Source organism: Leptinotarsa decemlineata, unplaced genomic scaffold, assembly GCF_025532065.1.
Source record: "Leptinotarsa decemlineata unplaced genomic scaffold, Ldec_3_MD MMD2_tig00026294_RagTag_RagTag, whole genome shotgun sequence".
NCBI lineage: Eukaryota > Metazoa > Arthropoda > Insecta > Coleoptera > Chrysomelidae > Leptinotarsa > Leptinotarsa decemlineata.
This window is the reverse complement of record NW_027412674.1, coordinates 5,931,765-6,881,764: the sequence shown is the minus strand read 5'-3', so window position 1 is coordinate 6,881,764 and position 950,000 is coordinate 5,931,765. Positions and strand designations below refer to the sequence as shown.

Sequence of the window (950,000 nt, the reverse complement as noted above, 5' to 3'; positions counted from 1 at the left end):
CCACTGAGCCACAAATGGTTAAACAGTGGTGCGATTCAAACTCCTTATGTTTCAACACAAATATAACAAACACTGTCTGTTTCTAAACCCAATTTTGACGACTTACTTACAGAAAATCACGCTTTAGTTAACAAAACTGTCACAACATTTGTAGGGGTATTTATAGATGATAAATTAAAATTTGATGGGCATATAACAAAATTTTGCAAAAAAATAGCATCTGGCTTCTATGCAGTTCGAGTTGTTTCTAACGAACTCAATCAATCCTGAGCTAGAACTGTGTATTTTTCTTTAATAGAGTCGCACTTGAGATATGGAATTGCCTTTTGGGGCTTTCGTAGTCATCAACTACTAAATTCAGTATTCGTTCTACAAAAAAGGTCAGATACATATGTAGGGCAAAATCACAAGACCACTGCAAACCATTTTTCATCAGTCAGAAAATTCTCACTGTAACTTGTTTATTCCTTTTAGAAACTATTTGCCTAATTCACAAAAAATACTCCAACTCAGTAGCAAATAATGACAGACGTTATCACACGAGAGGAAGCCGGAATTTACCCTTGCCAATTTACAACCACCTTCCAATGTGCTATAGGGCAATAACAAATAAAAAAAAATCAGAAACTTACTTAAAGGAGTACTTTTGCAAGAAGCCTACTATGACTTAAAGAAATATTAAGATGATGTATTTCAACTTTTAGTATTTCAAATGCTTACATATCTGTAATGATTTATTTATTAATTATCTGTAATGTTTATACTTATATTGTTTTATTTATGTGTATTTGTATATGTACTACATGGATCAATAAGTCCCGAGACTAACCCAGAGATGGCGCTCTTAGTAAACCAGTAACCACGTCTTTCTAGAGTACGAACCTTTGCTTGAAACGTGTCGAAATTTTAAGTCGATCGGACCAGAAACAGCTGAGTTATCGAGGTTAGAGTAAAGTCGTTTTGTAGTTTGTTTAAAAAATGGAAAAAACCGAGTTTCGTGTTCTGATAAAACATTTTTTTTAATGGGTAAAAACACCGTGCAAGCGAAAGAATGGATTGAAAAATGTTACCCGGACTCTTGTCCATCAAAAGCAACGATTTGTCGGTGGTTTGCCGAGTTTAAACGTGGTCGTACCGACACAAATGACGCAGAACGCTCGGGTAGACCTGTGGAAGCTGTTACACCGGAAAATGTGAGTGAAGTGACAAAAATTGTAATGAAAGATCGTAAAGTGAAGCTCCGTGAGATTGCTGAGATGACACAGATATCATATGGAAATGTATTTACTATCCTTCATGAAAAATTGAGCATGAAAAAGGTTTTTTCTAAGTGGGTGCCGCGATTGCTTTCGATGGAACAAAAACAGCAACGAGTCGATGATTCAGAAAGCTGTTTATCGCTATTTACTCGCAACAAAAAAGATTTCTTGCGTCGTTACGTGACCATGGACGAAACATGGATACATCACTACACTCCAGAGTCAAAGCGGCAGTCATCTGAGTGGCGCACAGCTGGCGAAAGCCGTCCGAAACGTCCGAAAACGCAGCAGTCAGCTGGCAAAGTGATGGCGTCAGTTTTTTGGGATGCGCATGGCGTGATTTTCATTGACTACCTCGAAAAAGGTAAATCGATCAACAGTGATTATTATATTGACTTACTGGTACGTTTGAAGGAGGAAATCGCAAAAAAACGACCGCACATGCAGAGAAAAAAAATCCTTTTTCACCAAGACAATGCACCTTGCCACAGGTCGATGAAAACAATGGCAAAATTAAACGAATTGGGCTTTGATCTGCTTCCCCACCCCCCATACTCACCAGATTTAGCCCCCAGTGACTACTGGCTCTTTGCTTAAAAAAATACTCCAGGGAAAAAGATTTGGTTCAAATGAGGAGGTCATCGCTGAAACTGAAACTTATTTTGAAGCGAAAGATACATTTTTTTATAAACATGGTATTGAAAAATTGGAAAAGCGTTGGAACCATTGTATCACCCTAAAAGGAGATTATGTTGATGAATAAAAAAAAATTTTGTAAAAAAAATGTTGTTTTCATTGTTAGTCTCGGGACTTATTGATCCATGTTACATTTTTCAACCCTATAATGATAGTTCACTGTATGCATATAATTTTAATATATTTTAAAAACTTCAACATTGTTGACTTCTCAAAGTTTCACTAGCTTTGTCAATAAAAATTTCTTGGACAATAAAGCATGATTGATTAATTGATTGACTTGTGTCCGACTCTCAATACAGTTCATGTGAACAATATTGGAAATTATTAAAATACATTATTACTAGATATTTTTAGTAAATTGTTGTATTGTGCTAAGTAAATACAAACGGTTTCTGTTATCTTTTTCTGTCCTATTCTGTTACATATACATATATTCAGTATCTACTTGAAAATGTATATTATTTTATAGTTTTATATGATTAAGTACCGATAGCTAATATGTGTAATTTTGTTTGTTTGGTTTTATTTAATATCAATGATATAACAGACAAAAAAGTATATTTTGACTTGACTTGTGTTCAACTCAGGTAAAAAGATAAAAATGGGATTTCTCACAGATACTTTAGGCAATCGGTATCTGTTAAACATTTGCCTTGAGAGTGTTAAGTTGTTATTTTTGAAAGACCCAAGTTACCTGGAGAGATAACACTAATACCTTCTTAATCCAAGGAAAGTTCCCCTACAAAACTGAGCAACTTTTCAAGATGGTTCACAGTCAAAACTTCGAGTAATACATCAATGTTCGCCCTAACATCGAATTAACGATACTAGTGTTGTGGCGGCGCCTGTGGTTGGTTACCGCCTCCATGTAGAATTTGGGGTTAGAGGTTATGAGCAATATATCGCAAACTGATCAGTTTATTCATTATTCGTTTTCATTAACAATATTCTGAATGAAAGAGTGAGGTCATTACTGGTTGAACTGGTTTATTCTTTACGTACATTCATTATTGATACATTTCAGAGCCTGGGCACAAATTGTGTTTGGTTTCTTGCCACATTCACCCCCTTCGCCTGGAAGAAATAAAACATAAAGATTAGAATAAAGTTCTTGATAACTTGGATCAAAACTTATACGAAAGTATGGTTCTGTTTTTCAGTCGTATCTCTATCGAAATTGGTGTCATAATGGCCATTGGTATCATAGTCATAATCGGAACAAGTCTCACAAAATCAAATGAAAATTTGGAATTATATAGATTTTCGATAGAAATGACACAGTGTCATTTTTCCGTGTGTGACGAATTCGCTTGTTGTTGGTAAATGAACTATACTGAAGTGATTTTACTCTTCAAATGTCTCCCGGTGTGCCGGCAATATCTACCGTAGCAAAGTGAACTTTTCTTCAACATATTTTTCTTGAAAAAAATTATACACAACTTTAAATGTTCCAGAAAACTGCATGATTTCAAAAGTTTATTTAGAGAGGATAAAAAAGAGTTGCTTGAGATCATCAATCAGTTTATTTTCCTCCTGGGCCTCAGTTTACTAGATTCCTGTGACTCACGATTCCTTTCCGTTGGTACACCAGCAAAAAAAAAACATGAAGCAACACAAAGAGGACCTCTGCCATATTTTCATATTATTCGAAATAGAAGCGGAGACGGCTCCATTTAAAACAAATGTTGCTTTGTCAAATTTTTAAAAAAATAATGGATCATCTCGGCTTCTACTAGCCATGAAATCGGGATTGGAGATCAGGGTCATCTGCTTGAATTTTCATACCTGGTGGATTTCACATCAACCATATTTTTATTTTTATACTGGCGACTCACTCCGGTCCCGCACGAGTACAATGTTGATACGGAATATACATATATACGCGTGCGATCACTGATAGTACTTATAAAGTACTATAGGGCGAATCGTGGCCTTCGACGCGCTATTTATAGACACGCGCCGCCGGATCCCGGACAGTACCGCCGCAACCACCATGTCTGTACATTTTAAATCTGTAATATCTTTGGAAATATTCATTTGAATCACATGCTGTTAAGGGCCATTTTGATCTATATTAAATGCACAATGTATTTAAGGTACTTAATTGGATTAGAATTAATGCTGTGTTGTTGAAATCGCTCAGTAAATAGGCCTTTATTTCTCATAGGATAAAAATGGTGATTATGAGTTATCTCTAAGAGATAGACATATTCCATCGCGGACTTTTTTGTAGACCTTTTCAAGATGTTCAATACTGTAGTACATTTTTTTTATCTATCTCGTAGGGTTCAGCCAGTGTTGGCAATATAAGCGCAAAAAATGTTCTATGAATTACTATATCTATTAAAAAAACTCGCATCAAAATATGTTGGGTAGTTTTAAAGATCTAAGCATATATAGGAATAGACAGCGGGAAGCGACTTTCTTTAATACTATGCAGTGAAGCAGAAATTGCAAAACCAACGTTTTACTAACCTGGAGGCGGTATATTATAAGTTTTTTGGAATAATCTCGAATATCTAACAATACAGGATGTTCCTTAAACACATGCTAATATTTAAGGAGGTAATTTTTAGATCCATTTTAAGGAAAAACCGTCCTATGGACGTATGTCCTAAACGCCTTAACCTTTAAGATACCGGGTGGCAAAGTTTTCAAAAATAATCAGTTTTTTATTAATAACTGAGATAATTTTGTAGACATCTTTGGCATATTTGGTACATATGTTCCATGCCTCAAGGCGCATTTTCTGATGTACAATTTTCTTGATTTTATCTGCCGGTGGCGTACGTACGAGTTTTGAAATCTATATTTTTGGCGAAAAAAATACTACGCCACTGCTTTATCTTGAATTAAAAATCATTTTTAAAATCTCCATACATTTTTGAGCACATTTGATTTGCTTGGTTTTCCTTGTCCGACGCATGGTTTTCGCTCAAAAAATTAAAAATCGCTTTACTTAAGGATAAATTCCTTAAAAATCTGATGCGGTATCGTGCATCGACTGAAAGCAAACTAAGAGATCAGATTTGTTGCAAAATAATTGAGGATCTAAAAGGTATTGGTTTGTTGTCAGATGCACTGTTCTCAATTAAAATAACGTCATAACGCAGCACCGCTTAATAATTTATGAAAACATAAATTTAGTTATCCTGGAATAAATGACGTGTAGCAGAATTTATTTACTGCACCTCTTGGAAATATGGAGTTTGTCGATATGTGATTTCTTTTAAAGATTAAAAGCAGAAAAAACAGCGTATCCACCATAGCAATAAAAAACGAATTCTCTGTATGTACAAACGTCAGTAGCTAATATTGATGTTGGTTTAAAGTAAGGTGTTGGTGTTAAAAACTGTTACAGCGCATTTTGATTGATTTTGAAGTGTTATTGAATAAGTTATTTTGGTAGTCCGCTGTTTTTCTGAATATCAGTAAATATGGTAAATTATACGAATGCGGAAATGGCGCAAATGCATTACGTATATGACCTTGCAGATGGTGATGCAACAGAAGCCAGGCGCATTTTTCAGGAAAGATATCCTAATCGTGCCTTATCAGATAGCCGAACCTTTTCAAATATTCATCGTCGACTTGGGGAAACTGGTAGTTTCAAGAAAGGGACTCCGGAAGGTAGACCTCGTGTAGTAAGAACTCCTGAAATTGAGGAAGCGGTGCTGCAAGAAATTGAGGAACATCCTGAGACGAGTACGAGGAAGATCGCTAGAACTCTGGATATTTGTCATCAAATTGTTTGGCGTATTTTGGTTGATTTTTTGTTATACCCATACCATATTTCAAGAGTGCAGGCATTACTCCCCAGAGATTTTCCACAGCGTGTGAACTTCAGTCAGTGGTATCTACAAAGTATTGCACTGAATCCGCAGTTTGAGACATACATTTTATTCACATACGAAGCAAATTTTTCTCGGAATGCCATTCAAAATTTCCATAACAATCATGTGTGGGCTGAAGAAAATCCCCATGCAATAACCGAAACCCATTTCCAACACCAATTTTCGGTTAATGTATGGGCAGGAATTATAGGTGATTATCTAATAGGCCCATTTTTTCTACCAGGACGCCTGGGTTATTGGAAGATGTGCGTTAAGGAATCGAATATGGTACATGCACGATGGCACCCCTGCTCATTTCAGTGTAATTGTCCGAAACCATTTAAATACAGTTTATCCTAATCGTTGGATAGGTCGCGGAGGACCTCAGCAATGGCCAGCAAGATCCCCCGATCACAACAGTTTAGATTTTTTTTTATTCGGTCGCCTTAAAACTCTTGTGTATAAAACTCCCGTTAATACTTTAGAAGATTTAAGAGAGCGAATAGTTGCCTCATGTGAAACTATACGAAATACGCCGGGAATATTAGAACGCGTGCGTAATTCCATGCGTAGAAGGGCGGAAGTATCATACTAAGTGCAGGTGGTCACTTCCAACAATTTTTAGAATCAGTTTTGGTATTATTACTGATTAACAAATTTGTGCTATTCGTTTAGACTTACTGTCACAAAATAAAATAAAAATCCTTTTTGTGAAAAATTTATTTTTTTGCACATTATGTTTTCAAATATTATTAGGGAATTGGTAATGCGTTATGAAGCAATTTTCAAATTCTCATTCATTTTAGAATTGATCTAATTTCTTAATTTGCTTTCTGTCGATTTTTATTTTTTTGAGTGAAAATCATGCGTCGGACAAAGAAATACAAGGAGATCAAATTTTCTCAAAAATAAATGAGGATTTTAAAAATGATTTTATTTTGAAAAGAAAGCATTGGCGTAGTACTTTTTCCCCAAAAATATTCAATGCGAAAAACGTAGGGATGCCACTGTTTGAAAAAATACAAATTTGTGTACATCAGAAAATGCGCCTTGAGGCATGGAACATTTGTACCAAATATGCCAAAGATGTCTACAAAATTATCTCAGTTATTATTAAAAAACTGATTATTTTTGAAAACTTTGCCACCCTGTATCTCAAAAGTTAAGGCGTTTAGGACATATGTCCATGGGAAGTTTTTTTCTTAAAATGGGTCTAAGAATTACCTCCTTGAATATTAGCATGTGTTTAAGGAACACCCTGTATATCCATATTCTTTTTTTATGATGAAATCTGTTTCCTACCAGATTTGGGAATATCTGTGACATTTCCAATTCACCAAATTTGTTTTCGAGTGTACTAACCGTAAAATGGTCAGGATACTCAGTTTTGAAGATTTCTAATTTCTTCCGTGTTCCTTTCCGTTGGACTCATTGTTTAACTAATAGTCAAACTTGACAACCAGCGATAAATAACAGCGATTATAAATTCACATATATGAATTATTTTGATATGTCGAATGAAACCCTTATTTCGCAAGCCGCACCTTACGATTAGATTTAATAATTAGATAAAAATTGAGTGAACCCAGTTATGGAAAAAAGAAATCATTGACCTTCTGTCGTTCAAAATTATTGTCAATCCAACAACAAGATTTATTCCTTTTCAAAAAGTTTAATAATGGAAAATCCGTTGACCTCTTACTTACGGAAATGTTCATGAATAACCTAGAGAAGACGATTCTTAAGCATCTTTTGTTTAAGTATTTTTGGCATAGATATATGGATGACATTTTGGTATGTTTCACAGGTACCTTCTAAGAAACAATTAGATATTAACAAAATTTATGGAAACATTGAATTCATTATTGATGTAGAAGCAAGCAATTCAAACTCAATCAATTAGTAGAAAGAACGACAAATAGGATTTTTCAATTTATAAGAAACCTTTCCATACGGATATTACTATTCATTACGATTCTACCCATCCGTATTACCACAAAATAACATCTTATAATGGGGAATGTTCATCAATTTGGGTTATTACAGCAAATGCAAGTTTGAACATATGCTGTTATGGGTCATATTGATCTATATTAAATGCACAATGTATTTTAGGTCTTTAATTGGATAAGGATAAATGCTGCGTTGCTTAAAATCGCTTAGTAAATAAGCCTCTATTTCTCACAGGATAAAAATGGTGATTATGAGTCATCTCTAAGAGATAAACATATTCCATTTTTGTATCTATCTCGTAGAGTTTTGCCAGCGTTTGCAATGTAAGCGCAAAAAAAATGTAGAAAAGAGAATTGAAACTTTCTATGTTTTTACCACTTTTATTTGTAACTAACGTTAAGGTAGTTTCGTCCTATAAGGACATTTTCAAAGTTATACATTAAACTAACAATGGTTTATTACATTAGCCCTTATTTAGCACTCTTGTAGGTAATAATAGAGGCACTTGGCTTGATTGCGTGCCTGAATTTAAAATTTATAGGTAATGCGGATGTGCTAATTTGAAAATCGGTGAGTAAACTAAATCGACTTGATCATTTGAAAGGTTGCAACCGCAATATTTATGCTTGTTAATTTCCAAGGATTCTAAATAATTGAGTTTGTAACCCTTCCTTGCATAGTGCAAAATTTCCATATCGTTTAGATTCGGGAACTTGTGGTTGTTTGCCAAGGAACGGTTTGAAAACGTCGAATCATTTTTCCTAGTCTGAAGGACCTTTAATGTTCAGCATACCGTTTTTGGAAATTTCGACCACATTGTCCCAGATAAACACTATTACACTCCGGACACTAGAAAACTCCAGATTTATCCAACTGGTTTCATTCGATATTTCAAAAGAATTCATATATTTGAATTCATTATCGCTGTTATCTCTCGCTGGTTGTCAAATTGATCATTTTCTAATTGATTCTTAAACATCCGATTCTTAAATATCCTTTGTTTGAGTATTTTTTGGATTGACATAGATATGTTGATGACGTTTTGGTATGTTTCACAGGTATTAAGAAACAATTAGATATTTTCCGTAGACATATTAACAAAATTCATGAAGAAATCAAATTCACTATTGATGTAGAAGCAGACAATTCAAACTCAATCAATTTCTTGGACTTGATAATTAGTAGAATGACAACAAATATGATTTTTTAATTTATCAGAAACCTTTCCATACGGATATTACTATTCATTACGATTCTACCCATCCGTATCAACATAAAATAACATCTTATATGATAGCATGATTCATAGATTAGTTAATGTTTTTCTTTCAATAGATAATTTTAATGAAGAACCCAATATCATTAAGCAAATTGCAGTAAACAACGGATTTAAAGCTGAATCAATAGACAAAATACTTCCCAAAAAAGTCTATGCAAAAACCGATTCTGAACGGTTTTTCTGCTGATAAGTTAGATAATCAAAATTGAAATCATAGAGCTTTAACATATTCTGGATAAACAACAAAAAGGTTGCTTAATTTTTGAATAAACATGATATAAAAATTGCATATAGAACAGTTAATAAGTTGGGAAAGTTAGTTAAAAATAAAAAAGACAAAACATCCAAATTCGAGAAATCATGAGTAATTGAATTGTGGAACTTGTTCTAAGGTATATATTGGTCAAACCGGCAGAACATTTAGAAATCGCATCCAGGAACATCATATAAGATATGTAAATAAGAAAACAAGTTCAACATATTCAAATCATCTTCTACAAGAAAATCATATCTTTAACGGATATTTCGAAATTGTTCATGAAGAAAATAAAAGGTTTGAAGCTAAATCATTTGTGTGAAATTAGTATGTATACTGATCATGTTATGGCCCTCTCAATCAGGGAACTCTTCTTATTTCTTTCTCGTTGGAGTGCATTTGGAGTGCATTTTTAATCCAAAAAACGTATTTTGGTGGTTAGGGAATTGAAAACTTTTCAGAGCTATATCCCACACATTATAGTTTTTTCCCCTTAATTTCACAAAATAAGCTGCACTTTCAGGGGGTTTGAAGGTGGATATATGAAAGAAATTATGCTTAAAAAATGCCCTTATTTCCAACAATATTTCACTATCACAACTAATTTATATACAACACTTAGCAACTAACGCTTAATTTATCCACACAGTATTCGAATTCTTTCTTAAAACGCACGATTCACTTTATAGGTACAGACTGCCTGACTGACTAGAAGCGGCGCCTTTTTATATCGGCAACGATCGCTCCGGATCTCTCTAGGGATTTCGGGACTCATCTACACCTTTCGCGGTGTTTCGCGATGAGTCATACGTTTGAGTCATAATGAATCTGAAGCCGGCTCGGTCAGAGCCGGCTTCAGATTCATTACAATATTCTAGCGATATCTTGGATTTATTGGAGCATCTGGAGACATCCCACATTTTATTCTATGAAATAGAGGACACTGGCAGATCGAGATCTTCAGATGATGTGGTGATGTAAGTTTTTTTGGGATTTCTGCAGTTGAAAAAGCAAATGCGCCACTGGAATCAATCAAGCCGACCCGGGGCGCCAATAAATTTTTGTTGTTATTGTTTCATAATTTCATGATTTGTATTACTTTCTTTTTTACTACTTTCATTATAGATATGTTCATGTTTTGTGTATATGTTAATTATCTCATGTTTTCAATTTTTTGTTGTATGGTTGTATCTGCCAAATTTTATATAGAGTCAGAGATTTTCTTAAAAGCCTAATGCCTTAAGGAAATGAAAATGAAGGTGATGATGATTATTTATTTTTGAAATCAATGTTTAGTCTTCAAAAAGGCAGAGTAGTTCTGAAATGAGACTAAAATATCAAAAGAAAAAACCGAAACGTTACTAAATTGGTAGCGTACACTTGTCGTTTGCGTGGTTCATTTCGAAATTTGACGAAAAACAAAAAATATTAATTATTTGTCTACTCACTTATTTCTTTGAAACATCGAGGACAGCAGATGCACAATTCTGGTACAATTCTCTCCACTTCATCTTTTGTGCAGTTTATTGCAACACATTTTAACTTTTTATTGTCGCAGTACGTGGAAGAACAACATTCAGCGCTAGATGTTCCGATAGGCAGTGTTACAAATATAAAAAAGAAACAGCAAATTGCTATAGCAAAAATTTGTACTTTATGATTCATTGTCCTAAAGAAATATTTGTTTTGTCTGAGTGTTGACAGCGTACTGCCTGGGTTTTTACGAGAAACACTGAACTTGATTTAATATTAACTGTTTTTGCACACAGTGGCGTATCTGTTGAAACAGCTGACATGAGTATAGCGACATTACTCATCTGAATTCCAATTTTTATTATGAAGGCTGTAATGATAATTAATAACTATTTTATTCGATTCATCGGCACTCTTACGATATTGACAAATCATTGATTGCTTTGGAATAAATATGAGAAGTATTGAATGTAATTGTTAATCAATTGATTATTTATTGATTGGATACAAATACAGATATTCATTAACACAACGAAAGGAATAGAAAGCCAGTTAGATAACATCAATGAAAGAGTTTCAGAAGATATGAACTGATTGAAATATTAATTCAAGTGTACACACTGGCTAGCCAGTGTGTACACCAGATACCTCAGTGTTACAGATACCTCATCGTAGCTTTGAAGCATTGGAACAGCCATCGTGGATAATGTAATGTTGATAATTATATTAGGGGCAGCAGTTAACATCACTAATGAATAGCAAATAATATTATTGGAGTTTTTTCCCAACGCCAACCCGTTATTTTAACACCTCGACACGCCTTTTGATCACTAAGTGATCATCTTCAAGTGGATGAAAAGTTTTTGAATAACGGTTTAAAGTTGGAAAAAACTCCAGTAATATTCATTACTACACCAAAGATCCCAAACAGCGCATCACAATTAATAAATATCAGTTGGCAAAATTTCAAACCAGAATACCAATTTAGGAGCATACACCAACAATCAAAAGAAAATAGCTGAAGTGAGTCCATCATAGTAGTAGATTTGATCCGGTTTTGGACCTGTCTCCACCGCTATGACGTCAAAATGACTTTGGAATGACGTTCAGGGGCTCTTCTATTGCATATAATCCTTTGTGTATTGGACTTTGATATTCAGAAATATGACATCCCAATGACATTGAACTAACCTTCAAGACAATGAAGTCCAAACTAATAAAATGCATCACGCACTATTAATCGATACTATTTACCATAGGCTAGACGCACACCACAGACAGTCTTCGACTTTGTGGTTTTTTCAGTTCATTTGTTATCATTTGTTATCTAATTAGTGCTTCATATAATGTTACAATATGAATCATATAGTTCATACTAATAAGAACATACATGTGAAAACAAACAAATTATTATTATTAAAAAAAAAAAACATTGTCAACCACCATCAAATAAATGTTTATTTCTTAAAGTAATCTGAAAATTTTAAATAATAAAATTTATCGCCAGGTTGTCCCATACACAGTGCAGCACGACGATAATATCAAAAAAAATCAATAAATATTTGGAATACATGAATAAACTTAAACGAATAATCAAATAAATCACAGTGAATAAATCACACTGTTTTTGAGAAAAATGAATATTCATCTTATTTTTTGAACAGAGAGCGTAAGTAACGATGTCTTTTTTTACAAAAAATGTCTTGTCGAATGAATAATTCTCCACTTCATTCTACAGTTAGAATTTATCAAACAACATATTCACAATAAGTTCATTAAAAGCGATAGAAACATTGGAATTTATAGGTATTCTAAAAGTACTTCATCAGAAAACTTAATGACATATTCTTTTCACGCATATAGGTACCATCTTTATCGCAAACCAGACCATCGACACATTTTGCCATGAAAGGAGTTCCTATTGTTAGTGGACGACATCTATCATTTTCATCTGAAACAGTTAATGATTATGATATACTTACTCATTTGAAACGAATAAAGGTGAAATAGAATTCAATTTTTTTTTCATGCACTCAAGAACTGTTTCTGGAACTTATCAATTGAACACTTCAATAAAAAAAGACGTAAAAAAAATCCATGGTATCTTCGGACAACCTTATTGATAAATACTTGAAATCAAAATGGTTGAATGCAAGTTTTTTTGTAGAAATGATTTGTAAACAGAAGAACATAATGTATTATGTAGAGTCTGTATAGGAAGAGCAATTAAATAGTGGTACGAATTAAAATATGTTCTGCATAATATTAACACACAGTGAAATAAAAATAATGTCTAAAGTACTTCTAGAAATATTATGTGTTTATAAACCCAAGTAAAGTTACTACCTAAGTAAAAGATTACATGAATAAACTTATATAAAGCATGGATTACGTAGAATTTAGTTGGTATGGAAACGCTTGATAAAGTTATTATAACGAAAAAGGTTTTGCGGTTTTGTAAACTGTCTAGTGGAAATGACAACATGTTAAAAAGCGTTACCGATATATATTCATTTGAACCTCATGAAAGCATTCAGTTAATGAAACACGGACACATCACTAAAGAACATCCTCTAAAATTATTCTTAACTCAGTTTTCAACTCTCAGTGTGAAATATCATTCAACAAGTCTTTGAATACACTATTTCTCTACCTGTATTGGTTATTTTTTCTTTACACTTACAAAGTTTTGTGTAGCAAGCATCACAACATCCACAAGTACCCCCTTTTTCGACAAATATTTGTGTTTCATTGCAGTGTGCAGGTGCACATTTCACTGTGTGACAATAATCTTCTGGACACACGAATCCTTCTGAAAAGACAATAAAAGAAATGAAAATCCACAGAACTGAAAGTCCCTTCATTATTATGAATATAACCACAACTTATAACAAGGCCCACTGACTAATAAGAAAGTTATAACAAGGGGTTATGCTAGTATTACTCATTGTTCGAAATATATATTTCAAAATATTCAACTAGTTCCAGGATCGCATTCAGAGACTGTTTCGTGACGTTTTATAGTCACTGAATGAATGGAATGAGTGAAGTAAAGTACGATTCTTTCGAATAAGGTAAGAGAATAATTAGAAAAGGAAAAGGTACCAACAAAAGAGTAACGTATTTTGAAATAACTTGGGAAAGAGGTAACAAGATGGGGTACAGCACGAACGATAACGGTTGCCGTATTTCTCGATATTGGAGGAGCATTTGACAAATGTACTACCTAAATCTATAGATTTAGAATCCACTATAACTGGATGGACCTATGCCATGCTGGTAAATAGAACTGCAACTACGACTCTTTAAGATTCAAGACGAGGCCATTATGTTCAGGGTCACCAGGGGCTGCCCTCGAGGTGGGGTACTATCTCCCCTTCTGCGTGGTTCATTTCAAAATTTGAAGAAAAATAAAAAATATTTCCACCATATAATTATATGTCTACTCACTCATTTCTTTGAAACACCGAGGACAGCAGATGCATAATTCTGGCACAGTTCTCTCCACTTCATCTTTTGTGCAGTTTACTGCAACACACTTTAACTTGTTATTGTCGCAACATTCAGTGCTATATGTTCCAATAGGCAGTGTTACAAGTATAAAAAAGATGCAGCAAATCGCTATAACAAAAATTTGAACTTTGTGATTCATTGTCCGAAAGAAATAATTGTTTTGTCTGACTGTTGACAGCGTACTGCCTGGGTTTAACGGAATACTATGAGAAAGATTGAACTTGATTTAATATTTGCACACAGTGGCGTATTTACTGAAACATGAGTAGCGACATTGCACATCTGAATTCCATTTTGTCATCAGCACTCTAATAGTATTGACAAATCACTTGTTTTGGAATAAAGTATGTGAGAGGTACTGAATAAAATCGTTAATTGATTCATTGAATACAAATACAGTGATTCATTTAAAGAATGAAAGAAATGGAAGCGAGTTAGATAGCATTAATGGAAAGCTTCCAGAAGATATGAACTAATTGAAATGTTAACTCAAGTATACCCATTGGCTAGCTAACAAATAACTCATCGAAGCTTAGAAGTCTTCGAACAGTCATCGATTTGAGGCAGCGGTTAACATCACTAGTAAATAGCCACTGACAACATTTCAAACAGCGATATCAATTTATAAGCATATATCAACAATCAAAGGAAACTAGTCGAAGTGTAATGTAGGTAATGAACTAAAAGAGTTCGTGGAACAAACAACTAGTTTATTCCACATAAACGCAGTTCTCTAGAAAAAAGAGTGAAGTTTGAGGTGTACTGAGTTGAACCTCAAAACTCAAGTAGCCACAGTCCGGCGCGAATTTCTGATATGTATCGCTCTTGGTGGAATCAAATGTGCCAAGTCACTTGACCACCTCCTGTAGAAGTATCTATGAAAGAGAGGCGTAGGGGTCCGCCAGTCACCTCAACATGCCTTTCACTTCAATATTCATTCGAACTTGACTTTATTTTTCAAAAAACACCTCACTTTTTACCTCCACTCCGACCACGACATCCACGTGCCATCTTTGAGGACGGTCGTTATCGGTACAACCGTCCTCTGCCGCGATCGGAGAGGAAGCTCTTGAAGATAGCTAGTCAAGATAGGTTGGCTGTCCTTGTTCATCTTTTACTGCCTGAACCACTGTGCATGCTGTTTTTGGCGAGTGCATTGGTTTGGGATGTGTGGGTTGAGCGAACCGGACATCGAATGCCTGCTTCTACGTAGCCCCGCTGGATGCGGGAATGACAGAATTACTTGTGGTTCTGTTTTTCCCTAACTGAATGGCATCCCGTGGTTGGCGTATCCATGACGAGAGGATGAATGACACTAAGCCTATCAGCTGTCACTACGAAACCTTCGAGATACCGGGCGCCCTCTCGTCGTAGCATCGCCTTGTCACGGTAATGCGGGGCTCTGCCGTGATTGACCATCTTCCCCTAGCTACTTGTGTGACTTTTATGGACAGAGTAGATTTGAAAATTCTTTCTGACGCTGAGTCTACAGAGGAGATGGATGTCGAGTTTACGACTTCAACTGACCTCCCTGTAAATTTAGTTCAGGAGCGAGAGCTTCTCAACTCTCCAACTCCTGATCCAATAACTGAACTTGAAAAAAAAGGTTTGAAGGTGCAGCCAGGAAACGGCTGAGTTGTCACCTCGAGAGCGGGTACCTTCTGAAACCGCCTTGCACCAAATTCTTGAGCGGGGAATAAACCCCCCATGAGCAGGTTAGCAAACGTTTGCGCTCAAGTGATGATTCACCAAAACCAGAGGCAAAAAAGCCCTGCACGGGTGAATCTAAGGAATCGTCAGGTGTGGCTGACGTGCAAAAACCCTCATATGGGACGGTTGTCGCGGGTGTCAAAGTGGGAATCTTGCACCTTGACTATCCGACTTCCTCATTAACGAAGAAACAGCACAGCATATACTTTGTGCCTGCCCCTCTGGGGACAGAATCAGGTTTTTAGAGCCTAACCTAGCTATTCAACATTTCAGTTTTTCAGAACAAGTCGACGGCTAAGTAAAAGAGAAGACATTTACATATGAATATTAATGGAGTTTTATCCAAACACCAAATCCTTATGTTAACACCTCGACACGTGTTTGGATCACCAAGTGATCATCTTCAAGAGGAAGTTGAATCTTCCTCTTATATGTATTATTCATTTACATGATGAAATGAATTTCAACATTATTATTTAATGAATGTACCTACAAACATAATAATGATAATAAAAATAATAATGTTTTTTCAGACTCAAAGCACAAAAAGAAATAACTAAAGTGATACATACAGTTGAATAAACATCGTAGAAACCACAGAAGCATCATATATTGCTTATATGTGGCAATGAATCAATACTAGATACAAATAATAGATAATTAACTCTGAAAAATTTACTCGGTTAGTAAAAATTGACCAATACGAACCGCCAATTTTGCAGTCCACGTGGACTATTTCGCAGCCGGTTCATTTCTATGTTTTGATTTTTTTTGGCTTTGAGAGTGCCGCCAACTTTAAATGTGCACAATATCGTTTACTTCGACCATACATCAGTACACACACAAAAATTAATATTCACCTTATTTTTTGAACAGACAGCGTAATTAACGATGTCTACTACATACTTTTTTTACAAACAATGTCTGGTTGAATAAATAATACTCCACATTACTCATCAGTTCAGATTTATTAAACAACATATTCACAATTGAAAGCGATGGAAACATTGGAATTTATAGATGTTCTAAAAGTACTTCATCAGAAAACTTAATGACATCTTCTTTTCACACATACACCATCTTTTCCGCAAACCAGACCATCGACACATTTTGCCATGAAAGGAGTTCCTATAGTTAGTGGACGACATCTATCATTTTCATCTGGAACAAATAATATTGATGATATACTTATTCATTTGAAACGAATTTAGGTAAAATAGAATTCAATACATTTTTTATGGACACGAAAGCTGTGTCTGGAACTTTTATATCGCACACTTGAATGAAAAAAGAGGATTGCTCTTAGCGAAATACAAACTATCAACATTTTTCTTCTCTTTCAAATAATCATATCAACTTTATGTTTTCAATTGTGTTATCGGTGCTATCTTCGGATGACCTTACTAGAAATCGAAATGGTTGAATGAAAGTTTTTTTTGTAGGAATTTTTTTGTAAACAGAAGAACACATGATGTGTGGAGTCTGTATAGGGGGAGCAATTAAAATAGTGGTACGAATTAAAATATATTCTGTATAATATCAACACACACTGTCTGAGATACTTCTAGAAATAGTATGTGATAGAATAGACCGAATGAGGATCCATATAAGCACAGGTAAAATTACTACCTAAGTAAAAGATGACATGAATAAAATTATTAGTATTTAAAGCATGGATTGAATAGAAAGCTACCGTTCCCCCCAGCCAGACTCCTGGGTTAATGGAGGACCCTACGGAGCAGATCCAGAATATCCTTGAGGAATTTCCATTAGCCATCAGATAGCGGAAAATCACAGCCTGGAATGCCCTGAGTTCTCGAACTCAGGGCATTCCAGATCCATCACATGAAAACCGACCACAGCAAAGAACAAGGACATCCGAATTCACTTATACTTATATTATTATAACCCATAACTCATAATTATTAATTCATAATTCAAGTACATACTAACAATAATAGGAAAACCTATAGCAGGGTCCTAACAAATAGTCAAACAAATACTAACCCAAAAAAGTGAATAAACGTGAGAGTGAGTGAGTAGAATTCAGTTGGTATGGAAACGCTTGATAAAGCTATTATAGCGAAACAGGTTTTGCGGTTTTGAATATATATATATATATATATATATATATATATATATATATATATATATATATATATATATATATATATATATATTCATTCGAATCTCATGAAAGCATTCAGTTTATGAAACACGTACACATCACCGAAGAACATCCTCTAAAATAATTCTCAACTCAGTTTTCAACTCTCAGTGTGAAATATCATTCAACAAGTCTTTGAATACATTATTTCTCTACCTGTATTGGTTATTTTTTCTTTACACTTACAAAGTTTTGTGTAGCAAGCATCACAACATCCACAAGTACCTCCTTTTTCGACAAATATTTGTGTTTCATTGCAGTGTGCAGGTGCACATTTCACTGTGTGACAATAATCTTCTGGACACACGAATCCTTCTGAAAAGACAATAAAAGAAATGAAAATCCACAGAACTGAAAGTCCCTTCATTATTATGAATATAACCACTACTTATAACGAGAAGTTATGATAATATCACTTATTGTTCGCAATATATATTTCAGAATATTCAACTAGTTCCAGGATCGCATTCAGAGACTGGTTCGTAAAGTTTTATAGTAACTGAATGAAAGGAATTAGTGAAGCAAAGTACGATTCTTTCGAATAAGGTAAGAGAATAATCAGAAAGGAAAAAGGTGACAACAAAAGACTAACGTATTTTGAAATAACTTGGGGAAGGGGTAACAAGACGGGGTACTGTCGGTTGCGAACGATTGCGGTTGCTGTATTTCTCGATATTAAAGGAGCATTCGACAATGCATTCTAAATCTATACATTCAGAATCGACCATAAGTGGATGGATCTATGCCATGCTGGTAAATAGAACTGCAACTACGACTCTTCAAGACGAGGCCGTTAGGTTCAGGGTCTCCAGGGGCTGCCCTCAAGGTGGGGTACTATCTCCCTTGTATGGTCGCTCCTGATGGAAAGTCTGCTTGATGCCCTCATTAGAAGAGAAGTAGATTTGCAAGCTTATGCAGATGACCTTGTCATCTTGGCAAGGTTCATGTCGGGAAGGGTAGCGTGTAATATCCTCCAAAGTACGATGGGACGTAGTTCACAGTTGGTGCCAGAGGGAGCAGATGTCTGTCAACCCCAGCAAAACTATGATAATCCCCTTCACCGGGAGGAGAAAGTTGGACGATCTAACGCCACCTTCCCTCAATGGTGTGGTCATTCCATTTGGAACGGAGGCGAAATATCTTGGCATTGTCTTTGATGAAAAACTCAGCTGGAACGCTCATTTGGAAAAAGTTTTACACAAATCCAGACTGTCCCTATCGAAGGATTTGTAGTGAAACTTGGGGGTTTAGGTCCCAAATTCATTGGATATATGTGATGATTGCCAGACCACTGATCACAGGCTAAGCTCTCTGGCTTACAGAGACAGGCTTGTCTGGCTATCTGTGGTGCCATCGGTACCTCCACTGCACATTTTTCTGGAGAGAGAGACTAGATGGACTGCATATCGCCAATTGCATAAAGTAATCTAATGTAGAGTACACTAGACTGCTGGCTGACACTGGAAGTCACAGCATTCGGGGAATGACCTCTGACATTATGCCTCCAACTGTCAACTATGAACAGCCTTATACAGTGCTTTTTCCGAGTAGAGAGGATTGGATTCCGGGAGATAGCAATTTTAAGAGCATATAGTTGTTGGTTCACAGATGGATCAAAAACACCTTTCGGTTCTGGTACAGGTGTTTTTAGTCGCAGACCTAGGACAGAGTTATCTACCTGCCTAGGAACTTATGCGACTGTATTTCAAGCGAAAATATATGCTATTGAATTGTGTGCGCTGAGACTGGCAGAATCCAACCTCACACACCAGTCAATAAAAAAATTCTCGGACAGTCAAGCGGTGTTGGAAGCTCTTGGCTCCACTCCTACCGAACAACGTCTGAGTTGGTACCAAATTGCCAAAAACTACTCTCCTCGATAGAAAGACTTAACAAATTCTGGCCACACTGGTTCAAAGAGGAAATAACCTTTCCTAACCTGAGAAATAAACTGCGCAGCATATTTGTTTTGCAGAAGACGGCCCTGATAGCAAATAACACAATGTTTTCTCGCATTTCGACATATGTTATTCACATTCTTTATTATGTTTACTTGATTTACCTTTATATTAAATTGGGTATTTGTCGATTCTCCGAGAAAAACTTCACCTTAGGTATTTTTTATCGATAGGAAGAACTCAGTGCTCCTGTTCCTAATTGATCATACAAAATTAATTAAAATTGTTTTCTAACATCTATTATGTCATATAACGTTGTGATGCAACAGGATGAATGTTACAAGAAGAAGATAAAAACTGGTACCACAAGTTCTCAACATTTTATAAATAAACTTCCATTTGTAAACGAAAACAACGCTATCTGTTGGTTGATCCTTTCGACCTCTCTGAGTCTCATCAGTTTGAGTCCGTAGGACGAATGGTTTTATCGATTGCTGGTGGCTCGTTTGAAATTGCTCATATTTGAGTGAAAATGAACATATATTTGAGACCCAAAAGGATCGAGTCGTATTTGTAATAAAGATTTCCTGAAATATTATCTGCATATATACAAGAACAAAATATCAATGATTGGAATAAATAAATTTCATCACTTGAATAACGAAGAATTTCAGGAAAAACTTTCATTTGAAAATACAATGTTCAAATATATTGTTAAGTTTTCCTCGTGGGTTTGTAAATAGATTACTACACTGTACTATACTTTATTTCACTTCTACACTGACAATACAACACAAAGACTTCAACTGAAACTTCAGACTAATACTCAAATGTCTATCGACTTATTAGATCACTTCGTATCGAAATATCAACTAGACTTTCTCGATATGCGTTTTGGTAGTATTTATATATGGTAATGGAAGTCTCTCGACTTCCTCTCTTGAAGTCATTATCGATAATAAAAAACCCTGCGGCGGCCGCGGTTATTTTATTTTTCAGTGGATAATTTCCAACACCACCCCCTTTCCTGAGGTTGTTCCCCGAACAACATTCCGGAAAAGAACATTACGACTCATATACGGACTCAGTCGCTCGGTAGACATCCTTAGGCTTGCTATTAGGTGAAAATTGGATTCTGTACCACCAGATCGTACACCGCCCTCTTTGAAGCTCACCGGCAGTGAATTTTTGCCATATCTTATCTTCATATTGTCGCTGGAGAGCTGTAATTTGGATATGTTCAATTTGTGTACAATTTTCAGTATCTCCTTCAGATCATTCATATACTCTGAAAGGGGTACCTCTTGAGATTCATCGTATGGGCTGCCACACATTACGTCTATCGGAAGCTTCAGTTCTCTACCAATTAACAGCATGAATGATGTGTAACCTGTCACATTATATTGGAAGCATATGTTTGCCAATAGAAAGACAGGAACTAATGGTGCGATTATGACTATTCCATCGGACTGTGGGTGAAGAGCGGTTTTTCTTTCCTTCTTTATTCCCAATGAAGTCATAATTTCCTTCCATGGATCCGATTCGACTTTGCGGCCCTGATCCTAGTGAATTTCCTGGGATACTCCGTGTCTGGCAATTACGTTCTGCTACAGGACTTCTGCCACCGTTTTAGCCTCTTGGTTGGGTACGCCTACTACTTCAGGCCATTTGGAGAAATAATCCAACAACCAAAAGTTACTTGTTACCAGATGTGTTTATAGGGAGTGGTCCATGAATATCAACTGCGAAAGGGCATCCATTGAGGTACTGCTTCAACCCTCCTTATGGCTTTGTCTTAGGACCCTTTCTCGAACAGCACAGGTTACAGCGCTTACACCACTCCTCCACGTCTCGGCGACCATTGACCCAATAGTACCTCTCACGTAACCTCGTGTGAGAGGTACTATATGAGTATACACGCCTTTAGAAAGGTTATCTGGAGTTTGTGGGTTCTTCCATTCGGGCTTTCCCATTTCCGAGGGAATAAGTCATCTCGGATGCACATGGACCCCCATTGGAGCCAGTTAGCGTTCTCTTGCTGACCGTGCTTGTAAATGTCTTGCAATTTCGGCCTCACTTCTTTGTCTATCCACTCTCGTACAGTTTTCAGGCCCGGATCCTCCTTCAGCCTCGACATAAAGCCTCGGAGGCTGTTAACGATCGTACCACATCATAGTCAGATGGTTCCTTACATCTTCAACAATAGCCTACGGTTAGATACGTCGCGTATTTTCTTCGATTTCTTTCTTATTCGGAATAACAATTCCATTCGAATGAAAAATGTCTTATTTTACGAATAAGTTTCGATAATGATCCTGAGGGGTAAATACATTGTTGTTATTCGATCAAACATTCGGACCATAACTCAAAAAACGGCTTTATTTTGTCAGGGTCATCTTCATTTTATTCATGTGATATCTTCAGTTAAGAGGGGTCAAACTGTTAGTACCCGAGGTGCTTCTTGACGGTGTTAAGAGATAATTTTCACGAGCAACTGTTGTAGACTTCAGAGGGCTATTCATCACAGAAGCAACAATTTTTCTTTCTCATCCGAGATAGATTTTCCTTCCAGCTCCACCAGTTCTAGCTAAACTAACAGTTGTTTGAAATATCTCACCCAATATCTCTCACCATTACTGTCTCATGAATAAAACAGCCGGCGTTAATAAGGATTGCTTTTGTTTCTCAAACGAAATTAAATGAAACGAATTCTCACTATAAATAGTGACAGCTGTCAAGCTAACATAATATTCTCTGTTTGTAGAATAACACGTGGTAGATTCTTATTCACATTGTCGAAAAAAATACGAAAGTGTGAGTTGAAATAAGTGGTAACCTGATGGTGCATCGTTGTTGGAATTATTGTTGTAACATTGACTTTTATGTGTTGTTGACACACTTCGACCTTTAGCACAAATTGTGTTTGCTTTCTTGCCACATTCTTCCATTTCATCTACAACAAAAACAATCAGAATTGTTTAAATACACAGTTTCATCATAGTACTTCCAATCTGCTCCATGAATGTAAATTCAAAGAACATTGTTTGGAACCTATACCTCCAGTTGTATATACGAGGTCTGTTAAAAAACTGAGTTGAAGATTCATAATAGATACCTTTACCGAAACCTGGACCTGAACATCGACTACGTAGACGCATATATGAGAGAACACGCAGAAAACGTGTTCGAAAGAGTTCTACGTGGGTGAATAAACGAGACTTTCCGACCTTCAAGCACATTAGTGGAGGGAGAACGTTCCCGCTATGTTTGTTGTTGGGAAGGTTTGTCAGAAGTAGGGAAAGCACGTGGGTTCGCCCCCTCGACCCTCTCGGTGACGATGTCGGAGCAAGAGGTACATCTGAGGTTTCACCAAAACCAGAAGTGAAAAAGCCCTGCACGGTTGAATCTAAGGCATCGTCAGGTGTAGCTGATGTGCAAAAACCCTCATATGGGAAGGTTGTCGTGGGTATCAAGGTGGGAATCTTGCCACTTGACTACCCGACTACCTCATTAACAGCGCATATACTTTGTGCCTGCCCCGCTGGGGACCGAATCAGTTCCTTAGAGTTCGGCAGAGCCGTACTGTTACCATCTGACCGGAAATACCACTCACCATACAAACTAATCGGCTTCGTTAAGAAGCTGGGATTCTTTGGCCGAGTGAGAATAGGTCTGAGCCACAATTAACCCGTGCGGATTGCGGTGAAGAGTCGAATAGACCCACTCACTTTGGACCTAACCTAACTTAACCTAAGAAGTACATCCGTCAATTGCGCAATGTGTTGTTCAGGGAAGAGACACTGTCGTGAGCCAGAGTGTTTGCATGGCATAAACAGTTCGTGGAGGGTCGTGATCATGTTGAAAATGAGAGCCATGACCGCAGACCTCGCACCAACATTACAGCGAACTAACAACATCAGTAGTGTTCGACGGCTTATTGAAGATGACAGACGTCGTACCACTTCTGAAATTGTAAGTGAGGTCGGGATAAGTTATGGGAGCACTTACTCCATACTCACAGAGGAGCTAGGGTACCGTAAGGTGGGTTCCTTGCCTTCTCACAGCTGACCAGAAATATAATCGTCCCTAGGTGTGTGGACGTCTTCTTGCACGATTTCAGGAACAAGGAGAGCAATTTCTCACTCACATTTCCACCTAGAGAAACATCTGTGCACCACAACACCCCAGAGTCTAAACAAGTAGGTATGGAGTGGAGGAAACAAGGAGAACCTGGACCGGGGAAAGCCAAGTCACGTTTGTCAGCTGGCAAGGTTTTGGCTACCGTTTTTTTAACCAGCATGGATTGCTGTATCTCGATTTTTTGCACGAGCGCAGGACAATTAATGCAGCCTACTACTGCGACGTTTTGAGTGATGTCCGACTTGCATATCGCCGCAAAAGACGAGACCTATCGATCAGGAAAATGGTTCTTCTTCATGACAATGCTCGCCCCCATATAGCATCCCTGAGTACGGAAAAATTTGAGTAACTGGGGCAAAGACTTGAAAGTGATGCTGAGGTTGAAGCCTACGTGTGCAACTTGCTGCAGACACGACCTGCATCTTTCTACGTGGAAGGAATCGTAAAGCTTCCTATCAGCTGGAAAAAGTGTGTTTTCAAATCAGGAGAATATGTAGAAAAATGGACTATATTCTTTTTTGCGTTTAAAATGAAATAAATTACCAAAAAAAAACTTGTTTATATTTGATTCATCTAGTATCACACAACAGTCCAGCGCTGCGCGATCTACATGGAGCACTCAACAGACAAGAGGCCAACCAAGCAAAAGAGACAACCCCCGAGAGTCGCCATCAGGCGGTTCCGGTAAGTATAAAATTTCCTAACCAGACTTCAAACTCACTTCTTTTGCAGATACACTGAGATTGTTCGCGATTCAAAGACACTCGGCTCCGGTTAGTTTTTGGCGGCCCCATGCAAATAAAGTAACGATTCAATAAAATACTAGATTAGAAAGTGAAAGCACCTAAAGTCTGACTTTAGACCGCAGTACGTCAAATGTCAATCTTGCTGAAGTGCCCATCAGTAAGCTGAGGACCACTCCGGAGGAGCCCTGATGGATGGACGAGATGAGATGTTCTGCACACAGTAACCGTGTAGGGAATATTTCATCTCAGGGCACGCAAGCCGGGAGTGGGCATACGGGGAAGATACATTTTCCTAAAAAATATTTATTCATTCATAAATTTCGAGAACCGGAAAAATTCGCAGGACGGCAATCTGGTGGATACGGTGGCTGAAGCATGATAACGGTATTATTTTTAGTCAAAAAATCACGAACAAGCAATGACAAGTGAGCAGTTGCATTTTCGTTATACAAAGGCCGTCGTCATTCACATTTTCTCGACTTTCTGTGAAAAACTTGTAAACATATTTCTAACTCAAAGTACAATCACCGTATGCCACTGTCAACATTTTGAATGTTTTCCGACACGCAATTCCATTTTTTGCACAAACTCTGATGCAAATACCTTGACGCATTTTTTTTTCGATATCAGAAAATCGCCGAACATGCAAAACACCAACTTTAATGCCTCTCGCCAACAAACTAAACATGCTAAACGGCGGAAACTGTGAACACATGTTCGAGACGAGTATACCAACATGAAAAAAAAACGCTTATCGAATGTATGTAGCCCGCGAAATTTATTCGAACATTCAGCTTATTTTTTGAATAGACCTCGTTAATGTATCAAAATAATATTGTTGAAATATTATAAAAAAGCAAAATTGGTTGAGAATTAATAATTGCATCGAAATTGACAAATGAAAATAATATTTTTTCATATGAAATAATATTAATTGAATAGAACTGGCCGATGCTCTGCTATTCCTGATTTGCTTATTTCCCCTCGCTGTGTGTATTTCTTGTGCTCGGCAATGCCAACATGCAATGGCCTCTTAGTTTCACTGATAAAGGATTTCCCGCACTCACAGGGTATCCGGTAAATGCAATTCTTGGAATCGCAGTTCTCGTTTGGTGACCTGGTTTTCGTGAGGCTGCTACGGATAGTGTTTTCGGATCTGAAGCAGGTTCTGACGTTGTACTTGGATCCAATTCTTCGTATCTTTTCCCATAATCCTCTGATGTAGGGAAGTGCAAGCACTGGTTGTGACGGCTTCTCTTCCTTTCGGGGCTTCTGCTGTCTTTTAGTCTGTTCCACCATCGCTTTGGAGTAGCCATTTCGTTGAAGACCATTTTTGATGATGTCTAGTTCCTTCTCGAGACCTTCCTTCGTATTACAAAGTTCGAAAGCACAGTCATATAGAGTTTTGATGATTCCTTTTTTAGTCAATTGATGGTGGTTGGATTCGTGGTTCAGATACTGTCCCGTGTGAGTGAGTTTTCGGTATACAGATGTTTCCCTCTTAGTGTCGGTCCTCTTCACCAATACGTCTGAGAATGGCAATTCGTTGTGGGCTTCCTTCTCCATTGTAAAAGTGATGGAAGGTCTTACGCTGTTGATGTGTTTCAGGAAGACGTCTAGGTCAGTATTCCCATGGTTCCATATTATGAATGTGTCATCAACGTATCTCAACCAGACACGAGGTTTCTTGTGGGCTTCTTCAATGGCCAGCAAAGACAGTAGGATCCCCGAAAGGAAGAGAAGCCGTTACAACCAGTGCTTGCACTTCCCTACATCAGATCCGGAAATACTATCCATAGCAGCATCATGAAAACCAGGCCACCAAACGAGAACTGCGATTCCAAGAATTGCATATACCAGATACCCTGTGAGTGCGGGAAATCCTATATCGATGAAACTAAGAAGACATTGAATGTTCGCATTGCCGAGCACAAGAAACAGACATGACCTATAAATAGTCAGCTCTCAGAGGAATCGGTCCAGTCATCAACCGAAGACGATTGATATTTTTTTCAATTTGTTTCATTTTTACTTGTATTTTACTTCACTATACTTCATTTCAGTTTTTTGCTTAGTATAATTGTTTTTCAGCTATTCATTTTTATTCTTCTTCTTTAATTTTTCAATTCTTCTTTTTTTTAGTTTCAGGGATTTCAAATCACTTTATATAATATCAGACAATGGAAGTCCGAACTAATGAAATTCATCATGAAACATTGCCAATCACCTTCAAACAAACTTAAAATTTTCCGCACCTTACATGTTCATTATTAGTGATATTATTGTTTCAACATTATTATGTTTCGAGTGGCGTAGAAATCACATACACTGTATTTTTATCGATTATGGATTTTAAGAAAAAAGCATGTCTAGCTATAATTGTTGCATAATGTTGAATATGAACCGTTCTGTTAAACGTCGTTACTGGATGAATGCATCGTTTTAAAAAACGCGACTATTCACATTTAGTATTACTGAAGGAAATGAGTGATACGAAATAAGTGATGCTTCTGGTTTTAATTTTATATAAATGACCAACAACTCATTTAGAGCTGCTTTTCTTTTTGTTTTGTTAATATAAATATCAAGTGACGAATTCAATAGTTCAAGAAGACGTTCATAAGTTTCTATGAAATAACGAAGAATTTCTTCGCTTGTTGAATCATATGTCTCCTCTGTTTGTTGTTCAGCAGATACCCCGCTTAATTCGACCACGTCGTAATTAGATCAGAAAGTAAATGCACCTAGAGGTTGACTTTCGATCAAAGAATGTCAGATGTCGATCTTGCTGAAGTGCCCATCAGTAAGTTGATCATTGAAGTACTGAACTGAGTACTGATGAAATAATGATGCCCCCGCTTTACACCATCATTATTACTGACGATATCCCTTCCCCCTGCTAAGAATGATGTTCGAATATAAAAATATCCATATTCTAGTTTCTTACCTTAACACGTTTGTTATTAATTTCATTATTTTCAGGTACTGATACCATTTCTTAACGTGTAATCCTCTATATTCGGTTTCCGTTGAGCAAAATTTGTCAGCTGAAACAAATTTTATAAACAACTCAAGCTTTAACATCTCATAAATGAGTAAAATGAGAAGAGGCAGGAGAAAACATCTGAATATTTTTTTTAACTTACGTATACTTTCAAAACACACTGGGTATTTACAAAGTTCGGGCTGTGATTTAAGTACCTCATTGCTACGACAAGAAGGTATTTTTGGACAACTGAACTTCTTATCCACACAATAGTTCGGCCTATATTTTCCACTTTCGGCAATAACTGGTTGCAATGTTGAAGCTTGGAAAATGAAAGTAAGGAAATTATAAAATAGGAACAACATTTTAGACAGTATTTAGACAGTATCTAGATAACATTAATCAGTATTAGAAATATTCATGTATGTTGTAAATATCTGTATCTGTAGAGTAGGGAGGGTGAGTGTAAGCCCACGCACTTAGGCCACATGTGACCCATTGTACATCCTCCCGAGGAGTTGTCCTCCTAGGTCATCGTCCATCCTGTCCTTTCCAGGAAGGTGGACAGATCGCTGGGAGACATCTCCTTTATATCGGCAGGTGTAGGTCAAGACTCGCCGAACACACACTCTCTTATTGACGATAACTCCGGGCACTCGCACAGGACATGCCTGACAGTCTCATCTTCTTGTTTACACATCCTGCATAGAGGTGTGTCCACTAGCCCCATATTATGTAGGTGTTTCCTTAGCTGACAGTGGTCAGTCAGAAATCCTACTGATTTTTCCTGGTCATCGCCAGATATTTCTTCGGCGCCAGCTTCCCAGGGTCACCCAAGGTGATCCTGGCAAGATTACATCTTTTGATTTCATCCCATCTCTTTAAAGATTGAGCATGGGTGTAACATTTGACTAGTTCCGCAATTGTCGAAGTCATCAGGCCGTGGGTGCCACTGGGTCCTAAAATTCTTAGTCCAGCCGCTTCCTTGGCTAAAGAGTCGGTAATGCGATTACCTTTACTTCTGTCGTGCCCTTTAACCCACCTCAGGATAATGTTATTATCTACCGAGGCTTTGGCTAAATCTTGGTGGCACTCTAGTGCTAGCCCTTAAGTAACACGCTGTCTGTTCAAGGCTAATAGTGCTTGTCTGCTATCAGTGCAGATTGTTATGTTTTTGCCAGAAATTCTTTTCTTGGTTATTTCTTTTGTGGCGATTGAGATACCAGCCAGTTCTGTTTGGACCACGCTGGTATTTCTTCCCATTCCCCACTAATCCTTAGGCTTAGTGATCTGGAGTACACTCCACATCCTGAGCCTTCTTTGGCTCAGGATGTTGTAAATAATCAAGGACAATGACTTCAATTGTTGAATATAATATGTTGATAATTACAACGCTTATCTTCAGACAGGTATCCATCATAAATTAGCATTTATATCAACTGTTATGACAATTCTTATCTTTCGACCGCCAGTTATGAAAAAACAATTCCTGGTTGTTACAATTTTGGCATATCATGAATTCATCAACCTAGTGAATAAATACATATGAATAATTTTCGATGGTGTTCAAAATGAATCATATTTTCAATATACTGAAATGACTGTACAAAAGAAATGTTGGATGTATTCAACCGGATGAGTTTGGAAGAGTTTACTGACATTTCTCATATGAATTTCACCTACATGATGTTCCTAAATGTTCATCCCTAAATGATAGACATTTCAAGGCTAATGTGAAATGTCTATTCGTAAAAAATTGTTTTTGTAGTGTAGAAGAATTTTTGAATTATTATTTTTAATGTAATTGAAAAAAATGGTTTTGTGAATGACCTGATTGTTTTTACATTTTTACATATTGTCTTTCAAATTTTTTGTACTATGTGACGTGCTGTACACCACTGTGTGAAATAGCCAATAAAGTCTATCTATCTATCTATGTAAATCTGTTCAAAATCTGTTTTTCCGTTAACCAGCTGTCGCACCCCTACGAACGACAACCCTCAGAAGTCGAAACTTGTGCGAGCTAAGGATTAACGAGGTCTTACCTTTTAACGTGTGATTCCTAACACGGAAAGAATTCAAGGGGCTGATTGTATACAAGGTTTCTATTAAACATGCGTCAAAAATTAAGGCACTATTCTAAGGATATTTTGTACGTTAATGATTTCTGCTAGGGCGCTTTGTTTCGAAGATAAGGGGGGAAAATAATTTGGACAATAACAAGTTTGGGAATGTTAAAATCATTAACGTAGCTGAAATAAAAGTATAGCGTACTGCACTGGACCTACCAAATAATAAAAATCTAACAATTCTGTTGGTACCTATCAACAACATTCCGATTACTACAACCGGCTGCAGACATTCAATTTGAATAGTATGTCTCCTAAGTGATTATTGGTATGTTTCGAATAGGTTTAAACTCATCGACTTTGTCTATTTGACGTCAGTTCCTGGAGGATGTACCATTGGTTACAAGAAATGTAATGTGGTTTATGCACCAGACTCAAACCCCCTGGATTATTTCCTATGGGGCCGCCTAGAGTCATTAGTTTATACTACTCCAGTGGAAGATTTGAGAAATCGGATAATTACTGGGTGTAATGCAGTCAGAAACGATCCTGGTGTTTTTGAAAGAGTTCAGGAGTCGATGAGGAGAAGATTGGATTCTTGTATTCAAACAGAAGGTAATCATTTTCAACAGTTCTTGTATATTAAGAAACATTACATGAAATTTTTGGTAATAAATTGTTATTGTCGACATTCTTTTTGCCCTGTATCTTCTAAACAAAGCGCTCTATCAAATATCATTGGAAGACAGAATCTTCAGAATAGTCCAAGAAATAGCCCTTTAAAATTTTGCTGCATGTTTAATAGGCACCCTGTATACATTTCATGCATTTAAATCTTGAAATTCTTAGTTTTTCGTTTATAACATCTCATTTTTCCACTTTTCTTCATTTTATACTGCTTGCGAGGCAATTTGAATAAAAAAAATCCTTTTTGCCAATTTTAACTTGTAGATTGTAACATATCTCTGAGCAGTCTGCAGCAGAAATATTTCTCGAAGTACTTCTTGAATTTTCGAATTTTGCCTGATAGCTTTGTAGAAAAAATACATTTGAAAATTTGAATTTGTTTCGTTTGAACTAATGACTGCCTACTTTCACTCAATAATGAAGTTTGTTCGAAACAATGTTTCGAACAAAGTGCAAATGTTTTAAAGACTCTGATTGTTTTCTACTATTTTACTTTTCAGGTATCCACACAAAAAAAAACAAGGGATGACAAATATGATGTCCCACCGATATAGCCTCTTCTTCTCCAGTGCTGAATAAAATGTGCCAAATTATGAACCAAACATAATGTCGGAGGTCATTCGATACTAGTACTTCCATACAGTATGCCTTGATTGTAAGTCACTATCATTTAGACCAACATTTTCTACAGTACTGGATTGGAAGGAGAGGCAGTAATAAATGGCCTCCACAGTCAACAGATTTGTCGTTCCTTGAGTAAATAGATAGAAAGTTAAATCTATAAATGAATTCGGGAATGCAAACTAAGGTGAATTGTATTCATCACTGTGAGCCAAAATTGTGATAATTTTGTAAAACGTAAAAATGAATCTTTTCTCAGAACTTCAAGAGAATGTAACATAACAACCGATTTTTTAGTTTCCCACTTCTTCTACTGAACTGGACTAATAATAACATTGAAGGCGCTCTTTATTCATTATTTGATGGATCCAATCTGAAACACTAATTTGAAGAATAATAAACATGTGAATGAAGACTGAATACTATTGAGGAGAGATACACGAGTACTAGAAAAAAAAATGGATGAACAAGAAACATCTGCGAGACTAACCTCTGTTAGGTATTTTGGATAAATGTCTCGGATATAATTCACTACCCAGCGTGGTATTAGCCGAGAAAGTAGTTGTTTCCCGGATGGCATTTACCAGAACCTACGGTAGTTGGGAGACATGAAAATTTCGAGACATCACAGGTAATGATAGAGCTGATGAATGCGCTAGACGCGGATCATCAACTTCATATATAGGTCAGGAACAAGTTCTGGGGGTACCAAAATCATTGGTACGAAACCAGATTAGGGACATGGACCAATAAGAAGCACACAGAGTACTGGACAAAAGTACCTGGCAACAAACACAGCAGAACCTTCATTAGGGAACCGTACGAGAAAAGAACCGAAGAACTATTTCAATACAGCAGGGATTGGCTCAGAATAATTACAGGGTTACTAACCGGTCATTCTCTGCTTAGAGAACACCTGAATAAAATGGGGCTGTACAACGGAGACCTCAGCTGCAGATTATGCAACGAAGGGATAGAAACAGCTCTACACATCTTATGAGAATGTGAGGCACTGAATCACAGGAGGCAGGCAATATATGACGAACATCCAACACGGAACCTGTACAAACTAATACAGGGAACGAGACTGATGGAATGGGTGTCATGAGAAGATAGGAGAATAAACGCAATAAGCCCAAGAGACTGCAGTGTTTTCTGGAGACTTGGACTAAATTGACAAGTCAGGCAGCTTCCATATGAACCAAAAAAAATTGTATTAGATTCTGAGACATTTATCTTTTTGGAGAAATCCGATGCCTGGGTTTATGTGGCATTGAATTGAACCTGGTTACTATCACACCAATTCGAAATTACTTATAGATACTCATTGAGATATTCAACCTCCTACTGCTGGTGAAGATGTTCCTTTGTAGCCGATGTTCTGTAATCCAAATGTAATGACGAGACAAGTGCGCTGTCGTCAGCAAAGCAATATATTGGATTCTTGTTTTTTTCCAATAAGTCGTTAATATACAATAAAAAGAGGGTTGGAGACAATAGGGTGTCCTGGGGAACACCAGCGTTGACGGCCACTTGCAGGGAACGTTCTTTCAGGAAACTGAGGAGCCATATGCAAAAATGATCCGACAAGCCGTAGCATCAGAGTTTGGCCAGCAAAACCTCATGCGACACACGGTCAAAGGCCTTAGAAATATCAAGCGCAACAGCTCTTGACTCTTCATGTTTCTCGATTGCGTTATTCCAAATATGGGTGACATACCATAGAAGGTGGCCTGTCGATTTTTGTTTCCGAAAGACATATTGATGATCGCTCAAGATGTTGGAGCCTTTCAGATATTCGACACAAGCTGCCTAGAGTAATAGCCAAGAAAACAAAGATGAATCTGAATGTTCATATGGAATGGGCCAAATCTGTTTCACAAAAGACCTTTTCGATATATTCTCCAACTATCATGAACTTCAGAATCATTGTGAAGCTCCGGTGTGTATTAATAATAATAATGATAATAATAATAATATACTTTATTTCAAAAATGCAGACTAATACAGCTGAAGCAGTAATGAAGAAATAGAATGAAAAGGCGTCACAGAGAAAAACATTAAACATTTGTATATATAAAATCTAAAAAAAAAATTAAATAATAAAGTAGATATAAAATATGTTGCAAAAATATTCATAAACATATATTGAAGACGTATTGAGTTGCCTATCAGCTGGGAAAATTACAATTAAAATATTCACCAGTGTTATATGGTTCATTTTCTATAATGATTTTTTTAATTTCTTTCTTGAATTTGCTGATGCCATTGATTGATTTTATTCGAGCTGGCAATTTATTGAAAAATTTTATACACATGTAGTGAGGACTACTTTCTGTTATAGAGAGTCTGTGTAATGGATACATGATATTTCTCGTTCTTGTTTCATGCCCGTGTGAAATATTATATATATTATATATATATATTATATATATTATATATATATATATATATATATATATATATATATATATATATATATATATATATATATATATATGCCAAAAATTGTCATTATATTATTCTTCCGAAAACACCCTCTACATGATGCTATGTAGGCCATGTTTAACATAACCCGTAAGGTTCTTTTTTGTATTACAAAAATTTTTTGAACATCATGACTACATCCCCAAAACAAAATTCTGTACTTTGCCACCGATTCGAAGCTGGAATGATATATTATTTTCATTGAGTTTGGGTGGAGATATTTGTTGAGAGATCTTATAGCATTATCTTATAGATTCTTATAGATCTTATAGATTCTTCAAAAGTCGGATATTTCGCCATCATCTCAAATGGGACCCGAAAAAGCAACTTCACATATCCCACTGTTCGTGAAAACCTACAAGAAAGGTTATCTGTAACAATAGTTGACTTTTTAGGGATGGAAGATAATGGTATTCTCAGATCGATAAAATCACTAACCGTTTCTAAGATACTTGCAGAAAACTGCCACCGCCACCATATTCAATAATATCAAAAAATGACAAAGCAACTTTTGATTTTCATGTTCTTCATAATCTGGTTCAATCCATTCTCGATGCGACGTTTCGTTCATTGAAATCCATCATCAAAATATTTTTTTTAATACGAACCTGTATATTCATTGACATATTACAACATATGTATTTCTCGACATTTCTTCCAAAAAACACTTTCAATCATTCATCCTTTTTCTCAATGAGAAATCAAATTTCCAAATATCGTTGCAAGCACATGGTTTATAGAAACAGTTGCGAAAGAGAATGTAAAGAAATAATAAATCGTAGAAAATAAACATCATAACGGAATGCCTCACGTTATATTTTTCAAGTTGACGTCCCACGCGATATCGCATTAACTGTTCAAAATTTCTTCTATCATTTCTCAAACAAATACTTGCTCTACAAATAGTGTGCTTGTTGCAGTTTTCTAACATCTGTGGAGTGACAGCCACGCAGGCTCTTCTGATTGAATCTTTCAACTCCTCGATATTTTCAAAATTTGTTCGTGAAGCCCCACAACGAAAAATCTAGAAGAGAAAGGCCCGGTGAGCGAGGTGGCCATTCAATGGCCATTATTTCCCATCCATCTTCCTGGCAGTGTTACTTGTATTGGGGAAATCTCTTCACATTCTCCTGCGATGTTTTCCTTATGTAAAAAAATATTGATGATGGATTTCAATGAACGAAACATCACGTTGGAGAATGAGTTGAACCAAATTGTGAAAAACATGAAATGAAGCAAAAAGGTATTTTGTTATTTTTTGATATTATTGAAAATGGAGGCGGTTGAGCAAAAAAATAAAATGTATCATTTTCAGTTTTTTGCAAATATCGCAGAATCGGTTGGTGATTTTATCGAAATGAGAATACCTGAAAAGGCAACCCTGAATCCCTAAAAAGGCAACTTTTGTTCCATTTAACCGTCCTTTTAGGACCTTCCGTTTCCGTGATAGCGGTAGTGCTTAAAAAACGGCTTGTATATATTATATAATTTAGAAAATGTTAGATGAGTTACCATAATGAATTGTACATGATAGAAAATACACAACATATTACACTTCTGATGATGTGTTTAGATACATGAAAGACTCAATCTGTGAACTGAACATTGGTGGAGGAAATATCATTCTCTCACGTTAGGATTATCCAGACAAATTAAGTGAGAGTAAATTCCACTCAAGTCATTTGAGTCTGTTTTTTTTATTTGAGGAATTATTTGAATGTGCTATATGTACCATTGCTTAGAAAAGCCTCTTGGTATGGTGTTTTATGCAGATAAAACTTCAACGGAATCATAATCCATGCACTGTCCTTCCCTAGAGACATGTTCACTAAATGCACACCTCTCCCGGTGCAACCTACTGTCACTATTGTCTGCTGTAATTCGATTCGTCAATATACGGAACGTTTGTCCTATGTACCTATGTACTCCTAAATACAGTAAACTACATCCCACCAGTTGGTGCAGGTAGTAGTGCCTTTTGTACACCTAGAATGGTGTGCATTGAGTGAACACACCTCTAGGGAAAGACACTGTATGGATTATAATTCCGTTCAAATAACAACAATCTCGGAAATAATCTTCTACTCAAAAACAATTAAAATTCTCAGATATTTTTCTTCAGGATGTACCAATGAATGGGTTGCGATGGATATTAATACTAAGGCGTGTAAACTTCCGTATGCTACTGTTTCCTTAGAATAGCAGTCCGTAGTCAAATCAAGCATCTATTTTTCATGGTCTAAAGTCATAAGTCATAAATTTAACCAATTGATAATTAATTTTACAGTGGAAACATTCATGCATAACCATAGATATCATCTCATATATTTTGACTCATAATATATGTTGTATCGTAGCACATATATGAATGAGAATAAATAAATGAAAAACATGAATTTTCAAGACTAAAAACTTGTGACATACGACTTGAGGTTATATGAATCCACCACCAGAGTTCCTATCTTAGTTGGAAGAGACGTCAAGAATCTCTTTACTTTGGAGCTGATGACCGCTACTATTGGAACTCATACCATTATCATTGACAGTTTTAGTCTAGACCGATAGAGTTCAACAAATATGTGTGGTTTTCTTTTTCAATAAGGGTGAGAAAATCCTGAAATTCACTTCAAAGCTGTTGCTGGGCCAATGATCTCTGTTGACATGCCTTCGAGAGTTGTACGTTCAGAAAGATTGGTGTCTAAATAATGGCCGAATAGTATCTTACGATGATATCTTATCTTACGATGAAGATGAAATCGCTCAGAAGAAAATGATAACTACTGGATTAAATGTTTTGAAATTTATAGTTACAAATGAAAAGAAAAATATTTTCTGATACTTTATTGCTTCCGTTATCATGTGAAACCAAAACTACTCATTTATATGGAAAGGATTATCCATTTTTCAACCTTGACATTTGTGACGGATACATTTCAAACCTTCTACACAAAGAGTACTTTCGTTTCTCCCACATTCTTCTCCTTTCTCTGAAACAAAAAAATAGGTATGTTTTTTTAATGAAATCAATGTAGTACAGTTTTTTTTAAAACTATATTCTGAACCGGTGCCTAATGCAATCAATCCTATCTGACATGTAGAAAACAATTCGTGTCCTATAACGGTTATAAATCTAGAATATATATAGCTTCTTCTGGTGTGCCTCAGGTATCCAACCTAGGTCGTCTTTTGTTTTTATCGTTTAATAATGACTTATGAGAAAGTTTAGCTTGTGAGCGGTTATGCTTCGCGGATGCCTTGAAATTATTTTCTATAATTAAGGAAGTAGGTCATTGTGTAAATCTTCATTCTCAATTAGAATTTCTTGTTGCTTGGTGTAGCAATATAAATTGAAACTCAATGTGGAGAAATGTAAAGTAGTGAGTTATAGTCGAAAAAAAGAGGTTTATACATTCCCGTATGTAATACAGGATTCAGATCTTCTGAGATGTAATGAGATCAAAGACCTAGGGGTAATATTCGATCATTAATTACCATTTGGTAGACATATTCAATAAAAAGTTTCAGAATCTCTCAGAGCTTATGGTTTCATTGTTAGAAATTGCAGAAACTTTCATATTATTAAAGCAATGAAGCTGTTGTATTTCACCTACGTACGTTCGAAGATAGAATGGAGTCCATTCTATGAGATTCATAACATAGCCATTGAAAGAGTTCAAAGAAAGTTTTGTAAATTTCTAATTTTCAGAATAGATGGTTCTTACCCCGAGAGAGGTATCAGTAATGATGTCATATATGAACGTTTGGAACTTTTTAGTTCAGAGCATCGCAAAAAATGTGCGTCGCTCATATTTTTATTCAAGTTAGTGAATGAGAGAGTTGACTCCTTAGATTCTTGAACAAATTAACTTCATTGTACCACGGCCAGCTTCACGGTCTCAAGCCATTTTTAGACCTCTCAGAGCAAGACCTAACATTATGCTCAATTCCCCAATATATGTTATGTGCACAAATTTCAATAGCATTTGTGCCCATGGTGATTTATTCTTCACTAACCTTCATAACATTGTTAGAATTGTTAACGTGTACTTGAAGTATGTAATTAGAATTAGTTTTTCTTTTTTGTTCATTTTATTTTTCGTTTATGGTTAAGTATTGTGAATAAAATTTTATATTGTCCTGTCAATTGGTAACTGTTGGACAATAAATATATTATTATTATCATTATTATTATTATTAAGAGAATTTGAGCATGATTTCCTCAATAAAGTATGTGATTTATTATCGTATAGATGACGACACAGAAGCAAACAAAAAAACCTCAGAAAAATAAGTTTCGCAAATTTTAATTTTAGTAGGTGATCTCTATTATCGAACATAAGTTAGCTTGTATAGGGTTTTCCAACTTCCAACGGGGACTTTCGTACTTTGTCAATTGATGACGGCAATTTTGTTGAAGCTACATCTTCCAAATTAGTTGCCATTTATTCATTTTTTTTGACAAATCACCATGGGCGGATATAGCATTCAACAACATGTAAAAATAATAAAATTGTTTCATGAAAATGGGTGTTCTGTTCGAGCAACGTCCGCGCGCTTCGCCCATTTTTCGTTTCAATATATAGAATATTCAGAATGTGATATTAACAGATATTTTGAAAGGGTAATGTTGTGTGTTCAAACTTACTTAGTTCAATATAACAGCCAGGGCAACATGCACATGGATTATCGTATCTTAAAACCCAGTTTCCTCCTTCAATTCTATCACAAAATGGAATATCACACTGTATGCCTTCGCAATTTGGTTTACAGTCTTCGTCACATCCAATGGTACTAATATGACATAACGTCATAGCAAGGAATAAGATTTGAAACCTCATCTTGTTGAAAACCAATCTTTTACAAAAATAACCTCAAGTAGTAGGATGGAAACTGATTAAATATAAATGCCTTGTAAACAAGGCATTGAAAGATTTATCGCAGGTCAATAGTGGACGCCGCGCAGACTAAACAGTTAATTTATAATATAATAATAATAATAATAATGAATATCGCTGGATGTGAAGAGATACTACTCACTGATAGATGTGTAATGCAGGACTCAATACAGTGTGAGCGTAACCTCTCTATAGCCTGGATCAAATACCGCGAGGCATTTGATTCAACATAGCATGAGCTCATCTTGCATTTGTTCAGACGCCTAGCGGTGTCCGACCAAATAGTGAGGTGTCTCACTATTTACCACCTGATACCACCATAACATCTGACCAGGCTAGTTTCCAAACAGGGTAGGTCACTTTCAGAAGGGGTGTGTTTCAGTCCCTTTCTCTTCTGTATCCCACTATTGTCATTGTCCGTTGCGCTCAGAAATACTCGAGGATATAACTGTGGCAGCCCTGGAAACCGGAGGCACAAGGTCATTTGTTTTCATATGGGCGCTCTTAAACTTTATGCCTCTGGAGAAAAGGGTATCCATTAGTCCTTGAGGGTAGTGGAACAGTACACGGTATGAAATTCGCGATAGACGAATGTGCAAAGGTCCATCTCAAAAGTGGGCGATGCGAGGACTACAGAGAAGATGTGCAGCTCGTAGATGGAAACATCCTGCACCATCTGGACGCCAGAGAGACGTACGTATACATACCTCAAGGTTGAACAACGCCACTCACAAGAGGTAACAGCAGTGAGGAACTCGCTCCATCCATCAACACAAACTCCGCCAAATTTGGTCATCAAAACTGTCGGGGAAGAATGAAGTTGCTACAACAAATATGCTTGCCATTCCAATCTCACTCTACTCGTTTGGAGTAGTGAAGTGGAGTCAGGAGGAGCTGTATCAATTCGTCGTTAAGACTCGAAAAATGATGCACCTCCATAGGAGTTTGCATAACCAGATCGTCCGTTCTACTGTTGTATTTCCTCCTACAACAGGGAGGCTGTGGACTTTTGAGTTTGGAGTGTCTACGTGAAACAGTGGTACTGGCAAATAAGGGCGATAACATCTCCCTTTACGGATACGTCATTTATGGAATCGGCAGAGAACTCACTTCTCGAATATCAAACATAAATGAGGCCCCCAAAGGCGGTCAGTTGCAGAGCTAAGTTCACTGCAGCTTTCACTGCAAGGCATCAGGTTGAAAAACAGAACTCAAACAACATATTTATGATTCAAAACCAGATACCGCTGTTCTGACCCGCTATAGATCATCAGTGGTGCTTAAACCACGAATGCAATTATCGATTCAACTATCCTTAAAGTATGATCCTTTGTAGTAAACGGCATCTCCCCTTGGGAAGATGTTATCTATAGAATATCACAGGTGAACCAAGCTCCCAAAATTGCAAGCGAAGATTTGACTTCGATCTCCCAACGGAAATCGTTCTCTATCTTTTACCTACTGTCTTTTATTCTCATACAAATAACTTTCATCTTCGTTTGAAATAGAGGTAAAATGAAGATGATATTATTATTTGTGCAGCTCATAATAACATTTAATCATCAGTCTGATGATAAATAACGAACACAAACAGGATTAAGCAGAACGAAAGATCTAGTCAAGGCTCTGGTGTGTTTTCACGGTTACAAATAATAAATAAATATACAAGTTGAATGTGAAAAAATTGAAAGGAACCTCAAAATATCTAAATTTCAGTTTAATATAAATTTATTTCAGCCCGTAACGTTTTCTATAATAAATAAAAAATTGGCCTCAGGATGTTATGCACTTCGAATAGTTTCAAATGAACTGAGTTCATCCACAACAAAAATGGTATATCATTTCCTGATTGAGTCCCACCTGAGATATGGTGTTGCCTTCTGGGGATTCTGCAGTCAACAACTTTTTCATTCAGTGTTCGTTTTGCAAAAGCGAGCGGTTAGATACTTATGCAAGGTGGGAGTTATGCAGACCATTATTTTTGAGAGAAAAAATTCTCACTATTACTTGTATTTTCATACTTGAAACTGTTTACATGATTTACATAAAAACATAATATGGTTGGAACTCCGGAACATACAAATTACATAGCCCGGCAGGTAACTGAAAATAAAATACATCTTCCTGTTCCAAAAACGAGCCAAACAAAGTATTCTTCAATTTATGAAAGTAAAAAGCTGTTCAATCACATACCTTACGGAATTGGAAAGGAAAAAAGCTATACTATAATCTTGATGAATATTACAATAGAACTTTGCTGTGATATATATATATATATATATATATATATATATATATATATATATGCCCCTATTTTATGAGTGTTGTGTCCACGAATTATTTCTTTCTTGATTAGTATCATACACACTCGATAAAATCTCTATATGTATTTATATCCTGGACCCGGATGTCACGCAGGTAGCTATAGCTGCCTACGTGGTCATGTTAGATGTAGCCTAGGAATTCTAGGTCTTCTAACTGGAACTACAAATGTGCGGTTGGCTTCTGTTGTTGACTCCGTGTGTATGTGTTGTTTCCTGCTTTCGGCAAACAAGTGTTGCCCATCTTTACACTTGGCTGCACCGCGCTGATGAGGCCAATAGCCAGAAACACGTGTCCGCGGTTTGCCATATTTTATGAGTGTTGTGTCCACGAATTATTTCTTTCTTGATTTGTATCATACACATTCGATAAAATCTCTCTCTCTCTCTCTCTCTTTATATATATATATATATATATATATATATATATATATATATATATATATAAATATATATATATATATACAGAAACACGTGTCCGCAAACAGCGGACACGTGTTTCTGGCTATTGGCCTCATCAGCGCTGTGCAGCCAATTGCAAAGATGCACAACAACTGGTTACCAAAAATGAAAAACTTCACATATGCACGGTGTCACCAACAGGAGCTAACCGCACATTTGTGGTTTTAATTAGAAGACGTAACATTCCCAGGCATCATCTAACATCACCACGTAGGCAGCTATAGCTTCCTGCGTGATTTCCGGGTCCAGGATATAAATACAGAGATATAGATGTTATTGAGTGTGTATAATATAAATCAAAAGGGAAAATTTGTGGATATAACACTCAAAAAATGGAGGCAAACCGCGGACACGTGTTTCTGGCAATTGGCCTCATCAGCGCGGTGCAGCCAATTGCAAAGATTTATCCGGTCAATCAAGACATTGGGAGGTACATAAATTTACAACAAGCTGCAAACGCAGCAATAAGATTTTGAAATTCCGAATGATTGCGATGCCTGGAACAAAAATTATTCGAGGTCAAAGGTCAAAAATTTCGAAAAAAATTGGTTTTTTCGCGATTTTCAGGAAAACGGTAAGTTTTATTATGAAATAACTTCAGATAAAAATCGTAGATCATAAAATTCTCTACAAAAAATGTATCAATACTTTTTTCTTAGAGCCACCGTTTCTGAGATACGTCGAGTCAAAAAGTTGTAGAAGTTGTAATCGTCATTATATGCACACGTTTCCACGCTACCTATGAGGTAGTGTACTTAGCGCGTTTTTTTACGTGGTTTTCCCAGTAGGCCTATTCTACATGTCTGTTGTGATTCTGTCAAATTTATTCATCTGAGTCATAACCTGTAAATACTTCTTCTTGTCGTTGTTCTTCTTGGTCTTCTTCTTCTTCTTCTTGATCTTCTTTTTCTTATTGATGTTCATCCTAGGTGTAGGTAAACTGCGTCAAGAGTGATGTATCGCATGTTTCCTCGTTGGTATCAAATGAATCCTCCACTATTGGTGATTCAGCATTAGAACGTGACTGGCCTTGACAATGTGTACATGCCAGAGAACACAACAGTCCAACTTTTTTACAACCACATTTAGCGCTGCATCCCTTTTTACAGTTGCAAAGAATTGTGTTCAGCAGTTTTTCCGGCGCAGGTGGGAGTAAAGTCTGAATAGGTTCTAATGCATTGTCGACCAACTTCCAACCCCAGTCTTTTGGGTCTAGCTGATAACCAAGCCACACTTGAACTTAGTAATATGCCCGGAAAAGATGTTGATGAGCAGCAACTGAGGTTGGAGGAAGACAAGCTAATTGCATCTGTTTCTTATTTTTAGTGTTTTTTGACGAAACATGCATATCGATACTTACCTACATTGTACATAGAAAGAAGAAACTGAATTCCGTTGGTGATAATTTCTTGTTGAGTCGAATGACTTTTTTTGAAAACTTCAGCACATTTAACTAAATCTTGTTTTTCAAACATTTTAAAGAATGTTGCTTTACCCCTCCTGTAAAATGCAGACGTCGTATCACAGCTAGTTATTGCGTGTAAAAATAGTACATGATTTTGATTCTTTGCAAAAGTAGATACACTTTTTGACGAATATATTTCGGTTTGGCTTCGAGATTTTCCTGGCTTTAGAAAGAGTATAATTTTTTTAGGTGGAGTTCGAACAGTAAGAAGTACGAGTAAGTCTACATCTTCACCAACAACAATAGTTGTATTTGTCAAATTAAATTGCTCTATAGCTGTTTCAATAATCAGTACGTCGGCATCGTTATTAGCCTGTTTAACCAATATATTTTCGCAAATAAACTTATCCTTCAACATTGAAATGAACTGAGAATTGTTGTGAGTATTTATACTCATGTATACCAATAGAAAAATATTTTTACAGCTTCAGAGATGTATATGCGTGGCATACTTATGCATATAATGACGATTACAACTTTTCCAACTTTTTGACTCGTCGTATCTCAGAAACGGTGGCTCTAAGAAAAAACAGTATTGATACATTTTTTGTAGAGAATTTTATGATCTGCAATTTTTATCTGAAATCATTTTATGATGAAACTCACCGTTTTCCTGAAAATCGTGAAAAACCAATTTTTTTCGAGATTTTTGTCCTTTGACCTCGAATAAATTTTTTTCCAGGCATCGCAATCATTCGGAATTATAAAATCTTATTTTTAAATACCTATGTTTTGAACAATTACACGCATTTGCAGCTTGTTGTAAATTCATGTACCTTCACTCTTATTTTTTAGTCTAATTTTACCGGACTATTAAGATTTGTGCTAAGAGATGGTTTAGAAAACTACTGCCCTAAAAGGTATAGCCCTGGAAGATGAGAAATAAAACTTTCGGTATTTTTTACCACTTTATTTATGAGTAATGTTACTGCAATGTTCTCCCTATAAGGACATTCTCAAACAATTACCGTCTTGATTGTCCTGCACAAGGACTCCGGACAATCGCACAAGACGTAGAAACAACTTTTCACCAAGATCTCTGCATGTGCTGTTTGAGTTATGTGGTTGTTGAAAATGAGCACTCAAAAAAGTTCACCTTAGAATTATAGAAAACGAACGCGGTATTTTTTCTCATTACAGGCTGAAATAAATTTATACTAAATGGAAATTTTCAGATTTTGAGGCTCCCTTCAATTTATTGACATTCAACTTGTATATTTATTTATCATTTGTAACCGTGAAAACACACTAGAGCCATGAACTTGACTTGATCTTTCGTTCTGCTTAATCCTGTTTGTGTTCGTTATTTATCCTCAGACTGATGATTAAATGGTATCATGAGTTGTATGAATATTAATATTATCTCAATTTTACCTCTCATTTCAAACGAAGATGAAAGTTATTTGTATGTCAATATTGCTATTTTGTTTTATTGCAGTGCAAAGAAAGTTTCAATGTTTTGAGGTTGAAACTGAAGTTTTTCCAATTATTAAATATATACGTTTCAATGAATAAAAATGGAGTATGTATATACCTTTCACCATTCATGAAAAGTAACGTTGCAACTGATATCCTCGCAGGTAGGACCTCGTTAATCCTCAACTTGCACAAGTTTGAATTTTTGATGGCTGTCCATCGTCTAGCATTACATTAATTGCGGAAAAATCCTTTTCAAATCATTTCAATTGCAATTATGTGCGTTCTACTGGAAAATATATGAGAACAACAGATGATTACTGCACACATGATACATGATCCAACACAAAATAGACAAACTTCCGAGACAACACAAAATGTCATTTTGTGTCTGTTGCAATGTTTTTTAATTATTTCTAATAAGTATCTAATAGGTCAACACGAAGAAACTACTTTTCAAGCCCTGAAGAAGAATTTAATTAAATTGGAAACGTCGGCAAAAAAACAATTGTTTAAAAAAATTGGTCCTATTACCCAACCAACCTAGTACAATTTATGTTAAATATTTAAGAAAATGATAAACTCCTCCACCCCAAAGTTCACTCCAAAATGTAATTACGTATCCGGCGAGGCTGGACGATCACTTTTCATTTTCTATCATTTAACCCGTGCTAGGAATCACACGTTGAAAGGTAAGACCTCGTTAGTCCTTAGCTCGTATAAGTTTCGACTTTTGAGAGTTGTCGTTCGTAGGGGGGCGATAGCTTGTAAACGGAAAAACAGATTGACAGATCGTAAACTTCTAAAGGAAGTGTGGTTAGTTAGATCATCTGAAGGAACAATTCGTTCAAGCCAGTCTCAACTCCCTACACTGTCAGGTTGAAGGACTGACACCTATCAGAAAACAACTACTCCCCTGGCTAACACCACGAAGAGCGTTGGATTATATCCGACAGGTGTCAGTGCAGGATTCTTCACTGAAGTTATTCCTGAATATGATGTTTGGCGATTCAACTGCCTTAATAGATTTTCAACTTCTTTTACATGTCGTAGATGATGTATTTAGGGCTAAAGAACGAGGTTCACGTACAGCACTGGTATTGCTTTTGATATTATAAACCAGGACTTATTACTAGTTATTCTCTATCACTTAGGGCTTTCAGATGGAGCGATATCACTATTGCGTGAATATCTCAGTGAAAGGCAACAGAAAGTCAACATCAATAGCAACTGCTCTCAATACCTCACTTTGAAATCTGGAGTTCCCCAGGGATCCATACTGGGCCCTTTACTGTTTACAATGTATACTGCAAACATTCTGAAATGTCTTGAATTTTGTTCTGTACATTTGTTTGCGGACGATACCCAGCTTTATCATGATTTTCCATCGTCTAATGTAATTGATGCTTGTATGAAAATAAATACTGATCTGAAATCATTCGCAAAAGCCGTTACTGACCATTGTTTGTCCATAAATCCGAGTTAATCAAGTATGGAAACAGATATTTTCATCCCACCTCAATAAAAATTAGTTTATGTGAAACCTTGGTTCTTTCTTAATTCAATTATGCAGATATTTTATATCACCCGAATCTAACCACAAACTATAAATACAAAATTCAGAAAGTACAGTGTCTTCGGTTAATACATGGAATGAGGAGGCACCAAAGGATTTCACATAAATTAAAAGAAACAAGATGGTTGAGTATGGAAAACAGGAGACATCTCCATAGTGCATGTATGTATCATAAAATAAAATACCGCACAGATATCCACAACTTGAACATTAGGGAACATTAACTCCCCCTTTATTCAAAACCCAAATGCTCATGCGCTCATATAGCTACCAGATTGCAAAAGTGTATAATGACATCCCTTCTGAATTGAAAAAAATGAGCCAAGGTCGTTTCAAAGTAGCATTTAAGACATTACTGTTGGAATCAGCACAATGACAGGTAAAATGTGAAATATACTATTTACTACCAATGTATATGTGCATACATCCATAATTGAATTTAAATAAAATTAGGTACGGACTACAAACTCTGTTGGTGAAGACAGTTTAAGGTTAAGTGGTAGAACAATTCATCATTTCCAATATTTTATTTCTAGGTTAAAATTATGAGAAATATGTACTTGTTTTTTTCTTTTTGGAAATAATAAAGATCATTATTATTATTATTATTAACTATTGGAACACACTTGCAGACCGGTTTTGGGCTGTTTGGCTACTCGTCAGTGCAAGGTAGAGTCTATCATCATCAAAAAGTCGATGCTTTCCGATAATTGAAAACCAAATTCCTTCAGAGCATCATTCCTCGAAATAGGCTGAAGCGGACAACAAACAACAGGTATGTCCTCGTCCTTTCTGCCTGTGAACGAGGTAGCCAACCGCATATCCGAGATTTGCATAATTCCTAGTATATGTGGTTGGTTACATCGTTCACAGGCAGATAGGGCGATGACAATCATGTTGTTTGTTGTCCGCTTCAGCATAGTTTGAGGAATGATACGATTTTAAACTATCGGAAATCATCGACTTTATGTTGACACTACCTTGCACTGACGAGTGGCCAAACAGCCCAAAACCGGTTTGCAAGTGTGTTCCATTAATTGAAAATCTATTGCGGTTGTATCGTCAACAGCATATGCAGGAATAACTTCAGTGAATAATCTTGCACTGACACCTATATAATCCAACGCCGTTCGTGGTATTAGCCAGGGGAGTAGTTGTTTTTTGGTAGGTGTTAGTCCATTAACCTTACAGTGTAGGGAGTTGAGACTGGCATGAACGAATTGTTCCTTCAGAGGATTCTATTTATGACCACTGACTATATGTGTAGTTAGTTAGCAAGCTATCGTATTGGATTTAATTGTAACTTTTTGATTATTATGAGAATGATGCAAATACTTATTTTTGAAAACTTTATTGATAATTATGTTTCATTAGAACATATATATTTATGAGGATCATTTTAATTAACATTTGATTTGTATCGTAAGCTATTTGTTGACGCTGTAACTTGTTTTTGGAGGTTTCAAAAGTATTCGCATCTCTTGGAAACCTTTACTTCAATCTGAAACGAAAAAAAAAAAAAATAAGAAAATCTAAATGAAATGCAGATAATTCAAATGATAATTTTTTAGTAAAAAAAACTGTTGGCTATACATTTCTCTAGCATTAAACAAAAAATGTGGAAAATTTCCGAGGAAGGAAATGAGATAATTACGATAAACTCTGTTTATCAAAATATGTAAAGCAAACTGAAAGATTAAACCCTTTCGAAACAAATACGTTCACATGAACATTTAATTACAGGAAAGAAAAACTCCTTTCGAATCAACATCTTTCATACGAACATTGAATTGCACGAAAATCACTTTTTTCCATTCAGGTTTGTTTTAGATTGTACTGACTTAAAATTGAAACGAATTGAATAATTTTATTCTGCCCCAGCTATTTCAGTACATTGAAAATAAAAAATATCACAAAAATAACATTTTTGAAAAATGCTAAAAATACCTCAAATAATAATGAAATCGGTTTATACGCAGGAACATGAATGAAAATTAATGAATGCAAATATAAAATCAACAGAATGATAGTTGAAGAATATACATAAATACACACATACATATAGGTATAGTCGAAGTAAGCTGTATTGTGAATAGTTAAAGCTATCGGCATCTCTAAGCCCAAAAAAAACCAATACAGAGAAATAATGCCGCTGCAAACTAGTCCACGTGGACTATTGGACAATTTTTACCAACCGAGTTTTATGATTGGCTGAAGAGTCATGAAATTGAATCTGAAGTCATGTTACGATAACGAATAGAATGTGGGAATGTTCGTCAATGTTCAGTTCAGGAATTCATCGCAATTTGAGTGTTGAAATTTGATACTGGTGCAGTTATAATTACTTGAAATCGTTGTTATCTGTTTGAAATGTGACGTCCTTGGACAATTACTAATAGTAATAACGAGTGTGATAACAATGCAGACTTTTTTCAGTGTAGTGATTCCAATAGCGATGGTGAACAATGCAAAAAAAGAGATACCAATGAATGAGATTCGGATGCATTTGAATATTGAAACACAGAGAGTATGTTTCAATGTATATAAAAATCTACATCTCAAGTTTGGTTTCGAGAGAAACAAACTACAAGCAATATCAGATTTGACCGGAATTCCTTTCTCAACTGTACGTAAAATAGTCAAAAACAAACCTTATGAACGCAAGGCGCGATGTGATACGGGATTACCAGAACATAAAAAGATGTTCATCCAATAAAATCATTAAAAAAACAATATACGACTGTTACATAAGCAATGAAATCATAAGTAAGAAATTGAATACTTCGGGCCGTTACGTGAGCTTCTGAAACAAAACTCTTCAAATTGGATAAAGAAACTAGGATTTATATTTAAAATAATAAACAAACGTCAATCGGTAATGGAAAGCAGAAGAATAGTGGAATTGCGTAACAAATACTTAGAACAAATAACTAAATATAGACAAGAAAAACGGCAAATTATCTATTTGGACGAAACTTGGTATGACACTCACGACATAGTTACGAAAGGGTGGACCCATGGTTCGAGAATGTGTACGCCTAACATGGCTGCAAACAAAGGATCGTGACTAATCATTGTGCATTGCGAAGGAAGAAAGGATGGGTTCTGAATTCTTTGAAATAATGTGGAAAAAACTTGAGGATTGCAATAATGACTATGATAAGAACATGGAAGCTAATATTTTTGAGGAATGGTTCAAAAACACATTGATCCCAAATTTAGATGCGAATAGTGTAATAGTTCTTGACAACGCTTCCTATCATTCATCACAGCTCCCCAAAGTACCGAATAAAAATTCGAGGAAAGATGAAATACGAAGTTTTTTAATGGATATTAATTTGTATTTTCAAGATTACTATACCAAAAACCAACTACTTGAAGTTTTACAGACAAAAACATTTGGAAAAGTGTATGCCTTTAAGAGTATTGCTGAAAAGTATGGACACACCATACTGAGGCTTCCCCCCTATTTTTGTGTTTTCAATCCCATCGAGTTGATTTGGGGAAAATTGAAACAAAGCATCAGGCGTAAACATAATTTTCCAAAATTTGATACACTACCAGATGGCGCTGTTTGGATTAGCCACGGACCTTGTCAGTGGTAGATGACTGAATCTTCAATAATAATCCCCATGATTAGTTCTAGAAAACTATGTGATCAACAGGAAACTGAAACCAAATATTCATCGATCACCAAACGAGGAAATCACTTTTAGTATTCGAAGAAATCAATAGACGTGTGAAATACGTTTCGGAAGTTCCTCATATTTTTGTATAGATGTAGAAGTAGAAAACCAAAACCTGTCTTTCTAATAATTAAGCCCCAAAATTGCATCTCACCATTCATATGCACAAATGGGGCAACATCCACATGGACCTCCTCCTCTATTGAGAACAATTTGTCCAGAAACACAGTCAAGTGGTGGACATCTAATGTCAGCTAATTCACAAAAATCTTTTGGACATTCTTCAGTGCATTGATGTGTTTCTACTTCTGAAAATGAATGAATAGAATTAAAAAGAGGAACTGAAACGAAATCACTAATGTGCGGTGAGAAAAAAAACATGTAAAGGTTTCTTCTTACACGAGTCTGTTCAAAAAATAAGGTGACTGTTCAAATTTCGCGGGATACTTACACTCGATTAGAGTTTTTTTATTTTTTCATGTTGGTTAACTCGTCTCGAACATATGTTCACAGTTTTAGCTGTTTAGTTAGCATGTTCATTTTGTTGGTGAGAGGCATGAAAGTTAGAAGTGTTTTGCATGTTCGGCAATTTTCTGGTATCGCAAAAAAGGGCTAAGAAAGTTTTCACTTTTGTGTGAATAATGGAACTAAGTGCTCAAAAATACCTGAAATTTTGACAGTGGCATATGGTGGTACAAGCTTTTCATAGAATGTCAAGAAGATGTGAATGACGACGCACGCCCTGGACTCCCCAGCACATCAACAACTGATGAAAATGTTGAGAAAGTGAGAAAAATTGTTATGGATAATCGTAGAATTACTATTGGAGAAGTTGCTGAGGATGTCGGTATATCGTTCGGCTCATCCCATACAATTTTTTCGAAAATTTTGGTAATGAAGTGTGTGACAGCGAAGTTAGTTACAAAATTGCTGAATTTTGACCAAAAAACCGTCGCATGAGCAACGCTCAGGAATTGTTGAATGACGTCAACGGCGAACCAGTTTTGTTTTAAAGGGTCATAACTGCTGACGAATCATGAATATATGGTTATGACATCGAAACCAAAGTCCAACAGTCTCAATGAAAGAGCTAAGATCAAAAAAAGCAGGCCAAGTTCGATCAAATGTCAAGGTTTTGTTCACTGTTTACTTCGATTACCGTGGCGTGGTGAATCACGAGTTCATGTCACATGGTCTTACGGCCAATAAGGAGTATTATCTTGAAGTTATGCGCCGCTTGCGAGAAGCAATACGAATTCCGATGGATCTAAAGATGAACGTGGTAATGTTGGCATTGGAGTTTTTTCACACAACCTAAACTATTCTGGACGATTACCATCTTTCTTTTCAATATGCTCAGCTGAAATAACAGCCATCCAAGAAGCAGTTCAATATATTGTTGACAACGATATCAAACACGCAGTTATCTTTAGCGACTCAAAAAGCGCCCTGACAAAAATTTCCCGGTCAACTATATCTGCAAACAGTTATTACCTTTCATTACGTACCAAACAACTGATATACAGAGCCGTCGCAAAGGGAAACAGCATACATTTGGCATGGATCCCTAGTCATTCCAACATCAAGCGTAATGATATAGCCGATACTTTAGCCAATATTGGAAGAAATCATCCTCTCTCTAATCATCCTCAAGCAGACTATAAAGAGTTTCAAGCATTATTGAAACATACTATTTGGATAGACTGGACCAATCAATATAGCGGGGACGGACAATTCAAAGCCAAACTTTACTTCTTCTCCGTACCACAGCTTTACAAAACTCCATGGTTCAAGGATCTGGCTACTTCTTCTCGTAAAGAAATCGTCAATATGTACAGAATTGGGAGCACTCATTCCCTCAATAAAGCGCATCTCCACAAAATTAAGATAGTTGATGACGACCGCTGCGAATGTGGGGAAATACAGATTCTCCCACATATATTCTTTACCTGCCCTAATAATTCTCATAATATACAAATACTCCATGCCTCTCCCAGCATCCCTCCTTCAACAATTCAGCCTCTTACCTTCCACGATATCTTTTTCAAACATATATCACCATCTAACATTCAAACCATATCCAAAGTCCTGATTGCATCCAATATAAAGCTGTAGTGATCAAGACAGACTCAATACTTGTGCGCATGCAGTGCTTCGCCAATCATGACCTGATCGTAGTGTACATACACGTAACCGTAGTGCATCTCCTCACATTAGTGCTTACACTCTAGTGCAGTCGGACATTGCTTGTTAACTGGCTTCAAATTACAGTTGAAATTTGTTTCACCACAAACTCAGCTGTGGTTTGGGTCCAACTCAGATCTACTTCAGTGTGGGCTCCACCTGTAGTAGCAACATGATCCTGGAACTCCTGGCTGGATGGCCCTGACAGCTGAAGCCATTAATGGAAAAAGAAGAAGAAGAAGCAATACGAAGAAGACGTCCGGTGTTGTGGAAAAACAATTCATGACTTCTGCATCACGATAATGCATGCCTCAGTCATCGTAGTCATCAGATATGGGCGACTTTTTTCTGTTCCCGAGATCGAGGATACCCATGAAACAATAATTCTCTGAGGGAGCTCAAGGACATACCAAAATGTGCATATCAGAAGTGCTTCGGGAATTGGAAAAAACGTGTACGAGTGTACGAGTATTAAATTTGAGGGGGACAATGTATAAATTAATGAATAGATACAAATTTTTAAAGAAAAATGAAAATTCACCTTATTTTTGAACAAAATAGTATACAGGGTGGGGCACCCCAAACGACAAAGTCCCTGTGAACCAAACCACTATTTTTTCCGAAATTTATCCATTTTATTATATGTATATTAATTGAAGATGCAAAAGGAAATTTATTTGGAGTCTACAAGGTGGTTCAAAAAAGTGTGACATATCGAAGTTGTGTTTTTTAAATGGAACACACTACTTATTTCGTTACACTTATGAATAGGTCAGGAAAAAATAACATGATTTCATGACAGGTACTATGTACCTAACTATAACCGTTCTCGAGTTATTGACTTTTTTATGAAAATGCTAGGTACAAATGGAAACTAAGTAACATTGTACAAATGGAAACTATTGATTTCGATAAAACCCATTTCTTGATATCATACAGAATGTTCAAAAGTCATTGAAACTTTTTTATCAACTTCTATTCAACAGTGGCGGATTTACCAGCAGGCTGAGTAGGCTTGACCCTAAGGCGGCAGATTCCTGGGGCAGCAAATTTGGGGTCCGATTTTTTTCCTACATCATGGAAATCAAAGAGATTTTGGCATGACGGTTTTCTGATGTCTTACAGATAGAAGTCTGCAACAAATTATCTGAGATCGACCTTGATCTAAGAGAAACTGAAAGCCTTTGCTCTTTGTTGCATAGAGTCAGAATTAATGAACAAAATTACTTATGACGATATCATCAATGATTTTGCCAACAGGAGGTGTTGCAACGAACTTTTGTAACTTGACTGAGTTAATTTTTGCAACTGTTTGGAAGCGCAATAAAGAATACTTATTCACGTTTACCAAATTACTTTATTGCGTAAGTAGAAAACATATCCCCGCTCGTAAATGATTGAGATTCGATTAGCTCAAAGATATACCCAAAAATTATTTTACTACTATAAATTGTTGGATTGTTAAAAAATGTAGGGCATGACAATTGTAGAGGCAAGGGCGGTAGAAACTGTACAGCCTACGCCTTGAAAATTCGTAAATCCGCCACTGCTATTCATAAATGAATTTTGAAGAAATCAAATCAAAAGTTGCTATTCAGAAAATTAGGGTGGAATATTAAAAACGCTCCCAACACAATTTCCAATCATTTTGGGATGTGTGGTTAATGAAAAAAATACAATAGAACAAAAAGTTATTCTGGAGTTCGTCATAACCACGTATTTATAATTTTATGGAGAATCGGTTTCACTCTCCATAAAAATTTAAATTCATTTCGAAATTGTGAACTTACGTTTAAATTTCACACAAACAGGACAACACGTACAACGATAAGTGATCAGGGTTTGATTCTTTCTGCAAACTGGCGCTAAACACTGAATAGCCGCACACTTTGAATAACATGTTTCTTTGTCATCGCTAAACCCATTACTATTTTGTGCGATGAAACAGATTATTAGGATTGAAATGAATGAACAGTTCATGGGGAACTGCATGGTTATACTGTATTATATACTTCGTAATTTACAATTTATATATACTCGACCAGAAATACAATTTCTACAATTCTCATTTGCTTACTTTATCAACTATATTCATGGTAGAGTGGAGCAAAAATATTTTAAAGCACGTAATGGTAGTAAATGGAAATGGTAAAACTTTTGAAGATCGGTTGAATTAGACGAAAGTGTTCTGAAAAATAAAAAATTCTTTTTATGTTTTTACCACTTGTATTTGTAACTAACGTTACTGCAGTTTCGAGGATATTTTTGAATGAATAGAATGAATGATATGTTTGCCCTTATATACCTAAACACCACTGTAGGTAATAACAGAGGCCCTTAACTTAATTAAGTACCTGAATTTTGTTTACCTGTGACAATGTGGGTACGCTAATTTGAAAATAAAGTTACTCTCTTCAAAGTCTCTTTCTCTCTCCCTCTCTCTCTCTCTCTCTCTCTCTTGAAATCATCATTTACAGCAGTATCAAATGTTTTCATTTCATCACACAATAAAACATTTATTGTTATTTATTGTTACTGTTTTATCAAGAAAAACATGGTCAAAATATTAATGAATTTTAGTATTTAATGCTAATATATCCCACACTAATTAGCATATAATAGCAACATCTCGAGGCTTTGAAGTCGAACTAGTCAAGAGTTCATTCTTCAAAAGTGTATAATTAAAAAAAAAATTCAGCAACAACTGACAGTGAATAAGAGTCTGAATCAATAGCCGATGGAAATTATTTGGTCCCTAACGAATACAAGCTAGTAACAGTTTCCACTTTCATTAAAATGATCTTGTTTTATATTTGACGGAGTTATTTGTATGTATTAAAATTTGTTTTTGAGAAAGAAAGTTTTTGGCTTTCTACTACTCCATCTTGATACAAAAAACAAGGATGAGGGATTCTTCCAAGTAAAGGAAGGAAGTAATCAATTTAAAAATAAGTAACTCTATACATGGATGTGTAGATCATGCAAAGAAGTAACTTTCAGACACAAACTGAAAGAAAGTCCTCCTGAAACAGCTACTTTCATATAAACACTGAATTATACAGAAGATACTTTTCTCTACTCAGTTTGTATTTCAAACATTCGTTGTGGAATAAAAATCAGATATCATTCACATGAGTTCTACTTTAAATGAATGGTAATAAATTGCACTTACATGGAACACTGTCACCCTCACTGGTATACACCGATGTTTCGCCTTAAGACACTTGCCCCAAGACTCTTCAGGATGACTTTCTTTCAGTTTGTGTCTGAAAGTTACTTCTTTGCATGATCTACACATCCATGTATAGAGTTACTTATTTTGAAATTGATTACTTCCTTCCTTTCCTTGGAAGAATCCCTCATCCTTGTTTTTTGTATCAAGATGGAGTAGTAGAAAGCCAAAAACTTTCATTCCCAAAAATTAATCACTCCCAAAAATATATTGAATTGAGTGTAGTTTCTATAATGTTATCCAATTTGGTACTGAAGAGCCTTGGGGCAAGTGTCTTAAGGCGAAACATCGGTGTATACCAGTGAGGGTGACAGTGTTCCATGTAAGTGCAATTTATTACCATTCATTCAAAGTAGAACTCATGTGAATGATATCTGATTTTTATTCCACAACGAATGTTTGAAATACAAACTGAGTAGAGAAAAGTATCTTCTGTATAATTCAGTGTTCATATAGAAGTATTTGTTTCGAAAGATTTTTTTTCTTTCGTGTAATTCAATGTTCATATGAAAGTAGCTGTTTCAGGAGGACTTTCTTTCAGTTTGTGTCTGAAAGTTACTTCTTTGCATGATCTACACATCCATGTATAGAGTTACTTATTATGAAATTGATTACTTCCTTCCTTTCCTTGGAAGAATCCCTCATCCTTGTTTTTTGTATCAAGATGGAGTAGTAGAAAGCCAAAAACTTTCTTTCCCAAAAATTAATCACTTCTCAAAATATAACCCCTTCAATTCAAATAAAATTTGTTTTTTTGATTTTTTCTGAAGAGAACAAGTAGTGAATATTAGGTGGTTCCAAAAGTTTTATTCGTTTTAATATCTTGTGTTTTTGTTGCTCTATATCTCAATAAATATTGATTCTACAGTGTCCTAGTTTATACTGATAGATACATCACTGCGAATCTTCTATAGGTGTATTTATTGACCTATCAAATGCATTTAATACGGTAAGTCACAATATTTTCTTATCCACCTTAGAAAACAGTGCATAAGAGGGAATGCTCTAAAGTCAATCACAACGTACCTAAAGCAAATAACTCAAGTTGTTAAAATGAAAAAAACATTCAATTTTTCAGATGAATAACTTTAAAATTAACAGTTTCGCAGATGATACGATATTTCATGCAAGGAAAAGTTGGCAAGAAGCTGAAGAAAAAGCGGAAAAAGATCTGAAGGTAATGAAAGATTGGTTCAATTGCAGAAAATTAACTTTAGATATCGAAAAAACTGCTTTTTTACAATTCTGTAGCCACCAGTCTTCCCTCCCAGATTTCAATTCCTTGACAATCCACAACTAACTGCAAATCATGTCTATAACTCACTTAAAATATTTATCTAAGATGGAATCATCAGGTTGATTACATCGTAAGAAATTCAAGGTGTATTTCATGAAAGTTTGATTTCTTGCAGGACATACTAGACCTCAACCGTAAAAAAACTCTATATTATAGTCTAGTGTAAAGTCACAACATATTGCATGGGGTGTTGGGGAGGAGTCTCAAAAACGTATTTACGTCCACTTGAAGTCATTCAAAGAAGATTCCTAAAATTAATGTTTACCGAAAACATGAGATATGCAACCGAAGCACTACATAAACAATCGAATATTCTAGATGCTAGACAACTTACGTATAAATATCTGCTATTTAAACAATACAATGAAAAGAGTGAAGTCAATAAAATAATAGATGTGTATACGACGAGAAATAAGGAACGATATATAACACCTCTGGTTTACAAAATCTATAGGATACAAGTCGTTTGAGTTTCTGAGACCGACAGTATTCAAAAGTTTACCACTTCATATTCAAAGTTTCAACTCGTTTATTCTATTCGAAAAGTTAGTCTATAAACTTATATTTGAAACACCTCGTTTGTCAATTCTAATTGTCAATTTCAATGGATGATAAACGTATTTACTTAGTTACATCCCATGTACCCGTCCCGTCCCGTCTCGTCCCGTCCCGTCCCGTTCCGTCCCGTCCCGTCGCGTCCCGTCTCGTCCCGTCCTGCGGGATTTCAGCTTCGAAGTGGTCGCCCTACAGCTATCCAAGATGAGGGTTTGAGGACCCTGGTGGAGGCTGACCCATCACAAACGGTGTGAGAGATAGCAGAATAACTGGGCGTCAGCTTCTTCGCGATTTCTGCTCAAAAAGTGGGCGCCCCACGATTTGAACGATCACCAAAAATGGTCACATTTCGAAGTAGGTTCTTTTTTGCTAGTGCGTAACTAAAACGATCCTTTTTGGATTGGATCGACACGTGAGATGAATAGTGGATCCTCTTCGATAACAGGAGACGTTCAAGACAGTGGTTGGACACCGATTAGCCACCCAGGCATTTCCCAAAGGCAAAAATCCATAAAAAAAGACCATGGTTGCTCTAAGGTGGTCATCGGTTGGTGCGAATCACTATAATTTTCAAATCACCGTCCGAAAATCAATCGAATTGTGCGTTGAAGTTCTGCTGCACCCACCACACTTCCCAGACCTCTGCCAACTCACCATTTTCTCAAGCACTTCGATAACTTTCTTTTCGGTAGAACCTTCGCCAATCAGGACCAGGAAAAAACGGCCTTCGTCGACCTCATCGAATCCTGAGCACACAATTTTATGCTGACGGCCTTAAATTTGTGTTACGTTGGCAATAATGCACTAATTCATATGACGCTTATTTCGATTGAATTGAATAAGAATTCACTGATATATTACAGTTTGAAGTAGACACATAAAAACGAACACGTTTGAAACAACTCAATATTTGATTCGTTACCCTCTAGAAAAATATTTATAAGGGTGAAAAATTACTTTTCTCTCAGTGAAGTATTGTTTTTTTAAGATCTGTTGTGATATATTTACTTACGTTTTATCGTAGCAACCATAACAGCAGCCACATGGGGATTTTCTCAACTCCTGGTTTTCGGTACATAAAGGTATGTTACATTGAATCAAATGGCAATTTCTTGGAGTAGGGCATTTTGTGGTACTCGTTACATCTCCATTGATGTTGTCGATGAACACATAACATATCAACAATAAAGCCAAAAGTTTCATCTTGAAATTGACTAGTTAAGTGTATGGCCGATGGTAAATTGTTTTGAGTTCTCAACGTGCCATACCATTTTATAACGATACGTATGACCTTACTAATAACCCGTAATCGGGGATTTCCAGCATGACTGATTGTATTATTTACATGAATATATATTATTTACATGAATGTTAAACATAAAATTTCAGTTGGGACAGAAGGGACTTCCCAATTCATTTGTTTTAATGCAAATGAATTTGTTAAAACAAAAAAAGGTAATGAGATGGAAGAATGAAAAGGTAACTTGAGGAAACTCTTTGTGTTTATACAGGAGTTTTTAAATTATAAATTAATCTTTGTAGTACTTTCCTGATAATTCTCGTATTTATTCCATATTGCTAGCATTTGATGTGCTTCAGTGATATTAGCTTGTTTCAAAAGTTTTGCCCGTTTTTATGTGTCTACTTCATCCCAAGAAGACTGAGATGGTCTTTTTCACTAGAAAAAGAAGTTTATCGGGCTTTGAATCTTCCGAAATATTCAAAAGCAAATTAAACTTCTCTGAAGAGGTGAAATACCTTGGTAATATCCTCGACGGGAAGCTAACATGGAACTCTCACCTACAGAGTAGAGCAAAAAGAGCATGCATGGCTTATGAGCAATGTCGGAGGACAGTGGGACGCGCATGGGGTCTTTCACCGCGTGTGGTTACCTGGATCTACACTGCAATAATAAGACCTATGTTAACGTACGGAGCCATTGCATGGGGACCGAAAGTTCTATAAGCAACGGCCATTCAAAAATTATATCAAATACAGCGATTGGCTTGTTCAAGCATCACAGGAGCCATGAGAACAACACCAGCCGCGGCAATGGAATCAATTATTGTTCTGAACCCTCTGGACCTGTACGTTAAGGAAGTTGCGATAATGGCCATGGTACGATTGCGCACGGCTGGTGTAAACCTCGAAGTAGGAATGGGTCAATTGAGGCTGGGCCTATGGCAGGAAGCGCTTACTGCGCAACCTCTGCTGAAGGCAACAAGCAGGCAACAGAACACAGAGTCAGATGCTACAAATGCAATAAGCATATATGCAGATGGCTCTGGAGTGTACTCCAGATCACTAAGCCTAAGGATTAAGTGGGGAATGGAAAAAATACCAGCGTGATTCAAACAGAACTGGCTGGTATCTCAATCGCCACATAAGAAATAACCAGGAAAGAAATTTCTGGCAGAACATAACAATCTGCACTGATAGCAGACAAGCCCTATTCGCCTTGAATAGATAATGTGTTACCCCAGGGCTAGTACTAGAGTGCCACCAAGATTCAGCCAAAGCCTTGGTAGATAATAACATTATCCTGAGGTGGATTAAAGGGCATGACAGGAGTAGAGGTAATCGTATTGCCGACTCTTTAGCCAAGGAAGCAGCTGGACTAAGAATTTTAGGACCCAGTGGCACCTACGGCCTGATGACTTCGACAATTGCGGAATTAGCCAAATATTACACCCATGCTCAATCCCTAAAGAGATGGGATGGAATCAAAGGATGCAATCTTGCATCGCCCATCCTGGGCGACCCTGAGAAGCTAGCGATGGCCAGGAAAAATCTACGCTCAACAGTAGGTTTTCTGACTGGCCACTGTCAACTAAGGAAACACCTCCATAATATGTGGTTAGTGGACACACCTCTATGCAGGATGTGTGAATAACAGAGTGTGTGTTCGGCGAGTCTTGGCCTACACCTGCTGATATAAAGAAGATGTCTCCCAGTGACCTGTCCACCTTCCTGGAAAGCACAAGATGGTCGATAACCTAGGAGGACAACTCCTCGGGAGGATGTACAATGGTCACATGTGGCTTAAGTGCTCTGGGCTTACACTCACCCTCCATACTCTACAGATACAGATGTGTCTACTTTGAACTGTAATATCTCAGTAAATACTGCCTGGTTATAATTGGCGAAGGTTCTACCGGTGAGAAATTTATCGAAGTTAGAAAAGATGCTAGTCGATTGGCGGCAGGTCTGGGGAGTATGGTGGGTGAGGCAGAACTTCAAAGCTCAACTCATTTAATTTTTGGACGGTGATTTCTGAATCGTGCAGACGGGTGTTGTCGTTGAACAAGATGGAACCTCCTCTGTACCAACTGCTGCTGACGCAATTTCGGGTACTCTTCGTCGATTTCTTTACAATAGAACTTTACAATAGGACACCAGCTGCTGACCACCATACAGTGACCATAGTCTTTGTTAAGAGGGTTTCTGCCTTTGGGAAGTGTCTGGGTAGCTCATAGGTGTTTAACTACTGCCCTGAACGTCTCATGTCGTATAGAGAATCATCATTTTCGATTACGCGTGACGATTGGATGTAGAAAAGGATCGGTTTGGTTGCACAAAAGCAAAGAAGTACAGACATCGAAACATGATAATTTCTGTCGATCGTTCAAATCATGGGCCACCCACTTCGCGAGCTATCACGTTTTAAACCATCAAAAACCGCATGGGAGCTGACGCCCAGTCCTTCCGCCATCCCATTATGGTTTGTGATGGGTCAGTCTCCACCAGGGTCCTCAAATTCTCGTCTTGGATTACAGTAGGCCGACCACTTCGGGGCTCATCTTCGAGACTATAATCTCCGGAACGAAATTTCACAAATCAACATCAAAGAGTGAGTTAATTAACACTATCATTGCCAAATGTCTGGTTAAGTTTTCGGTCTGCTTCGACAGCGCTTTGGTTCAATTTGAATTCGTAGAAAAAATTTGGCGGAGAACCGCTTGACGACATCATATAGTAATACAGTACAAAATTCTCCATAGACCAGTTTCTTCCACGACACAGCAGAGCAAATATTTATTGGGATATGGATATAGACAGAAGCTGGTGTGATTCACTATAATTTTCTGTAACTGGGCCAAACCATCACATCACAGTCCTTCTGTCCCATCAGAGTCGGTACAAAAGAGGTGTCATTGTGTTCAACGACAACGCCCGTCCACACGATTCAGAAATCACCGTTCGAAAATTAAATGAGTTAAGCAACGATGTTCTAGCTCCAGACCTCTTGCCAACCGATTAGCATCTTTTCTAACTTCAGTCAGAACCAGGCTAAAACTGCCTTCACTTCACTGAATCCCAAACATCCAATTTTTATGCTGACGGAATTAACCAACTTGTGTTATGTTTGCCAACTGCACTGATTCAAATAGCACTTATTTCGATTACATTGAATTAGTATTTACTGAGATATTACAGTTAAAAGTAGATACATAAAAGCGGACATAACTTTTGAACTAACCAATAAAATGCTCTCGTAAATCATCAGCTACTTAACTCATTGAATATATGTTGACATCACGTACGATATGAAATGAAAATCAATTTTTGAATTACTATTCTCTTACAGATTAGTTTTTATGAGAAAAATATTCTTTCGGCTTTCTACTTATCTATCATCGTTTAGAAATAGGGACCTGGTCCGGGTACATTTTTTAATTAACACGCTTTTATTAGCTTCACCTGTATGTATGTTTGTTTGTAACTCCAGAATTATCGACATTATTGATATAATTCAAACTCACTTTACATGTATTTCTTCATTTGAAAAAAGTATATTTTTATTATTATTTTATTTTATCAGGCTTTTATTAGCTTTACCGGTATGTATGTATGTATATTTGTTTGTAACTCCTCTTCATTTCATATTTATTTCCTTTTTCAAGTAGATCTCAATCTCATCGACTGGAATCACATCTATACGTTAGGAAATCCTAATGATGCACTTACTGTTCTGTATAATAATCTTATAGCCCTTTATAATCAACACGCTCCGGTTCGAACAGTTAGAACTACTAGACGCCCAGCCCCGTGGTTGACACCCACTATTAAAGAAATGATGAAGACCAGAAATAGAGCCTTGATCAAATTCAAGCATGCCAGACTTGAAACTGACTTTACTTTTTATAAGGACATACGTAATTATACAACCGCAGCTATACGACGCAAAAAAGAGCTTATCTAAATTTTGTACTCCACAATAAAAACGCCAAAGCCAAATGGAATACCCTCAGATCTCTGGATATCCTGAGGAACGATAAAACATCTGAACTTCCATATAACCTAAATAATCCCACATTATTGAATTCTCACTTCTCGATTTCAATCACGTCACTAAAACTCCAGGTCAATTATCTTTACTTGACAAATATTCTTTTCAAAATAATCGCAACTTCAGTTTTCACGTGATAGACAAAGACACCGTAAGGAAACACCTGAATGCTATTACCAGTAATGCTACATGATCGGATCTAATATCTCTACGAATGTTGCGTTATGTAGAAACTAAACTTATTGACCATATTACTTATATTATTAATTTATCTATTTCTACTTGTACCTTCCTGCGGCTTGGAAGCGAGCTAACGTGATTCCCATACCAAAGCGTATTAATCCCACTGAATTCGGTCCTCAGGCCAATAAGCATACTCCCGATTCTATCTAAGGTGTTTGAGCTAATGTTGAAAGATCAAATATGTCATTTTGTTGAAACAAATAATATTATAACTTCGGTTCAATCTGGTTTCCGAAAATCTCATAGCACCACTACAACTTTACTAAATATCACCGATGACATTCTCACTTCAATTGATAAAGGCCAACTAGTTTACCTGATTCTACTAGACTATGGTAAGGCGTTCGATGTTTTGTGTGATAAACTTCTATACTACGGTTTTTCTCAGGAAGCTTGTGGGCTTATTCGTAACTATTTATCAGAACGATGTCAGTCTGTAGTAGTAGGTTCATTAAAGTCAGATGCCCAAATAGTGAATTACGGAGTGCCTCAAGGATCAATCTTGGGACCTATTCTTTTTTCCATGTATATCTCGGATTTTCATGAGTGTCTGAAGTTTTGTACTATCCACCACTATGCCGATGATACTCAATTATACCTAGACTTTACGAGCAATTCAATTCTTTCAGCAACTTCTCAAATTGAAGAAGACTCAACATCTTTATACAATATCTCAACCGCACATAATCTCACACTTAACCCTTCGAAATCAGTAGCTATGCTTCTCGGAACGAAATCAAAACGTGAACAGCTAACACGAAATTTTCAAATCAGGTTAGTAGGTATGCCGTTAACCTTTGTAAGTGAAATCAAAAACCTAGGTATTTTGTTTGATGTTGACCTAAGATTTACCAAGCACGTCAGCTATCTCTGCCAGAGCTCGTTCAATATTCTGAGACAGCTGTATCCTAGTCGTGATTTGCTACCTACTAAAATGAAACTTGAGTTGTGCGAATCGCTGGTGATATCTAAATTATCATATTGCGACAGTATTTACGGTCCAGCACTTCTACAGGCTGATGCAGCTAGACTACAAAACATTTAAAATTCCTGTTTACGTTTTTCTCATGTCATACGTAAATTTGCACATATTAGTATGAAATTTAAACAATCAGGATGGCTCAAATTAGATAACTGTCGAAAACTCCATTTACTTACCTTGACACACAAAGTCATAACGTCTGGCAAACCTACGTATCTCCTCAATAAACTTACTATGTTCAAAAACCTCAATAGGGTGAAAACAAGGAAAAATAATATGCTAGTTATTCCCAAACACTCAACTGCACTGTACCAACGTTCTTTTTCATATTCTGCACCAAAACTCCCTTCCCAAGGAGTTTTGGAACTAATCTTTATACAATTTCAAGAAGAAATTGAATATCTTACTTCAGTCACTATAGAGTTGCTTTTAAGACGGACCTGTATATGATTATTGTTTACGCTAGGGTTATAAATGAATGTTAATAAATGTTTACTAAGGTGAAAATATTTTACAAGAATTTAGGCACATATTTATATATTTATATTTTTATTTAGAATTAAATTATTACTTTTTTATATTTAAATTATTATTTGAAAATTTAATTTTTATTTGATTTGTACTTTTATATTTTATACTCACACGAGTATAAATTGTTCTGGAAATAAGTATTTTTGATTTTATATACGCTAATACTCAAATTTTACTTTTATATTTTTCTATGTTTCACTTATATTTTTATAGTCTTCTATGATTCACCTATATTTTTCTTTTTTTTTCGCTATGTTAAGTTGAAAAGCAGTCTAGGCTGATACTTCACCTTTTCATTGACCCTTAATTATTGTTCTAAATTTTTGTATTTCATTTTTATATTATGTCGATGAATAAAGACGATTATTATTATTATTATTATTATTATTATAATTTTGAACATTACAATAATCAGTAATGAAAAAACAGTTTTCCAGGAGAATAGTTCTGAATAGAATAGTTTTTGAAGGAGCTTTGTTTGTGCACTTTGAATGAATTAGGAAGATGATTGTAGAGATTGATATTCAATGAGTTTTTAATAAACCTTGTGAGTTTGTATCGAGGCTGTATGAACATATCTGCATTTCTTGTAGCGTGATGATGAATATCCTGATGTTGCGAATAGATTGATTTATTTTTATGGATTTCAAGTAATTGACTATATATGAATACCGATGGTAGTGGTCGTATACCCATTTTTTTGAAAAGCGGCTTACATTGATCTATATAATTGGCATTCATCAATATTCTGAGTGCTTTTTTCTGAAGTCTGAAGATTTTAATGGAGTGAGAGGAATTACCCACAAAACTATGCCATAATTAATATGTAAGTGGAACAAGCCAAATATGAACTTCTCAGGGCGTCAAGAGACAATACTCTATTTAGCTGTCGAAAAGCAAATATACTCTTAAACAGCTTCTTACTCAGATCCTCAGTGTGTACATACCATGATGAATTCCGGTCAAGAGTGAGTCCTACTAGTTTGGCAGTATCAACTGAGTTGTATAGTATTTTTAGATAAATGCCTGGGTGAAGAATGGTTTCTTTTGAAATGTTTTGACTTGACGGTTATTCATTTCAATCAGACAAAATTTATACCTTGGATAGAAACTAAAATACATTTCAGATACTATATTGTTTCAAATACAAAGAAACTTAAAACTGATAATAATGAAAAAAAATATCGATTTTTTATGCCTGACATTTGTGGTCGACACATTTCAAACCTTCCACGCAAATTGTGCTGTCGCCCTTTCCACATTCTTCACCTTCCTCTGAAATAAAAAAAAATGTATCAGCGAGCAGTCTGTCGATAAAAGTGATGATATATGAAAAGTAAAACATTTTCAAATGCCCAACGTCTGTGGCAATCTAGATATGGACGTGAAAAAATAAGTGGACACAGCAAACAATATAATAGGGAGCCCGAGCGGGGACTTCGGGATTTACTAAAGCGCGGCAGATTAATATACAGGGGAATACCTTGCAATTTGCCTGTGAGGGATAAAGGATCAGATTAGTAAAAAAAAATTATCATTAGAAATTCTCGAGCGCGTCAGATTGAGGTAGGGTGAGTTAATTACATGCTAAAAAGTGTATATTCTAGTAACCTGACAATTTGAGAGTGACGTAAAGAAAGGGTAGGGCAGCAAAGTTGTAAAAAAAATAACGTCATTTCAACATTCTCGAGCGTAGCTAATTTTTATCATTTTGAAGGAAATAATTCAAAGATAACGAAAAATATATAATCTGACGATTTCCGCAAGCCGAAATAACAAAAAAATTCGTCAATAAAGTTTAATGCGTGCAGGTGTGTGATACTTATGTTTTCCTCTCCGAGTTTCTATTCCTTTATTCTCTATTCACTTTTTCTCTATCTATTACTTTCTCACTCCGTCCCTACTCTGAATTCTGTTGCCATAACGCCATCACAGTTGATCACAGAGAGTCGTTCGTGATGAAGATGAAGATTAATTAATCAATTAATTGATGAATGTAGCCGTTACTACGTGGTAGGAAATCATAATGAAGAAAAGAGAAATTAAACTTTCTGTGTTTTCTACTACTTTTATTTGTAACTAACGTTACTGCAGTTTTGTCCTATAAGGACATTTTCAAAGTTATACAATATATAAGAACATTTTTAAACATATACAATATATAAGTTTGATATATAAGTTGAAAACTGCAGATTCGTCCTTATAGGACGAAACTGCAGTAACGTTAGTTACAAATAAAAGTCGTAAAAAACAGAGAAAGTTTCATTTCTCTTTTCTTCAATAATTAATCAATTTACCTAAAAAACATACATTTATTTATTTGCATGCTATTTCTTGAGCTTTTCAATTAATTAAGTTCAATTATTAAAAAAAAATATTGTTTTTATCAGATTAAGCGAATCCCTCCAGATAATCGTCAGATTATGAGACAGCACCTCTAAAACATAAAGATGAACCATATACATCTTAATCTGACGCGCTTGAGTATTTCAAAATGGCGAATTTTTTTTGCACATTATAATAATGGCCGCGAGTTTGCGTCAGATCGAAATCATTAGATTATTGAATGAGAGCCTTTTTTTGTTACACTTGACACCCCTTTAGAAAATCCGACGCGCTCGATTAATTTTTTTTCCTTTCACTTTTAACCCTTGCGTACAACCACTCACATCATGCAAATGATCAGATTAACATACCAACATTATTAAAAATACGTAGGACATTGATGCTATCAATATCTGACGCGCTCGAGTATGTCCATGCAACGTTATTTTTTTACATATTTAAAAATCTATAGCCGCTTCCCCCACCGATGAAAAGGTATATATTATATAACACTTTTTTCTTCTTATCATCTAAGCTTTGCAACCTAATATGTCTCAATGACGCTCGAGTAAATCCCCATTTTGCATCGTGGGCTCCCCTGCTAATATATACGATACAGATTTGTGTTGAAGTCGCTAGATTCATGGGCGCCAAGGTTACGGGGGAAGAGAACACCAGCCATAGACTGTGACTTCCCATCCACCGACAGTGGCGCACAGCAAAAAAAAGGGGTTTCACATCTTGACCTGGCAGAAATCAAATAAAAAGTGAGTGTATTAATTTCTTTGATATCATGATATCAATATGTCCTGGCACAACCAGTCATGGTGTTCTCTGATATGAGTCTGTTTCTATTTTGCCCTAACCATATTTCCGTTCAAGTTGGGCAGCCAAGTTACTGATAAATAGAACATTTTTGTTTTTGAGAAATACTTCGAATTTACACAGTAATTCATCGCGGCAAACTGAAATGTTTGCCCTTTCTACACGTGTATAAAGTTCTCCATGGTACAATCTTTATACTTTTCAGATTATGAACGGTGAAAATTATAACCTACCTTGGTATTTATGTAATTACCAAAAAGTAGCTCGGCCCGGGCTAGTCGATTATTGTCGGGGCTGGACGTGGGTAAGAAAAATATGTTTTTTTTACAGTCGAAATAGATAGAAAAAAGTAAGCTCTGGGGCGCCAGTTGAACGGATTCAACAGGGAAGGGGTGAAGAAATAGCCAAAAAGTCAACAACGAACCTCCAAGTTTGAAATTTATATTAAATTGATATATACAGTGCATTTTTTAATGTCCCCCCTTTTATTTTTTGAACGGGGATTTGGAATTGAAATTAGAGATAATTAATGCATGAATACTTCATTTTGAAGTGAAATTGACCCATATGGCGTCTGGGCGACACATCATTTTGAAGCTCCTTACGAATACTTCACAACCCTAGAATATGAAGTCAATATCTTCACCTACTACATAATGGAGGAACATTAATATCGATATTTCTAGAAATATTTCTTTTTATCTGCCATATGGTAATTCCAACAACCCGATAAGGTTTGTTTTAAGTTATTTTTTGTTTATAAAAATTACAAAATATGTCAGTACGACAATGAATATCATTGTTAAGTTAGAATATTCTCATTTAGTTTTCGGTTTTACGAGTAGAAAGGTACCACGTCAACAATCTCTAAAATGGTCAATTCTCGTCCATTGGAAGAAGAAGAAGCGATTTTTATTCACGGTGTGACACGTAATTTTCACGGTACCGAAAGGATTTTCAATGTACGTTTTCCAATCGTCTTATCTGTAGAAAATATTTAAGGGGAACTTGTATCCACAACTACTGGTAGTGTACATAACAAAAAGCCCCCAGGTCATCCGTCCATTCCGGAAAAACAGCAAGTGCTAATAATCGGTGGGATGGTAGTAAAACCTGAACAGTCTACTTATTCCGTCACGAATGTTTGTGAGGTGTCTCCTTCTACCTTGTGGAGACTTTTGAAGAGGAATAGGTATCATCCATACAAAATTAAAATGGTACACCAATTAACTGAAGATGATCCTTATCGAAGAACCGAATTCTGCGAAATCATGACGGAAACTATTGCAAGGCATCCTATCTATCTCCACAATATTTGTTTTAGTAATGAATATACATTTTTTTTTAAACGGCAATGTTCACAGACAAAATTGCCGTTATTGGAGTGACACCAACCCTCACGTTTTTCGGGAAACACATACCCAATATCCAGAAGAAATTAACGTTTCGGCAGGAATATTGGGAAACCATATTGTAGGACCTCTATTCATTGTTCAAAATTTAACAAGGGAACTGTATTTGAATATGCTGGAAAGTAGTGTTGAGCCTCTCATCACTAAAATCGTCGACGCGAATCCTAATGAGCTCGATATGGATATTGTATCCCAATAAGATGGAGTACCACCACTCCAGACAAGTAAGAAACTATTTGGATACTACTTTTCCCTTCAATATTCGGCATAGAATAATAAATATTGACATTATTGTGTTCGAAAATGTTCGGTGTGAAATATCGGATAGGCTGTTCATATGTCAAGAAGTTCAAGGCAACCATTTCGAGCATCTTCTCAACTGAGCTCAAGCTTATTACTTCATATTATCTAGTTAAATGTCAATGTATTCAGGTAATTATTAAAAGTTCCGCCATTTTGTAGTAGTTGAAGATATTGACATTATATTGTAGGGTTGTGAAGCATTTGTCAGGAGCTTCAAAAAGATGTCATGAGACCCTCCTTTTCATTTATTTTTTTTCCCAGACACCGCCCAGTAGCCATCTTGAAACTTTCATCTGTCAATTTCACTTCAAATTGAAGTATTCATGCATTAATTTCATTATCCCAAATTTCAATCTTTTGAGTTGACCCGTTCAAAAATAAAAGGTGGGGGACATAGAAATTCACTGTAGAAAGAAATATTTACAAACTCCACTACCAACTGATGTGTAATAACTCAAAAATGGATTTTCATATATTATTTGCAACGAACTAATGTAGAAAAAATCAGGCAAGTATATATGCATCAAGTTTAAAGAACCAATACTCAATACTAAAACAAACGTTTCGAGTAAATATATTAATACGCGGCTATAGGCCGTTTTGATCACGATATAACTACTGGGGAACTCTTATCACGGAACAATATTGAATCAAAATATTTGAGTATTTTAAACTGACACAGATAGATCATTACATAAATTGAAAGTGAGGGAACAAATGAGTAGTGAAAAGTAACTGTATGAATCTTAATCTATCCAGAACCTACTTTTCGATTAACTACAATTAAACTCGATTATTATTATTACCCCCGTCAGATGCACAGAGAAAAAGTAAATACTTAAGCCAGGGCCGTCGCCATTGGGGGATGGGGGAAGCCTCCCCCCCTGCTTTTTCGAAAAAGTTGGTAAATGTTGGGCCGTGAAGATTGAAAAAAATAATAGTAAAAAAATGAATGAAAATTGAAGAAATGAAAATGAAAGAAAAGAAAGGAAGAGGAAGTAAGAGAACAGTCCTGAACAGTTCACAAATTTTTAAGTGACAATTTCACGAAATTCACAACTTTTCGCTGTTTTTTCGACTTGGAAAAGTTGGGAAATTTCAGGTCGTGAAGATAGAAAAAATAATAGTAGAAAACAATAAGCACAATATTATTCAAGTGTTGTTTCCTTTCATTTGTATTGAATATTCCTATACATGGTGGATATGGTGGTCCAAAGTAGAATAATTCCCATTATTATTTTTATAATTACCAAAATTTATGTAGCCGTTACTACGTGGTAGGAGATCATAATGAAAAGAGAAATGAAAATTTCTATGTTTTTTACCACATAGTTTTTGTTTTGTTATTGTTTGTGCATACCCTAACGGGCATAAGTATTCAGCCAATCTTTGGATAGCTAAGTAAGAAAATTAATATATTATAGTAGTAACTAATTCCTGGGCTTTAATTTTTTCGAAAGTTGGGAAATTTTGCTGGTGGGGTTGGGAACATTTGGATTTCCTCCCTCCCTCTGGTTTTTCTTTTCGCTACGGCCCTGACTTAAACTATCCTCTACTTTTTAAGGAATGAACTGTAGACTTCAGCAATTAGACCGCTCCAAAATATATCATCAATATCAGGGCTTCTACTCACGGGGTATCATCATTTTAGATATTTTTTTATACTCGCTACGGTTCTCCGTTGGTACTTTCTAGAATGTCTCCTCATATCTCAAAGATCGACGTGTATGATGCGACTATAGCTTTTCCGAAGGATTTCTCCAATTACCAGATAAATATGCCTTGAAAGCTTTTTTTACCACCAAAAAATGAACAAAAGGTCGGACAGTGCTCGACGTGAATCTTTCACAGGTTGTCCAAAAAACCTCAGATGTTTTTAGGTTTCGGACGGTCTCTAGCTAGAGCCTTGCTTTCGTGTCGGCTTTACGATAGATACTAATCTGAATCCTTTCTAAATCCTGACCGTGAAAATCTCCTCGTTTTTATTTACCCCTGCTTGATAGATAACCCATCATCCCAGCAATATTTTGATAAAATAACGAACCTACAGGGCAGCTCGACTGATTCTTCTGAATTCAGAAATTTAAACCGTTACAAAATACCCAAAGAAGGCGGATAAAAAATTATTGTATATTGAACTTTTTTATCAAATTGAGTTTTTTCAACAATGTGACGACAAGAAATATTCACCACTTGTATTTTTTCCAAATTGGAACTAGTTTCATAGTCGACGTTGTAGATTATGGAAAAAATCAAGTTGATATGAAAGCATCAGATTTTATATAAAATGCCCACTATTATATATCGTATAACAACCGTTAACCTAAGATACCTTATTGATGAAAGTACATACATATTTGTCAATTTTATAAAATACTTCTGAAGAGCAGAAAACACTGGTTTTTCCAAACTGAATACTTACTTCTTTCGATATAACAACCAGGACAACATTCACAAGGATCCTGTCTCAAAACCCAAGGACCCCTTTCTTGAATTGATTCGCAAAGCGGAACTCCACATGCGATTTGAAAGCAGTTGGACGGCTTGCAGTTTTCTTGTTCCGCAGAGTGAACAACACCCAAACAAAGCAAAAATATTGGGATCAGAGCAATCGTCTTCATCTTGAATTGTTGTGAGAGTAAAGTACGAGTGATAACAATAAGAGTCAAGATATCACTGCTTATGTAGCATCGTCCAACAACAATGTCGCTTGTGTGGGGGAGAAAAAACAATACAAACAAGTTTGAGAAGAACGAAAGGTCAAGCTAAGTTGATCATGTTACAAGGTGTTCATGGTTAATAAGATATAATTGATAAAATATGATACCATAAAAACTGGTATTTATTTCAAAACTGCTGAAGTGCTTGGCGTTCGATTGTGTTTGCCCTAAAGTTTTGCTCTCAAAACTTCAATATTATAAATTATCTACAGGCAGTCTTAAACTGACGAAGTCCTATCTGGACGACAGACAGCAAGCTGTTTACTTGAATGGCAAATTTACTAGCTTACTTCCTATTGAGTATGGAGTTCCCCAGGGGTCGATATTGGGACCGATCCTTTTCTTGATTTACTTGAATGATATAAGATTTAGTGACACAAGTGCTAACTTCGTGTTGTTTGCTGATGATACAACTGTATCAATTTCTGGAAATAATATTGATACTTTGCGTACCACATTCGAGGATACTCTGACAAATGTCAGTGAGTGGTTTGCCGTAAATAATCTTAAACTTAATGAAAATAAGAGCCAAACAGTCATTTTTTCGTTGCGCGAAGTGCCAGATATCAGTAACCCTGAATATGTTAGGTTTCTAGGCGTATACATTGACCCCAAATTGACTTTGTAAATGGAATGTAAATATTGATAGACTTATAGTCAAAATATCCAAAAATACTTATCTCCTGAGGAACTTACAAAAAGCGGTATCAAAACCAGTTCTGAAAACAGCTTTCCATGGGATTATTCGTTCTCACATATCGTATTCAGTACTTGTCTGGGGCCATGTGCCCAATGCATCAGATTTATTTGGCATCCAGAGAAGAGCAATTAGGATTCTTGATAACCTTTCTTACAAGCAAGACTGTAGAAGTAGCTTCATAAATAATAAAATACTTACACTTCCATCATTATATATTGCAATGCCTGCTACATGTTAAAAAACATATAAGAGGTTATACTACATATGATGCAATCCACAGTTATAACACTCGAAATAATTCAAATCTGTATCTCCAGAACCATAGAGTCAACAGAATCAGAACTGGCGTAAATTATTATGCTCCAAAAATGTATAATTCGCTTCCCCAAAATATCAAAAATCTACCTTTGAAGGAGTTCAAATACAGAATCAATTTTTTTTTAATTAAAAAAGCTTTTTATTCCTTAGATGAATATTTTAGTGATGGTTTTCGAGGCATGTAATAACACTTAATCATATATATTTTAACTTGTTTTATATTTCTATTTCATAGTTAGTTTGTTTTATTTGCACAAATGTATGTATATCTATAGTAATTGTCCATTTAACCAATCAAGTTATCTGAATATTTTATATTATGTATTTATAGATAAGCAATATCTGTTATGACCTGTGTAAACTTTGTACCAAATATATACTACTACTACTACTACTACTACTACTACTACTACTACTACTACTACTACTACTACTACTACTACTACTACTACTACTACTACTACTACTACTACTACTACTACTACTACCACCACTACTACTACTACTACTACTACTACTACTACTACTACTACTACTACAACTTCCTTTGTGTGAGATCAAATATCAGGACCTGGCAAAAATGGCCTACATCAGCTTCATCGAATCACGAGTACTCATTTTTCATGCTGATGGAATTAACCGAGTTGTGTTGCGTTGGCAAAAACGAACAAACTAATATGTAATTGAGAAATCAGGTATTCCATTTTGTTGGCCTTAGATTTACGATGATAAAATATCAACATGTCAACTTCCAACTATGGTTAGAGGAAAGTGACCAAATATGGAATACAATTTTGTTTTTTATGCATAATTTGCACAAATATTATAAATGAAAGACGTGTCTACTATTTATTAACAATCATTTATTTGCCCTCAAGTTTGTAATCATTTTAGGTTACATTGATAAGTTCGACAAAATTTTTCAAAAATTAACTAACCATAAATGTGCCTATACAGTGCTTTTCTTTAATGTCCCCCCTTTTATTTTTTGAACAGGTCAACTCAATAAATTGAAATTTGGGATAATGAAATCGATGCATGAAAACTTTACTTTGAAGTGAAATTGACAGATGAAACTTTCAAGATGGCAACTGGGAACCATTTGGAAAAAAAATTAAATGGAATGGCTCCTGATAAATGCTTCACAACCCTAGAACATAACGTCAATATCTTCAACTACTACAAAATGGCGGAACTTTTAATAATTACCTCAATACATTGGCATTTAACTACATAATATGAGGTAATAAGCTTGAGGTCAGTTCAAAAAAAGGTCGAAATGGTTGCCCTGAACTTCTTGACATATGAACAGCCTATCCGATATTTCACACCGAACATTTTCAAACACAATAATGTCAATATCTCTACAGATATTTATCATTCTCTGCCGTATATTGAAGGGAAAAGTAGTAGATTTCAGTGACGAGAGGTCAACAGTAGTTTCCAGCATATCTCTACAAATATTTATTATTCTCCGCCGTATATCTAATATTGAAGCAGGTTCAGTTTCATACCGCATTTGATTCAAATAGCCCCATAAAAAAAGTCCAAAGGTGTCAAATCTGGCGAGCGCTGGCAATTCTGTAGGACCTCGACGGCCAATCCAACGACCGGGAAAAGTGGTGGTGCTCCATCTTGTTGGAATACAATATCCATATCGAATTCATTAGGATTCGCTTCGAAGATTTCAGTGATGAGAGGGTCAACATAGTTTTCCAGCATATTCAAATACAGTTCCCCTGTTGAATTTTGATCAATAAATAGAGGTCTTACAATATGGTTTCCCAATATTCCTGCCCAAACGTTAATTTCTTCTGGATATTGGGTATGTGTTTCCCGGAAAACGTAAGGGTTGGTGTCACTCCAATAACAGCAATTTTGTCTGTGAACATTGCCGTTTAAAAAAATGTACATTCGTTACTAAAACAAATATCGTGGAGATAGGTAGGATGCCTTGCAATGGTTTCCGTCATGATTTCGCAGAATTCTATTCTTCGATCAGGGTCATTGGTGTACCATTTTAATTTTGTATGGATGCAACCTATTCCTCTTCAAAAGTCTTCACACAGTGGAAGGAGGCACCTCACAAACATTCGCAACGGAATAAGTAGACTGTTCAGGATTTACTACCATCTCATCAATTATTTGCACTTGCTGTTCTTCCGGAATGGACGGATGACCTGGGGGCTTTTTGTTATGTACACTACCGGTAGTTGTGGACACAAGTTCCCTCAAATATTTTCTGCAGATAGGACGATTGGGAAAATGTTCGTTGAAAATCCTTTTGGTCCCGTGAAAGTTACGCGTCGCACCTTAAATAAAAAGCGCTTCAATTCATCTTCCAATGGACGAGAATTGACTATTTTAGAGATTTTTGACGTGGTACCTTTCTAGTAGTAAAACCGAAAACTCAATGAGAATATGATGATGCTCATTGTCGTACTGACATTTTTTGTAATTTTTATAAAAAAAAAAATAACTTTACAAACTTTATCGAGTTGTTGGAATTGCCATACGGCAGATAAAAATGAATAATTCTAGAAATATCGATATTAATGTGTTTGTCTTCATGAAATTATTGAATGTTCCGCCATTTTGTAGAAGGTGAAGTTATTGACTTCATATTCTAGGGTTCTGAAGTATTCGTCAGAAGCTTCAAAATGATGTGTCACAAGACCCCCCTTTCTGTTTAATTTCTTTTTCCAGATGGTGCCAATCGTCATCTTGAAAGTTTCACTTCAAAAAAAATCATTCAAGCATTCATTTCATCATCCCAAATTTCAATTTTGAGTTGACCCGTTCAAAGAAATGCACTGTATATGGAATAGGTGCACTAAATATGGAATACTACAATCACTATCAAAAATTAACCTCACCTTCTAAGATATTCTTCGAAAACTTTGGTGTGTCATAGATAGGAACACAAATTATTTACAAAAATCAAAAATCCAGGTATCAAACTTTGGCCCGGCGCCAACACATGAGGCACTTATTCCATGTTTCCCCATAAGGATGATTCGAAATTAGCATACCACAGAAAATACCAGAGCCTGGAGCTGTTTATCCTATTAATGCAACAGGTTCACTTTCTCCTCCCCACCTTCTCATCATCTGAATCTGACATAGGCTTAGTCTTCTCTTTTGGTTTCTTTCCTTTAGATTCCTTCTCATTCTGGTTATCATTCCTGTTTTTCGCTAATTTATTTTCTTTTTCTTTTTTTTTTCTTGCTTTTGTCTATGAGGTCAATCTTGTACGGTGACGACGTGATGAATGGTGCAACAGATGCCTCTTTTCCTCTATTAGAAAATCCGGAAGTTGCGAGTACAGGTTCATGCCTGGGCGTGACAACTTCAGTTAAAGGCGTAGAGTTATCAGTTGTTCTTAAATTGGCCATCGATGTCCTTCACGTTGATGACCTGATGTCATTGATGTAACATTGACTGTGCAACCATTTTAACTACATCTTGTTGCGTCGACCGTGGTGAAAATATTTTTATTCAATGGCCATAAGCCAGTTACATGAAATCCATTTGCTGAAATCTCGCCAGTTCACACTTTCAAGAAGCTCTGCCAAACAGCTCAACAACATCATGAGGGCTAAATGGTCGATTATTGTCTCTAATCCACATGAGTATTTCTTCACTGTAATAGGGTTTTTGTGGTCCTATAAACGTTTTATCTAATGGCTGGAGTTTGTAAGTAGTGTGAGGAGGTAAAGACACAATTTGGGCATGATTTTATCCAGCAAGCTCTATCACGTCGATGTTACGAGTGTGAGATAAATGACCATCTAAGATCAGTAATCCTTTCGATTCCGGAGTAGGGTTTGTATATTTCATGAAATATTTGAACCAGTCAGTGAATATGTTCATTTGTATCCATCCTGATAGATGTGCAACGCCAACAGCACCTGGGGGACTGCCTCTCATTAACTGATGACTCATATTCTTGCGTGGGAATATAATATAGGAAGGCACAAAATGACCAGTGGCGTTCATGGAAACGACAATCGTTATCAATGAACCCCTTTCCGCTGAAGTAAGTGAAGCTATCTGACGTTTTTCTTTATGCCCAATTACTTGGGGTATCTTGCTCTGTACTACGGTAAGCCCAGATTCATCTACATTGTATATGCGACTTGGGCCATAGTTTCCTTGAGCATAGACGTCTTCAAGGAGATTAAAAAATGAGTCTATTTTTTCTTTGCTGAAACCAAAGGCTCTAGAAAAAGACGTGCCAGTTGATTTTCTAACTGATAGCTTGTCCTTACGCCGTTTCAGAAATAATTTAAGCCATTTTTTCCAGCCATGTCAGCCTTACCAAATGGATTTTTCAACTGATTACGCTTTGCTAACATGTACGCTATTTTTCGAACATTATTTCTCGTCAAGCCATGAAATCTGCTTTCCATCGTCAAAATGTAGTCTACCAAGAGATTTTCAAGTGTTGTCCCTAAGACAGTTTTCTTTCCGAATGTAGTAGTTGCGGCTTCTACCGGAGAAAAATCGTTTTTCTGACATAAACGAAACAAGGTATATTTTGGTACATCAAAGTGCTTTGCAGCTCTCAAGTAGCTCTTTTTTTTCTCTCACTAATTTTATAGCTTTTGCCATACGCTCTAAATTCTTTTCTTTTCGCTTTGTTTTCGAGTTGACGCTCGCCATTCTGATAAAACACGAAAAAAATATAATTTACAAAATTATTAACTATTATGGAATAGTCCATATTTGGATAGTATTATCTGTCCGTACTTGGAAATTCCAAAGATTTCAAACTGTCATTCAAATTTTTATAAACATGAAAGTCATACCATAAAAAGCCGCTAAAACATACAAAAAATATCTAGACGGTGTCCTAAAGCTATAAAAACGATAACTGTGTGCAGTTTTTGTAAAAAAATACACATTTTTACATACCTTAGAAAGTTCTGCCGAAGCGTAAAACAAAACACTGTCACAACGACGAAACAGTTCGCTCGACTGACATGTAACATATAACCACTTGTATAGTTTAAGTAAACGATATAGTGCAACCTGCCTTCCAACAGCTCCCTTTTAATAATCATTTCTAATTATATATTTTCAACTAAAATGACTTTTTTAATTCTTTTCAGCCAGTCTTCTTTGGTAATATTAAATACTTCTTCTTTAATTACCTCTATAACCCTCTTATCAAAATTTGGAAAATTATTTTTACGCCCGATGCTTTGTTTTAATTTTCCCCAAATCAACTCGATGGGATTGAAAACACAAAAAAGGAGTGTATGGTGTGTCCATACTTTTCAGCAATACTCTTAAGAGCATACACTTCTTAAAATTATTTTGTCTGTAAAACTTCAAGTAGTAGGTTTTTGGTATAGTAATCTTGAAAATACAAATTGATATTAATTAAAAACCTTTGTATTTCATCTTTCCTCGAATTTTTATTCGGTACTTTGATGAGCTGTCGCGAATGATAGGAAGCGTTGTCAAGAACTATTACACTATTCGCATCCAAATTTGGGATCAATGTGTTTTCAAATCACCCCTCAAAATTATTAGCTTCCATGATCTTATCATAGTCATTATTGCAGTCCTCTAGTTCCACATTATTCCAAAGAATTCACAACCCATCCTTTACTTCCTTCGCAATGCACAATGATCAGTCATGATCCTTTGTTTGTAGCCATGTTAGGCGTACACATTCTCGAACCATGGGTCCACCCTTTCGTAACTATGTCGTGAGTGTCATATCAAGTTTCCTCCAAATAGGTAATTTACCGTTGTTCTTGTATATAGGTATTTAGTTATTTGTTCTAAGTATTTGTTACGTAATTCCACTATTCTTCTGCTTTTCATAACAGATTTACGCTTGTTTATTGTTTCAAATCTAAATCCTAGTTTCTTCATCCAATTCTGAAGAGTTTTGTCACAGAAGCTCACGTTAATGCCGGAAGTATTCAATTTCTTCCTTATGAATTCAGTTGTAGGAATCTCATTGCTTCTGTAACAGTCGTATATTGTTTTTTTAAATGATTTTATTATATGAACATCTAAAGGTATTGGTAATCCCGTATCACATCGCGTTTTGCGTTCAAAAGGTTTGTTCAAATAGTTTGTTTTTGACTATTTTACGTTCAGTTGAGAAAGGAATTTCAGTGAAATCTATTGTTGCTTGTAAAAAGTATTTTCCTCGAAACCAAACTTGAGATGTAGATTCTTATATACATTGAAACATACTCTCTGTGTTTCCATATTCAAATGCATCCGAATCTTATTTACTGGTATATCTTTTTCACATTGTTCACCATCGCTATTGGAATCACTACACAGGAAAAAGTTTGCGTTGTTATAACACTCGTTATAACTATTAGTACTTGTAGTTAGTACTTGGACGTCCCGTTTCAAACAGATAACAAAAATTTTAAGTAATTATAACTGCACCAATGTCGAATTTCAACACTCAAATCGCGATCAGTTCCTGAATTAAACCTTGAACCGACCAAGTCTACAGTCCACGTGGACTAGTTGGCAGCAGCTTTATTTGTGTCTATTGGTTTTTTGACTTTTGAGATCGCCGACAACTTCAACTATGCACTATATCGTTTACTTCGACTATACGCGTGAAATGGAGTAGAAAGGGACAGAATATCGCTGATTGAGGCGTGTGTAAGTTTGCATTTGAGAGGAATGGGGGTATTTCATATTAGGGATACTATTCCATATTTGATGACATTCCTCTTCAATTTCAGAAGATGATTACCTGTCGATCCAGAGGTATACTCAAAACCAGATTGAAAAAAATTATTTGCCACATAATTTGGGTACGAAAAGAAAGACATGGGGATATATTTCTTTTGACCAGTCTTACTTTTTCAAAAGAATATATGTTTTTCCCAAAAACTTCTCAATGAAAAATATCACCTAATTTCATCAACATCCCAAAAGAGAATATGAAATATCTGGAACATCTGGAATAAATTATGATTTCAACCAATATTTCTGTGAACATTTCAGTTTAAATTGAAAAATTTCGAATTTCTAGGAACTTCCATCAACAGGGGAAAATCACAAAATTTCACACCACTGCTTTCTCCTCTGAAGGTTTCCTTATTTTCTCAATATCATGAATAGCAAATTATATCATTTAATCGTTGAAGTTACATGCATATGAATAACAACAGATGAGTTCATGATGAAATTAATCATTCAAGGTTGTAGAATAAACTGATTAAAATCTGTTTACAAAATCTCAAGGTTATACAAGGTCAGTCGTGATATGGTCAGGGTAGCGGGCATAATTGTTGTTTGTGTAGAAATAACTTTTACAACTTTACGGCCTCTGTTAATTCATATAGTCCACACCAAAAAGTCTGCACCATGGATTTTTCAAATAATGATTTTTAGATGAATATATACTTCATGCCAGTTAACGTTTTCTTAAAACACTTTATTGTGTGATTTTCACTAAATAGTTTTACAAAAACACAACACGTGTTTCGCCATACAATGGCTTCCTCGGGCGTGTCTTAATAACTAATTCTACACATTAAATGCTATATATACCTCATTCTACAATTTGAGGTACCTGAATTTCAAGTACCTGGTTTTTTACCTAAGTTTGTAATGAATTTAATTACCTGAGCTTATGTTCCATTTTCCACATTTGAAAAAATATTCAGTAACGCAGAGTTATTTAATTCTAATTGATCATTCAGTAAATTCCCTGAATTCCTGAATCTATTGATTTCTAAACATTCTAGAAGATTGAGTTTCAAACTCTTCTCTTCTAAATGTAACACATCGTATTCCTGATTGAACTCATGTCCTTCTGCTAATAGGTCGTTTGCAAATGTGGAATTGGTCTTTCTATTTATAAAACTGCTTCTATGCTCTTTAGTTCTTTGGGAAAATGTTCTTCCAGTTTGGCCAATATACAGTTTTGGTCAAGAGTCACAAGTCAGCTTATATACTCCCGATCTATCCAACAACGAAGTTTTGTCTTTATTGTTTTTAATAAATTTATTTAGATTATTATCCGTTCTGTAAGCCACGTTCACGCCTTCTTTCTTAAAAAAACGGGCGATATTCCTGGTTGGTTCACCCAAATATGCCAATGTCCTATAACTGACGTTATCGCATCTTGAATATGGGTAGACCAAGTCCATGGCTTGCTTTTGAAGTTTTTTGGTAAGAATGGCGTTTATAATATCTATTTTGTAACCGTTATAAACCACGATTTGTTTGATCAAATTATGCTCTTTCTGGAACTCCCTATCAGACAATGGAATATTCAATAATCTGTGAAGCATACTATTGAATGCAGCAACTTTATGTTGATAAGGGTGTGTGGAGGAATTATGTATGATAATGTCTGTGTACGTTTGTACGTTTGTGAAAAATTACAAATTCATGTTTATTGTTATTTTTCGTAATGGTTAAGTTTGTAAAATTATCTAGTGAAAATCACACAATAAAGTGTTTTTAGAATACGTTAGTTATGGATTTTCATCAAGTATCGGCCAATTCCATCATATATCATGACAGTTGTCACACAGTACTTTTCTTTTGTAGGCCAGCTTCAATAGATTTCAACATGTTTGTCCCCTACCTACATAAATTTCTAAGTACGATTTGAAAAAATCTCCAGTGCACTTTATTGTAGATTATACTTTTATTTATTCATCAATTTCTATTTTGTCTCCTTCAAAGTAGTCAGCAAAGTAGGAAAAAGTCGCAAAGGGTCAAATCTGGTGAGTACGGTGGCTGGGAAATGATTACGATGATGTTTTTGGACAAAAATAACGAACAAGCAATTGTTGAGTAACGAGACTACTCTTGTGGATGTATTTATAAAATCAACTAATTTGAATAGGTACGCCAGAAACAAGTCGCCTTACCTTGAAACTTTCCTGAATAGTGCTTTTGCAGATCTTGGGCGGCCTCCACAGTCAGAAGTCGGATCTTAATTATTATCCTTGAGGATAGGGACACACACAACACTTGATTTCTGTAGATATAACGGGCGTTTTTGTTACAGCGAGCCGACAGCGATTTCTAGATTTGTTCTCTCCTGTCGATCATCTAGTTACTCCCACTTACCCAACAAGGACATTTTTTTTGCTCCCTCATAGATAACGACTGGTTTCTGCATTTACGAGAAAATAACTGGACCGTATTTAGAAAAATTCAGCAATTTTATTCATTTATTTATTTATTCTCATACAGGTGTAACCTAATTACATGAGAAAATCGTTATATATGTATCGTAAATTCATAGCCAGTATTCAATAAAAGAAAATAAAGCTATACATATGTAATAAGAAAAAAATTAAAAAGAAACTAATCAAAAAATATGACAGAGAAGCTATTGATTGACACTAAATATATAATTTTTCAAACCAGCAAAAAATTCTCTAGGGGGTTGGACAAAGCTGAGTTCGGACATTGATAGTGTATTATTTGTGACTTTCAGCATCGTTACGATTGGGATACCTTAAGTCGTGGTGACTAATGGTATTTCGAAAAAAGGGGTTTATCTTATAATTTTGATAGAGTTTCTTCGGTTCATCAAACTACGTAACTTGGGACATTTGAGATAATTATTATAAATTTTGTAACATATTGCGACTATTATGTATAACCTTCTATTCTCTAAAATCGAGATTTCAAATTCTTTCCTGAGATCATTAGTTCTCACAGTGTTATAATCTGGGTAGACTCCATATTTCTTAGAATATGAATGCGGCAGTAATCTATTTTGAATTTTTTCTAAATTATTTTCATATATAAAATGATACGGGTGTCAAACGGCTGCACAATAATCGAGTTTGGGTCTCTCTAGAGCGTTATATATCCTAATGACTGTTTGGTAATTTCTAAAATGTTTACTTTGCCTCAAAACAAAACCCAAACTCCGTAACTATTTTTCTATAAAATTCAAGGTCATCCGCAAAGAGTAAACAATTTGAATATTTAATTTCCGCTGATAGATCATTATTAAAAATGAGAAACAATAGAAGCCCCAGATTTGATCCTTGGGACACTCCTGATTTCGACTGGTACTCATCTGAATAGTTGGTATCAAATTTCACTCTGAACGTTCTCTCATTTAAATATGATGTTCCTTCAGTAGCTCCACATAGAGAAAGTTTATTTAACAATACATCATGATTTCCTTTGTCAAAACGCTTTTTGGAAATCTGTGTATATCACGTCAACCTGACTAGAATTTTCCAGACTCAGTATGTCATGACTAAAAGATAAAAGATTTGTGGAAGTTGACTTTTTTGGTTATTCATTTATTAAATTCTTTACTTTGTGCCACACTTCAGTATATATTATCTGTTCGAACAATTGACCAGGAGCAGGTAACACAGCAATTGGCCGGTAATTTTCTATAAGTGACATTTTACCAGATTTGTGTAAAAGTGTTACAATACCACGTTTTCATCGTGATGAAAACTTATTTTGTCTCAAAGAAAGATTATATATATATAAATCAACGGTTCTTGGAAAAACTCCGAACAACCTTTTATAATATAAGGTGGGCTATTATCTACACCAGTACATTTTTTGGGCTTGAGTTTTTTTAATCTATAAAATAATCAGTTACTGTTACTTCGTCTAATGAAAAATAGGATTTTTTTTCAGCAACGATGTTAAAGTTGTATTGGACCGTTTGCTTGCAATATACAGATTCATATTATTTTATTCAAAGACCGAAGACGGGGAAGAATTTTTTTGTTACTTTTTGTATACGTCCAAAATGTGCTGGTGTCAGTTTTAATAGCGTTTTCAATACCAATGATGTAGTTATCAAAACCCTATTTTATCATGCGTTTAAGGTGGCTTCTTTCGGTGTTATATACGATCATATATAATTGTTCGATAAATGAATAAAATAAAAGTTTTCTATATTTATTTTCATTCAATAAACATTCTTTTATGTCTTTAGTAAACTATATAGGGTATTTATTTCTTTTTTTAAAGTTTTTGTAATGACTGTGTCTAATGAAATAGATGTCCAGTCCAGTCAATATTTTGAATAGATTGAGTCAATCTGTGAAAATCATATAATTGAAAATTCTAATATTTTACTGATTCGGTATCACGAGTTTCTGTAATGATCTCATCTGTAGCGAATATTTCAATATACAAGGCAAGATGGTTAATATCCTCCTCTAAAAGCGGAAAGTCTGACTTCGATCGACAAGGTCTAATTTACGGTTATTGATATTATTAATTTCATTACAGTTCTCAAAACCAATAATTTCCAGGAAATTCAAAAAAAGTTGATGTTTCTCATTCATATTTTCGTGTTCTAGATTTGGAAAGTTAAAGTCGCCAAAGACATATACGTTTCTCTCGTCAGATATTGTTTTTTCGAAATATTCCAAGTAATTCTTGTAATCTTCAGAACTCAATTTAGGTGGTGGGTAAACATCAAATAAAGTTATTATATGTATTTTCTTCAATTCCATTTCGACCCAGAGCATCTCATACGTACCATCTTTTATTCCCCAGTTCAAGACCTTGAAGTCTCTATTCACCCCGATCATAACCCCCCACCCCCCTTCCTTTTCCTGATAATTGCGAGTTTCTGTCACATCAAAAAATTGTATACCTTTCCAAATTTAGTAATTCCGAATCAAAAAATGTATCATTCAGCCAAGTTTCTGTACCAATGATTATGTCATACATTTCCTCTTCAATACTCATTTTCAAGTCTCTCAACTTTGTTCTCAAACCCTGAAGTTTTAGTAGTAACATATTTTTTTGTTATCTGATTTCACCAATGAGTTAGAGATCCAATTTTTTCTTCTCCTTTCAGGTCCCCTGATGCGTTGATAGTACGTACATTTTTCGGTTTCTTCTTGAAAAATAGTGATTAACCTTTCTGTAATGAAACCCACGCTATTATCTGAATAAATTTCTTCCAAGCTTCGGTTCTTTATGCTTTCAATGAATTTTTTTTCATTGAAATATTGCTTTGTTTTTTTCTTCAATTGATTATCCGTCTTTTTCCCTGTTATTATTTGAAGAATTATAGTTGAGTGATCAGTAATATTTGTATGATTTATTATAGGAATTACATTTTCAAGATTCTACATTTGAGATTTTATAAAAATATGGTCAAAACAAGAATTTAGGCGTGTTGGTGAATTCATTCAACCTCCAATTTTAATATAATGGAGCCGTTGAAATTTATCAACTCGTGATTTTTATATAAATCAGTTTTCAAGTAAACAACTGTAGGGGAGACCGAGGAGGGTTGTGACACTTTTTGCTTTCACTCATATATTTTGGTTAAAAATTGACCTATATCTGTGAACTTTACATCAGTCAAAGCTTGTTCTATTCTCTATTAGAATCAAAAATAAAAATACACAAAACTAATAAGTTTCCCGAGATAATGGATTAAAACCAAAGCGACAACCCGTGTCACAACTCTCCTAATACCAAGGTAAGTTGTGACAGTGCTCGAGGTGAGTTGTGACACTTCAGTGTTTGGAATTTATCGGCACTTTTTGTAGATTAAAAATGAACAAGTAATTACGAAACAGTTTTAATCATAATCTTTGGCTAATTAAGTAACATAATTATTAAAACTTAACAAAATAAATCATCTTTCTAAATGGCACAGAGAGAATAAAAATACTTAATATTAGTTTAATCCGAAAAACAATTATGACACTCGTATTGCAGTTCTCCCCCAGTACAATCTTCATGTGACCATCCTTTGCAATTAATGCATTGCACCCATTTTTCGTTAGGCCTGCTATTGGCAAAGGGCTCGAGGCAACATAAGCAAAAACATTCATTTTCTGTGCCATCACTGCCCTCATTATCGTCCTCCTCTTCGTCACGAATATTCTTTGTCTTTGATTTATTTTTTGGTTTTTTCCCCTTTGGTTTCTTAGCATTTTTATCAGTAAAAATGCGCTTCTTCACGTTCTTCACTTTCATATTTTCCTCTATGGCAGCAATTTCATCTTTAACTGGTGTATCTGTTAGCACGGCAGACTTGATCTTACGTCTATTCTGTTGCGTGGCTTTTCTTGGCGGAGCTTTAGGCAACGGCCTTATTGTTTCTGGCGAGAATACATTAGATTGGGTGGCAAGTGGATTACGAACTGTAGATGTAGATGCAACAGGTTCAATATTTGCAGGCTCTTTAGAGTTGTCGCCGGTCATAACAAGAGGAGTCACATTACGTTCTTCACATCCAACGTGCTCGTTGTGATCTCTTTTTTCTAGACCTTCCCCAACAACAACGTCGTTCTCAACTATATCAACTGACAAATTTTGGGTGGGGGTTCCTTCTTCCGGATTTTCTATCAATTCTTCTTCTGCAGTAATGGAAGCTTGTTCTGGCACAGGATTGGTCAAAATGCGATCTGTAACTTGGCTTGGCAAAAAATCTGCTTCTCCAAAAATATCTGTATTAACAGGCCATGTTCCTGTTGCAGCAAAACCAGCGCTGATATTTTTTGCAGTGATCGCCACATCAAAGGCAGTTTTTGTTATGGAAGGGATATCATAGATAGACATAACTTTGCCAGCATTTGACCGCATCCAATTATCACAAGCTGTGTTAATGGCCTTTTTAAGAGGACCAAAAATTGCACGATCCATTGGTTGCAGCTTGTGTGTGCAGTGTGGAGGGAACGTGAGCAAAATTATGCCGTTTTCCCTGCAAAACTCTATATTTTTCAAAGCCATGTGGGATGAATGGTTATCCAGAAGTAACAAAGCTTTTTGCTCTTTTGTTGGCCTCACGTGGTTTGTAAAATGTTCAAGAAAAAAGTGAAAGTCGTCTTCCTGCATCCACCCGGATCCATTTGCTGTTCCTACTGAACCTGTTGGGCCATCCCGAATAAAATGTTCTTGAAATCGCTTCCGAGGGAATATAAACATAGGTGGTATATAATTACCCAAGGCGTTCCCAGCAAAAGCCAGCGTTACTAAGGTTCCTCTTTCCGCAGAAGTCATCGCACTGACTTGTTTTTCTCCACGTCGTGCGATTACTCTATCAGGTTTTTGGACTGTAGTAATCCCGGTCTCGTCGACGTTCCATACATCTTTACCGCTGAGAGTATGCTTGGCCAAGACTCCTGTATAGTTTTCAAAAAAGGCAGCGACATTTGTCCTATTAAAGCTCGTGGCGCGAGCGATGCTTGTAGCTTGAGGTAGCCTAAGAGATAAATTTGAATGTCTCTTCATGAATAGCTTTAACCACACTTCTCCAGCCATTTCGTTTTTTTCCCATGATTCAGGAACTTTTTTATTGTGTTTTTTTGCTAATAAATAGGCTAAACTCCTTGTCTCTTTTGTAGTCAGTCCATAATTAGACGCGGCACAAGTCAACAAATAATCGCTCAATATCTTTTCTTCGTCCTTCGTAAAAACTGTTGGGCTGATATAGCCTACAGATGGAGCCTCGTCTGATAATTGTTGTTGATGTGCCTTTTTCTTTTTAATGTATCTTTGTAAAGACATATAATTTAGATTATATGAAGATGCTGCACTTCGAAGGCTTTGGCCTCTAACCGTCACCTCTTCAAAGCCAGATCGTAAATTTCGATACTAGCCATTCCTCTCTCTGTTTTACGAACATATGTATTAGGCATTCTGAAACAATAAAAAAGCAATGCAGCAATCGAATGCATACAAAATAGCCATATCACTTGTTAGTAAATAAAATAGGAGAGTTGTGACAGCCTGTCACAACTCTCCTAGGTGCGCAAAATCGTGAGTGTGCCAGAATAATAATGTATAACCTCCAAACAGTAAGAGATCTCAATAAAATTATGAATGGCTTTGAATCTTGAAGGCCCGATGCAAATTAGAAAAAATATTACACTAATGCTCCCGTAATACATAGCAAAAGACAGAATAAGAAAGTTATGATCAAAAACTTACTTTTGGTCGTTTTTTAGATGACAGCGTCACAGTAACTCAGCCGCTCCTCGTGGGCCGTTGGCGCGTACTAAATCCAATAAGCAGTCTAGAAAACAATAAATGTGCGACGTTGACAGCTCGCTAACGGTCACAGATACAGCGAAATCGCGCGTGTCACAACTCTCCTCTGTCACAACCCTCCTCGGTCTCCCCTACCGTCACTTTGGTTCAAATTTTCTTCGTTATAAAGCATCTTGTATCCTGGTAAACTTAATACGCTGCAATCAGTAATTTTTCTTGTCTCTGTCCAGTTATCACCCGAAGACGATTGTGGATACTAACAATCGAAACGTCGTGAAGTTACTTGGCTTGGAATCTTTTAATTTTAAATTTTCATTTCTTGTTAATTTTTTTTTATTTTCATCTCGTGTTAATAGTTCAATATTTTTATTTATTGGTTTGTTGCTTGTATTTTATTTCATTGTATTTTCAATTCTTTTTCAACAAATTTTTCTAATATTTTACAGATTCTTTCAGGGATTTCAAATCAATTCATATCATATCAGACAATGGAAGTCCGAACTAATGAAACACAGTTCATTAATTTGTCGAATTTTGGAACAGTCGATGATAATGTACTTTGATACTCATATAGAAGAAATCTAAAGGGGTATGATCGGGTATTCTGATTGGCTACAGATTTGTGGAATATCTCCCAAACCACGAAAAGGACGTTTTTGCACTTCCTTTTTCTGGATAACATTTCAAGAGAACTACCTCTCTTCCCTTTCTCATGGAAATTGAACATAATTTTAGCAATGTCAGTTGAATACCTTCCGAAACATGCAGTGCACAATGAATGGTGAAAATTTTTCTCTCTAAGAAATAAAAATTTTCTCATTCTTAGAGGATTTCACAATAAATCATAATTGAATCAAAGAATGTTGATTGGTATGTTGTGTATCTTCAGGTTTGAACAAAAAAATCAATGTTTCAGTGCCCGACGGCTCAACTTCCAAACAATATTCGCAGAGTATAAAGAGAAATATTCTCAATGTATGAGAAAGACACATTCAGACTAAACAAGACAAAAGGATGCAAAGACGAAACAATTAGCTGGCAAGAATATGGTACCAGTATTATGGGATGCTCATGATATAATATTCATCGAATATCTTGAAAACTATGAAAGAATCATCAACATTTACTATTACATAGCGTTTGAAGGACGAAATCACGTAAAATGCTCCATCTTGAAGAAAAATAAAGTGCTGTTTCAACAAAAGAATCCACCATGTCACAAATCAATGATAACGATGACAAAATTGGTTGAATTGGGCCTCGAATCACTTCCGCATCCACCATATTTTCCAGATCTAGCCACAGCGACTTTTTTCTGTTCTCAGACCTTGCAAGTATTCTCACTATAAAAAAATTCAGCACTGAATCATCGAAACTGAAACCTATTTTGAGGCTATCGACCAATCATACTATAAACATAATATCGAAAAATTGTATGACCGCTATAATCGTCGTGTCGCCCTCGAATGCAACTATATTGAAAATTGAAATTGAATTCAATGAAAAATATTGTTTTCTGTGTTAGCCTAGGTTGGGTTGGGTCCAAAGAGAGTGGGTCTATTCGATCCTTCACCGCAACCCGCAAGGGTTTATTGTGGCTCACACCTATTCACACTCACCCAAATAAACCCAGCTTCTTAACGAAGCCGATGTTCCGTATCGTTCGAAGTTTGTAAATACTGGTACAAATTATATAGTTCGGCAACGGCGCATTTTTTTTTTTCGAAATAAGGAAAACGAACCATATTGGTAGGAAATGTAGTATGTTCTTTACGTTTATGAGAGACGGAACTAATGGTGTATTATGGTGTATTATTATTGGTTGATCAATCGGTTCGTGATACATTTTGAATTTTTTTTTTGTTTGCTGGGGAACAATTATCGGAAGATCTTCGGATTAGAATTCATATTTCCTTCATTTTCCTACTTCACCTTCCTATTTTCCCTAATTGCCAACGTTTTGGGTGGAAGGAAGAAATCAGTGACAATTTTTGGGGTAAGTTGTGAATTTTTTAACCTAATCAGGTAATATTTGCAACAGCCGATTAGTTTGTATGGTGAGTGGTCTTTCAGGTCAGATGGTAAGAGTACTGCTCTGCCGAACTCTATAAACCTGATTCGGTCCCCAGCGGGGAGATACGAAGTATGTGCTCTGCTGTTTCAATATGTTTCAAACAGAGGCGACACACACTGTCTTAGGACAGTCCGAGTCTCTGCCTATGATGATTCAAACGACAGTGACCTGTACGCAGGTCTGTTAGACATCGTAGTTCATCCGTACTAGAGTTCAACAACTGTTTGGTATCAAGCTTCCAAAGCTTCCAATCCTTGAAGATTCTGCAAGAACTCCATTAATCTCCTTGCTATCTAAGTTTGGCAAAGCCTAAAGCGATGCCAATGACAGGTTATGGTCCGATGAAGCTGCTTGCAGCATCCTCCTTTATGCAAGGGAGTCAGCAGACTGGCCTTCCAGGCCAGTATGGCCAGGAATCCAGACCAGAGACAATCTGTATAAAGTCTTCCTATCGAGGAGAGTCATTTTTGGCAATTTTCTCAGTAGGAGCCAAGAGCTTCCAACGCCGCTTGACTGTCCAAGAATTTATTTTTATTGGCTTGTGTATAAGGTTGGATTCTCCCAATCTCTCCGCACACAATTCAATAGCGTAAAATTCCTCTTGAAATACAGTCGCATAGGTTCCTAGACAGCTTGATATCTCTGTCCTGGGTGTTTTTGATCCATCTGTGAAGTAACAACTATCTGGTTTTTATATTTCCTTCTCTCGAAGGATCCAGTCCTTCGCCAATTGATTGCAATTGGCAATGTGCACAAGTCTATATGCAGTCCATCTAGCCTCTCTCTCTCGAGAAAAATGTGGAGAGTAGATAGATTTAGAAGAATATTCGTGGCCGCTGATGGTACGCTGTTGATGGCACCACTGATGGCCAGACAAGCCTGTCTCTGAAAGTCAGAGAGCTTCGCCTGAGTCGTTTTCTGTAAAGCCTTCAGCACCAGGCAATTGCTCCATAAGTGATCATTTGTCTGACAATCATCACATAAATCCAATGGATTTGTTTGGGACCTAAACCCCAAGTTTTACCACAAATCCTTCGACATATCCATAGAGACAGGCTGGCTCTGTGTAAAACTGATTCTGAGTGCGCGTTCCAGCTGAGTTTTTCATCAAAGACAATGCCAAAATATTTCACCTCCGTTCCAAATGGAACGACCTCACCATTGCAGGAAAGGGGCGTAAGATCGTCCAATTTTCTCCTCTTGGTGAAGGGGATTATCACAGTTTTGCTGAGGTTTTGGGTCGGATCGTAATGTGTGATGAAGGCTGGATCCTCTACGATAACAGGAGACGTTCAGAACAGTGGATGGATACCGATGGGCTACCCAGGCACTTCCCAAAGCCCAAAATTCACCTAAAAAAGACTATAACTGTTTGCAACTATCACAAAGTGTCCCATTGTGAAGAAATCGACGAAATGTACCGAAGAGGACTGATCCTGCTCCACGACAACACCCGTCGGCTCGTTTCACAAATCACCGTCCGAAAATTTAACGAATTGAGCGTCGAAGTTCTGCCTCATCCACCATACTCCTCAGATCTTTAGCCAATCAACTACCAGTTCCTCAAGCACTTCGATAGCTTTCTCACAAAGCAAAAACGGCCTTCGCTTATTTCCGATGAAAATTATATTTACTGAGAAATTACAAAGTAGACTCATAAAAACTTAGGTAACTTTTGAATTCACAGCCAATTTAGTTTTTGAAAAATAGTTAGGAATTATCTTCTATTTTTCAGAACACACTTTCATAATTTAAAATTGGCAATAGTTATCTAAATTTTTGTTATCGATATTTCTGTCTTCTTCTATAGTTTGATGATATTTTCTAACTGAAACTGGGTGTTTGTATTTTCCAATATTTATGAATTCGTCTCGATTATAGATTACTTGCCACAACAATATTCAAGTATGTATGGAAGTCGATAAAATTTATTTCACTTCACTATTTGGAGGCATCAGTTCATAGAAGAACTGAGTTTGAGTCAATCAACGTTTTGCAAAGATTTCGAAAAAAAGAGTATTTGTTTGTGAATATGAACCAAAACAAGTACTAAAACTTTCAAAATTCATTTCGTCTTCCTTCAGTGGAAAAATAGTGCTTTAGAAAACACTATATGACAAACAGAAGGAAAAGCGCAAAGAAATGTAGGAAAATAAGAAACTCATTCTGAATGAAATTTCATTTCAATGGATGAACATTTTTAATCTTTCTCTTGTGTTGAAACAATAGAACTGCAACATTATGAATTGTGAATTACAAACACTTCATTAGTTTGTGAACATTATTTTCTTCACATCTGAAAAATATAAGCAGTTTTCTTCCTGTACGTTGCATCCATCATCTTCCAAGAAACAACTGTTTTGGCGACCAGCCATAAACATAACCTTGATAGTAGGCAACACTTTCTGCGCGAGACTATCCGATTGATCTCATATCAAGGTTTTTGAGTTTGTCAGCTGTTATTTTTTATTTTTTAGTTGATAATAAATACAGCAGTTGCTTTGAGAGGACTTCTTCTTCCAGTTGGTACCAGGAAGTTACTTTTCTGTATGATCTACACGTCTTCGTAAAGATTTTGTTTTGGAACACGCTTTTTTTAATTTGGAAGATTTCCACATGTTTTATAAGTGTGACACACTTAAGATGAAGATATATCCCTGTATTTTAGTCATTTTTGGAAGCAGAGATTTTATTTTTGGTACTGGCGTAGACCTTTACGGGTCGCACTTTTCGCAATACTTAGCCCGAGTGACAGCCTTAAACCCAGCCTATTGCGATTCCGCAAAAAGGACAAATTCATGATATTTTGTTTCGTTGGACATACTGAAATGAGTTATTTGGAAAAGATGCTTGGGTATCGATTATAACCCTACATACCGAATTTCAACCCAAATTTCGAAAATTGATTTTTTTATAGTTTTCTTATTTAATAATAATAATAATAACCAACCAATGACCACTCCCCAATGATAATAACTAACCATTGACCCTCCCCACACCGTGGGGAGTGGTCATTGGTTGATAATGCTGGCGCGCCCTCCCGAATGTATCGGGGCTTCGGGGGATAGGGCCTGACCAGCGAACACTACGGTGAAAAAATAATAATAATAGTAATGATGATTGTCAGGGTTGTGTGCTCCTTCCCGGATGCGCCTGGGCTGCCAGTCCGGTTTTGCACCAGTTGCTCGGGTAAGTGGTGGCGCAATTGGGGACTTTTTGTTTTATACACTGCCGGTAGTTGTGGATACAAGTTCCCTCAAATATTTTCTATAGATAAGAGGATTCGGAAAACGTTCATTGAAAATCTTTTTGGTCTCTTGAAAGTTACGCCTCGCACCGTAAATAAAAACCGAAAGCTACATAAGAATATTCTAACTGAACAATGATGTTCATTATCGTACTGACATTTTTGGTCGTTTTTATAAACAAAATATAACTCAATAAACCTTGGAATTGCCATATGGCAGACAAAAAGAAATATTTGTAGGAATATCGATATTAATGTGTTTGTCTTCAAGAAATTATTAAATAATCCGCCATTTAGTAGTAGGTATTGACATTATATTCTAGGATTGTGAAGCATTTGAAAGGAGCTTCAAAAAGATGTGTCACAACCCCCCTTTTCATTAAATTTTTCCCCATATGGCGCCCAGTTGCCATATTGAAAGTTCAATTTGTCAATTTCAATTCAAAATTATCCCAAGTTTCAGTTTTTTTCAGTTGACCCGTTCAAAAAATGAAAAGAGAGGGGGACATTGAAGAAATGTACTGTATATTCACAGTTTCAGCTATTCAGCATGTTTAGTTTGTTGGTGAAAGACATAAAAATTCGAAGTGTTCGGCTATTTTCTGCTATCGAAAAAAATAGGTCAAAGAATATTCATCAAATATTGTGTAAAAATGGAATTGAGGGCTCAAAAACACTTGAAATGTTGACAGTGGCATACGATGATTGTACTCTGAATTTTAAAAAATGTTTACAAGTGGTACAAGCTTTTTATATGAGACTGAGAAAATGTGAATGACGACGCTTGCCCTGGACGCTCCAGCACATCAAAAACTGATGAAGTTGTGGGGAAAACGGAGCTTAGGAAAAGTGTGGCTGGTTTACTTCAAAACATCTATCAGAACACAACATTTCAGAGGGTAAAGAAGTTGATGAATCAAATATTTGTAGAAGTATTGTTGTAAGTTACTACGTTTGCGCAGTAAAAAAATATCTGTGGAGTTCTTCCTTCGATGACTCTGCATTCGAAAACATTCGTGAGGTCAATTACTGTCATGACCATATTCGTATGCGAAATGCCGTGAGAAATTAAGTAGCCAGACAGACATTCAAGAGGCATGCGGTCATCTCTTATAATACGTATGTACTGATAAGTTGAATAAAAAATATAGCGAATTTCATTAGTTCGGACTTCCATTGTTTAATATGATATATTTAATATGATTAGACACACCTGAAAGAACTAATGAAATTGAGTTGAAAAAAAAACAATATGTTAAGCAAAAACTCTGAAATGGAATTATATTAAAATAAAAATTAAGTTAAAAATTGAAAATTGGAACAATTTAAAATGAAATTAAAATCGAAGAATTTCAAGCCAAGTAACTTCACAACGTTTCGATTGTTGATATCCACAATCACCTTCGGGACATGACTGAACTATTCCTCCGAGTGATGACTAGAATTTAAACAGATGTATAATCTTAGCTTGGCAACACTTGATGTTATGTTGATGAGTCAAACATGATCTACTATTTTCAATTTGCTGGTTTCTCCTTGCTGTGTGCTTCTCTTGTGCTCGACAATGAGGACTTTCAATGGCCTCTTAGTTTCACTGATATAGGATTTGCCGCACTACAGGGTATCCGGATAATGCAATTTTTGGAATCCAATCCACGCTTGGTGGTCTAGTTTTCATGAGGCTGCTATAAATGTTGTTGCCGGAAGCAGGTTCTGATGTTGTACTTGGACCCAATTCTTCTTATCCTTCACGACAATCCTCTGGTTGTGACGACTTCTCTTTCTTGTGAGGCTCCCGCTGTTTTCTAGCCAAATTCTGTTTCACTTTGGAGTAACCATTCCGTTGAAGATCTTTTTTGACGATGTTTATTTCCATCTTGGGACATTCCTTCGTATCAAAGAGACCGAATGCACGGTCTAATAGAGTCTTGATGATTTCTTTTTTGGTAGATTGATGATGGCTGGATTCGTGATTCAGGTACTGTCTCGTGTGAGTGGTCGTCCCGTGTTAGTGTCGGTCCTCTTCACCAATTAGTCTAAGATCATCATAACATCAAGTGGTCCCTAAGGTCATTGACAGGTAGGAACACTTATTTAAGAGGAAGTTTAGAGAAGTTGCATATATGTTGTCCAACAACGCATTCAACTAAGCTAAGGTAGAGATACGCAACATATTAAAAACTCATAATCAAGTGGAAAACGGTCAACTCCCGCCAAACGGTCATCTCCCGCTAACACCAATAAAGCAGAGAGAGGGAAGAGGGGAAAGGTGAAAGCACTCGAATGACCTGTAACCATCTCTTGGATAAATAGTCCAGTCATCACCCGAAGACGATTGTAGATAGTGACAATCGATTTTTTTTCAGGGTTTTTTTGCACTATATAATTGTTATTTTCATTCAATTTCATTCAAGCTAAAGAGCATTGCAAGCCCGCTTTCCTGCATCCGCATCGCGAACCACAACCACTCTTGCAGTTGCAGAAAAAAGAGTGGTCCGAAAACGGTTCACCGTATGAAAAATTTTTTCAAACAAAATTTGTAGAGAATTTTGTATTCTACAATATTGATAATAATTACAAATAGCAAAAAATCCATAGGAAATGAGATATTTCCAAAAAAAAGCGCAAAAAACCGATTTTTGTGACCTTTGACCTTGAAATTTAATAGTTGCTTACATCCTACCATATGTAGGTTTTGAGACAACTTTTAGGGTGTCAATATACAAGTATTTACAGACTTACAGCTGGGTATCTCGAATTCCGGGGTGAACTTACTATAATGACTGGACTAGCAGTTCGAACTCATTTAAGAAGAACGTTTACTCAATTCATTTCAGTGCCACAAGGCGAAGGCTTGCTAGAGCCAATTTGCAATACAGGAGGCCATTAAGCGTACCCAGGCTACTTCCCAGATACATAGTCGCTCGTCTATAGTGGGCACGGGAACACAGAAACTTTTAGCTCAGTGGTGAAATGTCCTTTTTTTGGACGAAACCAGAATTGGTTCAGTTAGTGATAGTCGGCGACACAACGTTTGGAGAGGGCCAGGGCGAAAGAAAGACTATCCATACCAAAGAGAATGAGTAATGTTTTGGTGAGGCATAATGCATGGTCGTCGTACGCAGCTCATTTCCTTCCCTGATACTATGACAGAGGATAGATATGTTCGAAACTTTTATTGAACCCATTATTTATCCTTTCCGAAATGAAATTGGAGTCAATTTCATTTTCATAGATGACAATGCTAGGCCCCATCACACATGAAGAGTACAAAATGCACTAGAGATTGAGAATATTCATAGATTACCGTGGCCAGCAAATTCACTAGAAATCAATCCCTCCCGGAACTTACACTCGCGGCCCAAGAAGAATGGAACAACATCCCAATGAATACCATTAACGCCTTTATTGTTTCCATTCACAAGAGAGTTAACACCTTACTAGAGAACAAGGGAGGACACACCGAATATTAATGCATTTTTGATTTAGCTCTAAAATGGTTTTCTTCTACATGTCAGATTCTGGTAATCATTTTATTATGCACAATTTTTCGTTTTTATTTTCTTTCTTGTTCAATTGAAATTAAATTCAGCCCGCCAGCGTTGGTTACATTATCAAATTTAATGTACTTTGTAATACACTTCATGACTTATGATAATAAAAAAAAGAGAAATGAAACTTTCTATGTTTTTCATCACTTTTATTTTTAACTAACGTTAGTGCAGTTTCGTCCTATACGGACATTTTCAAACTTATACAATAAACTAACAATGTTTAATTACATTAGCCGTTATATATCACCCCTCTAGGTACTAATAGAGGTACTTGGCTTGATTGAGTACCTGTATTTACAGTTTACAATGCGAATGTGCCAATTTAAAAACCGGTGAGTAAACTAAATCGATTTGATCATTTAACAGGTTGCACCCGTAATGTTTATGCTTGTGAATTTCCAAGGATTCTGTATAATTGAGTTTGTAACCCTTCCTTGCAGAGTGCAAAATTCAGGTACTCAATCAAGCCAAGTACCTACAGGGGTGGTATATAAAGGCTGATGTAATGAACCATTGTTAGTATATATCATAGCAAAAATTCAATTAGGAATACCGCGACAAATAAGAGCCAAATAAAATTTAAATCGAGAATTAGATAGGGAAATAAAAGCACCTAAAGGCTGGTTTCCAACCAAAAGAGGTTAGATATCAATCTTGCTGAAGTGCCAGCAGCTGGATTGAGGACCGTTTCCTTAAGAAACGGGGGTGAAAGGAAAGGGTCGCCAGGTCCAAACCTGCGGAAGCATTTCCGTAAGGAGGGAGCTTGCGACCTGGGCACACAACCCGGGGGGACCATTGTTAGTTCATTGTATAAGTTTGAAAATTTCCGTATAGTACGAAACTGCAGTAACGTTAGTAACGAATAAAAGTGGTAAAAACATAGAAAGTTTCATTTATCTTTTCTTTATCATGATTTCCTATAATGTAGTAACGGCTACATACATTAATTTACTTATAATAATAGTGTCTCAGATAGACAAACATAAGGGGGTCCAGGAATTTTGGCGATGTGTTTAGCTAAGGGGGACTTTGAATAATTAATAATAATAATTAATAATTTTTTATTATTTCCTTGTTAAAAAGTACATTGTTATACGTACAGTGACAAGGAAAACGTCTAAGGGTAGGACACGTTACAGAGTATAATGTTTGTAGTAATCAATAATCTAAAAATATGATACATATAGGTATATACATATAATTATTTGTTTGGCTTAGATTATGTAAAAAAAATAACTATAAATAAATGAAAGTCAATTTTATCACATAGTTGAAGGGGACACAAAAGAAATTGATGAATAAATGAATATTTCTTGAGAAAAACTAAAATTCAACGTATTTTTTAAACAGAGTGGGTATAAGGCGTAGCTCAGGGCATGCTTACTTAGGGCGCACCGGAAAAATCCCGGCAAGCCGCAACCGATTATAGCAACTTTTTTCGTCGGACTCTAGACCCAACAGGATAGATATTGGTCTCTGGTTTTCAAAGTAACCGAAGATGAGCATTGGGAAATACGTCCGACGTGACGGCCGATTGAAAACCAAACCCATGCATATTTATATTCATCAATACTGGTTTACAAATGACGTTACTGAATTTTAATCTAAACAGAGTGGTGTATCAAATTTCCCACGTTCTGCGTACGACGAAGCGCGACCGTTCAGTTTGATAGTAACTGTCAATGAGCAGAGGTCGAATGTCCGAGTTTCAATCTCATTTAGTCTATCACAACATAGCTTGAATTTGTTATTTGGTAATCCCCAGAAATTTCATTCATTTCGAAACGGATAAGTGTATCTAATTCAGGATTGTGATAACTGTTAACTCAGTCAGGTGAGTGAGTCTTTCGAATGCATTACGAGACAAACCTTCTATTTGAATAACTAATTCACACTCAGAGAAATGGGTTATAGTAATTAAGATAAGGACATAAACATTTTTAAACACTTGCCTCAAATTGTTCGTCTTGGTTCTCTTTGAATCACAATTAAAATTGTAGGACTAACTGACTTACCAGTAGGATGTTTAATCGAAATTTTTCTAGCTTGTCTTCCAGAAATATTTGTAGTTTCGCATTTTTGTGTCCTCTCTCGGTATCATTTGAAACAAAAAACTCCTGACTTACTCCTTGTTACTTTCTGATTCATTCCATTTTTTACTGCAAAAGCTCGGAAAATATGAACTGATTGTCTTTTTGGTAAGTTGATTAATCCATCGTTAATTTTCCATCCCTTGTCTATTGTTCAATGTAGATGTTTAAAGTACAACAATTTTGCATTTTCATTCACCAGAAACAAAATGAAAATCGATTTTTTCCAATATTTCACGAACTGTTTAACATTTTGTAAAGAAAATGAATCCATGGCTTGCTTAACGTAGAAGCATCATCATCAGTGACAACATCTTTAAATACGGTCCTGTCGTTAGACCACCAAATAAATTTGACAGGTAGGTACCCTAACACAATGAAAATTCGTACTTTTCAGTTTTGGAAATTTTTGTATTGCCATAATATTTCTTTCAATGCTTATTTTTCCTAATTAATTATAACTGTTGAGAACTGTCAGACGTTTATGAACATATCAAAGATGTATTCAAATGATGAAAGGACTGATATATGCTATTTAGTTATGCAAAATCAAATAGAAATCCTCTCTTGGCAAGGAATATATATGTTGAGTTATACCCGAAATTGTCGTATTCCGAACATCCAAATGTTTAGAAGATTAGAAAGAAATTTGTGGGACTATTGTGCATTTGACAGAAAGAAACAAGAATATGTGTGGTCTACGAAATGGGGATTTCTGTAAAATCCACCAGAACTATTTTGAAAAAGAACAAATATAAATGCTACAGGATACGCAAAGTTCATCACCTCAATTAAAGGGATTACGGAAGGAGAGTACTATTGCGAAGTGGTTAAGACGTAGAAATTAGGGAAGTTGGAAATATTTATAAAAAAGTAATTTGAACAGACAAATCCAAATTCACCAACAATGGTTAGTTTAACAAAAATATCCCTTATAGGTGGAATTATACAAATGAACATTTACATAGGGAAACCAATTTCCAAGAAAGGTTCGGAATATTTTTTTTATTTTCTTTTATGATGATCATTTGAATAGTGAAATGTATTTGCATTTGATATTCAATAAATTCGATGGCTACTTAGATGAATTGCCACTGAATATCCACTATGAAATATAATATTTTCAACAGGACTGCGCTCCTCCGCATAATGCAGCAATAGTAAGGGATCATTTAGATGCAATATTCCCAAGACAGTGAATTGGAAACAATGGATCAATTAACTGGCCAGCTCGATTCCCAGATCTTACTCCTTTATATTTTTATGTCTGGGGATACATAAAGGATAAAGTTTTTTCAACACCAAGTACAGATATCGACCATCTCAAACAAAAAATTGGATATGCATGTATTGAGGTGCATGTATTATTATTACACCTATTATGCTAGAAAATTGCCACAACTTATGTGCATTCAACAAAGAGGTCATCAATTAGAACATTTAATGTAGATTGCCATGTAACTTTCATTTTTCGTAATGGTTTCATTTTTCCCAAAAGTTCATGATAAAATAAATTGCTTTTCTGATTGATTGTTGTCACTGGTGGTGGTTATTTCAAATAAAACGCCATAAAAAATATCAAATGTGATATACCCTTGGATTCTGAATTTATGCTTTATCAATATCTGTAATGAAAAAGGCAGGTCCGTATTTGAAAAAAAGTTGATAGTGGCCATGTTGACGCAACGTTTTATCGAATATTTATTATTACATCGTCATAGTGCACTTCTAATACAATAACATTTGCTGTTTCCATTTTTTATATTCTCCGAAATAACAATTCAATTCGAAAAAAACGAAAAACAGCATTTTTGGTTTTTCCCGTATAACTCGGGAAAAGCGAGAGTCCCCGTAAATTTTCTTCGACCATTTTTATTGTTCCCGATGACAGTTAACTTTTTTCCATTTAATCGTCTTCGTATCTATTACGGTTTAGAATATAGCAAAACTACCACCCAATGCCAAAATAGAATTAGGGATTATTTAATTTTCGGGTTCGACTGGCCTATTATAAAATTTCTGAAATAATTCAGATGTGTGAAGTCCATCCAGCAGTCTCCTTCATAGTCTCAGTAGTTACTCACGATCTGGTGCTTTACCTAGTGACATGCCGGACTCTGTGACCGGAAAAAATATCAGTATCTATTCCACTAAGCTGTAAAACTGTTTTAATCCACTTACCGATGTTTGAGACCTAGCGGAATGGTAAGGTATTTTGTGCGTCAATATGAGTGTATCTTCTGTACAATAAGGCCGAGATTTTTCAAAGTAATGAATTATCAAAAAAGCCACACACAATTCTGGTTTTTACCTAAAATAAGAAAATATCAATTGACTGTTCGGGAATCGTGAAGCGTCCGAAATTGTCACCATTAAATATAAATGAAAAAACAATTGTTATGAATGTATATAATTCTTTAAGAATACAGTATTCCCCCGAAATAAAAAGTAAGGATGAAGTAGTGCAAAAATGCGCGAGTATGACGGGTCGACAGTTTTTAGAATTCTCAAGGAACTGAAGGAAAACAACAACTTATGCGAGCCGAAAGTATCCACTGGTAAAAAGTGTTTGGTTATCGATGAAGAAGTGATGAATTCTATTAGGAGAACAGTACACTCTTTTTACATAAAAAACGAAATACCTACATTAAATAAAGTTCTGTCAGTTATTCGTGAAGACAGTTTCTTCCTGATATAAGAAGAATTCGATTATCACATGAGCTGAATTTCACTTTTGGAAAGCAAGATAGAAAGAGCATGTTAAAAGAAAAATCAGAGATTGTAGAATGGAGAAGAAACTATTTAAGAGAAATAAAGAAATCCGGAGCACTAGGTGAATCTGTTTTTTACTTGGATGAAACATGGGTCAATGAGGGTCATACCGTCTCGAAGGTTTGGCGAGATCAGAACAACAAAAGTGGAAGACAAGCCTTTATGGAAGGTTGTTTCACTGATTTGAAAATTCCAGTTGGAAAAGGTCATCATCTTATCATCACTCACAAGGATTCGTGAAAGATGGATTGATGGTGTTTGAATCGAAGGAAAATGGGGATTATCATCAAGAAATGGATGCCACAGTACTCGAAGAATGGTTCCGGATCCATTACTATTACGGATCCACAGGGATCCGTAATAGTAATGGATCACGCAAGTTACCACAGTAGACGAGTCGAGAAGCTGCCGAAGTCGTGTTGGAAGAAAGTTGATATTACTGAGTGGTTACAAATGAAAGCTATTCCTTTTTAATCGACCATGTTAAAAGCGGAGCTTCTCAACTTGGCTAAACGCCATAAGTCAAAATTCGTCAGGTGTGTCACCGACGAGATGGCGAAGACTAAAGGAATGTCGGTTCTTCGGTTGCCGCCTTATCACTGTGAATTGAATCCAATAGAGTTGGTTTGGACCCAAGTTAAAGGATTCATCGCAAGGAATAATAAGACCTTCAAGCTGTGTGAAATAAAGAAATACCTATACAGTGCTCTGGAAACAGTCGACCAAAAAGCTTGGAAAAAATCTATCCACAAAACAATCACAATGGAAGCAGAGATGTGGGATCTGGATGATCGCATAGACTCATTATTACAAAAAAATATTCCAGTTGTTATCAATCCTAATGAAACTGATTTATCTAGTGAAGAATCACTCAACGAATCCCTGTAGACTTTTTTCAGATTAAAATTATCGCAATGTCTTATTCGAAGTAAGTATTCCCATTAAATCTATAAAATTGTTTCTTAATCAACTATAAAATTCAATAAGAAATATGAATCTTCATTTCCAAACCAACAAGAATATATAAAGTGTATCTCTCAGTGCAGCCACACTTTTCTACTTCCTGAAAATGTCAAAGTCGAAGCTGAAACGTCGAACAACGCTAAATTTTGAACGCGGTTCAACTCGAAATCAGATGTTCAAATTTCTAACCGCGGAAATCTATTCTATTTGTATACTTATGTGGTAATGTTTCGAATACTTTATCCATCTTCATCATCATACCGACGATCAATTTGATATTATCAGTGTCAATGATAATAATAATATCAAATTTATTTACATCAAAAGACGAATCATAATTACAAATTATAATGTTTTGATTTAAATAGGTTGGATGAAGAAAATTGATAGACTCTTTAAACGTCACCAGATGATACATATTTCTTTTAATATGCAAATTTTTTTAAATTCAAGTTAATGACAAATTTGATTATTTTTCCAAAAAGGTAATTTATCAAATGCAGTGTAACTTTTTGCCCTTTCTACATTTTTATTTATTTGTAAATTTAAAATTCTGATTATTTTATAGATCTGTATAGAAGGTAACAATTCTAAATAATAAAAAACTATTTCAAATATAAATTGTCCTTCCCAAAATAAAATATTCAAACAAAATGAGTTTTCACCATATTTTAAGTATCTTCTCATCATACATAATATATCAATGGAAAATTTATATTAATACCCCCAGTCCGACGCCTATTAATATTATCTTAAACGTAATATCAGAAAAAACATCGAACGGTTCTTTTGGCGGTATTTTCGCATTCTTTGTCGGTGTTTTCGCGTTTTTTGTCGCATATCCCTATTTTAGTGGCTCGCTAGCGGCGTCCTCAAGGGATATAGAGGGTAGACATATCTCAATGATTTTGTGGGTGAATTTCAGTGCTATTTGCTTGAGACGACTATGTTGCTTTCTTTGATGTAGCGACATGTTTGCATTTTTGAAATTCATTTACTCTCAGACAATACTGAACGAACTATATATCATCATTAAGATACGCAACCTCCTGCTGCAGGTGAAGATATGCATCCGCAGCCGATGTCCTGGAATCCCAATGGAATAACGAAACAAGTGTGCTGTCATCAGCAAAGCTATAAATTGATCCTTCGTCTTTTCCAGTAAGTCTTTGATATACAATAAAAAAGGGTTGGAGCCAATATGACACCCTGGGGAACACCAGCGTTGATGGTAAACGTATTTGAGAGATATCCATCGACGGCCACTTGCAGGGAACGTTTTTTCAGGAAGCTGGAGAGCTATACACAAAAATGATCCGACGAACCATAGCATCGAAATTTGGCCAGCAAATTGCTCTTTACTCTCCCTGTTTTTCAATTACGTTATTCCAAATATGGGTGACCATATGATAGAAGGTCGCCTGTTGATCTTTATTTCAAGTTTGCTGCGGTTGCGAGCATTAAAACATCTAGTTCGGTTTTCGGCACTGGGAGTTTTGCGGCACTTTTGGAGGCGACAGCTTGCTCGCAATCTTTGTTGAACGAAGATTTGCCGTTAGAAGTTCGTTTCATTGAAACAGGAATATATGCATCCATGGATGATAGAATAACTTCAGAAGCACAAGTTGATGCATCATTAGGGCTGGAACAAACATCTAGCCAGGCTAAATTTCGAAAATGGTGTTGAAGATCCCCCCACTTAACAGATCTGTAATGCCAAACTTTGCGTTTAGATTGTTCCCCAACATTTATCGATAATTCACTCAATATTGAAATGAGTTTGTGGTCAGAAGATCCCAATGGAGACCTTACGGTGACTGTGTAAATTTTTTGATTTGTTGTTAGGTATAGATCCAGAAGATTAGCATATTCTCCATCACGGTCAGGAATCCTGGTTGGCTCATTTATATTCTGAGTAAGTCCTCTGCGAATTGCGAAAGCATCAACTTGGCGACTTTGTTCGTCGTTGATATTTGAAAGTTTGAGCCCTTTGATGTTGTAGACATTGAAATCACAGAATATGGAAATTTCGGCAATGAGATGATTGATTTGCAGAAAGTCAATGGTGTTTGCAAGTGAAGTGCAAGTATAGTGCCTTATATATTATGTATTGCTTGGTGGTCGACAAAAGCAGCATTTTCATTTAGTGATCTTCTGTGATATTATTTTAAACCATATGCCATCAAAGTTTTGGAGTTTCAGTATTTTTTCTCGTTGACAGGAGAGATTTCTTCGGATAAAACGAAATATTGCAAAGTTACGTCCGAATGGGGAGTGAAAATCATAGCCGGGATATAGAAAATTGACGGTTCAATGTGTTTTCTTTCACAAAATTACCAATATTTCTCAAAATGAGGAGTGTACTGTTTGAGAGTGGCCTGAGTTATCGACGAAATCATTGTCTTTAGTGCAGATAGCGAGATGCCTCGGTTTATAAATGCCTGCCGGCAGTGATGTAACTATACCGTTCGAGGCCCGTGGCAAATTCATCAGATGAGCCCCCTCCCCCCAATATAAAGGAGCTGAACCAACAATAATACTATTTTTTCATTTTATAATACTTATTATAACACTTTAACTTGTGAGAGTACAATAATAACTCACTATGTTAAATAGGTACATACAAACTTTATAATTATACTTAGGTACTTAATTTTCTAATAATTCACTTCAAATTAAAAGTACCTAATTTAAAGTGCAGTCACCATCTAATTGATATGGTCCATTAGAGTAGTCAAAATAATTTTAAAAACAAATAAGCAATTTGATATAGGCAGTCCGAATCATCATATTGTTGTGAGCACACAAGGTGTTCAAAATATAAAATGTTAATTAATAAAACTCCTTCCTTCGGACTCTTTGTTCAGCAGCAAAAGTGGGAATGACATCAACAAAGTTCAAATTTCGGGCCATAGAATTTTCGATGGATAGAATAGCCAAGTTGCTCAACCTGTCTTGTCCCATAGAATGTCTCAAATAAGTTTTTATCAATTTCGGTTTCGAAAATGCAGCAGCAAGTTCTCTTATAGAAGATGAAGTTTCTATTTCGTGTCTAAAAGAGGATCAAAAACTGAGAATTTCCTTGGAAAACGAGATGGTATATCTTCTTTATATAGATGGACAAATGCTAAAACCATTTACAATGAATCAGTATCGTTCAAATTTTGCAAAGTGGCAGGTTGCAAGACACTGAAATCAGAAACAATTTCATCCTTCCAAGGAAACACGATTTCAGTTGATTAATGATAATGTCTAATACACGATAGAATACGTTCACTTCAAACAAGCTTTCAGGTTCTAAGAGACGTTCATCTTCACAAATTCATCTAACGAGTTTTAGGAAATTCAATGTTTCCAATCATCGTAGCCTTTCATCCAAATATGTTGTATATTTTTAGATGCCTTATTTGTGAATAACCAACATGGTTCACAAAATGCTTTTTGAGGCAATAGGGAATAGTACGGCCACGTACGTTATAACTTCACGCCAGATTTAGTAATATTGTAATAATATCTATCCAAGAAAGGTATTTTGTTTCTATCCCTTAAAAAGAAGCCTTTTGGTTCACAGGGTTCGATTTCGATCACAAACCGTTTCACTTGATCATTGAGTTCTTTGAAGTTACCTTTATCAGTAAAGTACGGTAACGATTCCAATTTTACTATATCCAAAAATGATTCTTTTGAAGATTTGCTCGTACCGGGTTGTGGTTGCTCTGAATCGAAATATTCACTGTTATCGGGCTCTGCGATATTGCCACTTATGACGACATCATTTTCTGCCCTTCCCATGCGCTGTTCATTTGATTCTTCTTCTATACTATCTTGATTCTTAAAGTACTGATGTATTTTAGGTATCTTTTTATTTTGTTCTTCAGACTCCTTCTTTCGCTTTCATTTTTCGCTTCCACTCTGATACTTTCTAGAACAACACCGTGAACAGTTTGTAATAATACTATAGTTTTAATTAAATGTAAAATCTGATTGCTAAGAAATGCCAAAGAAGCGGCCGAAAAAATATAAGTAACGAAAGTCCACCTTTTTGTTCAATGCCTAATTCAAGCGTACAATTTTATAATTATTGAAAGAACGATGAACAGAGGTGAATAGTTTTGGTGGTTACATTTTGTCAAATTAGTGATTTGTGCTTTTCAAATAGGTACGACCGATACCTACCGACGATGTAAATGATTATTTTCATAGGTAGATTAAAATTTAAAATGATTGTTATCTTATAAATTATTTCAAATATCAGAATAAAATTCTAACCGAGTAGACATTGTCAACCTATTTTCACAATTGACTAATTAAATATATCCTCATTTGGAACAAACACCCAATCCTTACAACTATAAACTGCTAACTACTTGAGTGCTTGCGTGACATGTATAATAACTAATAAATGTTTGGAGTTCTCCTCTGACCGGGGGCCCCTTCCGGCTGGGGGCCCGTGGCATTTTGCCGACTTGCCACCCTGTAGTTACGCCACTGCCTGCCGGACAATTTTCGTACTACCACATGGTCTAACATTCACACCAAATGGTAAGGAATTTACCCACCTTAAATTTAAGGACATGGAATGATCATTTTGTTTTTTGCACACACATTGTCCCCCGTGGCTGGCGCCTCTGTTGGAATATTAAAGAATACTTTCTCATTGTAGTACATCTACAATATAAATCGAACCTACATACAAAATTTCAGCCTCCGAAAATATAGCGGTACGAAGAAACCGTGATGAGAAGGTAACTTAATTGTATGAAGGCTCCTTTTCCCCCGCGGCCGGATCCCCAGTTGGGATATTCAAATATTCTTTCTTATTGCACATCTACAACATGAAACGAACCTACATACAAAATTTCAGCCTCCGAAAATATATAGGTACGAAGAAACAGTGATGAAGAGGTAGTTTTCAAATGTAAACGTGTAGCAAGCAATACAGAGAAACAGTGATGAAAAGGTAACTTCATTTCATGACCCTTTTTTTTCCCCGCGATTGGCTTCCCAGTTAGAATATTTTAAAATCCTTCCTTCTTGCGCAACATAAAACGAACCTACATAAAAAATTCAGTCTCCGAAAATATAGCGATAGGAGGAAACAGTGACGAAAAGGTAATTTTCGTATGTAAACGCTCCCCTTTTGTCAACAGTGAGGACGTTCCAGTTAGAATATTCAAAAATCCTTATTGCACATCTACAACATGAAACGAAAACGAACCCACAAACAAAAATTTCAGCTTCCGAAAATATATCGATACGAAGAAACAGTGATGAGAAGGTAACTCAATTGTATGAAGGCTCCTTTTCCCCTGCGGCTGGCACCCCTGTCGAAATACTAGAAATTCATTTCTTATTCTTTTTCCGTTAACCAGCTGTCGCACCTTAACGAACAACAACCCTCAGAAGCCGAAACTTGTGCAAGCTAAGGATTAACGAGGTATTACCCTTTAACGTGTGATTCTTAACACGGGTTGGACGATATCAAGTGAAAATCGATCATTCAGACTAGGTCTTGAACCACCGACCAACACGGCAGTCAACTCGAGTGAGTGAACAAAGCACCCACGTCGAACTGCCTGACTACCGACCAGGCACATCTACAACATAAAACGAACCTACATACAAAATTCCATTCTCCAAAAATATAGCTGTACGGAGAAAGAGTGATGAAAAGGTAATTTTCATATATAAACGCGCCTCTTTTACTCATACGGGGAGCATCCAGTTGGAACATTTGAAAATCCATTCTTAGTGCGCGCACCTAAGATCTAGGAAGCACCTGAGTACCAAATTTCAGCTTCCTACGACTTAGAGAGCCCGTACACGAACCACATTTGGCGGTCGGATCGACCACACAATTGCAGTCGCGTTCCAGCGGACTTAAGCCGCCCATAAGAAATACTATCTATAACTACACGTACACGGACGTTCACAAAAGTCAAAACGGGCGTATGCAGTCAACTTGCTGCTGATCTCCGCCGAGATGTCATCGCGGTATCCGCCGTACACTAACTACAAACTTGCAGTCGTTCCCAACCGCATACACCGTCGTGTAATTTTTCTCATATTAGTCTCCCAGCGTTCAATTTCTGATTTCAAAATTCTAATTAATCCATCAAAAGAACTAATGGACATTCTGAAGTAATTAAAAAAAATTTTTCGTCTTGCCGGAGTAACACCACAAAATAGATTAATAGATAGATATTCATTTATTTCTACAGGGTATATGTAAATCTTGTAAAAAAGTTAGAAGAAATATTTTGTCCGAGAAATACGTCAGTGAACAAAATAACAAAATATTAATAAGACACAAAATTTGAATACAACACGTCACATACACATATAAGTATAGAGTCGATAAGATAAAATTTAACATACACTGTTAAAATATTCATCTATAGTATAGGGCTCTATATTGCATAAACATTCGTTCACTGACTTCAGAAAACCGCTGGCCAACCCAATGTCTCTTATATCCTGTGGCAGAGAATTAAAAAATTTAATCGCACTATATACAGTACTTGTATCGGATATAAAAAATCATTCCTAAATCTTATTCCATACTCATGTGTTTTATGGTGCTTTTCAAATAGCTTGGTTGATTTACTAAAAATTTTAATGACTCAAAAATGTATATCGCTGGTACTGTTAATAATTTGTTCGTTTTAAAGATTCCTCTATAGTCCGTTTATAATTTGTTGATAACTCACTGCAAGTTTGACCCTCATTAGAGAACTGAAATACAGAGAGGACAGCTAATATGATATAATAACAAAAACCAAACTAAAACTGGCAGTTTAAGATGTTTTCGACTAACCCACCTTGTATCTGAAGAAATACAATACAGCTATAAAACTTTTAATCCGATTATGTAGGTATTTTGAGTGGAAATGAGTGACAAAACTATTCAAATTCAAAATAAACAGGATCATCTTCGGAATCCGAGTCGTCTTGCAGGTTAATAATTAGCGGTTGTGTCTCTACAGTCGCATCAATTATATTGTCAAGATCCCACATTTTTTGTTCTTCTTCTATTGCATGTCTTACTGCATCTCGCCAATTTTGTTCTGTAATATGTTGTAAAGACTCATATAACAATTCACGTACAGCTTGTATTTTATATGACGTATTTTTTCTAGCCACATAGTTTTTCATTTGTGCCCAAATGAGTTCAATTGGATTTAATTCGCAGTGGTAGGGTGGAAGTCTAAGGACTGTGATGTTTCGTCTTTCCGCCATTTTGTCAACTACGTATTTCTTGAACTTAGATTTGTGTTGCCGGGCAATTTTTAAAAGTTCTGTTTTAACCATTCCATCTTCGTAATGCAGGGACTTATTCCGCAGCCAGTCAATGATATCCTGTTTCTTCCACGCAGTCGTTGGAAACAACTAGTCGTGAATGTGCATTATCTAATACTATAATTGAGTTTGGTGGTATATGTTCAATCATCTTCTCAAAATACTCTTCGAAAACATCAGCTGTCATCTCCTCGTGATAGTCTTTTGTGCTTTTGGATTCAAATACCAACAAACCATGCTTAGCAAATCCTTTTTCACTGCCAATGTGAGAAACTATTAATCTACTGCCTTTACCAGAGGGTGGGGAAATACCAGTAGACCAACCTTCCATAAAGGCTTACCTGGAGCTTGATATATTTTCATCTGTCCAAATTTTTGTGAGAGTATGACCTGCGTTTACCCACGTTTCGTCCTGATAGTAAATTGGCTTTCCTTCAGCCCGAAATTTTCGTATAGATCTTAGATACTTTCTTCTCCAACATATTATCTCTTCCCGGTCAATCAAAAGTGATTTTCGGTCTGATTTCTCCCACCGGAAATTTAATTCTTTTAAAACTTGCCACAATTTGGTTCGTCCGACATGAGGCAAATCCGGGTCGTCTCTAACTTCTTGTAAAATTTTGTTTAAGTTGGGTATTTCTTTTTTGTAAAAAAATTTGTGAATTTTCCTTCGAATACCATTTTTGGCAAATTCATCAATTTCAATAGGTTTTCTCCCCCTCTTTAAGTATTCGTTTGTATTTGGGTTAGCTATATCTTTTTTTTTCTTTCTGATAAGAACCTATATATTGTTGACTCCCCTACGCCCGTCATGTTGGCACAACTCTTGATTATGTTCTGAACAGTGTTTGTGGGATTCTGAGAAACCAGAGCATCGTGAACGTTCAAAACAATAGTCTTCTCTCTTGGTGAATAGACAGACTTACTGACTGTACGCAACAGTACCGGTGTAAAACTTGATGATGTTGATGATGATGATGACGAAGCCATCGCAAGCAATCAAACAAAACAAGCAGGAACGAAAGGTACGTATATATTTGTAGGAATATGAAAAAAAAATACTCACGCACTGCACAAAATTCGCAAAATAAATATTAGAGACGTTAATTACTGCCGTAGACGCCGAAACACCAACGAGCCGTAAATTAAATGCGATTAAAAAATGTACTGAACCAAAAATTATTTTCGTTCGTAACAACTTCACCCTTTCAAGGCAAGTTTCGAATATAAACTGAAGCTTTATATTTAATGAATAAACACCTCAGGAACCTCCGCCTATGATTTTACGAGTTTTACGACCGTTTTATGACTTGGGCCCTCATTTTGTGCTATCGACAAATTATGAACGGACTATACATGAGTCTTTGACCTTCATACCAAAAAGTATTCTGATTACCCTTTTTGGCAGAGAAATACTCTGTTCAGCTCATGAATGGAGCCCCAAATGATAATACCAAACTTTATTGCAGAGTAAAAATTAGCGTAGTAGACAGTCGTCAGAACATCACTGTCAACGTTTTTCTTTTTATATAGATGTCAGTTGCCTCAACTGCAAGTGCGGTTTATATGATCGCAAGTCAACCACAATAATGTGGTTGGGTCAACCGCGAAGTTGTGGTTGCCTCAACTGCAAATATGTGGTCCGTGTACGGCCGGACTTAGAGGCCGTTCATTAATCACGTGAGGCTTGAAAACGGGGGTGTCAGCAAAAATCACGAAATATCACAAGCGGGACACGGGTGTAGTAAGACATCACGTTTATTTATTTTTTCGTTAAGATCACGATTTCTAAACCGAAAAGGGACGTGTTATGTGATTTTGATTCGCCGTTGCCAGGCAACGAACGAAGTCCTCTCGCACCGCGCACCAGTTTTGGAGCCGAATACATGGGTACTTCGTTACCTCGTACGTTTCTCATTGAAACAATGTCTAAACTAGGTGATCTATATGAAAGACCTATTTGTAGAGTATAAAAAAATAAATGCTAAAGAAACATCACGTTTTTGATGTGGTGGAAATTAGACAAAAGTGTTTTTCATTCATTTCATTAAAGTTGCATAAATGTCTGTCGGATATATTTCAATATCCAGCGTGGTATTAGCCGAGGATGTAATTATTTTCCAATAGGTATTTAGTAGAATGTACTACGTAGGCAGTTGGAAGGAATGAATTATGAGGAATTATTTTCCTATACGTATGTACCTATATATCTATCCTCGATACAGTCTTGGGACACATTTGATCTCCGTTTGAGTTATTTCTATATTATTGTTATATTTTAATCTACAGCACATCGTTGATATGATACGACTGGAGAGTTCTAATGTAGAAACAAGATCAAAATCACACTTTTGTTCTTCCCCATCCTATCTTCTAAAATAATCTTGATATAGACACAGAACGCCGAGTCAAAGGTCGCTGGTATCTAATCTAGTTTGAAATAATTCAAATGAAATATGCCTGAGCGATAGCAATAATTTATATATTGAATCTGCTTTCAATGATTTCAATGATTGAATAATTGGTCTGTGACATCTTCGATGATATTGGAAATTACTCTGAAGAAGCTACCTCGGTCTCAAATACGTAAGTCGTAGCATTTCTTAAATAAGTGTTTATGGGCTTCAATTTGCTGGAGCTTCTTACACCAGTTGCTACAGACACTGAAAGTGTCACGAATATTTTAAGAACAACGTATATATATTTGGGTAATTTTCTTCTATATTGCTTTCATGTAGTATTCTGAGCATAGCAGCTGCGGTTGAACCTTCCAACTCTTCTTCTGTGGTTGGAGCGTGAAACTTTATATTTCAGTTGCAAGTTATTCTCCGTTCATATCATTTGTTTGTGTTGTAGGTCTATAGCCTGAATTATTAAATTACCCACGGCTAGTTTTTTAATTTGATCCCCGCACAAGAAACCAAATTTGTCAACAATCATTTTCAATATCTGCTGGTTAGGTCAGTAATGATTGTATCACAGATTTGAAAAAGTAAATTTTCAAAAAGGTCTTCTGCTGTGAGATTTGATGCATCATCTTCAGGTTACCTCTAACATTTTTTTTCCATTTTCTTGTTTCTTTGAACTCTGTCACCATGCCAATATTATTTGACAACAGTTTTGCCTTATCAATTGTTTTCAAAACTGTTTGCTTCCTAGTCGAAGATAACAAACCTAGGGGACCATAAATGTTCTTCGCAGTCTACAATTGTCTACAATTGCATATACCGAAGAAGTTAATAGCAGCAAGTGCATTCTAAAATTGAGTACTTACATAATCAACTTAAAAAGCATTTGTCGTTAGTCCCAAGAAAACAGTGAAATACACAAAAACTACGAGCAACAAAAACAAGCTGTGATTGAACCTGAAGTTTTTTCTGCATTCCTCAGAGACTGGTGTTTGTTGATAAATTATCACTATTAAGAGGATGGGGGTAAGCTTGAGAATCACATTGAGAGGATACGGAGGCGTTCTGGATTAAATAAAAATGGGAGAAAAATGTGGAAGTTGCAAAAATATGCAACTTTCACATGTGACTGATAAGGATAAATTAGTAAAATGTGATAGTTGCCATACTATTCCACATGCTGATGAAAGCTGTACTAATCTGGCAGCATCTGAAGTTAGAGCTGTTATATTGCAAAACATATCACTAATATACTTTTGCAATGAATGGCGTATGGCATTTAAAAAAGTTCCTTGTACTAAGACTTGAAAGAAGAAGTTAAAGCTTTAAAAAATGAAAATAAATTCCTAAAAGAAAACTTTATGAAAATTGAGAGTAGTGAAACCAACTTTGGTATGGAGGAGTTCATGAATGAAACAGAAGAAAGAAAAAAGAGATCACACAACATAATGATTTTAAATATTAATAAATCGAATGCTGTAAATAGGAACGATAGAAAAGAAGGTGGGAAAAAACGGCGAAAGACATTTTGGAGCATACAGACATTGCTCTTAACGAGTTTAAAGTAATTAGAATAGGAAAATATGATGGAAGAAAAACACGTCTCATAAAGGTTATCTTGGAATCTAATGATGCAGCAGTAAATATACTAAGAAACCGTAAAAACATCAATGATAATATTCCTTCTATCAGAATATTTGCAGATCAAACGACTGCTCAGCTAGAGTACTACTAAAAATTAAAATTAAAGCTGAATAAAATCATAGCTGAAGGTGATAATTCTAAAATTATAAAATATCTGAATGGAATGGAACACGATGCAAAAAACTAAATTATACAACATTAATTGACTTCAATGTAGATATTGTTTATTTAAACATAGAAAGTTTGTAAGCTCACAAAACTCAATTGATAGCTGACATTGTTTGTTACCATCCTGTCATTATTTTACTCAGTGAAGCACGAACCAGAAGCGAAATAATCATGAACTTGAAATATCAGGCTATACACCTATAAGACGCGACTCGAACTCAGGACACACAGTAGGTGTAATTATTTATATTAGAAAAGATATTAAATTCACAAACGGTAAAAACTATGTGAAAAATGGAAATAATTGGTGTAAATTAATATATGTAACCAGTGGCAGCACGAAATGGATAATAATAGGAAGTTTATATCATTCAGCTAGTGGAAGTCATGCAGCTTTTCTCCATCAAATGAAGATAATATGTGAAGAAATATTTTGCAGGAATTCTCGAGTGACTATGAGTCCAAGATCACTGATCACTCCATAATAACTGTTAAATGTTTTCAAAATGTGAGATCTACTACAGCAGGGAGGTGCACAAAAATGATGAATGATGAAAACCTGCATACCATATCAGCTATACAACTGATTGTCACTAAATGGAAGGAAAAAATGAGTAATCATCTGTACACTATAGCAGTATCACTGGATCTAAAACGGGCTTTCGAAACAGTAAATAGAGAGATATTATTGAAAAAACTGAATGAATATGGTATAGAGATATTCAATAAGATTAGAGGATACCTTACAAAAAGAAAACAGACAACAAACATTTGTGATGTTATGTCGTTAGCTATTACAGTAAATCATGGAGTTCCTCAGGGTAGTATTTTGGGCCCTCTATTATTTTAAATGTATATTAATGATATGGAAAATATGTTGAATGTGACTACATCCATATATTCACAGATGATACTTTGATATCAGTAAGTGATGGGAATATCGATAGAGCAGTGATCAAAATAAATGATGTGCTGAAAAATATGGATGAATATTTGAAAATGAATAAATTCAAGTTAAATGTAAGTAAAAGTGAGGCAATGATAATTACTACACCTTATAAATATAAACAAATAAATAGTAGTAACATTAACATACAAATAAACAATGAAAAAATTGAAATTGTAAAGGAATTTAAATATCTGGGATTTATGTTGGTTAATCATTTATTATTTAGTAGCCACTTTGAATATATCAAAAAAAGTCTTGAAAAAACTGTATTTCTTTTCTAGAGTGTTCCAAAACTTAAGTCTGAATTTCACAATAACTATGTATAAGACTTTCATTCAACCTCATTTTGAATATTGCCCTACATTATATACGGGTTTGTTCTGAATAAAATATCCCAATTATAAAAGCTACAAAATCGAGCAATGAGAATAGTATTGCGATATAGTAGGTCAACTCCTATATCACTGATGCTGGATACTTTACAGTTATTTACTGTGGAGCGAAGACTGACTTACATAAATATGATCTATATCTATAAAATGATACATGAACTCACTTCAACATACATGGGTAAGTTTATTGTAACAGTAAACCAAATACAGTACTAGAGGCCAGAATCATTTATATCTAAATAGGCAGAGTACCTCTAATAATGTAAAAAAGTTTATTTTTTAAAGGACTCATTCAGTACAATAGTTTACAACAATACGTTAAAGAGTCGAGAAGTATGGCAGAATTCAAACATAATTTGATTTTGTATTATAATTATATTAAGGTTTTTTCAATAAGGGCGGATAGATGTTGAAATGGAATAAAACAAGCTGTGTGTGAGGAATTAACAAAATGATTTTTTTATTTGAAAGGTGCATGTATGCCATTAAGTGTGTAATATGACATCATTCAAATGCACGCCTCGGCTTCTTACGGTGGCACGGATCCGAGTGGTCCAATTTTCAATGATTCTTCCACATAGATCCGGCTGAATTTGAGCAATGGCCTGTGTTATGTTCACCTTTAGGGCATCGGTCGATTGTAGTTTATTTGCATAGACCTGCGACTTCAAGAAACCGCACAGGAAAAAGTTTAGCGGGGTCAAATCGCATGACCTTGGTGGCCAATTCACATCACCCCTGCGAGAGATAACCTTACCCTCAAATCGTTCATGCAAAATGTCAATCGTGGCGTTTGCTGTGTGGCACGTAACGCCGTCCTGCTGGAACCACATGTCGTCCAGGTCCATATGGTTCAATTTGGGCTATAAGAAATTAGTTATCATCGTTCTATAGCGCTCGCTGTTGACGGTGACCGCCTCACTAACTTCGTTTTCAAAAAAGTACGGACCAATTACGCCGACGGCCCAAAATCCACACCAAACGGTAACTTTTTGAAGATGCATTATCACCTAGTGAACCTCGCGTGGGTTGGTGTCGGCCCATATATGGCAATTTTGCTTGTTAACACAGCCATTCATCCAAAAATGCGCTTCGTCACTAAATATGATTTTTCAGACAAAATGGCCAAACGATTCGAAGCCCAGTCAGCGAACAAACGGCGTTTTCCATGGTCATGAACTTTGAGTTCCTGGGTCAGTTGGGTCTTGTACGGGTGTAGGCCTAAGTCCCGACGCAAAATTCGCCAAGTTGAAGTGTGCGAAAGGCCGAGTTCTTGTGCACGGCGAGAAATAGACTGCCTCGGGTTCTCCTGTACACTTTCACGGACCGCGGCGATAATCTCGGCCGATCTTGCGTTCCTTGAACGTACGGGTATTGGCTGATTGTTTACTGGCCACCACGTCTACCGTAAAATGGGCGCAATGCGCGCAACGTTTGCGTTAACGAACACTCATTTTGATAATAAATTTTTATCATTTAAACGTGCTGTTCAATCGTGTAACTTGCCATGATGATTTGGCACAAACAACTGAATAATTTGACAGATGTCACCAAAACAAAATGGCCGCTACGGGGCGCCAAAATCTACCCGCGCCAATTGAAAAACCCTTTATATATATATATATATATATATATATATATATATATATATATATATATATATATATATATATATAGATTAGGTTAGGTTAGGTCCAAAGTGATTGGGTCTATTCGACCCTCAACTGCAACCCAGGGGTTTATTGTGGCACACACCTATTCTCACTCGGCCAAACTAACCCAGTTTCTAAATGAAGCCGATTAGTTTGTATAGTGAGTGGTCTTTCAGGTCAGATGGTAAGACTGCGGCTCTGCCGAACTCTAAAGACCTGATTCGCTCCCCAGCGGGGCAGGCACAAAGTATATGCTCTGTTAATGAGGTAGTCGGATAGTCAAGTTGTAAGATTCTCACCTTGATACCCACGACAACCTTCCCATATGAGGGTTTTTGCACATCAGCTACACCTGACGATGCCTTAGATTCAGCCGTGCAGGGCTTTTTCGCCTCTAGTTTTGGTGAGACTTCACTTGAGCGCAAACATTTGCTAACCTGCTCACGGGGGTTAGTTCCCCCACCTAAGACAGATTCTGCGTACGCCGCAGCTCCGCTCATGAACTAAATTTACAGGGAGGTCAATTGGAGTCATGAACTCGAAATCCATCTCCTCTGTAGACTCGCTCCTGAACTAAATTTACAGTGAGGTCCGTTGGAGTCGTAAACTCGACATCCATCTCCTCTGTAGACTCGCTCTTGAACTAAATTTACAGAGAGGTCCGTTGGAGTCGTAAACTCGACATCCATCTCCTCTGGGGACTCGCTCCTGAACTAAATTTACAGGGAGGTCAGTTGGAGTCGTTAACTCGACATCCATCTCCTCTGTAGACTCGCTCTTGAACTAAATTTACAGAGAGGTCCGTTGGAGTCGTAAACTCGACATCCATCTCCTCTGTAGACTCGCTCCTGAACTAAATTTACAGGGAGGTCAGTTGGAGTCGTTAACTCGACATCTACCTCCCTGAACTAAATTCACAGGGAGGCCCGTTGGAGTCGTAAACTCGACATCCATCAACTCTATAGACTCGCTTCTGAACTGAATTTACAGGGAAGTCAGTTGGAGTCGTTAACTCGACATCCATCTCCTCTGTAGACTCGCTCCTGAACTAAATTTACAGGGAGGTCAGTTGGAGTCGTTAACTCGACATCTACCTCTCTGAACTAAATTTACAGGGAGGCCTAGTGGAGTTGTAAACTCGACATCCATCTCCTCTATAGACTCGCTCTTGAACTAAATTTACAGAGAGGTCCGTTGGAGTCCTAAACTCGACATCCATCTCTCTGTAGACTCGCTCCAGAACTAAATTTACAGGGAGGTCAGTTGGAGTCGTTAACTCGACATCTACCTCCCTGAACTAAATTTACAGGGAGGCCCGTTGGAGTCATAAACTCGACATCCATCTCCTCTATAGACTCGCTCTTGAACTAAATTTACAGAGAGGTCCGTTGGAGTCCTAAACTCGACATCCATCTCTCTGTAGACTCGCTCCAGAACTAAATTTATACAGGGAGGTCAGTTGGAGTCGTTAACTCGACATCCATCTCCTCTATAGACTCGCTCCATTCCAGTCACTTATTCCAGTCCGTAAAAATGTTAAAAACAAGCCTTTAGTGAACTTTGATGACATACTTCTACCACCGTGCACTCGGTCTGATGAAAAAATCTGTAAAAGCTATGCGCAAAGATGTCAGTGGATTTTTATATCTGAAAGAGAAATTCCCCAAACTCAGCGACGCGAAAATTGAAGGGAGAATATGTGTAAGCTAACAAATACGACAACTTATGAAGGATAAGAGCTCTGAAGGAGAACTAAATGACCAGGAAAAAATCGCCTGGAAATGTTTTGTGAGTGTTGTCCAAAATTTCCTAGGAAATCATAAAGCGTAAAACACAAAGACTTAATACAGGAACTAATAATGTCAGATAAAGCTTTGGGGTGTAATGTGTCCTAAAAAATACGTATGTTTTGACTCTCATGTAGATTTGTGTGCTGTGAGTGACGAACAAGGGAAGAGATTCCATCAGGACATTAACTTAATAGAGAAGCGTTATCAATGAAAATGGAGACCAGGAATGCTAGCAGATTATTGTTGGAAACTCAGGAGGGACCTGAGTTTCCAACAATAATCTGCTAACATTCCTGTTCTGCCAATTTTTTTTTTTCATTGATACAATATTGGTCAGTGACACTAGTAGATTCAAAGTTTGATATAAGTTTTCATGTGACAAAAAACAGTTACAATTTTGTTGACCAGTGTTATCAATAGGAAAACGCCCCTAATCGCTTTTGCTTAGACCTTTTTGGAAAGGATTGTGTCTATTAATTCAGTTTTGAATCCGTTGTTTACTGCAATTTACCTAATGATATTGAGTTCTTTATTGAAATTATCTATTGAAAGAAGAACATTGACTAATCTATGAATCATGCTATGCATCATTATAAGATGCTATTTTGTGTTGATACGGATAGGTAGAATCGTAATGAATAGTAATATCATAATAGAAAGGTTTGTGATAAATTGAAAAATCAACCATGTTTGTTGTTTATTCTACTAATTATTGAGTTCACGAAATTGATCAATTTTGAATTGTCTTCTTCTACTTCAATAGTACATTTGATGTTTTCATGAATTTTATTAATATCCCTATGAAATATATCTAATTTTCTCGTAATATCTGTGAAACCAAAACGTCATTCGCATATCTTTGCCATTACAGGAAATGCTTAAACAGAAGATGCTCAAGAATCGACTTCCCTAGGTTATCTATGAGAATTTCCGCAACGCTAACGAATTTCCTCTAATAGAACCTTTTGAAGAGGTTGTTGAATTGTTAAATGTAGTTTGTGATATTACAAAAACACAGACAAAACACCGAAACCTTTATATCTTTTCGCCTGTCAACAAGACATTGCGTTGGCATAAACAGTCGCACGCGACACACGTTTTTGTTTTGTCGAAATCGACACAGTTGCTGTTTTGTTGTGGAAATCCGCCTTAATATTATGAAAAAACAGCGCGCACCAGTTTTCGTTTAGTAATGAATAGTCAATCAAGTAATTGAATAAGGTGATTTATAGACAATCACATGAACATCTCTACAGAATTTCTCCGCAATCACGTCATTTATAAGGTACAGATTTACTGTTTCATAATTGAATAATCTATTTTATCAACTATTGAGTTCTGGTTTCATTTGGATCATTAAAGATTAGCCCGTTTATTTATGCGTTTTGAATGTTTCATTTGGAGTATGTGAGAATATAAAAAAGAAATCACCATCTGAATTTTGAGAGATAAATTATCGACTGATCGCAATCAATTACAAAGTAGATTATTGAAGGTGAAAAAATTCTCTTAGCTTACATATCATTTTACTTTCAATTACAGGTGAGTGATGGAAGGAGATTACACCAGACGGAAAATGAATTCCTGGACTTTATTATTTGCGATATTTTTTTGTAAGTATGATATTTAATTTCAGAAAGACAGTTTCAACTTTCAGTTTTTAGATTTCCGCTGTGGCCAATGTGATATCATTTTAACCGATGACCATGAGCTAAATTTAAAGTTGAATGAAGTTAGTAAATTTTCCATAAACGCAAGGTGAGTTTTTGAACCATATTCCTTATTTTAATCATCGAACTAGATTGCAATAAGAATACTTGAGTCAAACTCATTTTTATTCGTGCAGCAGCAGAAGAATTTTCCATTATATTCACTCTAGAACACTTGTTTAAAAACTTTTTAAAGAAACTGTAAGTTGGACTATTCATATTATGGTCAAAATTTATAGAAAAATTGCGTTCAGAGTTTGCGAGAGAGTTTTCATAGATAAATCCAAATCATTTCGAACGAATTCAGCCGGTGTTAAAAACAAGTTCAATTTGCGAACATTTTTGTCACGGCCGGAGATACCTGTGAAAACTATTTTCCGGATTTTTTGGCAGTGATCTGCAGGTTATTATGCCTGACGTTTCGTCTACTACTGCGGTAAACATTATCAAAGGTGATGATTTCTCTTAATTGGATTACCTGACCTCATTTGTGTACCAGTAAGGACAGATAGCCAGATTTTATTGATGTCCGTTGCATCTTCTTTTCTATTGGAATTATCCCTGTGTTTTTGAATACCTATTGCCTGTCTATATGCAGTGCATTTCTTTAAAGCCCCCCCTGCATGAATACTTTATTTTGAAATGAAATTGACAGATGAAACTCTCAAGATGGCGACTGGGCGCCATCGGGAAAAAGACATTAAACGGAAAGGGGGGTCTTGTGACACATCTTTTTGAAGCTCCTGACAAATGCTTCACAACCCTAGAATATAATGTCAATATCTTCAACTACTACAAAATGGTGGAACTTTAAATAATTGCCTGAATACATTGACTTTTTAACTACATAATATGAGGTAATAAGCTTGAGGTCAGTTCAGAAGATGCTCAAAATGGCTGCCTTGAACTTCTTGACATGAACAGCCTAGCCGATATTTCACGCCAAACATTTTCGAACAAGTAACGTTAATATCTCTAAAAATATTTATTATTCTCTGTCGTATATCCAATTTTGAAGCAGGTTCAGTTTCGTATACCTTCTGCTTCAAATAGACTCATAAAAAAGTATAAAGGTGTCAAATCTGGCGAGCAGACTGGCCATTCTGTAGGACCTCGACGGCCAATCCAACGATCGGAAAAAGGTGTATCCAAATGGTTTCTTACTTGTCTGGAGTAATGTGGTGGTGCTCCATCTTGTTGGAATACAATATCCATATCGAATTCATTAGGATTCGCCTCGACAATTTCAATGATGAGAGGGTCAACAGTAGTTTCCAGCATATTCAAATACAGTTCCCTTGTTGAATTTTGATCAATGAATAAAGGTCCTACAATATGGTTTCCCAATATTCCTGCCCAAACGTTAATTTTTTCTGGATATTGGGTATGTGTTTCTCGGAAAACGTGAGGGTTTGTGTCACTACAATAACGGCAATTTGTCTGTGAACATTCGTTTGAAAAAAATGGACATTCGCCACTAAAACAAATATTGCGAAGATAGGAAGGATGCCTTGCAATGGTTTCCGTTATGATTTCGCAGAATTCTGCCCTTCGATCAGGGTCATCTTCAGTTAATTGGTGTACCATTTTAATTTTGTATGGATGCTACCTATTCCTCTTCAAAAGTCTCCACACAGTGGAGACACCTCACAAACATTCGCGACGGAATAAATAGACTGTTCAGGATTTACTACCATCTCACCAAATATTTGCACTTGCAGTTTTTCCGGAATGGACGGATGACCTGGGGGCTTTTTGTTATGTACACTATCGGTAGTTATGAATTTGGATACAAGTTCCTTCAAATATTCTCTACAGATAGGACGATTTGGAAAACGTTCATTGAAAATCATTTCGTGCGACGCGTGAAAGTTACGCGTCACACCGTAAATAAAAATCGCTTCAATTTTTTCTTCCAATGGACGAGAATTGACCATTTTGGAGATTGTTGATGTGGTACCTTTCTACTAGTAAAACCGAAAACTAAATGAGAATATTCTAACTGAACAATGATGTTTATTGTTGTACATTTTTATTGTTTTTATAAACAAAAAATAACTTAACAAACCTTATCGGGTTGTTGGAATTGCGATATGGCAGATAAAATGGAATGTTTCTCGAAATATCGATGTTAATGTGTTTGTCTTCAGGAAACTATTAAATGTTCTGCCATTTTGTAGTATATGAAGATATTGACTTCATATTCTCGGGTTGTGAAGTATTCGTCGGGAGCTTTAAAATGATGTGTCACAAGACACCCCTTTCTATTCAATATTTTTTTCCCAGATGACGCTCAGTCGCCATCTTGAAAGTTTTATCTGTCAATTTCACTTCAAAATGAAGTATTCATGCATTAATTTCATTATCCCAAATTTCAATTTTTTGAGTTAACCCGTTCAAAAAATAAAATGGGGGGGCATTAAAGAAGTGCACTGTCTTTATTATCCCAAGAAACATTAAATGTGTATGAATACGGATTAACTAAATTGAATTAAGATACAAATTTAACAAAATAATGAAATATTGGAGAGAAAACACGAGTAATTGATGTGAGCAGTAAATAATAAATTTGTCAATTGGTATCAAAAACCAAAATAATAAAAAATATAAATAATTGAATACAAAAATACGAGTGGAATAATCAATATCAGCGAACAGTAAAATGTGAAATTTTCATAAATAATATCAAATATTCAGATGATTCTGGCTATATGAAAATCATATAATCCTATATGTTTACTTCAATTCAATGAATGAATGAAACAACAAACTTTCTATTTGTATAGTGTGTTCAAAACTAATACATTTTTTTGGTTATACAAATTCGCTGTTGTTCCCGAGTACGATTATTATATTTATGCAATTAATAGTTTTATTATGTAAAGATTTCAAAGGTTTTATTGTGGATTCATTGGCTGATACCCAAATAGTAGTTAGATAATGCTGTTGTGAGTATATACGACTGAAATGAATATTTTTCAAAAATTTAAGAGATTTCAAATAGAATACCAATGAGGGGTGCTACTTTTTTTCGAATAATTTTAATATGTTTTGTCCACGATGAATTTTCATCAATAAATAATCCTAGGAATTTAATAGAATTGGTATAGCTAATTGAATTGTTATAAATTCGTGAAATTCGTCAACAAGTTGATGTATAGTAAAAAAAGGAATGGGCCAAGAATAGGGCCTTGCGGTACCCCAAAATTCATTTTTCTCATGAAACTTCTTCGATTTTCGATATAAACATTTTGTTGTCTATCACTCATACAATGTATAAACTTATTGAGGATATTCCCTCTAATGTTTAGTTCTGAGATCAATATATCATGATGTAGAGTATCAAATGCTCAGAGAGTAATTTTGAGTTTTATTGAGTATTACTGTATCTTTCAATGCGATAATGTGAGTTCCTTTTTAGTTGAGAGCATTTCGGCTACAGCTGATTTGTTGGTTGCACTTTTGCACTTTGAACATTCATCAATCTTCATATTGACCAATCAACTGAAATCTCTCCATTATGCCATTATGATTGCCTTCAACAAGATGGTTAAGATATACGATTTCAGAGCTGATCTATTTCCTTAGCTACACATTTGTGTTCTCTTTCTCTCTCTCTAGGTTTTTGGACGTTGCTTCCTTTCGGCACATTTGCCCATCCTCCTCCTATCAGAATTGATAGGAGCTTCGTCGAGGGATGCAGTAGTCTTGCTCGCAGCAATGCTGCCACCCCTTTTTTATTTAAACTTTTTATTGTATATAAAAAAACACTTAATCATTTTTGGAGATTTTGAGACTTTTACACATAATTGACACATTTATTTGGTAAAATCCTGTCCACCACGGCCTCCAACTGGCGTGAATGGGAGTGCTGTTTCTTTTCAACACTTATAGACTGTTCACAAAAATGTTCAATTTATATATCATAGAACGTGCTATGACGACAGACATTCACGACACAAACTGAGTTTCATCTCCAACAATTGCGTCCGCGTTCTTTCTTTGTGGACGGTCGCTGCCGGCACGTCCGTCCACCGCCACATCACAAAGGAAACTGTAAACTGTAACACATTTGTGTTGCTCACCTACCTAAGGCGCGGTTCCCACTGGAGCGATACGATAAGCGATGCAACAGGTGATTCGATTCTGATTTCACACCGATTTTTCATAATCGTGCATACATAATGAAAACAACTAATCTAGTGCACACTGAAGCGATCGCGATACCATACACCGATAATTATTGGAGTCGCGTCGATGAAGGGGGCACTGCTGCCGCGCAATATCGTTCAATACGTTCATTTCGGGTCAGCAAGAAGACGTGCAATCTTCCATTTACTTCGTGAAATCGGTGGAGCAGAACCCGTGCTTCCCCAGTTCCCTTGACACCAATCTCAATAAAATATGGTAACTATTTGAGCTCACTCTATGAAACTTTATTACCTCTTTCTGATATTTTTTTATGATGATCGAATGAAAGTCCACGGCTAATAGAGAATTTTAAAGAAAGGTAACAAGTTGCTAACGACAGTCAATATATTGGGAGAGCAGTGGTCGTGGGTTTTTTATTTTGTGAAACAACCTTTTTTTGGATGGGGCGCCACTTGATTTGATTTTGCTAAAATCAAGAAATAAAAATATGCATAGTCAGAAAATTATTTAATAGTTGCTGCAGACTAAAGCAAAATATGGTAAACAAAAAAGCGGTTATTGTTTTCATTACAAAAAGGATGTGATCCAGTAACACAACAAATGAAATAATACGACGCTGCTGCAGCAGGATCTTACAAGACAACGTTATAAAGTAAATTCATATGACTTTCATTACGTCTACACAAAAATATTATTGAAACGTTGGAAATAATTTTTGAAACGTTACATGCATGTAGGCACATATAATTCAAAAAGGAAACACCAGGTATATAGTTGGTTTCCAAAAATAGGTTGTCTGTGTAGTGGAAATCAACTCCGATATAAAAAATTGAAAATTTCTCACCAAATGAGTCCCTTCTTTTCTGGATGTTATCAGCAACAGGCTGTCTGAGAGGTCGAGTAGATTCTGGATGTAGTCTGGAGGGTTAGAAAACGAAACAGTTCAGTTGTCAGGCGATACTATAAATATCCTGGATTCGAAAGATATATGTCGAACTGGAGCAATTCGACTTTTCTTTTTTTTTTCAAAACTGGTCGACAGCAAAAGACGGTATTTGGGGATCCAAAAGGTTCCAAATCAGAACAAAAACGTTCGAGATGGTTGGACAACCCACGCTTCTTGGAAAATACCAAAGGCTGTACTTGTCCGTAGCTTAATGGAAACCGGCAGATCTACAGAAAGTGATTTCGGTTGTGATAGTGGTTCCAGAAATCAAAATGGTTAAAAAACTCACCTCCTCTAAGGGAAAGGCTTCCACCAAAATAATGCCCAACACAAAAATGGTAACTGACGTGACACACTCTACTTTCGTTTCTCAACCGTCACCCAAATTCCTTTCAGGTTGACCTCCGACCAGAAGTATTAACACAAACTCGTCCTTTGCACCGTGACGTACACGTTGACGAAATTTGGTGTACTCCAATGGCAATACTTCTCCTTTGTATGAAGTATTCATTGAGCATTCCTTCTTTTTGAGAATTTTATTTCATTAATAATAATTCGTTTCTTTTTCTCTTCCCCAGACTACATCAAGTATGCAATGAAATACAGAGTTATCAAGAAAGTAAAATAGCTGATGTTTACTAGATTGGAACTCTGAAATTGTATACATGTATTTTATGATTTCCACAATTAAATGATACATTTCGTAACAAATGCTTTGGATTGTTGATAAAAGTCAACTTTTCACGTTACAACTTTCTAATTTTCTGTTCTTGTTGAGAGACCTCACGGAAAACCACTGCCAAACTGTGTTTAATATCAAAAATTTCATATATGGATTCACCCAGAATTTTGTAGATTTCCGTTTCCTCTTATTTGCAAATACCGTTAAGTAAAAACAACGACTAATGAAAACAATTGCTCCGTTGTTTATTCTATAGGCCATCGTATCGCTCCAGTGTACACTGGAGTGTTACGAGGATAAAATTTGCATCGGGCGATGAAAGATTTCTCATGCTTATCGTATCGCTGCAGTGGGAACGAACCCTAACGGAGGTAGTCGCAGGTTGACGGCCGATCAGGATCAAGAAAATGGTTTTCCTTTTCAATAATGCTAGGTTTGTTGCCAACTACAGTAGCGATATTCATACTGAGACATTCATTGACTCATTATTTGCTTTTTCGCACCGATTTAGGGTCTAATTTGTACTTGTTACGTACTGCTCCGAGTCACTTGATATAATAATAATAAAATTAAAGTCACGGCCTCCCTGTTATCAGGAGGCCGTGAGTCTGAAGAGTCTATACATGGCAAAAAATATGGTCCGCGACCATGAAATGGCAGTACGGCTGCAGAGAAATGACGCTCAAATGGTTTGAATCCTACCTTTCAGGAAGGAATGGTAAGAACAACAGGCTTTCGAAAAAAAAAGGGGAAATTTTGTGTGGTCTTCCTCAAGGATCAGTTTTAGGGCCCATCTCATTCTTATTATATGTCAATGACATTGCAAATTTGAGCATTTCTGGAAATTTCACTCTTTTCGCTGATGACACGACGATATTGTGGAACACCGAAAACTCAAATGATTTACACAATGCAATATCTACTGATACGAAAAAATCAAGGAATGGTGTGATGCTAATTTGCTATGTTTCAATGTAACTGAAACAAACATTTCATCATTCAAATATGCTCTTGATGACCTGCCATCTGGTGATAACTTAGTGATCAAGAACGAGACCCAATCTAAATTTCTAGGTATTCACATTGATAATAAGCTCAAATTTATTGAACATATCAAACAACTTGAAAGTAAAACTTGTTCTGGATGTTATGCAGTGAGAGTAACTTCAATAAATTTGGGAATCAAACCTGACAGAACGGTGTATTACGCCTTCGTTGAATCTCACCTACGTTATGGAATACCGTTTTGAGGAGTATGCAATTCATCAGCACTTCTGTCTGTATTAGCACTACAGAAACGCGCTATCAGGTATATGTGTAAGATTAAACCTCGTGATTCGTACAGACACAAATTCGTTGAGCAAAAGATTTTAACGGTGATTGCTTTGTTTATTTTGGAATTGGTTTGCCTCATTTACAAAATGAATAAAAACATTTTTGGCTAATAGACCCTATTATGATTTGCAAGATTTCTATAATGATAAACTCACGTGACAAAATGTGCATATTTGAATTTAGGTTTTATAAGATTTTTGTTTATATTCTTGTTTGGATATAAATGTTTGATTGTCTGGTGCAATGAGTGTGTTTATTTATGTAATATTATAAATACGTATATACAGGCTGATTCACGGTGGATGGCACATTAGACGTTTCTGGTGAACCAGACAACGGATCACTTTGAAAATTTAATGGGAGGCATATTCGGACATTCTCTAGCCAACTAAAATATTTTCGACAATGCGGTGTTGCCGCTTCTATTAGGAAGCAGTAGCAACTTTGATTTTTCAAATGGAACACTCTGTATATAATATTATTTTTGGAATCTCCAACAATTGCCCGACAACTTTTCTTGATATTTCCCTATACCTATCTGTTACCGTTTTCGACATAAAAATTTATTTCAATTTTTTTCTTCGAAAATCATGACTTCTAAAAATGCCGATATCTTTTAGTTAAGGAGTACTATGATATCGAAATTTGGTTTGGAGTTAGGTGATACTTGGACACTTCCCACACGTCAGCCTAATCTCCGTTACTTCAATACAGGGTGGTAAAAAATACACATATTTCGTTTGCTTGAAAAAGTTGCTGAAATTTGATTATTTTAAATGGAACACCCTGTATATTATTGAAAATTCGGAAAGCTGCTGAAATTTGCTTTCTTTCTATGTATATCATACCTATACCTAACTAGTCAAGTTTCGGACTTATGAACATTTATTTGTGAAAATGTCCCTTCAGAATGATATTTCCATTCGGTATTTGGTAAGCAGGCCATGATTACTATTTGACAGTAACGTTGTGACATTCTCCTAATAATATCGACATTTTCGTCACTTCAGAAGTTGCAAATACCTTCAAAACGATGGAACAAAACTATTCAAACGAAGTTCTTATGCATTTGTTTATTATTTTTGGACAGTGTGACAAAATTATCAGCAGAACATGTAGAAAGTTCAATGAAATGTATCCGAATCTACCGCCAATGAACCTCAAGAAATTTATACGAATTCAGAACAATTTCAATGCATTTGGATCAACTTTGAAAGCACCAAGAAACTTGCCTCGACCCGTAACTTTCGAAGACAACCAGATTAATGTCTTAGCATATTTTCACGCATTTCCCGAGTCATCGATAAGAAGTGCTGAAGAAGATTTGGGTATAAAATATTCATCGGTTCAAAGAATCTTGCGAAGACATAAAATGCATGATTATAAATTCACCAAAATTCAAGCAATGAAGCCTTAAGATCCTCAACAGAGAGTAGAATTTTGTGAAATGTTGTTGACACGCATTCAAGAAGATCCACTTTTTTTAAATAAAATTATTTGGACTGATGAATCGAAATTTTCGAGAGAAGGGATTTTCAATAGAAAAAATCGTCATTATTGGTCCAGTGAAAATCCTCACGTCACAAAAGAAGCCGGATTTCAAGAAAAATTTAGTTTTAATGTCTTCTGCATGCTGATGGACAACAAATTGAGGTACGTGATATACGAGGAGTCATTAACATCCAGAAGCTACCTGAATATTTTGGAGAATACTATAGACAGTTTCGTGGATAATCTGCCACTCGAAGATTATCGAAACTGTTGGTACCAACTAGATGGAGCTCCTGCACATTGCACAAGAGAAGTGAGCGCAGAACTGGATAGACTATTTGACGATCGGTGGATGAGGCGCTTGGGACCATGGAATTGGCCAGCGAGATCACCCGATCTTAATCCATTAGATTTTTATTTGTGGGGAATGTTTAAAGAAAAAGTTTACAAAATACCCGTGCGTTCGAGAGGAATTGTTAGAAAGGATTGCCCAAACATTTGAAGATTTGGATCCCAATGAAATCAGATCTGCCACCACGAAAGCAGTCAACACCCGCATTTTAAAGTGCTTGGAAGTGAACGGCCAGCGATTCGAACATATTTTGAAATATTCCACATGATTGTTTTACTTTTTTATAATTATTCATATCAATATTTCCAATTTCAAGTTTCTTGGTGCTTTTTTAAAGTTTATCCAAACATATTGAAATTGTTCTGAATTCGTATAAATTTCTTGAGGTTCATTGGCGGTAGATTCGGATACATTTCATTGAACTTTCTACATGTTCTGCTGATAATTTTGTCACACTGTCCAAAAATAATAAACAAATTCATAAGAACTTCGTTTGAATAGTTTTGTTCCATCGTTTTGAAGGTATTTGCAACTTCTGAAGTGACGAAAATGTCGATATTATTAGGAGAATGTCACAACGCTACTGTCAAATAGTAATCATGGCCTGCTTACCATATACCGAATGGAAATACCATTCTAAAGGGACATTTTCACAAATAAATGTTCATAAGTCCGAAACTTGACTAGTTAGGTATAGGTATGATATACATAGAAAGAAAGCAAATTTCAGCAGCTTTCCGAATTTTCAATAATATACAGGGTGTTCCATTTAAAATAATCAAATTTCAGCAACTTTTTCAAGCAAACGAAAAAACTGTATTTTTTTACCACCCTGTATTGAAGTAACGGAGATTAGGCTGACGTGTGGGAAGTGTCCAAGTATCACCTAACTCCAAACCAAATTTCGATATCATAGTACTTCTCAACTAAAAGATATCGGCATTTTTAGAAGTCATGATTTTCGAAGAAAAAAATTGAAATTAATTTTTATTTCGAAAACGGTAACAGATAGGTATAGGAAAATATCGAGAAAAGTTGTCGGGCAATTGTTGGAGATTCCAAAAATAATATTATATACAGAGTGTTCCATTTGAAAAATCAAAGTTGCTACTGCTTTCTAATAGAAGCGGCAACACCGCATTGTCGAAAATATTTTAGTTGGCTAGAGAATGTCCGAATATGCCCTCCATTAAATTTTCAAAGTGATCCGTTGTCTGGTTCACCAGAAACGTCTAATGTACCATCCACCGTGAATCAGCCTGTATGTTTATATGTCTATTATATAACTGATGATAATATTTTCAAACAAATCTGTACACAACCAAGTTGATACAAAATTTCAGCGTTGAACTATAATGTATGTTCTAACTTCACTTTTTGTAGGTGTTTTTATATTAACATTTCATATTTCTATATTTCCATTTGTATTTATTTTTCACAAGCTTTGTCTACAAGATTTATTCCTAATGACAATAAAGTATATTATTATTTCTATTTCGGGCAGCTGGTTAACACGGTTCAGGTTTCGACACAGATCGAGGTGATCACAACTATGTCACCGACTTGGAACCCATTCTGCAAAGGGCTCATATAAAAGCCGCAGATATCACGGCTGCGATATCAATTCTGCGATAACACAAGGATAAGCCAATACATGGGGCTTTCTTCAACAACATTGAAGACCTTGGTTTATCAAAGCGCCTGACCTTCGCTTTCTTCACATCGAGTGTGCTGTAGTCTGTTCAATACCTTGGTCTACCGTAGTCGCGTGATGAATATAGAGATTTCTGATACAAGGTGCAGAGCATGCTGCCAGATGTATGAGACCCTAATGCACGTGCTGTCAGCATTTCCAGCATATGAGGTCTCGGCCTATATCTGTCGACATAACGCAGCCCTATTACCTCCCACCCACAGCAGTTTTACAGTATTAACGACACACCGGTGTGGGGAACGAGAAGTGCCGAATTTATTAGAACTATTCGTTCTCAACCCTCAGGCTCTTACTAATAAGCCTGATCCTTCTAGGCCACCAGAACAATACGATATTTGTCGTGGAGTTTTCAGCTCCTGGCGAGACGAATATCGTACGAAAAGAAGGAAAAACTGATAGAATATCGAGATTTTCTCTTCGAACTCCGCAGACTATCCAGACTACTCTGTCAAGGTGGTTGTTTTGATTATTGGAATGATGCCGGTTTGCCACACTAAGGCAGAAATCTTAGCAGGGAAAATGCAAAAGTCTGTCATTTTTGACTCACTGAGCTTTCTCAGGGCACAAGACTCTCGGAACCAATGATCACTTTCCCCACGGTGTAGGAAGTGGTCATTGTTTGATAATGCTGACGCGACCTGCTGAATGAATCGGGACTCCGAGGGATAGGGCCTGACCAGCGCAAATTTAGGCTAAAAATAATAATAATAATAATCACCTACCCCACTGTGTGGGAAGTGGTCGTTAGTTGATAATGCTGGTGCGCCCTCCTGAATGTATCGGAGCTTTGTGGGATAGGGCCCAACCAGTGCAAACTCAGGTTAAAAATAATAATGATGAATGATTTACACGAGATACTAACCTGAAAAATGACAGAATTCAATTTCTGCACAGGATAAATTAAGAGAGAAGTTGCTCTTCATGTTCTCTGTTGTTTTGTTCCCTATTTCCATTTGTTGAATGCTTTCTTTCTCTTTTATATTACAGCTAGCTTTTCCAAGCTAACTGCACATATTTTCATCTTCCGCAGTACTCGAAATAATTACATGTCAGCTGATTTGAGAGTAAAGTAACGAATTGTATTGTTTGATAACACAACAACAAAAAAATATTTTTTGAATGTTTCCTACACTAAATTAGTCAATTTCTACTAAGTTTGGGGTGATAAAAACGAAAATAACAATGAAAAATTTTTATCAGCTCTAGTTTTTGAGATACACAGTACTTAATCTTAAAGAGTAGTTATACTATACGTGAAACTTCATTAAGTCCATCCGATTCATTGTAAGATTGCTGTCGTTTAGCTTGTCTTTTATAAAACACTTCTGGAGCATCCCTACACACAGACCAGCAGTAGTCTGCAAGCATTGCTTCATTCCAACGGCCCTGATGTCTCTGTTCCATTAAGGCAATGTCTTGATGGAATCTTTCTCCATGTTCGTCACTCACAGCTCCACAGTTTTGTGGGAAGAAATTAAGATGAGAGTGAAGAAAATTAATTTTTAAGGGCATGTTGCATCCAAGTTGGTGGTAAGCTTGAAGAAGCTCTTTAACCAATGCTGTGAAGTTATCATCTCTTTTGTTACCTAAAAACCCATGTACAACCCCCTTAAAGGCTTCCCAGACTCTTTTTTCATTTCCTGTTAAAATCATGTCAAAAGCAGGATCATTTACGATTTCACGGATTTGAGGCCCAATAAAGATGCCTTCCTTGACTTTAGCATCACTCAACCTGGGAAACTTTGCTCTCAAGTACTTAAAAGCTTGTCCTTCCTGGTCCATGGCCTTCACAAAGTTTTTCATTAGTCCCAACTTAATATGTAATGGGGGAAGGAGAACATCCTTAGGATCTACAAGAGGCTCGTGAACTACATTTTTCTCATTAGGGTTTAGGTCTCGTGTAGGCCAGTTCATTTTTTTATAGTGAGGTTTTCTATCCCGACTGTCCCACAGACACAAAAAACAACAGTACTTGGTGAACCCTAATTGCATTCCTAGGAGTATAGCAATGACTTTCAGATCACCACAGATGTGCCACTTGTGTTGTTCATATTTGATTGATTGGAGAAGTGTTTTCATATTCATATACGTTTCCTCCATGTGAACTGCATGACCTATAGGAATAGAGGGTAGCTGATTTCAATTATGCAGAAGTACAGCTTTTAAGCTTAGTTTTGAAGAGTCTATAAACAGTCTCCATTCAGATGGAGTGTGATCCAAATCCAAGCAGTCCATCAAACCATTAACATCAGAACAAACTACGAGGTTTTCTTTCTTCTCAAAAAAAGGAAGCAAATCTTTTTGACGCTGTCTGTACTGAGATATTTTCACATCATGTTTTAGAAGATTCCACTGTTGTAGTCTTGACCCTAACAGCTCAGCCTTTTCCTTAGACAAGCGAAGATCTCTTATAAGGTCACTCAACTCTGCTTGACTAATTCTGTGCGGATCACTAGACCTATCGCTTACCTCAAAATCAGGGTCATATGATGTAGAAGGATGGGTTGCTCCTTCTAAACAGTCTTCATCACCTTCCTCTAAAATTTCATAGTTTTGGGGTGGAGAAGGGACTGGCAAATTGTCTGAGTGTGGTACAGGCCGAAGAGCAGATGGGAGATTAGGGTATTTAACCGTTCCTCTTTTCTTCATAGATAAACCTTGCCTAATGGAAGGAGTTAAGCAGAAATAACAGTCGTCTGTATGATTGGTAGGCTCACGCCAAACCATAGGTACTGCAAAAGCCATTGCCCGGTTTTTATTTTTCAGCCACTCTCGCAATATGACGGAACAAGAATTACAACATATATGAGGAGCCCATGATTTATCTTGGTCCCCAACTTTCACACCAAAATAATGTTCATAGGCTGTCTTAACGATAGGTGTCATTTTACGTTTCTGAGCCTTAAATGTTATTTCACCACATATATAGCAAAAGCTATCGACAGAATTCACACACTTTCGAGGCATTTCAGATCAGCACTTAAATTAATTTAAAAATCAACTTCACACGATAATTTCAATAGCAACCACGTGCGTACAATTGACAAACTCACATAGGTTATGTTTACTACTTAAGAACAGCTGATGAGAGGGGTGTTATGTAAACAAACATGTGTACCAACTGTTGGTGATGAAATATTTCATTTGTTGAAAACTCAATATACATATATATAATATAATGATACTATATCTTGAAAACAAGAGCTAATATATAATTTTTATGATCACTTTCGGTTTTAACACGTGGAAATACGTTAAAATCATCTAATTTCAACCCCGAAACAAAAACTTTGTTGTGTTGTGTAATCAGATGTAATGAGGTAATGATCATTATTATAGTTGTAGAATTGTGTATAATTGTTCTGAAAAGGTGAGCATGAATTTATAATGTTTCCCAAACAAAAAATCATAAAATAGTCAGGCAAACGCCCCTGAACGGAGCTTTGTGGACTACATATTTGAGAAATGAAAATAATGAAAATGAAGGAAATATAGTTTTCAAATGTTTAAATTTCGATATATACTCCTGTAAATATTTATCATTTATTGTCTTCGCTGTATAGTATACTGAAACACTTTCTTTAAGGAGTATCCGATATCACAAGGGCAATGCAAAAACATGTTACTTTAGCATTATCTTTGAAACCACTCTAGTTCATATTTGAATATTAATGTGTTATGACGATAACAGTCACATCAAAATGCACAATAACAAATAACTCATATTATTTACCTTTTACCATTTCAATACTGCAGTTAGTCATGTTTCGAACTTTTTCTCGAAACGTTTTCAATGTTATTATTTTCCAGAAACTATTTATCTTCTTCATAATTTCTTCAGTAATGGCAATAAATCTGATTTTGAAATATTAAGGTATTGATAATGTTCAAAAAAATAAGGTGAATGTTTCGCTAGCTACGTACATTCAATTGGCGATTTTTTTATTTTATTTTATTGGTACACTCGCCTCGAATATACAGTGCATTTCCTTAATGTCCCCCCTTTTTATTTTTTGAACGCGTCAAATCAAAAAATTGATATTTCGGATAATGAAATTAATGCATAAATACTTTATTTTGAAGTGAAATTGACAGATGAAACTTTCGAAATGGCAACTGACAAATGCTTAACAACCCTAGAATATGATGTCAATATCTTCAACTACTACAAAATGGCGGAACTTTTAATAATTGCCTGAATATATTGACATTTAACTACATACTATGAGGTAATAAGCTTCAGGTAAGTTCAGAAGATGCTCGAAATGGTTGCCTTGAACTTCTTGACATATGACAGCCTATCCGATATTTCAATCAGAACATTTTCGAACACAGCAACGTCAATATCTCTACAAATATTTATTATTCTCTGCCGTATATCCAATATTGAAGCAGGGTTCGGTTTCGTACACCTTTTGCTTCAAATAGCATGAATAAATAAAAAAGTCCAAAGGTGTCAAATCTGGCGAGCGGGCTGGCCATTCTGTAGGACCTCGACGGCCAATCCAACGACCGGAAAAAGTAGTATCCAAATAGTTTCTTACTTGTCTGGAGTGATGGGGTGGTGCTCCATCTTGATGGAATACAATATCTATATTGAATTCATTAGGATTCCCTTCGACGATTTCAGTGATGAGAGGGTCAACTGTATTCAAATATAGTTCCCCTGTTAAATCTTGATGGTTTCCCAATATTCCTGCCCAAACGTTAATTTTTTCTGGATATTGGGTGTTTCCCGGAAAACGTGAAGGTTGGTGTCACTCCAATAACGGTAATTTTGTATGAGAACATTGCCGTATAGAGAAAAAGTACATTCGTCACTAAAACAAATATTGTGGAGATAGGTAGGATACCTTGCAATGGTTTCCGTCATGATTTCGCGAAATTCTGTTCTTCGATCAGGGATATCTTCAGTTAATTGGTGTACCATTTTAATTTTGTATGGATGATACCTATTCCTCTTCAAAAGTCTCCACACAGTAGAAGGAGACACCTCACAAACATTCGTGACGGAATTTCAGGATTTACTACCATCTCACCAATTATTTGCACTTGCTGTTCTTTCGGAATGGACGGATGACCTGGAGGCTTTTTGTTATGTACACTCAAGGTAGTAGTGAATTTGGATACAAGTTTCCTCAAATATTTTCTACAGATTTTCTACAGAATCAATAGTGACTTAAAATTATTTGTGAAAAATGCTTCTGAACACTGCTTAAATATGAATTGTAGTGAATCCAATGTTATTGTTTCCGGACCAAAAGACCCTAGAAATGATATTTGTAAATCTGTGAAAGAAGTAGTAAATGATCGTTTACTTGGGGTTGTCCCAAAAGCCAAAAGCCTGGGCATCATTTTAAATAAGGACTTGAAATTCGAAAGTCAGGTAATCAGTTTATTAGGCGTGTATATTATTCGCTTAAAATTATATATGGACACCGAAATTTCCTACCCATGAAGGTGAAGGCGAATTTGTTTGAATCGTTAGTTTTATCTATATTCAATTATGCTGATGTTTTGTATGGTCCAAGTTTAATCAACTAATTCAAGAAAAAGATACAAAAAGTTCAAAATTCCTGCTTACGGTTATTTTTTGGTATTAGAAGAAGAGAAAGAATATCACATAAACTGAAGGGTACCGGCTGGTTAAATATGAACGATAGGAGAGTGTTACTTGCTGCAACTTTGTTTCACAAAATAATTACTTACACCAGAAAATTACTTTTAGAACTGATGTGCATAATACTAATGTAAGCCATCCTTTCGTATAGAGTTCTCTAGAAGAAATTTCAGCTACCAGATCTGTGCAATTTATAATGACACTCCCGAGCCCATGAAACAAGATGACTTCAATCATTTTAATACTAATTTCAAATGATTCTTATTATCTTCAAACTATTAACGACCCAATAGCTACCTACCTTTTACAAATCTATAAATAGTCATAAGATAAGTAAAAATCCTTTTTGTTTATTCCTTTGCGTAATTGGCGATATTTTTGAGATTAAGTGGAAGAGCAATTGAATGATAACTTGTCATCAGGTAAATTGAACTTCGCCTTTTATCTTCATATAATAAATGAACTGTTCCTGATTAATTTGCTTTAAATGTATTAAAAGATAATAAAGACGATATTAATATTATTATTATTATTATTTTTTCACCGTAGTGTGCGCTGGTCAGGCCCTATCCCCCGAAGCCCCGATATATTCGCGAGGGCGCGCCAGCATTATCAATCAATGACCACTCCCCACACCGTGGGGTAAGTGATCATTGGGTCCGAGAATCATGTGCCCTGAGCAAGCCCAGTGAGCCAAGAATGACAGCCTTCTGCATCTGTGCGGCTAAGAGTTCTGCCTTAGTGCGGCAAGCCGATATGATTTTAAGATTCGAGAGCAGAGAAGACATCATTCCACCAAGGACTCCAATAATCAGAACAACCATCTTGACAGAGTGATCTGGATAGAGTCTGCGGAGTTCGAAGAGAAAATCTCTATATTTTATCCGTTTTTCCTCCTCTTTTCTGACGATATTCATCTCGCCAGGAGCTGAAAACTATTATTATTATTATTATTTACGTGTATGATTTGGTATCTTACTTCCATCTAGTTTAGGTGATATATTCATCACTGTTCTCTAACATTATTTTTTGTTTCAGCAGCTTTCTGAGTAACATCTCTAATACTGAAATTCAATTAATTGTTCAACACTCTGACATTATTCGATTAGATCCGACTATTTTAAATATTACTGAGGGTATACATGATATTAATGTTACAGCTTTGGGAGCTGGACACTCCGAGGTTTATGCTAATGCATCAGATCCTGCCTTTCAGTAAGTACCTAACATTCATCGATATCAATAGCTTCAATTGTATCTGATATCTATCACTTTTCGTCAACTAAGCTGGCATAATTATAAATTGGGACGATCAAATTTTCCTAGTTAACAAGTGCTACCAATACACTAGTCTCGGTTCCCGAAATTCTATGTGAATTATTAGGTTATGTTATCCAACCCTCAAAATAAATATTCGATAGCATAAATGGAATAATATCATCTAAACACCTTGAAAAATAATCCACAAAGATACTTCAAAGAATTGCAAAAATTTCAAACCAATTTTTATTGCAGTGATATAAGTTGTAGTGAATAGTTCCTAGGCTAACACACAGATGGCGCTATTAGTATTGAATCCATGTGATTTTTAGTAAACCCTAACCTCCAAAAGACACATGTACAAATTACAAATTTCACAGCTGTCGGACTATTAGTTTGTGGGATAGAACATTTTGAGTGAAGCAACTTTTGTCAGTTTGAAGAAATTTGATGAAAAGAAATTTCGTGGGTTAATATAGCATTGCTTTTTGGCGAAAAAAATACTGTTGAAGCCAAGGCATGGCTTGATAAACATTATTCGGATTTTGCACCATGATCAACCTTTGAGAAGTGGTTTGCGAAGTTTAAACAACCTGAAATGAGCACCGAAGACAATGTAAGCAGTTTACGCCCCAAAGAGGCTGTTACCGACGAAAACATGAAAAAATTCCACAAAATAATTTTGTATGTTCGTAAAGTGAAGTTGGTCGAAATAGCTGAGGCTCTATAGATATCCAAGAAACGTATTGGACAAATCTTACATGAGTATTTTGGTATGCGAAAGTTCTGTTTAAAGTGGGTTTCGCGCGAACTCACAATCCACCAAAAACAACAACTAACTGATGATTCTGAACAGTGTTTGAAGCTGTTCCACCGTAAAAAACTCAAATATATGCGTCGATATATGACAATAGGTGAAACATGGCTCCATTATTTCACACCAGAATCGAAACCATCGTCATCTGGTTCACGTAGTGAACCGACTCCAGAGCGTTCAAAGACGCAACATTCAGTTGGGATGCGATAATATAATATTTATCCACCATCTTGAAAATGGAAAAACCATCAAAGCAAAAGGAAGTGCATCAAAACAATGCACCACAAATCAATGTAAACGATGGCATGATTGGGCTTCCAGATCTGGACCCCAACGACTTTTTCCTGTGTTCAGACCTCAGGAGAATGCTCACTGAAGAGAAAATTGCGCTGTTAAAGAGGTAATCGTCGAAACTGAGGCTTTAGACAAATGGTACCTTAAAAATGATATCGCTCTAATCCTTGTCCCGCCCTCGAAGGCAACTATAATGAATAATAGAATCGAATTTCATTTTAAAAAAAATTTAGGTCAGCCCAACTTGATAGATCAACGGTGAAAACCGCTTTTTTCATTAAATCAATCCCATCAATTTATAGTCTGGGTCACAAGATCCTTTTTTTGGAACTTCTGCCCAAGGACACCAAAAATTATGATTCAAGGCTCATTTCATTTGGAATGACCTCTAGCAACTTTTTGAAAAATTTCAAGGAGTGTCGAAAAAATTTCAAAATTTATAAACAATTCAGTAAAAAAAGGTGGATTTTGTTTTCTGCAAATATCTTGGTAAATATTAAAGATATCCGAAATTTGGAAAAAGATCCTAAAAAAAAAGAAATTAAAAAAAAAATACCTACCTCCTGGAACTCTATCACCAATATTTATAATTTTAATTCAGAGGCGAAAATAGCGCTAAATGCGCACGCGCTGAACGTTACTGACCTTTGAACAAGCAACCCATTAAATATAATTATTAAGAAAAAAATTCACGTTCCTTCTAGACAATCGAATAAACGAGAATCCATGGAAAAAAAATTCCTGTGATTATTTTATTGGATATACATTAGTTAACTAACAAATTTTTACAAGTTTAAAATTTACATGAAAGCCCTGATAATTTATAAACTACAAACCTCAAATTTTTCTCACTTCTAGGAGCTTTTTTGAAAGCCTTTTTAAAAAAGGTTCCTGTTGGAAAACTTAAAATAATACTGATTTTCCACTTTGTTATTAAAGACGTTCAAAAGTGAAAAATTCAATTGAAGCAATAAAAAAAATTTTATATTCAAATTTATTACTATTCTTTCTATTTGTAGTTACATAAAAATTATCTTCCATAATGATTAGCTTTATTTGTTTGAAAAATTGGGGGGATTTTTATCAATGATGATTTATATGATTTTTAAAAACAAATTCGTTCCTAAAAAAAGTTTTATCGCCTCTTAAAAACGCATTTGTTGATTAACAATTTTTTGCTATTAAATATGAATATTTGTTTTAAACAAATTAATTTTCACTATATATTTTTTCAAATACTATCACAAAAACGAAAACAACCATGTGTCACTTTTTGTGTAACAAAATTTTTCTTTATTTTTAACAATTTTTTTTTATATTTTTCCTTTTTTGCGTTTGGTGACTCATGGTTGCTTATTTTTTTTTGTAGTATTTAAAAAATATATATCGCAAAAATTAATTTGTTCTGAACAAATTGTTTATCAAATAAATAAAAAAAATAATTTTAAAAAAAGTTTTTTTTCAGAATATCAAAGAGAAATAGAAATTACGATTTAAAAAAATATTTCCTCAATATTTATATTTAGTAGCAAAAACAAATGTTAATGAACAAAGGCGTTTTCAAACAAAGAAAAAATATTAATCACTGATAAAAATTCCTCCAAAAAAATTTCAAATATGTTATGAACAATACATTTGCTTTTAACAATTTTAAAAAAAAAAAGATCAAATAATTATGAAGAATCATTTTCATGTAACTTCAAATAATAAGAATGCGAATAGATTTGAATATAAAAAAAAAATTCATTGCTTTCATTGAATTTTTAATTTTTTAACGTCTTTGATTATTAATAACGAAGTGGAAAATAATTTTTTTAAAGTTTTCTAACGGGAATCTTTTTTGAAGGCTTCCAAGAAAAGCTCCAAGAAGTGAAAAAAAATTGAGGTGATAGTTTGGCCCGGTTGCAAAAAGTGGGTTTTCACCTTTGGGAAGTGCTTGGGTGGCTTATCGATGTCCAACCACTGTCTTGAACGTCGCTACACATCAAATAACCAAAAGTACCTATTTACCAGGACGTAAAACCATTCGTCTTACCATGGAAAATATCACCTAAGAAACGGCGAACACAAACTATCTTATCTCGCTTACGTATTGGACACACATTTCTCACGCACAGTTATCTACTGTCAGGAGAACAAGTTCCATTGTGTATATGTGATACTGAATTGACTATTGTACATTTTTTAACTGAGTGCCCACTATATACAAACGAGAGACGCCGGCATAATCTAGGATCTAGAAAATGACTTGAAAACTAACTCGCTGTGATTATTTAATCTGGGGGACGGTTATTCTACTCTTTTTAAATTGCATAGTAAAATAGTTTCTCTCAATCTCGCTTGCAAAATCAAATTTTGAAAATGTAAAAATATTTTCTCCAACAGCGAAAAAACTCTGCATTTTCTTCAAAAACACGTCCATTACATTACAGAATAGCAATAGTCAACGAAAGTCATTTTTTTGTGGAGGAAAATCAGCTTTTTATCGACCTTTTTTGAGTATTTGTTATGTTCCACAATCTGAAAAATATAAAAATTATAATGGAGAACTTTATATAAGTGTAGAAGGGCAAACTTTTTACTTTACCCCGATAAGTTACTGAGTAAAAATCGAAGTATTTTTCACAAAGAAAAATCTTCTATTTATCAGTAACTGCGAATATATTAGAATTTTTTTGTCCATTTCTGAATACTAAGGCAGATTTTGGCCTCCGAAACGTAAAGGTAAGTATTATTTCTTAACAATTTTTTTGATAAGCAAAATTGTTAAATACGACAAGTTACTGATAAATAGAAGATGTTTCTTTGTGAAAAATACTTTGATTTTTACGCAGTAACTTATCGGGGTAAACTGAAAGGTTTGCCCTTCTACACTTGTATAAAGTTCGCCATTATAATTTTTATATTTTTCACATTGTGGAGGTAACAAATACCCAAAAAGGTCGATAAAAAACAATAGCAATGTTATAACTCAATTTAATTTTATTTCGAAACTAGGTTTTAAAAATTAGAATTGAGTATATTGGGTTGGATAATTTTCTTTTTCTGTGTTTTATGATGAAATAGACGTCCAGTGACCAACATGATTATTGTATTAGAAATATTACATGTTTTTCAATTTTTTCTTTTTTCAGAAAACACGTAAAAGACTTATTCTTGATAGTTACTGTATACAAACAGGATTGGCTTATACCGTTCTCCGTAGTGATAGGATGGATATATTTTGTTGCTTGGTCCATTTCTTTTTATCCCCAAATTTATATAAATTGGAAGAGAAAAAGGTTTGTAAAATACGATTAACATTGGATAATATTTTATTAACCTTTTTTTTTCAGTGTTGTTGGTTTGAATTTTGATTTCATAATATTGAATATAGTTGGCTTCACTCTGTATGGAATTTTCAACTTGGGATTATTTTTCATACCGGAAATACAGGTTAGTAGAATAAAAATATTGGAACCTTAACTTAACTCATAGTCCAGCCATCTTAGTAAGTTCATATTAGTAAGTCGGAATTTGAGATACACAGCTATAATATCGTATAAACTTGTATTTTGACATCCTAAATGTGCATCACAAATCCTAACAGTTGTTTCAAAACCTACATATGTTGGGGTGTACACGACTATTAAAATCTAACGTCAAATGTCGCTATTTGTATTGATCATCAATATTGTAGAGGATTGAATTTCCTATAACTTTTGTTCTGAAAAATGTTTTACAAGAGGGCGAAGAACGCTTGGTTAGAGCTTAATTTGAGGTCAACCGGTATTCCCGGTCAAAAACACGCCATATAAAGTTTAATAATTATTGATAAATATATAATTATTAATAATGTTCATGTCTTATCAACTATTACATTATATTTATTAATTATTTTACTAACGTATATATTTTTAATTAAGTATCAATTTATTTATAGCAAGCCCCAAACGATCGATCGCCAAAGTATAGACTCTCCCCACTAAATTTCTATTGGATTACCACAAGCCTCTTGCCGGCCAGTGTCGTACCTATATAGTTTTAATTAGGGTAGGGTAGTTTCTTTTCATATTTTATTTAGTATTATAGGTAGTGGTACAGTTCATTGAAATGTTATATAATAATACACTCTTGATGACTGATGACAACACAAATTATGCAGACAATGCCAAGTAATGATACGCCCCTGTACAGAGTATTTTTATGTCTTGCAAGAGCTGTAGTGGGGATTATATTGAAAATGAGTTTGTGCGCATGGGGGCAGGCTCGCCATCGCGTTTGGCGCTTGCCGTAATAACACGTACCTGCCCGTGTAATTTAAAAATTGTTAAGGAGAATACTCAAATTATATTTCAATTCTAATGTGATTTATAATCAATAACTTTTCGAATAAATAAAAAAAGATTGGAAGAAAATCTTAATTAACGTTTTCATTAAAAAATATTCCATACATTTATGATTGTGGAAATGAAAAAAAAAAGAATAAAAATTACAAGAACTACAACTTATAATTTTAATTATCTTCTTCTTCTTTATCGTCGACTTCCGACCGCTGTAGTACTTCGGAGTCCTCTTCTTTATCGTTTTCAACGACATTTGTCTCGAGGTCTTCCATGATTTCAGGGTCAAAGGTTCTGTCTTCGTTGATATCTGACCTGAAAGACCACTCACCATACAAACTAATCGACTTCGTTAAGAAGCTGGGTTTATTTGGTCGAGTGTGAATAGGTATGAGCCACAATAAACCCTTGCGGGTTGCGTTGGAGGGTCGAATAGACCCTCCAACGTCGAATAGACCCACTCACTTTGGACCTAACCTAACCTAACTTAGAGATAATCGCTAAAATAGAGGAAATACATAACAAATAAGAGATATTTAAAAAACAGGAAGTTTAGCATAGGATTCATAACAGGTAGTAGTTAGGTAATGCTAACTGGTGTAGTTAGGTAATACTAACAGGTAATAGTTAGGCCACTAGCATATAAAAACATCAACATAGTAGTGAAATTTAGTCATAATGATCTCCTGAGGACGCTTACTTGGTAAGCGAAACGCGCGAGACCGTAATTTTCGTTCTGGTTTTGGGAAAGTGTGCTCAAAATCTGTTTTTTTTACCAGCTGACGACCTCTTATGCACGATAATCCTCATAAGTCTCAATTTGCGTGCCAAGGATTAGCGAGGTATTTTTTTATAACGTGTGTCTGTATCTGTAGAGTTGGGAGGGTGGGTGTAGGCCCACAGCACTTAGGCCACATATGACCCATTGTACATCCTTCCGAGGAGTTGTCCTCCTAGGTCATCGTCCATCCTGTCCTTTCCAGGAAGGTGGACAGGTCACTGGGAGACGACTTCTTTATATCGGCAGATGTAGGCTAAGACTCGCCGAACACACTCTCTTATTGACGATAACTCCGGACACTCGCATAGAATGTGCCTAACAATTTCATCTTCTTGTTCACATATCCTACATAGAGGTGTGTCCACTAGCCCCATATTATGGAGGTGTTTCCTTTGTTGACAGTGGCCAGTCAGAAATCCTACTGTTAAGCGTAGATTTTCCTGATCATCGCTAGATATTTCTTCGGCGCCAGCTTCCCATGGTCGCCCAGGGTGATACTGGTAAGATTGCATCCTTTGATATCATCCCATCTCTTAAGGGATTGAGCATAGGTGTGACGTTTGGCGAGTTCCGCAATGCCCTTCGACCCACCTCAAGACAATGTTATTTTCCACCGACGCTTTGGCTAAATCTTGGTGGCACTCTAGTACTAGCCCTGAGGTAACACCTTGTCTGTTCAAGGATTATAGGGCTTGTCTACATCATTTATGTCATGTTTTTGACAGAAATTCCTTTCCTGGTTATTTCTTTTGTAGCGATTGAGATACCAGCCAGTTCTGTTTGAATCACGGTGGTATTTTTCCCATTCCCCATTCAATCCTTGATCTGGAGTACACTCCACATCCTGAGCCTTCTTTGGTTTTTGAGCCGTCTGTTAATATGCGTATTGCATTTGTAGAATCTGACTCTGTGTTCTGTTTTATTTGTATTTTGTAGAGTTTATTAAACACAAACCTGGGTTCAATTGCATCACTGGTTGCCTGAAACAGAGGTTGCGCAGTAAGCACTTCTCGCCCTAGGCTCAGCCCCAAAGCCCCTAGCATGGGTCGGATTATACGTATTGAAAATCGATTGTCTGGCCATCGGGCTCAAACCACCGTTCCGCATAACGGACAATTGAATCAGTAGTACGAACCACTCGCCACAAGTAAAGTCTTCACCTGTGGGGCTTTGAATCAGTGCGTCACTTCTTTTATCGTCGATATTATATTTACATGGTGAATTCAGGTTCAATATTTATGAAACAAAAGTTTCATAGTATCATAATTTAATAAGTTTCAATTGTAAGACCTCTTTGATATCAGGTTGTCGGAGAAACCTATTTAAAATCCCCTTTTAATATGTCTACATTATAAGGTCAAATGTTGTTTCTCTATTTCAGAATGAATATTCTGACAGACACCCAAGAGGAATGAACCCAGTGAAGGTGAACGATATAGTATTTGCGGTTCATGCTGCTATCGCCACCTTAATAACCATCGTGCAGTGCTTCATTTACGAACGAGAAGAGCAGAGGGTTTCAACAACTGCCCGTACAATTCTAGGAATATTTGGAGGATTTCTCACTATCAGTATCATATTGGCTGGCGTGAAAGTCATCCATTGGTTGGATTATCTTTACTACTGCTCCTATGTGAAGCTCACCATAACTTTGATAAAGTATATTCCACAGGTAGGCCTCATTCGATAAAGATTATTAGAATTTGTAAATTTTCCTCTATCTAATCGAAGTACTTATCAATAATGTTTTGTTTCAAATGTTGTGAGCAGTTGAGTTATGATAGTTTGAGTAAGGATTTCGCTGTCACAATCATTATTTTGTATAGGGTCTTTCAACAGGAACTTCCGGACTTTTCTGATTGATTCGGCTGTTACTTAATGAAGATCCTTAGTAACTTCATTAACTACACCTCACGATTTGATATCCACAAACTTCATTTGAAAAATTTATCACGACATGTTCCACTAACACAGTAGCTTCTTCAACAGTGATTTCAATACTTCAATTTGCTTCTTACGCTAATATTTATATACCACAGGAAACTACAATTGGGACTACTTCCATCAAATTACGTAAACCTATACGTATATACAGAGTGTTTCATAAGTACGTTAAAATATTCAAGTGACGTATTCCTGAGACTATTTAAAAAAAGTCTATATGAACTTGTGTCAAAAAATGCTTCGTTCAGGAGATAAGGGATGATGAAATTGAATTTTTTGTTCGCTTTTTGAAAGTAACTCTTGCAGAAAATAAGTTAGTTGCACAAAATTCGGTACCCGGGGTTTTTTGACGTGTGAAATGATAATTTCGTATTTATTTTCATGTAACATCTAGAGGTCGCTGCGTACGCTGTCATTATTTCAAAGTGCCCTAACTTTTTAATAGTGTTTAATAATAATAGTGTTTAATAATAATAACTATTCTCAGTACAAGACATACTAACCTATCCTAACAAATGGCAGAATTCAACATCTATACACACAAAGCATTTGTTTATAATAATTTTTCGAAGAATATCAGATAAAAATTTCAAAAAATCATTTTCATGTAGCTTCTAGCCATAAAAAACCGATCTCAAGTTTTTCATTGAATTCTCAAGTTTACTAACATAGGTCAGTTCAATATTTTTTTTTTAATGACTCACTGAATTAGACTCACGCTAGGCTATTATAGCCTGTTTTGTGATGTCTAAATCAGAATGTCATTCGTACAATTGTATGTCTTATGTAATTGTATTCAGATGGCATATGCAGTTCACTTACATTATTTATGATTATACATATATATACATATCATTTTAAAATTCCAAAATTAGCATTCGAAAGAGACTGGACAATTTGAACATTTCGATTGGGGTATAACCTAACCTCAAACTTGGTGTGGTATTATTGTAAGTTTCCGGTAGTGTATGTGAAGAGCCTAGATACACAATATATAGGAACAATTAAAGGTAAGTATTTATTACATTATAAAATTGCAAATTTTTCTGGATGATTATATACATACTTTTTTGCTTCTTTTTTGAATCGTTTGAAGGATGTAATATCTTTTATATTTTTTGGTAAGATGTTAAATATTTTTGGATCATGAAAGAAGAAAGAATTTTGGGTGACTGTTTTGTTGAAGAATTCAATTTTTTTTTCAATTTTTACGTCCTGGTTCATTTTTGAACGAGTTTCTCTTGAATGTGTCTGCGCAAAATCTGCTCGTTTATAGAACGTTGACAGTAAACTTTTGGTACTTTTCATGAAAAAAACCTAATTCCCACATCTTTTCTGAGTAAAAAAGATGCACCTCCTCAATAACGCTGGAGGTGATCGTTTTCGAGATATTTACAATTTTTTATATCGACGCATATTACTTTATAGACAAATTTGATTTCAATAATTTTTGTCACTTTCCGCTCGCAAATTAAGTTAATTAAATCGAGTAGGCTATAAAAGTTTGTTTATAAAAATAGAAATTCGCTGTCACAGTTTGAACTATTAATTGAGAAATTCACAGTTCGGAGTTTATAAAGTGATTTTTTGGTACCATGCCGGACTTTACGAATGCTGAAATGGCTGATATGGTTTTTGCGGGCTTGGCTGACGGAAATTCAAGCGAGGCCTGACGCATTTATCAGCAAAGGTATCCCCAACGCGTGACTCCTTGTGCAGCGACATTTGCGAATCTTTTCCGGCGACTTTCCGAATCTGGAAGCTTTGAAACAAATTCTGCTGTAGGACGGTCATGGACTACAAGAACTGTAGAATTGGAGAAGGCAATTCTCGAAGAAATAAGTGAACATCCAGAGAAAAGTACAAGAAAAATTTGTGAAACTTTAAATGTGAGTCAGATGACAGTTTACAGAATTTTAAAGGAACAGCAAGTATATCCTTATAATATTCAGCGTTTCCAGGCACTTACGTTACGTGATTTCCAACCACGTATCGAATTTGCTCAATGGCTTCAAAGAAAAGTCGAACAACATCCGCAAATTTTATCGAAAATCCTCTTCACAGATGAGGCTAATTGTTAAAGAAATGATATCATGAACTTCCATAACAACCACATTTGGGCGGAAGATAGCCCACATGGGTAGACATAATTGGAGATTATTTAATTGGGCCCTATTTTCTCCCCTTACGTTTGAATGGAGATGCTTACCTACATTTCTTGGAACACGAGCTTCCCCAACTTATGGAAGATGTTCCCATTGGTCACCGAAATCAGTCTTGGTTTATGCACGATGGAGCTCCTGCTCATTTTCGTATGATAGCAAGAAATTTTTCAGATGTAGCATTTCCCCAACAAGGGATAGGAAGAGGAGGTACTGAGCATTGGCCCCCGAGGTCACCGGACCTCAATCTCGTCGATTTTTTCTTTTGGGGACACCAAAAATCATTAGCCCCATTGAAAAGGAGAAAATGTTGAGGGATCGCATCATAGCTTGCTGGAAAACGATAAGAAACACTCCGGGCATTTTTCAACGGGTGCGGAATTCTTTGATGAGGAGAGCAGAAGCTTGTATTACTGTTGTGGGTCGTCACTTTGAACAGTTGTTATAATAGTTGTTTCGTTCATTTTCCTAATAAATAACATAGTACTTCTACGAATTGTTTTTTTTTACAAACTCCAAAATGTAGCACTTTCTAATTGAATAATTGAACCTGACAATGTTTTTTAATTTGAATTGAATAAGCAGTTCGATAATGCTCAGTTTAGAAGAAGTCTGTATGGGTATACTGCGAATAAAATTTGATGAAAATAACTAAAATTGCAAAAAACTTATGACAAAACCCTACCATGTTTTAAAAAATTTCAACACTCTGTATTTCGAAAACGAATCATTCTTCGTTAGACATTTCATAGAAAAAAGTTGTTTATTTTGACGAGATCCACCTACTTAGTTTTTGTAATGTTCTCAGCAACTTGACTTAGCGCCCTAGGAGCGCTATAGAAAATTGTAAATATCTCGAAAACGATTACCTCCAGCGTTGTTGAGGAGGTGTACCTGTTTTACTTGGAAAAAGTGTGGGAATTGGGTTGTTTCATGAAAAGTATCAAAAGTTTACCGTCAAAAAAGTTAGGCCAATTTGAAATAAATAATGACAGCGTACGCAGCGCCCTCTAGATGTTACATGCAAATTTATACGAAATTATGATTTCTCACGTCAAAAAAACCACGGGTACCGAATTTCGTGCATATAACTTACTTTGCAAGAGTTATTTCCAAAAAGCGAACAAAAAAATTTAATTTCAACACTCCGTATCTCCGAAACGAAGCATTTTCGGACACAAGTTCATATAGACTTTTTTTCTTAAAATGGTCTCAGAAATACGTCACTTGAATATTTTAACGTACTTATGTTACACCCTGTATACCTCTGGTACCTCTTCAATTATGATTACCTGAAGCATATTACCCCACTTCTACATCAATAATAATACTCCCTCGGTTTTTTAAGAAAACAAGTTCAATAATGGTGAACTATTCAAATCCAGTTGATCATTCATTAGAATGTTTGAATTTTCAAGTTTATTAATTTCCATTGCTTCCAAATAATTTACTTTCTATGTGTAAAATTTCGAACTCTTCATTAAAGACATGTTTTCCTCTAAAAAAGATGATTTGAATATGTTGAACTTGTTTTCTTATTTACATATCTTATATGATGTTCCTGGATTCGATTCCTAAATGTTCTGCCACTTTGACCAATATATACCTTAGGACACGTTCCACACTTTAATTTATATACTCCTGATTTCTCGAATTTGGATGTTTTGAAATTTAATATGCAATTTTAATATCCTGTTTCCTCAAAAATGAAGCCAGTTTTTCCGTTGTTTGTCCAAAATACGTTAAAGCTCTATAACTTTGATTATCTAATTTTGTTTTTGTAAGGTACATCTGTTTTATTCAGTCTGTTTACCAGATCACCATAGATGAATATAGCATTCAACAAGACGTGCAAATAATGACTTATTTTTTATGAAAATGGATTTTCTGTTCGAGCAACGTACCGCGCGCTTCGCCCATTTTACAGTCGCCATAATCGTTCTATCGAGAGGACTTTTTGCAATCTGGTGGATGAATTTGAGTCCATTGGTTCAGTAAACGATCGACCAATACCCATACGTCGACGAAACGCACTGTCACTGTCTGTGAGGGTGTGCAGGACAACTCTGCACACCCTGCTATGTTAAGTTTTATTCACAATAGCACTTTTCAATTGCTTTAATGAATATTTACTATCCAGACTTGAGTGATTTTGGTATACCTCATCATCGGTAGGAAGAACTACTTGTTTCAGTTCAGGTTTGAAATCCAACGGAAATTTGTCGAGAATATTGAACTCTAAAAGTAAAACTTTTTTATAGGCCGTACTGATTTTCACAAGAAATTCAACTTATGCAAATACATACATTCTAGAATGATGCATTTGTTTCTCAACGTGGAATTCTAGTTTTATCCATATACTCTAGGAAATTTCAATGTGTATAATGTGTATATAGTACCATAACATCACGTGGAATACCTTGTTTCAAGGTTGAGGATTGTTACCTTGCCGGTTTCGCGATAGTAAAGAAATTGCATGAATTTGTCGAAAAAAGTAAAGGCTTGGTTTTTATGTTGAACAGGGCGATCATATATAATTTTACTAAAACATTTCAGCAGACATGAATTAAAAGGAGGGTTTAGTGGGGTCTCTCACTTGTTGTGGATGTACTTTGTTAAGGCACATATAATTATATTACCTTTTTGTGGTTCAAAAATAAGTGTTACGTTATAGGTGGTACAACTGTTATGAATTATTACCTCAAATTGAAACAATCTTTCAAAATTTTTCAAGTGAACAACTCAAACACGACTAAATATTCTGGAAGAAATGCAAAACCACTCCAAACCAGAGCTATAAGTCATGATAAATTTTTTGTCGAGGCGTTTTTTGTTGTAACAAAAACTGAATGCTTTGATAAGTCAGCGTTTAAAGGAGTCTTATTGGAAAAACATAAGTTGCCTTTTCTAGTTGTTTCAGTAAAAAAAGACTAATAACAACCTACAGACATGAAATCGTTTATCAAAAATGTCAGAAATTGCTCAAAAATGGGTAGTTAACAGAATAAAGTATAAATCTGTTGTGTGTGTGAGTTATCAACGAAAAAAAGAGCTCTAAAATAACAACAAATTTCAACCTTTTTCTTTAAAAAATTATTTAAATACTTAAAAAAGAGGAATGAAATAATGCATTCAACATTTAAAGGGATTCGTTTCTATTTCACCATTTGGCAACATCGGTTATAGCTAATAAAGGACAATGAATCTGTTACCTGTATGAGACAAACAAAGATGACATATTTCAGAGGCGTGCTGTTCTGTTTACTTATGTTCCGAGACATTTTGTGACTTTTGACATTTTGTGCACCTAACCTATCTTCCTCTATATAAATAAATAACAAAACAACTGTTGTTTATGTGGCTTGTGGAGGTGGTATTGAACTATAATTTATATTTTGCCTTAATTGTTGATTTATAAAGATAATTTTCCTTTTTTAAAGTAGAATATCTAGGTACGTATAAATTATTTCAACTTGATATAGGCGCTGTTGCCAATATGTGACTTAGAAACAAATCCCTTTAAAAATTAAAACCCAACATTTGAAACATCAATTTGAATACTTTTCGAAATGAATTTGAAACACTCATAAATGAAACTCAACTTTATTTTGTTCAAACTACAGCATTTGCTGTAATAACCCAAATTGAGGAACATTCCCCATTATCCATGACTCTAGCGCATAAATCAGGCTGAATTCATTTATTTATATATTTGTATCCAAACAGACCGACTGATCTAATTACATGGATAAATATACATATTAATAATATTACAAATAATTTATATTAATTTACAAGAGATACACGTGAAAAATAAAAGTAAAAATAAAAGTGAACTTAACACTTTGATTTTTTACAATATTAGTTTCAATTTAACAAATGAGAAAATTTAATTTAGTAGTAATTATAATAAGTTAGCATCAAGGTGATAAATTCATAATGTGTTTGATTATAATGTTTCTAAAAATATTTTGAGTTATTGACCAATCCAGATCCATGAGTGTGTTATAATAAATTCCTAGTCGACACATGTTTGTAAGAGGAGCTCTAGTAGTTCTATGTAAAACAGGGATATTAAATGTAACAGAAGAGCGCATTCTCCTTGGAGGCGCATTTAATCGCAGTAAAGAAAGTAACCTTGGTAAATTAGTTTTATTATTAATAATCTTTAACAAAAACAGTCAAATGTTTGGCACTCTTCGGTCTTCCAAGGATAGAATTTTGAATTCATGTCTAAGATGGGTAGTTCTAGCTACATTATAATCTGGATATTGATGATGCTTTTTATGATATAGGTATCTTAGAAATTTGATTTGAATTTTTTCTAGCAAGAATAATGTAGTCTGGTATTCTCCATGCCAAAGTATTGCACCAAATTTTAGTTTCGGCCTTACTAAACTATAATACAAAATTTTAAGGGAATGTACATTGGTCAAATTAAATGATTGTCTAATTAAACAACCTAAAAATCGGTTTTCAGACTTAGCTATATTTTTAAAATATGTAGAAAAGGACAGAAAACGGTCATAAGTAATTCCCAAATCCTTTACCTCAGAACACCGATTTAGGGCCTCTTCATTAATTCTGTACTCGAACATAACAGGTATTTTCAATCACTTAATAGACAAAATACTACATTTTGCAACATCAATGAAGAGAACAAACAGAAAGGGCTCCAGATTAGAGCCCGGGGAACTTCGAAGTTGGCCTCAAATTTACCCGATGTATTGCCATTATATTTTACTATTTAGTATCTGTGTTGCAAATAACTTCTTATCAGTTTGAGAAGATTATATAACAGCCCAAACTTACTCAATTTACTTATTAGTCAGTGGGCTATGGTTGAAGACTGGCAGTAAACAAATCTAAAGCAAATGAACTTTAAACATTCAAACCAGTCTCGATATACCTACACAGTAGGTTCAATGGACTGACGCCTATCAGAAAACAACTACTCCCCTGGCTAATACCACGAAGGGCGTTGGATTATATCCGACAGGCGTCAGTGCAGAGAACAAAGCGTTCTCAAAGAAATACGGACCAATGATGCCGCCAGCCTAAAATCCACACCAAACAATGACATTTTCGGGATTCGTTGGACGCTCTTGAATCTCATATGGAATGGTATCGTCCCAAATTAGACATGTTTGTTTGTTCACGAACCCATAGAGAAATGGGCCTCATCGTTGATGATGATTTTTCGATAAAATTAGAGTCAGTTGCCAACTGATTCAGAGCTCATCCAGCGAACACACGTCGATGTCTATGGTCTTTTACCTTCAGTTCCTGAATCAGTTAAATTTTGTACGTGAGCAGACCCAAGTCACGACGCAAAATTCGCTAAGTTGTGGTCTGCGAAAAGCCAAATCCATGGAGATTTGGTAAAACATACTGAATGAATGGCAACAAGATGGCTGTTATCAATTGTCAAAGTTCGGAAGCTGTTGTAAACTGAAATATCAAAATCACCAATTGAATTTCACTAGTTTGGACTTCCATTGTCTACTATATAAAATGATTTGAAATCCCTGAAACAAGTAAAAAAGAATAATTGAAAATGAATAGCTGAAAATAACAATTATATCAAGCAAAAATAAACTGAAATGAAATAATAGTGAAATAACCTACAAGTAAAAATATAATAATTGAATAAATAAAAATAAAGGAATGAAAAAAGAAAATAATAAAAAGTGTAGAGATTCCAAGTCACGTTAGTTCACGACGTTTCGATTGTTGGTATCTACAATCGTCTTCGGGTGATGACTGGACTGATTCCTCCGAGAGATGACTATTTATAAGTCGTTGAAATACTTTCACTTATCCCTGCTTTCCATTTTCCGCTTCACTGATTCCGTGAGAGATGACCGTTTTGGCGGGAGTTGGCCATTTTTCGTTTGATGATGGGTTTCCATATCTTGCGTATTTCTACGCTGGCCTGGCTGAATACGTTGTTGGACAACATGTATGCGGCTTTCTTGAATTTTCTCCTAAACCAATGTTCCTCTCTGTGCAAGATTTCAGCTTGGGACCACTCGATGTTGTGTTGATGGGTCCAAACATGGTCTGCTATTCCTGATTTGCTGGTTTCCCCTCGCTGTGTGTGCTTCTTGTGCTCGGCAATGCGAACATTCAATGGCCTCTTAGTTTCACCAATATAGGATTTTCCGCACTCAGAGGGTATCCGGTAAATGCAATTCTTGGAATCGCAGTCCGCGTTTGGGGGCCTGGTTTTCGTGAGGCTGCTACGGATAGTGTTACCGGATCTGAAACAGGTTCTGATATTGTACTTGGAACCAATTCTTCTTATCCTCTCCGATAATCCTCTGATGTAGGGAAGTGCAAGCACTGGTTGTGACGGCTTCTCTTCCTTGCGAGGCTCCTGCTGTCTTTTAGCCAAAGTCTTTTCTACCATCGCTTTGGAGAATCCATTCCGCTGAAGATCATTTTTGATGATGTCTAGTTCCTTCTCGAGACCTTCCTTTGTATTACAGAGCCCAAAAGCACGGTCTAATAGAGTCTTGATGATTCCTCTTTTTGTCGATTGATGGTGGTTGGATTCGTGGTTCAGATACTGTCCCGTATGAGTGGGTATTCGATATACAGATGTTTCCCACTTAGTGTCGGTCCTCTTCACCACTTTTTTACTTGTTTCAGGGATTTCAAATCATTTTATATAGTAGACAATGGAAGTCATGAAACATTGTCAATCACCATCAAACAAAATCACCAATCATTTTTCAATTATTTTGAGATTCTGATATTATACAATACTAGCTGTTCCCCTCTTTTTTTACTCGCGTTACCGTGGGAACCTACCCGAGATGTTATTCCAGGTCATGTTCTATCTATATACCAACTCACATTTGGTATTCATTTGGCATTCTTTTTGCTGATGCTATTCAATATTGTATAAGTGGGTACCTATTGATTGACTGACTTTCTTAAATTAACGTACAGCTGAAGCTACTGAACCTTGAAATATACAGGTAGGTTATTTGTATAAAGTAAATAAGCGTCAAGAAAGGGAATCAGAAATTTCAACCCTCAATGTGGAAAAATAGGAGTTTCAAAATTGTATTGAATTTAGTACGGGTTAATAAAAAAAATATTGTAACTATTTGTTTATTCTACGTGGGCTAAGCCGTGAGCAACAACTAGTCTCACAATAAATTGTGTCAGTCATTCGCTCAAGGAGGGGTAATTCCACTATATCCTTTCACATTTTCTCCAGGATTACTACAGTTATTGGTAGATCATAACATTCGTAACCTTTGGGAATTACCTCACCAACTCCTGAATAATTCAATCATAGGAATATAATTCCGAGCGCATGGTGTCTCTGCTTCATTGTTCTTTTGTCCCGCTCAACTCAACAATCATGTTTCATCGTCGACGAATGCAACAAAATAACATGTAGTCTTGTCGGGAAAGAAAGGATTCCGCTTTCCACTTCTCCATCATTATACAAAAAAATTTGGAAACCTTCCAAAGAAACGAAGAAAGCAATCAAATATACCTACCCCTTTCAATTTAAACAAGATTTCTATGGCTGGGATTGAATCAAATGAGAGAATGAATGTCATTACGTACTGGCATCGATGATTAAACTCATTCGTGACATCAAATCATAATTTTATAAATGAATCGAGTAGTTCAAATTCTATATTTGTATCTGTAGAGTAGGGAGGGTATGTGTGAGCCCACATCACTTAGGCCACATGTGACCCATTGTACATCCTCCCGAGGAGTTGTTCTCCTAGGTCATCATCCATCCTGTCCTTTCCAGGAAGGTGGGCAGGTCACTAAGAGACATCTCACTAAGAGACATCTCCTTTATATTGGCAGGTGTAGGCCAAGACTCGCCGAACACACGCTCTCTTTGGCAACCTTGAGGTGTCTCACGGTGGGGTTCGCGAGGCCACTTGTGCACGGATGTACACAAGTGAGGGAGCTTTCATGCAGCCGGTTCCTTGTCTTTAATCTCAGACGGAGATCTTGGTGCCGCCGCAGGAAGTGCCGTTGCTTTTGGAGATGGAGTGGGGAAGGAGGAGGATGCACTTATAGTTGCTTCCACTCCTACCTCCTTCGCTCTCTTTCTCCTTTTGGCCTCGACGCCGCAAATGCGCTTTCGCCTTGGCCTATGTATTACATCACGAGGTGATCTGCTATTTCCATCCTCATTCCAGGCGGTAAATTGGGGTGGACATTTCTGTCCACCCCAAGGGAAGAGTTGGTCACCTCTGGCAGAGCCCCGCATTACCAGTGGGCCCAGTTCCCCAAGGGGATCGTTCGTAACTGCATATCACCCTGCGGCATTCAGCTGTCTGCACGATTTCTTACACCTCAGCTTGGGTAGGCTGCCCAACTAGCAATTTCGTATTTTGTAATAGTTGCGAAAACGTTTCGTAGGAACAAATTATAAAACTGTATTTCTTTCAGAAATGTTTTCTATGTGTTTATAAAACAGCTGTAAATGGGAACTTGGCACCTTTTTATAAGACATTATAGTCTTCATCAATATTTTGTAAGGCCTTTTACAAATACTACAAAACAGTTTTATGAACATTTCGGCAGTTATTATAAAATTTGTCTAATACTCCTAAAAAGTGGTTTTGTAAAGATGTTATAAAATATAATACAGCCGAAAACGATAACGATAAAATAAAAAAGTGTAAAAATGTTTTCATTAAGGCGCAAGAAGTAATTTTGTATTGTATAATAGATATTTCACCAACTGAAAACTAACAAATTGAAGCCATTTTAATATTTCGCTTTTGCACTTATAAGTACTGTTAAAAACATTGTTTGTGTTTCCAAGATTGATATTTTTACGGCAAATGAAATTTTATTGACAAATATATACCCTATTATCAGCAAAATTTGAACGCGCCACTCATTTATAAATGTTTCTGGAAAAATTATTAATTATATAAAAATTCACTCTATCGACGTGTTAATTTTCTAGTAGCAAACTCAATTCCGTTTGTTCTGAATGATATAAGGTTATAATATCTATGTACTTTTCAGTTGTAAATGTGCGGTATTTCATATTTGCAACTCATCTAATTTCAGTATTCCAGATTGCAAACATTTAAAATGACGTCGTTCTATAAAATAATTTGGTATCAGTAGCAAGCATTTCAACGTATTTTAGCTACTATGTTACCCCTATAAAACTGTTAAGAAACACTTAGTTCTAGTAGTGATGGTATTGCGGCAGAGTCTGACTACTTTTAAAGCTATAGGTTCATACAAAAGTGCTTGTATGAATAAAGGATTTTTCACATATAGTATGAATAAATATTATCTAATGGTCCTTCTAAATTGTGCGTTTTTCCACCTTCTGGCAACAAATGATCCTCTTCGTTGGACTCTAGTTCTAATAACCAATTATCCCTCACCTCATTATTCGTTGCCATTCCTTCGTCACTTGAATAATCGAGATCAACACTATGTTTTCAACACAAATGATTGTTTCTTTTTCATATTCTAATAAACTGGTACTTACCATAGTAGAAATACTTTCATCTATTGACATTGGGTTTAACTCAATATTGTTTTTTGATTCTTTTTGAATATTAACGACATAAATATTCCTATCACTGCACAGCATATTTTTCTAGCACATTTTCAGTCTACGTCTAAACGAATCACTTTTCTTAATTTTTTTCCAATGACCAATATTACACGACATTATTATAGACATAGTTATTGGGACGCTAGTCAAACTGACATATTATATTATTAATTACATGACATTTAAAATCAGCGTCAGCTGGTTGTTCTTAAATGCTGCATTTTATTCTTGGTGGCAGCAAATATACCGGGTGTCCCACATTTTATGTGACAGGCAATATCTGGTTTGTTGAAGGAGATACACAAAAATGTTTCATACAAAAGTTTTAGGAGTTCATGAGAGCTATATTTTGATATAATTTTTAAATATACAGGGTGTTTGGTGTAGGTGCTACAGACCAAAATTCCATTTTTTAAAATAGAACGCCTTGTATATCATTACATATTCAGATGCTACGTTAAATTCTGATATCATTTCATGTTTGGTTTTTGAAATTCGGTTACGGCGTTGTTGAGTTATTGCTTAAAATGTAAAGTCTTGAGAACGACTATTATTTTTAAAAATATCTCATACAATTATTCTCTCTGCATCAGATCACATGAAAATTAGTCAAAGTTTTGGGTGTTCGAAGTAATGGTTTTAATTTTGAGTTGTGGAATTCAGTCAGGAATCATTTTGAATATGAAACAATTGCGGTATATTCGCGAAAGCAATTTGATTTTAGAACAGTTATATTAGTGTTTTGGAATTGTAGTAAATACATCATACTATAAAATAGTTGGGAAATTATCATTAAAGTAACAATATGGCAATGAAAATAAAATGTTGTTTGAAAGCATTCTGATGAAATAATTTCATCAAAGATACAAAAAATAGTTATACAATAAGCTTGAAAATGTTTTATGACTATCATAAAAATCTTGCAGATAAGTGCTATAAAACTGCTACAAAACAATTTACTTACAGGAAAATAAGTTTTATAACTTAATTGTAAAAACATTTGTGAGATAATTTCGTGACTATTTTATAACGATTTTTCAATTTCATTTCATAAACGTTTCTATGACAAATTTATAAAACACTTTAATTGCCTACAACTGTATTGTGTTCAAGGCTCTTCTAATATAATCAATTAGCATTTCGGAAGTAATTATAAAATACCAATAAAATAAAACTGTTGAAGAACCATAAAATTATAAAACAACTTTGCTGGTTGGATGGTCCACGATGATATGTTTTGCAAAGGCTTTTGGGGAGTTTCAGTTCTCCTCACCCTACTTATTTCTGCCACTGACCAGGAGTCCGGCGACCCCGTCCGTAAGACCACATTGGCTTCCCGGACAGGGTCTCCAGTCCCCTGTCCGTTCCCCTATCCGCCACCTGGAGACGCGCCCGATAGATAGCCCAACCCACGGGGAGTAGTTCATCTTATAATGTTATCCAAATTTGGTACTGAAGAGGCGCTAAGGCAAGTGTCTTATTCCGAAACATCGGAGGTTTGCCATCGAGTATGACAGTGTTCTATATGAGTGAAATTTCACCTGTTTCATAATATACTATATTGTGTAGCAATCCTGTCTATGATATCTGATTCAATTCCATAACGAATGTTTGGAGAACAAACTGAATAACTGTACGTGTTTTTTGTATAATTCAGTGTTCATTCAAAAGTAGTTGTTATGGAAGAGCTTTTCCTCCAGTTTGTGTCTGAAAGTTACTTCATTGCATGATATACACATCTTTGTAGAGTTAATTTCAAAATTAATTGCTTTCTTCCTCTCTTTGGAAGATTCCCACTTTTTTTTTCTTTAAAGATGGAGAAGAAGAAAACCAAAACGTTCTTTTCTCTTTTTAAATTTTTTCTCTGACTCACCGATCCATTATAGTTTTTGGGATATCTGTGAACACTGAACACCTATTCCAGTCTCATTTTTAGGCATAATACCGAATAAAATAAGGCCTGGCTTATCTCATATTTTGCTTTATCTCGACTTTAAAAGTTTTTTCAATATGTTTACCGGTCGATTCTGAACAAGATTGAGGAGCCAACATTGATGGCAACTTGAACAACTTGAACTCGTCGTTTTATAGCCGTTAGCCGTTATATTAGCAGCGCTATTCGTCACGTAAATGTACCGTCCAGAAAATTAAATTATACTTAAAAACATTGGCGGAACTAGGGGGGTTTAGGGTAGGCTTAGCCTCCTCCTAGAGCAACGGTTAGCCCGCGCGAAAAAATGCTTACTAGCACATACTAATACTAACTCATAACACATATCTACAAAGCCTGTTACAGCAAAAACAAAAAATCAGTAAAAGCGACAAAACAAGTTCTGGGCAGCCGACATCAAGATTTCCGTAAGTACCGGTCTCTTCTATAGATAAATAAAATGACTGCATATCCTAATAATTTTAGTACCGAGAATTACTTTATATGGTTTGATTATTAGAGGTTGTTAGCACATATAACACCAGTCTACAGCAAAAAAAGATATCTGGGTATTTTCAACCGATTTCTATGTGCACCTAATGTTCTGAAAACTAAATAAATACTCATAAAAGTCCAGAATTTCAGGATATTTTGCAAAACACAAAACTGTATTGTGAAAAAAGGGTTTTTTTGGGCTAACTTGAAGTCATAAGTAAATAGCTTCAATTTTATTTTCAGAATTGTTTTTGAATGTATACAGGCCATGAAAAGAGATTGCCGTTGGCCTCCGAGGCAGCTTAACGTTGACGAAAAAAACTTTGGTACCTTCTCATAAAGTTCTTCTTCTACCACCCCTTCACATAAAGCTGGGGTTGAAGAAGCAATTTATGAAGTCAACTCCAAGATTTGTAAATTATTTCACATAGTCAACATCAAAGTTTCCAGACCTCTCGGAGGCAAAGTTGAAGAAAGGTGTTTTTGTTGGACCACATATTAGAGGTCTTATGGCTTATCCACAATTCATCACAACCATGACGGATTCTCAAAGAGAAGAGTGGATGGCCTTCAAAGAGGTCATAGGGAAATTGTTAGGCAATAAAAATGACCCTAACTACATACAAATCGTCAAAAGAATGTTGAAAGCATTTCAAACTTCGATTGAAAAATGAGTTTGAAAGTACATTTTCTTCCTATGTTTTTTACCACTTTTATTTGTAACTAACGTTACTGCAGTTTCGTACATATAGGACGAGTGCTTTTCAGTGCTGAAGTACGTAAATCTCCTGGAGATGATGGTATATTTCCAGCTCTTCTTCAAAACGGAATGGAAATAATTTTACCTATTCTCTTGAAATTGTATAGAGCTAGCCTGGCGTGGAACTATATACCACCCAGTTGGTTAGCAGCAAGGGTGGAACATATCTCTAGAGTGGATCGGAAAGGCCCACACCCTAAATCGATACAACCAATCAGCCTTACATCCTTCCTGTTGAAAGGACTTGAGAGGATACTGGACAGACACATCAGGAGGGTGTCATTATATGCATCACCCCAGTATGCTTATCAAACCGGCAAATCAACAGATTCAGCATTAAACAACCTTGTAGAGAAAATGTCCCAATCCCGTGTTAAGGAAATTGCTGATGCTGCATATCTGGCTAGGAAAGGCATAGAATCGACCATAACTGGCTGGATCTATGCCATGCTGGCAAATAGAACTGCAACTACGACTCTTCAAGGCGTGGCCATTAGGTTCAGAGTCACTAGAGGCTGCCCTCAAGGTGGGGTACTATCTTCTCTTCTGTGGTCGCTCCTGATGCCCTCGACAGAAGAAAAGTAGATCTGCAAGCTTATGCAGATGACCTTGTCATCTTGGCAAGGCCCCCGTCGGGAAGAGTAGCTTGTAATATCCTCCAAAACACGATGGACGTTGTTCACAGTAGGTGCCTGTCAACTCCAGCAAAACTGTGATAATCCCCTTCACTAGGAGGAGAAAATTTGACGATCTAATGCCAATGGTGGGGTCATTCCATTTGGAACGGAGGTGAAATAACTTAGTATTGTCCTTGATTAAAAACTCACCTGGAACGCTTACTTGGAAAAAGTTTTACACAAAGCCAGACTGTCTGTATGAATTAGTGGTGAAATTTGGGGTTTAGGTCCCAAACAAATCCATTAGATTCATGTGATGATTCTCAAACCAATGATCACTTGTAGTGCCATTGTCTGGTGGCCGAAAGCAGGTGTTTTCAGTCGCAGACCCAGGCCATACTGGCATGGAAGGCAAAGAGGCTGCTGAGCCCCTTGCAAAGGAGGGTGCTGCAAGCAGCTTCATCGGACCAGAACCTGTCATTGGCAACGCTTTAGGCATTGCCAAACAACGATTGAACACCTGGATGGCAAGAAGATTTATGGACTTCTGGCAAAATATCGAGGATTGGCTCACTCCAAGGCGTTTATTCACCCTTCAAATGAATGGGATGAACTACGATGTTTTTGGATAGCCCATGAATGATTATGTATTCAAGTCTGATGTGAAACTTCCACTTGAAAGTTTGTAGTGCATTTTTGAATTCGTTATAATGGATTTTTCATGTAGTATCTCGGTCAGTTCTATAATATCCTTGAATGTTTGTTTGGCAAAAATAATATCAAGGATGCGATTTGGGACCATCAAAAAATCAGAACATTTTCCCTTTCTCCCATAGTTCAAATAGGGGTAGTCTATTCTATCTTGACTTCTGAGGGATGTAACCCCCCTAGACTTTCATCCTAGTTACGCCAATGCTCAAAAAGATTCTGAGAACAGGTTTGGCAGTAAATTTCAGCTGTGATACCAACCAAAGTCTGTCAGATTCCGATTCAACATGAACGATCTGTACATATACATCACTTGTTTTAAGAATGGATTTCATCTTACCATACTTTGGTCACAATATGACGATATGTTTTGCGTCTAACCACTCTCCAACTAGTTCACTGATAATATTTTTTTACCAGTGTGAGGTTTTCATTCTTCTGAAATATAATTTGATGAATTTTGTGAAATTAAAATAATTCTCTACTTGGATTTTTGTGCGAGACCTTCTCGAAGGAGTTGACCATCACTTAATACGTGCATAGACAATTGAACGAATTTTACGCAGAGAGTAACTAATTCCTCCCTTACCATAAACAGCATATAATTCCCTTCAACTACAAGACTTAGTTAGAAAGAGTAATATTCTGTAGAGAAATGCTTAGAAAAATCATTCTTTTCAATTTGTTTTGAGGCGTACATAAATATTCAACATGCATTGTTGGTTAGTACAAAACCGATATCAATAAGAAATTTTATTTGATGCTGCATGCTGTGCATTAAAACTAATCTTAATTTTTTTTTGGAAATATTGTTCCTAACTTGCATTATATATTTTTCTGTGTTTTGGACGGTTTCCGAGTGTTACCATGGTCTTCTTTGGTTACAATCTCCAAACGTTTCAACTACAACTGCAGCAGTCGTCTTCAGTGGCGTGGCCGTCGATACGTCGAGAAGAGTAGGTACCGTTTGGTATCATTGGAATCAAGCTTCGAAGGGTGAATAAACGCTTTGGAGTGAGCCAGTCCTGGAATATTCTCCCAGAAGTCCATAAATCTTCTTGCCATCCAGATGTTGTTTGGCAAAGCCTAAAGCGATGCCAATGACAGGTTCTGGTCCGATGAATCTTCTTAGTTACAGCGGCTGTGAAATCCTAAGCTTAGTTTCACATAAGTCACCACTTTGGTGCTCAACCCATAACCTATTTTTTATAAAAACATTTATAGTAGTAATCTAGAGTTGTTTCATTCAATCAATTTTTGGTATATCTCCGCAGTGATGAGAGTTGGGATCATTATAAATTGTTTTTAAGAGTGTAGGTATTGTTATATCGATTTGGCACTATTCAGTGAATGTGAACCGTATTTTACATCATATGTAACTCAATTGAACTACTTTTTCCCAGATTGTGATGGTGATTAAATTGTGACTGAGAAGGTTAGCGACGTGTTTTGGTGTTCCTAGCACAAGTATAAACGCCCTGAGAGAAAGACTCTTGCCAACCGACTACCATCTTTTCAAGCACTTCGATAACTTTCTCACCGGTAGAACCTTCGCCAATCAGTACCAGGCAAAAACGGTATTCGTCAACTTCGTCGAACCCCAGTATAATTTTTATGCTGACGTAATCAATCGACTTGTGTTACGTTGACAGAAGTGCATTGACACAAAAGGTGCTCATATCGAATAAACTGAATAAATATTCAGTGCGATATTACAGTTTAAAGTAGACTCAAAAAAACGGATGAAACTTTTGAAACAACCCAATATTACCAATCTTCAAAGAACAGTAATTTGTAAAAATTAAACAAGCTCTGATATTTTCTGGAAACTGTAACATTTTCACAAGCATACTGCAACGCTCCTTGCATTTTTCACAAAAGATTTTTGTTACAAAAACAAGGTTTTTTTGTGAAAATCATAAAAATGAACTCTCATCAGAAATAAACTCCTTTATCACCTCCTTCAGTTTTATGGCATATGAGTCACCCTGTACACTCCACTTTCCTGAGGTTGGCTTCCAATTACCCATCGTTGTTATGGATGAAATGTTAGGAGTTAATCTCTCCATTGGACCACGGCTACCCAGTACGAATAACCAAAGTTCGCATTTGACCTTTTGCTTTTGCTATTGAAATGGTGTTTACCTTTGTGGATTTCGATGGCTTTTCTTCATAGGCTGGTATGATGTGCAGATTTTGATAAAACTAAGGTGTTCATCCGTCCATGAAGAGGAACTCGGCTATGGACGTTGCTATGGACGTTGCTATGGACGAAATGTTCGGAGTGAATCTCTCCATTGGACCTCGGCTACCCAGTCCGAATACGCAAAGTTCGCATTTGACCTTTTGCTTTTGCTATTGAAATGGTGTTTGCCTTTGTGGAATTAAATGGCTTTCCTTCATAGGCTGATATGATGTGCAGATTTTGATAAAACTAAGGTGTTCATCCGGTACCGCCATAGTTGAGAAACTGGGCTATGGACGTTGCTATGGACAAAATGTTCGGAGTTAATCTCTCCGTTGGACCACGGCTACCCAGTCCGAATAAGCAAAGTTCACATTTGACCTTTTTCGGTACCGCCATAGCCAAGAAACTCGGCTATGGACGTTGCTATGGACGAAATGTTCGTAGTTGATCTCTTCGTTGGACCACGGCTACCCAGTCCGAATAAGCAAAGTTCACATTTGACCTTTTTCGGTACCGCCATAGCCGAGAAACTCGGCTATGGACGTTGCTATGGACAAAATGTTCGGAGTTAATCTCTCCGTTGGACCACGGCTACCCAGTCCGAATAAGCAAAGTTCACATTTGACCTTTTTCGGTACCGCCATAGCCGAGAAACTCGGCTATGGACGTTGCTATGGACAAAATGTTCGGAGTTAATCTCTCCGTTGGACCACGGCTACCCAGTCCGAATAAGCAAAGTTCATATTTGACCTTTTTCGGTACCGCCATAGCCGAGAAACTCGGCTATGGACGTTGCTATGGACGAAATGTTCGTAGTTGATCTCTTCGTTGGACCACGGCTACCCAGTCCGAATAAGCAAAGTTCGCATTTCACCTTTTGCTTTTGCTATTGAAATGGTGTTTGCCTCTGTGGACTTCGATGGCTTTCTTTCATGGGCAGGTATGATGTGCATATTTTGATAAAACTGAGGTGTACATCCGGTACCGCCATTGCCAAGGAACTCGGCTATGGACGTTGCTATGGACGAAATGTTCGTAGTTGATCTCTTCGTTGGACCACGGCTACCCAGTCCGAATAAGCAAAGTTCATATTTGACCTTTTTCGGTACCGCCATAGCCGAGAAACTCGGCTATGGACGTTGCTATGGACGAAATGTTCGTAGTTGATCTCTTCGTTGGACCACGGCTACCCAGTCCGAATAAGCAAAGTTCGCATTTCACCTTTTGCTTTTGCTATTGAAATGGTGTTTGCCTCTGTGGACTTCGATGGCTTTCTTTCATGGGCAGGTATGATGTGCATATTTTGATAAAACTGAGGTGTACATCCGGTACCGCCATAGCCAAGAAACTCGGCTATGGACGTTGCTATGGACGAAATGTTCGTAGTTGATCTCTTCGTTGGACCACGGCTACCCAGTCCGAATAAGCAAAGTTCACATTTGACCTTTTTCGGTACCGCCATAGCCGAGAAACTCGGCTATGGACGTTGCTATGGACAAAATGTTCGGAGTTAATCTCTCCGTTGGACCACCGCTCCCAGTCCGAATAAGCAAAGTTCATATTTGACCTTTTTCGGTACCGCCATAGCCGAGAAACTCGGCTATGGACGTTGCTATGGACGAAATGTTCGTAGTTGATCTCTTCGTTGGACCACGGCTACCCAGTCCGAATAAGCAAAGTTCGCATTTCACCTTTTGCTTTTGCTATTGAAATGGTGTTTGCCTCTGTGGACTTCGATGGCTTTCTTTCATGGGCAGGTATGATGTGCATATTTTGATAAAACTGAGGTGTACATCCGGTACCGCCATTGCCAAGGAACTCGGCTATGGACGTTGCTATGGACGAAATGTTCGGAGTGAATCTCTCCATTGGACCACGGCTACCCAGTCCGAATACGCAAAGTTCGCATTTGACCTTTTGCTTTTGCTATTGAAATGGTGTTTGCCTTTGAGGATTTAGATGGCTTTCCTTCATAGGCTGATATGATGTGCAGATTTTGATAAAACTAAGGTGTTCATCCGGTAGCGCCATAGTTGAGAAACTCGGCTATGGACGTTGTTATGGACGAAATGTTCGGAGTTAATCTCTCCATTGGACCATGTCTACCCAGTCCCAATAAGGAAAGTTCGCATTTGACCTTTTGCTATTGAAATGGTGTTTGCCTTTGTGGATTTAGATGGCTTTCCTTCATAGGCTGGTATGATGTGCAGATTTTGATAAAACTGAAGTGTTCATCCGGTACCGCCATAGCCGAGAAACTCGGCTATGGACGTTGTTATGGACGAAATTTTCGGAGTTAATCTCTCCATTAGACCACAGCTACCCAGTCCCAATAGAAAAAATCCCGAAAACTCCAGAAAAACGATAAATACAATGAAATCTGGTCGTGACCGCTTTACTCAGCTTAAACATTTTGACAGTCAAGTCTGCAGACGATAACATATTTATGAAAAAATACACACCACTTGAACATATTTTTCTGTGTGAAAGTTTTATTTAAAACGTGAAACTCTTCTTCAAAAGAGAAAATTGAAATAGTATTTCATATAACTTAAGATATTTGAACTGCCACTAGCTTTATCATTGAAATCAAAACAACTTCCACTATTTCAGGCTTACATGAACTACAAGAGAAAGAGCACTGTCGGATGGAGCATAGGCAACATATTTTTAGATTTCACAGGAGGCGCTTTAAGCATGTTGCAAATGATTGTTGACGCTTACAATTACGGTAAACCCTGTTATATTTTTTGATATGTGTTCACTTCACTGCTATTTATTTTTTCAGATGACTGGGTATCGATTTTTGGAGATCCAACCAAATTTGGACTTGGTTTGTTTTCTGTTGTATTCGATATCTTTTTCATTGTTCAACATTATATACTGTACAGGCATTCGAATTACGCAGAAAACTAATTGTTTTAATTTTTTTCAGTATTTATTTTTATATTTTTAACTTGTTCACTATTAAATGAATTTTTTTCTTATATACAGTTTATTCTCAGTTTGATTTTTACAATATGTCCTCCCACTTTTATTTTTTGAACGGCTCAACTCAAAAAATGGAAATTTGGGATAATGAAATTGATGCATGAATACTTCATTTTGAAATGAAATTCACAGATGAAACTTATAAGATGGCGACTGGGCGCCATCTGGAATAAAAAATTAAATGGAAAAGAGGGTCTTGTGACACAGCATTTTGAAGCTTCTGACGAATACATCACAACCCTAGAATATGAAGTTAATATCTTCACCTACTACAAAATGGCGGAACATTCAATAATTTCCTGAAGACAAACACATCAATATCGATATTTCTACAAATATTTCTTTTTATCTAATTCGTGTGATTGATGACTTGTTTACTTTATGGTAATTCATGATCACTCAAATGAAATGAATAAAAAACACTTTTGTCTAAATACCATGTTGGATTTTATTTATACGACCGGTTTCGGGTTTGACCCCATTATCAAGTATAAAACTGAAATCCGAAGTTTGAAATGTCTTTTATATTAGACTTTCCAGGTATGCTGCAAGGACAGGTATTTGAGAAACAGATAGTTGGGCGAACCAAGATGCCAACTTTTAAAATTCCACGCTGAAAATTCTAGGGGATATTGAACTCATAAATTCAAGAAAGGAGACCTACATGAATCGAGTTGCTCGTTTAGGGGTATATGTTTCTGGTTTTTAATTGATTTGTTGATTTCCATGGCCTCCAACAAATTCATTTTTCTCCCTTTATTACATATGTGTAGGACTTTGAGGTTATCTTCATTTATCTTGTGGTTTGATTCTTGAAGATGTTCGTACATTGCAGATTTTTTGTCAAAATGTCAAAATTTTCACCGGTTTGGCCTGTATATACTGCAGAGCATTCGCCACACTCTATTCTATATAGTATACCTGATATTTTCATTCTATCCCGTTTGGGTTTTGCATTAAACAGGATTCTACCTAAATTATTATCACTTATGAAAGCTGTTGATATGTTGTATTTAGAGAAATGATTTTGAATATTTTGTGAACAGTAGCATCAATTACTCAGGTACACCAATACTCAAGATGACCCTAATCGAAGAAGAGAATTCTGCAAAATCATGACGGAAACCATTGCAAGGCATCTTACCTATCTTCACAATATTTGTTTTAGTGACGAAAGTACATTTTTGTTTAAACGGCAATGTTCACTGACAAAATTGCCTTTATTGGAGTGACACTAACCCTCACGATTTCCGGGAAACGCATACCCAATATCCAGAAAAAATTAGCGTTTGAGCAGGAATATTGCGGGAAGCCATATTGTAGGACCTCTGTTTATTGATCAAAATTTAACAGGGGAACTGTATTTGAATATGCTGGAAACTACCTACTGTTGACCCTCTCATCACTGAAATCGTCGAAGCGAATCCTAATGAATTCGATATGGATATGGTATTCCAACAAGATGGAGCACCACCACATTACTCCGACAAGTAAGAAACTATTTGGATACTACTTTTCCCAGTCGTTGGATTGGTCGTCGAGGTCCTACAGAATGGCCAGCCCGCTCGCCAGATTTGACACCTCTGGGCTTTTTTTATGGGACTATTTGGAGCAAAAGGTGTACGAAACTGAACCTGCTTCGATATTGAATATACGGCAGAGAATAATAAATATTTCACGATACTGTGTTCGAAAAATGTTCGGCGTGAAATATCGGATAGGCTGTTTAACCAACTGCGACCCACTGACGTTCAGTGTTTGCCAAATTCAACTTTTTTTTTTAAATTGAAAAAGTGCATTTCTAGATCGAATTTAACAAAAAGTTACTTGAAGAGTTGTGTCTACGGCAATTTTATATCCATATGCCAAGTTTTATGCAACTAGGTAAAAGTTAACGTTTTGCTTATTTTTGACAGACATCCCCTTTATTTTAAAAAACAAGTTCGGTTAATTGTCATCAATTCATGTACACATAACAAACTCATCATGGAGTTTAACTTTTCTGATACATTTTTAGTTATACGGATATTTTTAGAGAGAAATTAAAAATTTGCTATAAAAATTTTAACATGACTGGTGCAAAGTTTCAATTTGTAGTAGTTGAAGATATTGACATTATATTCTAGGATTGCTGATTAACGTCAAAACAGATTTTAAACAGAGATATATATATATATATATATATATATATATATATATATATATATATATATATATCAAAAATTAAACAATTTGTGGACACAACACTCAAAAAAGGGGGGCAAACCGCGGACACGTGTTTCTGGCTATTGGCCTCATCAGCGCGGTGCAGCCAAATGTAAAGATGAGAAACACTTGTTTGCCGAAATCAGGAAACAACACAAACGCACGGAGTCAACAACAGGAGCCAACCGCACATTTGTGGTTCCAGTTAGAAGACCTAGAATTCCCAGGCTACATCTAACGATAAAATCTCTCTATATATATATATATATATATATATATATATATATATATATATATATATATATATATATATATATATATATATATATATAGAGAGAGAGAGAGATTTTATCGAGTGTGCATGATATAAATAAAAAATTAAACAATTTGTGGACACAAATTATATCATGCACACTCGATAAAATATCTATTTGTATTTATCCTGGACCCGGATGTCTCGCAGGTAGCTATAGCTGCCTCCGTGGTCATGTTAGATGTAGCCTGGGAATTCTAGGTCTTCTAACTGGAACCACAAATGTGCGGTTGGCTCCTGTTGTTGACTCCGTGCGTTTGTGTATATATATATATATATATATATATATATATATATATATATATATATATATATATATATATTTGTGTGTGCTGTAACACACGTGTACTGTTTTAACAGAAGTGATTCCAATATTTCGATAAAATTACAATATAAAGTTATTATAAAAGGGCTCAACTTACTGTTAGTGAGAGGATGGCCGTGTCGAAAAGAATGTTACATTTGGTCAATTGAAACATATCAATACAATTAAACAAGTCACTACATTAAAAGAGGGTGACTCCTCACTGATATATAGAGTATTGAATTAATTTACCGTCATTTGTTTTAAAAAATTATGGATTACTGGTAAAAGCCATGTGGTTGAAGAACAAAGAGAGAGAGAGACAACAAACAATTGGCAATGACAGCTGTCATGTGATTCAGTTTGAAAAGGTGTGTTTGTTTGTCTAAGTTAAAACTGTGTATCAAAAGAGAACTGTTATGGTGCTAGTGTGATCAAAGACATCTGCTGTTATATAAGTAAATCAATTAGAAAACCCAATATCAAATATGCCCAATTTGAAATTAATGAATTGACAATACTTTTATCAGTTTTTAGGAGAACAAGTGAAGAATTGTTATTATTTGAAAATAAAACCCTGCCATAGGGAGGTTGGAACTTTGTTCAAAAATATTTAAAATATTATGAATTATGAATTATATTAATGAAAATCCAGAATTATTTCTAGTTTGAAAATCATCAAATTTTTACTCTACTACTCAACAAGAGTTTGAGCAGCATCGTCATAGAAAAATAAAAATTGTACAGTAATAAAAGGTGTTTTCTGGCGTTTAATCGTATTCGAGCGTGTATTCAAAAACAATTCATAATGACGTAATTATTAATAAGATTCGCCAGAATAGAGTGATTCAATGTGTGTCAGATGTCAAATCAATAATGAAAAAAACAAACTTTTCAATTTTCTCTAACCTCAATTAGAATCGGATTTGTGCTTCATTTTATACATCCTTACAACATATTTGATAAAAAAATTCAGCACTTTATAAACTATAACGATCAAAATAAAGCAGAAACTGACGTATCATAACGTCAAATTCTGTATATAATACCATCAGTAGCTAAAACAATCCTGGAATTTCATATTAAATCCAAGATTATTTTTAAAGTCAGAGGCCATATATTTAGGACTCAAATTGGCAGCAAAATTTAGTGGTGATGCATTTGATGATTTGGTAAAATCTGAATTCAGAAAAAGATGTCTGGAGTTTTATTTGGAATGGATTAGTCAAATCATGAAACGTTTTTCTTTTAATTCAGATTTTGCGCAAGCTATAAAGTTTATCGATTTTTTGCATCCTCCAAATATAGCTAATAATATTACACCAGGACCAATAATTACGTCAAATATTTTGATATAAATGCATTATATCATGAATGGAGATTATTCAGAAACAGTGATATTTTTGTTAAAATGTAAAAGAAGTCGATATGCTGAAATGTTGGCAGGATGTAAATAAATAAAGTGAGAAAAGAGTTATGGCACACAAGCGTATTCCAATTTAATGGAATTACTTGCTTTCTTATTTACCTTACCACACAGCAGTGCTTGTGTCGAAAGAATTTTCAGTTAGGTATTTCTTTTGAATAAATAAAACAAAAATCAGGAATCGACTGAATTCTGATACCCTCAGTGAAATTCTTTACTCTGAAAGAGTTATATCAAACAGCGAGAAATACTGTTACAACTTTGAAATTTCTGAATTGTTACCTATTCTGTGATAGTATGCTAAAGAAATGTGGTCATAATATGTACGAATCAAAATAGTAGGTAGTTGATGATGAAAATATACTTGACCATTGTTTTTTCTGTTCCAAACTTTGTATTTAGTTTTGGTCACAATTTCCTATTCATTTTTTGTTAAATAGGCAGAATTTCTGAAATCTGGTGATATTTTTTCAAATCTGGTGATTTTTGCTTCATAGATTTGGTGATTTTAAATTTTGCCCGCCGGCAACACCGCTGCTTTGTGGCTAGTTGCAGGCTGCGGGTTTGCAAGTATACATCAAAGAATACATAGGTGTACATTTTGGTATACATAGAGAAAACATATATATTTACTTTATTTAGTTAGTGATTATTAATGTAAAGAACGAGGTTTTCCTAACCTCTAATCAATAAGTTATAAAAAATGGAAGAAAACGATAAGATGAATGATTTGTCAGAAATAGAGAAATTGAATGAAATAAGAAGTGAGGCTTTGCAGGCCCAATTTTCTGTTGAAGATGAAAATAAAACAAAATTGGAAATTCCTAGTAGCAGTTCTCCAGATACAGACCAAATTGAAAACGATGTGAAAGACTTTGATGAACAAGAAAATGACTGTGATAAACAATCTCCATCCAGTCTAAGTGACTCACAAGATGATGACTATGTTGATGAAGAACATCTGAAAGATCTAGAAGTGACTCTAACTGATGATGTTAAAGAAAAAAGATACAGTGAAGCTTTAGAACTGAAAAAAAGAGGTAACGAGGAATTCAAAGACCAAAAGTACTTGAAATCTGTGTTCACTTACACAGAAGCTCTTCGGTTGTGTCCGTTGAAATACACAAGTGATAGATCTATATTTTACGCAAATCGGGCAGCTTCCAAAGGTGCCATGGGTAGGAAAGAAAGTGCTATAGAAGATTGCACAAAAGCTATTGAATTAAATGACAAATATGTTCGAGCATACTTGAGACGTGCTAGGTTATATGAAGAAACTGATAAACTTGATGAAAGTTTATCGGATTACAGGAAGATTCTTGAAATTGATAAAGGAAATAAAGATGCTTTGCAAGCACAATATCGATTACCACCACTTATTCAACAGAAAAATGAAAAACTAAAAGAAGAAGTGTTAGGTTTGTATCTTATATTTTTTCAAATGATCTGTTTTTAAGTCAGCATTATCATTTTTCAGGGAAACTAAAAGATTTGGGAAATATGATACTGAAGCCTTTTGGTTTGTCTACTGCAAATTTTCAAATGAATAAAGATCCCAACAGTGGAGGATATTCTATGAACTTCACTCAGAACAGGGAATAATTCATTTCTTGTTTCACTTATATAAAGCTATGTAAAATAATGAAGGAGTTATTACAGATCTTGGAAGCTTGATCAATAAAAAGTTTTCAGTTACCAAACAGATACTTTATTCAAAAATATTTAACCAACGAAATTACATTTCAGTTGTACTCTTACTTGTAACCATTAGAAGTATTTATGTGATTCCAGCATGATCAAGGATAAGGCACTGAAGTTCTTCCAAAGTATGGAAAATCTTACCACTTATGCTATCGCCTAACATCAGAGAAAACAAATTCCACTAAAAGTCAGGATTACTGGGATTCCAACTCTTAAATAGAGTATTTGGAAGCTACAGTTCAATGTTGAACTGGTAAAAATTAATGTGTACAATTCAGGAAAGTTATTCAATAATAGATTTATTGGTGTTGAATTTCAGTCGACTAGGGCTTCAGCCCTTCACTTTTCAAAATATCAAGAAAAAAAATCCTGAATCACTTCCAGCCACAGCTATTAGAGAATAGTCTAGTTCCGTTTACTTTTCAAATCATCATTGCCTGAAAGTAATGATTACTGAAAGTAATGATTAAGTTCTCAGTTCCCATCAAACTTCGTGAAAATTTTATTCAGAATATGAATTTTTGTTTCGACTCATTACAATTGATATTGTTGATTTTTTTTCAAACATCTACTACCCAAATCACTTAAGACGTTAATTAATTTAATCTCATCTCTAAAATCTGATGAGTCCTCATGCATACTAAATTTCATCTCATCTAGAAAACCTGCCTATTACATTTTTCATGAGACTAGGAAGTTTATCTTCACTGGAGGTTTCAGTTACACATATTATTTGAGAAGTAATTAGAGATACGTTTCTTGCAGTAAGATAAATATTATAATTGAAGGATTTTCTCAAGGTCCCAACATGATGGTGGCAAATTCCTTAATTTTCGTTAAAATTAACTTCCTAAAAAAGTGTAGGGTTTGGGGGGTAAGAGATCTTGAATAATAATTGATCTCTCAAAAACAAAACCCATCAAATAAGTGAATGAATGACATTATATACTGTCATCGATGACATGAGTAGATTCAACTCATGACATAATTTTATGAATGAAATGAGTGCTTTATCTTGTAATGCCATTTAGATGCCATCCAAAACATTGGATGTCTACCAGTGAGGATCACAGTGTTCAGTGTAAGTACAATTCTACCTCTTACATATATAATATTGTGTAACAATCCTGTGCATAGTATCCGATTCAATTACATAATGATGTTTGGAGTACAAACTTTATAGTTGAAACTATTTGTTGTATAATTCAAAGTTCATATTATAAAAGTAGTTTTTTCGAAAGTATTTTTTTTTCTTGTAATTCAATGTTTATATGAAAGTACTTGTTATTGAGAGGGCTTTTTTTCCAGATTCTGTCTGAAAGTTACTTCTTTGTATGATCTACACATCTTTGTAGGGTGTATTTTGAAATTAATTGCTTTCTTCCTTTTTGGAAGATTCCCACATTTTTTTGTATAAAGATTGAGAAGTAGACAGAAGTAGACCTTTCTTTCACAAAAATTAATCACTCCTGAAAATATACCCCTTTTAATTTAATAATAAAAATCTTTCTCAATATTACAAACATACCAATATTTTTTTGGAACTGTTATTCACATAAAATTGACAAAACCAATCAAATTTTCAACTAACGAACGTTTTCTTTTCATGATAGAAAGAATATTAATATAGAAAGTGACGATTACATAGTGAATGATGACTCAGCATTAACATTTTTCCCTACTTGAAGAACAGTGATTTTCACCCATCAGTTGTCACAACTTGGAATTCTTCCAAGACCAAATAGTAGAAAGTGATTGGGAATTTATTAATATTGACTGAAATATGTCAGAATTAGTTGTCCATTCCGCTTCTGACAAAATAATTAGGTTAGGATGGATACACTTCAATGTACAGCACGCGCCAAACTTGATGGCGAGCCGGCCCCCATGACAAACTCATTTTCAATGTAACCCCCACTACAGCTCTTGTAAGACACACAAATGCTCTTACAGAGGCGTATTATTACTTGTCTTCCAATGCTGTTTGCATTCTCTGAATAATTTATGTTGTTTCTGAAAAAATGTTATTTCCTAACAAAAAACCAGTCAGATAAATTTATTAAGGCTTTTCGCGGCCAATATTTTCAGTGTGTATCATTATATAACATTATAATGAACTGTACTAATACCTATAATCACATAGTAATAATTAATAATACATATTATAAATGCGAATGTGACTTTGTTTATTACGGTTTCACCCGAAAACTATTCAACTGATCATCTTGAAATTTTGTACACATGTTCTTGGAGGTATTAGAAGGAACATAGGATACTTTTTATTAAAAAAATATTTTTTATGCAAGATAAAAAAATTTTTTGTCAAAAAGAATCTCAAAATCTAGCTACTTTAACGCCATCTAGCATTCCAGTAATGAATTTCCAAACGTTAGTACGGTCGCACTGTATTACTCACAGCATTGCACCGGTGCGGATTGCTAGTAATAAATAAAATATGAAAAGAAATCACAAAGAAGTCATGTTCCATTTGCTACCCTAATGAAACTAATTATAGGTACGACACTGGCCGGCAAGGAGCTTATCGTAATCCAATAGGAATTTAGTTGAATCTATACCTGCGCGATCGCTCGCCATCACATTTGGCGCTTGCTATAATTTTGAGAGAAGTTGTTATAGAATGTACCTTTCTTTTCCAAATACCACCTATACTTGGATTCCCAAGTTATACCTCTAAAGCTCGTCTTTTGAATCTGCTTTCATTGATTTTGCCGGCGTTCTGCTCCAATAAAATACATTCCATCATCACTAATAAAATCTTCAGGTTATCCTCTTCTACTAACAAATCTCAACACCAGAATAGTCGGATTGCTGTCAAGAGATGGCATAGAATTCACTGTTAAATTTTGGGGGAACTTTCATGAGAAATTTTATCGCAAATTTCTACCCGACATCATTGACGTATTGGAAATTGAAACTGAACTTTGTTAGATATAGAGACCTAGTTTAAGAGTTAGGAATCAGTTTTCTTTCAAATTCTGAAGACGCCAACTTGGTTGGTGAAACGTGTATCGAGAAGAATATTGAAGTGATTGAGGGTGTTTGTTTTTTGATAAATATACAAAGCGACGATTACATAATGAATGATGACTGAGTGAAGGTTGAGGTTGAGCTATAAGTCTGTCACTTATACTGCTCCCTTCCACTACAGCGCAACTCACAGGTCAGGCTAGACCTGAGGTACTCTACCGTGATTGATGAAATGAGCTACCAGAGTATTTAAGAGCAAACTATGAATTTATTGTTACACTATTATGGATGTTATTATTCCATTGATGTTACTTTTCTATTTGACTCATTATATTACCTATTTTAGACTGAACATATTTTCGTTTTTTGTGTTTTGTACTTAGGTATATATTTCAACAAAACGAATAAAATATTATAACTACATTATAATTAATCAAATGATAGGCAAATGTCACCAAAAATTTTTAATAACGATATTAAATTCCATCAGAAATTGAATTGAAAACACTATATGAAATCAGCCTTAAAAATACTTGTACCATTTCTAAAAACATAAGTAATATGTTGTGGTTCTTGAAAACAACACCAGTCCTGTCAAAGGAATTTCCTAAACATTAACCAGAGATTCAAGTTATATAGAAAATATTTCAGTCCACTATTAAAAAATTTCATAGAAAACGAATTTTCAAGTGAAGCAGCAACATTACAAAGTAATTGTAACAAAAAATCTTTTCTAGAACCACAGTAGAAATAATACAAAATATGAAAATCTAATCTAAATTATCATCGTCAGATGGTTTAGGCTGGGGTGGAGCATTTCCGCCCATTCCGGCACCGGGAAAACCCCCTGGGAATCCTGAAAATCCCGGAAATCCTGCGCCAGGAGCAGCTCCGGCACCTCCGAAACTTGGAAAGTTCATCCCAGATCCAGAAAACTTTCCAGACAGTTTCGCAACCAAATCCATCACTTTTGGATTTGACTGATACTTGACAAAGTTGGCAGGATTCATTGAAATATCTTGAAAAGCTGCAGAGACTTCCGGATCCTTAAAATGTTTCAAATAATTGATTGAGATTTACCTTTGTTCATCATAATCAGTTATTAGTATTACTGTACTATTTATTATTATTGCCTATCATGTCTATTCATTTTAATAAAAAGTAGAAAAACTTTTTTTTCTATTATTGTACAATTATCATGGCCTATTGTGTCTATTAATTTTAATAAAAGGTAGGAAAAATTTTTTTGGAATGAACTGTTTTTCAATTCAATATTACATTGATAAACTTTGACATGCATCTGTTCTTCGATCATCTGGTGGCAATATGTTGTACATTTGTAAAGATCAAGTGGTTATATACAGTTATAAAAGCATAAAGTTTTATCTAAATGTGTAGTTTGCAAACAAAACAATAAAAAATCCTTTCAAACCGTTCTGCCCCGTTTTCAGTGTTTCAAAGAGTCGATATGGCATAAATTAAAATGAGCTGCTGGGCCAAAAAATGTGTTTGTGCTTTAGAAGGAATAACCATTCAGTAAATAAATAACACCAATCCTAATTCTATCGTTATTCCTAATGAAAGACAGTTGAATACTTTCAATCCGTTAAACTGTGGGATTCATGTTTGTTTACTGTAGGTTTATTCTGTAAACTTCACCATATCCATGCACTTGGTAACTAAACATTATTACTAACTCTATAGTACTCTTTCAATTTAATGATCTATAATATGCTTTTAGTATTGTAATGATTTATATTTACTATTGTTATATTTTTATCTTGTTTTACAAATTTTACTGAATCAATTTTATCTATGTTGAAAATTTGCAACCTACATTGTATTTCATAATTTTAATTTAAAATACTTAAGGAATAAAATAACTAGTAATAAACCACCCTCATCGCGGACAGCCAATGGCTTTGCGGTTTCTCTCCTTGTTTATTTGTTCTACATAGTTTATAAGATATAATGTTGAATTTTATCCAAATAAACCTTATTATTATTATTATAACATAATTGAACTTTCTTTTGTTTTTTTTCGTTAACCAGCTGTCGCACCCCTACGAACGACAACCCTCATATAGGGTTGTCGTTTCTATACGTGTAGAATATACACGTATAGAAATAAAATTTAGGCAAAATACACACAATTATGTAAAATATAAATAAAATTAAATAAAAATAAAATTTTTATATAAACAAGCAGTATATAAACATATACATTTATCAATTACACATTTTATTCAATAGAATAAGTGTCAATGAAAAAATAAAATATCAATAATAAAATGTTATTTGAACATTTTGTCAATTTTACGACTTATAATCTAACAGTCTAATCGAGTATGCTATACAGTACCCGCAATAAATTACAGATGACAGTTCACAATTTCACTGGAAATTGTCATTGTAAAATTCTTGCAAACTATAATAGGGTGTGCTCGCGAAAAGTTTTTTGTGTATTTTCTAAAGTTGTCAATACTATCGTGGCTATTTCTAAAATGAGACAGTGATTATACATTTTAACACCGTTATAGAAAATGGAGTCCTTTACTAGAGATGAAGAAGGCAATGGTAATTTAATTATTTTTAGATTTTAGTGCTATGACACGAAGAAATATTATCAAATTTTGACCTATATTTGTGTATAAGACACGCAGTTTCCATTACAAAGAGAGCCACAACTGTCAATATATTTTTTTCTGCAAATAACTGCCTACATGAATTGCGCGGTCGAAACTTGTGCGAGCTAAGGACTAACGAGGTCTTACCTTTTAACGTGTGATTCCTAACACTGTAGGGTAAAGGTAACATTTGAATATTGGAAGTGTTTATGTGTTAGGTTAGGTTAGGAATCACACGTTAAAAGGTAAGACCTCGTTAGTCCTTAGCTCGCACAAGTTTTTCAACTTCTGAGAATTGTCGTTCGTATGGGGATGAAAGCTGATTATCGGAAAAACATTTTTTTAAACAGATCGAGTATGAGATCTCTAACAATGAATATAGAAATCAATGTGGGGATCTGGGGATTTTCAAAACACTCCTTTGTTGTAAAGTGCCCTAATGGGTTTTTGTTCCAATGGTTTTTTCATTCAACGTTTATTGTGTGCATCCCAAAAAGCAATTCTTTAACCTATTTGATTAAAGTAATGCATGGTATGCAGATTTTGCAGCTTCAAAACTCTGGTTCTCTGACTCTAACGGCATAGCAACCACAATAGGATAATTTTTTGAATGGTGTACTGATTTGTTAGTTGAATTTTAAACTACTATCAATAAGTAGAACTAAAAATGTCGGCCAGTTCTTAATATTTGATAATAATAATAGTTATATTATTTACAAGTCCAATTTTAAAGTCTATGAAATATAAGATTATAAAGAAAATAATCGGTAAAGTTCAATTCAGTAGCAAAAAATGTCAGTCTGTTGCTGTTCCACTTAACCCTGAATCCAGCAATTCAGTCTCCAGTTATCTCAAATATGTATTGGCAAAAGGTCGGAGGATGTTGGAAATGGAAAATCATTGATTCATTATAGTTATGTTTAACCTCCCATCTTAGATTGTTTTTTGTTATGACATAGAGACTGTTTAAGATTCAGATGTCACATTGAAATGGAATTTTCTGTTATATTTCACTGACAATATCACTGACAAAAATATTGAATAACAAAAGTCCCAGTATCGAACAGTGAGGTACCCAAATTTTTTGTTTGCAGGAGATCAGATTTACCTGGATCAGACCACATTTTCCCAAAGATGAAGAATTTCAAATTGATTCTACCAGCTTCATAATTTAGCTAATACAATTCACAGATTTTGTTGAAAAACTTCAGTCTGAATTGAAAAATATTTTGTAATGGTTCAAAGTTGAGCTAGAAACTAGCTCTCACCTTCATTTAGTAGGGAACCAAGTCATTCATAATGTAAGAAAGGAATGTTCATTATTATATTATTCTACATTATCACTTTCATTAGCATATTGTTATTTTAATGTTCTTCGATTGTACAAATGTTTCTTTTTTTTTATGAACAGAGGGCACTTTTTTCAATATATGCTTATTTTATGCCTGTATTTTTCTACTCTTAATATATACTTATTTTGTATTCGTATTGCTGTAGCTTGTAGGTTCTGTACTTGTAAGTTCATTTCAAGTCAGAGTTCCAGAGGTACCTATAAAACATTCTGAATTATATCAATTCCTTTCTCATAATAAAATAATCTAAACATTTTCTACAAAAAGGTTTTTAAAATAGATTTTTACAAGTCAGGCAAGATTATTTCATCTTTAGGTCTCTCAGGTCTCATTATCCTCAAGGCCATTTCTTCAGGTCCTATGGACTTAAGATTTTTAATTATGAGCAAAGAGTTATAAATACTTTATTGAACAATTTTTTGTTTTCATTCATTATTTTGTTTAGGGACCAATACATTACCTGGAATGCTGCCAAGATTTCAGGATCTTCTAGTAATTTGTAGAAATCACCCATTCCTGGCATTCCACCTGATCCTCCTTCAGCTGAAGGCAAATCATCCACTTTCTCCTCAGTAGAAGCCTTGGAATGAGCCTCTCTTGCTTTTCTTATTCTTTCCATTTTTTCAAATTCTTCTTTCTCTTTCCTTCTTCTTTCTTTTTTCAACAAATGTTCTTCTATTTTTTTTGCATTTGGAGTTACTTCTTTCAACCATTCATCTGTCTGTTCGTCAAAATCAATGTTACAAGCTTGTCTAAGGTCTTTAGCAGCTAGTTCCCATTCTCCCAGTAGTCTGTAGGCCCTGCCTCGGAATTTATATGCAGTAGCTGAATCACAATTTATTTCCAGAGCTCTGGTACAGTCTCTGATACATGCGTTTGGCTTAGTAAGTTTCAAATAAGCTTGGCCTCTCTTTGCAAATAATAAAGCACTATTGGGATTCAATTCTATTGCCTCAGTGAATATTTCAATAGCTTTTTCGATGTTACCCTCAGACAATAGTGACATGGCTTCAACACGTTTCTCATCAGCCTTATCAGAGTCTTCTTCCGATACTTCTTCCTTAGAAGGGTCACCCATTTTTTGGTTTTCATCTAGCTTATCAGGTTCTACACAACCTGTCATGTCCAATTCCAGCTCAGATTCAGGATCTGATTCAATCATTTCTTCCACCGGTTCTTCAACTTTCTCCTTGGTTTCTGTCTTAGTACCAGAGGACATTTTCGAAGACTCCGGTACAGTACTTCCAAAAGATTCGATGTAGTCTTTGAAGAATTTCAATTCTGGTAGGTGTAAAATGTCAGGATTAGACTTACAAACTTCAATGAATTGTTTTAATTTTTCAAGGGCATCTTTGCTCAAGGGGCAACTCATTTTGAAATCGAAACCGTGCACTTCTAACAGATATGAGAGAAATCGAAGGATCTAGATTTTCGCTATCTTTACAAACACGTAAATGAAACACCACTAAAAGACAAAAGTTCGGCAAAAAAGCGTTGATACTTTCTTCTTCTTCTTTTTTTTCGGTCAAAATTTGAAACTATTGAGTCCACCAACCTCCAGTAGGGGCTAAATTAGAACTGGTATGGTATATATACAATCCATAAATCCATATATTTTCTATTTGATACATTTATAGTCCTACAGAAAAATGAAGTGTAGAAACTAAGTTGACATGCAACACATTCATTAAATATGTACTTTATTATACAAAACAACCTTTGAGTTGAGATTTATTAAAATGTTCAATATAGGAAGGAAAAGACAGCCAGTGTTGACTCTAGCAATCGCAGGGCCCTGGAAAATCCTTAAGTGCGGTGTCTATGGTATACAATTTGTCCGATACAAAAGTATTTGGCTATAAAAAATATACATATTTTTCCATTCATTGTCAAATGGATTTAAGAGAAGATGAATTATAATAATCAACAAAATAAACAATAATTCTAAAAATGAAGTTTTTATTCACATTACGAAATTTAGGTGAAATTTACTTTTTTTGCTCTCTTTGCAACAAACTCGCTAATAAGTCTATCAAAGTTGATATTTCACACAGTATTGTACTCTAAACTCGCTATGGATTGAAATCTTCCTTAAGATAGAGTCGTCCTTAAAAGAGTAGACGTCTTCAAAACGTCTTCAATACAACAAAGAGTTAGAAATAAAACAACAGTTTGTTGTTTTGAACAAAAAGCTCAATTTAAGATTTCTGTGAAAGATAAATGAATATGTCTAACAACAAATTAATATTTTAGTGTTTGTGTCACCGCTATTGGGTTACTTTTGAAAAACCTGTTATCTATGAAACATGGTTTTCTGAAAACTGTTGAATCAAACGTTAAACTACTAACCGATATGATTTTGTTGTTCTTGGCAATAACTGTCACTTTCATGTTTCTTTGAGAAAAACTCAAAAAACTTTCTGAATGTAATAGTTTTTGTAATTGGAGAGTGTTATATTTATTATATAAAACCTAGTGAACCTAGCGTGAATCAAGTGAAATCTAACAATATCAAAAGATATTCACTAGATTCAATGTTTTCATCGTCTTCTGCTGAAGCTTCATTTGTCATAGGCCAATGGACCCAGGTGAGGATATTTTTATAGTCAGCTGTTAGAGGCCCCTCTGAAATTTTCATCTTCCTCCGACGATTCATCATAACTCACAAAAGTAACCATTGAAAAGGAACGCCCAAATTTAATATTTAGTTTGAATATTATAAGATCAATGAATTGAAAAATATATGGTCGTAGTAGGTATATGGTTTCCAGTTTCCACATCGAAAATTATTCAGCAATTGTGTTATCAATAACAAAATTGACACAACCGTCCTCCGTCCTGTCACAGCCTATTGTTAGGTATGCTGTGGCCCTGTTTCAAAAGTAACCAACAATAATATATTATTTCAGGTAACTGCTGTCAAAAATTCTGGTTAGTAACGGTTAGGTATTGGTTATTTTAGGAACATATCTGTAGCTCCTTATGATTTCCGAATTTCTGTTGTTTTCTTTATTATGCCACAACAGCATTACCTATGCTTTCTGTTTGTTATGATTAACTAATTTCAATCACAGTTTTCCAGTAATTCACGGAAATAGTCTGCTTTAACTAAATACTCAAAAATAAGGAACTTTATTATCTGGTTGATTTTATGCGTATATAGTTAAGTAAATCTATTATCACACATCTGATACATATAATTGGAAGAAAGTGGAGGAACCACAAACATATACATCAATAGGTCTAGAATGTTGCCCAAAGATTTCACTTTATTATGCCGGTCTTGTCTTGATAAACAAGGTCTATTCAATTTATTTGATACCAAACATGAAGATTTAATTTTGAGTGAATTATATTCCATGATAATTTCCTTGAAAGTAAGTAATTAAGAAAATAGTGAATTGTTACTATATTTTTCTGTATTCATTTACAGTTCAATGATTCTGATGAATTGCCAAGGAAAGTATGTAACAGTTGTGTGGATTTTCTTAAACAGTTTTACGACTTCAGAAAGCGAGCTCTAGAGTCTGAAACCATTCTCAAAAATTCATTTGTCACAAGTGAAAAGTCTATATCACCTTCAGATGCATTTGTTGAATTTGAAAATGAGTTTGATTTACCAGAGGAAAATCAATTTGAAGAATCTGAAAGTACACAAAAAAAATCCACTGTGGATGTGCAAATATTACCAAAGGGTATCAGTACTGTGAAGTTTAAGAATAAGTTTAGTGGAGGCGAAGATGATGTCAGTGACGCATGTGATTTGACTCCAGAAAATACTTCTGAAGATTGTGTTGAACGTCGTCAAACTTCTAAAAAAAACTGCACTTCCAGAAAAATACCTGGAGATCTTACATGTTCTTTTTGCAGCATAAAATTTGAATCTTATTCTTCATATAAATTACATCGGAAAAAAGAAGCAGATCAGAGAAGAAAAAAAAAGCCTTGTTCAGTTTGTCATAAATTCATAAGCACATACAAACTGAAGGATCATATCAACTCGCACACAAAAGACAGACCTTATGAGTGTGAAATTTGCAATGAAAAGTTCAGATTCAGATCAAGCCTAACTAGACATAAGTTCAGACATAATGACAAAAAACCTCATGAATGCAATATTTGTGGGAAGGGATTTATACAAGCTCCAACTTTGACTGATCATATTCGAACACACTATGGAGAGAAATCCTTCATATGCAATATTTGTGGTAAATTCTTTGTAACTAAACATGCATTAGGAAATCACATCAATATGCACAAATTGAAAGATAATCAGACAAGTTTGGATTATGAGGATTTGACATGTAAAGAATGTAACAAGACTTTCACCTCTAAAACCATATTCAAACAGCACATGTTGATTCATAACAAAAAGGATTTTTTATGTAGTGAATGTGGTAAAAACTTCTCAACAAAAGTATTGCTCAATTCTCATGTTAAAGTGCATTCTGGTGTCAAACCATATCTTTGTCAAATTTGTAATAAAGGTTTTTCTCAGAAGAATAGCTTACAGAAACACAATCTCACTCACACTGGAGAGAAACCTGTGCTATGTATTATATGCGGAAAAACATTTTCCCAAAAAGGTCATCTCACATACCACATGAGAAGACATAGTGGAGAAAGGCCTTATAGTTGTAGTTATTGTGATAAGACATTCAATCATACGGGCTCACTCAAAGTTCATATTAGAATACATACTGGAGAAAAACCATTTGTTTGTGACATTTGTTCCAAAGGCTTCTATGATTCGAGTAGTATGAAAAAACATAGGAAAACTCATATGAACTGAATTGTCTTTCATTGAATACATGGGTTTAACTGTACAATAAACCTAAAGAATTAATATATTGGGTCAGATCAACTGGAAATTACTATTTTTTTGATAGGTAACATTGAAACCTCTGGCTTAAAATGAGTCCACTAAAACATTTTTCCGATACCAGAACAAAATGCTGACTCTTTATGCATGTTTCGCTAACCATCATCAGGCAATAACTAAATAGGTTGGTGAAACACAAATTGAGAGACGGAATTTTGTTATGGTGTGGAAAGAATGTTTTTAATAAACTCATTTCAAGCCAGGATTTTAATGTTGCCTATCAAAGGAATAGCTAGTGAAAAGGAAGATGATGGAAGAAATGAATATGTCAAATTTAAAAGAATAAGAATGCTTATTTATAAAGAATTGTTGATACCAAACGCTACTGATATAGAATGTGAGTTAGATAGTGATATCAATCAGGACATTCATGAAAAAATCAGCCATTGTCAATAAGCTCTAATACTTCATCTTGACCTAATTATACTTTTACAATCATCAAATTTGTAATGGATTAACACAATTAAATTAACACTAAATATTTTGTGAAATAGTTGAAAATAACGAAAACAAGTTTTAATATACATGTACTTTGGTGACATTTAAATTGTTTCATTTATTTTTTGAGAAAATCATTTGAAGAGGATACTGGTAGATTGAGAATATGCAAGACTGGTTATGGATCATCATTGATACAACATATTACATACAGTGTTTCAACACTATCACATTAAACACTAACACCAAAGAAACAATTTGATTTTACATGGAATAAATTACATAGCATGACATATCAGAGTCATTAAACTAGATTTGATAATTTCTTGAGATAACTACTGATTTCATCAAAGATTGGAAAGCATATGCAGTAACCATTTTTTTTACAAGATCCATTCTTATAAATTTAGTGTGGTGCACGTCTGGATGTTACTGTACGTTATTAAAGATTCTTTCTTATATGGATTTTGAGAAATGCAATTGGGTAGTCTTCTACTCTTCTCTATCGATACTGAAACCAACTGAAATGTTTCACAAACAGTATACATATTAAGGGCGAAAATATATAAAAAAATACAGATTATGAAAAATAGTATAATGGAAAACATTGGTGAGAAAAAAGTAAGACGATGTTTGCTGGTATAGTCGAAGTAAACGATATTGTGAACATTTAAAGTTAGCGGCACTCTCAAAGGTAAAAAAAACCAATACATAAAAATGAACCGGCTGCGAAATAGTCCACGTAGACTGCAGAATTGGCGGTTCGCATTGGTTTTTACTAATCGAGTTTTATGATTGGCTGAAGAGTCATAAAATTAAATTTGAAGTCATGTTACGGTGACGAATAGAAATTGGAGAATGCGGGGATGGTTATCGCCGTCCTGTTCAGTTTAGGAACTGATCGCGATTTGAGTCTTAAAATTCGATATTGGTGCACTTATAATTACTTAAAATGTTTGTTATCTGTTCAAAATGTGGCGTCCCTGGACAAGTTCTGTTAGTAATAACGAGTGTGATAACAACGCAGACTTTTTCCAGTGTAGTGATTCCAATAGCTATGGTGAACAATGCGAAAAAGAGATACCAGTGAATAAGATTCGGATGCATTTGAATATTGAAACACAGAGAATATGTTTCAATGCATATAAGAATCTACATCTCAAGTTTGGTTTTGAGGGAAACAAACTATTACAAGCAACATCAGAATTGACTGGAATTCCTTTCTCAACTGTACGTAAAATAGTCAAAAACAAACCTTATGAACGTAAGACGCGATGTGATACAGGATTACCAAAACCGTTAGATGTTCATCTAATAAAATCATTGATAAAAACAATATACGACTGTTACAAAAGCAATGACATAATCAATGACTGAAATCATAAGGAAGAAATTGAATACTTCCGGCCATAACGTGAGCCGCTGTGACAAAACTCTTCAGAATTGGATAAAGAAACTACTGACATTGTCGAAAATATATGAGTATTTAGAAATATAGCAGCTGGCAATTCTATACGAGTTAACGATTTTTAGACAGGTTGCAAAATTGTAATTATTTTATATAGCTTTCATCACATAATTTAATTTTCCTCTTGAAGATGATCACTTGGTGATCGAAACACGTGTCGAGGTGTTAAAATAACTGTTTGGTGTTGGGAAAAAACTTAAGTAATATACATAATTAATTGTATTATTGTATTTAGAGCCTTCTCTTTGTTATCTTTCCCATTTGTCATTAAGTTATTTTGAAGAGAAGATTATAATTATTTTGTAATCATTATCTCGGAAAAACTTTGGACCTCGTGGGGAATAAGGAGGAGAATTTTTGAAAAGGATAGTTCACGATTTCATTCCAGTTAATTACAAAAAATTCAGAACAGAAATCCGGTAGCAAGGAATACATGGAAATATTAGGTTATTAGTTTTGTTTTTTCATTTTATATTTTTCAAATTTTATTCTTCATTTTACTTTTATTATTAGTATTCAACTTCCAAGTCATAATTTCTTTTCCTCATAAATTGAGTTGCTATATTTTTGAAATACATACTAATTGTTCATTTTTTTTCAATTTTTTTGTAGCTATTAGGACAATGGGGAATGTTCCTCCTAAGGAAAATCAAGTAGTCTTCATGAAAGAGCTCTAAAACAACGCATTTTAAACAAATCATATCAACCTTTTTCTTTAAAAAATCATTTAAAGAAAGAAGGATGAAATAATGCATTCAACATTTAAAGGGATTGGTTTCTATTTCACCATTTGGCAACATCGGTTATAGCTAATAAAGGACAATGAATCCGTTACCTGTATGAGACAAACAAAGATGACATATTTCAGAGGCGTGCTGTTCTGTTTATTTATGTTCCGAGACATTCTGTGACATATGACATTTTGTGCAACTAACTTATCTTCCTCTATATAAATAAATAACAAAACAACTGTTGTTTATGAAATATATGAGATCACCGAAATTCAAAACGTGCGTGTAAGCGCTGAAACACAGAAGCCGAGAAACCGAGCAGGGCAATGTTACAGATGCTAAAAGTTCGGTCACACGCAACGCAACTGTAAAGCAGTTACAGCCTGCGTTAGATGTGCCGGACGGCACATGACCAAGATGCAAAAGACCTAAACTTGCCCTTGCGATGCTTTAACTGCAAGGGAGAACACCCACTGAGCTTCCATGGGTGCCCAGAATGTACTGAAAATAAAAGGGCCTCAGATAGGTCGAACTAAAACAGACAGACCACAAACCCAAGGCTTGTCGGAAGAAACTCAATCAGGAGCGACGTCTCGTATGCGAGGGCCGTCTCATCGTCAGAGAACGCCTGCAGCTCTCCCGAAGGTCTCCCAACGGCCTTAGGGCAGCTGCAGGAGCTTCTAGTGAAGTTTTCGGTACTGCAATCCATGCTTGTCGGAAAATAAAACAAGAAACAGTGCCTAAACGGCCGCAAAGCCAAAAAAGTACGCTGCGACTTCTACACACAGGGCAAAGAGCCAAAAGAAGTCGACAGAGGACCATGCAATCCCCTGCCGCCCCGCCACAGGAACCTAAGAAAAACTCAAACAGCCGAAAGGATAAGGGGCCCTAGGCCCATAAATCTGACTTAAACAAGATATAACGAAGATACTGTTTTTCATGTGGCTTGTGGTGGTGGTATTGAACTATAATTTATATTTTGCCTCAATTGTTGATTTATAAAGATAATTTTCCTTTTTTAAAGTAGAATATCTAGGTACCTTTAAATTATTTCAACTTGATATAGGCGCTGTTGCCAATATGTAAATTAGAAACAAATCCCTTTAAAAAATAAAACCCAACATGTGAAACATCAATTTGAATACTTTTCGAAGTGAATTTGAAAAACTCAATAAACTCAACTTTATTTCGTTCAAATTTGCATTTGCTGTAATAACCCAAATTGAGGAACATTCCCCATTATCAAGAAATACAAAAAATCAAGTAAACCAATGCCACAATTGACACAACCGTCCTGTTTTGACTTAGGATGGGTTCATCTATTTGTGTTTCTCATACTTGTGTTTGCGGTAGTATAGTTGATGAGAAAGGTACACATGGTTTGAGTTGCAGGAGAAGTGCAGGGCGTACATCTCGACATCACCAAGTGAACGACATATTGAAACGAGCTGTCAGCGGATGTTCCTGCAATTCTGGAACCTAAGGTACCAGTCGAGATGATGGTAAACGACCAGATGGTATGTCTCTCATACCATGGAAATACGGTAAACCTGTGGTATGGGACTTTACTTGCGTCGACACGGTCGCGGCTTCCCATCTAGCCGAAAGTTCCGAGTCTGCTGGAACTGCAGCATTGTCTGGCGAGAAATTGAAAAGAAAAAAATACCAAAATCTTGGAAACAACTATCTGTTTCATCCAGTAGCGGTTGAAACTTTTGGTGTTTATGGCCCGGAGTCTCTGTTATTCGTTCATGAACTCGGAAGGAGAATAGGCCAAGCAACGAAAGATCACACCGTTCTACTTCTTTTTTGATAGAAAGAATTAGTATTGCTATTCAACGTGGCAATGCTGCTTCAGTACTTGGAACTATTCCTCCTTCACATAATTTTGATGAGATCATGCATTGCCCTAATTTCAGTACGGAACTGAAACCTCTTCGAAACAAGCCGAGATATGTGAATATTCATCAGTCTCCTATCAAGGTTAATTCACAAGTGATTGATCCACCTTCTTCTTTTTCAGTGCGGTCAGTGGACTCAGGTCATTCTTGCCCCCAAAAAATGAGTTGCAGTCCTCGTGAAACTGGTACCCTTTCAGTGGAAGAGCTTCTTGAAGCAAGAGCCGAATCGATCCCTCTACGAAACCCTTCTTTACTTGGAAGGATCGATCGCAGCTTGAGAAATGGTTCTTATGGAGATTCTGTGAAAGATGTTCTTCCTCACGAATCAGTAGATAGTTGTCCTGAAAATCTAGAGAAGAAAATTGGATTGGATAATTTAGGAAACACTTACTACATGAATAGCATTTTACAAGTGTTGTTCATGACGATGAATTTCAAGAACGAAGTTTTAATGATGAATGAGAACGGAAATGTTTCCTACTTATTCATCAAACTCAAACAACTGTTCATGCAGCTGCAGTTTCGTAAGAAGGTATCATCTTTCCCTCCAACCGATTTCCTGGAGTCTTTGAAGTCCACTAGATACTCGATAGGACAACAAGAGGATTGTTCCGAATTCTTGGGGTTCCTGTTGAATACTCTTCGTGAGCAAAACAATAGCAAAATCAATACTCCTGACCGCTCTGGACTGAATGATTCCGTACAACCCATCTCGTCTTGTGTTAGTAAATCTTTTGCTGGAAAAATCCTCACTGGTTTACTTTGTGGTAAATGTTCAAGAAGTACCGAAAACTTATGTGAATTTCTGGAACTTCATCTAGCTTTTCCTAATACGACTAATAAGCAGTCCGTGCAAAGCTTATTGTTGAATCATCTGAAAATGGAATTTTTAACAGGTGATGCTCGACTGTATTGTCAAACATGCGACAAACTAACTGACTGTTATAAGGAAACAAGTATAGCTGAGGCTCCAGTCAATCTAATAATAACACTGATGATTTTCAAACAAGACTCAACCTCTAAGGAAAGCAAGAAACTCTTTGGAAGGTTCGAAATAGATGAACAATTCAACCTAGCAGACCACTATTATAATATTCATGCAGTCATTGTTCACTGTGGTTCTGGCGTTGAATTTGGTCATTATTACGCCTTGGTCAAAGAAGAAACGGACTGGTTTAAGTTTGACGATAGTCGTGTCACGAAGAGTTCTGGTGATGCATTGAATTTATTGGAGCCTCTGGAGACACCCTACATTTTGTTTTATAAGAGAGAGGACATTGTTAGATCGAGATCTTCAGATGATGTGGTGCTACAGGTTTTTCTTACAGCTGAAAAAGCAAATGCGCCACTGGAATCAATGAGTCGCCCCGGAGCGCCAATTAATTTTTTTTGTTGTTTTTATTTTATTTTTATCGTTGTTTTAATAAAATGTTTTTATCACAGAAAAAAAAACCAACAATAATATTTATTCAATTAATCGATGTCAAAAATTCTGATTAGTAGTAGTTATTAAGTGGTTGTTTTTGGACCATATCTTTGAATATACTTTCTTTATGATGGCATCATTGTGTACTGTTAACTGTCATTTAACTTATTTCTAATTTTTGTATTCTCTTCTCTATTTTTTCAAGTAGATAAAATCAAAGATTAGTCTTATTGATAAAATGGTGTGATAGAATCGGCTGACAAAATATGTTAATTTGAATTTCATTTTCTGTCAAGTGATCTAATTCATCCTACTAATCATTCAGACATCAAAAAACACTTGTTTTCATACTTTTCTGAATGTTCAATTCAGAAATAAAAACAATGTCTGGAAAAACGACGATTAAGGGAAACCCATCCCAGTATGTTAAATTGAATGTCGGGGGTTGTTTGCACTACACGACGATTGGAACTCTTACTAAACATGACACTATGTTGAGAGCTATGTTCAGTGGACGAATGGAAGTTTTGTCCGATTCTGATGGTAAGCAAAATCAATCATTTAAGTGTAAAGTTTTATTGACCCAAATTCCTTAGGTTGGATATTAATCGATAGATGTGGGAAACATTTTGGCACAATCTTGAATTTCTTACGAGATGGAAGTGTGTCTTTGCCAGAGTCTTCAAAAGAAATAGCTGAGCTGGTAGCGGAAGCCAAATATTACTGCATTGCTGAACTAGCTGAGTCTTGTAACAAAGCTTTGGCTAAGAAGGAGAGAGGAGAACAAGAACCTATTTGTGGAGTACCTTTAATAACTTCGCAAAAAGAGGAAGAAATGCTAATTAGTTCTACTACAAAGCCTGCCATAAAATTACTAATAAACAGGCATAATAATAAGTACTCTTATACAAACACCTCAGATGATAATCTATTGAAAAATATTGAATTGTTTGATAAACTTTCCTTATGGTATAATAAGAGGTTGCTATTTTTGAAAGATGTTATCAGCACTAGTGAAATATGTTGTTGGGTGTTTTATGGACACGGAAAAAAAGTATCTGAAGTATGTTGTACTTCAATTGTATATGCAACAGATAAAAAACATACTAAAGTGGAATGTCCTGAAGCTAGAATATATGAAGAAACTCTAAATATTTTATTGTATGAAAGTAGAAATGCTCCCGACCAGGAACTTATGCAAGCAACATCTACAAGAGGTGCTGTTTCTGGTATATCTTATACCAGTGATGAAGAGGAGGAGAGATCAGGTATTGAGAGACTTAGGTCTAATAAATCTAACAATCCTGCTTAATTTTGCAATGATTAACTGTAAATAATATCTTTTATTATGGGTGGAAAGGCTGATATATGTTGGTAGTCTATTCGTATCATCAACTATTGGCTCAATGAAGAGAAGAAGAGACTGTTTTTAACTTTTGCCAAATATTAATTGCTACAGTGACCTTCCATCATTGTGTACCACTTACATTACATAATTACAATATTTTCACTGCTTAGGACCATTGACTGATCTATAGATACCTTTGAATCTTTAAAGATTCTAATTTTTTTAGAAGTGGCTTCATCAATATATTCCAATTTAAAATGGGAAGATAAATGAGTTATATTTCAATGTCAATTTTCAAAAGAAGAAGAAAATAGTACCATTAACCCAAAGAAAACCCTAAAAGACTCCTAATGTTACTGACAGTAATATTCCAAAATTGATGTAATTAATAAATATGAAGATTATACTGATACCTTTTGAACCTCTGTGAAACAAAAAACTGTTTTATTTTTAATGTGGGAAATTACTATTTGATGGCATGTCATTAGTAGTTCTGTGAGGATGCTTTAAAATATATTTGTATATCATTTTTGAGTTTTTTAAGGTAATTAGCTGTTCAATTAGTACTTGCAGGTTTGCCCAAAATGATTATTTGAAATTCATTACAGAAAAAACAAAGTTTAAGAGTATTATACCCATCATACCTTATAGATTTGAATCTTTCATATTTTGTAATAAAGAAGTAAATACCAGTATTTTAAATTGTTTTTATTCTTTCAATGCTCTGAATGAGAATGATTAAAAACAACATTATACATTTTTTCCACGGGGCATCTTGGCAGCTATGAAATATTTTCAAGAAGAAATTTTATCAACACATCCTTGATAAAATGTGAAAAACCTTATAACCTGTTGATATTTTGAAAGGTTAGACCAGTTCTCAAATTCACCGATATGTTCACAAATTGATCTAATGGATTCATCTAGTGGTCCTTTCGAAACATTAGCATGTTATTGTTAATTGAATCAAACCTTTGGAAATCTTCTATTGAATTTAAGAACTCGCCAGACCTTATTCAGAAAAAAAAATCAATGGCGATCTCAAAATATTTCACGACAGGGTAGAGAAAATGAAACATTTTTTTAAAATCTATGATTCAAAAGATTATTTAAACGGCTTTCTAATTTTCGAAATAGGCACTTCTTGAAATAATCTTCAACCAGAGCAGTTTCGTTAATTACTACAAAATTCACTGAAAACATAACTGTTTCTATGATATAATTGTTGCCAAAATATTCAAAAATTATTCTCAAGTTTTTGAAATTTGTTTTAAATTTAAACTCACAATTCAATACGTTTACATACAATTTTAACTTTTAATGATGATTGTAAGAATGGTAGCCTTTGAAAAATATTTCATAAGCACGTGTAAACTCCACAAGCAAACATTTTGAATGTTCTTTGTTTGTTTCAGCTTCAGGTTGTGAATTTACTTTATCATTCACATTTTTGTCAAGGTTATGATTGGTTATAATTCGTACATAATTGCTCGATACAATAAGGGCTTGCTTGCTTTTCTTGATTGTTATTTATAGTCTACACCGCCGTAATACTGAGTTGGGATTACACAAACGTAATAATTTTAGATGTTATGTTTTCCGTCAGTGCCTGGCATAGTATCTGTCAATAAAAAGGAGGCAAGCTTGGGAAAATCGGAAACTGTGAGTGATATAAAGTTGATGAAATAAGTGCTTATTATTTGAATGACATTTCAAATTTAAAAAAATTCTGGTTAGATCCGGAGATATTGAAAAAAAACGGAAATTTAAAAATTTCGTTTCAATTTTTCTCTGACGTTATTTAAGCATATATTGAAAAACAAAAAAACATTTTCTCATTGCCAGTTTTCAAGCTGTACATCATTGTCTTTGGGAAACCATTGGCAATCACTCGATATAAGTTAGCGTTGATGAAAACGTCACTGATCTTTCACCTTAGTTGTTTTTTAGTAAATTTTATTGTCACTGAAATAATCAAAGGTGCGACTTCTTTCCTCCCGTTGGCCAAAGAGGATATATGCCTCTCCAGTCACAAGCGATTTGGGTGAAATTGGAGACACGTGCCAGTGTAGAAGTGTCTGCAGTATGCTGTGGTGTAATGCCCCGCTGTAAGTCGTCCTACTGTGATTCGAAAGTGCATATAGATTATAACGACAAGGAGCCACATTGCTGCATAATTATTCATAACTAACCTACAAGGAGAAAGTCGATGGCTACATTTAATTCGTCTCCAAATCTTTCAGTTTAAAGTTAACCTTTTTGAATGAATTACTAAAATGCGAGGAAACTGATGGATTGATAGGAACTTCGTGCATTTTCTCCTTTCCATGCACCTCGAAAACATTGGTTTTTCATCTCCGTCTGTCTCTTGTGAAAGAATCCAAGCATTGTGAGAAACTCATTTGGCCAGTTTCTTGTGGTATGGGGAGAGATAAATCCCAGAAACGATCAAACGTTAATGTGTGTCCACAGTTGCACTTTATCGTGAATTTTAATTGACCAACGAAATTGCCTACAATCTTGAGAGTTATACATCATTAAGTATCTTAGCCATGACTCTCATTCTTGCTTGCTGTCGCTCAATTTTTGTCAATCTCCGTCAAGATCGGTTTAGGTTTCTAAATTATTCTATTAATGTCCTCATGTGAACCTTCTTAAAGAAATCGAAGGAACTCCTGGGAGTTTTCATGGGCATAACCCATTAATCAAGGGGTAAAACTAAGAATCTAACTTTTCAAGTAGACTGTGCTTACTACTTTATCAGATGAATCTTCCAACTACAATTCCTTGATATCTTCTGCAAACGCTTTGATTAGAGCACCCTTTATACTAAAAATACTGGGATTGATATTTTTCATATATACAACCTTTTTGAAATATTCCAGCAAACATCTCGTGTTAGATAAACATTGGATTACACTTTTCATGAAACAGGTGTTGCGTAGGATTTAAACTAAAGAATGATTTAATGTTTTAACTGTTGATGCTATGTTCTCCACTGCTCTCTCCTTCTGGAAGAATCTCCCCATGATTGGACTGGTGGAATAAGGAATGAAACTAAACTGCTCGAAACTGAATTGAAATAGAAATAAGGCAGACGTTTTGAGATTGGGAGAAGGAACTTGTTTACATTTCCTAATTTGATCAACTTTGTATATCTTACAGTTTCCGATTTTCCTGTTCTAGCCCTCCTTATCCTGGACACACTGTATTCCTAGAAAGTTATTGATTTCGGTTGTTTCTAAAACAATTTAGGACGATAAGAAAATACTTTGTTCTAGTAGCCAATAGTAACATTTTTTGTTTAGTCCCAAATCGTATATGCTTTATGAAATCATATCAAACATATAATCCTTCAAGGTCTAAACCTTTTATAACATTACAGTTCGTCCCTAAATAACTATTGGTTGGAGCAGTGGAGTTATTTTCCTGCTTAATTTATGTGTCCTGCATCGTTTTCAAGAAAAAACTTGCTTGTTGAGAAACGCATTTTTATTCATTTGTTATTGTAATATTTTTTGTTATTATCGATTTTGTGTTATTGTTTTGTACCTCATATTTAATTGTGTCCGTTATGTTGAATTGATTGATCTATAATTTCTCAAAGATGTAATTGTCAATAAACATGTTGATACGTGAAGAGTCTGTTTATATTCATGCCAAATAGAACTGTACTGTATGATGAGGAAAAATGATTTGAAATACTTAGTGATACTCGGAACTTTTCAATTACCGATTCAATAGCAATAAACTGTTGGTATTTAATAGGTTTGCTAGCAATTGAAATGTATTATTGAAAAATATAGTACATATCCCACTTACTCACCAAATAAAGTATTGGGCTTCATTAAGAATTTTTCTTTATTTGATTGTGAATAGATGAGAGCCACAGTAAACCCTCGCAGATTTGCACCTACCTTTCTATCTATATTCAACTTCCTCTTTCTTCGAGATACAAGGAGAATCGTTTCTGGATATATGTATCATGCAGAGCGTGTGTAATGAGGATTTGAAACAATTTCTTTTAAGCTCATCATGCATTTTAACAAAACTTCAACAGGTTTGACAAAATAGTAAGATGGTTGCCCTCGCAAACCAGCTGTTGACGCTGCCTTACTTCTGCGGCCAAATTTATCGATGCTCCCTTCACTCATTTTCATGACATAATAATAATAATAATTTATTAAATCCTTCATGATCACAAGTTGATACACGATACTAATGATTGTCGATATTTTGAATCAATATATTACGCTACCAGGTTAGGTTAGGTACAAAGTGAGTGGGTCTATTCGACCTTCCACCGCAACCCGCAAGGGTCTATTGTGGCTCACACCTATTCACACTCGACGTAATAAACTCAGCTTCTTAACGAAGCCGATTAGTGGTCTTCCAGGTCAGATGGTAAGAGTACGGCTCTGCTGAACTCTAAAAACCTGATTCGGTCTCCAGCGGGGCAGGCACAAAGTAGGTGCTCTACTGTTCCATCATTTTCCAAACAAAGGCGACACACTGTCTTCCGACAGTCCGAGTACCTATCTGCATATAATGATTCAAATGACAGTGACCTGTAAGAAGGCTTGTTAGACATCGTAGTTCATCCCTACTGTAGTCCAACAACTGGTTGGTATCAAGTTTTGAAAGGTGAATAAACGCCTTGGAGTGAGCCAATCCTGGAAGATTCTGCCAGAAGTTCATAAATCTTCATGCCATACAGGTGTTTAATCTTTGTTTGGGAAAGCCTAAAGCTATGCCAATGACAGGTTCTGGTCCGATTAAACTGCTTGCAGCACCCTCCGTTGCAAGGGAGTCAGCAGCCTCATTGCGCTACTAGTGCTCGTCTCATAATATGCTTTCGAAGTACAACTCCGCTTTTTTCAATATTTATTCGGTTCAGGAATAATAATCGTATGGTTACGTTAATCGTATGGTATTCCAATTCGATTATATTTTCCCACCGTTGATATTGATCATATTACCATTATACATAGAGGGTTACTGTCGACGTACGACGACCGTCAGGCTTAATAGGCATATATTTTGTGGTTCCTTGGCGAGTTTGTATCCAGGGTCTACATCGATAACAAATTCATCGAATTCAGCAATGGTATTTTCATGTTTGAGATGATGTAGTAGTTCGACAGCATTTTGCCTTTCAGAGTGTTGTTGTTTGCATGTAGGATGAATACCTCATCGACATTCTCCTCATTTTCATTTGCCGGTTGCAGTTCCTTGGATTCAATTAATGTTTGAACACCTTATTGCTTTCATCAGTTTCATATGCCCCAGGTGGAATTTATAGCTGATAACATTATTCGTCGCATCGACATTAAAGTTGGAGTTGAAGGAGTAGGAACCTTGTAGGCCAGTCCATAACTATTGTCGGTATTCAACTCGATGGGTGGGTAGAAGCTTGCGCTTAACTCGCTAGATAACTCGACAACGAAAACGTATGTGACATTATTGTTGAATTTGTTCAGATACACGTTTTTATTGCTGACAGCAGCAATGGTGGAGTAATCATCGTTTCTTGGGTGGTATATCTAATTCATCCATCTCATTATGTGTGACTACATTCACATCATTCACTATAGATTAACAACAGAAAATTTTTCTCGTAGGCGGACCATCATTTACATCAGAATTATTATTGTCACCAGCATTGTAATGATTCTGGCAGTACTGATAATGCAAGACATTAGTATCATTTTGTATGCTTTGCCATATTACTCAATTACTCTCTTTGCTGATGACACCACTTTATTATGGCACAACAAGGACATTCCTACCCTTCAAGATGCCATCTCAGCTGACATCAACAAAATCAAAGAATGATGCGACTTCAATAAGTTATCATTTAATATCAATAAAACTAGCATACTTACTTTCCACTGCAACTTACCTGAGATCTTAGACAGGGTACATAATTATAAATTTCTAGGGTTGAACATTGATGATAAACTGAAATTTAAAAATCACACAATAAACTTAAGCAAGAAGCTTGCCTCAGGTTGCTATGCACTAAGAGTGATTTCTAGAGAACTAGGCTACTCCCATTCAAGAACAGCTTAATTCGCTCTAATAGATCCCCATATTGAATATGGAATTGCCTTCTGGGGAGTCTGTTCTAGAAATTTATTTCAAATGATTTTTGTGCTTCAAAAAAGGGCTGTCCGATATATGTGCAAAGCAGCTCCCAGGGATCCATGCAAGCCTATTTTCATAGCTCACGGTATTTTAACAGTAGCTGCCCTGTTTATCTTGGAATCAATTTGCTTGATATAAAAAATTATTCTTGTGCATCTCCCCCCTCCTCATATAATACTCGTAGCCACAATAGTAACATAGATCTGCCTATTCCTGCGAGCTCCCTTGTTAGGGATTCAATTATATTCAACGGGATCAAACTGTTTAACCACTTACCAGCCCGAATTGATAGGGCCTATTATTCAGTTCAGGAGTATCTTGACGATTCACTTGAACCTTAACTTTTATTTCTATGTCTTGTTATTTCCAGCTGAATATCTCAGTGTATTTCACATTTTTCGCTTATGTTTATTGTATTTTGTTAAATTGTGTATGTTTTTTTTATGTAGATTTTTGTATCTCACATATTATTTATGACTTTGTCTACAAGATGTAGTTCTTCAGACGATAAAGTATATTTGATTGATTGATTTGCGGTAGTTTATCCCATACTGATGCACACAAAATGAATACCTCTTTCGGCATATGGGCAAATTCTTTTTTACTAATTTTGAAGTGTGTAATCTTGAATAGTCCATCAACGAATAACTGATCCTCTTGACGATCTCTCGGTCTTGCATTGGTGTTATTCCCATATCTCATTCTGCAGAAACTTCAGACTCGAATGACGAAACGACCACACCATACTGTGTTGAATTGATGACACTCATAATAATATGTAATGTTACTGATTCAAACTTTTGGAAAAATAGCGAATCAATTTTTTTTCGATTGGGTAAATCACTACAACTATCAAAGGATCTACTTCAAGTAGATCCCGTTCTCACTAATTAAACTGATTTTGTTCAATGCAATATCAGCAGTCTTTTTCGAATTCATCGCTTCCTCCCGCCTTGTGTATAACATTAGGCACTCCTCTAATGATTCCAGAATCAAAAGCTTCTACCTTGGAAGTTTTCAATATTTTTTTAGTCTTACTTATAGCACGTCTTTTTTTCTGTATACGTGGCTTAGGTGATGACTTACACCCCATACCAAATTGCCGTTTTCCAATAGAATCGTCCTTTGCTTTGAATCGATTCTGTGAATATGTAATGTCTTGCTTTTTACACGTGGAATCCAGTAGATTGCCTTCTGGATAAACCCTTGCCAACTACCAGAACTGCAATACTGATAACAAGGTAAGTGTAATTCAAATGCAAGATTAGAGAATTGACCAATCAGTACCAATTTTATTTGACAGCAATTGAATACATCTGTATCGGCTTGTAAACCCTATTCAAATAAATGATTCAATGGAGAGCAATGCTTATATAGTGTCCTCCAATGTAAAGTTTTGAGCAGCAGTTGGAGAAGGGGGATGTATCGGGAAGTGATGTTTGAACAGCGCTTTGGCACTTCACTCCCACTAACCATTTGATACCTTATCATCGAATTCTCGAGCTGTGAAAAGACGAATGTAATGATTTCTCTGCTGACTCATCCTTTTGGATTACGATTTGCAAATGTTTATCTTAATTTTCAAAGTCTTTTTATCAGCTCAAATGTGACTACTTACGTGAAGTATTAGCTCTAATCAAGGGAGTGGGACTTCACAAATTTGCCAATCGTGCAGCTGAAATAGTAGAAACAAGGTATGTTGAAACCAATTCAAATTAATTTTTGATAGCGTCATTTGGGAGAAAAAATGTGGATTGCTTCTATCTGGACTAGATATGTTATATGTTGTTTATTGACCTTCCCCACTCATATACAAACTGACATGGATCAACGTCAATGTTGACTTGCTGAATCAACATCCGGCGATACGCAGTTCTCTAAACGATGACACAAAGACTCTTTAATTTTCTTTGTTCTATTTTCAGATTATGTAAACAACTATTTCCATATAAATATGTCCTGCGTGGCAAAATAAGTCAGTTATAGTTATACTCAGTTATAGTTACAATCAGACTCTGTTATTTTCAGGTTACAATTTTGTATTCTATAACTCAAGGGAACACGCACTGTTTCCCTTTTTAAAAATAAATACTTTTTAAAAACTTATATTTCCAAAGTGAGATATAACAGATATATTCTTAAGTCTTGAAACAATCCGAGATGATTCATTTTTTTGTGTTGTTCAATCAAGATGATATGAATCTCAAGAATATTTTTTCCCATCATGTGTTACATACAAGCAATTTCATATGTGCGAAATGTTGAAAGAATAAATGTGCACCATATGGGAAACTTATTTATTAAGGGTTGTGCATCCCCTAAAACTAAACATGCACGAACAAAATACAGTAAACCACACGTAATATACGAGGGGCCTTCAAATATTTGATTTTGAGACAAAAGTAAAGTACTCTTATTTTGATAAATCTCGGGAAATGTTATTGAAAAAAGTTGTTCAGCATTAAAAAATACATCTAGATTTGAAGTCATGGCCATCTAAGTGGAGTTTTATTTTTTTACTCATTTTTTTAAAATGAGGACTACGAAAAAATAAATTGCTAAAACGATAAATGGACAGCATCCTGTATACGACGGTTTATTTTGAAAGCCTGCAATATTACAAATTATACAACTACGGTGTTAACCACGGTAAATTTTTTTGAAGAGTAAAATAATTTTCAATGTTTTTGGTGTAGTAATTTTGATTTACTCAGAATCATGCAGTATCGTAACAAGAATTTTATATTCAATAACATCAAATCACAAAACATCAAAATAAAATAGGTATTTTGGAACAAACTCATTGATTTTCTGGAGATTTTCTTGTCAAAAATAATTCTCTTTCCGCTTCACCGGTTTGGTGGGTTTAGCGGGAGTTGACCATTTTTCGCCAACAAGTATGCGGGTATGATCTCAGCTTGGGACCACTATATGTTATGTTGAAGGGTCCAAACATGCTCTGCTATTCCTGATTTGCTGGTTTCCCCTCACTGTGTGTGTGTTTCTTGTGCTTGGCAATGCGAACTTTCAATGGCCTCTTAGTTTCACCGATAAAGGATTTTCCGCACTCACAGAGTATCCGGCAAATGCAATTCTTGGAATCGCAGTCCGCGCTTGGTGGCCTGGTTTTCGTGAGGCTGCTACGGTTGTGTTTCCGAATCTCAAGCAGGTTCTGAACCCAATTCTTCTCATCCTTTCTGATAATCATCTGATGTAGGGAAGTGCAAGCACTGGTTGTGACCGCTTCTCTTTCTAAAAGACAGCAAGAGCCTCGCAAAAAAGAAAAGCCGTCACAACTTCCATATTGATTTCAATTCAAGATCCACAGGTAGACAGCTGTTTCAGCCTGTTGGGCATCGTCAGTACCGGGCAGGCGGTCTTCGATTGAAGACGAAATGTGAAGAACCAAGAAAAGTACTTGATAAAAATATCTGCGTAAAACAAAGCGAGAAATTAGTGGAATAATACTCATCTATTTATCTTTACATTTTCACGGATTTATTTCATATATACTGGGTGAATCCAAGTAACGTATCAGTCCTTAGTGGCTAGACGAAACAAATTTCTGAAAATGTTTCATAACTAGACGATGCAGTTCACTTTAGGGCATGATTTTAATGGAACACCCCCATTCTCAATTCTTTTTTGAATTCTACTATGAATTCTTAGAGGACGTTCATTGAAGTTATTTATTCATTGGAATTGAACCTATATTGCCATGTATTTTTAATAGCATATGTCGTTATTTTTCAAAATGAAAATTTTTATTTTCAATTTCTATGTTGGTAATATGTTTTATATAATATATAATAACGAGTCAATTCTGATCGTGCTCAAACCTTATTGGCTTTGATTTTTTTTAATGCACGGAACACCCCGTAAAGCTGCCGGACTTAGTCATGGCCGGTGAGAAGCACATCCCAGATGTGCATTAGATGTGTAGAAATATGTTATTAGTCTGTTAAATTATTCGAGCCATATACATCCAAATTACAAACAAAAGTTTCTATTCCTTTTATCCTTTCTTTGTCATACACCGACCCAAACTTTACGCAGATATATTTCTTATACTTAAACTCGAAAGTTTTGGAGTAAATAACGATTTTAGTTCAGTTTTTAATTTTCGATACTTCGCAAAGTTAGGCCATTGCTTACTATGTATTGTCGAGTCGGTGGTCGTTTATCTGTTAATGTGTATTTTTTCGAAAGTTTTTTTATTTTTCTTCTGCGATTTTGGTAATCAACACTTGATTGCAAATTACACAATAATATATGAGGCAACAGAATTTGAAACTGAGAGTTGTTTAATTTATGTTGAAATTTTATATAATCAGTATATTATTTTGTACAACCTGTGATGATTCCTTCAGTTATTGTCATCGATTTTTATGTTTACTAAGTTGAAACTGTATATTATCGAACTGAATGTTGGGGAAAATCTAAGCCGCGCATAGTTTGGTATTACAGATCTGCTGAGTGGGAAGATCTTCAAGACCATTTCCGAAATTTCCCCTGGCTAGATGTTTGTTTCAGCTCTAATGATCCATCAACTTGTGCTTTTGAAGTCACGAAAGTTATTCTATCATCCACAGCTGATGAAACGATCTTCTAGCGGCAAACCTTGGTTCAGCAAAGATTGCGAGCAAGCTGTCGCTTCCAAGAATCTCGCCTACCGGCAGTGGCTCAAAAATTCCAGTACCGAAAGCCGAACTATAGTCCGTTTATAATTTGTTGATAGCTCACTGCAAGTTTGACCCTCATTAGAGAACTGAAATACAGAGAGGACAGCTAATATGATATAATAACAAAAACCAAACTAAAACTGGCAGTTTAAGATGTTTTCGACTAACCCACCTTGTATCTGAAGAAATACAATACAGCTATAAAACTTTTAGTCCGATTATGTAGGTATTTTGAGTGGAAATGAGTGACCAGTGTCGTAGAGTATATGATTAAAACATTAGTTACTTTAAATAAATAAATATATTAATATTCTTAAACTGTAGTTTACCTACTACAGTTACTTGCAATTTGTAAAAGATACATTTATTTAATTAATACCTATTTTTAAATGATATAAACTACGATTACTTACAAAACTTACAAAACAAAATCCGAGTCGTCTTGCAGGTTAATAATTAGCGGTTGTGTCTCTACAGTCGCATCAATTATATTGTCAAGATCCCACATTTTTTGTTCTTCTTCTATTGCATGTCTTACTGCATCTCGCCAATTTTGTTCTGTAATATGTTGTAAAGACTCATATAACAATTCACGTACAGCTTGTATTTTATATGACGTATTTTTTCTAGCCACATAGCTTTTCATTTGTGCCCAAATGAGTTCAATTGGATTTAATTCGCAGTGGTAGGGTGGAAGTCTAAGGACTGTGATGTTTCGTCTTTCCGCCATTTTGTCAACTACGTATTTCTTGAACTTAGATTTGTGTTGCCGGGCAATTTTTAAAAGTTCTGCTTTAACTATTCCATCTTCGTAAGGCAGGGACTTATTCCGCAGCCAGTCAATGATATCCTGTTTCTTCCACGCAGTCGTTGGAAGTCTTTCAACTAGTCGTGAATGATAAGGTGCATTATCTAATACTATAATTGAGTTTGGTGGTATATGTTCAATCATCTGCTCAAAATACTCTTCGAAAACATCAGCTGTCATCTCCTCGTGATAGTCTTTTGTGCTTTTGGATTCAAATTCCAACAAACCATGCTTAGCAAATCCTTTTTCACTGCCAATGTGAGAAACTATTAATCTACTGCCTTTACCAGAGGGTAGGGAAATACCAGTAGACCAACCTTCCATAAAGGCTTGCCAGGAGCTGGATATATTTTTATCTGTCCAAATTTTTGTGAGAGTATGACCTGCGTTTACCCACGTTTCGTCCTGATAGTAAATTGGCCTTCCTTCAGCCCGAAATTTTCGTATAGATCTTAGATACTTTCTTCTCCAACATATTATCTCTTCCCGGTCAATCAAAAGTGATTTTCGGTCTGATTTCTCCCACCGGAAATTTAATTCTTTTAAAACTTGGTTCGTCCGACATGAGGCAAATCCGGGTCGTCTCTAACTTCTTGTAAAATTTTGTTTGAGTTGGGTATTTCTTTTTTGTAAAAAAAATCGTGAATTTTCCTTCGAATACCATTTTTGGCAAATTCATCAATTTCAATAGGTTTTCTCCCCCTCTTTAAGTATTCGTTTGTATTTGGGTTAGCTATACCTTTTTTTTTTCTTTCTGATAGGAACCTATATATTGTTGACTCCCCTACGCCCGTCATGTTGGCACAACTCATGATTATGTTCTGAACAGTGTTTGTGGGATTCTGAGAAACCAGAGCATCGTGAACGTTCAAAACAATAGTCTTCTCTCTTGGTGAATAGACAGACTTACTGACTGTACGCAACAGTACCGGTGTAAAAGTTGATGATGTTGATGATGATGACGAAGCCATCGCAAGCAATCAAACAAAACAAGCAGGAACGAAAGGTACGTATATGTTTGTAGGAATATGAAAAAAAGTAACTAAAAAGTAAAAAAAGTAAAGTATAGGTTTGTTAATGCTCGCACCACCCACTATTTCCACACTAGAATCCACAATGCCGGAAATTACTTTTCGACAACGTCTAGTAAGGCAAATTTTGAAACAGCATAACATCAACAAGGCCTGTGGTCCTGACTTTTCAACCTGTCTTACAAGAAAGAGGGTTTTCCTTCTTGGTGGAAGATTGCTCGCGTTCTGCCTATTCCCAAAAAGGACAAGAAAACTCTTCCAAATAACTATAGACCAGTTGCTTTGCTATCAGTGATATCAAAAAATAAGGAGAAAGCTTTTTTAGGTATTTGTTACCTTCCACAATCTGAATAATATAAAAATTATAATGGAGAACTTTATACAAGTGTAGAATTGCAAACTTTTTAGTTTACCCCGATAAGTTACTGCTTAAAAATCAAAGTATTTTTCACAAAGAAAAATCTTCTATTTATCAGCAACTTGTCGTATTCAACAATTTTGCCTATCAAAAAAAATTGTTTAGAAATAATACTTATCTTTTACGTTTCGGAGGCTAAAATCTGCCTCCGTCTTCAGAAATTGATAAAAAATTCGAATATATTCGGAGTTATTCCTTTTTTGATAGTTTATTTCTTTACTTCTTCGACAGATGTCAAAGAAGTTGTGAAATATGAAATTATGTCAATGTTGTTGATTGACAATTGAAACATTCGATGTAATACAAGGTACTCTCCGATATCAGTCTGTTGCCATCTCGCCACTATCCAAATTTTTTTTCAAGATGGGTGGCCAAGCACGGTCTATTTCTAAGGACCTACCCGAGATACAATTATCTCCAGACATGAGAATATATGCTGATTCTTTTAGCTTACGTCTCTTAGAATGAGGCTTATTGGTAATCATTCTTGTCCTATTCCATTCCACCCGATGTTCACCGTCTGATTTTAAAATGTGTTCTGATAATTTTGATCCTCTCAATTGTCAGTTTTTTATGTAATCTCGATGTTCATTCTCACGCACTTTCAATGGTCTCGAGGTTTCACCAATGTAACTTTTACCACAAGAACAAGGTATTTTATAAATATAATGTTTTGTTTTTTGTTCAGTGTTGTTGGGTTTTGTATGTGTAAGTATAGATCTCAGTGTATTTTTTGTTTTGAAAGTAGTTCTAACATCATACCTATTTCCAATTCGTCTTATTTTTTCAGATAGTCTTGGAATGTAAGGTATAACGTTAGTTGTGAAAGGTGTCGGTGGATGTTGAGTCGGTAATTATTTAGTTAGTTGTTTTTGAATTTGTGAAGCTGTTTGTATGTTCGTTTGGTTTTTAATTTGAGTCTTTATTCTCTATTGCATTTATCGTTGAATTTATAAACGAATCTGGATAAGCGTTATCTTTCAAAACAGATTTAATTAATGATATTTCTTTATTGAGATTTTCAGTTGAATTGCATATTAGCTCTTTTGTAAAGGCAATTTATTATACCTTTATTAACACTCGAATGGTGATTTGATGTATAGTGAAGATATCTATTTGTATGTGTTTTCTTCCGATAAACATTTGTATCAAATTGATATGATGACATCAAGGAAAAGGAGTCGACCATCTTGTTCAATCTCTATTGTGAACTTTATTGTCGGCTCCCGCTCGTTGATATAATTCAAAAAAGCATTCAGGTCATCATGGTTTCTATTCCAAACAGCAAAGATATCGTCAACATATCTCCACCAATGAGCCTCATTCTAAGAGACGTAAGCTAAAAGAATTAGCGTATATTCTCATGTCTGGAGAGAATTGTATCTCGAATAGCTCCTTAGAAATAGACCGTACTTGGCTACCCATCTTGAAGAAAACTTTGGATAGTGGCGAAATGGCAACAGACTGATATCGGAGAGTACCTTGTATTACATCGAATGTTTCAGTTGTCAATCAACAACATTGACATAATTTCATATTTCAAAACTTCTTTGACATCTGTCGAAGAAGTAAAGAAATAAACTATCAAAAAAGGAATAACTGCGAATATATTCGAATTTTTTATTCATTTCTGAAGACGGAGGCAGATTTTGGCCTCCGAAACGCAAAAGATAAAATAGATAAATAGAAGATTTTTCTTTGTGAAAAATATTTTGATTTTTACGCAGTAACTTATCGGGGTAAACTAAAAAGTTTGCCCTTCTACACTTGTATAAAGTTCTCCATTATAATTTTTATATTTTTCAGGTTGTGGAAGGTAACAAATACCCAAAAAAGGTCGATAAAAAACTGATTTTTCCTCCACAAAAAATGACTTTCGCTGAATAAGGAGAAAGCCTTAAATCACCATATCCGTAAATATTTGGAAGGCTTCAACATCTCGAGCGTTCATCAATATATCTTACGGACCTTCTATCGTATCTCATCCAAATTTGGAATAACGCAATCGGGAAACATGCGGAGTCAAAAGCGGGTTTTGCATGAGTGTTTGCTGGCCAAACTTCGATGCTAGATATAGCTAGTCGTATCATTTCTGTGTTTGGCTCTCCAGCTTCTTAAAAAACTTTCCCTGCAAGTGGCCATCAATTTTTTTTGTATAACTTATATGTGGGTCTACAAAAAATTCGATTGATATCTTCTGAACATCGGCTTCGGATGCAGGAGGTTGCATATCTCAATGAGGATTTTGAGGTGATTTAGAATTGGGGTGAAAGTAACCAGATTCAATTCAATTCCTCGAAAACCCATTCAGAAGGTCATCCTCGTTTCCATCAGGTTTGGAGTCCAGCTCCCCTACCCTTTCGGCTGATTATTGGTCTCAAGAAGGACCAATGGGTTAATGACTGATTGTATGACGGCATGAAGTCCTTAGACATCAGTGCCGCCCTTCACGGGATACCCCTACCTGGCTGGGGTGGGATGGATGAGAAAGTTGTTCATCCGTTAACGGGGGACATGAGGGCCTCATTCGACAGAGTGTCGGGGCCTTCTATATCGGGAGGGGTCGTCTACAGCATAATCTGTGGCTTCCCTAACTAACGGGTATTGTTGGGAGTTAAAATCGACTCCAACATGTCTTGGCACGATAATGTAGCAGGAATTGCAAAGGCTGCTTCTCAAAAACTTGGAACACTGTCCCGAACCAGAAAACTGTACACACCTCAGCAACTTTTGATACTTTATAAAGTTCAGATTAGACCTTGTTTGGAGTATTGTTCACATTATGGAGCTCCGCCCTTGAGCATATCCTGAAGCTGCTGCATTCCATTCATAAAAGAGCCATTCGCCTGTTTGGAGACACGAACATCACTTGCAACCTAGGTAGTCTGGAACATCGAAGAAAGGTTGGAGATTTGTCTCTCTCTTATAGTTACTTTCACGGAAGTTTTGGCACATTTGATTCCACCAAGAGCGGTACATATCAGTAATACGCGACAGACGGTGGCTTCTTATCGTTTTGAGGTTCAACTCAGTACGCCTCGAACCTCACTGTTTAAGAACTCATTCATCTGGAGAACGGCGTTTATGTGGAATGAACTTCGTGAGAACGTTTTTCCAAATGAATATATTCCTGTATTGCATGTGTTTTGTCCTTAAAAAAATATCTTATCATGGTTTCCTTTCAGTCAGTGTGCTTCAATAGTATCACGTCAGAAACAGTAGCAATGAAATATGGGGTACTGTAGGGCTCTGTGCTGGGGCCCCTCCTATTTATCATTTAGTTGATTCAGCCTGTATCATGTTCGTCGATGACACCTCTATCTTTTATCAAAATATAAACCAGAAAATAATAAATGAAGCTACTGAAAAAAAAGTCGAATGTTGGTTTGCAGCAAACAGTTTGAAACTCAACGCTTGCAAAACAAATCATGTGACATTTTCTTCACAGGCAACAAGTACCAATTAACCTACAAAACTTTTAGGAATTTTTCTAGATCCCTCTCTGAATTATACGTTTCACATCCAAATATTCAAGCTCCATTTTTATTCTGAGACAACTGAAAGATATAATAAGTTCTGACACACTGATGAATATCTACTATGCTTTTTATCACTCTCATATTTCCTATGGGGTAATTTTATGGGGTAATGTATCCGACGATTTAGGCTTCAAAAAAAGCCATCCGGATTATTGCTAATGTTGCGTTCAGAGACCATTGTGAACCTTTATTCCAGAAATTCAAAGTCATGACACTACCTGCTCTTTATATTTTCTACCAAGAACTAGAAATCCATAGTAGAAAAAATAAACTAACTATAAATTCAAACTTTCATGAATATAACACCCGCGGTGCTGGGCATCTCAGATCACAGAGATTAAGATTAAATAACTCTGCTAAAAATTCTCTAGATATTGCTCTCTACAATAAATTACCATCCAGTTGGAATATTCTAGATATGATTTGCCTCAAAAAAAAAATTCAAAGAGATTTCTTTCAGAAAATGGGTTCTATTCAATTCGTGAGTATATGGACACACCTGTCAGCGATACGCGTAGTTGTAGTTATACCTGAAATAGAAGGAGTACTAGTTTATGTGTGTATGTACGTATATAAATGTGTGTATATGTATGTATATGATCAAACTGATACTGTCGGAGATCAGGATGACACAGACTCAAAGAGTGACACAGAATAGAGTTCGAACACCGTGTTGTTATAAACTCGTTCCTTCGAAGATTACAAGATTTTGTACCTGTACCTAGGCCTCAAGCTTGCCAAGTTTAGGCCTAAACTATATCCATCCAAAAAACAAAGTGACTCCAACAAAGATAGATGCGTGATCAAAGCATAATCACCACGCACATTTGCATCTGTTGGGTAAAATGAACAAGCCGCCTTACGCTGGCCAATCAGATTTGATTGCAATCGGCTGGCAGAATTCATTGTTATAGTGTCGGAGTGGTCAGTTACGTTTTAACACCTGTGGTGTGTACATATAAGGTATTTTAAAGTTTCAAATTTTTAAAATGTCAAGTACTGATACGGCTGAAGAAATTGGTGATTTGTGAAAAATGTTCCTTAGTGCGACTCTGTACAAGCAGCCTTGTCTGGAAGATTATGTGTAATATGCATGATAATGCATTTGGAGCTTAGATGAATAGAGTATATACAGTGTGTCCAAGATAAGGATCCTAAGCATGGGAATCTCAGTACCTGTTGGAGATACAGCTTAGGTTAAATTAGGAGAAAGTTGTGTTCTTTAAAGCTTATTTACATGCCGTTTAGAAACTTGAAGAATTTTCATGGCCTGCTGAGATATTTGGGAAAAACGAGAATTTGACAATATCAATTTTATTTTTTTCTGACTTTATTTGAAAAGATATAACACTTTTTCATTGGCACTTTCAAGGTACTACAAGATGGTATTTTTAGTTTTTATATCCGACGTTTCGTTTTCAAAAAACCATCATCAACTTTATTTTTTTAAATAGCCCGAAAAAAAAGTACACCCTGTATCTGATTCCATTTTTTATTACGAATTCAACGATGTAACACATGCCATTGTTTTCTTTTTAGTTTAAGGGAAATTGCATTTTTTCTATTTTTAAAATGTATTTTTAAGTAGGTTAATAATGATATTTTTAAAGTAATGAAAACAACAAAGAAATTAACGCATTTTTCATTTAATTCAAAGGAGGTGTTCAAACAGGTTTCCGTTATTTTCCAAACATAAGTATGATCTTCTAACTGTAGAACTTAAAACATCACGTAACATATCTGGTGTAATACTGTTAAATGCGACAGTAACTGCTGTTCAGTTTCAAAAGAATGTTGGTAAACCCGGTTTTTAACAAAACCCCATATGAAGAAGTCCAGAGGAGTTAAGTCAGGGGATCGCGCTGGCCAAGACACTTCACTAAAGGTTCCAATCCACCTTCCAGGAAATCGCTGCGAAAGATACTCTCGAACTTGTCTAGAATTATGTGCAGGAGCACCGTCTTGTTGAAACCAACAGTTATTGACCTGTGCCAGAGGTAAATTATCTAAACAGTATTCTACATAGTTTTGCAATAACTGATGGTATCGTTCGGCGGTCAAAGAATTATAGTAAAAAACGGACCTAGTATTTTAGTTCCTAAAATTGCACACCACATATTAAACCCAAAACGTTCTTGATGTCTTGATATTTTCTTAACACGCGGATTTGCCTAGTTGATATTTCAGGGTTCTCAACAACTGCTTGTAAAACATTATTTTGGGCTTCTTCTGAAGATTCCTTTTTTCGAGATAAAACAGGCTTTTTAAATGAACCATATTCTTTTAAATTTCGAGCCAGCTCTAAGAAAATGGACTTACATGGCTGCTTTCTTTCTGGATATGTATTAAGATACATTGCTGCTGTATTTACAGTATTTTTGTGGCACAAAATGTAGCACGTCAGCATGTCAAACTTTTCTTCATGGCTATAATGCTCACCCGGCATATTTGACGATAATAATATAATATTATCTATTTAACAATAAAAAATAATAACGACAACAGTAACAATAACTCTAAAAACAACAACTCGACAAACAGGCTAACAACAACGACAATTACTATTTTATCGTGTAATTAAATATTTGACAGGCTCGGTGACAGGTATTTACGTCAAAGCATTTGTTTGCAACGCCTACTTGAAGATTTTTTAAAAATAGAAAAAATGTAATTTTTCTTCAAACTAAAAAGAAAACAATGGCATGTGATACATAGTTGAATTCGTAATAAAAAATGGAATCAGATACAGGGTGTACTTTTGTTTCGGGTCATATAAAAACATAAAGTTGATGATGGTTTCTTGAAAACGAAACGTCGGATATAAAATCTAAAAATACCATCGTGTAGTACCTTAAAAGTGCCAATGAAAAAGTGTTATTCGTTTTTTGATATCTTTTCAAATAAAGTCAGAAAAAAATGAAATTGATATTGTCAAATTCTCGTTTTTCCCAAATATCTCAGCAGGCCATGAAAATTCTTCAAGTTTCTAAACGGCATGTAAATAAGCTTTAAAGAACACAACTTTTTCCTAATTTAACCTAAGCTGTATCTCCAACAGGTACTGAGATTCCCATGCTTAGGATCCTTATCTTGGACACACTGTATATACAACTATTATTGCTTTACAGATAGTTGTGTCGTAAGTTTATCAACAATATTTCGGTATATAGCTTCACTAATGAGTGGTATCGAATCTCCGCGATATATCAAATTTAAAACTAATCTCCAACTTTCCAAGAGAGTGCAAACGAGACCCGCACTTAGCCGGTCTGAGAAAATACTCGTACACTGGAAAAACTGTTAAAAATTATTATTTTGAACTGACTCAGTGTTCAGCTGCACAAAATGTGCCTAACTTGATTTCCTAGAGAATTAGAATTAGTTATAATGAGACGGTAGCATTTTTTTTTGTGTTTACTCCGAGACCTTTTGATCCATATGTAAGTACATTTTTCTTCAGTTATAATAAATCTTACAATAGCAAACATATTGTTATAATTTTTACTGAAATTGTTATATCAAGTACGCTATTTCTTGCTATCTTCTTCATAATCTGAGAGATGCAGCACTTCGATTTGAAATTTCAGTTTGTCTTCTTTGAACATTTTCCATTCTCTGGAATAATGCAGACTGAGTGTGCCTGGGAAGTTCTCCTGAAATTAAAAATAAAATAGGTAACATTCTCCCTAGACTTGTTTACCATACATGTATATTTAATAATAGTTGAATATGGCATATAGTTGTTATACAGGGTGTTCCTTAAACACATGCTCATATTTAAGGAGGGAATTCTTAGAACCATTTTAAGGAAAAAACGTCCTATGGACGTATGTCCTAAACGCCTAAACTTTTGAGATACAGGGTGACAAAGTTTTCAAAAATAATAAGTTTTTTAATAATTACTGAGATAATTTTGTAGACATCTTGAGCATATTTGGTACATATGTTCCATGCCGCAAGCTATCTAGCTATCTAGCTGATGTACAATTTTCTCAATTTTCTCTGCCAGTGGCGTAGGTACGAGTTTTGAAGTGTATATTTTTGGCGAAAAAAATACTACGCCACTTCTTTATCTTGAATTGAAAATTATTTTTGAAATCTCCATACATTTTTGACCACATTTGATTTGATGGGTTTTCTTTGTCCGACGCATGGTTTTCGCTCAAAAAATTAAAAATCGCTTTACTTAAGGATAAATTCCTTAAAAATCTGATGCGGTATCGTGCATCGACTGAAAGCAAACTAAGAGATCAGATTTGTTGCAAAATAATTGAGGATCTAAAAGGTATTTGTTTGTTGTCAGATGCACTGTTCTCAATTAAAATTACGTCATAACGCAGCACCGCTTAATAATTTTTGAAAACATAAATTTAGTTATCCTGGAATAAATGACGTATAGCAGAATTTATTTACTGCACCTCTTGGAAATATGGAGTTTGTCGATATGCGATTTCTTTTAAAGATTAAAAGCAGAAAAAACAGCGTACCCACCATAGCAATAAAAAACGAATTCTCTGTATGTACAAACGTCAGTAGCTAATATTGATGTTGGTTTAAAGTAAGGTGTTGGTGTTAAAAACTGTCACAGCGCGTTTTGATTGATTTTGAAGTGTTATTGAAGTAATTTTGGTAGTCCGCTGTTTTTCTGAATATCAGTAAATATGGTAAATTATACGAATGCGGAAATGGCGCAAATGCATTACGTATATGGCCTTGCCGATGGTAATGCAACAGAAGCCAGGCGCATTTATCAGGAAAGATATCCTAATCGTGCCTTACCAGATAGCCGATCCTTTTCAAATATTCATCGTCGACTTAGGGAAACTGGTAGTTTCAAGAAAGGGACTCCGGAAGGTAGACCTCGTGTAGTAAGAACTCCTGAAATTGAGGAAGCGGTGCTGCACAAAATTGAGGAACATCCTGAGACGAGTACGAGGAAGATCGCTAGAACTCTGGATATTTGTCATCAAATTGTTTGGCGTATTTTGGTTGATTTTTGTTATACCCATACCATATTTCAAGAGTGCAGGCATTACTCCCCAGAGATTTTCCACAGCGTGTGAACTTCAGTCAGTGGTATCTACAAAGTAGATCTAGCTACAAAGTAGATCTAAATCCGCAGTTTGAGACACAAATTTTGTTCACAGACGAAGCAAATTTTTCTCGGGATGCCATTCAAAATTTCCATAACAATCATGTGTGGGCTAAAGAAAATCCCCATGCAATAACCGAAACCCATTTCCAACACCAATTTCCGAATAATGTATGGGCAGGAATTATAGGTGATCATCTAATAGGCCCATTTTTTCTACCAGGACGCCTTGATGGTCGTTCTTATTTACACTTTCTCGAAGAAGACTTACCTGGGTTATTGGAAGATGTGCCACTTGCGTTAAGGAATCGAATATGGTACATGCACGATGGCGCCCCTGCTCATTTCAGTGTAATTGTCCGAAACCATTTAAATCCAGTTTATCCTAATCGTTGGATAGGTCGCGGAGGACCTCAGCAATGGCCAGCAAGATCCCCCGATCTCAACAGTTTAGATTTTTTTTATGGGGCCACCTTAAAACTCTTGTGCATAAAACTCCCGTTAATACTTTAGAAGATTTAAGAGAGCGAATAGTTGCCTCGTGTGAAACTATACGAAATACGCCGGGAATATTTGAACGGGTGCGTATTTCCATGCGTAGAAGGGCGGAAGCATGCATACCAAGTGCATGTGGCCACTTCCAACAATTTTTATAATCAGTTTTGGTATTATTACTAATTAACAAATTTTTGCTATTCGTTTAGACTTACTGTCACAAAACTCGTTTTTGTGAAAAATTTATTTTTTTGCAGATTATGTTTTCAAATATTATTAGGGAATTGGTAATGCGTTATGAAGCAATTTTCAGATTCTCATTCATTTTAGAATTGATCTAATTTCTTAATTTGCTTTCTGTCGATTTTTATTTTTTTGAGTGAAAATCATGCGTCGGACAAAGAAATACTAAGAGATCAAAATTTCTCAAAAATAAATGAGAATTTAAAAAATGATTTTATTTTGAGGAGAAAGCATTGGCGTAGTACTTTTTCCCCAAAAATATTCAATGCGAAACCCGTAGGGATGCCACTGTTTGAAAAAATACAAATTTGTGTATATCAGAAAATGCGCCTTGAGGCATGGAACATATGTACCAAATATGCCAAAGATGTCTAAAAAATTATCTCAGTTATTATTAAAAAACTGATTATTTTTGAAAACTTTGCCACCCTGTATCTCAAAAGTTAAGGCGTTTAGGACATACGTCCATGAGAAGTTTTTTTCTTAAAATGGGTCTAAGAATAACATCCTTGAATATTAGCATGTGTTTAAGGAACACCCTGTATAAAAGATTACACTATTGTAGCATAATACAGGGTGGGGCACCCCATATGACACGATAATAATAATAATAATAATCGTCCTAGCTGTGGTTACATACAAATATTCAGATAATTTAACAGAGCTAGTTGCTGATATAACAAAAGGCGAAGTTCAACTCAGCACAAGTGCTACTGAGTTGTTCTTCCACACAACCTCAAAAATATTCTACCTAAGCTAAGACAAAAAGAAAGTAATACATGAAAAAAAGACGTCCATTCTGGTCACATAATGATGAAAAATGTATAGGGTTGGGCAGTTTATACTTAAAGTTGGCTTTCGAACAGAAGGAGTTTGAATCTTTTCGTAAAACAGGATTTCTTATTTCTTTTGGTAACAGTTTGATCACTTGGAATATATTATAGCTAAAATATCGTTTGGAAAATTCAGTTTTGAAACTAGGTGAGGTTAGAGTACCCTTAAATCTGATGTTCAGATTGTGAACATCAGTACGAAAAGTGATTTTCCTGTACAGATAAGGCGGCTTTTTGGTTTGTATAATTTTGTTATATAAATTAGCAGCATTTAATATCCGTCTATTTTCCATTGTGATCCATCCCGTAACTCATGGGATATTTTTTGATATTTCCCAATTATGTGAATGAGCCGTAGACACGAGTTTTGTACTTTCTATATTTTCTGAGCATACTGTTTGGTTAAACATGAACCATATAAAGTATCCGAGTAATTGAAGCGCGATAAAATCAGTGCATCACAGAGAGGTGTTTTCGTTTGTTTCGTGAGTACGTCTCTGTGTCCATAAATGAGTTTCAACGAAGAATATGCAACTTGTCAATGTTTGTTTATATATTTCTCAAACCTCAAGTCAGAGTCGATTACAACTTCAAGATTTTTGCATTCATTTGTGGGTTGTAATGGAACATTATCAATCGTGATTGAAAGAGATTAAATTTTTTCTGGCGATTCTTTTTTGATCCGAAAAGGATGATATTCGATTTAGTGGCATTTACTAGTAGACAAAGGTGAAATTTACAGTGTTCTAGACTACGCAACATGTTTGATGAATAAATCGTAAACAATAGCGGACCCAATAGTGGACCCTGTGGCACACCTAACTTGAGTTTTAGATAGTTTGAATAGACTCCACCCTGGCATACTTTTTGTTTCCTGTTTTTTGATGTAACATTCAAGAAGTCTGATAGCAGTATCCGATAATCCCATATAGTTTAAAATGGCGAGAAGTAGATCATAGTTTAAAGTATCAAAAAGCTCGACTAAAACCAAGAAGCACAAGTACAGAACAAAAACCTTCATCTGTAGCCCTAATAATGTCGTCCACGATGTGCAGCAGAGCAGTGGCGCAGCTATGGCATTCGATTTCATGTTACATATAATTCTATTTATAGATAGTTCATTCATTTCCTGGAAAGCAAAATCCGGTTCTACTCGATGGTTTTTATTGTAAAAAAATATTAGATCTTGAGGTGGCTGCATCAAACGAGAATTTCTCTATTTTATTATAATATGTATGTACATTGATTAAGGCTGCAGAAGGAAATTGTTTTGTAGTCTACATGATGGCTCAAAAAATGTGACATATCAAAGATTTGTTTTTTTAAATGGAACACTCTGTATTGCGTTTCACTTTTGGAAAATGTTAGGTACAATTGAAAACTAAGTAACATCGAAATGTGTAGAAATCATCACTTCAAATTCTGATCAAGCGTGAATGTTCAAAAATCATTGTTACTTTTTCATGATTTCGTTATTAGGAATAACTTTGTAATATTTCCTAAATTTTTTTAGACTAATTTATTTCAGTCTAAACAATATAAAATTCAATTATCTTTCATTTCATTTTGGGGTTCCCCTAACCTAACCTAACCTAATAGTTTTTAATTTACTGCCTTTTTCAAATAGTAGTTCTTATTTCAAGGCATTCTTTGAATGAAGATAACTTTGAAATGACATTTATTCGACTTGTTGAAATAATTCTTATTGATAGTTATTGTGTTTTACGTTATTCAAAACATTCACTGAATTATTACGTTCAAAATGAAAACTTATCCCATTCAAGAGCGAATAGATATGATTTGAGCGATTGGTAAGTGTTTAGAAAATTGCCTTTTTGGCGTCGAGGGTGTATGCCCAAAAATCTCCAGACCGGAATCGGTGGTATAGTTCAAGTAAACGATATAGTGCAATCTACCTCCCAACAGCTCCCCTTCAATACAATAGTTAGAGAGCTAACTACTTTCGTTATTCAATAACCATTTCTAATTATATAAGAATCACAATATCTACATGGGAATGATCAGAATAAAACTCACATATATATACAATCGATCGCTTCAAAAACACTTCATTTCTTCGAAAGCTTCTGATAAAGCCTCTTCCATATTATTTGTTTCACTATCACTGTCTGCATTTAAATCAATAATGAATTCATTTCCACTATTAATGTGGAAGTGTCCAATTTCCATATAGTCTTTTTCAACTAAAATTACTTTTTCAATCCTTTTCTGCTAGTCTTCTTCTTTAATTAGCTCTATTACCTTCTTAGCAAATTTTGGAAAATTTTTTTTACGCCTGATGCTTTGTTTCAATTTTCCTCAAATCAACTCGATGGGATTAAAAAACATGAAAATAGGGGGGGGGAAGTCTCAGTATGGTGTTACTTTTCAGCAATACTCTCAAGGTCATACACATTTTCAAATGTTTTCGCCTGTAGTTGGTTTTTGGTAAAGTAATCTTCAAAATACAAATTGTTATCCATTAAAAACTTTGTATTTCATCTTTCCTTGAATTTTTATTCGGTACTTTGATGAGCTGTCGCGAATGATAGAGAGTGTTGTCAAGAACTATTTCACTAGTCGCATCCATATTTGGGATCAATGTGTTTTCAAACCATTCCTCGAAAATATTAGCTTCCATGTTCTTATGATAGTCAACATTGCAGTCCTCAAGTTTTTTCCACATCATTTCAAAGAATTCGGAACCCATCCTCTACTTCCTCCACAATGCACAATGATTAGTCGCGATCTTTTGCAGGCATGTTAGGCGTACACATTCTCGAACCATCAGTCCATCCTTTCGTAACTGTGTCGTGAGTGTCATACCAAGTTTTGTTCAAACAGAAAATTTGCCGTTGTTCTTGTCTATATTTAGTTATCTGTTCTAAGTATTTGTTACGCAATTCCACTATTCTTCTACTTTCCATAACTGATTGACGTTTGTTTATTATTTTAAATCTAAATCTTAGTTTCTTTATCCAATTCTGAAGAGTTTTGTCACATCAGCTCACGTTATGGCCGGAAGTTTTCAATTTCTTTCTTATTATTTCAGTTGTAGGAATTTCATTGCTTTTGTAACAGTAGTATATTGTTTTCTTCAATGATTTTATTAGATGAACATCTAAAGGTTTTGGTAACCCAGAATCACATCGCATCTTGCGTTCAGAAGGTTTGTTTTGGACTATTTCACGTACAGTTGAGATAGGAATTTCGGTCAAATCTGATGTTGCTTGTAACAGTTTGTTTCACTCGAAACCAAACTTAAGATGTAGATTCTTATTTACGTTGAAACATACTATCTGTGTTTCAATATTCGAATGCATCCGAATCTTATTCACTAATGTCCCTTTTTCGCATTGTTTACTATCGCTATTGGAAAAAGTCTGCGTTGTTATCACACTCATTATTACTATAAGTACTTGTCCAAGGACGCCACATTTTGAATAGATAACAAGAATTTTAAGTAATTATAACTGCACCAATATCGAATTTCAACACTCAAATCGCGATCAGTTCCTGAACTGAACACGACGGCGATAACCAAGGCTGCATTCTCCGATTTCTATTCGTCACCGTAACATGACTTCAAATTTAATTTTATGACTTCAGCCAACCATAAAACTCGATTAGTAAAAATGATTCAATACGAACCGCCAAGTCTACAGTCCACGTGGACTAGTTTGCTGCCGATTCATTTCTATATATTGGATTTTTGGCCTTTGAGAGTGCCGACAAATTTAAGAGTGCACAATATCGTTTATTTTGGGAAAGAAAGAAGTATTTGTTTCGAAAGAATTTTTTCTTTCGTATAATTCAATGTTTATATGAAAGTAGCTGTTTCAGGAGGACTTTCTTTCAGTTTGTGTCTGAAAGTTACTTCTTTGCATGATCTACACATCCATGTACATTACTTTCAAATTGATAATTCCTTCCTTTCTTTGGAAGATTCTCTCATCCATTTTTTTTGTATCAGATGGAGTAGTAGAAAGCCAAAAACTTTCTTTCCCAAAAAATTAATCACTCCTAAAAATATAACCCTTTCAAATCAAATAAGATTCCTCATGGCTGGGATTAAATCAAATAGGTGAATGAATGTCATTACGATGTCATCGATGACATAAACAAATCAAGCTTATTCCGTGACATTCAAAATCGTAATTCATGAATGAAGTGTGTGTATTTTCTATAATGTTATCCAATTTGGTACTGAAGAGCCTTAGGGCAAGTGTCTTAAGGCGAAACACGTGTATACCAGTTAGGGTGACAGTGTTCCATGTGAGTACAATTTATTACCATTCCTTCAAAGTAGAACTCATGTTAATGATATCTGATTCTTATTCCTCCACGAATGTTCGATATACAAACTGAATAGAGAAAAGTATCTTCTGTATAATTCAGTGTTCATATAGAAGTATTTGTTTCGAAAGAATTTTTTCTTTCGTGTAATTCAATGTTTATATGAAAGTAGCTGTTTCAGGAGGACTTTCTTTCAGTTTGTGTCTGAAAGTTACTTCTTTGCATGATCTACACATCCATGTACATTACTTTCAAATTGATTAATCCTTCCTTTTTTTGGAAGATTCTCTCATCCATTTTTTTTGTATCAGATGGAGTAGTAGAAAGCCAAAAACTTTCTTTCCCAAAAAATTAATCACTCCTAAAAATATAACCCTTTCAAATCAAATAAGATTCCTCATGGCTGGGATTAAATCAAATAGGTGAATGAATGTCATTACGATGTCATCGATGACATAAACAAATCAAGCTTATTCCGTGACATTCAAAATCGTAATTCATGAATGAAGTGTGTGTATTTTCTATAATGTTATCCAATTTGGTACTGAAGAGCCTTAGGGCAAGTGTCTTAAGGCGAAACACGTGTATACCAGTTAGGGTGACAGTGTTCCATGTGAGTACAATTTATTACCATTCCTTCAAAGTAGAACTCATGTTAATGATATCTGATTCTTATTCCTCCACGAATGTTCGATATACAAACTGAATAGAGAAAAGTATCTTCTGTATAATTCAGTGTTCATATAGAAGTATTTGTTTCGAAAGAATTTTTTCTTTCGTGTAATTCAATGTTTATATGAAAGTAGCTGTTTCAGGAGGACTTTCTTTCAGTTTGTGTCTGAAAGTTACTTCTTTGCATGATCTACACATCCATGTACATTACTTTCAAATTGATTAATCCTTCCTTTCTTTGGAAGATTCTCTCATCCATTTTTTTTTGTATCAGATGGAGTAGTAGAAAGCCAAAAACTTTCTTTCCCAAAAAATTAATCACTCCTAAAAATATAACCCTTTCAAATCAATATCGTTTACTTCGTTTGTACGTGAATTTCGTAGGACTAGAGGAGTAGCTTATGAAAAGGCAAATAGACCAAAACCTATCATTGGAAATGTGAAAAATGAATTTCTTATTATGGAATCAATCATAGAAAACCCTCATATGCGTCAACTTTAGATCGAGAAAGATACGGGAGAGTAAGCAGATGGAGCATTTCTAGGGCAATAAAAACATACAAGTTTCACCCGCACCGTAATCAGACTTCCATCGAATTCCATGAATTCTGGACAAGTTTACTGAGGATGAACATTTCTTGGATACCATTTTATTTTCTGATGACACAACTTCCATTATTCATATGAAGAAAACAAAAACGACTGAAAAGTTATATTTCAAGCGCCTTATTACTTCAAATAACTGTACCAAATTTCAACCAAATCGGTGTAAGGATATTCATGATATTTTATAAATACCGTTTTTTTTAAACGTCAACGCCCTGTATCTCAGAAACGAAGCAACTTCGGACATATGTTCATGAGAACTTTTTTTCTTGGAACGACCTAAAGAACCACTCTCTGAAGTTTCGTACTGTACTTAGAAAAAAAAATCATAACCCCCTTTCCTTTTATAGCGGTAATCAGTGCTTACCTTCAATTTCACCATTCCGTATTTTATCTAATCTTGACGAAAAAGCTTCCTCTAAATCTTCGATAGGTGCCTTGGGTTTCTCAGTTTTCTTAATTGCTGCATAATATGCTGTATTTCTCTTTCCTACCGGGCGATCCACTAGATCATTCTTATCGTCGTTTATTCCTTGAAGTCTGAATAATTTCTTGATTATTTTTATAGAATCCTGTTCCAAAATTTTCTCCACTGTGAGATTTTTCATATTGTCCTTAGCAAGAGGATTGAGAGTTATTTCAGTGTTAGCCATTATTTGGGAGTAGGTTCCAAAGCGGTGAATAAACATAGCAAAAAACTGGATGATCATTACAACACCGAAACAGAACAGGAAGGCAAAACCTATAGGTTGCAGCTGAAGGTAGGTTTTATTGATGATGATCTGGAACAATAGAACATCGTTATTACACTGCATTGACATTGAGTCCAATACAAGATTTGGATTATGAATACACTGCTCCATTGCTTGATAAAAATTAATGACACTATCAATAATTAAGCAATTTTGATGTGAAACATCTTAGCCGCACGTAAAACAGATTGCTGCCGTGGCGACGGGTCGCCATGTGCAAGTGACTGTGCGATTCTCTTACCAAGGGTTCGGCGTTAAGCTATCTTTCTCGCCGCACTGAGTTCGGATACCCATAGTGTAAACAGTTCTGTTTAATTCAGTATACATAATCTGTGTTCAACTGAATAAATAGTTTTTGAAAGTAATTGAAAATAAAATATGTCTGAGAGTGATAATTTAAAATGTGAAAGTGAGCAGCCTCCTGCAGCCTCACACTACGACACACTATCAAGTCATCAGTAAATTATTCATACTTTTATATTCAACAATTAAAGTGTACTGTAACAAATTAAATAATAACTTTCTTAAACAAAATTATTTTTTTAAATATTTCACTATCACAAACTAATTTATATTCAACATTTGGCAACTAACGCTTGATTTATTTCCACTATTTGAATTCCGTGTTTAACCGCTCGATTCACTTTCTGAATTGAACTGCCCTCTCTGGACGAGTAGCCGGCTTTTTATATCGCTAACGATCGTTCTAGAATTCTAAAGTCATTTCGATACCCAACTAGAGTTTAATCGGCTGTTCTCGATTGTATTCCTTCGCGGTAACGTCATGTGTTTTTTCGCTGGCTAGCATATCGGTCAGGGGCGGCTTCAGATATTGCCCATTTCTCAAAGACGTTTCGCCCCGAAATGTCATCTTTGGCGTGTGTCGATACCTGCAGGACTCCCCATATCTGCACTGTGAAGTTCGATGGAAGTAACACTCCACAGTCTTCATGCTCGATCGTGGAAGATGGTTACCGCACACCAAAATCTTGATGCCGCTGGATCTAAATATCGTTTCCAACATGCTTCTCACAATTCTCCAATCCAGCCTGTCGAGCCCAGAGGCTAATTTCGGGATTGCCAAGTCCACGAGATTCTGGTCGAGCATCGTGTCCCTCAGTATGGTAAGACTCCTCCAGACATCTACATAGGACGGTTTGTTTCGAGAATGCTTTTTGTTCACCAAGTAGAAACTGTTTCTCTGACCCTTCTTCAACTGTAGCACTCCTCCGACTTCAGGATTCCGTTCTCGTAATGTTTGGAGCTGACCGAATTTCTTGTTGAATGCTACAGCGATACACCTGGACATTAGGAGATCCTATACCACGCAGTGAGCTTGTGTGTAATCAACTGGAACTTTGAAAAGGTCTCGTGGCTCTTCTTGAGTTACCCCATGTACGACCTTCTGTCCGTTCGAGTATAAACACATGAAATTATGGAACGTCATTTCATCCTCTAGTGGTCTGAGGGCGTGAACTTGGTCGTGATTTCCAGCATGAGAAACCAGTCTATTAAAAAGGACGACCCTAGGCTTTCCTCGAGGTGGCTTATGAATTCGGTAGACGAGATCATTTATCTTCTTCATGATTTTGTACGGACCTTCCCACGAGTTCCGCAACTTCGGCTTCGCTTAGGGTTGTACAGCCAAACTAGGTCACTGGTTTCGAATCCTCCAGCATTCGTCTTGATATTATAGGCCTTCTTCATCCTATTGCTGGTACTTCAGATGGACTCGTTCAAGGATGTCGTTTATTCTCTGCCGAAGCTTGCTGACATAGGTCTCCCCGCAGTGTCATGATCTGGCGGCGTCCCAAATTTCAGATCGCAAGATAGCCGCAGCTCTCGGCCCATTATAATACTGGCAGGGGTTTGGCCGATTGACTCGTGCACTGCCGAACGATAGGCAGTGCACAGGAACAGGTGGAGGTACTGGTCCCAGTCTCTCTGATGGTCAGAGACTACCTTGGACAAGTGGCGGTTTATGATCTTATTCATTCGTTCCACCATTCCATCGGACTGTGGATGTAAGGCTGTGGTTCTGTTCTTTCGAATGCCCAAAAGATTACATATTTCTTGGAACAGGTTGGATTCGAAATTTCTGCCCTCATCCGAATGCAGCTCCAATGGAAGCTGCATTCAGGACGACAGCGACGGTAAAGGCTTCCAGGTTGGGCAGGGCATAGGCTTCTGCTCACTTGCTGAAGTAGTCCATGGTTACCAGGATGTTGTCACCAAGGTCGGACTCTGGAAACAGGCCGGCGATGTCGATGGCTATTCTCTCAAAGGGACTTCCCACGTTATACTGGCGCATTGGAGCTTTTGGTCGTATCCGAGGTCCGTTACTGGCGGCACAAACATCACACTTTCTGCACCAGTCCTTGACGTGGGCTCGACAATTAACCCAGGATTGTTTTACAGCATCAAACTCGAGAGCTCTTACCAGTGCATCCACTAGATGTTTGGGACGAGCTAGTGACAAGGCCTGCCTCGTTACTTGGTCGCGAAGTCCGTCCAAGAATGCCCGAACTGCTAACCGCTCCATTACATTTTTCGGTGTAGCAGGATATGCCAGACGAACCAATCGAGCAATGTCGGCTTCAAATTCCTGTAGAGACTCTCCTACTCCCAAGGAGTTTTTTCGTCGAACTGGGGCGGCTCCATGGAGAGCTTTCCTGGTTCAGAACTTCTTTCATTGTCTTTTGAAGTTCTTCCATGTTAAAACTTAGTTCCGGAATTGAGTTTTCGGTAACAGTTTCTGTGGTGTGGGCAGAATTAACGATTTGGTTTTGCAACTTGCTAATTGTTTCCTTCATCTTGCTGATTTCTGCCTCAAATCCGCCTTTGATTTTATCGCCTATTTTTTTCATTCTCTTCATTTCTGCCCCGATTTCATCTTTGATGTCCCCTTTGATTTCTTCTATTTCCGTGTTCATTTCCTTCCTGATTTTGTCTATCTCTGACTCGATGGTTCCTATCCTTTCTTCGAGTAGACACGCCATGCAACAAAGTTCTATCTTTGAGCCTTCCGCATTTTCTAGAAGTTTATCTTTCAAACTTTTCGAATTTTGTTCAAGTTCATCTTTCAGTGATTTGGTATTCTCATCGAGTTTGCTCATTATTGAACTCAAATCACCTCCAGAAACTTCGAATGAATATTTCGGGATCTTCTCTTGATTCAGTCAAGTTATCCCACAGTCTCTTCTGGAGTACTGGTTTCTTTCCAGAATAATCTACCTCTCTCTCCTCCAATTCTTGCTTCAATTCGGCAACTTTCAAGTCCACTAGGCGCACTTTCCTCGAACACATTTTGTCTGTTATTGTCTATTTTCCACAAAACTGTATATGCCAACTTATTTTCATCCAGTCCTAAATACTTATTTACTTTCACAAGTCTATTTTTCACGTTTAGTTTCACGTCAAGTTTATGTTTCCGTAGTCCGGTACTGTCCACTTCGCGAAACACAAGGAATCAACAGTCTCTCTGCGCGAACAAATAAGTCATAGTCAATTTCACCGCAGTACAAAAATTGTCCGCCAAGCGCTCACAGATTTATTTTATAAATCCACTTCTAATCACCAATTATAACAAATTAAAGAATTAATTTTTTTCGTCGAAATACCAAAAAAGTGAAATCTACAGAGCACAACCATCATTTTTGTTGCGTTTCCCTAAAATAAAATAAAACGGATGTTTCGTTTTTGTCTGGTTGCCCAATATTGATTCGTCTCAAAGCGTAATGGAACAAAGTGTATTTAAATTGAGAAATAAATAGACAGTATATGTTAATTCAAAAATACCTCATTTCGGTCGTTATTGTACGTGAAGTTGACTTTGGCGTTGATCGGCCAATCCAAATGAATGGTGTCTTGCTGCATATTGAGAAGAAATATCACAAGCACAAAAATGCAATTGAGCATGAAAAATGTCACCACCATTTTGTCCCTTAGATCCTTGAGATTTTTAGCTACCTCGTCCTGAAATAAAATATATAAAGTTTAATAATTATTTACAGACAGACGAAGCATATGTAGGCAGTGCCGAAGTTTTCAACCGTTACAATTCTTATACAAGGGCACAACAAAATCCTCATTCTATTGTGGAGCAGAGAAGTCAAGGAAGATTTGGATGTAGTGTGTGGGCAGGTGTTTTCAGGGGTAGAATTATCGGCCCGTTCATTCATCATGGCACTTTCACATCTCAGAGGTTTTTAGAAATTTCTAGACAAAGTATTGAACCCCTTGTTGATGAATTGCCACTAATGAAGCTCAGAAAAAATATTTTCAACAAAACCTCAACAACACTGCAATTGTCACCAATTTTTTGGCTGCAAAACCGATGGTCGTCCAGGTCACCGCACCTAACGCCTTTGGACTTTTATCTCTAGGGAAGGTTGAAAGATCTCATTTTCAAATTGCCGACCAATTCTAGATACGGATTGAAAGCGGCAGTTATGCGAAGTTTTGCTTCTTTCACTCCTATTGAACTGAATAATTCGGCAAAAAACGTTCAGAAAAGGTGTCGTATTTTGGTGACAATATTATGTGAGGCAACAGTCCTTTCAAATTTCAGTTATGCAGATGTGCTCTTTGGTCCATGTTTAACTAATCAATATGAATCAAGAGTTCAAAATTCTTGCTTGAGGTTGATCTATGGCATAAGTAGACGTCAAAGAATTTCACACAAACTTAAAACTGTTGGCTGGTTGAATATGAGTAATAGAAGAGTTCGTCATTCTGAAGTACTCTTCCATAAAGTCATACTGACCAAAACCTCAACATATCTGCATAGGAAAATTACTCATCGGACAGATGTTCACAACCTCAATGTTAGAAATAAAGGTTTATCAACACCTCCTAAATTTCAACTTGAACTTTTCAGACGCAATTTCAGTTATCAAGTTTGTGCAATCTATAATAATATTCCTGAAATAATCAAAAAGAGTGGGCTTCAGCGATTTCAAATTATATTTTAGAAATAATAATTGAACAATTTTATTATTATTCTTATCATGTCATGCCTTGATCACAGTAGACCGGATTATTTCATAATAATGCTCTTATAACACAGCAGCGACTTTTTGAGGTTAAGTGGAAGAGCAATTAATAACGATTTATCGTTATAAAAATTGAACTTCGCCTTTTGTTTCCAACTCATTTTATATTTTTGTCCATACTGTTCATTAACTGTTGAGCCTTATTAGTTGTAAACAATGAAGACATTTATTATTGTTATTATATTGTTAATCAACAGTGAGAGGACCATAATTCTGGAAATCAGCCTACGGACTTCAAACAAACTTCGTATATTTCACAGTGAAATACTCACTTTTTTATCTGAATCATCTATAGGTTCTAGATACTGCTTTATGAATTTTTCCCAAAAGGTCTCCTCTTTTCGATCCAAGAAGTGTACGGGGCTCTTTTCGAGTTCGCCCTCATAAAACCAAATATTTTGGGGAACAACATCCGAAGGAGCAGTGATAGAATCTTTATCTTTATCGTTTTCATTGTTTACCCTAAAATAAAAATACAAATTTTCATATGGAATCATGTGTTCACTAGTAATTCTCTTTGCTGATGAAAATCAATTCCTTACAAGAAATGTTCCAATGCCATTTCAACGATCAACTGGCCTACCCTTCAAAATTATTAAATCATGCAAGAGGTTTGTTTGGGGAATATTACAAATATTCTGAACTGAATTGTATTGATTTTCATTCCCTGATTATTTAAAAATAACATTAATTCCAAACGGAGACGAAAACTATACAAACAGTGTCAGGAATCACACGTTAAAAGGTAAGACCTCGTTAGTCCTTAGCTCGTACAAGTTTCGACTAATTAACAGAAAAACCCATTTTTGAAAACAGATGTAAAGGCACCCCCAAACTTGGAAAACAGGTGTTTTTTTCGTAGCATCCAAAAATAATAGAATGGTGTATGGTTCCCATTTGAAAAAATCGTGTTTCATCAGTTTTCTCGATGTTATGTTTTAGGTGGAAATTTCGACCACCCTGTAAATTATTTTCAAAAATTCAATGGACCTGTTCATGACTCGATGCTTAAGATGTGATTCTGTGAAAGTTCACATTTTCAACTGTTACTGTCTATGAATTATGATTTTTTCGGAGTGGTGCTGTAACTGTCAAATATTTCAGAAAAAAATTAATATCTCGAAAATTAACAAATTTGTGTATAGGCATTGTTATACAAAGTGAGCCTGAAATGTGCTAAGAAATTCAAAAATGTAATAAAATACAGGGTGTTCTATTTGAAATAAGAAAGTTGCCTCAACTTCCTAAAATATAATAACGGATAAAACAGAATACCTGTGCTATGTGAGAATATTCAATATTCAATTGAATATTCAAAAAGTTTGTCATTTTGATGTTGAAGACTTCTTTCGAAATTGAAATTTCCAAATTGAATATTCTCACATAGCACATATTCTGTTATATATATATATATATATATATATATATATATATTACAATGTAGGTTTTCACGGATGGTAGAATATGATGTGTTGTTTTTCCGGGTGTTCAGCCGTTGTGTACTGTAACTGATGTTAGGTTCTTCTTGTGATGTTTTTATATGGTTTCGCTTGCGTAAGTTGTATGGATTTGTTACCTGTTTTTCCACCTGAGGGTTGTTGATGGCTTTTGGCAGTTCTCCTACCTGTTTTTCTACCTGAGGGTTGTTAATGACTTCTGGCGGTTCTCCTACCTGCGATGGTTCATTATCAATTTGTGGTTGTCTTTGGGGGTTGTTTTTAATTATTGTTTTCCAAATCCTTGGGATGTTTAGTGAGTCATCCCTTTTGTTGATGAAGCCTTGCTTTTCGATTTCGATAGGTTCCCTGATTTGTCGAATTCTTGGGTTTTGCACCTGTGCTATCTGTTTTGTGGACTCAAAATTAATCTTGTGACCTGTTTGTAGATGGTGTTGAAAGAAGGCAGAGGAGGTTTGTTTTGTTCTTATCGAGTTTTTGTGCTCCTGGGTACTGGCAGATATACGTCTGTTGGTCTGACCGATATATTGTTGTCTATAGTCCTCGCATGTGATGCTATATACTCCTTGGTTTTCTAGGGAAATTCTCTCTTTCGGTCTGGGCAGCCAACTGGATATCGTTTTGTGCGGTTTGTAGGTTGTCCGGATGTTTTTACGTCTTAGTATTCTCCCGATTTTGTCGGTCACACCTTTGACATAAGGTAGTGTCACAGATTGTCTGTCGTGTGGAGAGTCTTCTGTCGATCTAGTGGATGTTTTTTGGTTCTTCTTTGTCTATCGATGGCCTTTTGAATGATCTTTGGTCCGTAGCTATTTTGTCGCAGAGCCTTTGTTGTCTCCCCCAATTCTGTTGCCCTGTTTGTTGGTTCTGTTAGTTGGAAACTGCGGGATATTAACGTGTTGGCTACGGATTGTAGCTGGGTAGGGTGGTGGTGTGATGCTGCTTGTAGGTAGCGGTTGGTGTGTGTGGGTTTTCGGTAAACTGTATAACCCAAGTTGCCAGTTGGTTTTCGTGTTATAGGTAGGTCTAGAAAAGGTAGCTGCCTGTTCTCCTCTCTTTCGGTAGTGAACTGGATGCGGGGATGGATGTTGTTCAGGTAGGTCACAAACCGGTCTAGTTCTTGTTTTCCGTGGGGCCAGATGATGAATATGTCGTCTACATATCTTTTCCACAGGGATGGTTTGAGGCGGGCGTTGTTAAGTGCTTCTTTCTCGAAGTGCATCATGAACAGGTTTGCGATCACGGGCGATAGGGAGGAAGCCATCGGAGCTCCCTCTACCTGTTTATAGATCTGGTTGTCAAATATGAAATAGACAACCACAAATTGATAATGAACCATTGCAGGTAGGAGAACCGCCAGAAGCCATTAACAACCCTCAGGTAGAAAAACAGGTAGGATAACTACCAAAAGCCATCAACAACCCTCAGGTGGAAAAACAGGTAACAAATCCATACAACTCACGCAAGCGAAACCATATAAAAACACCACAAGAAGAACCTAACAACAGTTACACCTCTCGAAGCGAAGCAGTAACTCGTCTTGATAATGCCATCTGAGATGATGGCGAAACGTCGACTATCGAATAGTACACAACGGATGAACACCCGGAAAAACAACACATCATATATATATATATATATATATATATATATATATATATATATATATATATATATTTATATATATATATATATATATATATATATATATATATATATATATATATATATATAAGATATTTAGTATTTTTCAAGAAAAATTACTTTTTTAATCCTTTTCTGCCAGTCTTCTTCAGTGATATCAGATACTTCTTCTTCACTCAGCTTCTATTACCTCCTCATCAAATTTTGGAAAACTATATTTACGCCTATTTTTTCCCCAAATCAACTCGATGGGATTGAAAACACAAAAATAGGGGGGTAAGTCTCAGTATGGTGCACATTTTAAATAGATAAAAAAAATTTTTCAGTAATTATAACTGCACCAATATCGAATTTCAACACTCAAATCGTGATCGATAAAACTCGAATTTTGTCCAGTTTGTTTGTTTGTGATCTAAATATGAACTGACGTACACACATATAGCATTAAACTATATTTCAATATTATTTGTAAGTGTTGTTGTTCTGATAGAAATAATTTATGTGGCAAAACAACGTTTGCCAAATCATCTAATCAAATAAAAAAATTCTTTGTTTGTTTATTTTGATTTTTCGTAGGTACATTACACTTTTAACAAATTTGAAGAGAAAAATTACGGTCAATATTCCGAAAAAATACAGATTTTCTAAATATTTACCTGGAAGCATTTGGACCTTTGAGTTGCACCTCACCATCAGATTTTCTAACATTAGTATGGTCAGGATTGAAACGCCTATTTTCTATCGCGTCCAGTTTCGCTTTGAGTTGTTCCAAAGAAGTCTGAATATTTTTGAGCATTTCCTCTTCTTTGGATTTTTTATTGAAAGTAAAACATAATAATTTGAATAGACCACCAAAAGAGAATTCGATAGACCCTGCATTATCAGCATTGTTACCAAAGAATGAGTAAACTTGATCCTTCTTTTTTTCAGCTTCTTTCTTCTTCTTCTCTTCCTCCTTCTTCTTCTCCTCGTCCGTCTTGTCGGTCTTGTCCTTGAGAAAAAGAGCAATGAGCGATGGAATAATAAATAGAATAATTTATCTATTTAAAAAACTGAAAGTTTTAACTTTGTGACAGACTATTTTCCTTTTGAGAGGCAGATTCAAAGTTCGTTGCATATTGCATACTCGTATAACCCAATATTAAGTGATGAATGGAACAAAGAGAATCGCATAGGATGTTTTTTGCGAAATATCGAAAGTCGATGAGGGTTTCTGCTGTAAAATCAGGAAAAACATCTTTACAATAAGAATATTCCACTCGAATGTTTTTTTACATCACGTAACGTTTTTATTGGAGAATAATTTAATTTTTTCTAGTACTTATTTGATGACAGAAAAATAATAATTAATAATTTCTTTATTTAGCATAAGCTGATATACAATATGTTTGATCCTTACTATCATTAGGCTAATGTCAAAATGCTCAAACAATGAATTACAAATATATACATATACAGAGTGATTCAAAAATACTTTGACAAACTTCAGGAGGTGATTCCTCACAATATTCTAATATGAACTGTCCAACTGAATAAATGTCCGGAAACGCTTCGTTTCCAAGATACAGGATGTTGAAGTTTTATTTTTATTTTCGTTTTTTTCAAATCACTTTTGAAATACTGAACTTAATTAAACGAAGCTTGGTAATAGGAGGTTTTTGAGGTGTCGAATTCGAACCTGATGTTCTTATTGCTCTTACTCGTAGGGGGCACCACCTACACGTCTTTTTCTGTTTTTAAAGATTCATAACTTTTTTGGGCGTACTTCTAGCACATTGCTCAGTAAAAAAATCGATTCCTCTGTCATATCTACGTAAATAAGCTACCCTTGTTACTAGTCGCTGTAAGCAACCGTTTTCTAAATATTTGGACTTGAAAACTTCAAGTCGATTATTTGATAATCGATGCATATTGAAGTTATTACGAATATTCTGCACTTTTCACAAGAATGCTTAGGAAATAAATTTGACGTTTGTGAGTAGTTTTGGTAATTACATATTTTGTGACAGTTAGACGTTTTGTTGAAGTTTCCGTAAGTAGAAGTAGAAAAAACTTATTTTGAAAAAATGAATTATTCAAACAATAATGCTCATTTAGCCGATATGCATTTCGTTTATAGCCTTGCGGATGGCAATGCGCGCGAAGCAAGACCTATTTACCAGGAGCGATTTCCTAATCGAGTACTGCCTTCAACTCCAACATTTGCTTGTCTCCACCGTCGTTTGGCAGAAACAGGTAGTTTACCTCCTATTACCAAGTTTCGTTTAATTAAGTTCAGTATTTCAAAAGTTATTTGAAAAAAACGAAAATAAAAATAAAACTTCAACATCCTGTATCTTGGAAACGAAGCGTTTCCGGACATTTATTAATTTGGACAATTCATATTAGAATATTGTGAGGAATCACCTCCAGAAGTTTGTCAAAGTACTTTTGAATCACCCTGTATATGACTGGTTACAGTCACAAATAATGAACTTCAACCACTCACATGAAATATCTATACATGGGTGGGCAACAAAGGTAAGACAAAAGTATTGATGAAGATACATTGTCACAAACACAACACTTTAAAACATTGGAATAGTAATGAAGTTATTGAACTCAAGAAATAACAATAAATCAAAATCACTCGCCCATTATGTGCAATTTCAATCTTGACTTATCGGATTACAATCTTTAATACCCTGATCTAAATTATTAAAAGCCAACATTTCTACATGATAGATTTTTCAGTACACCTCTCATTTTTGGTTCCTACATGGATATTTCGGTTGATTCTGGTATTATAATTATGATAATTTTCAATCGGAGATAGATGGTGATGCATTATATATATATATATATATATATATATATATATATATATATATATGAGTACCATTGTTTGATAGTACACATAGTATTTTAATGACATCCATTTCAATTCTCTCAATATGTTGACTATTGGCGTGTCTCTTGGTACACCCAGTATGATTCTCATGGTTCTATTTTGTTGCTTTTGAAGTCGATCCAACTCGTTTTTATTAGCCGTAAATAGTATTGAAGAACAGAAAGTAAATGTGGTAAAACTAATGTATTATAAATTGTAATTTTTGACCATTGGTCAAAAATTGGTCAATCAATACTCCGAAATACTTCACCACTTTTGATATCCTCATTAGCAATCTTTGTAATAATTCCTATATTTATGATTTCGGCATAACCTGTTTTATTACTCAGTAAGAAAAATTCCGCCTTTTCAATATTCAGTTGAAGAGTGTTGAGATTACACGATCGACTAACTCTGCAGAGCTCACTATTCTAGCAGCTCATAAACGTTATAAGAACAGTAGTATATTGAGGTGTCATCTGCAAACAAACTAATTTTGCACTCTAGGAAACAAGGTCATTCATATACAGAAGGAAGACTAAGGGCCCAAGTGTACTACCCTGTGGCACTCTATTATCATTAATAATTTCAGAAGAGGTAATATTATTGACCTTTGTTAATTGTTTTCTATCACTCAAATAGTCTCTGAACCATTTCAGTACTGTGCCGCTTATTCCATAGTATTGTAGTTTTAAAAGTAATCTCTTTCTATCGACTGTCTCGAAGGCGCGTCGCAAATCTGAGAATAAGGCTCCAATTGATTTGTTTTCATCTATCCACATTTTCCAGTCAAAAAAGATATCTGTGTTTGTTGACTTGTTTGTTTTGTGATAATCACTTTAATGCAATGAATAAAAACACTTTTGTCTAATTATCACTGGTTAATTTTATTCAATGACCGGTTTCGGGTTTAACCCCATTATGAAGTATAAAACTGAAATATGAAATTTAAAAACTCGGTTATATCGTGGGTTTTTAGGTAAGATGGAAGGACAGATAGTTGAACGAACCAGGGTGCCAACTTTGAAATATTATAGGGATTGTTAAACTCATAAATTCAAGAGTGGGGACCTATATAAATCGGGTTGCTCGTTTAGGCTCCCCCACTACCCAAAAAATCCTTCAGAACGCGGACGACACAATCCTATACACCTCTGCCCCCACTACCATTAGCTTGCAAAACAAAGCTCAAACCATGATCGACTACTTCGAGCAATGGTGCAAGAAGTGGCGCATCAAAATCAATCCAACCAAAACCCAAACAATTCTCTTCAGACATCCAAACACCTCACAACGTCCCAAAGTCAATCCCGACAACTTGCACCTTAGACTTTTAGGAGAAAACCTCATACTGCAGGACTCGGTGTCCTATCTGGGAATCACCTTCACGAGGACTCTCAGCTGGGAGACTGATCTTGTAGAAACTCTGGACAGAGTCCGGAAAAGAGCAAATCTCCTAAAAGCTCTGAGAGGCAAGCTCGGGGGATGCGATAGTAAGACACTTCTACACACATATAAAATGTTCATAAGGCCGATCTTGGACTACAAGGCCATGATCTACTGTACGCTTCACCCGAGAAAATCCCACCGCATCCTTACCACTGAGAGAAGAATCCTCCGTAACATATATAACCTCCCATGGCGTTCCCTTCACAAAACCTATATAACCAAATAGATATTTCCCCCAAAAACGTCAGATTTCAGGAACTCCAGGGACGATACGCCACTAGAAGGATGAGCAGCAACAACACCTCTGCAATCGACACACTAACAACATCATGGACTACCCGAGGAGGATTCAGAAGGATAGCAAGGAATAAGCTCCCGTTTCCCCCAGCCAGACTCCTGGGAGCGATGGAAGACAAGACGGAGCAAATCCAAGATATCCTGGAGGATTACCTGCTGGCCTTCAGATAGTGGACAAAAGCGACCCGTAGGAACCTGAAACCAGCGGAAACCACCACCTACCAACACCCCCGAGAGCTAAAAAACCAGACAACTGCAAAGGACAAGGACAACCCAATACATAACTTCACTCCGAAACAAGACCACAGCAACGACACGGACATCCGAATTAGAATTAGCATTTAGTTAAGATAGTTAAGATAATAAGTAATCAATAAAATGTAACCAAAACCATCAATTAACACTGCCCTGAAGAGGCATAAGCATATAGCAGGGCACCATAGATTGTAACATATAAACAAAATGTAAACCAAAACAAAAAGAAATGATAAACGCTAATTCATTCATTCATTTAGGGGTATATATTTCTGGTGTTTAATTGATTTGTTAATTTCCATGGCTTCCAACAAATTATTTTTTTTCCTTTTATTACATATGTGTAGGATTTTGAGGTTATCTTTATTTATCTTGTGTTTTGATTCTTGAAGATGTTCATACATTGTAGATTTTTCGTCCAAACAGACGTGTTCACGGAGCCTTACGTCAAAATTTTAACCGGTATGGGTAATAAAATTAGCTAGTGGTAATTAGACAAAAGTGTTTTTATTCATTGCATTAAAATGAACAATAATAACGAAATGTATGATAGATACACATAGGTCACCTCTATCATTCATCCCTAAGGTGACTTGCTCAAGATTGAGCTTAGTTGACATCCGGTGTCTACGTAGTTTTATGAGAATGCCGGGCGCTAGTTAGTGTCCATTTTATTAGGGGGCTGAAAAGTTCGGAGGCTAACACACAGATGGCGCTGCTACTAGTAAATCCATATGATTTTCAGTTAACCCTAACCTGCAAAAAACCCGTGTATAAATTTCACAGCTATCGGATTATTAGTTTGTGGGAAAGAACATCTTGACTGGAGCAACAAAGTGAAATTGATCGAGATAGTTAAGGCTCTAAAGATATCAAAAGAACGTGTTGGACATATCTTGCATGCATATTTGGGTACGTGAAAGCTTTGTTCGAAGTGGGTAACGCGCGAGCTCACAATCGACCAACTGAGGCTGTTCGATATGTGACAATGTATGAAACATGGCCTCATTATTTCACACCAGAATCGAAACGATTGTTATCTGGGTGTACTGAACATGGTGAACCGACTCCAAAGCACAGTAGAATAATTCAAAAAATAGGCTCTCTACCCACGTGATCTGTGTGGTATACTATAACAATTTTCAATTACACTCTACAGAAAATTTGTTTTTCTTCTAACGACATAAACTTCCGCTTTCTTTGCACATTACTTGGATCTGCTACGGCATCCATTTTGATACTATAAAAATGATAAAACTCAATCATATTATTCAGCTATTTGTCAGTTGTTTACTTACCTCAAAAACTGTTTAAAAGTTGATGTATTTCGAAAAACACTTTATTGTGAGATTTTCACTAGAACAGATTAACAAATTCGCAACACGTGTTTCGCTGCACAGTAGCTTTTTCAAGCGTGTTCACTAACAAACTGAATTCTACATACATCGTGATTTATACATACTTTTTGAAGTATTACTATCTTCCTAGAAACTAATAATATTCTGACGATTATCGTCAGTTGTCCAGACTTTTGGTGAAGGAAAAGATTCCTCACCACACTTATTCGCTCCATGAGGAACGGCAAATCCGTGCTGTCTTCAGGGGAGTGCCAGAACACCTGGCGACGGACGACGTTCGTGAGGAGCTCGAAGCTAGAGGCTTTGACCTCGCATCAGTAACGCGCATGAAGCGCTTCAACAAATACCTGCCAATGGTTCTTGTTCTATTAAGCAGGGACCAGAAGCACATCTTCGAGGTTAAAGACCTTCTGAGCATGAAGGTCCAGGTTGAACCTCAACACCCAAAAGCTTCGGTGGGTCAGTACCACCAATGCCAACGTTTCGGCCACTGCCAACGCAACTGCTTAGCAGTTCCCATCTGCGTGAAGTGCGTCGGCAGGCATTTAACAAGTGCCTGCACAAAGATTAGGACTGACCCCCCGAAATGTAACAATTGCAAGGGGGCCCACACTGCCACCTACCGTGGCTGCCCGGCGTACCCGAAGGAACAGCAAAAGGGAAAGTCTTCCGCCAGGAAGCCAACCCCTCCAACAAGACCTGCAGGGTCTGGACGCGTTCAGGAAAGGGGTTAGCTTTACTAAGGCTGCATCCAAGGGTGCCAGCAGTTCTGCAAAGCCCACCCTTCTCAACCTGGGCCCTCTCGTCAGACGCAGGGGGTTTCAGACATCTGTTCCGCATTGGATCAGATGAAAAAGTTGTTCGTGCAAGTCCCGGTGTTACAGAAAATGTTCACGGTGAATACTGAAGTGTTAACCGAAACTGCCAATATCTAGACAACCAACGTTGTCAACAATAGTTTTTTGGAATGCTAATGGCATTCGTTCTAAAAAGCTTGACTTTGAGAACTTCTTAACTGAATATAACATCGATGTGGCTCTAGTGCAGGAGACGCATCTGAGGAACGGATCTATTGTCATTCCAAACCACAGATTCTTTCACAGAGAACGTGTTGGACGTGCTGGAGGGTAAGTTGGCATTTTTGTCAAACGATTCCTTCAATGTGACCAATACGGCATTGGCAGTGCTCGTTCACACGGAACTGAGGCTGTAGGTGTCGAAATTCGACTGAGCAGGAGTTGTCACAGAATAATCTCTATTTACAATCCCCCGAGCAATTGATTACTCCCTGAATCACTGCATGAACTGCTGTTGGAAAGCAACACTCCGACAATTGTTGCTGGTGACTTTAACATCAAGCACAGATCATGGAGCAGAGCCACTATTTGAAACGACCAAGCGCTCTATGCGCACGTTGACAGACATGAATATCTAGTGCTGGGACCAGGTGAGCCTTCGTACTGTCGCGGGCAGAATAGGCCTGACGTACTAGACATTGCGCTTCTCAGAAATGTCTCTCTAACTAGCGAAATTTACGTTTTGTCGGAACTGGATTCTGATCATAACCCAGTAGTCCTGGTATTGGGCGATGATCTTCCTTCCCCTGATTATTGCACGAAATCTAAGATGGACTGGGATGTCTTCACAGCCCAACTCAGAGATATGCGTGCCCCTCCTGAGGTACTCCACTCTCCTGACGAACTCGACGCGGCAGTCGAGCGTTTCGAGCTTTCCGTGAATGATGCGTTTCGAGCGGCCACCTCCAGGAAGGAGTATCCGCTGAGGAGCTATAATGAGTTTCCCCCTCATATCAAAGCCTTGATACGAGAGAGAAATCTACTGAGAAGGCTATATCAGCGAACCCTTTTCCCAGGGGATAAAATCACGGCAAATAGGATGGCCAACCAAGTCAAGCAGGTCATTATTGATCATCGAAACGAAAGGTGGGAAGAGCTTTTGGAGTCCTTTGAACCTGGGAGTGACGAGCTTTGGCGAGTCACTCGCAGGCTCAAAGGGAAGAAGACTGCTCTCTCACCCATTCACGGAGAGCGCGGAGTATGGAATGTCAGTTTCAGCCTAACGTTGACGACGACATTGACCGCGATATGCTGTTGGAAGACCGGGGTCACCGACTCCTCAGGGAAGATGACGATGATGACATCCGTCCAGTTTCTGTGGAAGAGCTGAAGGGATATATTAGGGCCGCAAAGGCTAAGAAAGCACCAGAGGTCGACTCAATAACTAACAAGTTGTTGAAGAGGCTCCCGGACAACTGCGTTGAATGATTACTAAACATAATGAATAGTTCGTTGGCCCTCATACCCTTTCCCAGAAGGTGGAAGCATGCGGTTGTCGTCATGATACCAAAACAGGGTTCAGAACCCGCTGTTCCCACATAACTATCGCCCGATCAGTCTACTCTCTTCGTCGGCTAAGCTGGCTGAAAGAGTTGTTCTCCAAAGGCTCAACGAAGAAGTTGAGGATCGAAATATTCTGCCTGATGAACAATTTGGCTTCAGGAGAGACTACTCCACTGAGTTACAAGCTCTAAGGCTGGTCGAAAACACCATCTACGAGATGAACACCAACAAAAAAGTGCACATTGTTCTATTAGACATCTCGAAGGCCTTCGACCGTGTTTGGCACGAAGGCCTTCTGCACAAATTAAACGCGTTCGACCTGCCTCGGGGCCTCGTTCGGTGGATCGGGTCTTTACTGAAAGACAGGACATTTCAGGTTAGAGTAGAGGGATCTCTATCTGATAACAGAGAGATCCTTGCTGGAGTGCCACAGGGGGCCGTGCTCTGTCCGACGTTGTACTCACTTTACACCAATGACCTTCCGAGGCCCGAGCGTGTGAAGATATCTCTGTACGCCGATGACACGGCTCTCCTCTCATCTTCCATGGGTCGGGAGCTCGGCGTCGTCTACATGCAACGTGCAACGACCTCGAGCGCTGGTACCTTGATTAGAAGATCCGAGTGAAGATAGAGTGAAAAGAATTAGGCAATAACCATGGAAAAATAATATCTTCTCCGGACAGAAAAGTGAGGATCTCTGGAAGGGAGATTGACTGGCAAGCGCGGTTAAAGTACTTCGGCCTTCTAATAGACCGTAGGCTCACTTGGAACCCGCACATTACGAGCGTCAAATCAAAGATCGGGGGTCAGATAGCACGTCTGTACCCTCTGATCAACAGAAAATCTAAAATGAGTCTTAAAAACAAAATTACCATTAATAATACGATGTTCAAGCCTGTCATCATGTAAGCTTCAGGCGTTTGGGGACAAGCGGCGAAATCTAATATCACCATTCTGGAGGTATTGCAAAACAAGCTAATAAGGATGATTGTGAATGCTCCTTGGTTCGTGCGGAATGAAGCCATCCGCAGAGATTTGCAGCTGCCTTCCATTCGGCAGTCCATTCAGTCGAGAAATCAGAGATTTTTCGATGGTGCCGAAACTCATGAAAACCCATTAGTCAGGAAAGCTATGGATTATACTGTAGACGACCCCTCCCGATATAGAAGGCCCCGACACTCTGTTAAATGAAGCCCCCTATATCTTCCGTTGTAAGATGAACAACTTTTTCATCCAACTCACCCCAGCCAGGCAGGGGTACACCGTAAAGGGCGGTACTGATGTCTGAGGACACTCATGCCGCCATACCATCAATACCACATCAGTTAAGACGAAACGACGTGAATTAACTTGGTTTGGAATCTTTTGAATGTAATTTTCATTTCTTATTAACAATTTTTTTTATTTTTCATTTTCATTTCGTGTTTTGATTTTTTGGTTGTTACTTGTATTTTATTTCATTGTAATGTCAGTTTTTTTGCTTAATATAATTATTAATTTTTCAGCTAACCTTCGTGACCATTTGTTCACTGGTAACATGTGACAATATTCTTTTTCTCCATTATGAAATAAAATATTTTCTTCTCCATAATTTTGAATAATTAGCTGATGATGAACCTATATAGGTTTGAAATATTTACTGATTGATGGTTTTCTACCGTTCTAACATCTGAGGTTGATAATAAATTGTGGAGACGAATTTGAGTGTTTATTCTTTGCAAAACAAAATATATTTTAGATATAGATGATATCTCCTTGAGGAAGTTCTGAAATTTCGAGTATATTCGAAGATATCCTAAAAAAAACAGAAACTTCGAAAAATGGTTTTTATTTTTTCTGGATTTATTTTTCGAAGAATTCGAAAATAAATTGCACTTCCACAATGCTACCTTTTAGATTTGCTATCCAACGTTTCGTCTTCCGGCTACCATCATTAACTTTATTTTTTCTTTATTCGTGGAAGCCATTTTTCGCCAAAAATTCAATGATTTGTACAACAAAAAATATGTCATTGAGTGTAACAAATTGAAAGTCAAATTTAGAAACATCAAAGTCAAAGTCCATTATGATAAGAATAATTTTTTTCAATATCTCCAATTCTTCGAAAGAGAATGATAACTTACGACACATCATCGAAAAGGTAAAATCTGGTTCTATTCAAAACAGGAAGAATCCAATGTAGCGTCCATGAGAAAAAATAAAGTTGATGATGGTGGCCGGAAGACGAAACGTCGGATAGCAAATCTGAAAACATCATTATGTAGCAAGGAAAAAGTGGCAATGTGGAAGTGCAATTTATTTTCGAATCTTTCAAAAAATACAGCACGAAAAAAATAAAAACCATTTTCCGAAATTTAGGTTTTTCAATCCGGAATTACTTGTACTTTCAGAACTTCCTAAACGGCATATTGTCAGTCAGGTAAATGCGCAACTTTGCTCTAATTCAACCATCTTCGTATAGTTTCCGAGATCCAAATGGTGAGGATCGAATTCGAAACACCCTGTAGAAAGTTAATTTAAGATATGATATACCTATCGCCTACTTACAGTTTTTGGTTTTCTCACAATGGTCACATCTCTTGTTCCCCAAGACACGTTGTTCATGTTGAATACGGAGTAAATTACCAACAGCATGTACATACTTGGTACTGTAATATAATATATGATTCCATATTTCAAGCAATAAAACTCTTGAGGATGCAAGACGGCAGCCACTACAAATGACATGGCGGTGAGAAAAAGAAACAGCGAAGAGGGCGCTAGAAAACCATCGTATTCCACTTGAATCATAATTGCAACCATTACCATTACCATCACCAAGGCATAAACAACACTCATTATGGCTGCAAAAAATAACTGAAAAAAATATTTATGTCAGAAATATTATCCCCTCATCTAGATAATTTTTTAAAACTGAAGTGTACGCAAATAATTTTTGAAATAAGTCAATACACGGGGTGTTTCCTAACTACGGTTCGAAACTTCACAGGGCGATTCGTTATGTCGTTTTAAGGAAAAAAGTTCCTATGAATATATATCCGGAGTTGCTTCGTTTCTGAGATTCAGAGCGTTGAAGTTAAAAAAACGGTTTTTATAAAATATCATAAATATCCTTACACCGATTTGGTTGAAATTTGCTACAGTTATTTGGAGTAATAAGGCCCTTATTTAGCCTGAACTAGATTGAAATTATTAGGTCTAGTGGCGTCTCAGTGGCACTTCAGCCATCAGTACTGAGAAAAAAAAGAACGATACTGTCTTTTTTTGTAGTTTTTTATTTTTCCGGAGTGATGAACTGAAAATACAACTTTTTCGTCGCCTGTATTTTCTTCATACCAAGCTTCATTTTCGAGAAACAAAATCATTTCTGAAAATTATTCATGAACAAAATAAAATGAAAACCAGTAGTGGATAATAAACAATTTCTACCGTAAAGTAAATGAGCAAAATGCCCAATTGATGAAATAAACGACTGCAATCGATTTGTCATTGATTGTCTGATACGACTTTCAAAAATACCTGGAGTATTTTTAATGTCATTGAAATTGTCAATTATTCGATTCCTCAAGTCATCCACATCTAGTATAGGAGTTTTATAAACAAGAACCTTCAGCTGACCCGATAAATAGAAATATTGAGGCCCTGCACGTCCAATTCAGCGATTAGGGCAGGTGGTGTCAAAATGCTGACGAGCAATAACACTAAAATGAGCTGGAGTGCCGTCGTGCATAAACCAAATATTGCTTCTTACACGTACCGGACACGTACATGTACCAAAATGGGCAAATGATCTCGTAACAAGTCCGTATAGGATTCACCTCTTAATCTTCCTGTTAGAAAAAATGGGCCAATTGGGTAGTGTCCAATCATTCCTACCCAAACGTTTAGCGAAAATTGTTGTTGAAAATGAAATTCTCTCTAATGACGTGGGGATTTTCGTCGTTTCAAAAATGGTCATTGTGAATGTTCATAATAGCATCTCGTGAAAAATTTGTTTTGTCCGTAAATAAAATATTTGGTAAAGAATTATCATTATGTGCCATCGTATGAATCAACCACCTGCAAAATATTATTCTTGGGTGGAAATCTCGAGGCAATAGAGCTGTATGTGATATGGGTGTAGGAAGATTTTCTTTAGAACTGTCCATATGGTTTTTGGTCTGACTTCCAGCTGCAGTGCAAACTTCCTGGTACCATTTGAAGGATATTCTTCTATCGCATAAGTATAGCTTCTTCTAGTTTAGGCGTTGTTACATTTTCTGGTCTTCCACTACCTACATTTCCATTAAAATTCCAAGTTTCACATAATCTTGCATGTAGCGTTGAGATATTCAGTCTTGATAAATTCTCCGTGCTTCTTCAGCATTTCCATTTGCTGATCTATAAATAAAGTGCATGCCAGCCATTTCAGCGTCAGTAAAATTATTCATGATGGAATCACTGCTAATTGACAGCTTTGACTTTCACTGATATGCCAACACTATCACTTCAAAGTTATTCAAAGTGGTTTCAGTTTTTTCCCGAAAACGAAGCTGGATATGGAGAAAATACAAGCGACGGAAAAGTTGTATTCATCGTTGATTGATCTAAAAAAATGAAAAACTACAAGAACAAGTCAGTGGCGTACTTTTTTCTCCCAAAATTTTTGGCTCTGATGCCCACCGAGACTCCACTGGACCTGATAATTTCAATCCAGTAAGGGCTAAATGAGTGCCTTATTACTTCGAATAATTGTAGCAAATTCCAACCAAATCGGTGTAAATTTATGATATTTTATAAATACCGTTTTTCTCCAACGCCTTGTATCTCAGAAACAAAGCAACTCCAAACATATGTTCATGAGAAATTTCTTTCTTGAAACGATGCAATGAGTCACCCCGATATCAGTCATCGGTGAATCATCAAGATTAATTAACCTCTGAAGAAGCCACTCGTGCTGGCGAAACGTTAGAATGCAGTTCCAAACTACGAAGGCTTTCAAACCCGAATGAAAATAGTAACACTGAATGTTTGCCTTTTATATTTCGGGATTAGAGAACAAAAACAAATATCAATAATCGAAAATCACTGTATTGTTTTTCAAAATATTCCCCATGAAGATCTACAGGGTGTTCCTTAAACACATGCTAATATTCAAGGAGGTAATTCCTAGACCCATTTTAAGGAAAAAACGTCTCATGGACGTATGTCCTAAACGCCTTAACTTTTGAGATACAGGGTGGCAAAGTTTTCAAAAATAATCAGTTTTTTAATAATAACTGAGATAATTTCGTAGACATCTTTGGCATATTTGGTACATATGTTCCATGCCTCAAGGTGCATTTTCTGATGTACAATTTTCTTAATTTTCTCTGCCAGTGGCGTAAGTACGAGTTTTGAAATGTATATTTTTGGCGAAAAAAATACTAAGCCACTGCTTTATCTCGAATTAAAAATTATTTTTAAAATCTCCATACATTTCTGAGCACATTTGATTTGCTGGGTTTTCTTTGTCCGACGCATGGTTTTCGCTCAAAAAATTAAAAATCGCTTTACTTAAGGATAAATTCCTTAAAAATCTGATGCGGTATCGTGCATCGACTGAAAGCAAACTAAGAGATCAGATTTGTTGCAAAATAATTAAGGATCTAAAAGGTATTTGTTTGTTGTCAGATGCACTGTTCTCAATTAAAATTACCCGCTTAATAATTTTTGAAAACATAAATTTAGTTATTTTGGAATAAATGACGTGTAGCAGAATTTATTTACTGCACCTCTTGGAAATATGGAATTTGTCGATATGTCGTTTCTTTTAAAGATTAAAAGCAGAAAAAACAGCGTACCCACCTTAGCAATAAAAAAACGAATTCTCTGTACAAACGTCAGTAGTTAATATTGATGTTGGTTTAAAGTAAGGTGTTGGTGTTAAAAACTGTCACAGCGTGTTTTGATTGATTTTGAAGTGTTATTGAAGTTATTTTGGTAGTCGGCTGTTTTTCTGAATATCAGTAAATATGGTAAATTATACGAATGCGGAAATAGCGCAAATGCATTACGTATATGGCCTTGCCGATGGTAATGCAACAGAAGCCAGGCGCATTTATCAGGAAAGATATCCTAATCGTGCCTCACCAGATAGCCGAACCTTTTCAAATATTCATCGTCGACTTGGGGAAACTGGTAGTTTCAAGGAAGGGACTCCGGAAGGTAGACCTCGTGTAGTGAGAACTCCTGAAATTGAGGAAGCGGTGCTGCAAGAAATTGAGAAACATCCTGAGACGAGCGTGTGAACTTCAGTCAGTGGTATCTACAAAGTATTGCACTAAATCCGCAGTTTGAGACACAAATTTTGTTCACAGACGAAGCAAATTTTTCTCGGAATGCCATTCAAAATTTCCATAACAATAGTGTGTGGGCTGAAGAAAATCCCCATGCAATAACCGAAACCCATTTCCAACACCAATTTTCGGTTAATGTATGGGCAGGAATTATAGGTGATCATCTAATAGGCCCATTTTTTCTACCAGGACGCCTTGATGGTCGTTCTTATTTACACTTTCTCGAAGAAGACTTACCTGGGTTATTGGAAGATGTGCCACTTGCGTTAAGGAATCGAATATGGTACATGCACGATAGCGCCCCTGCTCATTTCAGTGTAATTGTCCGAAACCATTCAAATACAGTTTATCCTAATCGTTGGATAGGTCGCGGAGGACCTCAGCAATAGCCAGCAAGATCCCCCGATCTCAACAGTTTAGATTTTTTTTATGGGGTCACCTCAAACTCTTGTGTATGAAACTCCCGTTAATACTTTAGAAGATTTAAGAGAGCGAATAGTTGCCTCGTGTGAAACTATACGAAATACGCCGGGAATATTTGAACGGGTGCGTAATTCCATGCGTAAAAGGGCGGAAGCATGCATACTAAGTGCAGGTGGCCACTTTCAACAATTTTTATAATCAGTTTTGGTATTATTACTAACTAACAAATTTGTGCTATTCGTTTAGACTGTCACAAAATGAAATAAAACTCGTTTTTGTGAAAAATTTATTTTTGCAGATTATGTTTTCAAATATTATTAGGGAATTGGTAATGCGTTATGAAGCAATTTTCAGATTCTCATTCATTTTAGAATTGATCTAATTTCTTAATTTGCTTTCTGTCGATTTTTAATTTTTTGAGTGAAAATCATGCGTCGGACAAAGAAATACCTGGAGATCAAATTTTCTCAAAAATAAATGAGGATTTTAAAAATGATTTTATTTTGAAAAGAAAGCATTGGCGTAGTACTTTTTCCCCAAAAATATTCAATCGAAACCCGTAGTGATGCCACTGTTTGAAAAAATACAAATTCGTGTACATCAGAAAATGCGCCTTGAGTCATGGAACATATGTAACAAATATGCCAAAGATGTCTACAAAATTATCTCAGTTATTATTAAAAAACTGATTATTTTTGAAAACTTTGCCACCCTGTATCTCAAAAGTTAAGGCGTTTAGGACATACGTCCATAGGAAGTTTTTTTCTTAAAATGGGTCTAAGTATTACCTCCTTGATTATTAGCATGTGTTTAAGGAACACCCTGTATACATTTTTGCATGCGTTTGAACCAATTGTCGAAGCACTTTTGCCACTCTGATTGAGGTATCTCCAAAACATGCATTCTGAATGCAGCAACCGCTTCTTCTAGTATAGAAAAAATGTTGACCTCTCAGTTTGTTTTTTACGTGCGGGAATAAAAATAAGTCATTCGGTGCCAAGTCAAGACTATATGGCGGATGACTCATCAAATCGATGTTGTGGGTGCTCAAAAATGCAGTTGTTTGAGCCGATGTGTGAGAGCTCGCATTGTCATGGTGAACCGTCTTCGGCGGTTGGTTTTTCTGATTTCTTGGAAGACAACTGGCAAACAAATGGTTGTGTACCACTCAGAATTGACTGTTCTGCGTTGTTCTAGAGGTACGGTTGCGACATGTCCAGTTTTTCCGAAAAAACAGGCGACCATTTGATTGGAAGTGCTTCGTGCGCGAATAACTTTTGTTGGATTTGACTCATCTTGTTTCGAAGCACCGCGATCGTATTTTTTGAGCATTTCCTACGACCAATCGGCACGAGCCTTTTTTGAACGATTGAGAAATTGTGTGGGATCCAACGTGAACAAATTTTTTTGACATTCGAATTTTTATGCAACATTGAATGTATGGTGGTCCCACCAATGTCTAAGGTTGTCTCACTCTCACGATAGGTCACATGACGATCTTGCAATATCAGTTCGCGCACAGCATCAATAGTTTTCGGGACAACAAGTGATTTTGGACGATTTTCACGAAATTCGTCTTGGAGTGAACTACGACCACGATTGAATTCACCATACCATCGATAAATACTGGTCCTTGATGGAGCTTCATCGTCAAAAATTGAATTAAGTTCATCCATGCACTGTTGCTGAGTTAATCCACGTCGAAAGTTGTAAAAAATAATCGCACGAAAATGTTCACGATTTTGTTCCATTTTTGAGCCGAAATTAATCTTTTGAGTTACGCTAGTTGCACACACACCGATTTTGGACGGCCAGTATAAAATCGGCCGATATTTTATTGGTAGCGGGTGCTTGCACACTCACCGGATTTTTATCGGTCAAACAATCAGTTGCTTTGTTGTCGTAATTAGCACGCACTACCAAAACGAAGTTAATGCATAGTAACTACAATTTCACCGAGCATTCGAGACAGGAATGGTCGGTAAAAAACCGGTGAGTATGCAAAAGTGTATTTAGTCATGTACGCCACTACTTCCCGGTACTGCCGGCGATACAGTGACAGTGGACGGCTGCTCACCGGTATTTTATCAGCGACGATCACCGGTAGGCATGTGTGCAAGGTCCCGTTCCCACATGTGGTTTACTATTGGAATTTGGACGACCGGTACAAAGTCGGTCGTCCAAAATCGGTGTGTGTGCAACTAGCGTTACCGTAAACAACACAAATAGGGCGCGTATGTCAAAACATTCTGAGTACGTATAAGCTCAACAATGTCCAACTTTACGATAGAGCTGTCAGTTGCCAGATTGCAACACTAGGCTTGCCAAATCCCGAAACATAAAAGGCAATTCTCGTACAATTTTCAAACTGTAAATATCAGTCCAACTGATGAAACCACCGTGTTATGAATCGCGTATAATTATCATCATGGATAGTATTTACTTGGTTCTTCCACTTGCACAAAATTTCTCTGAATAGCACACTTATAGGAATGTAGTTACTATTGAATTTTTCCTCAAAATAGTCGACCAGTTGCTCATCTACTGTTACTTCAGATATTTTTTTCATACGATGGGCTGAAATTCTCCACAATTCTTTGTATTGCATTTTTGTTCAATTGAGACAATCAACGATAATTTACATAAAGCAGGAAATTTTCATTGAAAAAAAATTATCTCCAATAGTTTCAAATGATAATTTCAAAACAATATAGGTAACTCTTGGCAACTTGGCAAGCTAACTTGGGTGTCACACCAATAGGTGGTTCCACTCACGTTTCGCTTGCGTTTACGCAGCTATTTTTATCAAGTACTTTCTTGGTTTTTTCTCATTTTGTCTTCAATCGAGGACCGCCTGCCCGTACTGATGCTCGTACTGACGATGCCCAATAGGCTGAAACAGCTGTATACCGGCGGCTCTTAAATTGAAATCAATATGGAAATGATCAAGAAGTACTGTCCAACTTTTTTTCCTAAAAGTCTTCGTAACCAAGTTACGGGCCCTCGAAGTTACAAAATGAAAAATGTTTTTCTTTGATAACTTTTCAAGTGAATATTCAAAATCATCCAAATTTTGGTGATTGACTAAACAAATGAATTCCGTCGATGAGCTTTCATGCAGGAGTCAGTTGTTTTGCTACAAAGTCAGGAACGGACTACCCCCGATGGTCCACACCCCAAAACTTTGAAATGACAGATATTTTTCAATATTTTTCAACAAAATAAGGTTACTTGGACAATTTTATGAATAAAAGTACTCGTGTGGAAAGTCGATCGGAGCAACGAGTCTTGATAAAAATGTAGTTCTACTCGACGACATCAAACCCGCTCGTCCACCATTATTTGAAATGAATAATTATCAAAGCAGAAATAATAATGATAACGTTAATTCAACAACATTTATAACAGGAATAATACAAAGTATGCTAAAATGAAGTCGTTAACAAAAAGTACAGTACTTATATGGAAGTTTAAGTCACAATTGTGATAGCAGATATTTTTTCAAAAGAAATATCAAGTTCTGTAGATTCGTGGTGTTTTTAAACTAACAAGCTACTCTACTATGAAATATCGAATTCATTCCATATTTTGTATGTACATAATACGTGTGGAATAATCACGTTTCGTGTTGATCAGTTATCTGAATCTCATGAAACTCAACATTCGAATGTTTCAAATTCTTCTTCACAGCTAAACTGTTGAGGAGTTTCACTGATAATTATAATTTTATGAGAGAAATTCTTTAACACGAATCTAAATTTAGCTGAAAAAACGCACATCGGAAAAAATATTTACTATACTAATAAAAAGCAAACGAATGAACTACAAAAACGGCTGCACATGATCAGGTGAAAAATAACCAGGGAATAATTATGTTCCATTTCTTTCACAGATGTTGACAAAAAAACCTTTTAGGAAGTTTTGATAAAAAATGAGAAACTGGAATGCGATTTTGTTTTGTTGAGTGGTGCGTTGTCATATGACTATCATTGTATTGTCAATATTCTATAGGATATTTTGAATTTTTTTGATATGGCCGAACAGTTTACATTCAATCAATATGCAGATATGCATGTATTTTATGGACGAGCATTTTGTAATGCTGCAGAAGCTCGTCGTCTGTATTCCGAACATTTTCCCAATCGAACGGTACCGTCAAGAGAAACATTCGAGCGTGTCGATCGCAGCTTGAGGGAGACAGGTATGTAATAATTGATAATTAATTTGAGCACGTTGTTTTATTTCGATATTATTGTAGGTACAGTTTTGCCAAAACGAGGTGGTGAGGGCGCTCCTAGGACTGTACGTACCGTTGTATTGGAGGAAAATATTTTGGAAGCCGTCGCTGATGATCCTTCAATGAGCATCAGAAATCTATCAGAACAGTTCCATACATCCAAGTCCACTATTCATAGAATAATTAGGGAACAACTGCTCCACCCATTTCACATCCAGAAGGTACATGCCATGACACCTCAAGATTTTCCAGCACGACTGGAATATGCCAATTGGTTCATGGATAGGCAAAGAGAGGATATGACTTTTATTAATCGAGTTTTATTCATTGATGAAGCAGGTTTCAGTAGAGATGGAGTTATCAACTCTCATAATCTCCATATATGGGCCGAAGAAAATCCCCATGGGATATTGCAAACCAAACACCAACGGAAATTCAACGTGAATGTTTGGGCTGGTATCATAGGAAACCATCTTATAGGACCATTCGTTCTACAGGACCGATTGAATGGAGAACGTTATTTGGAGTTCATTCAGAACGATTTGAATGGACTTTTGGAACATGTTCCATTGCAAACCCGAAGAGATATGTGGTTTATGCATGATGACGCCCCTCCTCATTTTAGTTTGATTGTGCCTGACCATCTGAACCATATTTTCCACAATAGATGGATTGGTAGAGGTGGGCCATATTCATGGCCATCGCGGTCTCCTGATTTAAATCCATTGGATTTCTTTCTGTGGGGGCATCTAAAAAGCCTTGTTTACGCTACACCTATTCACACAAGAGATGCATTGTTGAATAGAATAACATTACATTGTGAAGCCATACGAAACGACCCTGGAATGCTATTTCAAGTACAGAGAGGGTGTCTTCGCAGACTAAGAAAATGTATAGAGGGAGAAGGTGGTCATATCGAGCAGTTTCTGTAGCGGATTTTTCATTTCTGTTTGCTCTTGAGGCTCTCGAGTTTCGTTAGTTAAACGTGTTTGCATTATAAAAATTCGTTATGAACATTTTACCTATCATTTCCATTTTCCTCAAAAACTAATATTTTCGAATAATGGTAGACATCTCAGGATAAATGTTGTTGAATTAACGTTATCATTATTATTTCTGCTTTGATAATTATTCATTTCAAATAATAATGGACGAGCGGGTTTGATGTCGTCGAGTGAAACTATATTTTTATCAAGACTCGTTGCTCCGATCAACTTTCCACACGAGTACTTTTATACATAAAATTGTCCAAGTAACCTTAATTTGTTGAAAAATATTGAAAAATATCTGTCATTTCAAAGTTTTGGGGTGTGGACCATCGGGGGTAGTCCGTTCCTGACTTTGTAGCACAACAACTGACTCCTGCATGAAAGCTCATCGAAGGAATTCATTTGTTTAGTCAATTACCAAAATTTGGATGATTTTGAATATTCACTTGAAAAGTTATGAAAGAAAAATATTTTTCATTTTGTAACTTCGAGGGCCCGTTACTTGGTAACGAAGGATTTTAGGAAAAAAAGTTATATGAAGTACTGGTGATATTTTGACCCCATCTATACATTCCCGAGAGGAAAAGAGGAAGTCCAGGGACACCCTGTATATATATATATATATATATATATATATATATATATATATATATATATATATATATATATATATATATATATATATATATATATATATATGTATATATATGTATATATATGTAACAGAATAATTAGTGACTGGATTAACTATAAATCGGTTTAATTCGTGAGGTTGCAGTCAATAGCTGGGCTGTTACGAAGAAAACTCTTTGTTATATGTCAAGCTTTCGGTATATTTCACACCTTCGTCAGGACAACTACAATAATAAGATTATTTGAATTTTTTTTTTGTATCGAGATGGAGTAGTAGAAAGCCAAAAACTTTCTTTCCCAAAATAAGATTATATATCTTGTAAAAAATATATAAATATGGAGAACTTACTAACGTGAGAATAAAATATAAAATGGTTCAAAAACAGATAGAAAAACATTAAATAGTGACAGTTGATAAAAATTTTAGCTGACAATGTCAAGTGGAAAATTCTGAATGATACTCGAATAACTAGATCTTTTATTTTCTTTATCATATTTCAGTAGGTGTAAATTTTACTAATACTATCAATATCAGTTCGTTTATTCATTGAATGTTCTTCGTTATTAATATGTATCATTTCCAAAAATATTCTTTCAGTTGTATTGGTTTCTCTATCTAAAATATTTGGATTTTCAAAATTCATTTTATGATCCTCCGAATTAACATGTTCTGTTAATGCACAAGAATTAACATTTCGTCTACAGTCGCTCTTATGGGAAGTGATGCGACTACTTAGAGGTCTAGATGTTTATCCTATATATGTTTTAGAACAGTCCATACAAGAAATTTTGTATACTAAATTGGATTTTTGTTTATTTGAAATTGGAGCTTTTACTTTACTGTATAATTTAGATATAGAAGTGACTTTTGTTTTAGATATTTTGAGGTTATTATTTCGGAATACATTAATTAATTTTGGTGTCAATTCTTGAATATATGGGAGTGATTTATATATGAATGAAGGTATAACGTTGTTATGTTCAACTTCTTCATTATTATTTTGAAAGTTTGTTCTTTCACAAAATAAAATTATGTTTACTAAAGATTTAGGATAAGAATTTTGGATCAGAATTTTACTGAAATTAGACAAACTTTGGTTTCGTAAATCGGGATGGGTAATATAACAAAGAGTTTTCTTTGTAACAGCCCAGCTATTGACTGCAACCTCACGAATTAAACCGGACAGCTGTTTCTGCCTATTGGGCATCGTCAGTACCGGGCAGGCGGTCCTTGATTGAAGACAAAATATGAATAACCAAGAAAAGTACTCAATAAAATTACTGCGTAAACGCAAGTGAGACATAAGTGGAACCACCTATTGGTGTGACATCCATCTATATTCATACATAAAGATGGAGCGAAAGAAGTTTTACAATCGTGTGGTCTAAAGCACTCTCGCTTTTTTTTCAATAGACAGATAATCGAATAAAATGCGCTATGTATCTGAATGATCTCTTTACTCACCTGCGTATCTGACTTACAACAACTGCAAATGATAACGAAAAGTAAAACTGGCACGGCATTTAAGATCAAACTGTCATATTGGGATATGTTGAAAGCTGAAATAAATGCTCCCACCAACATGAGGAATATAGTTCCAGGTCCAATAACTGTACCAACCATCAGGAAACCCTGGAAAGGTCAGACGATTTGTCCATTAGTATTTATATTTCAAATGAATTTGATGGAGTTCAGAACATTATTGCCGAAAACAGCAAAAAAATAACGAGGTAACTTTTAGAGTGGTCTAAAAGTAGCTAAGATGAATAATGGTTAGACAACCACCGAGTTGGTTATATCCCTATCCTCAAGGAACCAACTGATCATGTTCACAAATCGAATTTATTTGTTCTAATTTGATAAACGTAAGTGGTCTGAAAAGTGGCGTGGCGAAGGAGCATTAAATATACACTACCTAAATCTATAGGATTGTCTTTGGCTAGGAAAGGTATATAATCGACCATAACTGGCTGAATCTATGCCATGCTGGTAAACAGAACGGCAACTTCGACATTTCAAGGAGAGACCATTGGGTTCAGGGTCATCAGGGGCTGCCCTCAAGGTGGGGGTACTATCTCCCCTTCTGTAGCCGCTCCTGATGGATAGTCTGCTTGATGCCCTCGACAGAAGAAAAGTAGATCTGCAAGCTTACGCAGACGACCTTGTCATCTTGGCGAGGTCCACGTAAGAAAGGGTAGCTTGTAATATTCTCCAAAGCACTTTGGACGATGTTCACAGTTGGTGCCTGAGGGAGCAGATGTCTGTCAACCCCAGCAACCCCAGCATTCCATTTGGAACGGAGGTGAAATATCTTGGCATTGTCCTTGATAAAAGACTCATCTGGTACGCTCACTTGGAAAAAGTTTTACACAAAGCCAGACTGTCTCTATGGACATGTCGAAAGATTTGTGGTAAAACTTGGGGTTTAGGTCTCAAACAAATCCATTGGATTTATGTGATGATTGTCAGATCAATGATCACTTATGGTGCAATTACCTGGTGGCCGAAGGCTTTACAGAAAACGGCCCAGGCAAAGCTCTCTGGCTTACAAAGACAGGCTTGTCTGGCCATCAGTGGTGCCATTAGTAACACACCGTCAGTGGCCATGGATATCCTTCTAGATTTACCTCCTCTCCACATTCTTCTGGAGAGAGAGGCTAGATGGACTACATGCAGACTTTTGCACATTGACAATTGCACAAATCAATTCAGTGCAGAGTGCAACGGACTGTTGGTTGATACTGGAAGTGACAGCATTCTGGAAATGACCTCTGACTTTATGCCTCCAACTGGCAACTACAAACTGCCTCATAAAGTACTATTCCCGAGTAGAGAGGACTGGATCCTCCGGGAGAAATAAATATTAAGAGCAGATAGTTGTTGTGTGAACCAACATGGATCCAAAACCCCTCCGGTTCTGGTGCAGCAGATTGTCTCTGGTCTGGATTCCTGGCCATACTGGTCTGGAAGGCAATGAAGCTGCTGACTCACTTGCAAAGGAGGTTCCTGCAAGTAGCTTCATCGGACCAGAACCTGTCATTGGCATCGCTTTACGCTTTGCCAAACAAACATTGATCACCTGGATGGCAAGAAGATTCATGGACTTCTGGCAGAATCTTCAATACAATATATGTATTGTAATGAATCTGAAGCCGGCCCTGACCGATGTCCCAGTCAGCAAACGCATGTCTGATCGCGAAACAGCGGGAAAGGTGTGGATGGGTCCCGATATCCGCAGAGAAATCCGGAACGTTCGTTGACGATATATAAAAGGTCGCTCTCCGTTCCGAGGAGTAGTCTGTACTTAGAAAGTGAATCGTGCGTTTAAGGAAAGGAATCTAATTGTGAAGATAAATTAAGCGTTAGTTACTAAGTGTTGTACATAAATTAGTTGTGATAGTGAAATATTGTTAAAAATAAATTTGATTAAGACAGTTAATTCTTTAATTCGTTTCAGTATTTTGAAACGGGTATCGTACTATCCTTTTGTGTACAATTAATTAGCGAGGGGGAGGGTGGCGGGTCATGAGGGGTTATGGAGAGTTTGTTTACATTTGAAGTAAGTTGGACCATAAAACAGTGGCGGCTGGTTCAGTTGATAATCGGAGGGATATATATTGATAAAATAAATATTTAAGGTGAAAATGTTTTCTGTTTGAATAGTTCCTACAGGAAATCTGATTTATTATTAATGATTATGGAAATGAGGTCAGTTTTTCTACCACTTACTAGATTTTTATTCATGTATGGCTTTATAATAAAGCGCGTGGTTTACTGGGTTACAATTGAATTATTTCAAATGAACTAATTCATAACAATGATAAATTTTAATTTTAAAAGTAATGAATTTTCTGTTTGAAATCTGTTTTTCCGTTATTCAGCTGTCGCCCCCATACTAACGACAACTATCAGAAGTTGAGAAGCTTGTGCGAGCTGAGGACTAACGAGGTCTTACCTTTTAACGTGTGATTCCTAACACGGTAATGAACTTTGCTTCATATAATCAGATGAAGATGTTTGTGATTTATTCTCAGATTTGATGAACAAGCTGTACGTTTTATGAGGTCTCATATAAAGAATTTTCGATTAGAAATCATGAATATAATTACGATTGAGGTTTGATACTGTTATGTAATTTCATTCAAAATTGGTATCTAGGGGTTTTTATGGACCGACATTATGTTTTTTTTAATAATTCATGCTGACGAATTTTATAATTACGAAAAATCGTTAACGTAAATGAAAAAAACGGTATTCAAAAATGAATAATATATTTTTCATATGTGTGCCATAGGTCATATTCATTCAGGGATCAACAGATAGAAAGCTTTCTGCTCAATATTCAATTTGTATACTAAATAGTTATTCTTGTGCAACCGGTGTTGAATCTGTTATTGCTCACTTAACAACCAACTTACGTCACAAAAAAAATATTATTTCCGTTTTGATTTTCCTTTCTTTGCACAAGGTTCTTGCGTTGCATACAGACAATATTCAATAAGAAATGCGGTTGTCATTTTTTTAACTTTTTTTGGTTTTTTTGGTCAAATAATGAAATAATATAAACTAGTTTCAAAGACTTCATTTATAAGGATAGGACCAAAAAAATGTCATTAAACATAAAAAATATCCCCTTTCATAATGTCGGTCCACAAAGACCCCTAGATAGCAATTTTGAATTGAATCATGATTTCTAATCGTAAATTTTTTATATCGGACCTCACAAACCGTACCGCTTGTTTATCAAATCTGAGAATAAACCACAAATTTCTTCATTCGATTTTATGAAGCAAAGTTCATTGCTTTTGAAATTAACTTTATCATTGTTATGAATTAGTTTATATGAGATGATTTAATTTTAACCCAGTAAACCACGTGCTTTATTATAAAGCCATACATAAATAAAAATCTAGTAGGTGGTAAGTAGGAGATCTCCTACTGTGGTAGAAAAACTGGCCTCATTTCCATAATTATCAATAATAAATCAGATTTCCTGTAGGAACTATTTGAACAGAATTCATTTTTCACCTGAAATGATTATTTTATAAATATATACTATCCCTCCGATTATCAGCTAAACCAACCGCCACTGTTTTATGGTCCAACTTACTTCCCGTAAACAAACAAAGTCATGGTGCCTTCAATGTAAGGATGTAAAAGACTTCTCTATTGTCTTTTGATACTCTGAGGTCTGAAACTTTGGTAACTGGCAAACGAAATTCCCTAGCTTTCATTCACTATCAACAATAATCTTCCACAAATTTCACTTAGATGGGGTGAGATAACAATAATTCATTCCGAATAATCACTACTATATGTGAATGAGTATCAAAATCTTATCTTTCATGAAATGTTGACAACATGTTCATCTTACTTGATATAATATGTATAAAGTGGAAATATTGTCGTTTTGCTTGACAATATATTTATAATCTGTCAGAAGATCCATTATATTAGCTGTTGTTGAAGGCATCCATCTTCTTCTCTGAGTGAAAAATTCATTGAAACCTTCTGGACAGTGAGTATATGCATCAGATGCAGCCGAGTATTCCACTCGGTAACCTCTTTGTAGCAATAATGTACAGAGCCATCGGTCCTCGCCTGAAAGGAAGTACCTGTCAGTTCACATTTCAGAGGTGACACTTGTGTTATTTTGAAAAATTACGAATTTTTTCAGAAATCCTACTGAATTTGAATGGAATTTAGCTTCAGCTCCACAAACTACATCGAGAACGATTTGATCTGCACAAACTTTATTTCCAAAAATATCACGACATGTTTTGTTTTTCGTAGTGATTAACGTATTAAAAACTAATTTCTCAACTCTAATTTTTACATACCCCATGTAATCAACAGTGAGAACTACCTACTAAAGTATAGTCGAAGTATATTGTGCACATTTAAAATTGGCGGCATTCTCAAAGGCCAAAAAAACCAATACATAGAAATTAACCGGCTGCAAAATAGTCCACGGGGACTGTAGAATCGGCGGTTCGTATCGGATAATTTTCGCTAACCGAGTTTTATGATTGGCTGAAGAGTCATAAAATAAAATTTGAAGTTATATTAAGGTGACGAATAGAAATCGGGGAAGCGGAGATGGTTACCGCGGTCGTGTTCAGTTCCGCAACTGATCGATATTCGATCAGATCATAATAATATTCAAATCAGTACTGAAAATTCCTCTGCCTTTTTTTGCATCATTCGAAATGGAGACGGCAGATCCATAAAAAATTCGACAATTCTAGTTTTTTACGAATATTTCAAAAATAACAACCGATATTTTCTGTATGGAAAGAGATTATTCTAATATTCCAAAATAGAAAACTTCTGTCCGATTCAACCGACTTGTTTGTAGGTCTTACGGTTTCTGATAAAGCAATAGGGGAATTTGTTAAAAAACGGCCTGTGTATATGAATATATGGGTGTGTGTATATACAGTGTGTAAAAGCCAAATGGAATAAATTTATTATTTCGGTTACTGTACGTAGTTAAAAAAGATCCCGAAATACGTCAAATATATAGTTATTTATTATACAAGGGAAAAAGTATTAGATTTTGGCTCGAGGTTGGGTTGTCTCCCGACGCGACGCGGAGGGAGACAAAAAACCGAGCGCTAAAATCTAATATTTTTCCCGTGTATAATACAAAATTTTTTTCTGTGACGGGAAAAACGACGATTTGATATTGAAAAAAACATATTATTACAATATGTTAAAAGTCAGAAAATTATCGATGTGAAATTTGAATTTTTAAACAACGATAAATATAAAATAAAAATAACAATAAAAATTAATTGGCGCTCCGGGGCAACTTCATTGATTCCAGTGGCGCATTTGCTTTTTCAGCTGCAGGAAAACCCGGAAAAACCTGCAGCACCACATCATCTGAAGATCTTGATCTAATAATGTCCTCTCTCTTATAAAACAAAATGTAGGGTGTCTCCAGAGGCTTCAATAAATTCAATGCATCGCCAGAACACTTCGTAACACGACTATCGTCAAACTTAAACCAGTCCGTTTCTTCTTTGATCAAGGCGTAATAATGACCAAATTCAACGCCAGAACCACAGTGAACAATGACTGCATGAATATTATAATAGTGGTCTACTAGGTTGAAATGTATGTATTTCGAACCTTCCAAAGAGTTTTTTGCTTCCGTTAGAGGTTAAGTCTTGTTTGAAAATCATCAGTGTTATTATCAGATTGACTGGTGCCTCAGCTATACTTGTTTCCTTATAACAGTCAGTTAGTTTGGCGCATGTTTGACAATACAGTCGATCATCACCCGTTAAAAATTTCATTTTCAGATGATTTAACAATAAGCTTTGCACGGACTGGTTATTAGTCATATTAGGAAAAGCTAGATGAAGTTCCAGAAATTCACATAAGTTTTCGGTACTTCTTGAACATTTACCACAAAGTAAACAAGTGAGGATTTTTCCAGAAAAATATTTACAAACACAAGACGAGATGGGCTGTACGGAATCATTCAGTCCAGAGCGGTCAGGAGTATTGACTTTGCTATTGTTTTGCTCACGAAGAGTATTCAACAAGAAAGCCAAGAATTCGGAACAATCCTCTTGTTGTCCTAAGGAGTATCTAGTGGACTTCAAAGAATCCAGGAAACCGGTTGGAGGGAAAGATGATACCTTCTTACGAAACTGCAGCTGCATGAACAGGTGTTTGAGTTTGATGAATGAGTAGGAAACATTCCCGTTCTCGTTCATCATTAAAACTTCGTTCTTGAAATTCTTCACTATGAACAACACTTGTAAAATGCTATTCATGTAGCAAGTGTTTCCTAAATTATCCAATCCAATTTTCTTCTCTAGATTTTCAGGACAACTATCTACTAATTCGTAAGAAAGAACATGTTTCACAGAATCTCCATAAGACCCATTTCTCAAGCTGCGATCGATCCTTCCAAGTGAAGAAGGGTTTCGTAGAGGGATCGATTCGGCTCTTGCTTCATGAAGCTCTTCCACAGAAAGGGAACCAGTTCTACGAGGACTGCAACTCATATTTGGGGGGCAAGAATGACCTGGAGACTGATGAATATACACATATATCGGCTTGTTTCGAAGAGGTTTCAGTTCCATACTGAAGTTAAGGCAATGCATGATCTCATCAAAATTATGTGAAGGAGGAATAGTTCCTAGTACTGAAGCAGCATTGCCACGTTGAATACTAATTCTTTATATCAAAAAAGGGGTAGAACGGTGATCTTTCGTCGCTTGGCCTATTCTCCTTCCGAGTTCATGAACGAATAACAGAGACTCGGGGCCATAAACACCAAAAGTTTCAACCGCTACTGGATGAAACAGATAGTTGTTTCCAAGATTTTGGTATTTTTTTCTTTTCAATTTCTCGCCAGACAATGCTGCAGTACCAGCAGACTTGGAACTTTCGGCTAGATGGGAAGCCGCGACCGTGTCAACGCAAGTGAAGTCCCATACCACAGGTTTACCGTATTTCCATGGTATGAGAGACATACCATCTGGTCGTTTACCATCATTTCGACTGGTACTTAAGGGTTCCAGAATTGCAGGAACATCCGCTGACAACATAGCTCGTTGTTTTAATAAAATGTTCATTTTTAAACAGGTATGCTGTTGTACTTATAGCGTTGCAGGAAACCAATCAATAGAAAATCAAATCTCCGTCAATTTAAATTGAAGGGGTTATATTTCTTGGAGTGATTCATTTTTGGAAAAGAAAGTTTTTGGCTTTCTACTACTCCATCTTGATACAAAAAAAAGGATGAGGGAATCTTCCAAAGAAAAGAATAAAGTAATCAATTTGAAAATGAGTAACTCTATACATGGATGTGTAGATCATGCAAAGAAGTAGCTTTCAGACACAAACTGAAAGAAAGTCCTCCTGAAACAGCTACTTTCATATAAACATTGGATTACACGAAAGAAAAAAATTCTTTCGAAACAAATACTTTTATATGAACACTGAATTATACAGAAGATATTTTCCTCTACTCAGTTTGTATTTCGAACATTCGTTACGGAATAAAAATCAAATATCATTCACATGAGTTTTACTTTAAATGAATGGTAACAAATTGCACTCACATGGAACACTGTCATCCCCACTGGTATACATCGATGTTTCTCCTTAAGACATTTGCCGTAAGGCTCTTCAGTACCAAATTGGATAACATTATAGAAAATACACACAATTCATGCATGAATTACGATTTTTTAATGTCACGGAATAAGCTTGATCTGCTTATGTCAATTTAATTCTGTGATTTGATTTAAAAACTGCGAACTTCGTGGTCAGTAGTTATTTTGAAAAATGTTTAATACCGAGTTTTCTCTGACACCACCGGAGTTAGTAGAAGCAGCGAAAGTAGTGTCACAAAAATGACTGCCAGCTAAATCGCGTAAAATTTATGAAACCGCGTGTTCAAGATTCATGGAATGGAAGATAAAAAAGACATACAGTTCTTTCTCGGAGACGGTGTTATTGGCTTATTTTTCAGAACTGGCACAGCAACAAAAGCCATCAACAGTGTGGTCAACTTATTCAATGATTAAAAGTATGTTGCAATCCAATAATAATGTAGACATTTCAAAATATTTCAAACTAATTACATTTCTGAAACAAAATGGGAAAGGTTACACGCCCAAGTAAGCTGCGATATTTACGAGTACACATATTAGTGACTTTTTAAATAATGCTCTCGATGAAGTTTATTTAATGGCCAAGGTTGTTGTTGTATTTGGGATTGCAAGAGCTTATCGAATTTGTGAAACTCAAGCAAAGAAAGAATGATGTAAACAGGTGATTTGTAGTTATTGAAGAATATATTGAATTTTACCGAAGGTACTAATTTTCTTCAACTTGAAAATACCAATTTATATGTATACAGGTCATTCATTTCGAAGATCATCTGCTACACTTTCAGTTGAATCTGGGGAAGACTTGATGACACTACATGGCGGTTGGAAGTCATTAACGGTCGCTTAAGGGTATGCTGATGAATCGGTAGCACACAGGACAGAAATATTTAATAAAGTGTTTAGAACGTTTGGCAGTGCTGAAATAACACCCACACCCAATTTGCGACCAGGTACATCAACGTCAGTTGTGTCCATGGCAGAAAAAAATATAATTTCAACACAAAAAAATTCGACTGTCGTACCGAATAGTTCAAGGAACATATCATTCATGAATTGAAGGGGTTATATTTTTAGGAGTGATTAATTTTTGGAAAAGAAAGTTTTTTGGCTTTCTACTACTCCATCTTGAAACAAAAAAAGATGGTGGAATCTTCCATTCATGCAATGCACATTTAATAATTGTTTTTTTGGTATAAAGAAATGTATCTTTTGTATAAGAAAATATTCTTAAAAAATTTCTACCTTTACTTATATGTATTTATATCTGTGAAAGAAGAACTCACTTTTTTCTCGGGAATTACATCAACGTCCATCTCGGTTCCCATAGAAAGAATGCTGAGTCTACGAAAGCGTACACCGGGAGATAAGCCGACTTGCGAAGATTCCAGGGAACTGACCGGCATTCATAATCAAACTTTCCTAGTGTAAAGACGTACCTTTGTCTAATTATTTTTGTTGTACTGAATGAATTGGTTTTTAAAAAAGGACTTGTTCGATAAGTTATTTGGCGCAGTCGGTAGGATAACCGGGATTGATTCGTATCGAACGAACAATTTTCGTATTGACGATTAATCGGTTATCGAACAGTTGGTGCTCCTTTGTGAAGGTGTTTGAAACGAAGTGGCTCCTTGGATATCAGGACACCCAATCTATCGAAGATTCGTGGAAGGCCCCATTAGCAGTGAACTAACGAAATTTGGAACCAATATTGTCCAAATTTGCAAGGAATACTACCTGGTGGAGACAAAAATTGTGAATCCAGAAGTTGACCTTATAGGATAATGCTCAGAGCCTCAATTCATCTGATGTAAGTACAACTTGATGTCTATTGAAAATTTAACAACAATTCTTGAGAATTTATCACTAGATATTCTTTCAGCTGACTCCCCATACCAATTTTCAAATATTTCAATCGAACCAGTTTTGAAAAAGAAATGGCACAACAATTCAAAACAGAATACTTAAACTGTGTCCCTCAATTCGACGGAAACCCAAATGATCTAAACAGATACATTTCAGTTTGTGACAGTATAATTAGAACATTTTATGATGCTCAGAATCCCGACAATTTTCAGAACACTTATTTGTTAAATTCCCTAATTTCCAAATTGACCGGAAATGCCAAATAAATTATTAATACACAGAATGTTTCTACATGTGATGACCTCAAAGCCACCCTGTCTAGGAACTTTGCAGACCAAAGAGATGAAACTTGCCTTAATAGGGATCTAGTAATGATGCGGCAACAAAATAATGAAAAACCTCAACAGTTTCATGACCGTTGCCTCAATCTGCTCAATTTACTTTGCAGTTATATAGATTTGCATGAGGTAGATGATGCTTCAAAAATAAAAAAAAAAACTTTACAACAACCTAACTCTAAAAACATTTTTGTCAGGGTTGAAAGAACCATTAGGTACTACTATCCGTTGTATGAGACCTAAATCACTTAATGAAGCATTACAATTAGTCACCCAAGAAGACAATATCCATTATTTTCAAAATTATTCTAGCAGAACTTTAACCAGAGCAACTCCTGTAAACATAAGACCACCGTTACAACAACAAACTCAACCTGTTCAACAACAAAGATATTTTAATCCCATGCCAAGACAACCATTTAATAATCATACTCAAAATAACCACTTTCGGGTGCAAAACAACTTCCCATCGCAACCAATTCCAATTCACTCGAAGCCAAACATTCAGCCACAAAAGTTTTTCACCAAGACACAAGTTTTTGGTAATAATCAGCAACAAAAACAAAACGTTTTCAAACCAAATCAAAACCGAACATTTCCACGACCTACCCCAATGAGTGTTTCCACTCGACAAACTTCAAACAATTTTCAACAAAATTCGCAAGGCTTTTTTTCAAGACAACCCCAACAAAAAAACTTCATTTCCGAAGAGCTGTATAATACCGAATTAAATCAAGATGAAAACTTTTCAGTAGATGACCAAAGTCAGTTCTGCCCCACTTACTCATTCGATGACCAAGGTCAAGGTCACGAAGAAATAGCTTATATCGATTATTGCGAAGGTCCACGGATTCAGAATTTTGACGAAAACCCTCATTTTGATGAAAATTTTCAGAATCTGCCTCCAATGAACGACCAAACATAAATTCACAAATTATTTCCTTCAATACTTCCAATTTAGGATGATTACTATATATTTTATTGCCTGACTACAATCTTAAGCTTTTAATTGATTCTGGGTCTACTAAATTATTCATTGATCCAGATATAGCCTTCAAAATTTTTCCAAATGATATTAGAAATGACCCCTTCATAGTCTCTACTGTCTTTCAGAAATTAGCTCATAAACACAGCACAATGGTACCTGCTCCGGAAATATTCAGATTACCAGAACCCCATAACTTGAAATTCTATTTGTTTAAATTTCATAATATATTTGACGATTTGCTAGGACTTGACAATTTGAAACTGCTTCAAGCGAATTTAAACTTCAGTAAAAATCCTCTTTTAACTCCTTATACCCAAATCAAACTGAAATACCATAAAACTCAAAACAATATTAATTTAATCACAGTTGCACCTCGAACAGAACAAATTATACAATTAAAAACTTCAATTGCTAAAGGTGAAATAATAATACCCCATCAAAAATTTCACAATTATGAAATTCCGGAATGCTTAACGTTAGCAAAAAACGGCAAAGCATTGACAACCATCCTAAACAATACAAAATCTCCCGTAGTCGGATTTTTCAGAACCTATTTCAGTAGAAAAATTCAATCGAAAATTTATAGAGGAAGTGAATTTTAATAATTTTGACGATTCCGAAAAAACAAATTTTGACTTCACTAATTTTCGCACAGACCACCTGAACGAAGAAGAAAAACATTACATTTTCAACTTATGTAAGGGATTTTCTGATATCTTCTATCAGGAAAACATGCCCCTTACTTTTACAAGTAAAATTAAACATAACATAAAAACTTTCGATGAAACTCCTGTTTATTCCAAATCTTACAGACACCCATTCATACATAAATAAGAGGTTGAAAGTCATATTGAAAAGATGTTAGACCAGAATATTATAAGACCTAGTAACTCACCCTGGTCACCAAAACTTTAACGAAATGTCTGAAGAAGGGAGCGAAAATCGAACATGATAAGGAATTTCGTTCATGCTTCGAGACTTGCAAAAATCTTTTGATAAATGAGCCTATCTTGCAATATCCCGACTTCACAAAACCATTTAATTTGACCACCGATGCAAGTAATGTTGCATTAGGAGCCATCTTGTCCCAGGGACCAACAGGTAATGACTTACCTGTGGCGTGTGCGTCGAGAACACTGAATGATTCAGAACAGAATTATTCGGTTATTGAAAAAGAACTGTTGGCAATCGTTTGGGCTACTAAATATTTTCGCCCATACCTGTTTGGACGGAAATTTAACATTTTAACTGACGACAAGCCGTTACAATGGCTGTTTTCTTTGAAGGATCCAAATTTTAAGCTATTGCGATGGCGTATTAAACTCTACGAGTACGATTATAATGTAATCTACAAAAAGGGCAAACTTAACACAAATGCAGATGCTCTATCACGTATAGAAATTCACACCAAAGAAACAAGAACTTTCTGGGACGAATTAGACGAAATACTCGGAGACGCACGTTTAGCTCCTCAGCCTACAACTTTTGTCAATCAACCAAATCCTATCCATCCAGTCTTAGAAACCCCTGAATATCAGCCTTCTTTTGATATCCAAACCATCAGAGATCGTTTGCCAGACTTAGACGACATATCTGTTATGGTAAATGTTGGCGACGATGCCGTCGAGAATAATACTGACAGACATAACGAAGACAACGCCTCAATTCAAGTTTCGTCTGACGTAGAACCACCAATGAACACCCAACCAGAACCTCCTGATCAGCCAGGAACCCCTGCCCAACCAATACCTGATCTGAGCCTAGAAGTCGAATCCATTCCAAACCTGAATTCCAGCATCCAGTTAGAGGATATTAAACTGGACGAACTTCAAGAAATTAAAACTCAAATCATTAATAATCAACCAGACGTGTCATTTGGTAGAATTTCACACACCCCTAGTTTGTGGACAATAACCATTTACTTAGTATTGTTCACGGTATTGCTGTACATCTGTTATAAGAAGCTGATGTTGCCATGTTATATTCATCGACGACCCAGTCAAGGCCCAAAAGGAGACATAGAACTTTCCTATGTTCAACTCCCTCGCTTTCCCTCCGGAGTTGAATTTTGTGGGGGAGGAATTACATCAACGTCCAACACGGTTCCCATAGAAAGAATGCTAAGTCTACGAAATCGTACACCGGGAGATAAGCCGACTTGCGAAGATTCCAGGGAACTGGCCGGCATTCATAATCAAACTTTCCTACTGTAAAGACGTACCTTTGTCTAATTATTTTTGTTGTACTAAATAAATTGATTTTTAAAAAAGGACTTTGAGTGTTCGATAAGTTATTCCGGGGAATGAAGTAATTTCATAAAAAGTGACATTTTGTTACCTATCATCAGAGATAAAATGTCAAACTTTTTTCCGGTCACAGAAAAAAATATAATTTGACATACTTCAACGTAAAAATGCCAGCCTTACCTTCAACCTTCTTCGAATGACAGATACAACCCCCAATTTTTCAAATGGGAAGCATGGGTTTGTGATATATCATTTGAAAGGTCTCTTCATTCTCTATTGAAGAATTTTATTACCGAAATTCGATAAAATACATTGAAAAACTAAAATGTAACGCAAAACGTGATGAAACGTCTTGACAACATCCTAATCTCAAATGAAACTGTCTTCTGACATCATTTAACCAACCTAATCGCAAGGGTTATTCGTTCTTTCAAGTCATTCAAATCTGAAGGTTTTGTTCCGTACACATTGCTCTTCACATATCCCCATAAAAAGAAATTTTATGATGAAAGATCAGGTGATCGCGCTCCCTATCCACCGATTGGGAAATATTGTATCGAGGGATTGCTGAACATTAACTTGGTAATGTGGTGGTGCTCCATCCTGCTGAAACTATATCGTATTCACTGGAACTTGAGGGTTTCCTGATTCAGGATATAAATTTGCTAAACTATGACATCATTTTGAAGTAGTACCAAATAATGATCGCCATTCAAGTTGCCCTCAATGAAGAAGGGACCAATGATATGGTTTCCTACAATCCTTGTCCAAACATTAACCTTTTGAGGGCATTGCGTGTGCTCTTCTCTCATCCAGTGGGGATTTTCCGTTGACCAATAGCGGCAATTTTGCCTCTTAGCATGACCGTTAAGAGACAAAGTACACTCATCAGAAAACAACGTCTTCTAATTGGATGGTACTGTTATCCAACATGTCCATCTTTTGCTCAGGCATCACATCTAATTTGAGTTCATCACTCATTGCATCGACAGCTGTTTTTTTATCTGTCCCACATGACCAAGCTCGCGAAACTGCTTTTGTATTTTGCTTATTGTTCCTTGAGATATGGGCGCCTATTCCATGGAATAGGCGGGCTGCTTCCTGTGTGTTTTATTTCCGTAACCAATCATTTGTAACACTGTTATTTTATGCATTTCCGTTAATCTAACCATTTGTCGGACTTGAAGTTAACAAACTTCAACCTTTTGTATGCTACAACTAATGTTGTATGTTAAAACTAATGTTGTAACATACAAAACATGTTGACAAGGCGTTTCAAAGTGACGTTGCCACGGAAATTATTCACAGTTTTTTAAAGGATACCATCTAAAAAAATATTGCTGTAGTTTTTGCTTATTTTCTTATTATCAATATCTCAACATAAAATAAGTTTCGACTATATTGTAATAAGTTTTGAGTGTATTTTATCGCATTTCGGCAACCATATGATTTTAATGTATTTTATCTTAATTGTTGCAATAAACTTGGAAGAGATAACATTTTTTAATAAAGAATGAAGAGACCTTTCAAATGATATATCACGAGCCTACACTTTTCATTTAAAAAATTGAGGGTTGTACCTGTCATTCGACGGTGGTTGAAGGCAAGGGTAGCATTTTACCGTTGAAGTACATCAAATTATAATTTAAATTGGACGTGTTTCGGGATTTTGTAAAAATATGTACCGTAACCGTTATACACTGTATGTGCTGAACTGATGAATATTCGAATATTCAATTCAATTATTATTTGGAATTGTACCCCTGTTATAAATATTCTTGTTTCATGGGATCAATAATGATAATTATTATAATTCGCTAACGACAGAGTCGAATACATCTATGCGTGAATTTACAGAGAGATATGTTTCTTCTTCGGTGAAATAATAGATTTCTCCCATTCAATAATGGTTTATCGATAAGTTATAATATAGATCAGATATACCATTTGATCACCGCCCACCGGATTCAATTGTATTTTTCTGAAAAACTTGCCACATACTAGAACTGTAATTATTTTCTCAGCGCATGTTTCATCAACCAGCTTGATGTTACCAAAATATGATCTGAACTAGAAAGGCGCCTTCAGAAGAGGGTTACAGTTTCAGTTGTGTGGGAGAAGTATTTTTTTGATCGATATCTCATTGCTTTTTAGCTCAAAATGAATTACATTCTGAACAATTTATTCATAGATCTGTTTCAATTTGTGATATTTAGGAAACTATTATTCTAACGGTCATTACAATAACATCTGAAGTGGACTTTTATCCTGCTTGAACTTCTGCACTCAAGCATACTCAATATATCTTCTGAAGAGAAAATCAACTAATGGAGAAGTGAAAAACTTCAAGACAATACATTAATAAATTGATGGATGTAGCCGTTGTTACTACGTGGTAGGAAATCATAATGAAGGATAGAGAAATGAAACTTTCTGTTTTTTACCACTTGCATTTGTAACTAACGTTACTGCAGTTACGTTACTGAGTTAGTTTATTGTGTAAGTTTGAAAATTTCCTTATAGGACGAAACTGTAGTAACAACGATAGTTACAAATAAAAGTGATAAAAACATAGAAAGTTTCATTTCTCTTCTCTTTTCTTCACAATACATTAAGTTTCCGGTGATAATTTTCTTGAATTTAAATATCGAGGGTGAGTATCATTCAAATCAACACAATTTTCACATCCCTCGCAGTTTTCTTCTCAGAGTAATATCTTACCTTGATCATATTGAACATAATGCCTTGCTTCAGTAGAAACCGTTGTGTACTTGCCCATAACATTATCGTCCATGAGGGCTCCTGCTCTGAAGAGCGAGAAACATCCTGGGCTACACAGCACACACCCAATAACGTGTTCTGTTGCCTTCTGTAGCCAATGTCCTACTGCGTACTCAAACACCTGATACCAAGCCATCGCACCAGCTCCGATAGGATGGATTCTACCACATGCTGCTCCAAGACCATCATTTTTCTTCATATAGTCAACCAATAAATGAACTGCCTCTGGTTTGAAATCAATATCTCCGTCTAAAGCAAGAATATAAGTATTTTTTGACTGGTTTTTGATTCTCGTCGGAGTGAGTTCATCATTATCCATTATCCTGGAAATATATTACAATTTATGTTTTATGAAGCACTACAGGAATATTCTAAATATGCTCTGAGAACGATACCAGATGGAAAGTAGTTATCTACAATGCATCCAAATCGTTGTATATTTATTTCAAGGTCACTTGAAGATTTCCCAGCTCTTCCTCTACATCAGGGGTTCCCAACCGGTGGTATGCGTACCACCAGTGGTACGCGGGAACGATTCAGGTGGTACGCGTGAGTGATGCTCACGGGTCGCTAGAAAAACGAAATACCCATAACCCTGACATCTTTGTTTTTCTATAACATTGGAATTTATAATTACTTGGCAATAAAATAATAAAACACTTCGGGAATTTTCCATAGGAATTCCCAGATAGTACAATTGGTGAACAAAGGATGTTTCATTTTTTACCTGTGGGTCTTTGAAAGGATTGTCTTTTACTTTAACTTGGCATTACAGGTTCGTTGTGGGTGTGGTAATTATCAATTCTGATTTCGTATAAAAAACTGAACTATGAAACGATTTCTGACGTCCTCTTCCACTTCAAAGGATTGTGCTAAAAAACCTAAATTACCGGCCAATCGTAAATACGATGAAAGCTTCTTACAGTACGCTTTTCTAGTGAGGACAGGGACTGAAACCAGTGACATTCCTATTCCTCAATGTGTTGTTGTATGTCTTGAAACACTTTCGAACCAATCCGTGAAGCCTTCCTTACTGATGCGACACCAAAATACTAAGCACCCTGATTTGATTGATAAACCCATTTAATTTTTTAAAAGAAAATCTAATTTTTTAAAGAAATGAACTCAATGTTTGACGAAGTGGTTCAATACTGATACTAACTTGATAAAGGGGTCATACCTTGCTAGTTTAAGAATTGCAAAAGATGAAAAGCCTCACACAATAGGTGAGATGCTTTTACTGCCGGCCGCTGTGGATATGGTTCAAGCCGTGTTAGGAGAAAAGGCAGCCAAAGAAATTAAAAAAATATCATTGTCAAATAACACTGTAAAAAAACGAATTGACGATATGTCTAATAATATTGAAAAACAACTGGCTTCAAAATTCAAAGAATGCCCTTATTTTGCACTTCAAGTTGACGAAAGCACTGAAGTTGCAAACATGGCACAGCTACTTGTTTTCGTGCGATTTGATTATAATGAAGAGGTGATAGAATAGTTTTTTTTCTGCAAACTACTTGAATCAAATACTACAGCGGAACTCATTTTTAAGATAATTGAATATGTGGTCAAAGCAGGCATTCCCTTGTCCAAGTGTATTGGCTTGTGTATCGATGGGGCAAAAGCTATGTCAGGAAAATTGACAGGTCTAGAACACCCATCGAGAAGTATTAGCTGCTAAAAGTATGCAGGAAAATCTTAACTCCGTTCTATCAGATGCTTCACACATCTCCTTGATGTGTGAAGAAATGTTCAAAACTTTACTCCTGCATACAGAAGTGAGGTGGTTATCTCGCGGGAAAATTTTGAACCTTCTCTTTGAACTGAGATCAGGAGTTTTCATGTTTTCAAGTGAAAAAAATCATGACATGAAAAAATTGTTTGCTGATGAAGAATGGATGTCAAGACATTTTTGACAAACTTAACACACTGAACTTGGGACTTCAGGGACCAAACACAACAGCCTTCACAGCCAGTGACAAAATAAACTCTTTCAAGAGAAAGTTGGTTCTGATTTGTTCACAAATACAGGATGAGAATTTATCTGCATTCCCAACTCTATCATCATTTTTTGAAGAAAATGAAATATCCAATGCCAAATGTGGTTGCAGATATCATTGTTCACTTGGAAGGCCTTCAAGAAAAGCTTCAAGAAGTATTTCTCTGAAGATTATTCAAAAGTGGACTGGATCAGAAATCCTTTTTCTGGAATCTCACCAAATGAATTTGAACTGAAAGAAAGTTTTATCGACCTTACAGAAGATAATTCAATGGAAGATTATTTTAAAGAGAAATCTTTAACTAATTTCTGGATCGGATGTAAAACCGAAAACCATTTGCTCTTCCGGCAAGCTCTGCTACTTTTGATTCCATTTGTTTCGAGTTACTTGTGTGAGAGTAGATTTTCTGAACTCCTGTACATGGAAAATAAATATACAAGCAGAATAAGTGTTGAAGAGAACTTAACAGTGAAGATAAGTTCCATTACTCCTAATGTTGATATTTTAATCAAAGGCAATCAACAACAAGTTTCGAAATAAATACTATAAAATTATATTTTAATGGATCAATAAGTTCCCGAGACTAACAATGAAAACAACATTTTTTTTACAAAATTTCTTTTTATTCATCAACATAATCTCCTTTTAGGGTGATACAATGGTTCCAACGCTTTTCCAATTTTTCAATACCATGTTTATAAAAAAATGTATCTTTCGCTTCAAAATAAGTTTCAGTTTCAGCGATGACCTCATCATTTGAGCCAAATCGTTTTCCCTGGAGCATTTTTTTAAGATCAGCAAAGAGCCAGTAGTCACTGGGGGCTAAATCTGGTGAGTATGGGGGGTGGGGAAGCAGATCAAAGCCCAATTCGTTTAATTTTGCCATTGTTTTCATCGACCTGTGGCAAGGTGCATTATCTTGGTGAAAAAGGATTTTTTTTCTCTGCATGTGCGGTCGTTTTTTTGCGATTTCCTCCTTCAAACGTACCAGTAAGTCAATATAATAATCACTGTTGATCGATTTACCTTTTTCGAGGTAGTCAATGAAAATCACGCCATGCGCATCCCAAAAAACTGACGCCATCACTTTGCCAGCTGACTGCTGCGTTTTCGGACGTTTCGAACGGCTTTCGCCAGCTGTGCGCCACTCAGATGACTGCCGCTTTGACTCTGGAGTGTAGTGATGTATCCATGTTTCGTCCATGGTCACGTAACGACGCCAGAAATCTTTTTTGTTGCGAGTAAATAGCGATAAACAGCTTTCTGAATCATCGACTCGTTGCTGTTTTTGTTCCATCGAAAGCAATCGCAGCACCCACTTAGAAAAAACCTTTTTCATGCTCAATTTTTCATGAAGGATAGTAAATACACTTCCATATGATATCTGTGTCATCTCAGCAATCTCACGGAGCTTCACTTTACGATCTTTCATTACAATTTTTGTCACTTCACTCACATTTTCCGGTGTAACAGCTTCCACAGGTCTACCCGAGCGTTCTGCGTCATTTGTGTCGGTACGACCACGTTTAAACTCGGCAAACCACCGACAAATCGTTGCTTTTGATGGACAAGAGTCCGGGTAACATTTTTCAATCCATTCTTTCGCTTGCACGGTGTTTTTACCCATTAAAAAACAATGTTTTATCAGAACACGGAACTCGGTTTTTTCCATTTTTTAAACAAACTACAAAACGACTTTACTCTAACCTCGATAACTCAGCTGTTTCTGGTCCGATCGACTTAAAATTTCGACACGTTTCAAGCAAAGGTTAGTACTCTAGAAAGACGTGGTTACTGGTTTACTAAGAGCGCCATCTCTGGGTTAGTCTCGGGACTTATTGATCCATGTAGTATATGATTTTTGGAAACCCCTGCTCTAGATGGTCGGACGGTAGCCAGTAGGTTCGACGTGGGTGCCTTGCTCACTCAAATCGACCGCCGTGTTGGTTGGTCGCTGGTTCAAGCCCCAGGCTGAACGATCGATTTTCACTTGCTATCGTCCAACCCGTGTTAGGAATCACACGTTAAAAGGTAAGACCTCGTTAGTCCTAGCTCGCACTAGTTTTGACTTTTGAGTGTTGTCGTTCGTAGGGGTGCGACAGCTGGTTAATGAAAAAACATATTTTAAACAGATTTAAACAGATGCTCTGGTTCGCATATGCTTAGAGCCCATTCAGTTAGAGTAGAGATGACTCCTCTCTATCAGTTTTCGGTACACTTTGTTACTCTCTTCGGTTACTTTGTTACTCTCCACATCGTTAGATGAGAACATCTAGAAATTCTATCCGTTGGTCCTGTCTAGTCTTCATGGTAAACTCGATGCTGGGGTGTTGAGCGTTCAAGTGGTCTAGGAAAAGGTTCAGAGCGTCCCCTTCATCTCCAAAGCAGGGAGGTATTATCACACCAGACTACCTGCGTCAACATAAACATGCTTCACGCAATTTACCTAATCTAGGTACAGGTATTAGCATACCAAACAACCTGGGTCAAGCCATTGGAGATAAACTCAGGATGCATAGACCTCTGAAGAAGCTAGCCACTCCCGTCAGCGTAACGTCAGGAAGAAATTACAAAAATCGACGGCCCTCAAACCCGAAAAATAAAGAGATAGAGACATGTACCCTCTTCCGAGAGAACAAGTCCATCCATGTGCTGAATCAGAAGACAGTAGCCTGTAACTAGACCGATCCTTTCAGATATTTAGTATTCATTTGGCAACGCCTGAAATGATGCCAATGATATTGGAAGTGCTTTTTTGACAGTTCACTATCAACTTGGACGTTTCCCGGTGAGACCCAAATGCCTCCAGAATCGCTTGGCTGACTGGAAATATTTATATTGATCTATATATTCGGTTGATTTTCACCTCTCTTCCGTCATACAAACCAATGACGTAGATTTCCAACCCAAATAAGGTTGTATAAAACTCTAGACAGGCTGATACCACTTTCCTTGGTCGGCGACTGTATACATGTGAACTAGACTCTGAAGGTGTTTTTAAACACTTATGGTTTCTTCCATCTGAATGATTCAGTCCTCTCTGCTTGGGATCATGACTGTATGGGACTGATGTAGGTTGTTTCCAGATGCTGTGACTTTTAGTTAGTATCGACTAGTAATCGATACGCTTCACCTAAGCCTGTATGAACAATTATTAATATGCACATTATTGTATTCATACAGCTTTTCTCTCCCAGAAAATGTGAAGAGGAGGTAGGATACACTGACTCACTCAGGGAGGCCCGACTCTATACAATACAGGGATCCGCTGTTAACCTGTTGACCACCAGGCAGTTGCCAATAATCACGAACGAATATAAATCCAACAACGGATGTTTGGGCCTGAAGCTTCAAGTCTGTAAAACCTTTTCCGAATTAACGTTCCAGGATCAAGGATAATACCTACATATTTCACTTCTATTTCAATAAAACAAAAATATTGAAGAACAGTGGAGTTAAGTAATCCAGATTACCTTTTCTGACGAAAAGAACTATTACAGTTTGATGACCTGATGACCATTAAATTGATGGTCCCATCTTAAAGAGTTACTGTATCTATTTCGTTCATGAGCATAGCGTAGAACACGCCAGTTCAATTATTGAAGGTGAAATATCGCGATACTATACAGTTTTGCCAAACATCACGAATTTGCACAGAAACTTAATATGAAGAAACGAAAATGAAAATTTTTAAACATCCTGTTCGTCTGTCATCTGCAAAAAGTATGGTCGACGATAACAGAAAACAAGATATCTAGGATTTGGAGCTTCATCTTATCTCTCAAGCTCACCTCAATGATATTTTTAAATATAAAAACAAAGCATAGTGCACATTAAATCAAATATTTTGTTTAGGTAGAAACATTTTTGATATCATCACATGTATTGATAAAACTTTGGACCAAATAAATTAATCAAAAGTTTCAGTGAGTGATTATAAACCTTACCTAAATCCAAGAAGGTAATACATGTACATAACTTGGGACCATCGTTTCTTTGCTCTGATTTTTGCTTTGTCTTTCAGGTGCGCTATCATCAATGTTTTTCCTGGTAGAGTCCAAACTAATCTACCTCCATAAGGAGTGGGATAAATGACCGGAGGTTTGACGCGAACATTTGTTTCGTGTACTTGGCTCGCTGCGTAATTGACGGATTCTATAAGATTCTCTACATACTGGTTGATATGTGGCTCCGGATCTCCCTCATATCTGATGAAGGCGTCGTCAAAAAAGATGTGAGCTGAAAGATGAATGAATTTTCATAACTCAAAGTTAGCATCGGCGATACAGATGGAAATGTCTTCCAAATATCCCTGAAAAGGGTTTCATGGGTTTTATAAAATGAAATGTCACTTAAAAAAAACTGAAAACCTCAAAACTGAATTTTTTTCATACCCTTTTTTTACCGCTCTTCTCTCAGGATAATCCTCCTTTTCACTGTTGTGTTTTCTAGTTTCTTCTTAATAGATCATCATGGTGTTATAAATATGTATTTTGTAAAATACTGTAATTCCGTTCCATCAATTAGATCAATTCACTCATATATCTGCTTCAAAAAATTCGTTCCAAAAAGAAAACAAAACGTTTTTCGTAACAAGTCATGTTTGCAAAAAAATAATGAATTCCAAAAAAAGGTGTAAGTTTTTAGTATAAAATCCAGGATATCCTTCGAGGTGGAGCTATCACTGACAACCTCGTAATGTTGTCAAAAATGTTTTTTTACGAAGGCGTAGAAGAGCCACAAATGATTCTGGAATAAAAATTTTCAAATTGCGACACTGACGTTGGAATTTGATAAAACTATTGAATCCTTCATTCTTATTAGTGAACAACTTTTTCATGAACAAGTGGCTGTCATAGCCGCTGAAATTATGGAAAATTATTGAAACGAAATTCGCTAACTTATGATTCAAATTGCATCAAGATGCAGTTTAATATATTTTCTCTCTCGTCAGGTGACAATGATTTTTTATTCTGATACCAATCAACTAGAATGGTTTTCAACGATTACCGAAATTATCAGCGATTAAAAATCCATTATCTTCCGAGTCTGTTGAGGGCTTCATTGGTAGATGGGATTTAAATATTTATAATAGATAGCGCTCAGGTGAGACTTCAGCCTGGTTACATATACTTTGGCAGCATCTTCCCCACGATAAAGAACGAATTTGAAAGTTAAATCATCGAAAAAACAACCAATTCGGTGTGATAATGTATAACGCTCATGAATGAATGAGTAATAATATATTTGAATGAGTTTTATAACTTCCTTAAATTCTCTACAGGAATTGTTTTGTGCTTTTTTGTTACGATGTGTGAATTCTGAATGTGAGAATTAATGATGTGAGAATAGTTGCACAATTCCTGAAGTAAACTCGTTGGGGCAGAATCTACTCTGGGTCTTTTTGCGGTGGGTTCTGGATCGTCATGCGGCCTGTGGGACTGCAGTTGATGGCGACGCATATTATCATTTCCCGCAACTATCACAGTGAAACATTTTTGTAGGAATATTCACTACATGCGATATTAAACTGACTCCCTGTGAGTGAGTGACCCCTCTTTTATACGGTTTTCCAGAAGGTGAGAAGGAAAAGAGATTGTGTATGCGCCCTCTAACTCTCTTCAGCATAGGAATGTGATATTGCAGAAGTCAAACTCAAAGTCAAACAAAAAAGGCACTTCAAAAGCCTCTTGGTCGATGCAGTTGAAGGTCGTTCAATGTATAATCCCCAATTTTCAAAGTTCATTGGGGGTTTAAGTCACTTTGTGAAAAATATGACTCTAAAAGCGATCTTGTTCATACAGTTAAACTCCGTTCAAGGTCGAATCCTCAAAATTTTAAGATAGCTGCGTGACTGACTCAAGTTCATGCGAGATCAAATTCTTTCTCGAAAATAATGTGCGCAAATCAATCTCGTTCGAAGTCGAACACTACCTCAAAGTCAGCTTGTCTGCGTCGTGTCATGTAGGTCGAGGCCATCCAAGGTCAAAGTCAAATTACTCCTTTAAAGTCAGATTGACTACGTCGTGTGACGTAGGTAAAGGTCGTTTCAAGGTTAAATTGGGAGAGGGTGGGGGATCGGCTTAAACCAACTACTCTCAGTTCTAATCTGACTGGAATATTTAAACAGAAGCATTTTATCAGGAGTAAATAATACTGGAACCGGTATATTTTCAGGAGAGATGAGTTTTTGGGAAAGAACAACTGTTTGGACTACAAACTGAATATGAGGAAAAGTGATTTTCGTACAATTCAATGTTCATGTGAAAGTAGTTGTTTCGAAAGTATTTTATCTTTCATGTAATTCAATGTGCATATGAAAGTAGTTGTTTCGAATGGACATGTATCTGAAAGTTACTTCTATGCATCATTGGCACATCTTTGTAGAAAGTTCATTGTGAAATTGCTTTCATCCTTTCTCTGGAAGTTTCCCAAATTATTTATATTTATTTATTGATTTATTCCATACACTATTCTATAGGATGAACCCAATAACAGAATAGGGAGTAACAGTGGCCTTTACAAATATGTACTTACATAATATAATTTGTGTATCTATATAAAAAAAAATTAAAAACAGAACTGCCAGTTAGCTAAGAAATGTCTTTTGATTTGTATAATCTGGCAGTTGAATATATCTAGGACATGACTAAAAGAATTAAAGGTATCACACATTGTATAAATTGGAGATTTTTTAAATTAATTTGTACGCGGATTGTTGAGATAAAATGTGCCACTATTCCTAGATGACCGTCTAGGAACCCAAAAATTCAACACATGTAACACTTGAGAGCAGGTGATGATATTGTTTATGACCTTGAATAAAATAAGAAATGAATAATATTTACGCCTTACCTTGAGACAACAAAAATGGTGAGTCACAAGCAATTCATAATAGGGTATTCCTACAGTAGGCTATTCAATTTCAAAAGACATATATTTCAGTAAGCGCCTCTGTAGGGCTTCTAGTTGATTTATATGAACCTGATAGCAGGGACTCCACAAGACAGATGCATATTCCAGTCTAGATCGAACAAAAGTGAAATAACTAACTAAGAATCCATACATGCGATAAGCTGCTGCTAGAGTAGTGTCAATACGTTTATTAAAAGAGAGAGATGAATCAAAATTAACACCTAGATCAGTGAGTGTGTCAGGACGCTCCAGAACTTGACTGTTTATGACGTAGTTGTGTAAATTCAAGATCGTTTTCAGTGAGTAAGATATTACACTACATTTGGATATGTTGGGAGATAGATTTTTTTTTCTGACACCATGTAGCAATGCGACTTAAATTCAGGGCGAGACGTTCGCAATCATTACAACATGTTATATTGTGATAGAGTTTCAAGTCATATGCGTATAAAAGGAAATTGACACAATCTCAGCTCCGGTGTCATTAATGAACATATTGAACAGTGGGGGTCCTAGATTTGATCCTTGTGGTACACCAGAATTGGCTATTTATTCGATAGACTTGAGACCATTGAGTTGGACGTACTGCTTACGGTTGTTAAAATACGATTTGAAGAGGGTAATTAATTCATTGGATGACACAAAAGTCGAAAGCTTGTTGAGCAGGATACTATGGTCGTCTGTCGAACGCTTTAGAATAATCAGTGCAGAAGACATCAGTCTGAGACTAACAATCAATACCCTCTGCAATACATTGCGTGATTGTTACAAGATTGGTGGTGTCTAAACGTCCTTTCATGAAACCGTGTTGATTGGGGCTAATAATGTTGCTGACATGACAATAAATTGTCTTATCAAGAAGCATCTCAAACACTTTACAAAAGTTGCATATGATAGAGATTGGTCTGTGATTTTTTATCTCACTTTTATCTCCTTTTTTGAAAGTTGAGCAGACTTTCGTCATTTTCCATATTGATGGTACAGTTGATGTTTTCATGCATATATTAATTAGAGTTGTTAGTGGTTCAACCAGAGCTGAGACACAATCTTTTATGATGAATGCTAGAATATGATCAGGTCCCGCAGTAAATTTAGGCTTTTTTCAAGGGTATGATAAACATCTTCAATACTAAAGCTTGTGATTACTACGCTGGGAATATCACTACTGTTGTTCGCATGGTCACTAGATGTTGACACTATATAAGAACCGCTGAAGAAATCTGCAAAACCATCAAGAGTACCTATCTGATGGAGAAGTAGAAAGCTTTGCCAAAAATAATACTTACTCTCAATTTGATAATAGTTGGGTTTATTGAAATGTAAACGATTTTTCCCGATTTTATAGGCACATTGATCTTCATCCAGCCTGAAAATTGATTTCAGAAATATAATCATTTCTTCTTTAGTCTCATGCCACATCGTTCCACATGCGTAGATGCGAGTAGCCTTGTCTTCAAATTCGTATGCCGAGTCGTCTGAAAAAAAATTATCGAAAATAAGTTCATAAAATGATTGAATGGAATAGTAATATTATATATATATATATATATATATATATATATATATATATATATATATATATATATATAAAACAGAATAATTAGTGACTGGATTAACTATAAATCGGTTTAATTCGTGAGGTTGCAGTCAATAGCTGTGCTGTTACAAAGAAAACTCTTTGTTATATGTCAAGCTTTGGGTATATTTCACACCTTCGTCAGGACAACTACAATAATAAGATTATATATCTCATAAAAAATATATAAATATGGAGAACTTACTAACGTGAGAATAAAATATAAAATGGTTCAAAAACAGATAGAAAAACATTAATAAATGACAGTTGATAAAAATTTTGGTTGACAATGTCAAGTGGGAAAATTCTGAATGATACTCGAATTACTAGATCTTTTATTTTCTTTATCATATTTCAGTAGGTACGTGTAAATTTCGCTAAGACTATCAATATCAGTTCGTTTATTCATTGAATGTTCTTCGTTATTTATATGTATCATTTCCAAAAATATTCTTTTAGTTGTATTGGTTTCTCTATCTGAAATATTTGGATTTTCTAAATTCATTTCATGATCCTCCGAATTAACATGTTCTGTTAATGCACAGGAATTAACATTTCGTCTACAGTCGCTCTTATGGGAAGTGATACTACTACTTAGAGGTCTAGATGTTTGTCCTATATATGTTTTGGAGCAATCCATACAAGAAATTTGTATACTTAATTGGATTTTTGTTTATTTGAAATTGGAGCTTTTAGTTCACTGTATAATTTAGATATAGAAGTGACATTTGTTTCAGATATTTTGAGGTTATTATTTCGGAATACATTGATTAATTTTGGTGTCAATTCTTCAATATATGGGAGTGATTTATATATGAATGAAGGTATAACGTTGTTATGTTCAACTTCTTCATATTATTTTGAAAGTTTGTCCTTTCACAAAATTATGTTTACTAAAGATTTAGGATAAGAATTTTGAATCAGAATTTTACTATATATATATATATATATATATATATATATATATATATATATATATATATATATATATATATATATATATATATACAGTGTCGCCGATAAAGTCCGCATCAAATGGGAAACTTTTTTATTTATCGTTTTATGTGAAATTTGATTTTGGCAGTAGATTTTGCTTAAGAAATGATGTCAAATGGCGTCTACAAAATAGGTCACGTGATTTCCTTAACCTGTCAAAATTGACATTTAAATAGAAACATCGAAAAATGACATTATTCTTCAAAATATATAAAAATAACAAAGGATAAAAACATTTTCTTTTGTAATTTTATACCCACACACCAAGTTTCAAACCCATAATGAGTATTTTATATTTTCACTATTTTTCCGCATTCCTGCTTTTTTTACTTATCAAAATTTAAGCACACCTGTACTAAATCATTTATTTTGACTAAACTCGTCACCGAATTTTTTTTTGTAATATAATAATATTTGAAGAGCCTCTTTGATGTTGAAAACAAATTTTGAAAAATAAAAGTTGTCAAACTTGATGCAAAGTTCATCTAGTTTCAACGGGGCTTTCAAAACTATACAGTACTTGAGTTTTTTAATGAACAAATGGCCTCACAAAATGAATTAGAACAATTTCACATATAACGATAAATAAAAAAGTTTCCCATTTGATGCGGACTTTATCGGTGACACTGTATATATATATATATATATATATATATATATATATATATATATATATATATATATATATATATATATATATATATATATATATATATGAAACATTGCAACAACATTCCATCCCTCTACTGTGTGATAATCTGTTTTTAGGATGGTTCAACAAACGAGTAGTTGAAGTTTATTCAACAGTTTCATGTAATTTAAAAAAATTATTATACTTGATAACTCGAAATCAGGAGATTTGTTTTGGAGTATTCTAGTAGTAGCCTCAACATTTTTCATGTCCAAAAGTGGAGAAATGGAAAAACAATTGTAGACGTTACAGTAGTATTAGCGACATAACTGAAGAATAAATCCTCAGTGAATTTTACGTTTTGTTCTATGAAGAGGCAAAAGTTTCCTCAGAGAGTAACACTGGAACTAACTTAGAGAAAATATATAACAAGTATTTACCCGCTAAGTCATGACTGTCCTCTTGAACTATTTTAACTTCTGGTACTTGTCTTCGCCGGTTCAATGCAATTGATTGGTCTATGAGGAATGCATCATACATGGGTCTCAAAAATAATATTTCAGTAGAAGTCAACTTGTCGTTATAGTTGGTCCAGATGTGGACTGTTATCCAAGTTTGGGACAGTAACCACAACAGCCAAATCCAAGGATGCTCATTAGTAACGAAGTTAATCAGGTTTCTCAAAGCAGGAACGTTGAAGAACAAATATGGTGGAATAACATCGGCGTAGGCGCATTCGTCCTTATTGTAGTCGCCACAAACCACTACGAGAACTGTTAGGAGAACAGGTACTGCAAGGTTGATTGGAAGAGCAACACCAGAAGTCTGGATTAGAATTTTACATGCAAATTTTCCGAACGCATAACATAAGTAGGTAGTGAGACAGTTGATCATCCATACCACCAGAGGAACCCATATCGAGGTTTCTTTCACTATACCATAACCAGTGGCTACAGCATCCATGTAGTCGATACCAGAAGAGCCAACAATTGGTTCAATCTGAAATGGTAAGTAATGAGCATAAAGTCCTGCAATTATTAAAACTAGTTAACAATAATATGTAATTTCCTATGCAACATTGTAATAAGTGAAGACCTTCGGAGACGAGAGAAATGAGAACTTTTTTTTCTGTTAAAGCTTTCGAGATATCATTGGCTCTTCTGCAGGAACTGAGAGGTATGGTTATGAATATGGAGCCACCATGTCCGGCGAGTCTTAGCCTACACCTGCCGATATAAAGGAGATGTCTCCCAGTGACCTGTCCACCTTCCTGGAATGGACAGGACGGACGATGACCTAGGAGGACAATCATTCTTATGATTGTAAATAAGTACTTTTAAAATTATTTTCTTACACCCACTGTATAATAATTTTTGGGAGGGGTGGAAGATAGCCATTGGCTAACTCTTTTTCTTTCATGTATAAATGTATTTTTATGCATGATAAATTTTATAATAATTATTATTATATGTATTTTAATTCTTTATCCAACAATTTTTCATTGTTGGAAATCGAATTAGCTGTTCCCGAGTAATTAGCAATTTTATATCCCTTTTAAGAATCTGCAAACGTAGTTTGTGTGCACTTTTTTTTACTATGTTATAAAATATTCCTGGAGTAATATTGTTGCAAGCACCTCATTTTGTATCCATGATTTCTGGAATGGATTGCGGTTGTGTAATGTACACCTCAGATGTTACGTATTTCCTCAAAAATATCCAGAGGCGTCATATCGGGTGATCTAATGGGCTTTTCCAAAGAATTACGTTTGCCTGTTTTCAACTTATGATAGGTTTCAGCAATATAGTATATCTCTTCATTACGACGAGCTGGTTTTAAAATTATCCAAACCAGTGCTGAATTACCTGATATAACACCTTTAAATTTTGGAAGATATCACGAGTTTGTTCCATTTTTAAGTCTGGAGATCCATCTGATATTCGGAATTATCGTCCTATCTCAATCCTATTGAACTTTGCAGAACTTCTCGAAATTGTCATCTACAATCGCGTACATTCCTCAGTTCGTAATATCATATCTCCGCAACAACATGGATTTTAGTCCAAGAGCTAGTGAACCGACTAACAGTCTTCCTGTAAGGCTAGAAATTTGTACAGTGATGAGTCATAGTACGCCAAGGCCAATACCCATGACTTGGCAGGCATCTGCCCTGCACGTCATCAGCCCTTTCATTTTTTTAAATGTCAAATAAATAAGATAAGAAAACTTACTTCTGTAAGTTTCAAAATTTAATATCATTCGGTTTATTTCTTGATAATTGTCGAAAAAAATTGACAGGCGATTACAGTAAGTAAAAGTACCTACCAGGTGAATCCAAAGGTTTAGGAGGTAAAATAAACTTTCTTCTGTAAATTAAAAGTATGTGTTTAAGTGAGTCTTTTGAAATAAATGTGTACAATGACAGGCGGTTCTGAACAGCATAAGACAGGCGAGGGAAAAAGAATTGTTTGTCAGTTTTCACTGACAGTTTTCCTTACCTCTGAGTTAATTTTCAATTGATCAGTTTGTTGAATAAAATGATTTGAAATCCCTGAGAGACCTAATAAAAAAGAAGAATTAAAAAAGAGAATAGCTGAAAAATAACAATTATAATAAGCAAAAAAACCTGAAATTAAATAACAGTGAGATAAAATGCAAGTAAAAAAATAGAACAATTCAACAAAAAATAAAAATAAAAAATTGGGAGATTCCAAGCCAAGTTACTTCACAACGTTTCGATTGTTAGTATCTACAATCGTCTTCGGGTGATGACTGGACTAATTCCTCCGAGAGGTGACTATTTATGGGTCATTCAATGACCTTCACTTATCTCAGCTTTCCTTTTTCCGCTTCACCAGTTTAGTCAGAGAGATCTGACTATTTATAGGTCATTCGAGTGATTTCACCTACCTCCTATTCCTCCTGTTTTAGCGGAAAATATTCGTTTGGTGGGAGTTGGTTGTGTTCCGCTTGATTAGAGGTTTCCATATGTTATGTATCTCTACGCTAGCTTGGCTGAATACATTGTTGGACAACATGTATGCGACTTCTTTGAATTTTCTCCTAAAACAGTGTTCCTTCTTGTGGATGATTTCAGCTTGAGCCCACTTGATGTTATGTTGATGAGTCCAAACATGCTCTGCTATTCCTGATTTCTCCTTGTTGTGTGGGTTTCTTGTGCTCGGCAAAGCAAACTTTCAATGGCCTCTTAGTTTCACCTATACAGGGCTTTTCATGATGAGCGGTAATTAGCCGTTTCTGACAAACTATTTAACGGATTAACCTGAAAATTTCACAGTATGCATAAATCAATATGACCTACACGCCTAAAATATTTCAGATGAAGCGGCGTTGTCGCTTCCACTATAAACTAGCGGCTTCTTTGATTTTTCAAATGGAACACTTTGTCAACAAATTCATATACTATTTCCCTATACCTATCTATTACCGTTTAGAAGATATAAATTAATTTCGATATTTTTTTTACCAAACATGAACTTTTATAAATGCTGATAATCTTGAACTCTCTTGCACTAAAACGATCAAATTTGAAATGGAGTGGAGTGATACTATGAGGATCTTCACTCCGAGTCATATTTTCATTTGCCTCATACAGGGTCTTCAAAAAATGCAGATACTTTGATCTCATGAAAAAATGAGTGGAACTGATTTTTTTCAAATAGAACACCTTGTATATTTCAACATTTTTGAGCTCTACATCCAATTTTAGATTAACTTTGTTCAGATAATAATAAACCCATAAATTAATGAGTTAATTCAATCGTCAGTGTATTTCAGAATATGTTCAAACACATCTCCACCTCTACTTAAACAAAGATGTAATCTCTTCAAAAGATTGTCATGTGTAGCGCTTCTGATCAAGTCTGGAGTCAAACTATTGAAAGCAGTTGTTACTCTCTATTTCATATCTTCCATTGTTGTTATTGGAGTAGAGAAAACCATATTTTTAATGAAACCCCACACGAAATAATCTAATGGATTGCCATCTGGTGTTCTAAGAGGCCAACGAAAAGGTCCATTATCACCAATCCATCTGTCTTCGAAGATTTCGGTTAAAGCTTCGCCGACTGAATGAGAATTATAGGGTGGAGCACCATCCATATGATACCATACACGTTCTCTTCCTGATCTATTATTTAAAATCATTTGAATTCTATTCCTCAGTAAATCTTCATATTTTGATGCATTCAAATTATCATCATAAAACTCGATATAAAAAATTGACTCATTCTTTATGGCACAAAATACATTGAATTGCCATCTTTCTTGAAAACCCCTTTGGCGGACAACATGGGGATTTTCTGGCGCCCAATAATGACTGTTGTGTCTATTGAAAACTCCATTTTCTGTAAACTTGGCCTCATCTGTCCATATGATATTGTCAAGGAAATGTTCATCGTCTTGAGACTTGACAAGTGACCATTCAAAGAATTCCACTCTACGAGGTAAATCAGTCTCTTTCAAATGTTGGACACAGTAGAACTTATAAGAAATACCATTTATGCTTATTAAGAATTCGACAAATTGTCACGTAGGGTATACCTATCTCCCTTTCAGCCTCGTGCAGAGAAGCATTTGGAAATGCATGAAAGTATCCCAAAACTGTTATACCATTGTCATCATCATCCACTTCGGTTTTCTTACGAATGATTTTTGGACGGAAGGTTCCATTCAACCTACAGTTTTTTAGTAGTCGATTTATCACATTATTATTCGGCTTCGGAAGTTGTGGATATCTTTCATGAAATACTCGGCATGTTCTACTTGCAATTCTATTGCACTCACTCACCATAAATTATTAATAAATTCAAGAAATCTTCATTACCGAGACCTAATCTTGACATTATTCTATTATAATTGGTAGCTATCATAATCAATCAAAACCACCAACGAAAGTATGACGTTGAATAATTGGTTTATTTATTTTTCCAAAGCACACTATTGAAAAATATTAATGTGTACGTTAGAGACCTCAATGTATACAAATTGTAACTTTTTCTAAGGTAGGTACATACCAATTTCGAATTGACTGATCTGAGACAGTTACAAAACTGGATCAAAAAGAAATATTACTAAGTAAAAAAAAAAAGTTGAATATCCAAAATAAGTGATGAATTCAAAAAAACGAGCAAGAAAACCACGTCAGTTTCCGTTTGAAACAGTTCATCTCGAAAACGGTTCAAAATAGAAATAGTATTATCTGAACAAAGTTAATCTAAAATTGGATGTAGAGCTCAAAAATGTTGAAATATACAAGGTGTTCCATTTGAAAAAATTGAGTTCCACTCATTTTTTCATGAGATCAAAGTATCTGCATTTTTTGAAGACCCTGTATGAGGCAAATGAAAATATGACTCGGAGTGAAGATCCTCATAGTATCACTCCACTACATTTCAAATTTGATCGTTTTAGTGCAAGAGAGTTCAAGATTATCAGCATTTATAAAAGTTCATGTTTGGTAAAAAAAATATCGAAATTAATTTATATCTTCTAAACGGTAATAGATAGGTATAGGGAAATAGTATATGAATTTGTTGACAAAGTGTTCCATTTGAAAAATCAAAGAAGCCGCTAGTTTATAGTAGAAGCGACAACGCCGCTTCATCTGAAATATTTTAGGCGTGTAGGTCATATTGATTTATGCATACTGTGAAATTTTCAGGTTGATCCGTTGAATAGTTTGCCAGAAACGGCTAATTAACGCTCATCATGAAAAGCCCTGTATAGGATTTTCCACACTCACAGGGTATCTGGTAAATGCAATTCTTGGAATCGCAGGTCGCGTTTGGTGGCCTGATTTTCGTGAGGCTGCTACGGATAGTGTTTCCGGATCTGAAGCTGGTTCTGATGTTGTACTTGGACCCAATTCTTCTTATCCTTTCTGATAATCCTCTGATGTAGGGAAGTGCAAGCACTGGTTGTGACGGCTTCTCTTCCTTGCGAGGCTCCTGCTGTCTTTTAGCCAAAGTCTGTTCCACCATCGCTTTGGAGTAGCCATTCCGTTAAAGATCATTTTTGATGATGTCTAGTTCCTTCTCGAGATCTTCTTTATTATTACAGAGCCCGAAAACACGGTCTAATAGAGTCCTGATGATTCCTCTTTTAGTCGATTGATTCGTGATTCAGATACTGTCCCGTGTCAATGAATTTTTGGTATACAGATGTTTCTCACTTAGTATCGGTCCTCTTCACCAATACGTTTAAGAATGACAATTCGTTGTGGATTTCCTTCTCCATTGTGAAACTAATGGAAGGTATTACGCTGTTGATGTGTTTCAGGAAGGCGTCTAGTTCAGTATTCCCATGGTTCCATATTATGAAAGTGTCGTCAACGGATCTCAACCAGACACGAAGTTTCTTGTGGGCTTCTTCAATAGCCAGAGTTTCAAACCACTCCATACATATGTTGCCAATGACTGGTGATCCCATTGGCAGTCTCTCATCTTGTGTAAAGAATTCATTCTTCAGTTGGAAATAACAGTTTCGTACACATCATCCTAGTGATTCCATTATATATGTAAATTTGTTCTATCTTCCAGGTCCCCGTCTTCGTACCTATAGCTTCCTCTGTATGATTTGAAGTGCTTCTTCGACCGGAAAGTTGGTCTAAAGGCTTTCCACATCAAAACTAATTAGTTGATCTTGCTGTGTGACTTCGATTAGTTCGACAAAATGCCTTGAATTCTTCAGAAAAGATGATGTTTTTCCTTGTAATGGTTGTATTACGGGGAGTTTTTTCGCTTAATATAATTTCTATTTTCAGCTTTTCTCTTTTTCAATTCTTCTACTTTATTAGGTCTTCCAGAGATTTCAAGTCATTTTATATAATATCAGACAATGGAAGTTCGATCTAATGAAACTCATCACAATTGACCAGATTTCTTTAGATTCGTAATTAATAATAATAATACTGAGATTCCTCATCAATTCACTCTTGAATGGAGCTTTTGGAGTCTTACCTCAGATACATTCAAGTAGTGTGTGCTGAATATATCGTTGAAGTCATTGAACAGAAGATCAACACCTCCTTGTCTGGACCATAATATAAACAAAGCGGCGCAGAAAAAAATGAGGCATTTCATTGGCGCTATTATGCAATACGAGAAGTAGGTGGAATTTTGGAATTCCTTTTTGTTCTTTCCCAAATTGTTCAGAAAATCGATTTCAGAGTTGTCTGAAATGAAATTCTCCCACCATCCAATAGATATTAGAATGAGGGATACTGGTATGAGAATGTAAAGACTCGTTTTGTTTTCCACAGAAGGCCATACAACAAAGGCAGTTGCTTGGGATAGTATGGCTACAATATCTAAAATCCATTTGAAGGTAGTCTCCATTTTACGATTTTTTAAGCTGGAGTATCTGGATAACATTGCTGAAAAAAAAAAGAATCTTCAGACATAATTGAAGGTGATGCAAGTAATGCTTGAGCAATAGAGATATTCTCTATCTCTTCAAGTGGAAAAGAGAGATGTCAAAAAATAGTTTCATCACATTTACATATAATTCCCTACATTTGGCTGAATATAAAAATATTGTAAAAAAATCAGATGAAATCGATTCCCATTAAAAAAAAGTCTTTCCTGGCATAGAGAAAGCATAGAAAAATAACATGAACCATACTGCAAATGTATTTTTGTATTTTCTTCTCATGATATTTCCAAATGTATGTGTAGAGCAGCGTTTTCCAAACTTTTTTTGCCTGGGGACCCACCTTCATTGTTGAATTTTTTCGCGACCCACATATTGAATAATATAAAGTATAATAATAATAATTATTTTTTTAACCGTTGTTTGCGCTGGTCGGACCCTATTCCCCAAAGCCCCGATATATTCAGTATTATCAACCAACTACCCACATCGTGTGGTGAGTGATCATTGGGTCCGAGAATCATGTGCCATGAGCAAGCGCAGTGAGCCAAAAATGACAGCCTTCTCCATCTGTCCGGCTAAGATTTCTGCCTCGGTGCGGTAAGCCGGTATGATTTTAAGATTCGAGAGGGCATTTTTCCACCAAGGACTCCAATAATCAGAACAACCATCTTGATAGAGTGGTCTGGATATAATCTGCGGAGTTCCAAGTGAAAATCTCGAAATTTAACCTGTTTTTTTCTCCAGGAGCTGCAAACTCCACGACAAATATCATCTTGCTCTGGTGATCGAGAGGGACTATATCACCTTATTAACTTGTATGAGTTTGAGGGTGGGGAACGAATAATTCAAATAAATTCGGCACTTCTCGTTCCCCACAACGGAGCGTAGGGCAACACCGGTGTCTCGTCAATAACGTGAGGGTGCTGTAGATGGAAATATACCACTCTTAGGACCGCGTTATGTCGATGGATATAGGCCGAGACCGCATATGCTGGACATGCTGAAAGCAAGTGCATTAGGGTCTCGGGCGCCTCGCGGCAGGCCCTGAACCTTGTGTCAGGAACCTCTATACCCATCACGTGACTGCGGTAGACTAAGGTGTTGAAGACACCATCCTGGCAAGCCATGATGAATCCCTCAGTTTCCGACTTCAGCCCACTCGACCTAAGGAAAGCGAAAGTCAGCTACTTTGATAAGCCAAGTCTCCAATGTTATTGAAGAAGACCCAATGCATTGGTTTATCCTTTTGTTCCCGCAGAAGTGAGGTGATCTCTTCGGCTTTTTCATGAGCTTTTTGCTGAACGGCTTCCAACTCGGTGACAGAGTTGTGGTCACCTCGTTCAGTGTCGAAAACTAAACCGAGTTTATCAGCTGCTCGGGCAGCTGCCCTGAAGAGAAATATTCCAATTCCTACTCTCTCATGGTCACGGGCCATGCAGAGAAGGGGATCCGAACTCCTGACGACTTTACAGGCGATATTCCGTAACATTCTGTTAAATTATCTAAGAACAATTCGTTCAGACCAGTCTCATCTCCCTACACAGTAGGTTAATGGACTGACACCTATCAGAAAACAACTACTCTCCTGGCTAATACCACGAAGGGCGTTGGATTATATCCGACAGGTGTTACTGCAGGATTCTTCACAGAAGTTATTCTTGCATATGCTGTTGGCGATACAACATTCTGTTATGTAGACACTCCAAACTCAAAAGTCCACAGCCTCCCTGTTGTCGGAGGAAGTACAACCGTGGAACGGATGATTTGGGACCAATATTTTTATTATTATTATCGTGAAAATTCACTATTGAGGAATACACATCCAAAAGAAAATGATAAAGATGATATAATTGAAGAAAAAGTGCAGTACGAAAATAAACTTTTAATTCAGAGTTTCAAAACTGAACAAATACAAAAAATGAGAGCTATATGTAATTAATGTGACTTGTGGAGCTGGTGCTTACAATTTACAAGAGGTTCTATATCTGGGTTGAAAGTTGAAAGCTTTAAACGCAATTCACTTTCCTCACAAAGCGTATTTCTATATTTATTTTTCGAATATACCAGAGTGGAGAATGCCCTCTCACACAAATATGTGGATGTCAGTTGAACAGATGCCATTCAAGGTGAGTAGCTGCAGAGTTGTGGAATTGGCCGCGGTGGTAGTGCGTCCGACTCACGATCAGAAGGTCGTGTGATCCATTCCCGCCTCGACCACCAGATATTTTTCTCGAGAGAATTTATCTGGTTGAAGCTGGAATGATTCTGCAACCGTGTTAGTAATCACACGTTAAAAGTTAAGACCTCGTTAGTCCTTAGCTCGCACAAGTTTCTCAACTTCTGAGAGTTGTCGTTCGTATGGGGGCGGCAGCTGATTAACGGATAAACAGATTTTAAAACAGATTTTTTTTAAAACAGTTCGGGATCAAATGGTCTTGAAAAAAAAACCAAAGGGTTTCAAAGAGGAAGGATAACACAGGCCAACAAAGAAACTTTTGAAAACTTTGTTTACTTTAATAGCTGATTTTTATAGATTTTCGTGTGCTGAATCCAAATCTGGTCTTTCTGTGTAGCTTTTTCTGCGATGAGTCGCTTGTTGAGCTTCACGGTGAAGTGAGCAACAGTAGTCTTCCATCATGTTGATGTTCCAGCGGCCCTGGTAACGTTTTCCATCAATTCAGTATCTTGGTGAAAACGCTCACCCTGCTCCTCACTAACATCTCCCAAATTTTCCAGGAAGTAATCAAGATGACTGTTCAAGAAGTGGACTTTCAGGCTCATCAAACATCCTAGTATCTTAAAATTATTCAACATTTCAGCTACACTGGTACGATATTCTGGGTCTTTTGCATTTCTTAAGAATTTTGTAACAACTTGCTTGAATGATACCTATGCTTCTTTCTCATGTATGGTCATTATGGTTTCAAAGTTTACGTCGAACATCATTTTTCGAATGTCGGGTCCTACAAAGACGCCTTCTTTAAGTTCAGCCTCTGAAAGGTTTGGAAATTTCTGACAGAGATACTTGAAACAAGGTCCATCTTCAGGCAATACCTTAACAAGCTGTTTCATGAGGCCTAACTTTATATGTAGAGGTGGTAAGAGATTGTTTCTAGGATCTACAAGGTTTTTGCGGAGACTGTTCTTATCGTCGGGTTTTGAAGACTCCTTCACAGGCCAGTTCTTTCTACAAAAAAATTTGTATGATACATTTGTTGAAAGTGATTTTATATTGCTCGTAAGTTTGCTCCACTTACTGACGCTCGTTTTGCAATAATCCCCACTAACAAAATAAAATGCCACCTTCAACACTTGTAGGTAAAACGTGAATTACTATTTTCCACAAAAACGGTTTTATTAAGAAAACTTGACGATTAAGGTATAGGGACATGTATATCATCTTGAAGCATTTTTCACCATCTTTCAATTTATCGAGTAATATACAGGGAGTTTCATTTGCACAATGGAAATAATAGTAATTTTAGCACGCCCTGTATTATATGGAGTCGTTTCTTGGTGTTATTTGGATATTTCGAGTTTGTCCAAACTATCATCAAAATATCAACTTTTCATGAATTGAGAGTACTGATGTACTTAATTTCAATTAAGGCTATGTTTTGGACCATATTTAGCACAATTTATTTTTATCTCGAAAACAGATAGAGATAGGTATAGAACATTATTGATAAAAAAGTATTAAAATACCAGAGCGATTCCAAAAATGTATTAATATACAGGGTGTTCCATTTAAAAAAATTAAGTTGCTAGGACTTTTTGATGGAAGTGACAACGCCGCAATGCTGAAAATATTTTAGATCGATAGAACAGGTAAGGAAATGTGAGAGGTGAAATTTTGAGAAAAATCAAGTTTTGCGTTTTCCAGAAACGTCTAACCTACCATCGACCGTGAGTCACGCTGTATATATATATATATATATATATATATATATATATATATATATATATATATATATATATATATATATATATATATATGTGTATATATATATGATGACACGAAATCGCAGTTGGCTCCTGATGATGAATCCGCTTGCTTTGTTTGACCCCTTTCTTGCAACCAAGTGTTGTCTATCCTTTACACTTGGCTGTACCGTACTGACGAAGGCTAAATAGCCAGAAACACGTGTCTGCGGTTTGCCCACCTTCCTATGAGTGCTTTGTCCAATAACCCTACTGATTATTTTTTCTCTCTTTCTTTGGAACGTACCCACATTTTTTGTTCAACGATGAAGGAGTAGCAAGTCAGAAAGCTTCTCCATGAAAAATGATCTCTCCTGAAAATATTCCTTTTTAAATTCCCATGCTTGTGAATAACTAACTATTTTTGACATAAATATCATAGAAGGTTTTCTTATTCGAAGTTCATTGTAGAAAACGCTCAGAGCAATGGAAAAAATATGAATACGTACCTAAAAATGAAAAAAAACTCTTGAAAACCATATGAATGTGTATACAGGGTCCTGCAACAGTGGCGCGGTGTTCCATATCTCTATATAGGAAGCAGATAGGAATCTAATTTTCTATAATATTACCTTATTGCTCGAGCTCGACAAAATAAAAATATTGGCGGTCACACAGGGTGTTCGATTTTTTCTGGGCGGATCCCAACTGTGTCTTTTTAAATGGCAACCTATATTTTTTATCGCTTTTTCGGTTTCTTCATAGAAAATAAAATAAACTTTATGTATATCTGCACTTCGAAAATATTGATGGTTTTCGAGATATCTAACATGACAGGTTTTTTTTCCAATATTCGTCACTCAGAATATTTGAAATTATAAAGTGGTGCCAAGTCCAGTTGAAATTTTTTTTGGTCGAATATTCTACACTGGTAACTCTCTCAAACGATATATCTGAAATCGACCTGTGATATACAGGGTATGAAAAACCGCTTGCCAAATATTGTAAATGAAAATTTGCAAAATCTTCCTTATATTAAATGGAACACCCTGTATATTATTGATCCATAAGAAGCGCCAACGAAACCTCTACAAATTTCATTAAGTATTCCCTATGGCTAAGTTCAATAGTTTTTCTTAAATCAGCATTTCTTTCGAAAAATGGTCATTTTTTCAAAGCGAAATCCATTTGACGACTGATAAGAATATACAAAAAATACCCTTTCCTTAAAATATCGCCCATTCCTAAAATTACCTGTTGCTAGATAAACAAGTTGCGAATTACATCACAAAATGGACGTTCTTGAATAGTTACAATAATTTCAAAAATCTCGGAATTTGTGCCATATTCTTTCGGTCTAAAACAACCTTTCAGCGAATGAAATATTTATTGGAAATCAAGTAGTCTGGCAAATGACAGAACAAAATATTTGGCTGCAAATGAATATTGAAATTTTTAGTCAATCGTGAAGTTGAACTGTCGGTATAATTTCATCAGAATGTTGTTATCAAAAAGTGATTTGATTGATATGATTTTGATATTAGGTGAATCAGACAGGAATTGTTTATTGGCAAGTAGAATTTATTCTCAACGGTATCCAGATAGAAGGCATCCAGATGAAAGATCTTTCCAAAAGGTCTTGGGACGATTCGTTGAAACTGTATCTATTAATTATTCCAAACATGAGCGCATCAAGCCAGCTACTAATGAAGATAATGAATTGAAAGTTCTTCTTGCTGTTGAAGAAGATCCTAGTAGGAGTCAACGACAAATTGGGGAAATAGTGGATATAAGTGAGAGATCAGTGCAACGAGTATTGAAGAAACATCGCTTGCATCCATACCACGTTCAGTTACATCAAGAACTACTGTATGCTGATTTCGAGAAAAAGTGAGATTTTGCAATTGGGCCATGAACAAAATTCGTCGAAACGAATATTTTTTCAATAATATTTTATGGTCGGATGAATCGACATTCCATAAAAATGTATTTGTAAATCGACATAATTACCATTATTATGCGACAGAAAATCCTCACTTATTGAGACAGGTGGATTATCAACATAGGTGGTCGATAAATGTCTGGGGAGGCATCATTGGAGAATATGTAATTGGTCCATACTTTTTTGAGGGACATATGAATGGTGCAATGTATCTCAATTTCTTACGAAATGATTTACCAGGTTTGTTAGATGATATTCCTCTTGACCTCCGCAATAGAATGTGGTTACAACATGATGGTGCACCTGCTCACTATTCGGCAGAAGTGAGAGATCATCTAAATGAAGTATTTCCCAATAAATGGATAGGACGGAATGGGCCTGTACGGTGGCCCGCTAGATCACCAGATTTGACGAAACTAGATTTTTTCTTATGGGGATACATAAAAAATATGGTTTACGTTGAGCCACCAACTTCTCCCGAAAATATGCGACTTAGAATAACGAATGCTTTTCGCAGCATTACACCAGCTGTCTTGCGCAGGGTAGAACAGTCTTTCAAACATAGACTTCAGCTCTGCATTCAAGAAAATGGAAGACATGTTGAACATATTTTATAAAAGTTTCATTATCAACCTTAATTAAACTCTCCCTTTTGTAGTTTTGTAATTTGCCAGTTGACAAATTTGAATATCTAGAACTCAAGCTCTGAATGAATATAATAACATGAAAAAAATAGTTATTTATAATGTTTCTTTCTTTTAACTTGTTTGGTTTGATATTGCACGATTTATGAGTGAAATTCTGCATCCAATGAAAAAATAATTTTCCATTTAGCAAAAAGTGATAGGTACATACATTTATTTCGTTAAAAAATATTTGTTTGGACACCTTCTAATGTACAAAATTGAAACAAGATATCTTTCGTATATTTTTATCAGTCGTCAAATGGATTTCGCTTTGAAAAATGACCATTTTTCGAAAGAAATGCTCATTTAAGAAAAACTATTGAACTTAGCCATAGGGAATACTTAATGAAATTTGTAGAGGTTTCGTTGGCGCTTCTTATGGATCAATAATATACAGGGTGTTTCATTCAATCTAAGGAAGATTTTGCAAATTTTCATTTACAATATTTGGCAAGCGGTTTTTCATACCCTGTATATCACAGGTCGATTTCAGATATATCGTTTGAGAGAGTTACCAATGTAGAATATTCGACCAAAAAAAAATTTCAACTGGACTTGGCTCCACTTTATAATTTCAAATATTCTGAGTGACGAATATTGGAAAAAAAAACCTGTCATGCTAGATATCTCGAAAACCGTCAATATTTTCGAAGTGCAGATATACATAAAGTTTATTTTATTTTCTATGAAGAAACCGAAAAAGCGATAAAAAATATAGGTTGCCATTTAAAAAGACACAGTTGGGATCCGCCCAGAAAAAATCGAACACCCTGTGTGACCGCCAATATTTTTATTTTGTCGAGCTCGAGCAATAAGGTAATATTATAGAAAATTAGATTCCTATCTGCTCCCTATATAGAGATATGGAACACCGCGCCACTGTTGCAGGACCCTGTATACGTGCTGTCATCTTGACAAGAGCAGAATTGACCATGTCGGCAACATATAGTGATAATGTTATTCAAAACGATGCTGATGAGGTGCTACGACATGTGTCTTGTTCCGAAACTTTAAAGTTCACCATATCAACACTCACAATGAATAATATTGAACCCATATGAATAATATCTGTTTCAATTCCAAAACAAAATTCTTAAGAAATGTTACTGGATCCAGGATTATACTCTTCATTTTGTGTGAGATTTCCTCTAATTCTTCTCTGATTTTAATGGTATGAGAGATTAGCGTTGTCAATATGAGATTATTGCTATCAGTTCCAAAATGATTCAATTTTCATAATTTTTTATTCTAGAAAGTTTCAGTGCCTCATTAACTACCTACTTGAATTTTTATATATCATTAAGGACAAAACTTACCCAATATTGCTGGTAAAATACAAACAGCGTTTGTCAACATAGCTCCTTTTATAACATCTAACTCTGGAAAAACGCCAAAGACTAATACGGCACTTCCGATAGCTGACAGTATTTCTGTAACACAAATCGGGAGAAAATCTTTCCAAAATGTCGGATATACCCATGTTTTGAAGAGAATTATTCGAAATGACCTGATGAAAGTGCCCAACTCAGGAACTACATACGAAAATATGATCATCCATATCCAAATTGCTCTTTCATTTTCAGTAATAGTAACAACAAACTGCTGCCTCGTATCTGAAATAATAAGATGGTGATTCATTATCATCCAAGAGAATTAGGAAAAAAGTTAGTGAATGATTATTCCAACAAAATCATTTATTTTTGTTGCAAGTTCTTTCACATCTTTCAACAAATTCAGTCTTACACTATTTACGCTATCTGTTCAAAAAATAAGGTAAATTTTTTTCTCAAAAAATTTATTTTTACATCAATTTCTATTTTGTTCCTTCCAAAGTAGTTAGGTTAGGTTAAGTTGGGTCCAAAGTGAGTGGGTCTATCCACCCACCAGCGCAGCCCGTAAGGTTTTATTGTGGCTCACACCTATTCACACTCGACCAAATAAACCCAGCTTCTTAACGAAGCCGATTAATTTGTATGGTGAGTGGTCTTTCAGGTCAGATGGTAAGAGTACGGCTCTGCCAAACTCTAAAAATATGATTCGGTCTCCAGCGAGGCAGGCACAAAGTATGTGCTCTGTTGTTTCCAAATAAAATGTTTGTATATGATGATTCAAATGTGAATCATGTGAAATGTGTGCCTGTTAGACATCGTTTCTGTCCATGGGGATCCCGTACACGATAAGAGATGGAGTGTAGATTAAATTGTGGCAAAGTTGCGTATTTTAGAGACCTATTCAATTATGTAAAAAAATCGAATATAGCTCTTTTGGTTCTGGATATATACAGAAAAAACCAAAAAATCCCAAATTATCTTTTTGCCTATATCTTCTTTATTCGCAGACATGTTGAAAATCTGTCCCCATTTTGCTATTGGCACTTGATGTGAGCTATTCGAATATGTTCATGAATCTTTTATATAGGGTGTCATCTGACTTGGGCCACTCTCATCTTTGAATTTTTAAATACGGACCTGTATTTTTTGTTGTAGTTTTTGGATCATAGCGGTTACTTTATACTGAGAAATCAAATTTCATTTTATATTCCTGGATGTTTCGTTAATATTTGATTATAATTGGGTGAATTATTCCCTTTTGAATTACGGCCCTGGAAATTGGTTGACTGAGTTAAATAAAAACACAATAGCAACTTTTACGTCTCCCTATTTACCGTAGAGTTTTTAGAGAGTTTTGTTTTTCATTTTTAAGTACCTATTCATATTTTTTCATATTTCCATTGCTCTGAGCGTTTTCTACAATGAACTTCGAATAAAGAAACCTTTTATGATTATCTGAAACATATCTCCAACAAAAATATATTATATGTGTTTTTATGAGCACAAAAAGCAATGATAGCAATAATAACATCCATAACGAACACTATAATTGTAATAAAAATTGAAATGAAGTAATTTATTTCGGATGTTATTATTGCTATCATTTCTTTTTCTGCTTATTAAAACACATATAATATATTTTTGATATAAATATCATAAAAGGTTTTCTTATTCGAAGTTCATTGTAGAAAACGTTCAGAGCAATGGAAAAAATATGAATACGTACCTAAAAATGAAAAAAAAACTCTTGAAAACCTCTGCGGTACATTAGGGAGACGTGAAAGTTGCTATCGTGTTTTTATTCAACTCAGTCAACTAATTTCCAGGGCCGTAATTTAAATCACACAATTGTAATCAAATATTACCGAAACACCCCGAAATATGAAATTGAATTTAATTTCTCAGTATGGAGTGAACGTCGACGATACAAAAACTACAACAAAAAATACAGGTCCGTATTTAAAAACTCAAAGATGAGGGTGGTCCAAGTCAGATGACACCCTATATAAAAGATTCATAAGCATATTCGGATAGCTCACATCAAGTGCCAATAGCAAAATGTACACAGATTTTCAATATGTCTACGAATAAAGAAGATATAAGCAAAAAAATAATTTGAGATTTTTTGGTTTTTCATGTATATCTTCAAAACCAGAACAGCTATATTAGATTTTTTTACATCATTGAATAGGCCTCTGAAATATGAAACTTTGTCATAATTCAACCGACAATCTATCTCTTATCGTTTACGAGATCCCCATGTACAGAAACGAATTTGAATAGCCCTGTTTAAAAAAAAATCTGTTTTTCCGTTAACCAGCTGTCACACTCCTTCGAACGACAAACCTCAGAAGCCGAAACTTGTGCGAGCCAAGGATTAACGAGGTCTTACCTTTTAACGTGTGATTCCTAACACGGGTTGGACGATAGCAAGTGAAGATCGATCGTTCAGACTAGGGCTTGAACCACCGACCAACACGGCAGTCAATTCGAGTGAGTGAACAAATCACCCACGCCGAACCGCTTGGCTATCGACCAAGCGGTCGATAGCCAAGCTGTATATAGGTATAATTGATTGCTTCAAAAATACTTCACTAATTTTCTTCGAGAGCTTCTGTTGATTTTTCTTCCATATTATCTATTTCTCTATCAGTGTCGTCATTTGAATGAATAATGAATTCATTTTCACCACTAATATGGAAGTTTCCAATCTCTATGTAGTCTTTTCAACTGAAATTACTCTTTTAATCATTTTCTGCCAGTCTTCTTCGGTAATATTAGATACTTCTTCTTTAATTAGCTCTATTACCTTCTTATCAAATTTTGAAAAATCATTTATACGCCTGACGCTTTGTTTCAATTTTCCCCAAATCAACTCGATGAGATTGATAACACAAAAATAGGGCGGAAGTCTCAGTATGGTGTTCGTTTCAGCAATACTCTCGAAAGCATACACTTTTCCAAATGTTTTTGTCTGTAAAACTTCAAGTAGTTGATTTTTGGTATACATAACAATATAAATGATTTTCTTCAAGTCACCAACGAAACATAAAATGTGTGGTTGACTTGATTGTTGAGTTGCCATGGTAACCAAGTAATTTCTACTCATTGTAGTTGCATGGGAGTCCCATCTCAAGATAGAAAATTGTATATTCTTCAGTTTTGAGTAACTACAAGTGGTAGAAAGTTGTTTTTTGCGTTTTTATTAATGTGGGATATGCCCGCTTTAATGGTATGGAATTCATAACCAGCGTCAGCAAGCATCAATCATAGGAGGCTGTGATCATTGTATTTTGACAGTTCAAAACATAAAAAAAACTCGTGTTTCAATGCTATAAAAAATATTGCACAGCCAGTAAAACCAACAAAATTATCTGTTTAAAAAATTAATCGATTTGAAAATCCTACTATATGCATAATATGCGTGAAATTGTCTGATGTAATGATCAATTTATTTATTTACTCGCATTTATAGAAGATTGTGGCTACAACTTAAAAAAATTTGTTTCGAATTGTCCACGAATATTTGCATCTAAACTATGCAAAATTGAAAGTACTGAATTAGAAAAAGGTGAATAAATCAGTGTCTTAATATTATATATAATTTATTAGACATAGACACTCAATTGAAAACATTCAAAGTCCTGCATTTTTGCCATTGAGAAGAGGTGAGGTGCCCGAAGAATAAAGAAATCATCTTAGCTTTTTAATTAAAATGTATCAAAACTAAATATTATGTGAAAAAATAAAAACCAATGTGTGAAAATGGTCTGTTATTGTAAACGTCAAAAATTTTCCAGTATAAACCGCTGCTGCATAGCCTATGAGAAAAAAAAATCCACTAAAATACATCCATGGTGATTTGTCAAAAAAACGTATTTTGATTGGTTCAAAATTACAGGTGTGTAATTCTCGTTGAAATTTTACTCGAGTTATTTGGAAAGAATAAACTGATTTCGATTCAGTGATACTATTACTATACTGATGAAATTTTACTTACCAATATGTTTATTGCAGTATGGTCTCATCGTATTATTTTTAACTTGTGATGTCATGAATAATAGAGTACCCTTGGAAATAACTGCAGTACCAAGCACGACATTGAATGTAACAATTACAGTGACCAGTTTCAACAATTTCACCCCAAAATCTATCAATGAGGTGTCCATTGTTGAACCAGTCGGCGACGTTCGTGGTTCATTTTTGAATCTATCCCAGTTTTCTTTATGTTCAATTCTGAAAATTAGAATAAGTACAGTTTATTTGGCCAGCTGGAACTTGAATGAACGATTTCAGTAGATTATATCTTTTTGGGTGTTCATGGCATCGACTACTGTGGTCATTAGTCTTGTGTTCTGGGTAGGCACTGTTGATAACTCTCCGAACTACCTAGGAAGCATCTTGGCTCTGCCAGCTCTGCCAGCCATATGAATTATCCCACCTTCAACTAGTAAATGATATCCAGTCGAGGTGATTATGACACAAAGTATATGCTCTGCTGTTTCATCATTTTCCATCGTAGTCCATCCCTACTGTAGTCCAACAACTGTTTGGTATCAAGCCTCGAAGGGTGAATGAACGCCTTAGAGTGAGCCAATCCTGGAAGATTCTGCCAGAAGTCCATAAATCTTCTTACCATCCAGGTGTTCAGTCTTTATTTGGCAAAGCCTGAATCGATGCCAATGACAGATTCTGGTCCGATGAAGCTGCTTGCAGCACCCTCATTTACAAGGGAGTCAGCAGAGACCAAACCAGAGACAATTGAGGAGAGTAGTTTTTTACAATTTGCTACCAATTTAGACGTGAGCCTCAGAGTGAGTCAATCCTGGAAGATACTGCCAGAAGTCCATAAATCTTCTTACCATCTAGGTGTTCAGGCTTTGTTTGGCAAAGCCTAAAGCGATGCCAATGACAGATTCTGGTCCGATGAAGCTGCTTGCAGCACCCTTCTATGCAAGGGAGTCAGCAGAGACCAGACCAGAGACAATCGAGGAGAGTCGTTTTTGCCAATATGCTACCAATTCAGACGTGAGCCTCAGAGTGAGTCAATCCTGGAGAATACTGCCAGAAGTCCATAAATCTTCCTACCATCCAGGTGTTCAGTCTTTATTTGGCAAAGCCTGAATCGATGCCAATGACAGGTTGTTTCGATGAAGCTGCTTGCAGCACTCTCCTTTGCAAGGGAGTCAGCAGAGACCAGACCAGAGACAATTGAGTAGAGTCGTTTTTGTCAATTTGCTACCAATTTAGACGTGAGCCTCAGAGTGAGTCAACCCTGGAAGATACTGCCAGAAGTCCATACATCTTCTTACCATACAGGTGTTCAGTCTTTATTTGGCAAAGCCTAAATCGATGCTAATGACAGGTTCTGTTTCGATGAAACTGCTTGTAGCACTCTCCTTTGCGAGGGAGTCAGCAGAGACCAGACCAGAAACAATTGAGGAGAGTCGTTTTTGGCAATTTGCTACCAATTTAGACGTGAGCCTCAGAGTGAGTCAATCGTGGAAGATACTGCCAGAAGTCTATAAATTTTCTTACCATCCAGGTGTTCAGTCTTTGTTTGGCAAAGCCTAAAGCGATGCCAATGACAGATTCTGGTCCGATGAAGCTGCTTGCAGCACCCTCCTATGCAAGGGAGTCAGCAGAGACCAGACCAGAGACAATCGAGAAGAGTCGTTTTTGCCAATATGCTACCAATCAAAAAGTGACTATTTCAAAAATTTGATTGAAGAAAGTGACAACAAATCAAGAACCACCTGGATTGTGATAAATACCCTCAACAACAAGGCAAGGAATAGCAACACTGTTTTACCCAATACTCATGGGGACGGAGTGAATCTAGCGAATTATTTTAATGTCCATTTCGTATACTCTGCACCAGCTATCGAGAGTTTTCATAACAGGGAAAATCCTACCCCTGGCAAAACAAACCACAACTCGATATTTCTTTATCCAGTGAGTGAAGAGGAAATAATCCAATCCAGCTATAAACTCAAAAATAAAATGAGCAGTGGTATAGACAATGTGCCATCAAAAATTCTAAAAAAGTGTATTCCGTTCTTATTACCAGTTATCTGTCACATTTTTAATGATTGCCTAGTATCTGGTACCTATCCAGATCAAATGAAACTGCCCGTAGCTATCCCCATATATAAAAAAAGTGAATAAAACATGAATAATTACAGACCAATAAGTTTGTTAACAGTTTTCTTCAAACTATTTGAAGTTATATCAACATGGTTTTCTTAAAGGGAAAAGTACCGAAACAACCTTGTGCAAGTTTGTGGATGAAATTCAATTGAACAAAACTCTTGTGCTTGTGGTGTCTTCCTGGACCTCAGTAAGGCGTTCGACTGTGTTGACCATTCCATTTTACTTCGAAAGCTTTTCAATTACGGAATAAGAGGAAATGCTTTGGATCTCTTGAAATCGTATTTGAGTAACAAGAAGCAGAAAGTAAATATTAGGCAACGAAATAATAAATTATTCTCAGACTTCACTGAAATAGAAAAAGGCGTACCACAGGGAAGTGTACTTGGACCTTTACTATTTACTATGTACATAAATGATTTCTCTGAAATTTACAAAAAAATCAAGTACTAAAGTATTGAGTTAAGCAGTTGATTCCAATCTCATTGTACCAGTAAACAGGAACCTCAACTTGGAAAAATCCATTTCAAATAGCATTTCTATAGCATCCACATATTTCAATACCAACAAGTTATTGTTAAACACATCTAAAACAGACTGCATTTTGTTTAAAACTGTTCACATGAATATTTCTATTCCGGAATATTTTCAGCTCAGTAGTGAAAGACTAGATATTTCAACGAGTACAAAACTGTTAGGAATTTATATAGATGATAAACTGAATTATGAGGTACATATTGACTATCTTGCAAAAAAACTAGCAAATAAGTGTTATGCAATTAGAGTGTTGAGACATCACTTGAAAATCTATGCACTGAAAACGGCATATTATGGGACTGTTTATCTTCTGCTGAAATATGGAATATTAGTATGGGGAGGGAGTACACAACTGGAACGTATTTTCGTAATGCAGAAATGTATATTGAAAACAATGTTCAATATGAATTACACAGATACTTGTTCGAAGGATTCGAAAATAAATTGCACTTCCATTTTGCCACTTTTTCCCTGCTATATAATGGTATTTTCAGATTTGCGACGTTTCGTCTTTCGGCCACCATCATCAATGTTTCTAAATTAGACTTTCAATTCGTTACATTGAATGACATTTTGTTATTGTACAAGTCTTTGAATTTTTGGCGAAAAATGGCTTTCACGAATGAAGAAAAAAGAGATATGATACAAATTTATCACAAATACGATAGAAACAGTGTTAGGACATCGGAAATGTATTTAAACTTGTATCCGGAAAGACGACAATCACATCGTTATTGTTATTGGATCAAAATATCACCGAGTTTGGTTCATTTGAAAGGCCGAGGAAAAAATACGGAGACAATGGACCAGGAAACTAAAGAAAATTTGATAAATGAGGTATGAGGTAAGTTAGACATTGTGTCCTGTTCAATAAAAATTATTAATTTGCAGATGAACATGAAACCGAGGAAATCTACACGTCAAATGAATATTTGTCATAAAAGTTCTTGAAGACATCTCAAAAAATTGCCTTCATGTGATCCCGAAAGGCGATTAGAATTTCGTAATTGGCTAATAAGAAGCCCTGATTTTCCTGTTCTCCCTGAAAATGTAATTTGGACAGATGAAATCACTTTTACGAATTGTGGGATATTCAGTCGAAATAACGAACACATTTGGAGCATAAACAACCCCAAGCAGTTCCGAAAAATTCGACCTCAATTGCGATTTAGTATTAACGTGTGGGCAGGATATTACAAAGATATAATTTTGGATCCTCATTAATTCTGAATGGAGAAACCTATCACTAGTTTAAGTAACGATTTTTGAAGACTATTTGGATGGTCTACCTTTGGCTAACTATAACAACATCTGGTTTCAACATGATGGTGCTCCACCGCACACTACCAGACGAGTATCTATTTACCAGACTGAAAGGTTTGGTGGAAAATGAATAGGAAATAATGGGCCGGTGAAGTGGCCAGCAAGGTCTCCAGACTTAAGTGTTATGGATACATTCTTATGGGATTCACTGAAAAATAGAGTTTATGGTCAGAGGGAATAAAAATATTGAGGAATTTCAACACAGCATTGTTAGAGAGTTTGGAAGATTGAGTAGAAAGGAAATTAATCGGGCAGTGAATAATATTCGAAGAATGGCACAGTTGTGTTATCATGAACATGAACATTTATCAAATTTTGATTGTTGATTGTGTCTCCGTATTTTTTCATTGGCTTTTGAAACGAACCAAACTCGGTGAGATTTTGATCCAATAACTTGAACATAGTTCGATGTGGTTGTCGTCTTTCGGGATACAAGTTTGAATACATTTTCGATGTCCTAACACTGTTTCTATTGTATTTGTATTGAATTTGTATCATATCTCTTTTTTCTTCATTTGTGAAAGTCATTTTTCTCCAAAAATCACTTGTACAATAACAAAATGACATCGAGTGTGAAAAATTTAAAGTCAAATTCGAAAACATCGAAGCCTTTTATGATAAGAATTATTTTTTTTTCAATCTCTCCAATTTTTCGAAAAAAAATTATAACTTATGATGGAACTCTCATCTACAGAGTAGAGCAAAAAGAGCATACGTGGCTTATGAGCAATGTCGGAGGACAGTGGGACGCGCATGGGGTCTTTCACCCCATGTGGTCACCTGGATCTACACTGCAATAATAAGACCTATGTTAACGTATGGAGCCATTGCATGGGGACCGAAAGTTCTACAAGCAACGGCCATCTAAAAATTATATCAAATACAGCGACTGGCTTGTTCAAACATCACTGGAGCCATGAGAACAACACCAACCGCGGCAATGGAATTGATCACGGGTCTGACCCCTCTGGATCTGTACGTTAAGGAGGTTGCGTTAATGGCCATGGTACGATTGCGCACGGCTGGTGTAAACCTCGAAGTAGGAATGGGTCAATTGAGGCTGGGCCTATGGCGGGAAGTGCTCACTGCGCAACCTCTGCTGCAGGCAACCAGTGATGCAATTGAACCCAAGTTTGTGTTTAATAAACCCTACAAAATACAAATTAAGCAGAACACAGTCAGATGTTACAAATGCAATACGGATTCATGCAGACGGCTCGAAAACCAAAGAAGGCTCAGGATGTGGAGTGTACTCCAGGTCACTAAGCTTAAGGATTAAGTGGGGAATGGGAAGAAATACCAGCGTGGTCCAAACAGAACTGGCTGGTATCTCAATCGCCACAAAAGAAATAACCAAGAGAGGAATTACTGGCAAAAACATAACAATCTGCACTGATAGCAGACAAGCACTATTAGCCTTGAACAGGGCTAGTACTAGAGTGCCACCGAGATTTAGCCAAAGCCTCGGTAGATAATAACATTATCCTGAGGTGGGTGAAAGGGCACGACAAGAGTAAAGGTAATCGCATTGCCGACTCTTTAGCCAAGGAAGCGGCTGGACTAAGAATTTTAGGACCCAGTGGCACCCACGGCCTGATGACTTCGACAATTGCGGAACTAGTCAATTGTTACACCCATGCTCAATCCTTAAAGGGATGGGATGAAATCAAAGGATGTAATCTTGCCAGGATCTGACTGGCCACTGTCAATTAAGGAAACACCTCCATAATATGGGGCTAATAGAACACCTCTATGCAGGATGTGTGAACAGGAAGATGAGACTGTCGGGCATGTCCTGTGCGAGTGCCCGGAGTTATCGTCAATAAGAGAGTGTGTGTTCGGCGAGTCTTGGCCTACACCTGCCGATATAAAGGAGATGTCTCCCAGCGACCTGTCTTCCTTCCTGGAAAGGACAGGATGGACGATGACCTAGGAGGACAACTCTTCGGGAGGATGTACAATGGGTCACATGTGGCCTAAGTGCGTCGGCTTACACTCACTCTCCCTACTCTACAGATACATCATTGAAACGGTTAAATGTGGTTCTATTCAAAACAGGAAGAATCGAATGTAGCGCCCATAAGAAAAAATAAAGTTGATGATGTTGGCTGGGACACGAAACGTCGGATAGCAAATCTGAAAACACTAATATGTAGCAGGGAAAAAGTGGCAGATTGCTGATTTTTCTTAGATTCTTTATGATAGTAATAAACCTAAAACAAAAAATGGTAAACAGCTGTTCCTATTTTTCCTTCAGATAACTGGAAAGAGAAGAACATTTCATTATTCTTATCTCATTCTATTTTTTTCTGAAATCGTCCATTTCGAACTTCAATCTTTTAACGTCATGAACGGAATAGGAGAAATAAAAATATTTCTTACGTTTCCAAGAGCGGTTGCTCATCACTATCGCCTGAAAACTGATATCGCCTCTGCATATTTCAATTTTCTTGTGCTACATCGATATCCTGAAGATTTCGCTCGTTTTCCAAAAAATTTCCGAACTGAAAAATACAAAACAATTTTTTTATTCATTCACAGCGGGACAGCATGTCAAAAAGTAAGACCTAGTGGATCCTGGATCCTTAGCTCACATAAGTTTCTACTTTTGACGGAAACCACATGAAGAAAGAATAGAGAAATCATACATATGATAATTCAACCTCCTCTGTTATTGCACCGGTGTACGCAGTCTCACTGAGTGTGATCTTTCTCTTGCATATTTGCATAACCATTCCTTGATATTTGAGGTCGTTTTCAGCATGTTCTGATGCTTTGAGAAGCAGTTTTTATGTCATGTTTTCGGGAATGGGGAAGATTGCCTTTATAAATAAAGAAAGGCACGAAATCATTTCTTCATTTTAGAGTTAGTCTTTTATGATGAAACCCATCAAATATTTTGGTGAAGGCTTCTTCAGTTTTTGTTTTCAGTTCGCTGTACGTTTTGGCCATATGAATGAAAGCTGTATTATTACTGATACTTATCACATTTCCAGGGCAAAGAGGTCATTTATATACAGAGAGAACAGAATTGGTCCAAGTACAGTGCCTTGTCGCACTCTGTAACTCATTTTTTTAGGTTGATTCAAATGGTTGTCAATTCGTACTACTTGTTCTCTCCCATTCAGATTATATACGAGTAGCTAAAGTGTTGTACCGCACATTCATAAACACACATCGGAAAAGTCTATGGATATTTTCATAACATACTAAATATCATAAAAAATAAACGCATGAGGTCGTTTAATTTCGATTACATTAGTACACTCGACCACCCTGTAGATTTCTATGGGTTGAACAAAGCCTGCAAAAACGGTAACTGAATCTTTTATCAAGTTTTTTACAAACTGTAGGTTTTCGGCTAAAATGAATAATATGAAAGTGTCGATTTTGTACATTCTATGAAGTTCTTGCTCAGCAAATAAACTGGAAATATTGTGCTTTTACATGGAACGCCATCACTTACCATTGGCTGGTAAGAGCTGTAGGACTTCTTCAAGGTGGCATGCGACAAAATGATGTAGCTCTTCGTTTGGGGGTCTCCCAAAGTGTTATCAGTCGATTGTGGTGGCGTTTACGTGAAACTGGCAGTCCAGCCGAACAACATCCAGGGCGAGGACGCGCTACAACTGCAGTTCAAGACCGATTTTTGGTCTTGACCGCAAGAAGACAACCGACAATCACAGCACCTGAGTTGGTTGACGTGTTGCAGCAGACACACCAGGTAACCATTGGTCGTGATACTGTCAGAAATCGACTGCATGAAGCAGATCTCCACAACAGAAGGCCACTTTTGTCGAGAGGCAATCGCGGTAGGAAATTAGAGTGGTGTCAAGAATATCAAAACTGGGATGCAAATGATTGAGCCACAGTTTTGTTTACAGACGAATCCAGATTTGGATTTCATCCAGATTCTCGTCGAGTAAGACTGTGGAGACGACCTGGAAATAATGAACGTTTGAGACACGTCCAGGAAGTCCACACATACAGAGGTGGTACAGTAATGCTATGAGGCGGAATCATGATCAGCGGCAGAACCGATCTTGTTTTTGCAAATCGCTCCCTCACAGCTCGACAGTACCTCGACACCATTCTTCTACCTATCGTCCGTCCGTTTGCTGGTGTTGTTGGTGAAAACTTCCACCTAATGCACGATAATGCTCGTCCACATGTCGCGCGTCTAGTGACTGACTGGCTCACCAACGAAGGAGTTGATGTATTGCCATGGCCAGCAAAATCACCGGACCTGAATCCCATCGAGCATATGTGGGACATGCTTCAACGAAGAATTACTCCACATATGGGGAACATTCACACAACGTTTCAATTGAGAGAGCTTTTAATCGCTGAATGGGCAAATGTACCTCAACAAGACATTGACAATCTCATTTTGTCGATGCACGATAGATGTAGGGCCGTAATAAACCAGCGTGGAGGCCATACTTTGTACTGATTCCATTTTTTTTTGTATTATGATTTTTTTTCGGGGTGTCAAAGAAGAGCCATATTTTTTTTTAGTTTTGCTTGTATGCGCACTCAGTATTTTTGACCATTTAATAAATTTTGTTGTAAGTTACATTCGTTTAATAATCACCCATCAACTTTTTTTCCCTAAAGCAATCTAAAAAAAAATTATTGCCATTTTTACTAATATCCCTAGACTTTTCCAATGTGTGTATTAATGTGTACTGTTGTACGTTAGAGACCAATACCTCAATGTATACAAATTGTAACTTTTTCTGAGGTAGGTACATACCAATTTCGAATTGACTGATCTGAGACAGTTGAAAGACTGGATCAAAAAGAAATGATACTGAGTATAAAAAAATGTTGAATATCCAAAATAAGTGATGAATTCAAAAAAACGAACAAGAAAACCACGTCAGTTTCCGTTTGAAACAGTTTATTTCGAAAACGGTTCAAAATAGAAATAGTATTATCTGAACAAAGTTAAACTTGAATTGGATGTAGAGCTCAAAAATGTTGAAATATACAGGGTGTTCCATTTGAAAAAATTGAGTTCCACTCATTTTTTCATGAGATCAAAATATCTGCATTTTTTGAAGACCCTGTATGAGGCAAATGAAAATATGACTCGGAGTGAAGATCCTCATAGTATCACTCCACTCCATTTCGAATTTGATCGTTTGAGTACAAGAGAGTTCAATATTATCAGCATTTATGAAAGTTCATGTTTGGTAAAAAAAATATCGAAATTAATTTATATCTTCTAAACGGTAATAGATAGGTATAGAAAAATAGTATATTAATTTGTTGACAAAGTGATGATGAATCATAATATGATATTATATACGGGGTGTTCTATTTGAAAAATCAAAGAAGCCGCTACTTTTTAGTAGAAGCGACAACGCCGCTCCGTCTGAAATATTTTGGGCGTGTAGGTCATATTGACTTATGCATACTGCGAACTTTTCAGGTTGATCCGTTGAATAGTTTGTCAGAAACGGCTAATTAACGCTTATCATGAAAAGCCCTGTATAAAACTGAAGTTATCACATACTGACATATGCCGATTTGTCATAACAAATCGTTTGACGACCTCAATCTCTTTTGCTTGTCAAAAATATAATTTACAGGTTCAAATACTATCAAAGTTTCTTGTTCAAATTCTTTTACTACGGCTTATAAATATTACTTTATTACTGTAGAAAAAGGAAAAAAATATTGAGATGAGTTAGTCATGTTCCTTCTATTGATCTCGATATCTACGAAGTAATCAGAGAAAAATAAAAAAATGAATGGTACACGGATACATCTGATGCCAAATCCCGTTTTTCACTTACTCACTTAACCTGTTACTTGTTTATTGCATCAAGTTCAGATAAAGCTTTGATGAAATATTTGAAAATTTGGTATTCTCGGAATACTCAGTATGGGTTTTTATCAATGAGAAGTGAAAATATATTATATATTCATTTTCGCTTTGGTAACCATTCACAACACTTTGTCGCCAAAGAAACAGTTTCTATATGTAGGAATTATCATTCATAACAAAAGAAAGAAATAGTGAATCAGAGAATTACTTAATAGTTCTCATTCATCGAATATTCGTAAACAATTTCAGCTGATAGATTTTTGGAAAATTGCTTTGTGTGAAGCTGAATAAGCAACAAGAGCTATATACCTGAAACAAATTCAACAATAATAGAGAAATCAACTTGACTCACTTGTTTATAAAAATTATCACTGGATCCAATGATATCTGTTACACTTTTAAAACAAAAATGTTTAATACAAAGTGAATGTCCAATCCATGAATTTCACATCTTTATCTAGCAAAGATTAGATATTAAAATTTTCCATATCTGGATATCTATTGTTTGTTCTTGCTCGATTAAATTTCAGAATGGTTTGTGGAATTGGTGATTTCATCAATATTTCACAATATCAGTCTCTCCGGCAGGAAATAGGACGAAATCTCGTTTTCTCTAGAGAATAAAAAAACTGGATATCTGTTCTTGATCGATTCAAATTCAAACCTACTACATTTATGAAAATATTTTCTATGAATGATTTCTGTGTTAGGAATCACACATTAAAAGACCAGACCCCGTAGATTTTCAGCTCGCACTAGTTCGTGTTTTTGAGGATTGTCATTCATATAGGGACACTAGCGTTAACGAATGAATCCACTTCGCCACCAGTTTGCATTCACATTAAATTATGATTGAGGTGTCATTTCGCCCAGAGCAATCAACGATCTGAGCCAAGTTGCGCAAACAATAGTTTAGACTATTGCATTTACTTATTCGAAATTGAAAAGAGACGGGGCTGAAAGTCATTTGAAAAAATGTAAGACTGATATTTATAGTTTCATCTGAGCGCGAAAATACGGGCAGCAACAAAAAATATAATAATAATCTGGCCATCTGGTCAGAGTTTTCAACTGATGGCTGGACGGAGAGCAGCCGATTCCGGATTGGTTTGTCGAGGGGCGGACCGTTCTCATCCCCAAAAGCGGAGATTTGCCGATTCCTAAGAATTACAGACCGATAACATGTTTGAATTCGTATTATAAGTTGTTTACAAGCATCTTATACACACGAATACTCACCGCTCAGATGCCTTGCGGTACCCGTCAAAATAATGAGATGCTTGGCGAACTTGCTTCACCACAACATGGTCAAACAAGAGTCCAAACAGGGTGGGTCACTTTCAGAAGGGGTGTATTTCAGGGTGATTCCCTCTGTGCCCTTCTCTTCTGCATCTCATTATTGCCACGTTGCGCTCAGAAATACTCGAGGATATAACTGTGGCCCTCCCGGAAACCGGAGGCAGAAGGTCCCATTTGTTTTATATAGATGATCTTGAACTTTATGCCTCTGGAGAGAAGGATCTCCATCAGTCCTTGAGAATGGTGGAAGAGAACACGCATGCTATCGGTATGAAATTCGAGAAATACAAATGTGCAATGGTCCATCTAAAAAGAGGACGATGCGGGGACTACGGAGAGGATGTGCAGCTCGTAGATGAAAGCATCCTACACTGAAGAACTCTATACGCGGCAAGTATAAGCAAAAACTTCGACAGATCTGGTCATCGGAACTGTCGGGAAAGAACAAAGTAGCTGCAACAAATATGCTTGCCGTTCCAATCTTACTCTACTCGTTTGGAGTAGTGAAATGGACTTGGCGGGAGCTGTATCAACTGTATCAACCCGAAAAATGATGCATCCCAAATCGTCCGTTCCACGGTTGTACTTCCCCCGACAACAGGGTGGCCGTGGACTTTTGAGTTTGGGGTGTCTACATGACAGAATGGTGACAGCAGGAATTGGAGCATTTCTCTTCAAGGCAGCTGCCCGAGCAGCTGATGAACTCGGTATAGTTTTCGACACTGAACGAGGTGACTACAAATCTGTCACCGAGTTGGAACCCGTTCAGCAAAAATCCCATATAAAAGCCGCAAAGATCACCTCACGCCTGTGGAAACACAAGGATAAGCCAATGCATGGGGTCTTCTTCGATAACACTGGAGACCTTCGCTTATCAAAGCGCCTGACTTTCGCTTTCCTCAGGTCGAGTGGGCTGATGTCGGAAACTGAGGGGTTCATCATGGCTTGCCAGGATGGTGTCTTCAACACTTCAGTCTACCGCAGTCGTGTGATGGGTATAAAGGTTCCCGACACAAGGTGCAGGGCCTGCCGCGAGGCGCCCGAGATCCTAATGCACTTGCTTTCAGCATGTCCAGGATATGCGGTGTCGGCCTATATCCATCGACATAACGAGGCCCAAAGAGTACTATATTACCATCTAGCGCACTCTTACGGTATTGACGAGATACCGGTGTTGCTCTACAATCCGGGGGATATTGAATCCGTTGTGGGAACGAGAAGTGTTAAATTTACAAGCTAATAAGCCTGATGCAATCCTTTTCGACCAACAGAGCAAGGCGATATTTGTCGTGGAGTTTTCAGCTTCTGGCGAGACGAATATCGTCAGAAAAGAGAAGGAAAAACGGATAAAATATCGAGATTTTCTCTTCGAACTCCGCAGACTCTATACAGACCACTCTGTTAAGATGGTTGTTCTTATTATTGGAGTCCTTGGCGGAATGATGCCCTCTCTACTCACGAATCTTAAAATCATACCGGCCTGCCGTAATAAGGCAGTAACCTTAGCCGGACAGATGCAGAAGGCTGTTATTCTTGGCTCACTGCGCTTGCTCAGGGCACATGATCCTCGGACCCAATGATTACTTACCCCACGGTGTGAGGAGTGATCGTTGGTTGATAATGCTGGCGGGCCCTCCCGAATGTATCGGGGATTTGGGGATACGGCCTGACCAGCGTTTACTTCGGTTAAAAAAATATCTATTCACAGAAAAAAAAAACATTTTACATAAAAAATTACAAATGTGAATTAACAGCGGGTACACGGAAGCAATGTGAATATTGCTTGTATGTGTTATGGCCATCCTAACGCTGATAGTGATGAAGAAAAACCTACATGAAGGAATATTATTATATACATCAATTCACAAACATTAGCATGAGTATATGCTGACATTTTGATAATTACATTTCATTTATATTAGACATATATTCGCGTACACATATACATACATATTTACACATATATACACACGCATATATACACAAATATTATAAAACTGTATCACAATCGGGTTTACTTGGGTCGATGTCAAGTAGAATTCTTAATCGTATGCATCACTGTAAGTCTCTGCCGCTAAACAAATTCCAGTTATAGCACATAAATAACTAATCTATATACATACATATATTCACACGTATATACATACAAACATTATTATTTTAACCTAAGTGTTAAAAGGAAGGTTTTATTTTGTGAGTGAAAAAGTTTGCGAAACGAGCGTAGCGAGTTGAGCAATTTCACGAACAAAATTAAACTTACTTTTAACACAAATATCATACAAAGTTTTTTTGTACAACAGTCCTGTTTCCATAATAAAATTTAAGATAAATTTAATATTTCTATAACAACATATTTATACATCTCTTGTCAGTTAACTATTTTCATGTTATCGCATTTGCAATGAAGTGGCCGTGTCAGGTGACGCCGAATCACCTGGTTACCAACAAACAATATTTTTACAGCTCAAGCGTTTTATTCAAAGTCACATTTAAAGTTCTTGCTGATGTTTAATGTCTTGCATAATGAAGAACGATATTGAGGAATTGTGTGTTCCTGACAATATTGAAGAAGCTGTAAAAAGAGCTTCAATTGAATTGTTACGCTCTTCTGTTATGAATCATCAACGTTTTTTTCTGAAATACTCAAATTATAAATGCAGCGTCAACCCAGTTGGTATAAAAACGTTTGGGGAAATGCCTGCATTTGCATCATTTTTTGGGTTTTTACGTCGAGTTGATACAGCTCCTCTCGCATCCACTTCATCAGTCCAAACGAGTAGAGTAACATTGGAACGGCAAGCATATTTCTTATAGCAAATTGGTACCCGACAGTTCCGATGACTAGATCTGTCGGAGTTTGTGCTGATACTTGCCGCGGAGAGAGTTTTTCACTGCAGTGACCTTCTGCGAGTGACGTTGTTCCACCCTGAGGTAAATATACCTCTCTTCGGCATTCAGATGCTGTACAATTGTTATCATTATCATTATTATTAGCATCATATTCACTTGAACATTCAATTCCAGGGGTCAGTAAATGAGATGACGGATTCGATTCAAACAACTTTATTGAGTGAAATATTCTAAAACAATTTATTGTTGAGCAATTGTATTGAGATTCATGAACGAACTAGCACTGTTCAGGAAATTATGTATCCTGCTTTTATTATCAGTTCTTACACTTTTCTCAGAAGATGATTCTGACAAAACGGGCTTGATTTTCTTTCTAGTTATCCACACATTTGCCGCAAATTTCATTTCCAGCTTAAGAGCTTCAAAATATGACACCTAGAAAAGAAAAAAGTATTACTCTTGATGAAAGGGAAAATTATACACTTTAACCACTTTAGAATGGTGGTAGACTATATTGAAATATCTGATGGAATCTATCTATCAATTAACCAGTGAAATTGAAAAATATAAGTATCATTGAATATTTCAACTCATAACGAATATTGTATACAGGGTGTAACTGAATAAGTGTAAAACATTTGAGGAGGTGATTCCTCATAGAAAAAAAGATAGGATCTTTCCAGCAGTACTAGTAAGTAAGTAAGTAAGTAAGTAATTTTATTCAATTTTCATGTCAATCAATCATTCAGTTACATGATTTGTTTTCCGTGCGATTTACATTTCAATTCAATTACGATTCACAATTCAAATGTCTTATCATATAACCATATATTACACAATCTGTAGCCACCTAAGCTAGGCTTGTGTCGTGGCTACAGACTGATATAAGGTGTGTTATATAATGTATAATAAAATAAATACAAAAAAGAGAAAACTAAAATAGGTCGTTTGGTTACATAATACTATCCACCTCACTAGGTTAAAAACCGCAGTTGGAGAATGATGGGTATAGTGAGGAAATAAGAAGAGAGAAAGACAGAGCAGGTAATTTAGCTCAAACATTTTCAAAGATATCCTGCAATTGATCATAATAATATCTGATGAAAACTTTCAGTTCCTTCTTCAATTTATGATAATTATTAATATTCTTCAAATGGAGTGGTAGCTTATTGTATAATTTCGGGCCAAAATATGTCACAAATTTCTGGTTATGACTCAATCTACAGCGTGGTATGGTAATTGCTTGGTTGGAGGTCATTCGCGTATTATATTTATGTGAAATGCTGTTAATGAGGTTCCTACAAATCCATAATAAACATTGATGAGCGTATAATTTTCTGACTTTGAACAAACCACTTAGTTCATAAAGTAACTCTGTAGAATATCTCCTATCCTTTTTCAATGCGATTTTGATCAATGTATTTTGTATAACATCAAGATTATGTAGTGATGTTTTGAATAAGCCACCCCATACTAAGATGCAGTATCTAATCATCGACTCCACCAAGGCACCGTACACCGTCAGTATGACATCTCTACTTAGGATACTTCTTAGTTGGTAAAATTTCCAAATCAGTTTGCGGAGTTTTTTCACTATGTGATCTATGTGATCATTCCAGCGTAGAAATTGGTCGATCATGACACCTAAATATCTGATAGAATTTGTTTTATATATTCGGGAACATCCACAGTTTTGGTTTTCTGTACACGTAAATTTGTGAATCTTAATGAAGTTTTCGTCAGGTTGATCTTTTCTTGTTGAAGTGAAAGTTATAAATTTAGTTTTATCTATGTTAAGACTCAATAGATTATTACTTAGCCAATTATATATCGATGTCATTCCTTTGTTTGCGTTTTCATATGTTTCATTCCAAGTTCGTCCCACAAATACTACCGCAGTATCATCGGCGTAGGATAATATTTTTCCTTCAAAATTTCTGATATTAAAAATATTGTTTATATAAAGCAAAAATAAAATAGGGCCTAATACTGTTCCCTGAGGTACGCCCATGCTGACGGGTAGCGAATTACTATATGAATCATTAATTTTTACTATCTGAATTCTGTTAGATAAGTAATCTTTGAAAATTTCGAGAGGCATTCCTCTAACTCCAATGTCCTGTAACCGCTGAAATAGGATATCATGATTGACGGTGTCGAATGCCTTGGCTAAGTCTAAAAATACAGTGATGCATTTTGCCTGATCCTGAAAACTATTGAAAACAGTATTTGCCAATTCAAAAACTGCTCCTTCAGTCGATAAATTTTCTCTGAATCCATATTGAGATTTGGAGAGGATCCCATTTATGTTACAATAATCAACCAGTCTATTTTTTAAGATCTTTTCAAATATCTTAGCAAAGTTATCAATAACTGTTATTGGTCTGTAGTTATTTGCTTTATGTTTATCCCCAGATTTATAAATCGGAGTTGTGATAGAGTCTTTGAAAGCGGGAGGAATTTTACCAGTCAAAAAAATTGAGTTGAAGATATGACATAATGGCTTTAATAGATAGATTTTAAATGTTTTTACGAAGAATACTGAAATTTTATCTGGACCAGGTGAAGTATTGTATTTCAAACCGGAGATTATATTCATAGTTTCAGTTTCAGTTACAGCGTGCAAGAATAACGAGTTTTTAATGCTTCTTTGAATTTCCGATGTTGGCTGGGCCGGTTTTTCTATTTTTTTCGACATGTTTTCACCTACATTTATGAAGAATTAGTTGAATTCATCTGCTACTTCTTTATCTGAGCTACATAGTTGGTTACTGTCGTTAATTATGTCAAATTTCCGGGATTTACAGAGAGTATTTTCATTTGTAATATCTTTAATAGTCTCCCAAATTTTCTTAGTATTTTTTCCGGCGTTATTAATTTTATTTTTGTAATATTCGTTTTTTGTTGTCCTGATTAAGTTACATAAAAAGTTTCTGTAGCGTTTGTATTTATTTTTATGTTCTTCTGAAGGATTCTTTACTGATTTTTGTTCGAGGTAGTCCCTATGCTTTATTGAGTTGAGTACGCCGAGCGTCATCCAAGATTTAAATTTGGTATGTTTTCGTGTATTATTTGATTTAATTTGTGTACTACTATCGATATGTAGTAATATTTGGTTAATAAAGCATGTGAAAGCTAGTTCCGGTGCATCTGTTTGGAATACTGTTTCCCAAGTTTCATTGCACAAGAAGTGTTTCAATTTATTGTTGTTGACGTAGGAATTGGGTATCGCGGGAGTTTCGTCTTTGGATTTTTTTTTATTCATATTCAATTCAGTTTTAATGGAAAGTAGTAAAGTATCATGGTCACTTATATCAGTTTTGAAAATATAAGTCTTTATATCCATTTTCTTATATATATTTTTGTTCCTAATTTTAATATATATGTGATCGATCAAACTTAGACCTCTCGTTGGCTTGTTTAAAAAAGAAAGAAATCCTGCCTCTGCCAGCATGCATATGTATCTGTTAACCGTAGTTTCTGTTAAGTTCAAAATATTTACATTTATGTCGCCCATAAATATGTTCACATCGCTCATATTTTGGGTTGAAAAATAACTCTCTAGATCTGAGAGATACATATCCAGATTTGTTGAGGGGGGCCTATAGGAGCATGTTAGTGAGTATGTGATGTTATTGATTTCATATGAGATTTCTATTAGGTTCACTTCAGATAAGTGTTTTATGATTGTTGAGTACGTAAGATTACTATTTATATATACTATTACACCATCGTTTTGGTTAAACTGTGATTTATTATATAGAATATCAAAATTTGGGATTTTAAAGTTTTCGAAGTCTTGCAGTATCCACGTTTCAGATAAGATTATTATATCCATATTTTTTGTTTGTATATTTTCCAAATATATTAGAAGTTCATCAAAATTTTTGTTTAGACTCCTGATGTTGAAATGAAATATGTTGAAAATTTGCTTACCACTCCATTGATTTTTACTCTCTTCGAAATTGTGACAAACTGTTGTTTCCATCTCCTCATCATTCTCCATCAATTCCAAAAATTCCAACATATCAGTTTTGAAGTTTAAGCGAATAGTGATTTAGCAAGTAGATATCAGAAATTGTAAACTGGATGAACTTCTCTTAAAAATTGAACGTATGCCTCACCATTTAATCGAGGAGGTAGAAAATGAGGCCCAATCAAATCATCCCCAATAACTCCAAGTCACACGTTGAGAGAAAACTGTTCTTGATGGTTAGTTTCGACAAAAACGTGAGGGTTTTCATCAGCCCATATGTGGTAATTATGAAAATTAATAATCTTGTCCCGAGAAAAACTACATTCGTCTGTGAATTCTATCGTCTTCAGAAAGTCACAATTTCTTCTAATCATTTCCAGCATCTAATTGCAAAATTCAAGACGGTTCGGAAAGTCTCGCGGTAACAGAGCCTGTACTCGTTGCAGATGGTAAGGGTATGAGAGTTGTTCCTTAAAAATTCGAAATACCGTCATATGATCAAAATTTAGCTGGAAAGCAATCTTTCTAGTACTGGTAGTAGGTTGTTCTTCATTCAAATTAAGTACTGCTTCCTCAAGCTGTGCTGTTCGTACTTCTCAATGGCGACTACAACCCTGCGTTCTTTTGTCGAATGAACCATATTCTCGTAATCGTTGATGAAGTCGAGCAAATATTCTATGTGAAGGATGCTGTCGTTGAGCATATCTTCTAGAAGCTTCTAACCCATTCCCCTGCGACAGACCGTAAACGTAATGCATATCAGTCATTTCCTCATTTGTGTATGCCATTTTAATAACAAGGGAATTATTAAAGTAACAAATTAAGAACAGAACAACAACACACAATTGGTATTATTTCAACTTCGAAAATTACACAACATATCACAAAAAGTTACATTGGAAATAAATTTTAGGGGTTGCGTTTTCCACCCCTCACAATCATAGGGTAAACCAAATGAATTACTGGCTGAGTGTCTTTTTGGTTGTACAAAACTTCAGGTTAATTTCAATATTGTAACTTTTTTAGTGCTTGTGAAAAAAATTGTTATACAAATTTTACGTAATCCCTTTAAGGGGCTGTATCTTAACAAGGGATGCTCCAATGAAATTTCTTTATATGAAAGATCCTATCTTTTTTTCGATGAGGAATCACCTCCTTAAATATTTTACACTTATTCAGTTAGTATTATATGAATATTAATAGAGTTCTATCCCGACACCAAACCGTTATTCTAACAACTCGAAACGTGTTTCAATCACCAAGTGCTTATCTTCAAGAGAAATATTGAAATGAATCTACATACAGTATTGTACTTATTTATACCATAGATACCTCTGCTAGGTACCTGCATCTTAATTGACTTAAAAAAATTAATTTCACAATGTTGCCTTATCTACTAGTCAGGTAAATTTCATAACTAAAAGTATCATTTCAACAAGCTATATAGTAAACTTTCAGGTATTGGTCCATCGTCATTCATAATATTATTTCGTCAGTTACCTGACATCTGTTCTTCTTCAAAGAAAAAGGGGTTATATTTGGAGTCTCCCATCAATATGAACTGGAATTATTGTAGTCACTCTGAACCACGATGAGTCATTATATTTGTGTTTGTTTTTACTTGTTAGTAATTGAACCAATTTTTCAATACAGATCAATACAGAACACTTACATGTTCCTCAACTGAAACATTCCGAACATTCCATAAAAACTCGACCAGCCCAAAGGCCAGACCTATTGATACGCCAACTACCAGTACCAGGAATATACCACGAGTTTTGATCAGATCCAAATCACCTTCTTTCTCATCCTTTCCTTTATTTCGTAACTGAAAAATGAGGACATCTTTAGTTTGTTTCTCGAATTCATTTCATTTTTGGATATTTTTACGATGGGAAACTATTTATGTTTCGGGAACTGGCAACATTAATGTCAATAGTTAAAATATGGCAACACCATAATATAGTTTGACTTTTTTTAGCATAAACGTACAACATTTTGATGTACAAGTGCTATTTGTTTCGTTTATAGTGGGAAAAAATCGATTTGACCAAAAAAACGGATATTTCAAGAAAAGGTTTTCGTTGGATTATTTTTCACAACTTTCGACGTGGATTATCTCAACAAGAATGTGTCGATGAACTAACTCAGTTCATTATATGGCGATAAAGCACCATTAAAAACCACATTATTTCGCTGGTACAGATAAAGTAATTATGGTTGTAGTTCGATCGTCGACGAATTACGTATAGGTCGTCCAAAATCGGTTGTTGTCCCACAAATTATGGATGCAGTTCTAGAACTGGCGAAATTGCCATCTGACATATTGCGATATAGAGGTATCCTTGTACATTAGTTCCACTTCAAAACATTTGATTTTGCACACTTAATTGTAACAAAATATTGTTTTTGCTGGATACCCCTGGATAGCATTCAAAATCAATTACATAAGTAGGCAATCTAAGCACTTAAACCAATGGTCGCTTTTATTTTTGTATAATAGCTTGATTTTACCTCATTTTACTTATTGTGGAACCATCTTGTACTTACTAAACCAAAATGAAATTGGAAGACTTCAGAAACTTCAAAATAGAGGAATGAGAGTAATATTATCTTGTGATAGAAGAACACATATAACATTAATGTTGAATACATTAAAATGGTTATCAGTAAAAAATTACTTTCGTTATTTAGCATTAATATTTATTTTTAAAATTAGAACTGGTGATATTCCTGTATATCTACGTGACAAATTAAAGTATAACTTTGAATATCATGAATACAATACAAGAAATCGCAATAACTTTCATATACGTCAGACTAGTAATGCCAATTCAAATAATACAGTTTTCATTAAAGGAGTTCAAGCATTCAACGAACTACCGGAGGATATTAAGAATGCTACCTACCTCTCTAAATATATTTAAAAGAAAATTAAAAGTGCACCTTTTAGACCTACAAAGTGTTTAGTATAGGAACCTGCTAATACAGTTTTTTTTTCTTCTTTTTATTTTATTTACTGTGCTGTTTTTATTTATATGTTTCAATGTACATGATTTTGAATTTTAAATTTTAATTGTGACATTTAAATTTTTGAATTAGATTAAGACTAATATTGTAACTGCATTAGCTTGTGCTAAATAAACGATACATATACATATTAATCCAGTCATTTGAGGTTTGTTAAACCTCATCTGCAGGAAAATTCCTACTAAGCTGAGTTTTGCTATACACCTTCATTATGACGCTTCAAAATGAATATGTGAAAAATCAACATTGATATCGTGCCGGCTAAAAAAGTTATAAGGGTCAAAAGTTTTTCGCTAATATCTCGCGACCTATGGCTCGAAAGTCAATAAAGTTCACTATAAAAATTATTCCTCATAAAATTATCTACAAAAAATGTGTCCTGCATTTTTCTGTAAAGGACTAGAGCGCTGAGAAAGCGAGTAGAATGCACTCACATAGGATATTATATACCCTATACTTATAAGGCGTCAACTCTATTGATTTTTATCAATGTATTTGAGTTTTCTTGAAACTTCTAACTTCTACTCGGGCGTGCATCATGTTGTATGGCAAACAATGATACATTCAATATTATCATTAACAACTAATGGAATTGAAAAACCGACGTGTTCGAAATGCAAGGAAAGGAGAAAATGCATAAAGTCCCTATCAATCCACAAGTTTTCCTATATTTTAGTAATACATTTAAAAAGATTCTCTTCAACGGAAAGTAGAGGCAAATTGAATGATGTCATCGAATTTCCTCTAGAAGGATTGGATATGGACAATTTTGCAGGAGAAAATGTGGCTACTTGTTATAATCTATATGCACTTTTAAATCACAGTGGAACTACTAACAGAGGACATTATACAGCATACTGCAGACACCAGTATACTAGCGCGTGGCACAAATACAACGATTCACACGTGTCACCAATTTCACCAAAGTCGCTTGTGAGTGGAGAAGCATACGTCCTCTTATACGTAAAGGATAGAACAAAATCGCACCTTTTAATATAACCGAGGAAAAGTTTCTTTGTGCAATTATTATTAATTTTTTGTTAATTTCTTGCATAGTAGAACTTAATATTGTGATTTTATTAACAAATATATTAATTATTTACCAAACAATTTTGGTCAAAATACTGATATCATTTTTTATGGTTACTTCGATACCAGTAAAAATATCAAAGCGATGGAACAACTAAGACGAACCGCAGCCGTTTCTATATCTTGTGAAGTGCACTTCAATGAATTGATAAAGGTTCCGATCAGTCAAGAGAATTTTTAATCTTATCGATTCAACAAAAGAAAATTAATTGAAATGCTCATTGAGAATTTCGAAAAAGTTGGTATTTCTACAAGACAATAACGTGATGATGCTGACGTCTCAATAGTTGAAACAGCAATTGAAAAATCGATAAATAATACTACAATTATCTTTGGTGAAGCACGCACACAAATACTTGATCAACCCACATCCATTTTTTTTAAGAAACCAGGGAAAACAATGTTGAAACAAAAATATACTCGACTGAGAGCCTCAACAAGTATCCACATTACAAGAAAAATATTCTGTTTCTACATGCTATGACCAGATGTTACACAACTTCAACACTTTTTGAGAAAGGAAAAATTAAAGTCATGAAGATGTTTGAAAAAAGATCCGATTCACACAATTCTGCAGAAATATTCCAACAATAAAATTGCGCTATAGAGATGTCCTTGTCAATGCTGGAATACATTTCCTACTAGCAATGTACGGTGCTCCAAAATCAGCAAATTCAATTGACAATTACAGATACTGCAGCTTTGCTAAACTAACAAGACAGAGCACAGCTGTGAAATTTCAATTATTAGCACCCACTTCGTCAGTAGCTCAACATCATATTTATCGAGTCTGTCATCAAATACAAACCTGGCTAGGAAGAGAAATTGATCCAGAAGAGCGGGGTTGGGAGTTGAAAAATGATATATTACAACCATTAACAACTTCATTGCCACCAGCACCCGATGATCTACTAAACACAATCTTTTGTAATTGTACAAAAGGTTGTGGCGGCAAATGTGGATGTAAAAAAATTGGATCGAGATGTTATAAGGCTTGTGGACATCGTCGTATTCAGTCATGCTTAAACGCAGAGTCCACTAGTGAAGAAAATGATGAAGACGTTGATTTGCATACAGCAATAAGTCCACTCGATGTTTTGTCAGCAACTCTTGATGATGTTGAAATTAAGAATATCGACGACGAATGAATATAAAAGAAAATCATATACAAACATTTTTTTCCCCTATTTTTCAACGTACAAATAAAAAATTATTGAGCATAAAATAAAAAAAACCTTATATTACAGTTCATGGATTATGCCTACGGGTGAAATCATGTAAAGAAACGCGCCTTGCATTCTACCTCAAAGATGGTGCGGAAACAAGTGCGTCATCATAATGTAGTCGCTTTCTCAGCGCTCTAGTCCAAGAACAGTTGACTTTACAGAAAAATGCGATGAACATTTTTTGTAGATCATTGTATGAGGAATAATTTTTATAATGACTTTTATTGACCTCCGAGCCATAGGTCGCGAGATATTCCCGAAAAACTGATTTTCGTGACCTTTTGACCTTTATAACTTTTTTAGCCGGCACGATATCAATGTAGATTTTTCACATCTTCATTAAAACGTCATAGTAAAAGTGTATACCAAAATTCAGCTCAGTAGAAATTTTTCCGCAGATAAAACCTTAAATGACTGGACTATATGAGCCGGAAACAAATCAGCAATCGACCGTGTGAGTATTCTAGGGCGAGCTGAATCCAAGAAAAGTTCTTCGTGGAAGAGGCACATCAAAGCAAATGGTCGCCTGTTTCTTTAGCCAAATGGGTCATGTGACCACTATTCCCCTTGAGCAACGTAGAACAGTCAATTTTGAGTGGTACACGACCATTTGTTTTCCGGAAGTCTTCGAGGAAATTCGCAAAACTAACCGGCGAAGACGAATCATTCTCCATCATGGCAGTTGTCAAACAGGTGAATTTTTGAGCAATCAAAACATCCAATTGATCCTCCGTACAGTCCTGATTTGGCATCAAATGATTTTTTGTTCTCGAATATCGCCGAAGAAGCAGGGAATCAATCAATTAGAAAAATATTTTCTAATGATTTCACAGACAATATAAATTGTAATAGTTATTGAGAAATTGAAATGAAAAAAAAACCATTCCAATTTATGTTAATAATTCGAAAACTATTAAAATAAATGACAAAGAAAGAGGGGGAAATGAACAACGAAAAGTCCCAACTACGAGAGCTCTATCCCTATTACTTATAATTCTATTTTAACGCTGAAAAAAGTGCCCCGTGTACGCCCGTTACGGCATCGGCACATCGCCCCTAAAGATAGTATACAACATGATGTGTTTTATTGTATCAAACTAGCAGACCTGAGACCAACCTTTTATAGCCTTAGTATTGATAAATGTTATGTTGAGTAAGTTATCAGCTCTGTTATATCAATTTTTTCATAATGTCAGGTGTTGACACTTGGCATATTCATGCTCAGTAGTAGATTTTGTTTAAAAAATACAATTGGTGTATATAAATACAGTAGAAAATATATCTTCAAGGTGAACATCACCTACATGGGAATTTCCACAATGAAAATCATTTCATAATTATTATACAATGTGAATTGAGTCGAAAGGCAAACAGGAGGTCTGCTGCAAAAACAGTGGACCTGGCAACGCGGAACAAGGCGCTTCTCTCGTGCGATTTCTTCATCATCTGCAGTTAATTGCAATATGCTTCTACTGTGATATAACATTTATTCATGCGCTCACATTAACATATCACACACCTAACCTAACGAACCGAACGTTGTCGATTTGTCGATAATTCCAGACATTCGCATAGGACATGCCTGACAGTTTCATCTTTCTGTTCACACATCTTGCATAGAGGTGTGTCCACTAGCTCTATATTGTGGAGGTGTTTCCTTAGCTGACATTGGCCAGTCAGAAATCCTACTGTTAAGCCTAGATTTTTCCTAGTCAACGCCAGATATATCTTCGGTGCCAGCTTCCCAGGGACGGCCAGGGTGATCCTAGCAAGACTGTATCCTTTGCATTCATCCAATCTTTTTAGGGATTGAGCATGGATGTGACGTTTGGCTGGTTCCGCAATTGTCGAAGTCATCAGACCGTAGGTGCCACTGGGTCCTAAAATTTTTAGTCAAGCCGCTTCCTTGACTAAAGAGTCGGCAATGCGATTACCTTCACTCCTGTCGTGCCCTTCAACCCATCTCAGGATGATGTTATTATCTACCGAGGCTATGGCTGAATCTTGGTGGCACTCTAGTACCAGCCCTGAGGTAACACGTTGTCTGATCAAGGCTAATAGGGCTTGTCTGCTATTAGTGCAGATTGTTATGTTTTTACCAGTAATTCCTTTCCTGGTACCAGCCAATTCTGTTTGAACCACGCTGGTATTTTTCCATTCCCCACTTATTCCTTAGGCTCAGTGATCTGGAGCCTTCTTTGGTTTTTGAGCTGTTTGTATATATGCGTATTGCATTTGTAGCATCTGACTCAGTGTTCTGATCTATTTGTATTCTGTAGGGTTAATTAAACACAAACCTGGCTTCAATTGCATCACTGGTTGCCTGCAGCAGAGGTTGCGCAGTAAGCGCTTCTCGCTTCAGCCTCAATTGACCCATTACTACTTTGAGGTTTACACCAGCCGTGCGCAATCGTTACATGACCATTAATGCAACCTCCTTTACGTACAGGTTCAGAGGGGTCAGACCGGTAATTATTTCTATTGCCACGGTTGATGTTGTTCTCATGGCTCCTATGATGTTTAAACAAGCGAGTCGCTGTATTTGATATAATTTTTAGATGTTCGTAGCTTGTAGAACTTTCGGTCCCCATGCAATGGCTTTGTACGTTAACGTAGGTCTTATTATTGAACTGTAGATCCAGGTAACCACACGGGGTGAAAGACCCCATGCGCGTCCTACTGTTCTCCGACATTGCTCATAAGCCACATATGCTCTTTTTGCTCTACTCTGTAGGTGAGAGTTCCATGTTAGCTTCCTAGGTAGTACCAAGGTATTTCATCTCTTCAGAGAAGTTTAGTTTGCTTTTGAATATTTCGGGAGGTTTTAAGCCCGATAAACTGCGCTCTATCGCACAGTGTGTTCACAAATTTGCCGGTCTGCAAGATAACTATGTCATCTGCATATGCAATTGGGTAGAATCCATTATTGTTGAGGTGATTGATCAGGGTATCCACAGCTTTCATTGAACTCTACAACTTTATTTTCGAAACATTGTTTTGTATCTCTAATAGGAAATCCGCTATCATCCACCCACCTATCGTTTATACACCCTGTATGAACTTATTATTCATTAGTAATCAGATTTCTGGATGAGTAAACCGTAAGTTACCCTACTTTCACTTACTTCTTCACAAGAAGGTTCTTTCCTAACTTCCTTCCACCACTTCTGTTTTAGAGCTGTCAGATTTCCGACTTCTTGTAATTTCAGTACTGCCTTATTGATAGCTCCTCTATAAGGCGCATCTGGAATATTTTGGAATCAATATCTTTGAGAATGATTAAATTTTTGACATTTAAAAGGAATGAGAATAAATAAATGAATGAAGATGTTTATTTATATGACTTTCAACTAAGGTGAGTCGAACAAATCTTCGGATGTTAGAAAATCTACCTTAACCATTACTTTCAAATACTTCATCTCCCGGGGCAGAAATTTTGCGACGGCGATTGAAAATTGGTTTCTGGGCACTCTCTAACTTCAGTGGCGTTATGAAATTGGTATTGTATTTTCGAAAGAATATAAAACACGTATCCTTTTTACCCTGCAAGTTCTGATCCTAATAACTGAAAACCAATCGGCTTACTTCCATCATCATGTGGGTTGTAGACTCCTGAACATTCCAGAGGGTATGTTAAACCGATTGCATATGGAGCAGATGCTTTAAAAAATATCTTGGCCAGCTAAATATTGACGGAAAATAATTCCCACATTCATAAAACACTTCAGTTTTTATTGAGACCAATAATCTATCTACATATTGTTCATTGAAAAGTAAGTTATTAGTAGAATTTAGGTCTGACAAGAGTGTGCCGCATATTTTGCTTTGAACTATAGTTTTTTCAAGCACTACAGGAAAATCCTCAAGGAAAATCCTCGAGACGCTAAAAATAGTTCTTGAACAGTAAAGTTCGAGGTGTACTGAGTTGAACCTCAAAACGATGAGCAGCCACAGTTCGTCACGTATTTCTGATACATACCGCTCTAGGAGGAATCAAATGTGCCAAGTCACTCGAACACTTCACGTGAAAGTATATATAAAAGAGAGACAAATCTCCAACCTTTCTCCGATGTTCAAGGCTATCAAGGAGCACGTGATGTCCGCGTCTCCAATCAGTCGGATGGCTCTTCTCTGGATGGAATCCAGCAGCTTCAGGGTATGCTTATGGGCGGAGCTCAATACATGAAAACAATACTCCAAAGAAGGTATGGTCTGAGCTTCATGAGGCATCAAAAGTTGCTGAGGTGTGTACAGTTTTCTGTGTACAGTGGCCATTATTATATTGTGCAAAAAAATTCGCCATTTTGAAATACTCAAACGCGTCAGATTAAGATATACAGTGTCACCATTTAAGTGCGCACCATATGGGAAACTTTTTTTTGGAAAAGTTTCAATGAAGTTTAACTTCGGCACTTGTTTGTGTTTTAAATTTAACTCAAAATTATGCGGCCATCTGCGACCCACTGACGTTCAGTGTTTGTCAAATTCAACTTTTTTTTTGAAAAAAATTGAAAACGGGCATTTCTAGATCTAATTTAACAAAAAATCACTTGAAAAAGTTGTGTCTACGGCAATTTTATATCAATATGCCAAAATTTATGCAACTAGGATAAAGTTAACGTTTCGCTTATTTTCGACACATATCCCCTTTATTTAAAAAAAAAGTTCGGTTAATTGTCATCAATTCATGTATACATAACAAACTCATCATGGAGTTTAAATTTTCTGATAAATTTTCACTCATACGGACATTTTTAGAGATAAATAAAAATGTGCTATGAAAATTTTAACATGTCTCAATCACTTTGACCCACTGAACGTCAAGTGGGCCCAAATGTGATTCTTCTGGAACTTCCGATGTAACTGCGAAAAACCTTCTCGCTTATTCTGAGAGCCTCCACGTATTGTAGATGATCCGCCGACCGCTGATCAGGTGGGATCCTTCTAGAAGATATCTATGAACCCCCGCAGCCACTCAACATAGACACTGCAGCCCTAGCGCAGTTCGAAGCTTCACACAGAGAGCTTCTACAGCCTGAGCTCACTGAACTGCGCAACCCGATAACCACGGATGACTTTCGAAGAGCCACAAATAGGCTGAACACTTATTGGTGGAAAAAACTAACAAGCACCCACCCCCATCTGGCCAGAGTTTTCAACTCATGTTTTATATGGATGATCTTGAACTTTATGCCCCTGGAGAGAAGAATCTCCATGAGTCCTTGAGGGTGATGGAAGAGTACACGCATGATATCGGTATGAAATTCAGGAGAGACTAATGTGCAAAGGTCCTTTCAAAAGCGGATAATGCGGGGGACTACGAAGAGGATGTGCAGCTCGTAGATGAAAGCATCCTACGCCATTTGGATGCCGGAGAGACGTATACTTACCTCGGGGTGGAACAACGGCTCTCACAAGAGGTCACAACAATGAACTCTCTCCGCGACAAGTATCAGCACAAACTTCGACAGATCTGGTCATCGGAACTGTCGGGGAAGAGCAAAGTAGCTGCAACAAATATGCTTGCCGTTTCAGTTTTACTCTACTCGTTTGGAGTCGTGAAGTGGCTTCGGGAGGAGCTGAAAAATGATGCATCCTTATAAGAGTTTGCATCCCAAATCGTCCGTTCCACGGTTGTACTTCCCCCGACAACAGGGAGGCCATGGACTTTTGAGTTTGGAGTGTCTACATGACAGAATGGTAATGGATGTCGCCTGTAGAGTCGTCAGGAGTTCGGATCCCCTTCTCTGCATGGTCCGTGACCATGAGAGAGCAGGAATTGGAGCATTTCTCTTTAGGGCAGCTGCTCGAGCAGCTGATGAACTCGGTTTAGTTTTCGACACTGAACAAGGTGACCACAACCTGTCACCAAGTTGGAACCCGTTCAGCAAGAAGCTCATATAAAAGCCGCAGAAATCACCTCACTTCTGCGGAAACACAAGGATAAGCGCTTGACGTTCGCTTTCCTCAGGTCGGGTGGGCTGAAGTCGTAAACTGTCTTCAACAGCTTAGTCTACTGCAGTCGAGTGATGGGTATAGAGGTTCCCGACACAAGGTGCAGGGCCTGCCGCGAGGCGCCCGAGACCCTAATGCACTTGCTATCAGCATGTCCAGCATATGCGATCTCGGCCTATATCCATCGATATAACGCGGCCCTAAGAGTGCTATATTACCATATACGGCACTCTTACGATATCGACGAGACACCGGTGTCGCCCTAGGCTCCGGGGGATTTTGAATCCGTTGTGGGGAACGAGAAGTGCCAAATTTATTGGAACTATTCGTTCCCCACCCTCAGGCTCATACAAGCTGATAAGCCTGATGTAGTCCTTCTCGACCACCAGAGCAAAACGATATTTGTCGTGAAGTTGTCAGCTCTTGACGAGAGAAATATCGTCAGAAAAGAGGAGAAAAAACGGATAAAATATCAAGATTTTCTCTTCGAACTCCGCAGACTCTATCCAGATCACTCTGTCAAGATGGTTGTTCTGATTATTGGAGTCCTTGGTGGAATGATGCCCTGTTTACTCTCGAATCTTAAAATCATACCGGCTTGCCGCACTGAGGCAGAAATCTTAGCCGCACTGATGCAGAAGGCTGTCATTCTTTACTCACTGCGCCTGCTCAGACATATGATTCTCGGACCCAATGTTTACTTACACCACGGTGTGGGGAGTGGTCATTGGCGTCATGCTGGCGCGCCCTCTCGAATGTATCGGGGCTTTGGGGGATAGGGTCTGACCAGCGCACACTACGGTGAATATCAATAATAATAATAATAATAATGGTCTTCTTTGGGTGAAATAGAATATAACAATCAAGAGGCGGAGTTCAAAACGGCAGTGCAGAACACGACAGGTTTGTTCTACCACTCAACCTCCATGAGAATAGTTATCATTGATTGTAATAATTTGCGCCTGTTTGGTAAGATCGCTCTTTGGCCATTGCAATATAATCCCATCAACGCTGTATAAACAAAGTTTATGGATCGAGAGTTCATGATTAACTTGGCCGAAAGCTTTGAAAATAACAGTGTTCAAAGAACCATTTTATGAATCCTTTTCCAGAGCATCCAACAAAAAAAATCAACGTATGTAATCAGTCCCAGTTCCGCTGACTTTTTGAATGTAAACCCGAATTGTTGGGTTCCTATTATTGGGGAGCAGTCAGATAATCAGAAATGATGCTCTTAAAAACGCTAAGAACAGAAATGAGACAATAATTACTGATGTCATATTTTCGTCACGATTTATATATTGAGTTATCATGAGAGGTTTTTCAGTAGTCCGGAAAGTCGTTTAATGTTATAGAATCATTGAACATATAGAAAACAGATATACTAAAACATTTGTTATGTTCCATTTCATCTAATTACCAATTGAATATTTGATAGAAATATATGAAAATCCTACTTACTCATAGGCATTGCAATTCCATAGCTTTTACTATCTAGCCAGCCACCAACCTGCTTCAGCTTACATTCTTCTTCTATCTCATATTCTATCTGAGTAGATTCCATCAAAAATGCATATAATCCGTTCTTTGTTGTGAGAACTCTGAGAACCCCGTCTTTATTATCTTTCTCCAAGACACTAGGTCTCTGTGACTTCATATTTATATACATTCTCGACAGAATAGAATCATTAGATTCTCTCAAGAAATTTTCTGTTGAACCACCTTCTAACATTCCATACTTGATTTTATTCTGTTTTGCCAAATCTTCGGCATTTTTGATAGGTGGATCCATCTTATCTTTTGTCAAGAATGCGGTTAGATTAGCGATATACGAATTAGTAATGATTAGAGCAAAAAACCACCACATGGCTAAAGCCATTCTAGATGACCATCCTCTGGAAAAAATATGAATATTACTCATTGTAGCACATATTGTTCAAGGCAGGTATTGAGACATAAAACTTAAAAAGATGATAAAGTGTTTGTACAAGATAGAAACTATTTCAGTAATAATAATGATTTATTTTCGCAAGAAACATATCGGGGAAACAACAGTAACAACGGCTTTGGCAGCGTGAAGTTGCTTTTGGGCTGACATTTTGTTGCTGTGCCGCTGTTTCTAGTTTCAAGAATGGAAATTCGAGAAAAAATTGCAAGATAGCGCTCCTAGGGCGCTGGGGGATTGGAGGGTATCATCTCGCGGAAGTTATTCAAAAACCACTACTTGTGGCAGTCAGCGGGGTCTTCCTAACATCAGTCTACAGAGAAACTTCAGTTGCTAAGAGGCTCACTAGCAACTTCAAAATCGATTTTTGCAACATCAGAAGACCCAACGCAAATATAAACTCAGTGCACCAACATCTTAAAACAAATAGTCCTCTTACTCTTGCACTCAGAAAGCAAAGTCAGTGCTTCAACAAACTCCGTTAGATTTCTATATCCCGGCTATGATTTCCATTCCTGATTCAGACGTAACTTTGGAATTTTTCTTTTTCCCAGAAGCAATCTCTCCTGTCAACGAGAGGCAATGCTGGATCCCCTAAACTTTGATGTTTTGTGGTTCAAAATAATATCACAGAAGATCAAAAAATTTATATGCTGCGTTTATAGACCACCAAGTGATACACTATCACAAGAGCGTCCGCCTCCGGAAAGGATTTCAGCTCTCCGATCCTTCCCGGCAAATAACGGTCGGTACGTGCTGTAACGGACTGGCCAAGTGAGCGCGTCGTCGGCCAGCTCTTGCCAGCATCAATTTGTACAAACGTGCTCTAGAATATCCAGAAATTCTGAAAATTTGCCTGGAGTCATTCGGAAGCTGGGAAAATTTCTCCTCTTCTTCTTTCAGGTTTATCTAAAGAAATAAAATGAATACGTTCAAGCCAGTCTTGAATATACCTACACAGTAGGTTGAATAGACTGACGCCTATCAGAAAACAACTACTCCCCTGGCTAATATCACGAAGGGCGTTGGATTATATCCGACAGGAATCAGTGCAGGAATCTTCACAGAAAATTTCCTGCATATGCAATGGGCCATACAACTGAAAGAGTCGACCTTCAATTTTGGAACTGGCATACTTGCAGACCGGTTTTGGGCTCATTAGCCACTCATCAGTGCAAGATAGTGACCACTTTCTGTTTTGCTGTTCCATCAGTTGACAGCACAGTGTCAGACGGTACCTATGAAAATGGACGGGGAAAAATTGAGTGGTTTGTTAAGACAGGCTTTAGAATATCCAGAAGTTCTGAAAATTTGCCTGGAGTCATTCGGAAATACTGGAAAAATGTCTCTTCGTCTCCTTTTAGATCATTCAAAAGATGATGAAACTGTCCCAGATTTGCCCTCTTTTGATTAATGGGATGGACTCACAACATTCTTTTTTGTGACTATTTTTTTCTACATTCAATAATGCGGCCACTATAATGACGACCTTTTCGTCAGAAATGCTAGTGATAGACATGTTTGTCACCGCTCGATTTCGAGTGAAATTCTCTTGAAATCGAACAAACATCACCTTCAGTATGCTGGTTGTAGCTGGACAAGTGGCCGATGCTCCTACCCGTAGCCATTAGTCGACGGACAGCGCCGTATTGTGCTGTGCCGGACAAGTGTCCGGCACACCACAGCACAGCGCAGTGTTGACCAAAAACAAGAACGTCTTAATGATTCTGAGCAATGTTTGGTCATGTTTGAACATAACGAACCAAAATTTTTGCGTCCATATGAGACAGTGGATAAAACATGTATCCATCACTTCACTCCGAAATCAAAACGACTTTATCTGAGTGGAAAGCAACTGGTGGACCTCTTCCGAAGCGCCCGAAAGCACAACAATTGGTTGGAAAGTTTATGGATTTGGTATTTTGAGACGTGCTTGGTGAAATATCAATCGACTATCTTGAGAAAGGAAATACCATCGACAGTGAATATTATATAGCGTTATCGGAGCGTTTGAAGGCTGAAATTGCAAAAAGTGACCCCATTTGAAGAAAACAAAAGTGCTGCGTTATCAAAACAGTGTTCAGTGTTAGAAACAATGAAAACGATGGAAAATTCGCATGAAATGCAATAAAAGAAATTAAAATCATGTGGTTACCAATATTCGATAAAATACACTCAAAAACTAAAATGTAATGCAAAACGTGATGAAATGTAGAGAACGACAAAAAACTATGGATGTTAACGAAGTAGATTTTCAAAATGTTCACCGCGAGCGTCTTGGCAACTTCCCAATCACAAATAAAACTGTCTTCTAACATTATTTAACATATCAAGCGTTACCAACCTAATCTAAACCTAATAGGTCTTTTGAGTCATTAAAATCTGTAAGTTAAGTTCTGTACACATTGCTCTTTACATATCTCCATTAAAGGAAACTAATGATGAAAGATCAGGTAATCGCGCTGGCCATTCAATCGATCTTCGCCTTCCTATCCACCATAACTGGCTTGATCTATACCATGCTAGTAAACAGAACTGCAACTATGACTCTTCAAGGCGAGCTATCAGGTTCAGGGTCACCAGGGGCTGCCCTCAAGGTGAGGTACTATCTCCCCTCCTTCTCTGGTCGCTCCTGGTGGATAGTCTGCTTGATGGCCCTCGACAGAAGAAAAGTTGATCTGCAAGCTTATGTAGATGACCTTGTCATCCTGACAAGGTCCACGTTGGGAAAGGTAGCTTGTAATATCCTCCAAAGCGCGTTAGACGTTGTTCACAGTTGGTGCCTGAGGAAGCAGATGTTTGTCAACCCCAGTAAAACTGTGTCAATCCCCTTCACCAAGAGAAGAAAATTGGACGATGCAACTCCACTTTTCCTCAATGGTGTGGTCATTCCATTTGGAACGGAGGTGAAATATTTCGGCATTGCCCTTGATAAAAGACTCACCTGGAACGCTCACTTGGAAAAAGGTTCATACAAAGCCAGACTGTCTCTAAAGACATGTCGAAGGATTTGTGGTTAAACATGGGGTTTAGGTCCCAAACAAATCCATTGGATTTATGTGATGATTGTCAGACCAATGATCACGTATGGTGCAATTGCTTGGCGGCCGAAGGCTTTACAGAAAACGGCCCAAGCGAAGCTCTCTGGCTCACAGAGACAGCCTTGTCTGGCTGTCAGTGGTGCCATCAGTACCACACCGTCAGCGGCCATGGAGATCCTTCTAGATCTACCTCCTCTCCACATTTTTCTGGAAAGAGAGGCTAGATGGACTGCATACAGACTTGTGCACATTGCCAATCGCACAAATCAATTCAATGCAGAGTGCAACAGACTGTTGGTTGACATTGGAAGTAACATCATTCTGGAAATGACCCCTGACTTTATGCCTTCAACTGTCAACTACGAACTGCCTTTTATAAAGTACTATTCCCGAGTAGAGAGGACTGGATCCTGCGGAAGAAGAAAATATTAAGAGCAGATAGTTGTTGGTTCACAGATGGATCAAAAACACCTTCCGGTTCTGGTGCAGGTGTTTTCAGTCGCAGACCCAGGACAGAGTTATCTACCTGCTTAGGAACTTATGCGACTGTATTTCAAGCGGAAATCTACGCTATTGAGTTGTGTGTGGAGAGATTGGATAAATCCAACCTCACTCACAAGTCAATAAAAATATTCTCGAAGTCATGCGGCGTTTCAAGCTCTTGGCTCCCATCGAGCAACGTCTAAATTGGTAGCAAACTGTCAAAAAAGACTCTCCTCGACAGGAAGACTAAACAGATTGTCTCTGGTCTGGATTCCTGGCCATACTGGCCTGGAAGGCAATGAAGCTGCTGACTCTCTTACAAAGGAGGGTGCTGCAAGCGGCTTCGTTGGACCACAACCTGTCATTGGCATCGCTTTGGGCTTTGCCAAACAAATACTCAACACCTGGATGGCAAGAAGAGTTATGGACTTCTGGCAGAATCTTCCAGGATTGGTTCACTCCAATGCGTTTATTCACCCTTCGAAGCTTGATTCCAAACAGTTGTTGGACTACAGTAGGCATGAACTACGATGTCTAACAGGCCTTCTTACAGGTCACTGTCATTTGAATCATCACATGCAGAGACTTGGACTGTCGGAAGACAGTGTGTGTTGCCTCTGTCTGAAAAATGATGAAACTGCAGAGCATATACTTTGTGCCTGCCCCGCTGGGGACCGAATCAGGTTCTTAGATTTCGGCAGATCCGTACTCTCACCATCTGACCTGAAAGACCAATCACCATACAAACTAATCGGCTTCGTTGAGAAGCTGGGTTTATTTGGCCGAGTGTGAATAGGTGTGAGCCACAATAAACCCTTATGGGTAGACCTACCTACCTACCTACCCTATCCACCGATTGGGAAATATTGTATCGAGGTATTGCCGAACATTAACTTGGTAATGTGGTGGTGCTCCATCCTGCTGAAACCATATCGTATTGACTGGAACTTGAGGGTTTTTTGCATCAGGATATAAATTTGCCGAATTTGGAATGACATCATTTTGAAGTTGTGCCAAATAAGTACCAAGTTGCCCTCAATGGAAAAGACTAATGATACGGTTTCCAACAATTCCTGCCCAAACATTAACCTATTGAGTGTATTGTATTGTGTATTGCGTGTATTCTTCTCTCATCCAGTGAGGATTTTCCGTTGACCAGTAGTGGCAATTTTGCCGATTAGCATGACCGTTAAGAAACACGTAAACTCATCAGAAAACATAACGTCTTCTGATTGGATGATATTGTTATCCAACATGTACATCATTTGCCCACAAAAATAAGTTTTTCTATCAAAATCGTCCTCCACGAGCTCCTGAGTAGGTATTATTTCATAGGGATGCATTTTATTTTCTTTTGATATAGTTACTATCGATGTATGGCTAACATTGAATGTAGCGAATACCTATCTACTCGATGTATGTGGTTTTTCCTCAAACTCAAGCATCATATCTAATTTGAGTTTATCACTCATTTCATTGGCAGCTGCTTTTTCCATCTGCCCCACATGATCAAGCTCGCGAAACTGCTTATGTGTTTTGTTTATTGTTCCTTGAGATATGGGCGGCAAATTAGAAAATTTCTCATGAAATAGGCAAGCTACTTCCTGTTATATTCGTGTTTTATCTCCGTAACCAATTATTTGTAATACTTTTATTTTATGCATTTCCGTCAATCTATCCATTTGTCAGACTTGAAGTTAACAAACTTCAAACTTAAATTGAAATACTGACAATTAATGTTGTAACATACAAAACAAATTGACAAGGCGTTTCAAACTAACGTTGCCACTGAAATTATTTACAGTTTTTCAAAGGATACCATCTAAAAACAACATTGCAATGATTTTTCTCACTTTGTTATTATCAATACCTCAACATGAAAGTTTTGAGTATATGGCAATAAATTTTGAGTGTATTTTATCGAATTTCGTAACCACATGATTTTAATTTATTAAATCTCAATTGTTACAATAAACTTGGAAGCGATAACATTTTTGAATAGAGAATGAAGATACCTTTCAAACGATATATCACAAGCATATACTTCTCATTTGAAAAATTGAGGATTGTACCTGTCATTCGACTGGGGTTGGAGGTAGGGGTAGCATTTGTCCGTTGAAATATGTTAAATTATAATTTGAATCCGGCGTGTTTTTGTTAAAAATATGTTGAAATATGTACCGTAACCGAAATAATGAATTTATTCCATTGAGCTTTTACACACTGTATAATTGTTGCATAATCAGAAGATAATTCAACTGCTCCGCTCAGAGGTGAATTCGTTAACAAATTGTAGAATGGTTCGATGTACTAGTCAAACTGATGAAATTACTGTGTAATGAAACGCCTCTGCGTATAAAATTTTCAGTGTGAAATTTGAATTACTATCAACATGGATTATATTGGAGTCATATATTTTGATATTTTTCTATTCTTCATCCATAACATTAATCAACTTACTTTGGCAGAATATCACAACCTTGGTTCATTATAGCACCCAGAGTAGCCCAATGACAATTTTTGATATCCCAAATATTTTCAAGTTCAGAAGGATGTTCTTCACACGGATGCGGATTTTCCCAGTCACCAGGAGTCATTCTAAAAATATTTTAATTTACAATACACAGGACAGTAAGTAAGAAAAATCTCCCTTGTTCTATTTTACTATGGTTTCATATCTTTTTCTTCAGTGAGAGTTTTTCAATAAATATGATTAGACAAAAATGATGATAAATGTTTTCTACTAGTATGTCCTCCATGGAGCCGTTGATTAGTCTGGACAAATTTTATGAACTTCAATAAGACCATTTCGAAACAAATAATATCTAGCATCCGGAAAGGTTTCTTGACGTGGTTGAAACTTACTACGAATTGCTGCTTGTAACAATAACTTGATGCATTGCACCAAAAAAATAATTCGTAGCCAATGTAGGTACTGTTATGATGTATGAATATTTATATGTTTAGACTTCAGAAAAGTTTAGGTATTGATAAAAATATAAGGTGAATGCCAAATTTCGCGGGCTATGCACATTCAATTAGCGATAGATGAAATTAATTGAAGGATTTGCATCAAATTTTGTATAAAAAATTTGAATTAAGTGCCCAAAAACACTTAAAATGTTGACAGTGGCATACGGTGATTGTACTCTGAGTGAGAAAGATGTTTACAAGAGGTACACGCTTTTCACAGAAGGTCGACAAAATGTGAATATCGACGCCTCAGCTCATCAACAATAGAATAAAATATTGAGAAAGTGAAAAAAGTTTATATGGAGAAGTGTCGAATCACTATTAGAGAAGTTGCTGAGGATGTCGGCATATCGTTTGGCTGACGTCATGTCATTTTTTCTAAAATTTTTGAGCATGAGGCGTGTGGCAGCAAAGTTCGTTCCAAATTTGCTGAATTTTGTCCAAAATAACCGTCGCATGAGATAAGCATGGCTCAGGAACTGTTGAATGAAGTCAACGGTGATCCAGATTTACTTGAAACATTCACAACTGGTGACAAATCAAGGGTACATGTTCATGACATCGAAACCAAATTCCAATCGTTCTAATGGAAGAGTCCAGGAGAGCCAAGACCGAAAAAGACACGCCAAGTTCGATCAAATGTCAACATTTTCCTCAGTGTTTTCTTCGATTACCGTGGTGCAATGCGTCAGAAGTTCTTGCCACATGGTCGTACGGTCGATAAGGAGTATTGTCTGGAAGCTATGCGCCCCGCCTGCGAGGAGCACTACGGTGAAAACGTCCAGTATTGTGGAAAAACAATTCATGGTACCTTCTCACTCGTAATTGCTTGTTCGTATTTTCTTGGTCGAAAACAACAAGGTAATTATGCCTCAACCACCGTATTCAGCAGATATGGCCCTATGCGACTTTCTCCTGCTCCCAAGATTGAAGAGACCCATAAAAAACGGCGTTTTACGAAGATGAAATATGAAAATCGAATCACTAAGAGAGCTCAAGTTCATACCAAAAAGTGACACAAGTGTATTATATCTGAGAGGGACTACTTTGAAAGGGACAAAATGAAAATTAATAAATAAATAAACAATTTTGGGGAAAGCTGAAAATTTGAACAAACAACCGATTATATGAATTTCTGTTAAATCAATAACTGAATGTATGAATGAAAAACGTGAAATTAATACATATCTGTTTCACATTATTTTCTATAAGAAAATAGTTGATATATGATATGTCAAATTTTATGTCTTATGTCCTTTTTTTAAGGACAAAACACAAGAACTACAGGAAAATCCTTAAGGTGTTCTTAGGGCGGTGCCTGTGCGAAAGTAGCGATTTAAATTGGATTTGAATCGCTGGAGATTAAATCCATTTGGGAAAACGTTCTCAGGAAGTTTATTCCACATAAACGCAGTTCTTCAGATGAAATCATTCTCAAACAGTGGAGTTCGAGGTATACTGAGTTGAACCTCAAAAGGATGAGCAGCCACAGTCCGTCGCGAATTTCCGATATGTAAGCTCTTGGTGGAATCAAATGCGCCAATTCACTAGATGAGAGACAAATCTCCAACCTTTCTTCGATGTTCCAGGCTATCAAGATTTCACGTGATGCTCGCGTCTCCAATCATGAGGATGGCTCTTTTCTGGATGGAATCCAGCAACTTCAGGGTATGTTTCGGGGCGAAGCTCCATGCATGAGTACAATACTCCAAAGAACGTCTGATCTGAGTTTTATAAATCATCAAAAGTTTCTGAGGTGTGTACAGTTTTCTGGTTCGGAAGGAACAGTGTTCCAAGCTTTTGAGAAGCAGCCTTTGCAATTTCAGCGACATGATTGTGCCAAGACATATTGGTGTCCATTTCAAACCCCAATAAACTTATTGAAGCAGAAAGTGGAACTGTCTGACCTGACATTATTATATCCGGTTCGGAGACATTTATCTGCTTGCAGAAAACCGATGTCTGGTTTTGTGGCATTGAATTGAACCTGATTACTTTGACCCCAATTTGTAGCCGATGTCCTGGAATCCAAATGGAATGACGAGCTGAGTGTGCTGTCGACAGCAAAGCGAAATATTGGATTCTTGGTGTTTTTCAATAAGTCGTTGATATACAATAAAAAGAGGGTTGGACACGATATGGATCCCTGGGGAACACCAGCGTTAATGGTGGAAGTATTTGAGAGATATCCATCGACGGCCACAACGTTCTTTCAGGAAGCTGGAGAGCCATACACAAAACTGATCCGACAAGCCATAGTATCGAAATTTGGCCAGCAAATCCTCATGCCACACGCGGTCAAAGGCCTTAGGAATATCAAGCGCAACAGCTTTTGATTCTCCATGTTTCTCGATTGCGTTATTCCAAATATGGGTAACATACAATATAAGGTCGCCTGTTGATTTCATTAGGACCTCATCAGGACCAGGCGCCTTGATGATATTGAGCTGTTTCAAAATTCGACTCACTAGACATTGTCGAAAAGTAATTTCCGGCACTCTGGATTCTAGTAAAGGAATAGTGGGTGGTGCCTTTCCCAGAAAATCGACTGCGAAGGGGGCGAAAATTGTTCAGCTAGTAGATTTGCTTTTTCTATGGCTGTTGTTGCAATTGAATCATTTGCTTGTGTTAGTGGCGGAATTGTGGATTTTGTAAAGTTCTGATTAACAGCTTCAGCTACCGATTGATGATTACTTCAAATGTTATTGAAATTATTTCAGTAAGAGTTCACAATTTCGGTGTTCCAGAAGTTTCATTATTGAAATAATCTCACAATGAAGTGTTAAGAATAACATCATATATGATAAAAATTCAACAGAAGAAATCAAGTACGAATATTAAATCAAGATCAAACTGTGTAGAAAACCCCATATAAACTTCCAAATGGAACTAAGGAGATTTTTCTTTCATTGAATATAGAGTAATAAAACACAATGTCATTCAAATTCGAGTATGTGCATGATAATCTCGTAAATGATAGTAGAGACAAAGTCAGTTGAGTAATGCCAAAGTTGACAAAGGTGAATATTCTGGAAACTATAGAATGATACCAACTCTATACTCTGTTCATCTAAGCAAAAGAGTGCCCCAAAACATTATCATGCATAGTGCGCGTAATCTCCCAGACAAGGCTGCTTGTACAGAGTCGCACTAAGGAACGGCCGAAATTTTATTTTTTCTTGATAATATGCTACTGGGTACAGAAATATTTTTCAGGTGGAGTGTGGGGACACAAATTATCAGTTTCTTCAGCCGTATCAGTACTTGACATTTTCAAAATGTTCAACTTCAAAATACCGTATATGTACGTTCACAAAACAGGCGTTAAACCTCACCACTCCAATCCTGTAGTGATATACCTGAACGAATTCCGCCAGCCGATTGCAGTTAAATCTGATTGGCCAGTGTGAGGAGGCTCGTTTATTTTATCCAATGAATGCAAATATGCATGGTGATCATGCTTCGATCACGCATCTATCATTGTTTGGGTTTCTTTGTTTGTTGGATGGACAGAGTTTGTTTTTTTATTCTTTTTTTTGTCTGTAGGTATCTTTCTTATTTAGATCACCTTCAACTTTGAAGATATAGATACAGACCTGTATTTTTGTACAAATTTTTTATCAAAGTTTATTAAATATTCTAGAATTCTTAATATTATTGAGAGTTTTAGCAAGATGACGATTATCAGAAAACTATGTTTTTTATTATGGTCCAGATAATCGATCTCCTGAAAGCAATATTCAGTCTTTAGTCTAGAAATTATCGACACTTTATTATCACAATACAAGTACCTGAAATATATTTATATATAACAACTTGTTCACTTCCAGTGAATTCTGAGCACGTCGTACAACCTCCAAAAGTTTGAGAAAATTTGAACTCTTGCCCGACATCCATTTCGTTTCTAGTAATGTTAAATGAATACATGAATACTGTAGAATATTTTCTTCTGCAGGAGAAAACTTATAGTACATTAAAATAAATGAAAGAATGTGAGTGGTGAATAATGTTTTAATAATGCCCAAAAGAAAATAACGCCGGCCGCCACTGGTAGTCATAAACCAATGGTGACATAGCTACCAGCGCGCGAATATACGATGATTCCCCGCCACTCTAGAAGCAGCGTGAATAATCCTGGTGAAAACAAAGAGTCTCGATTACAACGAAATCGAAAAGCTTGAGAAAATGTTCGAGACTTTGCAAGCGAGCCCGACAGAGAATGAAAAACGCAGAAGAGAGGAAGATGAACGCAGAATTGAGGAAGAACGATTACGCCGAAATGAAGATCGTGAATTACTACTAGGTATTCTGGAAAAACGAGAAATAAACAGAGAGGAATATCGTAAATTATTGGTAAATATTCAGAAGAAACAAGAAAAAGACCTTCATTTATTTGAAGATTTGAAATCTTCCCAAGTGAGTAAAGGGAAGGTACAGGAATTAATTCAAGAAGAATTTGAAAAAGTATTTCAGGAAACAAAGGAGGGATTGGAACAAATAGTCGATGAGAAGTTTGAAGGAGTTGAAAGGAAATTTTAAAAGAAGCTTGAAGGAATCGAAAAAAAAATTGAAGACGTTTCCCGGAAAGAGTCACAGAAACGCAGATAGCCTCTCACAGCCTCTGACATCCGGATGCAAATTTTGCCAACGCTAGAAGGACCAGGATGCCCAGCTACCAGAAGAATTTCCCATCAGATGTGATAAGGTAGCAGGCAGATACTTCTTTATGGACAGCTCTTATAGGGAGATGAGCTCCCCTACCTCCCGCCGCTTCGGGTTCCCTCTGACCCGGAGGGTAGCAATCTGTAAGGGTCCCTTGTCCAGGGATACGGAGAGCTAATCTGAGGAATCACCTGACCATAGTGTGGTACGATCGTTTACAGCATCTAGGGGTAACACTACCTTCCTGACAAGGCAAGACATCATCGTAACGCAGAAGGACGATCCCGTTTTGAAAACTGTACGAGAATGGATTGCCAAAGGAGTGAGGCCGGAATGGTAAGAGATTTCGAAGCACGACCAACAGGAAAAGGTTTACTGGGTCCAATGGGACTCCATGAGCATTCGAGATGATCTATTTATTCGGAAATGGGAAAGCCTGGATGAAAGAACTCACAAATTCTAGATGATCCTTCCTAAGACGTATAATCCGTGTATCCTCTTACAGCTTCACGATGATTGCGCAATTGCCGTCGAGACGTGGAAGAGTGGTGAAAGCGCTGTGACCTATGCTCTTCGAGAAAGGGTCCGAAAACAAGGTAGAGAGGAAAGTTGAAGCAGTACTTCAGTGGGTGCCCTTTTGAGAGAATCGCAGTGGACAGTTTGGGACTACTCTCTATGACCACATCCGGTAACAAGTACCTTATGGTTGTGATGAACTACTTCTCCAAATGGCCTGAAATAGTAGTATTACCCAACCAAGAGGCTAAAAGGGTGGCAGAAGCCTACTGCAGAACGTAATTGCCAGACACGGAATACCCCAAGAACTACAATCGGACTAGGGCCGCAACTTCGAATTGGATTTATGGAAGGAAATGATGACTCTTTTGGAAATGAAGAAGACAAGAACAACTGCTCCTCACTCACAATACGATGGAATGGTCGAAAGGCATAATCGCACCTTTCGATGTTTTTCTCCGAAAACTGGGATAAATTGTTTTTGTGTTGGTATACAGGAACTCCCAACATGACGCCACAAGTTACATACCATCCATGTTATTAACTGGGAGCAAACTGAAGCTTCCAATAGATGTATTGTGTGGCAGTCCTTTTGATGAATCTCAAGAGGTATGTGAATGACCTGAAGGAGAGACTGGAAATTGTACACGAATTTGCCAGGACCAAATTATAGCTTTCCAGCGAGAGGATGAAGATAAGATTTAACAAAAAGTCGCTGCCAGTGAGCTTCAAGGAGGGCGATGCAGTGTGGCTCTACCAACACCAACGTCGGAAAGGTTTGTGTCGCAAGTTGCAGAGACCATGGCAAAAACCTTACTTGATAACCGAATTTTCACCCAGAAGCAAGCCTAAAGTTGTCCACATAGAGAGAATGAATCCTTACATGGGTCGTGATATCCTCTCTTGGAATGTTGTTCGGGGCGAACAACCTCAGGGAAGGGGGTAGTGTTGTAAATTATACCCGAAAGAAAATAACGTCGGCCGCCACTGGTAGCCATAAAACAATGGTGACGTAGCTAAGAGCGAACGAAAGTACGATGATTCCCCTCTACTCGTGAAGCAGTGAGAATAATGCTACCGACTTCGACAGAACTTTGTCGAAATTTCTACGGCATTCGATTACGATATTTAAACGCTAGCTGCGAGCATATCGACACAGTCAGGTAGAAGCTACAGTGTGGTACGCGAAGTGATCTAGTAAGGCGATAGATATTCAAATGATAGTAAATTTTTTAATTGAAGTGTTTGTTATATTTAAAGTGAAATATAGTTTAGTTTGATTATTCAGTGTAGTCAATTATTGGTGAACCCACGGGGAAAAACGTAACAACAGTATCCGGCCATGACTTCTAGGGAAACGATCAGTAATGCAAAATACGAATCAGAGTACAAGAAAAATGCGGTGATGTTGATTTATCTTCTCAAATGGAGTCTCATAAAAAGTTCCTGAGAGAAAAATTGCAAATTCCTCAATCCAGCAATGAAAAATGTTGTTTTCATTTCAAAAGGTACTACAAAAGATTTGCTAATGGTTTGTTTCATTTTTAATTTCTGAATCATATTTGATTTTATCTCTCTCATCGTTTTCAGTTTGAAAAATACTGGAGACATAAAAGTAGGTATTTAGCTAATGTATTGTATTTTGAAAAAATTTTCTAACGTTTCAATCCTATCCTTCTGATTTGAACTTTTCAAGACGTTTCTGAGAAAAGTAGTTGCAAATAACAAACGTTATGTCGTTCTTAGTTCCTAAGATACTGGAGAAATACAATTACATTTTCATTGTCACCGGTAGATATATTTCATTTAGGTTAATGTTCTTCATAACAGTATATCTTTTCATCTAAACAACTTCACATTTGACCTCCAAATGAGGAAAAGAAATACATTAACAAGATGTCCTCGACATCTGTTCATTTTTTGAATACCGATGGCATAGCCTACAATGTTAATCAAATAACATAAGAGGTTGAACTGGATCACAAAGAAACAAAATTTTCTTGAATTTCTAGAGGTTGACGAAGACAGCTCAATGAAAACAGAAGTTTGCCATGTAAAGACATTTTAGGTACTTGGAAGTTCAAGCCATACTCTCTCTCCCCTCTACTAGTTCTCATGCCTAGACTCGAATCAGAGCAGACCTGTATGAGACCTATGATTACCTTGCAATGAAAAAGAGTACTACGGACACCACCAAATACAATGTAGCCGAGTAAATCCAAACTGCCGTAGCAAAGGGATCTAAGAAGGCAAACGTGTTCGTCTCTTTTTTGTCTGGATATTTGTGTAAGATACTGACGCCTTCAAAATGAAATGTCGATTAAAATCTATAAAGCTTGCTGTATTTCTTAAAACGAGTTGATATGTTTTGATAATGGTTATAAACACACATTTATTATATTATGAATATACAAGTGTATTGTGGAAACGATAAAAGCAGGTATTTTTTCGTTTAAAGGTGGTTGACAATGTTTCAATGTGCATTTCATTAATTCGGACTTTCATTGTCTAATATGATATAAATTGATTTGAAATTCCCGAAAGAATCTGTAAAAAATTAAAAAGGTTAGCTGAAAAATAACAATCATGTCAAGCAAAAAAAATTAAAATAACATTGAAATAAAATACAAGCAACAACCGAAAAAAAGAAAAAAAATGAACTATCAACACGTGATGAAATTTAAAAATGTATTAACAAGAAATGAAAATTAAAAATTAAAGGATTCTAAACCAAGTTACTTCACGACTTTTTGATTGTCAGTATCCACCATGGTTTTCGGGTGATACCTGAACTCATTCCTCAGAGATATGACTATTCATAGATCATTCGAGTGCTTTCACTCACACAGGACAGTATCTGAACCATGAAGCCAACCACCATCAATCGACTAAGAGAGGAATCATCAAGACTCTACTGGACCGTGCTTTCGGGCTCTGTAATACAAAGGAAGGTCTCGAAAAGGAACTAGGCATCATCAAAAATGACCTTCAAAAGAATGGTTACTCCAAAGTGATGGTGAAACAGGCTTTAGCTAGGAGACAGCAGGAGCTCCACAAGGAAGAGAAGCCACCACAACCAGTACTTGTACTTCCCTGCATCAGAGAATTGTCGGAAAGGATGAGAAGGATTGGGTCCAAGTATAACATCAGAATCTGTTTCAGATCTGGGAACACTATTTGTAGCAGCCACATGAAAACCAAGCCACCAAACGCGGACTGCGATTCCAAGAATTGCTTTTTACCGAATACCCTGCGAGTGAGGAGAATCATATATCGGTGAAACTAAGACACCATTGAAATTTCGCATTATCGAGCATAAGAACCACACACAGCAAGAAGAAACCAGCAAATCAGGAATAGCAGAGCATGTTTGGACTTATCAACATAACATCAAGTTGGCTCAAGCTGAAATCATCCACAAGAAGGAACACTGTTTTAGGAGAAAATTCAAAGAAGCATTCAGCCAAGCTAGCGTAGAGATACGCAACATATGGAAACCTCTAATCAAGCGGAATACAACCAACTCCCACCAAACTGTAATTTTTCGCTAAAACAGAGGGAAGGGGAAATATGTGAAATCACTCGAATGACCTATAAATATTTAGATCTCTGAGGAATAAGTCCAATTATCACCCGAAGACGATTGTGGATACTCACAATCGAAACGTCGTGAAGTAACTTGGTTTGGAATCTTTTAATTTTAATTTCTTGTTGATAATTTTTTAATTTTTTTTTATTACTTGTATTTTATTTCATTGTAATTTCAGTTTTTTTGCTTAATATAATTGTTATTTTTCAGGGATTTCAAATCAATCTATATCATATCAGACAATGGAAGTCCCAACTAATGGAAAGGTATTTTTTCAATAGTCACCAATTAATATGAGTTTATTCATGACATTTTATCATATATACATCGGAAATAATAAACAATCTTCTAAATGAACTGATAATAACCTTGAGGAGTGAAACTTGTGCCAAGTGGTAAGTCATAAAAAAAGATACATCTTTATAAATACAATCTCACATATATTCATATACTAAGTATGTGAACATATGTGAAAAATAAGAAAATAACACATGAATACATGCATTTAAAATATGTGCTCAATAACAATATATGAATTAAATAAAATTATTCAGAAATATAGTTGATGAAATGTATATCATGATTCATTGAAATTCATTATATCATGGAAAAAAATCGTGAAGTCCCTATTAGCCATTCTTCAATTTTATTTTTATATGAAAATAATGAGGCAGCTTATCAAATATGTAAGGAATCATATACATGTAGTTTTTTTCTCACAATCAGTATGAACAATTAATGAATTTTCGAATTTACATTCATACATTTTCCACGCATTGGATTATTATTATCTGATTCTCACAGTCATACTTTTTATTCAATTATGCCGACTTTTTTTTAATGAAACACTATATTTCATCTTATTATTATATTTTAGTGGACAAAAACATAATTTCTGTTAAAATGAATTATTATTGGAATAACGTTATTGCTAAATACTCTCCAAACCATAGAGAATGCAAAAAATCGTTGAATTCAAACAATTTCATTTCACAAAGCATATATTTTGTCAAATGATTCATGACTGAATCTCGAAACACGCAAACTCACACCAATTACCTATTATCAACAATCAAGCCGTTTTTCTTTTTTCAGATCTGGGATGTCTCAACTACCATTTGAGATAATTGCAAGAAATTAAATCATTTTTTTCACTTAATTGTTCATAACAGCCGTATCTTCTCCAAATGATTCATAAAGTTTTTGCATCTTATTCTTCAATTCTAATGAATTGGACGAGTACTATCATTATTTCTATTGATCATTGCCTCTTTCTTCTGACACCCAATTTCGCCACCAGCCTACTTATTTTCAGTTATTTTTATTATAACTCGTTTATACAAATACATTAGACTTGTTAGTGTATTTTGTGTAGTCACTTAATATAGATGTTCTCTCTCTTTCCAAAGAATTAGGTTGCATCAATTGATCTACTTAGGAAACACCCGTCTCCACTGAGCTAACCAGTGTTCTATCCTACCTCAAATACCGGCTTTCGGTAGAGCACTATAAAATTTTGATACGGTTTTCTTCTTTAGAGTTACGACTAATAAACTCTTATAAAATATTGGAACACTCCTTCTGACCCAGAAAAAAACCCGCAGCACGCAGTTAATTGTTTTGACACCAAAATTTTCTATTGGAAGACAAGTAATAGGCAATCGCTTACCTAAAGTCATGAAGGGCATACTGAAATCTACAACTTGCTGGCGTTGATGCGTAATTGTCAGATCGCATATAGCCAGATGTGCTTTCTAAAACGGAAAAGTTTTTGAACTCAAGGTTATTTATGGAAATAGTTTCTCACCTTATCCAAGAGATCTCCAACTAATCCATTCCATCTCTTTTTTTCTTCATCATAACTGCCATATTTGTTATTGTGAGTTAAATTCAATTCATATTTGAAATCAATAAGTTCGGCTATTTGATCCATTAAATCTTTGGAGAACCCCTCGTATCTATCATTGCCAACTAATTCCTCGCCATTTTTCGCTTCAACTTTCATAAGATACGGTTCACCTAATCTGTGAAAAAAGAAAACAAGAAAAAAATTTCATAATAACAAAAAAGACCAAAAATTCATTCATAAGATAAGAATGACGATTATTGGAATTTTCAAAAGAGGAAGTTGACTTCAGTATTGTAACATACACTCAATTTTATTGTGAAACAAAAACAGTTAAAGAAATATTCGAGAAAATGTCCATATACCTGAATTCAGGAAATATTTGAGAAATCGGAGTTTCCAGTCAGATATTTAGAGCACATTTTTGTTGATATCAATAGGAGTTACTGGATTTTCCATCGGTCTTCATTCCGTATTGTTGAGGTTTTTAATAATTGAGAAAAATATAAAAATGTGGCCCAAATGCAAAGGCATACATTGACAGGATGCGAATTGGCAATTGTCTCTCCATACCTGTATTATTGTCAGTTTTTCCTATACGTACATTATACACAACGGTTGGTTGAAAACTGACAAGAAATAAAAATGTTTTTTGAAAATAGCATATTTTGCATTATCATTTGAACAGCTTGAAACGTTGAAAATTTAAAAGAGATTTACAGGGCTTTTCATAATGAGCGTTAATTAGCCGTTTCTGGCAAACTATTCATCGGATCAACCTGAAAATTCCACAGTACGCATAAGTCAATATGACCTACACGCCTAAAATATTTTAGACGAAGCGGCGTCGTCGCTTCTACTATAAAGTAGCGGCTTCTTTGATTTTTCAAATGGAACACCTCGTATATAATATATTATGATTCATTATCACTTTGTCAACAAATTCATATACTGTTTCCCTATACCTATCTATTACCGTTTAGAAGATATAAATTAATTTCGATATTTTTTTTACCAAACATGAACTTTTATAAATGCTGATAATCTTGAACTCTCTTGCACTAAAACGATCAAATTTGAAATGGAGTGGAGTGATACTATAAGGATCTTCACTCCGAGTCATATTTTCATTTGCCTCATACAGGGTCTTCAAAAAATGCAGATACTTTGATCTCATGAAAAAATGAGTGGAACTCAATTGTTTCAAATGGAACACCCTGTATATTTCAACATTTTTGAGCTCTACATCCAATTTCAGATTAACTTTGTTCAGATAATACTATTTCTATTTTGAACCGTTTTAGAGATAAACTGTTTCAAACGGAAATTGACATGGTTTCCTTGTTCATCACTCATTTTTGTAAAACAGATTTCGTTTGATATTTCTCACTTAGTCACAGATAATACAATGAAAAGATAATTATTAAAATACTCTTCAACCATCGAATGAAACTTTTATTCAAACAAAAGTTTTATTAACGCTGAAACACGAACTGAAAATGATAAACTCATAAATTAATGAGTTAATTTAATCGTCAGTGTATTTCAGAATATGTTCAAACACATATCCATCTCTACTTAAACAAACATGTAATCTCTTCAAAAGATTGTCATGTGTAGCGCTTCTGGTCAAGTCTGGAGTCAAACTATTGAAAGCAGTTGTAACTCTCGATTTCATATCTTTCATTGTTGTTATTGGAGTAGAGTAAACCATATTTTTAATGAAACCCCACACGAAATAATCTAATGGATTGCCATCTGGTGTTCTAGGAGGTCAACGAAAAGGTCCATTATTACCAATCCATCTGTCTTCGAAAATTTCGGTTGAAGCTTTGCTGACTGAATGAGAATTATGGGGTGGAGCACCATCCATTTGGTACCATATACGTTCTCTTCCTGGTCTATTATTTAAAATCATTTGAATTCCATTCCTCAGTAAATCTTCATATTTTGATGCATTCAAATTATCATCATAAAACTCGATATAAAAAATTGACTCATTCTTTACGGCACAAAATACATTGAATTGCCATCTTTCTTGAAAACCCCTTTGGCGGACAACATGGGGATTTTCTGGCGCCCAATAATGACTGTTGTGTCTATTGAAAACTCCATTTTTTGTGAACTTGGCCTCATCTGTCCATATGATATTGTCAAGGAAATGTTCATCCTCTTGAGCATTGACAAGTAACCATTCAAAGAATTCCACTCTACGAGGTAAATCAGTCTCTTTCAAATGTTGGACACAGTAGAACTTATAGGGATGCCATTTATGCTTATTAAAAATTCGACAAATTGTCACGTAGGGTATACCTATCTCCCTTTCAGCCTCGTGCAGAGAAGCATTCGGAAATGCATGAAAGTATCCCAAAACTGTTATACCATTGTCATCATCATCCACTTTAGTCTTCTTACGAATGATTTTTGGACGGAAGGTTCCATTCAACCTACAGTTTTTTAGTAGTCGATTTATCACATTATTATTCGGCTTCGGAAGTTGTGGATATCTTTCATGAAATACTCGGCATGTTCTACTTGCAATTCTATTGCACTCACCATAAATTATTAATAAATTCAAGAAATCTTCATTACTGTAACCTAATCTTGACATTATTCTATTATAATTGGTAGCTATCACAATCAGTCAAAACCACCAACGAAAGTCTGACGTTAAATAATTGGTTTATTTATTTTTCCAAAGCACACTATTCAAAAATATTAATGTGTACTGTTGTGCGTTAGAGACCTCAATGTATACGAATTGTAACTTTTTCTAAGGTAGGTACATACCAATTTCGAATTGATTGATCTGAGACAGTTAAAAAACTGGACCAAAAAGAAATATTACTAAGTATAAAAAAATGTTGAATATCCAAGAAGAAAACCACGTCAGTTTCCGTTTGAAACAGTTTACCTCGAAAACTGTTCAAAATAGTTTTAGATTAACAAAGTTAATCTAAAATTGGATGTAGAGCTTAAAAATGTTGAAATTTGCAGGGTGTTCCATTTGAAAAAATTGAGTTCCACTCATTTTTTCATGAGATCAAAGTATCTGCATTTTTTGAAGACCCTGTATGAGGCAAATGAAAATATGACTCGGAGTGAAGATCCTCATAGTATCACTCCACTCCATTTCAAATTTGATCGTTTTCGTGCAAGAGAGTTCAAGATTATCAGCATTTATAAAAGTTCATGTTTGGTAAAAAAAATATCGAAATTAATTTATATCTTCTAAACGGTAATAGATAGGTATAGGGAAATAGTATATGAATTTGTTGAGAAAGTGATAATGAATCATAATATATTATTATCTACGGGGTGTTCTATTTGAAAAATCAAAGAAGCCGCTACTTTATAGTAGAAGCGACAACGCCGCTTTGTCTGAAATATTTTAGGCGTGTAGGTCACATTGATTTATGCATACTGTGAAATTTTCAGGTTGATCCGTTAAATAGTTTGTCGGAAACGGATAATTAACGCTCATCATGAAAAGCCCTGTATGTCGGTATCAATTATGAGATCTGCTAAACTTTTTGAATAATTTTTCTCACTGAAATTGTCAAAAATCTGGAAAATTAAGATAAATTATTTTTTTGCAGAAGTCAGTGCAGGTTATAGTGAAGTTCTTACATATACTATTCTGTTAAAAAAATAAGGTGAATTTTAATTTTTTCCAGAAAAATATTCATTTATTCATCAATTTCTATTTCCCCTTCAAAGTAGTCCTCCCCAGATACAATACACCTGCGCCAGCACTTTTTGGTATGTCCTTGAGCTCTATCAGCGATTCGGTTTTCATGTTCTCAATCGTCACAAAACGCCGTTTTCTCATGGGTATCTTCAATATTGGGTCACGAAAAAGACGCAGTGGGCCAAATCTGGTGAATTAGGTGGCTGAAGCATGATGACGGTGTTGTTTTTGGCTAGAAAATCACGAACAAGCAATTACGAGTGAGCAGGTACATTATCATGGCAGAAGCCACGAATTGTTTCTCCACAACACAGGACGTCTTCTTGGAATTGTTTCTTGTTAGCAGCGCATAACTTTAAGATAATATTACTTATTGATCAAACGACCATGTGGCAAGAACTTCTGATGCACTACGCCACGATAATCGAAGAAAACAATGAGCAAATCTTTGACCTTTTATCGAACGTGGCGTGCATTTTTTGGTCTTGGCTCTCCTGGGCCTGGATTCAATTGGAACTATTGAACTTTGGTTTCGAAGTCATAAACATATACCCATGATTTGTCACCAATTATGAACCATTCAAGCAAATTTGGATCACCATTTACGTAATTCAACAAGTCCTGAGCAGTGCCTATACAACGGTTTCTTTGGTCAAACTTCAGCAATTTTGAAACGAACTTCGCTGTCACACGATTCATGTTCAGAATTACCAAAAACACTTCATGGCATAAGCCAACCGATATGCTGACGTTTTCAGCAACTCTAATAGTAATTTTATGATTCTCCATAACAACAACATTTTCAGGGGTTGTTGATGTGTTGGAGCGTACAGTACGAGCGTCGTCATTCACTTTCTCGACCTTCTGTGAGAAGCTTGTACCACTTGTAAACATTTTTCTGAGTCAAAGTACAATCACCTCATGTCAGTGTCATCATTTCGAATAATTTTGAGCACGCAATTACATTTTTCAAACAAAATACATTTTTTTATAGCCGAAATTTGTCAGACATGCGAAACACTACTAACTTTCATGCCTCTCACAAAACAGCTGAAACTGTAAACATATAGGGAGTAACATAAGTACGTTAAAATATTCAAGTGGCGTATTCCTGAGACAATTCTAAGAAAAAAAGTATATTTGAACTTGTATCCGAAAATGCTTCGTTCCGGAGATACTGGGTGTTGAAATTGAATTTTTTGGTTCGCTTTTTGGAAATAACTCTTGCAGAAAATGAGTTATTTGCACGAAATTCAGTACCCGGAGACTTTTTGACGTGGTAAAACATAATTTCGTATTAATTTTTATGTAACATCTAGAGGGCCCTGCGTCCGCTGTCATTATTTATTTCAAATTGCCATAACTTTTTTGACAGTAAACTTTTGGTACTTTTCATGAGAAAACATAATTCCCACACCTTTTCCGAATAAAAAAAGTTCACTTCCTCAATAACGCTGGAGGTGATCGTTTTCGAGATATTTACAATTTTCTATATCGATGCATATTACTTCATAGCCAAATTTGATTTCAATAATTTTTGTCACTCTCCGCTTGCAAATTAAGTTAATCGAGTAGGCTATGAAAGTTTGTTTATAAAAATAGAAGATTTTACAAATGCTGAAATGGCTGATATGGTTTTTGCATATGGCTTGGCTGATGGAAATTCAAGCGAGGCCAGAAGCATCTATCAGGAAAGGTATCCCCAACGCGTGACTCCTAGTGCAGCGACATTTGCGAATCTTTTCCGGCGACTTTCCGAATATGGAAGCTTTAAAACACTTCCAGAACTGTAGAATTGGAGGAGGCGGTTCTCGAAGAAATTAGTGAACATCCAGAGACAAGTACAAGAAAAATTAGTCAATAGCAGTGATCTGATCTTTTATATGTCATATAGGTTGAATTTTATGATGAACGGGACATCTTCTGATTTTCTTCAAATTCAATTGCTCAGATCTTTCACGCAAACTGATTTGGGGATTGGCACGAACTGAAGCTAAGACACTAACTATCATCATCATGGTACCTTCGATTTCGATGTGGATTGTCGATAGCTGGACGTTTCTTTAATATTGTTACGTTTTTCCCAGTGGGTTAGTCAATAATCGACGACACGGTAAAATCAAACTCAACTTCATTTCACTTTAAATGCTACAAAACTTCAACTGTTATTTGAATGTCTATCATCTTACTAGATCACTTCGTGTTCCGCTCTGTATCGTCCACTTAACTGTCTCGATATCCTCGTGGTTAGCCTTTGAATATCGTAATCGAATGCAGTAGAAATTTCGTCGAAGTTCCGTCGAAATCGGTAGCATAATTCTCGCTGCTTCTAGAGTGGCGGGGAATCATCGTATATTCGCGCGCTCTTAGCTACGTCACCATTGGTTTGTGGCTACCAGTGGCGGTCGGTGTTATTATCTTCGGTCATGAATTACAACAATACACTTCCGGTTTGAGTAGAAAGTTTTTTCACGGAGGCTGCCGTTTCATGTCGAATACGATTTCGTTACGGATGTTTTCTGTTGGAGTCTAGAGCAATTTGTCTGCTATTTCGAGCATCATCACTAAATATCCTCATTATTTCAATTTTTTCTCGTAAATCAAGACTTTCTATGGGTATTGTGTTACTGTTTTTGACGTATTCACTTTCAAACTGACATTTGAGGTATGAATAGTTCATTTGTTACAATGACACTTTACCTCAAATTGAACACTGTTGAAACCCATAATATGAGACTGTTTTAAAACATTGAGAATGACGATTCTCCATCCAAAATTAGGCAAGTTTGCAACCAATCATATTCAACAGGAAATTGAAAAATTTTTCAAAATTGGAGACAAGCTAGTTAATGCGATTAAGGGCCGGTTTATCAATATGTAGTTAAATGCTCCTGTTAGTTACCTCGAAGCTAAGCTTAGCTGATAGTCAATGTTGCAGTTAGTATTCAAATCGTTTATCATACCCTGACTGATGCTAATGTTTAATAACTGTTAGTTAACTAAGGTTGGCATAAGTGACTATTTCAGGGGCTTGTTTTTATTGGAGGATTGATTTTCAAAAATGACAAATGATAACAAAAAGTTCATGAGTTATACATAATAACCTATATGAGTTGAGAGGGCATATGAAAAACGAAAATGAGCAATAAAAGAACATCAAATTTTACTGAAACAGACAGATCACTCCTAATAAAAATTGCCAATTCCTATAAATTTATCATTGAGAACAAAAAATAAACTGATGCCATCACATGGAAGAAGAAAGAAGAGGCCTGGAAAATAGTTGAATTTGATTTTAATTCCTCTACATCAGGACCTGTAAGTCTCTACCTCATCTAATTCTTTGAAAGCATCATTACGTTCATTAACAATGTAAGGTCTTCCTTGAACTCCAATATATCCTCATCTTCGTCATTCAACAAATGGAAAACTTCTTTAATAAAACAATTGTAGTAATTAACCCTTTACTTGCAAAAAATATTTCTCAAATTATCACAAAAAACATAAATAACCTAATTTCGCATGCGCGACCACATAACCACAGAATATCGGAACTGATATTTTGTGACATAACTGTCAGCTTAAATAAAAAAACTATCACTTTCTAGCGACTGTTACGGTCACTGAGACTTCAGCTACCAGTTGATGCTAACATGATAACGAAAAACAGTTTGACTAGGAGCTAAGACAAAACCATTAGTCAAATGAGGTTAGCTGGCGATTGATAAACCGGCCCTTAATTTGATTGATGATGATTTTCAATTTCATTCATTCCAATCCATTTATTTCATTAACTTTGACTATTTTATCATTTCTGTAGTTTCTTATTCGAAACCATCAATGGCAAATCGGGCTTGAATATGAAAATCACAAAAAACTCTAATTTCGAATTTTCAGTCAAAACTTGGTATGTAGAGTCAAAATCGATTACAACTTTTTCAAATAGGCTGGGTTTAAGGCTGTATGTGTTGTGAAAAGTGCGGTGCATGTGAACCAAAAATCAAATTACTGCTTCAAAAATGACTAAAATACAGGGGGGTCTTTATCTTAAGTGTGCCACACTGTATGAAAACAGGTGTTTAGCTATTATGCAATACACATTATAATTTTTATTACCTTGTAGAAACTATAACCTTGATTTTTTTCAAATTAGAAACAGCAGCGTTGGCTGTTTCATCATAATTCCTGGCCAAAATGAGGGTTTCGTTTGATCCTATCCATGTAGCAATAAGCTCTTCGTCGACAATATTATAAAGAAATAGGTCGAAGTCAACTCTGTTTCCATATTCATCAAACTTAATAGGCCCTGTTAGGGTGTCGAGAGAATCCATCTGAAAAAGATTTATTGTTTGGGTTTTATATCTTATCTCACATGAAAACAACAACAAACACATCTGTAAGTCAGCATGGGATATACTACAGTGTGTCCAAGATAAGGAGCGCCAGCAACACAAAGTCCGTTAAATTAGGAAGAAGTTCTCTATTTCACAGCTTATTCAAGTGACGTTTAGAAATTCAGAAAATTTCGATTATGTGTGTCAGCAAAAAGGCGACTTATGAATATTTATTTTTACTGTGTCGTGGTATACCCGTATACTGATCGATAGAGAACTTTGTACTCTATACGTTGATGCTGTTTTTTTTCAAATTTAAATTTTTTGTCTTTTTTTCAGCTTACTTAAGATATCGTTGAGCTTTCTTCTGCCAATTTTCCTATACGATTTCGAATTGAACCAAACCGAACCGAAACAGCCAAAAGATCAACTTGGCATTTGGCAATGAACGCACCCACATTAGTTTGCGAAATTTCGTTCCGGTATACCTTTTTTTTGGGTATTCTCTGTGCCTACGGTTTCTGAGTTTTTTTTTGAGAGCAGATGGGTCATGAGTTAACAACAAAAAATTAGAGGTTGAAATCATTTCTAGTTAATGAAAGGGCGCCAATTAGTTTGAGTTCATACGTGAAAATTTAAACTATATATAGTTAATCAACTAATAAATCAATTATAATTAGAAATAGATGGAGCATCAAGAAAAGAAAGAATATTGTTGGGACTTATAATATCTTCAAATAACATTTTACTTATAAACAATCCAAAAAAAAATAATCTATCATGAATGATTCGCAAGATGTCCCCAATGGGGGCAATATTTTCATTGATCATTCCCATATTGATTTCAATTTAAGAGCCACCGGTAGAAAGCTGTTTCAGCCTATTGTGCATCGTCAGTACCGGGCAGGCGGTCCTCGATTGAAGACAAAATGAGAAAAACCAAGAAAGTACTTGATAAAAATAGCTGCGTAAAACGCAAGCAAAACATAAGTGGAACCACCTATTGGTGTGACACCCAAGTCAACTTGCCAAGTTTTTATGTCAGTGTTGGTGGTTTGACCAATAAACCGACAACTGCGGAAGCAGAAATTTGGGAAGCTAACCTGAAATCCCATCGGAAAACGAATCCACATGTTCCTAGAAATGATATGAAATCTTGAAAGGTTAATGCAGTCAAGCTGCTGGAAAATAATTCCATGAAAATCAAAAAATAAATAGATGAGTACTTTTTGATCATAGAATAAAGAAAATACTCTTGTTTAGTTTCTACTGTATTTATTTATTCGTTACGACCGGTTTCGGCTTATAAGGCCATTTTCAAGTAACTACCACGAATTGTCAAGTTGCGTCTTAAATAGTGTGGACAGGTATCTGCTCTAGGTACATGTCCTAACACGTTACCAATATTACAATATGTCACAATTACCAACTACTGGATGGATCCTAAAATTCCTAAATTCAAAAGGGGCGACCTGCATAGATCTATAGTTGGTAGTTGCGTTATGAACTTGGGGCCCTTGTACAACTTATTTATTTCCAACGCTTCCAATAAATTCGTCTCCCTTCCTTTATTACATGTATGAGGAATTTTCATGTTTCCTTTATATATTGTATGGTTTGTTTCTTTTAGATGTCCATATATGGCTGATTTTTTATCTGATAATACATGTTCTCGGTATCTTATTTCGAAGTTTCTGCCTGTCTGACCTGTATAAGCTGCTGGGCAGTCCCCACATTCTAGTCTGTATATGGCCGATATTTTCTATTTATCCCTTTTGGGTTTTGCGTTGAATAACATGTTTTCTAAATTCTTATTCTTATTAGAATATAATGTTGAGTTTTAAAAAATAGTTCTTTATATTTTCTTTATATAAAACCTTTACGGCGAGAATAAATTAATCGAGAATATATATATATATATATATATATATATATATATATATATATATATATATATTTCACTTAATAGTTTTCTTGTAAACACAAGATCTATTAAGTGAAACCACAAATGTGCGGCTGGCTCCTGGTGGTGGCTCCGTGCATTTGTATTTATTTCTTCTGGTAACCAAGTGTTGCCCATCCTTACACTTGGCTGCACCATACTGATGATGGGCCAAAAGCCCGAAACACGTGTCTATGGTTTGCCACTTCCTTGTGTGTCTTGATATAGATAAAGGAGTTTTTCAATCGGACATAGCACTCAAGGAAGTGGCAAACCATAGACACGTGTTTCTGGCTTTTGGCCCATCATCAGTATGGTGCAGCCAAGTGTAAGGATGGGCAACACTTGGTTACCAGAAGAAATAAATACAAATGCACGGAGCCACCAGCAGGAGCCAGCCGCACATTTGTGGTTTCACTTAATAGTGAAAACTATCAAAATCACCACCTCCGTGGTGATTTTGATAGTTTTCTTGTAAACACAAGATCTTTTAAGTGAAACCACAAATGTGCGGCTGGCTCCTGATGGTGGCTCCGTGCATTTGTATTTATTTCTTCTTGTAACCAAGTGTTGCCCATCCTTACACTTGGCTGCACCATACTGATGATGGGTCAAAAGCCCGAAACACGTGTCTATGGTTTGCCACTTCCTTGAGTGCTATGTCCGATTAAAAACTCCTTTATCTATCTATCTATCTATCTATATATATATATATATATATATATATATATATATATATATATATATATATATATATATATATATATATATATATATATATATATATATATATATATATATATATATTCTCAACAGTTTTTTGATAATTCCTTCTTCGAATCCTGGAAACAAAAGTCCTCTTATTAATTCTCATATTTCTCCAATAGAAACAATTTGCAAAATCACCATGGTTAAAAAAAAGGATGTACCAGTGAACTTCAATGGTTCGAATTGAATAATTTCAAGGTTGGGTTACGGTTGAATGACTTCTTTTATAATTTGTCTAATAATTCAAAGAGATAGAGACTTCTGTTATGTGTAAAGTGGAAATGTGTCGCATAGTGAATACATCTTTTGTTGATTTTGCTAAATGTGAAGTTTCATAGACATCAAAACATTTTAATAGTCTCCACATAATGGAGTTATTCTGAATTCCATGTACACTTGGTGTCATATAAGCTATCCTACTTATTTAACCTTCTTTTAATTATATCTACAAGCAACCAACTGTGACAAATTGAATTGTTACACCGGAAATTTTTGCCTCGAAGATGAGCCCCGAAGTGGTCGACCAACATTAATCCAGGACGAGGATTTAAGGACCCTGGTGGAGACTAGCCCATCACAAACAGTGCGTGGGATGATGGAAGAACTGAGCGACAGTTCCCATGCGGTTTTTGATGGTGGTCAAAAAGCTCGATAAGTGGGTGATACATAATTTGAACGATCGACAGAAATTGTCACGTATCGTCACTCACCATACCTCTCCAGACCTCTGGTCAACCGACTACCGTCTTTTCAAGCACTTTCAACTTTCTCATCGGTGGAATCAGGACCAGGCAAAAATGAACTTCGTCAATTTCATCAAATCCCGGGGATACAATTTTTATGCTAACGGAATTAATAGATATGTGTTACGTTGGCAAAAGTACACTGATCCAAATGGCGTTTGTTTCGATTGAAGTGAAAAAGTATTTACTGAGATATTACAGATTAAAGTAGACTCATATAAACGGACAAAACTTTCGAAACAACCTAATAATAATATTACATGGGACCAATTTATTGTTTTTATGGTATGAATGAAATAATATGAATTGAGTTGAGTGCAGAAAATGAAGTCTGAAGTGTTCATAGTAGACGTTCATCGGATTTTAATTATTGATGGGATGACATCATCATACTGGCGGTTGCATAGTGTTGTTAATGTTTATTGCAAAAAATCATGATGTCCCAGATATATTATGTTTCATTTCAGCAATTCTTACATTTTTGATGGCATCAATTAGTGCAGGTCCAGTCGGGAATTTTTTTGAGTCGAAACAGCTGATCCTATTATTAGAAACAGTCGTCATCTCATTTAGAGCTTCTGTCAAATACAACAGGGCGTCGTGAAATACAGCAGTTTCAGTCTGAAAGAAAAGTCGTGTAAGTCCAAATTTTCACTTTCCTCTAAAATTAGTACATTGAGAATCACCAAAAAGCGAAAGTATATAATCGACCTGTAAACAATTTTTTCAGAGACATATGTCACAACAAATTTACAACTATAATTAAAAAAATATATTTTTTATACTTTTTTACTGGAAACTATATTCATGATAACTTTGTATAGACCAAAAATTATTTACACATTAATTTTCTCTGATGAGATTTTTCAACAGTTGTTAACATTTTATATCTTTCATCGTTCTTTGTGAATTCATGCCATTTTATTTTTAAACCTTATTTTGGTGAGTTTTTTCCATATGTTTTTCAATTTATTGTTTGCTTCCATTTTTTATTTCTAGATATTCCTTAAAAAGGAAATAAAATATTCCGAAAGCTTTTTTTAAAATGGTTCAATGAAGCAAATGACAGTGATAGTGATGTCGCCGATGTGCCAGAAAATTATAAAATAGAATAGAATAGAATGGAATAGGATAGAATAGAATAGTTTATTGGCTACGTGATACATTTGAACAAATATTTGTAGCAAGTCAAAACACAAAAATTTATAAATATGACGTCATATATACAAATAAAACCATCACAATGCTTGTATAACAGAACAGTGTACATAATAATGAAAACAATCAATCAACCAATGTTAAAAATGAGAACAATTGTTACTCACTCAAAGTCACATGAATTATCTATGTTGTATAACATGTATTCATCTGTAGAATAAAAACAGTGATTAAAAAAAAAGATTTCAGTTTTTGCTTGAAACAGTAGAAACTGAGTTGTTTTATGTGACATGGTAACTTATTATAGAATTTCAAATTCAATGAATTATTTTATGAGGTGCTCAGTCTGAATCTCTCAGTTCTTATCAGATTTCCTGATCTTGTAGGATATTCATGTTGTTGCGATTGTAAAATATATTTTGATTTATTTCTATGAATTTAAATCAATGTTTCATATACAAAAGCTGTAGGAATCGGCATAATTTTGAGATGAATAAAAAGTAGGCGACAATGATCTTTAAAGTTGGCATTAGATATTCGACGTATAACTCTTTTTTGCAATATAAAAATTTTTGTTGGAATGACAAGAATCTCCCCACAACACTATGCCATATACCATGTAACTATGGAAGAGTCCGAAGTACGAAGATTTGACCGGCAAAATCCTTCAGTCTACGAATCATAAATATTGCACTTGATAATTTCTTGGCCAGTTTGTCAACATGATATGACCAGTTCAATCTGTCGTCTATATGAACTCCCAGTAATATTGAAGCAGAACCGATACCGATTCAGAATTGTCTGCTACTGAAGACGTTGAAGAAAATGATGTAACTGAAGTTAACGACAATGCCAAGACTTACATATGGGGAAAAAATCGGTACCGATGGTGTACGTCAGAAGTTCGCCCTTCATCGAGAACACGTAAATAAAATATTATAATAAAAGTACCTACTCTGAACGAAAAATCCAAAATGCTAGGCGAACCTGCGGATCCGTTATCCATTTGGGATTTGCTTTTCAGTGATAACATGTTGCAACATATTCTACAGTACACGAACCGAAAATTGAGTGTTATTCGTGGAAGGTATTCTGTCAATTCCAGACATCATGTGAAAAACATTGATATCATAGAGCTGAAGGCATTTTTGGGCCTTTTGGTGTATACAGCAATATTTAATTCCAGTCACGAAAATATAGACCGGTTATTTTCAACCGATGGAACTGGAAGAGAGATATCCAGATCGGTCATGAGCAAAAAGAGGTTTGCTGTTATATTAGTTACGATTCGACAATCCTGAAGATAGAGAGGAGCGCAAGAAAGGTGATCCAGTTGCAGCAATTTCATTTATTTTCAATAAATTCATACAAAATTGTCAAAGTGCTTATGAACTTGGTCAGTCTGCTACTGTAGATCAAATGCTTGTGAGTTTCCGAGGAAGGTGCCTGTTTAAAATGTATATGCCTAATAAACCGGCAAAATATGGCCTCAAAATACAATGCCTCACGGATGCGCGAAATATTTATCTATACAACGCATATATATATATATATATATATATATATATATATATATATATATATATATATATATATATATATATATATATATATACAGCAGCAAAGATTCAGATGGTTTTGGTCTCAGTGATGAAGAAGATAAAAATTTCCTGAAACCTACTCAAGCTATTTTACGCCTAGCAGAACCTATTTTTTACAGCAATCGTAATATTAGAGCTGACAATTAGTATTAATCAATACAATTAGTAGATATATTGCGGAAAAATATTCTAACATTTGTGGGCACAATGAAAAAAAAATAAAGCCGAAATATCAGCATCTTTCCTGCCTAATAGAAAAAGAGCTGAGAGATCAACACTTTATGGCTCTAATTTCCTATGTTGGGAAAGTTGGAAAAGCCACTGTATTAATATCTTTCATGCATGACAAAGTTTTCAATGATCCATCCACAGGGAAACCAGAAATCATTGCTTACTATAATGAAAATAAGGGCGGGGTGGATTCTCTCGATGAGAAATGTTCTAAGAGCACCTCGAGCCGCTGAACTCGAAGGTGGTCTTTAGCATTTTTTGTTTTCGTCTCTTGGACATTTTTCCGATAAATTCTTACATCCTGCATCTGCTATAAAAATAATAAAAGAAAAAAGTGTTTTTGGTTTACAGTTAGCCATGCAATTAGTGCAAGATCACATGAAAAGACGTTTGACAATTTCTGTTACTCCACGTGAAATTCGCACTACTATTAGAAGAATACTTGTATCAGATGAAAAACAGAAAGACAACAATACTATTCTGGTCTTGGAAAACGTAAAATTTATCACCTTTGTCCTTCTAGAATGCGTAGAATATCAAAATACTTATGTCTAAAATGCCATAAGCCTGTTTGTCTACAGTGCACGAAGCCAGTTTGTAATAACTGCATTTCAAAATAATCAACTTTGGCACATGGAGCTAAGTTTTTTATTTATATTTCAACTTTATCTTATTTTGTTTTAATTATTGCCTACCTTGAAAACAAATATAAATGTAAACCGAGATTTTTTTAGTTCTACCATTTTTTGTATCATTTTGTTTACAAGTAGATGTGTATATGTAAATTTTCTGTATGTCATATTATTTGAATTAATATGTATTATATGTTTTCTTTTAATAGTCTTCATTTTCACGCATCCTACTTTTTAATGTTTATTATAGCCATAGTGAATTAAATATTTAATCTATTTGAATGTTTATTCTTTGCTTGGCCTGTCAAAATGAGTAGTCTCTGAGACTACGCCTGACCATTAACATAACAATATAGCTCCGGACCAATATAGTAGCGGCTATGAATATTATTGATTTTGATCATGTGGATGTTCGACATACAGTTTATATACAGAAATTGTTTTATTAGTAGGTATCAACTCCTGCCGGCTCTTAAGTTCAACTCACTATACATTATTTGTATTCATTGTTTATTTCTGTTGATATTCACAAATTCTGATGTAGTTAATTGAGCTGGAGTTGAAAAACAGGATCTATTGACAGGCCACCCATTCATCACATTCCAGTATGTAGTTTGTCATTTGGTTTATCATATTGGTGATGAATAAAGACGTTTTTATTGATCGATTAGAACTGACCTTGATAGAATTTGAAGTTAGTTCATTTCTTCTATTATAGTATTGAAACTGTAAAAGAGACCACTTGAAGACAACATTTCTGAACTCATCACTTTTATAATCAAATATCCTTATTGTTGTAATATTTGCAGTTGTATTCAAGTTAGAGAAGTCCAGAGTATGAGCGTCCTGAAAAAAAAAATAGTTAAATTCAAAAGTAAATTTTTACATACAGGGTGACGGTTTGAAAACTTACAATAACTATATCTGAGCAACCGAATAAAATATAAGAAATCGCTGAAAACAACTTCCATAATGGGAAGGGGGAAACAGAATGATGTAATAGCTAAATGAAAAGAGAAATGAAAATTTCTGCTAACTTGTTTTTACTTACCCCCTCGCCCCCAACCTTCATGGACTCAAATGGCAACCCCCCACTCGTGAGAACTTATCTATAAGCTCTTGAGAAATGATTTTCCAAGTTACCATATAGAGTAAGTAACATTCAATGTGGATGTTTTTTGTTTATTAAATAAAACTATTTATTTAAATGAAAATTTTATTTTTTATTATTAATTTGAGAAATGTTCGAAATGACTTTCATTCTTTTCATGACAATGATAGAGTCTATTCTCAAACTCTTGCCGTACTTTGGCAAATGTTTATCTAGAAATAGCTCAGCATTCTTGGATCATTTCTTCCTTCAGTTGCTGTATTCAGTCAGGTTGCATCTCAAAAACAATAGATTTTAGGTAGCCCAAGAGGAAGAAATCAAGAGGAGATAGGTCCGGGATCTAGAAGGCCATTCAATAAGATATCTTCTTCCAATCCATTATCTAACCATTGTCTAACTAGAACTACATAATGAGGAGGTGCCCCATCCTCTTGAAAAAGTAATGAATTCCCTCTTAAGATAAATTGCCGTATATGTCTCTCTGATTCTCTAATTCTTTAATTCATAAACTATCCGTGGTTCGATATATCTTTCCAGCATGTGAGCATACATTTTGCCATTGAAATTTCCTTCTATGAATGATGGACCAATAATAATTGCATCTCCGAATATACCACCCCAAACATTTAATTTTTCGGGGTATTGCGAATGACCTTCTCTAAATAGTCGTGGGTTCTCGTCACTCCAGTAAAGTCAGTTTTGTTTATTTGCGAACCAATTTAAATGATAGTTCAGGCGTAAAATATTTAAGAATCTTAATATTGATGCTACGATGGTAATAAGAATGTTTTCAAACATTACTTCAATTAATAATAGAAAATAAAATTCCAATTCAAGTAAATAATGTTTGATTCAATAAACCAAAACTCTATACATCGAATGTAGCTTTGTAGCATTGAAGAGCATTTCTAAAGAGCTTTTAGATAAGGTATAATAAGTAGAGGGTTGGCATATGAGAATATAAAGTTGGGGTGGTTGGGGCGAGGGGGTAAGTGACAGTTGACTGCTAGCAGTTAAAGCTATAGAGAAACAGAAAGCGATTTCTCATTTGATATCCAAGTCGGGGCTTTGAAATGGACGACTGTTTTTGATATCGTTGTTTGAGTCTTCTACTGATTGTTGAAAACTAATGTGTCAAGTGTTTTCCGTTAACTAGCTGTGGCCCCATGAATGACCAGGATGTCGAAACTTGTGCGAGCTAAGGATGAACGAGGTCTTGCCATTTGAAATGCGATCCTAGCACAAGTTGGATGATACGCAGTGAGCATGGATCACATTAGAGTTGGCATCGAATCAACGTTCACATAGTAATTGAATGGATAAGTGAAACAATCCAACCGACAATCATCTGATCTACAAATGGCGTCTTGGTAAGGCGAGTTGTAATCACCACTTACTCAATATTGTTCTGTTTGAATTGGTTCTAGTGACTTTCCCATTCTCAAATATCCAGGACGGTTCAGAAGTGTTCATTGATTTTATTGTTGTTTTGTTCACATTGAATTAATAAATTTTGCATTATGCACATTCGACAACAAAATATAGCAATACTTACCAAAGATGTGATGAAATAGTTAAAGTTGATGGTCAACATTCCCATACTCTTCACTTGTTGTAATATTGGAATTATTTTCTTTGTATCACAATCTAATATGAAGTTGGTTTCGGTGGTGGCTTTGAATTTCTTGAAAAATGCCCTGAAATATTGAAATACTCTCAATTCCAAAGTCACCATATTATCTAATGTCAATAGTGTTGCTGAATAGCTGCAAAATGGCATGATTACTAGTTAGTCAATACTGAATAATGAGTGAAAAACGTTTCCAACCGATTTTACTTTTAAATATGATGGAATTGGCCGATACTTGATGAAAATCCATAACTAACGTATTCAAAAAAACACTTCATTGTGAGATTTTCAATAAACGATTTCAGAAAAACGCAACACGTGTTTCGCCATACAATGACTTCTTCGGGCGTGTCTTAACTAACTAATTCTACACATTCAATGCTACATATACTTTATTCTACAATTTGAAGTACCTACATTTCAAGTATCTGATTTTTACCTTAGTTTGTAATGAATTAAATTACCTGACCTTATGTCTCAGTTTCCATATTTGAAAACATCTTTAGTAACGGGGAGTTATTCAATTCTAATTGATCATTCAGTTAATTACCCGAACTCTTGAATCTATTGATTTCTAAACATTCTAGAAGATTGAGTTTCAAACTCTTCTCTTCTGAATGTAACACATCGTATTCATGATTGAACTCATGTCCTTCTGCTAAAAGGTGGTTTGCAAATGTGGAACTAGTCTTTCTATTTACAAAATTACTTCTATGATATTTGATTCTTTGGGAAAATGTTCTTCATGTTTGGCCAATATACAATTTTGGACAAGAGACAATGAGCTGATTTCGATCGGGACAACCAGTTGATTTCAAATAATATTTAATCTGCGCTCGCGCTGCCCTCTATCTCAAAAACGATTGAACGTATGAAAAAATGTTCGGGAAAAAACTTATAGACAATTCAATTCTCTACAATACTGATAATGAATAGAATTAGCATAAAACCAATTGGAAACGAGATATTGGCAAAAAACTTGCAAAAAGTCGTTTTTTTTTTACTTTTGACCCCCAATTTTTGAGGTTGCGGCCGTCGAATCATATGTGAATTTTGAGAATACTTTTATGATGCCAAAATACAAGGTTTATACAAATTTACTACAGGGTATGTCCACTTTTCTAGGCAAACCCCCTAAAATGACTGGACTAACATCCTATTTCGATTGGGGAAACGTATAATCGAAATGATAAGAAACAAGACAAGACATTGAATTATTATTTTTTTCAAGGACGAACACAAGCATTAGCGGAAAATTCTTGAGGCGTTCTAAGAGCGGTGCCTGTGTGAGAGTAGCGATTTACGTTGGATTTGAATCGCTGGAGATTAGATTCATTTGAAAGAACGTTCTCAGGAAGTTCTTCAAATGAAAGAGTTCTTAAACAGTGGAGTTCGAGGTGTACTGAGTTGAACCTCAAAAAAATGAGCAGCCACAGTCCGGCGCGTATTTCAAATGTGCCAAGTCACTTGAACACCACCCGTGAAAGTTTATATCGAAGAGAGACAAATCTCCAACCTTTCTTCGATGTTCCAGACTATCAAGGTTGCAAGTGTCTCCAATCAGGTGGATGGCTCTTTTCTGTATGGAATCCAGCAGCTTCAGGGTATGCTTAGGGGCGGAGCTCCATACATGAGAACAATGTTTCAAAGAAGGTCAGATCGAGCTTTTTAAAGCATCAAAAGTTGCTGAGGTGTTTACAGTTTTCTGGTTCGGAACAGTGTTCCGAGCTTTTGTGAAGCAGCGACATGATTGTTCCAAGGAATATTGGTGTTCATTTTAACCCCCTACAAGCTTTTCGGAGCAGAAAGCTGTCCTGACATCAATATATCCGGTTAATAGTATATAACCTATTTAAACCCCGATTCGAAATCATCTCTAGATCCTTCTGCTGCCTGTGAAGGTGGGCAGCCGATGTCCTGGAATCCAAATGGAATGACGAGACAATTGTGCTGTTGTCAGCAAAGCAATATATTTCAATATTGAATTTGTGGAATTATTTGAAGTATAATTAAATAAATTATGAAACAACAATGGAAATTAATTAGCGCTCCGGGCGACTTTATTGATTCCAGTGGCGCATTTGCTCTTTTAGCTGCAGGAAAACCCGGAAAAACCTGCAGCACCACATCATCTGAAGATCTTGATCTGCCAATGTCCTCTTTCTCATAAAACAAAATGTAGGGTGCCTCCAGAGGCTCCAATAAATTCAATACGTCGCCAGAACACTTCGTGACTCGACTGTCGTCAAACTTAAACCGGTCCGTTTCGTCTTTGACCAAGGCGTAATCATGACCAAATTCAACGCCAGAACCATAGTGAACAATGACTGCATGAAGATTATAATAGTGGTCTGCTATATTGAAGTGTTAATCTATTTCGTAAGAGTTGAGGTTGAGTCATATTTGAAGATCATCAGTGTTATTATTACATTGACTGGTGCCTCAGCTATACTTGTTTCCTTATAACAGTCAGTTACTTTGGCGCATGTTTGGCAATACAGTCGATCATCACCTGTTTAAAGTTCCATTTTCAGATTATTTTGCAATAATGAATGAATCGAAGAGGTTTTGTATTAAAGTGTATAATATTTTAAAATTCGGGAGACCGTATAATCTCCCGAAGATACACAAAGATGGTACTCCAATCAGACCAGTGGTGAGCTTTTACAATACTCCTGTCTCTATCTTGTCAACATTTGTCTTACAAGTGATAAAACATGTAACCAACTACAAACCTGCCAATTCAGTAAGTAACACTTTAGATTTAATTAATAAAATCAAAAACTTTCAACCTAATTCCAACACCCTCATGATATCCTTTGATGTTAGCAACTTGTTCACTTCTGTTCCAAAATCTGAAACCCTACCTTTAGTTTCTAACTTGCTTTCTCAACACTTAACTTCTGACTCCACCAAAACAGATATATTAACTTTACTTAAATTTTGCATTTCCCAAGATTTTTTTGTCTTAACAATAAATTTTACAGTCAACCTGAAGGCCTAGCAATGGGTAACCCTCTTTCACCTTTCCTGGCTGACATTTTCATGGAAAATTTAGAAAATTCATTCATAATTAATAAAATTAATAAGATTCTCAATTGGCACAGATATGTTGATGACTGCTTGGTTTTCATAGATGGCAACTCTAATGTAGCACATGATATCCTTGACTCCTTAAATAACTTACGTCCAAAAATCAAATTTACACTTGAAATAGAACAAGACAATAAGTTAAACTTTTTAGATCTTACTATAACAAAAACTAACAACAAACTAGATTTTTCCATTTACAGAAAACCAACCCAGACTGATCATGTCATTCCTTTCAATTCATTTCATCCCATGCAACATAAAATGGCTTCCTTCAATTGTTATGTCAACAGATTGTTGAACATTCCCTTATCTCCCTCCAATTTCAATTTAGAATTAAATACTTTAAAACAGATTGCTGTCAACAATGGTTATCAACCATCCATTATTCACAAATTGATTAGTAAATTTAAACTCAGATCAGATAGAAGATTGGCCTTTAACTCCACCACCTTAGTTAATTCACCTTCTGTGAGATATTTTTCCTTACCTTATTTTGATCAAGATATGTGTACTGTTATTTCCAAATTTATAGAAAATACCATACCTGGTACAAAAATTTCCTTTAAATCTCAAAACAACTCAACTAACTTTTTAGTAAATTCTAAAGACAAAATCCACAAATTAAACAGAAGTGGAGTCTACAAGCTTAACTGTTCTGATTGTTCGGCATCTTACATTGGTAGAACCTGTAGACCTCTTTTCACTCGTATTAATGAACATATAAAAAAACCTGATAAATCTGCTTTTGGCCACCACATAAAATTTCACAATCACAACTTTAGTCCCAATAGAAATTCCAAAATATTACTTAAAATAGATAATAAAAATTTCCTTAGACTTGACTTGTTTGAAGAGTTGGAGATTTCTAAAGAACTTTCCAACAATGATCATTGTTTGAATATTCAAGTAAACTTAAACAGAGATTTCCTTCCCCTTCATAAGAGGATTATGAATTATTAATTAATCACAGTTTATTAATATAATTTATTCAATATTTTTCCTCTACATATTCAATCAAACCCATAATGGATCACTCCTCAAGTTGGTACCATTATTTTAACATGACACTTGACACATTCTGTCTCAAGTTGTCCTTCTTCATAAGATACTTTGACTGAACCACATGTCCTCAATCCAAAAATGTATTTTCTTGGCTATAAGCCTATTTTGTTTTATATAATTCAAATATTACAATGTACAATTCACTTATCTTGATACTTCCTGTTGCCTGACAAGTAAGTAATCTCAAACAATTTTTCAAATTTCTTAACCTTAAAAAATTTTACAACTTCAATTTCAGTAATTCCCTTTTCAACTAGATCACTTACTTTCAGGTGAGCACTGATGATGACGAAAGTCGAAAGCGCTTTGCAAGAATTTTAAAATATTATACACTTTAATACAAAACCTCTTCGATTCATTAATTCAAATAAGTGTATTCAGCTTTTCCAAATCCATTAATTTTGCAATAAGCTTTGCACGGACTGGTTATTAATCATATAAGGAAACGCTAGTTGAAGTTTCAGAAATTCACATGCGTTGCTACCTCTTGAACATTTACTACAAAGTAAACAAGTGAGGATTTTTCCAGCAAAAGATTTACAAACACAAGACGAGATAGATTGTATGGAATTATTCAATCTAGAGCGGTCAGGAGTATTTATTTTGCTAATGTTCTGCTCACGAAGAGTATTCAACAAAAACCCCAAGAATTCGAAACAATCCTCTTGTTGTCCTAACAAGTATCTAGTGGACTTCAAAGACTCCAGGATATCGGTTGGAGGGAAAGATGATACATTCTTACGAAACTGCAGCTGTATGAACAGGTGTTTGAGTTTGGTGAATAAATAGGAAAGATTCCCGTTCTCGTTCAACATTAAAACCTCGTTCTTGATATTCTTCGTCATGAACAACACTTGTAAAATGCTATTCATGTAGCAAGTGCTTCCTAAATTATCTAATCCAATTTTCTTCTCAAGGTTTTCAGGACAACTTTCTACTGATTCGTAAGGAAGAACATGTTTCACATAATCTGCATAAGAACCATTTCTCAAGCTGCGATCGATCCCTCCAAGTGATGAAGGGTTTCGTAGAGGGATCGATTCGGCTCTTGCTTCATGAAGCTCTTTCACTGAAAGGGAACCAGAACCACGGGGACTGCAACTCATATTCGGGGGGCAAGAATGACCTAAGTCCATTGACCGCACTGAGAAAGAAGAAGGTGGATCAATCACTTGTGAATTGACCTTGATACGAGACTGATGAATATCCACATATTTCGTTTTGTTTCGAAGAGATTTTAGTTTCGTACTGAAATTAGGGCAATGCATGATCTGTATCTCTGTATCTGTAGAGCAGAGAGGGTAAGTGTAAGCCCACGCACTTAGGCCACATGTGACCCATTGTACATACTCCCGAGGAGTTGTCCTCCTAGGTCGTCGTCCATCCTGTCCTTTCCAGGAAGGTGGACAGGTCGCTGGGAGACATCTCCTTTATATCGGCAGGTGTAGGCCAAGACTCGCCGAACACACACTCTCTTATTGACGATAGCTCCGGGCACTCGCACAAGACATGCCTGACAGTATCATCTTCCTGTTCACACATCCTGCATAGGGGTGTGTCCACTAGCCCCATATTATGGAGGTGTTTCCTTATGACATGCATGATCTCATCAAAATTATTGAATGAGGAATTGTTCCAAGGACCGAAGCGGCATCACCACGTTGAATAGCGATACTAATTCTTTCTATCAAAATGTTTTTTCCTATAAGTCGTTGATAACATCCTATCGAGCCTCAAAAGTAGTTTCATATTGTAGCCTTGACATAATTTCAGATTTCGAACTTATGATGATGATTTTTCACTTATACTTCTTTCATTCTACCCACTAGTGGGAAAATAGTGTACGTCAAAATTAATGTTGGATTGATTCTCGGTCAACGCATTCATAAAAAAAAGAAATTGAATAGTAATGCATGAACATTTCCAAAGTATTTAAAAAAATCAAGATGAGGTGAAAGTTTTATCTATGAACTTTCAATCTAGACTGTACATATAAAATAGTCATAAGATCAAGTTGAATCGTGAGTCATTTCACAAAGCACTGAAATTATAAACATCAAATGCCAAACCAAATACCATACTTGTAATCTGGGCCGCCTTTCAGTTGTTCCACACGAATGAAGTCCTGACTGTTTTTCCTCTCCCAAGTTTGGAGCTTCAAAACTTCTTGTAATCTTATGAGTCCCTCTTCATTTTCGTAGATCAAAACAAACCCATTCCATTCTAAACTCTTCACAATCGCAGCTATTCCTCTGGAAAGTCGACCGGACTCGGGATAGAAATTGAGGAAAGTTTGAGAATGATCTTGAGTCGTTTCCCTCCATGACGATGAGATATACGGAACTTCGAATGTTTTGCATATTGACTCTATCACCGGGTTTATGACGGTTGTCGGAGGACCAAAAATCGTTATGAGTCCATCTCCGGAGTTTAATAGATCACAAACTGGAAAATAACAAAAAAATGTTTTGAAATGAGACGAAAAAGGTCACTCTTTTCGTTTTGCTTTAACAACAAGGAATGTCTGAATTCTAGCCCTGTAGTCGACGCATCAGCCCAAACAATCATAATTGCTTGTGTCATTTTTACATAAAGGCGCGTACGGTGCTACGAGCCTCAGTACATCTCGCAACGGTCTTGACGCGGCGGTGGTGGACTTCGAATTGTCTGTGAACAATGCTTTCCGCGCAGCCACAACCAGGACAGAGTATCCGCTGCGAAGCTACAATGAGTTCTTTCCCAGGATAAAGAACCTTAACTGGGAGAGAAATCGCCTCAGACGATTTTATCAGCGGACTCTCTATCCTGGAGACAAGGCTGCGACCAACCAAGTTAAACAGGCCATCACTGACTATAGAAACGAGAGATGGAGCGAGTGTTTGAAATTGCTTAAACCTGGGGATGATGAACTATGTCGAGTCCTCCGCAGGCTCGAGAACGGGGAAAACCACTCCCTCCCCTCTTCACGGAGAGGGCGGTATCTGCTACTCCCCTACCGAGAAGACGTTGGCTTTTGCAGACACAATGGAGAGTCAGTTTCAACTTAATGTTGATCCGGATGATGATATTGACCATGATATCCGGCTGGAACACCGGGTTCGGCGCATCCTTAGGGAAGATGATGACGACGAGGGGGTACATTAGGGCCTCCAAACCCAAGAAGGCTCCGAGAGTTGATTCAATCAACAATAGGTCCTAGAGAAATTCGTCAGATATCTGCTGGACATTATTAACAGTTCAACCGCCCTCAGATACTTCCCTCGACGATGGAAGCATGCCGTAATTGTCATGATTCCGAAACAGGGCCAGAACTCGCTGTTTCCGCAGAATCGTCGTCCGATTCGTCTGCTTTGCTCAGCGGCTAAGTTGGCTGAACGTGTTGTGCTGCAAAGGCTAACTGAAGAAGTTGAAGACTCAAATGTTTTGCCTGACAAACAATTTGGCTTCAGGAGGGAACACTGCAGCGAACCGCAGGCCCCGAAACTGGTAAAAAATTCCATCTCAGAGCTGAACAACAAGAACACAGTTCATCTTGTCCTCCTGGAAATTTCGAAGGCCTTCGACCGAGTCTGGCACGAAGGCCTGTTACACAAAATGCTCGATTTTGATTTGCCTCGGGCCCTGGTCCGGTGGAATAGGTTCTTCCTGAAAGGCAGAACATTTCAAGTCAGACTTGAAGGAACCCTGTCTCCTGTCAGGGAAATCCAAGCTGGAGTCCCTCAGGAAGCTCTGCGTCTCCACTATTGTACAGCCTTTACGTGAGCGACCTTCCGAGATTCGATCACGGGAAAGTTTCCCTTCACGCCGATGATACGGCTCTCCTTGCCTCTTCCATGGGTCGGGCGTTGGCGGTGGTTTACATGCAACGTGCATTGGACGACCTCGAATGCTGATACCTGGAGTGGAAGATCCGGGTTAATCCAGAAAAACTCAGGCGATAGATTTGGGGAGACGTAACGTTTCTCCAGACACAAAGGTCACGATCTCAGGCAGGGAGATCAAATGGCAAACGCGAGTCAAGTACCTAGGTCTTTGGGTAGACCACCGACTTACCTGAGCAAATCACATCGACTATATCAAGAGCATAGTCCAATGGAGGATATCCAAACTCTATCCTCTGATTAAAAACTCAAAGCTCAATCTTGAAAATAAGATTGTACTTCACAACACGATGTTCAGGTCTGTTATCATGTATGCTTCAGGTGCCTGAGGACAAACCGCTCCGTCAAATCTTTCCATTTTGGAAAGATTGCATAACAAACTTCTAAGGATGCTGGTGAATGCTCCATGGTTCGTGCAGAATGAAGCCATCCGCAGAGATTTGAAGCTGTTAACTATACGGCAGTCCATTTAGTCGAGGAATCAGAAAGTTTTCGAGTCATCGGAAACTCATGATAACCCATCAGTTAGGGAACCTGTAGATTATACTATAGACGACCCCTCCCGATACAAAAGGCCCCGTCGCTCGCTTGAGTGAAGGCCCCGTCGCTCGGTTGAGTGAAGGCCCTTCGATGTCTGTTAAAATGAACACTTTGTTCATCAAATACCCCAGTTAGGAAGGGGTACACAAGGCCAGAGCGGCATAGAGGTTATTGATCTTTATGTTGTCACCAAAAACACCTTCAGTTATGAACCACTCATCCTCCTGACGAAAAACAGTTGGAAATTTCCTAACTGATGAAAATGAAGATGACTACAGTAGTTTCAACGCAGTGTATTAGAGAACAACGATTTTAGAGCAGATTTCGGTCTTTGGGTAAGATTTTTTTATATATCTGAAAAAATTTCATCCGTATTTTTGTAATCAAGGCTTCAAGTTTATTTCCAAAAATCTATATGTCTTACAGAATAATGCACGAAAAAGAAGTTGAAAGATTGACTTGGTCGTTCGAAGAAGTTTCATCCGATCTGGAACATTTCTCAGATTCGGAAGACACAGTGCCGGACCCACAGCATGACCATTTTAGTGATTTTAAATCTGATAGCGAACAGGAGATAGAAGAACAATTACTCATTCAACCCAGTATTTGTGGGTGCAGTCATCTACAATATAGTTCAAAAGATGAAACGAAGTGGAATAAAATATGCCATTCCAGAAATATAACAATAAAAACAAGTCTGAGGCAAGACCAACAGATATTTTAGAAATGCGTGCAGTTATTGGGCTTCTTTATCTAGCCGGAGTTCATCATGGAGGGCAAACCTTAATTTTTGAATTTTGGTCTGAGAGTCTAAGGATGGTACAGGTGTAGAGATCTTTTCGGCAACAATGGCACTCAGAAAAATATTTGGCGCAGTAGTGAAGAACTGTCAAAAACACTACTCTGTTGGGGAATTTACTACAATCGATGAAATGCTGTGGTCTTTCAGGGGCCGTTGTCGTTTTAGGTTGTATATTCCAAATAAACCCGCTCTATATGGAATAAAGGTATTTTTATTAGTAGATTCAAGGTCATTCTATACTTAAAATATAGAAGTATATTGCGGTAAACAGCCTCCAGGTCCTTCTTGTGTTAGTAATAGTTCATCTGACGTAGTGAATAGTCTTTGTTTAGGTACCATTGTCAAAATCTAGGAGAAATGTTACAATAGATAATTGGTTCACTTCCGTTGAAGTGGCCAATATTTAACTGAAAAATAATCAGCTGACAATTGTGGAAATACTTCAAAAAAATAAGAGGCAAATTCCCAATGACTTTTTTACTTAACGACCAGAAAAGTCGAGCATGTTTGGTTTTACAGAAGATTTGACTATCGTTTCATATATACCGGAAAAAAAATCAGGTTATTTCATTATCAACCCTTAATCATGACGATTCTATTGATGAGGCATCTGGTGCAGAGGAAGTTTTTTTAAAACCTACCTACAATCTATTTCCGATCATAACCATAAGATTAGGTACTTACCAGCTTTGGATGTTTCGAATATGTCATAACTTGGCAGGTATTGAATATTGCTGGAGAATATTAGGGAATTCTTTGCTTGAATGTTATTACTGAGTATAGTACTATTCAGTGGAAGTTCTGATTGTGAGCGATCTTCGTTGAACAGTATTCCTGCAAAAAATCGGTTTCAGATAAAATATGTTGCTTAAATGACTATTAATGAAACTTCAAAATTTTTTTCAGTTTTAACATCATGTGTTTTCGTAGCTCAGTCAATATTTATTCTAATGTGTCGTGTTATATACTTATTGATAGAGAATTTTGTACTCTATACATTGATGCTGTTCATTTTTTTCACATTTTGATTTTTTGCCTCTTTTTAGCTGATGCCGTTAAGTGATTTTTGGCGAAACATCGCTAACGAAATGCAGGTATCGAAAAATCAACCACGCATTCGGCACTGACAGTGTTAATGAACGCACTATTCGACGTTGGTTCGCGAAATTTCTTTGCGGTGACTTCAGCTTCGAAACTGACCCTCTAATGGGCGACCTGCAGTACTCAAGGACGAGGAGTTGAGGACCTTGGTGGAGACCGACCCATTACAAACGGTGCGTGAGATAGTGGAAGAACTGGACGTAAGCACCATGTGGTTTTTGATGGTTTAAAACGTATTGGAAAGCTCAACAACTCAATAAATGGGTGTCCGATGATTTGAACGATCGACAGAAATTGTCAAGAAGGAGAACAATCCACTTTAAGGTTGACAGAAGTATTCCTCAATCTAGTAAGGCTCTGGTTGATGATCAGTCTGTGACTACCTTCGTCCGTGAGCAATTCAAATATATGACTTGAGAAATAGGTCTCCTGCCTCGAATTTCACGGAAACGGCCTCCCGTTACTGCAGGACACTTACTGCACAAAGCAGTCAGGAAAACCTCTCCCAATCCTCTCAGGTAGTTTGTAGCCATCCCGGTCGCAATGTGCAGCTCTGGACTTGTACCAGTGGAACATCTTTTGGAATATCCTCGAGGCAGCCATAATGGGATACTGAGAATATTTCAGTTGAGGCTAAGGTATATTCACGTTAACAGGTTCCCTTCTCAATAACCGCGCAATGACCTTCTCATATAAGGACATCTATGAGTGATATTGATGACTTATTCCATTATATATATGCCAGATTTCTTTATTCTGTCTCGTCTAGGTTTTGCATTAAATATGATTTTGCCTGAATTATTATTACTCATGAAAGATGTTATTATGTTGAATTTGGAAAAGTAATTTTGAATATTTACTGAAAGTTTACCTGAGTCTACCAAATTCAACATAATAACATCTTTCATGAGTAATAATAATTTAGGCTAAATAATATGTAATGCAAAACCTAGACGTGACAGAGTGAAGAAATCTAGCATATATAGAATAAAATGTAGTGAATGCTCTGCAGTATACAGGGTGTAACTGAATAAGTGTAAAACATTCAAGGAGGTGATTCCTCGTCGAAAAAAAGATAGGATCTTTCATATAAAGAAACTTCATTGGAGCCCCTTAAAGGGGATACATAAAATTTGTGCAACAATTTTTTTCACAAGATCTGAAAAAGTTACAATATTGAAATTAACCTGACGTTTTGTACTACTAAAAAGACTCTTAGCCGATAATTCATTTGGTTTACCCCATGGTTGTAAGAGGTGGAAAACGCAACCGCTAAAATGTATTCCCAATGTAACTTTTTGTCTTATTATTTGTTACCATCTGAAAATTCATTTCCGATAGCCTGTTTTATTCTAAACAAAAAATGTCTCTTGGGTTTTTTGCCCAAAATAAACCAGTTCGCAGCAAAAAATTATTTTACGAACAACTACAGAGATACATGAATGCGAACTGGATTTATTGTTATTTTGTAGTTAGTACCTGCATTAAACGCATAAAGGGTAATAAACAAAACTAATTTATAAATAACAAAACACACAAAATGTAGAAATCATAGTAAATGTTCAATATGTCTACTTTCAGACATTACGCATGCGTCTAGACGTCGGCGCATTGAGCCACGTATTCGCTCAAATATTCCTGGAGTCTTTGGTTACCCTGCACGCATCGATGATGCGGTTTCTTAAATTCTCTACATCGCGAACGATAAACCAGATGCTGTAAATGGCCCCAAATAGAGAAATCGAGAGAATTGAGATCCGGGGATCGAGCGGGCAAGTTCCATGGTCCTCCTCGACCTATCCACTGATTTGCATATGAACAAATAATAAGACGAAAAGTTACATTGGAAATAAATTTTAGGGGTTGCGTTTTCCACCCCTTACAACCATGGGATAAACCAATTAAATTACTGGCTAAGTGTCTTTTTGGTAGTAAAAAACATCAGGTTAATTTCAATATTGTAACTTCTTCAGTGCTTGTGAAAAAAATTGTTATACAAATTTTATGTACCCCCTTTAAGGGGCTGTATCTTAATAAGGGATGCTCCAATGAAGTTTCTTTATATAAAAGATCCTATCTCGAAAACAAAATTGAAAATTTCATCATTCGCAATGTGATCGTAAATCGAATTGATCTAACCAGAACAAATCCGCCTGAAACAGTATTTTAAGTTGAAAAAGGTTTTTATATGCCAATTCATTGTTAAAATGAAAAACATGTGATAGATATTCATATCATTTTTTCGTGCATAAGAATTCGACTTATTGTTTAAAATTGTACATTTAATTATTGTGAGAAATATAGATCACTTTACGTTGCGACATGACGTCTGAGTTTGTTTCAGTTGATGTCTATTTTAGTCAAAGAAGTATAAAAATAAATTATCGTGTACGTAGTATACACACAATCTAAATGAAATGTCATTGCGGTATGTTTTTCGATTCATGTCTAGAAAATTCAATTATAGATCGATTGTGAAACTGTTGGTTAATTAATATATTCACTTACCCAGAGTCACGTTTTCCTTTGCTTGGCACAAGTATTGAAAGGAAAGGAAAATAGCAAGAGAGTAGAAATTCACGAACATTTCTAACTACTTACGAACATAAAACTAAAGTTAGTTATATAATTCTTACGATCTCCACATCTCTTCCAAAGAAGCGAACTGTTTACAAGGGGTTTTTGAATGAAGTGGGCAAATTTGCTTCCTACTTGGTAGACTGCCAGTTTCAAATTTTATTTATAAGTCAGAAATCAATGCACCAACTGAAGACTCGTATAATATGGACGTAGAGCACGTAAATATCGCATCGTAAGTTTGATTCGGGAAGCGAAAGGGTGTTCTTTATATAATTTTGAGACGTGAAGAGTATTTTCTGTGTACCAGTGAAACTGAAAAGATTATATTTTGAAAACAAATTGATTTTATTATTCAATGAAGTTGCCTTCAAAGGCGATACAAAGATTATAGCGGACATATAATTTTACGATACCATTTTTACAGTACGATTTGTCTTCAGCCTTAAAATAGGCCTCAGTTTTGACGATTACCCCTTCATAGACGCTATATTTCTTACCAATGAGCCTTCTCTTGAGTTCAAAAAAAAGTCTCTAAGGGCCATATCTGGAGAATACGGCGAACGCGGAAGCAATTTGAAGCACACTTCATGCAATTTTGCCGTCGTTTTCATTAAATTGTGACACGGTGCATTGTCCTGATGAAACATCAAAAATATATTAAAAAGCGGACAAATTAATTTGCAGGTAGTGGTTCCACTGGGTAATTACCAAAAAATAAATAAGGATAATCATCATTTAACAAACACATAATCCACATAGGACCAGCTGAATATTGCAGTACTAAAAAAATTGACCTTTACAACCTGAACCATACGTATCCTACCGGAGGAAAAATAAATTTGTTCAACCGCTAACGAGTAAGTCAATGGACCAGTAAAGTCATTAATTTTTGAGACCAAAGGCTTTCAACACTCTTCCTGATGAAATAAAAATCTAACAACCGATATCAAAACTCAGAAGAGAATTGAAAACATGCGTATATCAAAGGAAACGGAGAGAGATTCACCAAATACTTATGATGCACTGTTTGGAACCTTTGGTGTAGTAATGAATATTACTGGAGTTTTTTTCCCAACACCAAATCGTTATTTTTAACACCTCAAGTGAGGTGTTGGGAAAAAACTCCAGTAATATTCATTCACCAGATAATTGAAAACTACCATTTTACAACAAAATTTATACACAAATGAATAGCATTTTATAAGTGTTGTTCATGACGAAGACTTTCAAGAACGAGGTTTCAATGATGAACGAGAACGGGAATGTTTTCTACTTATTCATCAAACTCAAACACCTGTTCATGCAGCTGCAGTTTCGTAAGAATGTATCATCTTTCCCTCCAACCGATTTCCTGGAGTCTTTGAAGTCCACTAGATACTCGTTAGGACATCAAGAGGATTGTTCCGAATTCTTGGGGTTCTTGTTGGATACTCTTCGTGAGCAAAACAATAGCAAAATCAATACTCCTGACCGCTCTGAATTGAATGATTCCGTACAGTCCATCTCGTCTTTGTTTATAAATCTTTTGCTGGAAAAATCCTCACTTGTTTACTTTGTAGTAAATGTTCAAGAGGTTCAAGAGGTAGCGAAAATTCATGTGAATTTCTTTAACTTCATCAAGCTTTTCCTAATATGACTAATAACCAGTCCGTGCAAAGCTTATCGTTAAATCATCTGAAAATGGAATTTTTAAGGTGGTGATCGACTGTATTGCCAAACATGCGCCAAACTTACTGACTGTTATAAGAAAATAAGTATAGCTGAGGCACCAGTCAATCGGATAATAACACTGATAATCTTCAAACAAGACTCAACCTCTGACGAAAGCAAGAAACTCTTTGGAAGATTCGAAATAGATGAACATTTCAATCTAGCAGACCACTACCATATTATTCATGCAGTCATTGTTCACTGTGGTCCTGGCGTTGAATCTGGTCATTATCACGCCTTAGTCAAAGACGAAACGGACTGGTTTAAGTTTGACGATAGTGGTGTCACGAAGTGTTCTGGCGATGTATGGAATCTATTGGAGCCTCTGGAGACACCCTACATTTTGTTTTATGAGAGCGGGGACATTGGTAGATCAAGATCTTCAGATAATGTATTGCTGCAGGTTTTTTCGGGTTTTCCTGCAGCTGAAACAGCAAATGCGCCACTGGAATCAACGAAGTCGCCCCGGAGCGCCAATTAATTTTTATTGTTGTTTTTATTTTTATCGTTGTTTTAAAATTTCACAAATAAATCTTTTTATACGCAAATATACATGACATTTTCTGTGTACATCTGTTTCATTCGTTCTGCTCGACTGTTAATTCATTTGTGAAAATTCTAGTTCTAATCTAATAACACGTTTTTCTCAAATTGAATTAACAAAAGTTGATTGATCGATATTTCAATGCTGTTTATTTTACAATCAGAATAATTCAATGTCTCAGTGCAAAAACGTAATATTTCATCAATTATTATTATTTCATATGATTATTGTTATTATCTGTCATAGTTATGTTATCACGCACAAGTCACTTCTGTAACTTTTCTGATATTGTCTGTTTATTCAACTATACTCTCTATCAAATGGAAAGCTTTGTATATATAATGATATTTCTGTGAATAAAATGAAATCAAGTTATAAGTTGAATGGAATTTGTGCTTATTTGAGTATGAAGGGAGGGAGGAAAGTGTTGTATATGAAGCTAATATCAATTCACCGTTCAAAAAAATAAATTCGGAATTCATCATCAGTGAATTTCTTTATTATGATTATTCATAGCTGGCTCTTACAATAAACAGGTATCTGGTAGAATTAAATTCAAACATAACATCTTAAAAACTCAAATCTAAATCACATTTCTCAAACATTACATGAAAAAAGGAAGAATTTGTTATAATTCATTCTTTAACCAAAATGTTTCAAGAATCGCGGTTTATGTTCATCAGAGATCCAGCACTCTGTAAGAAACTGTGAACTATACTCTTAGCATCGGTTTTTCCACTTCCGCCAGATGAAGACGACGACTCTGATAAAAGTGGTTTAGTTCTTTTCTTCGTAATCCAAACATTACAAGCAAATTTGAGTTCCGACTTCAAAGCCTCTCCATACGTTATCTGAAAGCGAAAAAGGTAATTAATATGATGTTACTGATGTCACATGATATTTTTGAGTACAAACTCACATGTGAGATGTTTAATAATATAAATATTGTGTTTAGATTGATTCGGACGTTACTTGATGAAGATCTATACCGGGTGTCCCACATTTTATGTGACAGGCAATATCTGGTTTGTTGAAGGAGATACACAAAAATGTTTCATACAAATGTTTTAGGAGTTCATGAGAGCTATATTTTGATATGATTTTTAAATATACAGAGTGTTTGGTGTAGGTGCTACAAACCAAAATTCCAATTTTTTTGAAATAGAACGCCCTGTATATCATTACATATTCAGATGCTACGTTAAATTCTGATATCATTTCATGTTTGGTTTTTGAAATTCGATTACGGCGTTGTTGAGTTATTGCTTAAAATGTAAAGTCTTGAGAACGACTATTATTTTTAAAAATATCTCATACAATTATTCTCTCTGCATCAGATCACATGAAAATTAGTCAAAATTTTGGGTGTTCGAAGAAATGGTTTCAATTTTGAGTTGTGGAATTCAGTCAGGAATCATTTTGAATATGAAACAATTGCGAAATTGAAAGAGGTGTATTCGAAAACAAATCTTTAATTAATAACAATGTAAATAATATAACTTGATAAATCATTTCATAAGAATGGTAGGTACCTAGAAATAAGTCATAAAAATTGTTCAAAGTGATGCCCATTAGATATTATACAGGCTTCGAAACGTCGAATCACTTCTCTCGTACAAGTCGCTCTTATAATATCATGCGTAATATCACTGCACGCTAGTCGAATTTTCATTTTCAGATCATCCACATTTAAAGGAGGAGTAGTGAAAACAATATCTTTTAAATAACCCCATAGGAAAAAATCAAGCGGTGATAAATCTGGGGAACGAGCCGGCCACCGAATTGGACCCTTATTACCAATCCATCTATTTGGGTACGTTCTATCCAGATATTCAGTAACGACCTGTGAATTGTGAGGAGGAGCACCATCTTGTTGCCACCAAATTCCTTGTCGTTCTGCTATGGGAATATCTTCCATCAACTGAATCAAATCATTTTCTAGAAAATGTAAATATCGCAATCCATTGAGATTTTCATTGAAAAAGTAAGGTCCTATGATGCGGCCATTGAACAATCCACACCATACATTAATACCCCAAGTAGTTTGAAAATTACTTTCGCGGACCCAGTGGGGATTTTCTTGAGACCAATAGTGACTGTTATGTCGATTCACAACTCCATTATTGTGGAATCGCGATTCATCGCTCCACAAAATTTGACTGAATATGTTAGGACTTTCATGTAATATTACCTGAATACAAGCAATGAATTCAAGTCGTCGTTCAAAGTCCGTGGGTTTCAAACCTTGTACCAACTGAATTTTGAATGGATGGTATTTATTTTCCTTCAGAATTCTCTGTACATTAGATTTACTCACACCGACTTCTTCTGCAAGAGTACGGATAGAAACATGTGGATGAATAATAATATAAGCCAACACATTGATCTCTAAATCTTCAGTTCTAACAGATCTCGTATGATGACGATGCTTTATAGTAGAAGGAAATGACCCAGTTCGCAATTTTTCTACAACTCTCGAAAAAGTCATTCGTGACGGAATGGGTCTGTCTGGAAAACGTTCTTGGTATAGACGTTGTGCTTGACGGCAGTTCTTCTGACATTCCCCAAAAATTAATAACATATCAATGCAATCACTTGGACTAAACGCGAAAGGCATACTGGAGTTTTCGCACAAAGAACACAGTTACTGTTTTGCAAAGAATCACTGAATCGAACTGACAAGTAGATACAATTCAACAACATTTGTTACTATGGCATCAACAAGCATAAGCTACTTGATGAAATTGTGCAATATAAAGCAATTCACCCTCAAGTTAGTCACATTCTCAAAAATTTCAATATTATATTCAACTGATATCGATATCGTATCGTAGAGGTGAGAATAATGGTTTGTATTCAGTAGTAGTCTAGTTCAATTTAATAAAAGATATAGACTGGATTCGTGTACGAGTAAATACGTTTTTTTGAAACTTTATATTTAAGGAAAAGTGCAATAACTCAACAACACCGTAACCGAATTTCAAAAACCAAACATGAAATGATATCAGAATTTAACGTAGCATCTGAATATGTAATGATATATAGGGCGTTCTATTTTAAAAAATGGAATTTTGGTCTGTAGCACCTACACCAAACACCCTGTATATTTAAAAATTATATCAAAATATAGCTCTCATGAATTCCTAAATCTTTTGTATGAAACATTTTTGTGTATCTCCTTCAACAAACCAGATATTGCCTGTCACATAAAATGTAGGACACCCGGTATAGTAATTTCAAAAACTACACCTCACGATTTGATCTCCACAAACTTTATTTGAAAAATTTATCACGACATGTTTCGCTAACACAGTAGCTTTTTCGTATAGTGAATCAAGTACTCTACTTAAACCTACTGTGTTAGCGAAACATGTCTTGAAAACACGCCATATAAAGTTTATAAATTATTAATAATTACAGACTTGTAAACAAATGTCGTTGAAGATGAAAAAGAACAGGATTTCAAAATACAACAGCGGTCGGAAGACGACGATGAGGAAGATAATTAAAATTATAAGTTGTGGTAATTTTTATTAATTTTTTTTTAAATAAATTGATAGTTCGCATCACAAGAATTCACAAGATTCTCTCTAGAGACCCGATTGAACATTCACGACTTCTAGTAAGCTCATACAGATGACCTTGTCTCTTTACAATGTCCACGTCGGGAAGGATAGCTTTTAATATCCTCCAAAGCACGACGGGCTTTGTTCACAGTTGGTTCACAGATGTCGGTCAACCAAAGCAAAACTGTGATAATCTCCTTCACCAGGAGGAAAAAATTGGACTATCTGATGTCACTTTCCATCGATGGTGAGGTCATTCCATATGGAACGGAGGTGAAATATCTTGGCATTGTCCATGAACTCACCTGGAACGCTCATTTGGAAAACATTTTACACAAAGTCAGACTGTCCCTATGGACATGCCGAAAAATTTGATGATGATTGTCAGACCAATGATCACTTATGGAGCAATTGTCTGGTGGCCAAAAGACTCACAGAAAACGGCTCGGGTGAAGCTCTCTGGCCTACAGAAACAGGCTTGTCTGGCCATCAGTGGTACCACACCGTCAGCGGCTATGGAGATCCTTCTAGATCTTCCTCCTCTCCACATTTTTCTGAAGAGACTAGATGTACTGCATATACAGGGTGTTCCTTAAACACATGCTAATATTTAAGGAGGTAATTCTTAGACCCATTTTAAGAAAAAACGTCCTATGGACGTATGTCCTAAACGCCATAACTTTTGAGATACAGGGTGGCAAAGTTTTCAAAAATAATCAGTTTTTTAATAATAACTGAGATAATTTTGTAGACATCTTTGGCATATTTGGTACATATGTTCCATGCCTCAAGGCGCATTTTCTGATGTACAATTTTCTTAATTTTCTCTGCCAGTGGCGTACGTACGATTTTTGAAATGTATATTTTTGTCGAAAAAAATACTACGCCACTGCTTTATTTTGAATTAAAAATTATTTTTAAAATCTCCATACATTTTTGAGCACATTTGATTTGCTGGGTTTTCTTTGTCCGACGCATGGTTTTCGCTCAAAAAATTAAAAATCGCTTTACAAGGATAAATTCCTTAAAAATCTGATGCGGTATCGTGCATCGACTGAAAGCAAACTAAGAGATCATATTTGTTGCAAAATAATTGAGGATCTAAAAGGTATTTGTTTGTTGTCAGATGCACTGTTCTCAATTAAAATTACGTCATAACGCAGCACCGCTTAATAATTTTTGAAAACATAAATTCAGTTATGGAATAAAATGGAATAAATGACGTGTAGCAGAATTTATTTACTGCACCTCTTGGAAATATGGAGTTTGTCAATATGTGATTTCTTTTAAAGATTAAAAGCAGAAAACACAGCGTACCCACCATAGCAATAAAAAACGAATTCTCTGTATGTACAAACGTCAGTAGCTAATATTGATGTTGGTTTAAAGTAAGGTGTTGGTGTTAAAAACTGTCACAGCGCGTTTTGATTGATTTTGAAGTGTTATTGAAGTTAATGCAAATGCATTACGTATATGGCCTTGCCGATGGTAATGCAACAGAAGCCAGGCGCATTTATCAGGAAAGATATCCTAATCGTGCCTTACCAGATAGCCGAACCTTTTCAAATATTCATCGTCGACTTGGGGAAACTGGTAGTTTCAAGAAAGGGACTCCGGAAGGTAGACCTCGTGTAGTAAGAACTCCTGAAATTGAGGAAGCGGTGCTGCAAGAAATTGAGGAACATCCTGAGACGAGTACGAGGAAGATCGCTAGAACTCTGGATATTTGTCATCAAATTGTTTGGCGTATTTTGATTGATTTTTTGTTATACCCATACCATATTTCAAGAGTGCAGGCATTACTTTCCAGAGATTTTCCACAGCGTGTGAACTTCAGTCAGTGGTATTCACAAAGTATTGCACTAAATCCGCAGTTTGAGACACAAATTTTGTTCACAGACGAAGCAAATTTTTCTCGGAATGCCATTCAAAATTTCCATAACAATCATGTGTGGGCTGAAGAAAATCCCCATGTAATAACCGAAACCCATTTCCAATACCAATTTTCGGTTAATGTATGGGCAGGAATTATAGGTGATCATCTAATAGGCCCATTTTTTCTACCAGGACGCCTTGATGGTCGTTCTTATTTACACTTTCTCGAAGAAGACTTACATGGGTTATTGGAAGATGTGCCACTTGCGTTAAGGAATCGAATATGGTACATGCACGATGGCGCCCCTGCTCATTTCAGTGTAATTGTCCGAAACCATTTAAATACAGTTTATCCTAATCGTTGGATGGATCGCGGAGGACCAGCAAGATCCCCCGATCTCAACAGTTAAATTTTTTTTATGGGGTCACCTTAAAACTCTTGGGTATAAAACTCCCGTTAATACTTTAGAAGATTTAAGAGAGCGAATAGTTGCCTCGTGTCAAACTATACGAAATACGCCGGGAATATTTGAACGGGTGCGTAATTCCATGCGTAGAAGGGCGGAAGCATGCATACTAAGTGCAGGTGGCCACTTCCAACAATGTTTATAATCAATTTTGGTATTATTACTAATTAACAAATTTGTGCTGTTCGTTTAGACTTACTGTCACAAAATAAAATAAAACTCGTTTTTGTGAAAAATTTATTTTTTTGCAGATTATGTTTTCAAATATTATTAGGGAATTAGTAATGCGTTATGAAGCAATTTTCAGATTCTCATTAATTTTAGAATTGATCTAATTTCTTAATTTGCTTTCTGTCGATTTTTATTTTTTTGAGTGAAAATCATGCGTCAGACAAAGAAATACCAGGAGATCAAATTTTCTCAAAAATAAATGAGGATTTTAAAAATGATTTTATTTTGAAAAGAAAGCATTGGCGTAGTACTTTTTCCCCAAAAATATTCAATGCGAAACCTGTAGGGATGCCACTGTTTGAAAAAATACAAATTTGTGTACATCAGAAAATGCGCCTTGAGGCATGGAATATATGTACCAAATATGCCAAAGATGTCTACAAAATTATCTCAGTTATTATTAAAAAACTGATTATTTTTGAAAAATTTGCCACCCTCTATCTCAAATGTTAAGGCGTTTAGGACATACGTCCATAGGAAGTTTTTTTCTAAAATGGGTCTAAGAATCACCTCCTTAAATATTAGCATGTGTTTAAGGAACACCCTGTATACTTGAGCACATTGCCAATTGTACAAATCGATTTAATGAAAAGTGCAACAGACTGTTGGTTGACACTGGAAGTCACAGCATTCTGGAAATGTTAAGAGCAGATAGTTGTTGATTCACAGATGAATCAAAAACACCTTTCGATTCTAGTACAAGTGTTTTCAGTCGCAGACCCAGGACAGAGATATCAACCTGCCTAGGAACCTATGCGACTGTACTTTGAACGGAAATTTACACTATTGAATTGTGTGCGGAGAGATTGAAAGAATCAAACCTCATACACAAGTCAATAAAAATGTTGGGAGCTCTTGGCTCCTACCGAGCAACGACAACGTCTAAATTGGTAGCAAATTTCCAAAAACGACTCTCCTCGAAAGGAAGACTTAGCAAATTGTCTCTTCATAATCATCATCATCATAATGTACTTTATTGTCTAAGAGGAAAGACTCTTGTTGACAAAGCATGGTTTACATGTAAAATACAATAGTTTATGCCTATTAATTTGTCAGTGATTTATATAAAATGGTTAAAATTTGCAGATATAAACAATAGATAATACATATATCTTTGGTCTAGTTGTAAAAAAAACATAAAAATACAAATATGTAAGTAAAAATATATAAAATTTCTTTTCATTTTTCAATGAAATCACACATAAATATAGAATACAGATAATTCAATCTTATAGATAAAATGCAAAAAGCTACTGTTAGCCCAAGATACTGTCACTATAATACTCCTGCAGGCTGTAGTATCCTTTAGTTAAAAATATGCTTTTGACGGTTTTCCGAAAGATTCTCGGGCATGATATCTTTTTTACTTGGCTTGGCAGATGATTGAAGAGTTTTTTATTCTCAAATATGAGAGAGTGTTTGGTTAATGTCGTTTTTGGTAGCGGTAGGGGTAAGTCGTCTTTTTTGACGAGTATTATATGGTCTTACAATTGTCATATTGGATTTTTTCTTATGCATCAAGCACACTGTCTCAAGGATAAAAATACTGTATGGGGTCAGAATTCCATGTTTTATAAAAAGTGGTTTACAGTGGTCCCTAGACTTAGCTTTTGATAAATATCTGAGAGCTCTTTTTTGTAAGACAAATACTGAGCTCATTAGCTGATAACAGCAAAAACCCCAGACCGAAATGCCATACATTAAGTGTGATTCAATGAGAGAAAAGTAAGCCATTCTGCCTGCCTTTATTCCGAGTACCGTAGTGATAACTCTGATTGCATAGCAGCCCGAGGCTAGGTTTTTGTTTATGGTCCTTACACGGTCATCAAATCGTAATTCATCATCAATGTATATACCTAAGAATTTTATGCTGGTATTGTTATTTATGATTTGATCATTCAAGGTCAGATTTTCATAATTGAACTTGAAGGTCAGGATTTTGGTTTCATTTCCATTGAAGTAAAGATAGTTTGAGTCACACCCGGTTTTAACTTTCTGTAAGTCTAGAAAGAAACGCTCTTTCAGAATTTCTATATCACTTCCATGCCATAGTATGGTGGTATCGTCTGCAAACATGGTAAAGGTTTCATGTATATCAATCTCACTAAGGTCATTAATGTAAATAAGGAAAAGAATTGGACCAAGAACGGATCCTTGGGGAACTCCCCAGTTTATTTTGGAGATATCAGAGGAACGATTCGGCAATTTGACAATCTGATTTCGGTTCGAAAGATAGCTTGCAGACCAGTCGAGTGTCACTCCTCTGAATCCATAGCAATATAATTTTTTGAGCAGTAGTCTGTGATTAACACAGTCGAATGCTTTTGAAAAATTGCAGAATACTGCTCCAATAGCTCTTCCATCGTTTAGGCCAACATACAGTTCATTTAAAAAGTTGTAAATTGCATCACTTGTGCGTTTAGAAGTTTGAAAACCGAATTGTACTGTAGATAATATGTTATGTTGGTTCAAGAATGCCAATAATCTCTTCTTTACAATTTTTTTATAACATTTGAAATGGTAGATAGTGAAGCTATTGGTCTGAAATTTGAAGAAGTCTCCAGCTCTCCTTCTTTATGGATTGGCAGTATAACGGCTGTTTTCAAACATGACGGAAAAACACCACTAGCAAAGGATTTATTTATTTCTTCTGCTAGAGTATGTAATGCTTCGTCTTGTAAATTTTCTAATATTCTTACAGATATTTCGTCGATACCAGAAGAATTTTTGTTTTTGATTTCCTTAAAACTGTTTTTGAGCTCATCAATATCCGTGTTGAATGAATAAAAGCTATCAGGAATGAACATGCCTTCTAAATAGTCTAGTGGATCCATTTGCGCTTGTATATTTGAGGTTAATTTTTCAGCTATAGTGCAGAAGAAGTTATTGAGTATGTTTGGGTATATTATTGGTTGTTAGGGAAGTTTTGCAGCTTTACCTCTTAAGTTATTTATAATGGACCAGTTTTCCCGAGTTTTATTTTTTGCCTTGTCAATTTTATTCCGATAGAACTTTTCTTTGGCAGCTTTAATGATAGATCTGTAAATACGCTTATATTTGGTTATATATGATGAGAACAGTTCATCGGACATGTATTTATTGATATATTGCAATGATCGCAGATTCATCGCTGAGACTCTGATACCAGAGGTTATTCAAGGCTTACTTTTATTTTTTGCTTTAATCTTCTGTACTCCAAAACAACATTGGAAAATACGTTTTAGTTTTTCATGGAACACATTTATAGGTTCGAGAGTGTTGTAGTCGTCTCTCCAATTTATTGACCTTGATTTTTCTCTGAATATGTCGAAGTTTTTTTTACTGTAGATTCTACCATACCTCTCTTCTGGATTCCTGGCCATACTGGCCAGGAATCCAGAAGAGAGGTACCGGTACCGTCAAGAGAAACATTCGAGCGTGTCGATCGCAGCTTGAGGGAGACAGGTATGTAATAATTGATAATTAATTTGAGCACGTTGTTTTATTTCGATATTATTGTAGGTACAGTTTTGCCAAAACGAGGTGGTGAGGGCGCTCCTAGGACTGTACGTACCGTTGTATTGGAGGAAAATATTTTGGAAGCCGTCGCTGATGATCCTTCAATGAGCATCAGAAATCTATCAGAACAGTTCCATACATCCAAGTCCACTATTCATAGAATAATTAGGGAACAACTGCTCCACCCATTTCACATCCAGAAGGTACATGCCATGACACCTCAAGATTTTCCAGCACGACTGGAATATGCCAATTGGTTCATAGATAGGCAAAGAGAGGATATGACTTTTATTAATCGAGTTTTATTCATTGATGAAGCAGGTTTCAGTAGAGATGGAGTTATCAACTCTCATAATCTCCATATATGGGCCGAAGAAAATCCCCATGGGATATTGCAAACCAAACACCAACGGAAATTCAACGTGAATGTTTGGGCTGGTATCATAGGAAACCATCTTATAGGACCATTCGTTCTACAGGACCGATTGAATGGAGAACGTTATTTGGAGTTCATTCAGAACGATTTTAATGGACTTTTGGAACATGTTCCATTGCAAACCCGAAGAGATATGTGGTTTATGCATGATGGCGCTCCTCCTCATTTTAGTTTGATTGTGCGTGACCATCTGAACCATATTTTCCACAATAGATGGATTGGTAGAGGTGGGCCATATTCATGGCCATCGCGGTCTCCGGATTTAAATCCATTGGATTTCTTTCTGTGGGGGGCATCTAAAAAGCCTTGTTTACGCTAAACCTATTCACACAAGAGATGCATTGTTGAATAGAATAACATTACATTGTGAAGCCATACGAAACGACCCTGGAATGCTATTTCAAGTACAGAGAGGGTGTCTTCGCAGACTAAGAAAATGTATAGAGAGAGAAGGTGGTCATATCGAGCAGTTTCTGTAGCGGATTTTTCATTTCTGTTTGCTCTTGAGGCTCTTGAGTTTCGTTAGTTAAACGTGTTTGCATTATAAAAATTCGTTATGAACATTTTACCTATCATTTCCATTTTCCTTAAAAACTAATATTTTCGAATAATGGTAGACATCTCAGGATAAATGTTGTTGAATTTACGTTATCATTATTATTTCTGCTTTGATAATTATTCATTTCAAATAATGGTGGACGAGCGGGTTTGATGTCGTCGAGTGAAACTACATTTTTATCAAGACTCGTTGCTCCGATCGACTTTCCACACGAGTACTTCTATTCATAAAATTGTCCAAGTAACCTTAATTTGTTGAAAAATATTGAAAAATATCTGTCATTCCAAAGTTTTGGGGTGTGGACCATCGGGGGTAGTCCGTTCCTGACTTTGTAGCAAAACAACTGACTCCTGCATGAAAGCTCATCGAAGGAATTCATTTGTTTAGTCAATTACCAAAATTTGGATGATTTTGAATATTCACTTGAAAAGTTATCAAAGAAAAACATTTTTCATTTTGTAACTTCGAGGGCCCGTTACTTGGTAACGAAGGATTTTAGGAAGAAAAGTTATATGAAGTACTGGTAATATTTTGACCCCATCTATACATTCCCGAGAGGGAAAGAGGAAGTCCAGGGACACCCTGTATATGGGGCTCATATTTGATGAAGTTACTTAACCGGGTATAAGGTATCCTCCTGTATATCAATCTACTACACTTTAGTAAATCCCGAAATCCCTGCTTGGGCTCCCCTATTATTAGAGTAACCCGAGAAATATTCGAAAATATTCATTATTGTTTTTGTATTCATCATAAGTCAACTCTTGTTGAGTTTGTTTCAAAATAAATATTGTAAAATATTGCAAAACTACATTTTAATTTCAAATCTGTAGTATTGGTAAGTACAAATGTACAAACATACCAAAATATCAACTAGATTCAAAAACTATTATATAATAATAGACCGCGAGTCCATGCTAAATTTTTCCCTAATGAAAGTATAATTTGTTGGAGTTGGAGAAGTAAAAGCCAAAAAGTTTTTTTCCCAAGAACTAATTTCTCTTGGAAAATAAACCTTTCAATCAAATATTTCTATTCAAATATTGTTGAATATAACTGGAGTTTTTTAAAATAGTTTTAATCTTCCTCTTTGAAGATGATCACTTGGTGATCGAAACACGTGTCGAGGTGTTGAAAATAACGATTTGGTGTTGGAAAAAACTCCAGTAATATGCATTACTACACCAAAGGTTCCAAACAGTGCATCATTTTTATTGTTGTTAATTCTTGCCCCGATGGATGTTACAACAAACCCCAAGCCCAGGGTGAGTTGTAATACGGGGAATTAAAAAAAAAGCAAATAGTGAAGGTATTACCTGAAATTTTGTCATTTTTTCGGTTTCAATTAATAGAGGAAGAATTGATGTTTCAATTACAGTTTAATTTTTAGTAATTTAAGCAAAATATTTCAAAATTTAGCGGTTATTGTGAAAATTGTTACAACAACCCCCTCGCTTCCCTACAGGAATTTATAATCTTTGCATATAGAGGTCACTTCACCAATTTTTTTTCCATTTTTCTGTTCCGCTTTTTTGTTAGGCATATGTTAAGGAAAGATCCAAGTCGTAATTAGTAGTTGAATATGGAAAAGAATTTTTGACAAATTCGCCTACCCCCGAATATTGTTTTCGCTATTCTAAGATTTTCACATGCCCCCTACAACTGAAGACATGAAGCTGAAACTCATTTTCAACTCCAATACTTTAGAAATTATTTTCCAGAGGTATCAAATGACCTCCTATAAGTTCAGCATGGGCTTGCGGTCTGCAATAAAAACGAATAATTCTTACGTGTTCCTCCACTGAGACGTTCCTCACATTCCATAAAAACTCTATTGACGATATAAAACATGCCAAAGCTAATCCAATATATAACACTAAGAAAACACCACCAACATTTGCCAAGGCCAACTTGCCTGAGTCTTCATCTTCACCGGCATCCATCTGAAATAGAAAATGCAATATTGACACTCAATAATGTTTTCACTAGTAATAAATACCACTAGAGGTCAAATTATTTCCGGAAATTTTTTCGAGCTCATGAATATTTCGAAAATATTTTCTAAAAATATTCAGGAGCGACAAAAAATTTCCGGATATTAATTTGTCCTCACGTGGTATTCGGTAAGAAGAATCCACACCGAATTGTGGTGGAAAATCATATATTTTTTTAAATTTATTTTTCCATTCTCAACAATGCGAATTATTTTCTTCATCAAGTCACCAGCGAAACATGAAATGTGTGGTCGACTTGATTGTTGAGTTGCCATGGTAATTTCTACTCATTGTAGTTGCATGGGAATACCATTACAATATTGAAAATAGTATATTCTTCAATTTACATAAATTTTGTGTAACAAGTGGTAGAATTTTTTTTTTAATTTTTACTAATGTGGGTTATGCGCACTTTAATAGTGGTATGGAATTCATAATCAGCGTCAGCAAGCTGGAGGCTGTGATCATTGTATTTTGACAGAGTAAAACCAACAGAATTCTTTGTTTGGAAAATAAATCGATTTGAAAATCATACACCCCACAGGGCACCGTACTTGGACCGATACTTTTTAATATTTATATAAATGAGCTCCTTAGCCTAAATACTGTTGGTTCTATAATATCGTTCGCTAATGATACTGTCATAATATATGAGGACGAAAACTGGTTGAATGTGAAAGATGCGACAGAAAAAACAGATAATAGAGTGGTTTAAAGAGAACTTGCTTACAGTAAATCTCAGTAAAACGAATGTAATTTGTTTTACACCATATGAGAAGTACTTACCACCATATGATTCAATAAAAATTAATAACCAAGATGTCAAACTAGTACTGTCAGTAAAGTATCTAGGTGTTTTTATATATTCTGTATTGAGATGGGATATACACATCGAAAAGTTGAAAAAAAACTCCGAAGACTACCTAATGTTCAAGTTTCATAAATTACGAAAACTACTTTCTGTTATACAGCTCAGGATCCTCTATTATGCACTAGTGCAATCTTTGCTGCAATATGGAATACTTGGTTGGGGTGGAGCAAACAAAACAATTGTCAAACCCTTGAAAATGTGCAAAAACGAATCTTGAAACTAGTATATTACAAATCATTTCGATTTTTTTCTGGTTCATTATATATATATAGAGTTACAAATTCTTGACATCAGACAGTTGTTTTCCAAAACGGCAATATTTTTTATCCTTCAGGGTAAACAGTAAACAGAAGTAAATCAAGCCATCCATTCAATACAAGGGCCGATGATATTAGCCGATCTTGCCATACCCAGGGCAAATAAAGCAGTAGGTCAGAAATGTTTTACATATTTAGGACCAAAATTGTACAACATAATGCCAAATTCTCTTAAAGCGATCCATAACAAATACAGTTTGAAGAGGGAACTCAAAAAATGGATACTTTCAGAAAATAGACATATTTTTCCTGAACTGATTGATACTCTTAAATGATTCGTCCCATTTTTTACTATGAAATTTTTTCCCCTTTGCTATAGTTAATGTATAATGTCTATGTTTTTCCAAGTAGATTGGAAATTGAGGAACAATTACAATAGTTATTTGTTTTTCTTTTCTGTGTGGGTGTTTGTTATTATTAGGAATATTTCTACTTCTTAAAGATTTCGAAAAATTATACTGGAATATGAGCAGTGTGTATCTTTTTAGGTAGTATTCATTATTCATTGTTTAAGTATACCCATGGACAGGGTCTTCAAGAGCCTATACGGAAAAATATATTTCTAAAATATTTGTTTACAATGTAATACTTTCCATATTCTATAATCATGTAAAAAATTTTTTTTATAAATAAATATTATTATTATTGTTATTTTTTTATCCACCGTAGTGTGCGCTGGTCAGGCCCTATCCCCCGAAGTCCCGATACATTCGGGAGGGCGCGCCAGCATTATCAACCAATGACCACTCCCCACACCGTGGGGTAAGTGATCATTGGATCCGAGAATCGTGTGCCCTGAGCAAGCGCAGTGAGCCCAGAATGACAGCCTTCTGCATCTGTGCAGCCAAGATTTCTGCCTTAGTGCAGCAAGCCGGTATGATTTTAAGATTCAAGAGTAGAGAGGACATCATTCCACCAAGGACTCCAATAATCAGAACAACCATCTTGACAGAGTGATCTGGATAGAGTCTGCAGAGTTCGAAGAGAAAATCTCGATATTTTATCCGTTTTTCCTCCTCTTTTCTGACGATATTCGTCTCGCCAGGAGCTGAAAACTCCACGACAAATATCGTTTTGCTCTGGTGGTCGAGAAGGACTACATCAGGCTTATTAGGTTGTATGAGCTTGAGGGTGGGGAACGGATAGTTCCAATAAATTCGGCACTTCTCGTTCCCCACTACGGATTCAATATCCCTCGGAGCGTAGGGCAACACCGGTGTCTCGTCAATACCATGAGAGTGCCGTAGATGGTAATATACCACTCTTAGGGCCGCGTTATGTCGATGGATATAGGCCGAGACCGCATATGCTGGACATGCTGATAGCAAATGCATTAGGGTCTCGGGCGCATCGTGGCAGGCCCTGCACCTTGTGTCAGGAACCTCTATACCCATCACGCGACTGCGGTAGACTAAGGTGTCGAAGACACCATCCTGGCAAGCCATGATGAACCCCTCAGTTTCCGACTTCAGCCCACTCGACCTAAGGAAAGCGAAGGTCAGGCGCTTTGATGAGCCAAGGTCTCCAATGTTATTGAAGAAGACCCCATGCATTGGCTTATCCCTGTGTTTCCGCAGAAATAAGGTGATCTCTGCGGCTTTTATCTGAGCTTTTTGCTGAACAGGTTCCAACTCGGTGACAGAGTTGTGGTCACCTCGTTCATTGTCGAAAACTATACCGAGTTCATCAGCTGCTCGGGCAGCTGCTCTAAAGAGAAATGCTCCGATTCCTGCTCTCTCATGGTCACGCACCATGCAGAGAAGGAGATCCGAATTCCTGACGACTTCACAGGCTGTATCCAGCACCATTCTGTCATGTAGACACTCCAAACTCAAAAGTCCACAGCCTTCCTATTGTCGGGGGAAGTACAACCGTGGAACGGACGATTTGGGATGCAAACTCCTATAGAGATGCATAATTTTTCGGGTCTTTACGTCGAGTTGATACAGCTCCTCCTGAGTCCACTTCACTACTCCAAATGAGTAGAGTAAGATTGGAACGGCAAGCATATTTGTTGCAATAACTTTGTTCTTCCCCGACAGTTCCGATGACCATATCTGTCGAAGTTTGTGCTGATACTTGCCGCGAAGAGAGTTTTTCACTGCTGTTACCTCTTGCGAATAGCATTTTACAAGTGTTGCCCATGACGAATAATTTCAAGAACGAGGTTTAAATGATGAACGAGAACGAGAATGTTTCCTACCTATTCACCAAACTCAAACACCTGTTCAGTTTCGTAAGAATGAATCATCTTTCCCTCCAACCGATTTTCTGGAGGCTTTGAAGTCTACTAGATACTCTTCAGGAAAACAAGAGGATTGTTCCGAATTGTTGGGGTTCGTGTGCAAAACAATAGCAGAATCGATACTCCTGACCGCTCTGGATTGAATAATTCCATACAGTCTATCTCGTCTTGTGTTTGTAAATAAATGCTGGAAAACTCCTTACTTGTTTACTTTGTAGTAAATGTTCAAGAGGTAGCAAAAACGTATGTGAATTTCTGGAACTTCAACTAGCGTTTCCTAATATGACTAATAACCAGTTCGTGCAAGGCTTATTGTTAAATAATCTGAAAATGGAACTTTCAACAGGTGATGATCGACTGCATTGCCAAACCAACTGTTATAAGAAAACAAGTATAGCTGAGGCACCAGTCAATCTAATAATAACCCCGATAATCTCCAAACATGACTCAACCTCTGACGGAAGCAGAACTCTTACGAAGGTTTGAAATAGATGAACACTTCAATCTAGCAGACCACTATTATAATCTTCATGCAGTCATTGTTCACTGTGGTTCTGGCATTAAATCTGGTCATTATTATAGCAGGGGAGTCCACGATGCAAAATGGGGATTTATTCGAGCGTGATAGAGTCCTATTAGGTTGCAAAGCTTAGATGATAAGAAGAAAAAAATGTTAGTTAGTGCGGCACCCCGGTATGATTTTAAGATTCGAGAGTAGAGAGGGTATCACACCACCAAGGACTCCAATAATCCGAACAACCATCTTGACAGAGTGGACTGGATAGAGTCTGCGGAGTTCGAAGAAAAAATCTGGGCCTGGAGCAGCAAAATTCTTAGAACCCACAAGGGCTCTTCGAACGTCATTCGGGGTTGTCGAGATGCGCAGTTCATTGAGCTCAGGTTGCGCTTCATTGAGCTCAAGCTCTCCGTTGAAAGCTTCGAACTGCGCTAGGGCTGGAGTGTCTAAGTTGAGTGGCTGCGGGTATTCATATTTATCCTTCCAGAAGGATTCCACCTGATCCGCGGCAGGCGAATTATCCACAAACCCAAGGTTTTTTGCGATACTTCCCGCTTGCCTCACTAGTGACTTCTTAGCAGCCATTAGCATTCGTATCCTATCAAGGCAGTGCTGTTTGATGGTCAGCAGCACGCCTTGACTCAAAGTCTGATGGTTTCATCGTAGTTTGGCGGCTATTCGCCGCACTGCGGGCGTGAAAGACCTGTTGGTCGCCCTGTAATCTATCACACATTGGATACGAGACGCGTGTTGTCTCGCCGACATGATCTTAGCCTCAATCTTGTGTACACGTCATTCGATCTTCCGAATCGCATGGCCGGGATTTCGTCCTTATGATTAGGAAAGCGATTGGACAACGCTATGCACGGCGGTGTTGATTTGTCAGATGTCAGCCTCTTCTGTTAGAACACTATGAACCTCCGCATCCAAACGAGCCAGCTTTAGGGGCATGTGGAGCGCCCTGCGTGTTCCGATTGATAACATTGGTGGCATGATGCGAGTCTCCTCTCTAGCCGTGCCAACGGGTGGTAAAACTATCACTTACCACTTCGTTAGCAGGATGGAAAGGAGCTATGTAGGATACGTAATCCCTAAGATTTTGGGCAAAAAAGGCGGCATGCTACAGATGTGTTTCAAACCACAGAGCATGCATTCTCGCCATGTACCCACTTTGCGCAGGCTCACTACTCTCGTAGCAATGCATAAGGCTATCTCTTAGCTCATGCGTCCACTCAAAGCGTTGCCATCGGTAGGCAAATCATCGTTTTGGGACCCACCACCTATCCTCTGTCACCTCCGAGCGGGCCCCTTTTTCGATTACCAGGAACCAAGATTTGAGTCTACTGAGTGGTTAGCCCTGTGGACTCACAGCCGGTACCGAAGGCCAAGGATGTTAGTGAGCATCCCTGCATATTTATTATCATTATTATTAACTACTCACTGAATCACAGGATGGTTCTTTTCTCATTTTTTTCCACCATTTTTGTTTGAGTTCTGCGAGTGCTCCCGATTCCTGCATGGTCAACACTGCCATATTGATAGCACCCCTGTAAGGAGAATCTTATATGAGAGATATAAATCATAATTCTTCTGAAAACAATTGCTTACTCATTGGCATTGCTATGCCGTAACTTTTAGAATCCAACCAATCCCCAATTTGTTTCAAGTGACAGTTAGTTTCAATCTCATACTCAATTTGTGTGGACTCCATCAAAAAAGCGTACAGGGAATTTTTTGTGGTGTTAACTCTAACAACGCCACGTTGGTTAGTGTCTTCAAAAACACTGGGCCTGAATTGTTGCATATTCAACCACATCCTTTGGTAAGTGGAGAAATTTGAGTTGCGGAAAAAAGACTCAGTGGATCCTCCTGTTAAAAGGCCATATTTTATTTTAGTTTGCTTAGAGAGAGCTTCAGCTCCATCGATTGGTGGTTCTGAATTGGCCTTGGTCAAAAAAGCTGCAAGATTAGCTGTGTAAGAACTAGTCATGATGAGCGAGAAAAACCACCACATCGCTACTGCTATTCTTGACGATATTCCTCTGAAACAGTAATTAATCATTAGCTATATGAAGTGAGTAAGTAGTAAGTAAGTCATACTTTATTTCCTTTATGACAAAATAATTTGTATAGGATTAGTCAGGGTCCTAAATATAAAGTAATACCTAGCTTCAATTTGATTCTACAACATTCATATCACAAAAGAGGAACATACCTACATCTAGAAAGTCTGAAATCGGTGTAAAAGATGTTCTACAGAACGAAAAACTTGATTCGATAAAAATTCTGTCAATGCTAATTTGTATAATTTCAGTTCAGGAATAGATTTCATAGTCAATGGTGATTTATTGAAAATCCTTTGGCCAATTATAATTGGCTATAATTATAGATGGAGGACATTTTTTTTGAAAAAGATACATGTTGATCATCATGTTGTTTTGTATTGACTGAATGCATCAGTTTAAAAATGTATCATATATACAGACATATATACAGACTTCAAAAATAAACAGAAATGGCAGAGTTGAGGTTTTGAATTTTAAAGTAATTCTTACAACTGGTTGTACTCGATACACTAGCAATATAAAGAATTATTTTTTTTTTGGAGATGAATACATCATTGAATATTGATGACATTGCTCATTGACAAGGGAGATTCTGCATGAGCAAAGTTCAGTATAGTCAACTGGTCATGAGCAAAAACTAATTTGAAATTACGAAGCATCTAAATCACAGAATCCATATTTAAAACGACTGCCTCACAATGTCACTCATCGCCATATAGACACATAAAGTTCACATATGATACCTTGTCAATTTAATAATTGCCAATTTTAATGTCTATATCTACCTGTTTTTGTTTATTATGAAAATGTACTGCATGTGTTTTTTCTTCGTTGAGATTTCCTGCAGAACCACAGATTGTTTTTCTAGAGCTGCATTTTCTTTGTTAGAGATCAGAATAGAAGTGTCATCTGCATACATTTTGAAGTGTACTGATGAACTTATAGATGTTATGTTCATATATATATATATATATATATATATATATATATATATATATATATATATATATATATATATTTTACAATGTAGGTTTTCACGGATGGTAGAATATGATGTGTTGTTTTTCCGGGTGTTCATCCGTTGTGTACTATTCGATAGTCGACGTTTCGCCATCATCTCAGATGGCATTATCAAGACGAGTCACTGCTTCGCTTCGAGAGGTGTAACTCGAATGATGGCGAAACGTCGACTATCGAATAGTACACAACGGATGAACACCCGGAAAAACAACACATCATATATATATATTTATATATATATATATATATATATATATATATATAGAAAAATGAAACAGACCTCAAAACAGATCCTTGTGGGACACCCATAGTGATAGAGATATAATCAGATTCAGTGATATTTACCGATTTTTTCATAATATTTGAAACATTTTGATAAATATTATTCAATCCACTTCAAGGACTGACTTGGACCAATTGCTGTTAGCTTACATAATAATGTGTGATTGACTCAGTCGAATACCCGGCTGAGATCGCAAAAGATCCCAAATTTTATTCTCGAGGGTGGGAGTACACTGTAACTGATGAAGAATATTTAACTTCGATATTAGATCTCAATTGGAAATCTAACCCCCGCGTGGAACACCCTGGTGGGGAAAAATAGAGGGAGCGGCTTATTGAAATAATCAAACAATTCCTACGAAAACAACCAGGGAAGGCTTCTTCAACATATGAAGAGTTGTATAGTATATTATGTCACTGTGAATCTGTAATAAATTCGCGATCTCTCACATATATGTCAGACAACAATCAACACCATCTAGGTTAGGTTAGGTTAGGTCTAAAGTAAGTGGGTATATTCGACCCTCCACTGCAACCCGCAAGGGTTTATTGTGGCTCACACCTATTCACACTCGACTAAATAAACTCAACTTATTAACGAAGCCGATTAGTTTGTATGGTGAATGGTCTTTCAGATCAAATGGCAAGAGTAAGGCTCTGCCGAACTCTAAAAACCTCGTAAAAACATCGTAGTTCATCGCTACTGTAGTCTAACAACTGTTTGGTATCAAGCTTCGAAGAGTAAATAAACACCTTGGAGTGAGCCACTCCTGGAAGATTCTGCCAGACGTCTTCTTGCCATCCAGGTGTTCAATCTTTGTTTGGCAAAGCCTAATGCGATGCCAATGGCTTCTGCTTCTATGAAGCTGCTTGCAGCAACCTCTTTTGCAAGGGAGTCAGCAGCCTCATTGCCTTCCAGGCCAGTATAGCCAGGAATCCAGATCAGAGACAATATGTTAAGTCTTCTTCTTGAGGAGAGTCGTTTTTGGCAATTTGCTTCCAATTTTGACGTTGCTCGGTAGGAGCCAAGAGCTTCCATACCGCTTGAGACCGAGACATGTGTCAATAAAAATATTCTCGCAATTCAGTAGCGTAAATTTCCGCTTGATATATAGTCGCATAGGTTCCTAGGTTGATATCTCTGTCCTGGATCTGCGACTGAAAACACCTGCACCGGAACCAGAAGGTGTTTTGATCCATCTGTGAACCAACTATCTGCTCTCAATATTTCCTTCTCCCGGAGGATCCATCTATGTTTCTGCACGATATTAAGGAATCTGAAACACCCTGTTTGGATGAAGTGGATAGTTCATCAATGAGACGTCATCTGAGGTATATTCAGAAGATGCTATTGAACCTACGAAAGAGATTTCGAAATGAATACCTGAGTCAATTGATTTTACGCATGCTGAAGCATTACTCTAGAGAAATCAGGAAAGGATAGATCGTCATTATCAAAAAAGAGAATTTGAGAAGACTTGATTGGGCTTTGGGTAGGGGGCAAGAATTTATTTCCGGTTAAAAGGGGAAAGTCAAGACTTCAACCGGTACTTTGATGAAACCCATTAAAAATTATACCCCCTTGAAATCGAAATATACGACCATTTCGTCTTTGAATCTGATATAATTGAGAACCTGAAGGAGAAATTAATATATCTATATATTCATAGAGGAAATCCAAAAAAGTCTTAAGTCTATGGAGCCAGAATACGAAAAACTGGAAGAAGGCGAGAATTTTCCTGTGGCTACTGGTAGTAGATCCCTGATTATGACACGATGTAAAAGAAAGGTGACACCTCCTGGAAGATTTGGATTTTAGCATTTTCCAGTTCAGTTAGTTGTGTCACTTTGTACCCAAGAACCCTTGATACCTATCAATACACCGGGTACGTGTACTTGTGTGTTACAAAATCATTCTGACACAGATATGATTTTTTTTCGTTTATTTTCCTCATTGGCAATTTACATTGTATAGGAATAGTCAGTCTCAGTGTAGATCACGAACAAACACAATATCTCAAAAGAAGTAAACTAACAGTAACAACACAACTAAAACTTAATAACAATAATAGCACACAACAATGTGTGAACCCTATATCTGTCTGTTTTAAAAAAAAATCTGTTTAAAATCTGTTTTTCCGTTAACCAGCTGTCGCACCCCTACGAACGACAACCCTCAGAAGTCGAAACTTGTGCGAGCCAAGGATTAACGAAGTCTGACCTTTTAACGTGTGATTTCCAACACGGGTTGGACGATAACAAGTGAAGATCGATCGTTCAGACTAGGGATTGAACCACCGACCAACACGGCAGTCAATTCGAGTGAGTGAACAAAGCACCCACGCCGAACCGCTTGGCTACCGACCGATATACAGGGTGTTTCGAATTCGATCGTCAACATTGAGATCTCGGAAACTATGAGAGATACGAAGATGGTTAAATTGGGGCAAAGTTGTGCGTTTACCTGACTAACAATATGCCGTTGTAAAATAAGTTCTAAAATTGCGAGTATATCCAGAGATATTCGGAAAAAACAGAAATTTCAGGAAATGACTTTTATATTTTTGTGGCTTTATTTTTTTCGAAGCATTCGAAAATGAATTGCACTTCCACATTGCCACTTTTTCCCTGCTATATAATGGTCATTTCAGATTGGCTATCCGACGTTTCGTCTTCCAACAACCATCATCAACTTTATTTTTTCTTATAGCCGCTACATTGGATTTTTTCTGTTTTGAATAGAACCAGATTATTCCTTTTCAATGATGTATCATAAGTTATAAATTGGAGATTTTGAAAAAAAATAATTCTTAACATTAAAGGTTTTGACTTTTATTTTTCTAAATATCATTTTCAATTTGTTACACTCAATGACATTTTGTTATTGTACAAGTCATTGAATGTTTTGCGAAAAATGGCTTTCACGAATGAAGAAAATAGAGATATGATACAAATTTATTACAAATACGATAGAAACAGTGTTAGGACATCGGAAATGTATTCAAACTTGTATCCCGAAAGACGACAACGGTTTTCGTCTTCCAGGAAACTAAAGAAAATTTGATAAATGAGGTATATATGAGGTAAGTTAGACATTGTGTCCTTTTCAATAAAAATTTATAATTTGCAGATCAAAATGAACCCGAGGAAATGTACACGTCAAATTTCCACCGAAATGAATATAATTTGTCATACAAGTGCTTGAAATCTCAAAAAAAGCGGATTGAAATGTTACAAAATACACATATCTCAAAAATTGCATCCAGGTTATCTTGAAAAGTGATTAGAATTTTGAATTTGGCTAATAAGAAGACCTGATTTTTCTGTTTTCCTGGAAAATGTAATTTGGACAGATGAAAGCACTTTTACGAATTGTGGGATATTCAACCGAAATAACGAACACATTTGGAGCATAAACAACCACAGGCAGTTCCGAGAAATCAGACCTCATCAGACCTCAAAGATACAATTTTTGAATATTTGAAAAAGGATGAATTCATGAAAGATATCAATATTAGTATTTCTAGTATGAAGGGTGCTTTAATCAAATCGTTTGCAGAAGTCATCAAGGAGTTGTGGTCAGAAGATTCATTTGATAAAGTATTAAATACAACCTCCTTAAAAAATCAGATTCAAAGTTTCGCTCCTCGATTCATGGGTAATTCCCATCAAGACGCCCAGGAGTTTCTCCGTTATCTTTTAGAAGGATTACATGAAGAGGTTAATATAATTAATGAGAAACCTAAACCAATCTTAACGGAGATTGACGAAAAATTGAGCGACAGCGGAAATGCACAAGAGTCATGGCTCACATATTTGAGGATGCATAACTCTAAGATTGTAGATAATTTCGTTGGCCAATTGAAATCCACGATGAAATGCACACACTGTGGATACTCTTCAGTAACATTTGATGCTTTCTGGTATTTGTCTCTCTCCATACCACAAAGAACCGACCAATTGAGTTTGTGGCAATGCTTAGATTCTTTTACAAGAGAAGAAACTTTGGATGGAATTGAAAAACCGAAGTGTTCGAAATGCAAGGAAAGGAGAAGATGCACAAAGTCTCTATCAATCCACAAGTTTTCCTATATTTTAGTAATATAGGAAAGTAGTGGCAAATTGAATGATATCATCGAATTTCCTCTAGAAGGATTGGATATGGACAATTTTGCAGCAGAAAATGAGGCTATTTGTTATAATCTATATGCACTTTTAAATCACAGTGGGACTACTAACAGAGGACATTATACAGCATACTGCAGACACCCGTATACTGGCGCGTGGCACAAATACAACGATTCACACATGTCACCAATTTCACCAAAGTCGCTTGTGAGTAGAGAAGCATACGTCCTATTTTATGTAAAGGATGGAACAAAATCGCACTTTTAAGATAACCGAGGGAAAGTTTCTTTGTGCAATTATTATTTATTTTTTGTTAATTTCTTACATAGTGAAATACTAGTTTTATAATTCAATTTTAAAATGTAGTATTATAATATATTAAATTGTAGATTTTGGGTCCTCATTTATTTGACGGAATTCTCACTGGAGAAACCTATCACCAGTTTTCAATGTCGATTTTCGAAGACTAGTTGGATGATCTACCTTTGGCTAACTATAACAACATCTCTTTGTAAAATGATGGTGCTCCACCGCACACTACCAGTAGAGTATTCAATTCCCTGACTAAAAGTTTTGGTAATAATTGGATAGGGAATAATGGGCCAGTGAGGTGGCCAACAAGATCTCCAGACTTAATTGTTATGGATACATTCTTATGGGGTACACTGAAAAATAGAGATTTTGGTCAGAGGAAATATTAAAATATTGAGGACCATCAACGCAGCATTGTTAGAGAGTTCGGAAGATTAAGGAGGAGAGAAATTAATCGTGAAGTGAATAATATTCGAAGAAGGGCACAGTTGTGTTATCATGAACAAGGCCAGCATTTTAGCATTTGCTGTGATTTACTTTTGTCTTTACATTTCAGTAAATTATTGTTATTTGTTCAGAGTTCTATTTTTATTGAAAAGGACACAATGCCTAATTTACCTCATACACAACCCATTTATCAAATTTTGATTGTTGATTCTGTCTCCGTATTTTTTCATTGGCTTTTCAAATGAACCAAATTCGGTAAGATTTTGATCCAATAACTTGAACATAGTTCAATGTGATTGTCATCTTCGGGATACAAGTTCAAATACATTTCCGATGTCCTAACACTGTTTCTATCGTATTTGCAATAAATTTGTATCATATCTCTATTCTCGTCATTCGTGAAAGCCATTATACGCCAAAAATTCAATAACTTGTACAGTAACAAAATATCATTGAATGTAACAAATTGAAAGTCAAATTTAGAAACAGCAATTTGTTGGTGTTATCGATTGGCATATCAGGAGTATAACGAACCCTAGAGATCACATCTCTTGGAGCATTTTCAAAAAATAAATTGAACACTTCTAATGAATTTTCGATCAATCATCCTTCATCCATTAATGTTATATTATTCGCCTCACCATTATTATTCGTGAAGTCTTCAACAAGTTTTCAGGGATTACCTATTTCTTTCAAGTAATTTTCCATAATATGTTCTCAACAGGGAGACCATGTTATGAGGAGAGTCTGATCAGCTGAATATTCATTTTCTTCCGAAACATGAACTTTTCCCAATTACCAGAAATGCGATACTCTTCTTGACGCGTGTTCCACCAATCAAGGAGATCAAAAAAACTTGACGTGCGTCCATGAGAGTATTGCATTGTATTGATTGGGAAAAGTGGGGGGGAGGGATTTTTAGCCATTTTTTCTCTGTAAACAAGTGAGGCAAGTTTTTTCTGATACAAATTTTGAAAAAATACAGTTTATAAGTTCAATGATTACCACAACTTTCATTACTTTGGTAGAATGTCACAGCCTTGTGTCATAATAGACCCTAGTGTGAGCCACAGACAATTTTTTATATCCCAGATATTTTCCAGCTCCTCAGGATCATCTTCGCATGGATGCGGATTCTCCCAATCACCTGGAGTCATCCTGAAAACATTGAGAAACGAATGAAGCAAAAAATTTCCACAACTGAGCAGAAATGTTACCTAGATATGAAATAGAGCACGATGGATATAACGAGAAATAATGTTGCGGTGTAGATCCAAACATCACCAGAAAACGGGTCCAAAAAGGCAAACATGTTAATATCTTTCTTATCTGGTTTTTTGTAAAGAATACTAATTCCTGAAAGATTCAAAATTCAAAATGACAGCTACACAAAATAAAAAATAATTCGGAACTTATCCAAAATTTTGTTCAACATCGATAATAACTCATATGACTTGATGTAACTAATGACTTTCAATAAGTCTGAAATCGGAATGAATGTAGTCACAAAGTCTGAAATCAGAATGAATATATTCACAAAAAAGTAGTAAAAAAAGCGTAGGATGCTTCAAAATGTATAACACTTCCAGCATACAAATCATGGAATTATAAAACAACAACAAAAATTAATTGGCGCTCCGGGGCGACTTCATTGATTCCAGTGGCGCAGTTATTTTTTCAGCTACAGGAAAACCCGGAAAAACCTGCAGCACCACATCATCTGAAAATCTTGATCTGCCAATGTCTCTCATAAAACAAAATGTAAAGTGTCTCCAGAGGCTCTAATAAATTCAATACATCGCCAAAACACTTAGCGACATGACTATCGTCAAACCTTAACCAGTCTGTTTCGTCTTTGACCAAGGCGAGATTATGACTAGATTCAACGCCATAGTGAACAATGACTGCATTAAGATTAAAATAGCGGTCTGCTTTATTGAAATGTTCATCTATTTCGTGCTTCCGTCAGAGGTTGAGTCATGTTTGAAGATCATCAGTGTTATTATTAGATTGGCTGATGCCTCAGCTATCACCTGTTAAAATTTCCATTTCCAGATGATTCAACAATAAGCTTTGCACGGACTGTTCATTAGTCATATTAGGAAACGCTAGTTGAAGTTCCAGAAATTCATATACGTTTCTGCCAGAAATTCACATGAATTTTCGCTACCTCTTGAACATTTACTACAAAGTAAACATATGAGGATTTTTCCAGCAAAAGCTTTACAAACACGAGACGAAATGAACTGTATGGAATCATTCAATACAGAGTGGTCAGGAGTATTGATTCTGCTATTGTTTTGCTTACGAAGAGTATTCAACAAGAACCCCATGAATTCGGAACAATCCTCTTGTTGTCCTAACGAGTATCTAGTAGATTTCAAAGACTCCAGGAAATCGGTTGGAGGGAAAGATAACACATTCTTACGAAACTGCCCATGAACAGGTGTTTGAGTTTAGTGAATAGATAGGAAACATTCTCGTTCTCGTTCATCATTAAAACCTTGTGCTTGAAATTCTTCATCATGAACAACACTTGTAAAATGCCATTCGCGTAGCTAAATGCTAAATTACCTAAAACAATCTTCTTCTCAAGATTTTCAGGACAACTCTCTACTGATTCGTAAGGAAGAACATGTTTCACAGAATCTGCATAAGAACCATTTCTCAAGCTGCAATCGATCCTTCCAAGTGATGAAAGGTTTCGTAGAGGGATCGATTCGGCTCTTGCTTCATGAAGCTCTTCCACTGAAAAGGAACCAGAACCACGAGAACTGTAACTCATATTTGGGGGCAAGAATGACCTAAGTTCATTGAACGCACTGAAAAAGAAGAAGGTGGCGAATTAACCTTGATAAGAGACTGATGAATATCCACATATCTTGGCTTGTTTCGAAGAAATTATGTGAAGGAGGAATGGTTCCAACGACCAAAGCAGTATTACCACGTTGAATAGTAATTATTTCTATCCAAAAGAGGTAGTACGGTGATCTTTCGTTGCTTGGCCTATTCTCCTCCCGAATTCATGAACGAATAACAGAGACTCCGGGCGATAAACACCAAAAGATAGTTGTTACCAAGATTTTGGTATTTTTTTCGTTTCAATTTTTTTCCAGATAATGCTGCGGTTCCAGCAGACTTCATTGGTTATATCAAGCCACAGGATTTATTGTCAATGTTGAACGGATTACTTTTTATTTTTCAGTTTGTGTTGCTATTAAAGCCTGTTTTTTTTTGGTTTTCCAAACTATTATTCATTTTATACTTTTTAGTTTGGCCTGTTATTTCAAGGCCATTGGTTTCAACATAAAATATATACGCATGCGCAGGCAGTGTGGTTATTATTATTATTATCATTATTACATATAAATGAAGGCTGAGGACAGAGTCCTATATAAGCATAAAAACTTAAGAGATCAACAAGTTAATACAATGCATGCAAAAAGAAAATAAAAATAATTACTATATTTTTGGTAAAGAAAGTTTTTGGCTTTCTACTACTCCATCTTGGTACAAAAAAAGGATGAGGAAATCTTCCAAAGGAAGGAAGGAAGTAATCAATTTAAAAATAAGTAACTCTATACATGGATGTGTAGATCATGCAAAGAAGTAACTTTCAGACACTTCTTTGTATGATCTACACATCCATGTATAGAGTAACTTATTTTCAAATAATTGATAACTTCCTTCCTTTCTTTGGAAAATTCCCTCATCCTTTTTTTGTATCAAGATGGAGTAGTAGAAAGCCAAAAACTTTCTTTCCCAAAAATTAATCACTCCTAAAAATATAACCCCTTCAATTCAATTATTATATGTATAGAAACATTTCTACTTTGTTTTTAAACTATTCACTGAGTCAGAATTCACAACATCATTGAATGAGCGAATTCCTCCTTTTTTAAGTTGAGTGTGTGACCACTTAACCGCGAATTATTGTTGAAAACAAAAAGATCTTTCTGATTAGCATAATTATACTCAGCTATACGGAAAGATACGATAAGGTCTCCACGGAGTCGACGTTAGTCAAAAGCTGTCAGTTGTGCCATCCTCAGTCTTTCGACATAGGTTGGAAGTACTTCACCAAAAATCATAAGTGTGGCTTGACGCTGAACATATCCAACAAGTTCTTATCGCGCACCAGAACAGGATATCACACCGAACCTGCATACTCCATAACTGGACTTTTGGAATTAATTACTTTCCTCAGTTAAAGAAAATGAAATGTTTCTTTTGACTTTTATTCACAAAATTTTATCATTTTTTTTTCAATACAATAGCAATTATATAAAACTAGATAGAATAAAATTATAAATCAACTAAACTGAATGATGTTCTCATATTCATTCCTCAACACCTCGCCTGAATAAGAAGTCCATCATTCAATCCTAATAGACTTCGGAGCTCTAAAACATATCTCTTGTAAACCCTTTCGTCAGTATATCTGCTTCTTGCCTGTTCGATTCCACATATTTCAGCTCTATTTCTCTGCTTATTACTTTTTCTTTGATGAATTGATATTTGATATCAATATGTTTGGACCGTTTTGTATCGGGGTTCTTGGAAAGCTGTATACATCCCTGATTGTCCTCAAATATTTGTATGGGACTACAAAAATCTATTATCATGTCAGTTATCACATTTTTCAACCCAATTCCTTCATAAGCAGCGGTGCAAACAGCAACGTACTCAGCTTCAGTACTTGAAAGTGAAACATACAGTTTTTTCTTTGTTGTCCAAGAAATCAGGTTTCCAAATGATTTGAATAAATAACCAGAAGTTGTTTTCCTATCGATGTCATTTTCCCAATCAGAATCAGCAGAATCAATAATTACTTGGGTCTTTTATCGTCGCTTGTAACAAAGTTTCAATTCAGAAGTTCCGCGCAGATATCTCAAAAATCTCTTGGGGTGTTTCCAGTGGTCTTCTCCTGCACAATCTTGAAAACGACTCAAATAATTTACTTCCAAACTTCATTTTTACTTTTAAGCACATATACAATTGTGAAATGAGTATAATCATCAATAAACGTAATGAAATAGTTGTCTCCATCCCAGGTTGGAGGAGTGATTGGACTGACTTACGTGACCCATTCGGCGATGCCACAAGTCTTCTTCATAGTTATACGTCATGTGAGCTATATAACTTTGTTTCAAACGGAAACTTATTTCATGAAGATGATCACTTCTACCACCTTTCACAATTAAACCAGCTTCGGTGTATACTTTCGCTTCTCCATGTTCAAAAACAATTTTGAATCCCATCATATCCAGTCGCCTTATAGATAACAAATTTACTCTCAAATCAGGAACAAAGACCACATTTTATTGTTATGTCTGAATTTCCTTGTTTCACTTCGACTTGACCAATTTTTGTTGCTGATGATCGACCTGATTTCGCGACTGCAATCGAAATTGGTTTCTCTAGTACCTTCGCAACGGACAAGAATCTGTCACTGTTAATCAGATGATTTGTTGCTCCTGAGTCAATGAAAAATGATAATAATTTCTTCTCGTCATTTTATTTATCTCTTCTGATGTAAGGAAATCAATATTTGCCACGGTTCCCTTTGTAGACTTCATTTTCTTCGCTCATTTGCTCCGCTTTACGAGAGTAAACACTTTTATAATTTTTATTATGATTTTTTAAGTGACCCTTATATTTGCATTTTGACTTTGTATGGCCTCTGACTCCGCATCGGTAGCAATCGAATTAAAATGGTCTGGATTCTAGGTTTTTCTTCGCTCCACTTTTGATAAAGAAGAATGCACTTTGTAGTTCATCACTACTATGTCTATTGTTTACCTTGTTTTTTTCGTTTACTAAATCCAATGTTAATTTATCTTCAGATAATGTCTCTAACGTAACATAATCAATTAATGCGTAATAACCTGAACTTCTTTCAATTTTTGACCTGCCGATTTCAAATGTCTTACAATCTCAATAAAATGTTCTTAAATGCCTTTCATACTTTCGTTTTCCTCTAATTTTAGCAATGAAAGCTACTTTTTTAAATAATTCTACTGGCAAGTCCTTTCTTTTGACATGAAGTTTCTTGTGCTTCCTACATTTCTTTCGCAGATTTCTTATCTTTAACGAATTCCAAATGCGAATTAGCTAAGCACTTCACAATAATATTCTGGCATTTGATGTCCTTTTTCTTCCACTTGGAGTCTTCCGGCAAGGGAACTACTTCATTAATCACTTCTTCAACTTCACGTTTACTAAACAGTAATTCCATTCGAAATTTCCAATGGTCGGAATCTGTACCATCGAACTCACGAATTCCCAACTTATCATCTGGACCCATAACCGTTTGAAATTAATTACTTTCCTCAGTTAAAGAAAATTAAATGTTTTTTTTGACAAAACTATTTTTCTTTTTTTTCAATACAATAGCAACTATACAGGGTGTCCCTGGACTTCCTCTTTTCCTCTCGGGAATGTATAGATGGGGTCAAAATATCACCAGTACTTCATATAACTTTTTTTCCTAAAATCCTTCGTTACCAAGTAACGGGCCCTCGAAGTTACAAAATGAAAAATGTTTTTCTTTGATAACTTTTCAAGTGAATATTCAAAATCATCCAAATTTTGGTAATTGACTAAACAAATGAATTCCTTCGATGAGCTTTCATGCAGGAGTCAGTTGTTTTGCTACAAAGTCAGGAACGGACTACCCCCAATGGTCCACACCCAAAAATTTTGAAATGACAGATTTTTTTAAAAATTTTTTCAAATTAAGGTTACTTGGACAATTTTATGAATAAAAGTACTCGTGTGGAAAGTCGATCGGAGCAACGAGTCTTGATAAAAATGTAGTTTCACTCGACGACATCAAACCCGCTCGTCCACCATTATTTGAAATGAATAATTATCAAAGCAGAAATAATAATGATAACGTTAATTCAACAACATTTATCCTGAGATGTCTACCATTATTCGAAAATATTAGTTTTTAAGGAAAATGGAAATGATAGGTAAAATGTTCATAACGAATTTTTCTAATGCAAACACGTTTAACTAACGAAACTCAAGAGCCTCAAGAGCAAACAGAAATGAAAAATCCGCTACAGAAACTGCTCGATATGACCACCTTCTCTCTCTATACATTTTCTTAGTCTGCGAAGACACCCTCTCTGTACTTGAAATAGCATTCCAGGGTCGTTTCGTATGGCTTCACAATGTAATGTTATTCTATTCAACAATGCATCTCTTGTGTGAATAGGTGTAGCGTAAACAAGGCTTTTTAGATGCCCCCACAGAAAGAAATCCAATGGAATTAAATCCGGAGACCGCGATGGCCATGAATATGGCCCACCTCTACCAATCCATCTATTGTGGAAAATATGGTTCAGATGGTCACGCACAATCAAACTAAAATGAGGAGGAGCGCCATCATGCATAAACCACATATCTCTTCGGGTTTGCAATGGAACATGTTCCAAAAGTCCATTCAAATCGTTCTGAATGAACTCCAAATAACGTTCTCCATTCAATCGGTCCTGTAGAACGAATGGTCCTATAAGATGGTTTCCTATGATACCAGCCCAAACATTCACGTTGAATTTCCGTTGGTGTTTGGTTTGCAATATCCCATGGGGATATTCGGCCCATATATAGAGATTATGAGAGTTGATAACTCCATCTCTACTGAAACCTGCCTCATCAGTGAATAAAACTCGATTAATAAAAGTCATATCCTCTCTTTGCCTATCCATGAACCAATTGGCATATTCCAGTCATGCTGGAAAATCTTGAGGTGTCATGGCATGTACCTTCTGGATGTGAAATGGGTGGAGCAGTTGTTCCCTAATTATTCTATGAATAGTGGACTTGGATGTATGGAACTGTTCTGATAGATTTCTGATGCTCATTGAAGGATCATCAGCGACGGCTTCCAAAATATTTTCCTCCAATACAACGGTACGTACAGTCCTAGGAGCGCCCTCACCACCTCGTTTTGGCAAAACTGTACCTACAATAATATCGAAATAAAACAACGTGTTCAAATTGATTATCAATTATTACATACCTGTCTCCCTCAAGCTGCGATCGACACGCTCGAATGTTTCTCTTGACGGTACCGTTCGATTGGGAAAATGCTCGGAATACAGACGACGAGCTTCTGCAGCATTACAAAATGCTCGTCCATAAAATACATGCATATCTGCATATTCATTGAATGTAAACTGTTCGGCCATATCAAAAAAATTCAAAATATCCTATAGAAAATTAACAATACAATGATAGTCATATGACAACGCACCACTCAACAAAACAAAATCGCATTCCAGTTTCTCATTTTTTATCAAAACTTTCTAAAAGGTTTTTTTGTCAACATCTGTGAAAGAAATGGAACATAATTATTCCCTGGATATTTTTCACCTGATCATGTGCAGCCGTTTTTGTAGTTCATTCGTTTGCTTTTTATTAGTATAGTAAATATTTTTTCCCCATGTGCGTTTTTTCAGCTAAATTTAGATTCGTGTTGAAGAATTTCTCCCATAAAATTATAATTATCAGTGAAACTCCTCAACAGTTTAGCTGTGAAGAAGAATTTGAAACATTCGAATGTTGAGTTTCATGAGATTCAGATAACTGATCAACACGAAACGTGATTATTCCACACGTATTATGTACATACAAAATATGGAATAAAATTCGATATTTCATAGTAGAGTATCTGCTATCACAGTTGTGACTTAAACTTCCATATAGGTACTGTACTTTTTGTTTACGACTTCATTTCAGCATACTTTGTATTATTCCTGTTATAAATGTTGTTGAATTAACGTTATCATTATTATTTCTGCTTTGATAATTATTCATTTCAAATAATGGTGGACGAGCGGGTTTGATGTCGTCGAGTGAAACTACTTTTTTATCAAGACTCGTTGCTCCGATCGACTTTCCACACGAGTACTTTTATTCATAAAATTGTCCAAGTAACCTTAATTTGTTAAAAAATATTGAAAAATATCTGTCATTTCAAAGTTTTGGGGTGTGGACCATCGGGGGTAGTCCGTTCCTGACTTTGTAGTAAAACAACTGACTCCTGCATGAAAGCTCATCGACGGAATTCATTTGTTTAGTCAATTACCAAAATTTGGATGATTTTGAATATTCACTTGAAAAGTTATCAAAGAAAAACATTTTTCATTTTGTAACTTCGAGGGCCCGTAACTTGGTTACAGAGACTTTTAGGAAAAAAAGTTATATGAAGTACTGGTGATATTTTGACCCCATCTATACATTCCCGAGAGGAAAAGAGGAAGTCCAGGGACACCCTGTATACAACTAAATAAAATAAAATTATATGTCAACTAAACTGAATGATGTTCTCATATTCATTTCTCAACATGGACGAACATAAGTTTTCTACAGTTTTATGGAACTTGAATATGATAGATGGGAGAACATTTCGCGGATGAGGTAGATCAGTGTGAATTTCATTAGTTCGGACTTCCATTGTCTGATATTAAATAAAATGATTTGAAATCCCTGAAAGAACTAAAAAGAATAATTAAAAATTAAAGCACAAGAATAAAACGAATAGCTGAAAAAACAATTAAATTAAGCAAAAAAACCTGAAATGAAATAATAGTAAAATAAAACTACAAGTGAAAATGGATCAAATTGAACAAAAAATTAAAATAAAATTAGAAATGTTAAGAGATTCCGAACCAAGTTACTTCACGACGTTTCGATTGTTAGTATCCACAATAGTCTTCAGGTGATTACTGGACTGATTCCTCCGTGAGCTATTTATAGGCCATTTGAGTACTTTCACCTATCTCTGCTTTCCTTTTTCCGCTTCACTGGTTTAGTGGGAGATGACCGTTTGGTGGGAGTTGGCCTTTTTTTGCTTGATTATGGGTTTCCATATGTTGTGTATCTCTACGCTAGCTTGGCTGAATTCTTAGTTGGATAACATGTATGTGGCTTCTTTGAATTTCCTCCTAAACCAATGTTCCTCTTTGTGTATGATCTCAGCTTGGGATCATTTGATGTTATGTTGATGGGTCCAAACATGCTCTGCTATTCCTGATTTGCTGGTTTGCTTGTTCTTTGTTCTTTGTTCTTTCTTCTTTTTAGTTCTTTCAGGGATTTCAAATCATTTTATATAATATCAGACAGTGGAAGTCCGAACTAATGAAATTCATCATGAAACATTGTCAATTACCTTCAAACAAACGTAGATCAGTGTGTTGGCGTGTTTGCATGTGGATATAATATGTTCGAACTAAGTCAGGTCAGTATTAATAGTCATTCCCAAGTCTACATGTGAGTACACGTAACGATTGACCGTTTATTGCGTACGTGTGGAGTGAATTGTTAATTTCTTGATGGAGTACGTCACATTTATCGACGTTAAGAGATAAAAGCCGTTCCTCACACCACTGACTAATCGAGTTGAAGTCTTCTTGAAAAAATTGATGTTCAACTAAGGCATTTCCATACAGTTCAGTATCATCGGCATGAAACGACTTGCAGGACGTTATATGAAGATCAAGATCACTTTCATAAGCAACGAAGAGAACAGACCCCTGGGAAACTACACTTGTGACTTGTCTCTCCGAAGGAAAAGAGTGGCCCACTTTGACCGTGAAAGTTCTATCTGTCATGTAATTTTCAATCCATAGGTTCATTCGACCCCGAATACCAAGTGTGTCAAGTTTGTGCGTTGGCCTCCTCACTGGGACCCTGTTAGAAGCAAAGTCAGCATAAACAATATCTGTCGATATTTTTGTGACGTAGACTGTCGTCCAATCGATCGTGCACTGTCGAAGATTGCTGGTGGTGGATTACCATTTAACGAAACCACGCTGTTCCAATCATTGATTCCACTTACGGCCTGATGACTTCGACAATTGCGGAACTAACCAAACATCACATCCATGCTCAATCCCTAAAGAGATGGAATGAAATCAAAGGATGCAATCTTGCCAGGATCACCCTTGGCGACCCTAGGAAGCTAGCGCCGGAAAAATATCTGGCGATGACCAGGAAAAATCTACGCTTAATAGTAGGATTTCTGACTAGCCACTGTCAACTAAGGAAACACCTCCATAATATGGGGCTAGTGGACTCACCTCTATGCAGGATGTGTGAACAGGAAGATGAGACTGTCAGGCGAGTCTTGGCCTACACCTGCCGATATAAAGGAGATGTCTTCAAGTAACCTGTCCACCTTCCTGGAAAGGGCAGGATGGACGATGACCCAGGAGGACAACTCTTCGGGAGGATGTACTATGGGTCACATGTGGCCTAAGTGCTGTGGGCTCACACTCACCCTCCCTACTTTACAGATACAGATATTGATTCCATTACTTTAGAAGTTACAGATAGAAGACCAATGGGCCTGTAGTTAATTGGATTGAGACTGTCTCTTTTGAAAAGAGCGGTGACAGACGCCTTCTCCCAAGCCCGTGGGATTTGAGATTGTGCGGAAGAGACTGACGTGATTGTTGACAACGGAGAGCAGAGAGTTTCGGCAAATTTCTTGAGAAAAATGAGGTCTATTTCATCCAAACCAGGAAATGTATTCAATTTGATGTTCAATAAATGCTCTTTAGTTTTTTCCGATGTAAACGTCACGTGGTCCAGATTATCACGCAGTCGTTCCGCTATGATTGCCGGTAATTGATCATCTCGCGGCTCATTTGTGAAGGAGCTTGTGGAAGAGTCGGCCAAAATTTCAACTGATTAGATGTTTGTAGAACACAAGGAACCATCAGGTTTTCGTAGGAGCGGAATGCTTACTCTGGTGTTCAGGTTAGATCGTATAAACTTTTACAGTTTTTAATTGTTTTCAGAGTTTGCAATAGATTCTTCAAGACGTGAAGATTGCAGTGTTGATATCAGGTGTTCTGAGAAATTTCGATGAGTTTGGTAATCATCTGGGGCTTTTGGTCTTTTGTAACTCTCCCAAAATCTTTTTTGTGATATATGAGTGACATTATTTCGGTTGCCTCACTAGCCGTGTTGTGAGGCTGTGTTGTGAGGAAATTGTTCAATCCTAGCGATCCTGATCAGGATAATGAGATAAACTCATGAAATTATTGTATTTTCAGAGTTTAAAATACATCTATCCGATGAAGTTCGTCAAAATCGAGTTCGAAGAAGTCGATTACAAACAAACATACAAGTGAAGCTGATAAAGGCGTGTTAAAAAGTGCAGGTTAGTGTTGTTTATGAGATTTTATACCTAGTGTCATGAAAGGCATACTGAAATCCACAACTTCTCTTCTTTCTGGAGTTATGGTCAAGTCACAAACGGCAAGATGCGCTCTCTGCAAACAAGAAAATGGAGTGTAAAGTAAAAAAAAAACATTGTTTCAGAATGGCTGAACACGGAGATAGTAAAGGAAAAATATTCATACTTGGCTGCACCATACTGATGACGGGCCAAAAGCCCGAAACACGTGTCTATGGTTTGCTACTTTCTTGAGTACTTTGTCCGATATTAACTTCTGTATCTATATCAAGACACTCAATAACTTTCATATATATATATATATATATATATATATATATATATATATATATATATATATATATATATATATATATATATACACAGTGTCACCATCAAAGTGCGCACCATATGGAAAACTTTTTTTTCGAAAAGTTTCGATGAAGTTTAACTTTGGCACTTGTTTGTGCTTTGAATTTAACTTAAAATGATGCGGCCAACTGCGACTCACTGACATTCAGTGTTTGTCAAATTCAACTTTTTTTTTGAAAAAAATTGAAAAAGTGCATTTCTAGATCGAATTTAACAAAAAGTTACTTGAAAAAGTTGTGTCTACGGCAATTTTATATCCATATGCCAAATTTTATGCAACTAGGATAAAGTTAACGTTTTGCTTATTTTTGACAGATATCCCCTTCATTTTAAAAAACAAGTTCGGTTAATTGTCATCAATTCATGTATACATAACAAACATCATGGAGTTTAACTTTTCTGATAAATTTTTACTCATACGGACATCTTTAGAGAGAAATTAAAAATGTGCTATAAAAATTTTAACATGACTGGTGCAAAGTTTCAATCGCTTAGTTATTTTCTTAAACAAACGTCAGTACCTTCAATTTTGAAAAAGCAGACACAACTCAAAAACTGCAATGAGTATTAATAAAATTACTAGAGTTGAAATTACATTAAAATTTCAATATTCAGTATTTACAGATTATTTATAAACACTAACTAGGGCGGTAAGGATGCTTAATCACGTTGAATACAATTTTTAAGTAGGTCTTGACAAACAAAATGCATGCTATATTAGTGTCAAGTTGTTGATTTACTTGTCAAATTTTCAACAGTAATTGTTGCAATAATGTTGTCTCTCCAGGAAAGAATAGAAATAGTTTTAATATGTAGTGAGAATACACCATACCGGCAAGTAGCTAACATTTTTGATGAACGGCATCCAGGAAAAAATGTTCACCGTACTACTCTGTCAAGGATAATGTCGAAATTCAGAGAAACAGGATCCGTAGCAAATCAATTTAAGAAAAAGCACCCTCCAAGTAAATATGATGAGGAGGCCCAACTTAACATTTATTTAAAAGTTATTGAACACGGGCAAACGAGCATAACCGATATTATGAAAAATACCGATTACAAGAGAGAAAGTGTTAGAAAAATGTTATTAGAGAATAAATTTTGGCCTTACAAGCCAAAATCATTAAAACATTGAAAGAACGAGATTTTGATGTCCGTTTGGGGTTTTCATTCTGGTTTCAAGAAGAGAGAGAAGAAAATGTAAAGTTTCCGTGTGAAATTTTATGGACAGATGAGGCAACGTTCTCTTCAAATGGAACGGTAAATTCTCAAAATTGCCAATTGTGGGCCCAAGAAAATCCCAAATTCACAGTTGAATGTGGTGATCAGTATTCCTTTAAAACTAATGTATGGTGTGGAATACTTAACTACCAAATAATTGGGCCATTTTTCTTTAGGGAAAATTTATCATCCGTCGGTTATCTCAACCTTTTAAATAATGAGGTTAGTGAAGTTTTGGATAATATGCCTTTAAATATAAAATACGACCTATGGTATCAGTTTGATGGCGCACCAATACATCACACGGTTGCTGTAAAACAGTCCCTGCAACAAATGTTCAGAGGCAAAGTTATTGGACGTATCTGGGAACATTTTTGGCCACCTAGATCACCCGACTTGACGCTTTTAGAGTTTTTCTTGTGGGGTTACCTGAAACAAAAAGTGTACCGGAGTGGACCATTTACTGACATACAACATCTGAAAAATGCCATTCGCGAGTGCTGTGCAAATATAAATCCCCGATTTATAAAAAATGCAGTTACAGGTGTCAGTAGAAGGACCATAATTTGTATTGAACGTGGAGGACGACATACTGAAATGTAGGCTATAAGTGTTTGACAACCTCATTTATATCAATAAGTAATTTTTTGAACCCATTTGTATTTTCTATAATATAATTGTTGTTTAAAATGTATAATAATAATTATAGTTCTTTCGAAATGATTTGCATTATTTTTTAGTTGCCTCTGCTTTTTCGAAATCAAAGGTTTGTTTAAGAAAATAGCCAAGTGATTGAAACTTTGCACCAGTCATGCTAAAATTTTTATAGCAAATTTTTAATTCTCTCTAAAAATGTCCGTATAAGTAAAAATGTATCAGAAAAGTTGAACTCCATGATGAGTTTGTTATGTATACATGAATTGATGACAATTAACCGAACTTGGCTAATGACCTCAGCAGTCGATGCTAGAATAATAATTAAAAAAAAATTGACCGAACTTGTTTTTTAAAATAAAGGGGATATCTGTAAAAAATAAGCAAAACGGTAACTTTATCCTAGTTTCATAAAATTTGGCATATGGATATGATAGTGTCGTAGACACAACTATTTCAAGTAACTTTTTGTTAAATTCGATCTAGAAAAGCACTTTTTCAATGTTTTTCAAAAAAAAAGTTGAATTTAACAAACACTGAACGTCAGTGGGTCGCAGTTGGCCGCATCAATTTAAGTTAAATTTAAAGCACAAACAAGTGCCGAAGTTGAACTTCATTGAAACTTTTCGAAAAAAAAGTATGTATATATATATATATATATATATATATATATATATATATATATATATATATATATATATATATATGCTAAACTGGTTTTTCCGGGTATTTGATCCGTGTATGTGATATTATCTCTAATTTCACCGACGTTTCGACAAAATCTCATTTGTCATTATCAAGGTGTGCTGTTACGTGTTCAGAAGTTTGTTGACCTTGCTCAACTCACTTCTTACTATACTGGTAAAATGGTATTCGTTACGTGTTCAGAGATAGAGTAGACCTTAAACCCTCTACTACCTACTACTTACATGTTGTTGAGTTTTACCTGAGTTCTTCTTCTTCTTAGTTGACCTCATCTCCCCGTTAAGGTATCGAATATGAATATATATATGAATATATATATATATATATATATATATACATATATATATATATATATATATATATATATATATATATATATATATATATATATATATCTATAGACATATACCATCGTGGATTTTTCAGACAGCGGAAAGCTACTTTCTTTTAAGCAATGTATAATAAATTGGGGGTATTGATTTCAAATACTCACTCTTTCTAATAGTTCTCCAACTAAACCATTCCATTTCTTGAGATCCTCGTCATAATTACCATATTTTTCAGTTATTGCAAATTCGTAATTGAATCCGATAATTTTAGCAATTCCATCTATAAGATCCATCGAGTATCCCATATATTTTCTATTTCCTACCAGTTCTTCTCCTTCATAACTTGGTTCTCTCTCCATGAGATAAGGTGGACCTATTCTATAGACAAAAACGCAAAATAACAAAACAGAATGACCGTCTGAAAGTCATAAAATATTGAGCTACTCAACCTTTTGTCAATACGAGAAGTAATTAGGCAAATAAGGCAATTACTATTATATATTTACAATGGACGAGAAATTACCATTTTAGAGTTTGTTGACGTGGTACCTTTCTACTAGTAAAACCGAAAATTAAATGAGAATATTCTAACTGAACAATGATGTTCATTGTCGTACTGACATTTTTTGTCGTTTTTGTAAACAAAAAATAACTTAACAAATCTTATCGGGTTGTTGGAATTGCCAAACGGCAGATAAAGATATCCCAAATTTCAATTTTTTGAGTTAACACATTCAAAAAATAAAAGGGGGTGTTCTGTGTATTTTATCCCCATGAGGATTATTTTCACAACGTTTCGGCAAAGTCTCATTTGCCATCTTCTGGTGATGTCTGGTTTTTTCAACCAAACTGATTAGTTCGAACTCTGTGTCTCAATTTATAGGGATGGATGTTTCCCTTTACACAATCAGTCAAAACCACCAACGAAAGTCTGACGTTAAATAATTGGTTTATTTATTTTTCCAAAGCACACTATTAAAAAACATTAATGTGTACTGTTGTACGTTAGAGACCAATACCTCAATGTATACAAATTGTAACTTTTTCTAAGGTAGGTACATACCAATTTCGAATTGACTGATCTGAGACAGTTGAAAAACTGGATCAAAAAGAAATATTACTATGTATAAAAAAAATGTTGAATATCCAAAATAAGTGATGAATTCAAAAAAACGAGCAAGAAAACCACGTCAGTTTCCGTTTGAAACAGATTATCTCGAAAACGGTTCAAAATAGAAATAGTATTATCTGAATAAAGCTAATTTAAAATTGGATGTAGAGCTCAAAAATGTTGAAATATACAGGGTATTCCATTTGAAAAAATTGAGTTCCACTCATTTTTTCATGAGATCAAAGTATCTGCATTTTTTGAAGACCCTGTATCAGGCAAATGAAAATATGACTCGGAGTGAAGATCCTCATAGTATCACTCCACTTCATTTCAAATTTGATCGTTTTAGTGCAAGAGAGTTCAAGATTATCAGCATTTATAAAAATTCATGTTTGGTAAAAAAAATATCGAAATTAATTTATATCTTCTAAACGGTAATAGATAGGTATAGAGAAATAGTTTATGAATTTGTTGACAAAGTGATAATGAATCATAATATGATATTATATACGGGGTGTTCTATTTGAAAAATCAAAGAAGCCGCTACTTTATAGTAGAAGCGACAACGCCGCTTCGTCTGAAATATTTTAGGCGTGTAGGTCATATTGATTTATGCATACTGTGAAATTTTCAGGTTGATCCGTTAAATAGTTTGTCAGAAACGGCTAATTAACGCTCATCATGAAAAGCCCTGTATAGACGGTGGACTGAAATTTGACGCTCATATCAGAAAAATGAAAAATAAAATTTATACCGGCTGTTATGCAGTGCAAAAACAGCATATCACGCTTTGGTAGAGTCTCACTTAAGGTACGGTATACCTTCTTGGGGTGTGTGTAGCCTCAATTTGCTGGAGCCTGTATTTGTATTACAGAAGAGAGCTATACGATACTTGTGCAAAGCTAAACCTCGTAACAAATGCAGGCAACTGTTTATAGATAAAAAAATGTTGACGGTTGTAACTCTTTTTATTCTGGAGACAGTGTGTTTGATTAAGAAACATCTTGTGAAACTTGAGTTTACCACCCATCACTATACAACTCATCAGAGCGTACAAAAAAATTTAAAATTACCTATTCCTTGCAACTCTCTGGTCAAGGACTCCTTATTTTACAATTGTGTGAAGATGTATAACTAACTATCTGCCGAGTTACACTAAAGAGATAAATATTGATACCAATCAGTACAGAAAAATGATTAAAGAAATTTTGAGTAGTAGACCCTATTACAGTTTGACTGAGTTCTATACCGACCATTTTTAACTTAGCATGTTTTATGTGTATGTATGTTTCAACCATTGTTTGTGGTTTTTTATTCAGTGTTTTCATACTTAGGTTTACATTATATTTTATCTATATTTTTATATTCATATAACATTTATGTATTCTTTTATATTTATTTACTAACTTTGTCAACAAGATTTTTTCTTTGGACAATAAAGTATATTATTATTATTATTATTAAATATAGTTTAAAAAACTAAAAAATTAAAAGAACATCGAACTAAAAAGTTGAAAATATTTTCTTTAAATAAGCTTAAAACAATAACGAACGAAAAATAGTAGTATTATTGTGAAAAAAGCGTGGGCGCTTTGTGCCATATTTTTGTATATCAAAATTCGTCGCTTTTTTCACAATAATAATAGTATATTTCGTTCGTTATTGCCTTAAGCTTATTTAAAAAAGTATTCTTCTTTGAGTCATTTTGAGTTCTTACATCATTTGATCGCCCCGATGTAACTCATTGAAAGTGATCATCTTTTTTCTTGAAAATATGTATGTACGAAAATATGACAAAAATAACTAATGAGTTTCAATCAGTCCTGAGAGGGAGTTGAGGTAAAATTAATTTGAATTGTGTTTTTCCCTAATAACAAATTCGCTGTGCAAAAAAGATATTTCAAGAAAAGTATCACTTTGACATAGTAATCATTTTGTTAATATTATTTCTTACCTTGATGATACTATCACTTTGATTTTCTGCAAATTCAAAATTGCCGCGTCAACTGTTGCGTTGTAACTCCTAGACACATGCAAAGTTTTATTCCCGGCAAACCAGGTAGCTAGAATTGTGTCGTCCACCATATCTACCAAATAAATATTGAATTTGATCCTGTCTCCGTTTTCATTGAAGCTAATTGGTCCCGACAGAGTAAATGATGGTTTTCTCTGAAAAATATATTATGTAAAGACACAGTATTTTCATACAGGCCGTTTCTTTTATCATGTGGTAACATCGCTATATTCTAAACCCGTGGTCGTCAAATTCCGGCCCGTGGCCAATATTTTTGCGGCCCGCGACAAAGTAAATTATTTCAATAGTCAACTACATGTCAACTACAAAATCAAAACAGATTTTGCGTTCGAATCCGGCGACGGTAACTGACGATAGTTCGTTTCTCAAACGTCGTTTCAAAATTTTTCAAATAGGAAAAATTAATGGGCTCTCATTAGCCGCATTTCTCGGGTATTAGGAGCGACTGACTTTTTTTGTAAAACTGTGATTGCACCTTATCTACATGTCTGTAGTTGATTATAACTATGATTAAAGTGTTCTCTTATAACAAAGGTAAGATTTTATAATAAAAATTAACCAGGATTTTGACTAACAATGTTTTTATTCAAACTTCCCCTTAATAGGCTCACATTGCCCTGTTCTCCCCTACGCTTTCTGAATCCACCTGTCGCCGCCATGTTGAAAATATTTGAAAAAATTTGCTTGAGGCATTTCTTGACGAACTGGAACTTCTTTGTCTCAGTGCTCATTATTTCTTCGGTACTGCCCAATGGACGGAATCATAGAAGAAGACTTCTTAGTAGTAATTACCATGAAGGGTCATAAGAAAGGTTGTGATTTTATGGAAGTTCTAAAAGAATTTGTGGGAAAACACAAAATACCTATAAAAAAGTTGATTTCAGTGTGTACTGATAGTTGTCTGTCAATGGTGGGTGCAATTAATGGTTTGATTGCTTTAATGAAGAAGGATTGACATATACCTAATTTGTTGCCTATTCATTACTTGCTGCGTCAAGACATTTTGGCATGTGAAATTTCAAAAAACAAATTGAAAGATGTAAGTATTATAAATGTTATTCGCGCCCGCTAATTTAATCATCGAAAATTCAAAGACCTTGAAGAATTGCAAGCTATAATTATAGCGATGTTATCTTACATACGGCCATCAGGTGGTTAAGCAAGTGGGCAAACGCTCTTAGAGTGCCTTCACATTAGGTCGCGCGGCTGCCGCGCGACTTCCATACTAAAAAGTGACGCGCGGTTGTTGTGCGACCTAATGTGAAGCGGCCCGGCTCTGACACCCACATTGTCCTGTGTGGCCCTTGACCAGAAAAGTGTGACGACCGCTGTTCTAAACCGTAGCACATACGAAGACGATTGAATGGAAAAGGAGGTAACTGTCATCGGGTACAATACAATGGTCGAAGTCTTGTCCTTATTGAAATTATACGGGAAAAACCAAAAATGCTGTTTTTCGTTTTTTTCAAATGGAATTGTTATTTCGGAGAATATCACAAAATGGAAAAAAGTTTTTGTTGTATTCGAAGTGTAGTATGACGATGCAATAATGAATACTCGATGAAACGTTTCGTGTCAACATGGCCACCATCAACTCTTTTTTTTTAATACGGACCTGTCTTTTTTATTAGAGATATTGAATAATCGATAAATTCACAATCCAAGGTATCAAATTTGATATTTTTTAGCGTTTCCAGCAACCACACATTTTCTTCTTTTCTTTCTGTCAAATGCACCATAGTCCCTCATTTTTTTTTTCTAATCGTCTAAACATTTGGATGTTCGGAATACGACGATTAGGAGATAGCTCAACATACATGTTCCTTGCCAAAAGACGATTTCTATTCGATTTTGCATAAATGAATATCATATCAGTCCTTTCATCATTTGAATACATCTTCGATGTATTCAACAAGTATAAAAAGTATAGCTGAGGTACCAGTCAATCTAATAATAACACTGATGATTTTCAAACAAGACTCAACCTCTAACGGAAGCAAGAAACTCTTTGGAAGGTTCGAAATAGATAAACATTTCAACCTAGCAGACCACTGTTATAATATTCATGCAGTCATTGTTCACTGTGGTTCTGGCGTTGAATGTGGTCATTATTACGCCTTGGTCAAAGAAGAAACGGACTGGTTTAAGTTTGACGATAGTCGTGTCACGAAGTGTTCTGGCGATGCATTGAATTTATTGGGGCCTCTGGAGACACCCTACATTTTGTTTTAATAATAATAATAATAATAATACCTTTATTTCCAACAGGTTAACACCCAATCACAGGAAATACAGAACAATGCAATTAAAACTATTTCTTAGAGATAATATAATGAAAAGTTACATAGGCATAAAAATTAGTACTAATATAAAATTAATTAATAACAAATGAAATTCAAGAGAAAGCAGAAACTTATAAATGGAATTTATACACATACATACGGCATATTGACTATGAACGACAAACCCGTAGCCCTTGCTGATCTCAGAGTAAGACCGTATTCCTCCGATAACATTCCAATATACTATTTAGTGAGTCATGGTGAATGTCGCACTGCAAGCTCATTCCATTCACTAAACCACACATATGGAATATTGGTGATCCAATAAGTAGATTGGTTCTTGGTGTAGGAGTGTAAAACGTAATTTCTTTACGTGACTGAAGACGAGGTACTCTAAAGAAAATTTGAGCTAGAATGTCTGGACAATCAATTTTGTTGTGCAAGACTTTAAAGAGGAATGTAATTGCCGACATATCTGTTCAGTTTGTCAGAAACGGACCTGTCTTTTTTATTAGAGATATTGAATAATCGATAAATTCACAATCCAAGGTATCACATTTGATATTTTTCAGCGTTTCCAGTAACCACACATTTTCTTCTTTTCTTTCTGTCAAATGCACCATAGTCCCTCAATTTTTTTCTAATCGTCTACACATTTGGATGTTCGGAATACGACGATTCGGAGATAGCTCAACATACATGTTCCTTGCCAAAAGACGATTTCTATTCGATTTTGCATAAATGAATATCATATCAGTCCTTTCATCATTTGAATACATCTTCGATGTATTCAACAAGTATAACAAGTATAGCTGAGGCACCCGTCAATCTAATAATAACACTGATGATTTTCAAACAAGACTCAACCTCTAACGGAAGCAAGAAACTCTTTGGAAGGTTCGAAATAGATGAACATTTCAACCTAGCAGACCACTGTTATAATATTCATGCAGTCATTGTTCACTGTGGTTCTGGCGTTGAATGTGGTCATTATTACGCCTTGGTCAAAGAAGAAACGGACTGGTTTAAGTTTGACGATAGTCGTGTCACGAAGTGTTCTGGCGATGCATTGAATTTATTGGGGCCTCTGGAGACACCCTACATTTTGTTTTATGAGAGAGAGGACATTGTTAGATCAAGATCTTCAGATGATGTGGTGCTGCAGGTTTTTCCGGGTTTTTCTGCAGCTGAAAAAGCAAATGCGCCACTGGAATCAATGAAGTCGCCCCGGAGCGCCAATTAATTTTTATTGTTGTATTTATTTTATTTTCATCGTTGTTTTAACACATTGTAATAATCCAGAATAAATCTTCGATATGTTCATTAACGTCTGACAATTCTCAACAGATATCAACAACGCATTCATTTCTCCTGCCATAGAAACCAAGCAAAACCTACGCGTTCAAGATGATAAATGAATTGAAATGCTATTTGATTATACCAAATAATACAACAATCGAATTTTGACCAAAAACTGATATTTCCGTTACTGCCGGGATTGAGAATTATGAAAATATTACGAATTATAATTGCTTAGGGAGAAATAAGCCTTGAAAGAAGGATTACGGCAATACAAAAATTCCCAAAACGAAAAAGTACGAATTTTCATTGCGTTAAGGTACCTATCTAATGAATTTATTGGGTTGTCCGAATTATATTTTCAAGAAATCGAAACAATTAACAAAAGTAGTAACGACAGGACCATAATTTAAAATTTTTGTCACTGATGATGGTAGTTATTTCAAATGAAACGCTATAAAAATATAGAATTTGATATACCCTTGGATTGTGAATCTATTGCTTTATCAATATTTGTAATAAAAAAGCCAGATCCGTATTTAATAAAAAAAGTTGATGGTGGCCATGTTGACACGAAACGTTTAATCGAATATTTATTATTACACCGTCAAAGTTCACTTCGAATACAATAACATTTTCCTTTTCCATTTTTCGATATTCTCCGAAATGACAGTTCCATTCTAAAAAAACGAAAAACAGCGTTTTTGGTTTTCCCCGTATAACCCAAGAAGGGCGAGAGTCCCCGATGGACAAATTGAGTATGTACTCACTATTCTCATATAATTCCTGAGTGCGAAACCATTTATTGACGTGTCATTTCCCTTGCAAGAAATAGGCTTTTCATCCAGTCCATATTTAACTGACAAATCACTAATGGAGTCGCTGAGTAAAAGAATCGCGTCATGGAACAAAACCGTTTCGGTCTGAAATACAATTGTACATCATTTGTTTCCAAGGAGCTCTACAAATTGAAACCTTTATAGACTTTGGATCCAGTTGCATGCGAATATTGCGGTTCTCGAACTCAGTTAGCTGCCATCGATGAATGGCATTTTTGAAATCATCGCTAGAAGGATCATGAATCCTTACAGTTGTAATATTAGCAGTAGTCTCCAGCACTGTGAAATCAATAGTGTGTGCATCCTGAAACCATATAATTATAATAATAATAATAATAATAATAATAATAATAATAATAATAATAATCGTCTTTATTCATCGACATAATATAAAAAATTAAATAAAAATTTAGAACAATAATTAAAGGACAATGAAAAGGTGAAGTATCAGCTTAGGCTGCTTTTCAACTTAACCTAGCGAAGAAAAAAAAAAGAAAAATATAGGTGAATCATAGAATACTATAAAAATATAAGTGAATCATAGAAAAATATAAAAGTAAAATTTGAGTATTAGCGTATATAAAATCAAAAATACTCATTTCCAGAACAATTTATACTCGTGTGAGTATAAAATATAAAAGTACAAATCAAATAAAAATTAAATTTTTAAATAATAATCTAAATATAAAAAAAGTAATAATTTAATTCTAAATATAGATATAAATATGTGCCTAAATTCTTGTAAAATATTTTTACACTTATTAACATTCATTTATAACCCTAACGTAAACAATAATCATATACAGGTCCGTCTTAAAAGCAACTCTATAGTGACTGAAGTAAGATTTTCAATTTCTTCTTGAAATTGTATAAAGAGAAGTTCCAAAACTCCTTGGGAAGAGTGTTATAGAATTTAGGTGCAGAATATGAAAAAGAACGTTGGTACAGTGCAGTTGAGTGTTTGGGAATAACTAGCATATTATTTTTCCTTGTGTTCACCTTATTGAGGTTTTCGAACATAGTAAGTTTATTGAGGAGATACGTAGGTTTGCCAGACGTTATAACTTTGTATGTCAAGGTAACTAAATGGAGTTTTCGACAGTTATCTAATTTGAGCCATCCTGTTTCTTTAAATTTCATACTAATATGTTCAAATTTACGTATTCCATGAGAAAAACGTAAACAGGAATTTTGAATTTTTTGTAGTCTAGCTGCATCAGCCTGTAGAAGTGCTTGACTATAAATACTGTCGCAATATGATAATTTAGATATCACCAGCGATTCGCACAACTCAAGTTTCATTTTAGTAGATAGCAAATCACGACTAGGATACAGCTGTCTCAGAATATTGAACGAGCTCTGACAGAGATAGCTGAGGTAATTGGTAAATCTTAGGTCAGCATCAAACCAAATACCTAGGTTTTTGATTTCACTTACAAAGGTTAAGGGCATACCTGCTAACCTGATTTGAAAATTTTGTGTTAGCTGTTCACGTTTTGATTTCGTTCCGAGAAGCATAGATACTGATTTCGAAGGGTTAAGTGTGAGATTATGTGCGGTTGAGATATTGTATAAAGATGTTAAGTTGAGATGTTAAGTTTGAGAAGTTGCTGAAAGGATTGAATTGCTCGTAAAGTCTAGGTATAATTGAGTATCATCGCCATAGTGGTGGATAGTACAAAATTTTAGACACTCATGAAAATCCGAGATATAGATGGAAACAAGAACATAGGTGAGTTCAAATATCAAAAAAAGTCAAATGTAATTGTAGAACTTAATACACCTAGTAATTTCTTTTCGCGTATTCAGTGCAGTGCAGTGATTTTCTTTAATGCCCCCCCCTTTATGTTTTGAACGGATCAATTCAAAAAATTGAAATTTGGGATAAAGAAATGCACGAATACTTTATTTTGAAGTGAAATTGACAGATCAAACTTTCAATATGACGACTGGGCGCCATCTGGTAAAAAATTAAATGAAAAGAGGGGTCTTGTGACACATCTTTTTGAAGCTCCTGACAAATGCTACACAACCCTAGAATATAATGTCAATATCCGAACTACTGCAAAATGGCGGAACTTTTATTAATTGCCTGAATTGCTTGAGGTCACCTCAGAAGATGCTGGAAATGGTTGCCTTGAAGTTCTTGACATATGAACTCCCTATCCGATATTTCACGCCGAACATTTTCGAACACAGTAACGTCAATAACTCTACAAATATTTATTATTCTCTGGCGTATATCCAATATTGAAGCAGACTCAGTTTCGTACAGCTTTTGTTTCAAATGTGGCGAGCGGGATGGACATTCTGTAGGACTTCGACAGCCAATCCAACGATCCGGAAAAGTAGTATCCAAATAGTTTCTTACTTGTCTAGAGTAATGTGTTGGTGCTCCATCTTGTTGGAGACAATATCCATATTGAATTCATTAGGATTCCACCATATTCAAATACAGTTTCCCTGTTAAAGTCTGATCAATAAATAGAGATCCAACAATATGGTTTCCCAATATTCCTGCCCATACATTATTTTTGTCTGGATATTGGTTATGTGTTTCCCAGTAGAAGGAGACACCTCACAAACATTCCCGACGGAATAAGTAGACTATTCAGGATTTACTACCATCTCACCAATTATTTGCACTTGCTGTTCTTCCGGAATGGACGGATGACCTGGGGGCTTTTTGTTATGTACACTCTGGTAGTTGTGATTTTGGATACAAGTTCCCTCAAATATTTTCTACAGATAGGACGATTCGGAAAACGTTCATTGAAAATCCTTTCGGTCTCGTGAAAGTTACGCGTCGCATCGTAAATAAAAATGGCTTCAATTTTCTCTTCCAATGGACGAAAATTGACCATTTTAGAGATTGTTGACGTGATACCTTTCTACTAGTAAAACCGAAAACTAAATGAGAATATTCTAACTGAACAATGATGTTCATTTTCGTACCGACATTATTTGACGTTTTTATGAACAAAAAATAACTTAACAAATCTTATCGGGTTGTTGGAATTGCCATATGGTAGATCAAAAGGAATATTTCTAGAAATATCGATAGTAATGTGTTTGTCTTCAGGAAATGATTTAAATGTTCCGCCATTTTGTAGTAGATGAAGATTTTGACTTCATATTCTAGGGTTGTGAAGTATTCGTCAGGAGTTTCAAAAATATGTGTCACAAGACTCCCCCTTACATTCAATTTTTTCCCAGATGGCGCCCAGTCGTCATCTTGAAAGTTTCATTTTTCTCATCATTATCTGTTTCATCATTATCCCAAATTTAAATTTTTTGAGTTGATCCGTTCAAAAAATAAAAGGAGGAGGGACATTGAAGAAATGCACTATATTTTTCAAATAAAGTTTTTGGATCAAATCGTCAGGTATAATTGGGTATAACTATTTTGCAGGTCTGCAGGTCAGCAAATTGTTCTCAGTAGACAGTGCTCTCGTAATCTCATAGGAGGACAGAAATTTTTGAAGGTCGGGTCTGCCAGACATGAATATCGATCAGGTTAATCATTTTCGAAAGAAAAAACTTCGAACGCCCACCCAAAAATTTCACAATTTTCAAAAAATTGGTAATAAATTTTGCAGGTCGGCGGAAATTCTTGCAGGTCGGGTATGCCAAACATGAATCTCGACCAGGTTAATCATTTTCGACAGAAAAATTTTCCAACCAAGACCTGCAAGAATTTCTGCCGACCTGCAAGGTTTATTCACAATTTGATGAGAAATGTGGAATTTTTCCATACTCAAAGGGGGGGTTGAAATTTTTTGTGTCGAAAATGATTAACCTGGTCGAGATTCATGTTTGGCATATCTGACCTGCAAGAATTTCTGCCGACCTGCAAGGTTTATTTTCAATTTAATGAGAAATGTGGAATTTTTCCATACTCAAAGGGTGGTGTTTGAAATTTTTTTGTCGAAAATGATTAACCTGGTCGAGATTCATGTTTGGCATATCTGACCTGCAAGAATTTCTGCCGACCTGCAAGGTTTATTTTCAATTAATGAGAAATGTGGAATTTTTCCATACTCAAAGACTGGGGGTTGGAATTTTTTCTGTCGAAAATGATTAACCTGGTCGATATTCATGTCTGGCAGACTAGACCTGCAAAAATTTCTGGCCTCCCACGAGATTACGAGAGCACTGTCTACTGAGAACAATTTGCTGAGCTGCAGACCTGCAAAATAGTTATACCCGGTATAATTTATGAAATTACTATGGATCTTCATCAAGTAACGGCTGAATCAGTCAGAAAAGTATCGATCAGTTCTATCAGATTTTTTTCCACAGTTCTAACCGAATATTTTTTAAATCCAAATAAAATATAATAATAATAATAATAATGTCTTTATTTCCAATGAAAAATAAAATGCATGATATTCATCTTGTTACACAAAAATCCCAAGGGGGAGTTTACCCGAGGGTGCTCTACCACTTAACCCTTGCTATTTTAAATAAGCATATTATAACTTGAAAACTAACCTAACTAATCCTAAAACCTAAATTTTTATTTCACAATTTTTTGGCATTTGACATTTGACATTTGTCATTTGTTGGGTCACCTGAATATTCACCACCAATAACCAAGTGGAAAAAAAGAAAGTTGTATGAGAGATAACGAAAAATGACTACTTGTGAAACACAGAATATAGAGAAAAAAAAAGGGTATACGAAACGGAGCTGCATCAGAATGTGTTAACTTGCAGGAAACTTTTAAGCTCTTTTTTGAATTTATATAAATTACTATGGTGTTTTAGCGAATCAGGAATATAATTATAAAGATGAAAAATCGAATACGAAAAACTTCTCTGGAAAATTGCGGTCTTGTGTTGTGGACATGTGATTACATTTTTGTTTCTCAAATTTATGTTGTGTACGTCTGTCCTGAATGTTATTTTACGATATAAATAAGGCGGATTTCTGTATAATATAATTTTATGAAATAAACATAATGAATGAAATTTGAACCTATCTTTCATGTTAAACCAGTTCAGTTCCGCAAGCTTGTGGGACACATGTTCATACTTCCTAATTCCATATATATATATATATATATATATATATATATATATATATATATATATATATATATATATATATATATATATATATATATATATATAACGAATACAAGAGTTTTGAACACGTCGTACTCTGGACCAGGTATCGTAGTCCGTAGACCGGAAAACAATAATTGAATTGTGCTAAAACTAGAGACTCGCATAACATTTTCTATATAGGTACATTGAGGTACATTTTGTGAGGATATAGTAATCGTAGTGCACCATAGGCTCTCTGAATATTTCGATTGATATGTTCTCTAAATCTTAAAGACTCATCTAAAATTGAACCAAGATTTTTTGCATTACTTTCAAATTTAATTACTTCATTATTCAGATACAGTTTCAAGTTATTTTTAACTGATGCTACATGAGCATTGCTTCCAAATACTAGAGCTACTGATTTTTTTGGATTGAGCACAAGGGAAAGCAGTTCGGCAACATTTGATATGGTTTCTAAGTCATTGTTCAACTTTCTAGCAGCGTTGTTCAAGTCATCAACTTCAAGAGGGAGGTATAGTTGTATGTCATCAGCATACATGTGTATTTTACAATGTTCAACATGTTTATGAAATTGGCTAGTATAAAGTGTGAAAAAAAAAAGAAACACACTTTATTGTTAGATTTTCACTTGGAAGTAAACCGCGATACGTGTTTCGCTGAACAATAGTATCTTCGAGCATTACAATACTGTTGGATAGATCGGTAGTATACAAGTTGATTCGTGGTTCTTGTCCAAGTTTCATATCTGGCAAACAGGAAGAACTTTTTCCAAAAGAATAAAAGAACAGTTTTTTGAATGTGAAGACCAATTCAGCATTTGACATAGGGGCATGACGTATTGCATTTGGGAGAGGAAGGTTCAAAACTCAACTTTTTGGAATATTTGGAACTCAATAGTTGTGAAAATTCGGGATTATTGCTCAACGATCAAACAGATTTGAATTGTTTCCTGTTGAATTTAGTTTTCAACGAGGAAATTAGTAGTAAAGACAGATTTCAAAAGTAGTCAAAATAATGGCGCAGGTAAATATTGTTATTTATTATTCCCCAGTTTCATGAGTTGTTCCTAGATTGTTATTGTTATATTGATATATTGAAGTACAGTTTATATATTTACATGTAACATATCGTGTTTTTCAAAAGTCTCAGATCCAGTAACTTGGCCTAGATATGTTTATCTGTTCTGCCATGTACTAGATCTATATACTTTCTTAAAAAGTGTACATTTTATTATTATAACTAAGCAGTGAGTAGAGAAAAAATTTAGTAGAAAAATTAACATGATAGATTCAATGAATTTTTTTCTTTTTTTTAAAAAATAACAAATAATTATATAATATAAGTTGCAAATGGTGAGGATTCCAAACCGTTTCAAGCAGGGTCAGTTACAGAGGAGAACTGATAGTTTTTAAAGGTAAGGTTCATCTTAAATTATTATTCATTATATTATAAAATTTGTTTGAAAATTGTAGAATATGTTTCTTTGTTTCTTTTTTGAATTGTTCTAGTTTTCGAATACATTTCAATTCAATCGGAATGCAGTTGAAGAATTTAGAGCCGAAAAAAAAGAAAGATCTTTGCGTTAAAGATTTTCTGAAAAGTTGTATACTGAGATTCAAATTACTAGTGGATCTGGTTATTCCAGTTTTTCTCTGGTTAGATGTTTCGTGTCTGATGTACATTCTTTTTAAACACTGGTGAGTAAATAACAGTTTTATATTCAAGACCTGTGATTCTTGATATAGCATGTCAGTGGAATAGCGTTTATTTTTTTTCAGAATAATTTTTAGAAGAATATTTTGTGTTTTTTGTAGAGAATCAAGTGTAGTATTGAAGGCCCTACCCCATGCTGTAATACAGTAGGTCATTACAGATTCAGCTAGGGAATTGTAAAGTAAAAGGAGATTTCTTCTGGTAAGTACGTCTCTCAGGATATAAAAACTATGCATCAAGACTCTTAAACGGGTATTAACATATGTGATGTGATCTGACCAGCGCGTGCATTGATCTAAGACTACTCCTAAATATTTGATTTTTTCCACTTTTTTTACTATGGAACATGTGCAATCGATCTTATGACAGTTTGTGATGTGTAATTGTATAAGAATATTTTTTGGTTGGGTAGTGACTGTTGGCGTAAATGTGAGAAATTTTGTTTTTTCAATATTCAGGGTGAGTTTTTTTAAGTTTAGCCAGTCGTGTATTTTTTGCAAGTCAGTCTCATTAGTTTCTTTTACTTCCTCCCAAGTTTCTCCTGTGAAGATCAGAGCTGTATCATCTGCATAACAAAAATAGTGTCCTTTAAATCCATTAATTCTTTTAAATTCATTCATACACAAGGAACAGTATCGGTCCTAATACTGTCCCCTGTGGTACACCGATTTTTACTTTTGAAACGTTACTTATTTCTTGTCCAATTTTTACCTGTTGTACTCTACTTGTTAGGTAATCAGTCATAAGGTCAGCCGACAGACCACGTATACCGTAATGGTGCAGCTTATTGAGTAAAATTTCGTGAGAAACTGTGTCGAAGGCCTTGGCAAGGTCGAGGAATACTGCAACGCATTTCATCGATTTGTACAAGGCCCCGACTGTCTCCTCCAAGAAATCCACTACAGCATTCTTAGTGTTTGAGTTCTGCACAAAACCATATTGCCTATCAGTGATGACATTATGTTTGTGAAAAAAATCCAACAGTCTTTTTTTTACCACCTGTTCAAATATTTTTGCTAAGTTGTTTATAACAGATATTGGTCTATAATTACTTGGTTCACGACGGTCACCTGATTTGAAAATTGGAGTGATGAGAGACTCTTTCCATTTCTGTGGAATTTTTCCACTTGATAAGCATAGATTAAATATGTGTACTAGTGTGGATAGGATAAATTCATGAATGTATTTTATGGATAGGTGAATAGTTGAGGTAATGAGTTTATAGTGTAGAAATTTGTCAGATATTAACAGTCATAATGATTCAAATTACTACAAAAGCACAACACAAAATTTTTACAAACGTATTGTGACGCCTAAAGATGCTATCGTAAAGCGATTTTTATCAAATCAGTTCTATCATATTTTCATAAGGATGAAATCTGATTCTGAATCTCTGTTCAACCACAATACATATTCTGCTTATTTCTCACACAAATGTTTTTCAAAACTAAGAAAACTTCATTCTATTGTCTGATTGACTCGGTCATTACTTGATGAAGGTCCATAGTAATTTCATAAACTACACCTCACGATATGATCTCCACAAACTTTATTGGAGAAATATATCACGTGTTTCGCTAACACAGTAGCTTCTTCAACAATGATTTAAATACTACAAGTTCATTCTTACACTAATATTTATACATACACCACAGGTAACTACAATGGGGAATGTTCCTCTTGACGAAAATCAAGTAGTTTTCATAAAAGAGCTCTAAACAACGCATTTTAAACTTATCATTTCAACCTTTTTCTTTAAAAATTATTTAAATACTCAAAAAGAGGAATGAAATAATGCATTCAACATTTGAAGGGATTCGTTCCTATTTCACCATTTGGCAGCATCGGTTATAGCTAATAAAGGACAATGAATCTGTTATCTGTATGAGACAAACGAAGATGACATATTTCAGAGAGTGCTGTTCTGTTTACTTATGTTCCGAGTTCCGATACATTATGTGGCATATGACATTTTGTGCACCTAACCTATCTTCCTCTATATAAATAAATAACAAAACAACTGTTGTTTATGTGGCTTGTGGAGGTGGTATTGAACTATAATTTATATTTTGCCTTAATTGTTGTTTTATAAAGATAATTTTCCTTTTTTAAAGTAGAATATCTAGGTACGAATAAATTATTTCAACTTGATATAGGCGCTGTTGCCAATATGTGAATTAGAAACAAATCCTTTTAAAAATTAAAACCCAACATTTGAAACATCAATTTGAATAATTTTCGAAGTGAATTTGAAAAACTCATGAATTGAACTCAACTTCATTTTGTTCAAACTTGCATTTGCTGTAATAACAATTGAGGAACATTCCCTATTGAGACTGCTTCCATCAAATTACCTAAACCTCTACAACTTCTATATGTCTGAGGTACCTCTTCAATTATGATTATCTGAAGCATATTACCTCACTTCTGGATCAATAATAATACTTCATCGTTTTTTTTAATTTTTTTTAAGAAAACAAGTTCAATAATGGTGATCTATTCAAATAAAGTTGGTCATTCACGATGTTCCTGAATTCGATTCCTAAATGTTCTGCCAGTTTGACCAATATATACCTTAGGGCACGTTCCACACTTTAATTTATATACTCCAGATTTCTCGAATTTGCATGTTTTGTCTTTATTATTTTTAAGTAACTTTCCCAACGTATTACTTGTTTTATATGCAATTTTAATATCTCGTTTCCTCAAAAATGACGCCACTTTTTCTGTTGTTTGTCCAAAATACGTTGAAGCTATATAATTTTGATTTTGATCATCTAACTTATCAATAGGAAAAACGTCTCGAATCGCTTTTGCATAGACTTTTTGGACAGTATTTTTTTAATTGATTCAGCTTTAAACCCATTGTTCACTGCAATGAAATAATCTATTGAATTAAATTATTAACTAATCTGTGAATCATGCTATTATAAGCTGCTATTTTGTGTTAATAAGGATGGCTAGAATCGTGATGTATAGTAATATCCGTATAGGACGGTTTGTGATAAATTGAAAAATCATGTTTGCTGTTCATTCTACTAATTATTGAGTCCAAGAAGTTGATTGAGTTTGAGTTGTCTGCTATTTCATAAGAACTTACCAATGATGTTATGAAATATCGGTTATGCAAATTGAGCATATTCAGACTTTTGGCCTGTGATAATATTGGCAATATATTTTCCGTCTTACAATCCAAAATTATATTATCTTCAGTTGTATTTCGAATCTCCTTGAAAAGTGGTCTGAAATAAAATTTATCATTCATTATTCATTATAACTTAAAAACATAATAAGAAGTAGTATTGCACGAATACTACTTCGTATTACTTCTGATTCTTGTTGGTCTACAAACACCTACTGTGGTATACGACAAAATATACGGTGTCTGTTCAAAAATAAGGTGAAGTTTCATTTTTCTCAAAAAAAAATTTTTTCATCAATTTTTATTTTCGCCCCCCTTCCCAAAGTAGTACCCCTCAGATATGATACAGTTAGGCCAGCGTTTCTACCAATCCCCGAAACAGTTCTGAAATGCATTAACCGATATGTAATAATAATAATAATAAACGTATTTATTACTACAACCACACAAAAAAATAACATTATTAAGTTCTAACTACATATATAAAGTTATAGTAAAAGGCGAAGTTCAATTTTTGCAGCTATACAAATAACACAGGAGACTTTTCATATTTTGTATAGAGTTTTGAGCATATAATTTTTTCTAGTACTATATTTATGTACTTCCGATCATAGGTCGAGAAGCCTTTTATTTGCATGGATATATGCCATGCGTTTTAAAATAAATATGATTGCCAGAGTTAATATTTTATTCTCTTGAAATATTTCTCTAGACCAGGGGTCTCCAAACTACGGCCCGCGGGCCAAATCCGGCCCGCCAGTGTCATCAATCCGGCCCGCGACAGCCAATGATTTACTGTCATCAATCTGGCCCGCGACAGCCAATGATTACCTAATTGTTGGTTACTATTGCTGTGATAAGTTGAAGAAGAAAACACAGAATGATAATTACTCGGTTTTATTCACTTGCAAGGTAAAACTTAACGACAGAAATGATGACAAAGAAAATTTAACTCAAGTATCTAAGTTTAAGCATATTAATAACTAACAAATAATTGAAATGAATCACAGTAAAACAAAAACACTAATGAGATTTATGTAATTGTGATTTTCCACCGACAATACTTTGTAGTTGTGGATCAATTTTACTGGTACCAATTATCAAAAGAGATTTAAAATGCTCATCGGTTAATTGAGATCTGTAAACATTCTTTGTGTACTTCATCTTCTTCATCCAGTCTTCCACTGGAACAATTTGATAATTTTCATAAATTTGCTCGTGGGTTGTTTTCTGTTTTTGGTACTACTTACTTGTGTGAGAAAACGTTTTCCAACATTCTCTGTGTACTTCATCTTGGAAAACGTTTTCTCACACAAGTAAGTAGTACCAAAAACAGAAAACAACCCACGAGCAAATTTATGCAAATTATCAAATTGTTCCAGTGGAAGACTCTTATAAAATTCCAACAAAGATAAATTTTGATATTTGTTCTTAAGCATATCACTGCACCGTAAATCAATAATTTCTATTTGGACTTTCGGAGCCAGGGTTTCAATGTCAGAATCAAAAGGATTTTGAAAAAGCTCAATTCCATTCGCAATGACATCAAAATCTGAAAAACGAGTATCAAAATTTATCTTTAAAGCACTCAAAGTTTCGATTATGAAATTGACGGGAAATTCAGTCTCTGTAGTGTGGCTGAATATTTCACATGTTTCAAAATGTGTGAAACATTGAAAGGATTTGATATTGGTGTATAAATCAGGGAGAAGCTGATTTTCTCCTTGCAATCTCAAATTCAGTTCGTTCATATGATTTGTCAAATCGACATAGAAGGCTAACTTCCACATCCATTCACTATTTTCTAAATCGGCAATAAAGGGCGCTGCTTCTCATTTAAAAAAATTTCGAACTCTGCTCGAAGTTCAAAAAAGCGCTTAAGGACTTTTCCGCAACTAAGCCAGCGTACGGCAGTATGATATGGTAAATCATTTTCTCCAATCTATTGAATAAACTCGCGGAATTGTCGGTGATTCAGCCCAGTGGATCTGATGAAGTTTACAACTGATATGACTGGTTTTAGAACTTCAGACATATCCAAACATTTTCCGCACAAGGACTGTTGATGAATGATACAATGTAAGACTAATGGTTTTGAACCACCATCATTTTCTACAGCCTTTGACACAAGTGCAACCACTCCTTTATTTTTACCATACATATTTTTGCCTCCATCAGTTGTTATAGATTTCAAATTTCTCCATCGAAGGTTCTTTTTATCAATGGCATTTTCAACTCCCTTAAAAATATCTGCCCCAGTTGTCCTGCCTTGATTACTATCAATATCAAGAAGTTCTTCATACACTTCATAGCTTTTATCTACTCCGCGAATAAAAATCAACACCTGAGCAGTATCTGACACATCCGTTGACTCATCGAATGCTAGAGAAAACCACTCATGATGTCCATTTTTGTCAGACAGTTGAGAGGATATATTTTCTGCGATGTCTTGCACCCTCCAAGCCACGGTGTTTGCTGACAAACTGACACTTTTGAATAAATTTACCTTTTCGGGGCATATTTCTTCGGCTACTGCAATCAAGCATTCTTTCATCATTTCTCCATCGGTGAATGGTTTGCCACGTTTTCCGATTTCAAGAGCCACACGAAAGCTGGCGCGAGTTGCAGACTCTTGTTCACTATTCGCTTTGGTAAACAAAGACTGCTGCGATTTGAGCCCGCGTTTCAAAGCTTCAAATTTTTCCTTCCGCAAACTTCCTGTACACTTGGAGTAACTTTGAAGATGTTTCGATTCATAGTGTCGTTTAATGTTATAGTCTTTGAGAACAGCTATGGTTTCATTACAAATTAAACATAGCGCCTTATTACTGGACGCAATCACAAAATACTGAGAGTTTCATTTTTCTTGGAACGTTCTGCATTCACTGTCGATTTTTCGCTTCTTTTCCATTCTAACAAATCACACATAAAAACAATAAGTCAAATCAAAATACTTTCATTGACGGGTGTTACTTTATTTCACAATAGACAGTTTCGCTTCCTTCGCCTTTCCTACGCAGACTAACTCGCAGTTGCGCCGCTAGCCTTTTCATATGCAATTATTACTGCCATCTCGAGGTGATCAGAATACACTAGCTAGAAACAGAACTTTCTCGAACCAACGCGGTAATTCCAAATATTCAATTACGCCTAATGCCACCTAGCGAGTAGCTGAAAAAGATAGTACATAGTACCACTACTCGCCACTAGAAGTCGTTAAGTGTCACAATACACAATAATAATTGAAATGCAAAAAAAGCGTAAGTTTGCTTAGGTCACGCACTTTGCGACTATCCTCTTCGAGAAATATAGTTAAGGGCAGAAATTGGCCCTTGGAACAAACTGAAAAAATCATTATGGCCGAAGGCTTCAAAGTTTGGAGACCCCTGCTTTAGACGACATTCTGTAATCAAGGTTAAAAATTAATCGTAGCACTGCCTTTTGTTTTACGAATTTTCTGTCAATTCACTGGCTAATCCCCAGACAGCAATGTTGCAACATACTATGGAGTGAAATTTTGCGTAATAAACCATTACTAGAGATTTGGTATCTAGTTTACTTTTCAGTGATTTTATTAGGTAATACGATTGGTTCAGTTTCTTAGATGTAAACTCTATGTGTTCTCTCCATGTGAAAAGGGAATCAATCATTGTTCCTAAAAACTTTGTACAGGTGGGTCTATTCGACCCACCACCGCAACCCACAAGGGTTCATCGTGGGTCACACCTATTTACACTCTGCCAAATGAACCCAGCTTCTTAACGAAGCCGATTAGTTTGTATGGTGAGTGGTCTTTCAGGTCAGATGGTTAGAGTACGGATCTGCCGAACTCTAAGAACCTGATTCGGTCCCCAACGGGGCAGGTAGTCCAAGTCTCTGCATATCATGATTCAAATAACAGTGACCTGTAAGGAGGCCATAGTTCATCCCTACTGTAGTCCAACAACTGTTTGGTATCAAGCTTCGAAGGATGAATAAACGTCTTGGAATCCTAGAAGATTCTGCCAGAAGTCTATAAATCTTCTTGCCATTCAGGTGTCAAGTGTTTGTTTGGCAAAGCCCAAAGCGATGCCAATGACAGGTTCTGGTCCAATGAAGCCGCTTCTCCTCCTTTGCAAGAGAGTCAGCAGCTTCATTGCCTTCCAGGCCAGTATGGCCAGGAATCCAGACCAGAGACAATCTGTTAGCAGACAAAGGTAACGAGAATGATCTGTGTAACATTGAATTGTAGGCTGCAAATTTATGACTGTCGGGATGGAAAGAATCACTTGGGATTGTAGGTATAGCTCGGTTTTCTGAATGCATTGAACTCAAATTTATTATGATTATGTGTGATGGTCAGGCCCAAGAAATCAATCTATTTCTCTATCTCTGTTTCGAGTAATGCCAAAGATAAAGTGAACAAGATGGAGAAATCTGGAGTTTATGAGCTTGAGTGTCCGGGAGCAATAGTGTTATTGTGGACAATGTGGCCGACATTTCTCAAAACGGTATGCTGAACATGAATGTACCATGCACTCTCATAGTGCATGGTATATTACTGTAAAGAACTAGCACTAGATGTTTTATCAACCTACCTATAATCTGGACCCGGTCCAAGTTGTTTAACAATGATCACATTTTTCTTTTTGCCTCTCTCTAATTCCTGTAATTTCAATATTTCTTGCAATCTCACAAGGCCTTCTTCAGTTTCATACACAATGACGAAACTAGACCATTCTAAACTCTTCACCAACTCAGCTAAACCTTTGGCATAGAGCTCAGCTTCGGGATGAAAATTAAGCAGAGCCCTTGCTTGATCAGGATTTCGAATAATCGTGGGTTTCCATGACGCGGTGATAAATGGAATTTCAAAATTCGTGCATATCGACTCGAGTATGGGGAACGTGTTGGGTGAGTCTACTCCAAATACTGCACTCACTCCTTGGTGAGCTTCCATCATATTACACACTGGAAAAAGTTAATTTTTATTTGAATTGAAGGGGTTATATATTTTTTTTTTCTTTCCCATTAATTTTTATGTTTTTGAAAATATATTTCATGGTAAAATAATTAGTTCAATCGAGTATATTACTATTAGGTTGTTTCGAAAGTTTTGTCCGTTTCAATGTATTCTTGTAGATCTATATCTCAATAAATATTCATTCATATATTTCAGAATGAATGTCAAGAATGTCATGTAATAATTGTGATTTGGTACATTGGAACAACATCCAGAACATTATCAAGCAGAATAACTTCACACAAAAGTGATATAAAAATAAACAAAAATTCATGTAGACTAGCTCAATATTCTATTGAATTAGGACACAAAATAAAATTTGATCGAGCAAAAGTGTTATGTTCAGAAAAAAATATGTCCAAAAGGATTTTTCACGAAATGGTCCTTATTAACAAAAATTCTAAGAATGAATGAAAAAAAACAGACATTGAAAATCTGAGTATAACTTACAATTATTTACTAGACGTAGATAAATCTCATTAATATTCTCAATTTGAAATAATTACACGTTTTATAAAATTCATTGAACGGGCATTTATGGAATAGAAATATTTTTAATGATAATGTCACTCTTCTCATCACAGTAAGCTTTGAAGATGACATTACTAATATCAGATATCTGAAGATTATGACATTATTATATCAATTTTCAATATTCAATTTTCAATTGTAAAACTCAGTATCTTCCTTTTTTTTAGTTCTTTTCTATTGTATTTCATTTTAGTGTCTCTATCCAGAGACGAAAGCTTGACGATATGTGAAATAGGGTAAGTTTGTTTTTTGAACGTGTTTGACTAAAAGTCCCGTTAGTCCATCATACCTTCCATATACTACCTTCAGTCGTTAATCAAAAATTTAATATAAAATATAATGTAATATAAAATAATAATATGATTTGAAAAAAGAGTTGTGCAGTAATATTGTAGTATTTTTCTACTTACATGTTTTACTTGCATCAAAACTGTCCGTATTGGATACCTGAGATACATTGCTAGTAAAGTAAACCATTTGATCAAACATGTTTTTCTTATATATAACACTGTTGAGCGGAAGGATCACTTGGGACGTCAATTCATTTAAGAGGACTCCTGAAACAATCCAACGCATCATTCTATATTGAGACATTTGAGAAACTGAAATGTTTACGCCAATGTCAAAATAGTCATGAAAATTTCAAATTATTTTATAATATAATGAGAAATGTTTAAATTTTTATTCTTCTAGAAGTATTTTTGAATTTTTGTCAATTGTAATATTAAACTTTGTGTTATCACCCAAAGACGATTGTGACTACTAACAATCGAAACGTCGTGACGTAACTTGGTTTGGAATCTTTTAATTTCTAGTTTTATTACTTGTTAATAATATTTTTTAATTTTTAATTTTCAGCTTGTATTAACTTTTTAATTTTTTTATTTTTTATTTTTTTGGTTGATGATTGTATGTTATTTATTTGTAATTTCAGTTTTTGTTTAATAAAATTGTTATTTTTCTGTTACTGTTCTTAATTTCTTTCAGGGATTTCAAATCAATTTATATCATATATGACAATGGAAGTCCGAACTGATGAAATTAAACTTTGTATCAGTAGAAATTTCAAATTTGTTTCAGTAAACGATCGACCAACAACCGTACGTCGACGAAATGCAAGATATGTCGAGAACATCGCCACTGTCTGTGAGAGTGTGCAGGAGAATCCGAGGCAATCGATTTCGCTTGGCTCACAAGAACTTGGTCTTTTGCAGATCACAACTTGACGACTTTTGCGCCGTGACTTGGGCCTGCATCCGTAAAAAATTCAACTGACCTAGGACAACGACGTTTGTTCGCTGAATGGGCTCTGAAGCAGCTGGAAACTGACCCCAATTTTTATTGAAAAATCATCTTCAGCAATGAGGTCAATTTCTGAATGAATGGGTACGTGAACAAACAAAATTGTCGAATTTGGGATGATAGCAATCCACATGAGATCTAAGAACGGCCAATGCACCCAAAAAAGTCACTGTTTGGTGTGGTTTTTGGACTGGCGGCGTTGTCGGTTCTTATTTCTTTGAGAACGATTTTAGCCAGGCCATCACTGTCAACGGGAAGCACTATTAGTCGATGACTACCAACTTCTTTTGGCCTGAACGACAGTTGGTTTAGCACTAGGAGGAGGTCTTTAGTTGCAGAGAGAAAAGATCTTAAAAAAATTCGCAGACACTTCCTTCCAAGAGGTTACTATAGTAGATTTTGAAATAAAAGCCTGCCTAAAACCTTCAGAATAAACTATATTCAATAATAAAAGAAATAAAGGAAAAATATATAACAAAATAGTCAAAGAACAAAAATATCAAAAAAAAAATAAAACAATAACCATAACCAAATCTCAATGGAAAAATCAAGTTACAAGAAAAAACTCATATTTGCGACTGGGAAATAATTCTTAAAACGACTGTGAAGTCATACGCCTGCCTCAAAGTCGTAGTTTTCTCATGTTACTTGATCAAGAATGAAGCGATTTGCACGCTCCATGGCATTCTAGATCAAAAAATAAAAATTGGTAAAAATGATTTTATCTGTCAAATATTGACAAATGAAGTATTGTTGGATTCTCTATTGAAATTAGTGAAGATATATAGGATGTCCCATTTGAAAATCGAAAGTTGAAGTCTCATTTTCGGTCAAACCGGAAGTACAGCAAAGCAAGTAAATATATTAAAAAATGTAAATTGAACTATAATACACAACCCCCAAATTTAGTTTTTCTATCTCCAATAATAAAAAAGTTATAGGGGTGAGCCACCATAGAGAATCACGCGGCATATAAAAGTATATAAATATGATGAATTACATTTGATGGAACGTCATTTCGAAAGCATATCGAGTGGTCCAACGAAAAGTATGCACCTTGCTTTTCTCCTTTTTTTGTAACTTAGCGCAAAAATGCTCGGACAGGTCAATTTTGCATTTGAGGGGGACACATTTTAGATGTATTTTTCTACCTGTGCCTTCAAATGAAGCAGTGGAAGTCGATGTTTAGGGACAAGTTGAATTGGATCATACTCAAAGTACCCGTCAGCTTGCTGCAGCCTCAGGTGTCTCCCGTTCGTCTATAATACGGATATTAAAAGCCTACAAATTTCATCCGTACAAAATTAAATCAGTACAGGAACTCAATGAAGATGATCCTGATAGAAGGCTGCAATTTTGTGAACAACTGAGCCAGCTACTAATTGTTGATCCGCACCTATCATTCAACACGTGCTTTTCCGATGAGAGTAAATTTTTTTAATGGAGCTGTGAATAGGCATAATTGCCGTTACGGGGATGACAGTAACCCACACTTATTCCGAGAGGTCCATACCCAGTACCCTCAAAAAATCAATATCCGGTGTGGCATATTAGGTAGTCATATCGTAGGGCCATTTTTTATTCCTGGGAATTTAACTGGTGAGGTCTACCTGAACATGCTTGAAGATACAATTGATCCTCTCATAACAGATATAATTGAAAATGACCAAAATCATAATGATGATCAGCTTCATTTCCAGCAAGGTGGAGCACCTCCTCACTATGTTGCTCCGGTAAGAGAGTTTTTAGATGACCGGTTTCCTGGACGGTGGATTGGAAGGAGAGGCCCCATCGAATGGCCTGCCAGGTCACCTTATCTATCGCCTTTAGACTTTTTCCTTTGGGGACACTTGAAAAATGCTACTCAGCCCGAGTCCATAGAAGATCTTCGCCAACGAATTTCAGCAGAGTGCAGAAGTATAACACCTGATATGCTACAGAATGTTAGGAATAGATTTGAACAAAATCTGTATTATTGTATGGAAGCAAATGGGTCACATTTTCAGCACTTGCTGAAGTAGGATTCTACTAAATCAATTACACATTTCAAAGTACTGGATTGTAGTTGTTTTTCTTCATAATACCTACATGTTTGAGTGAAATACAACAAATTAGGTATCATTGGAAAGTTAATTTTGTGCCCTTTCAAACGATATATCACTCGACCTCACTTCATTTTAAAATTTTAGAGTTGTTACTCACCCTCGTTAGGGGGTTGAAGGCACAGGTAGAAAAATATATCTAAAATGTGTCCCCCTCAAAAGCAAAATTGACCTGTCCGAGCATTTTTGCGTTAAGTTACAAAAAAAGGAGATAAGCAAGGTGCGTACTTTTCGTTGGACCACTCTGTATATTTCTTACCGATTGTAACTGCTGATTTAGCCATACACAGATATTGATAGCACACAAAACTAAGTAGCCACACCACATTCTGGAATACTATCTTCATTTTTCTAAATTATTTTTCACTGTTCACAAAATAAAACGGAACATTCTCATGATTTCTTTAGTTTAATGTTTGTCTGTGAAGAAATTTCGATCTAAGTGAACGTGATAATGTTTCCTGTTTGGTAGGATGCCAGGGCACTAGATTTAATTTGGTGTCTGAGCTAAAATAGGAACAGGCATATTGGAATGTAAAAACTGAATGCATTTCGAATGAGAAATAGACGAGTATGATTCGATTTAAATGAATGATTATCATATATATTATTATTTGAAAATTTCAAGATTCATCAAGTATGGTTTACTTTTTCTCTAACTTATGTATAAGAAACAATAAATATAGTTAAAAAAAACTAAAAATACGCTTTTAAAGAACATCGACCTAAAAAATTAAAAATAATTATTTTTTGAAATAAGCTTGAAAAAATAACGATCGAAAAATACCAGTATTATTGTGAAAAAGCGTGGGCGCTAGATATACAAAAAATATGGCACGAAGCGCCCACGCTTTTTTCATAATAATAGTAGGATTTTTCGATCGTTATTGTTTTGAGCTCATTTAAAAAAAATATTTTTAACTTTTTAGCTCGATGTTCTTTAAAAGCGTGTTTTTTATTTTTTTTTTAAACTATATTTATTTTTAACTTTTTAGATCGATATTCTTCAAAAGCGTGTTTTTTAGTTTTTTTAAACTATATTAATTCATTTTGATTCTCTTTTGAACAACCTATGGAAGAGGTTACGTACAGCGCCATCTGCCCGCGAATAGATCAAGCAATAATGTCGAGAGTTACGTACAGCGCCATCTCTCCGCGAATAGATCAAGAAATATCAAGGAGGTTACGTATAGCGCCATCTGCCCGCGAATAGATCGAGCTATAATGCCGATAATTCTGTCGATACAGATCCCGAGCTTGAAAGTACAAACAAACATACATACATACCTACATACAGGTGAAGCTATTATAAAGCGTGTAAAAAATGGCTGACATTTTCATCATTTCTCTCTGTATGAAACATGGTTATGAAAATTTAAGATTCAGAGTGTCTTCCAAGTTTGTCACAGTTTTTCATATGGTCAATCCATTCAATTGTCATAATTGTCACTAAAAAAGTGGAAAAAATTGTCTTTGTGAAAATGTTCAAGTGAGAAAGAAAGAGAGTTTGACCAATTATACAGGGTGGTTGAAATTGATACTCCCCATCGATAACCAATGGGACCAAATAAAGAAGCCAAACTAAAAAACTATTAAATTATTTCACGCATCTATCATATGAAACATCATCTTCATATCTTCATGATTTAATAAGAACCTGGGGGATTTTTTCATTTCGTTCGTAAATTCATCATACTGTGAATACAAGCAAACAATTATTAATATAATTTCCATTCATTAGAGAAAAATGTTTTTCGTCAAGTAACAGCTTTTCTTGAAGAAAATCGAATACTCCCGTACGAGCAGTCTGGGTTCCGCAAAAAACACGGAACACGGAAAGTAATCGACGATCTTGCGAGATTCAGAGATCAATCAGAAGTCACCATTTTAGTACTGCTTGATTAAAGTAAAGCTTTCGATTTAATTGATTTCGATTTACTCATCAGCAAGCTCAAGATCACAGGATTCGATGACATTTGTCTTAAATGGATGACCAGCTATGTCACAGAGGCCGATTACAGAGGGTCAAGTTGGATGATTACTCATGGTCATCCCTAAAAGAAACAATCTCAGGTGTACCGCAGGGAAGTATTTTAGGACCCTTGATGTTTTCCGTGTTTATTTTTGATTACCCCACTTTCTCATCACATTGTCAAGTACATCTATACGCAGATGATATACAGTATTCTCATAACAGTGATAGAGAGAGTTGCTTGGCCAATATAAACACAGATTTGCACTCGGAGAATCATAGACTGAAAATCAATCCAAATATAACTTTGGCCTTATGCATAGGGTCTCAAAGACAAATAAAAGAAAGTCAATGTAACTTTAGGCTCACTCCCGATAACGCTCTTTGTCTTTCCATGAACATGTGACAAACATTTTCAAAGTATTATTCTTCAAACTCAAATCGCTATATAAATTCAAGTATCAGTTATCAGATGAAATGAAACTCAGGTTAGTTAAAACTCTTATTTACCTACCCCCATTTCGAGTATTGTTCTTTGGTGTATTACAATTTTTTGCCGCAGTATAACAAGCAGAAGTTACAACGCATACAAAATGCTTGAATGTGATTCGTATGCTGTATACCATATGGTAAACATGTCACACCATTTTTGTTGAAAATAAAGAAGCTGAATGTGGTGTACAGAGTCCAATATTTGAGAAAAATTTTTTGTTTAAGTTGCTTCAAACTAAAACGCCTAATTATTTATATAGTTTATTAAGCATACATACATACATACATACATACATACATACATACATATGGTCAATTTGAGAATTAACTTATTCAACATACCTAGGCACCGTACTTCTAAATTTCAAGGATGTTTTTCTTATATGGCCCCTTCTTATCTGAATGAAATTTTACCCCTTTTAAATCATAATATTCATCAATTTAAGAAAGAAATGAAATCACAGACGCTTACTGCTCAGTGCTAATTTGAAATTCAACGTATGGTAGGGTAATGAAATTGTTAAATTGACCAAAATGATGTTAAAAATATTAAGATTGATTAGCAACTATATGATCTTTTATTTTTTTTTTCTTCTCTATCATTGTTATGATAGTAACTAAATATTTTTATAATTATTTTCTTACACTCATTATATAATTTTTGGGAGAGGTAGAAGATTGCCTTTGGCTAACCCTTTTCCTTGTATGTATAAATGTATATTTTATGCATTATTATTATCATGATTTTTTTTTCTTTTTCACCGTAGTGTGCGCTGGTCAGGCCCTATCCCTCGAAGCTCCGATACATTCGGGAGGGCGCGCCAGCATTATCAACCAATGACCACTCCCCACACCGTGGGGTAAGTGATCATTGGGTCCGAGAATCATGTGCCCTGAGCAAGCACATTGAGCCAAAAATGACAGCCTTCTGCATCTGTGCGGCTAAGATTTCTGCCTTAGTGCGGCAAGCCGGTATGATTTTAAGATTCGAGAGTAGAGAGGACATCATTCCACCAAGGACTCCAACAATCAGAACAACCATCTTGACAGAGTGATCTGGATAGAGTCTGCGGAGTTCGAAGAGAAAATCTCGATATTTTATCCGTTTTTTCTCCTCTTTTCTGACGATATTCGTTTCGCCAAAAGCTGAAAACTCCACGACAAATATCGTTTTGGTCTGGTGGTCAAGAAGGACTACATCAGGCTTATTAGCTTGTATGAGCCTGAGGGTGGGGAGCGAATAGTTCCAATAAATTCGGCACTTCTCGTTCCCCACAACGGATTCAATATCCCCCGGAGCGTAGGGCAACACCGGTATCTCGTCAATACCGTAAGAGTGCCGTAGATGATAATATAGCACTCTTAGGGCCGCGTTATGTCGATCGATATAGGTCGAGACCGCATATGCTAGACATGCTGATAGCAAGTGCATTAGGGTCTCGGGCGCCTCGCGGCAGGCCCTGCACCTTGTGTCAGGAACCTCTATACCCATCACGCGACTGCGGTAGACTAAGGTGTTGGAGACACCATCCTGGCAAGCCATGATGAACCCCTCAGTTTCCGACTTCAGCCCACTCGACCTGAGAAAAGCGAACGTCAGGCGCTTTGATAAGTCAAGGTCTCCAATGTTATTGAAGAAGACCCCATGCATTGGCTTATTCTTGTGTCTCCGCAGAAGTAAGGTGATCTCTGCGGCTTTTATCGGAGCTTATTGCTGAACGGTTTCCAACTCAGTGACAGAGTTGTAGTCACCTCGTTCAGAGTCGAAAACTCTACCGAGTTCATCAGCTAATCCATCACACATTGGATACGAGACGCGTGTTGTCTCGCCGACGTAATCTTAGCCTCCATCTTGTGTACACGCCGTTCAATCTTCCGAACCGCAAGGCCGGGATTTCGTCCTTCCGATTCGGAAAGCGATTGGACGACGTTATACACGGCGGTGTTGATTTGCCAGATGTCAGCCTCTTCTGTTAGAACCCTATGAACCTCCGCATCCAAACGAGCCAGTTCTTGTGGCTTCAGGGGCTTAATCCTGTGGAGCGCCCTGCGTGTTCTGGTTGTCGTCTCCATTGGTGGTATGATGCGAGTCTCCTCTCCAGCCGTGCCAACGGGTGGTAGAACTGTCACTTCTACCACTTCGTTAGTAGGCTGGGAAGGAGCTAAATAGCCCTGCCGCCGAAGATAAGATACATAATCCCTAAGGTTTTGGGCGGAAAAGGCGGCATGCTCCGGATGTGTTTCACACCACAGAGCATGCAATCTCGCCATGTACCCTCTTCGCGCGGGCTCACTACTCTCGTAGCAATGCATAAGGCTATCTCTCAGCTCATGCGTCCACTCAAAGCGTCCATTTTCATTGCCAAGGTTGTCATTAGTAGGCAAATCATCGTTATGGGCCCCACCACCTTGCCTCTGACCCCTCCGAGCGGGTCGATTGTGGGGACCCCTTTCTTAATCACTGGAAACCAAGTGTTGGGGTCCACCGGGTGGTTAGCCCTGTGGACCCACGGCCGGCACCGGAGGGAGAACAAAGTTCTCCTTCCCGGGTGCGCCTGGGCTGTCGGTCCGGTTTTGCACCAGTTGCTCGGGTAAGTGGTGCAAAACCATTATTATTATTATTATTATTATTAACCCCCTTCAGATTTTATTTTGAATGTATTGAATGTGATAATGTTATCACAAAATGATACAAATATCGTAAATTCTCATAGAATTCATATTTCTAAAATGTCAGTAGGTGTGGATTAAATTTGAAAACATCAAAAAGATTAGGACTTGTTATGTAGCCAATAAAAATATAATTGTTTATTCGCTCAAAGGAGTATGAAAACCCTCGAGAAAGCTATTGTATAGCAAAACACGTTTTCAAGTTTTGTAAGTTTTGTACATTATACCGCTGTACGTTTCTATCTGGTACTATATGATCAATTGCGATTTCTATCGTTTGACGTTATGATGGAGTAAATTTCTGTGTATTACCATTTCTATCTTGTACATTATGATGCATTAGGAGTCCCCGTTGTTTTTTTTTGTAAACTGTCCAGTAAAAATATCATAAGTGTTATATCGCTTGAATTTTTTATTTATTAAATGATAGATTCAACGGTTTCTTGAACGATATTGTTTTATTCAATGTTGCTGAAGGCAAATTTGAAAATTACCTTTTAGGCAACTTGAAATGAAAATACATGCTATATCGATGTTAGTAAATCTGATGAAGTCTGAACAAGTATTTTACTTGCTGAAAAAGGGCAAAAATTCTGTTCCACCGATAAAATTGATATAAAAAACTATCCAAAAATAGTTAAAAATTTCATGTGGCAAGGACATAGTGGAGCCATCTCCCATAGAAAAGATTAACTTATAAATACTCATTCAAATGAACATAAAACTGTAAATGTGTAGTGATGTAATAAGCTTCGTCTACGAGTTACGAGGTGGAGCGAGGAAGATGTTTTGTCATACGCTCATGAAAGGATACATACCCCTTTGTATATAGACTAACCCATACCCTGAAGAAAAGCAACCCCATAGGTATCTATGAACCTGTGTTGTGGTAACCAACTGTGATCAAAGAAATAGAGGAGTAATAGCAAAATAGAAACACACACACACACACGTGTTGGGGGTTCGAATCTCTGCGATTGATACGAGTATGTCTGCGAATGATCCTAGCATAAATTCAAGAATACCGACTTCAAAGGAATCATTGGTACGTATACGCAGAAGTGGTATATACTTCGAATTAAAGGATATTCGTGATTGATATTTTAAAAGTTCGATATACTTGAAAAACGTTTCAAAATGAGAACATGAAGGTCAGTTTCACCAGTACTGTACGTACGCTATAGCCGGGATATAATATTTGTACTTCATCTTCAGTTTACTCCTTTTCGAGTAATTCGCCTACTTGATTCTGACGAAATTATCATAGTGAATCATTACCATTACATGGAACCAGTCGTTCTACATAGATGAAGAGTGGTTTGCTCCTTGCCATTAGATGGATGCAATTCATCTTCTTGGTCACCAAGTAGGGGCTTCTTCATCTCATTAGCTTTAGCTTTACGACCTTCATTTACAGGTTCCAGCTAATCGTTTCATCGTGCAGTTCTATCATTCCATGTAACTGTGTGTAAAGTGGGGTCATACGTGTCTTCTAACTCTTAATGCTGGTATGATTGCTACAATCCTTTTTCAAAATGTGAGTGGATTTCTGAACGCACTTCATATCTGGCAAGCACTTCATTGAGGACTATAACTGTTATCGTACCAGCTTCATCATTCAGAATGGGGACAACACCAAAATTTTTGGAGAAATAATCAATTAATATCACCAGGTATTTGCTTTCGTCACTCACGGTAAAACATTTATGTATATCCATAAGGAATCCGAAAGGGGGTCCGAACAGATATATGATATTAATTAAGCAAACAATGTGTATTATTATAAGTTATCTCTTACTGGTTGGATGGAAGAGCAATTTCTGCCTTGATTCGTCATGCGCAGACATTGAATTCTGCCATTTGTTAGGTTAGATTAGTATCCCTTGTACTGAGTAACCTTTCAATAAAAGCATTTATTATTATTATTATTATTATATAATTTTTTGGACCCGTGTCATGATTCCTTCCATCAGAGCGCAGGGACTGTGTGCTTACCTTCCACAATCTGAAGAATAAACAAAGTTAAATCAATGGGGAAGATAATCTGCTGAAGTGTACTAAAGGTAAAAAGTTACTGCGTAATATAAACCACTGAAGAGTCCAATTAGTTAGTAAACCGTCGTATTCATGAATTTTTCTTACAGATTGAAAAAAATTTAAATTCTATCCTGAGCTTTTTTTCAAAGAATATTAATCCGGTATTATTTCTCAAAGATTCATGACAGTGTTATCCATGTTGAAGTGTCCTCCAGCCCGGCTACGTCTGTACTCTCAATGAGATCAATTTGAGCACAACCTCTTACCTAAACTTTCCCACTTCCGATGTAATAGATCATTGCATAGGTATATGGAATCCCAATAAGCTTAGTTAGCTTCAATGATTCCATTGGAAGTCTAGAAATTTGTTGGCAACCATTTCAATTTTTTTTTGATGGGTCAGCTTGGAACAAACTTGGTCATTGGTGAATGGATGTTTGTGACTCTTTCTTATCTCTTTCGTTGTTCATAGGTCGACACCTCACCTGAAGTGACATATATAAGCTGCTTGCAGTGTAACTTCTCTTGAATGATGAAATCCTTGTTATACGGTCGATAGAACACTAGTTGTTTGGAATATGGTGTCCTGAATAACTTTTCCGCATTATCATCCGTTTAATCACTGCGGTTTATTATTTCGTCCTCACCTTATCTGAATCTAATTCTTCGATTCTGACGTATATTAGCTACTTGCAGTGTGACTCCTCTGATAGAATCCTTGTTATTCGGCCGTTAGCTATAGTTGCATTACTGTTTGGAACATGGTCTTCTGAATAACTTTCATGCATTATCATGCGTTTAATTACTGTGGTGCATAGTCGTACTACTGAAGTTTTTCTGGCCACCTTGCAACATAACCCTCCGGATTCTATGACATTTAGTTTTACGATAAAACTGAATCTCAATAGGTACCTAGTTGTAAAAGCGTTCAAACTATTCCACAATGGCTTGAAACTCGTTTCTGGTAATGCAGTGATTCCATTCGACTTTACCCAATGTTTTACCAAAATAGCTATTACTTTCTTTTCATAATTGCGTATTGGGATGCATAAGAGACAAAAATGAACTCTTCTGTAAAGCCCAACATGGGAGCTGTTATCCTTTTTTTTCAGTTGACTGAAAGAATACTGACTGAATCGGATGTTCTCTCTATCAACCAGTGACGAGATTTGTTAATTTGTCCAAAGTCTTTCATGAAATTGATTGTATTTGCACACTCCAAAGAAGCTCCGTATCTCATGTTTATCTTTTTATCTTAATTTTTGCTGGGTGGGTTTTACCCCCTTCTCCACGATTGCACTGACAAAAAACTTACCTTCTTCTGAAATATTTTATACTTGTTAAGATTCATTTTCATCTTAATAATTCCCCTTCTAATATCTCTCCAAGATTTGAATTAGTCTTGTTTTTCCTAACACGATTAACTGTTCCAGATGAAGAAGGCAGGTTTTCCACGTGAGACAACTTGGAAACAAGTTCCATTAATCATTCAAAAGTGTCTGATTTCAAAAGTGCCTCAAATGTACATTAAAAAAATACAATAGGAAGAAGACATTCCGTGGTAAATTAATACTTACTACCAAATAAATCAAGACTTGGTCATAGTAAAACTAACCTGTAAATAAATATTCTGAAGTGATATGATATTATAAAATATTTTTATATAAGAACAGACAAAAAAAAGTAAAAGCGATGCGTATAATTAGCCCAATCGGGGATCTGGTCAAAGTAGACAAAATATCAAAAAGCGGACCTTGACTACAGTGAAAATTGTCTACGTAGATCCAAAATCTCGATATCATATCAGGTAAATTAAGGGGAATATAAAAATAAAATTTAAAGTATAAAATGTATGGACTATAAAAACTAGTCTTGTAAATATAAAATTTAACAGTAAAATGTATGAACTATAAAAATTAGTGTTGCAAATATAAAATTTAAAAATAATGTATATATAATATATAGTTTTGCTAAACGAATTTTGCTAAACGAATTTTGATGAAATCAATGTGGTAATTGAAGCTCATTTCCGAATCAAGAGTGTACTGAAAAATTATAGGAAAGTTATTTATGTCAAATGAAATACAACCGCATTTGTTTATATTTTACTGAGGCGGTTCAATGCATTTAATAAATTGTACACACACACACACACACAATCTTTACAAATTCATTCTTTGACATTAGTTGCAAAGTAAATACAAACTGTCCTGACAGCCATTTTTAATCAACATCATATACTTCACAGTTAGTAAGTACCTATCAAAAGGTTTTTTCCAGCATCCCCTTCAGAATAAACACATAATTCACTTCCAACTCTTTTGGATTTGGAACTTTCTGTATGGTTTGTAAAGCATCTAGTATATTTTTTTGTACATCCCCAATAACCAATTGCAGTAAAAAAATCAGCGAAGAATTTTCCTAGAATTTCTGGCATTATTATTATGGAAATAATTCATTTTTAGAAATGAAAACTGGATACTTTACAAGCGTCAGTAACACAAACACGTCGATAACACAAACAAATAGAATTTGAACACAACGATACTGAAAACGGACATAATAATAATTGTAAAAATTGTTCACCCAGCAAAAGTAATGAAAAGTATGAGCTAAAATTCAATAGAAATAAAATAAGATGAATATATAATCCCATCGTTCTCTGGTAGGGGTGACACTACTTCGCGGTTAGATTTTTTTTATTATGTTCCATGATTCCATGAAGACCTTTTTACCAAAGAGAACACATTCTCTGATTGACTATAAATATTCCATGATTTCAGCATATTTCAGTACTCGATGCGCCATCTATTGGTTGGTAGAGTGAACAAGCTCCTAATATATGATGGAATCGGCCGATACTTGATGAAAATCCATAACTAACGTATTCCAAAAACACTTTATTGTGAGATTTTCACTAAATTGTTTTACAAAAACGCAACACGTGTTTCGCCATACAATGGCTTCATCTGGCGTGTCTTTCAACTAATTCTACACATTCAATACTAAATATATATATAGTTTATGGAGTACCTGAAATCAAAGTACCTGTAAACGAAGTACCTGAATTTTAAGTAGCTGATATTTTACCTGAGTTTCTAACGAATTAAATTACCTGTTCCATTTTCACATTTGAAAAAATATATTCAGTAACGGAGAGTTATTGAGTTCTAATTGATCATTCAGTAAATTACCCGAATTCCTGAATCTATTGATTTCTAAACATTCTAGATGATTAAGTTTCAAACTCTTCTCTTCTAAATGTAACACCTCGTACTCATGATTGAACTCGTGTCCTTCTGCTAAAAGATGGTTTGCAAATGTGGAATTGGTCTTTCTATTTACAAAACTACTCCTATGTTCTTTAATTCGTTGAAAAAATGTTCTTCCTGTTTGCCCAATATACAGTTTTGGACAGGAGCCACAAGTCAGCTTATATACTCCTGATCTATCCGACACCAAAGTTTTGTCCTTATTGTTTTTAATAAATTTAATTAGGTTATTATTCGTTCTATAAGCTACGTTTACGCCTTCTTTCTTCAAAAAACGGGCAATATTCCTGTTTGTTTCCCCCACATATGTCAATGTCTTATAACTCACGTTATCGCATCTTGAATATGGGTAGACCAGATCCATGGCTTGCTTTTGTCGTTTTTTGGAAAGAATGGAGCATTCAATAGTATGATTCACAGATTATTGAATATTCCACTGTCTGATAGGGATTTCCAGAAAGAGCTGAATTTGATCAAACAAATCGCGATTAATAACGGTTATAAGGTAGATATTGTAAGCTCCATTCTTTCCAAAAAACGACAAAAGCAAGCCATGGATCTGGTCTACCCATATTCAAGATGCGATAACGTGAGTTATAAGACATTGACATATGTGGGGGAACCAAACAGGAATATTGCCCGTTTTTTGAAGAAAGAAGGCGTAAACGTAGCTTATAGAACGAATAATAACCTAATTAAATTTATTAAAAACAATAAGGACAAAACTTTGGTGTCGGATAGATCAGGAGTATATAAGCTGACTTGTGGCTCCTGTCCAAAACTGTATATTGGGCAAACAGGAAGAACATTTTTTCAACGAATTAAAGAACATAGGAGTAGTTTTGTAAATAGAAAGACCAATTCCACATTTGCAAACCATCTTTTAGCAGAAGGACACGAGTTCAATCATGAGTACGAGGTGTTACATTTAGAAGAGAAGAGTTTGAAACTTAATCATCTAGAATGTTTAGAAATCAATAGATTCAGGAATTCGGGTAATTTACTGAATGATCAATTAGAACTCAATAACTCTCCGTTACTGAATATATTTTTTCAAATGTGAAAATGGAACATAAGTGCAGGTAATTTAATTCGTTAGAAACTCAGGTAAAATATCAGCTACTTAAAATTCAGGTACTTCGTTTACAGGTACTTTGATTTCAGGTACTCCATAAACTATATATATATTTAGTATTGAATGTGTAGAATTAGTTGAAAGACACGCCAGATGAAGCCATTGTATGGCTAAACACGTGTTGCGTTTTTGTAAAACAATTTAGTGAAAATCTCACAATAAAGTGTTTTTGGAATACGTTAAGCTCCTAATAGAATGTCTGTTCAGAATACAATGTACATCTAACCGTGTTATGGGGTAAATAATAAGTGCAAGAAGACGTTAGTAGATGTCGCCAGCGATATCTGTCTGTTTGAAATCTGTTTTACGTTAACCAGCTAAACTAAATAATATATATTATAAGAAACATGAAGTTTCCGTTAATACAGAAGATAATGATTTTTTTCAACTTTTCTTTCAAACTTTCTATCTTGAAGTTCTATCTTGAGGTTGAACATTTACCTAGTATCGCAATAACCCTAGTAATCCCCCGTTCCAATCATCTGACATGATAATGCTCGAATTAACTTAAATTTGAATCTTCCAAAAATATTAAACAATTTTTGAAGCAACAATTATTGAATTTCATTTGAGATAAAATGAACCACACCCTCAAAATTAGAACCCTTATAATTTGAATAGGATCATAGAATTTAGGGTAACTTCCACACAAGTTGGCAATGCCATAGCGTCCCAAAACGAATCAACCAATGTGAACACTGTATTCGACTCGATCGGAGTCGGAGATACATTCGCCATTTTGATTTCTGATTGTGCGCGTTTTAGTTGTACAAAAGTTGGTCGGTTTAGTGCACGGCAGAGTGAAACTGAAATTTAGTGGACAAATTTTAGGGAATATCTGTTTGACAAGGTATGTTTTTATTGAATTTGTCAATTAAAGTTAGTCCCAAATGTTGTCAAGAATTAATTTACTAAACATAGGTTAAAACTACTGTATAGTATTCGAGATTTGAGTCATAAATTTGTGACAAAGCCAGCCGGTTTTTGTCGCATGTTTTTTTTTGCCGTTACAAATACGTTTTTCAAATTATTAAGAGATATGTAGTATGTGCTTAGTTTTGTTATTTTCTAAATTATGAAGCCATATTCATGATTATTGACACATTTGAAAAATGTAGATACTTTTTCATTATTAAATATTCTTTGTTCTCCTCATTTAGCACTGGATTTGATTGAATTTACACTTTCTGTTTACCAATGCGAGAATAAGTCTGCGAATTGTGTTTGGAATAAATACATATAAGTGAAGACAGCTGGTGTCTAAAGGGCGCAGTCGATTTTCTCCACATGTTTTATTGTAGTTTGCAGTCAAAAATATTTTGTGAAGGTTTTTGTTCTGCGTTCAAGAATTGCAACTTTGGATTATCGTGTCTCATGTTTTTCTGCAAGTCTCTATATCTTCAGAAAATGACCGAAGAATCGAATATATATATTCATGGGAATAAGTTAGATTCAAGGCCACATTTTGTTTGGAGCTGGGATGCGTATTAAATTCAAATACGTCTGGTTTGTGTCTGATTCAATACCGATTTAATGTGAAGTGTGAAGTAGGCTGAGATCGAAGGGAGATGAAAATATATGATTGAAGTCTAAATTCCTTGCTTTATATTCTCTACCCTTAACAAGTTTTTTCGGGCCCACTAAAAGACTGCTCATAATTCAAATATCACCTATAAATAGGTATCATAAGTAGATATAAACGTAATTTAACCTATTAATAGGACAGGACTGGCTCATTGGTCTTCTTCACGGGCCGGCTCAGCTTGCCATGAGAAGAATGTTTATGGTTCAAATTGTCATTCATCAGTATTTTAGTATATATAGAGAGTGAAAGAAAAATACTTGAGCCATATATGGAAATATTCTATAAAGAGTGCTTTCTGCAGAATATTCAAGATATCTTTTTTTGAAATCATAGGTAACATTTGTTGTCTTAACTCAGTTTCTCAAAAATGTCAGAAGGAGGTTTCCATAACGAGTGTGAAGGCAGCCACGGATTTCTAGCCATGAGTTTGTAGCGTGAGCCTTACTGCACACGGCGTCAGCGGCATCCAAAATGTGTTGTAAATTGGAGAACAGCTACGACTATTTCTAATAATTAATGAAAATTCACTGCAGAATGTTCTTCGAGAAATGAATATTGATTCATTATATTGATGAGAGGATTTAACCTGTATCTCATAATATTTTGCCAGGCAGAAAACTTATCTTCACACAACCGTACATGCTTTGAAAATAAACTTCAATAAATCCATTAAAATATTCGTGGATGGGGATTTTTTTGCATAACTACATACTACGAGAGGTACTGAATGAGACCTATATCTCAAAATATTTTGCCGGGCAGAAAAACTACCCCCACAAACCCTTATATGTTTTCTATATTAAATTCAATAACTCCATTAAAATATTCGTGGATAAGGATTTTTTTGCATAATTACATAGTATGAGAGGTGCTGAATGAGACCTATATCTCAAAATATTTTGCCGGGCAGAAAAACTACCCCCACAAACCCTTATATGTTTTCTATATTAAATTCAATAACTCCATTAAAATATTCGTGGATGGGGATTTTTTTGCATTATTACATACTATGAGAGGTACTTAATGAGACCTATATCTCAAAATATTTTGCCGGGCAGAAAAACTACCCCCACAAACCCTTATATGTTTTCTATATTAAATTCAATAACTCCATTGAAATATTCGTGGATGGGGTTTTTTTTCCATAATTACATACTATGAGAGGTGCTGAATGAGACCTATATCTCAGAATATTTTGCCGGACAGAAAAACTACCTCCACACACCCTTTTATGTTTTCTAAATTGAATTCAATAACTCCATTAAAATATTCGTGGATAGGGATTTTTTTGCATAATTACATAGTATGAGAGGTGCTGAATGGGACCTATATCTCAAAATATTTTGCCGGGCAGAAAAACTACCCCCACAAACCCTTATATGTTTTCTATATTAAATTCAATAACTCCATTAAAATATTCGTGGATGGGGATTTTTTTGCATTATTACATACTATGAGAGGTACTAAATGAGACCTATATCTCAAAATATTTTGCCGGGCAGAAAAACTACCCCCACAAACCCTTATATGTTTTCTATATTAAATTCAATAACTCCATTAAAATATTCGTGGATGGGAATTTTTTTCCATAATTACATACTATGAGAGGTGCTGAATGAGACCTATATCTCAGAATATTTTGCCGGACAGAAAAACTACCTCCACACACCCTTTTATGTTTTCTAAATTAAATTCAATAACTCCAATGAAATATTCGTGGATGGGGATTTTTTTGCATAATTACATACTATGAGAGGTGCTGAATGAGACCTATATCTCAAAATATTTTGCCGGGCAGAAAAACTACCCCCACAAACCCTTATATGTTTTCTATATTAAATTCAATAACTCCTTCAAAATATTCGTGGATGGGGATTTTTTTGCATAATTACATACTATGAGAGGTACTGAATGAGACCTATGTCTCAAAATATTTTGCCGGGCAGAAAAACTACCCCCACAAACCCTTATATGTTTTCTATATTAAATTCAATAACTCCATTAAAATATTCGTGGATGGGGATTTTTTTGCATTATTACATACTATGAGAGGTACTTAATGAGACCTATATCTCAAAATATTTTGCCGGGCAGAAAAACTACCCCCACAAACCCTTATATGTTTTCTATATTAAATTCAATAACTCCATTGAAATATTCGTGGATGGGGATTTTTTTCCATAATTACATACTATGAGAGGTGCTGAATGAGACCTATATCTCAGAATATTTTGCCGGACAGAAAAACTACCTCCACACACCCTTTTATGTTTTCTAAATTGAATTCAATAACTCCATTAAAATATTCGTGGATAGGGATTTTTTTGCATAATTACATAGTATGAGAGGTGCTGAATGGGACCTATATCTCAAAATATTTTGCCGGGCAGAAAAACTACCCCCACAAACCCTTATATGTTTTCTATATTAAATTCAATAACTCCATTAAAATATTCGTGGATGGGGATTTTTTTGCATTATTACATACTATGAGAGGTACTAAATGAGACCTATATCTCAAAATATTTTGCCGGGCAGAAAAACTACCCCCACAAACCCTTATATGTTTTCTATATTAAATTCAATAACTCCATTAAAATATTCGTGGATGGGGATTTTTTTCCATAATTACATACTATGAGAGGTGCTGAATGAGACCTATATCTCAGAATATTTTGCCGGACAGAAAAACTACCTCCACACACCCTTTTATGTTTTCTAAATTAAATTCAATAACTCCATTGAAATATTCGTGGATGGGGATTTTTTTGCATAATTACATACTATGAGAGGTGCTGAATGAGACCTATATCTCAAAATATTTTGCCGGGCAGAAAAACTACCCCCACAAACCCTTATATGTTTTCTATATTAAATTCAATAACTCCTTCAAAATATTCGTGGATGGGGATTTTTTTGCATAATTACATACTATGAGAGGTACTGAATGAGACCTATGTCTCAAAATATTTTGCCGGACAGAAAAACTACCTCCACACACCCTTTTATGTTTTCTAAATTAAATTCAATAACTCCATTGAAATATTCGTGAATGGGGATTTTTTTGCATAATTACATACTATGAGAGGTGCTGAATGAGACCTATATCTCAAAATATTTTGCCGGGCAGAAAAACTACCCCCACAAACCCTTATATGTTTTCTATATTAAATTCAATAACTCCATTAAAATATTCGTGGATGGGGATTTTTTTGCATAATTACATACTATGAGAGGTACTGAATGAGACCTATGTCTCAAAATATTTTGTCGGGCAGAAAAACTACCCCCACAAACCCTTATATGTTTTCTATATTAAATTCAATAACTCCATTAAAATATTCGTGGATGGGGATTTTTTTCCATAATTACATACTATGAGAGGTGCTGAATGAGACCTATATCTCAGAATATTTTGCCGGACAGAAAAACTACCTCCACACACCCTTTTATGTTTTCTAAATTAAATTCAATAACTCCATTGAAATATTCGTGGATGGGGATTTTTTTGCATAATTACATACTATGAGAGGTGCTGAATGAGACCTATATCTCAAAATATTTTGCCGGGCAGAAAAACTACCCCCACAAACCCTTATATGTTTTCTATATTAAATTCAATAACTCCATTAAAATATTCGTGGATGGGGATTTTTTTGCATAATTACATACTATGAGAGGTACTGAATGAGACCTATGTCTCAAAATATTTTGTCGGGCAGAAAAACTACCCCCACAAACCCTTATATGTTTTCTATATTAAATTCAATAACTCCATTAAAATATTCGTGGATGGGGATTTTTTTCCATAATTACATACTATGAGAGGTGCTGAATGAGACCTATATCTCAGAATATTTTGCCGGACAGAAAAACTACCCCCACAAACCCTTATATGTTTTCTATATTAAATTCAATAACTCCATTAAAATATTCGTGGATGGGGATTTTTTTGCATTATTACATACTATGAGAGGTACTAAATGAGACCTATATCTCAAAATATTTTGCCGGGCAGAAAAACTACCCCCACAAACCCTTATATGTTTTCTATATTAAATTCAATAACTCCATTAAAATATTCGTGGATGGGGATTTTTTTCCATAATTACATATTATGAGAGGTGCTGAATGAGACCTATATCTCAGAATATTTTGCCGGACAGAAAAACTACCTCCACACACCCTTTTATGTTTTCTAAATTAAATTCAATAACTCCATTGAAATATTCGTGGATGGGGATTTTTTTGCATAATTACATACTATGAGAGGTGCTGAATGAGACCTATATCTCAAAATATTTTGCCGGGCAGAAAAACTACCCCCACAAACCCTTATATGTTTTCTATATTAAATTCAATAACTCCTTCAAAATATTCGTGGATGGGGATTTTTTTGCATAATTACATACTATGAGAGGTACTGAATGAGACCTATGTCTCAAAATATTTTGCCGGACAGAAAAACTACCTCCACACACCCTTTTATGTTTTCTAAATTAAATTCAATAACTCCATTGAAATATTCGTGAATGGGGATTTTTTTGCATAATTACATACTATGAGAGGTGCTGAATGAGACCTATATCTCAAAATATTTTGCCGGGCAGAAAAACTACCCCCACAAACCCTTATATGTTTTCTATATTAAATTCAATAACTCCATTAAAATATTCGTGGATGGGGATTTTTTTTGCATAATTACATACTATGAGAGGTACTGAATGAGACCTATGTCTCAAAATATTTTGTCGGGCAGAAAAACTACCCCCACACACCCTTTTATGTTTTCAAAATTAAATTCAATAACTCCATCAAAATATTCGTGGATGGGGATTTTTTTGCATAATTACATACTATGAGAGGTACTGAATGAGACCTATATCTCAAAATATTTTGCCGGGCAGAAAAACTACCCCCACACACCCTTTTATGTTTTCTAAATTAAATTCAATAACTCCATCAAAATATTCGTGGATGGGGATTATTTGAGAAAGTAAACACAGTCTAAATCGCTTGACTACCAAGCGACCGGGCTGCGAGATCGTCGAGCTTTGTCCATTGGTCGCGCGACTAGGTTTTTTGATTCGGTCAATTCTTCATTAAAATACATACACTGCAGTTGGGTGGCGGTCTCGTCACTTTTTTCAATCTCTCAGAATATAAATCTTTCTTGGGAAAGAAAGTTTTTGGCTTTCTACTACTCCATCTTGTATGGAACAATAGAAGAACAATAGAATTTATAATTAAAAAAAAAACGGTTTCTTAATTTTAATATTTAGTTGCAAAAAACGATTGTTAATTAACAAACGCATTTTTTAGCAACAAAGAAATTTTTTTAAGAAACCATTTTTTTTTCTAAAACTCATGATTTTTTCCATTAACATAATGCAAAAAAAATTCAAATTGCTTATAAACAATGTGTTTGTTTATAATAAATTCATTTTCAATAGCTGTAACAAATTTAAAAAATATATTATGTAATTAGTTTTTAGCCATGGGACATTGAAACAATAAAAAATAAAAAATAAATTGTAATGTATTTTTTATAAAATTATAATTTTGAATTGTTAATAAAAATTATAAAATAACAGTTTTTTCATTTTGGCAACGGTAATCTATTTTTTGCCTATTAAGGATAACTTCACCAAAGGAAAAAAATGCAATGGTTTTTGTTTAATAATTATAGGGAATTTTATATTAACTTTCAATTCAGAAAAAGTTATTAATCAACAAATTTATAATTAACGTTAAAATTGGGATAAAAATTTTTTGACTGCGGATTATTGTTTATTGATGTATCCCAACATTACATGAATCTTTTCATTCCTCAATATTTACATTTAATATGTTCAAATAATGTTCTTTTTATGTCAGAGTGACGAAAGGCGCGCGGAAGCCAGACTACCCGCTTTTGGCTCTATTTTCAGGGCTCTGTAAAAATTATAAATAATCGAGATACAGTTTCGAGAGTCGGGACTTTTTTACGCAAATTTATTGATCTTTTCAAATCTTCTTTCAAATTTCCAAAATTTTGAAAATTTTCCGAGACATAAGAAAAAACTAAAGCCCCATTTTTTTCACTTAATTGTTTATAACTTTTGTTATTTTTATTGGCACGTTTTCGGACCTGTCCTTGAACTTTCCAGAAAAAAATACGAATTGACATGACATTGAACTAAAAAAAATTAACTTCACATGTACTTTTTCAAATATAATTTTGTGGTCATAAAAGTCACTACTATCTGTGAAAAATTTTGTTGAAATCTTTTTTATCGCTAAGTAGCCGTGGCTCTGCTACTAACGATAACTCTCAGAATTCTAAACTTGCGCGAGCCAATGAATATCGAGGTCTTGTCTATCAACGTGCATTTTTATTCATGTTCATTCATGAATTAAGGACAAATATATATGTTATTTGCAAAAAATATTTTAGGGATCTTGATCAGTAGATAAATTAATATACATTCAATTTTTTGAATACATAATTTTACAAAATAATGACTAGGACCATTCTAAATTGAATATAGAGTAATAAAATCAAATTTAATACCATATAGAAAAAACTCGGAAAAAATGTTGATTCTGTGATTCTAAACCTCTTAATTTTTGAAAATTCGGAAAATATAAATAGAAATAAGAAACTGTATAACATGAAATGGGTATCAATAAGGATCAACAGGATATTTTTCTGTCATAAAATATAATTTCATTACATATGTCACATTAATCTTACGAATGAATTGGTTGCACCTATATAGTTTTCTTAAACAAATTCAATAAATTTACGCGAAGATTATTTACACAAGGAAAGTGTAGGTTGTTTAAAAGTGCTGCATTTTCAAGACATACTAATTTTTTATCCTTTCTAGATCATTTGGTATGTGGCTGGGTAATTAGGTAATTTCAACAAAGGTGAGTCAGTTTGTTGTTCCATAGCTTCAATAGTAACAAGAAAATTTTTGATATCATATGTGCAGATATGAAGATATGTAATGAAAATAAAACCATTATGAAACGACGTGGAAGACCTTCCAAAATAAAAGTAAAACATTTGGCAGAATATTTCAAAAACAATTATTCGGGTAACATATATGATCAAATTAAAAACCTAACTGCGGGATCAGATGTAATTAAAAAAGCAGCTTTGAATCTTTACAACCGAAATGATGATAACACTTGTTATAACATAGTGAAAGCTATCAGAAGAAATTCAGGAGGTATTATTGAGTACCTCAAACCAAAAATAAATATAATTCAAAATGTAATAATTCGTGAAAGTGATGCAAATTATGGAAAAACTAACTTATTGCAAAATAAATCAAAATCTGATCAAACAATTGAAACAGTCACATCAGAAGTTTCAGATTGTATTTATTCAGATATTTCTCCTAAAGTTGTGAATTATAACCATAATAAATTCGGGCAACATAGCAATTACCTTTCTGATAAAAATTACAGCTGTGAAGAATCGTATAATGAGACAGAATTCTCAGATGTTTTCGCTTCTAACAATTTTGATAAAAATATTAAATCATCTACACCTCAGATAAGCAATCAATTAACTAATAATACGGATCCCTTAGGTAATGTATCCTCCATAAATGAAAATTTTACAATCATATACTCTAATCTAAACCGATCATCTGAGATCTCAACAAGTAATGAACACATACCATTAACATTTCTAGAACTTAAAGAGACGAGAGCTAATAATGAAACTTTACTTCCTCCAAATTCGATAAATTTGAAAACAAATAATTGGACCACACCAACCTATAGCGACTGTAAATTTTATGAGGGTTGCTTTGCGATTACCCACCACGAACTATTATTAATATCTAAGGGAAACAAATTGACAACAGGTTACACCTATTTAGTAGAAAAAAAAATTTCACAGTTCGTTAATAATATTTGCGTAATAAATTTCAAAGGAAATCGTTATAATGTCAGGAACGATGTATTCATATGTATTTTTATGCAAAAAAATCCCCATCCACGAATATTTCAATGGAGTTATTGAATTTAATTTAGAAAACATAAAAGGGTGTGTGGGGGTAGTTTTTCTGTCCGGCAAAATATTCTGAGATATAGGTCTCATTCAGCACCTTTCATAGTAATGTTTGTATGCAAAAAATCCCCATCGACGAATATTTTGATGGAGTTATTGAATTTAATTTTGAAAACATAAAAGGGTGTGTGGGGGTAGTTTTTCTGCCCGGCAAAATATTTTGAGATATAGGTCTCATTCAGCACCTCTCATAGTATGTAGTTATGCAAAAAAATCCTCATCCACGAATATTTTGATGGAGTTATTGAATTTAATTTTGAAAACATAAAAGGGTGTGTGGGGGTAGTTTTTCTGCCCGACAAAATATTTTGAGACATAGGTCTCATTCAGTACCTCTCATAGTATGTAATTATGCAAAAAAATCCCCATCCACGAATATTTCAATGGAGTTATTGAATTTAATTTAGAAAACATAAAAGGGTGTGTGGGGGTAGTTTTTCTGCCCGGCAAAATATTTTGAGATATAGGTCTCATTCAGTACCTCTCATAATATGTAATTATGCAAAACAATCCCCATCCACGAATATTTTAATGGAGTTATTGAATTTAATATAGAAAACATATAAGGGTTTGTGGGGGTAGTTTTTCTGCCCGGCAAAATATTTTGAGATATAGGTCTCATTCAGCACCTCTCATAGTATGTAGTTATGCAAAAAAATCCTCATCCACGAATATTTTGATGGAGTTATTGAATTTAATTTTGAAAACATAAAAGGGTGTGTGGGGGTAGTTTTTCTGCCCGACAAAATATTTTGAGACATAGGTCTCATTCAGTACCTCTCATAGTATGTAATTATGCAAAAAAATCCCCATCCACGAATATTTCAATGGAGTTATTGAATTTAATTTAGAAAACATAAAAGGGTGTGTGGGGGTAGTTTTTCTGCCCGGCAAAATATTTTGAGATATAGGTCTCATTCAGTACCTCTCATAATATGTAATTATGCAAAACAATCCCCATCCACGAATATTTTAATGGAGTTATTGAATTTAATATAGAAAACATATAAGGGTTTGTGGGGGTAGTTTTTCTGCCCGGCAAAATATTTTGAGATATAGGTCTCATTCAGCACCTCTCATAGTATGTAATTATGCAAAAACATCCCCATCCACGAATATTTTGATGGAGTTATTGAATTTAATTTTGAAAACATAAAAGGGTGTGTGGGGGTAGTTTTTCTACCCGACAAAATATTTTGAGACATAGGTCTCATTCAATACCTCTCATAGTATGTAATTATGCAAAAAAATCCCCATCCACGAATATTTCAATGGAGTTATTGAATTTAATTTAGAAAACATAAAAGGGTGTGTGGGGGTAGTTTTTCTGCCCGGCAAAATATTCTGAGATATAGGTCTCATTCAGCACCTCTCATAGTATGTAGTTATGCAAAAAAATCCCCATCCACGAATATTTTGATGGAGTTATTGAATTTAATTTTGAAAACATAAAAGGGTGTGTGGGGGTAGTTTTTCTGCCCAACAAAATATTTTGAGACATAAGTCCCATTCAGCACCTCTCATAGTATGTAATTATGCAAAAAAATCCCCATCCACGAATATTTTGATGAAGTTATTGAATTTAATTTTGAAAACATAAAAGGGTATGTGGGGGTAGTTTTTCTGCCCGACAAAGTATTTTGAGACATAGGTCGCATTCAGTACCTCTCATAGTATGTAATTATGCAAAAAAAATCTTCATTCACGATCATTTTCATGTGTGTGGGGGTTGCCTTTCTGCCCGACAAAATATTTCAACATACGGGACTCATTTTGTATGCCAAATTAAATACATTTCAAGTAAAGAATCCTCATCTATAAAATATTTGAAGAAATTGTGGATTTTTCTTTAAAAATTATTATATATATTATATTTCAACATAGGGGTTTTGTTCTGTATGCTTCAATGAATATTTTCGAAGAAAAAAATCCCCACTCACGTATGATGTGAAGGAATTATGGATTTTTCTTTGCGATCATTGAGTAAAGTCATTGCTGGCCACGAAATGGATACCCATTTTGGGAGCCGCTGATTATGGGGTCCCGTGCGACGCTTCGACAAATCCATGGCTAGAACTCGTGGCTGCTTTCACACTGATGTTTCCATATTAGTTTATTTAAATTTTAATATTTTCGACTGTTATGATTGAGAGACAAGTCAGACGATTTCCAAGTAATGGAAAAATTTGTAGAGAAAGGTCATTGAGAATTTCATATTTCGATTTGTTACAGGTGAGTACAATAAGATATTTTAAATATATTCCAATGTATATTTCGTTTTCGGCCGCATATACTTATTGTGTTCTTACTCCCATCTTTTCATTGCACCTATCCCAATAATCTTGTTTTTTTTTACTAGTTTATACCTTACAGGTCTTGTTGAATATTTGTTATATTATTCTCGTCTTAGTTTTGATTGTACATGAATTGTTTGCCTATAATCCAGTACATTACATTCTAAATTACAAATTGAGCTGTCTAAGTTGCTTTGTTGCGTTTTCTGCTGCTAAGGTACCTCTTATTTTTGTCTACTTCATTGGTTTAGAGCTAATATATAGGGTTGAGGATTCGTGTCTGACGACCTCATCAACTTTTTCGTTGCCGCGGTCTACTACTACTGTTGGCAGTGTGTTCACTTCTTCGTAGCATTCTTAGACCAGTCTACGTAGATCGCAACCCGCCTTTGAAGAAGATCTTGCTTCACATCAAGGGTAATATATAGGGTTCGTTTTCAGCCGGTTGTGAAGATCCTTGCCAAGCTTCTCGAGAACAAAGTTTGGACCCCATTGCGGCTATGCACGCGGCTATCTATCTACGAGCGGTCAAAACACGTAGCCGTTCCATATTTGGTTTTCGAACCGTCATATACTTTCTACGTGTTTCTGTCTAGCACGACACTTCGTCATCAACTTTGACTGTTTCAAAGTTTAAGTAAGTGGATTTCGGTGTCTAGTGATCTTTTTGACTACCCTAGTTGTTATAAGATATAAAAGTAGATTTGAGAGTAACTACAACGCTTCTGTTCGTGTAGTTCTCATCTCGGTTCTCATTGATTCCTCAATTCCCGCCATGTCGCTTGTTCAATCTTTTTCCAACAAAACAAAGATTCATATCATCTTAGGAGTTCAAACACCATTGTATAAAGTTAGTACACCATGTCTGGGATCAAGTATCACCCCTCTGACAAGTATATCTCTTCAAAACTTCTTTAGTTTCAAATATTCTATTCCCGCTATCTTGGTCCACTTTTTGAATGGGAGTATAGGACTGTAGTCGATTTGAAGCCCTCCTTCCTTGGTTAATTTTTTTATAATTCTTAGCTCGATCACGATCGGAAGACCGTGGGTTCGATTTCTGCCACGACCAGATATTTTTCTCGAGAGAATTTATCTGGTTGAAGCCGGGATGATTCTGCAACCGTGTTAGGAATCACACGTTATAAGTTAAGACCTCGTTAGTCCTTGGCGCGCACAAGTTTCTCAACTTCTGAGAGTTGTCGTATGGGGGCGACAGCTGATTAACGGAAAAACAGAATTTGAACAGATTTTTTTTAGGTCAGTGTTTTATGACCATTATGTCTCAAAAGACAATAGGTGTAAATGTGGAGAATGTGGTTGGAGGATATTAAGAAGTTTTTCACAGAAGTTGTGATACATTCAGCTACGAGCTCTTCTTTTGAATCAGTATAATGGTTTTGCTATATGATGTGTCCATGGTTATTCAGCTAGTATTAGTTGTGTTTCTTTTTGATATATTTTCTGATTTGGCTCTGTACTAATGATTTTAGTATTTTCATAACTGGTTCAGGGCCCGTATATGAAGTTAACGATTTGTTAACACCTTCATCAACTTTGTCATTGACTGGTATTCTGAAAGATTATATCGGTCTACTACGAGTTGGCAGATGATTCACTTTTTCGCAGCATTTCCAGGCCAGCTACGGTAATGCCACTCTTGACTTTATCCATGAAGCGAAGACATAAAGGCCACGTAGATCACAACCTGACATTGAAAAAGATTTTGCTTCACATTAAGGGTAACGTAGGGTACGTTTTCAAACGGTCAAACCGGCCCCCATCGCGGCTATGTATATTGACGGAGCTGAGCAATACATATAGCCGTTCCTTATTTAGTTTTCTACCGTCAAATAATTTCTGCTTGTTTCTGCCAAGCGTGACTTTTTTATCTCACTTCAACTGTAAGTGGATTTTGGTGTCAAATGATATTGTTGACAGTTATTCCAAGATGTCAGATGTGAATTTAGTTTATTCAACTGTAACTGCAATGTTTCAATTTGTGTATTTCTCAATGTTTTCTCAATTCTTCTTCCTATCTCTTGTTTCATCTTTTGCTACGAAACATTCATATTACCTTATGTCCCTCTATCTTTGTGATTTTTGTGAATACTACTGAAGGAACTTGGTCTATTTCAATGGGTCTATCTTAAGCCCTCCTTCCTTGGCCTATCTTATTATAATTTTTATGGCCGAACGCCTGCATCTTCCCGATATACTATTTTTTTTTCTTTGTACCATGATAACTGAGTCAACTTTATACGACGTATGTTGAAAAAATAAGGTAAATTTTTATTTATATCAAAAATTATATCAATTTTTATCTTGACCCCTTCAAAGTTCCCCTTAAATCTCAGCGATCCGTTATTGGGTTTCTTTAATCTTGGAAACGGGAAAAAGTCGCAGGTGGTGAATACGGTGGCTGAGGCATTACTAAGGTGTTGGTTTTTAGGCATTCGATCAAGTTTGACGTGCTTTTTTTGTCTTGGCTCTCCTGGGCTCTTCCATTGGGACGATTGACCTTTGGTTTCTATGACATTACCATATACCCATGAATCATCACCAGTTATGGCATTTTTGAGCGATGCTCATGTGGCGGTTTTTTGGTAAAAATTCAGCAATTTTTGAACGAATTTCGCTGCCATACGCTTCATGCCCAAAATTTCCGAAATCATTTCCTGACATGAGCCTATGCCGACATCCTCAGCAAATTCTCTAACAGTGATTCGACGATTCTCCTTAACAATTTTCTCGACTCTCTCAACATTTTCATCCGTTGTTGATGAGCTGGGGCATTCAGAGAAATCTGTGTCTTAGATTAGGAGTTGTCCAGAGGAGTTGTCCTCCTAGGTCATCGTCCATCCTGTCCTTTCCAGGAAGGTGGACAGGTCACTAGGAAATATCTCCTTTATATCGGCAGGTGTAGGCCAAGACTCGCCGAACACACACTCTCTTTGGCAACCTTGAGGTATCTCCGCGAAGGATTTGGAAGGTGCAGCAACATTACTGTCGTTGCGCGGTTTCTTCAACCTTCCTGGGGTTCCCCTAGTGGAGGTGCTCAAGTGAGGGCGCTTTTCTGCAGAGGCAACCGGCGGAGATTTTGGCGTCCGCCGCAGGAAGTGCCCTTGCTGTTGGAGGTGGAGTGGGGGAGGAGGAGGGTGAACTTGCCTTGCAGTTGCTGCCACTCCTGCTTCTTTCCCTCTCTTTCTCCTTTTGGCGTCGGCGCTGCAAATGCGCTTACGCCTTGACCTTTGTATTACATCACGAGGTGATCTGCTATGTCCAGCCTCATTCCAAGCGGTAGATTGGACATTTCTGTTCATCCTCAGCCACCGCCTTAGATTGAGGTGAGCACTTCTGTCCAGCCTCGAGATTGGTTTTTGTTTTTGTTTCTGTTTTTGGGTTTGTTTCATTCATGTGTGTAGCAAGGGAATAGTTGGTCACCTCTGACAGAGCCCCGCATTACCAGAGGAAGGCTGATTACAATGAGGTTTCGCCCGGTTCCCCAAGGGGATCATTCATAACCGCATATCACCCTGCGGCCATTCAGCTATCGGCACGATTCCTTACACCTTATCTGGGGTAGGCTGGTCCACGGTGGCATGTTCCGTAAAGGCTTTTGAGGAGTTTTAGTTCCCCTCACCCTACTTATTTCTGCCACTGACCAGGAGTCCGGCGATTCCGTCCGTAAGGACGGGCTTCCCGGACAGGGCCTCCAGTCCCTTGGTCGTTCCACTATCCGCCACCTGGGGATGCGCCCCATAGGTAGCCAAACCCACTGGGCCCTTCCTACATTTGACAAGCTGTAGTATGTTATTTCATCTATTGTACAGGGGGTTTAAAAACTTTGAAATTCTTATTGTTTGCCTTTTTTAGAGTACCTCGCCAGTTCTATGAATTATTAGGTGTTAAATACTTTTAATACATACATTCTCATTATTAAAAGTTTATCATTATATTTTTGTTGGTTGCACCTCCACTATAAAGGTAAGTCGACTGCCTTGATAGATCGTATCTCCTACATCTCAGAGAAGTAAATGCGCCTTTTTCAATCACTACTACAAAAAATATCAAGGCCCCCGATCGAATGCCTCTTACGTCTATCTATTCATTCGATATAAAATTGTTATAAACTATATGAAAGATTCGTTGAAATGTCTTTGGTTTCTGTTCTCAAGTAGATTTTTGGTAGTTCACTTTTCGGTTGGTGTATAAATATCGAAGTAGCCATATAACTGTTTTGTTTCTTTCGATTTGTGTATTGAAATTCCATCTCGGTCTGTCGTGCCAAGCTTGATTCGATAGGTAAATGTCAAGTCGAGCTATTGTCGTAATTGATTTCTTTATAGTGTCGGCACATATACGACCAGGTCGATTCAGTAGCGTGGACTCTGTTTCTTCGAAGTTGAATAAAGAAGAAAGTTTTTGTAGATCCTCCATCGAATTTATAAGTCAGTTGGTACCGATCTTTTTGCTTCGATTTTTAAATGGGAATAGTACAGTTATTCAGCAGTTTATAAAATTGGAAATTTTTCAATCGCTTGCATATTACCTTGCAAGAGTAAACTGAAGTGATAGTATCTATTCACATAATTTTTATCTTATACGTACCTAAATAAAATTTTCCTTATGTGTTAATTGTGAATGAACATTTCGAATGAATATGCAGAATATTAAAATAGCGTTTAATTCTGATAACTCTGATAATTCTCATAATTGAAAAATAATAACAGGCCCCAATACATTATTTTTTGTCGATTTTTATTAATTAAAAGGAATTCTTAAGGCTCCGTTTCGATAGTATAGTCTGAAACGTTGAAACCGTTATATTCTTTATTGTTCTCATATTGTTCTGGTTACAGCAAATTGAACTGAATTATTTGATTTGTCTATGCCAACTTTGTCAGAGATTTTTTTTAAATTTGCTCACTGCCTAATGTCAATACCTGCCACTCAATCAAATTATATTTTGAAATCTCTCATACACAAATCTTCCAATCCCATCGAACAGCTACAATTATTTGTAGCCAATGAGCTGGATGCTTACTTCTCCAGAACGAGTATACCAACTTCCAACTTAAATTTCAATTTAAGAGCCACCGGTAGAAAGCTGTTTCAGCCTGTTGGGCATCGTCAGTACCGGGCAGGCGGTCCTCGATTAAAGACAACATGTTAATAACCGGTTGATTGGTCAAACCACCAACACTGACATAAAAACTTGGCAAATTGACTCAGGTGTCACACCAATAGGTGGTTCCACTTATGTCTCGCTTTCTTTTACGCAGTTATTTTCATCAAGTACTTTTCTTGGTTATTCACATTTGACTCCAATCGAGGACCGCCTGCCCGGTACTGACGGTGTCCAGCTGAAACAGCTGTCTACCGGGGGTTCTTAAATTGGAATCAATATGGGAATGATCAGAATAATACTTATCTATTTATCTTTTGATTTTCGTGGAATTATTTTCCAGCAGCTTGTGCTATCATCTTCTTCGCTCTACTCAAACTGAACGTTTTATCTTCTTGTTTGTTCTTTTGTGCGGTTAGAACGCCTTAGTGTAGGTACTGCTGGTAAATTTGCCTGTATTCGGGTTATATCAGGTAATATCCTTTGTATTGGATTTTCTTTAGGTTCACTGTTTCTACGAATGTGTATTGTGTAGTATATTAAATGTTAGGTCTTGTTGTGTTTTGATTTGTATTTTTTCCTCGATAAGTGAATTTTGACTTTTAAATTTATGTATGTTTAAGTTTTCCCAGATGTCCATACGGTTTCCTTTATTGACTTGTTTTATGAGGTTTATGTTCTCTGGTGGGTGAAAATTATGTTTGTTTTGTATGGCGTGTGTTGCGAGGTTTGATTTATATGCTATTGGGTTTATGTATGCCTTTTTGTGCTCGTCGTACCTATTGGATTGTTTCGACGATTTAAAAAATATTCTTTGCGAATCTGTCCATTTTACAAATCTTCTGTTAAAGTAATATTCGATTCTAAGAAGTGGGGTAATGAAACTATTGAAGAAATATTCTCTAACAAATGTGGTAATGAGTAATATTTCAGTGAAAAAACGCTTAAAGAAGAGAACCAATTATGTTTGGAAATATGTTTTTTCCGTTAACCAGCTGTCGCGCACCTACGAACGAAAACCCTCAGAAATGGAAACTTATGCGAGCTCTTACCTTTTAACCTGTGATTCCTAACCAACATACTATTTTGATGATAACAAAAAAAGTATTTGTGTATGTTTGTTTCTTCTGATAAAGTGCTAAAATATTTGTCTTTTATAGTTTACTGAATGAATGGTAATAATCTGAACATGAATTAGAATCGCCCGGTATTATAGATCGAAACAATTTACAAAGGACAGTAAAAACATGAGTCACCATCCAGGAATCCCATCCATTACAAAACTAAGGATTTAACACATACCTCACTCGAGTTATCTACTGATAATGCACTTTTGATGCATTCCACCAATAATTCGAAATGTTGTATTTTATCTTTCAAAAGACTTTTACTCGTAGGCTTCGACTATTTCCTGAACACGAAACTAAGTACACTTCTACACCCATTACATAAATGTTTGTTTGACAAGAAAGTTTTTGAGGGATTTTCCTTTTCTTCATTTAGACTCTTGTTGTAATGAATATAAAATTTGAAGTTCGGTGATTGGAAAGATAGAAGGTATTTTGTTCGATACTTTATGAAAATCCAGTCAGTTTTGTGTTGAGATGGATAGATTAGTGTAAGGAATTTAAATTTTATAAATTATAACGTGTCAATAAAATCTACACCACATTTTACATTATGACAATCATCGTCGTAGTGTGTAGAATGATCTTCCACTAGATCTCGTGAACTTTTGAGTTTAATTTTTAACTCGTAACGAAACCAGGTGCGATTTTCATCACTATAAAAATGATATTCCTCATTATGTATGTTCAATTCCCAAATCTATTGTCGGGAAGTGAAGAAAGTGCAACAATTACTTCTCGAATACCTTCATTCGATTCTAACTTCGATTCTAACTGGATATAATCCAACGCCCTTCGTGGTATTAGCCAGGGGAGTTGTTGTTTTCTGATACGTGTCAGTCCATTAAACTACTCTGTAGGGTGTTGAGACTGGCCTGAACGAATTGTTCTTAGATAATTTGATTTATAGCCAGTCTTCAAGTATGCCCACTGACTATATGTGAAAGTTTTCTTTCCTTATACGAGGAATTGGGCAAATTTCGGATATGCAGTTGGTTACCTCGTTCGCAGGCAGATGGGGCGACGACAAACCTGTTGTGTGTTGTATGCTTCAGCTTAGTTCGAGGAATGATACCCTGACGGAATTCAATTTTCAATTATCTGAAATCATCGACTTTATGTTGATGATATACACTACCTTGCACTGACGAGTGGCCAAACAGCCCGAAACCGGTCTGCAAGTGTGTTCCAATAATTGAAAATATATTGCGGCAGTTGTATCGCCAATAGATTATGCAGGAATAACTTCTGTGAAGAATCCTGCACTGACACCTGTCGTATATAATCCAACGCCCTTCGTGATATTAGCCAGGGGAGTAGTTGTTTTCTGATAGGTGTCAGTCCATTAACCTACTGTGTAGGGAGTTGAGACTGGCCTGAACGAATTGTTCTTAGATAATTTGATTTATAGCCAGTCTTCAAGTATGCCCACTGACTATATGTGAAAAAAAAAACCCTGTAATCTTCAGTGTTGAATTTTATAGTTGGCACCGTGGTTCGTTTAACTACATGTCCTTCTATCTTACCTAAAAACTCATGATATAACCGAGTTAGTTTTCAAATTCCACATTTTAGTTTTATACTTAATAATGGGGTTAAACCCGAAACCAGTATAAACCGTATAATTAAAATTAACTAGTGGAAATAAGACAAAAGTGTTTTTATTCATTTCATTAAAGTGATCATGATTACCACAAAATAAACAAGTCATCAATCACACACATTCCGTTGTAATAAAAAAAATAATGATTAAAAAAAATTTCACTCGTTCGGACTTCCATTGTCTACTATATAAAATGATTTGAAATCCCTGAAACAACTGAAAAAGAATAATTAAAAATGAATAGCTGAAAATAACAATTATATTAAGCAAAATAAACCTGAAATGAAATAATAGTGAAATAAACTACAAGTAAAAATATAACAAATGAATAAATAAAAACAAAATGAAAATAAAGGAATGAAAAAAGAAAATAAAAATAAAAAGTGTAGAGATTCCAAGTCACGTTAGTTCACGACGTTTCGATTGTTAGTATCTACAATCGTCTTCGGGTGATGACTGGACTGATTCCTCCGAGAGATGACTATTTATAGGTCGTTCAAATACTTTCACTTATCCCTGCTTTCCATTTTCCGCTTCACTGGTTCCGTGGGAGATGACCGTTTTGGCGGGAGTTGGCCATTTTTCGCTTGATGATGGGTTTCCCTTATGTTGCGTATTTCTACGCTGGCCTGGCTGAATACTTTGTTGGACAACATGTATGCGGCTTCCTTGAATTTTCTCCTAAACCAATGTTCCTCTCTGTGCAAGATCTCAGCTTGGGACCACTCGATGTTGTGTTGATGGGTCCAAACATGGTCTGCTATTCCTGATTTGCTGGTTTTCCCTCGCTGTGTGTGCTTCTTGTGCTCGGCAATGCGAACATTCAATGCGAAACGTCGTGAACTAACGTGACTTGGAATCTCTACACTTTTTATTTTTATGTCTTTTTTCATTCCTTTATTTTTATTTTGTTTTCATTTATTCAATTGTTTTATTTTTACTTGTAGTTTATTTCACTATAATTTCATTTCAGGTTTATTTTGCTTAATATAATTGTTATTTTCAGCTATTCATTTTCAATTTTTCTTTTTTAGTTGTTTCAGGGATTTCAAATCATTTTATATAGTAGACAATGGAAGTCCGAACTAGTGAAATTCATCATGAAACATTGTCAATCACCTTCAAACAAACATTAAACATTAGTTGATCATTTTATTTATTTACATACTTTAAATTATTTTTCTTATAAAGATCATTATTAGCGTTAAATTGTTAAATTAAATTGCAAGATGACACGGTAAAAACTATTCAACGTTCCCTCAGTTTTCAATATGTATTATTTATTCTTGCGGTGGGTAGAATAATTTCGGTAATCAAATCGTCGTTTCTAACAAGTCACTGCTCTAAATAATAAATGAATCGCTCAGTTCACTGAGATTACTAGGAATTCAAACTATTCAAAGTGCTTATTTGATCAGACCATATAATATTGATAACGCTTTGAAATAATGCAACTTGAAAGATAGCAGAGCATTTTATCAATAAATAAACTTATTATTTACCCAACGCATCATTCAAGACACAACACTGGAGCTTTATCATAAACAATACCGCGTCAATAAACAAACTCGATAATGGTTACTGGTGATGAGCAAACAAACTATATTGTTCTTCCTTGCATGGTTATCAAGCAGTTGGGGTCGCAGAAAAAGTGTTTTCTCATTTTCGTTTTAATTATCGCTTCAAGCTTTTCTTAACTACGTCGTTACTTTGTATCTACCGTGACTGGGGATTATTAAAAAAAAAGGGATTCTATAATTTACCATGAACCGACTGGTTGGGAGTTGAAAGAATGTGAATAAGAAATTAACAGGTATTTGAAATGTTTTTTTGTTCACTGGTTTAATGTCGAACAACGGAACTTCGGGGAGAGATAGTTATTGTTTGGTTACACCGATTGAAGTTCAAGACAAAAAATGTTAGTTTACTGAATATATTTTAAGATTCAATCATTTATTCGTTGGAAAAATCAAACGAAATCAAAGCAGCCATCGGTATTTCATTAGATGTTTCATAACTAGACATGATAATATGAATATGAACCCGAGAGCATTAAAGTAAAAAATTCTAGAACGGAAATATTCAGGTAGATAGATACATAGAATTTATTTATCCTTTGTGCTATATTACATAGATGGTATATGTCAAATAATATTTTGATCTAATACTTATAAAAAAGTACAATACAATGGTAGGTAGGTAGGTAGGTTTGAAGTGAGTGGGTCTATTCGACCCTCCACCGCAACCCATAAGGGTTTATTGTGGCTCACACCTATTCACACTCGGCCAAATAAACCCAGCTTCTTAACGAAGCCGATTAGTTTGTATGGTGAGTGTTCTCTCAGGTCAGATGGTGAGAGTACGGATCTGCTGAACTCAAAGAACCTGATTCGGTCCCCAGCGGGGCAGGCACAAAGTATATGCTCTGCAGTTTCATCATTTTCCAGACAGAGGCGACACACACTGTCTTCCGACAGTCCAAGTATCTGCATGTGATGATTCAAATGACAGTGACCTGTAAGAAGACTTGTTAGACATCGTAGTTCATCCCTACTGTAGTCCAACAACTGTTTGGTATCAAGCTTCGAAGGGTGAAGGGTGAGCCAATCCTGGAAGATTCTGCCAGAAGTCCATAACTCTTCTTGCCATCCAGGTGTTAAGTGTTTGTTTGGCAAAGCCCAAAGCGATGCCAATGACAGGTTCTGGTCCAATGAAGCCGCTTGCAGCACCCTCCTTTGCAAGAGAGTCAGCAGCTTCATTGCCTTCCAGGCCAGTATGGCCAGGTACCCAGACCAGAGACAATCTGTTTAATCTTCCTATCGAGGAATGCATTTTGGCAGTTTGCTACCAATTAAGACGTTGCTTGACTGTCCGCTTGACTGTCCGAGAATATTTTTGTTGGCTTGTCAGTGAGGTTGGATTTATCCAATCTTTCCGCACACAATTCAATAGCGTAAATTTCCGCTTGAAATACAGTCGCATAAATTCCTAGGCAGGTATATAACTCTCTGCTGGGTCTGCGACTGAAATCACCTGCACCAGAACCGGGAGGTGTTTTTGATCCATCTGTGAACCAACAACTATCTGCTCTTAATATTTCCTTCTCCCGGAGGATCCAGTCCTCTCTATTTGGGAACACTAGATACTTTATAAGGCACTTCGTAGTTGACAGTTGGAAACATTAAGTCACAGTTCATTTCCAGAATGCTGCTACTTCCAATGTCAACAAAGAGTTTGTTGCACTCTGCATTGAATTGATTTGTGCAATTAGTCGTTTCTGGCAAACTATTCAACGGATCAACCTGAAAATTCCTCAGTATGCATAAGTCAATATGACCTACATGTCTAAAATATTTTAGACGAAGCGGCGTTGTCGCTTCTACTATAAAGTAGCGGCTTCTTTGTCAACAAATTCATATACTATTTTCCTATACCTATCTATTACCGTTTAGAAGATATAAATTAATTTCGATATTTTTTTTTACCAAACATGAACTTTTATAAATGCTGATAATCTTGAACTCTCTTGCACTAAAACGATCAAATTCGAAATGGAGTGGAATGATACTATGAGAATCTTCACTCCGAGTCATATTTTCATTTGCCTCATACAGGGTCTTCAAAAACTGCAGATACTTTGATCTCATGAAAAAATGAGTGGAACTCAATTTTTTCAAATGGAACACCCTGTATATTTCAACATTTTTGAGCTCTACATCCAATTTTAGATTAACTTTGTTCAGATAATACTATTTCTATTCTGAACCGTTTTCAAGATAAACTGTTTCAAACGGAAATTGACATGGTTTCCTTGTTCATCACTCATTTTTGTAAAACAGATTTCGTTTGATGTTTCTCAATTAGTCACAGATAATACAATGAAAAGATAATTATTAAAGTACTCCTCAACCATCGAATGAAACTTCTCTTCAAACAATTGTTTTATTAACGCTGAAACACGAACTGAAAATAATAAACCCTTAAATTAATGAGTTAATTTAATCATCAGTGTATTCTCTTCATGTAATCTCTTCAAAAGATTGTCATGTCATTGTCATCAAGTCTGGAGTCAAACTATTGAAAGCAGTTGTAACTCTCGATTTCATATCTTCCATTGTTGTTATTGGAGTAGAGTAAACCATATTTTTAATGAAACCCCACACGAAATAATCTAATGGATTGCCATCTGGTGTTCTAGGAGGCCAACGAAAAGGTCCATTATTACTAATCTATCTGTCTTCGAAGATTTCGGTTAAAGCTTCGCTGACTGAATGAGAATTATGGGGTGGAGCATCCATCCATTTGGTACCATACACGTTCTCTTCCTGGTCTATTATTTGAAATCATTTGAATTCCATTCCTCAGTAAATCTTCATATTTTGATGCTTTCAAATTATCATCATTAAACTCGATATAAAAAATTGACTCATTCTTTATGGCACAAAATACATTGAATTGTCATCTTTCTTGAAACCCCCTTTGGCGGACAACATGGGAATTTTCTGGCGCCCAATAATGAGTTGTGTCTATTGAAAACTCAATTTTTTGTGAATTTGGCCTCATCTGTCCATATGATATTATCGATGAAATGTTCATCCTCTTGAGTCTTGACAAGTAACCATTCAAAGAATTCCACTCTACGAGGTAAATCAGTCTCTTTCAAATGTTGGACACAGTAGAACTTATAGTGATGCCATTTATGCTTATTAAGAATTCGACAAATTGTCACGTAGGGTATACCTATCTCCCTTTCAGCCTCGTGCAGAGAAGCATTTGGAAATGCATGAAAGTATCCCAAAACTGTTATACCATTGTCATCATCATCCACTTTAGTCTTCTTACGAATGATTTTTGGACGGAAGGTTCCATTCAACCTACAGTTTTTCAGTAGTCGATTTATCACATTATTATTCGGCTTCGGAAGTTGTGGATATTTTTCATGAAATACTCGTCATGTTCTGCTTGCAATTCTATTGCACTCACCAGAAATTATTAATAAATTCAAGAAATCTTCATTACTGTAACCTAATCTTGTAACCTACTGTAACCTAATCTTGTATTATAATTGGTAGCTATCACAATCACTCAAAACCACCAACGAAAGTCTGACGTTAAATAATTGGTTTATTTATTTTTCCAAAGCACACTATTAAAAAATATTAATGTGTACTGTTGTACGTTACAGACCGATACCTCAATGTATACAAATTGTAACTTTTTCTAAGGTAGGTACATACCAATTTCGAATTGACTGATCTGAGACAGTTAAAAACTGGATATTACTAAGTATTAAAAAAATGTTGAATATCCAAAATAAGTGATGAATTCAAAAAAACGAGCAATAAAACCACGTCAGTTTCCGTTTGAAACAGTTCATCTCGAAAATGGTTCAAAATAGAAATAATATTAAAAAAATATTTATTAGAAAAATGTTTTCATGCTTTGCAGGAATTCTTTGAATAATGCATAGGTCATCTTCCTCTTTTCTATTCTTTTTTAATTTGTATTGTAGTGACACTTCCTACACAATCTTATTGTCCTACTGGAAATAAAGAATTATTATTATTATTATGACAGACACTTTTATAGTAATTTTATATTGTTATTATAATAATCTTAGTCTTCGTCAATATGGCAGAAATAGTGTACACAGTTTGTACAGATTTTAGTGAAATTTACAAATATAATTTTTGAGTGGTCCAAAGGCGAAACTAAAACGTCATTGCTTTAAAAAAAAAAGTGTTGCTAAGGTACCGTAATGTTCGAGATCTGAATTTTCCAAAATATTTTTTCATTTACTCAAAAGGAAAATTGTTCTATTAAAGTTCGAAGTCGTAATTAAAAGACATGTAATTAAACACGTTTTCGTGAATTCAAAATTGTTATTGAATTTTTGAAAATTGATATCTGTGACAGTATTATTTTATCTCATGTTACTTTTATATGTTAATTTCAGGACCCACTCATCCAGAAATTCTAGGAATAACCGAGTTGTGATAAGGTATGTTACATTATTGCATGTATCTAATTTATCCACTTCCCGATTTAATTCAACAAGGTCACTGATCCTACCCACAAAAACTCTGACTTTTTTTGCGACACGCGCTTTACCAACCAAGTTGACGTCATCGAGGAAGTTAGATCTAACAGGGTAATCTTCAACATTTGCTTTCAGTCATACATCACTGATTTCTTAATTGATACTCTCGATGATATTTCAATTTGAAAAAATGTGATTTCAAAAGGGGGTTGTTTTGAATGGGACATCGGCCGCTTCTTTTCGTAAAAGTCATAGCTCACTCTGCTATCATCAGACTATCGAAAGATACCCTTAAATTTTTTGTCAATTTGATGAACATCATATGGCTTGAGAATAATAACAGGGGCTTATTTCACTTAGGTTTATTATGATGGGGGAGTAAAGACTTTTATTATTTTTTTTACGACTCTGATAATCACAGGGAGGGGTCTTATCACCCCTTCTCTGGAACATAGTTCTGGATACCCTAATTGATCACCTTAACAAAAATGGATTCTACACAATTGCATACGCAGATGACATAGTTATCTTGCAGACCGGCAAATTTATAAACACACTGTGCGATAGAGCGCAGGATGGGCTCAAATTGATAGAAACATGGTGTAAGGAACACTCATTGTCGATCAATTCCAAGAAGACTGAGATGGTCCTTTTCACCAGGAAAAGAAGTTTAACGGGCTTAAAACCTCCCGAAATCTTCAAAAGCCAACTAAACTTCTCTGAAGAGGTGAAATACCTTGGTATTATCCTCGACAAGAAGCTAACGTGGAACTCTCATCTACAGAGTAGAGGTAGAGCAAAAAGAGCATACGTGGCTTATGAGCAATGTCGGAGGACAGTGGGACGCGCATGGGGTCTTTCACCCCGTGTAGTCGCCTGGATCTACACTGCAATAATAAGACCTATGTTAACGTATGGAGCCATTGCATGGGGACCTAAAGTTCTACAAGCAACGGCCATCCAAAAAATATATCAAATGCAGCGACAGGAGCCATGAGAACAACACCAACCGCGGCAATGAAATTAATCACGGGTCTGACCCCTCTGGACCTGTACGTTAAGGAGGTTGCGTTAATGGCCATGGTACGATTGTACACGGCTGGTGTAAACCTAGAAGTAGGAATGGGTCGATTGAGGTTGAGCCTATGGCGGGAAGCGCTTACTGCGCAACCTCTGCTGCAGGCAACAAGTGATGCAATTGAACTCAGGTTTGTGAACCCTACAAAATACAAATTAAGCAGAACACAGAGTCAGATGCTACAAATGCAATACGGATTTATACAGATAGCTCAAAAACCAAAGAAGGCTCAGGACGTGGAGTGTACTCCAGATCACTAAGCCTAAGGATTGAGTGGGGAATGGGAAGAAATACCAGCGTGGTCCAAACAGAACTGGCTGGTATCTCAATCGCCACAAAAGAAATAACCAAGAAAAGAATTTCTGGCAAAAACATAACAATCTGCACTGATAGCAGACAAGCACTATTAGCCTTGAACAGACACCGTGTTACTTCAAGGCTAGCACTAGAGTGTCACCAAGATTTAGCCAAAGCCTCGGTAGATAATAACATTATCCTGAGGTGGGTTAAAGGGCACGACAGGAGTAAAGGTAATCGCATTGCCGACTCTTTAGCCAAGAAAGCGGCTGGACTAAGAATTTTAGGACCAAGTGGCACCCACGGCCTGATGACTTCGACAATTGCGGAGCTAGTCAAAAGTTACACCCATGCTCAATCTTTAAAGAGATGGGATGAAATCAAACGATGTAATCTTGCCAGGATCACCTTGGGCGACCCTGGGAAGCTGGCGCCGAAGAAATATCTGGCGATGACCAGGAAAAATCTACGCTTTATAGTAGGATTTCTGACTGGCCACTGTCAGCTAAGGAAACACCTACATAATATGGGGCTAGTGGACACACCTCTATGCAGGATGTGTGAACAGGAAGATGAGACTGTCAGGCATGTCCTGTGCGAGTGCCCGGAGTTATCGTCAATAAGAGAGTGTGTTCGGCGAGTCTTGGCCTACACCTGCCGATATAAAGGAGATGTCTCCCAGCGACCTGTCCACCTTCCTGAAAAGGACAGGATGGACGACGACCTAGGAGGACAACTCCCCGGGAGGATGTACAATGGGTCACATGTGGCCTAAGTGCGTGGGCTTACACTCACCCTCCCTACTCTACAGATAGAGATCACTTACGTCTTTTCATGCATTCGAGGTGATACTCAAAAAATTTCTTGACGCGGTATTATTTGAATGCAGCACTGAGTATTTACCTAGAATATGTTGATTATTCCAATCCTCACGTCGCCGGCGTATAATCTTCAGAAGTTTGAGAAAAATATTGAACGAAAGTCATTTTCTGTGGAGGAAGTCAGATTTTGATTTTTTACAGATTGCTAAAGGGGAAAATACCTAAAAAGGGTTGATAAAACCTTTGAGAAAATCTTTTTTATTTCACCACCATTTCGGCTCTGGCGATGTTTAATAAACAAACAGGGTGTAACAAAAAGGTAGGTTATAAATTGAACCACATATTCTGGGATCAAAAATAACTGCATTGGATACAACTTACCTCATTGCAAATGTACACACAAATAAAAGTTACAACCCTTGTAAAGTACAAAACGAAAATCGATATTTTCTGATATTCCATAAACTGTTTAACATTTTGTAATAGAAATAGATCCATGGCTTTCTCATCGTAAGAGCATATTTTTCATATAAAACCACGCAATCTGTTCAGCCCATAACAATTCTAGGGGGTATTGAACTTCTAAAACCCCTCAAACTTTTCTATGCGATACAATTCAATTGGTATTATGACACATTTGGTTTATTATATCATTTCTGAATCTTTTGAAACACTTTTTAATCATTAACACGATTTTATTAGCTTCACCTGTATGTGTGTATGTATATATGTATGTTTGTTTGTTTGTTTGCTTGTAACTCTCAAGCTCGAGATCTGTATTTGACTGAATTATCGATATTATTGCTTGATCTATTCGCGGGCAGATGGCGCTGTACGTAACATCCTTGATATATCGACATTATTGCTTGATCTATTCGCTGGCAGATGGCGCTGTACGTAACTTCCTTGATATATCGATAATATTGTTTGATATTTCTGGATCTATTCGCGGGCAGATGGCGCTATGAATACCAATGGAATAATGATTTACCTGTAAGGCGTTATGCGGAAAAATATCCCAATCGAAAAACACCAAACAGACGATTATTGTTTCTATCCATTGATCGCCGTTTACGGGAGACGGGTACTTTGCGGCCGCAAGTCGCACACTGTATAGACTGGGATTTACTTAATAATAATGATAATAGGTCTTTATTTTCATAATGATACAATAAATAAATGTGAACATTTACTGAAACGGAAAAGGCTTCATTCTGTATATCGATTCATTCTGTTTAATTTGAAGCTTATAGGAAGTTTCTGAAAAATATAGTTCGGAAGTTCGATTTTTATAATTCATTTCATGGAATATGTTATTTCTCCTTCGTATGAGCTTCAAATTAGAATGGTTGTAAATCACGCCCGAAAGAAAATAACGCCGGCCGCCACTGGTAGTCATAAAACAATGATAACGTAGCTAAGAACGCGCGAATGTACGATGTTCCCTACCACGTAGAAACAGCTAGAATAATGCTACCGAATTGGATGGAATTTCGGCGACATTTTCCAGCGCATTCGATTACGATATATAAACGTTAGCTGCGAACATATCGACACAGTCAAGTGGAAGTTACAGTGCGGTACGCGAAGAGATCTAGTAAAGCGATAGACATTCGAATAATAGTTGAAGTTTCAGTTGAAGTGTTTGTTGTATTTAAAGTAAAATAAAGTTAGGATTGATTATTCAATTTAGTCAATTACTAGTCAACCCACGGGGAAAAATTTAACAGAATATAAATCTATTTACTAGATAGATCAACACCCGTCCTTTTTTCGTTAATACCGATTCGAATTTTTACTATGTTTTGACTCCCATTCATCGAATACCTGAGAGCTGGACAGTTCGGAAAACGCTAAAGGAAGATATTGTATAGCGAAAAACTTGTCGCTGTTATCTAAATTGTCTGGTGGAAATCTGACAAAGAGTTACTTGAATAGGTTATGGATTTTTATCAAGTATCGGTCAATTATACCAAACAAAAAAGACGGGAAACCAAACCTCAGTGAAAATATCGATAACGATATCAATACATACTACGTGTATTTCACCACACAAACTACTGTCTTGAAGATTTTTTCGAAAATCATCTGTGGTGCATGAAGAGACCTGAGAATTGTTTCTTTCGAACGATTACTAGGGTCTGCATTCAGAAACAATAATCCTTTTTGATCATCAAAAAGTTGCCGATACTCTGGAATAACGATGAGAATTTTCGCATGAAAATTTCGAAATTGAAGTTTATCCAAGCCTACCACTCAACAATATCTCTGCGAATAAATAAGATACAGCCAAAAATAGAACTCCAATTCGGTTTTTCTTTATCTCCTGAACCAAAAGATCTTGAGTCGTTTTTTGGTATTAATCAATGAGTACTCTGAAAGAGGCAACTTTGTTACAATTTAATCAACTCTCTATATAATGGACTCGAGCGGCGAAGATTCTACCGGTGAGAAAGTTATCAAAGTGTTTGAAGAAGATGATAGTCGGCTGACGTGAGATCTGGGAAGTGTAGTGGATGAAGCAGAACTTCGACGCTCAATTCGTTTAATTTTCAGACGGCGCGGCGATTAGTGAAACTTGCGGACGGGCCTTGTGGAGCAAGACTGGATCTCTTCTGTTGACCAGTGCCTGCCGTTGTTGATGCAATTTTCAGTACATTTCGTCGATTTCTAAACAATAGGACTCTGCAGTGATGGTTTTGCTCGTTTGCAGAAAGTTGTAGTGAATCACAACAGCCGCTGACCAACATGGTCTTTTTTTATGGGTTTTCGCCTGGACAGCTCATCGATGTCCAACTACTGTCTTGAAAGTCTCCTGTTGTCGTAGAGGATCCACGTGAGGATCCGATCCAAAAAGGATCGTTTTGGTTGTGCAAAAGCAAAGAAGAACACACCTTGAAAAGTGATAATTTCTGTCGATTATTCAAATCGTGTAGCACCCACTTTTTGAGTTTTTGACCTTTACAATACATTTTAAACCATCCAAAACCGTACAATTTTTCCGCCATTCCACGCACCATTTGTGATGGTTGAGTCTCCACCAGATACCTCAAATCCTCGTCCTGGAGAACAGTAGGTCGACCACTTCGTGGCTCATCTTCAAGACTGAAATCTCCAGAAGGAAATTTCACAAACCAACATCGAACAGTTTGTTCATTAACACTATCACTGCCAAATGCCTGGTTAATATTTCGGGCTATTTTGGCAGCGCTTTGGTTCACTTTGAATTCGTAAAGAAAAATTGGTTAAAAATTGTTCAATATCATATAGTAATGAGCTGAAAAGGGGCAAAAAAATTGAAATTCAGAAAAAATTAGCAGTGTCAATGTATAGAGTGGAAAATTCACTATCGATCAGTACATACCAACTGAATGCTGGTTAGAACATTAGTAAATTATATTATAATAGTATTAAGCGTAGTTTTACAACAGATAGCATTCATGGAGTTTAAATACGGCCCCTTCTAAACTCAATGCCCTAAGGAAGCTGTAATGAGGCCAGTTGTGATATACACCTCTCGCACGCATGTGTTTCTACTACGTATGTATACGAGTAGATCTCGAAAATTATGAAAATTTCGAAAGTTTTTCCTGAACTTCACTTTGAGTCAGGTAATATAAAAGCACAAGCATCTGGCATTTTAATTCAGCAGGATCGTCACGCAATATTATTTATATAATTATATGTTAAAAGTGGCGTTGAAAATGAATGTGTATATAATAAAAATAATTCTCAATAATTATGAGCCGTAGGAGATAGAAGCATCCCATGAATAAAACGTGTTAATTGCAATTAAAAAAATATCTTGACTTGTTAGAAAGTTGTGAATGATTTGAAGCTGAAAGGGCACATATTTCAAAGAGATTGATCAATCTATACAATAGGTTCTAAAAAGTTAGGTTTGTATTTTCTCGATTAATATAATCCACACAGCGGATTAAAAATGTATCCTTGGCAATGTTTCTGATTTTTCTGTGATGATCAGTCCAACTTTTTCGATCGATTAGATCAAGCAAAGAAACGACTCTTTCTCTCTAAATTGATAGATGTAGGCGTTAACTACGTGGTAGGAAATCATAATGAAGAAAAGAGAATTGAAACTTTCTTTGTTTTTTATCAAGCTTTCATTAGCTTCACCTGCATGTATGTATGTATGTTTGTTTGTTTGTAACACTCAAGCTCGGGATCTGTATTTGACAGAATTATCGACATTATTGCTTGATCTATTCGCAAGCAGATGGCGCTGCACGTAATCTCCTTGATATATCGACATTATTGCTTGATCTATTCGCGAGCAGATGGCGCTATACGTAACCTCCTTATACATGTAACTTAACATGTAATGTATGTAACTTTGAAAACGTCCTTAAAGGACAAAACTGCAGTAACGTTAGTTACAAATAAAAGTGGTTAAAAACATAGAAAGTTTCAATTCTCTTTTCTTCATGACTCTCTCTCTCTCTCTTTCTCTCTCTCTCACTGTGTGTGATGAAATTCAGGGGTTTTGGAAAATTTTGATATTAAGGATCAATGGAAGATCAAAGTTGAAAATATCGAAAAGGTGGACTCATGAATGCATAAGTATTTACAAAGGTATAGGAACTGTTTTAAAAATATAAAATAATGAATTTTGAAAAGCATGTCGCAAATTACATGAAATAATGAATCTAGAGTGTTGCACAGTTTTGGATATAAGGTATTGAACGCATTTTTCAAGCAGGTACAACTTAAAAAATTGTATTTCTTCGTACAATTCCGTAATAGTAACCACCAAATGCTCAGAAAATTATTGCATTGAAACGAAAATGCTGTTGTCAAGGTTGTAATTCTATAGACTTTATCATCATTTTTCCTCATCCATTCAGTATGATTTCCGTACGCCACTGCAAGAGACAACAACGTCAGTCATTTCTGAGAACTCAGTGCCTACTATTTCCTGTTTTAAATCCATTTTAAAATCTGTTTTACCGTTAATCAGTTGTCGCCCCCATACGAACGACAACTCTCACAAGTTGAGAAACTTGTGCGAGCTAAGGATTGACGAGGTCTTACCTTTTAACGTGTGATTCCTAACACGGAATTATAGTATAGTATTCTGAATCAAGAACGTTACACAGAATGGTAAATACTGTAGAATATGAAAAAAATCATTTGAAACAGAAAATAATGAATGAGGGGTTGAAAATTTCGAAATCTAATACTGGGTTCAACAAACAAAAGTGTGTTGAATCAGGCGCAATCATCTTAAGTGTCAGTAACACATGCACAACATATGTTATATTAACGATGTAACGTATATTTTAAATTGAAGAGACTCCGTTAACTATCGGAGTCAATTTACTGAAAGAGGAATATACCGCAAGCCGATGCTGAATTTTTCTGGGGTCATTCAATACATCATGAAACTTTATGATTATGAAGTTGGGTTTAGGTGGTTCATGTGAAAATCTCGGAAAGTGAAAAGGATATTTCAAGTGGGGGAGAGTAATTTGACCAAACTTCTTGTATGGCTTTCTTGAGTTGAAACACTAATTATGACTAGGATCTTTCTTGTAAGGATTTCATAAAATTAGAATTTTGATAAAAATGGCCATTCATTTGTTCATACCGTAAAAATTAGTTGGTTTATGGGACAATAAAAAACTTATATGATATGACGAAGTAACACCTTTTCATCTATAGGTCACCTTGCGGAAAATTTATATTGTTCGTATATTTTTCTCTCATTTTTTATCGTTATTATTATTTGAATTTATGAAAACTTTAGTCAAATTTCTTCCTTAGCGGAGTTATTATTTTCAGTTTTTCAGGATTTTTATGTGCTCACCACCTACCCATAAGGCTGAATCTCAGAATTGTAAAAATTATACATTTTTGAGAGGTATCATACGATCCCTCAAAAACTTAATATGAGCTTGAGAAACAATAAATGAAAAATTTTATATTATCCACTTCGGGATGACTTTATTAACTACTAGGGGAGACCGAGGAGGGTTGTGACACTTTTTGCTTTCACTCATATATTTTGGTTAAAAATTGACCTATATCTGTGAACTTTACATCAGTCAAAGCTTGTTCTATTCTCTATTAGAATCAAAAATAAAAATACACAAAACTAATAAGTTTCCCGAGATAATGGATTAAAACCAAAGCGACAACCCGTGTCACAACTCTCCTAATACCAAGGTAAGTTGTGACAGTGCTCGAGGTGAGTTGTGACACTTCAGTGTTTGGAATTTATCGGCACTTTTTGTAGATTAAAAATGAACGAGTAATTACGAAACAGTTTTAATCATAATCTTTGGCTAATTAAGTAACATAATTATTAAAACTTAACAAAATAAATCATCTTTCTAAATGGCACAGAGAGAATAAAAATACTTAATATTAGTTTAATCCGAAAAACAATTATGACACTCGTATTGCAGTTCTCCCCCAGTACAATCTTCATGTGACCATCCTTTGCAATTAATGCATTGCACCCATTTTTCGTTAGGCCTGCTATTGGCAAAGGGCTCGAGGCAACATAAGCAAAAACATTCATTTTCTGTGCCATCACTGCCCTCATTATCGTCCTCCTCTTCGTCACGAATATTCTTTGTCTTTGATTTATTTTTTGGTTTTTTCCCCTTTGGTTTCTTAGCATTTTTATCAGCTTGGCGGAGCTTTAGGCAACGGCCTTATTGTTTCTGGCGAGAATACATTAGATTGGGTGGCAAGTGGATTACGAACTGTAGATGTAGATGCAACAGGTTCAATATTTGCAGGCTCTTTAGAGTTGTCGCCGGTCATAACAAGAGGAGTCACATTACGTTCTTCACATCCAACGTGCTCGTTGTGATCTCTTTTTTCTAGACCTTCCCCAACAACAACGTCGTTCTCAACTATATCAACTGACAAATTTTGGGTGGGGGTTTCTTCCGGATTTTCTATCAATTCTTCTTCTGCAGTAATGGAAGCTTGTTCTGGCACAGGATTGGTCAAAATGCGATCTGTAACTTGGCTTGGCAAAAAATCTGCTTCTCCAAAAATATCTGTATTAACAGGCCATGTTCCTGTTGCAGCAAAACCAGCGCTGATATTTTTTGCAGTGATCGCCACATCAAAGGCAGTTTTTGTTATGGAAGGGATATCATAGATAGACATAACTTTGCCAGCATTTGACCGCATCCAATTATCACAAGCTGTGTTAATGGCCTTTTTAAGAGGACCAAAAATTGCACGATCCATTGGTTGCAGCTTGTGTGTGCAGTGTGGAGGGAACGTGAGCAAAATTATGCCGTTTTCCCTGCAAAACTCTATATTTTTCAAAGCCATGTGGGATGAATGGTTATCCAGAAGTAACAAAGCTTTTTGCTCTTTTGTTGGCCTCACGTGGTTTGTAAAATGTTCAAGAAAAAAGTGAAAGTCGTCTTCCTGCATCCACCCGGATCCATTTGCTGTTCCTACTGAACCTGTTGGGCCATCCCGAATAAAATGTTCTTGAAATCGCTTCCGAGGGAATATAAACATAGGTGGTATATAATTACCCAAGGCGTTCCCAGCAAAAGCCAGCGTTACTAAGGTTCCTCTTTCCGCAGAAGTCATCGCACTGACTTGTTTTTCTCCACGTCGTGCGATTACTCTATCAGGTTTTTGGACTGTAATAATCCCGGTCTCGTCGACGTTCCATACATCTTTACCGCTGAGAGTATGCTTGGCCAAGACTCCTGTATAGTTTTCAAAAAAGGCAGCGACATTTGTCCTATTAAAGCTCGTGGCGCGAGCGATGCTTGTAGCTTGAGGTAGCCTAAGAGATAAATTTGAATGTCTCTTCATGAATAGCTTTAACCACACTTCTCCAGCCATTTCGTTTTTTTCCCATGATTCAGGAACTTTTTTATTGTGTTTTTTTGCTAATAAATAGGCTAAACTCCTTGTCTCTTTTGTAGTCAGTCCATAATTAGACGCGGCACAAGTCAACAAATAATCGCTCAATATCTTTTCTTCGTCCTTCGTAAAAACTGTTGGGCTGATATAGCCTACAGATGGAGCCTCGTCTGATAATTGTTGTTGATGTGCCTTTTTCTTTTTAATGTATCTTTGTAAAGACATATAATTTAGATTATATGAAGATGCTGCACTTCGAAGGCTTTGGCCTCTAACCGTCACCTCTTCAAAGGCCAGATCGTAAATTTCGATACTAGCCATTCCTCTCTCTGTTTTACGAACATATGTATTAGGCATTCTGAAACAATAAAAAAGCAATGCAGCAATCGAATGCATACAAAATAGCCATATCACTTGTTAGTAAATAAAATAGGAGAGTTGTGACAGCCTGTCACAACTCTCCTAGGTGCGCAAAATCGTGAGTGTGCCAGAATAATAATGTATAACCTCCAAACAGTAAGAGATCTCAATAAAATTATGAATGGCTTTGAATTTTGAAGGCCCGATGCAAATTAGAAAAAATATTACACTAATGCTCCCGTAATACATAGCAAAAGACAGAATAAGAAAGTTATGATCAAAAACTTACTTTTGGTCGTTTTTTAGATGACAGCGTCACAGTAACTCAGCCGCTCCTCGTGGGCCGTTGGCGCGTACTAAATCCAATAAGCAGTCTAGAAAACAATAAATGTGCGACGTTGACAGCTCGCTAACGGCCACAGATACAGCGAAATCGCGCGTGTCACAACTCTCCTCTGTCACAACCCTCCTCGGTCTCCCCTATATTTATATTTCATCATGGAGAAAATGTAATGTTTGAGCAACTCCGAATGGAGCAGTCAAGCTGCTGGAAAATGATTCCATGAAAATCAAAATATAAAGATGAGTAATATTCTGATCATTGGTTTGATCATTCAAGTTACAACTGCATTAGCAAAAATTTTGGAAGCTTTCCTGGTATGCCATCGGAAACCGAATCCACATGTTTCTAGAAATGATATAACATCAATAAAGTTAATTCAGTCAAGCTGCTGGAAAATAATTCCATGAAAATCAGAAGATAAACTTAAGTACTATTCTGATCACTCCCAATTTGATTTCAATTGAAGAGTCTCCGGTAGACAGCTGTTTCAGTCTGTTGGGCTGAAACAGCAAGCGAGACATAAATGCAACCACCTATTGGTGTGACATAAAAACCTTGGGTATCACACCAATAAGTGGTTCCACTTATGTCTCGCTTGCATTTACGCAGTAATTTTTATCAAGTACTGTTGCCCGGTTCTGACGATCCCCACCGTTAGTTAGGGAAGCCACAGATTATGCTGTAGACGACCCCTCCCGATATAGAAGGCCCCGACACTCTGTCGAATGAGGCCCTCATGTCCCCCGTTAATGGATGAATAACTTTCTCATCCATCCCACCCCAGCCAGGTAGGGGTATCCCGTGAAGGGCGGCACTGATGTCTAAGGACTTCATGCCGTCATCAATCAGTCATGAACCCATTGGTCCCTCTCAAGACCAACAATCAGCCAAAAGGGTAGAGGAGCTGGTCTCCAAACCTGGAAGAATTGACGATGACATTCTGGTGACAATCCCCAACAGGCTGAACTATCTACCGGTGGCTGTTAAATTGAAATCAAGAAATCAAATTGGGAATGATCAGAATATTACTTATGTTTATTAATTTTTTAAAATCAATAAAGCAAGGAAGTCAAAAAATTACTTAATTTGTCCATAAGTATTACCGTGTCTGAATAAAATTCTGAAAGGATATATATATATATATATATATATATATATATATATATATATATATATATTTTATATATATATATATATATATATATATATATATATTTATATATATATATATATATATATATATATATATATATTTATATATATATATATATATATATATATATATATATATATATATATATATATAAAAATGAATAGATAAGTACTTTTTGATCATTCCCATATTGATTTCAATTCAAGAGCCACCGGGTGAAAAACTTGTGTGCGGCAAGCTAGGATGTTATACTCTATTCTCCGTTCAACATTATATAAATATTTTCTGTCAGTTGTCATTTCGTTAGGTTCCGTCTCATCTCTTGATAAAAAATCTATTCTGCCTCAGCATTTTGATCCTTCTTGCTCAGTTTATTACTCAACCCATTTTGTACTTCAACAAGAGAACCCAGATTTGGAGTAAAATTCAGTGCAGTGAAAGAGAAATTCGCATATTTCCTTCGTTGCGTTATAGGCAAAAATCAGTTCAACGAACCAAAAACTGTTGCTTGATTTAAAAAGTATGGTGTTTAATGAAAAAGCACGAATTCCTTATATATTCCTAATCGTAGCCCGTAAAAACAAATCTCAGACATCAAGATAAAGATATTTTCACTGCTAATTGTTGTTCCAGAAGTAAAGTGCGCAAATCATTGCATTATCCAAATACGAACTGGAATATGCAGCCGGAAACGTAATCATCGCTCAACATGTAGAATGCTGATATGAAAAAACCCTGAGTTATATTTATAAACAAAGAATGTAAATACATTAAGGAGGTCACAATTCGCCATCAATTTTGCAACACGCAAAATATTTATCTGTCCGCTTTCATTTTTGTGTCGTTCATCGATAGATGAAAAAAAAGTTTTTATTTTTTCTTGTTGGGAGTACCTACTGTTCAAAAAAGAAATCTATCAATGGAAATATTACTTGTTTATGGTGGAACAAATTCTTGCGAATATGTTCCTTGATGCATAAACGATAAAACAGTTGAAGGCTAGGCAGCGTTTACATAGTTTTACATGGTTGAATTCATCAGAGCTGTTAAAATGAACATCGTTGCTCTAATATCTTGAGATTTACGTACATACGCAAAAGAGTAGAACTTTTGACTGAGCCTTGAGGGGTTCCATTTTCAAAAATAATTTCGCTGGATAGTACTCCACTTGTTCCAAATTTGAATTTTTCCATTTGCCAGAAAACTCTGAAAAAATTATTTTGAATTCGTTTGACAATTCAATCGTTCAGTTTTGAAAGAATGTTTTCACGCGAGACTGTGTCGAATGCTCGTTTGATGTCACAAAAAATTGATAGGCAGTGTTGCTTTAGAATAACTGTCTAAAGCAAATTCAAATCCAAGATAGAGTGGATGTAAACATTGACATGCCCTGCGCACGTAATATTGAAAATCCCAAGACTTGGCCAGGGTCGTATTCAGAACCAACATCTTGTTGATCGCAAATGCTGTATCATACTTAGGAAAACTTTTTTATAATAACGAGTGACATGCACAAGTTTTGCAGTTTAACGGGAAAAATGCAGATAATATGTGTAATATAAAAAGATGTTCATTGGATTTTTCACAGTGCACTCAAGCATTATAGGAAAAGAGACGCAATTATTTCTTTATTGATGATTTTTATTTTATGTAAAATCAAAAGGAATATTAATCAAAATGATTAAATTGGATGAATTTGTCTCTTCATCAGTAGTGTCATCCTCACCAATCTGAATTATCAGTGGCTCGATTTGTGCCTCTATTATGTTATGAAGCTTCCACATCTTTGTCTCGACTTCCGATATCACATGCCGAACACACTTCTCCCATTTCTCCGCTGTGACACTTTTCAAAGCCTCATCAAAAAGTACTTTGAGATCTGCAAATTTGAACGTGGTGTTATGCTGAGCTACAAAATTTTCACATCCGCCCATATTAACTCGATGGGATTGAGCTCGCAGTGGTATGGAGGCAGGCGAAGGACAATTTTGTTTTGGCCTGCTGCCATCTCATCGACTATATATTTTGGTATTCAAGCTTGCGCTCCTTGACAATTTTTAGTAGCTGTACTCTTAGCATTGAGTCTTCAAAGCTAATATTCTTTGATCGCAGCCAATTTTGGATTTCAACCTTCTTTGAAGGTTGAAAGAGAAGATTCCGTTGTCGGAATCTTCTCTAACCGTCGCGAATGATAAGGTGCATTGTCCATTACAATCACAGAATTATCCTCTAGATGGGGTAGAACTTTGGAAAACCACTGTTCGAAAGATTCACCGTTCATTTCTTCGTGATAATCTCCAGTTTTCTTCGACTCGAAACACCACAGCCCTTCAGCAACAAACCCATTCTCATTGCCGATGTGACAAATAATAAGCCGTTTTCCTTTACCTGAAATTATGAAGAGGTTGAGATTGAGGCAGGTCTTAATATAAATATAAGTTTACCTGATGGATTTGTTGATCCGGTGGATAGTCCATCTAGAAAGGCCCTCCTAGATGTGATCACAGTTTCATCGACCCATACTTTAGGGGTAGTATAACCCAGGTTTCATCCATATAATAAATTGTTCTCTGTTGTTCCCTATAATATTTAATTTTGGTCAAATACTCTCTCCTCCATAACACAATTTCCTCTCTATCCAATAATAAACTATTGCGCCCTCGTTTTTTCCATACAAAATTCAAATGTTTCAATACTTTATGGAATGTTGACCGCTTCAAACTTGGCAATAAAACATCTTCATTTATTTCTGTGAGTACTTTGTCTATCGTGGGTATTTCATTTCTGAAAAAGTACTCATGCACTTTCCTCCTGATTGCATGTTTATCAGCATCATCTATTGATTTTATAATGGTTTGACGATTCTGATTTGTATTCGGTTTGGAAAATGTATGATTTTGTTTATATTCCCGTAAAAAATTGTAAATCGAAGCGCAACACACTCCAATTTTATCGGAAACTTTCGATACGACTTCGTCGACAGTCGATGTCTCAATTTCTTCCATCTCTTTCTTGAACACATTTAAAATCACTTCTTTCATCCCAACACTCAAATGTCTTTTTTTGGATCGTTTCCTGGCTGGACTCAGAGGATAGCGCACAGTGTCATCAGCAATGTCTGTACTGGACATCTTGGAAAACAATTTTATACAATATACTATAACGCACGCCACACAAACACGCAAACGACTGATTACAACCCTGTGCTGGTACCGAACTCGTACCAAGAAGGCGAATTCACCAATGAACGCTGGCCTTTCCATCTGACACTGGGCGATCACGTGAACATCACGCTTCGGTTTTGTTTTGGTTTACTCTATCTTGGATTTGGATAGACTTTAGTGTATGTCATTTTATGATTCCAAGATGTTTTCTTTGGTTAATATGTTCTGTCTGAACACAATTTGCTCTGGTAAAATCAGTTTGTGTTGTTCTATGATCCACCGTAGCCTTTTGTTGATGATTCTTTCCATAAATTTGAACTTTGCGCATATCAAAGAGATGAGTCTGTATGACTCGGGGTCGACTTTTGAGGTTTCAGTATTGGAATGATTATTCATTTTGAACATATTTCTGGGAAGTCATGATTTGGATATTTATGAAGATATTATCAGTTACTGGGTTTAAATCCTGCGAAGTAATTAGGGCCTTATAGTATTCGTGTTTTGCTAAGGGTGAATTCAGCTTTTTTTGACGTCGTTTATTTGTTTATGATCTTGTCTTACCTATAGTGCTATTGTTCAAAAAAATATTTCTTGTCGAAAAAGAAGATCATAACAAAGCAAAATTATTGTTCGTTCTCAATTATTAACCTACATGATAAACTGATGAATCAGAAGTTCTACACCATTAAAAATAAATACCAAATGATGCAAATGCCATTTTTCGAGTGTTTAAAAAGAAACTAGATTTATATCAGTTCTCGATACAAGAGAATTATCTTCAAATACTGCTTTTCACTGCTTTTTATTTTTTAACAGTCAATATTAAATGAAATTCAAATAATGACAGAAAATCAACTTTGCATCTTCTGAAATTGATGACAGATAGATAACTGCGTTTCTTATTCATACATGTAGAATAAGTACACCACGAAATTCTGAACGAAAACTAAATAGAATATTCTGACTGAACAATGATGTTCATTGCCGTACTGACATCCGCCATATGGCGGATAAAAAGGAATATTTCTAGAAATATCGATATCAATGTGTTTCTCTTCAGGAAATTATTAAATGTTCCGCCGTTTTGTAGTAGGTGAAGATATTGACTTCATATTCTATGGTTGTGAAGTATTCGCCAGGAGCTTCAAAATGATGTGTCACAAGACCCCCCTTTCCATTTAATTTTTTTCCCAAATGGCGCCCAGTCGCCATCTTGAAAGTTTCATCTGTCAATTTCACTTCAAAATAAAGTATTCATGCATTAATTTCATTATCCCCAATTTCAATATTTTTAGTTGACCCGTCCAAAAAATAAAGGGGGGAGACATTGAAGAAATGCACTGTATTTATATCTATTTTTACACATTAAAATAAATATTTTCGTTGACGCAATAAAGAGTCCATTTTTGTTATTTAATTTGCTAAATTTAAATTAATACAAAATTTCATCACATTCCTCACTTGCGTGAATAACTAACTTTTTTCTTACAACTACGCTTAAGGGGTTTTGGCTTTTCTTCAAGTGTCTTAACTAATATAATATTGCTTCTTTTGAGACTATCCTCAAAATCGGTCCATTGACTGCTGTCAGATCGCAGTGGAAGCTCAAAGCTCTGTGGATCTATTTCGATCTCATCAGTATTTATTTTGGTATTCTCCTTCACGTTGGTGATGGACTTTGATATCCTGTTAGCTCTTTCGTATCTTTTCGAACTGGAAAGGGGTGCCGATAAGCTTTTGGTCAATATAGTAGAAGCTTCAAATTTGTCTAAGTTTGTTCCAGATTTCGAAACCAGATTTGGATCCATTTGTTTTCCATCCTGCTTCATTTCACAACTAGACTTTGTAACGTTGCTATTTTCTTCAGGTACCGATTGTGGTTGTTGTGCGTTTGATTCCATGACACCTTCACCACTCCCGAAGTAACTCAGTGATCTAGGGGTGTCCCCCTGACTAGTTATTTTCTCACACGAATGGCTCTTTGACGATTTTCTCAATACCAAAGTACCTGAGTGAGATGGCTTCGATATGTGTTCGTCAACAGATGAAGAGAAACTTATACGATGACTTGTTGTATTAGATTTCGACCGATTTCGTTTCCTTGTCACGTCAATAACTTTTTCACTAGAATTGTAGTGCAACTCTGATTTGGAGTCGCCAATTCGTGTGGGTCCATCATCGCCACTGGAAGAACACGTCCCGTTGGTGGTTCTAACAGATTTCATTGTTGTGAGAGACAAAGAGTTTTCAAGAGACAGGCCAACGCACATATCGGTTGGGACATTCAGGGAGGCCAACACTACCAATTCATTGTCCCCATCAAGTTCCAGGTGTGAATATTTGGGAGTAATTCCCCCGACTTGTGTGGCTTTAGAGTACCTATTGCTTTTCTTCAGCGCATGCAAATAATGTTCGTAAAATTCGCCTCCAGATCTGAACTCGGCCTCACTGCTGCTTGCTTCTGAATCCTCTTCTCCTGGTCCTTGAAAAGGTTCAAGAGGAAACTCTGGCATGTTTTCTAAGAATCTGTTGATATCTCTCCTGGTGATTACCCAACGAACTATCAAACATAAGAATAAAGTGCAACAAAGACTAGATATCACAAGCATCGTGGAGATTATCAAGGTTTTAGAGGCTTTGGTGTAATTTATGAAGCAGTTTTTTTCGTCGAATCCACCCATGCAGTCGATGTTTCTATCACAAATGTGTTCACTGGTGATGCATTTTTGTTCTAGTGGACATTTGAATTGGGGACAAAGAGTGGTGCAGTTCATTTCATCTTCTCCTTTCGGGCAGTTCAGAGCATCATTGCATCTTTCGGAGATTGCGAAGCAGTAATCTGAGTAATTGTTGCAACGCGTGGATTCTTCGTTGCATCCTCCACAAGCCAAGTGATCAGAGTGGTCGTTGCAAACGAATGTATTTCCGCATATATCACTGGAGTTGAAACAGTTACTTCTATCTAAACACTGAAATTCACTATTCGGGCACTCCGTTTCATTTCTAGTCGAGAAATCCAACCGTAAATTTGTCGAACCGCCACACGTAGTGAGAATTACTGCTATTTCGCTTTGTCTCAACGAGAGCCAGGTCAACTTTTCCAGGTTTTGGTTGCATAGTTTTAGGTGAAGTTGTTGGAAGCTCGAGATCAATAAACAGCAGGAAAATGCTCTTCTGCACTTATCGCAACTGAAACTGATGATTTTCAACGAGGTTATCGTGTGTTTTGGTGGAATAATTCTCCAAATGCAAGTTATATTTTCTTCAAAGTATTCGTTATATTTGATTGTGCCTTTGGGCATCTGCAGCACTTGATTACCACAAGGAATCTTATCCGCTGATGTTAGGTATTGTAATAAAATAAATATGACTAATCTCTCTTGATGCATCTTAATGTCAGAAATGTCAGTTTGATGTATAGCGAATGAAATTTCTCCTAATATTTTGACATATCGATTGACAAGTAATTGTTAATATCGTTGCGCTACAAGTTGGGAAGTTTATATTCAATAGGATGCTTGTACAGGGTGGGCCAAACTGGACACTTTTAAGGGGAAACTCCTGTTTTCAAACTAGATATTTAAAAACTGACGGCCGAGTCTGAGGGTGGAATTTTATGACAAACTTAATGGTGAAAACCGCATATCGATATACATTGTCACCATTAAAGTGTGCACCATATGGGAAACTTTTTTTTTCGAAAAGTTTCAATGAAGTTCAACTTCGGCACTTGTTTGTGCTTCAAATTTAACTTGAAATGATGCGGCCAACTGCGACCCACTGACGTTCAGTGTTTGTCAAATTCAACTTTTTTTTTATTGAAAAAGTGCATTTCTAGATCGAATTTAACAAAAAGTTACTTGAAAAAGTTGTGTCTACGGCAATTTTATATCCATATGCCAAATTTTATGCAACTAGGATAAAGTTAACGTTTTGCTTATTTTTGACAGATATCCCCTTTATTTTAAAAAACAAGTTCGGTTAATTAATAATAATAATAATATAATAATATCCTTTATTGCCATATAAATCTAAAATGGACAGGGCAACGTCAGTAGGTTTTGATATTTACAATATTTGTTATATATAATGATAATAATAGTATAATAAGGTACAGTACAATAATAATAGTAATAATCTACATTGACGTCAATGGGTTAATATTTGCAATAGGTGATATTTATTACAACTATAGTTCCCATATCACATTGTTTATAATTGGTCAACATTACATGTTGGATAATTTAAGAAGGACTATTAAAAGAATTTTGCGCAGTACTCAGTTATGGTGCAATCGCATAGAGACCCATCACCAACTGTCGAAACTATAATAAACTTTGGTTTTTAGATAATCAATGAATGAGAGTCTGAATTTGTTGTGGTTTTCTGTATTTCTAATTTCTCTTGGGAGAGATTGATAAGCTTTTATGGCTTTGTAATGCGGTCCTTTTTCAAAAAATGATGAATTATGTCTCGGTATGCTTAGTTCATTCTTGTCTCTGGTATTTATAGTCATTTGGTTTGAGTAAAGATCACAGTTTCTCATGAAGATACTATAATGTTTTTTGACAAACATGACTAATTGCAGAAAATAGATTGAAGGAGCTGTTAATATGTCTAGCATCTTGAAGTGTGGTCTACATGTTGATCTATGAGGTAGTTTTAACACACAGCGAATTATCCTTTTTTGAGTTTTGAAGATTTTTTATGAATGTGTGGATGATCCCCAGAAAATAATTCCGTATTGAATAATAGATTGAATATGCGCATAATAGTATATCTTCAGACTATCTAATGATACTTGATCTCTTAGTGCACGGATTAGACCTACTGTAGTATCCAGTCTAGAGTTAAGTTTGTTTAGATGGATGTCCCATGTAAGATTATTTTCCACTGTGACCCCTAAGAATTTAATATCACTTATTTCAGGAATAGATTTGTTAAGCAATTTGGCATATATCGATTGTAGCCTATTTTGGGATTTGCTGAATGTTATAAGCCCTGTTTTTCCTGTATTTAATCATCAATTCTTGTATTTAGTCATCAATTCATGTATACATAACAAACTCATCATGAAGTTTAACTTTTCTGATAAATTTTTACTTATACGGATATTTTTAGAGAGAAATTAAAAATTTGCTATAAAAATTTTAACATGACTGGTGCAAAGTTTCAATCACTTGGCTATTTTCTGGTGTTGGGAAAAACACTCCAGTAATATTCATTACTACACTAAAGGTTCCAAACAGTGCATCATACATCTAAGGAAATGAACTTTAAATGTTCAAACCCGTCTCGGATTTACTTACCTACACAGTAGGTTGAATGGACTGACGCCTATCAGAAAACAACTACTCTCTTGGCTAATACCACGAACGGCGTTGGATTATATCCGACATGCGTCAGTACATGAAGGAAGAAACATATGCAATTTGCAATACAACTGACAGAGTCGACCTTCAATTTTGGAAAGGGCACACATGCAAACCGGTTTCGGGCTCATTAGCCACTCGTCAGTGCAAAATAGTGGCTGTTCCTGCGGAAGTTCAATTTAAAACCTATGTTATTGTTAATCTTGTTCATTTAATTTTATAGTATGTTTGTGTCAATTTTCCTGTTTAACCCTGTATAAAAGACAATTGAGAGGTAGATTTGTAAATAAAAAGTTGTTGTTGACGGTACGAAAAAATTATCTCCTCATTTCTTTATATCTAACAAAACCAAAGTCTTGCCCATCTAGCAACAGCTTGGATGTTGGGATTTGTCTATAAATCATCGAACAATGCAGAACTTCAACCTTCGGAGATAAATTCCGCAGAAACAATTTGGCTGAAATGTGTTCAAATCGAAGATTTTTCAGAAGAAATTAATTCACTACGAAACGGAAGAATAGTTGATTCATCTAACAGAATATACAAACTTTCGCCGATTTAAGATGCTGAAGAAGTTTTGAGGTTGAAAAGCAGAGTAGTATACTCTAACGATTTAGGTACAGACACCAAATTTCCAATTATTCTAGACCCCAAAAACTATTTCACCAAGTTGCTTATTTTTCATTACCACTGCAAAGCAGCGCATAATGGCCCAAGAGTATGTGGTGAACGAGCTTCGACAACGATATTGGTTTCTCAATATTAGGTCAACGGTAAGAAGTTCTTGGAGCCACTGTCAGTGGTGCAAAAATAAAAGAGCTCAGCCAGTAATTCCAGTAGGTATGGACTACTTTGGACCAATGCAGGTGTCAGTTGGTCGCCGACGAGAGAAGAGATACCTGCATGAGTACTCATGCAGTCCATCTGGAAATTGCTCTATCATTAAGTACCAACTCGGCTATAATGGCAATCAGAAGACTCATCGGACGAAGAGGGTGTCCTAAAAAATAATGTCTGACAATGGGACAAATTTAAGAGGTGTCGATAAAGAATTGAGATTTTTATCCGAATAAAATCACTTTTCAACTGACCACCGACAATATAGAGTTTTACTTTATTCCACCCTCTGCTCCACACATGGAAGGCAGTTGGAAAAGACTCATCAAGTCAATTAAAACAACTCTACGGGACATTTTGAAGGAGAAGGTACCACGAGAAGAAGTTCTTCACACAGCTCGTAGAAGCTGAACATATTGTGAACAGCCGCCCCCTCATCCATGTATCATTGGATCATTCAGATGATGAAGCTTTAACATCATTTTGTATTGGGTACTTCAAGTGTAGCACAGGCTCAATTGCTCGTTGATCATTTCTGGCGCCGTTGGATCAAAGAATATTTGTCGGTATTAACCGGAAGAAGAAAATGGTGCACATCACCCACAAGAAAAATCAAAGTTGAAGACATGGTGATTATAGTTGACAGCCAGTTCTTGAGAAATAATACACCAAAGGTGTAGTTACTGCAACATATCCAGGTGCAGATGGCAATGTACGAGTGGTCGATGTAAAAACAAATATTGGTACATACAGAAGACCTGTGACCAAACTTTGTCTTCTAGATGTTGATAAACATGAAGAATTGTAATGAATAAGATTTCATCACTGGAAGGCAGTGTTCCTGCGGAAGTTTAATTTAAAACCTTTGTTATTGTTAATCTTGTTCATTTAATTTTATAGTATGTTTGTGTCAATTTTCCTGTTTTACCCTGTATAAAAGACAATTGAGAGGTAGATTTGTAAATAAAAAGTTGTTGACGGTACGAACAAAATTATCTTCTCATTTCTTTATATCTAACAAAACCAGTCTTGCCCAAGTCAAAAAGTAAAACCAAGTCAGATACAGTGGCCATCATCGACCTAAAGTCAATGATATCCCGTAATTGAAAATCGAAATTCTTTCGGAGTATTTCATTCCTCGTCTTAAGTTGGAGCGAACAACAAAAATGTCACTCCATCTAGTGGACGAGGTTACTAACCAACTGCATATCCCGATTCCTTTGAATAAGGAAGAAAAACTTTCTTATTAGTCAGTGGGCTATGCTTGAAGACAGAAATTTTCTGTGAAGATTCCTACACTGACACCTGTCGGATATAATGCAATACGTGGTATTAGCCAGGGGAGTAGTTGTTTTCTCATAGGCGTCAGTCTGTTTGAATCTGTTTAAAATATGTTTTTTCGTTAACCAGCTGTCGCACCCTTACGAACGACAACCCTCAGAAGTCGAAACTTGTGCGAGCTAAGGATTAACAAGGTCTTACCTTTTAACGTGTGATTTCTAACACACGTTTAAAATTATAAAGAACAAACAATGAAATATATTTCTTCTTCTCTCACTCCTATTAACTAATTAGTTCGGCATAAAACGTTCAGAAAACGTGTCGGCTGTGTGTAAGAAAAGCTGGTAGACATTTTGAACACCTCTCTGAAGAAATATATGTTTGTTATCATTTTTATTATTGTTGAAGTTTCATTTATCAGTAGTAAATATAGTATAAGGTGTTATCAGTTTTATTGAAACTATGTGTTTTAATTACTGCTGTGAAAAGCTTTCTCAACATTTGATAGCTACTAACTACTGAACATTTTCTTTCTGTTTTATCGCCGCGTCGTCCAAAGCATACTTGATCAAAGTGTGCATTTCAAAGTTTATATGAAAAAACCTAAAAGCTCTGTATTTCGGTCGGTAGCCAGGCGGTTCGACGTGGGTGCTTTGTTCACTCACTTGAATTGACTGTCGTGTTGGTCGGGGTTCAAGCCCCAGTCTGAACGATCGATTTTCACTTGCTATCGTTGAACCCGTGTTAAGAATCACACGTTAAAACGTAAAACCTCGTTAATTCTTAGCTCGCACAAGTTTCGACTTCTGAGGGTTGTTCGTAGGGGTGTGACAGCTGGTTAACGGAAAAACAAATTTTGAACAGATTTCAAAGATGACTAGCAAAACATCAAGTTTTGCTACATTTTTGGAAAAGTTATTTTAGGCTCTATTGAAATATGCAGGAACATACAGGGTGTCTGTCTCATTTAAAAAAATAGTTTTCCATTAATAACTATTGATATCTCATTTGAAAAAATGAGTTTTTACACACTACGTATAATAGTGCTTTGGAAATGTTGTCATAGAAACAAGAAATTTTTTCACAAAAAAAAGTTACTTTTCGAAAATGCACATTTTTTGTACATAATAGAACTATTTTTTTTATAAACTCTGGTTATATTGGTTGTATTTTATTGTTTTTCAGATTAACTAATAAGTTGATGCAATACGTCAAATACATTGGCTTCTTTAAATAATTTTTCACTGTAATATGTGGCTCTTCTTCCAATGATAATTTTCAGAATCCATTTCTGAATAACATTGAGCATTTCCAAGTGATTGTCGTTAATATCTCCCCAGCCTTAAAATACACACATCGGAAAAGTCTATTTTATAACATACTAAATATCATAAAAATAAATGCATGACGTCGTTTAATTTCGATTAAATTGGTACACTCGACCACCCTGTAGATTTCTATGGGTTGAACAAAGCCTGCAAAAACGGTAACTAATCTTTTATCAAGTTTTTTGCAAACTGTAGGTTTTCGGCTAAAATGAATAATCTGAAAGTGTCGAGTTTGTTTATTCTATGCAGTTCTTGCTCAGCAATCAAACTGAAAATATTTTGCTTTAACATGGAACATCATCACTTACCATTGGCTGAGATGAATAGAGCTATAGGGCTTCTTCAAGGTGGCATGCGACAAAATGATGTAGCTCTTCGTTTGGGGGTCTCCCAAAGTGTTATCAGTCGATTGTGGCGGCGTTTCCGTGAAACTGGCAGTCCAGCCGAACAACATCCAGGGCGAGGACGCGCTACAACTGCAGTTCAAGACCGATTTTTGGTCTTAACCGCAAGAAGACAACCGACAATCACAGCACCTGAGTTGGTTAACGTGTTGCAGCAGACGCACCAGGTAACCATTGGTCGTGATACTGTCAGAAATCGACTGCATGAAGCAGATCTCCACAACAGAAGGCCACTTAGATGTCCACCTTTGTCGAGAGGCAATCGCGGTAGAAGATTAGAGTGGAACATCAAAACTGGGATGCAAATGATTGGGCCACAGTTTTGTTTACAGACGAATCCAGATTTGGATTTCATCCAGATTCTCGTCGAGTAAGACTGTGGAGACGACCTGGAAATAATGAACGTTTGAGACACATCCAGGAAGTCCACACATACAGAGGTGGTACAGTAATGCTATGGGGCGGAATCATGATCGGCGGCAGAACCGATTTCGTTTTTCCAAATCGCTCCCTCACAGCTCGACAGTACCTCGACACCATTCTTCTACCTATCGTCCGTCCGTTTGCTGGTGCTGTTGGGGAAAACTTCCACCTAATGCACGATAATGCTCGTCCACATGTCGCGCGTCTAGTGACTGACTGGCTCACCAACGAAGGAGTTGATGTATTGCCATGGCCAGCACAATCACCGGACCTGAATCCCATCGAGCATGTGTGGGACATGCTTCAACGAAGAATTACTCCGCATATGGGGAATATTCACACAACGTTTCAATTGAGAGAGCTTTTAATCGCTGAATGGGCAAATGTACCTCAAGACATCGACAATCTCATTTTGTCGATGCACGATAGATGTAGGGCCGTAATAAACCAGCGTGGAGGCCATACTTTGTACTGATTCCAATTTTTTTTGTATTATTTTTTTTCGGGGTGCCAAAGGAGAGCCATATTTTTTTTTAGTTTTGCTTATATGCGCACTCAGAATTTTTGACCATTTAATAAATTTTTTTGTAAGTTACATTCGTTTAATAATCATCCGTCAACTTTTTTTTCCCTAAAGCGATCTAAAAAAAAATTATTGCCATTTTTAAAAATATCCCTAGACTTTACCGATGTGTGTATATGTGACTTTACCAGAGCTTAGTATAATACTTTCAAATGATTTACATCTAAGCATTCTTTCAAGTATTTGAATTTAAATAAAGACCTCTCAGTTTTCCTACTATATTTTTGATTTGAAGATCCCATCCAAGATGTCTACCACAATGCCTAAGTATTTGATGGATTTTTCTTCTAGAATTTCTGAGTTATTTCCGAATCGTAAGGAACCTATCTTGGGTGATTGGAATAAGAAGTGAATGATAAGAACTTTGTTTCAACTGAACTCAGAGTATACCTAAATCACTTATCTATTTTACTGAAATCTGTTTCAGAATCTGTTTTTGAATTCACCCAAGTATCAGATTCATATAATATTACAGTGTCATCTGCATAACTTATTTTTCCCTTGGTATCAAGGTGTGAAACGCTTCATATGGATTATAAATAGAAGAGGGCCCAGTACTGTTCCTTGAGATACGCCATATGTAACAGTCATAGGATCACTGAGAGTACCACCTATGTCAACTTTTTGTTCGCAATCTGATAAATAGTTTTTTAAGATTCTATGAATATTTCCTCTTATCTTCATTCTTCATTCTTCATGAATTATTGTATCAAATGCTTTTGAAAGGTTGACAAAGATACACAAGGCAGGTTTTTTTGTTCAATGCATTATAAATATTACTTTTAGATGACAGATCGCATCTTCTGTTTCCTTCTCTGAATCCGAACTGAGAGGTAGAAATGACGTTTGTTCAATAAACAAATACTTCGTAGGCTGTTAAATTCACCTATAGTTTTAAGAAATCGTATTTGTGACTGCATACTAATATTCGTGAAGTATTTTTTCTACGATCAGAATTTTCGTTTGAAAATGAAGTCGAAACCAATCCACAAATCATAAGTGACTCGTTTCACAATTCGATACAATCGCCAATATCTTATTTTGGTGTGATCTAACATCTTCTAGTCGATTTGTATCCGCAAAATTGATGATATATCACTGTCACTTTACCAAACGAATCAACTGTTTTGTTTGTGATTCGAAATGGAATTCCAATGACAGTAATCAAAACATCAACGGTCACGTATGTATCAGCAAAGTATTAATCAGTGTAAAAGAATTCAGAGTGATGTGATAACATTACCATTACGTATATGGTTATCATAACAGAAGTTTGAATTCATTAATGACGTTGGAATACAAGTAAAGTTGAGCCATGAAATATATTATATTGGATTTGATACTTTTTTCATATCATTATAAGGTATCGTAAAACGTAACCTGTCCTATCCAACTATAATTTGGAAATGTTTTCTTTCAGTTGAAAATGAAAATTTATCAAAAAGTATCGATTTGAGTTTGTGTTTTCCAGAAATCGATTTAGTCCAGTCATTATAGTAAGTTCACCTCGGAATTCGAGATACCCAGCTGTAAGTCTGTAAATAATTGTATATTGACACCCTAAAAGTTGTCTCAAAACCTACATATGGTAGGGTGTAAGCAACTATTAAATTTCAAGGTCAAAGGTCACAAAAATCGGTTTTTTGCGCTTTTTTTTGGAAGTATCTCATTTCCTATGGGTTTTTTGCTATTTGTATTTATTATCAATATTGTAGAATACAAAATTCTCTACAAATTTTGTTTAAAAAAATTTTTTATACGGTGAACCGTTTTCGAGATAGAGGGCGGAGAGCACGCGGTCACAGCATCACTTCAGGTCAACCGGTGCCTCCGGTCGAAAACGCGCCATATATAGTTGATGAACTATCGATAAATCAATGATTATAAATATTTGTCAATTTTTATTAACTATTATATTATATTTTATCATTTTTTTCCTAACTTATCCACTTTTTATTCAGTATTAATTTATTTAAAAACACTTACCTGCCCATATAATTGTAGAATTGTTAATGAAAATATAGGAATTATATTTGAATTTTAACCTAACTAATATTTATAACTTCTCACATGATGAAAAAAAATAAATTATGAATTAATCTTTTTATTAAAAAATATCATTGAATACATTTATTTTTATTGAAAGTAAAGAAATGGAATAAAGGGTACAAAAACTACAATTTATAATTTTAATCATCTTCTTCCTCTTCATCGTCGTCTTCTGGCTGCTGGTAAATTTCAAACTGGTCTTCATTATCGTCTTCAACGACATTTGTCTCAAGTTCTTCCATGATTTCGGGGTCAATGGTTCCATCTTCGTTAATGTCGCTCTGATATGGTAGAGCATTGAGACAAGCTTGCCCATTACATTGGCCACAAGCTAAAGAGCATTGCAAGCCCGCTTTCCTGCATCCGCATCGCGAACCACAACCACTTTTGCAGTTGCAGAAAATTGTATTTAGCAAATCTTCTGGAGCAGGTGGTAAAATTGTCATGATAGGCACCAGAAAATCGTTTCGCATTGCCCAACCCCATACTTGGGGTTCCAAATCATGTCCTAACCAAGTTTGAACTTGATAATATACACGGTTGAAATGTTGATGAGCAGCTGCACTTATTGGTGGAATATTTGAAAGCTGCACAGGTTTATTAAGTTTTGTAGACTTGACGTAATGCATATAACGAAGATGATCGAGACTTTTCACAGATTTCGGAACATAATAGACTGCCAATAAGGTTTGAGTTCCACTCTCTAATAATCTCTGGACCGAACAATTTTCTTCCTCAAATGCTGCAGCTAGTTCATCCAAATTTGTCAGTTTCTCAAAAACTTTTAAAAATGATTTTTTTTCCCTTTTTAAAAAGCGCAGAAGTTGTGTCACAGCCACTTAATGCGTGCAGAAATAAAATATGTTTTTTAGAATGAGGATAATTATCAAAACTTTTAGTCGAGTATATCTCCGTTTTTACATTACCTTTCCCAACTTTTTAAAGAAAATTTCTTGTTCTTAAGACAGTGTACGCCCAATTAAAATGACAAGTAAATCAATATCTTGTCCTATTATAACTGCAGTTTTTTCAGACTTTGATTCTTCAATTGCAGTTTCAACAATAAGAACATCCGCATCATCTCTGGCTTGTTTAGTAGTAATATTTGCAGCTTGTAATTTTTCAATTAACATATTAATGAACTTATCTTTGTTATTTCGATTCGATAAGAATTTTTCTTGAGTAACTGGTACAACCATTGTTTCATCGAAACAAACTTCATGCGTTTTTGAAAGTGCAGTAGGTCTTCTCTGCTGCTCCATAGCTTTTACGTTCTTACTGTAGTCTGAATATCCGTCAAATACAACAATTATTTTAGAACTGTAATGCCTTTGTAAATAATTATTTTTTAATTTTAGTAAACGGTTGTCAGTATAATTGAATAGATATAGATTTAATGCATGAAGAAAATGATAAAATATAATATAATAGTTAATAAAAATTGACAAACATTCATAATCATTGATTTATCGATAGTTCATCAACTATATATGGCGCGTTATCGACCAGAGGCACCGGTTGACCTGAAGTGATGCTGTGACCGCGCGCTCTCCGCCCTCTATCTCGAAAACGGTTCACCGTATAAAAATTTTTTTTAAACAAAATTTGTAGAGAATTTTGTATTCTACAATATTGATAATAAATACAAATAGCAAAAAACCCATAGGAAATGAGATATTTCCAAAAAAAAGCGATATTTGTGACCTTTGACCTTCAAATTTAATAGTTGCTTCCACCCTACCATATGTAGGTTTTGAGACAACTTTTAGGGTGTCAATATACAAGTATTTACAGACTTACAGCTGGGTATCTCGAATTCCGAGATTCTTACCTAATTTAAGCTTAAATGACTGGATTAATTACCCTTCAGCATTTTCCAAAATTTATTTGTGAATTTGCGCATGAATATTGTAACGTAATTATGTTACACCCTGTATATGAAATAGTATCAAATTTTGCTTTTGAAATATATTTCAGTGGTGAAAAAAAACCAAATGACACATTCTTCATAGTTGGTAAAGCCTCAGGAGGGGGTTGATAAGTGGGAGGGGTAGTCATTCTGATTGATAGAATACCTCGTTTCAGTGAAATGGTATCGCATTCTTATTTCAATATTAGTTTTTATCACAATAAAGAACCCTGATGATATATTCCAGTTGTGAGTTAGTGGGGAGTAGTCTTCGAGAGACGATTACCTCGTGATCGGCGATAGATTCATTTCCAACGAGCATTCTCTTGAGGTCTGAGAACAGAAAAAAGTCGCTGGGGGTTAGATCTGGAGAATACGGTGGATGCGGAAGCAATTTGAAGCCCCCAATTCATGCAGTTTTGCCATCGTTTTCATTGATTTGTGAGACGGTGCCAATGGGGCCGGTTTTCCTCGGTTTGGTATTTATAACTCTTCAGTAACGTTATGTTATAGTCGCTGTTGATCCAAAATAATTTTGTGAAAGAAAGTTTTTGGCTTTTTACCACTCCATCTTGATACAAAAAAATGTGGGAATCTTCCAAAGGAAGAAAGTAATCATATTGAAAATAATTGACTCTATACATGGATGTGTAGATCATGCAAAGAAGCAACTTTCAGACACAGACTGGAAGAAAGCCCTCCTGAAACAGCTACTTTCATATAAACATTGAATAACACGAAAGAAAAAAAATATTTCGAAACGAATACTTTTACATGGACACTGAATTATACAGAAGATACTTTTCTGTACTCAGTTTGTATTCCAAACATTCGCTATGGAATCAAATTCAGATATTCACAGGAGTTCTACTTTAAATGAATGGTAATAAATTGTACTCACATGGAACACTGTCATCCTCACTGGTAGACATCGATGTTTCGCCATAAGACACTTGCCTTAACGGCTCTTCAGTACCAAATTGGATAACATTATAGAAAATACACACAATTCATTCTAGAATTACGATTTTTATTGTCACGGAATAAGTTTGATCTACTTATGGCATCGATGACATCGTATTGACATTCATTCACCTATTTGATTAAATCCCAGCCAAGAGGAATATTATTTGAATTGAAGGGGTTATATTTTTAGGAGTGAATAATTTTTGGGAAAGAAATTTTTTGCCTTCTTCTACTACTCCATCTTGATAAAAAAATGTGGGAATCTTCCAAAGAAAGTAGTAGAAAGCCAAAAACTTTCTTTCCCAAAAATTGGTCACTCCTAAAAATATAACCCCTTCAATTCAATTTTGTGGACTTTTTTGATGTTTTCGTCTGTAACAGCCTCTCTGGAGCGTACTACCTTCATCGTTCTTGGTGCTCAATTCACTTTGTTTAAACTTAGCAAACCACTTCTAACGGTTGATTTTCCTGGTGCAAAGTCCGAATAATGTTTATCAAGCCAAGCCTTCAACATTTATTTTTCGACCAAAAGCAATGCTTTATCAATACGCAAAATTCCTTGTCATCGATTTTTTTTCAAACAATCAAGTTGCTGTACTCAAAATGTATCCCACAAACTAATAGGTCGACACCTGTGAAATTTGTACACGTGTCTTTTGGTTGCGCAAAAGCAAAAAATAACAGACCTGGAACTGGCTGGTATCTCAATCGCCACAAAAGTAATAACCAGAAAAGGAATTTCTGGCAAAAACATTACAATCTGCACTTATAGTAGACAAGCCCTATTAGCCGCCAACCTCCAGGAGAGTGCTGAGATTCTTATGGAAACTCACTTTCCAGGTTCTGTCTTTCCTGGAACGGCGAACTGGATGGATGTACCAATAACACCCTCACAATATGACAGGCAATATGCTAGTACAGTAATTGATGAGGACAAAATGAGATGGGCTATATCGGGTTTTTCCCCCTTCAAGTCACCAGGACCTGACGGTATAAGACAGGCCCTACTTCAGTGGGGACTGGACACTCTTACGCCGCACCTGGTTGGAATATTCAGAGCCTCTCTAGCTCTGAGGTATATTCCCAGTAAGTGGAGAAAAGTAAGAGTAGTATTTATACCCAAACCAGGTAGGATGGACTACACCCTACCGAAAGCATTCCGACAAATTAGTCTCACATCCTTTTTCTTAAAAACCATGGAGAGGCTATGTGAGCGGTATATAAGAAATGAAGTATTTGTTAACAACCCACTTCATCCAAATCAGCATGCATATACCCCGGGAAGGTCTACTGATTCGGCCCTTCAGCATGTGGTTGGCAGAATCGAGAGATCATTGGACAACGAAGAATCCACCCTGGGTATATTCATAGATATCGAGGGAGCGTTTGATAAAACAACCTTTCCAACAATTACCCAGCAACTACACTCCAGGAATGTACCCCTGGTAGTAGGAGAATGGATACTCCAGATGCTCTCTAGCAGAGCAATAAGTATTAATGTAGAAGACATCACAGTGAAAGGACTGGTCATGAGGGGATGTCCACAGGGAGGGGTCTTATCACCCCTTCTCTGGAACATAGTTCTGGATACCCTAATTAATCACCTTAATAAAAATGGATTCTACACAATTGCATACGCAGATGACATAGTTATCTTGCAGACCGGCAAATTTGTGAACACACTGTGCGATAGAGCGCAGGATGGGCTCAAATTAATAGAATCATGGTGTAAGGAACACTCACTGTCGATCAATCCCAAGAAGACTGAGATGGTCGTTTTCACCTGGAAAAGAAGTTTAACGGGCTTAAAACCTCCCAAAATCTTCAAAAGCAAACCAAACTTCTCTGAAGAGGTAAAATACCTTGGTACTATCCTCGACAGGAAGCTAACATGGAACTCTCATCTACAGAGTAGTGCAAAAAGAGCTTACGTGGCTTTATGAGCAATGTCGGAGGACAGTGGGACGCGCATGGGGTTTTTCACCCCGTGTGGTCACCTGCATCTACACTGCAATAATAAGACCTATGTTAACGTATAGAGCCATTGCATGGGGACCGAAGTAGAAATGGGTCAATTGAGGCTGGGCCTATGGCGGGAAGCGCTTACTGCGCAACCTCTGCTGCAGGCAACCAGTGATGCAATTGAACCCAGGTTTGTGTTTGATAAACCCTACAAAATACAAATTAAGCAGAACACAGAGTCAGATGCTACAAATGCAATACGGATTTATACAGACGGCTCAAACACCAAAGAAGGCTCAAGATGTGGAGTGTACTACAGATCACTAAGCCTAAGGATTAAGTGGGGAATGGGAAGAAATACCAGCGTGGTCCAAACAGAACTGGCTGGTATCTCAATCGCCAAAAAAGAAATAACCAAGAAAAGAATTTCTGGCAAAAACATAACAATCTGCATTGATAGCAGACAAGCACTTTTAGCCTTGAACAGACAGCGTGTTACTTCAGGGCTAGTACTAGAGTGCCACCAAGATTTAGTCAAAGCCTCGGTAGATAATAACATTATCCTGAGGTGGGTTAAAGGGCACGACAGGAGCAAAGGTAATCGCATTGCCGACTCTTTAGCCAAGGAAGCGACTGGACTAAGAATTTTAGGACCCAGTGGCACCCACGGCCTGATGACTTCGACAATTGCAGAACTAGTCAAATGTTACACCCTTGCTCAATCCTTAAAGAAATGGGATGAAATCAAAGGATGTAATCTTGCCAGGATCACCTTGAGCGACCCTGGGAAGCTGGCGGCGAAGAAATATCTGGCGATGACCAGGAAAAATCCTTACAGTAGGATTTCTGACTGGTCACTGTCAGCTAAGGAAACACCTACATAATCCTAGTGACCTGTCTACTTTCCTAGAAAGAACAAGATGGACGATGACCTAGGGGGACAACTCCTCGGATGGATGTACAATGGGTCACATACGGCCTAAATGTTGTGTGTAGGTAATCTTGTCACTTCGTAGCAATCTAGTAAAACTTGAAGGGCTACTGTAATTCGACCATTATTTTATATTGTGAAATGGAAAATTAACAATTTCATTAAACTAATTTGTAAACGTAATACTTTTCATGTAGTACAACTCTCGGGCTACCCTATATATTCCCCCTGTACAGTATGCATTATGACTAAGTCGTCTAATCATATTGATAAGAATGTGACATCTTCATGAATCAGTAATTACAACGTATTCAGAATGTTTGTAAGAATAAACCAATATTTGCTTAACAACTGAATTTCCGAAAATTAGTTTTGATGCTAGTATAAACATTTCAGTTGAAGTCATCGATCAACTCATTAAAAGAGGGAGAGAGATAGAAGAACAGAATTTCTGGAAATATGATTCATTTTCGTAATCACAAACGCAAAATTAAAACATTTGCAATGCAAATTAGTCATCTTCGCTATTTTAAACTTATAACATTTTTCAAGATTTTACCTTGATTTCAACTCTGATTTGATTTCACACGGTTGATAGACCTGTCGAATATTTGTTTTTCGAAATTTGGGGCTGAGGACAGTTGATTCAGTGTGTAGAGCCGTCGAAACCGTGCTGCAAGGCATAACTGCCAGAGAAAGCATTTTTAACAAAAATAGAAAAGTTTGTTTTTGAGGACAAGTTCTGACCTAAAAACCATTGCAAAAAGATCAACCCTCTTAGTGGGGTGTCATCCCATTTTTTTTTCAAATGCAACAGGGGTTCGAGTTTATGTCAATGAAAATGGCTTCGCTTTTTAGAATTGGGTCCAATCGCTTTGAAATGCCAACTATGCGCTTTGTGATGAATATAAAGGTTGAAGTGATTAATACGAGATCTGAAAATATCTCGTAGTAATCTGCATTTCAAAGATAAATATATTCGAAACAATCCTCAGTTTTGTCGTTCTGCAAGTATCAGGTTTTTGCTAGCTAAATTATTCAAATAAGTAATAATCTGTCTTTGTGAATTCTTCAAGGATCATTTTATAACCTTTCAATTTTATCGGTTATGGAGTACACAATTCCGGAAAGGTTGGACTTATTTTAATGAATGTGCGAATCGGAAGCCAATCTCTTTCTAGAAAAATTGTTTGCAAATTGGCGGGAAAATTCTTTCAAAAAATTTGAGGAAGTAAATTTAGTTAGGCATTGGATTTCCCAATTTATTTCAACAAAACAATCTGTTGTTGAAAATTATAGATTTCATGTTGCAATTACAAGAAACTAACCATGATTTTAAATAATGTGTATGATTGTTTTCTTTGTTCACGTTTTCAAAACTAGCCCCTTTGAAAAACTCTAATCACAAAAACCTTTTCTTTTCAATCTCCCAGAAGGAAAGATCACTTGAGAATTTACTGATTTACCTTGAAATCAAAAATTTCCTTTCTGTAGTTTTTCCTGGAGACATTTAATATTGTAAATATTCTGAACTGTTGAGTATCTATTCAACCCCATATTTTTTTAAATAGTCAGATTATTAATCGATAATGAAAAAACTGCTTTCAAAAATATTTTCATTACAAAACAGATTCTCTGAATTGTTTTTCATGGAAACTGGAAATAGTTGAATTATTTCTGTACCGCTTGGTACGTACCCTAGTAATTCTATATTTTTCGAAATTATTTTTCTGACGATAAGTTCAACTACAAGAAATGTTATTGTTTGTTCATTGAATATGTTTCATAATGCGATTTTAATGTTTTGGTACTCATACTCAGAAGTGTAGGCTCAATTTGGTGCAGATATTATTGACAAAGAAATCATATTCGTTTTATGAAGACGTAAATAGGGGGGTTGAGTTTGCCATAATGAGAATTCGACTTAGCGGGAATTCGTCGTAGTGATACTTCTTACTCCTAGGCAAAATATTCCTCTCACGTCGAAGTATCATTACGACAAATTCCCCTTACGTCGAATTTTCCTTATCTCAATTTGTCGTTGCGGCGAAATTTTGCCATGTAGAATTGATTTCATTTTCGACAAATGTCATACTTTTGGGACTTCAACTGGACGGGATGGGTTTTGACGTAGTGAGAATTCGACGTAAGAGGAATTTGACGCAGTGAAACATTCGTTTTCCATTTGGTAATTCATACTTTGTGTACATTGAAAATACACCCCCGAAGAAGCCATTGTGTGGCGAAACACGTGTTGCGTTTTTGTTAAACTGTTTAGTGGAAATCTCACGAAGTTTTTTTTTGGATACGTTTGAAAAATTACATTTCCAGTTGATACCTCTTGATTTGGGACGTTTACAGAATTTGAGGAATGTTAAGTATCAGATAGAGATAAATATGAAGTCATATGTTGTCATATGGACACGGCAGCTGCTTAAAAAAATCCCATTTTAAACCTGTTTCAACCCATTCTCTGAATGAATTTTCTGTTTATCAAAGATACCACCTAACTATTTCTTGTGGAGTTACGACATGAATACAGGGAAACTGACAAAGAAAAGAAATAGGACATACTCGTAAGAACATATACTTTCACGGACGAAGTCACGTGGTCGAATGGAACCTGAGGTTCCAAACGTTTCGTCTGCAACTGTGCCTTACATCATTAGTAGTATGCACGTTTACTGCAAGGGCAAAAGTTATATCTCGAAGTATCAGCAACGAACAATTGATCGAAAGAAATAGAGATTGAGTAAGGCTAAACGTAAATTATTCATCTGAATAACTCACTTCGTTCGCCAGAAATTCATATTTCGATTTCAGCTGATTACTTTTCCTGGCTCTTTGATGTTCAATATATATCGAAAGTATCTGTTTTTCATTACTCCTTAGATGCTTCTCGTCTGGTATCGTTTCTCTGAGAATTATATCCACTAGTATAAACAGAGTAACAAAAAATATCCATGATGTTCGGGAATGTTTTCTTAGTAAATATTTGGGTTTGATATTGAATGATTGGCGTATCACTTTTAAATACGATCGGAAATTTTTTCATGTGAAAGTTTGATGAGAAAAACAAAAAATTGGTTTCGGAGAAAATGCAAACGTTTTATTTTTAGATACAGGTGAAATTCATCAAAAAATGCTGGGAATGCCAAAACTTTATCAAAAACACTACTATGGAGACTTTAATTAGGTTGAAGTGGAAAAACTTGTGGTCGATCAATATGTTTTATTAGTGTCTTTGTTCCACTTGTATTATTGCATAAACAATTCTATACTTTACATTTATTCAAGAGTTTTATGCTTCCTCCTTCGAACACATTTTGTATATAGTATAATCAATAAGTTCAAAAACGTGAAAAATAGAGATAAAGGTCCTAAAAATATGAGCGATAGCTCATTCGATTCGGAATCACTTCTAGAAAAATGTTTTTGAAGGATTTTGGTGCCAGTAAAAAGTTGCAATTATTATTAACAAAATAAGATTTAAAAAAAATGGTATTTAGTTCATCGTTAATAACTCAAAAAATATTAATATTTAAGCAATTTTGAAAAAAAGCTCGTTAAAGAGGAGGAAATTTCCGATAAAAAGTCCCGACTCCCAAAACTCTATCTCCATTATTTATCATTTTAATTTGACGTTGAAAATAGTGTTCCGCGCGGCTGTTACGACATGCGCTGCCGCTAAAGAGAGTTTATCAAAAAATATAATTTTTTTATAACATAAAATGTCATTTTAAAAATTTGAAAAAAATCTGGTATCTTCTTAACACTTGAATGAATCGAGTCCCGTAGGCAAAAAAGTTTTATCACCATTTTTCAAAAAGTTATTCAATTGTTAACTAACAATTTTTTTCTCAATCTCCGTTGGCATAAATTAAATAATGGAATGAAAGGTATAAATAATTGGCCCATAAATTTTAAACTTCGTGGAACCCTTTTGATATACATACTTCATACGATCCTGTGATAAAAGTTCATTAAAATGCATTAATTTGTTAATTATGATTTTTTATAACTATTGCAAAATGAAATATCTGAAAATTGTTGATAATTTTTTTTTCAGTCTATATTCGGCTATGTCTGTTTTCACATTAAACAATGGCAGTTATTAACATAGGATATGAATTTTTTACGTAATTTGTTTATTAAATTGTTTTGAACAAATAGAGAAATTCAATATTTTTGAAAACATTTTTTTTGCTATTTTGTTGTCTAGAGATAATTATGAATAAAAAAAATCTTAATTTTAATTTTTAATTGTTTAAAATCGTTTTTTCATTTTTCGATTGTTTAAATTATTGGTTAAGAAATAATTTTGCTTTTGAAAATCATAATTTACACTTTTAAATAGTTTGGCGAAAAAAATTTTTTTTATTTATCATTTAATTGTTTATTACCTTAACAATTTGTTATAAACAAATATTGACCAACGTTATATTTTTTTTCTGGAGCAGAAAAAAATTATAAAAACAGCTTTATATGAAAAAGTGCCATATTTTTTTTATTTATTATAATTTTGGCCCGAGGGGACCATTGTATGGCGAAACACGTGTTGTGTTTTTGTTAAACTGTTTAGTGAAAATCACACAATAAAGTATTTTTGGAATACGTTAGTTATGGATTTTCATCAATAATCGGCCGATTCCATCATATAATTTAATTCAATATATAATTTTTTTATGGCACTTTTTTATATATATATATATATATATATATATATATATATATATATATATATATATATATATATATATCTATATATATATATCTGTTTTTATAATTTTTTTCTGCTTCAGAAAAAAAATACTGTGGTCAATATTTGTTCATAACAAGTTGTTAAACTTATAAACAATTAAATAATAAATAATGTGTCTCGCCAAATTATTTAAAATTGTAAATTATGATTTTTAAAAGCAAAATTATTTCTCAACTAATTATTTAAACAATCGAAATATAAAAAAAAATCGATTTTAAACAATCAAAAATTAAAATTAAGAAAAAAAATTTTTAAATCATAATTATTATCTCTAGGCAACAAAATAGCAAAAAAAATTCCAAAAATATTGAATTTCTCAATTTGTTTAAAAACAATGTATTAAACAAATCACGTAAAAAAATTCATATCCTATATTAATAACTGCCATTGTCTAATGTGAAAACAGAGATAGCTAAATATCAATTGAAAAAAAAATTATCAACAATTTTTAGATATTTCATTTTGCAATAGTTATAAAAAATCATAATTAACAAATTAATACATTTTTATGAACTTTCATCGCAGGATCGTATGAAATATATTGTATATCAAAAGGGCTCCACGAAGTTTAAAATTTATAGGCCAATTTTGCAAACTAAGAACAATTACAGAAACGAAATATAATAACTTAAAGGCTGACGAAAATAGGTCACAAAAAAATTTAAAGAATTTTCATAATAGAAAAAAAATCGAAAATTAAATAAAGTAATACATTAGTCCTTTAAATTTATTTTTCTACATTCATGCAAAAGAATAATTCAAATATATTTAGTGGATAAAGTAATTCCTTTTTGCTCTAATGTAGTATTATAATATATTAAATTGTAGATTTGTCAATTTCATCATTTATGGAACAAAGTTTAAGTTAAATTATTCTATCTAAATTTCTCATTTTCTTAATAAAAAGTAAAACCGTATCATGTATTTTCTGTCAGATAAATAAAAAAAGTTGTTACAACTATAAACAATTTATTACTTATATATATTTTTGATTATTAAGCGTTTATTATAAAAGATGGAACAAAAAGTTATAAAAAAATGTTTAGATAATATTATCTAAAACTAAATTCACTTCAAAATGTTTGTGGGAGTTACAGTTCTCACGAAAATAATAAAAAACTGATGAATCGTCTTACTTTTAAAAAGAGCAAAATAGCTCGCCCTTTTATCCACAAAAGAAACATTTTTACTTAGTATTAATCCATTTATATTAAGTATTCAATCCTATATAAAAATAATATTATAATAAGGGATTTACCTGAAATTTGTTTATTTTAATTTAAAAGTGCAGTACCGAATCAATCCAGAGTCACCACTGTTACGTCACGAGACCACGTGACGTGTCTAACAAAATCGCAAAAGTAAGCAATCCTGTATGTCCATAATCGTCGGTCAAATTCAGCCTGATTTATGCGCCAGAGTAAGTGAAAACACAGATGATGTTTAGAATGATGAAGGAGATACTTGATTATGGAAATGCAAGTGATGTTAAAGAAATCGATTTTGAGGAAATATGCGATCACGATAGAGACAGTGGTAATTTGATGATCAAGACTGATTCCGATGATGTGAGTTAGGAGATAGAGAAGGAAAATATTGTAGAAAAGAAAAAAATGAGCTCCATCCACAAGACGAAACGGATCCACTAAAACATGATCATCAAGCCTATTATGGCAAGGACCGCACTAAATGGTTGAGGATCCTCCAACGAGAGGTTAGACTCTTACCAAAAATATTATTGTTGTTTTAGCCGGCCTCAAAGGACCAGCCAAGAAAAAACCCCCATCTTCAGTCTTAGATGCATGGAGCATAATATTTTCAGACATGTTAGATACAGTTATTGTACTTCATACCAACAATCGGATCGCAAGTGTACAAAATAATAACGATAAATTTAAAAAACATAAAAACGCAAGACAGGTTTTTTCGCCATCATTCATTGGAAGTACAACTAAAGCCGAACTGAAAGCTGTTATCTGTCTGTTATATTTATCAGGGCTATTTAGTCAGGTCATGAAGACCTCAAGAGTCTTTGGGCCACTGATGGTACTGGTAGAGATATTTTCCGTTGAACTATGTCCCTAGCTCGGTTCTCATTTTTATTAGTCTGTTTACGTTTAGATGAAGAACAAACGAGGGAGGAAAGAAGGAAAACTAATAAATTAGCACCGATTGTTGAACTTTTTGATAAATTCGTAGAACATTCTAAAGAAAATTTCATGCCTGGACTGAATCTCACCATAGATGAAATGTTGGTACCCTTTCGAGGTCGCTGTGGTTTTAGAATGTACCTTTCAAATGAACCCGCAAAATATGGGATAAAAATACAAATTATGGCTGACTCCAAGACACACTATATGGTTGACGCTGAAGTCTATACAAGTGCCACTGGAGTGAAAAATAAAAGGGGGAACACAAAAAATGAATTACCCCATGCTACACAAGTTGTTTTACGATTGGTGGAACCAGTCATTAAAACTAAAAGAAACATTACAGTTTATATCTAGTATACTTATATCGAATTAATGAATGAATTACTGAAACGAGATCTGACATGCGTGGGAACTATTAAAAAAAAAAGATGTATCCCTCCGGAATTCCTACCAGCGAGGAAAGACCCGCACAATCATCTATTTTTGGTTTTCAGTCACAGTTAACCTTGGTTTCACATGTAGCTAAACCAAATAAATCGGTCGTTTTGTTATCCAGCATGCACAATGGTAATACTATAGACGAGACAAGTAAAAAAACCCTAAATTATCTTTTTTTTTTTTCTTTTTTTTTTTCGGGAAAGAAAGTTTTTGGCTTTCTACCACTCCATCTGATACAAAAAAAGGGATGAGAGAATCTTCCAAAGAAAGGAAGGAAGTAATCAATTTGAAACTCTATACATGAATGTGTAGATCATGCAAAGAAGTAACTTTCAGTCACAAACTGAAAGAAAGTCCTCCTGAAACAGCTACTTTCATATAAACATTGAATTACACGAAAGAAAACAATTCTTTCGAAAGAAATACTTCTATATGAACACTGAATTATACAGAAGATACTTTTCTCTACTCAGTTTGTATTTCAAACATTTGTTGTGGAATAAGAATCAGATATCATTCACATGAGTTCTACTTTGAATGAATGGTAATAAATTGTACTCACATAGAACACTGTCACCCTCACTGGTATACATCGATGTTTCGCCTTAAGACACTTGCCCTAAGGCTCTTCAGTACCAAATTGGATAACATTATAGAAAATACACACACTTCATTCATGAATTACGATTTTGAATGTCACGGAATAAGCTTGATCTGCTTATGTCATCGATGACATCGTAATGACATTCATTCACCTATTTGATGAATGTCATTCAAAGTAGAACTCATGTGAATGATATCTGATTCTTATTCCACAACAAATGTTTGAAATACAAACTGAGTAGAGAAAAGTATCTTCTGTATAATTCAGTGTTCATATAGAAGTATTTGTTTCGAAAGAATTATTTTCTTTCGTGTAATTCAATGTTTATAGGAAAGTAGCTGTTTCAGGAGGACTTTCTTTCAGTTTGTGACTGAAAGTTACTTCTTTGCATGATCTACACATTCATGTATAGAGTTTCAAATTGATTACTTCCTTCCTTTCTTTGGAAGATTCTCTCATCCCTTTTTTTGTATCAGATGGAGTAGTAGAAAGCCAAAAACTTTCTTTCCTAAAAAATTAATCACTCCTAAAAATATAACCCCTTCAATTTCTAAATTATTTTATTTTATAATAGTACAAAAGGAGGTGTTGACGCATTAGACCAAAAGTGCGCCTATTATTCAATATCCCGGCGTACTAGATGACCAATGACAATTTTCTATATGATATTGAATGTATCTGCTATCAACAGTAGAGGTATTTCTCAATTTTCTCCATATGGAAACAAATCAGACGTACTGAATTTATCAAACCGCTTGGAATTTCTTTGTGCCAGGCTCAAATTAGACATCGAATTTCCAACCCAAAAGTTAACCGCAAATTATGAGAACGCCCTGTTGAGCTACCTGCTGAAGTTTCCAGGTCAAAAAGAAAAAGATGCTCTGTATGTCCATCGGAGAAAGACAGTAAAACTAACCATAGTTGCGACATGTGCAAAAAACCTATATGTTTGCAATGTGCAAAAACAATTTGTACAAATTATTTGTGATTTTTTTATGCTTGATATGGGTTAATATTATATTCTTGAATATTTGTTTTCATTTTGAAATAAATTTTTGCAGAATACCTAGTTACTTTTTCTGCTTATTTTTGTAACGGGTCCTAGGGACCCGTTAGTAACATATTTATGTGGGTAGTAGTTACGGGTTAAAGGAATAGAAAGTGACGATGATATCGCATACATAGATACTTTGTTTTATTCAAACATAAAGATATATAGCGTTTTTATTTCCAAACTATGTATCGTGAAACATTTTGTAGAACGAATTAATAGCCCAAACTTCTAAATCTCTGATACATCAACGCATTACTTCGAATATCCTCATTGTTTTCAATACATTTTAATAAGAAAAAATAATTGTATTTCTGAATATCTTAAAGAATTTCAAGGTTTTTCAAGCAATTACAAAGACGCGACAAACAAGACCAATAGTTCGGTTCGGCTCAAGTAACTTTAATTAATTCCTACTTTCCTCTGAAATATTTGAAATATTTTCTTGTCCTCGTCACCGCACATGCACACCAAACAATACATCCGTCATAGTTTCCCCTAAAAGATAATTGGACCTTGCCCGGTGCCAGTGCACTCGTCGTTGTGACACAATTCTTCCCCCATTTTGGTCGACGTGGCCCTCCCTAAGAGCCTGCTCTGAACTGTCTAACCGAACGGCAATCATTTGTTTGGAAACCACCGGATACGAATCGAGCGTGCCTTCGTACGTTATTCAGTTGTTTCCGTTGTTGAGGATTATTAGATTTTTATTTGCCAAGTTGGTGCAGTAGTTGACAGTTTTTGTGTTTTTTATAGTGTTGTTTTCTGTTTGAATATAGTTTATTGGATATTTAACGATAGAAGTGAGTATTTTTTACATGTATCGATTCGTTTTGTTATTAATAGAGCATAGTAAACAATATGAATAATACAACTGTGCTGAAGTTATGTGCAAAGAGAATATTGCAGGACTATAGAAATTTTGTTATTTTTTTTATTTTTTATTCAAGTAGGTGAATATTTAATCTGAATCTGAAGAAATGTATTGAGAATTTCTGGAAGTTTAACAATGAAAAATTATTTACTATTGAAATTAAAAAACTATTTACCTATTGAAAAAACTTCATTGAAATGTTAAAAAAATATCTATTTTTGTTGTAAAATACGGCAAATATCTTTCTCACGACTATCCTGACCTTTCTAAGAAAAAAACATTCCTAGGTACCTACGTTTTAATGTCAAAGAATCAATTGAACTCATCATTACATTCCAAGAATTTCTTAGATAGGTATAATGAGTCATAAGTCATAAATTCTTTGAAATCTGATTCATGAATCAGTCAATCTTCTATGAACTATGATATCTGGGTAGACCATACATTTAGTTGCCTTTTTTTGTTTATTTGTTGTGTTGTTCGATTTTTTGTGAGTCGTTCAGTAGTTTCTCAAATCGAATCATTGATCAGGGCTTATAGTTATGTTTTCCTTAATTATTGTGGTTAATTGAATACTGAAAAAAGCAGTTCGATATAAAGAAAACTCAAAATAACTGATTTGAATATTGATGTCATTTTAAAGTGGCGCCTGTAGTCTGTTTTACTAGGACGCTAGAAATGGAGGGAATAGAAAATCGTTACAGGACATGAATCGTAAATTGTTTCTGAGAAGTAGGTAAATTATGAATATGCAAATTCAGACAGGAAAGAGACTTTGGGAAAATTGAAACATAACAAACACATTAGGTCTTAGACAATTTTTTAATGACGATTCCACAATGAATGTCTCCGGTTTAATTAGAAATTAAAAGGGAACCTTTCCTGTTTCAATTTTTCAAACATATTTAAATTAATTTTACTAAATTGTTATTGATGTTGGTAGGTACTTACTTATTCAGTTCATAGGTTTTAGAAATTACACGTTAAAAGGTAAGACCTCGTTTGTCCTTAGCTCGTATAAGTTTCGACTTCTGAGGGCTATCGTTCGTAGGGGTGCGATAGCTGTTTAACGGTAAAAACATATTTTTTTTTAGAATTCCGTTTTATTAATTTTTAAATTAAATAATATATTCTTCGAAGAATCACCCAATTCACTTATTATTTTTTCGTTTGAATGTGATTGCTAGGTTTTATTGAGAATTTTTGCTATTTTATGAAAAAATTATTGTTTGATGATTTGTTTAGTTGAGTACTAGGTTGAGTATATCAGTCTAATAGAAAAGTGTGGATTGAAATAATTCAAAGTATTTTTTATAACAAAATGATAATGTGGAAAAATGTCGGATTTTACTTCAAAACTAAAAATGGAATGACCGAGAAAGTTTTTGAGAAACATGGAAAAAACTGTAATGAAAGTGAAATTACACGTATTAACAAGATTTTGTGATTAGCAAATTTACATGTAGGTACATTTATTATTTGCTTTCTTATATTGAATAATGTTTTCTTCGAAGAGTAATAAGTTGAAAATGTCCTTTTCCTTTGATCATCACAAATGCAGAACATGAAAATTCATATGAAAAATGTCAGGATTTCTGGTATCTTTTCGTTTGATATGAAAAGTTATTAGTTGAAGTAGTTCTGGGCAGTTTATCTCACTATTTATTGAATTTCACTAGTTCGGACTTCCAGTGTTTACTATATAAAATTATTTGAAATCCCTGAAACAACTAAAAAAAGAATAATTGAAAATGAATAGATGAAAATAACAATTATATTAAGCAAAATAAACCTGAAATGAAATAATAGTGAAATAAACTACAAGTAAAAATAGATCAATTGAATAAATAAAAACAAAATAAAAATAAAGGAATGAAAAAAGAAAATAAAAATAAAAAGTGTAGAAATTCCAAGTCACGTCATCTGATAACTGGGTCATCACCCGAAGACGATTGTAGATACTAACAATCGAAACGTCGTGAACTAACGTGACTTGGAATCTCTAATCTCTAATCTCTAATCTCTAAAATGATTTGAAATCAGGGATTTCAAATCATTTTATTTAGTAGACAATGGAAGTCCGAACTAGTGAAATTCATCATGAAACATTGTCAATCACCTTCAAACAAACGTCACTATTTATTAATTTGAAGAGGAACTTCAAGTTCATAGATATTCTCCTATCTTCCAATGATTTTATATTTAACCTGGTTAAGAGTTGACTGTACTCACATTCATTTCGTTGAATACCAAAGTGAAAAGCACAATTCCTTAAGAATTTCTTTTGAACATTCTCAATCAAATTGAGATTTACATTATAGTATGGGTCCCATATAACCGAACCATATTCAAGAATGGATCTTACGAAATCACAATATAATTTTTTTTTGTTTTAATTGAAAAGTCAGTAGAAATTCCCAACACAAAACCCAGCATTTTGAGACTTATTGTCATAATTTCTGATTGAAGATTAAAATTAATCTCACTATCAAATTTAACTCCCAGATCTTTTAAGAGCTATATTATTCAATGTATTTTCAAAGAATATTGGACTCAATTTTAACGAACGTAATGATTTGACACTTTTCGATGTTTACCTCTAACAAATTATTTCTACACCACATGGAAAACGCGTCGAGATCTTTCTGAAGTAATTCAGCTTCTTCCCGGCGAATAATTGCTCGATAAAGTTTGATCATCAGCAAACATAAGACATTCTGAATATTTGAAAACAAACTCTATGTCCGATACATACAAGTTGAACAGCAGTGGGTCCATATGGGATCACTGTGGTACCCCTGATGGTACCTGAATGGGCGTAGAAGTATATCCGTATTTTACAGAGTTCTACCTGTTAAAAAGCTATTGATTACTTGCAAAACATTTCCGTATATACCAAGCGGTTGAATTTTAGATATAAGTAGGCCTTGGTTGACTCTATCAAAGGCTTTGGCTTTTTTTGTAAAACCGGATTGCCGTTGACGTTATTTAACAATTCCTGAGCAATGCTTATGCGACGGTTTTTTTCGTCAGAATTCAGCAATTTTCAAACGAACTTTGCTGCCACACACTTCATGTCCAAAATTTACGAAAAAATTGCATGTGTTGAGCCAACCGATATGCCAACATCCTCAGAAACTTCTCTAATAGTAATTCGACGATTCTCTATAACAATTTTTGTCACATTATCAACATTCTCATCGGTTCTTAATGTGCTGAGGCGTCCAAGGCAATCTTCGTCATTCACAACTTCTCTGTCTTCTGTGAAAAGCTTGAGCCGCTTGAAAACATGTTTCTAACTCAAAGTACAATCACCGTATGCCACTGGTCAACATTTCAATTGTTTCTGAGCACCCACATTTACGATAGTCACTCTGTAAAGCTGAAGTCAGACGCATCATAGCAAGCATTCTCTGAGAGATGTTTTTTCAGTTTCCGTTTGAAATTAGCGAGGGTTGCATTTTTCATTGATTGTGGCAGTGAGTTGTACAATGATATGTATGAGTTACATCTCTTTGTTATTTCTAGTCTTTGGTTTGGTACTTTAATATTATCCTTGTTCCTAGTATTATACGAATAGTTGTTACCGTTTGTAGTAAACTTTTGTAAATTTTCTTGAATGTGTATCAAATTGCAGTATATTACACATGATGGCAGAGTTGATAAATTGAATTTAATAAACCAATTCTTACAGATCTCCATTTGATCTATTCCAGCTAAAACTCCGATTGCTCTTTTTTGAATTTTAAATATTCTCGAGATATGAACAGATGTGCCCCAGTTTATCAATCCATAAATTAAGGAACTATGAAATATTGCATGATGAGCGGTATGGGCAGCTTCATTACCGACTTTATTTTTTATCTGCCTGATTGCATAGACCTTGCATGATATATTTTTTGCTAGTTTGTCAATATGGGGTTTCCAACTTAACTTTGAATCAATGGTTATACCAAGACATTTCACATTATTTGAGAGATTATGGGACAGCGAGAACATAACTGTTTGTGTCTTGCGTTTATTCACACATAGGCTATTCGCATTAAACCAGTCCGTAGCTTCTTGAATAACTCGCTTTTCTAATTCCGATGACTCGTCAATATTTTTTTCCCGAATGGCGAAGGAATTGTCATCGGCGAATAGCATTGCAAACATTGTCATTGAATTTTGCAGGTCATTAATATAAATCAAGAAAAGTAGTGGCCCAAGCACACTACCTTCGGGAACACCATTCAATATCGTTTGTAAGCTACCGAGTTCTTCATTATATAATACACATTGCTTTCTCTCATTTAGATATGATGCTAGCAGATTGTGTGCTATGTCTACAAATCCATAGTATCCCAGTTTTTCTAATGAAATGTCAGTAGAGACGCAGTCGAACGCCTTGCTCAGATCGTGTCAGCGATTTGAACATTCATCTTATTTTTTGAACAGACCTCGTATATGAATTCATAGTCGTTATCTGGTATCTTTCAAAACGCCGTGGACACTCTTCTACACCGACAAATAACAGCATTCTTAGACATTAAGTATTTTTCTAAAAGACCCTGAATGCATCGTTTCAAAGGAATACATTCTGATTCGTTTTAGGTATATTTTACCTACCTACAGTGTATCTGTTGTGCCTTTCAAGTTCATTGATCATCCACAACCAGCTTTACTAGTTTGAGTTTGATGAAATGGGTGGCAATTTACCTGCCTTTCATACCTGAGGTTTCCAAATGCGGATTATTGAATATAGTAAACGTAAAACTTCATCTTGAAGCTGAAATAGTTGGGTGCTTACGGTCGAGTATTGTATTTACTTTACAGAATGGGAGGAAAGTTTTTTTGATTGGTTCAATTTTTTCGAGAAAATTTGATATATGGTAGTAGTTATTTGCACTTTTTGGAAAATTATTTGGATGATGTCTGGTTAGGAATTTAGATAATGAATGATGATGCAGTGCGACTACAGATCTCACACCGCTGGATTTTTCCTAATGGGATCATATCGAAAAAAAACATGCCACTATCGATATTTCACTAGAATTGACGATTTCAAATCTTTTATAAGTATTCGTTGCCGTTGCGTCTCCCATTCGATTCTACTGAAAAAATTAGATGACTATGGCATAAGCGGAACCCCCTGTCGCTTTTTTCTTCATATCTGACAAACAGATACCAATATGTGTAAATGTGTCCGACTTAGAACCAGTTACATGTGGAGTTCCCCAAGGCTCGGTTCTGAGGCTTCTTTTATTAATAATCTATGTAAATGATCTTTTTTCCTTCATGACATCTCATAATTGTTTTGCTTTCGCCGATGATACTTCTCTTACGACATCCGGAAAAATCAAGGGTTCAAGGGTAATTTGGTGCGCGAAATAAATCAAATTAAAAAAAAATGCTGACATATGGTTCAAATGAAATAATCTATGTTTCACGAAAATAAAATTCAACGCATCATTTATACATCAAACACCTCTTGAGTGTATTAAACTTTCAGGGATGCATCTAGATAATTTAAACTGGTTAGAGCACATTGAACAACTTGTGATTTCCACGATCATGAGACTAGAGGATGTGATTTGTTGAGGGCCAGTAGATTCAGACTGAAAAAGTCGAGCAGAAACTCTGTCGATATAAACAATATTCTACCTCCCCATGTCAAAAAGTTGAATCAATACTTGTTCAAAAAGTATCTGAAATATCCATTGATTTCAAATTGTGTTTATTCTACTGATGAGTATATAACTGTCTTATCCAAAGAAACACAAATAATATTTAATCTTCGGTAATAATGTATGTATGTATTATATATGACCTTATTTGTATCTTATTTGTATACATCTAAAAGATCAATAAATTAATCAACTTTTCTTATCGAAATATTTCTGACAGGACTCTGCAACCTTTAAGTGAATTTTATTAGTCAACAATTAGATGACTTTTTCATGCATCGAAAGAGAAGGCACGTAGAAATGCTTCGATATTTCTACTTATTAGTTATTTTAGTTTGTTTTGTATCTGTTCAGTTGCCTGATTATCTTTGTATGACAGTTTTGGTATGCCTCATCAAGATCTGTTTTAACATACTTAAAACATTCCAAAAGAAGTTGAAATACATATGATTTACTTTGATTCCCAGTCTTTTCGTGTGCTTATTATTAAGTATTATCTAGGTAATTGTCTGGTTAAAACTGCCAAATCAGGGTCGATTTAGTTATCAGAGTCCTTGTCTCTGCCCTTGTTTGTCTTAATTTTAGTCTCAATGAAGTATGTGTTTCCTTAAAAGCTTTTATACAACGTATAATGGCCTTGTCTTAAGACTTCATCTTCAAATTGTGACCTTGTAAGTTACAGTCCTTGTCTTTGTCTTACTGTTCGAAAATCCATATTTTTTTCCTGCTCATCAAACTATATATTATATTTCTTCGATCTTGATTGCATTCAAACTGTTACAAGGATTCTTATAGGTGAATCTTCTATTTCGCGAATAGTCGATATTGATATCTAACACCTTCATGAGAAATATTTCTGATTATTTCTCTCCAGCACTACAAAATTTCTAATCTTTGCTTGATATGACACAGACTGCAGATTATTTGAAAAAGATTCAATTACTTCTCAAACCAGAAATTATAATGAAATCGAAACGAACGACTTATTACTGAAGTAATTTTTTAATAGCACCTTCGAAAATAATAATTTCTTTCGGTTGTGTCTCTAGTAACTCTCGGAAGACCACGAGATGAATTTAGCTTTATTTTTATGTCAAAATAATTATTTTTACTTCCCCTATCAAAGAAAAGCGTCTGAACCACTATTTTTTAAAGGGGTCCCAGTGTATTTGTCATATGATTGAACATTCTATCTAGTTTCACTCTGAGTATGGGAGTAGGCACACATGTACTAAAATCGAATCTGTTATTATTGAGGAGAGAATAATAGGGGAAAAAGTGATAGTCATTTCTGTTTTAAGTGGTAATGGATTCACGATTCTACATTTACTTTTATGTACTTTGATGTCCTCGAAATCCCCCATGAAATACTGAAATTGATAGTATCAATATATAACAAAGAGGGTCATGCAGAGTCACGTTTCCCATGTTCAAGAAAATAATTTTTACCGACTTATTCGTGAATGATGGGTCGCTTAAGTGAATACATCAAAGCAAAGCAAAATATTACAAGCAACATCAGATTTGACCGAAATCTCTTTCTTAACTGTACGTAAAATAGTCAAAAACAAACATTATGAATGCAAGACTCGATGTGGTACAGGATTACCAAAACCTTTAGATGTTCATATGATAAAATCATTGAAAAAATATACGACTGTTACAAAAGCAATGAGATTCCTACAACTGAAATCATAAGGAAGAAATTGAATACTTCCGGCCATAACGTGAGCTGCTGTGACAAAACTCTTCAGAATTGGATAAAGAAACTAGGATTCAGATTTAAAATAACAAACAAATGTCAAGCAGTTATGGAAAGCAGAAGGATGGTGGAATTACGTCACGAATATTTAGAATAAATAACTGAATATAGACAAGAACAACGGCAAATTTTCTGTTTGGACGAAACTTTGTATGACACTCACGACACAGTTACAAAAGGGTGGACTGATGGTTCGAGAATGTGTACGCCTATCATGCATACAAATAAAGGATCGCGACTAATCATTTCGCATTACGAAGGAAGTAAAGGATAGGTTCCGAATTCTTTGAAATAATGTGGAAAACATTATATATACCATACCCATATATTTTTTTAGAGAGGAGCTGTTGGAAAGTAGGTTGCACTATATTGTTCACTTGAACTATACCATGTTTTTGACAGAAACGTCAAATATGAGGTGGCATTATTTTTATTCGGTACTGCCACGTTTTAATATCAGCGATTGCAATGTTGGGTATCCCTATGGGGATTTTCTGTGAAATGCATTGTGATGGATTGTTAATTAAAACGGGAGATACTATTTTTGTACCCATTAAAATAATTGAAATTTTCCCTAAAACGTTAGTAAATAATGTACTTAATTATTTTAAATGAGTACGCTCAGAAATGTATAGATTATTCTACTTTCAGCACCGGTAAATGTATATGGGTGTTACACAATGGCGCATTCTTTCACCTTATTATGTCGGCGTTCAAAAACTCTTGTAATTAGCTAACATACGGGTGTTCACATTTTTATTCTCACGATTCGTACCGTACCTAGCTAAATTGAGCCATTGTAACAGTGATTATTCTTAAGTAACCTAAATTGAAATACACCGTTTTTTCTTCTCAAGTCATTTTTAATTTGCGTTCATCAATTTCCTTTCGTTAAGTGAAAAACATTTCGAAAATATATTGATGAAATGAAGAATGATGTGGGTATATGGTTTTGCGAAAGATATATTTTGTGAAGATGATGACTGTTTTGTAGAACGTGTATGTGTGTATCATAATTCAGTTCAGTGAAAAATGATTCAGGTTTTCCACAGCTTTGAAAACTCGTATGCTCCATGTTCTGGCAACTAAAAACTTCAAAAGGTGAGGAATGAAAAGTATGGCATTTAGGAAATAACCTGTGAGAACTACGCAAAAAATATGTTGGTCAGACAGACTAAACGAACTTTTAAAACTCGTTTCAGGGACCACACAGCGCATATCCAATTTTATGAATATGTTGTTCAGCCAGACTAAACGAACTTTGAAAACTCGTTTCAAGAAGCGCACAGCGCATATCCAATTTTATGAATCAGGGAAGTCTTAAATAGCTCAACACATTGCAAAACACCATATAACAAAGAAACTTTGACATTATTATAGACATTGGATATATGTGTTATGTTGTAGATGACAGTAGACTTTCGGAATATTATCGAAAAAGTGTGACATGTTCACATGCGACATTGTTCAGTCTTTTAAAAGACTATCTTCAAATCAGCAGGAAATTTACCGCTTTAGATGTAAATCTGTACTAATAAATGCGAAAGTCACCCACTGGGCACTCACTCATTGATCTCGGTTTCTCCGTACTGGTAAGTCCTAGGAAGCTAAAATTTGGTATATGGGTGCTTCCTAGGTCATAGATGTGCAATAAAAAAAAATTTTCAAATATTCTAGATGGGGCTCCCCCTGTAGAGGTAAAAGAGGCGCGTTTACATGTTTGTATTGACTACTGACAGAAAAGCTATGAACGTTGTATATAAAGACATTCTGTAGTATATTTAGTATCAGTATTGCACCCGTGCGGAGTCGGAGCGAGGCGCTAGTTGACTATAAGCTAAAGTTTAGGAATCTGTTCAGATCGCCTCCCGATGACGCCTGAAATTCCATTCCACCATATCGGATAAGGATTTTCTTTGGAGCACTTTTTTTTTAAGTTTGCTACTTCATAGTTGGGACAATGAATACTATTTTATCATATCGCATCCTTTCATTCTACGAGTGAAAAACCAAGACAAGAAGTTAAGCTTCCGTTCAATCAGCTAGAATTTTTGTTTGTATTATAACCTGCACTCGGTACATTGAAAACAGATAGCTATACAAACAGGAGTCGTTGTCAGTTTTTTAGATATTGAAAAGCAATTATTATTGATTATTATTATTATTATTCGCGTTCGATATTTTAATGTTTTTATTGTGAAGTTTATACGGTTTGAAGTCTTTTATCCTACACAAATAGTTGTTTTCTCAACTGATCTACTACGGGCATTTCACATTTGATAGCAACTAAATCTTATATCGTTATTATGAATGTTATATCTTTTTCAACCATAAATTAGAAATATTATGTAGTTATAGAATACATTCTGAAGTGCTGAAGAATTTTATATGTAATTTTTAGTGACATGTCTTCATTTTTTGTTTTGACCCACGATTATTTTATCATGAGTATGAATGTTTAATGCACACAAGAATTACATAAACTCTTGTGAAAAGATAGGATTAGAAAAATAACTGACTGGACGTACTGTAGACAAGACAAAATTTATTCTAACTATTATTACAAGGTTTGAAACGTAATGAATGCTGTTACAAAATGCAATCTTTCACATCGGAAGTTAGAGAAGGTGCTCAGATTCGTCATTGTAGGAATAGACAGAGATATGAATTAACATAGCTAGGAAAGGTCATAATAGCGGGTAATTCCCAAGATAAGGGATACAAGGAACAATTGAGGAATTGAAAATCTAGCTATTTGTAGCTTACAATATTTACGTGAAATAAACTTCAATATACGGGTTGCCTGAGAAAAGATATTCGAGAATATTGAATTTTATGAGGATAAGTGGATTAGAAAAGACGCATACATTGGAAGACCAACTGGAAAACCCCAATTGGGAAACCCTTGATAGTAGTGAAAATTACATAACCTTAACAAGATCAAATTTAAAATATCTAACATAAAAATAATGCCATAAAACAATCTGCTTTCTTGTAGAAATTTTAGAACTGGCAACTCTAGGCTAAATACTAAAAATTTAATATTCACAATTCACTTGAAAAACATAATAATTTCGGTAGCAAAATTTTGACACCGAACATTATTTGTGTTAGATGCCAAGTTTACATAACCTTAAATCAATACCGAAAAAACTAAATAGGAAATATATAATATGAAAATGAAATACAAGCAGGAAAGAAAACTCAAAAAGAACAGAAAAAATGGAGTATGATAGCCGATCTAACAACAAACGCACAATACATTCGATTCTACTTTTCAGCATGTTCGATACGTACTTTTTTATTTCAATGTATTTTACAGGTCAAGGCTAAAAGTAATGGTCTCATATTCTTATGAAAAAATCTATTCTCGGTCCGTTTTATTAACTTTTGTGGTTATTCCACTAAAACAAGGAGATATGTGCGTTCCACTTCACTACGTTCCACAACAGTTATATTTTTTTGTATCTAATTTTTGTTAGGAAGAATCATGAATTGGGTTATTTTTCGACTGAAAAGTATTTGAATTTTCCCAAGGACTAACGACTATGACTCAAACTTTCAAATAACCATATTTATCTAATCGGTCTCGTTTGAAAGTCCAATGAATCATATAAGTATGAAAAAACACGGCGATAAAAAATTAGATATACTCAAATAATCTGGAGGAATCATTAATATTTACTTTTTTCATGTACAGGTTTCATGTAATGGTTTCTGAGTTACAGTTGTCACTAAATTAATATTTTCACAAACTATATGCACCTAACGATTTGATCTTAACAAACTTTATTTTTCAAAAATATTAAGACAATTTTCGTTATCACAGTAACTTTTTCGTACTGAATAACATACTAAAAGTTGATTCTTTGTTCCAATTTATTATATACACCACGTAATAATAAAGTTTGCGAAGATCAAATCGTTAGGTGTAGTTTGTTGAATTACTACGGATCTTCATCAAATAACGGCCGAGTCAATCAGAAAACCAAATTAATGATTGATTTAAAAGACGACCATCTTCATCTTAATCAAGAAAGATGAAAAGGTCCGGTATTCCAATCACCACCTTTTATGTTTAATTCCTCAAAAGGGAGGAAAATATCCCCCCTCCTATGTTACTGTCAACTGTTGAAGTTTATTGTAGTCCTTCTATATTGTTCATAGTTGAAAATGCTAAATTGATCAGCTTAGTTGTGGAATTGGCCGCGGTGGTAGTGCGCCCGACTCACGATCGGAAGGCCGTGGGTTCGATTCTCGCCACGACCCGATATTTTTCTCGAGAGAATTTATCTGGTTGAAGCTGGAATGATTCTGATTCACACGTTAAAATATAAGACCTCGTTAGTCATTAGCTCGAAGTTTCTCAACTTCGTTCGTATGGGGGCGACAGCTGATTATCGGAACACAGATTTCAAAGAGATTTTTTTTTAATAGACAGATTAGTATATCGAATATTTTTTTAGATGACTGATACAGTAACTTTTGAACGGTTTGCGATATACCCCTGCTCCTGATAGTGGGTATCTTTTGTCTTTAGCCGACCTAGGATTTTGTTGTATCTTCTTGGTGGGTTTGAAAAACGTTTTGATGTTGTGTTTTGTTTTTCCAAGAGTTTTTCAATTCTGCATGTAACGCTAGGGATTTATGGCCGCGAAATTAATCATTTTGTTGTTATGTTTTTATATATGAACTCAAATATCATCGGTGAATTGTGAACCCCAGATTTATATTTCTACAAAATCATGATTCACGCCTTCCTCTCAAAAAATTACCATATACTTTATACGTGGATTCGAGGCTACCAATAATTCATCCGTCAGCTATACAACTCCCTTTGTTATTTCTAGATTATTTGTGTTGTTAAAGCAAGCGGTTAGATCTTATATCCCATTAATGGAAGAAGGTGTGAATATTGATAGTTATACTGACATCGCTCGGTAATCATAATTTTCCATGTAATGACATTTAATGCGTTTTGCCTGTCATCGTTCTTTTGATAGGTAGTTTATTGAGTGACATACTAATAGTTTGATATATTTTGAATGCTGAATGAGAATAATACCAAGCTAAATTCCTGTTTTTATCCCTTTGTGAAGATAGAAATGAAATTAATACCTTGGAAGAGTTTACAGGTGAGAGATTAAAAATTCTCGATGCCTTGTTATCTTGGTGCTTTGATGTTACTTGTTAGTTGAATTTAGAAATGGTTTATGTGATTGGATGTTGTTCGAAACGTTTTTTACGGATAATAATAATAACAGTAATAATACTTTTATCATTTACCATTTTTACAAATCACAAATGTACAAATGAAACTTTGGATATAAGGTAATTATACATTAGTACTTGTGATGCACTAATTGGAACCTTTGGTGTAGTAATGAATACTAGTGGAATTTTATCCCAACACCTCAACACCTGTTTCAATAATCAAGGGTTCATCTTCAGGAAGTTTAATCGTGTCGAGGTGTTAACGGATTAGTGTTGGGATAAAACTCCAGTAATATTCAATTACATAAAATGTTCATTGTAAATAGAGGGCAATCCGGTTCAGATGAAAATTGAGCACCGTTTCTTTTCTTCCACCGGTTCCAAGAAAGTTGTGAAGGTATTTCATTAAGCGCTTTCTATCTTTAAATTTGAATAATACAAAGTGTAGGTATGTGAGTTATCATCAAATTTTTTTGTTTGTTTGAAACACTTATAGTAGAAGGTCTTAATGAGGATCTAGAATAATTTTGAATTGGGGTGAAAATAATCAGGTTCCATTCAATGCCACGAAACCCAGGTATCGGTTTTCTCCAAGAAAATGAATGTCTCCAAACGAGATATAATGTTTATGGACCTGACATTATATTATTATATTATACAGGGTGTCCCTGGACTTCCTCTTTTCCTCTCGGGAATGTATAGATGGGGTCAAAATATCACCAGTACTTCATATAACTTTTTTTCCTAAAATCCTTCGTTACCAAGTAACGGGCCCTCGAAGTTACAAAATGAAAAATGTTTTTCTTTGATAACTTTTCAAGTGAATATTCAAAATCATCCAAATTTTGGTAATTGACTAAACAAATGAATTCCTTCGATGAGCTTTCATGCAGGAGTCAGTTGTTTTGCTACAAAGTCAGGAACGGACTACCCCCGATTGTCCACACCCCAAAACTTTGAAATGACAGATATTTTTCAATATTTTTCAACAAATTAAGGTTACTTGGACAATTTTATGAATAAAAGTACTCGTGTGGAAAGTCGATCGGAGCAACGAGTCTTGATAAAAATGTAGTTTCACTCGACGACATCAAACCTGCTCGTCCACCATTATTTAAAATGAATAATTATCAAAGCAGAAATAATAATGATAACGTTAATTCAACAACATTTATCCTGAGATGTCTATCATTATTCGAAAATATTAGTTTTTAAGGAAAATGGAAATGATAGGTAAAATGTTCATAACGAATTTTTATAATACAAACACGTTTAACTAACGAAACTCAAGAGCCTCAAGAGCAAACAGAAATGAAAAATCCGCTACAGAAACTGCTCGATATGACCACCTTCTCTCTCTATACATTTTCTTAGTCTGCGAAGACACCCTCTCTGTACTTGAAATAGCATTCCAGGGTCGTTTCGTATGGCTTCACAATGTAATGTTATTCTATTCAACAATGCATCTCTTGTGTGAATAGGTGTAGCGTAAACAAGGCTTTTTAGATGCCCCCACAGAAAGAAATCCAATGGATTTAAATCCGGAGACCGCGATGGCCATGAATATGGCCCACCTCTACCAATCCATCTATTGTGGAAAATATGGTTCAGATGGTCACGCACAATCAAACTAAAATGAGGAGGAGCGCCATCATGCATAAACCACATATCTCTTCGGGTTTGCAATGGAACATGTTCCAACAGTCCATTCAAATCGTTCTGAATGAACTCCAAATAACGTTCTCCATTCATTCGGTCCTGTAGAACGAATGGTCCTATAAGATGGTTTCCTATGATACCAGCCCAAACATTCACGTTGAATTTCCGTTGGTGTTTGGTTTGCAATATCCCATGGGGATTTTCTTCGGCCCATATGTGGAGATTATGAGAGTTGATAACTCCATCTTTACTGAAACCTGCTTCATCAGTGAATAAAACTCGATTAATAAAAGTCATATCCTCCCTTTGCCTATCCATGAACCAATTGGCATATTCCAGTCGTGCTGGAAAATCTTGAGGTGTCATGGCATGTACCTTCTGGATGTGAAATGGGTGGAGCAGTTGTTCCCTAATTATTCTATGAATAGTGGACTTGGATGTATGGAACTGTTCTGATAGATTTATGATGCTCAAATTAATTATCAATTATTACATACCTGTCTCCCTCAAGCTGCGATCGACACGCTCGAATGTTTCTCTTGACGGTACCGTTCGATTGGGAAAATGCTCGGAATACAGACGACGAGCTTCTGCAGCATTACAAAATGCTCGTCCATAAAATACATGCATATCTGCATATTCATTGAATGTAAACTGTTCGGCCATATCAGAAAAATTCAAAATATCCTATAGAATATTGACAATACAATGATAGTCATATGACAACGCACCACTCAACAAAACAAAATCGCATTCCAGTTTCTCATTTTTTATCAAAACTTTCTAAAAGGTTTTTTTGTCAACATCTGTGAAAGAAATGGAACATAATTATTCCCTGGATATTTTTCACCTGATCATGTGCAGCCTTTTTTGTAGTTCATTCGTTTGCTTTTTATTAGTATAGTAAATATTTTTTCCGATGTGCGTTTTTTCAGCTAAATTTAGATTCGTGTTAAAGAATTTCTCCCATAAAATTATAATTATCAGTGAAACTCCTCAACAGGAGGAGTGAAACTCCTCAACACGAAACGTGATTATTCCACACGTATTATGTACATACAAAATATGGAATGAATTCGATATTTCATAGTAGAGTAGCTTGTTAAAAACACCACGAATCTACAGAACTTGATATTTCTTTTGAAAAAATATCTGCTATCATAATTGTGACCTAAACTTCCATATAGGTACTGTACTTTTTGTTTACGACTTCATTTTAGCATACTTTGTATTATTCCTGTTATAAATGTTGTTGAATTAACGTTATCATTATTATTTCTGCTTTGATAATATTCATTTCAAATAATGGTGGACGAGCGGGTTTAATGTCGTCGAGTAGAACTACATTTTTATCAAGACTCGTTGCTCCGATCGACTTTCCACACGAGTACTTTCATTCATAAAATTGTCCAAGTGACCTCATTTTGTTGAAAAATATTGAAAAATATCTGTCATTTCAAAGTTTTGGGGTGTGGACCATCGGGGGTAGTCCGTTCCTGACTTTGTAGCAAAACAACTGACTCCTGCATGAAAGCTCATCGACGGAATTCATTTGTTTAGTCAATTACCAAAATTTGGATGATTTTGAATATTCACTTGAAAAGTTATCAAAGAAAAACATTTTTCATTTTGTAACTTCGAGGGCCCGTAACTTGGTTACGAAGACTTTTAGGAAGTCCAGGGACACCCTGTATATTATATTATATATTATATTATATATTATATCATTATAAATCAAGTAGTATCTGTGTTCTACACTGTGTCCAAGATGAGGAGGGACAGTATGGGAAAATCAAAATCCGAAATAGCCATAAAGTCGATTGAATCAGAAAAAATTGCCTATTTTAGAGCATGTTCAATTATCGTTTCGAAGTCTAGGAAATTTCGAATATGCATAATACTCCAGAGAAATAGTCGTCAAATAAGTTCTGCTCTATATGAAAAAATTATGTTATTTATGGTTCTTCGGAGACAAAACATCGAATTGAAACTTTTTGAATCCTTCTTGTATCCAGAATCAAGGTCAAAAATCACTCATTCTCATATGGTTCATTTCATTACCACCCTATTAACTAACTAGTTTGTACGGCACGACCAAATGAATGATTGATTTTGATGTCAAAAACCAAATCCACGAAAGCCGATAAAAAAATCATCATGCTTGGTATATGGAAGTAACTTAACTTAATGGAAATATATTCAATATTCAGTGAAAATCTCACAGAATGAAGTTATTTGAGTACGTCATGGATAGTCATCAAGTTTTGTTCAATTTCATCACATGTGGATTCCCAATCCTAATTGATATCATAAATTCATGAAATCCGTACAAGAACTCTTTGCAAATCACTCTTTGACACGGTTTTCACTTTTCCAAAATTTGTATACACGCCACCTGCAGTTGACGACATGCGACTAAAATTTATGAAAATCATACATCATAGGCTTGCAGCCTATATACAACCTTCGAGAACACGACGAGGCGAAATGAAGATTTTATTATTGTTAGTCAATATTGATTTGTTTTGATTTATTATGCAATCTATTGGGAAATCAATAATCATCCTGCTTGATTATTGTCAATATTAAATAGAACTGTTCGATCATTTGAAGTTTGACACCAAAAATTTGATGAGTTCAAATAAAAATGAGTGAAAATCAACCAGAACCAGATGCAATAAATTATCTGAAATATTTTCAATATTGCCTGAATTCGAAGATGATCAAATATTTCTGAATACTTAAATGCTTGTGATTGTGCATGCCGCATGTCTACAGCTGACCCACGCGAACAACTAGTTATTCATATTTAAAACAAACTTAGAGTGAATACGTTCAAGGAATCCTGGAAGTTATCCTGGAATGAAACATTCATTAGATTTACCATCATCAATTCATGGTCTCCAGAGTATCAAACAACTTCCAAATAAAACACCTTCAATATTTTTCAATCGCCTTCAAGTCCGCGATGCCAAAATGCATGCTTGTGTACAAAATTCTTACTGCTGAACAGAAACACGCGCAATCCGCATTGATTGAAACAATGGCAGTAAATACGCTTTTACCGGACTAGAACCGCGAAAAGGTCAAGTAATATGTGCCTCCAACACGGCAGATCTACTTGAAACCCATATTAGAATCAGGAGAGAAGTACAACTATTCTATTTCGAACATCAAAAAAATGAAAAACTCAATCAGATACGTTCTTAACAAACAATCAAGCAAAACCTCAAATCAACACATCAAAGAACTTATCACACTGACGTTATATTCCGCGACATGATTGTGTCTTGACACAATCATGTGTCTTGACACAATCATGTCGCTGGAATTGCAGAAACTGCTTCTAAAAAGCTTGGAACACTATTCCGAATCAAAAAACTGTACACACCTCAGCAACTTTTGATGCTTCATAAAGCTCAAATCAGCATACCCTGAAGCTTCTGGATTTCATCCAGGAAAGAAGCATCCGCCTGTTTGGAGACGCGAATATCACTTGGAACCTGGGTAGTCTGGAACATCGAAGGAAGGTTGGAGTTTGTCTCTTTCCTATAGATACTTTCACGGGAAATGTTCAAGTGACTTGGCACATTTGATTCTACCAAGAGCGGTACATATCATAAATACGCGGACTGTGGCTGCTCATCGTTTTAAGGTTCAACTCAGTACACCTCGAACTTCATGGTTCAAGAACTCTTTCATTTGGAGAACTCTGTTTACAAGGAATAAACTTCCTGAGAACGTTCCAAATGGATTTAATCACTACTATCGCACAGACACCACTCTTAGAGCGCCGTAAGAATTTTCCTGGAGTGCTTGTGTTTTGTCCTTGAAAATAATTTTAATTATTACTGACAGTATCCCCTAACCCTGCTAGGAATGATGCTCGAAAATAAAAAAATCCGGATACGCTTCATTACCGCTTCAATATACAGTGCTTTTCAGATAAAAGTATCCACCTCTAATAACTTTTGTAATACTGGTATTTAGGAAAAATCCAAAAACACGTCAATTTATGTTGGAAGGGGCAAGCATTATGGCTTATTTAAACTTACTGGAAAAGCCACCCCCTCACCCCTAGCATCATCCCTTTTTTTTTAATTACTTCTCATATTTTTTATGTAAAATTTGGATACTCCTCTTTGAGTTGATTTCAAAAATGTATAATACTTGTAGGTTAAAGTGGTTAGTTTATGAGATAAACAATTTTTCTTTTAATAGCACAAATTTTACTTATTTTTTACTTTCACCTTATTTGCCTGTACTAAAATGGGTTGTACAACAGTTCAAACTCTTTAATCTTTTTAACTGTGCTATTTATTATGAAGTTACAATAAGTGTTCAAAATGAGTACCATTCACTTCCATACAATGGTATAATCTATTTTGAAATGCCTCTCTGACATTGCTTAATACGGCTGGATTTAATTGTCGACATTCATTTTCTATCCTCTCTCGTAAATCATCCAGAGATTCTGGTTGGGTAGCATAAACTTTTGTTTTTAAATACCCCCAGAAAAAAAAGTCTAGGGGTGTTAAATCCGGTGACCTAGGTGGCCACTCCATCATCTGCCCTCTTCTACCTATCCAACGAGCGGGGAATGTTTCGTTTAAAAATTGTCGGACAGGCATAGCATAGTGTGGGGGAGCTCCGTCCTGTTGAAATACCAGTAAATCTTCGGAAAGGTTATCATCATTTTCTATTATTGTTGTTATACGTGGGTCAACCCCTTCCCTGAGTAACTCAAGATATGATTCACCATTTAAATTTCCTTTGATGAAGAAAGGTCCGACAATGTGGTCACCTAGGATACCACACCAAACGTTTAACTTTTGGGGATGTTGTGTATGGAATTCACGCATAATATGTGGATCACTTTCAGCCCAATATCTACAATTATGCCTATTTACTAAGCCATTTAATGAAAATGAGCATTCATCAGAAAAGCAAATATTGTTTAACAATTGTGGATTGTTATTGATAAATTGCGTCATTGATTCGCAAAACTCTAGACGACGATCAAAATCATCTTCATTCAACTCGTGCACCAACTTAACTTTGTATGGGTGGTACTTGAATTTATGTAGAACTCGGAAAACTGTAGAAGATGAAACACCGATCGCTCTACTTATTGTTGACAACGATTGGGGTTGTTGAGCCTCTAAGCTGACTTGCCCTAAAATTGCCACTTGGATTGCTTCGTTATTTACGAGTCCCTCTCGCTTATGCACTTTATTGCAAACAGACCCTGTTGTGGTAAATTTCTCCATCAGTTGAATTACATACTTATGAGTTGCATGTCTTCCGTCATGTAATTCGTTAAATATTCTAGCAGCAGCTTTTGCACAATTATTATTTTGGTAGTATAAACCTACAATTTCAATTCTTTCTTGCAAAGAGTAAACCATTTCAGCGAAACAAAATAAATAATGTATCAAAGTACGCTATCAATAGTGACTACAAATTCTAGTTGATAATGTCAAACTTTAATAAAAAGTAGAGTTTTTTGTTGTTTGGATTTTTGAAGTAGAATAAATAGCACAGTTAAACAGATTAAAGAGTTTGAACTGTTGTACAACCCATTTTAGTACAGGCAAATAAGGTGATAGTAAAAAATAAGTAAAATTTGTGCTATTAAAAAAAAATTGTTTATCTCATAAACTAACCACTTTAACCTACAAGTATTATACATTTTTGAAATCAGCTCAAAGAGGAGTATCCAAATTTTACATAAAAAATGTGAAAAATAATTAAAAAAAAAGGGATGATGCTAGGGGTGAGGGGGTGGCTTTTCCAGTAAGTTTAAATAAGCCATAATGCTTGCCCCTTCAACATAAATTGACGTGTTTTTGGATTTTTCCTAAATACCAGTATTACAAAAGTTATTAAAGGTGGATACTTTTATCTGAAAAGCACTGTATACTTGCGATCATTCCAGTTTCTTACCTTTACACGTTCATTATTAGTGTCAACATTTTCAGGTAATGACATTATTACTGAGGAAGAAATACATATCAATCCCAACAGATTTTGGTCATTTATGAATAGCTCCAAAATATCACAAGTACTGAATTTTTAAGGTCAATTACTGGAGGGGTAAACGGTTTTGGCAATCTTTTGGAACAATCGTATACCGTTTCTTCCCCTTTACAACCAAACTTTGATATCGATAATTATCACTTTCTTTATATATCAAGCTTCAGTGAAAACGAAGTATACGAGGCACTAAGGTCGCTACAGCCTAAAAAGACCACTGGTCCAGATGACATTCCAGCTTCCATCCTAAAAGATTGTGCACCTGTGCTTGCTCGTCCTCTATCTATACCAATTAATATCTGCTTAAGATTGGCTACAATACCAAGGATCTGGAAATCATCAAAAGTCTGTCCCATTTTCAAGAAAGGAGATAGACGAGATATTTCAAATTATCGGCCTATCTCTATTATCTGCAACTTTGCAAAGGTTTTTGAGATTCTTCTGGAGCGAGTTATATATCTGCATGTAAGTATAAACCAACACGGTTTTATGAATCGTTCAATGGTCACCAACCTTCTGACTGTAACCCATCATATTGCTGAATCTATTGACAATAGGGCCCAAACTAAGGCTTTCGACAGGCTTGACCATGGCATTCTACTAAACAAACTAGTAGCCTTTGGATTATCTCCTTCCTTAATTGTATTCTCTCATTCCTTTCTATGGGATCGAAAACAATATGTTCAGCTCAATGGTTTCAAATCTACCGAATATAGTGCTTCTTCCGGTGTTCCACAAGGGTCAAATCTGGGACCGCTGCTCCTCAATATCTTCATTAACGATATTGCAGATGTTATAGATGTATATTTCCTTTTGTATGGTGATGATCTAAAACTCTACTGCCTCTTTGAGAACATAGATGATTGTGTGAACCTCTCAGCAAACTTAGGACGGGTTGTAGAATGGTTTCTTTGTGAGACCAGAAACATTTGACACCGCATTATCATTCAATAAGTATATCGATAATGTTGTAACCTCCTTCTGTCGTTTGTATAGATCAATTGCACGTTACAGTAGTGATATCAAAGAAACTTCGACCTTAAAAACTCTATTTTATGCTTTCATTAGATCAAAGTTAGAATACGCGTCAGTTATGTGGAGCCTCTTTTATCAATATCATATAGATAGAATAGAAGCAATTCAATGACGACTTTTAAAACTGCTAAGCCTTAAAACTGATGACATTTATCCTCCAATAGGAACAACCCACTCTGAATTGCTACTATTATGGATATAATGCAGTCTTTATAGTCACCTGTTTATGATGTATTTATTATAATATGTTATTTCCTGTTCTGTAATTGGGCTATGTCCTGTAGAGTATTGTATTATAAATAAATAAATAAATTACTAACCGTGTAATGGGCCCTATAGATAAGTCGAACACAACGATGATAGTAGTTTGTGGATACGACGTATTTCTGACCAATTCATGCGAGGGCTATACACTGCATCGAAGTGATTGAAATGTGATATTACTAAAATATATCCATCCAACAATAAAAACAACCCAAACAATGATAGATGCGTGATCAAGGCATAATTACCAAGCACGTATGCATCTATTCGGTAAAATAAACAAGACTCCTTACACTGGCCAATCAGATTTAACTGCAATCGGCTGGCGGAATTTATTTTGGAGTGTCGGAGTGGTCAGTTACATTTTAACGCCATTTGATGTGTACATATATGGTATCTTTGTTTAAAATTTTCAAAATGTCAAGTATTGATACTGCTGAGGAAACTGTGTCCCTACTCTCCACCTAAAAAAATTCGTATAACCAGCCGGTTGTTCCGGGAGATCACGCGGACTATGCATGATGATGTTTTGGGACACTGTTGCTTGGTTGGACAGAATATAGAGAATCACGTAGCATTTTTCAATATCAACTTGTAAATACTGCCATTGGGAGTAGATTACTTTCAAAGAAAAAAAACATTTTTCAGTTCATTTATTATTTTTTTTACTTGTGATGCATTGTTTGGAACCTTTGATGTAGTAATGACTATTACCGGAGTTTTATCCCAACACCAAACCGTTATTTTAACACCTCGACGCGTGTTTCGATCACCAAGTGATCATCTTCAAGAGGAAGATTGAACTAACTAACTAGTGTTGGTAAACAACTCCGGTAATATTCATTTATTCACGTGAAACATAGAGATGATTGGATTGTCAATCCAAATATATTTTGAAATTAGTGAGATAGTTTCATTAAGTTCTGTTCTTCACGTTTTCTAGTTTGTTTTCTAATATGAACAACATTCAAAAACTTAAAACTTGTCCAGTGGTTAGAGTATTCATCGTAAAACTCAGCTAGTGAGTAAAATCACTTTTCTAGTAGAATATTCTCCAGATGTTTTTTTAATTGAACTTTGTTGGCTGATTTGTGTTTTATATCACAGAGAAGTTTATTAAAAAGTTTCAGGCCTAGGTGTGAAGGAGCATCAGTTGTCACTTTGTATTTACAAACGGGCTCATAGTAATCATTTGTTTGCCTAGTTTTTTTTGAGTGTATATCTCTGATTTTCACGAAAGTATTCTTGTTATTTAAGTGACTGAATATGACCTTTTTTTAACCTGTTTTAACAAATTTTAGCGTTGAAAGTAGGTTGTGTATGTAGAATAGTCTTATAAATAGGTATATATTCTGATTTTGGTTGACTAGTCCAATGAAGTAGTGAAGTTTGTGTACCAAATTATTTTGTAACATATTATGCTCTGCTTTTACAGATGATTAAATTATATTCTATTCATGTTGATTATCGCAATACAAAAATGCCGGATAATACTGTTCACAAAACAAGTTCTCACGATAACTTCAAATTCTTGGAGACTCTCACTGGAATTTCTTTTTGTTTATTTCCTGATTTCAAGTGGAATTGTATTTAATATGTGAGAAGTGCTTTTATTACATTAATCGACAAATGCATAAACAACACATTAGTTACAGCAGCTCACCTCTTGCATATAAACAAATTATAAATTCGTTTAACAATACGAAAACGAAATTATTTCCTCTCTAACAGGAAATAATGAATTGAATAATGTATACAGATTTGTCTGCTGAATATTTTACGAATATTCTACTATGTTCGAGTGATACTTAGCTACATTCTTCCGCCAGTGTGGTTTTTCATCACCGTCTGGTCACTCGAAAGTTTTTAGATCTTTCAAATTTCCTCTCTTACAAAAAATTATTTCATTGGGTTATTTCTATTGAAATGAATAAAGATCTTCAATTTGCTCATGTCACTCAATTCTGTGAGAAATAAATGGACTATTTGTGGTTTATTGTGTATGTGTTAATGAACCGACTCGTTAACAATGTTTAACTTGTTACTCCAGTTTGGTGAAAATTAGTCAAATTGTGGATTTAACTGTCGCTCATATTCGAATTTTACTGTTTTCATGTGTCACGTTTATTTATAAGTTTTTAAAGACACTTCAAAAGAAACATCAATCCGTTACAAAGATTCCAAATGAAAATCTAATCTGAATTGAAGGGGTTATATTTTTAGGAGTGATTGATTTTTTGGGAAAGAAAGTTTTTGGCTTTCTACTACTCCATCTGATACAAAGAAAAGGGATGAGAGAATCTTCCAAAAAAAGGAAGGAAGTAATCAATTTGAAACTCTATACATGAATGTGTAGATCATGCAAAGAAGTAACTTTCAGACACAAACTGAAAGAAAGTCCTCCTGAAACAGCTACTTTCATATAAACATTGAATTACACGAAAGAAAATAATTCTTTCGAAACAAATTTTTAAAAAATTCCATTTTTTAGTCTCGGTTGTATGGGCACCAATTTTTGGTCTCGCTTCTTTTTTTTTACTTGTAATTCTGCAATGAAATCTTTCTGTTCTTGTTTCTTATTTGTTTCGAAAGAATTATTTTCTTTCGTGTAATTCAATGTTTATATGAAAGTAGCTGTTTCAGGAGGACTTTCTTTCAGTTTGTGTCTGAAAGTTACTTCTTTGCATGATCTACACATTCTTGTATAGAGTTTCAAATTGATTACTTCCTTCCTTTCTTTGGAAGATTCTCTCATCCCTTTTTTTTGTATCAGATAGAGTAGAAGAAAGCCAAAAACTTTCTTTCCCAAAAAATCTAATCTGAAGAAATCGTATTGTATTATGTTGTTGTGAATTGTATTATTCCATTCGGGGACCAAAAGTTGGTCTTTCATTCCACTACAAGTCTAAGTTACCGTTGAAATTATTTCTATCGTATTGAATGCTACGAGTCGCACGTTAAAAGGTGAGACTTCGTTAATCCTCGTTCCGACTTTGCAGATTTCCATTTCGTAAATAGAATAAACCTATCAATCAACGAATGGAAAACTATTGAAATTTGTTTTTGGTTGAGTGTTTTCATCCCAGAATCAAATTCAATATTTGGGTATAGCGCAGAATCAATCTTTGATATTCAGTTTTTTTTTCAGTAATTTACAAATAGCACAAGCATGGGAGCAAGACAGTCCAAAAGGTCAGTGGATATAACGACCACACCGAAAAAGGGAGATGGAGAGGTGATTAGTGAGGGTGAAGGAAAATTAGAAAAAATCGGAGATGCTGATATTAAAGTTACTACAAATGGTTCGTTGCCACACACCGATCTGGAAGTAGCGGTAAGTAATTTTTTTTTTAATCAATCTTAGGTCTTATTCTACGATTTTTAGCCCTTAAAAATGAGAATATATGGTTATACCAATTATACCAATTACAAAAAATATTTATCAATAGATCATTCATTGACCTCAAGAAATAAATAATAATAATAATAATAATAAATCGTCTTTATTGGTGAAGGTACAAAATAGGCGCAGTTTAGGAAAATGCTACTCTTACACTTAACCAAAAATGTACAATTATAATCAACAAAAATTATAAACAGAGAGAAAGACACGATGAAAAAACGCATCACATAATAATAATAATAATTTATATCATAGGTATCTAGATGACATATTGTGACAAGGTAAGTAAAGGTTGAAGGTAAATTTAGGACACGGCACTCAAGTTTCTGTTGGTATTCAGGAAGTGTTTTTCAGAAAGTGTTTTTTCAGAATGATTCTTAACTCTCCTTTCGAAAGTCGCATACAATAGTATAATAGTGATTTGTAGAATTTGATGGAGAGATAAGTGAACGACCTCTGAAACAGTGACGTCTTATGACGAGGAACATGCAGTTTATTTTTTGATCTTACATTCAATGAATGTAGCATAGACCTAGGAATCAGTTTATTGTGAAGTGACGTGGGAATTTTGTAACTCAATACTTTGTACACAAAATTACAAAGATTATAATTAGTACGATTGATCATTGTCAGCCAATTTGATTCTTTGATTTTACTCGAGACATGATCGAGTTTTCTTAAAGAATAGACAAGTCTACAAGAGAAGTTCTGTACTTTCTGTTTCCGATTTAAATCAAATTTACTTGAAAGATTGCTGTACACAATGTCACCATAGTTGAACCTTGATAAGACCAACGACTCAGTGAGAAGTTTCCTGATTGGTCGACTGAAAAAATATCTATTTGAATAAATCAGTTTGAGAGTCCCAAACGATTTTCTAAGCAAATCATTCAAATGCAAATCAAATTTTAGGTCAGAATCAAAAATAATACCTAGGTTTTTAATGAAATTCACAACGGGAAGTATGGTGTTCTCAATTCTAATTGTGAGATGTTGTGCGACTATAGCCCTATCCTTTTTATTACCGAAAAGCATCAAATGGCATTTTTTCCTATTCAATTTTAGATTATGTTGCGCAGCTAAATTAGAAATAGTTTGTAAGTCGGAATTGATGAGGTTTTGAATAGTTCCATAGTTGTAAGTAGGAGATTTGAGCCGGTTCTAAGCCTCCCCCCACCACTATGACGTATTAATTGCTTTTTTATTGGTTGTTGTTTGGTGAAGTCACTGTGATGTGACCTTGAAGGGTGTGGTGTATGGATTGTTCAGAAATTTTTTCCCGGTTCTAATCCTCCCCCCACCAATATGACGTGTTATTTGCTTTTTTTTGTTGTGCAGTGAAGTCAAGGCGTTGTGACCTTGAAGTGTCTGGTGCATGGATCGTTCAGATTTTTTTTTCATATGAGATTTTGTGTGTGTATGTGTGTGTGTGTGTGTGTGTAAGAGAATGCACGGTACAGGGTTTCATCATGTGCTTGTTTGTCTATGTACAAACATACGTCTGCATACTTCGAAGATCCTCCAAGTAATGAATGCTCCATCGGTGTGAGGGCACCAAGTTAGTAGTGGAGTGACGTCACAGCAATAACCGTTCAACGGCTAGAGAGCGACATGTTCACTCCACGACGTGTGGCAGAGTAATGCGTATTCATCGGTCTGCTCTCACCTCCCTCGATGTAGTGAAGGATGTGACGTAACGCCCCAGACTCGCCATCAATGGTGACACGCAGGCGGGCGAGGACTGTGCTAACGTCTGTCCTCTCCGAGAGCGCAACGACAATTGCTTGTTCGGCTATCGCTCTCGAAGCAGTGAATGATGTGACGTAACGCATCACCCTACCCCCGCTATTGATGGTGACACGCAGGCGGGCGAGGACTGTGCAAACGTCTGCCCTCTCCGAGAGCGCAACGATCACTGCTTGCTCGTGCCGGCAACTCGCATCAAATTGGGAGATGGGCTTGGCTGTGACGTCAGGCATCTCTAGTGGATGCATCGATGTGTCCTTACCTACCCTCACTCTCTACGGTGATGCGCAGGCGACGTGGATTATGGTATTTAAGAAGCGGGCGAGTGTTGGTTATGTCAGTTTCCATCGAGTGAGTTAGTGAGAACATATCATAGAAAATGTATTCTTGTGAATGTGGTAAATCTTTTACCCGTAGTGACAACCTTCGTCGTCATCAGCTCCAGAGTTGCCAAGGAGGGCCATCAGTGAAACGAGTGAGATTAGATGACGCTGCAGCACCTATGTACACATGTAATTGTTGTAATGTGATGATTCCATTGACTCAAGTGAATTCTCACAATAGAACTCTACAACATAAGAATAATACATGTGTTCAATTCAGTGATGGTGTTCAAATTATAAAGAGCGCCTTCAAACGTCGGATTGCGACATACAGGGTGCAGAGTTCCATTGTTTCCACCGATTACATGTTATTCTTTAATGAAATCAGGCAGAAAGTTATAGAATTATTGGAATCGGCCATCAGGGTTCACAAAATCATCAAAGTGAATATGGAAGTATTTGGGAGTTATATTCTACAAACACAAGACCTGAAGGAAACCAAATCATTTAATTCACAGAATAGAACAGTTGATCAATCTACTGATTTGAATTCCTTATTTGATGGATTTCGAAATGGGATTATCGCTCAAACTACAGAATTCCAGGAACGTGATTCAGGTAAACATTTCTACCAAGTTTTAATTGGATGGATTAGTAATATTGTTCTGTATTTAAGGTTGGACTTGTGAAAAAATCATGTTTCTGGAGTTGAACATTAATAAATACAGCCCGCTCAGTGGATGTTCATATGTGAAGCTGCCTGAATGTATCGAGCGTAGGAAGGCTGTGGTTAATGTCCGTAATGAAGATCAGCATTGTTTTGCATGGGCTATCACTTCAGCACTACATCCTGCAATCGATAGAACATCAGAAGTTTCATCGTATCCACATTTCAGTACAGTCATAGATGTAACAGGTATGAATTTTCCGGTAAAGTTGAAAGATATTGTGAAATTTGAAGACAAGAATGATATTTCAGTTAATGTGTACGGTTTAGAAAGTAAATTCGAGAAGGGTAAAATAATGTATGAAATAATTGGACCATTACGTTACTCTCAGAGAAGACTTAGAAGACATGTCAATTTGTTACTTATCACAGATGATTTCGGTAATAATCATTATTGTTGGATTAAAGATCTTTCAAGATTAGTTTCAAGCCAATTATCGGCTCATGAACATAAGAAATATTTTTGTGATGGCTGTTTATTATATTTTTCTAATGAACAATTACTATTACGTCATAAGATAAATGATTGTAATCACTTGAGTACTACAACACCATCAACCAATTTCAAAGTCAATAAATATGGGAAAACGGTACCTGAAAATATACTAACTTTTGAAAACTTTGAGAAACAAATGAAGGTACCATTTGTAGTGTATGCCGATTTTGAATCAGTACTGAAGCCGATTCAAACCACTAAACCAAATCCTGAATACTCGTATTCGATCAAGACATTCAAACATGAGCCTTATTCATTTGCTTATTTGATTAAATGTTCATACAATGATGATTTATCAAAATTTGTTTCGTATAGGGGTATGGATGCAGCCCAGAAATTCGTTAGCAAAATCGAAGATGATTTGAAAAATATTTATGAAAATCATCTCAGGTTTCCTATTCCTATGGATGTACAAACTCCTGAGGAAGAGGAACAGTTTGCTTCTGCCACAAATTGTGGCATTTGTTCCAAACAATTTAATGATGGCGAAGTCAAAGTGAGGGATCATTGTCACCTCACAGGAAAAAAAAGGTCCCCTGCTGCTCATTCATCTTGTAATTTGAATTTTAAATTGCCAAATTTCATTCCTATAATTTTTCACAATCTCAGTGGATATGATTGTCATTTATTCATAAAGGAATTGTATAAAAACAAAGATAAAGTGGATGTCATCCCACAAACTAATGAGAAATATATATCTTTCACAAAACATCTCTTTACACACTCCTATACGGATAAAGATGGTAGGGTGAAGAAGAATTATTTGAAAATGAGATTCATTGATAGTTTCAGATTCATGCCTAGTTCTTTGGAGAATTTAGGTGCAAATTTAACATCTGATCAGTGTATCGAGATGCGCAAACATTTCCCACAAATTGAAAATTTCAATTTGATGAGAAAGAAAGGTGTATTTCCCTATAGTTTTGTTGATGACATCGAAAAACTGAATCATCCAAGACTTCCAACCAAAAATCAATTTTATGATAAACTCAATTGTGAACATGTATCAGATAATGATTATGGGAGAGCTCAACTTGTTTGGAATTTATTCGAATGTCAGGATTTGGGTGAATACTCTGATTTATATTTAAAGTCAGATGTGTTACTATTATGTGACATTTTTGAAAACTTTAGAAATATATCTGTTGATAAATATAAATTGGATCCGGCACAATACTTCACTGCACCCGGATTATCGTGGGATGCCATGTTGAAATATACTAATATTGAATTGGAATTACTAACTGATATTGATATGGTTCACTTCTTTCAAAAAGGTATTCGTGGTGGAATAAGTCAATGTAGTGAAAGGAAACATAAAGCAAACAATAAATTTTTACCGGATTATAATCCAAATGAACCATCTTCATTCATTTCATATTTGGATGCAACAAATCTATATGGTCATAGCATGTCGCAACCATTACCAACAGGTGAATTTTCATGGTTAGCACCTCATGAAATTCTCAATCTTGATATAATGAATGTGGATATTGATAGTCCTTATGGATATGTATTGGAAGTGGATATACATTATCCCCAAGAACTTCATGATAAACATTCCGATTTACCATTCTTAGTTGAACGTTTGATACCTCCATATGCAAAATCGAAAGTTCCCAAATTAATTCCAAATTTAAACGACAAAAGAAAATATATTGTTCACTATAGAAACTTACAGCAAGCTGTCAATCATGGTTTGATAGTGATGAACACACATAGAGTATTGAGGTTTAAGCAATCATGTTGGATGAAGCCTTATATAGATTTGAATACTGAAATGCGTAATAGGTCTAATAACAAATCTGAAAAAGATTTCTACAAACTAATGAATAATGCAGTCTATGGAAAAACAATGGAAAACGTAGACAATAGAATTGATGTTAGACTCATTACACATTGGGAAAATATAAAAAGAACTATAGGTGCTAGTTGTCTCATATCTCGACCAAATTTTAAAAAATGCTCTATTTTTACAGAAAATTTTGTTGCCATTCAATTGGCTAGAGTAAAAGTTCATTATGATAAACCACTATATTTAGGATTTTCCATTCTAGAATTATCTAAAACAGTTATGTATGATTTTTTCTATGGATGTATCAAACAACAGTTTGGAGCAGATGCGTCCTTACTCTACACTGATACCGACTCCCTTATTCTCAAAGTAAATACAGACAATTTCTATGAATTTATCAAAAATAATATAAATAAGTTCGATACATCTAATTATAAAATAGGAAACCAATTCAATATTCCAGTGACAAAGTCAGTTCTGGGTAATTTCAAAGATGAATTCCCAAATGATCCAATAATCAGCTTTTACGGTACAGGTGCTAAAGCGTATTACGTGAAATCTGTTGATGGTGAACTGAAGAAGGCCAAAGGTGTGAAACGATCTGTTATAAAGAATGAATTGACATGTGAAGACTATGAAAAAATCATTGAAGAGGGAGGTATGATATTCAGGAAGATGAACTCGTTCAGAAGCGTATTGCATGATATTTACACTGAATTGAAAAATAAAGTCGCTTTATCGTATCATGACGACAAGAGATTCATCATTCCGAATACCACTCGAACTCTTCCATGGGGTCATAGCGATATAGAATTTTATCGAAATGATCCTAATGATAACATTCGTTGGGTGTCTGAAATCGTTCATTCTTTTTCTCAAGAGAGCGCCTTAGACCAACTAATCAATTTGTTGACTGTAGAGATGAATAATTGAATTATAATTCGAAGTATTATTGCTTATTCCTTCAAACCGGAACATTCTTATTTGTGATTATTTGTGATTATTGTATTATGTATTGTATATGTATCACTTTTACCAAGTTACTTAGATGAATAAAAAATGATAAAAATATTATTTGTTTCATTTCTATTTTCCTAACCAATTACTGTAAAGTATATAACATAATGTAAATGAAAGAAATATCAGTTTGAAAAGAATCATCGTAGAGTGCACAATGTCTAAAACAATCGATAAGTTTGGTAGAAAAAGAAAATTGGGTGGTAATGTCATTCGAGGTCCTCCCGGGATTGGTTTTAAATTAACAAAAGATGGTCATTATGACATGCAAAGAAAAATATTGAAAAATATAAGCGAACCAATTGACAAGAGTGATTGTGTAACTGTATCATATCTTGAGGGGGAAATTAACGGAACAAAGGAGGTTATACTTCTAGCCCTACAAGCTGCAATACAATCCACAATAGGTAATATTGCTCGCGATGCCCGTCAAGCATTTGACGATAAAATTGCAGAGGCTCGGATAACTTTCACTCGTAAATTTGACAAACTTACAAATGATGTGGACATAAAAATGTCTGACATAACAGCGTCTACAAATAAAAAATTTGATGCTATGTCAAACATAACAGGGACTACAATGAAAAAGTATGATGTACTAGAAGAGAGAGTTGAAGTTTTGGAGAAAAGCCATAAAGTCAGGCCATCAGGTGGACTGGGATATCCAGGACTGGACATTGATCCAAATGTTAGAATAATAGAACCAAAACCAAAACCAACAGATGACGTATTAATTGAACCAACATGGTGAATTTACTCCCGCGTTAGGTTAGATTAGATTAATACATACTGTAGGTTAGGGTCATAGGTGTTAGGTTAGGTTAGGTTTCACGGCGCACGAAGCGCGCGGGTGGGGGTGGGGGGCGGCGGGGCCGCGCGTAGCGCGGCCCCGCCGCCCCCCACCCCCCACCCCCCCCTCCTCCCCCCGGGGTGGTGGGTGGGGGGCCACCGCGCCGGCGCGCGAAGCGCGCCGGCGCGGTGGCCCCATTACGCTCGCGCCGGCGCGCGAAGCGCGCCGGCGCGAGCGTAGCGAATTGGGGCGTAAGCCGCGCGGAGCGCGGCCCGCTTTCTTCCCACCATTGCTCACCCCGCCCACTTCCTACCATTTCTCGCCCCACCATATTCCAACCATTGCGCATGCACGCCCCCACCTCATTCCCTCCACTCCCAATGATGTTGATACCCCGAGGAGCACGTTCTTCTACATTCAGTACGACAACTCCAGTCATCCAGAGCAGTCCAGCCATACTCAACCAGAAGCAGTGTACTATACGACGAGGAGCTAAGTTTGAGTAAGTTAACAATGTACTTTAATTTTTTACATCTACTAACTTTGTATTATTTTACATTTTCAGAATGGCATCCAACACTCAGGAATTAAATAACGCTGTGGCATCCATCATGCCTATGACAGAGCAGGAGAAGGCATCCACTTCACGAGTTAGGTGCAGATCCACCAGCCCTGACTTATTCGAGGAGGAGGAGGAAGTCAGGCCTGTAAAGAAGGTTTGCCAACGACCTGCAGCGAAGGTTGGTCCTATTTCTAAGTACCGAGCTACTTGCAATAGGACTAATCCTTATGCAGGTAGTTGGTCGACCGCTCCAAACAGCTTAAGGCCCTCCACACCACCCGCAGCAGTAGTGGAACAACCTAGGGCGCCTTCTCCGGAGGAGCCACCAGTTGTATTGTCCCCATCGGAGGAGGCTCCCATCGTATTCACTCCGTCGGTGGTGCCGCTTTCGCCGATGCTGGCAACACCGGTGACGAATCCTGAAGTGTTAGTGCCACAAGTGCGACAGCCTATCGGAGAGGTTAGTGAAATGTTGGACAGTTTTCTACAGAGATGTAAGGAAGCAGAACATGCTTCTCGAGCTAGTGAGGCCGCGTTGGTTAAAAGGAAGCGCGAAATGGCTGAAATTGTTAACCGACGGAGGGAAGCAGAAAAAGTAATAGCCGAACTAGATCGGAAGTATGCATCTCTGGAGAAAAAGTGTGAAGCAGATACCTCTTCGATAGAGACTTATAAAAAGTTAGTGACTTTTATAAAAACTTTCCCATAGATTAAGTGTAAGTGTAGTAAGATTAGTTTTAGGTTAGTTAGGAATATTTAATTAAGATAGTTTTAAGTTTATGTTTGTAATTTTAGGAAATAAAAATAAAATAAAAAAAAAGAAGTGAAATTAAGGGTGTACATTGTTTTGGTTTGGTACACATTGAACAATGCGATGGTTGGAGCATTTTTCTTCACTTCGTCTCATTATTATTTCCTTTTTTTATTTCAATTACAAGTTCTTCTATGCAAATACCTCACATCAATTTTTGTGTTCTCTAATCTATTGTAAATAATCTCTTGGGAAGAAAATATGTTTCATAATGAAATCAATAAGTATATTTCATATAATTCATATAGTATTTTCAATTTTCTCTTTCATGGAATATAGCTCATGTCATTTTTGAAATTCATTCTCACTTAATCCCCTCTCCTCCCCACTCCTCCCCCACTCCCTTTCAAAAGTATAAAAGTAGGAATTATCTGTTGGAATATTCAGTTGATCAGCCACCTTCAACATGGAACCTGATTCAACTACTGAGCCGTACAGTGACCCAGCGCATCAACACCCTTACTGGGCTTCTATCCATGAAGGTTTCGTTACCTCCACGACTGCACCTCACTCGATGAATTATGATGACATAATTTATGATGATCGGATACAAGTGCTTCACGTTACTGGAACCGATCAAGCGGACCTGTCTGATGGGGATTATCCAGATCCCTATGATTGGCGGAATGATTACGAATGGGATACACAGTCCGGAAACACAGACGACGACGACAGCGATGACGATGATGACGGTGACGCTGACAATGAGTCCGATGATAGTCCTCCACCATCCCCTATCCTGATTGATGAAGTCCTGAATTCAGACGATGATATGTAATCGTTTCCTCATTTCTCCCATCCTTTCTATTCCTTTCCTTTCCTTCCACGGAGTACACACTTTTTGGTTGGTGTACACGAGGCACTGCGAGGTTGGGGCAGTGTCTTTTTCCCTCTCCCTTATTAGTTTTTTTTTATAATAATCACTCAGAGTTTCTAATAATAATAATCACTTAGAATTTCAAGAAAATTGTCATTCTTATTGCTTTCGAATTTCAAACACTGAATTGTTCTACATTTACACTTCACCCCCTCCTTTTTTTTCCAATATAAATAAAGCATCAATCCCAGTTCTATATCATTCTTCCACAATGTCGAGTGCTGATTCCACCACCGAACCGATGAGTGTACCAGAGTGTTCTATGACGAGTACAGGCCCCATCCAGGTACATAGAATAGATTCAACGTTCGATCATTTCAGTACAAATTTTGCACAAATGCTGCAACGTATCTATGATCTACCTGATGATTTCCCGGCACGTATGGAAGAAGGTATGCAAGAGGAAGTAGAGGCAGAGTTAGAGATGGATGTCAATGAGTTAGACGATCTAGAGGATAACGAGCTAGATAATTATGCTAATGATGATGCCATTAGTATATCGTCTGATTCAGATGATTATGAGGATGACATCATCAGTATATCATCAGATACAGATGATGATACAATCATCATTGTTTCTGATGATGATGAGGAGAGTTAGTCCATACCATTGCATGGATTAATAAAAAAACAGCCCTTTTCAGGGCTACAATTGAAGACTGAAACAATAAAAAAATAGCTCTTTTCAGAGCTATCATTATACTTTCAAACAGAAACAGGTTCATACCATTGTTAACATTATAGTCTCAAACAAAATGTATGTATGTAAAAGTATTCATCATTATATGCATACAATGATTGACAAAATGCCAACTTCAACTTTCATTTAAAGTAGTACTCATCATATGCATAGATATTCAATGACTATCAAATTCCAAATATCGACTTTTCAGTCAAAGTAGTAATTTATTTGTCATATAATGTATAGATATTCAAAGACTAACAAATTACTTAGACTTTTATTAGTCAAAGTATTCATTTGTCATATAATCTATGAATACTAATACAACTAACTACTGTTTGTGTGAATAATGTAGCCCTGAAAAGGGCTGTTGTTTTTTTGACCAGTAGGTCCACGGTTATTGTGCCACAGGTTGGACATTATTACATATAATACATGTAGATACTCGGGTGAAGTTTGTTAGTGGCCTCTCGCAAGCTTCACACCAATTCTGTCCCATTTCCATAATTGAGACAGTGTTGTGGGTGTTGACATGGGCATACCACCCTCCATTATTGTTTCTATGCGAATAAAACCGAAAGCAGCACCAACATAGTTTTTTGTTCTCTCCATCTATTGTGCTGATCAATACGTATGCATCCATTGCACAATACAAATCCAAGGGATCTTCCAGTGTCTCACTGACATTGAGCGTTCGCATACCGATCCTCAAAGCACCATCGCCTTCAGTTGTGTCAGCTTCTATCCCTTCATCATCTCCTTCTTCATCCATGACCCTCTCAAACTCCATCACGTCATCATCTTCGTCGCTTTGGTTGGCCTCGTTTTCAACTTCGTCTATCTCATCTTCATCGACTCCAACATCTTCTGCTTCAACTATCACTTCCTCTAGCGGAACATTGACATCCTCATCATCTGATTCGTCTATCCAATTGTTTTCATCAACAGCAGATATTCTATTTAATGCAGCATTTATTTTTGCAGAATTCATCTTGTTGTTGTTTGCTCACAGTTGTAGAGAGTGAATGAATGAACTCTAGGTTTGCAAGTCGACTTATATAGGAGGTGATGCGACTCCCACTTGACTCGTTTAGAGTGGAATAGTAGGAGAAGTTATCCCACTATACTTTCACATGATGTTGATTTGTATAAATAGAGATCGTAGGTGTAGGAGAGAGCATTCAGAGTTTCTGTAAGTCATCTCTTAATATTTCTAATCGAATTAGTAAAATGCCGTTTCCAAAAGAGTGGAATGAAAAACCAAAAGTGTGTGTCTACCCAATGATGATTGCAGGGGCTATTGTGTGCTACTTTTGTCAAATAAGTAGACCTAAGGATTCAATCAATCCATGTACTGGTATGTGTAGTGATTGCGTGTTGCGGATTCAACTATCGCCTCCTTCTCATCCACCGAAGCGAACAAAATCGGATTATCATCAACAACAGTTACAGTGTCTGAAGTGTTCCGAACCTATAATATTTAACAATATAGGTATCTGTAGAAATATTTGCGGTACCTGTGCTGCCGTTCCAACTCCACTGCAACGTTGTTTGCGTTGTGATACATATTCCATGAATTGTTGGAATCATGTATGCAATGCATGTAGAAGTACTTGGGATCTGTGTGAGAAGGTTGGTCAACTCTACCCCAATAGGAGAATCCATTTTTTTCAATGTTGGTGTTTGACGCACGAGCAACAACTATTGAGGAATAGAGTCAAAGAACGTTCCACATCCACAGAGACATATTAACATTTTTCATTTTATATTTTTTATTATCGTTATTGTCCTTCATTATTAATAAATATATATATATATATATATATATATATATATATATATATATATTTTGAATTTATTTGTATTATTTTCTAACATTTAAAAATACATGCATGCAACACAAAGTTTTCCTCTTAAATGACAAAGATTGTTACATGCGTGAATAGTTCAGTGAGAGAGCGCATGTGCCAGTTGATGAAAGAGCGCATGCGCTAGTTTATTTTCTTCTATAAATGGTGAGGTCTCAGTAACATCATCACCTTTCCTATCCACATTCTATTGCTATCACATATCATTCCTCAGACCTTAATAATCATGAGCTCTATGCCGCTATTGATTGCTGAAGATGGTTCACCACTTGTTGATATCGATCAGACTGATTTTGAAAATATTCCAGTATTACATTTATCGAGTCAAGATTCGATAAATGATTTTGATATTAACGACTTCGTTAACTTTGCAGATGTGCCAGAACCAAATGAGCAAATTATTATTGAAAATCCGATCGTTTCGCAATTATCATCACTCAAACACTCTTCATCTACCCTTCCTCTTGGTGTTGATAAGAAATCTAGAACAATCAAGAGGAAGGTTACTAAGGCATCTTCATCGATTGTCACTGACTTTAAAGAAAAGAAAGAATCCAAAAGTGTTGTGCGACAGAAAAAACCCGCAACGAAAAGTGACAGATCGAAGAGGAAGCCAAAAGGTACTCCTAAAGAAATGAAGAGTGATTTGAAAGCTGAACCGCTATCTTCTTTCAGTCCCCTCCATCGGTTTGGGGAAATGAAAAGGAAAGCAAAATACCGTCTTGTAAAGGCACAGATGACTATTGCTGAACTTGAAAAGAGTGAGCGAGCTATTAATGCTAATAATGAAACTCTTGAAGCATTAGATGCCAAGATTGCATTAGCGAAGGTTGAATTGGCTAGAATGTCTAAAGATGCTGATGAACTCCGTTCAAAAATAGGTAAAGATAAGCAATTCCATCAACGTTCGAGAATGCAAGCTCAGGCTGAGCTTGAGGAGTCGACTAAGCTTTATGAGACGGCATTATCAGTGAGAGATAATTGGCAAAAAGAGTTGGATACTGCATTTCAAAGTGACGGCGATTAGTTTTGGGAATGATAATGTGTTTTCAATATCGTGAGTTGAAAAATATAAGCGGGAATGGAGTATACAATTAATTTGGTTTGGTATACACAGAACATTGCGAATGGCTGGGGCAATGTTTACCGCTGCAATATTTTTCAATTCACATACTTATAATTGAAATGAAAACAATAATGAACTTTAATATTACTTTATTCATAAAAGTCACTATTAGATACATTTAAACCATATTTGATTCATCAATCCAAGAATTTTGTTCGCTAGGAAGACCTAACCACTTTACATATACTTTATTTTTTCTTCTCTTCAACACCTTCTCAATCAGATATACGTCAGGATTCTCGGTTCGTAATAACTCTTCTTCGTAAAAACATCCTCTAATCGGCTGTTCATTCATATCTTCAAGATTATAAGTCGTTGGGATGGTTTTATTGATTTTAACAATCTTGAATAGCTCCGTGGTAAAATTCGCAGTGTAAGACTTTTCAAAAATATTTTTGTATTTACTTATACGTACAATATCATTCAATTGGAATTTGGGTTTACTTTGTCTTCCTCCAATTCCATTGATACCCTTGAATTTCAATTTTGTTGTTGAATCAACATTGATGGGTGCCATACCTATTGTACGATGAACTTTATTATTATATCTACTAGTTATAATTGGAAGAATATCAAGCCATTTGTGGTGACCTCTCATCGAAAATTCCTTGTAGAGCCATGCCTTTATTGTACGAATCACTCTTTCTGCTATAGCTGCCTTCTTTGTGCTGAATGTTGAATAATGATTGATATTATATTCTCGCATGAGAGATGAGAAGCTTCTATTAAAAAATTCTTTCCCTTGATCGCTTTGTATATGTTTAGGGGAAAATTTGGCTTTCTTCAGTACATATTTCATTGCATTAGTTATTGTACTACCTGTTTTATCTTTAACTGGCACAGTCCATAGATATTTTGAGTAACAATCAATTACTATAAGTATATATCGGTATCCTTCATTACTTTTTGCATAAGGTTGTAGTTCAGCTAGATCTATTTGCCATAGATCTGCAAAACCTTTGATGGTAGTTATTCTTCTACGAAAATTACGTCTTGCAGGTCTGTGTAATTCATTAACAACTTGTCGTTTGATATCACTTACTTCATTAGTCATTCTATTTCAATATGATTAAAGAGAAAAAAAGTGATAATGTTACTGCATTGAATGATGATGTGACAGTGATCATTACTTGTGGATATATATTAATATATTATACCTTCTTCACGTAATTCTTCAATTATTGAAATTATTTCATTATCATGTCCGGTATGTCCAGCTGACTTTGATGCTACCAATAGTCGTAGGCGAGCAACTAACTCTTTCAGTGAATTCCAGTACACATAATTCGCAGGTTTAGAATTATATGTTTTCTCCATTTTCACTCGTTTGAGTGCTCCACCAATTTTACTTCTACTCCTAATTGGATATTGTCGTGAGTCTAATAGTGGTTTGATGACTTCACGAAATTTTTTAGAATTCGTATTTTTAAAACCATTCTTCAGATGATATTGTTTATATGGAGCATTCGTTATTTTCAATATTTTGGAATATACTTGACGAGTTTCTTCATTATCAACATCTTGTGGATTCTTCAAAAAGATCATATCATATAATTCTGGACTACCTGCGCATTCATATTTTTTCACTTTATTAGCATCCCAAAATGAAATGTTTCCATCTTTGAAATGTACCACTAGACTTCCCATTTTCAGCTTTTGTGTAATTGGATCCATACGTACGCCAAATGTTCCATCATATGCTGGATTTCTAGATTTTACATTATTCAAATGTTTCATCAAAACATCTTCACCACTTTCATTCATAACAGGTGAGATGTCAGGATCCGAGGAATCGATGTGGGACGATGATGGTGTTTCGAATAGAGTTGTTCTCATATCGTCTTGAAGTGTGCTCGTGTCACTATTCACAGATGATACACCATCAAAAGATTGTTTTCTTCTTATTGGAGTACTCATGGGATAATTTGAAGTAGATTGAACAGATCCACGATTTGGTGATAACACTGCTGATTTAGAAGTAGCGTTTGATGATAAAACATTCAATGGTTTCATTATGGGCTCATACAATCTTTCAAGTGTCGAACGATTTTCAATATTATCATTCTTGATAGAGTTGAATTTCTGTCTGACAGCTTCTGTTGTCTCTACTAGTTGACGTTTCAAATTCATTTCATTGTTTTTATGTTCAGAATCGTTTTTTGTATTCATAATGCCCTTTTTAAATTATAGCTCAATTCGTTGATGAAGTGACCTCTACAATATTCAGTGATCGAATAAGTTTCAAAAACAAGATCATGGGTATATAAAACTATCGAATCCTTTGCGATATCTACCTTCATCTATTTTTCTATCCTTATCAATTACTAGAAATCCATATTGATCCTCCCAGCATTTAACACACATCAATTGGAATTGTTTGAATGTTACATCGGGTGAAACATGATCTGAATAAATGTGATGTAAATTCGTCTCATCTTGTTTGAACATTATAATGAAATTGGTATTGTCACGCACTAACTGTTTGGGTACCCGTGAATATGTCTGTGCTAGATAAAAACAATCAACATCCTTATGACGTCCCATACAGAAATATGATCTAATAATATCTTGCTTTTCACATATCACATCATCGAAAATGAAAACAGAATTAGGCTTAGCGTCGGAGGGTTCCACTATTTCTGCATTATTGCTGAATGTATAAAAACCTAATCCTTTTATAGGTTCCAAAACACTTCGCAAGTACTGATATTTAGGTTGATTGAGTGACTTCGAATAGAGATACACATTTCTAAATCTCAATCCTTGTGGATGTGTTAATAGTGATATCATTGCATTCGTCTTTCCACAATTTGAAGGTCCTATAATGAGTCCTCGAACTGATGATGGAAGTAGTGGACCATGTCTGAATACTCTTTGTCCATTCAATCCACACCCAAATTTCTCATCTAGATTATCTACAGCAAACTTTTCTTTCTGTTTTACAATGCGCATCGTGCCGTGGTTGGAGACTATATAAATGTTATTAGCTTATTCATTTCAATGTGTACCATCAAACGATACGGACGTATTGAAAGTGATCGTAAAATTAAAAGAGGTTGTGGTTTTGTTAATGATTTAATAAACAAACTTCCTTTCGAATTACATCTACCTGGAGGATATCAATACTGTGGACCGGGTACAAAATTGAAACAACGTTTAGCTCGTAACGATCCTGGAATCAATAAATTAGATATTGAATGCAAAAAACACGATATTCAATATTCTAAGCATCCATCTGATCTTGCAGCAAGACATTTAGCCGACAAAGAACTTGAATACAGCGCTTGGGATAGGGTTAAATCAAAGGACGCGAGTATTGGGGAAAGAGCAGCTGCATTACTTGTCACCAACATTATGAAAGCGAAAAGACATATGGGCATGGGTTGTAGTACCAATAAGAAAAAATGTAAGAGGAAACAATCGAAGAAAAATAATATTAAAAAAGTTGCATTTGGTGCTGGGATAGTCCATAAAGTGCGAAATGTATTGAAGAAAGCTGGTGGGAATCAATTTGTGACGAATAATAGCAAAAAAGCTATCACTGTGGCATTGCAGGCGGCACGTAAATACCTTAAAGCTGCCGGTGGAAAGAAGAAAATCCGCACACCACGCATAATTCCTGTTCCCAAGATCGGTGGACTTTTACCATTGATACCAATTTTTGCTGGACTATCCGCACTAGGAAGTTTGGCGGGAGCCGCTGCTGGTATTACCAAGGCCGTGAATTCGGCAAAAGCCAGCAGAGCGGCTTTAATGGAAGCCAATCGTCACAATAAAACCATGGAGGCTGTAGCATTAGGCGAAACGGAAGTGGAATATATCTCAAACCATACCGTAAAGGTTTAGGACTATATTTAAAACCATACAAAGCCACAAACAAAACAAAAAACTGATTGAACCCCTACCTCAGAGGCCTCTTACTGATCTCGATCTCAGTTATTATGCACAAAAAATGAAAATTCCACATTTTCGTGGTGTTTTTATGCGTGATAGATTACCATCTTCAGGTCCAAAACAAAACGAGACAGCTATTGTTAATTTAGATGGAATAAGTGGACCAGGAACACATTGGGTGGCATATAAAAAATGTGGGAAAGAAGTCACATATTTCGATAGTTTTGGAGATCTACCCCCACCATTGGAATTGACTCGATTCTTTCGAAAATGTTCGAATGTAAAAATCAAATATAACTATGATCGACAACAGAAATTTAATACAGTTCTCTGTGGTCACTTGTGCTTGCAGTTTCTCTCTAAATAATTTTCCAAATAAAAATGGATTCAACACCAAAACTGGATCGGGAGGCTATCAAGGGAATGGGGTTTTCACTTAGAATGTTTTCAAAATATGGTACCTTGAAAAAAATGGATAAAGTGATGCTTGCAAATATGCCTAAGGAAGTGATACTTGCATGTGTTGCACATGAGATTGCATATGTTTGGGAAAAGTTGCCTAAGCATCTGCAAGATGACATCGATATAATGAAACATAGATATTGTTATGAGCACCACCACCACGATCAAAATTCAGAATCGGATGTTAATGACGGTCCTATACCTCGGAAATCTATGTGTTGTATTTGTAATATAGAGGATGTGAATATTGGTATCAATAAAAATGATACTTATTACAATACAACACCTTCCAAAAAGTGTAAATTGTCTCAAATGTGCTGTTGCTGTGTACAATAATAAATTGAAATGTGTTTCAAAATATTCATCAGTCATGTCACGAAAGTTCGAGCTACAAGCTGTCGGGACAAGTGTCTTGAGTGCGGATTTTTTTCCACCAATTGAATTGGATAGGAACAGTCGTTATGGATTAGGACTTTTGGGATTCTATGGATGCAATACAATCAATAATATAACTGAAGCTAATAACTTAGTTAGTTTTAGAATCAGTAATGACAACTCATCGATATCCCAAAAGTTGACAATTGAAATTCCATGTGGTGCTTACGAAATAGAAGAGATCAATGCCGTCATACAGAAACATATCATGTTCAGATTGTTTCATGATAAAAAACCAAATGATGTCGTTGCAGATGATATTTTCTATCTACACGCCAATAATAATACATTCAAATGTGAAATGCGATCCAAATATGAAATTGATCTGACACATCCAAATTCTATAGCAGAAATGATGGGGTTCGCTCATGGAATATTTCCACCAAATCAGATACATGAATCATCATTACCAATAAACATTACAACTGTGAGACTTATCCGCTTAGATTGCAATATAATATCTGGTTCATATATAAATGGTGAAGAATCTCACATTCTTTTCTCATTCGATATTGATGTTGAACCTGGCTACAATCTTACTAAAGAACCACACAGTATTATATATATGCCTGTCAGTCCAGAAGGTCGTCAATTGATTCACAACATTACAGTGCGTATTTTGGATGAAAAAAATAACCTTATCGATTTTGGAAGTGAAGAAGAGATTTTCATTATTTTGGAATTGAAGAAAATCGAATAACTGTTGTTATGGGTTTCATTTACAATAGACAAAATCGCATTGAACAATCCCAAACGAGTTGTACTATATAAAAAGAAAGGTGTGCATAAAAAGAAAAGTGTGCATAAAAAGAAGCTCATTCCACAAGTGTATGCTAAACAGTTAGCACATAACGCTCTGTCTGTGAGTGATCTTAAATTTTTGAAATCGATTGGATTGAAAGTGAGAAAATAACAATGGTGCTCGAAACAAACAGTGAAAAGTTGAATATATTCAATGAACCAGTGCTCGATCATTCTCTCATAAGTTTACATGAGCACACATATAAGCCCTATGGATCACCGCTATTCAGGAATTCGGATGAAATCAGAATTGCAATCAATAATCAAGATGTTATACTAGATATTGCCGACAGCTTCATTTACATAGAAGGTAAATTCACCCCCAAAGATGTAGCGAAAACATGCTATCTCTCGAATAATGCAATTGCATTTCTCTTTGACGAAATTCGTTATGAAATGGGTGGTGAACAAGTGGCTGTTGTTAGAAAACCTGGGATAACATCTACAATGAAAACCATGATATCATTTGGACAATCTCATGCTAACACATTATTGACATCTGGTTGGGGACTTTCACAATTGAAGCAAGATATCTTGGATACAAGCAGTCATGTTTTTAGTGGAAAACTACCACTGAAATATTTGATGGGTTTTGCTGAAGATTACAACAAAAGTATCTTGAATGCCAAACAGGAATTGATTTTGATTATCGCTCGATCATTCAAAAACTCGTATATAGGTGAGGTTGATGCTGATTTGGAAATAAATAAAATCGAATGGAAAATAAGACATATTGTACCAGATGATAAACACAAGCTCAAACTTTTGAGTAGAATAAACAAAAGCGGTCTGAATGCCAAAATCAAATTGGCATATCGTATGTGGGACCTCTATGAACTACCATCATTACGTGGGACTTCTTCAGACATATGGGCCATCAAAACAACTAATGCATTGGAAACTCCTCGTTTTGTCATCATCGCATTCCAAAGTACTACCACATCTGAAGATAGAACACAGGATATTACAAAATTCACAACTGCTGATATCAATAGTATTCGAGTATACTTGAATTCTGAAGTTTATCCATATGAGCGTTGGAATTTGAATTTCGATAAAAAACTTGATGCTCCTGCTTATTATGCTTTTGAGAGTTTCCAGCGAAGTTATTATGATAAAGATATGAGTGAACCTCTGATGGACATTGGGCAATTTAGAGAGAATCCACTATTCGTCATCGATTGTTCCCATCAACCGAATGCAACAAAATCATCAACTATTGATATAAAGATTGAGTTTGAGACGAGGAAGACCAAGTTTCCAGACAACACTAAAGTATATGCATTAATTTTGCATGATACAATTTTAACATACAATGCATTGGATGGTTCAGTTCATAGCAGATATTGACACTTTTTTTCACTCTATCATATACTGTTTTATGATCTTTTTTTTATTTGTAACTGACTTATATCATGTATTGTATTTTATATCATATTTATTGTTTTGTAATCATTTCTATTGTATTTCATGAGATTTAAATAAATAAAACATGAAAATAATACAAAGTTTTTTATTTGACATATTTATGATTTACAGGAACATACAGACTATCTAAAATAACTTCTTCCTCATAATCATCATTTTCGCGACCATCTTCAATTTCCTCTCGATTTTCATCATTCAATTCAAAGTGATGAATAATCCATTCTGGCAAGTATGGTTGGAGGCTATACAGGAATCTTCTTAGGTTCAGTTCAATCATAACCTCACAAAGTTGCCACAATTCCAATTCATTATCCAAAAATTTGTTACAAACTTCTGCACCACTCCAATAGTTCTCAGCATCACGAAGGCATAATTCGATTTGTTTTTCATCATAGCATACACTCATATCATAATTGCTTGCATGTTCGGCTCCATCACCCAACACCTTCAATTTAGACGACAAATGTTGAACCGATGATTTGAGATCTACAACATCGACCCAATCTTGACTTGCGTACTGCATCCACATCTTTAAATGGTGGAACTGAAATCGAATAAAAAAAAACAATAAGCAACCTCCAATTTTTCAGTGATATAATACTCACATTCCCATTTTACTTGTAGTTACAAAGTGGGTGTATTCAACTAAGTTAGTAATGTTTATATTTCCATATAATTATCATCTAATATATGAATATTAATGAAGCAATGAGAAATTCATTATAATTACTATTATTATTCAATCATATTGAATTTGACTAGAGTTAGCGTTTTCACACCAAAAAACTTTGTAAGCTATGACCTAAAGAAATTCGCTATAAATTATTACAATTATTATTCAATCATATTGAATTTAACTAGAGATCGCGTTTTCATGCCAGCAAAACTTTGTTGGCTCTGTCCTAAATACACCATCGTATATTTACCACCTGATGAGTTGATACAAGATATATCGTCATCACTGAATTGCAACGAAATACGTTTTGGTAGCCATGTTTTAAATAATTTATCATTGCTCACATCTTGCAAAGTTAATAAAATTGATTTACCAAATCGTGTAGAATAAGTTGACATATTTTTAATTATGTACACTTCATCAATTGGCAATGATGATAAGGCCTTTTGCTCTAGTATTTCAACCTCCTGTACAATCAAATTATTAATTTTATTCAAGTCTACTTTTGAAACGGACATGATGATAATATATATGAAAATATAAACAATTTCCAACAGACAAATACACTCACCGTCTTCCTTCTATTACGAACTGAATAACACTCTACCAATTGCTAACTGCTGCAGATATATTCGTCTACTGATTTCATAGTGTGCCAAGCATTTCTTTTATATTAAACAGTGCGAGTCACCCCCACCATGAAACCGTGAAAGGTTCACATTGCTAGTTGCTATCCACTAGAGATGCCTGACGTCACAGCCAAGCCCATCTCCCAATTTGATGCGATAACAGTTGCCGGCACGAGCAAGCAGTGATCGTTGCGCTCTCGGAGAGGGCAGACGTTTGCACAGTCCTCGCCCGCCTGCGTGTCACCATCAATAGCGAGGGTAGGGTGATGCGTTACGTCACATCATTCACTGCTTCGAGAGCGATAGCCGAACAAGCAATTGTCGTTGCGCTCTCGGAGAGGACAGACGTTAGCACAGTCCTCGCCCGCCTGCGTGTCACCATTGATGGCGAGTCTGGGGCGTTACGTCACATCCTTCACTACATCGAGGGAGGTGAGAGCAGACCGATGAATACGCATTACTCTGCCACACGTCGTGGAGTGAACATGTCGCTCTCTAGCCGTTGAACGGTTATTGCTGTGACGTCACTCCACTACTAACTTGGTGCCCTCACACCGATGGAGCATTCATTACTTGGAGGATCTTCGAAGTATGCAGACGTATGTTTGTACATAGACAAACAAGCACATGATGAAACCCTGTACCGTGCATTCTCTTACACACACACACACACACATACACACACAAAATCTCATATGAAAAAAAAATCTGAACGATCCATGCACCAGACACTTCAAGGTCACAACGCCTTGACTTTACTGCACAACAAAAAAAAGCAAATAACACGTCATATTGGTGGGGGGAGGATTAGAACCGGGAAAAAATTTCTGAACAATCCATACACCACACCCTTCAAGGTCACATCACAGTGACTTCACCAAACAACAACCAATAAAAAAGCAATTAATACGTCATAGTGGTGGGGGGAGGCTTAGAACCGGCTCAAATCTCCTACTGTTGTAGATGTTTAAGTTGGTATACAATTGCGTATCATCTGCATAGTCCTGAACTTTTGAGTGCTTCATAGAATTCAAGATGTCACTGGTGTAGATTATAAAGAGTAAAGGTCCTAAGATTGACCCTTGAGGCACATCAGAAGTAACATTCTTGCAGTTAAAAGTATGTTACATTATAATTTGAACGAAGAAGGCGTTTATTAGTTTATTATGTGTTTTTTATTTTATTTTTTAACTGGATTTCAGAAACATGTTTTAAGGTAATTGGTAGTTCGTTATCAAAATAACCCCATTATGTGAAATTGGTTGTTTTCCTTAATTTTTATTAATTTTATTAGAAATAATATTTTTCGATTTCCTAGTATGCTGATCATAGATACTTTCAGGGACTTGAATTTTAGAGGTGCATGTCTATTATCAACAGAGTGAATAAATATAAATATTTTCATTTTATACGAAGAAGAGGTATTGAGAAATTCATTTTTAATATATAAATTGGAAGTGGGATAACGAAACGGTAATTTAATTATTTTATTTTGCAAATATGACTGATGTATTAGCATTTCCTCATACTGATACTAAGTATTGTATTAAGCTGCAACGTATCAATTTGAGATATTTTAGATGAATGTAATAACGAATTTTCAACAACACCAATTAGTTATGAATATATTATACCGTATATTTTTCTGCAATTATCTCAAAGTTCAATAGAAATCTGTATCGATCTCAGAGAACTACTTTTCTTTCGCTGAAGCGTAACATTCGAAGAATAAATTTAAGTAAATTTTTTGAATATACTTATTGATTTCAAAATCAAACATTTACAGAGAAGTGCAGGTCATCAAAGACCTACCTCCAGAAACAAATAATTTTTAATTTTTCACAGTTATAATATTTTTTTCTTTTAGAAACAAAAATTAGTACTTTATCCAAATAATTCTAGTACAATACAAATTTTCAAAAGTAAGAAATAACATAAAAAATCAATACTAGTATCTCCCGTTTATTTTTTATAGGTCAGACGATAACTATTCGTAGTTGTGAATTCTCAATAATTCAAGGTTTCTAGAATTTATTAGTCGATTATTAAATTAGAAAAAAAGTATTTTTTTTTATCGGAATGTTCATCTTTCATATGTTCTCAAAATTATCTGTTGAATCCGTTCAAAAAACCTCATGCGAATTAGCGGTCAGCCAACCATCTAAAATACTTGTAGAAGATATCTTTAAATACCTAGCAAAACTTATGTAACAAAACACGTGTATTAAGTATGTACTATGATGTAAAAAATTACTTCGGTTCTACTTGGCTGGTGTTGTTAAATATATGCAAATGCATAATTTGAATTTCCCTGTTCGTTTAATAATTTTGCGAGAAGGTTCAAATGACTATTATGCTTGCGTTTGAATTCACTCAGTTACGAGAGTAAATTGTAATATAGTTTAAAAAATAAAAAAACACGCTTTTGAAGAACATCGAACTAAAAGTTGAAAAAAAATTTAAAATAAGCTCAAAACAATAACGAACGAAAAATACTATTATTATTGTGAAAAAAGCGACGGGCGCTTGATATATAAAAAATATGGCACAAAGCGCCCACGCTCTTTTCACAATATCACTAGTATTTTTCGTTCATTATTGATTTAAGTTTATTTAAAAAATATATTATAAATTTTTTAGTTCGATGTTCTTTAAAAGCGTGTTTTTTAGTTTTCTAAACTATATTTTTAATTTTTTTAGTTTCGTATATTATAAAAGCATTTTTTTAATATTTTTAAACTATATTTATTTTATCTAAACTTTGAGATCAATCAGCCGTATATTGTTTAGAAAAATGGCAATTGATATTTTCCGATTCCGGAGAGAGAGACTAAAAATCAGCTCCCAAGCCCAAGGCAGCAGACGCGGGTTTTAAATTAAAAAAAAATACTTTTTTTCAAATTAAAAAATACATGTAAAGTGAGTTCAAATTATATTAATGAGCTTACGTCTAGCACCATCTGCCCGCGAATAGATCAAGCAATAAAGTCGATAATTCTGTCAAATACAGATCTTGAGCTTGACAGTTATAAACTGACAAACAAACAAACATACATGCATTCATACATACATACAGGTGAAGCTAATATAAAGCATGTAAAAAGTCAGGTTATAGTCTTGATTTTCATATTCTCATTATTTTACGAACCCACCAATGGGTGGGTGGAATGGACTCCAGACGATACTTGCATATTCTATCTTCTTCTATCTGATACATCTCTCAGGATAGGAACCATCTATTCTGAAAATTTTAAATTTACAAAACTTTCTTTGAACTCTTTCAATAGCTATGTTATGAATCTCATAGAATGGACTCCAGACGATATTTTCAAATTCTATCTTCGAACGTACGTAGGTGAAATACAACAGCTTCATAGTTTTAATATTATGAAAGCTTTTGCTATTTCTAACAATGAAACCATAAGCTCTCAAAGATTCTGAAATTATTTGTGAAATATGTCTAACAAATGTTAATTTATGGTCGAATATTACCCCTAGGTTTAAAACTGTATTAAATATGTTTTTCCGTTAATCAGCTGTCACCCCATTACGAACGACAATTTTCAGAAGTTGAGAAACTTGTGCGAGCTAAGGACTAACGAGGTCTTACCTTTTAACGTGTGATCCTAACACGGTCTTTGATATCATTACATCTCAGCAGATCTGAATCCTGTTTTACATACGGAAATGTATAAACCTCTTTTTTTCCACTATAACTCACTACTTTACATTTCTCCACATTGAGTTTCAATTTATTACTGGTTCATATAAAAGAACTGTTGTCTAGAGAGGTCTGTCTGTACGTAATAAATATTTCATAGATTCTCATACCAAGTCGGAGAGAGTATCGACCTATATGTATGTACATATTGTACATACATTTCCCAGAATATTGTCAGATTGTTGGAACTATAGATTATTTGTTCAAGCTGTAAAAACTGAATGGTGGTGAAAGGTTTCACTTGCACGTGTAAACATTTCAGCCGTCGTTAAATACAATATCCGTAATCCTATTGCAGTAATTGTTTTATGGTGAATCATTTGAGTATCATCAGGTAATCGAGTTCTTGAGATAACATGAAATATAGTGTATATAGAATAAAGAAAAAACTTTTGTCTAATCTGAAATTAGACAAAAGTTACTTTATTCTGTTTATTCTATATTCAATATCAATATCTATAAAATAAATAGGTCGTCAATCGAACAAATATAAGTCTAATAAAAAAATAAGATGAATGTTCGTGCAGATGTTGAATTCTGCCATTTGTTATGTTAGGTTAGTATCTCTTGTACTAAGTAATATTTCAATAAAAGCATTTTTTTTCACCGTAGTGTGCACTGGTCAGGCCCTATCCCCCGAAGCCCCGATACATTCGGGAGGGCGCGCCAGCATAATCAACCAATGACCACTCCCCACACCGTGGGGTAAGTGATCATTGGGTCCGAGAATCATGTGCCCTGAGCAAACGCAGTGAGCCAAGAATGACAGCCTTCTGCATCTGTGCGGCTAAGATTTCTGCCTTAGTGCGGCAAGCCGGTATGATTTTGAGATTCGAGAGTAGAGAAGACATCATTCCACCAAGGACTCCAACAATCAGAACGACCATCTTGACAGAGTGATCTGGATAGAGTCTGCGGAGTTCGAAGAGAAAATCTCGATATTTTATCCGTTTTTCCTCCTCTTTTCTGACGATATTCGTCTCGCCAGGAGATGAAAACTCCACGACAAATATCGTTTTGGTATGGTGGTCGAGAAGGACTACATCAGGCTTATTAGCTTGTAAGAGCCTGAGGGTGGGGAACGAATAGTTCCAATAAATTCGGCACTTCTCGTTCCCCACAACGAATTCAATATCCCCCGGAGCGTAGGGCAACACCGGTGTCTCGTCAATACTGTAAGAGTGCCGTAGATGGTAATATAGCACTCTTAGGGCCGCGTTATGTCGATGGATATAGGCCGAGACCGCATATGCTGGACATGCTGATAGCAAGTGCATATGGGTCTCGGGCGCCTCGCGGCAGGCCCTGCACCTTGTGTCAGGAACCTCTATACCCATCACGCGACTGCGGTAGACTAAGGTGTTGAAGACACCATCCTGGCAAGCCATGATGAACCCCTCAGTTTCCGACTTCAGCCCACTCGACCTGAGAAAAGCGAACGTCAGGCGCTTTGATAAGCCAAGGTCTTCAATATTATTGAAGAAGATCCCATGCATTGGCTTATCCCTGTGTCTCCGCAGAAGTAAGGTGATCTCTGCGGCTTTTATCTGACAAAAAAAAAAACGCCCATAACGATGATTTTCCTACCGACGACAACCCTGGCAACGACAACGGACGCTTTGAGTGGACGCATGAGCTGAGAGATAGCCTTATGCATTGCTACGAGAGTAGTGAGCCCGCGCGAAGAGGGTACATGGCGAGATTGCATGCTCTGTGGTGTGAAATACATCCGGAGCATGCCGCCTTTTCCGCCCAAAATCTTAGGGACTACGTATCCTATCTTCGGCGGCAGGGCTATATAGCTCCTCCCCAGTCTGCTAACGAAGTGGTAGAAGTGGCAGTTCTACCACCCGTTGACACGGCTGGAGAGGAGACTGGCACCATACCACCAATGGAGACGACAATCAGAACACGCAGGGCGCTCCACAGAATTAGGCCCCTGAAGCCACAAGAACTGGCTTGTTTGGATGCGGAGGTTCATAGTGTTCTAACAGAAGAGGCTGACATCTGGCAAATCAACACCGCCGTGTATAACGTCGTCCAATCGCTTTCCGAATCGGAAGGACGAAATCCCGGCCTTGCGGTTCGGAAGATTGAAAGGCGTGTACACAAGATGGAGGCTAAGATCACGTCGGCGAGACAACACGCGTCTCGTATCCAATGTGTGATGTACTACAGGGCGGCCAATAGGCCTTTCACGCCCGCAGTGCGGCGAATAGTCGCCAATTTACGACGTATCCATCACACTCTAAGCCAAGGCGTGCTGTTGACCACCAAACAGCATTGCCTTGATAGGATACGAATGCTAGTGGCTGCTAAGAAGTCACTAGTGAGGCGAGCGAGAAGCATCGCGGAAAATCTTAGGTTCCGCGAGAAACCTTCTCGCTTATTCCAAGAGCCTCCACGTGTTGTGGATAATCCGCCGACTGCTGATCAGGTGGAATCCTTCTGGAAGGATATCTATGAACACCCGCAGCCACTCAACTTAGACACTCCAGACCTAGCGCAGTTCGAAGCTTTCAACAGAGAGCTTCGACAGCCTGAGCTCAATGAACTGCGCAACCCGATAACCCCGGATGACGTTCGAAGAGCCCTTGTTGATTCCAAGAACTTTGCTGCTCCAGGCCCAGATGGGCTGAACACTTATTGGTGGAAAAAACTACCACCGCCATCTGGCCAGAGTTTTCAACTTATAGCTGGACGGAGAGCAGCCGATTCCGGATTGGTTTGTCGAGGGGCGGACCGTTCTCATCCCCAAAAGCGGAGATTTGTCGATTCCTAAGAATTACAGACCGATAACATGCTTGAATTCGTGTTATAAGTTGTTTACAAGCATCTTATAGTCACGAATAGTCACCGCAGTTGACCGAGTGTTCGAACGGATATATGAGCAGAGAGGGTCGAAGAGAGGAGTCGCTGGATGTAAAGAGAACCTGCTTATCGATAGATGTGTAACGCAGGACTCGATACAATATAAGCGTAACCTCTCTATGGCCTGGATCGATTACCGTAAGGCATTTGATATAATTTCGCATGAGCTCATCTTGCATTTGCTCAGATGCCTTGCGGTACCCGACAACATAGTGAGATGCATTGAACAACTGATACCACTTTGGCGAACTCGCTTCACCATAACATCTAGTCAAGCAAGAGTCCAAACAGGGTGGGTTACTTTCAGAAGGGGTGTATTTCAGGGTGATTCCCTCAGTCCCCTTCTATTCTGCATCTCACTATTGCCATTATCCGTTGCGCTCAGAAACACTCGAGGGTATAACTGTGGCACCCCCGGAAACCGGAGGCACAAGGTCACCCATCTATTTTATATGGATGATCTTAAACTTTATGCCTTTGGAGAGAAGGATCTCCATCAGTCCTTGAGGGTGGTGGAAGAGTACACGCATGATATCGGTATGAAATTCGGGATAGACTTTCAATGGTTCATCTCAAAAGAGGACGATGCGGGGACTACGGAGAGGATGTGCAGCTCGTAGATGGAAGCATCCTACACCATCTGGATGCCGGAGAGACGTATACTTACCTCGGGGTGAAACAACGCCACTCACAAGAGGTAACCGCAGTGAAAAACTTTCTCCGCGGCAAGTATCAGCACAAACTTCGACAGATCTGGTCATCGGAGCTGTCGGGGAAGAACAAAGTTGCTGCAACAAATATGCTTGCCGTTCCAATCTTACTCTACTCGTTTGGAGTAGTGAAGTGGACTCGGGAGGAGCTGTATCAACTCGACGTAAGGACCCGAAAAATGATGCATCTCTATAGGAGTTTGCATTCCAAATCGTCCGTTCCACGGTTGTACTTCCCCCGACAACAGGGAGGTCGTGGACTTTGAGTTTGGAGTGTCTACATGACAGAATGGTACTGGATACAGCCTGTAAAGTCGTCAGGAGTTCGGATTCCCTTCTCTTCATGGTACGTGACCATGAGAGAGCAGGAATTGGAGCATTTCTCCTTAGGGCAGCTGCTCGAGCAGCTGATGAACTCGGTATAGTTTTCGACTCTGAACGAGGTGACTACAACTCTGTCACCGAGTTGGAACCCGTTCAGCAAAAAGCATTTTTTATTATTATTATTGTTATTATTATTATTATTATTATTATTATTATTAAATGATATTTGAGAATAATTTTTTCGCATTGTTTGTAGGAATAAAGTAATTTGCTCTTCTAAGTTCTAATTTGTTTTTCATTCTATTTAAGGAACTCTTTCTAGTAATAGGCCTGTTTAACCTTCCCATTTTCTTGGATGCGTTTTAATTACGTGAGAAAATGAAAAAAATTAAATTTTTTATAAAATATACGAAAACGATAAATTCAGCTCCTTTTTTTTACATCAAGTCGTAAAAATATATTGTGCGTGACTATTATTTTATTATACAAAACAAATATTGAATTGTTTTTCCATGCCTGCTGCTATCTGAATATGAAATAATTGTTTTTTTCTGTCAAATTTTATTTTTTCATGCCCCTATGCCTTTATTGAAAGCATATTTTCATTTCCAGTTTGTGAACATATTTATTTTAGTATGTTTTTGAGTATTCGGTATTATCAATGTTTGGTCCAAACCAATTTAAGGAAACTTGATGGTTATTGTAATTATTTTTGTTCCGTCAATAATGAAAATTCAAACTGATAATGATACTTCTCGTAAACATATTTGAATAACAACAGTACCAGTATAATAGTCTGATAGTGAATGTAAACAACAAATCCACAGTGAACCTAATTGCAACAATGATTGCAGTGAATGATGAAATTTTTGCTAGTTTTACCACAGACAGTCAACAATGACAGTGATATTTATGATATGTAACCGTAGTGAAATGTTGGATATCTCTTATGAGTATGGACTTGAAGGTTATCAAAAAATATTTTTAATCAACTATGAAAGCATTGATTCATTAATTACCTTTTTAGCCATAAGGAAGATGTAACGTTCGTCGGATACACATATAGGTAAAATGGTTCTTTCATACAGAATCACCCTTTTTTTTACCACGCTTTTATTACTTATGATGCACTGTTTGGAATCTTTGGTGTAGTAATGAATATTACTGGAGTTTTTTCCCAACACCAAATCGTTATTTTCAACACCTCGACACGTGTTTCGATCATCAAGTGATCATCTTCAAAGAGGAAGATTAAAACTAGGAACTGATCGAGCTAACCCTATTAACATACAGGTATACCTGTATGGTATACCACACAGGTATACAATTCACAATATTGTGAATATTGTGAAATTAATTTTTATATAGCTGAAAATTGTTTTATATAAACATGAATGTATGTATGTATTTATGTTTGTTTGTTTGTAACTCTCAAGCTCGAGATCTGTATTTGACAGAATTATCGACATTATTGCTTGATCTATTCTCGGGCAGATGGCGCTGTACGTAACTATCAATTAATGCTTGATCTATTGGCGATGTACGTATCCTCCTTGATATAATTCGAACTCAGTTTACATGTATTTCTTCATTTGAAAAAAGTATTTTTTTTTTATTAACACCTTATTTGTAATCCTCCTTTGCGCGCCTGCTGCCTAGGGCTTGGTAGCTGATTTTCAGGCTACCTCTCCGGAATCGGAAAATAGCAATGGTCATTTTTCTAACCAATATACGGCTGAATAACACGCTTTTATAGCATACGAAACTAAGAAATAAAAAATAAATATACAGAGTGTTCCTTAAACACATGCTAATATTTAAGGAGGTAATTCTTAGACCCATTTAAAAAAAAAAAACTTCCTATGGACGTATGTCCTAAACGCCTCAACTTTTGAGATACAGGGTGGCAAAGTTTTCAAAAATAATCAGTTTTTAATTAATAACTGAGATACTTTTGTAGACATCTTTGGCATATTACCTCCTTAAATATTAGCATGTGTTTAAGGAACACCCTGTAGTTTAAAAAACTAAAAAACAAGATTTTAAAGAACATCGAACAAAAAGTTGAAAATATATTTTTTTAAATAAGTTTAAAAGAATAACGAACGAAAACATATAACAAAATGTAGGATGTCTCTAGAGGCTCCAATAAATTCAATACATCGCCAAAACACTCAGTGTTTTGATTTGAGCATTATTAAATCACGTTTCATCAAATTATTTTACTTTTTTCTGGGAACTATTCTCGTGTGAGAAAATTAGATCAGCCGAAGAGTCTTCGCACTTGAAATTTACTGATATTTGGATCCGAGATTTTCGCTCTGATAAATCTCCATATTGAGCACATGGACAAACCTCTCCGTAACCTACAGTTGCAGAGTTCGGCGACTCTGAAAAGTTCTGAAGTTGTTTTACCAAACTGTCACCAGTAATTTAAATAACTGTTTATTTCCCAGATGTATAACGTGCTTGGTTGTTGTCGAGAATATTTATCTTTTATAAATGTTTTAATATGTTTATCATTGGTAGCCTGCTCGACCAACACCCACTTGTTTCGCTTTTTGTTTCTGTCGTACAAAAACCAAGCCATAAACGAAAAGGTGCAGAAGGCAGATGCTGAGAATCATTAAACTGTTTTTTAAATCAGTTAGTGAGTGGCAAATTTGTTTTGTATAAAAATAGTTCTTTTTTATTGTTTCCCGTTTTTTTTTAATGTATTCGTGTGGAACCTCAACACAGTGTGAATTAGTTAATTGAATAAAACTGGCCGATACACAGTAAAAATAAAAATATCAAAGTGAAGAACATTATTTCGATTTGAAGAAATCTTGCTCTCCTATATTCATGAAGAAATATTTTTTTAAACTGAGAAACATATTCTCTCAAGTTGATTTTGAATCGTTATTTCAAATGGACTGAATAAACGCTTCTTTTAAGTAACAAAAAAATATTCCACCAAGATTGTGCATACATTTCAATAGAAATAATCACATTAGCTCAAGAGAAGTAAGTATGCATTCTTTAGTCTGAGCAAAATTTAATCTCGAAGCAAAACTGTTTTGGGTTTTGAAAGAATGATATGTTTACTTGGAACATTATTTAAATGTCTCCGTATGAGAAATTAATTGTTTTCCTCTGAAGAGAAGCATTTTTCATTGAAACGCTTCTATTTTTAACTGTACCTCTCATTTGGATGTATTTACTTACTTGAATCCAAAGTATCTCATCTGTAATATGAACAGCTATAAGTGGTAACGAAAGAAACTAAATAATACATTACATATTATGATTGGTTTATTTGAAGCAATTGCAAATCATTAATATCATCCTGAAAAAGCATGTGATAAAAAACAAAACGTAATAGAGAACTAAATTTTCTTTGCTAATCTTTGCTTAAAACAGAAATAAATATTCAATAAGAAACCATATACAGTGTCACCGATAAAGTCCGCATCAAATGGGAAACTTAAGAAAAAATTGAAATTGTGCTAATTTGTGGTGAAAACACATTGCATCGACAAGTGGCTGATATTTTTAACGCAAGACATCCTGGTAGACATGTACAGCAATCCACTGTAAGTAGGATTTTAAAAAAATTTAAACTGACTGGTTCAGTTGAAAATACTTTTAAAAAACGTCATAATCCATCACGCAATAATGATGAGGTTCAGTTGGCTGTCTGCCTGGATGTTATCGAACAGGGAAAATCAAGTATTACCAATATTGTAGATAGAACTGGCGTTAAAAGAGAAAGCGTAAGAGCAATTTTACATAAAAATAAATTCAAACCCTACAAACCCAAATTTATAAATACCTTAAAGGAAAGAGATTTCGATGTTCGACTAGATTTCTCTTTCTGGTACCAAGGAGAAGTAGAATTAAACAGAAAATTTCCTTACAAAATCCTATGGACCGACGAAGCTACCTTCACATCGAACGGCGTAGTCAGTTCCCAGAATTGTAGGTGGTGGGCTCAGGAAAATCCTCATTTTGTGATAGAATGTCGGGACCAATATTCATTTAAAACAAATGTGTGGTGCGGTGTTTTAAATAATCAGGTAATGGGACCATTCTTTTTTAGACACAATTTAACTTCTCAGGATTATTTGCAATTTCTAAATACTGAGATCAGTGATATAGTGGACAATATGCCGGTTGAAATAAGACACAGTCTGTGGTATCAATGTGACGGGGCTCCTATTCATAGTTCAAGACAAGTCAAAGAGAAACTATTAGAAATGTTTAGGGGCAAAGTTATTGGGCGAAATATGGAGCAAATATGGCCGCCTAGGTCGCCAGATTTAACCCCACTAGATTTTTTCTTGTGGGGTTACTTAAAACAAATCGTTTATAAACAAAGACCTTTTCGTGACGTGAATCACCTAGAAACTGTTATTAGAAACTCTATTTTAAACATAAATCCTGTGAGTATCAGCAACTCAATAAAAGATGTATCAAGAAGGACAATTATCTGCATAGAACGCGATGGAAGACATACAGAAATGTAGTGTATTTAATGTCGTGAGTCTTTTTTTCGTGTTTTTTTGCTATTAGGTGTAGGTACATGTTTATTTTCAGTTCCTTTTAATTAAGATTAAATTCCACTGTATTTTTTGTTAAAAAACCAATAAACACTCTAAGATATTGTTTCCTAATGTTCCGTTTTGTTCTAATTCATATTGTGAGGCCATTTGCTCATTAAAAAACTCAAGTACTGTATAGTTTTGAAAGCCCCGTTGAAACTAGATGAACTTTGCATCAAGTTTGACAACTTTTATTTTTCAAAATTTGTTTTTAACTTAAACTCTTAAAATATTATTATATTACAAAAAAAGAAATTCGGTGACGAGTTTAGTTAAAATAAATGATTTAGTACAGGTGTGCTTAAATTTTGATAAGTAGAAAAAGCAGGAATGCGGAAAAATAGTGAAAATATAAAATACTTATTATGGGTTTGAAAATTACAAAAGAAAATGTTTTTAACCTTTGATATTTTTGGATATTTTGAAGAATAATGTCATTTTTCGATGTTTCTTTTTTTAAATGTCAATTTTGACAGGTTAAGGAAATCACGTGACCTATTTTGTAGACGCCATTTGACATCATTTCTTAAGCAAAATCTACTGCCAAAATCAAATTTCACATAAAACGATAAATAAAAAAGTTTCCCATTTGATGCGGACTTTATCGGTGACACTGTATAAAAAAGGGACATATTCTTGACAAATTGCAAATTATCAAATAAAATAAAATCGAAGCCAATTAACAACATTACAACTCAGACAAGAAAATGAATTAATTTATTAGTAATTTTACACAAATGAAGTTTTTAAAACTTGATGTTATTCTGCTAAATAACATTAAAAAATCACTTTCGTCGATTAAGTTCTGCATTCTGCTTTTGTTTGTCCACAACTGCCGGAGCATCACTTGGATTCTGAAACGAAAGAAGAAATCAGCACATCATCCTTAGTCACTATTTCAAATATATAGAATGGTAAAAATATGAAAACAGCAGCCACTTAAAAAAAATATTTTTTTTCATTAAAAAATAAAATAGAAGAATAAAGTGGGTTTATTTCGTTAACCAGCTCAATTGTTGTTCGCATGCACTGACGACCCTCAAAATTTTAAACTTGTCTGAGGTCTTATTATTTAACTTACGATTCCTAGCAAGTTAAAAGGTACTTAAACATTATTTGATCAGAAATAAATAATCAATTCAAAAGACGTACCTCAAATCCCTTTGAAGTGGACAGAAGTCTATACAGAAAAATTGCCTTTCAAAATAATTATTAGAGGATTAATGAAAAATATAAAAAATTTCACTAAAAAAATGTAACTCATGATCATACAAACATACTTAAAAGAATATGGACCGCTATTCAAATAACAGCATTCACTGTTTTCACGTTTTTGAAAATTCATATTTCATCTCTAGTGAGTTTGGTAATATTTCTACCTATTTCTTACATTCCTAAAGGAAATCTATCAAATAATTTCAAGCTGAGTAGGGTATATTCAATTTGTTCCCAAAGAATAACATAAAAATATTTCCGAAGTGATTACAGAAAGCAAAGACGTTTCGCGGCAGATTAATATACAGGGGGATAGCTTGTACCCGGTTTTAAGTATCTCCACCAAATATGAGCCCCATAGATAAGGCCGCCCGTGAAGGATAAAGGATCAGATTAGTAAAAAAAAATGATCATCAGAAATTCTCGAGCGCGTCAGATCAAGGTAGGGTGAGTTCATTACATGCGAAAAAGTGTATATTCCAATAATCTGACAATTTGAGAGTGACGTAAAAAAAGGGGAGAGCAGCAAAGTTGTAAAAACAACGTCATCTCGACATTCTCGAGCGTAGCTATTTTTTTATTTTGAAGAAAATAATTCAAGGATATCGAAAAATATATAATCTGACGATTTCCGCAAGCCAAAATAGCAAAAATTCGTCGAGAAAGTTTAATGCGTGCAGCTGCGTGATGCCTATATTTCCCTATCCGCGTTTCTATTCCTTTTTCAGTTTTTCTCTATCTATTACTCTCTCACTCCATCCCCACTCTGAATTCTGTTGCCATGACACCATCACAGCTGATCACAGAGACTCGTTCGTGATGAAGATGATGATTAATTAATCAATTAATTGATGGATGTAGCCGGTACTATGTGGTAGGAAATCATAAAGACGAAATGAGAAATGAAACTTTCTATGTTTTTACCACTTTTATTTGTAACTGACGTTACTGCAGTTTCATCCTATAAGGACATTTTCAAACTTATATATTGTGTAACTGCAGTAACGTTAGTTACAAATAAAAGTGGTAAAAAACATAGAAAGTTTCATTTCTCTTTTCTTCATTAATTAATCAATTGATTATAAAAAATTAATTTTTTGAGCATTTTTTTTAAATTATTTTTTTATAAATACAAGTATTCTACTTAAAAAACATACAATTATTTATTTGCATGCTATTTCCTGAGCTTCTCAATTAATTAAGTTCAATGATTAAAAAAAATAATTTAAAAAATATTTTTTTGTCAGATTAGGCGAATCCCTCTAGATAATCGTCAGATTATGAGACAGCACGTCTGAAACATAAAGATGAACCATATGTATCTTAATCTGACGCGCTTGAGTATTTCAAAATGACGATTTTTTTTGCACATTATAATAATGGCCGCGAGTTTGCGTCAGATCGAAATCGTCAGATTATTGAATGAGAGCTTTTTTTGGTGCACTTAACACTCCCTTAGAATATCTAACGCGCTCGATTATTTTTTTTTCATTTTTAACCCTTTCGTACAACCACCCACATCATGCAAACGATCAGATTAACATACCAACATTATTAAAAATACGTAGGACATTGATGGCATCAATATCTGACGCGCTCGATTATGTCCATGCAACAGTTTTTTTACATATTTAATAATCTATAGCGGCTTCGGTCGGTCGGTAGCCAAGCGGTTCGGCGTGGGTGATTTGTTTACTCACTCGAACTGACTGCCATGTTGGTCGGTGGTTCAAGCCCTAGTCTGAACGATAGATCTTCACTTGCTATCGTCCAACCCGTGTTAGGAATCACACGTTAAAAGGTAAGACCTCGTTAATCCTTAGCTCGCACAAGTTTCTACTTCTGAGGGTTGCCGTTCGTAGGGGTGCGACAGCTGGTTAACGGAAAACAGATTTTAAACAGATTTTTTTTAACAGATTCCCCCACCGATGAAAAGGTATATATTATATAACATTTTTTCTTCTTATCATCTAAGCTTTGCAACCAAATAGGTCTCTATGACGCTCGAGTAAATCGTGGGCTCCCCTTCTAAAATATTTACATGTTGATATCAGAAAGTGGCTGTCACATGTAGAAGCTTTTTATACCTACTGGTGCCTATTTTCGTATATTTTGTATAATAATTTATTGTCGAAACTATAACTACCTCTATCTTTTAATAAAAAATGAATTAGGTCTAAGAGAAAATCAAATTTTATTCAGAGAAAATGCTCTTATTTGAAACAAGATGAAATGTATGTTCAAAACAAGAAATTGGCAAATTTGAATCAACGTGGAGGGTTTTTCAGTTTAAATTAATATACACTTGCAGAGCTCGGCAAATGTAATAATGCATGTGTGAAAAATTACGAAGCATAGGTATAATTTTCGCAAAATGAGGGGAAAGTTAAGAGTTGCCGTCAGAGTTTACCACTTTCTCTTCGGTACTGCGTATACAACGCGGTACTTACTGATATAGCGGAGTTTTATCTAATTATAATACTCAATCATGAAAATATGTGTTGCAAGTCTCTAGTCTTGTAAAATCTGTTCCATAAATAATCGGAAAGAAATTGCACTGCCTACAGACATATAAAACACTTCCTCCTCAAAATCGCAACACACCAACATCACTTTCCAACACATACTGGCGCGTACGCTATGCTTACAACGGAATTCTCCGCTCCCCTCTCACTTAAGAGGGTCACAGAAAGACCAGAGCACCACAGTTTTTTTCAAATTGAAATTTTTATTTTCAGTCGATCATAATATAGATTTGTTTGTAGATTCACAAAACTATTGTTATAAACGAATTGAGTTATTTGAAGAGACACAGTATTGAATTCAAACAAACACTATGTGTTCAGATCAAGTTTATATTGCTCTCCATTTGAAACAGTTTATTTTTTCCTTCAAATAGGTGGTGGATTTTGAGATGATACTATATTTTCTTCAAAATAGTTCATTTTCGCAATGATATAATCAAACGAATGATGTCGTTGAAAGGCCAAGAAATTTGATTCCTTTGTTGAAAAAAGTGTGATTTTCTGGTGGAACATGGCGATGTTGGCATAAAGTAATAGTTTTTCCAATAGAGATAAAAGTTTCAAAGCAACCTATGATCTTCTTTTAAAGAAATTTACTGTGTACTTGATGAACATCTATATTAAAAAACTAATTAATACAGTTTATTGTATGATTTTCACTTTAAAGGGTTTTACAAAAACCGCGACACGTGTTTCGCCATACAGCATATTGTTTGAGGAAGCTACATCCATCAATTTATTCAAGTACCCTTCTAAGTTCATGTCTCCGCCGCTGATATTGATTCCATACCTATTCAGATTCGGTCAGACGTACTTTAAGCTGTCTATCACCTCTCGAGATCGAGTTAATTTTAGAGATAGGGTATACAAGCTTACTGAATATCGGGTTTCGAAGAAAGAGTTCGGGAACAGATAAATAAATTGGTCGACAAGATATGTTTGTCAGAATTGGTTTATTCTTAGTACGAGAAAAGAGGATTTATAATTAGGATTACCTTTTGGGTGTTGGTGTGTTCGAAAATAAATTTGAATTTCATTATTGGAAGTGTTCTTCAAACGACTTTGTTTGTGGAGGACTCAATATTTTATTTTGTATTTTTTTGGTGTTCATAACCTTCCACAATCTACAAAAATGAAAGCTAGATCAATAGAGAATCTGCTGAAGTGTAGTAATAGTCTAGGATCCCGCTGCAGAATCACTACGTCCATAGCGTAGTTAACCAAACTCAGATTTTTACATACGTTTGTGAATAGGAGAATATATTTACGACAGGGTGCCAGTCAAAATGTGGAAAGCCATCTTCGTATCTTTCAGGCTTGGAGTCCAGCTCCTTTACCCTTTCGGCTGATTATTGGTCTCGAGAAGAACCAATGGGTACATGACTGATTGTATGGCGGCATGAAGTCCTCAGACATTAGTACCGCCCTTCACTGGATACCCCAACCTGGCTGGGGTGGGATGGATGAGAAAGTTGTTCATCCGTTAACGGGGGACATGAGGGCCTCATTCGACAGAGTGTCGGGGCCTTCTATATCGGGAGGGGTCGTCTACAGCATAATATGTGGCTTCCCTAACTAATGGGTTTTCGTGAGTTTCCGTACTTTCAAAAACTCGCTGATTCCTCGACTGAATGGACTGCCGAATGGAAGGCAGCTGCAAATCTCTGCGGATGGCTTCGTTCCGCACGAACCAAGGAGCATTCACAATCATCCTAATTAACTTATTTTGTAGTCTTTCCAAAATGGAAATGTTGGACGGAGCCGCTTGTCCCCAGACGCCTGAAGCATACATGATGACAGGCTTGAACATCGTATCATAGAGGGTAATTTTGTTCTTTGTGCTCAATTTGGATTTTCTATTGACCAGAGGGTACAGACTAGCTATCCGACCCTCGTTCTTTGACTTAACGCACATGATGTGCGGGTTCCAAGTGAGCCTTCGGTCTATTAGAAGGCCGAGGTACTTTACCCGCGCTTGCAGTCAATCTCCCTTCCAGAGATTCTCACTTTTCTGGCCGTAAAAGATAGTAATCTTCCCATGGTTATCGCCTGAGTCTTGTCCGGGTTTACTCGAATCTTCCAATCAAGCTACCAGCGCTTTGTCAAAATGCGGCCGCAAATATTTTTAATTAACAAAAGCGAGTGTGCTTCGAACCACACGACTGAAGTAAAACTTTTTCAGCTCCATCTATATGTATGTATGTACTTACAATGGCTATATAGGGGAAACCAAATAAAGTATAAGAAATACTACTACTACTACTACTACTACTACTACTACTACTACTACTACTACTACTACTACTACTACTACTACTACTACTACTACTACTACTACTACTACTACTACTACTACTACTACAGAATACTACTGAATAAATTTAATCTATTATCCCTTCAAAACCGAAGAACATAACTACTCTTTTATTTTCATTTATAAACTAGTGAATAATCTGATTGAATGTCCCGAACTACTCTCCCACTTCAACTTTCATGTTCTACGAATCAATTCTAGAAATTAACTGACTTTTTATCTACCAAATTTTAGAACACTCAAGTCACCAGTTGTTGTAATGAGCAAACTTTACAATCAACTCTGTGAAAATCTCGACATTTATTGTGAACCTATTGGTCAAGTTAAGAACCACGTTAAGAAACTTTTACACTCTAGTCAAAATACATAAGCCCAAATTGAAAGTTATTCTACCATGTGAGCTTATTACCACTACTGTATTACTGCTGAATTATGTTTTTTTTAATACACCTGAACTATGTTTTTACTTGTTAGCTCTATATCTGACTTATGGTTTTTTTTTCAGTTACTCTCCTAGCTTGCTGCACACAAGTGTTCCACCTAATTTTTTGCTTAACTCTCCTAAATGTTTACTTTATTTTATTTTTAGTTTACTCGCTTCAGGTGTTTCTAGTTGATAAATTAGTATTGTATTCATGTATATGTGTATGTATGTATGTATGTATATATGTATGTGTATTGTGTGTATATAGGCAGATATAAACTGTAACATGCTTGTTAATACTATTAATATGTCTTGTTATTGGGATTTATTCCTATTTAGACATTAAACAATCTTTTTTTCAAATCTGAAAACAAATTTTATAATAATTGAGTGAATATGAAATAAAAAAGTTGGAACCAACGGAGAATTATCTTCAAAATCGGTTTTTCATTGTCAAACATAACTGAAACATTTCAGATGAATTTCCAGCTAGGTCAGGTGTACCACAAGGATCGAATCTAGATCCACTTCTGTTCATAATTTTCATCAATGATTTACCGTCAGTATATAGATTGTCTTCTTTTTGCTGATAATTTTAAACTCTTCAAAACAGTCCGAGACTGCACATATCAGCAAAATGATATTAATAAAGTTTCAGATTGGAGTTTGAAGAAAGATACAAAGAACCACCAAAAAACTTACATTATACTGCTACCCAGCAGGAACGATTAAAAGGAGATGTGCTGCATTCTTAAAATGCTCTGGAACCGTTTCCGAAGAATGATCAATGAATTCTGAATGAATTTCTCAATACTTTCTGTTGATCTTGACCTACCTCAATATTTATAAAGATGTATATGCTCTGGTCACCTTACTAAGGTAAAGTGTTTGAGACGCATCCGTTCAACTTTGCGTATTTGGAGATTGTTTTATATTTCCATATCCTGTAATCGTATTAATTTTAATGCATATGAACTTGGAATATTGAAAGATGGAATTGTGAAAACTGAGTGTTTTTGTTTTAGAATATTGAAGTTGGGGTTGAAACGTCTTTCAATTCATATATTTGCATGAATGAATTTGAATTATTTCATGACTATTTTCTATCCTTCCAAGTGTTGAAGGGTTTCGTAGGATTGGCCCGGCTCTTACTCCATGAAGTATTTTAGTAGCTTGATTTTTTCAAATGAAAATATTGGCGGCCACTTTTTGACTGGCAACCTGTCATAAATGTATTTTCCTATTCATAAATGTTAGGAATCACACGTTGAAACGTAAGACCTCGTTAGTCCTTAGCTCGCACAAGTTTCTCAACTTCTGAGTGTTGTCGTTCGTATGGGTGCGACATCTGATTAACGGGAAAACAGATTTTAAACAGATGTAAAAATTTGAGTTTGATTAACTACACTATGAACGTAGTGATTTTGCGGCGGGATCCTGTACTATAAAGAGCAAACTGAAAAGTTCACTGCGTAATATACAATACTGGAATGTCCAATTAGTGAGTAACTTGTCGTGTTCATAAATTTTGTCTACAAATTGAAAAATCAATTAAAAAAGTTGAATATTGATACTTAGTTTTCTTAAGTGATAAACCTTTCGAAAAATAATCCTTTTCCGTTTTCAAAACCCGTATTCATTATGAAAATCTCGCCTCAGACTGTAATATTTCTAATTTCTTAGCCGAGATAAGGCTAGCACTGTGTGTTAGAGTGAGGAGAAAAGGAAGCCAGACATACTGGCGCCGTTATGTATTACGTTACCAAACGGTTCACCCGCCCATAATCACTTCAAAAAAGTCTTCCGCGAAATTTGAATATTCCCCCTATATTTCAAACAGACCTCGTAACGTTCACGAAATAATCTACGTATAATATCCGTATACAATGAAAAAAAATTTTGTATTCGCAGTATGAATACCAAATGTGACCAACAAATAATTCCAATGGTACTGACAATGGACAATCTGTATGCAAATCATCATCAGCTCACCATTACGGCTGTTGATGTTGTGGGTTAGTGGCGTCTTGTCGGAATGTTAAGCGATTTCTCTTATTTACCCGGTGCTGGTTTAAATATTTTACTTATAATCAAATCAGGTACCAAATTGCTGTTGAAAAAGTTGGGCCACTTCAAAAATCGCCCAGCAAAATTCATCTCGGTGAATTTAAAATTTTTCCAAAGGTTGTTATTAAATAACTTCAAAAGTGAAAATTTATAATTCGTGAATGTGGCAATTATAGAATTGATGACTTTAGAAGCTACCTCTTGATAGAAAATTGATTTTTCAATGTACTTGTTTTTTTAATATCTACTATCAAAAATACAAATCATGAAATTATAAAACAACAACAAGAATTATTTGGCGCTCCGGGGCGACTTCATTAATTCCAGTGGCGCATTTGCTTTTTCAGCTGCAGGAAAACCCGGAAAAACCTGCAGCACCACATCACCTGAAGATCTTGATCTGCCAATGTCGTCTCTCTCATAAAACAATATGTAGGGTGTCTCCGGAGGCTCCAATAAATTCAATACATCGCTAGAACACTTGGTGACACGACTATCGTCAAACTTAAACCAGTCCGTTTCGTCTTTGACCAAGACGTATTAATGACCAGATTCAACGCCAGAACCATAGTGAACAATGACTGCATGAAGATTATAATAGTGGTCTGCTAGATTGAAGTGTTCATCTATTTCGAACCCTCCTAGGAGTTTGGTGCTTCCGTCAGAGGTTGAGTCATGTAAGATCATCAGTGTTATTATTAGATTGACTGGTGCCTCAGCTATACTTGTTTTATTATAACACTCGGTTAGTTTGGTGCATGTTTGGCAATACAGTCGATCTTCACCTGTTAGAAGTTCCATTTTTAGATGATTCAACAATAAGCTTTGCACGGACTGGTTATTAGTCGTATAAGGAATCTCTAGTTGAAGTTCCAGAAATTCACATACGTTTTTGCTACATCTTGAAAATTTACTACATAGTAAATAAGTGAGGACTTTTCCAGCAAAAATTTTACAAACATAAAACGAAATAGACTGTATGGAATCATTCAATTCAGAGCGATCAGGAGTATTGATTCTGCTATTGTTTTTCTCACGAAGAATTCGGAACAATCCTCTTGTCCTAACGAGTATCTAGTAGATTTCAAAGACTTCAGGAAATCGGTTGGAGGAATAGATGAAAGATTCTTACGAAACTGCAGCTGCATGAACAGGTATTTGAGTTTGGTGAATAAGTGAAAACATCCTCTTTCTCGTTCATCATTAAAACCTCGTTCTTGAAATTCTTCGTCATGAACAATACTTGTAAAATGCTATTCATGTAGCAAGTGTTTCCTTAATTATAGTGTTTCACAGAATCTGCATAAGAACCATTTCTCAAGCTGCAAATGATCGTTTCAAGTGATGAAGTTTTTCGTAGAGGCTCTTGCTTCATAAAGCTCTTCCACTGAAAGGGAACCAGAACCACGAGGACTGCAACTCATATTTGTGGGGCAAGAATGACCGAAGTCCATTGACCGCGCTGAAAAAGAAGAAGGTGGATCAATCACTTGCGAATTAACCTTGATAGGAGACTGATGAATATATCGGCTTGTTTCGAAGAGATTTTAGTTCCGTACTGAAATGAGGGCAATGCATAATCTCATCAAAATTATGTGAAGGAGGAATAGTTCTGAAGAAAAAAGAGGTAAAACTATGATATTTCGTTGCTTGGCCCATTCTCCTTCCGGGTTCATGAACGAATAACACACATTTGCAGAATAATGTACTTCCATTGGAGTAATTACCCCAAATCACGGATGGTATTTAACATTCTAGCAAATGTGAATTTTTTAGAAGAAGTTATGTATTATTCTTTGCAATCTACTCGAACCCTTCTCAACATCTCCATCTTTATACAAAAAATTGTGAACAAATTTGGGACCAATGTGTTTTCAAACCATTCCTCAAAAATATTATCTTCCGTGTTCTTATGCAGTCCTCAAGTTTTTTCCACATAATTTCAAAGAATCCGAAACCCATCCTTTACTCCCTCCGTAATGCACAATGATTAGTCGCGATCCTTTGTTTGCAGGCATGTTAAGGTGCGTTTTCACCAAAAAAGCGAGAATGAACGAGCATTCGTGTATGTTTGCTCGTGTTCGCTCGTGTTTGTTCGACATATTGATGTCTCGTCCACACCAGAGCGAATATCTTCAAGTTCGTAGTCGTAGTTGATCCATCTACTTTGTGCGAGCACCTTTTGATGTACCGCCTTCTTCTCGATCGTACACGAACAAGCATACGTTCGCTCGCTAGCCCGTACTCACCAGACGATTATTGATGCTCGTTCACTCTTGTTCGCTCGTGCTCGCTTTTTTTGTGAATACGTACCTTTAGGCGTACACATTCTCGAACCATCAGTCCACCCTTTAGTAACTGTGTCGTGAGTGTCATACCAAGTTTCATCCAAATAGAAAATTTACCGTTGTTCTTGTCTATATTTAGTTATTTGTTCCAAGTATCTGCTACGTAATTTCACTATTCTTTTGCTTTCCGTAACTGCTTGACGTTTGTTCATTATTTTAAATCTAAATCCTAGTTTCTTTATCCAATTCTGAAGAGTGGTCACAGCAGCTCACGTTATGGCCGGAAGTATTCAATTTCTTCCTTATGATTTCAATTGTAGGAATCTCATTGCTTTTGTAACAGTCGAATAATGTTTTTTTAATGATTTTATTAGATGAACATCTAAAGGTTTTTTTTGGTAATCCCGTATCACATCGCGTCTTGCGTTCATAAGGTTTGTTTTTTGACTATTTTACGTACAGTTGAGAAAGGAATTTCTGTCAAATCTGATGTTGCTTGTAATAATTTTTTTTTCGAAACCAAATTTGATATGTAGATTCCTATATACATTGAAACATACTCTCTGTGTTTCAATATTCAAATGCATCCGAATCTTGTTCACTGGTATTTCTTTTTCGCATTGTTCACCAGCGCTATTGGAATCACTACACAGGAAAAAGTCTGCGTTGTTATCACACTCGTTATTACTATTAGTACTTGTCCAAGGACGCCACATTTTAAACAAATAACAAAAATTTCAAGTAATTACTTCACCAATATCGAATTTCAACACTCAAATCGCGATCAGTTCCTGAACTAAACATTGACGACACAACGGCGGTACTCATCGCTACTTTCTATTGGTCACCATATCATAACTTCAAATTTAATTTTATGACTCCTCAGCAATTATAAAACTCTGTTAGAAAAAATTATCCAATTAGTCCACGTGGACTAATTCGTAGCGGCATTATTTCTTTGTATTGGTTTTTTTGGCCTTTGAGTTCGCCGATAGCTTTAAGAATTACTATATCAGTTACTTCGACTATGTAATCAATCATTTTTAGTTTAATGTATGTTTGAAAATGTATGTATAGGAAAACTGCAGTAACATTAGTTACAAATAAAAGTGGTAAAAAACATAGAAAGTTTCAATTCTCTTTTTTCATTATGATTTCCTACCACGTAGTAACAACGACTACATCCATTAATTTATCCATTAAGTAATGGGTCAGTCCATTCATGAGTTAAAGAAATAAATAAAGTAACATCGAACGGTAACTATTCATGCGTTAATTGAAATTACGTTAAAACGAATTTTTCGAACAGACCGCGTTCTGGAAAATTGGTATTTCCCGGAGATTAGAAAGTGCAAAGCGAACTCGTGAAAGGATCCCATTACTAATTTCCGTAATACACCGAATTACCAAATGCGACGAGCCGTTATCGTTTCATGGTATCACTTCCTACTGAATGTCGTTCGAAAATGATTTACTCTATTTTAATGGAAGGGATTTCACATCTATAGCTATCTTTCACCATTCGCTGATTTTCTATAGTTTCCTGCCGGAACATCAACTTTATCCGACTGCCGGCTTTATCTGTTGACCAATGAGCTTACATGGGGATGCACACTGTTGGGACATTGAATATATGAGTTTGTCGAGCGCTAATCCCCCACGATATACGTGTAAAACAAAGGAATCTGATATTCTGTTAGCCAACCGGACATCCTTTTTGCTGGACTAGCTCAAAACGGTTCAGTTTACCGTCATAATTACTTCTACGCCGTAATTGACAACGAGGAAGAATTTTCGAGTCCAAATGAAGTGTTTCGGTTAGATGGCATTCATCTCCAGCGGGCCTAATACTTACTGATTGATTTGGCGATTTTGATCCAAACATTTCAAATTTTTCAATGTGTTCCTGAAATTTTCCCAGTAATTTGTTCCTAGACTCAATGAAAACAAACGAACAGGAGCAAGTTTTGAGACTGCATCACATATATATAGTAATTGCTAATCTTGATAAAAGAAACATTACTGTGTCAACACTTCTAGATTTTTCTAAAGCATTCGATACTATCATTCATAATCTCTCATATGCTAAATTTAAATATTACGGTTTTTCTGATAGTTCACTTGCAATGATTTGGTTATATCTAACAAATCGAAAATAGAAGTATCAGATGTAAGAAACTCTGACTACGTTGAAATTAGAGCGGGAGTGCCACAAGGGAGTATTCTCGGTCCACTATGTTTCATTATCTATACCGCTGATATTCTAAAATCCATTACCGCTTGTAATGCTCAGGCCTATGCCGATGTACGCAGTTATTATTCAGTTTTCCTATAGAAAACCTGAATGATGCACATAATTTACTGAATAATGATCTTGAACTTATATTTAAAAAAAGTACCTCTCATAACTTGAAACTAAATTCTTCCAAGTCAAAAACATTAGTTGTCTCACCAAAAACTCAATACGATTATAGGTATACATACAAATTTGGGAGTTGCTATAAATGATATACCATTTATAGTGATGAATAGGCGAAAAGCTTGAGTTTAATAATAGACAACGATATCCGTTTCAAATCTCATGTGAATAGCATCCTCAAAAATACTTTCATTTCACTGAAAACTCTTTACAGCAACCGGTTTATTTTGAATGTAAAGCTGCGCAAAACTATGTGAGAATCTTGTGTTCTCACAGTTTACCTATTGTGATTTTTTTTTACGGCCCTTGTCTTGATAACGAATTTAAATATGAGATTAAAGAGGTTCAGAATGTTTGTGTGCGTTTCATTAATGGATTACGTCGGTATGACCACGTATCTGAAAAATTAAGAGAGTTAGAATGGGTCAATATGGAAAATCGTAGACGACTTCATCTATCATGTATGTTTATAAAATGATCAGAAATGAAAATTATTTTATTCGAAGGATATTACTTCCTAGATCTCATACATATTCTATTTATGTAAGGGACAAGGGCTTAATCACAATGCCACATCATTAGACAGCTACTTTCCAGAGAAGCTTTATCCATACTGCTATTGAACAGTTCAATTCTGTCCCTTTCAGAAGAGTGTCTTAGATTTGAAAGCCTATAAAAGAGTCCTTACTATCTGCACAGAAAATAATATAAGCAAGTATTGGTCGAACAAACATAGTAGTGTCATGTTTTTTCGTTATTAATTTATTTTTTTAATATTGTAATTTATAAGGCCATATGATGTTATCAACTCTAAATGAGCATCAGGGGGTTAGAAGTGAGAGTAGCTGAAGGCTAAGCAAGCAAGATGTTCAAGCAAGAAAGATACTATTATCTATATTATTTCTATGAAATATATAATAATTTGTAATCTTCACATTTAAAGGCATTATTATTTTATTTTACCGTAGTAGGCGCTGGTCAGGCCCTGTCCCTCGAAGCCTCGATACATTCAGGAGGGCGCGCCAGCATTATCAACCAACGACCACTCCTTACACCGTGGGGTAAGTGATCATTGGGTCCGAGTATCATGTGTCCTGAGCAAGCGCATTGAACCAAGAATGACAGCTTTCTGCATCTGTCCGGCTAAGATTTCTGCCTTAGTGCGGCAAGACGGTATGATTTTAAGATTCGAGAGTAGAGAGGGCATTATTCCACCAAGGACTCCAATAATCAGAGCAACCATCTTGACAGAGTGGTCTGGATAGAGTCTGCGGAGTTCGAAGAGAAAATCTCGATATTTTATCCGTTTCTCCTCCTCTTTTCTGAAGATATTCGTCTCGCCAGGAGCTGAAAACTCCACGACAATTATCGTTTTGCTATGGTGGTCGAGAAGGCCTACATCAGACTTATTAGCTTGTATGAGCCTGACGGTGGAAAACGAATAGTCCCAATAAATTTGGCACTTATCGTTCCCCACAACGAATTCAATATTTCCCGGAGCGTAGGGCAACACCAGTGTCTTGTCAATACCGTGAGAGTGCCGTAGATGGTAATATAGCACTCTTAGGTCCGCGTTATGTCGATGGATATAAGCCTAGACCGCATATGCTGGATATGCTGATACCAAGTGCATTAGGGGCGCCTCGCGGCAGGCCCTGCACCTTGCGTCAGGAATCTCTATACCCATCACGCGACTGCGGTAGACTAAGGTGTCGAAAACCATCCTAGCAAACCATGGTTAACCCCTCAGTTTCCGACTTGAGCCCACCCGACCCGAGAAAGAGCGAAAGTCAGGCGCTTTGATAAGCCAAGATCTCCAATGTTATTGAAGAAGACCCCATGCATTGGCTTATCCCTGTGTTTCCGCATAAGTGAGGTGATCTCTGCGGCTTTTATTATTTTTTTTTTTTTTTTTTTTTTTTTTTTTTTTTTTTTTTTTTTTTTTCACCGTAGTGTGCGCTGGTCAGGCCCTATCCCCCGAAGCCCCGATACATTCGGGAGGGCGCGCCAGCATAATCAACCAATGACCACTCCCCACAACGTGGGGTAAGTGATCATTGGGTCCGAGAATCATGTGCCCTGAGCAAACGCAGTGAGCCAAGAATGACAGCCTTCTGCATCTGTGCGGCTAAGATTTCTGCCTTAATGCGGCAAGCCGGTATGATTTTGAGATTCGAGAGTAGAGAAGACATCATTCCACCAAGGACTCCAACAATCAGAACGACCATCTTGACAGAGTGATCTGGATAGAGTCTGCGGAGTTCGAAGAGAAAATCTCGATATTTTATCCGTTTTTCCTCCTCTTTTCTGACGATATTCGTCTCGCCAGGAGCTGAAAACTCCACGACAAATATCGTCTTGATCTGGTGGTCGAGAAGAACTACATCAGGCTTATTAGCTTGTATGAGCCTGAGGGTGGGGAACGAATAGTTCCAATAAATTCGGCACTTCTCGTTCCCCACAACGGATTCAATATCCCCCGGAGCGTAGGGCAACACCGGTGTCTCGTCAATACCGTAGGAGTGCCGTAGATGATAATATAGCACCCTTAGGGCCGCGTTATGTCTATGGATATAGGCCGAGACCGCATATGCTGGACATGCTGATAGCAAGTGCATTAGGGTCTCGGGCGCCTCGCGGCAGGCCCTGCACCTTGTGTCAGGAACCTCTATACCCATCACGCGACTGCGGTAGACTAAGGTGTTAAAGACACCATCCTGGCAAGCCATGATGAACCCCTCAGTTTCCGACTTCAGCCCACTCGACCTGAGAAAAGCGAACGTCAGGCGCTTTGATAAGCCAAGGTCTTCAATATTATTGAAGAAGACCCCATGCATTGGCTTATCCCTGTGTCTCCGCAGAAGTAAGGTGATCTCTGCGGCTTTTATCTGAGCTTTTTGCTGAACGGGTTCCAACTCGGTGACAGAGTTGTAGTCACCTCGTTCAGAGTCGAAAACTATACCGAGTTCATCAGCTGCTCGAGCAGCTGCCCTAAAGAGAAATGCTCCAATTCCTGCTCTCTCATGGTCACGGACCATGCAGAGAAGGGGATCCGAACTCCTGACGACTTTACAGGCTGTATCCAGTACCATTCTGTCATGTAGACACTCCAAACTCAAAAGTCCACGACCTCCCTGTTGTCGGGGGAAGTACAACCGTGGAACGGACGATTTGGGATGCAAACTCCTATAGAGATGCATCATTTTTCGGGTCCTTACGTCGAGTTGATACAGCTCCTCCCGAGTCCACTTTACTACTCCAAACGAGTAGAGTAAGATTGGAACGGCAAGCATATTTGTTGCAGCAACTTTGTTCTTCCCCGACAGCTCCGATGACCAGATCTGTCGAAGTTTGTGCTGATACTTGCCGCGGAGAGAGTTTTTCACTGCGGTTACCTCTTGTGAGTGGCGTTGTTCCACCCCGAGGTAAGTATACGTCTCTCCGGCATCCAGATGGTGTAGGATGCTTCCATCTACGAGCTGCACATCCTCTCCGTAGTCCCCGCATCGTCCTCTTTTGAGATGAACCATTGCACATTTGTCTATCCCGAATTTCATACCGATAGCATGCGTGTACTCTTCCACCACCCTCAAGGACTGATGGAGATCCTTCTCTCCAGAGGCATAAAGTTTAAGATCATCCATATAAAACAGATGGGTGACCTTGTGCCTCCGGTTTCCGGGGGTGCCACAGTTATACCCTCGAGTGTTTCTGAGCGCAACGGATAATGGCAATAGTGAGATGCAGAATAGAAGTGGACTGAGGGAATCACCCTGAAATACACCCCTTCTGAAAGTGACCCACCCTGTTTGGACTCTTGCTTGACCAGATGTTATGGTGAAGCGAGTTCGCCAAAGTGGTATCAGTTGTTCAATGCATCTCACTATGTTGTCGGGTACCGCAAGGCATCTGAGCAAATGCAAAATGAGCTCATGCGAAATTGTATCAAATGCCTTACGGTAATCGATCCAGGCCATAGAGAGGTTACGCTTATATTGTATCGAGTCCTGCGTTACACATCTATCGATGAGCAGGTTCTCTTTACATCCAGCGACTCCTCTCTTCGACCCTCTCTGCTCATATATCCGTTCGAACACTCGGTCAACTGCGGTGAGTATTCGTGTGTATAAGATGCTTGTAAACAACTTATAACACGAATTCAAGCATGTTATCGGTCTGTAATTCTTAGGAATCGACAAATCTCCGCTTTTGGGGATGAGAACGGTCCGCCCCTCGACAAACCAATCCGGAATCGGCTGCTCTCCGTCCAGCCATAAGTTGAAAACTCTGGCCAGATGGCGGTGGGTACTTGGTAGTTTTTTCCACCAATAAGTGTTCAGCCCATCTGGGCCTGGAGCAGCAAAGTTCTTGGAACCAACAAGGGCTCTTCGAACGTCATCCGGGGTTATCGGGTTGCGCAGTTCATTGAGCTCAGGCTGTCGAAGCTCTCTGTTGAAAGCTTCGAACTGCGCTAGGGCTGGAGTGTCTAAGTTGAGTGGCTGCGGGTGTTCATAGATATCCTTCCAGAAGGATTCCACCTGATCAGCAGTCGGCGGATTATCCACAACACGTGGAGGCTCTTGGAATAAGCGAGAAGGTTTCTCGCGGAACCTAAGATTTTCCGCGATACTTCTCGCTCGCCTCACTAGTGACTTCTTAGCAGCCACTAGCATTCGTATCCTATCAAGGCAATGCTGTTGCCTTGTTATTATTATTATTATTATTATTATTATAATTATTTTGTAAACTTCACGATTTATGTAATTAAATCATGAAATAGATCAATTGTATCAAAATCGTCAAAATAGTTACAATATAAAATACCTGAAAAGGTATATAAAATACGTTTTCAGGTATTATATATTGTAACTATTTATTTTCGATTGCGTACTATTTTGACGGATTGCACACATTTTTTCTCACATTTTCTACAGAATTGTCACTATCAATTTTTGAAAATGTTCCTAACTAACCTATTCTATAACGTAAAGACATCTCAATGATGTCATACGCTTACAAACAGCACAGCCATTTCTATGGGCAATTGAAGATATCAAAGGTTTCTTCTGCAGTTGATAATTGTTTACAAAAAACTTCTCGTATGTTTTCTTCATTAACGTTTTTGGATAACAAATTAAAGTGGCATTTTTGCTCGATTGCCTATGCAACATTGATTTCGTTGAATCAAACCAAAAATAATTCGTAAAGAAAACCAAATGGTAGATAGGTACAATAGCTAATCGTTTTCCCTCTTTCACTCTCTGAAATCAGTTTAAGTTTTGAAGGTCGAACAAGTGCTATTGCTATTAAAGTTCATTCCTCTGAACAAACAACAAATTCCGTATACAAAAAAGGTCGTCTGTTTTTGTATAGGGATTTTATACGGGCATTTTAGACATATTGTGAAATTATATACTCGTATGAATTTTACATTATATTATTTGTTCAAATTCCAATTGCATATGTTACATCTAACATCATCACTCGCGATGATTTCATAGGAAATATTGGTTTAGTGACGTTTTCTTTTTCTAAATACCAGTGCAGATAAGTAGTGATAATGATTCCATACTTTTCCGAGAAAACTTGAAATTCTCAGTAACCGAATGATGGAATTTTGTTTGAATAAAAAATTATCTTTAGCTATATATAGGACGTTACCAATAAATATCCCCATTTCCATCGATAATCCAAGGAACCTATAAAAAGTTGATATGCCATATGAAATAACGAAAACGAAAGATATATCAGCTTTCTTAAAAGTTGGGCTGAAAATTTTTCAGCTAACAGAAAAACATTTTTTGATAAAATTTGGTTTTGTTATTCAATATAGTTGCCTTCGAAGTCGATACAATGATTATAAGATAAGATAAGATATACAGGGCTTTTCATGATGAGCGTTAATTAGCCGTTTCTGGCAAACTATTCAACGGATCAACCTGAAAATTCCACAGTATTCATAAGTCAATATGACCTACTCGCCTAAAATATTTTAGACGAAGCGGCGTTGTCGCTTGTACTATAAAGTAGCGGCTTCTTTAATTTTTCAAATGGAACACCCCGTATATAATATCATATTATGATTCATTATCGCTTTGTCAACAAATTCATATACTATTTCCTTATGAGGATCTTCACTCCGAGTCATATTTTCATTTGCCTCATACAGGGTCTTCAAAAAATGCAGATACTTTGATCTCATGAAAAAATTAGTGGAACTCAATTTTTTCAAATAGAACACCCTGTATATTTCAACATTTTTGGGCTCTACATCCAATTTTAGATAAACTTTGTTCAGATAATACTATTTCTATTTTGAACTGTTTCAAACGGAAATTGACATGGTTTCCTTGTTCATCACTCATTTTTGTAAAACAGATTTCGTTTGATGTTCCTCAATTAGTCGCAGATAATACAATGAAAAGATAATTATCAAAATACTCCTCAACCATCGAATGAAACTTCTCTTCAAACAATAGTTTTATTAACGCTGAAATACGAACTGAAAATAATAAACCCAAAAATTAATGAGTTAATTTAATCGTCAGTGTATTTCAGAATATATTCAAACACATCTCCAACTCTACTTAAACAAACATGTAATCTCTTCAAAAGATTGTCATGTGTAGCGCTTCTGATCAAGTCTGGAGTTGAACTATTGAAAGCAGTTGTAACTCTCGATTTCATATCTTCCATTGTTGTTATTGGAGTAGATAAAACCATATTTTTAATGAAACCCCACACGAAATAATTTAATGGATTGCCATCTGGTGTTCTAGGAGGCCAACGAAAAGGTCCATCATTACCAATCCATCTGTCTTCGAAGATTTCGGTTAAAGCTTCGCTGACCGAATGAGAATTATGGGGTGGAGCACCATCCATTTGGTACCATACACGTTCTCTTCCTGGTCTATTATTTAAAATCATTTGAATTCCATTCCTCAGTAAATCTTCATATTTTGATGCATTCAAATTATCATCATAAAACTCGATATAAAAAATTGACTCGTTCTTTTTGGCACAAAATACATTGAATTGCCATCTTTCTTGAAAACCCCTTTGGCGGACAACATAGGGATTTTCTGGCGCCCAATAATGACTGTTGTGTCTATTGAAAACTCCATTTTTTGTGAACTTGGCCTCATCTGTCCATATGATATTGCCAAGGAAATGTTCATCCTCTTGAGTCTTGACAAGTAACCATTCAAAGAATTCCACTCTACGAGGTAAATCAGTCTCTTTCAAATGTTGGACACAGTAGAACTTATAGGGATGCCATTTATGCTTATTAAGAATTCGACAAATTGTCACGTAGGGTATACGTATCTCCCTTTCAGCCTCGTGCAGAGAAGCATTTGGAAATGCATGAAAGTATTCCAAAACTGTTATACCATTGTCATCATCATCCACTTTAGTCTTCTTACGAATGATTTTTGGACGGAAGGTTCCATTCAACCTACAGTTTTTTAGTAGTCGATTTATCACATTATTATTCAGCTTCGGAAGTTGTGGATATCTTTCATGAAATACTCGGCATGTTCTACTTGCAATTCTATTGCACTCACCATAAATTATTAATAAATTCAAGAAATCTTCATTACTGTAACCTAATCTTGACATTATTCTATTATAATTGGTAGCTATCAGAATCAGTCAAAACCACCAACGAAAGTCTGATGTTAAATAATTGGTTTATTTATTTTTCCAAAGCACACTATTAAAAAATATTAATGTGTACTGTTGTACGTTAGAGACCAATATCTGAATGTATACAAATTGTAACTTTTTCTAAGGTAGGTACATACCAATTTTGAATTGACTGATTTGAGACAGTTAAAAAACTGGATGAAAAAGAAATATTACTAAGAATTAAAAAAAATGTTGAATATCCAAAATAAGTGATGAATTCAAAAAAACGAGCAAGAAAACAGCAGTTTCCGTTTGAAACAGTTTATCTCGAAAACGCTTGAAAATAGAAATAGTATTATCTAAACAAAGTTAATCTAAAATTGAATGTAGAGCTCAAAAATGTTGAAATATACAGGGTGTTCCATTTGAAAAATTGAGTTCCACTCATTTTTTCATGAGATCAAAGTATCTGCATTTTTTGAAGACCCTGTATGAGGCAAATGGAAATATGACTCGGAGTGAAGATCCTCATAGTATCACTACACTCCATTTCAAATTTGATAGTTTTAGTGCAAGAGAGATCAAGATTGTCAGCATTTATAAAAGTTCATGTTTGGTAAAAAAAATATCGAAATTAATTTATATCTTCTAAACGGTAATAGATAGGTATAGGAAAATAGTATATGAATTTGTTTACAAAGTGATAATGAATCATAATATGATATTATATACGGGGTGTTCCATTTGAAAAATCAAAGAAGACGCTACTTTATAGTAGAAGCGACAACGCCGCTTCGTCTGAAATATTTTAGGCGTGTAGGTCATATTGATTTATGCATACTGTGAAATTTTCAGATTGATCCGTTGAATAGTTTGTCAGAATCGGCTAAATAACGCTCATCATGAAAAGCCCTGTATATTTCTTCTTTTTAGGTACACATGGTATACATAAGACAGGTCAATATAAAAAACATAAAAGCTGTAAATCAAAGATAATTATAGAAACATATACCAATACAGTCGCACTTTTCTTTATGATTTAAAAAATCATAAGTGAATAAAAATTGTTATCCAATAAAAATGTCTTCAATTGTTTTTTAAACTTTTTGTGATCGGGAATATCTTAATTTTTCTTGGAAGGTGGTTGAAAGCCATTGCCCCGACATATCTTGCCGATTTTTTGTATTCCGCCGGATTACATTTTCTAACATGAATTTCATGGTTTTTTCTGGTGGGGTAATCGTGTATTTCGTGAAGTATGACAAATTTGCGTGGAAGTAAGACAGTAATTTATGAAGATAGATACCAAATACCGTCAGAATTTTATTTTTCAAGTGATCATCTTTCTCTTGAAGATGATCACTTGGTGATCGAAACACGTGTCGAGGTGTTAAAAATAACGATTTGGTGTTGGGAAAAAACTCCATTAATATTCATTACTACACCAAAGTTTCCAAATACTGCATCACAAAAACATACCAACTGTTGACATTTTTGTGAGAAAATATAAGTTGTCGCAGTCGAGTTTCACCAAAATTCCATTTGCTTCTCCATCATATAGTTCGAGTGAAAAAGTCATGAAAGTGTTTGTAAAGTTTATCTACAGGAAGTAAATTGTTGTTCGTAGTAATGCCATCAACATTAATGATGATGATGGCAGATGAACTGTTTTCTGCACAATTTCGCTGGACCGTGACTGTTTTTTTTTATTTTTCTGCCATATAGATGCTGGAGAAGCCGACATAATTAATACTATCCTAATCATTAATTATATGTGTCGCGTCGATTGAACTTGTTCTTTTTCACTCCAGTGAACCATGTCGCACAATGCAGGGGCGTCTACAATGCTACAGGACTCATTGTGGCAATATAATGGGTTCGGCTTAGTATCCATAACCAGGGTCAAGGTTCGACGGCTCGGAGAACCTTTCAAAAATAAAACTAATAATAACATACTTTTCGGTACACGAGTAGCAGGGATGTAATTGTTCGTATACCCGCTTTCATTCGCTTATTGCGTTTATTGCATCCGCTTGTCGCAATTTCGTTGTAAATACTATTATTCGTTTATTTAGTTAAACCAGTCGGTGTTTTAATGACATGCACTGCACATCCTTTGTTTAATTTATTTATAACGTGGTATGGTCAGTGAACGAAAGCTATTTGCAATCGCCTTTTTTCGTTTCGATTCTTTCAGTTCCGGATTCACATAGAACAATGGTTGATGACTCCCATTGTGCGTTTATGTTGCTGAATATGCTGAACATTCATTGAATGTAACGCTCACTTCTCAAAGACAAGATGTCCCACCAATAAACATTTTTATCATGTGAAAACATAAATGCCCATAATAATTACTCTTATAAATAATCTTATCTCATTTCACCGACAAAAATGAAAATAAAATGCAGAATGTTTGCTTGACCTACGCCCAAAATAAAATATGTTTATCGGTCACTGTTATTAAAAATAAGTTTGGAAACGCTGTTGTGGGAAGGTGTGAAAAATATGAAATTCTTCGAGTGAAACTCTCACGAATTATCCAACCTCTCAGACACAAGTCAATAAGAATGAATGAAATAGCATTGAATCGTGCATAATAAATTTTCCACTGAAAACCGTCCAACTAGTTCCTAATACTAGACTAATACTAGAAAATTACACTAAAGTACGCTATTTTTACTGGATTGTTAAGAACTTTAATTTATTGTTTTCTTGAGTTAAAATTGTTTTTATGATAAAATATACATAACAGATTGGCTATTAAAAAAAATCAAGTTGCTTGCTTCCATCATTATGAAAGAATGATGTTTATTTTTTCCTAAATATACAGTGTCACACATAAAGTCCGCATCAAATGGGATTTTTTTTGGTTCATCTCTTCAAGCAACTTTTGATATCTCCATTAGGTTGTGCTTTGAAAATGATGCCAAATGACATGCATATTACCGATCAAGTGATTTTTCTTCCCTGTCAAATTTGACATTTTTTCCAAAAAATGTTCAGAAAAGCAGTTATTGCTCGAAATTTCGAAAATCGGTAAAGAGAAAAGATGATTGTTTTTTCATTTTTTACCCGTATACCAATTTTTAGCTCTCTAGTACAAATTTAGTTTTTGTACAGTTTTTCGAAAATTTGACATTTGCCGATTTCTCAAATTTAGCCAACCTCAACAAAGTTAGTGCTTCATGCCTAACTTATCTTTCCAACGCATTTTTATTACCAATTGCAATTCTAAATACAACTTATTTCGCAAAATTTTAAAACACCAGAAAAAATTATGCCAAAAATGATGCAAAGTTGATACAGTTTTTAAAAACAGATAAATATTTCACTTTATTTCTACTTTTTGCCAAATAGCTTGATACATAAGCATAATTAAAAAACAATATCAATGAAAAGTCAATAATTTATTCTTTACTGCACTTTTCAAACAGTTAAATTTTGATTTACTAATTACGAAAAATTACAACGGAATTAAACTAAGGGAAGGAATTATACGAAAGTAATTTCACATTTACTAAATATCTTTTATGAGGTATGAATGAACAAAATTACTTCAGAAATCAATTTCGATTTTGTTGCCTAGAAAACTAAACCGTAAAAAATTCTTACAAATATCTGTTACAATAAAGTTATAATTTAAATTAAGAACACTAAATCAAATCGAAACTTATGCCTAAACCATGTAAATACCAATATAAATACAAAATAAAAAGTCACATTTTGGTGTGCCTTCCACCACGTTCAATGCAATCAATTGTCCTTTTCAAAACATCTTTAACTGCATTCTTTATACTACGGGGTTTCGTGCTTACAACACATTCTCGAATAACTGCCTCTAAATGGTTTATATCTCGAAAAGGTTTGTTTTAAGTAACCCCACAAGAAGAAATCTAGTGGGGTTATATCAGGAGATCTAGGCGGCCAAAAGTGTTCCATATTGCGACTGATTACTTTGCCCCTAAATATTTCCAAAAGACGCTCTTTAACCACCCTTGTAGTATGAATAGGTGCACCATCACACTGATACCACACATTTCTTACTTGAAGGGGCATATTATCCAAAACTTCAGCTAGTTCGGTATTCACAAAGTGTAGGTAGTCGGCAGAATTTAAATTATGTCTGAAAAAGTATGGTCCTATAATTTGATCGTTCAATATGCCACACCATACATTCGTCTTGAACGAATATTGATCTCGACATTCGATTACGAAATGTGGGTTTTCTTTTGCCCGCCACCTGCAGTTTTGCGAGCTCACAACGCCATTTGAAGAGAAGGTCGCTTCATCTGTCCATAAAATTTGATAAGGAAAATGATAATTTTCTTCTTTTTCCCCTTGAAACCAAAAAGAAAAATATAAGCGCATATCGAAGTCCCTTTCTTTTAACGTATTGATAAATTTCGGTTTATTAGGCGTAAATTTATTTTTGTGTAAAATACGTCGCACACTCTCTCGGTCAACATCTGTTCTCTCTGCAATATTTCGAATACTTGTTTTTTTATTTTCTACGACATCCAAACATATTTCAAATTCCACTTCTTCAGTATGTCTAGAAGGCTGATGTGCTTTTCTCAAATTACTCTCAACCGAACCAGTAGATTTAAACTTAGCTATTATCCTACTAACTGTTGACTGATGAATATTTCTTGCAGGATGTCTGGCATTGAAAATATTGAAAATATCAGCTACTTGTCGGTGACCGGTATTCTCGCCGCATATTAAAACGATTTCAATTTTCTCTTGAAGATTCATCATTTTTAACAACACACTAGACAACGAATAAACTATTTTAAATCTAAAACTGATAAACACTATTTTGAGTTATTCAACAAATGTCATATGACAATAAAATATTTTGCTTATTCAGTTCTGTTCAATTGTTTCCACAGTGCCCTTAGTTTAATTTCGTTGTAATTTTTCGAAATTAGTAAATCAAAGTTTAACTGTTTGAAAAGTGCAGTAAAGAATAAATTATTGACTTTTCATTGATATTGTTTTTCAATTATGCTCATGTATCAAGCTATTTCGCAAAAAGTAGAAATAAAGTGAAATATTTATCTGTTTTTAAAAACTGTATCAACTTTGCATCATTTTTGGCATGATTTTTTCTGGTGTTTTAAATTTTTGCGAAATAAGTTGTATTTAGAATTGCAATTGGTAATAAAAATGCGTTGGAAAGATAAGTTAGGCATAAAGCACTAACTTTGTGGAGGTTTGACTAAATTTGAGAAATCAGCAAATGTCAAATTTTCGAAAAACTGTAAAAAAACTAAATTTGTACTAGAGAGCTAAAAGTTGGTATATGGGTAAAAAATGAAAAAACAATCATCTTTTCTCTTTACCGATTTTCGAAATTTCGAGCAATAACTGCTTTTCTGAACATTTTTTGGAAAAAATGTCAAATTTGACAGGGAAGAAAAATCACTTGATCGGTCGTCATTTGGCATCATTTTTAAAGCACAACCTAATGGAGATATCAAAAGTTGCTTGAAGAGATGAAAAAAAAAATCCCATTTGATGCGGACTTTATGTGTGACACTGTATATTAATAGTTGTCTGTAATTTATATTCATACGTTGGTTGTTAATCCATCTGAACTATTCTTTAAATATTTTCTGTATCATATATTCAAGGTTTTACTTTTCATTCCCTATTTTTAAATTGATTTTGAACACACCATTATTTATTAATTTATTTATTCATCCAAACAGGCTGATTAGCCTAAATACATGGATACAACATAAAGAGAATATACGGTGTGTAAAAGCCAAATGGAATAAATTCATTATTTCGGTTACGGTACGGTACATATTTTAACAAAATCCCGAAACACGTCAAATTTAAATGATAATTTGACAAACTTCAACAGAAAAATACTACCCCTACCTTCAACCCCTGTACAACCCCCAATTTTTTGAATGGGAAGTATAGGCTTGTGATATATCTTCTATTCAAAAATGTTATCACTTTCAAGTCATTGCAATATATTCAAAACGAATTTCATGTTGGGGTATTGATAATAAGAAAGTAAGCAAAAACCATAGCAATGTTCTTTTCAGATAGTATCCTTTAAAAAACTGTAAATAATTTCTGTGGCAACGTCAGTTTAAAACGCCTTGTCAACTTGTTTTGTATGTTAAATCAGTTGTCAGTATTTTAATTCAAGTTTAAAGTTTGTTAACTTCAAGTCTGACAAATGGTTAGATTAACGGAAATGCATAAAAAACAGTTTTATTTCATGAGAAATGACCTAATTTACCTCCCAAATCTCAAGGAAAGCAAAATAGAGAAGCAGTTTCGCGAGCTTGGTCATGTGGGGCATATAAAAAAGCAGCTGCCAATGCAATGAGTGATGAACTCTAATTAGATATGATGCTTGAGTTTGACGAAAACCCACATACATCGAGTAGACAGGCATCCACTACATTCAATGTTAGCCATACATCGATAGTAAACATATTAAAAGAAAATCAAATGTTTCCCTATAAAATGATACCTACTATTTTTGTGAGCAAATGATGGACATGTTGGATAACAATATCATCCAATTATCTCTCTTAACGGTAATGCTAATCGGAGAAATTGCCGCTACTGGTCAACAGAAATTCTTCACTCGATGAAAGAAGAACACACGCAAGACCCTCGAAAGGTTAATGTTGTAGATTGTAGGGATTGTAGAAAACCATCTCATTGGTCACTTTTTCATTGAGGGCAACTTGAATGGCGATAATTATTTGGCAGTACTTCAAAATAATGTCATTCTAAGTTTAGCAAATTTATATCCTAATCCGGGAAACCCTCAAGTTTCAGTGAATACGATATGGTTTCAGCATGATGCAGCACCACCACATTAGTAAGTTAATGTCCAGCAATACCTCGATACAACATTTTCCAATCGGTGGATAGGGAGGCGAGGAAAGGCCAGCACGATCACCTGATCTGCCATCATTAGATTTTTTTATGGGGATACGTAAAGAGCAATGTGTATTAAACTAACCCTTCAGATTTGGATGACTCAAAGGAACGAATAAAGCTTTCGATTAGGTCGGTCACGTCTGATATGTTGAATAATGTTAGAAGACAGTTTTATTTGATATTAGGATGTTGCCAAGACGTTCGTGGTAAATATTTTGAATATCTACTTCGTTAACATCCATAGTTCTTTTTCTTATTTTACGTTTCATTACTTTTTGCATTACATTTTAGTTTTTGAGTGTATTTTGTCGAATCTCAGTAACCACATGATTTTCATTTATTTTATCTTAATTGTTGCAACAAACTTGAAAGCGATAATATTTTTGAATAGAGAATGAAGATAGATACCTTTCAAATGATATATCACAAACTTACACTTCCCATTTAAAAAATTGGGGGGTTGTACCTGTCATTTTGAAGATAGGGGTGGCAGTTTTACATTGAAGAATGTCAAATTATAATTTACATTTGACGTGTATCGAGATTTTTTTAAAACATGTGCAGTAACCGAAATAATGAATTTATTCCATTTGTAGAGTGCTAATACATAACAATCGTAACTGTTGATATACAAAAACCGCAGTTGGAAATTATACATATACATAAATACTAAATAAATAATTAAAATCAATTGGCAAAAACTGTTTTGAGATAAAGTCCAGTCCAGTGATGTTAAGACACCGATTTGATTTGTGAATCGAAGCATGTATACAAGAGATCTTTATCCATATAAATTCAAAGGATATAGTTGAATTCAAGTAAAGAACATGTTGTTTTTTCTATTTTTGGGTGTACCCACATGTTGAAAAAAATATTTTATCCACTTCGGTAATTCTTTAAAGCATTCCTAATTTCGTTCTGCCGAATATGATCATTCGTAACAACATAAAAAACTACCTGTTCTTGAAAATTAAAAATAAATAAGTGTGCCCTATTTTATCGTGAATATTGTGGTGTAAATGTTACTGATCGTTACCAATTTCAGGATAAAGATGAAAATGCAAAGGACTCAGTTGCGGAAAAGGATACCGACGAAAAAGTACAGGAGAACGGTGTATCAGAATCTGAAGAGGTCAAAACTCCGGACACGGAAAATTTAGCTGAAAAGTTGAGCGAGACAGCAGCCACGGAAGATAAGACGCCTGAAAGTGTGAGCGAAAGTAAAATTGAAGAAACAGCCGAATCGAAAAAACAAAAGGAAAAGAGTAAGAAGAAGAAGTGGTCTTTCAGGAGCATATCATTTTCGAAGAAAGATAAATCAAAACCAAGTAAAGATAACGAAAAGAATGGCGACGTTAAGGAAGTAGTGGAAGAGGTGAGTTTCATTAAAAACATTCAAAAGTTGCTTGATTATTCTTGTACAGTGAAAGATAATGTAGAGTTGTATGAGGAATTTCTATATTTGATTTTTTTTTGTTGTGTCAAAATATTTTTAGTAACTTTTTCGGCATTCCTTATAGCAATTCCCAGTTTAAACTGTGAAAAACTAATATTTTGTTCGACAACCCTGTAAAATGCGGTATGCGCAAAATCTAGGAATTACGGTCCTGTACGAGATTTTGAATATCTTGGAGCTTCCTCGTCATTATAAGCCTTTAACTTTTTCTCAGTGCAAGTGGAACAGGTTATAATTTTTGAAAGACTAATTTTGTAATGTTATTTATTGAACAACAAGTTGAAAGTGACACTATTTTCATTTGAGTTTCAAGGCCGTCGATGTTTTGATTTTTTTTTCCTGACGTTTCGCTGGCGCGAGTAGCTAGCTTCTTCAGGTAGTTTGGTGTGCTAATTCCTGTACCTGGATTATGTAAATTGACAATAACATTCGTTAACCCTTTGTCTACCTGTCTCATTCATAGAATGAGATTCCATATTCACTTGAGGTTTACAGCTTCTTCTTTTCTGTAGAAACTATCCATGTGTTTGTGGATTTCTATTGCCTCCCTTACCAGTCAACTATGGTTGGGGGCAATGAGTTTTCGTGTTTTCAAACAAAATACTGCGGTTTCCATCACTGAGTGCCTGTTCCGTCACAGCCGACTTGTCCGTTTGATCCAGTCTACAGTTTCTTTCATGGTCCTTCAGCCTTGTTTCCATGGATCTTTTGGTATTTCCTATGTATAGCTTCCCACAAGTGCACGGTATGCGATATATCCCTTTCAAGCGTGCCTTTGAAACAATCAATAGGAAAACTTCAATCAATAAACTGAAGTATTATGGTGTATATGAAAAAGCTTTAAACTGGTTAGATAGTTAACTTGTCAACTAGTCAAAGCACTAAAATTTGTGATGTAATGTCAGATCAAATTATAAATGACATAGGTGTACCACAAGGCAGTGTTTTGGGACCACTGCTATTCATTATTCATATTAATGACATCAACTATGTACCTGGTTCACACCATATTAATTTATTTGCTGATGATAGCCTTGTATATACGAAAAATTGTGATTTAAAAGAAGCTGTACAAAATATCAATATATATTTGAAGAACTTTGAATTGTATCTACAAGTGAATAAACTCATATTGAATATCAATAAATCTAAGGCAATGATTGTTGCAACAAATTCGAATCAAAGAAAGATTGATACTAACGACGTTGATATCAGCATATTCAATAATCAACTCACAATTGTAAATGAATTTAAGTACCTAGGATTCATTACAGACCATCAATTTGATTTGAATAAGCATGCTGAATATACCATTAGAAATTCTCTAGAATTTCAAAATCTTTATCAACCTCTGCTAGACTAACATGTAACAACTGCTTAATACGGCCACACTTTGACTACTGTGCCACACTGATGTATCTATTCAACCAAAATCAAATGGGACAGTTGCAGAAACTACAAAATCAACATTACAAGCATGGAAATCGTCATATACACAGTAAAGATTGAAGTTGAAAAATATCAAGTGATAAAATATGGAACAAACATAAAACAAATTTAATCAATAGTAGATGTAGGAGATATTATATAAAACAATAAAAAAATACATAGGCAGTAGAATATTAACAAGCAAACAATCGTGATGTCAAGCAGCCAGATCAGTTTGAAAATATTCATCAAGTGAATAAAAGGCATTTTTGTAGAGAATATTTTTAACCCTATTTTTGAAATTAATGGGATTTGAAATTTTCTTAATGAATGTTGGAAATTTATTGAATATTTTTATAGACATAACATGAGGTCCGTTTGATACAGATGTTAATTTGTGTACAGGAACTATCAGATTATAATTTTGCCTGAGAGTATAACCAGCAGCTATGCGGATAGTATCCCTTTGCTGAAACTCATTGTAATGATTCTTAATGTGACACAATTTAGAATATACATGGGTATCACAGTTAAAATTTGTAACTCAGTATATAACTGCTTACAAGAATCACCATATTTTTTAAAACACATGGTTCTTAGTATCTTTTTTCGAGCAATCAACAGATCATTCAATTTGCTGCTGTTACCGTAACAGACTAAGCAATAATTTAGACTTGAGTGAACATAGGCATAGTAGTCACTTGTTAAAATATTTATAGGGACATAATTTCTGAGATTCCAAATGACGAAACAATGCTTGGATAATGTTATAGAAATAGAGTCTATATGATCGTTCCAGGATAATTGGGAATAAATGTTCAACCCTAAGAATTTGACTGATTTTTCCTGCACAATAGATTTAGTATTAGCTCTAACTAATATACTGCAGTCCATTTCTCTAAGCGAGAAAACAATGGTATCAGATTTATTGCTATTTAGTACGAGGCCGTTTCTGGCGCAGTAATTGAGCATATTAAGCAACTGCAATATCAGCCTGGTCAGATAACCCTTCACAAGAAGAAGAAGTCAATAAGAAGGGCGTATCATCAGCAAACTGTACAGTACAATGTTGTTGAATAATATTAGAGATGTCGTTGACGAATAAGAGAAAGAGAGTAGGACCCAGGACACTACCTTGGGGAACACCTGTTAATATGTTACGATTTTCAGAATGATATATTCCAGATTTGAGCCTAACCTTAACAGATTGTGATCTGCCAGTCAGAAAAGTCTTAATCCATTTTAGACTTTGGTCGCGAATTCCAGTATCATAAAGTTTATCGAGGAGAAGTTGATGGTATCAAATGCACGTGACAAATCAAATAGAATACTGATCGATTCTTCGCCATTTTATATGATGATTTTTATTTTCAAAATTACGAGTGGGATACGACTTAGCAGATATTCAGTTCGTAATAGTGACATTCATTCACACAAGAACATTTAATACATTTTATATATCCCGAACAAACTATAATAGTAGAATGAATTCATTGTTCTTTAAAGGTCTAGATAGTTTCAATAAGTTACCTGATGAAATAAAACATGTAAATTCCGTAAAAGTATTCAAAAAGTTATTATTAGATTTATATCAAATTATAATACATGACGTACTGTAAAAGTATATACGTATATAAATTATTCATATATGCATAACTATATATTGTATATTAGGATTCCTAAAATAAAGTCTACTACTACTACTACATACCCTGCTGCTGGTAGTGGGTCTCTTTTGTTTTTAGCCGACCTGAGGCTTTGTTGTATCTTGTTGTTGGATTTGAAAACCGTTTTAATGTTGTGTTTCCCGAAGAGTGTTCCAATTCTGTCTATGACTCTAGGGATATACGGTAGATACGCCCATGCAACCATCTGAACCTCTTTCCTGTTTTGAAACATGGCCTTGTTGATCTCGGGTACACTGTATCCATTCGATCTCAAGGTCAATTGAAGATGTTCTAGTTCTTCTTCTAGATGCTCTGGTCAACATATTCGTCGAGCTCGTTCAGTTATAGTAGAGATGACTCCTATCTTCTGAATGGGATGGTGGTTTGATAGTGCATGCAGGTCGTAAAAAGAAGCTTTCTCAAGTGCATTTCAAAATTTGACTTGTAATTCTATTGGTAACATATGAAATAATTCAGAGTTATTCAAGTATCGAAAGAAATTATCGGAACTATTCAAATACTCTAGTTTAATGAAACTACTTTTTTATCTGACTCAGGCAGCCTTTATCCATTACCTACTTGTTATTTTCATTCAATGGAAACAAACATGCGTTTAACGAATCCAAGTGTGAAATATATTATATGAAAAATGTTTATGCTCGGTTTATTTATGTAATCTGATAGAACATCTAATGTTTGATTCAACTTGTATTAATTATAGTTATTAATAGTTGAACAACTTTTTCATTTCAATAATAACAACAATTGTGTTCTAATCGCTCAAAGCATCATATAGTAATAAGCTAAAACGAGGCAAATAATAAAATCGGGAAAAAAAGTGACGGCATCAATGAATAGAGTACACAATTCTGTAGCCATCAGTATACACTACTACACAATAGAGTATATATTTATTGAGATAATGAGCTTAAAAAAAGGACAACTCAATAAATCAGCAACTAGCAATGTAAAAGTAGCTATTCTAAGTGAACAGAGAAACGTCTTGGAATAGCTGAATTTCACTAGTTCGGACTTCCATTGTCTACTATATAAAATGATTTGAAATCCCTGAAACAACTAAAAAAGAAGAATTAAAAATGAATAGCTGAAAATAACAATTATATTAAGCAAAATAAACCTGAAATGAAATAATAGTGAAATAAAATACAAGTAAAATAGAACAATTGAACAAAAATAAATAAAAATAAAGAAATGAAAAAAGAAAATAAAAAGTTGAGAGATTCCAAGTCACGTTAGTTCACGACGTTTCTATTGTTAGTATCTACAATCGTCTTCGGGTGACGACTGGACTGATTCCTCCGAGAGATGACTATTTATAGGTCGTTCGAGTACTTTCACTTATCCCCGCTTTCCATTTTCCGCTTCACTGGTTCCGTGGGAGATGACCGTTTGGCGGGAGTTGGCCATTTTTCGCTTGATGATGGGTTTCCATATGTTGCGTATTTTTACGCTGGCTTGGCTGAATACGTTGTTGGACATGCGGCTTCCTTGAATTTTCTCCTAAACCAATGTTCCTCTCTGTGCAAGATCTCAGCTTGGGACCACTCGAGATGTTGTGTTGATGGGTCCAAACATGGTCTGCTATTCCTGATTTGCTTGTTTCCCCTAGCTTGTGCTCGGCAATGCGAACATTCAATGGCCTCTTAGTTTCACCAATATAGGACTTTCCGCACTCACAGGGTATCCGGTAAATGCAATTCTTGGAATCGCAGTCCGCGTTTGGTGGCCTGGTTTTCGTGAGGCTGCTACGGATAGTGTTACCGGATCTGAAGCAGGTTCTTATGTTGTACTTGGAACCAATTCTTGCCGCATGTTTAGTACACACCTTGTATATTTTATCATACTTTTATATAAGTATAATTAGTGTAATTTTCATGGGCCAATGCAAGAGACAAAAACGTCAGTCATTTCCAATAATTTAGTGCCTATAATTTTGGAATTATATATAACGTACACGTGCCCTAAACGGTAAAATTATTATTAGGCCTCTCCCTCTACTCAAAGAATGCTTCATATACTCCGCGAGTAAGAGAGGGGGACACTTTTATAACTCATCAGAGGGTGATAGAAATCCAAGATTCCAAAAGTAATTATTACAGTTTATTTTATAATTTTCACTAGGGTTTTACAAAACCCGCGACACGTGTTTCGCTATACAATAGCTTCCTCAAGCGTAAACTAAAGCTATTGTATAGCGTAACACGTGTCGCGGTTTTTGTAAAACCCTTCATAGTGAAAATCATACAATGAACTGTATTAATTAGTTTTGATATGGATTTTCATCAAGTATGGACCAGTTCTATTCAATTATCCAAGATTTCAATTCGAGTTATTTGGGGCAACAATTAACCCAATTCACAATCATACTGAGAGATAGTAAAGAAGATACCCAACCTGAAAATGGTTGAGTAGGAACTTTGACTAAAAGTATTTGCAGTGAATTTGTTTTCACCGAAGACGAAAGCGTTGAAAACACAATAATTTTTAATATTTTATAAATCGAGTAATATATTTTAACAACTTCATGGAAGGAAAATATCTCAAAAAATCGACTAATGAAGGCAAGTAGCAAATATGCTAGTAGGTAAACGTAAAACTATGAGTTTTTTGTTTTGAATGTAGCATTTAGTGGTTATAAAAAGTTAAGAATTCAACAAATGTTTATACTTATTTTATCACAAAATGTTCTGATTCCAACATCTGAATTTTTCCATTTTTTTTCCAATTTTTCATTTCCAATCTAACTCAAAATATTTGTATATAACGTCTTTTTATAAAATCAACTCTTGCAGTAGCATCTTCATGTTTTTTTCTTCAGTCAGGAACTTCCCAAGCGTTTAGTATGATATAATTTTTCATTCTCATCGTGAATATATTAGGCTTTTAAATAGTTTTGCAGCATACTGGTTTACTCAAAGAAATGTGTGCAACTATGCTTGTGGGTATATGACAGCTTATATTTGAATCAGTAGATTTCAAAAAGTGTGGTTGTTTATCCAGAACTATCATTACATCCATTTTTTTGAGCTACTTTGTATGTTTCAGAATGATTCCAGAATCTTGGACGGCCACAGGAAATATTGAGGACTGACACTTTTGCAGGATCATCAAAAAAAATTTCAGATGTTTGGTGTCTACTTCAAACGACCTATAAAAATCTATCCTAACAATTTCTAACATTGAATCTGTCGACTTCACGTCATTTTATAATTCTAGTCGATAGTGTAGTCCGGTCAATTTAGACATTCGAAGCTACCTAAATTCCCACCAAGCTGAAAATCACTAAGATTGTTTAAAATATGATTAGAAATAAAATTTGAAAGTTCTCCATCTTTCCCCTTTGTGGAAATGATTTTATTCAAGGTCAAAGGTCGAAAAAATTAGTTTTTCGCGATTTTCAACAAAACGGTAAGTTTTATCATAAAAATACTTCAGTCAAAAATTGTAGACCATACAATTATCTACAAAAAATGTATCTATACTTTTTTACCTACGGGCCACCGTTTTTCAAAAAGCTGTAAAAGATGTAATTGTCATAATATGCACACGTCTCCACGCCATCTATGAGCGCATTTTTTTTAACGTGGTTTTCCCAGTAAGCCTATTCCACGGGTCAGTTCTGATCCTGCCTAATTTGAAACTGTTGCAAAATAATGGATATTAGCAGAGATTGAAAATATATAAGCAATTTAAGTTGATAAAAAGTAGTGAAATTTAATCGTCCAAGTCGTAACTTTCAAATTCTTCTTCTTGTTCTTGTTCGTCTTGTTCTTCTTCTTCTTGTTTTTGTTCTTCTTCAACGTAAACTGCGTTAATAGCGATGTATCGCATGTCGCCTCGTTGGAATCAAACGGATCCTCCATTGTTGGTGATTCAATGTTAGAGAGTGACAATGTTTACATGCCATAGAACAAAACAGTCTGGCTCTTTTTGCAACCACATTTAGCACTGCACCCCTTTTTGCAGTTGCAAAAAATTGTGTTCAGTAATTTATCCGGCGCGGGTGGAAGTCAAGTTTGGATTGGTTCTAATGAATTGTTGACCAACTTCCAATCCCAGTTTGTAGCATCTAGCTGATAACCAAGCTACATTTGAACTTGGTAATATATCCGAAAAAGATGTTGATGAGCAGCAACTGAGGTTGGAGGAAGACAAGGTAGTTGTACTTGTTTTTCACTTTTTGTATTTTTAACGAAACATGCATATCTAATACTTATCTAAGCAGGTAGTTTTTTTAGGAGCTCTGTGCATAGAAAGAAGAAAGCGAATGCTGTTAGTGATAATTTCTTGTCGAGTTGAATTACTATTTTTAATAACTTCAGCACATTGAACTAAATTTTGTTAAACTATTATTTTACCCCTCCTGTAAAATGCAGATGTCGTATCACAGCCAGTTATTGCGTGTAAAAATAGTACATGATTTTGACACTTTGCAAAAGTACTTCTTGATGAATATATTTCCGATTGATGTTGAGCTTTTTCTGGTTTTGAGAAGAAAACAGTTTTTTCAATTGGAGTTCGAGCAGTGAGTAATACGAGTAAGTCTACATCTTCACCAACAACAATAGTTGTATTTGTCTAATTGAATTGCTCTATTGCTGTTTCAATTATCGATACATCAGCATCATTATTAGCTTGTTTAACAATATATTTTCAGCAGTAAATTTTTGTTGACTGGTTGGAACTGTCATATTTTCATCAAATAAAATATCAATTGATGTAGATGTGCTAAAGTTCGACGACGTTGTTCTGATGCTTTGGTATTTCTCGTGCAATCATTATAGCCATCAAATACGACAGTAACTCTGGAACCAAAATGTCGACGTACATACTGTACGTAAAACGTTAAATGTTTCTTCGCTATCCTACTCATGCATATTATGACGATTATAATTTTTACAACTTTTTGAATCGTTATATCTCAAAAACGGTGGCTCGTAGGAAAAAAAGTATTGATGCATTTTTTGTAGATACTTGTATGATCTAACAATTTTTTTCTAAAGTATTTTTATGATCAAACTTCCGTTTTGCTGAAAATCACGAAAATTCTTTTTTTGACCTTTGACCTTGAATAAAATTTTTTCCATACATTTGTGGATTTATTTTTATTATTTTTACATGAAGGAAAAGCAAAAAAACAATGCTACATAGCTAAACTAAGCATAATAGTGATACACAAGTGTTTGCAAAGTGATTATAAGTCTTTATAAAAACGTTTTCTTTTTCCGCCAAAGCTTCTTTTGGTACTTTTTCGGCTGTATTCTTGTGAATTTTCCCTTTTTAACATCCAATAGTAGTCTGTCATCATAACATTCCGCCGACCTTGGTATCTGCGTTCCATTTCTTTTATGTGTTGATGAAACCGTTCTCCTTGTTTCTCACTTACAGCCCCTAGATTTTCGGAAAAGTAGTCCAGATGTGAGTGAAGGAAATGGACTTTGACACTCATGTTGCAGCCCAACATTTTGTAGTTTTGTATCAATTCAGCAACCAAAGTTCTGTAGTTCCGAAGACTCCTTTATTTAGTTTAGCATCGGATAGACCAGGAAACTTTTTAGAAATATACTCCTTCTCTGTCTAATGCTTTCACAAACTGTTGCATTAGCCCCAATTTGATAACGAGTGGTGAAAGTAAGATTTTTTAGGATCCACTAAACTTTGTTTTTCAACATTTTCAACTCCAGGAATAAGACCCTTTCTTATTGGCCACACCTGCTTGACATAGTGTTGTTTCGTATCACGGCTATCCCATTCACATAGGAAACATGGAAATTTAGTGTAACCACTTTGTTGACCTAGTAACATTGAAATATTTTTCAAGTCTCCACAAATGGTCCACTTATGATCAGAGTAGCTGAGCTTATTAAGAACAAATCCATTATTTTCGTAGCATTCTTTCAAATGGACTGAGTGTTCAACAGGCACAGCATATTGGTTTCCATTGTGAAGAAGTACAGCTTTCAAACTTCTTTTTGATGAATCGATGAAAAGTCCCCATTTCTCTGGTTCATACGTTATGTTGAACATTTCCATGACGCCAGGTACATTATTGCAGAAAACTAGGTCACCACCCTCTTGTGTAAAAAAAGAGACAAATTTCCTTTCTCTAAATCGGTACCATGAAAATGAAACAGGAAGCTAACATATGTCTTTCTTCAAGTCTAGACCCTAAAACTTCTACTGAGTCCGCTTATATAGGCTATATAATACAGAAATATCGAACCCATACCGAACCTAAAAACCCATTCAATAAGAAAATTCTAGGTGAAATTTGTGACTTATCTATAGGTGATAGAATTTTATCACTATTTTTTCCGTAATCTGCACACAAAGTACTGTTAAAATCACTAGTTAAATATCCTACAATTGTTTCATCGCAGCCATGGTTTATTTTTCTTTAGCAGGATACTTCATTTAAAGTTTTTTTCTTAAAATTATGCATAATTTAAAAAAAAATACGTGTCACAGTATTCTCTGCACTACAACTGCATGCTTTTCTGAATGGCTTAAACGGATAGTTGAACAACTAACTTAAAACCTGGCCAACTCCACATCCTGTGTCCGGACGTGATGTCCATTCGATTTCCTGTCAATTCGTTTTCGAATCTGATCGCGTAGCAGGCGGTATAACACAACGTATTTACTGGTTAGTTGTGATTTTAGCCTGTGTAATAGTCACCAACATTGCGTTCACTTTTTTTTACTTCCTGTCTTGAATCGTTGGTACATTTTTGTCGAACGTCCGTTTGTGGAATGCAAATTTATGTGGCAGATATTATAAAATTAGCCAGCGAACACACGGATGTCTTTTTTTCGGAATGAATCATTCAATTTTGTGTAAATATAGGCTAGATAGTTCACGCCACTCGAATTAGCTCAAAGAAGGGGCCAGTAACGCATACATTTTTACTGGCAATTTTCTTTAGGTATCCTTTGGGGGGAGAACAGTCTGAATCTAAATTCCCGGGGTACAAGACCCGTTGCGTCATCCGCCATCTTGAATTTAAGGGTTGATTTTTGTTTATTAACTCATTTAATAACTCTTTCATTTTCAATTTCACACGAAAAATAGTAATTACAAAAGTTGTTTAAAATTGAATTCCCTACAATTTTAGCTCATTAATTTTTATCCTAAGGGCGATATTTTTCGATTTATACCCGAGAAGAGGGGGTGATTTTTTTTATTAAACAACTCGTTTTTCAATTTTAAGAAAAAAATTGTGATGAACAAAGTTGTTGAAAATCAAATTATCTACAATTTTGGTTTTCATCAATTTTTTCGTAGGATCAATATTTTTCGATTTATACCCGAGAGAAGGAGGAGGTAAAGTCTTCATTGTATTACAAAGTTTATTTTCAGTTTTACGAGAAAAATTGTGATGAACAAAACAAAGACAAGGAAGAATCAAACGACGAAAATTTGGACGGATTATCGGATAAACGTTTCAAACATAATTGAAATTGAAAAGACGTCGAAAAATGTACTAAAAAAAGAAATAAAAGTTAATTTTTTACATTATCAACACATCAAATTTTCGGAGACAATAAACAAAAATACAAACAAAAAAGTAATTATACGAAAACATCAATAATAAAGGCGATAATAGAATACTTAGGTTCACTCCACATTTTCTCAGATATGAATCGAAAAATAACGATCCTATACGAAACAATTGAAAAAAACCAAAATTGTAGGAAATACAATTTTGTGCAACTTTATCACAATTTTTCTCGTGAAATTGAAAATTAATATGATAATATAATGATGAAATTTTACCTCCTGCTCTTCTCGGGTAATTATCGAAAAATAACGATACAACGAAAAAAAATTTGAAGACTAAAAACGTGATGATACAATAAGATTTTACTCCCTCGTTTTTTCGGGTATGAATCGAAAAAAATCTTTTCTACGAAACAATTTTATTTCGTGAAATTGAAAATAAACGAATTGTCCAATAATAAAAATTCACCTCCACTTTTTGGGTATGAATCAATTCTGGGAAAAAATTATGAGAACCAAAATTGAGAACATTTAACAATGATTTTGTTTTCAGTAACTGTTTTTCATGTTAAATCGAAATTAAACCGGGTTATTCAATAAGCAAAAATTAACTCGTAAATTCAAGGTGACGGGTGACGCAACGGGAACCCGGGGAACATATATTTAGACTGCCAGTGACGCGCCCCCCTCAAAGAATTCCGAAAAAAATTTGCCAGTAAAAATGTTTGCGTTGTCAAATCCTAATTCGACTGGGCTAATTTTTTTTCCAGTATAAGAACAAGGGATCTTCGAAATCAGTTTTTTTTTTTAATAGTGTGAAGTAGTAGTCATACTCAGCATTATGACATTTATTTCCAGTGTTGTAGACTTTTACTTACTTGTATTTTTCCTCATCTTAGTAGGCCAGTCAATCTAGATAAGATTTTGGGAAAACTTGTAGATAATTACAAATTTCGTTGTAACAGAAAATATAGAATTTTTTATTGAAATGAAATTTCGAATGATAAGCGCAAAAAAATTTAAAAATGTTGCCGACGTGTATTTGGATGAGAAGTAATTGAGATATCACAAAAGATGCAACCGCCTGTAAATCTCCTCACCAGAACAAAAATACTGTCTATCGACGCGCGATTCGTTAACCAAGTTAGCATCATCGGGAGATGTAAGAAATTCCAAATTCTAATTATCAGCGCCTGAAAAAAAATGCTTTTTTTTCACGAAAAGATGTATTTTCCATCGTAACTGTTAAAAAATTCCTCAAACTCGAAAACTAAGTGAATTTAATGTTTTTGGGAATTGCTCCAATCTGCAAACTCTTGTGTTTTACAAAAGTTTTTCGTTAATCTTGCTTTCACTTTCACTATTTTCAACAGAATTCGCAATCTTGCTTTCAACATGGAAATCGTTCCAAAATTTAAAAAAGTGTGAACGGAAAAGTTAACCGATTGTCTCAATTGATAGTGGTATAACTATTTTATTAAAACAACGATAAAAATAAAAACAACAATAAAAATTAATTGGCGCTCCGGGGCGATTTCATTGATTCTAGTGGCGCATTTGCTTTTTCAGCTGCAGAAAAACACGGAAAAACCTGCATCACCACATCATCTGAAGATCTTGATCTACCAATGTCCTCTCTCTTATAAAACTATTCATTATCATCTGAGCCAAAGCTTTTTTTTTAATTTTCCATCGTGCATCCACATCATCGATCAGTTTGCGAGAAATCAAAACAGGGAATAATATTTTTTGTTCTTTTTTGTATGAATTTCATTATCCTGTTAGATGATGTTCATTTAATGACTCGTTAACTCATGAAACTAATTTCACTTCAATTCGCTCTTCTGTAAGCACTCATTACTTCAGTTCATGATGTTGCACGCCTCAAGATATTTACCGATCAAGTTGAGAGCTATTAGCTCAGTCGTTAGGAATAAGCTAAACTGTTACTCATGCACTAGACAATTGTCTAGTGCATGAAATCTATTCCAATCGAACAATAAATAATTTATGTTCCTTACAATTTTGCAATTCAATCAACGCCATTTTTCTCTTGTTGCTTCAATTATGTATACCAAAAACATCACATTTGTCCATATAATCTAAATATTGGTTACCACATATCTGGAATTTGTGTGGACAGCAACACGTTTATATTGAAAATATCATTGAAATAATAAGCAATATCTTTCACAAAACAAATGAAATTGTTGTGTAAAAATATGCTTGTCCATATCGAGTGTCCTTGGAAGAAAACCTTGTCACCACTGACAGGCCATTTGAATCGTTTCGTTTGTCAGATAGTGCAAGAATTATTACTATAAACAAATGGGAGATACAGCGTCCATCATTTGATTTCTTATACAGCTGTGAAGGTCAAGGCATTCTCAGCATTATGATTTTATTACTAAGCAATTTTGAATTATGGAATGTGGATATTTCACAGTCTTATTTTATGGATTGTTATGTTCACTGCTCATATTAATAACTTGTGTTTTCCTGTTCAATATTATTTTGTTAAATTTGTATCTTTAGTTGATCCCTATTCATAAACATTTAATGTTTCTCAGGATAATAAAGACAATACAAATTCTGATTAACTTTCAGCGGGAAAAATGCTAGTTCGAAATATTTTCAGCAAATTTATGATATCCTTTTTTTCTTTCTAGTTTATTTCCTTCAAAGTTCAAAATAGCCGAAAATCTTTGTCGTTTTTCATTGACACTAGAAAAATAAAAACCTTGCCCAAAACGCTCGGTATAAATTGAAAAAAATCATTTGCCTTTCAAGTCAGAACTCAATGAAATAAAATGTTCAGTGCTTAACTCTGAAAAGGAAAAGAAACACTACATTAGTGCCGTGGTAATTTTTTTTTCGTGCATTCGGGAAATGTATGCATAATGAATATACAGTGCGAGTATCATTTTTAGTACTCTCTGATATGAAATACAATAGTGTTGCTAAACTCGTCGCGGAGTGGGAGCTACCATCTTTTTTTTTTCTAATAGAAAGGGGGTCTTGTGATAATTTTTTTCAACTCTATCCAACATTTTTTTATTTTTGAAAATCGATTCAGCCGATTCATTGACCTTTCTTGATTTTATTCAATTTCTAGAAACATGTGGATCGTTTTTCGATGACATTCCCAAATTTCTGCCATCGCAATTGAAGGTTTAAAAAATTGGTCAAACCACCAACACTGACACACCAATAGGTGGTTCCTCTTACGTCTCGCTTGCGTTTACGCAATGGTTTTCATGAAGTACCCCTATTGGTTTTTTTTTAGTTTGCCTTCAAATCGAGGACTGCCTGGTCAGGTACTGATGATGCCCAACTATGCTGAAACAGCTGTCTACCGGTGGCTCTCATGTTAAAATCAAATTATGAATTATCGAATGAATGTAACGGAATCTCAGTCAGATGAAGAACGAGCGATAAGAAGTCTTATGAGATGATAACGAAACGTCGACCTTCTATGTGTATACTATTTTTTGTTAGTCCATGTTTAACTAATACAAATAAATTGGATGGTTTGCCCAATTGTGAGTATGCCACGTATAATTGTTCGTGTAAAAAACGTGGTGCTCTCAAATCCAAGCCACAAACAGACATTGTTTGGCCTAGGGACTTGTTAATAGTCATTGCAAATGCCAATCCAATTGGAAATTGCACACGTTTAAAAAGAATTGGCTCATCTTAGGTATAACAGAGATTCGTGGTACTGATATATTTTCAAATCGGAATTTTCCATTTAAAATGCTAGTTTCGACAACGTTTATCATCAATTTTTAATGACTAATCGCAAATTATGGAGCGATTCAACCTTCAATTGTAAATTATGCGGTGGCATGCCTGCCAAATCCAATGAGTTAAAAAACTGTGTTGGATAATTCACAGTTTCGATATCATCGCAAACTTTATGTACGCTCGATGGATAAACAATAATAGTGACTGAAAACTGTGTATGCAGTGAGAGAAGGCTTATTGTGAGAGAGGGACAGGAAGACCGGCTTTGTTCTCGTCCTCACTCCGTGCCGTTTGAGTGAGAAGTGACACTGGTAGACGCCTGATGGGAGTAACTTATCTATGATCAGGGTTGAAAATGATTTAACTACTAAAATAGTTATTAAAAAATAGGGAATGGTGAGAGAAGGGTATCATATGTATTATTCAATGCCATATTATAAAAAAACAAAGTCTGTCCAAAAAATAAAAAGAACTGTTTGAGGTAGAACACCCTTATCACTTGGGGGGTATGAAAAATAGATTGATACCTATTCTTATATAATCGAGAAAGATTAATGCAGTCAAGCTGCTGGAAAATGATTCCATGAAAATTGGAAGATAAATAGATAAGTACTATTCCAATCATTCCAATATTGATTTCAATTTAGGAGCCACCAGTAGACAGCTGTTTCAGCCAATTGGGCATCGTCAGTACCGGGCAGGCGGTCCTCGATTGAAGACAAAATGAGACGAGATCCATCTTGATTTTATTCAGGTTTGGAGACCAGCTCCCCTACCCTTTTGGCTGATTGTTGGTCTTGAGAGGGACCAATGGGTTCATGACTGATTGATGACGGCATGAAGTCCTTAGACATCAGTGCCGCCCTTCACGGGATACCCCTACCTGGCTGGGGTGGGATGGATGAGAAAGTTATTCATCCGTTAACGGGGGACATGAGGGCCTCATTCGACAGAGTGTCGGGGCCTTCTATATCGGGAGGGGTCGTCTACAGCATAATCTGTGGCTTCCCTAACTAACGGGTGCAAAATGAGAATAACCAAGAAAAGCGCTTGATGAAAATAACTGCGTAAACGCAAGCGAGACATAAGTGGAACCACCTATTGGTGTGACACCCAAGTCAACTTGCCAAGTTTTTATGTCAGTGTTGGTGGTTTGACCAATCAACCGACAACTGCGGTGGCAGAAATTTGGGAAGCTAACCTGAAATGTCATCGGAAAACGAATCCACATGTTTCTAGAAATGATATGACATCGAGAAAGGTTAATGCAGTCAAGCTGCTGGAAAATAATTCCATGAAAATCAAAAGATGAATAGGTTAGTACTGTTTGATCATTCCCATATTGATTTCAACTTAAGAGCCACCGGAAGACAGCTGTTTCAGCCTATTGGGCATCGTCAGTACCGGGCAGGCGGTCCTCGATTGAAGACAAAATGAGAAAAAACCAAGAAAGTACTTGATAAAAATAGCTGCTTAAACGCAAGCGAAACATAAGTGGAACCACCTATTGGTGTGACACCCAAGTCAACTTGCCAAGTTTTTATATCAGTGTTGGTGGTTTGACCAATCAACCGACAACTGCGGTGGCAGAAATTTGGGAAGCTATCCTGGAATGCCATCGAAAATCGAATCCACATGATTGAAATCGAGAAAGGTTAATGCAGTCAAGCTGCTGGAAAATAATTCCATGAACATCAGAAAATAAATAGATAAGTACTATTCTAATCATTCCCATTAGACAGCTGTTTCAGCTGTCTATAGGTTCGTTCCAACCAGCGTCAGGAACAGTTTCTGACAGTCACGATTCTGCGTAGTAATGTGATTGCGTTCCAACGTGAGTTTCCAACCATTAGTAAACTATCAGTTTTCTGTTCCATCCAAGATTCAAACCTGTTCGGAATCTATCAGAATGGTTTGAGGATTATTTTCTTACCATTAATCTGACGCATGCGTATTCCGTATTACTGTTTTTTGTTTTATGCTCATATAACTTGCAAACAACATAACCTGCAAAAATTGTTGTAAAATAAATTATATATTTGCTGGCGCAGGGAAAATTAGGAATTCTTTAAGTGAACCTAAAATATGAACATCTATAATTACAGAAATTAATTATTGCGATGACCTAGTTACCTCCCAGTTCCATGTTGATTAGTAAATAGAATAAATTTATAAAATACTGCAACCTTCTTTCACTCTCCAGAAATACACTTGATTAGATTTATTTTTCAAGGTAATGTTGAAATTCCATGCCAAACTTCAGTTGAACTATCAGCTGTTCTAATCAGAAATTTCAAATTAATCAGAAACCAATATTTAACAGACATGCGCGTTGACAACGATTTACAAGCTGTTGGAAATCTGTTGGTGACTCAAGGTTGGAACGAACTTTATATATTTCATCTGTAGTGCGACAGAGCCTGAGTCACTACCATATAGTTTTACCGTTTAATTTTATTCGCATCGAGTTTTCTACAATGATTAGAAAACAACATGGAACTTCAATCAACGCCGCATACTAATTTAAACGTTTGCATCCTTTGCGTTAATGGCCTCCCTTCAATTGAATATAATACCCTACATAGCCGATAATGTCAAAAGCGCAATATCCCCTCGGTCCTTTAGGAAGGGTGATATTTCACCTACAGGACTTCTCGCTGTTACAAATTTCCCTGAACAGGATTACAGTGACAAGAATGGATGGTGACAGGAAAGCCATTCTACATCCGAAGTGATTGATTTTAAATTGATGGCAGAACTGTATATTATACCTATTTTACAAGGATCATTGCTCCTTGTAGCGATACGCGGCGTATAAAATGAAAGCTTCGCACCAGTCTTGAACTTTTACTCGAATTAATAAGCACGATGATTGATAGGCTCATTTCATGATTTTTTTTCAACTCGTTGGAAAAAAAATCAATATTATCTTGGAACATTTTTTCTCATCGGCATACAAGTAGTACTTGATATAAACGTTTATATTTGAATTGATGATAATCCAAAATAAAGGGCCCGTAACGCCTATTCTCGTTTCTTGAAAGATCGGTCATTAGAAAAACTGGAAAATTCAAATGTTGTCCAATAAGAAGAGTTTATATCCGTGGTATCGTTTACTCTTTCGTAACGAAATGAAAATATTTAGATTCTCCTATAAAAATCCTCCTCCTATCATGATATCAACTATGATGTAAAATTCAATCGATATTCACCCTTAACTCTGCTGGCTACTAGGTAGGCCCTAGAAGTACCTGGCCCACACAAAAATTTTCGAAAAAAATATATTTCATTTGAATTGAAGGGTTTATATTTTAGGAGTGATAATTTTTGGGAAAGAAAGTTTTTGGCTTTCTACTACTCCATCTTGATACAAAAAACAAGGATAAGGAAATCTTCCAAGGAAAGGAAGGAAGTAATCAATTTCAAAATAAGTAACACTATACATGGATGTGTAGATCATGCAAAGAAGTAACTTTCAGACACAAACTGAAAGAAAGTCCTCCTGAAACAGCTACTTTCATATAAACATTGAATTACACAAAAGAAAAAAAATTCTTTCGAAACAAATACTTCTATATGAACACTGAATTATACAGAAGATACTTTTCTCTACTCAGTTTGTATTTCAAACATTCATTGTGGAATAAAAATCAGATATCATTCACATGAGTTCTACTTTAAATGAATGCATGTAAGTGCAATTTATTACCATTCATTTAAAGTAGAACTCATGTGAATGATATCTGATTTTTATTCCACAACGAATGTTTGAAATACAAACTGAGTAGAGAAAAGTATCTTCTGTATAATTCAGTGTTCATATAGAAGTATTTGTTTCGAAAGAATTTTTTTTCTTTCCTGTAATTCAATGTTTATATGAAAGTAGCTGTTTCAGGAGGACTTTCTTTCAGTTTGTGTCTGAAAGTTACTTCTTTGCATGATCTACACATCCATGTATAGAGTTACTTATTTTGAAATTGATTACTTCCTTCCTTTCCTTGGAAGATTTCCTTATCCTTGTTTTTTGTATCAAGATGGAGTAGTAGAAAGCCAAAAATTTTCTTTCCCAAAAATATATTTTATCTCTGTTGACAGGTAACAAAATGTCACTTATATATAATATATATATATATATATATATATATATATATATATATATATATATATATATATATACAGCGTGACTCACGGTCGATGGTAGGTTAGACGTTTCTGGAAAACTCAAAGCATGATTTTTCTGAAAATTTCACTTCTCACATTTCCTTACCTGTTCTATCAATCTAAAATATTTTCAGCATTGCGGCGTTGCCACTTCTGTCAAAAAGTCCTAGCAATTATATTTTTTTAAATGGAACACCTCGTATATTAATACATTTTTGGAATCGCTCTGGTATTTCAATACTTTTTTGTTAATAATGTTCTATACCTATCTCTATATTTTTTCGAGATAAATAATAAATTTTGCTAAATATGGTCAAAAACATAGCCTTAATTGAAATTAAGTACATCAGTACTCTCAATTCATGAAAAGTTGATATTTTGATGATAGTTTGGACAAACTCGAAATATTCAAATAACACCAAGAAATCGACTCCATATCATACAGGGCGTGCTAAAATTAATATTATTTCCATTGTGCATAAAGGTAGTCGAAAGTTCATTTTTTCAAATGAAACCCCCTGTATATTACTCGATAAATTGAAAGATTGTGAAAAATTCTTCAAGATTATATACATGTCCCTATACCTAAATCGTCAAGTTTTCTCAATAAAGCCGTTTTTGTGGAAAAATAGTTATTCAAGTTTTACCTACAAGTGTTGAAAGTGGAATTTTATTTGGTGAGTGGGGATTATTGCAAAACGAGCGTCAGCAAGTGGAGCAACCTCACGTGCAAAATAAAATCACTTTTAACTAATGTATCATACAATTTTTTTTTGTATAACGGTACTGCTGATAATAAAAAAAAATATAGGGTCCATGGGATTTGAACACACGATCTTTGGATTACAAGGCATATGTTACAACTACATACGCCAACTCACGTTATTTTAAGGAGAATTATTGGTTAGTCATGAAGGACTTTCTACAGTTGGACTGAATACTACTTCGTCATCGTCAGTAACTTCACAGGGATTTAATATTACCAATAGCACGAACTGCATGTGTGAACTTTTCTATATGATTTTTTGGTAGGTGTTCTGATTGAAGTGTTTCTATCAAAGAGATTTCAATAACAGTTATACAAAAAATAATTTTTAAAGAATTTTATTTCTAGGTAGCCGTGGAAATATCAAGCTTATGACAGTTTGGTGACTTTTATGAGTAATTGATAAATGGTTATTGACGGTGTTTCAAAAAATCGCCAAAAATGAATGCAAATATTGATTATTCAAACGAAGTTCTTATGAAATTATTTATTATACATTGCCAGAACTTGTAGAAAATTCAACCAAATGTATCCTGAATTAACACCAATGAACGAGAGGAAGTTTTTAAGATTACAAAATAATTTCCTTAACTATGGCTCAAAATTTCCAGGGAACAACTGTACCAAAAATCAGTCATTTCTAGGTAAAATGTACGATTGCCTGCAGATGAAACTGTTTTGATTGTTCTTTTGTCTTGGGTGTAGAGTGATGGACCCATGTTTCATTCATGATTATGAAACGACGCAAGAATTCTGCTTTGTTGCTGTAAAACTTCGCTTAATACTCAATTGAAACATCCTCACGAGACTGTTTTTGCTCGAGTGTGAGCAAACGCGGCTCCCATCTTAAACACAGCTTTCTCATGTCCAAATTGTCAGATGACATACGATGTACCACACAAATGAAGTGTTCCATTCTTGTAGTGTCAATTGAAAAATGACAAAGATAAATAAGAAACTCTACCGTGAATAAGTAGTTAGTTAAAATGTATTTATCGTGTTATTAGAGAGTTTTGTTTTTCACGTCACGCCGTAACAATATTCTTTCAATTACACAGCAGATGTACGCCACTGTCTCTCATTTAGTGTGAGCTTTTAAGTACATGGAAATTCCGGATACCTCTTCAATTTGCCACTATTGACGAGAACAGCTGTTTGTGAACATTTGGCATTTGGGACATGGTGGTAGTGGGACGATATGACCATGTGGATTATGAGGGGCAGTCAGCTGCATTGTAAAACTTTTGCGAATTCCGACGTTAACTGATGGATGTTGATAAACTAAACCCAACAACAACATCAGCTGGTGTTTATTGTACGTTTACAATGTGAAATTCTCGAATAGATATTCAATGACAAGAGCAAGATGAAATAACAGTTCAAATCGATATAACTTCACAAACCCAGGGCTAATTTCAGAAATTACATAGTTCCTTAATGTTTATTCTTGTTATTTGTTAACTGAAAAGTAGTACAAAAAATATTTAAAAAGGAAGTGGTATGTTTCACTTTATCTAAAAAATAACATTCCTAGATTAATAGGTAGAATTGAAACATGTCTACGTCCTAAAATAAATCTTAACAAAATTACTTTTCCGTTCAATTGAGAAATTTTAGTATTCTAGACTTCATGTTTCACTAAGGTAAACGTTATCAGGAGATGACGTTTTTTGTTATAACTGGAAAGGTGAATGTCCCCAATTCGGTCGTAATGAAATAATATTACGTCGATGATTCGCCGATTGGATATCTGTGAATTTATTTTTTTCAAGAGTTTACTTTACACTTTGAAAATACAAATATCATATATTTTTTGGTGTCTTATTTGTGTCCACCTGGATTTCTGTACATGTCTAAACATGTCAAACACAATTGTTTACACTTAGCAGACTGTGTTAAAATATTATACATGTACTAACAATTTTTTAATATTCATAGACATTCCTTTGATATTGTACTTTTGTTAATGAATTTGAAAATTTGAACTTTTCATTTCGATGTTATCTAAAAGCGTGTTTTTTAGTTTTTTTGAACTATATTTTGAATTACTTACTCGTCAAGTATGTATATGAATATTACCCTTTTGGGTTTAACATATTTTGTAAAAATTATAAAATTATTTGCATTGTGCTCATTGACGAGTACGAGAAGGAAAACATAGACGTAAAAATTCTCCAAAGTGAGCAAAGAACTATTCGATTGGGATTTGAGAAATGTTGATTTTCAATTAGTTAATTCAGACGTCTATGTAAAGGAATCTACGATCTATCCAATTGTACTTGTATATTCAAAAATAGGGATTATTATGTAATGCTTCGTCAATTTGTAAATCTTCTAGAAAATCCAATCTATTAACATTTTTTGAATTGACTTCTTTAAGAATGTGTGAATTACGATTGGGGCTGAAATTATGTCGATTGAAAATTATATGTTGACCAAAAGCTGATTTGTCTGGTTTATTCAAGTGCTCCTTTATTCGAACTTTCAAAGGTCTACAAGTCCTTCCAATGTATGAAGCTTCACAATCATTGCAATTGAGTTTGTAAATTCCACTTTTTGATAACTCATTGATTTTATCTTTGTAGTTGACTAAATGTTTACTTAAGTTATTTGAACTTTTGGAATAAATTTTAGCCTCTTTTATTTTATTGCTAATCAGACTGGAGACACTCTGGGAGATATTTTTATTTAAAAAAAGTAACGATAAATATTTAGAAGGTTCTTCAATAATGGGATACGTGATATATTTTTTTGCAGACTTGTGTAATTTGATATCTCAATGGCCGCCATCTTTGTCAAAAGTGGATTATCAGTATCGTTTATTTCATTTTCATAATTGTATAGAATGGACTATTTTCAAAACGTTTGGCAACAATGCTTCAACGAATTGTATTCGACGTACTGGTCTGGCAGAGATCGATAAACGGTAACTATGGTTACTACATCCTGAATCGGACCCTTTTTTGAACCATCGATGTTGTCATGTAAAAGTGTGAGTTCATGAATAAATTATTTAAAAAATTGAACAATTCGGAAAAAAGGAAGGACATTTTTCGATTTGCCAACTATTTTTTTGACATTGTAAAACGGTTGTTTTCTAATGATACCCTACCAATCACTAACTGAAAATTCAGAATCAAAACATGGAAAGAGTTTTGAAACTGGGGTAGTCATCCCGGATTTCAAGGGATGGAGTATCGAAATAGTATTGATGAAATTTACATTCATATTTTCGAATAGGAAACGTTTTTTTTTTTCAATTTGACATATAGGGTTGGCAGGGTTGACAAAATTAACATCTAGACATTAGCTGGTAATTTAAATTCAAACCATTGAAAGTTGAATTGTAAAATTGTTTTTTATCAAAAAGTGCTGTAAATGACTCATTTTCATACAAATTTTCTGCGATTTTGATATCTTTCCCCGTCCATAAAATAATATCGCCCAGTATCAAGGAGCATAAACTATGATATTGGGATATGCCCGCCTAGCGATTTTTGACCGATATCTTCTGATGTATCTTTCTCTCCAGATGTTAAGTTCAGTTGTTCATAACCTTAAAATTGTTTTCGAAGTTCGATCGTATCTAATAATAATAACAAGTCTTCAGCCATTGTGGACTATTGTTTTCTCATGTTATATATTAGTGCGCGAGCAGGCACAGTTTTCATTATATGTTTTATCGGAATGTCATTATTATTACACGCTTTATATCAACTTCATCTGTATGTATGTATGTTTATTTGTTTGTAAGTCTCAAGCTCGGGATCAGTATTTGACAGAATTATCGAAATTATTGCTTGATATATTCGCGGGCAGATGGCGCTGTATGTAACCTCCTTGATTGTATCGACATTATTCTTATATATTCTAAGTTCAATAATATTTTGAATCAAACTTGTTTTTTGAAATTATTACTGCAAATTTTCTCTTTAGTTCGAAACAAATTTTGCAACTGTCCGCCCTCTGTTGGAGATTTACTATTCTACCTGCATCTCAGTATTACTATAGAATTTGAGACCTCAAACTGTATTAAACTATATGTATATTATAATGTAGATTACTAGATTAGCAAGTAATACATTTCAATTATTAATTAGCAAGAAGTGGCATTTATGGATTCCCATTTGAAAAGTCACTGTCTGTGTTCTGAAATGGTCCAATCAGCGATCATTTGCGTACTAGTAAAAAAATTTATATGTTTAAAAAAATCAGGAAGTTCAATGTTGGCGGATTTCTTTGTAATTGTAATTGTCACTTCCTAATTGTGTTACTTTCTAATCGAGTGTGCATAAATTCACCGATAATACAATATAACATCTAATTAGAACGCTATAATATACAGGGTGTTTATCAAACATGCGGCAAAAATTTAAGGGACTATTCCTTGGACTATTCTAAGGTTATTTTGTCCTACGTTGATAATTTTAAAATTACCAAAATTGTTATTGTCAAAATTCTGTTTCGCCCCGTATCTTTGAAACAAAGCACCCTATCTATCAAAAATCATCAAAGGACAAAATATCCTTAGAATAAGTCCAAGGAATAGTCCCTTAATTTTTTGCCGCATGTTCAATGAACACGCTCTATGTTATAATATCAGTTTAGTCTTTTCAATAAAAAATAAACAATATTTCATTTTGCTCAAAAATTATCTATTTTGTCCCCTTTACTTGACTTTGCGACTTGCTTGCTCATGCGACGGTTTTTTGGTAAAAATTCAGCAATTTTGAAACGAACTTCGCTGCCACACGCTTTATGCCCAAAATTTCCGAAAAAATTGCATGGCATGGACCAACCGATATGCCGACATCCTCAGCAACAATTTTCTTCACTTTCTCATCATTTTCATTGGTTGTTGATGTGCTGAAATATCTAGGGCCAAGCGTCGTCATTTATATCTTCTCGACCTTCTGTGAAAAGTTTGTACCACTTGTAAACATTTTTCTGCCGACGACCTACAGTGTTACAATCAAATTCTGATATCTCAAATATACTTGTAATTGCCAAAGAAACGGAATACAAAGCAGAATACTGGTTTACATCGAACAAACTGAAACTTAACAGGGAAAAAACTCAGAAAATAACTATATCTTCTAATACTAGAGTAACAATCAAAGCTCAAATTGAATTATCAGGTATAATTATAAATGAGTCGTTTCGATGGGAATCACATATTGACCATCTCTGTAAAAAAACTGTCGACACAGTTGTTTCTTCTTCGCTAGTTGAAAAAAGCATTGAACCATGAAACACTCATCATTTATTATTTAATCATTATTATTTGATTATTCATTTGTTTTGTAATTTACTTTCAGAATTGATATTTAATGCAGCTTTTATATTGTTCTCTCTATTCGCACACTAATTTGTACCAACTGTCTGTGACTTGTCACAAATGTATATTCATAACGTGATCAAATAAAAATCTATCTGACTCAGAGTACAATCACCGTATGCCACTGTCAACATCATTTCAAGTGTTTTTGTCCATTGAATTCCATTTTTAACACAAAAAATTGATGCAAATTCTTTGGTCCATTTTTTTCGATAGCAGAAAACGCCGAATATGCAAAACACTTGCTTAACACCTGAAACTGTGGGCATATGTTCGAGACGAGTGTACCAACATAAAAAAAATCGCTAATCGAATGTACGTAGCCCGCGAAATGTGAACATTTACCTTATTTTTTTGAATAGACTAAATAGAATAGACTAAAAATAAGCGTATTATTTGAAAGCCCGTAACAATATGAACAATAAATAAGGCAATATTGAAAAGGAAAACAAAAAAACATGATCATTTATAAAAATGTTTTGTAGTATTCGATTTGGCAACTCTGTTTCGGTGACAACGCCCACAGCTATTAATTAGGGATATACATTATAATGAGTAAATGTTAGTTTAATCCGTTATGCTCTTCTTTTTCTGATGTCAAGAACGCAATAACGCTGAAATATTATGGAATGATTCATTTCAACTGTTCAGTCTTTTCATAAAGGAAACAAGGAATTATGGTTGGGGTGGTGAACCCTATGTTTTAATAAAATGGAGGTTTTTCTGTGCCGATTATATTTGAGAAATAAGTAACTTGATCAGTTCGACAAGAACTAGATTCCACAAGTTGTTGGTAAAATTGTTTAATTAATTAGCGAAATTACGGCAGAAGCCACTTTAATGGAATGAATAAAAACACTTTTGTCTAATTACCACTAGTGGTAATTAGACAAAAGTGTCATCAATCACACATATTACGGCAGAAGTGGTGAGAATAACACAGAGAATTTTTATAAAATGTGTTGTCATAATTCAACTATAGAAGAAACGTTTGAATTGAAAATATATAATAAAAAGAAATAGTTTCCATGGCGCTATTTGTATACAGTTTACTAGTACTGGATAATATAAAAATAATGTGACAAATATAATTTCCATAATCTTGTAGAAGTTATTTGCTCATTTTATAATTGGTCTTGCAGTTTCAGAATACGCCAAATCATTTGTAGTTTTCTCGACGCTTGAAATTCGGGCTAATATGGATCAATTATACACAGTTCCAGAATCCAGAATAATTGCAACTTATAGGAATTACCGGCAAAAGCTGTCAACAAACTCAAGTCAACTTATTCACGAACCCAAAACTATAATAATAGTTAAATATCATATGTAATTCATAATTAATTTCAGTTTGTTCAACTACATTTATTAAGTTGTACAAATTATGGCATTAGTAAGAATTTATTGTGTAACATTGCAGAAATTGAAACTTATCCAGCCGATTATCCAGTATCCAGCAAATTATAATTTGTTAAACATTAAACCATGTTAATGAAATACCACATGAGTTTATGTTATTAAAAATGTATTCTTGTGAAAGTAAAGAACAAACTTCCTGACGTTCATTGGCGTTATCAGGATACATTGGGTTGAATTTTCTGCAAGTTCTGACTTGATTTGATCGCTTTGTTCATGTATAATAAATAATTTCATAAGAACTTCGTTTAAATAATCGATATTTACATTCATTTTGGAAATGTTTTGAAACACCGTCGATAACTATTTGTAAATTACTTATGAAAGTAACCAAACTGTTATAAATTTGATAATTCCACTGCTATCTAGAACCAAATTCTTGAAAAAATTATGTTTCCAAAAGAAGTGATATTATTAAGAAAACTTTATGATTTAGGTATCGAGACATGATATATCATCTGGAAGCATTTTTCATCATATTTCAATTTATCGAGTAATATACAGGGGGTTTCGTTTGAAAAAAGTGAACTTTTGACCACTTTCATGCATAATGGAAATAATAGTAAGTTTAGCACATCCTGTATGAATGGAGTCGATTTCATGGTGTTAATTAAATATTTCGAGTTTGTCCAAACTATCATCAAAATATTAACTTTTCATGAAACAATATAATATAATATTTATATGTAGTTCCTTATCACATACAAATAAAATAATTATTCAATTTATAAAGCTAATAAAAAAACTGCAAATGAGGATAGAAACAACATGTACCGGAATGATACTGTTTTAGCCTTGAAGAAAAGAAAACTAAACTAGAAAAAAAAACAAAAAAAAGGAGATAAGAAAAAAAGAGGAAGGGGAGAGGGAAGAGGGAGAGAGCACATGTTAATGAACATTTTTCAGAAGTATAAAATCTATGAAATCAATGACATTTTAACAGCACTTAAATAAGGAAATTTTACTAACTTTATATTTTTGTGGAATATTATTATACAAACTATATGGTTTAAATAGAAAGGGTTATATTTTTAGGAGTGACTAATTTTTCGGAAAAGAAAGTTTTTGGAGTAGTAGAAAGACAAAAACTTTCTTTTCCAACAATCTATATGTTTTAACTGAAAGATCGTCGATATAGAGTGGAGAGGAAAGTAACCCTTTAAACCTCAAATTAAAAGTATGTACATCCCTACGAAATCTTATTTTGTTATACAAATATGATGGACGTTTGTTTTTATCTCGAAAACCAATAGATATAGGTATAGAGCAATTCCAAAAGAATGTTAATATACGGGGTGTTTTATTTAAAAAAAATAAGTTGCTGGAACTTTTTAATAGAAGTGGCAACACCGCAACGTTGAAAATATTTCAGATCGATAGAACGGGTACGGAAATATAAGATGTGAAATTTTTAGACCTACCATCGACCGTGAGTCACGCTGTATAGTTGTAAAACCATAAGGAACGTAGGCCCAAATGAATCGATTTGATTATCTGTTTAAAAAAAAAATTGCCTATCAAAAAAGAGCTAAGAAATTATATGATACTGATATTAACGTTTAGGAGGGTAAAATCTCTCCGTATTCAAAAATGGACGAAATATAAGTTTACACGCAGTTTTTTTTTTTTGCTGATTTTTTTCATTTCTCAACTGCTTCCACAGAAGTTTTGAGACGTGAATTATTGTGCATTTTTTATTGGTGCGTTATAATTCAACCTTGTCAGGAAATACATTGCTCTTTTAAGAAACTCTTTTTTAGAAATGGTTCATAACCCATTATTTCATCGTTCAGTGAATGGCGAGCCTTATATTTGTAGAAGAACTAACATTATGATCTACTCTTATTTCTTTTCCATTGTTCTTGGTGGACGTTTTGATAAGATAGTATTAATTTATTTTACTGGGAATGAAGTCCTTATCAGCAACATACCAGATAAGTTGTTCAATATAGAATTGTTTTGGTTTATTTATAGAATAATAACATGCAGAAGTAACATAATAATAATATATCATTTGATAGCAGTTATTTTGTTCCCGCATGTAATTATGATATCGAAGAATATGTCTAATTAAATGCGAGCAAGTAGCGTTAATAACGGGGTTTTTCATAGGAATTTTTTTTTAAGGAATAATGTCCCGGTCTGGGCGGGGATGAATTTCCAAGACAGGTATTTTATGTCTTGTAGGCAATTCATTATAACATATTTAAAAATATGAGATATCAATTGTATGAAAGTACCACCTCACTGTGAAATATTAACGAAACATTATAAATATTGATCACGAGAAGAATTTATAACAAATTTTCTGAAAATTTTTGAGATTTGTTTGCGGTATTTTGCAGTAACCTCACACATTCAGTTCAAAGAAAAACTATCAATCAACTCAGTTGATCTTTCCAAACTTAGAGAATGGATTTTTTTTAAATATTGGTTTAGTATTTTCCCAAATTGATAAACGTATGCTGAAAACTTCAAAGAATAATTGAAAAATAAGTTCAACTCGTCGAACAACAAAATAACATGCCATTTGAAAATGATTTAACAGAATTTCTTCTGTAAAGATGATGAATATATATATATATATATATATATATATATATATATATATATATATATATATATATATATATATATATATATATATATAAATATAAATTGTCGAAGAAAATCAACTAAAATATGATGTTGAACTGAACTTGAACGTTAATTACAATGAGAATATGAATATTGGAGAATCAGAATATGATGAAATTTATTCATAGTCGGGTACGCCAAAACCACAGAGAAATATGTTCGAATTCCGAAAGGAAGTAGAAACCCAAAAATATTTAAAACCTACGAAATGACACGAACATCCCTTGCCTGGTGGTGATAAAAAAGGTAGGTACCTACATGGAATGTCTTTATCTCCCATGCGACCCTTGACCAACCCTTTATTTACTGCCTACTCATTTGTTGAATTATTTGAACGGTCATTACTTACATCTTGATAAATGAGAATGAAATGAAAATTACGTGATTTTGAATTTGTTTAATATACGATAATTTTAATGGATTCGAAAAACAACTAAAATTTTTTCCTCATTATTTTTTTTTTTCGTAAACACACATAACGTTACCGAGGGAGATGAATTTAATAATTTTCATCGACTATTGCATAGTAATTACTGTGTATAATATAATATATCAGTAGACAGGTGTTTCATCCTATTGAGCATCGTCAGGCGACCCTCGATTGAAGACAAAATATGACAAACCAGGAAAAGTACTCAATAGAAATAACTGCTTAAACGCAAGCGAGACATAAGTGGAACCACCTATTGATGTCACACCTAAGTCAACCTGCCAAGTTTTTATGTCAGTGTTGGTGTTTTGACCAATCAACCGACACCTGCGGTGGCTCTTAAATTGACATCAATATGGGAATGACCAGAATGGTACTTACCTATTTATCTTTCGATTTTCATGGAATTATTTTGCAGCAGCTTGACTGCATTAACCAATTTCGATTTCATATCATTTCTAGAAACATGTGGATTCGTTTTTCGAGGGCATTTCAGAATAGCTTCCCAAATTTCTGCTATCACAGTTGTCGGTTGATTAGTCAAACCACCAACACTGACATACAAACTTGACAAGTTGACTTGGGTGTCACACCAATAGGTGGTGCCACTTATATCTCGCTTGCGTTCACGCAGTTATTTCTATTAAGTACTTTTCTTAGTTATTCACATTTTGTCTTCAATCGAGGACCGCCTGTCAGTTACTGACGATGTCCGATAGGCTGAAACAGCTGTCTAACGGTGGCTTTTATATTGAAATTAATATGGGAATACTCAGATTGGTACTGGTCTACTTATCTTTATGTCTCAGGGCCTATAATTTATAAAATTGTGAATATTTTCGCCATTGAATAACATTACAAATTATACTTACAGTAAAAATGAGTGAAAAACAATGAATTAAACATATACATTTATGAAAGAAAGTTAAACACGTAGGTGTAGGATTTTTTTGGTTTGACAAATGTCATACCTTCACATAGATGTCATTTTTCAATGGGCATGATGATTTCATAATCTTTGACTCTAAAAAGAGAGCAGTTTCTTCAGCCGTATCAATACTTGACATTTTAAAAGCTATAAACTTTGAAATACTGTATATGTAAATGTACACACCACAGACGTTAAAACGTAACTCACCACCACTCCGACCCTGTAGCGATATGTTTGAATGAATTCCGCCAGCCGATTGCAGTTGAATCTGATTGGCCAGCGTAAGGAGGCTTTTTTATTTTACCCAATAGATGCACATGTGCGTGGTGATCATGCTTTGATCACGTTGATCACGTATCTATCATTGTTTGGGTTACTTTGTTTGTTGAATGGACAGAGTTCAATATACAGTGTGTAAAAGCCAAATGAAATAAATTCATTATTTCAGTTACAGTACATATTTCAAGGAAATCCCGAAATGTGTCAAATTCAAATTATAATTTGACATACTTCAACGAAAAAATGCTACCCCTACCTTCAACCCCCGTCGAATGGCAGGCACAACTCCCAACTTTTTAAATGGGAAGTATAGGCTTGTGATATATCAACCATTTATGTGTTTATTGTAGACACCGAATGGCCCCATCGGTACTAAGTACAGATCCGTGGGGTACATCCATTATTTATCCACTTTCAATGTCACCTCTGTCATACATCAACGTATGTATATGAACCTACGGAAAAGGGAGTGTCACTACGACTGATATGACTCACCGGTTATCAAGGAAGTGGCATACATGCTACTCGGGCAAGAGAATAAGGGGGGCAGAAAGCAAATACTCTTTGTTTTACGTTTTAATGCGTCATCCTACCTTGATATATTTCATTTCATATAATACCGCATTCGCCACAAATATTTCAGACGGTTGATACGTGCAAAGTATTTGAACGTAATATAATTCCAAACAACTCCGTAGTAAATAAAAAAAACTACCTAGTAAGAGGTAACCGGATTCAGAGAAACTAGGACGCCTTATTTACCGGTCGTGCGAATAATGCTTGTTTTGCAATTCAATACCTACTGTTGCCAATTTCTTTTCCAAGAAGCTCATCCGTTTGTCATTATTGATAGTGTCCCTTGAAACTTGAAAATGTCTTTGTCAGGGCCATAAAGCTGACGGTGTCAAGGACCGGTCATCAAAATGCTGGTTGAAGATATTTTTATAACAAGGTCGGGAAAGATCAGGACCGTCTCGAGGATTCATCCGAATATGGTTACTAAACCATTTGTGGAACGAAATTGTCACTCGGTTAATTATTTCTGACGGCAAAGTGAATGAGATTTTTATGGATAATATCCCGCCATTATGAACTGATCAAAGTTAATAATTGAAGCAGCGAATATATCTCAACAGATTCATTACGACTTTCGAATAAACGATCTATAAGATTGAATCAGAATTTTTGAAGGGTTAGAAACTGCTCGAGCACAACAAACAAATTATTTTGTAGCTAGTTGTGGATCTTTCAATATAACTTTTTTAAACTCTTGAGCTTTGCAGCCTCGTGGTCTTGGCAACGGTCCTGTTCTTTTTACTAATTTGACACGTCATCTTTTGGGTGTTTCTCGTGTTATACAGTGCCTTCATTTCGAAACTTCCCACCCCTAGTTAGCAGGGAGAATTTGTCATAGGCAAAAAACATGTCAATTTAGATATTGAGGGGGAAGTTAAAAACCAGTGCCGCTGGTATTTTAGGTTTAACCCCCTTACTCCTAGCTACCCCCACTTAATAATTTTAAATGGCACCCCCCATCTTATAACACATCATTTTAAAGACCTTGAAAATCGGAATAATGAAATTAATGCATGAATACTTTGTTCTGAAGTGAAATTGACAGACGAAACTTTTAAGATGGCGACTGGGCGCTATCTGTAAAAAAAATTAAATGAAAGGAGGGTCTTGTGACACATCTTTTTGAAGCTCCTGACAAAAGCTTCACAACCCTAGAATATAATGTCAATATTTTCAACTACTACAAAATGGCGGAACTTTTAATAAACATTCAACTACATAATATGCGGTAATAAGCTTGAGGTCAGTTCAGAAGATGCTCGAAATGGTGCCTTGAACTTCTTGACATATAAAGAGCCGGTCCGATATTTCACGCCGAACATTTTCGAAAACAGTAACGTCAGTATTTCTACAAATATTTAGGTATTATTCTCTGCCGTATATCCAATATTGAAGCAGGTTCAGTTTAGTACACATTTTGCTTCAAATAGTCCCATAAAAGAAAGTCCAAAGGTTTCGAATCTGGCTAACGGGCTGGCCATTCTGTAGGACCTCGACGGCCAATCCAACGACCGGGAAAAGTAGTATCCAAATAGTTTCTTACTTGTCTAGAGTAATGTGGTGGTGCTCCATCTTGTTGGTATACAATATCCATATCGAATTCATTAGGATTCGCTTCGATGATTTCAGTGATGAGAGGGTCGTCAACAGTAGTTTCCAGCATATTCAAATACAGTCCCCCTGTTAAATTTTGATCAATAAATGGAGATCCTACAATATGGTTTTCCAATATTCCTGCCCAAACATTAATTTTTTCTGGATATTGGGTATGTGTTTCTCGGTATACGTGAGGGTTGGTGTCACTGCAATAACGGCAATTTTGTCTGTGAATATTGCCGTTCATTGAAAATCATTTAGGTCTCGTGAAAGTTACGCGTCGCACCGTAAATAAAAATCGCTTCCAATTTTTCTTCCAATGGACGAGAATTGACCATTTTAGAGATTGTTGACGTGGTACCTTTCTACTAGTAAAACCGAAAACTAAATGAGAATATTCTAACTTAACAATGTTCATTGTCATACTGACATTTTTTGACGTTTTTATAAACAAAAAGTAACTTAACAAACCTTATCGGGTTGTTGGAATTGCCATATGGCAGAAAAAAAGGAATATTTCTAGAAATATCGATATTAATGCGTTTGTCTTCAAGAAATTATTGAATGTTCCACCATTTTGTAGTAGGTGAAGATTTTGACTTCATATACTAGGGTTGTAAAGTATTCGACAGGAGCTTCAAAATTTTTTTCCCAGATGGCACCCAGTTTTGAATCTTGAAAGTTTCATCTGTCAATTTCACTTCAAGATAAATTATTCATGCATTAATTTCATTATACCAAATTTCAATTTTTTGGGTTGACCCGTTCAAAAAATAAAAGGAGGAGGACATTGAAGAAATGCACTGTACTGCTGAAGGTTATGCAAAAATTATAACAAAATTACTTTTTTTGTAGACATCGGCTATAAAGGCTATATGTGAAACTCATGTTCTAGTATATCCGTTTGAAACGAGGACTGTTTAATTATTTACATCGAATGTAGGTATATGAGATTTGAATGAGTGAACGAGTGCTGAATTTGAATTCGTTTGCCGGGCATACGTAAGAACGGAATAATTACGATTGTATTGTGAATAATTCAAGGAAACCAGCTCGTCGACTTGCTGCGACCAGACGGCAACCTCCGCAAGTCGTAGTGTCGGGACACGCGATCCGAGGGCGGCATTTTCCTACCTCGACGACTACGCGATTTCAAATGAGCGTAGATCCCGCCGTTTTACTGGGCAACGTTGCCAGATGTTTCGCAAAATCGCTAAAGTTGAAGATGAGTTAGATTGTCAACAAAACATTTAAATTACACATTATTCAAATACGTAATCGTGGATTGTTATCAAGTATCGGCCAATTCCATCGCATAACTATTGAAAAGAGACAGAACTTTGTTAAAAGATGATAAAAATAGTAACTGAAACAATAGTTCTATTGTAGACTGTATTCTTTAAGCAAATGCCTTTAAGTATCTACTTATCGAAGAGGCGACAACGGAACTATTTGAGATCAACCCCGCTCTTGAAATGCAACATCATCGACCATACTTAGGACGCACATTAAAAAGTAAGAACCTCGTCTTCATTCAATTCCTGAAAATTTGTGAGTGTTGCTATCAGGCGGCAGCTGGTAGGCTTTCAAAATTATTTTCTCATTAGGCCATGATCTCGTAGAATTAACTAACTCGAGGCTAACTTCGGAAACGTGGCGGGAAATGATTTACGGACAAAAAAAAGGAAAATACAGATTAGTAACTAACAAAATCGCGAAACATCAAAGTATTCCTCGTGTTAGGAATCATACGTTAAAAGGTAAGACCTCGTTAATCCTTAGCTCGCACAAGTTTCGACTTCTGAGGGTTGTCCTTCGTAGGGGAACGACAGCTGGTTAACGGAAAAACAGATTTTACACAAAAAATAAATTTAGTATACTTTCAGAATAAAAAAAAGTATTTCGCTGTCATATTTGACATTGTTGGAAATTATTCAATCATGCATTTCACAGATCCATATTCTTTTCATATATTGAAAAAAAAAGCCTCTTTGAATGTTAATATCGGTTAGCTTAAACAAGTAGCCGCTTTTCCAAAATATAGAAAATTGAAAGGGAGAACTGTGACGATGCCCTAAACTACCAGAACTTTAACACCAGACAAGTTATTGTCTTCGCATCCTGAAAACGTGGAAATCAGGCTTGTTGTAGAGAAAATATTTTTTTAAAGTAATAATCTTGAGAACTATACAGTGCTAGTCAAAAGTCCCCTCCCCCCCCTCGTATCTTTTGAACGGGTATACTTATAATAATGAAATTTGGAGTGTGGAAATAAACGGATGTAGGCTTCTTAACTGGTCATAACAGGTGACGCAATAGTCATAAATGACGTCACAAGGCCACTGTGACCAAAAATTTTAAATGGGACCCTATGGCAAGTGACAGCTCGTTTGAAAGGTATTGAAAATGCCTATTCAGTCATACCAATTTTGTTTGGGTTTCGGCTGATTTTGATTGATAAATTGAAGAAATACGAAAATTATAGTTTTAAGAACCAGTTCTTATAATAAGTGTTCAAAATGTGCTCCATCTACTTCCTGGCAGTAATGCATCCTATTGCTAAACTCTTGTCGTACTCGTCCCAGTGTTTCAGCGGAAATTGCCCTACATTCTTCAACAATTCGTTGTTTCAGAATGGCAATACTGTCAGGTGCTGTAGCGTAAACCTTAGATTTCAAGTACCCCCATAGAAAAAAATCTAATGGTGTAAGGTCCGGTGACCGAGCTGGCCATTCGATCGAACCTCGTCGTCCAATCCATCTACCACGATATTCTTCATCTAGGTAACGTCTTACTGCACCGTAATAGTGTGCAGGATCACCATCTTGTTGAAACGTTATTTCCAAGTTGTCGAATTCATCTGGATTATCTTCTAGAATTTCAAGAATTAACGCCTCAATATCAGTTTGTAACATCTCCAGATACAATTCACCGGTTAAGTTAGCATTGAGAAAAAGAGGCCCAACTATGTGGTTTCCCAAAATACCTGCCCAAACATTTACTTTTTCTGGAAATTGAGTATGTTTTTCACGAAAGATGTGAGGATTTGTGTCACTCCAATACCTTACATTTTGAGTGTTAACATTTCCATTGAGAAAGAAAGTACTTTCGTCACTAAAACAAATTGTCTGTATGTAGCCTGGTTGTTGGTTCATTTTATCGGACATAGTTTCACAGAATTCTAGTCTTCGGTCGGGGTCATCATCTGAAAGTTGGTGCACCATTTTTAATTTGTATGGATGAAATTTGTTTTTAGCCAACACCCTATGTACTGTCCTTTGACTGACTTCATAGATAGACGCAACTTGGGCTGTGGAAGAAGTAGGGTTCACTACCATTTCTCCAAGTATGTCAATTTTTTTGTCATCACTAATTGTTGGTCGACCAGATCGTTTGGCATCTTGAACACTACCTGATGCTTCAAACTTCCGAAGAAGCTCCCTCAAATAAACCCTCGATATAGGGCGATCGGGGTACCTCTCATTAAAATTTTCAAGGTATAAACACTTTTGACAAGTAGATAATTCAAACGCGTCAACCTTTTTGACAATGAACCAGAGGCGTACTTTAAAATCTTTATTAATTAAATGCGAAACAATAATTTTCGTATTTCTTCAATTTATCAATCAAAATCAGCCGAAACCCAAACAACATTGGTATGACTGAATAAGTATTTTCAATATCTTTCAAACGAGCTGTCACTTGCCATAGGGTCCCATTTAAAATTTTTGGTCACAGTGGCCTTGTGACGTCATTTATGACTATTGCGTCACCTGTTATGACCAGTTAAGAAGCCTACATCCGTTTATTTCCACCCTCCAAATTTCATTATTATAAGTATACCCGTTCCAAAGATACGAGGGGGGGAGGGGACTTTTGACTAGCACTGTATAAAATATTCACGTTGTTAATTTACATTGTCATATTTCATGGGAAATATATTTTTAATTCACCTTTTAAGTATTATCCCGAAAAAATTATAAAAAATGTGGGTTGGCAGTTTTAATTATCATTTTCAATAAAAAAACCGTGAAAACTGGAAAAATACAAAGTGCTAATTGAATAAATTGAATAAATATTCAGATCATATTTGAATAAATATTCAAATATGATTTTCACAACAAAAGTCAAATATTTTGGAAATTATATGGAATAGGTAATATAAGGTCATATGAAAGATTTCTAAAATTGTTTTTGGAATATAAATCTGTAACGAAATTAAACTTTGATTAAAAAGTGTTCCGGATTTGAAACTATTCTAGCTGAAATTTCCTCAACATAATTGTTATAGGGCTGAATTTTCATGATTTTCCTATTTATACCTTTCGCAACTCCAGAGAAGTATATTCTATTTGGAAAACTCTGCACACAACAACACTGACATATAATATTATAATCAGTAGTAGATAAATGAACCCCTTTCAATTAACTAGATAAATTCATGAAAAGTAGAACTAGAACCTCTGAGTAAATCCTTGACAAGCACAGTTCGTAAATACTAGAACTGCAACACGCTTTTCGACGCGCGTATCACTAACACCAAGTTGGCCTCTTCAGAAGGTGAAGTAGGCTGAAGAAAATAGTATTGCAGTTTATGAATGAATGATTCACTAGAAAAATGATAATTGAAAGCACAAAATCAGTCACAAAACTTAAGTCTACTGTTGTCAACTCTGTGAATAGGTGAAATTGACGTTAGAATTCAATCAAAGTAATAATAGCCAGCAGTACTCTTGCAAGTAATCATTTTTCAATCATTATATCTGCAAGCTGAATCTGGGAACATCTATCATGCAACGTTACATAGATAGATAGATCTGTTTAAATCTGATTCTCTTTAAAATCTGTTTTTCCGTTAATGAGCTGTCGCACCCCTACGAATGACAACCCTCAGAAGTCGAAACTTGTGCGAGCTAAGGACTAATGAGGTCTTACCTTTTAACGTGTGATTCCTAACACGGATAGATAGATAGATATAGATAATTTATTTCACTACTTTACATAATACAATTTTTGTAGCAAGTCAAAAAATATCATAAAAGTAATGATCAGTTAAACAAATAAAATAGTATAAAAACAAACAAGAAACACAAATACAAAAATATGTTCACATTTTAAACATTTAAAATGATTCGCGTATTCTTTGGCAGAATAGGAGCAAAACTCAAAAAATTATTTTTGTATTGTTTTTTTTAATTTGGACGTACTAAGAATTTCAAAATCATCGGGAAGATAGTTGTAGAGGTTGAAATCCAGAGTGGTTTTTTGTGATTTACTCAAACAATAGTGGTTTGTTCGAATTTTTTTACAATTTGGTATCATAATCATGAAGGTCTGATTACTTAATTAAGGAAGTTGATTTTTTATGAATTTCTATGAGAACGTTGTACAAAAATAATGTGGGTTACGGTATTATTCTCAATTTCAAAAACAAAGGTTGACAATGATCTCTATAACCAGAGTTAGTTATTAGTCTGAGAGCGTTTGTCTGCAATTTAAAATTTTTTAAAGCCCCAGTTGAGTTACTCCAGAGTACAACACCATAGCTAATGTGAGAATGAAAGAGGGAGAAATATGTTATTTTAAGTGTATCGAACCTAGTTACATTTTTCAACTGACGCAGTAAAAAAATAGTTCTAGATAGTTTTTTGTTCAATTGATTAATATGACAGGTCCAAGTGAGGGTACTATCGACAACTAACCCGAGTAATTTAACGCTGTCTGCACTTGATGTAGCGGCAGAGCTTGCTGAAAACTGTAAATTTTGCGTTTTATCTGTATTCAATTTAAGTCGATTTGTCATGAACCAACTTTCTGCCTTCTCATCGACTTAAATTTTATTGAATACATGATGATACATGATGTGCAATAGTCTGAAATTGATTCCATGAAGTATCTGTAGAAGCACCAGAAGATTTTCTGTATTTGTTAACATATTAACGTATTGATACATGATGTGCAATAGTCTGAAGTTGATTCCATGAAGTATCTGTAGAAGCACCAGATTTTCTGTATTTGTTAACATATTAACGTATTGATACATGATGTGCAATAGTCTGAAGTTGATTCCATGAAGTATCTGTAGAAGCACCAGGAGATTTTCTGTATTTGTTAACATATTAACGTATTGATACATGATGTGCAATAGTCTGAAGTTGATTCCATGAAGTACCTATCTGTAGAAGCACCAGGAGATTTTCTGTATTTGTTAACATATTAACGTATTGATACATGATAGTGCAATAGTCTGCAGTTGATTCCATGAAGTATCTGTAGAAGCACCAGGAGATTTTCTGTATTTGTTAACATATTAACGTATTGATACATGATGTGCAATAGTCTGAAGTTGATTCCATGAAGTATCTGTAGAAGCACCAGGAGATTTTCTGTATTTGTTAACATATTAACGTATTGATACATGATGTGCAATAGTCTGAAGTTGATTCCATGAAGTATCTGTAGAAGCACCAGGAGATTTTCTGTATTTGTTAACATATTAACGTATTGATACATGATGTGCAATAGTCTGAAGTTGATTCCATGAAGTATCTGTAGAAGCACCAGGAGATTTTCTGTATTTGTTAACATATTAACGTATTGATACATGATGTGCAATAGTCTGAAGTTGATTCCATGAAGTATCTGTAGAAGCACCAGGAGATTTTCTGTATTTGTTAACATATTAACGTATTGATACATGATGTGCAATAGTCTGAAGTTGATTCCATGAAGTATCTGTAGAAGCACCAGGAGATTTTCTGTATTTGTTAACATATTAACGTATTGATACATGATGTGCAATAGTCTGAAGTTGATTCCATGAAGTATCTGTAGAAGCACCAGGAGATTTTCTGTATTTGTTAACATATTAACGTATTGATACATGATGTGCAATAGTCTGAAGTTGATTCCATGAAGTATCTGTAGAAGCACCAGGAGATTTTCTGTATTTGTTAATCTGATTCTGATGAGTCCATAATCTCTATAATGATTTATTTCCCTACGACCAGTTCTCAGAAATCTTGAGGAAACTTCATATTATGAAAGGTTAGACGCTAGTATTCACGAAATTTTACAGTATCGATTTTTTATAATGAAAATGAATGAAACGAGTTATAAAACGGTAAACGTGAATAAAATCGGAACCATTTAAATATAAAAAACGAATATCGGTCAATATAACTAAAGAAATTCTTTCACTTGAACCGGCAACACTGCCAAGTTTTACTGCTTGCCTATGCGTTGCAGTAGATGCATTGATAAATCGGCGAGAATTATATGTTGGAAAAGGCTGTGTCAGTGTAACCTCCATTCGTGTTGAGGCAGACGAGAATAGAAACGCGTCGCCCGACCTATGGTAACTATACTTTCCTTGGTTTCGGCGGCAAATGATAATAAATGCATCGACGATGGCGGGCTGGTTTATCGATTTATTTCTCGTCTGGCGAATTGGGAGGGTGTTGAAGGGAACCTCGATAAAATACGGAAAACAAACAAGCTGACTAATGCGTTTAGAATGTTACTTTCGACGAAGTTTTGCAAACAAGTAAAGTTCATTGGGAAAGAGGGGCGTCCTTATTTACATCGGAATCGGTTTAGTGTTTTCTAGCATTTTTGTATTGTTAATTGAACAGTTTTATTTAGTTTGCCCTGTTTGTTTGGGTCAATTTTAGAAATTGAAGTTTAACCGCCTTCCTGTTGACAGATTGATCTGATATTTGGTACATAAATTCAGTTTTGATGCCAATACAATGTATCATTGTAAATCCAAGATGGCCGCAGCTACAAAATGGCGGATTACATATTGTTTCACAACTATCTCAATATGGGTATCAAATGACAGGGCTTGACTAGTAGGACAGTAGTACACTTTAAAAAAGATGCAAATTTAAGATGGCCGCGGCTACAAAATGGCGGATTACATATTATTTCATAATTACCTCAATATGTTGCGGTCCAATATTGATATCTCAAAAGGATCGTGAACGGCACTATCAGCTACATTGCAGAAATTGTATAGTTTCAGTTTCGTCGAACTTGAATGTACGAAATAGGTGTACCGTCAGTTCACATCAACTTTCGAAAAGACGGCTGAAAGAAGGATGTTGTAGTCGATGTAAACGATATAGTGCACTCTTAAAGTTGTCGGCACTCTCAAAGGCCAAAAAAACCAATGCATAGAAATGAACCGGCTGCAAACTAGTTCACGTGGACTGTAAACTTGGCTGTTCGTGTTGGATAATTTTTACTAACCGAGTTATATGAATGGCTGAAGAGTTATAAAATTAAATGTTACGGTGTCGAATAGACATCGGGAATGCGGCCTTGGTTATCGCCGTCGTGTTCAGTTCAGGAACTGATCGCGATTTGAGTGTTGAAATTCGATATTGGTGCAATTCTAATAGTAAGTAATAACGTGTGTGATAACAACGCAGACTTTTTCCAGTGTAGGGTTTCCAATAGCGATGGTGAACAATGCGAAAAAGAGATACCAGTGAATGAGATTCGGATGCATTTGAATATTGAAACACAGAGAGTATGTTTCAATGTATACAGTGTGTAACAACGAAAACTTAACAAAGCCGTTTTTGAATATAAAAAGTAAGATTTTTAAAAAAAGCTCGGACACGTCGATTTCCAATTGAAGGGGGACACCTTTCAGACTAATCAGATTTTTTGTAGAACGCACCCCCTCGGAGGGGTGCGTCCGACGACCCTTATTTAGATAGGGAAAGAAGGTCGAGTGGCACCTTGCTTTAAAGGTCTTTCGAATACCTTTTAGAAACAAACTATTACAAGCAATATCAAAGTTGACCGAAATTCCTTTCTCAACTTTACGTAAAATAGTCAAAAACAAACCTTACGCGATGTGATACAGGATTACCAAAACCTTTAGATGTTCATCTAATACAATCATTGAAAAAAACAATATATGACTGTTAGAACAGCAATGAGATTCCTACAACTGAAATCATAAGGAAGAAATTGAATACTTCCGGCCATAACGTGTGCTGCTGTGACAAAACTCTTCAGAATTAGATAAAGAAGAAGACTGACAAAAAAGGATTAAAAAAATAATTCTAGTTGAAAAAACTATATGGAGATTGGACACTTCCTTATTAATGGTGGAAATGAATTCCTTATTGATTTAAATGACGACAGTGATAGTGAAACAGAGAATATGGAAGAGGAATTATCAGAAGCTTTCGAAGAAAGTTAGTGATGTGTTTTTGAAGCGATCGATTGTTGAATAATGAAATTAGTTAGCTCCCTAACTATATTATTAAAGGAAAGCTGTTGCAAAATCAGTTCAGATTAACGGCGTACATCTTATCCAACTTAAAGCAAAGTTCAATTATGGGACGGCTGAAAGAAGGATGTTAACCCTAATTTTGTCATAGGCTTCTACTGTTAACAAAATGCAAAGCAGCACCTTAGACCACGCAGTTTTGTATTTCGGCTAGAAATTGTTTGAAGAAGGACAAGCATACGTGGCCCCAAGTCGAGTAAAGTCTTTGGAAAGTTTTTATGTATTGATTGAGGAGTTAGATTGCAACAAATTATCGAGAAATAACCCTTGTAATACTGGGGCACTAAATAAACTAAACAGAATGTGAAGAATTGAGTAACAAAATTAGAAACTAAAATCTTGAAAATAAAATAAGAAAAAAAGTTTTATGTTGAACGGTTTCATTGAAGAAAAAAAAGTTAATAATTATGTAGATAATTTACTAAAAGCTAAAAAAGTTGTGAATACTACGTAAATGTGTGAATACTACGCCCAACAATTTTATTATTATTTTTATCTAATCAATACCGTAGGTTGCTGAGGAGACTGGTGTGATGACTGCTACCTAGGACCTTTCGTATTACTTTTTAGCTTTTAATATATTGTCTACATCATCAGTTTTTTTTTCAATAAAACCGTTCAACATAACCATTTTTTTTTTACTTATTTTATTTCATTATGTGAAAAGATGCACTTCACCCTACGTGAAAAATTATAATGGACTGACGAAACTCTAGTTTTGCATCGAATTTCGAATTCCCAATGAACCATGACCGAAATGTGGTCCTTCATTTTCTTTTCATAAACATTATTGAAGAATTGAAAGGGATATATTTTAAGGATGGAATCGAATCAGATATCATTCACAGAATTTCTACACAATATAAATCGTCTTTATTATTTTCAAAAAATATTTAAAAAAAACATGATTGAGGAAATACATTAACAGGACATTTTAGAAAATAAAGGGCGAAGTTCAGTTCAGCTCCTGAATAAATTCAACAACTGAACTGTTCTTCCACTCAACCATCTGGACGAGGTATCTAATAATGCTAATCAGTGGTTTCTATCTAATAAGCTGAAACTAAATGGTCTAAAAGACACAATACATCCATATTTCTGCTAATAATCAAATTATCTCTAATTGTGAAACTAATAAAGTTAAATTACTGGGCATAACATTTAGATACTGGGCATAATTATTCTCTGTACAATATTTTGCCCCAAGATTTCAAAGAACTCAGTCTGAATACTTACAAGAGAACATTGAAAAATTATTTGTTGAGGCATTGCTTCAATTCTGTTGATGACAGTTGTCGGAATTGGCCGCGGTGGTAGTGCGCCCGACTCACGATCGGAAGACCGTGGGTTCGATTCCTGCCTCGACCAGATATTTTTCTCGAGAGAATTTATCTGATTGAAGCTGGGATGATTCTGCAACCGTGTTAGGAATCACACGTTAAAAGGTAAGACCTCGTTAGTCCTTAGCTCGCACAAGTTTCTCAACTTCTGAGTGTTGTCGTTCGGTAGGGGGGCGACAGCTGATTAACGGAAAAACAGATTTTAAACAGATTTTTTTCAAACAGACTTTAGACCACATTTTTGTGGTAACACACAAATCACTACTTATTTTTATTTTCAAAGTTTTTATATATATGACTGTTGATATTTGCTTGTAAATTTTAACTTGTACATTTGAAATGTACAAGCCAAACATGACTTGCTACAAACATGTTGTTGTTATGTAACGTAGTCAAATTAATATTATTATTATTATAAGAGGAAGCACTCAATACTTTAACATGTCAATTTAGTCAGTAATAAAGAAATCAAGAAAATTTTTTCTATACTGAATAATATTTTCTATAAAAAAAAAATAACCAGCCTCTCACAACTTTCTCAGATATTTTATCAATCCGTCGCAGATTCCAAGATGTACTTATCGAAGTAGGTGATCTTCGGAACGTCCTGTTATGCAAAAGAGCAGAAAATCATTTATCGCAATTAATTCGTGCATAATCCGATCATAAAATCTAGTACTACTACTCAATTATGGTTGCAATTAAGTCGAGTGTTCTTACGTACAAGGCATAGAAACGACATCATTATCAACATAACAGACACATGGCAGAATTCGATCTTTCTTCATTTTTTCTTGTAGCCACATGAAAGAGACATGCAAGCGTAATATAATTCACATAGTTCCTTAAATGAATGTATTACAAGATGTTCTGAAGGATATAGAATAGGAATTGTCGGGACTGGTGATAGGTGAATTATTATTCAGACGGACACAGCGTTTACAAATGATAAAATTTATTAACAACACCAACAAATGAACAAACAGAAAATAACAATGTAACCTTGTGGCGAGGAGAATCTGAATTAGTATTAGTTCCCGGCCGAAATCCCTGAACAGACTGGATGCATCGGCTGAGAAAATTTGTTCCTAGTGACTCTTGAAAAATTATCTCTCACAATAGTCGGAGTCATAAATTCAGTCAAGAAAAGTCAACCACTTGGGTCATTGTCTTATTCCGTAAGAGTGTTAACAATGGGTACCTACTCGAAACATCCCAAATGGCTTCGTTCTAAATATTCATCTGTTTTTCGGCAATAAACTCTCGTTTCGAGAGAAGAAAGCACTTCAATGATATGCGATGAAAAAATTACGAAAATGTTAAGTAAAAATCAAAATAAAATAATTAATATAAAAAAATCAAGCAGATAGATATTTTGGACGACTGCTCGATAATAGAGTTATGAAAAGTTAATTTCCTAACAAGAATTTATAATACAAAAATAAAATTCAATAACGAAATGAAATGTTTCTAAAGTAAGTAGTTGTAGGAAAAACCCTACAGAATAGTATTATTGCGGAGCGATATTTCATTGTCGATCAATGTAAAATAAAGATTTTCGCAGGCAAATCTTTTCAATCAATGTTGTAGAATACATTTTTTTGTACATGATTTACAGGAATTTGAGTTTTATTGGTTATTCAAAGAATATTCAAATAGATATGGGGTTATTTTCATTACCATTACAAAACGGCAATGTGAAATAACAATAAAAGCATTGCCGAGTATTTTTTGGAAAATCTATTGATATCACACGAATTTCATTTCAAGAAAATTGTCATCAAATCAATTTTTCGAAAAAATTATTCAAAATTCACGAATTTTTTCGTTAGAACTGGAATAAACTGTGATATATCAAAAAAATTATACCGAAAACTATTTTTCTAAGATTTCTCTTTCATAGGTAAATAGGGACGGACAGTTCATGCACTAGTTTTCGATATTTGATGAAAAAATGTTTGTGAGTACGGTATAGAAGAATACTTCAAACCGAAATTGATCTTGTTACAGGCCGTTTTTTGTTTAGCTGGTCCCACTATTGCTTTCTCTATAAATATAGTACAAAACATACACATTAAAAAGGCAAAGCATGAAAACTTGCACTTACGTCATAAGGGCAGAGATCAACCAGCAGCCCTTTTATACTTTTTTTCAATTTAATCATATGTAATTTCCTCATATATGGTGGCAGATGGTTGAAGATCCTTATCGCCATAGTAAAAAAGCTTTTATGAGTAATTGCCAGTCGATATTGTGGCCATTTCTTGTCGAAATATTCATGGTTTCAATTAACTTGAGGGGTGTTATTTTGTGTCTTGATAAGGACAAGACATAATGCTTAATATATTAAATTTTTTAAATACAGTGTTGTTAATATATTAATTTTTTTTTAATAGAGCTGTCAGTTCGTTTTGCCCTTCCCAGGATTCTAATAGCCGTTTTTTGTGGAATGAATATCCTTTCCCAATCAGTTGAAAGTCCCCAAAAAACCAATCCGTATGAAAGCTTAGATTGAAATAACCTCATGTAAGCTGCTCTCGCAACATAAGAGGGAACAAATTCATTGATTCTATGAAGCAGGTAAAGAGTGCTGGACAGCTTAGTAGGGATAACTTTGATGTGTTCTTTCCAATTAAGTTTTTGATCCCCAAAAACTTGATGGTTTTTTGACTGTCCTTCAGTTAATTTAGTGTGAACGTAATTGTTTGTTTTCTTGACATTCAACTTATTGGCTGCAAAAAAATTTCAATGCGTTTTCAGATAGTTGGTTTGGATATTCATGTTTAGGGTGACTCTCATAAATAGTGGTATCATCGGCATACTGAATCGTATTGAGGAAGTTCATATGGTGTGGAAGATCATTCATACAGTGTCAATTTTAAAACTTACAATGGGCTATATCTCACGAACGAAAGCTGATATCGAAAAATGCTTGAAACCTTTTCTAGAGTAAGGGGGAACTAAAGTGACATGAAAGAGAACTCACCCTCATCAACCCCCTAGGCCCCACCCACCAAAACACAAAAAGTTTAAATTGCAAACCCCTACTTGTGATTAAAAAGGCTATATAAAAATGCTCTCCAATGGTATAAATAATAATTGTACAGGGTGAAGTAATAATTGTGAAACTTTGGCTTGAATGGAATATTTAATGAGGTTTTTGTTGAACTACAAATTTATTAAAAATGTCAATTAAGTAAATGTTCAAAGTGGTTTCCGTTGTTTTGTAAACAATAATACAGCTTATTGTCAAAGTCTGCAGGAACTTTATCTACCGGCTTACTATGACTTTTGCTACCTCCCGGACTATTATTTTAAGTGATAAGTGTCCTTCGATACTTTTTTTGCAAAACAAGTTGGAAAGATCTGTTTTTGGGTTATGTCAGAGTCAATAATTTTTGTTTTGTTTCAGAATTTTAAATGCCATTAGTTTTCATCATTTGTACGATCTGTACTGTCATTCAGCAGTAGTTGTTTTGCCGTTTTTGCAAAACAAGTTGTAAAGATCTGTTTTAGGGTTCGGTCAGAGTCAATAATTTTTGGTTTGTTTGAGACCTTCAAATGTCATTAGTTTTCATCATCTGTACGATTTGTACTGTCATTCAGTTGTAGTTGTCACGATCGTTTACAGTATATCTGAGCGCGTGGAGATAATTTTCATATTTGCCTCCCAGAACCAGTATCATCCAAAAACAGCTCAAATGTTTCATGAAAGGCATCCGGACAAAAATGTAAGTCACGTGTACGTCCGCGATTTAGTTGAAAAGTTTAGAGAAACGGGATCAGTGCAAAATAAAAAAAGGAATGCCCCAAGATATTACTGAATGAAGCAACCCAAATTGAGATCCTTGGAAATTTTGCAACGGAGCCTACTGCATCAACACGTCAAGTATCTGCAGTGACAGGATTTTCACATGAGTCGGTTGGAAAGATGTTGAAATTACATAAGTTTCACCCGTACAAAACACAAATTCTTCAAGAACTAGGCGATGGTGATCCAGACCGACGAATTAAGTTTTGTGAACTCATGACTGAAAGAATTCGCGTTGAACCGAGAATGTTGAAAAATATTTGTTTTAGTGATGAATGTACTTTTGTGCTGAATGGTAATGTAAATAAACAAAACTGTCGGTACTGGAGTGATGCGAACCCGCGTCGATTCAGAGAAGGTCACTCTCAATATCCTGAAAAACTGAATGTTTGCACTTCCAACAAGATTGAGCACCTCCTCACTATGCAGCTCCAGTTAGGCTCTGGTTGGATACTAATTATCCGATCAAATGGATTGCAAGGAGAGGTCCCATTGAGTGACCACCGAGGTCACCAGACTTGGCGCCACCTGACTTTTTCCTGTGTCGTCACCTCAAGTCAGTTGTTTGAAAAACTCAACCTACGTCACTTGGGGAATTGCGAGAAAGAATTACGCAAGCATGTCGCTAGAACAACATTTGCCAAAGTTCGTGCAGAATTTGAGAATAGGCTGTATTATTGTTTACAAAACAACGGAACCCACTTTGAACATTTACTTAATTGACATTTCTAATAAATTTGCAGTTCAACAAAAACCTCATTGAATATTCCATTTGAGCCAAAGTTTCACAATTATTGCATCGCCCTGTACAATTATTATTTATACCATTGGATAGCATTTTTATAGTCTTTTCAATGATGTATCACAACTAGGGGTTTGAAATTTAAACTTTTTGTGTTTTGGTGGGTGGGGCCTAGGGGGTTGATGGGGGTGAGTTCTCTGTCATGTCACTTTAGTTCCCCCTTACTATCCTAGAAACGGTTTCAAGCATTTTTCGATATCAGCTTTCGTTCGTGAGATAAAGCTCATTGTAAGTTTCAAAATTGACACACTGTATATTGCTTTTATTGTTGTTTCTTATTCAGTGTGAACAATTTGTTCTTATTGTTGAAGAATTATGTAAATATTTAGATCAATGTGGTTTACCAAGATTGAATATAATATCAATTAATGAGAATTATCATTTAATGTGAAATTTTGAGGTTAGATTACTACTTATCTAGTTCTATTTGGGTTGCTGCAGCTGCTAGAAAAACTATTTTAGTTCTATGACTCATCCTATAATCGAAAGCAGGCCTCCGTGAGTTGGATGATAAAAACGCCGCCCGTTATGGTAAAGAATGTAGTGGAGGAGCAATGATGGCGCGACAAAAATACGAATTTACCGACTCATACAGAGCGTTTCGCTAGTGCATACATGTGCATATTCCGCTCATCGACCTCTAGTACGTCCCACTACCGTTGCATTCCAGCCATTATTAATTTATTATTACAATTTATTTATTATTATTCGCGTAGCAAATCGTCAGCTGCGCGTTTCTCGTACAAAAAAAGACCAAGAAGCGTAGAAGGAATGGGAGGAGTAGGAGGGTAAAAAATCCAACCCGTCGGACGGGCTTGGCTCGAGGAGCAAGTCTCTAAGCTAAGCTTGCTTTTGTTTTTTTTTTGTCGTTGATGCGGGGTTGCAGTGGCGGAGATATTCCGAGAGAATTTCTCCTTTATCGAGCCGAGGTTGAAGGTGATTCTTGTGGAATATTTCAGGCAGAAATCTACGTTGACAAATCTTACCCAACTTGATACTTAATGAATTTGATATATTGTCTGCGTGGCACATTGAATTTCTTGTTATTATAATAGACAGGCATCTGGAATGGGAAATTATATATAGACTTTTGTTGAAAAAAATCTTTACTTAAAAAATTATATACAGTGTCATACCCAAAGTATGCACCATATGGGAAACTTCTTTACTAAGGGGTTTTCGACAAGAAGTTATTCTTGATAAAAGTTTGTGCATCCCCTAAAACTAAACATGCACCAACAAAATACAGTAAAACACACGTAATACACGAGGATCCTTCAAATATCTGATTTTGAGACAAGAGTAAAGTACTCCTATTTTAAAAAATCGCGGATGATAAAAAAGTTCTTCAGCATTAGAAATACATCTAGATTTGAAGTCATGGCCATCTGAGTGAAGTTTTATTTTTTGTACCCATTTTTTTAAAAAAGAGAACTACGAAAAGAAAAATTTGCTAAAACGATAAATAGACAGCATCCTTTATATGACGGTTTATTTTAAAAGACTGCAATATCACAAAGTGTACAACTATGGTGTTAACTACGGTCAATTTTTTTGAAGAGTAAAATAATTTTCAAAGTTTTTGGTGCAAAGTTATTTTTATTTTTTGTTAACACCGAAAATTACTCAAAATTATACAGTATTGTAACAAGAACTTTATGAAATTAAAATAAAAACAAATGAAAAAAATACTTTATCTCTCAGCAAAATTTTCAAATGGGTTTCAAAGATATTTCGGATTGTTCAGTGATAAATTCTTCAGTCAAAACCTTTGGGTTAAATGTTTCATGAACAGCGTAATTCAATGTTTATCAAATACGAGATGATTATTGGAATATTTGAAAAAGGATGAATTCATGAAAGATATCAATACTAGTATTTTTAGTATGGAGGTTGCTTTAATCAAATCGTTTGCAGAAGTCATCAAGGAGTTGTGGTCAGCAGATTCATTTGATAAAGTATTAAATACAGCCTCCTTAAAAATCAGATTCAAAGTTTTGCTCCTCGATTCATGGGTAATTCCCATCAAGACGCCCAGGAGTTTCTCCGTTATCTTTTAGAAGGATTACATGAAGAGGTTAATATAATTAATGAGAAACCTAAACCAATCTTAACGGAGATTGACGAAAAATTGAGCGACACCGGAAATGCACAAGAGTCATGGCTCACATATTTGAGGATGCATAACTCTAAGATTGTAGACACACACACACACACTGTGGATACACTGTGGATACTCTTCAGTAACATTTGATCCTTTCTGGGATTTGTCTCTCTCCATACCACAAAGAACCGACCAATTGAGTTTGTGGCAATGCTTAGATTATTTTACAAGAGAAGAAACTTTGGATGGAATTGAAAAACCGACGTGTTCGAAATGCAAGGAAAGGAGAAAATGCATAAAGTCCCTATCAATCCACAAGTTTTCCTATATTTTAGTAATACATTTAAAAAGATTCTCTCCAACGGAAAGTAGAGGCAAATTGAATGATGTCATCGAATTTCCTCTAGAAGGATTGGATATGGACAATTTTGCAGGAGAAAATGTGGCTACTTGTTATAATCTATATGCACTTTTAAATCACAGTGGGATTACTAACAAAGGACAATACAGCATACTGCAGACACCCGTATACTGGCGCGTGGCACAAATACAAAGATTCACACGTGTCACCAATTTCACCAAAGTCGCTTGTGAGTGGAGAAGCATACGTCCTCTTTTATGTAAAGGATGGAACAAAATCGCGCCTTTAAGATAAACGAGGGAAAGTTTCTTTGTGCAATTATTATTTATTTTTTGTTAATTTCTTACATAGTAGAACTTGTGATTTTTTAATAAGTCAGTATAAGTCGAACCTTTATATAGAACAATTGTGGTTTGTAGATTTTTTATTATAGAATACTTGATTACAAGAACTTGATATTCAATAATATCAAATCACAAAACATCAAAATAAAATAGGCAGGGCCGTGGCGAAAAGAAAAACCGAGGGGGGAGAAAATCAAAATTCTCCCAACCCCACTAGCAAAATTTTCCAACTTTCGAAAAAATGAAAGCCGATCGATTGGTTACTACTATAATATATTAATTTTCTATCTTCACGGCCCGAAATTTCCCAACATTTCCAAGTCGAAAAATCAGCGAAAAGTTGGGAATTTTGTAAAATTGTCACTTCAAAATTTGTGGACTGTTCAGGACTGTTTCCTTACTTGAGAGAAATTAAACTTTTTTGAAGTTTTCAAACAACTCAAAATTTCAAAGTATGGGATCTCCAAGCTATGCATGTTGTTAAATCCCAACCTTCTCCTGGTTCTTTCCCTTTTCTTATTACCTCTCCCTTTCTTTTCTCTCACTTTTATTTTTCAAATTTTTATTCATTTTTTCACCATTATTTTTTTATATCTTCACGGCCCAAAATTTCCCAACTTTTTCCCGAGTCGAAAAAGCAGGGGGGGAGGCTCCCCTGTCATCCCCAATGGCGACGGCCCTGAAAATAAATATTTCGTAACAAACTCGTTGATTTTCTGGAAATTTTCTTGTCCAAAATAAATCTCCACGCTCGGGGATCTGTATTGACAGAATTATCGGCATTTTTGCTTGATCTATTCGCGGGCAGATGGCGCTGTACGTAACAATCAATTAATGCTTGATCTATTCGCGGGCAGATGGCGATGTACGTAACATTCTTGATAGGTTGCTCAAAAGAAAATGAAAATAAAAAAAAGATTTTAAGAATTATATACAGATATATATATATATATATATATATATATATATATATATATATATATATATATATATATATATATATATATATATATATATACAGATGAAATATTTAGATATTTAAATATTTTCAATTACCCGTAATTCAGTACAGAACAAAGTTTTGAACGAAACTGAAGATACATTTTAAAATCTAATTCGATTATTTGAGAGCAAACCAGAATATGGATTTCAACAATGAAAACTTTATCGTAAATTGTACACCTAAAAAATTCAGTTACTGAAATATTTCAAAAAATCGAAAAATTAGAATTAAGGTGTTTGACATACATATCAAATCAAAAGGTTGATTTGAAAAATAAAATTATTCACTGAAAAAATATTTTTAGTCCATTAATATTTTGAATGAAACTTCAAATCAAAACATCAAGACTGAATTGTTTTTTGAAATTATTACTGCAAATTTTCTCTTTACTTCGAAACAAATTTTACAACTGTCCGCCCTCTGTTGGAGACTTACATCTCTGTATTACTATAGAATTTGAGGCCTCAAACTTTATTATGTTGTTTGAGAGGAATTTTACATTCATGTGCTGTCTGTTAAAGATTTATAATACTAGTGACTAGATCTTAAAATAAATTATTTTTGACAATAAATCGGACACGCTTTTATAGCATGTGAAACTGAAAAGTAATAAATATAATTTAAAAAAACATCGAATCAAAAAGTTAAAAATAATTTTCATTTAAAATAAGCTTAAAATAATAACGATCGAAAAATACTAATATTATTGTGAAAAAAGCATGGGTGTTAGATATACAAAAAGTACGGCACATAGCGCCCACGCTTTTTTAACAATTATACTAGTATTTTTCGATCGTTATTGTTTTAAACTTATTAAAAAAAATATTTTTGACTTTTTGGAACAATCATGAAATACAAATCAATTCAAAGAACTAAGATTATAAAAAAAGGAAAGAAGAAAAAAAAATCACATCAAAGGTGCTGCTTCGTTCCCTCCTGTTCCTTTTTAGTTGTAATTGTTGTAATTTGAAATCTCTAATATATCAATTTTTTTTTCTTATTCTGTAACTAATTTTGAGTAGATGCCTTGTTTTGTTGTCATAAAAGAGCCCGACCAATACATTTTCTGAAACTGCTTCACAATATATATCCAAATATTTGTTTTTCCTTCATTCATTACTTCTCTTATAATATTGTTGTAATTTTCTAAAAGTGAAGGCTATTTTTTATCCCATGGGGCTATTGGAATGTTGTCCAACGTTAATGCTTTAGAATCTTCGACATTTTTAAAATTGCTTCATGTTCAAAGAATTCTGTAATTTTTTCAATGCATACCCTTCTACGCCACTGGTGATTCTCGTTGTGCATCTCTTTAGCGGCCACTGCCAGGGTTAGGTATGCTACGGAAATAGCGAAGAAAAGTTTTATTCGAAATATCGACCATTCAAACTGAAGATGGAGGTAGACTTTCTCTAAATAGATCTCGACACGTTGTATCTTTGCTCGGCATGCTGCGATCTGAATATTTTAATCGCAGTGTCAGGGAGCCTTCACGGTGAGGGTAGTCTTCAGATTGGTTGACGTTATGATTTGATAAACAAAAGTAAAGGGATGATGATTAGCATGATTCGAATTCAAATGTCTTGGAGGATAATCATAATTTATCATTTATTCTTCTTAAAAAAAACACATTTATTCGTCTCATGCTTTACATATTGAGATATTTCAAAGTTAATATGAATGAAGTCTTTTGTGCATAACCTTTTAGCAAATGTTGACTTTCGTTTATATGTTCCATCGTTTTCCCTCATAAGGAACCAACAATAATCCCACATCATTGCCGCATCCCATCTGCCTTTGTAACGTTGCTCCATTGTCAGTACGTCTTGGTGGAACCTTTTCCCTTGTTCGTCACTGACAGCACCCAAATTTTCTGGGAAAAAATTCAAATGAGAGTGCAAGAAATGGATTTTGAGAGACAAGCGACATCCCATTCTGCAGTAGTTTTCGAATACTTCTTCTACAAGTATTTCGTAATTTTCTACTTTATTGTTCCCTAGAAACTCCGAAACAATTCTTTTGAAAGAACTCCACGCAGCTAATTCAACATTACTTAATTTTTGATCAAACTGTTGATCACTTAGTAGTTTTCTAATTTGTGGTCCAACAAATATACCTTCCTTGAGCTTTGCATCACTTAATTTTGGAAAAACTTGTTTAAGGTATTTAAACGCATCACCTTCTTTGTCTAACGCTTTTACAAAATTTTTCATTAACCCCAGTTTAATCTGTAATGGAGATAACAAAACGATTTTGGGATTAACAAGAGGTATATTCTTTATGTTAGCTTGACCTGCACTATATTTATCTCTCGGAGGCCCTTCTTTTACTTGATAACGGATCTGTGTTGCCCTACTGTTCCAAAGGCAAAGAAAACATCAAAACAATTTCCTCAATTTAGGGGAGAAACAAATTTGGAATATCGTGTTCATTAAATTTTTGTGAAAAAAATCATAACACAAAAATCTTACGTGTTAGGAAATTTTACTGTCATTTCTGCATTTAGGGACCAAAAATTAACAATGAATTGCCTTTGGCATTACAGCCGTGAATTGTCCTTAAACTAGTGAATTAACAATTATCATTTCGATTTAATTTTTTTAACTTCCATGTCATCTTCCGTATACCGATCCAAACAGATAATATCGAAATATTCCACACTCTGGGTCACTGTCATGGTCGATTTCTTTATTAACAATGGACAGTGGACAGGTTTCAGAATTTGGATTCCATTAACTTTTAGAGTCGTGATTAATTGTAGAAGAGAATAATGGCAATGAGCCACCCTGTTCTGTAGAGTGGGGAAGGTGACCATGTGTGACCCATTCCATTGTACATCCTCCCGAGGAGTTGTTCTTCTAGGTCATCGTCCATCCTGTCCTTTCCAGGAAGGTGGACAGGTCACTGGGAGACATCTCCTTTATATCCGCAGGTGTAGGCCAGGACTCGCCGAACACACACTCTCTTATTGACGATAACTCCGGACACTCGCATAGGACATGCCTGACAGTTTCATCTTCCTGTTCACACATCCTGCATAGAGGTGTGTCCAGTAGCCCCATATTATGGAAGTGTTTCCTTGGTTGACAGTGGCCAGTCAGAAATCCTACTGTTGAGCGTAGATTTTTCCTGGTCATCGCCAGACATTTCTTTGGCGCCAGCTTCCCAGGGTCGCCCAAGTTAATTCTGGCAAGATTGCATCATTTGATACCATCCCATCTCTTTAGGGATTGAGCATGGGCGTGACGTTTGGCTAGTTCCGCAATTATCGAAGTCACTGGGTCCTAAAATTCTTAGTCCAGCCGTTTCCTTGGCTGAAGAATCGGCAATGCGATTACCTTTACTCCTGTCTTGCCCTTAACCCACCTCAGGATAATGTTATTATCTACCGAGGCTTTGGCTAAATCTTGGTGACTCTAGTACTAGCCCTGAGGTTACACGTTGTCTGTTCAAGGCTATTAGGGCTTGTCTGCTATCGGTGCAGATTGTTATGTTTTTTCCAGAAATTCCTTTCCTGGTTATTTCTTTTGTGGCGATTGAAACACCAGCCAGTTCTGTTTGCATATCTGGTTGCCTGCAGCAAAGGTTGAGCAATAAGCGCTTCTCGGCATAGGCTCAGAAGCCATCCTGTTATGCAGAGGAAATAATCGAAACTAACGAAACGAATTATTTTTGACGTAATGTCATGAATAGTCCTATTGGAGAAACCATATGAAAAAAGCCTCTAGTACTTCATCTGTGAGATAACGGAGACGTCTGTAAAAAAGTCATCCTTTTATGTATGAAAATTAATAATAAATTATAATAGACCTCAAGTCCATGCTACATTTTTGAGGTTCACTTGATACGTCTCAAAAATGTATGATTTTTATAGTTCTGTGGAAAGTGGAAAATGAGGCGCGAGATTGATTCCATGATAGTCATTCCATATGGATTCCAGGACATCGGCTGAGGATGCACATCTTCATCGGCAGCAGGAGGTTGCATATTTCAATGAGGATCTAACCTATCCTAACCAGGTTCAATTCAATGCCTCAAAAACCCAGGCATCGGTTTTCCCCAAAAAGAAAAATGTCTCCGAACCGGATATAATGATGTCAGAAAAGCCGCTTTCTGCTTCGATAAGTTTGTTGGGGGTTCAAATGTACACCAGTATGTCTTGGCACAATCACGTCGCTCCAATTGCAAAGGCTGCTTCTCAAAAACTTGGAACACTGTTCCGTGCTAGAAAACTGTACACACCTCAGCAACTTTTGATGCTTTATAAAGCTCAGATCAGACTTTTTTTGGAGTATTGTTCTCATGTATGGAGCTCTGCCCCCAAATTGCTGGATTCCATCCAGAAAATATCCATCCGCCTGATTGGAGACGCGAATATCACGTGCAACCTTGATAGCTTGGAATATCGATACTTTCACGAAAAGTGTTCAAGAGCGGTACATGATAGAAATACGCGACGTACTGTGGCTGCTCATCGTTTTAAGGTTCAACTCTGTACACCTTGAACTTCACTGTTAAAGAACTTTTTCATTTGGAAAATTACATTTATGTGGAATATACTTCTTGAGAACGTTTTCCCAAATGGATTTAATCTCCAGAGATTCAAATCCAATGTGAATCGCTACTTTTTCACCGCTCTTGGAGCACTTTGAGAATTTTCCTGTAGTGCTTGTGTTTTGTGCTGTGTTTTGTCACTTTTTCGAAAATGACAATTTTACGGCGTTTGGTTTGGAATGATCCCAGTTGCAATTAGTATCTAAATTGAAGGAAACCATGGAAGAACTCAATAACTGTAATACATGGATTATTGTTTTCATATTACCAACATTTTGACGTGTACCATCTAGATGTGACGTCATAAGACTGAAACTAATTTTTTACTTCAGGACTATACACTTTAAATTTCTGAGAGGAATCATATCGCCTAAAAATTTATCCCGAGCTGGACAATGAGGTAGTTCACGAGGTATGAGGTAGTTCACGAAGTATTTCAATTTTCATGTAACATATACGCATCAATAAACAAAAAAGTATCAATGCATTATACGGTACTATCGTAAATTCTTGCAATATTGGGAAACATTTTTTTCAACGCAGTTAAACAAAAGCCACTTCGACTTTACTGCTGGACTGGGTCTTTTCTGTAATTATTCACAAGTCATCATAGAACCAAATCTGGTTATAACTGGTTAACTCAATATTGAGGTAATTTTAAGTGAATTTATGTAGGTAACTAGTCAATAGCATTATCATCATCACCATTGCTCTTGTTAGAGATGACCCGACATCCATAAAAAATTACTACATTCACATCTCTCACCGTCCTCAAACATCATGTCCAAGTTGAATGATCCTTGTGTTATCCTAACTGTTATTTAAGTGCCATCACTTCAAACATATAACCATCCTACTGTATAAACAGAGAAATTACTGGCAGGTGCTTTAACCCCTAGATATATATAAATAGTGCTGGAAAATAGCTATTTGACCAAACGAAGCGCTTCTAACGTACGATTCATCCTCTATAATTACATTCGTAAACGAATAACGAACGTTCATTATTTTTCATTGTCGGGAATACAACATTATCCCATTAAAGATGGTAGATATCGTGAAACGAAAAATTGGCAAGAAATATTTCGCATTTGGCGTTTTTTTGGAAGGAATTCCTTTGATTAAATTTGGAGACAGCTGCTAGTTTTAGTCTAGGATCTCCCTGCAGAATTACTACGTCCATAGCGTAGTTAACCAAACTCAGATTTTTACATACATTTTGTGAAATAGGAGAATACATTTACGACAGAGTGCCAGTCAAAATGTGGCCGCAAATATTTTTAATTAAAAAAAGCTAGTGTGCTTCGAACCACACGACTGAAGTAAAACTTCTTCAGCTCCATCTATTTGTATGTATGTACTTACAATGGCTATATCGGGGAAACCAAATAAAGTATAAGAAATTTGAAAACAAATTTCATAATAATTAAGTAAATATGAAATTAAAAAAATTGGAACTAACCGAAAATTATCTTCAAAATCGGTTTTTCATAGCCAAACATAACTGAAAAATTACAGGTAAATTTCCAGCTAGGTCATGTGTACCACAAGGATCGAATCTAGGTCCACTTTTATTCATAATTTTCATAAATGATTTACCGTCAGTTCTGAAATATATAGATTGTCTTCTTTTTGCTGATGATTTCAAATTCTTCAAATCAGTCCAAAAAGTCCGAGACTGCACATATCAGCAAAACGATATTAATAACATTTCAAATTTGGTTTGAAAAATAAATGTAAGAGTTTTATTATATTTATTAAGATTCATATGCTGAGGTTGCAACTTTCCTCCGGTCACCTTACGCTAGTTGCACTCACACCGATTTTGGACGGCCGACTTTGTACCGGTCGTCCAAATTCCAATAGTGAACCACATATGGGTACGGGACCTGGCACACACGCCGACCGGTGATCGTCGCCGGTAAAATATCGGTGAGCAGCCGTCCACTGCCACTGTATCGCCGGCAGTACCGGGAAGTAGTGGCGTACATGACTAAATACACTCTTGCATACTCACCGGTTTTTTACCGACCATTCCAGTCTGGAATGCTCGGTGAAATTGTAGTAACTACGCATTAACTTCGTTTTGGTGGTGCGCGCTAATTACGACAACAAAGCAACTGATTGTTTGACCGATACAAATCCGGTGAGTGTGCAAGCACCCGCTACCAATAAAATATCGGCCGATTTTATACTGGCCGTCCAAAATCGGTGTGTGTGCAACTAGCGTTAATAAGGTAAAAGGCTTAGTACGCATCCGTGCAACTTTGCGTATTTGGAAATGATACTTTTTTACGAAATTGCAGTTGCATGAACAGTTGTTTAAGTTTGGTGAATAAGTAGAGAACATTCTTGTTCTCGTTCATCGTTAAAACCTCGTCATGAACATTACTTGTAAAATGCTATTCATGTAGCTGATGTTTCCTAAATTATCCAATCCAATTTTTTTCGCAAGATTTTCAGGACAACTGTCTACTGATTAATTAGGGAGAACATGTTTCGTAGAGGGATTGAGCCGGTACTTACTCCATGAAGTATTTTAGTAGCTTGATTTTTTCAAATAAAAATATTGGCGGCCACTTTGCGACTGGCAACCTGTCATAAATGTACCTATGTAAAAATTTGAGTGTGAATAACTGCGCTACGAACGCAGTGATTTTGCGGCGGGATCCTGTACTATTTAGTTTGTGAAAATTTTTAATATAGCTGTTGCCAGATGCGTTTTTGTTAGGGTTAGAGAGACGTTCATGTTTCAAAATGATTACATTTTTCGTGTAAGACTTGATTTATCGCATGAAGCGAATTTTTCAATTTAATCCACATGGCAGGTTGTAAACGAGTAAATGTCGAGTTTTATTATTTACAGGCAAATGATTGAAAGTTTGTAACTTTTTATTTCGCTGCTATTTATGTTCTTACCGTCTGATGGAATACTGCACTTTTTCCAGAAGAATAGCAACATGAAATTCACATGAATAGCAACATTAAAAATGTATACCAGATGAATTTATTTGAATTTTCATAACAATAAGTTCATATTCAATCGATTATTTCTAAAATTGTGAATCATCACAGAGATCTATAAATGTTGTGAATTAATAGTAAAACTTCAAATCTTAATCTACACAGAAACTCTCGGAAAATCACGGCCAGAGGTAACTTTTGGTCGTAGTATTCAAGGTTTTTATGCCTGCCGTTTCGTCTACGACTGCGGTAGACATCAGAGGCGATGGGATAACGGTCGAAGTGCTCGAAATCAAATCAAATCAAAGCATGCTTTATTATCTGAAGAATAGAATTCTTATTGACAAAGCTCCTAAATATAATAGTACAGGAAGTCATGATAATTGAATGAAATTAAAATGATGCAAACCAATATGGAGTGTCGGATGTTAAAAGTGGATGTACTTAATGTATATATACAGTCATGTTACTATAAAATATTTTCACAACAATACAGTAGAATAGATATAAAAACAGTTTTCCCTAATTCATTCTATATCAATTGATTATAAATACAAAACAGGACAGAGTTGGCAGATGATAAAAACATTAAAATAATATATATATATATATATATATATATATATATATATATATATATATATATATATATATATATATATATACATACATACATATATATATATATATAGACCCATGTACACACATATAATAATTTTATAAAATGTTTGATTTCTTAATACAGGCAGTTAGTATGTACATACATATATAGAGTCATACATACACACCTACCCTTAACACTATTTAGTGTGAGACATAAATACGACATATTTTGTACTGCTGTCACAGCTATTCAAAATTTTGTTCAAAAAATTCTCTCAAATCATAAAACGGTCTTGTTATTAAAAATTTTTTTACAGCCCTTCTGAATTTCGGAGTGCTATGAATATTTTTAATTTGCTTCGGTAGATGGTTGAACATTTTCGTACCATTGTAAACAATTGAATTTTGGTATTGGGTGGTTCTGGAGATTGATAAAAGTATATATTGGCCATTTGCCCTAGTATTACGTGCAGTGTCAGATTTTAATAAATGTAGTTTATGCTTATGAACTAAACTAGTTGATTCTAGCACGAAAATTGATGTTAACGTGAGTATCCTCTGAGATATAAATGAGGGTGATTAACATGGCATATGTATCTCAGTGCTCTCTTTTGAAGCTTAAAGATCATTGAGAACAACGCTTGTGAGCAGGCTCCCCAAAATGCTATCCCATATCTGATGTGAGATTCCAGGAGAGCAAAGTAGGCTTTTCTAGCAATAAGATAACCGATGTTATTTCTAATAACTCTGATAGCATAACACCCAGATGACAATTTCTTTGCCATTGCCATAATATGCTCATCAAACTTTAAATTATGGTCCAATACAACACCTAAGAATTTGTAATTATCAGATTTCATAAGTGTATCATTATCTAGTTGTATTTTGTCGATGTACCATTTAAATGATAACACTTTAGTTTTCTTAGAGTTGAAGACCATTTGATTGGCATCGCACCATCTTTTTATTTCAGTTAGATCTAAGGAGATCAATTGGCTGAGAATATTTTTATCTTTAGTGTGCCATTCTATAGTTGCATCATCTGCAAATAAAATGAACCTACCACTAATATTCAAGTTCGTGAGATCATCACATATAGCAAAAATAATATGGGCCCCAAGACAGAACCTTGTGGAACTCCGCTGGTCAATTTTTTTTCCTCAGATACTGCACCCGAAACTTTCACATATTGTTCCCGGTCTTGCAAGTAAGATGTCATCCATTTATGGGATATGCCTCTGATGCAATAGTACGGCTATTCCCAGCAATTATAACGCCTTCTTCTATCATTGTTTATCGTTGACTTGTTTCCAGTGGGATGATGTTTTTTAAGAACCGCAATGGACAGGCAAGTCCGATGGTGGCGAATTTTTTCATGAAAAATTTCGAACAATGGGCCTTAGAGCAAGCGGCCGTGAAACCATATTGTTAACTAAGGAAACACCTCCATATTATGGGGCTAGTGGACACACCTCTATGCAGGATGTGTGAACAGGAAGATGAAACTGTCAGGCATGTCCTATGCGAGTGCCCGGAGCTATCGTCAATAAGAGAATGTGTGTTCTAGCCTTTCTAGAAAGGACAGGATGGACGATGACCTAGAAGGACAACTCCTCGGGAGGATGTACAATGGTTCTAAGTAGCCTAAGTGCTATGAGCCTACACTCGCCTTTCCACTCTACAGATACTGATACTCTTGTCAACTCAAAAACCAATTCATAATGGAACGAGAAATCCAAGCCTTCTTGGATATTCTTGTGAACAGACGTGAAGATGGGTCATTGGGCAATATAGTGTACAGAAAACCTAGACACACAGACAGGTTCCTGGATAAAAAATCTAACAACCAGCCACGACAATAGAGAGGGGTAATGTAATTAAAACGTTGGTTGAGAGCAACGACTATGGACGGTACATAATTGCTTACTTTTGCGATTTTGTTAGACACGTCACGTGATCTCGTGACGTAACAGTGGTGACTCTGGATTGATTCGGTACTGCACTTTTAAATTAAAATAATTATTAAAATATTATTTTTATATATGATTAAATACTTAATATAAATGGATTAATACTAAGTGAAATTTTTTCTTTTGTGAATGATAGGGCGAGCTATTTTGCCCTTTTTAAAAGTAAGAGGTTTCATCAGTTTTTTATTATTTTCGTGAAAACTGTAACTCCCACAAAAATTTTGTAAGGAACTTTGTTTTAGATAATGGAATTATCTAAAAACAATTTCTATAACTTTTTGTTCCATCTTTTATAATAAACGCTTAATAATCAAAAATATATATTGGTAATAAATTGTTAATAGGTGTAACAACGTTTTTTATTTATCTGACAGAAAATGCATGATACGGTTTTTATTTTTTATCATTCTCCTTGTATATTTTGTTGATCAGTTTGAGGTTGAGGAGATACAATATTATGAGGAGAAGAGCAACTTTGAGATGTGAATGGCTTAAAATCATCCAAATTTGATTCAAGTAACATACTGATAGTTTCATTGTGTTTTTTTCTGTGAGGCTCTAATATTACGACTTGTATTCTGTAAAACTTCCCTCTCTTCATCAATTGTAGGATAATTTAGGTTATCCTAAATTTTTATAGGCAAACCTATAAAAAAACATATTTATTTTAACCAGTAAATTGATAGAATGAGTTTTTACCTAACAATTCATTTTCAAGGTCTCGTTCATAATAATTTTCTGTAAAATGTTTGGAACAAACAAAACCATTTTTGAGAGTGAATTTATCCCCTCTTTTGCAGCGACGAATCCATTCTTTATGCAAAGTTGTGGAAACCATATCCTTAGCAATAGAGTGAAATATTACATCAGCAACACCACTTTTCTTTAAAGTCAACTGATTGCTTTTGCAAGTTGATACTACACAAATACGACCAGGCATTTTTACTAAAAATTACAAGGTTATTTAATGGTTAGACAATCATTGCTATTACTTATAAAAATGTGAATATTTCCAATTTTTACCTTAATTTAATTTAAAAATGTTCAAAAAACAAAAAAAGGTCCACAATGGCAAAAAACAAACCTCAAAAAGGAAGAAAATAACAGAATCTTATATGGCGTCTACTCGTTACACCAATTTAAAAAATGTCCAAAATCACAAAAAAATACGACTTTCACAATAACAAACTCAATGTTTCAGAAATCTAATTGGTGTAGTTAAATAAAAATTCAACCAAAATAAACAAAAACACTGTATTACTGTCCGAAAATAATCCTCAAAAAATGTTAATAGCATGATTCACAGATTAGTCAATGTTTCTCTTTCAATAGATAATTTTGATAAAGAACTCAATATCATCAAGCAAATTGTGGTAAACAATGTGTTTAAAGCCGAATTAATAAACAAAATACTTGCCAAGAAAGTCTACACAAAAGCGATTCGAGACGTTTTTCCCATTGATAAGGTAGATAATCAAAATTATAGACCTTTAACCTATTTTGGACAACCAACGGAAAAAGTGGCTTCATTTTTGAGGAATCGAGATATTAAAATTGCATATAGAACAAGTACGTTGGGAAAGCTAGTTAAAAATAATAAGGATAAAACATCCAAATTCGAGAAATCAGGAGTATATAAATTAAAGTGTGGAACGTGCCCTAATGTATATATTGGTCAAACTGGCAGGACATTTTGGAATCGAATCCAGGAACATCAACTTAAAAATTCAAACATTCTAATGAATGACCAACTAGATTTGAATTGATGTAGATGTGAGGCAATATGCTTTAGGTAATCATAATTGAGCAGGTACGAGATGTAGAGGTTTAGGTAATTTCTTACAGGTAGTCTCAATTATGGTTACCTGTAGTATATAAATATGAATGTAAGGATAATTTGATGTATTAATCACTTGAAAAAGCTCATGTTTAGCGAAACATGTGATATATTTTTTCAATAAAGGTTGTGGAGATCAAATCGTTTAGGTGTGAAATAACACACAGTCCTTATGGCAGCTACTAAAAGTGTCACCTGTGTTACGTCACATCTGCTCGGCGCTTGTTTATCGTGGCGATATATGTAAGTAAGCGATCCTGTATGTCCATAATCGTTGGGTTGAGAGGGCTTGATGCATCTGTGAGCCTGAGAGTCTCCCGAGGAACTCGAATCACCTAAAAATTGCCTTCGCAGGGAAGGGTACAGCAAAGTAGATATGGAGCGGGCCATACGAACTAGGAGTTCAAAATCTGTTTTTTCGTTAACCGGCTGTCGCACCCTACGAACGACAACCCTCGGAAGTCGAAACTTGTGCAAGCTAAGGATTAACGAGGTCTTACCTTTTAACGTGTGATTCCTAACACCCGGCGTATACCGGATTCCTTGTAGCTGCGGGTCGGTGTATCTCATTCGAAAATACACAAATGCTCAGAATTACTGTCCAGAAACATATATACGGGCAATTGAAATTCAGAAACACAGAAATAATTTCTAAAGAAAGGAAGAGGTAATACAGGTCATTCAGAAACAAAAGAAATAATATTGAATCTATCACTACTAATCTTTGTGACAGATAAATTATTTCAAATGTTTATAAAAGTTGTAATCTGCGACTGAGTCATTTGAAACTCGAGCCATAAGAAAAAATGGTCTTTATATAAATTTCATCTTCATACCTACGTATTTGAGATGAATTGCGTTGCAACAGGTAATGCTTCACACCATTTCTCGGCCAAATCCGTTGTAGAAATTCGATTATAATTCCAAGGTTGAATTTATTATTAATGCATGTGATGCGGTGTTGTCACGTTACTACAGAAAAATTCCATTTGGGTAAAAATTTTTAAAAAATTGACGAGTATTTGACTCAGATTCCTTAATGTAAAATCAAAAAATTATTTAATCGGTATTGATTTACTTTTCCAATACTAACCGATGTTAATTTCATAGGATCCAATCAATCAATCATTTATTTCCCATAATTGACACCATACATTGTATGGGGATAGTCACAGATACTACACAACTATAAAACTTACAAACTAATTAGTATATATTACAAATAAGTAAATTACATACACATAAGTTCGGTCACGGAATAAAAAACTTTGTCTACTAAAAATATTTTGAGTTCTTTTTTAACTTCTATTTCCCTAGTACAGTTTCTTACTGACTCAGGTAATTCGTTGAATAACGTTGGCCCAATACAGTTTGACGATGAACTGGTAATATTCAATCTGGCAAAAAGTATATGCAAGTTGTTTTTTTGTTTCGTATTGATGTTATTGTGTTATAATTCTTCGGGATTCCTTTTCTATTTCTTTAGACGAATAAACATATCTCAAAAATAAATAATCCAGTCAGAGTTAAAATGTTCAGTTTTTTGAAAAGATATCTGCAAGAGTGTTGTCTTGTATTTCCTTCTAAGCACCTCACGATTCTTTTTTGTGCAATGAATTTGTTCCTAGAATGTATGGAGTTGCCCCAGAAATGAATCCCATATCTCAAAAGAGATTCCACCTGTGGTAGAAGTTCATTAACTGTTCATGAGTTAGAATAGTCTTCAAATTATAGATCAAGTACTAGAATGAATTAAAGTTAGAAGATATCAAAAAATCTTAGAATCTAAATCAAATCAGTCTGATTACAGTGTCAAGAAGAGATATATATGCCAAAATCTCACTCAACGTTCATAATTGGTAGGATCTGGCAAATGCCTGCCAGAAAAAACTACTTCCCTGGCTAATATTGCGATAGATGTTCGACTTTATCCAACAGATATTTGTGCAATTTTTTTGCGGAGATTTTTTTTGCATATGCTGCTCGTTGTTCCAGCAATCAATCGAAAGATCAAATAACTTTGAAGTCATTTCCTTTTAGTTTATCAGATGAAGTTTCTTTCTGCGATGCCATTAACATCTGTTGAATATATTTATACTTGATACCCTTTCTTGTTGAACTGGAGCAGACCAGTCTACGGTATCTCGGTTTCGAAGTTTCTGTTACTCATCAGAGTATCGTAGGACACCATAAACAACCTTCAAATTTTCTATAGGTATCCGTAATTTTATATATGAGTATTCCTATAAATACTTTCTACGGAGTAATGTAAATTTAAGAATTGATCAGAGTTGGCCTGAGAAAATAATTTCAAGCTATTTAAAGTACTTTTCTTTCCAAATGCCTTTCCTTTTATTAAGATGCCAATATGTGAAGATATTTTGCTCCTCTATTACTTCTGTATTTTTTTTTTTGAAACTGGTTCATTCGTTAATGAGAAATTGAATGTTGAACGTTTCATTTAAGAAAAAACAAGAAAATGAGCGAAAACAAATCATCTTTATATCATCTTTATATACATTATTGAAAATGTCCGGAGTCTAATGATGCCTCACGTTGTGGTCTGGATGATTCGTATTATAAATTCTTGCAGCAGCTTTAGCACATTCATTATTTCGATAATAAGTTGCAACAATTTTTATTCTTTCTATTCTTTCTTCTGTAGAATAAACAATGTTGGAACACAGTGAACAAGGATGACTGAATAATAATTCGTGAAGAAGTGACAGTGGCCAACTATCTACTTTTTGTTCTGCGACAACTAGATTCAACAAAAACTATCAGTGCACAAAAAACTAACAGTGCCGTCCATTTCAAAACGTTTATTACTAATTAAATAAATTCTACAAATCTAGAAGACCTGCGACAGAGAATTGTTCGAGAATTTCTGACTTTAGACATCTTCAATAATCTAAGGAACGCTTTCGAAAGTGGACTGTATTATTGTATGGAACTAGATGGGGGTTATTTTGAACACTTTATCCGTTGATTGTGTAGCCATTGATATTACTTTTGTTGATTTCCTCAATCAAATGAGAAACAGAGAATTTTCTGTTTTATCTTAAGTGAAACGTTCTACATTTAATTTCCCAATAACGAATGAACCAATTTGGAAAAAAATACAGAAGTAGTAGAGGAAACAGAAGACCTATTGAATGATGTATCACTCGACTCCCCATGTCATTAAAAAAAATAGGGAGCTAGTTGCTGACCGCAGGGGGAGGAAGTTTCGGGTACGAGTTGCATATCAGAATTAGCCCCCCTAGAAATGAAAATTGACGTATTCTTTGACATTTTCGATAAAACGTCCGTTTCTGACTTACAGGGGGGTCAAGTGTTCGTTGGAACGCCCTGTATAGAAGCCATTTCGTACAAATCAAAAAGACATTGTTTTTTAATGTCTCTTTCAATGAAGTCAGAAAAAATTTTAAATGAAATTGACAAATTACGGTGCTGTTCGAAATCTTTCAGTATTTTCTAAATTTGGAACGTCATTCCAGAGAGCTCTAAAATGAGCCTTATTTAACAGACATTGTATTTCTCGAGACATTTCTTCGGCGCCAGCTTCCCAGGGTCGCCCAAGTTGATTCTGGCTAGAGAGCATCCTTTGATGCTCTGACGCTGAGAGCATCAGGGATTGAGCATGGGTGTAACATTTGGCTAGTTCCGCAATTGTCGAAGTCATCAGGCCGTGGGTGCCACTGGGTCCTAAAATTCTTAGTCCAGCCGCTTCCTTGGCTAAAGAGTCGGCAATGCGAATACCTTTACTTCTGTCGTGCCCTTTAACCCACCTCAGGATAATGTTATTATCTACCGATGCTATGGCTAAATCTTGATGACACTCTAGTACTAGCCGTGAGGTAACACGTTGTCTGTCTAAGGCTAATAGGGCTTGTCTGCTGTCAGTGCAGATTGTTATGTTTTTGCCAGAAATTTCTCTCCTGGTTATTTCTTTTGTGGCGATTGAGATACCAGCCAGTTCTGTTTGGACCACGCTGGTATGTTTTCCCATTCCCCTCTTAATCCTTAGGCTTAGTGATCTGGAATACACTCCACATCCTGAACCTGGTTGTCTGCAGCAGAGGTTGCGCAGTAAGGGCTTCTCGCCATAGGCCCAGCCTCAATTGACCCTTTCCTACTTCGAGGTTTACACCAGCCGTGCGCAATCGTACCATGGCCATCAACGCAACGTTCTTAACGTACAGGTCCAGAGGGATTAGACCCGTAATTAATTCCATTGCCGTGGTTGGTGTTGTTCTCATGGCTCATGTGATGTTTAAACAAGCCAGTATCTACTACGTTTACTCTTCGAGAAAACTAATGCCTGGGATTTCTGAACTTTGGATTCTACTTTGAATGTTATTGTCAGCCTAAGCTTGATTTTATTTCCAGGTAAAACTTTTTATTGCAAATTGACAACAGATATTTGGGCATCTGAATTAACATGAACTAGTTGATTATCTACCAAGTACTTCGTAAGCTATTTCCATTGCCGAAGAAAAAGATCAATGTTTCCATACGAAGCTTTATACCGGTTTCATAAAATTTCGCAACAATGTGTTCCAGATAACAAGTGTCCCTGAAACGCATGTGCCACCGTCAACACATCTCTGGCATATTTTTGTTGTTTGCAAATGATATTTATTTCGAACGGAATACGAGAGTTGATTTTAAAAATAGTCTGTATTTCAACTGTGCTGAGAAATGTAAACAAGTATTTATTTTTGGTGTGAATTTTGCGCCTAATTTTTGTGTTGAGTCGGTGCCACGATTGCTATTAAATGTGGGATTCTTAATAGGTGGTACATGATTTTGGCAAATCAAATTGATTCTCGAACACAAGTCCTAAGACTAACAAAAAACACAGAAGTTATTTTAACGAGCATACATCGAATTCAATTTTTTGCTTCGTGTCTTCAATAGTTCGATAATGCAATATTTCGTTATAGAACAGAATAGAATAGAAATTTATTTATACTGAACAACAAACAGAATGGTTTCCACTTACATGATGCACATTTTTTTTATAAAGTTCCTTACATATATTATTCATTGAGTACCATTGATACTGTTAAAATCGATATAAAATATAACATTATAAAACAATTAATAATAAAAGTATCGTGAAAAAATTCAGACACATTTGAGCATTCGAAGGAGTTGTCCCTCTGTAATACTGAATATATCCAGTTCACCGTTCCTCACCATTTTGTTAACGGTTTCGTGAAATTGTTGAATAAGAGACAAATTGTTTGAGACACGAAATAGATTGACTCTTCTTCTGTCTTACGTCAGGTACAATAAAATCAGTAGTAGAGAGAATTTCAGGTACTTTCAGTTTTCTAAGAATGTTGAAAACAAAAATCACTTCCGAGGACACTCGGCGGTCTTTCAGTGGCTGCATATTAAATTCTTGTAATAGGCTAGAATACGATATAAATAAATACTGTGTGTTTTCTGAAAAAGAGTGTTCCTAATAATCGTTTCTGGACTTTTTCTATAGTATCAGAATATAAAAAGTCTTTGGATTCCAAGTGACACAACCATGTTCCAGCTTAGAACGAACAATGGAGTTAAGTATCGTGATTGAATTCACGACTAGATCTCATTTTTCTATAACATTCAGATACTAAGTATTCAATGTGCCGAGAGAAACTGAACACACCAGTAAAAATGATCCCGAGATCTTTCATCTCATTGATTCTCTTCAAATTGGTGTAATTAATAAAATAGTCCTTGATAGTGAGTGACTTCTTTCGCGTGAAACTCATTATTTTGCATTCAGCTTCGTTGAGAGATAGGTCAGATACTGAAAAGTAAGTAGATAAATTATTATTGAGATCATCTTGAAGCATATCAGAATCTTTTTTCGCTTTCGATTCTTCTAAAAAGCTTGAGATCATTGGCATATAGGAGAAATTGAGAATGCCAGATATACCGAGAAACGTCATTAACAAATAACACGAAAAGGAGAGGTCCCATAATCGAGCCCTGCAGAACTCCCGAAGTAGCGGTGAATTCGAACGAAGATACGTTGTTGAACTGTACGAACTGTATTCTGTTGGATAGATAGCGGTGATAGAAATCAAGTGTGCTGTTTGTAAAACCGAATGCTTATAATCCAACTACGAGGTCTGTTCAAAAAATAAGGTGAATTTTCAAATTTCGCGGGCAACGATTAGCAATTGTTTTATGTTGGAACACTCGTCTCGAACATATGTTCACAGTTTGAGCTGTTTAGCATGTTTAGTTTGTTGCTGAGAGGCATGAAAGTTGGAAGACTTTTGCGTGTTTGTCATTTTTCTGCTAAAGAAAAAAATGGATCAAAGAATTGGCATCAAATTTTGTGTAAAAATTGAAAACGTCCGGTATCGTAGAAAAACAATTCCTGGCTTTTGCCTCACGATCAAACAACAACGTAATCATATCTCAGCCACCGTATTCACCAAATTTGGCCCCCTGCGACATAAAAACCGAATCGCTGAGAAAGTTCGAGGACATATCGAAGAATGCATATTCGAACTGCCTCGGGGATCGGAAAAAACTCTGTCATAAGTGTTTTATATCTGAGGGGGAATACTTTGATGAATACAAAATATAAATTGACGAATGAATGAATATTTTTTTTAGAAAAATTAAAATTCATCTTATTTTTAATAGACCTCGTATAGTTGGTATTGTTTTCTATAATGCATGTGTAGTTTTGTTAGCAACTTCACTTTCTGGCTGATTCTTTACATTGCTGTTGACAGTGTGAACTTGATAGCGTTGCAGAAATTCTATACATTCTATGTGGATATTGATATGTTTGTTTATTTTTATCACGTATTTTTCAATATCGATTTTTTATCGTCGTATGGGAATGTTTGTCTTATGGAACGCAAGAAGAAGAAAATACGTTTCAGCAAAATTTAGACTAGGTGACCGATCAAACATTGTTCTGCCTTATAAATTATTTCTATAGGATATTAAATTTGATGCTAAATAAAAATATATCCAAAAAAAAATGTATTTATTTTTTTTTTAGTTAGGGTCAACCTAAACATCCAGCGGTATGAAATATATTTTACGTTATAGCAAAATTCAGCAAAATTCAGACTAGCAAATTTCAGCAAATTTCAGCAAAATTCAGACTAGGTGACCGATCAAACATTGTTCTGCCTTATAAATTATTTCTATAGGATATTAAATTTGATGCTAAATAAAAATATATCCAAAAAAAATGTATTAATTTTTTTTTAGTTAGGGTCAACCTAAACATCCAGCGGTATGAAATATATTTTACGTTATAGTTATAGTCTTTCCCAAAATTGATAATGACGAAAAATTTCACCCGTACCGATCCATACAAATTTTCGATATTAAATTTCAGAATTTCCTAATAGTTACTGAGAAAAAAGTTTACTTGTATTGAGTTTATCAAGTTTTCAGAAATTCAATGTTTTTTCAATTATACACAAAGTTTCATTAATAGTTGCTATGTGGAGTATAATCCCCTCACTTAATTTTTGGCAACTCTTCAGTCTCGACACTTAAATAATCTAGTCGAATGAAAGTGCCCTCATTTTACAACAACTGAGTGTTCAAGAAAATCGAACGTTTTGAATTTTTTCAGTTGTCATAACTATAAATGGCCGGTGTGCGAAATTTTTTTGTTTGTTTTTGTGTTTGTTCGTAGCCCAGTGTACGGCTAGCCTTATTCTAGCCTTATGTTTCTTGAGAGTTACTCAGGTATACAGCAATATGCCTTAAAATCGATCGGTGACATCGTTTTTACACGCTTCATATTAGCTTCACCTGTATGTATGTATGTTTGTATGTATGTATGTTTGTTTGTTTGTAACTTTCAAGCTCGAGATCTGTATTGACAGAATTATCGGCATTATTGCTTGATCTATTCGCAGGCAGATGGCGCTGTACGTAACTTCCTTGATATTTCTCGATGTATTCGCGTGCAGATGGCGCTGTACATAACCTCCTTGATAGGTAGTTCAAATAAAAATCAAAATAAATAAATATAGTTCAAAAAAATTAAAAAAGACGCTTTTGAAGAACATGGAACTAAAAAGTTGAAAATAAATATAGTTTTAAAAAACTAAAAAACACGCTTTTAAAGAACATCGAACTAAAAAGTTAAAAATATATTTTTTAAATAAGCTTTAAACAATAACGATCGAAAAATACTAGTATTTTTGTGAAAAAAGCGTGGACGATTTGTGACATATTTTTTGTATATCTAGCGCCACGCTTTTTTCACAAAAATACCAGTATTTTTCGATCGTTATTGTTTTAAGCTTCTCAAAAAAATTATTTTTACCTTTTTAGTTATCCGCTTGACAATATAAGGCGAGTGAATAGTGATGTGTGGAAGAACTGGAGTTTTCGACTCGGAAATCAACTACCTTAAATTTCGAAGTTTTTCATAATTACCCATGGTGGAAAAATTCAGTTAAGATAACTTTTTCATGAGGTGATCAATTGCTATGATTGTAAGAATAAGTAAGTGAAAAACTACCACTGAAAAATAATATGATGATGTCTATGTCGACATATTATTTTTTGCTGTTCCAATTGGTATTGGAAATACTATAATAGTAACTAACACGCGACTGAGTATATAGTAGAAAATTTTATGTTGTGTTGGACAAAATCTAACTTCGCGACTAATTACGTTTGTTATCATTTTATCGAATTGTGAAAAAAACATTTTGTTTTTGTGAATTTACACATTGTATAATGTGGTACCAAAAAGAGCAAAAGCGGCTGCAAGTTGTGTGGGATGAAACGTTGGAAGAAGAAACAGGAGTATCATATGATCCTGATCTAGAGTCCAACGATGAAGATGCAAGTTCTGAGCACAGTTTACACAATCAGCTAGAAGACTCTCTCTTGCCAAGTGAGAAGAGGCAGACAAGATAGTCAGCGATATGGAAAAAGAAGGAGTCATCGAACCGTCTGACAGCCCCTGGTCTTCCCCAGTCGTGTTAGTGAAGAAGAAGGACGGCTCGACAAGGTTCTGCGTGAATTATCGCCAACTAAATCACGTGACGAAGAAAGACAGCTACCCTCTTCCAAGAATCGACGACATTCTAGACACGCTAACCGGCTCCACAATTTTCTCGACTTTGGATTTGAAGAGTGGATATTGGCAAGTTGAATTGGCCCCAGAAGATCGAGGAAAGACTGCTTTCACCATCGGCTCAGGATTGTGGCAGTTCACGGTTATGCCATTCGGGCTTTGTAATGCTCCGGCGACCTTCGAGAGATTGATGGAGACGGTTCACAAGAGGTTCTCATGGAAGACATGTCTAGTGTATCTAGACGATATAATCGTGGTTGGAAAATCGTTCGACGATCACTTAAAAAATCTGGAGGAGGTATTCATGCGTCCGAGGAGTTCTGGATTGAAACTTAGTCCCAAGAAATGCCATCTGTTGCAGAAAGAAGTCCGTTACCTTGGCCACGTTGTCTCTGGGAAAGGAGTGGCGGTAGACGAACAAAAGATCAAAGCAGTTATGGATTGGCCCATTCCAAAAGACATACATCAGCTTCGGAGCTTCCTTGGTTTATGCACCTACTACCGCTGATATGTGCTGGGGTTTGCCAACATCGCCAAACCATTGACCCGCCTCACAGAAGGGCAGATCCAATTCCAGTGGTCTGAGGAATGCTAGGTCTGAGGATTCAGAGTAATCAAATTCCGAAGATAATACAGATCAGGTCTGTTCTAGTGATTCAAGCGATTTAGTATACACAGGAAAAGACTGAACTAAATGGTTGGTACACAAGCAACCACATTTACGAAAAATTCTCCGCAAAAAATTAGTTACTCAGCTTCCTGGTGTGAAGCAAGTTGCTAAAAAGTCACGAACAATAATATATTGTTGGAAACTTTATTTCCCAAACGAGTTATTGAGTATACAACAAATTGCACCAATAAACAACTTGATAAGATGAGTCCCTTTTTTAGCAGAGATTTTGATTAAATAAATGCGTTTTTGGGAATGTTATATTTACGTGGTGTGGACATACTGCATCAGTTCAACCGGAAGGGAGGGCACGATGCCCTCCCTTCTCGAAAAGGCGATGTACAACATGTGCAACATCAATTTGCAATGAACAATGAACACACGGCTGTTACTGTATTCATTCATCTGTCCTTATAATTGTAACATCGAAGAAGATAATTAAGTCTAAAGTATCAAATTTCAAAAAATATTACTGTTACTTATAAAATTAGTCATTTTTTTGGCGGGTTAAGAACTATTCCATTTGGAGAACTGCGTTTATGCGAAATAAACTTCCTGAGAACGATTTTTCAAATGGATTCATTCTCCAGCGATTCAAATCCAATGTCGATCACTACTTTCAAAGAGGCACCGCTCTTAGAGCGCCTTAAGGATGTTCCTGTAGTGCCTGTGTTTTGTCCTTGCAAAAAAAGGATATCATTATTAGTTGTAAGCTGATGTTATACTCTGTTAGCATCAGTTAGGGCATTGCATTTAACTTGGCCACCCCACCGTGGATGAATTGAAACAAAATAATGTATATTAATAAATGAAAATAACAATGCTGTAACAGTGAGTTGCTAACTGAAGAGTAAATGAAAGATGTGAGCTTTTTTATGTTCGTCGTGCCTACGAATACTGAAATAGTATGCAAATATTTACCTCTCAAGTTTGCAGTAACTGTAATGCCAAGTTCAGGTGTATGTAGAAGTGAACAACAGGAAGTGTGTAACTTCTAGTATGCCATCAACACCTTCGTATCTATCTGGTTCTTCATTTTTTGCAACCCACTTCATTGGTAATCGTTTCGAGTAGGTATATAGAACGTATTTATTACTCCCCTTGTCTTTTTATTAATATCGATTCAGTTGAGTTAGAGGACAATTTGGAATAGATTTCGAATGGAATTCATGTCGGATTCTTAAATTGTAACCATTCTTTCGTGTTTTCCGCATTGGAAAGTTTCGTTGACCCAGTTAATTATATTGAAATGAATAATTTGTTTTCCTCTCAATTCTTTAGAGAACTTTGGTATTTTTAGACCATTTAATAGCGAGCCATAAAATTTAAGTACATATTAATATTTAGTCTTACTGGAAATTATTGAATCGGAGCACTGTTGAAAATGTGTCTCATTCGTAAAATTATACTACCACTGAATGGGGTCGTTTCAAAATAATATGAGTGGACACATCGATTTGAAATTCATTTATTTATTTTTCCCCGTACTGAGAGTAGACTAAGAGGTTCCTGGAACCTCTGGGGTGAACTAAACCTAGTTTGGTTAGTTGCCAAGAGGTCTTGGGGAGTGTGGTGGGTGAGGCAGAACATCGACGCACAATTCGTTCAATTTTAGGATGGAGATTCCAAGCCAGGAAACTGTACAAACCTCAGCAACTTTTGATGCTTCATGAATCCTCAAAAAAGGTGATAATACTTCAATAACAAATTATAGACCGATATCCTCATCACCCATCTGTCCAAAATATTCGAAAAGATAGTCAAGAAAAGACTCACGACTTACGTTTCTAAATTCAAATTGATATCTGAACATCAGTATGGATTTAAGGAAAACGTATCCACCCAAGACGCGATATTGGCTCTGACGTCTAAAGCATCCTCCGCACTAAATGAGAATAAATCATGCCTGTGTGTTTTCATCGACCTGTCGAAAGCATTCGACACAGTCGTTCATAAACTGCTTTTAGAAACACTTAAGAATATGGAAATACGGGGAAATGCGTATAAGTTATTCAAAAGTTACCTTTCTAATAGAACACAGATATTTATGATGTACTGTTTGGAACATTTGGTGTAGTAATGTATATTACTGGAGTTTTTTCCCAACACCAAATCGTTATTTTTACACCTCGACACGTGTTTCGATCACCAAGTGATCATCTTCAAGAGGAAGATAAAACTAGAAACCACTCAAAACTAAAGCTATTTATGCTATTCAGGTACATCATATAGGTAGGTAATCAGTAATACCACCCATACAAGTGTACCACCCTAAATTAATTTTACAATTGGCCTTTCTATTATTTTTCAATATGTCCTTATGTATGTTTAAATGTTACAGCTATATATAGAACCATTTTCAGCTATATAAAATTAGTTTCACAATATTGCCTATCTAAATATATTTACAATGTGTCTTTTTGTAGTAATCAGTAAACCCAACAATATTATTTCAACAAGCTATATAGTATGCTATTTGGTATTGGTCCGTTATCATTATTCATAATATTATTATGTTTACTTATTTCTACACTCTCATAGGCATCTAGTTGCCTGTTGTTGTTAACTTGTCTAACTAATCTTAAAGAACTGAAGTCTATGGAATGGTTTTGTTGCAAAATATGATGGGCGACTGCTGATTTTTCAGGTCTTCCATATTTTAAGTGTGCTATGTGTTCCTTATATCTCACTTTAACAGATCTTTTTGTCTGTCCATAATATTTTCCATCGCAGTCCTTACATTCAATTTCGTAAATTCCAGACTTTTCCGAATTCTCGACTTTGTCTTTTGGACTTCCCAAAAGGCTCTGCAGTGTATGACTTGTTTTAAAAACCACCTTCATACCTAGTTCCTTGAAAATCTTTCCAAAGTTCTTCGTATATTGGTGGTATGGAACTGGGATGTATTTATCTTGGTTTTTGTCCTTTCTGGAAGTCAAGATTTCGTTCATTCTTAACCTAAACTTCTTTTTCCTAATTATGTCATCTACAATACCCCTCGGGAAACCGTTAGTGGCTGCTGTTTCCTGTATTGTACGGTTTTCTTTTGTGAACCTATCATGTGTTAGAGGGAAAGTCAAAAGACGATGCACCAAAAAATTCAACCCATCACGTTTGTACTGTCCACAGTGATGTGAACCGTCAGGAATATACCTGTACGTGCTTGTTTCTTTTCTAAATATATCGTATTCTAACCCTCCATCTTTGCTCCTCATTACCAAAACGTCAAAAAATGGTAGTTGTCCCTTATTTTCTAATTCATACGTGAATTTTATTGATGGACATCTATTATTTAAAAAGGAAACAAAGTCCTCGATATTCGATTTTTTGGTATCGAATACCGCGAAAATATCATCCACTTACCTTCGCCAAATCCTAGGAAAATACTTTGACTTTTCCATTTCGAATCTGCTCATGAACAGGTCTGCCAGGTAGAGGGACAAGGGATTTCCCATGACCGTTCCTTCCTGTTGTTCATAAAAGAACACAGATAGTTAAAATTGATGATGTTTTAAGCAACCCACAAAACATTAGGATAGGTGTTCCACAAGGTACAGTTTTGGGACCAATTCTGTTCAATATCTATGTCAATGGAATTTTTTTGCTGAACAGTGAAGGTGAAATCTTAGGTTTTGCAGATGACAGCCATTTTTTATGAAGCCAATAACTGGTCAGAACTAAAGAATATGGTAGAGAAAGATATTCAATCAATAAAAAACTGGCTACAATACAGGTTATTGACAAATAACCTGGAAAAAAACATTATTTTTCATTTACTTGCAACAGTTCAATAAGACCATCATTCTCGTACTTGTATGTGGGCCAACATACAATCAAACCTGAAACTAAAGTAAAATACTCAGGTGTCGTTATAGACTCACACCTCAGATGGAATTCTCATGAAGATGCAATGAGCTGCGCTTCATCCTTTATAAATTCAAATTTCTCAAAAATATTTCAAAAACAACTCAACTCAAAACTCTCTATCATGCCCTGGTTGAAAGTCACTTACGCTATGGAACTGCCTGTTGGGGGAGGAGCCTTTCACACCTATATTCGTCCGCTGGAAGTGTTGCAAAATAGATTCTTGAAATTGGTTTTATTTAAGCCTACGCGCTTCTTTACCCAAGCTTTATTCTCTGAGGATCATATTTTCGATATTCTACAGCTATTCTATTACAGCACTATAACTACATATCATAAAAACAGATGCTTCCGACTACCATATTTTTCCACGGACGCATAAGTCGATTGTCCAGCGCTTTTATAATCATTTAGCGCCGAAATTATTCAATACAATTCTGGAGTTAATTCGTAACATAAATGTGATTCATTTATTCAAAAAGTCCTTGAAACGTCTCATTTTTGTCCAAACACGGCAAAAAATTGCTCATTTCATTGAATATAAGAATATTTAGAACTTTTGTGATTTAACTGTGAAATGTCCAATATTTATTCCTTTTTTTAAATTGAAAGACTTTCATTAAAATGTTTTATTTTAGTGTAATGACCAAAGATGTTTAGATTTTGACTTTCAATTTGATTTGTTACTCAAAACAAGTGTTTCACTTATTGAGTGTCAACGGTATTTGTTTGCAATTCTGTGTTATCATTATATCTGTAATATTTTGTTATGCAAATAATAATAATTATTATTATTCATAAAGCTCAGAAAAGACCTCTGCTCGAGCTCTGCTCCAGAGCATACTCTGAAGCTGCTGGATTCTATCCAGATTGGAGACACGAACACGATTGGAGAAACGAAAGGTTTAAGGTTGGTCTCTCTAAATTTGATCAAAAACCGTATGGGAGTTGATGCCCAGTTCTTCCACCATCCCACGCAACGTTTGTGATGGGTTGATCTCCACCAGGGTCCCCAAATCTTCGTCCTGAATTACTGTAGGTCGACCATTTCAGGACTCACCTATCTTTGCCAAATGCTTGGTTGATTTTTTGGGCTGTTTCGGCAGCGCTTTGGTTCAATTTGAATTCGGCCGAAAATCGATTAACTGTATCGTATAGTTATGAGCTGGAAAGTGGCAAAATTTGAAAATTTTGGAAAAATGAACTGCATCAATGTATAGAGTTCAAAATTCTTCATCAATCAGTGTACAGTGCGTGTCTCTAACATAGAACAAATTCACTAAATCAAAGGTGTTGTTTTTTTCGGAAATATGCTCGGTCATTTGAATTAGATAATGTTTGTTAAATATCTTTTCAAGGACAAGGAGTAAAAAAATTGAAATTTGGCAGGCATGTGCAACTTGTTGAACCCTTTAATAAAAGTCATTAAAGAAACAGGGTTGTCATTTAAAAAAATTATCGATGACGTCTTATCTCATATTTGAGACACACTTTATAATTTTTTTTGCATTAAAATGAAGGCAATTTAAAATACTAATCGACGTGTCCGAGCATATTTCCGAAAGAAACAACACCTTTGATTTAGAGACTGGCACTGTATACCACGACCCAATAGAATAAATATTTATTGAGATATGTATAAGGCTACAAAAACATATGACATTAAAACGCCCAAAACTTTAGAAACCACCTTATATAGGCATATAAGTTGGTATATTATTCTCAAATATATTTTTTGAAAGTGTAAAGAAATGGTGTTATACCTACGTAAGCATATTCGTTATTTAGTTGTGTATTGCAGATCGCGATAAGTGTGATATTGAAATGGTGTTACATCTCGGTGCATTCATGTACGAAAGCCGGTCTTTTTCTTGTTATCGCAGACATCGGCAGCGGTGGAATTCGCTATAATATCCCCTCGCCGAGAAATGCAAGGCACCGTTGTTCGTTTTCTCGTCTCGTGTGGGATCTCGACGTCTGTCTCGAGAAATAGACTTATGGGGTGGACCAAGCCTAAGAACAAGCTATAAATACGGCCGACATTGGCTGCAGCCCATTCAGTAATTGCTAATTTTGAATAGTACGAGTCTCTCACATACACATACCACGACACACACTCGAAGAAGCCAGTCTAGAAGCAGTTCTACCAACACAAAATCCAACAACGAGCAACAGTCTCTTCCCAGTCGGCTCACCGTGTGTTCAGTTTTTCGGAAATTGCGTCCGCCGAAGTTGAAATGGAGTCCCAGGTAACTTTAGCTAAGGACGGACTTTCGGTGATTTATTACGGTTTCGTATCTTTGGTGATTGCCCTTCTGGTTAAAGTTGTCGTGAACGCTTACGGACGATTGGATGGCAGGGTACCTATTTCCAAAATTTTTCTTCTTAAGTGTTTGTAATTTTTGTCATTCGCGGTTGTAGTGTACTAACACAAAATGCAGAACTGTCGCATGAGAAGTTGATTCGAAACCGACGTGTTCGATTTTTTACACGTTTTTTTTATTTGTTGCGTTTTTCACTTGCTTTTTATCGAACTTTAAAATGAGTCATTAATTTTGAAAAGATTAATTTAGCTTGAAAATTTCAGAGTTGTGGTAACAACAATCTGGTTTTTCGCATAATTTCGAACTCGATTCAATGGGTATTTATTATTCAATTATTCAAAATGTAATATTTGGTTATTTTAATGAATTTTTTCTGTTCGCCTTTATTCTTTTGAAAGTGTCGGCCATTTTCTTGTGATACCGGTAAAATAGTTTGAATACGATTACACTTACTGAAAAAAATTCTTGTATATTTTACATTTCGAAAGTTATATGTTTTTAAAGGCATATTATAAAATTGTTGAAAAGTCAAAAATAATCCTTATTTTTTATTATAATTGATCAATATGCAGTTGTCAAATCGATTCATAAATGCTATATTATTTCTTCATTATTTTAATGGTTTTCCAAATATTGGCCAAAGGTCATCAAATTTTGAAAAAAATCTTAAAATCAATACAATTTCAAATGTAGGGGCTGAATATTTTTCTCTTCAACAACTTGTTATATGTATATATGTATAAACATTATTGAAAATATTCAATTTTTAGGCAGAAGCATAAATGATTACTGATAATGCGTTAATTAGATATCCTGGAAAATTAAAAAAAAGAAATGTCTTATAAGGAATTTGAAGAATATATAATCTTCCACAATAGAGTATTTACTGAAGTATAGTAAAGGGCAAACTAAAAAGTTACTGCGTAATATAAACCAATGAAGAGTCCCATTACTCGGTAACTTGTGGTATTAAGAAATTTTACCTAGAGATTGCAGAAATGAATTGAAAAAAATTTAATTGCTATACTTAGCTTTCTTTAGTGATGGACGTTTCGGAAAACAGACTTTTTCTGTTATCCAAACCCAAAATTCACTTCAAAACTTTAGCCTCAAAATTGTAAGTAGCTTTAGTTCGAGGCGAAAGTTTTACAGTGAATTTTGAGTTTTGATAACGTTAAAATATTGTTTTCCGAAACTTCATCCACTAAGTATAGAAATTTAATTTTTTTTCTATTGCTTTTTTTAAATTTGTAGGCAAATTTCATGAATAAGACGAGTTACTGACTAATTGGACTCTTCAATGGTTTATATTACACAGTAACTTTTCGTGGTAAATCTTTCAGCTTGACCTTTATTACACTATTACAGCAAATTCTCTATTGATTTAGCTTTGATTTTTCATGTTATAGAAGGTTATACACCCAAAAAAACAAGAAGTATCCAGTCCTCCACAAAAAAATGTAAAGTGAGAAATGGAAATTTCTATTTTTTACCACTTTCATTTGTAACTAAAGTTACTGCAGTTTCGTTCTATAAGGACATTTTCAAACATGTAAGTTGAACTTGACAATGTCCTTATACGACGAGACTGCAGTAACTTTAGTTACACATAAAAGTGGTAAAAAACATAGAAATTTTCATTTACCATTTTTCATAGTAGTAATTTACAAAAAAATATCTTTCAAAGAAAATTTATTGAAATTAATCTATAATTTCATACATATTGATTTTCTAATTTTGTTTGTCGTTTAGCTCGTTTATATTTGCCCTTTTGAGATGTTTCATTGTGTTTTCTAATGCTATTGCTAATGGCTGGAATTTTTTAATAACTCTGGTCGTGAAACGATATTGAATATTAATGAGACTTAACTTCTTGCATCAAAATATTTAGATTTCAAACCTAAAGTTGAATACAGAAAATATTTGACTAAAATGTTGAGATTAGTCACATTTAGACAGTTTGAAAACTTGCAATAAGCATTAAGGATAATATAAAAAACGGTGGAATAGGTCTTTTTTTCGAGGGAAGTGTATTTGCTTTTTACATACTTTATCTAGGGTGAGTTGCGGCCCTTAAATTCAAAAAATTATGAACTGCTACCTAATTTTAAAGTCTATACAATTTTGAATTCGACAGCCCATTTGTTATTTCGTTGTTTTTTAAAAAATGAAAAATGTAACTTAATCAGATGAAAGATTTCGACGAATTTTCAACTTACTGATTTTTGTAGTTTCAAATATCTCAAATTGAGATTTCTGTTTGTTTGAATGTGGTTGTTAATGTTTCTTATTGGATCTCTGGGTCTCCATTGTTTAAATAATGGTAACAGATTTGAAATATAAAAGGAGTTTAATTAGAAATTACTAGAGCCGAAATTTTCAAATAAATTAGTAAAGTAATGAAAATAATTGATGGAAGAATGCTAATTTGGAAAGGAGAACAATCTGTTGTGCGCTGAAATGGAAATGTATTAGTAAATGTATTAAACAATAAGTGATATGTCAATAATATACAGAAAAGCACTACGTTTCGCTTGTTATCATCCACAATCATCGTCATAGTTGATTCATGATATAACTTACAAAAGTGTTATTAACAGTAAAAATATCAGTAATGTACATGAAATAAACATTGAGAAAAGTAGCAATAAAAAAAAGAAAAACAAAAAATACTTGAAAAATTATTATTTTTCTTTTGGCTTACTTTTCCGAATATTTCTTTACTAGTACTTATTAATACTCCATTCATTTATCTTCTTGAGCTTTCGAATCTTTCAACACTTTTTTTACGCGCTTTACATTAGCTTCACCTGTATGTATGTATGTTTGTATGTATGTTTGTTATTGCTTGATCTATTCGCGAGCAGATGGTGCTGTACGTAACCTCCTTGATATGTTGTTCAAAAGAAAATCAAAGTAATAAATATAGTTTGAAAAACTAACAAACACGCTTTTATAGCATATGAAACTAAAAAGTAAAAAATATAGTTTGAAAAAAACTAAAAAACACTCTTTTAAAGAACATCGAACTGAAAAGTTAAAAATATAGTTTTAAAAAATACTAGTTGTATTGTAAAAAAAGCGTGGGCGCTTTCCGCCATATTTTTTGTATATCTAGCTAGCGCCCACGCTTATTTCACAATAATACTAGTATTTTTCGATCGTTATTGTTTTAAGCTTATTTTTTAAAAAAAAATAACTCTTTAGTTCGATGTACTCTAAAAGCGTGTTTTTTAGTTTTTTCAAAGTATATTTATTTTTTTTACAGTATGATAGGGGGAACCTTCAACACTAAGATTGATGATGGTGTCCAGTTTCTCTTTTGTTTTCTGTAATTTTTTTTTCTCGTTGTTTTTTGATATAATTGTTGATAGTATTTCAAAAATTAGATGTTCAAAACGAATTCGAATAGGGACTGTAAGAAGTAAATTAAACACCTAACTATATACTCACATTTGAAATTTTCGATAGGTTTAGTTCCGTTGATGTTGAAAACGAGACATCAGAATGGAATTTTCAGTTAAGGAGGTTTAAATATAGGGTTAATTAATTCATAACTTTGTTGTTAGGCTGACATTCCCACAGCTATCACCAAAATGCGGGTCCTCTATACATTATGGATTTACTAGGTTTTTACTCGCAGCTTCGCTCGCATTTATGCCATTAAATAAGTGTCAGTACAGTAGAAATGAATCAATATAATAATAATAATAATAATAATAATGTTTATTCATAAATAGCAAAAAAAATAAAGACCTTCTATTGTTACAAATTGAAATAATTCTAAAAAAACTTAGTAATATGAGGTTTAGAATGAACAAAAAATCCACCGAAGCTGATATTATCATCTTGTGTGTGGTGACATATTATTATGGTGTGATGTTGACAAATCAAATGAAATACAGTCAAATTAATGGAAAAAAAAAACAAGGGTAAAAATAAGATTACAGGTTAACCAGAAGAATGTGTTTTCAACTAGCTTGAGAGTTTCAGATATAGCTTTATTATAAAAAGAGCAGTAGAACAAAGTTGGAACAAAATTGCTTAAGAGAAGTGTACTTAAACAATATAATTTTTTTCCAAGGAAATAATACTAAATAATAATACCAAAAATTGCATAAAAATAAAATCACTATTCAGGTTATCATAACATACGAATTGCAATTCGAATATACGAATTGTAACTATAATTTGTTGTGAATTAAGGATAATAAAAAAATCGTTTCGAACGTTATATTTAAGTCATGAATTAATCAATGAAATATGGGGCAAGCGCGATCATCAAGATCAGGAAAGTATAACTTGTGTTGATGTGATGATGGCATGCCTCAGATTTCCACAGAAAAATCTGACAGAACGAGTGTGTGAAAGAAATTATTTTAAATAGCCTTCCTTAACTTTAATATCAATCATAGTATGGTATTTTTTATATCGACTAATCGATGTGTTAAAATTCTTGATCTTGAAATCAGCCATAACTTCATCTCTTCTTCTTGAACAGAGATAATGAGTTTAGTTGTTTCAATTCATTAGGTAGATCGTTATATATCTTTGGCCCAAGAAACATGCTAGATCTCTGGGATATAGTTTTAGTCACATGTGGAACTAAAATGGTAAATTTTTTTGACCTTGTGGAGTAGGAATACTCTAGAAATATTTTGCTCCGGTTTTTTTTCTGGTCCACAGCAAATGTCGAATGAAATATTTGTTTTACATCTAAGATATCGCCAAGCTTGTAAAGGTCTCTGATGGGTAGGTAATTGGTTTTTTGAATATTATTTTCAAAATCCGTTTTTGAATTATTTCAACAATCTTTATAGTGTTATTATATGTCCCTCCCCAAGCTATTATGCCATATCTCAGTTGGGATTCCACTAATGCGGAGTACAGCATTAAGAGATGTTTTTCTTCAAGAATGTTTCTTAAATATTTGAATTTAGACAATAGGCTTCTAATTTTTTGCACTAACTTCCTAATGTGTAAGTTCCATTTTAAATAATTGTCTATCATTACACGGAGATACTCTATTTCTGTAGCTTGTGTGACTTTCACGATGCTGTTTTCACCTCTGATTTCAAGTGGTTGAAGACTGGGTAAGTTTTTGTTATTCACTGAAAAGGCTAAATATTTTGTTTTAAAAAAATGTATAGTCAATAGTTTGAAATTGAGCCAGTTAATGATTGTTTTAAAGTAATTTTGTGCTTTAGTGATGAGCGAGTTCCAGTTTTCGGATTCATATAAAACTGCTGTGTCGTCTGCGTAGCTTATAATTGTCCCATCAGTGTGGAGATTAAACAGGTTATTAAGATATACTGTGAAAAGAATATGGGAACTATATTTTAATGCTGGGCTGGGATTATCAACTTTTTTAAATTACTACATACGTTGAAGTTTCGAAAATTTAAAATATGCTTTATTGAATTGCAACAACAAATGTTGAAATATATTTCACTGTAACAAAAATAACCTAACCTAACCTGACCTGACCTAACATAACCTAACCTAACCAAAAAATAAAAATGACGGAAGAAAATAACAATAAATATAGAAAAATTCCAAACAGCTGAAACTATATTCAATTTTTGACCAACAACTCCGAGTCCTGGTGTTCATTTAGAATTTTGATTGACTCTGTCGTTTCGTGTTTATAAGTTATTTTAAATTGAACATAGGTCATACATTGCAATTTTGTAATTGGTACAATCGAACCATGAAACGGGATGCAGAATTATGATTAACATATTGCATGGAAGAGTAATCAATTATGGATTGAAAATGTTCCAGGTGAGGAAGCTGCTTAAGTGGAAATAGGGCGGAATAAATAATGAACGGTCTGGAATATTAATTGAATGATCTGTAGGAATGGCTTGCCTTTATTACTTGAATCGTTTATCTAACGAAGTGCATGATTATTTCAATGCAACGACAAAGGCAGACTATTTTTGTGTACAATAGAATTTGATTCATTTGCTAAAGTGTAGGTATCGATATTTGAGGAGTAAAAACTTTGAATCGAGCCCTTTTTTATCAGGATTCTTACCGTTTATTGAATTGTGTAGATTTTCTCTGAATGCAATCTTTCACTTTCTGTTATGAATGTTTGGTTAACAAGTTAAGAAAGATAATTGGACTGTGTAATTTAATATCCGCAAAGGAAGTACTTGTTTTAGATAGAATTTTTAGTTCCGGTTCGTGTTTGAAAAAGTAGGTATCAAAAATTATTTTTTTCTAAACATTAAGAGCTCCATGAAATACTTCCTGGTTCGTGACTTGACATAATATACAGGGTGTTTATTAAACATGCGGCAAAAAATTAAGAGACTATTCCTTGGACTATTTCAAGGATAGTTTGTCCTTTGATGATTTTTGATAGGGCGCTTTGTTTTGAAAATACGGGGCAAATAACAATTTTGGTAATTTTAAAATGATTAACGTAGCCGAAATAAAAGTATAGCGTACTACACTGGACCTACCAAGTAATAAAAAATCTAATAATTCCGTTGGTACCTATAAACAACGTTCCGATCACTACAAACGGCTGCAGACATTCAGTTTGCTGGGTCTAATGCAATCAGAAACGATCCTGGTGTTTTTGAAAGAGTTAGGGGGTCGATGAGAAGATTGGATTCTTGCATCCGAGCGGGGGGTAGTCATTTTCAACAGTTCTTGTAGATTCAGAAACATTACATGTAATTTTTGGTAATAAATTGTCATGACCGAAATTCTTTTTTGCTCCGTATCTTCAAAAATCATCAACGGATAAAATATCTTCAGAATAGTCCATGGAATAGTCCCTTGAATTCTTGCCGCATGTTTGATAAACACCCTGTATATTTCTTATATTAAAATGCAACTCAACATAATTTCTGTCGATAAAAATACGACTATTAGTTTTTGTATTTATTTTCAGATTTGGGATTATTTTGTTGCGAAAATCGTAAAAATGGTATTAATCTATCGCGGATTATGCTAAATCATGGTTTTCTTTACTCTAAAGAAAATTTTATTCTTTATCTTTCATAATAAAATGTATTTTGTAATTTTCGTTTTGTTTTTAAGTCTTTAGTGGCGATATTCACTTTATAATCAAAGTACATGCATTAATGCTTCATGCGTGTGTGTGTGTATGTACGAGGTTTGTTCAAAAGATGGGTTGAAACTTCATTTTTCTCAAAAAATATTTATTTATTCATCAATTTCAATTTTTATCTTCAAAATAGCCTGCCTCAGATATAATACACTTGTGTCAGCCTTTTTTCCAATCCTCGATATACATTCTTCGGTATGTCTCCTTAAACTCTATTTGCGATTCCGTTTTTTATTGCCTTAATCATCAAAAAACGCCGTCTTTTTATGGGTCTCTTCAATCTTGGGAACAGGAAAAAGTTGCAGGGTCTCAAATCTGGTGTATACGGTGGCTGTGGCAAGATTACGGTGTTGTTTTTGTCACGGCAATCGAAGAAAACGGTGAGCAAAACTTTGACATTTGATCGAATATGACATGCTATTTTTGCTCTTAGCCCTCCTGCGCACTTCCATTGGGAGGAATGGACTTTGGTTTCGATGTCATAACCATATACCTATGATTCGTTACCAGTTTCGACCCTTTTCAGCAAATCTGGAACGCTGTTGACGGTTTTTTTTGGCCAAAATTCGCTTCATGCCGAAAATTTCTGAAAAAATTGTATGGCATGAGCCAACCGATATGCCGACATCCTCAGCAACTTCTCTAATAGTGATTCAACGATATTCCATAACAATTTTCTTCACTTTCTCAACATTTTCATCGGTTGTTGATGTGCTGGGGTATTTAGAGCGAGCGTCGTCATTCACATCTTCTCAACCTTCTGTGAAAAGCTTATACCAGACTCAGAGTACAATCATCGTATGCCACTGTCAATATTCCATGTGTTTTTGAGCACTTAGATTTTTACACAGAATTTAATGCAAATTCTTTAATCCATTTTTTTCGATAGCAGAAAATCACGCAAATCGCTTCCAACTTTCATGCTTCTCACCAACAAATGAAACATGCTAAACAGCTGAAACTGTGAGCATATGTTCGAGACGAGTACACCAATATAAAAAATTAAAATATGCCCAATCAAATATCCCGTCATATTTGAACATTCACCATATTTTTTTGAAGAGACCTTGTACATCATTTTGATCACATAAACATCAATATTTCAAACTTCACTCGTACATTTCTCTTCAGTCTGTTTCAATTTTAACCCTGCTGCTCTTTACGAGCTCTTGAAAACAATTTAAATTAGACCCAACAATTAAGATTCTAAGAATGTGACTATGGCATTCCCCTGATTTATTTCTGGCACAAAATATCCGACAGCTATTTCAAGTAAATATCTTGCGGAAATGCCTTTGGATAATGCTGGCTCAGTTATCTTTGTGAAGTATCAGATATCCAGGTTAGGGTACAGGAAACTAGAAAAAATTAAATCTATGAGTAATCGTGTCTGTCTAGGCACTATTATGTCAGATAGTTAGATACAGCATTTTTTTTTATTGATAGGAGGAAATAAAATCATAATGACTGAATAATTGTGTTTCAAATAATTCGTGAGCAAAACAATAGCAAAATCAATACTCCTGACCGCTCTGGACTGAATGATTTCGTACAACCCATCTCGTCTTGTGTTTGTAAATCTTTTGCTGGAAAAATCCTCACTGGTTTACTTTGTGGTAAATGTTCAAGAAGTACCGAAAACTTATGTGAATTTCTGGAACTTCATCTAGCTTTTCCTAATACGACTAATAACCACTCCGTGCAAAGCTTATTGTTTATTCATCTGAAAATGGAATTTTTAACAGGTGATGATCGACTGTATTGTCAAACATGCGTCAAACTAACTGACTGTTATAAGGAAACAAGTATAACTGAGGCTCCAGTCAATCTAATAATAACACTGATGATTTACAAACAAGACTCAACCTCTAACGGAAGCAAGAAACTCTTTGGAAGGTTCGAAATAGATGAACATTTCAACCTAGCAGACCACTATTATAATATTCATGCAGCCATTGTTCACTGTGGTTCTGGCGTTGAATTTGGTCATGATTACGCCTTGGTCAAAGAAGAAACGGACTGGTTTAAGTTTGACGATAGTCGTGTCACGAAGTGTTCTGGTGATGCATTGAATTTATTGGAGCCTCTGGAGACACCCTATATTTTGTTTTATAAGAGAGAGAGAGAGGACATTGTTAGATCAAGATCTTCAGATGATGTGGTGCTGCAGGTTTTTCCGGGTTTTCCTGCAGCTGAAAAAGCAAATGCGCCACTGGAATCAATGAAGTCGCCAATTAATTTTTATTGTTGTTTTTATTTTATTTTTATCGTTGTTTTACTAAAATATTTATGGGATAAAAATTATTACCTGAGTTTGAATTTGATGTTAGGCAGTCCTAGCCGTTTATCCTGTTTATTCAATGAACTTGGCGTGAATTTTTAAATATTGTATAGAAGTTTTGTATAGAAGCTTTTTTTATAATTGTCGCCATGATTACAAAGCATTTTCTGCAAAAAATCATAATGACATAGATTGTTTTTAAATTTTTCATTCATGATTGGTTGAATGAAATTTATATTTCAATTGAAAGGATTATATTTTTACGGTATGCGACTGTATTTCAAGCGGAAATTTACTTTATTGAATTGTCTGCGGAGAGATTAGAAGAATCCAACCTCATACACAAGTCAATAAAAATATTCTCGGACAGTCAAGCGGCGTTGGAATTGACCGAATTAGGTTTTTAGAGTTCGGCAGCAGAGGCGGCCTTAGGGGGTGGCGAACGGGGCAATCGCCGGGGGCCTCGCGCAGCAACCCAAGTAAATTTAAAAAAATACAGGTGCACTTATCAGCTTCGTTAAGAAACTGAGTTTATTTGGTCGAGTGTGAATAGGTGTGAGCCACAATAAACCCTTGCGGGTTGCGGTGGAGGGTGGAATAGACCCACTCACTTTGGACCTGACCTATATTTTTACGAGAGTTTAATTTTTGGAGAAGCAAGGTTTTGGCTTTCTACTTCCTCATCTTCATACAAACAATTCAGTAATCTTCCGAAGAAAGAGTGAAACGTTCAAAATGAACTTTTTACAAAGATGTGATCATGCAGAAAATTCACTTTCAGACACAAACTGGAAGAAAAAGCCCCTTTTGAACAAGTACTTGAAATATTGACAGTAATCATTCTTGATTAATTAAGTTAATTTAATAGAACATTCAAAGGGTTCATTTTTGCTCTAACCTACATTCCTCCATTATTTAAACGATGTGTGTTTCACATAACCCTGAAAAAAAATGTTGTTATATGAAAAAAAAATACTCACAAAACTTACTCTTTCCATCCCCGAATTGTCATTCTTTGAAGAAACTTGGAAATATTTTTGCAAAACCAAATATTCATAGTAGAAACAAAGCATTGGTTGGAAAATAATAAATTGAAGAGTCCGCTTTCAAGAATCATTATACTATAAAACTAGGCTTCAAAGTAAAACACTTTGAATTAAAAATCGCTCAATTTTAAGTACGTTTCGAATATATGACACTTTTGGACCACTTTTACGACCACCATAAAGGGGAAATTGGAAATTTAAGATTCCATATTCTACATATTCACTCAACATATTCCTTTGAAAATAGTTCTGTAATGGAAATAATTCAGAAATGAATAAAAATGAAGATTTTGATATTTAAAAAAAAAAAAATAAAAATTCTCGTAAGAAGCGGTAACTTATATTTTGAAGGCGATGCTTTTCTCCAGATAATTGTTCAAAACAGTAGTTATATTAATTTAATTCACAACATGCATTCCACCAGTAAGTCATACAACATCGGAATCAGATTTATATCTGTCAAAAACAACTAATGTTTTGATTTCATCAGGAACATTGGAATGTATATCACACATTTCTGAAGGGTGTTTGACAAAGGTAATTGTTAATGTTGCAAATGTATCTAATATTCATCAAGTTATACACAATTTGTATTCACAAATATGAATAATACTAACGACACGTGTCAAAGAAACGCCAAAGTCTTGAGGGAATTCATGTATTTCCTTTGGCCTTTTTCCAAAATCATTTTGAATATTAAATCGTTTCAATTTTAATATAATATTCGAGTTTACTGATACATACGCATTAGTCCTTCTAAAAATAATATTTACTTCCTCTATTCGGGCGTGAAATCGAATGTTCAGGCTATATTTAAACCATAAACTGATAATGAAGAGTCGAACTGACGCACTTTGACGATAAATCCTACAGAGCTGTGCTTCTACAAAGATAATTCATTATTTTGATGCAAGGTAATAACATTCAATTCAGAATTCAAATGATGTTTATCTGAATGAGTGTCTGGTATTTACTTATCTTCATGTTTCGGAAAACAGTTTATTCTAGATGGTGTTTTGAAACATGCAAAGAGAAATATTTGATTTCTTAGAAAACGTTGACATAATATCGGTTCAACCTATTTTACCGAAAATACCACGGAAATTTTACAATTGCAGCGGTACCGGCCGGTACCGCCGCAACCTCTATGTCCCTACATGTTAAATTTGTAAATCTTCGAAAAATAATCTTTTGAAATACATGATGTAAAGGGCCATATTGATCAATATTGAATGCACAATGTATTTAAGGTACTAAATTGGATAATGATTAATGCCATATTGCCTAAAATAGCTTCGTAAATAAGCCATTATTTATCAAGGATAAAAAACTGTTATTGTGGGTTATCCCTTCTCCCTAAGAGATAGACATATATATATATATATATATATATATATATATATATATATATATATATATATATATATATATATATATATATATATATATATATATATATATATATATATACCTATATATAAATCTTCCTTTTGAATCACTCTTATCTATCAAAAAACCTGCATCAAAATCCGTTGCGTAGTTTTCAAGATCTAAGCATACATAGGGACAGACAGCGGGAAGCGACTTTGTTTTATACTATGTAGTAATATTGACATATTTGAAATCCACTAGTAAATGAATTATGTCGAAACAATTGTTTGGTTGAGTTGTTAAAAAGGCAATGACAAAATGTTCGACTTTAATATGAACAGAAATAAATGTTTAAAGATAAATTCAGAAATGAATTTATGAAGAAAACAAACTGTTGTGAGCTGAAACCAAAATGTAAATTAATCATTGATATGAGTTTAAAATAATTAGAAAGCTTAAAAATTATATTTATTTCAGACAAATTTATTTTTGCCTTTCTTATGAAGGTTGCCAATAACAAGTCTCCAAAATCCATTAGCATTTTGAATGCATAAACATATTTTAGAATCATCAGCATTGGTGATTATCCTTGTATTCTGGATAGGTTAGGATACATCCAAGTCACATTGATTGGAACTATTGTGTCCCTATTCGACTGTCTGGCATTATCTGAATTATATTACATCTAATTATCAAGGATGGATCTCTTCCAGAAATAAGTTGATGGTGCGGGTTATGAATTTTTCAGAGAAAGTAGTTTCAACGCGAGTGGAAGAGAATATGGGTTGAATTTCCTGTTGTAGATTGAACTCGACCTTAATTGTTTGTTTTTTATACTACTAGAATATTTTATATTTAACTTGTTTCGTTTATAACTTAACAGTGTACGCCAGAATACTGAATTTGAACTTAATTCATTGAAACATGTTTACATATTATTGATATTTCGAAATATTCATAAACATCGTTTTTGTTTCAGAACGCCGAAGAAAATGCCACATCCCCTAGCATTGAGTCACCAAAAAGTGAGGACTTAAAGGTACCAGAAGCGGTAACAAACGGTGATGCTCCTGCTGATGATACCGCTAAACCAACTGATACACCGACCACTGTGGAAGAACCAGAAAAACCTGTTGAGGAACCAAAAGCCGAGGAGCCCAAAGCTGCTGAAATAGAAGAACCTAAAGTTCCCGAACCCATCGTTGAAAAATCCGTCGAATCCGCTCCTTCTCCTGCCAAGGAACAGGAGGAACCTAAATCTGTAGAACCACCAACTCCTGTCGAGGAGACCAAAGAGGTGCGTAGCGAGGAGATCCCCCCTCCCTTGCCATCCTCTAATCCTCCATCCCCGGTGACGGTATTCGCTGAATCCACTAAAGCAGACTCTCTAACTGCTGATCAAGTACCCATCAATTTGCCCCAATCTGTTCCTGTTGTAGAAACAATTCCAGAACCGTCAGTTGTACAGTCGGTCCTTGAGTCTCAGCCCTTGGCAGCTTCTTCACCTGTAATCAACACTGTTTGCGAAAACCCTGCAGTGTTAGAAACGAAAATAGAGTCTGTATCTCAACAAAATGATGAAAAATCATCTCTAGAAACCGTTTCTGTCCCCGAGCCTTTGCAAAAAGATAATACTGAAACCTTTAGAAATGATCAAGCATCCGAACAAATTTCTGATTCCTCCAAAACTGAAATTTCAAAGACCCCTGAATGCGCAACTGATCCTTCAGCCCCTATTGAAGTTTCTCCTGATGCACCTAAATCCTCTGAAGTAGATTTGATTCCGTCACAAGAAACAGAAACGTCTCCTAAACCAGATAAAATCCCTGAGGAGGTTACCAAGTCTGAAGTGATAGAAAATCTTCCTGAAAATGCAACAGAATCAAAACAAGAAACAGTAATTTCTCCTGAGTCTGTCAAAACGGTATCAGAGTCCCAAAAAGAGAATGAGCCTGAACCTGTCTCAGAACCTACCGAAACTAATCAATTAGTTACTGAAAAGAATGAGTCAACTTTGCATGTTGAGGCAGCTGAAATTACAAAAGAGGAGAAACTACCAGACGTTTCTATGCAGGCTACTACCATAGAAGAAGTGTCGAAGGAAACTTTAGAAGCCCCTGAATCACTAACAGAATCTCCAGGAGTATCTGTCAATATTGGTGGAGCACAACTAGCCACAGAAAATTCTGAAAAACCTGAAGAAGAAACAATAGAGGATGCAGTGAAATCAATAAAATCTTCAGATGTTTCCAATGAAGTAATTGAAACTTCTGAAGTGCTCTTGGATCCCTCTAAACCTAAGGAAACAGTAGTAGTAGAAGAAAAACCAGAGATTCTTCAGGAAACTCCAAAAGATTTTAAAGAAACCGTTACAGAATCAGCCGAACAATCTTCTGATCTTCCGGAGGAGTCTGCGAAGTTACCTGAACCTTCACAATCTCCCGAAACGTGTCTGACGGAACCTCCAGTGGAGCCCTCACTTCCTAGTCCTTTATCTTCGACTGATGTAGTTCAAGAATCTTCCACCCCAGTCCCTGAAAATATTCCAGGACCAGTTGTTACTTCACCAGAATCTCAATCCCCAACGATAGAGCAGCTTCCAGAATCTGTAGTCAATCCTGCAGATTCATTGCCCGATATTTCAACAGAGTCATTACCTTCACTTCCTGAACCTCTTTCTGAAAATTTGGCGGAACCGATGTCTTTACCTCCTGTGGATTCAGTTCCCGAACCCATAGCAACTGACTGTCCTGTTTCTGAAATTTCCCATCCCTCCGACAGTACAGTTCTCACAAACGGAAACGCCAATGGACTGCCGTCACCGACTGATGAGGTTTCAGCGCTGCCGCTGAAAGAAGGACCACTGAAACAGGTGAATAGTGTTTCCCCAGTTTCCCCATGAGAAAAGTTTTTCTGTATTTGATCGGCTCATGCATTAACCTCTAGTTGCTCTTCGTTCTAGTCTTTTAATTTATAGTATGTTTGTCCCCAAACGTGATTGGCTGGAATTGTGCTAACAGATTGATTGATTATTCCTGAATGATAATAACATTTCCCATTCCCACTAAAACTTCCTTCAATTTGTTTCCTTTAGTTACGTTCAGACATTGTGTTATAGAGAAAGTCTCAGTTTTTACTGTTTATTTATAATCGCCTGAAAATTATGTAAGTAGTACCTATTCTAGATGTTTTATATATTTCACATAAATATTTCGTTTGCATATGACAATAATGTGGAGAGTTGTTGTCAATAACCAGTTTTTTTTTTATTAGAATAGAATATGGAATATTTGAGAAAGAATGGTTTGGTCTTTCTACTTTTCCATCTTTATGCAAAAAACGTGAAAATCTTCCATAGAAGAAGGCAATCAATTTCAAAATGAACTCTTTACAAAGATTCCCACGTTCTTTTGTAGAAAGCTGAAGAAGTAGAAAGCCATAACCTTCCTTTTCCAAAAATTCATCTCTCCTTAAAAAACACCCCTTTAAATTTGATATACAATTGTCTTGAATCAACAAGAAGTGCAATTTTCTGACAAAAGATTTTAAAAATCGTAATACTTACATTCAATATAACTTATTTCAATTTTAAGAAATGTTCAAATTTATGAATAAATAAATTACATTTTAACAAAAATCGATTTGCAATACATTTAATGATATTCAAAATCGAGTATTCTCAATGTTCATATTGCAAAAACCTCAAGGAAAAAAAACATTGTCGATGTATTCAAAATCTGAAAATATCTCTGTTATATTCATTACTTAGAGGATTTTGTTTTTCTACTAGATTCAGTACAGGCAATTTTATTTTTCCACACTTACAAGTAAAAATAGTGAAAATTATATGGACTCATATTTTGTATCGAGTAAAATCCTACAAACCTATTGACCAAGTGTAGTGGTAAATTTTGGCATATTCATTCATCTATCTTGTTTCCAGGTTCCTACTGAAACTTCAAATGAAGTACGACAAGAAGAGGGAGATCAGAAGATTATTGCTGTGGTGAGTTTCTTCCTTGATAATTGAGTATTTATAAAATATAATGACAATCGTCTTTGATTATGCTTGAGTGTTGAACTTGAGCTGAGGTGCTTGATCACCCCAAATAAGGAAAAAGGATAACAGAATAATAAGAAAATTTCAATAAATCAAGTGAAACAGTCATGTAATAATATTGACTCATCAATTGATGCAACTAGTTTTCCTTTATCATCAATGTTTTGATATCAACACTTGTTCACAAAAATAATTTGAAACTTTAATAACTTCTAATTATTATATGCGAGCGCTTTTGATAGGCTGTGCTATCATCTTCATGGCTCTACTCAAACTGAACGTTTTATCTTCTTATTTGTTCTTTTTACGGTTAGAAAGCCTTAGTGCAGGTATTTGTCCTCTCCTTTCATCCGGATGTCTCTTTAAATTTGCCTGTACTTGGATTACATCAGGTAATTTATTTTATGTTATTTATTTATTTATTTACAAACTCTACAGAACATGGCCCATACATCTTTGAAGCCTTGTTTGTTATATTCAGTATATGAGATCTAAATGATAACTCATGATCAAAATTAACACCAAGGTCTGTTATTTCTTGAGTTCTGTTGAGTTTTATACCGTCCATCTCGTAGCTGTATATTATACTGACTTTTTTCCGGTAGAAGGTCATAGTATTACACTTTTGAACGTTGAATAACAATTTGTTCTTTTATGACCATTCAACGATGTTATTTATATCATTTTGTAGATGTACACAATCTTTAACTGTTGAAATTCTTCTGAAAATTTTCATGTCATCTGCAAACAACAAGTAGCAAGATGATGTGATATTTTTCTTCAAGACTGTTGATAAATAAAATAAATAACGAAGGACCGAAGTTGGAACCCTGGGGAACTCCAGCCGATGCAATAAATGGACTGGACTTATGCCCTTTCACTATCATACTTTGTTTTCGATTTGATTTCATCAGGTTGGGATGAAAACCAAAGTCATATTCTAGGGTTCTTAGTAGAATTGGATGTGAGACTTTATCAAAAGCTTTAGCAAAGTCGGTGTATATTATGTTCACTCTAGCACGACTATCCAAGTTTTCAGCTATAAGTTGGGTAACATTGTTAAGATTACTAACAGTGGCTCTTTTTTTCATGAAGCCATGTTGGAACTGTGATATTTTAGGAAAAAATAATCTATAGAGATGCTTGACAATGACAGTGTCGAAAAGTTTGGCTGGTGCCGATAACACTACCACCGGCCTGTAATTGATAATATCGAAGACTGGAATAACCTTTACTTCTTTCCAGATGTCAGGAAATGTTTTGCTTCTCAAGGACAGGTTAAAGATAGTTTTCAATGGATAAAACAAGAAGTCGACAAGATCTTTGAATATAATTGTGGTAATATCCTTTGTGTTGGTGGTTCTCTAGGTTCATTGTTACTAGGAATGTGTATTGTTTTGTGGAGTATATTGAATGTTAGGTCTTGTTGTGTTTTGATTTGTATTTGTTCCTCGATAAGTGAATTATGACTTTTAACCAACAAAGAACAAACAAGAAGATAAAACGTTCAGTTTCAGTAGAGCCGTTAAGATGATAGCACAGTCTGCTATCAAAAGGGTTCGCATATAATAATTAGAAGTTAATAAAGCTTCAAATCCTTTTTGTGAACAAGTGTTAATATTGAAACAACCTCAGGAAGTTAAAGATAAACAAACAACAAATAATTTACATCATAAATGATATATCATTTTTTAAAAAAGGAAACCACCTGTTGTTCCACATGGTTCTATTCAAGGACTCTAATCCGGTAGACCAGCCTTCTGAAAATGCTCAACATGAACTTGTGATTTTTTGTCTTGTCACATTTTTCCCTCAGTATAATTCTTCGTTAGGCCAAGTTTTGTCCTGATAATGAATCTTTTTATTCTCACGTTGAATCTTTCTTATCTGCTTTAGGTAATGTCTCCTCCAGCAAATAATTTAATCATTTTTTATTAAGAGAGATTTTCTGTTTTGTTTCCCAGCTGAAATTTGAGTCCTTTGAAGTTTCCCACAATTTCTTTCTGCGTATCATTAGAGATGTACTTTAATCTTCTTTTAAGGCTCGCATTATTAAGTTGAGAGTCAGTATTTCTTTCTTAAAGTAAAATGATGTACTGTTTTTCTAATTGAAATTTTGTAGTTTTCATCAACAGGCACAGTTTTTCTTCCTGAAGATGATGTTAGTGATTTCACAGCTTCGTTTTTTCTGTCGTTTTTGAATTTATATATCGATGATTTCGAAACTCCCATCATTTACGAACAAATTTCTACCAGAGTGTCAATGGTATACGAAGGATTTTTGGTTATGAGAGCGTCTTATGTATTGAGAATAATAGTCTTTTCATTAACATTAAATTTTCGAGACAACACCAGCGCATCTCGAAAATTTGTTGTTTGCAATGTGTTTTTTATTTTTCAAATACGTATCAAATATGTCTGATGATGTTTAAAATAGTATTATCATCGATACGAAAAAACTACTTTTCGGTGAGTAATTTAAATGAGAACTCATTATTTCTTGGGAAATTGAAATAAGTTTTGTGGAAGGTATATTCATGAAAATTCATTGTTACAGAGCCCTGAAGAAGAATTTAAATAAATTCGAAACGTCGGCAAGAATATGCACTAATAACGTTTTTTTTTTCTACATTATTCCCAAAAGGGTAGTTCAGTCAAATCTAATTTTGTGTCTTATTTTTATTTGGATGGATGAAAAAGTGGATAATATTTACTGTTAATGACAAATGTTCTCTATCAAATTCAATAATTAAAAGCATTTCTAAAGTCCAGTTTTTGAAATTTATATTTTTTGCAGAAATAAAAGTGAAGGGATATATTGAAGAGGTTGTTCACTAATGGGTGTAAATGCATTTATTTCATTGTTATTTTTAAATAAATGTAATAATGTATTTGTCTAAAATATTATTTGCAACAAAAATAAGTTCCCTTTTCTTTGCATTGCAATTGGCAAGCCTCTGTTACCTTTTTCCATTTTTTGCAACAATTGAAATTTGTTTGGTGCAGTAACACAGAATTAACAGAATACACTATCACAGAATCAATAAAATGTATTATTTATTACTACATTATGTTATTAAAACTCTTTTTTTTTATTTCAGGATGCACCAGCAGTTGAGGAATAAGACTTCTCTTTGAAAAAAATGTTTCTTTTTTACATGCATTACATGGACTCTATGAAAGGTTAGAAAGAAATAAAAAAAATAATGTTGATCATTCCTGGCAGTGAACAAATTTCTGACCGAACAGGAAGCAAATGAAACTGCCATTAAAATTAGAACCTAGAATCTATGAATGTCCAACGCGCAACATAAAAAATGTAATTGAGAAGTTTTAATACTCCTATATTGAAATATTTTATATTGTCTTTAGTAGAAGTCTTGGGACAGTTTTTATATGTCGTTCAATCGACTTTTTTATCGTATACAATTGTAAAATAAAAGAGTTAGCATAGTTTTTAGTATTTTTTAGGTGAGCTCATTAATTTTCCCCTTTGAAAAATCCATGTATTTTTGTCACATTGATTATTAAAGAAGTCATAATTAGTTATCAATTATTGATTTATCATATCTGTAATTATTCAGTTTTATTTTAGTGTTTTCTTTAGATTAGAGACATATCTTATGCATGAGAAGGAGAACGTTAAAGCTAGCTCGGTGGTTTCGAAGTGTGAGTTCAATGTTTCAAAAGGATTTGTAGAAAAAATCGGGCATTATTTAACATAAAGTGAATCGTAATTTTGTCTGTATAAAAATCATTACCACTCAGAATATTTTCCAATTATGGATGTGTAGAATAGCAGATCATCGGCTGTCTTATAATAAGTATACAGTGTGACTTCGTGTATTTTCTGCTTCAGGCAGCTAACTCACCCTTGTTTGATATTTTTCTTTGGTGGTACAGTATCACTTTTCTTCAGGAACTCCATCATCAATAAATGTTCAACTTGGATAAAATATTTGACATAATAAACAAATAATTTTTCTGTGACTTTTTTAGTTTTATATTGTGATGATTGAAAGTTTTTGAAAATCAATTTGTGTATATGTTCAACTCCAAAAAGAATACTTCATCTTTATGGTACTGTAATTTTTATCCAACTACAAATTCATTTTGAAAAATAGCGAACGACTGTGTGGTTTGAATAAAATGTATAATATTAGTTGGTTTTGAAATTGAAACAAATTCCAAGTTTTGTACATTACACAACGAAAATTGATTTTAACTGATGTTTGGTATCTCAAAATTTTAATATGTTAGCATAGTTTTTTAAGTGAGGAATCTAGTTTCGATTTTACCAACTTGAAACTGTATTCTGTATTCATCTGTGTCCACAGCTCTTTGATATTTCGCAATTATTGTATCCACCGACTTATCAAAACGGCTGTGTGTAGGTATAAAACGATTATCGATAATAAATTCTCTTCGTGTATGTGTGAATGTGTTTATAATATAAATATACAATTAGGATGTTTCCTAGTTTGTTCTTTTTTGTTTTCACCTAGTTTATCCTATTGAATCTCCAAATATGTGTTGAAATAACTTTTCTTTTAATCACATGTTTTGTCAACCAAGTTGATATCATCAAGAAATGATCTGAATTCTTCAGAATCAAAGTTTTTTGAAATCTTTGAACATAGTTGAAACATTTGCAAAAATCCAATATAACAATACCTACCATGTAATTATCATCGTGATTTGAATTATATCAAGTAGAATAAACTCACATAAAAGTAACAATCAATCAATCAATAATTTATTCAATCCTGTGGATCTTACAAAGTTATAGACCAAGTCAATTTGGAAACAAATTCCTACAAATAAAACAAAACATTGAGTATATCAACACTAAACATGCAGAGTATACAGGGTCTTTCACGACGAGCGTTCGTTAGGAATATATGGAGAACGATTCAAAATAAAAACTTGAAATTTTGTGCTAGTGGGTTTTACAAAATGGCTCTCTCAACTTATATATTTTCAACTTCCGACCTCTTTCCGTTATACCGGAAGTTGAAGGCAACTTCCCTGTTTCAAATGGAACACCATTTATTTTATTACATTTTTGAATTTCTCAGCACATTTTAGTCCCGCTTTGTATAACAATGCCTATACCCAAATTTGTTAGTTTCCGAGATATTGATTTTTTTATTAAAAATTTGACAGTTACAGCACCACTCCGAAAAAAATCATAACTCATAGACAGTAACAGTTGAAAATGTGAAACTTCACAGAATCACACCTTGAGCATCAAGTCATGAACAGGTCCATCGAATTTTCGAAAATAATCTAACATCGAGAAAATTGATGGAAGACGATTTTTTCAAATGGAAACCATACACTATTCTATTATTTCTGGATACTACGAATGTCCTATACCTATACCTAAAATACACCCCTGATATATCCGATTTTGGGAAATATTTGAAATGTAAATCATTTGAAGCAATACCATACCAAGGAAACTTTGAAAAAAAAAGTTACAACAAATATGTCAAAATTTGATGCGATATAATTGACGTGTATTTCGTAGTTTTCTATTTATGTGCAAAATGTCTCGTTTGGGGTATTCTAATGAAGATTTCCTGAATTTAATAATCATTTATGGTGAACGCAATAAGATAATGGACAGAACTTGTCGTGTTTTTGCAGAAATGCTTCCAAATCTACACAGACCCAATAAAAATATTCTGAGAAGACTTCTAAGAAACTGCCGTGATTTCGGATCTATTTCGTCTGTCATCAACAAAAAAAAACATTCGTAAACAATGAGGACATCGAAATTGTAGTTTTGGCCTATTTCACAGCCTATCCAGAAAATTCGTTGAAAGACGCAGAAAAGTCACTTAGTATTTCATGTTCTTCAATAAACCGTATTTTAATCAAACATAAGTGGCCTCCCTTTAAATATCATCAGGTTCAAAATCTGAAACCTCACGACTTACCTGCACGAGTGAAATTCTGCGAATGGTTTCTTATCCATACGTTGGGTTGGGACGAATTTCGTGCGCATTTTATTTTCGTGAACTGTCACTGTGGTGCAAATTCTACTGAAGGTTATAGTTTTTATAGTTATAGATAAAATGGATATGGACAAGTTGATAAAGGATTTTCGTAAGTTACAAGGTGAACGTCAGCGGGCGAAGCAGATGCTAGGTCAAGGGGGTGCGAACCAAGCGGGTGCAAACCCGCTAACGTTTCAAGTCCTAGTATTTCGAAGAGCAACACTGCCTGAAGAACTTGAACTTGAACAACAGACAAATGTGATTGTAATGGTGACACAGCATTACCTATTATTTCGGCTTAGAAATGGTTACATTTTTTTTTGTCTGAGTAATGGCAATGTTGGGGATGAACGGAATATTGAAAGCTTTGATGATGGCGAACCCGAAGAAGGCGAAGAGGAGTGTGAACCACCAACGAGAATAGCAACATTGACAATTTTTCGATCAACACAATATTTAACTGTAGAGTTCGCTGATGTGCCCCAAAAACGACTATTTATTAGGGCTCTAGAGCGATTTTTAAATTTAAGTTGAGAAAATGCATACTATTAATAGGTTTATTCATTGTGTTTTATTCTTTTTGTAGCCGAGCCAGTTCCACTTCCACCCACTCTGGAAGATCATCGATGATGGATGATGAATGATATACAAAAGTGTTTCTTTCAATAAATAAAAACATTTAGTAAGTAAGATCAGTTGTTGATCGTTCTTTTTTCTAACTGTCTCTATTTTATTGTCTCTGATTGAAGCATAAATGTTTCTAAATTAAAGTGTATTCATATGTGCTGAAATGGCCCAACAGAAAAAGACGAATTTTTAAGACGAGTTTTTAAATGGTAAATTTTCTTGGCCGAAACCGTATTCACGTTTGGCAAATTCTTTAAAAATTTTAACTTTTCAAAAGTTATTTTGAAAACCAGGCTAAGCATGAAAATGTGTTGTGTTCTGAGGGGGCCTTACTAGTAGTTAACAGAACTCGGATAGTAAAATTTATGATTCATATAGTAATCCGCTACCCGTCAGCATGGGCGTACCTCAGAGAACACTAATAGGCCATATTTTATTTTTGGTCTATGTAAACAATATTTTTCCGTCTTTCAGGTCTATTTTGCAGTGTACAAGGCTTATTAAATTGAGACCTCAAAGAAATGAGCGGATCAATATTTTAACAGACAGCAAGAGCGCACTAGGGGCTCTGACAAACCCGAAGGTGACATCAAAACTGGTCTGGGAATGCCATGAAGAACTGAATGAACTTGCAAACAGGAACAAGTTAACTTTGTACTGGGTGCCAGGGCATTCAAGAATCACAGGTAATGATAAAGCTGATGAATGCGCTAGACGCGGATCATCAACTTCATATATAGGTCCTAAACCAGCTCTGGGGGTACCAAAATTATTGGTACGAAACCAGATTAGGACATGGACCAATAAGAAACACAGAGTACTGGACAAAAGTACCTGGCAACAAACACAGTAGAACCTTCATTAGGGAACTGTCCGAGAAAAAAACCGAAGAACTACTTCAATATAGTAGGGAATGGCTCAGAATAATTACAGGGTTACTAACCGGTAGTTGTCCGCTTAGAGGACACCTGAATACAATGGGGCTGTACAACGAAGACCTCAGCTGCAGATTATGTCTGTCGGATGTAATGCAATGCTCTTCGTGGTATTAGCCAGGGGAGTAGTTGTTTTCTGATAGGTTTCAGTCCATTAACCCACAGTGTAGGTGAGTCGAGACTGGGGTCTGAACGAATTGTTCTTTTAGCTAATTCGGAATACTGTATGTAGACGAGAAGAAAGGCAAGAGAAAAAAAAGAGACTTCCTTTCCGACCGTGAAAGAGGATGGTTGTGCCGATAATGACCGCTCTCAAAGATGGCACTTGGATGTCATAGTCAGAATGGAGTCCAAAAGTGAGGAGTATACTAAAGCAAAGTAAGGGGTTGTTGAAAACAAGAAAAATAAGTAGTGAGGATTGGCGGCCCTCTAAGCTAGTAAGCAGGGTGGATATCGACGAGGTCGTCAGTTCTATAAAATACATGAACGTGTGTATTTGTGTCAACTCCCGATCTAATCGACACTGGATTTGTTAATTCCATCAAACTTTCGAAAAAATTCACGAGTGAGATGGAAGTGAATAACTGTGAATTTTCTAGACTTGACCATCACTAGAAATAATATTAAACATACTTTTACAACTCATTATACACAATTCGCCTATACATCCATACCAACATAAAGTAGCAGCATTCAATAGTATGATTCACCGACTTTTGAATATTCCACTTTCAGAAAGCAATTTTCAGAGAGAACCGATTTTCATAAAATATATTGCTGTCAACGACGGTTACGAGATGGATATTATTGCCTGAATTCTTTCTAAATAATTGCAGAAACAAGCTCACTACCAGGTCTATCCAGTTTCAATGAATGATACTAAATATTAACTGTAACATACTTTGGTGATCTTACTAGTTGCAAGTTTTTAAAAAAGTATAGAATTGGACGTAGCCTAACATAACACAATAATTTGAGTAAAATCTTTAAAAACAATAAAGATAAAACTCCAGTGTCAAATAGATCGGGAGTTGACCTGCTTTTATATCGGATAAATCGGAAGAACTTTCTCCAAAAGAATAAAAAAGCATAGAAGTAGTTTTTTGAATGGAAAGACTAACTCAACATTTGCGAATCATCTTTTGACAGAGGGGCACGAGTTCAATCACCATTATGGCGTAATACATTTAGAAATCAATAAATATAAAAATTTGGGATACTACTCAATGATCAAATATATCCAAATTGTTCCCCTTTGCTGAAATTAGTTTGCAACGAGGAAATTGGTACATAGGATAGATCTTGAAAGTTGTTCCTAGATAGGTTCCTAGTTCAGGTAATGAATTCATGATGTAGAAATTTGGCACTGTTTGAATATTGATTGATTCTGGCTTGAGCAAATAGATTTCTTGAGATTATTTTGGATGAGGTAAAGCATGACTCCTTTTCTTTTACTTATAGGAATAACTGAGAGAGTTTTATTGACATTGGCCTTTTTGGAAGCAAAGGATAAAAAAATGACAGTAGTGTATGACAGTATGACAAGCATATGACATCTCAGTATGACAACCTTATAGGACACAACTTATATTTTATATGTTGTTTTGAAAGGTAGACACTGTTTAACTTTTAACACACTCCCTGAACAGAAAATATATGAACGAATAAACATTCAACATAGAAAACATTACAAATAAGCAATTAACACTCCTTGAAAATAAGGAATGATCAGACATACAATACTGATAGAACATATAGGTAGGAGCATTAACAATGTAACATATTGAATAATGAATGCAAAAAAAAGTAAATATTACACTAAAAATGCGACAAACATTAGGCACAAAAAAAAAGCACATAAGAGTGCAGTTTTATAAGGCACATGAGAGTACAGTTTTAAGAACACATTAGCTGTTCCCTGAGGAAGGCAAATTTAACAGCTCCAAGAGGTTTTGTTAGAATATCAGCTACATTTTGATCTATAGGGCAATAAGTAATCTTAAACCATCCTTTCTTAAAATCGTCTTTTATAAGATGACACTTTACATCTATATAAATGCATTTTCTTGTAAGCTGATTGGCCTTAATCATCTTGATACAGCTTGTGTTGTCTATCTGGAGAACAACATTGATCTTGTGTTCGAGCAGTTCTTCAAGGACGGATTTTACATATTTCATCTCCTTACAGCAATGAGCCGCTGCAATGTATTCAGCTTCAGTAAATGATTATGCAAGGGATTGCTTTCGTGAGCACGAAGCAATTGGTCCATTTGAATATTTCATCAGATAACCAGTGGTACTCTTTCCATCTTTTTTGTCTCCTCCATAGCTTGAGTCGCAGTAAACCTCCGGAGTGTATCTTTTTTTATTTTTGTTGAAGTATAGTATACCATTTGGTTTGGTTCCTTTCACATACCTGATGGTTCTTTTGACATTTGAGACATGATGTCTTTTAGGATTCTTGGTAGATCTGCTTTCAAAATTTACTGCAAATGCAATATCAGGACGGGTTTTGCATGATAGATAAATCATACTTCCGACTGCAGATTGGTATGGGAAACTTGATTCATTATTCATCGTTTCCTCATGGGTGTAGTCTTGATATGCTATAGGAGTGTTTTTCTCCTTTGTGTTTCCATCCAAATTATACTTTGCAATAACTTCTTGACGGTATTGTTGATGAATATTCCATCTTCTCTTTAGCTAATTTGGATACCCGAGTAATTCTTTGGTTCAAGTTTGACTGTAGTTTCAAACAACTTCTGCATCTTGGACAGCAATTGTTTCATTTCATTTGGATCTTCAACTATCAGGAGACCGTCATCCACATGAATGGCAACAAATAGTTTCTTTCCTGAAGTAGATTTGAAGACACACTGATCAGTCAATAGCTGTTTCAGCTCTTCTTGTTTGAGGAATTCAGTGAGCCGTTTGAACTATTGCTGTGGTGCTTGTTTGAGTCCATAGATAGCTTTCTTGACTTGCAGATTTTCCATGAACATTGTATCCTTCAGGCAGATGAATATAAATTTCTTGCTGCAGATCCCCGTAGAGGAAAGCTGATTTTACATCAAAGGTGCACATTTGTAAATTTTCAAAGGCTGCAATGGCCAGAGGAGCATTCGAAGAGAATTTGCTTGTACAACAGAGCTGTAGATTTCTTGATAGTCGAGATTCTTCTTCTGCTGACATCCTCTTGCCACCAATCTGGCACTTTTAACAGGCACATAGTAGAAGTCATAATTATTCAAATTACCATAAAAGCACAACACAGAATTTGTACACAACAGTATTATGTTTGTTTGTATGTAGTTTCTCCTAAAATATCACAGTTCCAACATGGCTTCAGTGTTAGTAATCTTAGCAATGTTACCCAATTTATAGCTGAAAACTTTGATAGTCGTGCTCAAATGGACATTATATACACCGACGTTGCTAAAGCTTTTGATAAAGTCTCGTATTCAATTCTTCTAAGGACCCTAGAATATGATTTTGGTTTTCATCCCAACCTGATGAAATTTTTCAGTTCATATCTATCTAATCGAAAACAAAGTGTGATAGTGAAAGGGCATGAGTCCAGTCCATTTATTCCATCGTCTGGAATTCCCCAGGGTTCCAACTTGGGTCCTTTGTTATTTATTTTATTTATCAACAGTCGTGTTAAAAATATCACATCATCTTGCTACTTGTTGTTTGCAGATGACTTAAAAATGTTTAGAAGAAAATCAACAGTTGAAAATTGTGCACATCTACAAAACGATATAAATAACATCGTTGAATGGTCAAAAAAGAACAAATCGTTATGTTCAAAAGTGTAATACTATAACCTTCTACCGAAAAAAAGTCAGTATAACATACAGCTACGAGATGGACGGTATAAAACTCAACAGGACTCGAAATAAATAGACCTTGGTGTTACTTTTGATTATGAATTATCATTTAGATCTCATATACTGAATTAAGAAACAAAGATTTATGGGTTTGTAGATCGCAACTCTAGGCAATTCAGCAATATTACCTGCATCAAACATTTGTATATCACTCTTATTAAAATCATTTTGGAATATGCTTCCATTTTCTGGTGTCCTCAATATAACTGTCACAAGTATGGCATTGAAAGAGTTCAAAACAAATTTCTGAGATATCTTCACTTGAAAGAAACAGGTAACTATGACCTTGATATTTGAAAAGTAGTGCTACTTGAAAAGTACAACATACAAACCCTCGAGAAAAGAAGAGTACCTATTTGCTTACTTAATATACTTGTACAAGATGATACATAGTGAAGTGGATGATCCCTGTCTTCTATCAAATATCAATTTCAATGTACCTGCTTATGAAACTACCTATATCCTTTCGCACATTTTATATTGTATCAGCAAGAACAAATTATTATCAAAATGCCCCATTAAATGCTATGTGCAAAGCCTATAATAATGTACAAAAGACTGTGATATCTTTCTCCAAAATTTCACTAGTTTTAGAAATAGGTTGTTTGAAAAAGTATAACTCTTGTTGATTATTTTTTTTATAACTTTTTTGTCATTTTGTTGTAGGTATGTGATATTTACCTTTCCTACTCTGTAACAGGGCCATGGTCAGTGGAGTTTGTAAATAAAATAAATTAAAAAAAAAAAAATATTTGTATAAGAGCCATGACCTAATGATGACTTTTTGCCTTTTTTGTATTCATACTCAAATAATTGATTTCTGATTCAACTTAATGTATTTTAGATATTTATATTTACGTACCTATATGTAATTATATTCTGGAAATTTGTATGGAATCAAGTTCAACTTTCATTAGTTAAATAACTGGGGGAGGCTATAAAATCTAGAATTGAAATATTTGTTTCCATTCATACTTATTGAATATAAATATGAATTTATTGAAACAAATAACTGTATAATATACCTTCACTAGTTGAATGGCCAGTTTGATTCACAAAAAGTTCATGCATACAGTTGCATTACAATTACCAAACAGAAAATGATAGATCATCAAGTAATTTTTTGGCCTGCTCATCTCTACTGAAATCTCTGGTAACAGAACAACTTGCAGAACATATCACACGACAACTTATTTGATAAATAAATATAGTAAAATCCTCTCTTCACTGACGCCATCTATGAGATCAATAGAAAAGCACGAGTATCAAAAATAAACAAAGCTCCCATAGCAGTCGGTTGCAAAGCCAAGTTTCAAATCAACTACCGAACAAGATTTGTCTCGTCTTTCACTGCAAAGCAAGTAGTTTTTTGGGATCTGATTTCAATAACTTATTTGATGTTTGAGAAAAGATTTCTGCATTTTTTCCATTCTATTTTTCATTTAATCCAAAATATAGCACAAAAAAAGAACAAAATTTAAATATGACAAATTTTTTGTAACAATTTTATAGAACAGTGAGCATTAATAACTGAGTTATTGACAATCAGTTCAATGTTGTTTAACGTTTTTGATGCTTTCTGAAATTATTCAAGTAGATCACCTACACACCGCGGTTTCGAGGTATTACCTCTCATCAGCGCAGGAAAGATCCTACCCGAACAGCAAAGTGCATGGGACTCTATTAAGTGAAACTGCAACTGTGTCAGATAGAAAAATATTTTTTGACGATTTCAATATCGATTTTATAGTAAAATCATCTTCATTGGATGAACTTAAAAACACTTTATTATCCTTTGGACTAACTATAATTATTAAGGAGGCTACTCGAATCACTGCCTCCAAATCTAGTTATCTGGACAATATTTTGACCAATTTGAATCCTCTTTTGTACAAAGCAGGTGTATCTGATCCATTGTTTTCTGACCATGCAGGTCAATACTTTTTTCTGCACAGGCGAAAGTCGTAAAGAAACCCAAAAACCAATTTGGACTAGGACTATTTCAAGCAGAGGTATGAACAAAATGCGTTCGTCTTTGCTCGAATTCGACTGGACTATTTTTATCTCAAGCCCAGGTACTGAGGTTTTGTCTTCTCTGTTGGTGAAAATTTACAATGATCTTATTTATGATATATTTGCAATGAAACCAATGAAATCGAGGTTCACTGTGAATCCTGTGTCTTGGTTCAATGACGAATTGAGAAAACATTGTGATAATCTATCAGAACTGAAAATTATATGTGACAGTACCAAGGCACGTGAAGATATAAATAGCTTTAAAACTTTTAAAAAATACTACAATATGCAACTCAGATATGCAAACAAATCAGCAAGTGATTCATATATTATTGAGGCTAAGGCTACCTGGAACATTGTGAATTTTCACAGAAAGAAGACTAAACAAAGGTGTGTCTCAGAGAAATTAACTGAAAATGACTTTAATAATTTTTTCTCAAGTATAACCGCCAATATTGTAAAATCCCTACCTAATCTGCCTATCTCTGAATTGGTGAACTTCAGAAATTTTCCCTCTCATGGCTCTTCATTCTTTTGAACTCCTGTTACTTGTGATGAAGTACAAAAAATCATTACATCTTTGAAAAATTCAGCTTGCCGGATATCAATGGAATAAATAGTCGAATTATTAAGGAAACTCAGGATATTATTCTTGTCCCATTTACCAATTTGATAAATCTAATCTTCAAATCAGCTAATTTTCCTAATATCTTCAAATATTCAAAAGTGATACCTCTCCACAAGAAAGGTAACGAAGAGATTGTCGATAACTACAGACCTATTTCTATTATAAGTATCTTTTCAAAAATTACTGGAAAATTAATTAAGAAAAAACTCACCAAATATTTCGAAATCAACAATTTTTTTTGCAGTTATCAATTTGATTTTCGCAGAAACTGCTCTACCACCACCACCAATGCTACTATGAGTGTTGTTAGAGGCATAGTTGAGGGACTTGAGATCGGGGAGGTTGTGGGGGTCACACTATTGGACCTGTCAAAGGCCTTTGACTGTGTTTCCCACAACATTTTACTCGAAAAACTGTCATATTATGGTTTTGATTTGGGTTTGATTGAAACTTACCTGAATAATCGTTTCCAGAGCGTTTTTTATAAAAATACATTTTCTGAGCTGAGGCCGATTGACCTAGGTGTACCGCAGGGATCAGTTTTGGGCCCGCTTCTGTTCGTTATTTACACCAATGATTTTCACAACTATATGAAGCCATGTCACAGTGTACTATTTGCTGACGATACATCCTTGATATACTCTTCTATGAATTATTCAGCTCTTGTTGATAAGTCTATGGAAATACAAGAAAAAGCGGAGCACTGGTTCAGAGTCAACAAAATCCAATGTGTCAAATTATTGGGTTTTACTCTGGACAATAGGCTAAATTGGTCAAGCCACATTTCAAGTTTGAAAAGTAAACTATCGAGTGCCTTATTTTTACTTAGACAGCTGAAACCAATAACAAATTTAACTACGGTGAAAATTCTAGTGATGCTCAATGCATTTTTATATTACAGAAAAAAGCTCTGAGAATTCTTGCTGGAATCGATTTTTAGGGATTCTTGTCGTGAATCATTCATCACTCATGAAATTATGTCGGTGCCTTCTTTGTATGTTTACTCAAGCCTATTAGATATTCACAAAAGGGCCCCCTTGTTTCCTAAGCAATCCGGTTTACACAATAATGATACACGTAACAGCAATTTTATTAGACCTCAACGTTTCAGGCTGATGAAATCACAAAAAAACTCCTATGATTTTAAGTTGTATAATGCACCTCCTGCCAATATTGAAAATATGAATATGTTTTGATTTAAAAAAGTTATAAAATATATTTTTAAAAAAAACTGTTTTTATTCCACTTCAGAAAATTTGAACTTAGAACTTTTGACGCAAGGAATATGCTCGCCGAACCTCTACACTTAATTTGAATATGTTATAATCTACCTTGTAAACTCGTTACAAATTTTTACTGTTTGTTTTTCTGACTTTCATAAATGTATTTTATACATAACATGATCAAATAAATATATCTATCTAATACCACGTTGGATCCAGCCTGGTAGATGAAGGTTTCATATATGCAGTGGAGCCGGGTTGAAATTAATCGAGTCCAGACTTTGCTTCGTGCACTAACAGAGTAATACCTCGAAACCATGGCCTGTAGGTGATCTACTCGAATAATTTCAGCATGGTCCTCCTGCTGGATGAACTAGTAACATTTACGAGACTATAACCTCTGTGAGGTATCTTGCACAAATGTCTGTCAGATATAATTCAATATCCAGAGTAGTTGTTTTTCGGCAGGTATTTCGGTATAGGTATTTGGGAGCGCTGAATGTTTCATTCCCTTATAACAGTAATGTTATCATTGAAAATGTCATTTCTATTCACATAATTTCCTGAAAGGCGAGAGAGTTGCAGCAATTTGAAGGTACATTACAAAAACTTCAAATCCTAAGGACACTGGTTCTTTATAGGTAATTTGTGTGAAGTACATAGTATTTGCAACTAATAACTATAGTATATTACAGTTTAAGCTTGAGGAGTAAAGTTTCTTATAAAATCTTCATGATCAAATCTACAAAGCAATCGTTTGAATATTAATGCCAAGAATTAACCTCACATATCACCATACTTATTCTTGGGCACAGAAAACTCATTTTCCTCCAAATCTTGCAGATCCTTATTATTTCTAGATGGTAATTTCATAGCAGGCTGCCTATAATTTCCAACCCTCTTGTTTTGATATTCTTCTCGATTCTGCTTCCTCAACTCATCATATGTGGTTGTATGTTTTTGTATTGGTGGCATTTCTTCTTCATATATAGGATTGTCAATAGATGGTCTATTATAGTCATCAAGACCAGGAATTTCTGGTCTATCAGTATCAAGATCTAGACTATTATTGGGATTCAAATCAGTGTATGTATCAGCAGATCCCATACCACTGAAAGGTGCCAGCGACATTCCAGGACCAAAACCTGGATCAACAGTCTCTTTCAAGTTACCTCTTCGCTTCTGTCTTAATATTTCTCCCAGTTGACTGTTTGGGAGCTGCATCAGTCTTTCAGCACATTTTGACTGATAGGAAAATTTGCCAATGAAATAGCCAGCAAACACACTAGCTATAACTTTGGGTACGGCTCCAAATCTTTGATTGGCTTTGAGGAAGCCCGTTTTAACCCCATAATAAGCTGATCCAGCTAAAACTGCACTTAGTGGTAAACATCTTTGGTAAAAGCTATCTCTGTTGCATTCTTTAATAACTTTTAATTCTTCAGCAGTGAATTTATAAATTTTTTGTGAAGCTTGTGGATCCTGAAACGGTCGTCTTTGGTTACCACCCGCTTCAACGTCAGTTTCTGATTGTATCATATCGAAAATGGCATGGAAAACTATTTATGAAAATCGTATACTTTCGTTCAAAATGTTCACTCAAAATAGATTTGGTTATGTGTGGATTTTAGGTTTGTTCTGGTTCTAACATCCGGGACTGTTTGGAAACTGCGCAAGACATGATGCGTACAAGCAAAATATCTCAAACAGCCCGAAATAGTCTTGGACACTTGGTTAAACCAGAACGCATTTTGAGGAGACCACTGTGCCACCTATCGTATATAAAGATGAAGACTGTTGATCATGTTCATTTTTTATATCGAAATGATTATATTTTTAGGAGTGATTAATTTTTGGGAAAGTTTTTGGCTTTCTACTACTTCGTCTTTATATAAAAGAAAAAGTGGGAATCTGCCGAAGAAAGGAAGGAAGCAATCAATTTTGAAAGTAGTAACTCTATACATAGATGTGTAGATCATGCAAAGAAGTAACTTTCAGACACAAACTGGAAGAAAAAGTCCTCCTGAAACAGCTACTCTCATATAAACATTGAATTATACGAAAGAAAAATTATTTCGAAACAAATACTTTTATATGAACGCTGAATTATAGGTTTGTATTCTAAACATTCGTTATGTAGCGTATTCTTGTAGTCAGTCCAAATGTTATCTGACCTGAATCATCAATTATTTAAATTAAATAAATAAAAAACATCCAAGAAAATAGCCCAAACAAATATCCACATGAATGCGCATGAGCAACAGGAACAGTTCTCAACAGTTCAGTCTCGAGAGCAATAACGATTCGAGGCGATTCAAGACAGTTTAGGATCATTTCGCAGTCGAAACTCGAAACCAGAACAGAGGATTCATCCATCCGAACTCATCCTCAATAAACCAGAACGCTTTATATCAACTGCGCATGATCCTGACGTCATAGAACCTGAATTTTGTAGAACCAGAACAAACCTTCTAGATATCAAATTCATATTCACGATCAATGTTGCATCACTTGCATCCCTAATAGTCTAGAACATCGATGAAAGGTTGGAGATTAGTCTCTCTTCTATAGATACTTTCACGGGAAGTGTTCAAGTAACTCATGACTCTTGAAGAATTATCTGTGTCAAAGATATCGGTGTGCCATTATGAATAATTTTAAATTATATTTCAAAACTTTGAAGAATAAAATAACTTAGAGATAAATTCTAGTATTAGTATTAGTCCACATCAATTACACCAACGCTGATGACACCCAAATATACAAAATATTTCCAAAACAGTCCATAAAAAAAGCTCGTACACAGATAACCCTAATGATTATCGCCCACTTATCCGGCACAGGGCACAGCACAATACGGCCCATCCCGTCAAAATACGGATAGGATTGGAACAATGAAAATGAATGGACAACCGCCCACTAGCCCGGCACGGCACAGCCAAGAGCGTCCGTCGCCGGCCAACTCTTGACAGTAACAACTTGTCCAAAATATACAAATCACAAAGATTCTTATCCAATTTTTGGATTACAATAAAATCAAACTATAAACCTTTAATAAACTAAATTCCTATACTTAAATTCCTTCATATATCCCAGAACATTTTGTTTGTGTATCTTTGTCAATCCCTAACATTCTCATAGCACGAGAAGAAGTAGACGAACAAACACTAAGAAGACGACAGCATGATTCAGAATTAAAATATAAGGGTTGTTACTGAGTGCTAACCCAGACAAGGACAACCCCCCGTATTGAGCTGGCCCCAATTAGGCAATCCAGACACCTGTCAAAAAATTCTAATATGGTGGATTGTTGGCACACATTAGTATTGTTTACATTGATTTATATAGACATCTGTTTAGAACACACACTTTTCGCCACATTTTGGGGCAGTTTATGATTTTCTTTTGACTCATTATTTATTATTTAATATAACACTCATTGTATCGGCTGGTTTGGCTAAACTTGACAAACAAGGTAAGTATGAAAATGAATTTCTTAACCACAAATAAGCAAAAAAGCCAAAACATAAGTCTAAATAAATTTTTTTATTTATATTTAAGCAGCTACGAAAAATGCCATTAACTTGTATTGTTGTGAGCTGTGGTAGCAGGGCAGATAGGGATAAGGTATCTTTTTTTTCTGTTCCCAAAGTCACAAATTTTCCGCATTTAGTCCATTTAAATGTATTGTCTGCCAAAAGAAGAGAACAGTGGATAAGATCTATAAGAAGAGATGATCTTACTGAATCAAAATTAAAATATGAAAGAGTGTGCAGCAGGCATTTTGTACAGGGTAAGTCTTTCATATTAAATTTTTATTTTGGCAACAAGTATATGTATGTTAAACTATGTAAATCATATTTTTGTAGGAAAGCCTGCAGACTTACAAGATATTAATAATCCTGACTGGATACCAAATCAAAATATGGGCTATTCCACTAAATCTGCACTTAAGAGACAACTAGATGTAGACAGAATGGAGAGATTGCAGAATAGAAAAAAAATGAGACAATTCGAAGAAGTTGATGATAACCCTGAGGTAACAATAATAACAAGGATTATCATTTTTAGTTATATATTTTATTTTAGACAAATGTTGATTCTGGAAGTGTAGAGGAAATCAACCCAGAAGAGCAAGACGGCACAGCTACACAGACCGATTTAACTGTGGATCACTTAAACAAACAATGTGAAGCAGTAGATTTCTTAAAATCCAAAATTAATATTTTGTCATGTAGGTTAAATAAGACTATTATGACTTACGAATCATTTCATAATGATGATCAGAAGTGTCTGTATTATACTGGTTTAAATTTTTCATTATTGAACATAGTTTTTCAAAGGATAAAGCCTTTTATTGCTGTATCTTCTGTAAGTGCATTAGATCCATTTCAGAAATTTTTAATAACTATGATTAAATTAAGACTTAATGCACATTTTGAAGATTTGGCATATCGATTTGGAATATCACAGTCAACATGTTCTACTTATTTTAACTCTATTATATCTCTAATGTATCAAAGATTTAAAAATCTTATTATATGGCCAGATAAAGAGAAAAATTTGAAAAATATTCCATCATGTTTTAAAGAAGTATTTCATGATAAAACAACTGTTATTATCGATTGCTTTGAAGTGTTTATTGAAAAAGCATCAAGTTACGTAACACAACAAAAAAGTTGGTCAAATTACAAACATCACAATACTGTTAAGTTTTATATTGGCATTACTCCTCAAGGCACCATTTCTTATATAAGTAAAGCTTGGGGAGGAAGAACATCGGATAAAAAAATGGTGGAATTATCTGGTTTTCTTGATAAAATACAAAGCCAAGACATTGTTTTAGCCGATAGGGGTTTTTTAATTAATGATTCATTGGCTACGCTGGGGGCAAAGCTTGTAATTCCTGCTTTTACTAAAGGCAAGAAACAACTTCTTCCCTTTGAACTAGAGGAAACAAGAAAAATTGCTCATGTGAGAATTCATATTGAAAGAATTATCGGCGTTATTAAAAATAAATTTACCATTTTCCAAGGACCCCTTCCAATTACCATGTTAACACATGTAACCGATGATGTTAATATTATCGACAAAATTGTTGTTGTCGTTTGCAATTTGATAAATTTTTCTTATCCAATAATACCTTTATGATATTTCTATTTTTTCATGGATGGGTTTATCCAAGTCCTGGTAACTTATTTCTAAATAAGCGAAGAGAAACTTTAATCCTCTCAGTAAACTTATCAAGACTTGGATTCAACTGGTCTAAATGGCTGAAATAATATATATTTATTTATTATATGTTAACCTAAATTATAGATATACCTATTTTTCAATAAAAGAGTTTATAATGGGTGATTTTTTATTCAACACATTAAAAAAAAACTTACAATTCTTTAAAAAACCTATATACACATGAATATTTTTGACAAAAAATATAAACAGTAATTATTAAACTAAAAAATTTACTAAAATGGTTAAATATTACTTCTAAACTATTACAAACAATTATTCAAAAAAAAACAAGATAATCAGTATGAATGGAATATTTTTGTAGAACATCTAGAACAAATCCATGTTGTTTTTGGAACTTCACTTAAATTGACGCAATCAATATGGAAAAAAGTAATTAGACAACCTTCATTGTGACACTGAACCATGGGCCTGCCATCATCAATGGTTTTACAAAAACACCACTTCGTAATGTTACCCCCTGGAACTTTTGAGGTATAATATCTACCCAATAGTTCCGGCATGATTACTTGTTTGTGAAAGTCTAATGCTTTCTTTAAATTATTTTCCCAAAATTCAAAATCGGGAAAAACCCTTTCTACATAAATAAAATTTGGACACCAAACAACAAAGTCACAATACAATATATTAGAAACAAATATTTGTGCTTGGACCTGAAAATAATATTTATGATTTTTCCTTAATTGAATTTCATTTTCCTCTTTCACCTCTAAACAAGAGTTTTTAGATCTTGCAAACGTTTCCACATTGACAGCTTCTCGAAGTGTAAAAGGGCACTTCACTTCTAAACAACCTCCTCTGCAACAATCGCAATATACAAACCCATCTGGTGAGGCACCTAATTGAGGCCACGTAACGCTTATGATCAATCCCACTTTATTTACTGAAAAATTTTCATGTTTTTCTATCATGGATTCATGATATTTATTAATTGCTATTTCCTCATGCTCTATTCCCCATTTCATTTGTTTAGTGCATATTTTTTGAGGGTAACATATTAAGTTAATTAGTGACAAGGATGGTTTTTTTAAGCTTGTCTTGCATACATCTTTAAAAACTGATGCAGTAATTCGACCAGTCCTTTGTCTATACCACTCCTCTGATGTTCTCTGTCCTTGAGTTTTCACTTCTATATCTGAAGCCATGTCCCTCCCTACATCCATCGGGATGGTTTTTCCTAATAAAATAAGTTCATCCAGAGTCTTTTTTTCATGTTTTTTATTATAGATCCCGAATATTACAGGAAGTAATGCTTCCTCTTTGTTTATTTCAGACGCAAATGGCTCGACAAGTCTCATTAAAGCTGCCTGAGAATTGGCATCCTTAATTTCTTGTAGCATGTTGCACAAATCCTCTTCGTTCATTGAAGGTACATCTGAATAGGTTTTGTCCTCTACTTTTCTTTCCCAATCCATTGAAGCTACTGGTGTTGGCTCAGTACAACTTTGTGATGGAACGGGCCAGGCAGCTTTCACATCTGTACATGACAAGTTGTTTTTAACACTATTCACATGCTCTACAGCATATAGAACTGCAGCAATATGGCTGCATACTTCTCCCAATCCAGCCATACATGTACAGTGGGCTGTACAAATGGCACCATCTTTTTGTGATACAATCCATACCCTCAGTTTGCTCTCACGAGCTTTCATGGAATGCTTCACCTGAAACAAAAGAAAATAAGTATAAGGAATCAAAAGACTGTAAACCGGTAATTTTTATTTCCAAATGCAGAGCGCTGCTACCTATGCAGTCATCTTCAGTGCTTCTCTGCAAGTGAAGGTAAGTCATACACCTCACTGAAGATAAATGCCTAGATTCCATCATTACACAGCCCTCCCCAAAATAAACATGATTACAAACTACATGTATTATAAAAACTTAGGAAAAATTACTTACTGTGCCAGCTATAAGAACATAATCATTAATAAGTTGAAAACCAACATTCTCTACAAATCCAGCTTCAAAATATTTGAAGGCATTTAGGCTCTTATAAGCTCGCATTTGTTCCTTTGTATAAAAACTGTGGGTCAGTACAAGGTAACAAATAATCTCCATGCTTGTAATGGGAGGAACATAGTCAAGCCCATTGTCAAAACTACCTTCAGCTAGGGTGTAAGGGTCGCAGTTCAGGTCTTTGACTTTTTCCACATACCTAGCAGCTACTTCAGGATGACTTTTCTTCAAATTAATCAAATATTCGCTTTGTTTAAACGCCATCATAAACTAAAAACCAAAATTACTATGGTCAAACAGGCCACTAAACAGATAAAAAATATTTTCTTGGAAATAATTTATATACATATTTTTATATATTTACCATAAACTAAACACAAAAGATCCAACAAAAGTCCAAAAAAATACAGTTAAACGTCCAAAACAACACAACTCACTAAATCAACAACCAACTCACATCGATTGTGTGCCAACAATCCACCATATTGAATGTCAAAATATCACGTGATTTGGATTGCCTAATTGCGCCTGAACAGGAAGCATCGGCCAATAAAGAAGAGAGAGAGAGAGAATTTGTCCAAAATAAGTGCCTGGGAAGTTTCAGTCTTTCTGTTTTGCTATTTTATCAGTTGACAGCACAGTGTCAGACGGTACCTATGAAAATGGACGAGGAAAAATTGAGTTGCTTATTAAGGCAGTCCCTAGAATATTCAGAAGTTCTGAAAATTTGCCTGGAGTCACTCGGAAATACTGGAAAAATTTCTCCTAGTTTTCTTCACATTGTTGAAACTGAAAAATTTCTCCTAGTTTTCTTCACATTGTTGAAACTCTCATAGATTTGCCCTCTTTTGATTAATTGGATAGACCTACTTTATTTTTTGTGACTATTTTCTTCTACATTCAATAATGCGGCCACTATAATGACGACTTCTTCGTCATAACTGCTAGTGATAGACATATTTCTGTCACCGCTCGATTTCAAGTGAAATTCCGTTGAAATCGAACAAACAGCACCTTCAGTATGCTAGTTGTAGCTGGACAAGAGGGCAATGCTACTACCCGTTGCCATCAGGCGACGGACAGCGCTGTGTTGTGCTACGCCGGACAAGTGAGCGACAAGCTTAAAAATAAAAAAATATTAATATTGAATCACTACTCGAGCTTTCCAAAATATAGTGCGTGCCCATCAACCTTTTGAAATAGCCAGTACTTCTGTTCAGACGAACGATAACTCATAATAAATATGCAAATGACATCAACCTAATTATTGGTGGTGAGAGTGAGCATAATTTCGAAGGATGAAGTTAAAAATGTAGGTCTGCATTTAGATAGCTCACTAAGGTTCTCAGGTTAGGTTTCCCAGATTTTAGGAACGGGTACAATAGTTTTGTTGTCCCTTGTCCTCTGGCAACTCAACTTGGGAATTACAAATCTGCTCTTTCTCCCACGCCCCACGATTTAAATCTTCTAAATATAAAAGTTCTTTCACAAATTACTGTTATTTGCATTATGATAGGTTAACGAATTCTTAACAAAATAAGTCGCTTTCAGCTATGAAAAAATAAATGTAGTTTTATATATTTGATAATACAATTTCTCAACTCCTCGATTTCTGATAATAATATATCAATTCGAACTACTTCACTGCTCAGCAACCGCTCACGCTCAGCAGTTTACGTTTCAACTCATTTGTGGTAGGTACTCAATATTTTTTGTTCCCATTTCCATGTGTTCACTAGTATTTGTTGTCTATTGTAAATATATTTTCAATATTCATCAATAAATTAGTTTGTAATTAATTTTGAGTACGAGTAATTTTCATGTTTTGAACTGTTGGATGGTAGAACATGAAACTGTGCAGATTTCATAGATCTCTGTATTGTCTATTGAATCCTGGTCTTTGATAGGTACCAATTTTTTTAATTTTTCTGTTAATGAAAGCTATTGTTTTTTTAACTATTTCTATGTGTGAAAATTAAAAATATTTTTTGTGAACGGATAATTGAGCGAGTGAAATTAAAAAATCAGGAAGATACAAACCCATTTTTGTAATTATCCTACATAAATTTTATTATACCATGAATGCCATGGTATAATAAATCACTAATTATGAGTGTCTTTTTGTAGAGTTGAACTAAATGTGTAGGTACAACTTTATTTGAATTCATTTTCATAACTTGAGAATGAGGAGATTTCTTGCTTCCTTTTTAAATATATTTGACTCTCCATTTAAAGTAACTTCCAAGGTAAAAGAACTGCTCAAAAATGGTTTTCAATTTATTTGAAATTAAATTTCTCTGAATTACTGGAAAAATAAAAATGCCGAAGTTTGAATTATCATTTATAAACTCCATTTCATATTTGATATTCTAGAAATGAATATAGTTCTTTTTGACAATTAGTTTTGAAAGTTAATATCCTGAATGATCACCCCTAACTTCAATAAGTTGATAGTGATAATAGTCTCTAACTGTACTTCATAATCTTGTAAACCACTGCAGGTTATTTACCCAAGAAAGAAAAAATTAGCTGGAGGTTATTGCTGATACTATATAGTTAATAAATAATGTCCAGTAGAAAATGTTTGAATCTTAACTATGCAAAATAGTTTAGGATTCACAACTTACAACAAAATGTTGATCAGATTTCAAACATATCGTGTTTGAGTATGAAATTTTTTGCCCTTGGTATAGGTACTATTCTTTCTTATATAATTTTGAGTATAGTGGTTATTTCAACTGAATATCAGATTTTTCATAGAGATTTTCACTACTTGTTTCCTATTCACATACCAATGTTCACATTATATTGTGTATTTCCATTTTATTTGCGTGATTTATAAAATCTCATTAGCTTCAGAACTTGGTGAAATTTATTGAAATATTACTCTTGAAGATGTCTTTTAATATCACTTAGTTCTCTGATCAAATGATCTACTTGTTCTAAGTTTGCTTCAAAATCAACAGTATTTTTTTCACACTTTTCGTCTCGATTCCTACAGCAATGTAACTGAACTTGAAGTAGAGGATCCCTAATTGTAGCTAAATCAGAAGAACCTAGCACCCACTTCAGTTTCCAATCTATATTCTCTACAAGGGTGTTTCCATTTTTCAAAATAGCAGTTTTTGCCAATGCCTGAAAGATACCATTCTTCCTGATTTCGAAACAGTTTAGAATCGTTTCTTCGACGTTTTTGCCTAGCTTCAGTGGCTCCAAAATCAAATTATCTTCAATAACACTTTGGCTAAAGAAGTTTTGTACTGCGACTCTTGCACTATCATAATCTTCTCTGGTCCACTGGATATCAGAACTGATGAAGTTGTCAAAATTAGCTTTTTTTGTTTCAACTAAATCGTCGATACATTCATGTAAAAACTAGAAAATGTATTTACTAATTAATAAAGACTTTGTAGTATATGCTAAGTGCATATGTTGAGAAAAATTACCTTCGTTAATAAAGATGTATCCGACACTTTGGATAAAAGACATAACTTATCTAAATCAGCCATAACATGTACTACAAATTAGGGTCTGCCTGTTAGTTGTCAAATTAATAAAGATTATAAGTTATTTAATTGAAAGGTTAGTTAATATTCTGTGGTTAAAAAGATAATTTTTAATTAACAGTCAGGGTTGCCACTGTTGTCTGCCATTAGATATTTTTTGGAACTAAATTATTTTTCAGATATCAATGACAAAAAGGAGCATATTGTGGTCATATTTTGTTACTTTGTCAATAATCTGATCGAGATCAGACTTCGCTACACAAACCACCTAAGTTTGTGCTTCGCTATGACCTATTAGGACGAAAGTTCATAATGAGTTCATCTGTGTTTTCAGGGAAGCCAATATATTTTTTTTTAAAACTTAAATATCAACCAAAGAGTACACCATGGTTTACTATTTGATATCAACGTCAAATTATAGGTTTATTCTGGTTTCTGCTTCTAACGTTATTGAGTTCATGGCCTTACAAAGCAAGGATAGCGAAATTCATAATTTACCTATCTTTTTACTTTGACATGTGTGCTGCTTCTATACAGTCAAAAAGGTTTCGTTCAAAGCACTCAAGGATATTTTGAAGGATTTTAAGAGTAATGTTTTGTGGCAGTTATCTTCTGACAGTCAAATAATATTTATGTTGTTATGATTCAAAAATGTATAGAGACAGATTATATGATCTATCGAATATTTCATCTAGTTGGCTCTGTAAACAGACATTTCTCTAATAACCAACCCTTCATTAAAAAAAAGGTTTAAACCAAGAGTCCTTCAGAATTGATGTATACTGTTCTGACAAAAAAAAAATCATTGATTTTGTGAGCTAGAAGCAAACTCCCCGTTTTCTTGAAAAATCATGAATCTTTTCCACATTTATCGCCTACTGAAGCATGTTCACATTTTTTTAAATTATATATTACTCAAAACTAGTTTGTCTGTTTATAGCAGTGTTTCTCAAAGTGTGCGCCGCGGCGCCCTGGGGCGCCGTGGAACCTTTACTGGGGCGTCGTGGGCCACGGGTGAGTCTCAAGGTACAACGTTTTACAACATAGATAACTGAGTAAAAGTAATACGTCGGTACCTATTGATAAAAATCCTCTGATAATATGATAATATCGGTAATTGCAAAATGCAATCCGTTCAGACAGCCACCTACCTACATTTATTAATTAAATATCTAGTGTAATCTTTATGTTCGGGGCGCCGCGATAACCTTCAAAAAACATAAGGGAGCCGTGAATTCGAAAAGTTTGGGAAACACTGGTTTATAGGCTGCATTTTCATTCATTTCTAATGATTCACGACGCCTTATGCTCAGGATGTCCTGTAATAAACAGTTCTGAAATTCTGTCGGGTTCGGAAATGGTGGGACAGAAAGTTAAGGTTAAGGATGATTTTGTTATATTCAGTTTAGACAAATAAATCACGCAAGTTTCAAAAATATTTCCATGTAATATTTTTTATTGAAATTAATTCTGTTGAGAATTGAGAGAGGCCTCTATCACAGGTTGAATTGAAAAAAAATCCTTATCCTGTGTGCTCTAGTATATATTCAACTCTTTACTTTGATTTCAGATCGGTCTAATAATGACTTATTGGTTATTGTCTACCTACAGTATATTTTCGGTTTGACTTGGGGTATACGACTTTCTCACATTACCATATTGGCAATACTGGTCAGATGTTTTGTTTGTGAGTTGGTACTGCTGTCTCATAATGGGCTGTTGTTAAAAGACTGTTATACAAGATACAAGAGAAGTCACAGAATATTGGGTGTTTGTTAGCCGTTGTGACTTGAGAATTGTGATTGAAGCCATATTCGGGTTCACTGTTATCAAACTGTCAAATGTAGTTACAGCTTTTCGCGAGTCTAACCTCAATAATTGGCTGGGTTACTATTTTGAATCGTCCTTGTTGTCTTGTTTGTTGTATCTTGGAATCAAAAGTTCTAAGATGGCTGAGTATTTGGCATCAATTTTTGGTACTGAAAAAGACAAGTAAATATAATGATTACATTTCATTAAATATATATTAAATTCAATCTGTATTTTCAGGGTTAACTGCTCTTTCTATTTCAAAATAGGAGCATGTCGACATGGCGACAGGTGTTCCAGAATACATAACAAACCCACATTTTCACAAACTTGCTTACTTCAAAATTTATATGTGAATCCTCAGAATTCTGCTAAGTCTGCCGATGGAAGTCATTGTAAGTAAACTGAATCACTTGTGTAATCCTGTGAATTAATTTAAAACTTTTATTTCAGTGGTTGCCAATGTTTCTGACGAGGAGATGCAAGAACATTATGATAACTTTTTCGAAGACGTATTCGTGGAATGTGAAGACAAGTATGGGGAAATCGAGGAGATGAATGTTTGTGATAATTTGGGAGATCATTTAGTGGGAAATGTTTATATCAAGGTGGGTACCAGATAATTGAACCATTCATTTACCCTGTCCTTTATGATTTGGTTTTTTTTATTATACTTACGTACTTTTGTCTGCTAGTCACCAATCCGAAATCAAAACTTGGCGCTCTGGCTTATTTTGAGATTTGGTTTCTACTTTTCCATCGTTATACAAGAAAAACGTGGGAAACTACCGAATGAAAAAGATGAAGAACTAGGAAGTTAAAAAGGTTTATTCTCAAACACCGAATGAAATTAATTTCAGCTTTTCATATATAGGAAGTTACTTGCGACAAATCTTCCAAATGGAAGACGTTACACAGTTAATTATTCAAATCTCAATGTATCAGAATCAGAATCATTTTTATTCATCACAAAAGAATACACATTGTGTGGTGAAAACTACAGAATATGTAACTTATCGGACTAGTCAAAAAAAAAAATATTTGTATATAAAGTAGATTGACTAAAATTGATAAAATATAGACAATACAATATCTAGTGTTATATATATGTATATATATATATATATATATATATATATATATATATATATATATATATATATATATATAAAATAAAAAATAGGGATGGACAAAGGGATTATGAAGTGGGAATATGGTACAACTGCATAAAAAAGAGTATAATAAGAATGTACAATTCAACACCACGAACTCCTATAGCTTCTAGTTTGAGTCTTAATAAGTTATGGTCTATAGTATCAAATGCCCGGCTTAGATCATAGAATAGGCCAACGACATTTTTTCTTTCATTTAATGCTCTATATATGAATTCCAAACAGTCATAAATTGCAGTATTAGTTGATTTATTTTTTCGAAATCCGTTCTGAATGGATGGCATTAGTTGGAAGTTCTCCAAATAAGCTGTCAATCGTGTGGAGTATGATGTCTCGAAAACTTTTGCAATTTGATTTTTTATGCAGATAGATCTATAATTTTTCATTTCGTTTATAGAACCTTTGTTCTTATAAACTGGAATGCATTTAGACTCTTTGATGGTAGGAAATATTCCAGACATGAATGAATCATTTATTAGTTCACCTAATGGCTGGGCAATAAGTTTACTAGCAGCCTTCAGGACCTTACCATTTATGCCATCCATTCCTGCTGCAGGTTTAGATGTTGTTTTTGAGATGATTTCCTGAACTTCTTCAGGTGTTAATAATAATAATAATAATAATAATAATAATACCTTTATTTCCAACAGGTAAACACCCAATCACAGGAAATACAGAACAATGTAATTAAAACTATTTCTTAGAGATACTATAATGAAATGTTACATAGGCATAAAAATTAGTACTAATATAAAATTAATTAATAACAAATGAAATTCAAGAGAATGCAGAAACTTATAAATGGAATTTATACACATACATACGGCATATTGACTATGAACGACAAACCCGTAGCCCTTGCTGATCTCAGAGTAAGACCGTATTCCTCCGATAACATTCCAATATACTATTTAGTGAGTCATGGTGAATGTCGCACTGCAAGCTCATTCCATTCACTAAACCACACATATGGAATATTGGTGATCCAATAAGTAGATTGGTTCTTGGTGTAGGAGTGTAAAACGTAATTTCTTTACGTGACTGAAGACGAGGTACTCTAAAGGTGTTACAGGAGTTAGGAAAAAACTTTTATGAAATTTATCGAAATGTTGATCAAGATTTGGTTTAGGACAATTCTGAAAGGAATCTATAAAATAATCATTGATATAGTTGCTTTTTTCCAGTGGATCTGTTATCAGTTCACCATTGTCGTTTTTTACACTTATAGAAGGGTTCACCTTATTATTCTTATTTTCTTTAATAATTTTCCAACTTTCCCTCCTTCTGTTGTTTGATTTAAGTAATCGTACATAGTGTTTATGTTTCTGAAATTGTTTCACATGGCTGGTGTATGCTTTTTTACAAGTTCTATATCTTTCGATATCTTCGGGACAGTTTGAGTTCTTTTTTTGCCTTTCCATTTCACACAGTTGGTCATGCATTACTTTAATTTCTGGGGTGTACCACCGTTTTTTGGTTGGTTTCGTTTTTGTTTTTCTGATTGGAAATACGCAATTGTAATGATATAAAAATGTATCATAAAATGAGGAGAATCTTTCGTCAAAGGTATTTGCTGTATAAACTTCAGCCCAACTTTCACGAGATATATAAGTTAAGGAAGTTTCAATATTTGATTCACTGTAAGACCTATTATATTTGTATTCAGTATTTCGGATCTCAGAATTTATTACGTAAAAAGTACATATTTGATAAGTATGGTCAGATAGAAAGGAGATATGTACATCAACATTTTTGACCTCAATGTTCGAAAAAATATTGTCTATACATGTATTGCTTCTACTAGTGATTCTCGTAGGCTCCTGAATATGATGTCTTATGTTAAACTCCCCTAATAGGTTTATTAACAAGTGATTTTTTGCATTATCAACAAGAAAATTCAAGTTTACATCTCCACAAATAATATAGTAATCATTCTTCTTATAGATATCATGAAGTAGCAATTCTAATTTGTCAAGAAAAATGTTCAAGTTACTGTCAGGAGTCCTATAAACTGAGATTATGTATACTTGCTTTTTTCCTTCAAGTCTCATCCTGGCAATACATACTTCAAAGTATTTTTCAATACTGTAACTTGATTTCAATGCTTCAGCCTCAAGTTCTCTGATAAAAATACATGTCCCTCCTCTTTCATGTTCCTTTCTTGAGAAGCTAGAGATCAGTTTATAGTTTTTTATCACAGTCACTTCAAGTTCTTCTTCCTTCAGCCAGTGTTCATCAAGACAAATGATGTCAATTTTGTGTGTTGTCAACAGTATGTTGATGGAGTCACATTTATTTGAAAGGCCTTGTATATTGAAGTGCATTATGTTGAGCACTTGATGTTGTTCCAAAGTCGCTTTTGATGTTTCTGAAACTGGATTGTGTTCAGAGAGTTGTGGTTCCATAATTTTTGTTGGTGGTAGAAATTTATCATCCGCCTGTATTGGGGTAGTTATTTCCGATGATTTCTTTTGTCTAAAAAAAAACTCGGATGTCTCTCCTTTGTGATTTCCTCACCATCAATAAAATTTCTTATTCCATATTTCTCGTAATTTAACTTGAAATCAAACCGTCTGAATCCAACCCCTCTTGGCCAGAAAGAGGGATTGTAGAACTCTTCTTTGAGATTCCAATCCTCTGCAACCATAAAGTTGTTAAGTCTGCTGCCTTCCGTTGTTATCAGTTTCTTAAAGATAAATTCTTCCTGCTCCCTTTTCGTTTTTGTTCCCAGATATTCTTTTATGTCCTCTTCTTCTACATCTTGAGGGATTCTGGTCAAATATAGCCATACTTTTGGATTTTCACCTCTGAATTTTTGAGTGTTTGTATTTGGATTTGCTTGCCCCACTAGTCGTTTCTGTGTTATATTTTTCCTTTTTACGAGTTTCCATTTCGATTCATCAATATTGTCTTCAGTCCCGTGGTCAGAATTTGCCAAATGTATGATCTCATTGCATTTTTGTTGAGTCTGAATTTCCATAATTTCTTTAGATAGTCCGTCTAATTTTACCGGTGAATCCCCCTGTATTTTGGAGTTTCCTGCTTCATTATTCTCCTCGAATGCATCATCCTTCATATTAGTGTTTTTCTTCGTATTTATTTCGTTGATTTGTTTCAGGGTTTTTGTTTTTATAGAAAGATCCGTTTTTGTTGTATTAGAGAGATAATTTTTTGTAGAGTTGTCTACATGTTTATATTGTTTATGAATCGTGCTTTTTTCATTATCTCGGGATAGTATATCTTCTAGTATAATAATTTTCTCATTTAATAATGAAATAATATTTTCTTTGTCATTAATTATGACGTCCTTGTCCAGAAGTATCTGCTTCAGTAACTTGTTTTCTTCTTTGAGAAAGGATTCTTCTGTTAGGTAGGGTACATCACCATATTCATGAGAGGGTTCATTCAAAGCTTCATCACAGCAAAATTTGATTCTTTTTGCACAACTGTTATGATACAGAGTTTTGCACTTTACGCACTCAGGGCCTGTTGAGACATACTTTTTGCAATATTTGCATACTTTCTTCACCTTATTTGAACCCGCACTTTCATTCGCGGCCATCTTACATACATACATGTATGAAAATAGTTTAAGAGATTAACATTTAATTGGCGAGGATCTCAACTTCTTATAACTTTTTCATATCAATGCATTTTTTTTATAGTTTCGCCGAGAGGAGGATGCTGACCGTGCTGTGAATGATCTGAACAATCGTTGGTTTGGAGGAAGGCCAGTGTATGCTGAACTTAGTCCTGTAACGGATTTCCGTGAAGCATGCTGTCGTCAGTATGAAATGGGAGAATGTACCAGATCTGGCTTCTGCAATTTCATGCACTTGAAGCCTATTTCCAGGGAATTGAGAAGGTAATCATTCAAAGATGCCAAATTGGTTACTAATTTCATTCTGATAAATTATTGGTTGACAACATTTTTTGACTTCTTACCTCTCAGTATTTCTGTTTTTGATGAGATGCTATCGGAAGTTATATATTTTGACTCTGTTTGACAAAAGTAATTTGATCTCTTCTGGGATAGTTTTTTCACATAAAGAAATTTGTATCTTTTTGATTAATATATTTTTTTGATTTGATTAGAAGTTACTGAAAATTCTACTATGAGTTTATTTGATAATTATTGAAAACTACTGAGGGTCTTTACACAAAACTTTGAGAAATTCATGAAAAGAACATTTTATTGATTTCAATGCTAAGCTGTACAGAACTTAATCTTTTTTGAAGTCGTATTTTAATTCTGTAGAGTCAACGTAATGTAACATTTCATTCAATAGTTTGCAAATAATGATAAAATCATTGATCTCTCCTCCATTCTAGTACATATAACAAACATATACTCAGTTTTTGTAATACGGGTACTTGATGGATTTATTTTCAATGGTTTCTACATATCGTTTCAACTGATGCCTATTCCAGTTGAGTGTGACCTAGCGAACTGTTATTAGACAATAATGATGAGTCATTAAACTTAGAGATGGACTGTTGCATGGTGCGAAATAAATTATGTATTCTGACATTGTCAATATTCAAGTAATCTATGCATGTCATGAATCCAATCTCTCGAACAAGACTTTTTTATGTGTGAATACTTTTGATTCAGAGGAATCATTTCAGATAAATTATTTTTAGGATCTTCTTTTTTAGATAGCATATGACAGTACATTTTCCTCTTATTTCAGATATTTGTATTCACGCAGAAAGGGTGGTCGTGCTGGAACCCATATTGGTGGTGGAAGACCCCGAACTAGATCACGTTCACCAAAGCGTGCACGCTCTCGCTCAAGAGACAGAAAGGGTTCCAGATCACCAAAACATCGTTCCGGACGTAGTGGACGCTACTAGTATTCCTTTTTTTACACTTGAAGATGAAATGACTTTTTTAAATTGATGGCAAATAGATTTAAGGTCTGTTTGAGAATAGATGGGCAAATGCTTTTCTATATTTCAACTGTATTCTTAATTGGAAATAAAATTCACATATAATACTTGAGTCATGACTAGTTTTCCAGGAGTTTATATGAATTTTGAAAATGAGGTTTTTAGTGCGACTTATCATGAGATGAATTAATACTTTAGTTTGTGCAAGAAATAACATTTTCTTCTCGTATGCCACTCAACCAACAAAAAATTTTTTACTTGGCATGAAATTTAGGTTTAATATTGGTATTTACAGAAATTAACTAAATAAAAAATGTATTATTTCATTCAAAAAAATTGGTTTTATTTTTATTATTTTTTTACAAACACACTCCACTGATTCATGCCAACACTATTTGGCATTTGGAAATTGGGTTCAGAAACTGTTACTATATTCCTATTAAATAATATACAGGGAATCCCAAGTTCAGTGGACCACATATATCATAAAGAGTCTAAAAACCTCGTCTGCCAAAGATGTGTTTGAATTGAACAGTATAATTATAAAACTGATCAGTGATTTTATCATTGAGCCCTTAACACATCTAATTAATTTTTGTATTGCGCATAACACCTTTCCGGAAGATTTCTCCGGAAGATATCTCCAATATTTAAAAAAGGTAACCATGATGATGCTAATAGCTATCGTCCCGTCTTTATAATACCCATCCTAGCAAAAATTTTTGAGATAGTATTAAAAATTAGACTAGTGGAATTCTTTGAAAAAAATGAGTTACTCACCAACAGTACGGTAATCGATCTGGAAAATCCACAATTACTGCCCTAGGTGATGTTTGTGATAAAGTATTGGAGTCTTTCAAAACACAAGAATACTGTAACGAGAAGTTCTATGACCTTTCACGTGCCTTCGATACGGTGAATCATAAGATTATGGCTGGAAAACTTGAATACTGCGGGATTAGAGGTGGACAACTAAATTTATTCAAGTCATACCTTGTAAATAGGAAAGCCAGAGTGCACTGGGAAAATGAAGTATCCAATTTTGTAGCCATGGAGCACGGAGTACCACAAGGATCTGTACTAGGTCCCAGCCTTTTTATTATTTATGTCAATGATATGATGTTCAATATACAGAGCCTAAGCACCTCTATTCACCCTTTTGGTTATGCTGACGATGTATCAATAATACATTGTGACACAAACAGTCGGTCATTAGGAGACCTTATGATAGATTCTGATGAACTCATCCGGATGTGGAATAAGAGTAACGACCTTTCCCTCAACTCTGACAAAACTCTGAATCTCAACTTTACACTGGTTGAACAAAGAGAAGAAGATCCAGTAAAATTACTCGGTGTACACCTTGACAGCTTGAATTTTTCATATCATATCAAGTATCTTTCAAAACGTCTCTCAACTGCCACATATATTATAAGACAGCTGAAAAGCAAACTAACGGAAGAATATTTGAGGATATTATATTTTTCATTATTCCATTCAACAATGACGTACGCTTTGATAATATGGGGATCCTCGAGTCACTCAGTTAAAATATTTACCCTACAAAAAAAAGTACTCAGGATAATGGCTGGGAAAAGTTTCAATGAACATTGTAAACCAATTTTTAGACAATTTAGAATTTTAACACTTCCTTCCTGTTTTATATATGAATGCTTAATCTACATGAGGAAGGAAATCTCCAAAGGCAATAAGATTAGAAATGAAGAAATACATAAATACCCCACTAGAAAGAGAATGGACTTTAGATTGCCTAAACCAAGAATAACCAAAACTAAGCACTCTTACAGATATCTGGCAATAAAATTTTACAATGCTCTTCCCACTGATCTAAAAGACGTAGCCCTGAATATGAATCGATTCAAAATTAAAATCAAAAAAATTTTTATTGCAGAAAGTTTTTACTCATTCAAAGAATACTTTGATTTCTTTTTATATTCAAAAAGATAAGTATGTACATCTTACGAAGTCTGATGGATGTAATGTTACTGTTACCCTAGGGTGTATCTAATAATTTAATAATTAATAATGTAGTTCTATTTATGTACATGTAAATGTGTATATACCTATATGAGTTATGTGTGTCTGGTGTACATGTATGTGTGTGTTCTTTTGAGTTTATCAAATTATTGATTTGACGTATGTAAAAACACTTTGTGTAATGGCATGAATAAATATCTATCTATCTATCTATCTATCTATCTATCTGGAGAACGAAATGACATCGATCTGAAAATTTGGTATTGCTACTATTGCTATTGCTACTAAGGAGTTGGTATATCAATTTTTGGATATACCAACTCCTTTCAGAAGAAAGTTTTTGTTGATATAAAAAAACTAGCTGTGTTACAACATGTTTCTATTAATTTGAGCCCATCCTGCGCCCTAATCAGGGTATCCAGAACTGTGTTCCAAAGAAGGGGTGATGAGACCCCTTCCTGTGGACATACCTCATGACCAGTCCCCTCACTGAGATGTCTTCTACATTAATACTTATTGCTCTACTACAGAGCATCTTGAATATCCATTCTCTTAGCCCAACCCGCGGGGCTTGTATCCCTTATAGGTAAACATTTTTCTGACTCTGAGTACTGTCAACATTTCAAGTGTTTTTGAGCACCTAATTCCATTTTTTACACAAAATTTGATGCAAATTCATTGATCCATTATTTTCGATAGCAAAACATCGCAAAGTGCGTGACCTAAGCAAACTTACGCTTTTTTGCATTTCAATTATTATTGTGTACTGTGACACTTAACGACATCTAGTAGCGAGTAGTGGTACTATGTACTATCTTTTTCAGCTACCCGCTAGTTGGCATTACGCGTAATTAAATATTTGGAATTACCGCATTGGTTCGAGAAAGTTCTGGTTCTATCTAGCTAGTGTATTCCGATCACCTCGAGATGGCAGTAATAATTGCATATAAAAAGGCTAGCGGCGCAACTGCGAGTTAGTCTGCGTAGGAAAGGCCAAGGAAGCGAAACTGTCTATTGTGAAATAAAGTAACACCCGTTAATGAAAGTATTTTGATTTGACTCATTGTTTTTATGTGTGATTTGTTAGAATGGAAAAGAAGCGAAAAATCGACAGTGAATGCAGAACGTTCCAAGAAAAATGAAACTCTCAGTATTTTGTGATAGCGTCCAGTAATAAGGCGCTATGTTTAATTTGTTATGAAACCATAGCTGTTCTCAAAGACTATAACATTAAACGACACTATGAATCGAAACATTTTCAAAGTTACTCCAAGTATACAGGAAGTTTGCGGAAGGAAAAATTTGAAGCTTTGAAACGCGGGCTCAAATCGCAGCAATCTTTGTTTACCAAAGCGAATAGTGAACAAGAGTCTGCAAATCGCGCCAGCTTTCGTGTGGCTCTTCAAATCGGAAAACGTGGCAAACCATTCACCGATGGAGAAATGATGAAAGAATGCTTGATTGCAGTAGCCGAAGAAATATGCCCCGAAAAAGTAAATTTATTTAAAAGTGTCAGTTTGTCAGCAAACACCGTGGCTTGGAGGGTGCAAGACATCGCAGAAAATATATCCTCTCAACTGTCTGACAAAAATGGACATCATGAGTGGTTTTCTCTAGCATTGGATGAGTCAACGGATGTGTCAGATACTGCTCAGGTGTGGGTTTATTTTTCGCGGAGTAGATAAAAGCTATGAAGTGTATGAAGAACTTCTTGATATTGATAGTAATCACGGCAGGACAACTGGGGCAGATATTTTTAAGGGAGTTGAAAATGCCATTAATAAAAAGAACCTTCGTTGGAGAAATTTGAAATCTATAACAATTCATGGAGGCAAAAATATGTATGGTAAAAATAAAGGAGTGGTTGCACTTGTGTCAAAGGCTGTAGAAAATGATGGTGGTTCAAAACCATTAGTCTTACATTGTATCATTCATCAACAGTCCTTGTGCGGAAAATGTTTGGATATGTCTGAAGTTCTAAAACCAGTCATATCAGTTGTTAACTTCATCAGATCCACTGGGCTGAATCACCGACAATTCCGCGAGTTTATTCAACAGATTGGAGAAAATGATTCACCATATCATACTTCCGTACGCTGGCTTAGTTGCGGAAAAGTCCTTGAGCGCTTTTTTGAACTTCGAGCAGAGATCGACATTTTTTTAAATGAGAAGCAGCGCCCTTTATTGCCGATTTAGAAAATAGTGAATGGATGTGGAAGTTAGCCTTCTATGTCGATTTAACAAATCATATGAACGAACTGAATTTGAGATTGCAAGGAGAAAATCAGATTCTTCCTGATTTATACACCAATATCAAATCCTTCAGGCAGAAAATAATACTATTTCAATCGCAATTACGTAAAAAATGTTTGAAACACTACAGATACTGAATTTCCCGTCAATTTTACAATCGAAACTTTGAGTGCTTTAAAGATAAATTTTGATACTCGTTTTTCAGATTTTGATGTCATTGCGAATGAAATTAAGCTTTTTCAAAATCCTTCTGATTCTGACATTGAAACACTGGCTCCGGAAGTCCAAATGGAAATTATTTACTTACGGTGCAGTGATATGCTTAAGAATATCAAAATTCATCTTTGTTGGAATTTTATAAGAGTCTTCCACTGGAACAATTTGATAATTTGCATAAATTTGCTTCTGGGTTGTTTTCTGTTTTTGGTACTATTACTTGTGTGAGAAAACGTTTTCCAAGAAGAAGTACACAAAGAATGTTTACACATCTCAATTAACCGATGAGCATCTCAAATCTCTTTTGATAATTGGTACAAGTAAAAATTGATCCACAACTACAAAGTATTGTCGGTGGAAAATTACAATTACATAAATCTCATTAGTGTTTTTGTTTTACTGTGATTCATTTCAATTATTTGTTAGTTATTAATATGCTTAAACTTAGATACTTAAGTTAAATTTTCTTTGTCATCATTTCTGTCGTTAAGTTTTACCTTGCAAGTAAATACAACCGAGTATTATCATTCTGTGTTTTCTTCTTCAACTTTTCACAGCAATAGTAACAACAATTAGGTAATCATTGGCTGTCGCGGGCCAGATTGATGACAGTAAATCATTGGCTGTCGTGGGCCGGATTGATGACACTGGCGGGCCGGATTTGGCCCGCGGGCCATAGTTTGGAGACCCCTGCCATAAGGCGATAATAATAGCTGCCATTAGATATTAAATAATGACATGGAAAGTAATGCATATGCTCTCTCCCCAACAAAATTATTCTTGCCACCCAAAATTTTCTGTGTTATAAGTGTTCATAAAAATCGTGGGCCCTCATTACTATATAATTTGATGAAAAATAAGGAAATTTATTGCACATAATTTTCAAAATTTTTTACGAATCATTTCAGAAATCACATTCTAGCCTATAGAAAGGTCTCTCATGACATATTCACTAATTTTTCAATGAACATTCATCAGGCTATCTAATTGAAGATATGAAATCTTTTTCTAATTGCTGAAAATTCAGTTCCATACAAATAAGGTGCAACTTTCAAAGTAGACATATGAGTCGACAATCCCAAAATTTCCACCCTAAAAGTCTCGGGTGCTTGCTCAAAGCCCGAAAGACTTTGTGTTATCGCCAAGTTGATCTTTGTTAGAGTATGTTTCTTCCCCGTTTGGAACTTTTTCACGAGATGGAGCTGTTACTAGTTAAGAATCTCCCTCTTAGACGAAGATTTCATACATGCAGTCGAGATGCGTTGAAATTAATCGAGTACCAGGCGCCCTACTGTTTGGGTCAAATCTTTCCTGCACTAATGAGAGGTAGTAACTCTCTACTCGAATAATTTAAGCATGGTCCTGCTGCTGGATGAACGAGAAATATCTGAGAAGTATCTTGCATAAATGTCAGTTGGATATAATTCAATATCCAGCGTGGTATTAGCCTGGGAAGTGGTAGGTGTAGGTATTTGGGAGGGATGAATATTTGGAGAATTTATTTCGAAGTATTTAATTTCTTCCTTCAAAGTCTAAGAAGAGAGAAAGAAATACTCCAAGCGCAAAACTAACAATGGGTGACGGAAACTGACCTCTCTGTGTGTTTGAAGGTGATTGACAATGTTTCATGATGAATTTCACTAGTTCGGACTTCCATTGTCTACTATATAAAATGATATGGAATACCTGAAACAACTAAAAAAGAAGAATTGAAAATGAGATAGCTGAAAATAATAATTATATTAACCAAAATAAACCTGAAATGAAATAATAGTGAAATAAAATACAAGTGAAAATAGAACAATTGAATAAATAAAAATAAAGAAATGGAAAAAGAAAGAAAATAAAAATAAAAAGTGAAGACATTCCAAGTCACGTTAGTTCACGACGTTTCGATTGTTAGTATCTACAATCGTCTTCGGGTGATGACTGGACTGATTCCTCCGAGAGATGACTATTTATAGGTCGTTCGAGTACTTTCACTTATGATGATACATCAACAGCGTGAGACCTTCCATCAATTTCACAATGGAGAAGGAAATCCATAACGAATTGCCATTCTTAGACGTATTGGTGAAGAGGACCGACACTAAGTGGGAAACATCTGTATACCGAAAACCCACTCATACGGGACAGTATCTGAACCACGAATCCAACCACCATCAATCGACTAAAAGAGGAATCATCAAGACTCTATTAGACCGTGCTTTTGGGCTCTGTAATACTAAGGAAGGTCTCGAGAAGGAACTAGACATCATCAAAAATGATCTTCAACGGAATGGCTACTCCAAAGCGATGGTAGAAAAGACTTTGGCTAGAAGACATCAGGAGCCTCACAAGGAAGAGAAGCCGTCACAACCAGTGCTTGCACTTCCCTACATCAGAGGATTATCGGAGAGGATAAGAAGAATTGGTTCCAAGTACAACATCAGAACCTGCTTCAGATCCGGTAACACTATCCGTAGCAGCCTCACGAAAACCAGGCCACCAAACGCGGACTGCGATTCCAAGAATTGCATTTACCGGATACCCTGTGAGTGCGCAAAATCCAATATTGGTGAAACTAAGAGACCATTGAATGTTCGCATTGCCGAGCACAAGAAACACACACAGCGAGGGGAAACCAGCAAATCAGGAATAGCAGACCATGTTTGGACCCATCAACACAACATCGAGTGGTCCCAAGCTGAGATCTTGCACAGAGAGGAGCATTGGCTTAGGAGAAAATTCAAGAAAGCCACATACATGTTGTCCAACAACGTATTCAGCCAAGCCAGAGTAGAAATACGCAACATATGGAAACCCATCATCAAGAGAAAAATGGCCAACTCCCGCCAAAACGGACATCTCCTACGTAACGGAAGCGGGGATAATTGACAGTACTCGAACGACCTATAAATAGTCATCTCTCGGAGGAATCAGTCCAGTTATCACCCGAAGACGATTGGATACTAACAATCGAAACGTCGTGAACTAACGTGACTTGGAATCTCTTCACTTTTTATTTTTATTTTTTTTCTTTTTCCATTTCTTTATTTTTATTTATTCAATTGTTCTATTTTTACTTGTATTTTATTTCACTATTATTTCATTTCAGGTTTATTTTGGTTAATATAATTATTATTTTCAGCTATCTCATTTTTAATTCTTTTTTTTTATTTGTTTCAGGGATTTCATATAATTTTATATAGTAGACAATGGAAGTCCGAACTAGTGAAATTGACCTATCTGTCATCTGTACATGTTTTTTCATAAACTACACCTCACGATTTGATCAAATTGTGAGGTGTAGTTTATGAAATTACTATGGATCTTCATCAAGTAACGGCTGAATCAATCAGAAAAAGAAAAAAAATGTACATGATATTAATGAATCAGGTTTTGCCACTTTTGATATAGTTACGGAATACTGTGCTTTTGATTTGATTGTCGTGTGTTATGTGTGTTATAAATGGCTGACCATTTATAAATTGTTGCGGTAATAAAAAGAAAGAGTGTTTATCTGCTCTATACTTTATCTATTATAGTTTCAGAAAAACATGCTTCATTTTCACCCATTTTGCACGTCAATCTATAATTGATCGTGTTTCTGTAAGTTTATTATTGTGTGAATTGAAGGGGTTATATTTTTAGGAGTGATTAATTTTTGGCAAAGAAAGTTTTTGGCTTTCTACTACTCCATCTGATACAAAAAAAGGGATGAGAGAATCTTCCAAAGAAAAGAAGGAAGTAATCAATTTGAAAATAAGTAACTCTATACATGGATGTGTAGATCATGCAAAGAAGTAACTTCAGAAGGACTTTCTTTCAAACTGAAAGAAAGTCCTCCTGAAACAGCTACTTTCATATAAACATTGAATTACACGAAAGAAAAAAAAATCTTTCGAAACAAATACTTCTATATGAACACTGAATTATACAGAAGATACTTTTCTCTACTCAGTTTGTATATCGAACATTTGTTTTGGAATAAGAATCAGATATCATTCACATGAGTTCTACTTTGAATGAATGGTAATAAATTGTCTTAAGGCGAAACATCGGTGTATACCAGTGAGGGTGACAGTGTTCCATGTGAGTACAATTTATTACCATTTATTCAAAGTAGAACTCATGTGAATGATATCTGATTCTTATTCCACAACAAATGTTCGATATACAAACCGAGTAGAGAAAAGTATCTTCTGTATAATTCAGTGTTCATATAGAAGTATTTGTTTCGAAAGAATTTTTTTTCTTTCGTGTAATTCAATGTTTATATGAAAGTAGCTGTTTCAGGAGGACTTTCTTTCAGTTTGTGTCTGAAAGTTACTTCTTTGCATGATCTGCACATCCATGTATATAGTTACTTATTTTCAAATTGATTACTTCCTTCCTTTCTTTGGAAGATTCTCTCATCCCTTTTTTTTTGTATCAGATGGAGTAGTAGAAAGCCAAAAACTTTCTTTCCCAAATTTATTATTGTCCTTTTACCTCTATTTTTATTAAATTCACTACCAGAAATAAATCTACAATATTTCAGGTTACCAGTAATTCAATATTGGATCGAAGTTTTTGTAGGTTACTTTCTGCTCAACTCTCTGAAATAGACATTGGATTCTTATTGGGAATAGATTACTCTCAGGGAATTTACTTTGGTTGATTCAGTAGACCTTGTTGACATTTTGTCAGATAAGCCAAAAACCTCTTTAATAATCTTTCATGGTACAATAGAAGGTATCTAATAGGTGAAAAAAATGTGCAAATAAATCCTTATTATCTATCTATTGATGTGCAAATAAGTTGACCATAAAGTTTTATACAGATAGGTATAGGTAATAGGAAATAATACCTTAGGAATGCTTGTGCTTTGATAACCTTTTCCTAGTCAATAATACCTAATATTATACCTGAATTCAGATCATCTCGTTCCTTGAGGCTATCAAGGCATTCTTTCAGTAAAGAATAGATATGTTTCGTGATGCTTTCTTTCCACAGAAATGTATAGAATTTGAAGGAAAGTCATTGGATAATCCTATAAATGTTTGCTAATGTTGCCACTTGTGAGTTAGTTGATACTCTGAAGGTCAATATTCAAAGCAAATACTATCACATTGTTTCTCTTTGAAGGCGTTTCTCCCGAGAATTTGGAGCAAAAGTCATAAGTTGTTAGTTGGGCAGGTACTATAAGTAAGTTAAAAAGTTAACACCTTATTAATCTTGAGCTTGCACAAGTTTCAAGTTCAGTAGGTTGCTGTTCGTACAGGTACAGTTTCAGGTACAGTTACAGGTACAGTTTAGTGGTCCGTTCCATAATTATACTTCCCCCGACAATAGGGAGGCTGATAGACTTTTGAATTTGGAGTGTCTATATGGCAAAATGGCACTGGATGGATCCTGCAAAGTCATCAGGAGTTCGAACCCCTTCTTTGCATGGTGTGCGACATAAGAGAGCCAGAATTGGAGCATGTCGCTTTCAAAAATATCTGCCTGAGTGGCTGTCACCGAAATGGAAGCCGTTCAACAAAAGACCCACATAAAAGCCGCAGAGATCGCTTCACTCCTGCTGCAATTCAAGGATAAGCCAATGCCATGAGTTTCTCAGGTCGAGTGGGTTGAAGTCGGAAACTGAAGGGTTCATCATGGCCTCGCAGCAGTCCCTGTACCATATAATTATTATAATTGTTATTATGAAGACACTTTTCCCGAAGCTCCGATCCATTGGAAAAGATGAAAAAGCTTTATCAGCCTTATGTCGTACGGCTTCATCAGCTTTATTAGCCTCATGCCGTACGGCTTCATCAGCCTCATGCTGGTAGGGGTACTGATTACATAGTCATAATCAAAACAATTTACGTAAAACATTAATGAATTATACACAAACTTGCCAATGAATCGCCCCGTCCACTGGCGAAAACAATATGAAAATCCGTATGGTAATATTTGAGTGTATCGCGTGCAGGCAAAACAGACGCAGCGGGGGGTAGTAATGATATTTATGCTTCTACATGAATATTGCCATTGAAAATCAGTGATCCAACTACTCACAACTTATTACTCACGACTTTCTCGATTCAGGTTCAGTGTTCAATTTATCTGATAGGTAGGAAGTTTTGTTTTGTTTGTGGGGGATTAGGGCAGTAAGTAAGTTCGGAAAGTTTTATTTATAGTATTCTTAAGTTTTTAGCATTGATTTCAAAATAAAGATGGAAACAAAGAGATCGCGCTTAGATCGAAGATCTAAGCGCAATCCGCAGTATATTTGAAATTTGATACAGGTATCACAAGCTGTGAGTATTTGGATTTTAGTATAGATATATATGTGAAACTAAGAAAAAAATAAAGGTTGTAAATTTCAAAGTAAATATTGAAAATCTATTTAGCTTAAATGAGGTAAAATATATAGCAAAACATACACAAAAGTGACACAAAGGGAAAGCCATATGAGCAAGGCATAACATGAATATATTATCTATCTAGAAGACTTCAGATATGATTTCAACTTGAATTGAAGGGGTTATATTTTTAGGAGTGATTAATTTTTGGGAAAGAAAATTTTTGTCTTTCTACTACTCCATCTTGATACAAAAAACAAGGATGAGGGAATCTTCCAAGGAAAGGAAGGAAGTAATCAATTCTAAATTAAGTAACTCTATACATGATGCATGATCTCATGCAAAAAAGTAACTTTCACACACAAACTGAAAGAAAGTCCTCCTGAAACAGCTACTTTCATATAAACATTGAATTACACGAAAGAAAAAAATTCTTTCGAAACAAATACTTCTATATGAACAATGAATTATAGAGAAGATACTTTTCTCTACTCAGTTTGTATTTCAAACATTCGTTGTAGAATACAAATCAGATAACATTCACATGAATTCTACTTTAAATGAATGGTAATAAATTGCACTCACATGGAACACTGTCACCCTCACTGGTATACACCGATGTTTCGCCTTAAGACACTTGCCCCAAGGCAAGTTTTCAACGGATTTTTGAAATTATATATGGAGTTGTGTCTAAATTCACTGGGCAGTGCGTTATATTGTTTGATAGAGTTTGTAAATGAATCTACGAGAAAAACAGGCTGTCGAGTGTTTTAGAATAATAAAAGTGTCTTCGAATTATTCTGAGATTTGAAAGTTTTATATCTTTCATAAATATAATTTGGCTTTTTGAAAATGAGGAATTTATGTGTATTGATGAGTAGGTGGAACTGTCAAGTTTTAACAATCGTTAACCAACCTGACTCCTCGAACTTGGGGGATATATGGTCGAATTTTCTCACACCATAAGAAAGACGAATGCAATTGTTTTGTATTTTTTGTAAGCGATTTACATCAATTTGTATCAAAGCAGGTCCGTAGATTATATCGCAATATGCTAATCTAGACAATATGAGGGTTTCGCAAAATTTTAACTTCAATTTGGAAATCATAATATCTCTACTTTGATAGAGATGACGTAAGATACCGTACGAGCTACGACAAAGTGAATTTATATGTTTGTGAAATCTCAAATCATCAGTATCTAGCCACAATCCAGATTGAACATTTATATTATATCTATACAAATTCATATATCTAAAACTCTTAATTCAAATACACTGGAACTACATTGCAATTTTTTTTCCTCAGTGCGCCTGTGTAAAAAATAATTCTTCGCGTGCTTTTGTGTACATTTACTGAACCTCGAATTGGAATATAGTTTAGGTACTCAAATTTTTTGACCCTTCATCTCCTATACCTGCGATATCAATGTATTCATGGAATCAATTTACCTATACTTCAGGTATTGTCAAATAGGTAACAAAGGTACATATCCCATGAAATATATTTAAATATTTGTAATATTGTATATGGATTGTAATACATACATCGGAAAAGTCTAGGGATATTTTTAAAAATAGCAATAATTTTTTTTTAGATCGCTTTAGGGAAAAAAAGTTGACGGGTGATTATTAAACGAATGTAACTTACAACAAAATTTATTAAATGGTCAAAAATACTGAGTACGCATATAAGCAAAACTAAAAAAAAATATGGCTCTTCTTTGGCACCCCGAAAAAAAATCATAATACAAAAAAATTGGAATCAGTACAAAGTATGGCCTCCACGCTGGTTTATTACGGCCCTACATCTATCGTGCATCGACAAAATAAGATTTGCAATGTCTTGTTGAGGTACATTTGCCCATTCAGCGATTAAAAGCTCTCTCAATTGGAACGTTGTGTGAATGTTCCCCATATGCGGAGTAATTCTTCGTTGAAGCATGTCCCACACATGCTCGATGGGATTCAGGTTTGGTGATTGTGCTGGCCATGGCAATACATCAACTCCTTCGTTGGTGAGCCAGTCAGTCACTAGACACGCGACATATGGACGAGCATTATCGTGCATTAGGTGGAAGTTTTCACCAACAGCACCAGCAAACGGACGGACGATAGGTAGAAGAATGTGTCGAGGTACTGTCGAGCTGTGAGGGAGCGATTTGGAAAAACGAGATCGGTTCTGCCGCCGATCATGATTCCGCCCCATAGCATTACTGTACCACCTCTGTATGTGTGGACTTCCTGGACGTGTCTCAATTTAAAATCTCCAGGTCGTCTCCACAGTCTTACTCGACGAGAATCTGGATGGAATCCAAATCTGGATTCGTCTGTAAACAAAACTGTGGCCCAATCATTTGCATCCCAGTTTTGATGTTCTTGACACCACTCTAATCTTCTACCGCGATTGCCTCTCGACAAAGGTGGACATCTAAGTGGCCTTCTGTTGTGGAGATCTGCTTCATGCAGTCGATTTCTGACAGTATCACGACCAATGGTTACCTGGTGCGTCTGCTGCAACACGTTAACCAACTCAGGTGCTGTGGTTGTCGGTTGTCTTCTTGCGGTTAAGACCAAAAATCGGTCTTGAACTGCAGTTGTAGCGCGTCCTCGCCCTGGATGTTGTTCGGCTGGACTGCCAGTTTCACGGAAACGCCGCCACAATCGACTGATAACACTTTGGGAGACCCCCAAACGAAGAGCTACATCATTTTGTCGCATGCCACCTTGAAGAAGCCCTACAGATCTATTCATATCAGCCAATGGTAAGTGATGGCGTTCCATGTTAAAGCACAATATTTCCAGTTTAATTGCTGAGCAAGAACTGCATAGAATGTACAAACTCGACACTTTCAGATTATTTATTTTAGCCGAAAACCTACAGTTTGCAGGCTTTGTTCAACCCATAGAAATGTACAGGGTGGTCGAGTGTACCAATTTAATCGAAATTAAACGACCTCATGCATTTATTTTTATGATATTTAGTATGTTATAAAAATATCCCTAGACTTTTCCGATGTGTGTATTTCGAATGTATGTATATAAGAGATGGCTTCATGATCAGAAATTTATTTCGTGCTGATATTTGAAACTAGAAGTACTTTTTGTAATTTAAAGTGAATTGTTCTAGTGATAAACAAGATGGGTGAGTAACTCACATTTGATTTTTGAATAACATTTCGACTCTCTTTACCTTTATCTTCGAATCGTGTCTACTGAGAAGTACTTTCAAATGCAGATGGAAAGGTTTCAAATCTGACTTTGTTGATCACTGCATGGAAAAACATGCTGAAATGATCTGTTCGGAATTTGAAAGTAGGTGGGAGTTGAGGGATTTCAAGAAACAGCACCGTCCTCAATTCAGTCTCCTGTGTGCTTACGGTGTTATGTTCAGGTGTGGCTGGGAGAGGTGCGGATTCTCAAAAAGATTCTCCGTGAATTACATAGAAAATTTAAAAGACGTGTCGTTTTACAGTTTTGATCTCAAGATCGTTAAACCTGGAACTGATAATGGAATTATGGTTTATAGGGGCATATGTTTTCCAATAAGAAATTTTCGTTACTGATCGGTGGGCACTTTTTGTATAGCTGGGAAAAATATTTCAGAGTTTTGTGATGTTGACGGCAATCTCATCTATACTATAAATGTCAACAAAAGTGTTTGTACAATTCTATTCATGATAGGTATTATTTTTATTCTACCTGTTCAGAAAATTATTGATTTTTTTCACTTCACAATTTATTTCCAATAATAATAATGGTGAAGTGGGGTGAGTGCGTAACGGGGACAAGCGCGTTTATCGGCTATATTTACTATTATATGAATCAAATTACAGTTATTCACTTGTAGGAAGAGGGAAACGGTTGCTGATTGTTGCTGGTTGCTAAACTGATTTTGTGATAGTAGTGTCCAACTCTCTTGCAACAACTCTCACTGCATGACATCCTGCTGCTAGTCTTTTACATAAGTAGTCGACATGGGAATCAAATTTTAGATTTTCATCAATGAAGAGCCCTAAAAATTTGTTTTTCTCCAAATTTTCAATTTTTACATTTTCCAAGTCTACTTTCCCTATGTTACATCTAAACGTGACCACATTTGTTTTATCGATGTTGAATGATGAAAGATTCAAATCACACTACTCTTTAACCCTTCTTATGTCGACGATGATTTGATCAAGTAAATTGGAGGCGATATTGCTATGCCAGAGGATAGTGGTGTCGTCAGCGAAACATGTGAATTTACCACTTATGTCAACATGGACCAAGTCATTGACATAAATGAGAAACAACACCAGTCCCAAAACGGAACCATGTGGAACCCCACTGCCAATGAAACGTTCCTCTGATGAAATTCCATCTAATAGAGCATTCTGCCGCCGATGAGAAAGGTACGTCTCAAACCAAAGTAATGCCGATCCTCTAAATCCGTAAACTTCCAGCTTGCGAAGAAGTAGCATGTGGTCTACACAATCGAAGGCCTTGGTTAGATCACAAAACATGGCCGCCGCAGATTCTCTGTCATTAAGATTGGTGTACAGGTTTTCCAGGAGTGAAAATATGGCGTCTTGTGTACCTTTTGAAGACTGAAAGTCAAATTGGAATAAATTTATCACATTGTTTTTCTCGAGGAAGGATATTACTCGTTGTTTTACCAGTTTTTCTACAACTTTAGACAAGACGGGTAGCAAAAAAATTGGCCTAAAATTAGCTGGGTTGTCAAGATCGCCTCCATTAAGTACAGGAATGATTGTGGCAATTTTCAGACACGATGGGAACATACCTTTAGAGAATGCCCTGCCAGGAAGAGTTATCAGAGTTTTTAAGAAAATGGCATCCCACCCCACCGAATTTTTATTTTTGATTTCACCAAACATTTCTTTTATTTCATAGATATCCGTAGGTGTGAAGAAGAAAGTAGAAGGTACTGTAATATTCTTCAAGTACGACATTGGGTCGTTTTTCACAATAATTTTTTCAGCCAGTTTAGTTGCCACAGAACAATAAAATGAATTCAATTCATTTGAGTTAAGAGTTGGCTTTTTTGACTCGGTCATATGCTTTCCTCTCAATTCATTGATAATATTCCATGTTTCTTTTTGTTTATTCTTGGAGTGTTCAATTCTGTTGAAGTAATACATATTTTTGGCATTTTTAATTACTTTTCTATATATATATTCCTATACTTACTAAAATAGTTCATGAAATCAGTATTATCGATATTTTCATGTTTTCGAATGTGATGCAGTGCTCGCATACTTTTTGCAGATACTTTTATACCTTTTGTAATCCAAGGTTTTTTGGTTTTGTTTTTTAAATTTCGAATGGGAAATGCACAATTGAAATTCACAGATAGTAATTTATGGAATTCACTCAGGGGGTCCTCAAAATGTAGGACGTTATTCTAGTCAGACTCTTCACAAAGTTGGGCAAACTTATTATAGTTGTGTTTATTGAAAAGTCTTCCTCGTCGTAAATACTTTTTGTTGACGTTTCTCTCGAATGATAAATTACACAAAATGGCTTCATGGTCCGATAAACCAGAATTTACAACCATACATTCAACGGCATTAATATTTGTACATAAATAATCAATGATCGTGGAAGAGGAATTAGAGATTCTTGTAGGAGTGTCTACGTGTATATGAAGCTTAAACGATGTCAATAAGTTAAGCAATAAATTAGTATTTGTAGATGTTGTATGAGAAAAGTTTATATTAAAATCTCCTGTGAGAAGTGAGGATGCTGATCTAGAAGAACCTCCAATCCCTTCAAAAAATTGTTACATTAGATGTAGGGGGTCTGTATACATATATTACAAAAAGATTTAATTCGGCGAATCTTATGATTGAAAATTCAAACTCTCTTTCCATAATTGAATGATCCAATTCCTCAACCTTCAAGAAATTAGAACTTAGATAATCTTCAGCTAAAGCAAGGGTGCCTCCACCAATTGAGTTAAAGCGACAATATTTTGAAATCAAGCTATACTGAGGTAGAAATATTGGTTCTTCCAGTTTCAACCAATGTTCAGTTAAAAGAATTATATCCGGATATTAATATTCAGCTAACAATAATAATAGTTCATCAGTCTTGTGTCTTAATGGTTGAATGTTCAAGGACAATACTCTGATCCTCGTTTCCTTGCTGCGTCTAAAAAAGAAGGGTCCTCAGAAGTTCTTGCAGACCTCATTTCTTGTACTGTTGACATTGTGGAAGAACGAAACTGATATGGATGACATTGGTTCGATTTTATTTAACTCAAAATAGTTTTCCATATGAGCTTTTATTGCTTTCGATAGGAAGTACGTACCTTTATTATTGAGACTTGTTTCATAGCCCCTTCGGATGAAGTTTGATTTTCGGAGAATATTGTTGCATTCAACCGTGTTAGGAATCATACGTTAAAAGGTAAGACCTCGTTAATCCTTATCTCGCACAAGTTTCGACTTCTGAGGGTTGTAGTTCGTAGGGCTGGTTAACGGAAAAACATATATTTTTTTTCAAGGAAATGCCTTTGGAGATTGTCTTGATGCGGTGCTTTAAATAAGGCTAGATTGTTATAATAGACACATTCATTCAAGTAGCTGTTGAGTTTGTAATTATATGGCTCTGAAATTATGATGGTGTTTTTTAGATTATTGAGTAAATTGTTTTTGATGTTGTGAGTTAACTTTCTGGGCCATAAGATTACCAAATCACAATTTGTAAAATGTTTTGTGTTTTTCATAGCTGTTTCAAGCAGTGCTGCGTCAGGTGCATTGAGCTTTAATATTGCCTGGGTGAGGTAGTTTCTTTGCATTTGCCTATTCAGAGCAATTGCTAGATTTCTACCATAGTATCCTGATACAATTAGTATTTTCCCTTTATCTGATTACCTAATTTCACATTGTTGGAAAATACAATCGAGGAGTTAGAGTTAGAAAACGAATCTGGAACCTGGACGAAATAAGTTTCAATGGCAAACATTTGGGACCAGTGGCAGTATAAATACATACTTAGTTTATTTTGTTTTGGAGTTTTTTTCCTTATATACTTACTGTATAACAGTTTATTCACAAGTACAAAAGAGCTTGCTTGATTATTCCATAATACGCAGATGTTTCAATCAACCAAAACCTTGCTGAAAATTTCACCAAGAGATGTCTGTATTTTTCAAAAAAAATACTCTGAAAGCAAGCAAGATAACTGAATCCGGCGAAAAGCAGTTCAATAAAGATTTGTTATGAATTACGCTCCTGCCCCGTAGAGGTTTAAATAAGGTTTCATTATGCTTTTAACAGGCATGTACCTACTCTCTTGTCCCGTGAAATGTAGTGAAATTTTCTGTTATTATGTCAGTATGAAAGTAAAAACGAGGACACTGATAACAAATTTTCCTAAACAATACTTACATAATGATTTGTTCACCAGCGATATATCTAACGTATTCCTGTTACACATTGGAAATTTCTAGGTTTAACGTCTAACTTTATAAAAATCAATATGCACTTACCCCACTCCACCTTTATTGACTACAGTTTTATTCAAATAATATGGTTATCGTTTCTAAACTTTAAATGAGCATTCCTAGTATTGACAATCATTGAAGAAACACTCCTTGTATTCGTATCTATCTATTTTGAGAACATGATATAGAATGTATAGAACTATTTTTAAAGTTGATGGAGAAGTAGAAAGCCAAAAACTTTCTTACCCAAAATTTGATCTTTCCTAAGCGAATGACATAGTGAAAGTTGATTCTATTATCTATATGTATGTATCTGAACGAACGTGACTTAGAATCTCTACACTTTTTATTTTTATTTTCTTTTTTCATTCCTTTATTTTTATTTTGTTTTTATTTATTCAATTGTTCTATTTTTACTTGTAGTTTATTTCACTATTATTTCATTTCAGGTTTATTTTGCCTAATATATTTGCTATTCATTTTTAATTATTCTTTTTTAGTTGTTTCACGGATTTCAAATCATTTTATATATTAGACAATGGAAGTCCGAACTAGTGAAACTCATCATGAAACATTGTTAATCACCTTCAAACATATGTATATGTATGTATATGTATTATGTATAATTTTTATACAGTGTCATCCCAAAAGTATGCACCATATGGGAAACTTCTTTATTAAGGGTTTTTCGACAAAATGTTATTCTTGATAAAAGTTTGTGCATCCCATAAAACTGAACATATACGAGTAGCATTCAAATATTTGATTTTGAGGCAGGAGTAAAGTACTCTTAGTTTGAAAAATCTCGGGAAATGTTATTTGAAAAAGTTGTTCAGCATTAAAAAATACATCCAAATTTGAAGTCATGGCCATCCAAGAAACGTTTTATTTTTTACCAATTTTTTTTAATGGGCACTACGAAAAAAAAATTGCTAAAACGATAAATAGACAATACTGCATAATTTTGAGTAATTTTTGAGGATAACAAAAAATAAAAAAAAAATTGCATTAAAAACTTTGAAAATTATTTTACTCTTCAAAATAATTGACTGTGGTTAACACCAAAGTTGTTTAATTTGTAATATTGCAGGCTTTTAAAATGAAACGTCGTATACAGGATGCTGTCTATTTATCGTTTTAGCAAATTTTTCTTTTCGTAGTCCCCAATTAAAAAACAATGGTAGAAAAATAATAACTTCACTTAGATGGCCATGACTTCGAATCTAGATGTATTTTTCAATGCTGAACAACTTTTTCAAATAACATTTCCCGAAATTTTTCAAAATAATAAAGAAGTTCCCCATATGGTGCATACTCTGGGGACGACAGTGTATACCCCACGTGAGGTATTTTTTCTATCATAAATACCTAATATCTACTCAATTTTTTATACCTTATATACCTCCTCAAATTATGATTACCTACCTATATCATATTATATCAATAAAACAATGTCTGTTTCTAAAAAAACAAGTTCAGTAATGATCTATTTGAATCTAATTGGTCATTCAGTAAAATGTCTGAATTTTTAAGTTTATTAATTTCCATTGCTTTCAAATAATTGAGCTTTAAATCTTTATTTTCTATGTGTAAAATTACGCGGTAATTAAATCGTATAGTTTCAGTAAAACTTATAACCATTTATTTTTTATTTACTATTAATAAATGAAACTTCATTTTCACGGTAATTAAACTACATAGTTTCGATAAAACTGATAGCCGGTGTTGTAGAAAAACAATTCATGACTTTCGCATCACGATAATGCACCTGCTCACTCGTTATTGCTTGTTTGTAATTTTTTGGTCAAAAACAACACCGTAATCATGTCTCACCCACCACCAGATTTGGCCTCCTGCGACTTTTTCCTGTTCCCAATATTGAAGTGACCTATGAAAGCAGCATTTTGCGACCATTGACGATATGGAATTCGAATCGCTGGAGCCTACGTTGAAGGGGACGAATTTAGAAATTGGTGAATGAATAAATATTTTGTAAGACAAATTAATACTCACCTTATTTTTGAACAGGCAGCGTAAATTGCACCAATTTTGAGGAAGACGTTCAGAATTAAAGATTCATTTCTGTAAATTTAAAATAACCAATGTTATATGTTATAATTTTATAGTGATTTGTGAAATTATAAAACAACAATAAAAATAAAAAACAACAATGAAAATTAATTGGCGCTCCAGTGGCGCATTTGCTTTTTCGGCTGCAGGTAACCCCGGAAAAACCTGCAGCACCACATCATCTGAAGATCTTTATCTGCCAATGTCCTCTCTCTCATAAAACAAAATGTAGGGTGTCTCCAGAGGGTACTACCATTTTTAACAATCTGAATGCATTATGTAATTATTTCTTTGGCTTTTCAACACATCATTTCACCGGGCCGTTAAAAGTCGATACTCGTTTTAGAAGTATCCATTGAATGACAAATTTCTGATAGAAATTTTTCAGTATTCGAGTGAAAAACTTATTCATTAAATTTGTAATTATTATGCATTGAATTGACAGGTGAAATTACTGTAATCAGAGTGGGATAATAATTGAAGCAGAAATAAAGCCAAGATGAAATAGAAAAGTTACATGTTTGTTTATCAGCGAAAATTTTTTCACGAATGATTTTCGTAATTCTAAACGTGTCGAGACCAAACCGCGAACTCAATAAAAATTAATCACCCAACGGAATAATGAATAAACTAGCTTTAACAAACAAATGAACCATGCTCTATATTTTACTGTCACACGTTTGCCACAATGCCAATTAGAAACGAGCACAAAAGCTCGTGGTTTTCCCATTATAATTAATAGAAGGCACTAATTAAATAATATTGTGCATGGGATGAATAACAAAACATTTTCAATTTTGCATAACATTTCCCAATTAATTATTTTCAGACTCTTCGAGACAGTCAACATTTTCACGTACTACTCAAGAGGAGCCTGATTCCTGATTTATGAAGAAGATTTTCATGAAATAATATATTGGAACTGATTAAAAATAACAACAATATGTGTTTCGACAAATCCAATATAAGTCGGATTTTAAAATGAAAGCTTTCTGAATTAAGTTGAGGACCCTAGAAAAGTTTTCAAATTTAAGAAATAAGGATGGAGTAAATTCACGTCTTGCTTTTTTATTCGTAAATTTTGAATTTATTGAAGTTATACTTCTTTTGGCGCGTTAAGGAAAAATGATGGGAGTAAATTTTTACGATGTGCGCGCACCCTGTCACGAAAAAAACCGACACCCTGAAGTGAGCTTATTCTTCTTTAATTTATATGGCTGTTGCTTCTCAGTCGAGCGCATTTGGCCAGACTTCTGTTTATAGTGAATATAAGCTTCGTTCGGGGTCGCAGCGTCTTGCTCGAGGCAATGCTGCCATCATTAGTTTTCTTATTACTTTTTTCTTTCACGAAAACAATTATTTTTCAACAATATGACCTTTACAAGTAACACATCTATTATCGCAGTGACGACCTCGTCGAATCCGTCGACATCCAGCCTGGTCGCCAGTCCTCTCAAAATATCTTTCACTTGAATATTTATTCGAACTTGAATTTATTTTTCAAAAACACCTCACTTTTGGATTCCACTCCGAAATCAACATCTACGTATTTGTTTCTCGATAAGTGAATTGACTGGTTTTACGTGGACATCTGGGAAAACCAAATCATCTATAAATTCAAAAGTCATAATTCACGAATCGAGGAACAAATACAAATCAAAATACAACAACATTCAATAAACTACACAATACACTACGCATTCTCGGAAACAATGAACCTAAAGAAACTCCAACACAAAGGATATTACCTGATGTAAAAAATACAGGTAAATTTAAAGAGACATCCGGACGACAGGAGGGGACAAATCTGTTTGGAAAATCTGTTCAAAATCTGTTTTTCCGTTAATCAGCTGCCGCCCCCATACGAACGACAACTCTTAGAAGTTGAGAAACTTATGCGAGCTAAGGATTAACGAGGTCTTATCTTTTAACGTCTGATTCCTAACACCTGCACTAAGGCGTTCCAACCGTATAAAAGAACAAACAAGAAGATAAAACGTTCAGTTTGAGTAGAGCCTTGAAGATGATAGCACATCCTGCTATCAAAAGTGCTCGCATGTAAAAAGTAGAAGTTATCAAAGCTTCAAATCCTTTTTTGAATATATGTTAATATCAAAATATATACATATTTTACGCCCCGTATCTTCGAAACAAATGGCCCTATCAAAAATCATCAAAGGACAAAATATCTATGGAATAGCCAAATAATAGTCCCTGAAATTTTTGTCGCATGTTTAATAAACATCTTGTATATTTTTTAAATGAGAATTACACCAAATTTGCGATATATATATATATATATATATATATATATATATATATATATATATATATATATATATATATATATATATACATATACATATACATATATAAATATATTTAATATTACTTTGAGAAAGAAACATTTAATTTAATTCAATATTTGGGATATTTTAATTTTTCCCCACTTTGATAAATATTATCTGTATCTATCATCAATTCAATAATTAATTTGTATAACTCTGATTACATATTAAATAATAATATAAAAGTTCAGTTCAGTTCATAATATAAATAAATAATAGTAATAGTTATAGTAACAGTAATAAATAATAGTTGGCAAATGGCAATATACAGGAAAATTACATAAACAAGCTCCACCATACCCGCAAGTTCAAACCATCCACCATCACACAAAATGGCTGCCTAAAACGCATTCATATATAGAATGTTGAGGATACTACTCAGCAATGAAGCTCGAAACAAAGAACGGAAAGTCATACACCAAATAGCGAACGAAAACGGATACACCCAAAAGACAATAGATAAACTAGAAAACAGAATCAAACGAAAAATACAGAACAAGGATCAAGCCACCCCAACAGACAAAACAACACAACGATGGACAGCATTTACGTACGTAGGACACCAAACCAAAAATGTAACAAACATCTTCAAACCACTGAACATCAACATCACATACAAGCCGAACACGAAGATAACACAAAAAATAAACAACTATGAAAAAGAAGAAGACAAAGACCAAAACGGGATATACAGTATACAATGCTCAGACTGCAACAACTTCTATATCGGCCAAACCAAGAAAAAACTGATTCAAAGGTACAATGAGCACAAAAAGGCATACATAAACCCAATAGTATATAAATCAAACCTCGCAACACACGGCACACACCATACAAAACAAACAGAACTTTCCCCCACCAGAGAACATAAAACTCATAAAACAAGTCAGTAAGGGAAACCGCATGAACAGCATATAGTATTAAAATTAATTTTATAAATATTTGGAATACACGAATGAACTCAAACGAATAACCAATTACAGCGAAAAATAATTAAAAAAACGAAGTATAACTTTTTACTTGTGTACCTAAGTACACACATACTCTTTTTTATTTATATTGATCTAATGGAAGGAGTTTTTATACAAGAAGTATTATAGGATATATAATAAAAAAACATGGATGAATAGAAAAATATATAAAAACCTATAGAATACACCTATACCAAATCTCATTTTGAAACACCTTATATTCTAGATTCGTTGACACCCGGTATGGTACTGAAAAAGGAACTCTTGATTCAAATACACTAGGAAATTGAAACTGATCTCTTTACATATGCCATTTGTTTTCCATTCCTCAATAATATTTCTACTTCCTGTTACCTTTGGTTCAGATTTCAAGTCTACTCGTCCCCATTTTTATTAAATTTCTCACATATAAGGCGCTGCAAATATCAAATATACAATACTTTCAACAAAGCTTTATTCCATATCTACCTATATTTCTTCTTTTAACTTTCGAAAAGCTGATACCTTCAGTGCCCTTAACAAGCTGAAATTGAGTCTTCACGGAATAGGCCAGGCGTACCTTACTATATTTTTTTGAGGAAAAAATTCCTTACAGGGCAAACTCAACGGAAATGGGTTGGAAAGGTAGTCAGTAATATTGGGGCAAAAATTCAACAGCTGAATGTTTGCAGGGGCGGAGGGGTGGAGGTGAAAAGAAGTGAAAAACGGTTTTTCGCGGTTTGCGGCCAAAATAATCATTTCAGAGAAAAAAGTTGAATAGGAAAGTTGTGAACAATAAAAAAATCTATAACTTTTGTATTCATACTTTTTTCACATAACCTCAAAATTTTCGAGTAAAACGCGAAAAACCACTTTTTTCGTTTTTTATTTTTCATTTCACGAAAAAAAAGGGTATCACTATGAAAATTTGAGCAATTGTACTATTTTTTATCACAAATAGGTATACTTTTTTTTGCGATAAGTTAATTAGTTTCTGAGAAATTCGCGTTTAAAAAAAAACCATTTTTTTCAAGTTAGTCAAAAAGGTTTTTTTTTGACCTAGACAACTTTTACACCGCTCATTTTTTTCGTAATTACATCAGCTTTCAGATGAAAAAATTAAAATATACTACTTTAAGCAAAAAAAAAATCGTTTAAAATGTAAAAAACTGAAAAATTGTGCTTTTTTCGAGATTTGTTTCATATTATGTAATTAAACGGTTTTTAAACTAAAATACAGTTGAAAAATTTTCATTATAGAATATTTAGGATGCTTTGAATTGATTATCAAGGTTTTATAGTGGCAAATTGAACAAATAAAGCTTCAAATAAAATGTTTATTTAACAAAGATGCAGGTAACTATACATTAAACATAAGATAATGAAATGAAAAATTGTCTTAATTTAATTAATTCTCGCTCTTTTACTTTGCGGCCCTGATTGTTGATCTTGTTGTTGTTCTTCTTCCTCTTCTCCTTCGTCTTGTACATTTTTATCGGATTCTTCTTGAAGATCAAGTTGCTCAGCAAAAACATCATCCGTGTCGTCAATTTGGTTACTTTGCATCTCGATATTAGAACACTCATTCGAATCGCAAAAGTTTCTGCACAGCTGCGAGCATTTCAAACCATGCTTTCGGCAACTGCAGCGCAAAGTATTACAGCCTTTTTCACAGCTGCAATGAATTTTTTCAAGCAAACTGTCAGGAATCAACTGTTTATCGGTGTAGTTTGGCATGAGGATGCCGTCGCTAGACATCTTCCAACCCCAATCCGTTGCATTAATTGAATTTCCGAACCATGAGTGGAGCTGGTGATACACACGTAAAATGTGCTGCTGTGCAGCTCCTTCCGTCGGTGGTAATTTTTCCAATTTGAATGTAGATTTGATCGATGCTGTTTGGTACAGATCAAATCTTAATTCGTTCAACGACATACTTTTTTTTTGCTGAACATTGTTGCAATCAATTTGCAGCCATTTTTTATCAACAAATCTTTATCAGCATTTACATTATAAAAAATATCAGCCAAATCCATAAAATTTGTTATTGCTAACAAAGACTTTATCGCAGTTCTTTTACCTATATATATATATACATATATATATATATATATATATATATATATATATATATATATATATATATATATATATATATATATATATATATAAAGTATGATGAGCTGTTTTCTCGGGTTTCGCTCCGTGTTCTGTGTATTTTCTCCCCATAAGGATTATTTTCACAACGTTTCGGCAAAGTCTCATTTGCCATCTTCTGGTGATGTCTGGTTTTTTCAACTAGACTGATTAATTCGAACTCTGTGTCTCAATTTATAGGGATGGATGTTTCCCTTTACCTGCGTTGCTGCCACTACCTGTGTTTGCTCGACTACCTGTTTTGGTCTTATTACCTGAGCTGCCTCTCCTGTCTCTGTTATTGTACCTGTATTGTCATGTACCGAGTTTTGCCTCTGGAGTTGAGCAGTCTGATTGCTTGTGCGAAGTGATAAAACGGATCTCCATGTTGATGGTAATCTTTGCGCATCATCCCTCTTGTTCATATTATTAGGTCGTTTTTCAATTTCGATTGCCTCTCTGATTGTTCGTGAGTAAAAGTTTTCGTTGCTTGCTAGCATTTTTGTGTTGTCGAAATTGATGTTATGTCCTGTTTGAAGTACGTGTTGGAAGAGAGAAGACGTGGTGACTTTTCCCTTCACTGCTAGTTTGTGTTCATCTTTGCGAATGTTGATTCGTCTGTTCAGATTCAGAACACGGAGCGAAACCCGAGAAAACAGCTCATCATATATATATATATATATATATATATATATATATATATATATATATATATATATATATATATATATATATATATATATATATATATATATATAGAAAATCAAAAAATAAATAGATAAGTACTCTTTGATCATTCCCATATTGATTTCAATTTAAGAGCCACCGGTACATAGCTGTTTCAACCTATTGGGCATCGTCAGTACAGGGCAGGCGGTCCTCGATTGAAGACAAAATGAGAAAAAACCAAGAAAGTACTTGATAAAAATAGCTGCGTAAACGCAAGCGAAACATAAGTGGAACCACCTATAGGTGTGACACCCAAGTCAACTTGCCAAGTTTTTTATGTCAGTGTTGGTGATTTGACCAATATTGGTCAAACCTAACCTAACCTGACCTAACCTAACCTTAATCTATCTAATCTAATCTTAATCTAATCTAGGCAGCTATAGCTACCTACGTGGTCATGTTAGATGTAGCCTGGGAATTCTAGGTCTTCTAACTGGAACCACAAATGTGCGGTTGGCTCCTGTTGTTGACTCCGTGCATATGTGTTGTTTCCTGCTTTCGGCAAACAAGTGTTGCCCACCTTTACATTTGGCTGCACCGCGCTGATGAGGCCAATAGTCAGAAACACGTGTCCGCGGTTTGCCCCCCTTTTTATAGTATTATGCCCACTAATTGTTTCATTTTTGATTTGTACATCATACACACTCGATAAAATCTTTGTCTGTATATATATATATATATATATATATATATATATATATATATATGATATAATACATAATTATTATATATAATATATACTATTATTATATATTCAATTCTATTAAATGAAAGATTATAAATTTTATGTAATATATCATAGTAAACCTTTACTTAAATAAATATGTACCCATTGGTCCCTCTCAAGGCCAATGATCAGCCAAAAGGGTAGGGGAGCTGGTCTCCAAACCTGAACGAAATGAAGATGGATTTCGGCTTTACTTAAATAAGTTCTTTTTTCACAAAACAAATCAATAGATTAACACTTGTTATTTCACGATGAAACACTCTATAAAACGCTCTGACTGAAAAGACGCTCACGTACTGATTTTAACGGTGTTTCGTTCGAAACACAGCTGTTGCTCCAAAATTTGTAATTCAAACAATAAATACCCCCTCTATGATGCTTTGATCTCTGAACATGAACTACATAATTCAAATCAACATTTGTAGGTAAAGAAAAGCGAATTATTACCAACGACAGTTTAATCGTGTACATTAGGGAGTGTACATACATTAACAAGCACAATTTTTCATTTTTTGCATTTTAAACGATTTTTTTTGCTTAAAGTAGTATATTATCATTTCTCCATCTGAAAGCTGATGTAATTACGAAAAAAATGAGCTGTGTGAAAGTTGTCTAGGCCAAAAAAAAACCTTTTCGACTAATTTGAAAAAAATGTTTTTTTTTCGAAAAACGCGAATTTCTCAGAAACTAATTAACTTATCGCAAAAAAAAGCTACTCATTTGTGATAAAAAATAGTACAATTGCTTAAATTTTCGCAGTGATACGCCTTTTTTTCATCAGATGAAAAATAAAAAACGAAAAAGGTGGTTTTTTGCGTTTTACTCGAAAATTTTGACGTTATGTGAAAAAAGTATGAATACAAAAGTTATAGATTTTTTTACTATCTACAACTTTCTCATTTAACTTTTTTCTCCAAAACAATTATTTTGTCCGCAAACCGCGAAAAATCGTTTTTCACCCATTTTCACATCCACCCCTCCGCCCCTGCAAACATTCAGCGGTTGAATTTTTGCCCCAACATTACTGACTACCTTCCCAATCCATTCCTGTTGAGTTTACCCTGTGAGGAATTTTTCTGAAAAATCAGTATTTTTCAACATAGTACGCCTGGCCTAGAAGAGATAACGACATCTTCCAAGTCGAAGGTGAAATAGAAACTGTGATAAAAAAGCTTGACCTTGGACTGATCATACAATTTCCTACATTGGTAGCGTTTTTGTAATCCTCTGGGGAAATGTTGTCAACGCAAGAAAAAGACGAAATGATTAACCACCTCCACAGTGTGAGGTCTTTTCCGGATTATTTTTTAGAATCTGATAGAAATAAAGACTGGATAGTAGACCCTTTAAACACAGATGGTTCGAATATCATCGACTTTACAACGGTACAGAAAAATCAAGTAATAGAAATATCATGTGATTCAGTTTTAAAACGTTATTTCAAATGATCTTACTTATCAAGTTTCTGAGTGACTTTGTAAAAGTAATACCAATAGAAGCACTGAAACATTTACTGCTTTTCTCATCCACGTATCTCTGTGAAAAGGCATTCTCTGCTTTTGTATATGTTAGAAACAAATATAGAAACAGATCACAATTGGAATCCTATTTGAGATTACAAATAAGCAATAACATCAAACCAAATATTACTAGTTTAGTTGCAAAATAGCAACACTAATCTTCACATTGATGGAGTATTTTTAATTTTTATGGAAAAGTAATTTTTTGCAGCACTCAAATGAATTTTCCAAAATTAATTCCTGTATTTTTTTATTATTGGGGGTCATTGAAATTGTGTCTAACGGTCCGTGGACTCAAAAAGGTTGGGAAAAGCTGTATTACACAACATAACAATAAATATTACTGGAGTTTTTTCCCAACACCAAATCGTTATTTTTACACCTCGGCACGTGTTTCGATCACCAAGTGATCATCTTCAAGAGGAAGATAAAACTAGAAACTACTCAAAACTAAAGCTATTTATGCTATTTAGGTACATCATACAGGAAGGTAATCAGTAATACCACCCATACAAGTGTACCATTTACAATTGGCCTTTCTATATATCTATATATGTTCTTACGTATGTTTGAATGTTACAGCTATATACATATAGAACAATTTTCAGCTATATAAAATTAGTTTCACAATATTGCCTATCTAAATATATTTACAATGTGTCTTTTTGTAGTAATCAGTAAACCCAACAATATTATTTCAACAAGCTATATAGTATGCTATTTGGTTATTCATAATATTATTATGTTTACTTATTTCTACACTCTCATAGGCATCTAGTTGCCTGTTGTTGTTAACTTGTCTAACTAATCTTAAAGAACTGAAGTCTATGGAATGGTTTTGTTGCAAAATATGATGGGCGACTGCTGATTTTTCAGGTCTTCCATATTTTAAGTGTGCTACGTGTTCCTTATATCTCACTTTAATAGATCTTTTTGTCTGTCCATAATATTTTGCATCGCAGTCCTTACATTCAATTTCGTAAATTCCAGACTTTTCCGAATTCTCGACTTTGTCTTTTGGACTTCCTAAAAGGCTCTACAATGTATGACTTGTTTAAAAAATCACCTTCATACCTAGTTCTTTGAAAATCTTTCCAAAGTTCTTCGTATATTGGTGGTATGGAACTGAGATGTATTTACCTTGGTTTTTGTCCTTTCTGAAAGTCAAGATTTCGTTCATTCTTAACCTAAACTTCTTTTTCCTAATTCCTTTCCTTTTCCTTTGGGAAAAAACTCCAGTAATATTCATTACCACACCGAAGGTTCCAAACAGTACATCATAAGAACATAACAATACTTTACCGACATCCATCTTGGTTTCGGACAGGTTGGAGCCTGATGGCTCCCTTACCCTTTTGACTGATGTTTGTCAAAGGAACAAATGGGTCATCTAACGTGACCACTTATTTTTTTTGCCAGAGCGGGACATCTGCGGAATTATATGAAAAAAAATGTTTTTAATGTTTTACAAGTTTTTTTATTATAGAAGATAGACTAACGACTAACGACTCTCCTCGATAGGAAGACTTAACAGATTGTCTCCGGTTCTGCATTCCTGGCCATACTGGCTTGGAAGGCTAGGAAGTTAGGTTTGTGAATAGGTTTGAGCTACAATGAACCCTTGCGGGTTGCGGTGGAGGATCGAATATACCAACTCACTTTCGACCTAACTTAACCCAAATCCAGCATTTTCTGGAGCTCTTGTGCACTTTAGTTAAATTTGCCCATTCAAACATTTGTAGTTCTGTGTTGAACTAACACCACTGCTCCGAGTATTCTTTACCTGTTTTATAGAACTCAGCCGCCGCAGTCAGGGCCGTAGCGAAAAGAAATACCAGGGGGAAGGGAATCCAAATTTTCCCAACCCCACCAGCAAAATTTCCCAAATTTCGAAAAAATGAAAGCCGAGGGATTAGTTACTACTACTTATAATATATTGATTTTCTTACTTAGCTATCTAACGATTGACTGAATGCTCATGCCCGTTAGGGTATGCACAAACAAAAAAAAATTTGGTAATTATAAAAATAGTAATGGGAATAAAAATAGTAATGGGAATTATTCTACTTTGGACCAAGGTCCTTGGTCTTTCACCATATCTACCATGTGTAGGAATATTTAATACAAAGGAAACAACACTTGAATAATATTGTGCTTATTGTTTTCTACTATTTTTTCCATTTTCACGACCCGAAACTTCACAACTTTTCCAAGTCGAAAAAACAGTGAGAAGTTGGGAATTTTGTAAAATTGTCACTTCAAAATTTGTAGACTGTTCAGGACTGTTTTCTTACTTGGGAGAAATTAAACTTTTTTGAAGTTTTCAAACAACTCAGAATTTCAAAGTATGGAATCTCCAAGTTATGCATGTTGGGAAATCCCAACCTTCTCCCGGTTCTTTCCCTCTTCTTAATACCTTCCCTTTCTTTTTTCTTATTTTTATTTTTTTAATTTTCATTAATTTTTTTACTACTTCACGGCCCAAAATTTCCCAACTTTTTCCCAAGTCGAAAAAGCAGGAGGGGAGGCTCCCCCCACCTCCCCACATGGCGACGGCCCTGGCAGCAGTTTCTACATTCTTCTGGTCAACAGCAGCACAGCATACTTAACAATCAGCACGGACACTCCCTTGGGCGAGAAAAGTACGCGCATATACTTCGCTTCGCTATGTCGGCTATGTTGAAAAGCAGTGGACCTGTCAAGTTTAATTTTGGTATTAAATTGTTGACATGAAATTTAAAAAACAATTTACATAATACTTAAAGAATATATGATAGTTAATATAACTTTCAAAAACTTATTATTTTGTTTGAATGCTGTCATTTGCAAAAACAAATTTGTCTGGGTTACTAAAGCAAATTCAAATCCAAGATAGAGTGGATGTAAACATTGACATGCCCTACGCACGTGATATTGAAAAACCCAAGAATTGGCCAGGGTCGTATTCAGAACCAACATCTTGTTGATCGCAAATGCTATATCATACTTAGGAAAACTTTTTTATAATAACGAGTGAAATGCACAAGTTTTGCAGTTTAATGGGAAAAATGCAGATAATATGTGTAATATAAAAAGATTTTCATTGGATTTTACACAGCGCATTCAAGCATTATATGAAAAGAGACGTAATTATTTCTTTATTGATAATTTTTATTTTATGTAAAATCAAAAGGAATGTTAATCAAAATTATTCAACTGAATGAATTTGTCTCTTCATCAGTAGTGTCATCCTCACCAATCTGAATTATCAGTGGCTCGATTTGTGCCTCTATTATGTTATCAAGCTTCCACATCTTTGTCTCGACTTCCGATATCACATGTCGAATACACTTCTCCCATTTCTCCGCTGTGACTCTTTTCAAAGCCTCATCAAAAAGTACTTTGAGATCTGCAAATTTGAACGTGGTATTATGCTGAGCTACAAAATTCTTCACATCCGCCCATATTAACTCGATGTGATTGAGCTCGCAGTGGTATGGAGGCAGGCGAAGGACAATTTTGTTTTGGCCTGCTGCCATCTCATCGACTATATATTTTTGGTATTCAAGCTTGCGCTCCTTGATAATTTTTAGTAGCTGTACTCTTAGCATTGGGACTTTAAAGCTAATATTCTTTGATCGCAGCCAATTTTGGATTTCAACCTTCTTTGAAGACGTTGTCGGAATCTTCTCTAACCGTCGCGACTGATAAGGTGCATTGTCCATTACAATCATTATCCTCCAGATGGGGTAGAACTTTGGAAAACCACTGTTCGAAAGATTCACCGTTCATTTCTTCGTGATTATCTCCAGTTTTCTTCGACTCGAAACACCACAGTCTTTCAGCAACAAACCCATTCTCATTGCCGATGTGACAAATAATAAGCTGTTTTCCTTCACCTGAAATTATGAAAAGGTATGTAAGTAAATAAAACAAATATATTGAGATTGAGGCAGGTCCTAATATAAATATAAGTTTACCTGATGGATTTGTTAATCCATCTAGTCCATCTAGAAAGGCCCACCTAGATGAGGTCACAGTTTCATCGACCCATGCTTTAGGGGTAGTATGACCAGCATTAACCCAGGTTTCATCCATATGATAAATTGTTCTCTGTTGTTCCCTATAATATTTAATTTTAGTCAAATACTCTCTCCTCCATAACACAATTTCCTCTCTATTCAATAATAAACTATTGCGCCCCCGTTTTTTCCATACAAAATTCAAATGTTTCAATACTTTATGGAATGTTGACCGCTTAAAACTTGGCAATAAAACATTTTCATTTATTTCTGTGAGAACTTTGTCTATCGTGGGTATTTCATTTCTGAAAAAGTACTCATGCACTTTCCTCCTGATTGCATGTTTTTCAGCATCATCTATTGATTTTATAATGGTTTGACGATTCTGATTTGTATTCGATTTGGAAAATGTATGATTTTGTTTATATTCCCGTAAAACATTGTAAATCGAAGCGCAACACACTCCAATTTTATCGGAAACTTTCGATACGACTTCGTCGACAGTCGATGTCTTAATTTCTTCCATCTCTTTCTTGAACACATTTGATTCACTTCTTTCATCTCAACACTCAAATGTCTTTTTTTTGGATCGTTTCCTGGCTGGACTCAGAGGATAGCTCACAGTGCCATCAGCAGTGTCTGTACTGGACGTCTTGTAAAACAATTTTAAACAATATACTATAACGCACGCCACACAAACACGCAAACGACTGATTACAACCCTGTGCTGGTATCGAACTCCTAGCAAGAAGGCGAATTCACCAATGAACGCTGCCCTTTCCATCTGACACTGGGCGATCACGTGAACATCACGCTTCGGTTTTGTTATGTTTTACTCTATCTTGGATTTGGATAGACTTTAGATTTCATACAGATTTCCAAGGTTGAATGAACATAGGTATTTAAGAATTACACTATACTTTTCTGAACAGTACACACATACATGATGTGTAATCTCATAAATGTTATCTGACCGATTCAAGGTACATATGTAAATGATAATAATATACAAACTGTTCAAATAAAAGTTATTTCTATGTAATACAACGCCTTTGAGGGTAGTTGTTTCAGAAGAAACCCCCCTTTCTTTTTGTGAACAAATTACTTATCTGTGAAAGATACTATAGATACACATACATACATGCATTCATGTATGTATGTATGTATGTATGTATGTATGTTTGTGTGTAGGTACCACTAATACATTTTTACAATCAACTGCATTTTCATTTGAGAGTTTCAGTTACTAACGTTTGTGAGTCGCTTGTTGAGTATGGTTTCTTTTAATTTGATTGATCAATTTTTCTATTCAAGCGGGTTCATACATAATTTCAAACTGAATTTGATCATATTTGGAATTTAGACGACTCCAAATACAAGTTCAAGAACAAATTCAAACAATACTTGATAGAGAAAACATTTTATTTCGTTTCTGATTTTTATGATTGACTTTTTTTTCAATTTCTACCCTGTTCCACACTGTGAAGTACTATGGAACAAAGCTGTTATTATTGATACAAGTGGTGCAGAATTTTGTAACAATTGGATGGTGATATTCAACAAATGAGATATGCTGACAAAAATAAGATAATCCCTAGTTGAGGATCATACCAGACTATAATCGCCACTTAATGAAACCTTTTGATTAGAGCTCAATTTCCCATACACCATACTTGTACTCGATGCACGTTTCAGTAACCAAATTAGCATCTTATTAATTGATGTTTAATATCAATTTCACTTCTGAAGATGCTAACTTGGATAGTGAAAACGTGCAACAAGTACAAAAATGTTTCGAGTTTAAGAAATTGGGCTCCATTCGAATGTTTCTCCTTTAACACCAAAGGTTTCAGTCACATCTACAGCTCTTAATGTATGAATAGAGGAAAATTTCTGCGTGGGTTGCAACAAACCAAACGAGATGATGTTTCCGTAAAGTGATCCTCACATTTTGTGCCAGTCAAATCTAATTCTGAAAACCCTTAGCTATTACTTCTTATATTATTTGAAAGAATTACAAATAGTATCGTATCAATATATTATTCATTATGGTGAATAAAATAGCAACAATCAAATGAAGAACCTGATTTTATTACATGAATTCATTTGAAAACAAATTCATTTTCATGCGTTATGATAAGATAAAATTTCCAGTACGTCTCTGTTATAGACACCATGTCGCAAGTCTGGCCCTGAGTTACAGAACATCTGTAGTTAGGGTGTTCTGTGTCTGAGTAATCCGCTTTTTAAGATGGCGACTTCATACTTTTTGAGATCAAAGGCGGCATCGCGGAGTGTCCGTGCTGATTGTTGGGTATGCTGTGACAGCAGCTATTCGTTCTTGTAATTTTACAAGCAGGTTACGGATGAAGTGAGGAAGGAAAATCGTATTCTCTTTTAGTGCCAGATTATCTCGGAGATTATTTTGCCCTTCGATTTTCAACATAGCTAAATGAAAGGTGGCTGCTTGTGCGTTCAAAAAATATAACCACAATTCTGAGTCCAAAGCGGGACGTATGGTCACGTTAGTCATGACACAGATTAAATACAGATACGAAAGCTAGGCCTCCCGCCAGAACCTAATTTTTATACGCATGTGCAGTTACAGGTGGTTTTAACTTCAACCTCACTTTTCACTTTCCACTCAACGTTCCTTTGTTATTGTTTACAACTTTTATTTCAGTAACTATTGGAATACAAAAAAAATTGTGAATAGGTGAAATATCTTTTATACAGGAGAATGTTTCGCAAAGGAGGAACAGTTTGTGTTGTTCGTGGTTGTTTCACAAAAACTGAGGAAAATACAAGGTTGTTCAAAATTCAAGAGAAATCTACAAGGTATGTAAATGTTAATAATTTTCATTTCTCAGCATTATCTCAACGCAGTTTTTTGAACATTGTATTTATAATCATTTGGAAATGTCCCATGCAAATAAATTGATATTCTGTTAATGTTTTTTAGAGCTGCTTGTTGGCTACGGTTATGTAACAGAGGATTTATTAGGTATCCATGCCTTGCATAGAAACTATAGGGTATGTAAGGAACATTTTGCCAAAGAAGTCATTTCTTAATCTGGAACTCGTAGTTTACATATTGATTGTAATATCTTCTGCATTTCTAAATGATAATTTGTTATTTTTGGACATTACTAGTAACATCGTCATGCACGCAGAAACCATAACTTCTCCTCCAGCTGCTACATATATGTCAGGTATGTTTTTATGAAATATGAGGAAAGAAAACAATATCAATTATTATTTTATGTAGGGTTATTTTGATTTTCTTGAAACTCATGTATTTCTTTACACACATGATGTATGTACAAGTGTAAAAAGAAATTAGGGTAAATCAAGAGTTTTATCAAATTATATATCACTATATGAATGAATTACATTACAGTTTTTTCCAGTTCCAGGTCAGAGTTCTTCACTTTCTTCAAGTTGTAACGTCTCTCCAACAACTGGTACTTAAACACAAGCATTTTTGAGCTGTGGAACTCCACGAAAGACGAAGTTGCGTGAGAAACTAAGAGCTATGACAAGGAAAAAATGCATGAAAACATCCAGTCATGAGAGAGATCCGACTCTAGAGGACTTCAATGAGATGTATGACAAGTTTCTGAGTGAACCTTTAGCCAAATTGAAGAAATTAAATCCGCCAGCAAGAAGGTATTCCACCGAATACAAACAATTTGCATTAACAGTTCATTTTTTGGGGCCTCGAGCATATCATTTCATGAGTAAATTGTTCTGGTTCTGTTCTAAAATGTTGTTTGGAGCAATTAACTCAAAAGCTAATATTCAAACCAGGTTTTCAAAATGAAGCAGTTTTCAAATATCTGGAGATCAAATCACGAACCATGTTGAATCAGGACAGGCCATACTGGTCGTGATGAGATTGTTGGGCTACATGATATTGGAAAGGGCAGAAAAGAAATGTTACTTGCTCAAAATGCTTGTGTTATTATGGTGAGAGGACTATAAAATAATTGGAAGCAGCAAATTGCATATTTTTTTGTGAATACACAGTTTTCTGCTGTAGAACTACATTGTGTGATTGATGAGTGTATATCAAAATTGTTTACAGCTGGTTTTATTCAGTTATCTAATATTCTTGGTGTCACACCTAGTAATTGTAAGTTTCAAGTTGGTGACAGGAATATTATATATTTATTTGATACATGTCATTTGATCAAAGCCATGAGAAATATTTGATTCAAAACATTGTTTGTTTTGATAAAAAAAACATCATGGTCCTTCATAGACATATTTTTTCAGCAAGTTAGAAAACAAACCTATAGATGTGCAGCTAAACTCACATCTTCACATATTTGTCCTACAAATTTTGAAAAAATTAAAGTCAAACTTGCTACCCGTTTTTAGTAACACAGTAGCTAGTGCAATGAATACTTATGTGAGTTTGGGGGCTCTTCCTGCAGATGCCATGACGATAATAGACGTAATTGAAAAATTAGATAAATTATTTGATTTATTGAATTCTTCTGATAATAATCACCCAAATAAATTCAAAAATGTTTTTGCTGGGTCTGATGGGATACATATTGTGTTTCCAGAAGGACATCTGCTCAGTTTGTAATTATTTTCCTTCCAAACCTGACGAAGAAGTGTTTTGCCTGCTCGTTGGTCTTCGTCGAATGGACGAATGACCTCTGGAATATTCTGTATCATCAAATGCATCATGCACAAAAATCAATGCTTATTCATAATATAGCTATTGTTGAGGTCACTAATACCAATGCCAACTAATAAACACGTCCTATTTTCAAATATTACTGTATATATTAAGTTGTACAAAAGTACTTCCTCATGATGTAAATGCACTGACACCTGTCGGATATAATTCAACGCCCTTCGTGGTATTAGCCAAGAAAGTACTTGTTTTCTGATAGGCGTCAGCTCATTCAACTTACTGTGTAGGTATATTCGAGACTGGGTTAAACGTTTATAGTTCATTTATTTAGATTTGTTTAATGCCAGTCTTCAAGCATAGCCCACTTACTAATAAGAAAATATACAAAATGATAAAAAATATTCCAAATTTTTATCAAATTTACTATTGAGCTTAATTGATGATATCTACTTATCTCTGTAATCAAATTTGTCAATATGCGAGTTTCTTTATTTCATTATAATGTACCACAAAAATACCATCACTTTTTCTGTGAACAGCGAAAGCATGTTTTTTCAGTGTACATTAAGAGAAAATAGTTGAAATCAACCAAACCTTTTTCTCCGTGTATATCGAGGTGGTATACACATCATATTCAAGGTTACGAATTTTGAGCCATCGAACATCAAAGGCGGCATCAAAGCTTTCGCATCTGTGTTTAATCTGTGGTCATGACTGATGTTGGGATGGTGACATGAATGTTCTCAGACATCAGTGCCTCCCTTCACGGTGTACCCCTACCTGGCTCGCGTGGGATGAATGAAAAAATTGTTCATCTTTTAACGGAGGACCAACAATACTTTACCTTGGACTTATGTTTTCATACCACTTGAATTGGTAACTAATCAAAATCAAACTGCAGTAACGTTAGTTACAAATAAAAGTGGTATGAAAACATAGGAAGTTTTATTTTTTCATCCTTCATATGGATCTCCTTCCACGTAGCCGTTAGGCTATATCCATGAATTTAATTCAATTATGTATCAGCACACTTCATTATACGTCTAGATATTTGAAGATCTCAACGTATCGAATCCATGAGATAAGTTGTTCGAACTTTGTGTACAAAAGGAATCAAACCAAAACAATTTCCTGTTAGTGGTTTCATCTTCGATCAATCTATGAACTTATATGTCGCAATCAAGGATAAAAGGTTCGATAAGTCTCCCTCGAGAGAAAGCATGATTCAATTTTTCACAACAAACATACCGCCTTATCAACTTTCAACTAGCTAATAATGAAGAGAAGATTACAAGAAAATCGCGAAACTCGATTATTCCACTAAGTTAAACGACAAAAGGGAATAGCAGAATTTTGCTCAGGGATGAAAGAGGATCCTATTCCGGTAATTTATTCACCCATAGGAATTCGAAGCTTGGAGTTAGATTATACTTTTTCAATGTGCTACAAGTGCAGTGTTGATAATATATTTATGATCCTCGCTTTGTGTTTCTCCCCTCTTCCGGTTTCTGGGATATTTGGTTTCGAGTGACGTTCACTGGAATATACAAGAGGTTCATTTTGAACTGTTCGAGCTCGATGACTTGAAACCCAAATTATTTGAAACCCATTTTGAACCCGGAAAGAACTTAAGTGGAAGTGATGTTCGTGATATCATTCTCAGACATATGAATTATGACTGGCGTACAATGATGATGATGGAACTTTGCCAGAAATATACAAAAAATAGCAATTAACACCTGAATATTCAAACCATTGATGAAAGTCTCATCTATATATATATATATATATATATATATATATATATATATATATTATTATTTTGGGAAAGAAAGTTTTTGGCTTTCTACTACTCCATCTTTTTTTTTTCCGACGAAAATATTGCCAAAGTTCACCAAATGGTGCTAGGCAACCGCCGAATTGAAGTGACAGAGATAGCAGAAGTTATGAACATGTCAAAAGAATGTGTTTGTCACATATTTCATCAACATTTAGGTATGAGAGAGCTGTTCGCGCGTTGAATGCCGCGTTTGCTCACATGAGACCAAAAACGTGTACTGTAGATGAACTTGGATACACCATTATATGCATAAAACAAAAATACAGTCCAAACAGTGGACTGTAAAGGAAGAACCGGCTCTAATAAGAACAAAAACTGTTTTTTCGGCTTGGAAAGTGATGACGACTGTTTTTTGCCATGTGGTTTTTTCAATCGAATATCTTCAAAGAGAAAAAACCATCACAGAAGCATACTACGCATCATTACTTGAGGAGCTGAAGGCAGAACTCGTGGAAAAAAGGCCACATTTGCAGAAAAAAATTCTATTTTACCAAAACAACCATCTCACACCTCAGCAGTTGCCATGGCGAAAATTCACAAGTTATGGTTTAAACTGCTTGACCATCCGCGTTACTCACCAGATCCAGCCCCAACTGATTTCTTTTTGTTTCCTCATCTGGAAGTTGCACTCGGAGGACAGAGATTTTCGTCAAATGAAGAGGCAACCACCTTCGTGAACAATTATTTTGCAGAGAAAAACGCCGAGTACTTTTGGACGGGTTACAGAGATTAATAAGAGCTTCGCTGGGTGAAGTTTGTAGAGTTAAAAGGAGACAATGTTGGAAAATGAAATAAAAACTGGAAAAATATCTTGTATCTTTGTAAGGTCGGAAAATTTCCAAAAGACCCTCGTATAACGATGCGCGAAGTTCTTCCTTACCACAGTCAGACGACTTCCTTGCTGGTGTAGACAAGACCTGAATACTCCGGTGGAAACATCTTCTTCTTTCACCTATCTGAGTTTTTCCCTTTGTTCCAAATTTTTGTTTTTTCTCCTATCTTTCTTTGGTTCCCATGATATCTTTAATAATTTTATGTGCTACTCTCCACCCTGTTTTCTCAAAGATAAGATTTTCTGATATTCATCATTTCTCTGCCCATGAGAAAACAGTGTGCTCCACATCATTCACGTATTCACATGTATGTTCACTTGGGTGAGTCTCTCTTTTGGCGCTTGGAGAGATATTTCCTGAAAAGTTTATACCGTGAGAGGGCCTTGGCCAGGAGATAGTCCATTCTACCATGTTTCCTGTTAAGCCACACCTGGATATTGGGAATGAGGTTGAGTCCAGTATCCATGTGCTGCACTATCCAATTCAGTTTGCTATCTCGTTATCAAATTTCCTCTAGCGAATTGTTCCCATGTACTATGGTATGTTTTCGTTAATTCTCTTACTCTCTTACTAGCAATTATATCGGAGATATTCCTGCTATAACGACAACACTGTCTGTAGATAAATATTGGTGAGCATTACAAACTTTGATCAGCATCATTGGGTGAATCCTTGCGAGTTTCCGCGAGACATTTCAACAACGTTTTTCCATACCAGATCTCCATATAGTAACTGTAAGTGAACTGCGCTATTGGATGCTCTGAGGTCTCTAACACCAGGCTGGAAACAGAAAAAGTCAGTAAATGTCTCTTCTGCTCATTTATTGGTTTTGTTGATGTATTCTGTAAAAGTAATCTTTGGGTCTACTCATATTTCTAGATATTTCAAAGCACTGCTGGGTGTTATCAAGATATATTGAACATCGAACTTGACAGAAGACATTTTTCTCATCATCGTTAATAGTACTACTTAAGTTTTCTGGGGAGCTAATTCTAACAGGTACTATTGAATCTAGTTTGCCACTTCTTGTAGCTCAGTCTTTGGGCACGACAGGAGTAAAGGTAATCACATTGCGGACTCTTTAGCCAAGGAAGCGGCTACACTAAGAATTTTAGGATCCAGTGACTTCGGCCTGATGACTTCGACAATTGCGGAACTAGCCAAATGTTACACCCATGCTCAATCTCTAAAGAGATGGGATGGAATCAAAGGATGCAATCTTACCAGGATCACTCTGGGCGAGCCTGAGGAGAAGTTGGCGCCGAAGAAATATCTGGCGGTGACCAGGAAAAATCTACGATTAACAGTAGGATTTCTGACTGGCCATTGTCAACTAAGGAAATACCTTCATGATATAGGGCTAGTGGACACACCTTTATGCAGGATGTGTGAACAGGAAGAGGAGACTGTCTGGCATGTCCTATGCGAGTGCCCGAAGTTATCGTCAATAAGACGTTGTGTTCGACGAGTCTTGACCTACACCTGCCGATATAAAGGGGATGTCTCCCAGTGACCTATCCAACTTCCTGGAGAGGACAGGATGGACGATGACCTAGGAGAACAATTCCTCGGGGGATGTACAATGGGTCACATGAGGCCTAAGTGATGTGGGCTTACATTCACCCTCCCTACTCTACAGATACAGAGCTTAGTCTTCGTTCGCTATGTTCATCAGTATGTTCTCATTTTTTGCAGTTACTTCAATATCAACATCGTCAGCAAATCCTATAAGAGTAGTCCCCTTTGAAAATTCCATTAGAAGGAGATCAATATTCAGGACTTTCCGAATGGTTGGGCTTGGTACATAGTTATCTTTGTGGAAATCAGTTGTTTATTCGCACCTCACGTTTTGCCTTCTACTTTCAGTTGAGTTTTTCTTTCTGACCAGTAAGACGCTATGAGATCAATTGGTTTTTTGCCTATTCTTCTCATGTATAATGCTTCTGGAATGAGTTGTTGAGATGCATTATTAAAAGCATTCTGTATACGTGTGCATAGTTTGAAGTTTCTCTGGAGATTTCTGAAAAACATCCACTGACTGTCGACCTTTTCTAGACCCAAATCTCCTGTTTGACAAGCCTTCTGGTTTTTTTTGCAGTTCTTCTTCGAGAAGGATGGATATGAGCTGTTCGTACAGTTTCTCTGCTAACATGTGTTATGCTTTCAAGCAATATTTCAGCATTTCCAGATTTATTGCTTTTAAGTTCATGTGTTGTGGATTACGAGTATATACTACTACAGTATGTCCCGAGATTATCGAAATTCACTTTTTGGTGATGGTGGGGGATTTCTTTGCATTGTCAGAATAGGTCTGGGAGGAAGGTTTTTCGTGATTTTCTCGTATCCATTTCCATTATTGTCAATGTCCATAATTTAAGAATTTTAGGATCCAGTGGCACCTACGGCCTGATGACTTCGAAAATTGCGATTTCCATAATTTAATATTTCCCTCCTAGCATCACTTGGATTTATATCACGCATCACGCATTTTGCCTCAGCAGATGTAGATCCACACGAGCTACACATTCTGATATCCATTTTTCTCTGTACAGCTGTGGGTTTCTGTATTGTGGTATACCAGGATGGTGCACTACTCATGATCTGGGAATGGATTTCATTAGACATGATCGTCTCTTCGTCGCTCTGGAACCTTCCATATTAGGCATCAGCTTTGTTAGCGAAATAGTCATATTTTCCGCCTTGTGTCCACGTTGCTTCAGATGCTTCGCAAACGTCTGGAGCCATAATTTACCGCCTTGCTTAGTCCAATACGGCCCACTCAAACAAGAAATTGTATTGTCCCTATTTTTTTACACTCCATCAAAATGACAAAATGGGTTTTTATGGGGCTAGTTTCAGGTGTCTACCTTTCATCTACTTCGATACCCGCTCTATTTGGTATATCCATTAGGAGATTTTCGCTTCTGGCTGCGACCAGACGACTACCACATCGTCCGCAAAACCTATCAGATTAACTCCATCTACAGAGGTTTTTGTGTCTTCCAGTGAAATTTCTTTTTCTGATAGATATGAGTTTCTAAGTTCCTCCACTAAGTTACTAAGATACTAAGATGCACAGTTGAAGGCATTCTGCACATCCAGCGTTTTGGCCGTGTAGAAGTTTCGATTATCTCCTGCCTGATTGGCAATGTTGACTACTTTCATGGCATCTAATGCTTGGCGCTCTTCGCTGAATCCTAACTGTTGCCCCTAACTGTTGCTCAGCTATCTGTATCTGTATCCATGTGACCCATTGTACATCCTCCCGAGGAGTTGTCCTCCTAGGTTATCGTTCATTCTGTCCTTTCCAGGAAGGTGGACAGGTCACTAGGATACATCTTCTTTATAACGGCAGGTGTAGGCCAAGATTCGCCGAATACACACTCCCTTTGGCAACCTTGAGGTGCCTCACGACGGCCTCCGCGAAGGTTTTGGAATGTGCAGCGACATTACTGTCGTTCCACGGCTTCTTTAACTTCCTTGGGGTTTCCTCCGTGGAGGTGCTCAAGTGAGAGCGCTTTCTTGCAGGTGCAGTAGGTTTCTTGCCTTTATTCAAGGCGGAGGTCTTGGCACCTGCCGCAGGAAGTGCCCTTGATGTTGGAGGTGGAGTGGGGGAGGAAGAGGGTGCACTTATAGTTGCTGCCACTCCTGCCCCTTCCGCTCTCTTTTTCCTTCTGTCCTCGGCGCCGCAAATGCGCTAACGCCTTGACCTTGATCACGAGGTGATCTGCTATGTCCAGCCTCATTCCGACCGGTATATTGGGGTGTATATTCCTATTTATTCCCAGCCACCACCATATATTGCGGTGAGCATTTATTTCCAGCCTCGGGATTGGTTTTTGTTTTGTTTGGTGTCTGTTTCATTCAAGGGTGTTCCCACGAGTAGCAGAAGAAGAGTTGGTCACTTCTGATAGAGCCCCGCATCACCAGAGGAAGGCTGATTACAATGAGGTTTCGCTCGGATCCCCAAGGGGATCATTCGTAACCGCATGTCACTTGTGGCCATTCAGCTGTCGGCACGATTCCTTATACCTTAGCTTGAGTAGGCTGGACCACGGTGGCATGTTTCGCAAGGACTTTTGGAGAGTTTTAGTTCCCTCACCCTACCCATTTCTGCCAGAAGTCCGGCGACCCCGTCCGTAAGGCCAGATTGGCTTTCCGGACAGGGCCACCAGTCCCCTGGGGACGCGTCTGATAGGTAGTCCAACCCACGGGTATTGCTCAGCTAGTTTTCATAATTTTCCCGTTAAGACATTCAGGTATTAAGTGTTCAAATAGTTTTCCATCAGAATTCAAGAGATATGTAGGTCTGAATAATGACAGGTTACCTATAGGTTTATTGTCTTTCCTGAAAAGTACTAGTTTTGCCTTTTTCCAATAGTCAGGAAAGATTCTTCGACTCACCACTTTGTTGTAGACAGCGTCATTATAGGCTGGTTCATCTGAGGCTAAGGTTTTATTATTTTTCAGCTTTGTTGACGCTTTTTTGGATTTTTTTCATGATGGAGTTTTAGAAATACTTCCTTCCAGTCTTCCAGTCTTCCAGATTACTCAGAGTAGGGTTTTGTTTTGGTTGGATACCAAGAATACCCTTCCTAACTATTTTGTAGCCATCAACATATTCGCCTAGCCTTTTCCAGCATTTCTAGATGCTATTTTTGAGCAACTTCTTGCACTTCTTGTTGACCTGTACATGTTATTACATGATTTAGTAAACATTTGTCAAGGAGACAATCAATTGGTGTGAAGTTTTAGAGCATGTAGTAGACAAGCATGGCTTCATATATTTTCATGGGAGTTGAGTTATCTGCCTTATGTAAAACAAGAAATCCTGTTATAACACACATAATAATATACATTGATAAAAAAATGTAATTTTAAATTGTTGAATGAAGAAATGACACAGTAATAATTAATGATTAGAGTGTTATTATTTTATACAGAAACTATTGCATCAAATTCAGTGCACTGAAAAGTTGCCAACCAGTCTAGCAACCAAGTGAAGTGGAAACTAACCAACCGAAACTCCTTCCTCATTTTATTGACATTACATAATTTTTCGCATAAAAAACTCCTCTGAATAAAATCATCATAAAATAACGCAATAAAACGAATAAAAATTTCTTATCAACCCTCGCGCTATTCGATCCCTTGTAAACATTACTTATGGAAAAATTCCTGAAGGGAGAGAGCACCAGGGACTCCCCACAAAGTCAGTTCTACGATGAATAGCTGAGATTACCCAATACCACTGTTTCAGAAGGCCTTACAATGACCATTTCACGATGGCATTGAAGGGACATCATTTCAAGTAAATCCTGTTCGTGATCTTTGATGTGTGAAATGTGATCGGGTGGTACATTCATGAAAAAAATTTACCGGAATTGGTTAGAATATAGCCTCACACATGATTGGATGGGTTTTTGTTCAAAACTTTCAGTTTCGAAGTGGTAGTTTAATACTTTCCCGGTAGAACCAGAGAAGTCATTTTAATTCAGAAGTAATATAGCGGAACGGCAAACAAATTGGAAATATTGTGAATTTGCTTTCAGGTTTTGCGTTATTAGAGTTAGACGTTGTATGTAAAATATAATAAAACGCAAGTGTAAAAATAAACCATTTATTTAAAATTAATGTGATGATTGACATTGACGCAAACTATTTACAATTTCTGATAAATCCTACACATAATTACTACATGCTACTCTCAAAACGTCGTCCAGGTGCGAATCACTTAGTCGGGATTTTTAAACATTTTTCGCATATTTCATTTTTCAACATGAGGATTCGCACAGATAAGTTGACGCAAACAAAGTGAGGAGCAAGTGTACGCAATTTTTGAGCATTTTGTAGTTATCCGGTACTAATTTCCATAATTCTTCATATTTGTTTACCTCTCTGTTTTCTTTAAAAATCGCCTCCAGATTTGTATCATTTTTAAAATCAATTAGTTCATCCGATAACTTTGCAACATCAAATCCCAATGTCGCAAGTTGTGGAATGATGGTTACTTCTAAGTGCCAGGGATTTTCCGATAATAGAAGATATTCCTTTATTTTTCGCAAATCCTTAAATCTTTCTTGAAACTTGAACTGAGCAATTAGAAATAGTAGTATAGTTTTCTGGGGACACATCAATTCCATGTTATTGAGCTTTTATCAATATTGGAAAGGTATGTAGCTTTTTAATATTGATTTCTTCGATGTACATCTTCAGCTTGTCTTCGAAAGCAAATACTTTACTTGCCAACTGTGAAATAATTTTATGTTCACCTTATAAACGACGATTGAGTTCACCAAGTTTCTCTGTAATATCGCAAAGGAATACTAGAAGATACCACCAACTATCTTGCTCAAGTTCGCTGTAAACAAAATTATTTTGTGCCGTAAAGCGTAAACAGGTTCTTAAGGTTCTACTCAGCCATCGTACTCCGGTATGTAAAAGTACATCGTCATTCTCAAGAATGAGATGTTATTCGCTTGAAGACTCAAACTAAAGAGAGAGAAGAATCATGATTTTTCTTCCGCGTGTTGATGAAACCGGAAATTCGGTCTTGCCAACACCGTTCGCGAGTATTGGAACACAAGGCTTTCCAGTGTTCGACCACAGTATTCAATTTGGATATAAAAAACCCCTACATATTTTTGTGTCGTTATCAGAAAATACTATTGTCAAATAATCTAAAAATATTGTATTAGCCTTCAGTCTGCAGAAAAGACTAGAGCCGCTAGAGGGCCGCATAAAAGAAGGCTGGCGGACTGCATGCGGCTCGCGGCCAACAGGTTGAGTATCGCTGGTCTAATACGTTATTTATTATCAAAAAAGTTATACAGCCAAGCTTTGAAGGAAGTTTATCCAATTCGAAGGGAAGAGGATGAAAGTTATAGAACCCTAACCTACTTAGGCCAACCCACTACAAATATTTCAGATTTTCGGCACAACAAAGGTGTAAATATTGCTTTCAAAACCAACAACAACTTAGGCATGCACATTAAGAATAACAAAGATAAAAGTTCAGTTTCAGAAAAATCGGGAGTATATAAATTATTATGTGGGTCATGTCCGATGTTTTATATAGGTGAAACTGGAGAGACATTCAACCATGAATTCAAGCCCCACCATTTCCAGAAGAAAGGGTTAAAACGCAACCTGTTGGAGAGTACAGAAAACGAATTCAAAACCTCTCAATATCTTATGAACGATCAAACTGAACTGAATAGTTCGCCATTATTGAATCTGTTTGTTTCCAGGTAAGAATAGTTGAGTATATTTACGCCCAACTAGCAATTTCGTATTTTATAATAGTTGCGGAAACGTTTCGCAGAAACAAATTATAAAACTACATTTCTCCCAGAAATGTTTTCAATGTGTTTATGAAACTGCTATAAATAGGAAATTGGCACCGTTTTATAAAACATTATAGTTATTATCAATATTTTGTAAGTCCTTTTACAAACAACACAAAACAGTTTTATAAACATTTTGGCAGCTACTATAAAATTTGTCTAACACTCTCAAAAAGTAGTTTTGTAAAGACTTCCCTTACTGCACTTTTGCAACATATTTAAGCGATACTTTCAAAATAATCAGAAGACAGTTTTATAAGAGTTTTTTAGTAGTTCCAAGTAGGCGTTATAAAATATAATACAGCCGAAAACGATAACAATGAATTGAAAAAGTGTTAAAAAAGTTTTCTTGAAGACGCAAGAAGTAATTTTGTATTGGACACTAGGAAAATATAATTGATATGTCACCAACTGAATACTAAGAAATAAAAAGGTTGAGGCCATTTTAAAATTTCACTTTTGCACTCATAAAACTGTTAAAGACATTGTTTGTGTTTCGAAGATTGATATTATTACTGCAAATGAAATTTTATTGACAAATATATTGCCTATTATATTAGCAAAATTTAAGCGCGCCAATCATTTATAAAAGTTTTCGGTAAAATTATTAATTATACAAAAATTCACTCTGTCGACGTATTAATTTTCTAGTCACAAACTTAACTCACTTTATTCTAAATAATATAATGTTATAATATTTATGTACTTTTCAGCTCTAAATATCACTTTATGTTCGGTATTTCATATTTTCAACTCATCAAATTTCAGTATCCCGGATCGATATAATTTAAAATGTTGTCGTTCTATAAAATAAATTGGTATCAGTAGCAAGTATTTCAACGTATTTTCGCTACTTTGTTACCCCTATAAAACTGTTAAGAAACACTTAGTTCTGGAATGATGGTATTGTGGCAGAGTCGGACTACTTTTAAAGCTGTAGGTTTCTACAAAAGTGCTTGTATGAATGAATAATTTGTCACATACAGTTTGGATAAATATTATCTGTCGGGATGTTTTGGTTAAAAAGTTTCTTTCATCGATTATAAAAGCTAAACGACGGGTTTTAACCATTATAATAACCTTTTTCTGTTTTTCGCACAAAAAATTGAAGCACTAGGTTAAGTGGGATAGTTTTAAATGTTTTTTTTAGTATTTTCAATATACAGGGCGACTCATAGCTTCCAGAATTTTTTTTTATGGATTACCAAGTCATTTCTTCGTCTATTTGAAGCACCTCGAACTGAATCTAAAACTATTATATACTCCCCAATAAATGTTCAAAATGGCCGCCATTGGGTTATTATTTATTTTTATTTATATATTCGGGATACAAACAGAAAAATCCAATACAGTATCCACACAATGGAATTATTATCAAATTGAAAGTATAACATATATATATATATATATATATATATACATATATATATATATATATACACACATATATATGCATATTATAGTGTCTAAAATTAGACATTAATTGAAAAAAATATTGAATTCACTTATCGGGTACCTTTAGTCAATAAAAATCAAATATTTAGAAGTTGCTGAAGAACTTATTTCCACCACGATATCGATGGTGTCCCACTTGAATAACTAAACAGAAATATTCTTACTAAACATAACTAAAATTTTGAAAAATTTTTCAAACGATTTCTAATCACATTAGAAGTCGATGTCAGCTGGTTGTTCTTAAATGCTGCATTTTATTCTTGGTGGCAGCAAATATATATTAACAAAAACGATTTGATTTTATAACAAGTAATATTAGTGTTTTTGAATTGTAGTTAATATACCATACTATAGAATAGTTGGGAAATTATCATTGAAGTGACAATATGGTAATGAAAATGATAGTATATTATGCAAAGATCATGTAATGATGGTTATTAAGACACGAGCATTAACCGGGATACGAAACGAGCCGAAGGCGAGTTTTGTAAAGTATATGCGAGTGTATTAATAACCATTACATGAGAGTTGCATATGCTATTTTTTTTAAACCCGATAAATAATGAAAAACTATAAATATTATATTTGTATCGAACACATTTACAGTAATTAACTCATATTTAAAAAAAAAACACAAACTTAATGGTATTATCATGGATATATGAAAACTATGAAGATTCTAATTATATTTATATTGAATATAACAACTGTAATTAATCTGATCTTTTAAAAATATTGGAGTGGATGGTATTCCTTCTATATCGCTGTTTTCAGACATTTTGATAATATAGGTAGGTAATATGAAAACTGATTTTGACAAATAAAGCAATTAGTTACTTAGGTTAGAATCTAGGACAAACAAAGAAACAGGATTCTTGATTGAAAAATTATGGGTTTCTATTGGTTGATAATCTGTATCGTTATGAAAAATCTGTATCATAATGGATATCATTATGAAACGGATTATGGTCATATAAGTGTATTGTTAGAGTACGGGTGTAGAAAAAATAGTATCTGAAAGCATTCTAATAAAATAATTTCATTAAAGCTACAGGAAACAGTTATAAAATAACCTTGAAATAGTTTTATAACTATCATAAAAATCTCGCAAAAAGGTGTTATAAAACTGCTACATAACAATTTACTTTTATAGGAAAATAGGTTTTATAAGTTAGTTGCAAAAACGTTTCTGTGATAATTTCCTGACTATTTTATAATGGATTTTTAATTTTATTTCATGAACGTTTCTATGACAAATTTATAAAATACTTTTATTGCCTACAACTGTATTGTGTTCACCGATCATCTAACATAATCAATTAGCATTTTGAAAGTAATTATAAAATACTAATAAAATAAAACTGTTGCAACACCATGGAATTATAAAACAACTTTACTGGTTGGGCGGTACTGAGTTTAAAATATTTTAAATTTAGAAGTAACTTTCAGTTCATGCTTGAGGAAGCACGCATCGTGGTTTTTGTGAACTCTTTTATAGTGAAAATCATACAATAAACTGTATTAATTAGTTTGAATATGCATTTTCATCAAGTATTGGCCAGTTCTATTCAATTAGACAACAGAGAGTCAGTATCACTGAATACTCAAAAAACTTGAAATCTGATATTATAACAACATCTATAGGTATACCGCAAGGAAGTGTAGCGGGCCCACTATTGTACGTTATATTTTTAAATGACTTATACAAATCTGAATCAGCAGAAAATCAATTTACAATCATTCGAAGATGATGGCAAACTGTTTTGTAACATTTTTCAGAAAACAAAAAATTGGTTAACAAATAAGTTAGTATCGAACGAACTGAAGTGATACTGAAAAAACTACTGAATACAGTTTATTGTATAGTTTTCACTATAAATGGTTTTAAGACAAGTGTTTCGTTATACAATGTTTTCTCAGGCGTAAAATAAAACTTATTTCTAAATTAAAACTACTTCTGAATTTCAACTATTTTATACTCCAACATATAACCTACTTGTATGCCTACTTTCTTATGAATGAATCTACTTGAAAAGATCAGGTATGAATTCATCATCTATATGAATAAATGAAATTTTTCGAAAGTAATCAGGATACATCTAGAAAAGTGAGCAGCTTCACATTTTCATTCTGAAAATTTTCAATCTGTAATGAGAATAATTTTTCAAGATCCAATAAGAATACAAATACAATATTAGTTATTAAAAAAAATAATGAGAATAATTTGTTCAATTAATGACCTATTCATTTTGTAGAAATTCATATTGAATGTAAAATGAAGAAAATAACTTTTGTCTGATTTCTATTAAGTTTATCATTTGTTATAACCTTTTTTGGTTTATTAGACCATTTCCGGTCGTAACAAATGATGAACTTAAAAAACATTAGATAGAAGTTTTTTTTTTTATTCTATATTCAATGAGAATGTTCAACCACAAACATTATAAGGACTCTTGTCGGACAGTGTTGAAGATTAGTAACATCATGACTGTTTATGCTCTGTATATTTTTGAATGTTTGATGTATTTGTTTGAAAAAAGAAGAACTTTTTAATCTAATCGCCACAGAACACAAATATAACATTAGGAGGCATAACCTCATTTATCCATATTATGCATTGAGACTCACTGAAAAATGTCCCTATTATATGGCAAGTTATAGTTCAAGTAAACGATATAGTGCAATCTACCTTCAAACAGCTCTCCTTTGATAATATAGTTATTCAATAATCATTACAAAACACTTCAATAACTTTTTTTGAAAGCTTCTGATAATTCCTCTTTGATATTCTCTGTTTCACTATCACTGTCGTCCTTTAAATCAATGTCCATATAATCTTTTTCAACTGAAATTACTTTTTTAATCCTTTTCTGTCAGTCTTCTTCGGTAATATTAGATACTTCTTTAATTATCTATGTTACCTTCATATCAAATTTTCGAGAATTATGTTTACGCTTGATGCTTCAAAATACAAATTGTTATCCATTGAAAAACTTTGTATTCATCTTTCCTCGAATTTTTATTCGGTACTTTGATGAGCTGTTGCGAATGATAGGAAGCGTTGTTAAGAACTAGTACACTATTCGAATCCAAATGTGTTTTCAATCCATTTCTCGAAAATATTAACTTCCATATTCTTATGGTAGTCAACATTGCAGTCCTCAAGTTTTTTTCCACATAATTTCAAAGAATTCGGAACCCATCCTTCACTTACTCCGCAATGTACAATGATTAGTCGTTATACTTTGTTTTCAGGCATGCTAGGCGTACACATTTTCGAACCATCAGTCCACCCTTTCGTAATTGTGTCGAGAGTGTTATACCAAGTTTCGACCAAATAGAAAATTTGCAATATATTTAGTTATTTGTTCCAAGTATTTGTTACGCAATTCCATTATTCTTCTGCTTTCCATAACTACTCGACGTTTGTTTATTATTTTAAATTTGAATTCTAATTTCTTTATCCAATTCTGAAGAGTTTTGTCACAGTAGCTCACGGTATGACCGGAATTATTCAATTTCTTCCTTATGATTTCAGTTGTGGAAATCTCATTGCTTTTGTTACAGTCGTATATTGTTTTTTCAATGATTTTATTAAATGAACATTTGAAGGTTTTAGTAATCATGTATCATATCGCGTCTTGCGTTCATGAGGTTTGTTTTTGACTATTTTACGTACAGCTGAGAAAGGAATTTCGGCCAAATCTGATGTTGCTTGTAATAGTTTGTTTTCTTCGAAACCAAACTTGAGAAGTAGATTTTTATAGACATTGAAACATACTCTCTGTGTTTCAATATTCAAATGCATGCAAATCTCATTCACTGGTATCTCTCTTTCGCATTGTTCACAATCGCTATTGGAATCACTACACTGTAAAAAGTCTACGTTGTTATCACACTCGTTATTACTATTAGTACTTGTCTAAGGACGCTACATTTCAAAAAGAACAAAAATTTTAGGTTATTACAACTGCATCAATATCGAATTTCAACATTCAAATCGCGATCATGTTCTGAACTGAACACGACGGCGATAACCTTTCCCGATTTCTATTCGTCACCGTAACAGGACTTCAACTTTTATTTTATGACTCTTCAGCTAATCGGCTAGTTCGGCTTCCTATGTATTGTTTTTTTTTGCCTTTGAGAGTGTTGATATCTTTAAATAAGCACAATATCGTTTATTTCGACTATATCAGTATTTGTGAAAAGTTCAGATAAAAGCAGTCAATTAAAAAAACATCAAAATGATACTTGTAGACATAAAACATCAGTTTTAAAATATCATCCTGTCTGACGTCATTTTATTACATGATGTATTTGCTTTCAATACAAATAGTTGTAGCATTTTGTGAAATAAACATTATTATCATTATTATCATTAGTATTATTCATATAGTCCATTATGTTGTTCGATATGATTGCGATATGATAACATTTCGTAAAGTGAAAAACGATTCAGTCCGACTCCCAGAAAAGTTTTGTCAGGGAAATAGTTTTCACAGACTGGAAATTGACTGACACTGGTTCTGTCACTCCACGCCACGTTTGCCCGTCGGCCGTTCAAAGACCCTTCCACTGAGTCTGCATTCCCAAGGGTTCTTTATTTCTGTTAGTCGCCCTTTTCCAGCAGTTCATGAAACGTAGCAGGAATCAGACATGCCTCTCCGCTAGTTTAAAATGGAAAACGCGACTTCGTTGTGGTGTAGAAACTAGATTATCGCCAGAAGCAGGAGCGGTGTATTGTACGATGTTTTGCATGTCACATTCAGCTTTGTACGAGTTATTCGGAGTTGTGATAATAACTTTGAATTTTAGGCAGAGCGGTGCTGATCCGATCGAAAATTTTTTGTTTATCGTGATACTGAAACCATTGACTCACATAAAGTGAAAACTGTATGATTCATTCTCTACAAGATGCCCAATAATTTCAAAAGAATTTGTTATTCCCGTTATCAGAAAAGTTAATAAATGGCGAAGGAGCCCAAGAATCCTTCTCCGATTTTTGAAATGATAAAAACTTCACACCAAATTTTAGTGTTTCTGTTACCGGGAATACGAGTATTGTGATACTTCCACTTCCAATACTATGAACACAATTTTCTCTAGAAATAAATAGGTGAAGTGCTTTTTCTGCGGCATCAAGTTCTAGGTTATTAACCGCGTACTTGTTACTTGTTTTTCAAATTTCATATATTATATTTGCGGCTTTCAAAAATGCCATCAGGTTGCAGAACGTTCGTCTATCATCACATAAAATGTCTTTCATTTTTTTGCACCTGCGTACCACTTGACTTTTTGAGAAATATTGGCGTACCACCAGACCTAAATATTTTAATGAACGTATAATATTTACTCTTCTAAAAGTGTTCAAAGGCTTTTTTAATTAAATACCTGAGAAAACTTCATATTTAATGGTTAGATATTTGTTTATTCATAACATGCTTTTAATAAAGGAGGAATAGAAAGATTAAAATGGTATTAATTTACAGTGTTATTTATTACCCATTATTAGAAAGTCAGCAAAAAATTAATCATCATACAAAAGCGTGAATATTTTTAATGAAAATAACGGAATTACATTCAAGTTTTCACGCAAATGTTGTTCCAATATATTTATTGCAACTGTTCTCGACTTATACTGGCTTATTAAAAAATCACAATATTAAGTTCTACTATGTAAAAAATTAACAAAAAATAAATAATAATTGCACAAAGAAACTTTCCCTCGGTTATCTTAAAGGCGCGATTTTGTTCCATCCTTTACATAAAAGAGAACGTATGCTTCTCCACTCACAAGCGACTTTGGTGAAATTGGTGACACGTGTGAATCGTTGTATTTGTGCCACGCGCTAGTATACGGGTGTCTGCAGTATGCTGTATAGATTATAACAAGTAGCCACATTTTCTCCTGCAAAATTGTCCATATCCAATCCTTCTAGAGGAAATTCGATGACATCATTCAATTTGCCTCTACTTTCCGTTGGAGAGAATCTTTTTAAATGTATTACTAAAATATAGGGAAACTTGTGGATTGATAGGGACTTTATGCATTTTCTTCTTTCCTTGCATTTCGAACACGTCGGTTTTTCAATTCCATCCAAAGTTTCTTCTCTTGTAAAATAATCTAAGCTTTGCCACAAACTCAATTGGTCGGTTCTTTGTGGTATGGAGAGAGACAAATCCCAGAAAGGATCAAATGTTACTGAAGAGTATCCACAGTGTGTGCATTTCATATTCTTATTCAGAGTAAGTGGTTATTCTGCTTCTATATTTATTTTTTATGTAGGTACAAGAGTTCAGGAAATTCTGAATAAGAATAAGGGGTTATTTTGCTACTATATTTATTTTTTATGTACAAGAGTTCAGAAAATCCACTCTTACACGAGTAACTCGTGACAAATTGCATCAAAAATAGCAGAGTTTGCCTGAATAGCAAAGAGTACTCGGTTTTAATTCCGCTTCAGAAATTACTTGAAGACTTCCTTATAAAATAATATTTCATGGAACTATCTTTTGTAAGGTTGATAAAATTTTCTTTCAGTTCCAATTCAGTTGATGAGGTTACCGAAAAAGGATTTATGATCCAGTCCACTTTTGAATAATCAAAAAATGATGATAGAGTGGAGAATACAGATAAATTCTCCTCCTGTATTTGTGAACAAAACAGGACCAACTTTCTCTTGAAGGAGTTTACTTTGTCACTGGCTATGAAGGCTGTTAAGTTTGGTCCCTGAAGTCTCAAGTTCAGTTTGTTGAGTTTGTTAAAAATGTCGGCTAGGTAAGCCAACCATTCTTCATCAGCCAACAATTATTTCATGTCATGATTTTTTTCACTTAAAAACATGAATAATCTTGTGTTTAGAGCCCTAGCCTTTATGAAGTTAATAATTTTCACAGCATCTGATAGAACGGAGTTAAGATTTTACGGCATACCTTTAGCAGCTAATGCTTCTCGATGGATGACACAATGCGTACTTTTGCATTTAAGAGCAACTCCCTTCATTTTTGCTGCTAGCTCTGACAATTTTCCTTACATAGCTTTTGCCCCATTTGTACGCAAACCAATACACTTGGACCAGAGAATGCCTACTTTGAACACATATTCATCAACTACCTTAAAAATGAGTTCTGCTGTGGTATTTGATTCAAGTGGTTTGCAGAAAAAAGACTCTTGTATCACTTCTTCATTATAATAAAATCGCACGAGAATAAGTAGCTGCGTTTTAATTTTTGTGCTTTCGTCAATTCGAAGTGTTCTTCAATATTATTAGACATATCGCCAATTAATCTTTTTACTGTGTTATTTGACAGTGGTATTTTTCTATATTCTTTGGCTGCCTTTCCTCCTAACACGGCTTGAACCATATCCACAGCGGCCGGCAGTAAAAGCGTCTCACCTATTGTGTGTGCAATTCTTAAACTAGCAAGGTATGACGCCTTTATCAAATTAGTATCAGTATTGACAAACTTCCGTCAAACATTGGCTTTTTTTCTTTAAAAAATTAGATTTTCTTTTGAAAAATTCAATGGGCTTACCAATCAAATCAGGGTGCCTAGTACTTTGGTGTAGCATCAGTAAAGAAGGCCTCATGGATTGGTTCGAAAGTGTTTCAAGACATACAACACATTGAGGAATAACAATGTCATTGGTTTCAGTCCCTGGCTTCACCATAAAACCGTAGTGTAAGTAGCTTTCATCGTATTTACGATTGGCCGGTAATTTAGGTTTTCTAGTACAATCCTTTGGAGTAGAAGAGGACGTCAGAAATCATTTCATAGTTCAGTTTTCTTATACGAAATCAGAAATTATAATTATAACACCTACAACGAAACTGTAATGCCAAGTGAAATTAAAAGGCAATCCTTTTGAAGACCCACAAGTAAAAAAATGAAACACACTTTGTGTTTTATTGTTTTATTACCTAGGAATTATAAATTCCAATGTAATAGAAAAACAAAGATGTCAGGTCGTTCACTGGGTTATGGGTATTTCATTTTTCTAGCGACCCGTGAGCCGAGTCATGTTTGCTATCAACAGCATGTTGCTCACGTCACATCATATACGCGTACCTCCGGTTGGGAACCCTTGTGTTATGTCGTTATGTGGTCTTCTGGTTTTCTCATATTCTGGACATTCTACAAGTATATTTATGTTTTACTGTGTTTTTTTCTGCTTTTTCTGTTCTCCTCAAGAATGTTACTCTTCTTCGACTAATTCCAGTGTGTTTGTGAAAATGAGAGTTGTCACAGATTGATATAGTATCAAATATTATCAACAAAATGGCGTGTAGTGAAATATAAAATGTAGATATATTGCTTGATTACGGAGAATATCATTTGCAGTTTCGTAATTTTTTGCTGCGAACTGGTTCATTTTGCGCAAAAAACCCAGGAGACATTTTTTGTTTAGAATGAAACAGGCTATCGGAAATAAATTTTTAAATGGTAAACAAATAATAAGACAAAAAGTTACATAGGAAATAAATTTTAGGGGTTGCGTTTTCTACCTCTCACAACCATGGGGTAATCTAAATAAATTACTGGCTAAGTGTTTTTTTGGTAGTACAAAACGTCAGGTCAATTTCAATATTGTAACTTTTTCAGTGCTTGTGAAAAAAATTGTTATACAAATTTTATGTACCCCCTTTAAGGGGCTGCATCTTAACAAGGGATGCTCCAATGAAGTTTCTTCATATGAAAGATACTATCTTTTTTCGATGAGGAATCACCTCCTTAAATGTTTTACACTTATTCAGTTACATACTGTATACTACTACTCTGTTAAAAAAATTAGGTGGATTTTTTCGAAAAACATCAATTTATTCATCAATTTCTATTTTATCCACTTCAAAGTAGTCCCCTTCAGGTATAATACAGTTGTGTCAGCGTTTTTCCAATTTTTTTTTCTTATTAGTCAGTGGGCTAAGCTTGACGACAGGCAGTAAACAAATCTAAAGAGATGAACTTTAAATGTGCAAGCCCGTCTCGGATATACATACACAATAAGTTGAATGGACTGACGTCTATCAGAAAACAACTACTCCACTGGCTGACATCACGGACGGCGTTGGATTATATCCGACAGGCGTTAGTGCAGGAATCTTCACAGAAAATTTCCTGAATATGCAATTGGCAATACAACTGAAAGAGTCGACCCTCAATTTTGGAACGGGCACACTTGCAGATCGGTTTCAGGCTCCTTAGTCACTTGTCATTGCAAGATAGTGATCATTATCGACCTAAAGTCAATGATATTCCATAATTGAAAATCGAAATTCTTTCAGAGTATTTCATTCCTCGACAACTTAAGACGTCTGGCCTTGATAAAGTTCCCGTCATCGTACTTAAAAAGTGCGCAAATAAACTCGCACCAGTATTTTGCACCAGTATTTTCAACCGGTCTTATAAGAAAGGAGTTTTTTCTTCTTGTTGGGAGATTGCTCGCGGTCAGTCTATTCCCAGAAAGGGCAAGAAAAATCTTTCCAATAACTATAGATCAGTCGCTTTGTTTTCAGTGATATTGAAAATCGTGGAGAAAGTCGTGAACCACCATATCCTCAAATATTTAGAAGGCTTCAATATCTTGAGCGATCATCAATATGACTTTCGAAAACAAAGATCAACAGGCGACCTTCTATTCTATGTTATCCATATTTGGAATAACGCAATCGAAAAACATTGAGAATCAAGAGCTGTTGCGCTTGATATTTCTAAGGCCTTTACCGTGTGTTTCATGAGGGTGTGTTGGCCAAACTTCGGTGCTATGGCTTGTCGGATCATTTATGCAGTTCTTTGAACTTCCTCTTGAACCATCCTTATAGGTGATTTCGGCTTGGAACCATTTGATGTTATGTTGATGAGCCGAAATATGATCTGATATGCCTGCTATGCTGCTTTCTTCCGGCTCTGTATTTTTCTTGTGCTTGGCCATGCGTACTTTGAATGGCCTTTCAGTTTCACCGATATCGGAAATTCCGCACTCATAGGGTGTTCGGTAAATGCAATCCTTCGTATCGCAGTCTGCGTTTGGTGGTCTAGTTTTCGTGAGGCTGCTACGGATGATGTTTTGATGTTGTATTTGGACCCACTTTGGATCTCAATCATGAAAAACTCTATACTATAGCCTAATGCAGAGCCACATAACATACAGGGCTTTTCATGATGATCGTTAATTAGCCGTTTCTTGCAAACTATTCAACGGATCAACCTGAAAATTCCACAGTATGCATAAGTCAATATGACCTACACGCCTAAAATATTTTAGACGAAGCGGCGTTGTCGCTTCTACTATAAAGTAGCGGCTTCTTTGATTTTTCAAATGGAACACCCCGTATATAATATCATATTATGATTCATTATCACTTTGTCAACAATAGATATAAATTGATTTCGATATTTTTTTACCAAACATGAACTTTTATAAATGCTGATAATCTTGAACTCTCTTGCACTAAAACGATCAAATTCGAAATGGAGTGGAGTGATACTATGAGGATCTTCACTCCGAGTCATATTTCTATTTGCCTCATACAGGGTCTTCAAAAAATGCAGATACTTTGATCTCATGAAAAAATGAGTGGAACTCAATTTTTTCAAATGGAACACCCTGTATATTTCAACATTTTTGAGCTCTACATCCAATTTTAGATTAACTTTGTTCAGATAATACTATTTCTATTTTGAACCGTTTTCGAGATAAACTGTTTCAAACGGAAATTGACATGGTTTCCTTGTTCATCACTCATTTTTGTAAAACAGATTTCGTTTGATGTTTCTCAATTAGTCACAGATAATACAATGAAAAGATAATTATTAAAATACTCCTCAACCATCGAATGAAACTTCTCTTCAAACAATAGTTTTATTAACGCTGAAACACGAACTGAAAATAATAAACCCATGAATTAATGAGTTAATTTAATTGTCAGTGTATTTCAGAATATGTTTAAACACATCTCCACCTCTACTTAAACAAACATGTAATCTCTTCAAAAGATTGTCATGTGTAGCGCTTCTGATCAAGTCTGGAGTCAAACTATTGAAAGCAGTTGTAACTCTCGATTTCATATCGTCCATTGTTGTTATTGGAGTAGAGTAAACCATATTTTTAATGAAACCCCACACGAAATAATCTAAAGGATTGCCATCTGGTGTTCTAGGAGGCCAACGAAAAGGTCCATTATTACCAATCCATCTGTCTTCGAAGATTTAGCTTAAAGCTTCGCTGACTGAATGAGAATTATGGGGTGGAGCACCATCCATTTGGTACCATACACGTTCTCTTCCTGGTCTATTATTTAAAATCATTTGAAGTCCATTCCTCAGTAAATCTTCATATTTTGATGCATTCAAATTATCATCATAAAACTCGATATAAAAAATTGACTCATTCTTTATGGCACAAAATACATTGAATTGCCATCTTTCTTGAAAACCCCTTTGCCGGACAACATGGGGATTTTCTGACGCCCAATAATGACTGTTGTGTCTATTGAAAACTCCATTTTTTGTGAACTTGGCCTCATCTGTCCATATGATATTGTCAAGGAAATGTTCATCCTCTTGAGTCTTGACAAGTAACCATTCAAAGAATTCCACTCTACGAGGTAAATCAGTCTCTTTCAACTGTTGGACACAGTAGAACTTATAGGGATGCCATTTATGCTTATTAAGAATTCGACAAATTGTCACGTAGTCTCCCTTTCAGCCTCGTGCAGAGAAGCATTTGGAAATGCATGAAAGTATCCCAAAACTGTTATACAATTGTCATCATCATCCACTTTAATCTTATTACGAATGATTTTTGGACGGAAGGTTCCATTCAACCTACAGTTTTTTAGTAGTCGATTTATCACATTATTATTCGGCTTCGTAAGTTGTGGATATCTTTCATGAAATACTCGGCATGTTCTACTTGCAATTCTAATGCACTCACCATAAATTATTAATAAATTCAAGAAATCTTCATTACTGTAATCTAATCTTTCTAATCTTTATTTTTCCAAAGCACACTATTAAAAAATATCAATGTGTACTGTTGTACGTTAGAGACCAATACCTCAATGTATACTAATTGTAACTTTTTCTAAGGTAGGTACATACCAATTTCGAATTGACTGATCTGAGACAGTTAAAAACTGGATCAAAAAGAAATATTACTAAGTATAAAAAAATGTTGAATATCCAAAATAAGTGATGAATTCAAAAAAACGAGCAAGAAAACTACGTCAGTTTCCGTTTGAAACAGTTTATCTCGAAAAAGGTTCAAAATAGAAATAGTATTATCTGAACAAAGTTAATCTGAAATTGGATGTAGAGCTCAAAAATGTTGAAATATACAGGGTGTTCCTTTTGAAAAAATTGAGTTTCACTCATTTTTTTATGAGATCAAAGTATCTGCATTTTTTGAAGACCCTGTATGACGCAAATGAAAATATGACTCAGAGTGAAGATCCTCATAGTATCACTTCACTCTTTTTCAAATTTGATCGTTTTCGTGCAAGAGAGTTCAAGATTATCAGCATTTATAAAAGTTCATGTTTGGTAAAAAAAATATCGAAATTAATCTATATCTTCTACCTATCTAGATAGGTATAGGGAAATAGTATATGAATTTGTTGACAAAGTGATAATGAATCATAATATGATATTATATACGGGGTGTTTCTTTTGAAAAATTAAAGAAGCCGCTACTTAATAGTAGAAGCGACAACGCCGTTTCGTCTGAAATTATTTAGGCGTGTAGGTCATATTGATTATTGATTCATGCATACTGTGAAATTTTCAGGTTGATCCGTTAAATAGTTTGTCAGAAACGGCTAATTAACGCTCATCATGAAAAGCCCTGTATTAAATGGCGGGTTGGGGAGGAGTCTTAAAAACTTATTTACGTCCACTGGAACAAAAACATGAGATATGCAACCAAAGCACTATATAAACAATCGAATATTTTGAATCCTAGACAACTAATTTATAAATCTCTGCTCCTTAAAAAATACAAAGGAAAAAGTTGACTCAACGAGAAATAAAAACTGGTTTACAACAGCTCTTGTTGCAAAATCTATACGACAAAAATCGTATGAGTTTCTTTGACCGAAAGTATTCAATAGTTTACCACTTCATATTCATAGTTCCAACTTGTATGTTCTATTCAAAAAATCAGGCTGTAAACATATATTTGAAACACCTCGTTTGTAAAGATATTTCCTGTAATGTTTAATGGAAACTACGGTGGCAGGAGCACATTCAGTGAGAGGAGCGCCCTAGACTCGGTATTCAGGTGCGCGCGCCGTTTGAACTAATAGTAAATAACATATAGATGGTGTTTTAAGTATACTACATTACACACTCCCTCCCTTAAATCTGTCGTAACAGAGCCTATCAGGTGCATTTCTATTTCACTTAGGGCGTTCATAGGGGGAGTGAGCAACATTCTTATGATCTAATACATTTGAGATAGCACTTTCTATTGACGACGAACCCGAACTGTATGCGGTCGTTTCAGGAGAAACCTCCGCTTTTGGATTCGAATCATAATTCATATCATCCAAAGTGAACTCGTCGTCGATACAATATCTTATCTGATTAAAATGTCTTTTCCAATTCATATTATTTTCAGAAACCTTCACAATGCAAACATTTTTGCCTAGAAATTTTTCTATTTTAGCCTTACACCACCCGGGTGTTTTCCTTCGATAGTCCCTAACGTAAACAATCTGTCCTAACCTGTAGTTACATTTTCTTTTTCCTTTATTATTATTCGTATTAGTAACCTGCGATTCAACTAAATTATCTTCAACCAATGAGACATCTTTCATATCTGTACTGTTCCCCCCCCACTGGCCTGAGCAGGTCAAGACGGGTTCGAAGCGATCGCCCCAAAAACAACTTAGCAGGTGATTCACCAGAAGAACAGTGCGGGGTGTTTCTATATTGCAATAGAAATTTACATAACGACGGATTTACGTCAACCAGCTGATTATCAGACAATTCTTTCAGTAAAAAAGCTTTAACTGTTTTTACAGATTTTTCGGCCGCTCCGTTTGAAGATGGATTATAAGGTGATGGTAACGTAATTTATGCCATTGACTTTGGTGACTGTAATGAAATCTTCTGAAATCAGCTGAGGGCCATTATCTGAAACTAACATTGTGGGTATTGCAGAAAGCGAAAAAAGCTCGCGCAAATTTTGAATGGTCGCTTTGCTTGTGATAGACGTCATCAGAAACACTTCTAGCCATTTAGAGTAGGCGTCAGTATCAACCAAAAAGTATATATTCTTCAAAGGTCCTAGAAAATCTATATGAATTCTTTGCCAAATTGCCTCGGGTATTGGCCACGATGCCAAAGGCGTTTTTTGAGGGGTGCTGCGCGCTGACTGACATTGTTGACTTTTTTTTACGATCTCTTCAATATCTTTACTGAGAGATGACCACCATATATAAGATCGGGCAAGTGACTTCATCTTAACGATACCAAAATGTCCGCTATGCAGTTCGGCTAATTTTTTTTTTCTTAGAGAAGATGGAACTAAAACACGATGCCCCCAAAAAAGTACATCTTCTTCGATGCCAATTACGTGATGTATTTTATAAAAAGGTTTCACTTCCTCGAAACCATGTTTTACGTATCATGCCACTTATAATAGTTCTGGGTCCAAAATAGTTTCTTCTCGAATCCTAGTAACATCAATGGGTAAATATTCCGCGTTTGATAAATAATTCAAGTTGATATGAGAATTTTCAAAATCTCTCATGTCTTCTTCGAAATAAAACATTTTTGAATCTTTGTCATCATCAAGAACTGGCAGTATAGAAAGAAAGTCTGCAATATTGGCTGAGGTATTGACATACTCAATCGAAAAGTCTAACCCACTCAGAATATAAGCATAACGTTGTAAACGGTTGGCTGCCATAATAGGGATTCCCTTTTTGGGACCAAAAATACTAACTAATGGACGATTGTCACTGCGCAAAGTGAAATGCAGACCATATAAATACTTCAGTGTCTTCACCAAAGCGTCTAAAAATGGCAGTTTGTTATGGACTTTCCTCTCCATTGTGGAGGTTATCGTAAGGCTTTACGCTGTTGACGTGCTTCACATAATTACGCTTTCATTATATAAAATCTTCCATACTAGAAAATAGAACTCCGAAATAGTAAATTTCAAAACTTTCTATTTCAAATGGAAACAAACATAGGAATATTAATTGTTTAATGAAACAATAGAAGTCAAGTAAACTTATTTTTTGCGTTATTTTTGAAAGAAAGTACATGGAAAACCTAAGAAACTGAAAGTAACCAATTATTGTTTGTGTTGACTATACTCATTAATCATAAAAATGGAATTCCCAGAATAAGAATTTTTGCTCGCCTCTGATGGTTGTGACGACTGAGTGATTCCCTTTATATGAGTCCTCATTCCAGAAGGGGATGAGCTTCTTAGGTTTAACTAAGTCGAAATGAAAATCATATATCTTGTTAAATGGGCCGTTTCTGATATTTGCTTTGATGAACAAACAATGGACATATATGGAGAACAGAGACGGGGAGTTCACGAAGTTTGATGCCGAGGTGGTGTATTTCCATTTCTACTTTGCCCAAGTATTGTTAGGAGTTGAGATCGAGATGTCGGAGTTGTCAGATAATCAGAGCGTGAAACTTTAAGGAAACCGTCATGTGTTGTCTCTGGATGTCTCCCTGGATTATGGAATTTTTAATATGATTATCATGAGTGAATTTTAAAGTTTGGAAGTTTTTTGAAATGTCCATGCGGTTTCCCTTGGTGACTTGTTTTATGAGTTTTATGTTTTCTGGTGGGGGGGGGGGGGGTGACGAAACGAACATAATTTCCCCCCACTAGAAAACATAAAACTCATAAAACAAGTCAACAAGGGAAACCGCATGGACATTTGGGAAAACTTAAACATCCATAAATTCAACAGTCATAAATCACTTATCGAGGAACAAGTACAAATCAAAACACAACAAGACCTCACATTCAATATATTAAACAAAGCCATACACATTCTTAGAGAAGATCTAACACAAAGAAGAGTACCTGATGTAGAACAAATACAGGCAAATTCACCTAAAGTACCTGAAATACCTGAGTTAAGACGTTCTGACCGTATAAAGAGGCAGACAACAGGATGACCAGTTCAGTTTGAGGAGTGCCTAGAAGATGACAGTACTACCAACTGTCGAAAGCGCTCGCAGATAATTGATATAAGATATAAAGCTTCAAATCCTTTTTGTATATATATATATGTATATATATATATATATATATATATATATATATATATATATTTATATATATATATATATATATATATAATAATAATAATAAATTAATTACTCACAAATATACAATACAGTTGAGAGTTGTCCTGAAAATCCAGAGAAGAAAATTGGATTGGATAATTTAGGAAACACTTGCTACATGAATAGCATTTTACAAGTGTTGTTCATGACGAAAAATTTCAAGAACGAGGTTTTAATGATGAACGATAACGAGAATTTTTCCTACTTATTCATCAAACTCAAACACCTGTTCATGCAGCTGCAGTTTCGTAAGAATGTATCATCTTTCCCTCCAACCGATTTCTTGGAGTCTGAAGCAAAATCAATACTCCTGACCGCTCTAGATTGAATGATTCCGTAGTGTCCATCTCGTCTTTTGTTTGTGAATCTTTTGCTAGAAAAATCCTCACTTGTTTACTTTGTAATTAATGTTCAAGAGGTAGTGAAAACTTATGTGAATTTCTGAAACTTCATCTAGCTTTTCCTGATATGACTAATAACCACTTCGTGAAAAGCTTATTGTTTAATTATTTGAAAATGGAATTTTTGCATGTATTGCCAAACATGCGCCAAACTAACTGACTGTTATAAGGAAACAAGTATAGCTGAGGCACCAGTCAATCTAATAATAACACTGATGATCTTCAAACAAGACTCAACCTCTGACGGAAGCAATAAACTCATTGGAATGTTCGAAATAGATAAACATTTCAATCTAGCAGACCACAATTATAATATTCATGCAGTCATTGTTCACTGTGGTTCTGGCGTTGAATTTGGTCATTATTACGCCTTGGTCAACGAAACGGACTGGTTTAAGTTTGACGATAGTCGTGTCACGAAGTGTTCTGGCGATGCATTGAATTTATTGGAGCCTCTGGAGACACCCTACATTTCGTTTTATAAGAGAGAGGACATTGGTACATCAAGATTTTCAGATGATGTGGTGCTGCAGGTTTTTCCGGGTTTTCCTGCAGCTGAAAAAGCAAATGCGCCACTGGAATCAAAGAAGTCGCCCCGGAGCGCCAATTAATTGTTATTGTTGTTTTTATTTTTATCGTTGTTTTGATACATTGATAGTGTTATCATAAATGTTGTTCGATATTGAATAGGTAACATATTATGATTGTCTAGTTTGCGGTTAAACTATCTGAAAACCGAAAGTACGAAGTACTTGTAGGTTTTTGAGTAATTACATGTCTATTGCTCAAATCCTACCCCTAAAAGAACCCAGTTCTTGATACATGAAGTTAAGAGATTGAACAGTTGACAATATAAGTATCAGAGAGTGAGTGAGTAATCAGCAAATATCTTTCATTGAATATAATGTATATCTATAATGTTCCTAATGTACAAATATGTAGTATCTATACATAGATCGGTTATATTTATTTCCTGAGTACCTGGATATGTATTGTTATAAAAGTTTTAGTTTTACATACGCCAACAATTTCGAGGAATAGTAATACGGGGAGTCGCACGGAGCCATTTTATGACTTGTGTTTTGAATTTGTGGAATATTTGTATATTTTTTGTTTCATATGGAAGAAGGTCGTGAACTTTCAGTGCAGAATAACAATGATATCTAGAACCTATTGACTTTTTAATGGATTTCTTCATTGATACTTTGGTTTTGTTTCTTGTCTCATAGCTATGTTCTCCATATCTAATATCGTTTTATTTTTGAACTGGCGAATCAGTAGAGTTTGACAGTAAATTTGCCTAATGTCTAACATGCCAGATTCCTGGTAGAGTTGTTTACTTGAGTAGGTTTTTGGTTAATTAAATATAATTTCAAGTAACCACTTCTGTAAAACTTCGAGGTTCTTCAGGTGATAATCTCCCATTTTTTTTAATAAAAAAATTAGTGCGCTATCGTCTAAAAAGCCACTCTCGCTACATATATGGGCGACAAATAGTCGTTGCCCTTTACCCGTTGGTCCGCGTAACCCTGTTGATAAACCGTCCACAAATGCTTGACGATAACTAGTTACAGTAGTATCTTGCCAGATCTTAGATACTGTGTGACCAGTATTCACCCACGTTTCTTCCAGATAATAAATATTTTTGTGAGCAGAACGAATTTCTCTAATAGCGCGAAGATATCTCCGTCGCCATGAGACTATATCTTCTCTTTCTATTAAGATAGATTTATGGGATCGTTTGGCATATATAAATTTTTAATCTTCTTTTATTACTTTCCTTAACTTCTCTTTAATCATTTTTGAAATCAGATCATTATCCATTACCTTTGTCCTAATGGATTCGAGGGTTGGCGCTTTATTCTCAAAACAGAAGGAATAAATGGAATAGCGTACCAAATTTTTCTGGTACTCGTCCAATTCAATTTTTTTTCTACCACGAGAATGTACTTTTGGAGTTTGCACAATACCAGTCACCTTTTTTTAAGCGTTCAATTGTCGACACGGATATTCCCGTTAAAAATGAACACTAGGCTACAGCTTCCACTGTACGGAGTGTATTTTTTAAATTTTCATACACTCTATAGACGATCTGTTTTTCTTCTAATGACATAAACTTCCGCTTTCTTTGTACATTACTTGGACCTGCTACGGCATCCATCTTAATACTGTAAAAATAATAAAATTCAATCATATTATTCAGCTATTTGTCAGTTGTTTACTTACCTCAAAAACTATTTTGAAGTTGATGTATTTTGAAAAACACTTTGATGTGAGCTTTTCACTAGAACAGATTAACAAATCAGCAACACGTGTTTCGCTGCACAGTAGCTTTTTCAAGCGTGTCCACTAACAAACTGAATTCTACATACATTGTGAATCATATATACTTTTTGAAATATTACTTTCTACCTAGAAACTAATAATATCCTAGAAACTAATTAATGACAGTTATACCTGAGTTTAATAAACATTAATACCTGAGTTTAATGACTTAGTCAACTCATTATCTCACAATAAAGTGTGAATGTGATGAAAATCTATGATAATGTATTTTGAAGAACAAGTATCGGCTAACTCTATCTTATATTTTAAAGTTAATAAATATAATAGTCTATTTAATAAATATAATAAATACAAAACAAAGTCACTTTCACAAGAAACAGAACACACTACGCCTATGCAGATAAGGACGCTTGATAATGAAGAAACCGAATGACTAGTTATGGTATTTTAAGGACGCAAATATAATAGACCTGCGAAGTGTTGATCAGTTTGCCGATGTTTTAAAGTATTTAACAAACTGGTTCACCTATTCGCTCGTACATCCTATCGATATGCAGAAGCTATCTTGTTACGGGGGGCAAATTTTATGGAATCATCTTACTTTTCAATTATTTACAATGGCGACCCCGGTAAGAATTTAGTTCTAACATATAACATTGTTGCCGTTAGCTCTCAGTTCAATTTGTATATGAGTAACCTCCAATTGAAAATTGTTATACTATATAGTTAGAACAGCCCCTTTTCGATATTTTCTATTATTGTATCAGCTATAGCCATCACAGCTTGTGTTGTCGATTTGTTAGACCTAAATCCAAAATGATTTTTATTATGTACTGAATGAGCATTTGAAAAAGAAATTAGGCGATCTTTAATTAGCATCTCAAAAATTTTTCGAAGGATAGGAATGATAGATATGGGTCTATAGTTATCTGGAATATTTGGATCACCGTTTTGGAATATGGGAATAACTTTACTTGTTTGGAAGATGTTTGGAAATAGTCCTTCACAGAGGCAACGGTTGAAAAGAACAGTCAATGGGTCAGAGACAAGTTGTAGGGTTTCTTTAATAATTCTACTGTTGAAGTGGTATATGTCAGATGAAAAAAGTTTAAGCAATCCATAAATGCCTATTTTAATTGTCGACTAATCTAGAACCTCTACTTATTCGGTATGTGGTGCACGTATTCTACCACCGCAAGTATAAAGCATTTTTGTTTTTTTTTCTGAATTCTGTCGCAAGTTGTCCTTCATTTATATCAAATATTGACCGAACCACATGGCCTCAATATCTAATATGTATTTCGTTGATTATTAGGCTAATTAGTTTTATACAAATCAAATCTTACAGATGTACTATGTCCTCGGTTTTTGATACTCCCTGTTGCCTGACGAGTGAGCACTGATGATGACGAAAGTCGAAAGCTCTTTGCAAAGAGAATGGTATATAATGATGACAATGTCACAGTTCTTTTTTGTTTGAACCTGATGCCATGAAGAGATTTGAAATTTGATCTTTCCCAACCTCGATGTGTCTTTTGTACATGTACTTTATACACTTTTTCATTTTCCAATGAACATTTTTTATGTATTTTCTTCATAACGGAAAGTTAATCACTAAAATTTCTATTCCCAGAACATATCCTCTCTTCCCTCGCGACAATCAACATTTTTCATCATTACTGTTAATTTCCACTCCATATCAGTGTTACAATGGTAATTTCTAGCTGAGACCATCTGCCACGAACCCCTAACTTGATACAAAGGAAATGTAAATTTGGCTATAATCTACATATTAGCAATAATCTTGATTGGGATCGGCATCACGGAGGGGGAGATACCATCGTAAATACATATTTCGCACTAAGGCGGAATAACCATTGCGGATATGGCGCTTTCGCGTACTGTTTGACGTTTTAGAATACCGTGACAAATGCGGAAACGGAAGGGGATGATGCTTATTTATGTTTCGCTCGCGCTTAGATGCATTGACAAAATTAATATCGCCAGACATTGGTAGAGTAGGTAGTAGAGGAATATAATCAAAACTGAAGCATTTTATATTATTATCAGGTATATTATTCCGCTGAAAAAGAGTTGTTCTATAAAAGATACAGAGTGGGCAAAAACTATGTGCCTTTTTTGTGTAGGAAGTTGTACGAAATGAAACTGGAGAATTTCAAATTCCATTTTCATTGTCCGCATAGAGTTTGTCACCGGATAAACTATCAGAATGTTTACTCAGGGTGTCGTCCGACTTGGGCCACCCTCAACTCTGAAACTTCAAAGACTTAGACCCGTGTGATCGGCAAACTACAGGGTGTTTCAAATTCGATCCTCACCATTGGGTTTTACTTTTTCTGGCTTTATTTTTTGAAGAATTCGAAAATAAATTGCACTTCCACACTACCAATTTTTCCCTGCTACATAATGGTGTTTTCAGATTTGCTATCCGACGTTTCGTTTTCCGGCCACCATCATCAACTTTATTTTTTGTTATGGGCGCTACATTGGATTCTTTCTGTTTTGAATAGAACCAGATTTACATTTTCAATGATGTAACATAAGTGAACATTCTTCTTCGGAAAATCAGAGATATTGAAAAATGAATTCTTATCATAATAGGCCTTGAATTTGATGTTTCTAAATTTTATTTTCAATTTGTTACACTCAATGACATTTTGTTATTATACAAGTCATTGAATTTTTGGCGAAAAATGGCTTTCACGAATGAATAAAAAAGAGATATGGTACAAATTTATTACAAATACGATAGAAACAGTGTTAGAACATTGGAAATGTATTTAAACTTGTATCCCGAAAGACGACAACACATCAAACTATATTCAAGTTTTTGGATCAATATCTCACCGAGTTTGGTTCATTTGAAAAGCCGAGGAAAAAATACGGAGACAGACTGGACCAGGAAACTAAAGAAAATTTGATGAATGAGGTATGTATGAGATGAGGTAAGTTAAACATTGTATTCTTTTTGATTAAAATTGATGATTTGCAGATAAACATGAACCCTGGGAAATCCACACGTTAAATTTCCTCCGAAATGAATATTTGTCATACAAGTGCTTGGAGACATCTCAAAGAAAAGGAGTTTAAAATGTTGTAAAATACACATATTTCAAAAATTGCATCCAGGTGATTCCGAAAGGCGATTAGAATTTTTTAATTGGCTAATAAGAAGCCCTGATTTTCCTGTTTTCCTGGAAAATGTAATTTGGGCAGATGAAAGCACTTTAACGAATTTTGTGATATTCAACGTTAATAACGAACACATTTGGAGCATAGACTCATTTCTCTACACATCTGGGTGAATTCCCTACTACCGTAAATGGAAATTCACTTTTCATCTATCCTCCAACAGCAGAAGAAATAACTGATATAATAAAATCATTCAAGAATTCCAATTCAACTGACATCTACAACCACTCAGTATGTATGTATAAAAAAACCTAAATGTATTACTGAAACCAATAACTCAGATAATAAATAATATATTAACAACTGGAATATTTCCGGATATACTAAAAATCGCAAAAGTGATACCAATATTCAAATCAGGAGATACAACTTCGATATCAAACCACAGACCAATTGCATTGGTCCCCATTTGTCGCTGATTGGTCCCTGATTTGTCGAATTCTTGGGTTTTGCACCTGTGCTATCTGTTTTGTGGACTCAACCACCAAAGACAACCACAAATTAATAATGAACCATCGCAGGTAGGAGAACCGCCAGAAGCCATTAACAACCCTCAGGTAGAAAAACAGGTAGGAGAACTACCAAAAGCCATCAACAACCGTCAGGTAGGAAAACAGGTAACAAATCCATACAACTTACGCAAGCGAAACCATCAGTTACACCTCTCGAAGCGAAGCAGTAACTCGTCCAGTCATATATACTAACTTGGTATTCATAAAAGAAAAGATCAACAACTATCAGACACTTAGTGATAATCATAATTATAATACAAGAAATAGAGACAATCTGCTGATTCCACAACATAAATTAGCAAGTACTAGTCGCAATTATCTAGATATGAGACTGTTTAATAAATTAACTATTGAATTGAAAGATACACACCTGGAAATATTCAAAAAGAAACTGAAGAGTATTCTGTTGAGGAAAGCCTACTACGAAGTAAATGATTTCGAATTGTCCTAAGTTAATTTGAATTACAAATTCCTGTTATTTTTTCATTCTTTTGGTTAAATTTGTTTCAAATTATGACATAATACTCCTAACTCTTATTTATAAATATGACTTACTGATTTGTTAATAATCTATATGGACCTCAATATGTTTATGTTTCACTTTTGAATTTTGTTTCATGTCATGTGTTAGTAATTATGTTGTTATTTTACGTTGTGAATAATTTATAATTTACAATTTATATATGTCATATATGTGTATTTTATGTGACTTGTCCAGACACCATGGTGTTCTTGTGATCAATAAAAAAAACAACCCCAGGTAGTTTGGTGATGAATGGATAGGAAATAATGGGTCGGGGAGGTGGCCAGCAATGTCTCCAGACTTAAGTGTTATGGATACATTCTTATGGGGTACACTGAAAAATAGAGTTTATGGTCAGAGGGAATATTAAAATATTGAGGACCTTCAACACAGCTTCGTTAGAGAGTTCAGAAGATTGAGGAGTACTGAAATTAATCGTGCAGTGAATAATATTCGAAGAAGGTCACAGTTGTGTTATCATGAACAAAGCTAGCATTTTGAGCATTTGCTGTGATTTACTTTTATCTTTACATTTTAGTTTCCTAATTATTGTTATTTGTTCAAAGTTCTATTTTCGTTGAAAATGACATTGTGTATAATTTACCTCATACAAACCTCATTCATCAAATTTTGATTGTTGATGCTCTCTCCGCATTTTTTCTTCGGCTTTTCAAATGAACCAAACTCGGTGAGATTTTGATCCAATAACTTGAACATAGTTCGATGTGGTTGTCGTCTTTCCGGATACATTTCCGATGTCCTAACTATGTTTCTATCGTATTTGTAATACATTTTTATGGTATCTCTTTTTTATTTATTCGTGAAAGCCATCTTTCGCCAAAAATTCAATGACTTGTACAATAACAAAATGTCATTGAGTGTGACAAATTGAAAATCAAATTTAGAAACATCAAAGTCGAAACCTATTATGATAAGAATTAATTTTTTCAATATCTTCAATTTTTAGAAAAAGAATGATAACTTATGATACATCATTGAAAAGACAAATTTGGTTCTATTCAAAACAGAAAGATACCAATGTAGCGCCCTTTAGAAAAATAAAGTTGATGATGTTGGCCGGAAGACGAAACATCGGATAGCAAATCTGAAAACAACATTATGTAGCAGGGAAAAAGTGGTGGCAATGTGGTAGTGCAGTTTATTTTCGAATCCTTCACAAAATAAAGCCAGAAAAAAAACCATTCTCCGATATTTCTGTTTTTTCCGGATATCTTCGAAAATACTCGGAATTTCAGATCTTGCTTAACGGCGTATTGTTAGTCAGGTTAATGCGCAACTTTGCTCCAATTCAACCATCTTCGTATCTCTGATAGTTTCCGAGATCCCAATGGTAAGGTGAATGGTGAATGCGAAGATCACTCACTGTTTCTTCGTAGTGGTAAGTCCTAGGAAGCTAACATTTGATACTTATATAGGTGTTTCTCAGCCTTTAGATGCGCACTGAGAAAGGATTTTTGAATATTCCAACTGGAGCTACTCCCGTGGGGGTACAAGGGGAGGACGTTAATATATAAATATTACTTTTTCATCACTGTTTCTCCGTACTGATATATTTTCGGAGGCTGAAATTTTTCATCCAGGTTCGTTTTATATTGTGAATATGCAATAAGAAAGGATTTTCAAATATTGCAAACACGGCTCTCCCCTGCGGATAATAGGGGCGCGTTTGCCTATGAAAATCACTTTTTCATAAGATATATGATCGAATTGGCTGATACTTTATGAGAAGCCATAACTAACGTATTCAGAAAACACTATATTGTGTGGATTTTCACTTGAAGATTTTACAAAAACGCAACACGTGTTTCGCCATACAATAGCTTCTTCGGGCATGTCTGAATCTACATATTCAATGCTTAATATATCTTAATCTACAATTTGAAGTACCTGCATTTCAAGTACCTGATTTTTACCTAAGTTTTGTAATGTATTTTATATGTAATGTATGTTTCAAATCGTTGTTGAAGAAGCTATTGTGTTAGCGAAACATGTGATATATTTTTCAAATAAAGTTTGTGGAGACTGAGTCATGGCCGGTGGGAGAAATCGTATCTGCGTAAAGTTCGGGTTGGTGTATGACTAAAAAAGTATTAGGAAAAAAGGAATAGAAAGTTTTGTTTGCCATTTTACGTTGTAGGGATTGAGGGGTAAGCAATATATGGATATTAAAATGACTTTTGGGTTCTTGTAGACATTCAAAAAGCAGTTTCTGTAGAGGAAAATTCAGAGGGAGGGGCTTCTCACCGGCCATGACTCAGTTCGGCAGCTATAGGTTCGTTTGTTTTCATAGAAGTTTTTGAATTTTGTAAAGACTCCAATTACTTTAGTTCCAATAGATCTTTATACAAATAAATTTTCGGTTTGGGAATAGGTAATTGCAAGTCACCCATTGGTGCAGACTTGGTCATGGGAGAACTACAAACTACAAAGTTACTTTCATTGCTATTTATCGACAGATATGCTGACGATATTGTTATCTCCTTTTCAAAAAAAAATAAACAAACTGAAATATTGGATAATTTCTATAGTTTTCATCCAAAACTGAAATTCACTTTTGAAATGAAAGAAAACAATTCTTTGGCATTTCCAGATACTGAAGTAATTGAATATGCAAACGAAATTTCAAAGGTACACTGGTATCATGAACCAACTTTTTCTGACAACAATCTCCAATCAATTGAGAATTACCTAGTAATAAATAATTTTCCTAGAGGAAAATAATCAGAAAAAGAAGTTCCTCTTTCCAAAATACAGTTGTGAAACTCAAATATCACAAAATTCCATTTGTAGAAAATTTTTCCGACAACTTGGAATGCTACTCAGTACCGAACAAATTAAAGTAGCTTTTTCAAATGAAAAAACAGTTGGAAAGCATATTTTCTCAAAACAAAAAACTGAAACACCACAAGACAAATAATCCACTATAGTGTACAAATTGAACTGTGGAAGCTGTTACGAATGATATGTTGATCAAAGCGGAAGGTATCTTGAAACACCAGTTTCAGAACACATGACAGACTCTAAGGAACTAAATATAAAAACTCTACACCCCTCGTTGAACATGAAAAAGAATATGGACACATTATTCATTTTCATCATCCAACCATTCAAATACGATAGTGTTTACACTAGAAATGATGTCGATGGCCTTAATGTTGCATATTTCAATTTGATGAGTGAAATACCTGAATACTTTTCCCTTTTTCATTCTTTTTCTTTCTCTCATTGAATAAATAAATATAGCTTATAAAACTAAAAAGGAACATCGAACTGGAAAGTTAAAGATATTTTTCAAAAAAATATTAAAAAAATATTTTTAACTTTTTAGTTTGATGTTCTTTAAAAGCGTGTTATTTAGTTTTTGCAAACTATATTTGTTTTTAACTTTTTAGTTCGATGTTCTTTAAAAGCGTGTTTTTTATTTTTTTTAAACTATATTTAATTTTACTTTTTAGATTCATATGCTATAAAAGCGTGTTTTCAGTTTTTATACAATATTTATTCAGGCGTACATTTTACGATAACGTTTCCATTGTTGAAATTCATATTCATCGAATTAGATTTTAAAATGTATCTTTCGTTTCGTTCAGAACTTTTTTCTGTACTTAATCACGGGTAATTGAAAATATTTAAATATTTCATCTGTAAAATGAAATTTTGCTAACACTTTTAATTCTTAAAATCCATTTTTTAGTTTGAATTTCTTTTGAACAACCTATCAAGGAGGTTACGTGCAGCACCATCTGCCTGCGAATAGATCAAGCAATAATGTCGATAGTTACGTACAGCGCCATCTGCCCGTGAATAGATCAAGCAGTAATGTCGATAATTCTGTCAATACAGATCCCGAGCTTGAGAGTTACAAACAAACAAACATACATACAAACATACTTATATTTTCTATTTCGACTTTTATGTATGTGTTGATACACTAAAGATATTCTAATCATTATATTTGGCCACTCAATTTTCATTTGCTGTTCAAATTCATCGTTTGCATACACTCTAATATGTTTTTTTTTATAGGCGACTCCTATATATTTTTGGAATGATCATTTGAATGAATGAAAATAGTGTAACTGATATAGTCCGGTCAAATTAGACCAAGAAACAAGAGAAAAGCTACCTTAATTCCCACCAAGCTGAAAATCAGTAAGATTGTTTAAAATATGATTAAAAATAAAATTTGAAAGTTCCAAGTTTTTAAAACAAGTAATTCAACTAGACAAGAAATCATCACTAACGGTATTCGCTTTCTTCTACCTGCTTAGATGAGTATAGATATGCATGTTCCGTTAAAAATGCCAAAGGTAACAAACAAGTACATTTACCTTGTTTTCCTCCAACTTCGGTTGCTGTTCATCAACATCTTTTTCGGGTATTTCACCAAGTTCAAGTGTGGCTTGGCTACCAGCTAGACCCAAAAGACTGGGGTTGGAAGTTGGTTGACGATGCATTAGAATATATGATGGAATCGGCCGATTCTTGATGAAAATCCATAACTAACGTATTCTAAAAACACTTTATTGTGTGATTTTCATTAGATAGTTTTACCAAAACTATTAAGAACTATTAAGACACGCCCGAAGAAGCCATTGTATGGCGAAACACGTGTTGCGTTTTTGTATGACTATCTAGTGAAAATCACACAATAAAGTGTCTTTAGAATACGTTAATGCATTAGAACCTATTCAGACTTTACTTCCACCTGCGCCGGAAAAACTGCTGAACATAATTAATTGCAACTGCAAAAAGGAGTGCGGTGCTAAATGTGATTGCCTCGTTTAATTCCAACGAGGCGACATGCGATACATCGCTATTAACGCACGCAGTTTACATGTACATAGGTTGAAGATGAAGAAGAACAAGACAAACAAAAACAAGAAGATCAAGAAGAAGAATTTGAAAGTTACGATTCGGACGATTGAATTTCACAACTTTTTTTTAACTTAAATTGCTTTCATCTTTTCAGTCTCTGCTAATATCCATTATTTTGCAATAGTTTCAAATCAAATAGGATCACAACTCACCCGTGGAATAAGACTACTGGGAAAACCACGTTAAAAAACGCACTAAGTACATTACCTCATAGGTGGCATGTGTGCATATTATGACGATTACAAATTTTACAACTTTTTGAATCGTTATATCTCAAAAACGGTGGCTTGTAGGTGAAAAATATTAATGAAATTTTTGTAGATAATTTAATGATCTACAATTTTTGTCAGAATTATTTTTGAGATGAAACTTACCGTTTTGCTGAAAACGCGAAAAACAAATTTTTTTGACTTTTGATCTTGAATAAGATTTTTTACATACAAGGGAAAGATGGGGAACTTTCAAATTTTATTTCAATTAACATTTTAAACAATCTTCCTGATTTTCAGCTTGGTGGGAATTTGGGTTGCTTCGAATGTCTAAATTGACCGGACTAATATTCGATATCGAAGAATATAAACGAAACCTTAGGTAATGATGACGCGATGACACCTGTCAGCGCGTATGCTATCTTATCATAAGTAAAGTGCAGTTTTGAAATTTTCATGAACTAATTATTGGAGTAGTTACCGTTTTGAAATGAACGAACTGTTGGAACTGCCAGTTAAAACAATTTTTATATCAATATTAATGCAACACATCCGAAGTATCGCGTGGCAGTGAAGCGAAAATAATGACGGAGGAAAACAGGTATTTCCCTGAGACGAAGGAAGTAGTTTTCTTTATGTTTTCAATGAAATCATAACTTTGCGAATACACCGTTCGCCACACCGGTGGATAATGAAACAAATGTCGATGTTTCGTGCTGATAATGAGATATATTCAAATGTTTTATTGATTGGACTATTTATTGACGGAAAGTTGGTTTAGTTTGCATTAAATGGAAATGGAACTGAAATTGTGGTAAACGAGTTTGAAAACATCTCAATTGAAACAGTCGAAAGGATCAACATAGGAAATGGCTTGTATGTTGGTTACACTGTGAGGGATTAGGTATTGTCTTGAAAAATTTTAAAAATAAACAAGGGCAAATAGAGAATCTGCTGAAGGGTAAGTGTGGGAACAAATTGAAAAAGTCACCCTGAAAATGCGCTGCTGTGTGGAAATTGGAAAGCTATTTGGACGAATATGGTATAAATCCTAATCAAATGAATATTTCAGTTGAATCAATCATTCTATGTACATTCTGATCGCTGCTTACACCCTATAACTCAAATTATTATTTTGGAAGTTATCGCAAAATTCGTCACGTATTCTTTTGAAGGTTGCTTTTTTATTGTTTTGTTTTCGATAGCTGGATACTCAACTATTCCATAATTGAAACCGATAGTTGTGAAAATACTTTTGATTGAGAGATTTTTGTCAAAGGTTGTTTTTAATTATCTCAGCTCATAAGTTGTAATAGCTTCGCCCAGCAATTTGTATGGTACTATATGGTAGCTAGAAATCACTGTTTCATTCACTGTTTTATTTACAGTTGACAAAAACCCCATTACAACAATACAACAACAATGTATATATCTCAATACAACAATAATCCAGAGTAGGGTAAAATACACTCGGGTGTATGTGGCCTGTTTTCTGCTTTTCTTGAAAAAGTATTCAACTTCTGTAATACAATTTCATATGCATATAACAAAGCAGTGATAGAGAATTAAGATGATAACGAAACATATGAAGGAAAACAAAGAATAATACAAATTCAGAAAACAGTAGTTATGATAAAATATAAAAACAATAATGATGGTAATAAAACTGGTAATCATAACGATGATGATAATGCAGATAATGATAATTCAGAGGAAGGGATAGCGATCGGCGATGCAGGATTTTGAGGTGAGTTTTTGAATCATTTGTATTTTTAAAATGTTTTTAATGCTATCGGATTCACTTGAATATTTTGCTTGCGGGTCGGTTTGAATTTACTTATTTTTTCAATTTTCTTGAAGTATTTGTTTGAAAGTTATTGACAATGTTTCGTGATGAATTTCACTAGTTCGGACTTCCATTGTCTACTATATAAAATGATTTGAAATCCCTGAAACAAGTAAAAAAGAATAATTAAAAAAGAATAGTTGAAAATAACAATTATATTAAGCAACAATAAATCTGAAATGAAATGATAGTGAAATAACCTACAAGTAAAAATATAATAATTGAATAAATGAAAATTAAAGGAATGAAAAAAGAAAATAATAAAAAAATAAAAAAGTGTAGAGATTCCAAGTCACGTTAGTTCACGACGTTTCGATTGTTGGTATCTACAATCGTCTTCGGGTGATGACTGGACTGATTCCCAATTATTCTTTTTCACTTGTTTCAGGGATTTCAAATCATTTTATATAGTAGACAATGGAAATCCGAACTAGTGAAATTCTTGAAGTATGTTGGAAAAAAGTTTTTAAAGAGGTGAATTTTGATATGCAAATTATCAACTGATTTTGTTGTTTTGTGAGCGATAAAACTAAATTTCTGGATTTTCAAGAACATTCATATCAAAGAGTGGTGTAGCTGTATAAGGATCGTATTTTAAGTATTTTGGTTTTCCTGTATGGTTGCTCCGTTGAAAAACGTCTAGCTCTTTGAAATGTAATTTTCCTTATTGATTTTTAGGTTGTTTGTAGGCAATTGATGGCATTATTGTATGCTCCTCCTCATACAACAATACTACAAATATCTGAGTATAGATTCTGCCAAGGAATTATATGATATTAATATATTTTTTTGATAGTATACCCCTCAAGGTGTAGAATTTGAACATGAGAAGTCTCATCCTTTTTATAACTTAGGAAATGTGTTTTTTCCACCTCAGATGTTGGTCAATAACAACGTCCAGATATTTTATGAATGTTTTTTATTTTTGGGCAGTTGCATATCATATTCTTAGTGCAGGTGGGCATGTTTATTCTGAGTTTGTTAATGGGGGTTGGTCATTAGAGTTTGATAAAAGCACACAAAATTTGTCTTTTTTATATTAAGACTCAGTGTTAGGAATCACACGTTAAAAGGAAAGACCTCGTTAGTCGTTAGACCTCGTTAGTCCTTAGCTCTAACAAGTTTCGACTTCTGAGGGTTGTCGTTCGTAGGGGTGCGAAAGCTGGTTGACGGAAAAACAGACAGATCAAACAGTAGGTTACTTGTTCCAGATTTTCAATTTTTGTAGGTCTTCCTCAGCTCGATTGAAGATATTGTGCCAACTGTCATCTCTGAATATTAGAGCTGTGTCATCAGCGTAACAAATGATATGGAATGGGACCGAAAATTGTTCCCTGTGGTATACCAATAGATATATTTGATGGTCCACTGAGTACGTCCCAGATTTTAACTTTTTGTGTCGGTTATGACAAATAGTCCCGCAACAAGTCCAATGTATGACCTCGAATTTCGTATGTAGATAGTTCGTTCAATAGAATCTCATGTGAGAAGGTATCAAAAGCCTTTGATAAATCAATGATAACCGCTAGGCACTTTGATGATTTTTTCAAGGCTTCAACTGTTTTACCTTATGTTTTATAATAGTAGCTACGTTGGAAGTTTTCATATGCATAGTAAGCTGATGAGTCTAACTTCTTGTCGAAATCCAGATTCCAACGCTCATATGGGTATACTTCAGAGTTCAGAGATAGTCGAATATTATTAATATTCACATGTGTGAATTTCGTTACATCTTTTGACATATTTTCGGATTGGTCGGTGTTTTGAAAGCCGATGATGATATATCGTGGTCTTTCGAGGCTGCTGGTTGTCTTCACCGCCCATATATCCGAGGATGTATCACGAAGTGTGGGTAATTCATAAAGGTCCCACATACGATAAGCCACCTTCACTTTAGCATTATTACCATTTTTATTTATGCGATTCAAAAGTTTCAGTTTCTGTCGATCTTCCGGCACAATGTGCCTGATTCTCCATTCTATTTTATTGATTTCCAAATCTGCATCGACTTCCCCAATGAATGAATTTTTGAATGAGCGAGCTATAATCAAAATGAGCTCCTGCTTCACATTCATTATCCCCTTATTGTAATCTTTAGCAAAACCCATGAGATACTTCAAGGGTAATTTACCACTAAATACATTGCTAACGGAATCGAATATATCTTGTTTATTCACATCGAGTCCCCATCCTATCGGTAGTAGCGAATTTGCATGCGTTTTTCCGAATGATACCATCGTTTTCATTGTGGTAGTTGTTTTCGAACAACAACCACTTGCTCACCACCCATTTCATAGCCAATTTCGTCGAAGAGAAAGGCGAGAGCATTATTGGATAGGTAGCACCGCTTTGTGGCATCAGATGGTGTGAACTTCCCCTCGATATAAATGTAACTATCTGCAATATCGAGTATGAGATCTTGATAATTGATTGGAATTCGTATTTCATCTGAATTTTTGTAATATGGTGAACCATACGGCTTATATGTATGCTCATGAAGGCTGATGAGGGAATGGTCGAACATGGGCTCCTCGAACACTTCCAATTTATCACTTGTGGTGATTGTCGCCATGTTATTACTATTTTTTATATCGCACCTTCAAGCCAATAGATTTGAGAAAGTTCAGGCTACTAGCACTTATTCTATATCTTGACCTCATTTTCTGTGCTGGAATTGTTGATGGAACCAAATTATTTCAGTTAGTATATGATATCTATTAAATAATTCAATAAGTCGTTTCTTGAGGGATTTTCCAAAATGTTTTAATGAAGTATTGATTAAAAAGATGGACGATAATTATTCATTACATTTCGATTTCCAGCTTTGAAGACGGGGGTGAATATAGATTCTTTTCATTGAGGCTGTATATTTGAGTTTTTATAAGAAGTTGATTGTATGTATTGATGGTTTCAATATACAGGGTGTTAATTAAGTGTGTACCATAAATTTAACAAACGATTCTTTAGGTATTTTTAAGACGAAATGTTCATTTAAACATGGGTCCGCAAATTCTTCGTTCTCAAGATACAGGGTGTTTAAATTGAAAAAAAAAGTTATTCGTAAATATCTTAAATATCCATTACCTAATTTTGTTTCAATTTGGCAATGGTATTTTTAACATTGAGGGGCTAATTCAGCCCGAACGTGATTCAATGCATTAAGTTCAGTAGCGTCTCGAGCGGCATTTTGAAGTGGAATTGACAGATGAAACTTTCAAGATGGCGACTGGGTGCCATCTGGGAAAAAATTAAATAGAAAAAGGGGTCTTGTGATACATCTTTCTGAAGCTCCTGACAAATGCTTTACAACCCTAGAATATAATATCAATATTTTCAACTACTACATATATCCAATATTGAAGCAGGTTCAGTTTCGAACACCTTTTGCTTCAAATAGCTCCATAAAAAAGTCCAAAGGTGTAAAATCTAGCGAGCGGGCTGGTCAATCTGTGGGAACTCGACGGCCAATCCAACGACTGGGAAAAGAAGTATCCAGATAGTTTCTTACTTGTCTGGAGTAATGTGGTGGTGCTCCATCTTGTTGGAATACAATATCCATATCGAATTCATTAGGATTCGCTTCGACGATTTCAGTGATGAGAGAGTCAACAGTAGTTTCTAGCATATTCAAATACAGTTCCCCTGTTGAATTTTAATCAATAAATAGAGGTCCTACAATATGGTTTCCCAATACTCCTGCCCAAACGTTACTTTTTTCTGAATATTGGGAAAACCGAAAACTAAATGAAAATATTCTAACTGAGCAATGATGTTCATTGTCGTACTGACATTTTATGTCGTTTTTATAAACAAAAAATAACTTAACAAACCTTAACGGGTTGTTGGAATTGCATATGGCATATAAAAAGGAATATTTCTAGAAATATCGATATTAATTCAGAAAATTCATCAGGAGCTTCACAATGTTGTATCACAAGACCCCCTTTCTATTTGATTTTTTTTCTCAGAAGGCGCACATTCGTCATCCTGAAAGTTTCATCTGTCAATTTCTTTTCAAAATAAAGTATTCATGCATTCATTTCATTATCCCAAATTTCAATTTTTCGAGTTGACTCGTTTAAAAAATAAAAGGAGGAAGGAGGAGAAGTGCCTGTATTTATTGATTATATTTTGTGTTTCGAGTGCTTGGTAGGATGATTGATATGAGTGTTGAATATTGATGTCATCACTACGGATAACAGATGATTCAAAATTGATTGTATTTCGTAGAATTTGTTTTTCTTTCAAGAAAATATGATTGATAATCGATCTTGATTCTTGAGTTTCTCTCGTTGGCTCATTATTATAAAAAGGTAAACCATTTTTGGTCATCAGGTTTTGGTGAAGTTTTGTTTGTGTCCTGGGAAACCGTGTCCGATATATTTATATTTATCACCCAAAATTAATTTCACTACTTGGCTACTAAAATTCAGAAAATCTATACTGATATTATTGATGTGAAAATTTGTGAGGATGTATAAATATATGTATGTATGCATGTTTGTGGCTCTTTCACGCCTGAACGGATTTAGTTAAAATTTTACATAAATACAGCATATACATCAGAATAACATATGATAGGCTACAATTTACAAAGGTTTTGTGTAATTTTGATAACAATATAACGATAAGTATCAAAAAGTCGTGAAAAGTCTTGCTCCATAAGAGCTATATAGGCGTGTGCTGCCTATACCGTTGGAGTTACATGCAGATAATGTAGCGTAAGTTTGTTTATCTTAAATAGTTCTAAATGAAAGTCCGCGATAGCATACAGGCTGATTCACGGTGGATGGCACATTAGACGTTTCTGGTGAACCAGACAACGGATCACTTTGAAAATTTAATGAAGGGCATATTCGGACATTCTCTAGCCAACTAAAATATTTTCGACAATGCGGTGTTGCCGCTTCTATTAGAAAGCAGTAGCAACTTTGATTTTTCAAATGGAACACTCTGTATATAATATTATTTTTGGAATCTCCAATAATTTCCCGACAACTTTTCTTGATATTTCCCTATACCTATCTGTTACCGTTTTCGAAATAAAAATTAATTTCAATTTTTTTCTTCGAAAATCATGACTTCTAAAAATGCCGATATCTTTTAGTTAAGAAGTACTATGATATCGAAATTTGGTTTGGAGTTAGGTGATACTTGGACACTTCCCACACGTCAGCCTAATCTCCGTTACTTCAATACAGGGTGGTAAAAAAATACAGTTTTTTCGTTTGCTTGAAAAAGTTGCTGAAATTTGATTATTTTAAATAGAATACCCTGTATATTATTGAAAATTCGGAAAACTGCTGAAATTTGCTTTCTTTCTATGTATATCATACCTATACCTAACTAGTCAAGTTTCGGACTTATGAACATTTATTTGTGAAAATGTCCCTTCAGAATGGTATTTCCATTCGGTATTTGGTAAGCAGGCCATGATTACTATTTGACAGTAGCGTTGTGACATTCTCCTAATAATATCGACATTTTCGTCACTTCAGAAGTTGCAAATACCTTCAAAACGACGGAACAAAACTATTCAAACGAAGTTCTTATGAATTTGTTTATTATTTTTGGACAGTGTGACAAAATTATCAGCAGAACATGTAGAAAGTTCAATGAAATGTATCCGAATCTACCGCCAATGAACCTCAAGAAATTTATACGAATTCAGAACAATTTCAATGCATTTGGATCAACTTTAAAAGCACCAAGAAACTTGCCTCGACCCGTAACTTTCGAAGACAACCAGATTAATGTCTTAGCATATTTTCACGCATTTCCCGAGTCATCGATAAGAAGTGCTGAAGAAGATTTGGGTATAAAATATTCATCGGTTCAAAGAATCTTGCGAAGACATGAAATGCATGATTATAAATTCACCAAAATTCAAGCAATGAAGCCTCAAGATCCTCAACAGAGAGTAGAATTTTGTGAAATGTTGTTGACACGCATTCAAGAAGAGCCACTTTTTTCAAATAAAATTATTTGGACTGATGAATCGAAATTTTCGAGAGAAGGGATTTTCAATAGAAAAAATCGTCATTATTGGTCCAGTGAAAATCCTCACGTCACAAAAGAAGCCGGATTTCAAGAAAAATTTAGTTTTAATGTCTTCTGCATGTTGATGGATAACAAATTGAGGTACGTGATATACGAGGAGTCACTAACATCCAGAAGCTACCTGAATATTTTGGAGAATACTGTAGACAGTTTCGTGGATAATCTGCCACTCGAAGATTATCGAAACTGTTGGTACCAACTAGACGGAGCTCCTGCACATTGCACAAGAGAAGTGAGCGCAGAACTGGATAGACTATTTGACGATCGGTGGATGAGGCGCTTGGGACCATGGAATTGGCCAGCGAGATCACCCGATCTTAATCCATTAGATTTTTATTTGTGGGGAATGTTTAAAGAAAAAGTTTACAAAATACCCGTGCGTTCGAGAGATGAATTGTTAGAAAGGATTGCCCAAACATTTGAAGATTTGGATCCCAATGAAATCAGATCTGCCACCACGAAAGCAGTCAACACCCGCATTTTAAAGTGCTTGGAAGTGAACGGCCAGCGATTCGAACATATTTTGAAATATTCCACATGATTGTTTTACTTTTTTATAATTATTCGTATCAATATTTCCAATTTCAAGTTTCTTGGTACTTTTTTAAAGTTTATCCAAACATATTGAAATTGTTCTGAATTCGTATAAATTTCTTGAGGTTCATTGGCGGTAGATTCGGATACATTTCATTGAACTTTCTACATGTTCTGCTGATAATTTTGTCACACTGACCAAAAATAATAAGCAAATTCATAAGAACTTCGTTTGAATAGTTTTGTTCCATCGTTTTGAAGGTATTTGCAACTTCTGAAGTGACGAAAATGTCGATATTATTAGGAGAATGTCACAACGCTACTGTCAAATAGTAATCATGGCCTGCTTACCAAATACCGAATGGAAATACCATTCTGAAGGGACATTTTCACAAATAAATGTTCATAAGTCCGAAACTTGACTAGTTAGGTATAGGTATGATATACATAGAAAGAAAGCAAATTTCAGCAGCTTTCCGAATTTCCAATAATATACAGGGTGTTCCATTTAAAATAATCAAATTTCAGCAACTTTTTCAAGCAAACGAAAAAACTGTATTTTTTTACCACCCTGTATTGAAGTAACGGAGATTAGGCTGACGTGTGGGAAGTGTCCAAGTATCACCTAACTCCGAACCAAATTTCGATATCATAGTACTTCTTAACTAAAAGATATCGGCATTTTTAGAAGTCATGATTTTCGAAGAAAAAAATTGAAATTAATTTTTATTTCGAAAACGGTAACAGATAGGTATAGAGAAATATCAAGAAAAGTTGTCGGGCAATTGTTGGAGATTCCAAAAATAATATTATATACAGAGTGTTCCATTTGAAAAATCAAAGTTGCTACTGCTTTCTAATAGAAGCGGCAACACCGCATTGTCGAAAATATTTTAGTTGGCTAGAGAATGTCCGAATATGCCCTTCATTAAATTTTCAAAGTGATCCGTTGTCTGGTTCACCAGAAACGTCTAATGTGCTATCCACCGTGAATCAGCCTGTATATCTACCTCCTACGTGGTAGCCACTATATGCAAAATACTAAGTCATAAATATAATTGAATTGGATAATTTTTTACAATGCACATTTTAGAATATTTGTCAAATTTTTATAAAAATTGATATAATTGTCGTTTTAAGTATTTAATATAGATAAACCATGTCTTTCATACTAAGTAATTTGGACGATTCTTTTAAAAGTCATCACGAAAAGAGTAACTTGACGCAACGTAGTAAGCCATTACGCGTCGCGTCTACTATAAGACGACAGGGGACGATGCACGGGGTAGAGGGGTGGTCTAAGCAATGAAGCGCCATCGCCAAAAACCCGACTCGAACGCGGGCAGACGCGTGAGGGCAGACTTCTTTGACGGTTGTGTTGGTTTTACGAATTTCGTTATAGGTGTAGTATTCTGTTGTACTATTCCGTTGTAGTATTTCGTGATAATAAATGGATCGATGAGACATGGATGAGTAACCCCTGATAAGGTAACTGAAGGGAACGGGGATTATTCAGTTTTGTCTAGGCGGTCGGTTAGTGAACAAGAGTTTGATTTAATATTACAGTGGCGACGAGTGGAAAACAATTAGGATCATAAAAACGGTAAGGGATGACTGAATGAATTATTCAAGTAGAAATGTACAGAAAGGAATTTCCCGAGTTCAGAATGTGGTGTAAATAATAAAAAATATGTACATAGAAACCAAATCTGAATTGAACTGCTCACGGAAAAGTATAATAGTAATAAATTAAATACTTTTGACACCGACTGAAGGGGTAAATTTCTACGTGGATAAGGGTCACATAACTGGACTGAATAGTTGATAGTTTGAATCATAATGATTCCCAAATTCCTGACATGGAAACGACTTGAAATTCAAAGGCTGTATATCTGAGGGTCACTGACCTGAGAGAAAACTCGACCAGGCACAATGTCTGAGGGTCACTGACCGGAATGAATTATTGTAGGTTAACCATGAATCCAACAACCACTTCAAACTTGACCCAATTTGACGTCGAAGGTTTAGTAGGTATTCGATGGGAGAAATGGAAAAGAGCCTTTCTCATCTACATTGAACCCACTGGAATTGGGGACCCTTTGAAAAAGAGAGCTAACTTCCTACATCACGGTGGGTTTGGATTACAGGACATATTTTATAACATACCAGGAGCAAACCTTACTGATCAAGAGGATGAAGCAAAAGCCTTCGATGTATCTATTACAAAACTGGATGGTTATTTTTCTCCCAAGCATAGTAAAGTATACGAGCGACACGTTTTTCGTCTTATGAAACAGGAAGAAGAAGAAGGATTTGTTAAATTTCTTCTCAGGCTTAGGAACCAGGTAGCAAAATGCAAGTTTGGAAATGTCGAGGACAACCTAATCGATCAAATCGTGGAAAAAATATTAGCTGCAGGAGACGCAATCACTTTGAAAAAAGTCATCAATGAAGCTACATCACTGGAGATAGTCAGTCGGGAATTGGGAGAATTTGGCGAAATCTCTCCAAGTTCTTCAGCCACAGCAATCAGGTGAAATCTTTAACGTCTAGATCTAAGGGTAAAACCAAACAAATTTGTACTAGGTGTGGCCGTCATAATCATAGCGCAAGTGATCCAAAATATCCAGCGAGACGACAAAAATGCAACAAATGCCATAAACCTGGACATTTTGTAACCTCAATACTTGAAGTTGCGATTGGTGGGCTGTCACGATGACAGTCAAGGCATACCGGTTCACTACAGAGGAGACTGGAGTGAGTTTACAGATGTTGTATATTATATTTTTTATTTGGGCGCCAGGTAAGTTGAAATGCCAATAGATTTCACTAATATCTTTACCAATTCTCCAACTTACCAAGAGAAAAGAAATAAAATTGACCAGCCACCATTCCAATAGATCAGTATATTGATAACGTGAAAATAAAATTAGCACAGGTTAAAAAAACTTTTAGCATCCATGGATTTAATCGATGTGTTTTAAACAAATTCAAATCAATACTTAAAGCCAAACGGAGTTGATAACTTTCTAAGTTTCCTTACTAGTTACCTTAAACTTCTCAATAAAAAAAAATAGAGCCAGCTACGTATAAATCAAAATTAAATACACAAAGAGCAGGAAGTGAAGCCGCAGGTAAGTCACCTTCAAGAATATTTTACAAGGATCCCGAAGTCATTTGCTGTGTGCCCAGAGCATGTAAATAATATATAAAAAAAATATAGTCAATTTTTTTTATTGTTTCAGGTACTTGTGCGTCTTCTCCGCCCCCAAGTCCAAACAACAATCTTGAATCTAAAGAATCCGCCAAGATAGGTAGTCAAAATGTTCCAGAGTGGTTGTTGATCTGGCGTGAATTCTTCCTACAGGAAAACGGTACCCAAAAAAACCCTTTAAAGAAAAAAAATCCTCATTGATTTTGAAATCATTGAAATCATCCTAAGTACATAATACAAAAGTAGCATCCTTAATGACTTTAAATTAATGGGACAACACCGTAAAACAGTGATCGATATGAAAAGTAATATTTTATTTCCTTAACCTTCAATAAAAAACCAAAAGTTTTCTAATATATACAGTGTGGTCCAACGAAAACTTAACACCTCGATTTTCCGGCGTTAACATGAAAATGTGGAAAATCGCTCGAACCCGTCAATTGCTGATTCGAGGGGGAACAACTTTTCCGCTGTTTTCATCCCCGTGACTTCAACCCCCTAACGGGGGTGAGCACAACCCCTTGATTTTGAATAGGGATGAGGGGTGTTGAGATACCTCATTTTGAAGATCTTATCGTGTACTATCTGCCCGTAAAATTTCACTTCAAAATATCCATCGATAATGAAATAACAGCGAAAATAGTGAAAGAGGCAATATGGAATTTATCTCGAGAATATTATTCGTATCCGACGCATTTCAAAGGTATTGAGTGGTTAATTTTTTGTCCAAAAAAGTAGACGGACCTTGTTTCTGTACCTTAGTCTATCGTGAATTGTTAAGAACGGTACAAGTGTGTACAAGCGATTGTAAATTTGTAGTGGAATTAAAATGGTGTATTCCGTAGAAGAAAGGGTGGAAATGATAAAAATATTTTTCCGAAATAACGACTCTGCGCGCACAACAGCGGCTTTATTTAACGAACGACATCCTGGAAAAAATGTATCCGCTGCTTACGTTGTGCAACTGGTTGCCAAATTTGACGCTACTGGGTCAGTTGGAAACAAAAAGAGGGTGCATGAAAGAGACGAAGCGAGGGACGTGGCTGTCTTAGGTCATATAGCAATGGATCCGACCGTTAGTACTAGGAAATTGTCCGAGGTATCTGGTGTTTCACGCACAACAATCATGAGAATCCTGAAACAACATAAATTCCATCCGTATAAGATACGATTGGTTCAGGAACTGAATGAGGATGATCCCGATCGCCGACTCCAGTTCTGTGAAGTGATCAGTGAAATAATTAACTGCAATCAAAACTACATGTTCGATATCTGTTTTTCGGACGAGTGTTCATTTTACCTTAACGGCATTGTAAACCGGCATAACTGTCGGTATTGGTCAGATGAAAATCCACGATTATTTCGCGAGGTGTATACACAGCGCCCCCAAAAATTAAATGTTTGGGCGGGTATTTATGGAAATCACATAATCGGCCCTTTTTTTCTACCCGGTAATCTCACAGGCCAACTTTATCTCGATCTATTGGAGAACGCTATTTATCCAGCCCTCGTGCAAGTATTGGAGAATGCAGAAGACCATCAAACGATCATTTTCCAACAAGATGGCGCACCACCTCACTTTGTTCAACCGGTGCGTCAGTTTTTAGATGACAATTTTCCTCACGCCTGGATTGGAAGAAGGGGACATATTGAGTGGCCACCCAGATCACCGGATCTGGCTCCACTGGACTTTTTTCTATGGGGTCACCTGAAATCCAAGATTTACGCTACCCAGCCTGAGTCACTGGATGATTTGCGAACTCGGATCATTAATGAATGCCGTCAAATTACACCAGACATCTTGAGTAATGTACGTGAACGTTTTCAGCAAAACTTATATTACTGCATGGAAGTGGATGGTGCCCATTTCGAACATTTAATAAAGTAATCACAAAAGTACGTACTCTTCCACTCTTTTACCTGTCATGTCGTTATCGATGGATATTTTGGAGCGAAATTTTACGGTCAGATAGTACACGATAAGATCTTCAAAATGAGGTATCTCAACACCCCTCATCCCTATTCAAAATCAAGGGGTTGTGCTCACCCCCGTTAGGGGGTTGAAGTCACGGGGATGAAAACAGTGGAACAGTTGTTCCCCCTCGAATCAGAAATTGACGGGTTCGAGCGATTTTCCACATTTTCATGTTAACGCCGGAAACTCGAGGTGTTAAGTTTTCGTTGGACCACACTGTATAATAACATGGCAAGAATCTACTGAAATTATCGAAAGTAAAAATTAATGCGCTGATTTCCAGCGGAAGAATCAATAACAAAAATAAAATAAATTATGGTAGAACGTTACTATGATATTATATATTTTTATTGGCAAATGTCTAGTAACCGTATACTAAAAAAACCAAATGAAAACAACAAATATTTTATACAAGACACTTTAGGTACACTCCGTCTGAATTAGAGCAACTTACCTTCCAGTTCAGAAGGGTTTCATTTACAATAAAATCCGGAGAAATACTGAAGACAAGTATTTCTTTTTCGGTTTCCACAAAATAGATTTCAGTATTTTTCCAAAATACTGATTTGAGTAGTTCCCAACTCGTAATGGTTCAACAAAATCGTCTATGAACTAATCACACGTAGATCGCCCTATGATAGGAGAAAATGAAAATGAGAAAACGTCTCAAAAAAGCACAAATGGACGGAAAAGGTTGACAAAAATGGCTTACTCACGTGAGGTTCTCTGATCCCTGAACAGGGTGAAAGGGCCACAACCAAACAATAGCAATACTCTATAAGTACGAAACTAACAGGCACCTTTTCACTTGAAATGAAACCTTATGGAAATTAATCCTCTACGAGGTGTCTAATAGACAGATTTTCCAAAATGGTTCTTTCTGAACACACACGGAGCGAAAAGAAAAAAATGACCAAATCAGGTCGATCTGTTTCTCCTTCCCGTCCTGAGTAGGCCGGAAATTGAGATTTGGAGTCTAGTGGGAAATTATATCCGTTAGAGCCTATTTTGAAAAACGTTTACTTATTGAAGCGCATGCCTATACGTCATGAGCAGCGTTGGGTGAACCAATCGGTGAAGAGTAAAATACGTGACTTCCGATCCATTTCCAAGTCGGTAAGTAAAATCACTGAATTATCGGAAAAGGTGTGTGAAACAGAAAGGGCCTCTGACCCATAGATGGCGAAAGATAATTGATAAGCTTGTTCACTATTGTTTAATTTAAACAAGCTGTCAATTATTCACCTACACTTAGTCCGAATTCAGTTTGATATAATAATCAAAAAAACAGTAAAAATAATTTTCTTTTCGACACGTCTTGACATGAATTTTTATAAATAATCGTGAAACGGTACCTCTCGCGCCCTCCATCAGCAAACAGAGAAACGTTGTCTTACGAGCCCTATGATGACAACTGTTTCACAGATCGCGACTAATAATCTAACTTGATGAATCTTATTTTCTGAAACTGGGTCAACAGAACCACTAATAAGCTAACCTAAATGGTACAACGAAAACAATCTGAAGGATTATGGAACTAAACTACAACTGGACGGTCAGCTAACAGGTGGGTACAATAATAAAGTCATTTTCAATTAGAAGGAAAATTATTTCCGTAAGAGTTAGTTATTTAGGCTTGGTAAGACATGTATTTTGAAGTGTTATTTACTTTCAGGTATCCACATCGAAAACCGAGGACAATCTAGCTCAAATTATGTCAACTGCTCCCTGTATCCTTACAACCTCAAATTTATCCTATAACGAAAGGCTATACGAAACGTAAGAATATATTCCAAACAAATAATGGGCCCACCTAATTTTTGACATTCATCCAGTGGCGCGGAAAATCATGATGTACGGGGGATATGTCCAATAATGTTGTAATTGTTGAATGTAAAATGTTCATTTTATATGAATACGGAATAATATTTTTTTCCTCATGAAGTTGATTTCATTATCAATATTTTGAACTTTATTTTTAAGTAGATAATTATCCCGTTACAATTTTGCCCAATATTGTAAAACACGCGAGTTAGGGAATTTCAAAAGAAGTTCAGATGAAATAAAAGATAATTTCCCCAGTAAGAAAAAAAATCAAATTCTCTGGTGCACATAATATTGATGAAGATTATCACTCTGATAATGAGATTAATTATGCTTTCCATATAGATCAGGATGAGACCATAGATTGCACAGTGGGAGAAGTGAATATCAAAATGTTTATAGATTCCGGAAGTAAAAATAATCTAAACTCGGATAGAATCTGGGATAATTTAAAAAAAAACATAAAATACACGTGATGAATCAGGAGAAAGTAACAAATAAGGTTTTCATGGCTCACGGAAGCAGGGAACCCTTAGTTGTTCTAGATTGTTATGTTTGTGAAGTTCGGGTAAATGATAAATCTGAAGTTGCAAAATTTTATGTGATGAAGAATGGTACAAACAATCTGTGATTTGGTGACATTTTGTATTGGTGACATTTTTTTATTAAATAAACAGGTACTTTATCAGGGCCAGCAGGAGTATTGTTTTTTAAACTAGAAATAAGATTTATTAGTTTATTGTGTGTTACTGAATCTAGAAATAGGGACTCTTGAATATTTACTTGCTGTTCGGGGATGGGAGTAGTTGTTTTATCGATTTTACTTGCCATGTTCAGGCCAATATTAGTGAAAAATTTATTGAAATAATCAGCTTTGTTGAGATCATCTACAATTTTGTCTCCCTTTTCATCAATTATATCATATTGGGTCCTATTACTAGAGTAAGTTTTTTATTTGTTATTTCATTGATTTGCTGCCGGATTTTTTTGTATTTTTATTTGCTGCTTTTATTTTATTCATATAGTAATCGTTTTTAGTCATTTTAAGAAGAAAGTTGAAATTATTTCTGTAAGTTTTATACTCTATTTTGGAATTTAGAGTTTTAGATTCATTGAACTTCTTCTTCAGTAGATCTCTGTGTCTGATGGAATAAAGTAGACCCTGTGTCATCCATGGTTTTAATTTTTTATGATTTTTATCATTTTCGTTTTTATTTGTTCTGCCACATCTTGCAATGGTTTCAGATATCTTGATTATAAATTTGTTGTAGGCTAACTTTGGATCCTGTGTTCTTAACACCGCTTCCCATTTTTATTTTGAAATAAGTTTTTCGAATTTGAAATAGTTGATATATGTGTTTTTTTGTTCTTTTCTGTATTCAGTTGTTTGACCGGGAAGTTCGATAGATGGTAACAACATATAATGATCAGTCAAGTTTAAGGTGAATATTGGAGGGTTGAAACAAATTTTTTTTTCACACTTTCATTGGACATTTTCACGGAAATATGATCAATCAAAGTCGAGGATGTTTCAGTCTCTCTGGTTGGTTTATCAATATAAGAAAGAAATCCTTGATGTGCCATAATACAAATGTAATCGTAAACCTTTTTGTCAGAGGTATCCAGGATATTAATATTGATATCGCCTATGAATATTTTTACGTCGGAACTAGCTTGTTGCGTGAAGTAGTTCTCTAATTATTTCAGATACAATTCCAAATTTATAGAGGGTGGACGATAACATGTCGTTAGTATGAATGATGTGCTCTCTAATGTATACAGAAATTCTAATATTTTAGTTTTACTAAAATGTTTTACATCGGTATGTAATTCAGACCATTTTTTATGTAGACAACCACACCGTCGTTCTGATTAAAGTAGGATTCGTTATATACAATATCAAAATTTGGTATTTCAAAGTTACTTCTGTTGTCCACTCTCCATGATTCCGAGAGAACAATTATATCTAAATCGTTAACAGAAATAGATTTTAAATACAAGAGCAATCCATCGAAATTTTTTTTAAGCTTCTAATGATCAGATGAATAATATTAAATAAATGCTTACCACTGAACCGTTGTGTGTTTTCGAATATACCATTATATACCGTTGCCTCCCTCTCCGCGTGCTCATCCAATTCATTGAGAAAGTCGATCATTGATGAGAAATCAATGTACTAATGAGAAACTATAATAAAATAAGAATATTGAATACAAAATCAAAATATTCAAATCATTCTAATCAGGCTCCTCAATTTAACTTTTTAGCTCGAACAGTATATTTCTAAATCTCGATGGCTATAGATTTTTTTAGTTTTTCCCTCGATTTTCACATAGATTTGTTCATTGAGAGACCATGCATTTAGTTTTCCGAAAATATCTTTACTTTTCATTAGTAAGGTTTGTCTGCTTTTTACTAGGTCTTCGGTAATGAAGATGTTTTTTCCTTTCAGTTTTTTTAGGTTTTTCAGTATGGCCAATTAACGGTTGTAGGATGTTAATTCCACTATGATTGGTCTTGTTTTATCTTAGGGGCTATTATTGATTTTGCCTACTTTGTATATATCTAATAAATGCTCGTCCTGTAAGGAGGAGTCAATATTCTCCAAGGTTTCGGAACTCTCAAATATTTTCTAGAGTGGATATTGAAAATGCTTTCCATCAAATAAAAATTTCCCCATATTTTGGAAGTGATGAACGGGAACACAATTCAAGGCTGAGAATTGCCCTGAACATCTCACGCGATAACAATGTTTTACTCAATAAGGCAAAATGCCTTTACGGGATGAAGAGTGTTCAATTTTTGGGACACACATTATCATGTAACGGAATCAAACCACTTGATAGTTATGTGGGGGTTATAAAAACCTTCAGAGCACCAAACACTCTGGAAGAAATTGAAAGTTTTTCAGGGCTTATTAATTACATAGGCAAGTGAATACCAAATCTATCTACACTGACCATTTCGACATCTCCTGTGGCTGAAACTGGGGAAGAAAGGCATTCCAAACAATAAAATATAACTTGTCCAGAATCCAATCACTGAGATACTATAATCCAACGATAGAACGCAGGTTATTGCCGATGCTAGCCCAGTGGCTATGAGATGTATACTGATACAATTTAAACAAAGAGGACCCCGAGTAATAGGATATGGAATTGAAAGCTAGACTAACTCTGAGAGGAGGTAATGTCAAACAGAAAAAGAGGCATTAGCATTAGTTTGGGCCGTCGAGCACTTCAAGGCATATCTATACGGGAGAAAAGTATTTGAGTAAGTTGCAGATCACAAACCCTTGGAGATGATATTTGGCCCTAAATCTAAACCAAACATTCAATCTTATAACCTCAAAATAGTGTACAAACCAGGAAAAATGAACATAGCCGATCCTCTATCGAGACTATGTGCCACGACACCTGCTGAACCTTTTGACGAGGAAAATATAAACGAGCTCATAGAATTGTCGCGACCTGTCGCAATATCATCAAAAGACATCAGACACCATTCAGAGCTAGACGAAGAATTCGCGAAAGTTAGAACAGGACTCTTCGAAAATCAATGGGATACATCAGTCAACATATATAGGATATTTCAACAAGAACTGTGCTATCATGACGGAACTCTATTGAGAGGAAATAAACTCGTGCTACCAGCAAAGTTAAGGTACAATGTCCTTCTGGCAGCACATGAAGGTCATCCAGGAAAATCGGCCATGAAAGGTGGACTGCGAACAAAAGTCTGGTGGACCAAGATTGATAGCGAAGCAGAGAAAATGGTAAAAACTGGAAGAAGATGTATTATTTATTATTACAATAATAATAATAATAATAATAATAATAATGTTTATTTCAAATAGAAAAATTAATACAATTAATAAATATAGAATAATAGACATATATGCTCACAGAAGCAAGGGGTTGCTTGTGCGTGAGTGAGAAAAGGTAAGTTGATATTCAGTAAGCATGATATAGAAACATACGTGACGGTAAAATAGTGAATATATTGACGATACTTATAATTAAAATATATACAGTAAAAGGGAAATAACGATAACACTTATAACTAAAATATATACGATAATAATGAGGAGTCATATTCGAGAAATTTGCGTCAGAATCGGGGTATTTTGTCAGAAGCGGAAACTTCATTATTCAATTTGAGTATTGAATACACTAAAAGTGAGATTGTCATATTCGAGAAAATTTTATCACAATCGAGGCATTTTGTCGTAATCATAAATTTCATCATATTCAGATTAGAGTATGGAATAATATATAATTTACAAAAGTTATGTTTTCATTAAATTTTGTTGCTGACTATATCACTAAAAAACAGTCTTCCGGTGGTTTGCATCCAAATTTTCAATTTATGTGTGAATGAGTTAATGTTGTTGATCAATTTAAGTTCTGAAGGAAAATGATTTTACAATTTATGACCTAAGAAGCTTGTACATCGTTGTCCAATATTTTTTTCACATTTGGGAATTTGCACAGTTGTATTTCTTTTTCGAGTAGGATAACTATGATCGATGGCTTTCAGTTCAATTTTAGATTTTTGTATGTTGATAATAATGTTTTGGCAGTATAATTGTCTTATATCTAGTGTTCCACTCAAAAGAAAGAGTTCGTTAGAGGAAAAGGTAACTTTTTTTTGTGAATGATTCTCAGAATCTATTTTTGCAATACATTCACCTTTTCCAGATGACAATCAATTACTCCACCCCAGCCCATTATTCCATATGTCAATTGGGATTGGATTAATGAGTAATATACGGTTTTCAAGTGATGTACATTAAAAAACTGTGTTAAGCATCTGAATCTACCAATAAGACCTCTAATATTTTTTGTTATATAATGAGTATGTTTGTCCCAGCGTAAGTGCCTATCTATTATGATTCCGAGATACTTAACAGATTCTGCTTCTGGTATTGTTGTACTTTCATCAACATACAGATTTCCCAGTTGAGGTAAATTGTTAATGTAGGATGTGAATGGAAGATAACGGGTTTTATCTATATTGAGCTTCAATTTATTGAACTGAAACCATTTTTTGATTGATTGAAAATCGGTTTCGGCCGTGACTTTTACATCTTCCCAGCAACGCGCTGCATATACTATCTTTGTGTCATCAGCAAAGCTGGGAACTGTTCCCCTTATATTCATAGACAATAAACTGTAAATATACAAAGTGAATTATATTGGTCCTAACACAGTTCCTTGTGGAACTCCACACGTGACAGTTCTCACCTCACTGATGACTCCATTTACGCATACCTGTTGCTGTCGATCAGTCAAATAACTCTTTAAGAGATCATGTACTTTCCTCTAATGCCATACGAATATAATTTATTTAGTAGAATTTCATGATTTACGGTGTCGAACGATTTAGAGAGGTCCACAAAAATACCTAAAGCTGGTTTTTTCTTATCCATTGCTTCATATAATAGTTTTGTGAAGGCATATATAGCATCTTCAGTGGATTTACCTTCTCTGTATCATAATTCGATTCTCGAAGCTATTCATCACTTAGTGCAGTTGGCATATTTTTTTAGTTACTGTATTTTTTAAATAAAAATATAAATTACTAACTTGTAACTTTTATGCCTTTCACCAACAAATTAAACATGCTCAACGTCTGAAACTATGAATATATGTCTGAAACGAGTGTACCAATTAAAAAAAAAAAACCTCTTATCGAAATTTCAACATTAAATTTATGTTTTGAACATATCTCGTATTACTGGAAATATTATGAAGCATGAGCAGTAATTCATCTTTTGTTTGAGGAATTTCCAAATTCGAAATCGACTTTGTACTTCTATCCCCAGAACAGGCTGCTCAAAGACAAAAGCATCAGTCGAGTGATAAGCTTTTGAACAACTTTTTGGCGGCGGTACACCTACTATAACTTCGCTCGGCAGCGCAATAGCAATGTTTCATCGGTTTAAATTATACGTTGAAACCCATTTACTGCCGAATCGGCAAAGCGAACAAAAGAATCCTCTCATTATTATTCAAATTAATATTATCTCTTCCTTGAAATGAATTACCAGCGAATGTTTGAAAGCGTTCATCCACACCAATCGATAGACGGAACTGGCAAATATTCAAACTGGCGGCGATGGCCATTTCCATTAAATAATTTTTAATAATATGGAAAGCTGGCACTTCTCATGTTTGTGGAGTGCTCAGGATCGTTTTGTGATTCAGACAATTTTGAATCCCCTATCAGGGTCCCTCTTTCGCTTGTTTGTCACGCTGGCATTCTGAGTGTCACACGGAAAACGTTCTGGCGAATAATTGATCTTGGGGAGAAGCATTTTTGCCTGGAGTGCTTGATTTGTGAATATAATGATAGGGACGATTGAATGCCACCCTTTGAGTGGTGCCTGCGAAATGGTAGAGTAATTAAAATTCGGGAATACACAGGAGTATACCTTATAAGCACTAGGAATTCAGAGTTATGTTGAGCGAATGAATCTATAATCTGTCTGAATCTTTCCAACTGATTCCTATGTATTTAGGTGTTTTGAAAATTAGAAAAAAATACTCAAAAAGTCGGGGGTTATTTTGCAAAACGCAAAATTGCATTATAAAAAAGGGGTTTTTGTGCTAACTTGAAGTCATAAATAAATAGGTACAATTTCATTTTCATTATTGTTTTCAAATGTATACAGTCCATAACTATTATCACTCTCTAAATAAAGAACGCCTTGATAGATGGAAGGACCCACGTTGTTGATGTGCTTCAGGAAAGTGTCTAGTTCTGCGTTTCTATGGTTCCATATTATAAAGGTGTCGTCTACGTATCTCAACCAGACTCGGGGCTTCTTCAAAGGCCAGAGTTTCAAACCACTCCATATATATATTAGCTATAATCGGTGAAAGTGGCGATCCCATTGGCATCCCATTGAGATACGTAGACGACACTTTTATAATATGGAACCATGGGAACGCAGAACTAGACACTTTACTGAAGCACATCAACAACGTGAGTCCTTCCATCACTTTCACAATGTAGAAGGAAGTCCACAACGAATTGCCATTCTTAGACGTATTGATGAAGAGGACCGATACTAAATGGGAAACATCTGTATATCGAAAACCCACTCACACAGGACAGTATCTGAATCAGAAATCCAACCACCATCAATCGACTAAAAGAGGAATCATCAAGACTCTACTAGACCGTGCTTTCGAGCTCTGTAATACAAAGGAAGGTCTCGAAAAGGAACTAGGCATTATCAAAAATTACTTTCAACGGAATGTTTATTCCAGAGTGATGGTAGAACAGGTTTCAGCTAGAAGATAGCAAGAGCTCCACAAGGAAGAGAAACCGCCACAACTAGTACTTGTATTTCCCTATATCAAATGATTATCGGAAAGGATAAAAAGGATTGGGTCCAAGTATAACATCAGGACCTGCTTCAGATCTGGGAACACTATCCGTAGCAGCCTCACAAAAACCAGGCCACCAAACGCGGACTGCGATTCCAAGAATTGCATTTACCGGATACTCTGCGAGTGCGGAGAATAATACATCGGTGAAACTGAGAGGCCTTTGAAAGTTCACATTGCTGAGCACAAAAAACATACACTGCGAAGAGAAACCAGCAATTCCGGAATAGCAGAGCATGTTTGGACTCACCAACATAATATCAAGTGTGCTCAAGCTGAAATCATCCACAAAGAGAAACACTTTAGGAGAAAATTCAAGGAAGCCGCGTATATGTTGTCCAACAACGCATTTAGTCAAGCTGGCGTAGAGATACGTAACATATGGAAACCTCTAATCAAGCGAAAAACGACCAACTCCCGCCAAACGGTCATCTCTCGCTAAAACCAATAAAGCGGAAAGAAGAGAGAGGGGAAAGGTTAAAGCACCCGAATGACCTATAAATAGTCAGATCTCGGAGGAATAAGTCCGAGGAATATCCCCCGAAGACGATTGTGGATACTAACAATCGGAACGTCGTGACGTAACTTGGTTTGAAATCTTTTGATTTTTATTTTTCATTTTTTGTTAATAATATTTTTTAATTTTCAGTTTTTATTAATATTTCAAGTTTTTATTTTTTGGTTGTAGTTTGTATGTTATTTCCTTGTAATTTCAGGTTTTTGTTTAATAAAATTGTTATTTTCGGTTGATATTTTTATATTTTTTTCAGGGGTTTCAAATCAATTTGTATTATATTAGACAATGGAAGTCCGAACTGATGAAATACAGATAGATAGATAGATGCAATTATTGCAGGAGAGTTCAATGCTAAATCCCCACAATGGGGCATGAATTTCACCGTTGACCGTTCATAACATCAAGGAATGTGTTGGATGGAGAGTCTCTCAGTGACCATAAATACATACCATTTGAAGTCGTGGGAAGAAATCGACACTATAAATCCAAACATACCCAAGAGTGGCAAACGGAAAAACTAAACCGAGAAAAGCTCCATTCGATACTGAACGAATTGGAAGAAAACGAGACTGTACACACCCCAGAGAGAATTTCTCAAAAAATTTGTACAGATATGTGACAAGGTTATGCCAAGAACCAGGAAAGGAATCGGCAAGAAACCTGTTTACTGGTGGAATCATGAAATTGCCAGCCTTCGAAAAGAATGCCTTAAGAAGCGAAGAGAATACACCAGAAACTCTAGAACAATCTCACTAGCGGCAAGATAGATTCTGTGGGAATCCTACAAAGAAAGTGAAAAGTGCCTCAGAAATAGAATTAAGAAAGCAAAACAGGATTACTGGATGACATTACGTAACTCCATTGATAGAGGTATCTGGGGCGACGGCTATGAAATTGCAATGAGGTAAATATTGGGGTTTCCTTCCCAAATAACTCTCACAATGGACATAATGGAGAAGGTGACCAATCACCTCTTTTCGCCTCATGTAACATTCATTTGTGACAACAGTGGTAGACTTCTACACTTCACAATCGAAGAGGCAAAAGCTGCCGGCAACAAAGTAAACAGTAATAAATCTCCTGGACCAGGAGAAATACCATCAGAAGTGATGAAGATGTTAGTCGCTTAAAAACCGAGTACGTGCTTAGAGTCTACAATAATCAAACAGATCATGCAAAATCTAGGCTTACTCTGATAAGGAAAGGTGACAAACCAACTGAAAATCCTTCTTGCTATAGACCAATTTGCCTATTGGATGTAGAAGGCAAGTTTTATAAACACTTGCTGCTCGAGCGCATCAACAGAGAACTGGAAAGAACCGGAGAACTGGTTTTCGAAAGCAACGGCAAACCACGGACGCAGTTAATGAAGTGATACTCTGTGCAAGGAAAGCCATGGCCCAAGGACTCCTCTGCGTTGCGATAACGAAGGACATCAGGAACGCCTTCGATAACGCATCGTGGCAGTTGATTCTAAACAAACTGAGAGACAGAGGGATATCGCAGAGCCTAATTCGTATTATCTTCTCATATTTGCCGGAGAGGAAGAGCGCATACCGAACAATATCCGCAGAGGCGGCTGGCGTCATAGCGGCAATTCCTTCAATAGAACTGCAAGCTATCGAAAGAAAAGACCAATATTCAGGCTTACTGAAATCGAATGCAAGAGTTAACCTAATGCACAGCTGGCAACAAAAATGGGAAGGAGGAATTCATGGAAGATGGACATACTCAATAATACCTGATCCACAGGTCTGGATAAATATACCTACCTTTAGGTGAAGTGGATTATTTCCTTTCCCAGACACTTTCGGGACATGGTTGTTTCCGCAAATACCTCTACATTCGCAGGAGAGCTGAATCACCAAATTACCCGTACTGTCAAGCAGAGGACGACGTAGAGCATACACTTTTTATCTGTACAAGATGGCAAGACGTAAGAACTGCATTTTTACGTAAAACGAGAAGAATTTTCTGTGCAGAGAACATGATGCAAAGTCTTCAGGATGGGGAAACACCGTGGAATGATGCCTATAACACTGTACGATTTATCATCGGAACCAAAGAAATGGAGGATAGGTGATAAAGAAAATATATATACATATGTCAAGAGAAGACACATGGTCGGTTACATGAAGCATTAATAGTGAGACAGCATTCCAAGTACCGAAGTGATGCGAAAGCGGTTCCAGTACTTGGAGTTCAGTGAGGAGAGGTGTTAGGTGGTAAAAATCCACCACTACGGAACGACTGTAGTCTTTTTGAATATTTCCTCTCCTCTGACAAAAAAAATAGATAGATATATATAGATATATGTTTATCGACTACGTTATATGAAAATTACATTTGTAGCAGGTCATGAGGTGTGGAAAATTTGTACGTATAAAATAGAAGAACACAGTATGCATTCAAAGACAAAAAATCACATAGGCATAAAACTTTATGAGTATAGGTAAAAGTCGACAAGCAGGCAATCAGCCAGGTAAATTATTAGCGGAGTATGTTAGCGAAATATGTTAATTTGTCAACTGTGTAGAAACAGTGGTGAGAGCATATTTTTTTGACTTCTGCTTTGTATTGATTGAAATCTAGGTTTTTAATTTCGTCAGGTAATTTGTTATATATCAACAGAGTTTCTGGCTGACTTGCTCAGACGATGTCTTGGTTCTCTTAGCAGATTTTTATTTCTGGTATTGTAGTTATGGAACTCGCATTAGTTGAGTAGGCATTTCTGTTTTTATGTTTATGTAGTAGTGAGTAGTACATATATAGGTAAAGTATATACATTATTCCATTCTCGGCAAACAGCAGCCGGCAGTGATCCCTATGTCCTGTATTATCTATGACTTTTATTGCCCTACTTTGCCCAAGAGGACGAGTTGGGTTGTTGTACCAATATTGAATGTTCCATGGATACATTCGATATTTCGTATGACCCGGCACAATGTCGTATTTTCGTAGATGCTTGAAAAAGAATCCTCAAAGCAGTTTTGTTTTAGAAAGAATATAAATACGTTTCTTATTGGGATCGCGTGTTGAAACGTTACACTCCCGTTTAACTGTCATTTTTTCCTTAAACGACGTATTTTGAAACACTCTGTACACATTGAGCGATGGCATGTTAAAACGAGGACCCTGACACGAAAACGAAAAACAGTCAAAACGCCTGTAAAACAACATATTAACATATTTTCTAACGTTAACTTCACAACACTTTTGAAGATAAATATGTTTTTCATTGGGATCGCACGTTGAAATGTTACACTCTTGTTAAACTGCCATGTTTCTTTTCTTTAAATGAAATATTCTGAGACACCCTATACATATTGAAGAATTGCACGTTGCAATGTTAAAGCCTCGTGGAACTGTCATGTTTTTTCCCTATAATATATTATCGTCACAACTTGTACAAATTGGCATCATGTTTATTTTTCTTGAATGATGTATTTTGAGGCACCCTGTACACATTGGTGGATCACGTTTCTCATTGGGATCGCATGTTGAAACGCTGCTCTCCCGTTGAACTGCCAAGTTTCCCAAATGACGTATTTTGAGACACCCTGTACACATTGAAGAATCACACGTTGAAACGATAGAGCCCCGTTGAACTGCAATGTTTTTTTCTTGAATGAAGTATTTTGAAACACCCTGTACACATTGAAGAATCACATGTTAACACGATAGAGCCTCGATAAACTGTCATGTTTCATTTCAAACGCCATGCACACGCTGTATACCTCGATGGCAGTCATGTTTTATTTCTTTAACGTCGGCAGTCATGTTATTTTTAACGTTGCACTGAATGCCCGCCACCATGTTTTTCCCTGTAATCCAATTTTTCATTCATTATTATTATAATACTTATATTTTTATAATCCAACCGCGTTGTTATCTCTCAACAGAATCTCTCCGATACTCATTCTATCCTTCTATGCGTCGATTACGTCGCACACGTCTCTTTCCCACTCACTAACGTAACGACGTCCCCTAAGGAATACGTCATGGATCTCTCTTTACTGATTTACTTTCTGTGTCTCAATTTCTGTCGATTCGTACACCTTAAGGAAACCTACAAATTGAAATATAATGACCGCGGTTGGCAAGATTGCGATGTTATAAAAATCTTGGGCATGTTGCTCGGACAACAATCTGGGTTAACCAAATTATTTTGCTCTTTGTAGAGACCGAGCAAATCACTGGACCAAAAAGTGTTGGCTTCCGAGGGAGCCTAACGTTGGTGAAAACAACGTCCTGCATGAAACTTTGGTGTCTCCTCAACAAATTCTTCTACCACCGGTTCTCAAATCATATTTATCAAACCGAACTCAGTGTGTAGAAATAGAAAATGGAATATCAAATAGCATTGTGCTTCACCAAGGGGTTCCACAAGGTACTGTATTGAGACCACTTTTGGGTAGTCCAAACAAGTGAGGGGGATTACTGTGGCGGTCTTAGTGATGATGTTCCAACATATTTCTCGATTTTGTATGGCATATTTTACATCTTTCACAATAATTCTCATCATGAACTTAGAACACTTTCCTCAGATAGTCGGATGGTTTAAAAATAATAACAGAGGCTGCCTGCAGTTGAGCTGACTTCCAGCCTCCGACCAAGTAGAACAACTTTGTATTCCTTCAACTTTCATTTTATCATGGAAAATAAGAACCTTAACCATCATTATAAGCTAGAAATAACATTTAGCGTATGTCAATTGAAAAAAATTGGCGTAGCTAGGAATACCTACTTTCTGTATTCTACATTTCAAGACAGTTATCTGAGCTAAGTAACAATTGTGGTTAACAAATAAGGTCAGACAGGTGAGAAAAAGTATTTTTGTGGCCAATAATTCAGGATCCTCGAATGAGTTAGGAAGCTACTTATAATAATATCAATAGTTCTTGAAATCTTTCATTTATAGGGCAAAAATTAACATGTCAATTATATAAATTATAGCACTATTTCATACAGATATAAGAGGAAATGAATATCATATAAAACAAAAATTAGAATGAAAATGAACTATAAATCATTAATAATCCTCCATAAATCACAAATATGCACGAGATTTATTTTTCAGCTCGCATATACTACAATAAAAGATATCACATGAGGTAGACAGATGGTTCACAGTACCGCACATCGAATCCACTGGTGATTTTAACTATGAATTGGTTAGATTTGGAAATCAATATCAGAACGTGATTCAGAGAAATGAATTCAACCATTCAACAACTTACTCAAAAAAAGAACAGACGCTTGTTATCTTCTTTTCTCAATAGATACAAGATCAAATGTTCGTAATAGTTCGATATATTTGCAATTTCTTTGGGGATACACTCTAGTGGTTTCGAAACTCAAGTACATAATTCAAAAACTTTTAGACTCTTTCAATATTTGATATATACTGGGAACATATTAAGGACCCAAATTTTAACTTTTACCTTACTTAGCTAAAATATAGGAAAGTGAGTTGATAACCAAAATGGACACCTAGATCTCTGATGGTGTTAGTTCTCTCCAAGATAGTTTGATCGATACTGTATGCATATTCTATTGTATTGTATTTTCTAGTAAATGATACAATTTTGCATTTGGAAATATTTAGATTGAAATGGTTTTCGCGGCACCAGTCATTTAAAGTGTTTCATTTCTGTTGCACTCTAGTACAGTCATTTATATCGAAAAGAGAGGTTTATAATTTCCAATCATCAATCTATCGTAGTATGATTTATGATGTGTTACATGAATCAATCATGAAAAGTGAAAAAGTATTGCGTAGTGGTAGAATAAATATCTGAACAGAAACCATTATAATAGACATACTGCTTCCTTTGATCAAGATGTGATATCAAAAGAATCCATTCATTCCCATTCAAGGGCCTCTAATTGCCTTCCAGGCCAGTATGTCAAGGAATCCAGACCAGAGACAATCTGTTGAGTCTTCCTATCGAGGAGAGTCGTTTTTGGAAATTTGCTACCAATTTAGACGTTGTTCGGTAGGAGATCAGAGCTTCCAACGCCGATAATATTTTTATTGACTTGTGTATGAGGTTGGATTCTTCCAATCTCTCCGCACAAAATTCAATAGCCGCTTGAAATACAGTCGCATAGGTTCCTAGGCAGGTTGATATCTCTGTCCTGGGTCTACGGCTAAAAACACCTGCACCAGAACCGGAAGGTGTTTTTATTCCATCTGTGAACCAACAACTATCTGCTCCTAATATTTCCTTATCCCGGAGAATCCAGTCCTCTCTACTTGGGAACAGTACTTTATGAGGCAGTTCGTAGTTGACAGTTGGAGACATAAAGTCAGAGGACATTTCCAGAATGCTGTGACTTCCAGTGACAACCAACAGTCGGTTGCACTCTGCATTAAATTGATTTGTGCAATTGGCAATGTGCATGAGTTTATATGCAGTCCATCTAGCCTCTCTCTCCAGGGGAGGTAGATCTAGAAGGATCTCCATGGCCGATGACGATGTGGTTCTGATGGCCAGACGAGCCTGTCTCTGTAAGCCAGAGAGCTCCTCCTGAGCCGTTTTATGTAAAGTTTTCGGCCACCAGGCAATTTTACCGTAAGTGATCATTGATCTGACAGTCATCACCTAAATCCAATGGATTTGTTTCGGACCTAAGTAGTTGTTTACAGCTGATTCTCGGCCTCCCCCCACCACTATGACGTATTAATTGCTTTTTTTATTGGTTGTTGTTTGGTGAAGTCAAGGTGATGTGACCTTGAAGGGTGTGGTGTATGGATCGTTCAGAAATTTTTTCCCGGTTCTAATCCTCCCCCCACCAATATGACGTGTTATTTGCTTTTTTTGTTGTGCAGTGAAGTCAAGGCGTTGTGACCTTGAAGTGTCTGGTGCATGGATCGTTCAGATTTTTTTTTCATATGAGATTTTGTGTGTTTATGTGTGTGTGTGTGTGTGTGTGTAGGAGAATGCACGGTACAGGGTTTCATCATGTGCTTGTTTGTCTATGTACAAACATACGTCTGCATACTTCGAAGATCCTCCAAGTAATAAATGCTCCATCGGTGTGAGGGCACCAAGTTAGTAGTGGAGTGACGTCACAGCAATAACCGTTCAACGGCTAGAGAGCGACATGTTCACTCCACGACGTGTGGCAGAGTAATGCGTATTCATCGGTCTGCCCTCACCTCTCCCGAAGCGATGAAGGTTCGCTCTAGCCCCGCTATCGATGGTGACACAACGGCAGCCGAGGACCGTCTGCCTAGCGTCTACCCTCTCTGAGACCGCAACGACCACTGCTTGCTCATACCGGCAACTGTTATCGCATCAAGTTGGGAGATGGGCTTGGCTGTGACGTCAGGCATCTCTAGTGGATAGCAACTAGCAATGTGAATCTTTCACGGTTTCATGGTGGGGGTGACTCACACTGTTTAATATAAAAGAAATGCCTGGCACACTATGAAATCAGTAGACGAATATATCTGCAGCAGTTAGCAATTGGTAGAGTGTTATTCAGTTCGTAATAGAAGGAAGACGGTGAGTGTATTTGTCTGTTGGAAATTGTTTATATTTTCATATATATTTTCATCATGTCCGTTTCAAAAGTAGACTTGAATAAAATTAATAATTTGATTGTACAGGAGGTTGAAATACTAGAGCAAAAGGCCTTATCATCATTGCCAATTGATGAAGTGTACATAATTAAAAATATGTCAACTTATTCTACACGATTTGGTAAATCAATTTTATTAACTTTGCAAGATGTGAGCAATGATAAATTATTTAAAACATGGCTACCAAAACGTATTTCGTTGCAATTCAGTGATGACGATATATCTTGTATCAATTCATCAGGTGGTAAATATACGATGATGTATTTAGGACAGAGCCAACAAAGTTTTGCTGGCATGAAAACGCGATCTCTAGTCAAATTCAATATGATTGAATAATAGTAATAATTTATAGTGAATTTCTTTAGGTCATAGCTTACAAAGTTTTTTTGGTGTGAAAACGATAACTCTAGTCAAATTCAATATGATTGAATAATAATAGTAATTATAATGAATTTCTTATTGTTTTATTAATATTCATATATTAGATGATAATTATATGGAAATATAAACATTACTAACTTAGTTGAATACACTCACTTTGTAACTACAAGTAAAATGGGAATGTGAGTATTATATCACTGAAAAATTGGAGGTTGCTTATTGTTTTTTTTATTCGATTTCAGTTCCACCATTTAAAGATGTGGATGCAGTACGCAAGTCAAGATTGGGTCGATATTGTAGATCTCAAATCATCGGTTCAACATTTGTCGTCTAAATTGAAGGTGTTGGGTGATGGAGCCGAACATGCAAGCGTTTATGATATGAGTGTATGCTATGATGAAAAACAAATCGAATTATGCCTTCGTGATGCTGAGAACTATTGGAGTGGTGCAGAAGTTTGCAACAAATTTTTGGATAATGAATTGGAATTGTGGCAACTTTGTGAGGTTATGATTGAACTGAACCTAAGAAGATTCCTGTATAGCCTCCAACCATACTTGCCAGAATGGATTATTCATCACTTTAAATTGAATGATGAAAATCGAGAGGAAATTGAAGATGGTCGCGAAAATGATGATTATGAGGAAGAAGTTATTTTAGATAGTCTGTATGTTCCTGTAAATCATAAATAATGTCAAATAAAAAACTTTGTATTATTTTCATGTTTTATTTATTTAAATCTGATGAAATACAATAGAAAATGATTACAAAACAATAAATATGATATAAAATACAATACATGATATAAGTCAGTTACAAATAAAAAAAAGATCATAAAACAGTACATGATAGAGTGAAAAAAAAGTGTCAATATCTGCTATGAACTGAACCATCCAATGCATTGTATGTTAAAACTGTATCATGCAAAATTAATGCATATACTTTAGTGTTGTCTGGAAACTTGGTCTTCCTCGTCTCAAACTCAATCTTTATATCAATAGTTGATGATTTTGTTGCATTCGGTTGATGAGAACAATCGATGACGAATAGTGGATTCTCTCTAAATTGTCCAATGTCCATCAGAGGTTCACTCATATCTTTATCATAATAACTTCGCTGGAAACTCTCAAAAGCATAATAAGCAGGAGCATCAAGTTTTTTATCGAAATTCAAATTCCAACGCTCATATGGATAAACTTCAGAATTCAAGTATACTCGAATACTATTGATATCAGCAGTTGTGAATTTTGTAATATCCTGTGTTCTATCTTCAGATGTGGTAGTACTTTGGAATGCGATGATGACAAAACGAGGAGTTTCCAATGCGTTAGTTGTTTTGATGGCCCATATGTCTGAAGAAGTCCCACGTAATGATGGTAGTTCATAGAGGTCCCACATACGATACGCCAACTTGATTTTGGCATTCAGACCGCTTTTGTTTATTCTACTCAAAAGTTTGAGCTTGTGTTTATCATCTGGTACAATATATCTTATTTTCCATTCGATTTTATTTATTTCCAAATCAGCATCAACCTCACCTATATATGAGTTTTTGAATGATCGAGCGATAATCAAAATCAATTCCTGTTTGGCATTCAAGATACTTTTGTTGTAATCTTCAGCAAAACCCATCAAATATTTCAGTGGTAGTTTTCCACTAAAAACATGACTGTTTGTATCCAAGATATCTTGCTTCAATTGTGAAAGTCCCCAACCAGATGTCAATAATGTGTTAGCATGAGATTGTCCAAATGATATCATGGTTTTCATTGTAGATGTTATCCCAGGTTTTCTAACAACAGCCACTTGTTCACCACCCATTTCATAACGAATTTCGTCAAAGAGAAATGCAATTGCATTATTCGAGAGATAGCATGTTTTCGCTACATCTTTGGGGGTGAATTTACCTTCTATGTAAATGAAGCTCTCGGCAATATCTAGTATAACATCTTGATTATTGATTGCAATTCTGATTTCATCCGAATTCCTGAATAGCGGTGATCCATAGGGCTTATATGTGTGCTCATGTAAACTTATGAGAGAATGATCGAGCACTGGTTCATTGAATATATTCAACTTTTCATTGTTTGTTTCGAGCACCATTGTTATTTTCTCACTTTCAATCCAATCGATTTCAAAAATTTAAGATCACTCACAGACAGAGCGTTATGTGCTAACTGTTTAGCATACACTTGTGGAATGAGCTTCTTTTTATGCACACCTTTCTTTTTGATAGTGCAACTCGTTTGGGATTGTTCAATGCGATTTTGTCTATTATAAATGAAACCCATAACAACAGTTATTCGATTTTCTTCAATTCCAAAATAATGAAAATCTCTTCTTCACTTCCAAAATCGATAAGGTTATTTTTTTCATCCAAAATACGCACTGTAATGTTGTGAATCAATTGACGACCTTTTGGACTGACAGGCATATATATAATACTGTGTGGTTCTTTAGTAAGATTGTAGCCAGGTTCAACATCAATATCGAATGAGAAAAGAATGTGGGATTCTTCACCATTTATATATGAACCAGATATTATATTGCAATCTAAGCGGATAAGTCTCACAGTTGTAATGTTTATTGGTAATGATGATTCATGTATCTGATTTGGTGGAAATATTTCATGAGCGAACCCCATCATTTCTGCTATTGAATTTGAATGTGTCAGATCAATTTCATATTTGGATCGCATTTCACATTTGAATGTATTATTATTGGCGTGTAGATAGAAAATATCATCTGCAACGACATCATTTGGTTTTTTATCATGAAACAATCTGAACATGATATGTTTCTGTATGACGGCATTGATCTCTTCTATTTCATAAGCACCACATGGAATTTCAATTGTCAACTTTTGGGGTATCGATGAGTTGTCATTACTGATTCTAAAACTAACTAAGTTATTAGCTTCAGTTATATTATTGATTGTATTGCATCCATAGAATCCCAAAAGTCCTAATCCATAACGACTGTTCCTATCCAATTCAATTGGTGGAAAAAAATCCGCACTCAAGACACTTGTCCCGACAGCTTGTAGCTCGAACTTTCGTGACATGACTGATGAATATTTTGAAACACATTTCAATTTATTATTGTACACAGCAACAGCACATTTGAGACAATTTACACTTTTTGGAAGGTGTTGTATTGTAATAAGTATCATTTTTATTGATACCAATATTCACATCCTCTATATTACAAATACAACACATAGATTTCCGAGGTATAGGACCGTCATTAACATCCGATTCCGAATTTTGATCGTGGTGGTGGTGCTCATAACAATATCTATGTTTCATTATATCGATGTCATCTTGCAGATGCTTAGGCAACTTTTCCCAAACATATGCAATCTCATGTGCAACACATGCAAGTATCACTTCCTTAGGCATATTTGCAAGCATCACTTTATCCATTTTTTTCAAGGTACCATATTTTGAAAACATTCTAAGTGAAAACCCCATTCCCTTGATAGCCTCCCGATCCAGTTTTGGTGTTGAATCCATTTTTATTTGGAAAATTATTTAGAGAGAAACTGCAAGCACAAGTGACCACAGAGAACTGTATTAAATTTCTGTTGTCGATCATAGTTATATTTGATTTTTACATTCGAACATTTTCGAATGAATCGAGACAATTCCAATGGTGGGGGTAGATCTCCAAAACTATCGAAATATGTGACTTCTTTCCCACATTTTTTATATGCCACCCAATGTGTTCCTGGTCCACTTATTCCATCTAAATTAACAATAGCTGTCTCGTTTTGTTTTGGACCTGAAGATGGTAATCTATCACGCATAAAAACACCACGAAAATGTGGAATTTTCATTTTTTGTGCATAATAACTGAGATCGAGATCAGTAAGAGACCTCTGAGGTAGGGGTTCAATTAGTTTTTTGTTTTGTTTGTGGCTTTGTATGGTTTTAAATATAGTCCTAAACCTTTACGGTATGGTTTGAGATATATTCCACTTCCGCGTTTGCCTAATGCTACAGCCTCCATGGTTTTATTGTGACGATTGGCTTCCATTAAAGCCGCTCTGCTGGCTTTTGCCGAATTCACGGCCTTGGTAATACCAGCAGCAGCTCCCGCCAAACTTCCTAGTGCGGATAGTCCAGCAAAAATTGGTATCAATGGTAAAAGTCCACCGATCTTGGGAACAGGAATTATGCGTGGTGTGCGGATTTTCTTCTTTCCACCGGCAGCTTTAAGGTATTTACGTGCCGCCTGCAATGCCACAGTAATAGCTTTTTTGCTATTATTCGTCACAAATTGATTCCCACCAGCTTTCGCACTTTATGGACTATCCCAGCACCAAATTCAACTTTTTTAATTTTATTTTTCTTCGTTTGTTTCCTCTTACATTTTTTCTTATTGGTACTACAACCCATGCCCATATGTCTTTTCGCTTTCATAATGTTGGTGACAAGTAATGCAGCTGCTCTTTCCCCAATACTCGCGTCCTTCGATTTAACCCTATCCCAAGCGCTGTATTCAAGTTCTTTGTCGGCTAAATGTCTTGCTGCAAGATCGGATGGATGCTTAGAATATTGAATATCGTGTTTTTTGCATTCAATATCTAATTTATTGATTCCAGGATCGTTACGAGCTAAACGTTGTTTCAATTTTGTACCTGGTCCACAGTATTGATAACCTCCGGGTAGATGTAATTCGAAAGGAAGTTTGTTTATTAAATCATTAACAAAACCACAACCTCTTTTAATTTTACGATCACTTTCAATACGTCCGTATCGTTTGATGGTACACATTGAAATGAATAAGCTAATAACATTTATATAGTCTCCAACCACGGCACGATGCGCATTGTAAAACAGAAAGAAAAGTTTGCTGTAGATAATCTAGATGAGAAATTTGGGTGTGGATTGAATGGACAAAGGGTATTCAGACATGGTCCACTACTTCCATCATCAGTTCGAGGACTCATTATAGGACCTTCAAATTGTGGAAAGACGAATGCAATGATATCACTATTAACACATCCACAAGGACTGAGATTTAGAAATGTGTATCTCTATTCGAAATCACTCAATCAACCTAAATATCAGTACTTGCGAAGTGTTTTGGAACCTATAAAAGGATTAGGTTTCTATACATTCAGCAATAATGCAGAAATAGTGGAACCCTCCGACGCTAAGCCTAATTCTGTTTTCATTTTCGATTATGTGATATGTGAAAAGCAAGATATTATTAGATCATATTTCTGTATGGGACGTCATAAGGATGTTGATTGTTTTTATCTAGCACAGATATATTCACGGGTACCCAAACAGTTAGTGCGTGACAATACCAATTTCATTTTAATGTTCAAACAAGATGAGACGAATTTACATCACATTTATTCAGATCATGTTTCACCCGATGTAACATTCAAACAATTACAATTGATGTGTGTTAAATGCTGGGAGGACCAATATGGATTTCTAGTCATTGATAAGGATAGAAAAATAGATGAAGGTAGAAATCGCAAAGGATTCGATAGTTTTATATACCCATGATCTTGTTTTTTACACTTATTCGATCACTGAATATTGTAGAGGTCACTTCATCAGCGAATTAGGCTATAATTTAAAAAAGGGCATTATGAATACAAAAAAAGATTCTGAAAATAAAAACAATGAAATGAATTTGAAACGTCAACTAGTAGAGACAACAGAAGCTGTCAGGCAGAAATTCAACTCTATCAAGAATGATAATATTGAAAATCGTACGACACTTGAAAGATTGTATGAGCCCATAATTAAACCATTGAATGTTTTATCATCAAACGCTACTTCTAAATCACCAGTGTTATCACCAAATCATGGAACTGTTCAATCTACTTCAAATTATCCCATGAGTACTCCAATAGGAAGAAAACAATCTTTTGCTAGTGTATCATCTGTGAATAGTGACACGAGCACACTTCAAGACGATATGAGAACAACTCTATTCGAAACACCATCATCGTCCCACATCGATTCCTCGGATCCTGACACCTCACCTGATATGAATGAAAGTGGTGAAGATGTTTTGATGAAACATTTGAATAATGTAAAATCTAGAAATCCAGCATATGATGGAACATTTGGCGTACGTATGGATCCTATTACACAAAAGCTGAAAATGGGAAGTCTAGTGGTGCATTTCAAAGATGGAAACATTTCATTTTGGGATGCTAATAAAGTGAAAAAATATGAATGCGCAGGTAATCCAGAATTGTATGATATGATCTTTTTGAAGAATCCACGAGATGTTGATAATAAAGAAACTCGTCAAGTATATTCCAAAATATTGAAAATAACGAATGCTCCATATAAACAATATCATCAGAAGAATGGTTTTAAAAATACAAATTTCGTGAAGTTATCAAACCTCTATTAGACTCACGACAATATCCAATAAGAAGTAGAAGTAAAATTGGTGGAGCACTCAAACGAGTGAAAATGGAGAAAATATATAATTCTAAACCTGTGAATTATGTGTACTGGAATTCACCGAAAGAGTTAGTTGCTCGCCTACGACTATTGGTAGCTTCAAAGTCAGCTGGTCATACAGGACATGACAATGAAATAATTTCAATAATTGAAGAATTACGTGAAGAAGGTATAATATATTAACATATTCACATGTAATGATCACTGTCACATCATCATTCAATGCAGTAACATTATCACATTTTCTCTTTAATCATATTGAAATAGAATGACTAATGAAATAAGTGATGTCAAACGACAAGTTGTTAATGAATTACATAAACCTGCAAGACGTAATTTTCGTAGAAGAATAACCACCATCAAAGGTTTTGCAGATCTATGGCAAATAGATTTAGCTGAACTGCAACCTTATGCAAAAAGTAATGAAGGATACCGATATATACTTGTAGTGATAGATTGTTACTCCAAATAATGCAATGAAACATGTACTGAAAGAAGCCAAATACTCCCCCAAACACATACAAAGCGGTCAAGGGAAAGAATTTTTCAATAAAAGCTTCTCATCTCTCATGCGAGAATATAATATCAATCATTATTCAACATTTAGCACAAAGAAGGCAGCTATAGCAGAAAGAGTGATTCGTACAATAAAGGGTGGCTCTACAAGGAATTTTCGATGAGAGGTCACCACAAATGGCTTGATATTCTTCCAACTATAACTAGTAGATATAACAATAAAGTTCATCGTACAATAGGTATGGCACCCATTAATGTTGATCCATCAACAAGATTGATATTCAAAGGTATCAATGGAGTTGGAGAAAAACAAAATAAACCCAAATTCCGATTGAATGATATTGTACGAATAAGCAAATACAAAAATATTTTTGAAAAGTCTTACACTGCGAACTTTACCACGGAACTCTTCAAGATTGTTAAAATCAATAAAACCTTTCCCACAACCTATAATCTTGAAGATATGAATGAACAACCTATTAGAGGATGTTTTTACGAAGAAGAGTTATTGCGAACCGAAAATCCTGACGTATATCTGATCGAGAAAGTGCTGAAGAAAAGGAAAAATAAAGTATATGTAAAGTGGTTAGGACTTCCTAGTGAACAGAATTCTTGGATTGATGAATCAAATATGCTTTGAATGTATCTAATAATGTATTTATGAATAAAGTAATGTTAAAGTTCATTATTGTTTTCATTTCAATTATATGTAAGTGAATTGAAAAAATATTGCAGCGGTAAACATTGCCCCAACCATTCGCAATGTTCTGTGTATACCAAACCAAATTAATTGTATACTCCATTCCCGCTTAAAATTTTTTTCAACTCACAATATTGAGAACACAATACCATTCCCAAAACTAATCGCTGTCACTTTGAAATGCTTTCTCCAACTCTTTTCGCCAATTATCTCTCACTGATAATGCCGTCTCATGAAGTCGAGTCGACTCCTCAAGCTCTGCCTGTGCTTGCATTCTCGAACGTTGATTGAATTTGTCATCTTTCATGATTTTTGAACGTAGTTCATCTGCTTCTTTGCTCATGTTAGCCAATTCAATTTTCGCTAATGCAATCTTAGCATCTAATGCTTGAAGAGTGTCCTTATTGACACTAATAGCTTGCTCACTCTTTTTATGTTCAGCAATAGCCTTTTGCGCCTTTACAAGACGGCATTTCGCTTTCTTTTTCATATCTCCAAACCGAAGTAATGGAGTGAAAGAAGATAGCGATTCAGTCATCAAATCACCCTTCATTTCTTTGGGTTCACATTTTGTCTTCCTCTTCGATCTGTCACTTTTCGTTGTGGGCTTTTTCTCCCGCAAACCACTTTTCGATTGTTTTTTTTCTTTCAACTCAGTGACAATCGATGAAGATGCATTATTAACCTTCCTTTTGATAGTTCTGGATTTTTTATCAACACCAAGAGGGGGGGTAGATGAAGGGTGTTTGGATGATGATGATTGTGAAATGATTGGAGTTTCAACGATAATTTGTTGAATTGGTTCCGGCACATCTGCGAAGTTAACGAAGTCGCTAATATCAAAATCACTTATCGAGTCTTGAGACTGTAAATGTAATACTGGAATATTTTCAAAATTAGTGTGATCGATATCAACAAGTGGTGAACCATCTTCAGCAATCAATAGTGTCATGGAGCTCATGATAATGATTATTTAGGTTTGGAGGAATGATATGTGATAGCAATAGAATGTGGATAGGAAAGGTGATGATGTTACTGATACTTCACCTTTTATAGAAGAAAATAAACTAGCGCATGCGCTCTTTCGTCAACTAGCCCACTCTTTCATCGACTAGAGATGCCATATCCTTCTCTCCCACTTAAAACGAGTCAAGTGATAGGTGGGAGTCGTACCACTTCCGGTTCCTATTCAATCGTATAAGTCGACTTGCGATCCTGAAGTTCATTCATTCACTCTCTACAACTGTGAGCAAACAACAACAAGATGAATTCTGCAAAAATAAATGCTGCATTAAATAGAATATCTGCTGTTGATGAAAACAATTGGATAGACGAATCAGATGATGATGATGTCAATGTTCCGCTAGAGGAAGTGATAGTTGAAGCAGAAGATGTTGGAGTCGATGAAGATGAGATAGACGAAGTTGAAAACGAGGCCAACCAAAGCGACGAAGATGATGACGTGATGGAGTTTGAGAGGGTCATGGATGAAGAAGGAGATGATGAAGGGATAGAAGCTGACACAACTGAAGGCGATGGTGCTTTGAGGATCGGTATGCGAACGCTCAATGTCAGTGAGACATTGGAAGATCCCTTGGATTTGTATTGTGCAATGGATGCATACGTATTGATCAGCACAATAGATGGAGAGAACAAAAAACTATGCTGGTGCTGCTTTCGGTTTTATTCGCATAGAAACAATAATGGAGGGTGGTATGCCCATGTCAACACCCACAACACTGTCTCAATTATGGAAATGGGACAAAATTGGTGTGAAGCTTGCGAGAGGCCACTAACAAACTTTACCCGAGTATCTACATGTATTATATGTAATAATGTCCAACCTGTGGCACAATAACCGTGGACCTACTGGTAAAAAAAAAAACAACAGCCCTTTTCAGGGCTACATTATTCACACAAACGGTAGTAGTAGAATTCACAGATTATGTGATAAATGACTACTTTGACTAAAAAGTCGAAGTTAGGATTTGGTTTATCATCGAATATCTGTGTATATGATGAGTACTACTTTGACTGAAAAGTCGAAGTTGATAATTTCTCAATCATTGAATATAATGATGAGTACTACAGAGTTGGATGATGATACTTTCACATAAGTTTTGACTATAGTGTTAACCTATTTCTGATTGAAAGTATAATGATAGCTCTGAAAATAGTTGTTTATTGTCTTTAATTGTAGCCCTTAAAAGGGCTGTTTTTCCTATTAATCCATACAATGGTATGGACTAACGCTCCTCATCATCAGAAACAATCATGATGGTGTCATCATCTGAATCATCTGTATCTGATGATATACTGATGATGTCGTCCTCATATTCATCAGATTCATCTGAATTAGATGATATACTAATTATGTCGTCCGCATGATCATCTAGCTCGTTATCCTGTAGATCGTCTAACTCATCTACTTCCTCTTGCATACGTTCCGGGAAATCATCAGGAAGATCGTAGATGCGTTGCAGCATTTCTGCGAAGGTTGTACTGAAATGATCAAACGTAGAATCTATTTCGTGTACCTGGATGGGTCCTGTACTCATCATAGAAGACTCTGGTACACTCATCGGTTCGGTGGTGGAATCAGCAATCGACATTGTGGAAGAATGATGTAGAACTGGGATTGATAGTATATTTATATTGGAAGAAATAAAACGGAGGGGGTGAAGTGTAAATGTAGAACAGTGTTTGAGATTCGAAAACATTAAAAATGACGATCTTCATGAAACTCTGAGCGATTATTATGAGAAATTCTAAGTGATTATTATGAAAAACTAATAAGAGAGAGGGAGGAAGACACTGCCCCAGCCTCGCAGTGCCTCGTGTACACCAACCAAAAAAGTGTGTACTCCGTGGAAGGAAAGGAAAGGAAAGGAAAGGAAAGGAAAGGGTGGGAGAAACAGGGAAACGATTACATATCGTCGTCGGAATTTAGGACATCATCGTCATCAATTAGGATGGGAGATGGCGGAGGACTGTCCTCGATAAGGATTGGTGATGGTGGAAGTCTGATGTCGCCAGCGTCATCGTCGTCGTCGTCGTCATCCTCATCTGTGATGTCTCCAGGCGGTGGGTCACCCCATTCGTCATCCCATTGGTAGGGATCCGGATAATCCCCGTCCGATAGGTCAGATTCATCACTCCCAGTGACATGCTGAACCTGCACCCTGTATTCATTATTCATGAATTCGAAGGGAATGTCATGAGGTGCCGTTGTGGAGTCCATGAATCCTTCCTGTATATATGCATAGTAAGGCATCTGAGGCTCCGGGACACTATAGGGCTCAGTAGTTGAATCAGGTTCCATGTTGGAGGTGGCTGATCAACTGAATATTCCAACAGATAATTCACACTTTTATACTTTTGAAAGGGAGTGGGGAGGAGTGGGGATGAAAGAACTTGGAATTGAAAATGGAAAAAAAGAAAAATAATGAAAAGACGAAGTGAAGAAAAATGCTCCAACCATCGCATTGTTCAATGTGTACCAAACCAAAACAATGTACACCCTTTATTTCACTTCTTTTTTCATTTGTTTTTTTTTTTTTGTTTTTTATTCCTAAAATTATAATTACAAACCTAAAACTACCATGCTACCTAATTATCCTAAAACTATCCTAGTTGACCTAAAAACTATTTTCCTTTATTCAAAAATTTCTTTATAAATATTTTTAGTTCATCATTGAGCTCTATCGAAGAGGTCTCTGCCTTCCGCCTTTCCTTCAGAGCTGCAGTCCTTCGATCTAGCTCGGCCATCCTCATTAACAACTCGCGCCGTTGGCTAGCAATTTCATTCTCCTCCCGGGAAATGCTAGCCAACGCGGCCTCACTATTTCGTGAAGCGAGTGCAACATCCCTACACCTCTGTAGGAAAGTTTCCATCTCCTGGGGGTTAACCTCTTCGATAGGCTCCGGCACTGGTGGCACTTGTGGCGCGATCTCCCCGGCAGGCTTCGACACTGGTGGCACGACCTCCATGGCAGGATCAGGCACCGGTGTGAGTTCCATGGGTGTCAACATCGCTAATAGTGCAAATTGGGTGAGGATTTCACCTGGAGATGGCACCCTCGGCACCGGCTTATATGCCCTCCGTCTTTCCACTGTCAATGCGAGCGGTGTGGGACGTCTCGGAGGATTCCTTTTGGCGGTCGACCAACTACCTGCATAAGGGTTAGTCCTATTGCATTTACTCCTATACCTTTGAATAGGACCAACCTAAGCTGCAGATTGCCGCTTGGCTTTGTTAACAACCCTGTCTTCCTGGAATGAGACAGGGCTGCGTGGCCGCTGCACACCACCCGAAGTTGAAGCCTTCACCTCTTGGACCATCGCCACCTCGTCTCCCTCGAACATGTCAGGGCTGCCTGGTCGCTCCACCTCAACATCCACAGGTATGATCGATGCCACAGCGTTGTCGATTTCCTGCGTGTAGTTTTCCATTCTGAAAATGTGAAATAATACAAAGTTTGTTGTTATGAAAAAGTAACATTGATAACTTACTCAAAATTCGCTTGTTGTAGACTGTAGAAGACTGCTGTATTAGACTGGTGTTGTAGTAGACTGCTGTAGCTGGACTGCACTCGATGAGAAGACTTGTCGTACTGAATGCCGAGAAGTGTGCTCCTCAGGGTGTAGGCAGAAGTGGGAGTGGTGGGAGTGAGGTGGGGGCGCGCATGCGCAATTGTGGGGTGAGGCGAGCAATGGTGGGAAGGGGGCGGGGCTAAAAGTGGAGGAGAGTGGGCGGGGACTACAGTGTGTTGTTAAATTTTTTTTTAATGAAACATAAAATTAAAAAATTTTAGTCATAGAACCGGCATTGGTCATCCTCAGTCATAGAACCGGCATTGGTCATCTACTTGAATTGTGACTGGAGAAAAAAATCTTTATTTTTTGTAAATCTATATTATTAAAATCAATAATGGGGGTATTTAATGTTCAGTGTGTATGTAGAATCGATATTTTTTGAGAAATGAGTGGTGGAATCTCATTATTATAATATTGAATTTATTACACTTATTTTCAATTTTACACGAAAAATAGTAATGACAAAAGTTGTAGAGAATTTAATTTCCAACAAATTTGGTCTCCATCAATTTTTTCGCAGGATTGATATTTTTCGAGAAAAGAACGGGTTGTAATCTCATTATGTACTATTGAATTTATTACACTTATTTTCAATTTAACACGAAAAATAGTAATGACAAAAGTTGTAGATAATTTAATTTCCAACAAATTTGGTCTCTATTAATTTTTTCGCATGATTGATATTTTTCGAGAAAAGAACGGGTTGTAATCTCATTATGTAATATTAAATTTATTACACTTATTTTCAATTTTACACGAAAAATGGTAATAACGAAAGTTGTAGAGAATTTAATTTCCAACAAATTTGGTCTCCGATAATTTTTTCGCAGGATTGATATTTTTCGAGAAAAGAACGGGTTGTAATCTCATAATGTAATATTGAATTTATTACACTTATTTTCAATTTTACACGAAAAATAGTAATGACAAAAGTTGTAGAGAATTCAATTTCCAACAAATTTGGTCTCCATTAATTTTTTCGCAGGATCGATATTTTTCGAGAAAAGAACGGGTTGTAATCTTGAGAAAGATTCCGAATCTTGACGATCAAAATTTTTTTTTAATTATAAACCTTTAATAATTCATAAAAAAAAGTAAAATATTGATATTAGTGGTTCAAACCCCGGTTTTTTCGCAGGATCGATATTTTTCGAGAAAAGAACGGGCAAGAGCGTATAGGTTTTTGAAAATAAAAATTTTTTTCAATTTTAAAATTTATTTTCAAATTTCAAAAATTTTTTTTCAAATTTGCTTTTTTTTTAGAATTCGAGTACATCACTAATGCCACTTCAGGGACATTGAATTATATATAATAGATAACTTTCATTATTAATTTTTCAAATACACATTTTTTTTTTCCTAACCTAACTTAATCAGGCCCTGCCCAGGCAGGCTATTCCACTTCACTATTCACCATGTTGGTTCAATTAATACGTCATCTGTTGCTTTTGGTTTTGGTTCTATTATTCTAATATTTGGATCAATGTTCAGTCCTGGATATCCCAGTCCACCTGATGGCCTGACTTTATGGCTTTTCTCCAAAACTTCAACTCTCTCTTCCAGTACATCATACTTTTTCATTGTAGTCGCTGTTATGTTTGACATAGCATCAAATTTTTTATTTGTAGACGCTGTTATGTCAGACATTTTTATGTCTACAACATTTGTAAGTTTGTCAAATTTACGAGTGAAAGTTATCCGAGCCTCTGCAATTTTATCGTCAAATGCTTGACGGGCATCGCGAGCAATATTGCCTATTGTGGATTGTATTGCAGCTTGTAGGGCTAGAAGTATAACCTCCTTTGTTCCGTTAATTTCCCCCTCAAGGTATGATACAGTTACACAATCACTCTTGTCAATTGGTTCGCTTGTATTTTTCAATATTTTTCTTTGCATGTCATAATGACCATCTTTTGTTAATTTAAATCCATTGCCGGGTGGACCTCGGATGACATTACCACCCCATTTTTTTTTTCTGCCAAATTTATCGATTGTTTTAGACATTGTGCACCCACGATGATTCTTTTCAAACTGATATTCCTTTCATTTACATTATACTATATATTGCAGTAATCGATTAGGGAAATAGAAATAATACAAATAAAATTTTAATCATTTTATATTCATTACAGTAATACATATACATACATACATAATACATTAATATCACAATACTTCTGTCATATTGAATTTTCCGGTTTTGAAGATATTGAATGATACTTCAATCATTGATCTCGGCAGATAATAAATTAATCAATTGATCCAATGGAGTCTCCTGAGATTGTGATTGTTGAATAATATTACTTATCCAACGAATGTTCTCATTTGGATCGTTTTCATAAAATTCAATATCATTATGACCCCAAGGAAGAGTGTGGGTAGTATTCGGAATGATAAATCGTTTATCGTCGTGGTATGATAATGCAACTTTATTTTTCAATTCAGTATACATATCATGCAACACGCTTCTAAATGAATTCATCTTTCTGAATATCATACCACCTTGTTCGACGATTTTTTGATAATCTTCGCATGTCAATTCATTCTTTATTACCGATCGTTTAACCCCTTTGGCTTTCTTAAATTCACCATCAACAGATTTCACATAATATGCTTTAGCACCTGTACCATAAAAACTCATGATTGGATCATTTGGAAATTCATCTTTGAAGTTACCCAAGACTGAACTTGTTACTGGAATATTGAATTGGTTAACTATACTGTAATTGGATGTATCAAATCTACTTATGTTAGTTTTTATGAATTCATAAAAATTTTCTGTGTTTACTTTAAGAATGAGCGAGTCGGTATCTGTGTAAAGTAAAGAGACATTTTCATCAAAGTGTTGTTTGATGCATCCATAGAAAAAGTCATACATGACTGTTTTAGATAATTCTAATATGGAAAATCCCAAATATAATGGTTTATCGTAATGAACCTTCACTCTACCTAATTGAATGGCAACGAAATTATCAGTGAAAATTGAACAATTTTTGAAATTTGGTTTGGCTATGAGAGTGCTGGCACCTATATTTTTCTTTATATTTTCCCAATGTGTAACGAGTCTAACATCAATTCGATTATCTACATTCTCCATTGTCTTTCCATATACCGCATTATTCATTAGTTTATAGAAATCTTTAACAGATTTGTTGTTAGACCTATTACGCATTTCAGTATTAAGATCTATATAGGGTTTCATCCAGCATGATTGTTTGAATTTCAATACTCTATGTGTATTCATTACAATCAATCCATTTTTGACAGCTTGCTGTAGATTCCTATAATGAACAATATATTTTCTTTTATCATTCAAATTTGGAATTAATTTGGGAATTTTCGATTGTGTACGAGGTGGTATTATTTTTTCGACTAAAAATGGAAGGTCAGAATGTTTATCATGCAACTCTTGTGGATAATGAATGTCCACTTCAAATACATACCCATACGGACTATCAGTACTCACATCCATCACATCAAGATTAAGAATTTCATTTGGTGTCAACCATGTAAATTCACTTGTTGGTAGAGGTTGTGACATACTGTGACCGTATAGATTTGTTGCATCTAAATATGTAATGAATGTGGAAGGTTCATTGCGATTATAATTCGGTAAAAATCTATTATTTGCTATATGTTTCCTCTCGCTACATTGACTAATTCCACCTCGTATACCTTTTTGAAAAAATTGAATCATATCAATGTCAGTTAGTAATTCCAATTCAACATTAGTGAACTTCAACATGGCATCCCATGATAATCCAGGTGCAGTGTAATATTGTGCCGGATCTAAGTTATATATCTCTAAACTTGTGGTGCGGAAGTTTTCAAAAATATCACATAGTAGCAATACATCCGACTTCAAATACAAATCAGAGTATTCCCCCAAATTCTGACACTCGAATAAATTCCAAACATTTCTAGCCCTATCATAATCAGTTTCCGATATATGTTCACAATTGAGTGTGTCATAAAACTGATTTTTTGTCGGAAGTAATGAATAATTCAATTTGTCGATGTCATCAACAAAACTATATGGAAATACACCTTTCTGTCTCATCAAATTGAATTTCTCAATTTGTGGGAAATGTTTGTGCATCTCCAAACATTGATCGGAGGTCAAGTTTGCACCCAACTTCTCCAACGAATTAGTCATAAATTTATAACTATCGATAAATCTCATTTTGAGATAATTCTTCCTAACCACACCATCTTTATCGGTATAGCTGTGTGTAAAGAGATGCTTCGTGAAAGATATATATTTCTCTTTAGTTTGCGGGATAACATCAACTTTCTCTTTATTCCTATACAATTCTTTTATGAATAAATGACAATCATAACCACTTAAATTATGAAAAATGATAGGTATGAAGTTTGGTATTTTGAAATTTAAATTACATTTCGAGTGAGCGGCATGTGATCTTTTCTTTCCTGTGACATGACAATGATCTCTTACTTTGACTTCACCATCAGTAAATGCTTTATTACATATACCACAAGTTCTGGCTGCAGCAAACTGTTCTTCTTCTTCGACAGTTTGTGTATCCATTGGTTTAGGGTTTCTGAGATGATTTTCATGTATCTCTTTCAAATCATCTTCAATGCTACTCACAAATTTCTGAGCTGCATCTACACCCCTATATGTAACAAATTTCGACAAATCATCATTATATGAACACTTTATCAAATAAGCAAATGAATATGGGGCATGTTTGAATGTTTTAATCGTGTATGAACTTTCAGGATTTGGCTCATTCACATGAATCGGTTTAAGCACTGATTCAAAATCAGCATACACTACAAATGGCACCCTCATTTGTCTCTCAAAGTTTTCAAACATTAGTTTATTTTCCGCAACCATTCTACCATATTTATTGATCTTTAAATTAGTAGTTGGTGTTGTGGTACTAATGTGATTACAATCATACATATTATGACGTAAAAGCAATCTCTCATCAGAAAAATATATCAAACATCCGTCACAAAAATATTTTTTCTGTCTATGAGCCGATAGTTGATTAGAAACTAATCTTGAAAGATCTTTGATCCAACAATAGTGACCATTACCGGAGTCATCAGTTATAAACAACAAATTGACATGTCTCCGGAGTCTTCTCTGTGAGTATCGCAATGGACCAATCACTTCATACTTCATTTTACCCTTCTCAAATGTACTCTCTAAACCGTAAACATTAATTGAAATATCATTCCTATCTTCGAATCTTTCAATACTCTTATTATTAACTTTAACCGGAAAATCCATACCTGTGACATCTAAAACAGTGGAAAAATGTGGATATGACGTAATTTCGGACACTCGACTATCTGCAGGATATAATGCTGATGTTATAGCCCAAGCAAAACAATATTGATCTTCATTACGAACATTCACAACAGCTTTCTTCCATTGAATACATTGAGGCAGCTCCACATATGAACGTCCTTCCAGTGGACTGTATTTATTAATGTTGACCTCGAGAAACATTATTTTTTCACAAGTCCAACCTGAATTATAAAAAAAAATATTACTATTCAATCTTATTGAAATTTTTAAAAAATAAATACCTGAGTCACGATCCTGGAACTCGGTCGTTTGAGCCACAATTACATCACGGAATCCATCAAAAACAGCATTCAAATCTGAAGATTGGTCCACTATTTTATTTTGGGAATTAAATGACTTCGTGTCCCTCGAATCATCAGTCTGAAGAATATAATTCCCAAAAACTTCCATATTCACCTTGATGCTTTTATGGATCCTGATGGCTGATTCCAGTAATTCAATGACCTTCTGCCTAATCTCATTGAAAAATGACATGTAGTCACTGATTACAATCGAACTCTCCACCCTGTATGTAGCAATGCGGCAATTGAATGCATTCATTATAATTTGAACACCGTCAGACAATTGAACACATGCATTATTTTTATGACTCATGGTTCTTCGGTGAGAATTCACTTGGGTCATAGGAATTGTCACATTACAACAATTCCACGTATACATAGGTGTTGCATTATCCACTCTAACCCGTTTCACTGCAGGCCCTCCTTGGCAACTCTGGAGCTGATGCCGACGAAGATTATCACTACGAGTGAAAGATTTACCACAGTCACAGGAATACATTTTATATAATAGTTCTCACTAACTCACTTGATGTAAACTGACATAGCCAACACTCGTACGGTTCTTAAATACACTCTGATAGGACCCGTCAAGACGTCATAGCCAACCCCACTTCTCAACTACATGCGCCAAGATTACCTCCCAACTGAATGCGATAACAGATGTCGATATACGAGCAAGCAGTGGTCGTTGCGGTCTCGGAGAGGGTAGACGTTAGGCAGACGGTCCTCGGCTGCCGTTGTGTCACCATCGATAGCGGGGCTAGAGCGAACCTTCATCGCTTCGGGAGAGGTGAGGGCAGACCGATGAATACGCATTACTCTGCCACACGTCGTGGAGTGAACATGTCGCTCTCTAGCCGTTGAACGGTTATTGCTGTGACGTCACTCCACTACTAACTTGGTGCCCTCACACCGATGGAGCATTTATTACTTGGAGGATCATCGAAGTATGCAGACGTATGTTTGTACATAGACAAAAAAGCACATGATGAAACCCTGTACTGTGCATTCTCCTACACACACACACACATAAACACACAAAATCTCATATGAAAAAAAATCTGAACGATCCATGCACCAGACACTTCAAGGTCACAACGCCTTGACTTCACTGCACAACAAAAAAAAGCAAATAACACGTCATATTGGTGGGGGGAGGATTAGAACCGGGAAAAAAATTCTGAACGATCCATACACCACACCCTTCAAGGTCACATCACCTTGACTTCACCAAACAACAACCAATAAAAAAAGCAATTAATACGTCATAGTGGTGGGGGGAGGCCGAGAATCAGCTGTAAACAACTACTGACCTAAACCCCAAGTTTTACCACAAATCCTTCGACATGTCCACAGGGACAGTCTGGCTTCGTGTAAAACTTTTTCCAAGTGAGCGTTCCAGGTGAGTTTTTTATCAAGGACAATACCAAGATATTTCACCTCCGTTCTAAATGGAATTACCTCACCATTGAGGGAAAGTGTTCACTTTTCTTCTTCTGGTGGAGGGGATTATCACAGTTTTGCTGGGTTGATTGACATCTGCTCCCTCAGGCACGAACTGTGAATAACTTCCATCGTGCTCTGGAGGATATTACAAGCTACCCTTCCCGTCGGGAAACTTGCATATCTACTTTTTTTCTGTCTGTGTAGTGGATGTAACAATACACTCAAGCAGTCCTTTATCAGAAATGAAGGTATTTTATCCTGAGTTGATTTGTTGAAGTTATACTTCTTTTGGCTCGTTAGGGAAAAATGATGAGATTAAACGATGCGCGCGCACATCGTCACGAAAAACCAACACCCTGAGGTTAACTTCTTCTTCTTTAATTTATATGGCCGTTGCTTTTAAGTCGAGCGCATTTGGCCAGACTTCTCCTGTCCATAGTGAACACAAGCTTGTGAACAGAAGATATGCTTGTAAAGAAGTGTATTTATTCGGTAGATTACTTTTTGCCCGAAACTGACAGATGCGAATAATTCATATTCATTCATTTCCTAATGTATTGTTATTTAGTAAAATGATTTCTGTGTATCCGATGAATCCCGTGGTGACAAGTGGATAATGAAATATTATTATTATTAGTATTTCTCGTCTTTGTGACATGTGGAGATTAGTTCGAGTACGATTGTCAGTCAAACCTCGATATCCATCACAATAAATTCAATTTTCCTGATGATATAATCAATTGTTATAGAATCTCCAGAATCTGAAAAACTTCAACGCACGAAGTTGTTAATCTGTGTCCGGCCCCTCATCTGGCCCAGATATTGCCCTGTCTTGTACATAATGAATGTAATCTGTCTTGGGTATTACTCTGGTGGCGGAGAGGAGAGACTGATTCGCTGTTTCGCTCAAGATATAGTTCGGACATTTTATGCAGCCACGTTTCGGAAGATAGGGTGTTGGAGTTATAAATTTTAGTTTAGCGTTTAGCGGTTGGAAGGGACAGATGTAATATTGTTGGGCTTTATGAACGAATTTGATGATGAAGGGTGTCGGTTTCAGAGAATGGAGTTTTAGTGTTTAATGTGTCCCCCGAGGAGAGATTCGAATTTAATAAGTATTCATAAATCGTTATGATGTGCTTGACGTATTCGTTAAAATGAGGAAGAGAATAATCAAAACTATTTCTGTAGGATGTTTTGGAATAGTAATTATCAAAAGAATAGGCCAGATTTTAATCGTTTGTATTACTTACCAGTAATGCACTTCGTATACTAGGAGTGAGACGGCCATATATGGAATTTGAGACACGGTTTCCTCAATTGAATATACCCAAAATCAGTAGCATAGTTAGGAATTTCATTCAAAGGGGCTCCAAAACCAGGGTGGTCCGGGGGTACCCTCCGGGAAAATTTTTGAAAAAAAGGGTACTAAAGAGAGGGTTTTGAACTGATTTTAATACTTTTCATAATCGAAAAAACTTCATATTAAAAAAAAAACTTTTTAAAATTCATGATGTTTCAATATTTTCATTTCTTTTGTGATTAAGCAAAGTATGTAATTGTGTTTTATCAAAAAAAAACATTAATACAGGGTATTAACTGAGTATGTACCATAAATTCAACAAACGATTCTTAAGGTAATTTTGAGACAAAATATTCATATAAACATGGGTCCGCAAATCCTACGTTCTCAAGATACAGGGTGTTACACATATCTTAAATATCCTTTACCTAATTTTGTTGTAATTTGGCAATGATATTTATAACATTAACGAGCTGATTTATCCTGAACGTGATTCAATTTATTAAGTCAATTGGCGGCTCGAGCGGGATTTGAACGAATGTTTTTGACTTAAAAATGTACGCCACTGACTTTTGTGCAGTTTTTATTATTTCTGTGGATTAGACAATTAGAAATACAACGTTTTTATCTCTTGAATTTTTTTCGTATCCTGCTTATTTTTTAAGAAAAAAATGTCGACCTCACAAGGAATAATATGATGAATTAAATGTTTCATTTGGAAATTATAATTTTTACAATTTTTTATTACTAATTATGTAACGGTAACAACAAATATTAAATAACATTAACATCTAGACTAACGAGTTGCACTAAATTAAGTGTTGGAAATAGCCTTTTTCGACTTCAATACAACCGTCTAGCCGCCGCATCATCGAATTTTGCATTCTTCTGAAAATACCCGGCGTATTTTTTATTATGTCACATGAATTAATGATTTTATTCCGTAAATCATCTTCACTTTGAATAGCAGTTTTCTATACCAAAGCTTCAAGGTGTCCCCAGAGAAAATAATCTAAGGGATTCATTTCGGCCGAGCGAGGTGGCCATGGGTGTGGGCCTGCTCTCCCAATCACGCGATTATGGTAATTTTCATCCAAAAATTGCCGTGCCACTACACTAAAGTGTGGTGGAGCACCATCGTGCATGTACCACATACGAAATCTTTCCATGACTGGAATTTCTCTAAAAGTCCAGGTAAAACAGATTCTGGAAACTTTCGGTATTCTTCTCCATTAAGTCTAGGTGGAAGGAAGTGAGGCCCAATGAGATGGTCACCGACAATTCCAACCCAAATATTAAAACAAAAATTGTTCTTGAAAATTATTTTCTATCAAGGCGTGTGGATTGTTTTCGACCCAAATATGATTGTTGTGGAAGTTAATAATTGATTGCAAGAAAAACAAGCTTCATCTGTAAACCATATTCGACTTAGGAAACCTGGATTTCTTCTTATTTTAACGCGTAACCAATTAGACGAAGTCTAATTGGTTACGCGTGCGCGGTTACGTGCGCGGTTACGTGCGCAATAGAGCTTGCGCACGTTGCATGTGATAGGGATATAGCTGCTGGGCTCTTAAAATCTGCCACACTGTGACATGGGTGATATTCAGTTCTTCAGCTATTTTCCGAGTACTGGTATGAGGATTTACTTCAATCTCATTTAAAACAGCTTCTTCAATTTGAACTGTTCGTACCTCCCAATGACAACCGTCGATCTTTTAAAGCTGCCTGTTTGAGAAAGTCGTGCATGGAGACGTACAAAAGTTCTTCTATTAAGCACTACACGCTGAGGAAATCTTTCATGGTAAATGCGTCTTGCAGCATTCGAGTTTCCGTGAACCATTCCATAACAGAAATGCATATCTGTTATTTCACTGTTAGTAAATTGAACCATGTTTTACAAAAATGTTTCGAAAAATAACCACTAAACACACTTTTTATAACAATTATAGATTAAAAGCTTATAAAGTTGACAACAACTGTCAAGTTATTTATTGAATGCTGCAATCGTTTTCCAAGGCAATCCTTGATTATTATTTATGGTATTTTCAGAAGAGTGCGAAATTTAATGATGCGGCGGCTAGACGGTTGTATTGAAGCCGAAGGGGGCCATTTCCAACACTTAGTTTAGTGCAATTCGTTACTCTAGATGTAAATGTTATTTAATATTTGTTGTTATTGTTACATAATTAGTAATGAAAAATTGTAAAAATTATAATTTCCAAAAGAAACATTTAATTCCCTAAATTATTCCTTGCGAGGTCCAGTGATATGCAATTAGGTCGACTTTTTTTTCTTAAAAACTAAGCAAGATAGGAAAAAAATTCAGGAGACAAAAAAGTTGTTTTTCCAATTGCTCAATCCAAAAACATAATGAAAATTGCACAAAAGTCAGTGGCGTACATTTTTAAGTCAAAAATATTCGTTCAAATCCTGCTCGAGACGCCACTGGACTCAATAAACTGAATCACGTTCGGGCTGAATTAGCTACTTGATGTTATAAATACCATTGCCAGATCAAAACAAAATTAGGTAAAGGATATTCAAGATATTTACGAATAACTTTTCTTTTATTTTTATTTCAACATAAATAAATAACATAATTAATTGTATGTTGAGAACGAAGGATTTGCGGATCCATGTTTATATGAACATTTCGTCTTGAAATTACCTAAAGAATCGTCTGTTGAATTTATGGTACATACTTGATTAACACCCTGTATGTATAGTATTGTAGTTTATCCAGAGCTTCAAACGAAGCTAGAGAAACGAAAGTGTAGAGCAATAATTAAAATATATTTATAACATTTAACATTACATTAATGAATTTAATAAAATAATGCTGTAGTTTACAGCAATAATTTCCTATTTCCACTAGCGATTGAAGTGCGAACTAGACTTAGTGTGATAGTCCAGTTGAAATTCGGCCAGCTATACAACCACCGCCATTACACTACCCTAGCGGCCGAGCTCAGACGTATCGTTTGAAAATTTATGATTTTAACAAAAGGGCAAACCAACAATGGTATGATAATTTAATGTTTGTAGACAAGAGTAATGATAAATTTTCTTTGTTTCACCTGCTTCATGTTTAATTTATGTTTTAATATGTCTTACAATTTCGGGGCAGTCCGGACCCCCCCTCGCTACGCCACTGACCAAAATATATTTGGAATATCTTCATAAATTCGAAATATGCATGATTCTATTTTTCTTTGATTTACAGTCCATTTTTCAATCACTGCACAGGAGCCTCTTAGTATGCAGTGTTTGGGTACGCCAGTCGGTACCAAGAAAAAGAGTTCGAAACACCAGTGGAAGACAATTTGTATTTCAGTGGTGATGCTGGGTGACAGTTACATGGCTTCGTTATTACGAGTATCTAAAATAAAATATGCGACTATGTACGGACATTCTGTTACAATGAGTTATGATACCTCTTATGGTCTAAAACCAATATTCACTAAGCAAGTACCCCTTTCAATAACAATTACGTACCTAAAATGAAATATGCGGGTGCATTTCTTTGAAAACCCAACGCAATCTTTTATCATTCGATACTCTCAGATTTCAGTACCACACTCATGAAAAAAATACTGCTAGTTCTCTTCAACACTTGAAAAAACTAACCTCAAGAACGAGAACGAATATTGAAATGATGGTAAGGGATCTGCATCAGTACCTATCGTATCGTATCACCATTATGTGCTGCAGTAATTCCCCAAGAGATGGCGCGGTGACGTGAAATTACTTTTATTTAAAGACTTGACTCTTTCTGAGTAATGACAACTGAGTTCGAAGACTTTTTCAAAGCAGGTATAAGTAGGCTGGAATTGGGCTTCAAGCTCAGCTACCACGCAGATCACTTGGATATGGCAAGTCCTATCTTGCCGAAATGTCCTGATGATGTCAAAGCAAACGGATCTACACCTGGGATACTACTTCAGCATGTGATACCATCGGTATATTAGAAAATATGAGGATTCATATTTTGAAAATTGGTGAACATAGGCTTTTAATATGCTTCATCGAATGGTGTGATTGCTTTTTCGGTATAATTTTCCAAACAGGCCACGTAATCTTCGAGAGCGATTTTTGTTTTGACAACATTATGTTTAACGCCCTTCGTTTTCTTGGATACTCCGAAATTGACCACAATTTGTTTGATTTCATCATTTTCATAATTCTCCTGCTTCAATTTTTTTTTCAGATCAGTGATTTGATCTTCTGACGTGGCAGTTTTAGTTGAGTATAATTTAGATCTGAGTCCAATAAAGTCTAGCATAAGGTTTCCGTTGTTCTCATCCTTCATCAATTCAATCACTTTCTTATTCGCTCGGGGAATATTGTAAATGATATCTGATTGATAATCGCTAGTATCGAAATACTGATGACAATCATTTCTCATCATCTCATATGAATCATAATTTATAATTTCATAAATCAAACTGTCCGTGTCAGTATAAACTGCGCAAAAATTTTCTCTATACCTAGGAGCCATGTACTCATAATGGAAATCATATGTGGTCAACTTTGCCAAATCCACTACTACCATTCCAACTTATATAGGTTTGTTGAAGAATATTTTGGATTTTCCCAATTCAATGGCAGTCAAGTTTTCATCGAAGACAGTCAAACTCTTGAACCGAGGAGATTCTGGCTTCGGCATCATATCGCCCATCCCAACTCGTTACAAGGCGAACATCAGAGTGCTTTCTCAGATTTTCCATAGTTTTCCCTGAAACAAATATTTATATATATATGGGACAAAAATTGAGTTTTGAAGATAGCAGTACATATCAAATACGGCATTATTCATTAGTTTGAATAGGTTATTTTCAAAATCATTCGAGGCAGCAGTTCGCAAACGTGTGTTCAAGCCTTCGTAGGGCTTCAACCATGTGGACTGCTTGAACTTTAGAACACGATAAATCTTGTTCAAAATGAGACCTGAAAAAGCAAATGCGCCACTGGAATCAATGAAGTCGCCTCGGAGCGCCAATTAATTTTTACTGTTGTTTTTATTTTATTTTTATCGTTGTTTTAATAAAGTCATTCTTTATTTCAATGTTAGTTTATGTAATATACCCTTTTCCAAAAATGAACCGTTCTCGAGATATTCATTTGTTTACTCAAAATCTAGGTATTCGGCTCTCGAGTGATTCCCCCGTAAAATCCAAATGTTTGAAAGAATACATATATAAGCTACTATTAGTTCATCAAAATACTTTATTCCATCGTCTTGTGGGAGTAACATTTCCAAAATGTTACACAATGTATGTTTTGGTATGTTCTAGAGCTCCCTCAGCGATTCGGTTTTCATCTCCTCAATCGTCATGAAACGCCATCCTTTCAAGAGTCGCAGAGGGCCTAATCTGGTGAATATGGTGGTTGAGGCGTTGTTTTTAGCCAAGAAGAAGCAATGACGTGTGAATTATCGTGATGTAAAAGACATGAATTGATTTTCCACAATACCGGACGTTTTATTCGTGTCAAGATTTGCTGATGCGCTTCGCCATGGTGATCGAAAAAAACGGTGATCAAAACCTTGACGTTTGATCAAATTCAGTGTCTTTTTTTTTGTCTTGGCTCTCTTCCTCCATTGAGACGATTGGACTTTGGTATCTATGTCATAACCATATACCCATGATTCATCACCAGTTATAGCCTTTTCAAGCAAATCTGGATTGCCGTTGGCGTCATTCGAAAATTCCTGAGCGATGCTCATGCGACGATTTTTTTGGTCAAAATTCAGCAAATTTTGAACGAACTTCGCTGCCTTACGTTTTATGTCCAAAATTCAAGGAAAAATTGCATGGGATGAGCCAACTGATATGCCGACATCCTCAGCAACTTCTCTCATAGAGATTGTACGATTCTCCATAACAACCTTCTTTACTTTCTCAACATTTTCATCGGTGGTTGATATGCGAGCGTTGTTATTAACATATTCTAGAAATTTTGTCATGAGCTTATACCACTTGTAAACATTTTTCTGACTAAGAGTTCAATCACCGGATGCCACTGTCAACATCTCAAGTGTTTTTGAGCACTCAATTCCATTTTTTACACACAATTTGATGCAAATTCTTTTTTTTCGATATTGTCAAATATGGAAAATGGTCATGAAATAATTCAAATTCATTCAAGCAAATACATGAATTGAAAGATGTTTCAACCTCAACTTCAATAATCTAAAACAAAATTATTCAGTATTCAAAATTCCATCTTTTGAAATTCCAAATAAGACATAAAAATTGATACGATTACAGGTTATAGAAATATAAAACAATCTCCATATGCGCAACGTTGCACGGATGCGTATTGAGTATTATACTTCAGTACGGTGACCCAAGCAAAGTGGCAACCTCAACATACGAGTCTTTATAAATATTGAGGGAGGTCAAGATCACAAAGAGAAAGTATTGAGTATTCAGTATTCATTGATCACTCTTCAGAAAAGGTTGCAGAGCATTTGCAGGACTCAGCACATCTCTTTTTCTCCGATACTGCTGGGTAGCAGTATAATGTACGTTTTTGGTGATTGTTTTATACAGGGTGTTCCTTAAACACATGCTAATATTTAGGAAGTAATTCTTAGACCCATTTTAAGAAGAAAAATTTCTATGGACGTATGTCCTAAACGCCTTAACTTTTGACATACAGGGTGGCAAAGTTTTCAAAAATAATCAGTTTTTTAATAATAACTGAGATAATTTTGTAGACATCTTTGGCATATTTGATACATTTGATCCATGCCTCAAGGCGCATTTTCTGATGTACGCAAATTTGTATATTTTCAAACAGTGGCATCCCTACGGGTTTCGCATTGAATATTTTTGGGGAAAAAGTACTACGCCAATGCTTTCTTTTCAAAATACAATCATTTTTAAAATTCTCATTTATTTTTGAGAAAATTTGATCTCCTAGTATTTCTTTGTCCGACGCATGATTTTCACTCAAAAAAATAAAAATCGACAGAAAGCAAATTAAGAAATTAGATCAATTCTAAAATGAATGAGAATCTGAAAATTGCTTCATAACGCAATACCAATTCCCTAATAATATTTGAAAACATAATCTGCAAAAAAATAAATTTTTCACAAAAACGAGTTTTATTTTATTTTGTGACAGTAAGTCTAAACGAGTAGCACAAATTTGTTAGTTAGTAATAATACCAAAACTGATTATAAAAATTGTTGGAAGTGGCCACCTGCACTTAGTATGCATGCTTCCGCCCTTCTACGCATGGAATTATGCACCCGTTCAAATATTCCCGGCGTATTTCGTATAGTTTCACACGAGGCAACTATTCGCTCTCTTAAATCTTCTAAAGTATTAACGGGAGTTTTATATACAAGAGTTTTAAGGTGACCCCATGAAAACAATCTAAACTGTTGAGATCGGGGGATCTTGCTGGCCATTGCTCGGGTTCTCCGCGACCTATCCAACGATTAGGATAAACTGTATTTAAATGGTTTTGGACAATTACACTGAAATGAGCAGGGTCGCCATCGTGCATGTACCATATTCGATTCCTTAACGCAAGTGGCACATCTTCCAATAACCCAGGTAAGTCTTCTTTGAGAAAGTGTAAATAAGAACGACCATCAAGGCGTCCTGGTAGAAAAAATGGGCCTATTAGATGATCTCCTATAATTCCTGCCCATACATTAACCGAAAATTGGTGTTGGAAATGGGTTTCGGTTATTGCATGGGGATTTTATTCAGCCCACACATGATTGTTATGGAAATTTTGAATGGCATTCCGAGAAAAATTTGCTTCGTCTGTGAACAAAATTTGTGTCTCAAACTGCGGATTTAGTGCAATACTTCGTAGATACCACTGACTGAAGTTCACACGCTGTGGAAAATCTCTGGGGAGTAATGCCTGCACTCTTGAAATATGGTATGGGTATAACAAAAAATCAACCAAAATACGCCAAACAATTTGATGACAAATATCCAGAGTTCTAGCGATCTTCCTCGTATTCGTCTCAGGATGTTCCCCAATTTCTTGCAGCACCGCTTCCTCAATTTCAGGAGTTCTTACTACACGAGGTCTACCTTCCGGAGTCCCTTTCTTGAAACTACCGGTTTCCCCGAGTCGACGATGAATATTTGAAAAGGTTCGGCTATCTGGTAAGGCACGATTAGGATATCTTTCCTGATAAATGCGCCTGGCTTCTGTTGCATTACCATCGGCAAGGCCATATACGTAATGCATTTGCGCCATTTTTGTATTCGTATAATTTACCATATTTACTGATGTTCAGAAAAACAGCGGACTACCAAAATAACTTCAATAACACTTTAAAATCAATCAAAACGCGCTGTGACAGTTTTTAACACCAACAGTTATTCCTTACATCAACAAACTAAACATGCTCAACAGCTGAAACTGTAAATAACATGTTCAGGACGAGTGTACCAACAAAAAAAATGAAATCAATTGCTAATCGAATGTATGTAGCTCGCGAAATTTGATCATTCTCCTATTTTTTTTAACAAACCTCGTATTCTACAATTTTCATAGAAGAGACACGTAAAGACATGCCTGAAGAAACCATTGTATGACGAAACACGTGTTGTGTTTTTGCAAAACTGTTTGGTGAAAATCTCACGATGAAGTGTTTCCTGTTTTCATAACTCCTCGATACGTATCTTCTGAAATTATTGAGGGAATCGGTTTGTTCTGGAGTGCTGGTATACATGTTCTATCGAGCTGTATGGTCTATCAGTTTCAATGACCTCTCTGTAGAGACGCGGATGATACCTTCTGGTTTCATCTAAAAAATGTATGCATCCGAAGGTAATGTCATAATCGCCTTCTATGGGAACGTTCTGCAACTGTCATTTGTCTGAATTTTATTAGTTTGGACTTCCATTGTCTGATATTATATAAAATGATTTGAAATCCCTGAAAGAACTAATGAAAAGAAGAATTCAAAGAAATAGGCCACGTCGAAACGTGGAAACGTGAAAAGCCTTCACACCAACGATTCGGCCGAAGAAGCACTCCAAATCATACAGAGGAAGCTATCTGAAGATGAGGACCTAGAAGATAGAACGAATTCACCTATGAAGTAATTATGAAATTACCAGGATACTGTGTACGAAACTGTTATTTCCAACTGAAGGATAAACTCTTTACATAAGATTAGGTACTTCCAATGGAATGGCCACTCTTACTAATCTTAGCCAACATATATATATATATAGAGTGGTTTGAAACTCTGACCATGGAAGAAGCCTACAAGAAGCCCCGAGTCTGGTGAAGAAACGTTGACGACACCTTCATATATGGAACCATGGGAATACTGAACTAGTCACCTTCCTGAAACACATCAACAGCGTAAGACCTTCCATCAGTTTCACAATGGAGAAGGAAGTCCACAACGAATTGCCATTCTTAGACGTATTGGTGAAGAAGACCACCGGTACTCAGTGGGAAATATCTGTATACCGAAAAGCCAGTCACACAGGACAATTTCTGAAACACTAATCCAACCACCATCGATCGACTAAAAAAGGAATCATCAAGACTCTATTAGACCGAGCTTTCAGGCTCCGTAATGCGAAGGAAAGTCTCGAGAAGGAACTAGACATCATCAAAAATGATCTGCAACGGAATGGCTACTCCAAAGCGATGGTTGAACAGACTTTGGGTAAAAGACAGTTGAAGCCTCGCAAGGAAGAGGAGCTGTCAAAACCAGTGCTTGCACTTTCCTATATCAGAGAATTATCAGAAAGGATAGGAACGATCAGGTCCAAGTACAACATCAGAACCTGCTTCAGATCCGGAAACAGTATCCGTAGCAGCCTCACGAAAACCAGACCACCAATCGCGGACTGCAATTCCAAGAATTGCATTTACCGGATACCCTGTGAGTGCGGAAAATCCAATATCGGTGAAACTAAGAGGCCATCAAATGTTCGCTTTGTCGAGCACAAGAAACACACAGCGAGGGGAAACCAGGAATAACAGAGCATGGTTGAAACCATTAACATAACATCGAGTGGTCCCAAGCTGAGATCATACTCAGAGAGTAACATTGGTTTAGGAGGAAATTTAAAGAAGCTGCATACATATTGTCTAAAAATGTAATCAGCCAAGCTAGCGTAGAGATACGCAACATATGGACACCCATAATCAAGCGAAAAATGGCCAACTCCCGCCAAACGGTCATCTTCCACTAAACCGGTAAAGCGGAAAAAGAAAAACGGAGATAAGTGAAAGTACTGGAATGACCCATAAATAGACATCTCTGGGAGGAGTTAGTCAAGTCATCACGCGATTGTGGATACTAACAATTTTTTCGTGAAGTAACTTGACTTGTAATTTCTCAACTTTTTATTTTTATAATTTTTTGTTTATTTGTTCTATTTTTACTTGTATTTTTTTCACTGCTATTTCATTTAAGGTTCTTTTGGTTGATATAATTGTTATTTTCAGCTATTCTTGGAAGTCAGAACTAATGAAATTCATCATGAAACACTACCTTCAAACAAATGCCTTCAAACAACAATGAGTTAGTTCACTTCACTTCATATACTTTATTGTCTCAAGAAGATATTCTTATTGACAAAGTTTACAAAGCTAAGATATAAAATACATTCAAAAATATAGACTCACAAAAAACATCAAAACTGAAAACAACAATAACAAATCTTTCTCAGTAAGATTTTTGTCATGGGTACATACAAACATATAGTACAAAATGAATAAGTAAATGCATACGAAAATACGCTCGCACATGTACGAATACATACTATAAGTAAAATAAACAAGAAATATCAATTAGAGATGATCATCGTAAAATTCCTGCAAGCTATAATAGAGCCTGCTGATCAAAACTTCTTTGATGTCTTTTCGGAAGTATTCAATGTTCAGATTTGCATCTTTGAGGCATTCAGGCAGGTGATTGTACATTTTAACACCGTTATAAAAAAATAATCTTTGATTAATGCGGAGGAAGGGATAGGCAGTTTCAGGTTATTTTTGTTATTCATGCGGGTGTTGTAATGGAAATAATTGTTGTTATATCGAAATATATGTTTTCTAACGAGACACACAGTTTCCAAAATAAAGAGTGCTACCACTGTTAATATTCGTTTTTCTTTAAATATTAGCTTGCATGATTCACGTGGATTCATCTTGTATATATGTGTCTGATTGCTCTTTTTTGTAATTTTAAAATAAAATTAAGAAGGTGGGAACTGCACACCCCCTCAAAAGGTATACCGTATCTCAGGTGCGTCTCTATCATAGCATGATACGCAGTTCTTGCTGTAGACCTTCCAAGTTCTCTAGATATAACTCTCAGTGCATAGCACCCCGAGGTAACTGTAGCCCTCAGTTTTTTTATGTGGTTTTCGAATTTCAGACCTTTGTCTATATAAAGTCCTAGAAACCTAGCGCAATCTTTATTTTCAATAGTTCCGTTAGCTAAGGGTAAATTGTCAAGATTACATTTAAAAGAGATCATATTTGTTTTGCTGATGTTGAATGATAATAAATTTGAATCACACCAAGACTTTATAATTAAAATGTCTCTGGATATATATTCATGAAGATTATTCACTGACACACTATGCCACAAAATTGTGGTATCGTCTGCAAAAAGAGTTAGTTTGCCAGATACATCTATAGTTAATAAGTCATTAAATATATACAAGGAAGAGGATCGGGCCTAGTACTGAACCTTGTGGTACACCCGAATTGATTTCTAGTTTTTTTTTCGATAGTTCGTTTGTCCTCACCATCTGACTTCGTCCCTTTAAATATGACTGAAACCACTCGAGCGTTTTTCCTCTACAACCATAATAATACAACTTATGCAGGAGTAAATTGTGGTTAACACAGTCGAACGCTTTCGCAAAATCGCAGAAGACTGCCGCGGCTACATCTCCAATGTTAATATTTGCATATACCTCATACAGAAAACTGAAAATTGCGTCATGGGTGTTTTTATTGGTTTGGAAGCCGAATTGATTTTCATTGATTACTTTGTGAGTTACAAGAAACTCATTGAGCCTTTTTTTGACGAGTTGTTCGATAATTTTTGCCAACGTAGGTATAAGGGAAATTGGCCGATAGTTTGAAGGGTCTTCAAGATCGCCACCTTTGTGTAGAGGGATGACTACCGATAATTTTAAGAAAGATGGGAACACTCCACTATGGAATGAGAAGTTTATCAGTAACACAAGAGTTTCAAGGGCTTCAATTGGGAGATTTTCAAAAATTTTAATTGAGATGTCATCAAAACCTACTGCTTTTTTATGTCTTTGATCACTTCTGCAAGCTCATAAATATTAGTATCTTGCAGTCTAAAAGATTCCTTAATTGATAAGTTTTCAAGGTGGATTAGTGGATCGTACGGTGGAGAAATATGTGTACTGAGTTTATTAGCGATTGTACAGCTCATCTGAGCTGATAGGGATCGGTGATTCTTTTCTTTTTATTCTTATCTTGTATATCGTTAATGATAGACCATGATAGACCATGTTTTAATCTTCCTCTTTGAAGATGATCACTTGGTGATCGAAACACGTGTCGAGGTGTTAAAAATAACGATTTGGTGTTGGGAAAAACTCCTGTAATATTCAAATGCCATTTGTCTGTTTGACCATTATTGCACCTTTTTTTGTGCTTCGTCAAGCACATAAGAACTCACAGATTTTTCCGTGACTTCCGAAATTACGTCTCTTTATGAATTCGAAACGTTAAAACTATATCGTCTTCCATTAAACGCTTCCTATCTTTGAGTTCAAATAAAAAACGTATGCGACGTCGCCAGCCCAATATCGACACCAAACAGTAACTTTTTCGGGATGAATTTGAACGTTCTTGGACTTCATGTGGATTGGTATCGTCCCAAATTTGACAATTTTATTTGTTCACATACCCAGTTATCCAGAAATGGGCCTCATCGCTGAAGATGATTTTTCTATGAAAATTAGGGTCAGTTGCCTACTGCTCCAGATCCCATTCAGCTAACATACGTCGTTGTCTATTGTCGTTTACCTTCAGTTCCCGAGTCAGTTGAATTTTGTACGGGTCTGCGAAAAGCCGAGTTCTTGTAAGAGACGCGAAATCGACTGCCTGGGATTATCCTGCACACTCTCATAGACAGCGGCGCTATCCTCCATATTGCGAATAGTTGTCTCGGTAGGACGATTATAGCGACCGTGAAATGAACGTAGCGCGCGGTACGTTGCCCGAACAGAACACCTATTTTTAATAAAACAATTTTATCATTTGCACGATTTATTGAATGCTATGTCGGTCCATGGTGATTTTGAAAAACAGACTGAATGAATCACACCTATTTTGATAGATGTTGCTTCATCAAGATTACCGTAATAAATTGTCAAAATTGGGAAACCTCTATTGGAAGACTCTCTATTTCCGGTTTACTTATGATAACATACAGAAAATCTGAGAACCACGGCTGATAAACCCAAAAAACAGGAAATTCGTTTTTTAATATCTAATCGATACGACAGTATGCAATATTACACGAAACTAGAAGCATTCAGCTTCACTCTGTACATATAGCCGCACACTCTGTTAATAAACCATTTCTATTGATGAGAGTAGTCATCAGCGGCAAGAGGGTGGTAATAGGCTTTAGTACCGAACGTTGAATCGAAAGGATTTGTGTCAAAAACCTAATTGCTTGTCGAATGACTACATGAAATCCTAGATTTGTTCGTTACCGGAGTGGGATCATTTTATAAATGACCTGAGAAATAGGGTGGTTTTTATAGCGTAGGGAGCTGTAACAAAAGAAATTGAAAAGAATATTCAGCAACGTTTGTCATTATGACATACTCATATTATACAGTGCATCTATATATTGATGTATACATTTATTATTACCATTCATGATAATAATTACTGAGGAAACTACTATGTAGTGAAACGTATCTTGGAAATGGAATCTATTTTGTGAAAATTTGTAATTATTATTATGAATTCAGAATAGTGACTTACGGCGTTCCACAAGGTACCGTATTAGGTCTCATTTTATTTCACATTCATTTAAATGAGTTACAACGCTCGAAACGAAAGGTTGCGTATTCAGTTTCGCTGATGATACAACTATTTTGTGCAGAAACTCTTCATGGAAACAGCTCAAACTATCTGCGGAATCAGATTTATTAGAAATTCCGACACAACAAATCGACAAATAATTTAGAAAAAACTAAATACCTACCCTTTACGTCCTATTCTGTTAGTCTGCCAAACATGTGACTATTGAACATCGGACAATTGTATGTGATACCAGAAACAGAATCGATAAGATATTAAGGAATTGCTATTGATAGACATCTCTCTTTAAGAAGAGAACACAAGCTCTACAGGAAAATCCTCAACCTCAAGGATGAAAGTGATAGTAGATTACATCCTGAGAGATGTGCTCTCAGTAACCATGTTTTCAAAGAAGGTCGTAGAATGGACTATAATTCAACTGAAATCTCATCAATTGATAGAAATACATCTAAAAGATTGTTTTTGAAATTGTCATTTATTTCACAATCAAAAAATAATTGCCCTAATAGAAGATCAGACATTTATCACCTCAGTGGAATCTATGCCTTTCTACTAGATATTGATAAAAATTCACATGACTTTCAAACCAGAAATAATTCTGGATTTTCATTAATACAATTCATAACGGTGTCTCAATATTTTGAAACAAATTTCCAACCTCCCTATGATAGGGTTTTAGTTACGAAACTATAAAAGGAAAATGTATCTAAATTTAAGAGCCAATGTTAAATTAATAGAATAGATAATTTTCCTGAAAATCAATTTGAAAATTTGTATATGTGAAAATTGATAGATGGTGACTAGGGGAATGAGACAGATTTTCAATTGTTTTATCAACAACAAGATTCTTCTTGAGCAACGAAAGAGACGCAACGCTAAAATTTTTCTCTCCGTAAAATTTGAATTATATAATATATGAATTAAGACTGAAACTGAATAGTACTGAATACTGATTAGTAATAAAAAGTCAGTGAAAAAAACTACCTGTCCAGCCAAGTCGAGTAAGAAATCCACGAGTTCCAGCCTCACAGAAATATCACACCACACACACACCAGCGTTGGAGGAAAGTAAGGTATTTACCTAAACCATTTATAAACAATATATATATATATATATATATATATATATATATATATATATATATATATATATATATACACCTCTCGAAGCGAAGCAGTAAACCATAATTTTAATGAAACCCCACACGAAATAATCTAATGGATTGCCATCTGATGTTCTAGGAGGCCAACGAAAAGGTCCATTGGTATCAATCCATCTGTCTTCGAAGATTTCGGTTCAAGCTTCGCTGAATGAATTATGGGGTGGAGCACCATCCATTTGGTACCATACACGTTCTCATCCTGGTCTATTATTTAAAATCATTTGAATTCCATTCCTCAGTAAATCTTCATATTTTGATGCATTCAAATTATCATCATAAAACTCGATATAAAAAGTTGACTCATTCTTTATGGCACAAAATACATTGAATTGCCATCTTTCTTGAAAACCCCTTTGGTGGATAACATGAGGATTTTCTGGCGCCCAATAATGACTGTTGTGTCTATTGAAAACTCCATTTTTTGTGAACTTGGCTTTATCTGTCCATATGATATTGTCAATGAAATGTTCATCCTCTTGAGTCTTGACAAGTAACCATTCAAATAATTCCACTCTACAATAGAACTAATAGGGATGCCATTTATGCTTATTGAGAATTCGACAAATTGTCACGTAGGGTATACCTATCTCCCTTTCAGCATCGTGCAGAGAAGCATTTGGAAATGCATGGAAGTATCCCAAAACTGTTATACCATTGTCATCATCCACTTTAGTCTTCTTACGAATGATTTTTGGACGGAAGGTTCCATTCAACCTACAGTATTTTAGTAGTCGATTTATCAAATTATTATTCGGCTTCGGAAGTTGTGGATATCTTTCATGAAATACTCGGCATGTTCTACTTGCAATTCTATTGCACTCACCATAAATTATTAATAAATTCAAGAAATCTTCATTACTGTAACCTAATCTTGACATTATTCTATTATAATTCGTAGCTATCACAATCAGTCAAAACCACCAACGAAAGTCTGACGTTAAATAATTGGTTTATTTATTTTTCCAAAGCACACTATTAAAAAATATTAATGTGTACTGTTGTACGTTAGAGACCAATACCTCAATGTATACAAATTGTAACTTTTTCTAAGGTAGGTACATACCAATTTCGAATTGACTGATCTGAGACAGTTAAAAAACTGAATCAAAAAGAAATATTACTCAGTATCAAAAAATGTTGAATATCCAAAATAAGTGATGAATTCAAAAAAAACGAGCAAGAAAACTACGTCAGTTTCCGTTTGAAACAGTTTATCTCGAAAACGGTTCAAAATAGAAATAGTATTATCTGAACAAAGTCAATCTAAAATTGGATGTAGAGCTCAAAAATGTTGGAATATACTGGGTGTTCTATTTGAAAAATTTGAGTTCCTCTCATTTTTTCATGAGATGAAAGTATCTGCATTTTTTGAAGACCCTGTATGAGGCAAATAAAAATATGACTCGGAGTTAAGATACGCATAGTATCACTCCACTCCATTTCAAATTTGATCGTTTTAGTGCAAGAGAGTTCAAGATTATCAGCATTTATAAAAGTTCATGTTTGATAAAAAAAATCTCGAAATTAATTTATATCTTCTAAACGGTAATAGATAGGTATAGGGAAATAGTATATGAATTTATTGACAAAGTGATAATGAATCATAGTATGATATTATATACGGGGTGTTCTATTTGAAAAATCAAAAAAGCCGCTACTTTATAGTAGAAGCGACAACGCCGCTTCATCTGAAATATTTTAGGCGTGTAGGTCATATTGATTTATGCATACTGTGAAATTTTCAGGTTGATCCGTTAAATAGTTTGTCAGAAACGGCTAATTAACGCTCATCATGAAAAGCCCTGTATATCTATATAAAACATGCATCACCCAGGTTAAGTTGTAAAACAGCCTCAGCTGAACTTCACCCTTCAATTTTTGGATGAAACTACAACTTCTTCCTGCTCCCAAGATTGAAGAGACTCACGAAAGTACGGCGTTTTGCGACGATTGAGAAGATAGAATCCGAATCGCTGAGAAAGCTCAAGGACATAAAAAGTGCATATCGGAACTAATTCGAGGATTGGAAAAAACGCACAACTCCATTATATCTGAAAGGGACTACTTTGAAGGAGACGGAATAGAAATTGATGAATAAATTAATATTGTCTGAGAAAAATTAAAATTTCCCTTTTTTTGAACAGAGTTAGTATATTTATCACATTCCGGAAAACTTATGAAGGGCCAGGGGGAACAAAGGTGAAAGTCACTTTTTCGTCGATTTTGAGATATTAGCCCTATCTAGGGGCTATGAAGGAGTACTATCATCTGGTAGAACAACAAGGGGGAAAAAAGATGAGAATCGTCCGAAATGTGAATGAAAAGATTTGGGGTAAGGGGGAAAATAGATGAATGTTACAAGCCCGGATGGAAGAAAGATGATTGTCAATTTTAATGCCCGGGCCACTGGCAGCGACCAGCAGTGTTGTGGAACCTTCCTCGCAATCAGCTTAACACTTGTTGAATCGCGTAGTGCTAAATTCATATTGTTTTTGTGGCTTATTGTTTTTCCTGAATTTTTGGTGTATAAAAAAATAATATTGGATACCAGCATCATAGATACTCTGGATTCTGCAGAGAGTAGTGATGAGGTGGGGAAAGTTTCGACCAAACTGACAAAAAAGAGGAAACCCACTGGGAGAATGAATGAGGTTATGAAGAAACTAAGGTTCTCTTCGAATGAACCAGGACCTGACTGTAAGTGTTCTCGGCTTAAATGTTTTCAAACTGTATCTGAATTTGCGAAGATGAAATTGATAGAGGAGTTCAACGAAATTAAGTCCTATGACGAACAAAGTTTCTTTTTTTCTGGACTCATTACTGTGCTACCCGTGCAGAAACGAAAGAGCATGGAAGGTAGTAGTCGCGAAAAAAGGCTTCTTACGCTTTGAGAGTGAGGGTCGATCTTGATAACAGAGATTTACCTGTTTGTTTCAAGGCGTTCACGTCTATTTTTGGTATTACGCCTAAACGAGTTCAGACCATTCAGCAGTCCCAAAGATAATATGGGTAAACATGCAAATCGACCTCATAAAATCACGGATCAAACTCGTGATCTTGAGAAGGATTTCATAAATTCGTTGAAGGGACGGAACTCCCATTATTCTTTAAACGATTCGGACAAAATATATCTACCCGAAGATTTTAATTTGTCCAAATTGACCAAGATGTATAATGAAATTCACAAAGAGAACATCGTACATTATGACACATTCCGATCTATTTTCAACAATGAATTTAATATATCGTTCAGCTATCCGAGATACCTGCAGGATACCTGCAGCACGTGTGACGCCATCAGGTCTCAGAAATCAGCAATTGAATCAGGCACCGCAACCACTCTTCCAGACTCACAAAAAATATTTGATCTCAAAAAGGATATACAAAAATTGGAAACTGAGCACAAACTTCACCTATCGAAAGCTGAAAAATTTTATTCAATAATTAAAAGGAATTTCAAAAAAATTAGTAAAAGAAATCATGCTGTTGCTGCCATTGCCATGGACTTTCAGAAGAATCTACCTACCCCCAACATAACGACCAACGACGTTTACTACAAAAGACAGCTCAACTTTTACAGCTTCAACATCCACGTTCTGTCTACCGGAGATGCAGCTTTTTACACGTACGATGAGAGCGTTGCCCGTAAAGGATTTGACGACGTTTGCTCTATGCTCGATAATTACGTGACCAATTTTTTGTCTGGAGAAGTTCATAATCTCGTCATATTTTGCGATTCCTGTGCTGGGCAGAATAAAAATTATAGCCTAATTCGATACCTTCATCATTGAGTGACTGAGAAGCATCGTTTCGACAGTGTTGAAGTATATTTTTCCATTCGAGGGCATTCATACCACAAATGTGATGAAAACATGAGTTACATCAACCAGCAGACTTACGTTGAGTTGCCCGATGAATGGAGGGATGTTATGAGAAATAGCAGAGAGAGACCGTCGCCCTTTGCTGTGATCAACTGAGCAAGAACTTTTCAAGACATGGACAGAATTCTTGATGACTATGTACTTGAAAAATTGCCCCTTTCCCACTAGGCCCGTGCGTTGTTTGAAGGTCATGAATGAACATCCTTCAAAATTTTTCCACCGAAACACTTTTTCTGGTTGTTACATGGACGCTGAAATCCTTTGGAAGCCACCAAAAAGGTGAAAAAACGCAAGAAAACATCATGCTCCGCGTAGACCTTCAACTAACCTGTATGATGGACCATTGCCGATTTCTCAACCAAAGTTCAACGACTTGCAACACCTAAAAAGATTTTTGGTTAAACCTGCTGCGAAGGCGTTCTTTGAGAATTTGCCCACCATCAATCCAGCAGCTCTTCACGATGACAGCCCCCCATGCCCCCTCCTGGGTTGAGTGCCCTGAAGTAGAAGCTTCCCCCCAGCTATTTAGCGAGGAGAAACTACTACCCCACTCCATCCACCCCCCGAGCGGTCTTCAACTTGCTAATGGGCACTTCAGCAATGTTGACATCTGACCTCTTCTGGTCGAAAGTCAGCCTTTAGGTGCTTTTACTTTCTTATCGAATCGTTGTTTTATCTGACTATTCCTAACTGAATTTAAGCATGGGAGCCCCCAAAAACTAACCGGCGGCTTTGTGTTATGCATCGAGCGTTTCTCAGTGCATCCAAGAAAAATTTTTAGAGTCGCGATCGCGGTCTAAGTATCCTTCGCTGAACTTACCTGGAAGAGAGTGTATCTGGTTAATGTTATACTTACCTGACGGCAACTAACGGGGGCGGTCTGTTATTCTGTTTAGTCGGCCTGGGATGTTTGTCCCTTTCTCGGAATCTGGGGACATTCATATTTAACGCATCGTGTAGATCGCGGAACGCAGGATTTGAGTGCGATCTGATTCTTTTGAACGTGCTTTCTGCATGTTCTCTCATATACACGTCCACATATTGCGTGTCCAGGTCTAAGTCTGTATATAAATCTATTGTGTATATAATAAGGTGCGTTTACAGCGCCCTTACGCTCGCATTCATTAACGACTGGATCTTCTTTCTGTATGTCTGCACACACTGGCCCCAGGCAGTGCATGCATACAGTATTATTGGCATTATAATCGTTCTGATCATTAGTAATTTGACTTTCAATGCCATGTTACCGCTTCTTCCTATGATCGGCGCCAGGCGTCGTCTGGCCTGTCTGGCCATTCCTGTTCTCTGCTGTACGTGGGCCTGGAATGTTAGTTTCTTGTCTAGGATTACCACAAGGTATGTCGCTTTGTTTGTCTACGGACTCTCTTGTCCGTTGAAGGTGACATTGCCTTCCGGTTGTACGAACCTGCGAGTGAACAGTATCGCTTGACTCTTGTCAGGGATGATACTGATCTTCCACAGGTTAGCCCACTCCTCCAATCTGTCTACCTGTTGTTGAAGGTATCTCGTAACGTGTGCTTGACTCGTAGATCTCGCCAGAACTGCACCTGGCGGGACTCCTGCCTCCAGTAGTCCAACTGTTGATAATTCGTTTCCTACTTTGCAGCGGCATCGCCTGTCAGCTAGAAAAGACTGAATTAATCTTACAATTGGTTTTGAGTATCCAAAATCGCTCATCTTGGCCAGTAGCTCGTCATGCCAAACTCTGTCAAACGCCTTGGAGACGTCTAAGAAGATAGCTCCAGTATTGTATCCTTTGCCAAGGTTGAAGCCTTCTATCGCAAAGTCCACTACTCTCAGGACTTGTAGCTCTGTTGAGTATTCTGATCTAAAACCGAATTGTTCGTCGAGGAGGATCCCGAACTCTCTAGTTTGTTCTTCCAGTCTCTTCAGGATGACACGCTCCGCCACTTTGCTTACACTTGGCAGTAAGCTAATTGGCCGGTGGTTCGCTGAAAACAGGTGGTTCTTCTTGGGCTTCGGTATGTGGATTACTGTTGCCTCTTTGAACGGGTACGGGAAGTGCTGCAATCTGAGTATAGCATTTATGATGTTGGTTATGGCTGCTATACCCTTTCGCGGCAGCACTTTCAGTGCTTGATTTGTTATATTGTTTGGGCCTGGTGCTTTCCGAGTGGCAAGTCGTCTCAGAATGTCCTTCACTTGTCCTTCACGATGTTGAGAATGCTTGGGACTGCGTCTGCTTGCGGGTAGTACGTTGGGCTGGTAGGTGCTACTACCTCGATGTCCTCAAATTCTTCTAGTATAATCTTGCTATATCTCTGCCTCTTGTGTTTGCAATTCTACAGTTCCAGTCTGGCGACTTTGCGTTGAAGTCACCGATGGCCACTGTAGGATGGTGATCTGGGAATAGTTCTGCCATGTCGGTTCATTCTAGTCTTCTACTTCGAGGAGGTAGGTATACCGACGATATTCTCCGCTGTTCGTAGCGTCTCACGTTGAATCTGACCGCTACTACTTCTCCGATTTGGACATCTACTTTTCTGTCATCGTTTTGCTCTAGATCTGTTTTCACTAGTAGCGCAACGCCCCCCGCGTCCTATATATATATATATATATATATATATATATATATATATATATATATATATATATTATATCTTGGGATTCGGTAGCTCTTTTCGCTTCTTATCCGTGTCTCATGGAGTGCCATGACGTCTATTTCTAGACGCGACAATAGCTCCAGTAGCTCGTTTCTTCTGTCTGTGAAACCGTTTATCTTCCACGATCCTATAACTAGTCTGCCAGGCACTCGTACTGGCATTACTACTATTTGGCGGGTGCTTGTATTTGTGCGGCTAAGACCGTTTGCGCGATCTTTTGATGCACGGCTGTCAATTTGCTAAGTATTATCACTAGATCATTTTCGTTGTTGTTTGTTAGTGGTTGTCTTGTTGGAGCTTTTTTAGCCGATTGCTGTTGTGGTTTCGGTGTCGGTCTTTCCGCCTCTCTGGGTTTGTTCCAAGCTGATGTTCTCTGCCTCGGAAACATCTTGTAGCCTCTGTAACTTGCCGGATGCGCTTCCGTACAGTTCGCGCATTTGGCCGGCGTGTCCATTGTTTTTTTACACTCCCTGGTGTCGTGGTTCTCTCCACACTTGACGCAGCGTGATGCGAGTGGCCGAAGAACTGGCATCGATGACATTGGGATACCAGTTCCTTAATAATTCTTTGGGGTTCTGCCCGTACTATCAAGTCTACGCATGTTCTTAGCGCAAAAATCTTTTCTTCGTTTTTTGGTACTTTCACCAAAAACAGTGGCAGTACCTTCCTATATCTTCTTGAGGTCATCCTGTGACACTCTATTACAGTAAACCCTTGTTTTGTTAGATCGTTGGCGACGTCTGCTGGTTCTACATTTTCTGGTATGCCGCGGATAACCGCGTGCAATGGAATTTCCTTCTTTAGTGAATATGTGTGGAAGTCCAGTTTTTCGCCTTCCAGGTATTTGGTGGCTTTACGCCACTCGTTTTCGTCATTGGTGAATAGGTATATCCCATCCCTCGTGAGTTTGGCTTTATTGTAACCTATCTTTCTTTGTTCTAGGTTTTTTGATATCACACTCCACTTTTTGGCATCGTGGATTACTATTGGTGGAGGCTTTCCTGCTTCCATCGGTGGTCCACTTGTCACTTTTGGAGGTGATTCCCCTTTTTCTGAATTTTGCCCCTCTATGTTATTTGTCTGAGGTGCGTTTTCAGTTTCCATGTTTTCGGTGGCCTGTTTTTCTGCCTCTTGTTTGGCGATTTCTGCGGCTTTATCTTAGGCCTGTCGTTTTCTGGTTTTTTGTTGGGTCCAGCCTTTTCGACAAGTACGAATCCGTCTTCCTCTGAATCTGAGTTCGACGCGCTGTCCGGACCGCGTGGCCTCTTGGTTTGGCGCGTTTCTCCTTTGCTTTCGGCGTCTGTTTCCCTTTCCTTGGGTTGCTCTTGTTGTTTTCTATCGGTTTCTTCGGACTTTTCTTCTCCTTCTTCTTTTTGCGCCCTGGATGGTCCCGTGTCCGTCCTCTTTCTTTGGGCGAGTATTCCCTCTACTTGATTAAGCCTTTCATTTAGCTGCTTAATCATATTTGTCAGCTCTTCTCTTTGCTGTCTGAGCCTGTAGTTTTCCATTTCTAAGCACTCTAGTTTTTCTTCCATCTCCATATTGGGGGCCTAAAAACCTGAAATGAATACCTAAAAGAGAACACGAATTCTTTTTTATGTGTGCTTTCGCACACTCAGTTCTGAAAAGAACTAATTGTATTAGTGCTTTGTTAGACTCGGCACTATTCTAACACTTTGGTATATCTCTCTGAATAAAATTCTTATCACTGCACTTCAGGTAACACTAAGCTTTCACTTTGATGTTTACACACGATGACAGCGAAGATGTATACCTGGATTACCCAGATGAATACATTTTCATAAAATTTGTTGTTCATTGTCAGTAAAATATAAGTTGTTCATTAAATTCATTAAGTTTTTTTTTTCACCTTCATCATTTCACCTAGAAGCTAAATGGAACTGCATATATTGATTACTAAAATCTATTAGGAATAATGCCTAATAGATGATAGTTATCAATATCAATTATTATTAATACACTAAAAAAAGGTGTGATTATATTACAAAAGGAGTTAATATAAATCAATCTTTGTTTTTCATTTTTCTCGAAATCACTTTTTGGTCACTTTCATCTTTTTTCCCCCAGGCCCTTCATTTTCATTCTCATATTTTGTTCAGCTATTGTCAACATTTTGGAGCTCATCAGCTAACTTTGCTTCCGTCCAATGCAATATATTTCGGTCATGCGTGTGATTCGAAACACGCCGATTAAATTCAGATACCTATTATTAATGTTTGCCGTTTTGGCACCTCCTCTAGTTATTCTCTTGTTCATCATTAGTAGGTACACGATATGACACGAAATGAAATATGTATGGGAGTGGTATATTTTCAGATTGACAAAAGATTAATGCAATGTTATTGCGAACAAAAGATAAGGTGCAGCTAGTTGTTTGTTAATTTCATATACGAGTTTGATGAAAATAATTAGGTGACTGAATGACTTCTTGCTAACAACCTAATATATGTTATTATGTTATCAGTCCGTTGAGTTTTTGTTATCTCCACATTAAATTGGATGTTCTCTACCGGAAAAATATATTCAAGGTGTGTTTTCTACGCCGCATATCAGTTGTCTCTATATTCAGAAGGGGTTTCAGCGTGTTTCAATAAGTCATTATATTTACTATTGTCAGTATCCGCTGCACTCGAAAGTATTCGCGGATATGGCTGCTGTACTTCCCCTGACCGAAGACACAAAGTTACTAGGTACTTTACTTCATGCCTCTAAAGGAAAGGATCTTCGTCAGTCTTTAAGGATGGTGAAAGAGTATCAGATGCTGTTGGAATGAATTCGAAAAAGGCAGATTTTTAACAGTCTACTCCATGAGAAGACGATGCATGGAACACTACGAAGATGTTGAGCTCGTGGACGGAAATATACAACATCATCAAGATAGCGAAAAAACGTATTCATTCCTTGGGGTGGAACAACTTCACTTCCAAGAGGTAATGACAATAAGAAAATTTCTTAGCAGCAAGAATCAGCACAAACTCGGACAGATCTGATCATAGAAAATGTTTGAGATGAACAGATTAATTGCTTGTACAAATTAGTGAGTCTCTTCTTGACCATCAAAGTAAGTACAATGTTTTGCTCCAGGTGGAATGAATATTGCCCAATATTCACACACTATTGAAACGGATATTCCGATTGAAGCTTTCTCAGTAGAAAAGTGTCTATGCTACTCTTAACTCTCAAGGTCATACCAATTTTGAAATAGCATGACCGCTAGAATGGATGACAGCAGAATAGAAAGACGTCAATTCATCAAATCACAGAAAAAAAAATTTCCACAAAAATAAGGAAGAACTGTTAGCTGTTTTAGAGAAAAAACGGTTTTGGTTTTCTACTTACTCATTTTTATACAAAAACGTGGAATGCTTCCAAAGAAAGGAATGAAGCAAATACGTTCAAAATAAACTTTTTACAAAGATTTGTAGATCATGCAAAATTAACTTTCAGACGTGAACTCGAAAAAAGCCCTCATGAAACAACTACTTCCATATAAATATCGAATTACATGAAAAGAATACTTTATATGAACACTGAAATATACAAAAAAAAAACACTTTGTATTCCAAATATTTGTTATGGAATTGAATCAGATATCACTCACAGGATTGCTACACAATATAGTGAATGAAAGAGGTTAAATTTCACTTACATGGAACACCATCATCGTCACTGATGGACTTCCGATGTTGCGACATAAGACTTGCCTTGATCCTCTTCAGCAGATGTAGCTCATAATGTTATTTAGAGTTGGTGCTGAAGAGGCGATAAGTGTCTTATGACAGGACGACGATTTGAGAACCCAATGAGGTTTTTGATGGTTTAAAACGTATTGAAAAGGTGAACATGCGCAAAAAGTGGGTGTCCCCCAATTTGAACGTTCGACAAAAAGTTGTCACGTTTCGAGGTCTGTTCTTCCTTTTTAGGCAACCGACACGATTTTTTTTTTATCTTATCGTTACGTGTGACGGAAAGTGTATCTTTTACGACAACAGAAGACGTGCAGGACAATGTTTGGATACCCTTGAGCCACCCCGGCACTTACCAAAGCCAAAAACCCAACAATAAAGACCATGGATATTGTATGGTGGTCAGCGGATGGTGTGATTCACATTAACAATAATAAATTTAGCGTCGAAGTTCTGCCTCACCCATTATTCTCCTCAGACCTCTTGCAAATCGACTACAATTTTTTCCAGTACTTCGAAAACTTTCTCACATGTAGAACCTCTGCCAATCAGGACCAGACGAAAAAGGCCTTCGTCGACTTCATCATGCTGACGAGATCAATCAACTCGCGTCTATGTGGAAAAATGGAGGATGGAGATGTCCAAGAAAAGTATTGAGTAGTACATGGCTGAAGTTCTTGTGATGCACTGTTTGGATCTTTTGGTGTAGTAATGAATATTACTGGAGTTTTTCCCAACATGAAACCGTTATTTTAACATCTCGACATGTGTTTCGACATGTGGAATATCAAACTCAAGTTTGATCTTCCTCTTGATGATGATCATCTCGAAGATGATTAAACTTGAGTTTGATCTTCCTCTTGAAGATGATCACTTGGTTGTCCGAAATGCATACATTTTTTTCAACAGTTATCAAAAATGAAAATTTGCGAATAGTTATGTGAAGAAAGGAGTTCGGTGTTGTTATTAAAATGAATGTATTCATACTCATTGTGATAATAATACTCCTAATACCTACGTTTGCATTTTATTTCAGCCACCGGAATATACTGAAATTTTATGTACCTGAATCTATTGAGTATATGCATCATACCACAGATGCATGGTGAAGTAGTACTCATTCACAATGCCACAAAGCCAGACCTTCAATCCAAAAAAAAGTTTTGTCTAATGAGAGAAAAATTAAATTTCAGTTTTGTACACTTTGCATAACTGAATCGTCATGTACATGTATTACTTTATATTTATTATTGAATAATATTTACTCACTCATAATGAATTTCTTATTCTCATTGAAACATTCTACAACCATGAGAATGAGTTCACATATGATTAATTCCTTGAGTCTGTTTCAGAAAACTTTCCTGGACTGAAAACATTTTTATTTGAATCCCAAACAATAACTGCCCGTGTTATAACGGTTCAGAATCGGTTCAGATTTTGTATCGATTATCGAACATATCTCGTGACATCACAGTAGCTTTCGACAAACGCACAATTTCAAAGTCGCATATGTTGATAAGTGAATAGTATAGATATGAAATTTTTGCCTCTGTACTTCGGATAGCAAGCACTAATAAAATTTCTACGAATGAAATTACATGTACAGATGCTCATACCTGTTGAAATACTTGATATTGAATCCAGGCAAAATAACAAAAACATTTCTTTTTCAATAATTCATTATGGTTCCATATACTCCTATCATAAAATACCAACACACGTTTAATATTTCCGTATATTCATTCTGATATTTCACAAAATATATACCAATAAATGAAATGCATTCAATAATGGTAATAACTGCAATTCCTCTGTATAATAAATTCATAGCAAGCAACCTGCATAATTAGTCATTCCTTCAGTTGATCATTTCTTGTCAAATTCCATTCAGGGTAATCAGATAAGCTCGACCTTGGAACAAGGAAAGACAAAGATTCACTTTTGATTCCAATCAAGCAGAAGTTTTGGTCATCTTTTCCTGAGCCGGTGTTTCAGCTCAACACATTTGTGGATTCTAGAAACCAAAATAGAAAACACGAGTAAATATTATTAATTGTTATCTGAAGGTATAACACTGCCTTGGGGATATTTGTAATATACCTCGGTTTTCACGATCTGATCTACTAAGGCCATCCATAATTTACAGTAAGGATCCTCTTCTTTGGTATAAACAAAGGGATATGACAATTTAACCAAATTTTTTTTCCATGTCTTTTCATTTCCACCTTATTCTGGCTCCGGCAGCCTACAATAGAAATCCTTCTCATTCTGCATCCGGAAGCCTACAACCGAAATCATACTGTAATGTCATCATTGTTAGAAGGGTGACATTAATACTACTCTAGGAGCAGGCTACAGGAACCAAACTAAATCTGTCACAGTCACTGAAGGGTGCAACTTGGATGCTGAAGGGTTTAGGTTAGGTTCAAAGCAAGCTGCAAGAACCACAAGTGATTCTGTCATTCCCGTATCCAGCGGTGGTACGTGGAAGCAGGCATGCGATGGCTGGTTTGCTCAACCCCCACATCCCAAGCCAATGCACTCGCCAAAAACAGCATGCACAGTTGCAACCAACCAAGGTTACCTACCTTATCACTGTTAACCAAAATTATACTTTGGCCCACAAGTTTGTAGTGATCACCGTCACATATGTCTATAGTATCGAAAGGAAGATATATAATTCTCACTTGAAATAGAAAAGTCTTTTACTCAGCATCCCTCTCCGATGAGCTCAGGCGTTCGAATTCCAGCTTCAAGGATGTAACACTCTTTTTCACTAAAGAGGCATGTTACAAAGTTGAAAATGAAATGAATACCTATGATAAAAAAAATTATGTCGGTAAAGTGTTGATAGTTCTCTTAACTTCTACCACATTATTTTAGGATTCAGTGTATAACCTGGAACTCCAGTTAACCATAGCGTTATTTAATTGAAATCAACGCGTTGAGCGGAACAGTGAATCACTCGACTTTCATTAAGTGTATTCTGTGTTGGGTTTGGGTAACCTGTCCTCTTGTCTTTTTATACTTTCCTTCCTGTTCCACAAAAACAAATTCTCAACAGAGTAGCGGTTCAGTAATTTAATAGCCTAATATGTGTCGCGATGTTTGTTTGGAAAGGGATACTATGGTCTTTGTTATGAAGGGATTGAAGAATTATGGAAAAACTAGGGATTTGATATATAAAAACTCTTTGACTGGTTTTACTGTAGATCCCTCAAATATGAATTTTTTTTATTAATCGACCGGCTTTCTGACTAAAACGAACTACATAACGTGTAGTACCATGGTTCCTCTATTTGGTACTGGAAAATCTTTTTTACTTTAAACTGCATCAGTGCACTTTTGCAAACCAACATATGTTCATTAACACTATCATTTTCAAATGTCTGGTTAATTTTTCGACCTCTGATTCAATTTGAATTCGTAAAATAGGCCGAAAATTGCTTAACGACATCATATAGGTGGTAATAAGCTGAAAAAAGTAAAAAAAAAATAAAATTTGGGAAGAAATTAACAGCATCAATTCATAGAGTAAAAGAGTCTCTATCGATCAATATACAGTGAGTAAAAGCCAAATGGAATGAATTCATTATTTTGGTAACGGTACATATTTTAAGAAAATCCCGAAAAACGTCAAATTTAAATTACAATTTGACATTCTTCAACGGAAAAATGCTACTCCTACCTTCCCCCGTGTAATGACAAGTACAACTCCCAATTTTTTGAATGGAAAGTATAGAATATTACTGGAGTTTTTTCCCAACACCAAATCGTTATTTTTACACCTCGACACTGTTTCGATCACCAAGTGATCATCTTCAAGAGGAAAAGATAAAACTAGAAACTTCTCAAAACTAAAGCTATTTATGCTATTCAGGTACATCATACAGGTAGGTCTTTCATATTTTAAGTGTGCTATGTGTTCCTTATATCTCACTTTAATAGATCTTTTTGTCTGTTTATGATATTTTGCATCGCAGTTCTTACATTCAATTTGGTAAATTCCAGACTTTTCCGAATTCTCGACTTTGTTTTTGGACTTCCCAAAAGGCTCTGCAGTGTATGACTTGTTTTAAAAACCACCTTCATACCTAGCTCCTTGAAAATCTTTCCAAAGTTCTTCGTATATTGGTGGTATGGAACTAAGATGTATTTATCTTGGTTTTTGTCTTTTCTGAAAGTCGAGATTTCGTTCATTCTTAACCTAAACTTCTTTTTCCTAATTATATCATCTACAATACCCCTCGGGAAACCGTTAGTGGCTGCTATTTCCTGTATTGTGCGTTTTTCTTTTGTGAACCTATCATGTGTTAGAGGGAAAGTCAAAAGACGATGCACCAAAAAATTCAACCCAGCACGTTTGTTCTGTCCACAGTGATGTGAACTGTCAGGAATATACCTGTACGTGCTTGTTTCTTTTCTAAATATATCGTATTCTAACCCTCCATCTTTGCTTTTCAATACCAAAACGTCAAGAAATGGTAGTTGTCCCTTATTTTCTAATTTATACGTGAATTTTATTGATGGACATCTATTATTTAAAAAGGAAACAAAGTCATCGATATTCGATTTTTTTGTATCGAATATCGCGAAAATACCATCCACATACCTTAGCCAAATCCTAGGAAAGTACTTTGACTTTTCTTCAGTTTTCTTCAGTCTGCCAGGTAGGGGGACAAGGGATTTCCCATGGCCATTCCTTCCTGTTGTTCATAAAAGCAACCTTCTACCTGGAAACGATTTTGTTTCATACACAAATTGGTAAGAGAAACGAATTCATCGATTTCGTTGTTATTGAAATTATTTTTCTCTAGTAATTCCCTGAGGTATTGCAAGGTCTGTGGAATTGGGACGCTAGGAAATAAGGAACTAACATCAAAAAAAACCAAAATCTCACCTTCTTGCAGATCCATGTTTTTTGTATGTTGTATGAACTCTAAAGAGTTTTTTATACTAAAACCTGGTTCCGCAATAGACAAGGTTTCAAATTCCTTAGTGAGCCACTTCGATGTTTGGTAGGTAGGAGCTCCAATAGCTGACACGATGGGGCGCATAGATTTTCCCGGTTTATGGATTTTTGGGAGGCAATATAGTTTCGACACCGTTTGGTTGGAAACTTGTAACTTCCGTTTCAGTTGAGGGGTAAGTATGTTGTCGCATTTCTTTAGGACGTTTTTTTACTTCTGCAATCATCTTTGGTAACGGGTTCCTGGACAATTTCGCATACGGTCCGTTGGTAATGAGAGTATTGACCCTTTCGTAGTAGTCCGATTTATCCAGAATTACTACTTTGTTACCTTTGTCGGCTTTCAAGTAAGAAACGTTCTTGTCTTTCAATCGTTTGATAAGTTTCTTTTGAAACTTTGGTTTGATAAGTTTCTTTTGAAACTTATCAAACGATTGAAAGACCTGAAAAATCAGCAGTCGCCCATCATATTTTGCAACAAAACCATTCCATAGACTTCAGTTCTTTGAGATTAGTTAGACAAGTTAACAACAACAGGCAACTAGATGCCTATGAGAGTGTGGAAATAAGTAAACATAATAATATTATGAATAACGATAACGGACCAATACCAAATAGCATACTATATAGCTTGTTGAAATAATATTGTTGGGTTTACTGATTACTACAAAAAGACACATTGTAAATATATTTAGATAGGCAATATTGTCAAACTAACTTTATATAGCTGAAAATTGTTCTATATATAGCTGTAACATTTAAACATACATAAGGACATATTGTAAAATAATAGAAAGGCCAATTATAAAATTAATTTAGGGTGGTACACTTGTATGGGTGGTATTACTGATTACCTACCTGTATGATGTACCTGAATAGCATAAATAGCTTTAGTTTTGAGAAGTTTCTAGTTATATCTTCCTTTTGAAGATGATTACTTGGTGATCGAAATACGTGTCGAGGTGTAAAAATAACGATTTGGTGTTTGGAAAAAACTCCAGTAATATTCATTACTACACCAAAGGTTCCAAACAGTACATCATAAGGGAAGTATAGACTTATGATGTATCGTTTGAAAGGTCTCTTCATTCTCTACGGAGATAAAACCCGAACACAACAGGAAGTAGCTCGGTTATTTCATGATAAATTTCCTAATTTACCGCCCATATCTCAAGGAACAATACGCAAAATAGAGAAGCAGTTTCGCGAACTTGGTCATGTGGGGCAGATAAAAAAAATCAGATGAACTCAAATTAGTTGTGATGCTTGAGTTTGAAGAAAACCCACATACATCGAGTAGACAGGTATCCATTCAGGTATGTTAGCCATACATCGATAGTAAACATATTAAAAAAAATGCATTTCTATAAAATGATACTCACTCAGGAGCTTATGGCAGACGATTTTGAAAAAAGATCTTAGTTTTGTGAGCAAATGATGAACATGTTGGATAACAATATCATCCAATTAGAGGACGTTATTTTTTTGTGATGAGTGTACTTTGTCTCTTAACCGTCATGCTAATCGGCAAAATTGCCGCTACTGGTCATCGGAAAATACTCATTGGATACCCTCAAAAGGTTAATTTTTGGCAGGGATTGTAGGAAACCATATCATTGGTCCCTTTTTCATTGAGGGCAACTTGAATGGCGATAATTCTTTGGCACTACTCCAAAATAATGTCATTCCAAGTTCAGCAAATTTATATCCTGATCCAGGAAACCCTCATGTTTCAGTGAATATGATATGTAACACCACGTTATCAATTTGATGTTCGACAATACTTCGTTGCAACATTTTCCAATCGGTGGATAGGGAGGCAAGGATCAATTGAATGGCCAGCGCGATCACCTAATCTTACATCGTTAGATTTTTTTGTGGAGATTTGTAAAGAGCATTGTGTACAAAACTAAACCTTCAGATTTGAATGATTTAAAAGAACGAATAACGCTTGCGATTAGGTCTCTCACGCCTGATATGTTAAATAATGTTAGAACACAGTTTTATTGGAGATTAGGACATTTACTTCGTTAACATCCGTAGTTCTTTTTCGAATTCTACATTTCATTACGTTTTGCATTACATTTCAGTTTTTGAGTGTATCAATCAGAAAAATACACTAGGCAGTTTATAGGAGTTATCACACCAACTCCATTGAAAAATGAATATTCAGTATCTACCCAATTTTCAACAAATACACTGATCATGCTTCCAGAAAAAATTTGGTAACTCAACTAGTTGTTGCTAGTTGTGGATATAATGATGAGAGTTCAAGCTCTTTTTGAATGAGAAAATGAAACACAACCAATATATGAAAAAAATTCAGTGCCGAAATACCACTAAAATTCCGATAGCAAAACCTACCGGAACGAAAAGATAACTGAAAAATATGGCTTATGCAATGCTCAATGAAAGAATGATAATAAGTATTACTGACTGACCGAATATTATTGAGACACAGTAACATTATTTGGTAAATTTAGCAATTCGCCGTATTTGAGTGATTCAAAAAGTATTTTGATTGAAGGGAATTTAAAGACAATATATGCCACTTTCACTTGTGAACTTATACATATACAAACAATATTTGGATTGAATTCTTGTTATGATATATTATGATGTGTAGTTTTTGAAGTTTATTCATGGATTTGTTCCCAAATGACTGAACTTCCATATGAAATTTGTTTAAACGCATAACCATTGTGAGTCAGATTCAATAATTTAACGAATTCCTAACTTTTCGTTTTAAAAATGTCGAAGACGACATTTAACAGTTCCCAACTTTTGATAAAATATGTTTGAAACGGATATATTCTTCCAAGAAATAAATATTTTCAATGAGATTTATTGAGAATGATTTGACACCCTGTATTCATATTTGCATGAGATTTACACGTAAAATAGATGAGTGGAAGTGACAAATTTCCCTCTGTGACCGAGCAATTCCATTCCACTGGTCGTCAGACGACCCGATTAAAAGTAACAGCATCTGAAGATTACACGCACTTATATTCTTTTCGAGCGACGAACCCTTATTTATCACAACTCTTAACTCCGCAAAAAAGAACAAAACGACCATAAAGCAATAAATAAAGATAAGCAACAAGGTGAAGGTCCCCCAACGCCTACTTCAAATCCCCGGACAAAACACAACTTCCACCAAAAGGTGATTTGGTAACTCCAACACGTACTTACGTCGGTTTTTCGAGAGGGACAAAAACTTCTCAACTACCCAACAAGTTGGAAGAGTTAAGAACATCAACACACAGCTGTGTGTCTTGCTAACTCGAGTTTGAATTGCAGGTCATGTGCTCACTGCCAAATTGATTTAAACAAGTAATTGGTGGGCTCAACTTTTTCAATTCTTTCGAAATATAATCTTTCATTCGCTACGTAACAAAGAGGAGCAGTTGTCATGGAGTGAATATCAATAGGTGATTTTTTTCCTAGATTCTTTAACAGCAAGAAGTTTTAGAGAAACAAAGTTTTTGGCTTTCTTCCAAAGAAAGGAAAGAAGCAATCAATTGTACATAGATACCGTAGATGTGTAGATCATGCAAAGAAGTAACTTTCAGACGCAAACTGAAAGAAAAAGCCCTCCTGAAACAGCTACTTTCATATAAACACTGAATTACACGAAAGAAAAATTCTCTAGAAAACGAATACTTTTATATGAAAACTGAATTATACAAAAAACACTTTTTTCTACTGAGTTTTTATTCCAAACATTCATTATGGAATTAAATCAGATATCATTCACACGATTTCTACACAGTATACTAAATGAAAGGTAAAAATTTCACTAAGGTAAGTGTATCACGGCGAAACATCGATATCTACCAGTGAGAATGACAGTGTTTCTTGTAAGTGACATTTTTACCTTTCATTTAGTATACTGTTTAGAAATCCTGTAAATTACATCTGATTTAATTCCATAACGAACGTTGTGATCAATAAAAAAAAGGTGGTAAGCATTTTTCTAGCCGATGCCGCGACAGTATTGATATGGCCAACAAATGTCAACCTGCTCTCACCCCTAGATCTTTGACAGCTTCTTGGCGAAGGAGTACTTCGTCCTCGAAAGTAGAAAAATACTCAGTGATATTGGCATTACGTGTAAAGGAGCAAACGTTGCACTTCTCAATATTCATTGCCAATTAATTGATTTGGCACCAGTTATCTATCAGGTGGTCTATTTGGGACTGGAGATGAAAGCAGGTCTCTAAACTTGTGATAGATGAAAAGATCTTCAAGTCGTCTGCAAAAAGTAAGTTGCCATAAGAAAGCTCGGGGGTGAGATCATTTATGCAGATGAGGAAAAGTAGGGGTCCCACATTGGAGCCTTGTGGCATACCAGATTGTGATAAGTATGGTGCAGATCTATTATAAAAAACAACATTGTTTCTCTGATCCAAATAAGAGCGTAGAAGTTGAATTAGAGATTTGAACTCAAAAGAGCTATTTTCTCTAGTAAGATGGGATAACTAATTCTGTCGAAGGCCTTTGCAAAATCTGTCTATATAACGTCAACTTGTCCTTAATAGAATAAATTTATTGAAAAATTGAAAATTATTATTTTATCAAATGTAAGTTAATCAGGCTAGTAGAGGCTAGTTAGACAGGCTAGTAAAGGTTTACTAGCCTGTCTCCAATTTTGAAAAACTTGTCAATTTACTGAACTCTTTACAACACCCCAAAAATACGTCCAGCGGTAACAAAATTGTCATCGAAAGTCTTGACTTACGAGAAAAAATTAAATTATCTAAATGAAAAATTTGTTCAGGCTAGTCTCAAATTACTACACTATAAGTTAATAGACTGACACCTATCAGAAAACAACTGCTCCCCTGGCTTATACCACGAAGGGTGATATACTCTTCTCAACGTATTTTGATTATTTTCATTTATGTTACGGTTAAGGTGTACAAATTGACGTCAACAAGTGCTCTTCTTCTTTTGTTCAGTCATAGAGTTGTTCTTCATAGTGAATATAGTGAATAACGTAGGTACCCTGAGAGGTGAGGTAGAGACAGATATATCTGCTTTTGGAAATCTCATTCTCATTATCGATGTGTATGTCTGAAGGGACTAATAAAATAGTTGATAGTATTGCCTGAACTTAGAACCGATACCGATTCTATGTGTGGAAGAGAATTATTAGGATTTTTTTACAACAGTTATTTGTATTATAGTTCTGTCAGGCAAAATCATTAAAAGGTAAAGGCATGAGGGCAAACATCATAAAAAGTGTATGAGCATATGAAGTAACCCTTTTTGGCACTCATAATTGAATTTTTATAAAAACCCAGAACCGACCTACGTCCTTGTCCCCGCGAATCAAGAGTTAGGAAGAAACGAGTAAGGAAACGGCAACAATACATACTGGGTGTTTCAAATTCGATCCTCACCATTGGGATCTTGGAAACTATGAGGGATACGAAGATGGTTGAATTGGGGAAAAGTTGTGCATTCACCTGACTAACAATATGCCGTTGGGAAAGTTCTGAAATTCTGAGTATATCCGGAGATATCTGGATATATCTGGTTTTATTTTTCGAAGGATTCGAAAATGAATTTCACTTCCACATTGCCACTTTTACCTGGTACATAATGGTGTTTTCAGATTTGCTATCCGACGTTTCGTCTTCCGGCCACCATCATCAACTTTATTTTTTCTCATGGGCGCTACATTAGATTCTTTCTGTTTTGAATAGAAGCAGATTTTACCTTTTCAATGATGCATCATAAGTTATCATTTTTTTTTCGAAAAAATTGACGAAAAAAAAAAATTCTCATAATAGGCTTTGACTTTGATGTTTTTGAATTTGACTTTCTATTTGTTACACTCAATAACATTTTGTTATTGTACAAATCATTCAATTTTTGGCGAAAAAAGGATTTCACGAATGAAGAAAAAAGAGATATGATACAAATTTATTATAAATACGTTAGAAACTGTGGACATCGGAAATTTATTTAAATTTGTATCCCGAAAGACGACAACCACATCGAACTATGTTCAAGTTGTTGGATCAAAAGCTCACCAAGTTTGGTTCGTTTGAAAAGCCAATGAAAAAATATAGAGACAGAATCAACAATCAAAATTTGATAAATGAGATGAGTATGAGGTAAATTAGACATTCAACGGATCAACCTGAAAATACCACAGTATGCATAAATCAATATGACCTACACGCCTAAAATATTTCAGACGAAGCGGTGTTGTCGCTTCTACTATAAAGTAGCGGCTTCTTTGGTTTTTCAAATAGAACACCCCATATATAATATCATATCATGATTCATCATCACTTTGTCAACAAATTCATATACAATTTCCCTATACCTCTCTATTACCGTTTAGAAGATATAAATTAATTTCGATATTTTTTTTACCAAACATGAACTTTTATAAATGCTGATAATCTTGAACTCTCTTGCACTAAAACGATCAAATTTGTAATGGAGTGGAGTGATACTATGAGGATCTTCACTTCGAGTCATATTTTCATTTGCCTTATACAGGGTCTTCAAAAAATGCAGATACTTTGATCTCATGAAAAAATGAGTAGAACCCAATTTTTTCAAATGGAACACCCTGTATATTTCAACATTTTTGAGCTCTACATCCAATGCTAGATTTACTTTGTTCAGATGATACTATTTCTATTTTGAACCATTTTCGAGGTAAACTGTTTCAAACGGAAGCTGACGTGGTTTTCTTGCTCGTTTTTTTGAATTCATCACTTATTTTGGATATTCAACATTTTTTTTTATACTTAGTAATATTTCTTTTTGATCCAGTTTTTCAACTGTCTCAGATCAGTCAATTCGAAATTGGTATGTGCCTACCTTAGAAAAAGTTACAATTTGTAACGTACAACAGTACACATTAATATTTTTCAATAGTGTGCTTTGGAAAAATAAATAAACCAATTATTTAACGTCAGACTTTCGTTGGTGGTTTTGACTGATTGTGATAGCTACCAATTATAATAGAATAATGTCAAGATTAGGTTACAGTAATGATGATTTCTTGAATTTATTAATAATTTATGGTGAGCACAATAGAATTTCAAGTAGAACATGCCGAGTATTTCATGAAAGATATCCACAACTTCCGAAGCCGAATAATAATGTGATAAATCGACTACTAAAAAACTGTAGGTTGAATGGAACCTTCCGTCCAAAAATCATTCGTAAGAAGACTAAAGTGGATGATGATGACAATGGTATAACAGTTTTGGGATACTTTCATGAATTTCCAAATGCTTCTCTGCACGAGGCTGAAAGGGAGATAGGTATACCCTACGTGACAATTTGTCGAATTCTTAATAGGCCATAAATGGCATCCCTATAAGTTCTACTGTGTCCAACATTTGAAAGAGACTGATTTACCTCGCAGAGTGGAATACTTTCAATGGTTACTTGTCAAGACTCAAGAGGATGAACATTTCTTTGACAATATGATAAGGACAGATGAGGCCAAGTTCACGAAAAATGGAGTTTTCAATAGACACAACAGTCAGTATTGGGCGCTAGAAAATCCCCATGTTGTCCGCCAAAGGGGTTTTCAAGAAAGATGGCAATTCAATATATTTTGTGCCATAAAGAGTGAGTCAATTTTTTATATCGAGTTTTATGATGATAATTTGAATGCATCAAAATATGAAGATTTACTGAGGAATGGAATTCAAGTGATTTTAAATAACAGACCAGGAAGAGAACGTGTGTGGTACCTAAGAGATGGTGCTCCACCCCATAATTCTCATTCAGTCAGCGAAACTTTAACCGAAATCTTCGAAGACAGATGGATTGGTAATAATGGACCTTTTCGTTGGCCTTCTAGAACACCAAATGGCAATCCATTAGATTATTTCGTGTGGGGTTTCATTGGAAATATGGTTTACTCTACTCCAATAACAACAATGGAAGATATGAAATCGAGTGTTACAACTGCTTTCAATAGCTTGACTCCAGACTTGATCAGAAGCGCTACACGTGACAATCTTTTGAAGAGATTACATGTTTGTTTAAGTAGAGGTGGAGATGTGTTTGAACATATTCTGAAATACAATGACGATTAAATTAACTCATTAATTTATGGGTTTATTATTTTCAGTTCGTGTTTCAGCGTTAATAAAACTATTGTTTGAAGAGAAGTTTCATTCGATGGTCGAGGAGTATTTTAATAATTATCTTTTCATTGTATTATCTGTGACTAATTGAGAAACATCAAACGAAATCTGTTTTACAAAAATGAGTAATGAACAAGGAAACCATGTCAATGGTTCAAAATAGAAATAGTATTATCTGAACAAAGTTAATCTAAAATTGGATGTAGAGCTCAAAAATGTTGAAATATACAGGGTGTTCCATTTGAAAAAATTGAGTTCCACTCATTTTTTCATAAGATCAAATTATCTGCATTTTTTGAAGACTCTGTATGAGGCAAATGAAAATATGACTCGGAGTGAAGATCCTCATAGTATCACTCCACTTCATTTCAAATTTGATCGTTTCAGTGCAAGAGAGTTCAAGATTATCAGCATTTATAAAAGTTCATGTTTGGTAAAAAAATATCGAAATTAATTTATATCTTCTAAACGGTAATAGATAGATATAGGGAAATACTATATGAATTTGTTGACAAAGTGATAATGAATCATAACATGATATTATATACGGGGTGTTCCATTTGAAAAATCAAAGAAGGCGCTACTTTATAGTAGAAGCGACAACGCCGCTTCGTCTAAAATATTTTAGGCGTATAGGTCATATTGACTTATGCATTCTGTGGAATTTTCAGGTTGATCCTTTGAATAGTTTGCCAGAAACGGCTAATTAACTCTCATCATGAAAAGCCCTGTATACTACAAGTGCTGTTTGTAACATCGATTTTCTGAAAGACAATTATAATTTTAGAAAATGACATTTTGAGATATTTCACATAATTATCGATTCATTTTTCTGGAAATGATCAGGCTCTCATAACTTTCATATATTCTTCGTTTCAGGGTGATCTGAAGTTTCCCCTATTCCAAAATTAAAATGTAAAGTACTGTAATTGAAGAAATGAATATTCCAACCCCTCGACATTATTTCACAACTCATCTGTTGTATATATTCCATTCAAGTTGAGAATCATAAACCATTATAATTTATGTTATCTACCGTTTCGTTAACACAAGAGTGAAGCAATGGGAATAATTGGAATACCTTCTCTTTTCTACCCTCAAGAAAAGTAATTACTTCTGTGTAAACATTTTCGCGATATAACGTACCTCAATTTCAAATTGTTAATTAGGCAATGTAAATACATTCTGGCCTCTTTCCTAATTTCCATGGTTGATAAAGATTCACCAAATTCAATCCACTCGTGAAGATTCCCACGAATATAACTGTATTTACAAAATCCAGCTGATACTGAAAATTCCTGGAGAATTGAAACCGAGAAACTTATTTCAAATAGGACGAGATGAGACGTTGAAACCAGTGTTTCGTCCTTACAGTGTGATACTGTTAAGAGGAAGACACCCTCGTATTTTATTAATTTTTGAAAGCATATATTTGATTTTTTGCAATACTCAGCCCGAGTGACAGTCTGGAACTCAGCCTACTATGATCTCGTGAAAAGAGGAAATTCTTGATATTTTTCTCCGTGTTGGAGATACCGAAATTGAGAGCGCACGGGTACAATGCTGCTACTGAATATAAATTCACCCACAGGAAATTTAAGGTCATGGAGAAACAGTGATGAAAGGATAATTTTGTGTTTTATGAACGCACTTTTTTTTCTCCACAGTTTGCGACCCAGTTGCAATACTCAAAAATCCTTTTTCATTACACATTTACAATATCACACGAACCTACATAGAAAATTTGAGTTTTCGAGAACAGTGGAAAAACAGTGATGAGAAGGTAATTTTATTTCAAAAACGCGCTTTTTTTCTACGCAGCTAGCGTTCCAGTTGGAATATTCAAAAATTCTTTTCTATTGCATATCTAGTATATAAAACGAACCTACATACAAAATTTCAGCTTCCGAAAATATACCGGTAAGGAGAAACAGTGATGAAAAGGTAACTTAATTTTATAATAATAATAATAATAATAATAATAATGGTTTTTTGAATTGAAGGGGTTATATTTTTAGGAGTGATTAATTTTTGGGAAAGAAAGTTTTTGGCTTTCTACTACTCCATCTCGATACAAAAAAATGAGGGAATCTTCCAAAGAAAGGAAGGACGTAATCAATTCGAAAATGAGTAACTCTATACATGGATGTGTAGATCATGCAAAGAAGTAACTTTCAGACACAAATTTAAAGAAAGTCCTCCTGAAACAGCTACTTTCATATGAACATTGAATTACACGAAAGAACAGACTCTTTCGAAACAAACACTTCTATATGAACACTGAATTATACAGAAGATACTTCTCTTCACTCAGTTTGTAAACACACAATATTCGTTGTGGAATAGGATCAGATATCATTCACATGAGTTCTACTTTAGATGAATGGTAACAAATAATTTTTTTATTCGCATTCAATTACATGTTTCAATATAAACATAAAAATATTTCAGAAAGGATGACAAAACAAAAAAGTATATATAGGGTCGATCGGGGCTAATATGATACAAAAATATACACTTTTCACTTCAACACCTAACCATATACATCATGCTATTTTGAAAAAATACTGGGATAAATAATTTATGGCTGCACAAAAAATTTAGTTGCAGAACCAATGCTGAAAAAAAAATAAAAACTGTGTATCATAATAATCCCACCTGGTGGGGCTAATTTGATACGATGATGGGGCTTAAGTAATACAGCATTGTATTTTATTCAATATCGTCAATGAACGTAAGACGAGACTGAAATAATACGCTCTGAGGCTAATGTGATACCACTAATTTTTTCGAATTTTTGTCTTCAGCCATATAAAAGAGACAACCGTGTCTTGTTCATGTTTTTTCCACAAAAAAAACTCCTTTGGAAAAAATAACTGAAGCACCGTTTATTGAAAAAACTTAACAGTTGAAAATCAGTTCTCCTTTCCTTTTCGAAGCAGGTTCAGCAAGTTTTTCTACCACATCTTCAGTTTCAATAAATGACACATCTTCCGGCTCTTTCCAACAAAAAGCTGTGGTATCTTCATATGTCTCTTTTATTCCTGTGATTTTTACTCTTGGTTCACCAGTTTTAATATCCATAACTTGACCTACGTAATGCAACACTTTCTTCTTGGTTGCAAATTTAACTACAACCGAGTCATTGATTCTAGGTGTAGCATGTTGGTCATGCATGTCACTACCATTGCAGTTTCCTAAAGTCCTCTCAAATTCCAAATCTGACTCTTCTTCTCTCTGCATGGCCTGTATAACGTCGGAATCACTGCTATCCTCATCTGCAAAATCAATTTCACTCGGGATATCTGATTCGCTTTCTGACGAAATTGTTATTTTCTTACGCTTCTTTTATTTTCTTTGTTTTTCCTGAATTATCTGACTCTCTTCCTTTCTTGTTATTTCGTCTTGGGTAGCATTTTCCGCTGGTTGGGTTTCATGGGTGCCTGATGTGGTTGTTTTCTTATGTTTCTTATTCCCTCCTCCCCCACTCCTCACAAAACAAAACAAGTTGAAATCCAAGAAAGTTACAAAAACTAATAAAATGCACAATTTTCAAGGTTTTGCAATATCAAGGAAGCCCCTCCAGCTGTATCACAATAGCCCCAATGTTTGTATCAAATTAACCCCCTTATTTGTATCAAATTAGCCCCCTATATGTGACGTCATATATCTCGTGAAAAGATTACCCATTTTGAAGTTTTCAAATCTAGAAACATAAAGCTATCTTCCCCCAATACGAGTGGAGCATAAAAACATTTCTACCTCAATAAACAACGGAGTTCGAATAAACGTTGACAGTCAGTCACGAAATATTTTTTTTTGTTTAAAAAAAACACTGCTGATTATCCGGCTCTTTCCAACAAAAAACTGTGGTATCATCATGTGTCTCTTTTATTCGTGTGAATTTTACTCTTGGTTCACCAGCTTCAGTATCCATAACTTGACCTACGTAATGCAACACTTTCTTCTTGGTTGCAAATTTAACTACAACCGAGTCATTGATTCTAGGTGTAGCATGTTGGTCATGCATGTCACTACCATTGCAGTTTCCTAAAGTCTTCTCAAATTCCAAGTCTGACTCTTCTTCTCTCTGCATGACTTGTATAATGTCGGAATCACTGCTATCCTCATCTGCAAAATCAATTTCACTCGGGATATATGATTCGCTGTCTGACGAAACCGTTATTTTCTTACGCTTCTTTTATTTTCTTTGTTTTTCCTGAATTATCTGCCTCTCTTCCTTTCTTGTTATTCCGTCTTGGGTAGCATTTTCCGCTGGTTGGGTTTCATAGGTGCCTGATGTGGTTGTTTTCTTATGTTTCTTATTCACTCCTCCCCCACTCCTCACAAAACAAAACAAGTTGAAATCCAAGAAAGTTACAAAAACTAATGAAATGCACAATTTTCAAGGTTTTGCAATATCAAGAAAGCCCCTTCAGCTGTATCACAATAGCCCCAATGTTTGTATCAAATTAACTCCCTTATTTGTATCAAATTAGCCCCCTATATGTGACGTCATATATCTCGTGATAAGATTACCTATTTTGAAGTTTTCAAATGTAGAAACATAAAGCTATCTTCCCCCAATACGAGTGGCGCATAAAAACATTTCTACCTCAATAAACAACGGAGTTCGAATAAACGTTGACAGTCAGTCACTGAATTTTTTTTTGTTTAAAAAAAGCACTCCTGATTATTTATTTTTTTATTGTCCACTTTTACCATGCAATAATGAGAAATTCCGTCATGCCCAACAATAATAGAACGTATTACTTAGTCAGCATTTTTTTTTACTATTGTTGGAACAAAGCATGTAAATAATCTCCTGGTGACCATATTAGCCCCTTTTTTCATGGTGTATCACATTAGCTCCGATTGACCCTACATATAAAAAATAATAAGAACAGGAATGCAAAATGGAGTTGAAAACTATTTAAAAAAGTTCTAGTTGAGCCCCAATTCATGAGTATAATTATAATTGTTCGCATGCCAATAATTTTTATTTTCATTTCAAAAACGTTGAAAGATAAATAAATTATATCTGTGGAAACATTGAGTTATTCTTTCTTGGCCAACAGACTGTATCTCATTTTGTCTCGATATAAATATAGTTTGATAGTACGAAGTGATGGGTCGATCTCATTATAAAGCTTGAAGACATTGTTGGTAAAGCTTCTTCGAAACAGAGAAGTTTTGTAAGGTGGAAGCGAGATATGACCCCTGTGACGTAAATTGAGGTTATGAATATCTGTCCTACATTTTATTTTATTGTAAAGATATGAGACACACTGTTTATTGATTACTGCATGGGTAAAAATGAGACAATAAAGTTTTCGACGATCTTGCGTTTTTAACCACTTTGCGGATCATAGCTTGTGAGATATTGGATCATATTTGAGAATACCGTAGATCAGTCTGAGAAATGATTTCTGTAATTTTTCTTTACGATTGATATCGTTATGATCTAAGTATGGTCCATACAGAATGTCACAAAAGTTGAAGTGACTCAGGACAAGTGTATCACTTAACGTTTTTTTTAATGATTGTGAAAGAACATGTCTATGAGGGTAAATCATTTTCAATTAACAATAAGCCTTTTGAAGACAAGAGTTAATATGTTCTGTATCTAAGTGTGAACCTAAATTCCTTGCATCACTTGTAAACAGTAACTCTTCATTTTGAATTTCAATTCTCATAATGGTTTCAATGTGACGTTTGTTTCTTTCAAATAATTTAGACTTGAGGGCGTTGATTTTCAACTTATGCGCATGTGAAACCTCTACTAATCTGTTTATATCTTCAGATATAACTTTTTGAGCCTCAAACCAATCTTCTGAAGGAAATGAGTGATACAGTTGTGTATCATCAGCATAAAAGTGGACTTTACAAGTTGTAATGCTCGCAATGAAATTACATGTGTATATACTAAATAGTACGGGGCCAAGTATAAACCCTTGTGGAACTCCACACTTGACCTTTTATTTTGCTGACTGACCAGTTCTCTCCACGTATTGACTACTGTCCTGTAGATTATCACACATAAGACTAATAGCACTGTCCGAAACTCCTATAAAGTGTAAAATATGAAGCACCTTTTCCCGTGGCTGGTGCCCCAGTTGAAGTATACAAAATTTCAGCCTCCGAAAATATACCGGTACGGAGAAACAATAATGAAAATGTAACTTTATTTCATGAAGGCTCCTTTTTTTGCCGCAGCTGGCACCCCAGTTGGAATATTCAAAAATCTTTTTCTTTTTTTTCTTGTAGTATTTTCCACCCACAATCTCCATTACTCATCGAAACACATGCAGCGATACAAATTTAAATCAGCCTGTTTATTTTGCGGTACTGTTTGAAAATGTATTTTGTGATCTAAACAAATGATGACTTGAAAAATTTGTTTCTAATGTTTCTCATCATTGAAAATTATCATTTTCCCCTCGACAAATATAGAAGAGGTGTTCTGACTTTTAACAAATTACAGAATGAACCAATTTCTAATTAATGTCACGTCTTCACGAGTTTTAATTTTCTCCCACGGCTTTCCTGTGTTAAACAAACACTCAATACTAATAAATATGCCCAACTTCAGTACTCCGGTCGTTTTCCAGAGGAGTTTAATGAGGATTTCTTAATTAAACAGAGTGTTACGTTGAAACGATGTATCAAAACAGGTTTTTCAATTAATTTTTATGATCAGTTGAATGAAGTGCAGAAAAATTAATCCAGTTTTTTTAATAACGTTATCCCAAGAATATGGGATGAGGATAGGTGAAGTAACGTGGAATGTTTTATTGTCTTCGAAAGAGATATATGAGACTATTAGATATGAGAAGGTATAACAAAGTGGAGAAAAGTAGCCTGAAATGGCCTACCTACACACGTTACGATTGTCCGTACTGCTTGCATTACGATATGCATCGATACTGCCGCAGTAATGATAAATCATAACGTGTGTAGGCAAATTGCGTGTTTTGCAGTATGCAGTCGCTGAATCGTTCGCAGCACGGAGCTTCCATAAAATATCGTATCAACGGTCGTGCCTGGGGTGGGGGTTATAGACAAGTTGGAAGGTGTGGGGCTTATTTCTGCGGCAGTTACGATTTTATATCGTTTAAAGCAAATAATTTAGGGAAAAGGGTTTTATATATTTCATATGTTAGGAATCACACGTTAAAAGGTAAGACCTCGTTAGTCCTTAGCTCGCACAAGTTTCTCAACTTCTGAGAGTTGTCGTTCGTATGGGGGCGGCAGCTGATTAACGGAAAAACAGATTTGAAACAGATATCATAATGGATATGAAAAATAAACTCGAAAGAGTTTATTGCTGTATATTCTGTGGGATATAACATCAAAAGATTATAATAATAATAATATTTATTTACAAAAGAACAATTTTCACATGATTATAGAATATGGAAAGTATTAAATTGTAAACAAATATTTTAGAAATATATATTTTCCCATATAGGCTCTTGAAGACCCGGTTCATGGTTATACTTAATCATACGTATACGCAAAAATGAATAATGAATACTACCTAAAAAGATACACACTGCTTATATTTCAGTATAATTTTTCGATTTTTTTAAAAAGTAGAAATATTTCTAATAATAACAAACACACACAACGAATAACTATAGAAAAACGAATAACTATAGTAATGGTTCCTTAATTTCCAATCTTCTTAGAAAAACATAGACATAAAACATTAACTATCCATAGCAAACGGAAAAAATTCCATTGTAAAAAAATGGGATGAATCATTTAAGAGTATCAATCGGTTCATAAAAAATATGTCTATTTTCTGAAAGTATCCACTTTTTGTGTTCCCTCTTCAAAAATACACTTGTATACTGTTTACGCTGAAGGATAAAAAATATTGCCGTTTTGGAAAACTATTTGATGTCAAGAATTTGAAACTCCATATATAATGAATCAGAAGAAAATCGAATTGATTTGCGATATATTATTTTCAAGATTCGCTTTTGCACATTTTCAAGGGTTTCGACAATTGTTTTGTTTGCTCCACCTCAATTGCAGCAATGATTCCACTAGTGCATAATAGAGGATCCTGAGCTGTGTAACAGAAAGAATTTTTCGCAATTTGTAAAACTTGAACATCAGTCTTCGGAGTTCATTTTTCAACTTTTCGATGTGTATATCCCATCTCAACACAGAATCTATGAAAATACCTAGATACTTTACTGACAGTACTAATTTGACATTTTGGTTTTTAATTTTTATTGACTCATATGGGGGTAAGTACTTCTCATATGATGTAAAACAAATAACATTCGTTTTATTGAGATTTACTGTAAGCAAGTTCTCTTTAAACCACTCTATTATATGTTTCAGGTCTCTTTCTGCGACATCTTTTACATTCTACCAGTTTTTGTCCTCATATATTATGATGACAGTATCATCAGTGAACGATATTATAGAACCATATATATTTAGGCTAAGGAGCTGATTTATATAAATATTGAACAGTATCGGTCCAAGTACGGTACCTTTACCAAAATCTGATGACCGAAAATGGTTTCGGTTCTTATATTAATGAACCGACGAGAGAAGCTCAAGAATGAAAATCGATTATCGATCATACTTTCTTAAAAAAAAAAAACAAAATTCTACGAAATAAAATCAATTTTGAATCATTTGGTATCCGTAGTGATATGACAGATCACTATTCAACACTCATATATCTATCCACATCCTCCCAAGCACTCGAAACACAAAATATAATCAATAAACATGAGAGGGTTCTGTAAGAAACATTAAAATATCTCTTAGAGAAAAACATTGGGCGAATATACAGGGTGTAACTAAATAAGTGTAAAACATTCAAGGAGGTGATTCCTCATCGAGAGAAAGATAGGATCTTTCATATAAAGAAATTTCATTGGAGCATTCCTTGTTAAAATGAATGATAAAATTTCTATAATTTTTTTCACAAGCACTAAAAAGTTACAATATTGAAATTAACTTGACGTTTTGTACTACCAAAAAGACACTTAGCCAGAAATTTATTAGGTTTACCCAATGGTTGTAAGGGGTGGAAAACGCTACCCCTAAAATTTATTTCCAATGTAACTTTTTGTCTTACCACTTGTCAACCATTAAAAAATCTATTTCCGACAGACTGTTTCATTCTAAACAAAAAATGTCTCTTTGGTTTTTTGCCCAAAATAAACCGGTTCGCAGCAAAAAATTATTTTACGAACAACTACAGAGATACATCGTTATAAATGCGAAAATACGAAACTAAGCTATTTAGTAGGTCGCTAATAACGATACTGACAATTAAATTGGTATGACGCTGTCAGTTTGTGAATTTTCGAAATCGAATTAATACTAATTGTGTGTTGTTGTTCTGTTCTTAATTTGTAACTTTAATAATTCACTTGTTATTAAATGGCATACACAAATGAGGAAATGGCTGATATGCATTACGTTTACAGTCTGTCGCAGGGGAGTGGGTTAGAAGCTTCTAGAAGATATGCTGAAATGTATTCTCAACGGCAGCATCCTTCACATAGAATATTTGCTCGACTTCATCAACGATAACGAGAATATGGTTCATTCGACAAAAGAACGCAGTATTGTGGTCGCCATCGAGAAGTACGAACACCACAGCTTGAGGAAGCAGTACTTAATTTGATCGAAGAACAACCTACTACCAGTACTAGAAAGATTGCTTTCCAGCTAAATGTTGATCATATGACGGTATTTCGAATTTTAAAGGAACAACTCTTATACCCTTACCATCTGCAACGAGTAGGTACAGGCACTATAACCGCGAGACTTTCCGAATCGTTTTGAATTTTGCAATTGGATGCGGATCTCAATCCTCTCGATCTCTCTATTTGGGGCCATTTACAGCATTTGGTTTATCGTACTCCTGTTCGCGGTGCAGAGGACTTGAGGAACCGCATCATTGATGCATGCAGGGTAATCAGAGAGACTCCAGGAATATTTGAGCGAATACGTGGCTCAATACGCCGACGTCTAGACGCATGCGTAATGTCTGAAGGTAGACATATTGAACATTTACTATGATTTCTATATGTTGTGTGTTTTATTATTAATAAATTAGTTTTGTTTATTACCCTTTAATCGTTTAATACAGGTACTAACTACAAAATAACAATGAATCCAGTTCGCATTTATGACGATGTATCTCTGTAGTTGTTCGTAAAATATTTTTTTGTTGCGAACTGGTTTATTTTGGGCGAAAAACCTAAGATACATTTTTTGTTTAGAATGAAACAGGCTATCGGAAATAAATTTTGAAATGGTAAACAAATAATAAGACAAAAAGTTACATTGGAAATAAATTTTAGGGGTTGCGTTTTCCATCCCTTACAACCATGGGGTAAACCAAATAAATTACTGACTAAGTGTTTTTTTGGTATTACAAAACGTCAGGTTACACCCTGTATTACAATAAAATGAAACACAAAAATCATGACACTTATTGAGGTATTAAATAAATATATAACAGAAGCAACCGAAATGTTTAGTTCAAATAAAATAAGTAGACTGAAACCATGGATCACCAATAACTGAACCACTACAAGGAAAAACATCATCTTTTGTGAAGAATTCAAGACATTTTGTTGAACTACTAGGGACAATCGAAGTCAAAGAGCAGGATCAACTGATCAGTTTCGACGTGGAAAGCCTCTACACCAACGACCTTATCGAAAAAGCACTTTTTGAAGATGGGGACCTGAAAGATAGAACAAACGTACCGATACAAGTAATCATTGAATTACTAGGATGCTGTGTACGAAACTGTTACTTCCAACTGAAGGACGAATCCTTTACGCAATGAGTGACTGCTAATGGGATCGCCACTTTCACCGGTTATAGCCAACATATATATGAAGTGGTTTGAAATTCTAGCCATCGAAAAAGCCCACAAGAAGCCCCGAGTGTGGTTGGGATACGTGAATGACACCTTCATGATATGGAACCATGGGAATGCAGAACTAGACACCTTCCTGAAGTACATCAACAACGTAAGTCCTTCCATCACTCTCGCAATGAAGAAGGAAGTCCATAACGAATTGCTATTCTCAGACGTATTGGTGAAGGGGGCCGAAACTTAATGGGAAACATCTGTATACCAAAAACCCACTCCCACTTCCACCAGGAGTCCAATCACCATCAATCGACTAAGAGAGGAATCATCAAGACTCCAGTAGACAGTGCTTTCGGGCTGTGTAATACCAAGGAAGGTCACGAAAAGGAACTAGGCATCATCAAAAATGACCTTCAATGGAATGGTTACTCCCAAGTGATGGTGGAACTGACTTTAGCTAGAAGATAGCAAGAGCCTCACAAGGAATAGAAGGCCACAACCAGTACACGTACTTTCCTACATCAGAAGATTGTCGGAAAGGATAAGTAGAATGGTGTCCAAGTATAACATCAGAACCTGCTTCAGATCTGGGAACAGTATCCGTAGCAGCGTCACGAAAACCAGGCCACCAAACGCGGACTGCGATTCCAAGAATTGCATTTACCGGATACCCTGCGAATGCGGAGAATCATACATCGGTGAAACTGTGAGGCCATTAAAAGTTGGCATTGTTGAGCACAAGAAGCACACACAGCGAGGAGAAACCAGCAAATCAGGAATAGCAGAGTATGTTTGGACTCATCAACATAACATCAACTGGGCTCAAGCTGAAATCAGGAACACTGGTTTGGGTAAAAATTCAAAGAAGCTGCATATATGTTATTCAACAACGCATTTAGTCGAACTAGCGTAGGGATACGCAACATATGGAAACCTCCAATCAAGCGGAACACGACCAACTCCCGCCAAACGGTTAGCTCCCGCTAAATACCGATGAAGCGGAGAGAAGAAAGGGGGGACTTATAAATAGTCAGATCTCGGAAGAATGAGTCCAATTATCACCCGAAGGCGATGGTGGATACTAACAATCGAAACACCGTGGAGTCAAAATGATTTAGACTTTCACGGCTAAGGTTTCTAGTGTCATTGCTTTTCGAGTTCGAGAGCTGTGTATTTTTGGAATTTCTTCCTGACGTTTCGCTGGCGTGAGTGGATAGCTTCTTCAGAGGTTTAACCATCATGACTTGCTGTATGATGACTACCTTTTAGGCTTCGTAAAGCGTATTTATGCCTTGTCAGGTAATCATTTGTATTTTTATCTGTATTTGTACCTGCACTTGTATCCGTACTCGTACCTACACTTGAACCTGGAACATTAACAATCTTGCTGCCTGTTGTCCTGTTCGTTAGTCTAGAATTCCTCAAAATGGGGTTCCATATTCGATTGAGGTTCACCGCTTATTCTTTTCTGTTGAAATTCTCCATGTGTTTGTGAATTTCTATTGCCTTCCGTACCAGTCGTCTATGGTATTCCTGATTGAGGGGCAATTAGTTCTGTGTTTTCAAACAAGATTCTGTGGTCTCCTTCACTAAGTGCGTGTTCTGCCACAGCTGACTTGTCCGTTTGGCCTAGTCTACAGTTCCTTTTATGCTCTTTTAGTCATGTTCCCATGGATCGTTTGGCGGTTCCGATATATACCTTTCCATAAGTGCACGGTATGCGATAGACTCCTGCTGTTGAGAATGGGTCTCTCTTGTCTTTAGCTGACCTGAGGCTTTGTTGTATCTTCCTTGTGGGTTTGAAGACTGTTTCGATGTCGTGTTTGCTCAACAGTTTTCCAATTCAGTCCGTGACTCTAGGGATGAACGGTAGATACGCCCTTGCAACCATCTGATCTTCTCTCGCTTTCTGAACCGTGGTGCCCTTCGGTTTCATGGCTTTTCTGGTCTCGGTGGCACTGTATCCATTAGATCTCAAGGCCTCTCCAAGGTATTTCTGTTCCTTTTCCAGATGTTCTGGTTCACATATTCTCTGAGCCCGTTCCGTTAGAGTTGAGATGACTGCTCTCTTTTGGCTAGGATGGTGGTGCGATAGTGCGTGCAAGTATCTATTTGTGTGTGTGTGTGGGTTTTCGATAAACTTTGTGGGTTAGTCTGGTACCACAACTTTCTACTAGTACATCTAGGAAAGCTATCCAGATAGCTTCCAGATAGATAGCTATCCAGATAGCTTTCCTTGGTTTGGAATCTTTTTCACTTTTAATTTTCATTTCTTGTTAATACATTTTTAATTTTCACCTCTTGTTAATTGTTCAATTTTTCGATTTTTTGATTGTTGTTTGTATTTTATTTCATTGTAATTTCAGTTCTTTTGCTTAATATAACTGTTATTGTTTTCGGCCAATCCTTTTTTAATTTTTACAGATTCTTCCAGGGATTTCAAATCGATTTATATCATATTAAACAATGGAAGTCCGAACTGATGAAATGCACCACGAAACATTATCAATCACCTACAGACAAATGTGGTGCTATGTCACAAGTCGCTCCCTAGATTTGACAAGCTATATGTAGCATAGTTTTCATTTCTATTTCAGTTCTGCCCCTCCCTAATACGATTATTCATCAGTCTCCTCTTTATCTTCTATCAAATCTCTAAAAAACCGTTGACGCGAAAGAAGCATCGGAGATATCCCCTGGGATTCCTTTCAATATGAAATATGAAATGATATTTGACGTTGAAATAGACCGTTGATGATGAATTCTGAGAGTAATTTGCATAAACACATTTTGGTATTTTTGCATTTGCGTTCGAACCAATTTGGAAGATTGAATATATGCTGAGCGTTCTTTCTGCAAAGTGTGACAGCAAATAGCTTTGATGTAGGAAAACGTTAACACCCCCAATGCTGAAATGGATTTTAACTTTTAATGTGATGTAGGTTGAGGAACTAGGAAAAGGGTCCTTTTTGCATTCGTGACAAAGATCTATCTATCTCTTATCTCTCGAAGGGAGATTCTTCAAGAGGATGTGTCATATACAAGGAATGAACTGATCGCTAGGGGATGCATACTGAAATGGAATTCGTTTCAAGTGTTGTGTTCGTGGAGATATATTTGTGAAGGCAATCATCAGGGAGGAATGTCTTTTCAAATTTTTACTGGTGGGACACTGACAATTTATTTTTTTTGTCATTACTTCAATTGAATACTTCAATTCTTCACAAACTCCTCGATAGTAACGGGTATGAATTGAAGACGGGATATTTTTGAGAGAGTTTAGTAATAAAAAAAACTTTTGTTTTCCTACTTCTCAGTCATTGAACAACAAATGTAATGTTATCCATCACGATGCTTATAAAATGATAAGACAAGTGTCTTGTCCCAAAACTTTAAAGTACATCATTGAATATTATTATTATTATTACATATAAATAAAGGCTGAAGACAAAGTCCTATGTAAGCCTAAAAACGAAGGATATCAACGAGTTAATACAATGCATACAAAAAGAAATGAAAAATAATTAATATATGCATAGAGCCGATTAATCAAATAAGCAAATGTCTATTTTGTTTTTGAAACTGTTCACTGAGTCGGAATTCATAACATCGTTGGGTAATAACGATGAGATTGGTGTGAAAGTTGAATAACTTTTTTCGAGATCAATTCCCCTAACACCAAACTGATATTCTTGCACTCGACGCGCGTTTCGCAAACAAAGTTAACATCCTCAGGAGAAGAAAATTGATCAATTTTCTTCTTGCACTCGACGCGCGTTTCGCCAACAAAGTTAGCATCCTCAGGAGAAGAAAATTGATCAATTTTCTTCTCCCGGGGATGCTAACTTTGTTGGCGAAACGCGCGCCGAGTGCAAAAATATCAGTTTGGTGTTAGGGCAATTGATCTCGAAAAAAGTTATTCATCGATAGGTAAGTTATTCCATGTTGCGAAAATACGATTCAGCAAAAAATATTGTCTCTGCCTCGTTGCCAATTTTTCCTTTTTTAATTTGAGTGTGTGACCACGTAACCGCGAATCATGTTTGTTGAAAACAAAAAGTTCTTTCTGATTAGCATAGTTTTACTTAGCTATACAGAAAGATATGATGAGGTTCCCACGGAGTCGACATTGGTCAAAAGCTAGCAGTTGTGCCATCCTCAGTCTTTCGGGATAGGTTGGACGCACTTCACTAAAAGTCATACGTGTGGCTCGACGCTGTACATTTTCCAACAAGTCCCTATCGCGCACCAGAACAGGACACCACACTGGACCTGCATACTCCATGATTGGACGAACGTAGGTTTTGTAGAGTTTTATGGAACTTGAATATGATAGATGGAGAAACGTTTTGCGGATGAGGTAAATCAGTGTGTTTGCGTGTTTGCATGTGGATATTATATGTTTGGACCAAGTTAAGTCGGTATTAATAGTCACTCCCAAGTCTACATGTGAGGACACTGTACGTAATGATTGGCCACTTATTGTGTACGTATGGAGTGGATTGTTCTTTCCTTGATGAAGTACGACGCATTTGTCGACGTTAAGAGGTAGAAGCGAATCCTCGCACCACTGACTAATAGAGTTGAGGTCTTCTTGAAGGAAATTATGTTCGACTAAGGCATTTTCATACAGTTTAGTATCATCGGCATAAAACGACTTGCTGGACTTTATGTGAAGAGCAAGATCACTTGCATAAACAACGAAGAGGAGCAGGTCAAGTACAGATCTCTGGGGAACTCCACTTGTGACTTGTCTGTGCGAAGAAAAAGAGTGACCCACTTTGACCGAGAAAGTTCTATCTGTCATGTAATTTTCAATCCATAGGTTTAGTTGGCCTCGAATACCGTGTGTGTCAAGTTTGTACATGGTATGATGATGATGGTGTTTCATGTGAGTAACATTTCGTATCGATGATCTTTAATTTTTTTCGAGGACAAAACATAAGTACTACAGAAAAATCCTTAAGGCGCTTCAAAAGCGGTGCCAGTGAGAGAGTAGCGATTCATATTGGATTTGAAGTGCTTGATTTCCATTTGGAAAAACGTTCCCAGGAAGTTCATCCCACATAATCGCAGTTTTCCAAATGGAAGAGCTTCCTAAGAGTGAAGTTCGAAATGAACTGAGTTGAACCTCAAAACGATGAGCAGCCATAGTCCGCTCTTGATATAATCAAATGTGCTTTCCGTGAAAATATCTATAGAAGAGAGACAAATACCCAACCTTCCTTCGATATTCCAGACTATCAAGGTTGCAACTGATGTTCATGTCTCCGATCAGACGGATGACTCTTTTCTGGATGGAATCCAGCAGCTTTAGGTTTTGGTTAGGGGCGGAATTTCATACATGGGAAGAATATATATTATTACTATTTATCAGCAAATAATGCTTTTCATGGTATGGTCAGTCACTTATAAAATACAAAACAATAAAAAAATATATATAAAATTAAGGACAAGTCACATTAAAAAAAAGAAACTAGAAAACAAGACGAATTATTGATGACAATTACTTGAAATATATTCAATACTTTTTCTTTTGAATGAATTTAATGAATCACAGCTTTTTATATGTATTGGCAAATTACTAAATGCAATCAGACCAGAACTATAGAACGAGTCACAACCTATATGTTCCCTGTTGATATAGAAATTTTCTATTCTATTTCTAGTGAAGTGTGTATATATTCTACTTGTGTAGGTTAACTGATCACTCAGATAATTTGGCAACATATTGTGTTCAATTTTAAATATAAATATTAGCATATTCAGTGTTATCCTTTGTTTAGCAGATTTAAGAGGCAGTGTTTCCAACATGTATTCCACAGATGTGCGTTTATTAAAACTTGATATTGCCAAAATTCCTGATCAAATACACGAGGAACGCGTGCTGATAGTCCAGTCATTATAGTAAGTTCACCTCGGAATTCGAGATACCCAGCTGTAAGTCTGTAAATACTTGTATATTGACACCCTAAAAGATGTCTCAAAACCTACATATGGTAGGGTGTAAGCAACTATTAAATTTCGAAGTCAAAGGTCACAAAAATCGGTTTTTTGCGCTTTTTTTGGAAATATCTCATTTCCTATGGGTTTTTTGCTATTTGTATTTATTATCAATATTGTAGAATACAAAATTCTCTACAAATTTTGTTAAAAAAAAATTTTATACGGTGAACCGTTTTCGAGATAGAGAGCGGAGAGCACGCGGTCACAGCATCACTTCAGGTCAACCGGTACCTCCGGTCGAAAACGCGCCATATATAGTTGATGAACTATCGATAAATCAATGATTATAAATATTTGTCAATTTTTATTAACTATTATATTATATTTTATCATTTTTTTCCTAATTTATCCACTTTTTATTCAGTATTGATTTATTTAACAACACTTACCTGCCCATGTAATTGCAGAATTGTTAATGAAAATATAGGAATTCTATTTGAATTTTAACCTAATTAATATTTATAACTTCTTACATGATGAAAAAAAAAACAAATAAATTATGAATTAATTTTTTTATTAAACAATATCATTGAATACATTCATTTTTATTGAAAGTAAAGAAATGGAATAAAGGGTACAAAAACTACAATTTATAATTTTAATCATCTTCTTCCTCTTCATCGTCGTCTTCTGGCTGCTGATAAATTTCAAACTGGTCTTCATTATCGTCTTCAACGACATTTGTCTCAAGTTCTTCCATGATTTCGGGGTCAAAGATTCCATCTTCGTTAATGTCGCTCTGATATGGTAGAGCATTGAGACAAGCTTGCCCATTACATTGGCCACAAGCTAAAGAGCATTGCAAGCTCGCTTTCCTGCATCCGCATCGCGAACCACAACCACTCTTGCAGTTGCAGGAAATTGTATTTAGCAAATCTTCTGGAGCAGGTGGTAAAATTTTCATGATAGGCTCCAGAAAATCGTTTCGCATTGCCCAACCCCATACCTGGGGTTCCAAATCATGTCCTAACCAAGTTTGAACTTGATAATATACACGGTTGAAATGTTGATGAGCAGCTGCACTTGTTGGTGGAATATTTGAAAGCTGCACAGGTTTATTAAGTTTTGTAGACTTGACGTAATGCATATAACGAAGATGATCGAGACTTTTCACAGATATCGGAGCATTATAGACTGCCAATAAGGTTTGAGTTCCACTCTCTAATAATCTCTGGGCCGAACAATTTTCTTTCTCAAATGCTGCAGCTAGCTCATCCAAATTTGTCAGTTTCTCAAAAACTTTTAAAAATGATTTTTTTCCTTTTTTAAAAAGCGCAGAAGTTGTGTCACAGCCACTTAATGCGTGCAGAAATAAAATATGTTTTTTAGAATGAGGATAATTATCAAAACTTTTAGTCGAGTATATCTCCATTTTTACATTACCTTTCCCAACTTTTTTAAAGAAAAGTTTTTCTCTTAATTATTTTTTAATTTTAGTAAACGGTTATCAGTATTATTGAATAGATATAGATTTAATGCATGAAGAAAATGATAAAATATAATATAATAGTCAATAAAAATTGACAAATATTTATAATCATTGATTTATCGATAGTTCATCAACTATATATGGCGCGTTTTCGACCGGAGGCACCGGCTGACCTGAAGTGATGCTGTGACCGCGCGCTCTCCGCCCTCTATCTCGAAAACATTTCACCGTATAAAAAATTTTTCAAACAAAATTTGTAGAGAATTTTGTATTCTACAATATTGATAATAAATACAAATAGCAAAAAACCCATAGGAAATGAGATATTTCCAAAAAAGCGCAAAAAACCGATTTTTGTGACCTTTGACCTTGAAATTTAATAGTTGCTTACACCCTACCATATGTAGGTTTTGAGACAACTTTTAGGGTGTCAATATACAAGTATTTACAGACTTACAGCTGGGTATCTCGAATTCCGAGATTCTTACCTAATTTGAGATTAAATGACTGGATTATGAATGTGTTTGTGTTCATCAAAAAAAAATAATTCAAGATATGAGTATCTCCAATGAAACAATTTACGAATTATTAACTGGAATGAAGCAACAAAACGAAAATATAGTTAGACAGAATAATACAATTGAAAAAGACATTGATATTTTGAATGATAAACTAACTACCTTACAAACTGAACTAGCTCAATCGAAAAAAATAAATGAGGAGTTATTAAAAGATAATGGCCGGATGAAGAAGAAAATCAACAGCCTAAAAAAAATTTCTAAGAAATATAACCTATTCACAACAGGGTTAGCAGGCGAAGAAAAAAATACCAAAGAAGATATCTATACCCTATATCGAGAAAGAAACTCGGAATCGAATATTCTGAAAGTGACATCAGAGATACATATAGGGTTGGTAGAGCTAATACAAATACAACTAGACCTATAATAATTGAAGTGTCCACATATAATTTGAAAACTGAAATACTCCAACTTGCCAGGACCAAACTGAAAAATACAGGGATCTTCATTGCCCCTGACTATACACAAGAAGAGTACCAGAAAAGGAAATTCCTATCCGGACAACTCAAACTAGCCAGAGAAAAAGGATCATCGGCAACTATAGTAAACGGTGTCTTGATAGTGAATGGTGAAAAATATACATACGAAGATACATACCTGAAGAAGAAGAGGATATAGGATATGAACAAAATAAGAATTCTATAAGTGTACCATCTACTACAACACCTCAAAGAACAGATCTAGTACTATTCACCCCAACTGCAAAGGACAGGAAGAAAAAAAATGAGAAAAGAGGTAAAGAGAGAGAAGAACTACTGATGAAGAAGACGGGAACACTACCCAAGTCACATCTTATAACACGCTCAAAGGAAAGAAATAATTCAACCTATACTTTACTCTTTTTTCGAACGTATGTATGTATTAGAAATTATTGATAATAATGGACTAGTATATTCGAGACTTTGAAGTAGATTCAGTTAGAACTACCATAAACAACGCATGCGAGTGTAAAAATATATTAGAAGTAAACAATGAAAATACCAGTTACAATACGATTCACAATGAAGGTAATTATAATCAAAATGATGGGACAATAATTTATATGAAAAACAATTATGTATTCGATTTTGATATTATTGAAATAGAGCACATAAAATTTTTAAAAACAATTATTAAATTTGGGAAAAAATCTATATTCGTGACAGCATGCTATAGATCACCATCTTCCGACATAGGTGATTTCATTCGTATTATTCAGAAATACTTTGAAAATAATCAAACCGAAACAGAAAGTTACTATAGATTCATCGGCGATATGAATATAAATCTTCTCAAAGATGATGAAAATAAATTTGAATATTTGAATATTCTGAATGAATATGGATATATTTCCACTATCAATGAGCCAACAAGATTAAACTCATGTCTCAACCATATTTTTATTAAATCAGAATTAAATATAACAGATACGATTATACCCCTCATAGTGAAAACAAATATAACATACCACTTAACGACAATACTACAAAAAGTTACAAAAATCACACATAACAATGAATCTAACAGCAAATATATTTCATACATAAATTATAAGAAATTATACAAAAAGTTAGAAGACACAAATTGGGAAAACGTATAGCTGATCCAAGATCCAAATATAGCACTGAATAACTTCATCACTACAATTTTGAGCATTTTAAATAGTTGTTCCAATCTGAAACAGAGACTTAGAAAAAATACCAAAGTTGCATCATGGTTAACAAAGTCTTCACTGAAAATGATTGACGAAAAAAATTGTTTATTCAAAACTAGCCTCAGATACCCTGACAGCATTCTATTGAAAAACCGCTACAAAAGTTTGAGAAACAAAGTCACCAATTTGATATAAACCACCAAGCAAAATTATTATAAGAACAACATAGAATACAAAATACAAGATACCAAACAACTATGGAATATTGTGAAAGAAATCAACGACACTAAACCTAAATCAACCACAATTGGACCAGTAAAAAATGATCAGGGAGTACTCCTAACAAACAACAGAGACATAGCCAATGAATTCAACGATAATTTCGTAGATATTGGAAAGGAATTGGCAAATAAAATAGTCAAAAATAATAACCTCGTTTTTCAGCCAAACATTTTACCAAACTCTTTTATCTTGAGCCTAACTGATAAAAATGAAGTAAACGCTTTAATCTGCGACCTTGAAAACAAAAAGGCGGTAGGAAAAGATGAAATCAAAGCAGAACTGCTAAAATCAATATCACATTATATACTAGATCCTTTAGTTTTTATTATTAATAAATGTATATTACTTGGTGTGTGGCCCGCCTCATTCAAAACTGCAGTAGTGACTCCTATCCATAAAAAAGGAGATAAAACTGAAATCACAAATCATAGACCAATCTCGCTTATCACCCATCTGTCAAAAATTTTCGAAAAATTGCTAAAGAAAAGAATAAACTCATTTATAACCAAATACGAATTTATTTCAGATAGACAATTTAGCTTCAAAGAAAAAATCTCAACCGAATGCGCGATTCTTGAACTGACATAATTGATACATAAATCCTTGGAGAAAGTAAAGCCTTCTTTATTTCTATTTATAAACCTAACGAAGGCTTTCGACACTGTCGATCATCAACTACTCCTACAAACTTGTTACGGTTTTATTTTGTCATTTGTTTTGTTTTAAGGTCAACGACTATTCAAACCTGAAATTAATACTTCCATGAAGGTTTTGGGATATTTTAATACCTCGTCATTCGTTTAGTTCTCATTTACTGATTAACAACCTTAGGTTTTGCGAGAAACCTTCTCGCTTTTTCCATGAGCCTCCACGTGTTGTGGATAATCCGCCGACCGCTGATCGGGTGGAGTCCTTCTGGAGGATATCTATGAACACCCGCAGTTACTCAATTTAGATACTCTAGCCCTAGCGTAGTTCGAAGCTTTCAATAGAGGGCTTCTAGAGCCTCAGCTCAATGAACTGCGCCACTCGATAACCCCGGATGACGTTCGAAGAGCCGTTGTGTGTTACAAAATCTTTGCTGCTACAGACTCAGATGGGCTGAACACTTATTGGTGGAAAAAACTACCAAGCACCCACTGCCATTTTGCCAGAGTTTTCAACTCATGGCTGGACGGAGAGCAGCCGATTCTGGACTGGTTTGTCGAGGGGCGGACCGTTCTCATCCCCAAAAGTGGAAATTCATCGATTCCTAAGAATCACAGACCGATAACTGCTTGAATTCGTGATATAAGTTGTTTACAAGCATCTTATACACACGAATACTCACCGCAGTTGACCGAGTGTTCGAACGGATATATGAGCAGAGAGGGTAGAAGAGAGGAGTTGTTGGATGTAAAGAAAACCTTCTCATCGATAGATGTGTAACGCAGGACTCGATACAATATAGGTAGGTAGGCAGGTCTGAAGTGAGTGGGTCTATTCGACCCTCCACCGCAACCCATAAGGGTTTATTGTGGCTCACACCTATTCACACTCGGCCAAACAAACCCAGCTTCTTAACGAAGCCGATTACTTTGTATGGTGAGTGGTCTTTCAGGTCAGATGGTGAGAGTACGGATCTGCCGAACTCAAAGAACCTGATTCGGTCCCCTGCGGGGCAGGCTCAAAGTATATGCTCTGCAGTTTCATCATTTTCCAGACAGAGGCAACACACACTGTCTTGTCTTCCGACAGTCCAAGTCTCTGCATGTGATGATTCAAATGACAGTGACCTGTAAGAAGGCCTGTTAGACATCGTAAATCATCCCTACTGTAGTCCAACAACTTTTCGGAATCAATCTTCGAAGGGTGAATAAACAACTTGAAGTGAGCCAATCCTAGAAGATTCTGCCAGAAGTCCATAACTCTCCTTGCCATCCAGGTGTTAAGTGTTTGTTTGCCAAAGCCCAAAGCAATGCCAATGACAGGTTCTGGTTCAATGAAGCCGCTTGCAGCACCCTCCTTTTCAAGAGAGTCAGCAGCTTCATTGCCTTCCAGGCCAGTATGGCTAGGAATCCAGTCCAGAGACAATCTGTTTAGTCTTCCTATCGATACAATATAAGCGTTACTTCTCTATGGCCTGGATCGATTACCGTAAGGCATTTGATACAATTTCGCATGAGCTCATCTTGCATTTGCTCAGATGCCTTGCGGTACCCGACAAAATATTGAGATGCATTGAACAACTGATACCACTTTGGCGAACTCGTTTCACCATAACATCTAGTCAACCTAGATTCCAAACAGGGTGGGTCACTTTCAGAAGGGGTGTATTTCAGGGTGATTCCTTCAGTCTCCTTCTCTTCTGCATCTCACTATTGTCATTATCTGTTGCGCTCAGAAATACTTCAGGGGATAACTGTTGCAGGGCAGCTACCCGAGCAGCTGATGAACTCGGTTTAGTTTTCGACACTGAACAAGACGACCACAACTCTGTCACCGAGTTGGAACCCGTTCAGCAAAAAGCTCAGATAAAAGCCGCAGAGATCACGTTACCTCTGCGGAAACACAAGGATAAGCCAATGTATGGAGTCTTCTTCAATAACATTGGAGACCTTGGCTTATCAAAGCGCCTTTCTCAGGTCGAGTGGACTGAAGTCAGAACTGAGGGGTTTATCGTGGCTTGCCAGGATAGTGTCTTCAACACCTTAGTTTACCGCAGTCGCGTGATGGGTATAGATGTTCCTGACACAAGGTGCAGGGCCTGCCGCGAGGCGCCCGATACCCTAATGCACTTGATATCAGCATGTTTAGCATATGCGGTCTCGGCCTATATCCATCGACATAACGCGGCCCTAAGAGTGCTATATTACCATCTACGGCACTCTTACGGTATTGACGAGACACTGGTGTTACCCTACGCTCCGAGGGATATTGAATCCGTTGTGTGGAACGAGAAGTGCCAAATTTTTGGAACTATTTGTTCCCCACCATCAGGCGCATACAAGCTAATACGCCTGATGTAGTCCTTCTCGACCACCAGAGCAAAACGATATTTGTCGTGGAGTTTTTAGCTCCTGACGAGACGAATATCGTCAGGAAAGAAGAGAAAAAACCGATAAAATATCGGGATTTTCTCTTCGAACTCCGCAGACTCTATCCAGATCACTTTGTCGAAAATGGTTGTTCTGATTATGGGAGTCCTTGGTGATATAATGTTTTCTCTACTCTCGAATCTCAAAATCATACCGGCTTGCCGCACTAAGGCAGAAATCTTAGCTGCACATATGCAGAAGGCTGTCATTCTTGACTCACTAATTCTCGGACCCAAGGATCACTAACCCCACGGTGTGGACAGTGGTCATTAGTTGATAATGCTGGCGCGCCCTCCCGAATGTATCGGGGCTTCAGGGTATAGGTTTGGGTTGAAAGGTTTCACACAACATAATAATAAGAATAGTAGTTGAATAAAGAAAAATGACGATTAGTGCAGAAGCATTTGCTTCATATAAGTGATTGTTATAGCTTTGAAAATAATATTCAGAATGACAAAGGTGGGATACATGCAGCAAGGAATGCAGAGAGATCTGTTGAGGAAATTTATCAAAAATCATATCTCATTTTCAGTGACATACAATAGTTAAAGGGGATTCCTAACTCTCTTACCCTCATCATAATTTTATAGAAGTTTTTTGTTGAATAATGGTATGGGTATATTGATATCATCAACACTTCAATTATTATTATATTCATACAGCAAGTTTAAATATTTTATGGCAAACACCTATCTGATCAACTACTCCTGTTTCTAATGCCATGACGGGTATTCAATTATATCAAAAAAATCCTTGTGCATTGTTATATGCATTTTTCTTTTCACATATTCTGTTTTTTATTGATTCATGTACAGCAGTTATAATTCTAGAAATTAGGAAATACATTCAGGATAGAGGACTTCTACGCACACATAATATTCATTCAAACAAACTTTATTGACACGGTATTCAACAAAGTGTAGGGTATAAATGTTATAATCTTGAGTAATATTGTGATCAAAAAAACTTCCATAAAGTATCTGGAACATTATATGGAATTCTTGTATCAAGTGGCCAAACAGCCCTAAACCGGTCTGCAGGTGTGTTTCAATGATTCAAAATCTACTGCGGTAGTTGTTTCGCCAAAAGCATATGCGGGAATAACTTCAGTGAAGAATCCTGCACTGACATCTGTGGGATATAATCCAACACCCTTCGTGTTATTAACCAGTAGTTCATCAGAAAAAGAAATATATTCACGAATCTTTCATTCATATACTTTCTTGCGCCGAAGAGTGGAATATCTTTAGGTTGAGAATTTTCTGACGTATTATTCATGCAAAAAAATCATAGCGTGTACTTTTGTATCTTCCATACTCTTCTCAAAATCATTTTCGGCTTTGAAACACAAGGCCCATGGTACCGTGAGGCCGTGGGCGGTGGCCCACACCGCTCACGCCTTACGCCGCCTCTGATTATACATAAAGAATATGTTGTCAATTTTTCATTTGTCGTGAAACAACTAAGTGGAAACTCAACAGCTGAAATACAACTCCACTCAACTGGATTCAACTGTCGATAACACTTCAGCACTTCCTACAGTCCAATAATTACTCACGTCAGTCTTCATTTTGTTTGTGACCCTTGAGAGAATAGTCGGTGATGAACCTTTCCTAATACCTCCGCCGTGTAGCCTCCAGGAATATCCCAAGGTAAATTTCGTCGACTCGTAAATTAGCCAGATAATAAATCTATGGGAAAGGGGCAATTTAACTAGATTAGTGTGGCAAAGTGCGATTTCCTTTCTGATGATCAATCATTCATACATTAATTGTGGAAGTCAAGCTTGGCCAACCTCCGAAGAGATTTGTGTGAAAAGGGACGAAAAATTGTGGTGAAAGCGGAAGGAAGGATATACTCGTTTACTCCCCTATTTAATGTGAGACTCAGGGTTGAGAACTGCCTCATTTTTGTTCTCAAACTTTGAATCATCTCAGGAAATAATAGATTAGAGGCATATCACGTAGTTAGATTAGTGACTATTTAGTTGATTGACATCAAGAGAAAAAATAAAGTACTGAATCGTAAAAATCCATATACACAGACTATCGATATTATATGATTCGAAATTGCAAAACTGTTGAAGTCTGTTCTTCTAATAATCGGGAATTTTTGCTTGATTCTCGTTATTTTTTATATTTTTCATGAATTCCCTGAATTCTGATATTCTGAGTCTGAAAATGAAACTATTGACAATAATATTCCTCTCTATCTATCTATCTATACTTAAACTGATATGAATGTAAACGTTTGTGAGGATGTATGGCAGATGTATGGCAGATGAAGGGCAGATGCGTGAGGGCAGACGTCGTTGACGGTTGTGTTAGTTTTGTAAATTTCTTTATAGGTAACTCAGTTCGATTCTCGAAGCTATTCATTACTTAGTGCACTTGATATATTCCTTCAGTTACTGTATTTTTGAAGTAAAAATTTAAATTAGTAGCTGTCGTCCGCTCTTATATTAACATAAAGCTGAAGCTACTGAACCTAGAATCTTGAAATATGCAGGTTGGTTCTTTGTATACCGTAAATAAGCATCAAGAAAGAGAATCAGGAATTTTCACCCCCATGGAGGAAAAATAGTGGTTCAAAGATTATATTGAATTTCGTTAGTTTTGAAGTAACAAACTATTCATTTCTCCTGACATTCGGAATATTTGCTGTTGTGAACTTCAGTATGGAAAATGGGTAACGGAAAATTCTACAACCGTTCACTAGTTTAGATAATAGGAATTATTAAAAGGTACTATACAGGCTGATTCACGGTGGATGGCACATTAGACGTTTCTGGTGAACCAGACAACGGATCACTTAGAAAATTTAATGGAGGGCATATTCGGACATTCTCTAGCCAACTAAAATATTTTCGACAATTCGGTGTTGCCGCTTCTATTAGAAAGCAGTAGCAACTTTGATTTTTCAAATGGAACACTCTATATATAATATCATTTTTGGAATCTCCAACAATTGCCCGACAACTTTTCTTGATATTTTCCTATACCTATCTGTTACCGTTTTCGAAATAAAAATTAATTTCAATTTTTTTCTTCGAAAATCATGACTTCTAAAAATGCCGATATCTTTTAGTTAAGAAGTACTATGATATCGAAATTTGGTTTGGAGTTAGATGATACTTGGACACTTCCCACACTTCAGCCTAATCTCCGTTACTTCAATACAGGGTGGTAAAAAAATACAGTTTTTTCGTTTGCTTGAAAAAGTTGCTGAAATTTGATTATTTTAAATAGAACACCCTGTATATTATTAAAAATTCGGAAAGCTGCTGAAATTTGCTTCCTTTCTATGTATATCATACCTATACCTAACTAGTCAAGTTTCGGACTTATGAACATTTATTTGTGAAATAGTCCCTTCAGAATGGTATTTCCATTCGGTATTTGGTAAGCAGGCCATGATTACTATTTGACAGTAGCGTTGTGACATTCTCCTAATAATATCGACATTTTCGTCACTTCAGAAGTTGCAAATACCTTCAAAACGATGGAACAAAACTATTCAAACGAAGTTCTTATGAATTTGTTTATCATTTTTGGACAGTGTGACAAAATTATCAGCAGAACATGTAGAAAGTTCAATGAAATGTATCCGAATCTACCGCCAATGAACCTCAAGAAATTTATACGAATTCAGAACAATTTCAATATGTTTGGATAAACTTTAAAAAAACACCAAGAAACTTGAAATTGGAAATATTGATATGAATAATTATAAAAAAGTAAAACAATCATGTGGAATATTTCAAAATATGTTCGAATCACTGGGCGTTCACTTCCAAGCACTTTAAAATGCGGGTGTTGACTGCTTTCGTGGTGGCAGATCTGATTTCATTGGGATCCAAATCTTCAAATGTTTGGGCAATCCTTTCTAACAAATCATCTCTCTAACGCACGGGTATTTTGTAAACTTTTTCTTTAAACATTCCCCACAAATAAAAATCTAATGGATTAAGATCGGCTGATCTCGCTGGCCAATTCCATGGTCCCAAGCGCCTCATCCACCGATCGTCAAATAGTCTATCCAGTTCTGCGCTCACTTCTCTTGTGCAATATGTAGGAGCTCCGTCTAGTTGGTACCAACAGTTTCGATAATCTTCGAGTGGCAGATTATCCACGAAACTGTCTACAGTATTCTCCAAAATATTCAGGTAGCTTCTGGATGTTAATGACTCCTCGTATATCACGTACCTCAATTTGTTGTCCATCAACATGCAGAAGACATTAAAACTAAATTTTTCTTGAAATCCGGCTTCTTTTGTGACGTGAGGATTTTCACTGGACCAATAATGACGATTTTTTCTATTGAAAATCCCTTCTCTCGAAAATTTCGATTCATCAGTCCAAATAATTTTATTTAAAAAAAGTGGATCTTCTTGAATGCGTTTCAAAAACATTTCACAAAATTCTACTCTCTGTTGAGGATCTTGAGGCTTCATTGCTTGAATTTTGGTGAATTTATAATCATGCATTTTATGTCTTCGCAAGATTCTTTGAACCGATGAATATTTTATACCCAAATCTTCTTCAGCACTTCTTATCGAAGACTCGGGAAATGCGTGAAAATATGCTGACATTAATCTGGTTGTCTTCGAAAGTTACGGGTCGAGGCAAGTTTCTTGGTGCTTTTGAAGTTGATCCAAATGCATTGAAATTGTTCTGAATTCGTATAAATTTCTTGAGGTTCATTGGCGGTAGATTCGGATACAGTTCATTGAACTTTCTACATGTTCTGCTGATAATTTTGTCACACTGTCCAAAAATAATAAACAAATTCATAAGAACTTCGTTTGAATAGTTTTGTTCCATCATTTTGAAGGTATTTGCAACTTCTGAAGTGACGAAAATGTCGATATTATTAGGAGAATGTCACAACGCTACTGTCAAATAGTAATCATGGCCTGCTTACCAAATACCGAATGGAAATACCATTCTGAAGGGACATTTTCACAAATAAATGTTCATAAGTCCGAAACTTGACTAGTTAGGTATAGGTATGATATACATAGAAAGAAAGCAAATTTCAGCAGTTTTCCGAATTTTCAATAATATACAGGGTGTTCCATTTAAAATAATCAAATTTCAGCAACTTTTTCAAGCAAACGAAAAAACTGTATTTTTTTACCACCCTGTATTGAAGTAACGGAGATTAGGCTAACGTGTGGGAAGTGTCCAAGTATCACCTAACTCCAAACCAAATTTCGATATCATAGTACTTCTTAACTAAAAGATATCGTCATTTTTAGAAGTCATGATTTTCGAAGAAAAAAATTGAAATTAATTTTTATTTCGAAAACGGTAACAGATAGGTATAGAGAAATATCAAGAAAAGTTGTCGGGCAATTGTTGGAGATTCCAAAAATGATATTATATACAGAGTGTTCCGTTTGAAAAATCAAAGTTGCTACTGCTTTCTAATAGAAGCGGCAACACCGCATTGTCGAAAATATTTTAGTTGGCTAGAGAATGTCCGAATATGCCCTCCATTAAATTTTCAAAGTGATCCGTTGTCTGGTTCACCAGAAACGTCTAATGTGCTATCCACCGTGAATCAGCCTGTATATGCTCAGATAAAAATCTCGGGTAAATGTCTATAAATTTAGTAAGAATACTGTCATTCATATCACTTCTAACTGAGGCCAGTTTGAATGTTTCAACTCCAAATGGTTTTTATTTTGGTACGATTTCATTTTTTCTTTTTCTTAGAATTTCTAGGCACCATTGGTAGGTTCACCAAAGTATGTCAATGCTTTATGACGCTCATTTAATGTTCATTGGAGTGGGAAAGACCTGATGAATGGCTTGTATTCACAGTGTTTTGGAAAAGATGGTTTCAATAATATCTATCTTGTGAACGTTCTTAACAGCGCAGCGATCAGTTCATTCTGAAAATAATTTTCTGACAGTGGAATACTCAGTAGTCTGTGAAGCATACTATTGAAAGCTGCTACTTTATGATGATGTTCATTGAAAATTGAGGAAACTAGCCAGTACTGAATGACCGAATAGAATTGATTTTTTGTTCTCTTCTAAAGTTGTTAGTTCATTACATGTTCATTTGAATTTTCCATCAGTTTTTATCTAAAGTCAGGTAAAACTATCAGTCATTAAGTAGTCATATGGTTAAAATTGTTATTGTTTTGTAGATGTCTATTTGATGGACATCTAGGTAGGAGGTCACTTGATTGAAATTGTTAGAGTATGAAGCACAGATTAAGTTGGGAGTTCACTTGGAGTTTACTCCCAACATCAAACCGTTATTTTCAACACCTCGACACGTGTTTCAATCACAAATTGATGCAAATGAACCTAGGTTCGTGTTTAATAAACCCTACTAAATACAAATAAAACAGAACACAAAGTCAGATGCTACAAATACAATACGTATATATACAGACGGCTCAAAAACCAAAGAAGATTCAGGATGTGGAGTGTACTCTAGATCACTAAGCCTGAGGGTTGAGTAGGAAATGGGAAAAAATACCAGCGCGGTTCAAATAGAACGGCTGGTATCTCAATCGCCACAAAAGAAATAACCAGGAAAGGAATTTCTGGCAAAAACATAACAATCTGCAATGGCAGTAGAGGAGCCCTATCAGCCTTGTACAGATAACGTGTAACTTCAGGGCCAGTACTATAGTGCCACCAAAATTTAGCCAAAGCTCCGGCAGATAATAACATTTTCCTGGTGGGTTAAAGGGTACAACAGGAGTAAAGGTAATTGCATTGCCAACTCTTTAGCCGAAGAAACGGCTGGACTGAGAATTTTAGGACCCAGTGACACCTATGGCCTGATGACTTCGACAATTGCGGAACTAGCCAAATGTCACACTCATGCTCAACCCCTGAAGAGATGGGATAGAATCAAAGGATGCAATCTTGCCAGGATCACCCTGGGTGATCCTGGGAAGGTGGCGCCGAAGAAATATCTGGCGATGACCAGGAAAAACCTACGCTTAACAGTAGGATTTCTGACTGGCCACTTTCAACCAAGAAAACACCTCCATAATATGGGGCTAGTAGACACACCTCCATGCAGGATGTGTGAACAGGAAGAAGAAACTGTCAGACATGTCCTATGCGAGTGCTCAGAGTTATAGTCAATAAGAGAGTGTGTGTTCGGCGAGTCTTGGTCTACACCTGCCGATATGAAGGAGATGTCCCCCAGTGACCTGTCCATCTTCCTGGAAAAAACAGGATGGATGATGACCTAGGAGAACAACTCTTCGGGAGGATGTACAATGGGTTACATGGACCTACACTCACCCTCTCTACTCTACAGATACAGATAGTCATATGGTTCATATTGTTTTTATATTGTAGATGTCCATTTAATGGACATTTAGGTAGGAGGTCACTTGATTGAAATTGTTAAAATATGAAGAACATATTGAGTAGAATTCACTTGTGATGCACTGTTTGGAATCTTTGATGTAGTAATGAATAATACTGGAGTTCAGTCCCCAGCTCCGGGTGAGACGAATATCATCCAAAAAAGGACCAAAAACGTATGAAATATCAAGATTTTTTATTCAAATTCTGTAGACTCTATAGTCCACGGTAAACTGATACCCTCTCTACTCTGGAATATCAAGATTATGCCGGTTTTGCATACTAAGGCAGACATTTTGACCAAACAAATGCAGAAGGCTCATTGCGTTCGTATAGGGCATATACGTCTTGGACCCAATGATCACTCAATCCACGGTGTTGAAGTGCTCGTTGGTTAATTATGCTCGCGTATCCTCCCGAAGGTGCAAGGATTTCAGGGATAAAGCCCAACGAACTCAACTTATTATACTTGCCTCTACAATAAGGGGGTCGTTGAGTTTTGAATTTGCAATGTCTACATGTGTCAATGGAACCTGTAATGGAACCTGTAAAGTTACTAGGACTTCGGATCACTGAACGGAACCTGTAAAGTTATTAGGAGTTTGGATCCTATTCTTGGATCATTTATCTCCGCCCTAGCGGATGACTAACTTGCCTTAGGTTTTTCCTACTGTATTACTGAGTTGAATTCCGTTCAGCAAAAGGCTGAAAACGGTTTATTGAAGAATCTGACGGTTGGTTCGCTCAGGTCGAGCGGACAGAAATCGCCTTAGAGTGCCCTTAGAGTGTTTCATCTTCAAATACGGTACTTCCACGGTTTCGCCTTATGCTCCAGGAGCTATTGAGGGACGAAGTGCTGAATTTAGTGAAAATAAATTCACAAGAATATCGTCCAAAAAAACAACTGATCCTTCTATGTTTTGTAACAAAGATTCCATGATTTTTTGAAACTTAGCACAAGCACATGCAACACCATATGGTAATCGTTGGTATTGAAATAAACCTTTATGGGTTGAAATTGTGACTAATTCCTTGGAGTTTTCATCTAAAAGTATTTGAGCATAGGCCTGCGATAAGTCAATTTTAGAAAATATTGCACCCCCCTGTAATCGTGAAAATAAATCATCTATCCGAGGAAGTGGAAACTGATCAATTTCAAGAACAGGATTGATAGTAATTTTGAAATCTCCACATATGCGAACAGAACCGTCTTTTTTAATGACTGGTACAATGGGAGTTGCCCATTTTGAAAAATCAACAGGTTTCAAAATTCCTATCTCAACCAATCTATCAATTTCATCGTTCACTTTATCTCGCAAACCGTAAGGTAAGGGTCTTGCACGAAAAAATTTAGGAGATACCTCTTCGTCTTTTAATTTTAAAGTTACAGTACCTTTGTTAAAAGTACCAAGCCCAGGAGAAAATAATGCATCGTACCTTTTGATAATTTCATCAACGCTAGTGGGAGTAGTTGAATAATAATTGACTGATGCAATTTTTAATTTAAATAAACTCATGAAATCGCGCCCTAAAATTGGTGTAGCCCCATTTTTTATAACAAATATATCAATATCATTGCACATATCATTATAAATTATTTTGACTTGAAAAATACCTAATGGTCTCATTTCATTTCCATTGTAAAAATGCAGAACTTTGTCTGTTGAAATCATTGGGTAATTATGAAAGTTACTCAAATAAAACTTTTCTGAAACTGCTGAAATGCTAGCTCCCGAATCTAGTTGAAAAGAGTATTCTTTTTCATCTATAACCACTTTTACAAAATAAGGTTCATTACTTACGTTACATGAAAAAATTGTAAAACAGTCTTCATCATTTACTTCCAGAAAGTTTTGAAAATTTTTCTTTTTCTTTTGTTTATTCGGACAAACAGGCGCTAAATGACCTTTAATTTTACATATATTGCATGAAAAATCGCGGTATCGACACAAATTGGTAGAGTGATTACTCCTACCACACACAGAACATTTAATTTTCGCACAAGCACCACCACTTGTTGAAGGTTGATTCTGGAACTGTTGAGCTGGAAGTGCGTTGTGACGTTTCTTCCGGTCATGAGACACGTGATGAATGCTTGGTTCAACTTTCACTACAGGCCCTTCCAATACTGTATTCTGCCTAGCTGCCATTTTGGACGAAGCTATGCGAATAACATCTGAAAATTTACAGTCCTTCTTCTCTTCAAAAAGTCTGTCCTGAACAGTACCCTTCTCAAATCCAACAACAAATCGATCCCTCAAAAGCATATCCAACATTGTTGACTCAAATTCGCAACTCGAAGCAAGATTTCGTACCCTTGCGGCCCATTCGGCGGAACTTTCTTGAGTTGACTTTACTGCATTGTAAAATTTGTATCGGTGAGCAAAAATGGATTCACTATCCTTAAAATGATCGTTGAACAAGATTATCAAATTCTTATAATCCTTGTCTTCAGGTTTGTTGGGCAAGGATAGGTTATATATCAGTTTATAGGCTTCTTCACTGAGTGCATTTAATAAAATCGCACGTTTTTTGTCAGCATCTGTTATTCCATTTACTATGAAATAGTTTTCCATCCTTCTGATGAAAATGGTCCAATCGCTAGTTTGAGGATCAAACTCTCTAATATGTCCTAGATTCGACATTATTACTCTTTTTCCTCGTCGCCACTGTTATTTATGGGTTGATGAGGGAAGTTAATATGAACAACCGCTACCATAAACTATTTATTACTCTAATGTGAATAAAATTCATACATTCCCTGCGAGAATATTCTTCTCTTATCTTTGTACAGGATAGAATATAAAAAAGGAAGTACCATAAAAAACTACATAAAACAAAACAGAGGAAAGAATCCAATTTGCAAACACTTTTACAGTATGATACATAGCACTATCCATTTCTGACTCTCAGCTGATACAAGCGAATAAGCCTGATTTAGTCATCTTCGACCATTAAAATAAGATGATAGTAGTTGCACAGTTTTCAGCTCCAGATGAGATGAATTTCGTCCGAAAAGAGAAGAATAAGAGTATGAAATATCGAGATTTTCTCTTCAAACTCCACAGACGCATTAGCTGATGTTTATTATTATTCTCATCGATGTTGTGGTTGTTGTTATCATTAACTTCCACTGGAAATAAATCGATCTTCAGTCTATCAACAACGCCCCTTATCAAAACAACAAATTTTCGAGAAGAACATTATTTTTATCTACCGGACCAGTGGCATATATCAACAACCCCTCTAGAAAGTCACACTCTGCGGCGTTTCTAATCACAAAAGTCTTTATAACCTCCCTCATCGTAACGATATAGTCGTATAACTGATGAAACGTTTCACCCCCTACCTTTTCTAATGATGATGGACCTGTGCTGGCTTTTGTGATCGCGGTCAACCTTTGATGCGTTAAATAAAGCAATTTCCTCATTGTGGAGGATATTGCGTAGACTATTTTGATGCCATTACCTCCAAACAGGGCCTGCAATGACTGAGGGGAAATTATATTCACATTTTGATGACTGTTTGACAACAAATCTGTAAAAATTCATTCCGGCAGTTTGCAATATTTCAATATTGAAGAGAAATCTTCGAAAGTGTGTTGATTGGCGTCCGGGTTTTGCCGTGGTCTTCTTTGGTTATAATATCCAAACGTTTGAACTGCAACTGCGGCAGTCATCTTCAGTGGTGTGGTCGAAGTACCGTTCTTGACATGTCAAGTTCAAAGAAATTTGAAAGTCAAAATAATGTTTGATGGTGAATGAATTACAGGAATAATTTTGTGTTGAAGGACTCCTGTTGGTTATATATTTTGCCGGTGATATACAGGGTGTTACAAAAAGGTAGGTCGTTAATTGAGCCACATATTCTGACATCAAAAATAACTCGATTAAATATAATTTACGGTGCTGCAAATGTGTACATAAAATTAATTACAGCCCTAGGAAAGTATGAAGTGAAAATCGATATTTTCCAATATTTCATGAACTGTTCAACATTTTGTAATGAAAATGAATCCATGGTTTCTTCATAAAGCAGCATTTTTTTCACATAAAACCACGAAATCTATAACAATTGAAGTATTATTGTGACACCATTGGATTGATACATCACTTTTGATTTTTTTGGCATTTAGCACTCTTTCAAAAAGTCAGTTTTCATCGAGATGCGCGCTCTTTTTCAATAACCTTTAAAAATTCTTCAGTTGGCTGTTCAACACTTGTAGTTTCTACAAATGAATAATTAACAACTCCTTCAGAAATTAAATACCTACTGTTGTTTGTGACACCATTGGTTCGATATATCATTTTTTATTTTTTTACCTCGTACCACTTTTTCGGAAAGCTAGTTCTGTCCATATTTTTAATACGGAAAGGGATTCTAATGTCATACATTCTTTTGAATAATACATTGTGAGAAATGTCCTGTTGATGATGAAAAACTACTTCACAATGGTTTCAAAATGTATCATTTTGGTACCATGGTACCAAAACGTGGAATACTCAATTTTAGAATTGAAATTGGCCGCGGTGGTAGTGCGCCCGACCCACGATCGGAAGACCGTGGGTTCGATTCCTGCCTCGACCAGATATTCTTCTCGAGAGAATTTATCAACACTTGAAGCTGGGATGATTCTGCAACCGTGTTAGGAATCACACGTTAAAAGGTAAGACCTCGTTAGTCCTTAGCACGCAAAAGTTTCTCAACTTCTGAGAGTTGTCGTTCGCATGGGGGCGACAGCTGATTAACGGAAAAACTGATTTTAAACAGATTTCAAACAGATTTCATTCCCATTTAGTTCTTTCTGTTTGGGTCCGGTAACCAAGGAGGATGTTCTGGATGCCATAAAGTCACTGACGCTAATGAACTCAGCTGTGAAATTATTGAGAAAACTTCCAGTATACTGTTGTACCCATTTACTAAATTGATAAATCATATATTTTAAACTGTCGTCTTCCCAGATACATCCAAGTTCTCAAAGGTTATTCCTTTTTTCAAAATGGGGGACCCATCTCATTTAAATAATTTGCATTCCATATCAATATCAGTCTTCCCAAAAATGATAGAAGAAATAATTAAACATCGGATATATTCTCATTTCGAAAAACTCTGGTTTTCTGACAGATCGCAATTTGGATTCCGCAAATACATGCTGTTTTGAATATCGTGGTCAAGGGACGTGAGCAGGGCCACCATATCACCAAATATTTGGAACGCTTCAACATCTTGAGCGATCATCAATATGGCTTACGGTACCAAAGATCAACAGGCGACCTTCTATCGTATGTCCCCATATTTGGAATAACGCAATAGAGAAATATGGAGAATCAAGAGCTGTTGCGCCTGAAATTTCTTAGGCCTTTGACCGAGTGTGGCGTGAGGGTTTACTGGCC

The 950,000-nt window shown here is 35.4% G+C and overlaps 20 protein-coding genes and 6 long non-coding RNA genes across 39 annotated transcripts; 12 read left to right on the top strand and 14 right to left on the bottom strand.

The window, feature by feature from the left end:
- Positions 1 to 2,928: 2,928 nt before the first annotated feature.
- On the bottom strand, positions 2,929 to 11,157 carry LOC141484819 (uncharacterized). The gene is made up of 2 exons (XR_012466822.1): positions 10,728 to 11,157; positions 2,929 to 3,032 (listed from the first exon to the last, which is right to left on the bottom strand). It is a non-coding gene; the product is annotated as an uncharacterized lncRNA (long non-coding RNA).
- Positions 11,158 to 12,192: 1,035 nt separating this feature from the next.
- On the bottom strand, positions 12,193 to 14,480 carry LOC141484816 (uncharacterized). Of its 2 annotated transcripts, none has more exons than XM_074180250.1 (3): positions 14,203 to 14,480; positions 13,406 to 13,564; positions 12,193 to 12,703 (listed from the first exon to the last, which is right to left on the bottom strand). In XM_074180250.1, exons 1-3 carry the CDS (start codon positions 14,402 to 14,404, stop codon positions 12,564 to 12,566), a joined length of 501 nt encoding a protein of 166 aa, XP_074036351.1. In that variant the 5' UTR covers positions 14,405 to 14,480; the 3' UTR covers positions 12,193 to 12,563. The 2 variants fall into 2 exon arrangements, with proteins under 2 accessions (XP_074036351.1, XP_074036352.1); XM_074180251.1 differs by having other exon boundaries at positions 13,436 to 13,564; positions 14,203 to 14,475.
- A 2,444-nt stretch (positions 14,481 to 16,924) lies between these two features.
- LOC111516616 (uncharacterized) lies at positions 16,925 to 19,674 on the bottom strand. The gene is made up of 2 exons (XR_002723697.2): positions 18,329 to 19,674; positions 16,925 to 17,136 (listed from the first exon to the last, which is right to left on the bottom strand). It is a non-coding gene; the product is annotated as an uncharacterized lncRNA (long non-coding RNA).
- Positions 19,675 to 36,602: 16,928 nt separating this feature from the next.
- LOC141484814 (uncharacterized) lies at positions 36,603 to 40,251 on the bottom strand. The gene is made up of 2 exons (XR_012466814.1): positions 38,422 to 40,251; positions 36,603 to 36,763 (listed from the first exon to the last, which is right to left on the bottom strand). It is a non-coding gene; the product is annotated as an uncharacterized lncRNA (long non-coding RNA).
- A 24,779-nt stretch (positions 40,252 to 65,030) lies between these two features.
- On the bottom strand, positions 65,031 to 71,450 carry LOC141484817 (uncharacterized protein DDB_G0272420-like). The gene is made up of 2 exons (XM_074180253.1): positions 71,199 to 71,450; positions 65,031 to 65,186 (listed from the first exon to the last, which is right to left on the bottom strand). Exons 1-2 carry the CDS (start codon positions 71,395 to 71,397, stop codon positions 65,104 to 65,106), a joined length of 282 nt encoding a protein of 93 aa, XP_074036354.1. The 5' UTR covers positions 71,398 to 71,450; the 3' UTR covers positions 65,031 to 65,103.
- Positions 71,451 to 98,012: 26,562 nt separating this feature from the next.
- On the top strand, positions 98,013 to 167,332 carry LOC111510698 (cystinosin). Of its 3 annotated transcripts, none has more exons than XM_074180248.1 (9): positions 98,013 to 98,187; positions 120,023 to 120,093; positions 120,145 to 120,238; positions 137,520 to 137,696; positions 141,987 to 142,133; positions 142,188 to 142,287; positions 145,337 to 145,627; positions 166,950 to 167,067; positions 167,125 to 167,332. In XM_074180248.1, the coding sequence occupies exons 2-9, from the start codon at positions 120,030 to 120,032 to the stop codon at positions 167,250 to 167,252; spliced, it is 1,119 nt and encodes a 372-aa protein (XP_074036349.1). In that variant the 5' UTR covers positions 98,013 to 98,187; positions 120,023 to 120,029; the 3' UTR covers positions 167,253 to 167,332. The 3 variants fall into 3 exon arrangements, with proteins under 3 accessions (XP_074036349.1, XP_074036350.1, XP_074036348.1); XM_074180249.1 differs by lacking the exon at positions 98,013 to 98,187 and adding an exon at positions 111,919 to 112,063 and having other exon boundaries at positions 137,523 to 137,696; XM_074180247.1 differs by lacking the exon at positions 98,013 to 98,187 and adding an exon at positions 111,919 to 112,063.
- Positions 167,333 to 172,114: 4,782 nt separating this feature from the next.
- Positions 172,115 to 173,275, top strand: Ttc1 (Tetratricopeptide repeat domain 1). Its single transcript, XM_023166633.2, has 2 exons — positions 172,115 to 172,993; positions 173,053 to 173,275. Exons 1-2 carry the CDS (start codon positions 172,279 to 172,281, stop codon positions 173,175 to 173,177), a joined length of 840 nt encoding a protein of 279 aa, XP_023022401.1. The 5' UTR covers positions 172,115 to 172,278; the 3' UTR covers positions 173,178 to 173,275.
- A 3,440-nt stretch (positions 173,276 to 176,715) lies between these two features.
- LOC111510694 (putative protein FAM10A4) lies at positions 176,716 to 181,750 on the bottom strand. The gene is made up of 2 exons (XM_023166628.2): positions 180,704 to 181,750; positions 176,716 to 177,310 (listed from the first exon to the last, which is right to left on the bottom strand). The coding sequence occupies exons 1-2, from the start codon at positions 181,613 to 181,615 to the stop codon at positions 177,035 to 177,037; spliced, it is 1,188 nt and encodes a 395-aa protein (XP_023022396.2). The 5' UTR covers positions 181,616 to 181,750; the 3' UTR covers positions 176,716 to 177,034.
- A 1,445-nt stretch (positions 181,751 to 183,195) lies between these two features.
- On the top strand, positions 183,196 to 185,666 carry LOC111510695 (uncharacterized). The gene is made up of 2 exons (XM_023166629.2): positions 183,196 to 183,620; positions 183,677 to 185,666. Exons 1-2 carry the CDS (start codon positions 183,492 to 183,494, stop codon positions 185,033 to 185,035), a joined length of 1,488 nt encoding a protein of 495 aa, XP_023022397.2. The 5' UTR covers positions 183,196 to 183,491; the 3' UTR covers positions 185,036 to 185,666.
- A 5,620-nt stretch (positions 185,667 to 191,286) lies between these two features.
- LOC111510699 (BTB/POZ domain-containing adapter for CUL3-mediated RhoA degradation protein 3) lies at positions 191,287 to 196,077 on the top strand. Of its 2 annotated transcripts, XM_023166635.2 has the most exons (3): positions 191,289 to 191,632; positions 191,686 to 192,357; positions 195,823 to 196,077. In XM_023166635.2, the coding sequence occupies exons 1-3, from the start codon at positions 191,449 to 191,451 to the stop codon at positions 195,831 to 195,833; spliced, it is 867 nt and encodes a 288-aa protein (XP_023022403.1). In that variant the 5' UTR covers positions 191,289 to 191,448; the 3' UTR covers positions 195,834 to 196,077. The 2 variants fall into 2 exon arrangements, with proteins under 2 accessions (XP_023022402.1, XP_023022403.1); XM_023166634.2 differs by lacking the exon at positions 195,823 to 196,077 and having other exon boundaries at positions 191,287 to 191,632; positions 191,686 to 193,132.
- A 3,836-nt stretch (positions 196,078 to 199,913) lies between these two features.
- Positions 199,914 to 310,451, bottom strand: Chs2 (chitin synthase 2). 2 transcript variants are annotated; one of them, XM_074180230.1, is made up of 18 exons: positions 310,342 to 310,451; positions 306,536 to 306,657; positions 300,144 to 300,379; positions 296,129 to 296,425; positions 287,849 to 288,264; positions 281,309 to 281,867; positions 278,952 to 279,140; positions 274,698 to 274,989; positions 268,691 to 269,073; positions 256,769 to 256,995; positions 252,859 to 253,026; positions 241,342 to 241,650; positions 230,863 to 231,197; positions 227,378 to 227,567; positions 225,850 to 226,026; positions 221,667 to 222,081; positions 200,203 to 200,259; positions 199,914 to 200,087 (listed from the first exon to the last, which is right to left on the bottom strand). In XM_074180230.1, the coding sequence occupies exons 2-17, from the start codon at positions 306,589 to 306,591 to the stop codon at positions 200,237 to 200,239; spliced, it is 4,272 nt and encodes a 1,423-aa protein (XP_074036331.1). In that variant the 5' UTR covers positions 306,592 to 306,657; positions 310,342 to 310,451; the 3' UTR covers positions 199,914 to 200,087; positions 200,203 to 200,236. The 2 variants fall into 2 exon arrangements, with proteins under 2 accessions (XP_074036331.1, XP_074036330.1); XM_074180229.1 differs by lacking the exons at positions 199,914 to 200,087; positions 200,203 to 200,259 and adding an exon at positions 212,535 to 212,715.
- A 3,884-nt stretch (positions 310,452 to 314,335) lies between these two features.
- Positions 314,336 to 379,529, bottom strand: LOC111509258 (glutamate receptor ionotropic, kainate 2). Of its 3 annotated transcripts, XM_074180226.1 has the most exons (15): positions 379,298 to 379,520; positions 376,373 to 376,522; positions 372,547 to 372,910; positions 366,236 to 366,377; positions 364,248 to 364,415; positions 360,425 to 360,568; positions 356,277 to 356,491; positions 348,431 to 348,647; positions 348,293 to 348,377; positions 345,197 to 345,335; positions 337,344 to 337,481; positions 330,876 to 331,309; positions 326,585 to 326,703; positions 319,787 to 319,942; positions 314,336 to 314,573 (listed from the first exon to the last, which is right to left on the bottom strand). In XM_074180226.1, the coding sequence occupies exons 1-15, from the start codon at positions 379,374 to 379,376 to the stop codon at positions 314,379 to 314,381; spliced, it is 2,745 nt and encodes a 914-aa protein (XP_074036327.1). In that variant the 5' UTR covers positions 379,377 to 379,520; the 3' UTR covers positions 314,336 to 314,378. The 3 variants fall into 3 exon arrangements, with proteins under 3 accessions (XP_074036327.1, XP_074036329.1, XP_074036328.1); XM_074180227.1 differs by lacking the exons at positions 314,336 to 314,573; positions 319,787 to 319,942 and adding an exon at positions 328,850 to 329,038 and having other exon boundaries at positions 379,298 to 379,529; XM_074180228.1 differs by lacking the exons at positions 314,336 to 314,573; positions 326,585 to 326,703 and having other exon boundaries at positions 319,799 to 319,942; positions 379,298 to 379,524.
- A 2,571-nt stretch (positions 379,530 to 382,100) lies between these two features.
- Positions 382,101 to 448,844, bottom strand: LOC111517234 (glutamate receptor ionotropic, kainate 2). 2 transcript variants are annotated; one of them, XM_074180224.1, is made up of 15 exons: positions 448,624 to 448,843; positions 445,371 to 445,517; positions 444,005 to 444,377; positions 439,386 to 439,527; positions 429,634 to 429,801; positions 429,429 to 429,581; positions 424,997 to 425,211; positions 422,096 to 422,309; positions 418,663 to 418,747; positions 407,672 to 407,810; positions 407,475 to 407,612; positions 399,808 to 400,241; positions 399,641 to 399,759; positions 394,046 to 394,198; positions 382,101 to 382,474 (listed from the first exon to the last, which is right to left on the bottom strand). In XM_074180224.1, the coding sequence occupies exons 1-15, from the start codon at positions 448,709 to 448,711 to the stop codon at positions 382,280 to 382,282; spliced, it is 2,763 nt and encodes a 920-aa protein (XP_074036325.1). In that variant the 5' UTR covers positions 448,712 to 448,843; the 3' UTR covers positions 382,101 to 382,279. The 2 variants fall into 2 exon arrangements, 1 of the variants encoding a protein (XP_074036325.1); XR_012466813.1 differs by lacking the exon at positions 382,101 to 382,474 and having other exon boundaries at positions 394,090 to 394,198; positions 399,641 to 399,746; positions 448,624 to 448,844.
- Positions 448,845 to 460,641: 11,797 nt separating this feature from the next.
- LOC111514586 (uncharacterized) lies at positions 460,642 to 716,206 on the top strand. Of its 5 annotated transcripts, XM_074180217.1 has the most exons (7): positions 460,642 to 460,792; positions 485,707 to 485,751; positions 553,587 to 553,772; positions 616,043 to 616,372; positions 708,652 to 710,544; positions 711,616 to 711,678; positions 714,834 to 716,206. In XM_074180217.1, the coding sequence occupies exons 3-7, from the start codon at positions 553,608 to 553,610 to the stop codon at positions 714,855 to 714,857; spliced, it is 2,475 nt and encodes an 824-aa protein (XP_074036318.1). In that variant the 5' UTR covers positions 460,642 to 460,792; positions 485,707 to 485,751; positions 553,587 to 553,607; the 3' UTR covers positions 714,858 to 716,206. The 5 variants fall into 5 exon arrangements, with proteins under 5 accessions (XP_074036318.1, XP_074036319.1, XP_074036320.1 ...); XM_074180218.1 differs by lacking the exons at positions 460,642 to 460,792; positions 485,707 to 485,751 and adding an exon at positions 528,549 to 528,731; XM_074180219.1 differs by lacking the exons at positions 460,642 to 460,792; positions 485,707 to 485,751 and adding an exon at positions 541,216 to 541,365.
- On the top strand, positions 468,242 to 469,550 carry LOC141484878 (uncharacterized). The gene is made up of 2 exons (XM_074180497.1): positions 468,242 to 468,342; positions 468,400 to 469,550. The coding sequence occupies exon 2, from the start codon at positions 468,510 to 468,512 to the stop codon at positions 469,548 to 469,550; it is 1,041 nt and encodes a 346-aa protein (XP_074036598.1). The 5' UTR covers positions 468,242 to 468,342; positions 468,400 to 468,509.
- Positions 494,638 to 496,650, bottom strand: LOC141484877 (uncharacterized). Its single transcript, XM_074180496.1, has 2 exons — positions 496,505 to 496,650; positions 494,638 to 496,213 (listed from the first exon to the last, which is right to left on the bottom strand). The coding sequence occupies exon 2, from the start codon at positions 496,210 to 496,212 to the stop codon at positions 494,638 to 494,640; it is 1,575 nt and encodes a 524-aa protein (XP_074036597.1). The 5' UTR covers position 496,213; positions 496,505 to 496,650.
- On the top strand, positions 553,782 to 558,691 carry LOC141484813 (uncharacterized). The gene is made up of 2 exons (XR_012466812.1): positions 553,782 to 556,528; positions 556,587 to 558,691. It is a non-coding gene; the product is annotated as an uncharacterized lncRNA (long non-coding RNA).
- On the top strand, positions 560,985 to 562,206 carry LOC141484811 (uncharacterized). Its single transcript, XM_074180223.1, has 2 exons — positions 560,985 to 561,237; positions 561,301 to 562,206. Exons 1-2 carry the CDS (start codon positions 561,083 to 561,085, stop codon positions 562,004 to 562,006), a joined length of 861 nt encoding a protein of 286 aa, XP_074036324.1. The 5' UTR covers positions 560,985 to 561,082; the 3' UTR covers positions 562,007 to 562,206.
- Positions 575,764 to 594,011, top strand: LOC141484809 (uncharacterized). Its single transcript, XM_074180222.1, has 2 exons — positions 575,764 to 583,678; positions 593,755 to 594,011. Exon 1 carries the CDS (start codon positions 580,359 to 580,361, stop codon positions 581,487 to 581,489), a length of 1,131 nt encoding a protein of 376 aa, XP_074036323.1. The 5' UTR covers positions 575,764 to 580,358; the 3' UTR covers positions 581,490 to 583,678; positions 593,755 to 594,011.
- On the bottom strand, positions 669,718 to 680,846 carry LOC141484812 (uncharacterized). Its single transcript, XR_012466811.1, has 3 exons — positions 680,787 to 680,846; positions 680,451 to 680,601; positions 669,718 to 669,895 (listed from the first exon to the last, which is right to left on the bottom strand). It is a non-coding gene; the product is annotated as an uncharacterized lncRNA (long non-coding RNA).
- An 11,466-nt stretch (positions 716,207 to 727,672) lies between the features above and the next one.
- Positions 727,673 to 728,735, bottom strand: asrij (OCIA domain-containing protein asrij). Its single transcript, XM_023170844.2, has one exon. It carries the CDS (start codon positions 728,593 to 728,595, stop codon positions 727,840 to 727,842), a length of 756 nt encoding a protein of 251 aa, XP_023026612.2. The 5' UTR covers positions 728,596 to 728,735; the 3' UTR covers positions 727,673 to 727,839.
- A 1,308-nt stretch (positions 728,736 to 730,043) lies between these two features.
- On the top strand, positions 730,044 to 732,409 carry LOC141484808 (uncharacterized). 2 transcript variants are annotated; one of them, XM_074180215.1, is made up of 4 exons: positions 730,044 to 730,531; positions 730,621 to 730,849; positions 730,926 to 731,095; positions 731,146 to 732,409. In XM_074180215.1, exons 2-4 carry the CDS (start codon positions 730,630 to 730,632, stop codon positions 732,205 to 732,207), a joined length of 1,452 nt encoding a protein of 483 aa, XP_074036316.1. In that variant the 5' UTR covers positions 730,044 to 730,531; positions 730,621 to 730,629; the 3' UTR covers positions 732,208 to 732,409. The 2 variants fall into 2 exon arrangements, with proteins under 2 accessions (XP_074036316.1, XP_074036315.1); XM_074180214.1 differs by having other exon boundaries at positions 730,618 to 730,849.
- Positions 732,410 to 732,463: 54 nt separating this feature from the next.
- On the bottom strand, positions 732,464 to 735,050 carry LOC111516951 (uncharacterized). Its single transcript, XM_074180213.1, has 3 exons — positions 734,630 to 735,050; positions 734,209 to 734,535; positions 732,464 to 733,973 (listed from the first exon to the last, which is right to left on the bottom strand). The coding sequence occupies exons 1-3, from the start codon at positions 734,630 to 734,632 to the stop codon at positions 732,588 to 732,590; spliced, it is 1,716 nt and encodes a 571-aa protein (XP_074036314.1). The 5' UTR covers positions 734,633 to 735,050; the 3' UTR covers positions 732,464 to 732,587.
- A 1,543-nt stretch (positions 735,051 to 736,593) lies between these two features.
- LOC111514587 (COMM domain-containing protein 8) lies at positions 736,594 to 737,873 on the bottom strand. Its single transcript, XM_023170846.2, has 2 exons — positions 737,712 to 737,873; positions 736,594 to 737,640 (listed from the first exon to the last, which is right to left on the bottom strand). The coding sequence occupies exons 1-2, from the start codon at positions 737,772 to 737,774 to the stop codon at positions 737,149 to 737,151; spliced, it is 555 nt and encodes a 184-aa protein (XP_023026614.1). The 5' UTR covers positions 737,775 to 737,873; the 3' UTR covers positions 736,594 to 737,148.
- A 1,598-nt stretch (positions 737,874 to 739,471) lies between these two features.
- Positions 739,472 to 745,757, top strand: U2af38 (U2 small nuclear riboprotein auxiliary factor 38). The gene is made up of 5 exons (XM_074180212.1): positions 739,472 to 739,763; positions 739,821 to 739,975; positions 740,034 to 740,188; positions 744,418 to 744,617; positions 745,447 to 745,757. The coding sequence occupies exons 1-5, from the start codon at positions 739,720 to 739,722 to the stop codon at positions 745,607 to 745,609; spliced, it is 717 nt and encodes a 238-aa protein (XP_074036313.1). The 5' UTR covers positions 739,472 to 739,719; the 3' UTR covers positions 745,610 to 745,757.
- A 106,379-nt stretch (positions 745,758 to 852,136) lies between these two features.
- Positions 852,137 to 854,908, top strand: LOC141484806 (uncharacterized). Its single transcript, XR_012466810.1, has 2 exons — positions 852,137 to 854,374; positions 854,435 to 854,908. It is a non-coding gene; the product is annotated as an uncharacterized lncRNA (long non-coding RNA).
- The last annotated feature ends 95,092 nt before the right edge of the window (positions 854,909 to 950,000 follow it).

What these genes read in the sequence shown, in the direction of transcription:
- LOC111510695 (XM_023166629.2), top strand. Translation starts at nt 183,492, where the DNA reads ATGTTGCCCAAAGATTTCACTTTATTATGCCGGTCTTGTCTTGATAAA. An exon ending in CCATGATAATTTCCTTGAAA is followed by an intron (nt 183,621 to 183,676) that starts GTAAGTAATTAA and finishes ATTCATTTACAG; the next exon opens with TTCAATGATTCTGATGAATT.
- LOC141484877 (XM_074180496.1), bottom strand. Translation starts at nt 496,212, where the DNA reads ATGCCTAATACATATGTTCGTAAAACAGAGAGAGGAATGGCTAGTATC.
- LOC141484817 (XM_074180253.1), bottom strand. Translation starts at nt 71,397, where the DNA reads ATGAAGACGATTGCTCTGATCCCAATATTTTTGCTTTGTTTGGGTGTT. An exon ending in TGGTTGTTATATCGAAAGAA is followed by an intron (nt 65,187 to 71,198) that starts GTAAGTATTCAG and finishes TTTTTATTTCAG; the next exon opens with AGGAAGGTGAAGAATGTGGA.
- Ttc1 (XM_023166633.2), top strand. Translation starts at nt 172,279, where the DNA reads ATGGAAGAAAACGATAAGATGAATGATTTGTCAGAAATAGAGAAATTG. An exon ending in ACTAAAAGAAGAAGTGTTAG is followed by an intron (nt 172,994 to 173,052) that starts GTTTGTATCTTA and finishes ATCATTTTTCAG; the next exon opens with GGAAACTAAAAGATTTGGGA.
- LOC111510694 (XM_023166628.2), bottom strand. Translation starts at nt 181,615, where the DNA reads ATGAGTTGCCCCTTGAGCAAAGATGCCCTTGAAAAATTAAAACAATTC. An exon ending in AAATCTTGGCAGCATTCCAG is followed by an intron (nt 177,311 to 180,703) that starts GTAATGTATTGG and finishes AAACATTTTAAG; the next exon opens with GATCCGGAAGTCTCTGCAGC.
- U2af38 (XM_074180212.1), top strand. Translation starts at nt 739,720, where the DNA reads ATGGCTGAGTATTTGGCATCAATTTTTGGTACTGAAAAAGACAA. An exon ending in GTCTGCCGATGGAAGTCATT is followed by an intron (nt 739,976 to 740,033) that starts GTAAGTAAACTG and finishes CTTTTATTTCAG; the next exon opens with TGGTTGCCAATGTTTCTGAC. An exon ending in TGGGAAATGTTTATATCAAG is followed by an intron (nt 740,189 to 744,417) that starts GTGGGTACCAGA and finishes TTTTTTTTATAG; the next exon opens with TTTCGCCGAGAGGAGGATGC.
- LOC111516951 (XM_074180213.1), bottom strand. An exon ending in ATGTTCTTATAGCTGGCACA is followed by an intron (nt 733,974 to 734,208) that starts GTAAGTAATTTT and finishes CTTTTGTTTCAG; the next exon opens with GTGAAGCATTCCATGAAAGC.
- LOC111510698 (XM_074180248.1), top strand. Translation starts at nt 120,030, where the DNA reads ATGGAAGGAGATTACACCAGACGGAAAATGAATTCCTGGACTTTATTA. An exon ending in ATTATTTGCGATATTTTTTT is followed by an intron (nt 120,094 to 120,144) that starts GTAAGTATGATA and finishes TTCAGTTTTTAG; the next exon opens with ATTTCCGCTGTGGCCAATGT. An exon ending in TTTTCATACCGGAAATACAG is followed by an intron (nt 142,288 to 145,336) that starts GTTAGTAGAATA and finishes TCTCTATTTCAG; the next exon opens with AATGAATATTCTGACAGACA.
- LOC141484809 (XM_074180222.1), top strand. Translation starts at nt 580,359, where the DNA reads ATGCATTGCTACGAGAGTAGTGAGCCCGCGCGAAGAGGGTACATGGCG.
- LOC111514587 (XM_023170846.2), bottom strand. Translation starts at nt 737,774, where the DNA reads ATGGCTGATTTAGATAAGTTATGTCTTTTATCCAAAGTGTCGGATACA. An exon ending in ATACATCTTTATTAACGAAG is followed by an intron (nt 737,641 to 737,711) that starts GTAATTTTTCTC and finishes TACATTTTCTAG; the next exon opens with TTTTTACATGAATGTATCGA.
- LOC141484811 (XM_074180223.1), top strand. Translation starts at nt 561,083, where the DNA reads ATGCACGCCCCCACCTCATTCCCTCCACTCCCAATGATGTTGATACCC. An exon ending in CGACGAGGAGCTAAGTTTGA is followed by an intron (nt 561,238 to 561,300) that starts GTAAGTTAACAA and finishes TTACATTTTCAG; the next exon opens with AATGGCATCCAACACTCAGG.
- LOC141484808 (XM_074180215.1), top strand. Translation starts at nt 730,630, where the DNA reads ATGCCATTAACTTGTATTGTTGTGAGCTGTGGTAGCAGGGCAGATAGG. An exon ending in CAGCAGGCATTTTGTACAGG is followed by an intron (nt 730,850 to 730,925) that starts GTAAGTCTTTCA and finishes ATATTTTTGTAG; the next exon opens with GAAAGCCTGCAGACTTACAA. An exon ending in AAGTTGATGATAACCCTGAG is followed by an intron (nt 731,096 to 731,145) that starts GTAACAATAATA and finishes ATTTTATTTTAG; the next exon opens with ACAAATGTTGATTCTGGAAG.
- Chs2 (XM_074180229.1), bottom strand. Translation starts at nt 306,591, where the DNA reads ATGCAGAGGCGATATCAGTTTTCAGGCGATAGTGATGAGCAACCGCTC. An exon ending in CAACTATTATCAAATTGAGA is followed by an intron (nt 274,990 to 278,951) that starts GTAAGTATTATT and finishes TTCATCTTTCAG; the next exon opens with CTCACATCTTTTTTGACGAC. An exon ending in GTTGTAAGTCAGATACGCAG is followed by an intron (nt 241,651 to 252,858) that starts GTGAGTAAAGAG and finishes TATTTTTTTCAG; the next exon opens with TTATTTTTTGCAGCCATAAT.
- LOC111517234 (XM_074180224.1), bottom strand. Translation starts at nt 448,711, where the DNA reads ATGAAGATAGTATTCCAGAATGTGGTGTGGCTACTTAGTTTTGTGTGC. An exon ending in GGACCGGGTCCAGATTATAG is followed by an intron (nt 439,528 to 444,004) that starts GTAGGTTGATAA and finishes ATTTTATTTCAG; the next exon opens with ACCACTTTTCAAGGAGATTC. An exon ending in GGCTGTGACATTCTACCAAA is followed by an intron (nt 400,242 to 407,474) that starts GTAATGAAAGTT and finishes TTACTGTTTCAG; the next exon opens with AGGAATATCGTCAAGAATAG.
- LOC141484816 (XM_074180250.1), bottom strand. Translation starts at nt 14,404, where the DNA reads ATGAATCACAAAGTTCAAATTTTTGTTATAGCGATTTGCTGCATCTTT. An exon ending in TCGGTGTTTCAAAGAAATGA is followed by an intron (nt 13,565 to 14,202) that starts GTGAGTAGACAT and finishes TTGTCTTTTCAG; the next exon opens with AAGGATTCGTGTGTCCAGAA. An exon ending in AGAAAAAATAACCAATACAG is followed by an intron (nt 12,704 to 13,405) that starts GTAGAGAAATAG and finishes TAACTGTTTCAG; the next exon opens with ATGAAAATGATAGATGTCGT.
- LOC111510699 (XM_023166634.2), top strand. Translation starts at nt 191,449, where the DNA reads ATGTTCAATTCAGAAATAAAAACAATGTCTGGAAAAACGACGATTAAG. An exon ending in AGTTTTGTCCGATTCTGATG is followed by an intron (nt 191,633 to 191,685) that starts GTAAGCAAAATC and finishes CAAATTCCTTAG; the next exon opens with GTTGGATATTAATCGATAGA.
- asrij (XM_023170844.2), bottom strand. Translation starts at nt 728,595, where the DNA reads ATGATACAATCAGAAACTGACGTTGAAGCGGGTGGTAACCAAAGACGA.
- LOC111509258 (XM_074180226.1), bottom strand. Translation starts at nt 379,376, where the DNA reads ATGTTCGTGAATTTCTACTCTCTTGCTATTTTCCTTTCCTTTCAATAC. An exon ending in AAAGGCGGCCCAGATTACAA is followed by an intron (nt 366,378 to 372,546) that starts GTATGGTATTTG and finishes TCAATATTTCAG; the next exon opens with GGCATTTTTCAAGAAATTCA. An exon ending in AAGGTTATAGTTTCTACAAG is followed by an intron (nt 348,648 to 356,276) that starts GTAATAAAAATT and finishes CTTTTTTCACAG; the next exon opens with ATTAGGTGAACCGTATCTTA.
- LOC111514586 (XM_074180217.1), top strand. Translation starts at nt 553,608, where the DNA reads ATGGGAGCAAGACAGTCCAAAAGGTCAGTGGATATAACGACCACACCG. An exon ending in TTAAGGAAGTAGTGGAAGAG is followed by an intron (nt 616,373 to 708,651) that starts GTGAGTTTCATT and finishes TTTTTGTTTCAG; the next exon opens with AACGCCGAAGAAAATGCCAC. An exon ending in ATCAGAAGATTATTGCTGTG is followed by an intron (nt 711,679 to 714,833) that starts GTGAGTTTCTTC and finishes TTTTTATTTCAG; the next exon opens with GATGCACCAGCAGTTGAGGA.
- LOC141484878 (XM_074180497.1), top strand. Translation starts at nt 468,510, where the DNA reads ATGAAGATATGTAATGAAAATAAAACCATTATGAAACGACGTGGAAGA.